This window comes from Corvus moneduloides, chromosome 5 (assembly GCF_009650955.1).
Source record: "Corvus moneduloides isolate bCorMon1 chromosome 5, bCorMon1.pri, whole genome shotgun sequence".
NCBI lineage: Eukaryota > Metazoa > Chordata > Aves > Passeriformes > Corvidae > Corvus > Corvus moneduloides.
The window spans coordinates 3,466,648-4,620,080 of record NC_045480.1 but is presented as its reverse complement, the minus strand read 5'-3'; the positions used below and the strand labels follow the sequence as shown (position 1 = coordinate 4,620,080).

The following is a 1,153,433-nucleotide window of genomic DNA, read 5'->3' as shown; positions in this document are numbered from 1 at the left end:
CATACCTCTGCTCAGTAGGGCAGGAGTTCCTGAAGTAAAGGATCCATTTCAGTGCAGTTTTGTAGAAAGGAATGAGTGAATCTTAAGCAATTTCCTTCTGCTGCCATAAGGTGAGAGGAAAATTGCCCCAACAGGAACCTCTTGCCAATGGTGTTTATAGTGATGCTTCTTCTTCTTCATGTTATAGCCTTATCTAAGGGCTTCACCTGAGATGGGAACCCCTGTGTAGAAACTGCACAAATAGAACAGATTAACAAAGCTCTCCTACTGATAGAGACAGCAGCACAGGAACACGATTTCTGCATGCAGTGAAGTACACATTGGCCTGGGGTCATGATAATATCAGGCTTAGCTGTCACCTTCGGCACACCCTGAAAATTCACTCTTGCAAAGGAAAAATCACTTCCCCAGCACCCTATAACTGAGATTTTATAAAAATAGCAGTACCAGAACATTAACTTTACAGAGAGGAAACTGGAACAGAGGAAGATATTTAATTTGCCTGCAGAATGAATGCATGGCACAGTAGCATAATTGTTGGAGTTACTTACAGCAGTAAATAAAAGAGTACTAAGTGCATTCTCTGTCCCCATGGTAGGAAGTACAGCAAAGTTTAATGGTAGCTGAACTTTCTTCTCCCAGAGAACAGGGCCCAAAACTGAACGCAGGATTCAAGGTGCAGCCTCACCAGTGCCCACACAGGGGGACAATCACTGCCCTGGTCCTGCTGGCCACACTACTGCTGATACAGGCCAGGTGCCATTGGCCTTCTTGGCCACCTGGGCACACACTGACTCATGTTCAGCCACTGTCACCAGCACCCCGATGTCCTTTTCTGTCATGTAGCTGCTCCAGCCACTCAGCCTGTGGCCTGGAATTCTACAGGGCATTGTTGTGGCCAAAGTGCAGGGGCCTGCATTTGGCCTTGTTGAACCTCAGACCACTTGCCTCAGCCCATGGATCCAGCCTGTCCAGATCCTTCTGCAGAGCTTTCCTGCCCTCCAGCAGATCGACACTCCCACCCAGCTTGGTGTCATCTCCAAACTGACTGAGGGAGCCCTTGATCACCTCATCCAGATCATTAATAAAGAGATTAAACAGAACTGGGCCCAGAACTGTTCCCCTGGAGAACACCAGTTGTGACACTCCACCAGCTGGATGTGGCTCCATTCCCCACTGCTCCCTGGGCCTGGCCATCCAGCCAGTTTTTTGCCCAGCAAACTGTGCATCCATCCAAGCCATGAGCAGCCAATTTCTTCAAGAGAACACTGTGAGAAACAGTATCAAAAGCTTTCCTAAAGTTCAGGTAGACAACATTCAGAGCCTTTCCCTCACTTCACCAGGTGAGGCACCCTGTCACAGAAGATCAGGGTGGCCAGCAGGACCTGCCTTTCCCAAGCCCACACTGGCTGGGCTTGTCCTGTACATGCTGTGTGATGGCACTCAAGGTGATCTGCTCCATGACCTTCCCTGGGAACAGCCTTTAAGATTTCCCTCTTGAAGAATGTCCAGCCTTCCTGGACTCCTTTGCTCTTCAGGACTGCCTCGCCAAAGACTCTTCCTCCCAAGGGATTCTCTCAACCAATCTTCTAAACAGGCCAAATGCTGCCCTCTGGAAGTCTGAGGCAGAAGTTCTGCTGGCAGCCCTCATTATTTCTCCAGAAATCCCAAACTCTTATGATTTTGTGATCGCTGTGCACCATGAGGGCCTCTGACCATCATATCACCCACAAGTCCTTATCTGGTTGAAAACAACATCTCCAGCAAGTTCCACACACTCCAGGAAACTACCAGACTGTTTCCTCTCTGCTGGATTGCATTTCTGACAGACGTCTGGGGTCGGAGTTCCCCATGGGAACAAGAAAATGTTTAGGAGACATCCTGAGTGTGCCCTCTCCATTTTTATGCAGTATCATGCTGTACTGCCAGACTAGGAAAATTTAATTTGAATCGTAACTCTCATTTAGTCAAATTTCTTGTCTGAGGAATGTAACAAATCTTGGAAGGGGTACTTGGACATTCAAACCCCACACTACTGCCATGAAGTCTTAGCTGACAAAACATGAAGTTAATGAATTGATTAATGCTGTTATCAGAGTGGGCTTACCCTTAGAAAATTCAACAGATCAGGGCACTAATTTTATGTCTTCTCTGCTAAATGAGGTCTGCAAGCTGTTAAAAATTCCCCCATCACACAGAGTTTCGTATCAGCCAGAAACAGATGGGCTTGTAGAATACTTTAATCAAACACTTAAGCAGATGCTAAGAAAATTCATCAGCAGTGAACCAAAACATTGGGATAAATTGTTACCTTTTGTTTAGTTTGTCTATTGGGAGGTCTCTTAATCATCAATTGGTTGCTCCCCATACCTTTCCTAAAATGCTCAAGAGGCAGACACTCTGAATTTGTGTTGTTTGCAAATTATCCGACATTAGGCAGCATCACATTTTCACCCAGATAACATCCTTCATAATTATATTTTTCAAATATGTAAATCAAGGCCCCAATACTGCAGATGGATCAACACAACTGGAAGGATACAACATGCACATGAATGACAGCAATAGTTCCAAACAGGCAATCTTTATGAAATATTGAGGCTGTAGATGGATGAAGCTGAACAATTCTCAAAACAAAAGCAATGACACTGAGACAAAGGTAATTATTAGTCTGGTTTATGCTCCTCACAATCAACAACAGATTCCCTGCAAAAATTTAGAGTAGTGCGAGGACAGGGAACACACAGATTTGCACTTATTATTGTATCATGTGTGCTCATTTCCCAGATCTGAAAATTTTTCAGCAGATCTGGGATAAGTCATTCACAGGTAACAGGCAAAACACTTTTATGTTCAAGGTTGCTGGTTTAGGGTTTGGCATATGGGCCTGAACAGATCTCACAGCGACACACTCAGCCTGCTTTTGGGCCTGGAAAAATAAATTTTCATTACAATATTTTTGGTGGCTCGGGTTCTTTCTCATGCTGCTGGGTAGTAGAATGTCATTCCATTGAGTTATAATATCAAGCAGAGAAATAGTGCCACTGTATTTTGGATGACTAACAAGACGTGAAATGTAGCTAAATCTTTCAATTCAGCTATTTAATTTTCAGTAATACACTATTTTACTACTCAGGAAGCTACCCAGCCACTGTGAGAAAGTTTAGCTGATGATTAAAATGTCTGCAGAAATACCAATGAAACAGTGTCAAGGAAAAACATATATATATACACACACACATATGGTCTTTAAGAGCCCCAGTTCTGTTGAAAATTATGGAAATGTAAAAAACTGTAAAATTTGGCTCTGTGGATTTTCCAAGAATATATCAAGTTTAATTAATGTGATCTACAGTTCAAATTATTCTTTGCCTACCAAAGGTTGTTGGCAAAGCTCATAAAAATGTTGGTCACCACCAAAATATCACAAGGATATTTTGTGACTGTAAGAAGAAAATTTGTTCTATATTGCTCTAGGACAAACTTTTCAATTTTCACTCTCTACCCAAAGAGAAACCCTGCCGAATTTTTCTTTTACAAACATCACATTTTTTTGTTAGAATTTACATCTAATTAAGTTTAGTTCCAAAATGTTGTAGAGAAATTAGAAGAAGCAAGAAGTTCCCCTCGGTTTTATTGTGGTAAAATGTTGCAAGAGACAGGGAAGCAAATGGAGGAGAAGAAGGAGGAATAACTGCTCATTCAGCAAATATTCATGAATGATTCACGGATGCTTTGGGTTGCCATGAAATTGTAGTTTTTGGCACACAGCTAAAAATAAATGGAAACTAAAAGCAAAGCACATGTCATAGAAGATCAGGTCATCAGGATAATAAATCTGAAGCCGAGTTTTGAAAGGAGATTTGGCACCTTTCAATGCACATTGGTAATGAAAGAGTGAAATAAAATTAAATTCTAAATACCTTTCAGAAAATGTAAAACCCAGCATTTTTCAGATTCAACTATTTTTTCCCCTCCTTTTTCTTAATTCTGTGAAAAAAGTATGCTGTATTGAGAATATCTATTTTCTCTCACTCTTTTTTCTGTATGTTTCCTTGCTTGAGACTTTCCTGTCCCCAATCTTTTCTGATGCTAAATATTTGAACTCACTTTAAAAGATCACAGAAGCTGTTTCCATTTTCATTTTATTCCTGCTTCATTCTATTATTTAGTCTTATCTGGTTAAATAGAATTTTTGGTGGTTGGGGGGTTTGATAGTCAAGAAGAAAAAGTGATAGGGAAAAAATAAAAAACTTGTATGTAACAGAATTGTGTCTACCTCAAAAAGATTGCATAAGAATGTGTGATAAATACTACCTTTGCCTCTTACTAAGGAGTGAAATTACTCTCAGAGGGCTTTTGAGCAGCTCTACATCCTGCTGTGAAGAGCTTAGTGCAGCTCTTGGTGGTGCCGCCCAGAGAGAAGCTCTTTGCAGCTCACTGCTGCTTTGAGCTGGGTAATTTTCTGTTTGAGCAGCAGCTCCACAGCCTGATTCAGTTCTCTCTAGGCTAGGAAAAACCAGCTGCACCTCTCCATTTCTCTGGAGACAACATGAAAATGGATCTTGGATCTCTAGTGCAACATCTTTTCTGCATTGTCCAGGGGAACTGGCTGTAAAAATGGCTGTGTTCAGTCTGTCCCTTCTCCTAACTGCATGATTTGGAAAATTTTAAAGAAATACAGTAAAAAATGATCTTTCACCAGGTAAATTTAATCCTTTCAATTATGTGCGAATCACTTGTCACAATATGTCAATTATTTGCAAATATTTGGCTGCAATGATTTAGCTGAACTAAATCTTGACCATGCAAAAGAACAATGACTTCACTGCCTTTCTGCCATTAGAATTGTTTTCTTAGTCCTGGGTGTTATCTTTTTCTTTTGTTCCTTTTATGCAAAACTATCCTTGCATGAAAGTTTCCAGTATGAGGAACCCTGTCCACCAATATTAAACTGGCAAAGAACTAAAAGCACAGGAGATATCCTTTTTCTAACAGTGTTCATTCCAACACAAGGAATGAGAAATGAGACCTAACTTGCACTTCCTGACAGCTTCCCAAACTCTCCATCACTCTCTCATCGTTAGCTAATCCAGCTCATTCCACACGGCATGAATTAGGGTGCAGGATAATAGGTAGTCATAGACTCATCCATCCATCCATCCCTGTCTCCCAGCATTCTTATGTCATGATTGACTCACAAGTGAGGCAGAGGAAGTTGTTCACATACCTTTTAAAATGGGATTATATTCTGTGTTAAATTACCAGGGAGAAATCAGAAGTGTTCCCTGACTGTGAGCTGGAGATGGAAACCAGATACATTCAGTCCAGAAGTTATTTGTACTCTTGAACAGTGAAGAAAAATAACCACAATGAGCACAACTTACCTCAGGGTCAGGACAGCTTCTCTATTGTCCATCATTGCCACACAAGTGATTTTCCAAATTAAATTCTAGAAACTGTTGTTAAAAGACAGTTTTTTAATTCTCTACAGGGAATTCTCTGGCCAATGGCATGCAGCAGCTGAGAGGATATTACAGGAGTCCTTTTCATGACCCTGTTCAGTCCATCCAGGAAAAAGTAATAATCAGATGTATGGAAAAGGTTGGATTTGTAGGTAAATCAAGCCACACATTTTTTCAACTTTTCACCCTGTTTACCTCTTTCCTCCTTGTATGTGTGAATGCTGTGTTCAGCAGAGCTGGGTTTATTACTCTTCTCCATGCCATATTCTTGTTTACCTAAGAGGCTCTTGGCTTCATGCTGGATAATCCAGTTGGACTTCTCAAGCATCCTGCTCTCACAATGGTTAACATTTAAAATACACAACTCAGCAAGCAAAGGAAAAAAAACCAGAAAAAACCCTGAAGTACTTGACTCCTTGCTTTAATTGCACATCAGAGGTTTTAATTTTAAATTCCCAGAAAAGTTATCTTTACTGTTTAGCTTACATGTTGCTTCCAGATTAAGATCTACTTTAAGAGCAGCTATCATTTTCCCTTTGTCGAATTTTTTTTTCATAATAGCAGCCTTCAAAGTAGCTAAAAATATCCTTGTGATACAGCACAATAAATGTTTGCAGATATGAATCCCGTTATAGTTTATGTTGATTAAAATATGAAATAGGAGTTGGTATTTGGTCTTTGAGAGTTTTGCTGTAATTTGAAGCAGACAGACATAACAGCAAATAATTATATTTATGTCCCTCTTACCTCAAGGCTTCAAAGTGTGATAGGGGTAACAATCATTTTTTTCAAAGGGATGCTTAGAAGATATCAGATACTAGGTTTTTCCTCTTCTTTACTATGTGTTTTATTAGCTATTCTGACCAACACACTAGCAAAGACGGGGCTGAGATAGACAGTGGATGCTGATGTGTTTCCAAGAGAAGAAAAAGCATGAGGACATCTTTCTTTCACAGGTTATCTATGTAACTTTTTTTCCCTTCAACAGCATAAACACAAAAACATTAAATGTATTGTTTAAACTATAAAGACTGCTACGTGCACTAGACTCTTATAAATCAGATTTCTTGGTTTATTTTTAGGTCTTGATTGTTTGATTTGTCATGGTTTTGGTTTGTTAGGATTTTGGTTTTTTAAATTTGGTTGTTGGTTGGGGTTTTTTTGGGTTTTTTTAAGGAAAAAACTCATACAAATACCTCAAAAAGAACCCAAAGGATCTGTGCCAGCTGTGATCTCAGGAGAGCCCTGAGCATGTCCATTGATCTCTATCTACTCCAGGCTGTAACCAGCTGTAAAATACACTACGCAGAAAAGATCTTTCTCTAACAAAGCCATTCTTAAACACTCCCACAGAAGACTAATCAAAAGCTAACACAGCTTTCCTCCATAAATGTTCTGAGATATAAAGTGATTTCATTATTCATTTATGCAACTTCTACTTAGCACTGAGATGCAGTAGAAAACCTTGCACAGACAGAAAATTAAATGTGATTATCCTAAAGTTTTTGATTAATGCCTTTCAGATTTGACATTTGGCTGTGACTGTGGAAATTTATAACTTGGTTGACAGGTCCAATTTGAACATATATTTGATATTCAATGAAACAAACCATAATTTCAGGCGTAAAGGTTCAGGTTTTTTTGCCAGGTAGATGTACCTGAACTTGTCTGTCCTTTTCCTCAGTGTAGTGATAAGTGGATATGGGCTTTAAGGGGAGGAATTAAAAAAAAACTGAACAAAAAGAAGCCCTTTCCTGGCTGCACAGTCACCACACGAAGCATCTACTTGTGCTGAGGGCTCCATGCCATGAATCCAACTCACTGGAAGGTGGTGGGAGTTTTTTAGGCACTGCCAGACAGCGTTGGCGTGGCCCCAAAACCCCACACTTGTGGTGCTTAAAAATACTTTGAACAAGGAGAGGATTATGGCAAGAGCTTTTTTAGACTCAGTCCAACCAACTCAAGCTGTGATAAGGGAAGCAGTTATTCCCCTCATCCAAATGCTCAGGATAAAGAGAGACACAACCCTGGAACGGCAAAGTGGGAAAGTTTTAATTCTCCATGAAACACTTCACAGTGTCTCAGTGTCCCACAGAAAGCTCCAGTCAACACTAGCACTTACCTGTGACATTCCACCTATTTTTATTGTTATATAAAACTGATACCAACATTTTAATACAAAGTTCAAACATAAAGTTACTCACCATTTAAATATAAACAGGTTAAACCAAAGAGAATGAGTTTAAATAGGTTGGTTTTGTTTTTGTTTTTTTTAATGAAGCCAAGATGAATTTGAAGCCATTTGCAATAATGCTGAATTTCTTTAATAAGCGTGTTATAATAAGAAATTTCAATTTCAATGAAATTTCTTTTTCCAAAAGACAACTGCACACCTAAAGGAAAGCAAACAAGAATTTACCATCTAAAAGATGAATATACGTGGAATTTAGGGACATGGTTTTGTAGTGAACATGGCAGTGATGGGTTAATGGTTGAACTCAATAATTTAAAAGATCCTTTCCAACCTAAAAGATTCTCTGGTTTCATATCTTTGACAAGTAAGATACTCCAATGAGAGTATGTAGAGTATTAGACTCTATTTCTTCCAATTTCTGTGCTCTTGGAAATTTGTTAATATATCCTTCAGCTTTCATTCTCTCACAGTTTTCTCAAAGGTTATAAAATCACATTGACAGTAGTGTTTATTTTAATGGACACCCACACAGAACAAAACTGGTCTAAGCTCTCTGGGTATGTCTTATCAGTACATTCAAAACCACTGAAAAAAATGGCCCCTCTAAGGAAAAGGAAAAATTCTCATTCATTTAAGAGCCTCTATTCATCATGACAGTGAGAAAAATAACTACAATATCAGCTTTCAAGACACACTCATTAAAAACAGGTAAACTGTATTTAGACAGATGGATTTATTTTAGGGTAACAGGCCAAGGATTCAAAATGCTACAAGATAAAGCTGATTTTTCATGTGGCAATTTTGGCTGCAGATCATCAGCACCTGGAAAGTTTTATATGGGGTTTGTTAGGTTTTTTCTCCTTGCAAGAGGTCCTCTTGCAACTAATCTGGAATCTGGTTTAGGACAGAGTCTCTCATTTTTAATATATAACTATTTCATAGTTGTTGTCTTTTTTGGGTTTCTTTGTGGGGGAGGGGTGTTTCTTACAACCTTTTACCCAGTCAATTGCAGCAAACAGTGATCAATAGGTATAATGATTATTAGAACTGAAGTTGCTGCTACCAGGTCATATCTACTCCTATACAAAAATCCCATGAAAGTTTAGCGTGGGAGTATGCCAGATTTTTTGGTAAGGTAGATTCACTCCATTCCCATAGAAACAATGATTTTTATTATAAATTAATTAGTTCAAGTCTGAGATGCACTGAGTGATTTTAGGACACATCACTGTGGTTCTCTGTGCTATCAGATCCATTGTGAAAAAGGCTGTGTGTAGGCAGATAAATCAAGGAAGAAGTAGAGCTTTTATTATAAATCTCATAAATGTCTACCATTTACCACTTCATTGACACATTGAAGGGAATATCTGCAAAAACTGAGTTTAATAATATTTCAGTATATGTTACTGGCTCATTTACACCCTGCCATGTTCAATACTGCAGTTTTAGAAGTTCAGGGTGTCAGAAACAGATAAACTCCACATTGAAGCTATATACCCTCGTTTATTGGCTTACAAACAAAAGCCTATTATTAAATCCAGAACTAGCATCATCGCCAAAAGTGAAAGTGAATAATCTGACACAAAGAAGAAAATTCTGAAAGTTAGAGTTCCTATGGCAACACTGACTTGGACAACCTGCCACAAAAATGAATATTTTCTCTATTCCTTTATGGTTGGAGGTGCAGGTAGAGAGAACACTGCTGGAATAAACATGGTCAAACACCCACAGCCTATGTGATTAAATATGCTTCGATATCACACACAAGCCTGTGAAGCCCAGGTTTTTAAACATGTTCAGAAAGCTGTGAGAAGCACACAGCTGAGAACTAATGCACAGATTCGGTGTCTTATCCTCTCATGGAGTATAAATCAGTTTATACTCACACACACACACCGTTCAGCTTAGTGCATGTACTTACCATCCAATTCCTACGCTGTTTTAATTTCAATTTAAGAGACGCTTTTGCAATCAGATATAGAGCTTGCTCTGTTCTTTTAATCTCATTTACTTCATTTCTCAGGAGGATTTTTTCTTGGAAATCAGCACTGAGAAAGTATTTGAGAGGGATTTACCTTCATGTAATTAATTACTTCCGGTATCTGAGGTGTGTTGCAGTGTAAACCAAGAATAAAGGCCTCTTTATCAGGTATTTTAATCAAAACCTTGCACCACTGATGTATCTCCAGCAAGAAAACTGTCTCCATGATCCCAAAGTTCTGCTAAGGTTCTTAGAGAGAATTCAGTATGCACAGTGTAAGACAGGCGTGGAAATATTTAACAAGTGTGATAAAAAGCATCTGAATGCCAAATATTTTACAACTGTAATTTTGAGGCACACAATGCAAGTCTTGTCAACTGTATACCTTTGCTTAAATCTTCCCTCAGGATTTTCTGTGTGCATGTCACCAAGACAGTTCCAGAATTATAATTTTAAAACATTTTACAGTCAAATAGTGTGGTCTTTGCCAAATATCTGAAAGCCTGTGGGATCTGAAAACCTGCTCATTTGCCAGCATGCTCTGTATCTCAAGATGGTCTAAATCTACAAAACTTGGGGAATACTTTGACCTTGAAATGTAAGATGGAACCTTACAGCCCATATTAGAAGATCTTGATATCAGGCCACAGATATGATACTAATTCACACAAGCTTTGCCCATTTTAACTGACCCATTATGATGTACATCCAAATCTTCATATTATAACATCCCTTTTCCAAAGGCACCTTTGCTCCTAGAGCCAATATTCTGTGCTTAAACTGTTCAAACAGCAGGACCTTGTCTCCCAGTAGGATCTCATCTCTGCAGTATTTTATCACAATTCTTTTAGACTAGTGAGAAACTGTGTAATCTGACAGGAAAATAAGTTGTGAAACACCATACCTGGGATTGTTATACCTTCTCCAAAGGATTATTTCTGCAGGATTAAACTAAGGCTACTGAATTCCATCAGTACTGAAACTTGACTTCTTCTATCAGTTGAAGCCCTGGCTCTTTTCCCTGAAGTTTTCCCTCTCCTTCCCAGAAGTATCAGCTGATATCAGATTATAGCTCCAAGAGCACCACTGACTTGTCAGCAAATGAGCAATAGCCCAGCACTGTAGCTCCTGCCAGTGACTGCCAAGAAGAGGAACTTGGGTTTTCTTGTATATTGGTAAATCCTGAGACCTATGAGCAGCTGACCTTCAGTGTCTATGAAAATTGTCCATGCATGAGTGGAAGATCTACATTTACCTCCATGGCATTTCTGGGTGTGAGAGTCAGTTTAAGAACAAACTAATATTCCTCCACTGCTTGCCTGCAATGCCCCTTGTGGTCTCTTCTAGAGCAGATCTCATGGCATTTGCCAGGAGGTGGGAAAATATTGAAATTTTACAAATGGAATGCATTTGAGAATGTCCTCAGAACATATTATACCAACCTATTTTTTGCAGACAGGCAGAGATTCCTTTCCTGATAGGCCACAAACATCATCCTGACACAAGCAGACAGGATTTGTGGACAGTTGGAACTCAAGCAGTTTGAACTGCATCTAGAGACAGGTTTGGATGGAAAGGGCTTTAAAGTTGTTCTCAGAACCAACCTACACCAAAAGCACTGCTTCCAAAACATCACTTCAGGCAAGAAAAGTTAGTGATATACCTGTTTTAAATGCCTTTCTGTCCAGAAGAGCCTATTTTCCTTTCTCTAAAGGATTGCAATCTGCAAAGCAAAGTTTGTAGAGACAATTCTTAAAAACACCACGTGGTTTATGATTTAGCTTGAGAGAATCAACAGATGAAATACAAAACAAGGAGGCAAAAAGCATGGCCTTCTTGGTGAGACAAGTGGTTTTAAGAAATGCAAAAAAATATTTTCAAAGCTTTTCATTGTCTGAAGTGTCTTTTAGACTGTTCAAAGGGTAAAATCTCCTACCACTCCTTAAAGTGTTAGAGGTACTAAGCATTAGATATACAGATCACATAATATATACACATCTAGCTACCTTACTCTTCTAACAGTGTCAGATCTTGAAACAACTTTTGCCTTTAATATGTTAATATTCTTCAGCAACACCAGCATGTATCTAAATCCTAGTTTCCTTCATATCTCTCCTCTCTTCCTGTGCTTTACTGGCTTCATGCGTTTTGGGAGGAGAAAGTAATACTAATAATCATCTCAAAGAAAATCTGCTATGGCCACTTCCAGCTCATGCAGAGGTGGTTTGAGGTACAATGTATGGCTTCAAAAGAAATCCTGTATTGTAGGACAAGACCTTTTAGAGAGACCTGTAAACCCAGCTTTGGAATTGCCCTGCAATGTCATTTAGCTTCTCAGTACCTCTCCAAGTCCTCGTGGAAATACAAGGATGATCAAAGGTACAGGATGCTATCAGCATGATGAGTGTATAATAGACCAGCTCTTTTCAGCCCGGAAAAAAAGATGAGCAAAGAAGTACATGACAGATGCCATCAGTGGCACATAAAAGATAAAAAGATAACAAGTCATTCATTGTCTCTTTCAATGGAATGAAATATAAAGAAGGCAGATCCAAAATAAGCCTGCATTTTCAAAGCAGAGAGTTAAAGGAGTACTCCTTGCCACAGGCAGTTGTGCATCAAACTTTTAGAAGTATTGGAAAGGCAATTGATAAAGTTGAAGATAATAATAAAATAAATAATTCACTGTGGGCTATTAAGTAAAGGCACTTCTGCTGGTTAGAGGGACTCTGAACAGAAATTTCGTCAAGCTGGGAGAAAACATTCAGAAAAGAATCATAGCTGAGTTCTCCCACTCCTATACTTTATTCCACTTACCAAATATGGTCATGTTGTGTGACAGAATACAAGGTTAGATGCACATTTCCTCTGATGCTGTATAGCTATTGCCTTAGTGCCACTGTGTGGAAAAGTACCCCACCCTGCCTGGAAAATATAACTATATGTTCATGTCAGGAATAAATTTTCCTGAATGCTCTCTAAACTCATTTGAAGTATGAAATATTACTAAAGCATGCTCATTGACAAAGAAGTACACACTTCTTTTCCCATTTTATCCTTGTATAGATTCTGTATGAAACAACCTGACCAGAAACTTTTTACAGTTAAAAGAAGACTGTCCAGGACCTGGAAATATAGTCTCTTAATCCAATGAAGAGATTATTTCAAAATCTTGTTGATAAACTTATCTTTTCTATTGTAATGATGTACAACTCCTAATCCCAGGGGTTGGCAGAACCAACATTAACCTAATTCCGCCTTTAAACCAGACAGGTGTTTGTAATGTACCAGAGACCCCCAACAAAAGGATCCATCAGATATTATCATAACATTTAACAGGTTTGTTGTCACACACTACTGGTACCACTTCAGCAACTAAAAGAGCAGACTGAGGGAATACACTTGATCCTGTCACCGAGTCTTGCTTAAAGAAAGTTGCAAAGGAACTCCCAAAACAAGATTGAAGAAACTGAAAACTGAAAGCACAGAATGAAACGCTATCCCTACTTATCCCACCCAGTGTGTCACTATTTTCAAAAGAGATAGAATATGCTTGGAAATTCAATTAGAATTTGCTGACATAAACCAAGTTACAGTTAACTGAGATCAAGTAAATCTTATTTTAGTGAAAAGAACCCATGATCTTGTATTTCTCCTCTACTGAAATCTAGAACTTTTTAGATCTACCTCAGGACTGTCAAAATTATGTGAGGCGAAAAGTGCAGGACTTTACCAGTACCGATTGCTCCTTTTTGCGTGTTTTTTTTCCCCAGTTCTCTAAGAGGTTTTATCTAGAGTAAGTCAATATTGGGTTAGAGTACACATAAGTAATATTTTTTAAAAATTATTATTAAATAATTTTTTTCTTCATATTTCTTGGCCCAGCAACTGTTTATGTTATTTGGTTTCCTTCAGGGCAGGTGGAATTCAAATAATGGAGAAGTTGCAGGCACAGTCACTGCATAGCAATATGGTTTTGCTTGTGAATGTAAGTTAAATGACTATCACCTCTGTAATACATAAACTCTGCTGGTAGAGCCATTTCTCAGTGATGGAAGTGAATGTCTTTTAAGTGGTTAATCTTTAAAATAAGTTCTTCAGCATTCAAAATACATAACTGGTAAAATTGTACTCATCTTGTAAATAAAATTGGGTCACAAGTCATAATATCCCTTATGTCTTAAAAAGTCCTCTACTTATATGGTAGCTGTGCACAGAGTAGATTAATCCTGCTTTAAAAAAGGTACCAGGACCCTGGAAACTTTAGCTCAAGGATTCTGTCATTACAGAATTCAGCAGTGCTCATGCCAACCTTAATATGTCTTACTGTTATGTGACAGTGTCAGAGAAAAATTTCCCCAAATGGCAAAAAAAACCCATTCATGTATCTCCATTTTTCAGTGGAGGACTTTGTTCAAGTACGTGTCCAGCTACAGAAAGTGCCAACAAATTATTTAACAAATTGCTGTGAATGTGCATCTGAGGAGTTCTCAATGTCACATACTCAGAATGTGAACCAGTAAGTGATAAGATTATTGGACCTAATAAAGAAACATTAGTTGAATTTTCATGAGCCAAACTGCACAGGAGGATAAATCATCATGAGGTACCCTTTGGCTCAAAGAACATCGTTAATTTATGAACTGTCCAGCTGTCAACTCAAAGCTAGCTCTTCAAGCTCCCACAAGTTGGATATTGGAAATGATAGACCTGCACTTTAAAAATTACTGTGTTAGCATGTGCGTGACTTACAGCACCTCATAGAATTCAGGTGAGAAGGAGGGAGTTTATTCTTCTCAATACCTTGTATTGTAAGAATAGAATTTAGGCCCAAATGGCTGCCTACAACTTTTCTCAGCATTACAGTAATGACAGAAACTACCAGAATCGAACTATCTCTGTTGTTATCATGAAGGCCAAAAGCTTCAGAATCCTTGGAATAATTTCTCATATCTCTACTCCCTCCTCTCTCAAGTTTCCTACCATTTCTCCTCTTGCTCTTTTAATGAATCTTTATTTAATAGTTGAGGAGTGAGCAGACCCCCATTCAAAGTTTAAGTTTCTGCATAAAAATACAGAAAAAAGTCATATGACCAGTTCTGTGCTCCCTGACAAAACCCCAAAATAACAAATTTCAACCTAGTGTGTTGGACACAAACTCGAGGACAAAAACTCAATCTTTTCATGTTCATGCATTGTGCATGGATCAGTCTTATTTATTAGCAGACAGGTAGATTCTTGCATTACAGTTGAAATGACAATTCCCTTGGCATTCAAAGCAGATACTTATGGAATTAGCTGACAATAGAGCTCGTGTTTATATGCATGGGATGCATTTACACTTATAACTATGTCATGATCTACAACATCAGTTAATGTGAAAATTATGCATTTAGGTTTAACACTGTATAAATGCCAGACAGGCAGAATGGAAAAGTCCATTTAGCTTCTTAAGTACAGCCCCCAAAGGCAGTTTAGCATTTTTAGTTAACAACTACATTATTAATAACTTTTTGTGCTTTTATTATAGAAATGTTTAGAAAAAGCCATTTGACACTTTGAATATGATGAACAATTCCACCTGCTCTCCACTGTTTCTATTGCAAAAGGCTGTGCTTTTATTGCAAAGCTATTAACAATCAAGATAACATCCTGTGTTATTATCTTTGCTACAAATAACCAAGGATGTTCATATCACTACATTAAGCACCATTCTCTGACCCTGGAGAGTTGAAAGTCTTTCCAAGACAATGTGCTTTTCTTTGTACAGAAATTATAAGTATAGTACCACTTTGAAAGAAAGAAAAACATATTCCTCTGGAATAACTTGCCTCATCATAGCATCCTAAAAACCACACCAGTCAAGCAGTCATACTATTTCTATCCTGATCTTAAACCACAACTGGTTATAGGAGTTTATCTATAGGAGAATTTTCAGAGCACAGGGTTTAAATAATTCTTGTAACCAATTCTGTCAGCTTCAGAAGAACAAATGAATGAGCCAAGATGGCACATTCCCACGTTTGGCAGCTGCTAATAAACCTGTGGGATTTCCATTATTCAGGTGAGTATCTGCACAGATGACCATGATTGCGAATGCAGTTCCTCTCACTCATTAAAATCTGTGAGCAAAGGAAATAAAATATCGATGTCTAAACCAGTCTGTAAGCCAAAGTTTAAAATGGACATTGTGAGAATATTTCTGAAATAAAAATAAGCTACAGTAGAAGAGTCTGTTGCAGAATTAATAGTAAAGAGGAGTCTATTGGACATGAGTGAAGCTGCAACATGAGTGAAAAGGGTTCTAGGAAGGAAAATAACCACGTAAGGAGCATTCTGGTTGATGCACCACAGACAAAAAGGAAGGACCAGCAGAAGCTAATCTGCCATCTGTGCCAGTCTCAGCCATTATGCCAACTGGTCACCAGCAGAGTAAGACTGGTTTACATTAGTCTTAGCTTGGTTATGCTGAATGATTTTTCTATCAATGTGTCAAAATAATTTCATGTAGAAAGTCTTGGTATTTCACCACTATTCCCTCTGATGAGCACATCCTTTTAGGCTATGACAATAATCTATTGCTGCTATCACCACTAGTTTTTCTTCTACCATTTACAGAAGTAAAAGTGAGTTTGGGTTATTTAGGCAGAAATAGTGATTGTATAATCTATGTATTACATTTCTCAACTGGAGGGAAAAGTCCTGGGAACCCAGTCCTCTGCCAGTGTGATTTACCTAATGATCACTTCATGGAACATGGATGTTTATGAAAAAAACCTTTCTAGTAAAAAATGAAAAAAAAAAATCTGAGCTTGTATCTTAACTTCTAAGTCACATGAATTTTAGCTCCAATACATGCAAATGAATATTTTTTTGCAATATTTCTTAAAAAAACTCTGCAATTCCCCGTTTGCATGCACACATGCATGGGCATCCTCAAAACAAATAAAACATATTCAGTTTCATTCATTTATGTATTTCATATAATCCCACAACTTTTATTTTCAGTTAATGGATAGCAAATCCACATCTTTTTGTCCTTATGCTAGAGCATAAATAAAGTTGTTCCTACTTAGAATTCCAATTCCTAAATAATTCCCTTCACAAATAACCTTGATTTCAAAGCAGTTAAATTCAACCTAGGGTTATAAAACATGCATTATTTACTTTACCTATGACTGCTAAATGTGATTTAATCTGGTTATAAAGGGGGAATTCAATTTTATTTAACTTTTCTTAACAAAGATCCCTGTGCTACAGAATGTTTTATCTTGAAATTGTCACCCTTGCCTCTTAAAAAGAGCCCGGAGAGAGAAAAACTCTCCTTAGACATAGCAGCAGTCATATATCATTTATTGTTGGGCTCTATAATCATATTTTCTAACCATTATTAATTTGTAATTAAGAAGCAACGAGCAAAAACTATTGCAAGGTTTCATTTCTGCCCCAATTAACATTTTGGATTTTGCTTTGGGGTCTTCATTACAAGCAAGTTGTCAAACTAAATGATGTGGCAAGTTATCTATATTTAGCAACCTATAATTTTAGCTTGTGTTTTACTAGTTGAAAACATGAGCAACTGACATCACTGCAGACAACAGGAAAGAAGAATGAACTAATATAAAAATCCCCAACAGCATGCATTAATCTTCTGTGACTAAAACCCTCTGCCTGACCTTTCTTTGAAAAGAGAAAGATTTCCAAACTGATTAAACCTAGAGGCAAGGCTGTTTTGCATATATCTTGTAAAAAGCCCCAAGCTGCCCGAAACTTTAGTCTAAAATTTAGCTGTGATCGAATTCTTCCTAGATAGTCATGTACCAGCCTGGAATTCTTCCAATTTTATTCCTCAGAATCTGATAAACTTGGAGTCCAGTTTTCATAAATCAGAAGTGAGCTTGCATTTACCTGGTTTCATCAGATGTTCTTAAATCGTTCTAGAAAACGGGGTTTTGTTTATACTACTGAGTTCAGTGGAGCTTTGCTGTTAGAAACAAGCCATGGTACTCATCTGCTCTGAGTGGACAGTCACACCAGGAGTACATTCTAGCATTAATTCTAACATTAATTGGCAATTCATTAAGCTTAGCTTCACCATCAATTAAGTTTAATTTTACCCAGGTATCCTCCAATGTGTTCAGAGGCCCAACCACATATCTCATTGCTTTAGGCCTTATTCCTACAACTTCTGAAGTACAAAAGAGCTCACAAATATATGGTGGGTAAAATAGGTAGAAACAATCACAGCAACTTTGATGCCCAAGAAGCTCAAAAATCTGTGCAGAGGTTAAAAGCAACTGTTTAGATCTGGAGAAGTCAATTTTAGTCTGATTCATCTGAAGTCACTGCAAGCTCCACTCCTGCCTTCAACATAACAAGTACTGAATAAAGAGTACCTCTGTACTCAACATTTTTCCAAGCTGCTGAATGGCTTTACATGGTCAATACAATTCCCATCATAATTTTCCCTCAGAACTAACTCAATCTGGAAGTTAGTTTGAAGCCTCATTTCTGAGAGCAGGGGCCATAATTTAGCCCAAGTATTACACTATAGTTATTTCAAACAAGAAGAAATCGTTCCATTTAAGATACTAACAAGAGTCAGAAATCTTCATTGGGTCAATAGCAGGACATAGCACTACTCAGTGGGACTCTGAAAAGGAAAGTGTCTTCTTACTCTGAAATGATTGATTAACATAAAAAAGGAATTAAAATTCATACAGGTTGGGATATTTTTGAGGTGTAATCTGGCTTCTTTGTCCAGCTGGAGACAGAATATATCCACCCTTGATAACAAAGAATATTACAAAAAGCGCTGCTAAACATAGGATTAACATTGAAACTGTTTTTTCCATTGTTATTTGCAACTAGCGTAAGTTGACAGACACATGGGAGATATCCAGTGTTTTTCCAAATACTAGTTTTAATACTTTGTAATAAAATTGTTTATGTGAGATGTTGGCATAATTGCTTACAGATACAAATTAAGACATTATTTCCTAAGCTGTGCAGAGCTGAAATCCTATGGCATAAAAGTAGGAGTAAATAAATGCTGCAATATATTTTGTAGAACATTTTAACGCACCATGTATCCCATAAATCAGAACAAATGCACTACTTCCCTTGCTTCCTGGATTTACTCCTACAGAAGATAGGGTTACCTAAACTGCAATCCTGTCCTGAACTTAATCCTTTGTATTTTATCTCCATGGGTCTCACCAAGTGTATGAAATAAGGCATTGAGTCTTATTGAAGTTGATAGGGGGGAAAAAGCTTAAAAGCTAGAACTGGATAAAGCTAAATCAAGCCAATGAGCACCAGAAAATCTGCTTGAAGTCAAAGTGCCTTTGCCAGCCTTTTTGACAACTTAATATTCCAAATATTCAAAGTTGGATCCTTAGAAATATGTAGAAAACGTCTCCTGTCCATAGTCAGACTTCTCAGAGGAAAGTTGTTTGTTTTTTATACAGGTAATGTTTAACTCTCTTGATCTACCTAGCTGCAAGGATCTGAACATCTCTTCATAGCAGTTTTGTGAGACTTCCACGAGTATAATGCTGTATTATCACCAGGTGGCAGTTCCCACAATGTTCCCATTGCCCCTGAAGAGCCCTTTTCAAAAAACAAGTCTGGCTTCTGAGTGGTTGTGAATTTCTACTTAACTGACATTTTGCAAAGCAACATACAATTCTGAATAAATCAAACCAGAATTATTGTTTGACCTTGAATCAAAGTGCCCTAACAGAGCTTCTGTCCACATGCTGAAACTCTTTTTTTCCTCAGACTGTCAGAATAGAGTTTCCTTCTCTTTTGAGCCAGTAATGGTGCTGGGCAGTAACTCTAAGTGGCAATTCTATGCACTCAGTACTCAGTCTCTCTAGGAAGCCTCTTTTAAGCTCGAGAATGAGCTGATCATTCAATATTTCTGCCATAAAGATACTTCCAGACTCTTTCTGTGTAGATACAGTGAGCAAAAGAACAGTGCTGAAGGTCTCATCACAGGTAAAAAACTACTAACAATGGAGCAATATCCCATATCAACCACCATAGCTAAGCTCTACATACCTTATGTTTCCAGCTTTTGGATCATCAACTTGGCTGCTCACATACCTCAAGATAATGAGAAATAAATTGTATCCTGATTATCCAAGTGCTGTTACTCAGGAGCAGCATATTTATATGAACTTCTCATAAAACATGAAGTAAGGAAGCTGCTTCAAAAGACCTAATGCCAATTTAAAAGAACAAAAATATTGAAATATCTATTTTCTGCTACTTAACAAAGCAAAAAGGAACTAAAGCAGCTATAGTTTGCCTACCCCTTGTTGTAGCCATGTACTAGAACAGCAAGGAGATGCAGAGCTTGAGTTCCAACTTCCACTCAAAGAATTGGCAACCAAGCTGGCTGGAAAATAGGGCTTTTTCATTTATGTGGTTATGATTATGCCCAAATCAGGCTAAGCAAATAAAATAATTACTCTGAACAAAAAAAAAAATCCTTTTTTTCTGGAAATATTAATATCACATTTCAGCATATTTGTGCTCCAGTTTAGTACCCCAGACCAGGTCTCGGAAGTGATCTGGATATCCTAACCACACAGCCCATCAGCTGGTGATTCACAATTGGCAAATGTTACTAAGAGTGATGAAAGCTTTATTTAAAATTTTAGAGGGGGTATTGACATTGATCTTAGAGTTAGGCTAGGAAAAAAAACAGTCAAATAAGATTAATCACTATATCTTAACTAACTTACTGATGTTGGCAAATATGTTTCTGTAGCATAACATGATGATGAACTTCCTTTACTGTGATACCTCTCCTGGTTGTATCTCCAAATATCATTTTACAGAGAAAATCATGACATACCACACATTCAACAATGTCCCATGCAATTTTATATTTCTTATTTTGGTTGCCCAAACTAACAATTCAAATAAGTTATTTATGATAATAAGCTTCATCTAAATTAGGTTTTTGTAGTTATTTGATGTTTCCTAATAAATGCAGTAAGCCAGGACAAAAAAAGATTAATCAAATATATTATCTTATACAGGTTATTTTACTCATATAATAAAAAAAAAATTAACAAATGACCATGAATTAATCATTAGATGCACTTTTCCTTTTGATTACGCATCTGCTATCCAGCTTGATAAGACAAGAATCATCAGATACAAAGGCGTTAGGACAAAAATAATTATAATTAATTTTAACATAGCCAGAAGCCAACCCTTCATTACAGTACTGAAGAAATTTCATGTTAATGAGAAGGCACATCTTCTAAACAGACAGTTTCATAGCTTTAGAAAATAAGAATTGCTTTTCCTTCTAGGCAAACAAACAACAATGACAAAGTAATTTTCCAAGTTCTGAGGTCCTGCCAGGACATGCCTACAGCTGCTATATCTGAATTACCAGATCACTTTTCTTGCTTTAGATTTGGATTTCAGATTTATTTCACTTGTAGGCACCACATTAAGAATCTTGTTATTCCAAATGGTAGTTGCCACTTCGGTTTGCAGTTTTGGTCTTATTTGGATATTACTTAGAAGACATCTGCAAACTAGGAGTAAACATACTGTGCTGTGGATTATTACTATATGCCTCTGCTTGGTTTTTTGACAGTATAATTTATGAAACCATAGTGTTTAATATGAATTCTTGTTCTCATTTCCACTATTCCCACATCCAGCTCCAATGCATTTTTACCCTAACTGCATATGAAATTATCTGCACAACTTGGTTGGGATTTTTCTTTTTGGTGCGTTTTTCTTTTGTTGTTGTTCCTGCTCTGTTGGTTTTGGGGGGCTGTTTTTTCCTTAGCTTATAGACACAAAGGATGCTAAGGAAAAACATACCAAAAAATTGATCAAGTCAAGGTAAATGACATCCAAAAAACAACCCCAAAAAGCTTACCCACAGTTTATCCTTAAATCCACATTTCCCATTGGCAGTCACCTTCCTTTTGCTCATGTACCTGATTTTGACTTTCAAGAACGCTTTTCCAAGGAATTGAATTTTAAGAGATTTATATCCTTTTGTGTTCTTTTCTGACACTTCAGCCTTTAACAAGGTGAGCACAACAACTGCCATTTTCAGCCATTAAAACCTTCCTTATCTCCATCTGCTGGTTCCAAACCTTATTAAATACTGGGAAACATTCACAGCCCTGAGAGATTTAAGTTTTATACAGGAGTATCTTTCCCATTAAAAGAAATCCCTCAGAGTTGCTGTCCCTCCACCCAGCTGGTCTGCAGATAGACTGGATAACACTAAGCTTAAAATTTCTTATTTGTACAATCACAGAATGGTTTGGGTTGGAAAGGACCTTAAAGGTAATTTCCTTCCAACCCCCTCCCATGGGTAGGGACACTTTCCACTAGACCAGAGTGCTCAGAGCACCATCCAACCTTGTGAAGGCCATTGGCCTTGCAGAATCATCCTCTGACCACAAACTGATCATCATATACCCTGAGATGTGAGGAGGAACTAGAAAGCAGAAGCAAGCCAAGAGAAGCAGGGAGGTCAACTGTTGGATAACTGCTGTGGACAGGATGTGAACGTTAAGATGGGATGTTAGAACTGTCAACTGTGCAAGATGCTGAAACTAATAGATGAGTTATTGCTGTGCCATTTTTGGAAATAACACTATGATATTTTTAGAACAGTATTTATATCAAAACAGTATAATTGTAGTTGATGTTACAATAAAGCCATACAAAGACAATGACTTCCTTGCATGAAAACTTGTTGTGGCATTCTTTGTCTGCCTCGATAGTAGCTAGCATGCCACAAGTGGTGACCCTGACAGCTGACGGCCTTCACACAACCTGGCCTTGGACACTTCCAGGGATTCACTGCTGGTCAATAACGGAGCCTTTTCTGGCCTACACCATCCTCATAAAAAAATTGTGGAATGATAAAGAGCAGCTGGACCTCAGTAAGTTGCTCTTTCTAAAGACACACAGAACTCAAGATATGAGACCACACTGCCATTTCTAGACAGGGAATACCTCTGCTGTTACTACTCACAAAAATAGCTAATTATTCTCTGGCAAAATTCAAAGGACTAAATAAGCAGGTGAGACTGTCCTAGTTAATTTTTCTTATCTTTTTTCATAGCCCCGATAAACAGAATTCAGTGCAGCAGGAAATATCACATAGGTATCTATTAAGGTTGCACATGTGAAAGAGATTAGATTTAGATAAATGAAGATTAGAGCAGATTTTACAAACATAGATCTACTTTATAATTTGTAAAAAGGTGCAGATTATACATATCCAGACAACACAGAAATATCTCAGTATTAGGAATAATAAATTCAATAATTAAAAAAGAAATTCCATACCATAACAAATTACAGCTTCCTGAATAACTACTATTGGAACTAAGGAAAAAGAGGGGAAAAAGTAAATCTCATAAACTTCAAGAAGTAAGAGATTTAGGCAGTTAGATTTTGGTACCCGGCTTCTTTAACCTTTTTCTACTAATAGAACAAGAACTTCTAATGAAATACAGACTTTAGGAAAAAAAAAAATACCTACAGAAATACTCAAGCACTTCTACATTTTACCTCTTTTCTTCTCCCCTCTGCTAGTATCCCACAGTGCTCAAAAATGCTTTACTGAGCTGCTCTGGATTATATAGGGACATCGACTTCTGCCACTTCCAGCAGGCTCTACTTGCTAATTAGCCCTTAATTAAAATGAGTTGCAGCTGGTTTGAGACACTCCCCTCTCCCCAACCTCAGTGCCCGGTTTCTAATTTCAGAACTAATAAAAATTCCCACAAGCCAGTCTAGTCTGGGTGCTTTTCTTGAAAGAGTATATTCAGCATTTCTTTAGCGCTCTTTCCTCTTCCTCTCCTCTGTTTGTCTTGTAAGTACATAATTTTAAGAATAGATTTTGCTTCTTGTTTTGTTTTCTTTTCCTTTTTTTTCCCCCTAGTGTTACTCTGCTGTTTAGGAAGTTTTGTTGAAGAGAATTATATATTTTTTTCTTTTTCCTAGATTTGAAACTTCTTTCAGTTATTGATTCGATGAGGCTTTAGGTTTGAATAGACTGAAAGCCTGACAATAAAAGCTTGCTGAGGGCCAGTGCAGATGTCTTACAAGCTTCCCAGATACTGCTACCAACACATTTTAACTCAGGCTTTATGATGTCTGTTATTCCTGCCTTTCCACTCAATTGAATTAAATTCCACTTGGATTTTGTGATGAGGACTGACATCCACAAAGGATGAAACCAAAGCTCGCAAACTCAATTTGACCTTCCCTGGATTTGCATATGTCTGCAAGGATGATAAGGCTGGGCAGCCTCTTCTCTGTATGATTTTGTGTCACTGTATTCCTGACTAAATATCACTGAACAAACCTCATTTCAGCTTCCTTCTTATGTTCCTGATTCACCCTTCTGAAAGTTAATCTGATATAAACCAAGAGACAGATTAGGCTCTCCAGGCAATTCTCTGAAATGGTTACTGTACCAGACAAACAGAGCTGTGAGCAGAGTCTTAAAGAAAAAAAAAAAAAATCTGGAAGGAAAAGTGGGGGGAAAAAGTAGTATATGGTTACATTTGCTGAGTTCTGAGGCAGCAACTTGAAGTCATGGCTTGTTTATCCTCTTAAAAAAATATATATATTTTCCACTTAAATGTAACCAATAACAGCATTCAGTCCACTGAGCATGAGAGGCAAAAGAGGAAGAGGAAAATAATGGCTCCATTTTCTTATTCTCCCTGGAGGAGTAGATCTTAAGTGGCAAATAATATTTAAAGATCTATTGGCAACAGGACTGTAACCACTCCACCTTTGGCCATCTCTCTATATAGAGTATGAAAACTGCAGTTCACCTTTCCGCTATGTCAGAAGCAGAATTTCAGTTCTTGGAGCATGTGGATCCAGATTATAGTTTTATTCATTTATTATATTTATTTTCTGTCTTGCAACCATGCGCATGTTTCTCTCCCCATCAAAAGTCAGAGGTTTGGGATTGGTTTCCTCCCTGCCCTTCACATGTGAACTGAAACTCAAAATAAATTATTAAATAAACTATTTTTGAAAAAAAAAAAAGAAAAAAAAAAGAAATATTTGGTGTCAAATTCATTTGTTCAAATTAATTTTTAGGATAAAAATGTCATTGTATCATTTCTGGCATTAAAAAAAGAAGAAAACTTCCTTCTGAAAATATAAAACTGCAACAAAAAAAAATCTATCTTTATTAAGCCCTGATAAACACTTGCTTCCCTCTGTGTTTCCATCTATGAATCTCCTATGAGTTCAAAAATTCAGAATAAAAATCCTAAATAATAAAGCTTATTTTAAAATATGTTTGTAAAAAGAACATAACTTTGAAAAACTGCAGCTTGACGCATGCCTTCAGATCAGGTTTCATTTATAGGGAATGTTTCATGAGGCAGCACTGAATGTTTCTTTATTTCCAATTAGCTTTCTAAGTAAATGCAATGCATTTTAGCATTTTTTTGTGCAGTAAACATTTTTTCTCTGCTTTTAATGTTCAAAATGCCAGGTTTTACCCCTACTGATGATCATCAGCTGTGGTGACTTACTGCTGTAATCTCCATACCTCATGAGATTTTACTTTGAGTCTAAAGCAAAGTTACTTAAAGTTGCATCTAGAGCCAGTTTGGTGTTTCCAGGGGTAGTTCTAATGCAATTTCCCCCATCAGAATATCTTCAAAGATTGTTTCCATTTAAAGTATCCTCACAAATGGAAATCCCAGATCTTCCTGTGATGGGGCATGCTCCAGATGTGTCCAGCCCTATGAAGTTGTGTGCTGACTTTTCTCTATAATACCTTTATCTTCTTTTACACAAGTGATACTTGTGGTAAATTAACTGAGATATTTTAATGATATCCTCTACAGATACTCATGTGAGATGCTATTGAACCCTGGTGTGCAGTTGGCAATGCACAATCAAAGGCTGGCTGCACTCCCTGCTTCACGTCCAAATATCCATCGGTCTGAGGAGTGTGGTCTGCTGCTTTTCCTTCCCAGAGGCTTCTTTACAAACGCATTCCACTGAATGACAGATCCTGCCTGGCTGCAGGGAAAAGTCTTACTGAAAATTCAGCAGCCCTCATCAAGCAAAGACAGTGCTTTTTCCTTCCAGAAGACTTTTTCCAGAAGTTAACTCTAAACTTTACGATGTTAAGGATAAATCTTCCACAGAAAGTTGACAGGTTTTTGACATGTTCTGTCCGTCTGAAGGAAATGATAGAAGTAAAAAGACACATGAATTGAGCTTTTTATTGGAAACATAGAAGAATAACTTTGAATAGAAGAACTTTGTGTTTTTGAGAAAAAGCAGAATGTGTAAGAAATGTCTCATTCAGTAGGTGATTAAAATTCCCATTGTAAGGGAATGAAGAAAGATGTTACAATCAATGTTAGGACTTGCAGTGAATATACAGCTGAGATAAAAATGCATAGTGGGAAATAATATTTTTCCTTTTTTTTTCCCCCAGCACTCTGCTTTTCAGGCAGCGATCTAGAGAACACAAGAAGATGGAAGACTGCCCTGAAGCTCCAGTAAGTTTAGTCTCAGGTTACTTTCCTGTACGTCCTTGAAGGTAAAAGGCAGTGAGCAATCAGTTCAGAAAATTACTAGATTCACTTCGTGTGGCCAGAGGGGGATACTCCTTTAAAAGACAGTGAGAAATAGAAAGTGTAATGAGATCCTATGCTCCTATTTTAGCCATACATGTGATGATAAAATATTAGTATAGTGTGAAGGAAATACAGAAAAAAAATCACTGTAAATATCAATGCAAAAAGTAGCTTGGGTGAGCTGATTTATGTCCAAGGGCAGTCATCATAAAATCCATGAAAGGAGTCATTCTAAAATCCATGGAAAATAAGTCAGAGGAAAACACTAATTTCTTTATGTCCAGGCAGCACAGTTATTAATTTTTGTCTTACTTGCACTTTGCATACCTTCTGAAAAATTTTCATGCATTTTAAAAAAAAATGGGATTTAGAAGTGAGTTAAAAGAATAATATTCTGTCTACAGGAAGGTGGCATATTTCAATATATTAAAAAGTTCTGAATAGCTTTTCGATGAAAAACAGGATGTGTTTTGGCCTTGTTTATATTATAAAGTTACTTATTAAGCAGTAAAAAAAAAAAAAAATCGGAGAGAAACTTCTTGACATGTTGGACTGAAGTACCAATTCATTTCTGAAGAGTGTTGACATCATGCAGTAATGTGGTATCACAGGAAAGGCAACATGAGGTTTGAGGTTCAAATGCTTACAGGTTTGTTCTCACCTCAGATTTGAGGATCAAAATGCATTTTACACATTAGATCTGAAGATGTGATTCATCACATTTTCCTTAGAGGACAGGTGCAGCACATTATGGAAAATACAGTTTGTTTTTCCAGTCATGTGAAAATGTGTCACTCTTTAATTGACTCAGAATTAAGTTTAATTGGCTCGGGGTAAAGTTTCAAGTGAGTTAAAAATGCTACTGTTTTAATATGGTTTCAAAACAATATAAAATAAAGGTATAATATTCCATTTTCCAAAGACAATATGGTGTAATCCTAAGGAAAGAGAATGGGCATGGCTGAACAATCTTTCCTACAGTTATGGGTGGGCTTATCTGGGGGGGTTTCTTTGCTTTTTCTTTATCCAAGCTTTTCTTTTTTACCTACTTTCAATCCAAAATTATTCTGCCAGAAACATCTTTCTAAAATGTCTATTTCTCTGTTCAAACCAAGGTTGATATGCAATACAGCATTTGAATAAATCTTAGAAAAATTGTTCATTCTCCTGGACTCTGATAACTGTGTTCACTCCTTGTGTGTTCCTCAATGGTTGGTCAGTCTGCAACAAATTCCCAGTTTAAAAACTGAAAAATTGGAAGGTTTCTTTTTCTTAAAGATTATATCAGGCAAGCCTCTTCAGTAATTTTTAGGCACTCAGATGCACTCAACTACTCATTTGGAGCCTGCTGTATTTCCAGGTAAAGCACTTGTGCACTTAACTACAGAGTTTAGATGGAAATCACCTGCCATTTGATATAGAAAAGATACTAAATGAGAAAATAATCTCTGATGATTGCTGAGTCGGGTCACTAGGGAAAAATGTTGATTTCCCACTTAAAAAGATCAGAGGCAATATGATCAAGGTCAGGGTGATAACACTTAAAACTGTTTTTTCCTGTAATGGATGTAAAGAACACAGGGAAAGATGGGAGGCACAGGTGAAGATGGTTGAAGTGCTGGCATTTAACAAATGGATGTCAGGCAGAAAACTGGCATCTGTTTTCAAGCCCATCGTTATAACAAAAATGTTTAGATGCACCTAGAAAAAAAAGAATTTCAAGAAGATTTGGATTGATGAATCCCCTTTCATACCTCTTAACAGGATAATCAGACTAAGAAAACAGTTAATCCCTAGGCATACAGCACATCTGGAATGATCACAGCTATACCAGAAGCCAGATGTTGAAATAATCCTATTTAGATTGAGAAAACAAGAAAAACAAAAGTGGAAGAAAAGCACACACAGTCATAATGGATGGAACAGTCAACTTGAAATACCACAAGCCTTTTTACTTTCTGTTTTTATGAAGGCTAAAGCATTGGTTATTCTGGAAATGTTTTAATTGCTGAAGCATTATGGAGGGGAAAAAAAAGAAAAAGAAAGGTTGTTTGAACAGCTGGCTGCCAAAGCCATGGCTTGGAAAGCAGGTGCAGACTTGGCTTCACAAACAACCAGAAGTTCTCCCTGTGATTAACCCAGATCCATTGCAATTTTATTGTGGTAAGAAGGAAAAAAAAATGTAATATGAGGGATTCCATAACGAAGGGAACAGGTTCTAGTGAAACCATCAGGTATTGGAGGAGGGAAGATTCCTTCTTCTTTTAGGAACTCTGCAAGTGTGACTCCAGCAAGTAATCTCATCTCTCAAATTCACTTCTTTATCTCTTGTGATGTTTTGTTTCCCTTCTAATAAATATTTCAAAGCTCAGATTTGCGAAAGATTTTTTCCATCAGCTTTAATTCTTAAATCAAGTCAGGTAAATGAGTAAAGGAGAAAAGATGAACTTCATAGAGAATAATCTTCACAGAAATTGTACACGGACTTTTTCTGTGTGGTTTTAATAAATACCTGAGTATTTACACTTTTTTCTCCTTGAATTACGTATGCATCAGCTGCATAGTCTATAAGCATAAAGAAAACTTACTTCCTGGAATATTTATGATACATCTGAAATATTAATAGTGACAGTAACTTAATTCAAATGAAAAATAAACATACCTACAGTATGCTCTTTTTTTTTTTGTGATTCTGAACTGATTCAATTGCGATGTTGCAGTTATTGAGAAAAACATGACCCTTACAGTGTATTTGCTATACAGGATTTCTACATACTTACTTTAAACTATATTTAAAATAATGACAATATTTTCATGTGCCACAGAAAGAATGAGTCGTTGCAAAGCTCAACTGTACTTGAACGAAATTATGTCCTTATGTTTGGTGTTACTTCATAACCTTGTTGGAATTACCAGATAAAGAAGTAATAAATCTATTGAGTTTGGTAAGCATCACTGGCACAAAAAAAAAAAAAAAAAAAAAAAAAAAAAAAAAAAAAAAAAAAAATTAGAAAGAAAAAATATATGTGTATGTGTGTGGAAGTAAAAATTATATGTCTATTCCAGGGATGTCCTATCCCTGGAAGTGTTCAGGTGTTCAAAGCCAGGCTGGAAGGGGCTTTGAGCTATCTGCTCTAATGAAAAGTGTCCCTGCCTGTGGCAGGGAGTAGGAATTCGATGGTCTTTAAGGTCCCTTCCAAAACGTTCTTTGATTCTGTTAGATAATTTTGAAGTGGATGTTGCAAATATTCAGTGCTCTTTCTAATATAGTATAAATGTGTTAAAAATTATATAGAATATCCTATACATTATTAAAAATGTATTATACATTTTCAACATAACTTGAAATTGAAGTAGTAAAAATGCTTCAGGTTTGCAGCAGGGAGTAAAAATCACTCTTGGTCTTTAGACATCTTTAGTCATTACACAGGAAAGCAAAGTATATCCCCATCTTTTTATGGAGGATGTATGTATTGTGTAACAAATAGGAGATATTTAGTTCAAATTGTAGGAAAAATTACATAGAAACAAGTAGGAAATGACCAGGAAGTTCCCATAAAAGTTTAAATGGATTAGAAAAAGATTTTGCAAATTCATGTAAAAGTGGTCCATCCTTTTGAGTGTTAAACACAATCAGATGCATAAACTGGCATTCAGAGAGTCCATAAACTGCTGATTGCAAAGAGAATATCCCCAGAGAAGAATGTGCCTGCATAATGACTATTTCTTTCTTAATGCAGCTATCCTGTTGTCAGGCAGGATGCTGGAATAGGAGAAAGCTGTAGCCTGTCTCAGTATGGCAATTCTTTGCTTGTTCTTGGGAAAGAAGAAGATTTAAGTACCTCAGCACTTAATTATGTTTGTAAATGTGTCCCAGAGTTAAAGTTGAGCATACAATTAATTTATTTGCTGATTTGGTGGGTTTGGATTTCATTCTGTAAATTATTTATTGCAGAACTCTAAGAGGTTCCAGTGATCCCAGTACAGACAGTTCACAGGAGCGTACCCTTATTTTGCCCTGTTCCACCACTTCTGGCAGGTGAACTTTCAGATCTTTGAATTAAGAAATGGCTGCTTAAAGCTTTGAGGTTAAGCGTGAAGAGCAGTAAGATCACATCCAATTAAAAAATAATTCCCCAACAATGTTAACTTATAGGTCACTCATCTTTTTAAGAAGCCATAAATAATTTATTCATTACTAATTAGCTGCATCTACTTTACCATCATATCTCCTATTTAATGGGCAACATGAGAGCAGTATGCTAATTTAAAACTATATAACTTGTAAAAAAGAAGTCGACTAAAGGGATTCTCTTCAGGAGGGTCTAATAGAATTCGGGACAGGATTACCTCAGAAACAAATTGAACTTTCTGTTCTGTGGGTATTTTTGAGAGTTCAAACTTCTTCTGTCCGAAACTGAAACAAATAGAATGAATCTGTTTATTTGTAAGGAAGGCAGAGGCACATCAGTTTGAATCAGTCAGTCTGTATATCCTGATTGCTTATATTTCATGCTTATATTTCAACTCTACTCTGCAATGTGCTGTCAGGAGATTGGATTAGGAAGAACCATTATTGTAGCAATTCTCAGGATGCTGGAAGTGAAAATTAGATTTATTTTCTTTTCTGAAAATTTCGACGGGTGAAAGAGACTCCCTGTGGTCCCATGATGTGACTCCTGTTGGCCCAGGGACATGAACAGTGGAGAAGGACTTTTAGCTCCTCTCCTAAGCACCTATGCAAAGCAGAAGCTCCCTTATTTTCCATATGAAAAGACAGCTCCAGGGGTGTATAAAAAACTTAAACCTAGCTAAGTTAAGGAAAGGATTCATCTCACACAGTCTTAGCAATTGGATTTGGTCAGATGCATTGATATAGCAGGGATGTGGGCAGAGAGCTCATAGAGGGACCTCTGCAACGCAGGTTCTAAAACCAGTCAGGATGATTCCTGCCACAAAATTTTGAGCTATTAGCCAAAAATAAGTTTTCTGTACCTCTCACTCCTTCAGAACAGCAGATATGACTGGAACCTTTTATCTAATTTCTCAAGACTTCTTACAAACTTTGTACTTATTTACAAAATTAGGACCACAATTTCTAGACACTGGGAACGTAGGGATTTTTTAATCTATATATATAGATATGCTCTTAAAAACAAAAAAATTACACACCTTATCAGTTAAAACAGTTGACCATCTCACCCAGCCTTACATTTCTAAAAGAAAGCTCTTAATTTAAGGTGAACTATTTTCTACAGTCAGCAGTAAAAGAGGGACAACTCCAGAACCCAAACCAGTTTGTTTGGAAATCTAATTTAGTATTCCCACTGGAGAAAATCACCTTTCTGAAGACATCAAGCTTTGTACAAAACACCTGTGTTATGGACCAGGAGAGTGAGCTGTTAATGTGAGAGTCATTCTGCCCCGTAAGTCAGAATGCAGGAGTGGGAAATGAGGGAGAGCGCAAAGGTATTAAAAGATCATGGAGCACCACCTTGGCTTGTTTAATGGTTACTTTAAATGTTCACGGCTATTTAAATTGGATTAGCTTCAATTCTCAAGTGGTCTGCCTGAATAAACAATCCTCTCATCTCTAATGAAAGGATAAGTCTAGAGAATTTAGAGTGCCAGGGGTAAGCCTAGAAGAGGGGAAGAATAGTCTAGCAGTCTTTAGGAGGTCTTTATTTTTATTATTTTACATTGACTGTCTTTCTCTTGCTCAAACAAAACATTTCACACCCAAAGCATATGAACACGATGTGTATCTTTGCAGCACGGGCACTCAGGGTTGGACTTGCCAGAGATTAGATGGAAATCTCCTGAGTTTGAGATCCCATTTATCTTCCAGTCTCCAGATACTGGACTCCTTTTCAGTTCATGATTAATTAATTGACTGTGAAGCTCTTAGCACAGCTTTCCTTTAAACATATCTTGGTTCTAGCACACCTCCAGAGGTTTTGGCTGCACAGCCCCTCTGCAGCATTCACTGATGTCAAAGGGAGCTGCAAGTCTGCAACCAGGAAAGAAAACACCATGATGTGGCATTTTTAAAGGTTTGTCTTTGAGTAGGTTTTAAAAGTTGCTTTTAAAATATTTTTTCTCTAGCCTTTCTCTGCAATCTAGAAATTGCAGTATTATCAGGACCAATAAAACAGTATATAATTCTGAATGTTCTGAATGAATTTTCATTACAATCAGATCTATTTCCAGCAGTGCTCAGTTTGTGTATTTCTGGCTTGAAATACTAAATATCAGTATTAAAAAAATAAAAGCAGGACCCTGATGATTTTAAAATAACTTTGATACCACACAACTCTTCCAGGCTATTAACTCTCTGGGAATGCAGCTTTTCAGATAAATCTGTTCTGATCTGTGGCCCATGTTGTATTTATCCCAGTTCCTTAGAGACAGTTCTACAGTTTTATCATTAGGTACTGCCTGCTTAATAATTTCATATAAATTTAAAAAAAAATTAAAAAGGAAAGCACACCTTTTTATTTATTTTTTTAATACAAAAAGGCTCATTAAATTATGAAACCATTTTAGAGTCCCACTGTTGCTGGAAGAAAATAGAAGTACAAAGTCACCATGCAGTGGCACAAATGCCAATTCTGAAAAGAAATATTCATTTTTTTGTGTTGTCAAGATAAGAGGCATTTTCTACAAATTCACAATAATACATGCACGTCTGGGTTCTACCACTATGGGACAGAGCTAAGATTGCTTTAAAGCTTTAACACTAATTTATTTATTTGAAATCATAGATGTTCAACCTTTTCAAATTTGAACTTCCCTAATTTATTTTTTTTAAGTTGTGACTCATCATGTAATGGAATTTAGGTGTTACACAGCAGACTTCTTTTTGTTTCCTGCTTCTTGCAGGGTCATTCAGAGCAATCCACTAATTTTTAAAGTTGATAAGGAGTTAGGCTAATAAATAACTGGATTTCATTGTCTTTAACCTTAACTCTGAGTTTCTTTTTATCTCTTTCCTGGTTCACCTTATCTGTAAAGAAAATCTTGGGTGAAATTATCTTTAGAAGAACAATTTTGTTCAATGTCTCCTGAAGATATTTTCATTTATGAAAAATAATGTGGGTAGAAATGCCTATCAATCCTAAAAGGACATTTCCCAGTCATAGCTTATGCTCCAGATGTCAGCAAGTTGAAGGCTTCCATTTACAGCACAGGCAATAAAAATGCCATTAGAAGTATAGAATTAACTTCATAATTTGAATGGAGAATTAATTACTTGAAAAGTTAGAAAAAGGAATAAGTTTTTTAAAAGATGCCTGAAAAAAATACCTGGAAACTTATAAAATACTATAATTCTACAAAATTTGTCATTTTATTCCATTATTGTAAAATACTAAAAATAAAGAAATTATGTCTACTTTCATCTCGTGGTGGTGGTGGATAAAGGTTCCAAGTAAATAAATCCTTAACAATAATAATGTGAGAGTAGCAATGAAAACACAAAGGCCTTGTCCTGATTTTAAAGAAAAGCAAAAGCACAGAGCTAACATATTGACACCACTTAAAAATTTAATAATTGTTTCACACGCTTAAAAAAAACCCCACATCCAAATGTTTCATCAAAATATAAAAGCAGTGCATGTATAGGTATGGTTGGGTTTTTAAACTTTCTTGGAGTGCTCTTCCTTTCTTTTCCTCAAATAAATATATTTTCAGAGAATTCAACAATATCTCATGTGTTTTGATTTCACTGGAACTGGGTAATACTGACCTTTTTGTGGGCAGTTTCGAAGAAAAGCCATCCATACCTCAATGATATTGATAAGGACATGACACTGGAGAAGTGACTTGTCCCCCAGTCCCACCCCAAGGCAGTGTCTGGGACAGAGCAGGGAATCTTTGAAATCTCATCTGGTGCCAGTGACTTGGATTTCTTCAGCACAAACTTTCTCACTTCTATGAACTCTTCACGGCTGCTCTAGTTGTTCGTTTGTGTGCATTAGCCAACATTCAGTTCTTCCACCAGTCATTTTTTCATGTTCTGAGCAGTGCTGAAATAGCTGAATCTACTCAGCTGATAGCTGATCCATCACTCATGGCATTTTGTTACCTCTCAGATCCAGATTTATGATGCTCTTTATCTACATGACGCAGGTAACTCACATTTGATGTACTGTGCTGGTTTTATGGCTCTATGCACGACTGGGTGTGCATCTCCACAACATGAAAGTAATAGTGAACAATTGATCTATATTTTCACTAGTTCACTGAAAAATTCCTCAGGGGTTAGAGCTCAGCCTTACCACTGTGTGAACCTTGTGCCCTTCTTAAAAAATCTGATTTGTAACATAATGTCACTGTGTGAGTTGTGTTCTCCTCTAGCCCTTCTATGTTAAAGGTTACTCTGCTTCTCCAAAGACTTCTTAAATTTTGAAGTAAATTGCTGAATTATGATAAATCTTCAGAATCACACAAAATAAAAAAAGAAAAAATACCAGCCATAACCATCCTTGTCATCTTTCTTGTAACCAAACCCGTATTTGTCATGACTACATGTAATACCTTGTAAGCTATTGACCTTTCACAAGCAAACGCAGAGAGTTGGAAATGGGGCTGACACCAAAAAAAAAAGAGGGGTTTTTTGAGCATAGAATTATTGTGTCCATCTATTTTCATGCCAGCAATTGCATACAGCATTGAATTTGTCCTCAACAATGATCCCAACCACTGTCAAAGCTTGATTATCTCATAGACTATGGGGTTTATGATGCCTTTTGATTTTTCCACAGGGAATTTTCAGAAAAGAAAAATCTGAGTCCATAACTGGAATATCTCAAATGGGAAAAATTAAACATCTGAAAAGAAAGACAATTATAAAGAAGGGAGTTGAACACACAATATGCATGTGTAAGTGTGTAAATGTATATAAATGTGAATAACTATTTATTTATATTCTCAATTGTAAAAGTTTGCAGCTCTACACAGATACACACACAAAAGTTTGCAACAAAGTTGGGAGAATAAAACCAGTGACACTGAATTCTTTATTTTCTTTTAAGGATGAAGTGTTTTTCTTCACAGCACCATTTTTGTGTCTTTATCTGGGTTGCAATAATTTCTGTTTCTGGCTTCTTAAAATAACAATTTTGATACTAACACATCCACCTATAATTTATATCGATAGCAGACATCTTCAATAGCTCTCAAACCGCAAATTATTTTGAAAGGGAAATGTCTATACATATTGTTATTCTGGTTGTAAAGTCTGTGAAAACATTCTTCTCCCTGAGCTCTTTGCTTGTTTTTAATATTGGCATAAAGGCAGCTAAGCTATGTTGAAAAAACACTTGATCAAAATGTTAACACCGGAGATGGCTGGTGCAACATTGTCTGCACAACCAGAAGTGAAGCTGCTCAGATGGTTATCAAAATCCCATTAACATGCTTAAAATAGTCTTTACTCTCCTTTTGATGGTAACTTCCTGCACTGATGAAATATTATTCTGAACTGTCACCACATTTCTCAACAGAAGAGGCTGGAATTAGTTTGTGGAAGAAGGGTGTGATGAGAGCAGTTGTTTCCTCTGCATTTGTAGTGTCTGTTAAAATGTGGAGCTGATACAAAAGACCTCAGTCACTCAAACATCAGAAAGAACAAATCCAAAATATCCACACTTTGAGCTTCCAGTAGAACTAAATGAAGAACCAGCAAATCATTATTCATTGCATTGCACCATTTCCCCACATATGTAAACCCCTTGAGCACTTTTTGAGAATTAAGTATTCTCAAGGGCCTTTCTTTCTGCTTGGAAAACTTCTTTATTCCTGCGCCAATCTTCACAGTCCCAGTTTTCATGTTTTAGTAAATATTTTTGAGATCTGTACAGAAAGATGGTCGTGATACTAAAACACAATGAAGTTTGTAATGAAATGCAAACCCAAAACAGGCTCGGAAAGACTCCTTTTGCACATGTCCAGTAGTTCATACATCTCACTGAAGGGAATATGAACTATTTGATTGCAATATCTGTGTTGTTATATCATTACCCCTTTTGATTAAAAAAAAAACAAACATGGAAATACTCCCCAGATTTATAAGATAATTTTTACCACTATGCTGCTAAGGTCAAGAGTAATTTCTCCATAAATAAGCATGTAATTTCATCCACAGAGAGCAGTCGGTTTAAATTACAGCTGGAGAAAAAGATTATGAATATTGTCTCTGTGAAAATTGGTGCCTTTTTTGCTATTGATTGACCAGCATTCCTGTCAGTTATTACTATTTGACTAATAAGCATTAAAAGGAGATCCGCTTTGGAGAATTCTTTCAAAGTAAATGATAACCAGCAGCACTGGATGCAGAGGGTAATTCTGGGCTTAATTAAAAATTACTGTTGAAAATTTTTGTTCTGAACCATACTGCCAACCTCATAGAGATAATTATATACAAAAATGCCTACATCATTCCATATTTAATGTAATTTTTTATATATGTCATAGTGCACTTTATGGGGGCCATTTTACTGTTAATTCCAAAGTAACTCATCTGCATCGCTTTTTGTAAACATACATTTTTCAGGTCTGATCCTATCTTTTAGTTTTTCATGTCTGTACAATAACTAGAACTTAATTTGCATCATCTTTCCTAAGAATTCAATTTTCCTGAGTTAGAGACTGCTGCCATAGCCTTTTCATTGCAATTTATCACATTTGATTTCATATATTGGTTTGGTTTTCTGGGTTCCTGATATTGCTTTCGCCTTAAATAAAACTCATGTTCTTAAGGTCCTGATATTAGGAATGAGAGAGAGGAAAAAAAATAATCACCTCAAGGTAGTAGAAAGTTGGCTAAAGGAGGCAATAATAACTTCTGTCTCTCAGCTGTACTCTACTGAATGAAATGCAGTAGAACATGATGTTATTGTGACTTTCATTTGTGTTTTGGGGAATAATAGTGTGTGCAAGAAATCTCTATGTTTAAAAATTTTATAAAACCAGAAGAAGGACTATTTGTGATCTCAGGATTATCTTCACCTTACTGGAATTGGCTTTCCTTTTGCCAATTTTCTGGTTAAAAACATCCGCAGGAAACAAATCTTTGGACAAATCTCAGCTGCTGTTCAACTACTACTGTTCAAAAGCCACCAAGATAAGCTGAAGGAGCTGCAATGTAAGTACTTCACAAAATCCCTGTTCTAGATATGGCTCTAACTGAATTATCTAGCCCAAAATTCACCACAGTCTCACCTCTAAGTCCATGGAAATGATTTCTCATGGCAGCCAGATGTCTATAATGCATGACAACAGAAGTCAGCCTGAGGGCCTTTGGCTAGAGAAGCAAAAGGTCACATCTCAGGCTCAGTACAAGTCTTGTGGGACACCAGACAGAAATCTGAGGACCAGAGAATTCTAGTTTTTACTGTGATTAAGACAATGAATTTCCAGTCTCGAGGAAAAAATGTATTTTCCATGAGTAATGGAAAATTGTCATGGAAAAATGAGAAAAAAAAAGAGAAAAAAAAATTCAGAATACTAGATGTAAAAATACTAGATGTAAAAATACCAGATGTAAAAATACCACTAAAAGTAATTTTTTCACCCAGTGTGAAGAAAATGTTTTTGACTAGAAATTCTTAGCTAACCTGTCTAGCATCAAGGAAAAAAAAATACAATATAACCCACAAACAAAAATTCAACCTCAATATATCATTATGCAGTGTGAGACATCATTTTTATTCAAGAAGAATATATGTAAGACTCCTCAAAGCCAGCAGGATCTTCATTCATCTCTTACATCTGAAAATCACAGCCTAGAAATATGTCAGAAAAAAGTAACAAGCTGAAACAATAACTTATGTCCTCACTCATGTTTCTCAGCATGTTTGTAGGTTTTACAAGCCTCTGAAAACATGAGAATAGAAGACCATCCATAATCCCATCCATGTATGCAGTTGCTGAAGTGAAATGTAATTTCTTTTAAAAAATTTTGAAAGGGCTGAATTTCTAAAAGAAAATTCCAGTGCATTTTTTGAGTGCCTGTAAACATTCAAAAGGCAAAGCAGAAAGTTCCATAGTTTTAGATACAAGTAGAATGAAGACAGTGACTTCTCACATCTGCACTTCCCAACTCCCAAGTTTTGTTTGATGCCTTTGTTGTTGTTTCAGAAAAAAACAATGCTCAATTGTTATTTATTCCTTTTCTCCAAGCCTCTCGTGGAACCTCTATCATATTTCACATCGTTCTTTTTGCCACCATCATCCATATTTCATATCTTTGCCATATTTCATGTCCTTTCCTCAGCTGAAAAGTTCCAATGTGTGTCGATGAACTTCAAGTCAGACAAGAAGTATTGAAGAAGTACCACAGAACTTCGTTTTTCACGTAATAGAAGCCTTTATTTCTAGAAAATATATTCCAGAATAGCATTTTGTTAATGTCAATAGATATATATTTACAGAAGCTAAATGTTTACACACTCTCATGTTTACAACCTCAAGTTAATCTTTGATGACCATAGTCTGTTGTGCTTACAAATTTCTTCTCAGAGATGTTTTATGAGGACTGTGAGGTTTCTCACACGAAGTTTCAAGAAAGCAGCAATTCAGACCAAGGTGTGGAAAACGTTGATCTATCTCTGCTTGTGCTGGTTGAGAATATTTTCCTTTATGGGAGTCAAGTTGGAATAAGTAACAAGGATTGTGCCCATGGAGACCAGTGCTGTAGTTTCACAGTCATGTTAAGGCAGTATGAGCCAACAATATCCATGAAAAATGAATGTACTAGGAAAAAATCTCTAAAAACAAGTATTGTGAAATAGTAATTTCAAAGTAAAAACCATCATCATCATAATAATTAAAAAGCCCACCACAAGCCAAAGAATAAAATAAATTAGTTACTCAGTTTGTTAGTTTGTCCTGCTAATGCTGAAGATCTGTAATTATGATATGAAAATAAATTTGAAATTCGAGGTTTCATCTACAAATTCAGGTACAGTGTTTGAAATGAGAGAGGATTAAATGGTGGCACCACAGAAATCAATGGGTGTTCCGAAGTCAATGACAAAATTCTCCTGAATTTAATGAATTTAAATTCAGAAAACCCAAGAGACCATTAAGGGCCAATCCAGGAGGCTCCATCTGGAGCTCATGCCTCTGCACAGAGCACTGGGAAGGAGCAGAAACACAAAATATCCTATTTTCTAGTGATCTGGACGTTTCAAGAGCTGGTAGAGCACAAAATACTATCATGAGAGGAGGGTGCAAAATTTGAGTGGATACAATCTTAAATTCAGTGTGCTGGAAAAGATACTGAAGAAGCTAATTTTGCACCACAGGCTCAGTAAATGAAGCACCAAACAAATCTCCTTGAGTTTTTCCACTGTGTATATATGGACTAGACAATAATGTGCCCCCTTATGTGTAGTAAGAGCATCAAAAATGCAAAAGTCAAAACCCTAGGAATTGCTGTAGCCAGAGTTAATACAAACTGCTGAAAACAAACCTTTAGCTGCAAAAACCTCATGTGGATTTAAAAGTTCATATTCTATATTGCTTGTCAATATTATTATCTGCAGGAAAAAAATAAGGTCTATGAAAAATAAAAATTGGTGCATAAACAAAAATGTATTTTGGGGGGGGTCATAGTTAATTATAGGGGTTTCTGTTCTAACTACTTCTCCATGAATATACATAAGCCTAAATATCCCATTATCATTTAATTATACAGCCATTAGAGGAAGAAAATTGCCAGTGAAAGCAGCTATGAAAAATGTATATCATTTACAAAACTATACATAATATACCACAGATATTTTCAATATCATAGGAAAAAGATGACTCTGAGGATTTCAGCATTGCATTTAATCACTTTTATACATTATCAAACCTTTCATTATGTAGAATTATGAGTGAGCTGGAAATGAAAACTCATCTGGGTGCCATTTTAAATCATACACTGGCTTATTATAAGATATGAGGTGGGTTCATTCCTTCACCTGAGCTGTTCGTTTACCATCTGGACTTTTTGGTCATAAACTTCAGAAAAATTTCATTAAGGTGTGACATTAACCTTCAGCACAAGGTTTTCACATTCTAGTCTTCTAACTTTGCAATACTGGCAAGCTGCCTTATTGTCTTCAGCTTTTTGCTGTCATTTCTTGTAACGACTGTTTGCATGTTGAAACCGCAACAATTCACGGGTATGTGAATTAATAATTCAGGAAAACACATTTTATATCTGTGCACAAACTGGCTGTTCTTCTGGCATGTGCATGTCTGACTTTGAACAGCAGACCCTAGAAAGTACATAAATCACTGTAATTTTTTTCTTCCCCACAAATGAGAAAATTCTGTTTCTCTCCAGGCTGTAAGTGAACTGAAAATCACTTCTGTTTTCCTTCGGGATTTTATGGGCTACTGTATTTCCCAGATATCCATTATTAGCAAATGGAAATGTAGTTTTCTCTTCATAGAAAGTGGATACAGAACAGTCTATATATTTAAAAGAAATAAATAAATTAAAAGAGTTTAAAATTTTTGGGCATCTCATCACGTGGAAGCCCGCAGCATGCCCAAACTGACTCTCTTGTCTGATGATGTCTGTTGGTAAGAAAAGAAATTCCATGTTTAAATTCTGTATTATTTCAGAAACAACAAAAGAGGAAGGTAAGAAATTTTCACACTCTTATAAGAAACTTTGAGGTGAAAGGGTAGGAAAAGACAGTGGGGGAAGTATTACATATAGTTCTGCTATGTTCTTTCATAAGTCTGAGGGAAAAAAAAAGATATTTAAGGACCAGAAAATTGCAGTTGAATAGATGTAAAGGAAAATATTATACTGATTTTAATTATGCTATATCTTAAAAAAAAAAAAACAACCAGAAATAGTTCACAATAAGTTGGGGAGCAGAGATGACACAATATTATGTCTGATTCTCTATTTTGCATATGCATACATATAAAATAAGCAATCAGACAAGACAAAAATAATTATTTTTCATTTTGTAATGAAGCATAGGCAGTGTATGAATTTCCTTTCTTCCTGGATATTTTTGCTGATTAGCTGACTGAAAATTTACAGCAATACTAATTTCCACCGGTCAGCTACTGTGAACAATAATCAATCCCGTGACAGGGAGCTGTAAAATGGGAACCAAAAACTAAGCTGACTATAAATACTGAATTACCCATCAGCCTTTAAATTATTCTGGTTAATCATTACTCTAAAACACAGGTGACTGCTTTAAAGAGCCCTGAGCAACTGATTCCAGACATCAAAAAGGACATGATGATGTTTGAAATCAGTCTTTTCTTCTTGTTTGGTCTTATTGGTGACTAAGGGATACCTTGTGAATATCAAACCAACTGCATTTGTTGTACAAAGTATTTATTTGATCTATTCTCCACTCTTTTACATAAAGTGAGTTATCTGCCTAAGACAGGATAAAACATCACATGATTTAAAGCATATGAAGATCACAAACAACATTTCCAGACTTAGTGCACACTGCAGGGGAAATTCATGCTCAGGCTTGTGACATCTTACACTACAGCTGGATTTGATTTCCCACCCATATAGAAGTCCCGCTTTGACAAATGAGTTTTCTAAGCAGGCCAAACAACAGCTTTCACCTGTTTCTGCTGGACTGTCAGGTGTATTGGTACTGGCCTTCCCCAGTCTCCCATTTGGTCTCAAATGCCTTCTTAAATTTTTGAATGTTTCTTGAAGTCCTAATTTTCTTTCGTGTTTTCTGTACATGCTTCATCAGCTTTAATTAAAATCTTAATAGGTACATTTAGCTGTAAAGTGGTACAAGAGTTTTATTTACAAGCACAGTATTCAAACTCTTCAGAAAGGTTATATAAGTCTTTCCTCCCTCCTACACTTTTTTTAGCATACTCAACAAGTTTGTCCCTGGTTTGTCTGAGCTCAGCTGATGAAGTGCGTGGCAATTCCACTACAAGTGATCATGATTTTTTTGCTGTATGGATACAACCATGGTAACAGGTAGAGACACTGAGGATGAGCTGTGCACTCATTTGTTTTGTCTACTTTTAGTAAAATGAGGCTTTTAACTGAAACTTCTTTTACAGGAATGAAGGTTGTACTATTCCTGCAGCATATCCAGACTATCATCAGACGTCTGCTGCTGGCTCTGAGGGCAGCATCTTCTTTGCACCAGCCAGGACCTTAATCTCTTAGGTTGCAAAATCAGTTTTAAAACATAACTCTCACCTTTTTGGCCAAAGGAACTTTTCTGAACTATAGACAAGCGTAAATCTCATCAAGAGCTCTTTAATCAATGTACTGCATCATCAATGTCCTAATCAAAGACCAGTGGACTTTGTACACTCTAATCAATTTTCTGATGAAGATGTTAGTCTCATTATTATTTACAAAGCTAAAACAAAACATAGAACAAGCTAAGCTGAGACTGCTCTGACTTTAAACCTGCTGTTGATACCTAATTACCCAATATCATTAGCAGCCTGTTATACTAAAAGTTTTGTTATGGCCAAAATGGAACATACCATATATATGGAGCTATGAATTTATTGTTAGTACAATTAAAGTTTTAACAATCTAGTTAATTCAGATTGTGTAATCACATATATAATTACAGGAAACCTTAATTAATAATACAATAAAATTGTTGTATAAATTCCTTCTTTGTCTGGACAACCCTTCACTCTGGTGTTGTCCTCAGTTTCCTAATTTTACTTGTTATCATTGCAAACTAAAGCTAAACTAGAACACAATTCCTCATTCAAGGAATGCCTTAGTATTTCTTACTACAGAGAAATAACCACAAATCAGATCAAGGTGAGCTCAGACAAGTTCTGAGACCCTGCACAGTCAGCTTAAAGACTTCAGAGCTTGAGATCTTCTACCACCAACAGTAAAAGATGTGCCTGTGTTTACTGGTCTATGATCCTCATCAAATTTATATTTTTATTCATGTCAGGCTTATATAACAAGTCATCACTTACTTGCCTCCAGCATTTTGGGTATGCCCACCAGTTGAAATCTGCATTAATTTACACTGCCTGAGTTCAGACATGCTCCTGCTACCACTAGAAGGTGAGGACAGTTAACCAGACATTTCTAAGCTCCTTGTACAGCCAACAAGATAAATATGCTGCCATGTTCCATTGGCTTCTTGCAACCAACCAGAGACAACAGAACAACACACAATGGTCCAGGCCTCGAACGGAGATAATGTGACACCACTGCAAACATTGCTCACAGGCACTCAGAAGCACTCAGTCTGTGTCACAGTGACATTGGCTAAATATAAACATCTCAAACAGGTCAGATGATTTCTCTAAAAATGCCTGTGTCTCTCACATGACAATATACAGAATTGAATGGCTCAGCTGTAGACATCCACATTGTAGAGATGGGGCCTAGAATGTGATCAGTCCCTCCTTAAACCTCTAATTCCAGTCTTCTTTTTGCTGGAGCTTAAATTCTACTTTTGATTACAATTTAATATCTCACAACAACATGGTGCTGCAAAAAGAAACAGACAGCTGGCTATAGTAGCTCCTTGTATTTCTCTGATTACTGCCAAAAATCTTTCTGTCTGTCTGTTAGGAAAAAATAATAATAAGAAAAAAACCCCAAACCCTAAGCTTACCCAAAAGCAGCCAAGATTTAGTGAAATATCAAAGCAGAAGTCTATTTTATCCCATGCACAACAAGTGAATATGCTGTCATTGCTGGTTGTTTGCAGAGCTGCTTGTTTGCAATATTCATCCCTGGATGCAGTTTTAATTTTCCTGGGAGACAACTGATTGTGCATGCCTGCACACCCATACACAGAGATAGAGCACCCATAAAATATTTTCCACGCATGGCATCATTTATCTTAATAGTTGTTAGTGCTGCTGTTTCCACTTTAACAGTAATCATGACACATTTGTTACTTGATTTATTTGAATAGCACTGTCAAACACTGCATAAACAATACTGTTCTGGGACCTGGCCAGAAATTTCAAATTGCATTTTAATATTTATGTGCCTTCAGACTCCACGAGGAAAAATACTGATGCTGGCTTGCGATTTGAACTGCTGTAACAGCAAAGCCAGAATAAGTCTGCTTTTTTTTGTAACTCGTGTAATCTATCATGATATTTCTTTAGCTGATACAAGTAAAAAGAACATTAGTTTATATTTGCAACAACTGGCAGTAACTAAAATAATATTTAGGTGGAATTAAAGGATGCTTGCAGCTTCCTGGATTGGCTTTCTAAATAGCTGCCAATCATCTCTATGAGTTCACAGCAATGAATATCTCTGCTATCACTTTAGAGCAGCAGGAGCAGAGCTTGCTTTCTGAAATGTAAAACCTCCCTTTGAGTCCTTACTTTCTGTTTTCCATTTAGCACCATCCATTAACAGCAAAATATTCGTTGTAGCTGTGAGCTGATCATAAATTATCATTAGGACCACTATGTTTATTAGTGGTATATTTTTGATTAGCTGTCTCTAAGGGCAGCATTTTTTTCTGCAGTTAAAATGTCCCACCATCAGAATTGCAATCACTGCGGGATAAATGCTGTGGCAGGGTTCTGACTGTTGCTTTCCTGCTGCTAATGGTAGATGATAAGAATATTGACAGTGTTTTGTTCCTCTTTCCATTGCTCCATGAGCATTCAGAAATCAGGGGCTTAAATCACATCTTCATGTAAGTGAGCTTGGGCTTTTCCTGGCTGTATTTAAAACCTCTTTATCAGTGGCCATCTGGAAGTGAATGTGCTATGTTCTATTGTATGTCAAATTATATCGCTGTGTCTATAGCATCACTTAGCGTGGGTTGCTTTATGTGACAAACCAGCAATAATAATTACTCCTTATCCTTTGGATTAATGATGATACTTGTGTGGAAAGAGTGTAGGGCTTGGTCCCATTGTCTCTTAGGCAAAAATTGCCAGCTGTGAGATAGCAGAGTTCATAGAGAAATGAGTTCTCTGAATCATGTCCTGCTCTCTCATTGAGGGCAATGGGATGGACCCCGATGGACCAAAGAGCCCTCAAATTCCCCAGTACCTTTCCCCCAGCTCTCCAGACAATTATTTGCTTTCCTTTTTCCAAAATCTGTATTTTCCATAATATTTCACAAAATAGGAAACAGAGAACACATTTAGAAGCTTCCCTCTCTTTTTGAAGTAGCTTTCATGAAAACCTCTAGTGCCAAGGAGTCCAAGGAAAATCTAAGCAAAACACAATCAGAAGAACACCATTAAGCTTGAGGAATAGACAGACAGCAACATCATGAGATTAATTTTAAAAAGAGAAAATCCTGGGATGGACATTATCCAGTGCAGACTCACAGGCTGGGAGCTGACTGTGTATTAGCCCTTCCTGAGCATCAGGTTGGATTAATGACCTCCTGAGGGCCTCACAATAATTCAGATTTTACAATTGCAGGTATCATCAAGAGCAAATGTACTTAATAGCAGAGGAAGTTAGCTGATCTGCTCAAAAACAGATGAGGCAACAAACAGGGAATGAAAGGCCAAGCAATTAGGATCTGGGAGAAAAACAGAAAGCAAAATTATTGTTCAACGTATTGACACATTTGGATAAACATGGTCTATACCCCAAAGTGGAGCCATGTGTCTTACCATTAGTCAGAAAAGGAAGACAAAAGGAGTTATACCCCCACCTTCCAATAAATAAGCACCACCACGTTCACCACCAAACCATATTCCCAAATGCCACATGCATGTGCTTTTTGAACATTTCCAGATGTGGTGATTCCACTGTTCCTCTGGGCATCCTGTCCCACTGACTGACCATACATCACAACCATTCTTAAAAAGGGTAAAAAGAAGGACCCTGGGAATTATTGACCAGTCATCCTCACCTCTGTGCCTGGTAAGATAATTGAATGGATGCACCTGGATGACATGTCAAGGTATGTGGAGGACAGGGAGGTGATTAGAGACAACCAAGGAGGTTTCACAAAGGGCAAATCATGTCTGAATAATGTGGTGGCCTTCTTTTCCCACCTCAGTTTCCTCTCATTGAATTTGTGTGATTAAGGAGTTAAATGGGATTTCAGGAGTGTATTCTGCTGACTATTTTTCTATTTCTGTATTCAACAGAATATGTTGAATACAGAGGTGTCAGAGGGACTCCTGTGATCCAGAAAGGGAGGTCAGTGAAAGCAATGCTAACGGTACATCTAATGTACACATGTGAATTTGTACTTTAACTTCTGCAGCCTTGGTGATGCAGATGAGCTGATGTATTGTTGCAGTTGCTAATTTTTCATGAGAGGTTTTATTGCCACTCTTGTCACCTTGAGTGCCTTACACAATCGGATTGCTCTCTGCTGGGACAAAATATCTCACTTCCTGTGATGTACAGCAATTGTTATAATACAAAAATTCTCTCTGTCTTTGTATTCTAGAAATGTTCATTTCATGCATTCTCCAACAGCTTCAGCTTATTTTCACAAGTTGTTAAACTGTTACTTAAGTGGCATGAAAACTCATTTTTTCCCTTCCTACCTCCACCAAATCATATGAATTTGTAGAGGGAAATTGAATCTATTATTTAGGGTTGCTGTGTTTTGTGATTTTTATTATGAATCTGGAAATTAACAGCCATAACTTCTGGAATCATGTCATTAAGCAGTTCAAAGAAAACCTTGAAATTTTTATGCTTCAGAGATCAAGAAAACAGAAGGAAAAAAACCAAAAAAAAAAGAAAAAGAAAGACCTCAGTTTCCTTTTTCAGCTTCATGCATTTTTTTTTTTTTTAGGATCTGCTTCCTGACTGAAATAGCAATATTTCAGTTCTATATCTCCTTCCTTCAAAAGCTCCAATGACGTTGACAAAACAAGACAGCCCATAAATCAGAGAAGAAATGACACAGATGACGGGGAAACCAGATTCAAGAATTAGTTATCAGGAGAAGGAGCAGAGCACACACGTGGTTTATCAAAGAGTATGCTTGATAGAGTTAAAGGTCAAAGTCTAAATAGGATATTCCATGGCTGCTACTTTTGGTCTAAACCTTTTTTTGGAGAATAGGATACTTGAGTCTAAATTACCTCTTAATTAATTACAAAGGGAAAAACAGATTCTTGATGATAGTCTCTTAATAAAATTGTAATGAGTGGATCAGATGATTCCTTCTCAGAATTTTTGGATTTGCAGAAAATTCTCTGGAAAGTCACCCTTTTTGCAGAGCCCTTGGCATCTTACCTTGCAGTTGTGCTTAGCAGGGGATGCAGCAAAGACTTTGATGCAATAATCTCCACATTAACTCCAAATGGGAGCAATGGTAGGATGTGGTAGGGTCTGTATCTTGCTTCCTTCAGCTGTGAATTCTGATTTTCCTCACTGCTTTACCCCTCTCTGTCCCTGATGTCCCTTTGTGCATCCTTCTTCAGATGAGCTCATACACTGAAGAACTTCACCAGTGAAGCCTGGGAGAAATTGATCAGTGTTTTTCTCCAAAATTTCCTTCTCTAGGAACTTTCTGGTATATTATCTCCACTTACTTTTGCCTTAAAATGTAACAGACTGCTTCCCAGAGAGGTCAGTTTCTGAACTGGATATAGTCTATGGAGACTCTTCTCTCATCTTTCCCTGCAAGATGTGTGGAGACAGTGCTTGGATGATCCCCTTTCTATAAGTAATTACTCTCTGAGCTGTGTTTGTTCTTTAGGTTCTTGCTAAAATTGATGCATTCATACTTTTCTGTGTTAAGGGACAACAGTTTTTGTTCAATATTCTCAGTATCACAGTCTTGGAACAGAGTTGACATTTCATATTCACAGCAGTTAATCCACCTGTGAGCATGCACATCTAATCCTTTTAAAGATTTTCTCTTTGGAAATGTTAATCTGTGCATGTTCTTATGAAAATCCACTAATTTTTCTTTCCACTGTAATTTTAAAAAATGGAATATATTTTGTAGTTGACTTGTTATACTTTTTTAAACTTATCATTTACTTTATTATGTCATTTATCATTATCTTTTATCATTCTTTTACCTTTTCATCCTCCTGTGTTTGCTGGCATATTTCAGGCAGCTGTAGTTAAAAGAAAAAAAAATAAAACAAAAGACTTTCCCACAATAAAAAGATTTGTACCAATCTGGCTCTTTTAAAGGTTTGTGGTAGCATTTTATTTGTTTGTGTTGTGGATTCTGAACACTAAACTCAAATAATGCTTTTACATTTGAGGATAAGTCCAGAGTTTAAAAAAAATTTTGATCTTTATATCAGCAGAAAGTTCTTGGCAACACAAGGCAGCAGAAGCCAATTAAAATTTATGTGTTGAAGACCTGGAGCCTTAGGAGTCATGGCTCATACACAGAACTCCCCTAGTGCCATTTGATTTCTTTCATAAATAGTGTTTCATCTAAGACTGCCTTTTGAGTAGGAAAACAGCACATCTGGAGACAAATCTAAAATATCATTGATGACACAAGAGGTTCATAAATATTGTGCAGTGGCTGGTGGGGAATATTGCACATGTACTACCCAGAAAAAGTGAAAGTCTGCCTGAGAAAATTCTCAGGACCTTATTAAACCCTGTTATTGTTGACTGTTGCATGGTTTAGAATCTAAACGATTCAGGGATGTAACAGGGTTTTGCTTCATAACCCAGTCTGCTGCTTCTTGGAAACAAAATCTTTGGGAATCTCATGAGGTTCAACACGGCCAGGGCAAGGTGCTGCACCTGGATCGGGGCAAGGCCCGATGTCAACAGGGGCTGGGGATGAACAGATGGAGCAGCCCTGTTGGGAATGACTTGGGGGTGCTGGTGGGGGAGAGGCTGGACATGCCTGGCCATGTGACATCACAGCCCAGAAAGCCCCAGCTGTGTCCTGGGCTGCATCCAAGGCAGTGTGGGCAGGGCGAGGGAGGGGATTCTGCCCTCAGACCCCATCTGCAGAGCTGCCTCCAGCCCTGGGGTCCCAGCACAGAAAGGACGTGGAGCTGCTGGAGCAAGTCCAGAGGAGGCACTAAGGTGGTCAAAGGGATGGAGCAGCTCTGCTATGAGGAAAGGGTGAGAGAGTTGGGATTATTCAGCCTGGAGAACAGAAGCTCCAAGGTGACCTGTTTGTGGCCTCCCAGTACTTGAAGGGAACCTGCAAGAAAGTTGGAGAGGGACTTTTTGCAAGAGCATGGAATGACAGAAGAAGGGGTAATGGATTTAAAATGAAAGAGAGTAGGCTTAGAATACATATTAGGAAAAAAATTTTCTACTGTGAGGGTGGTGAGGCCCTGGCATAGGCTGCCCAGAGAAGCTGTGGCTGCCCCTGATGTCTCTGGAAGTGTCCAAGGGCAGGCTGGATGGGTCTTGGAGCATCCTGGGACAGTGGAAGGCATCCCTGTCCTGTCAGCAGGGTTGGAACTGGATGATCCTTAAGATCCCTTCCACCCAAGCAATTCTATGATTTTATGATTCTCTGATTCTATAGAGAAAGGATGCATTACTGTTAACTAGTTCTTCTGAAATATTTTTACTGATAATTACCACTTTCTTCCTACTTTCTCCTCAGTCCGAGGGTCTCAGTCAACCTCTGTTACTGACCAAGTATCCCCAACCTGATTCTCATTTTGACCTCACACCAACACACCAGCTCTATGACTTCCACTCCCCCACACGTTAACCAGGAACCTTCCTTCAGTCAAAGCACAAGGATCCAAAAGCTTACACCTGAGGCAACTCCTGTGTTTATACACCTGAAATATTCTCTTCTGATTTGTTACAAAAATAATCATCTAAGCTGGACACCTTACACAATGCACTGGTCTCTAACCTTTGCTAGCACAGTTTTCTGTAAATAGAAGAAATATGTAAACAACAAAAAATGGAATAATTTCTACTTCATTAGTGGCAAATCAGGTCATAGAGATAGGAGAATGTGAGAAAAAAATCAGAGTGAGCTGTTTTACAAAAACCTATTATAACAAATGACAAATTTACTCTGTTTTGGGATTCTTTTTTTAATCAACCATTCATTGCTCAGAGCTAATTACATTTTAGTTTTCATGAGGATTAAGGTCACCATGTAAGTGACTGTTTCCACTCAAAATGGTCAAGAATTGTTTGATCTGTTATGGAAAAGCATGTTTACCCACCTGGCAGATATGAAATGTTCTGGTCTTCAGCTCTGCTGAAAATGTCATTATAAGAAAGACAATTTGTCACCTGTTTGTACCTCTCCTTGCAATCCACAAAAAGACAGCATTTTGTATTCCACCTGTATTTTATTTCCTAAAGTAATTCCATCAGAATATTTTCTCCCAGAAAACAAGGGAGTAAAAAGATAAAGAATAAAATATACTGCAAGAAGTAAAGTCTGTGAAAAAGTTAATTAAATAGATCACAAAATAAAGAAAGACATATCCTTAGGTGTTATTGAGAGATCTGAGGAATTAATCATTGCAAAACAGCCACAAGAGAGAAATACAGTGGGAATAAATATTACAGGGAGAGCAGAACCAGGATAAACAAACAAAAAGTCATTTTCTGGAAACTTATTTGTACATAATCATTATTTTAATAGCTACCACCTAGTGCAAATTACAAATCTGGTCTTGTAAACTGCGTGCTAACTAATAAATTGCATTCAGCAGATTTTCCAAGAGACACAGCTAGGAAGAAGCTGCAGCTATTGGAGAAATTACAATCTAAGTTGAAAATATTAAGAAAAATAATTTATTTCTTGAATATTAAAATTATTTTGGAGGGTCACAATTTGATGGCCTGGTGAAGCCCATTATGACTAAAGCTGATTGGAAAATCGCATGGTTTGCATACATGCATATATTGTGCATTTTCATACACATGAGGTAGTGACAATTACAATATTTTAGCAGACCATGGAAAAGCAGTCAGGATTCTTTAGAGATTAAGAATAGAAATAAATGAATTATTCATCCCAGAAACTTCACTGTCCCAGCCACTCTGTAGTGGTGATTAATTTCCCAATTCAGGGTCACACAGTGATATCAAGAGAGAGAGGAAAAGACCCACGACAGTTAACACAGGAATGTTTGTTTTTCTGTGGAGTTTTCAGCTCCTTTCATTGCCTACCAAGAAAGCCACGAACAATGAGATGATCAGGTCATGAGCCTGAAGTTAAGCAGGATTAATTCAGAGCAGAGCCCTGAAAACTTTTGCTATTTTCTCCTAAATGGGCAAACAGATGTATGAGGATATTTGAAGAGACTCTTGAATTTTACAGTAGCAATGGACTGTGAGGGAACTCTCTGACCTGACACCCTGCAGAGCCTCAGCCAGGTTAATGGGATAAACTGGCAGCAGCCAGCAAAATACATGTAAGAGCAGAAAGGCCTCATGGCAGCTGTGTTACAGACATAAGTACTCAAGGCTCAACAAGCATTTTTGAAACACACACCTGCAATCTAGTCAGCAGAGAAAATGAGGTTAACAAAACAGCCTCTTCCCCATCTCTCTGTCCCCAGCAGACACCAGGTGAAATGCCTATGAACATTCGACAAATACGAATTTCTGTAAACTCTGGTCCCTGTTTGTTTCCATTATCTCAGTCACGAGTTAAGGGCTGACAGTTACCCTGGAGAAAGAATAACAATTAACTCTGCTTCCAGCCAATGCCAGAGAGGAAGAAAATAATTGTGAAGCTTCTGTTATTTTTCTCATTAGCCTGTGCAGCATGCCAGGAGCTGGACTGTGCAAAGGAGGGTTTGCATCCCCACTTTGCTGCTACACTTAATCAGGATAACTGCACGGCTTGGACTTTGCTTAAAGGTTTAAAATAAAAATAATCCGAATTTCAGTGCATCTTCAACTGGGTATGAAAGAAGAACTAATCTCTCTCCTTGTAGCACATGCCATCACATGTACTGATCCCTTCCAAGCTATATTAGTGATAAATATTCCCAGAAAGAATTTAAGATTTCCCTTTGCTCCTACTCTGTAACTACTCCCTGTGACTGACTTGGGCAGTGAGGACAGAGCTATGACACCCTGAAAAAAGACTGAGGGTCTGAGGTTTGAGCAACCTGGACCACACATCCTTCTCTTCTTTATATCACACACCTAATTCTGGATACATCACGTAAGTATTTTAAGTTAATGTGCACTTAAAGAAGGGGAATCAGTTTGACCCACAAAATTGACCCACTACATGAAAAACTTTTCATGGAGACAACTGCTCTGAGTGGGTGAGTGAGGAGATTAAGAAAAATTGCTTATCAGGGGTTATAACCCAAAGCCTGTTTCCCATCTCTTACTCCGTGGCAATTCAGAAAATATCATTGCTTCATGAAGTTCATGAAGTTAATGACCTGACATCCAAGACCTTGATCAAAGAGAACAAAAAGCAAAGATCTGTGCTAATCTGGTATTTTAATTTAGTTTGATAGTGAAAACTAAAAAGATATTTCAGTTTAAACCAAAATAGGATTAGAGAAAGTGATTTTTAATGTTTTGTAATTGACAAAAGAACACTGAAAAAGTCTAAAAATTTGCATTTCAAAGGGGGTGTTTTTCTCTTTTTTCATTTTTGGGTCCTTTAACATTTCTCAAGATATAAATGTAGGCTGCAAAACAGCCTCATGGAAAAAAGGCAAATCCTTTAATTTCAAAATTTGGGATAAAATATTCTCCCTTTACTTTTCCTCTCCCCATTGCTTAAAATGTTCAAAATAATTAATTACTCAGATATTGACTTACAGATTCTTTTGGATTTACCTTTCCCTCAAATGCAAATTTACAGAATAAAGTGTACAAAAGGCTTTGCTAGGCTCGAGGTTATCACCATCATGTGCAAATTAAAAACTGTAAGACTACTCCTTTAATATCTGACCTTAAATAAAAGTCCTGCCTTTCTCCTCATTTGGCTCTCTAAGTCTTCCTATTTTGTTTTGATTGAATCTGTCCAGTTCAATATTCTTATTATAGAATATACAACACCCATACAGATATATATAAATGTATATAAAGAGCACCCATGATTCAGCCTTTCCAAATATACACCTCCTACTATCACTGAATGGTTTAAAATGCCATTTTAAACTTTAATTTCTGTTCCAGGTTCTTTCAGATTTCAAAAACCTTTTCAAAGGCTTTTGATATTTTGACACATTTCCCTGTAAAGATTTTTAAAAGATTTAGGTTTGGGGTTTTAGCTTTCAGTGGAAACAGAAAAAGGGAAACAAAAGAGACATTAGCATAAAAATACACAAGAGAATGTAAATGGCCTTTGAAGAGTAACTTTAATGATTCTTTATTTTTCTTAGTCTTAGATCTGTTCATTTACAATCATATCCCCTGAAGAAAGATGGTCTGAAATGAATTTAGAAGTTGCTTCAATTAGTTTATTCATTCATTAGGAATAGACTTCTGGGCCAGCTGGACTATGAAAAGAGGGGTTTCAAAGAGGAAGGATGCTTTTGTAACATAACCCATATGTTAAAATAATTTTACTCATTATATGATGCTTTATGACAAATTATGAAAGGACAATATTAAAATAGTGCAGAAAAATATAATAATATTTATAAATTAATCAAAGTTATATACATACATTTTAAATTACCTTCTTAGCTTACTGAAAATAATCTTTATGAGTTTTAGCCTTTAAATGTGACTAGTTTCAAAATATCAGCCAAAACCATACTGATAAATTTTCCTGGCTGGGTCAGATGGAGTTTCAGTTAAAAGAGTGAAAAAAAAGGTGTGACTTTTTTCACAGGATTCCACAAACTCTGAAGAGCTACAGCTAACAGTGATAATACAATAGTACAGAAAATATTTTTGTTTCCTTACCCCTCTGTAACTTCATAAGTGATATATAAAACACAGATCAAAGCTAAAAGCCCAATTTAATTCCTGACCCAATGAAATACTGGAAATTTAAATTATAAGAATAAGCAACCCAGAAAAAAAACCCCAAAGAAAATATAAACAAAAAGCCAAGCATCAAACCTTTCCAGTATCCTATCAGAGAAAAAAAAGGATATTCCTTATCTATTTAAATCAAAGCTTACTGAACTGCGTCTTTTAAAAATGTTTATTAGTTATTAATCAACATATTTTATGTCTAGTCAAAGGTGCTTAATTCTTGTTACAATGAAGAAGTTAGAAAACTACAGATTATTCTGTGGGATCAATTTTAGAGAAGTTCATAGCAAATAACAGTAGGATAGTTAGAGGGTTTTGACCACTATGCAAAAGAAAATGTAATGTCAATGTGGAGCAACTATGCAGGGAGAAAAAAAACCCTTCCCTTTATTTGTCACGATGGTGAGATATTGTTCACTGGGAAAAAAAGAAAAGAAAGCAAAACAACGAAAAAATCCTGCAAGTCCAACAAAAAAATTTTCAACTGTTGCCTAAATATGAAGATCCTTTGTAAAACAAGGAAAATTATACCTAGATTCGACTGAGGTATTTTTCCACAAACATTTTTCCTAACAGGTCACAGTCCCAGTCCTGGTGCCTTTTTACCATAAGAAGTTAAGTACTGTAAGAGTCTCAGATGTATTTCGTCTTCTTTTCTGGTCTGTGCAGCTTTTTTTATTAAAGTTGAACTGAATATTTTACGAGAAATCTTGCAAACTTATAAACCTAAGAGCACGTGAAGTGGATCTTTGGAATTTGGAAGCACAGCTGTCATACAGAATCAGAGTGATGAACAAACATAATTACACTGCCATAATTCTATAGGAGAAGTGGAGAGGAGGCTGTTGTAGGTGAGTCCAGGAGGGACCAGCACAAAATTCACTTCTACCTGTACAACAAAGAAGCTTCTTCCTCCCCTGGTGTGGCCTCCCAAACACTTTGGAAGCCAAGCAACTGGCAAGGAGCATTCACTACAGATGGATCAGCAGTGGCTCACATAACACCGTGCAGATGAATCCATCTGGCACCTGAGTGTTGGATATGGTGTTTGTTAGCTGTTTACCACGGTTTTTTGCCATGCTACATAAAATCAGGGAAAGGGTTTTTCATGCCCACCAGCCATATTCTGTAAACTTCCTTCGTAGCCAGGAGGGTGTTTGAGCAAACTGCTCCCACTCTGCTTCCTCACCCTCCTGCTCTGAGTCACTTTGAGATGCTCTTGAACATTATCCCCGCTGTAAGTGGATGGCAGATTGTTTGTGCTGTGATTAAATTAAGCAGGCACAGGTGGCATCACCTATTGTAAATTTGTCAACTTTTATGTCTACAGCAGCAGCTGCTCTTCTTTATCTTTTGATAACTCAGCAAAGAGGAGAGGGAAAGAATGCTGAGTCCACGAGGTGGATCACATGGAAGAGAGTCCCATAGGTTTCAGAGAGTCAGGGTGTTCCCCATGCCATTGTTCAGTAACAGATATCTCTCTGCCCTGGTCCCCACAAGGAAATTTTGGGGTGAAAGAGCATTAAATCAGCAGCAGGGAAGAAATGTTGTACAGTCTTCACTTTGGCTTTAATTTAGATTTGATTAATGACCTAGGAATATTTACAAATCTCTATAACACAGTGTGCTGGTTTTTAGGGAAGAGACAGTCCCTTAGACACAGTATTACCCAGTGTTTTGAAAGCAATAATCCTTAGATTTCATCACTATTTTAGTTAACACAGAAATGAACCAGCTCTAGTTCTTACTCTAGCCTTTTCACAGCATCATATCAATATAATCCATATTATATTTCTGGAATTTTTGTCATATTAGCTATTTTTAAGTGGTCAGCATTTTAGCTTCATTTATTTTTCAAAAGTTACCACTGTTAATATTTAATAAATAGTAGTAAATAATACCAGGTACTAAAAAAATTTTTAGAAGTGTATAATATGTGTATTTTTTAAAAATTGTCTTAACGATGTAGCATAGGTAAATCTGTCTCCTTAACAGGACTGTCACTACTCAGTAAAGTTCTCATTCTTTACAGTTATTTGCCATTGAGTTGTTTTCTGATCCTGCTGAAATCATGTTATTTTCATTTTAGGTTACATTACCAAATTATAGTTTTCAGTTACATTTCCACTTCTTATTAACAATAACACAGTTGCCCCCCTTTTCACCCTCAAACACATTCATTGTATAAAAGATGCTTTTTAAAATTCAGACCAAAGTTTGATATAATAATATGAGCCTACAATACTGCCCAGCAATATGATTTCTAGACTAACTCATTACTTATTCATTATTATACCATGCTTTAAAACTTTCTGAGAATTTTTCAGCAGTGCAAAGAAGAGGTACAACAAACTAGAGGACAGTGCAGAGACACATTGATACTGACAGAAGCTCAGGCTCATTAAAATATCACAAATGGTCTTCTGAGTAGCTCTGGGAGTTTGTGTTCCTGTTGAATCCCTGCTTTGTGTCACAGGACATGGCATTTTTGATCCAGCCACAGGCATTCAAGATGTGGATTTTCTCTGCTCTGCCTTTGCACAGCCAAGTGTCCAAGGAAATGCATGAATGCCTGTTTATTACATTTTATTAAGGGCATGTGTTAGAGGCCAAACTCAAAACTTGTGCAGACCGAGGGGGCTTTCATCGACTGCAGCTTTCTTTAGGTCTGTCAGTGTGCTATCTGAAATTTCTGGTATTTGTCCTTTTTAGGAGTGGCATCAGTCTTACAGTCCTACATTAATAGCTCTGATTTCCTTGGGCAGGGGGGAAAAAGTTTCTTGGTTATGGACAAACAAAAGCTAAACCTTCAATACCATGAGCTCTGGGAGCTCCAAATTCACTCACTGAATCCAAATATACCATTTGTAACTAATTTTTGTGAAGTCATATAAATTCAGATAGCCTGTTTTACAAGATTTTAATAGTTCCTGGCTTGTGCAGGTTGACAGAGCAAAGAGGTGCTACCCTTGATGAGAAAACATGGAGGAAGGAAATCTAAAGGTGAGTAGAGCTAAAAGAATAAATAGGATGAATTGGCTGGTAAATGAGGCAGGTTGGAGATCAGAAGACTCTTTCAAAACATTAGAATAATGATTATAAAATCCTCAGTCTGGAATAGCTTGCCTTGAAAACAGAGCACTTTTTTTGGTTTTGAATAATGTTATACAACACATTGACTGTGATAGCACGGAAGTTGGATTACCCAAAAAGTCTCTTTTAAGACTGCTGTTTTAACATTGTCCCACAATAAAATTTCTGATATGACATATACTTTTCACTTTACCCAGAGATTTTAACTGAACCGTTCTGATTTAAAAATGCAATGTTCCAGACCAAATTCATTTTGCAATAATGTACCAGGGCATTAGGTTTTATTCCAGTGCAGATTGAATATAAACATTTATGCCTGGAAAGCTGTTGCAAAATCAACTTATCCTCTGGCCAGCTTTAGCTGAATATAATGCACACAGGTGGTTCTTACCTGGTTCTTTGAAAGCAGGAACAAATGACAGAAGAATGACCAACACTAACACTGACTGCAATTACAGGCACAACTTGGAACCATGTGCACTGAGAATTTCCATGCCAGTTGGTGGTCTCAGATTGATTTTGTGTTTCTTTCATTTAATTTTATATTACTCAGACATTTTTAATTTCTACCTGTTACCAGCTCTACTGAGAGATTTGTTTGTTGGGGGTTCCTCCTACCTACAAATCTACCAGGGAATCAACACCAAAGCTCATGGATTCTGTGTTCCCACTCAACATTTCTCTCACTGACATCCTCAATTTGTGCTGTTTATCTATATATTTCATTCTCTCACTTGTTCCCCTCTTGTTTCCCTCTTTGCTGTCATCCATCCAGCACGATGCTTTCTAAGCTGTGATGGATCATCACACAGATCACTGTTTCATTTACCTCTATGGCTGGTATTTGGAAGCTTTCAGTCTGCACTTTTAAAGTCCCAGTGTTAATTAGGCTCCCTGCCTCTCCAGGGTTTACATGTCCTTTCCCATTCCCACAAAAGACTTCAGAAGTCATTTGGAAAAAAGACTGGTGCAATTTTTCAAGGTCGACTTTGATACAGTTTCTTGCCTTGTTAGTATCGATCAGTGCTCCCAGTCTAGTGTCACTTTATATTTGTGCACGTTTTTTAGTGTTCCCTCTTCTTGCCCATCATGTCAATACAAAATGTGGACAAGATTAGGCTTGGCACTGCAGTGGCACCCCATTTGTTGTCCTGTTTTTGCACTGCCTCAATCTATCCAACACACTTTTTGTCCCCTTAACTATGCCAATGTTTAATCCAGCTGAGAATTCACCATTATATTCATGCTTATTAGTTCTGTATATTCACCATTTGTCTTTTTCTATGCAGTGAATCCTTTGGAAAAGCCACAACATTTTTAATATCTAAGTTTCCCTGCATTGAGACCTGCATTAGCACACTTCTAAGGATGGTGACTGGGACCTTAAAGGAAGGAATTGTCCCCAAAAAGACAGTAAGAGGTGATCATCAATATTTCTAGTGAAACACTCAACTGAGTAAGTTCTTATCCTCTAAGGATGTGAGTAGACAGGACCACGACAGGAATATCTCTGCTACAAACCAATTCCAGAACACAAACCTAAAAGCAGCAAAAATCTGCAGCTCACATTGGTCCAGACAGGGGTACTCATGGTGGCCCTCTCTGTGCTTATCAATAAAGAGGAGCCAGTACAAAAAATACAGATGCTGACCACACGGTTTATTTCATCATGTGAAGTGACCTTGTTCAGTCATACAGCTTCTGTTCTCTACCTGACTATTTTGATCCTCTGGCAATCACAACAGCCCTGTAACACAGCTTTGCCATCCTTGTTGAGAGCTGCAGCTTAGCAACCTGCTCACATGTTTGTTTGGACACTGTTGATGGGAAAATTTCTGTTTTATATCCCTGAGATAAAATGACAAATGTAAATTTTGGAAAGATGAGAAAGACCTCTTGAACTAAAGATTTCTGAAAGCACCAAATAAGTCAAAGGTGTACACACTAATTTTAACTGCAAAATAAAATTTGTTGAAAGGACAATTTAAAGAGGCACAGCATTTGCACCCATATTCCCCAGATTCAAGAACATTTTGCAATGTTACTGCCATTATTCCAAGAAATGTGTATTATTAGATATGCATTATCATACACAGATAGGGTGAGGAGAGTTGAAGTCAGGAGAACCTTTAAGTAGAAGAGGTCCATCCATATATTTCACAGACCCTGAAATATTGATCTTTTTAAAAACCCATAGGATTGGATATTAAATGCTTAACAATGATCTTTATTAAATAAATCTGCAAGTGATGACAGGCAATGTGGAGTATATATGTGTATGCAGGGCTACAAATAGCAACAAAGATGAAACTCTTAATCCAAAATCTGAATCAGAAAAAAAAAGTGAGATGGAAGCCAATCATCATCTTTATAATTCCCATTTTACACCTTGTAGTTTGAAGGCCAGAAGCAGTTACATGGTGTCTGAAGCTGTGTAGTCAGTCTGAGGTGGTGCTGAAAATTAAGCCACATATTGAGGATGTAAACCTTGTGCTTTGTCCATCAAATCTGCCTTTTTCTGACTGAAGCAGGAGAAGCCACAGCCTTCTCAGCACTTTCAGGCTCCGACTTCCTTGAGTTTTTCACAGACTGCATAGAACTCTTCCTTACTGTCCAGTGGCACTAGTTCAATAAATGCACGGAAACTGAGAATCCCATGAGCTCAGCTTAAGGTAACTCATTCAAGTAATGAAGCAATTATTTCTAGGAATACAGATTCATCTAAGACCTCTCAGTCATCTCCCATCCGCAGAGACACCACCAGCAGATGCACTTATAATATCCTTGTCTCCATTTTAAAAGCAGCCAAAAATTGAGCAAACACATGATATAGTTGCTGCAAAATTGCATTATGAATAATTAAAGTGAAGCCTCTTTTTCCCCACTGCAGTCCATTACAGGGTTTTTCCTTTTCTTTGATATAGATAAAATCAGAAAAGAAAAAAGAATCAGGGGGATACTTCTGATGTGGGATCATATTGCTAGAGCAGATCAGTGGCAAATCTCCAGCAGAGTGCTATAGAAGTCTTATGCAGGGGGTTCTTCTTGATAAGTTGTCTGGAATATGAGGTTTTTTGCAGCAGAACATTGAGCAGTAGCATAAATTCCCTTGCAGTGCTCTCAGGCAAAAAGCACAGGATGTTAATTTCCACATATGCTCCGTGTGATACTATATTATGTAAGAAGGCACTTTGTGGAAAATAGAAATAATCTGGTAGGATCTAAGCTGACCTGTCCATACATTAGCATTCCCAGGGAAACAGAGAGCTGGTAACATTAATTTAAACCATTTGAGATCCAAAAATTGACAGCTGGGAAGGCTGGTATAGGCAAATATCAACTCTTTCTGTTGAACTTTGCTGCACTTTCAGCTTTCCAGATCTTGAGTGTCTAGTCAAAAGTAGACATAGGCTCCCTGCTTTTCATTTGAGACAGAAAATCACCTCCAGAGAGTGATATATCCACTGCAGAGACAGATGTCTAAGACAACTGTGACCTCTTTTGGAGATGCCTTTCTCTACTGTTCCGAGGAGGAATGGATAGTCTGATAACTTTGTGCAAAAGTGTTCCTACCCCATAAATCAGAATGAATTCATACTCCATAGTTTTACTATATCAGCTAGCAGTGTTTCAAAATAGTGATTTGTTTTTATTTTTCTCATTTTTCCTTCATTACTGTAGTAGCAACCTGTGTGCCTCTTCCCCTTCGATGCTCCTCACCCTCTTTTCATGACTGCATTACTGGTAGAATAAAATTCAGTCTGTAGATGTAAAGAGATTACTGGCCATAACAAGAAAAACAAGATGATAGAAAATACTTTTGTACATGGTGCTTAAATTTTGTACTGTCTCCTCACTAGTAAAGCAAACCCTCCAGGCTTCTTGCCCCATAATTAGTTAAATACCCAGTTAAGCAGGATGTTTAAAAGCACACACTTGTTCAGGTGCACCCTACAAAGTTATCTTTTGGAATACAAAATAACAGTACCAGAAAAGGAAGAAGAGTTATTCAGGGATATGTGGAAGATGAAACCAAAATGATGGCATCCAACCTTTGGAAGGAAGACTTTCTAGACACATTGAGTCAGAATAAGAAGAGTGAGAAGAATCCAGACTGGTTTTAGCTGATATTTGGAAAAGCTGCGGCTGGACAGCAGGATTTCCTGCAATAACAGGTGGTTTTTACCTTTGGAGATAGTTTTCTGCTCTGGCATTCCAGCAGGTGACAGTAACACTTGGATGCCCTCTGACAGCCTCTGAGAAACAATTTGGAAAACTTCCTATCAAAAGATTTCCAGTGTGCTGCTCACTGCACAGAAACAAATCCAAGAGCCGTAGGATTGCTGGCAGATATCTGAGGTTGGGGGTTCTTCCCACAAATAAGCATTTTATTTTCTTTAAAAGGGATACTTGTCCTAAAAAGTATGAATTTCAGCACTTCTGCTCACAGTAAGTTGTTAACCCAGGCCCATCACAGATGTAAGTTGTTTTGCTCAGTAACACACAAAAGCCTCTGGCTTCCAATCTGTTCCTTTTCTTTTGAGTATCCTCTCCCTGTTTATCAGATCTGCCAGGCATAAAAAAGTTTCTGGATGCCAGAATATTGACTACTTTGACAAAAGACACAAGTCAAGTGCAAGCTGTAAAACCCTTCTGAGATACTGTCTTGGGCTGGAGTCTCACACTGACTTAGGGAGGTGGCCAGAGGGGAGCCGTTCTCAGAAAGTCATAAGAGTCAAGGAATGAAAAAGCCAAATTGAATCATCCAGCCCATTACTCTGAAAGCACAGGATTGGTCATAGAATACATTTAAGCCCTGTTTAGTCTGAAGGGTCACCAAGGCTGACACTTTCTTCCCAGGGCTCACAAAGATGAGCAGATTCTCTCAGTTTAACCATTCCTGGGCTGGGTGAGCCATGGTGGCTGCCCATGTGTGTCCTATTAGGCTAATTCAATTTAGCTTTAGTCCAATTATCTCAGATTAGCTGTGACCTAAAAACATGCACAGACAGTTAAGGCGCCTCTAGTGATGTGCAATACTCTGACAGAGAATTCAAGCACTCACAAGACTATTATAAACTGGATTTTCTAATGATCTCTCATTTTTTTACCTTTCTTTGTTTTACAAAGTAGGCTTAGGTAGCTGGTTTTGAAGGTTTACAATTCCCCTCTCTCAAACAGGTACAAATCAGCTCTTGTCAAAGTGGTATTAACTTGCTCTTGCAGTGCCATGTGTCAGCCTGGGATCACATTGTTTCCTGCAAGGTATTTTTGTCAGTGGGGAGTCATAATAAAAGTGGAGAACTTCCACACAGGCTTAACTTCTCTTTGAACAGTAAAGAGAAGGAGCACAGCAAACCAAAAACTTAAGCACCTCTAAATGTAGGCATATTTATTGACTGTATTAAGCACATTAATTCCTTCTCCAATATAAACAGGTAGATATCCCCATTTGATAGTGTTTCCATGGGTTAAATCTCTATTCTCTGTGTAGATATGTATTGCAAAATACCATAACAGAAAAAAGCTCTTATCTGATGAATTTAAAATGCTGACCCAATGCTTTCTGGGAAAAAACTATTTCCATTTAAAACAATATTTTTCTAGAGGATGTAAAGTTTCTGCTGAGATATTCAATGTCACAGGTATTTCGTATATTTATCTGGAAAATATTGACAATTTTTAAAGATTATGGTATTATTTTTATTGAATGTTTGTTATTATGGTTAAGACTTTTCCATTTTTATCAAAAAGACATTATTTTCCCCACCTGAAAGTTCAATAAATAATACTATTTAAATAACGATTTAATAAAAAATATTGACTAACTGCAAAGAACAAAAGTAAGTTTTGAAAAACAGAACACTTTGTTCCTAGTTTTTTCTCTGTTCTCTCAGAAGGCAGTAGTTCATCACAACAAGAAAAAAAGTGTCACTAGGAAATAATATAGTGTTGGTAGATTCCTCCTGAGAGGAAATCTTCACAGTATACAGTCCATAGTCATATAAATCTGGCAAAATATGAATAAATGGATGGTAAAGTGAGTAGAAATACAATATTAAAAAAAAAAAAAAAAAAGATCCAAAAGATTCTACAAGTATTGAACAACTAGGAGTCTATATGATGACCCAGTTTAATAATTTTGGGGGTAAGACAAGGGTTCACCATGTCATTTATTTTGCTGCTTGTTTTTCTCTTTTTTATATATAATACCTCTGCTATTCCCAGGAGCTCATTAAAATACCATAGCAGCAAGTAGCAGAAGATCAAGCTTGCCAGAAAAAGTGTATAAAACAGGATCTGGGACCTGTGTGCAAATTTTGGAGGATGGAAGTGTATAACACAGCATCCTGGGGCACATACATTTTATTCTTCAGGTTTTTAAACAGCAAAATTCATCAGGTGCACAAATATCCCTTCAACAGTGCTGCTAACAGGAAGAGAAAAAGCAACAGGGAGTTGTTTACCCTGGAGAAAAGGAGGCTTGGGGGGAAACTTACTGCTCTCTACAACCACCTGAAAAGGGGTTGTAGCCAGGTGGGGGTCAGGCTCTTCTCCCAGGTAACAAGTGACAGGACAAGAGGAATAAGTCTCAAGTTGTGCCAGGGGAGGTTTGGATTTGATACTAGGGAAAATTTCTTCCCTGAAAGCGTGGTCAAGCATTGGAACAGACTGCCCAGGGCAGTGCTGGAGTTGTTGTCCCTGGAATCGTTCAAAAAATGTGTAGATGTGGCACTTGGGGACGTGGTTTATTGGTGGACCTGACAATGTTATGTTAATGAATGGACCTGACACTCTGAGAGGTCTTTTCCAGCCTTAATGATTCTATTAATACAATGAATTCCTGTTCTATGTATTATTTTGAAATACTCTCCAAAAATGCTTATTTTACTTACCTTCCACTTTGTTTATTTGAAATATTTGTGGTAAGACTTTCTCAAAATGAAAACATTCTCCAGCAGTGCTTCATTTACAGGTAATTGTGACAATGAAACCATTGTGTGCTTCAAAAGGAGAGTGCAGATGGAATGGATCCAGAAGAAGGAATTTTCTGGCACCTGGACAGCAAAGGGTCAGATCAAGTGACAAGCTACTGTCATTGGCATAATTCAATTCCTTACCACTGGGCTGATGAGGTAATTAATAAAAAGGCCCCATGGTATTAAATCAGCTTTTACTAGAGCACTCTGAAGCATTTGGCTTCACAGCCTCATTTTTATTTCATCTGTTTTGGAGCCTCAGCACCTTCTAACGGGATCTGAACCTATTAGCACATAGCCCATGAACCACAACACTTATGCAGTGGCAGATGTTCCCTGAAGTTCTTAGAGAAGGCAGGTATGGAGTAATCTTTCTCTGCCTCTGCTGGTCTCAGCCTGCTCTGTAACATCAGTAAAAAACTGACTTATGGCAGCAAACAAAAATTAATTGTTTTCCTCCAGCGTTTTCTGTTGTTTTGTTGCTTTTTTTTTTCCTGGAATGAGATGCTTGATGCTAAATATCTTTGCTAACAATACAGAAATGCAACCCTCTCCTGAATTGTGGAAGTATTTTCTTTTACTGCAGGGTAGGGCAATTAGTTTTACCATTTATTAGTGCCCTGTGTCAAATGTTCCTTCTTTTCATCAACCCCAAACCTGTCACCTTTAAAATTCACTGCTTGCCTCTTCGTGATTATATTATGGAACCATTCAATCACCATTTCCCAATCACAAACATTTTGATTAAATTCCCAGTTGCTAAACTGCTTGCAAAGGTAACCAATGACAATGTTACATTTCTTTTTCTAAAGGAGAAGATTTCTATAAATATTTTCATTGCTCTGTGATAGGTGCCCTGTCTGGGGCTCCATTACCCTCTCTGGGGTTTTTTTGGAAGTGGAACCAGCAGATCAGAGGAGGCTGGGTCTCTTGATCTCTATAATGAATTACAATTATGTCATATTATTTTCTGGCTGGCTGGTCATGCATTTAACATCTCTGTATCCTCTTAGGACCAATCCAAGGGCCATTGAACAGTGAACTGCCTCCAGTGGTGCCCAGGGATCTTGCCTGAATGAAGCTGTCACTACCACTCCCTTTTCAACCTATATAACTTATGCTTGTTACCATCAAACTTCATTTAATATTGAGAAATTGAGTTTGGAGAAGATACCTCCAGATTTTTTTTTTATCTTCTTTGGATTTGATTGCCATGAGTAGTTTCCTTTCTCATCTGTAAGTCTTAGTGTCCTGCTGTTCACCCTAATTTTCATGTCCTCTGTACAGAAACTATTCATTTTGGGGGTATGTGACACTATGAGATATATTTCAACAAATATGTGAATTTCACAAGGGAATTTGCATACATTCTCTCTTGTTCCATCTGGGGTTTTTTTGATATGGTAAATACACATCTCTCTTCTGAGATTTTATTCTTAGCCCACAGTGTTGTCTAAACATCTGAAGCATCTCTTGTGTGAGGAGCTTGTTTTATTCTCATTTCTCTAGCTTTTGTAGTTATTTTATCAACAGTTGATTTGCTACACAGACACAAATTAACACACATGGTGGAACTGCAAATTCCATAACAAGGGAGAGCAGAGGGGTTTTCTGTGATCCAGGTTCCATACGAAGCTGGGTCATTTGCCCACAGTGCTGCCTTCCCTGGAGATCTGTCAAACCAATAATAGGTCCACGTGATGACAAGTAAATTTTGTTCCAAACTCATCAGTCCAAACTCAAAGCACCTGATCCAATGCAAGCAGTGCTAACTCTCATTAATTTCAGTGCGCATTGAATTTGTATCTCCAATTAAACTGCATCACACTTTAAGCTCTTTTAGAGTGTGAGTATATTGTAACAGCAAAACTGGATCAGCAATCAGAGGTTCCAAGCACAGAAAAGGTTCATCTGAGTATCCAGTGCTATAGTTTGCCACTGAGAAAATAACAATTGCCAATAAGAGCAGGATGGACTGAGTTCTTGATTCTGTAAACAGATTTCTCTGTAAAACAGAGGTACAGAAAGTATGACGAATGTTCTAGATTAGTGAGAATAATCACTTGGAAAAAGAAACTTTCAGTGTTCGTGCACAAACAGAGAAGGAATCCCTGTCTTACCCTATCCAAAATATTCAATATCCCCTGCTGCTGTATTAAACAAAACCAATTATGCATGTTTTCTGAGGTCTTATCTGATTGGTCTTCCCTAAAACCTGTATAATCCATCTGTTTAACAAAAGAAATCATTAGATCCATAGGCATTCATTAATAACCTGAAGCTGATTTAACTGTTACAGCATTTTTGGGATTAAGGTTCTGAATTGCCAGAATTTCAAGACATCAAAGCCTTTCTGAAAAAGATGTAGACCCTTCTAATATATCTTTTGAGTTCCCTACAACCAGAAACTTTTACTCAACAGATGTCTTCCAGAGACCATATTTCACCATGGCCTCGCTGCACTGTTTGAGAAATCAGCACCATAATTATGGGGAACTGCTGAATATTTTGTAGGAGTGCCTCCCTAGTCTATCCTTTCTCTTCAAAATTATGATTATTACATAAAACATGATAAAAATTACTTGTCTTGTTAGAGAAAAAACAATGTGAGAGTTCTTTGGTTTTGCAGACCTCTGTAAGTTACATTAAAATGAAATATTATTTAAAGTTTGTGATTTAAAGCTCTGCAAGTTTAAAACAAAGGAAACAAAGAAACAGAAATAACATTGTGCCTCATGTAGCAAACAGCAGAAACAAACAACATGCAGCACCAGTTTTGCCATCCCTCCAAGAAACAGATCAATAATGAAAATGTGCTTCATTTTTTATGAATTGCTATTGCTGTAATTTATTTGGATATAAAATCCATATTTCAGCCAGGCAATGAGGCAAAGGTACTTCTTATGGGAAGCACACAACTGGGTGAGGTGCTGTGGGTCTGATAATAGAAATGTAGTTTCATGTTCTTAGACTCTAATATGAGCCATACCTCTCTTTCCTCCAGTGTTTCTTAAGGGAGATCTCAGCACTAACAGTAAAAGAAGGCAGATTAGCAACAAATCACACCAGTATTTCTCCAAGGTACTTGGTGAACAGTGGAGGCCTCCAGGAAACAGAAATTCAGGGATTTATTGCATAATTCTGTCCTGAGATGCTTTTCCAATCCTTTACTCCTCTTCCTCTGCCACTTTTTTCTTCTGGTGATTTTTTTACAATCTCCCTTATTCTCAAAAGTTGTAGCAGCCTTCTCAATATCAACCTGTTACATAGATTTTCAGAAGTTAAAAGCTTCACAATTTATAACCCTTGAAATACTGCATAATATTACTAAGACAAAAACACAGATAAGATCTTTAATTTCTAATTGATATAAAAAATTTTAACATAATCCTTGTCATAATCTTTCCCTGGGCTTCTTTCTTGAGATTTAAAAAAAAGGCTAACACCACTAATGCTACTTTTATATTATAGTTATTTTTATTTTATATTTTTATTTGATATATTTATTTTATATTTTATATTTATATTTTATATTATATAGTTATTATATAGTTATATTTATTTTATATTATAGTTAAAGAGCTGCAGAGAGATTATTAAAATAGTTATTCAAGCTGACCAGGAGAGACACAAAGCTGACAGTTCTGCAGTTATTTTATTATTTATGCCAGAACTTCATTATGTTTCTCTGGAAATGATCACATTTTCAGCAACCAAATTCCACCTTGGGAGACCTGAGAACTTCTGAAATTCTATGAGATTCAGCAAAGTCACAGCAGATGTTGCTACACTAAGTTTAAAACAAACAAACTCTCTGAATGCAATTACACATTTGGTTTCAGAACAAGAGGCAACTACTGAGAGTACTTAAGATTAAATTTTCCCAGTGAGTTTGTTATTCCATCTTCTTTACACATCTTTCAGAAGAGTACAGGGTTCACCACCGATGGAAACCAATGGATTAGAGGGACACCAGTCTCAGTAGTTACCTGCTTCAGCTGATCTGTTGGTTTTGTTTCTTCTGTTCCAAAGCTCAGTACGTTTGAAATTAGGGTTTAATATTTCTCCTGTCTCAGTATTTTCCTGAGCAAGGCTGCTCAACATGAACTGCTGTTTTGGCAACCCAAAATACAATAACATTTTAGTCAGAAGTTCAGCTGCAGGAGTTCTGAAAACATAACCTGTAAGGGGTCATCAAGGGAAAGGTTGGCAGACAGAATTCAATACCACCTCTACTTCTCAGTTCTTCAGAAATACAACTGAAGAGTTTTCTTCTAATTTCTTGATAAAATATTTTTTATTAATGGTCACTAACTCCAGCTAAATTTGTTATCACATGGTATTTTACTGTTTACATTTATTGATTGGTTGGTTAGATTCTATAAGCAATAATTTACCTTTTTTTACAACAAAATCTTTCACACAAACTCTTCGCTTTCCACAGATATTTAGTTTTACTTCTGCTTTTAAAGGTAACTTTATTAAACCTGTTATCAAAATGCAGTCCAACTCAGCACATAAAATCATTAGGCAGTTTTCATCTGCTGAAAGTTTGCTGTTTGGTAAAAGGATAACCCAAACCTACAACTTAGTGAAAGAACTTTTTTAGTTGTTTTCCTTGCTGAAGTAATTTTCCCTTTTAAATGTAATGAAAAAAACCCCCAAAAAAACCCAACACAGTTTACTTAATAAAATTTACATTCCTCTGCTCCTTACTGAAGGTGTTCCCCAAACTTGCCAGCACTGCAATCTTTTGGAGGTAGAAGTCGTGCCTACCTTCTGTGGTGCTGAACAGACACCAATAAATATGATAATCCTGCTTGACATTGCTCCCAGAAACACAAAGAAATGTTTAAATGGTATGTGGGGATGCTAAAGCTGTGATTCCACAGTGACTTTCCTAAGTACCAGGAGGTGTTGACGAGATACTGTCCTTCCTGTATTTCTTTCTATATTCCTGCTTTCACACCACTCCACCTTATTTTTGTGCCATTAGGAAAACCTGTACAGCTTGAGGAAAAGCTGGAGGTCCTGAAAACTGGGATGTCAGGCATGGGGTTAGTTTTAAACAGATCAGTTTTTTATTTGACCATAAATTAATTTGTCTGGTCAAGGATGTTTTACAGATTTAATAAAAACCATACCTTGCCTAAGTCTAGATGGTTTTCTAGTTCTTTCTGTGGAACAGCATTGACTATATCCAAGTCAAATGCTGGGACTCCATAAATAGATGGTCCTATATACACATTAATATTTATGTTTCCAAGTCCAGGCCCACAGCTGAGATTCTTTGACAATGTCCCATTTCCTTGTATTGACACTCTTTTCAGTCTGCTGCCTGACTCTACTGTCATAAGTTTATTGCAGTGTCAGAGAGTCAAAGAACAGAAATGCAGGAAACAGGGTTTGAACGGCCTTCATGTACTCAGATCTGCAAACTTGGTTTTGAAACCCATCCCAGAGTGCAATTTTGTCCTTCTTTCAAGAGCTCCCAAAGATATCAAAAGACTGAAAGAACTTTACATCTTTTGCCACATGGTTTTAATTTTTGGCAGATCTAATAAGAGCAGTTTCCCCTACACTTTTGAGTAATTCTTCCACTTGGTGCTTGACAGGTTTTTTTCTCCTTGATTAGCAAGTATTTGTCTTTCTAAAGCAACCTAGAAAGCAATGTGTCACATATAAATGAGCAGTTATAAATCTGATCAGAAAAGCAAGGGACTCAAATTAATAGTGGGGTTTTGTTGATAACACCACCTAATTGCAGACAGTATTTTTGAAAGGTTTGTACAGGCAGTGGGCATATTCAGGCCTTGAAAGACAGCAAGGCTTCACAGAGGATCAGGTTATAAATTGCACTATGGAATTGATGGATAAAGCTAAGTAAGCTTCTTCACAAACGTCTCTTCACACTAATTTATTGAGTTTTTTTCTCCCATTAGGTCTTGGTATTTCTCTTTTACAAAGAGTGAAATCATTAGCATTAATTGGTAAATTAACATGACTTCCTCATTGTCTGTTTTGTGTTGTGTGCAGTCTCTCTTGAATGCAGCAAACACTTTACCCTGTTAAATTATTGATTTGTGCCTAAAGTGCTTCCTTTGTAATTCGAATTGAATGCTAAAAATACCTTGCTGAAGCACTAGGGTTGAAAGTAACCAGGAAGATCAGGATTAGGGATTTCACACTCTTTATCTTTGCTCTGACACTGACTCACCGCAAGCCATTTCCCCTCTCAGCCACTCACACCTCTAAAGAGCATGAGCACAATTTTGCTATTTCATGTGGGCATTTTTAAGAGGGTAAGCCAATATGCACACAGCATTTTGATGACCAAAAGAACGGAATGCTTTTACTATTACATAGCAGGGTTTGGTTTGGTCTTAATTTGTTCCCTACTTTTATTCTGCATATGTGAAATGACGTGTTAAACTGTCATAAATAGATTAGATCTATTTATCCTCGTGATTTTGGAAATCATTGCATGGATGTGGGCTGTAATCTAAAGCTGATTGAGACCTGTAGAGAAATTCTTACCAAAAGCAGTGGGATGGATCAGGCTCTCAGAGAGTCAACATAACTCTCTTTTGAAATATTTCTGGTACAATAATGTTATCCACCCATCCTTTCACACCTTCCTGGCCACAGCATGGGGAATCTGCACACTACTGAGATAAGAGCAGACACCAACCAGTGAGAAATTTTAATCCTGAAAAGCAAAAAATAAAACCAGAGCTAGCAAAGAAACCAAACCCAGTGGCAAGGGAAATGACAGAAAGAAGTTCACCAGCCAGAATTATAAAAAATTCAAGAACAATTAGTTGTAAAGTACAAAATTTTAGTCTATAGTAATCTGACCTTTAAAAATTCAGTTTCTGGGAAGGCAAGATAGAAAATATAAGTTAACACTGGACAGAGGAGACTTATATTCACTTGTATAAGTCCCCTCACTGCTCTTCTATATTCTATCATCTTCTATCTATTTCTATATATTAGCAGTTAAGGCACACTATTTGGCAAGAAGATGATGATTAATATGAATTCCTATTTACTTGTTTCTTCTTTTAATAAAAAAAAAAAAGGCACAAAGAAACTCCTTCCTTTGAATATTCCAGTTACTTAAGTGAGTGTTTGTGTATTGACAAAGACTGATTGCTTTCCACTGCGTTATAGAGTGCTAAGAGCTTTCATATTCCCCAGCTTCACTACGTTTTGGACCTTTTGACTGTGTTTTGCCAGGGCAATTTCTAGGCAGTGGCTCTGTTTTAATCAGACCAGGCATTTTGCCATTCACCATTCACACACATTTTTCTATTATTTTGTGCTTCTCCAAAGACAAAAATAAGCTATTCAAAAATGCAGTAAACCAGTTCTCCAGATGTGACAGATCCAATTCAGATGAGGCAAAACCACAAAGTTTATTTATTGTTACACATTCTACAGAAGGAGAGATTTAGACAATGGAATAGATTACATCTGTAGATATGGAAAGGAAATGCTATATTAAGAGGTACAGGAAGCACAAATATGCAACAGGCAGATGAAAACCAGCCTTTTTCTGACATCACTGTTCTGTGGGGGTGGTGGTGGGGAGAGGAGGAAAGCAAATCTATCCCTGATATAACCTTTTATCCTCAGCGGTGTTCCCTAGGGCTCAGGTAGTAATTTTCAAAAGCTTTGTGGATGCAGGAGCCCTGGTACAGCCCTACTGATGCTAAAAGTTGTCCATGCAGATGGAGATGGTACAAAACTCACTGCAAGGCCAAAGCCAGGTTGAAATCTGGACAAGGCAGGTGCATCTCCCATGGAAGGTATTAAGCCAAATGCAGTGGCCGTGTGGGCAGGGAGGAAATCACTCCTGCAGTTATTTTGCTGTGGAATTCAGCCCAGAAGTTAATGGGGAACAACACCTGCTCAAATCTGCTCTGAAAACTCCACAAGATGCACACAGAAAAACAACTTTACTTGATACAGGAATTTGTTTCTACTGCTGCTGTTTCACTGGCCACCTTCCAGAACAGGGCTTTAGGAGCTTTAGGGCAAGAGGAGTTAGGACAGTCAGAACAGATTTGGGTCCTACTTAATTCTATTTCATGCTAGTATTTTCATATAAGCATGTGAAACCCTTAGGGTTTTGGCCTTGAAATGTCTGTCACGCTCAAAACAGAGCCTGAAAGGAGGGGAGAAAGCAACAAAAGCCATCCCACCATCTGTTAGTACAAATCATTTTCCCAGCAAAGTGTCAGTTTGGTACATTCTCCAAACAAAATCTACTTCTAAGCAATCTAAAACTCTGCGAACAGACAAGCTTATTAGCACTTGTCGTATTTGATTTAGGAAATACTGGAATTAATTTCCTCCTCTACACTGATAAAGTACTTGCAAAGAAGTCTGGAAATACAGCAGAAATTTGTGTCTTACAAAGGGAAGTTGTACTTCAGTTGTGTAATTTCTTTGGAAATCTCCATGCAGAAAGAACCTGTAGTGGGTATGGGTATGGAAAACATAAATCAGTTCCTCTCACTTGTAGACCTCTTGGAGCAAAGTGCAGGTCTCTCTTCTGTACTTAGTGTATTAGAAAGTCAGAAATTAGGACTATGACTTTAATATTTTATAAAACATTATATAACATAAAATAGTTCAAATAGCTTGATCTGGTATAGGGCATTGTATAAATGGGATAACTATATTATTAGATAAATGGCCGTGACCAGGAATAAGAGTACAAGATTAATTCTCTGTCTGAAAGTTCAGAAGTCATGTTAGACCAGGTCTATCCTAACTGAATTTAGCTTCAATTCCCTTCTTTGATTGAAGTCACATCCAGTAGTTTTCATGCTACCTTTGCTGAATTTCACCAACACTAAAATTCTTCACAGAGGTGATTATTCCAACACTTATATATTTAATATGTTCAGCTATGGAATTGTGGAGTTTTAATTTTTTTTTTTTTTTTTTTTTTTTTAAGGTGTTTGCCTCTGACAGAGACACCATTGCCTCTGAAATTCTCACATTTTGTTCTGGATATTTCCTGTACTGGTAAAAAGCAGAGAACAGCTACACAATAATGATATTCATATTATAAAGCACAAGAGATTGTCCTGCAATAAAATTCTATGGAGTATAAGCCATCCTCCTTTTCCCAGACATCTTTGATCTTCCAGAATTTCCAGGTCGCCAAATTTAATTATGGCCCTGCAGTTGTTCACTTTGAATGAGCACAAAATAAACCACGACAATTTACCCTTGTCTGTCTAGAGAAGAACTGTGTCAGTATTTTGCAGCGTAATTGCTTTATGGAACAACAGCATAATCACCCTTTATCTACTCAACAAACTCTTTAGAAGTGCTCACTGTACTCTGTTTTTCAATAACTGCCAGAACCTAATCAGAACTCCAATTGCCACATCTATATTCGAAAAGTCCTGCTAGCAAAGCTTTGCCATCTCATAGCATGACAAAGTCACACCACCAGCTGACTATCGGGCCAGGAAAATGTCTTTTAGGCACAGTTGTGCTTTCAGAAAAGTTCTATAAAATTACCTTGGGCTATTGAAGCAGGAAGTGCAAAAATTTGGCAGAAAACACACACACACACACACACACAAGAAAAAAAAAAAAAAAAGCAAGAAAATAAACGAAAATTCCAGAACTGTCTGCAGCTGTGGTGCAAGTAAAACCAATCAGGACTTCGTTTTTAACCCATGAACCAAAAAGCATGAAACAATTCACATCTACATGCTTCAGTCTGCCCTCCCCCCTCCCAAAACTAGATGACCATATCCAAATTGCCTGTTATGACAAGTTTTTAGTATTTGCTGCCACTCACACCCTTCACAAATGTTGTCTGCTAGTTTCTACTGGCCATAAATCAGATGTAAACTGAGAACTGAACAGTCTGGACAATCATCTGTCGTTCCCTGAGCTACGCTTTATTTACCAGTATAGGTATATTTAGTGACTATATTTGTAATACATGTATTTTGAAAATAGCCTGACCAAATTATCTGTGGGGATTAGGAATCTGTTCTGGAGATAATACTTGCAGGTAGCTATCTTATCGTCCTTAAATAGTCTCAGTAAATGTTTATTTAGGATTAAACTGTACCTATTTTTTTTTTAATGGTCAATACAATTTATAGCCAGTTTGCTTTGTCATTCTCTACTGTTATTATTTCTGTTTGTTACTCAGAGTATCACAGAGGTCGAAGACACCCAGATTCCTACTCTCATTTTTGTATCAGAGAATTTGTGGTAGCACCACTGACGCATTTTGACCCCAAGCAAGGAGGTTTATGTCTAACTTTGACTCGGAAAAAAAAAAAGGGGGGGAAACAAAAGAAAAAAAAAAGGAACAACTAGCTGACTAATTAATTTTTAATTGAACTAATTTGCATGGAGTTGTGCTTGTGGTAGTTCAGAAAACAGTCACCTCTGATTAATATTTATCACAAAATTAGAAACACTAACAAGCTTTTTTGGTATAGCCCATTAATCTAAATAGTTTCTTCTAAGTCAAGCCTGTTTTACACAGACATTTTAATTTACGGGTCCTACTTGGACCACTGTTCACATTTAGCAAAATTTAGCTACAAAATTTAGCTAACTGATATTCCCAGAAGAATGTAACAGCTTTTCATCCTCTGCCTAGATGATTAGCTTTGGTCAGCTGCCATACACCCACCCAGCCTCACCCCCCTTCTTCAGACATTGTTAATTAGGAAAACAGTTTCTCATTTCTTGACCTTTGTGTCATAATTTGTGTTATTTGTCTGTGCCACAGATATCTAAGAGATTTTAAAACTTTTTCCTGGGAGAAAACTCCCCCATATTCTAACATGAACTACTATCTATTTTGTATAAATAAATCATCTAGCATTAGTTTTTCATCATGTGTTCTTTTGGGGAGGAAAAGTTCCTGCTGTTCCTTTCCAAGGGCTCAGGAGAGGAAAATGTGGAACCAACATGAGAACAATTGAAGCAGAAAGAAAGGAATAGCTAACAGGCATATGAAGAATACATGAAATACGTGAAAACCTGTTTCTTAGGTTTAAAGTTAATCTGCAGGTATATAGAGGGGTTTTTTGCCTCATATTTTATGCTGATTGCTAAAGATATGTGTGTCTTAGGGCTTTGAGGAGTTCATACTTCTCTCTTGCACTTTGAAAGCAAATGATGAGAAATAAGTGAGCAGTGAGTGGAAGATGTGCAAGACAAAGATGACAGAAAGCCTTAGATGTGCATTGTCAAGACAAATGTCATTATATTGCCAAGAATATGCAAAACATTGGCTAAGAAGAGCTAATTTGAGTGACATAATCACTGTGTTCTATTTTTCCCACCTGGACAAGAAACTTTCTTGACTGCTCTGCTACTGCTTGCTCTGTTATTATTGATACGTGATTTTAATAAGTATTAAAATTCATGCCAACACCTTTAAATAATGACAAATGTTACAAAAATATCTTCAGGCTGTGCATAAGACAAGTTAACATAAATATTAGTGGATAGGTCTTGAGCCAGTGTGGATCAATGTACCTTACTTGGAGTCAAAGCAATTATGTGTAATTACACAACCTGAGCTCATAATTCTTTCTTTTCCCCTTGAGGGATGGATTTTTTTCAAATATCTAAAAATGGATGGGAACATCTTGTCTCACTATAAATATTCAAGGAAAGCCAGGTACCTGATACACACAGATATCTTTGCTAGGAGGTTCTTTGATGGTACAAGCTAGAGAGATCTGTTTGAATATCTGTATTTTCTGGGAAGTAATAGGATTCTCTCACTTCTTGTCTTACTCATACAAACCAGACCTTATTGCAAATAACTTTTGGGGGCTAAGATGCACATATATGCAGAAACAATCTCTGAAACCTTGAAATTTCTTCAGCTACAAGTAAAACACACGGCTTTTGTCTTGTCTCCAAATACAAATATAGAGTTCCCATTGATATTCTTGGCAGTGGCTACATATATCTTGATGTAAGAAATCGGTGGATTTCAGTCAAACTAATTACAAAGAGTGCTGTTTACATAGCAATGTATTTCCCCAGTAACATGGTATTAAGAGTGGAAACCAAAATGCTGCACACTTATGGGCCAGCTATGCTGACTCCATAAATAAATAATTGTGCAGCCAAATTTCTTGGCCACTCTGTATATATTATACTGAACATCTTTCCAAGTATAATTAATAAATGAGATTTTTAACTGTGGATTATCTTTCCTGTATTTGCTGTGTCTCATTCTAAAAAGCAAATAAAGCAAATAAAAAGCAACCACAACAGCAACAAATGGTAACTATTTTTAAATTTAAACTGCTGTCTTTTCTTTAGAAATAAGAATCTGAGTAACACTGTGGTTTCAGATGGCAGTAAAATTGTTTGTTTTGTAAGTTTTGTTTATTTTTATCATAGCATATTAGATCTCTTGCTCTAATACTGTGGACACAGAATGCTAAATAGATGTGTTGATGATTAAATGACATCTGGAATATTTCCAGGACATCTGTTACATGATTTAGGTATGCTAATTCCTGGGAGTTATGGTGTAAAGTTTTTAATCACATTGAAAATGGGATTGTCCTTGACTACTAATACATAAAGAAATAAAAGTAAGTTATATGGCACTGAAAGTAATTTTCTCTCTACAGCATATCAGGTTAAACTGTTAATACCATCATCAGCCTGTGGTACTTCATGTATTTCAGAGACTTAGGTCATACCAATAGTTCCTCATTTCCCATCCTAAATTGTGACAAAGCTTGTCCTGGAGACTGGTACCTCCAAGAATCTCAAGACAGATGGCACCAGCTATTATATCACCCCATGCAAACAGGATTGTGCTGCAAAATGATGATTAATTAGATTAGGAAAAATCAATGAGGCGTATTTTTATCATCTTCCCCAGCTCAGAGTTCTTACTGACTAACATGAGTGAGTTTACTCCTGGTGAGTTTGATTTGTGTTGGGCTTATTATAATTTTCTTTGAAAAGCTTTGTTTTTCAGGGGTTTGGGGTTTTTTTTTTCATCTGAATAGGGCGCATAAATGTTATTTGTCTCTTTTAAAATGCATTTACAATTTGTAAGAACTCAAAACTTTAATTGGACAACAATCCAGTCTATATTGGCTGGTTGTTAGGCCTTTTCAACACCTGAATCTTCACTTGCTCATTGTTTGTCTAGTACAATGATTCACTGGACATCTTAGCATGACAGAAATCTTGAAATTTTTTGAGTGTTTATAAAAAAAATTGCTGTTTTTTTAATGGTTGTACTTGATGTAACAGAAACTGGTAGTGTGGAATATACACAGTTTGCTTGGTTTCACTTTTGTAAAAGGTACAGGGTTTGTTCTAATTAAAAATAATCTGTCTTTTCAATGTAATTTTGTCTACCTCTTAAAGTAGCTACATGATCTTCACTGTGTTTCTGTCATTATATATCAAATAATTAAAAAAACATAATATTACTAGAAGGTAAATCTTTTTCTTAAAGTGGAGATAGAGATGTAGACAAGAAATAATTGAAGTTACCAACATTTTTAAAAAGGATAAATGACACAGGTAATCATTTTCTTGGTACTCTGATACTGATCTTGGACAAAATAATGGAGCAGAAGACAAGGGGTTCAATTAATACGAAAAGTAAAGAAAGGTCAAATAATTAACATTAATCAACATTGAAGAAAAGGCCACCAAGCTGACTTAATATCTTGGCTAACAAGACAAAAAAATCTGGCTTATGAAGAAAATGGCACTGGTGCAATAGACTGCAATTGAACATTTGACTTTGTAATATATATATGTATATATATATATATATATATATAAATACAAATTTTAAAAAAATCTAGAAAATTGATTACCCCTCACATTTCATAAGGCAAGTGTGAAAGGGGGTTGATATTTGTCCACAGGGAGTTGATATTTGTTTCCAAATATACCAGTTCTTGCCCGTGTGTTGTGTCAACCTCTTACGGGGTTGTTAGCTATTGTTACAGGGTAAATATCTTAATAAAATTAATTCTAAAATAATTAAGGATCATTTCAAACCCCCAGATAAAAATGAACTCCCAGTAATCAAATGGGTTTGGTTTTACAAAAAATGGCCAATTGAGAAGAGAGACATGAACTCTGCTTCTACTGACAAGAAATTTTCTAGAATGCTGGTTTCCTATCGTCATTCAACAGCTGAAAAAAATACTGAAAAACTGAGATAACACAGAGAAGAGCCTTGAGAATAAATGGAAGTGTTGGAGAACACAGCAAAAAACCACAGGTAGTTCCATACATTTAAATTATGAAAAGAAAGAATGAAGAGTTGCAGAAACACAGTCTCAAAGAACTGAAGTGGAAATGTGGAACAGGATAATAAAAGACTTTAAGACTCTGTGTCTATTTGGTAACTGGAAACCCAAATCTGATTCATGGATCACTTCCACCTTTTCTCTGGAGGAGGAGAAAATAGCAATGCCAGCAGTAAATTTAATCCATTCAACTAAATAAGTTTTCCTGAATCTGCACAAATCTTGGTTGGGATCTGCTGTTATACCTGTGTCCCAGAGAAGAGGAAAAAGATGACAATGTGGGAGGACAGGACATCTGGGAGTTGTGCACACATCACTTTATGGGGACGTATTAGGTCTTTCCAGCCACAGCAAGGTGAGAACCTGCACTCAATAACTGCCAGATACTCAAGCAAAAACCAGTGTAATTTTCAAGCCAACAGAAGTTTTAACCAAATAAGCCTCACCTGTGAAGATCACATCGGCAAATGTTTCCCGGCAAATGTTTCCCAGGATACCCCATCCAGGGTGATCACAGAGATTTTTTTGAAATTAAACCTCCAGAGTGATTCCTTTAAAGGATTGACACTGATTATCTGTGGCAGGGATTACATTCCCAGCCAGGGTAATCAACTGCTCACTGCACTGTGGTTGCAAATCGTTAGTTAACGATACCCACCATTGCCTTCATCTGTCTTGCTCAAACACTGGAGACAAGAGGCATTTCTCTTGCTGGATCCCGTTGTATTTCTTTCATTGCTAAGCTTGTAAGTGACTCTCATGTGTTCAATTAAGTTCTCATTTACTTCTCTTTAGCTCCTCTGACACCTTTTGCCAAAAGAGTGAGGTGTTTCCTGCTGAGATTATTAATATAACAAATGGACACCTAATAAGACAGGCTGCCTTTAAACCCACAACGCCACTGCCTTGAGGTAGTTCAAGAAGCCGTGCTTTTATCAGAAACCCAGGCTTAAGGCTCCAGGGCCATCATTATCTTTTCAGGCCTGAGCAGTAGCGTCTGCCTTTATTTCCTTTTCTGGGTGACAGTTCTGAAGGGCTGACATTAATCGCCAGCAATCTCATGATGGCATGTAATTGCATTTATAAAAAAAATATTCATCCTGGGGGCAGCTGCCAGTGCTGGAACACTGGATATCAATCCAATTAAATCCTAGCATGGAGATAATTGTTTGTCACTCACTCCAAGGAAGAGAGTGACATTAATGCTATGTCCCACAAGTGACCTTTACATCATTTGGCCTTCATCAACTAATTAAAAGGGTTATGAGCATATCCCACATCAATCACGTTGATTCCATAGACTGAGCTAAATACAGAGACTCTAGTGGAAGTAAGAATGAAAACTTTTTTCCCAAACTTCGCTTTTCTGGATGATACTGCTGATATTATTAACAAAAGTACCTTATGCTGATTTAATTGTTGCAACATAGAAGGAAGCAGTTGAAAATCAAAATAGAGACATGGATTCCTCTCTGAAGAAAAGCGGCTTCAGGAAGAAACATTAAGAAAATATATGAAAACTTTCAAGGTCTGTTATAAGTTCCTAACCCTTTCTCTACTTCAATTCAGATACAAATGGGAGTCATACATAGAAGGGGGAAAAAACTACAGGCCTGTATCTGTGAATTGGGGCCAGTTGAGTTGTTCTTTCAGCTCAAGTGATGTACTGATCACAAAGCAATGGACAAGTGACAAACTCACTCTCTCTATAAAGGCATTTGATCACCAGCTCATATTCTGTTTCTTTAATTAGTAAAGGGCATCCATGACTGGTGCATGCAGAACTGGAATCCCACCTTTGTGTACATGGGTGAAGTCATTTACATGACATTGTCTTAGTGCTGTAACAAGATAGTTTTCGAAATCCTTTTGCTATAATTATAGGTTCTTTAATTAGCAAAGAATACTGCAATTAGTGCCTTTGCACATTCCAGACATCATTACTGCTACATTACCCGTGCACTTCACTTGCTTCAATGGTTTTGAATTAAGTACAGTTCACATTCAAGGTTCCTCTTTTAACTTTTAAAATTCTCCATTATCTAGATTAATATTATGACCTAGATTGTATCCTTCTCATTATTCCCTCCAGATCACGTTCCCTAGACTGCTACTGTAGGTCTTTTTACTTCTTGTTGTGATTAATATATTGTCTTTTTTTAGCAGCAAATTATCAATCTTTTTTTTTATCCAAACATATTTATGCCTTGTCCCAACTTAATTTGAATTTACTATTAAATTGCAGTCATTTATGACTGTTTCTAACTTTGCAATTTAATTTAAACTTTCAATTATTTCTGCTGAACTTCAGGGATGTTTTTAATTTTTACAAAGGAGTGAAAAATCTCTTTTCAGTACACATGGTAAAGTCTCCAGAAGATATATTTTTTTTAATTATTATTGCAAAAATCTATTTCTGCCTAAATTTATCCCACATATTTTTTGTGAATAATTTGAAGTATGAGGTTTATTTTTGGTGTTCTTCTAGCAAAGATTGTGTCTTTGTCTTTCAGCAGGTGGCTTGTCTGTCCAACCCTTATCTGCCATTTTTCACAGGCTTTTTATTTAAAAGCTCTATCATCATGTTTTCATAATGTAAGGATCAAAGCTGCCTTGAGACAAGCTGAGTCCAAGGAAGGCCTGATCCAAAGCCATGCGAATGAAAGGATCCTTGCATTTTGTTCTGTTATTCCAGTGACTTGGAAGGATGAGAATGACCCCAGAATTCAAAACAATCTGTCTTTGTTGACACCAGGCCTGCAGTTGCCATTTGGAATGGCACTCACCTGACCAAAAGGCATAAAACACACACATTTACATTTGAACTTGCCCCTCAAGAGTGTCCCCTTTGAAAAGAGGGATATAGGAATTTCTGGAGTGCTCTTATCAACCTCTGGTTTGGGGAAGGAGGATTTGCACCCTCTTTCCCTTCATTCACTTTAAGCAGAGCATAAGCTGTACTCATTTAGATCCATGCCTAATTTAGGTCTTATTTGGTCTAATTTGCATTCTTATTTCAAGATCTCATAGTTCTGGCCCAAGAAGCCACCACTGCTGTTAATTTTTTTTCAGGAATTTTTCCCATGAATAATTTGAATATTCAGATAATTTAAAGGTGATTCTCCCCATTCAGGGAAGATCATATTTGAAAAATATTCCTGTTACAAAGTTGAGTGTGTGCACTTATTAATCCTGTTATCTTAAATATTGAACTTACATGGTGAGAGAAGGTCCTGCTTCAATAAATTTGTAGACCATATGGAGAAGCAATACAGAAAAAAAATATTCTTTTAATATAATAGATCAATACAGAAAGGGAAGAAATTCCAGTACCAGCATTACATAGAAAGATTCTGCAAGAGGCACATTTTGAAACAGACCTCTAGGAGCTTTTTCCTGGGGTTTAAGGATACCAGTCACCCCTTTTTCATCCTGCTTCAAAAATTTGGACCAAAATTAGATTTATTCTTTTTATCTTCATCCTGTCTTATATGAAAAAGCATCTATTGGAGAGCATTTGTCATTTTAAACCACTATTTTATGCTAATGAAAGAAGAGACACAGATCACCATTAAAAAACAAAGCCTTGACAACATCAGCAATATCCATCTTGTTGCAGCAGCGTTTTGGAGCACAGCTATTCATTTCTTTCCCCTTCATTAAAATATTTTATCATGTTAATTATCATTATGACAATTTTAATATTAGAACTAATTTTACTACCTGCAAAATGAAGTCCTTTAAGGATTGTCTTCCTCAGCCGTTAGTCCTTCTGAAGTTGCTCAAATAAAACTACGTTCAGAATAAAATAAAAAAAAATTCTGTTCACTGATACCTAAAATTTAAATTAGTAAATAAATCATAATCTTTCAGTAACTCTGCTGCAATGAACTAATCAGTAGATGCTTTCTCAAGCCCTATATACATACCCTAAAGTCAGAGAGACTCTGTGCTTTGCATTCAGTGAAATTCACTGCAATAAACCAACATTTTTCTGATAAGAATCACATCATTGTTGCACTGCATGGTGTAAGTCTCTCTGGGTGCACATGAAGGGCCAGATAGAAGAAATTCAAATGGAAGACATGTACCTATGGCCTTTAAAAACATCTTATGCCTATTAATATGTAGTGATGTCATTGTTTGGGGGTTTTCCCTATGGTGAAAAATGCCAAATTTCACAACATAACTTTTGACTCCCAGTCATGTTCCATGTTTCCATGTTTTGAAATTATCCAGGAGAGGCCAGGAGAAATGAGGGAACATTTTTCTTCTGATTGTCTGAGCAAAAATAATCTCCCTAAATAGGCGCTTGTAGCATGCTCAGCATTTCTTTGGGGAAGAAAACAAAGATCTTTAATAAACAGTAGGAACCACTTTCAGGGAATTAAATCCATCTCACAATAATGGTTTTAAGATCAACGTATTTAATGTCCAAGTGAAATAGGAAAAAGAAAAGAAACAAAGTGGGAAGCATGTGGGGAGGGAGATAAAGGAAATTTGAGAGTGGGTGAGGAGGGGAAGCTGAAGTGTACAATTCAGCTGTTGGTTTTGATAACTGCCTTTAATTGGGGACAGAGGTAAATGGTTCTCTTCCTCTACTGTGGATAAAAAAAAAAAATATTTGCAAAATGTAAGATTCCAGTTTAGAGATTTTTTCCCACAGCAGAACCCTGCGATGAAGTTAGCACAGCTCTCACAGGCAGCATTTCCCAAAAATTGGCAATAAAACTTGTCTGCCCCACCCTAACCCAAGAATATGTGCTACAGTCATTCAAAAAAAATGAATTGTTGATGGTTGATATGTAATGGCTGAAATCACATTTAAGCTGCATATCCCAGGGATTTAGCAAAATTCAGGGTGCGGGAGTTTTGGAGACATCTTCTTTAGAACAAAGATTTAAATGCAAAAAAATACTGTATATGAGCAGAGACAGTCCAGTCCCACCTCAGGTCACACAATCTAACTTTCAATATTTTTCTGTAAAGTCCTTAAGGTGAGTTACTGAATTGCAGTCTACAAGAACTATTTGTTCCTGCTGAACAAATAACCTGTAATGCTACTGAAGCATGAGACAACAGAAGTCTTTTCTGGATGAATTTATGAATCCAATATATCTACTTGGAAGCTTTAAGATAAAAGAAACTTGAAACAGAAATATGAATCCTAGGCCTTGGTAATAGAGAAAAAAAAATTACAGTCCTCTGTGACAGCGGCTGATAACAAAAGACAGATCCATACTCTGCAGTTATTCATTAGAGCTCTTTGGTGCAGTGCGTTCTTTTGCTTTTAGACAGAGAAAGGTTTGCTAGTATAAGATGAAAGAGACTTGTAACTCTTCTGCACAGTGTGCATATTGATTTTGTGTGCTTTGGGTGCAGGACTGGCTTTTGTACTCTGCTTCAGGCCACGATACTTTTCTGCACCCCACCACCTTCCTGGAGGACACAGGCTGGTTCAGATGGTCCCCCAAGAAGACCCATCATGTTAACAGGCATGAAAGATCCTGGTGAGACACACAGGCTCTTTATTCTTCAGATTTTGTTTCATATGTGTCTGACCTGTGGATAGCTTTACACTCATAAAGCTTGCTGCAACACATTTTGTGTGTTTGTACATTACTGTTACATAGGTCTCCTCACAGAGAATATAAGCATTCCTTCTCATCCCTTTCATGTGTGCTTGTAAGGACAAGAAATTACGCTGACTGAGTTTCCAGAAGGGTAAATGTGTACATGATGGATGCAGTTCCACTTCCAGATTAAGACGTTCAAAAGTAGGTGTTGAAATGTTTATGATTTCAGTGTCTAAACTCTCATTCCAGCCCATTTCCATTTCTCAGTACAGACAGTTATGTCTGTGAAGGGCTCAGATGGTCAGATGGAATCATCCACATGGTCTAAAATGCTTCCCTAAATTCCCCAGCACTGACTGGATGGCCTCTCCTGTGCTTGGATACACAGTTCACAACCAGGCACCTACAAGGAGGCATCAACATTCAGAAGCTTTCATCTATAGTTGAATCCCACTAAATTAGTAGCAAAGGACATGGATACATCACATGGGGCAGAGCTTTGAAGAAATACCAACATTAATTACTTAACTATCTCATAGTAATTCCACTATTCAGCCCAGATAATTCATCATTCTAGGTAGACATCTTCAATGCTATGTTGCGGTGAGCCATGACCAGCCAAATCAAGTGGACCAAAAGGTCCATTGGTTTGATGCTTCCACAGCCCAAAATCCTTCAGCATTCAAAAAGCTGTGAAAAATATATAAATCCGTACCTTGCCATTGGCCACAGCCCTCCCCTCCCCTTATTTCTCATATTTGCTTGCCTTTCCAGAGAGTTCTATGTTCTTCGGTTGTTAATTGGTCCTTGTTACTCCTCCCTGCCTACTCCTTCCCCCATTTGCTGTAATTCCTTCTCCCTGCCTCGGTAACACTCCCTGGCTGATGTTCCATTGGTTGCTGCGTGTTTTCCACACCCATATTGTAGAGGTACAAGACCCCCTGCAAGCCACGCTTCTTCGGCTTTCTCTGTGGATTTTTCCTCTGCAATAAACCCTCTCCCCCCATGAAGGAGTCCCTCCTTTTTTTTTCCTACATCCTTCTCTCACCTTTTCCACCGGTGGGCAAGGTGAACCCAACCCGAAGCTTCGCCTGTCCTCCCACGCCGCAATCGGTTTCGGTCCCTCCCCACTCGGAACAGGCAGAAGATTGCCCGGTGCCTGGGACAGCGTGCCAGCCAGAGGGCACCGCAGCAATGCCAGAGCTGAAAAATCTCCTTTTTTTCAAGGGGCATCCCAATAGAAGAATGATCTCCTAGCTTTTAATACATGTAAAGTATCATTGGCATAAAAAGTTGTGAAGTCATGGCTATTGTTAGGCATGTGCCTCATCTTGGCTGACTTTTCCCAAGGATATCTAGATCATGAAGAAGACTGAAAGAGAAGCGAGCATTATACATTATTCAAGGTTAGTTAAAGTACAGACTTGATTGCTTTGACATTCCAAAAACATTTTATTCCAACCCCCTACTAACACATAAAAGACAAGCAAAATCCTCTGTTTGAAATGAAAAGGTCAAGGAAGAGTTAATTTTTTCTGTACTCTGCAGAGTTTTTCGTGCATGTCCCAGACAGATACCTGTTCATGTTATCAAGGTCTTTATATTATATCTGTGATTTCTGCAAAACTAATCTCATCCACAGTTCCATATCTTCAAAACGCTGCTCAAATCAAGGAGGTGTTTTTGCACCTATAGAGATAAATTAGCACTCCTTTTGATTAATTAATCTGAACTATTTCCACATCTACCTCAAGACTGTGTTAATTGTGCACAGAATGCCTCCTCAACAGTATTGCTTGTAAAAGGAGCCTTGGATATCAAACTCAGATGTAGGTATTTATATAATCAAGATAAATATCTGCTCAGATGAATCTCTGTCCATCAACAGAACCCTAACTCCTCCTCATATTTTGCACCTACCTGTAGGGAGAAATCTGGATCAGTGTTAACAAGCAAATGATGGGCACTCCTAGGACGCATCCCAGAGATTTCCATCTGTCCCAGAGTTTTGTGATCAGGGTACCTCCAGTCCACACCTGAAGCAGTATCTTCCCTATCCCCAATTACTTGATATCTGCTGCTTCAGGGGCAGCTCTGAGCTCTCTGGCTTATAGGAACAACAATTGCAAGTTGACCTCTTCCATAATTTCCAGTATTCTAATTTATCCCATATATCTTAGACTGAATTTAGAATACCTCAAGGAGAGGTCACAAGGCAGGTGACGGATCCTCAGAATCGTATATGTGCCCTTCCAGTTGTAGGCCAGGTCAGAGCGAGTTCTCTCTTTCTGAATTATTAATTCCTTTAAATAATTAGCAGACATGCCACTCAATTATCCTTGATTTCCACATCCTATTTAAAGGTCACAAGGTTTTAGAGTCATCCTTAATTTGGCATAAAAATTATCTGTCCTTCTCAGCTCTGGCTTTACATCCCTGCAATCTGAAAAGCACAAAATTAACTTTGACAGCATTAACTCTTTAGTACAGTGGAGTGTGCATCCTTTCTCTGCTTTCACTCTTGGCCAAAGACATTGTTCAATTATTTAAATTTAAAGAAAATTAGATTTCTGCAGCTGTTTTAAATAAACTATGCCTCTTCTCATAGATCATATTTCAATATTTATACTTATTGAATGTATTAGGACAAAAATGATGTCAGAAATTGTAATACAGCAAAAAATCCTGCTATACTGAATTCTTTCCTCCTTTATCCTTGTGAGAGTTATTCAACAATAGAAGATAACCTGATTTTATTTTATTTATTATGTCCTTTGGGTCACAGAGAAATGTGATTTCTCACAGACCAACTGAGCTTTCAATATGCAGAATAAAAAGCTGAATATTCTTAGCTATGAGTTTTGATTGTTGTCTGATTGTTGTCCTTTCTTCTTTTCTCTAGGTGATGCCAAATTAAATTGCCTTCAGTAAAAACATATAAAATATAATTAACCTTAGCAACCCAGTTATCCTCAGAGTCCTTTATTTCACCGAGTACAAAGTGGAGAGAAACATTTCTTCTGTACACTTACTAAAAATTCAGTGACAAAACACAGAGTTATCCAAATTTTGCTGTACCATAGGTAACAATACTGAGCTATTTTCAAACGTGTAGCAGTGGTGTGAAATGAGAAGCTTTTGTGAGTTTGGGTTGTTAGTTCAGTCAGTATTTTCAGTCAGTATTTCCTTATGAATTGATTTTGTGGCTTGAAAAAACCTCAACAATTAGATTGAGTTGTAGCTCTGTCACTGATTGTGTTGGAGATCCTGTGCACATCCCTTTTCCTGTGTGTTTGTCACTCCACCACTCTCCTGTTTTACTGGAGTGCAGGGAAGATTAGGCAGCAATTTGATATATAAATTATTGCATGATTTTCTGACATACACAACATACCAACAGTCTGGCATCTCTAGAAATGGATCCTACCAGTCCCCAACACTGCTGGTCACGAGGAGAGAGTGGCTGATTGTCAGAGTAATCAATAGCTGGCTGCAAGGAGCTGTGTGGTTGCCTGCTCTCTGTTATAAGGAAAGATGAAGAAACTGATTTGGAAATCCTTGGACTGTGTTTTAAAGCTGAGTGCCAGTTATTACCAGATATCCTTCTTCCATTTGGCAGTTTCAGTAAAACCTCGGGAAGCAAATCCTCTACCCTCAGTCTTAGAAACCCATAAGCTTAACACTGAGATGTGCCTTAGGACTAGGCAAAAAACCTAAAGATCCTTATTTTGGGTTGTTGTTGCTGTCATGTTTTCAACTATCACTACAGCAAACTATTGATTAAAATTCTGAATTTATTTACAGGATCTGCAAATAGCAGTTGTGAGAATGCACCATTTATTTACACCAAATTAACTGAGTGAATTTCCATTGGACTGAAGTTCCATCAAATACCTGAATAACACTAAATGTAGATGGTTGCAGAGAGCCACAGGTGAGTCTAAACATCTCAGGAGATCATAATGTCACCACTGGATACCACAGAACTCACTTACTGCAGCTGAAGCTTAATTGTTATTATGGTTGAGTTTCATGTATTAAGGCAAAGACCAGCTTTCCCAAACTCTTTTGATCACCACATTGTCATGAGCTCATCTGAGTTATCTTTGTCATTCACTTTGAATCTGGAATAAGTAAAATTCATTTATTTTCATAACATTTCTTTCATACCTGATTGTTCTTCATTTGTCTTTTCTATTGCCATTGAAGAGACAAAAAAAAAAAATCACATGTGATGGACAGTTCATCACTCAACTGGGCGGGCTGTGGACACCTTCTTTAATGATACCAGGGGTACTCCAAAATAATTCTAAAGTTCCTGGAGAGGGTGAAGGACAGAGAATAAGTCCTATGTTTCCTGCAGAAACTCCATTCCTCTGTAAATAATAAATAATTTCCAACTGGGTGTTTCCAAAATTATCTCTTACTCTCTACCTAAAATGATATACAAGGGATTCAATCAACTGCTGCATCCATAAAACTTAGATAGTTATCACTCAGAAACACAAAGCCCAGAGCTGCAATCAAATCTTCCCTCTGCCAGGCTCTGTGTAAATAAGCAGATGTGGAAGGCACATCACAGAAAGCACAGATGAAAAACCAGACACAATCTCTGTGCCTCCTTTATGGGGATAATCCAGAAAGATCAGCACACTCCCGAAAGCAGCTGCATGTGATCATGTTTATTCTCCACAGCACACAGAGGGGTCCACACTGTCCTATCACAAGCCCAAGATGAGCATCTTTCAGGTCATATCCAGCCTTTCAACAGGCAGCATGACAGCCTTTCTGGGGAGGCTATGGAGATCCACAGGCAAAGAACAAAATACAACAAAATAAACCCCAAATCACGCAGCACTTTGCTCCTTGGCTGTAAGACTTGAGTCCTCTGAGTTTCACAACTTCACGTGTTTGGGAAGTTTGAACTCTTGCCTGAGCTGGTGGCCTTGCTCTGATCATGGTGCAGATGCAGAAGTAAAGAAATTCATTTGCTGTCTCCTGGACACCAAAGGCAGCAACAACACACGGGCCATGCTTGCAAATTCCCTTTCCTTGTTTCATCTGTTGGCAAATGCCCCTGATCTAATACCCCTATCAGCAAATTTTATATTTCATTACCCAAAGTGAATTCACAACTGTGACTCAAGGAGCAAAAAATTCAGAACAAGCCTGTCAATCGTGTGTTTTCAATCCAGGTTAGAAGGAAGGAATCACTGTGATAACTAAAGGCAGGAAATATCTGTGCACAGCACTGCTCTCATCATCCTCTGTCAGAACTTGCTTTGATTTGTTTTCATATTCTGTTATGAATAAGTGCTATACATTGACTATTATATGTGTCTGGTTTGATTTTGAGACTCTTTCCTTCTGTTAGATGAGAAGGGGCTTGACTGGAGTGTGTGGACATGGTTTAGTAATTTAATAAAAATATTTTCTATGCATGTATTAATGAGCACTTCTAAATACCAGTACTACTTTATGTATTAATCAACAATTTTGAAGATCAATAAGGGGGTTTTTATTTGGTTTGCCTTTTTTAAGAGAAACCTGTGTAATAAATGCTGAGCCACTGCAAAACTTTGAAACGCAAATGTAAATCCAACAAAATACACACTGGTAAACTCAAAAGGAAAAAAATCAAACTGAGGAAGGGGTGAGCAAGCTAGAACTGCTATTTCAAAGAAATGGATACTGTAGTACTATATATTAACTCTATTTTGGAGTGTATTGCGGTATCGTAACACCCCAATTATCTGGAAGAAGGGATGCACTGATACACATCTTTTTATAGCAGCAAGTCCTAGAACACTATGAACTCATATTGCAGGATGTTTTCTCAGCTGTCTGATTATTCTGTTTTATGAACCAGCTTTATTTGAAGGATGCTTTCTGCACTCAGTTTCACTGTGGCTTAGGCTCTGAGAAATTTCCATTACATTGGGCATCCTGGGATTTATTGAATAGAAATTGCTGCAGAGAGAAGGACTTTGGCTTCTCTCTAAAACTGGGACTAGTAAGGTGAACCCCTCACTTCCATAAAGCCTGAGGCTGTATCCACTGCTGATTGCTCTTTTTATTTCTGAGTTATAAATGCTACATAGCAGCTTGAGCATCATTGTGGTTACCACAGCACACACACAGAGAACGAAGTGACATTCTGCTCTTTGAGTCACAGTTCTTGCAAGTACATGTCAGATCCAAAGACAGCTTTATTGAGACACAGCCACTCTCAGGAGTGCAGCAGTGATGGTAATTTCTATAAACTGATGGGGGATTAGTTTAGTAAGCATTTATTTTGTCCATCCCTCAAATATTACAACTTTTCCTCTTGGCTTACCTTAAGTAAAACATGATATATGCATCAATAAATTGGATGCCACAGTCTTCTGAAAATGAGCTCGATAACACATGCATCACATGCTCTTCTAATTACTTCTGCCTTTGCAGTAAAATCTGCAGGACAAGTTCAGTCTTTAGATTCCAGTTAAAACTGGAACTACTCATCAGCACTGGTAATATTATTATTAATACTAGTACTATTTATTAAGTTTGCAACAAAGCAAAAAGTGACAGAAATTGAGGATCTGAGAATCCACTAAACCACATTATCAAAATCAGTAGCATTTCCAGTGGACTTCTCTGCTTTTCAGATCAGGGTGTATGTCCAGGCCCTATACTTAGTTTTCAATGACATCTGACACAGAAGAAGTAAAAATTGAGGGATTTGATCTTCTAGTGCTGGATATGTAGATTCAGTTTTACCCATATTAAAGAAGCCTGCCAATAAATAAATAGTTTTAAAAATGTTCTGAAATTACAGTGTCATAGAATCAATTAGGTTGGAAAAGACCTCTGAGACCACTGAGTCCAAATTATAACCAAACACCTCCATTTCAACTACTGATATGTCCAATCTTTTCTTAAACACCTTCGGGGTCAGTCACTCCACAATCTCCAGATAATTACTTCAGATTAGCTTCAACTGAGTCCCATTTCAAAATATTTTTTTTTCTTGAAAAATGGCTTCATTTCAAATTATGAGAAACAGTTAATTTAAAGCTTCCTAATGCACCAGTTTTATTTTGTTTGTTTCAGTTCTATTTTCTAACTACCAGCAATGTATGATCAGTGGAAATTAGAAGACTCCAGTAACATCAGTAAAAATGCTGGTAAGTAAAAGAAGTCAGCCTGATAGTTGCACATGATAGCAAGCCCTTCAACTTTTCTATTTAGGCTTGAAAAATTGCAGTTTGATGTTCTGAAAATTTTTTCCTCCTGATTTTCCTCCTTCCACCTGCTGTAAAATGTAAACAAACCAAAACACGGGTGCTCTTTTGAGATGAGTATTTACAACCATGTGAACACCAAGCTTCAGTGTATCACAAGTGTGGCATCATTTATTCAGAAATGCTTTGAAAAATTGTATTCTCCAGATTTTCTGCGTAAACAAGAAGGATCTGCTCATTTTAAAAGTGAGCTGATTCCTATGAAGCACAAGCCATGCTCCTGAACTGTCAATTCAAGGGATTCATTTAGAGCCAAGAAACTTTAAGGCTGTCTACTTGACAGGAAGCATATTTTATAATCTTTCACTTCTCCCATTGTGTAGGAAGCAATTCTACACTGGTAGTTTAACTTCCATCTACAAAGAACAATTGTTCTCTTCATGAAGTCTGTACTGTTTTCACTTCAGTAATACACTGCAGAAATTATTAATGGCAGAAGTTACAGGAAGAATGGTATTCTTATAGCAAACACTGCCAGTTAAATGCAGACAAATATTGGTTTAAAGGTATATAATTCCTAACATCTGGGAGGGGGCTTTTTTTGGTTGGTTGGTTTGGTTTTGTTGCTTCCTTGTTCCATTTCCCGCTTCTCTTTTCTGACATGCAAATATCTTAGAAATCTCTTCCATGTAGCTGGCCAGATCTACATAACAACATTCAACCAAAAAATATAGATCAAATCTGTATTTGTTGCAGTATTTCTGAAAGAAAATTACTAAAACCGTATTTCAGGACTTGCCATTAGTGGTAGGAGGTGGTAGTAGAAGAAGGATTAAATATAAATTCTACATGATTCATAGGGTTACATGCTAAGAAATTCCAAGACCAATGTAGAAACAGTGCTGGGAAATCCCAGGCTTCCTTATTCCAGAAAAATATACTTCTGAAGGAGATTTTAAGTGAAATCATATTTTCTCAGCCTCTGCTGTTCTGAACCAGGGTGTCTTTCCAGGGCTCAGCTACTTTCTAGGAATTAGGCACTATTTTGGCAACTCCAGTTGCTTTGAATCCTTTTGTAATTCACAGTCTTGTTCTACATGTTCCTAGGCAGGCTCCCCCATGACTGAGTTGCTTCTCAAAGAGTGGACAATATTTTTATCACATCCTCCTTCAGCCACTTATAGGCAGATTCAGTGTCTTGCTCCAAAAAATAGGATGAGTTATGTATTTAATAGATGAGAGTTTAAACCTGTGATTCCTATTTTCACACAAATATTTTACCCCTGCGTTCAAGTTAACAAAAACAGCAGTGAATTGAAGATGCTCTGAGGGCTGGAGCATCTCTGCTATGAAGAAAGGCTGAGACAGTTGGAGTTCAGCCTGGATAAGAGAAGGCTCCAGAGAGACCTTCCAGCTCCTTCCAGTGCCTAAAGGGACTCCAAGAGAGCTGGAGAGGGACTTTGACAAGGGCCTGGAGTGACAGGACAAGGGGGAATGGCTTCACACTTAACATCTAGATGTTAGTAGAAATCTTTAAGGCAAGATGAATTTCATTGGAATTAAAAGCAGTTTAAAATATGGTAACACATTTCAGTAAAAAATAAATAAATTAAAAAATAAATAAATTTGTCTTCTTTCTGTTACTTTGAGGGCTCTGTGAAAACTAAGAACTGAGAATATAAGAAATGCAAGTACAGGTACTAGTAATTTACAAAAATAACAATAATTTTTTAAAAAGCTGATTTAAAATGTTTGAAAGTAAGAAATTTGAAATTATGTACATGAAAGTAAGGCAATGCTAAAAAGAATCAGTGCAAACTTAAGAGGACCGCATCATACAAATAAAAGGTAAATGAACACAGCCAAAAGAAAATCAGTCTATGTATCTATCAAAACAAATAAAGGACAGCAAGAATAGATAAGAGATTCCTTTTAGCAGAGGATTTTGTCAATTACAGAACTAACCAGCCACGGCTGAATAACATCCATGCTTGGATGAAAGATCACTATCCCAAATCAAGCTCTATAGAGCAGCCACAAATAACTGTGTGCTCAGTTCAGCAGTTATTTTACATGAGCTGAGCTCATCCCTCCGTTCTCCTTGTAGCCCCCAGGCAAACTCACTGTTTATGAGGCACAGAGGTGGCACTGCACTTTTCCCATTGGGTCCCACCCCACTTTTTTTAACTTACACTCCTTTTTCTGAAAGAATTAGTTGATGAAATGATTACATTAGAGTCCTGTTTCTGTGTTTATTTCCTACTTGCTCTGTTTATGTGTTTCCAAATTAGATTATAAATTACAGGTTAGGACTTCCCACCACATATGTGGGAGTACTTTCTGCTAAACTACTTTACTGCAAAGAAAAGGCCCTGGAGGCATTGTCTTCATAGGTGTTGAGTTTTGAGGTACTTAAAAGTCCTGGAGTACTTAAAAGTTATGGAGACCCTCTGAGGCAAAAGGAGGTTCCCTGCAAACTCACTGTTGGGTTGTGAAGCTCTGGAATTAGTACAGAGTTCTCCTGAGAGCTGTGGTGCTTTTTATTCAACACCTCCCTCTCTGAACCTGATGAAAACATGTGAAATGCATTAACCCATTTTTAACTAAAATACTTGACCATGAATGTATTTTACATCTAATGAAACTGCAGAGATACAGTTCTTCAGGACACCGATTGATACCTGTGTGAAAACCTTGCCTTAATTTTCAGTTTTCAAAAGAGCAGTTTTGGTCCTGTCAATATGAGGCGAAGATGCCACCAGTGTCCATTCTCCTCCTGCAGTTTTTTCTACTGGTTTCTCTGCATTCAGACACTGAATCATCCACCTTCCTGCAAGATCACATGCTCTATTCCTGCCACAATCAATATCCATGTTTAGGATAACACTATGCTAAGAAATATTAGATTTTGGAAAGACCTGCCTGGAAGTTGAGGAATGCCAACACGAAAGCATCAGAGGAATTTCCACAGAGTACTAAACTGAAATGTATGGGCAAGAGTAGGCAGGTATTTAATCTAGGCTGCAAAGCATTTATAATTAATTGCTAAGTAAGCCCATTGAGGGCATGAGTCAACTTCATTTTGATCCAATTGTAATCTCCTGAGAATATGACTGACACTAAAAAAGTCTGCTTTTGTGAGTCCAGGCACAATCATAAGATAGGGGCTAATGTTGATGATACAGTTAGTCTGACAGGTTGAAAAAACTTTAGTTGATTATGATCTTAAAATCCCCAGACAAAACTTCTAAATGTCTTACTCTATGTTTTCCCAGGGAATACTGGGATATATTCCTTCGTTAATTTTTTCTTACTTGTGCAAGGATTTTTTCCCCACTAGTTCTATTAAATGACCTGTCAGAGGGAGTAATGAGATGAGTATTTAGTGATTAGCTTGCTCACTTTGCAGTGTGACCTAAACTGTGGTTTGAGTTTTAATTGCATCACCACACAAAGACTTAAATTATTGGTCACTTAAAAAAAAAAAAGAGAGAGAGGATAAAAACACACATATGAAATTAAAGTAATCAAAAAACATCAGTAATCAAAGACATAGCCTTTGAAGGATTTGGGTGAGAGATGTTGCCACACAAACAATAGTTCCAGAAATGTCTCAGCTATGAAGAAAATAAACTCTACCCCAGACAAAAACAACACAAGAGATAATAAAACCTACAAATCTGAGTAGTATCCACTGCATTTAATTTTGGGCATCTGGCATGTGGACCTTTATCTCTGAAATAGTGGTTTAGGTTGCATTTCTAAACAATGGAATAAAGAATGGCTTTTAATACTTTCTAACATGAACAAATAAAACTTGTTATAAAACTCCCACTGTCTTTTCTTCACTGGCTGCAAACAACAACTTGAGAAGCAGCTGAGATGTCGTTCTGAGTATCTGAAACAGAAAGAAAGATATCCAGTGAGGAATTTTTAAATAAGGTTAAGGTCCACCAGAGGATATATTACCTACTGCCATCCCCTACTTTTGCTTTCTTTGAGGACTTTTAGAATATGACCAATAGTCTTGACGTGTCAGAAAGAGTGAATATCCCCTGGAAAAAGAAACAACCTCTCCCAATCTGACACCGCTGAACACATGGTAAAAGTCTGCACCACTTATCTCAGCTCTACTGCTGGCAGCAAAAGCTTTGGTTCTGTGTCTTGCTCTCACCTTGCAGCTGTGCAGCCAGGAAAGCCACGAAGATAAAAAATTGAGTCAGTCAAGGACTGTGTTATCAATTTGCTGTTTAACTGACTTGATCCCATTCTCAGCACTGTTAAAATTCAGATGTGTACACTTTATCTATTAAATAGATAGGTGCCAGGTATCGCATTTTTCTCACCTCGTAGAAAACATAGGGTTTGTTCAATATCTGACCAGTTTCCTCTATTTACCATGGATCACCCTACCTTTTCTTATTATGCTGAGAACCCGGTGCAGAACAGGCAATGTGTTTATATGTTGGTGTATATACATGAATTTTTGTATTTACAATGTCAATAATGATTCATTCTCCTGAAATCACAAGTGCTCTTAGCAGTGGTCTACTGAGATTCATCACAATATGTCACACAGCAAGAAAATGCTCATTAAAACAGCAAGAGAAAATACTAATCTTGACTCCTAGTGGCAAGTATTTTGGAGAGAGTATCATTGTTTTGGCCAAAAACAAATCAGTAGTAAAGACACAATCTGTTCTCATCCTGCAATCCAGGCAAAATGAAACTGCTGAAGATCTTTATTCTTCAGTTATCAATGACATTTGGGAAGATTTGGGCTATACTAATGTTTTCTTTATGTTCTCTTTCTATCACCTAAATCCTTAAACTTGCAAATTACTTTATATGTAGCAAACACATAATCTAAGAAATTAATCAACTTTTGATTTTCCAAACACATGAACCAAGACATTCAAATTTAGCTTGCATTGTAGCAAAAGATTCATTGCAGAGCTGAAGAAAAGGAAAAATAATCCCTTCTGGTCTTACTGCTTTACATCATGCCACTGCATTTCTTTTAGTGCTGTTCACCTTCCACCTGCCAGTGTGCCAGAGTCTTCCACATGAGGAGTTTTTTATGTGGTGTAACTTAACAATTGGAGTTTTTCCTGAAAAATCTAGGAAACACAGAGATTTGATGATTATCATAGCGTGGTTTGTGTGCATTACATTGATGTCAGCTATCACTAGAACACATGGAGCAGCTTTCACTGGAATTTGTCTTCCTTCAAGGCACAAGCAGAGGATCACCACAGTATGGCATTTCCTTGTTCCATATTCCACTGCAAAGAAAATCCTGGCTTTATTTAGGTGCTGTGGGCAAAAGAGATATAAAATAGATGCAATTAAGTAAATAATTACAACAGCTTGTATGAAAATTTGTAGAACGTGTACTCCTAGTTGGCTGGCAGAACTGTATGGGAAACTGGGGAAAGAAATTTGCCAAAGCCTGAGGTGCCTCTAGAAGAACAAGTTGCTCTCAAAAAGCAAGGTTTGAAGATTCTCAGAGGAATAAATCAGCCTATATTTTATTTTTGCTTTTTGTCTCATGGAAAAAAGAGCAACTCCATTTTAGTAAGATAAGAATCATTAACCCTTTTTAGCAATGAAGACAAAATGGATGTAAGGAATCATCAATTTGAATTTGGCTTCCTTAATCTGTGTCAAACACTGCCTTCAAAACTGGCTGTCTTGACTTATTTGGTTTTCCTGGAGACTCTGGAAATAGATGTCCGTAAGAAAAGATGCTCAAAACTCTCGAAATGAAGTCAAACTGACCTAGAAAAAAACTTCTGGGGAAAAAAAAGAGGTCAGTGTTGACTATTGATGGATCTCCCTCTTTGTAATTGTTTCTGAGAATCTTATTCATCAGTCTTCTTTGAGAACATTATGGGGGAAAATGGAAGGCACTTCATCACCACAGCCTCCATTCTGGTGCAGATGATCCATTTCATGTGCCATAACAGAATCCTAAAATGGATTGCAGCCTAGGAAAATACAGAGGGAAAGAAGGCTAGCCTTCAATTACCATGATTAGACTACAAATGAAAAATAGATCTAATTTTTTTAAAAGTGCTTGCATTTCATTTTGTGAATATTTACAAAAACAAAGTGAAACAAACAAGCACAAAATCTCCTAACCCTAAGTACTTGCGATATTTCACATTGCTGTCTCTCCAGTATCTTGTCCTAAAATCCTATTTAGGTCAGAATCACCTGCTCATTGAAACCACTCTCTTGCAAGGAGCTAAACACTCTGGAAATGCCAATGCTACATATTTAGGATAAGAATAACCTGGAAGAAGAATATGTTCAAAGATTTCCATAACTTAAAAACCCACTGAATTAGGAGCAGTTGCCTGCGTGTTGGAAGATCAGACTTCAGAGCAGGGGAAAGGAGTCTTTTTTTCTCGAAACTCGACTGTTTCTGATCACTAACCTGTTGTTAAATGGCTGAGAGCTCCCTGTTCATGTAAACAGTGCTGTGGTCTCATGGTCTGTGTCACAGGAGTAGCACATAAGGGACATTTGTCTTACACCAAATCTCTCATTCTAAGCAGGTCCAATGTTACCAATATAAGAACTTTTGTTATGACCTAAGCCCAATATCATTAAATTTTTCATGTTTTCCATAGTATCCTTCCTTCACAATTTACCAAGATATCTCTTTGCTGTGAAATTTTATCACTTACTAATGTGCTGAAAGCATTTCTGAAGCTGAAAAAAAAAAAAAATTGATCCCAAATTTAGTCCAGTTTTGCTTTTGCAGGTAAAATATCTAGATTAATAACAATCACTAACTCTGTCTTTCATGCCAACCTTGTCTTGTAATTTGTTTAGCAGATGCTCTCTCTTTTTGACTGTGAACAATAACATTTCCCATATCTTTTTGCAGTCATATAAAGCAAAAATAACTCCACTGAAGTCAATGCCTGTAAAATGGCAGATGGTAACAATCAAATGGGGAAAACATCTTCTGCTCTTTGCAGGAACGTTCAGTACATGGCAGGTACTTCCCAAATATCCAAAAAGAAGAATCTTATTTCCTCATTTCCTGTCCTGCATGTACAAATAGGATATGGGTGAGTCCTTACACCTTTCACAAGCAGAGGTTTTCAAAAGTATGTCAGCAATTCAGTTTATCAGAGTTTGTTCTTCTATTATGCCATCCATGCATTATAATTAAAACAGGGATTTTTCCCAATGGCAGGGGATTTGAAATAAGGTGATCTTTAAGGTCTCTTCCAACCCAAACTATTCTATGATTCCATGACTCTGTGTTTAGAATAACACTAAAATAGGCAAAAGATGAAAAAGGTGATCAAACAGGTAATGCTTGAATTCATTTTGGGTGAGGCTCTTGTAACCAGTGAGAGGAAATGAATCCTTCTGAGAATTTTAGTATAGATAAAAGGGACAATCAAGTCATAGAGAAAGTGTTTGGCAGGGGGTGAACAGGTTAGAAAGAGCAGTGAAACTATTGAAAGGCAAAGAGGGAGGCAACTCTGTGTGAAACCCCAGTTATGGCTTGTGGAATATAAAATTTCCTCCAGACTTAGCAGATGTATACTCAATTCCAAGATCTCAGAATTTCCTATGTGAAATGGGGTGACTCACATAATCTATCTGTATCTAGGTTTTCCATCTGTAAAATGAAAAAAGAAGGGATGAGAGCCAAAACAATTTGGGTCATATGAAAGCAAAAATTGTATCTTGCAAGACATATGTAGCAATCTTAGTAATCCTTCTAATCTACTCAGTGGCTTTGGCTGAAATGCTCTCTTCAGTGTTACACAACATACTTTAAAATAGTTGTGAACAGCTGGGAGGAGACCAGAGAAGAGAAGCAAAAGTGATCCTAGAAATCTAGAAAATAGCACTCACTGGATGCTGAAGAAAATGTAATTTCTGAATCTTGGGAAAAGAGGGAATACGAAACCCAAGAGCAACAAGCTAACTGTAAAAATTTAAAAAGGCAACTGCAGGGGAAAAAAAAAATTAAGAAGAAGAAATAAAGTGTTCTCCATACTGTAGTGGATAGGGCAAGCAATAATGGTCAAATATCAAAAGGAGATCTGGAAATTTAGATAAAATTTCTGTTGATTCAGTTACTGAAGAACAAGCAAATGTTGTGTGAGTAAACTGCAAAATCTGCATTAAAGGAGACTGTTACAGCTACTGGCCAGGAATGGCATGTTTGGGAGCTGCCACTGACATTAGTATGACCAAAGTTAAATATTTATATATTAAAAAATAAAGTTGCAGATCATCATCAAGCATTCATGGTCCCAGTGTTGCATGCCAACAGGATGTCTGCAGTTGTGTCAGGAAATGTCAGTCTACTAAAGTTTCATAGACTAAAAGACAAAGGTATCCTTCACTTCATTTCATTTCCGTTTGCTTTTTAAATGGAAATTAATTTAATTTTGCTACAGAACTGCTTCCTTCTTTAATATGTTTTGAATGCATAGCTATTACCAAAGGAGATGCTTCATTAAAATCTGCCTGTTTTGTTTTAGAGTAAAACTCATAAAATTTTCAAGATTTCATTTAATCAGTTAAGTTGGAAATTAACGTCAGCACTACTTTCTTCCTCTTGTTATTAAGCGAATTGGACTGTTAGCAATTTCTTTACTATTTAAATTTAATTTGGCGATATCTTCAAATAAACCATCAGTATTTTCAATAAAGGAAAGAGCTTTGAATTTCAGAGGTGAATCTTGCAAATAGTAGGCCATTATGGTCAAAACACTTTTTATTTCCTTTGAGACATGAGTCTACTTGGCACAGGGATTTAAATTATAAATCATGGATTGCACAGTAAAAAAACAAAATTCTCATAAATTGGATTTCTAACATACTTTTGAACCCCTGTTTGTGAAAGGTGTAAGTACTCAATTATATATCCTATTTGTACATATAGGAATCAGAATATCTATGAAAAGAAACACAAAGTCAACAGGACCACGAGAAAGTCCTGGCAGAATAATCTTTCAGAAATAGCTCCTCTTCACTGCAAGGCAACTCTGTGCTCAGTCTACCTCTGACTGTTTTTCTTTATTTCAATGCTGAGAAGTGTTTCTTTTTGTGCAGTCAGCCACTGTCAGTGGAGGCAGTGAGTGCTCCCTGGGCTGAGGATGATGTGCCAGGTGCATTCAAGGAGGTACTCTCTTCCTGAGGGATCCATCATTCGCCATTTGCCATAGGTATGACTGATATTAACAGTCTCCCCTCCGGGTCACTACTCTTTATTTCTAAAATTGTATTGCCAATAATTGTATTACCAGAATTTTTCAGTTTCTCTATTTCTTTAATTCCATTTAATCTGATTTCAGACTGCATATTAGTTGCAATATTCAGGGTATTCAGGACCTTGGCAAAGACCTAGAACAGTTCTTGTTTCCCTGTCTTCCTTTCCATCATGGGAACAGAGAGGGTCTCTTGGGGCCTCTTCTTCCAGATCACACAGTGTTAAGGTAAAACAGAATCATAGTCACAGAATATCCTGAGCTGGAAGGGACTCACAAGGACCATCCAGTCCAACTCCTGGCCCTGCACAGCACCATCCCCCAGAGTCACACCCTGTGCATGACAGCACTGTCCAAACACTCCTTGAGCTCTGTCAGGCTGGTGCTGTGACCACTGCCCTGGGGAGCCTTTTCAGTGCCCAACCACCCTCTGGGGAAGAACCTTTTCCTAATACCCAACCATGGACACTAGCAAAGAAAAATCATCTCAAAGACTCCAGAACAGTGATAAAAGCTGAACAACAGTTAAAGCTAAAACCTTTCAGCAGTCTCAGAATTTTGTGCAGTTTTTCCTAGAGTCTGTAGACAGACGTTTCTTCGCTGTTTGGCAAGGAGCTGGCTGTGTTGCCTGGTTCTGGTGCCAGGAGGCATTGCTGAGGTGATGTCCATTTGGTTAAAACCTCTTTCCCTCTCTGAAAACAAGAAAACCAAATCCCTTCAGGGCGGTGTGCTCATATTGCATGCAGGAACTGTGTTCTATCCCAAGCATTTCCAAAAATATGTTTGTTGTCATGGGCCAAAATCTTGCCTCTGGGTGTAGACAAACCCATATCCAGGCTCCATTTATCTTACTGGTATAACCTAGATTTCCTGTCCTGAGCTTGTTTGAGTTATTCCTTTCTTGAAACCTGCATTGATTATTTAGATGATGAGCACTTGTGACAGCAGTTTTTACACACTGGCACAGTAAATAATAATTTGGAATATAACAGTGAGTTATATTGCCCATAACCAGCAAATTACATTAATTCAGATATCTCCATAATGTCCAGCTTTGTCAGTGCTGATAAAATGGCCTGACATCTGTTAGAAGCCAGGATTTACATACAGAATAACTGCTTGGGACACTTAGGGAAAGGCTTTGCTCATATGGAAGGTTTCAGTGAAACACAGTGAAAGGAACTGAAGATGTGAATAGTCATAGGGGTGCCTGCACTGGTTATCGATAAAACATCTTAGGATTCTTCTAAAAGACTGGTTACTCATTTAGTATCCCCAAATATCCATGTTGAAACACATACTTTGTCCTCTGGGCTAGAAGGACAAAGATAATATTTCTTTAGTGTTCCTGCTTGTACTTCCTAAGTACTTTGAATATAAGATTTCCACAAAGTGTCTGGCTGTCCAAGACCCAGATAAAATGCATAAACTACTACACACTTCAAAAGCAACTTGTCTGACCTAGAACCTCAGCTATGTCTCCCACCACTGGCCTTATTGATGGGATTCATCTATATTCTACAGTGCTTTTAATTTTTAACAGACTTTGGACAGAAATAGATCACTCTATTTCTGGCCTGTTTACACTTAGATTAAGTATTTGAATTGAGGTACCTTTGAAAGACAAAATGCTGTTGTCTGAAATAGCCCTTGGGCTTTTTGAGTAAAATACTGCAATAGACAAATCACAGCCAGGATTACTTCATCAGCCAGAAATTTTCCCTCATGCATGTGAAGAGTGACCAACAGGTTATCTGGGCACTGAGACTTTAATGTACCTAGTCCTGGACAAACAAAAACCCCCAGTTATTTAGCCTCTATATAGAAATGGCTGCTATTGCAAAACAGAGATTTAAAATGTAAATTTTACTCGACTTCTCACCAATGCATCATCTGACCTGAGAAAAATGAAGTCCCATACATTAACTTATCTGGAATTGCACAGAAAAGTATGGAATGATTTATTATTTTTCTACCTGCACTTTTTTTCAACAGTATTTGTTATTCATAGCAATAGAAAATCATGTTATTAATATACAGATAGACTTTAACTAATATAGCAATTATATTGACTCAATATGTTAACATAGTGTTCTTCTCGCTGCCTAACAGAATTTCTTCTGCAAATCCCGTGTGTGGCTGCCCACTATTCCTTCCAAATTCCACGTTCTTCACAGCGTGTCTTGGCAGTACCTCAGCTGTCTAGACCAGACTAATAGTAACCATTAATTACTGCTATTCAATAAGTTATCATGTCTCAGCTGAGCTATGGCAACCTGCAGTGACGGTGCTCTGGTGTCCTGAAACAAGAAATAATGTATATTATCTCACGTATGTCATGGCTTAAGAATATATGTACACACAATCACTTACCACAGCTCTGCTGATGAATGGTGATTCATTAAATAGCTGTAATTTGAGTGGTACCTCATTAAGTAGCTGTAACTCTACTTTCTCATTTTTATGTTTGTGAAAAAGAAGCATTTGGTGTCTTGTGATTAATGGGATGGTAGTTCACCAACACGGGACCTCTCAGGTACACAATATGATCTGTGTTACAGGTTCTGTGTTACAAGAATTAACCTTCCAAAAAACTTCAATGGGATTTTTGCTTCATAAAGCTAAAATAAATTGAACTAAATTTTGCCATAAATTATTAAGTTTTGACCTAAGATGAGGGGATTGTGAGAAGGAACTTGGAGAGAAGAGGGAGAGATGAAAACATGACACTTCCAAAAAGGTTCCAAATCAATTGGTGACCTTATTATATGGTATTCAAAGATAAGAGAATTTGCTGACCTGAAAATGGATGCAAAACTGAAGATTAATAATCCAGAATTGCACAAACCAGAAAGAAATTCCTGTAAAGTCTTAATTTGTAACTGTGAATGGTACCCAATAAGACTCATTTTTCTTGACAAAGGCACTGTTATCACTTATTGTTAGCCTCTTTATTTGCTTAGTACAAGGCAATTTGCATTAAGAGCCTATCTTCCCCTCTTCTATGTTGTTTGTTTTTCAAATGAATTTATGTTCAAGGTGGGAGGCATGAGAAGCCGTGGATTTCACCACAGAGAATAGCAAGTGAATGGCAAATTCCCTTTTTGGTTCCCTACTGAGTTGCCAGAAGTAAACAGATCATTTCGCCACCGTGCACATTCAGTTCCCATCATCTGTGGCCCCAACGGGGCAGGTCAGTAAAATGTCAGCAGTGCTGCCAGTTAGTGCTAAACATGCTGCTGAATTTTTGGGATCTTCAAGTTGTGGATCTTCAGCTTTAATTCTCAAGTAAAAGCTCCCACTGCTGCCATGCTCTTTGCAGGCTGTCTCACTGATTTGCCTCTGCTTGACCTGATCTCTTCTCCTGGTCCCTGGCTGTTTCTGCCTCTTGTGAAACCACCAAGACAGTGATGACTCTAACTATAGTGTGCAAAGTGCTAAACTTATTGTAGGATTTCTTTTAAGCAAAAAAACCCAACCCAAATCTTCATCAATCATTGCTACAAATTGGTTTCACCTGAGTAGAATTAACTATAAGAATGAGGCTTTGCTTAACCCCTCTGTGCTGTCACAATTTGTGTTGTTCTCAGTGTGCAGGAGCTAAGGTTTGTTCACAGTCTCAACAGAAGTCTTGTCTGTCAGGTGGCTTTGGCACCAATGAACATACCTGATTCCCTTCCTTGCCTCTGTGCACATGTGATTTTCTAATCTCGATATTTTTTAGCAAGCTTTAGCCTACAAAGGTCACTTGGTATAATGGAATATGCACCTGCAGAGACTGGGACACTCAGTACTTGTTTTTTAACACTGGTCTATCCACAGCTTTTTTAGCTTGCTAGCATTCCATAGTGCAGATCAACATCCAGCTTTCCCTCAGCACCCTCCAACAACAATTATCATTCCTTGCAAATAAGATGCCAGCTCAGGTTGAGCAGACAGGCTATGGGCATGCTGGCATGTTAAATGCACCTGGGATTGTTTTCTCACAATAAGGCATGTAAATAAACCCTCTTCCTCCTCCCAAACTGCAAATTTCCACACAAACTATGGACCAAAACAGCGGTTTTGCCAGAGATGAGCAATTAAAGCATATCTACAGTCAGGTTCCAGTGTCAGGAATATTCCCAAGCATTGTTTAATTCAATTGTATAAGTGTTAATAAAGTGTCTACCAGCCATATGGGATTCCAGAGTTTTGATAATTAAGTTATTTGCATAGAATATTATGTCCAAATGCTCATAAGTAGATTTGGGATCCAAGCTTTTTCAGCTTCTGATCAACGCCTCTGACTACTGAGCTATTCAGCAAACGAAGGCTGCCTGTAGTTGACTTCAAATAGTTGTTTTTTCTAAATTAAAGACTGTGGATCCCAATCAGAGGGTGACAGCTACTTCCAGCCCTGAAAAAGGCCAGCCTAAGACATAAACTCCAGCACTGATACAGACACTTGATTTTAGGCATTTTCCTAAAGGCTTGGTGCCTGCAGACTTTTTCCATAGCCATGGGGGTCATGCAGCCGGTGTGGGACATGAATCTCCACCCAGAACGAGGATGTCCCATTGACTACTGGAAGAGAGCCCAAGGTGACCAATTTCCTCAGCTGACATCTCAGTTAAATATTAAAACCTAGGGGCAATGATTCTTTCATCTGTGGATCAGGGTCACAGGAAAAAAGCAACACTTCCATGTACAAATTCAAACAAATCAGGATCAAAGTTGTTTATTGATTGCTTAACAGCACATAATTAACAGGCAACAAGTAAATTCTGCATCTCGCATAAATATCAGCAATACAGCAGATAAAACCCAAACCTAGTCACTTACAGAATATTGCTGGATCTCTATAAATCTCTAAACAGCAAGAAAAATCCCCTGGGATCACATCTGTACCTTAAAGTTGGGTGCCTACATGTTGCATCATCCCATCAAGCCAGGTCAGGCTGCTCCACCTTTAATTTTTCTATTCAAACTGACTCTTCCTTTCTTCTTTTTTTTTTTTTTTTTGTTTTTTTTTTTCAGAAATGTGTTCATACTTCCCTGGTTTAATTTCTGTTTGAGATGGCTGATAGTTTTCTTGCCTTTTAGGGCTAGCTGATTGGGGAAAAAAACTTGGACAATTATGTGTGCTCTGTTCTTACTCATCCCTGCCTCATCAGCTTTTTTTCTAGGCTACATCACCAGGTAGTGGAGCAGGTGAATTCCCCCACCTGACGTGGTTTATTTGGTTTGTGCTTCACAAAAACATATCCCACCCAGGCAGCAGTGGTTGCAAATAGTGTTGTTCACATTGCCAGCAGAAATCCAACAGAAAAATAGATGCTGTATATACAAGATTCTCATTTGGGATCTTGGTCATATATTGTTTACACACCCAGACCATGACACAATGAGAAGAAATTAGTCCTGGCTACTTTCAGTGAAAAAACTGAATGAGCAAAATCAAGGTCTTTGACAATTTTATTGATATTTTTCCCTGTATCATAAAGGATTATTTCTTTAGGTTCTTCTGAGTAAAATGAAAAAAATTGCTATATAAAGAGATTTCACTTTAGATCCATGCTTTCTTATTTGTACAATTTCCAGACAAGGCTTGCCATGGGTAATTAGGTGGTCTTCTTATTTTAAGACAAGCAGTTAGTACTTCCAGTTCTTATTTTAAATTAAATATGGATATGCATACATGTGGTTGTACGTGAATGTGTGTGTATATACATACACAGGAGAATCCCTTTCAGAAGATGTGATACACATCCCCCCAGAAACCCCCACAAACAAACAAAAAAACAAAAAAAAAAACCAAAACCACAAACCAACAAGAAACCCACAAAATAAAAATGAAAGGATGAGAAAAGAAAGGAAAAAGGAAAGGAAAGGAAAAAGGAGAGGAAAGGAAAAAGGAAAGGAAAGGAAAAAGGAGAGGAAAGGAAAAAGGAAAGGGAAAAGGAAAGGAAAGGGAAAAGGAAAGGAAAGGGAAAAGGAAAGGAAAGGGAAAAGGAAAGGAAAGGGAAAAGGAAAGGAAAGGGAAGAGGAAAGGAAAGGGAAGAGGAAAGGAAAGGGAAAAGGAAAGGAAAGGGAAAAGGAAAGGAAAGGGAAAAGGAAAGGAAAGGGAAAAGGAAAGGAAAGGGAAAAGGAAAGGAAAGGGAAAAGGAAAGGAAAGGGAAAAGGAAAGGAAAGGGAAAAGGAAAGGAAAGGGAAAAGGAAAGGAAAGGAAAGGAAAGGAAAGGAAAGGAAAGGAAAGGAAAGGAAAGGAAAGGAAAGGAAAGGAAAGGAAAGGAAAGGAAAGGAAAGGAAAGGAAAGGAAAGGAAAGGAAAGGAAAGGAAAGGAAAGGAAAGGAAAGGAAAGGAAAGGAAAGGAAAGGAAAGGAAAGGAAAGGAAAGGAAAGGAAAGGAAAGGAAAGGAAAGGAAAGGGAGAAAAAAAGAAAAGAAAAAACCAACGAACTTTCAAGTCATTCTTCAAATATGTGAACAAGTGTGAATTTGAGGTACAACATAAAGTAGATGGCATTGCTGGAGGAAAAAAAAAAAGTAATAAACAGGCAGGACCAGAATATCAGAAGTGACTACTAGGCAAGAGTGCTGTCTTTTTTCAAGTGCCTGAAGTCGCTGTCAGTTTAAAAGAGAACAAATGAAACAAGTACAAGCCCTAAACTACTTCACCCTGCTCTAGTTCCTCAGGCAAAACCAGAAAAACGTCAGGACCAAAGAAGGAGATGAGCCCATACTCATGACGAGGAGGTTTTCAAGCCAGAAAGCAGAAAAGGATTCCTTTGTGTCTGAAGAAGCAGAAAAAATCTCACATGCTTCAGCCTTGAGAGCTTTGAGTTTACTGTTTCTGTATTCAAGAGGCTTTAAACTCACAAAAAACCCCAAGTTTGTTTGTCCTGATTTTATTTGTTTCTGTTTGAAACTAAAGATGAAACCAGTTTCATTAATCTAAATGGTCAGGTTTTGCTGGCTTTGTGATTTGTTCAGCAGAACCACGAGTAGTGATACACAGTTTGGGACTAAGATTTATCTCCAAATCTCTAATAAATAAGGTTTTTCTACCTCTTACACCCAAAGCCCTAAAGGGAGGAGGTTTTTTATTACAATTCTTATTATGCATGCCTCAGATGAGAAACCAGCTAAGTGGGTAGTCTCCAGAGGCCAAAGCCTGCTGAAATTGAGAGCAGTGAAATCTCGGTGATGCTCTGGGCTACAAACTCAGTCCCTTTGCCCTGCTGAGGGCACAGATGCATTTTTATCTTGCAGCACAGAGTAGTCCTGACCACTGTGCTCCCCTTTCACCCGTGGATATGACTTTCAACAAGTCATCATAAAGTAGGTAAAATGTTGAATTTAAAACTAGGATTAAAATTTACTGTATTAATTGGGGCATATTCAAGTAGCCACTCATTCCTCCTAAAATCACTCCCCAGTTAAAAACATCCATTAAGTAAGGCAGCCTGGAGATTCTCAGTTTCAGGCAGATTTTTCCTGTGAGATTTAAGCAGAAAGGATAAGACACCTCCCATGCCCCCTGCTTTTCTTGTTCATACAAGATACATTTGAGAGGCAATGGAAAATTTTGTGTCCACCACAAATACTTGAGCATTAGAGCTTAACTATAAGTTTTAGATATTGTTATTCACTTATTCCTCATTAATTGTATCCCAAGATACCAAGCGAGGTCATGATTTAAGTGAAGATATGAGGGCAGTGTAGGCCAATGAATAATCACTGGAGAGGCCAGACAATTACTGTACTTTTTGTTTCTCCAAAATGTACTGGTATAGACAGATTATTTTCCATTTTCAGAAATAGCAACCATTCCCAAAACCAACACAGGCTGTTCACCAGTGGACCCAGGGATACCCTGCACTTCTGCCTGTAGGCAGGGAAGGTTGGCAAACGCTGGGCATGCACAGGGATCCTGTGAGAAGGAATTTGCCAGTCCTTCAGTCTTGCCAAACGGAAACCCAACTGGAACAGCAAATTCCTTAGAGCAAAAGGAATCATAGCCAACATCTCCCTACAGAACTGCTGAGTCTCCTCTTCTCTGAGTCACAACAAAACTGAATTTTCATGTGGCTAAAAGCCATTTATTTGCTGGGGTTTAAATGGCCTGTCATGGGATGGGGAGAAGTCACGTGTCAAACTACAGAGCCAGCTTAGATGGGAGCTGGAGGCTGGTGACACAGGTCTCAAAATCTGCTGCTGGAGGGTGGCTGGAGGATTATTGTTTTAGGCAAGAGATCAGTCAAAGTTTTGAGATGGTTTGCTGGTGGTAACAGTAATTATACCAGTGAGACTGGAGTGACTCATTCCCATGGCAGCAAGCCAGACCCTATCAAGTCTGCAGGGAATCTAAAGGTCACCCAATTTTCAATTAATTAGTTTATGGGGGCTGACACTATTTGGTTGCTTCCCTGAACTGTTAGGAGGGTTTACTTTCCTAATTTTGCTACTTTCTTTTTATTTTGGGTTTTTGGTTTATTTTGATTTGGCAGTTTGTTGGGTGTTTTTTGGTTTTAGTTTGTTGTTGGTTTTTTTATTTTTTTTATCAGGGTTAACCCTTCCTCTGTATCGTACCTGGTTTTTACCTTTCAATAGGAACAAAAAGGCTACATTTGAATGCCCTTATCTATATGCAGATGCACTTTATCTTCCATTCCCAGAAATCCTAAATAGCAGTATAGATTTAAACATTTCTGATACCTCTTGGTAAGTTGACATACTTGCATATTCCTTGACAAGATGATTCCAAATGTCCCATACATGTGGGGGACATAATTCTGCTCATTTTCATGGACTTCATATTATTCAGAAGAGAGTATTAATCAGTGTTTTGCATTTCTTCCAGATAGGAATCTGAAGAAACAAGATGACTTTACTGAAGGGTGAGGAAGGGGGGCAATTCCCATTTGAAAATCACGATTTCTGTCTGAATGACACTACATTGTATGATACCTCTCTCTGTCCCCAGTGTAGAAAATAAGTTGTGATAAATTGTTTTTAAGCACTTAACTTCTGCATTACTGAAGGTGGATGTGAAAGCCATGTACAATAGCCAAGTAAGCAAACAGATTTGAATCCTGGCTCCATAGAACCCCAGAGCTATATAAAAGCAGTGTGGAGTGGCACTTGGGGACATGGTTTAGTGGTGACCTTTGCAGTGTTGGGAGAATGGTCTGACTTGGTCATCTTAGAGGGCTTTTCCAACCTAAAAGTTTATATAATTTTATAAGAGAACAATAGAAAACATGGTTGAGAAATTATAATCAGGCAATAAGAAACACGAAACACTGCTGGGCAGCTGTAACTAAAGGCCACTGGTTACTGGACCTGAAACTGGGAATGAAATTCATTTCTGCAGAAAGAAACTTTCTAAATATTGGTCATTTTTATTTTGTTTAGTTTGACATGAGTCAGTTCTTAGTTTTCTAAAAAGAGAAAAGGCTACTACTTTAATTCTGTTGAATCCAAAGTCTTTGACATATGTACTTATACTTTAATGAGGCAAATATTCTCCCCACAAAAATCACTATGACAAAGCCAATATTAATGCAGTTCCCTTCATTCAAAGGCAATGTTAATGCAGTTCCCTTCATTTCAGAGAGTCAAAAAATGCAACATTCATAAAATTAAAATGCCCTTCCCTGCACTTGTCAAACCGTTAAGAGTAGGGCTGCAATTCAAAGAAGCCTCCACCAGAAGGTTTCTCCCTGAGGACCCTCCCTCCTGAGAACTCACCTCTTCATCAAACCTCCCTGAGAAAGCCAACATCCAGTTCAATTAAAATAAAAACTCTTGCTTCCCCTTACACACTAATCTGTTATGGCACTAAGAGGATTTAGGAAGGTGTGAAGTAAATGGATTTTTATACTCTCACAGGAGCAGCTCTAGCTGATTTTCAAATGTAATGTGATCATTGTTTTTAGTACTTCAGGGAAACGTTGAGACAGGAGTTCTTCACTAATTTTAATCTAATAATAATAGAAATAATATCCAAGAACCAATATTGTTCTTATTAGATTAACCTTCATTGGCTACTGTTGTACTTCCCTGGTATTCGAATGTGCAGATGGTTTCAAATCCTTCTGTTTATTTAGGGAGAAGCCTTTGTTTCTCTTCTTTGTACTCATGGCTATTGACCTAGCCCCTGAATAAAACCATTCCACTTCCAATGTTATAACACATCAATTAAGAAATGGAAAAAAAGGTGAAAAAATAAATTACAGGTTTTTTGGTTCTAAAGCAAAATAATCCATTAATGCTTCCCCCTCTCTGTAGAGGATGTTTAGGTCAATCAAGGGGAGGTTTTGAAGGATATTACAGCTGCAGTTGCCCTATCAAAATCAAGGCTGATGCCACTGATGTTGTGAGTGTACATTTGTCACTGTGCAGCCTGTTAAAATAGATTTTAAAGCCTTTTAGATTCTAGAAGTGTCTCTAACTACTCTGATAAGGAATTCTGCCTTATCCAGGTTAGCTCCAAATAAAAATAATTTAATTTTTCTGCACATCTCTGAGGGCAAAGTTAATCTGTTAACCTCCAAATGGCTTGTTTTGCATTTAAGTCCATTTTCTGTTTGCTCTGTGACAAGCACAGCCTGTTTCAGGTATTTTTGGTCTTTACCTCTGCATTGACAGGAGGAAGTCAAATGCAAGTACCAATACAGAGTGAGAAAGGCCATATTGCAGGGGTCACAGTGATAAGGTTTTCCTATGGAGAAAGCAAGGTAGATAATTACCTGAATATTCTCAAGTAGCTCAAATGTATTCTGAATGGGGAAGTATTTCCACAGGAACCAATCTCAGCATGGCTTTAATGTTATAATAAGCAAACCATACAATACACACAGCCCAATGAGACACAAAACCAAAGTGATTGAATACAATATTTTAAATTCAAGAGAATAGAATTTGTTTCTGCATGCGGTCCACTTGTAATATCAGCAATTCTGTTTGCCTCTTACAGGGCTTTTTCATCAAAATGTCTCAAAAAACATTATAAAAAGGTGTGATATCCCTATCTGCAAAAATAAAATAAGACTTGTACGAGGGTACTCATCCGTCACTTTGATCAGGCAATAATAAAAACCACTTCTTGAAAATTTTCAGTGTTCTTGTCATTTGGCAAAGCTGCTTCTCTCTATTACCTCCTCAGAAACCAGCCAGGAGCTACTTCATTGAAATAACTGTAATTACACCTCTGAAAAACAGTTTGTGTAGAACTCATGGCCTTCTATCCTTAAAAGCAGAAGGCTTGTGCTATGCACACCCACATGGATCAAAGAATAAAGGGCCTGAGGACATCCCAACAAGGCTTCCTAGAGTTTCCCTCAAGTAATGACTAGTAAGTATAGATTAGGGTCCATACTTGAAAAGGAGAAATTAACTCTACCCTATGAACCAAATATCTCCATAATTTATGTCCTATGTTATTTAGTTAACTCCACTTGAGCAAACTACTTACTTCACTGTAAGAGAATTTGATTGCTGAAAGATCAAAAAAAGCACACTGCATTTTTCTGTGAAGTTAAATATCCAGAGTTGTATTACTTAGCTGGATCACTCAATTCTTCTTAAAACTAAAACACACTTTGAGACCAGAGCCAATCAATTACAGATACCAACCAGCAAACCTTTCTAATCAGAAGTGAAGCCTTGCATTTCTCTCTCAGCATTTAGGAGATTGCTCTGCAATCCTCTCACTTAAATTGTATTCATCTCCTCTCATATCTGATGAGTTTATGTATGCAAAAAGAAGGGAACAGATGATGTGGGATGTGCAGGGCTTTCAGAATGAAAGGTTTGGAAATTCTGCTGCATGGAAATCAGGTAAAAAGAATTTCTCCAGAGAGGTCAGGAAATCTGCAATATGGGATGAAAGGGGAGGTGGATTTTATTTCATGATGCGAATTCATGGCTCTCTTCCTCATCAGATTTCATCATCTTCTTAAAGGGGGAAAAAAATGTAGTAGGCAAAAAAAAAAGATGGGCAAAACTGTAATGTGACATTTAAAAAAAAAAGGATAAAAAATGTGTTGAGTTTGCTGCCTGGTGTATAGAATGTGAGTTCTCATACCTGACTTCTTATCACTTGGCTGAACTACACTATCAATTTCTCTCAGCAGGCACTAGGTCTGTGTGTGCGTTTGCAAGGTTTTTTATTCACATATGGTGCTCTGGCAATAATAAGCCTTCATGGAAGTACTTCATAGAACAGCAGGATACTCCTCAATACATCTTACAGAAATTCATGCTGGTTTCTGTCTTGTTTCTAGGAAAAGAAACACAGATGATTATGTAGATTGCTTCAACAGGTGCATTCCAGGGGAATGACCACTACCTGCAGTGCAAAAATTGTGTTACTTTGGTGGCACTACAGAAAATTGCATTCAGTGTTTTTGGGTGAACCCAGATGAAAGAGTTGAACTTTTTGTTTATTCAAAGCTGCACTGCAGAGAGTGGTTAGGTTCAGAAAAGGCACAACTGTCATTTGCCATGTAAATAGGAGTTTCTGGAGCGTCATGATTGCAGTAAAAACTAGAGAGGTGCAATCCATGGGCAGCAGGGTGGGTTCCTTGCTCTCGGTAGGAAACCAAATAGCACCTGCTGGAAAATGCCTTCAGTGTCAGTGGGAAGGGAGAACTGTGACAGCTCCTAAATTTCATTGAAATGCTGAAGTTTAGAAATACTGTTCTGGTCACAGCTCCTCCCTTGCCTGCCATGGGGTAATTAATAATGTCCATGCTGTTCACAGAACAGTGTTTTTATATGCAAGCAATAAGGACATTCTGCTTGGATGAGGGAGTCTTCAGTTTAAATTTCAGATCTAATGACCAGCTGTGGGCTCTGCAAAAGACATGCCCCTAACAACCTCCAAAAATTACTGTGGTCACAGTTCTTGATGAAGAATTCATTGATTTTATGTGTTTTAAATGACTTAAGAGATTGGTTCCTTTAGTGACATTTTCTACATTGCACTCCAGATAGTAAACTTCAAATGTACCTTTGTACAACTAAATAATTTAACCCCTGAAATTTTTGATGTCTACATATTGTAACACTTGGTCAGAGGTTTTCCCTTGGACTGTAGCCTGGAAAAAGGTTCCTAAGCTATATTGGTAGAGTGTAAAATGATTTTGGCAACTCCCTGTAGTGTTGCTCATTACTTCTTCCACTTCTAAACCTGTCAGCAAGGGAGAGACACGTGCATTGTTCCTTATTCTCAATCATCTTCTCTAGAGGCTGGTGACTGGGCCACAATCTTGTTTTCTCCTAATATCCAGGTCTACAGCCTATTTACTGACTTGTGGAGATAAAGATAAGCAAAACTTCATTTCTTTGGGGAAAACAATTATAATTTGATTTAATATTACAAGCTTTATTATCTGATACAAGTCTTAGGATTTCCTTCCTGTAAATTCAGCAAAAAACCACAAACTTGCAGATTAATTGCCAAATGCAAAGCATATAGTCCAAGTCAGCATGTAACCTACAGCTTATATAAAGATCAACAATAAGCCAATTGTATCATCCTATGGAACAGCTCTCATGTTTTCCCCAGACACTTAAAAAAAAAAAAAGCAGAGAAAGACAGGAATATTTCAGTCTGTTCCCTGTGACTCTCAATAATTCAAATCTAATTATCAGTCTATTTTACTAAAATTACTTATGGCTGACCAGAGCTGTAGTGAGCCATTCATCTCCAAGGAGATGCAGTTCAGTTTCTGCACGTCTCAGTTTCTATCTGGCACTATTGATTATCCCTCAGGAAACACAGGCACAACAGCTTTCCTGCCCTGCATCAGTGCATTGATCCCTCTTGGCTGGGCTGCAGCCACAACCTCAGAGTACACTTGTGAGCAACAAGCAAAGAGTGAAATTCTTCCTCTCTGACAGAGAACCTGTGTTTCTGTTGAGTGGCTTGTGAGGGTTTTTTTGTCAGGAAATAAACCGTGCCCAGGTAACAACATAGCCCTGGTTTAACTGTGTGGCTCCAGCTACAACACATGGTGCAGGCAGATGAAGATGGGAGAGCAGGGTATGAGCCCTCTATGCTTCTCTGCCTCTCCTGACTAAATCCAGGTATTTTTAGACCAGTGCCAGGATATTCGCATAAATCTGATAGTGAACAGGAAGGCAGCTCTGGCTCCAGAGAGTTGGCAGGCTGCTCTGCCTTTGGCTCAGGCCATTTAGGAATCAGGCAGCTGAGATACCAGCTGCGTCTTCTCTGTGAACCTTCTGTAGATTCTGCTAGAGTGACTTGGAAAAAGAAAGTCTGAAGATGATAAATAGAGACGATATTGTTGCCAAGAGTTGGTTAAAGGGAGCATCTGTTGTGAGGGACAAAAGCTGCAGAGGAGGTAACTGGTGCTGACAGTCTTTAGTTCAACACCTGGCGCTATTAGCGGACCTAATACAACTTTTAAGAGGGAGGATTGACCCAGAGTGCCTGGGATCGTTTTCATTCCCATTTCACAGAGCAGTCTAATGCTTACAGCACTTAGTGGTGACTGTGGGCAGAAACAGACTGAGGTCCCGATCCCTGCTGATAGGAGATTGCGCATTTTACATGAAAAAACTACTGGGAACAATCACATAAAGAGCCTTTGGAAGTGGAGCTGAAGCCTCCCTGTCCTTCCAGAGGATATCCCCAGCCTTTCTATTGGAGCTACCCTTGTTTTCATGTTTTCTTTCCAGTCCAGTGAATTCTGAATTCTTTCTCTGCACACTGCAAGGTTTTTCATCTGGCACTGCCCTCCCTCCAAGCAGCCTTGAATCTGTTGGCTGACCTACTTGCCAAAACCACAAGGAGTGGAGAGTTAAGTTCTGTTAAGCAGGGAGAACTGAGCTCAGATCTTCCAAACTTCTACTGGCTGCTAATCTGCTGCCACATCCCCGTTGTGCCAGTGAGTTTTCCCTGGAAAAGCAGCCACTACTACATTTTCTGGGACACACAGGAACCAATAAACACATTTTTTCCATGCACTTACAATGGTTGTGACATGGGGTTCCTTGGGCTACTCAGGAAGTAGAAATCCTCCTTGGGAAACTCTGCACAGGCTTGGGCAATTCAAAATGTGCTGGAATACAGACTGAGATAGAGCAGTAAAGTTCAAGACTGAAATCTGAAATTATGGTTCAAGGACCAGTCCAAATCTCATTTATTGGGTTGAGGTCCTTTGAGTCTTGTGTCAGACGTCATGCTCAGTGTGTCACAGGGAAAAAGTAATCACACAGCTAAGTGAACCAATCTCAGATGCCATCTCTTGTGCTTTGTTGTAATTTTCTCTGCTTCTCTCTTGTCTTGGGCTTAACATTATTGAAGATAATTAACAATTTATTGAAGGCAATAGAGTAGAAGGTGGACCACGTTTCTCTCTTTTGTTACAGTAAAAGAGTAAAGACCCTCCAAATCTTTTCTACAATAAATCTGCTCTTCTCACTACTCCTCTCCTCTTCAAAAATAACCACTTGTACTGATAGTTTTTACCCTAAGAGGTAAAAAAACTATACACGCTGTCTGAAGTGGTAAACAGATTTTCTGTTTCCCTTTTCTCTCTGTGTTGTTGGATTTGTGCCACTGCTCTCTTTTTTTGCCAGATGACACCTGACTTTGACAGTGAGAGGGTGCAGTTGGAAACAAGCACCAGTCATATTAGGGTGTACTACATTAATTTACCTGTGATTAAACATAAGGCTGAATGGAAAATCATGAAGAAGCACAGATTCATAATTTTGACACCTATGAGGAGGGCACTGCCTAGACATCACTGCAAGAAGTGGGTACAGGTGTCTGGATAACAGCTCATCCAGGTGAGCAGCTCATCTGAGGCAATTAATACATGAGCATAAATATTTGACAGTCACACAAACATGCTCTCTCTGTAGTCAGCCAGTTTCTGAATTCCCTCTGCTTCATTAACTCAGTTTATTCCAGTATCTCAAGTCACAGCAAAATCTCTAGTTTATGTTTACAGCACAGCAGGACTCTGGACTTGGTATCATTGATGAACCACCACTAAGGAAAGCCCCATGAAAGGGAGTTACTCCATCTCTTGTTAAAAGAAAGCAACAGCAAAAACAACAAAACAAAAAAAACCACCCCAAACTAACAAACAACAACAACAAACAAAAAAAACCCAAAAAACCCCAAAAACTAAAAAACAACAACAAAAAAACCAAACCAAAAAAGAAACAACAAAAAAAAACGAACCCCCCCCCCCCCCCAAGAAAAAACAACCAGATAAGGAATGGGCATAGGCCTAAGTCAAATATTTGATTCAAATTTGGCAGTGTAGGTAACACAGTAAGGCTAACTACAGAATTTCAGACCTCAAACCACACACAGTAGCTACCGTTTGTCATTCCTTTGTCATGAGTACATCGGACATGTAATCTTGAGGAAATCCAGGAACTCGCACCTTCCCTGCCCCATGAATACCTGTGGTGCAAATTCTCTGGGTTTCTGCAAACCTTTACTGAATTTATCCACAGGGTATGTTTTTAGTAATCTAGGGAAAGGGGAGCTTCTCAAGATTTTTAAATGGCAGCACTGGTGCACATAGAACATGGTAAATAGAATACTTGTAGTCGGGAGCACAGGTGAGCCCTGATGGTGACAGTAGTTCTTCTAAATTTTGTCTTGGCTTACATGAGGCTGAGAAGTTGAAGTCTTGACATTTCAACTGCTCTGGGAATTTGGTTGAGAAGCTTAATTTTGAAGGGTAACAAAACCATGCTGAAGTACTCTGAGGGAAACAAATTTGATAATATCCCTACTCCAAGGCCATTTTTGTTTGTTTATAATTTTCTTTCTTTTCTGCAAGTCTTTCCATTGTATTTGCAGCCAGTTCTTAGAAGCAGCCTCATAATAGCAAGTAAACAAAATGGAACACCACAAAGCACAGAGAGACATTTACTTACCAAGTTCTATGTAGACCAGTGCTGTCATTTAAAAATCTTGGGGTGTTCCCATTTCCCTAGATTCCTAAAAATATACCTTCTAGATAAACTGAGCAGCAGTTTGCAGAAACATTGAAAATTTGTACCAGAAATGCTGGAAACCACCAAGATGGGAAACCACCACATCCAGCCAGGGACCAAGGTATAAAAAAGATAAGGAATAACCTGTAGTCTTCTCAGGGGCTGTAATAGCATTTCCCATTTTTTATTGCAAATGCTGAACCTCCTCCAAGAAACTGTTAACAAAGTACATATTTTTTGAAAAATTATGACCAGATGAAAGAAGAAGTGATGACATCTCGATGCCCAGCACCCTGAGAAAGTCTAAGCAACAGGTTTAAATCTCTTCAGTTTTTGAGGGAGTTTGAAAGCTAACATTAGGTGAATTTTCAGAGTGCTGGGACGTTCTGTGAAAGTTCCTTCTCCTGAGGCTGTCCCTCTTTGTGAGGCACAATTAAAAATTAATTGAGCTGAAAGGCAAGAAAATTATGATTCTATAGGTAAGTGATCAGGCAACTTGCTGTTTCTGCTCCAGTGAATACTTCACACAAGATTATGTAAATATTCATTAGAATGTCAGGAACTCACGTCTCCCCTGCCACATGAATACCCTAATCACCAGGATCACAGAGTCTTTTGCCCAATGAATATTTAGTTGTTCTCTAACAGTCTAGCAGTTTCAGCAGGAGGCTTGAAAGATTCTCTTCTCGAATACCTAAAGCAGAGGGGTTGAAATATTGGAAGTTTGAAGTTTAACCCTGACCAGCAAAGGATGGAATGAAATTCAGATACCCCACAACCATTAATATATTGTATTAAAGAAAGAACACAATGCTATTTGTGCCAATCCATTTTGGTGTTTTGAGAATCATCTCCTATAGTGTGCAGACAGCCAGTGAAAATGTTTCTGGACCAGAACATAGCATGGGATTCCCCGGCTACATAGAAGTGCTCTGATCACTGTAGCATTAGCTATCTGGGAAAGCAACAGTGCAAGAGATTATAATAGAAATATACATAGTGGACAAATTACCAGGATCAGATGATAATGCCTCTAGAGTTCACCAGGAACACACAGATTAAATAAATATACTATGTATATAACCTCTCACTTAAAAACTCATGTTATCTGAAGACAAAAAGACAGGGGATGAGATAGCAGTTCTTAGAAAATTTACAGATGTGCTCAGGGACTAACACTCCTTTAAAACTAAGATCTCCACTGGGAAAATTAATAACAGCACTAAAAAATTATAGAATAGACCCTTGGATATTTTTATTATTTTTAATTTGAGAAGACTAATCATGGCTTCAGTAGAAGGCATTGTTTAAAGAGGTCAAGAAACATATGGGATAAAATGGCAGGAGCTATACAGTCTGTTTTAATTTCCTACAAAATTTTAAAAAAGGCTGCCAGAACACTGAGTATCATGGGATAAGAGGGAAGACCCTCACATGCATTAATCTTTGGTTAAAAGCAGGAATTCAAGGATAACTGCAAAAGGTCATTTCTTGCAACGCAGGATGGTTATCAGAGCAGTTGTGCAGGAGCCTGTCCTGGAACTCATTCTGTTTAGTGTGTCAAGAAATGACCTACAGAAGAGGGATGATCTGTATGGTGATAATATGATAAGAATTATGATGGTCTAACATTATATGAGGCACTTAGGAACAGGACAGGCTGTGAAGAATTTGAGGAGGACCTCAGACGCCAGAGTATCTCAGCAATAAAATGTCAAATGAAATTCAACACAGATAAATATAAAGTGATATAATAAGGAAAACCAATTTTACCTAACACACACACTGAGCTAGCCTTGGCTTCCGGCCATACTCCTCTACCCTTTACTCGGCTCTCTCCCCCTCCTCAGTGGGGCAGCGGGGCAAAATAGGATGAGAAACCTTGTGGGCTGAGCTAAATTTGGGAGATTGTTTTCTAATTACCATTGTGGGAAAAACAGCCTGGAATGAGGGGAAATTAATTTAATTTATTGCCAATAAAAATAATTATTTAATTATGGTGTTTTTAATTATTAAGAGAAAGAAACAAAAATACAAACATTAACACTTTTCCTTCCTTCTTTCCCAAGCTCATCTTCCCTTGCTCACTTGACTCTTCTCTGGCACTGGACAGCCTGGGAGGTGAGGAGAGGAGGTTACAGCTGGTGATGATGCATCTTAACTCCCAGAGTTTTCCTGGGACTCTCCAAGGGCTGCAGTCCTTCACAAAAATCTGTTCCAGCACGAGCTCTTCACAGGCCAATTTCCTTCAGGAATACCCATCTGCTCCATTCAGGGGTTCTCCACAATCTGCTGTGGTATCTGCTCCACCGTGGTCTCTTCCATGGGCAGATTAGACAAAACTTGGAAGAAAAATCTGTTAAGAGATCTGAATTTTGGACTAAGGCAGTTTTAGGGATATTTAAGTGCAGAATGGTGGACACACTTATTTGCATCTAGACACAGCACAGAAAACATATTTGTGAGTTCTTGCCCATTGTTTTCCTGTGGCAAAGAAACAGCATTTTGGGAATGAGGTACCTACACATCTCTGTTGATCTGAGTATTCCTCTACTGAAAAAGAGGGAAAAAAAGCTGAGCAACTACAAATCTATTTTAACACTGAACTTTAAGAGGACGCCTGAATGATTTGCATATGCTGTAAATCAAGTTTTAGGCACCGGGGTTTTGATAGAAGAGCAAATTAGGTTGTCAGGTTTCTTTGCACTAGTTACCATCTTGTCTTATTCTATTAAATGTTTGGATGACATTTCAGCTTACTTCTTTGCATAAGTTTTGTGGTTTCTCTTGAAATTTGGCTTTCTTTCCTTTGTTTTATAATTGTTTTATTTGGAATGGTAGTAAATGAAGTTAGAAGATAAATGAGTATCATATCGTGAAAGAAATTTCATCACCGGAATGGATTTCTAGTGTGTCTTTAAATCACATGATTTTTAAGACTGTATAACAGACGCAGATACCAGGAGACGATGCAGCTGGAGAAATCCCAATGTTGGTTCCGCCCAATCTGGCAAGCATTGTAGAATTTATTTCGGTTTGGGTCTTTCAGATATATCCCAGCTCACAGAGATTAAATCATAATGTAAAAATGGTGCATAAGTCTCTTCTAACATATGTGTTTTAGAGTTTGTAAAAAGAGATAATGAATTCTGAAAAAAAAACCCCAACACCTAAACTCTGAACCAAATCTGATTAGGTAGACTAATAATGACACTTATAGCATGATGAAGACAATGAATACCTGCAATATAAGGGATGGTTTATACCCAAACATTTTACGTATATTAATAATGAAACATATGAGAGTTAAGTACATCCATCAATATTACATTTTCATGATAGAGTGCTATACTTTCTGTCAGAAGGACTTCTAATGAAAAGAAAATAACAGGAAAGGAAAAACGGAGAACATTCTCAGGGCAAGGTTCTGTCATACAGGTCACCAGATGCCTTTGCAAACCAAAATATTTTAGGATGTTCTCTCTTTTCAGTGGCTTAGAAAATGTTGATGAATTAATTTACGGAAAAGAATTAGAAGTTTATGATATTACCTTTGAGACACTGATAATGCTGCTGTTATTTACATAGACAGATTTATTTCAGAGCATCCAGTACTCTGATATAACCTGTAGACTGAGAGGAACAATGCTACTCACGTTCAAGAGCAAATATATCAAATAAAGATGCCATGCTGATGCATTTTTAAAGGAAGAAAAATATTGAATCCTCAAATCAGCAGTGGACAAAGGACAACACATGACTTGACTCCCTACTGGCTAAATAGGTCTTTGTCTGAAGAGTGCTCATTTAGATATCTAAATTCAAGTTTAGAGTGCAAAGATGAAAGACTTTAGATTTACTCCGGTTGGTTGCCAAGGCACAAAGCTACCAAAAAGCAAAATCACCAGAGATCACTGGGACACTAAAAGGTTTGGAGGAGCAATAATGATCAGCAGGAGGCATATGCAGGGCATGAAGCCAGAGTGTTAAACCTCACTGGTTATCACATGGTTGCATAAAAGGAGGCAATATATTCTGTAGAGTTTTGTTCTGCTGTCGAGGAGGCACAGGTTGTCAGAGATTATTACCAACTGCATTTTTTAACAAGATCTTGACCTATTAAGCTATATTCTTTATATAGGAATTTTATACATGAATTATACATACATTTTAATGCAGTTCTCAGAACTCCTGTTTCGAGTCTTTTTTTTTCCTGAGATGGCAGAACACAATGCATAATGGTTACAGCATTTTAAAATGCTGCAGCTTTGACATTTAACTGAAACTTTGACTTGTGCCAATGAATATACATAAATCATATTGTTGAAGAGAAAAATATAGCAACTGGGATTGGAAAGTGTGAAAGATGAGATCAATTTGTTTTGAATCTTTCATGAAAGAGGCTTATATTTAAGGACTGAGTATCAATTCAACTCAAGGAAAAGGTATATGTTATAATGGATGAAAACACTGAGAAAATATTGGGATTTTAAGGAACTAGATGGAGGTGTGTCTTTCTTAGAGTGGATTACGGGCCAGCATGTGGACTTTCCTCTAATAAATTCTTTATGCTTCTGTGCTTTCAGGGATTACAGCTCCCAAAGGCTTCAAGACCCAGGGAATTTTTCTTTCCCAGTTCACCAGAGACAAAAAGAAGCAGATTTTCTGCACCAGGAGCACCCTCACCTCCCTGCCCAAAACAGCCAGGCTGCAATTCCCTGCCCTTTGTCCAGCCAGAAGGGAGACTGAGCATGAATTCCTAACAAACACACACCCAGAACTCTCCAGGAGCTGGTGAACCGCTGCTCCCAGCAGTCTTGTCCTTTCCTCACCTTGACCTTTGATTTTCTCTGTCTTGGCCATCTCCAAAATAATAATAAAAAAACCAAAACCTTTATGATAATGTGAAAATAACCAAAAATAGGTACGTGACAGTCCTCTTTTATATAAAAATTTAGGATGAAAAAGCTGACTTTCACTCCTGTATTAGATAGTTATTTCATTTTATCTAAGCTTTTCCAATACCTGCTGGAAATGCAATCTGGGCAGGACCTGCATCAGTGCCTTCCATACAAACCACCCCAGTGCTTCATGAATGTGAGGTTGAGTCATTCATTTGGATGCATTGTTTTGGAAGCTGGAAGAGGAACAATAGCCCTTTGATGAAAAGTTCTAGAATTTTGGGGGCCGACCCACTCAGCTGTGATCGTATTTTCACTGGCTTGGAGAATACAGCTTGCCCTTCCAAAAGCAATTTTGTATATTGATGATATACTAAGAAGTATACAGATTTCCAGACATGAGTGATTTCTTTGTCTCTTTGTGTAACATACCCAGTTGTCAAGGATATTGTGGTATTTTTAATGCACCCTACTGCTTTGAAAAGATAAAGTAAAATAAATAAATAAAATATTATGCTTTAAATTTGCTTTTCAAAAGAAAAAGAAGCAGAACACAGTGTCTCAAAGGACTAATCCCAACTGAAAGCTCTTCATGAGAAAAACATAAAAGCCTTTAGGTTGTTTGCATTCCCTTTGTATTTTTTTTTAAAATTGTACTCTTTTGTAAATAATTTATAAATAATAATTGAGAGAATTTTGTTGTCTTTAACCACGTTATCCCAAGAGTAATGTTGAGAGCTCTATTGATCAAAATGTGATTAAGAACATAAAATAATAACAGGATTTGTTCTACTTTTTCTTCATCCGGGCTCAGAATAGTGGTAATTTATGCTATATTGTTACTAAAACACTCATTTTCCCCTTACATTAGTTATGAGGCAACATGGAGAGTTCACAAGACATAAATGACAGCCAAGCAATAATTCTGAATACACTTTTGGCATTGCCAGCTGTACAGGTAGGTCTGGCACAGCTGTTGCTCTGCTTCAGCTTTTTGTTTGTTTTCTCGTTTCCTAAAGAAACTCTTTTCAAAGGTCACCCCGCCAACAATAATCTCATTGGGAATTCACATGGGCAGTGGACAACAGCCAGTCCATCTAATCCTCATTTTTTTCAGGTGTTTACTGAGACCAAAAGCACCTGTAGCTTCACTCATGACTTCTCATGAGTCTTAGAAACATCTATAAACTTAGTGTGGACTAACTAAAGTTGCTGCATTGAATTAATCTTTACCTAACACTTAGGCCTCTCACGAGCTCTGGTTCAAACTCTTGTGAGTGTCTACAGAATGTACATTGCAAAACATGTTCTGGCATTTCCTGGTCTTCACCCAAAAGTAATTAATAAATTATAAGAAAAGAATATTCTAGAAAATGAGGTGTTTCCTTGAGTGTTTTCTTGGGGATATTTATTAAAAAGGTTAATACAAATTACAAATACATACATTGATATGGTCAAAATACAAACTAATATGCATAATTGGTTTTGTGTCTTGGTCCACTGATTTCCATTGACGTTCCATTCCGTGTCCCTTTCTCCATGTCTAATGGTACCTGGATGGTTCTTTGGCATGATGACTGCTACCTATTTCATGGCAGGCGTGTGCTCCAGAAAGCAATTGATTCTTATATTTAACTCCTTTTTCTCTTTAATTCCTCTTAAATGAGTCCAATGGAAATAAATGTAATAAAGTCCTTACAGCAAATTAGTTTTGTTGCTTTCACCACACATTTGTAAGTGATATAATATCTTTTTAATATCATGGTGACCAGGAATACAATACTTCATGCCTATTTCCTTCAGAAAATCATTATCCTCTAATAAACACCTCAGAATACTTCCAAACATTAAACAATGTTGTCTTATCTCAGTGGTGCAGACATTTTTAAAGATGTCTATCGACAGTTTTGTTTCCCTTGAGATATACTCCTCAGTAATCTATATTTTCCCATCATTTTAATTCGCTTCGTGAAAACAACCCTGTGGTCAATATTGAAGGATAGCAGGGGGTAAAGTCAACTTTATATGATATAAACAGAAACTTTCAAATTGAAGTGACTGTTGGAGCTCCTTTCTTTGTTCCTTGATAAATGAGTCTTGGAAAAGCCCCCTGCTATTCATGTGTTAATGGCACGGTCTCTGTTCCAAGCTCATCCGCATCAATGCTCACTGGATCCCTCCACTCCTCTGTGGGTTTTCAGAGAACAGACTGGGAGTAGAGAAGTTCCTGACCTCACCACAGCTCAGGTGTTTGCCTCCTTTGGAACCTCTAGCTAACTACCCAGAGTTTGTTCCAGGGAGGGAATGTGTCCTTCATGTGCCTGGTGCGATCTCCAAAGTGACAGATATGATTTTGATGCAAAAGTTTTTAATAGAAAACAAGTCAGCTGCAGTAATTACTCCCATGAGATCATGATATACAGCACTGGCTATTTATTCTGGGAAAGCTGTTTGTCTGTTTTCTCAGGACTGCTGGATACAGTCTGTTCTTTTTGTCTGCTTTGTCTATCTGCTTTTCCAGGCTGTTATATCCACCCTACTCTCCCCAGTGAACCCCATTAAATTCTCTACATCAAATGCAAGTATATTTATATTTCAATCCCTTTCAGTAAGCATGTATGATTTTTATTTCACTTCTGTTTTATTGGTGTAATAAGCTGTGCAGAAGAATATCTTCAACTCTGAGGAAGTAAAATCAGTGTGCACTGCAATACCTTCCAAATAATGCCATCCTCCAAAAATCAGTTTCCATTTTAGAGAAAACCTGAGTGCACTGTGCTTTTTTTTTTGTGTAATGCTTGATCAGACTTTGATATTTTAAAATAAACAGTGTAATAAAGTCATCTCAAATGGAACATTATCTTGAGCATTTCTTCATCCAAGGAAATCTTTTTAAGACAAGATTTTTACCCTGTTTCTCACTGTTTACTCTGTTTTCCACAGGTGGGAACATCTTTCCCTAGGGCTACATCTACAGCAGCAAATTAAATGTATCCAGACATATCTTCAAGCAAGGAGGATAACTGTTACAGGACATCTCTTATCTTTCCTAACAAACTGTTTCAGACTCTAGAACAGGGTGTCTGTGTGCAAACTGCCTGCTGGAGTGGCTCCTGGGCTCCAGCTGCCAAACCATGTCCAGGAATTGTTCAGGGAAAGAGCTTGTTGGAGTGGGTCAAAATCATGCCAGAAAACATTACTGGAGTAAATGATGATGCTCCGGTGCCAGGAAATCTTCCCAAGCACGCTACACTTCACTGCGATAGGTGCAGACCATGCCATTTTTCCCCGAGAGGGACACTTCTGCTAACCAGCTGTGCCAAAACACCTCTCATTTGATTTTCATTCTGTAAGTTCTTTTCCTTCAGTGGCCAAGATCATGACTAAAAGGATATGAGAGTCACTCATCCCAAAGTGAGTGTCAGGCTATGTGAGAAGTGGTATTTCTGGTGCCATCTGGTACTGTTGAAGAGGTAAGAGAGGGAGAACAGCCACCATGCAGACATCTTTGCATAGAAACTTCTCTGGGAGACCTCAAAAATTCCTGAATTCCCAAAAGCTTTCTGAAAGAATCAGTCTCTTCTGACAATTTTTAGCCCTTGACCATCATGGGTACAAAAACCCGTATTCTTCTAACTAAATTCACCCCCTCAAAAAATGCTGCACAGCAAATATGAAGGTAATAGCAGAGATGTCTGAGTTTTTCTTAGCACTGAAGTTTCTCCTTGTTGATTTAAGCAGACAGCATTTACCTCAGTTGTTCTTCACCAACAATCAAAGAAAAAAATCTGGTAGATGTCCCCTATGCTGTGTAAGGGACAGCTACACTTGCATCTCTGTCCAATAAGTCCATTTTTCGAGAGTTAAAATATTTTTATTTCCTGCTGCCAAACTAATTTGCCTTAAGTCTTGCCAGACTGGCTTACTGCCTTCACTAGCATTGTCTTCTGCCTTTTCCTTATTATTTCCAGTTATGTAAAGGCTCTTCTTCTTTCTGCATGGTTTTCTAAGGGTTTATCAGTCTGGTATTTAGAATATTCCCGTTATGCAAGGAGGAAAAAATTATTTTTGCATTTGATCCAGACAGTGATGAAGCTTGTGTTCATTTTCAGTTCCAGTGGGAAATAATATTTTTCTTCTTCAAACCACGACATTGGCCCACTGGGACATGTCTGTACTCTGAATATGTTCATTTTCCTCTCTGTGAGCCAGCAAGTACCCACAGCAAAAGTATGCTCAGAGGAACTTTTCTGCTGTGTTGACTTGGGAGTCTCTGAGGTGACAAAGGACACAAATTTCTTCTGGTCCTGTAGCAGAGGCTGCATTTTATTGATGGGGAAACTTTGCACTCTTGCACCTGAGACAGCAGCAGGTTGCCTGCTCTTGCTGACATATTCATATTATTCACATTAATCGTAATTGTTCTTCCTGCTTTTGCCAGGCCCAAGGGACACACTCTATCATGAATTCATCTTCAGAGCTTCTGTTTAATGAAGACAAGTTCCTGCTCTGTAGGCAAAAGGTGCTTTAGTTTTGTTCTCTCAACCTTCAAGTTCTTGTGATTTCACAATTATTTTTAACCTCCTGGATTCCTGAAGGCAACTTCCATCTACTGAAGAATGAGTAAATAATAACTAAAGCCATAATAGCTCAAATGAGCTGTAGCAGTGGAAATAATGATGTGTTAGAAACAGAAATCACGCAATTTGATAGATTTTTATTTTTTAAGGTTGGATAAAATTCATGTAGCTTTAAATGCATGTACTATAGATGACATGCATTGCTTTCACAAACTTCCGTGTCTCTCTCTCCATGGATAATAGAAGGGTCATGGGTGATTACCATAACTGGCTGCTACACTTTTAAATTAACAAAATTATATAAATCCCAGTTAACCTGTTGGTCCTTTCCACTTTAAAATATGTGGCTGTAAAGATCAAGTCCTGACTATATTTATTAAGAATTTTTTTTTTTCTTTTTCCCCAGACCATTTGTTGACAAAGTAAGCAAATAAGAAAGTGAGGAATGAAATAGTGGAACATACATTGGCATGAGTTTACCCAAGACTGTGAGGCAGATCAGGAAAACATAAAACCTGAGTCACCTGTTTGCTTATTCAGACCCTTCTCTGCAAAAACACAAAGCAATTCTAATGGTTAAGGATATGATCCTAGTATCATAGCCCACCTAACTTCAGATATTACAGCTAATTGTCTGGATGCCATTTTCAGTCAAAGAAAAGGGATCCAGAGACCAGTTTATTCCATCCATTTCAGACAACTCTCTCAGGATAGGGTAAATCCCTGTATAGAGTTACCTATTCTCATTATTGATGGTGGAAGAAGCTTGGATAACTGATATAAGCTGACAGCTCCCTTTTAGATGCCTACAAGTTATGGTGGCAAAACGTGCCCCAAAAGACCACATTACAAACACCATCCCAAGTGACACTAGCCAACAAGAAGTGTTCATTTAGCAAGGAATTCTTTTTCACAAAAGCTTTCAAATTTCTGTTTGCTCTTGAGACAACCTCAAGCAAAACACCAAGCATTCCTAATATTTTCACACATAGGGGACTGTTATCTTCTGGTGGAAAATGTGAGCATTTTTAATCAGGAGGGAATAGGCATGCGTCAGGTGGGGAATAAGTGGATGAGCATGCCATGTAGGAAATTCAGTTTGATGTCTCTGCTCAGCCTGGGTCAGAGTGACATGTTCCACCCCTGATTGCTCTGTATCACAGGAGGAACAGTTCATCTTTATGGAAATTTCTTGGCTTAGCTGAAAACTAGTTCTAGGAAGTTGCCTTTGCAGAAGAGAGGTCAAAGACAGGCACTAAAAAAGGGAGGACCTTTTTCACATTTGCAAGTAGGATTTAGGAAGCATAACTGTGGCAATGTACTGATTGCAGTGTTGCTGCTGCGAGACACATTCTGTGAAGCAAAACACGCCACAAATTGGAGAGTTTTTCTGCCAGCCACAAAACTCCTGATAGCACTAGTTTTCCATTTCAAAAGAAACTCTGAAAAGCCAACATTTGGAAGAATATCTAACCAATCACTCTCCTCCACATATGCACTCACTTTTTAAAGATGTTTTCTGTATAATTTTAAATAATATACATTTCTTTTAACAATACAAATCCAGCAGATTTTACTACAGTGCTGGGGTTTTTTAGGGGATGGAGGTGTCCAGCATTGCACATTATGATTGCATAAGCACCAATAGATTTCCTCTGTTAAGTGAAATGCTATGAAATTATTCCATCTAATCAAGTTAATCATGGAAGTGGCAAGGGATGAGCCCAAATGCATCTTTCTAGTTTTAGGAAGAGTACAAGACTAGAATAGCAAGCTGTCCCTGCCTTAAATCACAACTGGCCCTTCAACTGCATCATGATTGCACAGAAGGGAAAAAATAAATTGTTCTGTCAGAACTGGCATATGCAATTACTTTATTTGCCCAAGCTAATTGTTGGTAGAAATCAGGCATGCGGCTTATCATCTGTCACTCAAACGTGAAATATATTAAAGTTGCTACAAAGATGCATTTCTAACAATTTTACTTATTTTCAATAAACTGTTAGAGAAAGTGATTTTCATACATATATTAAAAAGAGAAGCTGGCAGGGGAGACAAGACAACTACTGAGTCCTGGACTAGATATATGGCGGAATATCTTTGTTGCTGCCTGCTCCAAGCTTCCATTCCCCCTCCCCAAGACAAGCCAGGACTTGCTTCTGCCATGTGCTCTGAACTCTTTTGTTCCAAGCGCGGGCAAAACCAAATGTAACTCAGACTCTTCAGCAGTGTCTGATTGGCCGGTCACCCCGGGTCCGCCCCCAGCCCTCCCCTTTCCCCTTCTCCAAATAAAAGAAGGGCCCGAGAGGGGGCCCACCCTCTTTGGCTTTGCACTCCTTCTGTGAACATCTGTGTGTCTGTCTCTGTTTGAAAGCTTCTAATTGCAGGAATTAGGCAAACCAAAGGCTATATTTCTCCCTCTTTGCTTCTACTGGTGGTATTAGCTTTGCAGCTACTATTGCCACTTTCAGAGCTACTGAAATGCTGGATTGCCCGTGCTACCTCTCTAGGCTGCCCGAGGCTTTCTAAGGCATTGAACTACGCGTGCTAGCCGGTAAAAAGCTGTGAGTATTCCACATATCTTTGAAATTAAATTTACAGCATTGCTTTTTTATCGGTTTATCATATTTCTCCCAGTTTTCCTCAAATTATTGATTTAATCCCTGTATTAAGTGACTCTGTTCTTCAACCAAGCCTTCAGCTGCTCTGTCTGTTTGGAGTGGACATAGTAAACCACATTTATCAGCTGCATTTCCACAGACTGGGTTTTGTTCTAGAAAGTCAAGGCATTCCCCTTATTTCATATTAGGCATTTGGGAGATAGGTTTGTGATGTCATTTTTGAGTACACCCTCTGACAACAAACTAGAAATCCTTTAAATTAGTAGCACCTGTGGAGGCACTGAACTGGTTTTCCACACCATACCGCTCTGTGCAGCCCCTGGATTTTGACATAAAAGAAAAAAATAACACAACTCCCATACATGATTTACATCCTTGGAGCTGCTTAGTTAGAAATATGGCATTGCCAACTCTGCAATCTTGATCCTTGTATACTCATCTTATGTATGTAGGTGTTTATATCTACACATATGTACACACATACGTATATATACATAAAGATACAATGCTACAGGACAAGGTTATCTTTGCATATACCTGCAGTAAAACTCTGTTTAGTGCACTGACACTTAGCTGAAATGATAGACATGAAACATTTCTCAGTCCTCCCAAGCCATCTCACTCAGAGATGTCATCATTTTGTACCTCTGAGATTTGTCTCAGAATCCAAGTCTTTCTGAATGAAATACAAATACATAAATAAAACTGTTGTCTCCAAGGAGACTGTGATTGGAAATTGGGAATCCATACAAGCAATCTCCAGACGCTGACATTGTGGAATTAATACAGTAGATGCTTTATGAGGGGAAAAAAAGGAAAATAAATAAACCATTTTAGGAACAATGCACTTGTTTCAAAGAACTCTTTAAATATTTTAAACCCTATTTAGTCTTCTAGCAAAATAGCTCCCATGTTGCACCCTTTTTATCAAATGGATGTTTATTGATTGACTAAACTCACATCATTGCCAGTGATATGGTGTCTGCACCAAGCCACTTTGTTGAGAATTTTGGAAACAATTTCATTCACTGTTCTTTATTTTGTCCCAGTGATTTCAGAAGGATTCTGCAGTTTATTAGGGATTACTAATAAAAATGCTTAACACATTCCAGTTTGCATGTGCGGATAATCATGGCCTGATTTATGCAAAAAAACATAAGATGATGAACCACAGATAACCACTGTATTTGCAGGAGATCTGCACTCCTCATCAGAGCAGGATGCCAAGAAACAAACAGGAATTCTGGACTTTATCAGGAAATCTGTCCCATGCAAACAGCAAACATTTCTGTCTGCTTTGTTTTCCTTGTACTCAATATTAGGCATTAACTGAAGGTTGTGTTTTTGCTGGGGTTTCTTTGAACAGAAAAATGTGATCAAACTTCTTGGTATCCTGTGTTTTAAATCCTATTCTGAAAATCCTTATCTGGCTCAAATGGTGATCTTAAATATAAAATCTGAATGTTCAAAGCCTGTGATAAAGCACATAGCCATTATAGTCTTTCACCTGTGTAGGATACTTCTGGCTGGACTAAACACATAGTTGAAATTATTTTTCCTTTCCCTTGTGTTTTGTGCAAAGCCAAAATAAACAATGTTTACTCAGGGGAAATAACTTCCAGAAGAAACACATAAAATGTTGAAAATCAAAACAGTAAAAACAGTAGCATAAGTATCACAGAATCACAAAATGGTTGGGATTGAAAGGGACCTCTGCAAACCATCTAAACCAAATTCTCTGCTGAAGCAGGTTCATCTAGTTCAGCTTGCAACGGATCATGTCCAGGCAGATTTTGAATATCTCCAGAGAAGGAGACTCCGTATATTTCAGCCAGACCATATTTTCCTTACGTTTCAATAACATCTGTGAAATTAAAAGAATGTATGAGTGCACAGACGCATTTCTTAGCCACTTGTATAGAAGTACCTTGCTTTTTAATCCTGTAAGATTGTGATCATGTGGTTAGAGAGGATCCAGAGAACTTTTGGATGCCCCATCCCTGGAAGTGTTCAAGGGCAGGTTGGACAGGACCCCGAGCAACCTGGTCTAGTGGGTGGCAACCCCGGCCATGGCAGAAGGTTGGAATTAGGTGATCTTTAAGATCCCTTCCAATCCAAACCTTTCCCTGATTCTTTGACCCATGTAAGGAATATACTGTCCTTAGCAACCAACCAGTTACTCAGCATAAGGTATCTCACCACTACACATCCCTCAGATCTGCTAGTAGCACAACTTTCTGTGTCCACAATTTAGTCCAAACCATTTTTACAGCAGTTTTTTTCTCTGGGATGAGGTCTTGCATCAACCCAGAGGAACCCGAGTTTGGAAGGATGGCTCCAGTGCTGTCTGTGGCCCAGAGATGTGAAATGTCTCATTTGGAGATGGTTGCAACCAACATCACACACTGATAGAGGCTCTGAGTTTGCAGAATCAAAGCAGCCAATTCTATCCACTCATCTTGGACAAAAATCTGTTCTCAAGCAGTGCCTTTCATATGCAACTGTCCATCATACACAGACTTCAACTTTTTTTTGCTCTTTTTCTGGGATTTTGGGTCTTTCCCAAGTTTTATTCATCCTTTTGAAGACATGCCTGGTGCAATCCAGATTTTGACTTCCTTAAGCACAAAGTCATCACTCTAAAAGAAATAGGACATTTTCTCTTTCAAGATTGGAGTTAAAAATATTAATAAACTGTGAGTCAGTGTGAGCATTTATGGATAACTTCTGAATACTTAAAAATTAATCTAATTTCTAAAAAAAAAGAAAAGAAAAACCAACATTTTGAGGAATCAGCTGTCCCCAATCACTGCAATTTACATTATACTATAGAATATTTCATTAGTTGGCCTTATTCACTACTTGATGCATTTTTCACTCTCATTCCTACCATAATCAGAAATCTTTCTGTCCCTCTCTACCCTTCTCCTCATCCATCTAAGTACATAGGCAGCTTAACACTGATTTTTTATTATTCCCCAGAGCTTTAAAATGATTCTATATATTCCTCAGCAGCCATCTCCACAGAGGAACATGGCAGCTGTTCACAGCTCAGAGTAACTCGCTGCACGACATTTGAAGGGAGAAGGAGCTATACTTGAAATTACCCAGTAGATTTGTATTCAGTGGATGAAGCTTTTCCAACTGGAAGCCAGCCAGGACAACGGAGCTAATCATCTCCCTTCTGCAGAACATGCCATGTGTCCTTTGGTAACCATAAGTGATTAGAAATACAATTTTGCCTGTCACACAAGAGGCATTGCTCGGTGCCACCAGGGTCAGCAGTCCTGCACAGGGCACTCTGCTGAATAATTAACTGAGAACAGAGTTTGCTCACAAGTTTCCTTCTTCCGTGAAACTGCAAAGCTACACCAGCCAGGGTTTTGCTTGAGATCTGATGAACTTGTAGCCCCCAAGAAGTATGGCTTTGAGGTGTAAAGATGCTGTGAGATGAGAAAAAGAGAAAGAATACCTGTTAACATCCTTTTTTCATGCCAGTGTTATGACTGAGACCAAGTAGAAGCTGACAGAGGAATTAGACACTTACAAGCAAGCTAATCCTAAACCTTAAAGTTCAGAGGAATTCCTGCATAAACAGTAGGTTCATTTTGATCATGTCTGATGCTTTACAGAAAGGCTTTGATTTTCCTCTACCACAAATAAATTAGCAAATAAAAAAAATTTGAACACAATTTGTTTTTCTTTGTCACTTCACTGTGTTAACTAACAATTTTATCACAGACCTTAAGACATCTGACCTGTGTCCTAAAGCCTCAGCTCCTGAGCCTGAGATGGGAATCTCAGTCTTAAGAAGAGGTTTCTTCCCTCCTTGCCCACCTCATTCTTTTACATCTAATGTTTGTAATCTTTTTATAGTGTATTTTTTGAGACTATAAGCAGAACTTGAATCTTTTCCCTGCCCCTACACTGCTCTTGTGAGACCCTACCTGGAGTGCTGGATAAGAGTGGGAAGCAAAAAGCAGGGCTAGTTTCGACCACAAAAGGTAACAGATGAGTAGGTGTCAGAATCATCTCATGCATATCATGCCCAATGATAACAAATATTGACAAAAAATTTTACTTAATTGTAGTTTTGTGCTTTTTGAATCATGATACTAACATATTATCTTTATGTTATTCAGCAGACACAGCACAGGATTGCAGACTGGGTGCTCCTCAGTTGCTGCATATGCACATGCAGTGCTTCTGGTAGATTCAACTCCTGTGGTAAACCTGGAAGAAATCTTAGTTAATGACTATTTTTAGAATTTTTTTTTTCCATTTTCCTGGTATAAGAGAAAGAATACCAACCACAGGTGTGATCATTTTCTGACTCACAGATCTGGTATCTAGATCAGAGATGATTTACCAAAAAATAGTTGATAGAGGGACATCGCACTGAACCAGGACTCCTAAAAACTGTTCTGTAACGTAAAAAATATTTAGAATATGCCCCAAATTTGCATCCTGTCCCCTGAAACTGAACTCAATTGCCCACATGTTTCCTAGCACCTTAAAATCACACTGCACTAGAGATGGGTTCCATGCTTTTGCTACACATTTCACTGCAAAATTCTCTATTCACGTTAGGAAGAAGCTCTAAGGGTAGCCAGGTGAGACTATTTGGCTCTTTGAAATTAATGATATAAAGCCAATTAAGTGGGTTATGTTTATGTTCAGTGTTTATAAAGCAGCTAATTTAACAGTGCTTCATTCTTCTCTGGGTAAGCTTCTGCAAGTTCTCACCACAGCAACAGAATTTTTTATTTCAGTTGTCTGGGATGGCTGGGATTTGCCTTCATTGCTTCACTTTAGAAACAGCAGCTTAAGCAGGATTCCTGTATTGCTTTATACTGCAGGAAACAGGCTTAGAAACATCAAAAGGGTTTCAACTATTTATTATTCCTTATTTTAGCAACTGTGTAAAGATCTCCTGAGTAGAGATAAACACAAGATTCAGATTCTCTCTTCAGGTCTAAACATTCAATTAACTGATTAGTTACTAATCAGTCTATCAGAAACATGGCTTTCACCAGCTGAGCAGTGAGTCTAAACACTGACAGGATCTTATAGGTATTTATCATTTGTGTGGAGTGAAGCAAGAGAAAGAAAAATATAATCTTACTGTACGGAATAATAGGTTTTTTATGGTCCAGTTGAAAATTGCACTGTGTGACACAAACACACACACACACACAGAGTTACAGAACCATGGCCTTGGGCATATTCTCATTGACATCTCTTCTTTTACACCATGTTTGAAATTCCTGTTCATTTTAGTAAAACCAAGTACTTAAACTGATCATATTTTTCTCCCAGCCACAGAGTCATAGAACCAGAATTATCTGGGTTAGAAAGGGACTTTAAAAATCTTCCCATTCCAACTCCTGCTATGGGGAGGGACAACTTCCACTAGAACAGGTTTTTCAGAACCCTGTCCAGACTGGCCTTGAACACTTTCAGGGATTTCCACTTCTTCTGATCATTGTTAAATCAGTTCTGTTTCTCAAACTGGTAACCAAAAATCTTCTCTCACCCAGCTCCCACACTGAGTTACTCTCCAATGTTCGTTCCCTCCCAGCAGCATGTAGATCTAAGGCATGTTCCTGACTTTGATTGCTAAAAGTGGTCTCCTCCTCCAATCGATTTCTAAGGGGTTTTTACACTCACATTTCATTTTCACTGACTTACAGGCCACCCTTTCTCTTTTGATCCAAAACTCAACCACTGAAATTCACATTATTGATCGTGTCTATTTTCCATTCCTTACAGTTTTATTTTGATATGACTTTGTAGGGTTTTTTTCATTCAACCTTTTCCCCCTGCTTTTAATAAATACATTTGAAGAAGTGAAGGTGGATTTTTTAAAATATTTTTTTCTTTCCAATGAATTTTTGGTATGCAGTCTTCACAGATAGCTTTTGCTGTATGTAATGTCTCAGCTATCACTAAACAACTTCAAAATAAAACTCAGTGCCTTGAAGCTTATCAATCATTTTAAGAGAAGACAAAAAGTGGAAAGGAGTACATGGAAATTTTTCTGCCTTGTATTTCCATTTCAACTTTTCTGTTGTAGTCTCACTAAAGCTCTGAATTCACTTATGTTTCAAAGAACTCACTATTTACTTCCCACTAAATGACTCCACTGAAAGAATAAATATTTCTCAGATTTTAACGAAATTAATGTGATTGAAGTGAATTTGAATTATCAAAATCAATTCTTAAATGTATGAAGTCAAGGAAAGTTTGTTTGCAAGAAAGAGGTGCTGAAAATTTTGGAATCATCATTTTCTTAAGAGTATCTTCATTTTTACTAATATTTCTGGATTTATTTTGGGAAGGAGACAGCTAGTTATTTTTAGGAGGTCAGAAATCTACTTATAATTATTACCAGTAATGCAATGCTTTTAAGCATATAAATAAAGCAAATCATGCCTTACCAGACAGATGTACTTAAAATATATTAGACCAAATGTTGTCTTTTTAATTAGGAGAAAGGGAAAACGTGGCAACAGAAAGCTGCATTTTAGTCACTAAATCTGAAGCTTACATGTTTAAAAGCTATCATTTTTTTCTGATGCTAAAGAACCATAGAATCATTAATGCTGGAAAAGACCTCCAAGATCGTTGGATCCAACCATGAGCCAGCACTGCCAAGCCCAACACTAAACCACATCCCCAAGTGCCACATCTACACATTTTAACGCAGTGTCTAAGGAATGTCTAAGTTCATCCATCCAGCTTTGCAATGCACACCTCTGTTTAATGAGCGTTTCCAAAGAGGTCTCTGCTAAAGGTTTTCCGCTAAATTCCATGGGATTGGCAACCTCTTGGACTGTGACCTTGCAGTTTAAGTTTGACTGACTTCCTGAAGACATTGACTTTCCATCAAGACATTGATGCAGGTGCAAAGTCATCATCAGTGACACACACGCAACCTTTAATTGAATCAAAGAGAAGTTGTGTCTTAGGCCCCTAAGTGCCTCACTTGGAGTCTCATAAGCTTTGGGGTAGAACAAAACTGCAGAATAAAAAGGTGGCCTAAGTTAGAACAGGGAATGTGGGTTTCTTCAGGGATCTTGGCATGGAGCAGGGAGTGGAGAGACCTGGGTATTTCCAAGCCCTCTTTAAGAAATTACCTCTATTTTAATTTTGTTTAGTATTGGTTCTTTTTTAATTTGATGGAAACATTTTGTAAATTCTCATCCATCCTCACAGATGAAACAAAAACAGGAGAAAGAGAAGTATGAAAACCTTTTTTTCAACATCTTCAAAATAAAACACATTTTGCTAACTGAAAATAATATTTTAGCAATTGCTTTAAATATTTATAAGAAATAATGGCAAAATATATAAGTAGGAGATTAACATTTCACTTTGGAAAAATGAACTTTCTTTCTTCATGATAAAAGGAAATAATTTATTTAACAAATATTTAAAGATGTTAATATCTGACATATTCAAGAATTACATGGTTCTGCTTGTAATAAAAGGAATACATTGTGGTTTTCTTAATTTATTGTTATTATTTTCCTGGAAAATTATTAATTCAGAAAAATACTGTACATACTGGCCCCACAATTAGAAGGGAAGATTTAATTTGTGACACATGGCAGACAGATGAGTCATGGGTCAAGCATAGATATTTTCAAGAATTTTGAGTGCTGACATTTACGTCACAGACATATCCTGCTGAGCCATCCATCCTAGGCCAACTAGTTAATTAACAGAAATAGGTAATTTAGGACATTATGTTGTTTCACTAAGAATTGACTACTCCATCTTTCAGATAAAATTAGTGGCACTGTAATCGTATTTGCCAGGGACATTTCACAAAATGAAACCTGCCTTCTTCTGTTGAAACTCTTCAGTATTCCACAGGCCAAAGTGCTTTGGGTGGAATAGTTCAGTAAGTTCTATGAAGGGAGAAAACTGTAGCAAAACAGTGGCCCACAAAAATTTGTTCATGGGGAAAAGGCTGATAAGAAAGCCACCAGATTCTTGGGCTCCACATGGATGTGTATTTCCAGTTAGAAACAAAGGAAAATCATATGTTGATAGATAGCAGTCCTTTAATTTTCTTTATATTTTTCTGTCTTGTTGTCTTTTCTGGCTCCCTGTTGCAGCAGGACCAATTCTTTGCTCTGTAGCCAGTAACAAAATTCTGTCAAGTCCCTCCCCTTCACTGGCTGCTGCTCCTTTGGTGGGTTATGAACAACACACAGAGTCAATTTTGCACAGGACTGTGCTGAGCTCTGCTCCATTTTTCTAACCAGAAAAATTGGCACACATTCTGTTAGATGTAAAATGTAAAAAGAACACCTGATTCTTAAGGATATGAAATAACTTTTCTTCAGCCTTCAGGATCCCGATTAATTCTTTGTGATACATATAAAGTTCACACATGTCCTTGAGGTGATATAAAAGTAGCCTAACTCTGATATTATATTCTATATAATTTGAGAAACAGAAGGTGACAATATAAAGAATAAAAAGGCTCCTAAAACCATGTAAGAGACCTGAAAATAGGGATGTACAAGAAACCAGCATTGCAATTTTCAAACTACTAAAAGCTTCACTTTATGACATCCATTATTATTTTTTATATCATTTTCTTGTGGAAATAAAAAATACTCCGCAAAACCAGGCAGAACACTGAAAAATAACTTTGCAGAATGCTGTGATCCAGACTGTGTTGCTCCTTGGAGGATAAAGTCTCTTTTCTTCTCCTCAAACCTGCTCTACGCTGACAGTGTTTTCTTTCTGTCACCTCCACAAAAAGGAGGAGACACAGTGTACATCCTGTGTTAAAAAGCAGGAGAACCTTACAGGTTTGTGGTGTGGCTCACAGAAGAAGAAAAGGTGTTTTACTTTATCCAGCATCTCTAAATCTGGCTAATGCTTTTTAAGGAGTAGGACCATCCATTGGTGTGGTCATGGATACACTGCAGGTGAGATTCCTCAGTGCCACACCTGTATGCCCCAAACACCACAGATTGCATTTCCCCCATGTACTTGGAACAGAATTATGTGTTAGCATCAGAAAGTAAACTGTGCTGAAGGTAACCATGGTGACACTAACACAGATGCACTGTGGATAGTGCATGCTACAACATGGAAATCTAAAAGGAAAGAGGTAAATGCTCTGAATTTCCTCTTGGCCTGAGCAGCTTCAAGCAAGGAGACCCAGACCCAGGGAACCAAATTTGGACAGATGTTGCCTTATCCTTCTGAAGACCACTAGAGCAACAACTCTCCTTCCCCCTTTCAATTTTCCCTGATGACTTATGATACAAGCAGCTGGAATTTGACAGTCATGAGTTTTAATTATCATACACAGGCATCTACACAGTCTTTGCTTTAAGTATAGCTCTGTAGTTAAGTTTCCCGGTTCACTGAGCCATGTTGTTTGATTCAGAATAGGGTATGGGCAAAATAAAGGCCATATGAATAATCAGGGACTTTGTTGTTGAGAAGTCCAGTGCCAAAACACAATATGGCTCAGTAGAAGGAAAAGATCATATGTATAAAGGTTGCAGTGTGGAAGATATAAGAAATACATGATATTCCTGCAACAAATACATAACCTCTTAAAAGAACAGAGAGTGAATTCAGGAACTGGTTCTGGCTGAGTGTATTTTGGTTGACCAACACCTACTGTAGATAATGCCTTGCTAATAGCAAACCTGTCTATCCAACCTCACGTGAGGCTGCCATATGTCCAGCAAAATCTGTACATGCCATGTTTTTCTCTCTAGATCTGTAAGTGTTTTGGCTAGTTTTCTGGGATTTCCAGGCATCTGGCAGCTCATATGGGCAAGCAGGCCCAGCTGAGCTGCTGATCTCGAGGCTCCGGACGTGTATACATCAATCCCAAAGCACATGTCTAGTAAAACCCTGATGGAAATATGACAGGTCTAGACTATGTGGGCGTCTTATTCTGTGAGCTGTCTCAGCTAAGAAAGCAGGTGGTAGCTGAAGTAAAAGCAAAACATGACCTTCATGAAAGACAATTCAGGAATATGCCACTGGTGGGGTTTGCCAATGTAAGCACTGTGGAGAACAAGGATAGGTGGAAAGAGTTAATGCACCTGAGCTGTGCAGGTCCCAGGCAGCCCAGGGAGCTGCCACAAGAAGAAGAATCAAAGACACAGAGTGCATTCAGCCAGAGAAATCAGAGTCTACTGCTGAGAAGATAACTGCTGTTACACAGCCCTGTGTTCTCAGGGGTGGGATAACATGTGAGAGGGAGGATGGGCAAATTCTGCCTGTGGACCACATGCAGCTTGAGGGAAGTTCAAGTACGTCTTCCATGTTCCAGCTATGAATTGATCTCTGCAGGATGCAACTGGCACAAGGGGAGACACTACCAAATAATGCAGATACCTAGATGAAGCAAAACCACAGGAACTATTGAGGCTCACAGAGCTGAATTACATTTCGATTTCACAGCATATTCAGGTCATCCTGGTGGGAATTCTGAAAAGGTTTTCTTGCCTCCCACCTCTTAACTGGTTTGTGTGATGCCCTTCCCTTTACCTCTCCAAGAGGAGTTTTGTACCTTGTGGCAGAGATTTTGGGTTGCAGCTGATGCAGCCGGGAATGTTGGACACTGCAATGGCAGAAGACACTCTCTTGCTGAACTCAAAAGCAAATCAAATGCAAAACAAGCAGCATAGAAGCCCTGTGAGTTGCTCTTAAATTACTTCAAGGCTTAAGGAGTTTAGCATGAGTAACAGAACCTCCTTTTAAGGCAGTAATGTGGAATAATAAAAACAGTAGTGCTTAAGGCTATGTAACAGTCTGTACACAAGAGAATTATCCAGATAATTCAAAATTGACACTGAGGCGTAAGCAGGCTGCAGACCAAAGGCAGAAGATGGGGAGATATTTGCTTACAGCACAATGCCATCAGTGACAGCATCAGTAAAGTGAAAGTGAGTTATGTGGTTACTGCTTTAGAAAAAAAGGCATTAAGCTGCACTCTATAAAGGGAAAACAGTAAAGCTGTTAAAAGCACTGGTCTTCCAAGAAAATAAGCAGTTGACAAAAAGGAAGGCAAAGAATTTATTATAATAAGAATTCCAAAATAATGAAACTTTTCACACAGCACTCCATTATAAAAGTGTTTGTCACACAGTCCATGGCATCCTGAAATCATAAGTAAAAAGGAGGAATAACACAGGTTTGAGGCAATAAAGGGAGAGAAGAGACAGTGATTTAAGTGAATTGCAGGCAATTGAGGACTGACCCAATAAATTATATCAAATCTGATTATGAAAACACACATGCTAAAGCCAGAGATGAGGAATATTGTAGCTGGGATCCCAGAGGCTTTTCATAGCCTCCACTGAGGAAAGAGACAAAGGACAGCTGAATTTGAAAAGGCAGCTGCAATCTCTAGCACAGCATCACCTCACCTGCACCACAGATGCTTTAAGATGGAAACTCCTGGTGGGACAGCTCTGATGTTTCCTAATGCTGCTACTAAGTGGAGAAGCAATGACATTATGAGATGGTGTGAGGAAATGAAAACAAGCACAAGCAAAGATGAAAAACCATTTCAGCCCTGCTTCTGAGCCTTTCCCCAGAGGTTTGCTGTGTTAGCTACTCTGAAAAGAGCACGCTGGTTTAGGAAGCCACTAAAGCAGTAATAGAAATAATAATAACAGCAGTAACAGCCTGCTTTATGTACTCTCTGTGCAGACCTTCACTCCTGACAAACCAAGGCAACACTGGAATGAGATTTTGAAATATGCTGCCAAGGCTACAAAGGAAAAACAAGCTGAAGATACCAGCACAGTGAATGTGGAAGGAGTTTTGGGACCTTAGGGGAATCAAAGTAATAGAAAAAAAATAATATTAAAGGAATTGCACATTGTTTATGGGGGGGCAAAAGGAAACCAATCACACAAGGATTTGGAAATACTATTACAGTGGAGACTGCAAGGCAACTAAGTCTGATAGAGCATTTCATTATGAAACATGATTTTAGTATTAAATATCCCATCTAGCTGTGAGATAGTTGTCAACCAAGAGCAGTTTATTGGTAAAAATGAATCAACTCAGCCACTCTCATTTGTGAGGAATATGCCCATTTGAGTTCCAGGAGGTCACCCAGCTGGGCTGTGCATTGCAGCACTGAGGGACGGGATGGGCTCGGCTGGATGCAGGCTGAGCTTAAGGATGCTGTGGGTCAGAAGTACCCACTTAATCACTGTGTTTTAGTATAACTCACCCTGCATTGCAATTTCCCAGCCTGTGGGCAAAGCAGGGAGCAGACCTCTTTGTGGACTCATTTCACCCCTCCCCTTTCACAGAACCTAAGGACAAGCCTCTTTCTCTCTCCCCTTTTTTTCCTTTCTCTACCCCGCTTCACTTTTTTGAAGTACCATTTTTAATAATGTTATTTGGTTAGGAATTTTCTTTTCCACAAAATGCTTCAATATTTTAGAGGGGGTTAAATAGCTACACATCACTGCAGATCTGGACTTGCATTTTCATGATGCTCCATATTTTGAATTTCAGTTACAGATGTCATAGCTTTACTTTATTGCAAGCTTTATTATTTATTCCACTGGCTATTTTTCAGAGAAGGGCAGTGAATATCCCTCTAGCTTTTTGGTCACTCAAAAGCAACTTAAGGGTCTTCCAAGATCTGAGATTAGAGATACAACTATCAGTACTGAAAGTACTGACTCCTCACTTGAACCAATGAACTTTTAGCCATAATATTCTTTGAGTGACCAGGCCATGAGGTAATTGAATTTGCATACCCTTCATGTAAAAAGTCTTATTTACTTAAAAATCAGTCCTTATCTTCATTGCTGCCAGGAGTCTCCATAGACCCATTTTCTAAGAGCTGCAACAAAGTCATTAAAATTGCTGAAATTTATTTAGAAAATTAAGAACTTTGAACACATTGGTGTGTATTTACACATGTAGGTCCTTGCTGTTGTAGAAGTAGACAGATACTGATACAGATAGAAGTTTTTCCATGTACTTAAGAGCCAAGTTCCCAGTCCAACCAAACATCCCTGTGGTTGCAAGCACACAGGACTGACCTATTTTGTTGTAGTTGAGCAGGTAGCACATCCCACTAATGAACAAACTGCTGGGATTCTGTCTCCTTGTGGTTTGTAAAAAGACTTTCAAACACTATTTTCTTCTTTGATCTCTTGTTCCTTTCCAACACCACCTCTGCCATATGTTTTTATTTTCATTTTTTCATTATTTTCTCCTTTTTCATTGTCTTACTTCCGTGTTTTCCCCTGTATGTTCTCCAGGTCCTTGTTATCTTTTTTTCTTTCTTTTTTACCTTTTTTTTTTTTTTTTTTTAATACACCATGGGCAGTCATTTTGCATGCAGACTTCCCAGTGAAAATGCACTAATTAGGAGTGAAAATATAGCAAGAACAGTTTGACAAAAATGGTGATGGATAAATACCTTTCTTGACATACATTCTCAGCTTACTTTCACTGAATCAAAGGTTGGATTCAGACTGTTTCCAAGAAAAGCTTTCCATATCTCTGGGTTTCCTCACTTGGCCTCATCAGGTCACTTTAACAGCACTCTAAAAAGTAGAAATAAAGGGAAACTCTTTCAGAATATTTTAACAGATGTACCTTGGCTTCCTTTCAGGAACACAAATATGACTGCAGTAAATCCTTATCAAATTCACATCCATTTACATCTTTCTGAACAGGATAGGGTTTTCTAGAGTTGTTTTTTCTAATGAGGCACATAATTATGATCTGTACCATCTTCCTGGAATCTGAGGCACTGAGAGGGCAGCAGGACTGAAATGGCAAAACAGCTGTGTTGATTAGGGAAGCCTACCTGCAGAGCTTGCCTGTCCCAAACCCTCCATGGGGCTCATCTCTCTGTGAGCAGGTACCCAGTTTTATTTAATTATTTCATTGTTTGTTATTTATTTAATTTTTTGATGCTCTTTATTTAAGTGAAAGAACATAAAGACCAGTGCACAGCACTCAGATCTTTAGTATCTGATTCAACTTCAGCAGTGTCACTTGTCTCTTCCCTGATGAGAGAAGGATAAAGGAAAAATACTCTTGGATGAGTACCTTAGTTTAGGTGCAATGAGTCTGGATCTTGCTGTTCCCATCGTTTGATTTCCCCACAGAGTTTCCTTATATTCTCTTCAACCTCAATGTTCAGCTTTTCATGCCTTTCTAGCATTTAGGAAGAAACTCAGAAAACTTTAAGTTGCATTATGAGCAATCTGATTAATAATGGAAACAGAAGATGTTCAGAACAGAAATTTCATTTAAAATAGCTCCATTTTTCCATGGCATTTTCCAAGAGATACTTTAAATTTAATAAAATCTGGACTAGAATGGAATAAACAGTAATATAAAGCTGTTTGAAAGCACAGCAAATCCTTTTGAATTTTTAGATAAAGGCAGGAGTTTTATGAGTGATTTGCAGCAAATAATTTTATTTGATGAATTTTGCTGTCTTTCCTGTTGGTGTTCTGTGAACATTTATTCATTATGTGAAATTCTTCACAAATTACTTTAGTGAATAATTCTTGGTTTGCAGATGCCTTCCAAGTAGTTCATAGCAGATATTTGTCATTTTTTCTCTTTTTTTGATGAGGTTTTTAAGCATGGAGCATTGTTTCTATTACTTAGCAGTTCAATTTGTATAGCAAAGAAACCCAGCAGGAATTGCAGATTTTCCATTGTGCTATCTGAAATCCGTTTTAGTGAATTCAGTGAATATTGAAGCTTGACTGTTTTGATGGGTGGAATTCTCATCAGTAATAACTGAGCTCATACATCTCTGCAGGAGAAGAAAATATGGGACAATAACATGCTCTGATAGACTCTGAGTCTGGGGCAGGTGGGTGACTCTTGAGTTCCCTCCTAAACTAAATTATTTTACGATTCTTGCAATGAATGCTTTCAAACCCAAATGAGCCCATTCATATTCCCTATTATTCTTTACTGAAATGAGAGGTGGCTTCATCTCTGCACCTCCAGACATCAAAGAAATAGGGATTGTGTCTAAATTTATCATCTATTTTCTGTCTAGAATAGAGATTTATTTCCTTCACCTGTCTCAGACCTGTTGTAAAAGTGTGTAGAATTTACACTTTTGGGGTACCTGCAATATTCTACTGACTGACAAGGAAACATACCTATTTTCTGCCTTTCAGCTACTGGACAGCCACAGCTTCTCTGGACAACCTTTTCCAGGGTCTTGCCACCCTCATAGGAAAGAATTTCTTCCTAATAATCAATCTAAACTTACCCTATTTCAGTTTAAAGCCATTCCTGTTATGGCTGCACTTATCCAAGAAAGATCAAACTGGAACAAGAGGAGAGATCAGGATAAGGAGGGAGATGTAGAATTAGCTTCCAAAAGTTATTACAAATCTGGCTGGCTTGACAGAAAAGAAATTAAGAAATGAGAGATACATGCATGGAAGAGGGAGATAAAATCTGCTGAGAGTGTGAAAACTGCGTAAATGCAAGGACAATGTTAGAAGATGGACTAGTGGGGGTTAAATGAATGTATAATCCACATACAAATATGAAAGGATGGAAACTAGAAACATTTTGTAGTAAGTGGAGAAAGGAGTTTGAATTTGGACCTGGAGTTGTAAAAAGCCTGACTAGTTTCATGAAAGGGATCGTATCATTTGATGGTATAACTATTACCTTTCAGTCCTGTATTTGCCTCAGCCCTGGGGGGCTTTTTTGTTGGTTTTGTAGGGTTTTTTGTTTCGTGGGTTTCTTTATTTGTTTTATTTTAAAGGACAGACTGAGAGTCAAAAAAGTGAGGTCATACTTCTCTCTGGAAGTCATGTGTGGAATTGAGGACTGCAAACTGAGCAGTAATTATTCACTCATGAAAGTGTGCTCTACTCCAGATTTCTCCTGTTCCTCACTAAATTTCATACTCACAAGCTTTCACCAGAACATTTCACCCACGGAACAGCTGCTCAATTGTTAGAGGAAAAATGCAGTCGAGGAACTCTGAAAGACCAGTTTCATTCTCATGAATACTGTGTATGTTCAGGAATCACCAGCACTCAGGGGAATACCAACTTTCTATAGCAGGGAAAGGGACATCTTCCTGTTTTAATACCTCCAAGGGTTATTTAAAGTATTCCACACATCTGAGGCCATATGTCTTGAATTCCTTTTCCAACACTACTTTTCAGGGAAAGGTACCTCATGCAGGCAAAAAAATTTCCTTGCTTATCCTTTCATAATTCGTCTTCAACTATTAACAGTTGCTGATGATAGCTTAATTTAATCTTCTCCAATCAACAAGTATTCCATCTGTTTTGCTGTTCCTTACTTTTTCACTGTAAAAGAGAACAACTCAAGCATAGCATGGACCTGAAGTTCCCTCAGCTGTGTCTCAGAGTGCAGGTTTTGCTCAACTTTCACTTTGTGTGGATGGAGGAAGGAGATTTTCTCCTCCCATCACAGTTTTCACTGAGGGAAGCAGGACTTCATTTCCTGGGGATGTAAACCCATCAGGTAACCCAGGTTATCATTCTGTTTTTATTTCAGCCACATTTCCTGTTCCCAGATTTCTATTCCAGCATCCTGCTAACATGAGGACAGAGATTTCGATCAGATTTCAGTGTTCATTTCTTGGTTTCCTGCCATTCCTGTCTGTTCAGGGTGGCCATGCAGGCTAATTTATTCCAACAGCTGATTTTCCAGCAGTATGTGTCCCCCCATAATTCCCCAGGGAAGACAACTTACTGATTACTCATTCTTCAGACCATTGCCTGGGAAAGAAAGTCATGGCAGTGTGGTTTAGCAGTCAGGGGACAAGACTCCACACACTGGATTAAGTTTCATCAGGGTATTATTGATACAGAATAATGGTTCAGTGTAGAGAGAATGAAAGAGTGTGAATTGTGTGTCAGAGCCACAGCAGCTTCACAGGTTACTCCTAAGGATATTCCTGAGCCATTTTTCCCTCCTCTGCTTAAACCCCGATCTGGTTGTAAAAGGAAGTCCTTTGGGGCATAACAAAAATAAACTGGTAAACGTGGTGATGAAGAACTGAGTGACAAGCACGCAGTCACTGCTCCCAACTTTGCTCTGCTGTCAGAGCAATTTCTTATGATCTTTCTGTCCATGAGCTTCATTCCAGCCTTCCCAGCAGCCATCCAGGCACTTAATGCAGGTCTTCAAGCTGCACTGCACTTGGACACAATGCGTGTTTCTAATAATCTAAAGTGACAAGACAGCTTAAGAGCTTTTGTTTAAAAAACTTATTAGCTGAATTTAATAAATTGAAAAGGAGCCTTTTTAATGGCCCAAGGAATGTCCAAACCTCATTTACTTTCTGTGGACTCTAAGTGGAAATTTTAATTAGATATCAGATATGTCATATGCTGTTTAGGTGATGTGAGGTTTTTTATATTTTATTTATTTATTTAAAAAATTCAGCCCCTGGGCAGCTATCAGATATTAGGTATTTCAGTTCAGTGATTGTTTTTTTTTTTTTTTTCTTTTTTACTCTCCTGTGATATGCAGTGGAGACAAATTTTGACTGTATATTCAAAATAACTTAGAAACATTCTTTTTGTGTAAATGATGTCACAGCATGTACAATGAGGCTGTACTTCTGCAGATCAGATTTCTGCTGTGTGGAACCATCACCAAAAAAGAAATTATCCTTCATTTATTTCACCACAGAACAAAAGCTCAGCCATTTCCCCAAAATGCAAGATTTCTTTTCGCTTTTTCCATAGTTACTTTATGCTCTTCACACGGGGTGCAGCTCTAATTCTATGTAAAGCTGTGCTAAGGCAGAAATGCAGGGCTGAAAAAAGTTGAAGATATTGTGTAAAATTTTCATTGACAACTTTGCCTTATCAAACTTGGGACCTTGTGGGCAGGAGAGGAGTCAGGCAACCTCAGCACTACCAGAAGCAGGGCTATGAGAGGGCAAGGAGAGGGTTGCATGGCAAGACTTCTCCAGCTGGAAACATCTGATTTGATATAATAACAAGGACAAATGATAAGAGCCCTCACTTAGTGTTGGCTGAGACATAACAGAAATATCTATGGAGCTACATGCAGCTCAAGATGCAGAATGTCTGTGTACCTGATTATTTCCTGATTGCTTTTCTAGCACAAATGGAGGCTCATTTCCCACAGAAGTTCTTCCTTAAAACTCCATCCTTCAATGATAAATATTTGAAGACATCAACAAAAACTTTTTTGGTGACCCTTTTCACCTGATCTTAGTTTCCTGTCTCCATTTTTTGCTTTGACATTGCTATCTCCCTTTCTCTCTATCAGGAATTTTCACTTTCTTTTTCACCAGCAGTCACCTAAAGACCACCAAATTTTTTTATTCAGTTGGGCAAGATTCTTAATGTACCCAAGCAGGGTCACACCAGTATAACTTCAGTACTGATTGGGCAGAATATGCAAAGCAAGTAAACCTTCATTATCAACTCTTTCACAAACTTGTTCTCTGAAAGCTGTGACATTTTAATTGGTTCATGTTTAAGTTAAGAAATGAAAATATATTTTCATCTCTGTGTGTCAAAGAAGGAGCTGCTGTCCTCATCTCTGAATACACAGGGAATGATGTGAAGAACCCAGTAATTTCATAATCCAATTGTTCCTGCCAATTTAGAATCATTCCCTGGGTTTCTGTTCTGCTGTGTCGACTTCTTTACTTTACAAAAATATCACAGATAAGGTTTGCAGGCAGTGTGAGGGTTTAAAAGGGAAAGCTAAAATGAGATTTGTAGAGAGTCTCCTCAACTGAGCTGCTAGAATACAAATAAATACTCACTGACTGTTACTGAGGTTTCTTGAAACAAGAACATTTTTTTATCTGTTTCCATCTTTTCTGCAAAATTATTAAAATATATAGCTACATTTTGCTGCCAGTCAGACCCTGATGCTCTTAGCAAGAAAATCCTTTGCTTGACATACCTAGTACTATACAGACTGTTTAATATGTATATAACTGGTGTGTTGCTTGTTTAACAGGTTTCAATTTACATGTTGATATCAAGAACCAATTTTTTGCCACCATCCTGGACAAGAGCTGGAAAACTCTGTACTGAGATTTCTCCTACTGAGGTAGGAGTCTGGCTCCTGCTGCCCTTGCATATAAAGGCTCCTAAAAGAGGTCAGTGCAGACTCGCATCCAAACATCTCCAGAAGCCTGTTTTTTGAACCAGGCTCACTTGCTTTTTTCAGGATGGAAGTGTGAAATAGGAGGGGAAATCCCAGGTATAAAACACCTGCCAAGTTTGGCTATGGGTGGGACTGTGACAGATTCAACCTCTTGCAAGTTTTATACATATCCCTTTGAAATCTCCGTGATCATAGCTGTAAAGTCCACTAAAATGCCAAAAAACAGGTAGAAATGGTCAAGTAATCAGTAATACATATTTAATTCATAAAGGAATTTGTTGAATAAAAGCTAGTATCTGACTAGAACACTGAATCTGTACCTGTCTCTAACAAACTGCATTTTCCCCTTAGAAATTCTAAAGAGTTTTGGATACATGGTCTCATACTTACCTTGTGTGCCATTTAATATCATTAAGGAACTTTTTTTGTTTATGTGAGCTCTTTAGCTAATGTAAGAATCCTGGAAAATAAAAGTAACTGAGCTTTTCTTCTCAAGGCCCAATAATAATGACGAGAGATGCCCATGACTATTTAGGAGTATCCTGCCAGGACAGCACTTATTAAAATAGCATTTTAATGTGCTGTTTCTCTCCATTAGACTTCTAGAATGAAAATAAAACTCCTTCTTTCTTTCCTTTTTTCTTTTTTAAAAAAGGCACTTTTCTTCCAAGGCAGAGCTATTTATCTCCAAGTAGACAAAAAAACCTGAAACCAGGTGAAAAATAGAAACTTTTTCACCAATTTCCTCTCTGGCTGTTCTTTCAGTATTACTTCCTAAGTCTCAGAGGTTACAGGCTCATAATGAAAATGCACAGTGAGTTTAACGCTGTATCTGTCTTGCATTGATTTTCTGCCCTCTCCTCCTCAAAATGGGAAAAAAAAGCACCAAAAATGAGACCTTCACAGCACTGCTGCCTCCACACAATTGACCATCATCATGGTTACAGTGACCATTTAAAGAATAAACAGTATTTCAAACAGGCAAGGTATAAAGGGAGATGCAGTTTTAAAATAAATACCACTATAAGGAGACTAAAAGAAGGGTTTAGGTCCGTGTTTGGTTCATATCTGCAGATCATAAATAAGAAATATTTGTACTTTTGGTAGGCTGTAGAAAGTGCTGAGTGCTCTAGCAACATGTAGCAAATTGCACAGGACTGCAAAGCCCTCAGCAGATGTTTTAGGTTTACCAATATTTGCAGGATTCAGGGTGCAGAATTAATAAGAAAAAAAAAAATCTTTTCCCACTGTGCTAAAAGGCATATGAATAAACCATAGAGACCATAACAGTAAAAGGCACCTTTTTGTATTTCTATTTTACAAAAAACCATACATATGTAAATAAATATACACACATATACACAAACTAACTTTCAAAATTAAAATAAATGTATTTACAGGGAAGAGGGATAGCTAAGACAGAAAAAAAACCCTGCAGCAGTATAATTTTCAATTATAATTTCAATTAATATCTTTCGATTCAGCATCACTATGATGCTTTTGTCCTCTTCATTTCAATGAAAGGACAAGGTAATTGAAAGATTCCAACCAATGGTTTCAGCCTTTGAGGGAAAAAGTATTCAAAGCCTTTGTAAAGTAAAACTGAGGTAAATAGAAATTAGGCTGAAATTAACAGTGACAGTTATTCTACTGAAGAGAGTACCATGAGTGCCACAAGAAATTGTATATTAGGAGTCTGATTGCAATGTGAGATGGTCAGAGACAGTCAATGTGCCATAAAAGTGCAGGTATATCCTTTACTAAGACTTTACTCATTGAGACAACACAGGTCTGATCATGGTTGATAAAAATTCGTAGGTATTTAAAGGGAAGTGACCATGAACACATAAAAATACATTTATAAATTGAAATAATTGTCTGAGCTCTATAAAAGAAAGCAAATGACTTGATTTTATATTGAAATTGTGAAAAGAAAATTTCTTGGACTCAGATGTGATGTGGTTTAAGCCCAGTAAGCAAACAAGCACCACACCTAGGTTCAAATAAGCATTCAAACAAGCACCTAGGTAGGTAGGAAGGAAGGTAGGGACCTAGGTAGATAGATGGATAGATAAATAGATAGATAGAGAGATAGATTGATGATTGATAGATAGACAGATAGATAGATAAACTTCAGCTGGGAATCCACACTGGATAACTCACATCTAAGTTTAAGCATCACTGTTTTCTCTCTGTGTACTCAGAGGTTACATCATAATCTCCAAAAGGCTCCAGACAAAGATGTGCCAATATCTTCTCAGTGGCCATGGCTTGAAACTACAGCAAATACATTTGTAAATGTTAGTGATTATATTTTAATGTAGACATTGCATTTAGGTAATGTCTTGGGATGACTTTGTGATGTGTAGCCCCTATCGCTGTCCCATGTCCAGAAAATAATTTTGTGCCTTTCTGTGCCTTTAAACTGAGCCTGAGAGAGGGGAGAGACAAAACCGAGGGAACTTTCTAGGTAGTTTGTTTTCCTGTTTTCAAGGACACAGAGATAGTGACTGCTCTGTGCTCAGCTGCGGCAGCAGAGCGAGAGTGGGGAAGGCACCCTGCTCGCTTTCGGCCAGTTTTTCAGCTCCTTCTTCTTTCTCCAGAGAGAGACAGAGAGTTGAACTTTTGTTTTCCTGGGACTTTGTTTTTTCTCTTTTTTTTTTCTCTGCTGGGCAGTTTCAACATCAGAACACATTGGGAGGAATTTCCACCGAGGCCTTGGCCCTGGAGGTGGGCCCAGCACCCCCATCCCAGCTCCAAGGAGAGGGAGAGAGAGATCTACAGAAGGACTCTGAAATTTTCCCAGGTTTCTCTCAGCAGAGCAAGAGGTTTTATTACTTAGCATCATTATCCTTTCCCTGTGTGTTTGTTAAATAAATAGTTTTTACCTCCTTCACTTTCCTTCGAGGAAAATTCATTTTTCCTGAACCTGGTGGGGGGAGGATGGTTGTATCCTGCCTTCCCTCAGAGGATATATTTCTAAATTTGGCCAAACTGGAACATGTGCCTAAGCCTGAAAAGTAGCCCTAAAGTTCCTTTAGTCAAGCAATTAAGTAACATCTTACCTCCTCTTCTCCAACTCTCTGGCACTGCTCACCCATTCTGACTGCAGTGGTTAGTTGTAATGTGGTTTTGGGTTGGGGTTTTTTTCTGTCAGAGAGAAAAATCAGCAGTAGTTTCATACCTTTCATGATTTTTTCATTATTATTTGGAATAAATAATGTAAGAAAAGGTTGATACGATTTGACATGGTCATGTCACCAGTATTTCTTACACTTTCAGCAACATCTAAGACAGTGTTTCAGTGTTGGATTTTTGATATTTGTGCTTCCATAAAAGCACATCCCTTCTCTTCTGTGAACAGAATATATTAAATGCTGTGCAGAAGTGTGAGATGAGCTATCCCACCGCTGAAGAGGTCACAATTCAGGTTTGTGTTCATATGTCACATTCACTGCAGGACTCCAAACCTTCCCAAACCTGGCTGACCTTCGTGAGACACGTTTGGGAATGCACCATGTAACATTAACGTGGTTTAAGGTAGGACGTAACACATGAGTGCAGCAAGTAAGAGGTGGAAACAAGATTAGCCTGGCAATTCATTGCTGTCTAGATTTGCATTTCTTATGTGTATTTTCACATCTCCTTCTTAAAGTCACAGCTCTACTTAAACCCTTCTGTTCTACTGTCTCAACCTCATTCAATAATTTCAATGATTCCACACTCCATTTGCACTTATTTGCCCATCTTTTTGCCTTTGTCCCTATGTGTAGCTCCTTGTTCAGCTTGATTCTTGTCATATATGAAATGGAGTGTTGGCCTTTGCTTATTAAGTGTTTCAACTTTTAATTGTTATTTGTTTAAGTATTGTTTATTCAAATTACCCATAAACCCAGTTGAGAGTTATTAAGTTCCAAAGTTATTCCCCTGATTAGTTGATTAAAGAGTGTTTTACATAATTCCTCCTTAAAAATCCCTTGTTAATAAAGTTCCACAAGTTTGTTCCCCTCTTTAGTCCCTAAAAAGTGTAAAAACCCACAATGTCTTAATTCCTGTATGTGTCCAAGTTAATTACCCTGTTTTTAAGAGTTCTCTGAAATACTTATATCCCAGTTTTAGACCTTTTACCAAGTGTTCTTAACCTTTGTAAGTTTTAAGTGAGTTTGAGCTTTGCCAAAAAGCGGACCTTCTAACGGACAGAGCTATTTTTAGAACCTGGCCATTGGCCTGCAACTCAGCACCGTGGCAACCTGGAATTTTAATGAGAACTTTTCCTGCCTTTGGAGCTGATGAAATCTTTCCCCTAGACACCAGTGAGCCATTGGCAGACTGAGATTACCTCACCTCAAGACACCACCAATCATCCAGGACCATGGGGGCTGGACAGTGGGCGGTCATGGGCGGGACCCAGACTCTATAAAACTGCTGGACACCCACTCAGGGGGCCTTTTTCACCTCAGATGAGCTGCTGGTGACGCCAGATGCTGGGAGCACAGGCTTCTATCTCTTTCAAAAGGTAATTTAACCATTCTGATTTTGGGCTAGCTGAAGTCACCCCAGCGTTGTAAGGTCTCTGCTTTGGGACTTTTGAGCCAGTTCAGCCAACAAGGTCTCTAATCACTGCAGACCCAGGGGTTTTTTTGGCTTTATAATTCCTTGGTACTTGCAATTTTTTTGCTGATTGTTCTTTTAATAAATTGTTCTTAACTATTTTAATTAAGAACCAAGAGTTGTCTCATTCCTCACAATTCTGCTCTTGAAGCACAATGTACATGTGAGTAGGTGCCTATTTTAAGACCACACAGCATGAACGGCATTAATATGCATTACTTTATAGTAAAAAGAAGGAACTGATTCCTGAAATGCCTGTAAGGAGCCTAAAACACCTGGAATGAGCCTAAAATACATGAGCATAGCCACACTGACTTCAGTGGTGCTCTGAGTTGCAGGAGGTCTTCAAGATATATGAACTTTGTTGCAGAAATGCTGTCTGCAGATAAATCTGGTTCACCCATAGGCTTTATACAAAAATGAAGCTGTGAAATCACTTGCTGCGTTCTCCAGCTGGGTGTCCCAACCTGCTGTTGAACCACTCATGAGCTGAAGGCCAACAGAAGTCAGTGTGCAGAAGGACAACCACAATACCACCCAGAAGAAAATCAATAAAAATGTGCTGCCACTCTGCAGGGCTAGAAATACATTCTCTAATTTAATCGGATGTGTTTTGCTACAGTTTATACCCGTGAAGAATTCATTAAACAGCAGCCCTTTCTGTAATTAACAATTGTTTTCTCCATCATCTCTTCACACTAAAAAAACATGTCCTTTTGTGTCAGCTTTTTCCCCAGCTCAGATTTTTCCACTGATGTCCTACAGACTCTAATTGCTCCTCCTTTCTCCAGGAGTGTCCTGAACAAAGATGAGCTCAGTGAAAACCTTCTGAATGCTGCTGAGTAAAAGGGGAAGGTATCTTCAACAGCACATCATCACTGACTTGTTTTCCAGTTGTGATCAGCCATAATCCTAACACTGACTTTAGAATTGCTGATTGCTCCCTGATTTCTGTCTTTGGAGCTAATTACTCCTACCTACATGCAAAATCCTACATTTGTCCCCATGAAATTAATTTAATTTCATTTTTATCTGTTTGCACCTCTAAGAATTTGAATTCTAAGCCTGTCTTCCAAAATATATTTCCTGTGTCTGGCTCATTAGATTTAACAAAAACCCTGACAGAGACTGACCTAGAAGAGACCATTGCTGAACCTCCTTCAGTGTCTGTTCCCATCAGTATCTGTACCTTGGCTGCAGTTACTCATTTTTTTTGTACCTGTTAGTTTTATCTAGACTTTGGTTGTGACAGTTCCACCCGAGACCACACCAAAAGCCTTCCTAAAGCCAAGATTCACGATATCCACTGCTCCTCTTCATCCACCATCATAGAGGGAGTTTAGATTGGTTTGACATGATTTGTTCATGACAAATCTATTCTGGCTGCTACTCATCTTCAACTCATCACTCAGGTAATAATCTGTGTTGCTTCAGTACTGATTTTGTCTGTGTCAAAAATAGTCTCACTTTCAATGCAAAATTTCTCCATTAACACAGTTTCCTTCATAACAGGTGAATTAAGGTAAAATATATGAAAATAGAAATACTTATATAATGCTACTTTGTGGGGTGTTTTAGGAGTTGGGGGTTCTGTTTTTTTTCTCTATGTCAGTACAATGAGAAGGATATGCTGGGGACTTTTTTTAAATATACAAAGTAGAATTGAGAATTAATTGTAAAATTCAAGCAGTTGTAACTCTGGATCTCTCAGAACTGCTTCTTTAGTAAATATACATATACACATTGCTTAAAAGTTTGTGAAGCTTTTGCAAAAATATAAAATTCATAATATTTTCTGAAGGGTCTATTACCCAGGGAAGATATTGGAAACACAAAGTACAAAATTCTTATTTAGGTAGCATAAGGGAAGATTTTCTTGCCAATATATTTCAGCCTTCTTGCAGCAGGGTGATAGGACAGCTCAGTCTCTGTAGGTCGCTCGGACCTCGGTTCCTCTGTCCAGACTGTCCAAAGATGCCAGTCAGCACCAGCTGTATGCAGATACCTGTCCATGAAGCTGGATGGAGACCAACACCATTTGGGATGGGTCACTGGGACCCATCTGTCCTCAGTGATCTGCAGTCAAGGCGAGTGCTGGACCTCACCCAGCCCCAGTGAGACAAACACTCCTTCTAACCAAGCCACTACTTTTTTCCACCCATTGAAAGATTTTAAACCAGGTTTTACATCCCTTTTCACATTGCTGTCCTTAGCCTGCTGTCAGTAGCTAAAATGCATGGTGACATTCAGCATCTCTGGCATCCAAATCTGGCAGGGAGCAGGACAGGGAGAAAAATACGTCTGGAGTGTGCAGGGTGCAATCAAAGCCCACTGCTGCTGTGGCAAGTGAGGTCAGGCTGTGACAGCTCCACATATGGGTCCTACATCAACCATACACACTCTCCATTAAGGCTTGGAGAGCCCTGCTCTGATAAGTTTAAATCATGGCAATTTATTACCAGAGTGGTGACAGCATTTCTCTACAGCACCGTGAGGAATCTGTCCTTTGTCACACTGATGAACACCAACATATTCATTTTCCCTCTTGAGTCTGTGAGCCATCAGGGAAGTCCAAAAGACATTTGTGCCTTAGAAACCATAAGATGCCCATGATATTTCCTCCTCTTCTCACAAATAACATAAAAATTGCTACATGTAGGCCTTTATGGCTGTAATTTGATAAAGTACAATGTACTGCCTTAACAAATAGTGATAATAGCAGATCAGGATGGGCATGAGAAAATACTTCAATGAAAAAAGTAACAATAGTGTTTTTTTCTACATCTCTTAAAGGCTCTCTCTTTTTCTGTTTAAATGTATTTTTCTATAGATACAAAATAGTTTATATTCCCTACTGTTAGTACAAAGAATAAGGTAATGCAAATACTAATGAATACTAATGAAAGGTGTATGGAAAGTTCTGAATAGAAATTAACTTGCTTCTTATGAGGGAATAGAAAAATGTAGATGCACTATCTCATTTTAAGGTGTTAAAATCTTATCTTTTTATGGAATTTCTGGGACTGGATGCCTGTGATAAATGGGATGACTCACTCAGGAGGTCCTTTTCCAACCTGAATGATTCTGTAAAAAAAAAATCAGGATGTTTACTTGAAAATAAATAACTAAACATGCAATTGTTTTACAGCTCTCAGTGTTGTGTGTGCTGCTGCTTGGTGTCACATCAACGTGAAGGAACTCATTTAGTGGCACTGGTTATACAGTTCCTTGGGATGTCCTACCTCTATCACAATAAAATTTAGGAAAATCAAATCTGAAAGCATTTAATTTTGTATAATAAAGTTAAACTAACTTTGTTACACGAGGTGTAATTCTTTCTGGTTCCATGCAGGAAGATTTTTATCCTGCTGTTTCTTTGTTGTGTTCCATGGCTGTATATGTGCCCAATAAGGCAGATTTCAAACAAAAACCCAGATTTCAAACAAAAAACCCAATTTCAAACAAAACCCCCCAAGTTAGCAAACACAGGGTTGACTTTCAGAGAAAGTAAAGATACTGGAATTACAAGACAGAGACAGACTGTTTCTAAGTGCCTTTATGAACCACTTTCAGTAAATACCTGATCTCGCTTATGGCTGCAACTGCCCTGAAAACTGCAAAAGAGGAGGCACAGCTGGGGAGGCAACCTCTCCCTCAGAGTTTTTTGGGTTTCCCAATTCCAACCAAGTTCCACCGCACATCCTCCTCTCACAGCATCCACCTCCTTGTCTTCTTCCATTTAATTGACTCTGTCTATTTTCAGACCTCATCTGAAAAACACTCTCACGCACAAACACACACAAACAGCCCCTCACAGCTGTTTTAATTTGAAATACAAGCTTTCTATCTTTTAATAGGGGAAAGTGTTTATGTAAGATACTCATTCTTGCAAACAATAAATATTGTGCTGACACTTCCCCGAGGCCAGGAACTTGTAGATGTACTTATTTATCAAAATTCATTGTTTTGTTTAATTAGCATTTTGAAGAGAGAAGATTCCTGCTCAAGATCATGTCTTAGAGAAAACAATTTTTGTTCTGACTACTCAATGTCAGTACTTAAGTGCTAAACAGCTCTCCAAACTCAAATTATTTGTAAGAAAAACAACCAACAAAACACATTTGATTTTATTTTAAGAAAAGCATTTACACTGTAGACATTAAAATTATTTACAAAACTATATTCTCTGGTTTGCTGAGAGCTGAATGCCACTGCAGCAGCAGTTGTGGCAGATTCAGTGGTAGCAGCCACCTCTAAGGAGGAGTTTGAAGGGGAGGGAGGGTTTCTCTCTTCAGAATAAGGGCTTTATGCCCTCTTAATCTTGGTGAAAAAGACTGGCAGGTAGCAAGGATATAATCTCAACCTTCTTTTGATATTTTCTGAAAGACAAAGACACTCTCCATGTCCTGCTGGGATCATGTTTCTGCATACAATGGCAACACGGGAAATACTGAAGGGTCCCTGCCCATGTGACATGATCTTCAGCTTGCTCCCTGGAAAACTCTATATAAAAGACAGGGCTGTTTTTACTTCTACCTGGATTTAGCCTTTCCATTCTTTCAACTACAACATTATCAAAGAAAGGAAATCATATCATTGCCTCCTCTGTTTTAATTGAGGTGCACCACCTAAACTCTCAACCTTTTTTGATTGTTTGTGCAGCAAAGATGATAATATTCAATCAATTCACAAAAAATGTAATGAACAGTAGTTAGATTATGTCATTTTTTTGAGTTTTATCTAGGGCATGTGCTTTTCTTACAAATTAAATCTGCAGGTTGGGTCAGTGGCAGATTTTGATATCACGTCACGTAACACTGTATGCAATACTGCTTCCTACATTACCAGTCACACTTCAGAACTCACATGAGACTCTTAGAAACTGTTAGAATTATGAAAAATTTTTCTCCAAACCTATGGACTAGCCAAACAATATAATTTGAAATATTTTCTCCACTGGACAAAGAAGGTCTTACTGAAATGTTTGGAAATGTAAACCCAAGAATTTATTTCAAGTCAATATTTAATCTTTTCATCTACCTGAGCTGCTCCATACTTTGTGAAAATTAGAACTGGAGTTTTCACGCTGCACACTTTGACTTCTGTTCCCCTACTTCACAAGGGGATAAACTTCTGTTTCTCCCTCTTGGTTGTTGTTAGACCCTGGGGTACAGCAAAACAATTTTGAACTTATTCTCTAAAAAGAAAAATGTTTAAGATTAAAAAAGCTGCTAGAGTTACAGAATTTCCTACAGAAGAAACTCCCTGTGTCCTTTGGCTTTACTGCCCACATTAAATTCTGCAGAATTCTTCCACCCCTATGTCCTGCTCTAGGCCACCTGATGTTACACCAGTCAGTTCTGCACTTTGATTTTTGTTCCACCAGTAAAGATAAATTTGTAATGTTTTGATGTTCTGAAAATTTCAAAAACATCTTTAATGTTTTCAAGTAAACTCATGCTCCAGAACTGAGTTCATTGCTAACTTTGATTTTATTGTTTATTGTTAGTTTTGATTCAGTTGGAAGCTGGTCTTGCTGTGTTAAACTTTTCAAGAGCCAAGACACAAAAGCTGTGCTGTGTTACATGAATATGACATGGCTTCTAGAGAAGAGAAAGAAATCTATGAATGGTGGCAAGAGACCTCTACAAGAAGAAATTATGATCTTTGGGAAATAATTGATGTTGTAACATGGTAGGATAACATCCTACAATGACTAGAAACTGGAAAACAAAATTGACTTACAGTTAAGGACACTGCATGTAGATATTTACAGAACTTTATTTGGACCCCAGGATTGTTCCTGAAGAAGACGATGGAGAGTGCTCAGTTAGAAACCTCAACTCCACGTGCATTATGAATGGAAAATTATGAATTGGAAAACACCAGCACCAGGGTTAATTTGACCCAATACTTTTGTGTAAACTGTAGGTTTATAATCTGTATCTGAGGTAGTCACTGTTTACCATTATGACAAACCCTTGAGAGAAATAGGTCCTTCCTCTCACACTAAAATAATCAGCTGGGACAGATCAGGTAAATCACATTAAATCATTGACTTTTTTCTCTATGAAGGCAATAATCAGCTGCAGGTTTCTCCACAGGACCTGATCAATCCTCTCCCTTTTCCCCACGACATATTTTTCCATAAAAGAAGGCACTGCTTGCTATCTTAAACCCCTGTTTGGTGCCAAACTCTTTCGTTGCAAACTGAGCCTGTCAAGGTCATTTTCTTTATGTCACTCCCAGCTGTGAATCAACAAGTGTCATCCAAAGAGGATGTCTTTGATTCCACTTGAAAATGTCCTTGGAATTAAGGCTGGGGTGGCAGCACTACTGGATGTGGTGGGGCTGCAGCACTGCAAGGGAATCTGCTGGAAGAAACAAATCCCTGCCTGTGGTAGGAACAGAAGCTGCTTTATGGAAGCAGTTAAGGTCAAGGCTATATAAATGAAATAAGCAATGCAATTTGTTAAACACCCAGTCTTCCTTGCTTCATCTGTATCTGGCTGCAGTCAGCAGACTGATGGATAGGGGCAGTTATCCTGTGTCTGCAGCCTGGCAAGGAGCTTTAAGTCACCTTAATTCATGTAGTTGCAGACCTTTGGCAACAAAGGTGAAACTGCAAAAAACTTGCCACAAATGCCCTTTTCAAATGGTATTTTTTCTCTTTTAATACCAGTGGCATACTTTACCTAGATGGACATTAACTTATGTCTTCTACAGTTACAGGTTCAGAACTATACAAACGACACTAGTTTGTAGTTCCAAATAAGTGCAAATAGGTTTCTGAGTCAGTGCTTCTGAATGAAAGGAAGTTTTTCCTTGGAATTAATAGATGCCGGACTATATCCTAAATCTACAGTGACTGTGGTCATAAAAACGCTGAAGATCTTTGGGGAAAATTTCAAAGTCTGAAGTAGGAAATTAATCTATAACATTGCCTGCATTTTAAAGTCTGCTGGAGAGGTGGCCAAGATTATTTAAACAATCTTCTTCCTAAAATTGCAGTTCTGACTGATTCAAAGTTATCTTCAATTTTTAAACTGAATTTGCTAAATGGTTTAAGCAAAAAAGTTTTAATTAAGTTCACCAAATTGGGAAGGCAGATGTTTCCTACACAGTCAGAGGACAGCTAAACCAGAATGGCGGAAAACTGTGTTTAAATCCTTTTTCGTTTTTTTATGCACATCTTCCAAAAGGAGATCACAGTTTATTCTAGCTCATCTTAGTGAGCTCCCATAATATCCATCCTGTATAAATGTATATACACTAACTGGGACCAGCCTCTGAAGCTTGCTCATAATCAGCCCTTTCTTGGTGACCAAGAGAGAAAACAGAAAATGAGAGATGTTTTGGTTTTCTTTGTTTTTCAGAGTATTTTCTGCTGCCCCAAAGTCTGGTAGTATGGAGAATTTCCAGATGGTTGCAGGATTGCTGCTTGGTTTAGTCAGAAGCCAAATATACAGTATATAAAACCATAAAAGATAATTTCTGATTCTAGACTTTTCTAACCAGGAAAGAAGTACCGCTTTAAGCCTTTCTGACTTTGCTGTTTCTATCCCTTGTTGACAGAGGATACAAGGACACTTGGAGCTTTAACCTGATCAGAAATTCTTGTTTTCAGCCATCTTCAGATGTTGACCCACAAATTGTCTCAAAGTCTCAGATTTACTAAATACACAGGAGTGCATGTGTGTATGTGTGTGTGCGTGTGCAGAAATTCACACAGATCGACCTGGCAGCATAAAACTTTATTATTTTGTACTTACTGAATCTTAGACTTCTCACCCTGAAGCCTAGAGCTGAAGATTCCTATGGCTGTACAAGAGAGTTTAGCTTTTTACCATTTTTTGAAAGCTGGCGTGTCCATTAGTATTCTTTATTAATTCTCTGTGGACTCAGGGATCTAAAAATTATTCTAAATTCAAGTATAAAAATATCCTAGCACTTTTGTTCCTGTCCTAATTTTTGTGTGGCTCTGACAAAGCCTTGAAAGAACCTTCCAAAAATGCACAAAGTTTTTTCAGACTTTGGTGATTACAGCTATTCCTAGCTAAGGGATTTCCATTTCACCTTAAAAGTCATGGAACAGCTCTGGCTGAAATACAGACATAATTTACTGTCTCCCAGACAAAGGGACTTTGACCACTGTGTCTGAAACCATCAGTCTTCATTCTTTTGCTTTAAAAGCCTCAAGCCTGTTACCCAATTCGTCCTCATCCTCTCTGTGAGCAAGGAACCACGAGAGGGAGATGGTGCCTCAGCCAGGGTAGGGGTGGTGGTGCAATCAGTAGGACTGATTAAAACTGGGGGCTTGGGAGGGGAGGAAAGTAGCAGCTTCAGAACAGGAATTCATCTGCAACCTTCAATACTCCATGAAAATGGCAGTGTCTTCCACAAGGGAACTGCTTTGCAAACATCAGCTCATCTAATTCTTAAAACAGTCGAGACAAGGCCATAGGGAAGTAATGCTGGTAATTTAAATATACACTGAATAAAGTCAGCAACAAGGCCTGCAAGCAGAAACTCTGTGTCTAACTCCTCTCTCCTTATTTCCTCTTTGCCCCTTTTCTAGTTTTGCTTTCTTGCCACATAATATTCATTTGATGGTAGAGAAAGAAGACATTACAGAGTTGCCCATGGTTTTGAATAAAGTAATTCAGAAAGAAAAATGACTGATTACAACCACACAGTGCTCTGAACCTTTACAGGGATTAAGACCTGAGGGAAATTCTGCCCCTCTCCACTTTGCACTGAACTCGTTGGCTGTGTTAAAAATCTCTCATTTCCTTCTGACACAAGTGTGAGAAGCCAAGGGCAATGCAGAATAGCTGATGGCACTTTTTGAAAAACTTGTAAGGAGTATGCAAAGTGCTTGCTGGTGTTCAAATCACCAAGCAATTTAACACATCTTTCTAGCAAATCATCCAAAAGTCTGAAGTAATTCACTCGCAGCCTTGTGGAAAGGACCCATTACCAAATTTACTTCTCAGCTAATAGCTGTGGTTAAAGTTTGTTTAAAATGTAGAAGAAAATATTTGCTTTTTTTTTTTTTTTCTTTTTTTTGTGATTTTGTTGCTGCAGTGAATATAAGTACTCACGTACTGAAGTATTGTTTTTGAGGGTGTTTTCTTTCCAGGGATTCATTAAAACTCCTTGTTAAAATGTTCCACATGCTTGGTGTGCTGCAGCAGCTGGGCACGGGACACAGTCATGTTAAAAGCTACACACCCTGGGAAACAACTTCAGCTTCACAAAAGCCAGGGCTAAGGAACAAAAGAGTTTCAGTGAAGGGTGAAAGTGAAAAGTTAACTCACATAATTAATTAATTCTGCAATCTGCTTATTATATCTACTCACACACACTGAGGCAACTGCAAGAGAAGATTTTAATGGGAAAAGGAGAGACATTTGCCGCCTCCTTTGTTAGCAAAGCTGAACGTCCTCAGCTGATATCATCTGAATAATGGAGGAGCTGTGTTGTAGCACACACTCCTGGGCTGGGCTGGGAGAGTGGACAAACACAAAAGAGGCTTCTAGCACTTGGCTGGGGCCTTGTTTTAATTATGGTTTTCAGAAAAGTCCTCAGCAATACTGTAGGAAGCCACATTTAATGAATTCCTCTTATTAAGTTGTTTCTTCCTAATTTTAAGATTCTCTGGAACAGATTTGCATCATATTTTTTCTAGCAGAGACCTGAAGTCAATCTCCAGCAGAAGAAAATGGTATAAAATCAAAACTAAGGTAGAGATAAATTACTTCTCTGATTTCACATATCCAGCACCAGAGATGGTAACAAACCTGACATGTTTATCTATTCAGACAGTGTCTCATTTCCATGAACTATGTTAAATTATTTTTTTATAGGGAGAGACACATTCTGACTATACATTGTTACTATAATACTACCTGAAATCCAATTAAATTAAGAATCCAATGTTTCACACAGAGCACAAATGCAAAACAAGAAGTTGATCCCTGCATCTATGAGTTCACTGCCCCATTAAATACTCCTCTGAGCCAGATGAATTTTACTTCCGTTATGTTACAGGAGAGGTCAACTGCCTCTTCTTTTTTTCCTGTCCTGAAGGAAAATATCATATATTAAAGAGCAATATAGACACCAATATAAAGCATTCATGAACTTTATCTTTCATGAAAAAGTCAAAATCTTTTACTTTTTTTCTTTTTAGGAGGTGCAATTAGTTAAAATGATACTGACAAAACCCATTTGTTTGAAGGTAGCTTATTATTTCTATGTCACTCTACAGTGTAGCCATAGTCTGTGGATGGAAGTAATTTATCCACACAAATGAGAGTGCATTTAACTCTCATGCATTTAACTGCATGAGCAGCTTGTTTAAACACTGGCTGTAGTCAAAGGACAGCAGCACACACTTGCAGAAGGCAGTTCAACCTAACAGAGATGAAAGTCTAAAATAGTTGGGATGAGGATTTAAATTACTGTCTTTGAGCAGACATCTTACTTTTATATATATCACAGAATCACAGTCACAGAATGGTTTGGTTTGGAAGGCACCTTAAAGATCATCTAATTCCAAACCCCCTGCCATGGACAGGGACACTTTCCAAAGATAAATTTTATTAAATGTGATTAATTCTACCCTAAATGCCAGCTTTGAGAGATTGGTGCACTCTCCCATCAGGCAAGGCCAGTTCTCTTCCTGCTGACCTGCGCTGTTCCCAGGTTATCAGCTTAGTTTAAATATCACAATAATAAAAAGAGGCAACAAAAACTTGGAAGAACAACATTTATTGATGTCGGTTTTAGAAAGTAGGAAGCTCCTTATATTTTCTGTCTTTTTCAAGATTTAGTGTTCATGGGTTTCATTTCTCCTAGAAGCTTTGAAATCTATCTATTTACGGAAGTAGTTGTAGAAGGAAGGCAGAAAAGCTTGTGTGTTACCATGACTCTAGATTCCGAGGTTATAAGGTAAAAATACTAGGATATCGACTGGTTTTGAGCAAGGATAGCATAGCATTATGTGGTGAGAGGGATGTGGAGAATGACCTCAGGTGTTTTTGTTTTCTGTGTAAACCCAAAAGCAATCAATGACGCCTCCGTAGACACAGAGCACGTGTCAAGCTCTTCATTCCAGCTGTGTGGTCATTTCAGAATTATTCAAAAGGTCCTGATCCTGTCAACAAACTCCCTCTTTGTAGATATTTGCATTCATGCAAAATTTCTGCCAAACTCAGAGGCTCTCGCAGGCACAAAGGGAGCTGACCTTGCACACTGAACAGAACTAAAGGTCAGGTGGGTGAGGAACACTGCCAGCCTGTGCTAACAGTGACTTGTAAAAGACAGTTTTTACTTGTTCTAATGTGAAATACTTTTTTTTTTTTCCCTTTTTTTTTTTTTTTTCAAATGGCTTTTGCACTGAGAACATCCTGCAGCAAGCACTGCTGTGAAGCCATCTGCAGTATAAGCTGCAGATTTTGTGTAGGCCATGGGCATGATGAGAGTGCTACCTGAAACAGGTAGCCTAAAAAGCCATTCTACAGGACCATAAGAAGAGGCCTTTACTCACTGCAACAACAACAAAAAAATTACAGATATTACGACCACGTCAGGAGAAGGGGTACTACTAAGTCACCCCTCTGCCTTTGCTATATTTGCTCTGAAACTTGAACTATATTTCTCCCTTTTGTTCAGCCTCAGGTTTAACTTTCCAAAAGGATGGAGTCATCCTACTTTCCTTCTATCCACTGTCACAGTTTTCTTTGGAAAGCCACTGCATAGCTCAAGCAGAGCTTTTGCTTTCAGGTTGATGTGTCCTTCAAATCCAAAAATGTCAGAGTTTTATTGTATTTGACTCACTCCCTTTCTTTTTTTTCCTCCAAGGATTAAGTGTCAAAGCTGCTTTTAGGAATAAGTATTTAGGTCTTGTTCTAAAGAGAGGTGACCATAGACTTCAACAGATGCTGGATTAAGTCATCATCTTGTACCCATTCCTTTCTGTTCCCTGACAGTTAAAGTTGATGTGAAATATTCTGGTGAGGCAAAGTTTGTAGGAAAGAGCAAATCAGTCTCTCTTTAGGTCTGAAATGTGAATATGTGCTCTAATAGAACAGGGGAAAGACAAGGTGGCAGAATTGAGATTTTCTTTGCTACCAAGATTGATGCTACAGATATTCACCTAAAGGTAAGTAAGACCTTGTGTGTATGCCTATTCTCACTTTTCCACTGAACCATGAGAAACAAATCAGGAGAAAGTGACAGAAAAAGCCTAAGGACTAGCAGGGAAGGGAATGTATCTGTCATGGGGAGAGCTGAGGCTAGGCTCTGCTCTGGTTTTGCAGTTACTGAGGCAGGTAGGTGAGGTGACAGTCCCCAGTGCTCTCCTCGCAGGTAGCTCAGCTCTGACATGATGGATGGCCAGGCCACTCAGCAAGGTCAATAGAGATTTCCATAGCACAGATGGGAAAAGTGCTGTGAGACTGTTTCATTGCAAAAAATGTCACACAGGGAGAAAAGAATGATTTATCCAGGTGAGAAATAATTCTGCAGCGTGATTTCTTCTACCTGACCTGAGCTTTGCTGCCAGCCTTTCAAAGCACTAGAAAAGGGAGGGCTGTGCCCAAAGCATTCAGTCTCTGAGGGCTGGGTCCTAAGGCACCTTTGTGCTTGGCAATATATTACAATTGCCTGGGAGCTCACTAAAGCCAAAGGGACATCAGGACCAAGACATCACTCGTGTGTCTGACCTTTTCTGCTCATTCTCTCTTCCTCAGGCAAATTGCAGGCTTTAAGGTTTGAAGGCTTTTGTCCTCATGGCACTTGGCTTGTTACACTGCCTGAAGAGACAGATAATGGTCTGTCTGTGTGGCAGGGGAGGGAAAGATGGAGAAGAAAGAGAAATGTCATGTGGAATATTCCTGCTGAACACCTGGATTTTAAGAAACATTCTCTGGGCCTCAAGCTGAGCTCTTCACTTTCAGGTGGTTCACATACCACTATTAAACAGGATGGTAGGAAGCTAGACCTGGCTGCATATCCCTTCCTACCTTCTGTCCTATATCCTATATTTATCCTATTTATCCTATATTTATTGTATTTCTACATTCTTTTTATCCTATTTTTCTGTGTCTAAGAAAGCTTTCTCTTCAGTCATCAAGTCCATCTAAATCAGTGCATGTGCAAGAAGAGAGAATAAAGGGCTGGTTTGGACTAACAACCAAAAAGCTCTCCTCACCCTTTAGAAGGAAGGCATAGAGAAGATCCCACACATCACTTTAAAAATGGTTAAGGAAAATCAGGAATATCACAGTCATGTAGACAACCATTCCAAGAGACAGGAAATGCAGAATAATTTGGGGTTTAATTTCTTCCATAGTTTCAAACAAAAGAATACATGTGGTTAATTATATACACAATTTCAATCATTCCTAGCCTCCTTTTCTGCCTTTCCATAAAGTGTTAAACTGCATTTTTGGCTCTCTAGTACTCTATGACAGGAACACACGGGTGACAGTGAGGTGATGTTCTAGGTTAGTCATCTCCATGACTGAAAGGAGGCTGAAAGGGCAGAAAGGACAAATCCAGAGTATAAATAATTCATGTATATGGATAAATATGAATACCACATGATAATTTTAAGTAGGGAGCTATCTTACAAGAGTCACAAAGCATAAGATCCTGCAGTGTGTTTTTATCATGCTAAGCTGTATCTCTAAGCTTATATCTAAATAACTAAATGACCACCTGACCTTCAAAAATACTCAGGACTCAGCAGCTGTTAATAGCATTCACCTCTTTCGGTTTCCTGTGGAGTCCCTCAGCGTTAAAAAAATACATAAAATTAAAAATCACATACAAATGAGTAAATGAAAAATGAAGTGTGTTACTACAGTACTACTACAGTCTGCTTCTATTTTCTGAACTCTTTTTCTCTCGCTTCCTTCAGAGTATGTCTCAATTTCCAACATATGTTCCTGAAAGTTATTCTTGAAAAATGCTTTCAGGGTTAGGGACTGGGGTCATTCTGTGTCTGTGGGAGATAGCAAGTCAATTAAAAACAATATACTCTGTCCCACTTAAAAAAAAGGAAGATCATAAAAAAGAGCCCCACATTCCCACATGATAAAAAACCTGAAAGAGATTAAATAGAAGTTTGTAGGTTATGATTCCAGCTGGTCTCTGCAGACTGTTTTTTAGATTCAGACGTTTGCCTCAGGCCTGTGACAGTCACATCTCATTATGTACTCACACTAGTGACCATCAGGGGCAGAAGCCACCCAAGAAATTCTGCCTGTTGGTTAATTATTGCCACAAGGAACCCCCAGTTCACATACCCTCTCCCACTGGTGCATTGGTTTAGCTTTCTGTAACTGCACAAAAAAAGACCTTGAGAATGATGAGAAAAGGCTTGTTTATATTTCTCACAAAGAAAATGTTTTCAAAGTGTGGGGCCAGACCCAAGGAGATGAGTATGGCCCTCTGTGGGTGGGTATGGTTTTCAGAAGTATTGAAATATCCTGCAGTTCTGTTATTGCTGTCTAAGGAGACAAAGATGGTGTTTACACCTCCACTTCCAACTTGCCTTGTGCTGTGTCTTTGTTTTGGAGACAAAATTTCAGGAGGAGACACTCCAGAATGAGTGTCTCCTCCGAAGGGAAAAGGGCCTCCCCTTTTTCCTCCACCAATAAGACAAGTGGGTCACAGCAAGTGAAAGTGGAAAAAAACAAACTTTATTAACACCAAACAAAGCAGGGTAGAACAGGATAAAAAAACCCCTCAAAATACAACAAATTCCCAGAGAGGGAATACACTCACGGGCTCAGACCAGCCAGGGCCACCCCACAGGCCCCCCGGACCGGAGAGGAAGGAAGGGAAGCAGTGAGGCAAGGGAAGGGAAAAATAACAAGAACAAGCCGCTAGCCGGCACACAACAGAAACCCCAAGAGCAGCACAGCGCTCCTGGTGCACTCCCTCCCGAGCCCCGCCGAGCCCCGGAGCCCCCCGAGCCGTTGGGCTCAGCCGTTAAACCGACCCGCAGCCGGTCCCATAGCCCGCCCCTGGGTCCATCCTAAAAGCACAGTGTCCTTGGGCATTTAGCGGAGAGTTAAGGAATAAAGCGGCTTCAGACATCACCCCAGGACATGCTGTTGCTTCTGCCCTGCAGCAGCCGTGAGAAGCCAAATGTTCAGACAGGGAACAAGGTTTACAGGAGCTGTTCTGGGCTCCCATGTTGTCCTGCTGAGCGAAGTCAAGCAAGTCACAATTAACTGCCTGATTACAAATTAAGTACTGTCACAGCTGCCCTGCAGGGGCAACGTCCAGAACAATTGCCATCAGAAAATTCCACCAGGATCCTTGAAGATGGCGGTAATTTTTGTGCCAAATGTTGGTAGGAGTAGTAACAGACAGGAGCCTAAACCACCACGTGTGAAGCCCACATGTGCTTGACAATATACAAAGTTCAGCGAGTTCAGGGCTGGAGTTTTGGGCCAGCTCTCCTCTGTGCTGAACAGCACAATTGCAAACTGTGTTTTCTAGGTTTCATGGTTTTTTCTTCTCCCTCTGTGCTGGTTTTGGCTGGGTAGAGTTAATTCCCTTCCCAGTGGTTGGTTTGGGGCTGTGTTTTGGGTTTGTGCTGAACATAGGGTTAGTGATACAGAGATGTTTTTGTTGTTGCTGAGCAGGGCTCACACAGAGCCAAGGCCAGGCTGGGGAGGGGCTGGGGGTGCCTGGGAGGGTAGGAGGAGACACAGCCAAGACAGGAGATCCCAACTGACCAAAGAGATATTCCAGACCATGTGACCTCATGGTCAATGTGTAAAGTGGGGGAAGAAGGAGGAAAGGGGATACATTTGGAGACATGGCGTTCATTTCCCAAGTCACCCTTACATGGGATCGGGCCCTGCTCTCCTGGAGATAAATAAACACCTGCCTGTACATAGGAAGCAGTGAACTAATTTCTTGTTTTTCTCTGTATGTGTGCATGGCTTTTGCTTTCCCTATTAAACTCTCTTTATCTCAACTCAAAAGTTTTCTACTTTTTACCCTTCTGGTTGTCTCCCCAATCCTGCTGGTGGAGTAGCAAGTGAGGGACTCTGAGGGGCTTGGCTCCTGGCTGGAGTGAAACCACAACGCCCTCTCACTCTCCTCTTTCTTCCCTTCTATATCACCAATTCTCCTTCTCTTCTCCTACTTAAGTTCTACAAACATCCTCATGTTCAGACTCATCTAATTCTATTTAATCCATGGCTCATAAGACTCAAAAATTATACATTTATCAAATGGGGCGTAAGCAATGATGAGGAAAGTGCTGCTGTTCCACATGGCTGATTTTGTACATTGTTTCTGAGGCTCAGTCTGTTGTGTCAATGGAAGAACGAAAAAAAATTCTCAGTAGGAAAAAATGTCCTTTTTTTTCCCCTATAAACTAAGGTAGGTTTGTGTAGAGAGATGAGAAACTGACTGGCTGAAAATGAAAAAAGGTAACATGTCATTTTTGTCATCCTGCGGAATTTCTTGTCACAGAATTTTGGTGATACAAAAGTCACAGACACTTAAGAAGTCAATGGAATCATCAATGCAAGAAAAATCTGTCTCTGGTTGAGACAGCTCTTCTGGGTCACAAAATCCCTGAGATGCAGACATCTAAATCTTGGGAACATCTTCCAGAAAAGTAGTACTACATTTGTTCTGGTTTCTTAGTCTTTTTTAAGCATCCACTATGGGCCATGGTCAAAGACAAGGTCCTGAGCTATTGGAGAGGCAATCTGATCCCATATGGTTATTTTTAGGGGAAAATCCCACTGTTTTGAACAGGGCAGATGCTTTCCAGGGAAGAAAGAAGGCATGCTATCTTTCTAGTTGTGATCTCTCTTGCACAGCTCTCCACTGGCATTTTCCAGGCCCAGAGTGAAACTTTTACATATCTGTGCAAATCTCTGGTTTGTTCTTTGCTTGCAAACACAGTAAAGATTTATTTAAGAAAAAAGTTAATTTTTCATCTATTCTTCAAATAGCTCGAGTTGTTCCGCAGAATAAATTCAGAAATAAAATGTCATATCAAATTAGAAAAAAGTGGAACTTACTTTTTTATATTCTGCCCAAAAAAAATATTACCATATATAGATTTGAACTACTGGCTTGATTGTATTTATATTTTATTCTTTTAGGTTGATTTGCCTCCCAGGTGGTGTTAGTCAACACCAATTTGCATTTTGCATTGTGACACAGGCTAGAGCAAAATAATAATTAAAAACAAATACATCCCCAGCTGTAGTGCATAGGAAAGACAACTCTCCACAGACTCTGCCTGCACTGCCAATAGCAGTGTCTGTGTTCTGCAAGGAAAAACCTCACTCCTTCAAGTGGTATTCCTACTCCACCATGTGATGTCATAACTGCTCTGGCCTCTGTGCTTGGTTTAAAATAATGATGCTCCCAAAAACTATGGAAGCAACTATCCCTGAAGGGTGTGAATCTCTCTAGACTTACTTCAGTGAGACACAGCAGCTTTTCTATTCCTGAATAAAATGGGGAGAGGATCAAATTTAGCAGTGAGGCATCCAGAGCTCAGTAGGTAGCCTGTAGCTTTTACCTGCAGGTATAAAATAGGACCTGATTTTGTAGTGAATAAAAACCATAAATCAATAAATCATTATCCACTTGGAACAGAGAAATGGCATATATCAAAACACACTTTAATCCTGAGCTTAAATTCTGTCTATTCAACAGCCTCTAATATAGCCTGGTCTGCTGACACAGGACAATATGCCAAAGGCATCAGTGGATTGTAATCACACAAGGAAAGTGATGAAAGGAAAGAACATCCAGCTGGGGAGAGAGATGTCCCTTAGCAAGTGAAAAGGTAGTGACAGCCATGAAAAGTAAGAACAAGAAAAAGAGAAACACATAACTAGTCTGAGTACAAAGGACATGCAAGGAAAAAAGCTAAGACAAAAATCCAAGTTATTGTGGTATCCTTCCAGCTCTCAACAGGGGAATGATTCAAAAATCATCATAGTCAAGAAAAACACATGTAACAGAGCAATTTTTTTAGTGTGTATGGGCACAGCTCTCAATACAGGAATAACAGCATGCTGCTACTCACGGAAAAAGCACACTTGACTCACATTTGCTTCCTACATTTTTGTTACAGGAGGAGTTTGAAAAAGTAAGAAGTGGATTTTAAAACACATTACAATTGAGGAAGAAGCGCAGGCAATGAAAGCTCACATCTGTGCACTCCAAGGGCTGCCACAAGCTGTGGTACTTCAAACAGAGGGATGGAGAGGTCAAAATTTGCCAAAGGCCAGAAGCTGTGATACCTGATGGAAAGCCAAACAGACTCCATCTATGGGACTGGGATAAAAATCTGTTACATTTCTGTTTCTTTAGTTACTGGAATGTCTCTTTTCTGTTTCTTTTTTAGACACAATATAGCACATAATATCTCCATGATTCTACGTTCTGTTCGCCATAAATTGAAATCGGTTTTCATCTTCTACTGCTCTGGTGGGACTACTACAGTCACTAAGGAAGACATTAGTCAAAATGGTCCTTTTGTAAAATAACACTCTACAATTACTCAGCTATTTGTTTTTTTCTTTTGCCTTATGCAAGCAAAGGCAGGCAAGCCAAGAAATAGAGAAAAATTGCTTTTTTAGGGCTTGGTTATTGAAGTGGTAAATAAAGTGTGGATGTTGGATTGGAGGTGCTTGCCATCAAGCTGGCATCTTCTTATATCTGAAAACAATTTCCATTGAGAAATAACGCAATTTTTAGCATGCTAAAGTCGGAATTATTCTGGTTTAGCAATCACATATTCCTGATGATGTCTCATTCTTACTTCTTTAAATTTATATTCAAAAAGGTTTTATTGAATTATCTTTCAAAAGAGAGGCATTAAATTTAGTAAACAAGAAACTGGAAATGTTTCCAAGACTAGGACAGAGAGACCATTAGGAATGCTCACAGTGGCTTCCTGCGCAGTCTGGAGAATTTTAATCCTTATCTGAACTGTTTGCAAATTGACAAGGGTATCTTGACATTTGGTTTAAGGACCTGGCCACAGCTTAGATAATGACTGCTGCATTATTTTCCTTCTTAATTGAAATTTAATTGAATACCATGCTGATAAAGCATCCAATTGATTATTTGCTTCTTACTTTTGTGCCATGGGTACATGTACTCTGAGATTCTCTGGCTCACTAAGCACTTCTCCTGGCCAACAGAGCCAGTGGGACATTTTCCTTAACCCTTTTTTAATCTATATGAAAAGCCTCTCCAGGAGCCCTGTGCACCTTTTATACACTTCTTTTTTGTTTTGTATGGTTTGGTTGGGGTTTTGTTTCTTCTTGCTTTCAAATATTACACGTAAGAAAAGAATGTAGCTCTGGCCAGATTATCAGGGAAGCAGTGAGAACTTACGGATGTCTGCTCCATCTTCTCCATGGTCTAAATCAGATGTTTGGGGCCAGGAATAAAAGGGATTCATCTACAATGATGGAATTGGAGGCATCTCTTCCCTAAACTCTTTACTGAGCCGGCAGAGATTCCCCACATGAAAAACACAGACCTCTCAGAAGTGATTTTTAGGAGTTTGGGCAATGACTTACACGTTTTACATGTCATACATATTCACCATGGCCAAATAATTTGTTTACCAGGGTCTAAACAAGATACAGAAAAAGTAATAAAATGGCTGGAGGTATATGGTGTTTTTCAGGATAAGAAATTAAATAAATTAGGATGCCTCAGTCTAAAAAAAAAAAAAAAAAGAGACTTAAACAGAAGTTTATAAAACTGTGAAAAACATGAAAGAAAATGAATAGGGAAATACTAATTCATTTATACAGATGAGTGCCCAAAGGCATTAACAAACAGCAGGTTTTAAATAAATTAACACTAAAAATGTAGAAATAATTGCCACAGAATGGTACAGAGGCCAAAAATACAGATTAATGTTTGAAAAAGAATAGCAAAATATCAGGAAAGAAGGTCCTCCAGGACCTATTAGGCATGAATATTTGGATTCAACATCTGTTTCAGAAAACCCAAGCCTCTAGATTGCCAAAATCTGAGAGTCCTCACTGAGGAGGTATTTTGTTAAGAATATCCCTGGATATAATCTTGCTTGCTTTTAAAATATTCTCTAGAATGGGACCAAACTTGCAAAGGAAGACACTGAGATGCAAATGCAGCCATTTGTGTGTGCACTTCCACGACGTGCAGCACCAGTGCAGTCATCACTGAAATGTGGAGGGAGATTCAGCTGCCACATTGTAGGCACTTCACTGGATGAGATAAACAACTAACTCCCCAAGCTCTGGAGAGTGTAGTTCAAACACAGGTTAGTGCTGTCTCAGATGTCCTGTGAGTACTGGCTGCCTCCCCTTGATCCTCCAGGAGGGCGCAGAGGCTCAGTAGATCCTGTGACATGTCCATGCATATCATTTAGTTCCTATGAATTGAATCTCCTTGGGTTTAGATATTTAATTCTAGGTGTCTCAGCCTTGAATTAATCTTATTGGCCATTGTGAGAAACAAAGCAGTGGAATGAATGATCCTTTGGTTTTATTCACTATGACCATACCTATAGGTCCCTCTGTCTCCATTTTATAACTATAAAGTGGACAAAAAAGTGATTTTCCTAGGTTTTGCGTATTATGCTATTTGGGATTAAATCTGCAGTATAAGCAATAAAGTTTTGATCCATACAAGTGTTCAAATCTTCTCAGTATCTAAATGGCCTAGTAGATGACATCCCACATTTCCTGGCTCACTACCTAAGTGGCTGGGAAAATAGTGCACACCAGCTGCAGCATAAATCCTCTGGGGGCATTGGCATTCATCAAAATCAGAGGGAGTCTGTAATTTATCTCTAAATCAAGCTCTAACTTATTATCTGATGAATAAAAAGAAAAGGAAGATGGTTCTGAGTCACACAGTGGAATCAAGGCAGGGTCCTGCCTCTTGAGTAGCATAAAGTAGAGGTAGAAATCAAAGCCTTTGAATTAGATTAGATCTTAGTAAGAAATTCTTTTCTGTGAGGGTTGCCCAGGGAAGCTGTAGATGCTTCCTCTATGCTGGAAGTGTCCAAGCCCAGGTTGGATGGGGCTTGGAGCAACCTGGCCTAGTAGAAGATGTCCCTGTCCATTCCAGGGGGTTGGAATGAGATGGGCTTTAAGGTTCCTTCCAACCCAAACCATTCTGTAATTCTATGATTCTGTGATATCAGCACATAACACAAACCATCATATAAATGCAGTTCTTCGGTTCTTGCTGTCCTCTTATTGTCTAATTATGTTTCTCTCCTATGATAGTATAGTGTGCTTTACTTAACCACAGCATGAATATATCTCCCTTCAAGGCTTTTTCTGCATGACAGACTGAATCTTAAAAATTTCCAATAAAGTAAACACACAAGGAGGGCAACAATGTAAGAAGAGAATGCTGCTAGGAGACCAGACCCTAATTTATTTGTAACTCTTTATACTTTTGTTGACTGTAGGCAGCACTTCCCGGATTGATACCAGCTGATAATTTTATCCTTTCCATTTAGATATTAAGAGCTAACGGAAATACTGAACTAAAAGCCTGATCAGATAGTGGAACAATTTGCTTAATGAGTTAATTATGGCCTTACTATGACCTTGGAAAAGCTGATCTGTGTTTATAATTAAAAGAATGCACAGATGTGTCCTGATCTGGACAGCAAGCTGAACTAAATAGCTCAGGAGTTCCAGCTTTGCAGTGCCCAAATCCAGGTTCCTGTTGCATTTGCAGCTTCCTGCTTCATTTGGATGCTGTGGCTCATTCAGGAGAGGTCCAGTATTCCCTGTGGAAGTACTGCTACTTGCAGTATATATTTGAGGCACTCCAAAGCACACCTCAGGAGTTTCCAGATTTGTGCCAGCCCCTGTTTAGTATTTGTGATACATGTTGGATGTGTTAACTTCTGTACCTTCATACTTCTTATTTCAGTCAGTGCATATATGAGGAATGATTTCATCTCTGTTGCCTTGCACAGTGAATACAAGCCAGGCTGCAAAGAGAAGAGGGAAAAGATACTAAAAAATGAAAAAGGCATCTGGGTATATGCACCGTGGACAAACAATTTTTAAAAAGGAGTGTATCATTTTATTGGTTGCCCTCCCCAGTGACTAGCATTCACTCCTTATCTAAGTTCTTTAGAACTGCATTCTTCAAAAGTCTCTGAGAAGTTGAATCCACAGGGATTCTGTTAATGCTGAGCAGTTTTACTTTAATATCGAGAACAACAATAAAACTTAGAGACAGGCTATAGTTATATTTGTGATACAGTAGTTTTCTATCATCTCATTAGTCCAGAATGACTGGGGTTTATTTCCTTTTATTTAACAGTTTTATATAGACTTCTTGTTTAAGAGTTCATCTTCAGTCCTGTGAGGTGACTGTGTGTCACAGATGCGGTATGGAGTTCGGGAACTCATCACTTAGAGAGGCCTAGAAGAATACAAGAATATTGGGATAACAGGATTCAATTCATGGACAGGCTGAGAATACCAGAAACAAGGAGAGAATCACTAAGTGATTTCAGCTTCCCTCTCTCCCTCTTTCCAGCTCACAGACCCTCAAATACTGGGTTCAAGGTCTACCCAGTTCTGAGCTCTGACTCTCAGCATTTTACTCATTTAGGTGGACAAATAGGAAATGTTGTTGGGACAAAACTCTCTGCTCCTTTTTCCATGCTAGGAAGGATGTTGGACTTGAGCAAAATGTTCAGGATAGCAGGTGACAACTGGGTGACACTGCAGACAAAGCTGCAAGAGCAGCAGCCAAATGCAGACCTGGTGTCAGCAGCAGCTTGGGCACAGCTAAGAGGGAGCAGAACTGCAACTGGGACTGTGGTTTTGTTTCACACCCAAGAGCCAGAGATATTGCAAGCAGAGAGGAGTTATTTCTGCTCCTAGCTGAATTCCCAAAACAGTCATCTGTGCAGCCTGACTTCTTCCCCTATTTCTGTTGCTATTTTTATATAATCAGAAGACTATAGATATAGATAAAGATTATATTTATATATAATCAGAAGACTGCCCAACAGTCTTCTGATTAAGCAAACAAATAAAAAAAAAATTAGTGGAAAACTTTGCTTTCCTGATTTAGGCAGCTGCTCTCAGGGGAAGACGATGCACTCTGAAGTTCTTCCCCCTAACTCAGGAGCTTCCTGAGATGTCCCAGTCAGGTTGCCCCCCAGAGCTCTGCTTCCCAGCAGTATTAGCACTAATGAGAAACAGCAGATCTGCAGGTGACTCAGCACAGACACAGCCTGAGTTTATTCTCTGTGAGTACTCTCTTGACTCTCCAAGGAGCCTAGACTGGCTTAGCTTTTAACTTTGCTTCTTCTAAATACCTGCTGTTCTCAGGGATGAATCCAGCTTTGCATGCATGGATTTATGGCCTCAGGAGTGGTGGGAGGTCAAACACATCCTTTTCCTTGGCATTTCCCACTGTGTAAGTGGTTTCCTACTCAGGAACACAGGTGCTGAGCATGGAATGGGGAGGGAGCCTTGGTACCTTGGTGACATACGCACTACTCAAGGTAGGAGTTGTTTGTGGAGCAGTAATGCCTGTTTCAGGGATCTGATTTAAATGTTCTCATTCTGTCTGTGAACCTCTTAAAAACCTCGGGGAAGAAAACCCCAACCAACCAAAACAAACCAACAAACCCACAGTGCACCTTACATCTTGCCAGCATGAGATTTAGTTCAAGCAAAACTTGGAAAAGAAAAATCCAAGGCTGTGAAAATTACTCCATTATTATAATGTAGTAGTTGCAGTTTCTAAAAGTTATTTTGCCCTGTTACTATGACAACTACTTCTAAACCTCCCCATCACCAGATGGATAACGGGCCAAAAAAAAAAAATATAGAAAAGAGTTTACCATTAATTTTCTCCTTTTTTATCTCTGGATAGTATGCAAAGTGTTATAAATATTTATAAGTATTTAACTTAATCAACAATGTCTATGAAACTGATTATTCTATTAGCAGAAGCATTCAGGTACAGAGCCTGAATGGGAGGAATCATTCTCCAAATGAGTGTGGGACAAGAAAAGTATAGAAGAGGGAGAAATTCTTCTTTCACTGTTTCCACAGCAATAAGTGATGTTGGGTTAATAACTTGGAATCCAGAAGCCTTTCCTTCTGCAAGTAAAGCAATTTCCCTACTGTCATTTTCCTTTAATTGTACTGTGCAGGCGTCCTGTCTAGATTGCCTTGAAATGTTGGTGGGTTTGCAGTTGGAATGAATAAATATAATTGAGAAAGGAAAGTATTTTCAAACAATATGAACAGGAAATAATAGCATGAATCTGTTATATTTTAGCAAATTTGAAAACTAAAAATAGGGCATCCAAAATTCAGCATGGACTAAGTAAATGGTATTTTATATCTTTGCAGAGGACCAAATCATAGATAGGTGTTAAGTGATGTCATGATTGTGTGCCATCCATGTGCACAGATATGTATTTTGGACAAATGTGCAGTCCTGTACCTGAAGTTCAGTAGTTTTGGGAAGGTTCCTGGACTCTCTGCATCTCTGTGCTACACTAAGCCTCCTATTTCAATAAAATATAATGCTGTTCAGTAGAGGTTAAGAGGATGAATTTCAAATGAAAAATAATTTCCACATCAAAGAATTCTCTTAATGCAAAACCCTATTCAAAATGCATCTAAGTGTAGCTGGTGTTTAGTTCATTGTACTGCACAGACTTTATATGCAGCCTATCAATTAGAATCTCTGGCTGCAAATATCAATATGTGATGGATACTGTTTGAAGAGGTAGAAAAATTATAATAGAGTTTATTACATGCCAGCTGCACTCGCGAGTGTATTGTCCATGTTCAGTAGATTAAATACATTTTTCAGCTGACTTCCAGAATAAAATGCAGTTGTTGGTTTGTGTCGAATCAGTAAAGACTTAATTACAGTAAATGCAAAACTATTGTGAAAATACGTAGTATGAAATAAGCATTTGGGAAAAAAGTGCCTAAGCTCTAGAAATGAACAGGGGAAACTCCAGGGTGATCGGGGGCAAATAAAATATAGAAATTCACAAAATCATAGAATGCTTTGGGTTGAAAGGGAGCTTAAAGATCATCTTGTTTTAACCCCCCTGCCATGGGGCAGGGACACCTTCCACTAGACCAGGTTGCTCAGGGATGGGCATCCCCATCTCTGGGCAAACTATGCTGGTGTCTCCGCACCCTCTGAATAAAGAATTTCTTCTTAACATCTAATTTAAATCTCTCCTCTTTTAGTTTAAAATTATTACCCCTTGTCCTATCAACACCTGTCAATGTAAAAATTCCTTCCAAAACACCCCAAGAAACCTTCTTTTCAATTTTTCTTATGGTGAAAGCCCTTTGATTGTTCACTGTTTCTCTGTGACAATCATTTCCTCTTGTTGTTTCCTTTGATATGGAAGATGTTTCTCCTCACTGAAGTTTAGGTAGATCACCATAACAAAATAACACACATGGAAGGCATGGATTTCAGTGGGAATATGCATATGTTTAAGAGCACAAGTCATCTGTTACTTGACCAAAGGTCTACAAGCTATGAGAGGAAAGCAAGAGGAGCTATTTTGTACTCTAAGGTCTAGTACGTTCTTACCATTCATTTTTGCTAACTATTTTTCCTTTAAATATGTACATCCAAATTCTCACCTATGAACCTTCCACACAAGCACTTCAACCTTTCCTGCCCTCCCTGAAAAACAGACCGTCTTCCCTCTCCTGTTACTTGGCACATGAGGAAGCAGCTCTTAGGACCAGATCCTGAGCTTATTCTCCCCCACATAGCCACATGGATTTCAAACAAAAGGCAACACGCATGCAAAAAAAGAAAAAAAAAGTTTCTGGAAACAAAGACACATTATAAGGTTTAAAGCTGACAGAGAAACAACAGGAAGAATTGTAGAGCCACATATTCAAAAGCTTCAGGAACTCACAGGTTTGAGGAGGTGGCACCACCCCTATTATTCTCTTATCTGCCCTCCTTTTAAGTGATAGCTGCAAATCTCCAGAGTACATTGTTTTCTTTTGATTGTGTTGGATTTCTTTCTGCATGTTTACCTTATCAGCTGGCCTTGTCATGGCAAGCAGTCAACAAATAAATGTGTGATCAATACACAGGCAGGAGAAACAATAAGTTGTAGATGGTAGCTGGAATAAAGGACAAGGGGGTCGTCTCCCTGGCTCTGTCAGACATTTGTTGTACATCTTTGAACAAGAATCTTAATTTCTCATCAGCAAATACTGCTTTACAAAGGTTACATAGTTTACCAAACCAACTGCTCTTCTAACTGGACAAAATTTGTTAAATATGCGAATTTGTAAAACTTATAAAATTGTAGAACTGTGTGCCCATGACCACTGGAAAAACTGGAAGCTTCCAAAAAAAGGTCTGCTTTTTATTTTACTATTTTAACAATGTTGCAAGGGTTTTTTGCTTTTGATATCAGGCACCACCCTACCCATTTCCATGTCAGGTATGTAATTTATTAAAAAAACTTGGTGAGTTTTGCAGACTAATATGAAAGAAATTCAACCTGTAGACTGTCAGTGTTGTTAGGTGGCCCCTTTTACTGCATTTGGGATTTTGTCAGGTGTGTTTAGTGTAAGGGGATTCCTAACAGAAGCCTACTTCCACTGGCAAACCATTCTGTCTCTAGAAGTGTTCAAGAGGACTCTGGATGTGGCACTTGGGGCTGTGCTTGAGGGGAGATTGTGATGGTGCTGGCTGGACAGTTGGACTAGAAGATCTAGAAGGTCTCTTCCAACCTCCATGATCCTTGAATTGCCCTGTCACCAGTACAGGACCTTGAACTTGCTGAACCACACTGGGTTCTTGCAGTCCCACTGCTCAAGCTTAGCCAGGTCCCTCTGGATGGTCCCTTCCTTTGCTTGTGCCACCTGTCCAGCTCAGCTTCCTGTCAGCTGTAAAGGTGCTGGGGGTGAGCTCAATCCCACTCTCCGTGACACTGATAATGACATTACACAGCCCATATCACATGGCAGAGTCCTGAGGGGTCATCCCTCATCCCTCACCTCCACCTGCACATGGAGCACTGACCACAGCCCCCGGCTGTGTCCATCCAGACAACTGCTCCTGCACCAAATCGCCCGGCCTTCACAGCCAGGGCTGTCCAGTCTGGAGATCAGGATGTCGTGTGGGGCTGTGCTGAGAGCCTTACGAGAACCTGGGCACAGCAGGGCCTACAAGTCTGGAAGTCCAGGGGCTGAGCCCTGCAGGTGCAGCCATTTCCAGCCAAATCTGAGTGGTTCCGCTGTTCCAGGTGTGCCGGGTGTGGCCCTTTGTGACAGAGGCGCCTTCCAAGAGCCCTTGGTGATTCGGGGCCCCATCAGCACTGAGGGGCTGATGTGACACTGCAGGGTGTCACTGCCCTGACCCACAGGGATCTCCTCCCAGCAGAGCCACTCTGCTCCCTCATGAGGAAGCAGCTTCCTGGAGAGCTCTGCTGCAGAGGAGGACAGAGATGGCAATGGAGGAGAAGACGAACACCAACTCTTGGGGCAACTGCCTTGAGCAGGGCACAGCCACAAGCTCTTGGAGCCTGAGGGCTGCCCTGCACTGCAGCACATCCAACAAGACATACACCGTATACAGGAGCCACATTCCTGTGCGAGTGTCCTGCATGGCCTCCACTGGGATGCAGAGGCCCAGCCAGCGGCCGACAGCCCAGCAGGACCGGGAACACAGCACGGCTGTGCCAGCTGCCCTGGGAGAGCAGGGCCCAGCACTGCCATTGCTCTGTGAGACAGAGCCTTCTCAGGAGCTGGAGACAAGGAGCTCGGTAGGCAGCCGCACATCGCGGGAGACCCACGTGCCGTACAGGAGCTGTCTCGCGAGTGTCCCACATGGTCTCTGCTGGGATGCAGAGGCCCAGCCAGCGACCGACAGAAGAGCAGGAGCAGGCACACGGCAGGCCTGTGTCAGCTCCCCCGGGCAGGCTTCCAGGGACATGGTGCTGCAGGCAAGAGACAGAGCAGGACCCAGCAGTGTCCTGTGGGCAAATGGGGAGGCAAAACCTCCCCGGCACATCTCTGCCACTGCCTGAAAAGCCTGCTGAGAATCTGAGCACCCTGTCCCAGAGGAAGCCCCCACAGGATCTGAACATGAGGTGCCTGGCCCGTGCAGAGCACACACTGACCCTGCTCAGGGAAACCAGCCCAGTTCTCCAGAAATTGGAGGAAATGCCCAGTGATGAGAGGGTGCTGGACCGGCTGGAAGCAAACTTTCCAAATGAAGAGGAAGACCAGAGACACCAAGAGCTGTCCCAAAGGGAATGGGACACTGATGAAGAGCTGTCCCAAGAAGAAGAAGACAGTAAAAAAGAGCTTTCCCACTGGGAAGACAGCAATGACGAAGAGCTGTCCCAGGGGGAAAATTATATCAGCTACCACTTCTGGGACATCCCCTTGGGCCCAGTGAAGGAGCAGCACTCTGACACTGCTGCCCAGGAGGTGCCCGGCTGTCTCAGCTCTTTGGGCCCAGGAGGTGCCCGGCTGTCTCAGCCCTTTGGGCCCTGAGGCAGCAGCAGAGGCAGTGGCTGACGTGCCCAGCACAGCTCCTGCCACAGCCGGTGCCAGGGCTCAGAGCCAGCAGGTGCTGCCCCAGCCAGAGCTGCCAAGGCACAAGAGGAGGCCATGGCAGCTTCTCCTGCCTTTGGCAAACAGGTGAGAGCTGCAGGGGCAGAGAGCCAGCAGCTGCCCCACACAGCCCCCGCAGCCAGGCCAGCCCTTCGCCCAGCTGGCCAGAAGCCCATGGCCTCAGCGGGCAGCAGGTGGGGGCAGTGGCAGGGTCAGTCCTGCCAGTGCCAGAGACCGAGGAGGCGGCCTTGGCTAAAGAAGAGTGGAAAGACTCTCTTGACCAAGAGCTGGCCCAAGTTGACAAAGCCCAAGTCCTGTCGCAAGAACAAGGTCACAGTGACGAAGAACTGTCCCAAAGGGAAGCCAAGAGAGACCAAGACCAGTCCCAGGTGAAAGGGGACAGAGACCAAGGCCCGAGCAGTCCTGCAGAAGAGCAGGCACAGGCCTCGCTCAGGCACACGCAGGCCCATGGCCTCCACGGGCCGCAGGCTGGGCACCGGCAACGTCCCTCCCGCTTCAGGCGGGCACTCCGGGCTCTGAGCAGGCTGTGCCGGTGTCCCTGCATGGGGGACAGCCTGAGGATTTGTGCCCCGCTGCCAGCACCAGGCCGGGCCCCACACAGGCTGGCTGGCCCTCAGCCTGCTCAGCATCCCACGGCAGCAACAGAGGTGGAGAGTCCCAGAGCACGGGAGGCCGGTGTGTGTGTCTCAAACAGCCACAGCTGGATGGAGTCAGCCAAGCACTCTTGGTAATAACAGACAAGAGCTGCTGGGAGTAACCCAGCACTGCTGGGAACAACTGGACATGACAAAGAAGAAATTGTGACTGGAAAAGGGGTCCATGTGGAGGGAGCACAGCACTTTTCAGGGACAAACACCCTGCTACTAGTCCCTGGAAAGAAGCACAACACAGGAACGCAAAAGGGCAGCAATAAAGCCAAGAAGTGAGCATGAAGCGTAGGGCAGAATCAAGACCACCCAAGAGCCCTGACACCTCCATTTCCAGAAAACAGACCGTGCATGACAACAAATTTGCATAGAAAGCTAGAGACCTGTCTTCAGGGCAGGGAAACCCCTCCATGCATAGGACCCCCCTCAAGCCTGGGCAGTGCTCCCAGGACCCTGGACATCCCATCATCTGGATCAAGGCTTGAACCGGGGATGACATCCCATCAGTCGGATCGATGCTGGAACTAGGAATGACATCCCCATCAGCTGGAACAATGATCGAACCAGGACTGCTGATCTCGTTTGCTTTTCTTTCTTTTCTTTTCTTTCTTTCTTTTCTTTCTTTTCTTTCTTTCCTCCTTTCTTTCTTTCTTTCTTTTTCTTTCTCTTTCTTTCTTTCTTTCTTTCTTTCTTTCTTTCTTTCTTTCTTTCTTTCTTTCTTTCTTTCTTTCTTTCTTTCTTTCTTTCTTTCTTTCTTTCTTTCTTTCTTTCTTTCTTTCTTTTTTCTTTCTTTCTTTCTTTCCTTCCTTCCTTCTTTCCTTCTTTCCTTCTTTCCTTCTTTCCTTCCTTCTTTCCTTCTTTCCTTCTTTCCTTCCTTCTTTCCTTCTTTCCTTCTTTCCTTTCTTCCTTTTCCTTTTCCTTTTCCTTTCCTTTCTTTCCTTTCTTTCCTTTCTCTCTCTCCCTCTCTTTAACTCATCTCTTCTTCTTTCCCTTCCTTTTTCCCCCTACCCCTTTCTCCCAAACCCCCTGTCAGGCGTAGATAGGGTATCTTAGGGACTACCATAGATTCCTATATATGATTGCTTTTAATGTATTTTTCAAATATTCGTAGCTCTGTAGGATACTATTACATAGTTATGTAGCTCCCAGTCTTTTTTCTACTCTTTCTCTTAGATTTTAGAGCAATAAGTTAACCTTCTAACACATTCCTTAAATACTGTTTAGTCTTTTTTTCAAGAAGTAGTACGTTTTGTTTTCCAATCAGAGTCTCAGAAGACATAACAAGAGAATGGGGCAAAGAAGCCCTAGACCAAGTGCAATGGGACAATTAGGAGCGACCCAAGGGCCACAAACACAAAAAGATTTGGATGCCTGAAGTATGAAATTGCACCTTTTAGGTATCTGGCATGGACTCCAGATCCCTGAGGAATTGTCTTAAGTATGAAGCCCCTGAACTGGAAGACATATAAAACCTGTCAATACAAGAGTTAAACACAGATCTCTTTGTGAAAGCATGCTTTCCTCCACCTCTTGGGCACCAGTCAGGATTTAAGGGAGATACTTTGCTCATGCAAAGCCTGGAATCCTCTCTGAGGACCGGAAAACACAACCTGTTGTGTTCTGACAGTCTCCAGCAGAGCTCTGGCTTTGGGGGTGGTGCCACTGGCCGCCTGTGAGGGAACACAGAGTTCACCCATAGTCCTGAAGACACGCTCCTTACCTTAGCCTCAGGGAATTGTCAGGAAAGGACCATAAATATCAGGCTGGAAGCTCTGATAAGAGTGACAAAATCTTATGGTTTTTTTTGCTTTTAGATCCAACAGACCAATGTTTATATTATGTATTAAAGAAGAACCCTGGAAAGGAGTCATCCAAAGCCTTCCTATCCAAACAGGCAAAGACTCTGTATATGAGGCTACAAAAACATTTTCTTTTTTTACTGTATCTCTCCCTTTCCTGAAAACTGTGTTGTATAGAACAGTGCAGCTTCACTGGAAAACATGGATCATGTCTCCAGCCCAACCCCTCAACCTTAAGATCACAGACCGAAATAGTCTTTTTTCAGGATGTAGTGGTTTGGTCCAAGATACTCATTACTGTTTATCTTCTGTGAGATAAGAATTAGGAGAAATGCAAAGCAGGCACCAAACTTGAAAGAATATAAAGAAGTTTATTAACAGACCAAAAAGAAGAAAAAAAAAAACCAAAAAAAAAAAACAACCCACACCTTCAGAACTCTCCTCCTCCCCCCACCTTCCTCCCTTCTCCCACTGACAATGGAAAAAGACAACCCTTGAGATGTTCAGTCTGTTTACCACTGCCAAAATAACCTTGTTCAGTCCATTTAGGAAGAGGAGTCTCTCTTGCTCATACTATGAAAACAGTATCACAACGAGCCAGCCGCCCACTTCCAAATATTGTTCAGTCCATTTAGGAAGAGGAGTCTCTCTGCTCGCATGTGAGTCCCTTCCCCCAACTTGCAGCTTTTCCCACAACTGCTTTCAAGGGTCCACTCTTGAGGGTTTTTGGGGTACAATTTTAAGGTTGAGCCATTCAGAAACAAAAGTTCTCTTCACCCATCTCTGGGAGCATTTCATCTCTAAGAACATTTCATCTCTCCTTCTCCTTCCCTGGGAGCAAAGGGTCTTCCTCATCTTCATCTTTAGGACGGACTATCTCTGGGAGCATCTCTAGGAACTGAGGTTTTCTCCTTTCCCATTTGGAGCAAAAGTCTTCATCTGGTCCATCTCTCCCTGTCCAGACTTCTCATGAAATTACAGCTGCGTCAGCATCTGCCTATCTCAGCACAGGTGCTTTTGCTCACGAGTTGAACACTCCACCCCCCATATCTTCATGAAATTACAACGGGATACTCTGATATATCATAGCTTTACAACAGAATTTCAGCTTTAAGCATCTCCTCGTTGTCTTCCTTCAGGTTTTCAGCTCTTCACAGCACTAAAAGGGTTAATCTCACCTCGGCCTTGCAGCTGGAATGTGGCTTATCGCAGTGGGGGGGGGGGGGGGACCGAGCCGCTCCGGCTGCCCACAGCCCTGCCATGGGGGGGTTCCATGGGTGGAACAGGGCCCATCGGCTCCAGGATGGCCGTGGCCCAGCCCGGCCTGGCCCAAGCAGGGCCTCGGCTCAGCTCACTGGCCCCCGCACGGGGCCTGCAGCCACCTGTCCCAGCACTGGAAACGAGAGAGACCCTCTGCCTCAGGGTTTCTATTCTTAAGTGTGCATCACAGAGGCGGTCACAACTTTAAGTGGCTTAAAGAATTGTCCATATTCAAACTGGCCAGCTGATAGGTTCTGTCAGGTCATAGAGGAGCTGTAGGCACCCCTTTGCAAGCCGGGACTATGCTTGCTAACCTATGACACAGGAGTAGTTATTGTACCTCAGGACAGCAAAAAAAAGGCAATTTGAATTGAGTAGTTTTAAATACTTTGTATAACCACACCTTTTAATTAGGCTGCTTTTGTGGAAGAACTTACAAAAGTATCTCTTCATTCTTTTTAATAAAAGCAGAGCAGATGAGAGACACATCTGCTTTCCTTAAATCTTTGAAGGATGGATGTTGAGTAAAGGTCTCATCTAGGAGAACAAACTTCCAACTGAACATTGCACTCTCTAAAAGCATTACTTCAGAGCATTGCTTTTTTAACTAATGGCATCACTTCAGAAATATAATTATAACGACATATTTAAACATATTCCGCACTGGAACACGCTGTTTGACATTTTTATACATCTGGGTATACATGTAGCTCTTTTTAAAGAGAGAAATGGTTCGCTCATCTGGTTTTTCCTTTAACATCTTTCAGTTTGAGATCATATTGTGAGATATCCCCATCATATCAGAAAGATATCTGAAAAACCCAGACATGAAAAGACACTGTAATTCTGCTGCACAGCCAACAGCAGAAATTTATGAAGTTCAGAAGTATTTTAACCTTGTAACAGAAAGGAAGGTTCTTCCTTTGCTTACATTACAGAGAAACTTTGGTTTATATACAGGCAAAATACATTGAAAAGCAGCCCCTACAGCAGAAAATAGTAGAGTCTACTTATGCAAAAGAAGAAAACAAGGGGCAACAAAGATAATATGTCCATATTAAGCTGAGACATGGAAAAAATGAAAGGATATACTGAGGCCTCAGAGGAAAACCATCAGTGTCTATGGAGAGAAACCACATATTTTGTATCATGGCACCCTAACACAGCAATTTCTCCTAAATATCTATAAAGAGTCAAGGTGACTCATCTGTTGACATGCACATTAAAGCAAGAAAAAACAGGTTAAATGATCCTTAAACCTGAAGACAACTTGATGGCCTGTATCTCGAGATGCCCTTGTCTCAAAGGCTTCTCCTGCTGCCTTCCAGCAGAGTCTGAGCCAGGAAAGAGTGCACCACTGTGTCAAAAGACAAGAATACCAAATCTGCATTTTATCTGAGAAAGCAGGAAAGAAATCTCAAGTTACATCATTCTAGTCTCTTTTTTTTTTTCCCCGTAACAATTTAAGTACTGCTAAGACAAAAACATCAGTATGGACTGTCAAGCCACAGCAGCAGAAGCTCATGTAATTTAACTTACCTAGGACATCTTAAGTGAAAACCTAGAATTTCTACATCATCACTGGGGCATGTAGAGAAGAACCAGGCACACCTAAATTAAGTAATAATTCTTTTCTGACCGCATTCCTAATTTCTAATTTAGGTTTAGCTGTTAGATGACTGAAAATACACTGGATCAATATCCCATCTCATTTTTACTGGGAGAAAAGAAGCAGAAAAGGCAACTCTGTCCCCTCTCCTCTTCCTACATCTTTGGTGTTGCTGAAATAAGAACAAAGTTCAATTCCAAAATGTCATGGCAGAATTGGAAGGAAGGGAAAAATGTTTGGTTAGAAACAGCAAACATACCAAAAAACTACTGAGTAAGTATATAATCCATTTTACTTCCTCTATAGAAACTAAATATTTCCAAGGGGAAAATGTTGTTTCTGCTCTTTCTGATGCTATTCCTTTTCTTTTGCCAGGTGAAAGGGTATAATGGCAGTCAAAGGTGTCACCTCTATTCAAAACTCCCCTTACTTAGTGTCCCAGTCTTCATGTGAATGTGTAGCATTATTGCCATACCAAAACAGATGAAAAATGAACACATAACATAAAGAGGCAACTCCAAAATCAGAAGGAAAGTGGAGATATGAGACAGCATTCAATAAAATAAAGCAAGTAAGCACACAAATTAAATAAAAGCAGAAATTTTAAAAACCCACACAATATATGACTGCTCAATTAATGATTAGAGAGCAAGTCCTATTAAAATTATTTATTTTGCTAACTTTTTTATTGTTTTGCATAACATTTGTTATGTTGTCCTGTAGATATCCAATAGCTCTCTAAGTTTACAAAGACGTGAGATACATGAACAAGTTCACAGCAGATAGTAAAATACCAGGTCTAGTTGCTTTACGTGGCTATAGTTTCTAAAACTTCAGAGTAAGAATTCAGCCATGCATAATCCAAAAATAAAGTAGTCAAATGAAGATTTTTCTTTTTATCATATTGCTTCTCTTGCAGATATCCATCTCCCTGGTCATGAATACCATGATATAGTTTAAGACACAAAATGCAGCATGCATTTAAACACCTGTTTCTTACACCCAACAGTGACTCACTATTAATTTCCATGGTTAAAAAACATGCCTGGAGGCTACAGGGATTTTCTCTATTTTAAGCCACCCTGAAAGTCTCTCACCATTTTTTTGCATGTTACAAGAGCACAGAGATGTCTGGGTTTTGACCTTTAAACTCAACATTACTTTCAGCTGGGGCATATATTGGAGTTGATGTCAGTATAGAAAGAATGGATTTTAAATGCTGTTTTGGAAGCAGCACAGGAATTCCTGTAGCTTAGGTGCAAGATTGTATTGACACAGAAAAGAGCTGTATTAATTCTGCAAGACTGATACATACATGCCTCATCCTGACTGATACACACATGCCTCAAAATTAAAAGGAAAAAGAAATCTCTAGCACTTTCCCATATTTGGTTTTGAAGCAAAATTCATAAGTGTTTTTTAATTGCTTGATTTAGAAAGTAAAGTGTTCAGTTTAATAAGAGTTGCCCCCAGGAGGTCTCTGTTTTCCTTTAATAAAGGATGGGCACAAGTTTACAAAATGAAAACTCTTGATTGCACAAAGACCTATGTTTACCATGCAGGTGTAAGATAAGATGTAGATCTTCCAAGCAAAGAGAAAAAGGATGCAAAAGAGCATCAGCCCTCGGTTGTGTGCTCCTGAATCTGCAGTCCCAGCCTCCACATCCATCTCTTCATTTAGATCAAGGCTATGATAATCTTGGTGTTGTATGGAGAGCTCAGAAGAATTGATTTCATGTAACCTGTTGTGTTTTAACCCAGTAGGCAGATAAGGCCCTCACAGCCCTGGTTTGCTGCCTCCAGTAGAAAGGAAGAGGGAATTAGAAGGGTAAAAGTGAGAAAACACAGAGGCTGAGAGAAACACAGTTAAAGAAGTAAAAAAATCCAAATACACAAGTAAAGAAAACATCCTGAGCACCAGGCGATATGATCTGGGATATCCCTTGGGTCAGTTGGGGTTAGTTTTCCTGGCTGTGTCCCCTCTCCGTGTCTTGTGCAATCCCAACTCCTTGCTGGTGGGGTGGGATGAGGAGCAGAAAAGGCCTTGGCCCTGTGTAAGCTCTGCCCAGCAATAGGGAAAATGTCCCTGAATTATCCACATTGTTTTGGTCACAAATCCAAACCATAGCACCATATAGGCTGCTGTGAAGAAAATTAACTTTATCCCAACCAAAAGCAGTATCCCTGTGGACTTCACATTTGTGGGCTTCAGAGATGAGGGGCTTTGGCTTTAGGGCCAGCTAAAGACTGAGCCAGCTGGTTCTGTCTTCTTCCCAAACAGCATGGCATTCCCCCTGATATGGAGTATGGAGATAATACTTTCCATTATCTCTATGAAAAACAAGATATGTAAACGGCACACAGCCTATCCAAACCAGCCACCCTCTCCTGAAACAGGAGTTTCTTCTCTATCTTCTTTTCCAAGTAAGGGGGAAATCTCCTTCAGTTTGGAGCTAATGATAAGGCATTTGGAACATTTTTAGCAGCACATCCTTCTCATACAGAGCTTGAAGTTTAAGTGTGACTTTGGAGAAAATGTCTTAGATGAAAAAAGATTGTTTCGAGCACAGCTATTTAAATGGCAGTTTGTTTAGGCACAGTACAGTAAGGTTGTAATCATAGTTAAAATACTCATCCATTTCAATATATTTACCAAAGGATTGACTTTTAGGGATTTGATTACAAAACTTAATTAGGAACCTCAAAGAAACAAATGATGTCTCCAGAACTGGGAAGGAAAACGGTCAATGCTTAAAAAAAACAATATCTAAGCTACTTAGAATTAAGCTTAAAAGTATTACAGAATCACAGAATGAGTTGGGTTAAAGGGGACCTTAAAGGTCATTTCTTTCCACCCCCTTGCCATGGGCAGGGACATCTTCCCCTGTCCCAGGTTGCTCCAAGCCCTGTTCAACCTGGCCTTGAACGCTTTCAGGAGTGAGGCATCCACAACTTCTCTGGGCAACCTGTTCCAGGGCCTCACCAACCTCAGAAGGAAGGATTTCTTCCTAAATATGATCTAAATCTACCCTTGTTCAGCTTAAAGCCATTCCCCTAGAAAAAATAAATATGTATTTTTATATATGTATAAAGAAACAGCTTTAACTCCTGACAGTTTTTTAGTCCTTTAAGAAATCTCAGAACATGCTCATAGCACAAGAAAGATGTATTTTAAAGATGCTCCAGGGATTCCTGGAATAAAGACTGGCACCTCTATTAACAAATTTCTTAAACTAATGAGGCCACCAACATCATCTGTAAAGCACTTATGCCAGTAAAAGATGAAAGCAGGGAATATTTTTTTCTTCTCCTCAGCCTCTAAAGAAAAGTTCCATCTCCAAAGTTCAGTATTATTCTCCTAATTTCTTAGTCTGTTCATCCTCTCAGCTCTTTTAAGGAGAGAAGCAGTGACCAGGATACAAAGAACGAAGGTTCCTCTAAGTGGCACCAAAAACAAACAGCCAAGGAGCAGACTGCCAGTTTCCCAATTTTGGCCATTACTAAAACTTCAGTATCAAAGACAAGACAGGCAAAGCTATGAGGATTACTCCCTTAAAAAAGCTTCCCAAATTAGTTCAGTTTTGTATGATTTTAATGGGAACCTGAAAAAAAATTATAAACAGGAACAATTACTCTCATTAAATATCAAAGTGATTTTGTATAAATATTTCCACAGAAAAAATAGATTAGACTTGGTTAAATGAGAAGTATTTACATTCTTGCTATTCAATATATTGTGTATCTCAAGAGACTTTTTTGCAAGATGTCTGTGTAGCAAATGAATTCATATGCTTTGATTTCATATTTACTTTAATGTATACCTTTTACCATGTGCATACTTTTTAAAAATTATTTTTAACAGTTTATGTTATTTCTGATCAAAACAAACGAAAACCAAACAAAACCAAACCAGGACATATCTAGCCATGACCCATCTGGCAATTTCCAAAAAATATATGGAATATGAATTATTTGTGATGGTCCAAAACTGATTTTTTTTCACTTTGAATATGACTCCTTTAGCTTTAAGTAGAAATCAGTATTAATTCCAATAGGGAATTAAATATGAAAAATGTGTGTGTTGAGAGAAGGACATAATTATATGGCAACTTATGAAAACCATTTTCATATTTAGTTTAATTTTTCCTTTCTCATTTTCTCTTCTTTAATAACACAAGGATTTAGTAGTATTGTGATTGTCCTGCTTCCCCTTCATTATCCTGCTGTTTAACATGGGGTGGAAAACTCATATTGAAAGGACAGACTCTGAGGCAATTTCAAACTGATTCTTGCATGTTTTCCAGTCCCATTGTTGCCTCATGAACAGGCCATGCTTTATCAAATTTTCAAGGTAACATCCATGGTTTCTTTGATTTGACCTTTAAAGTGTCATTGTGTCCCTTGGTTCCATTATTTATTACACCAAGACTGATTCAGTCAACCAAGGCACCACAAAGGGACCTTGTTTTCACAGCTCAAAGCACCCAGCAATGGAAATTAATCACAAAAGTTAAAAAAAAAAAAGTTATATTCTCTTAAAACCACATTGAACTGCATACCAGGGGTAAAGCTCTTAACCTGGGATTTTGCCTCTAAAAAATGTTTTTATTCAAAAGCTCCTGCTTCTGTCTTTTAAGAAAATGGAATATAAAATTTAAAACAATTCTGTCAAGGTTTGTTACTGATTATCTGAATGGTCCTGGCCCTGGATGGGTATCGTGCCAAGCCGACATGGATGTGGGGATCAAGCCATTTGTTCTGAAAGGGTCTGACAGTTACCACACATTGGCCTTACCAATTACTAATGGAAATTTTCTTCCAGGCTTGGTGCTTCCTTAAAGGAAAGGAGCTCACGCAGGACATCATTATTATATATATGGTGACTCCACCACTTGTCAGTCACTCAGTTGCATTATTATACAAGTATCAAGCCACACAACTTTAAATTACAGCTGGCTGCAGTTCTTCAGTATCTTTGATTGTGAAAGATCCTGACTGATGAAGCTTTCTTGCAAAGTTTGTATAAAATAAACAATATCCATCTCCCTGCTGTGAAAACAACAAGCAAAACCTGTGATCCATTTAAAAAAAAAAAATCCTACCAAAGATTATATTCTCCTAATTACGCATTCTTTTGGTATGAAACGATAATTTTTAATCTATAAAATAATTTTTATTTCATGCACTCACATATAGCTGAAGATTGTGTAGAATAAAATGCCTGGGATCTAGTCTACCATCAGAAGGAAAATGGAGAGAAGAAAGAAAGTTTGTAGTCTAGGACTAAATCTAGTATCTCCTGTTCTTTTAAATGACTGACACCTTTTCATGCATTAATAGTGTTGCAGTGGATAGAGTTCTCTAGCAGTTCAAACTGTTCTCTTCAAAAAGACTAACTGTTGCTTTTTTCAGAATGAGACAGGTTTTATTTTTGAAGTGGCCAAGATAGCAATTATTTCTCTAAAACCTCCTGTATTTTATGCATACACGCTTTTCCAGTTGCTTGAGATGGACTGTCAGATAGTCTGAAAACATAATGGCTCATTAAATGATTCTGCGATTTCTAAGAACAAAGATCTTGATTCCTGTTGCTAAGCAAATCAGAGAGAAGACCCTGGTGGCTTCTGCTGGAGCAATAAGAACATACAAGGCCAGGTTGGACAGGGCTTGGACCAGCCTGGTTTAGTGGAATGTGATGCTCTTTATGGTCACTTTCAACCCAAAAACATTCTGTGATTCAGGGATACCACTGTACTGTTCATAGTCATGTTTGTACATCACTTGCTCATTGCAAAAAACACATTTTTTTTTCCAAGATTGACCCTCTGTTAAAATGCTTGCATTTTGCAAGCAGAAAAAAAAACTTTGTATAATTTTTGCACATTAATTTCTCTTGCAACTGTGAAAACACAAAAATTCTTTCTTGAAAGATACATTTCAATATCTCAATTACAGAAATAACAAAATATTTCCAGTAATTTTTCACTTCTACACACTTAAAATGGGAATAATCCATCTGCTGCTTAATTACTGTTAACAAAGCAATGAATCATACAGTTTTGGAAAATAGGAAAACAAATTTGTTGAAAATATAGGAACATCCATAGCTAATAAAAATATTTTTTTTAAAATTATAGCTAATAACAAAAAAACCCTAATAAATCCCAAACTTTTCGGAAGAATTCTGTCTACAAATTTTTTATAAGTAGAAAAAACTAAAGGTGCAAAAGCAACATAAATAATTATTATTTGTTCTTGAAGGATATATAAAAAAATGTGTCATTCCTTTTATTTGCTAAAATAGATTTTATGAAGCTTGTATAATGTAGACAGTGGGGAGTAAAAAGAGATCATCTCACATCAGGAAAGTGGATGAGACTGGGAAGGGACTTAAGTACACTAGCTCCCTAGTAGGTGACTTCACAGATTTTGTAAAGTATGTGACTATTTATAAATTAGATTATAAAAATCTGAGTCACCACTTTCATGACAATTATAGTGTCTTTCCAGGAAACTAATAATTTATTCAGCAGTCTGACTTAGAATCACAGAATGACAGAGTAGTTTGGGTTGGAAGGACATTAAACATTATCCAGTTCCACCTGCCATGGGCAGGGACACCTCCCACTATCCCAGGTTGCTCCAAGCCCCAACGTCCAACCTAGTCTTGGACACTTCCAGGGATCCAGGGGCAGCCACAGCTTCTCTGGGCGCCCTCTGCCAGGGCCTCCCCACCCTCACAGGGAAGAATTCCTTCCCAATATCCCATCTAACCCCGCCCCCTGTCAGTTTGAAGCCATTCCCACTTTTCCTGTCACTCCAAGCCCTCGTCCAAGTCACTCTTCAACTTTCTTGTCACCACTTTAGGTACTGAAAGGTGCTCAAAAGTCTCCCTGAAGCCTTCTCTTCTCTAGGCTGAACAATGCCAACTCTCTCAGCCTGACCAAACCCTTTCATCCTGACCAAACCCTTGAATACAACCTGGTAGTATGAGAGACTGAGATTTAATACTTGTAGAATTTACTGTACCATTGCATTTTCAAATGCAAAAGTAGAAAAAATACATGTATGCTATAAAAAACCCCCATCCAGATTGTAGAATGGAGCTACATATTGATAGTCCTTAAGCTGAAACCTAAAATAAACTTAACTCTTGCTGTGCCTTTGAAAAGTTTTATGAAATTCCTAGGAAGAAGTGTAATGAAACATATTACAATGGATAACCTTAAACAATGCCTTAAAGGTTGTAATAATGCTCATACAGTAAGAAAAAAGATACATCTCTGGAATGATGCTCAAAATGAGATATTATTCCTTTTTTTCCCTATGGCTGCCTTATTATGCAGCCAAAAGACACGGAGAACTGCCAGTGATGTCGGGATGTTCATCCTTAAAAGGCTTATTCCAAAGGACATGCCCTGTCTTCATCTCAGACATCTCTGTGCTCCTGCAACGTGGGAAAAATAGTGAGAGACCTTTCAGGTGGCTTAAAATAGAGAAAATTTTGTCCATGAAATTGCATTACATTAAATAAAATCCAATTACTCTCTGTTCATTTAAAGTAACCTTTCTTTTACCTTTGTGCAAAGCTACCTGCAAGTCACTATGTGACAGCTGTTAGGAGGCACTGTTTCTGTGGTGATAACCAAAAACATGGTTAGGAGGGGCTTGCAGACACTAAGAATATCTAAAAAGGCCTAGTCTGCACTATTAATATGCTGAGGAATGAGATGCCCATCAGTGGTGATTTCTATGAACTTCTGCATTCTGCCTCAAAAATCCCTGAAACTTCAGTCTAGCCTTGCTTCCTTTTGAATTTGCTGTGCATCTTAAAAATTTACCTCATCTTTCCTCTGAAATAAATCATATTGAAACATTTCAGAAAACTACAGTGTATTCTTGCATGAAAATCATAGAATATCCTGAGCTGGAAAAGGCCGACAAGGATCATCCAAGTCCAACTCCTGGCCCTGCACAGGATCCCCCCAAGAATCCCTGAGAGCAGGCACATGGCCGTGACAACTCCCACTTCCATCCCTGGATCAGTTTATTTCAACAGAAAATGGTTTTGCGAAAATCACTGTCTTCATGTGAAACCTGTAATTCCAGCCTTGCATTGCTCTGTAATGGCTAGAAAATATTAGAATAAAAACTGCATGCCTGGAGTTTTGGGCAAAATAGGCATCTTTCTCTCAGATTTGTTGCTTCCATGAGTTTGTGATGGGATTTATGCACACACTGAAATGCAGAAGGATGTCACAGTCCCCTGTACACAGGCAGATGATTTCATCCATCAGGCTTCAGCCTTTGATTAAAAGCTTTGGGAATTTGCAGGTGTTCAATTAGTCACCAGAGGGAGCCCATATTATGTCATAAACACAATAACAAGAGTGAAAAGACAATGAGGGGAGAAAACCTTTAGGATGACAGAGTGGGAGAATTGCCCTTGTTCCCCTCTGCTCCCTGACAATCAGGCTCCAGGAGTTTGCTGCACAGCACAGGGTGGGTTTTTTCAGAAACTTTACATTTTATAAAGTAAATTTTGAGGAGGGTGACCACAATCTCTTTTTCTTAAGCTGTTGATGATTTTTTATTTAATTTGCTGATGTACTAAAGGATGCTGGCAAGGAATCCACTTTAGTAATATATGTTAATAAAGGTCATATGTCAGTACAGCAAAATCCCAATTATCACAGAGCCACTTTCATGATATCAAATATGACTGGATAATCACACACAATCAAAAGGAACACAAGATTAGACATTTTATCTATTATTCCGTTATAAGAGGATGTTGGGATAATGGATGTCGGGATTTTATAAATGATGTTTTCACTGGGATTTCTGCTTGCAGCAATACCCACCATGACCTGGGAAACTGCTTTCTGTGAATTGCAAAAAGGGTTTTTTTCTTCCTATACTAGCAAGTAACTCCCTCATCCCCCCAGCTTCTGTTTTCCTCCCTCATCTTATCAACAACAAAAAATATTTTACTAGAAGTGGTAGTTTTTGTGAGTGTGCTATATCTCTACCAAATCACCGATTCTATTTGGATATCTTCCTGAGTTATTTACCAGGGAAATGGCCTCGAATGTATCACATTTCACTCAGCAGTATTTTCTGTTACTATTCTCTGTAGAGAATTCTCTGTTTTGCTAAAAAAGTGAAGGGGGAAAAAAAGAAAGGGGATTTAATACATTTCTAAGTCTTATTTATAGGACTACAATGGTAAAATAACTCTGCTTTGGAATCAACTGGAAGTTTTTATATTAATGTGTGTCTCTTATGGTATGGTAGACACTCCAGTCTTTAGGGGAACTCTGGCATTGTTATAGCCGATGTGAATTTTCCCACATTCACACATTAATTCTCCAGCAGACATCTACAAATGATCAGAGTATTTCAAAAGTCTTTGTTTTTTAGGAGTGATTCATTGCTAGCCGAGCTGTCTTCCTGCCTAATAGAAGCTATTGCCCTCTCTGTGCCTTCACCCTTTAATTGCAAGGCAATTAAATTCCCCACTGTTTGCAGTATCTGTGTCCAGAATGAGTCATCTTATCACATCGCCTTTTTCTTTTTTTTTGCTTTTACTACGTGCTTAGCAAAATGTAGTTTAATATTTCTCTGTCCTCATAGAGCTGGAGGTTTCTGCATTAATTGCTCTTTTTCTAACCTTTATCCCTTAGTTGATCAGGGCTTTCTTGCATCATTGCATGGAAAATAAAATAAAATGAAATGAAATGAAATGAAATGAAATAAAATAAAATAAAATAAAATAAAATAAAATTTCTGTTTCTCACCACAATGCCTTAATTTTTGGGATGTATCCAATGGCACTACATGAAAAGGATAAAGTACGTCTGTGACCGATAAGCACTGATATTAAGAAAAACTATTCCATCTCCCACAAGGCTGGTACAGAATACCCAGCATTTAATTTTAGATAGGATCTGAAGCATTTGAAGGAACATCATTGCATGCTAGGAAGAAAATGATGTGAAATGGTTTGGGTGTGATGCGTAACCCCAGCTATGGGTGCCGTCACAGCAACTGCAAACTGCCTTTGTCCAAGGGCGCTTCAGAGCACAGCTTTGGAACCTGGAGTGAAACCATGTGGCTCATTTGCTAGCATGAACAGGCAGTGACTTTATGGCTCTGATGGAGTGTTTGCAACTTGTTCGGGTTTTACTGACAGTCCTGTTGCCAGAGGTATCAGAAAGATGACCAGGGAGCAACAATTACATTTCCTCCTGAGTTCTGCACTCTGTGTCTTTACATTAGAGGTGGGACACAAGAGCGTTAACTGGGACTTGCACTGCCCTTACCCAAGTCAGGGACTTTCTGCAGAGTTCGGTGAAAAGAAAATCCCCCTTTCTCAGACTCAAGTGTCTGGATTCAAATATAAAAGTGCCAAAGAAGGGTCATGTGTAGAAAAGAGCTTCTCCTGTTCAGACCAGTCATTCATCAGGAAAACTCTACACAGTCTGCTGTGTCAGGATGCAGAGTTTTCCTGGGCAGTCTCCTGCCCTGTTTCCTCTGCAATGAGATCCTCAGGGCAGCTTTCTTAAAATCTTCTGGCTTACTGGAATTCATGACCTATCTGTGTTTTCTGTAACTGTACTGCACAAGCTCATTATTTCTGTTACAGGAGCCTCCACTTTTGCCTCAGGTTTATATAATCTTTGTGTTAATGTATTTATTTGAAAGCTAAACATTCTTGGCCACCATAGTGAATGTGATTTTTTTTTATTATTTATTTAAATGCAAATACATCATAAGAACCAGCCCATCCCTGCAGTACTCTCAGCCCGTTTTGAGAAGTTTGGGAGAGCAGTCAGATGAAGTGACATGCCAAAAGTGACATGGAAGTGTAGTGGCAGAGGCAGAAATAAAAGCTAGATTTTCTTTTCTTGTTTCTGCATTGGACCATATCACCTTTCCCAAGTGATGCCTGACTTCTGAAATATTTTCTTTTCTTAAGTTTTTCTTATGTTACTCTAAATTTTGCAAAATATAAAGACATTGATTTATCTGAAAACAGTTGGAAACCGTGTTCAAGCCTCTTTTTGATTCCTGTCCTATCATACCACTGGATCCTAAGCTGTCCTCTCCTCCCACCAAAGCTGTGGGGGGCAGCAAGTGAGAGAAAATTGTTGAATATATTCTTTCTTCTTAAGTACTGTAATTAATAGAGTTTGTATATTAAAAACTCAGTCAGACTTCCACTCCCCAGTCCCATGGGTTAATGCAGTTTATGTATCTCCATTAGCATGCTTGCTCACCCAGCAGCCTTCCACCATACTTCCCTCAGTATCAAGTGTATTGCCAACCTTTGCCAGGATACTACTGAATTAAGGTTATTAGCTGCCCTTGCTGTTTCTTCTAAACTTCTTTGGCTTTGGAGGCTCCTAATCAAATGCTTAAAAGTTATTTCATTGCAGCCTTCTGTGATGGTGTTTGCTTCTTTTAAATGCACTTTTCCTTTCCTGAGCAGTCAGCACATCTCCCTCTCATGGCAATATATACTCCTAAGAGTGCCAGTGGCCAAACTTTGCAGCACTTCTGTGGGTTCCACAAGGCAATAAATTGAATATAGCAGAGCATGTGAACTCCTGCAACTCCTGGCTATATATATTATAATGAACTGGGAGATGTGCTGATTATCACATAATACAGATGCATTATGTACAGAATAGGCACCAAGAGGAAAGAACGTGCTTTGGTTTTATCACTCATTATTATGAGAAGGAAAAGACCCAAGTATGTACAATTATAAACTGCAAATGTCATGCCTCCTCCCCCTTCTTCTATCATACAGAAAAATCAGCACATTAAGAAGGAAGCAATGCCCTGGGTCTTGCCTGTAAGCCTCACAAAATCAGGGAACAAAAAGTTCACAACTACTGTCTGCAGTAAAAGAACTTCAATATCTCAGGAGTGAAGTTCTGATTTTAGTTCTCATGGCACTTAAGAAAAGAGGAAATATGATTAATCTAGTAAAGGATGAATACCCACTAGTGTTCAGCAGCAGCTGCTTCAAAAGGAAATACAGAAAATGCAAAACAAAGTTTAAGGGACTGAATCAAGCAAAGCATCTTTCTTGACATTGACAAGAAATCCTCAGATTTCAATTAACCATATCTAACTAGCCCCCAAAGCTATAAACTTTATGGCTTAGCCATTGCATTTCTGTTTCCTGCCTTTAGCATCACTTTCTACATGTGTAAAGTCATGAAGTGGTGACTTCCAGAGGGAATGACCTTTTAGAGCTATCACTGACTTAATCTGAAAAAAATGCCCCAAACAGTGTACCATGAACTCACTCTCCACCTCTGAATGAAATCTTTTACAGACAGGATGCTTATAAGGTGTGTCCTTTTCTTATTCTACTGCTCAAATTATTTCATTTTGTTCCTGAAAGAAGGTGGAAATCCATGTCTGCACAACTGTGTGAGAGGATACTCTCCTAGTAAAGATATGGTTCACTTGCCTACTCATTTTTAGCTGTTCACACTACTATGCTTTGTTTTCTCCTTCAATTTCTTAATATTTTGTTTCCTATCTTTGTCTTCTATTGTATTTAAAGAACATTTTATGTTTATCTTAATATTCTTCCTCAGTACTGCTTCATTATTCCCATTTGTACTGTCAATGCCCTCTTTATAATCCCTCTGTTTCCTCACATGAAATTCTAGCAATACAGCAGATCTTTTCTTTCCTATAATTTTTTAAAGCTCTGTTTTGCTTTCATTTAACTTAAAAGACACATCAGTCATCCCCACTGAAATTTAATACCTGGTTTTACATAACAGCATATTCTCCTTTTATGCTCACTCTGTCACCACTAACATTTAGATAATTTTGTCAACGTTATCTCTAATAAAAACGGTCTGTTTATATTTTTTATTAGGAATTCTTCCCTGTGAGGGTGGGAAGGCCCTGGCACAGCGTGCCCAGAGAAGCTGTGGCTTCCCCTGGATCCCTGGAAGTGCCCAAGGCCAGGCTGGACAGGGCTTGAAGGAACCGGAGATAGTGGGAGGTGTCCCTGCCCATCCCAGGGGGTGGAATGAGATGGTCTTGAAAGTCCATTACAGCCCAAACCATTCTGTGGTTCTATGGTTCTGTGATTCCATGGTAAATGGTATTAAATGTGACCTTTTATAAGTTAATTAACCGGTGTTTCTATTCAAAATGCGATCCAGCAAGTGAAAACTATAATCAATCAATGAGCATCATCGTCATCACAACAACAATTTCTGAAATAGTCTCTAGGAGTCAAATCCTCTGTCACAGCCTGTTCATATGACATTATAAATGTTATCCACTTTCTGGCATCTCTTAAGCATAGTGGTTTTTTTCCCTTTTATCTCTTGATCCTTAGATGTTACAGTTCATTTGCAGTAAATTTAAGTCCTCAGTTGTTACTGTGATTTTAGATCTTCGACAACATCTTGGGACCTTAGATTGAAGGATTATGAATATTTTCTGTTGTGTTACTCAATAGCCAATAAATCAGCCCAAACCCTTTCTTAAAATTCTCTAACAGTACTGCAGAAACTACAATTAATATATCTCTTGCTTTTCCTTTTCATTACTGCCCTAGAGAATTTAAGGAAAGCTGAATGTTGATTAAGGTACAATAAAACCAACAAAACAGGATTTCTAACAGAAATTATCAAAGATCTCAGATCTCAAAGGACAAAAATCAGCATAATTTCTCAGAAGCTGTATTGATAAATAGATTTACACTGGCTGAAGGTGCAGTTCCGGATCTGTAGTGTGGTTTGTAAGCCATGAAACACATTGCACATATGCCTTTCTACTTGTTTGCCTTATTTGCTCACTACTTTTTGAGGCTGTTGACCAATTCCATCCAAATCTAATGGACAGTGTAGAGCCTGCAAATAAATTGACATACTATACATCCTTCCTTTGTTTTCCTCGCTTTCAAATTAAGAAGCTGGATAGAGTAGAACCACCCTATTGATTCCTCTGGTAAGGATGAAGCTCAGCTCAATCCTTATTAGACAACGAAGTATGTATGTTCACATGGGATACTATGACCAGAAAAAGGGAGATTTAGCTGAAATTTGAAGCTTGCTGGGCAGTTCAGACACAAAGCAATGCAAAACCAGTCTTTATTAGTCCCATACTTTGGATAAAATTTGCAGAATTTAATGGTCATATGATAGTAGTATCCCTTGTCCTCGGGCATGCAATAGTTACAATTTTTAGACTTATATTTCAAAAAGCTACAGCTGCCAATGAATTTGTGAGTGCTCAGATTCCTTGAATTCCAGCCTCAAGGAACCTGAATTGGGTGCTCAAAAAATGAACAGAAATAAATTCTTAAGGAAACCAGTGACAGGACAGAATGAAATGGTCTCAGGCTGTGCCAGAGGAGGTTCAGGTTGGACATCAGAAGGAATTTCTTCACTGAAAGGGTGGTCAGGCATTGGAAGGGGCTGCCCAGAGAGGTGGTGGAGCTCCCATCCCTGGGATTGTTCAAGGAATCACTGCACATGGCACTCAGTGCTCTGGTCTGCTTGACAAAGTGGGGACGGGTCAAAGGTTGGGCTTGATGATGTTGAAGATGTTTTCCAACCTAAATTACTCTGTGATTCTGTAATTATAAGGTGTAATTATAATTTTTCTCCTCTTTTAACTGAAAAATTACAGGCATATTTCATAGTCCATTTTCAACTAAGCTTTTCTGTAGCAATGTACAAAATGAGTTTTCTGCACTTAAAGCATTTACAGTACTAATAAAGAGGAAAGAACATTTGATGAGAGAGCTTTGCAAAGAGTCATTGAGCACTCATCTCCAATTTGTGTTTTTGATGCTTTCCCACAGTGTTAGCAGAGGCCCTCGACAAAACTCTCAGAAGCAACACATTATTACAGCTTCATTCAACTGAAACTATGACAATTCACAGGAGCCCCATTCTGCACACAATACATGCCAGGGAAAGAAGAACAGGAACAGAATCAGGGCTCTAAGAACACCAGCAGAGGGGAAATAATACATTGCAAATGTGGTGGGGTTTTTCAAGAGAAATTAATTAAAACCTGTAAAACTTACACTTTGATGTCAGGAACAAAGCAGTAGTGTGGAAAATCTCTGTTTTAAGATAGGATGAGAAGGAATGTTGTAGGACTTCTGTTTATTTTACAGTATTTCTTGGGATACAGTTTTACTGAGGAGCCTTTGCTATGATGTATCGTGTCAAGGTATTTCACAGCAGTGTGACATCACTCTAGGGTATGTTAGTTATGTAACATTGGCAAAGACAAGACAAAATTATGATGGCTTTCCTCTTAACAGTACACTGTTAATTAGAACTCTCAAGTGAGGAGGGGTTGTTGTTCATAAAGCTTTGTTAGAGAGAGAAAATGAGTATTTGTCCTGACTGCAGGGTGCCCAATGTCTTTGTGAATAACTAATCTGGGATAATAAACACAACACCAAAGGCAAGAGAAAGCAGAGGGATGCAGATGGTAGCGTCTGACAGTGCCTTGGGTCCAGGTTCTTTACAATACTGTGCAGAAGTCCTCTTTAATCACTTTAAAGATCAAAGAATCATTTAGGTTGGGAAAGGCCTCTGAGATCTTTGAGTCCAACCATTAACACAGCATTAACATTAACATAGCATTAACACAGCACTGCCAAGCCACCACTAAGCCAGGTCTCTAAGTTCAGCATCTCTGTGAAAACCTGTGAAATAAAACAAAATCTCACAAACCTCTTCTCAATAGCTACAATTAAGATTAGCAAATGGGATAAGTATATAAATATCCTCCCAGAGATATTAAGTTCAGCTTAGCACACACATTCATTGTCTTGCCAATACTTCCACCTTCAATGGTAAATTACTGTTTTCAGCAGTGAGATGCTTCCTTAGCATCTTCTTCATCTTCTCCAGTCATCCAACAATTTGTGCTGTTAAAATTTTTGGAGAATGCTTCCAGCAAGGGGTGAAATTTAGCACCTGAAGGATCTGAATGAGACACTGTTGTACTGGAATTACCTCTTCTGTATCACTACAAGTGGTAGGACAAGGCCCCAGACTTTGCTGTTTCATTGCTAGCTGGCTGATAATTCCAGATTTACTTTCTCCCGCATGCTATGTAGTACAGAAGATGGTACAGAGCGTGTCTAGGGACTGTCTTGGTTACACACCATCACGTATTCAGTGCAGCAACTCACATCAATACCAAGTAGCTAAATTTATTGTAGCTCCTGGCCTAAGGAGGCAGGACCTCTGCCTGGGAAGAGAGAAAAGTAAAACAAAGCATTGCAGTTCACTTAATTTTCAGGTGTAATGGTGCTTGAAAAAAGTATCTTGACTTCTAATTTTCTTGTTGTTGTTGTTGTTATTACATTCTGGGTGTTTCATTTGTATCTTGCCTAGTAAATAGAATTATTATTATATAAGTGCAACATAATACTACTACTCATGCAGCAGCCAATACACAGTGTGTTAGTTTTGTTAAAATTCAAACCTAGATGGCTGCTGAGTGTTGGAAAGTACATTACTAATATAACTGAATTGATTTTGTTGAACCCATTGAAGGTGAAAGCATTGGGCATAATTTGTCTACATTTCTGAAAAAAGCCACCCACATTTGAGACTTTACCACACAAAAGATCTATTTATAAAGTCAGACAGCATATAACAGAGTAAACAATGTCCTGGAAAGTAGACATAAAGGTCAGTCAAAGGAAAACACGCAGAACAAAATCTGATTGTGTTCAGGCTGGTACAAAATGCAGTATTAAAATAATTCTTAGTGTTGTCTTTATAAGGACAGTTCCAAAGCTTATTAATCTCAGTATTTCATGCTTTGTTCTTCCCACTTTAGTGAAGATCAGATGCTGGATGTGTGCATTAACCTTTCAAGGTTGGTCCTGGGAATGCACTTCCTATAAAATACGAAAAATACATTATTTTGACCCCCTATATACATCCATCAGGACTAACAGAATACAGTTTATTCCACCTTGTCATTATTCAGCACACAGAAAAGGGACTGGATGAAATAAAATCTTTGCCAAAAATTTTTCAGGATCACATAGCAAACTAGTCTGTGTTGGTGAGGTGCAAACCCAATGGAGTGATTATCCAGCAGGTATCCATGAAATATGTCTGCACTTCTGGATCAGCTGGAAGCAGAACTGCCAAAGAACACTTGACTGGTAAGAATATTTCCTGCCTAGTTCATGACTATCCAGAGAAATTTGTGAATACGTGATGATAGTGTCTTTTTAAGAAAGATTGTTGGAGACAAGATGTGTGTTAATTATTTAAAAAAAAAAAATTGTAAATTGGTAAAAAAGTATCATTTCACATTTTTAAGTTGCATGCTGGGAATAAAAATCAGCCATCCTTAACCTATGTGGCTGATTAAAAACTAAGTGGGAGGATGAATTCTGATAGAGAGATAAGATGCTGAGAAAAGAAAGGAGTAGATTGAATAATGTGTCTGGGATTGTAACTAATTCAGAAATAAGTCATGGACTGAAGTGTAACCAAGGACTGGAATATAAATATTTTGAGCAGAACAATGGGAGTCTGGAGTGGAAGCAAAGTGACAGGGTCAGTAATGGAGGGAAATACAAATTAACTCCAAAGCAGGAAAGATGAATGGAGAAAAGGTAATTTCAGGGGTATTGCAGATCTGTGGAAATATAATAATGAGAAATGCAGCATCAGCACTAGGAAAATGCAATGGTTTTGGCCAAGACTTCATTGGGAACAGAAATTTATTTTAAGTCAGATCTTTATCCATCCATACAGGATCTAATGGACCTCTTAAATGCCTTAGGATAAGAGACTATATTTGTTATTTGATTAATCTCTGTATTTCATCTGTGTTTCACCTCCTTGTGGCTTTGTTATTTTCCATTTTTTTTAAATGCTGGACTGATGTGACATTCCATAAAGTGGTTGTTGGTCCTGTTATTCCCTTAGAACAACTTGGCCTTGAGGTGATTCAGCAGAAAGTTCTGGAGACACAAACTAGAAGTCTTCATAATGATGAGAGATAAGAATACCTCTAGTCAGTCCATTTATTTCTTTTCAATGTGTTTTTAAAAGCTTCTAAAACAGCTGTGATGACACTATAAAGCACATGACTGGGTACAGAATTGTGTCAGATAATGCTCTGACACATCCTAATGGTGTCAGGACTGAGCTCGGTGTTTCAGGTCTCCATTAAAAACCCAGATTATCATGTTATTCTGTCAGAAGAGTTTCCTGGCAAATGTAGGAAACTGAGGCAAAAAAGGGCAAAAACAGTTACTCTGTCTTATTCAAGGACTCTGTATTAGGAGCTGGATCCAGAAAGCACAGCCTTTGGATCTCAAACAAATGTACAATTCTTTCAGGGAAAAAGCACCATGAAATCTTGCATATACCCTGCCATTAACATCAACAATCTCCCTTCATTATGCAGAAAGACTCGATGAACTTTGTTCTCAAATCTCTTCACTTTCGGAAATGAAATAATGTTCAGAATGAAATTATAAATGGCAAAAGCATTTTGTCTGCTTAGGATATTCTCTTCTCAGCAAATTTTGGCTACCTTCCTATTCCCTAAAACCAGACATGTTGGAGGTCCTCAAAAAGAAATAACAAGCTGCTGTATTTTCATATGCCTTGCTTAGAAAATCACATTCTTGTACAAAGAATAAAGCCAGGAGGATAATATCTTAAATCTTTCCCCTGAGTGCCAGCAGTCCTCCAGTTTTGTAACATTTATGAAGTGTTTTGTAAATTCACTCCACATTATAAACAGTATGTCCATATCACCACACACGGATACATTCATGCCACGATAAGGCACCTCCCATGGGTCACAGGATAGAAAGTCAGGTACACCTCCACTTTTGGAATATTTTGAAAGCAGATCAAGCATAAGAGTGGAGAGAAACCATAGAACCAAAAGTATGTTGAGTTGGAAGGGACCCACAAGTATCATCAAATTCAACTCCTGGCCCTGCACAGGAGAATCCCAAAAATCACGCCATCTGCATCTGAGAGCGTTTTCCAAAATGCTGTGGTCCATGGTGTGGTTCAGGGTATGATGGTTTTTATTAGTCAAGCTCCACAACACTTTGTAAGGTTTTTAAACAAAACCTTCAGGTTCAAACTGGGTGGCTCAGGAGCAATGGGGAGTAGAAAGACCCCAATTATTGGAATGCTTGTGTCATGAAAAACTAGGAAAAGATGGGGGATATAAAACATCTTTCTTCTCCACTGACAGGTAGGAGGCTGGACATGCTATGAAATTTAATAATGAAATGAAATCCCATAGGATGGGCAAAGAAGAGCCTTGAAGGAGGTTGAAGGAATGCATCCAAAGCAGGAACAGCTGTCAGACCTTTGAACAGGACCACGTTCCCCTTTACCCCTCCAGGGTTTTGTTACTCTGCCTGATGTTCCAGCCTTCACAGAAAAGGTGTTTTAGCAGCTCCTCAGTGCTTCCCTGACCATTCTCCTACCCATGCCAGGGAACACAACTGAAATAAGGATCAAGGGAAAAACAAGAGAAAAACAATCACAGTTTGATAACATTTGTTGTCGTTCTGTGGATCACACATAACCCATAGATCCAGCACATCAAATCTGAAGTGGATTTCTGTTTGTAAATCTGTTAGGTAAAAAGAAATAATTTAAAGTACCTATATATCCTTTTGAAAGTTTCCTCTTAATATGGGATAGATTTTTAAGCCCTGAAGTAGTAAACACATCCCCTTTATAAAAATAGGCAAGAGGCTTCACACAGTTGATTTGAATGGATTTACATTTTTGTAGAGCTATCTTCTATGGACCCCACTGAAAATACTGCCCACCAGGTATTATTGTCTTTCTCAGAATTTTCAGGAAATGAATCAAGTGCAGAAAATTGTGGCTTTTCAAAAGAATAATCCCTGCATGATTTACCATGGTGGTTTTTCACTGTATGCAAGTTTGTCCCAAGACTTTTTGAGTGTTTATTTGAACAAACACACAAACGGAGTGGATATTACTGGAAGAGTTTATTAATTTGTGTTCCTTACCTACCTCATTTTCAGCCCCATCTACTTTCCATGAACATCAAAATGAAAGATTCTGTTTGCAGTCGAGGCATGTGAATAAATAAAAATATTTATTAATGAGATCAAACAGGTGTTCAAGAGATTTCTCAAGAGGTAATCAGGAGACTGAAGCCCAGTTTCCAGAGTGAAGAATCACAGAAGCATTTCTCTAACCATCCTACCTTAACCTTCCCATGTGTTTATCTCAGTCTTTTGCCTTGTAGCAGGATTTTTATTGCAGAATTCTCTTGATTTTAACTGATTTTTGCAGCCACATGCAACCTCCCAATTAAAGACATTACCTCCTATCCACATGTGCTTAGTGTACTAGTTTGAAAGCAAACCAGTGAGAGAATCCAAGTCAGAACTACAATTTAATAGGAAAATAAAATAAAATAAATGCAATAGTGCAGAAACACTGACAGAGTCAGAGTACAACCTGACACCCTGTCGGTCAGGATGGTGGTAGCAGTCCAATTAAATGGTGGCTAAAGTCCTTGCTGGAGTGATGCTGTTGGATGTGGTGCTGTCAAAGCAGCGATCCTGTAGAAAGATCTGGTCCTTCTCAAGTGGTGGTTGTCAAGTTCTTATCCTCTGGGAATCCAGTGGTAGATGCTGCTCGAGGTATTCCAAACCTCAGATTATATCCAGGTAGGGACGCTTGGTTCCTCCCCCTGGACAGAGCATTTCACAATGGGATGATGTAATTTTATGAGTCATGTGGTGAGACTTAATGGCCCATTGGCCGAAGATATTCCCTCGAGGGAGTTATCAGGGATGTGTCATGGAAGAGACAAAGAACACTGCCCCACCTGTTTTTAACAGCTTATGAAGATGGTGATAGAATACATACTTCTGGTTATACCTTACATTGTAACCTAAGAGACTTCGTTTCTGTGATTGTTTTGCACATTGCTGAGAGAGAGGAGGGTTAAAGTATGTTCTGAGCAGAACCAATTGCAATTAACTCCGGTAGTTTATCCCACTGGCACTGGCCAAACACTGCAAACACATGGAATTGGCTGGAGCATGGCAAAGCTTATTAGCACAGATGTAGACATGGCCTTACTGGTTCCAGACCTGACTTGAATGTCTCTATGCCGTGCTCTCAGGAATGAAAGGGGTTTGCTAACCCCACCTGGTGCCGACTGTGACAGACCTGAGCTGGCTTTGCACAGCTCCGTGTGTTTTGTATTCATCCTGAGCACCTCAGCTCTCGGTACTCCTGAAGATTTATCACTGTTGCATTCATGCAACTGAGCTATTCCTTCACCCGAGTCGTCACTGTGAGTTATGGGACCAAAGCAGCAGGAGATTTATCCCTTCTGTTTTATTGGTTGGTTGATGTTTTGAAAAGGGAGGACTCCCATTGCCCCACTCTGAAAGGGCTTTATACTCACTTACCTGGAGCCAGATGTTGTGTTTTGATGTAGTTTCATTGAAGTCACTGGAGTTATGTCAGGAAACCAGGTTACAAGGGAAAAGATTAAATGCCCTGTAGTTATTTCATATTGCTCTTGATCTTTTGTTACCATCTTATATACTATTTCCACATTTGTTTTCCTAAGGAGATGTATTCCAAGCATTTTCTTGGAACAAAAAGTTAGAGGAATTACTACAAATGTATATGAAATCAATGATTTTATACAATTTCAGTTTGAATAAACATTAACAAAGGAACAAACAAATGGCACTAAATTAATGTCACATGGGTTTTCTCCCTTATTTATTTTAAAACCCAGATGTCCTTTTAAATAAATTGTTCCTGCTCAATAAAATACTAACTACAATATTTTTAATTTGGTATGGTACTGACTTGAATAGACAGTTAGTTTTCAAGGAAATAATCTGTAATTTTGGAATAATATGTCAGTTCTAGACTGATTTTTTTAAGCTGCAATACTGAATTAGTACTTTTTACTAGAAGGTTTTTGATCCACCATACACTTCACCTAAGGGAAAAATTAGCAAACATTGAACCAATAAACTACAATAAATTTTTTAATTCCTCTTGTAATTACCAGTGTTAGCCACAGAAAAGAAATATACTGAAGCATGAAATTTGGCAGTTCTCCTTCAATATGAGCAGTAAAGAAAAAACCTGTTTTTAAAAGTCAATGTAAATATTAAATTAAAATGTCAATGTAAATATAAAATGTAAATGTAAACATAAAAGGAAAGAAAGGCTTTTCTGTTGGAAACATTGGATTTCTCCGTGGTCTACAAAAGTCTAACCCATCAGTAGTGTAGAAGACCAATCTGGCCTTCCATCACTGCTCAAAAATAGAAAAAAATGAAACTTTCAAAAGTTGCTTTTATATCATGTAGACAGTATGACTACAACGAGGACTTCAGCACAGAAATACCTAAAAAATGGATAAAAATTGAGTGCTGTTATCCACACACAGCAGAAGGTTAACTTTACAATGCTTAATAGCATCCCCAATTGGAATTGTGTCAGAGAGAAGGGAGAGCAAGAAGAACCGAACCTCTGGGAATTCATTAACTGATTGCCCCTTGTAGTCGAGGGAAATCTATTTGCAGAAACAAATTGACCTTGCCAGCGAGATAGAGACACAGATGTTAAATGATGTAACCAGGCTCCAAATCTGCTGAATCACATGTAGCCTTTGCAGCAGTGAAGAAAGTGGTAGAGGCTATTTTTACTAGCAGAGGACAATTTTGTTGGAATAGAAGTGTCTCTATTGAATCCTCAACAGATGTCTAATGTGAAAAATGGGTTTATTAAAAGTCTATTGTCCCACCTGTAGAAGACATGTGAGAGACTGAAATCGTTAATGGCTTCAACATTGCTAAAATCATCAGAGGATTTTTGCCCACTGTAGCAAACTGCAAAGAAACAGCTGCTCATATGTGACCACTGAAGCCACCCCTCCCCAAATGTGCCTTCTTACTGGAATTTGGACTGTGGTGGGCACTTGGGATAAGATAAACGAGATATTATTGTCCATTCCCACGTCTAGGGAGAAGAATGTATCAGGCAGTGATACTGGAAGAGACTGGGATGCTGATGGCTCAATCAATCAGGGGAAGCTGCCGATGGGCAAAGTACCCGAGGGTGAGCACCCCCTACTTCAGGCTACAGCTGGTGATGGATGAGATAAGGAAAGAGGTGAGCCCTCCTTGTCCTTATCAGTGAACTCAGCTGTGATAACTCCCCTGCCTGGGAGGTACTGGGACATTCACATGTGGCCTGAAGATGTTCACCCGGCTGATGGGCTACAATGGGTCACAATGGGCCATAATGGGCCCAGCTGCACTGATGTGATGAGCAGCTGTATTGAATTAGAAGGTGTCAAAGACTCCAAAAGTGTCCCTGATCCACAACATCACACCATCAGCTGAAATGCCCCGCCCCAGGGTGGGTACCTGGGTGTTCCCACCAGAACTCGAGTGAATATATACCCAATAGATGGTACATTTCAGGGAATTCACTGGGAGCTTTTGCTTGTCACCTGAAGGATCCAGTCTGTGACCAGCATTTTGACCAAGACTGTTCAGAGACCAAGTCTTGTTGCAAGGTGTGTGAGTGGTGAGATCCTTTTCCCTTTCTCCTCTTTCTTATGCATTTTCTTAAGTGATATATTTATGCTTTTATATTGCTATATTACTAGAGATAATAGCAACTAAATTGGCTACTATACCTGTTTTCCTGTGCAACTAAGTTATTCTGCAATAAACCCCACATGTGTGTATTTACAAACACCCTTCATTTAGTGTTGTTTGATTTGCCCCAAGGGATTTATTAAAGAAAACTTGGGTTATCATTGCCTTCTGTAGACGTTTGTAGTAACATGAAGCATGCAAAACACAGATCCAGTCTATTTTTTCAGGTTTTTATGATTTTAGAGGACTTTTTCCCAAAACTGTAGTTCTATGTGAAACCTCACATTTCCCTGCGCTTTACAACAAACCTCATTTTGCAGGAGAAATTAGTTCACAGTACCCAAAGGATGTCTTAAGAATTTTTAGTGAACGAAGAATGTGTTGGATTGCAATGGTTTAGATGAACTGAAGGGGTGTCTAAACCAGTGTGTGGAAGAGACAATTGCTAAATGCGAAGCCACTGGTGGAACCTATGCAAACACCTGGATCTGGAAGGAAATTCATAGAAATCTTGCTATAAACTGGTCCTGTCCTATCACTCTTTCTGAGGCAGCTGGTTTAGCCACTATTGCTGTGGGTAGTGGGGTTTTTGTCTGGAGTGAGAGCAATTCTGATGTTCTAGTGACATCCAGAGTCGGGTAACATCAGTTTTCACACAGTGGTTTATGCTGGCCCAGAAAAAAAGGTAATTCCATTAGTGTGAGGCATATTAAAGGTCAGACCTAGAGTTTGACTCTAATATTATGTACCCAGTCTTTAATATGGATGTCTTGTTCACTCCTGCATCCTGTCCTAGAACCTTGCAAGTAAGGACATTCCTTGTTTGAAGGTACCTTATTCAACATTTCTTTTTGTTTCAAACCCAAAAACCAGCTTTGACTAAAAGTAGAATGCAAAGCAAAACTCAGCTGAGTCACAAATCTGGCCATTGGCTGCAACATTCCAATTTCTCACTATGGTTTTTTTGAAGGTCCACGATTAGGTCAGAAAAATAGCTTGGAGTAGGTAGAGTCCAGAGATGAAAGTGAAAACTATGGTCACTTAGATCAGCTCCCACTGGTTAAACCTTAAGGTTCACAAACTGCATTGTTGTTTGCTTTTTTGATATAAGTTGAAGGAATTTAATTACAAATTATTGATACTGTCAAGAAACATGATAATTCCTTATAGCTGCAGACAAAAGCTGAATGTCATTGCCTGGAGTAGGGTTACAGTGATGACTTCAACTCAAGGTTGCCCTCAAATTAATTAGCTTGGGCACAAATATCAGCCTAGCTTGAGCTATGTGTAAATGTAATGTCAAAATCACCCCCCAAAAAATTCATGAACATACAGGAGGTTGGTTTATCTTGTTGCACTCTCACATTCAAATAATCCTTGTTAGTGATAATGAAAGCTGGACAGACACTATTTAACTATTGCTGCCTTTCTTTGAGGACTTAAAGAGAAGTGTTCATGTGGATTTAAAGAACAGTATGTATGTAAATATGGCTACAAATGCCAATAGACTTCTACTGAATTTTTTTGATACAATAAAAATCAAAAATGACCAAATCTCAGGAAGACTTCTCTCTTTCTGGGAAGCTAATTAAATAGATGCACCTCCCATTCTCTTTAGAACTCACTGCTTGCCATATTTTAATATTTCATTTCTAAAAGGAAAATAGAAAATTAAAAAAGCATGTCAATGTAATGAGCTATATTTATAAGCCTCCTTTTTGCCAAGTGACTCAGGGCACTATAAAGACAATTAAAGTCAAATTACAATCGCACAAATTGTTATGAATGCACATTATTAACTAATTAGAGAAAATCTAACCCCCAAAGTTAGACTAAAAGTAAACAAATGTGGCACCATTAAAAGTAAACAGTAGAGCAAGACAACAGGTTGTTTGTCATAGTGTTGTTTCAGGAAGTTTAAAGATACTTTGTTTCTGTGATCTGTTTAACTTGCATTTTTTTGGCTTTTCTGCCTTAAAAGACATAAGGCAGGTTTTTCAGACATCTCAAAATCTCATGAAATATTTGTGGCTGAAACTTATCCATGGATGGACTAGAGAATGGTGACCCTAGGCAGCTGGGCTCTCTGCAACATGTGCCAAAGAATAGCTTGAAAAATCCCTCCTCTTAACTGGGGAACAACTTAAAGTTGTCAGCAAGAAGGATACATTCCCTTCCAGAATTTGTGTGTAAAAACCAGGGCTGCCAGCAAATACCTCTGTCCTTTCAAGACTGACATCCTGAAATTTTCTATTCCACCTATTTTTCAAAGAAAAAAAAAATGGATTCAGCTTCATTGCTGCAATGTACAGACTTCATAAATATTGATTTTCTTTTTTTTCTATGGAGGTAATTTACTTTGCTTTCTGGTGAGTTCTCTTCTGAGAGAAGATTGATCTGTGCTTGGACCTTTTCCAGGAAAAGGTGAGAATACAACCAAGCCTTCTATTCATTTTTACAGATGGCCACACTAATCAAGTTATGTTATTTGAAAAGAAAATGTCTGGCATTTCATATTGGGAAGAGCTTTGCATTTCTGATTTGTATTAGATAGACTGAGCATGTTTATTGAAGTCAGGCCTTGGGGATTTAGGCAGGGGAGGAGATGCATTTCAGCTGAGTTTAGACTTTGACAGCATCAATGTCTAACTCTAAGCTGGTCGTCTGGGATCTTTACAGTGTCAGGGGAAGAAGTGAGGACTTTGATTGTTTTATCTCATCTACTTAAGTTTCAGCTTCATTTTTTTATTTAAAATTTTTTCATTGCTTAATTTTTTTCTCAAAGGGTGTGCCTGTTTATAAGGAGGTTTACAGGCCCAAGAAAAATTAACTAGCTGATTTAATCCATGATAATTTATAGATTATTAAACAATAAGTGTAAAAAAAAAAAAAAGGCTGAAAGCAGCATCAAGTCATTATGCTTTCGACTCAACCCCCAGTCAATTAAAGAGTTACCATTTCTGATCAACATTTATCTTCCCTGGCCTTCAGTGTTTACAGTGATGGAAATTATGTAGTTCTTTCAGGTAATCTATTAACCATTTCATGAATCCTCACCATGAGCCACTATGAAAGTTTTCCTCTGGTTCAAAATGAATCTCCCCAGATAGAATTTTAAGCCTCTTGGTTTTTAGCTGGTCTAAGGTCATGGAGAAGAGGCAATTTCCTGGTCTGGAGCAACCCTTCTGTGCATTTCAGTACTATTAACATGTCCTTTGATCTAGTTTCTCACTTGATAACTGGAGGCTTTCTTGTTAACCACAAGTCAAAATATTTTGACTGTTAAGACGATGAAAAAAGAAGAGAAATATACTTAAAATGCTATCACTGCTTTTAAAGACTGAAGCTTTCAAAAAATTTTTTTTCTCTTCAACTAAACTGATTAAGTTAAACTAAACTGATTTAGTTAACTGCCAGTTTGACAGTCTGATGTGGTTTTACCCCAGTTGGAAACTAAGTACCATGCAACCCCTTGCTCATTACCTCAATCCCCATGCCTAGTGAGATGGGGAAGAAGATCAAAGATGGGTAAAACTTGTGGATTAAAATACGAATTAATTTAATAATTGATAATGTGAATAATTAATTACTAATAATTTAAATACAGTAAAATATATTAACAGAATGATAGAATATTTTGGGTTGGGAGGGACCTTCTAAAGACTATCAACCCTCTTGCAATGAGCAGGGACATGGAAACACAGAATCACAGAAGGGTTTGGGTTGGAAGGGACCTTAAAGGTCATCTCATTCCACTCCCTCTGCCATGGGCAGGGACACCTTCCACTATCCCAGGTTGCTCCAAGCCCCATCCTACCTGGGATGGGGCAGCCACAGCTTCTCTGGGCACCCTGTGCCAGGGCCTCCCCACCCTCACAGGGAAAAATTTCTAAATCTAACCCCACCTTCTCTTGACACTGATTGTGCCATAATTATGCCTCTCCTGATGGGAGAGATCTTGGAAAGTCCTTGCCAGGAATTTGAGAGACAAATGGGACTCTCAGCCTTCGCTGCTTCTAGATAGTTGTTTATTAAGCCTTATCAGAGAAACAGAGTCACTACTGTGATCCAGACATAGCACAAAGCAGGGAATGCAGGAGAAAGCCAAATTATCAAGATTACATGGCCTCTTTAAAGGTAAATTAACCAATGGTTACTAAAAATGTACATTATTTTTACTTTTCTGCCAATTATTTAGTAACACAGCCAGGAACTGTGGAATTCCTTGTCCAATCATTCCAAACTACTTTTACTGCAGAGTATGGAGTAGTAGAAGAAGAGGAAGAAGATTTGGAGAACAACAACAATCCTCCATTTTGATGTTTTTTGCTTTTATCTATTTACTACATTAACAAACCCCAAACCTCTAAATTTTTCACCCAGTGACAATCTTACATAGTAGTCTATCACCTAATTTACACTAGTGTAGTTTCTAGTTTTTCTCTAAGAGTAGGCAGTTTTTTCCAAGGACGGAGGTCAAAAACAGTGTTGTTCAGGGGGGTAAAATTCTTCAAAACAGGCAGAGAAATATTCTCAGCACTCTGGGTTCCCACACTCTCTGAGTTTGAAGCCATTCACCTTTGTCCTATCTATACATGCTCTTATAAAAAAATCTCTCCTTCATCTATATGTCTTCTTTAAGTACTGAAAGGATGCAATAAATTCCACCTGGAGTGCTCTCTTCTTCAGGCTGAACAATCCCAATTCTCCCAGCCTTTCCTCATAGGAGAGGTTCTCCATCCCTCTGATCATCAGCAGGATGATCACACCTCTGATTTAGAGCAAACACTCCCCAGCAACAACTGAAACATCACTGTGTTATCAATAAGCTCATCCTAAATCCAAAATGCAGTACTGTACCAGCTACTGAGAAGTAAATGAACTGCATCCCAGCTGTAACCAGGACAGAGTCTTCAAATATTTTACCTTTTATTTGGAAGAATAAAAAGTCAGTTTAGATGGGCTATAGGACAGTTGTTCACAGCACAATTTAATTTGGTCCAAAATAGAAACATACCAGCAATAAGAAAAAAATTGTCTCAAATCTTTCTATGTGGTTGTCTTTCATGTGAATGGGACAGTGAAAGTTTAGGCTTTTTAAATACCAGATCCCAAATATCCCCATGAGGTAGGAAAAGAATCAGCAATTTATTGTCTGAGGACTCGAATTCTACTGATTTAGGGTGGGACAGAGTTAATTTTCTTCACAGTAGCAGTGCTGCATGTTTGATCCCATGGCCAGGCACAATGCCATATCAATTGACCTTTCCTAGGAATTGTGAAATTCCTCCATCACTTTATATATCCCTTGATAATCAACACAACCCTAAAGGAAAAACAAATAAATAAAAAACTGGGTTCTGTTGGCCGAAGTGTGTTAAGTTAAAGTTGTCCTTCACAATTGGGGCAGCCTAAAAGCATGCAGAGGATCAATAATGGTGGTTGGAATAACAACTTAATTGCTTTTCAAAGTGTGCCCATTCTTTGGTAACTTTTCAAAATACTTTTGTTTGACACCTATTCCTACCATTAGAATCACCATTAAGGTAAATCTCTCTCTAATGTCAAATTTCTTCCCTCTGATTTATCTTGGGGATCAAAAACATATTTGGAGACATGGAGATAAGGAGGAGGAAAGATGACATCTCCCTTTAAAATGCAACTGCTTTCAGGCAAACAACTTACGTTTTCACTATTTCAGTGTTAAACGTATACTTCACATTAAAAGCAATCAGGCCAGAACACGGAGAAGTAATTAAAGCTGAAAGAGACAGAGAGAAAATATTTCAGTAGCAGTTCTTTTTCTTTTCCATTTTTTCCCTCCCCTTCTTCCTCCATGGAGCCAATTTCATTTTCACAGCCTGAAATTACACTGCAATCTCAAAGCCATTTCTCTTCTTTTTGCTAGAATACAGAGATTGCTGGTTACTGCTGTTCTAGGGGGTTTTTTCACCCTCCATAAAACAGAAGGCTTGCAGGAGTACTATTTTGACAGGCACTAAAAAGAAAGCAGAGACAGGCTTGGTATAGAAGTGCTTTAAAATCTCCTGTGCAGTGTATTGTATTACAGCACAGTCATCTGACTGGAAGGAAAACACAAGTCCTGTCTCTGTGATAAGCTTCTCTCCGAAAGAAGTGAGACTAACTGCAACACAGTCCTGAAGCATAAAAGGCTTAGGTCTGAGTTTGAGAGGGAATAAAAAGCATCTTCCTGAACAACATATGAACAAGAAGACCTTGGTCTCAGGAAATGCAGCTGAGGTGCTTGTCACAAGTTGAGCAAATGGGATCACCACTGCATATCACTCAGATTCAAAATCAAGCACAGGTCAAAATGAAAATCATATCAAAGGTCTTAATTTAATTGTTCATTAGGAGCCTTAAAGTAAAATGCCAGTGGTGAGCTTCACTGTACAGTCAGTAGTAGGGAGGTCATAAGTTGGGACTTGGTACTGAAAAAAAGCACAGTCTCTCTGCTTTTCTTTTTGTGCGGTTTATACTTTTATTGTAGATCCTGGATAGCCAGGACCATCCAGTCTTTTTATCCCATCTGGATGAACAGGCATAATTAAGGCTGTGCCTGCCCTCACCTCTCAGTGTGAGAGAGAGCCCTGGTCCAACAATTATCCACACCTGCACAAGGGACCTACAACTATGAATACAACCAGCAATTTAGAGCACAAAGGGATGTATGGAGGTGTTCCCAGGGTGGCATAATTCTTCCCGTGACTTTTCTTTGTTCCACTGGTGAAGTAATTTGGTCAGCTCTAAACCTGTTCCTGTAATTCTGGACATGAACTCAGATGGACAAGCTACCGTGGCAGCCATCCACCAAACCCATCTGTAGATTCTGCCCTAGGAATATAAGAATCTGCACTAGAAATGATTTGCACTATAAAGTAAGATGATAATTTATATTAGATAACTTTCCTGTAATGTCTCATGATGTATGGCATAGGTTTTGCATTTTTGGAACCAATCCACTGCTGTCAATGAATCCAATCATGTGAGGAAGACTGCAGAACTGGGATCACCTCTTGGAATCTGATTAGAATATTAGAGACTCAGAGCCTCTCTAAAGAGCTTAACAGAGAACAATATTCTCTTTTTAACAATTTATAGGATGGTTTAAAAAACAATTTTAAAAAGACTCTCATTTTCATTTAAGTTCTATAGGGTTTTTACAATTATATCTATGGAACTTGGTATTTCCATTTCTATAATTTATGTACAGATCTGTAAAAGTTTATTGTAATATTCTTAATCCACCAGGTTTTTCCAGAAGGATCTGTAGCTTCCTATTTTCAGTGCATTTAATTTTGGAAGAGCTGGGGGTTTTGTTTCCTTGCTTTAAAAACACACGCAAAAAACCTGCTGTCGTAAAATTCAAAGTGATCAATAAGGAGTTAAAATAATTCACAGGCTTCCTCACTCCCACATGGCTGGCAAGCAGCTTATGCTTCAGCTGTTGGTAGACTTGCAGCAGGAATGTATACACAGAAATTAATGGTACTATTTGTGAAATAAGGAGGAAAAAAGAAAATGTCTCCATTACACTTGATCCACCTGGGACAGCACGAGGTAAGCCGTGCACAGCACACTGTGCATCACAACTCTCATCATAGATGAATGGCCAAAGCCTCTGGAAAGCATATGGCTTAAGCAAATTAAGAGTGTCTGGAGCTGTTTACTAATGAGGAGAAAGCAAGCAAACAAAACCGAATGTATTAGTCCATCACTAACTAAAGGGCACTGTATGACAGCAACAAAATAAACAGATAAATCAGTAAAATCCAGTAATCCTGCCAAATAAATCACAGGCTCAGTGACAATTGAACGTAGCCTACTTTGACTCATAAGTAGAATCATGTCCTAGGCTAAAAAAAGACTTTGCAAAGCTTTCCATGCAATCACGTTATTTTAAACCACCTTTTTATTGTTTGAAATAGCAAACAATAGATGGCATTTAGTATGAGAGGGAAAATAATTTGGCAGAAAGATCCAGGTTTGTCAAGGCTTGTTACTTTCTCAAAATACCAAGGCCAGGAAAGGCCTTTGTAACTGGACCATCAAGGGTCCCCACAGACTGTTCCACTCTGGTGTGAAGGAAGTTCCTGTACAAGGAGCAGACTAATCCTTGTTTGACAACTCAAAAGTACTTGTTCATGCTTTTCAGTGGATTCCTATCAACATTTCCACAATAAATCACCCCCTGTTTAGACCATCCACCAAGTCCTAACGTGAGGACTCATGGCAAAGAACGAGAAAGTGCTATGCTTTAGGGATATGTAGTGGTTTGGTCCAAAATACTCATTACTGTTTACCTTCTGTGAGATAAGAATTAGGAGAAACACAAAGCAGGCACCAAACTTGAAAGAATATAAAGAAATTTATTAACAGACCTAAAAGAGGGAAAAAGAAAAAAAAAAATAATACCACACCTTCAGAACTCTTCTCCTCCCCCCACCTTCCTCCCATCTCCCACTGACAATGTAAAAAGACAACCCATGAGATGTTCAGTCTGTTTACCCCTTCTGTAATAGCCTTGTTCAGTTCATTTAGGAAGAGGAGTCTCTCTTGCTCATACTATGGAGGAACTATCACAGCGAGACAGCCGCCCGGGTTGGTTCTCTGCTTGCATCATGTGAGAGTCCCTTCCCACAGCTTGCAGCTTTTCCCACAACTGCTTTCGAGGGTCCAATCTTGAAGTTTTTTGGGGTAAAATTTTAAGGTTGAGCCATTCAGAAACAAAAGGTCTCTTCACCCATCTCTGGGAGCATTTCATCTCTAAGAATAGAGGCCCTCCTCCTTCCCTGGGAGCAAAGGGTCTTCCTCATCTTCATCTTTAGGACTATCTCTGGGAGCATCTCTAGGAACTGAGGTTTTCTCCTTTCCCGTTTGGAGCAAAAGTCCTCATCGCTTCCATCTCTCCCTATTCAAACTTCTCATTAAATTACCGCTGCTTCAACATCTGCTTATCTCAATGCAGGTGCTTTTGCTCACAAGTACAAGTTGAACGCTCCACCCCCCCTGCCTTCATGAAATTACAACGTGTACTCTGATATATCATAGCTTCACAACAGAATTTCAGCTTTAAGCATCTCCTCTTTCTTCTCCCTCAGGTTTTCAGCTCTTCACAGCACTAAAAGGGTTAATCTCACCCGGGCCTTGCAGCTGGAATGTCTCTTATCGCTGTTGGTCATGTGAGCCTTTGCTGGACAGCAGTGCAGCTTCAGCTGAATCTTGGCTGCAGTGGAGAGGGGGAGCTGGGCCAGTCCATCTGCCCACAGCAGGGCTGGGGGGGGGGGGTTCCGCGGGTGGAACAGGGCCCATTGGCTCCAGGATGGCCATGGCCCGGCCCAGCCTGGCCCGAGCAGGGCCTGGGCCGGGCCCGCTGGCCCCCACATGGGGCCTGGAGCCACCTGTCCCAGCACTGGAAACGAGAGAGAGCTCTGCCCGGGGTTTGTCTATTCTTAAGTGTGGATCACAGAGGCGGTCAGAATTTAAGTGGCTTAGAGAATTGTCCATATTCAAACTGGCCAGCTGATAGGTTCTGTCAGGTCACAGAGGAAGCTGTAAGCACTCCTTTGCAAGAACATCACTTTCGAGACTATGCTTTGCTAACCCATGACATAGTTTCATACTAGTACCATGAGTCAATTGAGAGTTAGGGCAAGCTCTGCTGCCCCAAGTTAGTCAAACAGGTATGGCTGGTCTCATGTTAACTCATTTTCTTTCAGTGGGGCAGCATTGGGGTTTATGTAAGCTAAGTCTAAATTATAACACTCTTGATTAACTTGGACCAAATTTAAATCTTCATAATACATCTTATGTTCAAAGCAGAGCGATCTAATCCAGTCAGAGTTCAGAAAAACAGCAAAAATATAACACCTCCGTGTTGTGCCTAAGACAGCTTTTTGCTACAGATGTGACTGAAAGTATCTTGTGAATGTGGTGTTTATGCATTATTGTGGTATATTCTCTTTAATGTTTGCAGAAAAATAAGGTTAATATTACTATGCATAAATGTGTCCGTATCATCATGCTTCCCTTCAGCTACCAGCTCTGAGAACTATGTAATAGCAAGGCAAGAAAAGAGTTGAGTTTTGTTTTCTTTCAAGTACAGACATCTCTGTTGGTTTGGAACACAGCAGCCTTACTGGCTTAGCCCCTCTACCACAATATTTTCTCACAGATTCTTTCAGAAATGTAAGTTTGCCAGATTATACCCATCCTTCTACAGCACTGAAGTTGTTTCCTGAGATATGAAGTGGCAGAGTCAGAAAGTTGTATTGCTTTGATTTTTCAAAAACTTGAAAACAATGGTCAATCAGAAATTTTAGCATTAATTTCTGAACCATTCTCTTGTTGAACATATCTCTAAAGAACAATGATAAGGTCAGATTTCTTGCCAAAACATCATTTCCCAATTGAGACAAGCATGGTAAAGACATCCTGGGAGGAAAGGAAGAGTGCTTAAGAAAAATTAATGGATACTTCCAGAATGCAGTTCTATTTCTACATAACCATGTCTGTGTCATAGCAGACTCTGATATTTTTAATTCAGCAAGATGTTACAAAGGCATGGAATTCTTTGCTGTGGTGAACCTTTTGTAACCACAAGCAGTGGAAATGAAATCTGAAGTCAGGATTAAACTGAGAGCCACAGAGTCCCCACCCTACCCTGAAATTACTGTAATGGTAATACTGCCCATTAGAAAGAGAAAAAAATAAAAATTGAACAAACAAATGAAAAGCACACAGGAAAATCTTTCCTGACAGAAAAAAAAAAAAAAAAGGAATTTCATGGGTGAATTTTTATGAGGGATTCAGTTAAAAAGACAATTAGGTAGAATTATGCATGGAGATGCTGATAGAGAAACACAAAATAGGAAACAGATGATTGACCCTGAACTAAAGTTTAACACCAAATTTAGAAATAATTGCTGATTCTGAATGATGTCTGCTTATTTAGAGTGTGGGATTTCCAGCTACAACCCAGTTCAAAAAGCAGAAATTATTGTTCTGATTACCAAGAGCATAGGAGTTCCAGGTCTCAATACATTGCTCCAAAATTTTTCAAGGAGTTGGGAGCCTGGATTACCAATCTCCTTCTTCAGGACTGAGAGCCTACTTAGACTGTGAGACCCAGCTGGAAAACCACGTAAGATTTTAGACTTCATCTTTAGGAATTGCTTTTCTGGGAAAAGAAGTTCACTGTTTGTTAGCTGTTGTTCTACCGCCTCAGAACTCTAAAGAAAGAGAATTATTTGGACAATGTTGAATTACTCAGAATGCATACACTGCTGAGCAGAAGCTGACCTGACTCCTTTTGGAAAGCTTGGTGAGAATAATTATCTAATTTACAGACACTGCAGAAAATATCTATAATAAATGATGGTCCCTGTTCGGAACAGAATGCATCACACAGCCAGATTAAAATACAGTAAATTGTACAGAATGAGGGGGGTGTAGGGTGACAGAAATAGGATGCAATTTACAAAAGAGAAAACGTGCTTTAGAGAGGCATCTCTAAAATACATCTCTAAATATAGAGTGATGATAGACAAGAAAACTAAACCCACAGATTTGAACATCTTTGTGGCTTGAAATCCATGTCCAAGCTATACAGCTGGTGCTCATCTCGAACAGGAAATGTCACTTGTAAACTTTTAGTAGCATCTGATTTTAATGGCCAAATCACCACAACTGAATTATAATCAAGTGTGTAACTGTTATTTCACTTTCTTTTGTAAAGATCACTAGTTCAGAATAACAAAGGTTAGGAAAAAATAGGGGGAAATACAGAAGGAGTCAGACAGCAACCATGTACTTTGAGAAAATGGAGTGTAAATAATAGAGACATTTGATCTTCACAGGTCTTCCATACCTTAGGACAAATATCTCTCTGTTTGAATATTCTTCAGTCTTACTGTCAATTAATATTTACCCAGGTTCTGTAAAACTCTAAGATGTGATAAAACTTCCACAGCTGTGAACTGCTTCAATGCCAATGTCAGGCTTCCTAAATGATTTTTTTTTTCTGTTCTTCTGGCCATGGGGATAATAACATAATTTCACAAGGCAGAAAGTTTCAATCTACTATCAGCAGAAAATTAAGATTCCTAGACTAACTATACAAGGCTTTTAAATACAAAAGTAAACAGCTGCTTCAGCCACTCTAGGCAATACAAGCACATTTTCGTTAAGGCTGTCAGAGAAACACCATTGTCCTGGATAATGAGGTGAAAATTTATCTGGAGTGATCAAAGGTAAAGGTCAGCTAATGCAACAAGAAATCAAGGATTTAGCCACAGATCTGAAGACAACTCTCAGTGAATTTGAGGGCTGTCCATAAGATCAACAATCTTTTAATAATAAACCAAGAGTACCAGATTACCAGTTCTATGGAGTAACAACTTTGGAAAAGGATTCTATACACAGAAGGAAAATTCACATCCCAGGTGTGTGAATGCACACCTTTTTTTGTAATCTGCATCTGCTCATCAACTGATACAGGTTTGAACATCTCCAACACAAATGTCTGGAACATAAAAGTGGATTAATGCTACTGCTGGAATGGGCTGTACTGTGTTGGAACGTAGAACAACCAGACGCACTGACATATTTGGCACATGAAAGCCAGGCCTCATATAGCTGCATATCCACTTGGAAAAACATACACAAAGAGGGATGAACTTCACAGTTCCCAGTGGTGGAAACAAGAAAGCTACTGTTCTGGTTTGGCCAAATTTAGAAATATATCCTCTGAGGGAAGGCACAACCACCCCTCCCCCACCAGGTTCGGGAAAAATAAATTTTCCTCGAAGGAAAGTGAAGGAGATAAAACTATTTATTTACCAAACACATGGGAAAAGGAAAATAATGCTAAATAATAAAATCTCTCGCTGTGGAGAAAAAACCTGGGAAAAAGTGTTCGAGTCCTCCCTTTGGTCTCCTTGGAGCTGGGGCTTGGCCCAGGGCCAGGCCCTCTGTGCCCAGTGGAAAGTCCTCCTGATGTGCTCTGATATTGAAGCAGTCCAGTGGAAAAGGGAGAAAATCTGAAATTCCAGGGAAGGGGAAAAAAATTCAACTCTCAGTCTCTCTCCAGAGAAAAAGAAAGCTGAACCACTAGCCAAAAGCTGACTGGAAAGAAGCAAGCCGGGTGCCTCCTCTCTCCCCTGCCGCAGCTGGAAAAAAAAATGCTATCTCTGTGTGACCTTGAACAAGCTGCAAATTGCTTTGAAAATTTTTGCTCAGTTTTTTCCTTCCCCCTCTCAGGCTCAGTTTAGAGGCATAGAAAGGCACAAAGTTAATTCCTGGGCATAGGCCAGCAACATGGGATACACATCATAAAGTCACCCCAAGACAGCTACCAAGCTCCCAAAGGACCAGTGGGAAACAGATCCAGAAAATGCATCCTGATGGATGGCCCCAAACAAGGAGCCTGCGTTAACAGTGCAGATACTGCAACATGCATCATTCTCCACCATTTGTTACAGTGGGGAAACTGCAACACGTGAATCAATCAACAAGGCCCGTGGAAAAGAAATATATATGGACTGATTCTTGATAGATGTTTCAGAGATGTTTATTTCCCCAGCCACATGGCTGGACGTTCACCTAGGAACTGCTCAATCACGGGACCCGAGGGTCCTTGCCCACGGAGGGGAACACAAAACAACCAGTGGGGAACGAGGCTGACCAGGGGCAGGGAAACCCCGTGTCTCCCCCCCAGGGCCCCTCTCCCAGGACCGCATGGCAGGGGGGAAGGGACCCCAACATGCCTGGACACCTCTTTAAATGAGGTGTATGTTGATGACAAACATTTTTGCTGGAAGCAGCACAGGACAAATATGATGAAGACTGTGCTGAGGAGAGACCAAAATCTGAAGAGTGAGGCATGAGAAGAGTTACAAAAAGGGAAATTCTGATTGGACATGGAGGAAAAAAGTCTTTGGTGTGATGATGGTTAAAGATTAAATAATCACAAGTGGTTGTGGAATTTCTGTCCTTGAAGATTTTCAGAATTTGACTGGGCAAGACCCTGAGCAAATTGATTTAACTTTGTCAGTCCTTCACTGAAAAGTCCCTTTTACTTAAATCTTTCTATGATTGTGTTCTATCAGCCTGCCAGATCAGAATAGGCTCCACATCACAGGCTGCCTTTGAGTGCCTGTCTGCACAGCAGGCACATTCCCTGAAAATACACTCATTTCCTAACATAGGGAATATTTTCCTGAAGAGAATAACACACTGAAACTCTTTCCATGAAGTGTCTATTTCTCTCCATTGGCTACAGAAGTTACTAGCTTACTCATATATATCTCATTCTGGATGTCTAAAATCAGATTAAATAAATCCCACTTCCTGTACATCCATGAACTCAGCACTTCTGCAAATTGCCACTTGAAAAGGATCATACTATACTCTTTCATCCTGTAAGATCAGTATTTTTCAAGTGCTTTTCTCTTCAATTCTGTCATAAAAATGAAAGGAAAACAGCAGTTCACTTTAATGACCAGCATAACATTACACTGTTTTGAATCCAAAAGCACATCTTTCACTTAATCATCATCCATAAAGATTTCTTTTTTTTTTTTACTTCATCTAGAAGAGTGGGGAATTGTTAGGTTTTACTGTAAGTCTCCTGGCACCACATTTCATAATAATAATGTTAATTCTGGCACTTTTATTTGGATGAAATAATGACATTCTGCTGAAACCTTTAAGGATGTGGCATAGCTATCCTAATTTGGGCAGTATTTAAGCTTTGGCATGTTCAAATACCACTTTGTGAAAGTGAAACACATCACAAACTAATGCACATCAATGGATCTTACTTTACCACATATCTTATGGTGTGATTACAGTTGATTTCCATCCCCTCTAATTTTGAAACAAATGAAAATGCAGGATAAATGTAACTATTTTTGTAGTCAGGAAGACAAACTACATAGTGGATGAATAATATTGCTGGTTCTGCAAGCACAACAGCTGCAATACAAAATATCTCAAACAGAAGAAGTGGATGTGAACTTTGTGCCACTCTCAGAATATTGTAGAATATTAGTGCTTGGGATGCTGATGGAGAGAATTAACAGACATGTTAAATTCTAATCCACTCACTTCCCAAAAAAAGTAATGGAGAAGACTGTAAACTCTGCAGTATCCTTAGACTTGAATCTGCATCACCAGTGATACTCACTATATGTTTGCAAAAGTGAAAATTCTCTTAAATATGTGCATATAAAGATTGCAAGTCACTGCATCACTTTTCATTTGTGCTCTGATCTCTCACAGATTCAGGTGGGGTGTTTCACCCTCCTCAGGGATCTTGTGTCTTTGCTCAAAGTTGTTCAGATATCCTGATTCCCAGTTTTGTACCTAAAGCTAAATGCTTATCCAGCTTTTTTTTTCTTTTTTTTTTTTTGATATTAGGGTGACTATGGAAACCTACTTACAGGCAGATTACTGCATCTCCAGCCTTCTCAAAGATGTTCAAGCATAAATGGTGAGATCTTGCTTTTGTAGAAGAAGGAGCTGTCATCTTCTCTCATATTTTTAGACTACAATATTTAGGAAAGGTGATTTGGGTACTCTGTACAATAACAACTGTGACTATCTTGTTCCTTCCTTTTCACAGTTTTAGTAAAGAACAGTAAAGATACATTTTGTTTCCAACACTAACCATTAGATATGTTCAAACACTACAGAGATGAACATTAAAACAATGAACATTCAAAAGAATTATCAAAGATTTTGCTGATTTTTGGAAAGGAGTGCTGTGGTGATGGTAATGTGAGGTTTCACAGTCAAACACCAAGGGCAGAGGTTGAAATGGGCATGATTTTTATTCCTTTCAGGAAAATATACCAAAAATGACCCATAGTCTTCTGCAAATGTTAAATACCATTAGTAAAATATCTGAATTATGCTTTTAGTTGCTAAACACTGGGATAGAGAACATGCATGTTATCTTAGGTTTTCCAAGACTAACGAAAAGCGTGTGATCAGAGCACAAAAGTAAACTACAACTGCTAACACTCCTTCTGGCTAAGAATTCTGCTGCAGTCTACAATCAACATATTTTGGATAAAACAATAATCTGTATTCTGCTTCTTTGGCTGATAATCATCAGAAACATGAATTTAGTACAGCACATGTAGATGTAAGATTCCCTGGGAGAGCTATTCCGTTCAGCCCAAGGATATTTTCCTAAAGGTATTTCAGGCTAATAACTTAAGTATCAGTATTTGAATGAATGCAGTATGAGAAAAAGGTCACATATGAGTATTTCCTGAGAGCATTATTTCTGACTAACACTAAAGATTAGTAGCATATAAAAGTTGATATTTTATCCCTGGTCAGTACAAAGCTGAGCTCTTAAAAGCCTTTCAGTGTCCTTGTTTGCACCACTAATCAGCTGGACTACATTGTCATGTCAAGAACATCTGCCTAACTTTTTTACTAGTCTGGATATAATTTTGATTTTTAAAGATTAATAAAGTGAGCTACTGCCTTTTGAACTGTCTCAAGTGGCCTTCTGTGTGGTCCATATGGTTATACTGAGTTATTTTTTAAAGGTTCAGAAAGACACCATGAATTGGATAACCACACAAAGGTGCGGTGAATGTTGGTGGTTCCATTTTCTTTCTTAGTTTATGTATATTTGACAAAAGAATCAGGAAAGTAGGCAAGATATATTAGTTCTTCATCTTCATCCACTGACATTACTTCAAAAGACAGATTAAAAGTCCTTAACACAGTTTACAAACCCTTATGATATTATTTACTTCAATTTAAATAAATATAAGCAACAGCAAATGAGTATCTACAAAATATAGCAGAAGTAATAGATATATATATCTAATGCAAAGGTTCAGGGAAGGAAACTTTCTGAAGAACAGTGCATCCTTTATGACCAGATGGAGATATCCTAATGCTCATACTGCCTCCTAGTCTATGAATTCACAGACACCAGGGATCACCTGTCTTTACCACATACACACGTACACCTGAGTACTGAAGGTTGGACTTGGAGGTCTTTTCCAGCCTTAATGGTTCTGTGATTCCAGTCCATGTTAAAAAGCTAATTCTACTCCCTTCAGGAGCCTCCTGAACTGTTTTTATCCCTCCACTCTCCCCTTTCAGTAAGTGGCAGGACAGAAGCTCCAGTTCCATAGATTTCATACAGTACTTCACCCCGACCATGTCTGTAACGTGCCCTGCACAAAGCTGCCCTGCCTGGCCTCTCCTCTAATCCTGACCCAGAGCTCTCCATCAGGCTGTTGCCCAGTCTGTGGAGAAGCTTCACACACCTGAGCAGCTCTTTCTCATGAAGAAAGAGCTTGCCAGCCTTTCCTGCAGAGCCTTTATCTGTCCATCAGCACAGATCTCCAGGCAAACCATCCTGAATCCAGGCCATCTGCTCCATCCTGAATAATCCAGTTCTGCAGTCACAACAGGAGACTTAGTTCCTTATTTCCCAGGCTGTATGAATCTCTGAACAGACACTCCTATGCCCATTTTTGACCAGGTTCACGCCTCACAGGACTTTCATTACTCTGTCTCATGCACTTACTACCTTATTCTATTCTATTGGATCCTACGAAGCCAGGACTTTGATGCAAGACTGACTAGAACATTTCATCTTAAGAAGTATGTAAAAAGCATCAGGAGCAGACTTGAAAAAAGTAGTTTGAGAGCGAAAACAAATATAAGGCTTTCTGAAGTGGAAGAAATGAAAGAAACAGTAGAATAGAAATAAAAATGATTAATTCCACCTGTGCACTTTGTCTTTGCAGGTGCAAATTTCTTTCATTTGAGCTTGGTCTCAGGCCAATCTCTTTTCAATGGAATCCAGAACTGCAATAAAAGTCATCTCTGGTCACTCAGAATAAAATATTTTCTGCTACACAAGGTCTGGTTTTGTGTCAGTTCCACCCTTCTCAGCATTTTCTGATCTCTGCTGTGCTATAGGTTATGTATCTCCTGCTGCTCTCTGCCCGCCTCTGCACTGCACAAACTTCCTCCTCCGCCAACCTGGTTGCTGTCTGGGAAAAGCCAGTCCCAGCCTTCCTCCAGAGAGTTTCCCCAATGGGAAGCACTCTGAGCAGAAACTGTCACTCTGGCACTGAGCCATAATCACTTAAATTGGCACAAAGTGCGTCCAGTAACCATGGACAAGTCAAACAGCTGTAAAACCTCTCATGGATACTCTAGAAAGAATCAGGTTTATTGTGTTATACCTCTCCCTGACACACTCTGTGAGCATATATACCTGTGTGGAGGACTTCTGAAAATCCCTTATCCCTCACAGCACCACTGCAAAGCTCCTTTTTTTTAATGGGATTCCAGTTGTGTAGGACTGAAGCTTCCCTTGCCACTAACACGGATTTACACTATCACGGTGGATCAGAATTTGCCGAGAACCTATTTAAAAGAATAAATGTATTTAATTTTAAATTTAATAAAAATAATAGGTTGATTTGACACAGAGAGAGAGTGACAGAAGGCAAAAGAAGGAACAGCAAGGTCCACCCAGATCAATTTTTTTACAAATAATAAAATTACACAGTTAAGTTCATAGCTGAATTCCTAGCTAAGCAATACATCATCCTATTTCTCTTCAAACCCCTAGGGTCCTGGCCTGGGAAGCTTTAAGGATTGTACCCCAAACAGTACAGATGAGCTCTTATCAGATAAGCACATACCAGCAAAAATCATCAGAACATATGGATACTCTATTTTTAGAGGAGAAATACACAACTTCACATGGAAATTGTATGCAACTAAATCAGATTGAAATATGCATCCCAAAAAAATATTGCTGATGGAGACACCTGTGTACACTCAGCATAGTCATATCCACATGGAGCTAGAGTCATCTTTCAGGGGGATTATCCTCCAATTCCACCTGGTGTTTTCAGATCTGGCACATAAAATGCTCATCCTGTCTCTTAGATGAGTATCTTGAGATAAGAATCTTCACTGAGCTGTTTCTAACGCAAGTAAAAGGTTATAAAAGCAGTATGTACCACCTCAGGGATGAAAACAAGACAGGTGTCACCCACCTTTCCACCTGTCTGCAACTATCTTTTCCCACATCTTTTCTGTTTCTCACCATTTTCCTCGATGATGTCCAGAAACAGAAACACTTATTCAGGACAGATGAGGCATTTGAATGAGGTTCCGGAGCATTTCCTCCATGAATCCGAATCAGAAATAAGAGCAGCTGATGGCAATCCCAGCTAAATCAATACAACACATTTTCCCACAGCACTTCTAAATGGTGTTTGTATTTTAGTCACAACTGTCCCAGGAAGTCCTGAGGCATTTAAAGCAGGTCCGTTCTAGCACCTCATCCTATCTGTCAGTCATAAATACACTCAGTTTTAGGACAAACTCCATTCTGATAAAATTTCTTGCCATTGTTCATGTAAGATTGAGTAATTTCGGAGATGTTACACCAGTATATACAGACCACAGATTCACTGAAGCAATGTGTTAAGTAATTACCAAAGCAATATAACCAATTTCAAGGCAATAAAATCCTATAATTTAGGAATATTCACCAAGCTCTCTTGAGGAAAGGAACACCATTTTAGGCAAAGAGAGGCAATCAAAGAAGCAAGAGCTACACACACTGATGCATAATTTGAAATCTTTTAGAAAGAGCAACACCTAGAATTCAACTGTTGCACCCAGCCAGGAATGTTTCTACACATTTCTTGCCATAGTCATTCACAGAGCAGCTGTTACAAAACTTTACTAATAAACCTCATTGCTTCACACAAAACTATTCACAGTTTAGAACCATCTTTTCGTAATTAGGATCCTGCTTCAGTTTTTCCCCAGTTAACTGGGCTATCATTTCAGAATCCAGACATACTGAAGGGTAGAGCCTCTTAAAAAAACAGTGGCTATTAGAAGAGCTAGAGGAAAGGTGAGGCACGAAAGTGCTACCTGAATAACACTCTATAACACAACCTGAGAAGTCTATTTTGTTTCACTAGTCCTGCCTCAAGGCTGAAATCTGTCACAGATGTCTTTAGGCAGTGCTGCCAGAGCTCTGAGTGCCCTGTGCAGCCTTGGCTGGGACCTCCATACATCCACAAGCTCCCTTTGTCCAGGCACTGAATTTAAGCTCAGCACTTGGTTGCAGCATTTTTTTTGAGCTCTCCTGTGTGTGTATTATGCTTGATTCTGTGCTGATCTGACCCAGCTTGCCTGCTTTTCTGGTGTGATCTCAGAACCTGCCTTATGGCTGTGGGCTTACTTCTGAATCACTAGCTTGTTGGCAAGCCCTGATTGTGCAGAGGATCTGTTTCTCTTGTTCAGGTACTCAAATGATATTTAATTCAGTTTCTATAGGATAGAAGTGCACAGTAAATAGAACGAACATTATAGGTATCTCTTACCTGGTGGTGGTTTAGATGTCCCAGATTCTCTGTGCCATGATCTCTTCCCCAGGGCTGGTGCAGAACTGTGATCACTGTCAGGTTGTTTGATGTTGCCAAATTCCTGCAAGAGGTGCTGGTAGGAAAAAAAAAAAAAAAAAAGGGGTGGGGGAGGCCTTGAACAACCAGGTCTAGTGGAAGGTTCCCTGCCCATGGAGGGGGTTGGAATGGTTGGAATCTTTGAGGTCCCTTCAAACCCAAACCATTCTGTGATTCTATGAAATGACCCTCTACTTCTGCCCCTATTTGGCTCAGTTTTTACAGCTGGTATGAGGAATCTGGGAGAGGCAAACACAGGCTCTCCCACTGTAACTTTCAGTGTTATAATTGTTTTTTTCTATACTTATTTCTAAAGAAAGCACATGTTCAAGATCCTCGACCTTACTTCCATAGATCCGTAAGTGCCATTAAGTCTACAAGTTCCAAGCTGGTTTCTTGCAGTAAAATACAGATTCTTAAATAAAAGTTAAAATGCATCTGCTTAAATACATATTTGAAGAGTGAAGATTGTGCATGAAGAGGGAAGCAGTGCAGTGCAGAAACCATTTAGAGTGCTGTAATCTGTAGTGACATTAATCTGCCCGAATTTAAAGGTAAATGTACTTGAACCTGTCTGTAATTCTAACAAAAGAGGACTAATCATTGGCACTATAGTTCTTTAAAATCAGACAGAAGTAAAGCGTATTATTAAGTACAGAAGCATCTATTGGATAAAAGCAACTAATAAAAGGCTCAATAAAGAAAAGTCTGTGTTGTATTTCTCCTTCCAGGTTTACTCTGTTCAGTTGCTTGCTTTGGATGGGGGCCAACACACTTTTCACAGCTCTTTCTGGGACCTAGAAAAGCTTTACTTTTCATTCATTTACTTACTAGACTTTAAGGTGAATACAATGAATTTTGTACTGATATAGATTTGAGACACTGGAAATCAGGGCAGGAATATAAACTTATGTCAAGTTACGTGCTTGTGTTCCCAGAGAAATGAGCAATGTCCATCATCAGAGTAATAAAATCTCAAAAACAGTTTGGCTACAGATGCTTTTTCCTCGGAATAGAGCGGGGCAAACTTAGATGAGCAAGAGTGTAAAACAAGAAAATGAGTATTTGTTAGATGAAGACACTGAATCCCCAAAACTCAAGTAAAGAAATTCACAAATCCCTGCTTTGAGTGAGTATCACACTGAGCATCTTTTGTGGTTGTTTCTGTGATTCAATTAATTGTTAGCTGTTGTCAGCAGCCTGTTATGGAGGTGCTTATAAAACGCCTACTAAATTGGGGGAGGTGGAATCCCCATATGGGTCAGAATATTCAAATCTATCTATTTACTTATCTTGTGAATTCCTCACATTTGAATACTATGCTCACTGAGGAGTGGAAAATAAATATTTATGAAAACACAGGGCTTTCAACAAAGCTATTTTCTTGAGAAATTAGTTTTGTTTCTTGTGCAAGAGTTCTGATCCTTTTAATGATTTATTCAGCAAGAACTCAGAGCAGACTTTTGCACCCAAGTTTGCACAGTAATATTTGATACAAAAAAGTAATTGGCTATGAGAGTTATTTGAGGACCCATGACTTAATTATTGGTGCTTCTGCAACTTCCTTTCTCTCTAAGTGTTTTTGTACTCACCACGTTTTACTTTCATCCTGCATTTCCTTGAATCTTCTGATGTCATGGCAGTGATTGTGTTAATGCTGTTTCACATAACTGAGCTAAGGATGATATCTGAGTGTTCATATGTGATTGATGCCTTTTCCTGGTCTTAAAATCAAGAGGCAAACACAGTTAGAAGGGAAAAAGGGATTTTACCTCGGTTTTTATTTTAAGTATCCTTAGGTGCACAACGTCCAGGTCGAATGCACCTCCATGCACACTACAATGCACACCCCCAAAAGATCTGGTCTAACATTATTACTCTTACTACTTAGCATATCTATCAAAAATTCCCCAATGAGAGGCTCGAGTGAGCCCCCCTCCCCAAGGAACCTTCCCCTGGATGGTTCTTAGTTTACAGAATGTGCTCTGGAGAGGACCTTGGGGTCTGGGGCACACTGATCCCTACCTACGAACCTTCTAAAATGTTTTGTCTCCTAGCTGAACAAACAAGCCCACGAATGTAGGCAAAAAAGCACTAAGAATACAGAAGTTGTAAAAAGATATAAAAAGGGTATAAAAGAAAAGGCAAAAAATCATCATGGTGTCATGATCACCTGAAATACCTCCAGCAGCTGCTGAGGGAACAGGAAAATAACTTTTCCATTTCTGCAATACAAGTGAAATGATTTCCAAGAAGTAGATGAAAAGTTCTTAAAGTGGTATTGGGGTTTGAGTTTACTACTGATTAAAGGAGTAAGTAAGGGCTTTTTGCCAGGCCTCTGTATATTTTCAAACATTTAATATGAGATTATGACTATTCCCTCCCAGATGCCCATTTCCACAAGGGTTCTCTACTCCCTTAACACAGAAGAGAAAATGTTTCGAGTAAGAAGTTTTGTTCTGAGACAGGCAAGAAAACATGTAAGAGACCTGGAACTTTGGATAGGTTTTCAAATGCCAACCAATTACTTTGGGGGTGATAGAACTTGTGGTATTATTTTACTTTGTTCAGCACTGGGATGGATTTATAATCCCACCAGATTCTGTGGAGATCTTTTAACATCAAATGTGAGAAAGTTTAAGAAATTTGACTGGGTGCTTACTGAGATTTGTAAGTTCCAAAACTTCTAGTGTCCTTGGTTAGCTGATGGAAACATATGTGAATAATACATGCAGAGAGTAAGAATTAGATGTTCGACTTTACTAACAATAAAAGAAAATATCTATTATATTTCTAACACCACCTCACTCAACATGTTAATGAAGAACAGAAACCAGTTATGGACGGAAAATAACTATTTCGTTTCAGTGATAAGGAAATGATGGCCTATGTTATTATAACCATCAGCTAAAATTCCCAGTTTCTAGGCACAGGGTACAGGACCATGTGATTGGTAGAGTTTATTTTATGTTTGAAATGAACTCAGAAAATCTGATACAAAGCAGTGCAGAAGTGACTTTAACAGCTTTGCCTGCTCATGTAGGCAGAAAGCTCAAGCTGCTGGCAGAGCTTCCATGAAACTCAGGACAAGCAGAACAAAGGGACCTACTTGTCTGCAATGCCAGGGGAAGACTCAGAAGTCGTGTCAGGAATATAAATTTTATGTGAGGAAATGGTAAGATGCACATAAGTGATGCAGGTTGCAGAATAACTCGAGAGTGACTCTGGGTGTAATAATGGGTGTTAAGGAAAAGCTGTAAGGATCCAAGGCTGCTGTAGGGAGATCCTTGAGCAGCAGCTATGACAACCGGAGATGAGTTTAAATAAGATGCTCTCACCTGCCAGTGAAAACCTTTCTCTTGGACTCGGGAAGAAGTGATGACAGGACAGGCAGAGATAACCGAGGAAATGAATGAATTTGTCTTGGAGTTGTGAGACTCATTCTATCAAAGAAGGGGTAGAGTTGTCAGTGGTGTCAATGCATTCAGGCTTAGATGAGCTTGGAGGTGCAATTCATAACATCTATACCAATCTTCTCACCGGTTTCTTGAGGAAATCTATTGCTCCTTACAATGGCACACAAAGCAATTATTTCTTTATGAATAAAGTTTCTCTTTAAAGCATTGAAAAAATATAGTGTAGCCAACACTAGACCAATCCACCTCTGTCACTGTCAATGAGAAATTACCAGTAGCACAGCTCTTCTGTGGAAAATTAATTCATTCTATTTTTAGCTATTATGAATATTTTTCACCTATTGATCCCTGTTCAGATTTGTCATCACCTTTTGTCATCAGGTTATTCTCTATAACCACATTATACTCTTCCAGGAAAGGATCAAAACTAAATATTATTTGCTAATTACAGTTCCAAGAATTGTTATCATAGAGTGATTACTTGTCTTTAGGTAAACTCTTCAGATTCTTTCTGATTTACTGGGTATAAATTCACTTTCTTCACAAACTGGCCTCAATGTTCTGTACCCCAAGCCTTGGGCAGTGCCCTCTGAGAAAGCATTTGGATGTGAAATTTTTGTTTTAGTCCTCTCTTTCAGCTGAGCTTGTTGGGCAGCAGGGCACAGCATTCATGATATAGGAAGTGTTTAAAGAAAACAGGAAGAGATGGATGGATGAATAACATTGGCTTTTATTATAAGACATTGGAGGTAATTTAAATAGTAGTTGACTTCCAGAATATAATCTGTATATATTGGGCAGCTTTTATTCAAAGTACATTCATTCAAAGTTAATACTAATGTGTAAATTACACCTTAGCAAATGAAAAACCTCCACATCTTCTTTCACTGATATGAGTGTGGGTTTATACACTCACCAATAAATGATTTTTGAGTATCTCTCAGCTGCCTGTCCTTCAATTCTCAAGAATCCTCTTGAATCCTCAAGTCTAAAAAAAGAGAAAAGCAGTTCTGCCTCAGTTGGTGTGGCTGTCAGGATAGTTCAGAACAGGAATATTTCACTCTAAAATTAGAATTATTCAATGCTATTTGCTCCTACTTCAAAATGGAAGTAGAATACACTTTGCAAGTGATTACCTGCAGTAAAAAGTATTAATCCCAATTCAACTGAAGAGGGGGACAGAGTTCCATTAGCCAAGCTCACAGAAAGGCATTTCACAGCCTCTGAGATGGTTCTAAGTATTTGTGAAAATCAAAGTCAGTCAAGCCCTAAGACGAACAGCTTGGTCTCATCCTGCCAAGAACACATACGTGGAGGGTTTATGCAGATTAATGTGTCATTTCTGGAATCCGTGTTCCATGGGTGCTATAATGCTTCTCTACTCAGCAGGCACTGTGCAGCTTTTAATCAAGTTTCTAATCAATTCAGCATCAAAAAATTATTGGTTAACATCTGTGATTTTAAACTCCTTCCCCATAAAATAAGCAGTGCTGTATAACGTGGGTTCTAATCTGCTTCATCTTTATTGAAGATGTTTGTTCAAGGCAGGAAGAGCCGTGACTAAACTTCAGGAGTCTCTGTTGTCTAATGAGTGGCTGGAACCAACCTCAGAGCAGGTTTAGTCTCTGCAGAGGCAGCACTGGCCCTACACAAAGACGCTGCAGGCAGCTGTGTCCAATATTACTACAGGACATAAAATTAAAAGCAAAGTTTTTCTCTTCCCAAATTGTCTTGTCTGCCACTGCGCCAGGGGTATTGAGAAAGATACATTCCATTTCCCATCTGGATTACTCTCATGCATCTGATTTATGGTTATTCATAATCCAAGATATAATTTAATGTGTTGAACAAACATCCAGTAATATTAATACATTGGAGAGGACCATCATGAGCTACAGTTCACTATCTAGTGCTGAACAACTGAAGCAGTGAAAGAAAGATATGTGTTTCACAATTTAGGTTCTGGTTTTTGTTCTTTATTGCATTTTTCTTCTCTGGCTTTTTGAGAAATAGAATTTATTACCAAAGAAGAATGGGATTCCTGCACGGTCAGCATCTTGTGTACTTTAGGAGAAGATCAGCTAACTCAAAATGACTTATGTTTTCCTCCTGCACTTCAGAGAATTTCAACTTTTTGTATGTATCAGCTGGAAGTGAAAATGCTGAAAAACTCAAAGGAGGCAATAATTCTTGATTTTACCTTTAGCCAAGTCAATTACAGTGTGGAGGACAACCAACAACTTGATAAGTGTAAGATTTTAGAGGAGCTGGGCATCTGGAAGGTTTTTGTAACCTATCTGTGGATATGTCTGACATTCACAGGCTTGATGAGGAAGCATGTTTGCTTGAAATGTGCATTGGAAGATTTTTACTCAGGAAACTAATTAAAGCTCACTGAACTTCTGTGGGAAACCTTTCCCCAAGATATCCTTTTTACCCCTTTGTTGCCAGAGGGAGAGCCTGAGCATACTGAAGTTAGTGAGGCTTCCACCATGCCTTAATATAAAATTACTACTGAGTTATTCAGAGCAGAATTGACAATATGTGATTAACAACAACTGTGATCACCCTGGTCTCCCCCTAAAACTCTTTTGAAGCCAGTCTGGCATCTCCAGCAAAGTTTTTCTTTAACAGACAAACACCATTTCTGCCAATTCAGAAACATGACAGATATTTCCTTTCTTACATGTAGTCTTCCCAAAGTTTAGAGTACAGTCAGGAAAAGTATTTCTCATTGGAAACCTTGACTAGTAGAGGTCTTTGAATTAGTTCTCACATCAAGGAGATGATAAGGATGAGAGCATCATTTGTAAGAAACTTTTAAAGAAAGTTTGTGAGAATATTAGTCTTTACCAGAAAATAAATAGATTACAGCATGAAAAATTCTCATTTATTATGTCAGGTTCCATCTTGAAAAAAAGCACTTTGTGAGCATATTCTGACTTTTCAGAGGTGAAAAATATCAGATTTTGATTACTTCTTACCAATTTGTTACACTGTCTGCTATAAAAAAGTGCATGGATATAAAATATAAAAGCATTGAGAGATTAAAACAGGTATTCTCACAGATTACATTTGATTTAGAAATAAAAAATTATTTTTTTAAAATTCAAACAATGTTATTAAGAATAAAAAAAGTCTGGAGAAGTGTACACCTCCTCTGTGGTGTAATCTCAAAGATACCTCTAGTCCATTTAAAAATACAGCACTACTGTGTGAAATCTGAGCATATGTTTATATAACTAAGTCATTACTTGACTTAAAAGGCTTAAGGACCATGGAAAATGACAGAATGACAGTCACATTTCACAGACCCATTCTTTCAGATTATCTGTAGGCAGCAGCACACATCTTGCATGGCTCTTTTTGCTTGTTTTCTTTTCCCGTCAACTTACATGGGCTGGTAAAAATAAATGGGTTTTCCTTAAAAAAAACAGACTATGAGTGGATCCTTTTTTTCAGAATCTTTTCCTTTCTCTGAAAGTATTCTTATAACCTCTCATAGTGGAGAAACACAATTTAAAGACAAAATTAAATTTATTAGCATCTCATGCTTATCTAAGAAATATGGAGCAGACAGGTTGAGATTTTCCACCACTGAAAATTCAAATTGTGAAATGAGCTTTCCAGATGGCCACAACACATTTATTTTGGTCATTTGTATGTAATGACAATACCCATTTAATTGTGATGGTTCTGGAGCTAAAAAAAGAACATACTCATTTGCTGTATATAATCTAATCACCAAGACTGACATGTTTTCAGAAAAGCTGTTAACAGTATAAGAAATTTATCCCATACAGTCAAAATTAATGGTATTTCTGTATGAATAAGAAAATATTGAAACTAAAGCACAGAACAGTCTCGGGATATGGAAGACTGGAGCAGTGCAACAGACTTATGCAAGATCACCTGTCAGGCCAGCGTAGAAGCTCAAAATTTTGTGGCTGCTCTTCACATACTGCCAAGACCTTGTATTTGCCATATCTACCCGAGAGATCTGCTTTCACTGACAACCTAATCTACTCAGCTGAATTCAGTGAATCCTGATTAATGATATCCTGGGACCTAAATATAGCAAACTACTCTACAGCCAGTCAATTTAGATGGTACACAATGTTTATCATGTTCAAAGCATGGTGCAGACAGTAAAGGCTACACGGGGCACTTCTCCCAAGCCAGTGCTGATGTGGAGTCACAACAAAGTTTGTGCCTCAAGCAGTCAAAACCCCTTTCCATGGACATCTCAAGAGAGGAATAGAGCACGAAGGCTCCATTCTTTGGTGCATTTTTTAAAATATCACTGGTTCATGTGACTTTAATATGATTCATGCTATATTTGTACAAGCAACTCAGCCATGCCATTCAATACATCTTTTTCAACTCCTTAAGGTGTGGTCCTGCTTCTATAAATCTTAATTTGCTTTTCTTCTTCTCTTACTTCCATTTTGTGACTTCTTCAAATGTTTGCTATCTGTAACAAAGAATCATAGAATGGATTGGGTTGGAAGGTTCCTTAAGGCCGCTTCATTCCAATCCCCCTACCCTGAGCAGAGACACCTCCCACTAGGCCAGGCTGATGTGAATTGCCTCCACTCTGCTAAGAGATGCCATAAAAAATGATTTATCTATGGAAACACCCCTATTTTCCTCGAAGATCTCTTCAGTACATGGACATTCATCAGAGCCACGCTTTTAATTCTGATTTATTGTGAGTCTTTTGCATTATGTCAGCCAGAAAATTTTATTTATGGATTCCTGAATCTACATAAGCACAAGCATTGAAATTTGAAATATAGGGCATCATTTAGAAGCTAGTGAAAGATAAACATAATTAGGTAAAATTATAACATAGCCCTTGGTTTTCTTAAGCTCCTTATTTTAATAAATAAACAACCAACAAACCAAATAAATAAATATATTTTTATTTCAAGTATATTTTTCTACCAAATATATATTGTTTGGGTTTTTTTAATCTCCTGCTAAAATGACAATTAAAGGATATTTTTAGTCCAAAATTTTAAGACAATATGGAATAATTTAGCAATTAGGTTTAAATGAAAAATTACAGGACACAAAAGGAGCTTATTTTCCTCTCTTCCAAATGATAAGAAAACAGGAAAGTCAACAGTGGCAATAAAACTGTTCTACAATACTGAATCTTAATCCTTTTTCTGTTTCATTCTGCAGATCTCTTTTCACACTGGACTATGAAGGAAAGACAATAAATTCAAATAAACCTCAGAATGGATGGTTGGCCATATTTAGTTTTCTCACATTATTTTCAGTGCATTAATTTCATGGACATTACAAAAAAAAATGCTTCCTTTAACCTGTTGGGGGTTGTTTTGTAGATAAGAAAACTGAAAGGGCAGAAAACAGAATGATTTGCTCAAAGTCATACAAACTGATAGTGGTAGAGTCAGGAATAAAATCCATGTCTCATGGTTGTTATTCTGATGCAGCAGTGATTGGATTATGTTATTTCAGCTCTCCTTAGTGGAGATGGCTGTTCTGCAGTCTGACCTCTGGAGCTGATATAGACAGAAGTGTGGCATTTGTAAATCTAAAGATTCTCAAGAGGGGAAGAAAATGTGACAGCAGGTATTAGACAGAGGGCAGGCAAACACACCACAAATAGAGACACAGGTTTTATGTGGAGTTATAGGAGCTATTTTAAGTAAATCTGGCTGAGTCATTAACTTCATTAGTCACACAAAGAAGAGGACGTCCAAACTGAAATAATTTGGATAATGTACCTCCATGGAGGAGGTTTGCCTTCCGATTTCCTAAGTTATCTAATATACATATTATTTGCTGTAAACAGAGAAGACTGGTGCAGCCAAAGCAGAGGACTGTGACAATTTCAAGCTAAAAAACCATTAATCAGGTAAAAAAAATGTTGGCTGGCCTTGAACCCAAATACAAGTGCACTAAAATAGTCTAACCAGCAGCACACCAACAACACGTGACTTTTTGTAACGCTGTCACAGCATCTGAGCAATGTGATGACTGAAGGTGTAAAACTTGAAGACACCCACATGATAAAAAAGGTACCAAATAAAGAATAAGATAAGTACAAGGTACTGCAAGTAGCCAAGCCATCCTGCCTAATACACATGAAGGAGAACTGGCAAAATTGAGAACAAGGTTAACACTGACGGGAGCAGATGAGGTTCCCCTTCTCTGGGCAGACTGGAATAGGCGAGTAGTATAAAACAACAGGTATGGAAAGGAAAGACAAAATACCTACCACGGAAAAAAACAAAAAAAACCCTATAAAAATAAACCAAGAGCAAATTTGATTATGATCCAAATTTTTTCAGGCAACATAAAATGTGAACACAGACTTCTTGACCACATGAGCTTTTAAAAAATCTGTCGAAGCTATGGTTTAGTTGGAGCTCCAATGATGAAATACAGTGTCCTTCATAAAGACAGGTTATGTTTTAAGACGTGTCTTGCTGAGCTTTGGTGTTATAAATCCTTCTGATCATTATTGCAAATGTTCCCAGGCAGTCACTCCATGAGTATGACTCAGCATCATATTTCCTGCTGAGTCAACCTAAACTGCTTAACTGTCCCTATAGCTGGATCTCATAAATAATGTATTTCTTTTTTCTTTAAAATAACTAAAAAAGTTGTGGCAAGTGACTTTGTATATGTGTAGTTTATAATAAAAAACTTCTAGAAGACTTTAAGAGATGGATAAGAGAGAGATTCATAACAGATTTATTAGTTGGGAACATCAGTCTTGGTGGCAGAACAATTACTTATTTCACTAAACTGTTCCTTTTTGTACAGGGACTCTCTGCAAACCCTTGAATTATCATTAGCTCATTCTGGTTATTACATGCTCCTGTGGTCTGAGTTAGTGGTGTTTGAAGATGCATTCCTGCTCAAAGAGAGGAAGGAGTTCTGTTACAAAATCAGTAGTGACTAGTAAAGTACCAGACCAAGCTTAAGGTACATTTTTTTTCTATGCATTTAGGTTTCTTTCACCTCTGTATATTGCAAACCATTTAAAATAATTTTATCTGTGGAGCTGTTTCAAAGTTACCTGTAGTCAATTAAAACCTTCTTTTTTGACTTCTACAGGCTTAGGTTCAACCTTTATACAGGAATGAACCCCTGCCATCTTACAAGAGAGGGGAAAAATTACTTGGACCATAAAAATGGATGAGCCTTTTCACTTTTTTCCTGGTGGAAAAGTGTTGAGCTTTTGATGGGGTACCCTTCCTTCTCAGACCAGGGTAAGAGAGCAGAGGAGGCTGCTGCTCTGCTGAGTTCTTTATTTCATAGTCTCATAGCTTTCTTGAAGGCAGAGTTCGAAGGGGGTTACATGATAAAGCCAAGCAGCAGCAGCAACAGCAGACAAAACCAGCTTCTTCTATATGTTCTACATGCTCCATATATATTTTCTTACAGAAGTGTGGATTATATTTGTTAACTGACCAATAAGATTAACACACAATTCTAGTTTTTCTTTTCTTAACCTATCCTGGTCTAACAATTATAAGCCTTACACAAGTGTTACACAGGTATTACACAGATTTGTGTATACAGTTTCTATCAGTTCTTATTGTTTATGTGAACACTCTATCTAAAAAATGTAAACAGTATAATTCTATCTATGTTTTGTCTAAAGAATTCTGTGAAAAGGTAACACTGCTGCAGCAAGAGCTGTGTTTAAGGTCTCTGCTACAGCTTTTTAATGTTTAAGGCACTTAGCATATATTTCTACTAAAAGTTAAAAATCTGTATTTCTATTTCACTTTGGTGTGGCTTCATGTATCTCAGTTTGTCAAAGGTTTTAGTTCAATCCCTGTGCTTTGGCTTCCCTCTGGGCCTAAGTCCAGAGGAGCTTTCACTCCAACAGAAAAGTATATTTTCTTTATTTAAAAATTCCTGTTTAATTGTTTCTTGTTTCCTTTGTTCATTCTCCAGGCAGACAAAACACACACACATCACCTGTGCTTATCAGGTGGCAAAACTGTGTTTTCTTTTAGCACCTTGATTATGGCCATAAAGTACCTTTATGAATATACATCCATGTGAGTGTTTACCATCTGGTTTATGCACTGTTTTATCACTGTCAAGATACTGTTACATTAACAATATCTGTAATCTATGTTTTACTTTAAAATGTCTAACAAAAGTCTGACAGCGACATCACTGCAATGGAAAGGCATCCATTTGTCTTTGGTTCATTGACCATCTATAATTTGACCAGGTAATTCAATCAGTGATACATCTTTTTCTTATTTGAATCTTTGACTCACTGTGCAATTTCTCTTTCTGTAGGTGTCTCATTCGCATATTAGATGAGTCTCAGTGATTTAGAAGCTCAGTGACTTGATATACAAAGAAGATTAAAGGTTTCCATTGAGTAGCCAGCAGAATTTACAGAAGTAGCTTAATAAATTGTTGTTAAACTCCTGCTAAGAATCAGCAAACTTCTTGGAGAGACAATGCTGATCACATGAAATCTGGAGGGGGGAAAAAAGAAATCCATCCATCCATCCAGTCAGGAAAGGGACAAGTCACTGCAATTTTTACTGTTACTACCATTCCGACAATATCTCCAGTGATGTGCAAGTGTGATGCATTTGCACACCTTGATGGAAGCAGGTTATGGCTATGTGTTCTTTTTTATTAAATTTCTTTATGAGGGAATGATATTATGTACTGTATGCAGTGTTTCTAAGTATATAAAAGGAGAAAACATAATGTATTTTCCTTGGAGAATAGGATTTATGTGCTGCAAATGCCTGATATGAAGGAATGGCTTTATGAGGGATTACTGTCAATACTGCCTGTTTATGAATCAAAACCTATTCAGCAATCGTAAGCAGCTGGAAGCTGAACATCTGGGCCAAGAGTCAGCAGAAAATTTTGCTACCTCTAGATATTGTCTTTGTAGGGGATCAGTTTATCTAGGTTGAAATACAGGCCAGCTGTGAAAAGCCAAATGGAGAAATAAACTTCCCTCAATGGAGCAAGGACAGCAAAGCCGGCACAAATGGAAGTATAGAATCTGCTCCTCAAGAACTATTCCCTTCAATGTGCATAGGTAGACAGAGGGAGAAGAATTTTGCATGTCTTCTCTGTGGGATACACCAGTGTCCTATGGGCATGAAGAAATGGAAACAACCTCCTTAGGAAATAGTCTATAGCTGTGGGTTTTATCCTTCACCAGTGCAGACTCAAACTGGGATTTTAGGAAATTGCAGAGGGGACATCCAGCTTTGCTTGCAAATGGAGTATGTGACTGAGTGGGTTTGGTCAGAAGATATTTCACCAGAAATACAAAGTAATTTCTCCCCTAATTTCTAATATGTATGCTAAGGAGTTCAGGGTTCTCTCCAGGCTGTACAGGGACGTGCCTCTTTTCTCTCTGTAAAAATGTGCAACAAAGTAATTTCAAGCTTTTCTGTTGAATTTTATGGGCTTTCAATTAGACCTTTTAAAAAGGGTGTAACAGAGCTCTTAGGCAATAATTAATCCTTCCTTTTACTTTTAAAAAATGAATGTGACAAAAGGCTGCAATTTTAATGCCTGCTGGACACTGGGTAGGGAAGTGGGATGTCTCCAGGACCACGACTAACTTCTGCAATCTGACCTGTTCTCCACTACCATAACCATGGTATAATCAAGGTTGTCTACTCAAACCAAGGTCTTGATTTTGGCCACATGGAACTTTGTTTAACAAGCCTAGAACACTAAAACTGACATTTTTGTGTGCTAAATTTCCATGCTAGGCTAAAAATATTTTGGAAGATTTCAGCCAAAACAGCCCATCTTACCACTAATCATTTGAAAGCTACACTACCAAAGCATATTTCATCCTCAGGATATGAGGTAGGGTATAAAAAAGCACATGGATCTATGCAGTGAAGGCAAATCTCCCTACTGACCCCTCCTGAGGGCATTACTGTTTCTCCACATAATGCCATTTTTATTTCCAGTTTACTTAGTGGAAAATAGCTCTAGAAAAATATAGGAACAAAAGACTACGTTAATTTTAATGTTCCTTAGCTTTTGTGCACTCAGCTTTGCAACCTTATTTCAGGAAATTAATGGAATTGTTCTTCGGTGTGATTATTTATTTGTAATAAGGTTGTGCAAGAGTTTATAAATTGTAATGTTAGTAAACAAGACTTACATTCCCTGGCCTGGGAAAAACAGGCTTTTATATTAACAGCTAGTGTTGCAACATTTTGTTGTGTCTTCATGAAGTCATTTTTCTTTACAGCCACTGCAACAGCAAATGGTTCTGTCATTAAGCTCTTCATAGAAATTTACTATGATTTTATTGAAATGGAAAAGAGGCAATGCTTTGAGACTTTAAAGGATTTCTTAATGCACTTCACTAATTTCTGCTTTATTTGAAAACTGCTCTTCAATGTTAACGCAGCTTCCCCTGCCTAAAATAAATCCCCAGCCATAGAACGGGTCTGCTGGCTTGTCAGATTTAATCTCTAAAAAGCAGCAAAGTTATAAAAATCTGTCAAAAATATATGTGCATTAACATCTGATTTAGCCCAAGAAGATATGGAATGGAGTGTGAAGAGTACGGCTGAATAGTCTAATGAAATTTTAATGGAACTTCAGTTCTATTTATTGGATCTGTATTTGTCACAAAGTTTACTTCTTTTGTTATTTCAAAAATTGTCAGTGTTTAACAGAATTCTGACTCTCTGCCATACCACCCAGAGGAATCCAACTGCATAGGCCACAGCCTCTCCAATTTTGCTTCTCTCCAAAGGAAAAAAAATGAACAAAACTGCCACGTAATATGTGATGAGAAGAAAAACACAAACCCAGAATTTTGCAGACTACTAATACGGGAATTTCATGTTCTGGGAAGACACTGGGGTGACCACAGTGAAAGAAAAAATGAGGTTAGCATGGTGTCCTGGGGTGACTGTATGATGTTGTATTCCCTATCGTCTGCCCTAGGCCAGACATGAGTTCTATGCCTTTAAAACCAGGTCTGGGAGAGGGAGGGAAACAGGTGGAATTCCTTTGGCAGCTGTGTTCAAAGCACAGGTAACTCACTCGCTCCTCTCCCCAGCTCTCGCCTCAGCAGCAGGGCAGAGAGGTGCGTTCTTTTGCTTTTTGCTAGCTTCTTGTTTGTTAGCTGAAGCATGGAGTTTTCCTGGGACTTTGGTTTTTTTCCTCTTCTCCTGGAACTGTTCAGCAACACCAGAACATCCCTGGGAGGTCCTACACCACGGCCTGGAGGGGCCTACGCTGCACCCCAGCTCTGGAGAGAGAGACAGACACACACACACACAGAAAGGACTCTGAATCTTCCCAGGTCTTCTCCACAGCAAGAGGTTTTATTATTTAACATTACTCATTCTTTTTGGTGCCAGCATGCACCCTGCTTCTTAAATAAAGTTTTTTTCCCTTTCCTCCGAGAAAAATTCTTTTCCGAACCTGGTAGGGGAAGTGCTGCTGAAATCTGCCTTCTATTAGAGGATACATTCAGACATTTTCCCCCAAATTTGTCTCAAACTGGGACACAGCTCACCTCGGGGGTCAATCTATTTTTGTTAGCATGGCTTATTTCCAGTTGTATTTCTATTACATAGAAGGTTTCCAGCAATTACATATTATTTTATCCCAGACCTGGATGTTTCTGCCTCAAGTAACTTCTTGTCTAAATCCATGATGGGCTCATCAGAAAAGTAATAAAAATTGGAAACAGAAGGCACAGAATGTCAAGAGCTAATGATCAAAAGAGTCTAGATTAGGTTCTGCACCAGACCACACGAGGAAAACATTCCTCTACCAAAAATCCAACATGGTTTGGTGCCTTGAATAAGATAGGTAAGATCAACATCAATGCCCACACTGAATCACTAAAACTTGTTCTAGGGATATGTTCTTTAAAACCTAAATAGTCACCTTTGTTTCATGTTTTACAGCATCTTTACAATAAAACAGCATCTCTGTGCTACAATCTCACAGATAAAGGGCAGAAAGACTGAGATTTTGCATTATTTCCTGTAAGTAGAGAATTGAATATTTTTTGTACCGACACAGATTCTTGAAATTGAAAATTTGGCCGTCCTATTTTTCTGAAAGCAGGCAGAAGAACAAAATCTGCTGATTTCTTAACATCTTGCCACCTATATCTACCTAGAAATATTAATATTGAAATATTATAATACTTCTGGATCTAATCCTCATTTGGAGAACTTTTACAAATGTTTTCTAAATGTCTCTCCAAATTCTGTGCTAGAAATTTGCACACGGAGTCACATTCTTTGTATTTCAGGGCCTTCTGCCATCCTCTGATCTCAGTTTAGTGTAAAAGAAAAGTATGAGAATAAAAGATTATCTGGATGCTTTGTTCTTACAGTTTCTATCCTGTACTCCACTTTGCTTTAATTTGATTTATTCTATCCTATTAAAGGAAACAATTTCAAAGAAGAAAAAAAAAATGACCAACCAACTAACCAACCAAAAAAGGGTTGAAAGAACAGAGATTCTAAAGAATCTATTCCAAGTGAGCAGAAGTTCAAAGAAGAAATGTTGTGTTGTCAGATGGGGAGGAGAGGAGAGGAGAGATTCAGGTGTCTCTTCACACAAAGGGGTTTTGGATCAGAACACTGTAATTAGTAAACTCACTGTAGTTCAATAATCAATGCCAAAAATAGCAATTAAATAAACAGAGAATAATGACAATGTTTACAGAAAGTTTTTGTTACAAAAATTGTATTGGGCTTGCCTTGCTGGACTTGGAGAGTTGCACCAGATGTTTCCCAGAAGCTTCTTCTGCTGACAGTCACTGAAATATGGATCAGCTTCTTCCATGCCCATGGAGTGATTGACTGACTGGAGAAGGAGGAAAAGTTGTTGCTGCCCCTGCCACAGGTACGTGTGATTTTCATCTGTGACTGGAGGAATCTGGGGTGCTTTTTCTCATGACAAGGGCACATCCAGGTGGGAAAGACCAGACTTCCTAACAGAATTTATTTTGTGAGAATAGGAATTTAGATCCAACAAGTAGCTGAGCCATAGGGCCACTAAAATGGTTTGACTTTCAGTGAGAGTGCTTCCCTCACCTTTGTGGCCCTGGCCTCAGCTTGGTACCCCACTTCTGACACTGCTAAGTGCAAGGAACAAAGCGCAGATTGGTGTGCTTGAAGTTTCATTTCCTCTTAGGCAGTCTCAGAAATAACACATGAAAACGTGTGTAGAGCTTTCAGGAAATCCTAATATATAAAACTGTTACATGAAAGACAAATAGGTTTGAGGGAAGCTGAGCTTTGCTCTGCTCTTTCTTTGCCTTCCTCACACAACTGGGTTGGGAAGCAAATAACCCAAGATTGGTCAGCTCTAAACTACCCTCTCACAAATCACCCTATTGTAGATTCATTAGAGCAGATATAAGAGAGAGGGACTGAGTGAATTCTCTTAAACTTCAAGATACTCCAAGCTTTTATAAAATGGGAACTGTCTTTCAGTGTCAGAACAATCAGGTTCCATCACTCCTGCCTGAAAGCAGAGGAGTTCAAGGAGATGCAGTATTTCGGCAGGATTTATATATTCAGCACAGACATACGTCTGAAAAAGACTTTTCCAAACTGGCTTTGGACATTCTCCAAAGTTAGCTCCAGCAGAGATCAAGGTCTGACAGAGCCCAGAGCTTGTGTCTCAGAGACAATTGTTAGAAAAGCATGGGGTCCAGGGACAAATAGCTAAGGAGTGTGCTCATGATCAGTGTCCTTTATTACTTCCACCAGGCCATCTGTCTCAGTCCTTGGGCAGACAGCCCTCATTCCTAGGCAACACCAAAACTGGACAAAAAATTGATTGGGATTCTTTCTTGGCTAAGGACAAGTGCTGACAGGGTGTCAGTAATTTGAAAGACAAGAAAAATATTTCTTCAGCACTACCTGTTTTTCAGGCAGTATTTTGTCTCAGCAGCCTACTTGTGGCTACTTGCTAAGGATTCTGCAAAGCAGAAGCGGACAAGAGTCCTCTCAGTAAAGGCCACAGACTACTAAACATGGCATGTTCAGCTTTATGAGTGGATAGAGACGGGTTTTTCTTTTGTCTATAAGGTTTATGGGAAACGCCAGTAAACCAGTATCTCTCTTTTTATCAATAAATAATCAAGAATCCTCCCAGCAGGTGAGATTTGACTCTTGTTTCCAAGTCATTGCTCACTGGCGTGGATTCCAAACTCTTTTCTTCCTGCAACCTAAATAACATATTGAGACAACTTGCAGTTTTGGGTCTTGGGGGGAAAAATCCAGAAACAAAAACATAATTTTGGGCACACTTACCTGCTCATTACAGGACAAAACCACCTAGATCCAGTAATTTTTAGGGACCTGAAGAAAAGCATTAAATTACTCTGTTCTGCTCTGGGGAGGACAGGCTGAGCCAGTGGAAGCACATTCTCACTTCCCATAAGCAGGCTATGAGGTTTGGACACTGGTGATTTGATGTGTCTGATCCTGGAGGACTTCAAGTCTGCCTCAGTTTTCCCCGTTTCTTTTACTGAGTAGCACTGTCAGATAATGGTCTAATCCAAGATTCCTTGAGGGCTCACTGCTGCAGGCAGAATGGTCTCAAGTCATGGAATTTTACTTAATTTATTGTGAGTCAAGACATACACCTGAAGAAGAAGGACCCACACTAAAGCTAAGATAGACACCTATCCTCGCAGCTCCTGAATTTCAGATTTCCTTAGTTTTGCCGTAAGCTACATTCAATCCACCCAAATTCCTCTAGTGAGACGAGGGACATGAGGCTGAGGATGTGTGTGACCCTCTCTCTGAGCCGCTCTTTGCCAGTTCCTGGTGTTCTGCCATGGTTTTCCATGGTTTTCTGTTTATTGGTTTTCATATCACCCTGTCCTGACCAGCACAAGGCAGTTCATGCCTTCCTCACCCACAGAGCACCACGGCAGCCCCATGACATCAGCCTTGTCCCTTGTGCCCACAGCAGTGACATGTCACCTGGGGAAAGCTGAGGTGCTCATCCACATTGGCTGGAAGCAGAAGTGCCCTGACTGAATAGGTCCCCCTATCTTACAAATCTCAATACGGGAATTAATCAGGCCTACAGGACTTCAAAAAATTACAAATGGGCTCCCAACAGACTTAAACTCACATTTTCCAAGTCCATCATTAGTCCCATATTTTCTCAGACATTATACATCTGTTCTCTGAAGAGAAGTATAAGTAAACATTTTTTGCTCTGTTTGATTTTGCCCCTCTTATTTATTAATAAGATCAGATTTAATTCCTGAGAAGGGGCCACCTAAATATCACGTAATTTCACTATGTCTTCTGCTCTCAAGTTGTGATGCAATGGTTACACTGTTAGGAATATTAACCCCCTGTGCTGGTTTTGGCTCAGTTAATTCTTTTCATAGTAGCTGGTATGGGGCTGTGGTTTGGACTTGAACTGAAAACAGTGTTAATAATATGGAATGCTTTCCCTGTTGCTGGGCAGTGCTCACACAGAGCCGAGGCATTTACTGCTCCTCACCCCACCCCACCAGCGAGGGGGCTGGGGGTGCTCAAGATATTGGGAGGAGACACAGCCAGGACAGATGACCCCAACTGACCCAAGGAATATCCCAGATCATGTGGCTTTGTGCTCAGCATATAGAGCCAGGGGAGTAAGAAGGAAAGGGGGACATTAAAAGTGACCTGCCTGCCCATGGGAATTAGGAAATGAATTCCTTGCTTTGCTTTGCTTGTGTGCAGGACTTTCACTTTATCTATTAAACTTTCTTCATCTCAACCCTTGAGTTTTCTCACTTTTCTGATTCTCTCGCCCATCCCACCATGGGAGAGTGATTGAGTGGCTGTGTGGGGTTTACTTGCCAGCTAAGGCTAGACCACAACACGCCTATAGATATTATTTTATTATGGTGATATGTTTTAATAGTCCAGACAACAGAAGCAAGAAAAGCTATCTTGGTGCTATAAATTGAACAGATTAGCTGTAATGTTATATTTAGTATTGCATAAAATAGATGTGCTGGCTGCTTCACTCAGACAAGGAACATTTTCTCTTTCTGTTTAGTGGGCAACAAATCATCAGTCTAGAACTTTGCTTTGTGTTCTTAAAATCCTCATTTAATTTTTTTTTTTTTTTAACTTGCTCTCTTGTTGTGGACTCCTTGTTGCAGATACCACACATACTCTTGTGATGAGTTAACCATGATTAAGGACCAAATTCCCACCCAGCTTCTCACTTAGAAGCTAATCATCAGGACAGGGGAGAAAATAGGATGAGAAAGCTCCTGAGTTGAGATAAACAGAGGTACATCACTTTACTTATAGTCATTGCCAAAACAGGCTCAACTTGGAGAAAGTTATCAGCATTCGAATGCTCTGCCCAGGGAAGTGGCTGAGTCATTGTCCCTGGAGGCATTTAAAAGCTGTGTAAATGTGGCACTTGTGAACATGGTTTAGTGATGGGCTGGGCCCTGTTAGGTAAACCTTGTATATAAGGATCTAAAAGGTCTTGTCCGATGTTGGGGTCCCTCCCCCGCCGTGTAGCCCTGGGAGAGGGGCCCTGAGGGCACAGACACGGGGCTTCCCTGCCCCTGCTCAGCCTCGTTCCCATTGGTTGGTTTGTGTTCCCTGCGCGGGCAGAAGGACCCTTGGTCCCGTGACTGGGACAGTTCCTGGGCAGAGCTCCGGCCATGCGGCTGGAGAAATAAACATCTCTGAAACATCTAGCAAGAATCTGTCTGTCCATATATATTTCCTTTCCACGGGACTCCTGGTTTGATATATGCGTGTTGCAGGATCCCCACTGCAACAAATGGTGGAGAATTGAGAGCAGAACGATCCCCGATCCCTAAGCGACTGATTTGTGTGAGTAAACCCTGGAAACTTTGGATTCCTCTTCTTGGTTTTGCTTTGCTATTCCGTATCTAAACTATGGAGGAACAGTGGGAAGACTCTCGGCTCTCCGAGCCGCATATGGACATTTATCTTAAACTTAAAATGATTCTTGAACAACGATTTGTAAATTTTAGCTTGATTCAAGCTCAAAAAGAACTGAAACACTTCCTGGCATGGTTGTTTAAGAACTTTTTCTATGTTTCTTGGGATTTAATTCTTACCAAGGGCTTTTGGAAAACCGTTTGGACACAGTTAATACTGGAGTCAAAATATATGCCGATGGAAGAATATTTTCGTGAATATTATTTAGTTACCGAGACTGCTGAGCGATGTCAGCTGTGTCCTGGCGCAGGGACCGTGCGGCCCAGGCCACGTGCACCAAGTGCTCTGCGAGCAGCAGCGAGGCAGTTCCCGCGCGCGGGCGGAGCCACGCGAGCCGCAGTGTCGGTGGTGGAGCGAGGAGCGGCGGGAGCGGCGGGACCCGGCGGTGCCCGCCCGGTCCTGTGCAGCGTGTGGTGGAGCGAGCCCCGTGAACGCCCGACCGAGAGGGGCGGCGCGCGGGCGGCGGCTGGCGGCGGTGGCGGTGGAACGGAGCCGCGCCCAGCCGAGACGCGCGCTGGAGCAGGGCGCGGGGGGGTCATCGCTCGGGGGCCCGGCCGAGACGTGGGTACAGCGCCCAGCATCGGCAGCGAAGCTGCGACCAGAGGAGGTGACGCACGGAGAACTGAGCGGCGCAGCCCGGCCCGGCCCGCGCAGCCCCGAACGCGACCCCGGGAAGAGCGCGCAGGCACGAGCAGCCCCGACAATTCCAACACGGGAGCGACCGAAGGAGAGAGCAAAGACGCAGCGAGACAAAAAACAGCAGCCACTCGGAAAAAGATCATAGTAACTAAGACCTTAGGGATAGTAAAATGGTATAATGTTAAGCAAAATTATGGTTTTATAACAAGGTGTGACAACCAGCAAGACATATTCGTGCATAGAACTGCTATTAAAAAGAATAACCCTGAAAAATGCATCCCAAGCTTGGGAGATGGAGAGGTGGTGGAATTTAATATTGTACTAGGGAGAAAAGGGTTACAAGCATCGCAGGTCACTGGGCCTGATGGTGTTCCTGTAAAAGGCAGTATATATGCAAAAAATCGTAGTCATGTTAGACAGTATCTCTATTGTAAGTCCCCCCTACAGTCTCCCTCTCCTAATCCCACCTTTCCCTTTTACCCTATGTCCTATTACCCCCAGTGTATTCCCAATCCGTTTTTTCATCCATGGTTTCCCTCACAAAACCATGCTTTTGCCAATTGTTTCCCCAAAAATCCCTTTCCAATGCCGAGTGGGGGATGAAAAGGGGGAGGAAAGAAGTTAAACCCTCTCCTGCCTCAGTTTCCCCACAAAGCATGCTCAGAGAGTCCTGTCTCCCTTCTGTCAGCCCTAAGATGTTCCAGAGAATCTGTTTGGACATTTAAAGACTCAGGAGGGTGGCTTGTTTTGTTTTGAAACTGTTCTTGTTATGTTTATCCAGTTGTTTTCATTCTCCTTTTATTAAAATAAAACGGGTGAGGTGTTGGGGTCCCTCCCCCGCCGTGGAGCCCTGGGAGAGGGGCCCTGAGGGCACAGACACGGGGCTTCCCTGCCCCTGCTCAGCCTCGTTCCCATTGGTTGGTTTGTGTTCCCTGCGTGGGCAGAAGGACCCTTGGGCCCGTGACTGGAGCAGTTCCTCAGCAGAGCTCCGGCCATGCGGCTGGAGAAATAAACATCTCTGAAACATCTAGCAAGAATCTGTCTGTCCATATATATTTCCTTTCCACGGGACTCCTGGTTTGATATATGCGTGTTGCAGGATCCCCACTGCAACAGTCCGACCCAAATGATTCTGTGATTCTAATTTGTTGCAAATTAAACTAGATTTGGGTAGTGAGAGCAGAAAAAAACTACTACCTTTCCTCTCTCTCCTCTTGTTCCCTGCCTGATAGGAAATGATACATATTAAATAACTTTATTGAGTGTTTCAAATCACAGAATCATAGGATGGTTTGGTTTGGAAGGGACCTTAAAGAGCACCTAGTTCCAAACCCCTGCCATGGGCAGGGACATTTTCTGCTAGGGCAGGCCACTCAGAGCCCCATCCAGCCTGGTCTTGAACACTTGCAGTGATGTTACATGTGACAATATCTCCCTGGATCACATGGAAGTACTTGTCTGAGGCATGAACGGCCGTGTTTGAGCAGGATGAAGCTGCAATGGTGTCTTAGATTATAATCTAAAGTGGGGGAGGCCATGTGCTGCCCCATGATTTTACACCCATTTCCAGTCCTTCTGGAAAAGAAGGGAACCCCTCTCCCTTCAAGCCTTTCCAGGAGTGCATGATGCATCTGCCCAGGGATATGCAAGGAAGAGCTGGAGCTGCCACAGGCAGGAGATGTGGGAGAAGTCCTGATTTTGGGTGGTTGTTGTGGGGAGGCTGCTCCGTGTCAGAGGATGTTGTAACCACTAGATTTAGCTTAGCAGGCTGTAGCTTCCTGAGAGCTCAGCAGGGCTGCCCAGGGCAATGCCACCTGTTGCATCCCATAGTCCATCTCGGATGGCCCCGCGATCTTGCTCTGGTCAGCTCTCAGTGCTACAACCAGTGATGACAGAGGAGGTGAGAAGGGTCTCTCATGAGGGTTGAGATGGCTTTAATCATATCTTGTCCTGCGATCCCCAGAGGCAGAAACACCTCGTGGTCCGGGCGCAGGGGGGTTTTGCCAGGGGCCCAGGGGCGGTCCCTGGGTGGGGTTGGGGTACAGGAACCAATGGGGAGAACCTGAGGGAGGGGCCAGAGTTAGGGCAGGGGACAGGGGGAGAACAATGTGAAATAGGAAAGCAATGGGTTAACAGCTCGCCACAAGAGGAGGGACCATCCTCCCTCAGGGGATCTGTGACCTTCAGGTGCCACCTCTGGGCAGGGTCATCTGCGGGATCCTGGCACTGGAGACCTTCCCCCAGGGGCAGAGGTGTCCCGCAGAGGTGACCCTGAAGGGCTGCAGCCCGCAGGGGACTGACCCAGGCTGGGTGAGGGACACTGAGGTGCTGAGCTGGGGCATGGTGGAAAGGGTAAGAGCATGGGGAAAGGTGTTTGGAGGTCTTTGGGGTTTGTTTGAGGGGTTTTTGGGTTTGTTTTGTTGTTGTTTGGTTTGGTTGGGTTTTTTGTTTTAGTGTTTTGGTTTTGGTGTTTTGGTGGGGGTTTTTTGTTTGTTTGTTTTGATCTTGTTTTGGTTTTTTTTGTTTTTTTTTTTTAATTAGTTGGCACAATTGCTCCCACTGACCATTTCAGAAGCAGCCTGTGTTGTAAAAGTGGAGAGCTGCTGTCCCTGTGCTTCTTCAACAGTGCCTTAGATGATAATTTCGGATTTATTAGTGGAACCCTGTGAATTGTTGGACGTCACAAGGGCTAACCTGTGTGTTCCTGTCTGATTTAGGGTCTTTGCTATTATAAAAAATGGGGGGGAAAAGTGCTGTAATTTAGGTTATGAGGTCTGACTTGGGCATTTGTGATGTGTTGGGGGTTTAGTGTGATTTGATTTTCCAGTCTGACGTGGTAATTTGAGATTAAAACTGAATTAGTGCCAGGTTTTTAAAACTGGGAAAAATCATTGCTAGACTGTTAAATTTAACATCCTGAACCCTTATGCTTCAAACTTTCTTATTGATTAGCCTGCATTACTTTATTATTTTTTCCTACAAGTCCTTTTATACCTTGTTGAGTGAATTATCTTCCAGGTGGGAAACTAAACTGTGTGGGATATAATAAAGCTCCAGATTGTCATTCTGATCAGTGCAAAAGTAATTTATAATTTACACTGGATAGAAAAGGCTCAAAGAGGTTTGCAGCAATGTCTCTTTATGTCATGCTAAATCCTTTTCCAGTCACGTGTAGTACCTGAAAGAATTTAGCCCCTGTATTTAGGGGCTGTATCTGGGCTGGGTCATGTAGCAGTGTGTGGATTTGCAAATTTTTGTGCAATATTATATTTTATCTTCTTTAAAATGCCATTTTCTTCCAAAAAGATAATGATATCTGTTTCTTGGTGTACAAGAAACAACAAGTCAAAGGGTAGCAAGGGAAAAGTTTGGTTCTGTTTCTTTTTTGCCTAATAATTATGAATGTAAAAAATAGAAGTTAAACTTTGTGTGGTATTTCGTGAAGTCTGCATTTCCTGAAATGGGTTAGAAGAATTTTTTTTTTTCTTTTTTGCTTTTACTTTTTCCATTATATATACATATGACAGTAGTGTTTGGCCTCAAAACTCCACGGATTTGGTAGAAAATTCATTATTTTCTGTTCTGAATTCCAGAATGGATCCAGATTGCAAGTAGTTGTCTACCAATATAAAACAAGTTCTTGTTTTATATTTTTTCATTTTTCATCCTTGGCTTGGGAGAGGGAGATGATACATGGAAATAATTTTTCTTCTGAAATGCAGAATTATTTACAAATTTAGCACCTTCATGTCCTGGCAAGACACTCAGCCAGTAGGAGAAAACTAAACCAAACCTGTTGAATATCTTGTTTAAGTTTCATAATTACCTCATATTTAGCTTTATGCTTTCAAAAGGGTTTGTTTGCTGAGTTATCAGTAATCTGAATTTTGCTACATAATGCAGGAAAAGGGCAGATTTCTTGAATTGACTTCCAAAGCCTCAGGAAGATAATTCACATTTGTCAAATCTTCTGCTATGGTGGTTAAAATTAAGGATGGATCAAGGGCATTGACTTTGTTGGGACAAATGTTTATTACAATGCCAGTTTGGATAAAAAGCCTTTTACTTGTGGAAACCTATTAAAAAAAAAAGGTTACATACCATTTTCTTTGAAATGAGACATTTTACCCATTGGAACTTAAGTATTTTTAATTTAAGCAGATGTATGAAGTATGTACTATGATTATAAATCTTGTTCATTAATAAACTTAACACAGAAATTCCACTACTTATTATCCATATGAGACCACATTTGTAAATCGATCTAGGATTCCTCCAACCACTGCTTCAATTTTCTTTTATTTTCTTTTTTTTTTCTTTTTTTTTTGATACATGGAAAGTGGTGTTTTAAAATAGCCTGGAATCTTTACATACGCTCTGTAGGAATGTCTTCCTCATCACCCAAAGTGATGTGTAGCAGGCATATTTATTCAACAAATATTCTTATTGCAGAAGGTTAAATCCTGCTATAAATCTCTCCTCTGGAATCTCTTATGAGCTATTTTCCATCTCCTTCCCCTTTGTTCTGTGTCCATACAAAACTAACGTGGATTTACACGAGAAGTATTGTTTTTCTAAATCCTGAATATGATCAGGACATTGTGCAGGCTATTTTTGGAAATTTAAGCTAACGTTCTGCCTAAATGGTGTAGGAGATGCTGCCTTTCTGCTCATTCTGCAGAATTAATAGGGATTTTCTGTGTGGGTGTGTGCGTGCCTACAGAGATGCAGGGTGGGTATTGCTGAGGGAAAGGGAAGCAGATTTTTTGCTCTGAGCTGCCTTGCTGTAGTGCTGTCACCTGCAGAGTCTCAAACTCAGCCGCAACCTCATTTCTTCAAAACTACTGCATTTCGTAAGCTGTCAAAACCTGCCATATATTTGGATATTCAAATCCCATTTCCAAAGCTGGTGTGATGTGGACTGAGGCGATCTTAGCTCTCAGACACGCTATGTGGTCAGCACAGTTACTGGAGTGACTGAAAGCCACGGCATTGATATAAATGCAGTGTTTGATCAGGCATGGAGCCTAATGGAGTGCTAGCTGGGAAAAGCATTGGCATCAAGTGGAAGAACAGAAGTTATGAGTTGGATGTTTGAGGTCCAGATTCAACTACATGCTCCATGAGCTAAAGTTTCTCCTTTAGGCTTTTATACAAGGTAATGCAGATGTTGTTGAATTGCCTGTGTTCAAGCTGTGTCTGTGGAGGGGCACATAACTTGTCCTCTAAGCTTTTGACTGATAAAAATCTCTCAAGGGGAAAAAACTACAGCTGAAGATTTCTGTGAGGAAACCTAGATGCAATAGGACTTGGGGCTTTAATCTGATATCTGTCGAAGTTAATGGAGAATTATTGTGTTACTGAGTGGGTATGGAATTACTGAGTCTTCAACTCTGAAAGTTCAGCTGATTTCCTGTTGATGTTGCACATCAGTGTGTGCTGGGCCAGGTTTAGCAGAGTTAAGTTGCAGTTCTGTCTGGTGGAAAAGAGTGGCTCGTGTACCGCAGCTGGTTTCTTAAACAAACACTGGTCATTGCATTTCATCTACTTGTTGATTCCCTTTCCCTTTCCCTTTCCCCTCCCCTCTCCAGCAGAAGACCACATTTCTGTACAGATTTCTGACGTTTCTTTCAAACTAATATTGTTATGATGCTAAGGACATGAAGTCTAGAAATGTTTTTGCCTTTCTAGTAAGAAGCAGCTCAACAATACTTTTGTTTTTTTCTGAATGTTATAGCTTTTCCTTTCATTCTGATAATTTTTAAATTTATTTATTTCTGTATTTTCCCATGAGCGACTCCATCCTGTTTGTAGAGGGCAGATTGGGGGCAGGAAATGGGGAAGCAACTTGAGCCAAGCAGTTACTAGAGCTGATCATCAAGACAAAATGTACTTTTTTGTGACAATATTTTGTTCTTCTTTCTTGAAGTGACAAAGCAAAGAATGCTTATGCACATTCTACCTATTGAAACACAAGTATAAGGAGGGAATCTTCTTAACTTGTGTTATTGTTAATTAATGCTAAATTGTGGCACTCATAATCCTCAGACCCTGTACCTGTTCCTGGCTGTGGCAGGGGGCTGTCTTGTTGTCTAACTTCATTAGACCATTGCACTGCTGCTGCCTGCTTTTTTTGCCTTGGGGAAAAACTCTATCTTCCACCTTTTAGATAGGTTATCAGAGCAGAAAATGCCTTTTTACCATTGTATTTGTGCAATTGATATTTCTAGCAGAACTGGGCTAAAATTTCAGATGAAATCTTGTATCCCAGCTAGTCCTCTTGTTTTTTTGAGATGGAATGTTCTTTTCATAAAAGTTTGTTAACATGTGCTTTACATCTTGGTTGTTTGTTTTTAGAAAGCATTAATGTATCATGCAACTTCTAATAAAACTTTAACACTATTATTGCTGTGTTTTTCTAAGATATTATTTCTACTAAAATATATATGTTTGTCTCAGTAATAATTTTCATTTTTCGCAAGGAAATATGGCACAGCCATCACCAAAATGTCTGCTGGTAGGCAGGTTTCAGTGAAAAATAGTTCAAAACTTGGCAACAATGGCAGTTTTAGAGTTATTTTGCTGTTCCAAAAGATGCATGGACACTCTTGGAAGACTTCAAATATGTTGAGCTCTTTTAAATGTTTGATGACGTTACCTTAATTACTAGCTTGCTATTTCTTATTTTCTCATGTAATTTTTGGTGCATAGTAATTTCATTAAATCTACCAGTTTACTTTGCACAGAGTCCTAAACTGCAGATTCCTGTGTGGCCTTGGCAGTGGTGGGAGAATGGATGGACTTGATCGTAAAGGTCTTTCCAAACCTAAACAGTTCAGTGCTTGTGAGACCAGTGCTGAGCTGGGAATGAGGGATGGAAAAGTCATGGCTTCACTTTACCAATCTGTGCTGAAATTGTTTAGTTTCTTAACAATGGCTCTGCTGTGGCTGATGGATCAGGACTGACAGGTTCCCAAACAATCTATCCACCTTCATGCCCTTGTCCCTCGAGTGTCTGAGCCTACTCCACAAAGTCAACAATGCCTCTCTCCCTCACTTCCTGCTGTATCCAATCTCCCAGGCTGGGGGGATTGCTCTGCCCTTTCTGAATGAAAGGATTTGAGGCAACTGCTGAACTTGCAGGAAATCACGGTCAGGCTTTTCATTTGGCTCTTAAGGGTGTGAGCTCAGAGGTTGCTTTTATTCCTTTTGGCTTAGAAATTATTTGATCTACTTACAACAGAAGTTCCCACTCCCACCAGCATGACCTGCCCTACACCAGGCAACAATGCCATAATTTCAGAAAAGCCCAGCTTCCAAATAGTCAGAATTGTTCCTTTTAAAAGTTCTGAAAATCAGATCAGGATTCTGGCCAAGGTTGAGTAGGGAAGTAGCCGCACAGAGCAGCATCACATACACGTTGTCATCTGCGTTCCTCCGCTGAAAAGATACAGTCTGCTGAAAAAAATCCCGGTACCTCCAGGACATGAAATTTTTTTCTAGATAGATAAAGTAAAACTGCCAAAAGGATTTGAAAGTGGCTACATTGGTGTTTGCTCTACCTGGAGGGAAATGACATCTAGATCCAGGAACTGGCTGGTAATGACATGGAATAGCACTGAGCTCAGTGTTACAAATAAGGCATTTATAAACAAATTAGACAAAGATGAACTAAAGGACAGGTGAAGGTGACAAATGTCAGCAGAACTGTGCAATGGGAAAGGGGATATTTTGACCTGACATAATAGCTCATGGAGGATTCAGAGCACGTATGTCACTGCAGTCCGTGAGATGTTACGAGTTCAGATTTCTTTAAGATCTTTCGGACAGAATGTGAATAACAGAGGTCTAAAAGGGCTTGTGCTAACCTGGTTTACTTCCACATACTGAAATTATGAGAATAGGAAGGAAAGCATGAATTGCCTAGAATGAACTGAAGTTATTTGATGTATTAGAGTTTGAATGTACATTTTCATTTTGAAAGTGAACTTTGTTGTTAAATAGTTCTTAATAATCCTTCTTCTTGTAAAATGCTTTATATCTCCAGTGATTGACAGTTAAACTAAAAATGGATGGTGCAAAGACAAACCACAGTAGTGTAGCAGTGTTTGTCCAGCCTATCTGGAACTTGAGTGCTCAGCCACAGCTCTTAAACAAGTAAAAGAAGAGCAAAGATGAAACCAATGTAGCAGCAAAATGTCCAAAGAATTTATCTGATGCACTGCACAGTGAGCAGAAAAGCTTAATATTGCATTCAGGTCTATGTCTGAAGTGTCACTTTAAAAACCATAAATATAAAATAAAAACCTAAGAATGTCGAGCTGCCAGGGTTTACTCTTCCTGGTATTCAGTGTAAGCAGTTGGCATTACTTCTTGTCATCAATCATCCTTTTGGTGGGCTAAGCATGCCTAACAAATTAGTTACTCGTTGCTTATTTGGCTGATATTTTGCTGCTGTGTCAGACTCTATTTGGATATTTAAACTGCAGTCTTTTTCCAGGTGCTGTGTCTTTCTCTCTGAATGGTGCTATTAATAAAATGTTCCTTTTGGTCTTTGCAGTTTTCATAACTGCCTTAAGCTCATAGTCTGAGTTAATTCAACTTGTTTGAGTTTTATGTTCTCTGGCTGAAACATCTTGCATATGGAATTTGTGTTTCAGAAAAGCACAGACCAAGTTATTGCTACCTAGAGAAGACCAGCATCTTTATTTCTTAAAATTTGATAAAAGTGAGGTATAGACCATGCGCTCAAAAGTGTTAAATCTAAAGAGACGAGATGAGACATGAAAACTCAGAGCAGTAGTGACTGGAGTGAGAGTAGAGCAGAAATAGTGCAATTACTGACCTTTGTGTGAGAGGAGAAAGTGAATGAAAGCTGTCTCTGAGAACTGTTTAAAAAATTTTAAAAATAGGGGCTATGTATGAGGGATACTTGAATGTATATGCATGCACATGGTGTTAGTGAGAGGTTCTAAAGAATATCGTTTTCTTAGTGGATATCTAGCACCAGCAATTCCTAAATCATGTTTTAGTCATGAAATGACAAAGACACTCAAGGAACAGGCTTTTGCTGATGTAGGTATCAGCAAAGGGTTTAGTTTTCTCACATTCTGTGAGTGCAGACAGTTTTACAGATAGACTTCGGTGTTTGAAAGTTTCTCTGCCTTCCCGTTAGAATTAATCTGCCACTAGGAAGTCACTATGAGAGTGTTTTTATTCAGAGGGGAAAATGAAAATTATTTGGGATTGATTAAAACATTGCGGTAGTGGTAGGTAGAAGTGACTCTTAAGTATCCCTGTTTATACTATAATCCTAACACTCAAAAAGAAATTCAAAACAAAAATTGAAACGTTTCGCTTCTGGGAGTTTGAAATGGTTCACTCTAAAGTGTTTAGGTATCACCTGTTTGTATTTTAAAACAAACTTTTGCTGAAATTAACACTGATTTGGAAAGTCCGTGTTTATTAGCAGAGCTTTCTCTGTGACAAAAAGCGATTCACTCATGTCTTTTTTTTTTTTCCCCTCAGCCAGCTTTGCATGAAAATTTCTTGATGTTGGATCAGGTGCAAGGATCCTTTTTAGAGAGCTGACAGAATATATGTAAACTGTGAGAACACCTGATGGCTGCATTTCAGCTGCAATGTGATAGAAGAAGTGTAAGTGAAACAGAACAAGACAGGAATACCCCAAGAGCCTGAGTTCAAGACAATGTAAAAGACATGAGCAAAGTGAAATGATAAATCTGTTGCCAGAATCTGTTACCAGAATATTTACAGCTGCTGATGTGTGACCCTTGCTCATAGATACTGTCTGCAGAAGTAAGTTGGGTTTTGTGGGGTGTTTTTGTTGTTGTTTGTTTCTTTGTTCATTTTGTTGTGGGGGTTTTTTTGGGGTGCAGGGAGATCAGAATAGAAGGAAAATCCATCCAGCCTGCATGACTCTATAGCCTTGAATTCCCCCTTAAAAACAAACCAAAACAACTCTCTAAACCAGCTTGAAGTGACTTTGGACTTTTCTTTTATTAAAGAAAAGAAGCCCCAGCTATGACCATGTACAATTTGCAGACTTTTAAAAATTGCAGCTCAAGCTTTGTAAAATGGATTTGCATTTTTAAATATTAAATATTATTAAGATATAAATATTATTAAGAATTTAAGCAGCTCAGACAATAATTATTTTAAGTATTAAAGATGCCCTCGTGTTAAAATATGGCTATACCTGTCTTCTATTTACTTGTTCTTAAAGTGAGATTTACAATGTGTATAAATCCTTATTGAGTGGGAAATTCCTGTGTGTCTAAAATGAACTTCATAAGAACACAAATGAGCAAATGAGTGGAAGTGGAGATAGAGCAATATACTTTCTTCAGTGAGAGACAGAAGGCAGTGTGTTAATTACTAAAAACACAAACATGCATCAAATTGTACAACATAATTATGCCTTTAAAAAAACCCAAAGAAACAAACCAAAAAAACCCTAAAGAGACTCAGGTGCTTCCCAGAGCTAGAAATTTAAGCACTCTAGTTGTTGTAGCTGACTGATACTCCACTTTCAGAGTAGAAAATCTTAATTGTCTTGCTCATCTCTTGAATACTTGTTAAACAGGTGCAGGGAGGGGGCATAGTAACTGTTCAAGAACACATTGGTTGGGAATAGCTTCCACAGTTTTTATTAACACTGGATCACAGTGCAGCCAAGAATGCGAGGATCATGGTGTCACAGAAGTACCAGAAAGCAGTAAAATTATTCTGTGGTATAGGAGTTAAAGTCTTCATTTGTGAGGGTGACAATCTCTGGCATCTGTTCAGTGTTATCTCAAGGCTGTCTAAGAACTGTTAAATGCTCTGGGGGAGGAACAGGAGAGATTTGAAACCTGTAACATTTTCTTCTGGAGGAAATGTACGCATCAAGGGGAAGTGCAGAACTCCTGAGGTTGGTAAAAGCCTCTTGCGGCTGTGTAGTTCCACCCTCCTGCTCAACACAAGCTCTTGCTCAGGGCCACGAGAAGCTGAGCTGTGAGTATCTCGAAGGATAAAGACTTCACCAAGTGTCTGGGCAAACATGTTCCAGCCCCTCAGTAGAAAGTGTGTGTGGCATTTTTCTCATGTTTGGACTTTCAACCAAGTCTTCCAGTGACACATGGGGAAGCTGTATTCTGCATTGACATTGACAGCCAGAATTTTTCCTTGTGGCAATACTCAGAAATGTCTCTTCTTTCCTCTTGTACACCATGGTATATTCAGAGAGGAACCAACTGTACTGTGGATGTATCAGAGGGATTGTCTATTTGTCACAGCGCACAAGGCAACTGAGCAATTAGTCAAGATATGAGTCAGGCATTTCTCATTGCTAAATTAACCAGTTGTTACAGCTGGGCTGAACTTTTCAGCCAAAAAATGCTAAGCAGAAAGCTGCAAATTCAAATTGATGAAGAAATAACACAACTTCTATGTCAGCGCTGACAAATACTTTCCATTAGAAAATGTGACCTTAAGAAAATCTGAGATAAATTGAAGTACTTAATTTAATCTCATCTTGACTGCAAGGTTTTAATCTTTATTAATCTTTTTAATGATATAAAATCTCTCTTGGTTGTCAAAATTCCAGTAAATGTTAGTACAACAGAAGAATCATTTTTGCAGCTACTTGAACTTTTCTTTGCTTCCTTTATAAAATATGTATCTCATTTGCCTTAGTATCCTGTTATAATACTGATCATTTTGATGAATCACTTGATATTTTGGACAAATTGGTCACTATTATTGACAAATACTGTGGCAATGTCTGTTGATCTCCAGTCAACAAGGGATGGAGAGGTTTGTAGTGACTTCTCGTGAGGGAAAAAAAGGAGCATTGTCAATATGTTGCCAACTAATTAGTAATAATTTAGATAGTAGAGATATTAAAATTTCTGTGCAAAAATGATTTTTTTAGATACTTGCTGAGATAACAGCCAGAGCTAAAGATCAGGAAGTTGAGGCACTCAGCAGTGACTACAGAGTAAACCAAGCTGTCAAAAACAGTGGTTGTTTGATTGTGAGTAAAACAAAAATCTAGAAGGAGTTAAGCTGGGGTTTGGAAGGTAAGTTGCTAAACGCTGCTAAAGGGAGAGTAAAAGCTCTTCTGTTTCTAGATTTATGTTATTGCTTCCCCAAATGAGTGTGGTCATTAGGAATAAATACCTCGTGTTTACGCTTGGCACCAAGGTTATGTAAGGGTTGAAGTGCCTTATAATAAACCATGTTTTTGTGCACAGAAAACAGAAATAGTCTGATTCTCAACTTAGGTTATGCAGAGGCACTGTATTTCACAGGAGAATCCCAGAAACATAAATGTGATGTGAATTTTGTGCCTGACTAGTTGATTAAAAGGATGCTTTAGTGGCTGCTGCACATTTTATGTATTCTTATTATCCTGCAATTGCACAATGAGATCTGTATCTAAATCCAATCTCTTTCCAACATCAGTAGCAAGTTTAGTATCATGGGAAAATTATTAGAGACAGTTTAGCTACCGGGGATAAACTACGTGATGCTGGTGCTGGCACTGCTGTGTTGTTCACTGTGGTCTGACACACTGTCCCACAGCTTTTCTTCATCAAAAAGAGGAAGCCCTATGGCTATATCAGATGTCAGGGGTCATGTAACAGCAGACCATAAGCAGGGGATGCTTTTGTGGCCTGTGCTGAGTTGTCTGGTTTTGCATCTAGACTATTACCACCTCCTGAAGTAGCTTTTAAAAGCCATTTCTTGGTTGTGACTGAAGCACAACATCAAATGTGCCTTCACTGTATTGGGAGTTTTTATACATGGAGGGTGCAGCTGGTGAATTTCTGTTTAATGACCACAGCCTTTATCCTTCATATTTAAATGGAATGCCCCCCACTATGCACTGAAACAAGAACCTTTAAATGACCAGGAAATTTCCCTAGAAAGGTGTCTATCTGATAATGTAGCTGGAATACAAGGACCCCATTGTGGTTTAACCCAGCAGGCAGCTAAACACAGCACGGCTGCTCACTCACTCCCCCACAGAGGGATGAGAATGAGAAAAAGGTAAAACTTGCATGTTGTGATAGAGACAATTTAATAGGACAGAAAGGAAAGGGAAAATAATGATAAAAGAACATAGAAAACAAGTGATAGGATCACAAAACTAGTGATAGGACAAGGGGTAATGGCTTTAAATGGAAGTAGGTTTAGGCTAGATCTTAGGAAGAAATTATTTCCTGCCCCATCCCTGGAAGTATTCAAGTGTTCAAGGCCAGGCTGGATGAGGCTCTGAGCAACCTGGTGTAATGGAAGGTGTCCCTGCCCATGGCAGAGGGTTGGAACTCGATGGTCTTTAGGGTCCCTTCCAGCCCAAACCATTCTGTGATGCACAAGGCGCTGGCTTAACACCCACTGACCGATGCCTGGCCAGACCCTGGGAGGTGACTGCCATACCCAGCCAGCTTTATGCATCTCCTCTACAACCTTTCCATGTATTTCAATCCTGTTTTGGCTATTTGTGAATTAGCCAGAAGCTGCAATTACCAGAATTCCTGAACAAATGGAATCAGCTTGTTTACCCTGTCTAGGCTACCTTAGTTTCCTGATAAATTTTTGTGATCCAGGCCTCATCCGTTCCTTGGCTCTAGGCTCACTGACAAAATACAGCACCTCACTGTCGGCTTAAAATAAATATTACAATCCCTATTACTAAGTGCAGCTTTTACCACACAAGGTATTTCTCCCACATTTGTTGCTGCAGGTATTTTTTAGCAGCCTGAACATTACCCCCGATCTTCAGTTTCTGTCTGTAGAGGCATCTCCTGCTTAGGGTCTGCTGTTCAGCAACCCTTGATATCTGATAGAGCCATAGCCAATACACGTTTTGATACCCAAAACTTGCCATTGGATAATAAAATCAGCAAGTCTCCTATGAAATGCCCGTCCCTGAGATACAGTCCCTGAGACAGCTGAGTATAAGCTGCTCTCACAAGGAGGCACAAGAATACCTGTGGAAAAATGCTCTAAATGACCTGTTCACAGAGGGAGCTTTTGCTAAATCCCCATTAAAATTAGCTTAAGCCTGAAAGCATGTAATTTTAATCTTCTCAAAGTCCTGCCATCTCCTTTTAATATTTATAAATGGGTAACAGGAATACTCAATCATTTTTTAATCCAGTTAAACCTAACAATATCTTGTGGTAAAGAGTTCCACAACAGGAGATTCTACTGCAAACTATTTGCTTTTAATCAATTCCAAAATTGCCCATATGAGACCTTTTTTGTTTGCAAAGGTTTTGGCTTAAAGATGAACTTGGAGCAAAGTCTGACGTGTGAAAAAAAATGAGCAAGTTGAGTTCTGGATCAAGATCTGGAACACTGCGGCTACTCTTTTTTGCATCAACATTTGGTCTTTTTGAATGCTTATTTCAGCTCATGTTTTCACTCTCTCTTAGCTCATTCATCACCAAGAAAAATCTTTCAAGGTTAAAAAAAAAGAAAAAGGCATGGGGGAAATGATAGAAGGGAACTTGCATCTGGGCAAGAGAGGAGAGGGGTTAAAAGGCATCTACAACATCTCTCTGTGAAAAGGAAAAGTCAAACAGAAGAATATATCTTATTTTGTCTGTTTATACCTGTCTTGTTCCTCAGGGTGTTGTTACCTTGCAGTGCTGTCACCTCTGTGCTACAGAAGGAATAGCTAACTACAGTTAATGTGCTAAATCCAGCCAAAGTGGGTGAAAGAAGCTGCATTTTCAATAGTGTCAAGAGGCTTTGGGAAAAACTACTTTATTTCAGTAAGTCTCGTATCAGGCTGCAGAAGGGAGGCAGAGCAGTAGAGGCAGTGCATCCTTTTATTGTGGCAGTGCTGAACATAATCCTGCAGAGGAAGAACAGTGTGAACAAAGACCACTAAGGCAGAGACAGCAATGGGTGCCCTTTTCCTTAGGCCATGGTTATGCCTAATTCAAGGTTAGACTTACATTAATGCCAAATATGCTTTTAAGATTTATAGAATACAAAGAACTCAATTTGAAGCTGAAGTGCTTGCACTGCTGTGGAAATTAGTTCTGTGTTCAGACAGTATTTCAGTGGGGACATACTTGAGTGTATACATGGGTGTGATACCTTTCTTGATGGTACTGCATTGTGGCATGCTTGTATTTGAATGCATATATTTAATTTTCAAATGTACATCTAAGTCTCTGCTTGTGGTTCTGTGTATCCATGTTTCTCAGAGTCCACATTTTGATTGACCCTTCAGGTAACTTTTCAAGTCCATAGAATATGTTCCCTAAATAGGGAGTTAATTGAGCTTGCTTGCTTGAGTTCCTGACCAAAACATTCCAATGTGTAGAGGTCTGGAGGAAAGGTGGGTGTGTATAGGTAGATGTACAAAATATGCATGTGTGTGTATGAGTAGTGTAAATTCCTTAGGTATCCTATAATGCCATCCCTATTGAAAATGAAGTCATGACATAGTTACTGGATGGTTGTACGAAGTCTAGTTCTTCATATATGAGAGGATGATAGAAACTTTCTGCCGCATAAGTGACAGTTGTGGGTGTAAATCCTGACTTTTAAGCTTAGGTTTTGTTTTGCCTAAGTTTGCGTATTATGCTGATACCTCTTGTATAAGTGTCTTATAGTTCAAGCACCGTAACTGCCTTTGTGTGCACGTTGTCTTCTCTTTTCTTATGGAGCAACATGCTGGACATGGAGTATCATGATATAGGTTTAAATAAGCAGGTTTAATGGTAGGCACTTGTACCTGGAACACAGGGTGGTGAGAACTCAGTAATTATTGGATGTCTGCAGGCTGTTTTGGGATAACATGGGATGTTTTGGTTGATTTAAGTCAACCTGGGAGCAGTAGCTAAAAATTGTAAGGTGCTTTAGCCTTGCAGAATAGGTGGAACAGCGACTGCAGCTGACAGTAAAAAAATCTGTCAATCAAAATGATTGGAACACTGTGAGTGATTCCCCTCAAATTATGCAAAATAGAAAAAGAGAGTTAAAGCTACATAAACTACCACCACTTAAAGAGAAATTGCCAGTTATCAGAGGATGTCCCTGTGTGTGTTTTGAACAAGTGTCATCAACAACCAAGCACAAAGACTTCCAGTCCTTCACACCTGGTGCACTTTGTACAAACACACAGCCATTTCCCAAGAAAGAGTCCTGTGTCTAATTCCCTGCAACCTCACATTGGTTCAGTGTTCGAGTGTTTTTGCAAATCTCTCCTTGCTCCCTCCGTACTGATTTCATTCATTTTATGATTCCAAGGGCTACCCTTCTGTTTTGCTTTTGTCTTTCTTTATCAAACCATATTAATTTTTACCATTTTAATCCTATCACTGATTAACTCTTTTTCTCAAAAAGCATTCAGGCATAATGTAGTATGGTATAGTGGTGTCACATCTGCATTTTCCTGGAGCATATATCCTATTTTATTTTATTTTATTTTAAATAGCCAGACTACTCCATTATATGATGAGAGAGTTTTGCATTTTTCTGTATTTTACATAGTCAAGGAATATAAAACCAAAAGAAAAATAATGTGTTTTGCTTTAGTCCTGTGTTTTCCCCACTTTACAGTTATTTCTGTAAATAAACAGTGAAATAATAGTAGTCCTGTACCCTTGAAAGAATCCAGATTAGGAAAGAGCAAAGCACCAAAACAGTTGTTCAGACCTTTCAAGACAAGTTTACTTAACTCTAACGTAAGCAGAATAAGTGACTGTGATGGGTAAATTGAGAAGTTGGTAGATAGATTGCACTATGAGAGGAAGAGGTGGAAGCAATTTTAAATTGGTACCCCTGAGTTCTGGAAATTACTTACTCGATTATGTTCTATTGCTGGTTTTGGCACAAACGGTTTATTAAACACTATAAAGTGCAAAGGCTTCTGCCATTTCCCAGGTGCTTTCCAACTCAGGGTTTGTATTGAAATTTGCTCATTGATTTCCAGGGTCAAATATAAATACCCTCTGGGCTATCTGCAATGTATCTTTGAATTTTAATGTTGAGTTAATAGAACCTATTTTAAGGTTTACAGCAGATTTCATATTTGGCTTGTTCCCAGTTCCAGGTTTTTAAAGGACTAGCATAAGCAACAGCCATCGTATCTGTCAAGAGCTGAATGAAGAGAACCTGTATATATATGTATATATCTATGTATTTTGTATTTTCTATTTCTTCTTGTGTCACAAGAAAATTTGCAACGGATCCAGTTTTTGAATCCTGTTTCCAAAAAGTTATACTTAGGATTAGATGGATTGGTCCCTGTTCACCACCTCTCCACCCCTCCCTTCACAGTTTGCAGACCCAGAAAATCGCATTTGAAGTTAACTTCATCTTGCTGTCAGCCAGATAACAACAACCCTTCTGACAGAGAATACAAGAAGCTCTTCTCCCTTCAGTATAGGAGGGGGGATGTATGGACTTCTAAAGGGGGACAGCTGTTGCTCAGGAGTGTGGAAGAATTTCCCTGTGATACAGGATGGGTCTCTTCCCCTTAAACTATTGATTGCTTTGTTTGCTTGCTTTGAATGCCAAAAGGGAGAACACAGAACTGATGCAGAATTGCAGAGGTTTTAGCACAAGACACTGCAAATGTAATAAGTCACAATCTTGAGCATTTTCTTGCTGTTTCTCCAGGAAAACCCATAAGCTACATCTAATTAGCGACATTGACCGTGGTTCTGCAGCACCACCTAAAAGCTTTCAGGTGACTACTGAAAAATAGAAGACTGGAATGTTTGGGCTTTCACTTTGAGAAGTAGTTTTTCTTGAAACAAATAACATTCCTAAGTATTTGAATCTTCAATTTCCATTTTACTTTCTTCTGTGTAGCCCTGACTCTGTGTGACTTCAAATATCTGCTCTGCAGCCTTTTGTTGCATATGCCTCCAACATAGTTGGCATGAAGAGAGTTTTTAAAAGCTGACTTTAATTTACTGGTGCTGCATTGCCCGGATCAATATTATTGCATTTGGAAAGTCTGTCCTGCCATTAGATTTACCAACCAGAAAATGGAGACCACTAAAAGGCTTGACTTCAATTCACATTTCTAATAAATTTTCTACAAATGTGGATTATGATGCAGCATTTTTTTGTTCCTTTGAAATACTAAGGAGATTCTCCAGTATTTCACAAGGACTGCTTTATCACTGTCACATATGATCCTTCAGGGTGGGATTAAGTAATTATGTGTATCTTGCAGTGATTTAAAGCTAATGCTTTCCACTTTACTCAGGAAAAGAGATGTAAGAGGTGTCATGGGACTGCCCAGGACTGAAGCAATCAGAACCTGGCCTATAACATCTGTTTCTAAAGTTTGTTTTCTTCTCTTTGTATACTTAATTTTCTGAATACCATTAGCCAGTAAACGTGTTAAGAAAATGGCCATCCCCTATTTATATGTTTAAATTTGTCACTTCGGTCACAGGGAGTACATTCCCTGGCTGGTACTCAATATTAATGGTTGAATTAAAACAAGCAGTTGCCAAAAAACACATCTGAGAACTGCCTCTAATTTTCCTTTCCATTAATCCAGGATAACTACTTCTACTTTCCTTCTTTACCTGCATTCTCAGGTCATGCTCCCCTTTGGCATGTCCTCTTTTTGTTGATTTCCTTCAGCTGTAAAATCACTCAGCTTCATTCACAAAGAGGAGGACTGAGAGGAGAAAGTTATGGAAGTTTGATACTTGTGTTACCATACTGGTAACTCTGATCACTCTTCACTCTGATGAACAAGCAGATTGTGCTGCCAATCTGCTTTGTGTAACAAAGTGATGGAGTCATATTTCTCCCCCTAAAAATACATTTTTGTTTTGATGCTACCCTATTGAACAAATATTTTAGAGTTACATGAAACCTTTTCATTATAATTTTATATATTCATCTCGAAATAAGGAGAAATTGTTTTTTGTGCTGGTAGCTAACAATTTGCTGTGCTTAATGTTCTTGTATTTGCAGTGAGTACCTGGAGTCCTCTTCTTTCCTTTTATTGGCTTCTAAGTATGTTGGGGTGGGTTTTTTGGGGGAGAAGGGAGATAATACTTAATGATCAATTTCTAAGCACCAAAGCATGACTGTGAAATGCTAACTTCTATTGCATATTCCCCATTTGCAGAACTGAAAGGAATCAGCAAGATGTAAAAAGCAAATCTTGGTTGCGTTCAAATCCAGTGGCCATCTATCTGATACTGCCTTTAAATTTATATCCTGGATTTTCCCAATAGATCTGTAAATGTCTATATACATTCTGCAAACAGAAATACATAGCTCTAAGGTTAAAGGAATATCATTTTTAATTATGCCCTTTAGAGCATTTATCATTTCTTTCCAAGAGTTACTGGACTCCAGGCATTCATATGCCATATGGATATATATTCCCTTCATTATGAAAATTCCAATATAAATTCCACCATCTTCTTTTCTTTGGATCATTTGGCCTGAAAGTTTTAGATACCCTGTCCAATACTAAGTTGCATATCAGTAAAATGGCTTGCAAATTCTCTCAATGCTTGAATGGGGTAATTCTCTGCTTTCCACTTAAATTGGTATGTCCTTTAATTTTTATTAAGTTTATTAATTATTCCAGTGAAATAAAAATGGGATGTTAATCTCATCAAAATGATTAATCATTAATTTTTGGTTGGTTTGGGGTGGGGTTTTTTGCTTCTTTGCTTGTTTATGTTTTGTTGTTTTTTGTTTACCTGGAATTCCAAGTTACAAAAGTTCAACAAAAACAAACTTCATCTGGCTCAGAAAAAAATGGTGCTGGGGCCTTGAGAGGTTCCTTTCTTTGCACTCAGTGTTTTGCTACCTGTCCCAGTGATTCATCTGTTGCAGTGACTGATAGAAGGGATAAATTACAGGTTCTTTAGCTCTGTCTTTGGCAGACACAAATATAGAACTTTTATTTCTGTCTAGAAGAGGTGCTGGGAAAAACTGTGTCATTCATGTTAAATACTTCGTTTTGATTAGGAAGGTGCTCAGTGTAGTAGCAAAAAGACTGACTTTGGCTTCTTAGCCTCTGGTTCTTAGGATGGTTATGCAAAATACAAGCTCTGCTACAGACTCCTCTTGGTTCACGCCCCAGTTCTGCATCTAAATGGCTTTATAGAATGTGATCAGAACTTGAGTGATGGAACACATCTCCTAGAGGGATAATTGAGAAGATAATTTATCAGTTTCCCTGTTCGTTATTTAGCCTCCCTGTGTAATCAGCATCTCTTTCTGAGATGTGTGTGAACAGTGAGTGCTTAGCTCATTTCAAAATTATGTTAGTTATGCAGCCAGGTCCTGGGAGGCCTGGGGCCACCCAGACTTAAATGTAGCCATGTGAGCGAAATGAGTGCTCAGGTCCTCTTGCTCCTGGGGTTCCTCTGGAGAACAACTGTCTTCCCCAACAAATCACCTCATATCAGCTGATTTGCGACACCTGATGTTTGCATATTCTTACCTGCTGTTTATAATTCAGGACTTTCCACTCAATGTTCTTCCTTGGAGTGCTGTAACACAGAGTACTGACCTTGGTGTACATTTGATTGGTACAAGAAGCTCAGGGAGCTCCTCTGTCAGATATAAATTCTACCTGAACACTAGAAAAAGTGATTAAACACTGAACTCTTCTTTGCCTGTAGATGTCTATGTGTTTCATGCTTGATACTCCTTTCGTTTGGTCCTGATGAATTGGGTTTTGTCTTTTTTTTTATTGTCCTTTTTGTTCATTTGTTCGTCAGGATGGTCAGGGGTTTTTATGTCTGGTGGATAATTTTGTGTCTGGAGGACATAACATTCATTTAACTTCACTGTAAATTTCAATTATAGGAACATCTTGATCTTTTTTAACACAAACCACTTCTCCCCTTCGAATGGTGTTGTGAGTTGTTTAAATGTGCATGTTATTGATCCACCAATAAAGGGTTGTGGTTTTGTCCAGTAAAGAGAATCTCTGTCAGCAGAAGTTGTAGAGGTTTAGAGTAAGTAATGGCTTCTGACTTTTGCCTTTTAAGACCTAAAACTCACTGACGGTCAGGATGACAACCACTCACTCCTAGGCTGGACAGCAAGTACTAGTTTTATTTTCTTTTACTTCTCAGTCTCTAGTAGCTTCTACCTATTCTTTTTCTTCAACTTTTACAACAAGTTATCAAGATCCCCATTCTAAGTCATTGCAGGAAGGGCACGCTGATTGAGAATTTGATAAATTACTTCTTGTAATATGATTTAACTTTCCAAGTATTCTTCGTTCCTGCAGTGTTTTTCTCCTCACTTGCTCCATATGTTCACTTTCTGTCATCACCATCTGTAAGAAATATTTTTGGATCTTGACTCCAAGGTATGTCCAGTTACAACCAGTGTCTTCTAGGCGGCGAACTTTAAAAAGTACAGCCTTGATTTTTACTTTTCCTTTGCCAGTCGTGCTGTTCACTTACCTGTGTGACTCAGTAGTTGAATATTACACTGTTTACTGTTTCTGGAATAAATTTTGCATATAGAGGAGTATTTTTCTGTGGGAAAATTATAAGGAAAGGGAATAATGGCACACAATAGAAAGAGGCTGCCTGTGAGAATGATAAAAAAGGGACTGAAAAATATAAGGATGAAATAAAACAAAGCTATTTGAAAAGTGTTGGACTAAAAAGAGGTGGTTGTAAGGAAAAGAAAAATTGGTTTTAATTTTTAGATGCTCATGGAATAAAAGTCATCTCTCCAGTGGAATTTTCTGATTTCTGAAGACTTACAGCAGTTACTTGGTGTTCCACTGTGGTTTTGTCATTATTGGGTTCTTAGTTAATCTTAAAACCAAAAGTCTCTATGTTTATTTCTTTTTTTCTCACAATATTCTGTAAATCCTTCCCCTGAAGTGATTATAGGAAAAAGTTATTACTTTTTTTTTTTTTTTTGGCAAATTAAAAAAAGTTAAATCTTTGTTTTGTCGTAGCACTGCCATGGGTGAGTGGTTAACCACTGACTCTGCAGTATCTCTTGCCTAAGGTAAACTTAGGGGTATTTTCTAAATCCCAGCCTAAAGATTCTTGTCTCTCTTACTTTTATATAGTTCCCATCAGTTCAAATGCTATTAGCCTGTGTATGTTCTGGTTGTGAGCACAATTCTGAGCAAGAAAACATGAAGTAGTTGTAAAATTCAAGTATGATACCTGTTGAGTTTTATTATACAAGCTGTCCAGCTGATTTGGATCACAACAAGACATGAAAAAACATGTTAGATCTTTGGAAATCAAAGAAATGCACCAGTACTGTCTCTTCAGTGGAGAGAAGGTGTTCTCTACTCATCATCTATCCTCTAGTGGCTGCCACACACATGGCTAGGGACACTGATCTGCAGGCATTTATGTATCTACATAAAAAAGTTGAAAATCTTCCAGTGAATTGCACTTTTTTTTTTTCTCCAAAAAACTGGGAAGCTGGAGTAAATGGCAAGATTATTCAGATGAAGGAAAAAAGAGATATTAAATATTGGAATAAAAAGCTGGTTTGAAATGCAGATATTTGCTCAGACTGAAGAGTCTTCTGTAGCTGATTTGGACCAGAGACTATATATTCAATTTTGAAAATTCAATGAGCATCCTTATCACTAAGCTGTTGAGTGCTCTGAAATATAGGCCATAAATGGAACAAGTGTAAATGCTCCTTCAGACAGCTTCAGACAAATAGCTGAATTAGATGCCTTTCTTCTTGTTTTGACAAGAAATCTCACTCTCAGATACTCCCCATCTCTGCTGTTAAGGATATTCTGTGCATGCCATAAAGGATTTGCTGGTGTTCCAGTGGTTACAGCACTCACCTGGGGCAGGGCTGCCTGGTTCAGTCCTCTGCACTGCATGAGGCTGAGATCGGGTATTAATGTGTCCCCCACTTTGTGGTGAATGCTTTAAGTGCCTCCTCTAAAACAGGCATTTATTTCAACCTTAGAAGACCTTAAATGTCTCTCTCTGCAGACTATGAAAATGTTCACAGTCTAGGAAAATCATTTATCACCCTTCTAGGCAGCTGAACAATCTGCCTCTGCATTCTGACCTGAAAAATATGATCTGAAGAGTTGCTGTGGGTTGGAGTTTCCAAGCACAGTCAGCATGGCTAATCCAAATTCCTTAACCTTTCAGTTTCAGAATTTACTGGTCTTCCTCTGGCAGGAGTCCAGTTAACCCTGCCCCTTTGGGATTTACACCGTTAATAGAATTAATTCAGCTGTGCACAGTCAGTGCCACAGGTGCTGTCTTGTTTACCCTAACTGAACCTAGAACACAAAGATTCAAAGGAGTGAGCTCTTGTGCCAGAAAGGGCAAATATTTACTGTTGAATTCATATCCTTTTATAAGAGAAGTTTTCCTGAAGTAGGATTGAAACAGGAAAGGATTGTCAGGTTGGCAAGAAGCAGACAACCAAATAGCAAGTCCATTCTTTGAGTTGCTAGTGCAGAGTTTGATTTTGTTCTGCAGTACTGAATATGTCAAGTGGCAGGCTTTCTGCAGCTTCCATTAGCTGGTTTTAAATGGTGTCATTAGCAGAAGAGGAGGTCAGGGGAAAAAACACAAGTGAAAGCTATCTTAGCTCAAAGCTCCAGATAAAAGCATGTTACAGATGAGAAACTATATATAGTGTCCCCAGATAACTGAGCAGAGAAGTGAGCCAGAACGGAGGGAAGCATCCTCGTTGTTAAGTCAATTTCTGTTTCAGTAACCAAATCTTTCTCCATCTCTTTGTATAATGGCTAAGTTTACTCCCACTGTAAAATTTCAGAAGGTTGATAACCCAGATTTTTCTGAGCGTAATCGAGTCTCTTAATTCTGTAAAGAATTACAACATTGTTTTAATTAAAGCAAAGAAGCAAAGACTAGAGGAAGAAAAAATTGTTGGTTTTTAAGGAACTTCCAAAGCTGTGTGGCGTTTTCTGCCAATGCTCATGTTGTTAAACAGCCTGTGGTACTGGATGGTTGGAACTCTCCATAGAGGTGTGATGGTTCTGATGGAAGCCTGCCTAGATGACCTCATCATACTGGAACAACCCATTTTGCAGTTGTGGTGGCACTCACCAGCGATTCAGCTGCAAATCTGTCAAGAGTTAAGTGCAAAGACAGATAAATTCCACACTGAATGAATCAGAAGGATTTGGAGCCCACAACATTTGTGTAAATACAGTCCTATATGAAAATATTTTAAGGTAAAGGAATATTTTAAGATCCTGATTAAATCTTCAGACTATTAAGATGATGTATGTTGAAATAAATACTTAAAGAAATTTATTTCTTCAGACATGTACTCAAGTATTGTGTAATAGCCAAAGTCGGATTGTTCAAGACATAATGAAACTTTCTTGTGCCAAAATTAATAGTAACTAAGTTGAAAAAGTAAGTTATGCTAACAAATTTCTTTTCATTTTATACATGGGAAATGAGTCAGAGATTAAATCCCCAGAATTATGCAGGAATAGCATTGGTGTTTGTTGAACTGAAATGTGAAAGCACCAACTCTGAAGGAGGATCATCCTTGGCTCAATATCTTTCTAAATTAGAAGGTGGTAAGAGACAGTGCTCCCATTCCATGCTTCTGTGTTCAGTGTATTTCTCAGAGAGGAAAAATCCATGTTTCACACATTTGCAAGGCAGCAGATTGAAAAAAATTATTTCACATTAGTCTTTCCTGTAGAGTTTCGAAAAGCATTCAGTGTTGATCTCAATTTACTATATTTATTTCAAAACAAAAACTTAGTACAAACTGACATACTTTCTTTGCATCCCTCTTTGAAAATAACTGATAATATTCAGAATGCTTGAGGCTTCTGTTAAATGAACTCTTCAACACTGATACCCAATATTTTCAGTTCTGCTGAGAATTTTTTGGAGAATGGCCAGGGAAAGAAGTGTAATTTATAAGGTTGCTGGCATGCATGTCCTAGTCAAACAATTTGTAACAAAAACGCGCAGTCTGAGAGAACCTCAAGTTTTGCCCATCATGTATAGTCAGATGACATGCTTTAGCCTTCTCAGTTTTAGATACAATGAGGAAAATCAAATATCCTCTATTTCAGGAGTAAGGGTGAAAGATTTTCAGCATGATCCTTTTAATCTGTTGATAGGTGTTGAGATATGAAATTTAAGAATGAAAGTTTCATGAACTAAAAATCAGAAACAATTGTGTAGTAAATATATATTTGAGAAGATCTGAAATACCTATTTCTTCTCTAGGGCCACTGGAATTCTTTCCAGTGAGAGACGGTAACCTAAAGAAAAACTGATTTTGATTACAGAACTTTACTTGAAGATACCAGAATTTAATACATGAAATGTAGAATAGGAGCTGAAAGGGTTCATTTATGAATGCACTTTGGAAATAGCTCCATCAAAATGCTTTTCAGGAATTTTGGGAGGGAAGTAAGAGTTAGCCATATTCCAGTTGAAGTAATTCAGTGAGTGAGTTATTTACTGACAAAAGAGGAAAGAATGAAATAAAAAAAGGATGGAAACTACCTTGTTAATGGGATGGATTGGAATCTGAAAGTACCAGTCTTCATAGGATAGAACAAATATAACCTAAAGCCAACAGGGACCTAAAATAAAAGTGCTTTCAAACTTGTCATGTTACTCAGTTGAAATCCAGCAAAATCAGGCTTTTAATGATAGGATAAGAAGTAAATATTAATACATGTTTTCCAGATCAAAACATTTTAAACCAGAAGATCAGTAGACAACTAAGTCACAGCTGCTTTTTAAATCAATCTAAGTCCAATTAAGTTTGCCTGGATTAGTTCGGGAAAAGGGAGGGAAAAAGAAATCCCTACTGATGTACTTCTAAGCAAATGCAAATACGGTGCTTTCTTGTTTAGTGTTTTTAAATCCAAAAAGGTTTTTTCAGATAATCGCTTAATTTCTGGTGTGTCTCAGAGTTGTTGGTTTGCATTCTATATTAGATTTTTAGTACTGGTTTTGTCAGTTGTGTGTGTGGATGCGCTGTCTGCTTGTGTGCCCAGGTTCCTTCTCCTTGTCCATCATTCCTAAGCTGATTGGCTTATTTCTGCCAGTGGTGGGAGAGTGGGAATTTAAAAAAAAAAAAAAAAGGTAAGGAAAATAATTTATATTTGGCATTTTAAATTTTTTTCTTAAGAGAGTAAATAGTAGGAATCACTCAAGATCTCTATTACAGTACTTGAGCCTTTTCCCTGTGTATTACTACAGAACCTGCACTGGGGAGGGAAGGGGAGTGAGGAAGATTTGGGTAGAGATATGGTGATTATCAATGGCAAACAGAATTTCTCTCTGGTCTTGCACAAGGATAATTCACTAGGGACTCATTCACAGACAAAGGAGGAAAAGCTCAGTCATGGTCACAGTTTGTGAAACTTTCTTCTGTGGTGACATGAAGTGGAAGTGCTGTGTCCTCAGCACGTGGGGTTCAGTTCAAGGGGTGCTACAATACATGACTTAAAATATTTTCCTGTTGTTCATTTGAGACTCACCTTCCGCCTGAATCATGCTGGGCAGTGATTAATCACGTATTTTCCCAGTGATTTTCATGTGTATCACTGCAACGTAGCTGTGCATGGGGCAAGAATCCTAATTCTTAACAAGCAATATATGGGGAGGTGACCTAGAAAGAGAGATAGGAGGAAGAGAAGGATTTTCTCATTTTAGAGAAAATGTTCAGTTTATCCTTACTATTTTTATACCTGCTTATGTAAATAGGAAATGTCTATTAAGATAGCAGAGACAAGAATTTAAAGCTGTGATAAATAATACGGGTGAAAGAAAGCCCTGCTGTTTAAGGTTGGCATGTGGCTTTCTTGCTGTGCATGCAAAGCTCTGCCATCTGATGTATCTTTTGAAGTCCTATCTGTAATAATCTGTTCCACTAGAGTTATCACAAAAAAAAGGCCAAAAAAAAAAAAAAAAGCCCCAAACCCACAGAAAATCAAGTCAACACCTCTTTCTCTATTTCTTTGCACTGGAGCAAATTAGTAGAAGAATTTGCCATGTAGATTTTGGTGGTGGAGTGATTAAAAGAGCAAGGATTCTCTTTTTTTGGATATGAGGAGACACAAAAAGTGAATGGGATGTTTTAATTATTCTCATCATAAACATCTTCCTGTAAAAGTTAGAGGGCTGTTGGATAGAAAATTTGTATTTGCTGAGGATTTTAGCAGTGCAGGGAATTTTCTCGTTGCGTTGGTCCAACTTGAGATGTAAAGCTTCTGAAAATGCTGGAAGCATGAAAATGAACCCATATTTATTAGTTTTGGTGTTCCAGTTTTATTGGGACAAGAACAGGGAATTTGTAGAAAAATGAAATTATGCAGAAACTGCTTGCTTATTGACACAAAAGTCTATATATTTCAATAATGAAAAAAATATTAAATAATAAATAAAAAACCAATTCTGTAGCAAAATTTTCACACTAGCATGTTGAACGTAGTGCTGGGTATTTTTATGAAATAAGCATAAATTCTTTCCATTTTACTTTTGGCCAATTGCCCAGCATTGAAGATAAAACTTTCTTTGTACTGCAGCTAAATAATGTGGAATTTGGGGTTGCCTTCCTGAAGGAACAGGACATGCCTATTTCCTTCCTTTGCAATAGTCACTTCTGGATTCTACCTATTTTAACCAAATTTAGTAGAGGTGTTCAAGACAAGATGTTCCTAATGGACTCTATGTAACTGGGCAACCATGTGGCAGAGAGAGACCATATTCATGGCCTTCACTTCACTGCAAGAACTGTCTAAAATTATCAAAAAACTTTATTAGAAATCAGGAAATATGGTAGTGGAAAAGAAATGACTGTCCTAATAATGAGAAAATACTAAATTAGAGTTTACAGTCTATTAATCATATGAAAATCCATTGCTGGAATACAAAGTCAGGAAAACAAGTTTCACAAATACACCTTGATATTAATATCTTTGAAAGAATGGAAAAGATAATGAAAATAGCACCAACTTTGATGGTTTAAAAAGGAGGTTGTTACATGGAGCCAAGAAGTGATATGCAGGAGATTAAATGTTATAAAGTAGGTGCTGAAGAAAGATGTATGTTTAGCAGAAAAGAGAACGTTGAAATTTGTGTGATATTTGGATACCTACCTCAGCATCATGTTTCAGCCAAAAATTGCTGCTTCACATGAAGCAGAGGAATCAAGCTCTCATATTTAGTGCTCCCTGCTTGCAGCTGTATTTTAAATCAAATTCTTCCAGAGAACAGAGTGGTTTCTGCGTTTGCAGCAATCCTCACCAAACCTTTTGTTCAAAACCTTGCACAATCCCTGCTGGAGTCTTTGTAAGCTTCCAGCATCTACAGCCTTCTTTGGAAAGGATTCCCCAGCTCAGGTGAATGCACAAAAGGCAGCCTTCTGTCTTGTTTTTCCTCCTTTCCCATTAACCTGGATCAGTCTATCTCTGGTCATTAGCTCTTCTGTGGAAGGAGGCAACATCAGTCTTTTCCCTACTCATCTTCTCCTTGACACTCACGATTTTATACCTTTTTATCATTTCATGGCTCAGCTATCTTTTTGCAATATGACACAGTGTAATAATGACACCACACCTCTGACACATCTTCACTAAGATTCTTTGTCCTTACTTGAAACTGTGTGGGGCAGGAAGGGACAGGAGATATTTTTGTCCTCCAAAGGTACATTTACTACCAATGTAGTAATTCTGGCTTTAAAAAAGACCCCCCCAAAAAAACCCAGTTGGTTGGATGCTGTCAAAATATTTTGCTTAATCTTCTAATATTGCATTAAATGGCTAAGTTGTATCTCATTCTGTAGCAGAAAGCTGGGAATAGAATCCAAATGGATTTAAACAGTAAGATCTGAAAATTACTTCTTCTAGCCTGAGGTATCAGAGGAAAAATAAAATGAACTTCTATTTTGAAACTGAAAGAGCCAAAACTTGGGTTTATTATGTTGTTTAGGGGATCTTGTTTTTAAATTTGCAAGGCAACTTCTGTCCAGCTAAACAATCTTACTTTGTGGAAGTGGGCATGAAGAAGTCTGACAAATACACCGGTGTATTGCATGTGTACATGCACAGTCACTTTGAGAAGTGACAGGAGAAAGCATAAAAATAACCAGTGAGAAAAGCCAAAGCACAAAAGGAGACACAGTCACCAAGGGACATTGAGGATTACAAGTAGGTTAGTGCTAATAAAGAGGTTAGTAAAGTATCCAGCTAATATGCAGAAGAGGGGCAAAAATAGCACATTGATATGCTGGTGTGGCTAAAGCATTTTCACCTTTTTTTCCTAAGTTTAGGGGCAAAATACCCCAAGCCACAATTGGGCTGTTATATAGAGCTAGCCACTGAGAAACACACAAGCTCTCAGCACAGAATACATTAACAGTTTCTAATTATAATTTAGAGGCTTTTAAACATCTACACCCAATAAACTTCATTCTGAGTACTTAAGAGGTGCCAATGATCTCTAAAAGTAGTTTGGGGAATAAATGAGGTACCAGAGGATTGGCAAAGAGAATTTGCTTTTGATCTTTAAAAATAGTTGGGGAGGGAATCTTGGGAGTTGTGGGTTGATTAGCTTCAGGTTACTTCTAAAAAAAAAAAAAAAGAAAGGTAGAAAAATAAGTTACCATTACGATGAAAACAAGGAGGTGAATAATTGTTATGGATTTGGGTCAATTGATCCAGTTTCCCTCTACAATGCATTAATAAGTGCTGTAGGCAAAGGAGAGTGTCAAAACTGCAGTTCTCTTTGCAGGAGTTTTCACCTTTTAGTAAGTAACGATAACAATTTTAGTAAATCTTTTCACCTGACATTCTCATAAGCAGCCCAGGGATCCACAGTCTAAATGTAATTTGAAATATACCAAGATGGATACAAAACTGTCTTGAAAAACATATGGAGAGTAGTTCCCAGAGATTTATTACCAAAACAGAAGAATGTATTAAGAGAAGTTTCTTGGCGTTCTTGGATTTGAGAGCAGTCAATACTGCAGTCAGTTTTTAGATGACAGATCATAGCCTGTGGTCATTAGATTTTCAGGGCTGCAGGTACACTGAAAGAGAGAGCAAAAGTTCAAATGAATTTTGCCAATTTTAAAATACAGTCTGAAAATGTTTTAAGTATGTTACTAACTACAGAAAAATGCAATGTTTTACTCTGACACACAAATAATGTGTCAAAAACGGGCCAGCAACCCTGCACCACTTAATCTTGTGTGCCAACATTATGGTTTGGCATGTAGCATTTCAAGAAGGACAGAGAACACTTGAGTCTGGGGAAGAATAAGGGTCTGGAAACTACTAATTATGAGGAGTGACAGAATGACCTGAGCATGTTGTAACTAAAATGTGATAGAGAATATGAAATCTTCAGTAGTACAGAAAAGGTGATTATGAGATGATTACTCAACTTTTCTTTTTTGTGCAATGAATAACTAAGCTGCAGACCTTTCAAAGGATGTTTTGCAAACCAAAAACACTATCAGGTTGGAAAAATGTAAAAATCTTGAAATTAATGTCATGTATCTCTGGACTGCAGTTGCTGAAATTTTGGAGATTTTACAAGGGAGGTCTCTCTTTCCATACCAGATTTTACAGGATTTTTCTAACCCGTGTGTTGCTGACTGCTATTGGAAGGAAAAATATTATGGTACTTGGCTGTTTAGTCTGACACACTCTGGTATTCTGGGTGTTTCTCTGCTCTAAAAACACAGTTAGTGGGGTGGGGTGGGGTGCAGTAAGTGCAGTACCTTCTGTATGTGGACATCTAGAAGAAGAATGTTTTCCCTACTCATCAGGTTTTGCTTGCAAAGCAGTGACTTCAGTTGGTGGTTAGGAAAACTCCTATTAGGCAATTGCAGGGAGAAGAAGCACTAAAATGAAAGGCTTTTATAATGACCTGCTAGAAAATATGCAGCTTTGCTGCCAACTTTGAAGACTCTTGAGTTAGAAACTAACTGTCATGGAGAATTGCAAGTATAGCTGATGCTGCTCTGGAGGAGGATAAACAGCAAGATTTCTTGGGTGCCTTCAATCCTCTCAGTCTGTGATGAATTTCTCCCTCAGTCTCAGAGAGAGTAGCTCACAGATAGTGTAATCAAAACCTCAAAATTTAAGAGATTTTCATTGAGCTGACAATTGAATGACGACTTGTCAAACCTGTCTCTGACCAGTCTCAGTTGGCAGCAGTACTGGCAAAGAGCTAAGGGCTCAGTTGCCCTTTTGGTACCAAAATGGATATCTGCATTATTCCAAAGTGTGGAGATGTTTGATACGAAGCTGTGTTCAATAATCTTCACCTGAGGATGAGAAATGTTTGGGGCTGAGCTGTTCTATGGTCAGATACTAAGCTGATGTACATCTTTCTGTTTTCCTTGAACTGCAAAAAGAATTAGGAGTTCCGCATTATCTGTATAATGGAGTGATAAAGGTAGTAAGACTCTGCTCATAAACTTGTATTTTCTCCCAAAATGTGCATCACACATGGATGAAATATTTAAAAATTACTCCAATTAAATTTCCTTCCCTTTTTCTGAGGATTCCTTTTCTGCCTATACTTATGTTTCAAGCAAGTCAAAGGCAGACAATAACTAAGGTTGAAGATGGATGTCAATGGTTCACACCTGTGTTAACAATTAGAGTATAAAAATATACACTTTAGTTCATTATGGAATCTCACGGCACAGGAGTGTCAGCAGGAGAATACTTCAGATTAGTTCTGTAGATTCTTAACTGTGCAAATGTGAATTTGCTGTTTGCTTTGAATTTTAATACCCTCGAAAGATTAAATAATATTTCTTCCTTCTGGAAGGCAGAGATTTTATTATATAACCTGCAGAGGAAATAAACATAGAAATACTCACCTAGGGCCTGCTTTAATTCACATGAAAGCTGAGACAAAAGCTTTTGTTGTCTCTGCTAAAAGTTGGCTTATTGCATACACTTTAATAATTTTCTGAGTCAATTAAAGTGGGACTACTGTGATCCCTTGGGGAGCTTGGCATAAAGATGCAGTTCAGGAGAATGCCTTGCTGTTGGATTTCCACTTGTTCTGGTGAGTTTGGCTGTGTGGAACAGCTACTGATGTAGCTTCATGTCAGGTTTTACATCTCTCCTAAATCATGCTTTATCATTTGTTTGGGTTTATTTCAATTTTTGTGGATGTGAATCTTGCCTGCTGCTGGTAATACCAGCATAGACTGGAAGGGTGTAAGGTTTTGTTGCAAGACATCTACAGCTGGATCTGTGATCTTAAAAAAAAAAAAAAAAAAAACAACAAAACAACTTACAACCAACAAAAAAAAAACAAAACAAAACAAGCAAACCCCAAAATTCCACAAAGCCAAACACCCCTACACACACACAAAACAATAAAACCTCACTGTTGTGTGCCTCTTTCTGTAGTGTTTGCAAATATGTAGATTTCTCATGCTTGATTCATCTATATTCATAAAGTTCTGTAATAAACATGTTCACACAACAAATCCAGCACATCCTTCTCTTTCTACCACTACATGTCAGGGGATTCTTAATTAAAAAATGAAAATTACTGAGGAAAACTTTGCAGTGAGACCAATTCTATATGTATCTATATGTTCTCTAGTATCAAACTAGATAATTAGTTTGATATTTGAAGGCTATGGTCAATTCATTACTATAATGTATTAACCAAAGCAGTATATTTCTCACACAGGTTACTCGACAGCAGCTCATAGTCACAGCTCGGGCAATAGTTGCACACATGGTCACTGTGTGATCAGCTTTATGTTCCATCAGACTGCACTGTGCTTCATAGCCTGCTTCATTTAGGATTCAAGTTGTCAATCACATCTCTGCAGCACAGGAATGATCACCAGATACAGTTCCTATTGATGGCCAGAATAATTAGGAGTGACCACTTTACTGTGAACACTGCAAAAAAGTAATGTCTCAAAGAAGTACATCAGTGCACAGCAAACTCAGCAGAAGGTACCGTGATGCTGAATTTAAAATACAGATGTAATCTGTAAAATTATATGACAAGAAAAATACTGGACTACAAAATGTGTAACACTTGAGAGAGCAAATGGCTGGCCTATCTCTGGGTAGAATATTTCATAAATTCCTGAATTTCTCATGCCTTCAAAGAGCTAGACTAAAATATTCCTCTGCTAAAATGAGCTGTCTGTACAATATTGAAAATACTTGGAAAAAGTTTTGCAAAAGCAGAGACTGGCTTTAAAAAAATACCTGCAGTTCTTACCTTTCCTCAAAGATTTGAATTCTTCAGGACACCAAATTTTCATAAGCCTGTGTCTGGTCTGAGAGGGACAAACATGTTTAGGTCACTCATGTGAGCCACTGTGCATTTGAAGGTGCAGGTGGTTTTCTTTTACCAAATTGACCTGGTGCAATACAATGGTGGATTGCACACAGGTGCTCTGCTCCTTTACCTGATCCTGGAAAAAGTCAGTTCTTCATCAGCTGAGGAGAGAGGCCAGGTAGCTTTACATTTAAAGAAAACTAAAGACAAATTAGCAGGATTTTACTTAATGTTCATCTAGCTCACTGCTTCTGACCATGCATTTGTATTGTGGAGTTCCAGTGGCTTGTGTTGGAGCTCTATAAACTAAATAAGAAGGGATAATCTGTTAAAGATCAGTCACCAATGGTCTTTATAAATAGGTTCTCTTAAGAGTAAAGGTTATATAGTCCATGTTTGCTTATGTTCCCACTACTGCTTGCTGAACCATGGAGTTACCATGGAGTTCTTTTTTCATTTGTCCCTGCAATACCCTTCTTCTAAAGGGGAAAAAAAAGTTATCTTTTTACAAACTAGAATGTCAGGCAGAGAGTATTGTCCACATGAGTGGGATATATCTGAGCCTCTTCAGGTGTTACAAGCAGAACAATTCTTCAACAAGGAGCTCCAATCTGTCACTGCTCAGCTGTAGTACAGGATTTGAACCATCCATGTAGAGCAATATGCTCATAGCTGAGCCAGTTCATAGTTTTGCACACTGCTGCAGAGGGTCATGTTGGCATTCACCATGTGACTTGCCAGAAACCTTTAGTACAGGAGAAATTCAAACACAGGTACCTCCAGCTCATCTTTTTTCACCAGACATTAATAAGCAGTAATTTGAGGTGCAAACACCTTATTTTTCTTTTCCGAGGGTTTTGATGAAAGAATGAGCTTTCTGATGGGAATGACTAATGATGGCAGTTTGGAGACAGTTATGTAATTGCTTTTTTTGAAATGCTTTTCACATTGAGTTTTGTGAGCATGGAATTACTATTGATATATTTTTTGCTTAATAAGTAATTTTTCAAGACATTGCCTAAGCAATTAGACAATCAGTTATGCATCTCTTGAGAGCAATAGTAGTATAACTTAATGGAAACCTCCAGGTATGATGCTGAAAATGGACTGCCAACTATTCCTTATTGCTCCTTCAAAATTGCTCAGGGTGGTGGATGCCTTTTTGCTTGCTAACAGAAGGACAAAATTATTTGATCTGGTTTGTTTTTTTTTTTCCTAAGCACAGCTAGTGAACATTCTTATGTAGGAACTTAATGGTTTAGAGACATTATTGTGGCATGTAACCGTGTGCCTGTCTACCTGTTTGATACAGCTCTAACAAATTCTTCCTTGTTTGTATTAAAAATTTTCGTATTTGTAAGTTTCCATCTAAAGCAAAAAGGAAATCGGATATAGCATTTCCTCCCACAATATAAGTTAAGGACAGAAAGTTTGCCTGGTGATGTCCAGTTGGCATTTTGACCTTAAATATTCATGAAAATGGGTACCTGCTTGCCTAGTTCCTGGTCGTGCTCCCATATGTGGGGATGATAAAGTCAGAGAATTGATCATTGTCCAGGGCAGTTAAAAGGAACATTTCCTACAATACCATAGAATCTGGAAAAGATTCATGTGTGCAACTGCTGAATCAGTGGTTTACACCCACTAGCAGTAATTACTATAGATGCTAAAACAGCACTTTGCCAGAATTACTGCTGGCTGGAGAGACAGAACCCTAAATTCATGGTGTTACAAAGGGGTTCTGTTAATCTGTGGGAGTTGTTTCTTGTGAATGATCACCTCCTAAACCCTCTCTAACTCCTCATTGCCTCATTTGAATGAGGAGTTGGACCAGATGCCCTCCAGAGATTCCTTTCAGCCCACACTTGTTCATGCTTTTATGATTTCTAAGTGCATGTGTATGCATAAAGTACTTGGAGACTTTACAAATGTAGATGGATTTCTGGGCTGAAGGAGTTTACAGAAGGAAATGACACCTACAGTATCTTATGTGAGACGATGTGGAGGGGGTTTACTGGTGATGAACAAGTTCAGTAGTGCTTTCTGTCAGAAAGGCACTTGAGAAAATAATTATGGGTGAGGAGCAGGAAAATGCTTGAAGGAGAGGAGGATATGACTTGACAATGCACAAGGCAACTTTCTATTCTAAGGACAGAAGGAATCTCATCACAATTAGAGTAGCTATCTAAAGGTGAAAAGACCTAAGGGAGTTTTCTAGACTCCCTCTTTAATCAATAGATAGACAATATTTTAGAGGACAACTTGTGTGTTAGAACAGGGGTAAGTAGGGATAGTCACTGATAATAAGATTTGTTAGCATCACAGTAATATTTTCAATTACAAACCTTCTTTTTTTGTCCTTAATGGTGGTATCCATGCCAAGTGTTACATTTAATTTAAAATATTTTTTAATAATAACCTGATTTCAGTTTAATTGAATTTAAGAATCCCACTAATTTAAGTTGTAGAAACAAATTATTCAATGACAGATTTGAAGCTGGAAATCGTTGGAAGAATTCTACTCAATAAGCAAGTCTCACATTTATTTTTCTGTTGCTCAGGTAATATTGGGAAGAGATGATAAATTCGTGTCTAGTAGTATATTATGTAAAATAAATGGGAGAATCACAGAGCAGTTGAATTTGAAAGGGACCTTTGGAGGTCATTTGTTGCAAGCCTCCTGCTCAAACAGGGCCACCTGGAACCAGTTGCCCAGGACTGTGCCCAGATGCTTTTTCAACATCCCCAAGGATGGAGACTCCACAGCCTAAGGCGATGAGCCTGGCCCTGCCCCCTTTTCACCCTCCCCTCAGCTATTTAGAGACAGGGATAAGATGGCCCCTGAGCCTTCTGACTTGAGTGCACAGATGCTTCAGTCCCTTCATCCTCTTTGTTGCTCTCCACTGGACTCTCTCCAGTGTGTCCATGTCTCTCTTCTACTGGAGAGCCCAGAACTGGACACAGTACTGTGGTCATGGCCTCATCAGTGTTGAGGGGGAGGGATGATCTCCCTCTGCCTGCTGACAAATGTGTTAAAGAAAATGATACTTGAAGGAAATGGTACTACTGTAATATTTTAGATAATATTTTCAGATTTTATTTATTTGTTAATTAAAAAGTGCAATTTGTTTTTATTCCAGGTTGAATCATTTTGACTTGCACAGCTTTCACTGAAACACATCTGATGATTATCTTGCAACTAAAAAGACTAATAATGGACAAATGATTAAAGCCACAAAGTAATGAATGCTGAGCATTAAAACGTGTATTATGGATACTACCATATGTTTGGAACAGAACTTCCCTCAGAATTCCTATAAATTTCTTCTGGTATTAAAAAGTAAACTGTCTCTCATCTGTAACAATCTGACATGCTCAGATAACAGATGGCTTGGAAGCCCTTACAGGTTCTTCTCCCTCTATAAAGATGTGCTAAAAATGAAGTGTATCATCTATTATTTTTCTGCGCCCTTTTTTATCACTTTCTGACTAAACAGAAAAGTGATGTATTACAGGGCAGTTGCCCACACTGTGACATTTCAGATGTGATTATCAAAATGCAGCACACTGGGGGTTGAGGTTTCTCAAATGAATGTGACAGGAGTCAGCATTTCACAAGTGCAAGCTCTGTAATCTCAGCACTCAGTAACTCCCTGGGTTGTCTGTGTGCCACAGTGGAGTTCCTGTAACTCCATGGCACAAGTTTTAAATTTCTTAATCTATACAAACCTACAGGCTGCTCCTGGGGACTTTCTCAAATTATTCTTAGAAAGTGTGTTTTGAAGGTAGCAAAGTTGGCAGACTGAAGCTTTTGTCTAAGCTGAAGTTCAGTCAGCTCCTTGTACAGAGTGCCCCTCAGCAGCTGCTCCCTTCCTTAAGTACAGCATCTTTAAACTGTGCAAATTTTTATCAAAATCTGGATGACTTTTATAAATCTCTATTTGCATATTGGTCAGGCAACAAGGCAAAAGAAATTGTGTTGACTGTCAAAAGAAGAGCCTGGAGAGGCCAGAAAGCAGTAGGATGGCTGAAAATCACTGAGGCTGGTATGCCGGAAAGTAGAAAAAGTCACTCACTTTGAGTATTGTTCAGAAGAAACTTTTATTACTGTCACCTCCCTTCACTTCTTGAGGGATGTTAAGACCACAAACTACAGGGGGAGAAAATTCCTTGCTTCTTGGATTATTCCCCTGCCTGAGGAGTACCTGACCTCCAGGTTAAACAGACACTCCTAGCACAGATCTGATGCACCAGCAGTGGAAAATAAAAGGAGTATCTTGTGTGCTTATTCAAGTGAGCTGCTTACAAGGCAAACCATGGGCTGTCTGTGTACATTCCTGCACAGCATCGATGTGAATCATGTATTGGCCTCCTTGCAGAGACCTGGGTCTCTCTGTGATTCTGCCACTGACATGAGCATCACATCTGTTATTCTCTTGGAGCCACTACTGATGTATCTTTCCCTATCGAGTTTTTCTAGCCTTTTTTGTTTCTCAGACTCTGTCTGTTGTTTGGCATTCCCAAATAACTGTTTTCCAGCTGTTTTCTGTCAAAGGTGTGAGGAGGTCTGAGGGAGATGACCAGGGACCACTGGTTTAGTTGATGCCTCTTTATAAACATTTTGTACTCAGTTCTTTGCGTTCACTGGGGAGTAGTGTTTAAACACAAATCTTCTTGCATAACCCTATTCAGCTGGAGGTTTTGTGGCATCTTCCAAGGGAAATGGACTTCCTTCTATTTCAGTTTATTCAAAGGAGGTTTTGGAGGCGTTTTATGGGACAGAGTATTTAATACTGTTTAGTATTACTTTTTCTTCTACCCAGGGTTCCAACAGTTTAGTGGAGTGGAGGAGTTGGAGCACACAGGGGATGAAAGTACCGAAAACTCACCAAGATCAACTGTGACTGTAAGTTAAAGTCACCTGTGGGCTACTTTAATCTTTCATTTGTCTCCTTTTGCTTCTTACAGGATGAAGGCTTTTGCACTGAATTAACAGTGATATTATTTTATTGTTTTTGTCAGAAGGGTAGGTCATTCTAAGAAGAGTCAGACACGAGTTGGTGCCAATTTCTTATGTCAAACTGAGTAGCTTTTATCTTTTAAGCTTTGATTAAAATATAAAAGCACATGAGTAATTCCCCCATTTTAAGCTAGAAATGAGTCAAGACATATAAAGGTTGTGTATTGCTTCCACGTGTCCAGTATTATTCCATGGTAAAAAATGATTTCAGGTGTCTTCTGCTGTCTGGGCTTTTTGCTTCTAGGAATAAAACAAACTCTGGTAGCCAAAGAAGTCAGGAAAACACATTTGGTTATTATTAAATGAACTGTAGCAAAGTCATGCTATAGATGTATACTTAAATGGCAATATCTTCTTTAATGTGTTAAAAGACCACAATAGAACTGTTCAAAGTCACATGAAAATGTGTTGTAAAACACAGAGGAGGAGAAAGGAGTGAGGGGAGCTCTCTGTGAATATTCAGCTGTATCATAAGTAACAGGTTTCTATTAATGCTGCAACCCAACACCAGTTTTATGGGGACACTAAGCTTTCTGATAATGATTTGGATAAACTGATCTGTGACATTGAGGAAATCCTGACTACAACCAAAAAAAATATTTGAGGAAGATGTTGATCTGCTAAAAGTGTAAAATAAGGGTAAGATAAGACAAATCGTTCGTGTGTCCTCCCTTACCTCCGGAAAAACTGGGCACCTAATTCATTTTCTGTATTTTAACAGCCTGAGGAAATAGAGTCTTTAACCTTATGTTTTATTCCTGATGCACCGTGTACTCTACAGCTACTTTGACAATAAAATTATAGTTCTGCTTAGATGATGAAGTCTTACAGAAATAGCAATTTTTTCAACTCTTAAACATAAAGGTTACCTCTGGAAGTAGAATTATGGAGGGTGTATATGCTGTTGAAAGATTTTAAAGGAATTGAGATTTTCATTGTGAGAGAGAGAAAGAGAAAGGCATTAAGGGATCTTTCCTGCCCCTTTTCTCCTATCATAATTCTTTCAATTAAGTATATCCCCAACTGCTACAAACTGTCTTTTCCAAAACCAGTCCTTTAAAATGAATGTGTGTGAGGTTGGGTTTTTCCTGACTTTTTTGTTTGTTTTAGGGGTTTTTTGTGGTGGTTTTTTTTTATGGTGGTTTTTTTTTTTTCAGTGGGGCGTTGAAGAAAAGTGTTATGTTAAAGAATTCAAAATCTTGCATCAGCAGAATTCTTCAACAACCTTAGTTTTTAGATATAATGGCATAATATATTGTCTACTAAAACCTCTTAAGATGCTGCAGTGTGTACATAAAAATCCAAATTTTGATATCTTTAATTTTTCACATGCACACATCATAATCTGTTTGATTTTACAGTTCAGCAAACTGAGAGCATCCATTCTACCCTACTGCGAGAAACGCATTAGCAGCTGGGGAACCCAGATTCTAAACATCAGTGTTGTAAATTATTAAAGGAGGGTTGTGTGTGCATTGTGATGGGCTGGCACAGTGTGCTTGAACCCATACATCAACAGGTTCTGTCAAAATGAGTTATTCATGAACACTAGGCCAACTTCTGCCTGGAATCCTAATTTCATCTGGAATCCTATGGCAAGCAAAATGATTTCCACTATTAGGATATCATTAAACTGGGGATTTTAGGCTGCATCGTGTTTTTTCTCTGTGTGTGACTAAAAAAAAAACCTTAGAAGAAAATCTTCACATGTTGTAACAGTTTTGCTCCAACGAGGATAACGGATAATCACGAGTTTCATGTTGGCTCATGAGGATTTTTGTACCTCCTGTGTTGATTCCCATTTTGGTTTGGATGCTGGCAGTGTGCACGCCAGCTGAGAACTGAGCTCCTGTTCTTAATGTTATTATTCAGACGGGTGTTTTGCCATTTCCAGCATCAGGCTCTGCATTTGTAGTGTCCCCTTCTAGGCACCAGTAGCATCCCAGTAACTGAGCACACTGATACATGTTTTGGCTATTTTCTTTTTTTAATTTATTACCTTTTAGCAGTGAAAGAGGCATGAGATGTATTTATTGCAGTTTTAATTTTTTTTTTTTTGTCCTTTTATTAACCTTCTATTTCACAAGCATCTTTTTGCAAAATCTTTACTGTTACATAAAGGGAAGAAAAAACCCTGAAAGTGCACAGATTTCTGACATCCAGTACCCTTTCAGAAGCAAATGCAATGACCATAATCACAGCTAGTGTTGGTGCTGTTCACTGTGTTGCCACAAGGTAAAGGCACTAAGTGATGCTGATACATGTGCAGCGCATGAATCAGAACTGAGGCAGGGATCAGAATTCCCTTTGCATTATAGCCACCAGAATTCCAGTCGATGATGTCAATAAATACAGTTCTGAGACGAAAAAGCCTGGTGATAAATCGACTCCCAGCTGATTGAGTAGCTCACTTGGATAGTCCTGCTGCTCACAAGGTCTGATGATAAGCAGCTTTGGCACTTCAGGGTAGATTACTGAATTTCAGGGAGTATTTTCCATGGTCTGTAACAAGGGGAATAAGGCCTTACTCTTCATCCACCCGAGAGCTGCTGCCTCCAGTCATGCCACCTTTTCTTCTTGGGTTTTGGCAGAGGGAGAAAGGGAGGGGACTTAAGGGGAAAACACATGCCTAAAAGGGGAGCCAGACTTAAGTACCATGTGGCAAAGTAAGTAAACAAAACCCTTTAAAAGGGTAAAATTATCCAGTCCCCTCATGGCATTTTCCTTCATTTTGTCCAAAATTTAAGTCCTAGGGGACAAGCGCCAGTGCAGAATTCAGAGGAAGTATGCTAAAGGCTTGGGAGGTGAGGCAGAATTTGCACTAATAGAAATGACAGTGTTCTTTATAAAAAGTTTTGCTTCTTTTATCTGTCCTTATTCTCTTGTGATGTGGCATTCCCTCCCTACAATTCTTAGCCATCATTCACTGAAATGATCCTTTACAGTGGGAACTGAAAAATGCACATTAGTGAAGTGAACATCCAGCAGGTTACTTTATGAAATTAATTATTAAAGGAAATGTGAGGCACAAAGCCAACCTAGTAAAACAGTCAGGTAGATGAGCCATTTATTTCCTGGGAGAAGAAGGTTTAAAGTTTGGTTCAAAGAAAGTAAGCTCTTCTCACAGCAGCAAAAAGGAAGAAATGTTACACCTTCTGCTAATAACTCTCTGAATATAAAAGCAGAAGTTAATGCATGGGAGCTAGTGTACATCACAGAGTGGTTTATTATATGCTTCTTTATTGCTGTAAATTAAAATATAAATGGAGTAGGAACTGAAGTGTAGATGTGGCCTGTCATTTTCATCTCTGCAAGAAGGGGAATTTCTTCTGTAATGCTTTCACCCTCATTAGAAAACATAGTGTTAAGTGCATATGTTCATGTATATGTGTATGATTTTCTGTTGTGGAAGTGTTTGTAAATGACTGAGTCCTTGCACTGTGGGAGGAGAGCCACAAACACTGGTAACAGAGAATTCTTTAACAAATTCCTTCTGATGGAATTGCTCCTTCCCACGCCGAGAGCCTGCTCCCTGCAGAGGAGCTGTCAGGGCCTTGCTGGCAATGCTCTTGTTTCCTCTCAACATGCAGACACTCAGGCCCATTGTCAGCACAGCTTCTGCAGAGGATCAGTAGCCAAAATTACCCCCTTCCTTTGTTTCTGATAGACAGCCGAACATAGGTTGAGCTTCCTCTGTACTTGTGGAGTTCAGCATTTTCCTATGAATGTTATCCTTCCCTGGCAAAGGCTATAAAAATCCTTTAAACGGGGGATTAACAGGTTTTCCTGCCTTTGCTGTAGAAAGAGCTGGCAGGATTCAGGCCCCAAGGACAGGCAATGTGTAAATGTCATGTATTAAGAGGAATGAAGGAAAAAAGCTCTGGATGACATTGACAGGGAAACTGGTCTGCACACTAATGCTGGCCTGGATGAGATGAGGTTTGATGTTAAGAAGCACTAGTCTGAGGTTAACAAGCGCCCTCTTTGGAAGGACTGACTCTTAGTCCTGCTGCTCACAAACCAGAGTTGTGCTACTGCTGAGACTCTTCTTTCAGAGTTATCATTGTACAGGCAACAAGTGGCACAAAAGTCCCACTAATCCAAACCCTAAGGCAGATAAAATGTTTTTCTTTTACTTTTCCAGTTGTGTGAGTGTTTGGGATCGCTAAACTGGCCCTGATGACCAGTGTGAAGTCCAGCTTCATATATAAAGTTATCTTTTGTGTTCAGTATCTGTGTGGTAGCAGGGAATCAGCCTTGTGATCACAACCACCCAACCCAGATCTCTACACAGGGCAGTGACAGTCCCTTGTGAGGTGTGACACCAGATTGAAAAGAGCTGGAGCAAATGTGAAATCGTGTTAGGTCAAACTGTGGTGAAGGTTTTGCAGGGCAGTGTCATCTTCTGTTTGATAGAATGACATCTAGCAGAACTGGTACCTCAATTACTTTGTGAGTTGTCCAGTTTTGCCCACCTGCTGAGCAGTACAAACAGAAATGGCAGATATTGTAACTCCCAGTAAAGTTGTTGGTGAGCTGGATGAACTCAGAAAAAAGTTCCATGTTTAATTTTGTTCTGAAGGAACTTGGATTCTTTTTATATGGTTATATCTTGTGTGATGTTTAGCAATCTTTTTCTGACTGGAAGGCTGCATTTGCTGAGATTCCAGTATCATATCCTCTTCTTAGAAGAGTGCCAAATGTGTGAATACATAGGCTCTCTTATTCCTTGCTATTTTTTGGCAAAATAAATTTTAAAGAACAAAATTCAATTAAATTCCTAAACTTCTCTTCAATTATATTTATTAGCACCACCTTCTGTCTTCCAAACTTAAAATAATACTTTCAAACTGATATCTTGTTGTCCAGACCCATCCAAGACACGACATTGGGAACAAGAAAAACTGAAGAGCTTTGGTAAACAAACATTGCTTTTTGTCTCTGAGAAGTGCTCTCTTGCACTTGGGATGATTTAAAATAAAATGTGTATTCTGGGGCAGCGTTTCCTGGGAGGTTTGCGCTGTGTTGCAACCAGCACTAGGATGGTTCAGCTGCAGAAGGGATTCTTCTCAAAGGGGGAACCTTTAGACTTTAATCATTAGATAATCACATTATATACAAATGTCTTTCAACCGTGCTGTAATAGAATATGAAGTTCATGTGGAAAAGGAAGTAGAAAAGTGATGACATAATGGTTGGAGTGTTCCAAAGTTGTATGAAAGGACAGACAAATAGAGGTCAACTCCTGGGAGCAGTGTCTGCTTGAAAAATACTTACAGTTTCATATTTCAAAGGAATTGAAAAAACAGGGAGGGAGATGAAAGGGTTGAGATGAAGCCTTAGTTAAATTCGTTCCTTCTCACTAGGATCACATAAGTGAAAATTCGTAGCAATAGTGCCTTTTCCACCTTTTTAATTGTAATGCTGGAGCAGCATCGCTTAGCTCCTCACAGTTTCAGAGCTGGCCTGACACCGAGCCAGCAGCTGCCACTGAATATTTTGTCACTTCACCTGTTGAGAACATTTTAATAAATGTCAATTGAGTTCCCCATAAAAAGCCACAATTTAAAGAGGAAAATGAGAAAACAGTGTTTGAAGACTTGTCCTCCTGCATTAGATCAGAGTTTCCATCAGCCTTAGTGGTGCAATCTCATGTCTCTCCCCTGACACAACTTCAGGCCATTCCCTCCGGTCCTGTCACTGTCACCACAGAGAAGAGATCAGTCAGTGTATGCCCCTCACGAGGAAGTTGTAAATGCAGTGAGATCTGCTCAGTCTCCTCCAGGCTGAACAGACCAAGTGACCTCAGCTGCTCCTCATGTGGCTTCCCCTCAAGGCTTTATAGATATGTAGATATATGTCCTTATAGAAATACACCCTTAGATGTAGACTCAGTGCATTTATTTTCCATCTACAGGAATTCCTCCTTTAACTTGACAGGTGGGCATCTGCCAGAGAATTTGGATTTGGTGTTCATTGACACTGCCTGAAGTGCTTGGAAATCTAATAATCATACTTTGTCTAAGATTTTGTTTGGAAGGTGATTGTTCTTTCTTTCTGTTCCCATCAGTAAGAAATCTCAGTAACAATCTTCCATGCAAAACCTCTTTTTTTGCCTTCTCCCTCTGCCCACCACCCACAATTAAAACATAAGGCTTGACTATCCATGGCTAGCATACAAAATTAGGAGACTGACTGCTGTTTAATGATTTTATGAATAATCACTTTTGTCTTTTAGTGCAAGTAATTATATATGTCAGCTTTAACCAGTGCACTTCCATAGCTACAGGTTGAGAAGCAGTGATGGTTAAAAGGGCAGGGATACCACATCCTTTTCCTTTGACTTATAGATGGAATGTACAGATTTGAATTGCAGTCACCTCTCCTTTTCTGGAACAGTTGTCCACTTAAAAGCATCCCCATACAATATCTAGAGGCACTGAATATGAAGAACTCAATGCTGAAAACGTTGGCACCTTACTCCCTCATGGGGAAAACCTATAAAATATGACCAAATGCTCTGGGAATAGTGAGTGATTTAGATTCCATCAAGCTTGTGACATAATCACACAGAAAGACATGGCACTGCCAATGTTTCAGGCATTTAATATCAAATTCTCACGAACCTGTTAAAACTGAAATTGCATCCCTAATTACCAAATACATCTCATCAGTTTCTATCGCTCCCAACACAAATGTGAAAAGTTGGCAGAGTTGGACCACTTTACTGTCCTGTTTACTGACAGGCAGTCTTTATGAATTTACCTCTGGAGAGTAAGACTTCTGACTTTTCCAGTGCTACATCAGCTTCTACCTTATACTGCGTACTAATACTATTCCTGATGCTTTATTATGAGGTGAACTGTCGTAGAAGTCACCATCACTTTCATATGGGTAACAGTGCTGAATGATTAAATCCTACTGTCTGCACTTTCTATAAAAATCATTAAAGTGGAAAAGAGCTACCTCTAAATTGAAATTCTGTCTTCAAGGTCATTACCATTTTACCTCTTCTGCATTGTCGGACACATACTGTTGTATACTCTAATGGTACAAAAATATATCCAATTTTCAATTAAAAAAACAAAACCATACAATCTCTGTCAAGTCAGAAAATGGGAAAATATCCGTCAGCACATTGCTTTCACAGCCTTTAGCTTTCGTGTCAATGACCCATAAAGCTATTCTCAAAGATCAGTATGATTCTTTATCCTTCAGCAGAATAATCCCCAAACCAGAATGTGAAAAGCAGGGAGGCATATGTTACTTTAAGCTCTAATTGTTCACCTGTTCCTTATTCTCATTACTGATCCTGAGTGCTGATTACAGTGATATCAACCAGATTTTAATAGTTTTGGTGGCTAATATCTGATTCAGCACTTAAATGGAAATTATCCCATGTATTAGCTGGCATGCACCAGCAGCTGATTTTTTCTAGTATTAAATACGGATTTAATAACTTAAAGAAAAATAAAACAACCCAATGCCATCACTCACCAACTCTGTTTCTGCAGAAAATTGCTGGAGCATGTTCAGTGGAATTGGTCTATCTGAGGGTGAGAAACACCCTTTGTCAGTCTGGCAGAGTAATCAATCAAGACCTGAAGTGTCCTGTGCAGATGCTCCATACTACCCTACTGGCTGAATATAATTAGATAAACCATATACCCACTTTGCTTGTACCTAAAGGAAAAGCACTCTCACAAGGCCCTTATCATCTCATTCTGTCTCTTAAAATCAGAGTATCAAGGAGAAGCTGAACTATACAGCTGGTAATGCAAAATAAAAAAAAAAAAAAGGAAAAGGCCATCTTTAAATTCATCTCAAGACTTAACTTGTATATATGCACACATTCAAATGAAATAAAATTCTATCTATATGCTTGCTAAGGTCAATGTTTTCTGCAAAGGAAAATTCTGACCTCTAGTATCTCAACAGGCATAAAAGAAAGCATAACCCTTGGAGTGAATTACAGCTGTTGTAAAAGCTAAGTAACTGATGAATAGCAAGTGGTGACAGTGCATTGAAGATGTACTTAAGATCTCTGAAAATCTGAGAAAACCCTGAATTATTGCTGACTCTCCTGCCTTAGCATGACTCTTTATTTTTCAAATAACTGTCTCCAGGTGTTCAAACTCTTCCTGTAAATGACAAAATTTCCTTACCTGCATGGTTATATGCTTGAAAAATCATCCACAGAACAATGCAAAGCTTCTTGAAGCATTTGTAGTAAGGGTCCTTTTGAACATGCACAGTTTGACCCACCTTTCGTCCATCAAAGTTCTTGGGAATTTTACCATGATTTCAACAGCAAAGGTCTTGTACTTCCTGTCAAAAGGAAGGAGAATCACACTGGTGCTGATAACTCAGAAATACTCCAGTTGTGAATTCCTATGCATTTCTTCACAACTGAGTTTCTAATCATTAAATGGAATTCATGGCCCATATTGGCCAGTGTATGGAGCTCATGCTCCAGAGTGATTGTTCCATCCTGTGCCCAATTCCACTTTACCTTTCTGAGCACCCTTGGGCATGATCAGGTCATGAACTCCAGAGCAGGTGAATTTTTCCTTTAATCCAGTCCTTTTTGCCGCGCATATCATGGTTACAGTAAAGAAATATATGTTTTCTCATACTCAAAAAGTCTCTAGTATCTTCTCCAATCAGCATAGTTTGTCTCTCACTATAAGTTGTTTTGAGTTTAATCATCTGGAATGGACTTAGTGTTGTGAGGAGTGTTTGAATTTAAGTCACTCCACAGACATCTCTACAAGTAGTATGACAGCGGAAAAGATAATTACACCTCCGGCTCTGTTGGTTCCCCTAATCTGCCCAAAAGCCCAATAATGCTGATGTGCCCTACAGAGATACTCTCTGGCTTGCAAGAAGAAGTTTTTAGAAGATTTATTGTGTACAGATTTCATGAGACAGTAACTAGACTGGTAGTTGAGAGGTTTAATATTTATTCTTATTGAATTTCAATCTCAAGTAGCACAAGCATGTGAGAAAATGGAACCTGACTCTATAATACAGCTTCTTAAATTTCAGCACTGGATCCCCACTAAAGTGATTATTTCCAATGGGCTACATTTTCGTGTGGGTTTGTCTGGGCTTTTTGTTTGTTTGTTTGTTTGTTTGTTTGTTTTGTTGGTTTTTTGTTTGTTAGTTTTTTGGCGAGTGATTTATTAATTTCTCTTGTGAGTGGGACTCAACATTTGTTTGTTGGAATGTGGAGATGGTTGGGTTCGGGTGATTTTCATATTTGGATTGGTTCTGTAAGGCATGTTACTTTTGATATTCTATGGAAAAAATGGTACACAGCAAATTTGCTGCAATGACTTTCAAACATTCAAAATGAAGCAAGGCCTTATAACAGTTTTAACCAGCTGGTTATTTAAAATGCCATTTCACATTCAGCTACTACAGCTAAAAGAGAGATGAACAGGGTTATTTCTGGAGTGGTTGCAGAGCAGCTGAGATCACACCTGGCCCAGTGTGGAGTCTAAATATTCCCAGACATCAACCAGCTGTGGCTTCTTACTGGCATTATGGCTTTTTACAGGTCTGCTGCTCATGGCAGGACCTGCTTCTGCTTAAATCAAGGTCTGACTTACCTGTTGACAATATTGAATTGGAACCATTGTGATCTTCACAAAATGCTTGAGTTCTTTGAAGTCTGTGCACATAAAGGATTTCTTCCTTCCCTTTTTTATTTTTTTTTCCCAGACAAGTATATTGGTACTTGTTTATTGTCAGATTTATCTTTTGATTTTTATGGTCTCCCTTCCCAACTGCATACTATTATCACCTCTTTATGCTAATGTTCTCCCTAGCTGCCTGTATTATTACCCCTCCATTTATCTTCTCACCGTGTGTGATCTACGGTGCTCATTAGCTTCCTATTCTCAGATCACTTTTTGCCTCCTCAGCATGCCAGATGACCCTTTTATCACCAAGCTATGTTTCACAATCATAGATAATGCTTCATGCTTCCTCACTATTCCTTAGCTTTTATTTTTGTGCTGCCTATTACTTCTTGCCATTCATTTCTCCCCAACAAGGCTTGTTTTAATGCTCACCCAGTTACACCAGGTTTTTTGCTTAGTACTGTATCAGTTGTCTTCATTGCCTCGGTAGTACTTTATTGATTTCTATGGTTCAATATATCAGAGTATATAATTCCTAGCAAATTTCTTTCTCCATCAAGTTTATTTTCTCCACCCTCTTCCCAGTCTCCTCTTCAGACCAGACTTCATATTCGTGAGGCCAACAGTACATTAACTGCTTAACTCGTTGATTCTTGCACCTTACAAAGTGCTTCATCCATAACCTTACACATTCTTCCTGAATTCAGCCAACTTGTAATTCCTGCTCTGGATATGGCTACTTAGAGCACTTCTTTAATGTGTATTTTAGACAATTTATATGCCTCACTTGATACTTCTGCAGCCACCACATAAAATGTTTTCAGCTCATTGGCTCCAAGGTACTTAAAATTGTATTTCCCAAAGCTCCTTTCAGGTTTTATGATTGATCATGTTAAATAATAAATTCAAAAAAAAAGAGGAGAGTTGTTGCTGTTTTATCCTAAAGATCTTTTCATTAACAACATGTCTTTGAGGAGCTGGGAGACTTGTAGACTGTTCTACGTGAATCCTTTTCAAAAAGAAGCCTTCCTTGGTTCTGTGTAAACCCCTTTCAGTCTCATGGGGGTTTTGATAAGGTAGCTGCTCAGATATCTGTAAATTCAATCTTCCATGTAAAGTTCCAACTGTCATGTGCAAAAAAAGTCTGGATATTGCACAAAAAATCATAACTTACACGATAGAATGACAGAATAAATGGAAAAGAAGGTAAATTAAAGACATTTTTGGATAAGCAGATCGGTTATTGAGCCATGAAGTATGGGGTATAGAACTACAAAGAACAATCCCAGGAGTGGATAGTGTGGATTTAGTTTTCCTGTTATTTTAAAATATTCCCTAGGTAGTTGAAGTTCTCCCAGGTCTGGATTATTCAGGAATGTACTAATTGCCATTTCTTGGGAGTTTATTTTTGTATAGCTACCCTTAAATATCTTTTGACTCTCCTTGTTTTAAGAGTTCTTCTATGTTTAATCAATCTCCTGGGTTTGGCAAACTACCATGATTATAGAAAGGACATGGTTGAGCCAATTCATAATTTTACTGAAGAAATGAATAAGTTCTGCAGCAAAAGAGGGTCCAGCAGTGGAAAAAAGTATTGACTGAATGGCTCCAAATTGAAGATAATTCCTTTCAATTTCAAACTTTTGACTCTGTGCACGCACTAACAGTCTGGTCACAAATTGATTTCGATACGGCTCATTCCTCTCACAAAATATGGTGGGAGTGGATGTAAAATGTTTTCTACAAAGCATATATGATGCTAAATCCTGCATAGTCGGGGCTGGACTATATGGTTGTAGATATTTTTATAGTGTACTATATTCTGTAGTGTGCTTTATCCAGAGGCAGACTGAGAGGGGTCGAGAGAGTGACACAGAAGTTTAGTAGTCATTTGTTCATCTTCCTTTCCTGTCAGACAGGTGACATGTGGGGTTATCTGGTCTCCTTCATCATTAGTCACCTGGAATATGTTGCAGTTTTCTAAGAGAGAAGCATTTGATTCTGTGACTGGGATGATTAGGAGGAGAGGTTTTAAAAATCTTAGTTCATCAAAGGGGATAAACAGTTAGAGGCCCTTGTTTTGATGTCAACAATGAAGCATAGCCAAGACGACTGTAGAGAGCAGTTGTAATCCAGAGGTCTATTACCACTGGGGAAGCAAGAATCAGAATCTTTCAAAATTTTATAAATATTGCGCTTTGTGCTTAGAAGCAGTGTTGGCACTTTTACAGGCTGCCCTCAGTGGTAGAAACCAGCCTAACCTTGAGGCTATTTTAGTTCCGAGTTAGAGTGTTGTCCTAGAGACTCCTGCTTCAGGGTAACAAGGCGGTAAATTAAACCTGGTTTTGAAATTGGCAGTATTTTTATCATCCAAGGAGGCAGCCCCCTACATCTGAATGAAACAGTTATATTATCTTTAGTCATTACTCTTATTACTGCCATGAGATGATCTCCCAGCCATTGAGGATGACCTCATGAGTATTGCTGTCCAAAGGAAGGATAAAAGCAAACCTCGTGTTTTTCAGGTACTGGCTGCTGTCCCCATCAGACATGCCATGAAAAGGCTTTGGTGCTACACCAGATCTTACTAATTTCTTCCTGGAAGGACAAACATATGCAGAGAAGATGCACTCACATGTGCATGGCTCTCTGTTGCAGAGGAAGCTTAAGGTATTTCCTTCCCTTACCCATCTGGTGATGAGTAGCAGCAGTGCAGTCTGTTTGGTCAGGAAGCTGACTGCAAAACTTAAAATCTCCCATAGATGTGATATCAACTTCTTATGCATTTCCCTATGCAGAGAAAATAGAAAAGAGGATGTCTGGTGTTGTAAATCTGTGATTTTCCCATCAGCCACTGTCTTTCTGAAATTAAAGGGGAAAGTTGCAGAAGGGAGGTGCTTTGCATAAATTGGGTTTTCTTTTCCCCCTTGAAATAAATCCAGATCATGGTTGATGAAGTGCATATTTGTCTATGGCTGAAAATCCCTGCAAATTCCCATTTCACTCATACATATAATTTGATTTCTCACATTAGCCATGGATTAGTAACTACCTGTGGGACTGCTCTAATAGACAAAGGTTCATAAATCAAAACAGAAATTCAAATGTGTTTTGATCCCTGTTGTTTCTCCCAGTACATACATATATTTCCTTCAGAAGTCTCACATGTACAACAGCGTTAAAGAATTTCAGTTAATGTTACATATTTGACCATTAGATATGTAAATAACAGGTCTAGTTCTTATCACCATGTAAAGTATATAAAGGATCAGATGGAAACAAATGAAAATTGATCTTGACAGAAACTTTTATTTTTCATACAGCTGGTTATAATAAAGACAACTTTTTACTGGAAGGGATCTGTGAGATAATTCAGAGGCTAATGTACAGGTCATGCAGTATTAGAGCCTGCTCCAGCTTTGCTCTCATACTCTTATTGAATATTCAATATTGTTGAATATAGTTATTCATAGATGCTGAGATTCACAGCTCAGTTAGAGGACATGTAGCTGTATTACAGACCTGTAGAGCTCTGACGACATAGGTCAAGGGAGTGGGGAAAAAAACAGCTTATTCATGTGCCATCCAGCCTTTAACCTCCTTTGGACTTCCTAACTTAGAGATCAGCATTTTTTACCTGTTGTAGTGCTGGTCTTATTGATAGGAATCAATCCTCTGGGCGTGTAGAGGTGCTGGAGCTCATTGTCTCACCTGTGGGCAATGTTCTCAGACTTGGGGGCAAATGAACAGCTACATGCTGCATCAACACCACTATCAAAAGCAGAGAATATAAAGTTACTTGCTTCCAAGCACTGGTGTGAAGATGAATTGCCACTCTGCCAAGGCTTCTCAAAATTATATTGTGACTCCAGCCAACCTGTGTCATTTGAATCTTCTCCGTCTTTTTGTTCTGCTGACTTTCCTAAACCTTTTCTTTCCCCCAGGTTATATCACTGGTGACCTGTTGTACATGGAGGTTGTATAATGCATGTTGTACACAAGATAAATCCATTTGGTATGTGACAAAGATAGTGTAGAACAACACCCAAATGGAGTGGAATTTTTCCAGTGTGCTCTTCTGAATTTTAACTCTGCTCCCATGGAAGCACAGGGAACATTTGCCTTTAGCATTAGAGAGGTAAGAACAGATAAAAACAAGTGAGTTGTTTTAATAATTAGGCAGCTGATTTTTCCTAGTTCTAAATTCAGTTTAGACTGCTGTGTGGAAGAAAAGAAAATATATGAATAACCATAAAGCTTAAGGAAAGGTACCCATTAAAAAGATCAAAAGCTAAGCATGCATGAATACATCCTACAAGCCAAGTTTTGAAAGTATAACACTGTGTAATGGTGCAACACATGTGCATAAAATTATACCACTTCATCATGCCCATGTTTTTTTAATTAAAGAAATCAGTGCTGTATTTGAAAAGTCAATAGCACAACTAAACACATGCAAATTAGGTTCCTGTATGCCATATAGTGCCTCTTACTTGGACCTTTGCACAAGAGGTGGTACATGCAACATCCCAGGGGTGTAGAGAAATTTTTTTATCCCTTTTCTACAGAAAACTGCCTGAGGTGTGGAACAACCAGGGGCCAACTCTGGAGCGCTCTCACAGAAAGTTCAAACCTGCAGACTGGATATGTTTAGCTTCAAACAGGTTTTCTATTTCCTAGACCTGAGAATTCAACTGATAAAGGTTTTCTGTTTGTTTCCAAAACTGCCTGTCCTGAGAAGTGAGTTGACAAGTCTCACTAGATTTCTAGGTGAGATGGCAACAGTTCTGAGAGGTATTGGCAGAACACAGCATTACAGCAAACTTTTCATAAAAAGGAAACCTGTCCTGACAGCCATCTCTGAGACAGAAAAACAAAAAAAGGCTCCCTGTGTGCTTAGTATTTCCTGTTGGTTATTTCTAGCTGACTTTTCTAGTAACTGCTAGGATATTTTTTTCTTATTATTTCTGAGGGGGCTGATTTTCCTCATGCAGTTTTTAGAGTCGTGGCCCTGCAGCCTCCTTTCTTAGTTACCTCTTTCACCTGGAACCAAACTATTGAAATGTAGATATTAATACACGTGGAAAATCAATCTAACCCCATGAGGCACAAGCAATCTGTGGCAAAGGAGGAAGGTAAGCTTTAGTCATTTCTCCTTGCCTGTCGTCTTTCTTCTTCATGCTAGGGAGGCCTCTGAATGCATTTAGTCCAGTTAAGCAGGAGCTGTCTTCAATGCCTGACATCAAATTGGCATTTTTCAGCTTACAGGCAGATCAGTGCAGCGGAGCCCTGCAATATGCAGATGGATTTAGAAATAGAAACATGGCCGTGTTTCACAAAAGTGCAGCAGATGCAAGTATATGTTGTTTCCTTGAAATTTCCCAAGTACTGTTGTGCTCTGGGAAGTTGATCACGTATAACTCTTTAAAATAAACCTCCTCACCCTTCCTCTGACAACGTTTTTTTGTGTTTCAGAAAGAGGATTTACCCATTTTTATTCATTCACATCATCTCGCAGCCATCAGGTGATAAAGGGCTTCTGAAAATGATTGACCCAGATGTGTTTGAACGGACAACTGGAGGTTAAAGTCTTCCTATCCTACTCACAATCCCCCTCCATCCCTGGGATTGTTTGCAATACAATCAGCAGGAATGAACTAATACCTGTTCAGGCCCGGGCACACACACAGAACAAAAGGAATTCAGGAGTGAGTTCATGCATGGATGAAAATAACTGGGATCTTGTTGGCACTGCTCACTTGTTTGACCCTTTAAGCTAACAGGCATTTAGTTTCACTGGGACCTGAAAATCGACATTGAATGGGATTCCCCGTGAACTTTACGTTCCTTGGCAGGTGACCAGATGATATGCTCACTCTGTGTCTGGTAAACCCATTTCCACACTGCATGAGGAATTTATCAAAGCAAGTCAAATCACTTCTCTACAAAAATGAAGGAATCTTGAGAGAATTTTGTGTCTGGTCCTTTAGTTCTTCTTCTGTCTCTCGTTAGGATTTATAATTTGGCAGAGTATTTCCTTGAACTGATATTAAATTCACAACGTGACTTCATCCATCATAAAAAAAATACATATATTTCCTTTTTTTTCCTTTGAAACAATGACTATGGGATCACTGTACTATAGAGCTCAAGTAAATTGAAGCACTAAATTGCCATATATGTAATTCACAGCTATATGTCACATCTCTGCAAACTAATCTCAAACTACCTTCAGATCATTGTCGGCAACAGAACTTTATGACTTTACATTTTCTTCTGAAAGCAGCTCTATTCTGTATTACAGGAAGTGGTGACAAAGTAAGATTTATTATTCATATCTTAATAGATTTTCGGCTTTTTCAAAGTCTTGTAAATGACATTACTTTAATATAGTAATTTCAGAAAGAAAAGAAAAGAAAGGTAGCCTACACATGGGTTAGTGAATGTGCTTCTTTAAAGCAGGGTTTCCCAGTATTCACTGCAATTTCAAATAGTTGGCTGTTTCCATAGTATTTTTCTGACTAGAAAATTCTCATGTTCATTTTAAGTATATGTCCTGGGTTGCAGTGTATTCTATTACCATCCTCATGAGCTGTTGAAACCAGGTGGGGCAGTGTTTCCTTGCCTCCTCCCCCCAGACTATCTTTCTGTTAATGGCCCATCATTGTCCTGCCACATGACTCATAGATAACTCCCTCCGGACTATCTTCTGTTAATGAGCCTAATCAACACCTGGCCTCATGACTCATCATCCCATTGTGAGATGCTCCACCCAGAGGGAGGAACCAAGCATCCCATCGTGGATATAATCTGAGATGCTGAACACCAGAGCCAACCCTTCCCACTGGATTTCCAGAGGACAGGAGCTACACAGCCACCACTGGACCTTCTGAGGAGGAGCAGACCCTTTCTACAGGATCGCCACCTCGGGAGGACTGCAGCCACCATTCTACCAGACTGCCACCACCACCCTGACTAACAGGATGCCAGGTTGTATCCTAACTCTGTCAGTTTAACCCAGTATCATCCGCTTTTATTTTTTTTTTCTTCCCCCCTCCTTTTATTTCCCTATTAAATTGTTGTTCTGACTTGGCGTCTCCCGCTAGTTTGTTTTCAAACTAGTACAGTATATCTGTAAATCTTGCTTGGAAAAGGTGTTTCACCGATTTCCCAGAGAATGAGCAAATACTTCAAAGCAATGTTTGGTTGTTTTGTTTTTATCTGTGTGTGAGAGAGCATGTTTGTGTGTGAAGCTGTATGTTTCGTTTTGTTTTATTTTTGTTTTGTGGCAAACAGTCTTGTCAGACTAGACAAGAAGGAATTCGATCATTGAGTCACTCGTAGTGACTGACAGGGGCAAGTATAGGTTAGAAATTGTTCCCTGTGAGGATGGTGAGGCCCTGGTACAGAGAAGCTGTGGCTGCCCCATCCCAGGAAGTGTCCAAGGCCAGGCTGGATGGAGCTTGGAGAAACCTGGGATAGTGGAAGGTGTCCCTGCCCATGGCAGGGGGTTGGAACAAGATGGACTTCAAGGTCCCTTCCAACCCAAACCATTCTGTGATTCTATGAACAGTAAAATTATCAAAACCAATGCAAGTATCCTCCAAATCTCCAGCAGAGTAGTCACATTTTCTCATTTCACTGTAGAAGGAAAAAGGGGTTTGAAAGGACAGATGGAAGATTGAGAAGGAAATTGGGAAGCAAAGAGCCTTACAAGATAAGGCTTGTAGATCCTAGTGATGCCTTTTCCTGGTCTTAAAATCAAGAGTCAAACATGGTTAGTAGGGAAAAAGGGATTTTACCTTGGTATTTATTTTAAGGATCCTTAGGTGCACAACATCCAGGTCGAATGCACCTCCATCCACACGACAATGCATACCCCCAAAAGATCTGGTCTAGCATTATAACTCTTACTAATTATCATGTCTATCAAAAATTCCCCAATGAGAGGCTCGAGTGAGCCCTCCTCCCCAAGGAGCCTTCCCCTGGATGGTTCTATCTCAGTTTATAAAATGTGTTCTGGAGAGGATCTTGGTGTCTGGGGCATTCTGATCCCTAACTATGAAGCTTCTAAAATGTTTTGTCTCCTAGCTGAACAAACAAGCCCATGAATGTAGGCAAAAAGCACTAAGAATACAGAAGTTGTAAAAAGGTATAAAAGGGGTATAAAAGAAAAGGCAAAAAATTGTCATGGCATCACCAGCACCGCAATGAATACTTCAGATTTTGCATTGCTTCACCTTATCCTGCCCTGCCTCAGTAGTGGCTTCCATTCTACACATTCAATTTGTCTTGGTGTCCTCAGCAATTCTGAAATTGCTGCACAAGAAGTGCTGTGTTAGCACTGCTGTCCTAAGGAAGTTCTTATTTCACCTGACGCTTGATAATATTTTATAAGGAGTTTCTAAACAGTTAATACATAATGAATAGGTTAGAGAAGCTTGCTGAATGAATTACTGCAATCTCAGCAGGAGATGCATGCACTCTGGATTGTGCTCCGTGGCAATTAAGGGTTCTTATATATTAGAGAAGGCTATTCTCTAATTAAACCTATATCTATTATATGAAATTATAAAATATGTATGAATACATTACAATGTGTGTATTACGTGGTTGGTTGGGCTATGGTGGGGTTTCTGTGACAGAAGTAGAGGGTGCTGATAGAAGCACTTTGTGGCAAGGAGATGATCAGCACTGCTTTGAAATTCTCTGAAACTAAGAGAATTAATTCCTCCATCTTTTTATTCCTTTTTTTCCCCCTGGCTTTGACAATCTGGCCCCTGCTTCAGGCAAAAATCAGGTTTATGGCAGAAGCAAATGCTGTATTACGAACTGCTGGAAGGTTTGCCTTTTCTTTCTTAAAGCATCAAATCAGGCTCTTTGGTTATTTTAAATCCTTGCAGTTACAAAATCTGTTCACACTTACTACTTTACTTCAGATTTAAGCCATGTTTTACCCATTTTCTTCTTTCAAGCTATATATATATATATGGGGTTTTTAGGCCTTTAAAATTATTTTTTATTCTGTACCTTGTCTTCTCACCTTGGTGGCTTTGTTTTGTGGCTTAAACCTTCTCGGTGACTTTCCTTCATAACTCAGATTTTTCTGAAATGACTGATTTTTCATTGGTAGAAAGAAAACGTGCTCATTCCTCAGTGTTTAAAACAGCAAATCTAGAAGATGACCATGATTTTGAGTTGGCAATGCTGCCAAGTACATCCTCTATGCACTATGACTCAATCAGCAAACATTACACAGCTGGAAGTGATGGAGAAGTAAAAATTACATTGTACAGCACAATTGTTCATTGCTTCTTTCAATGTTACTTGTACAGATACAAGATCTTGAGAACTGTGGAAGCTGCAAAGTCTGTTGCAGGGGAATCTGCCTGCCCTTAATGATCATCTTGAAGGAGGGAGACTCCACAGCCTCCATCATATAGTTGGATATCTCACATAATATTTATCCTTACCTAGTGACTACTATATGTGAGGTCTTTAAATATGTCTACACATCAGAAAATAAACAATAAATCTTTTTATTAAATGTTACTGATTTCCTATAGTTCTCCAATATTTTCTTTCTAGTACCCTGTAAAGAAGTCCTTCAAATTAATGTATTTCAAGCATTCAAAGCACATTTTTCAGATCTGAACTTAGTTCTGATTTATCCTGTCTCCTGTTTGTTTTCTTTGTTGCCCAGGATATTGCCTGTACAAGTAAATGTGTCAATGTACTTCCTTGCAGAAAAGCTGTGATGAGATGCTAAAAATGTCCTTTCCAGACTGTTAGACACACTAGTATTGCATGTATTGTGATTTTTATTCTTTCACAATTAATGAGCAAGCTATTCTTCCTTTTGTATGTAATGTAGATAACAGGGTACTTCTTATTAAACTTTCCTTTTCCTGTGGAGAAGCCTCTTTGTGTGCTTTGAATTTGGAAAAGATCCTGCCTTTCAAAAGCTGCTGCACTTTTTTAGTTGGCAGCAAAATTGGCCTCAATTTTAAGCCTCTTCTCTGCAAAATAGGTTAAGATTTTCCTTACATCCAAATGCTCTGTTCCTGGAGGAGACCAGTCATTGTTGTGTATTACCTTGGCTAGTTAGCTGACATCGACTCTGTCACCTTTCCTGATCTCCTGGCTTTAAATTCAGCAGGGTTAAGAAATGTCTTCCCTCCTTTAAGGATTTACCTCTGAGAAGATATCTCAATGTAGGCACACATTTTTTTAGAAATGAGTTCTATTGTCAAGCACAGGGTGAGTTTCTTAAGTTTTCTTATTTATTATCTTTTTCAGTTTCTTACACACTCCTTCAACCTGAAGTTTTTAGACTCTTCCAGTAAACATTTAGTTATCTCTCTCTGTCTTTACGTAACTTTCTTCCATCTCATAATTCTTACTTACTACATGCAAAAACTGCATCCTGGATTGGAGACTCAGTATTTGAGATGGGGAAAATGTTTCATAGAAAATAAGTTGGGGGTTTTTTTGGTTGGTTGTTTTGGTTTTTTTTCCTAATTTAAATCCATCTGGTCAGTACAGACTGAAGATTAAACTCAGGCTTTAATGCTGGGTTTCTGCTCTGTACAGCAGAGCTATAAATAATGGAACAAACAAGACAGAAGGAGAGAAAAAATCTTTCTAGCATTTTTGTAGATATATCATTGTTAATTTTTTTCTAAATGAAGAAGTATAATTAATACAATTTTAGCAAAGAGAAATCTGAGAGAAATCAAGAACTCATTGAGTTCTGTGCTAAGGAGAGAAGGGAAGGCAAGGAAGAAGAGGGAAAAGAAAAAGAACATACCCTTATGTCACTCAGTCCATCTAACCTGTACATCCTTCTGTAAAACCTCCAGATTTGGGGGCTTGAATTCTGCAGGTTTGGCTTCAGTCACTGTGTCCTGAAGCAGAGACCAGTCCATGCTGCTCATCTTCCAGCCTGCAGCTCCTTCTCTAGGCTGATACAGCAACAGAGAGGCCCAGAAAGAAATAAGTTACAGAGTATTTCCTTCAAGGACTCTCCTTCACAAAGAGGCAGTTTTTGTAGTGTTATCAAGTGTTTGAAAGCCAAATACAAAATTCCGACAGCCTTACAAATTCCAGCTTACTCCAAGTGACCTTAAAGTCACTCCTAAACCACTTCATGCACATGTGGGAACTCGAATCCCTCTTAACAGACTGTTAATGCTGTTAACAGTTTCAACTAATTACAGGAAAACATTGCCTTTCAGCACCATCATCTTAAAAGATCATTTCACTGTAGATTAAAAAAAAATCCAATATTAAAAAAAAAAAAATCTAAGAGGATTGCAACTAAGAATTGAGCCCACAAGAGCAACTTTCCTCTTTTTACTGCTCTGCTTAAGCATTTGGGATTCCAAGCAAAACAGATGCAGGCAAATATGTAGCTTCTTAACTTAGAATTATCTTTTTACATGCCAACAGTGTTGTCTCTATACTCTGTGCTAGTAAAATGTGAGTACATATAAGACAGAGAATAATCTCACATTACAAAATTTCCTTTTTTTAAAAAAATAAGTTTGGTCATGATCTATTTCTAGAAAAAGTGGTGTCTTCATACAGTATTTTTTCTAATTTACCAGCTAGGGTAAGCTCCAATCAGAGTGTTTGGTGGAATTTTGTTGGCTATTAGCTCACTTGCTACCTCTGCTATAGTGAGGAGAAGGTGTGTGAACAATTTGTCAGGTGGAATTAACCACCAGTCGGAAAGTTTTGTCTGTAGAGGCACTCAAATGAAAGGTGAACAGCTGTCATTTAATTTTGTATTTTGTAGTCCATTTCACTTGGATTAGCGTCCACCTCTTCTGGACTGCTGCCGTCAGGGTCTCGGAAGGCATCGTAGTGATTCTCCACTCAGTCCAGAACCCAAAACTATCAGTCAGCTTAGCAAAACAGTAATGACATAAGTGCTCTAACTGAAAACAGCATGGTGGTTTGCACAATCTCATCCTAAAGCATTTTTGTTTCTGCCCACTGAAGCATGTGAAGTTCAGATGGAGCTGGATTGAACTGTAACATCTGTTCTGAAACCACCTATTCTTGCTGCTACCCTCACGCTGTCCTCTCTGAGACCATAAAAACATATCTCACCATCCAGACTATTCTGCATTACTTACAGTTTTCCAGAATGTGGGTTTTTTGTGTTTGTTTGGGGTTTTTTCCACATTGTTCCTCTGCATACAAATTCTTAATGTCCAATTGTGTATTATGACACTTTGCTTAAGGGCTTTATTTTGTAATCCCAAAAAAACCTTAAATTTATCATCTGTTTAAGAGGACTGATAAAGAGACAGTAGAGAGGAACATTTTATTCTCTCTTTTTCTGCAGAGTTGCTCCCTGGTCATGGCCCTCTCATTTGCGTTGCTCATAACTATCTGAAACTGGTCATCCGAATATGAGTCAGTTTTTAATGCTTTTTGTCTCTCCTACTAGAAAGGCAATAAAGAGATATGGAGCAGGCTAAAAAGTACTGGGTATTGACTGTTTTAAATATGAATATCCACAGAAGACTGTATTCATTTAATAGCACTATTGCTGCTGTGGCAGTAATAAAGGCTATTTAAGACTTTTCTAGGTGGTGATTTTGTTTGTTCATCCCTTCACTTTGCTTCGGAATGAGAGTGTTTGTTCTCCTCAACCCATTTTGCAAGAGCTATTAAATAGCTGCAAGCGTATTCCAGCAAAATCACTGATGCTTTGATTTTTATGTCCTTGATTTATCCTTTAGAATTCCCTGAGACCATTAGAATGTGACAAAAAAAATTGTAATTTTTTTTTTTTTTAGCCCTGTTAATGAGTTTGTTTTATTCAGTTAAACTAATGGTAAATTTTTACCTTTTGTCATTCCCTCTGTAAAGATGTAGAATCACCTTCAGAGCAGAAGTCATCTGGCAACTCAGACCCATACTGAGTTAACCATAATATGGATATGAATCCTTACAAAAGTTCAGAGGTTTGTGTTTGGCTCCTCAAGGACAACTTTTATCAAAACAAAAGCCATGTTGGTATAGCTTGAGGTGAATATTCTATTAACAATAAATGTATTCTGCCTTCCTAAACTCCCTGCATAATAAATGGAGATTCTCTTCAACATCGTGTTTGCAAGCAGTTCAAATATTCCTCTTGCTTTGGTTTGCTAGAACTGGTGATATGAATAGTCAGTATCCAAATTGACAGTGAGATCTTTTACCCCTTTTTCCCATTGCCTGTGAGAGACCCCTTTAACTGCTGCTGCAGAGGGGACTGAAATGTCTGATACTTGATAATAAAGCCTTTGCTCTCGTTTGCATCTTGGGTTAAATCAATCCCGACAAGTAACGCTGGGATCTGACTAAAAGTGTTGCTCAAGTGCAGAGGAAATAGCTTTCTGCTGGCATTATTTACCTCACTTAGGGTGAAAATAAAGCAGCAGAGCAGATCTGGACTGACTGAAACCCCTGGAAGAAGACAAGAGATGGGCTTAAATACCTTCTTACTCTTCTTTTGGCCCCCAGTGCACAGATGGATGCCATTGGTGTGTGACACCTGCATGAACAGGTACATAGACATTCTTTGACAAGTCCTTCTCAAGTTGTTTTTTTCCTTTTTAATTTTCACCATTACTGTCTTACTGTCCTTTACAGATTGCAGACAGGAGGCAGAAGGAAAACGTGGGATGTTTTTCTCCAAGAGAAATGAGACAGTCACGAAATAATTTTTAGAGGACTTAAATGAAACTTTGAGATAAAGAAGTCCATCAAACAGATCTCAGGAACCCAAATGTTTAGTCTCATTTCTATAACCCATGCAATGATTTTAAATTAAAATATCAATTCACTTAATCTCATTTTTTTCTTGGAAGGCACCATGTCCATGTAAAATTAGGGGGAATTCACTTTTTAGTTCAGTGAATGCTGGAGTAGTTTCATAAGTCCAAGTAGTTTTGACATTTGACTTACGCAGAGACTCAAATTCCTTTGGTACTGGACTTTCTCTTTCATCCCTTCTCCTACTTTCGTGTGGACCAACTGCCCTTAAACTGCACTTGAACTACCAAGGCAGATTGGCCCCTGGTCTGTGCCATAGGGAAGGAAGTGGCAGATGGGGATGAATACAGCTCTTTGTCTAATTTACAGCTTTTTGTTTACCTCGGGCATGTAGACCCAAAACTGCAAACCAGAGAGTAAATCAGGGAATTCTTTAAATAGGTTAAAAAACTGCATGAAAGGAGGGAAACTGCTCTGAGTACTTTCATTGTTCCTGCCTCTATTTGCAATCTGATGCCTAGTACTTAAATCTGTTTTAATTAAGGATGCTTCCATTGAGGTGGAGAAAGCTTTTCATCTCCATTTGGTTAATCACACCATCATTAACTATTATAAAAATGTTTACCTCAAACATATTAGTGGGGTTTTTGTCCTAAAGGTGTTTGTTTTCCCTACCCATAGTAAGCAAACCACTAAGTGTGGAAGAATTAACTAGAAAATTTATTTGGGCAAAACTGTTATCTCTTTAAAATGTTATCACTATATGCTGTCAAGAGACCCAAGAATTAGGAAGCAGTTTGATAAACAAATACGGCCAATGGAAAAAGCAAACAAACTAAAATTAATAAACAAAGTTAATATATTATTAAGACAGTTAGAGGCATTGTGACATCCTGCATAAAATAGGCCGTAGGACTTCTCCTGGAATAACTCCTTCATCTTTGCAATTACCTAAGACTGTATTTGGCAATTATTTTATATTTCTGTATTCAGTCTTTTTTTAAAAATTGTTTGAATGAATGGAGAATACCCCATAGCACTTACCAAGTTTTTCAGTTTTTCACTATTAAATTATCTTCCCTATTAAAAATACAGATTTTATCTATCACCTACGTGAAATTAGCTACAACTTTCATTCATTAAACTCTGTCATTAAGGAAATGCCTTAAAAAGGATTTCAAGAGGCTTTCTGATCCATCCTTCAGCTTCTTGGCAGAAGCAAACCCCAGAAGTTTTCCTTGCCTCGGGGCAGGATCGACTCTACCTAAAGCATTCTTAACTAGAGTTTGTCTAAACTGTTCTTGAAAGACACAAATGATTCTGTGATGCATAATCTCTCCAGTAAATCTATGCCAGTACTTTACTTAACTTCAGAAAGCTGTTCCCTGAGGCCTAACTGAAGTCTCTATTTCAGAAATGTAAGCCTCTTGTTGCTTGTTCTATCCATTGTGAAGAAGGAAAAGAGATTTGTTCTTTTTTTCTTCCAGGTGTCTCATACAGTTGAAGACCATGTGCCTGCTCTTCCCCCCACAATGATCAGCTCTCATGTGCTAGAGTCAAATTTCCTGTACTACAAGTATTCACCAAGTCCTTAATTCTGTAATCATGATTCTGGTCTTCTTGGGAATCTCTCCATATTTCCAATGTACGTGGCAAGCCAGCAGACTTGATTTTATTACCCATAAAAGAATATGGCCCTAATTTTTACTGATTTATTTATTTTTATATATATGTACACCTAATATATATACACACACCTATATCTATTGCTAATGTTGGCCATCTGAATTATAATAAGATGATTAAATTGACTACATTAGCCAAAGAGACAAAGTCCCATTTTCTATAAATATGGTTTGTCTTCATTGGGTGTAGGTAAATTCTAGTATTCAACGAACTGAATCCAGTTTTACTTCCTTCAAAAGAGGCATGTACACTGTTTTGTCTCAGGACAATTCTGCAAAGAAACAAGATCCAGGTTCTTAAGGAATTATTTCTTTGATGGTGTTGCAGGTCTGAAATTTGTTTCTTCCCCCACAGTGTAAGAAAAGCTTACACCAAGTTGCCATCAAGTTTAGAGAAGTGAGGGCTATATTCATCATTAAAAGCACCATGCAGGTGGGCTTACAGTGGCTGAGAAATGCCAGAAATATCTGCCAAGTTCATGAAACTGGCCCACCCTCCAGCCCTTACTGTTTTTGTCGTTCAACTTTAGTCATTCCCAAGATGTGCTACATTTTTGTGGTCCTACATGAGCTGGCAGAGGACTGTCACATCTTTGGAAAGAGCTATTTCTAAGGTGAGATAAACCTTATCTGATACTTTAAATAGTACTGTAAGAGGTGAAGAAGGGGGAGAGAAAGCTTTGGAAGTTCCTTCTTTAGAATGCTCTCAATTTGTGAAGGTAACTTCAGATGTTCTTGCAAGATTGTGGTCATGATCAAGGATTAGATGGAAGGCAGGGTCATAGCAGGAGCAGGAATAGCAGTAAAAGAGGGTGTCTGAAGCTATTTGAATAGAGTAGGAGTATTTTTAAGGAAGTATTCAAGTAAGGAAAGATGAGAAGCATAGGAAGGAAGATGAAGTGTCTGTTCTATGAAGCATCTGAATCAAGAACAAGGATAGATGTGATAATTGGAAGTTGCTATGGAAAAGAGAACTTGTATCATCCACAAAAGTTGGTATCTCTGTAACACCTCCGGAAAGAGCTATAAACATATTTCTTCTACCTTCCCCGTGCTACCTCAAAGAGATAAGCTTATCTCAGGCCATCAAATATCTTTCCCTCCCTGTATAACCTATGACCAATTTCAAACCAGCAGCGCAGTGTACTGAAGTGTCAGAAACTTAAAAGCTGCCTGTGAGGAGATCAGTAGAAATCAATGGCAGCTCAAGCTCCTGAAGTAGCAGGAGATTTTTTAGATGAAAATGCACAAGTGAAACATATCTGTCGGTGTGAACATCCCATTTCAGGGTCAGATCCTGGACTGTCACATTTTCTGCTCTCTGTTTCATCTCCTCCTGCATTTAAAAACTTCCATCTAAACTTCCCTCTTAGGGACAGGCCTTATCTACCAGTCTGCATAGTTTGAAACTGAATATTTCCCTCCTTTTATTTCTATCCTTACCTTGATTATATTTATAGACTAAGACCGTGTTGCCCCCCAGTTTTTACTCTTCCAGACTCCATAAATTTAACTTCCTTACTCTCTCTTCTTTATGTCTTATGATCTTCTAGTTCTTATATTGGTTTTGTTTCCTGATTTTGTATTTCCCTATATTCTGTTCATTCAGAATACCTGTTTTTTCATTCTTTAACCCAATTTGTTATAAGTAATTATTATTACACTCTTCCTTTTTAAAAATAAGGAAATAGCTGATGCCAGACTTTTCAAAGATGTCTGTAATGATACAAGAGGACAACGTAATTTACTGTTTATGAAGCAGAACTCTTCAGAGCTCCAATTTTTGATTTGGTCATCTCTAATGAGGTTCTCAGTTATGAAGTCTCCTGAAATCTCTGTGCTGCGAGCTGCTTTCACAGCTCCTTTACAGTTCATGTGTCTGTATCCGTGTCATGAAGTTTTATAAAAAGGTAGATAAATAAAAGTTATTAGGATCTTTGCAAAGGTTGTCAGATACAAATATTTCACCTATATTACACACAAAACTGCGGCCATTATCTAATAGTCTCTTCCAGGTTTAAATTCAGTGAAAGGTATCAAATCCCTTGTATGAAAACTCCCATAGTGAATTTAGCAGTTCAGATATAACTTTTAAGTTTCTAAAGTTGTGATAGAAAATATTGCTCTTCCTCTTGTTTGTTTAATGGTTAGTGAGAAGCTGATGAATTCTGGTAGTGAACCAGTTGGTGATGCCACTTTGAGGTCTTAAACATAATACTCTATTTTTATAATGTTGTTTACCCCTGACCGAAATCTTACTGTTAGACCAAGAAAAATTGACTTGATAAAAGAATTGTGGGGTTATCAAACAAATAAATAAAGAAAACCTTAATTAAAATAAGTTTAATATTGAGAAAGTCTGTGATTAGCATTACTTCTAAAAGCATTAATTTAAAAAATATTCTTCAGAAACCTAATAAATTAGAAACAGAAAGTCTCTAAATTCTTATTTATGAGATACATTTGGATCACAACCTGAGATTAAAACTGTGTGAATTAGACTACAATTTCATATTTCTTTTGTTTTCTGTGACATCCAACTGGCTGTGAACAACCTGAGTGTTTACATTAAAAGATTGTCTCCCTGCTGATAAAGATGATTGCTTAATGATAAATACTGAGATCTGAAATACATGAAGCACCACTTCACAAGGGTAATGTAAAAATACCATCAGAAATGTCCTGCCCTATGTGAGGAACAGTCCAGCAGATCCCACGCATAAAATCAATTCTAATACCCATAAAATCAATTTCCAGACTTTCCCTGTACATCAGCAGATTCAAATGAAGTGGATTTTAAAGAATAATGCAGAGACTACAGTGGGTAGGTGAAAAAGCAGTGTGGCAGATTTGGGTTCTCCTGTCACCACTTCATGTCAGGAGTCCTTGAGAGATGTCTCTATCCTTTTACCTGTGACCTTTACAAAACTGGGAGTTAATTTATTAGAGCCAAGAAGCACTATTATCACTATTTGTTCATGTAGATCTGAGACTATTTAACTAGAACAAATAATAGTCAAGAAATTGAAATCATAGAGTAGTAGAGTCTTGCAGTGGTTTGGGCTGGAAGAGACCTTAAAGACCTTCTCGTCCCAATCCTCTGCCATGGGCAGGGACACCTTCCACTATCCCAGGTTGCCCCAAGCCCCCTCCAGCCTGGTTTGGAACCCTTCCAGGGATGGGGCAGCCACAGCTTCTCTGGGCAATTTCTGCCAGGGCCTCACCACCCTCACAGGGAAGAATTTCTTTTAAGTAAATTAATATTGATGAGAGCAGCACAGCTCCGTGGAACAAAGACTATAAGGCAAACACTGAGTGTCTGGTTGAATACAGAACACTGATGATTTGATTAAAGCAGTCATTTGTTTATGGGATTTAGTTTTATTTGTATGGTAAATTCTGATAGATGGGCTGTCACATTGGTACGGTTACTTTTCTAACTTTATGTTAGCCATAATGTATTCTATTCTAGGAGTTTAGAATATGATTGAGAACTTCAAAGTGTAAACCCCTTGGAAGACAGTGAAGGGTGAAAGACATGGAAAGGTGCAAATTGGTTCATGGGCGAAGCCCAGGGTGGGGACTCAGGAGACCTGGTGCATTTCTAGTTCTGTCATGCTTCTCTGTGACTCTCAGGATGACACTTACTTGTCTGTGCATCAGTGTCCATTCAGAAATGGAAATAATCATCCTCACATCAGTCAAATCCTTCTTCCTTTCCCTTCCGTATAACAAAACCATTAGAGCAGGACGATATTTCAAGATCTGTTTGTGCCTTACCCATCACAGAGAGTCCTTGAAATGCTTCTGTAATGCAGGTGCAAATTAAGAAATACATCCCCCTCACTCTTTCTGGAAAGGATCTTAATTAACAACATTTTTCAGAAACCTCAGTATTTTTCATTGGTGTAAGTACAATCAGGCTTTAAGGACAGGAAAAGAGAAAGAAAATAAGGACACTTTAGAAATAGGTGTTGAAAACCATAAGTGGTGTTAGAGAAAGGCAGCTTTACTTAGGAAGCTCGAGTGAAAAGATACTTTGGTTTCTTCTGCTGTTTTTGGTAGCACTTTTTCTTAATAGTTTAATTACCAGGTTGATTAGAAGGAAGGAATTTGTGTTCATAAATGGTACTTATAAAAATCATCTTTTCCTTCGTGGTCTCTGAATGAAAGACGGTCTTCGATGCCAGCTCAACTATGAGTAATTGAATAAAAGAGCAAAATATACTACCTGGTAATGGAATCATTATGGTCTACAGAATACACATATAAAAGCAGCTGAAATGTATTTCTTCTGCTCGACAAAACCAAAGTTTTATAGATTATAACTTCGCATCTACAGAGGAATATTTTTATTAATTATGAAAATGGCACATTAATACTCTGTAGAGCAGTGTTATAATCAATGTTCAGGAGTCAGCAATTATGTGCAGTTGCTCTTTAGCAGTGTACATTCTTCTGTAAGGGACTCACCACGAGAGTTTCAGTCTCAAAAGCAACTTTCAGTATTCAAATAGAGAAAGTCCCCTCTACATCAGATGGGATTTGCTTATGGCTGAGAGTAACACACCGTTTTTTTGCATTAAATAAAGGCAGCAGGTTAGGAAACAGCAGAGCTGCTGATGTGAGGAGCACAGGTGCCTCCTTACTCTGAACATGTACGGTATGTCCAGTAGTCTTGGAAGTAACTCTGAGGTTGTGAGGTAACAGTGACTTAGCCAGAGCAACCCAGATCATTGCAAATTCTTGAGAGTTGCAGAAAGCAGAATCTTACAGCTTTTTATGTATCCTTACATTGTTATCTTTATACTCAGCTTAAGGCAGCAAGAGGAGAACGCATTCCTTTTTCTCTGTGCTTTGCAACTCACAGTTACTGTTTCTTTAAATGACTCTGTGCTCATTGACCAGAGGAGACAGTCATGATTATTTCAGTGACATCTATGAAAATCACCAAATCAGAGTCCAAAACCTAGTTTGGATTGATAAACTGACTTATATTTTGCCTTATGGCTGATGCTTTCTCATTACCTTGCTGTTTTCTTTCAGTAAATGAATTTGGTGAGTCAGTGTTTTCCCTTGTTTGGGACAATGTGATATTGTAAGAGCCCTTGATCTCCTTTGTCTTCAGCCTCGTTTTTCTCTGCTTTCTGATTGCCTGTTTTTGTTGCACTGCCGGGTCTTCTCTCATCATTGTCTGTCTTGGACATTGTCTTATTTTCTAGATTTCTTCATCTTCCTCTTTCCCCCTCTCATCTTCAAACAGTGTATCTATGATGTTATTCAGTTAATATCCTGTTCTCCACTGTGCCAGAATTTCCACTTCTTAGGAAAACAATGGCTCCCTTCTGCAGGCAGCCACTGGTTTAATGTACACAAAAGACAAATTCTGCTTTCATCACAGGACAGACACTTTCTTCTGCTGCTGTGGGGCAGCTGCTGTAATATCACATTACATATCGTGATCTGCCTGAGTCTGTCCAGTGGTGGGCATGCAACAAAAATTTTTATTTCGTTCTTCAGAGGCGTCCCCAGGCAGCTCTACCAGCTGAAGCAGGACAAGAATAAGAATATGGACTGTCCAGGGAGTGTCCCTCTTCTGCTTTCACATCTGAGCACGTGCTGTCTCTCTTGCACAGCTGTGTTTCTCAGTCAGCAGGTTGGTGACATGAACAAGCACAGTGGTGGCTCATGGGGAGTAGCAGTTTAGGGAAAATATGGGTGGGGGACACAATACTGTGATTCACAATGTGAAAAAAACACAGAAATTAAGTGCCTTTTTCCTGGCTTAGTTCTTCTTGGAAATACCTGCTCCGAGATATCTCAGCATACTAACAGGATTTAGAAAAGATGCAGCCAGCTGTGAGGAGAGATTAAGGGCTAACAAGGGCAGCTGAACACACACAAGTCTATGGGATGCTGAAAGAGTTGGCCAGTGTGATTGGGAGAAAGCTCTCCCTCCTTTATGAAGAAAACAGCAGTCAGAGAAGGAGAAAATAATCAATGTTGCACTAATTTTACTTAAATAGTCAAGAAAGAAACGTGAAAGAGAAGGTGACTGAAAACACACAGTTTCCAAGGACAGCTAAGGCTTGGCTATCCTGATCTCCTTGTGTGACTGTAAATATGGACAAGGATCTTCATGTCATGTTTATTATGCATGTGTTTCATTCCTATATTTGTAGTCCTGTACATGTCAGATGACTATGAAGTCACATGCTGGAAAATGACTTGCATGAAGGTCTTATTCAGGTTAACTTTGAAGGCTTGTTTGCTTTGGTGAATTTATTTTGATTGTAGTTGCTTTAGGCCTGGCTGGAGTTCTGACTTGTATGTTTAGCCTTAGCTAAAATGTTAGTCAAAGTGTACCTGATGGGAACAGTGGCCAATAGCTGAATGAGCTCAGGTAAGAATATTAATGAAGCAGGAAGAACAGGAGAGGGAGAGAAAAAAGTAAATGTATATATGGGATATCAGGTATTTCTGTGACCATGAGATACATCTTTGTGAACATCCCAGAAAAATTGCAGATGTAACACTACTACAGAATTGTACAGATCAATGAATGTAAGAGAAGTCAGAAATGATACTCAGTTTTGTGCTGAGGAGTGTCAGCCTCTGTAGAGACAAGTGACTGACTCTTTCCATCTGTCCAAGCACTTCATTGGCTCACTTTCCTGTGGGCTCCCCTGTGGTGCCCCATGGACCCACAGGTACCATAAGAAAATTTAATTCAAAGTGCTGAAGGTAATACAGAGTGCATGTTGTGGTTGAGCAGCAAAGTTCCTTTCTGTGTAACACCACAGCTGCCATGGAGCTTGAGGGCATAGGGTCGTTTTAGGCGTAAGGGTGGCTGAGTAGATTTTGGAGACAACCTGACCTGTTACAGTCTATATCTGTACTCTTCTTGGGACAGAATGTGTAGAGAACCATTGTGTCTGCTGTGTCTAGGTTTCCTCTTAGAGGAAACTAGCTGGTTTCCCAAGGAAATTAGCATGTACCCAGCCAGGTACATCAGGATCAGGAAACCAGAATGCAAGAATGAAATGCAAAATTCCCCAGTCACAGTGTACACACAGCTCTGAGCATATCTTTTAGAGGAAAACAGATTTGAGCCTTGCCTCACTTTTCTATTACAGCTGGAAAACGTTGCTAATAAAAAACATTTGGCTCAAGATTATTTCCTGAGATCAGCAAATCACCGGAACACCTCAGTTAATACAGAATGAGTTCAGAATTCTTTTTCATTGGTCAAAAAGCATAATGAAATTCTCTTTATCAAAAAAGTATTCATACAATCCCAGAATGGTTTGTGTTGGAAGGGGATAGAAGATAATTTACCTGCAGGACCCCTTATTACAGCACAGCCAGGTATTCTCAGTTGTGCCACCAAAGTCATGCCCTTGTCAAATCCTCTAAAGGCAGAATGCCACATTGTTGTCATGGCAATATCTAGAAGCATGGCTGAATGAAGGAATGCATATCTGGATGTTCATGCAAGACTGAGTTAGACATTGCTGCAGTTTGTTGCCGAGTTAAATCAGTTGCTAATTTAGCAAGGGAAGTGCAATAGGTGGGGATTCTGCTCTGTGTGTTGGGAATTATAGATTGACATTTCTTAGAGTTTCACCCCTAACCATGTTTGTATTTAATTGGAATTCCCCACAGGTGTGACTGCAGTCAGTGTAGCCTGTGGGACCATGCTGAAGTGCAAAATTTAATTATGGCTTAATGTGACCGTGTTATAAGTTTCTACATCTGTCAGACAACTTGCTTCTTTCCTAACTGCTTCTGCTGTTTTTAAAGATTTCTAGATTGACTTTGCTTTGCTGCAGAATATATTCAGAATTTTTATATCCCTAGCAAAGAAAAGAGGCAGCATTTCATTGACATCAGCAGTGCAACTGGCCTATATTGATTCAGTGGCATTTACTATTTAGATAATAATTTAAGAGACCTTGCTGTAGCTTATGAAGGAAATATTTATCAGGATCCTTAATTAATGGCTGATGAAAATGAGGTGCCCAAGGCTCATAACACTTGTTCATAATATAAAAAACAAAGGCCTCATTTAATTTCTCTTGAACCAGAGTCCCTGCTCCCTGGGATGTACTCCATGTAATCTAATTATTTTAAATCTTGCTGTATAGTGCAAAGTACTGTGCTTAAAACTAGAGCCATATGCACTGATAAACATGGGGGTTTTTATTCTCTGTTTATCTGAATATCATCCCCCACTCATTGCAAATGTACTCATGGGAGTTTTCCTTGTACACACAGTGTGTTGCTGGTGGTGTTGTTGTATTGACACACCATAATAACAGCCCATTACAGTAAGACAGTACAAAGTATCACCTGGTGATAAGGATTCTGCTATTTCCTTTTTCATCACAATCCTGTCCAACAGTTGTCATATAATCATTCATTTTGCACAAGTTTTCCGTGTAAAAGTCAGGTACCAAACTCATAAAAAAGCAGTCTGGGCTCTTTATTTCATTTTCCAGAGATGGGATTATTTGGATTGATAGGGTGGATTAATTCATTCTAAATAAATATATGAAGTAGGTACCTATATAATTTCATGCCTGAAACTTGATCCAAGTAATTCTATTGTTGACTTTGATATTGTAATCCTGTATATATGGACCTGATCAATAGCATTAGCAACATGCCAAACTCAGAGAGGGTGGCAGGCCATTGAGAGGAATGTCATGCTGGTAGTAAACTGGGTGAGTTTCTCTCAGGAAGAGCATATATTTTTCCCTGAATTGTAGAAAGAGACTGAGAATAGAGCTAAAAGAAAATATTTCAAGTGGTCAGAGGGGAACACTACTGTGCGTGTCTAGAAAGAAAAGGGAGACTCTGGAGTAAGGAAATAATATGAAATATTTTCTCACTGTCCTTACATGATTTATTGCATCCTAAGGGCCCTATTAAAACTTTATACACAGATCTCATCTCACTTTCACTCTTATTTAGAATTTCCACAGATATATTTTCTTTTCCCCCCACAATTTTGTCCAAGGTAGAATTTATGGAGTTTGTACATTTTCTGGGATTTCTGGATGTCATCCCCATCAGACACCATGATCAGAGTGCGGGGACTCTGGAAAATGTTGGTTTAGCTGCTACAAATGCAGCCCAAAAGAAAGAGAGAATCTCCAAACCTTCCTTGTTAAAGGTTAGCTAAAGTGGAAGTGCTGTAGGATTTTGAACTGACCTTGGTCCTTCTCAGGTGGGAGCTGGAAAAAACAGATCTGTTGTAGGTCCAGGCTAACACACCCTCACTTTTTGATGCTTCTGCAGAAGGAAAGTTGAGTTTGTGTCAGAGTAAACCTGTCCCTCTTTTCCTTTCAGCTGTGCATCAGAAATCACCTCGCCAGTCACCTCCTCCAGCATAAAAAATAATTTCTTCATACAACCATATTAATGGAGAGATTAATAACACTCTGGGAACTCCTGGAAACTGCCTACCCCAATCCTCCCACCATGGGTCTTCCAGAATCCTCCGCCATGAGAAAGTCCTTGGATATCTGATGAGATGTTTAATATCTTCACCCAACTTACAACTTCACAAATACTTCATTTTTTTTGTTTTGTTTTGTTTTTGAGTTTGGTTTTTGGTTGGTTGGTTGGCTTTTTGGTTGTTTTTTGTTTGTTCATTTGTTTGGGAGTTTTTTTGTTGTTTTGTTTTTTTGGTTTGATTTGGTTTTGGTGGGGTTTTTGTTTGGTTTGGGGCTTGGGGTTTTGTTTCTTTGTGTTTTCTTTGGTTTCTTCCCCTTTGTTCCTTCTTAGAATTACTGGGTTTGATTCTACCTCCTATGTTCAGCTGAACAGAAGCAGTTTGAATAATAAACATAAACATAAAAATAAACATAATAGTAATACCCCTGGTATCCCTTAGGGGTTAATCTGCATATTGTTCCATTAAGTTTGCATTCTCAGAGCCCTTTTCACCTTCAGTTTCTGTGTCATCAGTGTTTCTGCTGGGAGTTTTGGGTCACAGTGACAACATAGCAGCTGCCTTCCCAGTGAGTGAAAACATTCCTGGCCAAAATGTTCGAGGCAATCACTTTGCAGATGATGCATCAACTGTTCCCATTTTTGCTAGCTTTACCTTCAGTGGGGTGTTCACAGAGATGAAATAACGAGCAGTATATAGATGGAAAGACAAAATTAAGTATCTTCCTCTGTCTCCTCTTGGGTTTTTTCTATGAGTAGTTACAGTAGGTGTAGATTAACTGAGGCTGGCCCGAGGCTGTGTAAGGTCTGTCTGGTTAAGCCTGCATGTTTGCCTTTATTGTAGAAGAAGCCTTAACTGAATTGTGGAATATCTTCTCTTTCTACTCCCAGGCTGTGGAATTTAGCCAAGAATGGGCTTTTTTTGTGAGCTGGAGCCAATTTCCCAAGTTCCTAAAACTAGCTGCTTCCTGAAAAATTGTCACAGCTACACTGAGGAAGCTTACTCTCTACAAAGGGAGGAGAGACTTTCAAATCCCTAATCCTATGCTAACCCAAGACAGGTGGCAGGGACAACATGGATGTGCTAAACTGCTCTGAAATCTCTGTATTTGCAACTTTCACCAGATTAAGCAAAGGGACTAAATGCCAGGTACAGTGTCATGTTAATGTGGCTCACAGATGTCACACCTAACTTGCCTCTTGCAGCCATGCACTTGGTGAAATTGTCTGTTTGAGCATTGGGAAGCTTGGGTATTTCTCTGTCAAAACTGTATCTTTTGATACTTTGCATTTCACTTGACAATAGTGTGTGTTCTGAGTGCACAAGTGTTCCTTTGGAAACTTCCCTCTTGCATGATATGTGACATTCTGCTGGGAGTGTAAGGCAGGCTTTTTGTCAGAAAAATGTTCTGGTTCAAGTGGTATTTTAAACTTATAACACAGGTCCAAATCTGTCCTGCTTGGAGAGTCTGTTGGATGGAGGAATTAATGTGCTTTTTCACTTCCCTGCCCAAAACTTCTTGGCTGGTATTTAGAAGGCACTTCTACCCCATTCCAATTCCTTTCCCTTTTTATATGCAACAGCAGTGCACTCAGCACCAGTGTAGTTACTTTTTCAGAAATCTTTGTGGTTCTGCAGATCCACTGGAGCCCTCAAGTAACAAGTGAACAGCAACAGAGCAGAAGTAGGTGGGAGTACCTTGGACTACATTTGAAATTAGGATTAATTTTTCAAGAGAAAGCCTGTTGATGATAGTTCCTACTGTGAAAAATGTTCTATTGGTAAATTGGCTTTGCTTGTTAATAGTTTTGGTGCATTAAGCACCTTTCTTATTAAAAACATTGCTTTCTCTCATTGTATCTTTTAGTAAAATGAGAATTTAACTGGGAACTATATATAAATTAAAAGTGAAAATGTTTAATCCTTGAACAAGCTACCAAGCTGAACAGCAGATTCTCTGTGTCCTGATAGTACTTATATCCAGGTTTCATTGTCTTCAGGAGTACATTTTAGACACACCCAGTGTTTCCTCATTGAGTTCAAAAGTGGCACAAGGGTGAAGCACAAGTGTTGGTAATATATAAGTAATCAAAGTAAATTTTAAAATTATTTCCTATGGCCTGTATATCCCTGCAGGCGCAAGAACTACTGAAAGTATTTGTATACCCATTCCAAAAACATTTATACAGAATTATGTGGTTTTAAACTGGTAAATAAAACACTCTGGTCTCCTATTGGTTTCTTTTGCATAACTCAACTTCAAGTTCTGATTCTTTGTCATTCTCCAAAGAACTTCCTTTTGTAACAGAGTGTTAAAAACTTACTTCTGATATATATTTTAAGTGTATTTTAATATTTATCTCATCACATATCTGTGTTAGTATTAATCACACATAATGACACATTTCCACAGTTCAGCATCATACTTTAAGAATGTGTTGAATTTGAAACACTTCAAGTGTCCCAAAACAGATGAGAATGAACTTGAATTTCATGCAGAATCAGGATCATAATCATGTTTGCATTAAATGAAGTTATGCTTTCCCCTCTTCTGCTGCATAGGCATTAATCGTCCATGAAATCTTCCTGTTTCCCTCAGAATACAATTTTGCATAAGTGTCTCGCATCAATTCATGCTCTTGCTGCTTCCTCATAAATTCAGGGTAATTTCTTTGATCAGTAATATCTTCTTCACACAGCTCCTGCCTTCTGTTTAACCAAACTCCATTACATTTGCAAAGGGGCTGCTTGGCTGACCAATTTCTTTTCATACCGTTCACAATCTTTTCATGTTTTTAAACTTGAGTCCATCCTTATCACTCATCTGCATTTAAAAAGTTTCACCCGATGTGTACTTTATTGTTTCTGGCTGGAAAACATTGCAGCACATGCAGCTTGTATGCATAAATAATAGACATTTGTGAATATTTTAAATTTTGCCACATATTTGATAACTGAAGGATTATAACTTGTTTTGTAAAAACTTCTCTAGTCTAAAATGTCATTTTTTTGGTGGTTCCCATCAGTAGCAGTTTGTTTTGATTGCCTTACTTTACATTTACATAGTATTTGAGAAATCAAAATTAAAATTGAGAATGACTAGCTGATGTCACCAGATTAACCAGCTGCAAATTGGAAATGCTCTTGATGGCAGTGCATATGTGAACATGACCTTTGATGTTTGCTGTAATATATAGATACATATTTGAAAGCAGCAAGAATTAGAACTATGGTCCTCATTTGGGGAAGCAGTTGAACAGTCTTTCTCTGGACATCTGTCTCTCAAGTATTAATTCCTACATGTCATCAAGAGAAGTCATTTAGACAAATGCGTAAATTGGATGCAATATTCCTTTTCCAGAAGTGCCATAACTCCAAGTGCCTCCTTGATAGTGTTATTTATAGAGAGCTCCCCTCCACTTCTACTTCTGCGTGAACAGAAGAAAAAATAGAAATTAGTAATCACCCTCTTCATGATGGGGTAAGAGTTTGCCCAGAGAACATGATTTCTAACAAAATCTATTTGACTGTAAGTCAGAAGGAATAGAATTTGATGTTACTGTGAAAAAATTACTACAAGCCTTGCTGCTTTCTTTTCTCTTAAAAAGATGTCCTCATTAATGCCACTGTCACAAAGACACATGGCATACAAATCATACCTTTATATCTAGATGAAATATTTATATGCAGAATGTTTTCCTCCCATTTTAATTTGAGGTACTTAGCTAATCATCAATATATCTGTGCCTATGTGTAGCACAGTGCCCTTCCCAGCCCAGGTTTGTGAGGTTCGATATTGAAAACTTGGCTCCAGTGATGTTCCAGTAGTTGTGATCAGCAAAAGCAGCAGTGTGATTGTGAAGCCCTCAGAACATCTTTCCTACTGCCTGAGAATTCCCATCTTTGTCTCCCATTTCCCTCCTGAGGCAGCTCTCAGGATGGTCATTGTAATTATTCAGTCTGAGCAACACAGGATTTATTCTGACCACGATGCAAAGACACAGAAATCACTCAAACCACTTCATTCAACCTGTTTTCATCTCAGTTCATCTTTCTGCATAACTAAGATAGCAAAATTTAACTAATACATAGGAATTTTTAAGTTAGTTATTCATTATGTGGTAAGTGAAAATACACAGAACTATGAAAATGAAAACTAGCCATCTTCATAATAAATTAAAACAGCAAAAATTATCATGTAAGGTTTCACCCAAGAAAGAGGAAAAGGTGAGAACAGTGATGAGGAACCAACCAACCAGCCAAAAAAGAGTGGCCAAAAAATGGCAATCACATCCATAATGAGAAAACTTCACCAGCTAAAAACCAATAAGGACTACAGAGCATTCTGAGGAAGAAAAGCCTGTATCTGGAGGGACACCATATACACATCTGCCATATGAAGTTACAGGGTTTTAAAGTCAAGTTTATTTTGACTATTAATATCTTGCTGTCTGGTGTCTATTTTAGAAATAGTTAACTATATGTGCATTTTTGATGGTCTAACCACACTTTCTCCTGTAATTGTAATTAGTGTGTTGGATCCACTCCACACACTGGGTATAATTTTTATCTGCATTTCATCTTTCAGTTGGAAAGAGAATTTGGGTGACATTAATTGGTGTTTTCAGAGACTCATATATTCATGTTTCTTTTGAAAAACTTAGGCTCTAGAGAGACACTTTTACAGAGATATTTTTGAGTTGAAACAATGACAAGCACAGAAAAAGAGTGGAAGGTGGGATTTAACTTGTTAAGCTGAGTGCTAGAAATCAAGTTCTTTATTTGGCAGAAGGCAGCACTGGTTCAAGTAAAGGTGCAGGAGTTCTTAATTCAGCTCACGCTTTTCATACAGATGCCTGCAGTCTCGTTAGCAAATTTAACTACTCTGTGCCTCAATTTTCCTGTATAAAATGTTTGTTAGTTACACTCTGCATGCATGCAGGTAATATTTACAAATGTAAACAGAGTAGATGTGGCATTTAAGTAAAACCTTATAAAGTGAAGGCCTTGTTGCCTTTCTAAAATTATGGCTCAAGCCTGTTACTTTGGCTAGAGAAGGACTGTGAGAAAAGACCGTGAGAAGAAAAACAATTAGTTTTTACCCATGAGAATGTAGTATCAACAGAGGCATGAAATTTAAACAGTAGAAGGAGAAAACAGCAACATATCTGCACTTGTTATTTTTGTGAATGCTTGAATGCTCATGCTATAGGTAGCCAATGACTATATGCTTTAGTGAGTAGTAGCCAGTAAGTCTATTGTAGTAGTTTAGCAGCCAATGAATCTGTAACACGAATGATAACATACAAAAAGTGTATAAAAGAGGCTGCTTTGTTTAATAAACAGCTTTTTGGCCCTTGAAAGAGGCACTGTCCGTGTGTGTCGTGACCGCACCAACAGCAACAAGTAGATGCAAATAAATGCAAATACATACATGCAAATCATAGATTTCAGCACAATGGATGGAATTCAGTGACTGGGCAAATGTTGCTTTGCATTTTTACAACATATTTCATGTTACTGTGTGTTCCAAAACATTGGAACAAGGGAAGTTCCTGTTTGACAGAGAGGCAAACAGTCTTCACCTTGAAAGATTTAACACTGGAAAAGGACTCCAAAAATTCACAGCTTCTAGGTTTTGGATTTGAACTCAGACATCTCTTTTCCATCTTTGGATAACTGGTTCCACTTTGGTGTAGAAGTAGTGTTGTACCTACATTTAAAATATTCTCATTCTAATTCATGAAAATCCTCTGCTTCACAATCTTTAAAGTTGAGCCAGTTCTCTTCCCTGGACACAGCACTGCATAGAGGATAGAGGGAATCAAAATCAGGTTTACAGCCTGCTGCACCAAAATGTCCATGTAGCAAAGACTAAACAGGGATGCTCAAGCTAAAGCAAACAAGCTCTGTGGGCAGTGCATGTGTGACATTTTTTGCAATTCCAGTTTGAAAAGATGGATTACATTTTGGCATGTACTTGTATCTTAAAAGGTGGAGGAAAACAAACTTTGTTTAAGAGTGTGCATGTGATGGAAGAAGCTAAAAAAATCCCATTAGTTCAATACCACGTAAGAATTTTGGTTAGCCTCAGTACCTAAATGATGTTTCAGTTCAACAACTTTTAATTTAGCTAAATTTGATCAGCAGACTGAAAAATTATTCCCCATCCACACTCTCTAATCTGATGTCTTCACGATCCAAGGACTGTTTGTAGAGTTCATCACTAAAACGTCTTATCTTTCTGCTGGATCATCACCTGGCAGTGGCTGTTGCAGGTTTGCATGTCACAGGCATTTAAAATCTTGGCTAACATTCAAGAACCTGAACAAGCAGCTCATGCTAATCAATAGTGAAATATTTCAAATACTTGTTTCTGCTCACTGTAATAGCCATGGTAGTTGTATGAAGAAAGTCAGTCCTGACCTTTTTAATGGATTATTCACAGTAGCAGAAGGAACAGGACAGCCTCTAAATGGGTGACTATAGATTTCACGTTTGCACAATTTCACTAAAATGTATGTATTCATTAACTGAAGGGGAAAATGTGGGGATTTAATGGCAATAACATATATTTAAAGAACTTTTCAATGTCATCTAAATCCTGGCCAAATTACTTTGAAAGTCTGGGGTTTAATAGTAAAAATTTCATATGCTGCTATACAAATTCAAAGAACAACAGTAAGATAAAAATTAGGTGAACTCACACAAGATTGTAATACTAATTAATGTGCACTCCAGTATTTAAATCTGTAAGTCTCCATGACTTCATAGTATTTGTGCTGGAGATGGTTTGATACTCTCATAGTAGGAATAAAGTAGTATAAAATATAAGCATTTTGAATATGATTACTAATAAGGCAACAGCAAAACTTCAGGTGAAGTATAACATCTGGGAAAATACATAGAAAGATGTAGATATAAATGAAAATTTCAATACAATATTCTTCTGTATCTTGGAGAAAATCCTACTGATAAAACTGGAGGTAGTGGATGATGTGGGAGAATTACTCCGTGATGAGACACGAAACAAATTGGAACAACATATTTAAGCAGAAATATTCTAATTGCTTACTGCAGTTTTATGTTTTTGGAAAGCGTCTGGTCATTCCAGCACCAGATTTAGCACATAAAATTTTATTGGAGGTTTTTATGCAGCTGGTGTTAAAAAGGAAGTGAATTTATTGAAACCAATGAAGAATACTCCTCTGGATGGCTTTTCCCCCCCTCATATACACCAGTTTTACATCATTGTAATTCCCTCAGGTGTCAGTGGGGTTACTCTTGATTTCCACTGGCATAAAAGAACATGGACTTGTGACCCTTCCCTTCCTGTGTTTTTATAGCTGCAAAATTCTTGCTATTTAAAAGCCGTGATGGAAAAGAACGGTGAAAGGCTTTTGGTTTATTACTTTATTCTCACATTAAAACATTTTCACATTTCACTTTGCTGGGTTTTTTGTTAAGAGGTTTGAGTATCTAAACCAGCTGATCTCATTCTTTGACTTTGAACGGAGTCCCTCCTAGAGTAAGAAAATATTTTAATGTGCCTGTCTTAGCACCATGCTGAAAATGCAGAATAGGCCTTTCAAGCTGTGGATGGTTTAGTTGCTTGGAAAAAAATGTTATATATTTAATTGAATTAATTTGTTTGTGCCTTAGTATCAAGCTGTGATATGCATGTAATATTTAACAACAAGCATTCAGAAACCTTGTTGGATGCTGTCATGGATGGAGTGACGCACTTCACTCCCAAGAGAGAAGTAGCAACATGTTTATTGGTATAAAACAGTGATTTAACAAAGTTTAATAATAAATGTGACAGTGTTTTAACAAGGTGTAATGGCAAGGTACACTGGATTATTTACTGCAGAGAGCACAGGGTGAGGCAAAGCAGTCAGGGAGACCCTGCCATTGAGTCATGAGGTTCAGAAAGGAGGTTGTTGCTTTCTGAACACCTTCTCAGTGAGGAGTTTAGGTTTAGCTGGATCCAGACTTAGACCCAGACTTGTCCAGCTCTTTATGTATAAAGAATTATATGTCCACAATCCATCCTGTATATTACTTAGCTAAGATTTTGAAGTTACCATGAACAAGAATCTGTTACAGCAAGGAATCTCTCAGCCTCAAGGAGACATCTTAAGAGGTGTCTCTACTCAAGGGCTGATCCTGGCGTGGATCCCACTGCTGTGCAGGAGACATCCATAAGCCTGGGCTGTCCACTGTTTATGGAGTGAGATGATTCCCTTACAGTCATGTTTGCATACCAGCCGCGTTTCAGTCGCTGCATGCTCAACCAGCCCTCAGGCGTTCTGCAACATTTATGGCCCTTAGCTGTTACAGCGGGGGATTAGTCCCAACACTTAGCTACAGACTCTTCCCAGAGTCCAGCTTAAGCCAGATGCTAGCCACCACCACCACCACCACTGGTGGCTGGTTGCTTAGGCAGAAAAGGACAGGAGGAAAGCATCTCAAAATCTTCAAAGGAGAGGTGTTCCACACCCTTTAATTCTGTCAGACCAGTGCTTCACTCTAGTGACCAGTGGATGTAAGTAAACAAGTATGACATCGTGCTTTATTTATTACAAGAGTAAATTTTGTTCCTTTTATCTTTTCAGTTCTCTGCATGCTTTTATCTTTGAAAATCAGTACTATGTGTCCTGAAAGTCTTTTCTCAGTGGCTCAATAAAAACTTTCCTAAGTCATGTTTTCCTAGTTCTTCATTGCTCTTGTTTGCGGCCCTCTGAATTCCCCATCACTCTGGAAGTACAGTCATGTCTTAGTCTAAATGAGAGTTTAGCAGTTCTTGAAAGCCAGAAGGGATATTCACTTTTCCTGCAAATACTCATGATCATAAAACATAAGACCATCCCCAAGAGTCACAAGAGGCACTTTCTCTTGTTGAAGTTCACGTGGTTGGTGGTTGCCTAGCCCTCTCATTTGTCAAGGTCTTTCTTCAGGGCCTCTCTGCATTTGAGGGAGTCAGCAGCTCCTCCCAGTTCTGCATCATCTGTGAACTTGCTCAGTGTCCCTTCCAGTTCTCATCCAGGTCATTCATGAAGATGTGGAAGAGCACAGGGGCAAGGATGGAGCCCTGCAGAACCCCACTAGTGACAGGCGGCAAATCTGATGTCACCCCACTCACTATAATCATCCCTTTGTGCCCAATCCTCGAGGCAGTTTTGCACCCATCCCATGATGTGTTTATCCAGCAGAATTTTGGACATTCTGTCCAGAATAATTCTGTGAGAGGCAGTATTCAAATGCTGGATTCTCAGTACCCAGGAAAAGACAAGACTTAATTCTTCCCCCCTCTGCTCACACAATGTCATGCAAAAGAGTAGTGGTATCAGTTTGCATTTATACACACTTCTGCAATTCCAGATTATCAAATTCATCAGATTAATGTTCTATATTTATAGCTCTATCAAGGAAACAACAATGGGGAAGCCCAAACCTCACCATACTGAGGGATGCATTAGCAATTTGCCAAGACTCTAAAGCCTGCACAGGATTTGTATATTATATATACACTATATGTTTAATCAAACAAACATGCATAACTATATTTTCTTCTACTGCTGCTTTCCTGACAGCTGAATGGTAATTATGAGGGTTTCCAAGGTTTTTCCCCCTTTCCTTGCTTTGCATGTACAAGCTCTCAAAACTAAAGGTAAGTTTGGAGGATGGGAGGAGGCAAATGCTGCTGTTCTGAGCCACTGAGACAGAAAACTCAGATCCTATTGCTCAGTGTAAACTTCACTTTGGTGACTTTGACAGTTCAGCTCCATCTGCCTGTAAGAATGTGAAAGGTATTTGTTTTATGTGGCTATCTTGAGCCAAATTAACCCAACAATGTGTGTAGTTTTAAAATTTTATGTATTGATTAAAATGGCAAATTGTGGTGGGCTTGTTAATCGTGGATTTTGTGTCTCCTCATGTTGTCAATTAATTTCTGCCTTGATACTCCTGCTATCCTCAACGAATTTGCTGCTCTTAAGATGCAATGTGACACCAAAATGCAGCCTTAAGTTACAGAATATTTTAAAAGGAGGAAGAGTGGAATCCAAGAGCAGTTCATCTAATCTGCCCTGGACACACACACTCAGAGTGGATAAATCATTCTGTGGAGATGTCTGGCTTTCTCTACCATAGTTATAAAAGCTGGGTTACAACACTTAGATTAGACAGGTGGCTTAGATGTGTAGAAAACCACTTTGACTAGGGGAAGCCTCTGGGCTAGAAGCAGCTGCACCTGACAGCACACTGGTGGTATTTCCTTGCTGTGATTCCCTATTAGGAATCCACTTTTGGCCATTGAGAAGAGATAAGTTGCTGCTCTAGGCAGAAAATCTTTAGTCCTTACTAACTTTTAGGTAGCAGAAATTTGCAGATACAATCTGGACATTTAGCAAAGAAGTGAACTGAAGTTTCAGGCCGAACTAGTTCTACCAGTAACCGATCCTTTTCTTGACTGATGTGAGTTTCACTGGAATGCCTTGGAGTGAGAAGAGAGAAATATTTAAGACTTGTGTGCCAAAAAGCTGCACTTGCTAAGTTCAAGTCTAATTGGAAGTGATTTGCATCTCATCAAATTCTTCTTCTGCACTGTGTGAAGGAGATGTACTAAGTGTGCTATGTATAACAGCTCTCATGTGACTTTGTATGTACTGCACATTGAAACAGCAATCCTGACTACTATTATACAAACTTTCCAATTTCCAGGGAAAATTCTATCTTTAACCTGTCTATTTACTAAGTGACACTCCTTATTCTCACATTTAAATACCAGAAACTATCTTCCTAATCATGTCAGCCATCTACAATGACACAATTCACAAATTAAACATCACTGCACAGCATTGTGGTGCCTGCTCATTTTGATGTTTGCGCTGCACTCTGAAAAACCTACCCACACATCTGACTGTCCTCTGTGAAGCGAAAAATATTTCATGAGCTGTGCTCCTGAGCATGTTACCTGATCAAATTTAATCACAACCATGACCCCATGTTCCTGCTCCTGTGTCCCATTAGCACTCCCTCATTTCAGTCCACCAGGACATATTCTTAGTAATGATCTTCCTTGAAAGGTGTATGGTATGCAGCATCATTACTTCCCTAATAATATCATGTTTTTCTGTAACGTGTCTGTCTGCATGCAAGTCTGTGCCCATTTATTTCTCTTCATCACTGTATTTGCTGTTATCAACAACCTTCCCTCTTCCATGTAGCCAGTACTTCCCTCTGCCCTCCATTACATGGTATTAATCCCTAATGGTCTGGCAATGAATGCTTAAAATTTAACTTATGAATTCTGTGTGTGTAAATGTATTCATACCCCCTATTGCTCTGCCTACAAGACATCAGCTTCCCCTCCTTCCTCCCAGTGTCCTGCAGTCAAGAGCATCAAACAGAACAAAAATGCAAACGTGGCATCTGCAGTGCATTTGCATTTGCACTCTGCTCTGGTCAGCAGAGCTGGGGGCTGGCAGAGAAATCTGGCCTGGGTCTGAACAAAACTCAGCTGTCATCAATACCTGTGGAAACTGATGAACAAGTTACTTGTGCTAGTCAAGGGCATTTTTAGAGGAGTTTGTGTGGAAAAAGAGTTTAGCACAATGGGTAGGATCAGAAGTGCAATACTTAGTCACCATTAAATGTACTGAGGCCTGAGGAGCTCAGCAATTATAGCAGGAAGGAGGCTATTGAACAATCCTTTTTTTCACCCCTCACATGCAAATAGGCTTAAATGAGATGATCTGGGGCAATCCATCTACTCAAATTGCATCATCTGTGTCAGGCACAGCATGAGCAAGGGTGTGAGAGAGGGCAAGTGAAGAGTGACCACAGCCCAGGCAGTGCCTTCCCCAGCCCAGGTGCATCTGAGCAGCAGGGCAGGGTTCTGATAAGGTCTCCTGGCAGTCTCAGAAAGGCAGGTTGAGGATTCCAGTTACAGGTCCATTTGGGAACTCTGCCACTCAGGAGCAGCAAGAGATGGGCCAAAGGCAGAACTGGAGAAAGGGCTGCAGCACTGGTCTGACTGCTCCTCATCCAGGAGGCAGTGCCAGAGACATGACTGGAGGTGGGTGCACTTCAGATACAGCCAGGGTCTCTCCAGGAGACAGAAACAGGAGTGTTTAAATTTACAGTGCAGATCAGACAAGGGCTGGGATGGAGGTTAAACAGATCTCCTGAGCCCCTGAGCAAAGGGTGGGGTAGGGTTCCCAGGTCAGGCTGGTCAGGAAAATAAAGATCTGTGGCCACATGTACGGTGCTGATACTGTTACTCCAAGCTCCCTGGAATATGGAACTGCAATGAACAGACCTCAATCAATTTGCTTCTTATAATTTTTGCTCTTTTCTGGCCTTAGGATATCTCAATCAACTCTTTAGTTTTTGTACTCAGCATGATGTAGCTAATCTGGACTTTTAGATTGCTCCTACCACAGTAACACTCCGTTGCCAGAATCCTGTTGTCTTCAGGTTTATGATTCTTCAGAAGACCGTCATAAAGATCCCAGTACATGTGACACTGTTCCCTTTTCCATGTCAAAGTGTGTTATATAAGCAGATTGCTTTTGGCGACAGGTTATCCTGCATTCTAGTGCAAAACGACAAACAGCTTTTCACATAAATCAGGGGAAACCTTTCCTTTCACTGAGCCATATTTAGGATTTTGTGTCAGAGTCATTCTCTATTGTAAAAATTGGTGATGCATGTGGTTATTAAATGGTTCTCCCACTTTTTTTTTGCCTCTTGCCTTCAACTGTCAACATGCAGGAGACAAGAATAAACCCTTGACTTCAACCATTGATATATTTGTTTTAGAGCAAAGCATTTGTGTAGACAAGTAAAACCACATTCTGTCTCAATGGAACTTGTTCTTGCTTAGAAATAAGGTTAGTTCTATGAGCCTGAATCATCTGAAAGGCTTACTGAGCTGCAAACACACTGGTAGCTGAAGTGCAGATGAGCTTAAAGCACGCACTGGCCTAAGAACCATGTCCATTATCAATTGCCATTTTGTCATCTTAATTTCAGCGAGGTGTATTGAATAATTTATCTTGCCACTTTCTTTGTTTACAGGTAGAGACCAGTGCATTGCATCCTTCCCTTGTGGCCCCTGAGGACATGCTCTGTCTGTTCCGACACTGTGCTAAGACCATGTTATGCACCACTTTACCAGGCAGCTTCATTTATTGTGGAAGGAATTCAGTTATACAGTCAAGAAGTGAATTTCTGTGTTGTCCCTCTGTGAGCTCTGTGTGGACTGTCACGGCACTAGAACATGTAATTCCCCCCAAAAACTCAGCACCAAAATACAGACTTCATCTATCCCCTCTCAAAGTGAGGGGAAGAATTTTATTGCAGTTGCTTGGTGTATTTTTTTCTAATTTTACATCTATGATGCTTTATTTGCTCAAAGTTATGTTCTGAATAAGATTTGTGGAAAAAGTAAAATTCCATGCAAAGTGTAGAAGCTGTAGCTATTTATTTAAAAAGCCAAATACATGCTTGCAAAAACTGCTTTTTCAGAAAACAATCATCATTTCCATGAAGAATGGCTCCGTTGTGGCTGAGGTCAGGAAGTCCTGACCATTGTCTTTTGGCACCAGATAAATTTTAATTTTCTTCTAAGTGTTTCCAAAGTTCTCACCAATTAACGTCTCCTGCAAAGTTTGTTGCAACACGCAGCATAATTACTTACCTTTTATTTCCTTACTTCTAAAGGAAACCTAGCTGTTAATAGGACCATAAACCAATTACCAATGCATTTTCTTCATTGTTGAATCGTTATTCATAGCTCATTTTACAGTAACTGAGGATCAAGTTCTAGTGGATTCACATTCTGTCTGTCAACATTAAACAATTCACAAACCAAGTAAATTTTTATCCTGAGGGAGAAATATTCCAAGACAAATACTCATATTTTCCTCACCCTTTAGAATAATATGTTACAGTGAAGTTGCAATGCCAGTGACTTGTTTGTGGACAAAAATAAAATATACTGTGTAACGTGTCAAGGGGGATAAACTTGCTATTCCACAGGCAGTTGCGATCAGTATATCTCCCTGAATATCAAGCCTGGCACATCAGCCTAATCTGAATTTTATGTCTAACTCAGTATTAGAAACAGAGCAACTTAGTTTGTAAAAAATTGAAAAGTTGGAAAGACAAAAGATATTCGTCTGTGTTGTTTATAGAAAGTCAGATTTGTCATTGCTTCATGTCTTAGTGTTTTTCACATATGAAAACAAATTAAGCAGCAGTAGTTTGTAATACTTGTAAGAGTGACAAAAAGGTGCAGTACAATAGACAGTCAAATTCCAAATGCATATTGAAGAAACCTGGTGATATATCTCTGTCATCCTTCAGGAATATTAGATGTTAGGAGGTTTATTGCTTGAAATAGTCATCAGTTTCTGTCATTAGGCCCCCTGGATCTTTCTTTTTCTCACTTTTCTAAGCTGTCTCCCTATCTCTCTCACCTCTCTCTCCCTACCACACACAGAACTCCTGTAAGGCCTTTTAGCCTTGCCCATGGCCGGCCCTGGAGCTCTGTTGGAGCCAAGCCAGGTTTATACCAGTTGGGAATTTGTCCTAATGGCCCTTTTGATCACTTTTGGGACCATTCAGTTTCAGCCAATTTGACTGTGAGACAACTGCTTAACACTGAGTGTTGGGTATTTTCTCCTCTTCAAATGCCCAGATCCTCCAGCATTCCCTGATGGTGCCAGGGAACAATCCATTGTATCCAGAGAGGAGGTCAAGCCAACTAAAATGCCATAACCAGATGAAGAGCCACAATTCCAATGGATCAAATGAAAAATGGGCGATGGTCTGTTTTCCTTAGAGGCAAATATTAAGGGATATCAAGAACCTGTGTTGCTAGGAGATGGAGTCTCAGTAAATATCAAACACATTGTTCGGCTCCTGCTCCTAGCAGAGCACAGTAAATTCACTTACCCAGTACTAGGCAGGAGGAGTCAGTGGAAACCCAAGGAATCCACATGATACTATCTCAGGGGGCAGGAATTTTAAAGGAATCCAAAACAACAACAACAAAAGCTTTTGCAAAGTTCTAAATATCAATGGTTCTTAGGGTAGATACTTGAAGTGCACTCAATTATAACACATCCGTGAATTGGCAGTGGAAAAATCCGACTCCAGCAGCAGAGATGAGTTGCAGCTGCAGCTGATAGTGAGGGATGCAAACAGAGAGAGCACTTACGTGATGAAGGCAAGACCGGCAATCAGTTGTGTGCTTCAAAGCAAAAAAGCACAGTCGTGATGAAGGCAAGACTGGCAATCAATTGTGTGCTTCAAAGCAAAAAAGCACAATCAGTGTGACAACAGGTCCCCATTGTTGGCTCTGGCTTTCTGTTGAAATGACTTGCACAGGGGAAGGGCCCTGGAGCAGAGCAGCCTTGCCCCCAAGCCCTTAATTTCTTCTGTGTTCTTCTCTGTGTTCCTTTCTTTCTTTCTTCTGCCTTTTTTCCCCTTTCACTTTATAGCCGAGATTTCCTCATTATGGGGCAGTTCTTCAGCGTGGTTAAAATGCTTGGAGTTGCCTTACCTTGCTTATATTTAGTTTTGCCCTCACACCAGTAGTTCAGCTCACAGCAGTGTCTCACTGCAGGGGTGGCTGGCAAGCCAGTAAAGCAGGTGCAGCTCTCCAACCTGCAATGGCATCGTGCTCCTTGGGTGCACTATACAGTGGCCACATGAGCAGGCAGTGAAGCAGAAGACAGGAGTGCACTTTTCCTAGGTTTTGGTATGCATGGGTTGAACAGTGCAAAGATCACTGCTCAGTTCTATTAAGAAGGAGCTGTTCTTCTTTTTTCTTCCCCAGTCAGCAGTTTTTCTACCAAAACTCTCTCTTCACCGGCCCTCACTTTCTTCCGCTGTGGACAACTTGATATTCTTGGGGAGCCCTAGCTCTTTCAGCTCATCTAGCTTTTCAGAGTAGTACAATTCTGTCCCTAATAAAATTGCATAATTTTAATTTCTAAAGCCTTTGAAATGTGTCTTTTCTTTTTCTGAAAGACCCATCATTTAGAAGTTCTTAGAACCACACTTTTTAATAAGTCTCCTGTCCCAAGCAACCGTGACTACCTGACTGGTACCAGCCTTAAAATTTTGACAGGTTTACATTATTCCTGATTTCCTTTCTGCAGCACATAGAGGCATCCCAAACATTTACAGAAAAATAATTCTTTGCTAGCTCCTAAATTGAGCATCTCACTGAACAATTTAAACATGGGTAGCAATACAAAGAAAGACTTGACAGGAAAAGGAAGAGCATGTAACAACCAGGCGAAGGGTTGCAAGAATTTGAAATCATGAAGATGAAAGCATGGTCCTTAATATATGGTCTGTGCAGTAACTTATCTTGTGGTTCTGCTCTCAGTGAAATCAATGGCAAAACTTCACAGTCTCTATTTACATCAGGGTGCAATGTTGGGAAAAAAAAGGCAGGCATTAACCCATAGAATTGTAGAATATCCTGAGTTGGAAGGCACCCACAAGCATCTTTGAGTCCAACTCCTGCCCTGCATAGCAGCATCCTCAAGAGTCACACCCTGTGCCTGAGAGCATTGTCCAAATGCTCCTTGAGCTCTGCCAGACTTGGTGCTGTGACCACTGCCCTGGGGAGCCTGTTCCAGTGCCCAGCCACTCTCTGGTGGTTAGATGTATATCCGACTACCTGATATTTTCCTATGTGTTTATTGTCCTAAGTGGATATTGCCCTAATATCCAACCTAACCCTGCCTGACAGCTCCAGCCATTTCCTCGAGTCCTGCCACTGTCACAGAGAGCAGAGATTGGAGCTGCCCCTGTGCTGCCCCTTGGGAAGATGTTGAAGACCACGATGAGGTCTGACCTCAGTCTCCTCCAGGCTTGGTCACTCTTCATACAGCTTCCCCTGTGGACCCTTCACCATCTGCTATTCCGATCTGATAAACTTTTTCACCTGGTTTAAATTCAGTGCTCTTGCAGTGGGACTGGCAGCTACCCTGAATGCAAAGTAAGTGAAAATTAGCTATTACTCACTGTTACAGCAAGAACCTGACAATGTTTGCTTGCACTGTCTGGAGATGAGAAAGAGGGATTCAGTTCCTCTTTGCATTTCAGAGAGCCCAAAGGATTCTAAAAGCCTTCAAGCATTTGCCATGAAAAAACATCCTTTAATAAGCAAGTAAAGAAAAGTTAGGTACAGCCAGCTGCAGAGGTACCCTCTGTTGTCAAGTGCCCCACAAGCTCTGAAGGAGGAAGCTGAGGCAGTTTGCTCTGTTTGATGCGTTGTGGTAATCAGGCAGCTTATTTTCTGACCTTCAGGGATCTGGCTCCATATGAAAAGGAACGTAAAAGTGATACATAAATCTATGTGAGGAATGGTTTCATTGAAACCTGTATGTCATGGTTCAGAAGTACTGGAAGCCAGGCAGGCCCAGAGGGAAGGATGGATCAGAAATGGCAATGTTCATACTCATATATATAGATATATCTTTGTGTGTCTCAAAACTCATCCAAATGCCCACAAAGATCTGTCCCACATAAAAGCAACTGATGAATGACAGTCGCTCCTTAAAATGGTAATCAAATTGTACAGAATGCAAAGCAAAATTAAATCTCATCAAATCCTTAGATTAAAAGCAGCCTCTGGGAGGGCACTCAAGATCTCTGTGTGTGTCCTGTGGTATACCCTGGTCTCTGGACATCTGCTGTTTGTCACTGTATATGTAGGCTTTTGTTTAGATCTGATACACCCATCCTCAGTTTCTCCTTTGGATTTATATAATATCTGTTTAATCATGACTGGAAATTAGTAATTTCAGTACAATGATTTCAATCATCTTGCTCTGTGTGCCATTATGAGGACCAGACTTCAGAAATTCTTATTTATTGGCTGAAAATACAAGGACTTTGTTGCATTCATATTGAACAAAAGCATTGCTTCGAGCATAAAAAAAATGGGGAGGTAGTATTTTCACATAGAAAATTGTTTTAACTTTAATCTATATATTAATATTTCCTCCTTTTTTGTCCTGCAAACTGTATCTAATTAATTTTTTCCCTTGTAATTATTTTTTTAGACTGTCAGGGAACACTGGAATTTCTTTTGTTCAGGTATGTGGGATTATGCTAAGAAAATCATGAAATCCTCAAAGTGAATATCATGTGCCACTGGCAACTTGCATACATTATTTGCACAACTGGGCAGCTTGCATCAGTCTTCTTGCAATGTGCACCTGAGCCTGCTTTGTAGGGATTGAAGAAAAATTGAAATTCCTCAGGAATGTTTGGTGCACCATAGATCAGTTAGAGGTCATCATGTTATTTAGTGTTTTATGGTGAATAAATCAGATGCTTACTTCCAAATCCCCCTTTATATGAGCTATAATACATCGAGTTCTTTATGGAAAAGGAATTTTTATGAACTGAAACTGAACCACATTATCCTGTAAAGTAATGGGGCAGTGACACATATAATGAATAGGACATCACTCGCTTTTTTGTATTCTCTGCATCACAGTGAGAGCACAAAAAAGCTGAATCAAGTAGATGCTTCTCCCTGTGTACAAACACAAGACTTGAGGCAGTGAGGTGGGAGTTTCATATCTAATTTAAACATCTATGTTGCAGTGGGGATACTGCAACGCGCATATATCAAACCAGGAGTCCCGTGGAAAAAGAAATATATAATGACGGATTCTTGCTAGATGTTTCAGAGAGATGTTTATTTCTCCAGCCGCATGGCCGGAGCTCTGCCGAGGAACTGTTCAATCACGGGACCAAGGGTCCTTCTGCCCGCGCAGGGAACACAAACCAACCAGTGGGAACGAGGCTGAGCAGGGGCAGGGAAACCCCGTGTCTGTGCCCTCAGGGCCCCTCTCCCAGGGCTACCATGGCAGGGGGAGGGACCCCAACACCTCACCCGTTTTATTTTAATAAAAGGAGAATGAAAACAACTGGATAAACATAACAAGAACAGTTTCAAACAAAACAAGCCACCCTCCTGAGTCTTTAAATGTCCAAACAGATTCTGTGGAACATCTTAGGGCTGACAGAAGGGAGACAGAACTCTCTGAGCATGCTTTGTGGGGAAACTGAGGCAGGAGAGGTTTAACTTTCTTCCCTCCCCCTTTTTCATCCCCCACTCGCATTGGAAAGGGATTTTTGGGGAAACAATTGGCAAAGCATGGTTTTGTGAGGGAAACCATGGATGAAAAAACGGATTGGGAATACACTGGGGGTAATAGGACATAGGGTAAAAGGGAAAGGTGGGATTAGGAAAGGGGAGACTGTAGGGGGGACTTACAATAGGAGATATGTCTAACATGACTACGATTTTTGCATATATACTGCCTTTTACAGGAACACCATCAGGCCCAGTGACCTGCGATGCTTGTAACCCTTTTCTACCTTCGTATAATTTTGAATTGCACCACCTCTCCATCTCCCAAGCTTGGGATGCATTTTTCAGGGTTATTCTTTTAATAGCAGTTTCTATGCACGAATATGTCTTTGCTGGTTGTCACACCTTGTTATAAACCATAATTTTTGCTTAACATTATACCATTTTACTATCCCTAAGATCTTAGTTACTATGATCTTTTCCTTTTTCCGAGTGGCTGCTGTTTTCTGTCTCGCTGCGTCTTTGCTCCTCTCCTTCGGTCGCTCCCGTGTTGGAATTGTCGGGGCTGCTGGTGCCTGCGCGCTCTTCCCGGGGTCGCGTTTCGGGCTGCGCGGGCCGGGCCGGGCCCGCGCCGCTCAGTTCTCCGTGCGTCGCCTCCTCTGGTCGCAGCTTCGCTGCCGCTGCCGGCTGCTGTACCCCCACGTCTCGGCCGGGCCCCCGAGCGATGACCCCCCCGCGCCCTGCTCCAGCGCGCGTCTCGGCTGGGCGCGGCTCCGCTCCACCGCCACCGCCGCCAGCCGCCGCCCGCGGCGCCCCTCTCGGCCGGGCGTTCACGGGGCTCGCTCCACCACGCGCTGCGCGGGCCGTGCGGGCACCGCCGGGTCCCGCCGCGCCTCGCTCTCCGCCACCGACACTGCGGCTCGCGTGGCTCCCGCCCGCACGGGGAACTGCCTCGCTGCTGCTCGCAGAGCGCTCGGTGCACGTGGCCTAGGCCGCACGGTCCCTGCGCCAGGCTTCCCTTCGCCAGGACAGCAGCTGACATTGCTTCAACAGTCTCGGGTAACTAAATAATATTCACGAAAATATTCTTCCATCGCATATATTTTGACTCCAATATTAACTGTGTCCAAAACGGTTTTCCAAAAGCCCTTGGTAAGAATTAAATCCCAAGAAACATAGAAAAAGTTCTTAAACAACCATTCCAGGAAGTGTTATCAGTTCTTTCTGAGCTTGAATCAAGCTAAAATTTACAAATCGTTGTTCAAGAATCATTTTAAGTTTAAGATAAATGTCCATATGCGGCTCTGAGAGCCAAGAGTCTTCCCACGGTTCCTCCATAGTTTAGATATGGAATAGCAAGCAAACCAAGAAGAGGAATCCAAAGTTTCCAGGGTTTACTCACACAAATCAGTCGCTTAGGGATCGGGGATCGTTCTCGCCACGGCATCTCCACCATTATGTTGCAGTGGGGATCCTGCAACACGCATATATCAAACCAGGAAGTCCGTGGAAAGGAAATATATATGGACAGACAGATCTTGCTAGATGTTTCATGAGATGTTTATTTCTCCAGCCGCATGGCCGGAGCTCTGCCCAGGAACTGTCCCAGTCACGGACCAAGGGTCCTTCTGCCCGCACAGGGAACAAAAACCAACCAATGGGAACGAGGCTGAGCAGGGGACAGGGCAAACCCCGTGTCTGTGCCCTCAGGGCCCCTCTCCCAGGGCTACACGGCGGGGGAGGGACCCCAACACATCTACACTAAGAGGATTGTTTAGATTCTCCATAAAAGGGGAGTCTCCACAACCTTATAAATAAAACCCAGTCTAGCAATAAAGAAAAATACTATCAAAAATGTACACTGGAACAAGAGAGGCAGGTAAAATAGCTATTTATTGGCCCTCAGAGGAGTTTCCTGTGGATGAGTATTGAGATGGTGAGGTCTTAGTCTTCAGAACACATGGACAAGATCCTTTGAATCTGCCCCTAGATTTACAACTCAGGCTTTGCTGTTACATCGTGTACTTAATAGTGCTTTTGATTGGTACAGCTGTAAAATTCTTCCATGAATGTAATATATTCCAAACCAGTCACAAGTGTGTCACGAAAGTAGAAGAGTCACGTTGTACAGCTTGATTCATCACAGACTTCAGCTACTACAGGCATTCATCCACAACCCTTAGCTAAATGCAGAGCAGCATGTGGATTATGAAAAGTTTCTGTAAAATTACTTACTTGTTTCTTAGAACTTGTCTCATTATTTTCCCTATAAAATAGGTAAGACAGGTGAGAAGAAGTCTCTTAATTTTCATAATAACTGATTATAACTTTCAAGTGTCTATTTTTCTTTTCCTTTTTGGTAAAACAAAAAATTATAAATGGAGAGATTTAATCTTAGGAGAAACATCATATTCTGGAGGCCAGGGATTCTCTGCTGACTGAGACTTAAAATACTTTTTGACTGATTCTTAAACAAATTTTGGTATGTGTTGTAAGAAGGCTATAAATGACTTAATTGATTTTCATATGCCTGTTCCAGCTTCTTATCCTTGAAAAGAATGAACATACAATTACCTTAATTAGCAATATAACAGCTGATTGTTGCTTCAAATATGCATTTTGCCATTTCTTTTCCCTCAGTGTGTAGCTCTGAAGTGGTAAGAAGTTCACTTCTTATGGGTCTGAGGAAAAACTTCAAGTTTCCAGCTTGGTCAGAAAAAATTCCAACCGTGCTCCCTCCATATTCAAAGAATTAAGAACTAGGAGATGATCTTTTTCATAGTTTAGTGTAAAAGCAGCTCAGGCTCCAGACTAAGGGGATGATTCACTTATCGTAAAATTCAGGTGTCTGAAATTTAGGTGTCTCATCTAAAGTAACTGTCTGGGTATCCTGTCAAGGGACCAGAAACAGATAAACAGCTGCAGGAGGCAATACATCTTATCAGAAAACAACCCAGACTGGGCCTATTTCTCACTCCACTCACTCAAGGTGCCAAGGCACCCAGTTAGACTTCATATTAATTGGGCTTCAGAGAAAGTTATATGGTATTAGAAAACTGTAAATCTTTTGCTTTCAAGCATTTAGCAGGTTGTACCTTAGGGAGCACATTTGGGAAAAAAAAAAAAGTGGCTGCTGTAAGATTTATAACTTGGTTTTTTGACTTTACTACTATGTCAGTGCTGGGGTTTAGAGCAAACAAGAAAAAGATACTTTACAGATCAAATATTACCTTCACTATAGGCCCTAACTAGAGGCACTGTGAAAAACAGATTAGAAGTAAATGTTTTGGTCTTCTTTTATTGCTCAAATTTAAAATAAAATATTAATGTAATTCAGCTTCAAACAGGTTTAAATATCATTGGTGAAAAGAAAGCCTTGCTCTGAACTTTTAAGTAGAAGTTTTTAGATTTGAAGAATCTTATTTTTTCCATTGTTTTGTTTTCCTGCTTTTAAGAATCCATCTATTGATAATATCTGTTCTTCCTTTCTGTCCTACGGGAGATAGCAGAAAATAATCACATTTTTTCAGACTCTTAGAGAAAACAGAAGCATGAAAGGGTTAAAAATTTATTTCAGAGAAACTGAATACAATAGAAATTCATTGCTATGTTTTGTTTAAAAATATTTTAGTGATCTGTTATTATTAGTGCTGCACCTGTTTTGCATGTAACTGTTTATGAGCTGATATTTTTGAAGTAATTTCTGCTTGTTCCCAAATCAGTCCAAAACCTGAGCATAAAGAACTTCAATCAATGAATATAAATATTATAAAATCAAATTAATCAAAAAAGAAATATGTAATAAATACAAATTCATAGCAAATATATTTTTCTGAATTGATTACTAATATTTTTCATTAGTGGATATTCCTTGGGTTTTTATTTGATGTCATTGGTGATGTGGCTCAGCAACACATTCTTGATTTACAGGTCTCAGTGTCTTTTAATCTCTTCCCTCCAGTTACAGTTAAAGAATCCAGGATATAAGTATAGATGGAGCTTCCTGCATAGGAGACACCTGTACAAAACTGGTGGGAAGCATTGCTATGCAGACAGTATTCATGGCTTTCCTGAGAAATGTGGTGAGATAAATTACAAGAAAGAAACTAAAGAGCAGCTGGCCTTGCAACAGAGAACGTGTTTGAACATGATTTGCCAATAGCATAAAAGACTTCTAAAAAATACGACGATTACTGCAGATAGAGGACATCAGCTGTCTCTGGCAGATATGTGAAAGTCCTTGAAGAAGCTAAAAAAAATCAGTTTTTTGCCTAAACAGAGGCTTATAAACTCATGGGCTGAAGAGTGTGGGAAGAAAGGACTGAAAAATAATGTAACTTAGCTCACCTGTGGAAGGTGTAGAGCTAATTTTACATGACCTGTAGGCTTTGATAATGAAGTCACACCTCAGATGACACAGTCTGTCACCATATTTGTACTTTGGATCACTGTGGGAATCTCTAATAGTTGCTGTTCCTGAGATTCCCCTACCCTCCTCCTTTGAGGGCCAGGAGTTAAATGGACAAAATGGTTTCCTTCCTCTAATTGAGCCCACCTCAATGAATGTCACTGGCCCTTAGCTGGCTGCAAAGTACACACCAATCCCTTCTGACAGTGATTTTTGGTGTATTTCCTTGGCCACCTCTGTCTGTGACATGAGAATTCACCTTTCAACAAGGTCGCCTCTCCAGCAGCTTCCAGTGCTTAACCCCCAAACTCCAGCGGCTTGAACAGCCTGATTTTGCTGTAGTTTAGCTCTCCTGGAGTAGATTTTCTAGAGGATTACATAGAGTTGACAGAAAGTATGGTAAACAAGAAAAGAGTGTGGTAATTTTCCCATCAGACAAGAAAGAGAGCATTTTTAGTATATGATTGTAATGGGGTTTGCATTGTTGTGGGAGTCCATGCCAAAGTCTGTTAGAGGAAAATCAGGTCTCCATCAAATTCCTTGATTTGAGCTGCTTGATCATTGCTGATGAAAAACAGGAATCCGTTTTCAGGGAGGTCAGTAAAAGTATAGAAGGTATTTAGTAAATTATTTTATAGTCAGAATATGAGCTACTGTGAAGAAAATGAACTTTATCCCAGCCAAAATCAGTGCACCCCATTTGACAAACTGTTCTTCCTAACCATGTATTAATATACTAACCATGTAACCATAATCCAGGCCCTTGGATTAATATTCTGTGTTTGGTTTAAGATTTTGGTTGTGGTTTAGAGGCTTGTCCTGATTTAACAAACCTCATCTGTCTTTATGCAACCTCAAAAATTTCAGTCTTCCAGCCCATCTGAGAGGAAACTGAGCTATACATTGAAAATAGCATTGGCAGATTGATGGAGGCACATGCAGGGAGTATTTAATGAGTAGCCTCAGGGAGCACAACTTGGTGTAACTTCTGTTTTATTGGGGCCTGGAGGAAGTGCAGATTGCAGCAACTTAGATTCCTCTGATGTTACCCAGTGTGTCTAGATATAGTTCCAGCCCTCTAATATAGAAATGCCTGTTTCGTGCAGAGTTGTGAGTGCTAATTGTGTGACACGACATCCAAAGGCAACGCTGAGCAAACATCTGTGCTGCTCTGATGTGCTCTGCCAGGCTGCTTTCCTGCATTCCCAGGTAGGCAGCTCCCAACCTCAGCAGCTGGAATGTGGGAACATATCTGACTCATCAGTGTCTGAAATGGAGCTGCAGCAAATCTTAGGTCACTGTGGTTTATATAAATTAGTCTTGAAATAAGATTTCATAGGAAGTTTTGTCTTTCTGACACTTCTTCCAGCAGGAGAAGAGAATGTCTCCCATTCCCTTGATCTTCCTTAGTTCTGCTTTTTAGATCTATGACTTGCTGCTGACCTCTCAGCCCTATCTCCTGCCTTGCTCCCTCTTCAGTGATTGCTGGATCATTCCATGAAGTCACTAGCATGAGAGAAAACAATCTGCTTTTTTTTTTTTTTCCCAGGAATTAGTTTCTGCTAAATTAGTGACATAAAACAGCTTATAAAGTGTTCAGTGTGTACCAATACCTGCTGGGACCATGAGTGGGGAGAGAGATGGGTGAGAAGGAAATTGCAGTTGTAATTGGAGTAGTGGATGGAGTTACTACAATAGCTCACCATGTTTTATTGAATAACATTCCTAATTCCATCCACTTCTTGCAGTAGATGTTACTCAAATTATAAGTTGTAGTGTATTGCTCACTTTTTTGGGGGAAGAACAGACACTCTTCAGCTTCTGGCTGGGTAGGGCAGCAAATGCTGATAACTGCAGGCAACAAAATGTAAGCAGGAGGCAGAACCCACAGAACTGATGGCCACAGAGGACTGAAATAACTCAATGCTGACTGGTTAAATTTATCAATTTAGTTACAACAGCACATGTTTTAGTTCAGTTTACAAGACATTTCTGAAGTCCAGGATGGTTTAGTAGAGGCTGATCACCAAATAACGCCCACATTGTTGCTTGGGACTGAGGTACTCGTCAGAACTTGGTTAATCATCTCTGCTTTTCACTGCAGGGCTTTCTCTGAACATAGTAAAGACATTTCCTTTGGAATAATTAGGGCCCAAATGCCAGACTATGAGTTTAACTGCATTTCATATTAGGTACCTTGCTCAAGGTTCCCAATTCTGCTTTTAAACCATTACTTAACTTTCCAAATTAACAACTTCATAACCCAGCCAGGAGCCTCAAGCTCAGCTTTTGGGATAGGTGTTTTGCTCTGCTGCTCTTAAAGTACTGTTGTATTTTTAAAGGGGTTTTTTAAGGGTAAGATAAGCTGCAGAAACAATGCTTAAATTCAATAACTCAAGCTGGAAATAATCTCCTATTTTGGCTTTCAAACATCTACCAGCAGAGAATTTCTCTCTGTTGTGTACTATATTTTTAGCTGTCAACATCAGACTTGGTGTCAGTGCCAGGCAAACTGTGACACTAACTAGACTTTTAAGTGTGATCTGTAATCCAGCCTAAGAAATTCTAAGCTGAGACTTCACACTGCATTATAGCTGTATCCATACATTTATCATTTAGTAAAAAAAAACAGCCTGTAATGTTTTATTTCAGTAGACTGATGTGTGATAGCTTTCAACAATTCTGGAACAAATCCATTCAGTGCTTAATTCCCAGTGAGGCACGAAAAGTTTGCTTGAATATTTCCAAAGTTCTTGGTCCATCTCTTGTGTTATTTAAGAAACATTCTTAAGCTAATGATGCTTGGAGAATCTTTTAAGCAGGCTGCTCCTGCAGGTTGATGGACACAGGCACTTTCTCCCTATATTGTCAGGCCTTGAGGGATCTGTCAGCAGAGCAATAGCAAGAAAAAAACAAAGAACAGTTTATAAACAAGGGGTGAATGCTTTCCTTAGGGAAATTAGGATGTGTCTTTTACTCTTCTCTACACATTTGGGCCTGCTTTTATCCCCATCTTATCTATTCACAACAGGCAAAATCAAGCCAGATGAAGCATATGGGAGAATCTTGGTTTCTTTACTTTCCAAAGTTCTAGATAACTACTTCAAAACAAGAAGATGAAATAAAATTCTGCTTTTTTTGAGCACTGAAAAAAATGACACCTCTTCCTAATTCTTAATGCTGTTCTTGATGAGGCACCACATTTCATTGACTTCTTTGACTGCCTGGTTTAGAAAACTTCAGTTCAAAGTTTGGCATCATGGATTATGTTGTTTTTCTATAGATGCATTATTCATAACTACATAAGCACTTGGGCCACTTTTTTTCATTATTCACTCAGTTTTTATGAGGTCTTTTCATTGCTCCTAACCTTCATTCTGACTTTTGGTTACCAGAACAAGATTATTAGCATCTGGATGTAAATATTTATTTTTCTGTTCATTGTGTTTACGTAGAGTTTGTATGGCTGAACAAAATCACCTTCAGTACTCTTTCCCTGGAGGACACCTTGTGTGCCTTTTGGCTTTTCCCTGTTACTAGTTTAAATATTTTTCTATGACTTTGAGTGGGTACATTTGGATTGAACATAACCCTTCTTCTCAGTACAAGTTCTTCAAATCCCAGAAGTTTCTCAAATTCATAGTAAATTTAAGTCTCTCTTCACCACCATCTCATCACTGCTTTGAGACTCTGGATCTCTGTCTGCCTTTGAGGCTTCATGTTTGACAGCATTCTTATTCTGGAGAATAAGAGTGTGGAGGTTGTACCTTATCCTGAGGTCTGATTCCACCTTTTCCATCCAACAGCAGGTAGTTCACTCTGCAGCCTCTCACATGCCACAAATAGAGGTGTCTTTGCATCTAAGAATTGAATCTCCCATTCCTACTGCCTGCTGCTTCCTATCCATGAAAGTCCAGAGAGTACTCTGACTTCAGCCTGTCTCTTCTCAGGTATTGCACCCTCACTTTCAGCTGAGTGCCCTCATTCCCTGAGCCTTAATGGGCTGAATGTTTTCAGGTTTCACCAGGTAATAACTGTGGGACAAATTTTACAACAGAGCACCTCTTCCTTCAGCTTTGCATATAAAGTTTCAGTTATTTGTTGGCTGTGATGTGCTGCTAATATTTTATAAGTGATATCTTAGGAGATCATCTCATCTTTCTCTGGCAGATTGCATAGATTTCAGAGTTTTGTCTGTCTCTATTTTAGGAAGTCTACAGCTTGTTTTTGGAGCTCCCCCAAAATAGGATTTGCTCATATGCATATGTTTACCTGTCTGCCTAGTGTTTTCCATCTCCATGTAGAGTGTGTTGTTCAGTAGCTTTGGTGCTTAAAATATTGCAGGTAAAGCTGATGTCTGGGGGATTAACTAGTTCTTCACATAATTGCATTCATAGATATAAGGATAAAAAATTTCAGTGCTAAGCAACAAGAATTACAATTAGCTCTGTCAGTTGAGGGGTTGTTGCATGAACTTCTCTAACATCCAGTGTATTAGTAGTTTTTGTGTTATTTCCCTAACTAGTTCTAATGAATGCTAATATGGCCTTGCAGATTTAAGAACTGAGAAAATCAAACCTACATGAAGAAACAGGCTTTCTTTTCAGTGTTTCAATTTAAACTGTGTTGCTTATGCAGAGATTCAGTATTACCTGTGAGTTTGGTGTGTGAGGCATGGGGTACACAGAAGGTAAAGAGATGATCACTTAGTGTGCAATTTGAATATGAAGTAGAGATTCTGATAGTCTGACCTGATGACTTATTTGCATGATGTGCTCTTAACGCCTTTTAGTGAGAAATAGGCATGTGCAGGATGTAATTAACCCTCCTGTTCTCATCCAGGCTGGGTTTGCATTACATAAATAAAGCACAGATGGGAAGAATATCCTAAAATACCATCAGGATCAGCTCTTTCTTTGATTATGCTGATTATATGTGGCATGTAGTTGATTCATGTACATTAATGTACATTCATGTGCATTTTTGTACATAATTTTCTTTTGGATTCTTGGATAATTTTTAGTAAGTTAAATTCCACTGGTTATAATTCGTTTTTTATTGCAAATGGTACAGTGGAATCAAATACACCACAGAATATTGTCCTACAGTTAAAAATTTAAACTTCTGGTCAGTGCTGTAACACACTATTTGGATGTGTTGTAATGTAAAAGAAAAGTAGTTCCCATAGTCAGCAGCTGGGATGTAAAAGAATTTGAGTTCCACATCCAAAAATAGGTAGAGGAAGAGTAAATAACTTTGCTGTTCTATCTCACATTTCAGCGAAACAGATTTCAGTCACTAGATCCTTAGAATCTCTTGATTCCATCTCCTTTAACACCAGTGGGAGCACAGACAAGTAATTGACGTGTAGATATTTACATGAAAATCTTATTTGAGATAGTTTAATCTTTAAAGGATATCACACACCATACTGAGATTTAAATTCCTCATTCCAAACTCAGAGGAAACATGCACCCCTGTTAACTGGCTAATCAACACTTCTAAATATCAGGGTATTTTGCTAATGTTCTGGAACACAGTTTTTAATGAATTAATTGAATTCCACATCCATCCTTTTGTAAAGGGCTCCTGTGTATATGCAAATGAATATCTATAGGCAAATAGATGAAAGTGAAATCACTTGAATATTTAATGGCTGTGCCCGAATGTTCAGTCCATGTTGTTGATACACAGTGCTGCTGATTCACCCAGTGACCATTCACTGTTAAGGGCAGCTATACTGATAGAGCTTTCTAGAGATGTTTACCAGAAAGATTTTAGAATAATTTCTAAGTAAATTTCCACCTCTTGGAAGTCCGAGAGTTTTTTGTTTTGTTGGGTTTTTGGTTTTGGTTTGGTTTTTTTGCAGCAACAGCAGCAGGATGAAATAACCTTCACATCATTAATGGCAATTAATGGCAATTAATGGCAAAATCTCTCAATGCAAAACTACCTTCCTGTTGTGGTGGATGGGTTTTCTATAGATGCACAATATGCCTTCATATGGAACAGCTTCAATTATAGATTAGAGAAACTAAATGCTGAAAAGGAGCAAAAGGTAAATGCTCAGACAGAATACACCTGAAATTCAAACAAACAGCAATGGCAATGGTCCTTGGGAAAAAAAAGTAAATCAAACAATACTTAGTGGAAATGTTAGTTGACTCTGTGCATCTTCTAAAAAGTGTAAACCTTATCTCTTACATTGTATTCCTTTTAGGTAAGTAGGTTAGCAATTAAAACACATGTATGTAAATGTTTGTAGTGGATGGCTGAGGAACAATATTTGCATGGCATTTACTCTGTATTAAGTTTCTTAAAGTTGTGTTTTTATTGATTACTTTCATTTCTCTTTGAAAAAAATAAAAAAGAAAAAAGCAACAAAATTACCATCCTGAGTTGGAAGAAATCACAGTTAATACTGTGTGGATGAATTCAGATTTTGCTAATCCAATGGAGCCATCTTTAATGGAGATTCAAAACAAAATAAAGAAAATTCACTTTCCTTCTTAATAAGTCTCCTCCTGCCCCAAATATTTAAGCCCTTTATACAAGGTTAAATTTTTAAGAATATGGAATCTTTCAGACTTATAAATACCTTTTTATGAAAATACATTCTAGTAGAAAATGTGTGGAATCTAGCAGAAGTGTCAAAATAAAAATCTAGTAGTTCCCATTCTGTCACTACCAGTTGTCAGTCCAAGACAGTTCAACATTTGAGATATGGATAGTATCAAATCCTGTTCTCTGAGTTGCTTTTTTTTTTTCCTCAGTAAAAGCCTTAAAATATAAATAAACACAAACGATTTCAACCTTGACATTGACTTTTGCTGTGATCACAGCACATCCACCTTCCTACCTCAGCCTGTGGGAACGAAAGAGAGTACATCAAAGAACTTTTCTTCTCTGAGGGAAGAAAATGTGAAAAATTCCTATGTTTTGTGAATGTTCATTGTCATCAGAAATACCTTTAACATGAATGGGAACACACTGTCAGACTGTGGCTATGGCATAGCCTCTGCTAAGCAGCCAGAATGGTTTTATGTTGGAAAAGGACTTTTCAATACCTATTTCAGAAAAGCCTGTTCCTCTTACAAGAAGCAAATTGGATTTTGAGGACCAGTAGACCAATAGGATGGCACAGACAGGAGCATGTAAAGATGGGTACATGTACAAAAAGTCCTACACTTTCTACGGAGCTGTGATTAGAAATGATGAATGCTGGTCTAGAGACTACAGATCTCGTTGGAAAAATATTCCAATTCTACAAATATTTGTGGAAGTGAAAGGAAACGTGTTAGAAAATCCTGAGCTCAAACTGGCCTTACTGATGGCTTTCTCTCTAGTGTTAGTCAGGAAGCTCATCGTGGTTAGGGTTCAGTCTGTGGATCAGGACACATTCAGAGTCACAGAATCATTTCGATCTGAAACGCCCTCTGAGGTCACTCAGTCCAAACATTCCCCCAGCACTGCCAAGGCCACCACTAAACCATGTCCCCAAGCACCACATCTACACATTTTTTTTAACTCTTCCAGGGATGGTGATTCCACCACTGCCCTGGGCAGCCTGTTCCAGTGCCTGATCACCCTTTCTGTGCAGAAATTTTCCCTGTTACCCAATCCAAGCCTCTCCTGGCACAACTTTAGGCCATTTTCTCTTGTTTTATCACTTCTTAGCTGGGAGAAGAGACCAACCTCCACCTGGCTACAACCTCTTTTCAGGTGTCTCTACGTAGATGTCCACATATGAGTTGGACATGTAAGCTGCCATCACAGTCAAACAGAGTTAAGTCACCAGATCCTTGTAATCCCTTGACTCCATCTCCTTTGGCTCCAGTGGGAGCATAGGCAAGTATTTCATAAGTAGATATTTACATGAAAATACTCATGAGATTTTCATTTTACATGAAAATCGCATTTGGGATAGTTTAAAGGATATCACACACCATGCTGAGATTTAAATTCCAAATTCACAGAAAAACATGCATCCCTGTTAACTGGCTAATCAACACTTCTAAACACCAGGGTATTTTGCTATTGTTCTGGAACAGAGTTTTTAGTGAATGAATTAAATTCCACATGTATAATTTTGTAAAGGGTTGCTCTCTGTCATTTTGAAGCCATTCCTCCTTGCCCTGTTACTACACGTGCTTCAAAAATCCTCTATCCATCTTCCCTGTAGGCTCCCTTCAGGCACTGGAAGGCCACAGTTATGTCTCCCCAAAGCCTTCTCTTCTCCAGGCTGAAAAATCCCAATTCCCTGTGTCTTTCTGAGGGGAAAAGTACGTGACAACACATTCAGGTTACTCTTCATTCCACACAAATCTGAGCAGATACAGAAGGCACATGGAAATTTTTATATGGAGGCTAAACAGCCTCTATATCAAAAACTTACTAAATATAGACATATTGGAGTTGTTCTCAGCCCAAGCTAATGGATCAAAATGTATTTTAAAAGATTTCTCTTTAATGTAAGTTAAATACTTAACCTTAAGTGTGCTTGATATTGCATTAATGTTTAAAAGATTGGCATTTTCAGACTGTCAGTGAAAAAGCAGAGGAGAAGGTGGATAATCTGCTGCAGGCCCCTGCAGAGCTCCAGGCCATGGGCTGAGGGACTGGAAAGCCTGGCAGAAAAGGACCTGGGGGTGCTGGTGACAGTGGCTGAACATGGCCCAGGTGGGCAAGAAGACCAATGGCACTTGGCCTGTGTCAGCAATAGTGTAGCCCCAGGACCAGGGCAGTGATTGTCCCCCTGTGCTGGGGACTGGTGAGGTCACACCTTGAGGGCTGTGTCCAGTTCTGGGCCCCTCAGGACAAGAAAGACATTGAGGGGCTGGAGTGTGTCCAGAGAAGGGAGCAGAGCTGGGGAAGGGTCTGGAGCACAAGTCCTGTGAGGAGCAGCTGAGGGGGCTCAGCAGCTGAGCCTGGAGAAAAGGAATCTTGGAGGACCTTCTGGCTCTCTACAACCCCATGACAGGAACATCCAGGAAAGAGGACAGCTGAGGGTGGGTTGAGTGTCCAGCTCAGTTCCCTTCTCTGGACATCCTCCAGCACTTCAGTGTCTCTCATGAACTTCAGACTGTAAGATCAGGAAGGTCCTTGCACTCCTGGTGTCTCTGGGGCTTGCTGTCATTTTAGAGTCTAGTAATTCTCCAGGTATCCCAGCTGTTTACTAGCACTGCAGTATTTATTTTCTAACCTTCTCATCTACTCACAAAAACTGAGTTCTTACTGTTAAACTGTCAAAAATATTATTGACTTTGGCCACTGAATAGTCATCCAGATGATTTTTAGAAGAGTATGGCTGTTAGAAAGGGACAGAGATGACTTTGAACAGACAGCTAACTTGAATTTGGAGTCAGGAGAGTTCACTAGGACAGACATGAATCCTGGGTAACCATGACTGTTGAATAACTCTGAATAACCAAAGAGTAGTCCCCAGGATGGTTAATTTCCTATTACAGATGTAGTCATTATGCATCACTGATCAAACAGAGCAGAATAGGAAAAGTTGTTTACCACCTTCAAGCTAAATAATCCAAGCCATGGTTCTTGCTTTAATATGTATTTATCCCTCTGTTGCACAATGTATCATTGCATCTTCTAATGGCTTTCATCTTCTCTCACACCATTTTAAAGCTTTTTAATCTACCTATATAATCAGCATGCACACAAATTCCAGGCTTTAGTATCCACACCCATACAGTTCATGGGGTTTTATATTTCAGAGACATATTTGGATGTTTTCCAGTTTGTGTGTCCTTTTCTACTGAATGCCACACGTATCTTTTCTTCCAGCACCCTGTAAATATTACAAAGACCTTCACAAGTTCCTTTATGCATTACAGACACCCACCTTGTTAGTCTAAAGTACAGATTCTTCTCAGTTACCGTGTTAAGCTCATTATTTCAGGCACACAGCTATGACAATTAAACTTGTCATCTGTTAAGCCTCCATGGTATTCATTTCTCCTGTGTGCCTTTCCTTTCCTCTGTGTCCACCACCAACTTAAAGAAATCAGAGTAATTATTTTTGTTTGGCTTTTGAGCCATGCTTCACTGACCAGAGCTCTCTTTCTCTTTGAATTCTGTAACATTTTGTCAAAAAAAACCTACAAAATAACCAAGAATGATGGTTTATAATTATAAAATCTCAAAGTAAACAGAATAAGTCAGTATTCAGCTCTTAATTGTTCTCTCTGCATTAAAACTGCCCACTGTCATTTATACTTCCCTAAAGATTTCAGTGCTACTGCTGTTCTACATTTCATCTGGATCATGGACCAGGGAAGTGCACATCCCAATTATGCAAAGAGTTATATGTTCAAATTTTCTTGTATCAGCAGCTCTGCAGTTGACTTATTTTACAGCACTGAGTTGTAGGACAGACAAGCAAATGACCAGGGAACAATGTACGAGAGACTCATATTCAGTTTAGTCCTCAAGCATGAGGTTATCCTACAGACATTAGTGAAGAGAAATCGCTGTGTAACAAATGTCTCTGGATCCACTCACATATAATGTTATACATAATCTTGCTAATAAGTACATGAGGCTCCCTTTTAAAATATTTACATTTTTTAAATCAAATATGTCTGCTGTGGGACTTGTTTGAAAACTCATGGCTGCAGTGACTGGAGAGATTTTTTTCAAAGTGAATGCAGTCATGGTCAGTTTATTAAGTTCAGTGCCAACATTGTTGTTTAACTTTCCATTTTTTTTAACCATTTCTGGTCTTGTAAACTAGGTTTTACAGAAAGACTGTGTTTTACTAAAGTAAAGAAAGCACATTCTGGTTATATATCAGACTCTTATTTCATGATTACTTAGCACCCCCTGTATACCCTTGTCTCAGTGCAGTAATCAAGATAGGAACTGCTAAATACCTGGGTGAGAACCACAGAAAATTACATGTGGGGATGATAGGGGGATAATCACACACTGAGTACAGGCCCAGTGATCAAGGTTGTTGTGATGATATAGGTGGAAAACACAAAAGCAGGAGAGGAAGGGTGATACTTCAGTTGTTTTAGCAAATACAGAAAGTCAGTGTCAAGGAAGAAAAAGATGGAAGTTGGGGCCAAAATCCTTCCAACACTAAAAATAGGAGAAAGAAGTAGAGGATCTCATGACAGAAGAGGGAACTGGAGGAAATATCATAGTGCATGCAGTGGTATCAAAAGGAGCAGAAAGAAGACTAGGTATTACCAAAATAAGAAAAAATTTATACTATTATTCACATTAAAATTTTCATATCTGTACATAAGGGATTAAGAAATGGCTTTTCTGAACCTTTACAAGGAGAAGAGTATGAAAGCCTGTGCAAGGGAGTGCAGAATCAAAACAACCCCCTCCAAAGGCTCTGAAATAAAACACTGGCAAAGTAAATATATTCAATAGCAAATCCAGGTGTGTGGCTCTCTGCAAACTGCACTTTGCACAACACGGTACGTTCCCAACCAGCACAAGGCCAGAACTAATATGAAATAAATGCAGCAGCATCCCCTTTTTTTTCCTACCACTGAGCCAAGCACTAAAAATTCAGAGCAGCCCTGAGTGATAAACATCTCTCCCTCTATAAATGACTGGCCCGTTGCTAATGGCAACAACTCTGTTCCTAAAGTTAGCTGAGCTCTTGCAGTGGCAAATTCGGTGTCCTCACGTAACTTACAGGATTCAGCTCATCAGTTTTGCCAACTCCTGCAGCCATACAACTGCATTTAAGCATGAACTTTCCTTTCTCTTTGCATGATATTTATCAAAGAAAAATGCAGTTAGAGCCTGAGTTATAGAATCCTGAATATGGAAGTGGAATCAGTATTTAGTCTTGACATTGTGTGATGCCATTTTATCCCATTTTATGCCATTTTTTGGGTTTTGTTTTATTGTATTAAATAATTCCCTACAATACTGTGGGACAGATCCTTTAATTCCAGATACAGATGGATGCAAGTAATTCATCCAAATTATGGGACACAGCTAAAAGAGGACTTAGGACTAAACCATGTGTTACTTAGGGTTTCAAACTGTGGTTAGCAGATGTTTGCTGAGATGATGTGATGTGAGAGGCAAACATTGCATTAATTTATGATTGTATTTTGCAAAAAGATACACACCATATCAAATCTCTGGGGTAAATGAGATGTTAAAAACAATCCCTTGTCCTGATTTGTGAGCCTTACTTTTGGTTTCAGAGACCCTTTCATCAAAGTCATGAGGAGAACAGAAGTTTTTTACACAAGAATTATTTATGACCAATTCGGAATGAGTTTTGTGAATGTCTTATGGTATTTGGATTTAAGTTTTGAATTCCAACAGCTTACAAAATTGGGAGTCATAAACGGGATATCTGAATTGTTGTATTAAACAGTGCTTAAAATTTCCTTTTAAAAAACTAATTTCAAATTTCATGCCTTTTTTTTTTTTAAATTTTTTCTGCATTACAGAAAAGAACTTTTTCCTCATAATTACAAAACTATGGAAACAATTAATTCCAGACATGCAGAATCTTATAATCATAGAATCATTTAATTTGGGGAAGATAGAATAATTTAAGTTGGGGAAGACCTTTAAGACCATCAAGTACAACCCTTAACCCAGCACTGCCAAGGCCACCACTAAACCATGTCCCCAGGTGTCACATTTAAGTTTTTTGAACACTTACAAGGATGGTAATTCCACCATCATATGATAGTGACAAAAAAGATAAATGGGGAAAACGTCAAAGTATCAGTTCATAACTTTTACAATATTGCACTTGGAGCTTCATAAACTGTAGAGGTAAAATACAAATTATTACTTTTCCTCCTTCATGGCTTTTCGAAGGAAGGCTTAATTATCTAAAGTCAACACTGATTGTCCCACTATAAAAATTATTACAGTCACAACCTGGAGCCTTAAAGAGAATCAGGAGTTGGGACAATAAAAAGCACAGTGCACAGGGGTATCTGCTCAGAGCTGTGTATCAACCTTAGCAGATTTCAGGGAAAAAAATAAATCAATGTGCTTAATAACTCTAGGTTGGACACGTCTGTTCCATTCTGTGCAGTTTTATGCCATAGAAATTGCAAGAGTGTCTGGGACTGTTTTGTAAGGATAGTTTTATGCACACACTTCCAGCTGCTGTTTCTGAGTGTGAGACACAGAGATGAGGGCTGGGGGAAGGTAAAACAAATCAGAAGATCACAGAGTGATTTGGGTTGGAAAGGATGGTAAAGCCCATCCCATTTCCACCCTGTGCCATGGGCAGGGACAACTTCCACTATTCCAGGTTGCTCCAAACCCCATCCAACCTGGCCTTGGGCACTTCCAGGGATCCAGGGGCAGCCACAGCTTCTCTGGGCAACCTGTGCCAGGGCCTCCCCACCCTCACAGGGAAGAGCCTCTTCTGCAAATCTAACCTAAATTCCCTAAATAAAGAAGGACATACTCTTTTTAGTGATTCGCTGTTAACAAGGCATGGCGAGTTCTTATGCAGGTTTTACATAGGCTGAGATGTCTGCATCTAAAGCAAAAGGAACTGATAAATAAGGTCATGGATGCTACCAAAAAAACTCTGTGAGCTTTACAAGCCTTTACCTCTTGTCTCTGAAACACTTTGCAGGTGTTACTGCTTGTGCAGCACACTTCCTGCTAGGTAAATAGAAATCTGCTGCCTATAATGCTTTGCAAGCATTATTTGCTGCCATAAAACATGAATAAAAGCATAAAATATTGAGGAAGATATAATTTTATTGCGCGTTAAAAATAAAAAAAAAAATTAACAAGCATGACAGGTTAACATTTTACAAGCTTCAAAGGAGCAGGTGAATTATGGCATTATGGGCAGCAGAACAAGCTATCTTGTGTTTAGCCTTGAAGATCTTTATTTTTCGAGACCATTTCTAATTAGAGTCTTGAAATTAGATCCTGCTAGCAAACCCCTAAATTACAGGGAGTAAAGAGGGGATTCAATCAAGATATTTTTCCAGTACAGGACTTTTGAGCCCAACACACTCTGTTCTGCATACAAAGCATTGGTGTTGTACAGGTATGGAATGATCATAAAGAGTAGAAAAAGGTGTAGGTGTTAAGAGAGAAAATAACAATTCCCTGTGCAGATAACCTTTGTGAGTTAATTTGCCAAAGGAGGAATTGCCATGTTGTGCATAGAACCAAGAAAACAAGGGGTTTTTTTCAGAATAAAGATGAAATTCCACATCCGTGTACAGAAGAAGTGAGGTGCTCAAGATCAAGAACTAGAAAAATCATATCCTAAGGCAGAAAAGGGAAGAGGAAAGGAAAAGGGCAAATGAGACAGGGAAAGGGAAAAGACTGACTTACAGGAGAAAAAAAGCCAAAGACTTCCTTGTGTCTAGAATGAAAACCATGAAACCTTACGTTCATAGTATATAATTTGGGCCAATATACTGTTGCAAGAAAAAGCTAGGGTATCATGGGCAAATCTTTCTTTTTACTGACATCTCACATAAGGTGTAACGATTTATAGGCACTCATATGAGGAAACAAGGAAAAAATCTCTCTTTAGATTATGCTAAACTGATCCAGGGTGATTACTTTGGGAACTGAGGTAGATTATGCACGTGATTAAATATCAGTTTGTTAGCAGAGGGCACAGGAAGGAAATCAGTCATCTGAAATCAGTGGCACAGGTTGTCAGTGTGTTTAGTTAAGTGAGGTCAGTGCTTCTCCAGGATTCCAGGGGGTTCTTTGCTTTACTCAGTGACCTGATATTTTACAATCAATCAATTTACTGGTGTCTGTAAGAATATATAGTCTGTGTAGAAATGGGGACTTCCCCTCTTAATTTTTTTGAGAGTTAGTGATATTTTCTACTATGTGAAAAAAAAAAAAAAGGAGGACAGGAAATATTGGAATAATAAAATATTAAAAGGAAAATACATTACTGAAATGCTGGAAGATCTCACGTGGGGAAGATATAATAGGTAGGGAGCTCATAAAGGGCAAGTCAATGACTGTCTTTTGTGTTATTCCATCTGAGAAGCAAAATAAATAACAGACTCTCAGAACAACAAGAAACATGAGAATATAAAGGCAGGGAAAAATTGAGGGGAAAGATCCACAGAATTATTTTTAAAGTGGTCGTTTCAGTACTGTAGCAGACATGGGAGATGGCTCTTGGATCAATTCAATCTTGAGAGTTTGGACATCTGGCCTTAGTGGATTCAGAAAAGATAAGGGAAGGTTTCTACTTCAAGAGAGGACAGTCCAATAATAACAGAGCCTGATTTTTGTCAGAATTGTTCCAATAGTACCAAGCTTTATGCTCTGAAACTGTCAGTCAGAAACAAATTGCAGCCAAGACAAGTTTTGATGCCCATTTGATGGGCAGAAGTGATAAAATGTATGAAAGGTTCAAATGCAAGGTGTCATTATTCTGGTGCATTGAACCAAACATTGCAAAAATGAAATGGTAAAAGGAGACATAGTCAGGAGGAGGATAATTGCTGGTACCAGAGACATTGGCCTATTAGCACAATTTCAGTTACGTTTAGATCTCACTCTGGTAGAAGATCCAAAACAGAAAAAAATGAAAAAATAATGATATGACTCCTTTTTTTAAATTTTTTTTTTAGTAGCAGGAAGGGTTGATAATCTCAGACAATATTGATTGAATAAAGAAGAAAAACAGAAATAAGGAAAGAGTTCCATTGAGTTTACTACACTAAGAATTGAAAGACCAGAAAATTTCAGTAGGGCAGGGAGATACAAAATCTATGAAAGTTATAGAAAAGCAAAAAGTGCAGCTGACACCTGTGTTTAGCAGAAGAAAGAGCATATAGTTCACACCAAAGGCAGAGCATTGTGCAGGACCATGGCATTTTCCCAGAATAATAAAAATTATTTGAGGAATTTTAGCCTTAGGTAGAATAGCAAGTCGTTATTTCTGTTACAATAGAAAAAAATCAGCACGAACGGAATGGCAAAAATCTTAACCAAAAATGGTCCTTACAATTTCAATCATAATTTTTTAACCAATCTAATAATGGATATTTGTAAAGGCAAATGAAAATATATAAGGAAGGCATCATAGGATGTTTGTGGTCAGTATCCAGATGAGCTGGAGATAAATAAAGTCCTTGGAACAATATAATGCAAAGACTGATGTTTTTGCACTGTGCAGACAGCAAAACAAGGTCAAGGATGTATCAGTAGCAAAAAGACAAATTACTGAAGAGATGTAGCCACATGTCTTTACGAGAATAGAAGAGCTGCCAAGAGAATATAAAATCAAACTTGTGACATCAGCAATTCCAGCAGCAGTCTCTGACCTCTGTATTTTCCTACTAGAGAAGGTAAAAAAAGAGCAAAAGAGAATGGAAGATATGAGAGGTATTTGACAGATAAAAGTGCTTAAGGACTCATATGCAATGAAAGCCCCGAAGCTCAGCAGAAAATTAGCATATGTATGTGGAGAAATAAAACAAGCTTCTTATATTAGCTTGTTTATCAGAAACCAAATAGTCCCAAAGTTATATACTTTGAAAGTGCTCTTGGCCTTTCTCCTCCCCAGCTTTTTCATGGAAGAATCTAAGCATTAACTGTATTCATCATTATATTTGGAAGGTACTGGTGTCAGCTGGCTCCCAGTCAGCATCACTCTAGCAACAGAAAATTTCTGAAAAAGAAATCTAGGATGCTGCCAGGGTTGCTTGGCATCCTCTGCCAGGCAGAAGATGTGTTGGTTTATGACAGAAATAAAACTGAGGATGATGAATTTTGAGATAGTTTCAGCAAGCTGGCCTTGCTCTGAATGAGGCTGCTGCCTGTGAAACGGAGCAGATAAATGTGTGTTGTTTATTAGTAAGAAATGGGAAGTTCTGGTGAACCACTGTGTTTCTGCAGCTCCAGAAACAGCTCAGCAGAGTTCATGAGTGCAGCAACGTTTCAATCACCAGAAAGAGCAGATTTTGGAAAGGAAGTAACAAGGTCATTTAACACAGTTGAAGAAGTATTGATACATCTACCTCTTTGGTGAAATATTCTGTATTCTGCCTGTGATGCAGAGGTAAAGGCAAGGGATGCAGAGTTCTTTGGTATATCTATACCTAAATCTGTCTCCATCAAAGAAAACCTGTCTGGAGACATCTGTAGTATCCATACAAAAAAAAAAAAAATCAGAGAAATCAAAAAATGGTATGTTCCAGCATGTGTAGGCTGCTCAGAAACTCACAGAGACCTGCAAAAAGCCCAGTCTTTACATACTTGGCAGTTTGATAACACCCAAACAGATTGAAGCATCTTTGCCCTTAGAGAATTCATATTCAACAAATAACCTTCTCTTTTAGATTCAGAGACTCTGATCAGAGAGGGTGCTTTCTTTTAATCTTTGTTAGCACCAAATAGTCTTGGGGGAAGTCTTTGCTAAGCAAAAATTCATTTGAAAGAACAGACTTCTGAGGAAGGTGTCCAAGTACATATATGCTAATATTGATCTGACCATACTCTTTCAGTCAATATCAATCACATTTAGTAATTTTTTTATTAATGAATTACTTATTCAATATGAATCAAATGTATTCAGTGCTGCCCAAGAAGAGAGAACCAAGGGGATGAAATGCAAAACAGACAAATTGTGACAGTATTAACCCCAGGTTGGCACTGGGATTATGGAATGAAAGAATTGTTCATGCTCTGAGGCTTTGGAAGAGCTGCTCTCCAAAATCCTGCAAGAGCACAAACAAGGGCATGCTATGAGTGCAGCAGTTTGTAGGGTTTTACTAGGCTGGTTCAAACCTAAGTAACAGCTGGGAGGAATATAGTGTGGGAGGGAAAATAAGCAAACAAGAATGTCCAAACACACCCCCGCCCCCAGGAAACAGTTGCTAATATCATTAATCTCTACAAAACTACCTGACAGACCTTGGAAACAGGCAGGAACAGCTTTTTTTGTGTATGTTCGGCTGATTTTTTCGAGGACACGCACATACATTACTGTAGATGATTGTTTCTCTGTACGTACAGACCTGGCTGTACTTTCACGGTTGTCACCTGCACAGGTGATGCAAAAAACTAAAGCTAATTCTTGTCAGGTATGAAATTCCTAAGGTCTTCATGAAAGCTGTGAGCTTTTATTAGCACCTCTGAACTCCTCAGCAAAGAGAAGGCAGAATTGCACATACTTAAGGGAACAAAAAAAGTAAAAATCAGAAGCTGTGTGTGCAACATTTATGATGTATTGATCACCTGCACCTGGATTCTCTCCAGCAGAACTGATGATAAGTATATTAGGAATGGCCCTACTTGATGCACTCATTAATCTTAAACCTCTAAAGTCCAACCAGAAGGAACTGTTGGAGCAAAATCCCAAGATACAAACTTGGCCACTGTAATGGTCGGGGGTAAAAAAAAAAAAGAGAACCACTCCTAGAGCAAAAGGATTGGTTTTTTCCTTAAAAATCTAAGAAATCTTCTGGTGCACTTTATCAGAGATCTTACTTGTGATGGCTGCAAAAGTATTTCTTCAAAGGAATGAAGTGATGCCTTCTTATTTCCTAGTGCAGGTAAGAGAAAACAGGTGACTTGTAGCGGTGACAGGAGGCAAAACCAAAGAGGGGTGTCCTGCCCCCAGTCCCTCTCCCAGTCTCAAGGAGCTGCACATAAAACTGATCCCAACCTAGTCTAAGTCAGAATTCAATTCAGATTTATTTCTGTGGCTGGATGAGAAGATACACCAGTGGAGATAGCTTTGAGTCATTTGAAATTGTTTCAAAGCTCTTGATTTAAGGAGGCAGAACACATTTTAACATGGCGGGAAAAAATAATCTCTCCATTTACTTCATGGGTGTGTCAGTTAATATTATCAGTTAGTTGTACAGCCATTAATTCCTTTATAAATTAAATTCCTTGGGCTTTTTCTTTGAATGATGAGATGTAAAAAACCTGTTCAAAACCTCTGTCATCTTCTAAAGTAAACAGAACAGTATGCACTTGAATTTAGAACAGCACACAAAATGTCAATCATTGAAATTAGAGATCTGTTGCGTGCAAAAATTTATGCAGGAAAAGAAACAGTTCTGAAGCTCTGGATGATATAAAATATTCCCCTGCATAGTCACATAGTAAAAAATTTGTGATTTAAATGTAGGGTTTCTTCTTTGTCTTTCTATTTTGTTTAAATATTATATTCAGACTCGTTCTTATGTATTTAGATGTTTGGTTCTGCACTGGTTTATGAATATTTCTTCTCTGCATCGTGGGAATTTCCTCACAAAGACCAATACAAAATATACCTGCTGTCTGAATATACACATTTCTATTCTTTTTTAATATATATTTTATATTATATCTTTTCCCTTAGCTTTTAGACTGTGTAGGCGTAGCTTTGCACTGCTCTAGGAAATTGAAGTGTGTTTTCTTTGTAAATTTTGTAACTATTGGTTTTGTCTCTTTGGGAACAAGAAAAGGCTAGAGAGTTCCTCCAGAGAAAAGGAAGTTCTGTTATAAGTGACATACAGAGAGATTGGTTTACTGAACTATTTTCTTGTTTGTTAAAAGGATATATAACTCCTCATTTTTCACTTGCATTCCAGCAGCATCTGCAAATCCCAGTCCTGAAACAAGCCCCAGCTCTGCCTGGCAGTGGGAAAGATCCTTTTTGTTCTGTTTTGGGGAGCTGATGTGGACCATATTTGGTTATCATGCTCCATAACAATTTTGACATTGGTCAACTGATGCCGTCCATGGCTTCTCTAATAGCCTGGCCCCAGCAGCTGCTGTGCATGAAGCCAGTGTATGTAAGCAGATGTAGCTATATCCATCCATCCATGCATCCATCCATCCATGCATCCATCCATCCATCCACCCTCTGTTACTTTCCCCAAAGGCCAAAGAATAAAGCTTGGCCCCTGCTATTCACTGTATGGATGGAACCCATGAGCCCACAGTTCTTGGACAGCCACGGGTTTTAGCTGAGTGTGGAGCCAGCTTTACCCTCGACAGGGCTCTAATTGCAGATCCCTAACTCAAATACACAAAGTCTGGCTGGGACTGGTACTTCAGGCTGCAAGGAGGGGTGAGCTGGGCTAACATGGCACAGAGAAAGGGGAGTGGCTCGCACTCCAACATGGATTATAGCTGACGTATTTCCGAGGAAAGCTGAGCTGGGGCAGTGTGACTGTCCCCTGCAGTCAGAGTCCTGAGCACAGCTTGATGCTTTTCCTGGCCTTGGGTCAAATATTTACTTTGTGCAAAGTCACTGTATCATATTTACTTTTCATAATCTTCTGCTTTTATGCATTTCAAAGTGCTCAGCCCAGGGTACTCTTTGTTTACCTTCATTTTTTCGCACCTTGTGAACACTTTTGCTATTTCTGTCTCCCTTTCTAAGGCTGGGGGTGAAAATGCTACAGCCCTGAATTTTCAGCAAGCTGATCATTCTCCTGGTCTCAGTGCTTTATATTCCTGCTGGGATATTCTGGGTACTCACAGCATCAGGTCTTCAGGTTTTCTTTGCAGGCAGACTAAATGAAACTGGATAGGTACTGATAAAAAACTACAAATGGCAGCACTGCTGAAAAAAAAATTCTCTAGTTTCCTAAAACTCCTCTATTTTTCTTTAATTCAGTTTCTTTATTTATGTAAATATGTCCTTTATGCTTTTGACATTGGGTGTCTCATAGGTGGTGTTAGGGAGGAAGGAGTGTGAGTTATTTCCCCAATATGGAAAGACAAAGAGGTTTTTTTCTGTACCTTGTTAGTTTAAAATATTTATAAATAGATTAATAATTCCTCCGAACAATATCCCATAACTTTGGGAAAAGATAAAAAATTCTTACTTAAATGAATTACATTTTGGAGCTCAGCATTTTTAATATTATTTTACCTCAAGTAATCCAACTGAAATTTAATTGAAGGATTGGTTTATTAAAAGTGGAGAAATGAAACAACTGCAAAATTTGTTCCTGCCTCAAAAAATCTATAAATATATTTATTTTGTCTCAAGAAAACCAGTGAGAGGGAGTTTCAAAAAACATCCTCCCCATATGGCTATTTCGGCTGTGCAACTAAATGGAATAATTCACAATCAAAATTTACTCGTGTCTTGGAAAATGCATCTCGTTTTTCTCCTCAGGGGTCTGTATCAGAACTCAGTGCCAGCAGTAAGACATTCACAGCTGCACAGTGGTATCACACGTGAACCCTGATTCCCACATGCCTGTCCATTAAACACCGGCTGTCACCTGTAATGGCTGGCAGATATAAATGAGGACACTAATGGCTAAATTTTGGGTACTCACAATTCCTTTTATAAATAAATACACATTTCCTATGTCTTTGGGAAGCAGTTTATTTACAGTTCTTGCATTTTCAAAGTGCAGCTAAATATTATCCTCATAAATTTGGTTTCTCCTGATGGGATCCACAGCTTCGAAACTCTGTTTTGTTTAGAACTTACTAGGCTTCAGCTGTTGGAGCCTTGGAGCATGTAATGATGTTTAATTCAGTTATCCTCAGCATACTCCAAAAAGCAGTATAATACCAATAGCCCCAGTTTATGGTTGTAATCTATGCTATGAGAGTATTTTTGTGGTCATCTTCTGGTGGAATACACCTAAACACCACAGTTTAAACCTCCTGGAAGATTTAGACATGTCCTGTGGCAGCTGTGCAAGTGTGGGTCACTCCTAAAAAAGACAACTACAGAAGGAGGAAGCAGCATCAGATAAGAATCCCTTTCTTTTAGGAAGACACACACCAAAACCAGAGGTGTTCAGGGTTTGTGGTCCCCATTGGAGCTAATTTGGATCCTTCCATCTTTCAGGTGTGTTCACTCACAGAAGTAGAAGGAATAACCTTTCTGCTGACTTTGTCTCATTTCTAGGAAACAATTTTAAATTATTGTTAAAGAAAAACCCAACAGCTTCATATAAAACTAGTATTTTATGTTGAAGGTGTTACATGGATTAGATGGGACATAGAATCAGAGAATCATAGAATGGTTTGGGTTAGAAGGAACCTCAAAGGTCGTCTTGTTCTACCCTTCTGCCATGGCCAGGGACACCCTCCACTATCCCAGGTTGCTCCAAGCCCTGTCCAGCCTGGCCTTGAACATTCCAGGTATGGGGCATCCATCCGAGTCCAAGTCTCTGTGACACGTAGTTCTTAAGAACAAATGTAGTCATTGTATATTTTAATGTATGCAGTAAATATCATTTTACACACACAGCCTTTACAGCTTCAGTGATTTGTCAAAAAGGTTTCTCATCCACTAGTCCACACAGGACAGTGAGTCCATGTTTAACTTGCTGGGGAAGTCACACTGGGCAAAAGTTTTTGCGCCTTTTGCATGAAAACTGACTTTATGTTGAGCTTACAATTCCTGCTGAACAGCCCTGTGGGGACAGATCTCTGAGGGACATCAAATCCTGGAAAGGAAAAAAAGAGTGGCGGTGCTGTATTGTAGAGAAAAGAAACTAATTAGAAAACAAAAGGTTATTAAGAGATACTGAGAGGGGAGAAGAGCACAGAAGTGTGGAGGAAGAACTTTGCTTGGAAAAATGTAATTGGGGAATAGTCTGAATCCTACATACGAAACATTGAGGAAGCTTATCCTTCTGGTGAGGAGAGGATCCAAAGGTTATCTGGTGAAAGAGGTCAGCTCCACTTTCTTTTTCCAAGAGAAAATTAAACTTTAAAAAAAAAGGTCTTACTGGCATATGCTACAGAGACTTGTTGCCTCTTTTAGGTTTGTGATAGATCGATGCTTTCGATGTTTTTGGAAGGCAGAGAATGTCTCATCGTCAGATGCTGAGATTATTTTGTACCTAAAATAGTAGGTATAAAAATAGCACCTGATAGAGCACAGACATCTCCTTCACTCCCACGCCCCAGAAGGGCAGGGAAGAGGCACTGTGATGGCTCCAGCAATGGTGTGACTGCTCCTGAAACCCAGACACCTCCAGCCTGCACAGCTACTCGGCTCTGTCAGTGTGACTCAGACTTTAAATTACGAGGGATGCATTTGCAATGTTCAAGGGTGCATTTTAAAGTCAAAGCAAGCTTGTAAAATGTCCAAATTTGTATATGCAGAGCTGTCTTGTGTCATGTACTCCCTGCTATCTTCAATTACACTAATAAAATTTTCATTTAGGAAAAGAGGCTGGATATAAAACTGGATAAATTCTTTGAGTTCTTTTTTCTTTTTAGATTATTTATTAGTGATAACAACTAATGTACTGCTTAAGGGTAATGAATCTTATTAAACGCGCTTTAAATTATCTCCTAAATTAATACAAGAGTGCAGTTCCACTGCTAAAGACCCACATAGGACTGGCAGAGGAACTAATATTTGCTTCTTATGAAAGACTCTGCTTTGCCTCCAGCTAAATTATGTATATCCAATCAAATTCTTGTCCCTAATAGAGATGTAACATATGTAAGCAGATTAAAATGTTGTGTACTACTTACAGGAGATGTCTATAGATTTCATTCAGAGAGTCTGCCCACTTCTTGCAGCCTCTATGTGATAACTCATTCAATGTTTTTTTACCTATTTCTCAACATATTTATCAGACATTACTTGGTCCATGACACAGGTCAGTGTCATAATCATGCTACATCAGTATGAGTGAAGGGATTTTGTCTTCAGGGATAAGAATTACCACCTTAAGATGCAAATTTATTTTTGAGGTGAAAGTCAGATTTCTAAAATTTAAGCAGTGTGTGCATGTAGCTGCCTTAAGAACACACAACTTCATATATTCCCCAGCTTCTGCAGCCTGCAGTACCTGCATAATTCTCAGCTGCTCTTCTCTTCTCTTACCCCTGCTCTCATGAGCTTGGCTGTGGCTCTAGGGAAGTATTAGATGTGACTATAAGAAAATACTCTATGGGAACAGTTATTTGCATTCCCTTTAGCCTAGGTATCCCATTAATATTCTGTCCTTCAAACACACTGCCAAGTTTGAATTCAAATGCATCTCTGTGTCTTCTGTGCACTACCAGAGGTGAGCTACCACAAAAAGTCGGTCTCATTCCAGCTCCTGAACATGAGAGAGAGAGAGGTTTAAGGGAGGATTATTAGCAAAGAAGACTGAGGGAAAAGTCTGGAAAAGAATCAGAAGATTAGTGGTCAGCTTTTATATTCAGGAAGGTTTCCTTTCCATATGGTCCTGTCACATGTAGCGACACTTTTGGACACAATGAACTTTTTTAGCTGACCTCTCAGCAGTGTGGAGATTTACTAAAACTCCTGTGACCAGAGTCAGGCTGTGCCTGTTGCCCAGGGTGCTGCTGAGTCTCCTGTGACATTGAAAAAATTGCAGGTACTGCAAAGGAAAGGCCAATAAATTTGTTGAACACAAACAAAATCAGTAAAAAATACATCAGGTGCAAAAAGATCCGAGAATTTTCATTTCTTCAGAGGCCACAATGGTCTAAAACTTTGGTATGAGATGTGATTTCTATATAAATATAAAATTTTAAATATAAAGTAATAGTTAGCCATAAAATGCCCGTTCAAAATTCACTGAACCCAGTTCAGTATTAGAATAATTTGTATAATTTCTATTCTTTCTTGATGCTTAAAATTAACTTTTCCCTTGAATATTTCAGAAGTAGGTTATTACCAATATTCTTTGGAAATAGATTTAGTTCTTGGAACAGTAATAACATTTTCTTCCTTTTTGTTAAAGTTCTCTTTAAACATTCTTTCATGTTTTCACCTTTTTCCTGTCAGTTGATATATCCCATTCAAACTTGTTTGTCTTATGACCATCTTACCAACAGTTGATCTGCTGTTCTTTCTCTTCATAGTTAGTGCACAGAGAAATTTATTTCTATCTTGAGCTATTATAGCAGCACACATTTAGAACACACTAATTAGAAATATATGGGCAAAGCAACTGATAACCAGATCTGTCCTGTATCACCTCTTTAAAAATTCTCCATTTCATTTTCCATTATATATTTTGCACCAAATTAACAAGCCTGTGAGCACTTGCTCCTAGTACTGTGGTGATCTGCTTTCTGAGCTGTCACATCTGATCACACACAACCAGGCCCCTCAATTTTCATGGATTCTTGGTTTTTTTGACTGCCTGACATACAAAAATTTGTCACACAGCGAACTCCTATTAAAGGCTGGTGCAGAAGCTCAGTGACCAAGGCATGGGAAGATCATTAGATCATAGAATGGCCTTTCTGTAACAGAGAGCAGAGTATTCTGCCCAGGGATTCTACTGCAGGGCTCAGCGCTTGAGAGCTTGCCTCAGGTGAAGACTTCTGCAGAACCTGAACTGATAAACAAGAAAACAAGCAAACTCAGTGATGTATTATTTTTTTTATTTTATTTTTTATTAAGACAGGCTTAGAATTTGTTGAGCCTGGAGAAGAAAAGACTTCAGGGAGATCTTTTAGCACCTTCCAATGCCTAAAGGGGCTCCAAGAGAGCTGGAGAGAGACATTGGACAAGGACGTGGAGTGACAGGACAAGGGGGAATGGGTTCCCAGTGCCAGAGGACAGGGAGAGATGGGACATTAGAGTCAAATACTTGACTGTGAGGGTGGTGAGGCCCTGGCACAGGTTGCCCAGAGAAGCTGTGACTGCCCCTGGATCCCTGGAGGTGTCCAAGGCCAGGTTGGAGGGGGCTTGGAGCAACCTGGGATAGTGGAAGGTGTCCCTGCCCATGGCAGGGAGTGGAACTGGATGGCCCTTTAGGTCCCTTCCAACCCAAACTGTTCGGTAATTCTGTGGTTTGTGGAGCTGAGGAGGTCAGTAGTTCCACCTTATCTCCAGCAGGAGTTGTCCATGTTCTGCAGTTCTGAAAATCAGGTTTTATTTAATAGCATTACTTCCATGCAGAAGTAGGTTTCCATGCATAAAGAAATCACCAAATTTCTGTGAAAAATGATAGCTGGATTTCATAAAACCTTTTTTCTTTTTCTCTAAAGCAAGGTAACATCTATCCATACAAGACATGCCAAAAGAATTTGATGTCAACATCATTAGGATATAAGTTATTTGTTGACTACATAATCTTTTATTTATGGGTACATCAAAAATTTTGATTTATAGTAGTGTTATCAGGCGATTGGAATAATACTAATTTATTAAACATATCCCGTAACTAATAAAATAAATATTAGGAGAAGAAGGATCTCACATTTAAAAAAAAGTACCATAGGACAGGCTCTCCCCTTTAATGGTACAAAGACTGTGACCTCTCATAATGATTTTATCAATAAAATATCAAGTAATAATTAAATCTCCATCATTTATAAACTGGAAACTCAGTTAGGTCTTTCTTTAGAGTATAATGACACCTTGGCAATGAAAGGAATGCTAGGTGGAGAATAATGATTGATCAAATTGTTAAAAATGTGAAAGTGGATTAGAACAAGAAAACAAGATGCAATATGCTTGCAAGGGACTCATCCTACAAGCTGTCACCCAGCTTTTGTACCTAGAGAGGAATAACAATAATAAATATGGGTTTATTTGCTCCTCAGTGAGGAGGTTTCTGATTAAAAAATGCTCTACTTTTTTTTTTTTTATATGCCATACTTTTTAACTCCCTTGCTACTGTGTACCAAATATTTACAATATGCTGTTATTGCAGATTTGCATATGAAAAGACAAGTGATGACTGGGAGATTTTTAGTGTGGACAATCAAAAGAATTTGTTTTGATTAAGGAGTAAAAGGGTTGACTTTAAATATCGAGTTCAGGAATAGAAGATGATTACAACAGATAGGAGTAAAAAGTTGGGGGGAAAGAAGAAGAGAGGGAGAGAATGGGGTGGGGGAAGGGAGACAGATATTTCTTAGCAGGGACAGCATCCCACACACCACAGTGTCAAGTCACTTACCTTTGTCTAATTCATCAGAGGTAATGTTGCATTTCATGAACCCTGTTAAATTTCACTTTGGCAATTCACAGATTCCTCGAGCAGACATGACTAATTTTATGGATTTTTATTAACCAGAGTTTGGAGATTGGATAAGATGATGCAGAAGAAAAAACAGTTGTTATATCTGTCTGTGTAGGTTTTACAGAGCAGTTATTAACATGAGGGGATCTCAAGCAGGGTGGCAATGAGACACAAAGACACATCTGAGTAGAGATTTCTCTTCTGACTGGAGCAGGGGATTCCGTGAAGGCTCTTGTACTTGAGGAACAAGATCTCTGTAGGATCAGGTGCTCTTTCACAGCTTGCTCAAGTGGAGTGTGCTCAGTGGTCAGCAAGGAGGGCTGGACTTCTGGTCAGACACATGCCTTGGCTGAACATAATTTTCTCCTGGCAGATCAGCTGGTCACTTGTGCTAATATTTATGATGAATTTATTCTATACTGGCCCTGCATCCAGCATATTTTTCACTCTTCATGGGCTGTGGAGGGAGCCTCAAGCATTACGTGAAACTGAATCCTTAATGATGATGGATAAAGGGATGAAACTGTTGCAGAGCACCACTGGTTGAGGAGGTTTTCACTTTTTCTTTGCTATGGCTCACACTGGACTGAGGCAAAAGAAGTCTTTTGTTCAGGGGATTGCTTTCAAAATTCTGTCCTTTCCTAGAAGTGGGTAGATAACAGTGTTTGCCAAACTTACAGCAATGCTTTGACCATTTCACAGAAGACCTTAAACATGAATATAAACCATGTTATATGCTAGGGCTCCACTATGTCTGCATTTATGAGAGATAACAGCACTGTGCACATCCAGCGCCCTACAGGTTTTTCTCCCTTTATGAATTTAGGCAGTTTTTCAAACAAAGCATGTATTATGTATGCAGCAAGGGAAATGTCTGCTTCAGAAAAGCTGATGTCTCGAAGGTAAACATGTATAAATGTTTATACATTTTTTAACACATATTATTTACCCAGAAGAGCACAACAGCTGCTTCAGAGTTGTTCTGGTCTCAGTGGTAAATAGGTATTTTGGCAGTTGATCGAAACAGAAATGATTCTTTGGTTCCATTCCATTCTAGCCTCTCCACTTGTTAGTCTAATGATTGTTCCAAAGGAATCAGGTGTCAGAGGAGATTGATTTCACTTCACATGAAGCTTTGCATAGATTAGACTGGTACCTCCATGAAAAGCCCTCAGTAGAAGGCACCTTTTGTTTTTCAGTCTGAGTCATAATTTAGTCTCTGCTCCACCTCGACCTTGTGATTTGCATGGCCTTCAAATAGAGATGAATTCTTTCCTACTCAACCCCACCCAGGAGTATTTGTGTAGGTGTTCACCAACTACCCTAGTCCCAGCTAGCAGCAGCAATCCAATTGGAATGGCAGAGCACTGTTTAAATCTGATTACTTACCCTAGTCCCAGAACACCAGATGAGCTTGAAAGAAATCTCATTGCTTCTGTAAATGCTGAAAGAGAGACCAAATGCTCTCACACATGCTGCAGTGAGTGCACTGCTGGCTGGGTCGACAAGAATTGGCCAGATGCTTGAAGACATAACTAGATACTTCTTCATCCTGCAGGAAAGCAGGAACCTGCCCCCTCCAGCCTGCCTCTCACAGCACTGGGACACAGGGCTCCACTGCCTCCCCAGTGGGTAGTTCACAGGTTATTTTTACACTCAGGCCTACAGCCAATCACTAATTAAGCCCCAAGTGCACACCATGTGCATCACTAATGCATCTGTGTGTTATATTTTGTGATCCTCCTGGCTATGCTCATTTGTTATAACATCACCTCACTTTGCTATCTAAAATGCTCTGCAGCACTAGAGATGGTTGTTAGCTGGGATTAGTCTTGATGTGTTTTATGCCCTGAAGTTTATCACAGAGATCTCATTTCTCTGGTCTGTGGTAGCTGTTCCAGTTTTTTCCCCCCAGCCTTCCATCCTGGCAGTACTAACTGGGACTTACAAGAAAACTGAAGAGGAATTTTTCTCAAGGGCATGTACAGATAGGACAAGGGAGAATGGCCTTAAACTAAAGGAGGGAAGGTTTAGGTTAGATATTAGGAAAAGGTCCCTTCCAACCCAAGCCATTCTGTGATTCCATGACTCCATGGCCCTCATGGCTCTAAATGAACCACAGGAACAAATGGGAAGGAGTAGATTATACCACCTCTTTTGCCATTTGTGTTTATCTATGCCAACTACAATTTTATTTTGTGTAGAAAAGCAGTTATCTGTCATTTTGTCCCACTTCACAGACCACCACATCAGTGCAAGCTGATTTTCGCTGTGATTATAAATTCAGCTACAGAACAATTAAATGCAGCAGAATATGCATTGGGATGTTTTCTCTTAGCCTGTGTTAAGAGTGTGATAAACTCCCATAGATGGATATAGAGAGAGCTGAGGGCTCTTATGTGTTAAGCTGCCACAGAAGATTCTCCAGAGCTCATCTGGAGAGCTCATCTTTGGAAATAAACATGATTCATTAAATCAACCACCAGAGTAAATGTCATGAGATGATCTATTAAAGCAAAGTTGCTTTCTTACATATCAGGACACAGAGAAAACAGAAATGTCACTGAATTTATAAAGCATGCACTTATATTGCTATTTATTCATGAGCTATCTTAACATTCAGTGGTTTACTTACAGATTTGAATTATGTTAGATTTTTTTTTTTGAGTATCATACTGAGTATGGCAAATAATTAAAACAAAAACAATCATAATGTTAAAAGGTCAGATGGCTCAGAGAGCTGGTGATGGGATGAAGAAGTGATCATTGTGAAGTCACAGGCTGAACAGAAAGTCGTTAAGGATGTTCTTACACCAACTACAGTCTCAGGATGTATTTTAAGTTAGTTCTGTCACCTTTCTTAGCAGTCAGTGAAGCGCAGTAGTCACCTCCAGAAAGCAATTCATCTCACCCTTCGTAGATATTGAGAATGGATGGATATTGTCCCAGGAGGTGAATGCCACCCTGAAATTAGTTTTCCAGTCTTAGAGTTCTTCAGTAGCCAACTGATATGAATGTAGAGTCTTCAATGTAAATTCATGCAGCATTCTGTATTCACAAACCAACATTATGTTTGCTGACAGCCTTAGATTAGATGAAAAGACAAGGCAAAGTGAACAAATGAAATATTTCACTACTGCTAGAAGATAGAGATTAGGAGAGATTAGTTCCTCTTGCTTTTAAAAGAGAGCTGTAGTCCTGTGTGCAGTTCTTGACAGGTAGCATAGATAGCTTAATCAGTTTATGTTAGTTAGAGAGATTAATTTATTAGTGTTTTAATTTTCCCTGCACCAGCAGCACATTTACTCACAAAACAGTATTTGAAGGACTTTATTTAACGGAGTAGTTACTGCAAGTTGGCAAACAAGGGCAGTGCTCATCAAATGTGAAAGCGCCTGGGAGTATCTAATGACTGATCTGCATTTCAGGGAAGAATGTGCACTGTATAAATATTGTTTGTATCTGGATTCAAGTGACAAAAATCCATCTAGAAGGTGTTTATTAGACAAGAACTGAAGGAGGTGAAGATGTTCAGGTGGGAGATGCAGTAAAATATCTGCCTTTTCTGTACCATACCATCAGCATCAATAAAGAGGTGCAGTCTAGCCTGCTTACAAGCATCTGTAATGGAGGTTTTATTGCCTTTGCTGACTTACCCTAGTTACAAATGTCTTCAAACACTTTCTGATATGTTTTAAATTGAAGATGTCTAGATGTTGTGTCTTAGTTTCTTATGAAATCCTAAAACCAATTTCCATCCACATCCAAAAAGGAAACTCCAGATCTTGCAATCTCAGTCTCCTGCAACTTGCCACGCCTGACTCCTGCAAATCTTCTATTTCAAAACATTTCTATTCTTGTCTCCATTAAATATCTAAGTTTCCTATGGCTTTCAGGGAATCACAACTTCCTTAGCAAACCCCAATCTTTTTCACAATTTTATTTTTGTCTGTTGGATCGATAAAATGGCTGGACCTCACACAGCATTAGGTCCAGTTTATGTCTTCAGTGGTTAATTCTGTGTTACAGATAAATGATCTTTTTTCCTGGCAACTTTTGATCAGCCACCTTGTACCAGTCTTAATTAACCTTTCCATTAATTCATCAATCTTAAAACTGCCTCAAAATATCTAGTGTTCTCTTCTGAATTCCTTCCTAATGATCTGGGATCACAGTTACTGAAAGGTTCACTACAGCCTGCTGAATTTTGAGTTCTTCATCCCATCTGACAGATCTTTTTCTCGTGTGTCACCTCTTTCAGCCCATTCTGACTCCAAGTCCCATCTTCTTTGGGCCTTCTGGCATGGAATGAAAAAGTGCTCTAATTCTCTAAATACTCTGTTACTGCTTTTATCCATAAAATATAGGAAGGAATCAAAACTCTCCTCCTTTAGAAAATTTCAAAGGAAAATATTGCTAGTCTGCAGCTCAAGTTTAATAGCCTGGTCATCGCAAATTAAAGTGATGACGTGGGCAAATTTCCCAATAGTCAAAGAGAAGGATGGGGTAAGGCTCTCTCTCAACTTAATCTTAAGTCATCCCATTCATTTAATACTTAGTACTTGAATACTTGAATCTGGCTTTTATCCTCATAGGCTTTTAGAAACGTTCATCACACAACTTCCCTGAAATAGAACCAGACTATTTCTGCTTTACAGGAAAGGATTCATCAGAGAAGCTAAATGAATAGAATAACATAAGAGATGGAGATGAAAAAAGGAGGTTGACCGAGATATCTAACCTCTTTCAGTATTCCTATTTCTATTTATTACTATTTCTGCTCAAGCTTTGTACTTTCTGTATAATGGCCTTTGTTGGAGTATCTTTCTTGATTCTGTTGTCTATGATAAATGCAGCTAAACTGCAGTAATAAATAAGATACCACAGTGGGATCTCCAGTGACGGTTTTATATGTTGAGAAGAATCAATAACTTTGGAGTTTAGGACTTGGTTTTGTTCACGTGTCCTTGAATAAATCAGTTTGCCTTCAGGGAAGAATCCTTCAAAGCTGCAGTGCTGGAAGTACAGTTGGGGCTTTTGCAGGAGCTAAGCAGGGCTGTGAGGAAAAATGCCAGGTTTATTTCCTTTCCTTTGTCTCCTTGGTGTGGGTTTCTCATTGTCTACTTGGTCCTTGAACTCTCATTCCTTGTTTATCTCCTTTGGTCTTTCCAAACACAGGAAGCTACAGAGAACCCTGGCCAGCGGCCTAGAAACGGGCAGCTGAAAATGAGTGGAAAAATGCTGATTGCTCTTGACTCCTACCTCCCCTCAGCCCACACACCTCCTTAGTTATTACTTTGAAAAGAGACAGCCAGAAAATATGGTTAGTTTATGGTCTTGTTAAGACCTTGCACAACTCACTTTTTTCATTCAGTCATTTATATCCAGCAAGGCCCTTTTTTAAGGAACGTGCTGTTGCTACGCAACCAAAGGAACCATATAGAGAAAGGAAGCAGGAAGGATGAAGGCGAGAGGGAGGTAAAAAAAGAAAGATGTGCTTGGGAAAAAAAGAGGGAAGTCACAGACTATGGTTTGAAAATCAAAGATAGGAAAAGCTTTTCCTTTAGCTGGGTGAAGGCAAGACACAGGAAATGAAGGAAATCTCCCTTGTCCTCCACTCCTTTTCTTGACCTTGTCCAAACCCATCTAGGTTGTAGAGCATGGCCAGATGACTGAACAGTTTAAGAAATAATAATTTAAGTGGTTGGAGTGTCTGACTAGGGTTCAGGAAGTCTGTCAGATAGTCGCTGCTTACTGAGTGTTTTAATGGGTCACCTAAAGCAAACTGTTTAATCTCCTGTCCTAATTTCCTTCCTCTAATAAGAAGATAACGCCTTTGATTTCTGCCTTGTCATTTTAGACTTCAAAACTTTCTTAATAAGCAATGAATAAACACCGCAGTGAGGTCTCAGGGTCTCTGCTTTAAAGGATAGATATTAGTATTAAAATAAGTATCATCACACCTTGTTACGATCCGGTTTAAACCCAGAAAAGCAAAGCAAGCTAAGTCCCTGTGCATAAACCAGAAAGAACTTAGAAGGTTCAAAATATCCCCAGAAACGAGATTAAAACCAAACGAGGTTAGATGTTGCCAAAAAATTGATGTATTTTATTTAACAGTAGAGAGGCAAAGAGAAGGGAAGAGAAAAGAGAGAAAGAAATCGAAAAAAGAAGTGTGCATGGGGGGTGGGGGAACAGGGAGAGGTGACAGGGGTTGGATGGAAGCACATCACCCATCCCAGGGTCCCAACAACGTCTCGTTGCTCCCCTCCATCTGGTCTGCTGGTGGTGAGAGTCCCCCATCAGTGCCGTGGCCACGCCGCTCCATGCTGCCACACGCCCCACGCCACCACACGCCAGAGTGTAGAATTCCATGGATTAATAGACACTTTGGGCCAGGTGGGAGTGCCCACGTGTCTCCCTTGCAGGGGCTGGCTTGACACTGTCCCTTGCAACACTGAGGGTCTGTTGCATCATCTCTGGTGCTCTGGTGCAGGGTCTGGGGACCCCTTTGAGGGGGCCCTGTGATGGGCCATGTCACCCCTTCTGCTGTGGATAAGCTTCCCCCTCCCAGTGAGCACCCCGCAGCTGGGCTCTGCACAGTTGGAGGATGGGCAGTCACTGCGCCTCTGACCAGAGGCTTTTCCAAGATACCGAAAGCCTCTCCTCCCTCCATCCCTTGGTGCTAGGGTCTGTTGGAGCCTGGCAGCTGATAGCCCTGGGGCTGTGGTCCTCATCTCGGAGGTGTTAAGCCTGTGCTTTGTGAATGTCCCCAGCCCTGAGTTATTACTTTATCTTATCTTCATCAGCAAGCAGTGTCAGGCCTCAGGGCCCCATTCAGGGTGTGGGAGTCTTCTCTGCAGCTTTTGTAATGCAGTTTTAAAAGTCTTTTAAGAAAATGTTTAAGTCATAAAATGTAATATTTCAGTCTCTGACACACCTCACTCATCTTCCCACTCTGATGGTGCAAAACATCTTATAGCCCTTAATGTTGACACCTTCCCATTCTGTCTCATCCTCCACATTTCAAGGCTGTGCTTCAAATGCAGGAGGACTTAAATCCACCCCATCTTACTAAAGGCCTATGCAAGGAGGTATTTTGTTCCTTGGGAACCCAGGCCACTTCTGTACTCTGTGGGTATACCTCTGGATCTAATTCACACTTCAGAAATGCCCATTTTGCTTTCTTTCGAACATCTTCTAGCAGAAGTCTAGGGTGAATAAGTGCCTGAGTTAGTTCTCTAAAGTTAAATAAGATGCGTTCAGGCCAACGTGGTTTCATCCCCTTTATGTATGTCTTTTACTGTGTGGTGTTTCCACACAGTAAAAATCTTTCCTTCCCCCATGAAAGAAAATTTCCAAACAGAGTAAGAGAAGCAACAGAAGGTAGAACTGAGCCCTGCAAGAGAACTGTCAGGACGATGCTGCCTCATTTAGAATTAATTTGTTTGTGCAGGCTTGTTAAAGTGAAAGTGGCATTTTTTGCTCTGATGAAGACAGAATTAATTTAACTACGATTAACACTTCTGCTTTGTATAGATATTCATTGGTGCTCAGCTTTTTTGCCTGTGATAGAAGATCATTTACAAACACAATTAAGAGTAAAAGCCCCCGCGTCTGTACTGACATGACAGTGTTTCCAAATACTGAGTTTTTATGTAGTGCTTGGAAGTTTTTGTGGGGAAACACAAAAGGTGGAAAGCTCTTAGGTGTGAGAAATAAAAGCAGGAATATACTTAGCCAGATAAGTTTAAGCCTTATATTGGAATATTGTGTATTGTTATGTCAAGGCATAACAAGCCAGCATTGAGCATAGCAGAGGTACGTGCGCTGATTGGGGATTGTTTAAGACAGTTGTCTGTAACTTTTAGAAGCATGCTGATCGGCTAAAAAGCTTTTAAGAGTGCTCTGTAACCAGGAAATTTTTGGATGTCCTTGGCGGCGTGAGCTCTGTACCAACTCTGTCCCAACTCGGTATGTGAGACTGATAACGGAATAAAATAATAAAAGGCTCCTGGAGCGCCTGTCCAGGCTCCCCGTCCCGTTTGTCGCCAAAAACGCTGACAGTTTTCTGCAGGATTTTTTTAATAATTGGTGTCGTTGATGTGCTGGTCACTCCCCTTGCAAAACAAGGAGCAGTTGTCATTGGCCATTAAATAGGCAATGGAGATTATTGGTGCAGTTTCCTCCTTGCTTTACCTTGCAGTGTATCTTCATGGAGCACATCAGCTCACTCCTGAGTACCTGGAATATCCTTTGTCTGTCTAATCTAGTCAGAAAACAAAATCTTTGGTGGAGCCTAAAAGATCATCCCTTAGGCAAAGGATTGAATAGTCGAGCATCTGAGGAGTCTTGAACCAGGAGTCAAAGTTTCATATTTATCCATCTCTAAGTAGGCCCTGGTTAGGATGCTAGTTAACCTCAATCTGACTAGCCCAGGGAAAAGCTTGGTTCTGGATTAAATTGATCTTCGCTCTGTGTTCTCACAGCCTCTATGATAATGGAGAAATTTCACTTCCAGAGACAGAATTGGAAATGTCATATTTGCATACATATACTGATGGCTTTCTACAACTGTTGGCACCTCCCTTCCCTTCCCTTTCCCTTTCTCTTTCCCTTTCCCTTTCCCTTTCCCTTTCCCTTTCCCCTTTCCCTTCTCTTTCTCCTTCTCCTTCCCTTTCCCCAGCAATTTCCTTAATCATAGCTGTTCCTACATGTTTCTGATCCCGATTCCAAATCTGCTCCCACATAGTTCTGATTCTGATCCCAGAGCACTCACGTTTCCTGAATCCTGTACAAACCACAGAGGGAGATTCCTCAGTTTAACTTGTAAGGAGATCTAATTAATTTTGAAGTCCTAAGTAATTTTGAGTATAAAAAGCCTGATTGTTTTAGGTCATTAGCAGGGGTGGAACAGCAGCAATAAACAGGTGATTTTAATTCAAGCTTCAGGTAGTTGACATTAAATTTTGTATTATCTTCCAGCGATAATTAAGAGGGGTCAACAGCCTTTGACTAAACACTGCAAGTTTCTGAAGACTGTTGAACTGTGGTCCTCAGTTTTCATAATGTATTTTCTGTATCATGATGAGATTTTAACAAAAAAATCAAAAGTATCTGTCAAATGTACCTTGTGCCTTGAAAGTATGTGATACCTCATGGGAAAATGAAAAAACAAAAGGAAAATAGAAACCCAAACATTTTGTTCTCAATTTGAATTGCCAGTTGTTTATGGTGGGCAGTGGCATGACCATAAAATGCATTTTTTAAGATATACATTTCGAGTTTTATAAAGATATCCATGTTTTTTTTTAAGACAGCGAAACTCTTGCCATAAACACAATGAACTGTATCATGTATCTGCTGTGATGGAAGGAAGATTGACTTGCTGCCACACTGTTGTTTAAATAGCTGCCAAAACCCATGTCTGATGAATGCATTGCTATAAATGATCTCCACTTTTCACATCCTTCTACAAAGACCTTGTTAGACAAAGAGTTTATCTCCAATACTGCAAAGGTTTAGCAATATCTTAGTCATGTATTGTACTGAATCATAGAAAACACTTCAATTCACTATATATTTAGCTTTTACAAAATAAAAGACTAAGAAAATTCCACAGTAGGTAAAATAATGTGCAGTTTTGATATGAAAAGGTAACTTTGATTTGAAAAAAAAAAGGTAAAACTTGGCATAAATTCCAACTATCTATTTATACTGTTAGGTGCAGAAGGAAAGATCACAAGCAGAACAATCACTGCTGTTTTCAAATCTGGGCTGATAACAATTAAAAAGCTTTTTGTTAATAACTGGATATTCTGAGAACAATTTTAACAAGATCACCTGAAGTCCTTTCCTTCCATTACCTAAAGGGATTTACAAGAAAGCTGAAGAGGGACTTTCCACAAGGGCATGTAGTGACAGGACAACCTGAAGGAGGTTTAATTAGATATTGGGAAGAAATTCTTCCCTGTGAGGGTGGCGAGGCCCTGGCACAGGTTGCCCAGAGAAGGAAGCTGTGACTGCCCCTGGATCCCTGGAAGTGTCCAAGGCCAGGTTGGACGAGACTTGGAGCAATCTGGGATAGTGGAAGCTGTCCCTGCCCATGGCAGGGGGTTGGAATGAGATGATCTTTAAAGTCCCTTCAAACCCAAACCATTCTGTGATTCTCTGATTATTTGCAAGCAGCCATTCAGGTTGTAGAGGAGAATTTACTGTAGAGAGTTGCAATAGTCCTGGCACAAGCAGGTACTTAACAGTGCAACATTGTATGAGGCAAGAGAAAATGGCCTCAGGTTACACCAGGGGACGTTTAGATTGGATATTACAAAAAAATTTTCATTCCTGAAAGAGATGTCAAACCCTGGAATGGACTGACCAGGACAGTGGTGGAATCACCATCCATGAAGGGATTTAAGCCATGTAGGTGTGGTGCTTAGGGACATGGTTTAGTGGTGGCCTTGGAAGGGTTAGGTTAAAGGTTGGACTACACAATCTTAGAGGTTTTTTCTAGCCTAAATCATTTATGATTCTAATAAGTTGACAACCGAAGAGATTTCATCTATTCATAGCTTCACTCAAAATTCCCTGTCCTGGAACAAGGGAAAGTTGCACATACATTAAACAAGCTATGGATTCCTGAGCAGAAGGTGTTGCAAACGCTGAGCAGGTACAGAGCCAGTAAAGCAGTTATTAAGATACCATTTCAAAAGCAGTCTGGAGTGAGTCAGGCAGCCTTGTCTATTTCTATGATGTTTTAGAGGTAAAGGGGGAGAATTAAACAAAGGACATTTTTGCTTAACAGCTTTGTGTCCTTGGTCTGCTTTACTGCCATTATCTTGGCTGCATCTGCCACGTCTGTCAAGTGTGGAAGAGAACATTTGCCTCCCACCTCTTCTTCTTTGATCCGTGCCTTCAAGTTGTAGCCTTTCATCCTGATTTTCTTATGAAAGAGAGCTATTTCTCTTAATGAAATGTTCTCCTCCTTTATGACTGGCATGGATTATCCTATCCTTTCTGCATCTGGTGTTCAGGAGTGACCTTTCATGGCACTGAGGTGCATTCTGATGCTGATCCCTTTGGAATGCCTTGACATGCTGTCTGTCTGCCAGGTGCAGCATATGCAGCACTGCTCCAGGGGGATGTAGGCAAATGGGAATTACACAGGCCTCAGCTCACACATCTTCCTGACATCTTAGACTCCTAAAATCTTGTCGTGCATGAGCCAATGTGAGGGAAAGTGAGTATTGTGGGATTCAGATGTAGATTACTGAGAAAAGAGATGTGCCTTTTTCAATGCAGTGACCCTTTGGGATTGATTCCTTCCCTTAATATTATCCAGGACTGATAATTTAGAATCGTAGAAAGGCTTGAGTTGGAAGGGACCTTAAAGACTACCCAGTTCCACCCCCTGCCATGGGCAGGGACACCTTCCACTATCCCAGGCTGCTCCAAACCCCATCCAACCTGGCCTTGGACACTTCCAAGGATGGGGCAGTCACAGCTTCCCTGGGCAATCTGTTCCTAAAGGTACATATAATAATATATAAAATAACATAATATATGTTTTAACTGATTTATATCTGCTGTGGAATTTATATCATATATCCTTTCCTGCAGTGATCTAAAATGTAAATTTGAATGAAAATCTGGGCCCTAGTTCCATGATTTTTAACTAAATAATTAAGAAAGTTGCTTTAGTTAATGCTTAATCACCTAATGACTGTTAAAACTTTTAGAGACTGTGAACACTTACCTCTTCCACTAATTAAACAGAACATATTCTTGAACAGGCCTTCAGAAAACAGAACATTCAAGTGCCTAAATTTGGAAACCAAATCGGACTGATATGTTCTCAGTTATGTGTCAACTCACCTCCTAATTGATAACGAATGAGTACAAATAAATGTATTCACTAATCTATTAAGATGCTTTCCTGACAGATATGACTAACAACATGATCTTGTTCCTGTCCTTCTTTAGCAAAACTTGCCACTGTCCTGATTACTTGCTTAGTTCATTATATTATGGCTAAATTAACCCGAAAATTATCTAGTACGAGCAAGTCCAAGCACAGATTTGAATCCTGTGAAATACTTAAAAATGCTAGTGCAGTGCTAATATTAAAAGTGGGGTGCTGTGAAACTTAGTGAATTACTTAATGTTTATAAATTATTTTGAAATAGTCAAATGGGGATTGCATCGCTGAAATGGTAATAATGACGTTTTGTGCAGTTGTGCTGTTTGTACATATCAGTGCTCTCAAAACAATGTGATAAACCTAAGAGAGGAAATTCTGGTTTTTAAAGGACACTGAGTGAGATTACTGTTGTCAACTGTGTAGCATTAAGAGTAATAAATGTCCACAGAATCTGGTATTCAAGGAGAAGGAACCTTGTTGCAGAGACCACTGTTGTGCTCAAACACAGATCCCACTTCCAGAGGATGGTTCACCTGTGTAACACCAGTGAACCCCACCATGGTGCACACACTGAGACAGCCCCCACTCATGCTCCCATTTCAGCCTTGTGGGGCTCTTCCCTCTGCTCTGCCCTCATGCCAGACACAGCTGTGTGCCCATGCTCAGCACACAGGTCATACCCTGTGCTTTGGACAGAAGTGCAGTCAAGTGGATCATCAGCTCAGCTCAGGTCTGTGCTGTGGATGATCCAGTGTAGCACTACAGCTTTAGTAAGACATCATTATGGGTATAAAACGTACATTTTTAAAACTGTGAGTGATTTAGCTCAATGCAGTGGGCCACAAATTATAAGCTGGCTGGCTTTATGAGCTAATCAGGATTAATATAATATCATCTATGAGCTTTGTGAGATTCCTCACATTTTTGATAAGTATAAAACTGTGTCCATCTTTTCAAACTACCAATTTGAGCATGGCCTGATTTCTTTTACAGCACTTATTATGTGGGAAGAAAGACTCCATTCCATATATTGTAGCACAATATACATGTCGTTGTTCACATTACTCTGAAACAGTGGCTGGGAGCACTGAGCTGCAAAATGTGTATTGTTAATCATTGGGTCATTAACCTTAACAATGTCAATGCATTCCCCTATCAGATCCAACTAAATGACTGCCCAAGGTAATAGTTAAGAGAACATTTCACACAGATGAACATATTAATGCTTTATTTGGTTCTAAATGCAGTGTGAAGGATTTAGGTAGGAGCTAATGTATGTCAGGAGGAATAAGAAGGATGAAATACAATTGAAAAAAAAAAAAAATTTTTAGCTTCCCAAAAGTAGGAGAGTAGTCCTCAGTTCTATGTAGCTGAGAAGTGCATTTCTCTTTAGTTGCAGTCGTTCAGGTAAAAAATTGTGCTGTTTTGGAAAGGACTTAAAGTTCTGAGGTTTCATGAGAATCCAGAGACTTTCCTAAAGTCTAATACCCAATTTCTGTATCCAGTGTGAGTTCTGTGATCTGGTGTTTTCACAGCAAAAGGCAGATGATAAGACTTGCTTTATTTGGTTACAGGTGTTGGGCTTCTGCCTGAGCTGTGCTCTCCCTACATTGGGCAGAGCAGGTCTTAAACATCCCTCTGAAGTGAGAAGATGCCATTACTATCCACCAAAATCTATTGCACATATCCAGTACAGCTGATCACAAGGCATAAAACCTGTGTTCACTGGTCTCTTTGGATCAGAGGAGAGCCTGGGAAGATGTCACCCAGCAGCAGACTTCTGCCAGTGACTTATTTTCCAAGCTGCTCTTTGTACACCTCTGTCCAAGGTACATCCCTCAACCCCAGGCTCAAACTACGTGGCAGCCTAGAGTAAACCTGGTGCCGCTCCTGGATACCATCATTTCCAGGGACCTGAAGGAAGTCTGTAGTAGCTTCCTCTGGGTCATTTCCACAGGATCGTCTGCCACCTTGTGCGGTGGCTCAGAAAGCCAGTGGCACAAAATAGCCTCTTGCCACTGCTGGAGAAATCCATGTAATCAGCAGCCATTTCTCAGGCTGCACCCAGGAAAAAGACTAATAATGCACTGGAAATTGGATGATTGGTCCTGGTGGTCTGCAAATGGCCTGGAGGATGTATAGAAAAATATGCAGATTGAAGGACTTTTAAAACAGCCGCACCAGGCTTTTTCACTGCAGGTTCTTTCCAAAAGCCTCAGTTCTGGGGTTTTCACACTTCCCTTGTAGGATTAAATACACAAAATTACACATTTCAAAGTTGGTTCCTGTTAAGCTGTTAGACAGCCTAATGACTTACTCCTGTAAACAGTATGGACTCACATTTCCTACAGAAACCAGTCCATTAATGCTGCCTCACTTGGCAATGAGCAAGAACATGGTACTCTATAAATATCTGACAAGTGTTATCAAAAAACAGATATAGCAATTAATTAGGGACTCAGAATAGGAAGTGTGGTATTGCTTTGTGAGCGTTAAGAGGATGGGGCCACTGATTTTTCTAGGTTTGATTTCATTCCCTTACTTTTAGTTATGCTCCCCTGAAGGACCTAAAATTTTACTCTCCTAATATCCTTTGCAGACTGTTATCATGTTCTCTTAGTCAGCAGTTAGCAAAATTACACTGTTGGAAATGGCTGCTGAAGTTGAAAAGTGGAAAATATTACACAAAGGAGTTTTTGTTGTTAATATTATGGAAAAATTCACCTGCTTGTTTTGTTGCTTGTCTCATGCACATGGATATAAATCAGTTGTAATTCCTAGTGAATAAATGCTGCTAATTCTGCAGTAGTTGGGCCTTTTATGGTTACATGGGCTTGGAAGGAAAAATTTGGTAGCACGTTAATTCTAAGGAAGCTTTTTAATGTCCTATTCCTTTTTGGGATTAAGGATTTGGATGCTGATGAGTGAGTTTTTGGATGCTGAGGAGTGAGCTTTTGTCATCATTTTTAATGAGACATTTATAATCTCTCTTGATTGTATTTAGGGTTTTTTATTGTTGCTATTTTTTTTTTTTATTTCACTCATTCAAGCAGTCACTCTGTGAAAGCTTTTTTTAAGTACTCCAAATCTATTCTGGTAATGAAGAAATGAATGTCAAGCAAAGCAATTTTTTCTAAATTTACAACTCATTCCCTTAGACAAGATCAAAACTGACATAAAGAAAACATCCTTTATGTGTAAAAAAAAAAAAAGACCAAACTGCAACTCCCCAGCTACATCCACTGGGATACAGTAAGGTGGCATTCTTATCCATTACATTTGTCTCACCTAATCCCAGTCATTGCATGTCACATTTGTTTATCTGAAGATGCAAAAGTAATAATATTTTATAGGAATGAAGCTTCTGCAGCTGTTGCTAGGTCCATCAAGATTCAACTACTATTTCTGTACATGTTCTTAGCCTCCATCCCCCTCTCTCGCTCTCTCTCTCTCTGTCTCCAGGTAATTGGAATTTGGCCCGGTAAAGCTTAAAAAAAAGAAGAGTCACTAAGAGAGTAAGATGCAAGCCAGGAGTCTGAGAGAGCTACTGCAGCACAGCCAGCTGGGTATGGAACTGGCATCATAGTCTTAATATTTATGTGTACCACCAACATAAATGTGTGTGGGACAAATTCTGCCTTCTCTTCTTTTTCAGCATAGTTTTGATATTTCACTTTCATTCCCCTTTCCAGAAGAATTCTAACTCTTATCAAGCTTTTGGCATCGTGCAGCTCATGTAACCTGGCTTTTAGAGGAGACTTGAAAAACCGTGAGGTTATGTAAGGCGAATCTTTGCCCCACTAGACCCATTTTCCTCTCTTTTTGCAAGGAGGTACTCAAAGTGCCTATAAATTCCATTCTGGAATATATAATGCTCTAGAAGTGCTGTAATAACCAGGACTGACTGTTCTGAGATGAGAGTAGCTTGGTCTGGGAGTACTTTGTTTTCCTTCCATGCTGCTGTTTATCTATCCCACAGTGGAAAGAAAGAAGCTGTTGCAGTAGATTTAAACTTGCAGTCCTACCTAGCCTTATGGTTAAATCGTTAGGGCCTTATTCCAAATCCAGCTTTGCTGCTGAAATCATCTGTCTGCATGCATGGCAAGCCTGGCTCCTAAAGATGATCTCAGATGCAAGTTAGGCAACCTAACCTAGTGCTCCTTGTGGAGTAGAGCTGTGCTTGAGAAGCATAATACATTGGGTTGTGACTGGCAAACAAATACATGATAGTGAGTAGACTAAGCAGCTGTAGCCATGCCTGCACCCTGATAAGGAAAAGGATCAGAGATAGCAAAGATAATGATTATGGGTTGATGCTCAGATAGAGTCGAATCTGAGTCCTCTTGGCTTTATTTTAAGGGATGCTGAGATGAACTGTTCCAGTTACTGTCATTGTTGAAATATGTGCTTTTGCTTGAGTTTGTCAAGCTTCAGGTTTAGATTGGATATTAGGAAGAAATTCTTCCCTCTGAGGGTGGGGAGGCTGGCCCTGGCACAGGTTGCCCAGAGCAGCTGTGGCTGCCCCTGGATCCCTGGAAGTGTCCAAGGTCAGGTTGGATGGGGCTTGGAGCAACCTGAGATAGTGGAAGGTGTCCCATGGACAGGGGGACTGGAATGGATGTTCTTTAAGGTCTCTTCCAGCCCAAACCATTCTATGATTCTGATGGAAGTATAAAATACATTTCAGTCATGTGCTGGTTAAGCCATTAAAATATCTGTGTCTTAATTGCGAAGTTTTTCCTGAGCATTTACATAACCTCCACACAATTAGAACTCTCCCTCACTGATGATACTTTGTCCCTATTATTCTTGTAAACAAACAATTGTGACTAAACTGTATTTATTTCTCTTTATGAATATTTATATAATGATCTACGAATGACACTGCAATACTTAGCTGATAATCTGGTGTGCTTTTGATTGGTTCCAACTGCTTGAGAATATCTGGGCTGACAAATTTGTGCTCCAGATAGTTTTTTATTCCGTTCCTTAACCTTTTATGTATATGGTTCAGTCTTCTTTCTAAGGCAGTACAGAAAGCAGGATAATAATCTGGTAAATCAATAAATACTATTGCAATGTTTCTATACCTTTCACACAACTTGGGTGAAAGTATCATGCCAGAGTTTTTCCCAAATATTCCTTCATCCTATAGTTACTTTACTCTTTCAACAATGCTCCAAAAATACAGGCATTTCATTTTCTTTTGCTTAAGTTAGCACATTTCTCATTGAAAGCCCTCAAGGGAAGTGGAAACTCTGAAATTCGAAATGCGATTTATGCTCGCCTTGTAAAATGCCAAGGAAACTGCTTTAAGACTGTAATAACCCTTGCTGCTCATTCCATGAACATGCCTGTAGAAAATGTTAATTTAATCAACAAATTATAGCTTCACACAAAGCAAGAAGTGTGGAAATACTGGCAGAGGAGGAGGAAAGGTCTCTCATAATTTTAATGTTTAATCATGAATTTGAGTCTTTATTATTCCTGCATAAATGAAGAACTTCTCCTAAATGGGTTATGTTGCACTTCCCATTCATTTTCTCTCCTGATTTACATCTACATACATGTCCATTCAAAATCTGTGAGAACTCAGTCATGCTGACATGAATGCATCTTAACAAAACTGTTGATAATTTATTTAATTTTTTGCTTGTCAAATACGCTGTTTGAGAGGGAGCTCAAACAGAGCTAGTACTTTTAGAGGAAACCCTGCAGCTTTCACACTGGTTTCTTCCAACATTTTTAGCCCATGGATACTGATCACAGAATGCCTGACACAGTCTAAGTGTTCCCTGCCAAATGTTGAAGCAATGAAGTTAGAAATAGGAATATTGGAATGAAAAGGACCAGAAATAGATCTCTACAAGTCAGCTTAAACATCCATTTGCAGTAGGGCAATATTACATTTTTCAAAGGCGTATATTAACTGATTAGATCACCTGCAAATGGAGTGTTAATTAATAATATCCATAAAAAAGTGCAGTACAATTACATTTGCAGGAAAAGCTGACAGATCTATGTCATTCAGGCATTAATCCTAAAGATAATGGACCAAATTCTGCTCTGTGTGGGTTTTTTCCCAGCTTATATATGGAGTAATTCCAGGGGCACAGGCTGGCTGTACCTTCCTGTGGCTGAATATTGAATTTGTCCCATTATCCTTTAATGAAAAGCTTTCTGAAAATACCTTTCAGTGAGGCACACTTGGGCTCTTGCCATCTGTTTGGTTGATAATAATTCAAAAGGCAAAATACTTGATCTCATGGAATGAGAGGAATGCCATGGAGGGGAAGACAGCAGCTCACAATCAGTTTTATATTCCTCTAATCCTAAACTCAAGTAACACTTATTTCACAACATTACTATTATTATGTAATTCATGTCACCTACAGGAAATCTGCAGGTAAAAATTTTGCACCAAGAGTAGATGTAATTTCAAGGACAAAAAGCAAAAAAAAAAAAAAATTCTGTGGATTACACTGAGATTCTGATTGCAAACAATCCCACTTCCCTACTCAGGGATATACTCTACAGTTGGCAGGGAATGATCTGTGGAAAAGGAATTTCAATGTGTACACCATAGCTGTAGTGAGATCAGAGTCCATCTGACTCCTGTGGCACGCAGGGTGTTGCCTTGATTGACAAAATGGGAACAAAACAAGACAAATTTTGGATGGAAAATATTATTTACTGCAGCAGGAGATTTTTATTAGGGTTGTAAAGGACTTGTGCACTCCATAACTGGTATAGCAATAGATCCAGTGTAAGAAGAGGATCAAGGATCCTGTTTTAAAGCCCATGTCTGCTTTCCAGAAGAACACAGAACCAGATGTTCTAACTTTCAGTGTGTTTGGCACTTAGGCTAAAGGGCTGTGAGGAAAGGGGAGGTGGAATAAATAAATAAGTGCAGTTATTTTCCCCAGAGAAATGTTTTTAGACACAGAGTAAATATATACTCTGCCTCAGCCTGGGAAAGGAACCTGCAGCAGTGTTGTGAGAGTGCTAAAGGGCAGAGGAAAAATGGGGCCAAGCGTGAGGAGGTAAGTGATAAAGTGATCGAGAGAGCAATGTCTGGTGGTCATAACTGTACAGCTTCCCACAGTCAATAGAAAATATTGATTTAGTGTACTCTGGGGGCTGCTGATGGCAGAAACACTCCAGCACAAGTCAGCTCTGCACAGTGGAATTTCTTGGTCATCAAACATTTATTCCAATACTGTTCCAGGTGAACTGCCAACAGCACTAATAATTAGTAGTTTCCTGCATTTTGTATTTTTGTTGCAACCAAAGTTAGGTGATTCTAAGACTCAAAGGTCCCAACTTTGTCTCTTACCCTCCTGCTCTCTGCTGAGCTATGGTCACAGTAAATTTTCTATGTATTTCTTCTCCAGCAAAAGAAGGCATGAAATATCTCACATGATATGTGGAACTATTCAATGGGTAAAAAATTATGGGCCTGTATCCTAAAAAAAGCCACCAAAAGAATGTACTCGTCACTCTACCTAATTAATATTTGTTCTAATCTATTCTTCTTATAGAATCACAGAACCATTTAGGTTGGAAAAGCCCTCTGAGATCATCAAGCCCAAGGACTCACCCAGCACTGCCACCCATCACTCAGCCATGTCCCTAAGCACCACATCAACGTGGTTTTGAAATCTTCCAGGGATGCTGACTCGACCACTCCCTGGAGCAGTCCATGCCAATGTTTGACCAGCCTTTTCATGAAGAATTTTTTCCTAATGTCCAATCTTATGACAAAGCAGTTTCACTACTTGCAGTGTGTGCCTTGAGCAGACAAAGTATTTCTCTGCAGGACAATAATTTATGGGATGTGTATTCCAGATGTTCCTGCCCATAAAGGTGTGAGAGTACAGAATGGGATAGTTTGCTTTGTTCTGCAGGGGGCTTTGTAGCTCCAAGTTCTCCTTGGTGAACTACTGGAATTATTCTTGTAATTTCCATATCAATACCATTTGTTTGGGAATTCTCTTTCTTCAGTGTATGTTACCCCTGCTTCTTGTCCCATCTGAGCTCCATGGAGGACCTGGGCAATGTGAGGTATAGGAGAAATGTGATATTGTCTATTTTATGATGAGTTTTTTAATTGAAGCAGGTAAACTAAAAGTGCCCTGAAGCAGCTCTAGATAAACTTAACAAAGTGAGTACATTGTGTTCATGTCTGTATTGGACTGGCACTTTTAATCCTTTTTGGTGTTTTAAGAGCTTTATATGTTCCTCCCTCATTTTTCATCTAAAAGGAAGGAATATTTTCGACCTCAAAAAGAAAAACAAAATATAAAAATAAAAATTCCTATTTCCTATGGAACAGTTAAGCAAACTGAATAACTACATAATAACTGGCAGGTAAAAAGGTGATTGGCCAAGGTATTTGAAGGAATCTTGAGTGACCAGACAGCAGTTGTGTCTGGTCTGGCTTCAGCTTCCTGGAATCTGCAACTGCTTTGGGTTTGTTTAACTTGCAGAAAGAAACACATATTTTCCCTCACATGAAAGGAACTGCAATCTTTTGTTACTTGGCAAACACATCCCACAGATCTGAATGTGAGTCTGGTTTTGAAGTGTTTTTTGATCCACACATCTTTAGAAAGCTTCCCCAGTGCTTTTGCTAGAGTACTTATCTATTTATTTATTGTCTCAAGCAAACAACCCAGACCTTTTTGATATATGTCCTGCAGCATCACTAAGGAATTCCGTGACAGTTCCCACCACTGCCTGGGTGATTTTTGACGACAGTTCTCAGCTTGCTTTAGTCCATTTCTGTTTTTCTTCTTCCAGTTGCTTTTTGTCATACCCTGCTGACCACATCACAGGTTCCCATGATGATTCTGAGCAGTGCAGCTTTCCGAGTAGAGATTGCTGGACTGAAACTCAAGAGCACAGTGTGCTTTGCAGCGAGGCTTTCTCCTTGCCAGCCCCTCCAGAGGATAGATGCCAGGATTTGTGCTGAAACTCAGGCTTTATATTCAAACAGCTGTGGAGCTGTAAGGACTGATGCTGTGGTTTCATAAATCATAGAAAGGAATAAAAGAATATCCAGCAAGTGGCTTGGTCTACTCATCATCAACTGCATTCATTATTCCTTGCAGTAGTCATTTCATTCCTTGAGGAAGCGGAGATCTTAATATTTGAAGTCACAGGTCTGAGGCAGCTGGGATTTAAATATCTAAGGTCACAAGTCTTCCACCAAAAAACCTGGTAATTTTTGTTACAGTCTCACAATACCAATGTTGTTATAAATATTTATCTTAATTGCATCACACAAGCTTTGACTGTAGCCTTAAGAGCTCTGATGAAAGGTCAGTGGATAGGAAGGAGGGGTGCAAGGGAGAAAAAGGATGGTGTTTGTAGCCTTTAGGTCAACAAGGAGTAGCTGGTGAGTTATCCCAGCAGAAAGACACAAATTCAAACAGACATTGAGAAAGCTGTGTTCAAAAAAAAATGCTTTCCCTGGAGCCAGTAAAAAACTGGAGCAATAGGTAATCTGAGACAGGGAAGGTTTGAAAAAAATGTTTTGAAGCTGATAATAGAAGTTCTTCATAAATGTTTAGAGTGACTTTTTCAGCAGTGGGTGTGAAGAGTAGAAGTGTTGATAGGAAAAGCAGGTGATCAATAATAGTGCAAAGTCGAAGGCTGATATGTTGAAGAACTCACAAGTCTAACAGGAACAGGGTAAATGATTTTTTAAAGCCTGGCACTTTCAAAAAGAGCCTGAAAGCTTGCAAAGGATACTTGAAAATATGCAAAGGATCAAGCCACATATCCTGGAGGGAAGGATTGCAATCAAAGCAAGGTGCCAAAACTTGAACAGTGATGCCTGCATGGATTGAGATCCCAGGCAGGTGGGGTGGTTGATTAGTATCAAGGTGAAGATGAGCCACACTTCGTGTGTATTTATTTTTATATCTCACTGATGATATAGTAGTCAGATACAAGCAAAATTTGCCAAAGTCTGACACAGGAATGACAACCTGATGAATAGAAAATGTGTGAATTTTTAAAATCCTATGTTTTTCCCTTATTTAAAAATGTGTGCTTCTTCACAAGGCACTGTCATGTTTCCGAGTCTAGCTAGTTTTGAAGGATTTAAAATTCAAAGCTTCAAATTTTTTACAGATTCTGTGTATGACAAGAGATTGTGTAATGGATAGGTGGTGTGGGGTCAAAAAGAAGACCATCTAAGCCACAAAACACTGCATGAACCAGGATAACTAATTTATAAAGAAACTATTATGTTTTATTACATTTAACAGGGGTAAAAATGGGCTCAATCCACTGTGCCATAAAAATATGGATTTTCCTGAAGCAGCACAGACTGTGATACACTGGGAAGAAATGGAATGTTGAGGAAACACTAAAGCAACTGCTTGGTAATCTTTAGGGTTTGTTAACTGGTAAAGCAACTCCCATAAATCTGCTAATTGAATAGGTAAACTACAGTGATTAATGAAACTGCTGGATTATAAAATAATATAACGAATGTAGAGAACTTTGAGGTCTCCTTCTGGATTTCATCTAGAAAACCTTGAATTCAAAAATATTTACAGAACCCAGGCTTCTGAGTGAGAGCTTCAGGCCTCTTGCTCACCTTTCCTCAATAAGCATCCAAAATGCTGATTGCAGGTTGAATTCCTATGGTGAGGAAAAAAAAAAATACATACAGTTGGAGACTGTATGGAAGCACAGAGGAGAAAAAGAGCAGTTAGGAACAAAAAGATTGATTAGATCACCTTCATTTTGGCACAAGAAATATCTGCATATGTAACTTCAGAAGAGTTAGGTACTGCATGTTACTGATACGCTTTTTCCACATGGGCATTTTTAAAATTAAAAACAAGCTAAAAAACTCCCAACACTTGATAAGCAGACTTATGGGGAGCATGTGATTGCTATCTTTTATTTATGTGTGCATGATAGGATGATTTGAAAGAAATAATATTCTATTACTCAGAGAGATGTTGATAAACAAGTGACTTAAAGGAGAGCAGAACTAAGTAATATGTGAAAGGAGTTGCTTTTCCATAGGCACAACAAGAAATAATTTCAGATTTAGAAATTATGTATAGGTTTTCTCTCCTGTTTAACTTTCTTACCTGATTAAAAACCGTAAACTTCTTGGCTGTGATAAATGGTCTCCTACATCCACCACAACTGTTTGGGGAAAAATTGCTCTTCAGTATTTTAAGGATTTTTTAGCAGCTTTCAGGGTTTTATTTATAAATTTTATTTCCCCTCATAGACACACCCCATTAATCAACTACACATTGCAACTTTGGGTCAAAAGTGGTCCCAATAATTTTTTCTTTAATAAAAGGTAATTCTTTCAATGTTGTTTCCATACTAGATGTGAACAATGTGCTGTGCACATGAAAGAAACTTTAGTTTCTTGTACTGAAAGAATTCTTCAGGACTGTAGGCTTTGAAAGTGCTTTGGGAACTGCAATTTGGGTTTTTGTTTCTTTGTTTTTGGGGGTTTTTTTAGAATTGTTTTCACAAGGAATTACTGGTTATATAATTTTACCACCACTGACACCTACTATGGTATGTATACTAATAAATTGGTTCACTCCCTGTTTACCTGCAGAGTTCTAGATTCTACATTACTGGACTATAAATACATCATTTAATTCCCAGGGTCTAGCATGTAGGAAGCCAGTTAGTTTCCATGCTAGAAAACTCAGTAACAGGACAAATGAGAGGTGCATTCAAAAAAAAAACAAATAGGAATAAAGGAAAATTATTTAAAAGTCAATAGGTTACAAAGAAAACAGACCCATCAATGTAACTAGTCTGGCTTTCTATTAGCCAGGTTTTAGCTTGGTGTCACCATTTGGGGCAAGGAAAAAAAGAATGATTTGATTTAAGAGATCCTCACATCCACCTGAATCCTGCCACTGGCACTGTTTGGTCAGTGGGATTCTGTGTGGGCTCAGGGTGGTTGGGTTGTGGTGAACATGAAAACTCACCAGAAAAGAACACATGGGGTTAAGCAGCCTCAGTCCCCAAAGCCTCAGCAGGGACTGCTGACCAGGCAAACAGCATCCCCTCTACTGGAGTTAATGTTTTATGTGAGAAATGTGGCCCTACTGTGCTCTTTGAAGGACTCTCATAGGACTGATTTCAAGAGGGCCAAGATTTCAGTCCTGTTTGAGGTGGAGGTGACAACCGGTGAGTGCCTCTCACTGTGACAGCAGCACTGTGTTCTCTGCTGCGGCTGTGTGGTGACAGAGGATGGGGCTGTCACCTCTGTGCTCTGCTGCTCAGAATAACAAGGCTCACCCTGATCACTCCCTGCTCCAGCTGTGGTTGTACTTATAAGAAAGGAAGCCTCAACTCTTAATATTCTGTGTTGTAGAAAGGGGAGGTTTTATGAGAGGTGGGAATAGGACACAGGCCTCATGATTTACCAGCCAGACTAGCTGCAGTAAGATATTTTATTTAAAAGGCCAAGTCATTTACTCCTCACTCTGAGAAAGGGAAGCTGTGCACAGGCAGCATTCTTGGTGAGCAATAACTAAATCCTTTTCTTCCTGGGATGGTTGCTTCTTGGGGAACAGCTCCTGTGAAGGCGATACCTCCTGGTGGCTCCTGGGCCACTCCTGCTGCCCATCCCACTCTCATCTTGCCCAGTGCCAGACTGCTTTGGCAAGAAACAGGGACAGATCTTGACTTGCCCCAACTTCTGTGGGAGCCAAGGGTTGGTTTGGGATGCTTCCAGCACCTCACTTTTAGATCTTATTGCATTTTTACTGCTATCCTTCAGTCTCCATGGCAACCCTCCCTGCAGCACACCCTCCTATGCATTGCCTGTGTGCAACATCCAGTTTTTACACACCTTATTTCATTTTTGGGGTTTTCTCTTCTGTTTATATTTTATTGTGTTTTCCTATGCAAATAGTTCCTTTATTATAGACAATGAGCCCACTGTGCTACCAAATGAACACTTGGGTGGCCCTTTCTAGGTCAAAATCACGCACTAATAATCAATCAAACATTGTTTTCCTGCACTGTTTCCTGAGGTTAGTTTATAAATTCATGTTGGTAGTGCTAATGGCAAAACACTGGTGTTTTCACTGCTGAATCTACATACAAACCAAGGACAATTAGGATGTATGCAGTCATGCATGATCCTTTTGGAGCCATTGTACAATATTTATGGGTTTTTATACTTCATCTGTTCTGAATTACACATCTCGTTTGATGCCTTGAAGTGGCTACCAGAAAACAGAGGCTACACAAGATTAAGAGAATAAAGAGGGTATGTATTTGAAGAGCCTCCAAAGGTACACTTTGGGAGTCAAAAACCTCTGAGGGGCTCCACCCAAGATGGACACCTGGTCACGGGTGTTTCACACTTTTGTAAGTTTGGTCCATTTGCATATCAGGGTTAATTCTCCAGTTACCATCTCAGGCAATGAAGTAATTACCCCAAGCTTCCCCCCCCCCCCCCCCCCCCCCCCCCCCCCATTCAGAGGCTTTAGTTTACGTATTTTGGGGCCTGGGACAACAAGGTGTCCTTGAAACACAAACCTAGTGAGGGTTTGTTACATCTAACCAGCATGAGAGAACAGTGGCTAACAGGCTGTATGAAGTTTCAGAGTTACATATTAAGCAGTATAGGATCTGAAAAATATAAAAGTAAAAAACCTAAGGCATCGCATTCAGATGGAGCCCCATTGAAAGCCTTGTGCAGAGGGTAAGGCTATTACTGAGCAGTTTATTCAGGACAGCATGAATTTTGCAATATTGTTTCCAGCTTCAGATCCTTATGAACGATATCTGCATGAATACAGTTCTCCCAGTCCCCATGATGCACTGTCAAAGATTTAAAAAATATCATAGGGCAGCCTGAAGCAACCAACATCTGCTTTTGGACATGTCATATTAGCAGTGACATTGCCCACAGGAAATCGCTTCTTTTCTTCTGGTGGGATTTTCTCTCTCTGTTTCTGAAAAAGTGTTTTTGCAAAGCAGAAAAGGGAAAGAAGAGTGAAGAGAAAAAAAAAAAAAAAGAGAAGTAGAAGGAAAAGAAGAGAAAAACCCCCCAACAACAATAACAAAGAAGAAATTAGAAACGAAATACAAATAAATAATATCAAAAATAAAGTGGAAGGGAAGGGAAGGGAAGGGAAGGGAAGGGAAGGGAAGGGAAGGGAAGGGAAGGGAAGGGAAGGGAAGGGAAGGGAAGGGAAGGGAAGGGAAGGGAAGGGAAGGGAAGGGAAGGGAAGGCAAGGCAAGGCAAGGCAAAGCAAGGGAAGGGAAGGGAAGGGAAGGGAAGGGAAGGGAAGGGAAGGGAAGGGAAGGGAAGGGAAGGGAAGGGAAGGGAAGGGAAGGGAAGGGAAGGGAAGGGAAGGGAAGGGAAGGGAAGGGAAGGGAAGGGAAGGGAAGGGAAGGGAAGGGAAGGGAAGGGAAGGGAAGGGAAGGGAAGGGAAGGGAAGGGAAGGGAAGGGAAGGGAAGGGAAGGGAAGGGAAGGGAAGGGAAGGGAAGGGAAGGGAAGGGAAGGGAAGGGAAGGGAAAAAGACCAATTGGCAAATAGCTCATGAAGAGTCCTTGGAAAACAAATAAAAACTTACTTTGCAGTTACCACACTACTTCCAATAGCACTTTTAAAAGAACTCAATCAAAGCATGCAGACCAGGCATCTAACCCAGCCTGACCTTCCTGAAATCAGTCCATGTTTTGCCTCCTCTGGTCTCTTGGTCCTGTCTGAGTGTTGCGAATATTGTTTCCAGGAACATTTAAAGGGCCTGGCTCCAAAAGTGGACAGTGGCATCCAACAGCTTAAAAGAACTGGAAGAACTGGACATTTCCAAGCTCACTTTGTTCATGATCTCCAATAGAGTACTTGGTCTGTCCCATGTGGGGCTGGCTGCGCCACTTAGTGCCGTGGTTTACTTGACATGATGGTGTTCACTCAGAAGATGAACTTGATGATCTCGTAGGTCCTGATGATCTTGTAGGTCCTGATGATCTTGTAGGTCTTTTCCAACCTTAAGGGTTCCATAATTTTATTATTCTATGTAGCATTCCAGTGGAAAAATTAGTGTTGATTGTTTTACATCACAAAGATCATGTGAGGATAAAACTCACAGAAACTCATTAAGCATTCAGCTCATTGAGTCATCAGTAGAACAGCCTGGAAATAATGTTTTACATTACAAAATGGCGTTATAATTTATTAAAATTTTAAAATCTTATAGGGGTTTTTTTGGTGAAATTTCCCAAGAGAGGAAAGTTCCTTCCAGATAATTCAAAGTGAATGGTGAAAGTAGCACAAGTCTTCTCACAAGAGTGCTTCTGTGGAGAGAGGAAGCTGGAAATCTGAGATCTCTGCAGCTGAAGACAGGCTGGAACAAATGTCTTCTCTTCTAGAACTAATAATCCAGTCTCTAAATGATAAGTGACGTGTGCTTATGTTAAAAAACCCAAAAACCTAAATGAATTAGTTTTGCCTAAAAGAGTGTCTTAGAGCGTGGATATGACAGGAGATTTTACAGACATGGGTTCCCACCTGATCCTGTAACTCAGGGTTATAGATAAAATCCATTCTTACACAAAGGAACTTAATTGTCCCAAGGTGCAGGATAAGAAACACAAATAATTAGGCATTTGCCAAATAAGTAATAAAACAATGGTGTAGGAAAATGCTTTTGCTTTAATGGAGAACATGAAATGAACCTCGGAAAGAAAAGGAATAGAATGTTCCTTCATTGATCAGGAAGACATGATATTCTGCAGTAAGGCCTTTCTCAGGAATTCAGGGTACTTTTTCTGAGAAATGAAGCAACTTTTCCTCTTAAAAAAGAAAATTCACTTCTACTTTTTTGATTCTGTCCTTAAACATAAAAGATCCTTGTACAAATTAACTATTAGTGAAAATGGTATAGGAAAAAGAAAGTTGTACATACAGAAGGATAAAGCCAGAAGACAGATAAAGTAGAATAATTAATAGAAATATGCCTAACAATTCTTCCTCTTGCTTGTTTTCCTGAAAAGCATTGCCTGCTTTATCACGGTCAGGTAGCATAAATGTCCACTGACTGAGCTAAGTCCCCTGACACAAAATATATTTTATTTTGTGATTGGAATTACTTTTGCACTTGAGCCAACCAGCTTTTTATGAAATGAAAGCTGAGTGCAGCTCTCAGGAAGAGCACTCGGGAGCTCTGCTGTACTGACAAAAAAATTACATTACTGTCCTAAAAGGTCTTGAATCCTCAATTTGGCAGACTGGGGCACAGATCTCACATTATTCCTTGTATTTGACTGGAAAAAGAACTAAAACTCTGCTTCAGCAAAAAACAGTTGAGGGCAAAAGTCAAATGTGATATGGGCAATGTAGTGAATGGACTACACTGCCATAAACACTTCGAACAGCTACAAGCTGTAGCTGTTCTTCCCCCATATGTAAATTCTCATAATGAGAAAATGCTCTTCTTTTCCACTCCTTCAGGAGTTTCCAGTGAGGAATCAAGGAGTATTATTTTGGCATGAGTGGGTGTCTTGGGGTGACCTTATGATGTGTATCCCATATCGCTGCCTATGCCCAGAAATTAATTATTGGCCTTTCTATGCCTCTGAACTGAGCCTGAGAGGGGGAAGAAAAAACTGAGCAAAACTTTCTCAAAGCAGTTTGAAACTTGTTCAAGGTCACATAAAGATAGCAGGTTTTTTTTTCCAGCTGGGGCAGGGGGGAGCGAGGAAGCACCCGGCTGGCAGTTTTTTTTCCAGTCAGCTTTTGGCCAGTTTTGTTCCAGTTCCTTGTTCTCTGGAGAGAGGCTGAGAGCTGAACTTTTCCTTCTCTGGAATTTCGGATTTTCTCCCTTTTCTACTGGACTGCCTGATTGCTGTAACATCAGAGCACATCGGGAGGACTTTCCACCGGGCACAGAGGGCCTGGCCCCGGCCCAAGCCCCAGCTCCGAGGAGACCAAAGGGAGGACTGGAACACTTTCCCAGGTTTTTCCTCTACAGCGAAAGATTTTACCATTTAACATTATTTTCCTTTCCCGTGTGCTTGTTAAATAAATAGTTTTATCTTCTTCACTTTCCTTCGAGGAAAATTTATTTTTTTTCCCGAACCTGGTGGGGGGAGGGGTGGTTGTGCCTTCTCTCAGAGTATATATACATTTCTAAATTTGGCCAAACCGGAACAAATTTAGTGGCGCCCAATGTGAGGCTCGAAGGAAAGTGAAAAACTTGTGCTAATTACATTTTGGGTTGAATTTACTTATTCTGTGTTGGAGTAAAGTAGTCACCATGCTGGTTGAGTTCATAATGTCTCTCTGGCTCGATGTACTCATGTCTTTCTGGTCCTTAGGCTTCATTGAGGTACTGGTGCTTTTTTGGTCCCTAGGGTTGTTTGCCTATCCACAACTTGCTCCAATCTTGTCCTTGATATGTAAATTTTACAGAGAAGGGAGACGAATCAGGATTTCTATTTTGCTGTGCTCAGTGATAATGATTTATAAGAAGTTGATAGAGGTACAGGCAGCTGTTCGACGTGTGTATGATAAGTGGTTTCTCCGTCCTAACCCCAGTCCTAGCTTCAGTAGCCTGTTTTGGGAATTTATTAGTAATTGCACCCAGATTGTTAGAGGAGGAGGAGATGGGGTTTCCCTTCCCTTTAAATTTGATAGGTTATCTTTTGAGAATGTTCAGTATCCCCTTGATGTTAAAGAGACCACCCTCCTGGTATTTAATCTGGTAATCTTCCTCTATATGATTCACAGCTTCTCTAGAATAAGAGCTCAGATTTCCAGGGTGACTGCTGAGACACCTGTCCCAGAGGTGGAAAATCCTGAGTGGTGTGGGGAATGGGAGGACATCGGCCAAACCCTAAAGAAATTCTCTGACCCGATAGTTTGGGATTTCCCATCTGAACAAATTCAGAAACCAGCTGAGGTGGGAAAATATCTGAAAGAGAGATACAATGACAATTCTAATGAGAACAAGCTCCTTGCAATATGTTGGGCTTTGGCATATGCCTATCGCACACTGCAGCAGCAAGTAAAGGTAGAGAGGCAGGAAGATCAATCAGCAAAGCCTGCAGACACCCCAGTCACTCAGGCTGCAGATAAACCAGAGAGCCAGCCCAAAACAGATGGAGAGTCTAAGCCACTGACAGTGGCTCCTGTCACGAGGAAAAAGCACACAACCAAAACTGATCGCCCAGTGAAAGATGATGATGATGCAGGGGAAGGAACCTCAAAAGATGCAGGGGAAGGAACCTCAAAACCACCAGCGGACTCAGGCACAGAAACCATTACTGAGTCCATGTCCATAAAGGACCTTCACAGCCTAAGAAAGGATTACACCCGACGGTCCGATGAATCCATAATAAGTTGGATGGTCCGTATTTGGGATGCGGCAGGTGATGATGTGATGCTGGACGGTGCTGAAGCGAGGCATTTGGGATCCCTGTCACAAGATCCAGTGATCGACCAAGAGATGAAAAGGGAGGCTAACTCTACCAGTCTCTGGAGACGAGTTTTGACAGGCGTGATGGAAAGATATATGTGTGGAGATGATCTCTACATGCAGCAAACCCCGTGGAAGACCATAGAACAAGGGATCCAACGCCTGAGAGAACTAGGGGTGGTAGAGGTTGTCTTCACACATGACCCAGGATTGAGGAGTCCAGACCGGGCCAGAGTTATTCCATACATGTGGCGAAAACTCATACAGCTTGGGCCACCAGAATACGCTTCTGCTTTAGCAATAATGAAACCAGACTACGGTGCAAATGAGACTGTGAAAGATATGGCAGTGAAGCTCCGAGCATATGCAGACTCTGTGCATGGCCCAACACATGCAAGAATTGCAGCTGTGGAAACACGTATGCAGAAAATGGAAGATAAGATAGAAAAGAATCTCCAGGAGATTAAAGAGTGCCTTCTCCGCGGACGTTCCCCAGAGAGAAGGTACATCCCACGAAGTGAGCTGTGGAATTTCCTGTGTGACAGTGGGGAAAACATGAGGAAGTGGGGTGGACAACCCACTTCTGCTCTGGCAGCACGAGTGAGTGAATTGAAGGAGCGCAAGTCTCAGAAAGGAGGATCTACCAAAAAGGAAGTAGCTCCAGTTGCCTGTAGCCAAATTGCCGGAAATGATGGAAAAGACGACGGCATGTCCAATTCCCATGAAGGAACCTCTAAGATACAGGCCCAGGGAAAGAAGGATAACCAGGCATAGAGGGGCCCTGCCTCTAGCCAGGTAGAGGTCAGGGAAAACCGTGTTTTTTGGACTGTGTGGATTCGTTGGCCTGGTACATCAGAACCACAAAAATATGATGCCTTGGTCGACACTGGTGCGCAGTGTACAATAATTCCATCGCAGCATGTGGGGGTAGAATCTGTTTCTATTTCTGGTGTAACAGGTGGATCACAAAATTTGACCTTGGTGGAAGCTGAGGTGAGCCTGACCGGAAATGAGTGGAAGAGACATCTCATTGTGACTGGCCCAGAGGCCCCGTGCATTTTGGGCATAGACTTCCTCCGGAACGGGTATTTTAGAGACCCAAAGGGACTCAGGTGGGCTTTTGGAATAGCTGCTGTGGAGACAGAGGGCATTAAGCAATTGAACGCTTTGCCTGGGCTATCAGAGAACCCGTCTGCAGTCGGCCTTCTGAAGGTGGAAGAACAAAGAGTACCAATTGCTACCTCGACAGTGCATCGCCGACAGTACCGGACAACTCGAGATGCTGTGATTCCCATCCACAAGATGATCCGTGAGCTGGAGACCCAAGGGGTGGTCAGCAAGACCCACTCACCCTTCAACAGCCCCATCTGGCCTGTGCGCAAGTCTGACGGGGAATGGAGATTGACTGTGGACTATCGTGCCCTGAATGAAGTGACTCCACCGCTGAGCGCTGCTGTGCCGGACATGTTGGAGCTCCAGTACGAGCTGGAGTCCAAAGCAGCGAAGTGGTACGCCACTATTGACATTGCCAATGCATTCTTCTCCATTCCTCTGGCAGCAGAGTGCAGGCCTCAGTTTGCCTTCACCTGGAGGGGCGTGCAGTACACCTGGAACCGACTGCCCCAGGGGTGGAAGCACAGCCCTACCATCTGCCATGGACTGATCCAGACTGCACTAGAAAAGGGTGAGGCTCCAGAACATTTGCAGTACATTGATGACATCATTGTGTGGGGGAACACCGCAACCGAAGTGTTTGAGAAAGGAGAGAAAGTTATCCGGATTCTCCTGGAAGCTGGTTTCGCCATTAAGAAGAGCAAAGTCAAGGGACCTGCCCGAGAGATCCAGTTCCTGGGAGTGAAATGGCAAGATGGACGGCGTCAGATTCCCACTGAGGTCATCAATAAGATCACAGTAATGTCTCCACCAACCAACAAGAAGGAAACACAAGCTTTCCTAGGCGCTATAGGTTTCTGGAGGATGCACATTCCCGAGTACAGCCAGATTGTGAGTCCTCTTTACCTGGTTACCCGCAAGAAGAACGATTTCCATTGGGGCCCTGAACAGCAACAAGCTTTTGCCCAAATCAAGCAGGAAATCGCTCATGCGGTAGCCCTTGGCCCAGTTAGGACAGGACCCGAAGTGAAGAACGTGCTCTATTCTGCAGCCGGAAGCCATGGCCTGTCCTGGAGCCTCTGGCAGAAGGTGCCTGGTGAGACTCGAGGTCGACCACTGGGATTCTGGAGCCGAAGCTACAGAGGATCTGAAGCCAACTACACTCCCACAGAGAAGGAAATCCTGGCAGCTTATGAAGGAGTCCAGGCTGCCTCAGAAGTAATCGGCACAGAGGCACAACTCCTCCTGGCACCACGACTACCGGTGCTGGGGTGGATGTTCAAAGCAGAGGTTCCCTCTACCCACCATGCCACCAATGCCACATGGAGCAAATGGATTGCTCTCATCACACAGCGCGCCCAAATCGGAAAACTGAATCGCCCTGGGATTTTGGAAATAATTACCAACTGGCCTGAAGGTGAAAACTTTGGTCTTGCTGATGAAGAACAAGTGACACGCGCTGAAGAAGCTCCACCGTACAACCAACTGCCATCAGAAGACACACGCTACGCTCTTTTCACCGATGGTTCTTGTCGCATCGTAGGGATGAAACGAAAGTGGAAAGCAGCCGTATGGAGCCCCACACGACGGGTTGCAGAAGCTACTGAAGGAGAAGGTGGATCAAGCCAACTCGCTGAACTCAAAGCTGTTCAACTAGCCCTGGACATTGCTGAAAGGGAGAAGTGGCCAAAGCTCTACCTCTACACTGATTCATGGATGGTAGCCAATGCTCTGTGGGGATGGTTAGAAAAGTGGGAAAAAGCTAATTGGCAGCGTAGGGGAAAACCAATCTGGGCTGCTGCAGAGTGGAAAAACATCGCTGCCCGAGTAAGAAAGCTGGTTGTGAGAGTCCGCCATGTAGATGCTCACGTCCCCAAGAGTAGGGCTAATGAGGAGCACCAAAACAACAAGCAGGTAGATCAGGCTGCAAAGATAGAAGTGTCACAGGTAGACTTGGACTGGAAACACAAGGGAGAGTTGTTCCTAGCTCGATGGGCCCATGATGCCTCAGGCCATCAGGGCAGAGATGCCACCTATAAGTGGGCACGAGACCGAGGGGTGGATCTAACCATGGACAGTATCTCCCAGGTTATCCATGACTGTGAGACATGCGCTGCGATCAAGCAGGCCAAGCGGGTGAAGCCCCTGTGGTATGGCGGGCGATGGTCCAAATACAAGTATGGAGAGGCCTGGCAGATTGATTACATCACACTGCCTCAAACCCGCCAAGGCAAGCGCTATGTGCTCACAATGGTAGAAGCCACCACTGGATGGCTGGAGACCTACCCTGTGCCTCACGCTACTGCCCGGAACACCATCCTGGGCCTGGAAAAGCAAGTCCTTTGGAGGCATGGCACCCCTGAGAGAATCGAGTCTGACAATGGGACTCATTTTAAGAATAGCCTTATTAATACCTGGGCTAGAGAACATGGCATAGAGTGGGTGTACCACATCCCTTACCATGCACCAGCTGCAGGCAAAGTGGAACGGTGCAATGGATTGTTGAAAACCACTTTGAAGGCACTGGGTGGGGGAACTTTCAAAAATTGGGAACAGAATCTAGCAAAGGCCACCTGGTTAGTTAACACCCGAGGTTCCACCAATAGAGCTGGTCCAGCCCAATCTGAATCCCTGCATACAGCAGATGGAGATAAGGTCCCAGTAGTGCATGTCAGAGGTCTGTTAGGAAAGACTGTGTGGATAAATTCTGCCCCGAGTACAGACAAACCCATCCGTGGGGTTGTCTTTGCTCAGGGACCTGGTTGCACATGGTGGGTAATGCAGAAAGATGGAACAACACGTTGTGTACCACAGGGAGATCTGATTGTTATGTGAAAACCACCTGTAGTGTGAAATGCCAGTATACCCCTGCTTGCTGATTGTCACTGTCACTGTTTGTACATAGCTATATATATATATTTACATATGTATTAATGTGTGTGGAGAATTAGAATATCTTAGTTTGGGCATTGAGCCAACAATATGGGATAAGGGGTAGAATGTCTTGGAGTGACCTTATGATGTGTATCCCATATCGCTGCCTATGCCCAGAAATTAATTATTGGCCTTTCTATGCCTCTGAACTGAGCCTGAGAGGGGGAAGAAAAAACTGAGCAAAACTTTCTCAAAGCAGTTTGAAACTTGTTCAAGGTCACATAAAGATAGCAGGTTTTTTTTTCCAGCTGGGGCAGGGGGGAGTGAGGAAGCACCCGGCTGGCAGTTTTTTTTCCAGTCAGCTTTTGGCCAGTTTTGTTCCAGTTCCTTGTTCTCTGGAGAGAGGCTGAGAGCTGAACTTTTCCTTCTCTGGAATTTCGGATTTTCTCCCTTTTCTACTGGACTGCCTGATTGCTGTAACATCAGAGCACATCGGGAGGACTTTCCACCGGGCACAGAGGGCCTGGCCCTGGGCCAAGCCCCAGCTCCGAGGAGACCAAAGGGAGGACTCGAACACTTTCCCAGGTTTTTCCTCTACAGCGAAAGATTTTACCATTTAACATTATTTTCCTTTCCCGTGTGCTTGTTAAATAAATAGTTTTATCTTCTTCACTTTCCTTCGAGGAAAATTTATTTTTTTTCCCGAACCTGGTGGGGGGAGGGGTGGTTGTGCCTTCTCTCAGAGTATATATACATTTCTAAATTTGGCCAAACCGGAACAGTGGGTTACATCTGCAAAAGCAAAGTGAACACCTAAAGCTCTAGGAGGAGATTTGTGATTTTTAACTTTCTTCTTACAATGAGAACAACTTTCCTCTTGCATGAATAACCTTTGTATAAGAAGGAGACAGAGATTTGTCTACAATCTAAGGGTCATCAAATTCATTGTCACCTCGTGCTTCATATCAAGTTAATCCCTTGCACTGCTTTCACCAACATGGCAGACTAAATATTTTCTAAGAAAAAAAGAAAAGAAAGAAAAGAAATGGAAAGAAATGCCTTCAAATGGAACCTTAGAAATCAAAGCACTCATCAATCCACACACAATTTTTCCTGAGGAGAAATAATAGAAATGAGCTGCAAATGATGTGTTTGATTCATGTTGCTAATTCTTGAGTCTTAATCCATGGATTTATCTGGACTAACACTACTGTAGAAAGCAAAAAAAAAAAAAAAAAAAAAAAAGGAAAGGAGTGGTGAAAAATGTTAGTCACCCTTTATAATGCTCTCTCCTACTGAATGACTTGCTACAACCTTTAAGGCTTCTGCTCTGATCACAGAACAAAGAGAGCCTTTCTAGGTGCATGGTTCAAAGCACAGGCAGCAGATTTTTGCTTTGAACTGCCCTGTAAAAGAGCCTGTATCAATGGGCAGGAGCAAAAGGAACTGGTCCCTGAACATGACTGAGTTGGATATCATTGGATAACAGAGATGCCCCAGTGACAGCATGAAGTAAAGCTTCCACACTGATGAATGGCACAAACTATTCCCAAGATGAGTGGCTGAAGTATTAAACTATAACACTTCTGGATATCTGCCCTGTGTGGCACCATATATTTATTTTTTTGTTTCAAGTCAGATAGTGCAGTTATTGCAGATGAGTGAGAAGGCTTTGAGTTTAAGTGCCAGAGGCTAAAGAGATTTTGCCTCAGGATAAAATACAGGAATTATTTAAGAACTGAAAAGTATTGTAAATTTAATAACAATCATGAATAAATTAAACCAGCCTAATTAAAAAATGATAAAATGATAGGTTCTGTAAGAAAAGCCTGACTGTGGAAAGTGTTCTGCATTTAACTTTTCCCATCCCAGTGCCTGCTTCAGAGATGATATCTATATCATTTTTTTTAACTGTGCTAATATGGTGTCTTTATTCTGCATCTTCTTCTCCCATTAAATGTCACAGTTACCCAGTTTAGTTGGAATTATGTACATGTTATACCCCATTGCTTCACCTTTCTCCTCATGGCAGTCAGCTGGGAGGAGCACAGAGACATTGTCTGAGCAGCCAGGGACTGGGGTGGGAAAGATAAAGCCCTGATGGAGTTAAATGTGGCCAGGGACATCAAGAGCAGCATGAAAAGCTTTAAGGTCTCATCCAACCCAAACCACTCTGTGATTCTATGAACTACAATCACAAGCAAGGAGTAACAAACCTCCCAGGATTTTCTTCTGTTTCCCAGGATATTTCTCCCTGAATGGCCACAGATGCCATTCCAAGAGTTCACTCCTGTTGTTTCATGTAACTATTTCTCTGTTAACTATAATTATCCACTCCAAATTCTGTTTCTGACTTCATCTCTTCTGGATGCTCTTTTCCTGTGTCTTGCTGAGACACAGAACTTCACTCTGTGTTTGGTTCATTACCCAGAACCCATTACTACATGGGCAATAAGTGTGGAATGATGTATTGTTGATCACACAGCCTAAGAAAATCCAGCTGTTTGGTAGCTGAAATCCAGAGTTGAATTGTGGTTCTTTCTATACCAATGGATTTGACTTCTAGAATTGCATCTTGCATTATCTTAAAATTGATTTGCCTTCTATCATGTATTTCTCATGTATCTGCCATTTACTTATATTCTACCATCACACTTACTACATATTTTTTATTAAATTAGAGTTATTAAGTTAATAAAGCTGTCATCCTTGAAAGTGCCCACAGGACATCTGAGAATCAGCTGGGTTTGGTGCTCCCTTGATATCATAGTGCACACCCAGCAGTGGCTAGGCCAGACCCTTCCTGCTTTCCTGTACATGTCCCAATGTTAGAAGCAGAATCCTCTTGTATTTACATGCAAACAGATTTTACTTATCCATAATTGCAACTTAAGTGGCTCATTTCAGACTCAACCACAAAACTATTCAAAAAGGCAGAGCAGAAATGTGGTATTTTAACATGTTAAGTGAACTAATAGGATCACAGAATCATAGAATGGCCTAGGTTGGAGGGAACCTCAAAGATCATCCAGTTCCACCCCCTGCCATGGGCAGGGGTACCTTAAACCAGACTAGGTTGCTTCAAGCCCCATCCTACCCCTGAACACTTCCAGGAATGGAGCAACCACAGCTTCTCTGGGCAACCTGTTCTGTCTTACTACAGTCAAGGTTTTAAAACTCCAGCATTCAAGTGGCTGAACAAGTTTAAAACTTATGGGCTTTTTCTTTGTTCATTTATTTTTTGTGTACTGACATGTTAAATGTGTTTTAATCTCATTCTAGAATTTCCAGCCGCTGGAAAAAAATCCATATTCACATAGATTTATATATGTATGTATTTAACATTCTTCTGCAAATCCACAGTAAGAAAGAAGATGCTGAATTGAGGAAATGATCTTTCAGTTGTTTCAAGGACAAGAGATCCCCTTCAACACAAGTCTGTGCTCCTCATGCAGATGAGCCTGTGCCCTCTCCAGCACAGTCCTGCTTTCTACCAGGGCTCTCATCTGTACCAGCTCTTCATGAGATGAATACACACAAATGGACAAGACCCTTCCAGGGACTGGTATGAATTACTTTTACCATAAGATAATGTCCCCCATGGTGATTACAGCTCTGTCTTTTAGGAACAACCTGGATGCCCCTGCTGGCAAAAGTGTGCATAGACTCATAAAGATTTATCTCACTAGTGGTTAATTCACTGGTGCAATACCTCCTGTGTGGTGGCCGGTGAACATACATTACAAGGGACAGAGAGCTCTCAGTAAGACAAGTCCCCAGTACCACAAGAACCACTTCATGTTAGGGTGACCAAAAACGCTTCTCCCAGGATGCAGTGTTCTGTTATGTTAATCTATCCCAGTTTGGATTCCCAGTTTGGATTCCCTGGTTGGCTGTCAGCCTCTACCCGTTGTCACTCCCCCAGAGCTTCCCCATTGGTCCCCGTTCCCTGGTCCCAACTTTTCCCCGCCCCCAGATAAAATTGTGGGTTTCGGGATCGTGTTCTTATTTGCCTCTGCACGTTTGGACAGTGTAGCAGCAATAAATGCTCCTGCTGGATCACGCACAAATGCCCTTCTTGACTCTTTGCTACTGACTATAACACTGAACCCACCCGTGCGTCTGTGGGGGCATGCGGGACCCCACGGAGACGGGCAGGGACAGTATTGCTCCTGCTTCAAATTAAAAGTAAACATTTAATGCTAAGGAGCAGCATATTCTTAATCTGGTTGTTTTGCTTATGTACCAAGTATATTCTGCTCCTTGGGGCTGTTTTTTTAATGTTATTATTTGTTATTAGCTTCATAGGTGGCGTTTTTAAAAGTCATATGTTAACATATGTGCTGCTAAATAATTCCTTCTATGCACAGAATATATAATTATATAAGTAATGTGATGTACAGTACTTAGTGCAAGCACTTCTCCATCTGCAGTTCTTTCTACCTTTAACGGAAAAAATCCTACAAAAAGTATAATGTTTTAATTCTTTTAACCCCTTTTTGATATGTATTTAATCCCATTAAAATGCATTTTTGCTGGAAAAAGTAAGGAGATTAATATTTTGCTACAATAACTCCCTAATGTCATATTCCCTAATAAAATTCTTAGTCCATTATTTCTCTGAAAAAATCACAGTCTTCCAGTCTATAAGTGTACTACCCAACTGGGACATTTTTTTTTGGCTGGATTTCTTTTCTTCCTTTCACTTCTTACAGGCAGAGAGGTGGAAGGCTGACAAGGAGCCAACTATAAATCATTCATTTTCAAAATGATGTTTTGACCAGCCTCTGGAACTGAGGAAATGATCATTGCAGCCTTTGGATGTGGTCTAAATTATGCCACAGGCTGTGGTTCCCTTAGTGACCATACAACACCTGCAAACTGCACATTCCTGCCATTATTTTCTTATTACTCTGATAATCCAATCTTTTCCAGTATTCTCATCTGGAAGGTGGTAGTCTGAAAGGCAGAAAGGGCAGAAGATAAGATCACAATTTTACACTTTGATTTTACTGGAACGAAGTTCTGTGTTTTCCCCAGTCCTGTTAATAAAGCCACAGAAATTCTGAGTAATTTCTACTATATCCGCAACAGTGTTTCACTGGGGTTTTCTCCAAGTCTGTTCCGTAGATATTATTCTAGCACAACTGGAGTAACATGTCATGGGAGGTTCCTTCTTCTCCTTCCCTTGCCATAAGTTCCTCTGGGATAGGATTGCCTTAAGCACCAGCAGCCAGCCAGGGATGCCGTAAGGAAAGCAGTGACTTGTGTGGTTACTGACCTTTGGAAAACTTTGCCACTGGAAAAGCAATACCAAAGCCTGTAGCAGCAAAGATGAAACTACACAAGGAACTATAAAAACTTAGTCAGCTGGATCTTATCACATCCATGTGGAAGTGATAAGCACAGTCTGAGGCACTGAGGTACTTCTGACAGCAAGGTACAGGACAAGGGACACTGATTCCCACTGATGACTTAGGGTAGTCCCCACAAACCCTCTGTTGGTTTGGTTTTTGTTTTTTTCATTAGATATTAACCCCCATTTTTCGAGGCAGCGACACTGGCTGTGCAGGAATGCCCGCATGAGCCTGTTAAAGATATGTGAACCAGCTTTATTTAAAAAGCAGAAGCCTGGTTTTGCGTGGTGTGGAGGCACCAGCTGCCACCAGTTCTGGACATTGGGGAATATTTCTTCACCAAAAGGGTAGTCAAGCATTGGAACAGGCTGCCCTGGGCAGTGGTGGAGTTGCCATCCCTGCAGGGATTCAAAGGACATGCAGGTGTGCCACGTAGGGACATGGTTTAGCGGTGGCCTTGGCAGTGCTCAGTTAATGGCTGGACTTGATCTCAAGGGTCTTTTCTAACGTAAATGATTGTAGGATTCTGTGTTTCCTCCACTTTGGATCTCAGGTCCCCACCACCTCAACAAGAGAGACTTAACACATGACATGCATCCATACACCTGCTGACATCCCCCTCTCTCTTGGTGCCTGGAGAAGGCTTAGGACAGGAGGTCCGTGAGGTGTACAACTCTGCACATGGAGAATGACAGAAACTGCAGCCCTGCCAGTCCTGGCACAAGTGCAGCAAGGCTAAGGAAAGCTGCTGAGGTGTCTAGAAACTTGCATTGGGAACTGAAGTTCTTTGGGGGTATGATACTGTCCCCAAAAATCCTCCCTAGAATTGCCTGCAGTGTTTTCAGAGTTGAGTAAATCCAAATCAGACTTTTGTATGCGCCCAACTGGATTTATAGAATCCATTGAAATAACTGACCCAACCAGTGCAAAGGTCAAAATTTTAGAGATGTGGTCAAAGAGAGATTACATTTGATGTTTCTTTAGGTAGGGCAACCATCAATTCAAAGCCCATGGCTCTGTCCATTGGGTTGGGATCATGGACCATGTGTGTCCCTGGTGCCCAGGGTCAGTCAGTGCATCCCAGAGTCTGTCTGTCAGTCAGTGCCAGGGTCAGCCAGTGCATCCCAGAGTCTGTCAGTCAGTGCCAGGACCACCCTTGGTGCTGAGGACAGAGGGTTTTAGGGCTCCCAGGGGTGTCAGGTGCCCAGAGAGGCTTTGGGGGTGTGCCAGGTGCCCAGGGTTTTATGGGACATTGTTGCGTGGCAGGGATGGGGCCTCAGGAGACTCTGCTCAGGTGTCTCTTGTCCTTCCATGGGGCACAGCCCAGCCAGGGGATGGCCATCAAGGTGGCTTGGGCTGCCCACTTTGTCAGGAGAGTCCTTGGGAGCTCCCTCCTGCTGGGTGGCTTTGTACTTGAATGGTGATGCCCTGATCCCACTGAGAGGGGGTGGGGATGGGGTCTGGGGTTTGTCAGCTGGGTGATGCAATTCTGGTGTCTGTGACATCACAGAGGACAGGTCACAGTGGGAGCCATCCCTAAGGACAGCACCAGGCAGCCCCACGGCAGCTGGACTTGGGTGATCCATGTGTGCACATGCACGGGGCAGGCTGGGGTGGAGGGGGGACTGGACAGAGGCCCGGGGGGGTTTCTAACCCTGAGTGAGTGCTGAGCCCTTCAGAGCAGGGCAAGGTTCTGCCCTTGGGGCTGGGGACAGTGAGACTTGGGGCTCTCTGTGGTGGCTTTTGGACCCATCCCTGTTTTGTCAAGAGACCCCCTGGGACCTCCTGCAGTGGCTTTGGACTTGGTGTGGTGATGCCCAGAACCCACTGAGCAGGGGGTAGGGTTGAAGTCTGGGGCTTGTCAGCCGGGTGATGCAGCTCTGGTGGCTGTGACATTCCAGAGAGCCATCCCCAGGGACAGTGGGAGCCATCCCTAGGGACAGAACCAGCCAAGACCCCTGCAGCTGGACTTGGACAATTGGTGAGCGCACACGCACAGAGAAGGTTGGGATGGAACGGAACAGATGTGCAGGAGGGTTTCTGACTCTGAGTGAGGGCTGAGCCCCTCAGGGCAGGGCATGGTGCCACTCTCTGGGCTTGGGGCAGAAGGGCTCAGGGCTCCCACTGGTGCCAGAGAGGCTTTGGGCACGTGCCCGGTGCCCCTGGCTCCATGGAATGCTCCAGCATGGCAGGGATGGGGCCTCAGGAGGCTCTGCTCAGGTGTCTTTGCCCTTTCATGGGGCACAGCCCAGCCAGGGGATGGCCATCAGGGTGGCTTGGGCAGGATGGGCCCTGTGCTGTCTCCAGCCAGGGACTGAAGTCCCTTCAAGCCTGTTCACCCAGACCTGCTGGATAAACCTTTCTCCCATCTCCTCCAGGCCATGGCTGTGGCAATCACACTCCTCGTGGCTGTGCTGGCCATCCTGTTCAAGAAGACACAAGATCCACAGGCTGATATGGCCAGGGTCCAGCAGATGCAGCAGCACGAGGAGTTTCTGAGCCAGCAGATGATGCAGATGCTGCAGGAGATTGAGTGGATCATGTTCCTGCAAGAAGCCCCGGTCCTCTCCAGGTGGCAGCTCTGTCTCTTTTGGGCTGCTGCAGCAGTCATGCTCATTGAGGTCTGCTGGCTGGCCTGGCAAATGAGGTTTGCCCCTTGCAGCTGCCGTGTGCAGGACGGCTCTGGCAGCGAGGAAGAAAATGACTGTGAGGACAAAGAGTTCAATAGACCATGCCAGAGTGTCAGGTTGTTTTCTGCACCCAACCTATTGCCCACGCAGAGACTGTCTGACATGTGCAGGGATGTGAAGAAGATGATGCACGATGTCCTCCATGTTTGCCAAGTGCTCACCAAGGACACTTTCATGCCAGAGATGCACCCAGCGACTGGGAAGAACAGTATCCATGAATCCTGGAGTATCTTTGAGGACCGAATCTTGTACCAGCTGCTTGTGTTCCTGCAGCCACCCTCCAGGCACTCTTTCAGGCTGGAGCTGTACAGTGGGACACGTCTGCCAGAGAGGTGCTCCAACATCCGTGTGGTGCTGGAGTGCACGTGCTTGAGGAAAATGGAGGATATTCCGTGTTTTGTCCACTCCTCCAAGAACAATGAGACGGCCCAGTCCTCACCCCTGCTAAAGACCCTCTGCACAGGCTCCTACCTAGACGTGGAGGAAATTGCCTGCTGGGTGCAGAACCTGGTGCAGACAGCCTGGGAGCATTTGCCTCAGTGGCAGCACTGGCAGCTCACGGTGCTGCCCAGCTCCCACTCCTGCCGGGTGCTGCTGACCGGCCCCTCCGACATGCAGCTCTGTGCTGTGCTGGTGTTTGCCGTGGAGCAGGGCAGCCCAGGCACCTTCCTGATCCTTCAGTAGAGAGTGGCCAGCGTTCCCAGGTGCTGCTTTGGGCTGGGGCTGCATGGGGAGTTGGGAGTAGACACAGACAGACAGCTGACCTCAACTGCCCAAAGGGATCTGCCAGACAATAGAACATTGAGCTCAGAATATGAAAAAGGGCGGGAGAAGGAAGAGGAGTGGGACACGTTTGGAGTTAAGGCATTTATCTTTCCAAGTCACCATTACAAGTGATGGAGCCCATCTTCCCTGGAGGTGGGTGAACACCTGCCAGCCCAGGAGGAGACAAATGCCGTAACTCTGAATGTCCTCCCAGAGTCACAGAGTCAGTCAGGTTGGAAAAGACCTCTGACGTCATCGAGTCCATCCTATGACCCAACACCACCATGGCACTGAGTGCCATGTCCAGTCTTTCCTTAACCCTTCCAGGGAGAGTGTTAAGTACCTCAGCCTTTTGCTCACCTTTGATGGCTGTGTCTTCCCCGGGTCCAGTAAAGAATGGAGGTTTCCCTTTTTCCAGAGGTGCTTCCCCTGGTGGGCTCACCAGCTGTGCCAGGAAGTGAAGTTCTCATCCACACACTCCAGGACCCTCCCAGACTGCCCCTGCTGTGTTGAGTTTCCAGCACATATCCAGCAGATCCCTTCTCCTTCCTTCTTTCCCTCCTCTTTATGTACTGATCCTGATGGAATATGGTATGGAATATCCCTTTGGGGGTACCTTTGGGGTACTCTAACCCTAACCTTGGGGTCAGCTCTCCTGTCTGTGTCTACTCCCCACTACCCAAGTATCCTGTTGTGGTTCCAGCCCCAGCCAGAAATTAAGCACCATGCAGCCACTCACTCAACCTCCTTCTCTTCCCTCCACCCTGGTGGAAAGGGGAGGAGAATTAAAAGTAAAACTTGTAGGTTTAGAGAAGTTTAAAAATTAATCATTTAGTGAAGCTTAACAACTGAAAACAAAGTAAAATACTCCAATAGTGGTAAATAATAATACTAATTATAATACAACTGAGAAGAAAAAAACCCCAAACAAACGTGATGCACAATACAAGTGCTCACTACCTACTGAGCAACAATGCCAGAGCTGCCTTTCTGAACGCACATCAGGCCCTGTTCCAGATAACTCCCCCAGTTTACATACTGGGCATGCCATTCTCTGGTGTGGAATATCCCTTTGGCCAGTTCACCTGTCCTGGCTATGCTCCCTCACCATTTCTTTTCTGTACCTTCTCACTGACAGAGCATGAGACCCAAAAGAAAAAATAGTCCTTAGGTTAAATAGGACTTTAAAAAAACAAAACCATCAGTATTTTGTCAACATTATTCTCCTCCTAAATCAAAAACACAGCACTGTACCAGCTACTGAGAAGCTAAGTCTATCCCAGCCCAAAACAGGACATGTCCCAGCCTCCTCACCAGCATGACAGTGCGAGAAGCAGAAAAGGCCTTGATGCTGTGCAAACACTGCTGAGCAATAAGAAAAACATCCCTGTTTTATCAACACCTTTTTCAGCACAAATCCCAAACACAGCCCCACACTAGTTACTAAAGAAAATTAACTCAACCCCAGCCAAAACCAGTGCACTGAGCAACAGGTTTTGAATTATTTTCTGTGGTACAGAGGGAACAAAATTCAGGCACCAAAGCCTGCTAGCTAGTTCTCATAATAGTACAAAAGGTCATTTTTCCAAATGGCTAAACTGTACCCCCAGGCTTTCAGGATTATGTGCTGTGTCATTATTAAGAAAAATCTCATTGCCTTAAGAAGCAGCCATTGCTTTCAAAGAGACAGAGGCAGTGAGGTTTTTTTTAAAAAACAAACCCAAGAAAGCCTTATCACAAAAACAGCGTGAGCTGCATTTGAAAATAAAGTTTGTAGTTAAAATTGACATTTCCCTAGTTCCTGTTTCTACCAGCAGCCATCTCACTAAGGTCTGACAGGTGTTTGCAGGCTTGCCAAGCCCCTGGGTTAGTTCAGTGCATGAGGAACAGTGAGATGAAATTATTTCTGTAAGTGGAGTTCTGAAAAATTAATGGAAAAGGTGAACTACTCTCCCTAAGTAAAAATATATGAAAGCAGACCTCAGACATCCTTCAGTATGGGGAAGTGGACAGAGAATGCCCGAAGTCTCAGCTTAATATTAGCCGGAATATCAGAGACTTCAAACTTCACTCAAGGCAAAGTCAAAAGGGAGGACCTATGCCAGCAGCCATGCACTAATTCAGCACTGAGAGTTGTGAATAAACAGTACATTTCAGGGCACAGAAGCAACTTAGCTCAGTAGAACTACATCTAGACAGTCATAAATAAACAAGCTGTCATGGTTTGACATCATAATTCACCAGATTTGTTCAAGCACAGCAGCTGTGGGTTCTAGATGCTGAGATTTCCTGGTTGGCCACTTGAATTCTCTTTCCAAAACTGTTTTTCCAAGTCCACAGACAAGAGACTGGCAGATTTTACTCAACGTTTGCAATGGGATGGCATGCCCAGAATATTAGTGCTGTTCATCTGAGAAAAATCAACTTGATCACTTGTGATGATCTGTTTATAACCCCATTGGAGCAAAGCAATACCAGAGCAGACCCCTCAAAACATGCGTAGTGCAGACGCTCTCTCTGTAGATTGTTCCCACTGAGCTGCAGAACTGAATTTACAGTCTCAGAGTTGGGCAGAGGGAGTTTCATCTCCTGTGCATTCCTGGCTTCACAGCACTGAAGGCAAAGCAGAGTCATCCACAGAAGAGGCCTCCAGTCCCCCTGGCCAGGGGCAGCAGCACTCCCAGAGCTGCTTTATGTGCTGTGTCCTGGGTGCCAACATGAAACATCCCAGCTCTGTACTGCTGATTTTTATTCTATTAGAAAAGATTTTGTATCTGCAGAGGACCTTTCAGCTGTAAATCACAGGATATACTCAGGTCACATCCTCTGTCCCTGAGCTGTGATGTCTCCACACACTGTGAATGTTTTTATCTCCAGGCTGTTACATTCGCAGTCACCTGCACGTGCCTCTCTGTGTGAGCTACTTCCTTATGACTAAAAACAATCAGCAAAAATAGAAACTTCTACTAATCCCATCTCTGTGGGACCACAGAAGACCCCTGACCTTTGTCTGGAATCTCTATTGTACACTTGGCCAGAACAATTCAGAGCAATTCAGATTCACCAAAGTAAGATCTTATGTGGGCTTGCTCTGTCCCCTCAGGACAGTCAAGGTCTGCCACTGACCTCTTCAGGTGTCAGCTGAACTTCAGTCTTTGAGCTCAAGGCAGAGCTGGACATCTCATCCCCACATCCCACAGCATCACTAATACATTGTCTTATCTCTTGCACAAAGTCTTTCCTTGTTCTAGGAAACCTGGCCTCAGTAATAAAGATAACAGGCAAGTCAGTGTCTCTGCTGATTGTCGATATTTATTAGATATTACAGAATCCACAAGAATTGAATCTTCTACCAGCTGCTCGTGTTCCTGCAGCCACCCCCTGGTCATTCTTCCATCCTGGAGCAGGACACTGTGGGGCAGGAGTCAGAGAGGTGCTCTGACATCCGTGTGGTGCTGGAGTGCTCTATGGAGCGTCTGATGAGATGAGTTTTTCCTTGTGTTTTGTCCGCTACTGGGGCAATGATCTGGCTCAGGATCAGAGCCCACTGCTCCTAGAAACCTAGAAACAGGCTCCTACTTATACCTGGAGCAAATCTCCACCTGGGTGCAAAACTTGCTGTTTTCAGCCTGGCTGCGTTTGCCTCAGTGGCTGCACCAGCATCTGATGCTGCTGCCCTGCTCCTGCAAGTTCCTGGTGAGCAGCCCCTCCAAGGAGCAGAGCTGCACTGAGATGGTTTTGGCAGTGCAGGAAGGCAGCACAGGCAGCTGTCTGATCCTACAGTAGGCAGCAGCCAGCTTTCCCAGTGTGCTGGCTTAACTGGACTGGTATGGGCTTAGGCTCATGTGGGGTTATATTTTCACTTTGTGCTTCTCCAGGGGCTGGTTTACTCTGGGGTAGGGTTAGACTACTACATGTACTCAATATGGGGCTACATATACTACGTGTACCCAATGTACACATTTTTATGGTTTGGGTGAATTTTTTTACATGCTCATGAAAATGATGCAAGAGCTTAGGAATGCCTCGTTCTGCATATTCTGGCTGCTCAAAACCCCCACAATTAATATGAAGGAGTTAATAACCTGGGTAAATATTTAATTCACTTTTCATAACTGAAAGAGTGCAAAACAGCCAGTGCCTTTTGAAACCCTCAGCATGGGGACAGGAAATAGGACAGGTGCAGTTGCTATGAATCAAAAACATCCCCCCAGAAGGCAGGCAGCAGCATTGCCTCGAGGCAGGACACTTCTGCTCTGTTCCAGCCTTTTTACTTAGCCTGAGGCAAGGCACTTCATTTCCCTTGCTCCATTTCGCATATGCAAAACGCTGTAAACATGGGCTGGCTTGTGAGGACATAAGTCCTAAGCAAGCACCACAGGTGTATAAGTTAGGAGAGGACTTGGTGTACTGTTCTGAGCCCTTTGTCCTGGACTAAAGTGGCATGACCGTGCAGATCTTCCCTTGGGAGTGTTTCAAGGTCAATAGATGGAGTGCACTATATGACAGCTCCATACTTTAACTTATAACTGCTGCAAAAAGTGGATTAAGCCTTTTATTTCCAATGTGACGGTCATTTATTTTACTGGCAAAATATCTGACACCTTTTAAGCAATCTTTAACACTCAGGTAAAATACTGCCTTCTCACCTGACTACTAAATAACTGACCTGGTTAATGTTTTATTTGGTCCTTTTCAGCACAAAAGAAAATGCAATTATTTAAAATGTGGTTGACTGTACTCTAAGAGCAAGAGAATATAGGGTATTGCCAGATAACTGAGTTGGAATGGCTTCTTAAAACAGTTAATGTTTCTTACGTGCTTCACACTCATTTATGGTCTCATTCCCACTTTTTATATTACTTTTTTTTAAAAAATAAAAAGGGAAAGCAAGTAATTTTTATCTATTTTAAGTGCACTGGTGATGTGAAGTAATCAGCAGTCACCAAAGTCATATTTATAAAAGTAGCTATTTAATAATCATTGTTTGCCAGTGTATTTACTGTAAAGAAATATATTTCATCTATAAAGAGCAATTAACTTGTGCAATCACTCTGTACTGTAAGACATTGATTCTCCTCAGTACTACATTGCTGTTAGTCTCCAGCTGAATGTGATAACTAACCCAGGACTGACACATAACAGAGGAACAAAATGTGTTTATTTCAGAGGAATCTGAACCACTTTCAATTTCCAAACAATGAGAGAAAGGATGACCACTTTGAAGTATTGACACCCTTACCTGTACATTTGATTTGATTGCTTTTCATAATAATTCTCTTTGTAGTGTTTGGATTTCCCTTTTCCAGTGAAAGCTGAGATAATTTAAACTCAGATATGGCTTGACGTGATTTCTGTTCACAAACATATCAATCCACAAAATCTTACTTATTGTTGCTAAAAAAATCTGGCAAAAGAGATCTGTAATGGAAAACAGTGTTAAATTTTATGACTGTGAAATCATCTCATAAAAAGTTAAAGGCCAAAAAGTATAAGGGTCAATGGATGCCATTAATTTTATGTTCATCTGCTGCCTTGTATTGGTTAATTTTAGTAGGCAGGTCTAGCAGCAACTGACCAGAAACTAATAGAATGAGTAGGAAATATAAATCTTATTTACTATATAATCTTATTAAATATGTATATGTATGAACTATAAACTCTCCCTCCTTTTATATAGATATACACATATACCTTTTATATAGATACATGCACGTATGTGCACATATAGAAGTGCCACAGCTTTTCACTTGGAAATCTCCAAATCTGTCCCTTCAGCAAGGTCAATGCCAAAAAATCATGTTCACTATTGCCTGGAAACTTTCACTCCTTCACCCAAAACCTGGCTTCTGCATGTGTGGCAAAAACGTCTTGTGCAGCATGTGCAATTCAGTCATCAGACCAGATCCTAATGGTGAGAGAAGGAAGGCTGCTCCTAATTATTCAAAACATTTCACATCAACCAAAACATTCTAAGAATGGAAATATTTCTGTATTTCTCTATTTCTGGGACAGGTTCAGGCACATCTTTTGAAAAGAAGTAGGAGGCATAGAGTGGATAAGAGAAAACTCACCAGGCTTTATGGGGTATTATGCTGTAACAAGGCATGTAGGCTTCTGAATCCTACACATTTCTTAGGGCAATAAGCATACAAGAGAGGTTTGCTGAAATCTGAAATAACAAGAGTTAGGTCAATTATGAGTTCAAGCTGCAGCAAATTACACAAACAATTTCATCATTTCTTGGTGGTCTAGCAAAGACCAATGCATCGTGCCACTACTACCTTCCTGATTGCCAGGCTACCACATCCCACTCAGATCACAGCTTGCACTCCTTATGATTAAATTGCCTGGCACATGTGAGTTAAGAGTCTTTAAAAGTCATTAGTTTCTAAGCATATGCATTTTCTTGGTTCCTCCTCATTTGCTGCCCGTCATTATGCAATTGATTGTCTAAAAGCCTAATCAGTTGGTTTTCAACAATTTGCAATGGCCAATCAATCATGTCTGTGAAAAGTTAGCAGTTCTGTCTGAATCTTTGTAGGGTTTGGATTTTAATAGCTTTCGCACAGCAGAAGAGATGCCATTTTGGGCTGAAAAAGATACAGCACAGCCAGTGCTCCTCACTTGTTAGTCTTTAATTATGCCATGGACTCTTATACTAAACAATGAAAAGTGTGGGTCAGCTTCCTGCTGCTCTATGAGATGTCACACTTTTGACTCACAATAAGATTAGATAAGAGCTTCTGTGATACTGCAGTTATCTGATGTATAAATGAATATATATATTCCTATGTATATTACATATATATGCATATACCCATCTGGAGCTGGATGGGGCAGCCCCTGAGCTCTCCTGACAGAGGCTTCCCTGCAGGCCCTGCTGCCAACACCTTGCCACAGACACCAAATCAAAAAGATAACTAAGTTCTACTAATTATTGCTAACTGCCAGTGGGTGGGCTGTTCATGGGAATGGCAGACTCAGTCTTTAAAGATTTCACTCTTATCCATGCCTACATACCTGATACAAATAGTCTTTGCAGTGCCAAAAAAGAAGTCCTACTGCTCTTATACAGAAATCAGACATAAACAGCCATTATTACAGATCAAAAAATACATATGGTTCTCCTAAGTTGAGTTTGTGGTGAAACATAGACTTTTCTTCTGAGGCCTGAGGGATAAGGGCTGTTGTTTCTAGTGTTGTAGGTTTGTACATTCTTGTTAACACAGCCATGGCTGCAAATATTTTTCTCCCATCTCCTGGAGAAAAGATGAAGGAAAACATGGCTCTGTTTTCTAAAAGATAAATCTGTAGCCTGTGCGCTCTGGAGGGGAAATCTTGCTCTGCTTGTGCATTAATGTACCAGGCATCATCACAACTGTGTGGAGGCCCAGATAGAGTTTATTGGCTCTGCTCTGTTCATCAGAGTCGTCACAAGCAGAGCAAGAGAACTGTACATGGAAAGTGGTGAGAACTGTACATGGAAATTTCCAGATGCTGTATTCAGGAAGGACAAGCCCTCCTAAAAACTGTTTGTCTGTACAGTGAGAAAAACCTAAATTATATTTTCCTTTAAAAAGCATGACTGGTCTCATTGCAGCCTTCAAGTAGGATTTTTGGAGGCTCCATTCATGGTTGTGTGGAAGATAAATGGTTTCTTTGGTGCATAAGAGATGACTGGTTTCACGAGGTTTATTAAAGGATGGGACATAAAAATTTGACTAAGAACAATTAACCTAAGTTTTTAGTGTGGAACAAAACAAGTGTCATTTTGTCTGCCTTAGATATTGAAGCATTTGAATGGTTTATCAACACAGAAACAAACAGGAGTATGTTCTGTTGAGATTGCTTGAACTTCTTGAACACAGGATATTGCTTGTAAGGTATTGTCTGTGTTCCTTAGGGATGGATGTTGCAGGAAAAAAAAACCAAACACACAACTGGTTGTTATGGGGTTCCTTGGTGATAACAACTACACAATGGAGTTTAATACTTTGACTTGTAGGACTCTAAAGCAGGCTTATCATTTTCTAGAGCTTAAACTGTTCAGGATAAAGTATCCTCCTTCAGACATCTGCTTCACAGTACATGTGATTTTTAAACTTCCAATTAATAATGTTGAATCTTCTCCAATAACAGGATTGAGAGGAGTGAAAGATTTTTTTTAAGGTGTTTACAGCCCAATGATATAGAAATACCCAAAAAAGTAAAGCTAAGACAGAAAACAGTGAGAAAGGTAACTAAGTGTTACAATGGCATGCAGAGTGATTTTAAAAAAGTATAATTAGAATAAGAATAGACATACGCTGAAAAAGGTATTTGGAGGGGAGGAAAAGGAAGGAGAGAAATATATTATCATGACGAGGGACAAGTATAAACACAGAGACTGTTAGGAAATTATACGCTGGGAGAAACTCCAGTGTTCTTTTTCTTGGCCTTTCTTTCTTTGTCACTCAGTGTCAGTAAATCCCACCATCAAGTTATATTATTCTTCTTTTTCTAGTCATTGGCCATGTGACGGAAAACCACCTCCTACAGCTGTCTCTCACTGAAGCAGTTGAAGTGGCAGATGTTTGCTTCTATAGATCTGAGGTCTCCAGTCTGCCCAATGACCCAGATTGGAACCATTATTCTGATGCCACGTGATGCAGTAACACACACCAAAAACCCTTCAGATGTTTAATTATGAAAAACTCTTCCACAAGATATTCCCTAAAGCCCTAAATCCAGGTACCTGAAGTTCACTGAATGTCAACTGACAGCTGCCTTTGTAACCTGCTGGAGTGCTCACATTATGGGAGTCCACCAACAAAAATTCCATGGCATTTTTCTCACAAGACACTTGCCTCTGTTAGCTCAAAAGCTGTAAGGAAATCATTGTATGGATCGCTCACAGAGAGTGAGGTTAAATGTTAAAAGACATTGAGGGGCTGGAGTGTGTCCAGGGAAGGGAATGGAGGTGGGGAAGTGTCTGGAGCACCAGGAGAACCTGAGGGAGCTGGAGAGGCTCAGCCTGGAGAAAAGGAGGCTCAGAGGGAAACTTACCATCTTCTACACCTCCCTGAAGGGAGGGTGGATCCAGGTGGGGAGCAGTGCCTTCTCCCAAGGAACAAGCAATAGGACAAGTGGAAATGGCCTCAGGTTGTACCAAGGGAGGTTTAGTTTGGGTTTTAGGAAATGTTTGTTCTCAAAAAGGGTTGTCAGGTTCTGGAAGGGCAGTGGTGGAGTTACCATCCCTGGAGGTACTTACAAGACATGTGGATGTGTCCCTTGGGAACATGGTTTAGTGGTGGCCTAGATTTTGTGCTGGGTTAAGGGTTGGACTCAGTGATCATAAAGGTCTGATCCAACTTAACCATTCTCTGGTTTCTATGCTTTTTTTAAACTCATCATTGACTGTGTGGGCTTACTGCCTGAACAACAATAGAAACACTATACATTTCCCAACAGTCTTACTTGCCTTTAAAACCTTCATTCTTATTAAGATCCTTTCACATCATTTGTACTCTACGTTTTTTTTCTTTTGTTTCTGTGCTGTCTCTTAAGCCTCTCACAGAACATTCAGTGTAGATAAAGAGAAATAACTGCAAGTGATTGAGTTACTGTGGCCTAACGAGTAACTCTAAGACACCTGAGTGAGTTATTTTCTAGTTTACTGAATACATTAAAAAGAAAAACTGCCCCCAAAAAATGTGTTATTACAGTGGCTTGTAAAGACAGTGTAAGCAAATATACAAAAAGGCTTGTGGTTGAGATGAACTTGGTTTATGCAGTTGTTGCTCAGTTGGTGGTAAATCTTTACCCCTCATTCCTCACATTTAAATCAATTGACAAACAGGTTCAGGAACGCAAGTTGTTCTCCTCTTTCCTAAAGTCTTCAAAATTTCATAGCTGGTGATCAAACAAATAAGCTATTAAATTGTATGTTCTGAGAAGCATTTTTTTAAAAAATCCAATAATTACTTGACACAGTTATATTTTTAAAAAAATTAAAACAAGAAAAACTTTCTGCAAAGGGCATTTTTTTAAACAGATTTATGCATTTCCTTTCTCTCCTGGACTTTCTATGCCTTGTGTTGTTGCCACCTGTGATCTCTCCATCTCCTCTGCTGCTCCTCCTGTAACTGCCCTGGTTCTCTGTGCTGCTGAAAAAGGAAACCAAAGCAAATGCAGAGCCCCAGTGCCTATTCAGGGAGGTCAAACTGCAGACCCCACATGAGTCTGACCCTCTCTGCCTCCAAGTCATCTTTCCTCCCTTTGGACAGTGCAGCTCAGCTTGACTTCCACATCTGGCCTCTCTCTGGGTGACAAGCTCATATTTATTACCTTGTTAAAGGTTAGACACAAGGGAAACAAGGGGGAGTTACACTCTGTGCAGAAAAATAGATTTTTATATCCTATCAACTGAAAGTGCTTAATGTGGTCGGTAGGGCAGATGTGATAACCTGCCTCTTGCAGTAAAAAAAAAGCAAAATGAAAGTGCAAGTCTTGCTGGCAGGGATTGTTCTGACTAACAAGAGATCATTCCCTACAAATAAAGACTGGCATATGTAGTGTCTATAAAAACACACAAAAAAATTACTGAGATCCTCATTACCCTCTTAATGTGATCTCAGTAGTGTGGGTGCTTTTCTCTCTCTTTTTCTCTCTTTCTCTCCTTTCCTACTCCTAATTTCTTCTTCTTGACATCTGGGTTGGATGGTTTAGAGTTTGCTAAGCCAATGTTTTGTGAAATGCTTTATTTTGATTGAATGCTTGCTTTAAATTTTGCCAAATTCTTGATCTTCAAAAGTTTGCCAGTAAAGTTTGGTTTTTAACCTCCTGGGGACTTCTGTTGAGCTCTCCTTTCTGCCACCTCATGGCAAAGTGGTACCTTAAGCCTCTTTTAAATTAACTTTTAAATAAGCTGGGACCAGAGCTGTGCACCTCTATTCCAGGCAAGGTTATGGAAGAGATCATCCTGAGTGCCATTACATGGCATGCAGGATAACCAGAGGATCAAATCCAGCCAACAGGGATTTATGAAAGGCAGAAGGGTCCTGTTTGACCAACCTAATCTCCTTTTATGAAAGAGTGGCCCACAGAGTAGATGAGGGAAATGCTGTTGATGTTGTCTATGTAGGCTTCATTAAAGCATTTGACACCTTCTCTCACAGCATCCTCCTAGAAAAATTGGCTGCCCAATTGCGGCTTGCATGGGTGCACTCTTTGATGGGTAAAAACTGGCTGGATGTGGTCAATGGAGCTAAATCCAGTTGGTGGCTGGCATTTGTGGTGCTCCTCAGGACTCAGTTTTGGGGCAGGTGGTGTTTAACGTCTTTACTGATGATCAGACATGGGGAATGAGTGTACCCTCAGTAAAGTATGTGGGAGCATTGAGCTGCTCAAGGGTGGAGTCACCATCCCTGAAGGTGTTTAAAAGATGCATCTGGATCTGGCACTGGGTGATGTGGTTTAGTGGATTAGGGGTGACAGTGTCAGTAGCTTGGTTGATGGTTGGACTGGGAGGTCTTCAACATCTTTTCCAACCTTCTAATTTCTGTGATTCTTTGTGCACCTATCAAAAACTTGCTTTTTTCAGCTCTCAGACACGGTGCACTGTGAGAGGTTTCTTTAAAGCAAAGAATTCCGAACAGGAAAACAGCTGAAGCAGGACCCAGGCAATTTCTGTTTTTCTTTGTGGTAACATTGAATTCAGAGCAGTTCAAGGCTTTTATACCTTGAGATATCGAATATCTTGAGATGTCTCTTTCTTGGCACTAGAAGAAACCTATACAACTAAATTATAGCAGACTGTAAAGTTTATCCACCTAAAGTCAGAGGAATTCTAGAGGTCACCCAAGGCAAACTGGTTATTTCAATTCATGTATTTTTTAGAGCAAATCAGTCACTTTTACTTTGCCACCCATGAAACACTGAAGCTTTTTCAGGGTCTGTGACAGGTTAAGAATAAAATCAAGCCTCACGTCTGTAAAATCATACAAGGCACTACAGCTTCCTTGGGAAATGTTTACGAGGTCAGCATCTGAAAAAGTGTCATACTGTCTATATTACCAGGACACCGAGTCCTAGTGTCATTAATCTGACAAATGAGCCAGCCTTCCACTACTAGTTGTTTTTCAATTTTTGTGTTTATAAAATATCACGGAAAGACTTGACAAGAATCCGAAATGTTTAACAGCAGGAAACATAAATACATGTTCTCATTGGTTTTCTTTAAATTTTTTTTCACATTTTATGATTGGAAACTCCCTAGTATTATACCCCATCTAAAATAGCCATTGGTCTTAAAGAGGTCTTTGCACTTAATTAATTTTCTAAAAGATGCCATTGTTGATTTGCTCTTTGTGTCACAGGTATAAAATTATTTGGCTGGTGGCTGATAAGAGACCGTGAAGGTGTTTCACAAAGCTCTTCTATCTGATTCAGAAAATTCTGTTTGTAGGGCTTGCCTTGAAACAAGAAAATACTTAAAATTCAAAACTCATATGCTTCTGAATGGGTTTGGGAATTCATTTTGTTATCGTCTTCGATTCTTGTTGTTAAAGCAGTCCAGGAATTGAGAAACACATTAGCCAAACCCTCGGGAAATGCATGGATATGCTAAAGGCTGGAGGAAAGCTGAAGGCTGGAGAGATAATGAATTCACGAAAGAGTTTGTTTTCTTTAGCTCTATCTCAAAAGTTATTTGGAACCATAAGGAAGTAACCCTTCCCATTGGTCCAGCTCACAGATTACACTGGCCAACAGACCAGTTTATTTTATGTGCAAACCTGTCATCAACTTTCTGGTACATGCTTTGAAAGAGAGCAAAAGGGCGCTCAAAACAATGGTTTAATAGTATTTTATCTGTACTGGCTGTCACACAACTGAGAAAAAAGAAAAAGTGAGGCACTGACAGTCTACATCATTTTTTCAAGGCTGTTGTGCTTGTGACACCAAGAACTCAGTCATTAATTTTTAACACTGTAGAGAAGTGGGAATCGTAATAGTCGTTCAAAGGGCCTGATAATACATGTTAGACTCAGTGCTGAAAATTGGTCATGGTCCTTCTTTTCATGTGTTGGCTATCACTGAAGACAGAACTAAATTAGGGGAAAAAAAACATCAAAAAAACCATCAAGAAACTTTAAAACCTGCTTTCTGCCTGATTATGTAAGGTACCAAACTTAAATTTCTTTGGCATTTAATGCAGTTTCCTCTTTTTAGTATATGACTTGGTTATTTGTTTCTAATGGCGCTCTCCAGTTGTATTTTTCTCTGTAATCATCATTTTTTACTTTAGAAGATATACCAGGAGTTTAGATTATACTGGCATGAATCTTTTATACATTTTTCATCTGGAAGCACAGCAGCACCGTAGAAAACAATTAAAGCCCTGTCATGGCCTGTTATGAAATGACCCATATTTAGGGATCAGTTATTCTGAACCAGAAGATAAATCTTTGATTTCAGGTCAGCTTGAGGCTTCCCAAAAATGTGGTGAAACAGCACCCACAGTGAAGTTTTAAAGCATTCTTTCTAACTTCCTACTTGCATGTTTAGTCTAAATATCCACACACACTGGAAAAAAGAAAAAAAAGGGGTTATATCCTAAAAAGGTGTTTCCTCCATATGATTAAAAAGTGTTGGGTTCTGAAATCAGGTTTACATAATTTGATGGAGTAATATTTGAGGTAAATTAACTGATTAAGCTTTATAATATGTGATCTACCCAGCTAGACATATGGGGTTTTTTTACTGCCTTTAATTTAATAAACCATCACCTCAAATCAATAAATATTTATAAAGATGATATTCAGGAAACATGAAATAGGGTTGGCTTGACATGAATGGAAATAGCCTTTTTTCTTAATAAAACCACAGGATTTTATTTAACACCTATGTAAAATCTGTTAGTGGAATAAATACCTTTCTGTTTTGCAGTTCATTCAGATTTATGTGGCTCTTTTCTGGCTTGTTTCATAAAATAATCTTTTTTGTTTTGTGACTTTCCTTCCAATCCCTGTGTTAGCAAGCACTATTTATTTTAAAGCTCTAAGCATTCAACAGCAAAGTAATTTGATTTGGTGAGGATATTTTTTCCTTTAATTTCATCATCGGTTTCTGCTCGTGATAAAAATCAGCCCAGCATTTCCAGGAATAAAGTTTTGCAGATACATGGTAAAATCATGTCTCAAAGAAATCAAGGGAGAAATAATTTTAATTTAAAACAGAAGAGAATTTAATGTATTCTTTCCTGTGAGGGTGGGGAGGCCCTGGCACAGGGTGCCCAGAGAAGCTGTGGCTGCCCCTGGATCCCTGGAAGTGTCCAAGGCCAGGTTGGACGGGGCTTGGAGCAACCTGGGCTAGTGGAAGGTGTCCCTGCCCATGGCAGGGGGGTGGAATGAGATAAGGTTTAAGATCCCTTCCTACCCAAACCAGTCTGTGATTCAGTTTTCACCCACTGAATCCTGATTTCCCTTTTCCTGGTGGATTAAAGAGCAGTGGAGGAGCAGGCATGATTCAGTTCCCTTTCCCTCACTTCACAGGCACTGATTATTGGGCAATAATGGGATGGCGGGGTATGTTGGAACAGATCTAGTTATGTTTCTTCTGTCAGATATTTCCCATAAGGATGTGTGAGGTCCTGCTCTACAGGAGGTTTGTGCTGTAGGCTTCTTTTGGCCTGTATGACACAGTCAAAGGGAGCAATGCTCCAAGGTTGCAGTTTCTTTTCTCACCAAGGAATTTTTCTTGTTCCCCTAACCTCAGATGGCCCTGCCACCACAGCAGTCTTTCCCAATACAAAAGATTGTGCTGCTCTACCTCCATTCCAGAGACCCCTGTGGTGTCTTTGAATTTTTTTTTTCCTTTTTATAACCATTCTTTGAACCCTTAAACTCTTCTCATATCACCTCAGTCCCTCTGTCCTACTTGAAGTATTTCCGGACCTTCAGACCCCTTTTTTCAGTCAGGAAGGAAAAATTCAGTATTCCTGGCTTGTTTCAGCTGCAGTAAATGGCCAGTTAAGATTTAGTGACCAGCTATTGCCACTAGTTTGACAATAACTTAGCACAACCATTATCTGCAGGATTTGGCACGTACTCTCAGAGATGTATCCAAGACTGCAATAGGCCCTTATTAACAGCCTCAGAAGACTGACCAGAATTCATTAATGTGCATTCAGAACACTCAGTTCATCATGGTAGGGCATCAGTGTAAATTTTCTCCCCATTCTATGACACTTGCTTGGGTGAATATATCTAAGATCCTTCCAGAACTACAGATATTCTAATTCTCTTGTAAAACTTGCCCCAGGTTTACATCTGACGTGACTTGGAGATGTAAGTCCTGTGGTCCTGTAAAAAAATATACTCTGCACCTTTCTGAGGAGGACAGAGTACAAGAGATTGAGAGAATTGGGTTTATTTTGCCTTAGGAATTGAAGACTAACAGGAGATCATGTTGCTGTCCTCAACTGCCTGATGGGAAAATATGAAGGTGTCAGAGCCAGACTTCTTGGATGAGCACAGGGAAAATACAAGGGACAGCAGATATCAACTGAAATGTATGAAATTTCAGTTAAATATGAAGAAAAGCTCTTTCTCCATGAAAGGCTGTAAAAATATTTATCCTTTGAGATACTTCAAAGCTTGATTGGACAAGTGCATGTGCAGCATTTGGACTTGATTTCAAGGGAGTTGGAGCAGGCCATTTCACAAGTCCTTTAAAAACTAAATTATTCTATGATTCCATGATAAACTTTATGTGGATCCTGTGTCATTGCTTTCTTTGCATGGCCTTTGTTGGAACGTAATTATATCATTTTGAAAAAGGAAATACCTCTGTGGCTGCTATTGTGGAGAGTGCTGAGTCTACCTCAACTTTTGTGGCCCAGCACACAATGGGGTATATTTTCTTCATGCTGAATCTTACTTACAAATCTAAATGTAAAAGATAATCTGTTTGTATTTCCCATTAATGTGTGATTTAGTGAAAATGTATTAATCTATTAATGGCAAAGTAGCTCTATAGGATTTTGATTTCCCTCCAAGTCTGTTAAAAGACTCCTAATTTTAACTTGCTGCTCCAGCCTTCTTAAGAACCAGCCAGTAAAATAATTTTTTGACCTTTTCATTCTCCTGGTTAGTGGTGTGTCAAAATGCTTTGCAGAATATTTTAATCAAATACAGAAACTTGTGTTATGCTTAAGATTAATAGTTACAGTTTCCAATGCTCTAAGTACCATTATGTTAACAAACATTGAAATGTTAATTACAAGAATACATTAGGTGACCTTAAATATGTATTTCACTGAATTAAAATATAGGGGTTTTTTTCAGAATTATGAAGCGAGGGACAAAAAGAGTGGACAATAAATAAAAAACCAAAAAAATTACAAGGCAACATTTAAAAAATATTAATATGTTTTAGGCACAGAGGAGAGAATATCATCTGTTGCCTTGCACCTTAGGAGACTTCAAATTTCACCTGCTGACTCTTGAATAAAACCTAGAACTAGTTGTACAATTAAGACATAAATATGTTAAAATAAGACAATATTCTCTTTTCAAAGTCTATTGAAGCATTATTTCAAAACCTCACATGACAGAAAATAAACCATATCCCCAGGCAGATTTGTTCAGTGGTTAATTATTTTCACATAAAATTGTAGAGGGGTGTTTTATGCATGGATGTTTGTAGCTCTCCAGCAAAAGTGAAGGGCTTGTAGGCACTTGCCCCACCATGGAAAATGAAGTAATGTTGTCTCACTACCGTGTGCTGCAGAGCCCCATCATTCAGGCTCCCACCTGGGAAGGGGGATCAAAGTTTAATATTCTCATCATGATGAGAGTGCTTTGTTCATATACTGAAGCATATTTTACTTTAGGGCACTCACAGTCTTCCCAGTCAATGCCATTTATTAAGCCAGTGTGAGAGAACAAGGGAAAATAAACTCCATAAATTAGGGATTAGGAACTAATCTATAGTGCCAGGATTTGAGACCTAATTCCACTGAATATGTAACCACCATGAAGGAAAGTGGAACACTGTTGGTGGGATAATTTCAGAGAAAGGCATAATCACATATTGCAAGTTAACTGGGATACACTTGTGAGTAATGAGAGATCTGTGATTGAATCTCCACAGGTAGAGAAGAAAATTGAATTTCCTTGCTCTGTCTCTTGTTTGAGTGCCTAAACCAGTGGATTATTGACTAAAAATGGGTGATGTTCCTTCCTTACATGTGTCCAGTTGGTGACCCCAGAATTTAAACGAAGTCTTGATTGCAAATTTCACTCAGCACTCATTGTTTTCTTTTTGCAGGTTGTGAAAGAATGTAAGAGCGGTTTTTCATCTTTCTCTGTTGAAATGTGGAAACTCTCAACACACTGAAATTGCAGTAAATGCAACTCTTCAGCTGAAATTTAGACCAGGTTTGATAAAGTGTATTAAAAAGTCATGTAAGGTAGATAAAACTTTGATGATAACACGGCCTGGGAATGACTCTTTGATATATTATTAGTCAAGTGAGACATAGCAGATTTCAGTGTGACTCCAGGCTTTTTTTTTCTCTCCCTGATTTAATTTTAGCTTTTGCCTCACACTTGTATGAAATTGAAATTGAATGGACTGTGCTTTCTTTGCCTACAGACTTGAAAGTGCAGATGTATTAACTGTTGCTGAATTGATAGAGATCTCAAAGCCCACATAAAAATTGGGCTAATAATTTAAGAGAAACCCTGTATAAATTGAGTATATTGTTCTTATTTATGACAAAAAGAGAAAAACGCCTCTGTTTTTCATATATTTGTCTATTTTCAACATGTATCTGTAAAACAGAGACATCAGCTGCACAATTTCTATTTAACAATCTCTCTTTTCTCATTAGCATGAATCTACATTAGAAGTTCAATATATATTCTTGTCTTTTAAAATATGTTTCTAACAGAATTCATATGTCCTATGGGACTAGGGGAATATTTCTTTAATGGGCTGAAACAACAATAAGTAGTGAGAATAAATAACACAATCTGCTTTGCCTTACCCTTGTATAAGCTATTCCAAACTTAACAGAAATATTATGGACTAAGTTTCCAGCAGGGCACTGCACACAGAATCCATCAACAAGAAGGATTACAAAGCTATAGAGAATCAAAGTAGAATATCTGTGATCTATCAAGATATGTCAGAGACTGAAGTAACCCAAATTTTGACTTAAAATATGTTGATGCACACACAAACACAGTCGTGTCTCTCAGCATAGATTCACATACATATATATAAGTCCAACTGGATGGAATAAGACTGATTCTCTCTCTAACCAGTCTGTAGAATGTGCTAATTGAAATTGTTGCTCTGCTCTAGAATTCTGAAAGGTTTTTTTTATAAGAGGACATTACACTTGAGGGTTTTAGAGTACATTTTCAAGAGCCTTACTACACTTTGAAAGAGGCCAGTTTTTTTTTTCTCAGTAAGGTCCTGCTGTCAACAGAAAAAGGAAAAGACAACAGGACACAGATTATTGTACAATGAAAAAGCTAAAGTGTGGACTTCTCCTCATTAAAAAAAAAAAAAAAAAAAAAAAATATATATATATATATATATATATACCTTGGTTTCCATGTAATTTAAACCTCTTACAGTCTTCTCCCAGTACCAAATATAATACCAGCTGCAATTATTTTTTTCCTCTGACCTTTTCACTGATATGTAGTGACATTATCATTTTGACACATCGGGGTAGGATAATTAGAAAATTAAGTGGGTTTTTTTACTAATGGAAACAATCTTTAATTAATTTAGCCAGTGCAAGAGAGCTTTTTTCAGAACTGCAGTGACAGAGACTGACAGGGAAGTATCCTGCTGTGAGTGAAGACCAAAACATAACATGTTTTCACATGAAAGAAGATAGGCAATTCGTTTCAGTGCTTCTAAATTATTATACAGCCATGAGAGAAATGGGAAAAAATACACAGAGACTTGTTCTGTTGCATCGTTAGGGCATTAGGTCTATCATATTCTCTTCATGTTTGCAAGCCAGTGACCACATTCCTCTACACAGATGGAAGGGTAAATGTGATACATTAAAAAAAACCAAATCACAGCATAATCAGAACTTTCCCCAGAGAGTTTGGGCAAAAGCTTCAGTGAACTAGGACCAGCATATCCACTTTGGTTAAACTTCCAAAGTGAAGGATTTCATATGATGAAGGACTGAGAGGTTCTGTCACTTCCACAAGAAGGTTTTATCTACTGAAAAATCATTCAGAGGTTGACTGAAATAGACCCTCTACTTCCTACTGTGTCCTTGGCTTTGCTTGAGAGAGGCTTACAGCAAACAAGTACAGTAAGATAAAAGAACTTTACAATGGTTAAACCCATCTAAAGCAAGCTGATGTCAAAGCAGTGTTGACTCTCATTCCTGTGTAGCTGGGAGATCATGAAACAGTTTGGGCTGGGAGGGACCTTAAAGCTCATCTCATCCCACCCTTCTGCCATGGGCAGGGACACCTTCCACTCTCCCAGGTTGCTCCAAGCCCTGTCCAACCTGGCCTTGGACACTTCCAGGGATCCAGGGGCAGCCACAGCTTCTCTGGGCAACCTCTGCCAGGGCCTCACCACCCTCGCAGGGAACAATTTCCCCCTAATGTCCCATCTATCCCTGCCCTCTTTCAGTTTGAAGCCATTTTCCCTTGTCTTATCACTAGAGTGAACAGGTATTTGCAGAGACAAAAATGAGAACCACAAGTGGATTAATTTCCTACCTTTTCCCTTCATAATTCTTAGTTCCTGGTACAGTATGCAGTGATCCAGGTTGTTTAGTCCAGTCAATTGACATCTGATTTACATATAGTTAAGTTTATTATAAGTAATTACTTCAAACATATTTTATTTCAGTATCAATATACTCCCAATTTTTTCACAACATACCCACCTTATGCAATTTATGTAAAAATGATGAAATTAATATAATTCAAAATACTTTATCTGATCAATAAATTATTTAACTGCAACTCAAAATACTCCTGTCTGTTCTATCGAGATTAGTACTGTAGTAATGCCCCAATTAATTTCTCTACAGAGTCTCTCTCTATAGATTCCTGCATGGAAAATAACTTCTTTGGAAAGTTAAACAGCACAAAACAACACTAGACTGTCATAATGAAGAAAGCTGTGATGGTCATTTGCTGTTACACCATTTAAGATTTTAAAAATAGTGGTTTTATCTTTTTTTGCTTAGTTCAAGACTTGTTTCTTGTTTCTTTTTTTTTTAATTTTGAGATATGTGTTTAAATATTACTGAAATTGAGTTTCTTACTACATTAAATACCTAACAATTGTTTTACAATTTAAAATCTGTGATTTTAGTGAAAAAAATCATGTCCAAATAAAGGTTATTTTTCATTCCCACATTTCATTCCCTGGTGTTATTAGCTGTCACCTGTGGGTCAGACACACCTAAGTAATGCAAACCCTCAGGTCTTTAAATGTGTTTCCTATTCACGTGCATTCCACTTTTATATGTGGGTTCTTTATGAGAAGATGAGTTTATTTACTCAGGCAGTTACCTTCAGCGTTGCACAGTTTTCAGCAAATTCTACTGCCTTTTATATTCTCTATTGAATTTCTCCTTATCATGCTTTTTAGTGTTATGTAAAATACAAAAGGCAAACATTATATTGTCTCCCTTACAATGGCTAAGCATATAGATCAATGCCACTGCATAACTCCATCCTATAAAGTACTTAATGATTTCCAAGTATGTTAGTTGAGACAGAGTTTACCATTTTTTGGGTTGTGTCTAGTAATTTAAAGGCTCTACCACTATGAAAATAAATATCACCCCACTGATAGATATACTATATTTAGTTCAGAGACCCAAGGAAAGAAAAATAAAGTTTTTAAAACTGTGGGGGAATAATTTATCCTGTTGGTCCATCATCCTGAAATGTTGAAGAGCTGAATTATTTGATCCAGTATCCCTTGCATCAATGTTGAATGGAAACCTCTTTTGTTCATCTTCTCCTGGGCTTCAGAATGGGCACATGGCTTTCAACACAAGCTGCCTCATAAATAAGGGATCTCAGTTATCACTATCCCCCAGGCATGTCACACCATCTGCCTCATCTTGTTGAAACATCCCAAACCAAACATGGTATGTTCAAAGAACATCCACAGACAGTCAAAACTTCAAATGTAAAAGTAGCCAGATTTTACTGTCCTATCGCTGCTTCATTTTTCTGAGGGGCAGCTTCATCATTCTTATGATTTGGCACAACCCTTGAAGAAGAAAACCCCTGAAGAGGTTCATAACATACACTGCACCATGATCATACCACAAACTCCTCCACCTGCCTTTCTTACCCAGCTGAAATGCTTGGCAGCTTTAGGCAATATTGACTAATGCCTTAAAAATTAGCAATTTGATTCCCTTGTTTCATAGACTCTTCTGTATTATCGGGCTATTAAAAATTTCACAGGTCTCTTTTACTTTCTGCTGAGGGAGTTGGGATTGTTTATCCTGGATAAAAGGAGGCTCAGAGGAGACCTTATTGCTCTTTACAACTCCCTGAAAGGAGGTTGCAGCCAGGTGGGGGGCAGTCTCTTCTCCCACGTAACAATAGGACAAGAGGAAATGGCTTCAAATTGCTCCAAGAGAGTTTGAGGTGGGATATTAGGGAAAAATTCTTCCCAGGAAGGCTTGCCAAGCACTGGCACAGGCTGCCCAGGGAAGCATTGGAGTCAGTACCCCTGGAGGACTTTGAAAGATGTGTGGATGTGGCACCTGGGGATATGGTTTAGTGGTAGCCTTGGCGGTGCTGTGGGAATGGCTGAACCTGATGGTTTAAGAGGTCTTTTCCAAGCTCAGTGATTCTGTGATTCTCTGATTTCTAAGGCATCATTCAAATGTGAATCCCAAATGCAGGGATAAATCAGTGGTCGAGCAGGGCACCAGTGTGTGTGCATTGTATGAATATGAAGATTTTGGTTAAAATTTGGTGTATTTTGTGTTTGTACCTACCTTGTTTGCAAATGCCTTTCCACAGCTGGATGCTGAAGCCCAGGAACAATTTTCCAGTTAAGATCTTACTCAACACATCACCTGGCAGGAGGGAGAAGAAGGCAGGGCTCCTCATTCTGTGTGAACATCTCTTAAGAAAGCCCCTCTCTTCACCAGTAGTGTTCAGCAGAGTCCAAACTGGGCAGGACAGAGTTAAGGTGGGAAAGTTGCACAGAACCTAAAGGCGACATAAAGCTGCAGAAAATGGCTTGACCGAAATGCCTGAGAGATGAGGAGGAAACCGTTCAGCAAATTGGAAATTGTGAGTCATTAATGATGCATATTGTTCAATTTACAAATTAAATTAATTGTGTTAAAAGTTCATGGTTGTGAGTCAAGTAATTTTTCAGAGTATGCACATGTTTCGAACCATTAAGGAATTTCTGTGGATGGAAAGTGAGCTGCTTTTGATGATTATGTCTCTTTCTTAAGAACCCTAAATTAAATTTTTAAAATGTCAGGCAAATTACCCATGTGAGCATTTCTGAAGCACAAAACCCTTTTAAGGATGTTATTTCTTTGTCTGGTAAGACCTTCTATGCCTGAACATACACCACACTCTGCAGCATCTGGCCTTTTAAGCATTAAAAGCTTCTGAAACTTCTCAGAGGATAAAGTTATTATGAGGTGTATTTTAAAATTAATCCAATAAATTAAGCAAGACCTTATTAAATTCAAGTTACATTTATGGTTTTTTCTGTTCCATTGCTATGAAAGAAAAAACTACTACTTTTCTTCCCTGTTCATTAACTGCTGCACTGCAATTGTTTAGATGGCAAGTACATAACTTACTCTTTTATCAGATTTATTTTTCCAGACATTAATTTGTTGGAGAGTCTATTATTACTATTTTTTTTAATAGCTTTTGTTTTGGTTTTTGATGCAGGCCAGTACAAAAGGAATATATTCTTTGAATATTTTATTATTTTACTTATGCATTTATATTTTCTGCATGCAGAAAATAAAATACACAATAAGAGGTCTTACCTTCTTCTTCTCTCTTTTCTTAAGAGAAATGTATATTGATTGGTGATCTTGTTTTGTATTATATGTCACTCTGTTGTCCTGCCTCCATTTAGGTGATGTGATGATTTCACTTTAGAAGACAGATTTTCATCTGGAAGCTGAAGAAAGGTTTTTCTCCAAGTTCATCATCTTATTTCTGCTTCTGCCAGAGGAAATTGTGAAATTTATTTCACTGGAAGTACTCAGAACAAAATTCAACTTGGAGCTGGGGAATTTTGCAGTTACATGATTGAATGGCAGACACTGGGGAGATGCAGGAAAATTTCTTTACCAAGGTGCAGCACATAGTTCACCTCAGCTGGTGTTTCTTTGTAATCTCCAAGCCACAGTCTCTGTGGAAATACTCTGGTAGAGAATTTGAAATCTGATTCTCTTCCAATTTAATGACCAGCATGGTTTCTGCTCTTCCCTGGCCCTATAAGCAGGAGACAAAGAGAAAGTTTTTATAAGTAACAAGAGTAACATCAGGTTTCCATTATAAAAAATAAGAAATACTACAAACATCCCAGTGTGAAGAGTCCTAATTCAGAGGACAGTCCTGGCCACAGGTGTAAGGTGGAACAAAAAGGACACATTTATGATGAATTTTAAACACAGACAGGATGAATTGCCTTTGAAACCCATTGAAACCTTTACAAATGTGGACACTTCCATGGAGTTGGTCAAGTTTCCTGAACCTCCAGGAAACTCTCTGGAAATGATACCCAACTTCCATGGGCTTATGGGCACTGATGGTAAGAAAAACTGTCCTGAAAGAAGTGCTTTAATGCCTCTCAGCGGCTTTTCTTTTCTTTTCTTTAAATAAAGAATCTCTGAGGGCCCTGTGACTGTGAGTAGCACTGGCCCACGAGCCATGAGATGACAACATCCCATCCCTCACTCCAAAACTGGCACTTTTGTCCATGTGCTGAGGGACTGTTATTCCAAACCAGAGATTTCTGTTTCGCAGGGGTGACTCACAGCCTAGTGGAAGGCTATAAATATTCATTCCAAAAATGCCAGAATCCGTCTGTCTCACCAGCCTGTTTCAAATTAAAGCCTACTGCTTGTGTTGAAGGAGGGAGTCTGGGTTGCTGGATAATGAAAGCTAAACAGGAACAGATCTGAGCAGTCACTGCTGCTGTGACATTCTGACATGGAAACATGAAACTAAGATGCTTCACCTTAAACACATCTTAGGAGTCTTTCATGTAAAAAAATCACAGTAGCATGTGCTAAAATACAGTGGTATGAGCTGTCAGTACATGAATTGAGGGCTAGGGAGCTATTTTTGATTAAGTATGACAAGCAAAAAGGACAGATACTGAGTTAATAATCGGTTCCAAGATTAAACGCACCTCTTTTTCTTAGCTTCACAGTGGATGGCACATTCATGTTTTATAAATTCCTACTGTCTAGATCTCAGAAGGTATGGATTTTTTTTTAATTTTCACCCATGTCTGTTTTGAATAACTTAAAGGGAAGAGAAAACATATTCTACTTCAAAAAATGATTGATGCATTCAAAAACAACAACTACAGGTAGATTTTAAATGTAACTACTTCAAAAATGGAAATAATAACTACATTGTTTAGCTAGCTGTATGTATTCTGTGAATACTATGAAAGAGTGTGACTGTTTTTCTTGTTGCTCTGGACGTGCTCTCAATACCTTGTTTTCCCTGGATCAGCGTGAAATTTTCAGAACTCAGGATTTGGGAGCCTACATGATTATTAAAAATTGAACATACCTAGGCAAAGAAAAGTGTCACACTGGTTCAGTGAGCAGTAATTTAAATTAAAGTGCTTAGTGGCATCAGGTGCCACTCCAGAAAGAGAGGAATCCTGTCAGCTCCACTTGGAAACCTCAGATTCCCTACAAAGTCTTCAGTGGCCCAGCCATTAAGTGGGCAACGGAATTTGGCACTAGGATTTCTCTTTTATCTTTAGGAACTTCAACCAATTGCTGAGAAAAGTCCTGTAAAATGTCAGTGTCATATTTGTCAACTCCACTTAGATGGGCACAGTGTAACTTAATTGGAATTAAACTTCCGTTGGGGAAGCATAGTTACGTGACAGCTTCATGAAATTTAGTAGCAGGATTCAGCTTGCTGTTTAAAATGCCTGAATCCAGGAATCTCTGTGTGGGAGCAGTGTGTAGGCTGGGTGATTACTACATGCAGTGTATCCTGGTAGTACTCTCAGAGGGGGTTAGAAAGCTGTTCAGATCACCCTGAAGTAGATTCTGACGTTCATTTAGTCAGAATTTCTCTTGTCAGTGGCTAAATCAAGCAGGGGTTTGATAACATTGTAGAAAATCAGCTTCAACCATCATGTGATATTTCCTAGAGTTCCTGAGGTGTTTTCTCCCGCTGCTGGATGGGATATGAGAAGTTGTTGATGAACACAACTTCATTGCCTTCTGGAATAAGGCTCTATAAAAGTCCTGGAGAAGAAGAAAAATGGAATTTTTATTCTTCACTGTACTTCCATCCATATGTGTGGATGTATGGAAACAATGGTTCTCAAAGCTGATAGGATCAGAACTTAGCTCCAATGACTCCAGCTAAAAATCTACTTTATACCAGGTAAACCTTGGTATGATAAAATGTGAAAAAAAAGCTCCCTTCCAATCCAAACCATTCCATGATTCTACTGCCCAGTTCCCCGCTGTCCCTGCAAATTCCAGTGATAAAAACTTAACCAGAAACACTCCTACTGCAATACTGCAAAAACCAGACTGTTACAGCGGGGATTCTGTAACACAATGCACCAAACCAGGAGTCCCGTGGAAAAGAAATCTATATGGACAGATTCTTGGTAGTTGTTTCAGAGATGTTTATTTCTCCAGCCACATGGCTGGAGCTCTGCCCAGGAACTGTTCCAGTCACGGGACCCCAAGGTCCTTGACCGTGCAGGGGAACACAAAACAACCAATGGGGAACGAGGCTGGCCACGGACTAGGGAAACACCGTGTCTCCCTCAGGGCCCCTCTCTCAGGGCTCCATGGAAGGGGGAGGAGACCCCAACACCAGACACCACCCAAATTAATGTCCCTTGTCGTTTGATCCGTGCTTTTCTTGAGGTAACAGATTTTGTAGAATTTCTCTTTGAAATGCTGTTCAAAGCATCCTATCACAGAACAGCGTGAGATGTCATCCATGGTATTTTATCTTTGCATGTGATAAGGTACATTTCAGGTTGCTGCATCATATCCCCATGTGGGGTGTATTCTACAGCATTTTATTACACCATTCAATGTGTGTGTTTTGAGGTAATTTCCGTAGACATTTCATCCAACACAAAGTTTGGCCTTTTAGCAGCAGGTAAGCTCTTCAGGGGAAATATTTCAGAGGGGAAGCTTGAACACATGAGAAAGTACAGGAATACAACAGAGCACAAATGAGGGAGGAACCTGAGAACACCACTAACCCCTCTGCTGCTGGCAGCATTTGTTTCACACATTTGCCTATGGGAAAGATGAAGGAAAAAAATATTCCTTGGTTGTTTTTCCAGCATAGAATCATAGAATCATTAAGGATGGAAAACAACTCCAGGGTCATCAAATAGATGAGCTATATCCTGATAGGATCTCTTTAGGGACCATTTTGGTAACTGACAGCCAAAGTAACTTTTAGCCATCTCTCGAGATTCCTAAAAAAAAAAAAAGTCTTTTTCTTTGTTCCCACTGATCAGGGATTTGCTCTGCCACCATAAGAAAAGTCTAGACAGCTTTACTTTTCCTCTGCAAGTCCCAGCTGCCGTCGCCCCAGAAGGCCAATTTAACACTCAGGATGCAAACATCTTCTCAGCCCCATTCTGCCCAGTTCCCAGCGGGAAAAAAAGCTATAAAACTGGCATTTCAGAATCGATGGAGAAAAATGTTCACATTTTTATTCTTTGATTTTCTTGATAATCTTTTACCTCCGAAGCACAATATCTCCAGGCAGCATCTGGAAACAGAGCTGCTGAGAACTCAGCTGAGGGAAGAACACAGTCTGACTTTTGGAAATCAATCCATAGCTCTTCATCCTTGGATACTCCTCAGGCCAGCAACATAGGCAGGTAAGCAAGCTTGGAAACCATATTCAGATCCCTTCAAACCCAAACTATTCCATGAATCTGTGATAAAGATTGAGGGAGAGAGAGTAATTTACATTAAATATTAGTACTTTTACTGAAATGTGGTCAGTTCTCTTTTTATGAATGCTTCAAATAAGGCATGTTTCACAGGTATATTTCCAAACATAGGAGTGAACTTGTACAGAATTAAAAAAAAAAAAAAAAAAAAAAAAAAAAAAAAATAAAAATAATTATGAAATAGTACATGAAACACTCAGAAAATGTCTTTTTAAATTTTGATGGAATGTTACATAAATATTAAAGAAAGTATTCTAACCTTAAGTTTAATAAAATATATTATTAAGATCACAAAAATGGTCCCCATGAAATTATCTTGAAAGATATAATGAATTACTATTATATTGCATAAATATTAATGAAATTTTATTCCTCAGACATTAAAATTTTCATGATGTTTCATAGAAATATTATCAAAATGTCAAACAAAGCATAGAGCAGTAATCACAGCCACAAAGAAAAAGATATGAAAGTCACTTTTTTGTATGTAAAACATGTCCATCGAGAGTACACTTCCTAAACTCATGTATAAATACTAAACCTGGATTTTCAAAAGAGCTTTTGAAAACACTTCTCTTCAAAAGAAACTTCATTATCATGGAATAGAAAGAAAAGTTGTCCCATGGATTAACTACTGATTAATGAATGGGGGAAAAGGTAGGAAATAATTAAAACTTTTACAATGAAGGGAAGTTGCCAGCATAGGTAATATAGAAAAGATACAGAGAGTGAGCTGAGAAATGTTACTGATTATTCAAATTTAGCCAAAGGAATAAAGAGAGACTTGGCTGTAACAGCAGCTGAAGGAGGTCATGGGTCTGAGTGACAGGAAAATAAAAAATGACATTAGATGTTGATAAATGAAGAACATTGTAGAAACATCTCAGAATCACTTGAGATAACTCTGAGAAAATATTAATAAGCAGAGGCAAGCCAAAAAGCAAAATGATGCTGGGTTATTGGGAATGAAAGAGAAAATCAAGAGGAAATACCTTAAAGCCACTGTGTAGCTTCTGAGAGTGGTCACATCTTGAGTACTACCCTCGCTTACATCCAAAACTGTGAAGTAAAACTGAAAAAGGTGTAAAAAGGAAAGAAGCAAATGGCCAAATGCAGGCAGGCACTCAGCAGTGTCTGTGTGAGAGATCAGAATGAGTTACAGAATTCAAAAGGGAGCAATTGAAATTCTACAGGGAGAGATCTTACAAATACAGCATTTCCACCTTGGTCCATTAACTGACTTACATCCATCAAGTAGGGGTTAAATTCAGCTGAAAATAAGGACACACTCCTTTGCAAATAGATACTTAAGAATTTCCCTGCTCCTCTGCATCAGTGACCCTCATCACTGAATCTCTTGATTATGCTCATTTTTGCAGTTGTAAAACTCCTATCATCAATGGAAATTTCTGCATCAATTCCATGGTCAAATTTGTTACTGTTTTATCTTTTCCTGGAGAACAAAAGCCAAACAGATTTTAAGTATGCAACACAAGTTATAGATCCAATATCTGGTCTTTATGCAACGAGTTTGCAGAGCTGTAACTTCTGCCCTCCACAGCATTCACACAACAGTATAAAAAAAGAAAAAAAAAGGACCACCTTGTAAAAAATCTCTGTACACCACTGTTTGGGCTTCTCTGAACCTGGGGAAGGCAGAAGGAAGGGTAATTGCAGCTGATGCAAAACGAGGCTCAAGGCTACAATTATTTAAACAGCGATGCCTGTTGGCCATGCCTTCAGTTACCGAGCAGAGCTGCTTCCCTCCCCTACAGCAAGTAAACTTGAAAAGGACTGATACATTGTGTACCAAAATGTGTCTTTTCATTCCAAATCCAGTAGCAGGTACGTATCTGATGAAAGAATGTGTTTGTTTGGAAATACTGCAAAGGCAGTAGAACATCTACTCATTGTGAGAAACAAATCTGGAAATTATGTTTCAGCCTTTCAGATTATTCTCGGATCAACTGGCTCAGTTTTGGTAGATTTTTTCTGTGTGGTGAGTTTAACCATCCTTTAATCATCTTTGAGGAGCTTCCATGGACTCACTCCAGTATGTCCACGTCTCTCATGTACTGGGAAGCCCAGCATGGACACAGAAATCCAGGTGCACCTCACCAGTGCTGAGTAGAGGGGAAGAACCCCCTCCCATCACCTGCTGGGAAAGCTCTGTCTAAAGTGAATGTATCAATTTTTAAAAGGGTTTTGTGTTATTTATCAGGATTCTTTTGAATATAGAATTTATAAATGGTTCTGGTTTGTTATCTAAATGCACATCAACAGCAAAAACCACTGTTTTCTTCAAAAGAAATCTTTTTGTCAAATGTCTGTGCTGCCAAGAAACAGCACCTAGGTCTGAAAATTTATTCTAAAGTGCTTTCTTAATTTGTTACTTCTCCTTCCTCTATTCTCTTCCCAGTGAGTCTAACATATTTTTGAAAAGTGTATCTTTTCAGAAATCAAAAGCACAATTTTCCTTCTTTGGAAGGAAAGGAAGGAAGATAAATAGCACAGCAGTATATGTGACAATGGGAACAGTATGAAATGAAACAATAGAGTAAGAGTCAACATGGTAACATTTGATTTACAAACCTGAATCAAAATGATATACAAAAACAAAAGGCTGGAAGTTTCATACTCTTCATATGCTGTCATCTGTGCTTATTTTTTGTTCTGGTATCACCTCGGGGTTCTCATTATAAAATATGTAAATTCTTAATGTACGCAAAATAACTTGGATGAATAAATCCATAAATTCTCTTTGCTTTTATAATTACAATCAGTGATTCAATGGCTATTGAGAGACAAAGCTCAGGTACTTCTATATCTTTATAAAATTTAAAGATAAAGGAGGTAAATGTGCCATCATGATCATCTAGACTGACCTGCATTGACTGAATCATTTCTCCCAGTGAGAGAATCCTGTAATGATTCCAAAGACTCAAGATCAAGTGAGACAAGATTATATCAAAGTCCTGGATTCTATCTGAATCTGTCAAAAAGTCATCTAGTACAAACCACACAATTATGGGCTCCTTCTTACAGTCAGGGAAATTCATTCATTTGGAAACAACTGTCTAGGCTACATGGGAAAAAATCATCCCAGAAGTATACATTTTTCTAGATAAGTAAATTTCTGAAGTCTAAAATTAGGTGAAGTGCATCCCTGAAAAATGGATTTTTAAAAACAGATTTTTAAAATTAATTTTAGGTCTTGCCCTCTGCACACATGGCAAGGTAATTGATTATCCTCCTCCACTGACTGAAACAGGATAATGAATTCCCAAGTGTATTGGCTCCTAAGATAAGCTGGATAGAAAGATTCTCCAGGATAATATGCTGTTTAAAGCCATCCCGTGATCATTTGCTGACTGCACACTGGTGCACCCCAAAACTCATCACATCATCAGCCAGCAGACAATACCATGTCCATGTGAGGAGAAATGTTCAATGTATGAGGTTAAAAATTCAGGGAGCAGTCAGCTCTTTAACAAATGCATGCAGCCAGCTGAGCAATAAAAGCTGCAAGTAAAGAAGAATCCACAGAACAGTTTAGGTTTCCTACAATAAGTAGGAGAATGGAAGAGTGGAATGACAGGAAAGGGACTCCAGCACCTGCCATCACTCTGGCACAGCCTGATCAGGAGAAAGCTACCATATGACAAAGAAATATTTTGAATTACTGTAAAATATATATATTTGTATATAATTTGACCAAATTCCATGGCTCTTTTACTAAATACGTGTTCTACTTAAGTGAGTCTTCAAGCTGAATAAATAATACGAGATTTCTTAAATTTTAAGAGTTGTAGGGTAGTGCAGAAAGACTTACAGGGTAATGTGGAGAGATGCCTTAAAATTAACCCTAGGTTCTATCTGGAGGCATTTCTTACATTTCTACTTCAGCCTGTAGTCCATGGGATTTTTTCTATTATTTTCTTTTCTTAATGCATGAAACTTAGAGATGAAAATATTAAGGAAGCCTGAAATGAAAAGTGGGTCTGTGTATAATCAGTTCCACTGAACACCTGTGAACTGTTGAGTTTAACTGGGTTACAACTGGTGCTGTGCTTGAAGAGAGGGAGAAATGTGTGTGAGGATTGTTAATTGATTTATTTGCCATGTATTTACAGTGAAGTGAGACTGTTTTTAGCCATGCCCTCTGTTCCCATCTCCCACTTGCAGAGCAGCAGATTAAACCAACCTGGGCAACAGAATAAAGCATTTGGAGCAGCCTGGGATAGTGGAAGGTGTCCCTGCCCAGGACAGGGGCTTGGAACAAGATGGTCTTTGAGGTCCCTTCCAACCCAAACCATTCTGTGATTCTGCTCCTTCCTAGGGCTGGACAAAATTTGTGTGGTTCAGGTCATAAAATTCCTAGGCTTCTCCGTACAAGAAAGAATTTACTCAATTTTCCAATCATTTTTATATATAATCTTAGCACTAGAAGAACTGTGTGCAAACATCAGTGCTAGGCAAAACGTGAGCTTTAATAATCATCACAAGCCTTGCTGATCTGAATGGAACACTAAGAAAATGCCTGCCAGAAGCTTTTACTTCATGATCTATATCCAAACCTCCAGGCAATCGACAAAGTCGGTAAGAAAGGACCATCCTGAGAGAATGCTGAGAGGATACACCTTTTGTGACCACACATCACAGCTTTCAAAAGCCAAACCTACCCTGTTCCTCAGACAAAAATCTGAGTAGCGATATGATGAAATAAGAGCTATTGGATTGCAGCAGAAATGTGCAATTTGTCTCATCATTTAACTCCTTGTGTTCATAACCACGAGAGGTTCCATAATGAGCTGATTGCCAATTATCCCGTGACACAGAGAGAAGGATTTTCTGAAACAGGCAGACCCTGTGAGACGTTTAGGGAGCAAACTGACATGCAGTTTGCTGTAGCTTGAGTTTCTGAAATCATCTGAGGTCTGAGCCCTTGTATGCAGAACATGCTACAGCACAGTGTCTTTCAAGTACAGGAACATTGTCAAAATCTGTGAGTTTTAAAGTGAAAAATAAAACGATCCTCTGGAAACTAGATGAAGAACTAACATAGATGGAATTTCAATACATGTGGAAGATAATACTTATTCCTACTTTTGTTCAGAAATAAATTAAATCCTCACTTTGTCTTTGATTGTTCCTTCTGATTTGCTGCACTCTTTCCACTTTCTCTAAAATTTTAACTGCCATTCAATTCAGATTCCACCATGTACTGAGATGAAATAGACACAGAACATGTTCTGATTATATTCTTAAGCTCAATCATCATGAGTTAAAATTATCCATTTGCAGACTTACATACCATCTTAATCAGGAACTTGATCTTGACAGATCTTGAACAAGCCAGTCTAGAGGCAATTGGCTGTGTCTTAAACCATGTATGTTCCTGAAAAGTCACTTATCCAAATGGAAATCTGGCACCTCAGGGTCATTAGAACACATCCTTTTTAAGAGATGAAGGAAAAGCAAGGAGAGAAAAAATAGTAAGGAGGTATTTTTAAATCTTAAAATTGCACATATCGAGTTTGAAACATTTTCATTGAGTGCAGTGCACTCTGTGCCTTTGTACATGATGACTTCTTAGCTGAGCTCTGTCCTTTCTCCACATGGCAAGGCATTCCATAGACAAATAAAAATCGTGTGTATACTATTGAATAGAATGGTAAAATTTCCATTTATTTTGTCAGGAAGAGGAAAAAAGGTAGCTTTGCATTTGGAGATGCATATTGATAGTAGAGAAAGCTTAAAGAAATTAAACTACACTTCAGTGAACTAATTTAATCAGGTGAACATGATCCTTGTCAGAGCATCTCATGTCTTTTTCATAAAGGGCACCAATTTCATTTACATGCCCAGCTCTGACTTTAAGTGAACTCGTGATGGAAGCATCTTGGCGTGCTCTTCTCTTCTCCCAAGATGCAGGACATTCATGACATTTCTTCACACTCAAAGGAATTGTATTGAACTTTATCCCAATGGGAAGGGATTTAGGTATTACTGAAGTAATTAGTGCATAGGAGGGACTATTTGAAGAAAAAAAACACATCATTTACAAAGAAAATAACAGATAGTGACTAATTTCTAAGCTCTGTTCTGCCTATTAAAAGTTGGATTGGACAGCCTGACAGATGATTTTATAATGATACACATGGGATGTTTTTGATGATGGTTTTGTTTCTGACATACTCAGGATCTGGTCGGTCTCATTTGGTTTGAACCTTTGTACTGGGCAATCCCCAAGTCAGATAACCAGACCCATCATAACAACATTTTATCAGCTGCAGATGACTAATAGTTAAAAAAATATAAAAATTACTCTTAACAGCTGTGCTGTCTCTCTCTGATCTCCCAATTCTATCCTCTCATCCTGTATTTCGAATAAAAGGTCTTTAGAGACACAGTTAATTGAGTATGAAAGGAAAGGATTGTATTTAATAACCCAGGGAATCTTTCTCAATCCCACATTTCTTCTTTGGTGGTGCACAGGGCAGTGTTCAGTTTTATTTTATGGACCTTCTGAGAAATAGCAAATTTCAGTATTAACATGGCCATAAGGAAATTTTCCCTCTGCCCAGTCATCTACAGCATGAAAAAGCCAGATGCCAGGGAGTGGGGGAATATGCAGGGTAACTAATGTAAAAATTCTAGTTTTAGTGGGATTATAATGATCTCCTTAATTATCTGTGCCAATGGTTTCTTTCAGGCCTTGACCAAAATCCCATTGTGGTCAATTTTAGTGGCCTTGACTTTAAATATATAAGCCCTTGACTTTAAAATAATAAGAGCTTCCACTGAAAGGAATGGAGCTCCCGTCAGTCTAACGCAGAGTTTGCCTCACTCTTCAGCAGAAGCCATTAGAAAGATTTCAGAGAAAGTCTTACATTGAAAATACCATGAAACCCTTAAAGGGAACAAAAAACCCATCAAAAACAAACATACAACTGAAAATCCACAGAGGACAAACACACGGGAAGAGCGTATTTAAAACCACAGACCTAAAGGATTTTCTGTATGGGATGCAACTAAGTTATTTAGATGATACAAGACACTGATAATATTCCTATAAAGCTATTTTGATATTAAAATATGGCACCACAAATGTTGCTTATCAGGAAGGATTTATAAGTAATGATATGAGGAGGTGTCTGCTGCACATTTTATTTCCTGTCTAAAATGCTTTTAAAGATATGTTTTTTAAATATAATTGGTTGTGGGGGAGTGAAGAAAAACAATTACTGTGGATGTAAAACATTTATATTTGTTCACTTTTTCCCCCTAATTTTAAGTTACAGAATCACATAGGATCACAGAATGGGTCAGGATGGAAGGGACCACAGAGGGTCATCTGGTCCAACCTCCTTGTCCAGGTAGGGTCATCCTAAATCAGAATGTTATCCTTGTATAAGTCAGTCTTTCACAGCTGGAGATCTCACACTGCAGAAACATGGAGCTTAAAATGATCCCATGGCCAAATTAACAATTTTGAGCCTTACCCATTTTTTTGTGCTCTTGTTTCACCAAAATAAGAGATGACCTCCACGCAGGAATGATTACACATCCAGAATTTCTTCAGGGCATGGTTCATTTAACTAGGAAACAAATGTACAAACAAAAACAACCCACACAAGAAAACTTAATTTTGGACTAGGACAGGGACCTAAAAGTTTTCCAACAAGTGCCCAACTTCTTGCCTGCACAACCTCAGCAGTCCCAGACAGAGAGGCCTCTCTTTCTGTGTCTCTTACAACTATGTTCTCTTAAATATGCAGATCTAAATAACAAATATTAAAGAAATTTATCTAAAAGTTGTGGAGGGATGGCCCATTGTCATGGTTTAACACAGGTAAAGAGGGCTCCATCAGCCATGGAAGTGATTCTCTTGCAAAGAGGTGCTTACATCTTCCTCTACGACCTGACAGAACCTATCAACTGGCTAGTTTGACTACTGGCAACTTTTTAAGCCACTTAAGAAGCTTGACACACCTCTGTGATCCACATTTAAGAATGGACAAACCCCGGGAAAGCTCTCTTGCTTCCGGCCTTTGGACAGGTAACTGGGGGGCCTGCACAGCCCAGCGGGGCTGGACCGGGCCCTGCTTGGCCTGGGCTGGCCGGGAGACAGCCATCCTGGAGCTGGGCAGCCCTGTTCCACCCACAGCCCCTCAGTGCAGGCCAGCCCCCGCTGCCCTGCTCCATGCAGGCGGCGCGGCCCCGCTCCTCCCTCGCCTCCAGTGCGGCTGAAGATTCATCTGAGGCTGTCTCGATGCCCGGCAAAGATCGTGTGGCCAACAGCGAAAAGCGAATTCCAGATGCAGGGCTGGGTGAGAGGAACCCTTTTAGTGCTGTAAGTTTCCTCTAGCAGACATTAATCCTCTCCTGAGTCAGAGGAAGAGGGAAGGTGGAGGCAAGTGAAGAAAACACCATAGAGACACCAAAGTCAGTAAAGAAGGAAGAGTTGAAACCCTGAGGGAGGAGAAAGAGGAGATGCTTCAAGCCTAGAGGCTGAAATTCTGTTGTAAAGCTATGGTGGTGATGGACTATGATAGATCAGAGTACCCGTTGTAATTTCATGAAAGCATGGGAGGGTGGAGCATTCAAATTACAATTGTGAGCAGAAGTATCTGTGCTGAAACAAGCAAATGACTGTAACTATGAGCAAAAGTACTTGTGCTAAGCAAATGTTGAAGTAGCTGTAATTTGATGAGAAGCTTGAACAGAGAGAGATGAAAACTATGAGGACCCTTGCTCCCAAGGAAGGAGAAGACCTCTATACAGTAGATGAAGATGCTCCCAGAGATGGGTGAAGAGAACCTTTGCTTCTGAACAGCTCATCCTTAAAATGGTACCCCAGTAGCTCAAGATTGGACACTCGAAAACAATTGTGGGGAAAGCTGTAAGACGAGGGAAGGGACTTTCACATGAGAGCGGAGAACCAACCCAGGCAGCTGTCTCATGACATAGAAGCCATGAGAGAACTGTTTCTTGTGGAGATGTCTCCATAGCATGAGCAAGAGAGACTCATCTCCCTAAGTGAACTGAAAAAGATTATTATAGAGGTGGTAAACTGACTGAAAATCTCAAGGATTGTCTTTTTACGTTGTCAGTGGAAGAAGGGAGAAAGGTGGAGGAGGAGAAGTGTTCTGAAGGCTTAGTCTGACTTTTTTTTCCCTTTCTTTTAGGTCTGTTAATAAACTTCTTTATATTCTTTTAAGTTTTGTGCCTGCTTTGCTCTTCTCCTAATTCTTATGTCACAGAAGGAAAATAAGTAAGTAATGGATATTTTGAACCAAACCACTACACTTAACTGGTGTTTCTGCCTGGCTTATGGACTAAACCCGCTACACCTGTATAGAGGAAAATAACTTTATCAGAGTTCCTAACATGATAAGGGCTCTCCTGCATATGCCCTCAGTGCAGAAGCTTCAACATCAGGCACAATGTTCTTGGATAAAAAGACACAGCAGTCAAAATTTATACTGTCCAGGTTTTCTTCCTGCAGTGTTTTTGATCTTAGCGGATCGTGTTCTCTCATGACTGGAAAGAGAATATTTTACCTGAAGGTCATTCCTATGTACATGATCCTACATGACACTGAACTAAAGAAAAACAAAAACTTGCCTCAGCTCTACCACCTAGAAAGGATTCACTGAGAGAAAAATCATGTGAATTCAGTTTTGATGTCTTATCCCCAGCAAGTTCACAAATGTCATCCCTCAGACAAATTGTGCCCTGCTTCCCTCAGAGAAATATATCCCAGCAGAAAGTCCCAGCGTGTTTCTGTCCATTTGTCCCTCAGTTTCACCTTCCTGGTGCCAGTTCCCCACATTCCATGTCTGAGCCATTCCCCACTAAAACCTCCACGTGAACACTACTGCGCAACAGTGTGGAGGGAGAAATGCAGGTATCTCAGATTCTCTTACAGCTCTTCTGGCATCTCACCAGCCAGCCCCATGCAGATTTCTTGTCTACAGAGACATTTAAATTCAGATTTAGGTACCCGTGCCCCTCTCTGAACCTTCTCCTTCAACAGTTGCTCATGGCCAGTGTGTCCTGATCATGAAAGGCAAACCACTGGCAAAGGACAGCTCAGGACAGCCTTGACTGAGATTTACAAGGTTCTCTAAAAAGCGACTGAGATTTACAAGGTTCTCTAAAAAGCAACTGAGGAGTTATCTACTGTGCAAGCACTGAAATATGTGTCCAAGAAAAATCTGATGACAAAAATGCTAAGTTCAACCTTTAATCACTGCATTCAGCAATTTGTGAGTCATGTACACATAACATTGCTGGAAACATGGATTCCATTTGAATTGCCTTCGGTGTTAGCTGGATTTCTGCACTAATAACACTCGGTATAATTTGTTCTGTCACCATCTCTAGTGTACTAATTTAATTTTGGTCCCATCCAAGCATCCATCTGCTCACAAACATCAGCTACAACAGCCTGAAGGCTCTTCTGTAATGTGCCAAGCTCAGGTGTGTACATGAGTGTCTTACGGCAGATGCAAAATAACTGATGGAGAACATTTTTCTGTGCTGGGTGAGAAGGTCCCCATTCCACTCTCTGAATGAATAAAACCTTGCACATGGAAATCAGTGTGATTCAGTGACATATAAAATCACATATAAGGTTCTGTTGCTCCAAAGGACAAACTGTTGCATGATACCAACAAATCTTAGCAAGAACAGTGTGCAAAACCAGCTGATTTGCATAGAAAAGCTTATGCTGAACTACAGTGTAAAAATACAAATCAGCTTCTTGTTTTGAAAGTAAAATTAAAGTGTACAAGAAGAAGTGCTCTAAGGTCTCTCTACTTCTACAAGAGAGTCTCCCATGGATAAATTCTAGAGTTTGCACTGATTATTCTGTTAGACACTGCACAACAAAAACAGAAAAGGAGAACACAGCAAGAAAGGTCCCTGATATTAATAGAAAAAGTGAGGGACATGCTCTGAAATTTAATTTACATTCTGCAGCAGACAAGATAAAAGTAAAGCTATGAAACAAAACTGAGGGATGGAAATTCAGAGATTGAAAATTACCCTGAAAAAACCTGCTCTTTTCATTTGGTAGTAAATCCCTACCAAGCAGGAGCTTTAACTTTCTGCTAGACACATCAGAAAATATCTAAATTCACAGCTATAAGCAGACTACCATATCAGTATGCACACAATATTTGGTTTTATGTGTTTCTTATGTAAATGTGTTTCCGACTTTATAAACAAAACTGTAATCTTTCCCGTTTTTTCAATAAAACCCTTTTACTTTGTGCTTTAAGTTTACACAATGTTTAAAGTGGAGTCAAGTGCATTTCACAGCACAGCACAGCACTTCTGCAAAAACAAAGGTTTCAAACAAGTCAGCATAGAAACTATCACTCCCCATCTTGCCTCCATGTCTTAAGAACAGAGGTATTTTCTCATTAAAGTGAAAGAATCAGTTTGCTCATGGCTGTTACCAAGCAGGAAAAGGAAGCCAGAGGTACTGCCAGGTGTGTTCTATGTCTTTATGGCCAGGGGCAAACCCATAATGTCTCAGTGAAGATACTCAGTGGAAAATGTAACAGGAATGCAAAGGACTCATCCTGAGCACAAAAAGTGCCACCAATTTTTGATTATTAAGTGAATTGTCACTTTTTGATACATGCAGACAGTTTTCACACACATTTAGGGAGCTTAGACTTCTGAATTTTGAGTTCCAAGTGTCCTTAAACTGCTGCAGAGCTGTGCACATTTCACAATCAACTTCCGAAATGATAACCCAGGTTTATGACTCTGTTTGATGGGTTTAAATTAGTGTTACCCAGATTTTATCTGTCAGCTTCCACTGGTGTGAATTCAGTGCTGTGAATTCCAGCATTAGCATTCTCTATCCAAATCCTCCTGCAAGAAGCACTGACTGTTTAACATGTATCATTTCTCCCTCTTAGCAAAGCTGAACACACACACTCTTCCCTTGACACCACTAAAATATCTAAATGCAGGACAGATTAGGCTCTGTTAGTTTTGTATTTTCTGAATAGAAGGTGAGTTCTTTTTCTGGGTTTGTTTGTTTATATAAAGGAGCACTCTGTGCTCAAAGGAACGGACTGTGAAATCCCAGGAAGATATAAGAGGATTTGTGTCTCAGCTTTAAAAGTTGACCCCATCGTCTCCATTGAATTACAGAAAGTTTCCAGACTTAGCATGTGGAAACAAGTGAAATTGCAAACAAAAAAACCCAAAAGTGTGTAATAAGCTATTCAGCTTCAAGGTTGTCTTCATGACCAACAGCACTCTTGAATTGTTCAGGTCTTTTGATAGATGACATCATATGATAGATGACTTGATCTCACCCATATGCCAAAATGCGATAATGTGATTAATATTTCTGTTCTATCAAAGGGGTGGTGAGCCATTGAGGAGATGACATTCAATAGGAATCACCAGGAATTCTCAGCCTTACACAGTATTTTGTGTAGGGACACAGTCTTGTTAGGAGAAACATGTTCATCACTGATTTCAGCAGTGATCTCTCTTCTCAAATCTCTCAAACCCTGAAGCTCAGGGCAGGGACTAGGGGGATGAAGTTACAGAGCAGAATATTCCAGTTGGAAGGGACCTGTCCTGATCATCTGGTCCAATGGCCTGACCAGCTCAGGGCTGACCAAAAGTTAATGTTGTGAAGGGCATTGTCCAAATGCTTCTTAAACACTGATGGGCTTGGGAGCACTGATCCCAAAGTTGGTGGAGGGATCAAACTTGGTGCCTGTTGGACCAGGGTCACAGCCTGGCCTCTTGACTAATGAGGATTTCAATAATTTCCTCCTAATTTACACCAGAGCAAATGATATATGAATCTGCATTTCCAAAAGGTTATTGAATATTAGAGACCTTTCAAGGCTAACATAAATCTGCATTTTCAACTCCTGAAACTTTCAATTTTTGGCATTGCTATTAAATTAGCATTTGATTCCTGAATTCAGTCAGAGAAGATATAATTTTGGTCAATCTCAGAATGCAAGGCTTTGCTAGGAAACACAACTATGCTTCCTACTGATGACTTAAATAATGGGCAGTATATCTTTCCACAGTTATACTTTTCCTCACATCAAATTGCTGAGTGCATCTGAAATGAGTATTACACATTACCCCTTGGCTGAAGGTGAGGACACACAGATGTCAGTGTCTGAACAATGCTTGTAGTCATACAAATGACCAATGGTCTTGGGAGCAAAAATTAAAAAGCCTGTAAATGTCTAATTCAAAAAATACCAAACCTTCTGAAAACTTAAATTTCTTGATTAATTTTTCATCATATTATTCATTAAAAAATGTCAGTGTCCAGCAAACACTGGTTCCTTTTGAGAACAGTATTCTTTTCTCATTACCTGGTGCTCACTGCTGCCATATTTTCAGACTCCTGCTGGAATGTTTTTGAGAGCAGAATTAAAGCATTTGCATGCCACAGATTCAGAACAAGCTGAATTATTTGAGGCAAACAGAACTGCTAAGAGCCAGGTGCCATTCCATGCCATTCAGACCTGAATGCTGCATTAACTGTGGGAAGTACAGTGACAGAATACTGCAGGCTGCAAGAAGAAATCATGGCAGAAAATAGTACATGGGACTTAAAAAATTTACTTCTGAAAGTTGTCAGGAATGCACTTAAGGAAGCAATTTTTCTGAGGATTTAAGAAAAAATAGGATTTCTGGGGGTCCAGAGGAAAGAATAAGTAATTTTTCCCCTTCTCATATCATTGATTGTCTGATGTTCTGCCACTCAGAAAAACATGTATGATTTTTTTCTTCCTGTATTTAAGTTATTAATGTTGTAAAAAAATCCTTGTTAAGATTTCCTTTTGTTTCCTTCATTGTTTTCATCCACAACAGGGAAACTCAGAGTAATCACATATACAAAGACACGAAACATCTGGGCAAACAACACATATCCCCTTTCTTTGCAGCTGGCCTCTTACATATTCTATTCCTTATTATATATGACCTTGTTTTTTTCAATCTACTCCTCACAAATAGAGTTTGTTTCACTTTAAATATGGTAATTGACCCTAGGAGCAGGAAATTAAAATATTAATTTTTTCTGTAGGGCTCGACAATTATTGTTATTATTATACTAATTCTCAGCAGTCCAGTGATAAGTCTGAGAAACGGCATCTGGTATGAGAAGAATTCTGTTTTAATACATTTTAATACATTATTCATGTGTGTCCCCCTTTAAAATTACCTGGCACAGAGCCAGGAAGACAAGGGTGACTAAAGAGTCATGCTTTAAGATGACATGTCATTGTAGCCCTTTGCTAGCTTTGTAACGAATGTTTTAATTAAAGAGCAGCACCAGGCAGGCTTAAAGCTGGATCAGATTGAGCTGCAATTCCTAATTTTCACAATTCAGGATCTTTGGTTCTGAGAGAATTGGAACATCCTCAGCCAGTACTCTCTTGCTATTCAGTATTCTGCAAATACTTTATAAATAGAACTTGAATTTTTAAGGTACCGTGTTATATAAAAGGCAAGAGGACTGTTCAGTTCAGATTAGACAGCTAACAGTGTCCTTTATGCCAGGTTTGTTAAAATAAACTATGAAAGAGCAAAGTAGAACATGACCTCAAAAAGACCTGTCTTCAGTGACATCTTGTAGTCATTTGTCTGCTAAAATGCAGGCAGATATTTGTTGTAGAAAGGACAGTGCTGGCTCCAGAAGGCAAATTTGTTCTGAGGCTTTACCTGTAAGAGTTTCAGATCCATGTCTGTCTCCTTTTATGTGCTTCAAAATTGTGTGGAAAAATAGGACAGCTGAAACACCCTTGATTTATCTCAAGAAATTAACCATAATAATAATTGAGGTAAGGATGTTTTCAGATACTTGCGCGTAATTTGATAAAACTTTATTCTTTTCCACCAACATTTCATAATGTCAAGAATTTTGGGGAGAAACCTGGAGCAGAAACCCAATATTCAAGTCAAAACTTAGCTGATTATCTGATCCAGACCAACATAACATAAAAGCGTTTTTACTGAAAGTTATGAGAAGAGGATTGGATCCTTAGAAGACACATTTTTTTACCAACTAAATGCAGGGATGTAATACAATGTACTACATCCAGCCAGCTCAAATCTGCATGCTTTAAAGAAGCAAAAACAAGTTTGAATTTATGTCCTACATTCAGTAGACCACCTTGAAGTCCCTGGAGCCTGTCAGTTTAACCCTTCAGAAATTTTATCTTTCTCTGGCATTTCTAAATAAGATGCAACAAGGCTTGTTAGTAATGTAGGTTAAAGGGATGTTCAAAGGGATGCAAGAGGTAAAGAGATGCTTTATCTCTTTTAATGTGTCAAAAAAATCTGAGAAATCCTCTTCCCTGTCCTGTCACTTTATGTTTTTCTACCATGTTACCTCAGAGAGCTCAGGGAAAGTGGTCAATTAGTGAAAAAAATCACTCCAGAAAGGTAAAGTGTGAGCAGAAGGGAAGGGAAGACTCCTAATTTACTATACAGCTATAGGGTGTGGGAGTTTCTAGCCTGTGGCTAAGTTAGAACGAGAAAAATAAAAACATTGAGAAGACAAGATGAAATTGAACACAGGGTGGGTAAAAGGAGGCTCAGGGGGGACCTTGTGGCTCTGCACAACTTCCTGACAGGAGGGGGCAGCCAGGGGGGGTCGGGCTCTGCTCCCAGGGAACAGGGACAGGAGGAGAGGGAATGGCCTCAAGCTATGCCAGGGGAAGTTTAGTTTGGATATGAGGGAAAAATTCTTCACTGAAATGGTCATCAAGCTCTGGGACAGGCTGCCTGTGGAAGTTGTGGAATTGCCATCCCTGGGGGGATGTAAAAGCCATGCGGATGTGGCACTTGGGGACATGGTTTAATGATGACCCTGGCAGTGCTGGGGGAACAGTTGGACTTGATGATCTTGGAGGGCTTTTCCAACCTAAATGATTCTGTTATTCTATAATATAACCTTAGATTTTTTTCTCCTACCATATTGTGTGAATTCTGAATTACTATGTGAGCAAGGTTTAGAGACATGACCTGTGTTCTTCCTACATTGTAATTTATGGAATTAGTAGGCAAATACTTCTTACCCAGCTCTTAAATTATGCATTTGTTACTAATTTCTAATAGATGTTTATCTCAGGAGTAGCTGTATTTTATATTATCATTAAAATCTCATTGAAAAATATCTCCGGAGACTTTGGGACAGAACAGGAGATATAAATGGAATATCTTATTAATATTCCATTAAGTTAATAATATCTGTCTAAGTGAATCACAGTTGTATTTGCTGCCAGCTTTTAAATACAGATTATTTTATTTTGGTGTTTAAATTCCCATTGTGTACAGCTGTGCTAGTTTCTATAAGGTATTTTTTTTACTGTTTATCTTGTGTTCTTTTAAATGTGTTATAGATACATTATTGAGCTGGAGGCAGAAGTATAATAAACAGAAGAGTCTAAGGCAAATAATGAATTTGACATTGTGTCCAAAGCATAAGCACACGTCTCAGTGAACACCAGACTCTATCTGATTACACATTCACGCACTGCTGGGTGGTAGTTTATTTGCTTTGACAGAGGGTCCAGAGGAGTGTTCAGTGAGCCTTAATTGCCTTAATTTATACAGAACAGAAGGTTTTTCTGGGATTACATTTCTCATCAGGTTCCAGCCAGATCTCTCCACACTGGTCACTTCACATTTGTACAGAATATGTGCTGCTTCATCGGACACTCCACCACGTTTGAAGAGGCAAATAATTTTAAAGGCTAATAAGAGGGGATCAAATTGTTTCCTCCTGTAAACAGGATAGAAATAAACAGAGCTGTGGTGGAAACTTGGAGAAGGTTGAGCTATTAATGCTACCTGGTTTTCTTGTGATTTTTAAATTATTGTAAGTATTGTTGTTAATATTAAATACAGACACTTTCACTCTTGGTTTCAGTGGGAACTATTCCTGTTTTTACAAGAAAAAAATAAAATCAGCCAGGGATTTCTTGTGGACCTATGGGCTACATGGATACCCATGGAGGTCTGTAGGTACTTTTTAATGTTAAAATTGGAAGAACAGTAGCCCTGGTACATTCATTTTGGGTCAACTGTACCAGTCCTCTTGCTATGATCTCATTGTTCCCCAGAAATTTTCCTGATACCAATCTGATTGTACAATAGTAATATCAAAATTAAAGCTGGATAGATTAACAAATCAAAATCTAGAAAAAGAACAGAAATTATGACAGAAGTTCTTTGCGTGAGGGGACACTGAAAGTAGTGCTGTATCTATTGCATAAAGCAACACAGTAAAAGAAATGTAAAGTGAAAAGCCAGAAGTCCTGCTGGAAGGGGAAAAGTAGGTACCAATCGCTTCAGAAAGAAAGAGAAAATGGTAATCAGACAAACTGGAAGTGATGGCAGACAGAAGTGTTTAAGGAAAGAGTGGTTGCTCTTCTTCCTCAAGCAGCTCATCAGTTCTGTGCCAGGGGTGGTTTTATAGACCAGCAATGTCTGTATCATCCACGGATGCCACCAGGTTTTTTCTTTTTACTTCAGTCAGTGATCTCCAGCTGGAAACCTTGATGTTAAAAATGCAGAGTATTGTGTAGTTATGAGTCACTGAAGGCAGTAAAAGCAGACTGAGCTTCCAAAGGAAACCCAGCACCAACCTGCAGATGGTGAGAGCTGTGCAAGGCAGCAGGATCTCAGCTCCCGAGCAGCACTTCCCAGAGAGAGCACTTTGCTCTGGTGTCTCTGCTAAGTTTCCTTGGAAACTAATGGCTAAACTAAGTATGTACAGGCTGTTCTCTGAGGTGGAGACATTATTTTCATGGGTTCACAGCTCCAGCTAAAATTTCCCAGAGGAGAAGCGAGCCAGAACAGAAGATCTTAGATGCTTACACTAGGATTTCAGTGGCTCATGTTGGTGCAATTACCAGCTTTGCCAGCTCACCTGTCTCACAGGAGAATAATCTAAAGAATTTGATGTTACCCTCTATTATCTGGGATCTTTAAGAGATCTTTACATATATATTTATTTTTATAAAAAGAGATAAAAAGTTATGCCTGAGTTTAAAAGGCACTTTAGCATTGTAGAGGACAGAGGAAGTGTTTATGGAGATCATTACTGCTACCTATTCTTCAATTTTTTGACAAGTACCATAAGCTCCAAAAGCCAATGTCTCTGCAGAAAATGAACAGACATCACTCTGTTCTTCTTGAAATTTTAAGTTTTATTTGCATAACCAATATTTAAAAGAGATCATGAAGATCTCGTGCAGAATAATGTGTTGGTGTTGAAGAATACATAGGTAATTTCCCAGTCAATAGGTGCTTCCCAGTCAGAATATTTGTCCTAAAGTCTCATCTTTATCACACCAACAGAATTGAAAATTTTCTTTTATAGCAATTCTGCCACTGTACAGTAGATAAAATAATTTAGAGTACACTGCAGCAAGGTTCATCCTTTAATCATCCTTTCCAAGGGAGATACAACAACCATTAGTCTACACTGGCATAATAAAACTGTTTGCTTGTTAACTTCAAGAAATTTCAGTTATTCTGCACAAAATTAAAGTTGTTCATTAAGGGAAATCCAAAGATATTTACCTCCTGACACACACAAATAGCTCATTTGCTGTGATTAGAAGAAACCTGAAGGTAGTAGTAGTTATGGTGTTTCAGTCCCTGGGCAGTCAAAAATCATTAAATCCACATCCCACATTTTGTTCCCATCACTCCTGGCACTAGTGACAGGCATAAAAAACCCCAGTTTGTGACTGGGAGGGGATTAGGCATCCGGAAGATACAAAAATCAGTTTTATCAAGAACAAGATGGGTTCGGAAATACTCCTAAGGAAATCTGAGACTCCTGGGGAACCTCTGCATCTCGAGACATGTTGCCTGCAGATCTTCAGTTTGGGAGACAGAGGGGAGAAATGTCCTAGGGAGATGTGGAAATCTCTATTTGGAGTTTATGACTGGAATGCAGGAGTCAGACATGACACTTTAATTTCCTTTATGGATTCAACCCTAAGTAACTTCCTTTTATGATTAAGCTGTGCTCCTCACAGGAATCTTGTTGCAAAGGAGCAAATTTGACATCCCATGCAGGTAGTAATCTACAGATGGGAATGTGTCTCCTTGTCGAAGATGCTGAACACATTAATAAAAAAAAAAAGAGACAGAGAGAGAGAAAGAGAAAATGTTCACTTACAATGAAAAAGCTAATTTAGCTTCCTGCCAGAAATGCTATAACATATGACACGAAATTAATGCCAGCAAAGGAGTAACTTACAGTTGGTTTATGAGTGATTTAGAATTAATACTGTCCTTCAGATTTAAAAAAAAAAAAGTAAAACCAAACCAATGAAAACTCACTACACAGATAACTGTGTGAACCAAAATTTTCACCTGTCTGTAGTTCTCCCACCCTCCAGTCCTGCATTCATGAGTTTTGAATATTTTGGAGAAATCTGAATGTTTTTGAGACCTGTGGGTTTTTTTACATTGTTTGTTTGTTTGTTTGCTTGTTTGTTTTTTGGGGTGTTTTGTGACTACAGTTTACTTTAATGATATTATAGTATCACTGACCTTGAATCTGCAGGCCAAAATGTAGATCAGATCAGCAACTCTGTGTTCAGAATATCAATATGATTAAGGTTAAAACAGATTCACAAAAGCCAAGCTAGAATGGGAACTTAACTTGCCAAGGGATGCACCATACTTGGCAAGATGCTTAATAAAAAAATACTACACTAATCTGCTCAGAATATAAAATTATCATCAACAGCAATAGTCACTGCTGAAAAGAATTGCTCTGGAACTGTAAATTTTAACCAAAGTGACTGAAGTCTTGTTCAAAAGCATGACAGAAAGAGAGAGAAGAGAGGGATATAATTCAATCTCACTGTAGAGTCGATATCTGTCTGCAGGAACATTTGCTGTTTACTGCAATTTCCACAGGCCTCTTACAGACTTTTCATTTTTAAATGGAGGCTGCATGAAGATTGTGAAGTAAATGCTGCAAAGGGTTTGCTAAATATAAGGATATACATATGCAGAACAAGTATGAGAATTTATGTTGCCATTCTAAAAATTATGCAGGGCTAAGATTGGTGAATAGACACAGGAAAACTTTAGCACAAGAGAAAGCAATAAAATAGAAAAATAAGGTTTTGGACTTATTACTTTTTAAATTTATGGTCCATGAAATGTATTCAAGAGTTCAAGCCTTATCTTCAGGTGTTTTAAACTGGTAAAGTTGTAGGGAAAGGAAGAAATCTGTGCTGAATTCCAGTGTCTCAGGATCCTCCTCACACAGAGATGCCAATTTTCCATCTCCACGTTCCTGCCATAGGTCACACACAGCAGGAGGAGCTGACTTTCCTGAAAAAATCAGATTATACAAGGAAGCTGATCTGAGCTGACATGATTTGATTTGGGTTGGAAGATTAATCCAGACTTCAGCTGCCAGGGGCTTTCAGATAAATAGCACTTAGCCCACTTACACTGAATGGATTTTCTTTTCAAAGGAAGGAGTATTAATTAGAAAAGCATGGAAGTGTAAGAAATCTGCAAAGATTTAGGATTCCTGTGACAAGGGCTATGAAATACTGCTGCCTTCAGAGATTACAGTGTCCATGTTCAGAATGGGATGTGTGTTCCTGTGATCTGCTTAGCTGCTGTACTCTTGGCTCATCTATGAGGAAAAAATGTCTAAAAGCACTGAGGAGAAAACAAAATAGCCTGGCCTGCTTCAAAAGGACTGCGAGGACAAAAGGTTTGAAATTATTTCAAATACCATTCCTGGCCTGAGGCTGAGGAAAACCTTAATCCAAGACAGGACAAGCATTGTGACAACTTCACATTCCAGTGCACTGCATGGGTGACATCAGTTCCATGTTGTCAGCAGTCAGATGTGCTCCTTCCATGCGTGTTTCCTTCTGGTGTGCCCTCTCGGAAGTATTTTTTGGTTTGGACATGTCATTACTCAGGTTTCTTGTTAGAGCTGGTTGTTCCACAAGTAGCAGATTGTTTGGGTAGGTTGGCTCTGACTTAAAGCTGTGGCATGACCAGAATTCTGATTTGCTAAAGCTCAGTAAGCAGCCTATTCATAAAAAAGCTGGATGACTAATTAATGTTCTCTGGGATTTCCAAACGAGGTTTTATGAAAGCACTGTTCCAATGGCTGGCAATTCCTGCAAAAACTGAGAGCACTGACACTCAACTTCATGTTTCCCAGATGTCAAAGAATTTAGTCTAAGGAACAAGAGCTCCCTGTGGGAAATCACTGGGGACAGGTGACTCAAGGACAGGCACCCATCCTAAGTGTGTGTGATAGGTTAGCAGATGTGGGGGATGAAAAATGTCCAAAAGAACTGTCAAACTTCTTTATAGATATTTTTAAATCCTACCAAATAGCTGGACTAAATCCTACCTAATGACTGGACTTGGACACAGAAACTGAATCACCCACACTAAAATGATGCCATTTAGCCAAGATGAGGTAATGCTATATATGTGGAAGCTTGACATGTATAAAAAAGAAAAATATTTCTTTTGGAGTAGGAAATCCTAGAATCCATATTTAGACAGGCAGATGAAGAATCCTTTCCACCACAAATTCTTCTGTGAGCTGAAGAGTTAAGTCTCACTCTTTACTGTCCAAGCCTTATGGATTTACACAAACAAGTGTGGTCCAGCTTTTAGGACATCTGGTTCATTTTGGGAATTTGAATAAGTCCCGTCCCACTTGTTTGTGTTGTCTCCTTTTATTCCTATAATCATCACAAACAAAAAATTTACTTTGTAAATTCAAGTTTTGTAGCTGCACATGCTCCTTTCCCTCTTATACTTGCTTGATATTTAATTACTCCTACCACATCCTGTAGGAAAGAAGGGAACACTTCAATCCCATTTGAACTATTAAATGGCATAATTCTAGCAACCAGTTCCTAAAATACTGGCTTATTTGGTCTCAGTTTTTATTGGTACCATTAAAGTAGTGATCATTCCATCAATTTCTTGTTCTAACAACTCACTAACTACTGAAAAGGCAGAAATATATATATTGCACACTGGTTTTTATTAATATCAAAGAAACGAATATCAGTAGAACTTTCATTTTGTACAAGCACAAAAATTCCCACTTTGTAAGAAATAACTCTGATGACTTAAAGGCAATGCTAAAAATACAGGGGAAGTTTCTTCATTGAATCACAGAAACATTTAGGTGGGAAAAGACCTTTAAGGTCATCAATCCTTAACCCATCACTGCCAAGGCCACAACTAAACCATGTCCCCAAGTACCACTTTTATGTGTCTTTTAAATCCCTCCAGGGGTGGTGACTCCCTGGGCAGCCTGTTCCAATGCTTGACCACCCTTTCAGTGCAGAAATATTTCCTAATATCCAGTCTAAACCTCCTTCACTGATGTGTGATACCTCTTGAACACATTTCAGAGATGGCTCAGGTAAGTCCTGGGTATGTCTGCAGCTATTTGGGGCCAAAAGTAGGGTGTGGAAAGTATAGGAAATAGTGCAAGTAATAAGAGATAAGATACTTGTGAATAAAATTTGGAACATTGAGGAGATAGGAGTTTTCAAATAAAAGTTTTCTGAACACTCAACTGCTCGTCCAATGAGTGAATCCCTTCCCAGAGAGAACAAATTACCGTGTAATAAACTAGCAAAGCTGAAATGTACTTTGCCTGTATTATGATGGCATATTGAGGATTCTTCAAAGCTGCTGTGGAAGAATTAATCTTTTTCATACCTTTCAAGTTAGATATTAATTTTACAGATACATCTCTATCTATCTGAATACCCCCACAGAATTTTGAGAGAGATATATATCCATATATACATATATACATGTGCAATTTTGTGCATATAAAAATATTTAAGAATATAGACAATATATATAGATAAAAAAATCTTGGGTAAGAAATATATAATAGCATTTCTCGTTCATAATCTTATTTTCAGTAGGTAATCCCATTCACACTCATTCTCCTCACAGAATAAAATTTCAGCGGTGACATCCAATGGTTTCCTGCTCAACTAAGTTGGAGTTAGGTAATTTTTAATTGGAATTTCCATGTGAAAGAAATATTAAAAAAATCTTTTTCCCTTTTTTTTTTCTGGAGAAGAGTAAGTTTATTACAGAAAGCATATACTCTGCATTTCTCCCCCTCAAGAACACAGATTTGGAACTAATAGTTAGGTTTTAAAGCACAAAGATCTTTAAGGCCAACAAAATTAAGTTTTTAGAAATTGCTTTTGTAATGGATGCTGAGTTATGACAAGCTCTTTCTGAAAGCTCTGGCAGACAGCCTCACACATCTTCTTGTTAAGACGGTCTATGATTAGAGCTCTGTGTGTAAATCAAGGAAAAAAGGTGACAATTTTGATTGGCTAGAGACAGTGAAAATAATCAAGGTTCTCCATGGTCTGCCAAGATGAATACATAGGTAAGAAAAGGATTTAACTGCATACTTTCACTATTAAGGGTGATTTGATGTTTTCAAGCAATAGAAGATAAATAAAAACAGAAATATGTGGTGTTCTTCACCATAAGAATAAGGCAGGAAATAATAAAAGTTTTACAGATCGCCTGTCTGATGTGTTTATAACAGTATTCAGCTACTACCTGGCGTGCTTTTCATCAGTAAACTTCAAAGTGCTTTTCAACGCAGGTAATCTTAGGGAGATTTGGGAAAATTACAGCTAAAACACGTTTTGCATAAGAAGAAAAAGTATAACAATTTGATTTCCGCCATCTTTCCCAGATATCAGGTAAGTTTTTCACAGAAAGTACAAACTACACCTCAGTTTTTCATGGTGCAACACTTTGTGTTGGCACAGGCACCACAACTGCCTGAAACAGTGCCTGTGAAGGAATTTGCAATTTGTTTACTCCTTTTTTAAAACTGCTGTTGTGCCAAAAGACTGTATGGAAATAACTTGGTTTTTAAGCAACCAAGACATGGTTGTAGTTAGGGGCTTTACAGGTGTAAGAGGTCTCTGACTGCACATCTCAGTCATGAATGTAGGGAAAGGTAAGAGGAGCTGTCACAAAACTGCTTAGAAGGGATAAAGAATGGCCACTATCAGGTCTCATGGGTAAGACTGGGATAAAACTCCTTCTTGAAGAGGCAAAATCATCTCAGTACTTATTTGCACAGAGAAGCTATGGCTGCTGCATTCTCGGAAGTGTCCAAGGCCAGGCTGGACAAGGCTTGGAGCAACCTGGAATAGTGCAGGGTGTCCCTGCCCATGACAGGAGTTGGAATGGGGTGATCTTTAAGGTCCCTTCCAAGCCAAACCATTCCATGATTCTGTGATGCTCATGTAGCTCCCAATGCATGGACAGTTCTTGTGGCAGGTTTATCCTGCAAGCTGTGAATTATTATTTCTTTGTCCAAAGTCTGAATATTTTATTGTTCCTGTCAGAGAACTGAAAGGTGGAAAAAACCAAACTAAAGCTGTTCCCTAAGGTCCTTCCTGAAGCTTTTTCAGTGACCCATCTGATAGCCAGAGAGGATTCTTGCCAAACAAAAAAGAAAAAAAAACCCACCTGTTTAAGGGAAAGGTTTTCAATGCATAAAAGAGATTTTTGTGTGTGTGTGATACACAGGTGCAGAATGTAGTGTTTGATGACCCCAGAGATGCCCTCTTCTCCTAAGATATATGACAGTGTCTCTTAAACTTGTCCTAATGGAGTAAAGGACTATATTTCTGCAGAGCTCTTGCACTGCAGAGAGGAGATGCATTAGTGATGGTGGTTTCAGTGCTGACTCTGTGCTGCAAGTAGGACCTGAACCGAAATCTCCATATTCATTTCACAAAGGTCAGCGAACAGACATCATGGCAGTATATCTTTTAAGCCTGAGGGATCTGATTTTATGCTGTATCATTTTAAGTTTATGTCAAATTACTTCTCTGAAATCAAGTCGACACTGAAATCAGTGGAGTTAGGAATGGCATAAAGCTGGAAGAAAATAGTGGTGAGTCATGCCTTTTTATTTTCAAACAGAGGAGGCAAGTGTTTGTGATGGTTTCATTGTGAAGTCAGAATAAAAGGGGAGATTTGGAGTGGGTTTTGATGTCTTGTATGAACCTGTAGCTCAGCTGGCATGAATCCGTACAAACCAAACCCAAAAGGCAGCACATGCATACATCCCAGTGACCAAACCTGCTGACTTTTACATGGCTTTAGCTACAAAGTCGTTTTCATTTGACATATTTTCCCTTGTAAAGTGTTCACAAAAATCTGCAAGTTGTCAGGGAGTGTTTGCAGGGAGGAATGGCTGAACAGAAAGAATGCAGAACAGATCTGCTGGTCTATACAGCAGGTAAAAACAAAACAAATCAAAAAAGAAAATCTTCCCTGAGAACAAAAGCATTCTCTTCACATATTTGTGATTCCACAAATTGATCAGGCAACTGCCCAACTTCAAGCCTGAACTCCTTCTGTGGACTGTTGTCTTTCTGAATTAGTGGTAAAATCTCCAGCCTGTATGCACTGAATCCATACATTTAATGATGTGCAGCCAAGCACGGCAGCTCTCTGCAGAGCAGCCCACAGGTATTGTTCCCTTCTCAGTCACACAGGCAGCGATTTAGGGATGAACCCAGGGAGTGCTGAGTCAATATCCCCCCAGTGAGTATTGCAGTACCACCACATCACCCGGAGAGTGATGGAATTACCAGCCCTTTTTCCTCCTCTGAAATACAGTTGGGTCCTGGCCTCGGAGCGCTGCAGTAAAGGAGTGTAAGTGTTGGCAGGGTATACCACACACTCGGCCAATTTGTGAACACTCAGTGTGTTCTAAAGATTGTGCCCTGCTTCACACCATAGCAGTAAATCTGGATCAATAAAGGCAGAAGCCCTCAATGTTTTGGAGAAAAAAAAGCCCACTTTTTTTTTTTTTTTTTTTTTTTTTTTTTTCACATTTCTGGATGGAAGCTCTCTTGCATTCCTTCTCCTCTCATACACCCAACGCACATTGTGAATTTTAATGAAAAACAACTTACATGAATTAATCTTTCCCTTCTAGCTTATCCATAATTAGTGACTTAGACTTGACCTAGTCTTTGCCATCCTAAGATTGAGAAATATTTTATAGGTGTATTTTTACCCTAGAACTCTTCTACATCAATTCTACTGTCACTGCTGTACAAAGGCAGAAACCCAGGAGCAAATATTTTGTGAAACCAGAGAAGACTGGGGCAGAGATGTTTAAACCAAATTACAGCCCCACTCTTTTTCCCTTGGAAAATACTCAATGTAAATTGTGGAGTCCAGCAGTACTGACAAGGGAACAATTTGAAAAGTGCAGGTATGGCTGGACACCATCTGGAACAAAGAACTTGCTCATGAGAGCAAGAATTGGGGAAGTATTGGAACAGGCTGGCCCTGGAATGTTCAAGAGAGGAGCAAATGTGGTGCTTGGGGACAGGATTTAGGAGTGGACCTGGCAGTGTTTGGTTGATGGTCAGACTCAAAGATCTTAGAGATCTTTTCCTTAAAGGATCTATGACTTTATGAGAAATTTTTACTCATTCAGGTAGTCTCATGTGAGGAAATAACATTAAAGCAGGACTGTTTGGGGGAGCATAAATATATTGAACTGGAAAATGTAGAAGTGTGTGTCCAATACCTATTTTTTAAAGTACTTTCTTTCATAGTGGCACCTTAAATTAACAACTAAAACCCTTAAAAACCCCCACCAAAACTATGCCAGGTACTAATTCTCTAATACGAACATACCCAGACTGCTGATCCCATCATATACCATAGATAATTAATTCAAATATATTGCAAAGTAAAAGTTTAGATCCACATTCCCTATGCAGCTAATCAAGAGAGAGAGGTTAAAAAGGGAATGCTGCAATGCAGAGCACCTAATATTTATTAATGTGGATTAGTAGAGTGCCCAAGATTCAAAAAATTCCTTGGAAAGAGGAATCTGCTGTCACACAGGCAAAAAATGAAGGCACAGCACTAAAGGGAAATGGTTGGTAAATGAACACCTGATCCAGGGGCTGTATCTTTCAAATGTTGAACAGGAAAAAACAAAAATTGCAGCATACATCTAAACTGAGAAAAAGAGAAATGGCAAAAAAACCAAGACAATAAGAAGATGCCAGAAGCCTCATAGTTGTATGGATTGTGTGGTGTTCTTTTTGTTGGAACACCCAGAACCTCTCTCTTTTAATGTTCTCCTTCTCAGGAGGAAGTGAGGCAGAGAGAGACTTTTCATGGAGATGGACTGCTAAAGAAGATGCTGTGAAGGAAAGCAAAGTACTTGAGAATAAATTACATTGCTCTTGCTGGCCTTTGTTTGTTTTTTTGTTTAAATTCTCAGATGGTTTCCTATTTTATTCCAGACCACCCAGCACTATGGAACTATACAGCTGGAAGGGCCAAAAAAGAAACAGGATTTTTAAAGTATTCTTTAAAGTAGTTTCAGTTATTCTCATCACCTATAAGGAGAGTTTATATAACCTGTTCATGATGGTGTCCCATGTTGGAACTCCACAACTTGCCTGGTCGATATATCCCAGTGTATCTCAACCCTGGCAGTGTTTTTGCTCCTAATATTTAACTCAAATTTTCCTTGATATAAATTAAACAGACTGCTCTTGTCCTACCCTTCAAGGAGATGGAAAAGCGATAATTTCTTGTCTCTTTACTGAATTATCCTCAGGATGGGTTCTGTAAAGCTGTGGTCTGTAAGCAACTTTGGGTTATGAACAAGTCCTGTAAATACCTAAAAGGTAGTATCAGACAGACCAGAGACCAGGGCAATTCTCTTTTTTTCTTTTTTTTCCCCTGCATATTTGAGGAATATTTCTATTTGCATCTTTGGCCTGCAGATGTTAAAACTGACATCATAAGATGTGCCTCAGTCAACATAAAAAACCACTGTATGTGATTCTCACCCATCTTCTCGGTTTTTATGATGTTACAACATCTTTCAATTTATTTATCCCTCTGAGTTTAGTATTTTCCATCTTATCTTATTCCAAATCTCTCCTGCCCTGTTGCTGCTGTTTCCCACAGGGCTGTGAGATCTCAGGGAATCCACAACAGTTTCTATGTGAATACAGATTAAAATGCCAATTTTTGCATTCATTCCTAGTGCTTGGATTTCCCCCCTTTTCTTTTTCAAATTAAAATTTTGTTTGATCACAGTTCCTGTAAAAATGAGTAGAGTTGCAAATGTTGACAGAATTATGCTTTCAGTTTTGTTCCAATTCTTTTCTTCAGTTTGTTTTTGTTTTGTCTTGGTTTGGTTTTATTTTGCTTTATTTACCTAACTCCTCATCTACAGCACTGCACAGAATTTGATATGGCACAATAAACTCCTCCATGTAACTCAAATCGCATGAGCTCTGTAATGAAAGATGTTGCTTGCAGGGCTGAGTTAGAATTGTCAGCATTACTCTGAAACTTGCTGGTGTACACTAACACCTGTCCTACCTCTTCCCTCCATTACCAGGTAAATGAAATTGAATAGGAAAACTACAGAAATAGGCCAGAGAGAAAAAACAATTATTGAGGCTGGTGGTCACAACCTCACAAAAACACAGTGTGACTCATCCCTACCAAAAATGAAAGTTCAGCAAGAGGAAGTTGTCACAAACACAGGGTCATGCTGGAGAAGCCAGCTTTATCACTTGATTTGCAGGGTTGGGGTGACATCTCACGCTGGTCCATGGATCAATCATTCCTCCACTGTACAGGAGCAGCTGCAGATTCCCTGGAGCCAGAGTTGGGTGTCACGGGAAATAAAGGACATTTTACTCCATCTTCAGGAATGATTTCATCAAGAAGTTTCTTTAAACAACACAACACCAATTTAGTGACAAACCACAAAATTCCCTTTCAAGATTTTGTGAGACTCTTGGATTTTCCTTTCTTTTCCAACAGGAAAAACCTATACCAGCTTCTATGCAAGACTGTGCAAGTGGTTCCAATGCAGCTGCACCAACTTTCCAGTCCCAAAGCACCTGATACACTGCCAGAAAATCCTTATTACTCTGTTGTAAACTAATTGTTCTCCGTGGCTGTGAGCAGGATGAGAAGAACAGACTTTAGATGCAAATACTTTTAATGTAACATTGAAAGTTCTCTCTCCTTTACCTGCAGTCACAGTAAATCTTTTTAAACTACATCCCAACAGCAGGACTATGTTTACTACATTCCTGCTTAGCCAAGCACTCCTTTTTCAAGGGAGGTGTTAGAATAGGAGACAAAATATTTGTCAGCAAAGATTGCATAACTGAATCAGAAATACTAATTTATACATCCTTAGTTAAAATGGGTGGCACTGCAGTAAAGCATCTGTGCTGACAGATATCTCCTGCTCTCTGTAGCAACTGAATTAACAGATCCATTCACAGTGTAACAGGAAGATCTACCTAAAGGCAGAGCTGGGATGAGGGTTAGAAGAGAGTACAATCTTCTGGTTTCAGTCCCAGTCATATTATTAACTGCAAAATCAAGCTGTGTTTTCATCTTGTTATTGGTCTGAGCTCCTCTCTGTTTACATCACTGGGAACATATGAAACACAGCAGTTTCATGATGAGAAGATCACAGAGAAGAGTAATGACAATTCCAGGAAAGCAATGCCCCTCCTGTGCTGAAAGCTGCACCAGGCAGGGACCACAGCCCTGACCCCTGACTCCAGCAGTACCAGGAATATTGGCTGTGCAAATGAATATTGATCACACAAACAGCAACCAGGATGTTTAGATTCTGTCACAATTTAGCCATCACGCAGTGAGGAGATGTAAGCACCAGAGAAGACAAAGACCTTTACTAAGCAGGTGATGTTCCTGTCTGGTAAAACACTTGGGATGATGTGAAGACCTACACATGACACTCGAAGGGCTTAATACACAGCTGGGTATTTATGTGAACACTAAAGGTCAGCATTGTTCAGTCCAGTGTCAGGCACAGGTTGTGCAAACACCACCCAGGAAAAATCCAGGAGCAGGAGAACAGAGCAACTGTGGGTCAGTCCTGCCCAGTGCTCCCCACGCTCCCGTTGGCCTCCTCCTGGGACAGAGGGATGGTTGGGAGCAAAGGCAGCAGCAGTTCAGAGCAGCCCAACTGCACTTAGTTCCTCTTCCTCTGTTTCCCTGGCATCCAGAGATGGAGCAAAGGAGTGAAAGACAAGACTTTAGAAGTTCAGAGCTCTGCCAACCACCATAATTAGTAAGATCCTTGTGAGCCTGCCAGCTGCAGACACAAGATATCTTATGCACTTAGAAGGAAGGTGAGTTTTGCTTTGTTCCAGAGGGGGAACATGGACAGCCTTTCCCAGAAGTTGTTTTTCTTCCTTCAACCAAGAGCAGCATCTGTTTGGGTTTTTTTCTGCTCCTGCATTTCTGTGAAAAGCTGAACACATTCCAGTTAATTTGGTTCATTGGTTAATCATAAGGCTTCCATCAAGTGAGGAGACATTTCCTTGAAAATTACACACCAGGGGAGTGGAGTGAGAATTTTGCTGCGGGATAAATAGCACATTGCATGGGCTGTGTAAAAAAAAGGTAAACTATAAAGGAGAATATGAAGGCCTGAATAGGTTGGAATAGCTTAAATTGAAGACCAGTGTTTCTTCACATACAATCTAACCATTGTGAAGTAAGCAAAAATACAAAATGTTCCACTCTTGCTTTAATGTAAGGGCTAATGCACAAAAAATTAAGCAAAATATGAAAATATGTAAAATAATGCATCATATGTGACTGCATAATGCAGTCTACTTGTTCTTGCAGCTCTTTTAAGAGATGAGAATCCAAAGAGCCTCCCTAAATGCCTTGGACTGTATAGGTAAGCCACCTGATTTTAAAATTAATTTTATAATTACACTGGACAAGGTTTACAATTTATAATGGACATGAACAGGTATTCCTGACAGTTTTCTAAGCTCTTTCTCTCTCTAGCTGGAACTGGAACTTAAGAACAGATTTTGCTGTTTTGTTCAGCAATGTCCTCTTTTGACTTTGAATGGTGCCAAGAAACCATAAGAAAGACAAAAGTAAAAGAATTAGCCAGGCTTTCCAAAATCTAGGTCTAAAGAAAAGGACAGAAATAAAGACTGCAAAGTGAATAAAGAATCTTATCTACCTCATTAATGCTGTATTTTTTTCAGTAGACAAAATCAGAAATTATTTGAATAGGTTTGTTCTAAATTGAAACAGAGACTCAAAATTTCTAAAAATCAAAACCAAACCAAACAAAAACAAACCCAAGGCAAAGCAAACCTAAAAGTTTCCTTAGAAGATTAAAATAAACTCAGTCGTGTGTTATTTTCAGGAAAAGAAATAGGCACAGGCTGCCTGGTGCATGGTGGCTCTATAACTGGCTTAGGTAGAGTCCTCTGGACAGAAAGACTTCCCTGTATAGTGGAATAATTCAGAAATCAGACAGCCTTGCCTTTGAATCATTTTCCTGCCTTATAATTCAGAAACTGATGACAACTTGAAATTCTGGCATACCTGGAATGACCTTTGAAAATTCATTCCTTACAAGTTAAACAGATGGGCACAGAACACTTTGCTATTTTGGAAAACATTAGTTTAAATCATTGCTTCAATAAAACATTGCCTTTACTGCAAATCCTTGTTTGCCTGTGAATGCACACAGCACAACGTTCCAGATCAGCTCTGGCTGTAACAGAAACTGCTCTGTTTTCTCCCATGTTTTCAAATTCCAAAATAAGAGGAAGAAAAGAGAAAAATTACCTAAGCACAATGACAGCTACTTAATGGTTTGTTAGGAGAGCAGATATCTGTAGTCAAAAGAGCAAATACCAGCTGAGTTTGTTTAAAAATTAGGTTGCTGTGCTCCTTGGCACAAGTCTCAAACTATCACATGCAAAAAGTCTGCCATTAATTTGGCATTTCTGGCATATTTCAACAGTACCTTCAGGCATATTCATGCACAACACATTCTTAAGGTGAAGCCTTAGCAAGTATGTCCTTTGCCCAATTTAGAACATAAGATCTGCAGAAAAGCTCTGCACAGATTTGAAATTTCCAGTATGTTGCTTCACCCCCAGGACCGTGCCTTGCTCCTCTCCCTTCTCAAGCACTCTCTAGCATCTGAAGTGCAGAAGGTGAAGGGAAGCCCTATTAATCAACCACAAAGTACATTAAAGCACCTAAATAACTTGTTTATACAAATGATCTGCTCCACTGTAAGTGATGAGGTCAAGAGTCCCATTTGTTGTGCAGTGCCATTTTATTGATGTGGCAGGAGGCATCAGCAACTGCAATTTTGTCACGGTTTGCTTTCCATCCCTCCCAAGGATCATCACTCTTGGGCTGTCAGAGGCATCGAATATCCCAGTGCGTGCTGCGTGTTTGATAGAGCACTACCTCAGCCATTAATCATGCAGGGAGTTAAATTTCCTCTGTCAATATGGAAATTCTGCAAGGGCGAGAATGTGTTATCAATTTTTATTGAGGAAATGACAGCAAGAAAGTGGGTCAGTGTGAGGTTGCCTTAAAGCAGTTTCTTCAAAATTAAAATTATACTGACCAGCTACATTTCATAATGTGATTTAACTTTAAACTATTTTCCATGTCCTGTTGCATACCAAGTCTCAAGGACTGATCTTTTTTTTTTTCTGAAGTGCATCCCTTTCTAAAAATATAATATCACTTCAGGCAGGAAAAGGAGGATTTTAAACATTATCCTATGACAAGGTCATTGGCTATGGCAAGAAAGAGATCTTCCAGGGTCTTTCAGGTTTTGGAAAACATTTTAGAAAAACAAATATACTGACTGGGACACTTAGAAATCCCCCTAATTATCAATAGTCATTCAGGTTGTTGAACAGATGCAGAGACTAAAATAAAGCAATGTTAAATATGTCAGGCATTGGAACTTAACATTCCTGTATTCATTAAGTGCAAGAATAATAAAAAAAAAGTTATAAAAAGTCAAATCAGCTTCAATAACATCAAAATTCAACTTATAGAATTATGATCAGTATTAACATAAAAATATTTCTGAGACCCCTTTAATTTATCAGACAAAAGTATAATGAGACACTATGGGTGGAAGCTGGAGGGAGATAAATTCAGAACAGAAATAAGGGAAACATTTTGAGGATGAATGAAATCAACCTTTGGAACATTATACTTGGGTGGACAGTGAATATTTCATCCCCTGACATTCTAGAATCAGTAATTTTCTAAAAGAAATGCATTCACACATTTACAAACTGTTATGAGCTTGATACAGGAATCGCTTATTCTGGGGAGGATTTTTTAGTTCACTTTTTTTCTTCCTTGCCCCTGTAAACTGTTCTTGAGCCAGAAGCAGCATTTGAGCTGCTTGAACTGCTCTCTCATTGCATATTTCAGTTAATGTTTCTTTGAGTGGGAAAAAACTGAATCTGCTGATCCCAGGGTTGAGCAGGCTTAGGTTGATGCCTCTCTTCTTTGTGCCAGTAAGTGACCTTAATTCACGTATTCTATTTTAATAAATGGTATTATTTACTGCACTGACTCAGTGTAGTACTTTTTAAATATTTATGAAAGCAGCCTTTACATACATAGCACTAATGTTTATCCTTTGGCTGGTGCCAGGGAATGAGCAGTGCATGGCTTGAACAATGAGTTTGGATTATGCAGAATTTATTGCTTTTCTTTTTTATCTTTTTCATGCCGTAGAGAGAAGCTTTCATCTGTTTTAAGGTACAATACTGTTTCCTCCACATGATAGTATTACTGCCTTAATAGATCTCTTTTTTTCCTAACTCACCCTGTCATACCTGGCTTTGAATCTCCCTTTATGCATCTACACATCTCTTTTTTTTGTTAACAGAACACAAATATTTTACTATTTTCTTGACGTCCAATGTTCTACTAATATTTTAAGAATGTCACACTCTATTTAAGTGTCAGGATGAAGACATCTAGTGTAATCTCTTTTTCCTGTAAGTGCTTCTGACTTCTTTTTGTCTGTATAATTCTGTCTTGCAAGGAGCATTTTGCAAACTAATGTTCTTAGGAACACTGGAGATGAAAACAGCTCACCTATGGCATTACAGAGAAATGAAACTGGCAGTGGGTGAATGGCTGGGGAAGTGAGATATTAGAAAGAAAAAAGAAGTAACCACACTGAAGCAGTCAAAAGCTTATAGCTGAAATGAGGGATAATGAATTAAAAATGAGTAATATGAATTTCTTCTGAATGAGGTAAATTCTGGTTGGAGCTTCCAGGCTGACAGTTCTGAAGGAGTTGTCTGCAAAAAGGATGGTGAGACTGGAAAAGTGCAAGTTTTTCCTCATCACTGGGCATTCGACCTCAAGGGAGGTTTTCTGCCTGCATTCATTCTGTCTCTTGGGGATTTGGATCTATCAGACATTGATGAGAAATGATCAATTAATTTAGTATAAAATCACCTTCAAGTTGTAACTGGTGATGGTTATTTACATCCTACTTCACAGGCTGGTGCCTCCAAGGTGATGCTAAATCTTTGCTGAGCTGCAAAGAAATAGAAACAAAGTGAATAGCAACAACAACAACAATAATAATAATGACAATAATATATTACTTTATTTAAGAGGAACTTTGGGAAAGAGCTTCTCAGTGTGATAAAAATAAATGTGGATTATGTTAGAAAACCACAATTTTAACTTTACCTTTTTTTTTTTTTTTTTGCCAGACTGGTGTTAGACCTTTCAACAGAATCTCTTGACGATGGCACTTCAAGTTTTAACACTTCAACATAAAAATGTAGAAATTACCAATATACTAAAATAACTGTCTATGTATGGGAACAAGGAGCATGGTGAAGCAGTGGTAATAGTTGCACGAGGGTACCTACATTCTTACAGTCTGAAACTGTGGATAATTATTTCAGTAAATTTGCAGAACTGTGGGTGTTGCTATTGCTCACCAGTCCTGTGACCATTTTCCAGATTCAACTGGCTCTTTCAAGCCCCTTCCCATAGGGAAGGCAAATAATTTTTTGCATGAGACCTAGAAAACCTCACATATATTTCCTTGACCTGCTGGATCACAGCTCTGCACAGCTGATTATTCTATTGGCAAAAGCATGAAAGAGACAAGCTGGAGAAACATATAAAAAACCTAAAATCTTGAATTAGAAAAAGAATAATAATCTTTCCATGAGAAATGGCATAACCCTGCAATCTGTAAATAGCCATTAATGAAAGTATAAGCTATTGTTCATTTTTACTTGTTCTATTTGTTCCTTCCTTCTCTTTTGGTAGGAAAGGAACCAATTTCACAACAGAAATTCATTCTACATTTACTTAAAATCATTCACAAACTTGATTTTTAATCCTAGAATTAAATATATCTTGAAGTTAGGAATTACAGGAATAGTATTTCTGTGTGTAAATAGATACTGGATAAATTATTAACTAGTTTAGCAGTAAAAAAAGCAATAAATTGATACTAAAAGGCCTATACAGCAGAAATGTGTAATACCTCCTATTTTTTAAAAAATTCCATTACCGTGCAGATAATTTTTGATAATTTGAGGTAATAGCTATTCATTCTGCAAGTGGAATTGTTTCAGCTACAAGGACCTCTAGAAAAAATATGATTTCCAGGATCACAAATAAAAAAAACTCAAAGTTCCTGCTTTCGACTTAGTCACCTTTTGGTTTCTTTTAACTTGGGAAACCCACAAACCTAATCATAAAGCTTTCTTCTGGTCTGAAATCCTCACTTCTTTGATTATTTTGTTGTTGTTGTTGTTTGTCTTGTTTGTTTTGTCTGTTTGTTGACTTCCAATAATTAAAGCAAGGCAGTGAAATCATAAACAAAATTCCTCACAATTTCACACTGTGTACTCCAGCTGTACTTGTCTACACAAACACAAGTTCAAAACTATATTTATCCATAATGCTGTGAATGTGTAAAGCACATAAATGATAGAGTGCCACTGACTTTGAAGAGTTTGCCTAAAAATTAAGAATGTGTTTGGCAAAAAAGTATTGAGAATATTAAGAAAGTAAAACCTCCGTTTCTTGTATTGAAAACCTACTCCATACATAACTAAGGTTTATTGACTAGAGGCACAACATTAATAGGTTTTGATCTCTCTGGTGGTAGTTTGGGGTGAATCTGCAGAAAAAAAAATATGTATATAACCAGGGTTAATTAAAAATTTAGGCAGCATCAGAATATGATACCTTATTTAAAGCAATATCTGCTTCAGGCAACTTTACTCTCAAATGTTTTGGCAAGAGAAAAGAATGGCTAAAGCCTGAAAATTGAGCTCTTTTCTCTTGTTTCACTTTATGATTGATAAGAAGTGCCATCAACTGTACAGGAAAGCTTAGGAAGTAAGGACTTTTTTACACAAAATTTAAGCATCGTCAGAAATCCTCATTACCTTGGCTACCATAGTGAACAGTATTAACTGCAGAAGCAACTACATAAAAAACCAAATGAGTTTCCCTGAAGACAGGACCCAAGCCTTGCAATTTCCCTGTCATTTGCAAGATTATCATCTACTCAGAAATATCCTACAGGGAGGCCAAGGGATCTCAGTCTGGTCACGTTTTATGGATATGCACCATACAGATGAAGGGGAAATGTCTATATTGACAAAAGGAATCACTGAACAAACAAAGTGTTATCTCTGGGGTCCAAAGACAGACAAATTTACATAAGAAATGAGTCACACAGTTTAAGAAGAAGGTTAATTTAGCATTTCTAAAGTTTATCCAAGAACATGATCAGTTCCATGATCTAAAGTCTCCAAGATTAGAAGGCTTTTTAAGTGATTTTAGCAGGTTTAACCAGAAGATTTTAGGGAATTAATATAGGCATCGCTGAATAAATTCTATGAGCAGAGCATTGTCGCTTTAGATTCTGTAATTGGAACAAAAAAGGCTTAATAATCGTGGATGCTTTTACAAACCAGAGCCCTTCTCTTATGGAAAATGACCCCAAAGTTAATACCAAGTGTAAAATATTTTGTTGCTCTTGCCAAATATTTACCTAAAAGGTGTCTTTGCTTTGGACAGACTGCATTAACATCTCCTCACTGTGCTGTCTTTTACAATTCATAAATAAGTACTCATAACCTAGAGAAATATGGATAAATTAACCAAAAATTAATCTGAATCCATATCTGAATACACTCAGACAGAATGAGAGGGCTTAGCTTTTTATGTTTGCTTATCACTAACTGTGATTAATGATATCACTGAATCTGAGAAGGTTTGAAGGTCTAGTGATGCAAACAATGCAAAAACATTTGAGCCTTGTTGAACCTGCCCATAATTATCTGATCCATAAAGTGGGTTGGAAATATAACCAAGTTCTCCCAGGAGAGCTTCAGATTTCAGTTTCCTAATATTCCCTATTTAAGATAATTTTCATGCTCAATATCTTTAATTCATTTTCTTTTTGAACTTAGTCCTTTGGGAGAGTAATTTTTTCTGACATACACTAACATCAGTATGTTTGGACGTGGAAGTTTTATCCTTCCCACTGGTGTTGTTACAGATGCATCACATAAGGATAAATAAATGTCAGCTAAGTTCCAAAGGACCATCTACTCTGGATTCTCGAGCCTATCTCTGCTCCTGAAAGAAAGACAAATAAAGATTGCTAGAAGTGATATGAACAAAGAAAGCAAAGAAAGAGTCAATAGGCTTGGCCAGAGAATGTGTGTGAGCCTTCAGCAACACTTTCTAGCGCACACAAAGCAGCACTTTGGCTTTGGGATCGAGCTGCTTTTGTATTCTCAGGGATCCACATGCTTGTTTCAGCCTGCCTCAAACTTTGGTTGTGCTACCAATCTTCTCTGCGGTTCATCCTGACATCAACCATCTTCCTCAGCAAAAGAGAAATTCCTTGTTCAAACTTCCTGATTCCTCTGCTTCTTGGAATTCTTGGAGAGCCGACACAAGCTCTTTCCATAGTTTAAAAAGTTTCAAGTTATTAGATGGCTCAGTCAGATTCTGATATATCACAGACCACCTAATGTCATCAAATAGTCTTCTGACAGACTTCTGAGAGTCACTTTTTATTCTACACTCTTGAACAACTCTGAGGATTTCAGGAGATTGAGAAGGTGCCACAATTTTTGCAGTTTGCTGTAATTATTTTCCGTGTTAAGGATTTGTGCTTTGTTTTGAATTTGTATTAATCCATTTCTAAATTTCAACAATTATGCATGATTAAAGGTCCTTTAGCACTTGGCATTTTCTTCAGAGAGAGTATTTATGTGCTCTAATGAAGTCCGTTCTCAATCTCCTTGTGAAAATCCAAATATTTATCACTCTGTGGCATTTCTTATGTCTTCAAAAGCCTTTATTTGTGCCTCTTGTCTGCTTGATTTTCATCTTTTTAATACCCTACTAAAATCACTGAGCATTCTCACTGAGTACACAGATTTCCAATACTGGGCTCACAGATGTCACAGGAAAGCTACTGTTAACTTTCATTTTTAATGAATTAATCCCTGCTTTGTACATCAGGAATCACAATCATACTTTTTCACTAAAGGCTTGGTTTTCTTAACTGTAGAACTCTTAGATCCTTGTACTTCCTTAAATTTCCAGCACACCTTCTGCATGACTGACATTCATTGCTCCATGGTCTCTAGTATTTTATTCAGCTGTGCTGACACATGATTTGTTTGAGACATCCAAAATTATCAAGTAAAACCAAGTTCTTCATGTCATTGGTGTACTCTTTTTTATCTAATAGAACACGAATCTTTGGGTCATCTCCAGATGCCACCAGGAGTAAATTCAGATCTGTCTCTGGGTGATTGATCAGCATATTCCCTATCTCATAGGAATATTTGCTGTGAACATCTCCATCTCAATGTTTTCTTTCACCTCTTTTTTACTGCGAATTTAACCTAGAAGACCTCCAGGAGCTCCTTGGTCTGACAGGAGAACAGCACGAGGGATGAAGCATTTGTTGAGGTCTCTACATAACACCACAGTGATGGATAACTTCACATTTGCATTTTTATAAAGACTAAGAAGAATTTTGTCCTTTCCTCATGGCACTGTTCTGACAAACTGAACCCATCAAGAACTCTCCTGGATGAAGTTATGTGTGACATCAATAAATACACAGAAGCACATTTGCTTCACCATTGCAACCCTTAAAAGCTTGGGAGAGAAAACTGTACCAGCTGAAAACAGGTGGAATGATGACACAGTTATGTTTCTTCTGAATTAAATTTAGTTGCATTGAAAGTCCATCAAACGCTCTGTCATTGCAGTCACGAGGTGAAATGCAGGCCTGTTAAAGACTTATTTCTTTGTTCCATAATTTTATCATTTACACCAAAGTCATCAGAACGCACAAATGTGACTTACAAATATGCAAGTCACAGGGAGCATCTGGCAGCTTTGTGCTCAACCACCCTTCACAGCAGGTATCATTCACAAAATAATATAAGCACACCTTGGGGCACTGCTGTTTGCACCAGCAGCTGCATTAATCTCTATAAGGAATACAGATTTTCATGGATTTTAGTTGGCTATAAAACTTACATTCATACTGGTGCTGCCTGACTGTCACGAAGTTTTTAAAACATATTTAAAATAGAAAATAAAATTGACAGATTTCAAAGAACAAGAGCACCAGCTGTATGCAAGTATTGAAATCAGACAAGTTCTTGAATTCAGTTTGGAGCCTGAGTTACAGAATATTTTATTATTTATTTTCTAGGCAAAGTGAAAAATCATAGAACAACAGAATGGTTTGGGTTGTAAGGAACCTTAAAGATCATCCAATTCTAACCCCCTGCCATGGGCAGGGATACCTCCCACTGTCCCAGGTGGCTCCAAGCCCCATCCAGCCTGGCCTTGGACACTTGGAGGGATCCAGGGGCAGCCACAGCTTCTCTGGGACATTTATTCATCTTTTGTTATCAGCTGTTCTACAGTCACAGAGTAATTTACATTTGCTACAGCGAAGTAGCTCTCCTGACTGCCATGACACTGATTTGTCCAGCAAAAGTGGGGTCCATCAGATTGAACCTGAATTTGCTTCTGTAATTATGACACTGATAAGGTCTGCCCTGGCTGTGAACTTAACAGAACCATAAAAGCTATTTGGTGGAGGTGTCTGCTTAACAGTTTTTATCATGTTATTTTTTTCAGTTCTTCATGGCTGCCATGGAGTCTATGAATTCAGTTCATTTGCCAAATCCACCTGTGTCATTTGGGACACTCTAGGACACCCAACATGGCTTGCAGCCACAAAGCCAGAAGATGTGTGTTTTTCTCCACACCATCCAAACTTGAGGAGGTGCCACAGCTCTGCTGATGTGTTTGGAGTGGCTCCAGATCCCTGGTTTGCAGCAACTGCCTCCAGACTCTCACAGACATCTACTTTTAGATGTAGCAGAATCTGCAAGCTGAGGCCCATCCTAAAATTTGAATGTTTCGCCTAAAACAGGAGAAGTACTAAACTGTACAATGATAAAAATAGCAGGAACTTTTGGCCTATTTCTGGTTACAGCCTGATTTTTGACTCAGGAAGTGTTTTAGTGTTCATTTTTCCCCACTGAATATGTGGAACAGGGGATATTCCAAATACAGACTACTGTTCATTGCTTAATCTTAATTAAAAAGCTCCACTTCCCAGTGGCTCTGTGTTTGCACATTTTATTCTGGTAGTAGTAACTGAAAAATAGTCACCAGCAGAGAGAAAACACAATATATTTGGTTTCCTTAGATGACCCATCTTCCTGGAACATTTCTGGATAATCACATAGTCACAGCCTCTTATTGTGACTAGTAAAAATGTTTAGAGAACTTTCAATTAAAAATACCAGAATAGTGATTGGGATTTTTAGCATGAGCCTTTTTTCCAGGCTGCTGCATGGCTGGGATTTTCCCCAAAAAATCTTGATATAAATGAGATGCAAAGTCACATGTGAATAAAGAGACAAGTTTATTTTGGAGAGTTGAAAGTAGTGTATTGCTCTTCCCGATATAAAATCACAGCTCAGCAAATCAAGCTGTTGGGATCTGGAAGAAAACTCTTTCTTTCCTTTTTCCCTATTGTCTTCTCACTTGCCTCTCTATAAAAATCCTCCAAAAGTTCCCTGAAGTTAATGAAATGTCACCAGAGTAAAAGGAATCAATTTCAGGCCATTTGTGTTGTCTCACACTTGATCTTCTTGGTGTTTTACTTGTCTTTGTCTTCCTTTCTTATTTCCCAGGAAAACAAAATAAGCAGGATCAGAGCCCAGTTCATCACTGATTTTCTACACCAGCATGAAGCCATTTATTTCAGTGCTTTATGCAGGTATGAAATTTGATTTATAATGTTTGGATGTGCACATGCACAAAGTGATAAGTTACAAAGGAAGCACGTCAGAGAAAAGATAATGAGACGAGATGCATGATGTTATTTTTCAACTTAAAATTTGTTAAGGATTTGTTTCTTATTAAATGCCTGAGAGGCAGTGTATCAAATTTAAGATTTCAAAATTGAAATACAGAAAGATCTTTAACTGTCATAACACCAGCAGATAAAGTATCAATAATTTCTGGTTTGAATGCAATCTGAAATTGAATTTCTTTCATTCTATGACAAAGTTGATAACAAAGCAAAACAAAACATTCCAATAATGTACATTCCATATTTCTGAGAATAAATATGATTTCTTTGTTGAACAGCCTGGAAATTGGCACATTTCATGTACAGAGACATTAAAGTATTAAAGTAAGCAGTGATTTGCAATCAGAGTAGACTAGAACTTCAAATTAAAATTGCAATGTTAATACGGTCCATTGCCCCTGCCCATTCCTTACATTATTACCTACAAAGTTCCATTTTCTTCAGGTTTTGTTTATGTTCAAATAATTTAAAATGTAAGTTCAGCAATGTATTCCAGACACAACCTAGCTTTGGTATTCCTCAGATGCAAAACTGCTCTGAAATGTTTTTGAATAATCTTTCTTTCTAAAGTAGGTACAGATGACATCCCTTCTCCTGATGCTGGCACTCAGCAGTACCGGGATTATATGCAGAGGAAAACTCTATTTGACTTAAAAAAGACAGAAAAACTCAACTACAGCTATAAGACGTAGCTTTTATAAACTTCTGGAGACCAGAACTGGTTAATATTTTAATAAAAATGTTCCAAAATAAAACACAAGTCTAGGGAAAAAAATTGGAGGACATTTTCTGAATAGGTTTTACCTCTAGAATCCAGTGTGGAGCATGGAGTCATGAAATATTAGGATTTAAGTATACTTGGTTTGAGTAGACTTTTGCTTAAGTGCTTTACTCTGTATTTCTAAGCGAAAAGACAAAACACAAGGTTTATAATTCTCATCACCAAAGCACACTTGAATAATACAGAACAATGATCTGCAAAAAAAAAAAAAACAAGAACCCAGCCTCAAAGGATTTGGAGAAATTATCTGATGGCATCTGTGATACTGCCACTTCCAAAAGGTGAATCATTTAGCATTCTGCCAATGCAAACTCTGTAGAAAACTTTCTTTGAATATCTCCATTGAGCTGCTGGATATTTTTGTTAAACATTTAAAATGTATCAAGCAAATTTAGCCTTTTTTTTTTTGTTTCCCCTGCAGGGCAAGTTACTCTGTCTTGTTTAATGTATTCTGGCCCCAAAGGAACTCGGCATTTAAACATGTGCATAACTTTAAATACAAGCTTAAAGACAATGCCTTCTCACATGCTTGAGTACCTTACTAGGCTGGGACCTATAGGCCTAGTCCAATTTCAAACTGTCTTTTCATTCATTTTAATGAGTATTAGATTGGATGCTGTATGAATTTATTTCACTATTGCCATCTCCCAGTATTTCTCCCTAGGGACTGAGTGCAAGTACTTGAGATACAACAGGTGTTGCTTATCACTTTCAATTATAAAATATGCCATGTTTCCTATCTTCCTGCTCCTTGAATGGGTGAACACAGAAGGACTTCCCATAGGATGCCTTTCAGATTTAAATCTCACCATCTAGAGATGCTCATATGAGGATTTGATTTTCATTTGCTGTGAACATTTGTGCCAGTAAAACTTTATTGTCTGGATGTGTGCAGAAAGTGAGCAGAAAAGATGTGAGAATTTGAAATCCTTTGCTGCTAAATCTCTTTTACATCTTTTACTATGCTTGATGAACAGATGAGGGTTGGCTGCAAGAACCAGGAAGAGAATTTAATTTTGCCGGTCACATTTTTCAATGGATTAGTTGAAATTTCTCTAAATACTGGACTGCTGAGAGTTGTACAAAGGCCAATATAGAAGAAAATCTTTCAAGGAGATCCTAGGATTCAGTTCAGAGTGACAACAGAAATGGCAGCCAGTGCCACACACAAAGGAATTGAGGGAAGTAAATGACAGCTGACAGAAAATGCTTGAATATGCATTAAAGCTGGGAAAGTAGTAAGGCCATTTTCTGTTTAAACTCTCACATTGCACAGATGAGAATTGTTAAAGAGCTGCCACATTCAACATCGGTGGTTCAATTTCAGTGGTGAGAAAAGTGCCTGTGAAGTGTTATAAGCATACATGAGTTGTATGCTAAATGGTTACATTTGATGATAAAACTTGTGAGTAAATACATAAAAATGTTTTGAGAAGAAAAATCTCTCTCCAAGACAGGATTAAATGAGATAGAGTTTATATCTATCCCTATGCACAAACTTAACATACCACAAAATTCTATAGAAATAGTTACAAGCCTAAATAACCAGTTCACTTTACAGACAACATAATAAATCATGTGGTGAGGATGTTTGTGTCTAAAAATGAAGGAAATTCCCTTCACACTTGAATAATTAGAAGATGGAGCACAAGGGCATAGATGGGGAGAAAAGATGAAGATCTGCTTCCATGGAAATAATATCCTAAAAGCTGGGTTATCAATCCAACAGGACAGATTCCCTAACACAAGAGCTGCCTTTTAAATTAGCTCCTGTAAATTAACCAGCTCAACTAAACATTGGCAGGATCTTATCACTATAATGCACAATAAAGTCTACACTATTAAAATTCTACTGAAGAAAACTTAGCGTGAGATAAGGCAGACATGAATGATCATTTACCATTAATCCTGATGACAACCATTTCCACTTTGCTATTGAAATTCCCTCCTTCCTACATTTTCATTTCCGAATACAATGCAAACAACACGCTCCAATCAATCACTTATACATCCACCATAATTTTTATTTAAGGCCCTGTATCTTAGATATATAAGCCAATGAAGATAATTTATCTTCCCTCTTGCTTTCCAGTCTCACTAAAGGAAAGGAAAGGTAGAGATAGGTAAGGTGGTACAGAGAGGTAATAGGTAAGATACAGAGTTTTAGGGTTAGTTGGTAGTTTCAACACTGACTTTCGCATTCAGAATTCATTCAGTGATGAATCCCAGATGTTGACAACAATCAAAGTTTGTCCCAAAACAGAGATAAGTTTGTCTGGCACAGCATCACCTGAATGTGATTATACTGTTAGCGACTAAGTCAAGATGAGCCACCTTGGCCGTCTCTGCAAAGTGATTCCGAGTTCAGGTTTGTCTCACATGGTGTCAGGTTGTCACTGAAATACAAAACCACAGAATGGTTTGTGTTGGAAGGGACCTTCAAGACCATCCAGTTCCAACTCCCCTGCCATGGGCAGGGACACCTTCCACCCATGATCCTGCTGCTCATGGTCCTGAGTTCCCTTCACCCCTAAGGTAGGGAATCCCAAGTGTAAGGAATTAGGATTTTAGTCATCACAGGTTTTGGATCTTTTACTGAAAATGAAGACCCTCTATTCTGAAATCTCCCTCACAGATCACTGTGGTGGAACCATTGAAACTTTTGCTTAGAACATGATTTGGTAAAAAATGAGAATTTCTTTACTTTTTTCTTTCTTTCTTTTTCCTGGAAAAAAACACTCTTACACAGTTACTGCATAGAATAATTTTCTAAATGAAGACAGCATTTCATTCAGTCTCCATCAGAAGATGCAACTGGGGATTTCAGAAGGTTAGCAGAGTAATAAATGAGAAGAAAAGAAAATAAAGCCAACATTTTTATCACAATTCATAGTGACAATAGAAAAAGATATATATGTAAAATGATTTGAAAATTAAGCCCATATAACAATGGCTCTGAAAGAAACATGAACTAAAAATTACAATGAGAAAAAGGATAAAATGCAATGGAAACAAGAACAAGGGTTCAATCAACTCCTGCAAATGCAAATCAAGACATTTAACATTTTGAAGAAGAGCAATATAATGCAGCAGGAAGAATTTGTAGACAGGAACACATTCTGGGGACCTGATGGATTCCACCTGAAAAGCAATTCACTTATGCTAACCTCAAAAGAAATATTTAGAATGAGTCATGGCTCCATCTGGCTTCTCTGCATACAGAACAGGTACGGGTAGCCAGGAACTTTTAATCTTAAAATATCAAGAGAACAAATCCCTGTCAGAGGCATTCTGAATGTACCTATGAGAGGAAAACTGTGTTGCTAACAGAGTACTTTTGCTGGTTGCCATCATGCCCCAGGAATTTAGATGCCAGGAATTTAGGTCTTACATTCTTAGGGGGTGTCAGAATAAAACCAGAACCAAAAATTTCCTATAGCTAAGAAGAAGAATTTGGATAAGGATTGTCATACGTATTGTAGCCAAACATAAGAATAAGACTAGGGAGCAAAGAAATTGATAACAACAAATCCCCAGGACCTTTCAAATATTTACCTTTTTAGTTATTGATAAACCAACACTCAGAGATCACACTGAGCTGCTTTGTAACAAAAGATGATATAATTGTTTTATTAGACAAAATTCCATTAATATCTAGCCAGGATGAGATGCATTGGATATGTTTGAATAAACAACTGTTATCATCTCCCTAAGCCCTCCAAAATGAACAGTGCTGTGAATCTCTTGTCTGCTTCTGGGCTGACCCATGCACAAGGCAGACTTGTGGGCAAGAAAATGGGAGAAAGAAAGGGTAAATTAAGAAAGACACTTCTCAACAGCACACAGGATGGCCAAAAAACCCACCTGCCTAGAAGAGAAGTGTTCAAATCTTCAGTGAACAGTTAAGATCTATGTTCCCATCGACTGTCTTTACTGAATATATGCCTTAAGTGACAAAACTATGAGAGCCTTGAATATTTCCCTGTCTGCCAGGTGTCTCTGTGGTATTTCCTTCCAGTGGCAGCTCTGTCAGACCTCTGGCATTTGGGTCCTCATTAGCCTCACACCAAGCTGCCACCTTGTATAACACCATAAGGCACCCCATCAGTCCACCATAAATATTGCAAGGCTTCTAATATAGATATTATAATGCTTTTCCTCCAGGAAAGGGCTTTACTATTCCGTGTAATCAGACATCGTGAATGCAAGATACCTGGTTTCCAACCAGATATTTTTAATTCCTTACTGCTCATTAATAGATCTGTGTAGACAGAGTAAATTTCTGCCTTATTTCTCATGTACATATTCCTCCTGCCTGTGTATTCTTCTCATTTTTATGAAGTTTGGCCATGTCTTTCAGATACATTTGGTGAAAAAGCTCATACTACAAGTCTTTGCAAATCTTTTAAGAAGTGAATGTTATGCAAGAAAATGGCAGTTTCCGTGGCACTTCATTTAAGAAAAGTGTTTCAGACTGACATATATACTTCTTTTGTCAAAATTCCAGTTGCTTACATAAAAATATTCATGTATAGAAATGTATATTGTATACAGGTAAGTGTATTTATTTCTTATCTATATGCATAGATATATAACACATATATTCACACAAATGGAAAGCAAAAGAAGAAAAGAAACCAAACTATTTTGCATACTATATCATGGGCTATGAAAACTGCATTTATAAACTTGTTCTACATCAGACCTATTTATTCCAGGACAAATATCCATGATAGAGATAAGTTCATCTTGACTGGTGCATTTTTTTTTTTATTTATTTATATGTGTGAAACTGCTAAAGTCCTTATTTTCATCTCAGTGCAGAAAGGATTTTTTTTTACCACTAAATTTCATGAAAAAGTAAAATTTTTTTCTTTCTCTACTGTTGAATATCATTAATGGCCAGCATGGCAAACTTTGACCCCTTCGAATTCCACTCATACCTTTTATTCTCTCCTTGCTACTTTTCATTATTAATTTCCATTTTCAATCAACAGTGAGGAGTGTTACTTAAGGTACATATTATTTTATTAAATACTTTTTTTTTACAGTAATTTACTTCAGCGAGTGGCTCTATAAAATAAAAGTGAAACAGGTCATGAAAAACAAACCAAGAAAAAGGAGAATTATTTAAATAGAAATAAACCAAATAACTTTCTAAATGAAAAAAATAATAGAATAATGAAACCAAACAAAAAACCCCAGCAAATTTGGAGGTAAGCTAAAATTTGGTAAGAGAGTTGCAGAAACTATTCAAAAACATCACAGGTTTTTTTCTGTGTGGGATATTCCTTCATTGTCAAGGAATGAACCTGTCTTGATGCTACCAGCGCTCAGTCTCACAGGATGCACTGCAGCATGCAAAAATGTTAAAGTGTTTGATGCCCGTGGGAGAAAACCAAACTAATTACTGCAAGATACATGTTCCCCTTCTTGATTTTTTGTTAGGATCCATTATACATCAGTTAAGCCACGCACTCAGAAATGTGTCTAAGAGTGAACCCAAGACCTCAGAAACACATGGAAAACACCCAGCTCACGGACACCTCACCCCAGCCACTTCTCATAAGCATCATAATACATAGTGATAATACATTTGATATTTAAAACTAATCCATCATCTTGGGCAATGCAAACTGAACATGGAGAAGACATGAAGAAGGTAAAAACTGCATACAGACTACAGAATTATTCTGCCAGTTCACAAATTAATGCACAACTTTCGAGGTAGAGTTAGAGGTCCAAAGATATTTGATTTAGTGGCCCCATAATGCTGGAGAACAGTGAGGCTTAAAGTACAGACAGTCTGAAATCTTCATCTAGACAGCATTAAATACATGCAGCCAAGTACTATATTAAAGTATTTGAGAAGTATTTTAGTTTCCAGAGTCTCTTAGGGCTAGTAAAAATCGTATCTACAAAATCACTGAGAACATTCAATCAATTAAAGACAAATTTGCAATCTCCATCAATAGCATCTCCCTCTCTTTTATTTTCAATTTTAGAGATTAAAGTTTCCCCTATGGTAAAAAAATTCTCCTCATCAGCTGCTTGATAAATAGGTCTATTCTCCATCCACTGTAGGCTGCTCAGTTCTGCCATCAAACAGATTCTGTTGAAGCATGTTTTCATGTTGTTTTGAAATCAGCATGCAGACGTGGAATTAAAAAACCCCACCTGCTGTTTTTCTCACTGTTCTTTGATCACGTCTGCTTGGCTATTTTTCTAGGGTCACACAAAAGGTCTGACTTGGTGAGGGGAAAAAAAAAAAAAGAAACCATTAAAAGGTTGCTATTCTGGCTGAGAGCACAGGAAGCTGCTGAGAGAACTAGCTTCAGTTCCCTCTTTATTACAAGCTGGCCTTGTCCTGTAGGCAAATCCTTTAAATGAGACATTCTAAAAGTGTTTTATTACCAACAACTGGGGACAAGTACTCAAAAGTGCTTCAAAAATTGTAGGCTATAAGCACACAAAAATCCCCCAGCCTGGAGATCTTTTGTAACTTTGATTTTTCAAGCTCAGTTTTGCAGTCTTCTCTTTTGAAATCAGTTGAGGATAACTGGGTTTATTGCAAAATCACAGGCTGTCCCTTTGTTTACCCTATTTGTAAAATAAAAACAAGAAAAAATACTCTAGCTCTGGGGGAGGATGGTGTCATTAATGCTGGGAAAGCTGTTCAAGATCTATGGACTGAAAGCACCTACAGGTAGTCTTAATTCAGGTACATATCCAAACCCAGTGGGTTTCCCAATCCCTATTTAATCTCTAATTCCAGATGTCTCAGGGTGCTTATTTGAAACCTCACTGAGGGTGTTTCAAGACCTTTGACATGGCCCCACACAACATCCTTGCTGCCAAATTGGAAAGATATAGGTGTGATGGATGGACTATTCGATGGATAAGGAATTGGCTGGATGGTGACATCCAAAGAGTTGCAGTTGAAGGCTGCCACAGATGAGTGGCAAGTGGTGTCTCTCAGGGTCAGTACTGAGACCAGATCTGTGCAATATCTTCATTAATGCCAGGGGCAGTGGGAGTGGATGACACCAAGCTGAGCAGTGCCATTGGTTCTTTAGAGGGAATTGTTGCCATCCAGAGGGACCTGGACAGGCTGGAGAGGTGGAGAGGTGTGAACAGTGAGAAATTCAGCCAGGCCAAGTGCAAGGTCCTGCACCTGCACCAAGGCAGCTACAGGTGTCAGAAATCTATTTGTACCATGGGCTGTGTGGAAAGAAGTCTGGCCAGCAAGCTGAGGGAGGGGTTTCCTTGAAGAAGGCCTTGCCTCTTCTTCCAGAGAATTAGTTCCAGATGTTTTGGTTCATTTGAAGGTTCATTTTTATTAAATTCTTAGAGGAAGGAAGGCTTTTCTAGATGGAAAAGATTCTGCTTGTTTCAAACGTCAGCTACCTTATATGCATGGAATTTGAACAGTGCTTGAAAAAATACTACTAGGGCTCTGTTCTGTAGTCATATAATTTTCATGATTTTTACATAATATAATTGTAAATAAAAGAAAAATCTATCCTATTAAAAATGGATCCCTATATTTCTGTGTTTATTCCTACTGAATGTCATGGTGAATTGCTCTAAAACAAGGAGTTCCATAACTTATTTGTTACCCTTCTCTCTGCTTTTATGCCCTCATTTCTTGTGCACTTAATTTACCTATAATAATTTAATGATAACCTGATAAACAAAAATAGCAAAAAAACCCACCCCAGTTTTAGTAACCTCAATAGGTTTATATCATGAAAGATCAAAATCACTAGGCAATATAAGATTGCACTATATATTATTAATGTATCTATAATTAATCCACCCATGAAGTGCTAACCAATAATAAAAGTTGTTTCACTACCACCCTTGCAAACAACAAAGGTTGGTTTGTTAATTAAAAGCAGCAAAGGGGTTTTTTTAACTTTTTTTTTTTTTCTAATTCTTTAATTGAGACAGTGCAGCTCTGCCCTGCTCACAAAGCAGGGTGTGTAGCAGGAGGTCTCAGTGTGCTCCTTCCTCAGAGAGAATTTATTAAGATGAGGTGTATTTTTTATTTCTGAACCTTGCTTCACAGAAACACAGAAAGCAGCAATAAACTCTAAACCCATGAGCAGATTGCAATGCACCCGACCCTGGCCATTCAGTCAAATCATAACAAGATTTGTATGGTCCTTCAGAGAGTTTTACGAAGAGCAATTCCAATATGAAAATACTTTAGCTTGTTTGTTTCTCTGATTCAAAAGAAAAAAAAAAACAACCAAAACTGAAAGGTTTAGATGTGTTGCAGTGATAAAACAAAAATATCAGAATTTTTTTGGATGCTTTCTAATATTCCCTCTCCATTTTCCTATTTTGCACCAATTTTTTGGATAAAAACTGATGGTATTGTTTTTCAGCAAGTGTATATAGTTGAACATATTTTCCTCTGCTCTGGGGAAGACACAGCTTGATACACCACTCATCTAGAAACAACACTGGTTGGCCTTATCCAGCTTTGTACATGAAATTTTCAGTCCCTTTCATCCAGCTCTAAGAATTGTCCAATAAGACCCATAAAATTAGAGGGAAATGCACATGGGGGAAAAAAAAAAAGGGATGAGCAGGGCCCCAAAAACAGAGACTTGGGAAATGGTTTCTAGAGCTAACTTTAAATTAAGTGTCCCCTATTTAGAAATAGATAGTAATCTGACTGCCAAGGTGGGATGCAGCCTTTTCTGTGCTACCACACTTTAGTAACACTATGATGATAATTAAAACAGAGTGAAACAGTAAGCTTTATAAATAAAAAGAAAACAACATCTAAATTGATTATATTTCCTCCTTTTATTGTGATTTTGACACAAATGAAGACAAGATATATTTTATTCATTTTCTATTTTCTCCTCAGGTTTTGTTTTATGGTCCTCAGGGATACAGGAGTGTGCATGTAAAGAAGTCTATAAATTAAAACAAACTGTGTTTATGGTAATACTACTACATCTTTACAATATGTTCACTTAATGTGAGCAAACTACAGTTTTCATGGTAGTTCATTTGCATTTCCAGCCCTGCAGCTTCACAGGTATTTTGAGATACCAGTACTTTGCTTCTGGAAACCACTATAGTGAAGGGAAAATTAAAAAAAGAAAAGGCACAACAACATGCTCTAAATTTTCTCATCTTAAACATTTCCCTTCAAGTAAGTAACTGTCATAGACTCATAAAACTTTGGGTTAAAAATTACCTTAAAGATAATCTTGTTCCAACCCCCTGCCATGGGCAAGGACACCTATTTTGTATCATTCAGATACAGTTCTGCCAATAGGTGGAGATGGAGAATCTGAATCTGTCTGCAACCTACTGCTCATTGATTATCAGCACAGTTGGATTATGAAGAAAAGCCCTGGGTTTGGTTGCTCATTCATAAAGTTAAAATATTTTGAATTTCATTTGTTAAAAGTTATAATTTTACATCCACAACAACCACGTACTGCTCTCAGTGGGTTATTATAGACAATCTTCAAAGAGAAAAATCATCCGCTAAGAAAAAATAGAAAAAAATAGTATTTTCCCCCTTCTCTAGGGTTGTTCTTGGACTCTGGATCAAGGATGAGGACAGAAAAATTTTCTTTTGAGTCTTTGGTTTGTTTGTTTTAGTGAGTGACCAGAACGAGCATTTTACACCAAAAGGTATCAACATATGGATCTAAGTTTTCATTCTGCACCTGTCTTTGCTTTCCTTAGAACCTCAGCAACTTTTTTCCAAAAGAGATAACTGCAGGCGGCAAAAGTCTCACCAGAAGTTGTTCAGTGAAAGATGCCAGATATAGTCCTTCACCCCCAAAATATATGATGTCATCCAAAAGTCTGAATGAAAACATAATTAAATTAGTGCTTAAGCTATCAATGATGGCAAAGGGAAAAGGGATCATCCTGTACCTTCTGCTGCTAGAAGTCATGCTCACCTATCCAGTGGAGCATCTAAAAATGTAATACATAGGACCATAGAATACCCTGAGCTGGAAGGGACCCACAAGGATCACCCAGTCCAGCTCCTGGCCCTGCACCCCCCAACAATGCCACCCTGTGCATCCCTGAGAGCATTGTCCAAACACTCCTTGAGCTCTGTCAGGCTTGATGCTGTGACCACTGCCCTGGGGAGCCTGTTCAGTGCCCAACCACCCTCTGGGTGAAGAGCTTTTTTCCTAGTGTCCAACCAAACCTTCCCTGACACAGCTCCAGCCATTTCCTCGGGTCCTGTCACTGGAAAGAAAATGAAAAAAGTTACTAACACTCCACTGCTTCTTTCATAGGTGCATTTCTCTTTCCTGAAATAACTCTCAAATTTTCATGCATATATTTTCATGCCAGAAATATTGCTATTATGCCTCACGCCTCCTATAGACGTGATGGGAAGAAAAGCAAATGTTTCATCTCTATAATATGCAGAAATTAATTGAGTGTAAGAAAGTTCTATTGAATTCAGCTAAAAATACCCTGCTTTCAGTTGGCATCCCCAAGTCATATGCTTTTTAGGTTCTCGTGCAAGTGCAGGAGATTAGTACACACCCCATTTAATCTGATCATGATTGCCAGCCATTTTAATTAACCTTTATTGGCATACCTATATTGCCAAGAAAATATACTTTGAGAAGCCCCATTAATAACTCTATTATTTGTTAGGTTGGGGTTTTTTTCAGTTTCACCCATCAAACTCTTTAGACAGATAATAAATCTGTGCAGCTTAGGTTTACTGGTAGGCTGTTTGTTTTGCTCTGTTTTTCTAACAACACATTTAAAAGTTAATTTTTTGAGAAAAGGATACTTAAGAAAATAATTTCATCCCTACCATACAGGGAGGAAAACTGAGGCAGAGGTTATGTGGTTTACCCCTCACTGTTCAGCAGGTCTAAATGCTGGGTTCAGTCTGGGTGATGAAACAGATAACCCAGATAAATCAAATGTTTATTTAAATTTAAATATGTAGGAATATTTAAAATTTATTTTATTTTCAAAATTTCAATTTCAATGTTAATACCCTCCCACTTTCCATCCTTCCTTGTCTGCCACTGATCTATCCCCACCTGATTGTGGGTCATGCAAGCTAGGGGCAAGGAGATGGTCCAGATCCCTTTTATGCTCACTCAGGAGCATGACAGTGAAGCCATTGAAGCACCCTGTGGCAATGGAGCTTTTATGTCCTTGAGTGACACCTCTGCACCTGATCACCACTGGCCTAAGGACTTGAGACCAGGGAAAAAGTCAAGGTTGAACTGACCCTTGGGTGATCAGTTAATCCTCTTCTCTGTCCTAAGGTAGCCTTCTGTCCTGAGCCTGCCCACATTTCCTAACCCACAAAATGAGTTCCTAAAGGTGGTGTTTTGATGTATTTTCCCAAATCTTCCAGAAATCAGATGTTTCCTTCGTTTTCTGCTATTTTCTTCTTTGGTATTAGACTCTGACTCCATATGTTGCTTCCTTCTACTACAAAGTTATTAAAGAAATCTCAGCGGAACATCCCCCACTCTTAATTGGATCCTTTCCACTTTCCTTGGGAAGACAGAGCACTAAAGATGATATGTGGCTGATTAGTTGTTCTCAAAGGAGTTTGAACGAACCATCTTTACTATAACCTTGCTCTGCAAAAGCACAGACATCCCAGCAAGAGCAACCTTTGCTGCTCTGCATCCACCATGGATTGCACACTTTAGAGGATTATCCTGGTTTCACTCCTTTTTTTTTATTATTTTAATTTTTTACAGACCTAGTAGAACTCATGTGTTGAATTGAGATTTTCCATTTGCTGCCATTTGAATAATAAACACTGCTCTCCACGCAAGTGAAAATCACAGCTCTGGCCTTATGGGCTACTCCTGAAACAGCCTTGTGAGTGAGAAATCACAGCACATCATAAATCCTATCCAATATTAAAACTCATGCAGAGATAACAAGGTGAGAATGAGTCCTGTTTGTTCTCAGTTATGCTATCACATTTACGGCTGCTTAGCCCTTGAAAAACAAGTAAAACATTTTGTATTTCAACTGTGATCTGCAAGCAGGAAAAGAAGGCATGATTTCAGAGAGAAATACCACAGTTACCTCTTTAGATTTTCAGGCATTTTAAGTAATGTTACTTATGAGCTGCTGTATTTTTATTTAGCATGAAACAAGACACAAGGCAAAGTAGTAAAATTTCAAATGGCAGTGAGAGCGAAGTTTTCCCTGACTGCAAATGTAGGGAAAATTGGAGATGACGTGGTGGAACTGAAGAGAAGAAGGAAGCAGTGAGAGTTAACTTTGAACATTTAGTGTTCTAAATTTGGAAATTTAGAGTCTCCTTTGGACATTTATTGTTCTAAGTTATTTTGTCAAAATTATTCCTATTTCATTGTTGGTGCTATGAGATAAATCCAATAAATACTAATGGAAAAGTATCTTTAGTTTCAAAAGAAATTTGAATACCAAATCAGCAGAAGTCCACTGACAAAGTGCTGAATAACCCTAAACTTTTCTCCCATACAAATTGGGAGTTGTGTGCCATACGATAAAAGGAAAAACAATGTTATCCTACTGATAAACAATAGGTTTCTTAGAATAAACTAAGCAATACTCCTCCCTAAAGTGGCTTTTTTTCCCCTCTGCTCATTGTCAAACTTTTGGCTCAAATCATCCTCAGTTATCCTCTGCCTGGACACCACCTAAAGAAGCTGTATGTGTTTTGTTTCACGTGCATATATTTGCTTCAATTAAATGTACAGAAAAAGAAACCACCTGTGTTAAATCATTATCCTTCATGGGGAATTATTTCACAGGAGTATCATCATGCGTCTTCTGTCCCATAATTCTGAGGTTTTCCAAGTCCACCTTGCCCGTATCAAAGAGGGATTTCAGGAAAATGCAATGTGGTTCACTCAATATGCTACAGCTCTGGTGATAAGGAAGATGCTATCTGATAGTAAAGACTCCTTCTGTCTTCTCCCCCAGAAACTGTTACCATATGATCATAAATTACCACTGGACAAGGTGCTGTGAGATGTCTCGTATATGTGGGTATTTCATGAATTCTGCAGCACCAAAATAAAAGTGATTGTGCTCTTTCAGAGCAGCTTTTGTGGAGTTTGTAGCATCACATTTCTCATTTTACAGATAGAGAAAATGGCTTACAGGCACTAAATGATTTATGCAAGGTCAAATAATGTATAAAAAGTTAAAGCAGGAACAGAATCTAGAATGTCTCATTGCCATATGTGGGTTTTGACAACCAGAAGGTGTATTTCATATTTGTATATTTAAGTGGGAAGATTATCAAGGCCACAGAAGAAGCCAAAAGCTCAAAAATTGGTTGACATACCCAATTGTCTTGTTTGAAAACATAATTCTGTAGCCTTGCAGTGGTTAAAGACTCCTAGATCCACTGGATCTGAAGCTCTTTAGCAGGGCGCTGCATGAAACCGAGATAATTAACCATATGCAGTGCTGAGTAAACACCTTGTTGTTGAACTCCTTTTTATATTCTTAATTCCAGCAGACAAAACATTTTCCATTGGGCAAGGCCAGAAGGACCATTTTGGAATAGCAGGGACTGTTGAAGGGTTTCCTGGATGGACCATCATTCAATTATAGGATAGATGTTCACTTGCTCGATTCCCTCTCCTTTCTCCTGCCAATAATGTTTCATTTTTTGCCAAATATAGATTAAATTTTATGTGTCTGAGGAGTGATAGATGGTGACTTCAAGACAAAAACAGATTCAGAAAAGCTTGCTTACAATGCACAGTGTCCCACCCCATGGATAATTATTGTCCCCACGCACAGCAGCCTGAAGAATTTCTCTTCATTTATTCTAGCGATGACTTTAACAAAGATTTACTGAAGGGTTGTTTTACTTCCGGGCATGCATATCTCTAATTCATTGTTTAAGTAGATAAATAGAGAATAGGTCCGAACAACATTTTTTTAGTGGAAGAAAAGGGTAACTGAGTCTACAGGGAATCATTTCCCTTGCATTAAACAAGCACACAAAATACCCTTGTTTAATCAACCTTCAGTAATATTATACAAACTGGAAATCAGAATAATCAGAAATTCAGGTCAATTCCTTCCTTGTTCCTCCTGACACCTCACATTTTTTACCTGCTATAGTAGGTCTCCATAAAAGTAAGGAAAGAAACTTCCTTAGGAGACAGTTTTTCACAGCAGTCAGGCTCAGAAATGTCATACACAATGGGATAACTGGTATAAAGGAAAATCCTACTAAAGGTCTTTTCTCAGAGAAAAAAAGATGTTTATATACACACACACAAATACATATATATATATATATATATATGCGCACACACACATTTTTTGTGTATACGACACCAAACAGCCAGGAGAAATTCAAGCAGAGATTAGATGAGATCTCGGCAGCTAAGCAAGACCATCTCCCACAGGTAGTTTGACTTGGCTCCAAATTAAAGTTGTGTAGCCTTGGGCAAGGCATGATCATAGTTTTCATGGAACTGACCACTGGAAACATGTTGTTATGTTGATTTTCACAGCAGATGCCTGGCAGAAGAATTAAGATGGAACAAAAATATTCTGTAGTTCTACTTTGTGTGTTAGCTGAAAGAAGATAGCAGCACTTTGATCCTGAGGTTTCATTCCCATCAGTGCTTCTCTGCGGCTGATGGATGGTGCTTTCACCTGGCAGCAGGAGCCCAGCAGGACATCCCTCCCTCCTGGGAGCCCCCATAGGTGTGTGTTGACAAGAACCTTGGCCGCTGCCACGTTCTGAGTCCCAGCCCAGCCTGGGGCTGGTTCCACTCTAAAAGTCTGCATGAGGCCTTGTGATAATTCCACAGTGCAGCATTCAATTCGGTTTAGGATTATTCAAAGAGCTGATTTTAGTTCAAATACCAACAGAGAAGGGCAGGAGTGGCACAGAAAGAAATTACTATTTTTCATATTTTCCATGCATACTAATGAATTATTTTAATTAAATCCAGATAAACTTCCAAACACAAATGTTGTGCTTCAAAACCTTTTATTTCAGAAGTGGTGACATGAATCCCTTTGATTTTCTCATCTCCTCCCCTTCCCCTGCTACCAAGCTGAAACCATTAGATTAATTCACTGTGAATTTATGATTAGTTTGGCTAATTCTGAAACCCCATTACTTTCTTGACAAAAAAAAAGCTTTTCAGCTATTCATCACATTCTAGGGCAGAGCTGTGGGGTGGCAAACCACACCACAAAGGTTCACAGTTTATTAGAAATGCTGGATCAGCAAGACAACAACCAACATAATAGACCAGCATATAGGCCTGGGTATGTCTGAATTGTCAAAGCAGCTCCTGCTCATTGAAACACTGAAAATATTTAAATATACTTCTGCAGCCACCACTTGGCCACACCTGATCTGGAAGACTTTGGGCATCAAATTAAACTTATCACAGGTGGGTTCAGGGTAACAAGTTCCCATAGGTGTCATATTGTCTACGTGTCATAACAACCTCAAATGTTTCTTTATGAGGAATTTATTGGTATTCTTGACATAACATAGAAGTCTGTAACTTTTTATTTAGTCTCTATTGATGCCCACTGATTACCATACCAAAACACACAAAGTCTGCAACAAAATCATCCCCCCTGCCACATCCAGGGGCTGATCAAATGTTTTCTGTGATCTCCACTCTTCCAGCTTCAAAAAATGGGTGATTAAAAGACAAAGACCTCCAGAATACAAAGGAGGGAGGCAAATGATGGTATCATTCATAATTTCATAAGTTCTACTCTCTCACCAAAAGAAATGACACCCCCCGCCATATCATCAATTAAAACAGTACAAATACAAATTCTTCTCCACAAACATTAAGACCTTTATTAGATGTCAGAGACTTCTACGATACCCAAAACTCTTTCAGATCATGGCAAGCAGGACAAGTCATTCAGTTTGGCTAAGAGTATGGAATTCTGGACTACTTACAAAGACTGCTGTTACTGGAAAGCAGATGCCAAAAACATGGATACTTTTATGATAAACTCTTTCACAGCAGGAAATTATTTCCCACCCAGCCCTAAGAAGATTTTGAGATTTCTTTCCCATATATAAAACTGACCCTAAGACAGCAAGGGTACCTTGCCTTCTGCCTGCAGAAGAACGTAAAACAATAAAAACAACAGTTTCATATGGAATCAGGTTTTTCTCAAGAGCCAGGCACTCCTCTCAATCCCCAAAAGGGAATTCCAGTTCAGAGGAGAGTATAGGAATGCAAAAATTTTCAATTTTCTTTCCCCCCAAAGATCCTAGAGAGTTTACATAGGACCAGAAAGAATTGCACATGTGAAGTCCTTCAGCCCCTCTAACGCTGACCCTTTGTTGCATTTGGAGGTTTACTCCATTTCACCTGGCTGTGAAATAATTTAGCTCTAAATCCTAGTTGCTTTCTAGTAGTGCTGATTCTGAATCTGGCAGAGCACCAGGGTCTAAGGAAAGAATAAGGGAACAAATGATAACCTGGAGGGACTCTGGACATAAAATGCCACACAGTATGTTATTGTTATTGCTGTTAATATTTGTGGTTATCACAGTGCCCTGAAATCCTAGGGCTGGACCATGATCCCAGCACACTAAATACTAGTTTCTACAATAAAAAAGTTAAAATATTACTAACGTCTCTTTAGAGAGACTAGATGCTGGTTTATTCCTTAGGGGTCATTTTCTTTCTGTTAGTATAAAAGTCGACTGACAAAGATAAACCACCAGCATCTTAATTTGGGATGGATGGACTGCTGAACCTTTTTTCCATTGTCAGAAGCTCCAGGGAATCCATTTTCATGTCAATGCAATGAGACCCCAAGTCCCAGCTGGCTTTTCTATGTTCCTGCTCTCTGAGAGATTTCAGCTTTCCAGCCCAGGAAACTGAAATACAGAAAGGAATTACTTGTCCAAGGTTACAGGGCGGGTTGTGGCAGAAACAGGAATAGAAACTGTAGGTGGCAAGGCACATCACCTTTTCTAAGGAACAGAGCAAAGTATATTTCATTCTCCAGCTTTCCCTAACGTATCTATTACAGAGCAAATTCAAGGTGAAATATCCTTTTTATTCAAATTCTTTGTTTTCTTTTTCAGAATTTAGAAGAAAAGACAACTTTGTTAGATGTCATTGTTAGTTATAGAAAATACTTTGGATTTCTTTTATTCAAAAGGTAAAGAGGAATCAAAACAGTTCTATCTAATTACTGCTGTAATTTTGCTTCCTTAGTGCAGAAAAGCAGTTTATCATGTTGACGGGGAAGGAATTTATGAACCTATTTGTTGTACTTGGAATAAAAAAATATATCACTTAGAAATTAAACTGAAAGGAAAGTTCTGAATTTTTAAAATTGTGCAAAAGCCTGGTATATAATGGGAAATAATTAATTGTTTCTAGATTTCAATAATGGCATTCCCGCTTTTCCATGCAAGTGAATACTGAAGGAAGAGTATGTCATCAAAGTGTAATCAAAGCTGGCTTGTTTTGTGAGTGATTGACAGGGACAGAAGCAGAACTTGGGTTTTTTCAATCATCTCACACTAATACTTCAGTGAGACACCGAAGTGCACTGCATTAACAAAGCTAATACTCCCCCAGAAATTATATAAATGCAAATATACAACACATCTCTCATTTAATTACATTAATATCAGCTCAATACACCAGCACAAAAGTAAAAATGGGCGTAATCTGAAGTGGACTGACACAAATTAATGCAGTGGGACAGGAAACACAAATTACATAATGTATTTGTGCCACCTGAGTAGTGTTTAACACTCCATTGGTAGGGGACAATCGACTGAGCAGGGATGTAGGAAGCACACAGGCTAATCAGAGCCCTCATTAGTTGCACACAGAAGTAACTGGAGAAGGAAATCGATACCACCTCAGCAGCAGGATGAGGGCAGTGAACCTTCATCTGCAAATCCTCAGTCGTGGCAATTGAGGTTTCTCGTGCAGTTGGTGCCTATTGAAGCAGAAGGGACTAAAATCACAACAAAGATTTATATGGCGAGATCCACAACGAGGTTTTCGTTCTGGTTTTGCCCAGAATGAAGATTATTGACCCTCGAGTAATGATTAAAGCAAACAGAACAGGTTATATCACGAGGACAGTTCATTTTCCCTTATTAAATGGAAAGAATGAGATGTGAAAAGGACCAGAAGATTCAAGGAACAAAGCTGGTCAATCAGTTGATAGTCTTGCCTGGGCTGGTCTAAATGAAAGGCATTAACAGGTAAAGATGAAGACAACTTCAAGAATCTACTATAGACTGGAAAAGGAGACACATGATAGAAATTATTACCATCCCCAATACCCTGATTGTGCTGCTCTGAAGCATAGAGAGTTTGCCACTGGAATTTGTATTAAATTCTGAGCCTCTCTATGGAGAGCTACAGGAGCAGTCAAAATTTACTTTGACCTATCACTGACCCGCAGTGAGTAAGAATTAGAATTACAGAATTAGAGGTAAAATGGCTTAACATCTGTTTGAAAGGCCTTGTACTTCAGAGACCAGTGCTTTCCCTGTATCATATTTTTTCTCTGTATTAGAAGATTTGCTGTTTGTATTATTCACTCTTTTTTCTTGGTCCCACTGTGATTTTTAAATAGTAGACAATGGAGCAGCTTGTCCTCATTGGAAAATCAGACCATGGTATTACAAAGCTTAATTCTTCCCTCATGATGCATAATTGAAATACTCCAATACTAACCTCCATTTTATTTTAAATAACTTTTTTATTAACTACCTTTGATTTTGAAGCTGGGTTGATTTTAATCATTATGTTGTCTTAATATTAATGAAGTGATTACTCCTAGTTTATTTTATTTGTCATAGACCATTTCTGAAGGGAAAGGCAGATATGTCATTAGAAGTTCTAATATATCTGACTCCTCAATTCAAAGTCAATCAGATTTTAGTTCCATATTTTTTATTTCACTTAGAATATTCACAAGGTCACATCTCCTATATTTAGGGTAGATGCTATCTTTGTCCTACATTGCATTACGAAGTGAAATATTGGAGGTGGAATAATATATTTTTAATAGGATAGGCACAACCCCTAGGCCAAAAAGAAGAAAAGAAAGGAAGAAAAAGAAAATCTAACCGTATGCAAATGTGATCCAGATTCTTAAACTCCGCAGTCGTAGAACTGCCTGTGGACAGGGGATTTTCATGTTGCAGTTCACAGTCCATAAGTCCATAAGCTGTCACTTCATTTTATACATCAATTACCCATTCTAACTATGTACAAAATGTTGTGAACTCCTGTGTATTCATCCTACATTAACCACTGAGCTGTGCAGACACATTACAGTGAGCTCTTTTCTGTCCTTTACTTGACAAGTGTAGACAAATCCTATAGAAAACAGGAAATTCTCAACAAAGTACAAAATTTTCAGCTATTCTCCCATTTACTTTCAGTGGGAATAAAGCACCTAACTTGTCATAGCTGAAGACACAGAAATTCACATTTATATAATGCTTAAATATATATAAATTTATCCTCTAAACACCTGATCTTCTTTGAGGGTATACCCTTCCTGCTTTTTGCAAGATCGAGGTCTGTAAAAATGCCAAAAGATCAGGTGAAAAATCACATGCCTTGCTAAAAATAAATATTTTACTGCATTATATTATACTATACTAATTCATCATAAACTGCCAAAACTGACAGTTTCAGACTGCAGAAACAATATCTTTGTTCTCTAATTTTTAAAACTGAAGAACAGCTCGATGTATAACTGGAAGCAGGAAGAAAAAGATTGAAGGCAAATTTCCTATTAGTTTTGTGTGAGATGGGAATGTTCTGGCAAAAAATAAAAAAGGAGTCTGATATTGTAACAGAGTAAGAAATTTCTCATTTTGAATACTTTTGGCAACACTTCTAACCTCTGGTAAGAAAATATTTGTCAGAAATGTTAGCATCCAATCAGAATATTTGTCATTGTGAAGTTAAGGGTGTGACTATTTTTGACTGAATGGTTTTTGTGCTACAGAGAACTGTGAAAAAGGAGATACACTCCTGTTACTCAGACACAGATGATCTGAGGGCTCCTCTTTTCCTAGAGGCTTTGCAAGAGGGGCAGTAGAATTTTTACTTGCATGTTGAGGGGAATCAATCAAGAAAATTTACTTAATAGCCTCATGAAATTCACAATTTAGCATTCATTTTCTTGATGGGAGAGGATGGATGGGTGTTCAAAAAACACTGCTACATTTGCAACTAGTGATTTGTCTTTCTGCAACTGCAAAGATGATTTTGTTGTAACACATTTTTGTGTTTTGCTTTGGACACACATATCCTCTCAAGACCAATAAACGCATGAAGTGAAAAAGAAAATTGACAGAAAAGTCTGATAAAGTTGGGTATAAATTCCTGGTCAAGGGTCTAATAAGCATTTTGAAAGTTCGATTAATTTAAATCTTATTAATTCCTGATTAACTGCTTAATTAAAATCAACTTTTCATTTTCTTTGAGAAGTTGAATTCTGAGTTCTTAACTCAATAGAGCCATTTTTCTACCTTCACATATTTTTGCCTGTTTTTATCTGAAAAAAAAGTATTACACTTTCACTATATATTTTTTTCAAATTATCTAAGAAAATGTTTATTTAAAGTTTAATATTCTACTTAAATAGGTTAATCTAATTTTATTTTTAAAGGTAAAGCTAAAGGAAACCACATAATATTAACCACAATGTGTCACTTAAATTATCATTATAGAAATCTGTTACCAACACAGTTCCAGCTGCAATTCAGTAAAAAGTGACTTTTTAACGCTCAGGTATGAGGAAAAAGTTTCAAGTTAAACTTTTTTGTTCTTTAGAAAAGAAGAAAAAGCTGAAAGATCAAGGTTCTATTTTCTCAATTTAGACACATCGAAATGTGTAAAGATTAAATGATGTGACAGAAACTTGCAAGGAAATTGATTGGGAATTTAAGTAAAAAAAAAATTCTTGAATTTTCTCTTTAATAGATATAATTTAACATGTCAAATTCAAGAAAGTAGGTATGCATAATGTAAGTTCATTAAAGCATGTACATGCTCATGTTTGGTCTATATATTGATGAAATTTAGTCTCAAATTTAAAATTAGATTATATTTAGTCAAGGATTTCTGTAAATCCCTTTAATAATCTCACAGCTTCCTGGGATAGGCATATTTCACAATTCAGAGTATAGGCACAAAACATAAGAAGGTCAGTTTTTCTCTAGTGACTTGTTTGTATCTGTTGTGTTTTCATCCATTTCAGGAGAATTCCTACTGATTTTGGTTGCTTTATCCATTAGGAAGATCAACACAAAGGTCTGTAACTTTGAAACCCTTCACTGTGAAGAGATTTCCCATGAGATATTACAGGCTCAGCTGAGATCTGTGGGTCACAACTCCATTCTCTGATGTGCTCTCAGACCCATGAAGCTTTTTTTGGGTGCCATGCTGACTATAGGAAACCTTATCCACCTCCAGCTCCTGCTCTAGGCCTCCTTCTGTCCAGCATGGGTTAGATGGGTGCACACTGAGCAGACTCAAGAAGGAGGTCAGGGAGCTGGGCTTTGTATGAGACAGGAGATCCATCCCTTCCCTGACCATAAAAATCTCCACTTATGACCCATCTGGAGCCATTTTCGGTGAAAACAATTAAAATTTACATCCAGAATCAAACCAGTGACACAGCAACAAAGATTTATGAAGGCAAAGGTAAGAGGTAGGTAGGGAGGGGGCAGAAGAAAAATAAAACAATTAGGAATTAATAATCTAATTATCCTCAGATCAAATCCCAAACCTGTCTCTTTCCCTCTTTGTGTCTACATATTCTTTATTCCTGTGGCCAGTGACATGTTCCCCTGCCCACCTCATGTGCTCAAGTTGCTGTATCCAGAAACAGCCTTTCCTTGGCAGAGTGTTCTGATTTTTATGTCCAATCCTTTTCTTAAATCTCCCTAGGGCTCCATTTAGATTAAAATCCTCCTTTCTCCCACCAAACATTATTGATCCTTAATTTATTTAGGAGGCAGTTTCAGCACTCCTTCTTCCGGATATTGACTGCCCTTAGTGCCTTGGAAATGATAATGGCCCCTCAGAAAAATAGGTGCTATCTCTTGCACTTGAGTAGGCATTAGAAAAATATTAACAGCTCTCCTCCACTTGGGCAGACAAGGAGTAAATCTCCTTGGGGAATTTTTTTCTGTACACTGAACCTTGTATCTCATATTTATGTGCAAAGTCCTAATGATACATCAACGGAATTGATGCTTGTAGCTCATTAGTGGGTGTTGGTTGAGACAGAAGTGAAAGCAAAAAGATAAAATAGGTCTTAGTAAAGTTGACTAAACAGTCTTCTGAAGGAAAATGAAAGAAGCCAAGTCTCTCAGTTCTTTACACTGGGACCTGTGCAAAAGCTGTAACAATTGCCATGTTAGCGTTTATCTGTCTGAGGTACCTGCCCAGACTCTGCCTCACAAGGCATAAGTCCATTATCCTAAAAAAGAGCTCAGGAGAGAGCAGTAACACCTTCAGGTTTACATGTTCTCTCAGAGATCTTAATAACATCCTACCATGTTATGAAAGACTCTCTCTCATGCATCATCTGGTAGAATGCCAGTCACCCATTTAATAGCACTCCTAAACCCAGAAATACTCCCTAAAACAACCTCAAAGAATGATCAGAAAACTTAAGTTTCATCACAGCTGACAGCAAGTGACTGTGTATTACCCTGGAAACATTTAAAGGAGAGGAAATGTGTGGTCTTCAACTGCTGGATAGAGGAAAAATTGCATTTGAAAAAAATAACAGCTCTGCAGAATTGTCTGTCTATATTTTATATGCCCCTTTTTCCAAATCAGTGACTGTGATCTCATTAATAAGTGTTAATGAACTACACCTCACACAATCTCCGTGTTCCCTGGATTTATGGATGAAGAAGCGATTGAGGCAAAGAAAAGGCAGAAGTGTCCCCACCCCATGGCACAGAGAAGGACTTCAGTGTCTGAACACAATGTATTGCCCATCTATTCCGGATTCTCTGTATTTACACACACAGCTGGAAAACAGACACCCTGACCTTTAAAAAAATACAGCATGAAAATTTCCTTGGTGTTTTCACCTTGCCTTAAACAAAAGGCAACTTTTCTCTGTGACAAACTCTGCTGGGTAATTACATTTTCTACAAAAAATGTTTGTTCTCACCTATTGTTCCATGCGTTTATTTAAATAAATCAGGCCTAATGCATCCACCTCACAGAGTGAATTCATCTCCTGGCAAAATATTTCATTTCCACTTTAGGCTATCACTAAACAAGGGTGTGGACTTCAATGCATAAAAGCAACATAGATGGAGTCTGACACCAAAAATGATTATTAAGTTAATAGACATCATGCCCCATTAATTTTAATACATTTATTAGTAGAAACTATTGCAGCCTTTGCATAATAATTTTGGAAAGTAATAAATGTGCTAATATTTGGCTTGCAAAAGTAAAGCATTTATTTCTAATTGTTACTTTTTCCTAAACAAGTACTTGGCAGAAACTGTCTTCCTTTAACCCACACGTCCTCTGACTGCCCCACACTGCTCTCTAGAAGGAAGAAAATTAATTATTTCTTATGTGTATGGTGCCTCCTTCTTCTCTACATACATCTGAAGGAATTTCTTATCCTCCATCAGAAAAAAAATGTGGTCCTTTTTAAACTCCATGTCTTTGTGAATATTCATTACAGATACAGGCCAATACCTAGAATATCTCTTGCTACTCATTTTAGATCACCCATGTTTGATTCAGTTGCACAATTAAAACACTTATGGTTGCTGACTCACCCATCTCAATGATGGAGAAAGTGAGGGCTTATATGTATATTCTGAATTTTTTAGGGCAAATATGAAATCAGGAGGCAGAAATTCCATTCATCTGTGCAAGAAAGGTACAAGAAGAAAAAACCTACCTGTCCTGCAGCTTCTGGTCCATCTAGCCCATCTTGGACTTGATCTTAAAGATCTTTTCCAGCATTAGTGATTCTGTCTTCCCAAACAATAACCAACATTACATGAAAAGAAAAACAACAACAAAGAAAGCAAACCCAAATAATCTGATATTTTTGCTAGAATGCAAAAAAAAGGTACGTGATCCAAGGATCTTTTGGTCATGTTCAGGGCCACGCTGAGGTAGAGCAGAAACAGGATTCAAACCTGCGCAAACTAGGTGAGAAAGGGTTTTTCAGCCCTGGCAGTAGAACATTTCAAGTAATACTGAGTCTTTCACCACTGGGATTTAACTGCTGTGGCATGTTCCTTATTCAAGAGAATAAAGGTGCTGAGCTCATGCTGAGGCTGGGGAAGTGGCACAAACCTCAGCACCTAAACTGTCTGAACTGGGGGATGTGCTGCCAGCAATGCTGTGACCTGTCTGTCTCCTGGGATCATAAAATATCTTGGGCTTCGAGTAAATCAAAGGTGCTATGGGAGCCAGGAGGAGGGAGGAAGAGGACTGAGCAAAAACCAGATGCTCCAGACGTGCTTTATTGGTTTAGAAAGGAAAAAGTCATCACCTTGAAAGAAAGACATGCAAATATCAGGAATAACCTACACGTTTCTATCGTGCTCAGACCCAGCCAGGTTCAGTCACTGTGAATATCCAACCTATTCCATCAGGATTATGACAGAGCTGCACCCAGGGCCTGCAGAATAATGCAGATATCCCACTATGGAGTGATGAGCCACAGGACACCTAAGTGTTAAATAAGATGAGAAACAAGAGAGGGAAGCACCGAGCTGTTCAAACTCCACGAGGGATTACACATGGGAGGATAAGGAGAAGGGCAGATGTTGAAGGGGCTTGGGCAAAAGGATAGTACTGCAAAGGGACAAAACAGCCTTCCCAAAGTCTCTGATCCAGATTCCTCACTTCTAATATCTAAAAACATTTCAACAAGAACAAGGTGAGGATCCAGCATATGTGGGAAAATGTAGGAGTTTAATGACAGAAATGATTTTAAGGTAATTTTTTTAGAAATTATCTGTCCTGTAGAAATGCAGCTTTAGGACACTGACCAGGGAGAAAACTCAAAATAGGACTTGTCAGCTGTAGCTTTGAGCTTATAGCTACAGGCTGCTATTTTCCCCCTGAACATCTAATTTAATCCCAAATTTTAAAGCTTAAACCTAAGTGGGGTTTCCCACTAGAATTAGATGCTTGTGTAACTTTGAAGGTATTTTTGTTTTAACTGGAAATTGGAGGATAAAGATGATGTCCCATGAATTCTGAGGATAACTACACTAAAGATTACAAATAAAATCATGTAGTACAACAGTACAAGTAAGACCTGTGACAAAATGCATTTTTCAAACTCTCTGTTGTGTTTCCAGCAGAAAGCAGACGTTATTCTTCACACTCCAGGTAAGAGATTGAATTCCAAAAATGAAGAGGCAGTCTGCAGCCTCAGGCTGAGCAGAGAGCCCTATCTGAACTGCAGCATGCAGTGGGGACTTAGGAAGAACATACAGTCCAGTCGATGATAAAATGTTTGTTGCTACCTCCCTGGAAGTTGTAGAAAATCAATATCCCCATCAGTACCAGGTCCACTGGCTCTAACAGGCTCAGCTTTGCAGCAGGCTTGGATTTCTTACATTCAGTCTGAAGCCTGAGCAGGGAGGGAAATGTGTGCATGTGTGTCAGTGCCTTGTGTGTGTGCTTGTGAGAGAGAGGGATGTGCAGTGAGCTGGAAACCAATTAAATTGTAGTGTTAGATAGGTGATGAAAAGGGCTCTGTAAAAGCAGGATAGTGCCAGAAGCTGGAGTTTATGAAGCACCTGGTATCCAGTGAATAATAATATTAAACATGTTCCAAACTAATTTATTTGTAGGGAGAATTGGAGTATGAAAAGCAAAGCTTAAACAAAATGTCAAGTTCAGGCCACAAACCTGGAGGAAAAAATGAAAGATTGTCAGAACTGGTGCTTAAAAATATGCCCAATACTAAAAAAGAGCAGTTACTAATGAAAGGCTTGAGGACTACCCATACTGGCTGCCAAACCTCACGGAAAATAATCCTAAAATGTTAAGTGGTTGGGATAAGGACTCTCATTGAGGGGAAGAGAAGGAGGTGGGGGGAAAGCATGAGTCATACAGCCAATTTGCCAAACCTCTTGCATTTATCGCCAGTATCCTCAAAGGATACTCTGAGCCTCAAAATCCAGTGTGGCCTTTGGGCAGCTGCTGGTGGAAATGCGGCGCGGTTGGCCTGGAATCCCAACTGACCCCACTGTGCCCTTTGTGCTGCTGCACCTTCACCTCACCCTTGTTCAGGGAGGGAACTGCTGCTCCTGCTGCCTCCCAGATGGTGATGTGGGAGGAAATAGAGGCATTAGGAGAGAGTTCAGATGGAGTTCATCTGCCTGAGGTGACAACTTGAACAGTCCAACCTGGGGGCCGCCAATGGAAATGTCAACAGAGACATCAGTGCAGAGTCCCCCCAGAGGCTGAACGAGGTTACAGAAAAACCAAATCCTCTTGCTTTTCATGTTTTCTCTGTCTCCTGTGTGCATCTTCTGCACTCTTAACTTGCTCTAATCTCCACCTCTCCTTCCCCAGTGGTAGCCCAGTGTAACTCTGACACCAGGAGAGCTGCAGCACCAGTCTCAGAGAGCAGCTTTGCCTCTCAGGCTTCTAAACCCATCAGCTGGGTCAGGCATGTCCACCACTTAATTTTCTAAAGAATAAATAAAATAAGACTCTTGATATTGCCCCAGCCTTACAGGATGAGGAGAAGGGAAGAACAAAGTTTTCCTCAGCATGCTCAATCTTCACCCTGTTGAAAACAGGATGGTCAGGAGAAATATTTAAAAACAGCTTCCAGCCCTGATCTGCCTCTGGCAAGAAGCTGAATAAAAAACTGAACCCGCAAAGTCTCCCTAAGCAAGGTTTGAGTATTTTAAAAAAAGGCAGAAAGCTAAACATCCACTTAAATGTAGGCACAGCCACATTTCCATGTTTGCGCTGTACATACAGAGCTCCGCACACAAGGGAATCTCTGGGAATTAATGAAGATTTTTGCCATTAGAACAATTATTTGGAAGCGAAGCCACATTTATGCACATGCTAAAATCAAGGCAAGAAAGAATTCTCTGCACAGGGAGTAAATGGAGCTGTAAGCAAACCAGTTGGAAACTTGTTTTTATACAGCCAGACTAATTAGCACTGGTTTCAATTTTTGAGTAAAGAAATAGTTAGGAAAAGATAAGTCAGCATCCATAATTAGCATTCTGCATTGAGTAGCAAAGACAAGTGCAGTACGTTGACACTGGTCGTTTTGAAATACAGGAACAAGATAAAAACTGCTTGCTACAAACATCCAATTTCACCTGTCACAATCTCATTATTTCCTACAGGATTGTACTGTCAAAGAAATAGAGTTAAGCACTGAATTAAACTCAAAATATTGGCAAAATCGGGTGAAACTGTACACAATATTGAAGTGTTACCCTCTCCAGTTTTTTTGTAAATATCAACAAATGTTTAAGCTTTTTAGCAGCTTTCTTTCTTTCTTTCTTTCTTTCTTTCTTTTCTTTCTTTCTTTCTCTTTCTCTCTTTTTCTCTTTCTCTCTTTCTCTTCTTTCTTTCTCTCTTTCTTTCCCTCTTTCTTTCTTCTCTTTCTCTCTTTCTCTCCTTTCTTTCTTTCTCTCTTTCTCTCCTTCTCTCTCTTTCTTTCCCTGTTTCTATTGTGTTATGTTTTCTGTGTTGACAGACCTGGTTTGAAATCAAAGCTCCACTGATTTTTAGTGGTTCTGTTCTAGTATTGATACCTGTTACCTGCTGCGTGAGGTAAATCCCTGCCACTGAAATCAGTCAGATAAAAACCAAAATCCATCAAACAGAAAGAAATTTAAAAAGAGAAATGGCCTTTAGTGTTCCAGCATTAGTGAAATGAGGACCAGGTGTCCAAGTTTAAATTTGGAGCACTTGCAATCAATAAAGGTGCTTCAGATCTGTGCCCGCATGAGAGCAGCATTGCTTTATTAGATGAGCACAGGCTTAAGTAATTGCCATTTTCATAGGTCTTGATGTGGTTTCACTGGAGAAGCTTCCACATAATGCTGAACAGAAGCAATTAAAAGTGGCAATGGCAGGTTATAACTGCAAAACACCTTTGGAAGTTCTTGTCTTTTCAGGGTATCTTAGTAGTAGTGTTCCCATTGGGATATCTTTTTAGATATCCTTTATGGATTAAAGGCATAAACAAAACCATTTCTCTCCCACAGGTCTGCAAGCTGAATACCTGTCAGCCTTAATGTGAAAATACAGGAACAGTGAAAAAAAACTCCTTCTAAAGTATAACAGAAATCCAGTTGGTAGTTCACCATTCAGCAATAACTACCCCATTCTGCATCTCTCAGCAAGAAAGATGGGACTCAATAGGATTTCACCAAATTTATTATAATGGTAGAATTATTGAAATAAGCCTACCAGAACACCTGAAGGGACTGATGGAGTATAAATACCATTTCCATTAGGAAGTAGGTATGAGTGAAGCTCACCTGCCAGCCAAAAAGCTCTCACATCTGCCTGGGATTTAGCTATGCTTGGTGCCTCCTGTTTGATTTTTCTGACAGTCAGGATCATTTCTCTTTGCACAACATACAGGCTTTTTCTTTTCTTTTCTTCTCTTTTCTTCTCTTTTCTCTTTTCTCTTTTTTCTCTTTTCTTTTTCTCTTCTTTTTTCATGAGTTTGTAGGTTATTTTTTATTCATGGTAAGGAATAATGCAGTCATCTGTCTGTGGAAAGAAAAGCATAATTTATGCAATTTGACTGATCATTACTTCAATATGGTTGGTGTAGACTGCTGTAAGATGCTACCAAATTGTTTCTTCATCGGCCCCATTTTGCATAAAGAGTAACACAGGAAAATAGTTCAGTGAGGCTTCTCTCTAGCTGTAAAATCTTCTCAAGCCAGTCTTCCCTTCCTCTCTCTTACACACAGATAACTAATTGAATAAAACACCACAAAGCACAACAGAATGGAATGGGGGAGAACTAATTTTGAAAAGAAGTTCCTTTTGAGAATTTTTCAATGCTGAGATAATCTAAAGATCCAATGAACAAAAGCTGTTTGAAATGTTATCTGGTTAGTTAACCCCAAGTTCTCAAGAACTCATTGATAACTGAAAATTTCTCCTGAGTACAAAACAAAACAAAGTCAAAACAGAACACAGAAGGAGAGCTGTTGCAGTTTGTTGTTGAAAATCAATTTTTGCAGTCTGTTGTTGAAATGAGAAATGAGAAGACTGTTTGGGGCAACTCTTAAATCTTCTCTACATCCCTGCACCCCAGGAGACTTCCCTATCCTGCAGGAAAAACTGAGTTCTGTATTCCCAAGTATATCACTACATCCAAAATATATCAGAACATATTCTGGTGAACTGTGACCATTTTTCCAGGCATCTCAAATCATGCCAACATTGTTTATACCCCAGCAGTCTGTCTGTTGTACTCATGGTCTTACAAGATCTAAGTTATTGGATATAAGACCGGAACCCATGAAGAATAATTTTTTTAATGACATCTCCTGATTAAGAACAGAATTTGAGATCTGTCTGTTGCAAAGAAATTAATCCACCTAATGTTCTTTGTTCATTCCATGTATGGAAATTTCTTTTATTCAAATGACAGCCATTCATATATCAAATGCTCTGAGAAAGCCAAAGTTTCTCTTTCACAAACAGACCTTTTTGGCTAGACCTGAAATTCCGTCAAATAAAGCATGCTCCTGTTTTACAAAAACTTCTTTGAAGCTATGCTGACATTAATCTTATGGGGTTTTTTTCTTCTAGTCCTTTGCTGCTGGTGTCTGCCTCCATATTTTACTAGTTGTGCTACTTTATCTAGAATAAATCAACTGATTGATGCAGTATATTTCCCCATAGAATTCATTTTAGCCCTTTTCAATCCTGAAATTAGTAATCTTCCAAGCTCTGGAACGGAGACTTTGTTACCGACAAACATCCATGGTTCAGAGGGCCCTTTGGCTAACTCCCTTAATGCTTATGATACATTACTTTGGTTTGCTAATTTATTGCCATTTGCCTTTTTTTTTTCCATTCTGAAGTGCAGGAAAGCTCGACCATGTTTTACAGCAGAGATAGGCAGCCTGTAGATGGCACAGGATGAGGGATGTGCAGTCTATTTTTCATTTTCACACTGTTAGGGTGGTTTCAGTAGATGCCTGTCATTAGTGACCAGCTCTCCACTCTCCCTACATGAGCAGTGCCAGCTGTTTTCTCACTTCCACTTCTCAAGCTTTGCCTGGACAGGTTCTCCCCCTTCCAAACTGAGCAATAACCTGCCCTTGCCATCACCATTTGCAGTTCATTTGCATCTGACAGAAGCTGCTGCCCCATTGGTTGTCTTCATTTTCTTCACAAACACAAGCAGTGCTCCCCTTCCTATGAACTCCAGATTTGGGGAAAGGCAAATCTGGTCTTAAAATGTCCTGTATCATAGTTTTTAATGATAATGCCTGTTGTAGTTCCCCACTTCCTTTGGTTTCATTTGTAGCATTCCCACAATTTCTTGTTGGCCACAAATTCTTTGCATAGAACAAACCTGACCAGGCAGTATTTGTGGGTTAGTTGCAGAGTTGCTGTATTTTAAATTAGTGATTAATTTTTTACAGAGAATATAAGATGTTCCCTTGCTACAGATTTTGCTGTATTTCTGATGTTTTGAAATCTAAGTGGGATTTGTCACTATGTCAAATTAAAACTCCTTAGCTAAAATTGCTCAGTGTTACACAGTTTTTGATGTAGTTGAGGTCATTCCTTATTGAGAATAGGGAGTCTTCAATAAATTCCTGCCCAGCAATTTCATTACATACAACTGTAATGAATTAGTATTTAGAGTCCTGTAACTCTCAGTGCTCTGTGATTTATGAGCATCTAATACTGACCGCAGCAATTTTCCTTGCATTCTGATTTTTAACAATCACCAGCTCCATCAGATTTCCTTTCTGAGTATGGTGTTGGCAACAATGCACACAGGCTTGCTCTTGACAGGCAATTTGGGGTTCTTTTTCACACATAAAGGATTTCCAGTTTAGATTTCCTGCCTGAGAATTCATACAGGCCTGACCTGTTCTAGCCTTCTCTGTCTCATTTGTTTACATGTCTCTTGACCAGCGAGAGATTTAAATGACCACATTTATACAATCTACTCTCTATACTTCACCTAATATGTCTTGATCCAAACTATTCGTCTGGTGCCATTTAAACACTCCTTTTTTTGGTATCTCCTGACTCCTTTCCTCTCTATGCTGCAGGATAAGAGATTTTCTGGGAAATTCATGGATAGCCTGGATATTTTTAACTTTAGTCTTTCTACCCATAATAGTCAAGCTTTCCAGACTGTGAGGAGCAGTGCCAGATGCTGTGTCAGAGTCCAACACAGATGGAGCCAAAGGTAGCCTGTTTTCAGTCCCACAATCCTGCCAATTCCCGAGTCATGGTGTTTGCTGTCACTCCCAAAAGGGAACAAATCGACTTGATATCCTCCCAGCTTTACACCAAATTCCATCCTCTTCCCCCAGCATCCTCTCCTCTGTGGCAAGTGCCACTTGTGGATGCTCTTAGTGATAGCTGCACTCCATTCTGCTTTGAGATGGGTTTTGCCTACATCAGCCATTAAAGACCTCTGTGCCAAGAGCACTCCCTGCATCCCTTCATTAACAGAACTGTGCCTTCAAGGGGGAAACAGGCTGTGACTCACTCCAGCATCTGCTGGCACCATAAGGAGATGGGAATGGGTGGCTGGGAGGGTGGGTGGGTGGATGGATGGAGCCAAACAGACAGAGGAGTCTCTCAGTCCCAGTGACAACTTCTGAACATGCCACCTCCCAGCTTTCGTACCCTCTGCTGGCAGCTGAGCTGAGGACCTGACCCATCAATATGCTGCACTCACACTGAAGTTTCAGGACAGAAGAAGATTGTGGGGCTTCTGGCAGTCGAGATTCTTTCACTTCCAATCTCACCCTGGCACTGCTCAATGGGAAGTGAAATGAAATTACATTCCTTGTCCTCACACTTTCCGTTCTCTACCCTGTCAGCAATGTGAACAAGCACACAAGACACAAGGATAATAAAAGCTGGTGAAAAAAAATTCGTCTTATTAAAAGGGACTCTAACTGTTGAAAGGATTTATGAAGGGGTTGATGGATAACAGTCACTTGAAAGATAAAGTACGGGACTTTCTACAATCATGAGAGGAGCCCACCTCAGCTCTAACCCATACAGAGACAGCCTAATAAAATCGCTTCCAGTTTTACAGTCTGATATAAAGACTAGACATTGGTAAGACTGGACACCAGCAAGACTAGAAAAATTGTGTAGAGTTATAGCAGTTAATGTTGCTAAGTTCTGATAGGTTTAGTTATAATACAGCCGAATATTAGAGATTAACAGAAGACACAATGTAAAGAACAGATCATTACACTTCTGCCCAGTGTGAAATTCTGGTATCTTTTTATGGAGCCTCTAGTACTGTGTTCTGCAGGACACTGGTTCTATGCTGGACAGCTTAGGTTTGAGCATATATTTCTTTGGTAACTTAATAGCAAATCTTCCCAGCTGTATAAGAAACAGCACTGAGGCTATTTCACTATATCAGAAAAGGGAATTCCTTTGAAAAGGAACTTTTCTTCCTAGAAGATGCTACCTTTGGGGGGACCAGGGCTCAAATCAAGAAGGGTAGGTGTCAAATCACTGTGTTTATTTGCATTTTGGGGGTTTTTTGGGGGTGGTTGGTTTTTTCGGATGTGTTTTGGTTTTTTCAGGAAACCACACCTTATACATTTCTGGTTCCATCTCTGCTTCAAACCAGAACAATCTCTTAAGAAACTCTCTATCAGAACACAGCAAAGTGACAAGCAACGATCACATTTTCCATACCCTAATTCATGATGCTGTCTTGAAGTTTTTTCCTTCCTCCCAAAATTTGGAGGTCACTGGATGACTCACATGACCAGTGGTAGGAAAAAAGCCTTTTATCCATGTTCAAACATCCAGTGTTTCTAATTGGGCTACACTGTACAGATAAAATGGTGAAACCATGGATAAACTGGATCCATATCTTCTGATTAGAAAGTCAGAAATTTCCATCTTTTCTTAGTGAATTTGGACAAGCTTGTTAAAATGAACAAAACTGAATATTAACTTTAACCCAAACAAGAGAAATTGTTTTCAATTATGTGAACAGATTTATCTTGTACATTCCTTGCATCTGCTGAAGTGTTATATTTTTAATATAAAATAACTGCTTGGTCAGAGCTGGGCTTCATTTCCCTTGAATATAGGCTGTAGGAAACCAGTCATGTGCTGTTTAAAGCTTTTTACATTACTTGCAGAATTTTTCCTTTTAAGAAACTCATAATATCCACAGAAAGTGAAAGAAATACTGTGGGGTAAAAATTTTGAAACTTCTGCATTTTGAGCAGCAAAGAAAAATGTCTTTAACAGCTGATACATTGGGCTCAGAATTCAAACTGTCCCTCATTACAGACCTAAATTTATCTTCCATCCCACACAGATTTCTACTCTATCCCAATTTTTCTACTCAAAATTATTCACATCAGAAATGTAGGCTCATGAAATGCAGTGGAGCAAAAGTGTTATTTATGATAAAGGAACCAATCCCACTTCTTATTTCAGCCTTTTGACTGTGGGTTTATTGTGTCCTCCCTCTGGGAGCTAAGTCCCATATGGTATCTCACATTTGCACCCAAGCACGTTGAGAATATGGTGTCTTTGCATCTGAGAGCTTGAATTAATCTACTAGGACTCAGTCATAAAGTACTATAAAGAGCTAGAGGCTTTATTGACTTCAAGCTCTCTGGATGCATTTTTGCCACGTGAATTATTTAAAGTCCTCTGCAAGCTTCCCTGGGGCCTTTTCAAAAGGAACTCAAAATCACCTTCAAATATGCTCTGGCCAACCCTCTCTTCTAAACCTGCTTTCTCTAAACAGCCTGAATTCTGGCAGCATCTTCCCACCTCCGGGAGGGGAGTGGAACCCAACAGTCAAAATTTTCAGACCATTGTGCAGTTAGAAGTAATTATTATATTCTAAACGACTGGCATTTTTTTTTTCCAGGACAATAGATAAGATATTCTAATAATTATAATTGTTCTGATGCCCTGTCATACTTCTATACACAAGATTTATCTTCTTAAGGAATATGACAAGTAATGCTTTTTCAGAATTGCACATACATGGCTTTATACAGTCACGCAGGTTCAAGAATACTTGCTTTTAGTTAATTTGCATTAAACCTATTTAATAAAGCTATTATCATTCAGAAATTGTTTCAGAATAACAATAAGTTTTTCATTTCATGATCTTTTTCAAGAACAATTTCTCCATGAAAATCAACTCAAAATTATATGGGGTGCAGGAATTCATTATGAAAGAGTTCTGTTAATACAGTTGAAGATTACTCCAAACAGTGCTTCCAGGAAACTTGGTTCCCAAAAGTTTTCAGCTGATGAATCCAAGGTTCAGTCAGAATATTATCTGTAGGAAATACAGCAATAAAAAAAAAGCTAGAACATCACCAATAGGCAGGTGAATTATGGCTCTAATTCTTTTTTCCATCAGACACCAGTGGAAGTATTTTTATTTTTTCTCTGATCCTGTTAACTTAAGCAATGATTTTTTGTTGTTGTTTGTAACTAGTAAGGAAATCATGTAGTAACACCTCAGCCAATTCAGGACATAGTGAAGAAGCATCTCTACCCTGGTTTAGCATCTCTGTTTCTTCCTTTCTCCTCTTCATCACCCGGGATTTTATCAGCTCCCATTCAGGCCCAGGTAAAGCTTCTTCACCTGTCCATATATACTACTTAGACTCTGAATAAACCATTTTATTGACTATTCCTGACCTCTCTTTTTCCATTTCCCTTTCTTATTTTCAATTTCTGGCTCCGCCAGGATTTATTTAATGCATTCTTCCAAGTCTTATCAGGAAAAACCTGCCCTGCCTTGTATTTTTTATGCACCACTTGCAGTGACAGTCTTAATAAATAATAAGTATTGATAATAAGAACACCATCATTACCCCAGCTCTTTTCTTGAGCTGACAACTGTGACACAAGCCACTAACAACATAAGAAAACACTTTATTCACCAAACAATCCTGACATTAACTTCCCCAGCAACAAATAATCATCTAAATAATTTGTAAAATTGTCAAGTAGCAACCTGGCTTTTCTTTTTCAGCTCCCACTTACATGATGGAATTTCCATTTGCAGCACAATGCAATATTTAAATCGAAGTGTCCTGGATGCTTGTAAGGTACTACTCTTATCCTGAAGGGAGATCCTTACCTGATGCAATTTAAGATTTCTTTCTCTTTGAAGTTAATTTTAGATAACACCAGATGAGGATCTAGCCTACAGTTTTAGTAGGGCTCAAACCCAACACAAGGAGAAACCTCCCTCTTGTGTCACAATCAATAGATTTCCTTCTCCCCTTCCAAGAATCCATGGTACACAAAAGTGCACTACCTCAAGTAACTGTAGGATAATGGCAGTTCAAGCTGATAAAGAAGGAGGATTTTTGAAATTCTGATATTTCATGCAATTCTATACTAGGGCCAAAGGTAAATTGCAAAGGCAGGATCTGAAATTCCAAAGGAAGATCTCATTCCTTCCTAAACTGAGACAATATGATACTGGTGTCCCCAGAGACCAAATTCAATTAATTCTATCATGAGGAAGTTGTTTTCTGCTATATATTTGCAGTAATTTACTTACTCTTCTTTTTAATTCAGGAAAATAGATAAACCTGATTCTTAATTCAATTGGAACTTTTATCATAATTGAAGACAAAGAACCCCCGTTATTTGGCAGGTCTGTATTTCCTTATTAAAAAAACCCAACTTATAGATTGTCAGACTATTTCATACAGATTCTCAAAATAGCCTTTTCAGTTTTCTGAAAAGCATTTATAACTGTGAAAAAATCAATTTCTCCTTTATACATTAAAATCAATCAACAGGTAGAAGATTTTTAAGTCTTCCTACACTGTAGTTTCTTGGATCATGAAGATTGTCAGACACTGACCAAACAGGTATTAGGACAAAACAAACCAGTGGGAAGATATTTCCAGTTCTAACATTTTTCTGGCTGTTGAAATCTGAATGCTTCTGCAAGAATATCTGGGTTATTTTTTTAATAACACATCTGTATCTGGGAAAACTGTCAGGGAAAGTCTCTGCTTGAAAGTATAAACATTTTTAAAGAAATAGTGCATTGTGGGGAGCGGTTCAAAGGTCATAAATGTTACAATACCAAAGCCTTCATGAGGAATCATCAGTCAAAGGGAAAAAAAATTAAAATCAAACTATTTCTACCCATGTCTTCAATATCTGCCTCTTTCCCCCAAAAAAACCATCCTCGCACAAACACAAAACAACTCATCAGTATTTCCAGCTGAGGTCTCTTGAAGAACTGGCATTATTATCAGACATTTTCCACTTCTCTCTGTACCCACTACTCCACGGGAGGAGCAGTTCCTACTACTGCCACAGTAGGAACCCAGAAATCTTTTACAAACCTTTTGTTTCTAAAAATAACCAGAATGAGGTTTACCACTCACACAGAGAGGGGCATTATCTATCAAAAAATTATTTGCACCTAAGTTAGAAAGCAGCTTTCTTTGGTCCTCAGTGGCAGTAAGGAAAATAATTTCACATGTAAGGCAAAGGCAAAGCAAGACTGGTTCATAACTTAGAGATTAAAAAACTCTAAATGTAATTTTTCTTCACTGCTGCGTTCTCCCCACTTCATGCCTAAACGTGACACAGGAACAATCTGATCCCTTCTTCTGCCTGAATATCATGTTCTGACAGTGAATGCAGCAAATTCTGTAACTGCTTTGGTTTGCGTTTGCTTGAATTCAGAAAAAAAACCCCAACAGATAGTTCAACAAATAAGCATATTAGTTCAGTTTCTGAGTAAATAGTAAAACAGTTAATAAATTGAATTAATTCAATCTTCTTTCATCATTACATCTTAATGAAATCAGGAGAATAAAAGTCCTATAAGGTTCTAGATACTCTGAAGATCGTTTATACATTGAGTTTTGCCCCAGCGGTGTAAGTGGTGCTGTCTCATTCCACTCCCTTTTATGACATATAGAATCATAGTGTCACAGAATCATGGAATTGTTTAGATTGGAAAAGATCATCAAATCCAACCATCAACCCAACACTGTCAAATCCACCACTAATTCATGTCTCTCATCACCACATCTGAATGTTTTTTGAACATTTCCAGGGGTAATATACAACTCATCTCTTTAACTCTTAAATAAAACTTACACTTTGCAAACTCCCTGCCTTTATTCAGCTGTTCAGTGAGCTTTCACTGAGCCTACACAGCTTAATATTCTTATAAGTGAGGCACTAAGACTGTATCTGATGATAAATTTGCATATCAAAATGGGAATGTGAGCTCAAATTGGAAAAGCATAAAAAAAGAAGTGATCAGAAATTAAGAAACCATTCTGATAAAGCCAAAGCCTGAATCTCTCACTAAGAATACACTATCAAATCACACTGAAAATACCTATTGAACAGCACATAATCTCATTAACTAAAAGTGAAAATTACACTTAATTCTTATTCTCTGAAGGTATGACTTACAATAAATCCTACTGACACAGCAGTGCATGGGCCCAGGAACTGGGATCTGTTATAATCTACTTACCCTCCGAGAACCTAATTTCCACTTGAAATAATAATTTTAAAAAAAACCCTTAAATACATTGACCTCTAATACATTCAAAATGTTGGAATAAATCAAGTAGCAGAGTTAATAATTGACTCTTTACTAATGTGCTGCTATGAAAGAAAAGAATTCAATATGCTTAATGCTATCCCTAATTCGAAGCTCTAATAGTCCATTCTTCATATTACTCTTCCTGCCAGCTTCCAAGGTAAACCTTTTTAAGGTTTTGGGAGAGGGACCAAAGGTGGAGGAAGAGTAGAGTTGTAGTTCCAGTGTGGGGGGCTGAAGGGGAACATAATTCACCACTTTATGCCACATTTCCCACATCAGATAAATGATATTTGGAATTTACCTAGTGATAGAAACTAACACTGGAGCTTCATTGCAGCAAATACTATAACAAGGCACCACATTTTAAATAACTAAAGAGTGAAAGAAATCAAGCCATACTCTGCCCATTTTTGACAATGAAGTATGGCATGCACAGGGAGAAAAAACTGTACAAAAGTCACACTGAAAACTTGAGACAAAGCAGAAAGTGGAGAAAATATGTTCTGGTTCTTAATCAAGCTAAATAAACATCTTCCCTCCCTCATCAGTTCAGTGCCTGATTTTCTACACACCAAATGTAAAATGTGCATACTCACAGCTATTCCATTCCAAAGTTCCAAGGGCCACTGATGAAAGATAACCAGGCTTATCTGTGGAGGGAACTTTCAGCATAAATAATAAACAGTCAGAAATGCAATATTATGCCATATTTATTTTATTATTTATATCATAGGGAATGGGAGAGAACATTTTTTGGAGAAACCTCCCTTTTATTAGACACACTATCAGGATTATTCTCATATTTAAGAAGGGAAGGGTTCATTTACACTGGCTCTGCTACTGAGTTAAATGTCAAAGGGTGTTGGGATGCAGTCTCTGTGATATCCTCGTGAATGTAGCTCTGCACAAGCTATTTGGGCTGCTAACTTTGACAGGAAAAACATTTTTAACAGGTAAATGTCAACAGAGGTTCCAATTACTATATTTCTTGGCTGAATAGGAACACGACAAATGTAAAAATCAATATAGATGTATTCCAACGTATCTATTTTTATATTCCAAGAAAAGCAAAGCGAGGCATTAATTCACTGCTCCCTGTGGACAGATTGGTGTTCAGCCATCTCCAGGAACACTGAGCTCCATCCCACGTAGTGGTGATGGCAGAGCTGGATTTCTCAGCTCCTGGCAAAAGGTTATTTTATGGAGACCAGTGCCCTATTGCTACAATAATCACCTTATGCTATTGGTATTTAAGTAACTGAAGCATTTTACCTTCTAGGTAGATTTCAATCTCTTTAAAAGTGGATGTTTTCAGCGAATCATCAAATTGTATCATGAACTAAAGTATATTTCTCACATAATCTAAATATTATTTCCTGCAAAAACAGACTGAGGTGTGTACTGTCATTCTGCCCACAATAGCCACTTGTCACTCTTAATAAACATACCCGAAGACTTATCAATTGTTGATAGATTGATTATCTTTGACAAAGGATCACAACATATTTTGTATCAGCTGGGTAAACCTGCAACTCTGTTTCACTTGTAGCTGATGTAGTCATGGGCTAACTCTCAGTTACTCATCCTCATAAAATTCGGTTCCCCAACCTGATTCTTTGCACTCAGACATTAATTGCCACTGTCTCACTGAGAATGTCTGTTCCTAATTAAATTAAATCTACCGTTATATCTAAGAGATAGAGTCTTTATTTTTTTGCCTCCCCTGCTGTCTTTGAGGACCGACAGATAAACAATTTTGATTTGATACTTATAACTACTTCCTTATAGTTCCATTAAAATTCTTTTCTTTGTCTTCTTGTTTTAATGCTTTATAGGATTCAATTTCCTTGCTAAAGCCCGTGACCTGCAAAATTACAGTGGTGAAAAAGGGATATTTAAAACCTGATTTCGGGTAATTTCACACTCATTTGCCTATTTGAACTTAAAAGCTAGTGAGGATTAATGTAGATTCAAGTTCATTAGAACACTTAACACATTGCACAGAGAGCTTTGCTTTGCACCTGCCTCCTGAGACATTTGACTTCTTCCTGCTACAGTCCTAAATCTGTGTTGTGATGAAACCCCAGCCAGCACCAGCATCACACACCACTCATTCCTCATCAGTGAGAGAGAGACTTGGAAGGGTGGAAGGTCAGACACCACAGTTACAGTCAGCTAAAAGAGTTTCAATAGATTGGCATCTTTCCAAAGTGATTTGGAAATATAAACTCTGTGAAGTATAAATCCAGTAATCTAGGAACAGATTGCTAATTACTTATACAAAGGAAATCAAGTTGGTCTTCATAAATCAGCAGCAACTGTGGCTGTTTAGGGAATTGAAATAACAGTTAAATGCTCTATCTAGAAGGACAACACAACACTCTTTTAATGAAATGCTACCACAGACTTCCGGGTAAATATTTGGTAGTTATGTCAGCTTGTACTTAAGAGCCACAGCCTCACTTTTCTCCTATGAGTGTGTGCATAAGAGGCTACAGCTGCTGCTTCACAGTTATCCTTGCAGGACTGCAGTCAACTTTTATTATTACATATGTCATTATTCTGTAATTCATAGGCAGACTTGTATCCTGTTACTTTCTAGGAGTTTATGCAATGAAACCCATTTGCTCTGCCTTGGCTGATAGATATTTCAGGACAGTCATACAAGTCATTGAATTTTCTCCCAGAATCACACAGAACAGAGGGACAAAAGCCCAACCACACTGAGCAAATGGAGAAGATTGGCACCAATCTTTTTTCACCTGTTTGAACAATCTATGCCTCTGATGACTATTCCAAACCAACAGGACTGGTCATGAAATTAGCAGCTGGACTGGTCAAGGTTTAGAGGACTGTGCTCCTTCCTTCCATCTTGAAAAGGCCTCCACAGTATTCTCATTGTAACTCTGGATGTCAGAATCACTGCCATGAGCAGGAAATGCTAAGAGGACACAGTTCTGATGCAAGGTACAGTCAGGGCCTTACAGAAAACAGAGTAGAATTGCTGCCCTGAGATTGCAGTAGATTTTCAAGATTTGGAAGCTGAAGTTGGAAGTTTGTAGAAAACAGGCAGCAATGGAAGACAGAAAGTGAAAATGTGTGCCTTCTCCACCAACTCTTTGTGAAAATTATCTTTGAGGAGATTCCTCAAAAGCATTGCAGGCACTCTTTGTATAATCAGAGGGAGGAGTCTTTGCCATGCCCACCCCAAAGGAGCTGCCAAGCAAGGACATAAGGAGAAGATGACTTTATAATGGAGAATGTTTTTATCTGCATTTAAGTGACTCAGGGATAACATAAATTATATTAAAGTCTGCAGCAAGTGGATGAAATATAAAATGAGCTAATATTCCACAGAGGATGTGATAAAATGATGTGATGAAATTATCTCTGCTTGTTATTGATATAACCATTTAAAATGGCTGATAAAGCATAGGAGAGGTGAAGAAAACAGACAGTTCTAAAAAACGCGAGAAACAACACAACAAGGGGCAGGAATAGGATGCAAGAACATGAGAACCAAGACTACCTTAAAACAAAACAGGTTTAAGGCTTGTCTAAACGTGGCACTAGGGCACCATTGAGGAGCATCTAAGTCCAAAATCCCAGAAAGTCTTTCTTAGAGAAGAACTACTAATGATCAGGTTAAGAATCAAGTGGATTCTGCTTGCCTTTGTTCATTGGTATTGAGAATAATTTATGAAAGAGCAAAACTGGGACTTCTGTGATGGACAATAAAAAACAAGGAGAAAGGCACTGCAGAGATATGAACTTTTAAGGAGTACTCTGCTGCTTGAGATGCTTTGTCTCAGTCAAACAATGCAAATCAGCCATGAGACTGATTTAACTGTGATTGCTGCTTCTTCCCCTCACAGTGAAACAGTTCTAGTATATTGATGAACCCAGCCCATTCCAGCACATATTTTATAACCATCATTTACTTCATCTGCTTCCACAGACAGTGATTTTGGTGGGGTTTTCTACAGGATACATTCTCGGTATTTATTTGATTTTAGACTGTTTCCACAGTCCAAAGAGTATCCAGCCCAGGAAATGCATTTTTTCCTTCTCTGCAGATGCATTTCAACATGTTTGCATTTGTCATTTGCTAAATACATTATGACACACCATGGCTGCAATTCCCTAAACAATTGCTCCTATGATAAAGAGATTTGGAAAGAGCTGATCAAGGCACTGGGCTTATTAAGTTCCTAGTAATAGATAAATCCATACGCTTCAGGAAGGTAACAGCAGATGTTAAAATGTGTTATTGCTGCTGGATAAGTACAGTTTGCAAAAATAATTTCTAGTAACAAGCTTCCAGTTTTCAGTTGCCAGCACATTTATTCTGGTTGTAAAATACATACATAATGCTTTGTAGAAATACATTTGGTAAGCATGCAGTCATTCCAGAGTGCTTTGATCACTGTGTTACTATCAGGAAGAATTTCTGCTTAATCCAGCTGCCAGAGCCTCTTGAGACTATCTAAAGAACAATGAGGCATAGCTTCATTTTAAATGAATCTGGTGTAAAATGAGGAGATACCAGGGGGCACAATTCTTCTCCATGACCTAATTGTACTTCCCCATTCATAACTCCTACAGTTAAGTCTATGCTATTGGCAATCAAATCTTGCTATCAGTTGTGACTCCAGGGTGTATCCAAAGTGACTCCAAAATTAGTACAACTACTGCAAAGCAGTTCTTGTTTTGGAGAATGAAATCTCAGATGCAGAGGAGGGTTTATGTACCATCATGCTCAATATTAGAAGCCTTAATTTTAGGGGACTTCACCTTCATTACCCACATGAGGAATCTGCTTGGGCTGCCAATTGAGGGAAGCATTTTGATGTGTTCACCAAGCAGAGCTTAAACAAAAGCAAGCAGGGCATCCTCAGCCACGTGGCCAAATGCCTGCTCTGGCTTACTGTGAGACTCTGAAGCAAAAATAAAGCCTCACGCCATTTCACCAGTATTTCATTATCAAAAACTACAGGATACAGTAAATTTATTTAACAACTATCACAAATTAGTAGAGCTATAATTAAGCGAGATACTTCAAACATTATGCCTCACCACAGGGGACTGTAGGTCCTGGTGCTGCTTCTTGATGTTATTAGGCCAGAACCTGCTTCCTTCAGTTTCCTTCTTCACTTTCTTTTCTAGTTACTAATTTGTTATAGACTCCTAGTTCTAACTGTCGAAAGAATTTCTCTGTTGAAATAGAGGCACTTTCTAATTCACCTTTGTCAACCTTATTTTCTCACTTCTTGTGGTTTGGACTGTCATATCCCTGCTCTTTTTTCTTTGATTGTCTTTAGTTCTGTTGCCTTTTTTTCCCCTCAGTTTCCAGAAAACCATTCTCTGGCTACATAAAAACAGTCAGACAATTCAAGTTACACTTTATTAGACTGTAAGTGAAAACTTAATTTTTTTTACGTTTTTCTGCCTAATTCTTTGCCTATCAGATCTACAACTGGGTTACTTTAGGTCCTGCACTGGAAATAGGTTACCTTTTAAATCTAATCACTCTCCAGGACTTTGGTATTCAAATAGAATAATTTTTTTTTGTCACTAGGCACCAATAGCACAAACCATTTACTGGAGGAAGGTCTTTGTGATCTACCTTTCAATATCACAGCAGCAGATGTGCCTTTCTTTTAAAGAAAAGAAAAAGAAGGAAGTGGTGAGAAAAATCTCATTGTAAAGAAAAGCTTAGTGAGTGGCTTGCAACTATTGTACAGGGAAATAGGAGACTTCCCACCCCTCTCATTGAACCTTCTCTGCCTCTCATGGAATAAGTGAAGATTGTGTGAACAGCAGCTTTCCTCTTCAATCTGCTAAGATATTCACCTGAGGGGTTAAGATATCCACCCACTCTGCTCCAGGGGAACCAGAGCTCTCACCCTTGGGGGATGAACCTGTTCTTTCTCTGTGGTCACTTACCCAGCCAGCTAAGGTCTATGGGGGCATGAATGAACATATAATTGTGGTTCCTTGTTGCAGTGCAGTTCCTGAAAAGGTTTAATTACTTCCTACAGAGTGAGATGCTCACCAGAAACAAAGAGTGAAAAGGAAGATAATTTCAAGTATAGGTGTAGCAAAGGGAGTCCATATCCTCTCCAGGTGGTATTGAAATTGATCCATGACTATTAATCCAGTGTTTCTCTTTTAATCCACACTCAAACACAAAAGGGAAAATAATGTCAGAAGTTGTATTTCCTACGGCAGGACAGTATCCCAGAGGTGGGATGTTCACATCTACATTTTTGATGACCCAAGAGCTTTGAGGGTCTGGTCATGCCAAGAAGCAGAACTTCAGAGGCTTGGGAAAATACCATTGAAAAAAAGAGTTTTAAGAGCATCTGGGGTAAAGCGGCAGCTGAACTTCAGGATTACAGTTTTGGTTTCAGATAGTCAAAACTGGAGGTGGGCTGGAGCTTATGAATGAGGGAAAGAGAGCAGGAGGGAAAATAAATACATACTATTTATATATGCCTGTGACATTTAATAATTGCAAGAAATATAGTAAGTGAATTTCATCCATCTGTCCCACAAACCACCATTAGTCAGTAGATTTTTTATAATTCTCATATCAGAAGAGGATGTTGAGACTTTTTTTCCCCCCTCTTGTTCCACTTTCCCTTATGGATTACACTAATGAATCACTATTTTTCCAGCTATTCTCATTTCATCTCCAAAGACGCACTTCATACTTCTTAATTCCAATTTTCATTATCTCTTTAGGAAGATGCTTCACTATGTGTGATTTATTGTACACAGGAATTAAAAAAATAGATAAAGTGCATTACCTAATTCTTTCCTTCTTGCATTTACCTACACCGAATTGTAAAGCAGAAGGTGAAAATTGATAAGAATAGTCTTGCAGTACATAAAAAATTGGTGCCATTCACCCAATTTTTTAATGTACAAATTGACTGCGGTTTTATGAAATAATATATTAAAACAGTAAATTGGCTGCTGCAAATGTTAATAACCAAAGTAATACCTTGGTAGTCAATGTGCATATGCAAATAGCCAAAATACTATGTCGTGGTAATATACACCATCTATTACTATATTCTCACCTACTTTTGGCCCAAAATTATTTCAAAGCCAGAAATATATATAATTGACATGCAATTTCAAGTCTGATAAGTGGGTAAGTCACTGGTTATCTTTTGTTTTCTCAATTGGCTTTAAATTGTAATACTAAGGGGCTACTCTACCATTTAGATTATTTCAAGCAAATACAGATTCTACATAGAAAATGGACATTTCGATTAAAAAATAGTTTTAAAAAATGAACTCAGGAAAGCAAGGAAAGAATAGCTCTTGGCAATAAGTAAAATCTTATCTAGTTCTTAAAAATCCCACTAATGCATACTTCTGTCATGTGTTGATGCAGGCAGAGGAAATCATCTGATTATTTGACAATAAAAGTATCTTTTCTCCCCCTTTTATCTGTAAACCATCACAGTTTAGCCACTTCATTAACTCCATATTTTGAATATTTTACTAGAAAATTTCTCCGAGCTATTGCTACATCAAAATTAAAAACTTGTACTTGACCTAGAATGTCTTTTAAGAAGTCATTAATTTTCAATCCAAAGATAAATGATAGAGTTGTTGTTCTAATGACTAATGATACTAATTGTTAAACTTGCGCATTTTACAGTTTCTTATACTTCTTTTTTTCCTGATGGACTAAAGTGCCCTTTACTTTCAGAAGTCTCAGAGGATGAATTTACATAGAACATCTGCAAGTCCTCTCTTAACCTTCATTTGCTGAGTTAAATGCTTGGATGTTTTATGTATTTATTCATTTATTACTGATAGGCTGCCTTCCCAGAGCAACTATAGCTTCTTCTCTTTCTGAACCTTTTTCATTCAGCAATGCTCATTCTTTACTACTTTATCTATAAGCAATACTAGTTTTATAATTTTTGCCCGTATTGACTTGGTTTTGCACACAGGGCTGTATTTGCCATTTTAATGAGGACCTTGTCCTCTAAACATTATTTCTTATCTCATACAAAGACAAAGAGTATTTTGAAAGAATATACATCTTTCCTTTATCCCACTTTTTCCCATGTTACATCACAATTTGAAATACGTTTTCTGAAGTTTCAAAGTTCCCTAATTTAGAGCAACAAAAAGATTAACACAAACACTGAGTTAAGGAAACAAAGGGTGAGGTTCAGCTCACAGACAAACATGCTCAAAACTTAGCTTAGTGGTGGGGTTGGCAGACAAGATGCAGCATCTGGAAAAGACTCATGTCCCTCGTGACCAGAAATTGGATATTGGCCTGGACATCTCAGGGTTTTTCCTAGGGAATGTGTGGTTGGGCAACTGAATTAAAGTCACAAATTCATGGAATTTTCTGAGATAGAAGGGACCAATCAAGATCATCTAGTCCAACATCTGGCCCTGCACAGACACCCCAACAATCCCACCTGTGCCTGAGAGCATTTTCCAAGCACTCCTGGAGCTCTGGCAGCCTCAGGGCTGTGCTCATTCCCTGGGGAGCCTGGGCAGTGCCCCAGAACTCTCTGGGGAAAGACGATTTTCCTGACATCCCACATCGACCTCTGCTGACGCAGTTCCAGCTGTTCCCTCAGATCCTGTCACAGGTCACCAGAGGTCAGTCAGTGGAATCTAAAAAGCTCCAGAGTTCACAATAGATTCTGCTGTGAGAGTCCTGAATACCTGCACTGACTGTGTTGATTTTATCTCCTGCTACTACAGTACAAGCTTAGCCTAAACTGGTAGACATGCCCTCACTGGCAACTGGTTTATGTGCCTAATCTTGAAGCTGAACCCTTTTTAAACCAGCTAAATTACAGGGTAGAAGAAAGAGACATTTCCCTCCTGCTTTGCAATGGAAAATGACCAAGGAAAAGGGTATTTGACAAACTAGACATTAATGCAGCCTTTTCTCCTGCTTTGTAGAGTATTCACTACTGTAATTTAAGGACCTGCTGTCCTCATTTTTCCTTGGAAGCTACACAAAGCTTCTTAGGTAGCATTGCCTTATGCCTGTTACAAAAAACAGCTGTTTCAGATTCGGGTATAATCTACCAAGTATTTATGGTCCAACCTAAAACTTGCAGGTGAACTTTCCTTTTTAACTTTACCTTTTACATTTTGTGCAGAAAATGTAGAAAGAGTTCCATGGGAAGTAACACTGTTCTCCTTTAAATACTAGACCTGTTCTTATCAGAGTGAATTGAGAGAACAAACTATTTGGTATTTTTAAACTGTTCTTTAATGAAAAAAATGTTAAAATTACGAAAACCTGCAGGGGAACAGAAAAAGATTGGATTTTACCATAATTAACCAACTAAGCTCAGCTTGAAAATTTTACTCTGTGGAGTTTTTGTACCTGCTTGCCTGTCTAGCAATAGAAAAATTACCTTCAAGTACTTTTCTTACTTTACACTGAAATCCATGAGTCCAAGACCTGATAGACATTTTTTTCATTCAAACACTGGGCTTTAAGTGACCAGAAAAGTGGAACCTGACCTTAGCAGCTCATAGCAGGGTTGCACCTGATAGTAGCTTATCAGGCTCAAAGTTTCATCAAATAGCATAAGCCTCAGTGAGCAAAACATTGATTTGGTGATAATCAGAAGGTTGGAATGGTAAAATGTGCCAGGGCACAGAGCTTCTGACAGTTTATTTTCAAGCCTATTGGTTTCAACAAGGTATGTAATTACTCATAGACCATAAAACCACTTTAAGACATCAGAATTAGTCCCCCAGTACAGCTCCATTTACCATTCCCATGGTTTAAAATTCTGGAATCCTGGATGACATTTAGCACCAGGATAAAAGGAAAGTAGAGTTTTAACAAAATTGTAGATCATGGGTGAAGAAGTAAAATCGTATCGGAAACATATGCAAGAGGCTTGTTCTGCAGAAACAGGAGAGTGTGATTCTGTGTGAAGGAGGGATAGTTTCAACATTTTTCTCAGTCCTCCCACAAATCCAGAGGGAAAGCAGGATTGTAAAATGTGCCTGAGGTTCTGCAAATCTGTGAGTTTCTTTGAAAACAATACAGGCATCCAAGTACTGCTGTGCTCCAGACACTTGGTAGAGTTCCATAAAAGAATGAAATGTCGTGCAGATGAAAGATGACAAGAATCCCAGTGCTTACAGACTTCATCCACCCAGAATGAGTCACCGTCACGATGGCCACACCATAACAGATGGCTACTCTGAAGCAAAAGTGCTGCACTTCATACCTGGAGCTGCTTCATTAATGGAATATGCAAAAACTAAGATCTACAACGTTAGGAAATCTTTCATGAAGAATAAAAAACACTCTGTGTGTGCTATGTTTCATTGCATTGATGGTATAACTGTGATTTTAAAGTTTGGTGCTGGCTTTAATAAAAACCTTAAAGAATCACTGGTACGTGCTTTGAAATTGCTCAATATAGAACTTTCTGTCATGAATTCTAGAACTTTCCAATAGGCAAGGTTTCTTACTGAAATTGGTTAAAATGAAAAAAGTAGTAATTTAAGTCTTGAAGTGGTTCAAATCTGAGTGTAATCCTTGAAACAGATACGTTGATATGAACCCATTAAAAATGATTCAGTTTAGGAACATACTACATAATCTTTTTGGTCCTCTTTTTATGCAGGAGTTCCAAGCAGACACTGAATTATTAATAGCTGATTAATATAGGTGTTGGAGTCAGTCCAAATTCAGCACCAACCTCAACACGTTATAGTAGGATGGTGGAATCTCTTAAGAAAATCTCTTGCTCTTGATTCACAATGATCCTAAACTGAGAGCATTCAATTTTTCTTGGGCTAATCAAAAGCTCTGTTGTATCCTTCCCATGACTTGTCCAGCTGTTGAGTTTCTGGATATTAAGATGCTTCTGTTGGTTCAATGACCTTTCCAGTATCAGATACTTTCCCACTCGATCTATGTCTTATACAGCTAACTGCACCAATATTATAAAACTCTCCAAGCTTTTGAGCAATTTTTGGTACTCCATGAAAGTGGAGTTATGTTTGAATACTACAAAATTTACAATTTCAGGTTACATTATTGCAGTGGTTTAACCCAACCAGCAGCCAAGCCCCTCGCAGTCCCTTGCTCGCTCCCCCACCAGAGGGATCAGAGAGAGAATCGGGAGTGTAAAAGCTACAAAACTCGTGGGTTGAGACAAAGATAGTTTAAAAAAGCAAAGCCCACCCCAGCCACTGGGAAGAAAATTAACCACCCCAGACAAAACAAGCAAAATTTTCATAAAATATATGGGTAGAATTGAATTTATTACTAGTCCTTGGAGGACTGTAAAGAACAGGCCACCACTAATATGTGGCAGTACGGCAATTTCTTTAAAATTACCTTTGAGGTCCAATGTCAAGCCAAATTTTAACATGTTTTATGCCATGCTAAACTTAATTGTTCTAAGTATGCCATCAACTTAAAAAAAAATCAGTGTGCTGTTGTCTGAAAAATGACTAAACGGTGGCATAAAATGAGAAAGAAATTTCAGAGTACTTTATAGGGATGGAATCACAATAAGATTTGCAGCCTCCAAAAAATATTTAATCTAATACAGCTCAAAACTCTTAAAATATTAAGCCCTTAGAATGAGAATATTGGGTTAAAAATGTGAAGCATCTCCTTCTAGAGGAGACCAGCATTCCAATTATCAGCTCACAGTAATACTTCAAACACAAATATCACTGGACATGGGTATTTTATGTGCCAAGAGCAACATATTATTCACAATTTCACTTTTAGTGACAGAACCACTCTAACTGCATTTCCCAGGTCTGTTATTCAGACTGCTTAAAGATCACACTCTAAGCACTCAAGAATAAATCTATCTGGAGCTAAAAGATGAATTGTATTACGAAGTTGGCATCAAGTTAAATTGTTCAAGCAGGGAAAAGAGGTTAAAAAAAAATTCAAAGCAGAATACCCACAAATCTTCAGGTACAACATACAAATATTGGCACTGCCTTCTCAGGTAGGTCTCTTATGTTCTGTTGTTATGAAAGAACCTGGAAAAAGAAGAATTTTTCCATCTTGAGGCAGCATCCTGAAGTACACAAGAGGACCATTGCTTCAATCATGGAAAACATCATTTGAGAAGAATACAAAGCTGGGACATCTAAATATAAAAACACACAAACCAACCCAAACAAACCAAACAAAAGCACTCAAAAAAGCTGATCTCCATTTAATGTAAGAGGAATTGAAAGTTAAAACCATGAAGAATATTCCCAAGGCTACACAGGCAGTAGTAGATGTAGTAGAGCTTCTGTAGGGGGTCAGAGATTTTGCACTTTTACTCATTACCAGCGTTCAGTTCGCAAATGTTCCCATCACTCCCTGTTTTCCTCAGTCATACAAGGATTCTGCTCAGAAGCAAGAAAATGTTATTTCTATACACAGTCTGCATTATCTTGGGAAGGGAAGCATGCAGACACTGGACACTAAACTGAAGAGGGTATTTTAGTTGCTGTGGGTTCCAGCACATAAGCCAGGAAGAATATTGGGCAACCTAAGCCAAACACAGCAGTCACAACACGAAACGTCACCAAAGAAGCACACTTGAACTCTGCACATCTTTTCAATTTCACTTTATCATACACTTCATCCAAGCATCTCAAAACTCTTAAAAATATTTATAAAATCTTACAGAATTCCTGAGAAGTAAATTATCATGAGTTGCCACTTTACAGACTGATGCACTGAAATTAAAAGACAACTCAGCATTAGAGCTAGGGAAAGAATTTCACACATCTAACACCTTCCCTTCAGTCCTGAATAAAAATGTCGTAAGCTGCCTATAACAACAAGAACTTAGAGACACCCTGGCAGCTCTGAAAGACGTATTTATATTAAACTCTATTAAATTGCAAAAAATTGTTGTTTTACATTAATTGATTTTATTTCTTGCCATGCCTTCTAAACAGTTAGTGAAGTGTTGCAGTTCTCAGAACTGAGCAGACACTCATCTCATCAAATGTCTTGTCTTAAACAGGACTTTTCAATACATATTCACAGAGACATTCAGAGAGTTTGTTGTGAAGTTAAATTCAGATAATCCTGAGAATCTTCCTGAAAAGCAAGTAACCATAATTATTTATGTCGCAATATATACTAATCTGAACTTGCATATCCAATTGATTTCCACTCTTTTTTCAGTGCAGAGGCTACAATCATTCTGTCATATAATTGTTAAATTTGGAAAAGACCCGTAATATCATCAAATCCAGCCTTCAACCCAGCACCACCACCATGTTCCCCACTAAACCACATCCTCAAGTGCCATATGCATGTTTTTTTGAACACTTCCAGGAACTGTGACTCCACCCCTGCTCTTGGCAGTCTGTACCAAAGCTTTACAACCCTTTCTGCAAAAAGTTTTTTTCTAATTTCTAATCTAAACCTTGCCTGGGGCAAGGTGAGGCCATTTCCTCAGGTTTACTGAATGTTCAGTGTCACACAATGATATTTTATCAAAGATGTTCACAAATAAAATGTTTAAAATATATTAAATTAATAAGTTCGCTGACACGGAATGAAACCAGGATAACTTTACAAGATTTCCTTTGATTTAGTTGAAGTTCCTTTCTATTGTCTCAGTGCAGTGGCAGAGTATTTGGTCAACAACCTTGCATTAACTTTGAGGTACTGAGAAGTGGAAGCCAAGAAGGAAGAATTCCACAGAGAAAGATGGAATATGCTACACTGTAGGCAACAGTAAGTTAAACGTGTCTTTGTGGATGCTGACTGCAAATATGATGAAAACATAAAGAAATATTAGACATAGTTTGTCCATTATTATCACCCTGTTTTATTTAATGGACAGTAGCTCTTTAGAAAAGGGACAACCTCTTCATGCATTTTGAAGTTATACAACCGTTATGCCCATGTCCCTAACTGAAACTGCAACATTAAAAGGACAGACCCTCCATCACGGTTAAAATGCTAAAAACACTTTAAAGCATGCACTGTACATAGCCCCCAAAGATAATTTTTCACTGATTGGCAATGGTGGTTTTTTGGTTTTGTAGGGTTTTTTGGTGGTTTGGTGGCTTTCTTTTCCTTAAGCTGTTATTTGGACAGATGTATTAATTCAAGAAAGAGTAGATATTCACTAAGGATAGTGAAGAAAAATGGGGGGTTTTGATCTAGATCTTGGTTTCTTGTGTTATTTTAGGTGTGAACAGTGCAGAACTCAACACCCCCTCAGGCTCACTGTAAATTACGCAGCTGTGCTTTAATCCATTCCTCAGTTCCAAAATGAAGAGGAAGAAAATGAGGGATGGGTTTCTTGAGAAAGAAATACTTTGGGGAGGTTATTTGTTTTTTTCCTTTCCTAGATGTGATTCTTGTGTTTTTATGGAACATCAGAAATGCAGAGTTTGTCATGGTTTAGCATGGAGTGGGAATCAGTGAGATGTGCAAAATGGCTGGATACAGATTACCCACTATGCAGCGTTCTGATTTAAGTTATAGTGAAAGCTGAGATCTAAACCCTGAGATGGGGAGGTAGAATGTGCTTTAATCTTTCCTTTTTAAAAAGATTTCTTTCCCTATATCTCACATTTAATACTTACAAGGGAAATCTTTCCCTATTGTGATAGATTTATCTCATGAACACAATTATGTATTCTGTCCTTGAGGCTGAAAGTGTTCTCAAAGAGTTCTTCCTGTTACTCAAAGGAAAAAAAGTCTGTAGAAAGTGCAAAACATTTTACAGTTTATCAATCTGAATCAGCAGGTGTAAATGTCCATTGATCTACCGACAAGCCCTAATAAATTTTTAAAAAATGACTGCATGTCCTGAAAAAAAATACTGTCCAGATCTTTGAAGGGCATAATTTTTCATATTTTAAACTCTGGAGTAGTTCTTACTGTCAGAAGTAAGGCTCAGTATTAAATTAGAACTGCAAACCTACAGACGTTTTTGCTCTTGTATCAGCGAATGTGACTGAGAGGTAGCCAATAAGTTTGCAGCTGTGCCACTGCACTGATTTCGTTGGATTCACAAGCTAAACAAAGTCAGTACCTCTTAATATTCAGACAGAAATTTCCAGTTTATTAGCATACACACAGCTACATGAGTTGCATACAACGTCAATGTTTCAAAAATCATGTTCATTCTGAGGTAAGGGATTCCTGTCTCAAGAGCTGTACTAGAGTACATCCTCTTCTTAATTGCTGCTTATCATCCATTCTCCTGCTCTTTCTCAGTCTGTGATAACAAGATCTGCACGTCACATCCTCACTGACAGTGGAACTTTACCCTCTTTGAGAAAGAAGGTCTTCTCTTTTTGCAAAGAGATGAGGTGACCTGTTCTCCATTTCTTAGACAAATTGTAGACTGTACAAGTGACTCTAGAGGTCCTCAATCTGTCACAAAGCCAAAATAATCTATGGCTAAACCTCCTTTCACATGCCTGCCAAATGTTTCTTCTCACATTTTGACCCACACTCTATGGATTTTTCATTTCCCATCTTTCAATCTTTTATTTTCATTTCCTGTTCTGTCTCTAAATTTCTCTTCCCCTGTGCCCACTTACCATATGTTTTATTCTTCCTGATCCTACCATCAAACAGAAATCCAGACTTCCATGATCAGAATATACTCTTTGCTGTGTCAGCACAGATCACAGAACCACAGGATAGTTTGGGTTGGAAGGGACCTGTCATCTACTCCAACACCCTGCAAGGACACCCCCAAGGGACCTTGGGAATGGCTTCAAACTGAAGGAGAGTAGGTTTAGATTGGATATTAGGAAAAAATTCTTCCCTGAGGGGGTGGTGAGGCCACGCAAAGGTTGCCCAGAGAAGCTGTGGCTGCCCCTGGATCCCTGGAAGTGTCCAAGGCCAGGTTGGACGGGGCTTGGAGCAACCTGGGCTAGTGGAAGGTGTCCCTGCACATGGCAGGGGCTGGAACAGGATGTTCTTTAAGGTCTCTTACAACACAAACCATTCTGTGATTCCATGATCCTGAACTAGACCAGGTTGCTCACAGCCCCATCCAACCTGACCTTGCATGTTTCCAGGGATGGGGCATCTACCACCTCTCTGGACAACCTGTGACAGTGTTTTAATACCCTTGTTGTACAAAACTTCCTTCTTATATCTAACCACTGACGGCCTACAAGATCTCAAAGAACATCAAGACCATCAGCACACAGCCCAAATAAGTATCCATCCAGTAAACCTGCCCAACAAAAGTGGAGAATCTTTCTCAGTTGTGGACCCCACCCGCTGAAATGGAAGAATCTGACACCATGACCAGACCTTCATTAGCTTTCTCTGTTATGCAGGACTATTTCCATTTATATTATGGAGCACTGCTACTTCATACAGCATGGTTTCTGTCAAGAAGTGGTCCAGAGACTTCTTCAGCCTTCTGAAATATCTTCCAGACCATCCACAGTGGCCCATGGCTCATGACCCTCTGTTGCAGAGATCCAGATCCTCATCATTTAAATTACAGATACATTTGTCAGTTATAACAATAACTGAGCTACACTCACTTGAGGGTGACTTGACTAATAAACTCTTTAGAGAGGTGCAGCCATACACAAGCCAGGCATAACTGGCAATCATGAAACGTTCTGGTAAGCCCCCAAAAGTGGTGGAGGAATCCAGCTTCCCATGTCATCACCAACTGGGAGGCAATAAGAACAAACTACCATCTGGCACACTATGCCTTTGCCCCTGTGAACTTTTAAAAAGATTATGTTGTCATATCAATGAGGAGAAAGTGTTTAATTCATTAATTCATCTTTAAAAATTATGGGTAAAGTTGTGTACCTAGTCATGACATCTTTCCTTAATTTGATGCATTAAGGAATGTTATATTTGGTGTCATCAAATGATCTCCCTTAATTATGACAATGGGTAACGATGGTCATTAAAGTAATGACATTTGTCACCATCAGTAGTGGCAAGGGTAATGAATAATGAGCAAGGCAAAATTTCCAGAGTCTTTATAGTCTTACATTCCACTCAGCAGCAGGCTAGAAAAAACACAGAAACAAAATAGTTCCCTGAGGACAAAAAAAGTTTGAGTTTGAGGAAGACAAGAGAGAAGATTTAAAATGCTAAAACACACTAGCCAAGAAAGATATGGATTAATTATGTGGGACAAAAAAACCCCCACCAAAACTTAAAAGCCTTGTGAGCAAATCCACCTTATTAGATCTGCAATAAGATCATCCTATATATTCTTTTCATAAAGAAACACAAACAAGTTTTTATTGCGACTGCCCACACCTGGAGTATGGTATCCAGTTCTGGTCCCCACAATTCAAGAAAGTTGTGGATGGATTGGAAATGGTCTGAAAGAGGCCACAAAAATGTTTAAAGGGCTGGAAAGACAGAATAATTTGGGTCTTTTTTCCCTGGAGAGAAGGTGACTCTGGGGGACCCTCATCACAGAATTCTAATACCTATAGGGTGGCTACAAAGAGGGTGGAGGCTCTCAAGCAGCCCATGGAGAAGGCAAGGGACAACAGGCATGAGTTGTACCAGAAGAGGATTCATCCAGATATACAAAAGAAATTTTTTACACTGAGAACAATCAACCACTGGAACAACCTCCCCAGGAATGTTGTAGAGTCCCCATCCCTGGCACTTCTCAGAGGTGACTGGGCAGGGTACTCAATAATCCCATGTAAATCCCATGTAAAAGCTGGACCAGGTGATCTTTCAAGCTCCCTTCCAATCTGTCTTATGGATTGTTCTGTGATTCCATGATTTTACACTGAATCCCAGAGGCCGTTTTTATCCTGATCTCGAACAGAAAAACCCCCTGAATTAAGAATGGTGGCACGTATTTTGAGATGAAGAATTATCTTTTTTCCCACCTACAAAAGTAACAACCTATATTTGTAATGCTTCCTAGTTTTGCTCCGGCATATAAGCACAATAGATTCTAAATATAATAATATTTTACTTTCTTTCTGACATGAACATCCTGTGCACATGCAGAAAGGTACAGCATATGTCTTGCATTTTCACATTAAACTTCCATGAAAAGTGATGCAATGTGGCATGGGGAGTGTTTCTGCCAAGCGGCATGAAGAAACAACTAGGGCAAAGAACAGCTCAGGTAGGCCTACAGTTCATACCATAAATGCCACCAAACCTGGTGTTACATCTTTTTTTTTCTCCAAAGAAAAAGGAGAAAAAGCACTTTATTAGTGCTACTTCTCTCTGCCCAGATTTTCTGTCCAGCTGCAGACCAAGCAGGGAGGAAATCTAAACTGGACTAACCAGTGATTCCAGCTAAACTGTCATTATGAAAAACCTCTTCTACTACCTGCAGGACCTACTGCTCACTTTAAAATTGGCAAGGAGGACACTTAAGGCTGCTCTGACATGGGCTTTTCTAGGACATGACATAGCTCTGCTGAAATGAATGAAAGTACATTTTATAATAAGTGTCTTGCTGGCTTTTAATGAAATGATGCATTATTAGCAAAGATTAAAAGAACTAATTATGTACAACATGGTTGAATGATGGCTGGGGGGAGAGAGATGATAACTATCTCTGTGCATTTAAAAACTGAGCATTAAGAAAAGAAAGGATTTTTAATTTTTAAAGTAGTAGAGATGGGACAGACTTCATTAATAAACCAAAAAAGCAAAGCAAAAATAAAAAGAAAACCACAGCTGGAAATTCAGTAAAGCTAATTTTGAGCTCAATATCAAATGGTTATTTGTCTGCAAACTGAACTCCTCAAAGTGATTGTGAAATCTCTGTGAGTTTGGCTACTAAAAGCACAATGAGAAAAAGTATATGAAAAGAACCCAAAAAATTATTTATTGAATATGGAAACCAGATTGCCTGAATACATCTTAGACATAATGGACAGCTGTTCCAGGAGAAAGGTCAGACTCTGGGCAGTGAGTACGATAATTCCTCCTGGTACTCTCACATGGATGTGATTTAGCTCTTACCATGTGGGGATGCACAGCCTCTGAGATGAAAAACATCACAGTCAAAGACCATAACACCATTTTCCTGACATTTCCCGTGAAACTCAGGCTTCTTCAAGCACCGTTTTGATACGATTTTAAGAAAGTGGTTTAAATATTTAAAGCAGAGTTTAAATAGCAATTGTGACCACCAGGTTATATAACCTATCAACTGCACTAGCAGGCTCTATAACTGTATTGGAATGCAATAAAAATGCCTTCAAGAAAAATAAATGGCATGAAAACTATGTTGAAGTGGAATCTTAAAGGTAATAGATTTGAGTATGGAGAGAAAGATTTGAATAATTTGACAAGGTATGGATAAAGAGTTTCATTAATTTCAAAATGGAGTTTGCTAATTTTATGTTTGCCTGTTGAAGAAGAGGGCTTGGTGCAACATCCCAGGAAATATCTACCTACCCTACATCCCATGGGCACATCAAATGGAAAAAAATGCTCACAACTGGAGCCTCAAAAGCAATGGAAGTTCAAAACAACCAACTAACTTTCTCCTTGGATGGAGCACATTTTTCCCCATGTGCAGCTGGGCAGCAGGAGAAGAGCTGGAATAGCATTTCAGCAAATGCCCTGGTCTCTTTATCAAGGGCAGTAAAGCAGTTTCCATTACTGTTTTCTTCCCCATACTCAGACTTGTTAGAGACAGTCATGACTTAATGCTGGTATTTCTCCCTCCTTCCCTATCTCCTCCCTCCAAAAAGCAGAAGTCAGGGGGAAATAGCTGATGCTACTACTCCCAAGGCAGTCTCAGACCATCAGGAAATCAAAACTGAGTCTATGATTAATGTGAGCAATCAAAAGGAAAAAAAAAGCTCCTTCAGCTCCAAGAAAATCTTTTTTTTCCCCATGATGAATGGGGGAAAATGTCTTATTCAGCTGAAGACAGTAAACAGTCTTATGTCCAGTGACAGATGTTACATTCAAATGGACTGGAAATGTGATGAACTATCCAGTTTTGTCCCACAAAGTCTGCAGCTTCACTGGAGTGAAACACTGAGAAAATGGCAACCAACCAGCCCAGATTTATGAGCAATCCAGAGGACACAGGATATGGAACGTGATCAAGAACATAAAATACCTGAACTCCTTTAAAATATTGAACCTTTAGAACATTATGTTCACAAAATAAGACTTAGTTCACAAAAAAATGAACAGGTACGAATACTATGTGGATTAGTTTGGAAATGAATTACAGTTCAGTGCACAGTCCAGAGTACATATTCTCTGCTCATTTGGCTTCTGTGTGCAAACTGTCTGTGCATGAGAACTAAAAAAGAAGAAATAGGAAAATTAATTGGACTAGAATTACTACTTCACACCATATTAAAAGAAATTATGAAGCTCAGTAGAAGCCAGATCGGAAAGGACCTTAAAACAAATAAACGGATTAGGTTTGATGTGGAAAAGGAGAGCTCATGGATGTGTGGTTAAAATGGGTAATAGGATCAGAGGAATGAGGGGGAAGCACTCCTACTGGGAGCCTCTAATGTAAATTGTAGAGTAAGACAAATTTTGACCAGGGCATGAGAAGAGGAGAATATGGTAGTGAAGATTCCTGACACTGAATATTCCAGAAAATGAAGCTTGTGAATATTACTTACAATTTTTAATCAGCTCTAGCACAAATGTCATAAGGTGCTTTTTCCTCTCCTAAGGTATGGTAATGATTTACTTTTCACAGTCCAAATTCTTCCTAAAGTTGAAGAGGTTGTCAGTAAATCTAGATCTTTGGTCTTCTGTTCAAAAATATTATTCTTTCTAAAAGAACAAAGACAGATTTTTGGCCTCCTGGGTTTGGAAAAGAAACACCATGAAGTTTGACTGAGTTGTGGCTGTCCCATCCCTGGAAATGTCCAAGGCCAGGTTGGATAGGGCTTGGAGCAACCTGGTCTACTGAAAAGTGCAGGAGATGATTTTTAAATTCCCTTCAACCCTAACCTCTCTGTGACTCCATGACTGTATTTTTTTTCTTTAGTATATACTGTAATACTGTTAGCAGGTAGGAGATAAGAGGTCACGTGCTTGTTTTCCTTTCTGTGAAGTCCACTTCCCCAACCAGAAAACTACAAACAAACTCAAACCTAACTATTTTATGTCTGAACTCTCAAGTTGAGAAATTACCAAATTTGAAATCAGAGCAGAAGCACCCACTGTTTGCTTTCTTACCAGGGTGTTTCCATAGTGAGGGAGAGCGAGAATCTCAGTTTAATCTGAGTTAGTCTCATTCCAAATCCCCATATCAGATACTCTCACATCACAATTTTTTGTTATACATAACAAGAGTTCAATAATCTTTAAGACTTTTGACTTAAAAACTATATGTTTTATAAAAATGTTTAAGAACAAAGGTTGGTTCTTAATACGACAGGAATATTTCATCACATGCTACTTTGATTTTGCTACACAGCCTTACTAAAAACTGACTGTTACAAGACAGAGTTTATGCTGAAAGCACAAAAATATGAAAAACAAAACAAAAACCAATGCCCCCCAAAAATCCAGTAAACAAAATTAATTAAGTTGTAAATGAAGAAATATGACCTAAATTGGCAAAGGGAAATATTCATGATTGATGCAATTCCACAAAAGACAGGAGTATTAATTATGAGCAAGACACCATATGTAGAAATCTTTTGTGTATTATATTCTGTGATGTGGTAGAGTTCAGATAATTTGTTTTTTAATGATTAATGAAGTCAGAATCATTAGCATGTGTTTTTTCCTACAAAGAATGAAGCAGATGGATCTGTCAGGGCTTTATAAAGTTCAAATTAAAGATGAGGATTTTCCTCTCCACTGTTTGCCTGCATTTTACGGGGGAGGAGGGCAGTGAGAAGGAGAGTAACTGCAATTTCTTTGATCAAATGAATTCAGGATTCTGCATGAATTCTGAATAAACCCGTAGGTGTTTGGGGGTTTTTCTTCTTGTTTTTTAAGCAGTTGGGTTTTCAAGTGGGTAAATTGTATTTTATTCCTTCTCAAGAAATTTATATTCTTATTTCTTAATAAGCCATTCCCAAAAGGCTTTCAAAAGGGTTGCATTGCAATGGGGGCTTATTGCTCTGCAGTTGTATTGTAACTAGAATTCAGTCTCTGACTTCAAGAAAAGGCCTATAGGCAAAGCTAAATCAATTTAGTCCGACTTAGCATCCTTCAGGGTCTTTCAGCAAAGGTATCACAGCACAGACTTTTGGGATCTTTTCAGCTTATGCAACTGTTAAATCAGAGCAAAGAACCCAGACTGCTCCTGGGATTTCTAGAACTGAAGTACTTTTCCAAGAACATCATACAGATTATGTGTTTAATGTCCAACCTTCTTCACAGCTGCACAGTGGCTTTTCTCCTCCTTATCAGGTTTAGTAATCATGACAATTGATGTTCTGAGTTTACTTGATACACAGTTGTCCCACAGTTGTGCTCCAGCCCTTGCTCCATTACGACTCTCAGACTTCCCGTATTTCAGTCCAAGAAAGGAGATCCTCACATCTGCTGTAATTTTTTTTTTTCTAAATGTAGATAAGAGCAGTGTAAAGGCTATGTGCACATCCAGACATGAAAACTGCTTCCTCAGACTAATACTGTTGAAGAGGCTTTATCACACTCTCACCGTGTCCTAATTATAAAGTGATTTTTATGAGCTTCCAAGTTTAGCAGAGAGACAGATATGACAATTGATAGGTATCAATTTGTCTGTCTCTGGGACTCAGGTGTCCATATAGCAAACTGGAGACCTCCAGCCTGGGTGATGCTCTCTGGAATGCTGCCCCACAATGACACTGAAATTTACCCCAGGGCTGCTGCTTCCTGGAATTTTGAGAGTTCAACATTGGAAAGATCAAACCCCATGGACCCAAACCTTCCTGTTAGTACAGGTAAGCTGCAGAATTGCCCAAACTGTCTGGGAGCCAGAGAGAAACATCATTGCACTAAATCACCTTACAGGAAGTCCAGTGATGACTTTTTCTCTTACCCAGAGAAAATATTCCCAGAAGAGCTTGAACTCATGTTTCCCCCACTGTCGCAAGCTCATGGTTTGATTCCTCTTTTGCACAGTAGCACTGCTCAGCTTTGCTTGGTTTTCATGAAATTTTTAATCTTTTCAGTCTTTTTAAGCCAAAGTGGCTAAAGTTGGAATAGGGCCAGGTGTGCAGTGCCACTCCAGCTGTGTATTAGGCAGGCTTGGAGGGACAAGATCTCACAGCTGACCTGAGCAGAAGGGAAATCACATATGAACCACATAGACAAACCTTTTAAGTTGGTTGTAAGTGTTGAGGATCACAACTGGTTAACAAAATGCACACCAAGCACCTTGGTGCTTCCATGACTTTTGTCCCTCACCCCTAATCCAAATAGTTCTCTCTGGTCATTTGATTTGGAGATTGAGTCCCTTTCTGTCACTGTGTGGGACTGATCATCAAACAGTCACTTTAATACAAACCTGAAATTAATTAAATTTACCTGGGATTAAGGAAATACTATGCTGTAATTAGAATGCTTTCCTGGACACTATCTGTTTAATCACACATCAGTCAGCCTGACTATAATTGTATCCTCATAATTAATTTTCCACTGTCCACCACTCCACATTATTCTGAAGAAAAGAAAACCTTTCTCAGCAGACTGCAAGCAAGCATTGCACATTTTTTTTCCAAAACTGTTCTGATAGAAATCATCTTAATGAAAACTTGATACAAAATTCAAAGCAAAATATGAGCATGGAGATAATATCTGCATTTCCTATTGAAATACTGTGCAGATTTCAGTGTCATTGCAAGAAGTTACCTAAAGAGTTAAGAGAGACTTTACAAATACATCTGTCTGCACCACCAGCCTGTGTGGTACAAGAGACAGGGAGCCTGCTGTAAGAATATAAACCTCTAATAAGATCAGAGACTTTTACTAAGCCACTCATGCTTGAAGTCTATTGAAAGACAATCTTTGGTACAGTACTTCCAGAAAAGATGTGAACTGAAATCAATATCCAGTAAAAAACAGATTAAGAGACTGAACTAAAGAAATCAGAAGTTACTCAGCAGAACAGACATATATCTTAAGGATTATCATTGATCATGAAACCATGGGGTCTTTTTAGATCCTGGGAGAGAGCAATTTCTAAGGACGAGACCCTGTCTCTTCTTTCATTTTAGGTATAAATCCCTGTAGTACAATAAATTTTAAATCTCCATATTTGAATTTTAAAATAGTGGGGGAAAAAAAAAGAAGGTTCAGATATCATCTGATCCTGGGGAGAAAAATCTAGTTTTGTACAAAAAGGAGCTTCTTTTTACTCACACATTTGAATATGTCTTTGTTTTTCTATGAAATAAGGCAATTCATTTCTGAGATGAAAGATGATCTTGCAGATGGGAAATAAACATTCAGCAAAGGTGAGGTTATTGCCAACATCTTCAGAGACCTTTGGCCAATTTAATTACTCCATAATGCCATTCCTGACTCCAAAATGTCAATAGTAATAGTGTTCATCCTTCCTACTCAGGTGGCCAATGCTTTGGACATGCCATAAACTCTTTCCATGAAAATAAGCCCATAATTTCCAACTACAAAATGACCTGTATCACAACAGCCATTTTTTCCTCTCCTTTGCTATATGTTAACAGAATGAGTTTGTATTTTGGTTTTCAAAACCAAGCAATTCACTTCTTAACCTTTTAATTACTACTACTAAGAAGATGAAGGACCCAAAAGTTTAATAGCAGAAAAAGGCCAAATATCGTAACAGGAATTGCAGGTGGAATGTTTGATGTCACATCTGAATGATTAATTTCGCCAAATTAAACAAACCTATTTTACTGAACAGCATAGTAACTTATTTCCACTGTGACACAATTCAAATCCTGGTCTACCCAGCACTGAAAAAAATTACAAAGGGAAAAGAATACCAGAAGGAATTAACAAGATATTCTGTTTTGTTCTTCATTAAAGTGTATTTAGCATTGAACATTGTTTAATATTTCCAACATGCATCCATACTTTCTGAGTCCTTATTCAGCAGGGAGTATCTTGCAACCTCAAAATACCAAACTTCATAATAAATTCAAATAGTCCAATTCTATTTCCTCACTGCTGTAAAAAGGAAAGAATCTTTTTAAAACCAAATATGCCACCAAATTTGCTTGGTTTTCTTGTCCTCTGGGTTACTTCTTTTCTGATTTAAAGTTTTATTCTGGTGCTTTCTATAAAAAGTTTCACATTCTTAGGTGGGTTTTTTGTTCTGCTTTACTATTCTTTTATCATTAGAAGAAATAACAGTTTAAATATGTAAATACATAAGAGCTCCCCACAAGTTGACAACTTTGAAACTCTCCTTCTGATACTGAAATGGACTCTTTTTCTTTCCAGGACTTTCCAGGATTTAAGTTTGCTGTCCTAAGGTGAAGCTTCTCTGCTCACCACACCATTCCTTCCATGGCCATTTATGCACAGACAGGTTTTTTTCTCTATGCTTTCAATATCAAAACGCAAAAGAAAGGAAAGAGAAATTGTCTTCCCCAAAATGCAAAAAGCCTGAAAACACAGCAATGAGGAGGCATTTGATCCTTTCCTTCTACTCAGCACCAGGAAGACTCATGGACGTTTTGGAGTGGGGAAGGGTCGCAACATTGATTCAAGAATTGGAGCATCTGTCACATGAGAAAAAGCTGAGATCACTTGTGCAGCTCAGCCTGGAGAAGAGAAGGCCCAGGGGGATCTTCTCAATATGCATAAACACCTGAGATAATGCAGAGGAGAGTGCCCAGCTCTTTGTGGTGGTCACTGAATGGACAAGAGGCAATGGGTACTAATGGAAATACAGGAAATTCCATTTAAACATCAGAAAAAACTAGTTTATTGTGAAAGGGATTGAATGCTGAAATAGGTTCCCCGAAGAGGTTTTGGGTCTCCATTCCAGGCCACTTCCACTCTCTATGATTCTGGGATTCTACTGTTTACACTATGTGGAACCTTCCAAAAAATAGTGATATAAATACCCTAATTGTTTATTTGGTCATACTTTATTAAGACCTCATAAGCATACTGCAACCTGAGCTTGCTTCTAATATCCCTCATAAGAAATCCCAGTTGTGCCATCCCAGTTGACAAAACCTCCAAATTTTAAACAGTTTTCCTGTGAAACCTTTATTCTCCATCTGAAAAAAAAATCCCACAGAAAAAAAATCCCACAGAAAAAAAAATATTATCTACCAAGACAGACTTATTTTAGTGCCCCCCATCTGGAGAGCTGTTTATCTTTCTTATTCTCGCTCCTCTATCCAAGTGAAGTGACTGGGATTTGGGGTTTTCTTCCCTTTGTAAATCTGTTATCCCAGAGGAACCATCATCACCATCACTGATGGGCTTGGCCTTGGCCAGCAGTGGGCCTGGCTTGGAGCTGTCTGGAATTCATTCCTTGGACATGGGGGAATTTCCAGGAGCCTCTCATTAAAGCCACCACCCCTGTATCCCCCCTGCTCCCAAAAGCTGGCCACACAAGCCCAATACAACCTACTTCTCACAGCTTCTGCAGCCTGTAACAAAGGAGGGCTGATCCTATGATCTTCTGCCTGTCGGCTTTTCTTTTCTTCTTTCCCCCACCCTCTGTTCCTGTGATGTGAAAGTAAAGCTGTATTTTCACTGCAGAGCTTCATTGCTTGTGTGTACCTTGTTTCTCACTCTCAGTTGCTCTTGGTCTCTCCCTTGATCAAGCACAGCCTTCAGCCTGCACTTGTGCTTTCACGGTTACGCCAGCTAGAGGCTTGAATTTGGGAGAGCTTGTTGGATTTCAAAGCAATAGAATTGCCCACTCTGAAAGGAAGGAAAATGATCCCCTTGCACTGACAGCTCTCCAGTTGTTTACTTCCATTTTTTCCTTGTGCTCTCATGACCAGGCACGTAGTCTCCTGATCCATGACTTTTCAAGCTGGCACATCCCTAAGAGTCACAGAAAAAGTTGTGCTGTCTTCAGTTAAACTTGGATAGCAGCTCTTCCCTCCCTTTTCGACCCAGCAGACTGCAGAGGGAGGCTGAAACCCCCACTGTGGCAGGTTTCTTGTGTGTCATCTTCAGGGTGTAGGCACTGAGGGACAGGCCAGCTTAACCTGCTGCTCAAATCTGGGTGGTGATCACTGAAAGGGACTTTGCAAGGCAAACATTAACGTTAATTCAAAGTTCCCAGACAATACACGCTAAGGAAATTGCACCCCATCCTCATGTTTGTGTGTGTCCAAGTTCCTTGGTTTTTTGCTAACTAGCTCTCAATTAAAATAGTGCACATATTTTTACTGATGCCAGAAGGCAAAACATTTTGGAGCTTGTCAGCAGGGGAGGAGTCCTGAATGGTATCTGAGAAGGAGAGTGGAAAGCAGAGGTGTATACGACAATTGCATCCAGGAAGAGCTCTGTGTAATCAGATTTTAAGTGTTTCTGCTTCAGTACATAGTCATAAATGTCAGCTGAAAGTTAACTTTGTTGTTTATCACATGCATGTTAATAACTTAATTGAAAACCAAAGTGCTCTATTGATTGCAAATGTAAATTGGCAATGCTGTGGTCTCTGCCTGCCAGTCAATGACAGCAGCACGAGCCAGGGAGGCAAAAACAGAATAAGGGAGCTGATTACAGAAGGCATTGAAGGAAGAGATAAATGTTAGGGAATATTTTTGTATTTCAGTATCAGCAGACTCCCTACAATACAACTCTTCATGCAGCAGCTGATAAAGATTCAATCCCTATAGCCTGTTTCTTTCAATTTAAATCTCAAATGAGACACACACACATACACACACATCCCCACTGCCCCACCACAACCTCCTTCAGGGAAGAGCAAGAAGCAATGCTGGTTTCAGGAGACAGCCCCTCAGGGAGCACTATCTGGACTGACAGCTGCTGGATGGGATCAAGGACTCCAGGAACACTCATTCTTCTCCCCAGCTGTACTTTTACTGACAAGAATGGCATAAAACTTTCAAAAGAGTGACTGTATCCAGAGCAAATAGATGCAAGCAACTGGCAACATTTCAAGAGGGTGATCAAAAATCTTCCTTTGGGAAGAGAGAGGACAGCTTTCTTGTAAAGATGGGCTTTTCTGTACAGGATCTACAAAGGTTTTGTCAAAATCCTTTTTTGTAAATGTGAACACCTTAATATTGCTTGAGTTTTGATACTGATAAAAATCGATTTAGTGGCAACAAAGACTTAGTGCTAGAGTCAACAAGCACTTAAAATCTTGGGTTTATAATTCACCCCTCACTGCCCTTAAATTGCCAGCCATCAAACAGCACAACATTATTTTGCAATTCTTCTATGAATGTCTTTCCATACTGTTTACAATAATAAGACTCAAATTCACTTGAACTCCTAATTATCAGTGTAGTCTGGGTAGCTCTGAATCCGACCCCTGTTATCGTATTATTATGCAGAAAGGGTCATAAGTGTGATTTGATTGATGCTCTTTGTTTCCTGTACACAAATGAGAGTTTCCCTCTGAGCACAGCAGATACTGTCTAGAACAATATTGTTATGGAGATAAAGCACTGTGGAGACATCTTTTAAAGCAGAATTAAAGTAATTCACAAGCAGCTGAACTCGGGAATCCTGTGTTCCTGTGCGTTGGAGTCCCATCTCCTACTGCTTTCCGTCATCATCTGTTCCCAAAATCTTCTCCCTGTTACAATATTCAGTACAGGGAAAGCCACTGTGATGCTCCAGCTGCCTTGTCACAGATCTGGTCTGTTCCCTGGGGAGCTGTATCTGGATTTAAGCTGCCCATACATCAATCACGATGTGCAGCTGGAAACACTGGCTGGCCAACCAAAAGAGGCCGAGCTTATATGGTTTTCTTTGCTTGGAAGCACTAGTTTAGGTTATTTGCCTATTCAGACAGAATTGTCACAAAACATTTGACCCTTATCTGTCTCCATTTGCCACTTCTGACAAATGGAGCAACAACAGCCAGCAGATTCAAAAAGCAGAAAGAGGAAATGAAGCATCAGGTACACAAAGAACTTGATCTGATCAGCCTCACTTACACACAAAATTGTTCTGGCCCCCCTTTTTCAGATCTGTTTAAAAGTTTAGTTCCAACTCCACCAAAACTGCTAGGAGTCAGTAAACATATACTAATCTGACAATAAATAATTTATGTGAACATGTAATCTGCTCTTTTCAGACAGATGGGTAAGGTGAAGCCACATCAAATTTCTAATACTAGGGGGAAAAAAGCAGACAAAGAAAAAACGGTTTTGTTAGATATACAATAAGAATACTGTAAAAATCCCTAAAGTGTTAAAAGGCCAAGTGACAAATTATATTAAAAATTACTATTTAAGTCAAGTAGTAGTTGACTTGATTTTTTGAAGAAACTATAATTGAAGTACTTTAATTTTTTTTTTCTGTCTACATAAAATAAAAGAATTGCATAATTAGCACATAATTACATTCAGGAATGACTAATTTTGGATTCTACTAAGTATGTATTAATTGTTATGCTGGCAACTACAAAACAAAAAGTCAAAAAGTGAAAACCTTCCCCTATCAAGGTCAGCATTTGCATTATAAGACAATCAAAATAGTGTTAAATCAATGGATAGCCCAACATGCAGTGGCTGCAGGGCACAGGGCAGAGAAGTGGAAGAACAGCCAGGGACTCACAAGGCATTTCTGGCAGGATTCAAACTGACCTTGCTCTGGAAGGTCTGGTGTTGCAGCCAGTGAAGACAAATATTTCCAATGGCTTCGCTGATGCAGGATTAGGTCCATTGATGAGTTATGTACTGGCTGGTGTTCATTGGCTCTGCAGAGTCCATTTTGAAACCTCTTCTCTGTCCTCTGTCATACTTAATTACTCCTATTGTTCAGTTTGAGGAGTTATAGACTCATGACAAACAAGTGAGAATAAAACTGTTATTTTATGTTATAAGCCAGTGCTCCATTCACTGAGTTACACTTTGTGAATTTTTGTGGTTTTAAAATGGTTTTGATCAATTTTTTTTTTTAAGAAAAAATACCAAACAACCCACACATGAAACAACTTCATTTACATACCATTTTTGTCTCCTAGGACATCAGGAAACATTAACATATTCCTACAGCCAACTAAATGTGTTAACACTGCATACATTGCTGACGAGGCTTTCTTTAACAGGAGGTCAAACCCCATTTGATCTTTGAAACCTGCTCATCCTTTTTTTTGTTCCAGCTTTGATATCAAGATTTCTCATGATCTTGAAATCACCCGAGATAGTTGAGGCATTGATAATATCAAATATCCCAGTTCTGTCACCTCTTGTTTCTATCTCATAAAAAACCCCTACCAAATTGCTACCTTTTTTTTTTTTTAATGTTGGCATACAGTGATTGTCCTTTTGCATTTAAACACATTTAAAATAAACCAATTAGCATTTATCTGAAATATTAGGAGGTCTGGTTGTAGATTTTAAACTTGGTCCTGCTCACATTAACACCAATCTTGCAGAACCTCCAGGCAGTTGTTTTCACTTCCGTTATTCCTACATTTTCTGCTCTGCATCCCATCAGTATTTCAGGGATCTCAAAGGGATAATTAGCTGTAGTGGTCAGTCTTACATACAGGTGGACCACAAGTCATATAAATGGTTGTGGAATAATCTAAGCATCTCAAAAATCCTAAAAAACAGGAAAATTTGTCTGTCTTTGGACAGGAACAATAGAAGGAAATAATGAGTGAAAGGCCTTTTTGCAAGTCTTTCATGGAATGTGACCTTCAATGTACCCAGACTGTGTGAGGGAAGGCAACTCCTGCCAGCCAGATTAAATTGTCAAAGTGAATGAATTTAAAGCCGAGGTTTTAACTTTCTACTTATTTACATATCACATGGAGTTTAACGATTAGCAAATTAGACACAAATCATGTGCAAATCAATGCAAATTACTGGTTCACACACACAATGTAAACTTCATTTTTCATGTTGGGATGTAGCCAGTGCCTGGTTAACAAGCATATGGATTTCTGATCTGGGGTAAATGAGCTACTCCCCCCTCTTCCCCTCTCATTCCTCCACTTGGCACAAACCCACCACATTTCTCATTCAATCCACATAATTCACTCAATACTCTCCTCATGTCAGGCTTCATGTAGGCAGGTAATAACTTCTAGAGTCGTTAAATTAGGCTGTGTGCTTTCTCTAATTTGTGCTCCTTGGTTAGAGTTTTGTGGTCACTTCCACTAATTAGAAATGCTCGGTTTATTAACAGAAGATATATGCTCTGGAAAGCTCCTGAAGATTTCCAAGGTGTTTATAGATCCCTGCAACTTTTGTTTTCTTAACTTTTGAACTGCGTCATATATAACTATTCTGAACTGAGCTGACGAAAGCCCTTTGATCTCATCCTCATAATTAAAACCCATTGCATTCACTGCTTCTTCAATGTCATTTTTTTGTTTCAGAGAGGATCTCCCTTTCCCCAGGAGAGACTACACACAACTAGAATCACAGAATCAGACAAGAGTCGTGCCCAGAAGCAACCTCTGGAGGTCTGTTCTGCAAACTCCTGCTCAAAGCAGGAGCAACCTCAGAGATAAATCAGATTTCACAGTCACAGAATCACAGAATGTTTGGGGATGGAAGATACCTTAAAAATCATCCAGTTCCAATGCCCTGCCATGGACAGGGACACCTTCCACTAGCCCAGGTTGTTCCAATCCCCATCCAACCTGGCCTTGGACATTTCCAGGGATGGGACATCCACAGCTTCTCTGAGCAACCTATGCCACTGCCTCACCACCTTCATTGGGAAGATTTTTCCTAGTATCTCATTTAAACCTATCCTCCTCCAGTCTGAAGCCATTCCCCTTTGTCCTGTATCTATTTCTTGGGCACTTCTGGAGTCTGGAAAATCTGCAGGCTCTGTGATTCTGCTCCCTTCCTGCTGAGCCTCTGCTCCTGTGCTGAAGGGAAAATGAATTTCCTAAAATCCAGTGTGAGTTTCAGCTGCTGGAACTTGTGGCCTTTGCCTCTTGACCTTTCATTGTGCAACCCCAAGACTCTACTCTGCCTTCTCTCCTTGTCACCGTAGGCAGTGGAAGGAAGGTTGCTCTAATTCCCCTTGTAACTTCTCTCATTCCTGTGCTCCAGCCTCCAGCCCTCTGCTATACTCACACCACTTTCTCAATTTTGGAGGACTCCTCAGTTGCAATTAAAATAGCCAACTGTCCCTCGGTGTGCTGCTGCCAATTAGCTGTGAATTCTGAATAATAAACTTCTTACACAATTAGCAGCCACAATTTTTCCCTCCTCTCAGAAATTCTGTGCAGCAGAGACCTTCCTTTAAGTCTTGGTAAAGAAAAAAACGCCTGGAAAACTCTGTTTATCACCCTAAAACTGATTTTGGATTGTTGCAGACAAGGAAGATCAAAACACACAAATCAAGGGAATGTGCCCACTGGCTACATACAATCCTTAAAACTCCAGTGTTTCTCACAGAAAATCCCACACAATGTGTATGTACAGCAAAAGTTGAACTGAAAACATTGCTGAAGTCACAGCACCCATTTAAACTGCCTCAGGCTGGAACATCTAACTGGGCATGAGTGATTTTAATCTCTATCAGATGTGAATAACATAAACAATCAAAGGAATATGTCTTCTTTGACATGACCCTTAATCACTGCAAAAAAAAGAGACAGTGACCTTGATTAACATTGTGCTGCTGAATATGCTATGAGAGATCCCATTGATCATGGATTCCAGCAACTGGGGACGTAGAGAGCCTTTGTTTTCATCCCTTCACTTAGTGCCTACAGAATTTAAGGTATGATCAAAATAGAGGAGAATGTTTTACAGGCTGCATCTGTAATCTTCTGCTCCCTGAGGAATACAAAGTTCTTACATCTTTTGTATGAAATAAGAAAGAAATACTCGTATAACCTGGGCTCAATTGCCAGTTCAGTTTCTATTTGAATGTGTGTGCAGGAGGACAGAGTAAAATCTGTGCAGGCATCTGCAGGCAATATTTTGTTGACCATTAGCTACATAACTTCTACAGCATAAATAAGTTAAATTTGCTATTTTTATTATTGTTGTTGTTTATTTTGGAGGATTTAGGCTTTGAGAGTCATCCTTTAATCAGAAAGGTGTTTTGTTCTGTAGCAGTACAGTCATCCCGACAACATATTAAAATATACAAAATTTCTGGTTTTTTTAAATGTTAAAAGTAACATCTTTCCGTTGAATATTTATTTTTTTAAGCTTGCTTATTTCACAGTTCATCCTTCTCCCATCTAAGCTGCTCTTCCCTTTGCTCCTTGCTTTGCTGCCCAAAGAAATTAATTCTGCTTATGCCCATGGTTTTGCATGTATAAAACATCAGATACCAGCATTTTCTGACCTTCTGCTTCTTTCAGAATTCTGTTCATTATTCTGTGGCTTCAAACAACCAGGTATTACTAATATTTTTTAGACTTCACAATCATCCATCTGATGTGTCGAATGTTTTAAGAGGCTTAATCAACAAACATCCAGCAAGATGAAATGTGCAGAAAGCAGCTGTAGTCTGAATCCTGGACAAAAAATGCCTACAAATAATTACAGACCTCTCTCATGAGCCCCAGACACAGTCAAACAGACTAAGGTTACAGTTCTATGCTAAATCCAGTATTATTGCTGGCATTTCCAGCCCCAAAAGTTAAGAGCTCTGGAAAGGATGTGTGGCTGTAGCTGATTGCAAACTGTTGGGAATTATCTCAGCAATGTCATGACTCCCAAATTTTGATCAGAATTTGCTTCACAGGAAGTTATTTACCAAGTTAGGGCCCAGGTTCAGGTCACCATGTGGATGTACCCTGTATTCCAGGTCCTGAGGACAGCAAAGAGGGAGCACATAATGTTTCATTGTTTAACAGTAGTTAGGAAATCTTTTATAGTGCATTGGGAAGTGAACAGGGAGTTCCTCACAGCTTTGGGTACATAAGTTGTTTTTGAAAGCCTGCCCTCCTACAGACATCCACTTCTGAAAACACCTCAGTGCTTTGGGTTTAGGAATTAACCTACATGGGCACCGCAGTGACAGAATTACTTCCTCAGCCAGGAGACTTCATTTACAGCCCTGCACTTGAGATTTTTGCCCCTGTTGCAGTATATCACAGAAACTCATTAAACGAGATGTCTGTGAACCACTTGCTTTGTATCTAAAAATAAGTTCAGTGCCTTATTTCCACCACGGGATCAGTCCAAGAGGGAGATGCTTTTCTTAAGGAATACAAATGTACCATCATGAACACTGCATCTCTTTGCCTCAGAAACCACATGGATTCACAGAGCAAGTGAAAAGGCTGTGGTTTTTTTCCCCCCCTCATGTTTCCCTTCACTTTAGCTCTTAAATCTGGGCATTGTAAAAGAGGGTTGAGCACTAAACTGTACCCACAAAGAGTTTAGGGCAGTACCAGGTCTGTCTCCAATGCTTCTATTGAATCAAAACAAGCTGACATATGCTGGACGATAGGATGGCTGGTTTTGTGCTCTCAGAGCTTTAAACTGCTGTGGAGCTCGAGCTGTGATCAAACTGAAGTTCAACAAAACAAAGCAGAGAAACCCACCTGAAGCAGCTCTCTCTAGCTTTGGGTGAATGCTATTTATCACTTGCAAACTTAAGCCTTTCTTCTAGGTGTTCACTCTGTGCACTTTATCTGCTCCCAGGATTGCTCCATTGTGAAGATGAACACAAGTGTGATACTGCTCTGAGCCACAGTTCCCTTGGCAGGATCTATCAGGCAAAGCTGTTGGTTTCTCAGCTTCTGCAAAAAATTCATTCCAAATATATATCTCATATAAAACACATTTGATTTTTTTTTTTTAAATACACCTCCCTCTCTCCAAGTAAGTGCAGGTTCTGTTGTAGCTCAGATGTAGAGCCTGGGATCTGAAGAAGAGATAATCATGATCAGACTTACCAGGACATGATGACTCTGAGTGGGGTTCCTATTCCAAATTTGTTGCTTTTCCTTCGTAGGTGTTACTTAAATCTTTGCCACAGGCATCAACTCCAGACAGCTTTTGAGCCATGTATTTGTCTGTGCAGGACATTTGAATTCTATCTCTCCCTTGATATAGATGGTCTTCATTAACAATCTGGCATCAATAGGATGTTTGAGCACAAAAATTTTTTCTCTTGGACCCCAAGACTCCAACATGGGCCTTTCATTGCCATTGCAGGTATAGAAATTTATTCTAGTTTCCTACCTTTCCTCAGAAAGGAGCAGGAGGGGAGTGACTGTCTCTCAGCAAGCATTGAGACAAAATAAGACTGAGGAAGAAGTATTGGAATCAGATAATTATTTAGGTTGGAAAAGGCATTTAAGACCATTGAATTAAACTGTTAACACTGCCAAGGCCACCATTAACTGGTTAAGTGCCAGATCAGAGGTCCAAATGAGTGATTTAAATCTTCATCCTTGGAAATTTTCAGCACTCAACTGGACAAAGTCCTGAGTAACATGCTCTGACGTTGAGGTTAGCCCTTTTTTTGCACAGGAGGTTGCACTACAGACCTTATACATTCCCTCACAACCTAAGTTTTGTATGATCACAGTACACAGACTATACAAAATTGAGAACCAAAGGTGGGACTAAATATGTGCAAATCAAATCCACAAACATACACAACAGCTTCTTTAGACTTGTAGTCAACTCTCTAGACCATTCTTGCTCACTGGCCTCAGCAGAGGTGGGTTGAGATACAGGACAGTGTCTGCAGGTGGTAGTGTTTGATTGTGCTGATATTGAGCAGAAAGAAGGAGCTGATGGCTTTGATTTAGGGTTTGTGATTTTGCATAACTGGCAAGCCAGGCAGAGTCTGTGGATGGGTGTTTTCTATTGCAGTCAAATCAAAACAAATAATATAGTTAAGGCACCATGCAAACTGTTTGGGATATTGTCATATCATTACATGGCTTCTATATCTGCAAACGTTACTTACATTTCAAAGCACGTTTTTCCCCCCAGCTTTCCATATGTCAGCTGCTATCAAAATACACTATTTAGAATTAAGTGGAACAAAAATTAAAATTATTACTTTTTCTACTCTCTGGTCTTCAAGTGCTCGAAGAAAATCCCAGACACTGCAGCATGTGTTAAATGTCCAGCTTTATCCATAACTCCAGAACCACTCTACTGCCTCCAAAGATTGTCCAAGCACTAGAGGATCCCAGCCTCAGCCTTGCAGCAAATAACAAACCTGTACTTTTCCCAGGCATTGCTTCAGTCATTCAAAACTCATCTAAAATAGAGAGCTCAAGAACTGGGATAAAGATTCTCCCATTTCATGTAAATGTTAAATATGACTGTCTCTTTGGAGGGATAAAAAGCTGTTTGTTCTATAGTGTCAACATGTGGTGTTAAAAAGCTAAAAATAAGAAATCAGAAAGAACAATACAGACTCTTACACGAAGTGACACTGTGGGAAAATTTGTCAGAGAAGTAATCTTCTGTGTGACTATTCAGGCCCTATATCTGAAATACCAAATTAAATTGAGAAGATACAATCATAGAATGGTCTGGGTGGAGGGGCCCTTAAAGCCCATCCAGTTCCAATCCCTTGCCATGGGCAGGGGCACCTCCCACTATCCCAGGCTGCTTCAAGCCCCATCCAACCTGGCCTTGGGCACTTCCAGGGATCCAGGGGCAGCCACAGCTTCTCTGGGCAACCTGTGCCAGGGCCTCCCCACCCTCACCGTTTTCCTAATATCCAATCTAAACCTCCTCTCAGTTTGAATCCATTCCCCCTTATCCAATCACTACATGCCTTGTAAATAGTCTCTCTCCATTTTTATTGAACTCTCCAGACATTGGAAGGCTGCAGTGAGATCACCCCAAAGCCTTTTCTTCTCCATGCTGAACAATCGCAACTCTCCCCACCATCCTGGTGCCTCCTCTGGACTCTCTCCAGCAGCTCCACCTCCTTCCTGTCCCAGAGCTGGAGGCAGCTCTGCAGGTGGGGTCTCACCTGAGCAGGGCAGAGGCGCAGAATCCTCCCTTTCCTGCTGACCACACTGTGGGATCAGCCCAGGACATGGGGGATTTTAGAGATGGGTCATGTCCAGCTCTCACCCACCAGCACCTCCAAGTCCTTCTCCCAGGTCTGCTCCATCTGCTCATCCCGCAGTCTGGATGGTACAAATGACCAGTCCGAGAAGTTACATGAGCACATAATCACATACAGTCTTTAAAGTTTCATCAGAATTGCTCCTAAATGGCTGCTTAAAGCCAATTTCAGGTCATAAGGAAAAAGGCATCCATCCAGTGTGCTTCCATTTCACCTAAAACCAAGTTCCAGGGAACATGAGCAAATACAATAAAGAGAAAGTTCTGAAAGCATTGCAGTATTAAAGAAAAGAAATCCCTTTATGTATTAGCAGAAAGGATATTATCCTGCAGTTTTCTTGACCTATTATGGAAAATGGTTTCTGACATTTCAGGTGAGGGTAGTACAGTAGTGGGCATGGTGCTAGGGAAGAGAAATCGGTCAGAGTAATTAGCAAGATAAATGCAGATTTCAACAGGCGAGTGACGAGCAATTGCTGAAGCTGGATGTACTTTCAGTCTTAAATTCAGATAGTAATGTGAGACTACGAGACAGCTATAGCATGTTAATGTAAAAAGCTACTCAAAAAGTTAAGATGAAGGTTAAAGCCTAGGCTTTAACACTTGAGTTCCAAATTTATTGATGGATATGAATAGAACAGTTTACTCATACAATAGTTTTACAGTCCCTGATCTCACGTGTAGGAAAAAGCCGTAGTGCCAACCTCATGCTTATAGATTGCTGGGAAACATGAACAAAGCAAAAGATGATCTACGTTACGGAGAGACTTAGAGTTTAATACCAGTGGGAAATTTATTTCAGACAGGTTTACACCATGCAGTCAATAAAGCACTGACTTTGCAAGATTGTGTGTATGTGAGCTCACTAGGACAGTCTGGCCAACAAATCAGGTGTAACCTTGAGTTTGTCACCAGCCTCCATCCATTATCTTTTTCTTCCCCCTCCGAAGTAGCACTTACATTGCATATTATGTCTCCTCTTTTCTACAAGAGATAACCCAGATCTCTCCAGTTTTCTTCAGAGGCAACATTGCTTGATTTCTTATCACACTTACTACTTTCTTCTTCAGTTGATCCATATTAGAGTTGATTATTTATACCTAAATGTAGAATTTTGAACCTAGGTATGTCTTTTTTCCCCTTTACTCCTTTTTTCTTAAGACTTTGGAACATTTAAATCCAGGTTTAAATGAATTGCTTCAATCAGTCTTTGTTCTGAATGAATTATCATGGTGCCAGTATTAATGGTGCATATTTATTTACGTGGGTAATTACTTAAGCCTCAACACAAAGTGCTTTCTGACCTTGTACTTTCTGTGGTCTAAAATATCTGATTTTTTTTCAAAAATTACTTCTCTCCTCAAAAAATATGACTTTATCCATATAGGTTTTATACTTACCCTTATCCTACTGCCCTGATCCAGCCAAACAAAGGCATCTAAGGGGCCTCATATCAGAAACAAAATCCAGGCAGAAAAAGGTTGTTAATTCACTGGGCTTTTCTTAGATCTCAAGATTTTCAATACAGTTACAGCTGACCTTGAAACTTTGGATTTGTGGCCGAGGAGATAATGGCAGAAGTGCTGATAGACTAACTAGTGTTTTGGGATATGAATATGGAGTTTACTCCCACTAGCAGTATATCATTCTGCAGCTGAGGTATTACTTATCCTGGTCCTCTTACCTCTGTCAGCACTATGAGTAGTTATCTCCCTCCATATCATTAAGGGAGAAAAGTCCTGTAGAGTGGCAGGAAACAATTTACACTTTGGAACAAGAAACACAAAGTAAAAGGGAAGAGAAGATAACACAATTTGAGTGCAAGCCATAAACTGTGTGGCAGTGAGAAAGGACTGGATCTCAAAGACTGAGTGAAAACCAGAATGTTGTTACTTTACTCCTACAAGAGATTAAAACAATCCTAAAATCCTCCAAGGGGTTGTATGTGTGTGTGTGAAATCCCATACAAACACACCCAAGTCCTTAGGGTACTTTCTTAAAATTTCAAAATAATTCAAGAATACTTATTACTCTACACATTTTCTCAAATAAAGGGTAAAAATAGTACTTTAAGGTTTAAATGTATGAAATCAGGTTATTTTAGTGGCAGCTGGTGTGTTCAAGATCTTTACAAAATACACCACTTACCCTTTCCAAAATCTAAATAACTGCCTGCATTGAATCCCAGTGATCTGTGTTTCCTGAAGGTAAAGGGAAGATTTAGTCAAATGATGTGAAACAATTGAAAGGATCCTGGAAGTAAAGGAAAATTTTATTCAAATGATGCTAAATAATCCAAAGGATCCTCTAAGAAAAAGGAATGGTGATGTTAAGAGATCTAAACAGAGGCACAAAGCTTCAAAATTCAGCCTGGAGTGAATTTCAGTGGCTCTGGTAACATTCCAGGTTACTGCAGTTGTTCAATATTAATCTTTTCTGTTGTGTTAGTCCCAATGCTTGTTTGAAGAAACAATATTGGAAAATGAATTTGAAAAAAATGGACCAAGAAACGGGAAATAAATTGCACGTTGGACATCAAGATTACCAGACAGGGCAATTCTAAAGCAGGCCGTTTTCACACAGACCTTGGTGATTCAAGAGAACATAGTTTTAATCAATAAGCCTGTCTGACATGCAGCCAAAGATATGTTTTGGACTTACAGAAGTTCTAAGAATGATTCGTAAATATTTTGCTACCAAGGTTTATTTTAAAACCTGTAATATAATCTAAATATAGGGGAGGAAAGAATTGGGAGCTTTCAAAATACTTCTTAAAATGAGGTATGGGAAAAGAGTTGGTCTCAAATTCAGGGAACTAAATTCTCCAAGTATATCTTAATGCTCCCCTGCTGCTGAGAGCCTGCCCTGGGCACTCATGAGTGAGGACCAAGTCACCCACCCCAAACACACACACAGACAGAGTCAGGGGGAATGGAGGAGAACACAAAGTCTCACAGTCCCTGCAAGTGACTTGGCTTGTGGAAGAATCCTGAAAGTAGCTGCAGCTGGACAAGTGGCATTAATATAAATTTGAGTTTCCTGCTGCAGCCTGGGGAGAGGGAAGACACTCAGAAGCGCTGCAGGGACTGGATGACGCTGAGTAGATGCTCAGCCAGTGTAGCTACCAAAGGAACATGCAACTTTGCCCACTTTCATTTACAAAGTGCCTTTTCCAGCTCGTCCCTTGGCATCATTAACATAATTAATACTTGCTAGAAGTTGCCTGCTCTGCCCATGCTGGGAGCAGCAACTTCCTAGGTAGCTGCAGATTCCTTGTATCAAAGTTATGTGTAATGCTGGGATGAGGATGGAGGGCATGAGGACAGAAAGTGAGGAATGTGCAGCCTTCTTTCACACATGTGAGGTTATTGTAGTCATGATGCAGTACCATCTCCAGTCCTTTTCCTGGCTAAATCTGGGAAAACTGAATTCTACCCCATCCCTGCACATTCATTCTGTTCCAGTGGTCAAATAAGGTTTCAAAATACCGAAGCACCAATATTAAGTATATTGCACCAAAGCCAATTGCATAAGATCACTGGAGGTAGAATATTCTGAGTTGGAAGGGACCAACAAGGATCATCAAAGTCCAGCTCCTGGCCTTGCACAGGATCACCCCAGTAATTCCACTATGTGCAGATAATACTCTGCCATCACAAAATAGCTGCTTTGCCAATGAACAGGCTGGTTAGTCAGGACCCAAATGCCTCAGGTTTTACTTCTTTGCTTTGCAGGGTGGCCTTGGGCAATTACTTTCCTCTTGCCCCAACATCCCTTTCCTCCTGTACAAAGGATGTGCAAATGATCTGCTTCTACCAAGTATTGCAAGAGTTTAAGATATTCTTTAACTTTAGAAGACATATACTCACTCAACTGACTCTTATCTCCCCAAGCAAATATTCTTTTTCCATTAAGAAAAACAATAACCTGGAAAGGCACCAACAAAAGCTTGCATTAATATGGAATAAAGATTGCCCTTATGTTCTTCCAAGACTGTTGGAAGTACTAGTCTGCCAGCTAGGGAACACAAATTATATGGCAATAATATCTTGCCTGTACTTTCTGAGAAGATCACTTTGTGCTTGCAGATTATGCACTTTTTATGAAGAATTTTAGAATCATAGAATAGTTTGGGTTGGAAGAGGCCTTAAAAATCATCTAGTCCAACCCACCTGGAAAAAGCAGGGAAAGAGGTGGGGTCTCCTAGAGAAGAGCAGCCACAATAATTATTGCTTACTATTTAAGTCCCATTTTCCTTGGAAAGGGGACAGCTGTCCAGCTGAACCCTGCTGGAGAAGGCACCTGCCACAGTCTGAGTCCCTGGCTTTCTCCTGGGATCACCTCCACACCTCCTGTGACACCCACTGCCTATTATTCCATGCTGTGCTCTCCTGCCCAACCCTGCAGCTCTGGACTGTAAAAGTGCCACGTTTTACAGCTGACAGTGAAGATGGCAACGCCCAGGAAATACATTCTGAGCCACCTGATATCGACAGGCACCTTCAATCACGTGGAGACAGCAGAGCATCCCCAGCAGCTGCTGGCACAGCTCTCCTGACCTCACGCTCCCCCAGCTTCCAGTGGCCTCAGACAAGTCAGGAGCAGTTTGGTGACTGCAGGAGGCATCAGGAATAATTACTAGTTTGGGTGGAGAAAGTCTGCATTGCATTATTATTTATCGCTGGGGTATTTTCTCTTCTTCAAACCCCTGAGTGTCGCTGCTGATGTCCCAGGAAGGCAGAGAGAGCAATCTAATGAACTTGTGCTAATGAATAAAAGAAGTGGTCTGTGCTGCAGTTTTTTTTAATTTAACTATTTAATTTTTTTTTCTGATAACAGCAATGGTATTAAAAAAGTTTCTTTGTACTAAGAAAATGGAATTTATAGCTATAATCAGAATGCTATTCTTATTAGTGAGATAGAAAGAACACAGTCTATAATTTAATATTGTTGTTCTGCTTCTACATTCACTGCTTATTTATTTCCCAAGAGCCTAAACCATTTTTTCTTTCATCAGTAAAAAAGCAGCAACTTCCCATAATATCTTTCAGGTCATACAATGTCTATATTGAGGCTATCACGTGTTGTTTTTTCATCTGTGTTCATCTGTGGTGGTTTTGTGTCTTTTGGAGGGGTGGAGGGTGTGAAGAGAGAGAGGGAAGAGCATTTGAGAAAGAATTGTATAACTGAGACCACATCCTCAAGCTCTCAGTCAGAAACTCCCAGGCAAAAAATTCTGCATCCAAGACACTCAATTTTAAATGAAGAGTTAATCACTGGGTTTATTTTAAAAGGAGGGGGGAAAAAAAAAAGGGGGGGGGGGGGACAGGACAGGGGAAACAGGGATTAAAAAAAGAAAAAAATACAGTTATTTCAACTTTGGTAATTAAATATTGAACCATACTATGATTTAATGTATCCTACTCTTGCTTCATCCTGGTCAGGTGCTCCTGAAGGGATTTCTGTGAAATCTGGTACATAATCATCAGCAATTTATCTTCATCTGTCAAAAAACCTACAAGTCTCATCCACACCATGAGTGATCTTCCTGTGGCTCTGTGTTGCAGCTGACAATTGTCACGTTCTGGAGCTTTAAGCAGCATAAAGGCTTCACTGATGCTGTGGCTAACGGATTCACACACCTCTGCATTCACATTAATATTTACTGCTAATTCTTGTTGCCAATACAGAGCAAATAAACAAAGTGTGGGAATTCGTTTGGGTTTCTGAGTGAGGCTAACATTTCACAGCAACATCTTAAAGGTGCAATACATCCCATGAAGTTTTATCAGACTTGTGCCACCAGCATAAAGGAAATAAATGCCGATGGCATTAAAAATATAAGCCTGTACTGTTCTTTGAAAAACTGGCTCTGTGATCACATTATAGCATAGAATGTAACTTTGTATTTCAAATATTTTTAGTTCCTGTCTGTGTACGAGTGCATTGATAAGATAACAAAACATAGAAATAAGATATTACTGAACAGCTTTCCTGTGTGTGCAGCTATGCCAGTTGGAAAAAAACCAGTATCAGCAGCAGGAGTAAAGCAGCCACAAATCAAAGTTTAGGAAGCCTTAGGAAGATTATTGCATTACCTCCAGTGCAGAGGAGATACAGATCTTAAACATATTCCAAATCTATTCAAGCTTCAGAATAGTTTAGATAGATTTGTTTTCCTCCATTTTACTCTGAGAGCTCATATTTAAACACATATCCTAAATAATAGGGGTTCTGAGAAGCATAAAACTCCAAACAGTCCACTGTCATTTCCCTGAGATTAATCAGCCCTACCTAACCCGGGTTTGGTGAGAGCCACCTGTCAGAGAGAACAAGGAAAACAGGGAAAACAGGGGATGTAAGTCGTGCAGCATCCTCCAGCAGGCTCCTGTCATGCCTGGCTGTCAGGGACCACAAGCCTGCACCACAGCCCATCCTGATGGACAGCCCTGGATCACGGCCATTCTATCAGACACAAAGTGTGTTGTCTGTCACGAGATGCTGGGCTGGGGTAGAGTAGGATGTGGATATTTCCTGGAGGTGATAGGGATCAAAGATAGAGCCAATCGCTTAAAGCAAGCTCGAGGGTAGTTCATATAGTCAAACCAATTTTAAAAAACAAACAAAACTCACAATGTAGGACTAGGGGGAATGGCTTTAAACTGAAAGAGGGGAGATTTAGATGGGATATTTGAAATAAATTATTTATTTTGAAGGTAGTGAGGGCCTGGCACAGGTTTCTCAGAGAAACTGTGGCTGCCCCATTTCTGGAAGTGTCCAAGGCCAGGTTGGACGGGGCTTGGAGCAACCTGGGATAGTGGAAGGTGTCCCTGCCCATGGGGAAAATGGTCTCTAAGGTCCCTTCCAACCTCAGCCATTGTACGACTCTAGGATGTTATCACCTTAAAGCATCTTGAATCATTCATATTATCCAATATTTTGTGCCAAATTCAATGAAGTTTCATTATTAGCTTTCATTCAATTAGCTTTTCCCTTCATATCTCATTTTGCCCCACTTCAGTCCCCAAATCCTGCAGAAATCATCTTGTGGTTAATGGCTGACATGCCTCCAGCTGGAGGACATGATGTCAAATATGTGTTATGGATCCTCATACAGATTCACCTACCAGCTCACCATGGAATCACTTCAAAAGGAAATTTCACTTGCATTAATTTTATGGATGTAAGATTGGCTGTTGAATGCATTACTCCAGTGGAGAAACAAATGATCACAAGAGAACAATGATTTTTTCCTCTCTCCATAAGGAACACTGCAGAAATCCATTCCTGCTGAAGTACATCTTATCCTGAGAGGTTCACAAATAGCAGGCTTTATTCTCGACACTCACCAGTGGCAGGGTGGTTAGATTTTAGATTTCATCTTCCCAGCAAGGTCATTTCCCCTAGTGAATCAGCATTTTGGCATCTCATTTTCTCTCTAAAAAGGGAGAAACAATGTCTAGCATAGCAGGAGCACACGGACACACAAATTTTTGGAGACAAGAGAGACAAGTAAAGGGTCAGATGACCTCCTTTGTGCCAAATAAATGACTACACTGACTGGTTGTTTTATTTAGATGTAGTGCAGACAGCTTGCAGTGGGTGCATTAGAACTGCCTTGCTCTTAATTACATTGACTTTTAAAAGCTTTGATTAATTATGATAGAAGCAAAGGTTTCCAGCAGAGAGGTGGCTGTATCAAAAACAGCTCCTGATGCTGACCAGATCAGGTCAGTGTTTGAAGCATTTTATGTCCCACAATAAACTGGACACAAAGTTGTCACTAGCAGGATTATAGATGTTAAGAAATATTTATATTGTTCAAAGAGATCTATGATTGTAGGAGACTAGCAATTTCTTTATTTATTTAAATTGGTGGAACCAAATTAAAGAAAAAAATAATAGTTTGGAGTTGTTTTGGTTTAGTCACTGGAATGAAAACAAATCAGAACATGTATTTATTGTAGAGATGGATTTTTTTTTTTTTTGCCCTCACTGAACTAAGAAAATGCTTAATTTTTTTTTTTTTTTTTAATTTTGTAAAATTTATTCACCATGTGAACTACAAGCTATTGAGAGCTTGTGTGAACAGAGTCAGATGCTTTGCATCTCTCCACCTCATTTCCATCCAAACCCTCAGTGGTTTTCTCAGGTCGGTGCAGGAATTTCCTGATACCTATGGCACTATTATGAAAAATGATGTGCTTGCCTGAGTTGCATAAGGAACAAATTTGCATTCAATTCCCCAAAGAGCCATCAAAGGTTTACATGTCCTTGAAAGCATCACTTAAAGTGGGGTTCACTGAAAACTAACTGGTAGCTGAGCTTTTCAATGGTTCTGGGAAGTCAGCACAGGAAAATTGAATTGCCCTGTGCCAGCGCTGCTGTCTCACCAGGAGCTCCGGATGGAAGCTGGATGACAAGGTTAGAGTAGATGCATAAAGTTACAGGACACAAGTCTCTCTGCCTCATTTTCTACACCTTTAATTCAGTAATGGTAGCAATTCCCAGGGCTACTGTATCAGGGCATATTCATTAACATTTCAAGTCCTGCTACTAATGGCAAGTATAGGTGGAAGATTTAAGAGAGTGAGATTCTGGCTTCTGGACTGATTTTGCAGTGCTGATATTTGTGGCTTCTTAAATCTAACTGTTGCAGACATTCCCACCTTCCCTGCATTTACGGGTTTTTTAAAACCCCTGACAATTTCTGGCATTCTTTTCCTCCTTTATGTTTATATCCTTCTTTTTTGTAATCTCACTACAGCAATTATTTTCCTTTTAAAAGCCTCCTGGAAATATACATCCTCATTTTTTCCTGACAATCAAATATTGGGTATTTTTTATTGTATTTAGTTTTTAGCATTACTATTTGAGTTAGAACCTACTGTAACATGCAGATTTAGTTTCAAGACTGAAATTTAAGTCTATTTGAATGAGCTTTATATGACATTTTTCTTTGTCACCTATGCTGTTTCCCCATCAACCTTCAGACAAACACTTAGAGGAACAGACTGTACTACAGTTAATACACTCTTCTAGATCTCTCTGCTCAAATTTCAAGATCTGATTAAACCTGAACAGCTCCCCAGCTTCTAAAATGCTCATGGGAAGCATGTAACAAACACTGTGGAAAGGAGATATGATCAAATGAAGTGCAATTGAAAATAAAAAAAAGAAAATTTGCAAATGGAGTGACTAAAACGAAATGGACTGAGATGAAATGAGGTGCAGTAAAAAGGACCGAAACTTGCCAAAATTATTCACATTGAAATCCTGAAATCAGGAGAGGAAGGTAAACAAAGAGACAGGAGAAGAAAGTGAAGAAATGAAATGCTAAAAAATAGAGAGAAAATTCTGAAACCAAGTGAAATCGATAAAAGAGAATGGGATGACATGAAATGCACAGAAATGGACCAAACCTTCCCCAGCTGATCCTCATTGAAATCACAAGATTTCATTTCCTTTCCTGAAAGGAAGAATTTGAAATCAGAGAACAAAGTAGAACAAACACTCTGGAAAGGAGACATGATAAAATAAAACACAATTGAAAGAAAAAAAATTTTGCAATGGAGTGACTACAATGAAATGTACTGAGATGAAATGAGGTACAGTGAAAAAAGATCAGCTGGGGAGGAAAGGAGCATCTTAGGAGAGCATACATCAGCAGTCTTGGGGGTCAGGCAATATAATACAGGAGACACAGAGAAAATTCAAGAGTCAACTCATGATGTATTGCTTTCCTTACTGCCTTCAGAATGGGGCTATGTCACAAGAAGTGCAGTGATACATCGATGCTACAGCTTCCTAATCCACCCCACCAACTCCCCTTTTCAGATCTGGCATGACCCTTGGTACAAAATACACTTTTGCTAAACTAATCCTTGTCACACAAGGGGATGTCCCTTCTGACTTTACTGTATGGTGAGCTTACCACTAAGAGTTCAAGCTCAGAAATTCAGGTAATTGCTCTCACTGGATTTTAGGGCCAAGCAGGCATTAGAAAAATGAAACATAAATGGTTCCTTGGTGGGAACCATACCTTCAAGACCTTATAAGCTGTTGCCTTCAGAGGAGGCATCCAAACAGCAATTTTTCACATGTACTGGGGCTACAAAACTTAGGGGAGCACCATGAACACAAATGTGCACATCCCGTATGTTTTCCAAAGGCTGATTACAGGGAGTTAAGGATCCCTGCCAGCAACAGCATGGGCAATCAAAGTGGGAAGCACCAATAAAAATACCCACTCTAAAAATCATCACCTGGAATGATGCCTTAGGTTTTAACTTTCATGTTTTTCAATCCTGCACTGCCTAGTGTGTAACTCTGAAGTTTCTTGTAGCCTGGTAATTTCTGCTCTCATGCTAGGTAGACATAACAAAGCCTCTCCAGGGCCTGCTCTCCAAGGACACCCAGACTGTCCTAGGCCCAAAAAGTGTAAACCAAAAGCCTCTAAAGGGGGGGCAAGCTTAAGAAAATTACATCATTGACTGAAGCATTAATTTGAGAATTAACCCTGATATGCAAATGAACCAAACTTATAAAAGTGTGAAGAACTCGTGACCTGTTGTCCATCTTGGGGTCCATCTTGGCAGTAGCCTCTGGCCCCCAGGGGCTACCTCTGAAGGCATTCAAATAAATACCTACCTTTATTCCCTTACTCCTGTCTAGTCTCTGTTTCTAGGTGGCCACTTCAGGCATCAGAAAGACCATATTCCCTACTTCAAGTCATGGGCCCACGCAAAGCATTAAACAGAAACCTGATGTTATATTTACTGTCTGCACAGAAACACTTGTACATAGAGGGAACCTCAGGGAAGCACAGACAGCAAATTAGAAGAAGTAACTTGAGCATGTACAAGGACATCTGAGTGAAAGAACTCAAACTTCTCTGCAATTAGACCTTCCCCTCACCGCACACATTTTTATCGCTGACAATAAAGCATTTTCTGAAAATTAAGAAGTCCAACCTCTCATCTACAGTCTAAATTATAGGGAAAAAGAAACAAAACAGCATAACTGCAAACAACAAAATTCATTTCAACAACAAGTTCAATTTAAAAAAATTAAATTTTAATTACACATATTTGATTTAATAGAATAACAAAACTTTCCTCCTTTCCTCTCTCCTGTTTTTTCTTTTATAGACCTTCCCAGCATAATACCCACCATCTCTCTGTCTCTTCCCCTTCTTTTACCAGGGGAAAGAATGGGCAATTTTTAATTTTTTTTTTTTTTTTTTTTTTTTTTGGCCTGTCCATGCTTACTGCCCCAGTATTTACTTTCTCCTGGCTATAACGTGCTTGTTACGTACTGCAGTTACGTGCAATAGACTACACCTTTTTAATAAACAAACCAGCTTTCCATCCTTTGGGCAAGTTTGTACAATCTCTCCTGCCTTCTCCCCACAGGGTGACAGGTTCATATCAGAGAATAAATACCAAAGCACTGAAGGATGTCAGGTCCTCAGGAGCAACCGAGTCAGAAATTCTCCAGTGACTGTGGAAAGGGCAGACAGTTAGCTTTTCCTGATGTCAATGATCCTTAAATTACTGCCTTAAGTAAACATTCAGAGTTCTTACTCAGAGATGTGAGTATGTATTTCACAAAGAGCTGTGCTGCAGTTGTAGCAGAGGAGTATCCTCCTGGTTTCCTCTGTTGTGGGCAACTTCATTCCCTGTCTCCTCCTCATAGTTAGGGTTTGATTTGTTTGTCTCCATCCTCAAAAACTCTCCCCCCTCATTGGAGCAAGTCCAGAGGAGCCCACCAAGGGGATCAGAGGGATGGAGCAGCTCTGCTGTGAGGAAAGGCTGAGAGAATTGGGATTGCTCAGCCTGGAGAAGAGAAGGCTTTGGGGCAACCTAATTGTGGTCTTCCAGTACCTGAAGGGAGGCCACAGGAAAGATGGGGAGAGACTTTACAAGAGCCTGGAGTGACAGGACAAGACAGAGTGGATTCAAACTTACAGTAGAGTTAGGTTGGATATTAGGAAAAAATTCTTCCCTCTGAGGGTGGGGAGGCCCTGGCACAGGGTGCCCAGAGAAGCTGTGACTGCCCCTGGATCCCTGGAAGTGTCCAAGGCCAGGTTGGACGGGGCTTGGAGCACCCTGGGATAGTGGGAGGTGTCCCTGCCCACAGCAGAGGATTGGAACTGGTTCATCCTTAAGATCCCTTCCAACCCAGGCCATTCTATGATTCTATGAACCTTAACCCACTTTTCTCCATGTCTAGAGCAAATCAAACCTTAATACTTTGGAATTCTTTTTCCTTTTCTATGAAGTTTCTTTGGTGACTTTTTGTCGTCATCTCATCTGTCTTGAGCCTCTCTCTTGCTAACATCTATGACAGTTCTTTAAAAACTTATTATGCCCCCATCAATACCTCCCTTCACTATGACACTTTGTAGCCACTGTAATAAAGACTGCAAAAATGACCAGGGTCCAGAGGACAAATTCACACCATTACTTGTGGTTTATTGGAAGGACATAAATAAATCAAAAATAACACAGAGTCTTCTAGGCTGAGATAGTGAAAAGTTACCTTGTCCTCTGAGATTCAAACATTTGGTAACCTATGTTTCATTTTATTTTATATATTCCTATAATTAATAATAAAATTAAGCAAAAGGAACTCCTTTTTGCTTTGGAGGTGCACAGGAATTAGCCCAGTGAAATCTGGAATTGATATCCCTCTGTAGAACAAATGCTGATTATGGTCTCTCCTCTCTTAAAGTAATTTGTTAATATTTTTCTAAATGATCATTAGTGAAACATTATTGAAGTCATTAAAAAAAAAAAAAAAAAAAAGATAGACAAATTATGTTCTGCTAGTGAAGACACAGAGAGAGAGAGATTCAGATCTTTCTATTTTGTATCTCACAGCCCCACTGGAATTCGCTAGAAGTTTGATGTAATACCTCAGGAAGATTTATTTGCATACCAGCATGTATATCCACGCCGTGTAATCTAAGAAAAGAGGGAAAATAAGTAGAATTTATTAAACAGGAGTGCAGCAGGAGGAGTGAGGCCTCTAAGAGCTCTAAGAACCTGGGTTACGCTGGATCTTAGAGCTACTCAAGGTTTTCAAGTGCTAATGAAATTTCCCTGCTAGAATTCATTCTTTTCAACTAGCAGAGACCAGGGAAATTTTCATAAAAGTTTCCTCCTTGTGTTGTTTACAGCTACTTTTAGATCTTTCACATGGTTTTCAAATTTAAGAAAGAAGGTGGAGGGTAAACAAATATTTTTAAACTAGGTGTGATTTTTTTTTTTTCTTTTTTCTTTAGTCAGCTTTGTTAAATATATTCACTACACAATCTTGAAAGAAAAAAGGAAAAAAAAAAAGGAAAAAAATCTCTCTTGTAAATTCTGCTGAAATAGATCAAACTTAGAGGGGTCTGAAAACACCCAGCAGAGCAACAACATAAAAAAGAATTTTATAGCATTTGTGAAATGATAAAATCTAAATTCGCAAATTTGGTTTTCAGTTTGTATCGCAGTGGAAGAGGATTTTTTTTCCCCAAGTTCTTTTAAAGGAATTCACGTCACGATCAGTGTCTTGACTTGTGCCATCTTTGAACTCATGCAACGTAAGGAATGTCAGCTTAAGAGCTCAGCTCCCATTTTACCAGTCATACTGCACACATTGTTTTGATCTCAACCAAATTTAGCTGACCTTTCCAACAAAACCAGGACAGAACCCATCCAATTGCATGAAAATTTTAGTCTTCTCAACCTAATTAAGGAAGAGGTAGAGAAAAGCAACCTCTTGAAGGAATATTTGTGTAAATAATGACACCAAAGACACAGTAGAAATTATTGGGCTGTAACCAGTCCTTTTCTTAGCAACACCCTGTCTACAGCTAAATCAATTAAATATTTTATTATTTTTTTTATACAGAGGGAAGTGTATTGCCACTAGTGAATTTCTTTTATGGCATCATGTTCTTATCTACAGGGTACCATACCCACCTATCTTTGTTTCTGTAATTGAACTTTCCTCCAAAGTTTGTTACCTTCCAATTTTTTCCCTCCTATCAGTGTAAATTTGTTTCAGAGATGCTCCTTAGCTCTTCCAGCTCTCCTTTCTACATATAAAAGAGACTTATTCTCCTGTTATATGGTTACTTTCTTGATTCCTGGGACTCCTTTCAAAACCTTGTCTGCAAAGATGCAGGGTGAAGAGAGCTAAGCTTTAGCTGCTTTCCATCAAAAAAAATAACCAAACAAACAAACAAACAAACAAAAAAAAAAAAACCCAAAACAAAACAAATCAAAAACCAAACAACCAAAACTCCCTGCATTTACTCCTTATCACAAGTCATTTTGAAAACACAACTGGAAAATCACACAGCCTGACTCCATCTTTCTCAGGACAGCCCACTGCAGACTGGGGTTAGCCCAAACAATGCAAGTCTGCTCGTGAAAAAGTTTTGTCACCATCACCAGGTTTAATTTCATAAGCCCTAGATATTGCTCACCCAAGGGAACTCCCATTTCACTTTCAGACCATGATCTCACAAGAATTTGACGATATTGGGAGAGTTGTTGTCAGTATTCACATTCCCCTGTAAATTACCAACTTTGGAGAGCAATGCGGGACCTTGACACTGATCCTTCTCTCCCTTCAATTGTCAGAAATGAGTTTAACTGGGTGGAATTACATTAGTGGGAAACCAGATAATGGCCCTAACTCAGTAAGGCACACTAGTTTTTTTGCTTTTAATCTGGTGGCAGTCCCATTGAAGTTAGCCAGCCTTGAGTATATTCCAGAATAGCAATGCTTTTTGAGTGAGGATTGGAATGTAAAGGTGTTCAGCCTGAATACTTCCCCTCTAATTTAATATAGAAGCATATATTTAGGAACATAATTTAGGAACCTGTGATTTAGGACAGAGAGAAAAATACTTGGCATGAATAACTTCACTGATATTCCTGTTATAGATGCCTTTCTGAAGAATGGAGAATCATATAAAATGGCCAAATTCTCAGGCACTGCCGGTGAGGGAGCGATGAGAAAGTAGATTCCAAGTTAAGAATGTAATGTAAAATTTGTAGATAATCAAACAGGATTTGGACTGTTCATTACACACACATATAGATCTCTCCTGTAGCAGGGCTTAAATGGTTTATTCAGTAACTGTCCCTTGATCCTCCCTCTCCCCTGGTCTCATGTTCAAATGAGTCTCTCATTTGACTCCCAGACCCCACAGCAACTCCTGCATTTGGCTTTGAGCTTTCTGACCAGTTGTCCACCTACAGACACCCCTGGTCTCTCTAGAATCTGAGCAAAAATAATAGTCTGAAGACAATCTCAGTCTTCATTAGTTATTCCTGATTAGTTTTAAATTCCTCTAACTTTATGCCTAAATTAAGGGACAATTATTATCAAACTAAGACCCCCATGGACAGGAGCTTCCATCCCGAGGCTGGCTGGTCTGTCTTGTAAAACAAGACTCATGGTAACTCCATACAATCTTCAACTCACATGAAGAACTTAATTTTAAATCTTCTCAGCTAAACACAGCTGACAGGCTTATCTCTATAACTACTAAGACTATAATAAATTGATAGTAATTTACGTGGGTGTCCAAATAATGAGGTGTAATGAAGAGGAGATTAGAATGATGTAAAAACTGTTACATGCTATTTTGACTGAATACAGTCTCAAGACAGATTACCAAATTAAAAGAAAAATATTTTGATTGCATGCTATGTGATCAAGATTTTGTCTGCTTTGGAAATGGCAAGCAGTTAAACTATATCAGTGAAAGACAATTTGTGAAGGAGCTCTGAAATAATATATACACAAGAAACCTAAAAGCCTTCAAAGAAGATGAAAGATTTTTCAGGTCTGTTTTTGAAGCAGAGAAAACAAGAATATATATTTATACAGCTGCTAGAAAAAGAAAAAGGTGTGGTGATTTAGAAGTTAAAATCACTTTTTTTTTTAATAGCAAGTGTTTAAAATCACAACTGAGTCATTACCATAGTAGAGGCTTTAAGTTCCTTTAGGATAAGTGGAGGATGGGTTGGGCTTGATTTTACAGCTTTAAAAACAGATTAAGTTCTCTGCACCTCAACAAACTTTCTCTATGAATTTCAGGCCTTATGTCTGTGTCTTAATTCCCTATTTCTAAAATAGGGGAAATGGCTTTTTTCTGCCTCTGAGGATTTCTGGAAGGATCAATACATTAAGGATGCGAGACATTCAGATATGGAGGTGATTTGAACTGTTCATCTCCGAGATGGATGGTTGCTGAATGGAAGCCAAAACCACAGTTTTCAGAATCACAGAAAGATTTATTATTCTGGTCCGTACACAGTGGAGAGCTGCATAAAGAAAATGTGGCCTTGAGATTCCTGTTTTGATTGCCTCGGTGCCCAGCAAAAAACCCTGTACTTTGACCCAAACCTGCACAATTTTCTGCTTCCTTTTGGGGTCCTGTTAAGCGACCATGCCCCTGCGCTGCCTCTTACACTGTTGGTTAAAAGGAAAAGTATCATCCTCTTAACAGAGTCTTGTACCTGATGTGATGGCTGAGGCTGGAACCTCAAGTGCAATCTGGTGATACTCTGGGTCTATAAAAAACTGTCAGTCACAGCCAGGACAGAACTGTGTCACTTAGATGTTAAAGGGTCACTCCTCATATGCCAGCACTGCCTTATGCCTTTGCCTCTTGGCTCCTTAAGAGACACAAAAACCCCCATATTTCAAGAGAAATTCCTTCTTTTCTTCCATCCCATCCACCTGATCCATCAAGATATTCCAGCAAAGACCACTGCAAGTGCAGACAAATGGAACAAACCTGTGGCAAAATGGAGATGGATACGGTCCTACTTGGCTTAACTTTTTCATTGCATTTCAAAATGTTAAAGCAAGTCTAGCAAAACAACATACCAAACTCAAAACATGTCTGATGCAAGATAAAATCAACAAAAAAATCTCTTTAGAGTTAGAGAACTATTGTAGCTGAGTAAGGATTCAGAAAGCAGAATTCAGATCAGTGTTTCCTAAACAGATAAAGTGGAGGTGGGGGATGCAAAAATCTGTACTTGGAAATCGAGAAATATGGCAAGAAGCAGCAAGCAAGAACAAAATCAGAGAGGGCAAGGTGCTAGAAGTCCAGGTTTTATACTCCTCATTTTAACATGAAGAGGGATTAGGAAGTGCTATTACTTCCCTTCTGTTCATTCACAGAACACTGCTAAAATAGGAGAGAGGATTATTTTTTTTGCACTGAATGAACTGAAGCTATGGAAACTGAGGAGAAGTAGGGTACAGCACTCGTTTTGGTCCTAATCAAATGCTTTCCAATCTCATACTGAGGGCAAAGTTCATCTGCTTTGACAGAAATACTGCCAGCCAAAAGAGAAAGGGAATAAGTCTAATTGGCTGAAATCTCAGCTAATACAGCAGGAGTGGTTATGAAATTCATGTTCTTCATGCAACAGCAAAGGTATTCAGTGTTTATTGATTCACTTGACAAACAATTTTGTTGCACACATAACAAATAAGACATCAGGGAAAGCAGCACATTATTTCCTGCTATTCATGCATAAGCACTCCAAGAGTTCTCGCAAAGCCTTAATATAAAACAACTTAAGCACTAAAATAATAAAGAAAATATTTTATAGTCAGGACTAGCCAGTTTGACCACTAGAGCATTTATAAAACAAAAACATATAAATTGCACCAAAGAATTACCAAGGTTACAGAATCAAGCCCACAAAAATCAGACAATGGACTCCAGTGTGCATTATATTTTCTAATTATATAAGTTCATGTTAATTCTCTTCTGTTTCTTTTCCACAGTGTGCTCACTCTCCTCCTGAATTCTTCAGTGCTTATTACTATAGTAACCAAATGCTTCAAAAACATTAATTAATTTTCAAAATATCTCTGTGGAAAATTAAATCCATCTGGACATGGTCCTGGACATATGTTTTAGGGTGGCCCTTCTTGAGCAGGTGGTTGGACCACACGATCTCCAGAGATCCCTTCCAAACTCACTCATTCTGAGATTTTGTAAAAATCAACATTGTCCTTATTTTGTTGAAGAGGAACAGAGGTAGAGGGTGATTGCTGGTTTTGGATCTCCCTTTCAAAACACATTTGTATAATACTTTAGGCATATTTGCACTTGTCTCTTCAAAGAAAAGCTCTTTCCATCTTTAGTTTGGTATTTTTGCAGATAAGATACCGAGTTTTTCCTTGAGTATCACAGAACTAACAGTCTTGGGACTGAACCAGCACTTTAGGATCAATCAGTCACAGATCTTTTCTTTTTCTCTCCTGCTTTTTTGTTATCAGGATGCTCATCCTAATTCATTGATCTCCAAACCTCAAGCTATAATCCTATCAAGGTGCTTTCACGAGATAGTTTTCCCTAAATTAGCATGTGTACATTTGTATTTAATATGGGGGGAAAGCCAGACACTTCTGTGGCTGCCCTTCGTTCTCCAAAACCTATCACAAAAAAAAATCAGGTCAGAGAAGTCAGTGAGACTATAAAGCTTCAGCTCAAAACCAGACTGAATCTTGTAAAGTTATAAACAACTGAACAGACAGATTTACAACAAGGAGAGTCAGGAAACAATATTATGGAGTCTGATGCAGAGAGAAGAAGTTTAATTCACCAGGCATTTAACTACAGCAGCTTCATAGTAGTCTGTTCCCCAGTTAGGCTTAGATGACCCTAAATTAGGATGGGATTTTGTGCCAGCTGAGCTTCCAAGGTAAAAAGAGGCTTCAGGGTATGAGTTTTTGCCTAAGGCTTGCATTCTCTAGGTGGACTTTTAGGGGCTTTAGGAACTTTCTCTTGCCTGACATCACAGCTGAAATAAACCCAGCTGGTATTACACCAAGTAATTCAGGGACTTTAACAGACTGTGTCTGGGAAAGGCCTCCAGCCAAGGGTTGGAGTCACACACCCAGCAGCCCCTGTGCAAAGCAAGCTCCAGTGCTGTGCCGACTTTTTTCAGCTAGGAAAAACTTTGCAGGCAGCTGGGTCTCAGTGCCATGCAACTGCAGTCATTTGGCAGGCAGCAAACCACATCAAATTAGCCCCACTGAGTCCAAGTCATAAAAGAAACCCTCAGAAACAGCAAGAGATTAGCTATCACCAACTTCTGATTTTGTTATTTATAGCAACAACAATAGCCAAATAATCATGTGCTTGGGCACCTCTATCCTACCAGGCACACTAGTGTGTTTTTTAAAAAAATTATGATGGTGCCAGACTGAAAATACAGTAATATCAGGGAGGAAAACTTGACTTTTTCCTACTTAAATTCTTATTTTTCTTTCTAGAACTTTCTAGTAGCTTCCTGGGGATTATTCAACACTATTCCTCGGCTACCACCATGTCAGCTTCCAGCAGATCTGCCAACTCCACTGGGATATAAAGGGCAATTCCACCTACTTTAACACTTCTCTTCACGTGCTGCACTTAGCTAAGGCAGGCAGGCAGTGTCTGTGCAAACAGCCTGGTGGAATTCAGCAACTGAAGCAGAAACAGCTGATGAGATCCTCAACATTGTCTCAAAGTGCTTGCCATTTTTAGTAATAATGCCAGCAGATTAATTAAATCTGAGGGGAGTCAGAGAAGCAGGACCAAGTGAAATAGATATGGTTGCAGTAGGAGGAGAGAAATACAGAGTAAAATCTGGTCTTTGGGTCCTTTTACCCCAAACTATATGGAACATGTGCCTTTCTCCGGCAGTAGAGCCTCTATGGCACCTTTTCTCTGTGTATGGTCACAGCTGAACAAAAACAGCAAGAGGAAGAGGAAAAAGAGCTTGCACCTGGTAGGAAAATTAGCACAAAAGAGGTAAATATTTGATTCCTTTACAGAGTGGTAAAGGAATGTTAATGTAATGTAAATGCAGTGTTGGCTGACTTTTCTTTCTCCCATGTTCTCAGTTGTTTTTCATTGAGGCCACATCATCTCTGTCTTAGAGTCCCTGGGGGAATCCTGCTCAGTTCATGTTTTTCCTTTTTCTTGAAGTTATTCCTCTGCCAGAAATTCCATTTTTGCACCTTCAGCCTTTGGTCTTTACCATGACCAGCCCTTTTCTATTCACAGTCTGCCCATCTTGCTTCCTCGGTGCAAGTTTTGTGGGTATCTCTGGGTCTGCACAAAATTCAGCACCAGTTGCCACGTTTTTAGTGGCAATTATAACACAACAGAACAAAATACACAAGCCATAAAAGGGGTACCTCAGGTTTGAAAGTAAGAACAGCCCTAGAAGAAAAGTCTTCTGGCTTGTTCAATCTTGGAAAGAAATTCAGCATGGAATTTTATACATTAATTAGGACAGAAATAAATGTTTGAAGTAGGATTCTCTCTCTTTTTTTTTTCTGTTTTCTTTTTTTTCCGGACTGACCATGATCCTATAAAAATAATATTTTATCTTTTACTTTGCTCAGTTAGAGTGAAATCCAGGCTAAGCCTATTTATTTTCTTAAAATCCTATAGAAATATGTGGTGATACTGCAAAGGCTTGGGGCTCAAAACTTCTCTAAAATTTCAAAAATTACACGGAAACTGAGTGCAGTTTCCACTGATTAAAAATTGTAATGAAGCAGGTGAATCAAGAGAATGTGTTTGTACCATCTTGATGTCGTGTATGTATTCTATGACTGCATTTTAGAAGACCCTTTGGAGACAGACTAACTTTATTATTCTCATTTTTGTAGGGAGGATTGAGATACAGAAAGAGGAATCTGTCACCATACTCTAAATTTGCAGTAAGGTCAACAATTGACACAGTCCTACTCTTCCAAACACAAGACTGTGCTTCCAGTACCAATTGCTAGGCAAGAACATTTTTCAGAAAGTATTAATTGATTATGCACTACTGTGGGTGTTGCTTTTAATGAGCTGCAGATGTTTGGATACTGTACACACTAGATTTCATGTCTTTCATAAAACAGATGACCAGGTGTACAGAACTTCATATGAATATTTAATATCTCAGCTATTACGAGTTGGTTTTTTTATGCAGTTTTTCATATAGTGAAGCTAAGAATAACAAGATATTTCATTTTCTTTCTGCTTTAAGTTATTTAATTGTGCAAACATATATGCAGAAATATAACATATATGAATGCGAAAAAGAATTCTGTGGCATCATAGAATATTAATGTACCCTGCAGCTTTTTTACTACATAGCCCTGAATCATACCTAGAGAGGCACTGAGATTACTGATGCAGAAAGAAGCATTTTCTCAAGGTAGGTCTATTCTTTTATAGTCCAGCAGTATGCCTACTCTCTTCACCAGGTGCTGGGCATTCCTGCCATCTGCAATGGTATTTTGTCCTTCTATAAAATCTGTCCACAGCTCTGTTACAAATAACAAAATACTACTCCCATTTAGGGTTTGGTGTGGGGGCCACAGCTATGTCCAAAGCACAGAATAGGGGGTTATTCAGGTTACTTGCTCTGCTGAGACCTTCTAGGTGCCCTTTTAGCTATTTCATTTACTTAAAATTCCCAAATAAGTCTCTGTATAATATCAGTTTAACCACCACAGTATTTTAGAGCAGGCTTATAGTTGTGTGAGCTGAAACTGGGGAGGTTGAGACAATCATCTCCTCCTGTTGCTGTTGTGAGAAGTGAGAGTAGGAGACATCAGAAGATTCATCAACCCATATGTGTCAGATCTGCTGAAGTTTTATAATGGATTGGGCTTGGCAGAGATCCTCTTCTTGGTTTGCACTTGGAGAGGTGAAGTATCAGTTCTGCTGTTTGGCAGAGAACAAGAGCACTCATGGGTAGGGAAAAAAGGAAGGAAATTTCCCGAAGTGGAGGAGACAAGACATATGTGTGTCACTTCAGTATTTTGGCCTGCTTAGATGCTGCACAGAAACATGGATGAAGCAAAAGGATTACCAAGAAAACCCTTCTCTTTCAGGCTGGGTACAGAGGGGAGTGTCTCTCTTGAAGTCTGCAGCTGAGCAGATATTCCACAGACACCACTTGCTGCTGGAATATCGGATGTAGGACCAGCACAGCAATTAGGTATCGAAAATCATAAGCAGGTCAAAGTGCATTTAGGAAGATAGAGCAAATATTTAAGTCTTTAGACTTAAGAGCTTTAAATAGTGAAGAGATAAGTATTAGGGAATATATTTATAAATCCTGCACATTTCCTAAGGAGCTTTCCTTGATGCCATGCATAAAATAACTGCCTACTGTACAATATTCTGCGTTATCTGCCAGCCAGCAACAAGCACAAGATGCTGAAGGAAATGAAACTTCAGTTGCAGACTGATGAAAATTCCTGCTTTCCAATGAAGAGTTTAATGGAAAGGTGTCTTTCATAAAGAGCAATTTAAATAATACAGTCCTTGAATTTTAGTCATGTGTATTCAAGTACCCATATTTTAGCATTGTGGGCTAAACCAGGTGAAGACTGAACAGAAGTATAGAACCCACATATGATTATAAATTAATCTTATTTTCTGAAGGTTGTGATTAAAAAAGAAAGATCTACTTATATCTTGGTCTGAAAAATTATTATTCCATTCAAGTAATCTAAATAGAAGGGTGCAATTTTAATTATTATAACAGTATGTAAATGCAGCTAAATTGAAGAGTTGATTATTCACATTCTTCTACAAATAAAATGAGGGCAAAATGCATTTTGTGGTTTGAAAGTTTAGGCAATACTAATGCAGTCATTATATTTACTGATGTGGATCTCATTCAATAGTCAAGCGAGTTCCAATCAATTTTCTCACAGAACCTGCATGTACAAATTTTAACTGGCAAATTAGATAGATGTCATCTGTTGGCTCTTTTGGGAAATAAGAAATCCCTCTACAAGATCATCAAATTAGTTTTCACCAATTGTATGAAGTGATATTAAGTAATACGAGGTTATGTTTTATTTATTTGAAAGTCTGCATCAGGAACTGATGAGTCAAATCCAACAAATCAATCCCAAGGGTAATTTTTATGAAAATGTCTGTTTCAAACCACAGAGTGAATGTGACACTTTTGAATGACTAGGGCACAGGCACCACTCGCACACAACTTCTGTCACTGATCAGGAGGCTGAGCTGGGTTCGAATTGCAGCTGAACCACAGGAAACAGAGAGATCTGTATGTACAACCAGGAGTAACCTCCAGCTTCTCGACGGGAAGCACCAGACTGTGTGGCCCTTTGAAAGCACCTGATGAGGGAGATCTCCACCGCCCAGTAGGAAATAATGAGGGGCTATTTCAGCAGGTTCAGCAGGGGAAAGAAATTAAAATGGAGAAAGAAATAATGACTTTCTCATCATGGTCCTTCCAGACCATTCCTGAAGTACACTGAAGATTTTACTGCCATTGTCTACACAGTCTTCCAGACCTTGCCAGTGAGTTTTGCGCTGTAGAGAACCACTTGGAAAACTCCTGAATACTTCACTACAAATAGGTCAAAACCTGGCCTTTTTGCCACCTCAGCCAGCATCCTTGACTGTCTGAACAGAACAAGAGTTCCCAAGTCTCACATGCAAACCTAATACATCTTAACAAATTACATGACTGTGACACACAAACACATTTGCTAAGTCTTAGTATGTCTGTTCCAGAAATGGCTCTATGACATTAGAAGTTATTTCTATGTAGAGATGGAGTGAAATTAGAGTTCTGAGAACTGCAGTAATCTGTTGTAAATGAGAAGGAAACTCCACAAATAAAGACACTGAATCTGGACTAGGTAAACAAACTGTTTTCTTGTGGTGTGACTAAAGCACTTGGGGACTGAATAGGATTAATTTGTTTTGTGGCCATGTAACTAAAATTCCTTTTGTTTTCCCACTTTCCATACATTAAACTTCCTTTTAAAATTAAGTGTTAATTATTAATATTAATTTGTTTTAATTTTTACCCCAATTGGTGATTTTTACAGTGGTTTATAAACTTATTTAAAATTACTCAATTTCAGTCTGGACACAAAATTACTTTAGTTTTAGCCCATCTGTAATACTCATTAACCCAAACCAAATGAAATTAACTTACCAACAAAAAAACTCACCGAATCATATTCCTAATAAATTCTTGTGGATTTGCCAAAACAAATATAATAGAATCATAAAATGGTTTGGGTTGGAAGGGACCTTAAAGATCATCTGGTTCCATCCCCCTGCCATGGACAGTGATGCCACCCACTAGACCAAGCTACTCACGCCTTCATCCCATCTGGCCTTGAGCACTGGCAGGGATGAGGCAAACACAGTTTGTTATCTCCCCACGTTATCTCCCCATGCCAGCAGTGGGAAAGGCAGGTACCTCCAGAGGACAAGTCACAGCAAAAATTGCAGCTTACACAGATAGTCCAGACCCTCTAGGTGGATCAGACAGCGTGAGGGGATGCTGTTACAGCCTAACTTCCATGGAAAATGGACAGCAGAAGGGGGAATCTGTCTCTCTCACATGCTGTGTTTCAAAATTCGCTCTGCACTGATCTAAGAACACACATTCAGGTGATTGTTTTTAAGGGTTTAAATAACATCTCTCTGTTCCCTCAGCAGCAGTGCTGGTCCATCATTTCAGCATCTGACACCACTCACAACCCTCTGAGCCTCGTGCAGTGCTGAAGAACAGCCATGCCTTTTGCACCACCCATAAAAACCACGATTCCCTAAGGGTTTGCAGATGAGGAATGTACATCTCCAATCACACTTCCAAGGGACCCTGAGTGCTGGGAACTGTCCACAGGACTGGGCTCAAAGGGACAGAGAGGAGGGGAAGGTGAGAGGAAGGGGAAAGGGAACCAACCGGTGTCACAAGAGAAACACCCAGTGGACTGTGTTCATCTTCCAAAACTTCACTTCACTTGTTCTACTTCTACTTTATGCCATTCCCACACAGAAAAATTATATTCACTGTGAACATAAAGCATGCATGTAGAGAGCTAAGTATAAGTAAACATATAAGGGTTTTTTTCCTAAAGATACAGCAAAAAATCACACAAACAGTGCAATTCCTGGGAAAACGAGAGCTATAAGAGGAAATTATGGAATAGAGTTAATCCAAATATTGCTATTTTTTGCAAAAATATTGGGCTTACAGCACATAAAGAGAGTTCCTCAAGTAACTTCAATGCTTTTCTGCCAGAATATTCTAAAGGGGAATGACAAATAAACCACCTTTAAAGTAGTATTTATCTGGAACAACAGATAATAAGCAGCAGCAAATACAATCTTCCTGTTACCAAATTATATTACTGTAGCCTAAATTCTTCCAGGAGATGTGACTGCTGAAGCTACAATAGTTTGTTTTAAAATATCTAATCTGTGTGCATAGTTAGTAATTCTTATGCAGGAAATTAAATATGTATGCTGAGTTTTTTGTTCAATAGCCTGTGATATAGAATCTATACGTGGTTAAATAATTCACAAAATTCCAACTTTAATGAAAATATACAGATATAAATATGTGTATAAAATACTTTGTATAGATAGACAGAATATTGGTTGCTAAATAGAGACTTAGTTCAGAGACAGATTTTATATTTTAGTCTTCTCCTGCATAAGACCTAGGAAGATAAATTTGATGCCATCTTCAGCTGGATTTAGAAAGACTCAAAGAATTGTTCTGGCATAACCCTTAAAGCTTAACTGTGTGTAACAACTTCATATTCTTCACTTTGGCAAAAGTTACTTCTGCTTGCATGGATTTAGTGACACAGCAAAATGTCACTGATTCTTCTGCTTGTATAAAGATCCAACATTTCCGAGAGAAAATGTGGCTGTGCTGGAGTCAGAACAAATTTTTCAATATCTGAGCTTTATTCCTTGCATTTGAAAGTTGGGGCTGAAGACAAATGGCTGAGGCTTCTGACTAAGCCCTGGCTCAAGGGAAAAAAAAAAAGAGAGGCCCTGATAGAATTTGCAAATACCTCAGAACATTATACCTTAGGCAGAGAAAGGAGCAGGTCCATTGGTAACAAGATTTATCTTAGGAAACAGGTTTAAGCTCATTTAAGCTCATTGAAATTTTTCTAATGATTTTAAATGGTTTATCTTAAATAAGTTTTCTGTTCTATGGCATGATGTTAAAAAATTTCTGACTATGTTAGACCCCAGAGGTGTGAAAAGATACATCACATTTCTCAAACAATTTATGTAAGAAAAAAACTGTACACATCAGAAAGGCCAAAACATTTTGGTTTGTTGTACACAGAGCACAGTTCTTCAATTTTGCATGGTGCAATGATATTCCTTTCCACTACACCCACAATCAACATGAATCAGTCTAAAAGAAGCTACACACATGCAGATTTTTGGAGGGGGTCAACTGAAACCAAACTGAAACAGTTTGGGTTTTTTGCACATCTCCACATAGGAGCTGCATAATCAGCTGACACTGAGCAGCAGGTTCAGCAGGAGAAAGAAATAATGACTTTCTCACCATGGTCCTTCCAGATCATTCCTGAAGTACACTGAAGCTTTTACTGCCATTGTCTACACAGTACTTGCCTGCTTTGTCATTAAATGGGTGAATCAATCATCACAGATCCTGAATTCACTGAAAAAATATCGGTTAGTGGAGCTGTGCCAACTCAGGAAAAAATGGCCCATTGACTTCTCCCTCTCAGTGACAAAGGGGAATGTTCTTTCAGTAAAAGGCAGAATTGATGGCCTTTTCTTGTTGATTAGAAAGGTCAAAAATCTGAAGAAAAATTCAGCAAATGGACAGAGAAGAACTATCTTTGCTAAAGGGCCCGTGAACTGACAGTGGCACCAAAACTTTTGCTTTAATTTGCATCAACACCCTCAGTGAGGTTCACTGACCACCCCTCTGGCCTTATTCACCCCATAACCATAACAGTATATTAGTGGTGCTGACTCACCTCTTGCTACAAATACAATTCTAAGTTTGAGAGTCTCATTCTGATCCCTCAGATCAATAAAACATCCACAGCTCTTTTCCATACACCAGGACAGAGGTGCAGAAGCAGCAAGCACATTTCCCAGTCTGACAAGCTGGGATTTGCTGCTGTGGTGGATATAAAGTGTCACAGAATGGTCTGGGTTGCCAGGTACCACAAAGCTCATCTCATTCCAACCTTTGCCATGGGCAGGGACACCTTCCACTAGCCCAGGTTGCTTCAAGCCCCGTCCAGCCTGGCCTTGGACACTTCCAGCAATGGGGCAGCCACAGCTTCTCTGGGCACCCTGTGCCAGCACCTCACCACCCTCACAGGGAACAATTTCTTCCTAATATCCCATCTAAATCTACCCTCCTTCAGCTTAAAGCCCTTGCCCTTTGTCCTCTCAAAGAGACCTATGAACTGTACATTGTCCTCCTATTACTTTGAGGCGATTTAATTGGGCCTCCTTTTTCCACAGGAGAAGGCAGTACCTCCCCACAGAGCAGCAGCACACACATATTGGTAGACCATCTAAGACTGTACATTTTTTAAATGTGTTGTGGAGCTTTTATCATTTGTTTGCCTTCCCATCCAGCTGCTTGATCTCTCCCCAGGGCTAGCCCTGTGCAGAAAGCACAGTTGCAACCTGCACCATCCCAGCCAGGCTTCCTGGGAGCACAGAAACCAATCTTCTTAGGCAAATCCATTTATGTGCAACTCCAAGCACGTGCTAATTCGAGCTGATTTATTGATGCCAGCATCCCACCCAGCGTGTGGCAGCAGCTGCCCTGCTTTAAAGGATTCACAATTTGCCAGTGGGGGTAAACGACTCTGCATCCTGACGTCCCTTCCCTGCTCCAGGAGTTATGTTCTGTGCCAATACTTGGGCTCCCTGATCTCAAGGACCACAACTGTGCCTAGCCTGGAGTAGGCTCTCCTGGGGGAGCTTGGAAAGCCTGTTTGCACTCATCTCCCACTCTCCCAGCACCCACACCGGGTCAGGCACAACCGAGCCTGTTGTGTTTGAACAACTCTTCTATTCATTTTTCTCCCCTTGAGAGTTCACAGCTTGAGGAAGAGCTTATCTTTCATCTGAATGAAAAGAATTCCATCTGAATTTAGCAGCTTTTCTTACATCCAGCTTGTACTAGAGGGTTTGATCCAAAAACCTATGGCAGCTTTTCCAGTTTTTGCAAAGTGGTTTGGATTGGGCTTTTAGCAACAGGATTCTCTTCTGATGAACATAATTGTCCCACAAAGACTGATAAGGTGCACACAGGCAAATTGTCCCAGGCTGTCTCTGCCACTCACAAGTTAAGCTAGGTGGCCCTGTGAGTACATCTAAGAGAATGATAAGTGTAATGCATCATTTTTTCCCAGTGCTGTGATATTGCAACCTACAGAAGGGTTATTTGATTCACTCTGGGTAAAAAAAACAGTCACTGATTCAGTGTGTTCTGATTCAGTGTGTTCTGATCCAGTAATTTCATTCAGTAACATCTTGGTTCCACTAGACTGCAGGAACCACTAAGCAGAAACCAAGGATTCATTCAGCATGTGCAATTCAGCCTTATTCTAAAATCCACCAGTATTTATGAGTATTATCCTGGAGATGAAGTGTCCCTGAAAGTTACACACTGAACAGGTGAGTCTTGATTCAAAGGCAATTTTTGAAGAGAGACTTACACATTCAAATACTCCTTGCTTTACACCAAAATACTTCAGGAAGAACAGTTGGCTGCTGGTTCTCTTGGCACATGTAGTAAAAAAGAGAAAAGCACATTAAACTTCCTGTACATGCACAGGATGGCTTCCAGTCTTAACATTTGGATGCTTCAGCCCACAGCTCTACATCATGGAATAATCATGGAATCACAGAATGGTTTGAGTTGGAAGGGACCTAAAAGCTCATCTCGTTCCAACCTCTGCCATGGGCAGCGACACCTTCTACTAGCCCAGGTTGCTCCAAGCCCTGTCCAACCTGGCCTTGAAAATTTCCAGGGATGGAGCTGACACAGCTTTTCTGGGCAATCTGTGCCAGGGTCTCATCACTGCCACAGTAAAGATTTTTTCCCCATCTACCCTCTTTCAGCTTAAACTGAAACCTTGTATCAGTGACTTCTGTACATAGTCAATTTATTAAACATTATGGCACCCATTAGAATAAAAGAAATCATATAAACAGAACTAATTTTTAAAGAAGAAATTTTTTTTATTTAAAATTAATTCTACCTATCTCTAAAGAAAAAAAAAATTAAAAACCAATGAGAACTATAATTAGGTTATTGAGCCACAGGACATAGAGGATCTAGATTATAAATGTTCAATCTTTTCAAGTGATATGTGTTCCCTTTGGTTTATGCTCTACTGGATTTCTTTCATATGTGAAATCTACTTTGAAGAGACCCTGGCACCAGAGAAAACTAGGAACTGTGCATGGTGGGAAAGCATTATATATCCCCCAGACATTACTGGGGGTAAGTATTAGTGAGTAATGGCATTAATTCCTTCAATAACAAGTTGATAAGGGGAATATAAATCAAAGAGCAACCATGGCTTCTTCCAAGACGAGGAAGGCTGAATGTGCTGAGGACATCTGAAAATCAATGCTGTCATATCCTACTTCACAGAGCTCTCCATCAATTCATACTTCCCACTGTACAGTACCATAAGATTCCTGTGATTCTTTATTGAATCAAAGGTATTTTGACCGGATTTTTTCAGGTGTCTGTCTAACGGGGCACAGCTGAAGAGATTTTTCGGAAGTATCTGCATCTTGCTGATAGACAGAGCAATATTAAAGTACCCAACAAACAGGGACATCTGCCTGCTTTTGGTCATCTTTCTAGATCCCTATTTCCATCCTCAGGCACCCAAACCTGTTGACAATTCAGATCCTTTGCTATTGCAAATAGAAAACCACATAATAGGCAATATCACTGTGTGCTGTAACTACAAAGATACAGGCACAGACCTAAATTCCATTCACCCTGAAGTTTAAGTTGCCCAGACCAACCACAGCATAAACTGCATGGCACAAACTCTGCTGTCCTGCTTATCTGGGATGTAGAACTTACAATTTGTATTTCTTTCTGGCCCAAAGAAGATAAAAAAACACAGCAGGGGAAAAAAACAAAATCCAAAGCAAACCAAAAAAAACCAAACTTCAAATTGTCTTTAAAGTAGAATAAAACATCATCAATCTATAAATATATAATACGTCGTGCAAAATGGAAGCAATGCTGAAGACAAACTGCTTTAGCATGTGTCATTCAAGAGCCACAACCTTATGAATCAGAACCAGGGATCTTCTTGCAAGCAAGAACACTTTCAGATATTCCTGGCCATCCATTTTCCATAAAAAACAGCTGGGAATTTCCTACTTTCATGAATTCAGATACTGCTGGTACCTATGTCAGCAGTAGAAGGTGGTTTTTATTTTTCTTTTACAGAGGCTGGACCATATAAAAATAATTAAAAAAAAAAAAAACCAAACCTACCACATGAAGTGTTGATTCCATCTTGCTAATATATTAGCTGGTGGAGCTCATCCAACCTGAGTGAGCATGTGAGAACTAAGCCAGGCCAAGTAGTAGCTGGCACAGTTTCCTACCCTCCAGAGCAAGGATTAAGCAAGACCAAGTTTTTGAACTCCTCAAGTTTCCAATTTGGCTGCAGCTCTGCTTGCTGGGCAGAAAAACTGTGCCTGGCCCCTCAGAAGTGTTAAAAAGCACTTCCATTAAATGTCCCCATGTTTTGATTAGTGGTATTTAAAGGTCTTTTGTACTTTTACAAACCAGTAGGCAGCACTACCTCAAAAAATATGTATCCTATTGTCAAATTGTGATGAAAACGATACAAAGCCACCAGATTTATTGCACATTCCTAATACTCTGTGACCTTACACTGTAAAGACTAGAGACAGCTCAGTGTGCTAGGCTGGTAAATAATACCTCTAGAAACTGAAAAACTTCAGTCTTAGGAAAGCTCAAGTCTGATCTTGAAAAAGAAAAGCCTCACACATACTTGAATCTACATTCAGAGGGTGAGACATTTCCCTATGCACCAAGTTTTGCACTAAAACATCAAGAACCCCAGTGAAAAGTCATGAAGAGAGGGAAGAGCCAAGTGCAGCTCAATAAATGTTGTTATCCCCAGCAGGAGGAAAGCAGGACCATACGTCACCTTGCCCAACACCAGCTCCTGATCCCAGAATGGCTCAATGTCAGTCAGAGCTGCCGGTGACGCAAATTAATAAGGAGAAGAATGAGTTGGCTGATGTAAACGGGTTGGCTTGTTTGTCAGCATGAATGCCTCGTAAGATTAAAAGATCTCATCCCCACTAAAGGCAGGAACTTTCTTATTATAACTTACAGAAAGTGCATGAGATCCCTTTCATTTTAATATAATACTCAGTTAATTCAAAATGAAGGATTCAGTTGAGACGCACATCGTTCAGCTTTTGATGTGCTGTTTAACATTATCTTCTGCTGTTGTTCATTTCTTCTTTTGTTGTGCAAAGAATAAATCCTGTATATCTGCCCAACCCTGCTCATCTTTCTTCTTCTTTTTATTTTTTCTTTTAATTCTATCACATGTATTTATAGGGATTATTAAAAAAAAAAAAAAATCTTACTCCCTCCCCCCAAAGCTTTCATTTGCTCTCATATCACTCTGTTTCCTTTCTTGCATTAACATAAAACAGTTCGTCTGTGAAGACAGTGGCTCATCAAAATCACTTGGAGTAATTTCAATTTCACACTGATCACGCGGATCTGAAACCTCTCCAAGCAGAGATTTTCATCATAAGAGAAAATTTGGTCTCCTGTTGGGGTTGTTGATATTTCAGCTCTATCTCTTGTTAGTTCTTGGAAGAGATGTGTCATGGGAGCTTACCTACAAAATTGAATTGATTGCAACAATGATTCAGGATTAAACAAGATTATTGTATTTCTTCCCAAGGAGCATTTGTGCTGCATTTTTTATCTTTTTTTACTTTTTCCCCTCTCTTCACTTGTACTTTGAAACCTGGCCATTTTGAACAGTATTAAATCAGCTTCTGGTTTCATCCCACATTCCCACTGCTTCTTTTGCCCCTTTTCTTCTGTTGTTTTTCTGTTATTAATTCTCTTGCACTTGCATCTGGAGTCTTCAATCAAGACCAGAGGAGCAGTGATGACAGGCAGTGAACAGCTCTCCAATACAAAAACAAAGGCACAGAAAACAGAGCAGAAAGACAAAAGTCATTTCTTATGATCTATGAATGTCTCTCAGCTCTTCTGAATTTTCTGGTCATGCTCTGTTTGTGTTTTTTGACAGTATTATTGGCCACATACAGATTTGGAAATGTCTTCTGTAGACTGTGAGATCACTGAGAGAGATGAAACCCTTTTTATTGCACATTTTGAGCCATTCTAGGAATAAAAATCATTAGTTATACATAGACCACGATAACTAAGGTGGCTAAATTTTCTCATAAGAAAATATTTACTCCTTTCAACTAACTATAAAATTACCCCAAACCAGTTCAACACATTGATTGTGAAGTCATTCTTCAGAGATGTTCTTCATCATGAAAGAATATTAAATGCTTTAGGTGTTATGTACATAAATTCAATGTTTCTTCAGATTTTTCAGAAGTACTTTTGGTTAACCTAAAACACTTTGGACAGGTGTTCAAAAAGGCAAATGCTAGATACTATGGTAATGGATAATCTGAAAAAGACAGTGATGTTTAAGTCACCAGAAAGATGGATTTTTTTGAGTAATTTAAGGTGTTATTAAAAAAAAAAGAAAGAAGAGGATCCTGGATACCATACATGAGTATTAATCTCTCTTCTGAATTAAGGGTCTAGCCTATAAATTAGGTGTAAATTCCATGGCCTGTCCTAAGCAGAAGGCAAATCCTGATGACTTCCAGTGGTCCCTCCCAGGCTGCATGATTCGGAGTTTTGGATGCTGAGTTTATTCTTCAGCTCCTGCTCTTACTCAGAAAAGAAAATTATCTCCATTTTCTTCAGCTCAGAACTTAATGCACTCAGCCAGGATGCAGAATAAACATCTGATTTTCCCTGAGAGGATTCAAAACCTGATCTTTCTCTAGGAGAATGCACTGCACCGGATTATAACTATTCCTGGGCGAAAAGTGGAAAGGATATCCCTGACCTTTTCCTTTTGGGTTTGTTTCATTTCATATAATACAATTAGAGATTAGACTGGAGGGAGGGAGAGAGAGAGTTTAAATCTCCAGCCTAGTTGGCTCATGACTTCATCTGGGAAAATTCTGATTTGTGTTTTCTGCTCCAGGGAATTTTACTGTATTTTATACACTCTGGAGGTAAGAATAAAGAGAACCAGGAAAAATGTATATATTGAATTTAAATCTTCAGACATTTCCTCACATCTCTTTTTTTTGTGTGTGTGAAATATGGCTAAATTGAGACCCAAACATACTATAAAGCAGAACCTTATTGTTCCTGATATCCCTAATTTAGACTATCTATCTACTAATATTCTGTTACAGCATAATTTTTTAATATGTGCTCTTCTCCTCCTTCATATGACCAGAATAATTTTCCAATTATCAATATCCTTAACAAACAACAAATTTTTGAAAGGCATCTCAGCATTACCTGATTTCCCATTGAGGAATGTTATAGTACTTAAAAATGAGGTGAACAAGAATATGTTTTTATATGGATTTGTTACACTTAACATGAAATATTGACATTCCTAATCTTTAAAGATTAAAGAAAAATAGATACAACCAGGAAGAGAAAAGTTATATCAACTTAGGCTGCAGACTGAGAGATATTTGTCCTATAAAAAACAGCAGAAAACACACAGGGAACTGTACGTTGTTTCCAAGGAGTAAAGTAAGCAGCTCTTTAAATGCTGGCATAAAGCTCTCTTCTTTTTAATTTTCACACTCCTCTCATCTTTTAGAAAATATTGCACTAGGAAATGCTGGACTTACTTAAAAAAAACATTTCAGTAGTGCTAATCCTGGCCTCCTTAGCTGCGGAAAGGCTTCAAAAAGCAAAACTCTTCTCACAAGATGGAACATGCTTTACTCATCTATTTGCTCATCAAGCTTAATTTATCCTTCAGTGGAAGAGTTGATACGAAGTTCATTTTCATCTCAAAACAACCTTGACAGGCAAGAAAAATCACAATAAGTATATATATTTTTTTTAAAGAACCTCCTGATTCTTATTTAAGATAAAATATTTTGATGTTTTTGTCATCATATTTTAACTCCTCATTTTCATTAAATGTTAGTCCCTCACCTGCCTTTGCATTCCCTAATAGTCTCTCTCCTAATGCATGTAGATTAGGATTCACATCTCCTAACTTTATATACCTTCACACCTGAGCAAGACACCACAGGGTCCTTTTTCTTTTCTGTCAAAGGCAAAAATAACTCTTTTAGAGTGTGATTTTCTTGCCCAAAGGTCGTTGTCTGCTTTAGGATGCAACTAGCAGCACACTACAGTCACTTGCTTCTTTTCTTTTACTAAAAGAGGAGCCTTCAGTGACTCACTGTAATAATTTAAATATCTGCACTGAAGAGTCTGACTGTTTGGTCAGGCAAACCTCATCCCTGACATCAGACTCAGGCAATGCCCAGGTAATTCAACAAAAGTTTGGAGAGTATCTGAATCTATCAATAGCTTCCTTTTCCCAAAATACCACAGGGTTTGTTTTTGAGGAGGACAAAATCTCTGCAGAACCAATCCCAGTGATGCCAACAATTGTTCACCTCCCCCAGGAACATGAGACAACAGCAGCCACTGCCTTCCCACAGTGCACAGGAATAGCCAAAACTTTCCACAAGAGGACAAATCAGCCCCCAAGCACAGCACAGAGAGAGTATTCTCTTAGAGCCTCTCATTTTTCCCAGTGTTATTTATTACTCCTCATTTTACACCAGCTCAGTTGGAGGATGTAGTTCCCTCAAATTGCTTTACATAGATATATTTCCACTTCTTTCCACAAAAACAAACCCTCAGATGGCACTTGCGGACATAGTTTAGTGGCAGACCTGGCAGTGCCAGGTAAATGGTTGGACTTAATTACCTTAGAGGGATTTTCCAGCCTAAATGAGTCTACGGTTCAATGTGGCTCATGTCTAAAGGCCTGGCTGTAAGAATATGGAGGTTTATTTTGATTTTTTATTCCCTGTGTACTCCTTGTATCCAATAAAAAGCTGAGCAGAACAGTTTGTTGTCCTCAAGGCTTAGTCCTGTTCCATTGCTCCTGACAAGTGTAAGGTTTTCATTATTATGTAGAACACAAACCAACCAGAAGAGTCTTTTCTGTGGTCAAAAGCATGAGCTACAAATTGCAGGGGAATGCAAAGAGTGACTGTTTAATGGAAACTTAAAGCAGTAATAGCAGGTCATAAAACTTCTTCCAGCATAACTAGAATTTTGTTGTCACACAAAATTGCCCAAACAATTATGACACCATCAAAACAAGTGGTGTTGTCAGAGCAGGACTGAAAATCTAGTGGTTTTTACTTTTCCACTCATGTCAGTCATTGATTTTTTTTCCCCTCTTATCAGCTTCTCTCTAGTGAACTATTTATTAGATAAAAAAGATTCCTCTCCTTTAACTTTTTTTTTCTTTTAATTGCCTGAGATTATTAGAGAAGTGCTTGTTTTCAGTCACTGTGTGAGCAGTCTCTCAGCTAAACACTGTGGTTAACCCTCTTTATATTACAGCAATTTTACACACAGCAGAAATGTCAATAAAACAAAACCAGGTAGCTATAAAGCTTCTTTCTGTTTTATCACATGCTGTATCCATGCACTGTAAAAGGTGCTTTTCCCTGTAAGGGCTGGAAACTGATAAGTTGCTGACATTTAAAGAGGAGGTTGTGTGGTCTAGGAGGGATGTGCTTTCAAATTGGAAATGTTGGTAACTGAGACCTCCGAAAATATGCAAGGAGTTTATGTGCTTGCAGATTGTCAGTTGCTATTAGAAAAAGATTTTAGTACATCTAGAAGTATCTAAATTCACCAGACAATTACATCAGGATCTCATCTACAAAAGATACAGTCTGTCTTTGAGCCAGCAAAGGTATTATTAAATTTTTCAACCCAAACTAAAGTCCTATCTTAGGTGATTTAAACTTCTTTATAGGCACAATTCCTAGAAATTTAATATCACATAGTTTGCATGGCCAAATGATTTGCAAAAGTCTGAGGCAGCAGTTGTGAGATGTAGAAGATCTTTTGGAAGAGCATGAAATGCTAAGGGGCATCAAGAGGCTTTGGGGGGCTTGAAGGGGCACATTGCTGGGAGGGAGAGATTTGATCACTACATCCTGCTTTTCACACCACCTGCCCACACATGTCACTGCAGCAGTGCTGGATCAGGGGTTTTACACTGTTCATCCTCACAAAAACTCCACCTGCATGAACTGCACCTCAGAGAGGTCCTTCAGGCCCTCTGCAGACCACAGCACCAGTGGGGAGTTGTGACCCAAAGTGTGGAAGCCTTGGGAAGTCTTCATCCTCAAGATCCTGGTCAGAAACACCCCCAATTTAAACTGTCCCAGCCAAAGAAATATAACAATAATAATAAAAACAACAACAACAGCTACAACTATAATAATATACACGGGATGGATTTCACCTGAGGGCACACTGATGTCTCCCACTCACCCTCCTTCAGTGTCTCTGGACAGTGCCATTTTACTCCCATGATCACAGAAAAATTAAGAATCAGCACTGCACACAGGATATTAAAAGCAGCTCTGCTGAGAGGGGATTCCTCTGTGAAATTTCCCTGCCAACACACAATTGCAACCCGAACACTGACACCACTGGTAGACAGCAATACCATGGTCTGGCTAGATAAATTTAGATTAAATGGAAACCAGTGACTTGAAGCTAATGGGACTTGAAATCGCTATTTAACTGGCAGAGGCCTTCAGCAGTCTGAAGACTCAACTGCAGGACTGATATTGATTCCTTAAAATGAATACCAGTAATAAAAAATAAAATATAAAAAAAAAGTGTACAAGCAACGAGACAGGATAGGAAGCGGGGGTGGAGCAGATGGGGGATATGGTGGAGAGAGACCATCTTGAGCAAGAACAGGCAGTTCTGAGGAAGGGGAATGCTAAATTATACATCTTCAGCTAGTCTGTGATGTCTGATAGATGTTTCCTGGGAGTTATGCAACTCAGTAATTGCTGTTATTTCTTTCGTACCACGCTGATTTTTATTAAACCATTCAGCAAATGCTAATTTCAGAGTCGCTTGTCCAATTAGTCACAACACTTCACGGGTATCTCTGCTCATCCTGAGCAATGCTTTTACCCCCTAAAATAAGGCCTTGGGCTTCCCAGGGCAGAGCTGGTAGGATCTGCCTTCGACATTTCACCATATTCAAGTAATTTGCTTAGTCTTGGGGTCAAAGTCAAAAAAGATGGCTCTTGTATGTGATATACTTCATAAAAAATAGGCAAATTATCTTCAAATCTAAATTTTGATAGATGAAACAAACATCTTTGTTTATAACACTTAAAAATTTATTATGTTTTCAGGGAAAGGGAGATGAGAAGTTAGTATTTTTCTACTTTGACTAATTTAGATGTGGCGCTTACCAATATGTAGATTTCCTTCTGAAAGCTGAAAAATGCCCTTGCTAATTCTAACTGCCAAAAAACACAATCCCAAACCCTCTTTTTGTCAGATTGCTGAAAGTAAGACCTTTTTTCAGAAAAGGAACTGTTCAATAGAACATTTTCAAATGGCACTATTAAGTCTGATAGAAGCATACAATTCAATCTTTTTTTACAGGCAGGTATTGCACACAAGAATGATGACTTAATTGGCACCAAGAATGTCTAAGCTATTGTATGTTTTAATAATTCCTAGTTTATTTAATTGAGAGATGAACATTAATTTCTTTATTCTACCTTTATGATGCATGACACTGTAGAAATGGCATTTCAGTTTCTGTTGTCTGTAATGTTTGTAATGTGTCTGACCTCAATTTCCATATCTATAAAACAAAGGGAATGGTTATGCTTATTTTCTCCTTTTTAAAAAAATAATATTCCACTGATGAGAAGTGTTATACAGGAATCACTGTTCTTACCCCTAGAGAATTTTCTGTACATTTGCATTTTAATTACAAAAGTATCATCATGATTATTTGCAATTATTCCAGGACAGGATTATTTTCACAAGCACATTGAATACAAAAATGTCAGGGATTTGAAGTGCACCTTCCTTCACAAAAGTCCCTCAACATAAGATCCTGTAGTTTATCATAGGATAAATTGTATACCTCCACTGCTACCTGACTCAGCCCTGTCCCTGTTCACATCACAAGAACGTGGAAGCTGTCTCTGCCCATGGCAGGTGGTGGGAACTGGATGATCTTTAAGGCCCCTTCCAACCCAAACCATTCCATCCTCGTGCCTCGCCACGAGGATGTGCCCCTTTCCTGCAGTCCCTGGGCTTGCTCAGCCCAGCTGCTGACAGAGAGGATGAAGTCTGACAGAATATTCCCAGAATTCTATCAAGTGGATTAAGATACTCGTGGATTAAGACAGAATATTGATGAAAGGAATTTGTCTGTGCTTAATTAATTAAAGATTGTCCCATAGTTTAGACCAACCAGGGAACAGAAATTTGTCTGTGCAGGTAGCAGAGAGTCAGATATCTTAGTTATGAGTTTTGCCTAATTTTGCCACGTTAAAGATGTGCTGTAATGTTCTGTCTGCTTGCAGCCCTGTGATTTCCTCCTCAGCAGTCACTCATCATACCCCATTTCCCTCAGAAATACTGCTCAGCTGACAGGTTCTGGTATTCTTCCATTGTCCTATTTACTTTCTCTGAACAATATTTAATTTGAGGAGTTGACAGAGTGTGGACACCTATGAGCAAATCATCCTAAACTGCCTTCATGACCAACAGTGAGAAAGAGGCATTTCCCAGGGCTCAGTTAATCTCACATATTTCATGATTATGTGTGAGGACATAACGGACTGGAGCTCAGCTGCACCCACCAGTGTCATCTTTGACTGCAGGATTTACGTGTCCCCATCAGCCCAGATGAATGTGGGTGATTTCCAATCCTGGGAAAAATAAACCTGAAAACACAGCAATCCTGTGTGTCCTGCATCCACATCCTTCAAATGGAGAGAGTGCTGGTATTTAGATAAACCAATATTTAGACAAACCAAGTAACGACAAGCACATCAGCCTGACGCTGGTTCTGTGGAAAATAACGGTTGTCACAAGATACAGCAGATAAAGACCTAAAACAAGATGCTATAAATCACATTTTCTCTTGAAAGTGATCCTATAAAGCTAATTTAATACCTCCTTTCACAAAATTGCACATTATTAAGTGTATGGTGTCAGTTTTGCATACCGAGATTGCTACAAGGCATTTTTTATGCCATCACACACTATTTGGGCTAAAAAAAAAAAAAAAAAATCAGGATAATCTCTAACTCATAGCAAGAATATATAACAAGCAATAGAGCAAGAGGAAACAGCATCAGGTTCTGCCAGAGGAGTTTTAGGTTGGATATTTGGGAAAAGTTCTTCACAAAAAGGGTTGACATTGGAACAGGCTGCCCAGGGCAGTGTTGGAGTTCCCATCCCAGGAGGGATTTAAAAGCCCTTTGGATGTGGCACTTTGGGACATGGGTCAGTGGTGGCCTGGGCAGTGCTGGGGAATGGTTTGACTTGATCTCAGAGGGCTTTTCCAACCTCGATAATTCTATGATTCTGTGATTCAAGTGGGACAGAATCAGTCCCGGCTATATTTTTTTTTTTTCAGCTGGTTCATAAACACATAGCATAGAAAATGTAACTCTTAAAATTGTATACTTTGGCAAAACGTCCAGCATCCATAAAGTAGCTCTTTTAAACATGTATATTGGTTAAGTGTTCCAGGATGCAGAGCCTGGTGAGTCCTAAAATACTGCAAGTGAAGAATGCAGAAACCATCCCAGTTTTAAAATACTACCAGGTAATAACTCAAAAGACCCTAAAAAGATTAACTTCTGATGACAGTGTGGCTATTCTGGCTTAAATTAGATGATGGTGTTCTTTGTGAAGAAGTCTCTGATTCTCTTCAAAACATACCTAGTTGGAACTATATTTTGTTAATTTTTTTTCCTCAAAGGAAAAAGTTCTTTCCTTTTCAAAGAAAGCTTTGTTTGATTTAAAGTTTGACAACAGTAACATCAGTTGCTCACTGTAATTCTTCAAAGCCTCAGCACAGATTTTTCTTACTGTGAGTGGAAATAATTTTGGCATTTTAGGAAACTATAGTTATTGGACTTTTCCCCTAAATTAAATGCTAAAAACATATTTATGAAATAATGTAATAAATATTTTTCCTCTTGAAGTAAATACTAACAATTTCCTAGCCAAGTCTGCTTGAAAACGTTGCAATTCAAAGCAGGTAATATTTTTAAAACATTTGTCTTATATTTATTTTAAGGTAGAACTGACAGGAGAGAGGGAGGATTTTGCTTAAGGACACAGCATCAAAATAAAGTTTTGCTCTCAGTTACAGAAAGATATACTAGGAAGATATGGAGCACAGAAACCTTTCCAGCCTTGGATATATTCTATAAACTAAAGCCTTCACCTCTAGATCTTAAAATATTATGGCAAATTCATTCCTCGTATCTATGACAGAGGTGCTCACATGGTGCATCATTTGAATAATATCTTGTCCTTCTTCAGAAAAATTATTATCCAGGCTCTGTCCAACAGGGGCCAGAGGTTGGGCAGAACTGACAGCAGCTGTTTTGAGCATGGAGCATCACAAATCATCTCTAACTGTGCTGGGAACACAGTGAGTGGCAAGAGCCTCCTCAATTTGCTCTGAAATGTTTTAAAACACAGAAACCTGATGGTTCCCAGACTTCATTCTCTCTACCTATCTGCATTTCCCCCCTGCTTGACATTAAATGGTGTTGATGTCAAAGTGCTCTGTGTTTCAGGAGTTATTCTTAAGTATTCCAACTTCAACACAGACAGGAGCTCACTGGTAACACAGATCTCTGATTTCCTTCTTATTTTTATGCTCAGAGCCATTAGCTCTGTGCCTTGTACTTGTGGCATGCTTGTGAGAGTAAGCTTAAATGCCTGCAGCAAGGCCTCAGAGTAGAATCAGAGGTCTTGGTGAAGTCACAGTGCAATAATAAAAAGCTACAGGCATGAAAACAGCTGTAGCCAATATTAAAAACTCAGCCATCAATTATTGATGAAATATGCTCCTTGTGCTTGCAGAAGAATCCTTTTTAGGATCTTATTATTTAGATTTCTTAGTAAGGTGTTGTCAAATAAATACAGCTTCCTGCAGTTTGAATACCTTAGAAGCTTACCAGAAACCTTAGGTTGTTTAATGTTTGGGTATTCTTTCAGCTTATCTGAACTCGCTGACTCAAATAATCTGCTGCTAAAACCAAAGCTGGGAATACAGGACCATATTCACAGAATCAACAAATCTGAGAATGGCATGGCAGGGACACCTTCCTCTATCCCAGGTTGCTCCAAGGCCCATCCAACCTGACCTTGGACACTGCCAGAGATGGGGCAGCCACAGCTTCTCTGGGCAATCTCTGTCTAACCACTCTCACAGTCAAGAGTTTCTTCATAATATCCAATCTAAGTATACCCTGCCTCAGCTTAAAGCCATTCCCTCTTGTCCTGTCACTCCAGACCCTTACCCAAAGTGCCTCTCCAGCTCTCCCAGTGCCCCTTTAGGCACTGGAAGGTCCTGGAAGCTCTTCCAGAGCCTTCTCTTCCCCACACTTGCTTAAAAAGATAGTCTCACAAACTGGTATAGATGTCCAAGCCTACAAGTTGTAAAAAAAAGAAAAAAAAAAAATACAAAACTGTGGATTAATCTGGGCCAGATGCTGCATTAGTCCAGTTAAATATCAGTGATTTCCCCTTTTCTCTGCACAGCAGCACAACAACAGGCCTAAGCCGCTCCTCAAGCGGTTTCACACTTGGGCACTCCGAAAGGCACAAGGCTCAGGGAGCTGGTGATCCTTTAAAGATGCTCACTGAATGTGTTGCCAGTGAAAAAGGCAGAGCAAGCGCTTGGAACATGCTCTGCATGCCAGGGATCTCTGCCATGATGCAAAACAGTCCTTCAGCTACTCCCACCCAACAGCTTCCCACCCCCTTATTCCAGTGCTTCCTTGGCTTCTGGCATAATCTGTGTTAGTCACCAGGGTGCTACAGCTTGTACCACAGCCAGGCATTCCAGTGGCCAAGCGTTCCCAGAGTTGCCTGTGAAGGATGCTAAAGGAAGATCTGGCCTAGCATTTTAAATTTTACACCAAAAAATCCATTAAAACTGCAACAGGATTCTAAAAAGGAAATGAACTGCCATTGATTAAGTTGGTTGAAGCAAAGAAAGAATTAGTCCTTTCTTTTAAACAAAGCAAAGCAAAAAGACACTGTAGAAAACATGTCCATACTAGTACAAATTTCAGCTGAGGTCAAATCACTACTGTTGGAGAAAACAGACATGTACCAAAAAAATCTTTATTCAATATCAGTGCATTATAAACTAAGCTGATGTACGACAGAGGGGTCATTTTGGCAAAATAATTATAATAAATTTATGCTAAAGAGAGGGTATTTTGAATTTTCTCCTGTTTAATTTGTGTGCATAAGGGATATAAAGTCACTTTAATGTTACTGCACAGGACAAGGAACCACAGTAAGGAAGCATTTGTATTACAACATGATACACGGTTTCTTAAGAGAACCTCAGGCAAAGATAATTAGAATAAAGGATGTTTGTGACAATTTCTAATAAGATTAATATAATCTCCTGATAAAATTCTTCACAAGGGGCCTCAGCCTTGGTGGTATGACTCATTGCTTCAGTATTATCTACATTTTAGAGGTGTCTTATCTGCCAATATATGGATTTTAATATAGAATTAATTGTGGCTAGAAGATTTTACATAGCATATTTATGAAGCTCCTACTCCTGGATATACATTTATGACTTCAGGGGTGAGGCTCCTGCAATTCCTCCACCACTTATTGTCAAGTTTAAATTGGCTCCTGAAGCTTCCACGGGGAGAGAGCTTCTGTGCTCAAGTGGTGTCCTACAGACACGGTGTCAGATCACACAGGTTAATGAGACAGGCAGACAGAACTGAGAATAAAGGCAGAGCAAACAGGTTCACAAACCCTCACTGAGCTTTGTGCCGTCACACACAGGCTGCTCCTGGGCCCCTCCCTGCTCCCCAGCTCCAACACGCCGGGCACTGCAGTCAGAGATTTCATCTGAACACACACACCAGGCAGCAGGAAAAACTTCCACATTTGATCACAGAAATCAACCCCAAAACACTCCCATTCAGTGCAGAAGTTCTGAGTATTCTGAAGAGATCAGATGAACTCAGCTCCCACACCTCCTTTCCATCCGTGGTCTGGTTCCCTTTGCCACCTCCACCACCCTTTCCCACGTCTGCCAGACTTCTGTTTGTTTTTTAAGCAATGTGAGATTTTGGGGAAAGATTAGTTGTACCTCCAAACAAAACCTAACCCAAATAATTATGCTAAATGCTCAAATACTGCCTTTCATGCCCTAATTGCAGTAATCAACCCAACAGTCTAATGTTACCCAGCACACATTTCTGCACCATGGTCCGCAAGCAAGTTTTGTGAGTCTTACAAAGGCACTAACCTAAAAATGGAGAAATTCAAGTGTCTGTAACAAACACACCAGCACTTCAGGGTCTATCTATGAGAGATTGAAAGCCTAGGAAAAAAGGGATTTCCAGGCAAAGGAAGCTCTTGCTAAGAGGGTCAATGCTGAGTGGTTGGTTCCCACAGTATCACTTGTGCCATGCAAGGCACAATTTCAGTTCAGACAACACACAAATCCCCATAAAATAAAACATGGAAATTAATCTCTCTCATCAAAGCCTGATCTGAGAAATCACACTTTGACAGGAAGTAAATAAAAATCTAACCCCTCCCCCCAAAAACCCTACAGAGCCAAAGTGAAGGAGGGAAACAGTCCAGTTTCAGTTTTGAAGTAGCTGGGAAAAGAAAGGTGTCCCAAAAAGTGAATGAAATTGCTGCAGAGAAACAGTAGACTCCTCTCCTCCTACTTTACATTGCTGGCCCACAGTGTGGAGCCCCTGAGGTGTTTTCCTGGGGTATCCCAACCAAGTTACTCTCTCTAGCCAGGCAGCAAACTGAGCACAGTGGTTTAGCAAAGAGGGTCTCAGGTCACCACTGAGTGCATCCTGAGGGGAAAATGCAGAGCCAGCTATCAGCCCTTCTCTGAGGGTAATCACCACAGAGTTCTGACAAATAACGCTTTGGAGATGGTGTGGGATGGCCCTGCTTTGGACAATCCTAATCCACACACCTGAGACACAGAGCTGTACATCCTCACCCTACAACATGTGGGGCAGAGGCTCCCCAGGCAGCTTTGAATAGACAGAGACTGCCTGGAAAAAGTGGTGGGAAGAAGGAGATTCTCCCTGGAGAAAGGGAAATTGGGTTCAAGAATAGAGCCAGAAGAAAAGGGAAAGACAAGGGAGGGAGCATACAGTGCAGAGAAAGGCATGTGAGAGGTGCAGGCATTGAAGCAAATGGGAAGGGAGATTCTTTGAGGACAGTTTCCAGCCAGAAAGTCAGTGATTGATGGAAAACAAGTCTGAATTCAAGGAACCAGATGCAATAGTGCAGTGGACAAAGGTAGTTGCTCATACTGGGGGGTTTTTATGACTATCCTATTTCCTCAAGACATTTTTGCATTTTAGTTCAGAAATATTATGGCACACGTCCTAATGAATCTTGACTTTTACAGTTATTTTGATCTCCTTATAAAAGATTACTGTAGAGAAAAGTCATGTCTTGTCTGTATTGAAACCCTGGATAACTTTTTCAGCCATGGTAAAATGCTGCTTATCAGGGCTTTACTTGCTCAGAAAAAAGCTGTGGTGCCGTTTTACTGCTTCTGGTTTCAGATGCAGCTCAGGCACAGCCACTTCGGTTATCTCTGGGCCACGTTCTGTGGCACGAGATGGATACTATCTCAAAAAACAACACAAGCAATACAGAGGCCTGGACCCATCTGAATAGTCTGAGATGAAGATCCATGAGAATTTTGAAACCATTGACTCTTGTGCCATGGATGCCCTCAGCCAGCTCCAGCTTTCTCTTGCAGAAATGTGTGATAAAGGCTAAAGCTGTTTGACAACATTTCCTCCATCCCAGGCTACTGGAAAAGCTTCTTGATGGCATCACAGTGGGGAATTATAAGATGCCTACCCAATGAGGTTAATGTAAATAACACCGCTTCCTCCTGAACACAAAATGCTGAGCAGGGAGGAATAAAAACCTGACTCATAAAATAATCAGTCCTCAAGTATTTCTTTAAGCAAGAACACAGTTTTCAAAAACTTTACTGCAAGCCTAAAATCCCACAGCTTTGGAAGGAGTGAGAAGAATGTGAAAGCAGAAAATAAAAGAACAAGGTGCTCTGCATGATTGAATTAATAATGTAGAAAAGACCTCCTGAGTAAGAAACACCAATCCTGAAAGGAAAAATAAAATATCACTGCAATCTAAAACACTTCATCAATAATAAATGCAATTCACTCTGAATGAGCTCTGTTAGCTCATTTTTTTCCTGTAGAACTGCTGTAAGTGCAGCTTACCTCCTACAAGCAGCTTTTGCCACACACAAGAGAGAGATTCTGCTGCTCAGATCCAACAATCTGAGGAGGAGCCTCTGCAGCTTCTGCCGCCACCTCTAAGCCCCCAAACCAAACAGATGAACGTGAATCCTCCCTTGGCAAGAGCCTTCCCCTACCCACATCCTCGCAGCAAGGAATCACATTCCATCCAGCTGGGGAAGCTCCAGAGACGCAATTAAACTTAATGGGAGGTGTGGCTCCCAAATAAATGCATCTCTTAACCAGCGCACGGGGAGGCAAAGGTTGGTGTGCCCTCTGCAGAACGCAGGACACTCCGACATTCCCACATCGGCTGCAGCCTTTCCATTTCTCTCTTCAAGTTTAATTTATGCCCTTGTTTCCTAATGAGCTGCACTAAAACAATAAGCCTTGATGGGGAGGGCATTGGCAGGGGACAGCTTGGTATGCCTATTCTCAGTCAGACTTTTTTGGGAGTAAAACCAGTGTAAATTAACAGGCTTTGGAGCTGCCCTAGCAATTTTCTCTCTCTCTTGTCTTTTTTTTTTTTTTTTTTTAAAATTTTCCCCCAAGTTTGAAAGGCATTTGAGAAGGAGATTAAGGAAAAAAAAAAAGTCTTTTAAGGAGTGATTTCTTCACATTTTCATTAAATCAAGGCAATAGTTTCTGAAATGGAGACAAATGCCAGTGTTTTACAGTTGTACTTGAGTCTGAAAGCAGCTTTCTGCTCTACCTTTCTGTAGTGAGGGAAAGAACTGAAAGATCGTCGTTCCTGGCTGTGCACAATTCGATGATCTGGGGACATGAGTGAAGCTAATTTATAAGTACTCCTAGATTCAGCCTGGCCAATAAAACTTCCAGTGTGAAAACCTTTATCCAGGGAATCAGTTTGTATGTACCATCTTTCTTTCAGACTGAGACTTGAAAATTTCCCATAATCCGCAAAATTTGAATCTGAAAGATGCAACAGTTTCACTGTGAAGGATGGTGACCATGGAGTGCAGCCCTTTCAGGAGGGGAGTTGCAGGTGTTGTGTGTTGGGTTTGTGGTATAATATTGGTAGATTTGACACCTGGAAGAATCAAGAGACAACTAAATATGTATCAGGGTGCTCTTTTTTGCTTTTCCTTTTTAAATCTTTTTTGAGTGGTTTTTATTGACTTGTGCTTTACAGGGAAAAAACCCACCTCAGATAATTTATTTTTTCACAAGATTCTTAGAGCATCCACACAATATAAATTAGCTGAGGAAATTGATGGTGATAAAGCAGGATGCAGTAACAATATATGTCTCAAAATGCAACCCACCACAGTTCAAAAACTATTTTTACTGATGAAATATCTTTAAAAAATTAACAGAGATTACTGGTTTACATGTGAGTATTTATGTGAGTGTAGACTTAGACTAATTCAGTTTTATTTTTCTTACCATCAGCCTGGTGACGGGGGTGCAGTGAGAGTCTCCAGTACCTGTGTCTTATTCAGGGGACACAGTGGCCAGTGGTTTAGGTCTCTTCTAGTCTGAAAATTTCTATAAAACATTTACAGACATCTTTTTTCTTTCATTTTCTTCTTAAATATGCAGAATATATTTACACAAAGTGGGATGGGAAACGCTGCATCTGCCTGGATAAGCACAATATGCTCCTCTGACTGCAGTTTCACCAAGCAAAGTCCTTAGGATGATGGAAAGGGGTGGGGAGAGACATTGAAGATTGATCAAACCCCCATTTTTCCTACATTCTTCCTTAAGTTCTACTAAAATTTAAGTGATAAAGCCTCCATATACCATTACGTCTCTCTTAAATTTAGTATCAAATAAGCTGCAATCAAATAAATCAATAAATAAAGACATTTTAACCTATTTCTTCACTTATTTCCAAGGAATCAGGCATAGAACTTCAAGATGACTATACCTGACCATGTCCTAATTTATTTCAGGACTTGTTTTTGAGGCTTCCTTCCAGAGAGTCTTTTCAGAGATGCCAGTGCAAAATGCTTTTTCTCCTTCTCCTCCCAAAGATCCTAATTTGAAAATTTTCAAGGTACAAAGTGTAATGGCTTTCAAACAAATGCTGACGCAGGGATATGGACTGTAACTCCCTTTTCATGATTCTTCTAACAGTAAAGAAATTTTTAAAGGATTGATTTGTGCAAGAAATCAAATCCCAGCCCTAGAATTTTAGTGGGTGAAACAGTGATCCAGATCCCCTTCCATTATGAGATGCTTCCAGCTTCTTCATGCTGAAGTGATGAAAGTTTACTAATAAAAGAGAAAGAATAGGTAGAAATGGATCAATCAAAGCAGGAAAGAAATTACAAAAAAATAGAGAAAAGGCAACCTGCAAGATCTTATCCAATACAGTTTTTGTGACTCCAGAAAATAACTATGATTTATGAACTTATATCACTCCTTCACACAGATACTTCTGTGTTGCTGTTGTAGGTGAAAGAAAAATAAAGATTATTTCTATGAGCAGTAGAAGCACTTGAAGATGCACACACTGAGAAAAGCTAAAATCTCTTCCTATGGACTGGTGACTCTTGTTCAGTGTACAATAAATGTGGAAGATACCTGCAGCACACCCTGTGCCCTCAGGCAGGGAACGTTTCCACAAATCCACACACACCAATCTGTGGTTTAAACTGCTCCCAGAGACAGGGATCTCCCACAGGGTGTGTGGGATTTCTGAGCCATCACTGCCAGTGAATGGAGATCACAAATTTGCTCCCCAAATATAGACAATTGTGTGACCACCCAAATCAGTTTAGATCAGGGCATTAGGGGAAGCTGGAGGAGCTTTTCTTCCCAGGACAAAGAAATGACTCACTGAAACACCCCAGAGCTGTCTGAGCCCTCAGCTGTGCACTCTGCAGATTTACAGCCCTGTCTGAAGGAACAAATGAACCTCAGATGCACGTGGGCTTCACACACCTCTATGACAAAGTCCGGTGATCTTAATTTATTCCACAATTATGGACCAAATAATGGATCTTCCTTACGGCCTCAGGCGTAGACCAGGGCCTAATTAATAATGAAAATTGTGTATGACAACGAGCAGAGGGTGTCTGGGAGCTCCTGCAGGTTCCAGGCACGGGGCTGTGTAACACTGAGTGATGCTGGGCAGTGACGCTGCTGGCCTGTGGTTTCACTGAGCCAGGCTGGGCTTCCACTCAGCCAAAAAAACAACCAAAACCAAACATAAAACCACTAAAACCATACATCTGGCTTCATATATATATGTATATATATTTAAATCATAGATTCATTTAGGCTGGAAGAGCCCTCTAAGATCATCAGGTCCAACTGTTCCCCCAGCACAGCCAAGGCCACCACTAAACCATGTTCCCAAGGGCCACATCCACGCATTTTTTGAACACTTCCAGGGATGGTGAGCACACCACTTCCCTGGGCAGCCTGTTCCAATATCTGAAACCCCTTTCTGTGACGATTTTTTCCCTAAAATCCAACCTGGCGCTCCTCTGGCACAACTTGAGGCCGTTCCCTCTCCTCCTGTCCCTGTTCCCTGGGAGCAGAGCCCGACCCCCCCCGCTGCCCCCTCCTGTCAGGGACTTGTGCAGAGCCACAAGGTCCCCCCTGAGCCTCCTTTGCTCCAGACTGAGGCCCCACAACTCCCTCAGCCTCTCCCGGTGCTCCAGAGCCTTCCCCAGATCTGTTTCCTTCCCTGGACACGCTCCAGCCCACCAATGTCTGTCTTGGAGTGAGGGGCCCAATATATATCTATATATACATAAATATATATACACATATATATATATTAAAATTCATGCATTGGGATCTTCAGAGATCTTAAAATCTCAGTACATCCCGCCCAGAAGGTGACATTTGTGCAATATTCCAGCTTAATAAAGACAACACCTTCTTCCTGGGGAGTAGATTGCCGTTTGTCACATTTTTGGTCATCTCTGTGTATCCTGGAAATTTTTGTGCAGGCACACTCAGAGTACACATAATTAAAATTTGTCACACTTATAGAAAAATATTCAAATAGATTATGAGAAATTAAGACTTAAAAATGGATTTTTGTTTTCATTTATCCTCTTGCTTCCTGCTAGCATCCAAATCTTTAGTTCAGTGAGGAGACTGAGCCATAAAGATAATTTAATATGACCTCCTCTAAATGCAGGCCAAAGAACCTTTTTTTAAAAATAATTTCTGCATGAAATACTTCAGGAAAAGAAAATAATAGATCAAAACACATCCTTCTAGCAGAGTCATTACCTCTGAATATTCTAGGAGGCTTTAGAAACATTACTTTATCTCTCTTTCTTTGTTGTGTTTAATTTTTAGTGAGCTGGGATAAAGCAGGTAAGTACAAACACTTCACATTCTGCAGCGATTCCACTCTTTTCAAGCCCATTATTATGCAGGAGTTACCAAACAACACCGGAACTTTGAAATTTTGCCCAAAGGGAGAGGATAAGATTGGTAACAGCTACTCACCTATCACACCTCACCTAACATTATCAAAAGAAGGAAACAGTCCTCAAGTAATTAAATATTTATTCCCTTAAAGGTATAACTAGAGCACGAAAATACATTTCTACCTCCCACAGCTTTTATCAAGCTGTCAAGTTCTCCATAACTTGGTGTTAACTGAGTCATAAAGGGAAAAATATCTAAAGCAGGAGAAATGTGTGAACCCTTGCTTGAGGATGCACTTGGTCATTCAGTGAGAAATGGGAAAAACTCCTGGTTATTCCTGATCTCTGCAGGTGCAGCTCAGCAGCAAGATCAGGCTGTGCTCAGCTTCCAAAGAGGTGCCTGAATTCCCTGCTGAGATGACATGGGACAACGTGTCTGCCCTTGGACAGAGCTTCAGCCCTGACCTTTCACTTCTGGGCAAACTCCTGATGAAGTTTCAACCAAGAAAATTTATCCTTTTTGTCTCTTCCAGCTTCCTTCCTTCTCCACACACATATTCATCATCTTACAAATTAACTGAACAGCCCAGTCTGGTCTGAGGGGTTGTTTGACAGTGTATTTATAAAAAGAGTGAAAGGAAATTGCCTTATTTCCATTACAAGCCTGTAAGTCAGATTCATACCAGGGGGTTCATTTAAAAAACCCAAACATACTAAACTTTTGCTTGAAAATTCGACTGAAATCGGCATTTTTATATGAAGAAATGTCATTTTAAGCCCATAAATAATCCATCTTCTGTCTTAAATTCGAGTTTCAGAGAGACACAGGAACCTTGCTTTGGCCAGCTTTCACGTGGAGATACAGCACAAAGCACCAGATATAAAAATATCCACACAGTATTTCTGTGTTTGTGGGACTGTTTCCCTCTGCATTTCCACACCTTGGTGCACCTCTTTTTAAGGTGTAAAAGAACTGATCAGCATTTCACACTCTGAAGGCACTGTAGCAGGAGAATACTGGATCAAAATGAATCTTGGCAGATGCTTTATCCCCTGCTCCCTTATTGTCAAAGCATTTGTTCAACTTTAAACATATGAAAACAATCATTCCTATGGAGCCAAGCACCTAAACTCATCTGTGAGTTTAATAATAAGATTGAGATCACTGGGGACTAAGGATCAAAAAGTGCTACTATGTCTGAGTAATGTACTGTTATTTTTCTACACTCCAAACCTCTATTCCTTTGTAGTAATGTCCTGCTCAGTAGCTCCTTGACTACTGGCTCTTTGACCTAAAATACATATTTAGCTATTTTCACTTTCAGATTCTTAATAAATAAACAAGTAAGGGGAAAAAAAAATAATCTCAGGAAAATTATTTTGAAAGTTATCTACAGGCTTTCTGTTTTCTCTGACTTCTTAATTCAGGAACTGTCTCCTTGCTGAAGATGTGTATTATAAATTGAAATACTTTCACGGCCATTTTCCCATAGTTCATTAAAATGGGAAAGCCAAACTGGGAAGTTTATTAAATGGGAAGTTTATTAAAATGGAAAGCCAAACTCTTCTCTCTAGCCTTGTTCTCATGGCCACAGGAGAAAAGCTACAGGCATTTCTGACTGATTCGGTAACTTGGGTGTCTAATTCTCACAGAGAAAATACAATGCCTGACATATGAATAACAAGAAGAGTGACCAAAAAATTTAAAACCACACTGGAAACTGTCCCCAGCTCAGTGAGGCCTCTCTGACCCTCACGTTGGTCTTCAAAAAAGTCATTTACTGTATATTTACCTGCTGGAAGCAAAATATTTAAAAATAACTAAATTCTGTCATTAAGAAATATATAGATGTATTCACTTCTCTTGCATCATAGGTACAACTTGAACATTTCCCAGGTTGTAGGTACACAGGAAGATGTGTGATACCCACACATTTTGGTTGAGAACCAAGGTGATAGTCATGAGAAAGAGGTGCAGATTTCTGAGCAAAGGTGTGGAGTTCCCTTTTTTCAGTGGAGGACTGGCTCTAGAGAACATTTACGAAATCCACATTCTTTTTTTATGCCTACACTTGACTATTACACTCAAAATTCTTCTAGATCTGTGAGATTTGCAAGATTTCAAGATGGAAAGTCTGTGGGATGAATTCTTAAATGAGGCAGTTAATGGAATTATCACTGTGGCAATTGTGACATTGTGAATATGGATTCCACAATTTACTTAAGAAAAATTTTTACTCTGTTACCCCACATTTTTGAGTTCTAAGGGCCAGTGATTACTTTTTGCTTCTTTAGTAATTTCATAGAATCACAGAATGGTTTGGGTTGAAAGGGACCTTAAAAACCATCTGGTTCAAAACTGTCAGTGCCTTACCTGATTTAGTCTCTCCTTACATGACAGGAATTCCAGACTTTGTAACACTACTCACGTTTCCACGAACTTTTCCATCCCTTGTTTCAGATGAGTTGATAAAAACTGCACGAGCAATTCAAACACATGCACCCAGTATTTTCCTCTATCAAACCTGTCCTCATCCTGTTGGCTTTGCTGCACGACCTGGGCACTGAACTGGCACATCCTGGTAGGTTCTTGGTTCGTTTTTTCGTGTGCATCACTTTATCATTTATCAATACTGAGTTTTATTGCGTGACCATAAAGATATTCAGAGCACAGATGGACAAAAGGCAAATAATCCATCCAAAAGTAGGACTCTAATGGCCATGTACTAAGTCGCCCAAAATCACTCTGGGTTTTTCCCTCACTGCCTGATTTTCCTGGAGCACTTCAAAGACACAGTCACTATTCTGAGTGAGTGACTGACACCAGACTCCTTTCACTGTGATCTTTATCCATGGAGACTCCAGCACTGGAGACTCTACACGTTCACAGATGACATTTGTCTACGTGCTTTCCTCTAAACTCTTCCATGTCTGAGATGCTTTTTAGAGCAACAACATAATTTTAAAGCAACCGCTGAGTTAATCCATCAGAGTTTTAGAGGAAAACACTTCTGAAGAAGAGCTATTACTTTTATTCATGGCAAAAGGCCTATTTTCCTTTTTCATGCAACACGGTGGGACATTTTTACTTGTCTGTTATTTGCTATTTTTATCTTTAGACTCTGTACCTTTCTTTTGTCTCTGTAATCTCGTTTGTAAAGATCCCAATTACTTTTAGGGGGTTAGTTGTTACCACAAGCAATGTCAGTCTATGTCAGACTCCAAGGCTTTATAGGGAAAGCTCTGCAAGGACCTCCCCACATCTCATGTATTTTGGTCATGTCTACACTCTGCAGTTCTGATTGGGGAACTGCTTTTATTACACAGTACAACTAAACAAAGCAAAAATAGTAATTTCCTAAAAGGCCTCTGAGAGTACATTTCTTTACATAGACTGTGTAGGAGGGTAATAGAACAAAATTTGGTACTTTGCTATTCTGAGGAATAATCAGCGTATCTGAGACAACATCCAAACATCTCTCAAAAACTCTGCATGGGCTACACTTGTCACTATTGGTGTTGAGACTCAGTGTTTATAAGTGTTTCAAGTCCCCTGTGAGGCCATAAGAGTTCCCTTAACTTGACAGTATTTAATTATAAGGACAAGGAATAAATGCTCATTGTTTTGCTTTTATATACACCAAGACTTTTTGATAATGATAACACGGGCTCCGTAGTTGAGCCATCTGTTGGGGTTTAAAAGGAATAAAAGGAGATATTTGTGCAGTAGACCTTATACAGGTCTGTAAAGGGTGGCACAATAGATAATTTCCAAGGTTCCGAAGTGCCAACCTTGCAAGTTTACAAATTGAATTATCTTTATGATTGTTCTGAGGTGTTGTATTTAAACAAATAATTTCATCCCACATGACACATATGTCTCATAGGTATTGAGAGTTAAATCTGTCTCAGATTTAAGCTCTGGTTTTGACTAACTGACCATGTTTGTTTGGCTTATTCTGGTTATTAAAAAAAAAGAGAAAATTCACCAAAAAAATCAAAATAAGAAGACAAAAAAAGTAAGCACGAGGCAGAATTACTAACTCTATACACCAACTATGACAAGGGAGATATCTGCATTAAAGGAGATGAGCCAGACTGAGGATTCCAAGGTTAAATGAGTTTATTGAGTTAGTGGTTACAATGGTATGTCAGATACCTGTAATCCAAGCTACACCTACATATTTGCCTCTAAATTCTCACACTGTCAGTTTCCGTGTCTCTAAACATTCCACCACCAGGTCTTCTATTACTAATATTATAATAATAATCAGAATAATAATCATAATATAAAAGGCAATGTCAATCACCATATTGTGCTTCATACTCCACCATAAGGAATTCAATTGGCAAAAGTAAACCTCTGGTCATTTTAATGGGATTAATTGAAATGTGAGCAATCATAACATACTACTAGAATATAAAGAACAAAATCTGGTTTAAAAGAAGCATTTTTAAGATGAATTAGTTTGAATCTGTTTTAAAAATTCACATACTATAATGAAGATGACTTAAAAGTTATATCATTTAATTATTGGGCCACACATTGAAGCATATTGGCTAGTACATTTTTGCACTGCAACAGAAGCAATACAAGCTTTATGGTCTACCATTACAATTCCATTTTTTTTTTTTTTCACTTAATATACCTGCCAACCTAATGTTTCTTGCATGCATAAAAATTTTGGGGTTTAGACTTGAATTTATCATTTATTCCACACGTATACCCCCATGATGCAAATTCTTTGGCCAATTTAATGCTATAGTTTAGTTTAAAAAGGAAGCTTGGAGTTAAGTCCACTTAACATCAGAAGGCAATGTCCCAAATTTTGGGCACTGCAGAGAGTTACTTACTGGACTAGAGTCTCAGGTCGCATGCAAATTGTCACTTTGTCCCCCCACCCCATGCCAGACGCACACAAGTCGGCAGGTACGCATACAAAAAAGAATATAAAACCCTCCTGGTAAAGCTCAGTGGTTTAGAATGAATCCATAGCTTTAAATTCACTTAAGGCCTGTACAGGGGAAATATGTTTCTTCTGGGACCCTCTCCTCACTCTTGTCTGATATTCTTCTGGTTTTTCTCTCTTTACTAGAGGTTTCTTCTCGGGGGCCTTCATCTTCCAAGATACAACTGGAGAGTTCACTGCAGCAGTGCCATAGACCTTCTGATATTTAGTAGAAGCCACATATGATGCTTTCACTGTAAGGACCACAGCGTTCATCAGGTTTTTAGCTGCCTGGATGAGAGAAGTGGCACTGTCCAGCTACAAACAGAAAACAAAATGAAATATAGCAAGGTTACTCCAAAACAAAATACAGCAAGGGCATTCCACGGCTGGCCATTTCCTGACTGAAGCCTGGATCCTCCCAGATCTCATTAAAGGTGGAACAAATCCTCCTCCTCGGGGTACCTTGGAGTATCCAGCACTGGCAACATCATGCACTGATCAGTACCTCACATTACTTTATTTAATAAGTTAAAGGAAAAACTTGTGTTGTCTGTGGGTTGTTTTTTTGCTTGTTTGTGGGCTTTTTTTGGTTGTTGATTCCTTTTTTACAGTTTAGGAAGTTGTCTGTTTTCTCACAAAAAACCCTTTACTTCTCACTTAAACCTTTAAAAATTTACTGTTACATGTCAGAAACTGCAAAACAGGTCAACAGGGATTTTTCCCAAGTGTTCCAGTTTGCTCTAATTATTCCTGTTAAGCCCAGGATAACACCCCCAATGATGTCTACGGGAACAGTGTGAGGCCAGCGCTGAGCTTGTTAGAGAATCCCATCTGAAAAGATGAAAGGAGGTTCTGAAACCCCTACAGAAATGAAAAGATGAGACAGTTAACTGCAGGTTTTGGCAGCTCCTGTAATGTGTGAGTTACTTATGGTCTCAAGGAACGTTACTTTGTGGTTACCAGGCTTTTTGTACCTTTGTGCTTCTCCCATGCACGAGTCTGCCTGAGGATCCTGGGTCCTTGGGATGTAAGAGCCCTTAAGGACGCGCTGAACTTCAAAACATTGGGACTTCCACTCATCAAGCTTCCATCGTACACTGAAGTGAAGTCATACCACTACCCAAAACTTTCAAAAGGATTTCAAGCATATAATGGGGACTTCCAAGGCAATGTCTCAATGTTCCACGATGTGAATCAGGCACTTGCCAGATCCAAGTGGATATTCTCAAAGTAGCAGGTCCTAAAAATATGCTCCTAAGGACTGTAACAAGCCAGGTTACTACTTATGATGTTCAATTATCCCTTTCCTAAAATACTGAAAGAGTATTATCACTTTTTTTTTGTGATAAAGGCTTTCAGTTATACCATGGAAGCTGCTTCAATTATTTCTGTCTTTCCCAGACAGTAGGAACGATTTGGGATGTCGTATTACTTTAACTCTTTGATTCCACTCCACATGTTCACTAAGTTTTTAGCTATTTTTAATTAGTATAAATGTCCTGTGTCATTCCAAACCTTTCCTGCTCCCTATTTTTGGAGCATATGGCTCTGTAATATAAATGCTAAGCAAGGTAAGCAGGACAATCAGTCATAAGGCAATTACAAAAGCCACACCACACCTCACAACAAGCATTTCAAATCATTAACAGAAGAGTCCAGGCGAAATCTCCTTCAGAAATGTCAGTGACCGATGTGAACAAAACCAGACATTACAAAAAGCCTGTATCTGAAACCACATTATACTTACCTGGAGTTTATTTCCTCTGCTCTGGCCTTAAACTCATTAGAGTTCATTAAATACATAAACAGCTACATAGAGTAAGGTGAAAACCAAAAAAAAGCATTCTCATGATATTCACGTACGTGGTGCCATTCCCTGAAATACACAGTTAATTGCCTGCCCCCAGTAAATATTTTTCCTCGGGAGTAATTTGTATTTCTGTTAGTAAAGAAACGAAGTTAAAAGATGGAAAATTACATTACATGGCAGAAACATGACTGTTCAATAGGGAGTAATGAAATATAATCCAGTCTAGTGTTACTCTATAACCACACTACTGCATGATTTATAAGGCAATCTGTATGTTTGTTGGCAAATAACAGATCACACTCTATTAAATTAGGATATTCTAATTTACTACAGAGATCTACAATCAAGCATTATTCATTGTTAAATGATTCTTTCTGAAACACTGGTGGATTGATATTGAATATAAAGTGATACCGTCAAATAGTGTTTACTTCATAATCAGTGTGGATAAACTGACTGGATTAAACCTCTATTGCACATTCCTGAATAAATTCTGGTTGCTGAAGGTTTCCAACAGCTTCACATTTTCCATCATGAAAAGCCTTCTGGTAGCTGTTTTACACATATTAAGGAACAGAATGATTAAAGGAAGCATTTTAACATGAGGGGGCACCTAAATTAGATGCTTAAACCCATACACAGAGTTCAACCTGCACCTCTGAACACAGTAATTAGTAATTTTATGGACTGTATTGATAAGGGCATGCAGAATCTTGCACTTACTCAAGATCAGATGCAGGCTGCAATGACACCTTTTAGAAAACCACGTTACCTATTTTGATGCCATTTCAACTCGCTTCAGTTTCAATATGCTGTTAGAGTAGTTAAGAGCTCCCTGTTCTCACCATTATTAATCACATTTTAAGATGCAGATACTCAGTCTTTGACCCTAATATCCATTTATCTTGTATAACACTTCCAAGTCTTGAAATCAGAAAAGAGACATAAAACCCCATTACAGGCTGTGTGTTCTCCAAAATCTGCTGGTGGCCATTCCATGCATCCAGTTTGGCTACCTAAGCACTTCCAGTGACTTTCTTATGGTCTCCAGCTCCTTGCTTGTATTATGGCTCAGCAAAGAAGAATTAAACTGAATGAACATCATTCCAATTAACATTTAGATCTTCCTACACCGCCGTGTTGCTCCAGTTTTAAGCTGTTCTTTGTCACACTGGCACAAAGCTGGAATGAGGCAGCAGCAAATCAAGCCCTGAGTGTGTTAATTCCTTACAAAATCTGGGCACAGAAACATATGCACTTTTCCAAAAAAAAAAAAAAAAAAAAAATCATAAGAAGGAAAATTAACATTCCAAATAAAAGCACCACTAGGAAAATTACTGCAGAGTACAGAAGGCAACCTTTACTCCCTGCAACGCCCACAGAATTACAGATACAACAATGGATTTTGGTCCTAACACTCAACAGAGCCTTTGACTTGCTGCACAAAGTAATAGTGTTCTGCTGCTTAGACCTCTTTAAAAATATGTTTGCTTGCTTTTAGGAAAAAAAAGCCCTCTCAACCATAAAAGATAAACTTAGGTTACTGTCCCACAAAACTCTAAGAACAGTGAAAGCTGAGGAAAATTCGAAATTCATAAAGAACCTAAGAATAAATGCACTGGAGCTGGTCACCTAGAATAATTAAGGTTGGAAAAGATCTGCCAAGAACATAGTTCCAGGGTTTTCTTCCCCCTAGAGAAAATCCTTCAGGTTTTGAGGAGATTTGAGCTGCTTATCAGCTGTGCCGCAATTTTCCCGCACTATTTGCATAATTTTCCAGAATCTTGAGATAATCAAGGTTTCTTGCTTCTTTTACATGTACACATAATCTAAGTGAAATAACCAGCAATTGCAATAGCAAAATAGCTGAAGAAATGGGAGAGAATAAAGCTGGAAATTTTTCTCCTTACCAATAAAGCAATGAAAGGAGAAGTTCTCCCTGCATTGCCACACTGCTGTAACGGGGAAGAATTATGCTTCGTATTTTAGAAAGGAGAAAATCTAACTTCCAGAGATGTCTTCATATTTATAATAATAAATATCCATAAAATGTAAGGGAAATTGAGGAAAAAAAAAAAATCTGTATTTCCAGTCAGTAAGGATATAGAATGGGTAGTTTTAGAAGAGCTGGTTGCTTAAGAAAGTTCTATATCATTACTGCTGATTTTAATAAACCCTGAAAAGTGGGTGAAAACATCAAAAGAATTGTAGATAGTTTCTAGTCTTGAAGTACTTGAGCAATGCAAATAAAATGACCTGTGAAATTATAGGCCAGCTCAGCTGACAGCACTCCCAAATTAAATGATGCAATGTCTGTGACAGACTCCATAAATAGAGGAAAGAAATGCAGTTAATGGAAACCAAAGGGCTGTGTGGGTTAAAATATTTTCAAAGTAACCTACATCATATTTTGGTATGATTTAACTTTGAATTGCTTAAAATAATGCTGTGGGTATAATTGGATCTTTGAAAGGTCTTTTGCTTAGTAATACATGACAGTTTGATTAAAAACTCAGTTGACACAAAACTAAGAAGGCACATACACAGAAGGATTCCACATTCTCCAGCAGCTGCTTCCAGAAGTACATACACATACACACAAAATAATCAGTGCTCAACAGTGAATTTCGCAGTGGGGTCTTGGAGAAACCATTTGGAGGCTTCACAATATTAATATTTCTACTAAAAGCTTGGGAAAAAAGTCACTCATTTGATGAAATTTGCAGATAACAAGGGAAAGTGGAAAGTCATGAAGAGGGCAAGTAACTGATATCTAATTAGCTGCCAGAAGTCACAAATGCAGATTTTATTTTGGGCAGACCTACAGCAGATGATGCCTAATTATCCAATAAGGAACTTTATTCTCTGCAGGATCCCAGGCAATCACTCCTTGAGTTCACAAAAAGGAGGAGACTGATGAAATAGGTTTAATTATCATATTCAGTTTATCATCCATCGAGAGTTATGGGATACTGAGTCCTCTTCTCAATGCAAGAACAACACCGAGGAACTGGGAAAGAATTTAAAGAAACTCAGTAACAAAAACCATCTTTTATGGGAAAGATTCAGCCAGCTCTCTTTTTCCCATTTCCAAGTGAATGACTAAAAATGAGTTGACTGAAATCAGCAAGTACATGGTAATAAAGCTGATTATATTTCAGGTTCAACAGGTTAGACAAAGATAAAACAAAACTTAAAGGCTGAGAGGTGAAGCTGGTAATTTTAGTTATTAATTACCTGAAATTATTTATTTAGCTGTTATATTAAATAATCAAAAGAATTCATGAAAGATTGATTCTATTTCTTGAAATTGTGAAATCAATATTGGATGGTTTTGCTTAATATGTATTAACTATTGGACATTTTTAGTGCACATCAATTCAGGGAGTCTGTGCATCAGTTATGCAGGAAGGCAGCTGAGATCATATCAACAGCCCCTACTGACCTTGAAAAGTATGAATACAAAAAATTAGTATTAGGAGCTATTGATAAATAGAGTTTGGTCTGGTTCATTTTGTACAGATTGGGAAGAGAAAATACTATTTATTTTACACGTTGAAAAGAATCTGTAGGCCCTCAAATACTCTTGGCTAAGACTTGATTTGTACATCTTTAGCAGGTGACTTAGGCACTGCCAAGCCCTTAAGGCTTTCTGTGAATTCTGGGTGCATTCCTTGCTTTTCCTCCTTTCCAAACAAAGTCCACACTTTCCTGGACAGGCACAGTTGCTCTTATCACAACCCAAAAGTCAATCAAGAGTCTCCAGAGAAAATACGGCTACAATTATGCAGTTGTGAACCTGGATGGTAAATCAGGAGTATACATTTCTCAGCTTATATTCTTATGCAACAGAACATTCTCCTCTCAGCTGTGCTTAACAGTAAATCCATTCCTACGTACACAAGATGTATGCAAGAAAAAGATCTTATTCATAAAATTAAGTCTTACATTTCTGTCGCACATTTCATGCATAAAACATGACCCTGTTAGAGAGAGCCAATGCAAGAATGGCCTGTTTGCCATTCAGATGCTCTCATCCCTATGGAAGGAGACATCTGCTGCTTATCAGCACTACTGTGCAATGGGTGAGGGTCTGTTTTAGTCAGTCACTTCAAAATGTTCATAGGGTTCTTGCTAGCTACAGTCCATTGTGAGAAAACTATCCTATATACGTGAAAATCTCTCTCCCTCAAAAAAAAGTCTTTATCTGGAATGTAATGTGGTCACAATGATGTTCAAAATGGATCTGTAGCCACATAGAGAAAATTGAATTGTACTTGTCCTTTCCTTGCCATTTGTTTTCACATTTGGCTGCAATTAACTTACTCCTTTATACATGATGAATATTTAATTCATTCTGGGGGTAGTTGTGTTTTATAGGTGCCCAATCCATTGAATAACCACCCTCATCTGCATTGTTTCAATTACAGGTAAGAAACCCAAGGGATTCCCAAGCCCATTTGGTTTTATTTAACAAAGGCTGCCACATCCAAGGACAAGAGAAAGCACAGGAATACAGCAAGAACTATGGGTGTCTTCTGTCTTCCATGGACTATTGTCATTTTAAAACACATTACCACCTGCTTTATGCTAATTTGCAAAAGCAGAATCAAATAAAAATACTCCCAGAACTGACATTCCCAATAAAATATAAACAGGCATAATAGAGATGCATTTCTACATTTGCCTTGCTTATTCCAGGTAAATATTCTAGCATTTTAGAAGCAAAAGGATATAAGACAAAATGATATCCTAATTAACCGGCTTTGAGAAGAACACTTAATGTGAAAGCTCATATTTTAACAACTGAAATGGTGAAATGACAAAAAGACAATTGGAAACACCTGGAAGTTAACTAATTAGCTAATTATTTTTCTGGAAAATAATTATTACTGGTGTCTCTCCAGCCTGCAGGTCCCAAAGGTGGAAAAATACATTTTTGAATTTTTGATATATATTAGGTTTTTTTCTATTCAACAAATGCATTTACAATCAATAAATTATTTCTCCAATACTATTGCTATGAAACAAAAATTACAAATTTTCTTCTAGCTACCAAATATAACATAGGTTATTTCCTCAGTATTTAACACTTAATTAATATCTTGTTGAATTCCTTTCACAAGCCAATGGGGGAAATTATTTTGATCCATAACAAAAAGATCTCTCAGAAACATTTAATTTTCTTTTTGTGCTCATTATCTGCCATTTCACAGGAGGAAAAAGATGCCAAACCAGTATCACTCACCAGAAACACTGTAAGGACAAGAAATCCTATACAGCATTGAATTTTTAAAATTCAATTTCTTTAGCAGTCTTTTTCATGCTACAGCACTGTGTCAGAACTTTCAGAGTCTGTTGTTGAATTAAGGTATTTGACAACAATATGAATGCCAAAATATCTGGAAAAATTCTACAGGACAAGGAAAAAATCCTCAGTGAATAAAGCTAAAGGTGTTTTGTAGATGGGGACAGGATTTCACTCCATGAATTTGGTTGTTTATACCACACGGTTTCTTTGCTAAGCTTCAAACACTTTCTACACCAACATGCAACCAAGAAACACGGGAATGAATCTTCTGCCACGGTGGCTCGAGGGTTTTTCCTTCCAAATCTTCCTCATTCTGCACAGAACTAATGCCTGGAGGATGATGCCAATGGTGGAATGTTCTGGACAAAGAGCAAGATTGTCTAATGGCCATCCAAATTCCAACACTACCTGAAGCAAACTCAGCACAACCACATTTATAACTTCAAAACCATTCTGCCCCATGGAATTTGCTCTGAGTTCTTGGATGATTAACAGGAAACAGAATTTTGTATCACTGATTTAAACCTAATATTCAACAAGATAAAATGTCTGCAACAAGATGAAGTCCAAACTCTATCTGAGAGGAGAGTCAAGCTCCAACTATAACTAAAACTTTTCTATATTGCCAGGAGGCTTACTGAAAATGAGAGTAGGAAGTCTGTCAGAACTCAGTATCAAACCCAATAAAAAAGCAATTTACACTAATTGACACAGGGATTCACATGCCAGAAGTCTACCCAAGACACAGCATTGTCTGAACCTGAGGTCACAGAAAAGCACGGACAGGTCTCTGTCAAAAGCATCAGTACAAAGCTCCATTATCATATCCAATTTCAGCTAAATCTGTAAAAAAAAAAGGAAATCCAGGATATCTAACTAGTCTGTGCTACTGATCTCCCTGCTCCCAACCTGAGTTGTGACTTGTTTGTAATTTGAAGATTAGAAACATTTCAAAAGCCCAAAATAATCTAGTGCTCTTTCAAGCTGAGTTTTAGAAGCAAATCTTTTGTTCTCTATCTAGAGAACAGGTACAATAACAAGAAAAAACATGTCTTTCTAACACTCTTACCTGAAAGAAGTCCAGGTCATGTCTGGTTGGCTGGAAATTGTACTCAGTGATAAAATGCAGGAGACTTTGGATATGAAAAAAATCAACATAGCACAGTAACACTTTATGCTTTACATGAGGCTGTGTTATCTCCTCCTACTCCTCCTGATTTTGTCACAAAGAAAACAAAATGAAAAGCAGGATAAAGCAGGATTTAAGATGCAATTCTGAGGAATGTGCTATTTCCCCAAATTCTTTTTTAATTTGTACAAGTGTCAAAGAGGTATCTGTATGTGATTTATCTCCACATCTTCAATTGTGAGATCTGCCACTTTTTGAGGCAAATCTACTCCTTCAGCTACTTTCCTATCTCTAAAGTCATGCTTGCTAGGTCAGCACAGGGACACTTTGAAGATAAGTGCTCCACGGGCACAGCTGGCTTTTCTCAGGAAAGGGCTCGGAAACGATGTATCAAACACATCAGAAAATATAAAATAAAAAAAATAAAATAAAATAAAATAAAATAAAATAAAATAAAATAAAATAAAATCGTGTTGTAGACTGGAAGATTCTATTCCTTGCAACTATTCCTTGCCTCCTAACGTTTGCCTGCTGTTGTTCATGTACATTTTATGTCTTGTAGAAGCAGATAAAGGGTTTGATCATTCAAGATATTGATCATTTCTGAGGTGCTAAAAGGCCTTTTCTTCCTTGGAGCTGAGGGTCTTTCCAGTGTTGCTCAACTCAATCAGTGAAAACACTCCCTTCTCTGTTTGATTCCCTGAGCACTTTCCAAGACTTTACAACACCGTGAATGAAATTTAAAAAAAGGAAAAAAAAAAATCAAAACTCCACAATAGTCTTCAAGGGAAAGCTGCATTTCAGGCAGGCAGAGCTGGCTCTATCAAATACAAAAAATAATTTCTAATGGAAATTCTATCATTTTATACCAAATAAATTATTCATTATTAATGGTTCTATTTATTTGATCAACTCAGTCAATGGTTAAACAACATCAGTAAGTAACAGGAGCTCCAGAAGGAATTTTTTCCCATGTCAATTACTGAACAAACAATTGTAATGCATCTGTTCATTACATTTTTAACTTTAGCTAACACTAAATGCCATTAAAAAACATCAAAACAGGTAAAAATTACCTGTTCTTACTCACTGCAAGCAAACGAAACCAGAACAAAACCAGAACAAAACATTTGTAAAGGCTGCTGCAATTCACAGGGAAAGAACAAGCAAAGATGACAGCAAATTGAGAATAAATTGGAATGAATAAAATCTTGCTCTGAATTCTAAGGGCTCATTTTTATTACTCATGTCTTATTATGCAAATATTCTTTTAGGATGCAAAGAACCTTTTGAGGTCATCTAGTTCAATGCCGTGTTGAAAATTTGAATGACATGAGGCTGTTCTGGATTTTGCTCAAATTCAGAGTATGTCCAAGGATGGATAATCTCCCACATCTCTGGGCTACAGAACTGCACCCTACACCTGAATTTCACTACCCTCCAGTTAAAACTTTTTAACCTTATATTTAATTGGTATTTCCCCATGTGAAAACCCATTTTTACCCCTTTTCCTGTCCCAATGACCATACACCTCTGACAGGTCTGGATCTGGTTCTTCTAAATCCTCCTCATAGGTGGTTGTAGACAACAATATCTCCTCTGAGCCTTCTCTGTATACATGCAAATGTATCTATGACTTCTGTAGATTATGTTGGCAATCTCATTTTCACTGCTACAAGAGCACGTGTCCTACCCAAACAGGAAAAAATATGAGTAATTGTAGAAAAGGAGGAAAAAAATATCAATTTTTGACAATTTCTTAATAGCTTATTGAAATTGTTTAAGTCCAGTACTATTCCCTTCAGAAAATACTTGTGGTTAGGGATTCCCAATTTACATGGAGTCTCTTTTCTTTTGCAGTTCAGTACTTTAGGCAGCATTTTCCCTGAGCAACAAATGCAGAAGTATTGGTGTCCTCAATGATTCAAATAATCCAAATGGTTTCTGTGCTTTCAACCTCATGACAACCATCCCTGCACAAAACAAATTAATTCAACCACATCTCCAGATCTTCCCTCTAATCCAGAACTTATGTAAAGGAGATGAAGGTATAGACTTTAGAAGAATGGTGAAATGAAAAAGCATTTGCAGTGGCTCTTTTCTTATAAAGTTCTTATTTAAATAGTGTACATTAGTCATGATTACCTACAGACTTGACTGCACTTAGCTGGCATCAGAAAAATTCCAATTGTGTGTCTTTAACTATCAGTCATGATCCACCATGGATGGTGTCACTTGCACCCCCAGAATTTCTTCGGATGTCTCTGACTGAACAATTTCTCTAGGAATGAAAGCAGGAAAAATAGGGCTGTTCATAAAACCCACTGATTCAGTGTGTTTGGTGACCTCATCAAAGCATTCAGAGCTTCCATTTCTACAAAATAAATCTCATCCTGCACTCAGCCTCCCTAATTCCAGGTTCTGGACCAAAAGATTCCAGACTCTCTTTGTGCTTGGTGAAGAAGACCAGGAACCATGGAGCACTCAAGATCTCTCATGGGTTCATTCTCTATGGAGATCGGCCAAAGCACCCCACCTTTTAAACTCTATTTAGAGATCCTGAATTGCATTAGAATCTTAAAGATAGTACTGACACTCTGGGAGAAGCTCAACATCTGTGAAAAAATTGTCCTTAGATTTGACCTAGTGGTCCAAGAATTCAAACAACCTAATGACTGTTTCTGAGACTGTTTTCCTTAATTCTTCTATTTTGGTCCCCAAACATGTCAAATGGGAAAAACCCACAACTACAAACTTATACATTTCTCCAATCTCCAGAAACTAGGAAGATTAGAGCATAGAAACAGCGACTTTATATAGATAAATGCTCCTTAATAAGCAATTTAAATATTTCTGTTCAGAAAAAATTAGGCAGCAGCTCAGTTCACAGAAAGTTGAATTTACTTACATATGAATACAAACCCTTGAAAGAAGCCCAAGGCTAAACTCTGACTCTGTACATGTCTGAACACATGGTTTAATTCACCTGCTTATGCCTCTGTAAATTTTTAAGGTATTACCAACCTAACCAGTTGTCAGTGTCTACCTGAAACAAGAATATCTGCCCTGTGGAAATGGCTCTTGAGTTCCACATAAAGGAAGCCTGGAGTGAACATCTCAGATGCAGATGTTTACACTTGGCTGGATGAATCACTTTTCATACAGCAATAGAGATGACAGCAAAAACCTCTTCATGATTCAATTAAAATCTTTCTGAATAATAAAATAACCAGTTTCCATTATGCCAGAGACCTACTCTCATCTTCTTGCACAGCTTGAGCGGGGTAGCCTCCCACTGTTACTGCAGGATTTCTTTTTCAAACCATACTTCACCCTGGTGAAGTCTTTCTCCTGTTGTTTATTTGGGGGGGCAGTGTTTGTGGTTCCTTTGGTTTTTGGGGGTTGTTCTGTTGTTTTTGGTTGATTGGTTGGTTTCAGTTTTGTTTTTTTATTTGGTTTTTTTTTTTAATTTGGCCATCCAGACTGGAAACTGAAATATCAAATGGAAGACAGAGAAACTCTGGTCTTGAACATTAGCTGAGTCTTGAAGGAGTATGTAGTTTTTGAAACCCATCGTGATTCTATAGATCTCTTCTGCCGTGAGCATGGCTCAGCATTATTTGTAGAAAGGAAATAATGACAATATTTACCTCTGTTTTCAGTTTTACCAGGGTACACCATGTGTCTGCTTTGAGACACTCAGATGGGACTGATAAACATCCAAAGGATTACGATTTAAGAGAATCATGTTTAATGTCTTTGAGTGCAACTGTCCCAGGATCAGAAAGTCCAGGGTGTTAAGGCAGTCCTGGCTTCCTCCATCCACTACACTCAGTTCAAGGGCTATGGAGCATTTTTGTTGTAAATTCAAACAAGCTGAGGTCGAGGTTTAAAAGGACTGCAATTTAAATCAACATGAAGAGTCCTCTAGAATGCTGTGAACTGTCATTGTGACTTCTGCTTAAAGAAGATTAAATCCACAGCGATTCATATTGAGGCAATGGTGTTAAACCAGCCCAAAACTGCAGTAAGAGAGGGCAGGGGGAGAAGCATCTCTTTGCCAGCTGACACGGTTTGGGAACAGATGGTGCATTTCACAGCTCTCCCTCACTTCTCACATAGAAAAAGAAGGTAAGAACCAACCCACAAAGTTTTAATTCAACTTGTAAGAGAAATAAGCCTGGCAAATAGAGAAAAATTGGGAATTTCACATAGCTGCTTTAATCATACTGCAAAAATGCTTGATCCCTGTAGATGATCTCACATCATTAAACTATTGCTCACCCTTTGCCATTATGACTGAGGAACAAATCTGTCATTTAAATGCTGATCTCCTTAAATATATAGGTGTAAATATACTAGTTAATATATTGGGTTTGTTTCGAGACAGTTATACATAACATGCTTGCAAATACAAAGCAATAAATTTTTTAAGAATACCATATCAAAAATTAACTTTCAGTTTGCTAATAATTTATGAAGATTTAACTCATTTGAATTAGCATGTATTGGAAGAAATTTCTCAGATATTTGCTTTCAAAGTTTTCATATTAAACACTAAATAAAATCAGCTGAAATCTAGGCCTTAGAATATTTTAATGTAATGTACATGTAAATCTTATTAAACAAACTCCATAACTGACTGAATACACATTTAAGCCTAAGCTGTAAAACGCAGGAATCTGTGCACTTCAGACATTTTAATTTTTTTTTAGCATCATAGCTGCTAGTAAAATAATTTAACAGGGGAATTAGCTCAGTAAATGTAACATTAGTTTATTTATTCTCCCAATGTTAAGTCATTCAGCCAAACTCACAGCCTGGGGTTACCTGGGCAAAAATTCGTTATTAGCATTGGCACAGACAGATTTCAGGTTAATTATTGCAACAATTCATGTAAGTTGGAATATCATTCGCTCTACAAACTCCCCACTATAAAGAAGTCAGCCAACTGCTAATTTGCTCATCTTACAAGATAAATTTAGAATGCAAATTTCTCTGGATTCAAAGTAATCCACTGACATCTCTGTTCCATGATATCCTCTTAGTGCTGATCACTGTCTCTAATTCACCATCATTACTGAATGACATCAGTTCTGATTCCCTTTTCCCAATCCTTATAACCACTCTTAAAAAGAGTTTCTATGCCACCAAAATGCTTTTGTATCATTGAAGTGAGGTTAGGGCACTGTAGAGTTGCTCCTTGTGTTTTATCAATTCTGTGCAAAAACTAAAGTCTCCTGCATTATGCGAGAATAATTATGTGCTAAGACAATTTGATAAACTCATCAGCATAGGATGTGCTTAGGATCTAAATTAAATTTTACCTCCAAGCATTTGCCTCTGAAAAGAACAAACTTCAAATCATCTTTAAGAGCAGCAATTCCCATAAAGTTTTCCCAGTGAAACATTAGAGATTGACTAACCTGTTTTTCCTTTCCTACTGAAAAGATTAAAGTTTGCTGGGGAAGCTAAATTTCCTAGGCAAGTTCGTGGCTTTGCAAAGGAAGATTTGGAGATTTCAGTGTTTGGTTTACTTAAGGAATAAACAGTAATAATAAAACTCCTTGTGCACATTATTCAAAGCCAAAAAAGCTACTACCCGTCAGGGAGACATTTTAATATTCTTTGTCGCTATTTTTCTCTTTGACAGGGAGGGGAACAACCATTTGTGAAAGTTTTGGTAGGTAGCTTTGTAAACAAGACTCTCACCCTCCCCGAATTTAATTTAGATTGCCTGTGCATTGATACAAAGAGCATTCCTGAGGAATATCTATCCATCGCTATGGACCAAATCCCAACACATGCCACTGACCAGAAGATGGAATGGTTTGAATCCTTACCCAATTGCTCAAAGCCACCTAGTCACCTGGAAATAGAAGTACTTCATCAATCAGACTATGGACCATCTCTGCTGAAAAGGCTGTGATTGCACTCTCTTTCTTTGATTTATTGAGGACATGTTGCTGCCTTTTAGTGCCTCTCACTGGGATATGACAAGACCCCACACGAAGCTGGTAAAGAGCTTTAAATGAACAAGAATAGCAAGATTTGCAGTATCCCTAGGGCCCAAAATCTTTGTATGATCCTTCTTCTGCCCTTTAGTATGAGAGATCTGACATCTTGACAGCTTTAACAGATACCCAGGAGGCAGAACAAAAAAGGAAGATCTTCATAGTCCATCTTGTCTTTTTTAATATGCTGGGGGATATTAAAACAGTGAAGCAGTAATACCTGGGCCGAGGAAAATAGGTAACAAAACAATGCTTTAAAGTAAAACCATAACATTTAGGTAGTGAGACAAAAAACACACCAAGAAATTCAGTCAGCAGTATCCCTGCCCATCTCAAGTTTTTATCAAAGAAAAAAAAGAGTCAAATGCTTTGATTTATAATTTCAAAGGTTAAATCTGAGTTACGTCTCCCCAGGGTTTCCTGCTTAATTTTATGTCTTCTACAATTTACCTTTGAATTTTATTTCATCTATAAAAGAGGTCTTATAATTGGCATATTGTCAATACACAGATTCATAAATATACTGGAAAAAGTGAATAAAAACAGTAATAGAGAATATAAAATAAAAAGAAATCCTATCCCATATAAACAGCCATTATCCACAGTTAGTAATGATAAATATATAAATAACACCATCTATCTTTAATCATAAAGAACTTCAGGAAAATTATGGCCCAGCACTGTAACTAAATACTGTAATTAAATTAATGGAAGTTTAGCAGCTGAGTTCAAGGGGATCAGAGCCTGCCTTTCACAGGACAATATAAACATTGAAGGATCAGTTTAACCATCAGCCAATGGACCACCTCTGCAGAGAAACGTGGCCATTGCTTTGCAGGTGAAGTTAACTCTGGGGCTTCAGGCCAGGGAGGAAACGCTTCTTCGCAGGTGACTAAGACAACACGTGCAATTAACTCTGTGAGTCCTATGGTTAATTAAAAAAAAAGAGAAGCTATCAAGAAAATCCCCCATTCTCATGTCTCTTCCCTCCACCCCCAGACCTATAAAGACATAGATGAGACAGGAGGTTACTCACCGTTGAGGAGTCACCGCTTCCAGTCTCAAGCGTAGCTCCCTCAGCACAGGTGGGTGGGTGGGTGGAAAGTTGACTAGCCCTGCCCCCATCTATGACATCACACTCTACCTCATAAAAGGTAGTGAAAGTGCTCTGAACTCCAGTCTGATTTCCGAGAGATACAGAAAAGAGATAGTGAGAGAGAGAGCAAGAGAAATATTGTGCCGTAGCGTAGAGGTGAGGAGAGAGGGAAACGTGTGCTGAAGGAGCTATGCTTGGCCAAGGAACACAGGGCCTCCTCCACGATGAGTAACCCCACTGGCTGGGGGTTCCTCTCACTCCTTCCCACAGCACAGGGTCAGCCTGCCAGCCCTACAGGGCTTGCTGATTCAAAAGGGGAAAATTTTTGGCACCTTCTGATGACAACCAGAGAGGACAGAAAGCTCCATCCCAATTAAACGCTGACTGACATCAATCTATCAACCAGATGAATTTGGTCAATAGATTCCCAAGTGACTCTATTTTATGTATGGTTTTGTACAGCCAAACTGCACAAAAACATCCACACCAGTGCAAGCAGCTAAAATTCCAGTGACTACAACAGGAATTACATTTGTGTCCCCCCATGTGGGAAAAACATCCAATTCACACCTGTGGATTGACCCTTGAGTAGAGTAATCCAGAGGGTTGGGCCTCCTGCACTACTGCATGAAGGAGGTCAGGAAAAGAATTATGTTTTTCTTGCATCGAAAATGAGAACTGACAAACTGTGCTGAAAGAAAAAGTGAGGGAAGTATAAAAATTCTGGGCATACATTTATTTACAGAGCACACTTTTGAGTTCCAGAAAATATCAATAAAATTGCAAAGAGGTGATGTTTTTAAAGATGTACATTTTTAGACAATGACAGCTATACAGGCTGAGGCACACTTTTTTTTTCAAACGACATCCCAAGGACTGAAACTGGATGACTTAAAATGGGATATTCAGTCTAATTTATTGTAAATGGTATTTTTATCATCCAAATTCTGGAAAAGCAGGTTTTGGAGTAAACATAATTGCTTATATTATCCACTGGGATTTTCTTAATAACCTAGCTGCAGACTAAAATTGAAAAAATAGTATCTTTTTTTCTGCTGCTAAACCTAACTCCATTAAATAAAACTGCTTAGAGAATGGGGGACTATTCAGTGCCAGTAAAGACTGCTAGCATAAGATCCTGCCTTTTGGAAGAGGAGAAATAAATACTCCTTAAATCTCTTTTAAGGATATGTATTAAAAGCACACAGAGTTAATATTGATGCTTTCCCTCAGGCTTTTTGGTGCTACAAAGATCATGTGAACTGTAATCTAATCATGATTAGTTTCTCTGTCTTAATAATGATTAATGTGCATTCCCTGCTCGGTCAGTGTGTTGTTTTTCTCTCCTTTCCTCCTATTGAAAAAAGAGAGTATGTGACTCATGTCTAGTACCAGTCACTCCACCTAACAACAGAAGTCAAGCATTTTCCTTCTTAACCTTCAAAACATTTATCATCATGGTTATCCTGCAGTATCTGCAGATGCTGCTTTAAACCAGTGCATGTGTGGATTTAAAAACTCAACAAATGGGTGCCCAGTGGGCAAAATGAAGAGTTACTGTGGCTGTTAGAGATGAAATGTAACTGCAGGAACACAATGCAAAACTAGGCTGCAGCTGAGGAATGCTAAGTGATGATAGTGCTGTTCATAATTTAACTGTTTTCACATCATCTCTTGATTACAAACTATTTGCACTTTTGAAGACAGAGGGGAGGAAAACCTCCTCTGGTCCCCTGTATTGCATCGACTCCTTATTAATATTTATGTCTAATGGCCTGCTAAAGAGAAAAGAAAAATCCAATTTTTAAAGGCTTTTATGGTAAAAAGTACCAAGTAGTGTTCAGTGAATTCATAACTTAGGTAACCTATGGCTTGACTACTGCACCACAGTTGTTTTTGCCAAATAAAGTAGGAATATATTTCGAACTCCTGTGACCACCAGACCTCATGAAGCCTAAGTCAGGTTGCTCCTTCTGATAAAGAGAAGGATGTTCAGAGGATATAATCTTAAATATGAGAAAAATTACACATGTAACAGCAGCTCTCCTAAAGAGAGAGTTTAGAGGGATAAAGAGTTAAACTGTCTCTTATTGGGATGAAACATATGAAAGTAGCACAACTAAATCCTGTAAGACTGAGTATGGCCAAGGATATTTTTCAGTAACAAGATAAGAAATATGGAGAAATACGGAAAATTCCACCCTGATAATGTGATATAAACAGTTCAATAGATTGGGTAGCAGATTATACCCCAGATGGTGTTTTGGGGCTAGTACTGCTTAAATTTGAAATCTTGTTTTGACCTGCTTAGTATGATTTCTGTAGTCGATAAAGAGAATATTAAGTGAAGAGCAAGGTTAAGACTGAATTGTGAACATACACTAGAACACATTACTGAATAAAAGCAGAGAAAGAATACACCTCATGAAAACATTTTTAAAATGTATATACATTCAAGAAAGTGCAGAAATCTTCCAAATGCTCCAAGGAACACGACTAAGATTAATTAAATGAATGCATGGAAATGCAAAGAGATAGTAAATGAAGACTTTAATATCAAATATTTTCTTAAGGGATGTAAGCTAAGCCTAACAGCATAAGAAAACTATGTGAATGCAGGTCAAGTAATTGATTTAATCACTTGCACCCAGGCACTAGAAGTCATCTTAAAGTAAGGGTCCATGTTCAGTCTGACCTCAAAGACCTGCTGGAAAAAAAATCCCAGTGTGCTTTCTTTCTTGCTTAAAAGGATGAACAGTGGTGGGAAAGGCAGGCACCACACAGGCACCCCTGGGTGCTGTCTGTAAAGTTTGAGCACAGAGAGCAGCTGGGGAGTACCAACCCTGCAGAAGCATTACCCAGACTAGTACAGACAGGAGGTAAGAATGGATGGATTGTAAGGAATTGAAAGAAGAGCTTGAAAAGGCCATGTAAAAATGCCAAAGGGACACATTTCATGAAAGTCTGAGAGCTTAGCACAGACACACCTCTGACCCAAAGAGGGCCAGCTGCTGTAGGGCAGCGGCATGATGGATAAGTGGGAAAATCCTTTTTGTACATTATCTGTCATAGTTAAGGAATGATGAAATATGGAACATCCTACCTGACACTGAATAAAGCTGTAACTTCTCTAACTTTTTGACAATGGAAATGTTGAATCCAGTTGCAGATACAAAAAGGGGATTAAAATGTTTCTGCAGTCTTTTGGCCCAGATCTTGATGCTCTAATCCAGTTTTACAGAGTTCTAATTTGGTCTTTGATGAGATTTAGGACACGTTACTTGTTTACTTCATCTCAGTTTCTAGACATACTATTACCTACCTGGTAACCCAGTTCACAAGGTTTTGATGATGCATTAGTCAGAATCAGAAAGAACTGATGCTAAAAGAAAACATTTGAGAATATCTAACAGTAAGAGGTTAGGATTGATTTTTCTGGTATTGGATAGTTTTTACTTTGACTTCATATCAATGTCTTAAATACGTTGCACAAAACAAATCCTTTTTGTTGATGCAGCTGCTTATCAGCCATGTAAGATAAGATGTGGTAACAGGACTATTCTTCCTTTGCTTCTTATGAGGTACATAAATAATTTCAATAATATTATGTCCCAAGTATGGAAGAAAATATTTCAGAAGTTAAAGACAGAAGGCAACTTTTAACCTGCCTCACTCAGTTCGCTCTCTTTCTAAAGGCCATTATGACCTACCACCTTTAACAGAAATACATCTCATTTGTGAGTTTTATTAAACACTTTATTGTAAGCTGTTCTGTTCAGTATTTGCAGTTGATTTTGCTCAGGCTGGTAGCACCTGTTGATGTTTTCCCTTGAGGGCAAATCTTGTCTGGGAGTAGTTCTATATGTGTTACTCATCTACAACTCCAGTTGTCAAGAAGTGTAATTAAAGTCAAAGGAACTGGTAAGTCTGAACTTTAGTTGTTACTCTTTTACTATCTGCAAAAGCACCATCTGATAGTACTTTTAGAAGTGGGATTTAGTGTCACTATGTTCAAACTCAAGGAGTTAAATAATTGAAGGAGCAACAAGATGTATTTCTGTAAGAAATATTATCCAAAATTTCCTATTGTGGGTTAAAGCTGTCATTATTCAGATGGGAAATTCATTCCCCATAATTTCATGTGCAAGAAACAAAACTCAGTTTCATTTAAGGCCTTGGGATGAACCTATTAGCAAATCTATGCTGTGCATTAGGGAGACCAACTGAGAATGCCCCAGGGTAAAGGAATTCTTATTTAATACCAAATGGTGACACTTGGCCCCAAACCATCTCTGCTAACGGCAGTAAGACAGGAAAAGAAGTAAACATCAGATAGCACCAAAGTCCTCTCTCTCTTTATAGTAATTCTTACAGGAATAATCCTTTAGGACCATATCTTAGGTTGTGTTAGAATGGTCTCTGAGCCTTGCTAATTACTGCAGGGCTGGTGTAATTTGTGTATCACAAAAACATTATATTCCCATTTTCTTCCCAACTCATTCAGCATGGCCTGGAATAGGAAAACAGCCTGAAGTGAAGCTGTAACTACCACAGCAGGTGAGCTTTGAATTGTTGAGTGGCTACTATTTTTAAAGCAAATGCAGTATGTAATGAAGCAAATACAACAGTATTTCCTTCAATTCTCTAACCTTTTTCTGTGGTCGTATTTGTTTCAAGCCTCAGTCTTGAATCTGTAACATTTTGTGTTGTTCTCAAGGAATTAGATGGCTTAATATTGTTTGGTATCAGAAATGCTTCTCTTTGCAGAAAATTCTTCTAATGAGAAATTTCAATAAATGTAATCTCCACAAATGCTTGAATACTGGTCACCTGATAAAGCACAAGAGCATCTTCTGTGGAGCCAAAATGCTTCTTAATAAGGATAAAAGTCTGACCCGTCTAAACTTAAACCTACTGAATGCAGACATATAGATGGTGTGCATTCTTCTTGTCTCCATGAATATATTCTAATGAAGACAAGTGCAGTGTAATTTTGCTTTGAAAATTAAATTCTAGATAACATCTTTCCATTTATGCAGGATAAATGGAAAGATTACGATGTATTTTATGACGTATAAATATTTCATATTTATGTGTGTTTACATATGCATTTATATAAAATGAGGTATTTTCTTAGTCCTAAAAATAGCCTTATATCAAAAAAATTGGAGCTTCAAAAGAACTGAGATGATTGCATGAAAAATATTTTCTTGTTGGATTTTTCACTTGTGTCTTGAGCTTTGTTCATCCGCTTTTCCTTATATAAATTCTGCCTGCCACCATCCACCTTCTTTGAAGGAACGGCCATACACTAATAAAAATAAATTAACCTTTCCAGAGGCTTCTACACAGTTTTTTCTGTGGATCACAGTTATGATCCCCCTGAAGCCCAAAGCTCAGCGTATGTGCTATCATCCAATCCAGCACCTTTTGTAAAGGCAAAACCCTGTGAACTCCCTGACACAGGAACAAGATCCTGTGGGATCTTTCACTTGCCTGAATCAAAACGCTGAACAAACATTTAAAGAGACCTCTGGAGGACTCCTGTACAACTTTTGACTTGAAATGGGTTGATTACTGACGTTAGATCTTCTCAGCTGCTACACTGTCTACTCCAGGCTTGAATTCCTCCAAGGAAGCCAACTGCATAAACTCTCTGGGCTCCTGGTCCATGCTACCTTTACTGGGGTGCAAAAGGTAGGCTACATATAACAAACTAAATTCTTATTACTGTCAAATATTTGGGAGAGGTATTGCAAATGGCTTTAGAGCCACTACAGATACATCTATTTATGCCTTTTTTTTTTTTAATTTAAGATGTTTTCATAGGATAATTAGAAATTCTTCACTGTTTTAACTTTGAGAAAGCCCTAAGACAGTGCTTCCATAAAATCCATCATATATAATGAATATATGACCATGAGGGATTTTATCAGCACTCATTTTGATTAACCTGCATAACTCACTGGTGCCTTTGTCCTTTAGGAGTAGTAAATTGACTCAGTGTCAGGATGATAAATTTTTTATGTCACTACATCGTCAGGTAGTCCCTTCTTGGACAGTGTACTGAGGAACATTCTGTGCCAGCAGGAGCTGGAGACTTCTATATTAGTCAGTTCAAACAGATTTGTTCCAGATAAAGGTTTATCCAAACCTATGAAGTAAATATGCTTCACATAGCCATATATTTTGGAACAGAGTACACTTACTATGGCTTTATTTCACCCTCACATTTATCAGTATATCTGCATAAATTCAAACACTTATGCAGAGGTTATTTAAATATATCTTCAACCTAAACTGTCCAGCTGAAACATCTCTCTGTATTTTTCATGTCTTTAAAGTCTCCCAAAGCAGATGACATGAGCTAGCTGAATACACAGTGCAGATCAAGCTCTCTCACTTTCCCCCCCAGCCCCAGACTTCCTGTCCTGGAAGCTGTTTTGCGCAACTGCCAAAATAAAGACCCTGAGTTTTTATTTTCTCTCCCTGCTTGTTATGTTTGGAAAGTAGAGATTATTGTGGAGCTCAATCAGCTTTACGGTCCTGACTTCATCTCAGTCCTTCCCCAACATTGCAATTCTTTGATTTCATACTCCTATCCTGCTTTTGGTTTGGCTTTATTCCCCTGACCATTTCATATCCCCTATTTCTTTGGCTTACTTCCTTATTATTTCCAAAGTGCTGTCCTTTATCCACTTCTTCCACAGAATCACAGGATCAACTAGGTTGGAAAACACCTCTGAGCTCATGGAGTCCATCCTATGACCCAGCACCACTGTGGCACTGAGTGCCATGTCCAGTCTTTCCTTAAACACCTCCAGGGATGGTGACTCCACCACCACCCTGGGCAGCCCATTCCAATGTCTAATCACCCATTCTGTGAAGAAATCCCTCCTAATGTCCAACTTAAACCTCCTCTGGCACAGCTTAAGACTGTGTCCTCTTATACTGTGGCTGGGTTCCTGGGAGATGGGGAGAATCCCCTCCCTCCCCTGCTGCCCACCCGGCTTTGGATGCAGCCCAGCACCCCTGTGGTTTCTGGGCTGCCAGTGCACATTACTGGGTCATGTGGGGCTTTTCATCAACCAACACCCCCAAGCTCTTCTTCTCAGGGCTGCTCTCAGTCTATTCTCCTCCCAGCCTGTGTTTGTGCATGGGATTGCCCTGACCCAGGCACAGGACCCTGCATTTAGCCTTGTTGAACTTCATGAGGTTCTTACAGACCCACCTCTCTAGTCCCTTTGGATGACATCCCTCCCCTACAGCATGTCAGTGGCACCACACAGCTTGGTGTTGTCACAAAACTTGCTGAGGGTGCACTTGATCCCACAGTCCATGTCACTGACCAAGATGTTAAACAGTGCCAGTCCCACCACCGACCCCTGAGGAACACACTCATCCCTGGTGTCCACTTGGACAGTGAGCCCTTCACTTCAACTCTTTGAGTGTGACCATGCAGCCAACTCCTTATCCACTTCTCTACAGTTTAGAGACAAGGATATATGGGCCAGTTGTTCCATTTCTATTATAAATTTATAGTAAAACTCATTTTGTCGTTAGCTGAGTAACCTTTTTGCACTCCTGAGAATCTTCAAGAAAAGGAACCCAACAGTTTTGTCAATTTACCAACTCTCCCTTCATGAAACTTTCTTTCACATAATGCTCAATTCTTGCCTGGTTCAGGAGAATTAAATCACTCTGTTTACCAAACTCCAAATCATACTTTGTCCATTCTGTCAAATATTTTAAATGTATTTTAAGCATTTTAAATGCAAAGGTTCTCTCCAATTGCCAAACTTGTTTTAAAGGAAAACACCCCAGAAAGGCGGGGTTTTTTTACTCTTAATCAACTATTTGGGTACATCCTCTTAATCCAAATTCAGTGAAAGATGGCCTTGCTCACTTTTATTAACAGGTGAACTTCAAATTACCTGATTTTTCCTTGAGTCTACAGAATTAATAAGTAGGAATGTGATACTTTACTGCCCACATGATACCAACTTTTTTTTTCAGTACAAGGTAGTTTAGAGTGATTCAGCCTTAATTGAAAGAAAAGTAGGACATTTAAGCCATTTTTATTAGATGAATGATCTGTAGGTAGAATTGATAAGGAAACTGCTGCTGAGCTCACCTGAAATAACTGCTGGATGCTCACTGTTATTCTGTGATAAATAATGAGCCTCATGCATGTGTGATGAGGACTGGCTCTTTCTGGTTACCTTACTCTGATCTCTGATCACAAATAAACATACAATTATTTTGCAGTATATCCTGTATCTGTTCATACTTTTATGTATCCACCCTCCCAGTCCAGGTGTTATGCCAATTTTCATCATGTCCTACCCAAAATTAATGGAGTGGCTCCAGCCCTTTTACCTTCCTGTTCCTGCCAAACTCCTCACTTAAATTCACCAAGCAAGAACTCCTTGATAAACTCACAATCTTAACTAAACTGTCTTGTACCTTCAACAGAATATAGGAATCATGCTCTGGGTATCACAGTTGAGCCTATTATGTTAAGATAAATAGGACTTGGAAAATAACTGGGAACTGGATCCAGCTAAAGTGTATGTTTGGAGTGTGCTTTAGCTATTGATTCCGTATTTTTGGACAGTGTTCAAAGGCACGTGGCTGCTTTTCTGTACAACCCTGCATATCCGTCTGGTTCTGAAGTTTAAGACTCTGGCAAATTTTCTGATAATACAGCTGATTTTATCTTTAGAGCTCTAAATCAAACTGAACATGATAAGGAGCTGCCTTGGATAAGGGATTTTCTTAAATTCTGCTCAATCTAATCCTGCAGGGAAAAACTGTGGCAAATCTACTAATATAAACAAGAACTTTAAAAAATGCAAGCTTATAGCCTAAATGGGTAGTAGCTAAATGAGCTGATCAGCTTCTGAGCAGCAGTAAACAGAACAAGTGGATATTTATTCTAGAATAGGAAATGAATATATAGATCTGTTTTATTGTAATTCTCTTGCTAACAAGAGGCAGACGTGAATGCTAGAAAAATAAAGCAGCCCTAGAGTTAGAAGTCTGATCTTTTTATCCAAATAAGAAACATCATCATTAAAGGCAACTCTATTGAACAAAAGTAGCTCCCACAAAAAGGCAAGGCCATCAGCAAGAGCTAAGTATATGTAAATGGGATTTACTTCACTTAGAGTAGTGTGCTCTCAGCACCTCAGAGGATTCATTCCAATATAATACTGCAAGTGATTATGAAGCAAACAGGCATTACCTTAAATAAACCAAAGCAAGAGACAAAGCAAATTATTTTGAAGTGCTTTTGCTCTGTAATTTCATTAAAGGAGGTTGTTTATTCTCAGAGGGGAACTAGAAATTGAATATTGAAATCTAAAATTACAGAAACATATATCTGTTTACGGACCAAGGTCAAAGAGAGTTTTATTAGGAACAAGGATATCATCTGCACAGTTAGAAATACTTTTTAAATCTTCTGCAATTTTCGCTATTAATTTCTTTTTGCTTTTATCTAACATCCTCCTCACCATTTTTTGTTACTTTCTTCCCTGCAATCTTTTTTGAGTTTTCAGGGCTCCTCACAGAAGAACTGGTATCAGGTTTTTTCCTCATTTTACTTTTCAAAACTCCATTGGAATCAGGAATTAAGTCTCACCTTGGAACATAAAGGGCCAAGTCAACCGACAGTCTAAATTGCCCTTGCTCTGTTAATATTAATGAGGAATTAGTTGATGTGTGCTAACTCCCAACTGCCACGTCTTACCCAACTGGTAAAAATAGTTTTGCTATCTGCATGGAAGGAGTCTGATGGGAAAGATCAAAGGAGAAAAAAGAGCAGAGAGGAGAAGGAATGGGAGAAAGAAAAGGGAAAACAAATAATGGATCCTTTACTGAAATAATTTACAATTCAGGACTGTGACATTTTCTTACTTTTTGATCTGTTTTCCTATTTGCAGCAAAGTCACTGATGTCAAAAAAGACCTTTCATATGTTATGCTAGAATCATATCAATCTATAGAGGAAAAAGCAAACACGATCAGCTTTATGCTTATTTTCAGAGATAAACCATACTGAACTACTGAATCTTGGGGGGAAAAAAAGAAATAGAAGTTTCATCAAAAGATATAGGGCACATTAAATGTTATGTACACAGTATTTTTGAAGTTGTTGCAACATTTTTCTCTAACAAAACTGTAAGAACTGTGGGGTGGCTTTCATCTGTCTTTTAGCTTTTAATTGGTTTTATGTCTCTTTCCTTTATATATAAATATGCATACACCCACACATAGATCCAAACAAACATATGCATACATTCATTTCATTTATAAATATTGATTAATATTCTTAATAATGAAAAAATTCAAGCAGAGATTCTACTCCCCATAACAATTCTGAATTGTAAGTCATCTTTTGGATCGATCTGAATTGTATTGTGGTTCTTTTTAAACACAGTAGTAAATTACAATATTGTAATAATTGTCATGGTGCTTGATATTTACATCTAAACACTTAAATATAGCACAATCACAGAAATTTACTTCTGTAGGCACAGGTTGGGAAGCTTGAGTTCTGGATTTCTATAGCACTTCTAACACGTACTGTATGCAAGTTGCCAAATAATGGTATTTCATTTTGGTATAAATAAAATACTGTTTATTTGTAATTGGCTATCCAAGAGAGAATGAAGAAGAAGATGGAAGCAGAAGCAGCAAGTAGACAAGCAGATGTGGATGTGCACTTGGATACCAGACCTCTGGATAGCAAAGGAGCATACAGTACCCAGCACCTTGAAGACCAACAGCTCAGAAAACACTGTCAGGAAAGCTCTGCACTGACTGTGTCATGTCAGATCACAAGATAATGCTCTCACAAAGGGATGCACAGGAGTTCAACTCACTATACCTCCTCCTGTTCAGAGCACCAGCAGAAGAAGCAAGCTGGGCAATCTTCAAATTTTCTGTAGGTTAGTTTTACTGAGTCTTTGGAACAGACACAAATAATTTCCATGGTTGAAGCTCGTTTTGCCTTTGAGACTGACTGTGAAAACCCCACCAAACAGAGACACAATGGTGATGGAGCCTGGGAAGCAGTGGGTGCCAACAATGCCAGACTGGAATGATGAACTCAAGCAGTTTGGCCACTTATAATTCCACAACGCATGGGGATGGTTCCAGGAACGAGGAGATGCTCGAGGTTCACAATGGCTTATTCAGCATCCACAAACACTGAATAAAGAGACTCGAAAAAAGAAACACACACAACCACAAAAGCCAAGCCAGGAGAAGCACTGATTCGGGAATTGTTTTAGAGAGATGAACATGACAACTCAATGGGTATGAAAGGCTGGACCCAGATGGCAGGAGGTAAGAAAAGATCATAGCAATTATGATGCAGCATAGCTGTCAGTGATACAAGGACAGATCACGTCGTTGCTGTCAGGAAAATGGAAGAGGATCTTTTCATTGCTGTGGGAAGATCAAGGTATTAAAATTACATACGTACATACGTCAAGAAATGAAGACCAATTGCAGGACAGATACAGGAACCTTTAAGCAGCTCCTTTTAGGACTGTGATATGACTTCAGAATGTCTGATCCAAGAAAGCCTGGCAAATGTTTAAGACCTTCTATAGTGCTTTGCAAAAAAAAAATAAAAATGTTATGTGACTGAGAACACTTTCTGTGACTTCTGGTATGTCTGAGGAAGGCCAGTGACACCACTGGGGAATCTCATGGATGGAATGAAGGGCACAAGCTTGTTGTCCTAATAATCTTCGTACTTGATTGGGCTTAAACAATGAAAGGGTGCTTTTTCAAAACCACATTTAGAAACACATTATTTCGAGCATCCTGGGTCTCACAAATCACCATCGTTTTGAAAACACACTCAGGAGAGTGGAATATGTCATAAATTTACATACATATGGTCTGTACTTGAGTTAGAGGATAACAAAGGTGTCATGGGGCTAAACTAGTGTGAAAGAAAAAATCATGAAGAACAGTCATTGTTACTGCTTGGTTCTAGTATTCTCCCAGAGGCTCAAAGGCCAGCATAGGAGAAGAAAAGAAAAAATATTTTAAAAATGTAAAAAAACTCATTGCTTATAATATTACTGCTGCCTGTCTATTTCTACAAAAGGTTGTGTGTAAGAGGTTTGTAGTGTTGAAAATAACTGAAATAACTGGGTGGTATTAGAGTATATAATCATTGTGTTTGCAATAGTGTTCGAAAACAGCACATGCATCAAAATTTAAAATATTTTGCTGGCCTTCCAGAGTCTTTTGCTAAACCTAGTGTGCATTGGAACCTGAGTGAATGAATCCCATTAGTCATCACCATCTTAACAATATGCACTTCATATAGAGCTGGCTTCTGCACAGAGGAAGGAAATTACCAGTACTAACAGAGGAAAGAAGATTTATAATGAGCAAATATACAAAAGCTCCAAATAATTATAATATTCACAGCTTGGCAATGACTTTCTAGGCTATGAAATTACTTTTCTTTTGGAAGAATGGAGATTCTACAAGGTTAGTATAAACAAAGGGTAAGTGGAAAATCAAATTGCTCTACACAAGTTATTATAAGGCCTGGAATATTGGTGACAGAATTTAAAAAAAAAAATGCTTATGAATCAGTGGATTTTTGTTTTGTACATTATTGCAATCAAAAACACTCCCTTTCAAGTCCTACATGGGAAACAAATGGTTATATTCAAATCCCAGCTTACCCCTGATACAATGAGTTCTCCACCCAGGTTCTGAACTTCTGCCTTCACTTTGCTGCAGATATTGAGCTGGTGGCAGTACAGGGCAATGCGCTGCAGGTAGGCCAGCAGATCCTGCTTGCAGGCGGAGTCTGGGCACTGCACAAAACAGAAATATTGATTAGATGTAGCTGAGTTCATGAGATTAGAGACAGCTAATCAGATAGTGGCAATATGTGTGTGTTAGGTGGATCTATTCCACTTTGTCTTTACATGAGGTACTTGATAAAGTGTGAAAACTCAAATTCTACCTTTCATTTAACTCAAGATTTATGAATTGAAACCTAAAGATGCACTCTACCTTTCTGTAAAATGAGAAACCTCTTTATCAGCATTATGAAAATAATAGTTTTAAATTACGCTCTGCATTAATTTATGGTATTGTATTGAGCAGCCAAAAGACCAGGTTTAATTTGAAACTCCAGGCTGCCTGCTGGGTGTCCAAGTTAACATCCGATATGGACCAGTTAAAGTCCAAGAAAACCCAGTTCTGAGTGGTTATCCCCACTCTAATGCCAACTCTTGTCTGCCTGGCAGCTTCCCTGGCATTTGTGCAGACATTCAGAGGATGAGATTAGGTCAAATGTGCTGGATGCTGTGTGGGTTTCATAATCAATAGAACTAAAAAAGGCTCCAGTACAACTTATTCATAGTCTCTGGGACTCTTAACAGAATCATCCCCCACAATATCAACAGCATAACAAACAACAGCCTCGTAGTTAATATTCAAAGTCTTGCCTCAGGAGAACAGACCTCGGTAATTCACTCTGATGAAACAGAGCTACAAGGGTCCATTGCTAACAGCATGTTTCCAGTAAATACTCTTTGGGGCTACCCAGCAAAGTCTGACTGACAATGTTCCTGCATAGCTTGGGGAACAAAGATTCCAAATATGCCTTTTTATCACCTTTCAGAGTTTATGCTTAATTAAAAAAAAATATTATCAAAGCATTTCAAGAAAAACTGATGGAATTAAATGCACGTGAGTCAACAACATCACAGCTCCTGCCTTGAGATCACTGCTCTGGCCCAGCAGCTAATGCTGGCAAGGAATGTGTTCATGGTGAAGTAGTTGGATATATTGTTGTCTATAACCCCAAAAGGATCACTTGGCTTTTTTCTCTTCCTTTAAAACTAATAATAAACAAAGCTGGAGCTTCACTGTGGCTGCTATAGAGTCTCTCTTCCTCAGACAGCTGCCACACCATTCAGGCATTAATCCCTAAAAGACCTCTTCTCCCTACTGGTGCCAATGTAATATAAAAATATTTACTCAATTCTTGAAGCCTATGAACTGAAAGGAATGAACTTTAAAGCAGTACTTCTAGAGAGCTGTCAAGGCTTTAAATATAAGCACCCTGGAGTAAAAAAAATGTAAGGCTCTCTCATTGGAACAATAATTAAAAATGCAACTGTCCACAAAAACTTTATATTGCATCAGGGTCTCCAAATTTTCGTGAAATATCATTAAAGTGCAAGCACTAAAACAAATACTTCGTTCTCAAAATGATTTCACTCTTTATTATTAGGGTTACAGTCCTCTGAAATTTAAAATGTGACTCAAGTCAAGGCACTCTAAGCATAACAAGTCTCCTTGTGTTTCTTTCTTTAAAATATTCCACCTCTGCAAATACTGCAGACTAGGAATTTCATCAGCTGACAGATGGATTTCTTCTTTCTTGTGTTAAAATGAACAAATGCTACATTTGAAGGATTGGAATGGGTTAACTACAGGAAAAATGCTTGCTGCTGCTGAAGAAAACCTAAACCCAACATTTTGGAGGTTACAGGAGAATGGGCAGCTTTGGGGTTTTTGTCACTCTGGCCCATTTTCCATGGCAGGGTGTGTTACACACTATCACACTCGAAGAAGAAAAAGACACACTTATTTTGAAGAGGAAGACTAAAGGCAAGGAAGTTACCAGTTCCCACTTCCAGCAAATTTTCTCTCGATGACAATGAAATGAAAGAAACAATAGGAAATTTACAAGGGAAAAAATAGTGACATTTCATTTGCCTGAATCTAAAACCTGCTATGTAGGACCTAGATTTGAAATTTGGCTCTTGACTTTTAATATGATGCTTCCTCGTGCTTTCCAGATGAATAGATAATCCAATCTGAAAATATACATACAGCAAGTTCATCTGTCCAGCTGTGACACGAATTTGGTAATGGGAGTGAGGACACAGACCCCACAACATGCACAATATGCTGAGGTAAACCAGAAAATAGGTAGTCAGAGAACCTTGAAGGAGTAAAGTTCCATATCAAGGGAAATTGCTAGAAGAATGAGCTGAAAAGAATCTAAGGATTCCTAGGCACTTGGCAAGGGGAACGGAGCATCCAAGTCCCCACTCCTTTTTTAACAGCAAATACATTTTGGATGTGGTGACCTCACAGGTCTTTTCCAACCTGAAAGAGTCTCTGTCTAATTCTAACAGGCCCAGAAGTGAGGCTGCCACACTCAGGCATTTCTGAGCTTTGGAGAGACTCAACAGAGCCTTTCCTGTTCTTCAAAATGCTGATGGGTGTAGAAGAACCAATTTCTATGGGAAGATCAGGATCCAGACTCCCAACAGGTAATTTTCTGCCAAGACAGACTTTTCCTGCAAAAGGCAACTTATCCATAGTGGTTACATTGTATTTCTGCTCATTTTGGGGCTACCTGATCAGCTACTGCCCGTGCCAATTTGTCCATCCTGGATCCTGCCTCTGCAATCTTCTTGGCCGCATTAATGACATCGGATGTGTTCTTCAGGGGGCCTTTCCCTCTGTGAAACACAAGATGATTACCCACAGTCTCAATAAATCATGAAAGGCAACAGTTTCAGTGACCCTGTTTAGTGCTTGATTTTAAAATAGTAACACGAATGTCCTCTTAATTTATTACAATTTCGCCTTTTAAGTACTTTATAGTACAGCTTGATTAAGAAATCTGTCTGCTGTATTTCCTCTCCCTTACAAAATGCCTCACTGGCAATTTAGTCCGATGGTGCCTTCAAGCACATGAGCTGTACTTAATAGGATATGCATTTTTAAGTGCTCATTAAGCCAGTGTTCTTCCTGGAATACACAACTATTTCAAAATTATGTGACTCCCAAGCCAGTGCTAAATGTTCAGCCCATCATGTCTAGGGCAAAAATGTCACATTTTAGAAAACCTTTTTTAAGCAGACTTCTTGTTGGAAAATAAAGATAGGTGAAGCATAATCCTTATGTTACACACTGAAAAGTTACACTTAAAACGTTTAACTAGCTTTAAGACTGATCTTTCACTATATTTTAAGCTGATGCACAAAATTCTGATTTTAGTCATTAAAGCTACCAAAATGTATTAAGACAAAAAGTTTCACCACAGACCTTCCTGAGTTTGCTTCAGACTCGAACCTTTAATCCTGATTGTACCAATAAAATTGCTGCTGTTTCTGAGAAAGGCTCAGCTGGAAGTGAGTTCATTTTCCATTTTTTTTTTTTTTTTAATGTGGAAAATCATAATATGATCAAACATACTCATTTTTTTTAATGAAACAGAAGGCATTTTTTCTAAGCACAACATTGCATTATTTTTGGATTTTTTTATCTATAATGGAAAGAATAACATGCTGAAACATATTTCTATTTTAGTCTTCTTTCCAGACTTTCATTACCACCTTAAACAGGCAATGAAATAGAAGTATCCCACTTCTGGTGAACTTAAACTGCAGCAACAATACTTCTTGGTGACCCCGTGTGCTTCTACATTAATTACATGAGCAGATCTGACTGTCACAGACTCCATGCATTTGAAAAATTATTCTAGTTTAACACTGCTGAGGCTACAGCCAACCAAAAAGGTGTGAAAGGCTTGTTTCTGTTTTAATGGAATATATTAAACAACTTTTTATTGAATCTGATGCAGACAGAGGTGCACTTTGATTTTTTTTTTAATTTACTTCAAATGTGACAGTAGCTTTCTCTCATTCTCAGATTAGTTCTGTTCTTTTGAAGCTAGAAAATATAATTATGAAATTTTCAGTGTCATGTTCAATGTGTCAAAGGTGGTCCAGGAGGTTGCAGAAAATGTGCATATTCTGGGCTGTTGCTTTAGGCTATCATTTTTACCTTCCATGATACAGTGACACTGTTTGGGCAGCTATCACTCTGGTTTTTTGCTGGCAGAACGATCAGAGACACAAAGACAATACAAATACAAAAGTAATACAGAATTCTGTAAAATATCCTATCCATCTGGTTCTACCTCCTACCATTAGATCACGTTGCTCCAAGCCCCAACCAACTGGCCTTGAACACTTCCAGGGATGGAACAACACAAAGAGATGAATAAATGGATATCTGATTTTAATCCTGAAGAAAACCAGGAAGATTTTCATCCTGTTTTGTGTAAATCACATTTTGATAAATACCATTTAAACTTTTGAACTCACTTTAAAAATAAACACTGAATGAAATTTAATTTATTATGGTGATCTGGAATGCAAAGGATCTTGTAAACTGTTCTCCCCGGTGTGATTAACAATATGACCATTGTTAATGATAATAATTCTGTTTACACTGTATCATCAATGAATGGTCTTTTGATGCTATGCAATTAGAGAAGAATGAGACATCAATAGACAAAAAAAAATGAAAGCAAAATAAAAGAAATCAATACTGACAGACTCCCACAAAGCATTAGATCAAACCAGTTTCATTTCCTTTGGGATTTTTTTTGGAAGGAAGTTCAGTGTTCAAATGATATAAATAGTTTTGCCATTATTTTTGATTGACACAAATTGTGCTGAAATGTTCAAAGTTCAGAGAGGTGCATGCATTTAGATGGGTACTAAACGAAATGTCACTAGAGTGTCTGTAAGGTCACAGACTAACTTTGCTGCTGAAATTCAGAATGATCTGCAAATAAAAGAGGCTTGAAAATAGCACAAAAACTTCACGTGATTAATCCCATTTGGAGAAATACACAAGACCAGTGTATGTGATGAGTGTTCCTTGCTTTGCATCCCCGAAACCACAGCGAATCATCTCGAAAGGGTACAAATTGAGCAGAAAGGGGAAGGTGTGGCACATCTGAGCTCCTCAGCTGGGGTTATTTTGTCCTTACCTGGTGAAGTCTGTCATTTCCATCATAATCATGCACATCTGCTTGGCCAGGACAATGATGTCATTGCCACTGTCATCCCACTTGGCCACCTCCGCATCCAGCTTGCTCTTTTCTTGATGGAATATCTCCACCTGCTCGGCAATCTTTGCCTTCTCCTCCTGGGGAAGCTGAGCCATGATAGCCTGGAGAAAAAACAGGAGTTGTGTGTGAAAAAAAGGAAGCTACAAATTGATGTTTCCAGTGGTCTCAACAGCTTGAGTTTCTTTTTATGGGAGTTGAAGATGCCAAGCAAAATCCAGTAGGTATTTGATTTCTGTCAGGACAGGCAAAACCACATTCACAGCATGTCTATGCCTCTTCTTGCACTTTCAAGATAATAAAATTTATATTTATGATGTCGTGATTATTCACCAGTTGACACGGGAGGATTAAGTTCCTATTGAATCTCAATTAGGATGAAGAATAAAACAAGTTACATTTATGGGAAAAGGCAGACTGAATTGCTGTGTCTCCCCTTCTCTCATTCTCTGTCAGAAATAGAGGATTTCAGATTAACACAACACTAAAATAAACTATGACACACAAGACAATACATTTGAAGTGAATTGTAATAAACATATCTTTTAATGATATTTAGTGTTCTAATTGCCTCTTGGAAGAGATGCAAAAAGGCACTGAACAGGTTGATACTGATCTGCCTCAGCATCAACAAAGCACGAAGTTCCCTCAAAAAAACCCCTAAAAAATTATAATAATTACTTTTGAAGATCAAATGGACAATTTGAATAATGATTTCCAAGTTGAGCTACTATTTGGCTCTAGGGGTTCTGAAGACCGCATTATGCATTTAATGGGGTGTGACACATATTTAAGTGTCATTACATTTTTTTCTTGTTTATGTCACTTTCAATCAGCTGAAGTCTTTTTCTACACATCCTTAAAATGCTCTTGGCTTTTAAAAATTCGTAATTGACCTTTTCCAAAACTGAAATTAAAAAGGGTTATAAACAGTAGATCAGAAAATGAGAAATTTGCAAGTTAATCAAATTAAAATTCAACACAAGTTTTAATTAGGCCTTATCAATGTAACTCAGCAGTTTCAAATGTTAGCATAATAGTCTCTGCAGACAAAAATGCAGCGTAAGTCAAGCTAATAAATAAATATATAAAACACTAGAACTGAGGAATTAACTGAAGTTAAGAGAATGTGATAGGAGTAGTGGAATTTGGGAAGTTTATCTGTATGACTTGTCTGTGGTTTCTTCGAGTGGCAGCTTCACCTGAACACTCTTTAAACTGGTAAACAGTGCTTTAATATTTCTGTTCCAGCTGCTGATGTGCTTTCAAAGCAGCCATATCCTATAGCAAACGCAGCCCATAAATTCCAGTTTTATGCCTACTGAAGACCAACACAAGTCTTTCTACTGAAACACTAACAGCTTTATGGAGTAAGCATATTAAACAAATCCATCACATTCCACAAATGAAAATATTTTGCACCTGTTCCACAGAAAAGGTTTGGATAAGATATTATTCTGCTTAGCACTCCAGACTGGGGACTGGGCAGCTTCTGCTTAGCAAGTTTCCCTTTTAGTTTTTTATCATTTGTTGCTTGCTGTGCCACATTGCAATCTATGTTATTCAGGAACTCTCTTTATGATGTCTTATGTTTATACAGTGTGTAGCTGAGCAAAGCAGAAGGTTTTAAGTGCAGCAGTAATAATAACCACAATAAATGTAATAGAACTTCAGACTCTAATTAAATCCCCAGGTGAACTCAATTCTCAGTAAAATAAATTACTGCAGTCTTTACTTGGGTTTCAGATCAAGAAAGGATGACATGCTACCCAATCCTAAACATAACCAAAAAATAAGAAAGGCTGTGAAATTTGACAAAATAATCTGTACTGTATCTCATTTCTGTTCTACCTGAGACTTACTTTAGTAGTCAATACCTTGAATATCTCAAACAGGACTTTATACCCTTTAAAATATAAAAATCACAAAAGATAATTAACTACATCCAGAACAGCTCTGTCATTATTCTCAGAGTAAGGTATCCAGGTACCATTCTGCAGTTCTTGGGACTGTACGTTTTTCCATGTCAGTTCCTGGTCACCCAGCTCTCTCTGGGATCCATCTCTCTTCATGTAGATGATAATGAATTTATAAGTTATGTCCTCAATATGCAAAGACAACAGTTTTTGCCTTAGAGTTGTCATGATAAAATTCCAGTTTTTCTGATACATGGTATGCTCTATTTACCATCTATATTCAATATTCAGGGAAATTAATTCAAGACAAAAAGAAATCTCTGCCCATTCCACTGGATCCATGTCTTACATTTCTCCCATACCTCTGAGTAAGCTTCTTTTAAATTTTTGTTATTCTACTGTTTCTTTTCAGGATGTAAAACCTTTGTGTCAAGCCCCAACCTACAGCAGCTGAGAATTCCTCTGTCCTGGTCCTCTGAGCTTTCACAGCAGCTTTGCTTGTTGGTCCTTACGTTGTCAGCCCTACAAATCCTCTTCCAGATGCCAAGGTAAGAAATCCTCACTCCAGTTACCAGCTTTGCTGGTATTTGAGTGTGTGGGGAGGATGCTTCTCCTTTAGTCCATAACTTCACTTCCAGCACATCATAACAAACCAGACTTGTGTGAAACAGCCATGAAAATCATTCAGATAATTCCCAGTTTCCTGCTGGTTCTCTGCTGGAAAAAGTTAAAAGGCTTTTCTTTAAAAAAACCTTTCTTTCCAGTCAAATATATTTTCATGGTGTATTTTCCCGAAAATTATATTCTGATTTTTTTTTTTTAATAATCTGAGCTGAGAAGGCTATTCAGTAAAAGGTAAACATTCATCAGAGGGGGGCATAATCCTGAGTGTTAACAGGAATATTCCTGAGTGTTAACAGACTTCACTTCCCCAGCACCTGTGACCCCTGAAGCACTCATCAGCTTAATTTGCAATCCCCATGCACAAGCTGAGGTCGCAAATCACAATGACTGGAGTTTATCATGATGTAATTACCCTGGTAAAATTACATTGACTCAGTAGCAAATGTCTTCAATTACAATTAAATTACAGGGACTACTCAGTAGCTTAAACAGATCTTCTTGACAGGTTTGCACACTGGGAAACATGACTAATGTAAGATTTCTCTGGATACAGCACGTGGTGCCCTGATGGGATTTTTTCTTCTTTTTTTTTTTTTTTTTTTAATTTGCTGACTACTCGCATGGTTTCAGCAAATTCCAAACCTGCAAAGCCTTCTCTTACAGCATTAGCTGGAGCAAACAGCTGATACTAGGTACCACAAAAGCCCCAAGGTCACTCAATAAATGCTACTTAAGTAGGTCTGACATGAAAAAACCTTCAACACGTCGGTCGGCCTGGTCCCATCCTTTCTTAAACAACCCTGAGGACTGGAAATCACTGCCTTTGCTTTCCGAGGCAGAGCTTTTATTGGTCACTATCCAGACACTCACTGGATGCATGTGGGGTTTATACTCACCCTTGCACTCTGGCCAGCAATGAGCTGGTCATCCTCAGTCTGGACGCTCGTTCGGCTGCGCACGTCATAATCCTCCTGCTCGAAGTCTGAGTCATCCTCGAGCTCCTCAGGGGTCTGGAGAGAGAGACACAGGAGTGAAAGCCACAGAGAGGAGATGACAAGCTTAAAAAGGACACAGACAAAGTCCTGTGCACAGTGAGCTCTTATTTCATTGACTACCTGCCCAGGAAATGCTGTTCTGTTCTCCTTTGAAATGAACTTGTCTGCCCCAGCAGTCAGGAACTGAAATTGAATTGTCTTAAAAATTAAATTGTTTCAACCCTAGTTTTCTTTACAAATGGCATTTTTCATTACCTTGCCACAACTTTTCTTGCTGCAATTTTTCTTAACTCTGTTAACATGATGAATGCAGTTCCAGGAACAAATATCCTTTGGAAACACTAACAATGGGAAAGCAGTATTTCAAAATAATGTTATTTCATATATAAACGGACACTAACACTATTATGTTACTGAAAGCTACATGTAATCTTCAAAAGAGAAAGTAAATACCTGGGGAAAAGCAACTAACATCCTGGAAGAAAAATTTATCAAAGCAAGTGAGAGATTTCCCATTTAAAGAAATTGCAAATGACGTTGATTGGTTTTGAAACAAACGTGAAATTTATAATCTGTGTAACTAGTTAGTTTACATGGTTCCTTTCATATACAGAGCTTTGGAATTTCACTCATCCTCCAAATGACACCATGTTGTCTTCACTGCTGGTGCTATGAATGACATGAGGGTTTCTTGGAAGATTGATGAAATCAAGTTACATATTTTCGGGCCTCGGATTATTTAAAATGTTGGAGGGAGGGAGAAAAAAAAAACAACTGATGGATCTGTTCATTTGGGCATTTTCACCTTCTAGCAAAAAATTTGGACAAAAAATGTCCATATGTATATACAGAGAGAAAGTCTAAAATCACTATTTAAGACCATATTTAATATAAATGGTGCAAAAAAATGGAATCTTTAGAAAGAATATTATATTGCATTTTATGATTGAATAGCATGTGGTACAACAGCCTGGCCATGAGTAAGTTCTGTAGGTACCATTCATGACAATGGTAATAGGAAAAGAAAACCACAGTAACTGTGCCGAGAAATCCTCACCTTACTGGACACCCATCACCCCCAGTGGCAGCCTAGAAGGCCAAAGCACTACAGAAGAAATCATCCAGGCTAGCATTTCGTGCTTGGAGGCACCATCAAGTTTTCGAGCAGAGGCGCTAATCACTGCCAGTTGTCATTACAGCTCTGTCTGGAGGATGCTCAGTCACTAGGAACGGGTCCAAACCCTCGAACGTAACGCAGAGGAGTCTTCTGGCGGTATTTCTGCTCCAGCCTGGCTTCCAACACGAAGTGCACATCACTGTTTGTAGCTGCACGGTGAAGTGCACAGGATGGGGAGAGTAAAACACAGCCATCTTCATCTGACTTGAAGAGTATGAATTAAATATGTGTTTTAATGCTGAGCACTGGAGGAAGAAATAACGAAGTGTGACAGCGTGGTAATGAAACTCGGTCTGCACCTCTGAAGAGAGGCATGTACAAAGAGTGTGTCTAACAGGATAGGCAGAAGAAGAAGTTTAGATGAAAAATGAATTTACCTTCTCTCTACTGTCACAGGCAAAATAGAAGGATTGGTACCCATCATTATAATGACCAATGGTCCTGTTTTCCAATCACCTTTAATCCCTTTATTCTCTCTGCTCAGCTGCCTGAGAGCAGGATGTGACCTTAAAATCTGTCATAAACAAGCAAGCTACAAAGAGAATCCTACAAGTCCCTGAGCAAAGAGTATTTTCTATCACAGGGCTCAGCTTTTCATCTGCCTAAGCTTTGCTGTTTAGAACAAGAACAGGGTGGAGAGCTTCAGTAAACCCGCTGGCTCTTCCCCATCCTCCAAGTCCACTCAACGAGCCCGTTTCACTGGTCATTGTAAAGCCAGTACCCTTTCACACCCCAAATACACTCCTCTTAGTTTCTTCTGTCTCCACATTTAGAAATAAGATTATAAAAGATAATGTGCAGTTCTTTCCAAGGCTTTCATAGTCAGACTGACAGTAAAGATGTAATATTCAAAATATTACATCTCAACACTGTAACCAATAAGGACATGAGGCTGCCTCTTAAAAAGAAAAAATATTCTGTAAATTCTATGCAAGGACTTATTCTTGAAGAAATATCCAGAAAAAAAAATGTATTGCTGTTACTGTCTGACATTCATAATCTTAAAATCTGTGGTCTTCAAAGCACTGAAATTCAATGTGTATAAACGTTGAACTTGAAGAAAATGTAGCGCAAACCAAAAGGGCAAGTAATGCAACTGTTGGCAATATACTACAAGCACAAGACATCTTCCTGTTTCCCTTCTGTACAAGTGAGATCTAATTCAAAGTGATCTTTCAGATTCACTCTTTTTATGTTTTAAAGAGTGGTGAATTTAACGCCCTCACTCCTTCCCCAAACAGCTGCATTTTTCATTAGGGTGAAGAACTTTATGAAGGGTTAACTTTTATCTGTATCCTGCCATTTCAAACATGCTCACGTTTTTCACCCTTGCACCATAGCGTTGTTTTAGCTGATCCCCTGGAGATGCAGCCCATAGAGAATAGGGTCTCCCTTTTGTTCAGACACAAAGGTATAAAAACAAATATTATATTGAATTTCCTTGACTTAAAGACTTCTACTCTTAGCAGGGCCTTCTAAACATACCAGAACAACTCTAATTTTTGTGCACAACTAATAGGACCTTGATATTTAAAACCTTGTTTCCAAGACAACAGAGTCTGAGACTTCATTTATCTGAGCTGGAAGACAGTAAGACTGATTTGATCTTGCAGATACCTGGACTTATGGTCACACAAATGCAGCAAACACAGATCTGAGACTGGAGACAGCTTCCAAACAAAGCCGACAACCACCAGTGGCAGAAGAAGCTAAAGCAATATTCAAAACTAATGGATTTAATGAACTGATTAATTTCAGCAGAAAAATGAACTAGTTTAATAATTTTTAATCTGTTTTGTAGCACAAGCCATAAGACTTCCCAAGACTACTTTTTTTTTTCCAAATACAGTATCTCTACTACACACAAAATTCATCTAACTCAAAGGAAGTCTTCCAGTGACGAAGAATCTTTCACAATCCCAGATAAATCACACAAGAAATATATACTTTCTCTTTTAAGATGCATGTTGTATTTCCAATATGAATGTGGTGACTTTCAACTTCCAGGCATTGGAATATTTTTTTTTTTAATATCTCTCTGGCTGTTAGACTGAAGAGCTTGCTGTGAACAAAATATCTTCCATCTATGTCATTTTTTTTATCTTTTGTGACTGCAGTATGAAAATGTGAATTATGCAAGTATAAGTAATAAAATGGCATCTATACACAGATTTATAAATGCAATTTGTTTCATATTTCAGCAACTCAAATGTACTTGATGAAGACAGAAACCACACTTTGCTATGCACTTAAAAATTGTAAGATGCAATTACACGAATTTCAGCACTGTGAACAACAAGTGAAGATGACCTTGTAATGAGAGCAAAGACTGAAGAGTTGGAAAGATAATCTCCCATTTTTTACAATGAGGTTCCCTCTTATTCTAAAAGACAAGGAGAAAAGGAAATAGACTTTACAATATGCATTTATATCCAACTCCACCCTATTCTGTACATTCATTTTGGTACAACTGCAGCCTGAGCGACTCAGGTGTAAGCAGCACCTGAGTGCCTCAGTCAGAGAACTTCTCTCACTGCAGGTCTTCAGTTGTTTGGTGATTTACAGTAAAATCTAACACTTCAAATTCAATCTGAGAAGCAGCAGGCACTCAATGGAAACACTGGAGCCCATAACACCCTTTGGAGATAGGATGTTTGAAAAGATGATGGGATTCTGCACCAAATCTGGTTTTACAGAAGACCTGAATTGTTCCAGCACTTTGGACTTCACCACGGTGGCTACCCCAGAGGTGATGGTGGCTAAACCTGACAAGTCAAAAAGGAGAAGAGCTTTAATACACCCAAACAGTTGGGGCTAAGGACCCCACAGTCATTTCATTTTTATTCAGACTCGCTGAGGTCTTCTCCCAAGGACTGAAAACCCCTCAATGACAGAACAGAGTAGAAATGGAGTTAATAATAGAATAAAATATCCCAAGTCGGAAGGAGCTCACAAGGACCATCAAAGTCCAGCTCCTGGCCCTGCACAGGACATCCCCAAGAGTCACAACTTGTACCTGAGAGCATTATCCAAATGCTTCCTGAACTCTGTCAGGCTTGGTGTGAGTGACTGAAATGGTTAATGGCTTAAACATTGTTAAAAATTGGATTTATTTAAATTTTGCCGTTACAGCAAAATTGTATAAAGAAGCTGTGACCATGGAAGCCCTGTCCAAATGTGCCTCCTGAGGGGAACTGGTCTGTGAGTTAAGGCACCTGATGGGAACTTGAGTGAAGGCAAAGGTGGTGCTATTGTCCAGGTCTAAAGAGAGCTAAACATGGCTGGAGGAGAAGAATCAGCTCTGGCTCGGTTGATGGGGAGGAGGAGAGATTTTGGGTGTGTGACAGAGGGAGTGAACACTCACCCTGCCTTACACAAACTGGCTCAGTTATAAAACCTACCCAGCCTGGGAAAGCCACATCCATGGGGCATTCACGTGAGGGGCAGCTGAGGAGGGGTCATAAACCATCATAAAACCATCAAAGACCCCCAAAACACCCCCAGACTCATTCCTGATGCCTTGCAGCAGAGCACTGCATGTGATGCAAAGTGATGCCACAGATCCAGAGTCTGCTGCAAGAGACAGTTTCAAACTTGTTCCCCCTAGGGGAGGTACCAGGCATTCCCACCTGGGCCAAACATACATTAACCCATTGAACTCTCTGTTTTGTGGGACCCTCACCACTGCAAAGACCAGAAGAAGAGGATCAGTGAGAAGCTGTCGGGATCCATGGAGTGGTGATATTTTCTGCTTTGTCTGTCTGTCACTCTCTTTCTCTCCCACCCTGCCCCTCTTTTTGTTTCTCTCTCTCTCTCTCTCTCTACGTCACACTACTGTTAAATAAAATCCATACTATCAACTTCAGCATATGGTCTCGTTTGCCCCTTAATTCAGGCAGAGGCATCTCTCTAACAATTTTAATAACCGGATCTTAACACTTAGTGCTGTGACCATTTCCCTGGGGATCCTGTTCCAGTGCCCAACCTTCACCCTCTGGGTGAAGAATCTTTACCCAATATCCAGCCTAAACCTCCCCTGACACAGCTCCAGTCATTCCCTCGGGTCCTAAGATGCTCCCAGAGAGCATCTCCCAGCATCACCCCAATGAATCAAGTTTATAGATGTTTAAAGTCTGAAGTTGGCCTTGGAGACACATAAGAATGAGAAAAAATGTCACTGTGAGTCCTCCTGACTGTAAAGAGGGTTTCTGGCCAATAACTGAGGGAATTTCACAAGCAGCTATGAAAACACGAAGTGTAATTTCATCCCTACAGAGTAATAGGAAAGATGGTGAACTGAAGTTATTATTTTCTATTTTATTTCTAGGTTCTATAATTACACTCTTAAATTCATTTATACTACTTCTTAACTTGTGGAAGAGATCTTTTTCTTCTGCATAGATAATAATAATAGTCCTCAATGAAAACAGGAGTTTCCTTTCTCCTCCAGAGGGACAATAAATTCTCCCTTTTTGAAGGAAAAAGAGAAGAACAGAGACTATCTACCCTTTCCTTCAGCTTACCAGAAGCAATAATACCAGCCAAAATTAATTTTTAAAGTGGCTTTATTTACTTTCTGGAATGAGGGAAACATCTCAGATAAATCCAATCTTTCACGGCTTTCACACGAACAATCACTGCCTGAAAATAATTGTGTCAGATGCTCTAAAAAGTTTCCAAGATTGGGTTTTTCTAATGTTTTGTAATTCTGAAAAATCTTTACCACCTGAATTAAAGGGTGCATAATATTTGATAGAATATTAGATGAAAATGTTCTAAGGGCTGTCTTTTATAGCCTCATGCTTTAATTATACATCTCATTTCAGTGTGAGATGTTCAGATGGGAATGTTAAAGAGTATCTCAAAGTGAAACTAATTTTGTTTTCTACAGCAAATAAGGTTCTGATTCAGCAAACTCTGGTCTGTGTAAGCTTATATATGTGGATTTTTCCAGTTAACTCATATGGATAATGGGTCCATTTATGTGCTTTAGTTCTCTGCCTGGGTAAGGAGTATCACACTGAGCTCCATAAATAAACTGTCTGAAGGCAAAAATAAATCTTCCTAATCTGGGCAAGCAGAATTCATTAGCTCGTATCATACAAGGGGTGAAAAGTAGTAGTGATACAATGGCTAGAATAACTTGGGATTTTCCTAAGGAGACTGAGAAGCTCTCAAGGTACACAGAACAGTCAGGCAGCAACAAAGTAAGTGATCAGGCCTCCAAAATTCAAAATTCAAAATTAGAAACATCTCACCAGGATGGACATGTCATGGCAAACTCTTGGGGATAACTCTGATGTACAGGGGGGTGATGGAAGCTGGAACTCTATGTAGCGGATGGGGAAACCTGGGTTTGTAGGAGAACCCACCTGATGCTTGTGTCTCATGACACAATCACCATTTAAAATGGCTAGAAAAGATTGATATCTCTTAAGAAGTGGTTCTTGTCCTAAGAAAAGTCTGGAAACTGCTGCACAGATGAAGAAACTGGAAAATCAAAGGGAAAACTGAGATTCTTTACTATGCAGATCTTTCATTTCATAGAATCATTGAATGGTTTGGCTTGGAAAGGACCTCAAAGATCATCCAGTTCCATCCCCTACCACGGGCAGGGACACCTTCTGCTATCCCAGGTTGGAAGCCCTGTCCAGCCTGGCCTTGGACACTTCCAGGGATCCAGAGGCAGCCACAGCTTCTCTGGGCACCCTGTGCCAGGGCCTCCCCACCCTCACAGGGAAGTAATTCAAGTAAAGATTTCCCTCCCCTTCCAGAAGAGCTGCCAATCCTCTAATGCTGCACACCCAGAGAACAGGATGGGTTTGCCCCCAGCACAAGCCATGACTGTAATTCAGGCCACCTGGGATGAGCACTGGGTATGAGAATGGAATTTGTGTTTGGCAGTTATAAAATTAAGCCTGTCAAAAGCTTCTTCTGTAAATGTTAATACATAGTGACAGATGACTAAATTTGAGCTATTTTGGAGTGTTCCAACTGCCTGAAGTCTTACATCAGTGCCATAATACACTCACAACCACAAGTGCATGTTACCTGTTTGCTCAAAGGGATGAATTCATGTTTTAGCCCTGTTACTTGTCTCAAAAGTTTCCTCTGGGATCTTCTCCATAGCTTTACTTGTACATGGTTTTCATTAGGGCTAATTCAAGGTAATTTCGGTTTCAAAAAAGTGTTTCAGTTGCTGAAGAGGTGTCCAAATCAGGCTTGTTTTGCTGTTTTTCTTTTCTGAGTCTTTGTCTGCTGACTAAAGTGAAAAGCAACACCCACCTACTCTCACAATAATTACATTGTTCTGTCATGTCTTTTATTTGTTTGTTTATTTTATTAAAAGATGTCTAAGCAAATTGAATCAACTGGTTAGTCAACACTGAAATGACACATTTTTTACCTCAGTAAACATTTGAAACCATCCCTGCAGAAGCTCACTGGAGCAGCAAGATAATTTATTTATTCATTTAGATTTTAACCAGACTTACCTCACATCCCAGGCAGCACACACACATTAGGCAAAAAACCACCAAATAAACAAAACAACAAAAAATCTACACAAACCTTGAAGACCTTGGCAAATTAATGCTGTTACTGTGGAAACAGTAATGAAGTTTGCATCTATTGGCAGTTGTGATCAAATCTTCTAGCTGATTAACATATTAATTGTGGTTCATCTACTAAATAACCTCATCTCTTTATTTACTAATTCTTTTGTTGCTGCACATACTTTAGTTTCATGCTTGTTTCAATGTCAAGCTTTTCTGGCTTATTACAACACAAGGCTGATTCCGAGGAGCTTTTATATTCTTCTTATCCATGAAACCTCCCAGTAAATCCCAGCTTTCACTCCCAGGTGCTTTACATACCCTGATCATCAGGACAGCTTTCCTGATGTCCCGAACTCCATCGTAGACCAGGCGGGAGGCGTCGATGAACTCGTTCTCCTCAAAGGGCTGGGGCACGTTGGCACTTAGGGCTTCAATGGCCACCTCCACTTGCTCAGCAAAACGTGGCATCACTGGGTTAACACAAGGAAAGGCAGCAGCATTAGACACCTTCTCTCCTGAGCATTTTTCCACTGCTCTCGGGTATGGATAGTTTCCAGGAGACACGGCACATGCTGTCCTGGCAATTCCCAGGCACAGGGAGGCTCCTGGATGGGTTTGTGCCCACCCTCCACATGGAGAGCTCTGGCACGTTACCTGACAGCACAGAAACAACCACCTCTATATTCTCTCCTCCAATTGTACAAAGAATAGAAAACATGCTTTAAAAACTGTGATTTACTAACTTTTAAAAGGCTGCAAGATACCTGAGCAGTCAGTAAAGTTCATTTAAAAGCTTTACAACCTGTAATGAGCACAGTACATATTTATATCAAGTGAGCAAAGCAAACTGTAACCATTATACCCGCTAATTTACATAATTTACAGTCTAGCTCATAGTAAATAATAATAATAAGGGACAAAATGCAAAATCAAGGATATTATTTTTGTGAAGACACCAAAATGAGTCTTCTGTTTCTTCACTATCACCATGTATGTAACACAAAAAATAGCCATAGGTATTGGCTAACAATATTATAAACTGTGGCATGAACTTATTTAATATACAATTTAAAGCAATTATCTACTTTTGTAAATGGTTTCAGGGCATTGCTTAAAGTAGCAAGAAGCTTTTCTTTACATTTTGCAGAGGATTCCTTTGAAGGTATAATCACTTTCTGCACACTGTGTCTGCAGGAAAATACATCTTTCCCAAATCAGTCCTCTAACAACTTAAACCCAAATCCTACAACCATGAACATCAGTGGTTATAATGCACCTACATTCCTGTACTTGTTTACTCCTCTTCAAAATTTTAACATTAATATTGGCAGATTGTGCTCATGGAGGACAAATATAATCAATGTTTCATTAGAAACCTGGATGAAAAATCCAGTTGGATTAATTCTTAAGAATTTAAGGAACTTGGATCAAATTTAAGATTTATAGATAGCCATTTTTTCATCATATTCACATCACTTTTATTCTAGCATTTCGGTATCCAGATCATGTATCACTGACTTTACTATTCTGGCAATATAATTGAAAGAACAGGAAAAGATGATTCCTAAGTCAGTTGGTTGTGGTTTTTTTTGTTGTTAAAATATTACCTTTCTTGCCCATCTTTTCCCTAAACCCTGTTTTTAATACACTTATTGGTAACCCGAACTCAACTAATTGAAAACAAAGGGGAATTTCCAGTGTTATTTTCACCAAGAGCAGTGACAGTCTCTCCTAGGAACTTCTACTGTAGTAGGAAATCACATTTTCTTCTTGACTAAAAGTTCTTAAATTTATTTTAATCATAATGAAAACTACATTTTATGCATCTTACTGTCTGATTTAAAGTAAAACCACAAAAACATATGATTCAAGAATAGTTTACATTTCGAAGAACAAGTGGCAGCAACCACGAGCTCAAACTTTCTGGCATTTAAATATTACTGATTGGATGAAAATGAGGAAATCTTAAAAGGGATATAGTAATTCAAATCTTGTTTACACATCCCTATAGATATATATATATATGTTCATATAGACAGATGAAAGAACAGAACTGTATTTTCCATGCAGATAATATTCAGTAAGTTCCTGGGATACACTGGAGAAACAGGAAAAAGTGACAGCAACAATAGACCTTAAAAAAGTAAACATTAACAAAACATTGCCAGGCAGAGGGGAAACATTTTAATTAGATAAAGAGTTTGAGAGAGCTGGAAGTTTTGGAAGGAGTATTTAATAAATGCATATATCAAATTACCTTAATTAACAGTACACTCGAAAGTGTAGTAGGAGGCTAATATGATTGCATAAGGAAGTCTCTAGCCTGAATATCAAAAAGCAGTCATTAAAAATAAAATGAAAACAAGAAAACCTAAAGAATAAAAGAGAAATTATTTTGGGTTATTGGCATAAAATAAGTAAAACTAGAGATGCAAAAATGACAACAAAAAAAGAAAAGGAGGTAAAGAACATTAATATTTAGGGTTAAATTAAATTTAAACTTAAAATTTCTGTCTAAAATTTCCTAACTAGCAGAGGTGGTCAGGTATTGGATATAATTAATAGTAGGTGCAACAGGCCTGAATTAGGAATGGGCAGTTTGAAGAACACCTACATAAGCATAAAGAAATTTAAGTTCTAAATTTGTATTTAAGTTAACAGAGCATAGTAAAATTTACCCTGTAGTTCTTAAGAAAAAAAAGCAATTTCTGAACCATCTTCAAGAACTCAAGAAAAACAGGGTGAAAATTACACAGATTTAGAAAAAGAAAAAAAAAACCCAAAACCCACTTGTCTATTTTAGATAAAGGCATATAATCATTAAATAAAGGTTCCTGTAAAGGTAGAGAAGAAAGGAAGGAAGATTTATAACATATTCAGCATAATTTCACCAACCAAAAATAAAATGAAACATTACTTAGAGCAATTAATGTTTAATTATCTGTAAATAATCAGCAGATGCTGGACAGGCAACAGATTTGTGGAAATAAGTTGCACCAAGCTTGTACAATTTTTCCCTTGACAGGGCAGTGACAGTAGGGAAGGCAGATATGACACAGCTGGACTTTGGGGGGATCTCTGTCATGGCCACACGTGACATTCTTAGACCAAAACAAGGGAAATTTAAATTACATGATTGTAAGGTGGAAAGCTGCATTTTATTAATATTCCTGAACATGAGGTATTCATTCCTGACCACACTTATTACCTCCACTGGGTGTGGAAGCTTCTCCCATCGGCTCTGATTTTGCAGACCTGGCTATAATTTAGTCCCTAATTTACATTACTACACATGAACATCATCAGCTGTTTCGAAATGGAAATAGGTATTAAACTGCTTTATGAATTGCTTGCTTGCCAATCGTATTTTTAGATCAGTGCTCACTTTTGATTAGACAAGCAAGAAAAAAACACCTTTAATAGGGGGCTATTACTCAATGCTTCTCTAAGCATATGTTGTCATTTAATGCAGTGAAGTTTTTGAAAATTGAAAATTGGGTTGAGATCTGTATTATTCTCCAGTTATGAGCTCCATGACAAAAAACCTCCAGTCTTTCTTTTCTATTATTTACCACGCAAAGAAGGATATTCTTATGCCAAAGGTGAAAGAACCACAGGTAAAATTCAGGCAAAGGTGTGAGCTTGTATCTGGAGTTAAAACTTGTAAATGCTTTAGACAGAGAATGATTCATTTATTATGCACTGAGAAATTGGCTATAAATTTTAGATTCAGAAGCAAATCAATACTTCTGGGGAAAAATTAAACATTGGTTTCTTAGCTTGAGCTGTGGCCTTGAAAGCACTCACACATATGCTTAGACTGAAAAATGCAGTCCATTAACATCTCTCAGCCTAACTACATGAATTAATTAGGCACCTGCATAAATGTTGACAGAATCAGGTCCCAAGTTAATAGCAACACTTCTAATTCACTGACTATGTCATTCCAACAAAATAAAGAAAGCCTTAAATGGCACTGAAAGCAAGACCACTGCCAACAAAATCTAGGTTGAATGGCTGCTGGAGAAATACTGGGAATCAGAAAAGTTGAAATTACTTCCATTTTATCAATTGATTAATTCTTTTAAATTATACTTTTATTTTTTGCTATCAGCACAGTAGGAAACCAGCACATCACCATGTGTGAATTCACACCTTGATCGAACTTGTAATTTTTTGTGAACCACCCTGCTCCACAAAGAAAATATTTTCTCTAAAGGTCTTCTTGTTTTTCTCCATATCGCCTACATACTAAAATTATCAAATAATTATCTGTTTTCTAAAAATATATTTCCTATTGACTTTCTCTCCTATGGCAATCAGTTTGTATTGCAATTTTTGTACTTAGAAGCATCACTGCAAATTTTGTTTAGTGATATGGGAACAATAAGATCCCTGACAGAGAGGGAAATGTTAGGTTACCTAATAAAATTGAGATAAAAAAATTTAAAATGTTTGGGCGTTCTTGTTCGTAGCATCAGAACAAAAAGTTTCATTAATATGCAAGATTAAATGAATGCCTTGCTGATTTATTGCACTTTTATGGCCTTATTATTTAGGAACTTGAATTCCTCAGAATCTTAAGTAGATGTGAATGTTCAGAAATGTAGAAAGGGATAATTAAGACACAAAAAAAAGCAATAAAGGTCAAGGACCCTCCAGGTGCATGGGTTTCTAATTCTTAGCAGCATTAATGGGAGTCAGGAAATTTGGTTTGGTTTTGTCCCACTTCATACAACTGAAAGCTTTAAACCTCTTTCCTTATACCAGACAGAGAACAGTAGATGCTTCCATAGACAATTAATCACACCTAGCCTACTTTAAAGACTCAAGTTCAACTGGATAAAATTCTGATTTTCCTCTGCCCACTGAACAGAGAGGGAGGTGTTTGGCTTAGACCAGATGTCTGCTTTAGACAACCAAGCTTAGGCATAAATCAACCCCATTTGTGCACCCAGTCCTGGAACACTTTTGACTCTGAATCAGGCAGAGCACCACAAGACTCCTTTCCATCCCAATCTCACTGGCATGGAAGGGTTCCCAGAGGTCTCATCTTTGGGGCATTTGTCTGGCTATTTTTGAATGGCACCAGCAGAGCTATTTCTCAGAGCTTCACTTTCAGAAGATGAGCACCTACTCGACTCTTTCTAGTATCCAGGGATTTGGATCCAAGGGAAGCACCCTTCTCAAAGACCAGGGGTTGTTTCCTGGAGCCAGACTGTCCTCAGACAAACCAGACACTTGAGCTGCAGAGAAGTGACTGCTCTCCTGTACCCCACTGCACCCAGATGTGCCCTCTGGCTGGCCCTGATAGCTCTGGATCCATTTAAGCATTTGTACCTGTCCTTGAGAAAACTGATTTTCCCCATGCCATGTTCAGAGATCAGACCCATCATTTAAAGTGCCAATCACCTTATCTAAGTAGCCCTTAAATGGTTATAAAAATCTGGTCTGATGTGGGTAAGATTATCCAAGAATGACATGGCAGTCTAAAGGTTTGGACCAGTACACTGCTAAAAGTTTCAGGATCCCTGAGAATGTCTGTACTTCTCCTGAACATCAGAGTCATTTGTGTCACATAAGAAAATTATCTAGAGTGACTGGCAGGATTGTGAACTTAAGGTTACCAGGAGAGAGTAAAACGAAAAAAATCCATGAATGATCCATTACATTGCAAAAATAAAAAAGATGCTCTGTTAGAAAAAAAGCTCAGCCATTATCCAGATTTAAGAGGTTTTAGTATAAAAAATTCACAAAGTTAACAGCTTAAAAATTTCAGGGCTCTGGATGAAATTTCTTCAGTTGATTTTTCGGGGTTTTGAATTTATTTTTTTATTTAAATAATTCATAAATTTACTTAACTGAAGAAAGAATGCAGTCTACTGGGAAGTTCAAGTATTTAAAACAGGTGTTTAAAAGATAATTCCTAAGGTTTATCTGACATCCTCTGTCAAAGACAGCACAGTTGCTCGGTTTCATCTGAAGGATGAATAAGGATACCTTATTTAGCTCAAAGTGTTTGTCAAAGTCTGTTTCTAGAAGAACTGCACATTCCTTATCAGAAGGTTCTATATATTTCACGAAATGTTTTTAAGTCCTGGTCTCATATCATATAATTTACATTTCAGTCATGACTACTATATTGCTAATTGAAAAGAAAAAGGTTTATAAAAGTCTACTGAAATATTACATAATGTATCATAGAATCACAGAATTGTTTGGCTTGGAAAAGATCCCCCAGATCATGGAGTCCAACCCTTAACTCAGCACTGCCAAGGCCACCGTTAACCCATGTCCCCAAGTGCCACATCTACATGGCTTTAAATCCCTCCAGGGATGGGGACTTCACCCCTGTCCAGGGCTGGACAAGCCCTTGGGCGAAGAAAACTTTCCCCAGTATCCCATTCTAAACCTTCCCCTGGCCCAGCCTGAGGCAGTTCCATCTCCTCCTGTCCCTGTTCCCTGGGAGCAGAGCCCGACCCCCCCAGCTGCCCCCTCCTGTCAGGGAGTTGTGCAGAGCCACAAGGTCCCCCCTGAGCCTCCTTTGCTCCAGCCTGAGCCCCTTTCCCAGCTCCCTCAGCTGCTCCTGGTGCTCCAGCCCCTTCCCCAGCTCGGTTTTGGGTATCAAACCCCATGTGTCTCACACTGGTGACTCAGGAAATAGGAAAAGCAAAATTAGGGCAGAGTGCTATGGCACAGAGAAGGAAGGAACATCACCATCCAATGCACAGGATCATCTTCTCCCTTCCTGCTATTTACTGATTCACTTTTCTCCTGATGAAATGGTTAAAAGTCAGATATAAAATAATGAATATCCACACCCTATAGCAGTTTGCAGCGAACACAAGACTTTCAGGAAGAATCAGCCTTCACTGCCAAACACTGATTGGGCCACAGCCTGTAAAAACAATGTTCCCAGGTTTCCTTGAATTTATGACCAAGTCCTGGCCCTTTGGCCCATTTGTGTTAAGTCTTCTGGCACTTCCCAGAAGGCTCCAACATTATCTGTGGGTTTATGCAACCAAGCAGATTGGCATGGGAATGGGAGAAATGTATTTGCTCATGTGCAGTCCAGGTGGACAATGAGATGGACATTACAGAAATTAATGAGATGTCTGGAGCACCAAGTGTTGGGAGACAGGGACACACACACACACAAGAGAGAAAAACACACCTTCAAACTTTGTCCTGACTGAATTGCCATGCACAGAAAGATAAATGTCAGGGGAGAAGCCAGGTAAGTGCTGTTTGCCTCCTGGCCAGCATGGCATTAAGGACAGGTACATCCCAAAGCGGACAGAGGAGGGTAACAGATGTCGGCTGCAGGGACATTTCTGACTCACCAGTTTCAGCTGTCTCACTCTCCTGTCTACCTGTGCAAGACTACACACAGTGAGCACCCCCAAAATATTATTCCTGCCAAAAAGAACTCCCTTCACATTAATATTTCAAATAAAAGCAAACTCTTCAGAAAATTCCCTCAAGAAAGCAGTCTCATGCTGTTGGACACAAAGTGGGTTATGTAACAAGCAAACCACCCTCCCTGGCTTCGTTGTAAGTTTGTGTATATCAATATGTAGGTGTGTGTAGGCAAGGGGATGCAAGGAAGACCAGTGCTTTTATTTTAAAACATTATTGTACAATTCACACTTGTATTCACAAAACATTCTGTTGGAGTTGGTGGATGGATATTCATTCCATTTCTCTGCCTTATTTTCCAGACCCATTAAATTTCTTTCTACTTCTACCACCACCACCCTCCTTATTTTAAAAAGTGGCTTTTAAGAGCATGAAATGTTTTTGAGAACAGATTTGAACAGCAACTAAATAATAATGGTTTATGAAAATGGGAATGTCTATTATATTAACCAACTATTCATTATATAAGGTGTCTGGCACACCCAAAATAGATAATCCTCGTATTTTTCAAACTCTCACTGAGTTAATGCGCATCTAAGTCTTGAATTTTCTTTGATTAAGGAGTAATCCTTATCTTGACCTTCTTCCATTTCTGGAAGATCTTTAGGTTGTGGAGAACAAAGTGGAAATACATACTTGGGATATTCAGTGAATATCTTGCTCTGAGCACAGCCTAACATACTCAGCCCTGATGTGAGGGCTGTTGTGCATGGAAAAAGTATCTTTTCTCAGCTGCCCATTTCAATGCCACAATTTTTTCTGAGAGGATGAATTAACTCAGAACCTTCCTGTCAATGTGGATAATATAGATTTAATTACTCCATTTACCTAGAGAAATTAAATAAAAATATCTTTTAGTCTCATTTCTCTCTCCCAACCAGCCCACACAGCATTTTCCTTTTGGCAAATCTTGCTGCTGCCTATTCACCTGTTAATTAATGCATCGAACACCAACCACGGTGCTGACCCTGAAGTGTCACAGGATTTCCCTTTCTGCCTGCTGAGAAATGACCACTTGTGCTTTGCTTGTGCTTTGTCACCAGCTCTTAATCCATCAAAGGCCTTAACACTCACCCCATGGTTACCCATTTGCCAAACAGCTGCATGTGCAGGACATTAGGAAAAGCTTTAAAAATCTAAATCAATTACATTATATTCTCCTTTAGTACTGTGTTCCATTTTTAAACTCTAAAACTGGAGAGAAAAAGAACTAGCATTTCAGCTTTGAGCCGCAGTGGTGATCTATTCTTCTCTTAGGTCTCCTTTAATTGCTTTATAATGCATTTTGTATGATTTCTTAGTGTATTCTTCTGTATATTGATCAGAATTTCTCTGGTTAAAAATTCTTTGGATCAAACCAAGCAATAGTGGAACAGAATCTTGGGTGTTCTCTGGTCCTTTTGTAAAATACCTTTTCTTTAATAATGCATTAATTTTTCTGTTGTTGTTGGTGGTGACACCTTGACCTTTGGATTTCAGTTTAGCAAAACTTTAAAGAAAATGCTACAGTACTTTGCAGAATAAAAGTCATCATTTGATCAAAACTCCGGGATAAATGATCTCATCTTCTCAGGATGATGGTACCCATAAGTTTTACTGTAACTACCTGAACTCCCATAAAACATGAATTTAACATCATTTATTTTTTAAATAGGCTCCATTTTGCATCTTTTAGCTCTCCCTCAGATTCAATATGGGGTTTTTTTGATTACAGCTATGCTTAAATTTATCTTCTTGCTGCTACATTTTGTTTCCCTTCATATCACTGCTGAAAAAATCCATCTTTCCCACATTTAGTATTAGCTTTGATAACATCACTGAGCTGCCTTTTCCTAGTGATAAATATCTTTAAAGTTTGCCCTACTCACACTGATAAAACTCTCACAGGCTTATTGCTGAATTGCCAGTAATGCTGATTTTCAGCTTTAGTCCATTCTGATAAAGACACAATAAAAAATTTGTGTCAAAACAGAAGTCGGAGTGACCTACTTAAAACCAGCGAGTTACAAAGTTACTGGGATATTTTTAAAACATGCTAAAAAGCTGAAACTCAAATTTCTGGTGTGAATCAGACAATTTCAAATTTCCAGTGTCCTTCACAGGAGTAACCCAAGCAGTATGGTACTTGCTGTTCCAGGATGGTTTCCAGGCAGCCCAGTGCAAACTGAAGCAAAAAAAAAAAAAAAAAAAAAGTTGGGAAGTTTTCACAGCCTTTCCCAGGCAGTTCTGGTCTGACTTGTTCTGCTCTTTTCACTTTCATTTCCCACTCACTTCCTTTTACCACAGCCCTGCAAAGTCTACTCCATTTTTCCCAGCTTAAATCCAATCCTCTTGACCTTTAAAGAATGTCACAGCTTTTTTTTTTTTCTTTTTCCCTCCTTCTGGAACCTCAAAAATCTTGAAAAACAGCATCTGGACTCATTGCCTGTTCCTTGATTTCTTTCTAGGGACAATTCTTTTTACTTGTTCAGAAACATGGTTTCTTGCCTTCAGCTTTTAGAGCTTCTGAGATAATTGCTGAGCACACTTCAGTGTCCTCCTCGGTGAAGGCAACGGGAGAGTCCTCAGCTGGCCTTGGTCACTCTGGGTACTGAGCAGGATGAGAGATCTCAATATTCAAACAGAAATTCTACTCTGTTTCCTCTTACTCCTTCCCTTTCTTTTTGCCTTTATCCTTGTTTTTAACTTTTTCTTTCTTCTCTTTTCCTTTCCACCCTTCTCTCCTTTTATTTTTTTCGTCATGGACAACTTGCAACAGGATAATTTCACAGCTTTCCACAAATCTGAATACCAATGCAGCATTTAAGAGAGAGCCCTGAAAAAAACTGTCAACCAACCAACCAAAACAAAACAAAAAAAACACAAGGAAACAAATAAAAAACACCTCAAAAACAATCAATCAACCAAAAAAATTGAACCTTGAAGCTCTAGTTTACTCCTGCACAAGTAACATCCACTAAAATCTATGAGTTTAGTGTTTGTTCCCAGTGAGCCCTATGGACTCTGGTTTTATAGGTTTCATCTTGGATTTATAAGAAAATCAGCAAGTGAGAGCTGAGTTTTTGTTATGGTTTTTAAAGGAAAATGGAAGTACTCAATTTTAAAAGGACATCAACCAGTCTGTCACTCTTAATACTGCTGCCAGAGATAAGAACCCAGCCTCTACCAAGTACTTGGCTTTAAAGGCAGTTTGTGAGACAAGCACAGGCAACAAAGCACTGAAACACTAAAAAAACCACCCCATATATTCCAAAGGCTGCAAATTAAAATGACAAACAAATAAAACTTGGAGGTGAGACTGGTTATTAAAGCAGTGTTTGTAGTTTCCATTCCTCAGAAACTATCAACGTCATTTTCATGAGAGATTAATTTTTTCTCCCTAAAAAACCATTAGCAAGGTGTTTGTCTTTCCAAAACACTGTATCCATATTTCTCCACTGTGGATCCAACCTAATACTGATAGAACACAGTGAAATCTCTGGAAGAAGAGGCTTAACAGAGGCTTTCCTTTTCTGAGCTGACAGTTAAAAGTAAATAATAATTACAAGAGGAAGGTAACGTGCTTATTTCCCTTCCATTATCATTTAGCTACATTTTTTCCAGCTTCCAAAAGCACTTCATCTAAAATTAAATTAAGGTCAATTAAAAAAACAACAAAAAAGAAGGAATAAATATGAAAACAGTGAGATGTTCATGACTGTGCTTCTCACAGAGATTTGATGTGCACATCTGTGGGCGGAACCTGAATCCAAATAAATCACTGGCATCATTCCTGAGTGTTTGGTAAAATCTGGGCAGGAACTCATAGTGATTGAGGAGTGGTGATGAATTGAAAAAATATAAAAATAAATGTATGCATTCATACATTCCAGATCATGGAACCACTGAGGTTGGAAAACACCTCTCAGACCATCGAACCCAACCATTTCCCCAGCACCACCGTGTTCACCACTAAACCCTGTCCCCAAGTGCCACATCCACAGCGTTTTTGAACACTTCCAAGGATGGTGATTCCAGAACGGCACAGGGGGGGTCTAAATTCCATTTTAACCACTTTATTCTAAGGCGATGAAATGAGTCAGTAAATTCTACTTTTTTTATTCCTAGAGAAATAATAATCAATGCCTTTGTAAATGGCCTGAAAAGCTGCAGATAGAGATTGTGCTCTAATATTAATTATCCACATTCACAACTGGCAGAAATTGTTTAAGCTTCATCAGCTTCATTGAATTTGGGCCCATTCTGTCTCCTGAACTACTGCTACACAATTTGTACATGATACAAAGTTCTTAATATTGTAAACATAATATTTTATTTTTTTTTTAATACTCACAAGTTTATTTACACTTTATAAAAGAAAAAAATAAGTAATAATTTTGACTTGGAGGAACAGGGACTTGTTCTTACCTATTGAATCCCAGCATTAACACGTTGATGTTGTCAAGATGCACTCAGTCCAGAGTTTATAGCACTTAGTTATAATTCGAATTGTATCAAAAAGTGAATTAAATATGGAATATAAGTATTTTCTGTGTGTATTACTGATCTATAGAACAGCACTTTATAGTTGCCTGTTGAAAAATTTTTAATAAAAAAAGTTATAGAATGTTGGGTCACAAATTTTAGCTCAATAAAAAGCCTGAGCATACATTTTGTTTTGTTTAATAAAGAAATCTTAATGGTAGAAAGAATTCTTCATAGTCCCTTCTTGACCAAAAGATGACTTTAACACAAGAGTGCAGCAAAATATGTTTATCATGTAAACGGAAGAGATTATTTTCCTTCTGTGGATTCATAAAACCAGCTCATAAACTTTTAAAAAGAAGCTAAATTTACAGTACTTATTCCACTGATCTCGTGTTGGGTAGGAAAAAATAGACTGACATTAAGCTGGGGGCTACAATACCACAAGTAATATTTAATCATCCCAAAATCAGGCTTTTTTAGCTGATTTTGTTGATTCCTGTTCTCTAAGCAAATACAGAGACTGCAGATCTACAATAGTTTTTGCTTTTCCATCTCACGGGGCAATTCCTGGGCTGTCTGAAAGTCAAATTGGATGTGTCCTGAACTGGTGCAATTTTCCTTTGTTCCTTCTAAAATAATCCTCATGGTTTTAAACCCCAGATGAACAAGTGCAATCAGGCAGGGGAGGATCAGCTCAGACACTTCCAGACACCCACAATTCGTGCATCTTTATCCTACCAGGGGCACCTGATCAGTGCGTGGAGACCCAGTCTGTGAAGTCAACGAAATTCAGAGCATGATTCACCCAAACCCACCCAAACCCACTGCTTTTAGATGAGAGCACTTGGTAGCACTGCCTGCACTGAATTATTGAGAGCACTGATATAAAGGGCTTTAAAATGACCAGCACAGACCTAATCACCTACACTGAGATGAATCCAATCCCAGCTCTGTCAAGGCAAAAACAGATTGAAAAAAAAAAAGAATATTTCTTCCCAGTCTACCAATCTAGAAGACTTTTCTACTTTTATATACTCTACATATTTCATACAATCTAGCAGACTTTTTTATTTTTTTCAGTCAGGTGGTACATTTTCAGTTGCTTATATGTATTTTTCAATGAAAAGTTGAGTTGTTTTGTTTAGCAACACTTCAGTCATCAACGAGTACATTCACCTGCACAGACTAAAGAGTAATGTTTGCAATGATTTTCTGGAGACACATAATACACAATCAATCGACTCAGAAGAAAAGGCTGTGTATTATTTATTCAAATCATAGAAGCTTTGATGTAGTGGCCTAGTCTGGATGTGTTACTGAATCTCTTCTCTTATATGGCTCCTGTCAGTATGACTTCTGCAACAGCATTGAGTAGAGAATAAAAATCACACTCATGGCCATGAATTTATTTGTTTATATCTTATTTTCAAGTACAGATTTCCCTCTGAGTCACGGATCTCAGAGAATTAACTGAAAGTTTTGAATGACTAAATAAGAGTATTTCAAAAATTCTTTCAGCATTTCAACAAACTTACCAGTTTCAGAGAGCAGTTTGGTAGCTTCCAGCACCTTCTCAGTGTAAACCCCAGTCTCATAGTTTTCCATCTCTGCATTGATGATGTGAATGACTCTGGCAGCACGGCCCCGGATGGCACCTGCGGTTCTGTCCAGCGTATCCACATCCCCCTCTTGCAGAGCAATCACACACTTATTCACATCTTCCAGGATGTGGTTTTCTGGGATGGAGGGGAAAATACAGCTCATTTAATTTGTTCTTCCTCATAGCAAAGCTTACTGATTTGGGCAAATGTCAGTATGTTAAAAAATTGATATATATATATATCTTTATCCAGGCTGCAAAACAGATGCCCTTCTGTGATACTGTCACATAATAGTAAAAATCAGTGTGATATTTATCTTTACTAGGGACTGGGTTACATCATCCTTCCTCTGCTGTGAGACCCAACCTGAATTTCCTTGAAAACCAGTCACATTAATATCTCAAACATCACACTGAATTTTATCATAATGAAATTGTAATTAAAATTAATGCAAAGGGGAAAGCAGTCAAATATTTTGTAGATTCTCTAATAAACAGTTGGGCAATTTTCTGAAGGTGAATTTACACTCTCCCATAAATGTTTATTATGTTTGGCTCATTTTTTGCCTCAGTAAGTCAGAAAAGAACATAAATCATATTGAAAAGACAACAGCAGTGGCCTTTGTAGATAGCACAGAACCTGGGCATGAGCAGTTCATCTCCCTCACTCCATCTATGCCAGAGATAAGCTGGGAATTTCTAATAACACACACTAAAATTATATGTGACTGTGCATATTCTGAAGCCAGAGTTGACAACAGTGACTCTGCTCAGAGGAGGTGATATAAAGCACTTTTATCGGATTCTTGGGAGCTGCATTGTTATTTTTGTGCCTCTGAATCAGGCCGTCTGCTCTCATGTGCTGCAGTATCATAATTTATGTAGTATTCTCACATACAAATTATGTGAAAGCATGAAGAAGATTTTGACTAGGTCAGGTATTATTTCCCATCAGCCAGTAGAGTCAAAAATAACTTTAGTAAAACCACAACTGAACTTCATATCTGACTAAACTCAATCTGAGAAACTCAGTAACTCTAAACAGCAACTTGATTTTCTGCTAGAGACGTATCTAAACTGAAATTGAAATGTTATTTGTAGTAGTAGTAAAAGAGAATTAATCAGTTCACCAACTGTTTTTTGTTAATTATCCTTTGCCACTAAAAAGAATGACTCACTAATCTTCACCATTACAAATTCCAAGGTTGGATCATTTGAGGGTTTCAGAAATGTTTTACATGATGCGAATTTTACTCTGCAACAACTTTGGATGGAAACTGAGAGTCCCCTGAGCTGTGAATCTGAGTAACTTGCAGAGCAAAATTCTTTGTTTAAAACGCTCCCTACTCAGAATGAAAAAGCAGTGCTTTGTTAAAATTTTTCTTCACTGTTTCCACTTCACCAATTGCTTTTACCATGGCACAAACAAATTTTGCCCAACAAGAAGTGATGTATGGATTTGGACAGCGCATTTGGAATATAACTTATTATAAAATAACTTATTAAAATTATGGTCAGCTTTCTTTTGGTAGCCACCATGTTACTAAAACATAACATCAAATGTGAGAGTCAATATGAAGAGGAGGAGGTGTCATTTCAGGAGGTACGTTTAACCAGATAGTGGCATTTTGAATGCTTCACTGCTTTAACATCCAAAAATAAAAACACCCTGTGTAAGCTGAGGCTTCCAAGCTTTATAGCAAGAGCAACAGGCTTTCTGTTTCCTCATGTTTAACAGAGATGTCTATGCAAAGAATTAGGAAAAAAACACACTCTAAACTTAACAGAAATAATACTTCTCAGCCACCTTGGAAAGTTTGGATCTAAGTCAAAACCCTGTTAGAAAGAATTAAGATTTGAGAAAAAGAAATGAAAAACCCCATCATCCATTCAAATTACTTCTTGTTTATGGATACAAGCACTTGGAGTAAGCAGAGTCCTCAAAAAACCAAGAAAATGGACATTTGAGCCAGATTTCCAATGCCGGATCGTGGACTGGGTCTGAAGTTTACAGCCTCATCACCCCTTTCACTTAGAACTAGTTCTGCCAGAAAGTGTTTGTCAGCTTCAAATCTCAAATAAAAATCTATGTTCTCCCATATTCTGAAGTACCCTTTTATTCACAGAGCTCATTTTCATTTCCTTGCCATGGCTTGCAGGGAACACTCGCTGGGTTGTTGAACAGAGGAGTGTAAGTAACTAAACCAAACCATTTCCCTGTTAATAAGAGTAGCAGGATACAACCAAACAAGATAAAAAGGGCAAAAAAAAGAAAATTAAGGAGTATTTTTAAAGGATAAATATACTTTTCTTCCAATATTTTTTCTCACAAACTTCTATTAGAAAATTTAGGAAACATCAAGGAAAATAATGTAGAATGAAACATAGTATTTCAGCCAGACTACCTCATGAAGTCTGGCCCTTCTGAGCAATTCGAGTGAGCAAAGCCCTCTTGGCACTCTCTATGTCCTTACCCACAAAGTGAAATTCACCCTTCTAAGTGAAGTAGGAATGTGAGTTTTCTGCAGCAGAAATTAACCCAAGCCATGCACTACCTTGCAATTACAGCATTCACTGGGTATGACCATATTATAACAATACACTCTGCCACAAGCTGAAGCACTTTACCAGGAGGATGGAGAAAAGACTGCGGCCCAGGGTCAGTGTCCTTCTCTTCTCCATCCCTTCTTTACCCTCCCAACCCAAACCACCCCACGATTCTGTAAAGTTAATTTTCCTCATCTTGCCCACAACTGCACAAGGATTCTAACAATTTCTACAAATACTCTCAGCCTGTCACAGGTCTTGAACACATTTTTAAAAAGTGACCAAAATCCTACTTTGTGCCTGAGTTGAAACAAAGAGTCTCTAGGAATAGAAGCAAAAACAGGATACTATTTTCTGGGAGGTGAAAAGCCAACTGTTGCTACCAGGGATTAATTGACATGGCATGGTTGCTCCTACTGAGTACAGACGATCAGCATTCCGATAGAAATGGACTAACAGGTTGATAATGCTTTAGTAATTACAGCTTTTGTCCACCCTGACCCAATACTTTAATTTAGGTGGGTATTTTTAGAAAAGTCCCTTGATCCCAGTACCTGAAACAGAGAGGAAATCATCCACTGAAGTGATGTCATCGACAGCCTCAGTGAGAACTCGCACCTGTTTCTCCCACTGGTCCTTAAACACGTCCATGTTGTCCTGGGCTACTTTGCTCTGGGGTCTGGCAGCCAACGTGAGTGCAGCATTAATTACCTGTTAGTCAAACCCATTTGTTAGAAGAAGAGTGGCAATTTTTTTTTTGCAAGGGAAAGAGCAAATAGGTTTTATGGACTGCGTTGAAAATACAGCATTACAACGCATTTGATATGAAGGGTCTTAAGACATGGGTGCATTTTTCACAGTTTGTGGAAATCAGGCAACAATCTCATGACACAGACAAGGCTGTGCTCCTCTTCTGATGCTTTTAAGTGCTAAAAAAGTTCTCAAGTACTTTTTAGCAGGAATCTTAACTCACCTGTGGGCACAGACTATCAATCTGTGTGGCTGCCATACGGACCAACTTCACACCTTCTTCATTATTGGAGATAGAGCAGGCCAGATTTGCAACCTGCAATGAAATCATGAAATCATCAGGATGAGAATCAAGTTCTAGGCAAGTGAGCCATTTGATACCTTTCTCTGCTCTCACTGAGCTTTGCCTGGAATAAAAGAATTTTATACCAGAGGAATAATACATCTTCTGCACTGGTGAACAGAAACCCACGTAGATGACCTCCTTACTAGCAAACGGAACTACCCATCTTCTTTACATTTCTCTCAGAATCTTCGTTCACTGTCAAGTGTTTCACGGTCTCCTCTATAGCTTGGAAATTATCTGCTGAGCGGGAATGCAGAACAGCCACACATTTATCTGTACATTTCCTTTTCTCAGTTTCTTTTTCCTCTTATGAACCATGTTCATTATTAACACAAGTGATCAGGCCCATCCACACACTCTGAGCTTTGCAAAATGAAGGATTTTTGATGTTCTTAGATGTGGAATCATACTTTTCAACCCATAAGAAAAACCGATACCTTCACTGATACAAGGAAGTTACATATCCCTCAAATATCTTCATTGTTTCTGATGGTTTTATGTTAAAATCTTGTTAAAATAATTTTAATTTTATTTGGACTTTTTTCTTTTTATGCGTTTGTCTGCCCCACAGTAAAATATCCATTAGCAACACTAAAGTAACCTAGTGATGTGAAATATCCCTGTTGAAAGCCTTGTTCTGTAATACAGGACTGAAGATCTTGTTCAAAGCTCTTTAAATCTACATTTACTTGCCCTGGCACAGCTTTGGGAACCTCATAAGACTGACGGCTATTTGGATAAGATAAAGACTTGGAGAGACATCTGAATGAGATCTAGAAATCAGACTGTGTCTCCAGACACAGCAGAGCTGCATCTCTGTGGCTTGGATTCAAGTGGAGGAGCACAAAGATCACAGAGCTCTTCCAAAAAAAAATCCATTCCCAAAAGCTTTGTGCCAACTCCATGAGTCTGCCATGGGTTTTTCAAACAGCAATTCATGTCCCAGTGCACACTGTGATATTTAAATCACAAAGGTACATTTTGGGATGGGGAAATACAGGATGGTTTTTTAATCATCCAAAATTATGGCTCTTTATTCTAATCTTTATTAAAATAAACTTATAAAATTTTAAATATGCTTCCTTCATATTATTCACTGTGCCTGAAGGCATAGCTATCAGTTGGAAATGATTCATGAATTAGTTCAAATGCCCCCACCTTTCCAGTTTTCCTCCAGTCTCCCCTTGTGGTATTTGTTCTCATCTGCAGTGCACATCCCTGCCTTAGCCCTGATCCATCTGTTCTGCATAGAGCCTATTTCACTTCCAGTTCTGTGCAGCGTGGCTTGCATTTATCATAGTGCCAAAGCCCAGGCAAGAAAAGAACCCAAGGCTTCAAAGAGTCTTGCAGGTATTTCCTAGTCAAGATTTTATCATAATGTTGTGATTTTTATTTTCATTTCATGATGAGACAAATGAGTTGGTCTGTTTGTTAACAGCTTCAGAGCCCTCATGTCAAAAACATTCTCCTGAGCTGACATCTTCCAATTAATTTACCATTTTCTCTAGTCAATTCTTTGCACACATCAAACAAACCACTTTCATCTTCACCAGAAAAAACAGCTAAGCAGGATAATATTTAGAATGCATTAACATGAGTGTAAATTACAGACTTAAAAACTAGTAAATGATATTAAGTTTAGCAAGTGCCACCTTCCTGTATTAGAACTAAGTGGCTTTTCAGACTGCCCTTACATTTTGTGATGAACATGATAAGAATTTGTCCTAAGACTTCAGATGTAACATTTACTTTTTTTGCAGATAGAAATATGTGACTGAAGGGGGCGGGGTGTCATGAAATGACCATCAAACTATAAAGCAGGTCTTTGAGTTCCTCTGGAAGGGAACTTTGCAGATATAATCAGCAAAAGTAAAACTTATTTCTTCTTTGTGTCTGTTAATTACTCTTTAAATAGAATCTGATGAGACAATATTTGGATGTTGCAAAGTTCCCTGTTTTTCCAAGAAGGATACAGGCACAACCAGAGAAATCTTTTTTTCCCCTTTTTTTTTGTAAAATAGAGTTCAGTACATCATTTTGGGAGTTAGCATTAACACAGGAGTACAAATATAACGTACTGCTACATTACATATATAGCAAAGAGCATTGCAGTTATCTGTTTTAAAGAAATAATGATACACATCATCTATAATCCAAAGTTTAATAGTTTCTGTGGTATATTTTAAGCCTTGCATAAATCATCAGCAGTCAGGCAGCAATACCATTCCACAATCCAGCAGGGAGTGTGCCAGCCTGCACCACAGCAAGATCTGATTAAATCAAATAAACATAGAGATAAGCAAATTCCACAACGGCAGATGCAATCTGGATAAAATTGAATTTTGCACTACAAATCTATGACTTTACCCAAAAGTTAATTTTTAAAACATGGCAAGAAATAGTCTTTACTTGCTTAAGACTGCTTTTCAGTGCATAATCATGGATCTGTGAAACAAAGAAGTTTAGGTGCACTCAATCACCAGATACCACACGATTTAATTACTTTGATTGACTTTGTTATCAAATGCACAGTCAAGTCACTACCAATTTATTCTTGACACAGCAAGGTCCACATGCATGCTCTTACTTGATAGAAACCACAAGGTAATTCCCCCTGCTTTAGCTTATTATAAATTCAGCAACTTCAGATATTTTTCCTACCTAAAACTATGAACAAAAAAACTTAAGACACAATTGCACCCCACTTAGCTGAGACATTTGGAGTAGATGCCAAACTGATCCCTTTGGACAATGTATAAAAAAGGGAGTCCCTTCCAGGGGCTATTTCAGGTGCCTGGTTGACTCATCCTCCGGATGTGTTTGGTTTATTATTTAAACTTAGACTACAGCTGGCCCTGGTGATTGTTGAAAAATGTATTACTGAAATAAAAGATGTTTTACTGGTGCATTATAACTTGTTTTGCATGGGCATATTTAATACAACATGTTTTGTGAAGAACACAGCCACTTTTGAGGTTGGGAATTACTTAAACGTGCCACTCCTGGGTTGGATGGAGCAGAGAGCTTGGAAAGGAAAATAAAAAGGCTGTGTATTAGTGTATTAGCTGCCAATTTATCAGAACTTTGATTTGAAGCCTTTACCTTTGCACTTCAAATGCTCTGTCTCCACCAAAGCATTGAAGGGGAGGTTTCATGAGAGGCTGTGGAAGCAACCAGGTAATTCATTAATTTTTCTTTTTTTTTTTCTGTTTACTAAGTTCCTTGAGCACACTGAACTCACTGAGTGCCTAAGGAGAACTTAAGATTTTATTGAGATCAATGTGAACTGTCTGAAGAGTATTTATATCAATGAACACATTTTAAATACCAAAATCAATGAACTGCGAATCATTCTCAAAAATGCGTGGAGAACTTAATACCAGTGAAACTGCTGTGTAGATGAACATTATTGTCCAGAATTTCAGGCCCTCTAACCTACTCTTATACCATCAAAACAATTGCTGAACACCTTAAACCTGTCCTGGTAGAGCATGGAGAGGTAATGAGCAAGAAAATAAACATCCAGCTCTAGCGATGCAGTATTTTTCTGTAATCACCAAATCCACTGAGCCAATCCTTGAACTGGAGATGTGAAAAAGCAGGAACCAACTCCTCCATATTAATTTCTACCAGTGGCACTGATAGCCCAAGATGCAGTTCTGCACCTTGCCAGGTATCTGTCCTTAACCATGCAAGGAGTTCCATTAGTTTCAATTTTTTAAAATACATACAGGACCAGTTCCTATAAAATTTATCTGCATGTGTTTCATTGTATTTCAACCTCAGTTTCCTGCTGGATAGCAGATTGGGGTGGGGAATGACTTTGTTTCTAATGCAAAATTTTATTACTCTTCGTGGTAACTGTTCCCTTAGGAGAGAAAAACTTTATTTCTGCCACAAAATTGCACTCCAAACTACAGAAGTAATCAAGGATCTTACATATCAACTTACTTCATTTTTACAATGATTAAAATCAGGTGTAGTTACCTGTCATTGTGGTTTTAAATGAGACTATTTCCATTTTTGACTTGAGCCCTTTGTACTATTAAAGGTAACTACGACTATCAAGATGTATTGTGCTCTTTCGACTACCAGAATCCATTGTCTTCTGGTTCAAAATTAAATTCAAAGATTTAACATGGCCATTTGGAATTCAACGGAAGTGAAAAGGCCCAAAAGAAAAATCTATTGCTTAGAGCAAAAATGTAAATAAAGGGAGCAGTATAAGCTACAGCAAAAGAGCAATAGCAACACAAAAGCTGCAGAATATCCTGTTTTTTAACATTTTCCTTTTATTCCTTTTTCCCACCATAAATTGCTTAGAAGAAATGATACCGAAAAAGCTCTGTTCAGCTTCCCCAACCATTTAACCATGCCAAGGCAGAGAATGCAATCTATTTCTATCTTAGTTTCTTAGTTTTCCATAGCTTTTGTAAATGTGTGATTTCTTTTTAAATTGTTTTTATTCATATTTTTCTATTTCTCTATTTTTTTTTCACTGTAATTAATTGCTTAATTAAGTATGAGGAGGAAAAAAATTGCAACAAGTTGTTCTTTATTTAGGAAATTGCAGAGTAACTTACACAAACCCAAGACACTGGTAAAATTATGTGTCTACACCACACCTTTGAGAAGCTGAAATTTTCTGAGTGATTCAGCTTGAGTTGAAGGTGGTTTAAGTCAGAGACTTCTGTAGCACTCACAGGGGACTAAAGCCAAGCAAATAATCATCATGCTCAGCTGATGAGACCTAACTTGCTGAACTGTGGTACCTTAACTATTTGTAATTATTTATCCATTCACTTAGTAATTTATCCAGATATTGTTTCAATCTCTGAATCCTTCAAAATTGTGACATATATTAATGTTGGTACTGCTGTAGGCAGCCCAGTGACATTCATGGAGCCACAAATAAGAGAATTTTTTCTAAGGGAGAGCAGAGTTGAAGCCAAGTTACCCAAGATCTTCAACTTATTTATCCTCGCTGTACTCACTCAAGCATTCCATTAGGAGCAAAACTCTATTTATCACTAGACAGGATGTTTTTGCACATACACAAACAAGTGCCAAAAATCAAAATGTCACTGAGAGCACACATTGCAGCAGATTCTTGTTCCTCATCATGCACTGAAGTGCCAGCTTGTACTGCCATGAAAATATTAGACTGTGGCCTCTCCCTCAGAGTCTACTCCATATGGCCTGGGGGAACCTCATAATGGATAATATGGCCAATTTTCTCTCATTTATATCAATCATTTATATCTCTAAATAAGAGATGAATTTTTAAGTTGTTCACCTGTACATACATTTCACATCATTAAAAAATCTAACTGCATGAAAAGCGGTAAAAAAAGGCATTTCTTTTATAAATTAATAATGAGCTGATTTACCGAGTTTGATGTTTGCTTTGAAAATTTCTAGCACCAACCCTGAACATATTTAAGATGAGCTGCTCAGACATTTCCAATATGTATCTAAGGAGATTGGTACCAGCAGGGTGTTAGAAAGCTACAGAGCATTTTAAGCACAACAGTTGAATGTTTTATTTCATGTCTTATATGCTGCCCACTGAACCCATGAAAAATTCTTTTCAGTCTCAAAAGGTCAACAGCATTTTCTCTCATACTTACTACAAGAATGAGGCTTTTCCACTCGCTCCAACTCCCTTCAGACTTCCTCTGTATCAGATTTACTCAGAAGAGCTTTAAAAGATTTCTGCTTTTGGTAATGTTCCAAGTACCTCGACTTCAATAAATTCAGCGGGTCTTCGTCTGAGATTTTTGAAGGAAACCTAAGAGTGTTGGAAGCCTCATGTGTACAGAAAGCTCAACTCTAAATGAAAAGAACCTAATTTTAGACAATTTCAATGAAGTGTTAAGTCAATCTGAACCTCCTCCATTTTCCAAGATCATTCTGATGCATGCCATAATTATGGCCTATAGGATGGAATAAAAGGGAGATTAAAAATGAAGCACCTTGAAAAATTCCTCTACTTAACTATTTTCATAACTGAAAAGAAGCCAACATTGGCTCATGTTCAATTATAGAGCTGCCAGTAAAGAACAGAAGAAAAAGGTATCGTAATATGTTTGATCCTTTGCTTTTAGTACCAGAAAATAATAATGATTTCATATATAAATAAAAAAAAAAATAGTAGAAGTAAATACCATCTCTTCTTTTCTTTCCTTTCCTTTTATATATGGAACATGATCAAAAAACTCTGTCTTCCTGAAACAGGTCAAAGTTTTATGCTACACTGATGAGCCTCAATTGTGATAAATGTGCCTGATTGCAAGCACAAGAAACCCCCTACTGTGCCTAAAGACCTTTTAGAAGAAGAGCAGGACAATCTCTGAATTTAGACCAACTTTCCAGGTTATTGTGATTTCTCAGCAGGATCATCCCAAGAATTCTCTATGGAAAACAGAAGAAAGCAAATTGATTAAAGAAAGAGCAGGTTATTGTCTCGGAGCAATTTCTCCAATTTACACCTCAGAAAAATAATTCTGGAAATTACTTCAGTTTCAGTTTTACTTTTTTTCTTTTTCAGTTTTTTTCAGGGGTTTCAGATTTACTTTACTTTCATTTGTAAAATTATTCAAGAAATGCTGTTGGACACTTGGAGTGGAGCACTGCCCAGAACTATCAACTGCATTCTCAGCTGGAACTAATGGGCCTGACAGCAACTGCCCCAGCTCTGACCTGAAGATCCAATCTCACAATTAAAAATCCAGGCCCACATCTGTCAGGGGTTCTCTGTTCCACTGGATCTCTAAATAGCTTGAAATTCAAGGACTTTAAAAAAGTGGGTGTGGATGTTAATCCTCAGAGCTGAAACCAGTGGAAAGGCTTTGTGCTGTGACAGAAAACTCCCTTAGGAATTATGGATGATACTCCCTTGTTTTCTTGAGAGTGTGTTTGTGAGCCATTCAGCTGGAATAGAACTAAACAGTAGAACTAGTGGGGAATCTATCTGCCTCCCAGCTGGCCAGCTGGGAGATGAGGACAGCAGGAAAGGGCTTCCCTCCTGGGCTTCACTCCCCCAGGAGCTGGGAAGCAGACTGTGGCACTCAGCTTCCTCCCTTCAATGATTTGCTCACTACCTTGATGTAATTTCTGAATTTTCTCTCTATAAATGTGCACATACTGCTGAAGAAATAAACAGACAACAGCTGGAGTAAGCCAAGAAGAAGAGCAGGACTTAACTAAGACCAGATTTGTACTTCAAATTTAACCGGCCTTGAGCAATATAGCATTGCACTGATAGAACGCAGTGAGTCTTTCTCCTGCAAGAAAGCAGCTTGTAAAGATGAAGGGGATCTGTTCCCTGTTGTCCATCTATTCAGGTGGACCGTGGAGTAGATATCCTATTCTAAACCACATCACTCACATGACTGCTGAGACTAGACAGTCTAGCTAAAAGTGATTAATTTACTGACTTTCTGAGTTACAGGTAAAACTGTGTTTTACATCACATTGGTACATACTTTTTTCTTCCTTTCACAGAAAGCAAAGGTAAAATGTCCAACGACAAGAATTCCCTCTGTAGAGGTCAGAGACCAGAGACCCATCTCAGTGCTTTTTCAGCTCTGTTAGCAGGATTGGGTTACTTTTCTGTTTAATTTGATAATAGGTAAAGAATTTCAGACACCATTCTTCCATAACTGGTCTATTCATAGTGAAACACCAGTGAATAAAGAATGCAGACGAACGCAACAAAAACTACAGCACTATCTCTGAAATGTCAGACACATTGTCACAGACAACAGAACCTTTAAAAACAGTAACTGTTATGCTCCAAAGTGTTCAAAATAGCCAAAAGAATTTATTAGTCTGGTACATCGACAAAACTCTGAAGTTTGTGTATTAATCCTTTCTGGTCAATTTGCAGCCAAGGCCACTGCTACTAAAACTTACCATGAATTATGAGCAATGCATCCTGAAATATCCAAGGAGCAAGAGGGCAGTTGGTACCCTATGGAAACAAGATTTACAACACTGCAATGTGTGTGAGTCGATCCCATAAAGCAATTTTGACAACACACCCCTGGCAGTGCTGTAATTAATAGATATTAATAGCAAGTAGTTACCAAAGCAATCCATCTATCTAATAACAGTCCACTATTTTGGCAAACTGCTCAGTGACCCTGGAACATGGATGCATGCCTGACTAGGCTGTGATAATTAAACGTTAGTTATATTATCAGGGAGCTGTATTTTGACAGCTGTTGAAGAAAAAGAGGGGACTGTGTTGGAACTCAGAAAAGTTCAAGACATTAACAGAAGCTCTGAAGGCATTAACAGTGTGATATCAGACACCCCAGGGTATAAACAAAGCACAAATTATAATCACTGATCCCTAAAGAAACATAACTTGCAAGTTGGATAGAACCAACTTTATTTAGCTGACCAATGTGGATAGAGCTGAACTTGTCAGGGGATGTGAAGAATAATAAGAAGGGCTTGTGCAGGTATGTCAGCCAGAAAAGGAAGGTCACAGGAAGTGCATCCCTGTGATAAGCAAGACTGGCAAACTGGCAACAGCAGATGAGAAGAAATTAAGGCACTCAACAACTTTTTTGCCTCAGTGTTCAATGACAACCTCTCTTCCCAGAGGAGGGACTGCAAGGCAGGGACTGGGGGAGCAAAATCCCTGCTGCTGACAGAGAAGATGAGGTTTGAGACCACCTGAGGAATCCAAACATGAACAAGTCTATGGGGATCCAATGAGATGCATCCCAGAGTCCTGAGGGAATTAGCTGATGCAGTTGCCAAGCCACTCTCCAAGACACTCACAAAGTCACGGCAGTCAGGGGAAGTCCCAGGTGACTGGAAAAAGGGAAACATTGCTCCCATCTTTAAAAAGGGTTGAAAGGAGAACCCTGTGAGCTACCACCCTGTCAGCCTCACCTCTGTGCCTGGAAAATCCTGGCACAGATCCTCCTAGAAGCTCTGCTAAGGCACATGGAGAACAGGGAGGTTACTCAGGACAGCCAGCACGGCTTCACCAGTGGCCAGCAGGCTGAGGGAGATGTTTTTGCCCCTCTGCCCTGCTCAGGTGAAACCACATCTGCAGAGCTCAGCACCGAGGAGACATGGACCTGTTGGAGGAGAGCCACAGAAACAATCAGACGGCCGATTTCCTTCCTAGGGGTGAGTGAAGAAATTTAATTTGGAGTGATACTTTAAAGGCTTACAAAATCCCACTCAGAGAAAGACTGATTTTACATGAATCCAATTTTTGTGCGAGAATAGTCTATGAAATGTTTTTACAATAATTTAGTAATGGCTCAACAGGAATGCAAAACTAAGTCATCTGCCCAGAACCAGAATGTGTAGACAAGGCGACAGAACTGGATGTTCCCTTTTTCCATTCCTCCTGCCAGCTTTAACCCTGACATGGAGAGAGCTCAGATTGGCTTGAAACATCATTTAGTTTACTTGTCTGCTTAGCAGCCCTTTTTCCTGCTAATAAATCCCCCTTTCTCTTGGAAAAGTCATATTTACGCTAATTATTCTTACAATAGGAGTATCTGACACCAAAAAAACAAATATACAGAATATTTAGCAGAAAAACTGTATGCTGATATGAGGTATTTTCTGAGTTTTGTGTTATAAAATCTAGTCAGTCAATGATTCCTGACTTTTTGTCCTGTCACTGTCCATCCTTTTTGTATGACCAGAAAAAGAGATTTCCTACATACAGTTGTTCACCAGCAGCTGCATTAATTACCAGTAAGGTAACCACAGCCAGAAAACAAAGCTGAGCACTTGCACACACTCATCCCCCTTTTTCAACTACAAACATGATCCCAAGCAGAGTTTTAGCCTAAATCACCTCTTCTATATTACACATGGTCTCTCATATCTATTAAAAAGATGTTGGCCAAAAAGGTGGCACTGAGAAACCTCAACCTGTTGTTAGAGTTTAGGATATGACAGTGGGGTGAGAAAAACTGCTTTTACATTTAGGTCTCTCTCCTCCTCTGAAATGGGGAATACATTAAAAAATCCCCACAGTATTAATTATTCAATGTGCTGGAACGCATATCCTCAAATTGTAATTTCTTTTAATTTAAGACTGCACTCTTAGGGGGTTTAGCATAGAATTTTGGTTTTGTTATAGTAAATGTGGAAAATTTCACCTTAGTTGTGAACTCAATCATGTGGTTTATTTGATTAAAAACTACTACACTCCGAGCCAGTCTCACATTTTTGTCCCAGTTGTCACATGTTTGTAGTTCTGTGTATGAAAGCTGATTACCTTTGCAAAGGATCATCATTAGCTGATAAATATCCAAAACCATTTCAACAAAACCCAGATTATTTATTGTGTATTAAAGTCATGCTTTTGACTTTTTCTTTGACTCCTCAAAAAAAAAAAACCAAACATTTGAATGCAGCTCACACACAACTGGTTTTCAATAATGAGTTTTCATATCAAGAGCTCTTCATGTGACTTTCAGCATTAAACAAAAAATGGAAACAAACATATATTTAAGAAATCAAAGCTGACATCAAAATTCTAAACAGAACTGCAGATACCTTTCATTCACTGTGCTTTGATTTATACTCCTCTTGGCATGCAGAGATGAGAATAATAAGTCAATTGTCTCTGTTGTTAGTTTTAATGGCAATATCAGTATGAGTTTAGGCTTCTTTGCAAATTGCCATTTGAAAGTCAAAGGCCAGTAGGTCCACGACGAAGCTGCAGAGGGTGTCTCCACCAGTCCACCTTACTAATTTTTTAAGCCTTTGATTAATTTAATTCAAAAGAACAGAGACGCCTCAGTGTTGGAACCCTGAGTTCACAGAATTTAGGTCTTTCAGTGCTGACAGGCAATGATCCTCAGAAGCACACTGCATTTGACCTGAGGCCTTGGGAAAGGCTTCCCAGATTATGTGACAGCACTGAGATTGTTGCTGTGCAATTAAAGTTGTATCACTGGGGGGAACACGTAGAGATGTAGAAAATTTCGGTTTATGGGATATAGTAATATATATATGTAACAAGATGGAGGATTTTGGGTGTAGGTTAGTTGTTCTTTCCTCTTTCTTCTTCACAAATCTGGGTGGTCTGGTATTGGTTCAAAAAACCGGCAGTGCGGAACATGAATGGTTAGTTACTGGATTATAAGCAAAAATAAATTAGTTGGCATTCCTTAATTGGATAGATTGGGCTTTAAAAGACCTTGGAAGGGAGCACTTGGGGGCCATTTTCACCTTGTTAACTTAGAGGCACATTCTGTGCAGTTGTACTATAGATAAGGAATAATAAACATCTGAGTCTGAAGATAAACTCTGTGTCTCCTGCCTTTCAATCCGAACTCTGAGTAAAAGAACCAAGAGACTCAGGCAAAGAAAATACAAATCAGAGAAAATTAATACCTCAGTGAAAATTAAATTCAATGAAAAATCAAAATTTTATGAAAATTAAATTTCAGTGAAAACAGGCAACTGTTTTGAGGACACAAACCTTATTACCCTCCTAATGCCTCACTGAGGAAAGAGTTTACCTCATGGGCCACACTGGGGAATCTCAGTAGCTGGGAAATTTCTTAAAATCTGTGGGAAAAGCTTCACTTGAATATGGCACTTGACCACGAACTACAAATCTCTAAGAAACCACGATTCATACTTTCTGGTATTTACAGAACTGCTTGTCTCTGAGAAGAAAATCCTTCTCCCTAAAAAACCACAGCAAGAACTGCCCATCTGAAGAACCTCTGGCTGGGAAGCAGGAGAGTTGCCCCATGTGTTGGGTACATGAGGACAGGCTTGGAGCTGGAAGATGTTTCAGTTTCCTTCCACAGGGCCTCCTGACCATTGAGATATGCTGAAATTAATACTTTTAACATTCCCCTGGATGTCTGAAACCCTGCACTGGGCCAAGGAGCAGCTCCAGCACTTTGGTTTCTGTAAGAATTTTTCCGTAAATCACCTTTAAAATTAGCCACAGGTGAATGAATGATGAGAGTAGGTTTTCCCCGTGTTATTAGGAAGTTATCCTTCATCACACTACAGGTCATCATTCAGTTTTCCAAGATCTGTCTTTAGATTAAATGATTTCTGAGATGTCAGTGTGGAATAGGAAAAAAAAATGAAGAAAAAAAAAAAAAGAAAATGCAAGGACATATACAATAAAATGGATCATTATTAAGGTTTCTCTCATGCTGCTTTGAGAATTGATAATTTCACTCAATAGTATGTCAAGGTAAGGGGATGGATGCTACATGTATTTATTTTTTTTTAACCCACAGATCACCTATCTGTGAAGCAACTGGAGAATAACCCTCTGTCTTTCTTTCGGAGTAGGCAAATCAGGTTTATTTCAATGTTGGGAACACTGTGGCTAAGTTTGATCAGTTTTGACAGGAGAGCAGATACCACAGGAACATCCATGCCTCTACACTGATATTAATATAATGCTACCACAAGTTGTGGAAATTGGAGCCTAAGGGAAGGCTGACAGATGATGGTCCTGTCTGAAGGCAGGATGAACTATGCCTAAACCACTCCTGGCAGGTGTTTGTTTCACTTAGAGCCTGCTTTGATAGCAGTTGTATGGATTTCTGTTCCTGCACATGGAACATTTAATTAGGGAAAACAAACAGCAGCAGTGTGTGACGAGGTCAGATTTACTGCACTGACTGTAAGGAATGTGCAACCAGCCTGTGCTCAGGGGCCATTCAAATGTATATTAAGAGACTGAGTAACGACAGCAACAGGAAAATAAAAAAATCCCAACCCCATAAACCCCCCCTGCACATTTCTCCTTTGCAGACTCATTGTGAGCTAAACTAGGTCTGGTCTGTTCAAATTTGTGAGTGAACAGAACAAGGAAAAATCACATTTACCTACTGCACAGAAAGAAGACTGTTTGCATCCATTAGGACTATTTTTCCTTATACAAATTCACAGAAATCTAGGACCTGAAAAAAAAGAACCAAACAAACCAAAAAACCTTAAAATGGGATCTACCAAGATGATACCATCAGTGGAGGTGACCTTTTAAGCTAAAAGAAGTTTTGAAATCCCTTCATACTGTCATTTTTGCATGTGCATTTCTGTGCTTGAAACCCAACCACAAAGGATTATTGGTTGAGTCTAAAAAATTAATCTTTTAAATTAAATTGCCACATGTTACCCAGGCTCTTACAATATCTTTATGCACTTGGGAGAGCAAAGAAAAAACAAAACTTAAACATATCTTTGAAGGATTTTTCTTTCTCTCAAAGTGCTTCTTTGTATCAGCACAACAGTTGATATGCTGGTGCCTCTGATGTGTTTAATGTGTTGTTATTGCTGTCTCTACTCAGATGTCTGTAGTAGCTGACTCCCCAAACAATGCAAAAATAATGCTGAAAGTTCTGATCACTATTCATGTTATTTAAAGTGGATTGCAGTCAACTCCATTCTATTTATCTGAAAGTCAATCCCTCTTCTCACAGCGAGAAACAGCAACAGAAACCCTGAACACATTAGAAAAGTTAGCAAATTTTAAATATTAATTCTTTAACTTATGTGTGTGAGAGCAAGACATAAAGGGGGTTCAAGTACAGCTATAAACACAAACAATCCAGCACTTGCTCCTTGAAGATTCTGTTCATTGTCTCACTCAATAATTCTGAAGTACAGAGACAAACCCCACCAAGCCTCACACAAAATGATGAAGCCTCTTCATCCCTGAGACAAAGCTGAAAATCCCCAGCTCATGTAGAGCAGCAAAGCTGCAGTGATTTACTCCAGCCCTGGCTCATAGAACACATTCTGGTCAATAGATTGTAGCTTTTAAAAACTGAGGTAGAAATGAATTCCACAATCAATCCACAAATGTAACAAATGTTTCTGTTTTCACTTCTCCATCTGCACAATGGCATTCCAGAAATGTTCAACACACTATGTAGAACTGACTCTATAGAGCCACTCCATGTATTGAAATAAAAAAGTAGAATTTTCTAAATGTGACAATTGATCACTAAAGCTTTTCTTTCACTGGCATTAAAAAGGCCTGATTTGCTGACCAAAGAGCATGTCATTGTCTATATTAAAAAATGTATATATCCTTGCTACCAGAAATAATGAGTAATGTATTACAGAAATACACCAATCTTATGTCCTTTTACTCTTCTGAGACAAAACTCTTAAATGGTTAATGTGTTTTGTATTCAGTGAACAGCCATCAGCATACATTTGCACTACCACAAACTGGAATTTATTCATCTAGCTGCACAGAGGGATTTGTTAGTTATTGGGGGTCAGTGAACACAGTTTTATAAACTGATATTGAACAGGAAGGAACTGCATTAGAATGAAGCCAGAATAACAATAAGCCAAAGAGTCAGGTGAGTATTTTTTGTTTCAGCTCTTAAATACACTTTTTTTTTTTTTCCCACTGTCAGGAAGCTAATGCTTTCTTTTATATATATATATGTATATATATATATATATATATATGTATATGTATCTTTAAAATCTTTATTTTCTTTCCATTACTATTTTGTTTAGCTCTTTAAAGCCCTTGACAGCTGCCCTGCTGACAGCCTCCTGCCAGCTGAAAGGGCAGGGGAAGGAGCAGAACCAGTGCTCTGACAGTGGGGCTGAGCCAAGCGTGTGACAGGGGTTCATCCCAGAGACAACAGGTCCCAAGTGGCAGCACGTGTTCCAACTTCCCAGTGCTAAAAGCTTTAATCCTACTTTTTCCTCTGCCTTTCTCCAAAAATTTATTTCTGCTATATCAAATCATTGATTCTTTCTGTGTATTTAGCATTACAGGGTCACCTGGCACAGGAGAATTAATCCTGATTTACAGCAGTGTGAGTGACAGGAGAAATGAGCTCAGTGGTTTTGGGGTAACAGCTGTTGAAAATGTTTATTTGTGTAAGCACAAGGAAATCAATTCAATTTCTGAGGCAATGGAAATATAACTTACCCTGGGCAGCTCCCATCTGAGGAAGCACCTTTTCTGAGGGAATGACAGACAAATTGTCTGCAGGATATTAACTGCTACTCACATGAACATTACACTGCAGTCTTAAGAAACACATCAAGAAAAGAGGTAAAATCACACAGAACTGCATGATAACACAAGAGTGCCATTTGAATTAGGCTGGGAGTATCTTGGTGCGATGCATGGTCACCTGTTTGATTAGAATTTAAAAAAATATATAACATCACACACAGATATTCATGCAGCTGTTCAGGATTACTTAAATATTAAAATTTCAAACAAAAAAAAATATTTTTCAATTTATCAGTTGAGGTCAAATTCCTAAATTTTCTTTTCCTAGGTGTCAAAGCCCAAAATAAATAAAGGCAAACGGACTTGTGCTGAGGATATTTGAACAGGAGAGATGCTGAGAAAACACTGGTGTACTTAAGATCAGCATTACTCATTCCAGAAGTTCACAGAGGAATAGCTGATTTTCACATTCTGTTATTCCCAGTTTAGGCAAGCATTCAATTTGAGAAGGGAGCACAGAGGTGATTTAAATTTAATATCTCGATCTCATTTCAAGAGAAAGGCTTAAACGCAAACACAGTCAAGTTGAAAGTCTTAATGTTCTACTTGAATTCACATGATTTATGGCGGGGGAAAAAAAAAACCTGCAGTGTTTCAACAGCCTGAGAAATGCTGGTTTCATCTACATGGGCTAGAGGAACCCAAATTCAAACTACAACCACTCAAACTAACATTTGACACTCAAAGTAACACTGAACACTCCAGCTGACATTCGACACTGGCATTCAAATGAACATTCCAGCCAGGAATAAATCTTCCTTTGAAAAATCCCAAATATGAAATAGGGCAGAGACTGCATTCATCTACAGTGGTATAATTAGGCATACTGGACTGAACTCATGTTCTTCCCCTGGATTTATGCAGTGCAATTGAAGCCCATCTTCAGTCCTGACAAATGCCAAATATGCTGCTGAGAGGGCTCAAGTGGCAGTTCTTTCTCTTAAGAAATGCAGTTCAAATTGGAATTTGGATGCCCAAATATGCTAGTGAAAGATTCTCAAGTACTTTGAAGCATTTTTATCCATTTCCAGAATCACTCATTGGCTTTAGCGAGCTGTTCTTCACATTAGAAGTGCACTCTTGTATTAACCAAAATTCCGTTTTGCTTTAATAAATGGCTCTTTTCCTCAAGGTATTGAAGTCTCTGTTGCCCAGCTCTCTACATATACACATCAGTATGTGCAAGGTGAGTGTACAATGGCAAAATGTGACCATCTTGTGCTCCTTCCACCGTGAGACCCACACCCAGACTGACAATACTGCTTTCCAGACCAAAGTCAGTGTATCAGACCACAGGCTTCCATAAAGCTCCCTAAATATGGGTGAAAACAGAACAAATGCCAACACCATGAGCTTCAAGCAGCTCTCTGAGAGTTTTTTATAAGCTGTCTAATGTTTACTTGCAGAATAGAAGCAACAGTAAATAACTAAACAAACTCTCTTATTTTGTCCACTCTGAGGGAAAAACTTGCTTTTATATAGTGGATAAGCAAGCCAATTTGAAAAGAATTCCCACCCAACCCCAGTAATAAGTATTCTATCCAACTTGAGAACAATTCATGAGGATTTTGGAGTAGAAGTTTCTTTTCTGGACCGCAGGCTGTTTTCAAATTAACTAAGAGAATCATCCTCCTTAATATTTTCTGATGGCTCAGCTGCTGCTATCAAGCAGTTTTCTGCTTTTAACGAGTTAAAACATCGTGGTCACTGTAAAAGGTAGGTAATAATGTGCCTGATCTAAATTTGGAGAGCATTTTAACTTAGCAGTGATGTCTCAACTGCATTACAGGCAATTTTTCTTCTGTCTGTTACCAAAAGAAACAAACAAAAAAAAATCTCATGAAGATGAACCAGAGACAGTAAGAATCATAACTTTTTTGCTGCTGCTGCATTATTTTTTCCAAGCTAATTCCACATGTCGGGAGGTAATGAAGGGTAATGTTATTCCGGAAGAGAGGCTCAGCTTCTGCCTTTAATATTACAAATTTGAAACTCAGTTTCTGTAAGTGATTAAAAACTTGTGTGCCCAAAATGTATTCATTTTTCTGCAACTTCATCCATTTAACAAAATATGGAAAATTATTCTTACTCAGGCTCTCAGGTTACCAGTGCTTTCTGCAGCCCAAGGAACACTCCAGCTTTTCATTCTGCCCTAGCAGTAAAAACTGGCTTCAGCAGCTCAGAGCAATTTGTAAGAAACCAACTTTACAGAGTCTCAAGCTGGTTCTGCTGTCACAGCACAAATGAGAGAACCAAGGGAAAAACCTCTGTACCAAAGGGTCAGAGCTGACAACATTTTCCAGCAGGTGAGAATCTTTCTCCTCTCCCACTCCACCTTCCCAACAGCAGTGGTGTTTCCTTGATTTTGAAATTTGGTGGGAAGAAGGGTTAGTGTTTATCCATCCCTGTACAACAACTTAATTTTTAGACATCTTGGACCATTTCCATGCTTTGCCTGCAGGTGCACAAACAGCTTTAACCTCTGCAGACCAGGCTACAGAGCACTTTTCACTTCTCCTCAACTGCCTTTGTAGCAAAGTTTAAACACTGAGCAGAAAACCCTTTGGGATTCAGTGAAAATCAGCAGATGTTCTGTTCCAAACGCAATCACAATCAATTGCACATAATTCTGAACCTCCTTCAAATGGTGTTTGGAATAAAACAGGCATTCCTTGGCAAAACTCAGGCTAAAGCAGATAAAAGTGCTAAAGCAAGAGAATTCTAGTTCTTGAAAATCAAAGCAATCCCATCTAATCGTGTATGTCTTAAAAAGGAAAAAGTGTCAGCATTTCCTAAATGGTGTATTTCTCCAACAGTGAGCAAAACTTAATTAAAGAGAGTAATTATGCATAATCCTTTTTGATAGCATATGATCCTGCCTTAAACTGCTACAGGGTTTAGAAATTCTAACATATCTACTTTTTCTAATAATATTAGCTTATTTTTGTAAAAATAATCTATATTCCTCTACCTAAGCAAAATTCAAGATTTCCTTTCTATCTAAAATCACAGATCACATATCTGAGCCCACTGATTTCCAAGTGCGAAGAATGATAGAATGGTTTGGGTTGGAAAGGACCTTAAAGATCATCCAGTCCCACCCCCTGCCATGGGCAGGGACACCTTCCACTAGCCCAGGTTGCTCCAGGTTGCTCTGTCCAGCCTGGCCTTGGACACTTCCAGGGATCCAGGGGCAGCCACAGCTTCTCTGGACAACCTGTGCCAGGGCCTCCCCACCTTCACAGGGAAGGCAAGCACAGAAAATTGAACATGAACATTTATTTCCTTCACTCCTGGAAAACCATGGCACTCTGAGCACATTAAAAAAAAAAAGTTTACATTAAGAAATAACCAAGATCACATCATCCTGTTATTGCATTTTTCCCCCTAATGTATGCATTAAATACAGTCTCAGGATCAACTTTATTTTCTCTATTATCCATATGCTGTTTTTTATCAAACTCACAATTAATTTATTTCTTTTTTCCCCAGAAAAGTCTGGTGGCTTTTATAACAGAGTTTATCAGCTGTTTACAAAAGAACCCTGGCATTTCCACATTTCAACTTAAGGAAGGAAATGAAGAATATATCAGCTAAACAAAACTGAGGGGGATGAGTAAAAAAGTTCCAACAGCAATTAGTCAGGGCATTATGTTTGATATTACACACTACTGCAGGACCAAGTTTCTAAAATATGCATGAATTCCCACACAATTTCAAAATATATTACTAATACAGTAATTTATCCTGTGTCTTTCCTCCAGATCATTATTGTTATTTGAGTAGAAAATATATATGGGTGAGGGTTGAGATTCATTATAAACATATATGACAGATTCAGGGAAAATTTTTATTAACCAGAGAATAAAAATAAAGAAATTGTGCCAGACATACGATCTGTATGTGAAATATGTGCCAAAAAATAGAGCTGTTTAAATAATATTTTTTTTTTTTAATGTTTGGTGGCTGCAAAGAAAAATAATCACAAAAAAATGGTGTCAGGATGCCACCAAGTATATTCCTATTGGACAAATCCAGCAAACTTTCACAAATATTTTATGTTGACCTAAAAGTTTATTTCTTACCAGGAAAACATTCATAAGAGATATTTCACACAGCTTCTCTCAAGTTCCAGGTTTTCCCAGAATAATTCAAACCTATATTTACACAATATGCATTTCTGTATTTAACATCCCCAGTGTTTGTTCAGAGGGGTCAGGAGGTTTTGTGTTCAGCTTTATGGATTCATTCAGCTTCCGAGTGGCTCCCCCTGTTCTTTTTAAATAAACCCACTACTTTTACCTGCCAGCTTTACCCTTTATTATCAAGGCTACTTTCTTAGCGTTCAGATTAGCAGCTGACATCACCCAAAAAGTTTAATGAGCTGTCTTATTTTTAAGTGGTCTTTTCATTGAAAATTTCTGCCTATTTTTCATGGAACTGACATTTTGCTGCACCATCCTGCCATTTTTCAGCCCCACATAGTCACATGCTGTAAATGCAGGTATATTTTTCAAACCATTATCATCAATTACCTGAGAGTTTCAGCTTCAGAGATATTTTATGAAATCCTGAGATTTTTAGGGTACTGACATGGCAAAATACATGTCAGTATGTTGTAAAATAGTTGAAACATCATAACCAAAAAGGAGGTGGGAAAAAAATACTCAGATTAAATACCACTTGCTCCTACCCTTATCATGATCATCCTGCCTGTGCACATTTGAACAGTTTCCTGAGAAGGAGCCTTTCTTTTCAAGGACAGTAACACAAGAGTCTCCAGGCACAAAGTGATTTCCACAAATGATTAAACACTGTCTCTCTAACCCTTCAGATTATCAACATATTCCCAGTAGATCATCCCTTAAAATGCAACTCATTCATATAACAAGGGATGTAAAGGGTTGCTTTAGAAAGAGATGTTATTCTATGCCTACACTGTTAAATAAGAGAATTCCACTGAATTATCTCAGCTCTTGCATGAGCCCTCTGATCCTCTTTTATTTAGAATTATAGATATATCTACAAGGCCAAAAGGCTTGGACTTAACTCACTGAGGAACTGCCAAAGAAACCTGGATTTCCTCGATGCCCATCAGAGCAAGTAACTGCAGAGCAGGGAAAAGATTAAGCAGAAATAGAAATTTTATTGCCTGATCAGTCATAGGGAATTACAACAATCCCGACAGGTTACAAGCACAGGTGATAATCTATTGTAAGACTCATATTTGTGGGAGCAGTTTTAAAGCCTAAACAAACCAGATCAGAGCTAAAGCATCCAAGACAGAAGCAGATAAAGATGTTGAAGAAATAGTGGTAATTTAAGAAAATACAATGAATCGTTAACAGAAACCATTGCAAAACTTCACTTAGAACACTCACATGTGTCTAAAGAGCAGCAGAAACTGCAAGGCACCAAGAGTTCTCAGGAAGTTTGGGGAAACAGGACATTAGAGGGAGCTGCAGAAGTGTTCTACAAATACATTCAAGGTAAGTCCTTGGGATGAAGAAATAATGTCGCATTCTGGTAGGATTTTCAAAATGAAATTTAGAAGATTTGTGATCATTGTAGGAATAAAGTTCTGGAATCCCTTTCCAAATAGCTCTTTGACATAGAGGTTGAAATTTTCTGGATTTTACAGATTAGAAATTGTGCAGGAATTAGAAATTTGATTCTTGAATAGTTAGAGAATTTGAATGATGATTTACTATCTTTCTCACAGTTCATTTGTCTGACATTCAGCCTATGAGCAGGGTTTTAAATGCCACCTGTTTAGGCTTTTGATTTGTTTGTTTGCTGTTTTAGTCTTGTCTGTCTTTACAGGTTGCCTCCTCCACCTTCATAGCGAGTATTCTGCTCTGCTGCTAAATGCAGGATCTCATATATCCTATGAAAATAATTTAATTAATTTAAAATTTTAATTCTGCCCTAAAGGCCTTCTAGCACAAGGAAAGGCTCTCTTAGACATCAAAATGAAAAAATAATAATGATAATTATCATAAGTATGAGAGAGTTGCAGAATGAGGCATAAACATGAAATTTAATTTAATCCAAACAACTTCTTGAAGATGTTATTTATATAACAAAGATGTATTCTCAACTTTGTAATAAAGTTGTTTATGAAATGAGAGTAGAGTTTCAAGCCACAATACCCTTCTTTTATTGCTCTCTCCTCCAAGCCTTCTATGAATCATCTCAATAAAAACTAAGTAAGTCCCTCTTGTAAGATTCAGATTTCCATTTCTTTAGCACAGAAATATCGCTGGGCTTTTTTAATTTTCAAATCTGCATTACAACAAAAATGCCACGATTAGAGTACAAGACATGAAGCAGAACACACAAGAGCTTGTTTTTATTTATTATATTACTGAAGAAAAAGTCACACAGGAAGAATGAAAACAAGTACAAAAACCTGTGCAGAAAAAGCTGTAGGGAACAGAATCAGTGAGTAAAAGAAATAGATTTCTGCCTCCCTACTGTAATAACTTCTATTCAAAGCATCTGTATTACTTAGTTGCATAAAGTTGTTTTGTCCTTTTTTTGAAAATACTGAAAAAAAATAAATTAGGCCATCTAGAACGAGACTTAATAGTGTGCTCACATCTGGTAAAGGAAAATCAGTTTTCCAATGTCTGTGTAGTCAGATCATGGTATCTGGTTGTGTCTGTAACTGTGTGTATAACATTTGTAGTTGGTATAATTGAAAACATCAGAATAAAAGGCCCTTCTACAAAGCACATGATATTTTCACAGCAGCCCAAAGGAAGCAAGCATTCAAATATGTTCCTGTGCTATCTCAGTCAGAATGTTTTTTAAAATATTATTCTATGATTAATTATATATATATATATTTAATATTCAAACCCCCAACCAGTTTTAGCCAAGTGACAGCTCATCCAAAGGCATTCACACTCCAGCCCAACAAATGGGACAGGAGCTGAAAGGAGGGAGCCTAAATTCATGTATGAAAAATGAATCTAGGACATGAAAAGGTGTAATAATAATCATCTCTAAAAACAAAAAAAGTGTTGAAAAAGGGTAAGAAAATGATAATGAGACCTTTATTCCTCTCTCAGAAGCCAAAGTGTACAGGGCAAGTGTCCTTTTCAACTGCTTTTTAGTAAGTCCTGTCTTTTACATTTTAATAGATACATAAACTTACAGTGTCTATTTTTCTTGAGGGGATTGCATCCCTGAGTTTTGCAGTGGAATACCTGAGTTCCTCTGGAAGTCTCTGGTAGAAAATAAAACCAGGCCTCCTAAAGATTTAGAGCGGGTAGCTAATGGTGTCCCAATCAGCCTAAAAGGAGGGTAAATCCCAGAGAAATGGGGGCATCAGGAGCTGAAAACAACAGAACAGTGAGACCAAAGAGAAAACCTTCTTAAAATGGCAGACTTGAGATGAAGTGTGCTGACCATTTCTTTAGCACCATTTTTCATGTCCCAATGTCCCAAGCCCTGCTTGTCCTCAGTCTTTTACCAATGACAGTGAAGAACATGAGTATGACTTTGGAACCTGTTACTAATAAAATCCATGTGCACTCCTAACAACGTTGGTTTTGCTTCCTTGTCTTAGTTGGAAGAAAACTTATGACTTATAGGCATTTCATCCCTCTGGTTCTCATTAAAATCAGTGGGAAATGTCTTCCAATCCCATGAAATCACTATGAAAACTGTCCTCTTCAGCTATTCCAATTGCAAGGTTGCAGCTGGCACTTGTTAGCTTGGTCTAGAGTGTAAGAAGTTCTTGGAAGTTTATTTTATGGTAATAAAATCAGTTTAGCTATTTAAATGCTGAAAGTAGAGGTCAGCCAAGATGCACTGTGTGCCATCTGTTGTGTTACAGTTAGTGCCAACATAGCTTTCCATGCACACGAGATGGAAACAGGAGCATCTCTGACAGACACTGCACACTAAAATAAGCCTGGGGAGCGCAAGCAGGTTAAGATCCAACCGACCACAGGCAGTGGCTGCAGGATGTTATTCTTTTGTTGCAGCTTAAAAGAAAATATCAGGGAAACATATCTTCAGGCTGCATGAGGTGGGCAGTGTCAATGCTCCTCTAAGACACCCGTGCCACTGGTTGTCTCACTTTCAAAGAGACTTGATATTATGGTGTTATTACAAGGGAAGCATTTGATGTAAATGAAGCATTTCAAGCTCTCACCAGAAGGTAAGTGCAAGCACGCAACATCCCCTCTGCAAGAAACTGAGGGCAGATTTAGAAGTACACCATAGGGAACAGCAGTGTCTTCTGTGGAGAAAACCTTACGCCACAGACATGACTTTTCTCATTACAGAGGTTCACCATCTGCAACTCATCATGACCTGCCTAAAAAGAAATTTTTTGCCCCTAATGGTCTAGGATCCACAGAATCACATCCAGAGTTGGAAAGGACCCACAACAATCATCAAATCCAACTCCTGGCCCTGAACAGACACCCCAACAATCCCACCCTGTGCCTGAGAGCGGTGTCCAAACGCTCCTGGAGCTCTGGCAGCCTCGGGGCTGTGCCCATTCCCTGGGGAGCCTGGGCAGCGTTTCCCTGATATCCAACCTAATCCTCCCCTGACCCAGCTCCAGCCATTCCCTCGGGTTCTGTCACTGTCACAGGGAGCAGAGGTCAGAGCTGCCCCTTGGGAGGAAGCTGCAGACCCTGATGAGGTCTGACCTCAGTCTCCTCTGTTCCAGACAGAACAGACCAAGTGATCTCAGCTGCTCCTCATATGGCTTCTCTTCCAGATCCTTTTCCATCTTCATCTCCATCCATCCTCTAGATGCTTTCCAACAAATTTCTACCTTAAGCTATCAGAAAGCATCCAAAGGAGAGATGCAAACATGGCAGATCCCTACGAAGATGCACAAGAGAGAAAGGGATTTTCATAGTCAATGCATCCCATGTATTTTGCCTGATTCCTCTACTTTGGGATGGCAATAAATACCTTCTAAAAGTCCATCTCCCTACTGTGCTGTCCCAGAGGATGAAGACAATAGCCATCTAAAAGGTTAAAGGCAAAAAGCTGGGCAAAATTAATTTTGTCTTGTATGTTTGCACGGTTCTAGCTATTTAAAAATAATCCTGGAAGTCTACTATGTTTACTTTTCCTGGGTTATATATAGTAAAGAGTAGGCTGCATCTAATGGTTTCTAAATGCTCAAAGTTTTTTGTTCACTTGTATCTAGTATACTATTTTAAGTGATATGCAAATAACAAGTCAACCAAAAGTCAAAAGATATTACGGTTAAAATCCAGAAATTGGAACAATAAGTGTGGAAGTCTCACTGATGAACCACTGATGGAAATTACAATGATCAGATCCTTTTTCTCCAAAGGTTCACTAATACGATATTGCCCAGAAAGTGAAGATCATATTAATGATTAAATTAAAAAAGCATTTTGAGTTAAAAAAAAACCCCAAAACAAAAAACCACCCCAAAACTGATGCAAGACAGACTTTTGGTGCTCTTGAGCACTAAAAAGTGTTTGAAGCAAGAAGCATCCCCCAAATCCTAAGAGCACCTGAGCTGTTGTAATTATAAGTTCAGTCAAGGTCTGGATTTACACCTGGTTGATGGACACTGACATTGTGCCTGTGAAGATGGAGGAAGATTTATCATTTTACCCAACCAAGCATCTTGTCTTATGTGTTCACATACAGCGTGCAAAATGCCAAACTCTTTTGTGTCAAACATTACAAAAAGGGAAGGAATAAAAATTGTTACTCTCCTGCTTTGAAGAGGTTGGAAATAACTCTTCTCTACATGAGAAAAGACTTTATGAAGGCAGGTAACAACAAGGAATGGGATTGGACTCAGCAAAAAAAAAAAACGGGGAAGATTTTTTTTGTATTTGTAACTGTGATGCATAAAAGAGATGAATCATTCCAATGATTGCTACCAATTTGGGGTATGTTTGGGTAACACCTCATTCATTTGCAAATCAGCAGATTTCAAAAATGGGGACAGAAATTCAAGTTTCTCAGCAGAATTCTGAGTTTTATTAGAAATAAAACTAAAGCAAAAGATGATTTATGGCCATGCTATGGATGAGAAAGAAGGTAACTTCTGCAGCAAAAGGCAAAGACAGAAAGCTGTAAGGTAAGGCTTAAGGTAAAACTGTACTTGCACATTTGCTCTCCAGAGCTCCTACTGCTGCCTGGCTTTGTGCCATCTCATTCTCTGTACATCATTTCAGATGGGAAAACTGCTATCAGCGACTTTCAGAAATGAAAATACATGGTGTGACTCAGAAGTGCCTCTCTAATGCAAAAAGGGATGGAGAGGAGAGAAAAAAAAGATAGACTTTTACCTGGGGTGGAAGGGGGAAATAATGAATACTACAAAATTATAGTACATTTGAAAGATTCATTAACCTCAATTTTTAATTGAGTGGATGGCAAATAAAGGACTGACTGGAAATAATCAGATTAAATTAATGATTTATGGTCTTAATGCTTTTATCTGTTAGGCTTTTGAAAATCATGTGTCACAAATTAGTGTAATTAATACTTACACTGATGTAGAACCTTTTGTATAAGGCTGCCAGTGATCTGTTCATCCTATTTATTTATTTACCAGTATCCAATGAAATGGGCAAAGACTGTAGGAATACTGGGATATTTGTGTGCAAGCCAAGGTACAAAATTTCATCTGCTCTTGCTTTCTCTTACACAGACTGGGAATGTGAAGTGTTACAGCTTCCTATTTGTGTTACTTTAGTGTTTTACTGTCTTTGTTCCAGTGAGTGCTAAGGTTAACTCAGTGATTAGTTGCAATACTTTGCATGATTAGAGGTTTGATATTGCACAATACTGTAAGAACAGTGGTCAGTAGCAGCTATTCCTACCTACACTTTAATTTTTTGTAATGCAAATCAACAAAATCACCAAACCTTTTTGTTCAAAGGGATGTCCTTTGCCATTGGTGTCTCCTGAGAGGGGCACCACAAGAGCCTCAGTGATTTTCCTCTCCTGCACAAATTCTACATCAATATTGGCATCCCAGCAAGAATAATTATCCCAGTGAGGACTGAGTCAAAGAAGGTATCATTATTGCTTCTTTCCTCATTTCCCCCCTCTCTTATCTAAAAATGTCCTTGTTTAATTGTTAATATGCACCACTGAGCGCCTTCATGTTCCTTCTGACATTGCAGCAAGAACAATTCCTGTAACAAAAACGTATCCATGGCACTTTCAGTCATGCCACAAACAGTGGTTTCGGACCTTATGGCTGCTCTTACCTGTTTCCTTGGGCATGGTGACATTTCCAAATCCCTTTAAGCTTTAGAACAGTACAAATTGTGTCTTGGAAAGGTAACAGCTGATGTGCTGCATGCTCTGCATAGCTACGGTCAAAAATTGTCCTTATTTCATTACAACTGAAAGAAAAACTTGAATCCTTTGATTGGTGCCCCAAAGGGTATGAGTATGAAATTACAAACTACAAGGAGACAGCAACACCACCATTTCCGGCTCTGTGATAAAAGATTCTCATTACAAAGCAGTGACTTGACTCTGCCACCCAGATATAATGACCCCATCATTAGGGTGATGGCAGCAGCCTCTCTGTTACTCATCTTTCAGAAGCAGGACCTGAATCCTACAAACCTTTTGACTGCAGGAAGTGCAGGCATTGATAAAATCTTGACTTTTCCTCCCTTCTCTATCTTGTGCTTAACATTGTAAAGAGATTAAGGCTTAAAGAACCACTTTTCCTCAACTTTTGAAGTCTTGGAAGCACTTCAGGATAATCACAACAGGAGTTTTATAACCTGGGTACTGTGAAACTAAACTTACTGTTGAGATTACACTTTCATGCTAAAATCGTTTTCTTGGCTACTTAAAAGTTTCTTAAGAAGCTGTCCCCAGGCTGAAGTTCCTCCTGCCTGCTCTGAGGCCATAGAAAAACTTTCTGGAACTTTGAAGAAAATCCACTTAATTGTTTTATTTGATTTTCAGAAAGCCTAGCTTGGAAATAAAGCAGTGAAACCAATGCTTTTTCATGCTAAGCCATGGAGTCAGTCCTTCTTTATTATCATCAATATTTCATAAAGGATTTTCTAGTGAAGCGTGATCCACACATTTGTTATAATGTTATTCTAACAGAATAGTGAGGTGGCTGGTTTTATCTTTGGAAATTTAATTAAGGTAAAAAATAATTTTTAAACACTAGAAAAAGTTGTTATTAGGCTTATGGTAGTTTACTCCGTAAAATCTAGATTTTTTTTGAATGAGATTGCTGCTTTTTTATCTCATTAGACTTTCCAACACATCTTCTCCTTCATAACTGAGCTCAGCTTTTTACCCAGGATAATTCTGACTGAGAATATCTTTTTTCTGGATCCATATCTACATGAAATGATGAATTTTCTTGTTAAATCCATGGGCTGTCAATAAGTAAAAAAAAAAACAAAAAAATTAAAAAAAAAAATTCTATCCCCATATGTGCTTGGCATTCAGCAGCAGCATTACAAAACAGATATGAATAAATTCACTGGAAATTCACCTAAAACCTTCTCTTACCCCAGCAGCTCTCCCAGATTCCTATTTCTCACAGCCTGCTCTCTGTCCATTTGTATCATCATCCTGATTTCGCCTAAAATTTCCCTCATGCAATTCTGCAGCAAAAGCTTCCAGCAAGAGATGCATATTTTGTCCAAGTAACAACTATTTTGGGAGAAACAAAGATGTGGTTTGTCTGACTCTACTGGTTGTCTTGAGCATCTGCTTTGACAGAAAAATATTTTAAAGCTGCACAGGCCTTTCAAGGCTGAGACTATTGGTGTCAGAACACAACAGCAACAGTTACAGAACCAATCCAAAATGGCAAAAGGTGCATTTTATTCCTGAAAACACCTGGAATTTGAGGAAAACACACAAAAGAAGTAATGTGGGATATACCTATGACAGATTTACCATAACCACTATCCTTCTTAGAATCCAGCTAAAGGGATAGAGGGAAAAAACGGGGGTAAAATCCACTGACCCACACATTGCATGAGCTGAAGCAACAGAGACACTCCAGTGCAACTCCAGTGTACCTGTGATACTGGGATTTAGATGCATATTTCGTTCTGGATTAATAAATTAATAAACCATTTTTATTACTCAGTTGTCTGTATTCGAATATTTGCCACATGTATTTTGCTTGCAATATTTTTTAAAATCAAAGCTGCTATAATTTTGTTCAAGATCATGAGATTTCTAGACAAAAGATTACAATTTCTTCTTTTGCATCAGTTCGAAACTCCATCATTGAACATGCCATTCTGTGCTCAAATCTTTGACATGTATTTTTTCTGGGTATCTACTGATTTTTTGAGCATGTCTGAATGCTCTCCAATATTTCTGACTCACTATTTTCTTGTAAATGCTTTTTTTTTTTTTTTCAGTTTCCTCACAAGTACTTACAGCTTTTACTGAACTTTATGGCTACTTAAATAGTTCTACCCCTCTATTTCTACCCTGAAATAGCTCAGTTGTGAATTACAAATTCCCTTTCTCTATAGTAATTAGAGCTGTTTGTATAATTTCTTACTTTGTTGTGAATTTGGAATACCAGCATAGATTCCTGTAGTTCCTCCTTTCATTCCCCACCATTCCCGTTACTTCTCTTACATTTTGTGCTCTAGGACAGGCTATTTAATTAAGCTCTTACAGTGTAAGATGCTCATGTAAAAGCACAGTTCTTAATATTTACTGATTGAAATATAACCCTGCTAATACATCACAGAGCAAAGACCAAGCCACTAAACTTTATACAGAGTAATAAAATGTTAACCTATCTTGAGTAGCAAAAATTAATCCAACACACAGAATTTAGAAGACAGATTGAGGTACCCATTTCAAAGAAGCACAAGGGAAAAAACATCATGTCTGGGTAGGGAACAGATGGAACACTGGATCAAATAGGATATGAGAGTTAAAAACAAAGAATGAGGGTAATTAGGTGGGGCTGTCTAGAAAATATCCCCTTTGAACATCCAACATGCCACATGTTGTATTGCACCTTGGTATACTAATGTTACAAATTCAAACAACCAGTTTGGAGGAGCTAAATCATTAATTTATGCAATCAATTAATTAACAAAAGTACCAAGAGCTCTTGATTGTATTATTAACAAGCTACAAATCACACAGACTGGGGTGTGATTGTATGGGATAGTAGATATAAATGGATACTAGAGTTTGTAGGAGTCCTTTTATTTTGGGAAAATATGAATCACACAGCACAGAGCATGATCAGACTGAAGTGAGTCCCCTGCTCTGAGGGTGTTATTCACTAGAAAAATATTTTAGAAGTATTACTTAGTGATTAAAATGGGAGTAAATTCATTTGATCTCTTTTACAGAGGTCTTAAATAAGCATGATTAAAAGTTAATTATCCAAAATAAAAAAAAAATCAGGTAACTGGAAAATACTGGGAAATTATTACAAATAAATTTTGCTGCAAGGAGATAACCAGGTATTTCTCATGAAAATAAGTAATAGAATACACATAAAAATGCAAAAGAATTACAGAAAAAAATGTGAAGAAGTGGCCAAATTACACTCTAGTTGGTAGGAAATCCTCCAGCATTTTTTTCCAAGGTGTAAAACCACATGACAGTCATTTGCTAACGAATGATGACCTCCACGAAATTAGATAACAGAACCAGCCCAGCACTGGCTTTATGTTTACAGTCCCAAAGTTAGAAATGCTTTCAAGTTGACATGGGGGATTCTGCAGCAATTTACCAGATAGTATTTTTACAAATTTAATTTTTAATCTTTTACTGGACTGGGAAGGAAGAAAAACATCATCATTGCCCACAGGTTCCTAACTTTATGTAGCATTTGCTTCTCATTCACATTGCAGAAATAAGTGTGAACAAATAAAATTATCCTTCAACCCTTCTGGAGTTGCAATGAAATGTCGAAGTGCAGCAGTCTAAGAAAAAAGGGACAAATGAACAGAAAATGATTACTCAAGATAATGGTAATAGTCTCATGGTGCAGAAGGAAGAAATTTTGGGGACAGAGCCAAATTGCCAAAGTAGCCACGAGATAAGGAAGCTCCTCCCTTTCCAGCCATTCTGGATTCCTTGGTTTCATTACAAACCTGTCAAGGGCAGATGTTGAGGTATCAGTATCTGCTGTAGCCAAGTTCTCCATGACACATTATTTAACTTCCCCCCTGTTTCTGTGTTAACAATGCAGTTTACAGATCACAGACAGGTTCTGCAACTGCTCCCTCTCACAGCAGACTCCAAGCCTCAGAGAAGGACCCTTTCTTCCTGAAAGCAGCATTGGCTTTTGGACAAAAACAGTCTTGACAATGCAGACAACGAGTATTTACCTCCTTTAATAACCTGCTTTCTTCAGGGACAGGTGCACAAGAGGCTCTAAAAGTCACAAGCAGCAGATGTTTCTGTGTCCCTCCTTTTCTGTAAGGTACTTTGATTCCATTTCAGCGTTAATCGAGACAGCAGAAGATGAAACTGGCACGGATCCCTGTGGACTCCCACTATCCAGTGGCTGAAGTCAGTAAAAAAGGCAGGATAAAGAGCTCACCCATGACACTGCATTACCAGGAAGTTCTGTCCTGAAAGAATTGGAGTTCATTTTGCCTCAAAGGCATTTAGCTCTCCAAGGAGGAGAAACAGTCACTAAATCTGGCTGTGGGAGGGACTCAAGAATTTCTCTCGAAGAGTTCAGTCAGACTTTTCATTGTCTTATTGCAAATAATTGGACTAGTGGCTTTAGCTATGTCAATGCACTCCTGATGTTTACTAGGAATTAAGAACATCTGTTGCCCACACAGGGAAGAAAGGCCTAGGATGGAAATTAAAACTGAGCAGATGAAACACTAGGACACAAAGGTAGCTCACAGCTTTAATTTGAAATAAAATCTTTCAACTTGAAGAGCTTGAATTAAAATAATCCATTACCTTCTTAACACTTCTTGATTAGAAGCAAGGATTACCACCTCCTAAACAGTATTTCTTATCTAGCTTAATGTCAGCTAAAAGAAAAATATGAGAGTAAAAGCTGGTAAGTCTGTAAGAGGAAACCCAGGGATGTACACATTTTGAGGATGCAAGTTGGATGCAGAAGCTATGACAGAATATTGACACTTTTTCTCATTATCAGAAGCAAAACAGCTAGGTGTGTACTCTGATGTAGCAGCAGTGTACACTTAAAACAAAAAGAACAGAACATTTCAAGTATGTGTGAAAATATCGGCAGGAACATTCTTTGCTCCTTGAGCTAAAGTTGCAGATATAAATGAGCCAAATTTTTTTCTTAGGCTTGTTCATCTGGGTTTGTCTGTCGTAAATTAGAATCTGTCAGTGCATTAATTATACAGTATTTACATCTATTCCTTCTGAAGGCCACCAGCACCTCGTGGAAGTGAGCTGAAGTGCCACACTGGGAAGGTCTCAGCACTCCATTGGCCCCACGTGCATCGCAGAGTTACACAGATGATCTTCACTCCTGAAGTGTGGTTTTCCATTTCTTATGAACCAAGTGCTCTGTGTGCTTTTTTTAAAAGGTATTTATGGAAAGAAAAAATACCTGGGTTGGATTTAGTTCTGTTACTGCTGATGTAAACTGAGATTAAATTCATTGTCGACCACCAGAGTAAAACCTTCTTTCCCAATTTTCCCCCTTTCCTCTCATTACCAAATCAAATAAGAAGGGGTCACTGAGCAGGTCCAGTTTCTTGTTTTATGTGCTGTGCATACTGACAGTGATTTTTTTCTTCCCTCCTGTCTTCAGCATGCAAGCCTGTTTCCACATTTATGATGGGAAAGATTGCAGTTAGTCTGAATTAGGGAGCTTCAAATAATACAATTCTTAGAAAATGAAGGAGTAGCCTGCTTTGTGTCTCATAAAGAAGTTCAAACTCTTTTCCTCCTTTTCTTTTTTGTAAAATTACAAAACCCAAACGCATAACGTCCCAAAAGTAACCCCGTTATCCTCTTCAAAGTGGCAATTACATGGAGAAGAGTTAATAAAGGCTCCTGCAAACTTAATGCACAAAGAGACTATAAACACAAAAACCAGAATGGTGCTGTTAGATTTCATCTGCTACAAACTACCATCCAACCTTATGATACTATTGATTTGCATGCACCATATCAACTTTAAATCACCATAAACCATTGCCTAACACAGTTCTTGCACTGGCCAAGTGTTCTTGCAAGGCAACTTTGATTATTTGTCATGTCCCCAGAAATCTTTTAAGTTTGTATGAGGTGAAACTGATAGATCCAGGCGGGCTCCACAAAATTCTTCATAAAAATCAATTCATGCAAAACTGGTATCATGAAAAACTGGTAAAGGACTTTTCAAAAGTTCATTTTTTAGGTGCTTTAAATCTGGTACTTCATCAGTTCATACTGAACAAGAAAAAACCCTTCATTCAAATTTTGTTGGAATAAGAATAATGCAGCTGAATTTAAACCCTTGTAAATGCTTAATGACCACAAAAATGGTGAAGTATTTCCATAAAAGCATTGAAACTCCCCAAACTGAAACAACTAGTAGAAATATCTTGGACTTATGTCCATCCTTTTGAGAATAGAAAGTCTGATCCAATCCACTGTAATTTGAATTCCAACTGAACAGCCTGCTACCATGGCTCTTAAGTGTTTACCGGATGTTGAATTTCACCTACCAGGAAAACCTGTTGGATTTTATAATTTAATTTTTCAAGAAGCAGTCCAGAGGACCAACAGTTAAACCGAGGAAGCTCTACCAAACGGAATAATGAAAATTAATTAATTAGCTTCCTTACAGTGCTTTGATAGATGCATTGAATAAATCTGAGCTGATTTATCAGTCAAGTGCCTTTGTGTGGTAGGTATTAGAATTATCTGTCATTAACCTTATGCCACTAATGAAGGTGCTTGGGCAGAGAAGTTAAATGACTTCCCAAGGTCACATCTGGAGTTGGCGTTACAACTCAGGCATTTACTTTCAGTCATTAGAAGTTATTTTTTAAAAACCATAAAGGGATTCATGAGGTAAAGATCATTACCTGGAAAGGCACCATCACTTCTCTAACCTCAGTTTCAGAAGGCAGAAAAAAACCTAAGAGATGACTGCTAAAAGATGATTCCAAGGAAAAGAGTCACCTCTCCAAGCCTGGAGCGGTAACACATCTAAAATTCTGTTTTATTATATTGTTTTACCCCCAGAATCTGTATGACAATTTGTTTTATTTTGTATGATTTACATTATAGTTAAGTGACACCTCACTCTGTGTTTCCAACAAAAACCCATAGACAAATCTAGTTGTCAGTGAATGTCTAGAAAAAACGACAATCCATCCTTGCTGTTATTAATGTTATGGTAAGAGGTGGGGAAGGGAAAATATTATATAATGAAAAGAGCTTTTGAGAGATTTAAATATTCTGCAATACAGACTGTACAAGAAAGTTAACTCTATAAGCCTCATACTTACAAAATATATTTTAAAATTGTATTGGCTATGCAGAGAAAATTCTGCTATTTTTGTTGAAAAAATATCAAGAAGAGCATGTTTTTCAGTCAGGATAGAAAAATGTAGGTTCTGTGTAAAGAAATATTAAAACATGTATTATTTTTCCCTGACCTCTTGACAGGCTGTCTATTGAGCTTGGTAGGACATCCAAGGAATTCAGATTCGGATTTGAAAATTAATGATTAATTCTACAGACTTTTCACAGTATTGAACTGGCAGTGCCAAATTCCTCTAACGTGAGCAAGTGCAACTCCACGCACTTCAGTGGAGCTGTGTTTGCATATCTTAGCAAGCAATTCTGGCCCCGCGCCTGGGAAAGCATATTTCATAGTCACTTGATTATGTCTCATCTTTAAACCACACTTCACTATTTGCAAGATACTTGACCCACAAAACCATAGAAGTCCATCTGCTAAGGTTCCATTGTGCATCAGTAAGTAAAAAATGATGAAACTATTTGAAGTGCAAAAATCTAGCGTAGAAGGGACATAAATATATTCCAAATACGTATTTGCTTCTTCAGTCTGATGAACTTGAAATCTGGGGTTAAAAATTTCACTTGCACTAGAAATTCATTTCTTCAAGATGCTTTTTACCTGAACCAGAAATAGTTCTTACAACTAAAAGGGCAAGATCCACCTAAAAGAATCCATCCTTGGAAAAGAGTAAGAATGCACTCGCAAGCCAGTACCAGCTGTCACAGATATACAAGATTCAATTAAGAATCTGCTTCTAACAGTCTGGAACAACCTAAATGGAATAAAAATCTTAGGTATTAGGCCCGAGACATCAATTGGTACCATCACTGTTGCTTTTTGGTGGGGTACCTAAAGACAACCACATCTCAAAAATCATTAACCAACCTCCAGTTCGGTCTAAAATACAAACCTAATGTAATCTTAGGCTTGTAAACCCAAAGTTAAATAACTAAAACTCCTCTTTGTTTGGTTTCATAGAACCACAGAATCATGGAACTGCCTGGACCTTCAAGACCATCCAGTCTCACCCCCTGCCACAGGCAGGGACACCTTCCACTATCCCAAATTGCTCCAACCTGGCCTTGGGCACTTCCAGGGATGAAGCAGCTTCCCTGGGGGCATCAGGATCTCACCACACTCACAGTAAAGAATTTCCTCCTAAGATCTAACCTAAAGCTTCCCTCTGAAAGTTTAACAGCATTACAGTTCTTTCTTTTTCCCGTTAAAGTTGTGGGTTTTTCTGGCAGAGAATTTTTGGCTTTTTTTTTATTTTAACTACACCCCTAAAAGGTATTTTTCCTCCTTTTATGCTATTACCTCTTGTGGTATTTTTTAAAATATCTTCTTAGCTATTTTTAACTTTTTAATAATGCTATTAGACCTGTCATTGCAGCATTTTGTTGCAAATCTGTGGAGGATGTGACTGCTATAACAGTAACCCCACATATGTTCATTGCATATAAGCCTACACTCCACTGCCACTATAATATAACTATGAACAAACATTGTGGAGGGGTTTTCCATTTGTTTGGTTTCTTTTTTCCTCTCTTTATATACCTACCAGCTATTTCCTTTCTCATTGCCACAGCTCCAGTCATGAGGAGGCAGCAACAAATCTTTGCATAATACACAGGGGCTGGCACTGAAGGTTGCTGACAGCCCTGTGCTCCTCTTGCAGGAAACAGCAATAAACCCAATTGTATTCAGCATTGCACAGAATCCATCCAGAGCTTTTAGACCCTTTTAGACCTAGTGCTTTTAGAAGGCAAGACCCCAGGACCTGCCTTCAGGCACCTGCAAGTTAAGTACTACAGCAAACACCTGATTCCCAGAGGCAGAATGAGGTACCTTGACTCCCTGTTTAGTACATAGCAAGAATGAGATGCTCCAGAACACCTGAAAACACACACCCACTGCAAAAACACATCCAGACACTTATTTTTGTCAGGGAACTATCACGATCTAGTCAATAATAACCAAGAAACCCTTACTCTTTGTCTCAGCTCAGGCACTACAGAATTAGGATGAGTCCTGTTTTAACAGAAGATATTCAAAGGTATAGTTCAGTACTTGTCAGATCAGTAGTTCCCTAACAGCATTTCCCTTTGCTAACTAGCACATGGTGTAAGTAGAAAGTAGGTTGCAAAGGGGCTACAAAGTCTTCAAAATACTGCTAGTACAGAAAAATACCACACAATGTTATCAAGCAAATCACTGAGTTCTATTTGTTTTTTAAAACACAAGCATTTTTCATAGCTCTTGGTCTACTAGAGGGCAAACTGAGACAAACATTATCATCATTTTATTAAAACTCCATTCAATGAGCATCCAAGGTTTCAATCATTATATTTTATACTCCACATGCTAGAATAAAGCCGTTTCAATATCATCCCTGAAGATTTGTAATTATCATTGGTAGACTTTACACAGTGTGTCTCTTCAGAAAGAGAAGATACTATAAATATATATATTCATCTATAAAATACAAACCTTTCAAGATCATATATGTTCTTAAGGCTGTGCCTTCTCTATATGTCCTTTTCTCTGTTTTAGTTCAGACTGACAAGTAATTAAGTCTAGAGCAGTCCTTGGCCAGGACCAGATTGTGAAGCACCTATTTGCCTTTTACTTAATAGACTTTCAGCTCAATTGTACTGTTAGTGAAGCTGAACTGAAATTTACTTCTTGTTGCTCATATCTTTTGACAAACTGCTGGAAACACCATTTCTAACAAGCTCAATTTCTTTAATGAACTACAAAAACACAGCACTTTCCTCTGCCCGTCATCCGAACATTTCCTGGGCAATCACCAGGATAAAGTTGACCAAAACTCCTGAAACAACACCTCTAACATTTCACCCAGTTTATCCCTTTTCTTGTCTCTCCTCGAGGTGCCAGATGGAAATCTGGTCGTATCAATAAGGTCACTTACCTCCACTAACTTGTTGGCGTGTTCACGGAAGACCTGAGCGTATTCCTTCACTTCTTTCTCATTCCCGCTTTTCGCGGCCTCGATGAGAACCAGCAATGGGACGTTGGTCTCCAGGAATGAATCCGATATGTGATCCATCACTGCCTTCCGTAGCTGAGACAGAAGAGAGCACACCAGTAAATAAAGGGCCTTTATCAGCACACATTCCCACTGTTCATATTTAAGCCCTGATGTGTTGCATCTCACAGCACTATGTGGGAATTTGGACTTTTTGCTTTCTTTTCTCCAATATTTCCAGCAAGCAAAATTAAAAACTTGAGGGTCTAGGCTCTGCAAACCCCTCCTGGGATTTGTGCTGACGTACACCTAATCCTACTGGCCTGAATGGTCTGTACAGAATGATGGTGATAACTCACATAAGACATTGCAAATTGATGAGAATTGAAAGCTCCACACTACTTGAAAAAACAGTTCAGCTCACTAAAAAGCCAAATATGGATTAAGGAGCTTAACTTCAAGCAACCATTAAAAATATTAGCCTGAATATCTCTAAGCCTTCTCTAATTCCTCCAGTGAAAAGTATTCCATGCAATAATTAATATTTTGTGTAGCAGATGCCTTGTTCTTTGTATTCCCATTCAAATAGCTCCAAGAGGTATAAACAGAAAATCTTTCTAAGCATTTTCCAGGCAGATTAGAAAACATACTACAATTTATTCTAAAGGAAGAAAAATCCACCTTGCAAGTTACTGAAGATTTAACACCTGCTAGTCCATAAAAACATCTGTTTGAAACAATATTACTGTAAGAATGATGTCACAAACTTCTTCTCCACCTTGCTAATGTCCACTAATTAATGTCAAAATTCACTAAAATTTGAAAGACAGCCAGAAGGATGACTGAAATCTTAAATAATTCTTCCTGGAAGCTTAATTGCTCTGCAGGATTGTGGATCAGAAACATCTCGATTATGTTTTCTCTAGCTTTTGGGTTGTTAAGAATGAAAAACTGTGGACTCACACAGAAGCTGGGAGTTACTCAGCCTGGAGGCCGGGGTAGCTATTAGTCTCCTTAAATCATGCGTTTTTAGTTAGATGAAGCACCCAGAAAGGTAATTTTCTCTATTCTGCAGTCCAAGCAAGAAAGCTTTAGCTAGATAAGGTGCCATAAAAACACCCAATCACACTGAAAACTAGCCTATTGTTAGACATTGCAAACACACAATCCAAGACACATTTGCTGTTTGATGACAGCAATTCTCAGCTCTATTTGAATAAGGGGAAAGCTAACTTTGAATATTTTCATTCATTCCCTGAGTGGTGCAGTAAAAACAAGCAAAGCAAAATAGCATCTATGTGCTCGCAGGAGGTATTCCTTTTATTTCCATCACAACTGAAGCAGTCAATGTACCAAGCAGTTCTCAATTCTCCTTAAAAATTAATTCTACTCAGATTCTACCTGGAAGCATTTTTTATCCACTTTCAAAATGAATAAAGGCACTCAGAATAGCTAACTCAGTAACACCTACAAACAGGGGGAGGAAACAAGACAAAAAGAAGAAAAGAATCATCTATGAGAGACCTGTCAACAGTTTGGAAGCTGGTGTGTGTTTGCTACCACCTATTACATTTTCATCTTGTACTCCTTATTTTTTCTTTCATCAATCTGCTGATACCCACTTGCTGACTCTGATTTTATTCTTACATTAAAAGCTCTTTCAGACCATGCTTTGGGTCTGCTTGCACAGCATCTCCTACAATGAGACCCCGATCCATGAATAGTTTTCATAGGTACCATCTCAATATAAATACTAATATTGCTCCAAGTACACCAAAACACTGCAAGAAAAACAAGAAAAAATATTCTAAGATGGTGTCAGAGAATAGCGCACCAGCACAGCTCCCTGCATTCTATGGCCGACAGATTTCCAGTCAGTATTTATATAAATTTATATTAATTTTTTAACTTAAAAATTCAGACACATGGTGAGATCCTTGGGGTTGTTCTGTGCAGGACAACCAGGAGCTGGACTCAATGATCTCTGTGGGTCCCTTCCAACTCAGGATATTCTGTGATTCCTTATTAAATGAAGGGTTTCACCTATAGCAAGCATTAAGGGAGAAATACTGCCAGAGAAGGTGCATCATAAATTTGCATAATTCCCCTCTGCAGATGTCCATTTCCCAGTGCTTGCTCACAAACTCCAGGTCAGATGCCTCATTTTTGTACCCATAGCTAGACTCTGATGCCCACTGTGTACCAAAAAAGGCCAAATGGTAGCACTTCCAAAGGAACGCACAAAGCTTTTAAAAATCCCATGTCGCTTCATCCCATTCTCAGGGAAAAATCCTTAAAAAAATCCACTTGCTCAAGTTCTGTATGTGCCAGTAAAAACTTACTGTCCACTGCACTGAAAAAACTTACTTTAAATGCTAAATGAGTACTGACATTTTTCTGTTTGTATCCTTCCATAAGGAGGGATCTGTTCCAAAGGCTTGCATTTATTCAATGAACAAGCAATTCGATTTTTAATATAAGCTAATGTGGTGTTATACATCGGGTTATAACAATATGCCCCATGGAATTGTAAGAGTAGTCTCAGGATGTTCAAGTGAGCAGCTTATTTTCATCAGTATTAAATATCTTTTTTTTTTGTTTGTTTACAACCACATACCAGAAATCAATAAAAAGGACAGCAAGAGCATCAGCTAACCAGCAATTTGGGGTTTACCATGGTAAATATACAGTAGAGTTCTCTCTGAATCAAAATGAATGCATAAAATGGGTATCTTGTTTCTAATGGTAACTCTGTGTTGTCCTCTGAGGTTGGTAATTCCAGCAGCTGAAAAAAAAATCTGAATTCTGACTGTCACAGGTTTAATAAATACAAAATTAATACATTCAATTTTTCTTCTGCTGTGTTAATCATAGATGACAGTAGAATATTTCTGGCCTCTCTTGTAAACAGGCATGATAATTTCTTTAGGAATTTGCTATCTGTGTTTTAGGACGCCCTTGCATTGAAGTTGAAAGGTAGAGTTAACGGGTTTTATGTATGCAGGAGACCACAAATTTTGCCATCCTTCACCACAAGCTATAAAGAGCAACTTGACAAAATCATTTGTTAATGTGACAGGAGTATGAAGGCAAGACATTCATCCAAGAGCTCAAATGGATATATGACAAGGTAATACTAATGGCACAAGACAAGACATTTAAAAGTACTGGCTCACCATTACCAGTCTATTTGATCCAATTAGGGCTATTCATCAAGGTAAATAACTACTGGAAAACGAATCTTGTGTGCTCCTGTGCACACTGCAACAAAGTCCAGCCTAAGAGATGGCTTGTGCACCCAGAGATTTGAGTTTCATCCAGGTAACGTCAGATCAAAAGGGAATGTGACTTGAATTTGAATGGTCATAAAGCAAGCTGCAAAAGCACGTCGTGTTTTATTCCAAAAGCAGCACGAGAGCTTTGCTCGTGCACCTGCATTAAAGAATGTCTTTGCGATGCCTTAATTTATGCTGCATTCTGATACAAATATTATGACACACACTATTACTCATAAGACAATGCTTTAGGTTTTTTTCCCCCCCACTGGATTTTTAATTTAGAGGTGAATTCAAAGCATGAATTCCACTATATGAAACTTCATTTATAAGAGGAGGAAGCACGTTAAATGAAGATCTTGCTTAATTCATTTTGTCAGAGAAAAAATTTTATTAATGAATATAAAGCTAACAGATTAATAAATTTGCCAGACCACCAAAAAATATAGAAGGAAAACATCAAGACCTGCAAATATTTCTGAAAGTATCAGTGGTGTACCACAGGCAGATTTTATGTCTTTCCAGTTCAGTCAGTTTAGTCAGTTTATGGTGCACAGTCAAGTTGCTGGTTTTGATAGCATCATGTTCTACTGTTCTAAGCACTATTTAGGGCTGTTTTATCATTGTCGGTTCACAGCCGTAATTGAGCTCAAAGAGGTTAAATGCCCACCAAAATGATGTTTTCCATGGCTATATAACAATTTTAGAACCAAAATGTCTCAGTGCTACTTCCAGTCTAGTAGAGAATTAAATGTCTAATCCTGACACTGGAAGGTAAAGCCACAGCAGGAGATTAATGACTCCAACAGATTGTTGAACTTTATAAAGCCTGGCAGTACAGAGCTGCCTGTAACAAAAGTTTACCAAGGAGCACCTTATTCACCCATTTTCCATTTAACGTGCGTTGAAACCCAGCTCCAGTTTGCACCTGCAGAGCGCTCCCAAACAGGCATTAATTTAATTGAAAGGGATGAAAATAAAGCCTTCTCCAGTGCAGTTAAGCTGTGTCACCCCACTATGCTGTGAAATTGAATTCTGGAGAATACGGCAGTGACCATTAGAAGCTGCTGCAGAACAGTGCTAAAGAGAAAGTCTCGGCCAATTCTGCAGACTGTGTCACACGAGGATGTGACCAAAGAATGGTAACTTGGGGGATGGGGACAGTAACACCACCAATTATGTCTTGGCAGACGAAACAGCAAAAAAATTAACATTTAAAACATGTATCACACTTGGACACTCAAACTACAGATTTATGGAATACATTAAATACATATATGTAAGATTTGAGCCTAAGATAAAACAATCAGGAAGAAATGCTGTTACAAAGGTAATACTTATTAGAATCATGAAATACCCTGGACCACAAAGTCCATCCAGTTCCAACCCCCTCCCACGGGCAGGGACACCTTCCACTAGCCCAGGTTGCTCTGAGCCCCGTCCAACCTGGCCTTGGGCACTTCCAGGAATCCAGGGGCAGCCACAGCTTCTCTGGGCACCCTGTGCCAGGGTGTCCCCCCCTCACAGGGAAGAATTTCTACCTAAAATCTAATCTAAACCTGCTCTCTTTCAGTTTGAAATTCTTAATATATTTTTCCATGTGTGAGCTTTCCTCTCTCTAAGGAAAAACTGCCATAATTAGGAAACGATTTGGGGTGAATTTACTAATAGAAAGCAAGTTAAAGCGACAATTTTTTCACCAGAAATTTGAAAGAGTATAAGAAACACACACAAAAATATTCCTCCTAGTCATAGGCCACTACAAAGGATTCCTCAAAATGGTACATGGCCCGAAGCATGGAAGAACCCCGTTACCAAGTGCTTAGGTACTTAATCTCCATTGATTTAAATTTTTTTGTTTGTTTGTTGGGGTTTGTTGAGGGGCTAAGGTGGGTGGTTTGTCAATTTTCATGGCAGAAAAATTTTATACTGCCTTTCCAAAAAAACATTTTTCAGTGAGAGGAAGCCTCAGGCTTGCTAACAATATTAGTGCAGTTACATAAAAGCAGAGAAAAAAAATGTATGTTTGGGGGAATGATAAACACACAGCCCTCAAACATGTGAAGATTATCAGGGTATGAAGTCTGTCTTTCATGTCTAGATAGAACAATAAAGACCCAACTCTGATTGCAGTGCTGGGATTCTACTAAATATTTATTATTTCTAAAAATAAAGAATTATACAGGGCATTAACAGGTAGAGGACAGTACAGAGATTAAAATCAAAAATGTGGGAAAAACAGAAATACAGGTAGGAACTGAACTAAAAGTGAAAAGCATTAGTGAAGTCAAAAGTCAAAAAAACCCAGAAGTGAAAAGACAGTGATTAACTTTTGCATTCTGTATGACCTGAGAAGGTAGAATTGTGATGAAGTGAATGTGGAAGGATGAAATTGCAGAACAGGAAATTACGTGTAGGAACAAAGAAGGGAAAGACCACAGGAGGTGACCCCAGCAGAGAAAAAAAAGGGATAAGACTTTGAAAAATAACCTTGTGAAAACTGAAGAGAATTGTAAAGAGTCAAAAATGTCACCAAAACTGCAAACCTAAAAGGTCTGATGTAAAAGAGGTGTGACAAAGAAGAGGACAATGACGAAGAATAGAGACAATGGATTAAAAATCCAAAGATTAAATTAAGAATCACAACATACGGTACAGCTTCATATATTGTCTCAGGTCCTGTCTAAATGATATTTAAATTAAGTAAAGTGGCTTTGGAACTTTATGGGGTTTTTAAAACAAATACAGTAAATAAAGAAAACTAATTAGGGAAAAAGCTGGTTTGGGGAGACAAAATAGCTATTTGGTCAAGATGGGAAGGAAATTTTCTATGAAAATACTTGATGAAGTTATCCTCACTATGAATAGTCAGTTCCAATAAGCATTACAGGTTTAATACAATAAATGCCACATGTGTCACACTTGCAGTCCCACGTAACCCAGCTGCATGAACAGCCTGGCCCAGTAAATATTGGCATCAGCTTCTCCAAGACCTAGAGACTGAGCCCAGTGGAAGCTGATGACAGCTCTTGGGTAGAGCTGTCTGTTGGAGTGCCAGACAATAGCTGAAACAAGATTAAAAATTGACTGCGTGCTGCAAAAATGGATTTCTCATCATCCTGTCCAAGAGTCACTCAGAGTCATGAGCGGATCCTGCCCCATGGACAGAGATGACTGATATCTGATACTATCAATTATCACCCACACCTTTCAAAAGGCCCTTACAGCAGCGAGATCACAGCCTGGGTTTTGTTCTTGGGTTTGTTTTGTTGGGGGTTTTGTTGTCTTTTTCCTCGTTTTGTTTATACGTTGTTTTCTTCTCCTTTGCAGTAATTTTTACACAGTACGGACTGGAAACAAAATCTTTTATATCTGGTTGCTTAATATCAAGTAGAACATAACAGTAAAGATATTTCATAACACTTGGAAATAGTTAGTGAACAAAATTAATGTCAATTAAGAAACAAATGCAATGTTGAAATCCCATTTGGAAATTAAACTGTATGTACTTTGCCACTGCTCATAAAGCCATTAGGAAAATGGAATTAGAGAAGTCTTTGGAAAAGGATTATGTTTTCTTCCATGTTTATAGTACACCCTACCTCATGCTACTGCATTATTGATAATGAACACTTGAAGCTGTTGTTATGAATCCAAGCTTCTCTAAGTTCCTTTAGCTGATGTGACTATAGGTCATTCTTGAGCTGACACTACAGAACAGTGAAAGCTTCTTTATATAAAACTATTATCAACAGAAATCTCTTGAAATACATTTCTGATGGGTTTTTTTGTCTTTTTTTTTTCCTCTGGTTTGTGGGGGTTTTTATTTATAATGTAGCAACATTATACACTTCTATTGAGCTTCTCCCACATTTACAATGTCTTTTATCAAGAAGGGTTTAAAAACTCCAGACTTGTTCCACTGCAGTGATTGCAGAGGTAGGCATCTTCTAAACACAAAGATTTGTTGAAATATCTGAGGTTTTATGAAGGCTCATTATTTGAGGAATAATACACAAACTATGTGCAGTAATCTCTTCCAATGCAATAGAGCTGTCACTGAGTTTTGCCTCCTAATTCTTCACAAGGCACTTTGAAAGGCCAACCTCTGCTCACAACTTCAGTTTAAAAAAAAAAAAAAAAAGATAAAATCAAGTCCTGTTTCAAAAAGCAGAAGCAACCGTAGTTACTACACCGTGGGTTTTGCCAGAAAAAATAAAAAGTCCATCATGAGTATTATGTTGCAGATCAAAGTTTCCTTTGTTTAATGAAAATGTTACACACTGCAGGCTTACCCAAAACTACCTGATATGGGCATATTTTCCTGAAATATAGAACCATATGTGCATCAGTAAACATTATGTGTAGAGTAAATTAAACCAAGCCTTATAATTAGGCAGTAAGGAAATTACTGCAGACCTGAAAGAGTAAATCAGCAGTATTAAAGCACTCTCCATTTCCTCTGGAGCACTTCAGAGCACTATAAAAACCTCAATGTCACAGTGATAAACACCCAGAAGTGCATTTTGAGGGAGACAAAGGCATGTGCATTCAAAGAAGTTCAAATCAAAATCCTTGATTGTAATTCAAACAGTGCATTTTCCCTAATTTTTCAGTTCAGATTTTTGAAAATGTTTCTAGAAGTCCTTTCCTGAAGTAAATAACACCAGTTTTCTACTGAATGGGAGCAGACAAAAAATTGAAGTATTGAACAGCATGCTAGGGGCTCACAGCTCTTTCAGACCACGTTGGTGACATTCAGAGTGTCCCTACTCCTGTGGCCATAAATTCAGCAGAAACTGGAAGAGTAGAGGACTTTATCAAGTGGAGCATTGCTATCTCTGCCTTCTAAGCCAGTATTACACCAAACTCCTGACTAACACCTTTGTACAAGCTGTAAAACCTAGAAAAGAACTACAAACCTAGAAAAGAGCTACGCACAATGCAGTGCACATATATTAAATGAATACAAGGCATAAACATTTGCACATGACAGAAATAAATCTGTATTAGCATCTGATAGACTGCTTTTGGGAAGCAGCTTCCAGATTTCCATATTCAAGAGCACTTGGAGTGACTGCAGGAGAAAATAAAACCTATTAAGCAACAAGGTAAAGGGGCTGAGTTTCTCACAAGCAAAAGCTGATGCCACAGGTGGCCTTAAGTTCAAAGAGGTTTAGATTAATTTGTGGCTGGCTCCCTTTAAAAAATGTGTCAAGATACATTTTCATGCAACAGAATGGGGCAATCTCAGCAATAACACGGCACTTTCCCTTTTTTCCCAAAAACTCCTCCTTGGTAATACAGCACAGACTCTTGTGGATCATCTATTTAACCGTGACCTCACTTCAACTCTGCCTTTGCAAAATAAATCTTAATAAACACTCCTGCAAGACTAAATTTTGAAGTTATAACCTGCTTGGAAGTTCTGCTACTACTTCACACTTGCACGAAGCTTTGCATCTTCAGAACACTGCATCAACTCTCTCACAAACTCTCACAGTGTTATGTGAGCTCGGGAAGGTCTGTGACCCTTTTGTTCTCTCTGTTTTCTTTCCCTATTTAAATTATACAGATCTTGAATTTAAAAAGGTGCCCTTCAGGATCTATAATGCTACCCAATGTCCTCTTGTTTGCAACAAAGGGCACATCAGAGAAGAACACACTTCCCCAGCGCCCCCAGAAATGCACCAATTGCTGCACTATCGACTGGCTCTACCGCTGAAAAGTCAAAGGACTCCTCACACAAACCTACCTTTAGGGTGCCTAAAGTAGGAAGCAGATTTTTCATGACTCCCTATATACAAAGAGCTTATACAAAATACATTCTTGAAACCCCAAGTCAACCTTCAGAGATGAACTCCAGTGACTGTAAGAGTGACTGAAGGAAAACCACTTCTTTATATCACCACCCAATTTCCATAACTGACTTCCCTCTGCCGCCTCTGTGTGAGTTTTTTATTTCTTTGGGTGTGCTCTTCATTTGCTTTGGGTAGGTGAAAGGAGTTTGTTATTTAATGTATATTGTTATTAGAATTGGGTTCACTGTTTTCCACTGAAGATTTTGTTTTGCTTTTTGAGACTTTATGCTTCCCCTGGGCTTATATCTTACTATTCCGATGCTGTGTACCTCCTAATGCTGGTACAACACAGAATACCTCAAGTGAGGCAGCTTCACCTTCAAAAGCAATTTTGTTTTCTGTGCTTCAGATTATCCTTCTAAAACTGGACAAAAAGTCTTGCTTGTCCTCACAGAACATAGTAAAGAGAGGATAAACAAAAAATAAGTCGGTTAATCATGATTCAGAGCACCAAGATTTAATTTCTAGGTGCTGCTGGTCCTCTCTACAGCATTTGCAAGTCATCTGGTCTGTGTGTGAGACAGTAGCTTTGCTGCAAAAAGATGATGGTAAGATTTCCTCTTTTGGAGGAAGTCCTGTGTTTTCCTCAAAGCATTTACATTCTGTAAAGAAGCAACCTATGCCTATATTCGAGTAGAGAGTTTAAGCCCACAGACTGAGCACATTATATAAGTCTCTATCCACAATACAATTGACATTGTATGGGTTAGCTGCGATAAAATCTGTTCCAACAGAACACATTCTTTCAGTTTTAGGTGTCCCGTCACTCTAATTCTATGAGTTAATATTCATGGTTTTTATTCTGAGAGTCCTTCTAGAGTCTACACCAATTTTTGGCAGGCTTCAAAGTGCTAAACATTTTTTTTTCCCCTAAATAGCATTCATAAACAGCAATACAACTTAATCTACGTGGAAGTGAGTGACATAAGGAGCAAATGGAGACACGCTGCTGCTCAAGGGCTGGAACAGAGAGATGACAAATAAGCCTAAGCACATGCTGAAGCCTGGGATCTAGCTCAAACTGGTGTAACCCATATTAAACAAAGGACAACGATTTGCAAGTACTTTCAGGGACCTATCGAGTTGATAAAAACTGAGTATGATTAAAACATTGTCACCAAGGTCTTTGTTTTACCAAATTTGAATGAATTAATTACAGGAGGTACTTGTCTCATCAACATTTAACCTTTTGAAAGTTTGACTTGCAGCCTGATACAGCTACTGAAACAGTACTACCAAGGATTTAATGATCATTGTGGGTGCCTTCCAACTCAGGATATTCTGTGACTAAAAGATAATATAATAATTGTAGATTGAAGGGAGGGATGTTAGAGAACGTGGCTGATAACAGACTGATGAAAATCATGCCCACAGGTGTAAGACACCAAGTGTCTTACAAAGGTATTTGCAAGAGCACATCTTGGCACAGGGGAATGTAAATGACTGATCAAATATACATAAGGGTCATGTGAAAGGATGTACTTACTGCATAATACATAAAGAATTGATTAGAGGTATAAAAAGGGCAAATATGACCTGGATATGTAATTTTTTTTTTTTTTTTAATTTGGCTTCTGCAGAGTGTGTGCCTGGTAGAAAGACACCACAGCACAGTCATTATTAATACTAGTTCATGCCTAAATGGCCAAACCTGATCCTGAGTACCCCAAAGTGTGTCCCCATTCCTGATACTGATATTGGCTACTGGGAAAAGCAGACACTGAAAAGAAGCAATCAATATCCTAACCCATCAGAAAGAGGGAGAACTCACCCAACCAATTCAGAAATCTTGGAAGTGACTATCTTACAGCTTTTAGCCTACAAATGAGCTCAGATGAAATCAGCAGTATCAAGGACAAACCCCAGAGACACCTGAAAGCCATTTGTGGGAGATCATGTAATAAAACAAGAGAAGCGAAGGCTTCCAGATCTTCCAGCACCTTCCAGTGCCTAAAGGGGCTGCAAGAGATCTGGAGAGGGACTTTTGGAAAGGGTATGGAGGGACAGGACGGGGGAAATGGCTTCACACTGGCAGAGGACAGGGTTACAGAATCACTGAATTTCTAGGGCTGGAAGGGACCTCTGGAGATCATCCAGTCCAACCCCCTTGCCAAGGCAGGGGCACCTGGAGAGGTGACACAGGAATGTGTCCAGGTGAGTTTGGAATATCTCCAGAGAGAGAGAGACTCCACCACCTCCCTGGGCAGCCATTCCAGTGCTCTGCCACCCTCAACACAAAGAAGTTCTTCCTCAGGGAACTTTTAGTTAATGGCCATTAGTCCTTGTCCTGTTGCTGGGCGTCACTGGAAAGAGTCTGGTACCATTCTGTGACCTCTGCCTTGGAAATATTTGTACGTATTGATGAAATCCCTCTTATTCTTCTCTTTTCCAGATTAAACTGGCCCAGCTCCTGCAGTCTCTCCTCATACAAGAGATGCTTCAGACCCCTCACTATCTTTGTGGCCTTTGCTGGACTTTCTCCAGTAGCTCCTTGTTTTAAATGTACTGAGGAACCTGAGTTATATTTTGGGCAAAAATTCTTCCCTGTGAGGGTGGTGAGGCCCTGGCACAGGTTGCCCAGAGAAGCTGTGGCTGCCCCTGGATCCCTGGAAGTGCCCAAGGCCAGGCTGGATGGGGCTTGGAGCAACCTGGGCTAGTGGAAGGTGTCCCATGGCAGGGGGTTGGATAGAGGTGGATATTAAGGTCCCTTCCAACCCAAAGCATCCTGTGATTCTATGAAAATCCGGTGAGGAATGGCAGCATTAAGCTATGAGCTGGTGAGATGTGTCTGCTTCCAAGAACTTTTTTAGTCTGACTTAGGTTTATGTTTTTACTGGCAGTTTATAGTAAGACATATAATTAGATCTCCATAATAGTTTCCCAATTCCCAGGAGAGTTTAAATGATGACTTTAAAAGATGTAATTCCACCAGAAAAAGAAATATTAAAGCGACTGTGAATTGTGAGGCGGAATTTTAGCACCATGTGTTCCATCCACAATCATTTCCCATGTCTGCATGTTCTGCAGATAATGAAATCAAATCTCAGAAATAAAGAGCTAAGTGACCTGGGGAGAAAAGGAAAAATCAGTCTTAGATGGGTGATTTCTGAAGACTTGCAAGGCAGCCTAACTACCAACTGGGGAAAAAAAAAAAAGTATTCTTCATCACCAAACATCTGTTGCAGGTTATCTAGTTTTATGGGGTTAACATTAAACTTCCAAAGTCTGAAAAACAAGATTTAAGAAGGATTCATTAAAAACAAAAGGCATGATGATATTGAAAGTTGGTTGCCTCAGCAATGATTTAGCCCAAAATTGAAAGACTGAAATAGTGGAACTCTGTAATCTCCACTGCAGTTCATTTCCTCAGAATCTTCAGGCCTCTCTCCTCAAACATTACAGCCAGCTCTCAGTGACACCCTCACACTCTGGAATTGAGCAGGGAGTGCACAGGCAGGTCTGGGCAGATGCACACAGGTACACTGCTGATTATTCATGTGATGAAGCAGAACACTGATTAAGATTCTGAAGGATCATGATTTACAGTGAGAACGCACATTGTTGAAAGCAGACTCCATCTTCCTCTACATTTGTGCAAAACCCAGCACAATTATGATTTAATCTTGATTAGTTTACTAGCAACTGCCACAATTTAATAAACATTATACATGATTAACTTTCATAAATATCAGAAACTGTATTAAAAGCTTCATCTCCAAGCAGGAAAACACAGTATCTGTGCTTCACTTTACCCACATCCAGAGTTCCAACCTCTCTGAGACTGAACATTCCATGGGGGTAAATACACATGAGAAGCACACAGCTTATTAAGAAAGGTGCCATTTTTATATCACGTTTCAGAGTAAATTTGGCTTTAGGGATGAGTAATTCAGGCAACTGCTGAGAGCCTCACAGAGAACTAACTCATGTGTTAGTCTGCTACTTCCTTGAAGCAGTAAGAACAGAGGTGGGAGGCAACACATGGTCCCAGCTCCACTGCAGAGCTGAGGATCCCACAAATTTGGAGGTCAGAACAGCAGAGATCTTTCTTCTGTCATTAGCTGAGCAGCAGATGTGACGCTAGGCTTTATACAGGAGACTCAGTGATTCATATTGTCTGTAAGTCCACTGCAATAGGTCTGTTATTTGGCAAAATAAGCTCTGAGAATATGATCTTCAAACACGTCTGCTGACGGCTGAGAAGGAAGAGCTGAAATGAGCTGAGTTGTAGCAGGGCAGAGCACGAATTTCAAAATGCCTACAGGGGCCACTCTTTCCGAAACTATCATGCTGCAAAGAGGTGTCTGGACATACATTTAAATCTTTACTTGGTTTGGCAGTTTTCTGGATTTGGGATCATTTTCACAGAGGCCAGGTCGAATTTTCATTAGTATTATTATTATTACTATTATTGTTATTATTATTATTTAATTTTACAGAAAATGCAGAACTGGGATCATCTCAAATGGAGAAAAAAGAAGTCAAAAGAGGCAATCTGTTCTGCCTTAACTTGCAGGTGCAAAGAGAAACCTACAGATTTCTCCCTTTTCGTTGCCAATATTCTTTCACTTCTTTTCCATCTCAAGCTTTTCAAATTAAACTTTCTTTCTTATCACAAAACACAAAGATAAATGTAATATAAGAAAGCCAAACGTCATGTCTTGAACTAGGTTTTGCAATTATTCATAAAATCATAGGATAGTTTGAGTTAGAAGGGGCCTTTAAAGGTCATCTGGTTCACTTCCCTGTGCCATGGGCAGGGCCATCCTCAACGAGACCAGGTTGCTCAGACTCACCCAATCTGGCCTTGAGTGTTTACAGGGATGGGGCATCCACCTCTCTGGAAAAATTGTTACTTATTATGACTTTCTGTATCTTCATAGGATCTTTCTTTAATACAGTACCTTAGAAGTTCTCTTTGAAAATATTCTGCTCTTATAATTTTTCATATTCTGCTCATCTTTCCAGTTACTCCAGTGAGAGGATTCCAATAAAACTCAAATAAGCACATATGCCAGTGTTTTTATGACTGGGGTTTTTGGGCTGCCACGTCAGGGAAGGTCTGGACAATCTGCCTCCCCTCTCACATGGAAAGACCACTGGGGGTTACACTTGGAATGCATTTCTTTCTCCCTTTCTCTTGTCTCAGGAAATGCTGCTACTTTGCTTAATGTCATGTGCAATGTAGGGCAGATTTAAATGAGGACGCCAATTCTTTATACCCCCACATGTGGCAGAACCAGTCTGAAGCTGGAAAACAATGATTTCCTTGGAAAATCAAGAAGCATTATAAAAAGCATGGCTCACCTGTCTTCGAAGGTCTCGTGTTTTCTTGGTCATCTTGTCAATGGCAATGTTGAGTGGGTCCCCCTTCTCCTTCCTTCCAGTCTGTTGAAAAAACCGAAACTTTAGAGTTAGAGAAAAATGCTCCAGGTAGTATAAACTTTAAAAAAAAATAGTAAGGATTCATCAAAGACAATTTTTGCTGCTTTTTTTGTTTGCTTCCATTGACTTGTTATTTCCAAAGTAATGTTTTTAATGTGTTTATGTACAGGAGGCACAGAAGATTCTTTTAAAACAATCCTAAAGTGATAAGAACAAAGATTAAGGTGACTCACTGGAGAGTTCAGAACTTTTCCACCAATAAATTATGTGCATATATTATAGCTAATACTCCAAAAAATCTGGCAAGACCTTTCACTATAAAATGAATATTAAGAGTTTCTAATCTCCATCCTGCCAGGCACTGGGAATGTTAAACATGATAATAAGCAGCAACACAGCTTGAGGACAGAAGGAAAATGGTCCCTACGCCTGTAACAGGAATCATATTGGCAGACATTAGGTTCAGTATAAAGAAGAATTCCACTTAAAACATTTTCCTGCAGGAAGTCTCAAAGCAAAACTCCTCACGAAGATTAAAAAGGGGGAAAAAAGCCTTTTGTGGCTCATAACCAATGGGGGAAAAATACGGTTTTCAGGTTCAATGGCACAAAAAAGCATTAAGTGACTTTGTTAGCTGTATTACCTTTCTCTTAAGAGAAAACTACTTCTCTAAAGTTTTGTCACATCTCTTGCACACTGAACTCTGTTTGAAAGCTTTTCATCAAGAAACAAAATGATCTTCCATTCTTTCTGGCAGTACTCTTTCCTTCCCAAGGCTGTTTTCAAATGCTCCTATTTAGAATTGTTCCTTGCATATGATTAAGAGCGATTTTCTCTCTCCAGCTGAGCCTAATAGCACACGTTTCTGGGAGCTATTGAGAAGTCACTTTTGGGGTGGGATGGGGATTAAAGATACCCTTTCAATGATATCCTCTCACATGTACAGCACAGTTATCAACCCTACATTGGCAAGAGGCCTCTGTTCCAGTCATTGCTTTAGGCATTCACTCCAGAGAATGCCTGCTTTCTGTTATTGCCTGTAATTCTAATTACGACATGAGGCCAAAGCTTTTATGATTATTTAGAAATCTGTATAACCCATCCCCTTTTTTTATTTAGAAATTCAAACATAACAGTATCAAGTGCCACCAGAATTTAATACAAAACATAAATCTACCTCTTAGCTTTCTAAAAAGAATCCATTACCAATTCTGGAGTTAATCATACAAATTGACACCAGAAAACAGAGAGAAAGCATTTTCTACCACACAGGAGGAGGCATCTGTGTCACCCGCTGATATTTTTATCTCACTTTTCTTGCGTTCATCCTTTGACTGAGTTCTTCTGGTCCCCAGCTGAAGGACCACGTCTCTTCAGCCTGAGCAATGTCAGCACAGGCTTTTAGTTTTAGATGTCCTGAATTCAGTCCCTGGTATTTTGCTCAAGACAGCAGCTGCCATATGTGCACACAATCGAGCCTGTTTTTCAAGATGAAATTTCACAATAATGCTGAGGCAGATAAGTGTGGTTCAGGAAGCCTCTCCTGACTGTTGGAATGGTCCAACAGGGACTGACAGATGAGCCAGTCTCAGCCAGGTGCTAGCTTGTCAGACTACAGAGTTGTATCCTAAGAAAACTTAGGAAAAAGGAAAATTATTCCAGCTGTGTGCTGTGCATTTGCTGCACCAAGTTTCCTTGGTGACATTTGTGTTCTGGGATGCTTTATTTTTCCAGTCAAATAATTCAATTTATTTAATATTCTTTAAATTCTTCTCTTCCTTCTCATTGTTTAAGCCTTAATGGACTGGATCAGAAAGATCCATAATCACAAAAATATGTTAAAACTTTTTTTTTTTTTTTTTTAGGACAAAGATAACCTTTGTTTGGAACTTTTTTTTCCTTATTTTTAATAAAATCAGGGCATAATTTGCTAAACAGACCAAAATTCCTGTAAGTATTAACGCACTGTGAATAATCAAAGAGCAAACACCATGGCACTTAAGGCTACACAGGGACAGTATTTTACTGCTCTCAAACAAAACAATTCCTCTTCACTGATCTCATGCAGGGCACATGTATTTTGAATTCACCACCAACATGGTGAGGTCAAGCAATTAATGCTTGGCACCCACTTAGGGGGTCAGAAAGTTGTCCTTGAACAGGAACTTGGGAATCCTTCCAGGGCAGTCAGCTACGGGATACAGTAACACTAAACAAATTAAGCATTTGATAAACTGTACCATTTAGAGGAAAAGCCTCCTGGTTATTGGAAATAGAAGTAGAAATTTTGAGACTGACCTCAAAGTTTGTAATTCAGGTTCCTAATCTGGGTATTTTGTATGTCTCGTAGGAGGAAACGCTCACTGAGAGTAGGCCCATGGTAGCCTAAATCCAGCATCTCTCCTAAGCCTCTCTTCAGATCTGTCCGGTAACTTTTTGACTCCAGTTTTAAATAAACAGTGTTTACATAAACGGTGGCCCTTAAGGTACATCCTATTGTGAAACACAAAACAACTGGGAACCCTTCTGTGACCCTTAGGCCACACAACACAAACTGTCAATATCCATCTGGCCGGTCCCTTCTCCCTCCAAAACACATTGCTGTGCGCAACTGCCCAAATTGTGCCTCCATGCTGCCTGAGATGCTAAACAGGATGAACCAGTGTAGATACTAAAATGCTGCTAGCAAGGATTTTCTTGCTATTTTCTAAGTCCATGAGAGACTTTTCTCTCTCACAGAAGAGGCAGCAGAGTAAGTAAACAACCAAACACCTCCAGCCTTGAGAAGTCTTGTTTATAGTATAGTAGAAAAATATTTTGACAATGGATGTTTTAGGATTTTAGCCAATCACCCCAAGGGGTGGCTGGTCCTTTGTCCAATTAGACTATGAAGAAAAAAGTCTATAAAAGAGTTTGTAAAATAATTAAAGAAATCAATCTTGCTGCACAATTCCTGCCTGCTGGATCTTCTCTCCTCCTCCTCCCTATGGCTGCAGGACACGGTGATACACCCTAGGGCCTAGGGCTACAGTAATAAACCAGTCTGTGCTGGAAAACGAAACCAAACCAAGAGATCCAGCTGAGCTCTCTCAAAGGCAGTATTTTATTAACTTACACAAATATGGCTGAAGTGTCACATTCTGCACCATTTTTACTTATCCAGGAATTTTAAGTGTCCTTCAGCTGTTACTTATAAAATGGCTACTCCCTTTTAATCTGTATACAAACCCCCTTCCTCATTGTATGATTTCAAAGAAATTTGTTTAGTAAATCACATTATTGGAAAATAACTAGCATGGCATGTGATGCTACATAGCTTCAGGCAGGTCTGTCAAACACCATCTGCTCTGTGCTGAAAATATAAGTTTATTAAAGTTTATTTATTTAAATCCTTAAATACTCTTATTTTATTGTTGCTCTGTGATAAATTTTTGGCCTTCATTCCTAGAAGGGACAGAAAGGAATTTATTTATTTCCTGAAAAAATGAAAAAGCTTGGTATTGAGCCTTTTGCCATTTCTCTGTTAATCTTTTTCAGCAAAGGGAAGAAAGATACTTTGGGATGAAAAGGAAGTAAAAATTGCTGCTGGCATTGAGTTAAAAGGAGAAGGAGGAGAAATGCACAGAATTCCTTGAATGCCAAAATATCCGTATTCAAGTTCCTATGGACAGAATTACATCTATTCATGGTGTAATGAGGAGAACTTTGCTACAGGAGAATATATTAATCAAGTCCCTGATTTCTAGTGACCCTTAACAGCATTTGCATACTGCTTGTACTCAAGATATTTTCAAACAATTTTCTCAGTCTGAGCTGCTTCCATTCTAACTTTCTTAGAGCTTTTCCCTGCCCATTTGATTTATTCTCAGTTCAGGACGAGCCAATTCCCATAGTCTCCTGACCAGGGGCTGCAGAGCCCCCCAGCTCAGGAGAGGGTCTTCCACTGCATTTCTACCCCAAGGCTGCAGTTCCCTCCCAGGTCACTCAACGCCAGATCCAGCTCCCTGAATATAATACTCAAGTGTTTTTAAGCCTGATTTGCCACCTGACGTGAGAAGCTGTGTCATTTCTCAACACATCCAAGTCTGGTAAGTGAAGAAATCAAGCTACTGACTGTTTTGATACTACAGAAAATGCCCACAGTCCAACCAGTGTCAACAATATTACCTGAACAATAAAGACAGAATACAGACATTTATATTAAGCAAAGTCTGAAAAGCTTCACAGGTAAAACTGCATGATATTAAGGCTAGAACTTATTTATACAGGGAACTCCAAATTCATTTGGATCTCTGCTAAGGTATGGCACTGGTTTTCCTTTTTACAAAGATCTTTTCCTCTCCTTCCTTTTTTTTTTTTTACAGTTTAAACTGTTAGAGTAAAATATTAAATCCCCAAAATATGTATCACACCTATTAAGGACATTTACATCCCACGATTTGCTCATTACCAAACTCTTTTGATCAGCACGAGGTACTTAACAGGACACTTTTCTAACCCTAGAGAATATCACAGAACGAAGAAAAGGACAGTCAGACCAATCAGCCCAGAGACTCAGTGCATTTTAGATGAAATATGGTCAACCTTGGAAGAAGATGCTCCAGACTGGAACTGTGTTGCTGGTTTTTAACAATTCCAGATACCACTACTAAGGAAATCACAGAGCTCCACTTTCAGCATATGAAACAGATGAAATTGCTACTACCAGAATTATTATTAGAAAGACAGATGTTACTGTAATGAATATCCTTGCATTGAAAAGTTAGGATCAATTAGAGATGTGAGAGAGGCAAAGCCACTACTTGGAGCACATTATTTTAGAAAAATGCCAGATGATCAAGGCTGACAATGGTAACCTATAAAAGGAGGGCATGGTGTGCCAAGAAATACACAAGAAGTGGGGCAACTGCAGGCCTACAACATAATATCACAGACAAACCCCCAATGTGCATCCCAACCAAAGGAGTGATCTCAGAGAGCACTGTTTTCCTTTCAAGTTTGTAATTTACAAGCTCAGGGTTTCAATTTAACGATAACAATATTAACAACAATAATCTGTGTAAGATGTTTTGGAACCACTATTTTCAGACATTCCCCTGTTTGCTGCTTTAGATGTCAGCCAAAATATCTGGGAGAGCTCAAGCTCCTTAAACATCATGTGTTCCACATCCAAGACACCCTCACTACTGTTTCAAGTAATTTAGCCTCCAGGAGACAGCTGGAAAGATTATCTATTGATCCAAAAGCTCCCAAACACTGATATACTTCCATATTTTCATCATCTCCTAGGTGGAGGGCCCCATTATTTACAGTTTATTGAGAACTTCAATATCACAATGTTTTATTAAGGCGTAAAATGCTTCTCAAAAATATATCTGTCCTAATATTTTATTTTAAATGTTGGACAACATCACTCCTTTAAAACTATGCCAATGTTCAATAGCCCTTTTAAAAGTGATGAAGAGAAGCTTAGTACTAAAAGGAAAAACATTTTAAACAACAGGCATAGGCTGCATCAGTGCTTTTAAGCAGACATCTAGGTTTAAACACACCAATACATAGTCCCCTTCTGACAGAAGACGATTCCTTTTGGGTCAAAAAAAAGCAAAACAATATATTCTAGGAGAAGTGGAGACTAAATTTCACTGGAAGTTGAAAATTCTAGCGATTTTATAGGGAGATGGGTCAGGAAAACCAGTTTTACAAAATCTGTGTGATTCCTCTACAGATGAACTGAAAAAGACATCTTAAAATAATAAATTTAAGGAAAAATTGAACAGTAAGAAGTCTCTTGGGAGTGTGGTATGAACAGGAATTACTGCTGTACTCAGCCCAGTGATTTTATCATATTTTTATTCCTATAAATTATTTTGGTTTTAGAATTTATTCTAAGTAACTACATTGGTGGTTCTGTAATCACCCATTTTCCAGCTTCAGTTTTGCTATAGAAACCCCTCCTGTGGAATGAAAAACTTGTATGCTCCCATTTCCTCTTAATAATTCATTTATTTCTTCAGGAGAAAAAAAAAAAAAAGAATTTTGCACATAAAGGGGGTAAAAAAGGTTGTGTAGTAAGGCCTGTATATTAAGGCTAGAACATAGAATATATAGAATATATATATCCCTCTATAGCTTTGTTTAGGTGGTTGCACAGAAGAAAGGCTGAGTCACCACTGAGAAAGGACAAGACAGAAATCATGGAATCACAGAATGGTTTCGGTGGGAAGGGACCTTAAAGCCCATCCCATTCCACCATGGGCAGGGACACCCTCCACTATTCCAGGTTGCTCCAAGCCCCATCCAACCTGGCCTTGGGCACTTCCAGGGATCCAGGGGCAGCCACAGCTTCTCTGGGCACCCTGTGCCAGAGTCTCATCACCCTCACAGGGAACAATTTCATCCTAATATCTGATCTAAACCTGCTCTTTCAGTGTGAGGCCATTCCCTCTCATCCTGTCAATCCATCCCTCGTAAAGCCTCTCTCCATATTTCCTGGAAGTTCCCTTCAGGCACTGGAAGGCCCCACTGCAGTCACCCCAAAGCCTTCTCTTCTCCAGGCTGAGCAATCCCAATTCTCCCAGCCCTTCCTCCCAGCAGAGCTGCTGCATCCCTCTGATCCTCCTGGTGCCTCCTGTGGATTGGCTCCAGGTGCTCTGCAGGTGGAGCCTCACCTGGGAGGGGCAGAATTCCCCCTCCCCTGCTGCCCAGGCTGCTGTGGATGCAGAGATCTCAGCTTGTTCATGACGAGGCTGCTTTGCAGTAGAACTCTGAGTTACAGCCCCTTCCCTTCCACACAACTGCACAGTTCTAGAACGCCACTCACTAAATAATCTGCTCATAAATGTATGATACAGACAATAAGTTGTCCTTAAATAAAACAATTGCTCTCAGCAGTGTTTAATTACCTTGTGACCAGTGAGTCTATTTGGTTCCAGGGTAGCATGAATAATTACAGCTACAGAGAAAGCTGGGGAAGCCACATCCTTGCAACCTCAGATAGTAAATAAAGTCAATAAAAATTAAAATGAATCATGAGCTGGACACAGTATCAGTACCTGAGGTGTGCAAATCTTATCCTTGGCCTGCATCCAAGCAAGTTTTATCTACGTCTGTACATAATTAAAATTAAGTATGTAATAAAATGAAGAAATAATGAAAACTGTACCCATTAATGGCTGAAGATTCTCTTGTTATAGTTTATGTATGTTTTTTTATGCAGGCCACATCACCACAATATCTGAATGCCTTCAAGTGTGAATTGGTGAATTAATTGGTTTGTTTAATATCAGCCATGTGCAATTTCTTCTTTTATCCTCTCCAAAGTAGGAAAACTTGTGTGTAGGGGAGTATTTTACTTTGGTTTGTGGCCATTATTTTTCTTGTTTTGCAAAATTCACTTTTGTAACTACTTCTTGTCTTTTGGCAATAACCAAAGATTTTCAGAAACATTATCAGTGACAGCAGTTGGATTTGAAACACCAGTTAGGATTAAGGTTTGATCATACTGGTTCCCAAGTGGCAGCTGCTATTATTGATTGATATTTACCCATAACCATGTACTGGCATCTAAGCTTCCAAAAAAAAAGAAAAAAAAAAAAAAGAACTGGCTGAAGAATTTATACTTATAATGATATCAGAGGCTGCATAAAATGGAGAACTTTTTCACTCTTGAGAATGAAGGCAGCAATGTTTTGGGTTTGGTGTTTTTTTTTTTTTTTCCCCCATTTGTAGAGGATACACTGAATATTTCTGTATTCTGTGTATTTTTGAACAAGGGTTTCCAACATCACTGTGGTGAGGACATATTCCTGCTTTTCTAGCTGCTAGCCAAGACTAGGTTTTACAGCATACTGGGGCACTGAAAATTCAGGAAAGGCATCTGGTGGGATTTTCCTAAGTGAAAAGGCACGTGTAACTTCCAAATCTCATTGATTTTTATTGCATAAAATACATGCATTGTTTGGGGAGTCTTTTTGGAAGGAGGAGAAAGCAATGCAGCTATGAGAAATTCTTCCCCCGGCAAGAATATCCTGACATCATTTAAGAGTTGTGTCATTTAATTAAAGTCAGATTATAAAGTAGCACACTCTGCCATTCCAGAAAGCAGCGATAGCACTCAGGGTAGGACCATCCCATTTAATTTTACCATCTTGAAATACTGAATCAAATTTAGTTATTTTAGCTCCTTCTATGTGCAATATATAGTGACAGGCGTTTTTAGAGCACCCATCTGTCTTGCGTATTTATTTTAATACAGAATACTTATCATCACAGGGGATTGCTTCTCTCCACTGACAGTGGAGGGGAGCTTGAAGTACTTGATGATTAATTCTTAAAAGAATACTAAGCTATATGAGATAAACTGCCTATGTAATAACTGCAATGGCTGCCCAGCCCTCCTAAGGATCAGGATGAAGACTGTATCTTGGACAAATGTGTGAATTGCATAATTTTCTTCCAGAGAATTAAAAAATACAGCATTATAAGGGTGTGCTTTTTACAAGCTTCTGCACAAGACATTCCTGTCCTCCCAGGATGGGATATTTTGAGGTCCTGAAAATAATTCACGTTTTTCCCTCTCTCTGAAAGAAACACACTCCATAATTCAGATTCAATATTGAAGCTTAACAGTCTCAGGTCCTTTTCAAGCTGGAAGCCTGTCACAAGTAGGGTCCCTCAGGGGTCAATATTGAGCTCAACATTGTTTAATATTTTCAAATAGGCAAAAGAGATGTGGGCAGGCTATAGAGGTCCAGAGAGGGGCCAGGAGGATGATCCAAGCACTGGGAAGCTGCCATGTGAGGAAAGGCTGAGGGAACTGGGTCACAGAAACATTACAACTTAATGAAGAAAACCAAAAATCCCTCCAGTTATATCTGGATTTCTCTAATCAGATAAAGACACATGGCAACATCACCCTAATTTGGAACTGAAGTTTGCTGATAATGGGGGGAAACAAGGGAATGCAGCTGGAAGAGCCAAGACTAATAACCTGAGAGAGGTTTTCTGCTATGTCCTCGAGAAATCTCTGGCAGTGTGTGTGTAATGTGATCTCTGTCGCTGGGAATGCAGGGGAAAGGAGTGTTAGCATGCAAGTCTACTTCTCATCCTGGTGTCTGTCCTACTGTCCTTGGGAGCTGTGATGGGATGTCTGTGAAGCTTCTCCTCATTCCTTCCTGTTTGAGGGGTGATTTTATAACAATATGTATTAGAATTTTAATCCGGCGGAGTATTTGTTGTAGTTAAAGAACATCTTTTCCTTTGCAATGCTTACTCAGAGGACTCAAAGAGGAAAACATCAGGGTTTTCATAGAAGAAACTGCACATTTCTATTCAGAAAATGTTGGTACAGAAAATTGATGCTGTTACACTTAAATGCTTACAAAAAATAGAATTTTTGAGGAAAGAAATGTGAATGATGTAAACTGATATAAAAACATCAGCCTTACTGAAGCCAAACTAATTTACACCAGCTGAGAATCTCCCCACTCATCATTTAAGCAAAATCTTGCAGATGTTTCCATTTAGAAGGTCAGAAATGTTTACTCCAGAATTCAAACTTATTCTAATTTCCTCACAGACTTCTACTTGCAAAGGGTCCACTACAAACTCCTCATTTAACCACCAAGTGCTGTGCAGCTGTAAATTGCAATCTGCTTTTAAATTGCTCCTGGATGCCTTCTCCTAACCTAAAATAATGAGAAAAAGGAGGTAGTACACAATTTTTTCTTTCCATTCAGCTATCAAAGCCCTTAGCAAAGGGCTATGTAAATAAAACATGTCAAAATTTATCTACTTTAATACAAGCTCTGCAGAAAAGTCTATTCTATTATTTTAAGCATGATAATGTTCCTGAGTCATATATAGCTATTAACAAAGTCTTATATCATGCATTCTGTTAAAATTCTGTCAGTGAAAAAGTTGATGCAATACAGGCAACTATAAAAAGAAGAGGGGTAGAGAAGTACAGAATGTCTTACAACATGTAATGAACAGTAATTCGTGCATCTAAACTCTGAAATATATTGACTAAATCTTTGCTATGTCCCTGCCACAAATTAGTGGAAATTCTTTTCAGAGCTCTTAGTGGAGGTGATATTGATGTCTGGTATTTCTGTGAGTTTTATGTCTTATTCACTACAAAGCACCTGTAGCCCTTCTCTTCCTAGCTGGTTTTAGATTAAAGGGTGCATTAGGAGCCACAGGAGTTAAATGCAGGGCTTCCTGAGATACCTCAGCATTCCTTGAAAACATCCTTTTAGTATTTTCCAGCTTTCTCTTTCGAAGGAATAGGAGAACTACATAATGTTGTTTGGTTACAAGCAAAGAAGTTTTTGTTTGTTTATATATTTAAGAAAAAGACTCCATCTGATGACAACACTTGACTGCAATGTTGGCTTCCACAGTGTGGACCTTTATGCATTGTTTTTACAGCTTTTTAACCAAATAAGCACCTCTGACAAATGAAGTGACCACTGGAGGTTCATCAAAGCATTCACAACATTTACAGGTATAAAATGAGCGTTTCTCATGAACATACTGAAGCTCTAACTCTGCCATTCTATTTAAGTACAGAATTACTGTTGATGGCACAAAGACAGGTATTACTCAGAATTCAACCCCCCCAGTTGTTGCCTGTCTGTGCCCTGGAAGCACAGAACTGTGTTGGCTGCACTTCCAGTGCTTTGATTAACAAGTATCACTGAAAAACAGGACTTCAGCTGCTTGGCTGCATCTGCCACTAACAAATAGATCTCTGGATGAGATGTGTATTGACATTTACATCTGCATTTCTTTCTTTTTAATTGGATCATACTTATATTCCTTGGGTGATCCATGAGGAAATGAGTCTTGTTTACGTCCAATCAAAAACGTGTTCATCAAGGCAGGCAGCTGAAAGTCAATGTCAACTCAATATTTCTACTTATAACAGAGAATTAAATACTTTTTCCAATTAATTGTTAGTTTCTTTCTCCTTATCTTTCCAGTTTCCTCCAGACCACCCAGGGAGGGGTTTTTCTCTGTGTGTTCTCTTTAATAATCCAACTTGCTCTGAACAATTTTAATTACAGTACACAGTGAAAAAATATTTGACGTTATTTTGGGTGATGTTTCTTGCATCCAGTGAAACCTCTGCTGCTTTCCAGTGCTGAACCCCACCTGGCACCTACTGTGCAGCCTTCACAACACCTGTGGGTGTGTCAGACTTTCTGAGGGCAGTGACATGTGCCTGGCAAGAAGGGTTTTCACTCTGACACTCTCCTGTGAAAACCCCACCTGCACGCAAACAATGAGTGTGAGCTTTAACTGCACACACACCATAACTGCAGCTCCTGTTTGAAATGAATGGAGACAGAGCAAAGAAAAGAACTCAAACCTCATTATGGTAATTAACCTTTCACTTTGAGTACAGGCTTTTTTGTGTCCTCATGTTTCTTTGTAGGACATCACAACCATGAGGCAACAGGGATGAAATAAAAGAAAATAAAATTAAAAAAAAAAAAAAAAAAAGTAAAAGAAGTTTTTAAACTCCAACCAGACTCCCAAAAGGATTCAAGAGCAAAGGACCAGCTCTATTTTCACAGAGCAAAGCTGTGGTCTATTCCTGCTACTGCCTCAGATCAATGTGTTAAGTGATACCATTCAAATTACTTGTCAGTTTAACCAGAGGAAGTGAAACACAATTACAGGGCATTAGTGTAAAAGCCAGCTCAAAATAACAGAATGTCCATGTGGGATATCTGAAGCAAAAGCTTGTTGAAAATAACTCTGTGACATTTTCATCAACAGTCTTTTTTACAGAAAAAGAAACCCTTTGGAAATTCTATTACAAACTAATTAGGCATAAAATAATGCTTTAATTCTACAGACTGATTAGAGGCCTTATTTTTTCTTGGAGATACCAGAAATATTTGTGGCTTTTGTTCTGTTATTAGAATAAAATTAAATACATAAAGACCTTCACTGAAATGATAACTGGTGCATTTACAAAGCCTCTCTGTGCTCCCTCTCAAGTCAGCAGGAGTTTTACCATTATTTCCATTGAATGATTGGAGCATTCATTTTTCATGGACACTCCAAATTTCCATTGAATAAAAGATTTATTTTTGGAATCCTCAAGCAGATGACTTAGATTAAGTAGGTGAAATGGGAGCAGGGAAGGGGAGGGACGACTCCTTCTCCTGCTGAAGGCAGCGCTGCAAGTTTGGTGGATTCCAAAGGACAAACAAATGCAAACCTGCCCTGAAAGCCCTGCCTGGAGTCCCCAGGGGGGATATGCTGGGGTGGGCACTGGTGCCTGCAGCTCCTCTGACTCTTTCACTCCAATCTGCACCACAGCTCAGTTTCAGTCGAACAGGTAAAAAATGTGCCCAGTCCAGAGCTGTAAAGGAAATAAGGATTTGTGAATCCCCATAACAGGAAATCAGACTGAAGCCCTACATGATCCTCAGCTATTAAAATAAAAATATAGGACATAGAGTAACCTCTATGTGTGTTAGAATCTCACTTTTTTATTATTTTATTTTAGTTTGGTTTTGTTTGTTTGTTTGTTTTTAATCTTAAAACCCCTATCGAAGCATGACTTCAGGACAGGACTGAAAAAAGCTGGAAAAAGCCTTCTCCTTCCAGACCTAATTGGATTTTTAAGATCCAGAAGAGATGGGGGCCTGGACTTGACTCAGCACAGTGAATCTCCTGGAATGAGGTGACTTTACTTTTTTCAAGAGCCACAATGCATAGCCCAGGTCTAGGTACCCCTGTGGTAAAATCACTTAAAATGATCATCTTATAATTCTGAGCTCAGAGACTCTGAGGTCTTTAATTGGATTTGGCCCTTTATCTTCTATATTCATGAGATAGTAATTAATTTGACCATCCCTGCCTGGTCCACAGGGTAATTGAATGAATAGCTCTGCACAGGCACATAAATGCCTCCAAGAAGAGTTATTACTATGACTGTGCAGTATGACGAGTTAACTCTGCCCCGTTGATAATGACGGCATTGAAATTCCTAAGGAAAGTGCCACTGGAGCCCATCTCAGAGCTAATGGGAAAGGAAGAAAGTATGTGAATATGCAACATGCAAAACCACTGCACAGTTGATACTCTGCCCTTTAAAATAGTGACAATTTAAATTTAATCCTGTTTTCCAAATTTCCTTGCTACACCTTCATCTTCTGGCACTACTAAAACCCTGAAAATACCTCAGAAGGGGTTAAAAGCAACTTAGTTCTTTTGGTAGATTGCCACAAAGACTTCTTGTAGGACATGAAGTAGAAAAAATGTTAAAGAATGTTAAATAAAATCACAGCAGACTGAAACCTGTGGTTCCAGTGCAAGACCTGAAATAAATTTGAAACAGATGCTAACTGGCACCACCTTCACTCTGATATTCATAAATGAAACTGAACGAGACTTCAGAGGTGCCAGAGGAAGACCAGCCATGCAAAGAACATTAAAATGGGCTTGGATTTGGTTTGTCAGCTCCAAAGTTATTTATATCCTTCTAAGTTATCTAGATCCTTCTGAAAATTCATCCAATGAGACACGCGTGTACATTTTTAAAAGGACTGAAAGTCTGTGGAATTGAAATTCTTAAATTACCCTGGATACACCTTCCATTATCAATTAGCATTGGCTTTGGAGGCGAACCACGGATATGGAGTTGCACTGAGTTGTTCACTGCAGGAGATTTTTCCCTGAGGAATGGGTAGTGGTTTGTATCAAGACAAACAGGGTTGTTTGCAAATCTCAGTACCAATCATGCACTGCCACAGACACCTGCAGCTGTTTGGAACCCCTATTAATGACAAATGCTTACAGAAACTAACTGCACATGGTAAAAGTGCTGACTGACCCCTACATCTCGTTTGATCCTTTCCCTCCTGAAAAACTTGATGTTACAAATCAAATTTATTTTTAATATACAAGGATATCAACTATTTTAAATAGTGTTATTCCAATAATTCAGTAATTTGGCCCTTCTATGACTTCAATATCAATTTCTGTAGCAATATAATGCAGCATTCCATGCTTCCTATTTATTGCTCTATTCTAATGTGCCACAACCTGTAATTCCACTAGCATGATCTTCAATATTATAATTGAATTTAATAAATTTCTACTATAAAAATGAATGATTTCACTAAAACAACAACAACTATGGAGCTTCTGCGTGTTCCCCTTGGTCGTGATGTGCACCAAGAGGAGAACAACTGAATCCACAGTCTATGGGAACTTGACTCCTAATTTCCAGTACTGGTTTCTAATAGACTACATTTTAGTGAAGTTTTCTTCAGTATGGCAATTAGTGTTAAGAGTGAGTCAAATCCATGATGATCAAATGCCTAAAGAAATTAAAAAAAAAAAAAACACAAAAAAACTAAAGCTCAGCAGGAGAAGCTCTGCAGCTTTCCACACCGCATGATGCTTTTCACTTCAAAACTACCAAGTAAATTACTGAGAAAAAGTTACTGTGAATAAAATGGGCTGCACTGTGTTAAGTAATTATTTCTAAAGTGTGAAATGGGTAGGAAGTATCTCATCTTAAAGTAGTGCCATGATGCATATTACCTCTCTGGTATAAAGTGAACAGTCTTTTCTTTTTTTTTTTTTTCTTCTCCTTTTTTCTTCTTTATCTTGCAGGATCAATCACAGGAATGAAAACTTTATTTTTCTAATGATTTTGTATGTGGGAGAGAAGTGTAAAGGCTCAACCTGTGAAACTCTGCTGTGCTCCACTATTTGTACTGTGCTACTGTTTCGAGGAGAATTTCTAGAGTTTCATGAGCTCTCAGGAAATCACAGAACGGTTAAGGTTGGAAAAGACCTCTAAAATCGTGTCCAACAGTTAACCTAGCACTGCCATTTTCACCACTACAAGCTCAGTAAATTATGAATATATTTGGGTGATGCTCCCCATTTAAGGGGAACATAGAACATTTAAGAACTGCAGGATGGAGTTGTGATCTCCTGCGTCAAAGAGCAGCATTTCCGTGAGTTGAGTGTTGAGGGATGCAGCTCAGGGAAGGTTTGATTTGTGGAACAATGCAAAACACAGCCTGCTTTAAGTTTGTCCTTGAAGCATGTTGTGCCACAAACCCATTCTGTCCCTCAGTCTTGGAACCAGTGGTAAAAGAAGGTCATTTTAATAGAAAGTTACCTCACAGCATGGGGGAGGAAAATACCCTTCTTGCTTGTGAGAGAACAGAGGGGATTCTTGCAGTTAATTAATACCTAGATGCATAACAACAGGCTGCAAGAAGAAAAGGTTGTTTTTTCTTTTTGTTTTTTTTCTTTAAATAGCTATTATTAAAAGTTGCAGGGATTGAGGAGAAGAAAGAGGAAAACCACGTAAGAATCAAAGAGGAGCTTTCTCCCAGACAAAAGGCGACACAAATTGGTCGTAATGACCTGGCTGAATACTGCTGTCTATTTAAAGCATAATTACACAGACATTAAAATATTTATGCAGCATTCATGTGAAATTCAGTCCCAGATCAAAACCAAGAGATAGCAGAGCTTTAATAAGAGAATCCTAGTTCAGGTTTAACGGCTGACAAGCATGACTGTTTTTCCTTAGTATTTTTCCTTAATAATCTGTTTCAACAACATGCAATACAGGCTTTTGTTTATTTTGTTCATACACATAAAAGATTCATTCCAAAAAGATCAGAAAGGGTTATTTCCTGAGATTAAATATCAAATGGATATCCAAATTATGCTTTGCAGGGATGTGACTTCTGAACACTCAGAGCCATTCAGTGACCGCCTAAGATAAAGAGCAAAAGTGCATCTACAGAGTGTAAACTCATTTTGGCATCTGTCCTGAAACTATCTTTGAGGTTTGACCTTCAGAAGAACTTCACAGAACACAGATGGGTTGACTAGGGCTGGCCACAGGAAAGTGTTTAACAAGTCAGCATTGCAAAGCAGTTGGAAATGATGCAGAACAGGACTGTAAATAGATCAAGTGAGCTCTGCTGTGATATCTGTGTGTTCATAGCTTGTGCTCTGGGATCAGGAAACGTTACCTCCAGCAGGGGAATGGGTAGAATACTTTAGTTTCATTAGAGCTTGGAAATTATATCTTATTATTTCCAAATTTTAATACTCTATTATTTAATTAATTCAATAATTAAAATTTTATATGTCAATAAATGTTTGAAATAATTTTATAAATGTGTGTACTTCCAAATACAGCAATTGTTAGGCGGGGTAAGCCTGGATTCAGAGGTAAAATGTCAACTGATTTTGGAAGCTTCCCTGTGATGCAGGAGAATGACACAAAGTCACCAACGTTACAGCAGGACTGGTCACTTTGTCATATTCCTTGATGGCTGCATTCCTGCTGGGCATGGACAGGGAGTGGACAACCTCAAATCCACGATGACATCAGACAAGGTACCGATAAATGTCTCTGGTGAGCCTGTTTAATCTCACATGCTCATGCAAAACAAAAGGAATGTGTCTACAAAATTAATATTTCATTGGCTTCTCTTTAGAGAGAGATCTATTTCTTTAAAAAAATAATAGCCTTAAGTGCACAACTGTGTGCACACATTTACAGATATTTTTATACTCAAAGATGAAATTTCTTTTCTGAGATGACTTCCTAAATCAAGACAAGAGTGCCCATCAATCATTTAGTATAGCTAAAGAGTAGAAATTTTGGTAAAGAGTGTTTTTTTAAAAAACAAAATGAGGCTGGTTGCATGACTGCCTTTGCCAGCATTCACATTGACTGATGAACTCCTGAGCAGTTTATTACAACAAATAGCATCTCCTACTGAAATTCTCTCCTTCTAATAGCATTCTGCTCTACAAAAATGTATTTTTGATATCAGAAACAAATTGCAACAATGTGCAGAAGAATGAGTTGTTGCCTCTGAAAGCTATTTCCAAAATACCACACAACTTCAAATTTTATCAAGACAAAAGGAAAGCTGGGTGCCACATATTTATGCATTTGTGTGTGTGTGTGTAATGCTTTTGTAATTCAAATACACTATGTTTGACCATCAAACAATCCAAATAAATAAAAAAAGCCGTGTTTTCTTGACTGGTATAATAAATATTTTCAAGAAGGATAGTGCCCAATATTATGCATTGTGTTAAATATCTTATTTCAACTGCCACTTTTTTTTTTATATCACTCTCCTCCTTAACTGGGAAGGATAAGGTCAAGATAAGGGCAGGGAGAGATCCCTCTGCAGTTACTGTCACGGGTAAAACAGACTCAACTGGGAGAAACTAGTTTAATTTATTACCAACCAAATCAGAGTAGGACAATCAGAAATAAAATCAAATCCCAAAACACCTTCCTTCCATCCAGAGAAATGCGATGGACCAGCAAAAACTGATGTGGAAAATTATTTTCTTCTGAGTACAGAACATCACAAAAAGTTTTGGCTTGGAATCCTCATGACTTGTGGCTTAAATTGACTTTTGAATTATATTGACTTAAATACTTTTGTTATCACTGCTGATATTTTTTCTTATAAGAAAAGACAACCATTATAAGAATTGGTTATTTCTGTAAACCTTGAATCTAGTGAGTTAAACGTGACCATGATTCTTCCCTTCTGTAATAAATCCTAATAATCCAACTGGATTTATAACAGCCTATAACACAGCACATTCATGAATACAGACCAATTTTCAGTTTCCTGGACTAGAAATCATGATCACATCTAATCTTCTGTGCCTGACAATAAGTTTATGATGTTTAGTGGAAAAGCTCACTGACTTTGGACATCACTGAATGAGATCACAAACTATTTTACACAGCACAGTTTTAGTAAAAAACAAAACAAAACAAAAAACCCAGTAGAAGTAATGTAAGACAAATGCTCCTACTGCTTTTTGTGTTGCTCGATACCACATGGATTTTATAGGCCTTTTTATTCCCCAAATGACATGCTGAAATAAATACATAAACTCAGATATTTTTTTTTTCTTTTTTTTTTTTTTTTTTTCTTTTCTCGAGTATTTTGGGAATTTCAAAGGTCACATTTTGAGGCTGGATGCCTCATCTCTGGGAAGGCCCCATTCAAGGTCAGGCTGGACAGAGCTCTGATCTAGTGAAAGATTTCCTGACTCACAGCAGAAGGTTTGGACCAAATGATCTTTAAAGGTCCATTCTATGATTCACTGGGATTCTGAAGTGTATTTTTGATTCAGTATGATTTTTTTCCTAAACAGAGTAATTGAAACTACTCAAAATCTGCCCTCGGTATTACCGGAATGAGAATTAATTCACTAGTCTAAAAACTAAATTTATATTTCTGAAAGTGTTCTCTCTGCATTCTCCCATTCTCCCACCCCATGGAGTAGCTTTGAGATCCTCATTGTGCTCTGCTGGAAGTGATGCAAAACAGTGGTTGGATCAGCTGGGGAGTTCAGTGAATTGCAATCAGAATTTGGGCTCAGATTTGATCTCTCACCACAAAACAAAAGGCAAGACTCCACCTAAACTGTAAATACTAAAAACTGCAACTTTGTGATTTCCTGCACAGATACACACTGTAAAAATTATTAATTTTTAAAGTAATGCATTGTTTTTAATTGAGCACTATAAAATCAGCATTTAAATACAGAATGCACAGAAAATGAACAGACCTGTTTACTGCTTCAGAAACAGAGGGTGAAATACTCTGTTTTGTAAATATGATCTGCAAATATTTATTTTTAAAAGCCAATAACCTAAACATTCTTCTACCCAAGTCTTTATTTAAATGTCAATTACTATAGCATCAGCGAGCATTCGTATAGCTAAATGATGCTTCAACCAGCTTGCACTGATAAATGTTCTATGGCCACTACAGACTATCTATAAAGTATTTTCCATTTGATCCATTTGCAGGACTTGCACTGAACTAGCAAACCAGTGGAAGGGGAATAAACCCCTCTAGTGATTCCCAGAGTGCACGTTATAAATATAACAGGGCAATTTTAACAGATTTTGATATTTACTGTCTTTCCAAAATTATTCTCTGATTGCCCTTGTGGGATAATTCCCCTCTTTACATCCCTTTCAGATGGCATTAGCCCACTGTACTGAACTTAATAAAGATAAAATCCATAGATACAGTAATGGCACTCTGAAGAGTTTGAAATAGACACATGAAAACAAACGAATGCTGCTTAAAATCCTTTTTTGTTTTTTTAAAGAAAAGGTATTTTTGTTACATTTTTTGTCTTCTGGTTTTATGTCTTAAGATACTGTGCTTCAAATATCCCCATGCATGCCCATCAGTTAGAAGCTTCCTTTATTAAAACAAAATCAGGAACATTTTGCGTGCAACGAAGATATGGGAACTTAGAACTGAAATATTTGGAGATATGGAAACAGAAGAGCTAGCTACAGCAAGCACAAAACATAAATAATATTTGCCATCCTCCTACTTCATCATCAAAGCCCTTCTACGTTCTGGGGCAGTAGCCACCTACTCCCTCTATATCACTTCAGCAAAGGCTGCAAACGCTATCTAACATTTATTTTATGTTGCACAAACACATGCAAATCCTTATGCATATGTATAAGCACAGAGACACGCCTCCAGAATGAAACTCAACTCCCTCCATCAAGGTCAGTGTCCTCAAACTCACAGCTCCCAAGCCAAGGAGCCTGATTGGAATGGGCATTGTGGTGAGTCGGAAAGGGCAGATTAGGAATAATACTGCCACAGAGGCTCATTTCAGGCTGTAGGGTTCAGTCCTTTGTACCTCCAGTTTGTAGATTCTTAGGTCTTTTCTCCTTGTTCTTGCTCACCTCAAAAGTATGGTTCAAGGTTTGCTCCTCTAAATGGCAGTTCTAATGTTTATTGTTGAATTTCTGTCTGTTTAAACAGTCTCAAATTGACTGCCTGGCTCATGCTTTGTCTTACAACAGAGTCACAATTCTTTTCATGTTCCTTTCGTTCCCCTCTTTCCATACACCCACTAAATAATCTCGGTTTCCCCTGACAGACTGTCAATACTCTGCAGAACACCTGTGTCTGCCCAGGAATTGCTCTGGTTCCAGAACAGTGTTTTTGTTCCCCGGGCTGAGATGCACCCATGGCTCAATATGTTTTCTTTGCCTCCTCATTCATCCAAGTCATCCTTGTTCACCCATGAAATAACTTCTGGACTTGTGACACCTGAAAAGCCCATGAGGCTCCTGTGGAGACACCTCCTGGTTTGTTAAGCTGTAAATGCAGTAAATCAAAATATCACACTTAAATCCTCTCCTCTGACTCACTGCTTCCACTTTTTTTCTTCAATGCTGCCCCAAATTTTTGGACCAATTGACTTTTCAGCCTTCAGAATCTCCTGCCATACAGCATCAACACAAAGGCTTATTTTGGACAGAGGGATTCAATGTTGTGCCCTCACAGAAACACATGAATATCAATTAATTCTAGAAAAGATTAAAAAATAACAAAACAACCCAAAAGGGAACATTTCACAAGCCTAGGAAAATATTAAAAAATTGAAATTCTATATATTCTCTTTTTTAATCAGTGATTTAGCACAGTGATAAGTACAACAGCTAATTGTATTTGTGCAAACTCAATAAAAGGAATTGAAACACAAAATGTTGCAAATTAAAAGAAATAATAGCATCAGTCATCTCTGAAATTATTATCACACTTGAGAAACATAATAATATTCAAGTGCATGAGACTTTCCTGGAAATTTCCCACACACTTTTTGAAGACATCTGTTCAAAACAGAAATGTAGGGTAAACTTCTGGAGAGGGAAGAAAAAAACAACAACAAAAAAGTTCTATCTTCCTGATTTCCCCTATAGATTACACAATGCAGAGCAATTTCTTTGGGGCATTATGTGACCTTTTCCGCTTGTGTGAACCTCCTCTGTGCTCTGGAGGGTTCCAAGAGAAGCCCCAAATCAGCTCTGTGAAGCTTCTCATGAGGAACAGAAAAGGACTTCTAGCCTGGCTTTCTGTGTCTCCAGACACATCTTTAACTCCTTCATCCCACTTAAATCGAATGCTGGTGACAAAGGGACACCCCCACCACTCACAAGAGCCTCTTGCTTAACGTACTGTGAACAAATTTCCTGCCTGTGCTGACATCAGGATACCATACTGCACTGACCAAAACCCCATTAACCACTGCCACATTTACAGAGGCAAGAATTTAATTTAAATGTCATTTTAAATTTCCACTATTAGACTTTGTCACTGTTCCTACCCTCATTTTTTTTTTCCTTATTCCAAGGCTACTGAGCATCTTTATGTTCACGGATTTTAATTTTAATTGCACACTCAACTATTCTAAATTATTAGGCAATGTACAAAGGTAGCAGCAAATTCGCATTATACTGTTTTCTCCATATGCTAAGCAGGTTAAACTGTATCTCCATATGTTAAATTCCTCTCTGCTGTGAGTAAAACCAATGAATATGGTCTTTGTATGTCTGTAACAGACTTCAGAACTGTTCAGATCTGCTGACAGCTTCATCAGACCTTGATGAACCAGCACCACTTGTACTGGGCACATTTTTCTCCCAAGATTTTAAATAATAGATCACTAGGCATATATATTTGCACAACTTTTGTCTCAAAACTAACATTTCTACCAGTCCCATCACATACTTTACACTTTGTCACAATATCAGTACCTGTAAATTTATGGGGTTTTTCCCCTGCTTTTTTTCCAATATTGTGTTTTTCCATATCTGCTTGAAATCCTTCCGAGTCAGTTCTGCCTCTCTTTTCTCTCCTCTCTCAGTACTCACCATTTCGACCTCACAAATTCACAGCCACTACCTTCCTGCCTTTCAAATCCAGCTGTAATTCCTGGCTCTCCATTTACAAGCCATCCTTTAACCCAGGCCCTCACAAAGAGCCAAAGTGCCTTGACCAGCTCAGCTTTTCTGGCTACACAAATGCCTGAGATTCACAGAAGAGAAGAAAGGATTGCAAATATTGTCAGTGGTTCCTGCCTTAAAATGGCAAGTCCTGTGAAGTTTTGTCCAGTGCCAGCTCTGAGATTCCATTCTGGCCAGATGATCTGAACTGGTTCAGGAACCAAAATATGGGACACAGAACAGGAAGCTTAGGGAGAAAGTACGGAGGGGGGAACTTGTAACCCACAAGCAAGGAAGCTCATGGCCCAATAACACATTAATCTGCAGGGTAAAACGCCTCTTTGGGAGGCAGTGGTGTCAAAACCTCCTCCCAGCCAAGTTTTCCCCGTGTCTGTGACAGAGGTGGATCCAGGTAAACAAAATATTTCGAAAGATTATATTACAAAGATTCACTCCTTTATCTGTAATTCATGAGACAGTGCAAAATGAGACACACTCTGCATTAAGTGTTTCAAGAGATACACAGATCCCAAAGGCCTTAGGATTCAGATCTGCCTTTGAGATTTCTTCTGCAAATGCTTCTGCACAGCTGATGCTCAGGTGCAGAAAATATACCACCACCAGCTTGTGTAGCCACTGGCATGTGGCCATGTCCTGCTGCAACCACCTGAACCAAGGCAGGACTCATGTCCTGCAGGAAGGAGTAGCAGCAAGATGAAATGAGAAGATCATAATTAGCAATAGAGATAACAGATTTTACCACCCTGGGAAAAAAATCCCCACAGCATTTAATAAGGGACATGGGATTTGAAGCTGCACTGAGGGAAATTTTGTATTATACAGAGCATTTAAAAACTGTAACATGATTCAGTGGAATACTTCCACAGAGATTTTAAGCCTGTGGTGTCAAAAGGATAGAGCAGAATAGCTCTGAACCTGCTGCCAGCCTTTTCCAGACCCCACGGCAGGAGCGTCTGGAAAACAGCACAACTTATCTGGTTCAGCAAGGGCTGGGAGAGGGGCCATGTGAGAGCCTGGGTGTCATCAGCCCATGTGTGACAGTGAACCCCTTCAGAGAGGCAGGTTACATGAAACAAAACTTGAGATACAAATAAAGGAAGGAGAAATACAAAAGAAAAAGCCAGCTCTGGACAAGCTGTTCTTTTTTCTTTCCATGCCTCACTAAGGTATTATGACCTCGTGGGCATGAAAACCAAATCTCTGTGTGGGGGTGAGCTGAGCAGGATGTGTTTTGTGCAACAAGCTACAGAAGAAAAGGGCTGGATGCCCACAGTGTCAGTTAATGATTTCTGAAGCACAAAATCTCTGCTTCAGCATAGGAATCCTGTGTGGTGTTTGTTCTGTTCAGTCTCTGTTTACCTTCTCTACCTACTTATAAGCAGGAATATTTCATGCAGGTGTTTCAAAGATAAATGATGCAAAGAAAAATATTGGAAGTGCAAAAATACCATTGCACTGGACACTGCAGATGTACTTTAGATAGTTGGAAGTGCCTAGAGTATTGGACAGGTGTCAAATAAATTGTAAGAAATAATATAATAGATTATTCCACACAAGCCAAAGTTTCATGGCAATGCAGTTTAGATAACAAAAAAAAATCCTATCAGCCTGTCATTTACTGCATGTGTGTGGGCTTGTAAATAACCATCCCAGCAAACCAAACCAAACCAAACCTCTTTGGGTATATGCCCAGGAGAATAACACTATGGGAAAAAATAACAAGAGTTTTATTTCAGCTCAGCAAACCAAAGGGGCTCCTAGTTGAATATACACTGCATATGAGATGGTCACTAACAGGGAAGACAAACTGAGGTTTAAGGCAGGCAAATATACCTGCAACTTAATGCACACAATATATTCCAGGCCTTCACTGCAGTAGTTAATGCCTTTGAGAGTCCTCAGGAGCACAGCTGTCCAACTCCATCAATTTTTACACATAATGCAGGTAATCAGTAATTCAAATGTTATACTGAGCTCATAGAGACAATATATTAATGTAGCTAGTCTTCTCACAGAAGCTCTACAGCTAGAAATGAGAAGATGTATTTATTTAAAATAGTAGAATCTTATTTCATATTAAAATAAAATTTAAGGAAATACATAATTCAGCACAAAGTGATTTGTGCATTTAAGTGAATGCTTACAATTCTCGAGCTCTGTGGGAAAGGCTGTTACACAATGAAATGGTGGAGATGGGAGCTGCAGTTGTGTGGGCACCTGTGGGATCAGAGCAAAGATGAAGAAAATCCCTTTTATTGTGAGTTCTTGCAAATTTCCTTATTTAAATTACAGTTTATTTGTACTCTACAGACTTTCTGGGCAGGCAGAGGAATGAAATATGCAGTGCACTGCTTGTGCGTGTTATCTAAACACTCTTTCCTTCTCCTTACAGCACTCAGCTCTAGAAGAGGAGAAAATCTGTTTTGTTCTTCCTGTGTCCTGCTCATGAGCCTCAGATGGTACCGAGGCACAGTCAGGTAACTTCAACTCAGGCAAAAATTGAGAGAAAAGGAAATATTGGTGTAGGTGAGTTCTTCCACCACCAGTGTTTGACGCAGGTACTTCCTTCTTTACACGGTTTCATTAACATAATATAATTATGCATGCTATATAATGAGCTTGGTATCTACAGCAATTCACTTAGAAATGACAAAGAGAAGTTTTTTTCTGGGTCCATCAATGTTTCATATCATCATTAATGACCTGGCTGATAGCACATGGAATATGGTTATTAAATTTGGACGTGACACCAAGCTGAGAAGCACTGGAAGTGCTCAGGAGAGTAGAACAAAAATCCAAAATGATTCTGACAAATCACACTTATATCCTCAAAAAGGGGAAAAAAAAAAAAAGGAACAGATGCTATTCCAACAGGGTCATGTGCAAGATGTTCACTCAGTTAGGAATAACAGCGATAAAACCCAGAACAAGTAGCAGCTCTATAGAAAATCTGCAGGAAAGGCTCCACGGGCTCTTGCACATCACAGGAGGAACACGAGCCATCAGTGTCACCCAGCTGCCGCAAAGGCAGGTGCCTTCTCTGGCAGGAAAACCCAGCAGCAGCCAGGAGGGCCTGTCCTCCCACATAGCAAGGTCTCAGCTTCAGTACCGTGGGGTTTGTTTTGGCACTGTGTATATAGAAATGGGGACACTTTAGGAGGGATCCAAAACAGATCAGAAGCAGTTACCAAAGATCAGCATGAGACTCCCCCAGCAGGAGAAGCCTGGGTACACTGGGCTTGTTAAACTCTCGGAATTTGAGAAGGGAATCACAGAATTACAGATCTCAGAGTATCCTGAGCTGGAAGGGACCCACAAGGATGACTGAATCCAACTCCTGGCCCTGCACACACACCCCAGCAATCCCACCCTGTGCATCCCTGGAAGCGTTGTTCAAACGCTCCTGGAGCTCTGGCAGCTTTGGGGCCGTGCCCATTCCCTGGGGAGCCTGGGCAGTGCCCAGCACCCTCTGGGGAAAGAACCTTTTCCTTGAGAAATCTTCAGAGCCCTCAGGAGGAGCTGATGTGTCAGGAATGACCACACAAATATTGCCTTCGAGCACAGACATGGACCAGGTGATTTCTTAAATCCATTGCACTTCCATGGATTAAGAAGGTTTATAAAGCAATGCCTTGCCTAGCTATAACAGATAGAAAGAATCGTGTTAAACAGAGCTGAGCAACTTTTAAACTCTTATTCAGAGGGCTTTAAATTTCTTTAAGAAGACTGGGCTAGATGGGAACCTCCCAGTAAAGCATTATTTATAAGGAGGCTCCAAAATACTGTCAGGGCTGAGACTTAAAGTTTTAAAGGTATTTCAGAAATCCCCGTCCCAAGATTTTGGTGAGAATCCACTTCAGCTCCAGAGGACCTACAGATCTGAACACGTGCTCTTAAACTCTGTCTATTCTCCATATTCTAAAAAAGCTCAGCCCTGAAACTTTATTTTAGACTTCAAGTAAAAATATTTTTTAAAATTAAAATAAAGAAGCCCCTAAAATAGCTCCACTGTTGTATCTTTACTGCTTAAGTGGAAACTAAATGGTGTAAGTTTCTGCAAAAGATGATGTCCTACATATTGACTAAAACTCTGTATTTTTTTTGTCCTTAGGGATTAAGTGCACATTGGAGAAATGAATCTCGTGGACTTGGTTTAGCAGTGGCCTTGGTGCATGATCTTAAAGGGCTTTTCCAACCTAAATGATTCTATGATTCTACACTTACTGCACCTATAAATATTTTTCTGTTTCTTGATATTTTGATTAAACTGACTGGATTACACATTTCATATGAGGGTGTTTTTTTTTAATTCCCACTATGTGAAATGTTATTTCAGCTTTATAAACTGTCAAGCAAAACTTAACTATACACAGAATTTACTCCTTTAGCCTTGACATGATGTTATCTAAAATGGTACTTTCTAAAATTCCACAGAAAATAAACACATTGAAGGAAAGTAAATATATTTTTACAGTCTCCTGTAGTTGCTAAACTACTCTATTCTGTTTTGTAGAGAAACATCTGGAAAATCTACTTCAGAATGAAGAGTAAGGAGTGTGATGTATGGCACATAGCAAAAGTGGGGGTTTTTTTTTTCAATTCCTGAAGTTGTGTAGGCTAGAAATAAACCATGGAAAGTGGTTATAGGGGGAAGTTTCACTGTACATATAAAGGCAATTATTTATATTTAATATTGTGCTACAGACACAGCAGTTAGAGTGCAATATCCATCGTAACATCCACCATTGCTCCAGATTTTGATGGGGCCTCTTAGGTAATGTCTCATTTGCAATCTCTGAACACAGCACTCAGGGAAAATCCAGTCAGCAGGAAAAAATGAGGATGTGAATGTGCTTGTGAGCTATCCAAGGAACTGTCCTTGACAAGCACAAAGGAAAGCCAAACACCTGTCTGCCTATTATCCACTACCAATCTCTTTTAGTATCAACCACCTTTGCATTTCAATGGATACCTCAGTCTGTAAAGCACTGAAAGAGAACACTCACTCTCAAACTACTACATTTTGTAAATGTCACATGATGATGTTTTAAAAATAGACCAGCAAAGGGAAAACCAGCAATTTGGCTTTGGACTCACAAATTAAAGATCTTATTCTAAGTCAATATTTTATTTTATCTGATCATCAACATGAGAAGATTTTACAAACTAGAAAAGAATCCCCCCCCCCATTTTTTTATTTATTGAGTTACTGCATGTTTCAGAAATACTTGTGCATATGACTGAGACACAAATTTTAAGGAAGAAATTTTTATGAGCATGTGTCTTGGTTTTGGCTGGGATAGAGTTATTTTCTAGAGTTTTGGATTTAGGATGACCATGGTGTTGGTAACACACTGATGTTTTAGTTATTGCTCAGCAGTGCTTACTCTAAATCAAGGGCTTTCCAGTGTCCTCATGCTCTGCAGAGAGCAACCATAAAAAACTGGGAGTGAGCATGGCCAGGACAGCTGACCAAGAGATGGCTGAAGGGATATTCCATACCATGGGACATGATCCCAGTGAATGAACTGGGCAGAGTTGGCTGGAGGGGCCAAACTCTGCTTGGGGATGGGCTGGGCATTGGTCAGTGAGTGGCAAGCAATTGCACCGTGCATCACTTGTTTTGACTACTACTACTACTATTATTATTATTATTATTATTATTATTGTTACTATTATCTCTTCCTTTGCTGTCCTAATAAACTGTCTTTACCTCAACTTTACAAAGTTTATTTTTTTTCCCCAATTCTCTTTCCCACCCCAGCCAGCAGGAGTGGGGAAGGTGACAGCGAGTGGCTGTGTGGTGCTCAGTTTCTGGCTGGGGTTAAACCCCAACAGCCCTTTGGTGACTGCTCTTCCTTGCAGGTCGAGCTAGATTTTCCATCCCACTTCCTCATGTCATCTCCTTGGTTATATAGGGCAGCCTGTGAGTACTGGGAACATTTATACTCCCTCCTGAGCATAAGGAATTTTTACTCCCAATAGCTGAGATACAGGCAGGGAGTAAGTTGAAACCAGGACAGGGTGGTGAGGCCCTGGCACAGGTTGCCCAGAGAAGCTGTGGCTGATGCCTTAGGAGGCCTCCTAGAAACAGAGACTAGACAGGAGTAAGGGAATAAAAGTAGGTATTTATTTGAAGGCCTTCAAAGGTAGCCCCTGGGGGCCAGAGGCTACTGCCAAGATGGACCCCAAGGTGGACAACAGGTCATGAGTTCTTCACACTTTTATAGGTTTGGTTCATTTGCATAGCAGGGTTAATTCTCCAATTAAAGCTTCAGTTTAATGATGTAATTTCCCCTCCGCTTGCCCCCCTTAGAGGCTTTTGGTTTATACTTTTGGGCCTAGGACAGTCTGGGTGTCCTTGGAGAGCAGGCCTGGAGAGGCTTTGTTATGTCTACCTAGCATGAGAGAGCAGAAATTACCAGGCTACAAGAAACTTCAGAGTCACACACTAGGCAGTACAGAATTTGAAAAATATAAAAGTTAAAAACCTAAGGCATCATGGCTAGCCCATCCATGAAAGTGCCCGAAGGCCAGGTTGGACAGGGCTTGGAGCAATGGAGGATAGTGGAAGGTGTCCCTGCCCACGGCAGTGGGTGGACTGAGAGAGATTTTAAGGTCCCTTTCAACTCAAACCATTCTGTGATTCCATGACGTGCAGTGATAAGCAATATCTGGATTATTCATGAGCAAGGACTTGCAAGAAGCAGTGATATTTAATATCCCTCTCACAACTACTCTGCTCGCACCAGGAGGTCTAGGATTTGAATGGCTTTTACCAGCAGTCAACTCAATGCTCTGTTGTGCTCCGTATTTTAGTTGGAAATAACAGGCAATGACCTTCCCCAATGCACAAGATCTTTAGGATACATTCCTAAACCACATCTTCACTGATGCAGGTGGCAATTCAGTGGGGTTTCAGCAGAGAAAAAGATAGAGCCATATAGTTTTGGCGCAGGGAAAGATCCACAAATATATGCTCTGCACTCCCTAATAGGAGCACAAGGTCTTTCCAATGCTGGAACAGAATTTTTGATGAAAGTGCCCGGTGGCGAATTTGAAAATACTAGCCTGGGGGCCCCAATGAGACATAATTCATTCCAGAACAGATCCAGCTTCTACATCCATTCCTCTAAAGTCATTATTGACCCAAGGGAAAATGCTGGCCTTAAGCAAGTTTTAATAAAGACCCTGGTGGAGTCATTTCTGCAGCACTAAATGCGATAATGAGAAACAAGCCACTTAGCTGCAATAGACCCAGGACCTGTATATAACCCGAAGTCAGTTTTTCTGAGGTTCTTGGGATTCCTTCCAGAGATGAAACAGGCATCCATAAGAGATTTAATTACCTTGCTCACTAATTTGTTACATAAAAACCAGTCAGGCTTAAATGGACCAATATTCTGCTTGTCCTATATGAGTGTAATTTATTTTAATACTGTTTCTGTGAAGTAAAAATATCCATAGACTAATCAAGTCTGGGTTGAAAATCAAGGTTTTTACTAAACCAATAAAAGTGTGAACATATAAATCTGGCCTTAAACATTGCTCTACTTTAGAACTTTTCTTCAGTTTATTTTAAACAGGAAATGTTTGCTTCTGTGGCTGTAAGACCTAGTATGAAATAGAAAAATTTTACAGACTCTAGCAGATTGAAAGTTTCTTAAGAGATTATTGAAAATTCTCTATGGATGAAGTAGGTAAAAAAACCCTGGTAAGTAGCATGTATTCTTTTTAAGTTAGATTTGTGGTTATGAAAAAAAACAAAAAACCTCTCCTTCACTCTGTCCCTTTCTAACCATCAACCTAAAAATAAAACCTTGCTAGACACAGTGGAAGTGATTTGAAAATTAAACTACAGTCTTGATAAAGAGAGATAGAGAAAGGACCCTTTGTGTGACTGTTATGACCCTTAGTCTCCATCCCAGGCAGAGTGAGCACAATCTTTTGTGCCTGTGGTTGATGTCTGGCATTCACTCATAGAGAGATGCTTTCTTTTATGGCTTCAAATTCTACAGGCAAGTGTTGAAGTTGTGAAAGTCAGCAGAGGAAAAACCAGATATAGGCTCCTCTGCACTGGTGCTTTGGTAATAACAATTATGGGAGGGAATAAGAGCACAACGAAGAAAGGCTGAGTGTGGCAGTGCTTTGGGCAGGAGGGAAATTGGAGAATATTCCCATGGCTAAACCACGCAGTGAACCCCTGGGCCTACTCCTGCCCTCACCCAAAACAAACTGTATCCAGGTGTATCATTATGAGGTTCACAAACGTACAGATTTTTACAGGTCTAATCAAGTGTTTACCATGCACAGCAAAAATAAATACTTCAGCATTAATCAAGGCAGATACACTTCACAGCCAGACCACAAAACTTAAAGCCAGTGTGCTGTATGTGCAGCCAACCCCTTCCTTTATTTCACATAAAAAGAAGTTTGGGGTACTAATCCTTTTTATGAAAACTCCTAAAATATTTTCTGAAGTTACGGGGGAATCAGTGTGTGCTTTATGATCCAGGAGGATTGGAGCTTACAGGCCTTTTTTTATCATCTCTCTTTCGGTACTGTTTGAGTTGAAATCAGATACTATGTGGTAATTTCAATAAAAGTAATATTGACTCACGTTTCTGTGAAACTCATAGCTATTTATATGGACAAGATGCAGGGGCGGGGGAGCGGGGGCACAGAAAATATTACTGGTTTGAATGGAGATGAAATGTCAGGAAGACTGGAGTTGCCATCTACTGGAATGTGCAACGAATGACAACTGCCATGCAAAAATCCTGAATTTCAAGCATTAGTCACAGCAAGAGTCCAGGTGCGTCGCAATGGCTCCAGAAAAAAAACCATACACACAAAACCCAATTAAATATTATAAAGTGAAATCTCCAAAGACAAAGAATTATTCTCCACTCAGCTCTTGAAAAGTCGGAAGATGCACAAGGAGGTTCTGTCAAACCAATCTTATTTCCCTGCGTCTTTTATCTACATTCAGCAATAGATTATATTTATCACTCCTCATCAGAACACTGATAATTGCACTTGCCAGCTTCAAAAGTACAAAACAATGTCAGAATCTGAAAAGGAGAGAATTGTAAATTCTTCAAATGTGGGCATCTAATCACCACTGCGTTTTTAAACCACCACTTCTTAACACATGATAATATTTAGGGATACCTTCAGTTGATGAAACACAGAAAAACATAACACAAATCTTCTTAGAGCTGCTTATCATCAAAGACAGTTACTCTATATTAATTCTGCTGTTCCAATAATGTGTAGTAAGTTCATACCAGAAAAAAAGTATTAAAGTATTCACTCTTGTGTTTGTAGATGATCTAAAGCAGAATTTTTGTTTCCTACATCCATGTCTTGCAAAAGACCAATTACTTAGATAAGAAAGTTCATACATCAAGTGTTTACAGCTGGACAAACAGACAAACCAAACCTCTCCAGGGCAATTTAGAGGAGAAAAGAAAGCAAAAGTGTCCTGACAGTGCTGTGACTGAAATGACACAAATGAGGAGGAGACTGGATGCTAATAGCAGCTGCAGCCCATAAATTCAAGGTATTTGCAGACATAACAGATCACATCTCACCTCACAAGACCAAAACTATAGACCAGAATTTTCTTCAAGTAGTTTAGTATTCTCTCATATTTAGTGAAGATGTTTATTAGTCTCTTACTAAATGAAGAGCATTAAGTGACTGGAGAGAAGTATCTGACATGTGAACTGTGTTATTATGATTAATGGAGTTCATACATAAAGGGTTATTTCTCTGGAAAACGTCAGATTGAATAATTACTGGAATTACTCCCAAAGGGCTTTAGAAAATGTTCTGCCCAGTTTCAGTCACGTTCTTATCACAGTTTTCTTTTGACTAGAGGGTGATCTTTAATTGCAGTTTTAAGTAAAACAAGTACTGTAAGCAATTCATTAAACATTATGAAAAATTATGTATTTCTCTAACAGTCCTTGAAAGTAGCTTTTACTTTTTACCCTCATCTCTAGGCAATACAGCAAAGCCAAATCAATAAATAAAATGGTTTTCTTCTGCCTTTGAAACAAAAAAAACACACTGTCCCTGTTTCCCTGCACCAGATTAAGTATAGAATATCCTAGAATTGATATATTGTAATATTACTGGCAATATTATTAAGATAAGTAGGGACCAGATGATAGCATTATTTAGTCTCTTGGATTTCTTAAATCTAATCAGTATTTAATGGATACAACGGTGCCAGCAAATCCAGACAGAACACAGCTCAGAAGCCTCTGAATGTGTTTCAGGGAAGTATCCCAAGGTCAGCACTACTTTGCAGTGCTGCAGATGCTTCCAACAGGCTCCACGGTCCTGCAGAGTGAGGGCCAAGGAAAAGCAGCACAGATCAAAGGATAAATGCTTTCAGAACTGATTATCCTTGGGCTGAAGGCAAAGAAGCCAATACCACCCAACTTCAGCCTGCTGGCACTAGGGAAGCTCTTCCCACTACGTTTTCCATGTCTTCTGCCACTCATTGCATTCATGACCCTCGTGGGAACAGCTACAAGTGAGTTCTGCTGATGTCAGTGCATGGTTCAAGCTCAGCAGCAAAATAGGCTGCAGAAACTTCATTATACAGATACCATACCTGGAAGCACTGCAATACACTGAATTCTTGTGCAACACTTGTTGCCTTGAACCTCAGAACTGTGCTGATTATTGTAATACTCGTTATGGTTAGAGCATCTCTTGTATGGAGCCAGGATGGGAGAGCTGGGGGTGTTCACCTGGAGAAGAGAAGGCTCCAGGGAGACCTCAGAGCCCCTTTACCTAAAGGGGCTCCAAGAGAGCTGGAGAGGGACTTGGGACAAGGACCTGGAGTGTCAGGACAAGGGGAAATGGCTTCCCACTGCCAGAGGGCAGGGATACATGGGATATTGGGAAGAATAAATCCTTGACTATGAGTCACAGTCCGTCCAGGGAAGCTGTGGCTGCCCCTGGATCACTGGAAGTCCAAGACCAGGTTGGATGGGGCTTGGAGCAACCTGGGACAGTGGAAGGTGTCCCTACCCATGGCAGGAGGTCAGAACAAGATGATCTTTAAGGTCCTTTTCAACCCAAACTATGCTGTGATTCTCTGATCAGGACACAGCAAAAGATCGTCCATGCTGGGCATTATGCAGGGACATAGGAAGAGACAACCCCTGAAATTAAGAACTGGAAACAATAAAACCCAACAAAAATCAGAAACAACTCTAGATGTAGGAAGAAATAGGGCACAAAACAAGCAAAAAAATGAGATACAATTAAAAGAAGCCAAGTGAGGGTCTGGACCTGCTTCCAGGATTGATTTTTGGCATGTCTGGCACTCACTGTTGTGGGTTGCTTAATCACCTTTTGTCCCCTACCTGTGTCCCCTGGGTACACAACAACCCTAGCCAGCATTCACAAACCACACCAAGCATGAAGAGATCATTCAGGAGTTTCACATCAATGGTTTCCCAAATTTTTAGGATTGCTGCCACAACATTACTGATGCAATCATGAAAAGTGTTATTTGTCCACAGCCATGCGTGCATCACTCAACATACATTTAAACACATAAAACCTTTTCATAGGAAAAAAACCCCGAATAATGGGGGAAAAACTACAATATATCTTGAGCCACAGGCATTTCACAGATACTGACCTTTGATTTCGATTTAGAAGCTCTAACTAATAAAGCTTGGCTTTGCACCAAATCTGAAGAAGAAAATCAAGCACACTCTTGTCAAATCATAATTAATTTGCACTACAAAAAAAGAGTAGAACTAAGCCGAGCGTTCTTTAAAAATGGTCTCTAGAATTCAAAACACTCAGTAAAATGTCCTCTATCTTGAAAAACAGGATGATATTTTCCTGCCTTTTCAAGTTGATTATGCATCTTTCCACTCATTTAAAATATAAATTGAGTCTTAGGAAACAATAAGCTCTTCATTTTACAGGAATATTAAAGATTCACAATTACAGCAGTTGGAGAGGGAATGTGATTATGAAACACAGTTGAAGTGAAACCTAAAGCTTTGTTACTGTTTGCCCCCCAAATGTGCTGTTTCACCTTTAAAAACATATACAATGGCAGGGTAATTTAGATTCATACTACTGTACAGATTTTGAGAATGTATTTGGCATATTCTTTCTAAAATCTTGGTAAATTCAGGATCTGTGGGTACATTATTAGAATTTGCTGTGCATTTATCTATTTATTAAAAGTAACAGAGTAACACAAACTTGTGACTACTTTGATATTTCTTCCTTATATGACATGAAAAATCTTCAAAATACATTGAAACAAAACCAAAGAAGAGTCAGGAACGCATATCTCAAAGACTGCCATTGGAGCTCACAAAATTAAATTAGCTGTTGAGCAAAGCTGAGTTTCTAAGATTACACATACACCACACACAAACCTCCTCCACCATATGAAACTTTTCAGTAATGCCTTGAGTATTTTTAAGTTGGTTTAAAAAAAGAAGGTCAGGTTATTCTCTTTTTTTTTTTTTTAGAAGGCATGACTATCTTTTGTTATGCCTTTAAAGATGTCCTTCTGAGACTCCTGACCCATGATTATTTCTCTTAGACATTACATCAGTTGCAAATAAGACGTAATGAAACCATAAATATTGCAGGTAGTCAACAAACCCTCATCTTGTTGCAAAAATCACAATGACTTCTATCTGAAATATGAGTCTTCAACCTGGTTTCTGCACTATTAATTCTGTCTATGAGCTAATGATCCAGAGGCCCTCTCATCTCCCTGTAAGATGCAATACACACACAACCAGGATTTCAACACATTTTATCCTGAGTTTTCCCTTCAGAATACAGATATCATCGGAGCAGGAGGATGAAAACATAAAAATCCTGCCTTCCATGCTTACCACAATTCACCAAGAAGCACATGCAACTGAGAACACCACAGCCTGCCAAAGGTGCCATTGCCTGTTCCCATGGGTGCCCTGCTCAATCTGACATCTACTTCCACAATTACGTGACCCAGTCTCTGTTGTTCAGGTCCTCAGTAAATCCAGGAGTCAGATCTAAGAACATTCCAAAATATATTATTTACAAGTAATGTTTTCCTAAAAGCAGTTTCTCTGCAGAACAACCCCTTTGTAGTGATAGGACAAAGGGGAAGGGGTTCAAACTGAAGAAGAGCAGGTTAATCTTAAAGAAGAAATTGCTCCCTGTGAGGGTGGGGAGGCCCTGGCACAGGGTGCCCAGAGAAGCTGTGGCTGCCCCTGGATCCCTGGAAGTGTCCAGTGCCAGGTTGGACAGGGCTTGAAGCAACCTGGGATAGTGGAAGCTGTCCCTGCCCATGGCAGGGGGTGGAATGAGATATCTTAAAGGTCCCTTCCAACTCAAATCATCCCCAAATTTTATGATTCTGTTTTTCTTTGGAGTCGATTCAAATGGTGTCCTGTGTGATAGGACTCAATAAGAGTCTTTATTCAATTTCAAAATACCAGCACCAACTTCATAACTAACCTGTACTTCTAGAAATAATGTATCCACAAAGGCCAGCATGAAGTTTTTTTGTCTTTTCTTGTTGTGCTTTAAAACACATTTGGAAACGAGCACAAGAAATGGATTAAGAACAACTTGTTGTCTAATGCTGAGAACAGATTTTCTGCTCTGGGAAAATTTTCCAAGAGCAGTTCATCCACTTGTAAAAAGACTTCTCAGAAGACTGCCAGGAACAACTTTTAACTTGTTCATCCTTGCTTTTAATAATTGATTACATAAATTCCTCCCAATTCTCCCTTATGTCCCACACCGTGGCAATCTAAGAAGTGTTCACTGCCCCTCAAGTTTTGCCATTGGTAAAAAGAATGAAGTGTTTTTCTTCACAGTCCTAAACAATCCTGCTATTCTGTCACTTCATTCAACCTCTTGGTAAGTCTAAGTAAATACACCACCAACCAACCAACCAGCCAACAGACCAGCCCCAGGTACAATGTTGTCAACATCTGGGAGTAGCTACATCCATAGAAGAACAGAACCTTTCAGTTGAAACAAGCCCCAAAGCACAAATAAAAGACTGTTTAGCACCAGTTTATAAAAAAAAATAATCCTCACAGATGAACTATCAACAGTAGCAGAGGGCACAGCAGATATATCCAAGTGTGTGGATAAGCTGTGGCCCTCTTTGCTCTTAAGCAAATGGAAATTAATTGCAGTTCATTTGCTGGCACCTCCAGAAATGCTTGGGAAGGTCTTGAGATAAACCTTTGTGGAGTGTCTCACTTAGCACTTCTGAAGGTGGAACTAACCGATTTCCAGTCAAACAGGACCAACTAAAACCTTCGCACTTTCTAATAATTGCACTCCACACGTGCTTCCTCCACAACTTCCTAAGACACCTTTAGAGACATAAATTAGCAAGGGTTAATCAAAACCCAAGGTTTAAATTTCACTTTTCCTGTAAAACCAGTTCCACCAACCTGGTAACTTGACAGTAACACTCCAGTCTTTGCCTAGCCAGGATGTTCCATGATCTTCATGTGTTGATTAATCACAAAAGGATAATTTTACTTGTCTTTTTCCCATTACCCCTGGACATTCAGAACCAGTAACAGTGAAGAGTTTTGGTATCATGTCCAGAAATCCATAGGTATTTTCACAGTTACTTAAGAGAGTCAGTCATGTTTTAGCTTATTCAAGTAGTCTACCAGTAATGAATGGAGGAGAGAGTTACTTCATCTTAATAACATCGTTTTTAGGACGACATATCCTGATATGTCGTCCTAAAAATTGACATTTCTTCACTGCACTGTCAATTCTGCACATGGGTCTCTTCTGTGAGCAACCTTCTAGAGCTCTGCATGACCACCCACGAGTGAATGTGGACAATGAGGATGGAATGACTGCAATGAGACAGAAAAATGTTTATCACCTTGTCAAAAACAATAAGGTCATTTACATAAGAATTTCTATGACTTAAAGGTAGCGAAAAATCCAATGCGTCTGTCAGGTACTGTGAAAATTTAATGACATCTGGAGCCACCAGGAATATTCTGGTCAAAATCTTGTATAATGATACTAATTTTTATATCTACTGAAACAGACATTATAGAACTGGACTTCTTATCAGCTGAAATCCTAAATTCTATATAGAAGGGGCAGCCAATAAATATTCAGAATGACCAAGACAGAAATACAAGAGAAATAACAGATTTAGTTTGCTTTAAAAGTCACATCTTTTCCCCCTCTTTTCTGTTTTTAAATGTTTCTTTTATACAAAATGCCATGGTTCAGCACACTTGAAAATTAAAGACTACCAAAGATCAAGGTTTGAGTCCTTCCATTCATGAAAGGAAATTAAAATCATCACTAAGAGCACCAAGTTTTATTATTCTGATAAAAACCACTCAGAAAATGCCAAAAGGAAGAACTATACTCAGCATTTAATACATTGTTTTGCCTTTTCGTATTTTGTTGGTGGATTTATTAAAAGATGTGCACATGAAGAGTTAGACATCAGTGGCCACATTCTGATCTCATGCACTCTGTCCCAACCCCATCTGTCCTGGACTGCAAATTAAGGTAAGGGAATTATCCAGGCACAAACAGTAAAGGAATATCCAAGGGATTAGCAAGAAGGAAATTATTCTGAGGCCAGTTAATATATAGGACATTTAATGGTTGGACTGGATGATCTTAGAGGTCTTTTCCAATCTTGATGATTCTATGATTAATATGAACACAATATTAAAAATGTGTAGACCAAATACACTGAAAGGTGCTTTTCTTTTTCAGCCTGAACGATTCTGACCATAACTGCCACTGAATTACGCTTGTCATGACTACAAGCAGCAGCTTCCCAGCTAAACTTTCTAAAACTTTATCCATGTTGTTCTTCTGTAACCTACTTTACATTGATTTAATCAAGCTCCTTTAAACACATACAAACTTAGTTTGCCATTCTTAAAATGTTTTATAATAGCACATTTAATAAAGCTAATTTAAATCTGCTAATTTATAGAGACTTGCCAGAGGCTTTGAAACTTCAGAAATGTGTAAACTTAACAGTTTGGCTGTGATAACAGCTCAGACAGTGGAAATTAAGCCCTTTGCATTACAATCATCTTCAAAGTGGATTCCTGGTTTTATTGCAAAAAGGGTACATTGCAAAAATACAGTAGGACACCAATTCACAAAAGATGTTCCAGATGCCCCAGTTCTTGAATATGGTCACTACTGTGTCTCAACATCACAGCCTCAAACATGCACTGAGGTCTCTCATCTTAAGAACTACCTGGATTCTTTTCTACAACCAGGTTTTGGACAAGAGCAGAGTTTCTCATTCAATAGCCCTCCATCAGAGCTTTGAGAGAGTGCACTTAGGGCCATTAATTCTGGATCCCTAACTCTGGTTGTCAGTCTTCCAGCTGCTGCTATACAGGTTTGCTACTGTCTGCTCTAATTCCTGCCTTTGAAAACTAAATGATAATGGATTATATGCCAGTGTGGGAATAGGCACATTGGTTGGGATCCAAGCTGTATCCCAGGTGATAACAAGGAGAAGCAGTGAAAAAAAATATTCAGGTCTTCAGTGATGTATCAGGGAGCTTCATCTAGAGGAATTCTTTATACATAGCATTTAAATGGTAACTAAGTGATCATTATCATCATCTGATTTGCAGAAAATGGCAGCTTTCCTTGAAGATGTAATTGAAATTTTCAGGGCTACTGTTGCAGACCTCTCCTGAAATTTTCACATGGGAGAAAGCATTAAGACTTCCCCCATGAAGACTTGTAGGGTTGCAGATTTTTAAGGGACACAACCTCAGTACTTTGAAGCTTTTTTCAGTATCTGTTAAACTCAAGTCATCCTTTAGGCTTTTTTTCCCTGCTAATTGCACCAAAATATTCATTGAGGCAATCTCGAATATATTCTTGGATGGGGTTTTTTAGTCTCTCCTGCTTCAATGCTCATTCGTCGCTTCTGTCACTGCTTTCCTTCCTGCTTTTGTGTACGGAGAAATAGAATTAAGGTGTACTGCAACCAGTGGACACTTGCATAAACAGCCTGCTTTGAATAAAACAGCATGATCTGGGGAAAGGAAAACTACCTTCAGCTCTCGTGCCCAAATGCTAAAACATAGATGAGGTTCGTATACTATTAAAGCATCACATTTTTGCTTTGAGACCACTGAAATGCTGTGAAGAGCAGAAAAATATAAATAAACTGAACAAGGAGCATAAAAGCACATTGATCCCAAGGTTCTGAAACTGCAATTTAAGTGGTTTATATTTGTAATTTATTTAAGACTGTTCCTGGCAAATACATTAGTAATGAATCTCCTTCACACGTTTTTATTTTTATGCACGAGAGCTTTAAGTTTGCCAGGACTTCTGCAAAGCAACTTTTACTGCATCAAATTACTGCATTCCTTGATCTCTCCCAGCACACAGTCACAGCAGCCACACTCAAACACAATGATCAGCTCTGCAACAGACACCTCCAAAACAAGATATTTCTTTTAAATTAACACAGCTGTGAAAAAGAAAGCAAACACAGTAGTTTTTCCCTGTCCCTCCAGCATTTTGCATCCGATGTCCACTTTAATTCAGTACAATCTTCTGTAATCCTTGTAATTCCGTGTGGAACTTCTTCGTTGGGAATTGATGCAGAATTGGGAGCTGTCAGCTCCGATCCCTTTCACCAGCACACGGGCTTGAGACTCTATTTCATAATAGGAAAAGATGGCCAGCGTTTTCCTGACAGAAGTACCATACATTTTTCAGTCAGTAAAAATTACAGAGCTCATTGACGATGCGCTTCCCATAGAGAACGAGGACTGCAAATTACCCAGCAAAGATTTTTTTTTTTTTTTTGGGTACACGGAACAAAAACCAGCACAATCTGCAAAACTTATTAACTAATGGGGTTTGAAACCCTCTCTTTGCATGCTGCCAACATGGTAACAGCAACCTATGCATTGATCTTATTCAAAAAGCACAGTAATCTTTATGCTGCTAGAATAGGAGTTTTGTGTGCTGTAGCATACACTGCAAAGAAAAAGGAGAAAAAAAAAAAAAAAAAGAAATCCTTTAGGAAAGGCATGTGCTGAACACACAAAATATGCAGGATGGAAAAAGACCAAATGTAATTAAAGCTTATATGAAACGAGACATTCCTATTTGCAGAGCTTTGGCTGCATTTCTGTCAAAAGAAAGCACAGAATCTCAAATCATGCTCTATTTAGACAATGTCAGAAGAAAAAAAAAAAACACATTTACCCCCTCACACCCCTCAATCCCCCACCCCAAGACTCCAAAAGGCAAATCTCATCATCGGAATTAGAGAGAAAAAGCAATCCAAAGAGATTGGTTTACATATTCCTTCCCAAACCAAGTAATCGAGTCTCTCCCTCTCCCGGCTAATAGCTTATAAATTCAGACTTTAAACAAAAGCATCCGAAAAAAAAAAGAGAAAGAATCCTAATTCTCAAGCTTCCTACTTAGCACTGCCTCGCTTTTGATGATTTGTGCGGCTGTGTGTGCGTGCCTGTTTGAGAAATGGCGAGATAGGCTTAAAGTATTTTCCATTTCATCAAAGAGCATATATTACTTTCCTGGTTCGCTCCGATGTTGGTTTTATGCCCACCCCTTTTCAATCTGCCCATGTCTGAGATGCACAGTGCAGGCGTACAATCATGAGCAGCTTACGACACTCAGTGAACACTGGGTGCCTCTGCATGCTCTAGCAACATACTGCTCAGCTGAAGGGAAGGGATTCTTGCTGTCTCTCTCTGCTCTAAGCATCACCTAACAAGCAAAGCGAACAAAGAATGGGAAATAAAGCGACCCTTAGCCGGTCAGTGAATGAATGGTAACCTCTCTCTGGAGTAAAGGTTGTGCCGGTCAATGGTCGTTGCAAATGATGGACATTAAACAGATTGACAAATCCTGTGGAGTCGTTAGTAAAGAGTCTGGAGTTTTTTTCACGCCACAGTGTTAACTGCAGAGGAAAGGACAGAGGGAGAAGGAGAAGATCAAGCTCATGTACATAGTTCTGAAACTTGCAGGTCCTAGGAGGCAGCTCAAAAGCTAGCTGGACAAGCCTTTCGCTCGTTGAGCAGAAGCGAAGTGAGACATTGTGAGCTTGCCAGCCTTGCACAACATTGAAAGGGACTGAATTTGTAGCACAGAGGGGTCTTTTTTAGCTCTGCATATAATTAGTCCAAACACAAAGGAAGCAACTGAATGGAGGTTGTCACTCTCTGGAAAAGGGTGGGTAAGACACTTTTTAATTAAATTCTTTCATGAAGAAAGATTTTTTTTTTCCTTTGCTGCAGCATTTAACATGAACAAAATCACTATCATTTTACCTTTGAATGTCTGTGAACTTTAATGCTGCACAGCTCCTGCATGCTGTAAAGTGAAATATTTGCCTCTGTGTTTGTTCTGTTTGCTGTTTTGCTTTGGTTTTCGGGCTTTGTTTCGTTGGTTTGCCTTTTTTTTTTTCCCTCCCTTAAATAAAATATGATGTAGAATTTGAAAAGATTCAATGGACATTCTCAAGCATATTTGGAAATATTCTTGCTAATGGATTTCCTTCTTATTGGTCTCTGTTTAAACTGGCTGCTGAGGAAGCCCCCAGGGTTGATATTGTGTACGCTGGGTATCTTTTCTAAAATGCTTCCAGCTGTGAATAGTGGGTGTCCACAGCTCTGTCGGTGTGAGGGCAGGCTTTTGTACTGTGAATCACTGAATCTCACAGAGATGCCTCGCAACCTGTCGGGCATGATGGGCTTGTCTCTGCGGTACAACAGCCTTTCAGAGCTGCATGATGGACAGTTCACAGGGTTAATGCAGCTCACGTGGCTCTATCTGGATCACAATCACATTTGCTCAGTGGAGGGGAATGCCTTTCAAAAATTGCGGCGAGTTAAAGAGCTCACCCTGAGTTCCAACAAAATAACTCAACTGCCCAACACCACTTTCCGCCCCATGCCAAACTTGCGCAGTGTGGATTTATCGTACAACAACCTACAGTCTTTGGAGCCTGACCTGTTCCACGGGCTGAGAAAACTGACAACTTTGCACATGCGGTCGAACGCCATCAAGTTCGTGCCAGTGAGAATTTTTCAGGACTGTCGCAGCCTGAAGTTTCTAGACATAGGATACAATCAGTTAAAGAGCCTGGCTCGAAACTCTTTTGCAGGCTTGTTCAAACTCACTGAGCTGCACCTCGAGCACAATGACTTGGTGAAAGTGAATTTAGCCCATTTTCCCAGGCTCATCTCCCTGCACTCCCTCTGCTTGCGAAGGAATAAAGTTACCATCGTAGTAAACACTTTGGACTGGATATGGCAACTCGAAAAGATGGATCTCTCCGGCAACGAAATCGAATACATCGAACCTCACGTTTTTGAAAGTGTACCTCATCTCAAATCCCTGCAGCTGGACTCCAACCGGCTGACCTACATCGACTCCCGAGTCCTCGACTCCTGGAAGTCCCTCACGAGCATCAGCCTTTCCGCCAACGCCTGGGATTGCAGCCGGAACGTCTGCGCCCTGGCCTCCTGGCTGAGCAACTTCCAGGGTCGCTACGACAGCAACCTGCTCTGTGCCACCCCCGAGTACGCCCAGGGCGAGGATGTTTTGGACGCCGTGTACGCCTTTCACTTGTGCGAGGACAACGCCGACCCCACGAGCGTCAACACCTTCTCCCCGGTGACCAATAACAGCGAGCAGACGCTCGGCTATGGCTCGGCCACCGCCACCTACGACGTGCCCGACGGTGACGAGGATCGGACCACGTACGCCGTCACCATCACCATACCCGGCGAGAACTCCGAGAACGCCGTGCAGATTCACAAGGTGGTGACGGGCACCATGGCACTGATTTTTTCCTTCCTCATCGTGGTTTTGGTGTTGTACGTCTCCTGGAAGTGCTTCCCAGCCGGCTTAAGGCAACTAAGACAGTGCTTTGTCACACAGCGCAGGAAGCAGAAGCAAAAACAGACCATGCACCAAATGGCTGCCATGTCAGCCCAGGAGTATTACGTTGATTACAAACCCAACCACATTGAGGGAGCCCTGGTGATCATTAATGAGTACGGATCTTGTTCCTGTCACCAGCAGCCAGCGAGGGAATGCGAGGTGTGATTTTCCTTTGGGATTTAAACAGTGTGCAACCAAATAACAGCGTGCAGGCAGACAGTGGCACGGGGTGGGGGGGGTTGCTGGGCTTTGCTGGTGATTTCTGACATGCACCTCTGCCCAAATTGTTTAAGAGAGGCTGTCCGAGAGACTTGATATTTTAGCTTTATCGTGTCTTAAAATCCTTCAGGACAGCCAATCTTAAGGTTTCATATGCTAATACTCCCTTTGAAGATCTGTCAATATTCAGGAATCTGAGAGTGTAAAAAAGGTACCAATTATTGATCTTTTGTAAACTAAGAAAACTGTTTAAAATAAAAAAAAAATAGCATTTACAGTTTTTACAGACTGGTGTATATTACATGAATGGTTCCCTGTATACAAAATGCAACAGTTTAACCTCTCTCTTCATGCTGAGTGTTGAAATGAAAAGTCGAGGAGCAAAGAAGCCACGTAAAATAGAAAGCTTAAAATTACCCAGGTGGCTTCCCATTGTAATTAGCACACGTTCACGTACATCATGTTGCTGAAGATGTGAAGCATGACACTGGAATTCTATTTTTGTTAATGTGCTACCTGTAACTGGACATCAGTACAACAAGGACCCAGTGCACCTCAGAAAGGCTGAAGTTTTGACCGTGCCCCTAGGACAGGATTTCTGAGGATTTTTAAGTACAGCTCACTTGTTAGTTGCTGTAAGATCCATAAAATCTGCGCTACAACCCCTAAAAGTATTTTGTATCAAAACTGATCCTAGTGCAAAGACTCACTAAAAAAGCAACCAACAAAACCCAAACAAGTGAAACACTGCCAAAATGTGCTCATCAGAATTTTCTTTAATATAAAAAAGACCAAAAAAAGTGCTAAATTTAAGGGCTTTTACTTGCATTTCCCACTTTTATGCTTGTTTTGAGCTATGCCAAGAGCAAAGATCCCTTTGTTTTGTGCCCTGTGGTGCCACGCTGAACGGAGAAGAGCAAAAGCAATTATTTGGGTCTCAGTGGTGAAGCTCGAGCAAAACCACTGTCAGGGTAAGACAGAGAGTTTTCAGAGCACCCTTCTGGGTCCTGTAGCAAAGTGCTGGCAAAGCCCAGCTCCTGTCCCTCCCTTTCACCACCAGCCTTCACTAACAAAACAACCCCAAAACCTCTGCAGAGGCTGGAGGCAGATGAAGCCTCCTTAGTAAGGACTGAAAAATGGCATTGATGGATATAAGCAGTGATTTCATGATGTAGAATCACACAGCTGTTTAATCTGACTGCCCTTAAATAAAGGCTTCCTTTCCTTGTATTTTGGATTTTTCATTCCAGAATGTGAACAAGCAACCGATTGATCTTTTCACCAGCTCCTCTCACACTAATTGACGATGAGGGAGTTTTATAATATCAGGCAGAGCATCTTGAAATTTTCTTCCTACAGCATTACATGCGAATAAAATGTTATGGATAATGAAGCGGGTGACATTTCTATGTTTTGTACATGTTTCTCTATCCTCAGGTTACCACCAAGAGATGAGCAATTCCAAAATTTTACATGTATTTTAATGTAACATAGGTTTTTTTTTTCCTTTTTCATAGCATTGAAGTGCTACCTACTCTTACAAGGGTACAGCAGGCTTATAAAGCAGAAAACAGGCACAGAAGAAATCATTTGTTTTCTTGCTTAGCAGGTTTTAGCCATTAATTTTAAATGTAAAGAGTGACTTTTATATTTTTTTTCCTGACTCACTATTTTTAAGGAGTCAGAACTTATTTTCCTGTATTCCTCTATTTCTCTCATTCTGTGTATTATTAAACATGGAAATAGCCTCTTCATCAAAATTTTTATGCAGTGAGACTATAATGTCATGTGTGAAAGCAATGAGATTATATACTGGAAGACAACAGTTTCACAAAAAATTTACTGAAAATCAACTGCTTTTTTTCCTGAAGCCACTGCAAATTCATCCACAGCTTTCAAACAAGCAAGCACTGTTAAACCCAGGCTTTTCTTTCTTTAAAGAAATGCACATATTTCTCTCTCTGTGCCTCAAGCCCACAAGGGCCTGATCCCTCCTGAAACTCCCAAGTGACCTGAGGGGTTGAGTGTCCATGTACAAACCTAGCAGAAGGGCAGAGGGAAGGTACAGAGCCCCTCATCTCTTTGGGTTCCTGATCATGTTCGAAGCAAAAGTACTTTATGCCATGCTAACTGAGGGCCCAGCTATATTTATTTTCCCCATCAAACCCTTCTCTGAAATCAATGGGGAATTTAACTGTGAAAAATTGGCTCTCTAACTTTGGACTGGGCTATGAGTTTCCCAAACCCCCAGGCAGCACTGCAGCCAGCAGGACTGGTTACAGCCACTTGTCAGGAAGCTTCCAAAATCAACCAAGGCTGTTAAAATACTGTCTGCATATGGTAAAATGAAATATGAACTGGCTTTATTTCTATAATGACCCCCTGCTGCTATCAGGAAACGTGTTGGTGCAGTTGTGGTTTTGCCCCTGTGAACCTGAGACAAGCCTGATTCCAACAATCAATCATCCCGCGGTTGTATTTCCATGTATTTTTAGCATATTTGTGGGTTGTATTTGAAACACACGAGTATTTCAAAAATTTCCTCTGGAGTTATCCCTGCTGTTTATTGGTGTTAGCAACCTCCAGCTACGTTTGCAAAGATGTGAGCAATTCTGCCTCTGGAATTTATTCACTTCTGTGCTCCATGCATCTCGCACTGGCAGCCCAAGTAAACTGAACTGTGCATTTTTCTTTTAAGATGCAGTGATTTCTTGAGTGAGAGCTGATTTGGGGTTTGCCTGTTGCCACTTCTCCTGCAGAGAGGTGATGGCCACCAATGACTTGCCACCCTGAGCAGGATGATGGATGTGTCCTCCATGGAGAGCACAACATTTATTAAAGGATATATTTCAAAATTCTCATGCAGAAATCTTTCCTAAGGGTAATAATCCCTTCTAGAGACAACCTCCCGGTAATCCCCAGAGGATTTCTGGAGATCTTGACACCCTCTGAATATTTATTGGAGAAAAGAGGGTATCACTGCTGTTCCATGGCATGAAAGTACTCCACAGGGTGCCCAGATCCAGTCTGAAAGTTTACATGAAATATATGTGGCTAATAAAGAAATAAAAGAGACTGTATTTCATTTCAATCCAGCTATTGCAAATCCAGTTATTCATCCTGCTCCAGGCTATTTGATTGGTGTATATGAGAGTTATTATATTTGTACTGCATTTAGAGCAACTGCAGGGACAAATTTTCCCTAATTCTTTCTTCCAAATTTCATGTTCAACAACTGCCCAGAGATAAGTTAGTCCCTCTCTTTTGATGCCCTTATTCTGGCTTATTAAATGGCTCCAAAATCAAAAGGAACAAAGAAAGAAAAAAAGATGCTTTTGGGGTTAGCTGTGAACAGTGTTTTCTCCATGAAATGCTTGGGGATTATCAAAGGAAGAAAAATATTTTAAATATTCCCTTTTTGATGTTTCACTTAATAGGACTAACTTCCCTTTTATAATTAGGTAATTAACATTATTTTCTTTCTACTTAACTGTCTTTTTGCACACAAGGCAGGGTGAAAGGCAAGCAAAAGCACTACCTTTCCTGAAGCTGGTTAACAGTACCAGTGTTACAGATCTCTAATACGCATTCTCTTGCTGCTAACATCAATACCCACTCACAGCACACCCAGTGCTGAAGGAACTGTTGCTGTGTATGCTTTGAATGTATATAAGGGATGATTTATTTTCCTTTCTGCCTTTTTTTTTCCTTCTTTCTGTACTAGTTAAAAAAAAAAAATTATATGAAACCACAGAATCAATGCAAATGTACCATGTTCTGTTTCTGGCCTGAAAATATAAAATACAAAGAAATTCTGTGTTAAAGCTGCCAATTCCCTCCTTTGCCATGTCTGGGTGCTGTAGGGGGTGAGGCCAAGGGATGACCTGTTCCTTGTGGTCACAGCAAGGCTGCTCTGTACCAGGCTGATCCAGCCCCCTGCATACCTGTACCACAGAAAGCCCATGAACCTAAGGATATTTTTGTATGCTTTAATAGATTCTGTATGTTTTTATGGATAAGGCGTTGAGGGGTAGTTGAAACGAGTATATTTGACCATTTTCTTCAGTTCTGATAAAAAAAACCAAACAACCCTCATTTGCTTCTGCAATGGACTACATTTGTTCCTTGTGTGTGTCTCATTCTGCATTAACAGCAAAAGGATTCTCTGAGGCTCCCTCCCCTTCCTCCCCCCTCCAGCTTCTACAGTGGTATTCAGAATGGCAAAAAGGGAGTGTTTAATGAGGAAGCTTATTTCTAGTGCTATAATAATAATAGCAGTGATAATAATGAAATTAAGAGGAGACAAAAGATAAGAGGAAAGACTGGAGTAACAGCAACCAAATCAGGGTGTTACCAGATTCCTTTGCCTTTTCCTTTTGCAAAGATGGTTAACCTAAAGAAGTAGCACAGATGAAAAACCAAGACTGAGGGTGGGTGGAGAAAGCAGTCTTAAAAACTGTGCAAGCAGGGATGAAACAGCTTCTGCAAAGGAGGGTACAACACTAAATAGCTCCATTCAGCAGGAGAGAGAAAAGGCAGGGGTGAAGGGATGGGATGAAAAGGAAGATGAGAAGGCAAGGGGGCCACTGTGCACCCATGGGAAATGAGATTTTTCCGTGCCTTCCCCTCCCACATTCAGGCTGTGGCAAGGACAACAGCAGAGATTTAAGAAAGATGCCCAGCATCTCTCTCTCCCCCCCTGCCTTTTCCAACACTGCCACGGAGGGAGGCGCAGTCGGACACGCTTCCCCAAACACACGTGCCCGCTGCCCCGTCATTTCCTCTGCCACCTCCCTGCTCCCTGCGAGTACAATGTCCCCCTCATCCATCACTCTGCCTGCTCAACTCCAGCACTCTGCCTCTGCCACCAATCTTTTTGGCTGGATTTTTTAGCTATCCTAGTCACAGTTCACCACAGACTTGCTAGAAAATCGGACTTTTCCACCCAAATTATCTTAAGAAACCCTCATCTAGAAGGATGGGTGATCTTGAGCTACTGCGGATTCTCCTGCTAATTATATCTACACTCAGTCAGCTTTCCCATTCACAGCTATAATCACAAACAGATCTGAGATATTTTTGCTGTGTTCAATTTACCATTATGCACCAAGGTTATACTTTTCCTTGACCTGCTCAACCCAGTCTAATATTAACAAATTGAGCATTTATGCAGGTTCCTTTCCAAGCATGAAGTTGATTAGGAATTTAGGAAATGCTGGTGATTTAAAGATTAACCTTTCATATAATTACTGACATAAACCAGAGCTATTAAGGTCTTAGAAACAACTATTCAGAGCTTATTCTACATTAAAAAAAAATCACATTTAGAGCCATGCGAAAGACTTTCCATACCAGCCAATTTTTTTTTTTTTATTTTTTTTTTTTTTAACAGCAGAAGAACAACCTGGTGAAAGGAAAGGAGTAAGCACAGCCTACCTCTAAAGTTATGTGGAGGAAAGCAAAGCTATAAAAATAATACAGAAACCAAGCAACAGTGTTCTACTGGCAAGACACAGCTTGTAATTGGGTGGGTGGCTGTGAAGAGCCGAGATGAATGCTGCAGAGCACTGTAATTTTATTGCACTGTGTCTGCTCTAAAGTGAACATATTTGCAATGAATCTGGATTTCCGTGAGAACAGGGCAATTGTTTGTTTTGGTGGTTTGTTTGTTTTTTTTTTTTTTTTTTTGTTATAAAGATCACGTCACTTGTTGGCATTCAGGCACAATTCCTGAGGCTTTAAAGCAATTACTGTTCTTACTCGCCTTTGCTGGGGTGATAGCTGGGGGAGACAGTCAAAGGGAAGAGGCTGTGCTGAAAGGAGTTTGAGCTGCAAGTCCCAGATTTGCATCACAAGAGAAGAAAGTCAGTTGAAAATAAGCTTTTCACCTTTTCCTCCATCTCTCCTCTTCCTAAAAATCCAAATATGCACATCACTTATAAAAATCAGAGATAGGTGGCAGTGGCTACAGGATTAGTATTATGTGCATCTGTGCTTGGCAAACAGCACCTACTATTCTGCTAAGACACTTTTATTTTAAATCATTTCCCTGCTCTCATGTTCTTCACATCCTCACCAGACACAGTAACTACTGCCAGAAAGATGTCTTTCAACACGGGTGCTATGGGAACATGACCAAGTACCTTCAATTTCTGAGCTAACAAAGACTAAATCCAAGATATGAATGGCAATAGGTAAGTAGAAAAATCTACTTCATCAGTGAATTATCACTTTCAGCACAGCAGATTCCTCTGACTGGCATGATTAGACACTAAGCCCATTTGTTCATTTATTACCAACTTCAATCTGGCCCTTTTTGCTGATGTGCCTTTCTCCTAAGAGTGAAACAAAGCACCACACTGGAGAGAGGGTTGAAAATTGTATGTTGGGTAAAATCTGAGATTTAAAACTATGCATGGACACATCAAATTGATTTAGGGGCTGATCCTATGAAAAAGTGCAGCTTATGTATAGCAGATCTCCCTGCAGTAGCACACCTCTGTACCCTAGTGGTTACAGTCAGGTATGAGCAAACATGCTCCTCCTGAGAGCTGGGGGCCTCAAACTGAAAACATTTCTGAATACCTTTCAAAATATATGCTTCCCCTCTAATTTTTATCCCTTCTTACCCATTCTCACATTTTTCATTCCCAGAGCCTCACAGGCAGGGTGAATCAAAAACAAGAGGGGGAGGAGGAAGAGGAGAACCCTGAAAATCCCAAACTAAGCTGCAAGAACAGTCCACAGCTATTGAATTCCTGAGGTTTTGAGTCTTTTTACAACTGTCAGCCCTTTGAAACACGTCTGCTATCAACCCTCTTTACAGGATGAGAGGTAAAGTGAGCTCCCAGGAGTAAACCTGGATCTCTCTCTGTGGTCCAGTGCCTCTCTGACAGCCTGGCTTGCTTAGAGAGCCTGGTAAATACTAAAGAATGTTAATAATAATGAGATAAACCATCTAGGGATTTTTTTTTCCCACCTTTTTTCTTTTTTTAAACTTGGCTCTGTAATAAAGCTTATCTTGACAGAAAATTTACTTCTCTGATCCACATTATTTCCCAATGCAATTTTTTTCCACAGCAAGCAGAAGTTTGTGGCTGCTGCTCAGAGGTTTGCAATCCTCATGCTAAAGAGGCCACTGCATGCCAATTTTTTTCCTTAATTCCATGTAAATGTCACTCCATATTGGACTTTTTGTGTTTCTTTACCAGCGAATTCAGCTGCCTCCACTTTCACAAACCTTCCCCTTGCACTGTAACTCCCTTTCCAAACAGCCCAGAACCCGCTGCTCCTGTCAGATCAAATGCCCAAACAACAACTGGATGCCATGAATTTATTATGTAACTGCTGTAGTCTAATAAATTGGATGTGCATCCTATGGCCTGAAAGATGACGAACTCATGGAGAGAGTGAACATGCAGGAGGAATGCAGCTGGCATTCTCTGGGGAAAACCCACAAAACAAAAACCACTGTGTGGGACAGTGCTTGAGGAAGGTGGAGGGCACAGAGAACCAGCTGAAGAAAAGGTGAATTACATGGGATAGAGGAAATCACTGCTAAAAAATAGAGGGGAACATTGTAAAGGGGACAGTGCCCATAACAAATTAATCAGAAAGAGATTTAGTGATAACCAACACCTCACACAACAAAGCTCTGTGGTGATATTTGATGACAAAATGAGCCTATGCAAGCCTACATCTGCAGTGGGAAAACAGCAATCCACGAAGTCCCACGGAGCTGAACCCTGGTCCTCTGTCCATCTTGGCTTTGTCATGATTGGCTTTTCAGTATATTTTTTTAATTTTTTGCTTTTTTATTGCTGTTTTGCACAGAACTGAACCCATGGTGACTATGCTGTTGCTTCAGGGGGAATATGCTAAGCCAAAGGTTGTTTTTTCATTGGGTGGCACTTCTAGACTGAAGCAAACCTTATTATACTGGTTTCTGTGTCTATTTCCCTGATTCTAGCAACCATTGGGAATTCCATTAGGTTATTCCAGCTGGTGGAATGAAGAACTTCCCTAAAAGTTGTCTGAGTAGTTTTATGAAATTACCCTGAGTATCTTTCCTAATAAAAAGAGTTGAAAACTTTTTTTCCCCCGCCCCGGTTCTCTTTTCCCACCATGTAGGATACTCCAGCCCCAATCTGTCATTTTTCATTAGCACAGCAGCCAAGCTATGACTGTTAATGAAAACTCTTAATGAGGATTTGGTGAATAAGGCCTGGAAAATCAAACTCAAAGCAAACACTAAAATCTATGTCAGGTCTATTGTTTGTAGGCAATAGAAATTGGGATATGAAGGAGTGTATAAAGCACCAAGGAATTCAAAACAACAAATCATATTGGGACTTCTGAAGAGCTTTTGACAAGATATTCAGTTTCCCATAAATAAGACAAGCTCCATTGTCACAGAAAACTAAGTAGGAACCCAAAAATACAGTGGCCTTTTATTGAATACAGGGAAAAAATGGAGCACAGTGTAGTCCCAGGGCTGGGACTGCTGAATCATCTCAGCCATGATCAGGAAATAGATGGCATTTTTCAAATGAAAGATTATTTATATTGTGAAAAATAATGAAAATCGTGAGGATGTGCAAAGGGACTTCCAAAGGCTGAAGCTGATATAAGCTTTGATGGATGAAATTCTGAATTGTCAAATACAAAGCAGAAGATATAAGGGAAACTGTTTATCTGTGCCTTAGTGATGTAAGTTATAGGCAACAATTGGACAACTGTCTTCCAGGGTATTGCATTAAAATCTCTGCCCAGTGTGCAGAGAGGGGGAAAAAAGAGGAAAAAAGAAAAGTAGAATAACATTTGAAATGGAACAGCTCTCAAGAAATTAAATAGTGTGATATAAATCACTCCTATGGCTTCAGCTAGAAAATTCTGTTAAGGCTAAGTTAGAAAAGGATCTAAGTGCTAGATAGGATAAACTTCTGACAGGTAAAAGGATGAATGATTTGGGAAAGTCAGCGAGGAGAGAGGCAAAGAAACCGGACCTACAACAGCAGCACGAGAGCAAAACGTGGATCCACCCCCCCTCTAGTGGCCAGTCCCCGCCGGCTGCTGCAGAAACCACCCAAACCACTGGATAGCGACTTTAAAACAAGCACACACACCCCTCATTTTTTATTCCCCTTTCAATTTTATGTTGCTTCACCGTTTATTATTATTTGCTATTCCTCATTAAACTGCCTGCTGCACTCCTGTGCTCTTTCTTGTCATTACTCAGGGCACAAGCTGTTGTACAGGTGGATTTTTTTTTCTACCTGCCTGCAAGAAGAGGATGCTGAGTGTGACAAGGGCCATGCACACCCTGGCATCAGGAACAACCATAAAATTAAAACAATAACCTTTGGAACTCACTGTACAAGACATCACTGATGCAAAAAAAAGGAATTTAAAAAAAGGAACAGTTGTACAGAAATGAGAACATGGAACTAATTTGGTACATACATCCCTAAAACTTTTTAGATTAAAAAAGATGCATTTTAGGAGCAGCATCTGGGACAGGGCATACCATGCAGTGTAAATGTGGGGTTTTTTTCTTACTCACAGACCAGTCATTGAATTTCCATGTTTCCAACCAACCTGGGGAAACTGAGGCTGGGTGAACCCTTCACATCCCCACATTCTGAATACACACAGGTTCTTCTTGGTCACCTACTCCTGCTGTCTTCTATAGGACACACCCTAAAACTGGAAGAATCCCCATTTTTACCAATTTCTCTGAATAATTAATTATAACAGACCATTTTCTGCTGCTCTTCTTTAACAATCTAGCCTAGAACACTTTGTGGACTGAAGAGAGGAGATGCTGACCCAGCTCACCATCTTCTGAGAGATGCTCAGGGGCTGTGAGGGGCTGTGAGGACTGAGCAGGACATGAGTTCTATTTCTGGTTAACACCAAATGCTTTGTTAGGACTGTGTGTTTTGTTAAACTTGTTAAACTACCCCAAAAAAAGAAGAAGTAAACAGAAGAAACCTGGAGCAGAAGTGAACATCCTTCAGCTGCATCTATTACATCCTCAAGCTAATAAATTCCTGTGTGCCCAGCTGTGCTTGTAGGGCAGATGAGGAGTCACAAGGGATTAATTTTACCTCTTGTAAAAATCTTTCCATCACTTCAACTTTCTCAACCCCTTCTTCAAATGCCACCCTTACCAGCGATTTTTAAGATGCAGGTAAATTTATGTATTTGATAGGGAGACAAATGAACCCTTTCTACAGGTGATCTGCTAAGAAATTGCCCAAGAATGTATTTTTAATTAAGGCTTGTAACATACTATGCACTCTTGTATGCACTTTAGTAATTAAAGCAGGGCTGCTGCCCTTCCATAAATTATTCTGAAATTACCTGTTGATTATCTAAGATGGTGCCTTGTTGTATCCTATGGTGGGTCAGATAGAGTTCAGAGCTAGCGCTCTTATTTTAATTTGAATAATTCGTTAACTGAAACTGAAGAATAAAATCACAAACAAGGCACATTTTGACTTAAAGAACAAGACACATATTCAATGTGTCTTCATAATGTGAGCTTGTTAAAAATAGTTAGACAACAGATGATTCAAGAGATTTGTATATAATGATGTAGGCAATTTGCTCTTCCACTACCAAATTAATTCATTACTGGCTGCAATCAGGGCAAGTTTGACAGTCCATTTCTTACTGATGCCATTCCACACAACTCTTTTATTCCTATTATGCCCTCTGTCAAGAGAGATTCAAAAATGAGAACACATAAGGAACTGCACAGACAACTTAAAAAAATAACAAAAGGCACTTGAGCACTGTGGGGATGGGCACAAGTAACAGGAAAAGCTTCCAGAGCATCCTAAAGAAAGCTGAATCTCTGCTTGATATGGAAAGAAATCCAGGTGATCCATCCATGACATCAGTTTTTCCATCAATACTTACAGAGAATCCTATACATATTTCTGATACTTACAGGAAGGACTACGAGTGAGAGATTTGGAGTATTTGGCTGAGCACCTCACACTGGGTGGGGATTTTTTACCCATTGGCTTATGCAATAATACAATAATAAACTTAGTTTTATATAAGAAATTCATATTTTCATCCATGCAACTTCTCTATTTTACTCTGTCAAATATATATATATATATATTTTTTTTTTTTATATTTCCTATATTCCTCCTTACAGCTGACAAAAGGAAAACCCTAATTTTTTATAGGGCCATGAGTTTCTAGACATTGGAAAAGAGGGGCTTCTTCAGAATGACAGCCAAGTGTAACCTGTGATTTTCCCTGTATGTCATTGCTGGGTAAATCCAGTGACAGGTTCCAGACTAATTTCTCACTTTTTAATTAACAATATCATTTTTTCATTCTAGATAATACATTTTATGGACTACCAGAAGGAGTTTTTGTTATTAAAGTTCTCTCAAAGGCTTTTCCCAGTATCTGCCATGATTAAAAAAAAAAAAAAAAAAAAAAAAAACAAACCAGAAAACATTCCATCATAATTTCAATGATAGATCATTTTTCCTTTCTAGAAAATGAAATCTTAAAAGCCAATTAATTAAACTGAATGATAACTGAATTACTTTAACCACTCTAAGAATTAAAGCTACGGATGCTCTCTCCCCAGACACTGAAAGCTGGCATGCCAATGATTTACCACAAGGAAGAAAAACCTTAAGAAAGCAAACTATTCAGAGCAGGCTTTTCATATTCACAAATAAGACCTCTCTTCAATAACTTCAACTATTTGCATTTTCAACTGCAATTTTTTACCTTTCTGTAGCCTTCAGAGTGACAAGAAGGTGTCAGAAGTGCTCTGAACATCAGCAAAGAGTAAAACCTCAAAGCAAGGTCTGGGTTCTGTTTAAAATTCTCACTGCTTTTAGTGAAAAAAAAAAAACCCAAAACCAAAAACCAAACCCTAAATGTTTGCTAACCACCTGCTTCAGCCCCCTGTGGTGTGCCTGACAAACCACTCAGGGCACTAAACCAGCCTTGCCCCAGCTGCAGCTTTACAATACAGACGACGTTCACCTGGACACATCAAGATTGTTTGCAACCAACAAATAGTTGGAGCAATTTATTTTTCTTTTTAAATAATGTTTCTATTTGCCCCTACTTCAGGAGTTTTATCTAACCTGTAGCTAACCTTGGGTGAGTTTGTTTTCCCCTTCCAGGAGTTAAAAAGAGAAAGTTTCTTTACATTGCAAATATTATTTGCTAAGTCTCTTTTGTGTATATTCCGTGCTTCCAGAGGATTAAGGAAGGAATTCTGTCACTGGAAGAACAGGAAAACAGATTTGCAGGTGTAGCAATATTGTAAAACCCTGAACTCAGAAAAAGTATTTGCAATGCCACCAAGAAGGAAAAATCATTTCCCAAATTGTCCCAAGTCTCTTCCTACAGAGATTAAAAGGACAATGATGCACCTCCTACGTGACTCTTTTCAACTGCTTGCAGGAACAGGCCAGCTCCCATTCCCTTCCCATGATTAGGCTCAGGATTATTTCACGCCTGTCTCTTGGTTCCTATATTTGTCATGTTAGGCATTTTTTGCAAGGTGAACACAAGTTATTTTATTCAGAGGTGTGAAAAGACAAAAAAAAAGAAGGACTGGTCTTTGCTGCATTAGTCAGGTTTCCATCACTACAAAGTAAAGCATCAATTGGGATGAAAACTCTAGAAACCACTTTTTTTTTTTTAAATTCTTGCCAACTACATAATTACGCCCCAAATGATTCTGTGCCAGGTGGTTTGGCTAACAGATGGAATGGTATATTTGTTCACTCTTCGTAAACCAAGCTCCTTCCAAAAGCTGTGAGCCAGAAGTATCTACATTATTGATTGACGTCTATATGCCTAATAATTAATTAAACTCTGGCTACAAATTGCAGTGACTCCTGTGAGCACATTTAAAAAAAAAAAATCATACAGAAAACATGTGATTGTGATTCCAGTAACATTTTTAAATCACGGCAGATAAAAATATTGGTGTGAAATGATGCACTACAGACAAAAGAGCTTTGGTATGAAACATCTTAGCAATGTCTAAAGCAGGACACTTTACATAAAAGGGATTAAGGGGCTGAGAGATGGACCTGTGAGACCCTCAGGAAGTTCAGCAAGGCAAATTGCAGGGTCCTGCCCCAAAATGAGACAATCCCATGCACGAACACAAGGTTGAGAGGAGAATGGATGGAGAGCAGCCCTTGGGAGAAGGATTCCAGGGTGCTGGGGGACAAGAGCTGCACATGCCCTGACCCAGAAACCCCCATGGGCTGATCCCCCAGCGTGGGCAGCAGGGGAGGGGAGATTCTGCCCCTCTGCCCCACTCAGGTGAGACCCCACCTGCAGAGCTGCCCCAGCCCTGGGATCCCCAACAGGAGGAGGATGTGAAGCTGCTGGAGTGAGTCCAGAGGAGGCCATGGAGATGCTCCAAGGGCTGGAGCCCTTCTGCTCTGGAGCCAGCTTGGGAGAGCTGGGGGTGCTCAGCCTGGAGAGGAGAAGGCTCCAGGGAGACCTCAGAGCCCCTCCCAGTGCCTAAAGGGGCTCCAGGAGAGCTGGAGAGGGACTGGGGACAAGGGATGGAGGGACAGGACACAGGGAATGGCTTCCCACTGCCAGAAGGCAGGGATGGATGGGATATTGGGAAGGAATTCCTGGCTGTGAGGGTGGTAAGGCCCTGGCACAGGTTGCCCAGAGAAGCTGTGGCTGCCCCTGGATCCCTGGAAGTGTCCAAAGCCAGGCTGGACAGGGCTTGGAGCAACCTGGGCTAGTGGAAGATGTCTCTGCCCATGGATAGGGTTGGAATGAGATAGGCTTTAAGGTCTCTTCCAGCCCAAACCATTCCGTGTTTCTTTGATAAGATTAAAAATTGTTCCTGTAAGATTATTTTTCACAATCCCAAACACTACCAAAGGCTTACTAAACCAGCTAGGGGTTCTGACCAGATCTGACAAATACAGTCAGGTTCACAAGACCCTTCCCAGACAACATATACTCAATATAACGTCCACTCTGGAGGGAGAAATTAAACTGAGATCAAACCACAAGATAACCACTGCTTCATCCATCCTGCATTAGGAGTTATCTGGGGCTCATTTATTTCTTGCCTGCACATCCCAGAAGGAGATACAGAAACCTTTATTAACCAGAGAATGTCCAGGAGTCCCTTTCATCAGGATGTGTCACAATGATTGTGAATGTGCTCAACACACAGTGAAGGCACAGAGCAAATCCAGCTGGGCTGGAAGGTGCTGGACCTGGAGCACATGTGCAGATCAACTGTGCTGAAGAGGCACAGCAGGCATTTGATGCACAGCACATGTCATCAGGCATTTTCAAGCTGGAAACAGCCTGGATTTTCTGCTCCTGTGCCCATCAGCTGAGCTATAAAGGTACAAGAACGCTGTGGCAGAGCTGACCCTGTCCCATTAAACATTTCCCTGAACATCTGCAAACATCACCAATTTCCCAGCCTGTGTAATGACCCTCATCATAATCCCACCGAGCTGAGGGTAACAACAGATCCATTTTCCACCCAACCCTCCCATGGGAAAATAGTAATTAATTTAAAAAACAAAAAATGAGAAAAGCTTTTTGTCATCATATATTAATATCCGTACTTCTGCTATCACAGAGCTGTGCCAGAAACACTGATTTAATAGGCACTGCGAAGCAATTACCATGCAAATAATATTAGCCAGCAATTTATTACTTTTTTAGTGAAGTCCTTGTTTTGGCTAGCAGACCACAGTAACACATTCCAATAAGACTGGGTAATTGAAAGAAATTGCAAGTGTCTAAATAGCTGTGACACCTAACATATGAAGCAGCAGTTCTCAGCGTGGCCTATTGGTCTGCTTGTGATTTCAAATATGGACAACCTGGGGAACCAACAAAGGAACAGCCTACACAGCAAAAAGAGAGCACTGAAGCAACCACAAGGAAAGATACTGAGGAAAACTCTCTTTTAGTAGTGACATTGGCAAGGAGGACAAAGGAGAATGATGTAGAGGGTTTAAGCCACTTAAAAAACAGTGTTCTTGCCTCAAATCCTTCCTTTTCCCCTACTTTTCTTCATAAGAAACATATTTTTTTGGAGTAAGTCTATCCTTTTTTGTGCAATATATACTCATCTATTTATAGCACAGGATTGGAAACTTGCTTAGATTAACTGAAATGTTAAGCTCCATGTTCAGCTTCAGAAGTTGCCCATTGATCCTCTTGCCTTGGATTGATCAGAGCAATAGGATTTTACCTAAATCACTTTTGTGTTCTTCCTGTCACTACCAGAAAATGAACTAAGTTGCTTAGCTCACGCCAGAGTGCTGTGACATTCACAAAATTAAGGAAACTGAGCACTGCAAGACCTAAAATATTTAATTCCCATACAAAAGAGCTGCTGACAGCTGTGTACTTCAGGACATAATAACGTGGCTAACAATTAAATGATGCCTCCTAGGAAATCTGGAAAACACGTCATAGTCAAGCCTGTCATCCCTGGAAAGACCTTTGAAGATCATCATGTATGCACACACTTTCTGAGCAGGGCCAGCAGAAGCCAGCAAAGTCACTGGAAAGCTGGTAAAAAATGCCAATAGCAAAGGAGATGAACAATTTTTATACAAAACTTTCAGACTATTTGAGACAGTGAAAACCTCATCATATTTCCAGCACTCAGTTCACTACAGGACTGAATCAAGAAGCAAGAGAAGGGTAATGGGAAGATCCTGTGCCATGCAAGGCAGATTTGTGCACAAGCTCAGAGCCTGTTACTGAATCCATCTTAATGTAAGTGAACAAACATAAATGCATCATAAAGCATATGCCTCCTTAGAAATAAGTACCACTCTCTTCATGTCCTTATATTTCTAATAATCTTAATGATCTTAATTAGTATTAATCTCTTAATTATGTTAATCTTATTTTACACGGATACCTATACTGGCATGATAAGTGAATTAATACTTCAGCATTTTGCAGTCGAAATCTGCCTCATTTCCTCAACAGTTCTTCAGGCAGAATGGCAGCTGACATGACAAAATCAGGCAGGAACACATTTGGCATTTGCCACAAACCTATATCAAGATACATAGTCTTGACTCTGTAGCTTTGCCAAGGAGTAGGAGTATTCCCAGGCAAGGATCCCAGTTTTAGACACCAGAGTTTTAAATACAGTACAGGTGGTTAATAAAGCACCAACTCTCTACACCTGAATTCAGTGCTCAGTGTCAAAGCCCACATGTATTTTCACAAACTGGTGGCTCATAGTGCAGGGCTGATTCTGTCAGTGCTGTCTCACATGTGACACTTTTTGGCAGAGCACAAACCCAGGGTCACTGAGGAGAAGGTGCCATTGGCATTGCTGTTCCCATCTAATGCGAACAGTAGGACATCTCCCTGTCCAAACATGGATCATATGCTGTTTTTTCCCAGGAATGGAGGTTGGCCTAGAACTGCTGTGGCAATGCAGTCTGAAATCACAAAATCTGTAGGTGAGCCGATTTCACCCCTCACCACAGGAGCCTTGGAAGAAGCCAAGATAACTGAGCATAAATTGCAATCTTCCCATTCTGTGTAAGCTTTCACAGCCAAAAGGTTATTTCTAGACCTGTCCTAGGTCTAGAAATTGGTAGCTCAGCTCAGGTAATTTCCAAGTCTGAGTTTATCAGAGGAATCCATAAGACTAACAATGACACCAGGATCACAGAGGAACCAGAACCTCTTTGGTTACAGAGCTTTTCCCTTTGCCTCATTCCACAGATGGGAGCTCAGCGTGGCTGATGCTGATTAAACTGGAGCACGTCTGGAGAGATCTGGAGACAGATTTTTTTTTTTTTTTTTCAGACACATCACTCCATCAAGGGCTTGGCTAAATCTCACACCAATCTCGAATTCTCACCTATCAGTGCAGTGCTCCCAAATAACCTTGATGTCTTGTTTCACTGCCAGTGGCTACCTTTGTTAAACAAAGTGTTTGACAGTAAATAAAGCATGAACACCGGTGATTAGACCATTCGCTTAGAGCTCTGTGAAAGAGGCTAGAGATTTGAAACATATCAATGCCATCAGAGAAGAAAATAAAAAATTATTTCTGCCATGGTAACTAAAAGACTTGATTCTCAGATCACAGTCTGGTTAATCCAGAAGGTTTCTACTCCTCAGTGATGTTACAGCCTTCATTTTTCTGGAATTTTCTGCTAAATCTGTGTATTCAGCTGGCTGACTTCAGATTTTTCAAAGATAAGTGAAGATTCTCCAGAATTATGCTGCCAAGGGAGTATCAGGAGGCATCTGGAGGGCTCTTGTGAGTGTGACGCCAGGGCTCTGGACACAGCATTTCCTTGCATGGATAGAAAATGAGTGGTCTCACATTTCAGAGCCAAGAAGGAATGGTCTCGAGCCACACAAGGACACCCCACGAGAGACAACAGCAGCCTGCTGAATGTGACTTTGAGCAACTACTTCCAGAAGCAGCCATAATTTTGGCAGTTAATTCCACTAAAATAACTGAAATCACCTCCAGCAAGGTCCTTTATCTCAGACTGATTGTGCAATACAAGCTTCCCCAGCAGGGCTCAGCAACTGTTGCATTCTAAATTCACACCCCACTTCAGAGAAATTTCCTCACGTAGTTAAGCAACGTCTTTTGAAAATACAGATTTGCCTAATGTCAGAAAAGAAAAAGAACTCCTTGTAATAAGGTATTGCCACCAGCATATCAAATGGCTGAATTAAAGCTAATTGAATACCTTCAATCTAGGCTGGTCTCACCAGCCTGTAGAATTGCATCAGATGACATTCACGGGATAAGAAACTCTATTCCAGACAAAAGTGGCTCTGAAAAATGACACAAGATTTTCCAGTCTTTTGTAAGGGAAACTGTTCAATCGTCCTCTCAGTCTATGCAGAGTAAGATAAGAAGCAATCAGCTCAATTTGCAACAAAAGAGATTTGAATTCCATATTAAAAAGCATTTGCTAACAGTAAATACAGTTCAGCACAGAAGATGAAGAAAGTTCTATTTGTGCCCAGAATTTTGGCATTTTAATCCTTTATTGCTACTGAACTGAATTAAGACTCTTCCAAATAACTGTCGATATTTTATTGCTTTTTAGGAACTGGAACATTTTGCATTCTACTTTGAAAAATTAAGACCTTCTTCACTTATGTCATCTCATAGTATTTTCTTAATTTAAAGAAACCTCCACACACAAATATTTAAGTGAAAAATGTATGTGCATACATGTGTATTCACAAGTTTCTGACAGCATGCAAACTAACATGTATGTTGTAAAGTATTTGAACCTTGACAGTGTGCCCCAGCCAAACCATCTATAGTTACTTTTACCAGAGCCATCAGAGTGGGACCAGGCTGGAATTACCCTCACCAGCTTCACCTGGCCTTTCCACCTTCAGCTGCAGCACATCAGCCCCAAGAGGGTTTTTAAGCTCCAGTCTGAAGGTTTGAGGAGGGAGGTGGGTCGGGTTTATATCTGTTTCTTGTTGTCTTGATCTCCTGGGCTAACTTGGCTGCTGATCACTGGATGGGTTTTGTTGCTGTCATCATCTCAATGCTGCTTGCCTGGATCAGAAGCCCCACCTGTTAGAGCCCTCAGGAATTCATCAAGGACTGAAAGGTAAACTGTGCTGAATTAGGAAAGAAGAAGCTGAAAAACTAAATACCAAGACAGCAAGGAATAGATAAAAAGGACTGTGCTGCACTAGATTAAAACCAATCATATTATCAGAAAGGTGTGTGTGGAGCTCATGCACAAAATAGAGAAACCAATCGAGCAATGTGAGTCTCATGCACAGCAGTTGCAAAATGGATGTATACTGTATTATGTATAAGTAGAGTATCATGTAAAGGCTGTAAGATGTATAAGTAGAGTAACATGTATAAGGATGTATAAACAAGTGAAATGTATAAGTAGGTAAAATGCGTAAGTACTGTGTTATGTAGAAGTTGTAAAATGTAAGTTATAAAATGTATTAGTAGAGTGATATGTATATGTATAAGTAGTATAAGGTAAGTAGATAGAATGTATAAGTAAGCAAAGTGTTTAAGTAAGGTATGATGTCAAAGTTGTGAGGTGTGTGAACACAGGGGTATTTTAAACAATAAGAAGCTTCTGTCCAATCATACTGATTTGTTGATCAGAAGGTGCGAGTTCCTGCACATGTAATTAAATAATTAAATTGGATTAAGGGAATTGTCAGGGGACATCCAACCCTTTACATTAAAGCTGGTGTGCAGAAACCCCCGTGCTGGGATTCTGAGGTGTGAAATTACTGAGTGGCCACCAGCCCCAAGCAGGTCCGTGGGCAGCTGTGGTGAGAATCTCACAGCAAGGTTTGATATAAAAGGTGGTGGCACTCAGAGCAGCACAAACTCACGCTTTTCCTTGGAAGTGCATCCACATATTGTCACTGATTCACTCTGGATGGACTCAACACTACTGGTCTTCAAGGTAATGGAAATTCCTGTTGATCAACAGCACAGGCAGACCACTGCTGAGTGATTTTGAAAATAAACTGTAACTGGAGACTGAAACAAGGACATGCTGTCAGCTTTATTCTATTTCTTTGTTTTATATATAACATAAAGGTAGACCAGGACAGAGCTATAAATCCCCAGGTTTATTTTATTAAGCTTGTAGCTTATAAATTGGGACTATTTTTGATCCCTGCTTTTTTCAGTTGCGTTAATTCCAAGAATTTTTGTTCTTCCAGTTTAAAGAAGGAATACTTCCAGAAGAAAGAATGGGCATCACTAACTCAAATTGTTCATATTCAGAGCAGGACTAAAATTTTAACAATTCTGGAGGCTTTGACAACAGAGATATGAAACAGCTTAATTCAGCAATGTCGTTATAGTTTCATTTTGTAAAATATTGTATACAAGTGTATTAAACATTGGTATTTAGAAGCTAAAATGACAGGGAAAAAAAATGGAAAACATTTTAAGAATCTATTTAGCTCACTTGCCTGCAAAAAGTCAAAATCAATTGTATCATTCCTGACAAATGTGGCTATTATCAAAACCCGCCACTGATAAGGATTTTGCAGCATCCTCAGGCAAAATCCTTCTGTGCTGTATTCTCATTACTCCTTTTACACTGTCCTTAATTCTAATCTTCCCTGCTGCAATGTTATTCTAGAACTATTTCTCCCGTCCAGTAGGAAAATGAAACCTGTTTATTCTATTCCACTTTGCAGCAGCATTTTTTTTGTCTTTCAGGACCTGGAGGAAAAATGGGTACAATTTTCACTTTTCCAGACAAAACACCAGTTCACTCAATCTCCTCTCATAGGTCATATTATTTCTAGGTCTTTGATCATTATTTTTACGCTCCTTTTCAATCAGTTTATTTTTCTTGAAGTCTGTACCCCAAACTGACACAGGGGTGCTCCTACCAGGGCTGGGGTGATACATCCTGCTTAGACCTGGCTGGCCCAGGAACAGATTATGGTGCACTGTAAATCACTTACATCCCTTTTAAAGAATGACTGCACCCTAGATTTGTTGTCCCTTTTTATAAAATGCGTATTTTGTTAAGTAAAGATATGAAGGAAGAAGATCAAAGAAACATTTAAGATGACAAGAGGGCTGGATCACCTCTGCTGTGAGGACAGGGGATGTTCACCTGCAGAAAAGAAGGCTCCAGGGAGACCTCAGAGCCCCTTCCAGGGCCTAAAGGGGCTCCAGGAGAGCTGGACTGGGGACAAGGGATGGAGGGACAGGACATGGGGGAATGGCTTCCCACTGCCAGAGGGTTGGTTTATTTAATATATTTGGAAGGAATTGTTCCCTGTGAGGATGGGGAGGCCCTGGCACAGGGTGCCCAGAGAAGCTGTGGCTGCCCTGGATCCCTGGAAGTGTCCAAGGCCAGGCTGGATGGGGCTTGGAGCAGCCTGGGGTAGTAGAAGGTGTCCCTGCCCATGGCAGGGGGTTGAGATGAGATGAGCTTTGTGGTCTCTTCCAACTCAAACCATTCTGTGTTTCTGTGATTTTAGTTTCTTACGAATAAATATCGAAGCTCTGCATACCCAAACTTAGAAGTAACTGGAAAAAAAAAAAAAATTCCCCACTGTGTTTTGTTTAAAAACTCAGTTGCACTCATAAAGTCAATTCTGGCAATACTGTGTATACATGAAACCACATTCTTTTAAGGAACTACTTTTCTTTGAGCAAAGCAGCTCATTCATCTAAATTGATCACACATAAGTGCATTTGCACAAGCAGAGCTGGTAATTTATATGCCTATTTCAGCCAGGCACTTAACCATATCCTTAACCAGAAATATACTTTACAGTGACCTAAAACTGGGAATGAGCCATTCAATCTAAAATAATAAATTCTCTCCCAACCCACAGTCTGGAAATGCACCATATTGGAAAACACTTCTAGAAATTATTTGAAGACTATTCTGTTTCAGAAAATAATTTACTCATCAGAACCATTATATACTGGACAGGACACTACTAAACAATACTATTTTATAAGTACATTGAGGAGTTTTTGTGTCAGAGGAAGTGGTTTCATTTTCTTCTCCCTCCCAGGGGATGGCAGCTCCCCTGACAGCGCTGCAGTGCTTCCTCTGGATGTGGCCCAAGTAAGCTGACATTTGAGAGACATCACAGAGCTGAGAGGAACTATATTAATTATTAGGAAAAGTCAAAGCTGACTTCAGAATAGCCCAGAAAAAAAATCAGATAATTCAGTATCATGTACAACATGTTAGAGTTAAATTATACCCCAAATATAATTTAAGCTCTGATCTTTATTGTAGGTTTTAATTAAACCTTCCTAATTAAAAACAAACCAAAAAACCAAACAAAAAACACAACAAAGCACATCTCAGGAATAATGCTTTAATGACAATATAAATATTCAGATGGGAGATGTGAAACCTAAAGCTCTGTCATGACCTGATTCAAAGGTCACTGAAGCAAACAGAGACTTCACATATCGTAAAATCGCAGAACGGTTTGGGTTGGAAGGGACCACAAAGTCCAGCCAGTTCCACCCCCCTGCCATGGGCAGGGACACCTTCCACTACTCCGGGTTGCTCCAAGCCCTGTCCAGCCTGGCCTTGGACGCTTCCAGGGATCCAGGGGCAGCCACAGCTTCTCTGGGCACCCTGTGCCAGGGCCTCCCCACCCTCACAGGGAAGGATTTCTCCTTAATATCCCATCTGTCCCTGCCCTCTGGCAGTGGGAAGCCATTCCCCTGTGTCCTGTCACTCCATCCCTTGTCCCCAGTCCCTCTCCAGCTCTCCTGGAGCCCCTTTATGCCATGGAAGGAGCTCTAAGGTTCCCCCAGAGCCTTCTTCCCTCCAGGCTGAACACCCCCAGCTCTCCCAGCCTGACTCCATAGGAAATTTACTGCAGACCTGATATTAATCAGCCAAGGATCAGCCCTTAACTTCAATACGCATAAAGGTATCTCACACTTCTGATTTTTAACACAAATTCCCTGTGTTTCTCTTTCCCCTCTGCCTTGAAACAGCTGTGTGCACACTCATCTCCCTTTCCTTGTCTCCAAGGCTCACGACTTTGGGCTGTTTTCTTATGCACCTTCTCATGCAAACAACTTTACTCCACATCTTCCTTGCCTGAATTTTTTTGTCCCATCCTATCTTGTCTGTTTGCAGACCTGGCACCAGCATCTCTTCCTTGTGTCTCTCTCGTCTCCAGCTTTATCCCCTTCCACATTATCACAAGGAAAACATGTGACCTGTCCAGAAAAGGTCTCTCAAAATCTATTTCCCTTGGCTACAGACCTGAATTTAAGACTAATTTTCCCTTATCTAGCCACATCCTCATATTTTTTATCTGTTAAAAGTCTTTTTCTTCTCTTTTTTGCTAATCTGATGCACACATTTCTGCAAATGCATTGCATCCTCAAGGCTTTCTTACTCAAACCATGTATTAAGCTAGAATGACTTCCAAATGTAGTGAATTTCTAAGTATGTCTGCAGTATCAGGTTTTCAGACATTTGATCCAGTTTCTGTTTTGATTGTAATCTCTCTGGGACATGCTTTGTGTCTTCATTTGCATTCTGTATGTAACGTTTCATAAAATACTTTTTAAAAATGTGAATTTTGCTGTTGTTTTTACTTGTGACTTTAGCATTAAAGCTATATCACAGTTAGTATTTGGAAAAGTTCAGTCTTTAGGAAGTTTCTAGTCAGTCCTAATTCAGGTAAAATTTGACTGGATTTCATGAAATCTCTGACTAAATCCAGGCTGACGTAATACTTCGATCTGTGAACACTGGAAGTTTTCCATGACGTAAATGAATCCAGAGAAATAATCTAGAGAAATATTATTAACAAGAACATTTATATATGTGTATATATATATATATGATTTAATGCTAAGGACTATCTGATCAGAGATACTTTTTTTTGTACGTGTGTGTGAGTAACCACAGCCTGGTACACCCTGAGCTTTACTGCTTTTCCATTACAGCTAGTCCCAAAAATTACTCCCATGTGGAAGCAGACAGAAGTGCTGATTAGAACACATTAGAAACTTTATTTGACATATTCAGGATTAAATATATATTTTTATGAACATTCTTTTTTAACCGTCTCATTTTCAGACTTCAGAGCAAGCACTGCCAAGAGTTTGAATCCAATCAATTTCTTTGTGAGGTCACACGAATAATTTAGATAAACCATCCTTGTACTTCACATGGACACTCCAGGACTGTTAAAAGCAGCAGTTCATCTCTTCATCCCAATGCAATCCCCAGCTGAATTAATGAATTCACTGCCTGGCCTTGAATCTTTAGTGTTTGATTTAGCACAGGCAGGGTAAGTCCCAAATATAATCTCACCCTGGCACCTCTCTCTCTCCCTCCCCATATATAAGTGGGCATATAAAATAATATCTACTATGTAAATATCTATAGATGGATATGTATATTCATGCTGACTGATACTTCTGTTCCAGCCATGCTATTCGTTATCAGTCATGATAGTCCTAAGAATTTCTTGAATTTCTTGCATTGCATTTACAATGATTTAATATTATCAAGTAGTTAATATTTATCAGCTTTCTCTGGAGCCCTTAGAACGAATTTTACTAGCAGAGAGTGTGCCCACCCTGCTAAAAATACAGATGCAGAGAAGAGAGAGAGCCTTTAGGAGAAAACAAGTTTCTATTATAAGGACAGAGACAAAATACTTCCTTTAGTCCCTCATTAGTTATCTATTTTAATTTAACTGATGCTGTTCTTTTGCCTTTAGCAAACACAGAGCCTTGGTGAAGGCCCAGCAGTGATCCCTAGTCAGGAGTGGCAAAGATCCCAAAGAGGTTTCAGCCTTATCAGATAATAATGCTGCTGCTGAAAGCTCCTTTGCCGGGGTCTTTATACGGCTCTGCTAAAACATTTTTCTTTTGGACTTGCCAGCAGCCAAACTAACAAGACTTCAGTGACAAATGATCTATTTAACCTTCCAGAAAGGAATCCCGACTTGTTTTTTAGGACTGTTTCCATTTTTATGTCTGAACAACCAGACAAAGACACATCACCTTTCAAAGAAAGTGATGATGCAATCTCAACATTTGGAGAAGCATCTCAAAAATATCATTTCACCACAGTGCTTTTGTCTTTTTGTTTGATGGCTTTTGGGCAAAGAAGAAGGTATATGCAGAATACAACATAAATCTGATCTGCAATGGCGAGATTGCTGTAAATTTCATAGAGACTATTTCCCTAAGTCAGTAGGACAAACTAATTATCTACGGTTTTAACTTTCAGAGGTGGAGTCTGGAAAAACCACACACCTCCTCAGATTTTAAGAGTCATTAAGAAGTTGATGCAATGACAGTCTGAAAGAACAGATGTAGATGAGACCTTTGGAGGCTATTTAATATTTCCCTTTCTCCTCATCATTGTTTCAGGGCCCTGTGCCAGCTGGAGGATTTTTGGTTTTGATTCTCAGACTTTTAAACAAAGCAAGTTTCGATCTATTGCTAAGTTTATCCTAAAAAATGGTGAAATCTACCTGGTAAGAGATGTCCTTCTGTAAGGAACTCTTGACTAAAGCAGATAATTTTCACAGATGCATAAAAAACCAAACCAGGAGATATCTGCAAAGTCACCTTGTACTGATACAGCTCTCAGAGAAGGCAACAATATCTTACTGACTTTAGCATCAGATCTCTTTCTTCCAGTACAAGGAAATTATTTTTATCTAAAAGCAAACTGGTCAAGGGGCTTTTACTCATTATGTTTCCTGAGCTGGAGTAAATCCATGTTTGTCTTGACCCTCTTAGTCAAGACATTGTTGATTTTCAGCTTTAATCCTCCTTGTATTCATTTCATTCTTCTCACAAACCACTGGAACTAGGAGTTACATAATCAGCTTCAACAATTTCTCTTTTCTTTTTTCTTTTTTTCCATATCCATGCTTTTCAAACACCTACATACATATCACATCCTCCTGAGTTGCTCCAGATCCAATGTTTGAACTAATTCTTCATGACAGGATGTCAATGTCAAGCATTATTGAGACTTAAACAGAGGCAGTGATTGCCAAATGTAATATTCCATCATCTTCCCAAGCAAACTGTTGAGAGCTGATAGAAGGGAGGGTCTGATTCAGCTGCACTTACCCACTTTTCCAAAAATAGCTTTTTAGCCTCTTTTTCCTGTAGCACTGGTTTCTGTTTCTTTGCTCTGAAGGGTGAAACAGTTCATTGCTCTGAGGGCTTATATGAGAATTATGTTCAATTTTCATCACTTTAGCAGAAAAAGCTGTGAAGCCAAGGTACAGCAAAGACACTCTTGACAAATAATGTGAGGTCTGCTTTCCCTTCACAAATGGAATGGGAATGAGACGACAGTGCAGTTCAAAGGAAATTTTCATGGGCTCTTGAAAAACAAATATGGAGCTCAAAATTGTCTTTAAATTTTGAATCAAATGTGCTTTAACAACCACTGTTAAGGTGGATGACTCATAAAGAGATGGTATTATACAGGCAGGAAAACAAAATTGTGAAAATAAAGTGGATTTATTTTTTAAATTACCGTTATATATCCCTAAACCATCTTCATACACATATATCTTAAGAAAACAATGACAAAAATTCAAGCCAGGCCACACAAATGGAAATCTGGCGTAATTAATACTCTTTTTGACAACTGTGAAACTCCTGTTTTCAATTTGTAATTCAGCTGAGCCGATGACAGATTTCACTTCATCATCACTGATTTATGAGCTCATCTTGTCAACTTTTTCCCCCCCTTCCCACACTATTTGCACAAGCTGAGGCAGTTTTTTTATCCTCAGAACAAAGGGCAGCATTTCAAGAAACACTATCAAATTGTGTCAATCCATAGCTGCCTTTTGAAATTAAGCAGATTTTGTCTGAATGCCACAGCTCAAGTACTATAAGGAAAGGACATAAAGCAAAGCTAAAAGAGCTCCATATGATCAGAGCCTGAATGTCTCCAACATCTTCCTCTTTTTTTCCAGGGTTTTGGATTTTAGTTTGGTTTTTAGATTTTTTATTTATTTAATTTATTGGTTGTTGGTTTTTTTATTAGATGGAACCTGATAATTTGCTCATATCCTATTTTAATAGAAGGACTTTTATGAGAAGCAAATGAGTTGTTGGATCATTAATTAGTACACTGCTACTAAGAATATGATTATTAAGATGAGTAGTAATTCATCTAACATTGATATCATCCAAAGAAGAGAAATGCTCAGTAAGTGTCTATTTAGGTATTTATACAATATTAGCTGATAATGGTATATTTCACATTCCGGAGTTAAGAAGGAAGATATGAAAGAGTAACTCTAATAGAAGCTGGAGATTTGAATCAGAACGTTTAACTGGTTTGTGTTAGACAGTATTAACAGATCTAGTTGGTCAGTGCTCTAGGATGGAAGGGGAATAAGTAAACTAAGAAAAATGGCTTTAAAAACGCATTTCAGAATTCAAACCAAACTGAAGAAGAAAAGGGGATTCTCTAATATAGTTATTTTAGAGCTGGAATTTTTACAACCTCTCTTTCTAGGCAGAGAAACCTCACTGAATATACAAACATTTCAAAAAGTCTAGCATTTAATTTCTCAAAATAAAACTTATCACCCAGTTCTTCTTGTCTTTCCTCCTTCTTTTACAACTGCTATCATCTTTTTGACCTCACACCTCCAATCCCAAGGATAAGGCTTGGAAGACAAGAGTGTAGCCATGCAATTATGATCCTTTTATTAGCAGGTAGTCTGTGTCCTTGTATGGAGCTGCTCAACAGAGGCAGGTAAGAAAGCCTGGCTGATTCTTCTGATTAGCTGAATAATCAGGCAGTTGTTTCTTTAAATGACCTTGCCTGTTATGATACAGTTTATTATCAGCTTCCTTACACTGCTTGCTCTCTAAATACTCCCCTCTCTATTGTAATCTCTTCCTTGACTCAGGAGAATATATTTTCTCCCTTACTTTTCTTCCACTGAAATTGTCAGCATCTTCTCCCAGTGCTTCCTCTTGGATCAAGGTAATTGAACGCTTATCTCTTGTTTAAATGATACCATTAGAAGTTTCATTTCAGTATCAGTCTTATTTCATACCACGTATGATACACACAAGTTTCTATAACGCTGCAAGGAAAGGAAATTTCTACAGAAACACCAGGGTCAGTTAATGTTTTCAGTTCACTTGTCAAACATCCCATTAATTCATTTAGCCTGAAATTCATACAGGACTTTCTTAATTGTATTCAAAGGTCAAGTTCTACAAAACCTTGTAATAAGGATATTGTGTAAGAGTTTCTTGAGAAAATGCTCCAGAAACAGTGGTGTGGAAAATCCACTGTCTTTAAACAACCATATTTGTAAGAACAAGGATACTTAGTTTGAGTAACTACCATGCCCATCACTTGTACGTTCTTCTTTTTGCTCCTGGTCCTACAGAGACAATTCAGTTTACCTGTCTCAAATGCTAGAAGAAAATACAAGAGTGCAAGCAGTTTTGTTGATGTAATTTATGGAGCTAGTTTAGAAAAAACATAGAATGTCAGCAAAGGGAACTATTTTTATCACAGTCTATTGTTTAACAACCCTTCACGGTCATCAAATTTAGTGCACCTATAAAATGCAAGGCAGCTGCAGGGGATGAACCAGCAGTTTAAAAATACTAAAGAGCCAAAAATTATCCAATCCCCCATCTCCCTGATCCACTGATATTGCATGGTAGTGAAAAGAAGTGTATATACAGTTTTCACAAAAAGTTGTCAGAGTTTTAAAATTACACAATTTGGGGATGCAATTTAAGCAGTTATTAAAATTAGGAGAGTTAGTGACTGTCCAGAGCTGCAAGTTGAATTACTGTGCTCAGAAACAAGCAGGGAAGTCCTCACAGGACTGAGGTGAAGTCCACACAAGAATGTTGTGACATGTATCAGACATAGAGGACCAAATTCACACCTAATGGGAGCTCCTGAATTTCCTTAATGTCTGAGGAGTTGGGCTAATTTCCATCACAGTAATACAGAAACCTGATGGATAACTGAAAATTGTGAATGGCCCAAGCCCCCATAAGCTAAAATTTCATAAAAAATAATATTGTAAGGGGATTAATTTGTTTTTGTTTGATTTGCATCCTTATGGCACGGGAAACAATCACTGGGCTCACTCTCCAGTTTACTGGGGAAAAAAGGAATTACTTGAAAAAACCCTTGCATTCTCGCCCTGTTTCATTAGGTTCCATCTCACCACCAAGTATTTGGCTCTGTATTGACTATTTTTGTCTTTCTGCTTCCATTCCTGCTGCTGTCAAAGCCCACATCCCTTCTCTCCCCCACTGAAATCTCCATCATCAGCTCTGCCCTTCAACCTCCCTACCTGCTCCTCTTCCAGCACTCTTGCAGGATTTCATCTCCTCCTCTGGAGTCGAAGTTACAGCTCAAAGATTTGGGCATCAAAAAATACTTCTGTGGAAAGCCTGCTAAAAATCTTAAGGAAAAGAAAAATCACAACAAGGAGCTGGAAGACTGTTCCAAGGAGCAATGAAGGAGAACCTTTGCACACCTGGCTGAAAACCTCCAAGGCAGCACAGGGTATGGCACCAGGGCAGACTCTATTAATGCTTGGCCGAGTAGCATTTAGCTGAGAAATCTGCTGTGTGTAGCAGCCAGTAAATATTTGATTTGTGCTCTTGTATTGTGTGTACAGGACTTGCAGAGCCTCCCTGTACTCAGCAAAAGGTGCCCAAAAAAAGGGATACACAGGGCTCAGTTTTCCTGATGATTTTCCCAGGGATAGAGCTGGTGGCCCGTGATCTTACATCGCTGCAAGAATAACCCAATCCCAGCAAAAACCTCACCACTCCCAAGAAAAATCACAGCCATTGTCAACATTTTCCAGCAGCTTCCTAAGTACTGTGTTTATGCAGACTAACAGTTCAATTTTATTTTATGAATGCTGTTTTACTTCCATTTTGTGCTGCAACCTTCAAGAGAGAAGCAAACATTCCTGCTTCAGCCACAGCACTGAATGTGGAGAACAATCAGAGCCTGTGAGGCAGCTGATTTTTCATTCAAATGCAAACTGCACGGCACAAATAGTTGGCCACTACCCCAAAGAATCCATCCTGCCAGGTTGCTTTATAATGCTTCACTTAAGGATGGATCACCTGGTTCCTTTCCCTGCTTTTTCTGGAGATGTTTTCAGCTAACACTCCATTACTGCCAGGATTCAGGACCAATTTTTAATAGTCTGGTTTTCACTTGTAGCATTTGGTATTTTCATAAGGAACTGGAATTTCTTAGAAGGTGCTCAAAAACACATCTTTGAGTAGGTGGCCTATGAATTCTCCTCCTGTGGATAGTTTTGAAGTCAGCCAAGAGAAAGTGGTTTTGGTTGTGGGTTGCTTTTCCTTTGAGAATAGATTTAAATCAGGACAAAATATGATCAGCAGGAGAAGTAAAAAAGGAGTATCTCGGTTGCTAAATGACCTGCCATAGCCTGATAGCCACAATCTAATGTTATTTATTCATAGACTCTGCTTTTTTTTCCTTTCTTTTTATTCTTGGAAAAGCTTATCAAAGTGACAAAACCCATTTAAACCTGACAGAAAACACAGCAGACATGAAGCATTTTTGTACAATCACATCCAGTTAACTCTTCTCCTCACATCTTCCCTTTGTCTGTATGTGGGATTTCTACATACTGGACCTTATTCTCCCTGCATTTCAGAGACCTTTGATGTCTCTGTTCACATTTTGCAAAGAGACTTTTGTTTTCAGTTCTGAGGGTCACTCTAAGACCAAAAAGCCCTTGTTGATAATCAAAAGCCTAAAGTTTTCTGTGTCTCTGGGTCTTTGGCTTCAAAATACCTACAAAAAAATCAGTGCAAAAGGAACAGCAGGAAATTTCATAGAATCACAGAATTTCTGAGGTAATTTACCCAGATAACCTTGGCCACTAACAACGTTGAGACAGTGTTAATCAGAAATATTACCTATTAACAAGTGCCAGATTTACACATGCACCAGCTTTGGTCTTATCCTCCCTGAGTTATGAAGTCATCCAGATCTTTCAAAAACATTTCTCCTTGTCTTTCATGCCACAAGAAAAGGAAGTGCTTTCTCTTGAAGAAAGATTTTCCATATATATCAAAGTATTTCAGTTCCTTGTATGCATCAACAAGTGGACATAACAAAGGAAAAAAATATATCCTTGGTGAGGGATTGGAATATATGATGTTCAGGATGAAAACTGGTCTATTCAGGAAAGGGTCTGTGTAAGCTGGTAGCTCATGTTAGACTGGGATGGGTTTCTCTAAATCAGGGAGCCCTTTCCAGCTCCCTACTTTCTAATCCTGGGGTTTGATGGTGAGTTAAAGGATAATGCTTTATACAAGCTAATAATAATATCCTTACCAGTACTGGACCGTGGATGCTTGACAGCAAATGTTTTATGTGAGACTGCAGAGCAGTCTACATTTGTGCTTCCCTGTGCTCATAACTCCTGCAAACCTTCACACTCCTCAGGTTTGCTTTTGTCAAAAAAGATATTTCCACTCCTTTGTATGGAATAAAGAGCTCCAATGAGAGCATGGAAAATAATTAAAAAAAAAAAAAATGAGAACAAAGCTGGAAAATTAGTGTAATGTCGATCTGCATTTATGGCTGAAATCAGCCTGGCGTGAGCACAGCAGGGACACAACGTGAAAGTCCTCAGAATGCAAGGACCACAGCTTTGGAAATAAACTGAAATCGTAACTGGGAGGGAAAAGAGGTGGTTCCTTCACATTTTTTGCAGCGCTGTGGAATATTCTGTAGTTCCAAATCATTCCTGAGCTAATTTCAGAGTTAGTGCTACAAAGGCACGTGCAGGGAACACCCATCAGAAACTGGAATAAATAAGTTACTTGAATTCATTCATTAGAAAAGGAGACATAGCTCTGGCCTAAACCCATTACTCTCAGCTTACTCACTAGCCTGGTTACATAATTTTTCTAGACCTGTTCATGATACTCTGTGTCTCAAGTTTACAGGTGACAACAGAGCTTGTCTAGGAAGACGAACTGATCCGCAGACACACATCTTTTCCATGCTCATCTTCTCCTTCAGAGAACACATAAACAACAGCTCTGAGAACTCCTACATAAATCACACAACTCCATAACTTTCCACCTGCATATTTTTCTAATCATATCTTAAAAGATGCTGTGATTCTCCATAACAGAAAAAGAAAGCTCTTTGTCTCTGCAGATGAATAGCAAACAGAAAATAAAACACCCCATAGAAAGTCAATGTTTTGGACTTTTTTTTTTTTTAATTAGAAAATCCTGATTCATCACTATTGGACAATTTTGTGAAGATTTTATTTCCCTTTCCTGAACTCACTCTCTGAAATGAGGAAGACAGACAAAAAAGAATTCCCACAGACAAAGGGCAGAATAAATAGTTCCCCTTGTTGCAAACAAATGTTTAACTGTGTATGCAAACTGAAAGTTGCAATGGGAGACACTAATTCCACACTTTCATTGTTTCGACTGCCAGGTTCAAATTCCTGTATCAATTCAGGTGCAGCATTTCCTGTACCTCAGTTATTCTGTGGTAAAAAGCTGGTGTGGGTCTGTGTTTCAAAATACCTTTTGCATTCCACAAAAACCCTTCATGGCATAAGAAATGGCTTTTTTAACCTTCATTTTCAGTAATCTGTTCTGGTATATAAACACACAAACACACACATATGTGCAAATAAACACAAATAAACCAACAGGGGCAACAGGCAAATGAAAGGGATAACTGAAAAGCCACAGAGCAACATGTCAAATTCTGATTTGATTGAAACAGATTATTTCCATTATTAGAGATAGCACTCTATAAATATTAAAGCTAAATAACTTCAATGCTTAATTACTTGATTAATCAGTCAGCAAGCTCTTCTTGGATCCTCTCAGTAAACTATTACAGACCATCAAGGCTGAGATCTCCCATGGCTGAGACGCTGGGACAACAAATCATGCAGAGAGGTGGGTTTTTCTCCTATATTCTTTCCTCAAGGCTGACAATACACATTTTGGGAAGATGGGAAGAAGAAATTCTGAGCAAATCAGGCCATAAAATTGTACAAGTACAATAGTATAGAGTTATAAACAAAACTTCCTTTTTTTTCCTTCTTTTTTTTTTAGCAAGGTATGTATGTTTTGAAGTCTAGACATTCTACCTGAGCTGAGATTATGTGTAACCCAACCAGAATCTGAACCAATCGATTTTTTAAGACCCTTAACAGTCTTTCAAATTACACACCTGATCCATTTAATTCTGCCTGCTGCCAGGTACCAAAGGGATTATGGCTTTGCACCTGCTAGAAGTAATTGATTTAGGCTGAGAGATGTCTAATTCTAAGCATAGAAGTGATAACCAGATGGGGATGCATTCCTCAAAGAAATCCATGTCCTTTGTATGAATAAACAATAATTTAGGGAAAATTAAACCTAGGTGCTGACTCTGAAGGCTGTTGAGAAGGATGCTCAGCCATGGCAGTGAAACATCAGTGATATCAAGGCCATTCTCAGAAAGAATTGTGAAAATCTGAGGATTGCACTGAAGGTTGTAGGGGGAAGTCCTCTCTCCATATTCAGGCTTCCCTAATTGTTATACTAAGCCTTGATGAAGCAGAGATACCAGCAGCTCTTTTTAGGAGAAGCACCACAATAAGCAATTAGAATAGAAAATTCAGTATTAAGTGCATGGTCTGACAGCCCCACTCCCAGGAGCTTCCTGGTGCCCACCACGGAGCCCAACACTGGAGGGGCTGCTGAAGATCACCAGATGCACATGCTTTGTTTTACTGCTGAACAAGTAACAATAACAGCTGAAAACAAATGAACCTATTAGCATTGATTGAATGGGGAAGGAATTAAAAAATAAATTAATCCCTCCTGGTCAGAAGAATCAGAAAGAAAATTCATTAGCAAAATTTCTGCAAAGACTCAGGGTTTGTAAAAGAAGCTTGAGACCCTTTTCACTTCAGAAGCCTCTTAACAAAATGATATTCTACAGCATATTTTTACTAATTTCTGGATATCCAAAGTGAATGTGATTATGTCTTAGAGGAAATTATTTATATAATAAATCATCAGATATCACCAATCTAAGGAACTGTTTTGACCACCTATTTCAAATGAACTGAGTTTTAAAGGTTAAATTGAGCTCTCTACTGTACAGCTACAGACTGTTACAAACTCCATGGAAAAAAAAAAAATTGAAGCCTATATAATTTCTATCATCATTAAAATGTCATGACATTCAGTCCATAAGCTACAAAGACCATTCTGAAAATTGAAAGGAAAAGAGATTTTGAAATAAATGACATGACCTTCAGTTCTTTACCAATGAAGAGAAATTAAGGTGAAATTACATGCTCCTAATACCCAGATTGCATTCACATTTCACACAAAAAACCCCCCCGACTACTGAAAGCACTTATAAGAACTCCAGAAGAATTTGATCCCCTAAATTCTTGGAAATCTAGAAGTTTGGATGATATGTATCACACTTGTTAGAATCATATATGTAATACCAACATTCTTTTAAGAAGCTCTTTAAAATCTGTAACATCACCCCATCTTTTTTTTAGTATCTGTGACCTTCAGTAACTCAACCACTAAAATATCATAAATACACACTTCCCACCTATTATCAGTAAGAAACAAAGGTGAGCACCAGGTGTGGGAATTTACAGCCTTCACGGTGTCTGAGGACAGATTGCAAACCCCCATCCTATTGAGACCATTTCCCACTGAGGTACTGGTGCATCAAGGCTTGAAATCAAACACCGGTCCCATGGTCAACACACCATTTTTCTTTCCAGCATATCATTTGGTCAGACTGCAGGAATGTGATCTGGAAAACTGGGAAACCCTGAGTCATAAATTATCCACACCTTTGCCAAGGGAATGGGTACTGGAGCAGCTGGGAAGTTTCACTTTTAATCCAGTTTAAGGCATGTTGACACCCCTGAGCCTCGTGGTGGTGCTCAGCCTGAGCTGGGTGACTTCACAACTGTGTTTCCTCAATATGCAACAGTAACAAAATGTAATAAAAATGTTAATGAGGCAAATTAAGTGCAAGAAGTTAAATGATGCTGATAATATCATAACTCTGTGTCAGCTATCTCGTGCACAACATCCACACTGAGTTCAAGGAAGGAGGAGGCGTAAACTGTTCTTTGTATCGAGCGTGACAGTTTTTGAAACCTCAACAATCCCTCAGATAATGAATTCACAACACAAAGTCAAAAAGAAAATATTTTTCAGAGGTGTGGAACATCTTTTGTTCAGATGTCAATTTTCCCTTCGGTTTAGCCCTGTTGGAAGGAAGGAAGGAATTCGGAAGGAAGGAATTCGGAAGGAATTCGGAAGGAATTCGGAAGGAAGGAATTCGGAAGGAAGGAATTCGGAAGGAAGGAAGGAATTCGGAAGGAATTCGGAAGGAATTCGGAAGGAAGGAAGGAAGGAATTCGGAAGGAAGGAATTCGGAAGGAAGGAAGGAAGGAAGGAAGGAAGGACAACTTACAATATACCCATTTATATATATAAGAAGGAAAGAAGGAAAGAAGGAGGAAAGAAGGAAGAAAGAACAACTTGCAATATACCCAAATATATATATGCCAAAAAGAAAATAGACTGGATATGTACTGGGCATAGTAACCTGGTTTCTTTCTTGCTCTGTGCCTCTCATGTAGTTTTCTAGGAACTGGAGTGTGCTTGAACTTCCAGGTATCTGAATTGTAGGAAACAGCCAGACTCCCCTCACTAACATAATTCTCCTTTTGGTAAAATCACAGAGGAGCAACATGAGAGACAGAAACTCCACATCCTGCTGCTGACTCCCCTGTGCCGTTGCCCAAGCTCACACCAGCCAAAGGAATACATGAATACCAAAAAGCTTCAAATCCTCACTGCAAAGTTTAAGGTAAGCTCCCTTGGATTTCTAAAAATGCAGAGCACCTCAGTGGTCCCAAAGGACAAGTTGTCTCAAACTGGAAAGTCAAGAAGGAGAAGGAGAACAAACAAAAGGAAAAATAAAGAAAAATCATTTACCCCCACTAAAAATGCTGGCCATGAACTCTGGATTGCTTCAATACACTGTACAACAAATTTTTATCATTTCACAGCAAGCCACTATCAGCTTCACTGGACAGACACAAAATGTACATTTTATAGCAATAAACTGCAAATTCCTGCTTTCCAACTTTATTCTAAAATATGCATTATTGATAATTTAATCACTATACACCTTGCACGGGTATTTTCTTGATTGTACAACTAGACTGGTTCATTACTGACATAAATACTGGCATACAGAGTGCTGGGATACAATGCAATGTATTCTGAGATGCTGTATCCACCTCTAAATTTCAATTATATGCATCCCAGTAAGTATGTGTGTATATATATATGTATATATATAAACTTTCTCTTGTCTCTTTCTCATTGACTCTTTTTCATATTCTAGTCGCTTGCAACCCATGTTCCTTCCCCTTAGCTCTGTGCATCTCACTGCACCCTATTTTATCCACTTGCACTGTTAATATTCCTCCCACACCCACATTTCCTGCCCTGTGGGGGCAGAAGTATCAGTATAGAGTTCAGCACAAAGACCTGGTATTGAGTGCCACCACATCTTAATTTATTTGCTTCCAAGAGCAGTTGAGTGGTTCTCAAATAGAGTTAATTCTGGTTTATTTTTTCGTGGTTGGATGAGACTTGACTTCACATTGATGACTTTTCTCCACCAGAAGCAGCCTAGATCATCTTGAAATTGCCTATGCCTTGTTTTCTTTGACTTTGTTGCACCAAGTTTTATTACACATGCCTTGCACTAATATTTACTGCCACCTTGCTATACTTTTTTGGTTCTCTACTGCACTTTCACCTGCCCTGCTGCTGGAGGTCTGGAGTTGCTGTGTTTGGTATCCGACCCATCACAGCCTCAGCCTCCCTCTTTCCCAATGCCCAGGACTTTCTGAGAGCTGAACCATCAACTCACTGTCCATCTCTTGCCCACTTTGTCATACTGAGCTGCCAAAACCACCTCACAGTCTCTTAGCAGGTTCTGTCTCCTTTTTATCACTTCTATTTTCTGTATTTCTGTTATTCTGGTATTGGTCTGTCTTTGTAGTTCTGGAATATCCATCCTTGAAGATATTCAAATTTGCCTGGATAAGACCTTGGAGCAATCTGATCTAAGATGACCACAGAGACTTTCACAGGTCCTTTCCAACCTAACTTTTCTGTGATTGCCTCACAACTAAATGGGAAGCAGGATCTGAGTTGTCCATTCTGTCTTGATGCTGGGTCTTATTCATGAAATCTTTACAGCACCATCAAATCTACCAAAACTTTGCTTTGTATTTTCTTTACTTCCTTTCTTTCCTTTGGAACTCTTACTTTTTTTCCTTTGCCACCAATGCCCTTTGTTACTTCATGGGTACTGAGATGAAGTAATCCTGTACCCAAATTCCATGTATAGCGCTCTGTCATCGCTATTTGGAGCCATTTCATTTGCTCAGATCTGCTTTTCTCAGCAAATGATTCACAATTCCCATGAACACTCCTGCTTCTAATTACAGATTCGTTAACATTTTCAAAGCTACTCCCAAATACCACAGTTCTAACACTGCAGTGTCTACTCTTTCAGTTTTTTATTGCATGCAAGAGAAAATGTAGAGAGCTTGTGAACAATGACCACAACCCAATGAGGGAATGAATTATCAAAACACACGTAATTCCTTACCTTAGTGCCAATGTAACTCCTTGAGCTATTTCCTCCCCAAAATAGGGTTAGAAATTCTTAATTCTGAACTTGTCATTCTATTGCCACTACAAACCCAGTGCTTTTATGCTGGTGGGACGCCCAGTGACCCTGACTGCAGCACCTATGGAAATTTATTGCACATTTTGGACTCACCAGACAGTGATCACTCAGAATAGCTGGTTTTAGATAACAGCATTTAAGAGACTCTGTACCAATACAGAGAAACTCTTGCTTTGTGCTGGGGCACTGGCAGAGATTCTGCAATTGCAGGTTGTCTTCAAGACTGACGTTCTGTTATCTCCTCAAAACATTTATTTCCTATACCTGACCGTGTCTCCAGCTTTAACACAGACCATCATAAATGCAGAATTTTAAAGATGTAAAAGGTTTGCACAGGGAATGTTGGAGAGCCAAGATTCCCAAATATATTTGGCTTTAGAATATTTGGATTAAGGAAAAATCTGGTCTTTGGGGAAGATCAGAGATGTTTTGTCCAGGGAGGCTGTGGCTGCCCCATCCCTGAAGGTGTTCAAGGTCAGGTTTCACAGGGTTTGGAGCAACCTGGTCTAGTGGAAGATGTCTCTGCCCATGGCAGGAGGTTGGAACTGGATGGTCTTAAAGGTCCATTTCAACCCAAACTATTCTGCGATTCTCTGATAAGACCCCTCTTGTTTATTGCTTGGTTGGTTGTTTTTTTTTAGTTTGTTGGTCTTCATTAATAGAGTTTTTAATGAAGTCCCATAAGTAACTCCACTGAGAAGCACAGCTGGAACGCAGCTTTCCCACAGCACCATAGAGAAAATGAGCAACAGAGGATAACCGAAAGTCTTGAATCACTTTACCATAGAGAGAGAAATGTGGAGCTCTCCCCTAAAGGAAAATTTTATGTAAACCAGAGTGGATTACCAGCATGGCCCCAGCTGCTCTTGGATTAAAATATGGGTCTGCAGTTGCAGAAATTAGAATCACCCTGAACTCTGCTGAAATTGATGTCACGATGCTGTAAGGGATGTATGGAGGATATATGATGCTATAAAGGATGCAACCTCAGAACCAGATGGTCTGATCAAAACCCTCCCTACGTCTGAGAAGAGTCTTACTGGCTTTTATAGGATTTGAACGATTTCTTATAGTAATAGAAGTTCCTTTGTTGCTGGAGGAAGATATGCTACATTATTCTGCATTTATAAGTTAAAATCGTATCTTGGGAACTTCCATTAAAAAACCCAAACTTTCAGTTACAACTTTCTGCTGATTTATTCCGCTTTAATTTCATACAGATCATTCAGAAATAAATCTGATTTACTGCATCAGATCTTTTTTCCCCTAACATCTTCCTAATATCCCAAAATGATCAAGAAGGCAAACTCTGTAACAGAGTTGGCTACTTTCAGTATCTGGCTATCAAGACATAGCTTAACAGGCAGGGTTCATATTGCAAGTAGCAAGTAAAATAATATTTCTTTTCAATAATATTTAACAGCAGTAGTGGAAAAATCACCACTGAACACCTGAGTTTTCCTTGCATCAGCAAGAAAATACGGCACAGAATCAGAGTAATAAAAGCAGAGCTCAGCCACATGGTTTAAGAATATTTCTGGAATAGTCAAGTGAAATCAAATCTTCTCTGCTGAAATTAAACAATGAAAGTGATGATTGTAAATTATCCCTGAACTGAGTGCATTCCTAAGATACATCATCTTTAAGTAATACTTTCAACATTAAAATACAATTTTACTTATTAAAAGAAATCTAAATTTTATTTCCAGTTATGCTGAAAAATGGAGAAAACAGAAATGCAGGAAAATCTGGATTAAAGAAAAGAGTAAATACACTTAGTGTTTAAGACTCAATAGCTGTTTTCACATTGCTGTTCTGCATGGGTATTACTACAAAATGTAGTTTTCCTCTGCTTTGCTTTTTTAGAACTGTCCTGAAGTGTGTTCCTTGCCTCCTCACATATTCTGTTTTTCACTCTTCAGCCTCTCACTCCATTCTCTCCCCACTCTTTTCCTTTTCCTGACAGACAATTACGTGGTTTTGCCCTTGAGTCCAAACCTCTCCAGCAGCGCTGGTCCCCTGCTCCATCTAGTGGGATCACTGCTGCTCCAACAGCCTGCATTGCCCAGGGAAAGGGATGGAGAGCACAGGGTCCAGCCTGGCCTCGGATACAGCTCCAGACTGTGGCTCATTACCCAGCTACATTTAACTCTGACATCCAGTTTATTTTACAAAATGTGGAGCACTATGCAAAATTTCTGCTGGTATTACCTGAGCACCATAACAAGAGTTACAGTTCTCAACACCTATGGATTTACTGAATGTCACAATGGGGTTTTTATCTTCCCTGTATCAAACAAAAGTAAATGCACACCAGCATCTTGATATTAACACCCAAAGAGCCAGCCCTGTCTAAAGATGTACGACTGAAAGCAAAAACAAACTGATGTGAGTCCTTCCAAGCTTTTGCAAGAGGCTCTGAACACCCATTTGGTAAATAAAGTATTTAAGCCCCATTTAAGTGCCATGTGAGCTGCTGTAAGATTAATATTTGAAAGTCTTTGGCAGAGCAAAAAAGGTCTTTAATTTATTTTCACTCTAGGAATCATGGTCAGCACCAGCACAGGAAACTGGCTCCCTGGTTATTCTTTTAATATCAATGTTTTTGTGATATAAGGCAGAATTTCCATCTTTTGCTTTTATGTTCATTCATTGTGCACTGGGCCCTGAAGCGCTGACTCGAGGAAGGTCTGTCCTTAGCACACACTAAATAAACTCACATCTCACCACTGGGCTCAGATTTATTTGCAGTGGTGACAGCTGAGTCAGCGTGTCCTGGGAATTTGAAATTTAACTTGGTTGGGATTCAGGGCCAGCAAAGTGAGCTCACCTGAGCCCAGCCAGAAGAGGGTCTGCAAATGTGTCTCCCACCAGGCAATGGGACATCCAAACTGCAGAAACCCCTCAAGAATATGATCCTAATGTCAGTGAAGTTGGGAGGACTTGTGAGGACTGAATGTAAACCCCTAATTTTAGATTTTGCCAGCTTGTGGGAGGCTGCTCTCTCTGTCGGATGTCAAACACCAAACTCACTCCTGCTTCAATTGGTGCATGGCACACTCACATACACCCACTCAAATGACACAGAAATCCAGACATTTCTATGCCAGTCCATAGAACTCTGTGTATCACAACTGCTTTAAGTATATGGCAACTTCAAGATCAGACACGTTGTAATGATGAAAACATTCATGGCTGCCTCTTCTGCAGGGGAGATGGGGTAAGTGCACAGTTCCAGAAATTATTCCTGGAGCCCCAGGAGGACTTCAAAAGTGCTATCATCTTTTATCAGTGTTAATTACATCAGGTTGGAACCACCAAATCCTTACCTGGAACATATAAAGACATATTTCCAAACTGATGTAGTAGAGTCCATAATGTAGTCTGGGCTCCTCATGCAGTTAATGGACACGGCCATCCAGAGCAGAGATGGAATTATGGCTGCCACAGGTGCTCTAAGTCTTCCCAAGTTAGGAACTGAACTTTCTATTACTGTCCCTTGGTAGTGTCCATGAAGGGTTTTGTGTAACGCAGCTTCTCTGACTCTGAATGCAGGACAGCAGAATCACAGAATGGTTTGGGTTGGAAAGGACATTACAGCTCATCCAGTTCCACCCCCTGCCATGGGCAGGGACACCTTCCACTAGCCCAGGTTGCTCCAAGCCCTGTCCAACCTGGCCTGGAACACTTCCAGGGATGGAGAGCATGGCAACTCAGACGGCTCTCTTGCATTGCCTGCTGGTCTAAATGGTTTCAAGCAGCTTTGGAAGCTCGTGTCTGTACTGAACCCAGTATTTAGGAGGTGAGACCCCCCCCCCAAAAGCAGAGGCTGCTGCAGCCATCATTTTGCACTGGTGCATGTGTATGTGTTTATCCAATAATTCCAAGTTATTGTGACTCCAGCACCCTGAATCCCTGACCATAAATGCCACTCCACTGGAGAGAAAAGCCTCACACTCGGGCACAATCACTGTTAGCAGTGAGCAGAACTCCTCTGCAAGCCCCATCTGCTGGAGGTCAAGGCTTCATTATCAGAACGAGTAAACAAGAGATTAAAATGGATTCCAGCCAATTCAGCACATCTGCCGTGGAGCAACATCAACCACTGGAGCTTTCAGGGGAGATGAGTTATTAAATGGAGTTTCTCCAGAGATAGAAAAGGTGTGAAAGGCACAGCTGCAGCTGCCTCTTGCTGGGACAAATCCACCTGACCCCACCCTCAGGAACATCCTTGGATGTGTCACAGCGCCGTGTGATCTCTGAGGTGACGGTGCTCCTGTGGCTGTCATGTCCACAAGTGGAGATATCACTAAATCAACAGAGAACTTCCTGGCACATCCCTGCTCACCTGGCATTAACACCTAAATGATAAGTTTCTGACAAATTCCTCAGCATGGCTCATGAACAAGTGAGTGCCAGAGAGGTTAGACCTGTACTAAAATAAAAAAGTAAATTAAAAAAAAATGGAATAACACCGCTAAAGAGTCAATTTTCCAATATGAACTCAAATCACCGTGTAAACACAAACCACTATTGTCCACAAAGCTGAGTACCTGGGTGCTGGTGAGAATGTGATGCTGAAAATGGTGGTTTAGTGATTTATTATGTTAATTTTACTCAGTAAGATTAAGTACTGAACTGTATTTTTACCAGGGAATCAAGTTTGTTTGTAAGACACCTATATCCTTAACCCTTGGCTATCTACAGAAAGGAGGAAAAAAATTTTCATATTTTACCTTCCAGGTGTTTTGATGCACCGATAAATCAATGCTTCAGGTTCTCATTAAATGCATTACTCAAAAGAAACCCTAAAAAAGTTTGGTTTTTTGTTTTTAATACAACAAAATAAAAAAAAATTACAACAGATACTCTGATTTTTGTCAGGAAAAAATGTTTTTCTTTCTTCCATAGTGTAGTTTGGTTCAATAATTCTCATGTAGAACCACAGAATATGCTGAGTTGGAAGGGAGCCATCAGGATCACTGAGTCCAACTCCTGGTCCTACCCAGGACACCTCAAGAATCCCCACCATGTGCCAAGTAAAGACAAACCTACATTTTCAGTAACCAAAAATAATGCATTCATAATTCTAAATCCTAAAACCTCAGAAAGTATAAAATAAATATTTATAAATTAATTAATTAATAAAAGGCCAAAAAAGGCTTTTGCTCCCTCATCTTACTGTCCCATTGTGACATTCTTTTTTAATGGGATGAATAATTCAGCAATGATACAAAATTCTCCTATCTGTAAATAGAACAAGAGGAACAGTGAGACTCAACAGCTCCAGGAATTTTTTTTTTTTTTTTTTTTTTTTTTTAATTTAATTCCAAGGACGACCAGACTTTTAGGCTCTGGTCCATTCCTGCAGCAGTTGATGCCAAACTCCACTAGGTGTCATCTACCACTGTATTTCTACTGGGAATATGAAAACGCTGGCACTGAAGACATCTCACATTAATATTTCTGTATATTAGTCCTTCCTTCTGTTAAGTTCTCGGGATGTATCTATAAACTCCCATTCTATATCTTACTCACGCACGTATCTTATTATTACAGCCACTGTCACTACTCTTAATTAAGCTTCTTTTCTAAGAAAATACACTTTCTTGCAGGCATGGAAAGCTGCCACGTTCTCAGGAAAAAAGAATATAAATCATCAAACTAATTCCAAAGGAAAACAAAACCTGTTCCATGCCTTTTTTATGCGCCATTCCTTATGCCTGAATGCTGCTATTTTTGGATGAACACAGCGTTTCTGAGATACAGCTAGAAACAGTCACTCACAGGAACCAAGAGAACAGCGTGAAGTTGTGTCAGGGAGGTTTAGGTTGGGTATCAGGGAAAGGTTCTTCCCCCAGAGGGTGCTGGGCACTGCCCAGGCTCCCCAGGGAATGGGCACAGCCCTGAGGCTCCCAGAGCTCCAGGAGCGTTGGGACAGCGCTGCCAGGGATGCCCAGGCTGGGGTTGTTGGGGTGTCTGTGCAGGGCCAGGAGCTGGACTCAATCCTTGGGGGCCCCTTCTAGCTCAGGATATTCTGTGATTCTGTGATTATTTCAGTCTTGTAATAAAACCACCTTCAGTGGTTCTGAGAGCTCAGTGAATATTCTGGACATACCAACAGCACCATCAAACCTGCATTGCTGAGAGGCTGATATTCCTGGGATAAGAGCTGGAGGAGCTGGGTAGTACCAAACCCACAATAGTCCTAAACTACTTTAGAGATCTGACTTTCTGCATCTTGAGAAAATCTTTGCAACCCACCTTGTACAACTCAAATCTACCTCTGGTCATTATAAATGCAAATCAAACGTTCAGCTGAGATTTGAAACCAGAAGATTACAAAATAAATGCTGTTTTCAAATGTGCAATGGAGTTCATGTAGCATCAGTACAGAAAGGTATCGTTGCTGTCTGAGACACTGATACTGAAATGTGATAAAAAATCCTATCACTCCTGTTCAAGACTGATAAACCCCAAATATAAGGACTGAGAGAAAATTGCTGCCAGTGCATTCAGCAGTATAGGGCTGTCTGTGCAAGGAATGGGACCCAGAGAAACTTGCTGTGTTTACGAGAGTAGATAAAACCAGAAGGATGTAGTATTTTGGACAGCCAATACCTCTAGAAGAAAGGAGCAGCAAAGACTGATTCAAGTTAGAGGACAATTCTGCACAAGAACGATTAGATATGACAATCAATTTCAGTTAATGCAGAAAAGATAAATAACCATTTAAAAGGTTAAGGTTTCTGAAATGACTTCTCAGTTGGGAGTATGAACAACTCTTTTTAAGGTGGACATTTCTCTGCTTATCAAAGTTACATCATACAATTCCTGTTGGAAGAGGTTATAAAAAATATCAATGCCTTTCTGAAGCAACTGAGATAATATAATTTTTTTATTAACTTTGTTAATATAACCCTGAAAATGAACATGTATCACAAATTAAATTTGATTTTACTTTTTAGTTTATTATGCTTAAACATTTTACTCTCTCAAGATATGGCATCTATTTTCTACCTCAATGAAACAACACACTATAATGTAGTAAACGTTTATCTCTCTTAAGGATAGCACTGGTCAAATGCTAATAATTTTCATTCCTTCTTGTTGCATTATTTACAATATGTTTCCAAGCCCAAGCCCATAGCTACAGTTTTAAAATGTTGATTTAAAATACTGCAGAATTAAAAATTACTTTATTTTGGGCAGAGTTCATGCTACACATTGGACATGAGTGGCAGGGGCTGGAGTGAGATGGGCTTTAAGGTCCTTCCAGCCCAAGCCATTCTATGATTCTATGGTTCCATATTTTTCTGGGGTGGTGGTTCATAAAAGAGCTAGACTGTAAAATTTCCCAGGATTTTCAACTTCAAGGTGACTTTTGGGAATCATATTTAGCAAACTAACTTAAGGTAACTGGTAAAAAAAAAAAAAAAAAAGAAAGAAAAAGAAAGAAAGATCAGAAAAAAGCAATCCCTGTAGAGATTCCCCTTCATTTTTTCTTGTAACTTCATCCATGTAATCAGTGTTTAACTGCATGGAAAATACTTCCTTCATTATTAACAAAGATGGTGCATCCTGGGTCGCTTCCCATGTGAGTCTCTATCTCTATTCCTACAGTTTCTCTTTACCTTCACCTTTACCTCTTCAATAACTTCCTTCATTCCAGTCTTTATATCAATCCCCATAAAACGTTGCTGTGTTGGACAAATAGTGCAATGTCACACCATCTATTTATACTTCAAATTTCACATGCTGCATCTGCAAATGAGTTTTCAAATGGCTTCTCTCAATAGTCAGAGTGAAAAGCTTTGCACAGCCCACAGATACCTGAGCACCTGAATCAGGGAATCAGCTTAAATTCCCACTATTATGGGAAGCTTCCCCCCCCCACACTTCCCATGTACATTTATTTGCAATATTTCCTTATAAGCAGTGGTTTATAAAAGACGCAGTAGTTGGGCTCTGAACAATAACACTGTCACCTGTGATTTCAGTGGAGCAGCCAAGTCAGTCCTAAAAACCATATTTTTGTCCCACAATATCCCTGCACAAACCCCTCAGGGTGGGGAACTCCCCTGTAATTAAGAGCTGGTCTTTTCCCATCCTCCCTTTTCCCACTCAATCAATTCACTATTGGCATTAACCAGAAATTTCCCAACTTACTAAATATCTTGTCATTTCCCAGTCAAACCCCCCAAAACACAAATTATTCCCTCTTCAAGAGACATTTGGAAATTAGAGAAGAGCACAGTCTCCAGAGACACTGCAGGAGCACACAGGGATCTGTAACCAACTCAAGGAAACTGCTGAAAATTCAAAATATGAGATAAGTCTCCGGCTCCCAGACGAAAACAAAGATTTACTCTGCAGGCAGCTAGGTTTTCCATGCCCTGCCCTTTAAGTATGGAAGGATTCACATCATATCCAATACTGAGACTGTGTATTTTTGAAACATCCAGAAAAGCATGTCTAGCACTAAATATTATATATTGGTTGTAAAATGGAAGAGAAAATGTGACTTGAGAGCTGGTTTTAATGAAGAAGTGTTTTCACAAACCCTCACATCAGGATGATCCTTTTGGGTCCCTTCCATCTCAGGATATTCTGATTCCATGTCAGCCAGATCTTAATGGTATTTTAACAGGCATCACCAAGGCCACAACCTGTGTGATGTGTTTTTCCAATGTGGAGCAGAAAGGATGGAGCTTTACCAGAAGAGAGAATTTTAGATCAATGTGAGACACCAATCTTGCATGGCCAAGACCTGCTCGTGGTTGATTTTTCAGACACTTTGTACACTGTCTACCAATGTAATGATCAAGGTGCAAGAATTATTTACACTCCCTTCCTTTCTGAACCCAAATCCTTCATGGATAAGGCTGAGACTGGAGCAGACTTGGGGGAACAGACTAAAAAAATGAGAAAAAAACAACACAAACCATTCCGTGGTCTACAGTTTTATGATTTCTCACAAACACTTTCCATATCCAACGCCAGGGTCGTAATTGGAGAATTTCTGCCTTGCCCGGAAGAGACCACTCTGTCAGCATTGTAACTATTGGCCTCAAAGACCTGCCAGCTTCAGTTGTACAAATAGTTCAAAGGGTCATTACTTCAGGGTTTTTGTCTGTGTAATGTTAAGTAGATAAAGGAAAGGTTACGAGTTGCACAAAGGGATCGCAGCGTGCCGTGCCGCATGCCTGCTCTCATGAAAATACCCCTTTTATCTTTGTACATAAATACACAGCAACGTTTGCAAAGTCTCCAAATTATTTCATTTTCTTGGGAGAAAAAAACTGTAATTGGGTGGGCTGTACGAGCTCATTCTTCCTCCTGCTAGTTAAGCCACGGACATTCATCTTTCCACAAAGAGCCCAAATTGTTCCCGGCTGCACTTGTAGGTTTTGTTGTCTCATTTTAACTGACCCATCAGACCATAAAGAGCAGCACAAGCCCCTCAGATCTATTAACTGGTGTCATTAGGAGTCCTTTCTCATTTATTGTTAAAGGGACTAACACCTCCTAGAGAAGAACTGAAAGTCTCATGCACAGCCACTCCAAGGCAACACTGATTAAATGTAATTCCTCATTAAAAGATACCAAGCAGCTGGGCCTGGCCTTTAGAGTATACAGACCTTTCTTATTAAGGTTCAAATGAATAAACTAAGTTTCCTTTGTGGTTTTCTTTATCCTGCATTATTCCCCTCTCGGAGCAGGCTTCTGGCTCACTGTGAAGAACAGCAGAATTATATTCATGTGACTCTTAAGTTTCACATACATCTACCAAACAAAAACTGTTATTTCCAATGTAACTGCTGCCAGAAGACATTCATCAGCTGAAGGCTTTGAAACTTCAATTAACAGGTGACCCGTGGGCAGTATTGCCTGGCTGTGGGCCGTGAACACACATAAAGCAGCACACTAAAAACCACTGCTACAGTGAACAGCTTCACAGGGCACCGAGCACCTGAAGACACCCTGTTCTCTTTCTACCTTCACAAAGAGATTGTCCCTTCACCAATCCTGCAGGACACAAACGGTTCTAAGGGAAATGCTCTGACTGCAAACACTGATGTGAAGTGATGGACAACACAGAAGGACACTAATAATGGGATCCGGTCCCTTTAGAGATCCATCGCTGTCTATTTAACAAGGACATTATACAGCGTGGCTACCCATAATAAGGTCATCCTACTTGCCTGGCTGTTATTAATAAAATAATCTCATGCTGGCTGAATGCTGTTCAAAGGATGCAGCAGGAATGTGCAGGAGGGCTGGGAGGTGATGGAGCCCAATGGCTGCACCCAGAGCCCGACAGCTGCAAAGCCATGCCCGAGCTGTGCTGCCAAAGGGGACACAGGAGCGAAGAACAGGCTCTGAGGTATCTGTGGTAGCCCAAAAAGCCCCATGTAAGATAAAGTGCCTACTGCCAGGCATGCTTTTAAACGGTCTGGCTTAGACTTGCCTTACACGTACGCAGGGGAACCACAGCAACTGGAAAATCCTGAAATGTATTCAAGTACCTGATTAAATTATACTGCGTAACAATTTTGTTGGACCCAGCAGGGCTGGTATCTGTTAATCAGGCAGTTTATGGAGCTCTTTCACAGAAACAAATCGTACCTCAACAACTATTCAGTAATTCTCATTCCACAGGTATTGGGATCTGTCTCTAAAGCCTTTCAGAAGCATATCAAGAACCTGCTTTCTGACTATTTCACTAATTTTTCTAATTTAAAACAAAGCAACAAGATCATTTTTGGAGACATTCAGAAAGGGAAAGTTCTCTCTTGACTGCTAATGATGCAAATAATAAACCAGTATCGGATTTAATTTACCCTCCGCACAGAACTCTTGCACAGAAATTGCATTCACTCAGCTGATAACAGAATTTACTCCCAGTTAATAAATAAAAGCCTTTGTGTGATACAATCAATGAAACAAACAAGTTGAAGCACTTCTGTATCTCTCTTCATCCACGGCTCTGTTTGAACAGTTCTCCAAGTAAGCCTGCCAGACTCTTCTGTACTAAGGATCTTTTTGTTTCAAAAAGCATCTGATGGATTATGGACTCAGTGCAATCCTATATATCAAAGAGATTTCTGTTTTGCCTGGTCTTCTCAACCTTCTTACCCCTTCACTGCCTGCAAACTTCCCAGGTATTGATGGGTAGCTGGGTCAGCAGGTCACCTGCCTCCCTTCAACATCCACAAACTACACCCTGAAATATCAGAGAAAAAAGGAACATGAGGGGTCAGCTTTTCCCAGGGCTTGTTTCTGCAGAAAGAGTAGAAGTAGGGGAGATCTCAAAAATACCAGCTTTTACGTGGTTCACACCTTGTTTTTCTCATAGGCACCTTCAGTGGATTCATCATCCCTTAGCAGAGCTATTGAAGGTAATAACTAAAAAGAGCCATCCCAAATGCCAATGTCCCTTCCCATGACCAGGCTGGGAATTATCAAAGGAGGATGTCTAAATTTATCTGGCTGAGGCCAGTAGGTGTAGAATCATAAATCACTAAGGTCAGAAAATACCTCTAAGATCACTTAGTCCAAGCATTAACCCAACACCACCGTGTTCACCACTAAACCAACTTCCCAAGTGCCACATCCACCTTTTGAACACTTCCAGGGATGGTGATTCCACCACTGTCCTGGGCAGCCTGTTCCAATGCCTGACTACCCTTTCCATGAAGAAATTTTCCCTGATATCCAATCTAAACCTTCCCTGGTGCAACTTGAGGCCATTCCTTTTGGTCCTGTCACTGCATGCCACACACTGCAGAAAATTTCACATCAGTATACACTGGAAGAAAAAAAAACCACCACAACCTGAGTATATTAATTTTAAAATACTTTTTCAAATTAATTGGCTTTAAACGCTGTGATATAGAAGAATCCATTGTTATACCAGCAGAAATCAGTAACTAGGAACAATTTACTGGTCTTATCCACAGTCATAACAGCTGCTCTCAACATGTTTTCATATGTTCTTTCTTTCTCTTATGTAGCACAACTGCACCTATGGACTCCTCGATGCCCAAAGTTTCATCCTGTTCCTATTAACATCAACACGATTTGGAAAATCCCCCATAATTTGACACCAAAAAGGTAATACCCAAGGATATTAAAAACAGTAACTCTGCAACAAATTCCTTGGTTTTATTTTAATGACTCCTGGCAAATGAGCTCTGGGGAAGGCAGGTTAACATTAACATACACACATTAGCATACATCCACATACAAAAAAAAAAACAAGGGCTCTACTGAATAGCTCTAAGTAGATTTGAGGCACTGATAACCCAAGTGCTTTCCCTGAGTAATTTTATAATATTCACTTGGAACATTCTGGATGCTTATTTTGATGAATTGACTCAAAAGCAAAAGCCTGCATGTGGATAGACTCATCCCAGATGTCTTGCAGACTTCAGGTGAACTGCAAATAGTGTGTCCTTCTGACCCGGTTTCTTCTGAAGTTTCACCCTTCTCTACAGGAGGAAAAGACTCTCTGACTCTACCTGTGATGGCTGATAGAGATTTATTTACATTATTCAATACTTGGGCATTGAAGCTGAAAAAATTCAGAACACCAATAAACTCCTAAGTGAGAATAATAAACTCAGAGGAAAACTGATCAAGGCTGAGTGAAATCTTCGGATCAGAGCTGCAGGGGAAAGTTACAGATGTGCTGGCAGCCCCAAAATCCAGCCTCATCCTTGGCTGCATCCAAAGCACTGTGGGCAGCAGGGGAGGGGGGATTCTTCCCCTCTGCCCTGCTCAGGTGAGACCCCACCTGCAGAGCTGCCCCAGCCCTGGGGTCCAACATCAGAGGATGTGGAGCTGCTGGAGCCAGTCCCGGGGAGGCCAAGGAGCTGCTCCAAAGGCTGGAGCCCCTCTGCTCTGGAGCCAGGCTGGGAGAGCTGGGGGTGCTCACCTGGAGAAGAGAAGGCTCCAGGGAGAGCTCAGAGCCCCTTCCAGGGCCTAAAGGGGCCCTGTAGAGAGAGCTGGAGAGGGACTGGGGACAAGGGATGGAGTGAAGGGACAAAGGGAATGGCTTTCCACTGCCAGAGGGCAGGGACAGATGGGATATTGGGAAGAAATCCTTCCCTGTGAGGGTGGGGAGGCCCTGGCACAGGGTGCCCAGAGAAGCTGTGGCTGCCCCTGGATCCCTGGAAGTGTCCAAGGCCAGGATGGACAGGGCTTGGAGCAACCTGGGATAGTGGAAGCTGTCCCTGCCCATGGCAAGAGGTTGGAACAAAATGAGCTTGAAGGTCCCTTCTAACCCAAACCATTCCATGATCCTGTAATTCTACATCAACTAGTCTGAGCTGGTTAACACACAAGGTCAGTCTAAACCAGAGCACAGGCAGTGGGGACAGACAGGACCCTCAGCAGGCAGCTCAATCTGTCACACTTTAAGTATCTGAACACATGGGATTTCTTGAAAGGTGCTTGTCTCTTTTCCACTCGCTTTAGAGAGCTGAGCTGTATGACGGGGGTTTTTTTTGAGAGATGAAGTTAGGTGAGATCCATTATTCGTCACCTTTCAAAGCAGCATGGACTTAATCACCAGACATAATGCAGGTGGAAATTTATGTCTTATGTTATGCCAAAGGTCAGATTACACATAATCAGAATGGCCCTTTCGACTTTAAAATCTGTAATGGTTACAGATTAGGAGCAGGTCCCTTGAAGGCAGCACAGTTACATGGATGGGGAAACTGATGTGAAATGGAAGTCATTCATGACAACTCGGTTATATTTCTTTTTAATAATGGATGCCAATAAAGAAAGCTCAGTTCATTTTTAAATGACTGAACTTTTGAAGCGATCTGTTAATGGCTCCTGTGACATTGACAAAACCTGAACAACATTTATCAGGTACATAAAGCTGAGAACAAGGTCTGTACCTTGCACCAGAGGAATTTTCCCTAAGCTATCCCATGCTTGCTGGCATCTTTAAGAAAAAATGGCTTTTTTACATAATAAATATTACAAGTCTCAAGAGACAGATTATATGAAATTGTTCGACTTCCCAACAAACCATTATTTTTTATCTGCATAGAAGATTGTGTTTGGACTTCTGTCTGGAAAAAATGCACTTTAATAAAAATAGTAACTCAGAGGAGTGTGTTGGGCAAAAGCTGAATAATATCAGATTTACATATTTTTAAATAGGGATTGTCTGAAAGGGTTTTAATTTTTACCCCATTCAGATTCAATGCTTTCACTGTGACTTGTCAGGTGTATGCACCTAAGAAAGCAGAAATGGGATATAACTGTGAACTGGATTAGAATGTACTGGAAAAGGAGATACACTGCAATAGAATCAAAAAACATATATTTTTTTAAAATGTATACTATAAACCCTTCATATTTTGGCATCTCAGTGATTCTCACTTCAATATGACCAGGGGTCAAGCTGTGGCTGCCCCTGGATCCCGGGAATTGTCCAAGGCCGGGTTGGATGGGACTTGGAGCAACCTGGGATAGTGGAAGGCGTCCTGCCCATCCAGACTGGATGGTCTCTAAGGCCCCTTCTAGCCCAAACCATTCTATGATTCTGTCATTCTTTTCTCCAGTCATAACAATAAAACAGAGTCTCTCTGTCCCTATTATTTATTTTAATGGCAGTTTTCCACTGACAGAATAGAATGATGTACTTAAGTCATATACTGACATTTTTATTAATATACTGACACAACAGAAACAAAATAATAAAGCACCAGAGAAATGATTATTTAGCACAGCTGGGAAGGGTAGTAATACACAGTGGGTAACAGAAGCCAGATCTTGCAACTAAAATTTTATCTGAAGTATCATTAATATAATTTCATTTCTCTGTAATTTACTTACCTGAGGACTGTTAAGAATTTATTTCAAAAACCATCTGGACTCTCAAAAGAACTTCTAAACTTAAAATTGAACTGGACCAGACATCAGCCTGCAATAGTTGCCCCAGGGATTATAAAACACTTTAAAGAAACCAACCCTGTAATTAAGTTATTGCCTCAATTCTTAGTGCAAAAGTTACAAATAAACCCCACAGCAGGAAGAGAACACGACACCTTACAACCATCCCAATTGTCCTGGCTCCTTCTAGCCAAATGGATTACAGGGAACAAGGCAGTTCCATAATGTTTAACAGACAAGTCAGTCCCAAAAATCCTTGTTAATCTTTCTAACAAGGAAAAAATTCTTACTGCCCCCCAAATCTGCTGACTTGAATATCCTTAAGCAGATGAACTTAATCTCAGTAGGAGCATCCTGTCTATAATACATCTCTAGGTGAGATTCTTCAATAATTCATAGCAAGCCAAAAAGAGTCAGAGAAATGATGAAACCAAAGTAGGAAGAGGAATAAAGTCTTAATGATCACAAAAAGCCCTGGATTATGAGATAAATATTGTATAAACACACTCCAAATCTTAGTTGTATCTAAAAGTTGCAGTTTCAAGATAAATGTGCTCTGGAAACAAAAAGAACTTACTTTTTCATCATAATCAGTGCTAGGAAAATGATTAAGTAAAGTACTTTATAGTTTTTTTCAAATTTTGATTAAATTTATTCAGATTTAGGTTCTGTTTCTCTTCCATTTACTATTAATTTTTTTTAAATCAATTGTACAAGATCTGTTGTCTGTTTCTCTCTCCACAATTAGCAGGTTGGAGATTTTAAGATTCATTTACTGCACACAGATACATCACCAGGCAAGGGTAGATGAGCCAGGTACAATTAAGCTTTTCAAGGCACTTGAACAGTACCACCACATCAGTAGAATTTTGTGACTGAGTCATTAACAGAAGCTCTTCAAGAAACTACCTGGTACAAGGAAAAATTCCTTCATAGATCTGTATCCTGTTAAGAGATCAAAGGCAGTCAATTTTCCCAATGAGGAGAAGTTATGAGCAGAATCCCACATGAATCTGCTTTGGTTCTTTGCTCATCTTTATTCTCTAATTGATCTAGAGCTGGTGAAGGAGTGAAATCTGCTTATACACCAAAATACTCAGCACAGTTAAAACTAGATCAGTATTAAAGTGTTGCATCACTCCAACAGTAGACTTACAACAATATTCCCTATTTCAGTAGTTCGCTCAGGAAGGAAATCTTGTGTTAGCTTGAGTTGTTCTATAAAAGCACATTTATAAATGAACAGAAGGAACTATTTTGAAAGGCTTTGAGAACAAAACAGAGACCATCACCCATAGAGGTGTGGGGGGCACCTCTGTCTGCAATGCCACAGCTGAACCAAAAATCAGAAAACACAGACAAGAGTAATAAAGATATGAAAATTCTACCATCAAAATGAGCTTTGTGGAGAAAGGAGGGGGGAAAAAAAAGGCAGACCTATGCATTTATAAACTTAATGGAAAAGGTGAATAGAAGGTAATTCGTCATTGCTCTCATTATACAAGACCTTGGGGAGAACTGCACTGAGTGATTAGACAGAGGAAAAGAAATACTTTCTCACACACAAACATTTGTCATAGATATCTTGGAGCCATATATTAAAGAACTCCAAAAGCAGTTAAACAAATTCAAGAATTATTACACAAGAATGTCACAAACGCAACTTTTATCTCAGAAATTCCTTGAATCTAAAAGAGAAGGGTAACTCAGCACTGATTGATGACTTCAGGAGCTGTTCTCAGAAACAGGTAAAGCTTAGAGATCTTTGGTCTCTCCACCTCTGCAGCTGCAGCTACATCCTTAATTTGTGGCAAACGTCCTCCCTTCTCTGCCCTCCCACATTTCCCAACATCCTCAACTGCTCTCCACAATGCACCCATCACTCCATGCTCAGAATCATGGACTCACAGAATGGTTTTGGTTGGATGGGACCTTAAAGACCTTCTAATTTCAACCCCCTGCCCTGGGCAGGGACACTTTCCACTGAGCCATGTTGCTCTGCGTCATCCATAAGATCTCTTCCCACCCAGCTCTCCCAATCTGCGAGGGGAGCCCATCCATACCTAACCTTTCCACACAACCCTGAGCTCTTCCCACACTCCTGCCTCACATCCCTTAACCCAGAGAGACCTTTCTGGCTGTCACAGCTCCTTCTGCTCTTGTTTGATGAGGCTCCAAATTGTGCAGTGACAGCTACCAAGTGTTGGCTCCTCTCTGATGCTGACTTCTCCTACAAGTTTCACTATCCCTGGAAAAGCAAAGCCCTCGCAGTTGCTTTCACAAAGATCAAACCAGCAAAACCCCTTAGACAGAAAGCCGCTATCACAAAATGGCACGATTCTGGAGGCCATAAAGGAGGACATGAAGGAGAAAACCTAAAGTATAGCTTGTTTCCAGGCAGAACAGGTCACAGTGACTGATTTTCACATCATTTGCTTCTCTTCTCAGTTCTCTGTTTGGAGTGGGGGGGAAACATCCTGCGTCATTTACTAACACGAAGTGCTCTTGTGAAGTGTGAATGCTTAGTATCTTTAACAATCAGGCAATTTATTCAAATGTCTAAAAATGGATATAATAGAAAATTATTTCCTTTCTGTCAGCTTTAAAAAGAGAAAATACACTGAGATTCAAACTGGGACTCAGTGGTTTCTGTATGCTTGTATCTTATCTTAGAGAGGCTTAAAAAAAAACCCTTGAGAACTCCACCATGAGCCTGTCAATGGGTTAGACTTTTGTGTTCAAAATGCTTCTTTTCCAGAAGGCATAAATAATTGCTGGGAGAACGACCATAAGTCTCATCCAAAGGCAGTAGGAAGACTCCTACTGACTTCATCATACCTGGATCAAGCCCAAGGTTTGTATTATAGCTTACTGTATTTTTATACTGGCACTGCAATGAATTCCAACAAAAATAAAGCTTTAAAATGTTAAAGGGGGAAGAACAGGTTACACTGCTAAATCTAAGGAAATTCTGAAATGAATGTGCTTCCTACACTTGGAGCATCAATCCTGCTCTTCTATTCCTGTCTACAACAACATAAAAGTCCCACTAGGTGTAAAAATCTCCTCCTAATGCTGTCTCCTTTTCAATACATACAAGACAAAATGCACTCCCTAAACATATTTCCCTTCACAAACTGGTAGTTAAGTAACAATTTCATCTCCTCTCCTGCTCCTTATTCAACTCCTGCATCCCCTTTCTCCAGCTCTGAACATTTAAAGAGCTTTGTACCCGTTTGATTAAATTTGTGAGGCTGTTTATTTCTTACAGTGATTTGAGAAATAATCTATCAGTGGAGCTCTCAGCTCCTCAGGACAATATACTTGGGAACACACACTCTTCTCTTTCAGGCATAAATCAGTTTTTTAACTCCCATTGCCAAAGTCAGGATCAGAGGCATCCGAATCACCAGGACTGAAATTCCTTCAGGAATTTTCTTAGGGCAGCTAAGAAAAATGTTTTGTTTTTTAAGGTGGAAACCTTTACCTATAAACACAAACCATCACCAGATTAAAAAAACTAATCCAAAATTATATTCCTCAAGTAATTATTGGTGACTACATTTTGCACTTTCAAAACATGCCAGGGAAGAACTGGTGAGCACATTTCATGAAAATTATCAAGATCTTACGATAGAAAACATGGAATTCTTTTTAATCAGAGAAGAAACAGCAGTAAAATCACAAACATTGGGTCAGCCAGGATCATGAATCTTGAACGTGAGCATTGGGGTTTTTTCTCACAACTCTTGGAATTGGGGTGCTGCTGTTGGTTTACAATCCAGTGCTGGACATCATGAATTTTAGAGTGGAATGCTGTCAGAGAGATGAAAGACTGCAAGAATAAAAGATTAAGGGCAAGAGGGGGTGAACTCATCAATATTTGTACTTCTAGAGGACCTGAGCATCAGCCACATTGTCCTGCAGCATCAGTGGATGGTCCTTAATGTAAGCAGCATTGTTTGTTTTTTCCCCTTGCTCAGTGAAAAATGGTGGCAATTATATAAAACTGCAGAGCCACCAAGAATTTAATTTTGTGCTTTAACAATACAGAAATTAGGCACCGGCACAGCTTCTCTAAATGAGATTTGCTTCATTTCCCTGTCTCCTAGACAGAATGCTCCCTCCTTCCAGCATAAAATACACCCAAAATTGTAATAGCCCAAGGGAATCCCCTGGACCATGGATCCCCTCCAGAATATGGCTCATGGAAAGAGAAATGTCAGGAGGCTTCAGATAGCAGCCTGAAGGAAACTCAAGGCCCATGCCTGTCCTCAAAGATTTATACTTTCCCTTTCCCCAAATTTAAACAGAATCATTTTTTTCACCTTACCCTAGGTCTGATAATTCCTCCTAGGCTTAATTTTAAGTTTGTTCAGGTTAAACATTTTTCAGCTGCTGAGATAACGCATGAGTGCAGATCACAGCAGGATCTGTGTCCTGGCTGGTAAATGCAGCCAACTGAGCGCCGTGTAAAGACTCAGTGGGTAACAGCAACCTAAGAGCAACTCATGACTTGATCAGTAATGTCAGCATGCCAAATTATGCTCTGCTTAATTGCTAGACACAGAAGGAGAAATATTTCAGTGGAATAGGATTTGTAAATAAGGATTTAAGCATTATAATTGGGCTGGGTTTGGAGGAGAACTATTATTTTGGTTTCTTACTTGGCCAAAGCTATTACATGCTAAATATGATAAATGCACTGAAGAGTTACTGATTGTATTACTGAGCAAATCAAATAAAGAGAAGCATACTTTAATGCCAATATTGCACTGTATTTTAATTTCTGGTGTCACAATAAAATCAGCTGAAATGCCTATCCTTCCTCCAATAATTTATCTTCCAGGGTTTTTTTGCAACGAGTATTAATGCCCCTTGCTGATCTAATGTCAGTGATATCAGTATTTATTGCAGTTTTTGATTAGCTCTGCTATTATAATTCACGGAAAACAAGGCACAGCACAAATAAGGGATGCTGTAAATCTTCAGAGAAAGCAGCAGCAATCAGGTTCCTATCAAGGCTTGCAGTTTAGGCCCAGTTCTAATAATACACTTTATTGGGAACTTGGACTGTGCCCATCTACACATTTCAGGAGGTGCAGAACATTGTGTTTCATCACATTAAAGCCAATCTTCCAGGGGTGTGAATGGAAAAAAGGGTGGTCACTATTTGTGATGATGTGGATAGTTTGGATGCCCTGTCCCTGGAAATGTCCAAAGCCAGGCTGGATGGAGCTCTGAGCAACCTGGTCTAGTGGAAGGTGTCCCTGCCCTTGGCAGAGCACTGGACTACAACATAAGCTTTAAAGGTCCCTTCCAACCCAAACCATTCTGTGATTATGTGATTCTACATGGAAGTATCTCCCTTTAAGTTATTTGGAGAAGTCTGGGACTGTGATATCTCTTGGAGACTGTTCACATTGTTCCAGTGGCCAAAGGACACCCACTCCCTCAAGAGAAGTCTAAATAAGAGCTATCTGAGAGTGCAGTAGCAATGTAAACTGATAAATCTCCTGTCAAATCTATCCCAGAAAGAAACCCAAACCTTACGGGTTTTGGCAGAGCACCCAGTTCTATAACACAAAAATAAAACAAAGCAAAACACAACAACATAAAAATGAAAGAACACATTCTGCAGCTTCACGCTTTTAGACAGACTGAGTTTTTGGTGTGTTTAAAACTTTTTTGAAGATGGGCATTTGTCCCAAACTGTGTCAATGTGAGCACTGGAAACAATCTTAAAAGCAGCACCACTGCTTCTCCACCCTCATGGAGGCTTACAAGGTTTTTCAGACACTTGTGCCTGCATCAGATGCCAAACCCATTTGATATTTCCATCAGTGAGTCTGGCATGATGCTTTAATTATTCCTTAGGATGCAGGCATAGAAATATAGGGGTGCTAACGTAGTGACAGAATTATAATGTGAGTTATGCAAAATTTATTCCCCTTTTAAAATACATGGTTGCAAATTATCAAGGAATCTTGTGGCTGATTTAATCTCATGTAATTATTTATTTATTCATTTATGGGCAGGAAAGAGGGGTGACTGCTAGATTTATAAATATATAAACCCTAAAATTATTCTGGCATTTTTGCCGTGTACATATTGGACATAATGTTCCACAGAAGTTTGAAGGAAGATAACTTGGAACACAGGGCTCTTCCCACTCTTAACACTGGCACTATTTGGCACACTGATTTCTGGAAAATGTGACTTAGAGTAAGAATTCACGGAAACCAAACTCTATTATAAAGAACTTGGTTTATGAGGAAGCTGACATAAATTGTAGGGAAGAAAAGATCAGAAGCCAATATGTGAGGCTGATTAAATATTCTACAGAAGTCAGTTTATATCATAATGTAGAATCTGCAAGCAAATTTCCATTGCAAATGTCATTTATCTATAAATATTAATGCATAAATATTAACTAAAGCTATTTCATACAGCTACATTAATAGAACTTGCATATTCACGATGTAAATAAAACAGTTTACTATTTTTAATTTTATTACTTGTAAAACAAGATTTCTGGGCACATTTTATGTAACTAAATTACATAATTAACAAAATAAAATTATGGCACTGTGTGCACAGCATGGAAGATGAGAGTCATCATCCCAGGTGTACTTACGCTTCGCAGGAAGAATTGTGACCATATTAAAGATAACAGCAAAATGTAAATTTCAATGAGCAATATTATATTGCTTTCCAGATATACAATTAAGAATGCTCTGGAGATAACTATAATACTCTAACACAAGTTATTACTGTAATCATAATGCTGGTTGAAACCCATTCAAAAAGAACCCTAAAACCTTCCAAGCTCTGCCAAGTGATGCCTGTTTGAAGGTGGAATATGCTCCCAGGATAAAAAGCAGATGATCTTTAGTTGGCAGATTGTAAAACATCACAGTAGGAGAAAAATCCTGATTTTCTAGGAAAATTGAATGAATGACCTAAAATGGTTCTTCATTCATCTTGCAAAATATTGTCAAGAGATGAAGAGGGCTGGGACTGGATGGTCCTTAAGGTCCTTTCCACCCCAAACCAGTCTGTGACTCTATTGCCCAAATTGGCAATGCTCCCCCCATAAGCAAGTAAGAGTGAATAAAAATGAAGAGTTGTAATATAAATTTGGGGTGGACATTCCCAAAAAAGAGAGAATCAAAATCAGGACCTGAAGGCTTCAGAGAATGTGAAGGAGCACAACATTTATTTTACCTGATCCCAGCCACCCTAAAGTTATGCCTATAAACCACATTAGACAGGAGAGAAATATTCAGAGCCTGATTCCTCCCACTCTAACACAGCACCTAAGGCAGGGTATAAAATTGTCCTCTTGCCTCCTTTTGCTGACAATATGGGAAAAATAGAAATGCTTAATTTTAATTGTCTAAAGAGTAGGTGAAGTGCAGGAGGGGCAGAGCCTTGACTTTGTACCTGCAAGAGCCCAGCATGGCTGAATCAGCACTGAGGGGAAATGAAGAAAAATGGGTTCCGAGAGAGATTTTCATTACTTTTCTTCATGCATATGAAGAGTAACTACAGATAAATTTCATCCCTGAAGTAGCACAATTACAGGCCGCTCTTTTTTGGGGGGTGAAACTCCTGAGTTTGCCCCAAAACACACATGGCTGGCATTCTTTTGGTGCAAGACACAAACACAGGGAAGAACTGTGGCGTGTTTTCCTGTTGGAATATGGCATGAACTGAACTGCACTGTCATGCTCTGAAAGATGGTCTAAGCATTGTGGTAACTGAATTAGGAAAAATATGTGAGGTGATCACTTGGAATTGATTTTCTGCCCAGAGAAGATGTGGATGTCCCCATTCCTGGAAGTTTTAAAGGCCAGGCTGGATGGAGCTCTGAGGAACCTGGGCTGGTGGAAGGTGTCCCTGCCCATGGCAGAGGTGGAACCAGAAGGTCTTTCTGGTCCCTTCCAACCCCAAACCATTCTGGGATTCTCTGATACTTTTAAACTGTACCTGGAGACCAAAGCCTGGGTAAAACTCACCCTGAAAGTCAATGTATAAATGTATTAATGTATAAAGTTGTATTAATTTTCATAGTCTAAGAATACACAGAGAATTTTTCCAGATGATTGTGGGGCGCTGGTATCAAATATAATCTAATATTTTCCTGTCATTTATTAGCTTTTACTTTCTTAACTGTAAGAGGAAAAAGATTATTGTATTACATATGCAAACTTATGCATAATGAACTATCTGCAAACCAGCATAGCGTGGCTCTCCCTAAATACAGAGTATATTGCTCCTAAAAAACTAATAAAATATCAAAGAGTGAATTCTGTACTGGTGGCAACAGCATTAATACCACCTAACATCTCTGTTCCCAAACCTTGGAGAGATACAGGCAGTTGAACCATTTTCCCCTGCAAATCCTCTATAAATATATAAAATAGAAAATGTAAAATATAAAATAAAATATATGAACTGCTTTTTCAGTTGTATTTATTCACCTTTTTCCTGAAATATCTGCCAGTTTCATGAACCAGAGCATGTTCTGGGAAGAGCTGAGACTCCCTGGATCTGAGATTCAGGTGAGTATTTCCATATGCTCTGTGCTTGTCAGTTTTGCAAGGGGGGTTCTAATAAAGAATTCCGCAGTGCCTACAAAGGCAACCCTTTCCAAGATGCAAAAAGCTTGAAGTCACAGTCTTGGCCATTTTATAATTCAAATAATCTCACTGCAGAAATGCCTGTGAAATAAATAACACCATTTGATTAAGAAGTCAGAAAAATGCAGCGGCGGCAAATTGCATCCAATATTCTGTTTAGGAAAGTACATAAATGAAGCTCTTGCCTTAGGGCAGGAAATGTAATTTTCTTTCAGTATAGAGCATTTAGTATCACAGGATCCAAATCTGATAAACATGTCTAGCCAAATAAAAGTATTTTCCAACAAATAAGAGCACTTTTAATCAACTTGCTTATCACAACCAAATGTTTATTTTCTGATTAAAATCTTAAACACAGGGCTATTAAGATTAAGGGAATAAAGCCAGTAGGTCTCTATTTGTTGAATATGAGTCCTGTGCTGTTTCCAGCCTGAGGTTTGTGTGCTCAGGCACGTGGCTGTGAACCCTTCTCCAGACTTTTCCATACCTGTTTGAGCTTGAACATGATCCTATTCAAAAAAAAACACACAAAGCCCTCTCAGCTTCATTATAACTTCACAGAAGGGTAACAGCAGCTCTGAAAATACCTAATTCTGAAAATTCACATTCAGGAAAGTGCAGGGGACACATCCTAACTGTTTGTGACAAAAGGCTGTAAAGTCAACCCAACCTCCACCATTCCCTAGGGAACCCAACCACAAGTCCCTCACCCCTAAGGGACAATGCCAGTAGTTCTGCTGTCCACAGAAGGGCTTCAGCTTCCTTCAGTCTAGACCAGGCTTAAGAGCAGATAAACCCATGAACAACTGGAGTTCACATAAGCTGAGGTGGCAAAAATCTTTTAAATTCAATTTAGTGAACAACTGCTCCATTTGGGGATGGAATCTCGTCTGCCCAAGGATGCCAATATCAACTGAAATGTTGCAATTTAGGTTTCCTTATGAGAATCAAATCTCACCTCACTGGCTCTACAGCAATCACCTTCTTTTTCAGCAATTTTATTTTCCTCTTGCATTTTGTCACTGGAGACATTAAATAAAACAGTTTGATATTAAAATAATACTGAAAGCATTTAAAAAATTATACTACTAAGGTATCTTCAGTGTTTTTCCCCCTCCTTCCTTCCAGTTTTGCAGCACAGTCAGAACATGGCCCTGCTCATAACTCTGAATGGCTCTGGCAAGTGCCACTTTTACCTGATGATTTTACTTTTAGAGTAAAAGAAGGTTCTTAAATTAGTTCACCTTTTTTTTTTTTTCCTTGCATAACTTCACCTGGTCCTAAGTTTGTTGAGCACATCTTAAATCAGTCTTAACTGACCTTAAGTTCTGGTGGTGTTTTTCCCTTTTGAAGGGTTGTTGTTCAAGCCATTCAGTTATACAAAGAAAAAGCCAAAATTCAGTGGACAGTCTGACATACAGCCAGGTTAACAAGCATTAAGCCAACAAATTATATTACAATAGAAACAACTGATAGGTGAACCTCGATCAAAATTTTTGCTGGAATCTCCCTAGCTAAGCAATTAGAAACTGCTTTATCTTTGATTTTCTGCTCAATCTACTAAATCCTGACACTTTCCAATGTTTTACCTGCTACTACAGAACTGGATTATCAGGTGTGAGATAACAAATCTTATGGATGATGCAAAACACACTCAGACAACACATACAGAAAAGAGGCCTGAGCGACTCTGCTGTAGTGGAATTCTCCAGGCTCCACACAATTTTCTCTTCAGCACTCCCTTCTTTTACCCAGATACCCTCTATTAAACCCAATACAGCATATTCCAAGAAGAATAAATTGCAAATAAGAACAGGATTGTCTTTTGAGAAGCAGATTTATTAGCCAGGGTAAAAGTCATCTTATGCAGGGTTCATTCACAAATACACACAGAGGAGAATCTATAGAAGAGCAGCACAGACTTTCTAAAATATTTCCTTACTTATGAAAACACATAGACATATATAGACAGAGAGAAGTGTGAGTGTATCACACACAACCACTTCAAGGTCTTGATAGCACCAGCTGCTTTGCCTGCTGAAGCATTAAGGTAGTTGGTAGATATGAACAGTCCTCTCAAATAAATCCCATTATTTAGTTTAAAAGTTTAAAACCAGGTACACATTATACACTTTCATGGAAACCAGAAATGCTTCTGGCACAACACATTTTTGCACAGTTTACACTGCCCACCAAACAACGATACACAGCCATGCCCCTCCAGCTCTATACATATTTATTTTTAAACAGTTCTAAGTTTGACACTAAACTATTCATTAACCATGCAATTCAAAAGTAACCTAAACTCTCCTGCTTTGTTTCAAGGGTCCTCCCTCTGCTTTTGATTCATCCTTTCACACCTTTTCCTTGTAAAAAAATCCCCCATGCCTGCACTCTTTCTGACTCAATAGATTGTACAGTGGGGAGATCTCCTCTTTACTTCCATGGAATTATTGAATTTAGCAGCAGCATATTCAGGGAAGAAATCCCATTCAGGGAAGAAACACCAGGAAAAACCTTTACTCTTCCTGGAACAGGCTACTCACAGTCCTCTGCAAAGTGAACGTAACTACAGGAGCTCAGGGAGTGCACTGACACTGAAAAGAAGTGGGAGCACTGTATCTTCACAGCCCTCATACAGAATCACACAAATAACATTTCCATTACCAAAAATAAAAAAAGAAAAAAAAAAGATAAAGATAAAATTAGACTGCTACAATTCCAAATTAAAATTTTAATACCTATAATATAAATATTCAAAGCAGCTATAATCTCAAGCCACCAATTAAAAGAAGAAGGGGGAAAAAAAACCACAAACACTTTCCAGAATGTCATTTGAAATAAATTAATCTCCGTGTTGAAATGGAAATGTATTTAGTTTGTCAAGTGTTTTAATGAGACCTTCTTGTTAGAGCTCACACAGAATCGATGTCCGAAGGGAAGTCCAGCTCATCAGGATGCACCAGCAAAACTTACTGACATATTCTCCCTCTAATAATGTATTATCTTGACTTACTCTTGATATGAGCTGTCTGGTCTTAACAGTAAATACAACCATAAAGCAATGAGAAATACCAGCAGGATGATGACACTAATTGCACTGTCTTGACTGGAATTCAAATTGCTGAGCAGTAAATGAGATTACTAGCCTAAAGATAATCTTAATTTAAATGTGCAGCTGCATTTATCTCATCTCAGATGCAATTTTCCAAAGTGCTTATAAAAAATAATACCAGGCAGGCATCGAAGAGAAACCTTTATTTCTGAAGGTTTTCAAGATAATTAAGTGTCCTCATGTGTTTTGTTCTTTGGCCATATTTTATAACAAGGAGTATTCTGCAGGTGAGAAGAGAAAAATGAGGGAATTTCTTCAATTGTTTCAACTTTTTCTGCCTGTGATACTGTCTTCTAATTTTTGCATTCCAAATGGAATGTCTTTGATGAACAGAGACTCAAAGAGTTAGAATAGATGAAGTTTCAGACCCATGACTTATGGGTAGCCTATCCTGGATCATGTAATTTTCCTGTAAGTATTGTAAAGCAATAGAAAACCTTTAGAAAATTATTTTAAAATATTAATTAGCCTACCAATTCTAAAAAGAAATTAATGTGCCAGATTTTTTCAATTAAAGGATTACGCTGACAAGCTTAATTAGAAGAATCACAAACAGAAATTGTTTTCATGGTATTTGCATATATGTCTGTCCCCAGAATAAATGAGATTTCTCTGAAAACATTTTTCTTTCTCTTAAATTCAGACAATATATTGAATATATGCAATTAGTAAGGGCTCCTACACCCTGCCTGAGATTTGCAATCCAAGACTGATGGCAGATTCTTGGGCAAGAGAGAGGATCCTGACTGGCATAAAGCGAAGTCTCAAATGGAAAAAAAAAACAAAATTCAAACCAACCTCAAAGCTATCTGAGAGAAATACTTCGGAATGGATTAAAATCTTGTTGTAACATTTTAAAATGAAGATTTTTACCAGATATGAGATCAGCATCTTGGTGAAAACATCATGTGCCTTCTTCATGCTCTCTTCCAGATTTCCTAAGTCGTTATCACCTTTAAGTAATATTTATTACTCATTACATTAATTCAGAATGTTTAGGGAGTATTTTCTATGCCCCAGAATTCTTCAAGCAGCTTTCCAGAGCAAATTGGATCAGGATTTAGTGTATTTCCATTTGGAGCAGAAAATACAATTTCCAACGGCAAAGCCTCTGTACATAACAGGATCTGGAGCACAGGCAGTGTTTTTGAAATTTTAAGGAGTGTTAAGGCTACCATCACTTGAGTTCTCTTCTTCCCCCAGTAAATTTACACCTGAATTTTATGCCTGTTAATGCAATAGTTGTTTTGCTCACAGTAAACATTAGTTTGAAGAGCAATAAATCAGGAGCAAGAAAATAAATCAGAGAGAAAATAAAGGAGTGAGGGAATGCAGCAATTATTAACAAAACCCCCCAACATTTTGATCTGAGCACAGCAATACATTTGCAATATAGATCTCTACTTTGATAGATATGTAAAGTGCCTATAGTGATATATAATAACAGGCCTCAGAATACAAATCTGTCCCCCTGTTCCCACATTTGAATGCTGCTGCATGTGGCTCTGCTTGCCTCAATAGGAGGATTTGTATTGATCTTCATTTGAAAGGCAATTCTTTTTATAATTGATAATTTTTCATCCCTTCGTAACTCCAGGCTGGCATTTAACAACAAAACCCAGCAGCCTATGCAAGTGCTGAAATGTAAAGGTCAAGGACAAGAAGAAGCTTCCGTGAATTGCAGCTCTCACCCCACATTCCTTCCCAAGGTGCTTTCTGAATTCACAAGTTCCGTTGATGCTGAGCATACGCCAAAAAGAAATAAAAGGGACCTGGTTTGTTTCGAAGTTACATAAAATAAAACATCCTGTTCCACCTGGCTCCTGTGCCTGACTCTTCTGGCCATCCCCTGTGCTGGCCTTGGCTTTGCCATCTCTCAGCAGCTCTGAAAAGCTGAGTTCTGTCAAGCTGCAAGAAGCAAATGCCAACTTGTATTGTGATAAATGTCCCAAGATGGATGAATCAAGGTCCACAGCAAAAAAAAATTCTGTTCCATTCTCTGCCTTTGATGGTGAAAGTGGTTGGAGGATTAATCACTGAAAACCCCTTCTCTTTTCCAAAGGTACACAAGCACCGAGGCAGACTGAGCCCTACCTCAATCAGAGTCCACCCCGACTTTAAAAGTAATAATAAATCCATTTCTGTCACTCCTTCTAGAAGGACCCAGCTTCTATCCACAAGAATCAATCAAATTACAGTCTAGACTTACTATTTTAAAATTACCTCTTTGCTCTGGGAAGATGCATATTGGTAAAAGCAAAAGGAACTCATATTTTTCCAGTATAATATTCAGCTAGTAGCACTCTTTGCTTCTTTTTTCCCCACCAAAAAATACATTTGTTAAACATAATCATTATTCTTTAACTCTGGATATATGATATCCAATGATATTTTCTAAGTAAATGTGAACAGTCTCTTAATTCAGCATAACTGCACAATATCATAGGATTTATTAATGCTGGTGACTTTATAGTCCTCCAATTTTTACAATGATCCTATGAAAGCTGTTATATTAATTTAAAAAATGTAATTGTTTGAAAGCAAATCTTAGAGATATTATGAATTATGTGTAATGCTGACATAGGACTGATGTTATCTGTTTACACTTATAATGCAATTGATGATTATCTCAGCATCTATGGAATTCTATATAGGAAAGCTTTCATGCTTTTATTTTCCTTATAATGCAATTGATGATTATCTCAGCATCTATGGAATTCTATATAGGAAAGCTTTCATGCTTTTATTTTCCTTATAATGCAATTGATGATTATCTCAGCATCTATGGAATTCTATATAGGAAAGCTTTCATGCTTTTATTTTCCTTATATTTCCGTTGTCATTATACATTTCTAAGGTATGTTCTTTCTTGCTTATAATTATGGTGGGGTTTCTTCATGGTTTATTCATGTGGGGTGTTTTTTTGGTGGTGGTTTTGTTGTCGCTGTTGTTGTTTTTCATCATTTCTTCTCAAAAATTCCTGGAATTTTAGCATTATGTGCTTAGAAGACAACTCCCATTTAGACATTTAGCTCATGGTCTTTGAGTAATTCTTTCATGACTATTTGTAAATATAAACTCTATGGTGAATCAAGTCTATGACTCATCTAATTAATAAGCAGAAAGTGTCTTATAGAAAAGAACTTAATTCAAAACACAGAGTCTTTCACACTGACCTCCTATACCAGCAATGTCTGCAGGAATGTTGACAAGAGGCAGCTGGGAGTTGCTAGAAAGAAGACTGACAAAGGGGAGGGGTGGAGGAGGAGTTGGAAACCACGAACACAAATCTGGAAATCTTCCCTTTAAAAAAAAGAAATTACACTACTGGATAGTCTGGTATTATTTTCTTTTAGGAAATGATGGATGCTCTGCTGAGTACTTTTGGCATTACAATTTTGAAGGAATGTGGTTACACATATCCAGTTTTGCCTTCTGTGCTACTGATATCTGTTCTGTTTCTCCTCTTTACGATTCCTGAAGCACCATGTGCTTGTATGGCGCAGTACAATCAGCTCTGGGTCATACCTAATTATTGCTTCTGTGGGAGAAAGGTGAAACTGAACCATTAACACATTCATTTGCATATGAGAAATCTGCAGACAGATGAAGTGCTGGTTTAATTTCATTTAAACATAACCATGTAGAAGTGAGGCATCCAGCCTAAGCAGTTACCCAGGCTGTCCTTACATGGAGAGAAGGCAGCTTCCTCAGAAGATACAGTCCAGTCATCCCAGGCAATTATTCTGGATTAGGACATAATTCTGCTGAATACAATATCAGATTTGACCCTTGCATTTGAAACCCTTGGAGTTTGCAGCCAGCTTCTACTCTCCATGATTTCCCTAAGCCTGTATAACGTTGAAGGCAGAATCATCAGAGAATTGGTCTCATGAGTCCCTTCACCACAAGAACATTCCCTGGACATCCATATGACTCAAATGTTTTCATTTTCAGATGATGCATCCATCACACAGGAGAAACTCAGCTCAGTTACCAAAAATGCTATTTTAGTGGACACTACAGTTGATCCCCATGGATATTTCACAGAACATCACTGATCTGCCCAGAGAAATGAAATTCCCAGTCATCTACTCACAGGCCATGGGGTATTGAGTACATAGATGGTATGTAGCTAGTAGCATCCCACATTCCATGATTTTTTAGACTGGATAGAAATGTGAATGAAAAGTTCCAGCTCCCTATATACTGTAGCCAAATATTTAGAAAGATTGGAAAAGTTTGAAAAAAATGTGGAACTTGAACAGAAAAATGTATGACTTTCTTTTTTTTTTTTCAATGTTAAGACTATGCCTACATATCCCTCATCAAGTACTGCAGAAAAATGGAATGTCATTTTTTATTCTTTCCTTTTTCACAGAATCCCCTCCACACATGTTCTTTCTTCACTGACCCTATCTATGCCTGCAATAAAATTCTGGTTTCAAGAACTTCTTCCTGTCTTTACCCCAAATCTTTTTAAAGATGGTAGAAGTCGCCCCTATTCACTGACTAACATACTGCAAAATTGCTTTTTACAACACTACTTTTTATATATAAAAAAGTACTTTATGGTACTTTTTAAAATAAGTTTTATTTAAAAAAAAAAAAAAAAAGGTGCTACTTGTTTAAGAAAGTCCATTATTCCATTTGAGGAGCAAAATAGCATTCTTATAGTAAGCAATAAAAAAGCACCATGACTTAGTAGATGCATAGTAGGAATTACAGCTGAGTTTTTCAAGTTGCAGAAGAAAATGTTCAAAAACTGTTATTTTGATTATAATAACTCATAGAAATCCATCCCCTTAGATGCAACCACAAAATAGGATGTGTTATTAAAAAAACAAAGAAGAACAATGTTCAAGTGGGTGATTTGCTGAAGTGAAGCAGAGGTAGGCTTGGCTCAAGAGAAAAAAGGATTCCATCTGTTCTTGCACTTCTGCAATATCCTCTTGGATACTTAAAATTATATGTTACATATATTCTGATCCTGAAAAGTTAAGAGATCCTTTCTGGAGAGTAAAGGCAGGCCTGAAGAAAGAACATCAAAAATAATGTTACATGACTTTTGTTTTCTGCCTTGCTGGAAGGAAAAAGCCCCCATCAAACAGAGCCCTCACAGCATCTGTCCAAAAACTCTCTGCCCTGGGGCTACAGAAGCAAGATCTACTTTACCTCTCTTTTACTTCAACTTTCTAGCTTTATTCTGCCTTTTTTTCCCTTTCTTCTTTTCTACAAGCTCAGCCTCCTGCTGACTGATGTAACAGCCTTTCCCTTATATTTTATTTCATCATCTCCTTCTGTGACTTCGCAAGCCCAGCTACTACTGGTGTTTTCCTGAGTCAGCCAGTCCTGCTGAACGACATGAGATGGAGCAAGTGTTCCTCTACTACATCTCCCTCTCATTTTTACACCATTTCATCCACTACCTCACTTCCACATGAGTGAAACGGTCCATCAGTACTTGCTGAATACAGCAATCATCTCAGGAATGGCTGAAGTCTCTTTCTAAAGAGAATATACATGCTACAATTTATTTTAGTAAAGTGTACTTAGGGAGAAAGTGGAAGTGCCCCAGCTTCCTTGGCAACGAGTAAACAGCAATAATGATAAATAAAAAAGAGCAAAATTGAAAATGCAGGACTTAAAATGGCCCAACACATAAAGTCTGAGCAGCTTGAGGTCAATGAAGTTGGCAATTTATGCACTGCAAGAAAAAAAAAAAAAGAAAAAGACAAAATTGTGGTGTTGTAATTAAGATACTCCACTGATGAACAGACATCTTGCTTGACTTGGAATATGGCACCAGACTTCTGGAACAAAGATAGTGCTGCTCAATTAAACTGCTTTTCTATCTGATGGGAATACTTGAGGAGTAAAAAGTTATTAAATGGGACCATCAGCAAAAAGTCTTCTTTACTGTAGCCCAGCTCTTCATAATTATACTGATAAAAACCCCTTTACTCATGGCTTGCTTAGAGCATGGGTTCTTTAGAGCAGAATTCATTCCTTAGGATCTTGTGGCATCTACTGCAACGAGCCTTCAAAGCATTTCTGAGAATTCCAACTAACATCCCTATTTTCACCACGTTCTAATTTGCTGAATTATTTTTTAATCCACACTCTTGCCCTAATATAATTCATATTCTTCAATTCTTGCGTATTTTCCAAGTGCTGTTGTATCTTTCGGAAATTGCTACAGCCTTTTAAAGGATGGTTGCACCGTGGCAACAACCAAAGAACAATGCAAGTGCAATATTTTGTTTGCTTTGAAGAGAAAAGGGATGGATAAACTCATCATTATTTAAAAAGAAAGTACATCTTAGGAGGCACATGTAGATATTCTTCTGCTGCTGTTTTATACCTAAGAAGAAGAAAAGAGAGAGGGAAAGGCACAAAAACGGGGGGAAGGAGAAAAAGACAATAACAAAGAGAAAGTTAAATGGAATAAATACCAAGAAGGTGACTGAAAGTGGAAGGAAAACATGTGAATCTCCAAACATCACTTGGAAAAGAAATACAATCCTCACTCACTTTTTGCTAGACTGCCCTCACTCAGTTTCTTTTTACCTCTTCTGTGGAAAAAATCTCAAACTTTTCTTGTTTTGGAAAACATGTGCTCACAACTTAATATTCCCAGCTCAGTTTTGCATGATGTTGACCTTAATTTTTCCCCCAGGTCCTCTTGAGACTCGTCAGAAGATATGAGGAAACAGTATCAATCCCTTTATTAAGGTCATATAGCAACCCTCCTGATACTCATTTCCCCAGTTGTTTTCTTAATAACCCTAATACTTTTATAATTTGCACTGGTACTTTGAAATTTATCCAAGAGTTAGCAGCCATCAAGATGTCCTCAAGATAACCTGTTTGTACTTGGCCAAATTATAAGTTTCAGAAAATCATTATTTGTGTCTTTTGCAAGAGCTTGCCAGAAGCATGCTGCTTAAAGCTTTCAGATTTATCACAAGGATCGTAATTTTCTACTGACTTGATTTGATTAGACTTTGCTTGTCAAAATACTTACTGGTGGCCCAAGACTAAACAAACTAGAAACAGAAACATATTTTTAATGCAAAAGCAGTGTCTCATGCAAGGCAGGGATGCTCTAAGAGTTGTATGGAACTGGAATTTCCACTTCAGAAAAAAAAAAACAAAAACCAAAAACCAAACCTGAAGATGAAGAGAATATTTTTGAACAAATATCACATTTGTCATCATGCAGAAATGACAGAGTTTTTTATGAAAATCAAGCTACAATTCAATTATCAAATATTTTCAGTCTCCGTGAGGTGTCTGGAGCACTCTCATGATGAGCAAACCCTGGAAAAGCGATCAAGGATCTTTGACAGCTGATATTTAAATTTAGCCAAAACTGAGATTTTTATATCAATACTGCCCATGGAAAAAGACCATCCTGGAAAATTCCAATCAACTTGGGTTATCCTCTTTTCAGAGAGCTTGGCCACACTTGCAGAGCAAAGGGGAGACAGATCCTGAAGTCATGTTTACTTCAGATCCTCCAATACCAGAGGTAACTCACAGTCACACACATGAAAATTCTCAGAGCAGCTGTCAGGAGTGAAGGAGCTCAGCCTGAGCACCAAGAAAAGGCTGCACACCTTGACAAGTACCAAATTTAAAAAAATGAGGCAAATTATTTAGCCTCAGAACTGAAAACAGGACCCTGAAACTCACCCACAAGGGTTCTGGTATTTTTCCTTTCGTGCTGACTATTCCTGTTTCCAACTATAGCCTTTCAACTCTTGTAATTAATGAAATAAGAAGCCTAAAGAAGGAGCATCATTCATTATATAACATGGATTTATCTCGGAACATAAGTCACTGATCAGTAGTTATAATCAAAGGCTGAAATAATTTTAATTAAAAGACAAGTTATGCTGAGGCCATCCCCTGCCATTTAACCTGGGAGCTGAAACTCACCCTTTATCTTCAGCCATTCACTTCAGAGTGTTCTAGGTTTGATTTTGGGGGTCCCCCCTGCTCCCCCCCCACTCAATTTTTCATCATATATATTTTTCACAACCAAATCTTTATGTCTAAACTTTGGTAGTATAGAGGAGTGAACTAAATAACCCCTGAGATCTTTCTAGTTTATATTTTATAATGACTGAATTAATTAATGTTATTTGTTTAACATGATTATGCTAAAAATGACACTGGTTTAAATTCATAAAAGCAGAACCACTGATTATTGAAAATTTAAGATTTTTGGTTTATTTTTTAGTATATATTCTTTCAGCATAACTAGGCAGCTTGCAAGACAAAAAAAAATTAAATGAAATAGTAGACACTGTAGAGAACTGAGAAAACTGCTATTAAACTACTAAACTCACCTAAAATATAAAACAGACAGACAAAATTATTATTTTAGGTCAAATGCAAAGACCTGATGTGTAAAATACAGCATTAAAAGTGAAAATAGCACATTATAGATTTGCGTTAATTTTTCTAAGGAGGAAGCTACACCAGCTTACAGTTGAATCCTTTTTGTTAGGAAAAGAATTCAAAATACAACAAAACCTCCCCAAAAAAAGCCAGCAGCCAATTTCTGCTCAGCACGTACATGGAGAAGAGATGGATGATTATACACCAGAAACCCAAACTAGTGGAAGGAGTTTTCACAGAGCAAGTTAAGCTTTACAGATTACTGTTTAGTCAGTTCTTTCTCCTGCAATGTACAATTTTTCAGCATCACATCTTGGTTCACGTTCTTCCTTCCACATAATACATCAGGAATATTTTCTGGTATTTTCCAAGGACAACAGATGCAATATTTATGCTGCTTTTTAATAATGCTGAAAGGTGCCTTAAGCAGCAAACATTCAGCTTTGCTGCCAAACATTTAATTTTCCTATTTTTATATACATTTTTGTACCTTATTTTATATATATCTTTAAAGAAGCTATCAATTTTCTCTCACACACACCAATATTTAGATTCATCTATGTTTAAATATCTCTTGAAAGAAAACAACCCAACTTTGAAATGTTTCTCTTATTATAAAATGCAGACCCTTAAGAAAACACTATTTTATTAATAGATATTAAAGGATCTTAAATTTTGGCACAATATCATCACCTATGTAAATCCTATGGATGGGAAAACTTTTTCATACAGTCCCTCAACCAGTTTGATCTTGGCTGCAAATTTTCATGGACTGTCACTCCTCATTGCAGTTGATTATGCAAAATGAAACAAAATTACACGTTTCAAATGATGCTTTTCAGATGCAGCTCCAAGTCAGTTCTCACCATAACAAGACAGGTCAGTTGTGAAATCTGTGAGCCCCATTAGCCTGTAAAAACTGTTATTTTTTTCCTAGCAACTGGAGAACTTTTCACCCCCCTCCCTAAACTGAAGCTACTGATCTTTTAAAACTCAGGAATGTTTGAAGAGTTTGAATTCCACAGGTGTATTATGCTTCCCAACAATTCACAAAGTGCTGGACAACTGCTATGATTCAGAAACATGGAAGAATCTTATGGAAAACGATTTTTCCTTAAGATAAAGGATAGTATAACTTCATGACAAAGCTGGGCTAGGTGAAACATGAATACACAGGGTTGGTGTGAGAATATTTAGCACTAATTTTTTCAAGAATGGTCAAGAGTTTTTAGTGATTACAGTAAAAAGGGTTATGCGGTAAAACCTGGAAGACTCTTGGAGGTAAAAAGGCAAAAAATGGGGGAAAAGCATGGCAAATTCTATGATATTTGTGTGTCCAGGGAAGGGAATGGAGCTGGGGAAGGGTCTGGAGCAGTTGAGGGAGCTGGGAAAGGGGCTCAGGCTGGAGCAAAGGAGGCTCAGGGGGGACCTTGTGGCTCTGCACAAGTCCCTGACAGGAGGGGGCAGCCGGGGGGGGTCGGGCTCTGCTCCCAGGGAACAGGGACAGGAGGAGAGGGAACGGCCTCAAGTTGTGCCAGGGGAGGTTTAGAGTGGGATATTTGGAAAAATTTCTTCACCCAAAGGGTTGTCCAGCCCTGGCACAGCTGCCCAGGGCAGTGGAGGAGTCCCCATCCCAGGGGGGATGTGGCACTTGGGGACAGGGGTCAGTGGTGGGAACAATTGGGCTCAATGATGTCAAAGATCCTTTCCAACCTTACTGATCCTGTGGTTCTAAGACAAGTATCAAACAATTAACAAATGCTGTGATGCCCACAATAAATGGCAGCCATTGTGACGACTACAAATTTATCTTTTGTTTTCTTTCTGTTTTAAAAGCACCTCCTCATCTTTAATACCAAAGTGCCTTTTAAAGTATTTCCCAGGAAGTTCTGCTCATTGCAGTAGTTGCCCTTCAGCTGTAGAGTTCAGAAGAAAGGAAAAGTTAAGTGCAGGAATTAAGCACAAGAGGTAGTTGCTCAAAGGAAAATAAAGCATTCTTGGCAAGAAGAGGGGGTGCTAAAAGCTGATTCTTTCTTGCTTTCCCTAAAGGAAAAGCACAAATGGTGATTCTGCAAAGCATCAGTTGGAATGTGACCCTGTAAATGAAAAAGTTGTTCAGAGTTTGATTTTTTCCTTAAACAGTGCTACAGATTTTATATCTGCTTCAACCTCAAGCTGTGAGTGCAACTGAAAGCCCATATGGGTTGAAAAGTTATTGGAAGCAGCACTTTTTAATGGACAAGGCATTAGACATGGTAAAACAACTTGGGATATATTACTGTAGACTTCTGTGACTTTGACGAAAACAACAGACAGTACTTATTTTCCCTACCTGCAAAATTCAAAAGTGATACTCTTTTGACATGTATTTTGACATCTCTAGATAAAAGGCATAAAGACAGATAAGTAATATTAAATTCTTTATTTGTGATGAATGCAATTATCTTCATCCATATACTTTTTATGGCCTTTTTTTTTTAAATTGAATAGTTACAGGGAATTTCAAAATCCAACTTTATGTTATGCCAGGTGATATTATTTTAGAAAAGCATAAAAGATCATTACACTTGACAGATCCAAAGGATAATTCAACCCATCACAAATAGGTGTCTTAAATCATTTATGACTTTTCTTCCTCTGTGTATCTCTCCATTGACTGACTACAGAAGGATGATTATCTTACATTATGTGCAAAACTTTTCCACAGCTGCAAGAACCCTATAAACACAGAAAACCAGGATTTGGGATGTAATCTCTCAGCTTTGGGGCTGTGAACTATGGAATTGCAGTGTTTGTATGTAGTCTGGAAACTAAATACATTAAAAACCAGACATGTGAATCTTATCACATGTCCGCAATCATTAATGTGATGATAGGGACAGGCAAATTTTGGTGCTACAAAATCGTATCTTTAATTGGAGGAGTATAAAAGCACACTGGAGATTACAAGGTAGAGTCTTGACCTGTGTATTTTAAAAGTTTATTGCCACAACTTTGTTTTGGCTACAGGTTATTCCTCTTAGCTGTCTGGTGGATCTAGTGATCACTGAGCCACTGCTCAAGGGATTTCAGTGGAATCAGTGTGACAGTCATTTTATTATCAGGGAAGAGAAGTCAGCTTGATGTAATTATTTGAGAGTCCAGTTACACTGTCTTAAACATTCCCATTGCTTTATGGTTTTAATTAAGTTTAAAAAAACTTCAACAGAAACAGATTTTTCTCTTTTTATACATAGCATTAGGACTTCCATCCAGCACCTTCCAGTGCCTAAAGGGGCTCCAGGAGAGCTGAAGACGAACTTGGGACAAGGGCTGGAGGGACAGGACACAGGGGGAATGGCTTCCCACTGCCAGAGGGCAGGGAGAGATGGGATATTGGGAAGGAATTCCTCCTTGTGAGGGTGGTGAGACTCTGGCACAGGGTGCCCAGAGAAGCTGTGGCTGCCCCATCCCTGGAAGTATCCAAGGCCAGGCTGGATAAAGTTCTGAGCAACCTGGTCTAGTGGAAGGTGTCCCTGCCCACGGCAGGAGTTGGAACTGAATGGTCTTCAAGGTCTCTTCCAACCCAAACCATTCTGTGATTCTGTGACTTCTCTTTAAGACTTTCCAATCTGAAAGAACCCAGCTGCACACAGGTTGGTACTCACAGGAAGTTCCTCACTATTTAGCCTCAACTAACTTCAGAAAAACAAAGTAACAAAGAGTGTTCAAGTGAACTATCTGGATGTAAAACCTACACACTGATATATGCATATAGGCTCCTTTATAAATAAACCATACTTTTCTACTCATTTACAAATATACATAATTGCCCAAGCTTAGAGTTATCTCCCCTTCCGAGCTGAAAAGCTGATATAAATAGTTTTCTCCATACAGTTCAGCTACTCAAAATAAGAAAGACATTTTAATATTGCAAAAGTAGCTAAAGCCAATATTTGTTCTGCAGCAAGAGCGTGTGTTGTTTTCTTCTCTACAATATTTTGAGCTGTTATAAAGACATTGCTATATTAAACCTGATGGATTTCAAATTAATTCAGCATTTATATTCTGATCATATTTTCTATCCTATATCTGAAAGGATGCATTCAGCTGATAATAACAGGCTACAGGAAACAATACTGATTATTTGGAATTAAAATGGCCAAGTTGAAGCTATTTTATGCTGGAAGGACCCTATTGATGCCTTAATTTGCCAGGTGCAGCCAAGTCACTGACACAAGGACCAAGGAGGTGACAAGTCAAGGTTAAGTGCAGCAGGACTGGGTGTTTGGTGACAGTTTTGACTTCCTCATCCTTTCCCTTGCCTAGCAGAGCATCCAGAAGAGCTCTGGAAACTTCTTTCTCCTATTTTTAATTACACCAGTCCCAAGAGAGTACCAGGAAATACCCCATCTCAGAGCTGTGGGGTAACTCCAGTCATATGCAGAGAATCAATAAATTGTAAGGGGACACAACCAGACACATCAGGGCTAAATCACAGAGTAAATGTAATAAATGCCATATACCAGGACTGCAGAAATCTCTTTATGTGCATGTAATGCAATGATGTGCAGCATAAGTTAATTGGCAATTTCTATAGCTCAGAAACCCCCACATCCTGGGCTGATCCCCCAGTGTGGGCAGCAGGGATGGGGGGATTCTGCCCCACTCAGGTGAGACCCCACCTGCAGAGCTGCCTCAGCCCCAGGTCCAACAGCAGAAGGACGTGGAGCTGCTGGAGAAAATCCAGAGGAGGCCATGGAGGTGCTCCAACGGCTGGAGCCCCTCTGCTCTGGAGCCAGGCTGGGAGAGTTGGGGGTGTTCCCCTCGAGAAAGGAAGGCTCCAGGGAGAGCTCAGAGCCCCTCTCAGTGCCTAAAGGGGCTCCAGGAGAGCTGCAGAGGGACTGGGGACAAGGGCTGAAGGGACAGGACAGGGGGAATGGCTTCAAATTGCCAGAGGGCAGGGACAGATGGGATATTGGGAAGGAATTCTTGCCTGTGAGGGTGTTGAGGCCCTGGCACAGGGTGCCCAGAGAAGCTGTGGCTGCCCCTGGATCCTTGGAAGTGTCCAAGGCCAGGCTGGACGGGGCTTGGAGCAACCTGGGATAGTGGAAGGTGTCCCTGCCCTTGGCAGGGGATTGGAACAAAATGAGCTTTAAGGTCCCTTTCAACCCAAACCATTCTGATTCTCTGTATAAGCAGGAATGTTTCCCTGCTATTTCAGGTGTGGTCCAACAAGGCTGAGCTCACTGTAATACCCACCCCTCAGCCTCCTGGCTGCTCCCCTGTGGAGCAGGGGACACAGATGTAGATTTTTGGTTGCAAGAGCAGCACCAATGATGCATCTTTCCTTGGGCCTGGCAGCATTTAATGCAGAGGCAAACATTGCTGCTGCTGCCAGCAATACCCTAACAAAGGAAATTTATGACCCTTTGTTCTTCATCTCCATCACCAACATCATCAGAAAGGTGATGTGTAGAGATACACACTTGTTAGAGACTGGAAGGAGGTTTTTTGTTTTACATAAGGAAAGGCAGATGTAGCTGCACTACTCCTTGTGCTTAGCAATTTTACCCCAAACACGTAACAGGAACAGTTGGTCCCTATATTGGAGTCCTTCTGCAGACTCACACAGCAGTCAGTAATTGGCACAATCTCAATTTCAAATCAGAAAGAGATTTTGACATCACTTGCCCTGGCAACCATTATCTGTCCATTAGATGGGAACAACAGAAAGCTGAACCACAGACCTATCAATCCCAGGCAGTGCTATCAAAAAGTCACAGCTTTGCACTTTTATAGCTTTTTCATGTATTTTAATTCCTTGGCAGTCCACATTATCTGCCTTTGACCAATTATCTCTATTTGGTTGCAATACTGCCTATTTCCTTATTTGTAATATACTGCTGGATATTTTTCAACAGGTAAAAAACCTATTTATCTGCATAAATCAAAATACTAATAACTAAAATGTTAAATTTGTTATGATAAAACAATTTAAAACTATGCTTTATACATCAACCTGCCTTGGAAAATTCCATGTTTTTTGCTTTCCCTACAGAATACATTTTCACAATTCTGTCCCGTAAATATAAAAGAAGATTTGAAAGTTTCCACTTCAGAAATTGTAATGTTCTCCTGTTGTTTCTGGGTTTTTCCTCTACCACAAAAGATTTGTAGTCTTCTCCAGTGATGAAGGTCGTAGATAGTTTTATCATGCAGCCAAGCAAGTAACCAGAATTTGGCCAAGCAGCCAAAAGTAATTTTTCAAGTTCTGCAGCTGCCTGCCACAGAGAAGTGATAGAGCCTGGAGACTTCATTTTAATTAGTCTCTCTTTTCCCTCATCTCCCCTTGATTCACAGTGGGTAAAAAACTGACCTCATCCATAACTGCAGAGATTGTTTTGAAATTTTAGTAATAATTCACTAATAATTAACTGTCTCAAATCTGCCTAAATGTGAACCAGATACTTTGTACTCAGCTAAGAAAAACAGAAAAACAAGACCAAAAAACCCCAAAACAAAACAACCAAAAAACCACACAAAAGAACAACCCCCCTCCAAAAAAAAAAAAATCCCACCGAAATGTAAATCACATTAACTTTACTTTTTAAGGTGTTCTTGCTCCATGAGAGAAATCTCCTCTTATCCAGTAACAGATCATACACACACACCTGTAAATGAATACCTGTGTGACAGTGAGAGTCAGGAATAATACAGTATTTTGTACTGAGACCTACATCTGGTCTAGAGAATCACCTCCCTTGGCTCATTTCAATCACCTGATTATGATCCTTAACACACCTGCTTTACCTTAGGATTAACAATGTTTACAACCTCCCTCTGAGACTCATCTAAGAATGGCAAATAGTCCACAGTGCCCACGGACTGGCCTTTCTCCAGGTGCAAGCAATGATCCTTTACCACAATGACACTTTTCTAGGTCAAAATAAAACAAAGTAGTATGTAATTCAGCCCCGTGCTAACCAAGTGAAACACCTCAAACTGTTCCCAGCTCCTCCCCACCAGCCACCAAGGGCTGACTTTCAATTATTCCCTACAACTGTAACTGAATCAAGATGAGCATCTTAAAGCAACAACAAAAAAGTCTGTCTAGTTAGACTTAAACAGAATTAACTTTCCAATGCGTTATACAGCCTAAAACTCATGGACAGATTTTAGCTCAGGAACTCAGAAGTGATTTTTTCTTTCTAAACCTTTGACTTTGTCCCATCCTGCTGGGCAAGAAGCCATCACTCACCTTCCAGCTCGGGAAAGCAGGGTAGGGAACAGCACTGATTTCCCAGCCCTGGATCTGCAGGGAGGGCAGCACCCCTGTCCCTCACTCCTGGGACAGAGGTAAAGCTCCTTACTGCAGGAGATGGGCTTTTATTGCTGAGCTTCAAACTACAGGGGAAAGAAACAACCACAGAAAATAACACAAATGCCTATGTTCAATAAAAACACAGAGATGACTAAAGAATGTATAAAGATACAGATAAACACAGACAGAAATAAAGCTATAGATAGAGGAAGATGAGGAAGCAGACCCAGAGAAGAGTGTCAAGGAAATTAAACATTAATAATGCAATGCCTGTCTTACAGACAAAAGTATTTTTACTCCGAAAAAGATTAGAGGAAGGATAAATAGTTCATAGCAGCTGTTTGACACATCACTAAATATGCATTACTGCAAGATACTTCACTACAGTGGCAGTGAAATGGAAGAAGAAGCTGATAATCATGAGAGCAAGAAAATGTAGGGATTTCAACAGCTGGACCTTTTAAAAATAATTGATATTTGAAATTTCATTTTATGAGTATAATTGACACTAAAAATAAGCATTCATGAGGACATTGGTAGCAAAATTCTCAAATATAACAGATCTGTAAAGAATTACCATTTGGAAAAAAAAAAAGCAAAGCCAACAAGCCCACCTGATTTTCAACAAGGAGCTACAATTGCCAAAAGTAGAAGAAACTGGTTGGAAAAAAAATATGCTTATGCCATACAGTAGACAGTAAAGAAAATACAGTTTACAAATTTGAGGAAAAAAGAATCAGAATCTGGATGAAGCAAATCACAGCCATTGGAATGAGGCCCTGACATCTCCCAGCAGCTCCTTCACCTTCCCTACCATCACTGTGGTTTTTTCTTTTTCTTTTTTTTTTTAAAATCATTATACTGGGGGGAAAAAAAAAATCAGGAGATGATTCCAGCTGACTTTAGGAGTGAGCCAGGCTGTGAATCTGCTGGAGCTGCACCTCTCACTGTCCTCTGGGCTGTTTTTCTGTACTGACCCTTCTCCCTGCATCCAGGATTTCAATGGCATACCTGTGCATCAGACAAAACTGCTGCTCTTCCACTTCCCTTTGGCACACAAACCCTTCATGCCAACCCCAAACCCACAATCCAGGCTGACTTCACTGAAATAAATACCTTATTCTACCTGGGCATCAAACACTTACATTATGTTAACAGTTTAGACACTGGTGAGTGGGATAAAGGACTAAACTCCTGTCTCAGTTTTCCCTTGAAATTGTTTAAATTATGATGAAGCTGTTTTTCAAGCCAGACACTTTCCTGTGTGTCTTACACAGCATAATACAATCTCTTTCAAAAAGAGATTATTCTTGTTGTTTTTCTTAATCTGGATTCCTAAATGAAGTCCTCCTGCAGTTAACTCTGCTTTAAATTCTTTTTCTAATGCACCATAGGATTCATCTGTGTGCAAACATTGTTTCAATTTAACCACTCACAATTTGATTTAGTTGAATGCAACCTTGCTTTATTTCAATTTATCTTGTTACATTTCCAGCTAATGGGGAATTGACTGAAGTTCTGGCTCAGCTGCACAGAAGCAAACAGCTGTAGAGATTTAAGATGCTCCTGCTCTCCAGCTGCTCATTCTGTCCCTCTGCCAGATATGACTGTCCCTGGAAATTTGGCAGAAGTGGGTCTGTCCTACAGCCCTGAGCACTGTAGCTGACATTTGTCCTGATGCAAAGACATCCTCACACATTTTCTCTTGAATCTACTAAATATACAACAACCTTCAGAGAAGGGGCACAACAGAGCATGGACATTGCCACATTCGAAGGTGATTTTCCCGTGCTCACCTCCTGCTGAACACACTGGGTCACGTGGAAGGGACCATACCGAAACTGCCCTTTCACTGACAAGAGAAAAATATTCTGCACTGCCATGTCCCAAAGGTTTTCAAGTATTTTGCATAATTAGTAGATTTATCTGCATGCACTGGTCTGCTTGAATTCTTTTATGTCATGGAAATTTCATGGATTTTGAAGAACCTTGTAGGTCTCTTCCAGCTCAGGATATTCTGTGATTCTATGACCTGCCAGGTTTGTTTCACAGAACCATACATTCAAGTAGAGCACAGTTGGGTTGGAAGGGATCTAAAAACTCATCCTGCCATGGGCAGGGACAGCTTCCACTTTCTCAGATTGTTCCAAGCCCCATCCAGCCTGGCCTTGAACACTTCCAGAGATCCAGGGGCAGCCGCAGCTTCTCTGGGCACCCTGTGCCAGGGCCCCACCTCCCTCACAGGCAAGAATTCTTTCCCAATATCCCATCTATCCCTGCCCTCTGGCAGTGGGAAGCCATTCCCTGTGTCCTGTCCCTCCAGCCCTCGTCCCAAGTTCGTCTTCAGCTCTCCTGGAGCCCCTTTAGGCACTGGAAGGGGCTCTGAGGTCTCCCTGGAGCCTTCTCTTCTCCAGGTGAGCACCCCCAGCTCTCCCAGCCTGGCTCCAGAGCAGAGGGGCTCCAGCCCTTGGAGCATCTCTGTGGTCCCCTGTGGACTCACTCCAGCAGCTCCACATCCTTCTGCTGTTGGCCCCAGGGCTGGAGGCAGCTCTGCAGGTGGGGTCTTACCTGAGCAGGGCAGACGGGATCTTTTCAAAGTGACAGTAGTTAAACATTCAATAAGGCATCATTAAACGATTTCCTTTTCAAGTTTCCAAACAGGATTTGTCTGTGAGCTCTCCTGGGAAGGGAGGGCAGGGCAGTGGAGCTCCTCCATCCCTAGGCAGCTGCTTTTCAGAACTGACCTTTAAAACAGAGCAAAGCAAGAGGGTTTCTACCTCCATCACAGGTCAAGTCCAGGACTGGCTTGCATTTCTGTGTGCTTCCTTGTTTCCTTGCTCAAGATAGAAACCCAGAACATGCTGGCAGGGGGAGAAGTTTTAGAATAGTCTGCCTGCCCTTCACAAATTTTCACGTTTGGTGGAGTATTTTTATAAAATGAATGTGTGTCTTTCCCAAGTTGCCACTTTGCTGTCAGATCTCCCAAAAGACTATTCACGGCATAGTACAGGTGATAGCTCATGCATGCCAAGTGTATTCTCCAAAATCATCCTCCCACCAACATTTCAGGGCTCATGATGTCATAGCAACTACCTAAACTTCCACCCAGCCAGATCCGCCTGGGAGCCCATCTGTCACAACTCCATCTAAAATGATATGAGTGGCTCTTTAGAGAAAACAGCACTGAATGTGAGAGGTATTATTTAACAATCTCATTTTTTAATAGATGCATCAACAGTTTGGGCAAAGTCATGGGGAAAGTGGAACAGAAGTTCTGAAATGCCTAAATATTTTCATATTGATTCTCACAATAGGTAACTCCTGTGCAATGCACCCATCATTGTGGTTAAACATGCTGTTAACCACACCCTACCAAAACCTCCTGATACTACTGGAGAATTCAGGTTTTATGTGATTCTATTTCTGTGTATTTATCTTTTTCCCTTAGAACTCAAAGGTTATTTCATAAACTACAAAACACCTTCAAGTAATTACAGGCATCTGACTGCACTGGAGCCCCAGCATCCCTTCACACTGGAGTCTTGAAAACACTTGTTCTCTGAGGGTTATTATTCTTTAGGTTTTGCAAAATTATTTATTGCCTGGAGTTTTTCTTAACTGATTAGGTGACAAAACTATATTGTGCAGAAAAAAAAAAATCCTATTTCTGTTTTCACTTATTTGCTTTTAAAATAAAATACATTAAACTTTAATAGAGGTGTTTATCACTTCAATTCTACTCTTAAAAGTCCAAAAAAGCTAAACGAGAAACCCTTTAGAAGAATCTCAAAACCTCTAACGTTTTATATTCTGACCCTGCAGGTTTGCTTATGTTAATTGTAGAAGGTTTTGGGATTTTGGGTGAATAAATGTTTAATTTTTTTTTTTAAAGAAAGGTTTTTAAGACAGCAGCATTTTGTGACGATAAGAGGAAGAAATGTTGATCTTATATATCCCCACCTCAGGAATAAATAGTGCTATTGCAAGGACATTTTCCAGCCTTTCTCTCATTGCATGGTTTATTAACTGACATAAAATTAAGCTCTCCAGTACTTTCCTTTTGATATTAGACTAAGAGTCATAGGAGACTTTCTTTTCTCACTTTTATCCACCTTCTAGACAAGAAAGACTTCTGGTAGTAGCCAAAATACCTAACGGAAAACTCTCTGCTTGGTTAGTTGTGGCACCTCAGCATAAGGCAAATATCACATTCTGTGTTTCTGAATTGAATAAAAGCCCAGCACAGCATCTGAGCTGGGGTGGAACAAAGCTGGAACATCCAGACAGTGAAACACACTGGGATACAAAGGTGAGATCTTTTGCTTGGGTGCATAAATCCTGCTTCTTAAACTGCCTGACTCACACCCAACAAAGAACCCTTTAGTAAGGTCCATCTGCGTAAGCCCAAGTTATACAGACAGGAGCTTGGAGGAGAAAAAGCCAAATAAACTTTTTACAATGTAAGAGAAACCAGTGTTATTCTTGCATTAAATCACAATGGCACTCTTATTATGATGGGTGAATTATTTAAAAACCCAGGTAAAAATGGTAAAATGTTGAGGATATTATGTAGTGCAGGTGTCTGAATATATCTGTATCTATATATATATGTACATATCTATATATATGTCTGTATGTATCTATATATATGTGTGTAGATCTATACATATATATCTGTGTCTGTATATATCTATATATATGCATATATATATATAGATATATATATATATATAGACAGAGATATATATAGATATGTAAAAAAGTGTGAAATCATGCTGAAAAGTCAGGTTTCCAAACAATGTTTCACCATACATTCCTCCTGTAATGTCTAAAAAAATATAAACCGAAGCCCTAGAGGTATGTTAGGAATAATTTGAGTTTAGTATCACCAAAAGGTGAAGAAATTATCTGATTTCTTCACACCTCCATGTCTAAAGATTCACCCTGCAAGAACACCATTCCACCCCTCCTTTGCCCATGTACCCCTTTTCCTGGTGCTTTTCCCTACTTGCAGGAATCAGAGCTGTGGATGGATTGCCAGCAATCCCAGGGAGCGAGGGAGGCTGCCCACACCTTTCTACCACGACAGGCTAAATGGGCTCTCAGGTAAAATGAAAATGGAAAGTGTTTATGAACACCACCACAGCACACCACAGAGAAAAGCAAGTTCTGTTAAGCTTTATATAAACCAGAGGAGTGAATTGAAAATTTAACATGAAAGGCAATTTCCCAAGAAAACTGAAACAATTCTGTGAGTGGCTGGAGGGAGGAAATAGTCTGCTTAGTGGATTAAAAGACTGACAAGTATTTCTTAGGAGTCTGAAGATGGACAGCAGTAGATAAATGCTCGGTGATGTTCAAAGGAGTCAGTTCTTTCCAAACCAGTAAATATGACAATCAGGTATTAGGTTAGAGACTTTATTTGCCTTGTAACTACTTTGAGTGGTTTCATAACTTTTCCTACAGCACAAAAGTATTCAGACGTTGAAGCCCAAACCTCATCCCAGCTCCCTTTCTGTCCTGATCTGCCATCACCGAGTTTCTTCCCACTTCAACTGTATGTAGAGGACAAGGGGAAAGAAACCACAAGGAAGGAGGATGGTCTCTTTCGCATCTCTCCACAACTCATCTTCCCACCTGCACTCCTGAACTTTTCCCTGTAACAGTGAAAACTTCCACAGATTTAAGGAATCTTTTCTTCCTTTTGTCAAAGGAGGCAGAATCTGATTTGCAAAGTATTTAATACTCTGGTTTTCCTGAATGCAGAGAGAAAACAGATTAGACACCAATGTTTTTAAACTTGATTATGAAGAGAAAAATATAAATGCACTCAAAATGATAAATTATGATTGAGGGAGAAATAAACATTACAGATCAGGTCTTCCAATGTTTCGGTGCAGCATTTCAGCCATCTGCAAACCACCTCATAGCCCCACACTAATCTGACTTTCTAACTCGCTGCAGGTTGACATCTATTGACGTCAGACTTTAAAAATGCTTCAATCAAGATCTCTATAATCCTCATAACTAAAATGTCTTTGTTCTGTTTTATGATCAAACATTTTTGAAAACAGAGCCACCAGTCCTAGCAAGCACTCAGGATGCTCAGAGGTGAGTTAAGGCACAATAAAAAGCTCAGTAATCTCCCAAATCTCCTCAGAGAACACGTTTGTTTATCACTGTGCCTGCAGACTCTTACACTGCAAATATAACTGGCAACCATTTCTAGCAGACATGAATATCATTTGAAAAGTTTAAAGATGCACAGAAAAAGCAATCAACAGCCTCAATAAGAAATCTCAGGAAAAAAGGAAAATGATTTGGTAAACATGAATGATTGATAAATCCTTCAGTGGAAAAAAAAAGGTGGAAATCAAGAAGCAATGACCTTTTGTACCCATCCTTCAAGTAGCAGGTTTTAGAAACTTTTGTATTGCCCATAAAATTAGCTAGAAGATAAATCTCACTATGGTGATTTGCTCTTTATAAGTCCAAAGCCACTGTTCTGAATACTCATTGTATAATTACTTCAATATAGATAAAGCATGAGTCATCTGTTCTACTCTAACCTTTGCATTTAAATTTGAATTTTATTCCTGCTTATCTTTTTTTCTAAATTGATATTACTGTCTACTATGTTTATTAAAAACAACTTAAAGCCACAGTGCATGTCAAACTCTGCACTGAGGCACCATTTGTTGTGTTATTTTAATTAACATGTCTCAGGGAGATTACAATTCTAATCATTTCTATTAAAGTATGTCAAAGTTTTCTTACTCTTATGTGTTGGATTTTGTTTCCTGTTTCAAATTATGCCTTAATACCCAGGAGGCTTCTAGTAAATGCTCTGCACACCCAGGTATGAAACTCAGAGGCACTGAGTCGTGTTTCTCTGGTAACAGCAGAACCATGGCTGATTAGGCAATGTCCTCAGCAGGTTCCTAAATTTGCCCCCCTCTGGATCTCTTCTTCCTTTCCCACATTCTCAGTGAGACAAAATTTCTAAAACCTAGCAAACACATTCCTAGAATGAGATCAGTCAGAATCCCCTTCTGTCATTAATAAGCAGGTCCTGGGGCAGGACTGTAACTGAAGGGAAATGAAAAAGCAAGCCAGCCACATCGAGACTGCACTGAGAAAAGTGTAAGGTTAAATACTTGGTTGTCTCCACACATTTGCCCATGACTGACCACAATCCTTCTAAGGCACACTGGGGTAGCCAGGTGGATCTCATGTATTTGCATGGCTGCAGGGTGAGCTTCTATGCACAAAGAAAAGGTTTAGTTCATACCTTGTTTGGGGGAATTTCTTACAAGGTTTGGCCCCAGGTATCCAACGGTGCCTCTACGCCACTGAAGCAGGAAGAAAAGACTCCCCTCTTTAGACTCAAAGGGGTTGTAGTTACTTTTAAAGATTCCCTTTTTAACCCTCTTCCTCCCTTTTCAGTGACCCAGCCATGGCATCTATTTTTCCCTCAGCCATTATGGAATTGCAGAGTGACACCTTCTGCTAATCTGAATAAACAACAGGACATTGCTTACGCACTATTTTGAACGGGATTCCCTTCCTTTTTAAGGACTCTTTTCCATGACTGATGGACAGGAGCTGACTGGAAGGCTCAGTGCCCATCAGAGCTGTAGGGTGCCCTGCAGGGAGCTGACTCTGCAGAAGGTTTTGCAGATCTCTTGCAGAGACAGCAAAGACATGTCAGTCTCAAAGACTCCCACACACCACACTGAGACACTGCAAGAATACCCGTTTTTTTAATGGCCCTTTTCTTAATTAAAGGATGAGTGGTCCATTTACTACCATTAGGATACTTTCAGTCTGAAAGACTAGAAGAGTCTGTCAGCTCTTAGTTTTTGGACAGCAGGATGTACTGACAGGTACAACTTCACTACTGCCAATTAAATCCATCACTGCTGTCTACCTGTTCCTTTGGAAATCCAAACAAAATTAATTGACTCTGGATTGCCTTCTCTCTCTACCTTATATAAAAAAATATATATTTAAGATAAAGGTTTGGTACTACAGCCAGTCTTAAGACATATCATGTAACTAATCTGCCACTATGGAAAAGCAGACCTTTCTCTGCAGATTTTAATTTGGGTCTTGATTATAAGTAAATATCAGGATCTTTGAATGGAAGAGATGAAAAAAAACCATCAAGTCTTTCCACAAAGTGTTTTACCTCTGCTTTTGTTCCACAATGCAAGACTACAAGAAAAAAGCAATTATTGTGTCTCTATCTGTAGCCTTCAAACATGTTTAACAAACTCCATTAATTCTACTCATCTCATCTTTTCATTCTTACTTAAAAGCATGGTGTATTTCTATCATCTTAATCACGTCTCACAATTCTTTGCTCAAAGTCCAAAACCCTTTTTCAATTGTTAGTTGAATTTTCTTATATCTTTTAATCCAAATTACCGGAGTCTCACCATAATTTTCAGGGCATTAGATAAGATTTCATAATTATCTGGCAATGCTGTAACTTTTTGCACGGCTCTCTATACCACAGTGGGTCTAACCTGCAGAAATCAGCAGCAGGGAACTCCCTGAGGTTCACCTGAAGGAAAGTGCCACTTTATTTTTTTTATAACACACCCACAGATTTTTTTCCACTCATTTTCTCTAAACTCTTTTTTGTTTTTCTTGAGATTTGAATGAGGTTTGTCCCTTTCTCCCTTCTGGTGGGAAAAAAAAAAAAGTGGTTTGGATTTTAGAGACCCTCAGTGCATGTTCAGAATGCCTATTTTGAATATAAAGCCCACCCAGGAAGGTGGAGTTGCAGGAGCTCTTTAGCCTAAAAACTTACAAGTAAACACAAAAAATCAGCTCAAACCCACCAGCTTTTCTTCAGCTGATGCTCCCTTAACATTCACATTTTTTCATACACCGCTCCAGTCCCGGAGCAAGGTATTTTCAAGCACCACTCAAGCTTGGGAAGCTTTCCCAAGTGCAAGGCTCTATTTCACCCCCTCTACTTAAACCCCTCAACACCAATGGGAGAAAAAGAGAAAAAGGAGGTTCCTGTGTGGTTACACATCCCATAGATCCATGCTTGTCCTGTTAGAAATTGCAGTCTCTCTGGCTCAGTGTGCACAGAGTGAGAGCGATTGCTGAGCCCAAGTATTTCCCATCCCCAGCTGCTGAGGTTTCCTATAAACTCACTGAACCAGTGTGTTCTCAAACCCACTGAACCAGCCTGTTCTCAATCTGTGTTAAAGAGCTGAAGTGACACCAAACTGGGGTGGAGGAAGGGTTTCTCCTCCCCTCAGACCCTTCCATAGCCCTAAAGAGACCATGACCCAAAGTCTTGGACATCCTGAAGCCAGTTGATGCTGGGAAGACTGGAGAGAGTGTTTGGAATGATGCCACAGAAGGAAGATTTCGGGTCAGCTGAGAGGCATATCTTTGCCATCCCTGCTTGCCTCAAGCCCCACCGCAGGAAAGCAGCCAAGCAGAAAGGACAACAAGCACAAAATCAGACAAAATGGTTTTATTGTCTGAAACTCACCACACAACTTGGCCTCACTTTTGTCTACCTGGCACAGGAGGGCACTCAAGCAAAAGGAAGCAGATAAACGTGCCCTGAGATCTGTCCTGGGAACTGGGTTGTACAAATAACATTTAAGAGTTCCTAACATCCCTTTCAGACCCTTGTTGGGGAGTATTTCTCAGGTGAAGAGCTCTCCTCTCCCTAAATTAGACTCTAGATTTAGAAACACACCCTATCTCCTACCTCACCACTGGAGCACAACTTGGCCAAAAGCCTACAGAGCGAAGGAGTATGTAACACACTTCATGGAATTGTGACAGCTTTCCCAGAATAACCTCTTCACTAATTGGGAGAGACAGAATTAGTTTTTCTAAGAACTGAACTGTCCCAATTTTAGCCCAGATTTTGCTAAAATACAGTGTAAAGAAAGAGCTCACCTTTGACCACCTACTAAATCTTGCATTTCAGGAGAGGTTAAATTAGAAAAAAGTAGAGGGGAAAAAAAAGAAAAACCAAAATCCCCGAACCAACCAACAAACAAAAAGCAGCTTTCGATTCCAAGCATTCAAGACAAAACCCAAAGGAGACCTAAAGCAAACACTACAAAGGCTTCTGTTCAAAATCCATTTCCAGGAGAGCTGAATGAAGACAGATGAGGGAAAAGCTAAGGAAGAATTCACCCAGAAAAGGCAAATTCTTTTCTGTCCTTATGCCTCAGTTTGGCCTTCAGTGAATTTTCCCACATAGTCTTTACCAAATCTTGGAAAGTGGTGGGACTGTAACCCAGTGGGACTCATAAATAAGAAAAATATTTTGATTTTTTTTTGTGTGTCACTACTGATCCCAAAGCAGTTTCCAGACTGATGGCTCTGACCTGCACCCAAAAGGTACATATAGATTTTGGCACCATTTCAGTACCAAATTCTTGCAAAGGAGAGTTAGAACACTCTGCTAACAGTGGCAGACTTTGGCAGAGCCCTGTAATTAATGTCTTGTTGCTTTTCCTTTTTGTCAAAGTAGTCAAAATAATGACATATGAAATGATTTATTTTTGTTTGTTTGGCAGCTCTCCAGCATTTCAATAGCAGGGAGGCTGCTGTGCTCAGTGTTGATTTGTCCCAGCATATTATATTTGTACAATTTCAACCCTGTAGTACAGAGCCAAGCAAGGGAATAACACAAAGTTTTTTAATATTCTGCCTTTGCAACAAGCAAACAACCCAGAAGACTGTATTTCAATTTCTGCCTGGGGATTAACATACAAATGTTCTGAAAATTAGGGATATAATTATGTGAAGTCAATTACAATTTTCAATTACTTATTTCCTAAGGCTTTATGCTCAGCAATGTTGGACATTCTGGGCTTGTAGCTCCTCTCAGTCCTGCATATCATCTACCAACAAAGAAACACCGCAGCCAAACGACTCAAAAGGATTTTAAGTATCTTGCAGGTAAGCAAAAGTGAACAGAGTTGTGTCTCAGCTTCACGAAGTATCTGGGGTGGTCACAGGGCTCCTGACTACTCAAAGCTTTTGTTATGCTGGTGACAGTAACAGAGAGCTGAGGACACAGATACATTTTTTTAGGGCTTAATTACAATAGAAAATAAAGTTACTGATTAATAAAATTAATATGTGCGAACACGCATGAGCCTTTTTCAAATCTTATTCACAGTTTATAAGTAATAAAGAAGTGAGAGTCAATTAACTGCACTGAATGATGCCACAGAAGCCCGTAAGTTCTTTTTTACTGTATTGAGCTACAGCTTTGCATACTAATGGATCATATTAATCTCACTTTTTTCCCTAAAAGTTTCCTCTGCAATGTGGTAATTACATAAATCGCAGCTTTTGTTTTTTGATTTTTTTTTTTTTCTGGTGGCTATTGGAAGAAAGTAGTTACGAATTTAAAAGAATCATTGTCTCCTTGCTTTTAGGAGAATCTCACATCTGTACACCCCTGCATCACATGTTCAGAGGCAGAACTTTTGGGAATTATCTGCCATTTCCAAGACTGGAAGAGACAATTCCAATATTTTGCAGAATTAGGAGAGTCACAAATAGAAACTATGCCATGGGAAAGGTGACAGTGGATGGGGAAGGGATCCTCAGATAAAGCATGAAGTCTGCTCAGGGCATTTTAAGATAACTGAAAACTTCTTGGAGAATGGACAAAGGGGAACTGCAAGCACCTTGAAGAGATATGGGGAACATCCTGTGAGAGAAGATTCTTTGTTTATTCTTCAAAATAATTTAGAAAAAAGATGGATAGTTACACATTAAGTACTGCATGAGTAATGCCAGTCTCAGGAGGACCTCAGCAGGCTGGAAGAACAACTTTTGGGGAGGAATTCTACTGTATTCTGCAATTCAATGAGTAGAAGGGACAGGCCATTTTTTATTACAAGACGTAGGTAATTCTACGGCTCTTTAAAATGATGATTAAAAGGTAAATCTGAACTGAAGGAAACCTTAAACTATTTCATCTGGATTTTTAAGTTCCGTGACAGCAAATCAGCTTTCATTTCTAGGTTACACAACACAGAGTTTCCTATCTATTTGTTACATGCCTATAAACAGCAAAGAAGTATTTAAATTGTGCATGGCTACAAGAATTGTCATGTTTCTCATGCAAATTACTGAATACCCTTAGAAAATCTTTTGAATATCTCTATGTACTAATGACCAAACTCATTGCTAGTGTTCTTCGTGCTATTCACCCATTACAGGCCAGTTTTGAAATCTAAAGTATATTTGATAAAATGAGATTTTCATCAGTTACCTACTGCCAGCTAGCAAAGCAGAAAATAGAGAAAATGGCCATTTCTATTTCATAATGCTTAATATCCATCACTTTAATGGAAATGAGAAAGTAGATAATGGTGGTAAGAATTGTATTAGCAGCACAGACACATATTACATATTTCTCAGAGGTACCATTGTTGTAGCATTTACATTGTTAATATTAAAATGTCTCGAGCAGCACAATCCAATGTAACCAATATTATAAATATTACCTTTAATATAAAAGAGTTGAATGAGCTTTTAACCTTGAATTTGATACAGTGTTGAAAATAACTTTTATACTTATATGACCTAGCTCCTTGTGAATACCTAAGTACTTTCCCCCTCAAATAAATCTTTCTCCAAAGCAAAACTTTCTTGCACTATTCTTTGCTGTAATTTCCACTGCACATTAAGTGATCACAGACCTTTTCTGTACTTCTTTTAAGTGTAACTCAGAGGAAGAAATGTTAATTTAGATGAGACTTTTGAAGCTAATGTTAAATACAGATAAAGACTGTAAGTAATGTTCCATTTTGCAGATATTTCATTAAAGGAGAGCGTACAGGAAGGTAATCCCCATGTTCATATATCCTGAGTCCAAGTAGAATTGTGATTTAAAATGGTTTTTGAAACAGAATATTAAGAAAAACTCCAAGAACAAACAAGCAACAGGGTCAGGAATGAGGCAAAAATGGGAAGTTTGAGCACAAGATAGTTATGTCAGGGTTAGGACACAGGCAATTGTTGGCTCCTGTCTGCAGGATGCTGCAGCATGTCCAAGGAAAAAATGGCACGGCAGAGCCTGGGCACGGGAGAAACTGAAAAATCAGATGAGACTAAGAAGATAGTGCAATCACACATCCATGCTGGCAGTCAGGAAATTTGATTACACAGAGAAAAACTGGACAGAATCTAAAATACAAATCTGAACACTCTCACTGTGAAGAGCTGGATAACCACAAGGTTTAAATATGTGACATAGGTTAGAACCAAAGAGTGTGAAGCTCAGCTGCTTAATCTAGGGACCACTGGCAAGAATTTGTTATAAGTTAGGCAATCATCAGGTGCAAATGGTACTGGAGGGAAGACCTATTACTCTAAATAAGTATAATCTACCTGTGAATAAGGCAAGTGCAATACCAGGAGTGTCGGGCAAGCACAGAGAGGAAATATTGACGGGATTGAATAAGGCGGTGAGTTTTCGTCTGGAACGCTTCTTGTCATTTATGTTCAAAAAGAAGGAATCTAAATGAGCAAAGCAGAAGAAAAGGAGTTAGGAGGGCTGCAAAAAGAAGCTAAAAAAGCTGGATTGTGCAGTTGTAGCAAAAGGAAGGCTTGGACATTGGTCATTGGAAGACTGCTCTGCTGAAAGATACCATGAAATGGAATGGTACAGACTAAGATTTAAGATGAATGACATGGCTGGCTGAAAATTAATCAAGTGTGAATTGACTAGGAATAAATACAATCCCAAAAATACAAAATTTCTGACAGTAACAAGACCAGGGTTCTGAAACAGCCCATTATGAAGCGCTGGGACAAAAATAACCCTTAATTTTAGTGACAATCTTCATGGATTTGGAAGCAGGATTAAAAGACATGTCTGCAATACTGGGGGTCTGGTGGTAAGAAATACAAGAGGCATCTTTTGGGCTTTGTTTCTTCTCTCATGAATAGATGTTTAAGGACACATCGATTGATTCCCAGTGTGCGGCTTTCACTCCCTAAGTTGAGGCATAAACTCCCATCTCCACCCTGCACAAGGAACAAAAGGAAGTCCACTATTAGAAACACAAGTGCTGTTTTATTTTTCATAAAATGATGGAGTGATACAGCAACCAGGAAAAGAAAAATACTTAACATCAGACCTCCCAAGAATTACACTAAAAAGTTAAGCAGCATTTAGTTTTCTTTAAGGTGTCATTTCTGCTCAGCGTAACTCTTAAGACGCTTAATGCAGATGGATGGGCTGAGCAGACTCTGCAAAGACAAGGTTTCCTTCTTTACATCCAATCTAAAAGCTTTTAAAATCTCTCTGTCAGGAACAATTTGACTGCATATCAATTGCATCCCCCTACTCCTGCAAAACTTATAATGAGAGAGGATCGCAGGGAAGAAAAACCACATTTTGATAAGTGAGAGTGAAATGAAACACTGTCAATCTGATGGGCTGCAAAGCTGCGACTGCACATTAACCTCACTTGCTCATTAAAGCTCTCATCCAATTAAAACAGCAGCTGGGCTGTGTCTGAGTGCTGCCACACTTCGGTGCTGCCAGCAAGTTCAGTTGTGGTGCTCCTCTGTTGGCCTCAAGAAGAACAGGCTCTGGGACAGCCAAGGTTTCCACGGCTTGCAATACAGATCAACTCATAAAGTAAAAATTGCCTCTCTTCACCTTCCATACAGAGGATGTGCAGTGCCTGTATGTATGAAACAAGTCAAACATTTTCCTGGTATTTTCCTGATTTATACACAGTCTGAAGTCTCATACAATTCCTAAAGCACAGGATTTCTATGGATAAAACCACACTGCTCTAAAAAGGAAAGATCTGGAATAGGACTTACTTCTTTCTTGTATTAAAGAAGAAGACATACAAAGTTCATAATTTATCCTGGCATTCTTGAAAGAAGAGAAAAAAAATCAGTTCTATCCACAAAAACATCTATTTATCAACATACTAAAAGGAAAATAATTGAATCATCTTCCATATATATCTATAGGAACAATCAAACCGATCCCCAGGGTGAGAGCCACCATTTCCCAAATGCCTCTATTCTGTGTGTCAGTAAAATTAAAATTCTCCTCACATCATCTCCATTTAGCTCATAGTTTTCATAATGGCTCTAATAAATTGCAATAATACTGGATATTCTCAAAGAACAAACTGGTGGCTTTATTCTCATTTCACAATACAGCCTAAGCAAAAGCAAAAATAAAATAAAATAAATGCCAGACATGCAGGGAAGACTGGGAGCAGCTCCATTAAAGTCAATAGTTATACATAAAAATACATAGAACGGGGAAAGAAGAAGAACAAATGTCTTTAGATAATGTATGAGAATCACAGTATGAACCCTCAGCAGAGATTCATCTACAAAGAGAAGTTAGTCAGGAGAACTGATTTTTAACTTGCCATTTCAAGCTGAAGGGGGAAAGAATAAAAATTTCAGAGCAGCAGCATTGTCTGAAGAACTCTTTTGTGCTTAAACAGTAAGTCTTGAACGATTTTAAAGCTCAAAGTATGAAAATTAGCATCACAATCCATTACTTTTACTGCTTTCCTTTGTGGTTGGAGCTTGTTATTTAGCAGGACCATAAATCTGGCATCCTCAGTGACCAAAGCATTGCTTTAAAAAAATAAGTCTTATTAGCTAAAGTATATGCCTTATTTTCAAAAGCTTTAAAATGTGATATTTTTTCATGATTTAACAAATTGTAAACATCTCTGATTTTCACCCCTGAATCAACTCAATTTAGTTGGAAGGAGGGGAAAAAAAGGAAAAAGGTTTCTTTTGTCAAGACTTTATAACAAGTTTTATTTTGAAGAGAGGCTTTATGGAAATTTTGTGGTTTAACCCCAGCCTGTAACAAAGTACCATGGGGCTGCTCACTCACTGCCCTGCCCCACAGGGATGGGGAGGAGGATCCCAAGAATGGAAAGCCCAAGGGTTGGGATGAGAACAGATGAAGAATTGAAATAAAATATTATTATTATTATTATTATTGTTACTGTTATTGATACTACTACTAATAACTGATGGTGATGGTGATGGTGATGGTGATGATGATGATGATAATGATGATGATGATGAGGATGACGAAGAAGAGAGGCACAAACCCCAAGAAACACAAGTGATGCACAATGCAATTGCTCAGCACCCACTGACCAGTGCCCAGCCCATCCCAGAGCAGAGACCAGCCCCTCCCAGCACACTCCCCCAGTTTATAAACTCGGATGATGTTCTATGATATGGAACATCCATCTGGCCAGCTCAGGTCAGCTGTCCTGGCCATGCTCCCCCCGGTTTGTTTTTCTTTTCCAAAGTCTTGGAGCAATGCAATTTTTTTTTTTTTTAAATTTATTTTTCTGAAGAAAAGTCAGTTTAGCAAAGGAACTGTTTGCTGCATTGTCTCTCCTCAGCTCCCAAGTAACTCCCCCGCACGGAAGTCCTGGATTCTTCTCTCTCCTCAATGCCCCTCTCCAGCCTCTCCCAGTTCTTACTGAGCTGACCAGTAACAGGGACATCTTCCACTGGTAAACCCCTGCTGCAGTGGATCAGTTACACCAGATTACCCCCCGCAATGTTCAAAGTGAAACTCAAGGCCCAGGCACCCAATTCCCAGTTCTGCCATTTGCCTTTGAGTGGTGCTGTGCAGGTCACACCACCTCTCTGCCCTCCTGAGATACAAATACTCAATCTTTTATAAAGCAATTTGAAGTCTACAGCTGAAATCAGATTTTTTTTTTTTTTTTTTTTTTTTTTTTTTTTTTTTATTACTGACCCCTCAGGTTTTCTAATTTAGTTTGGGTCCATTCTTCATTCCCAGTTTGTTGGTAGAGGAGGAGGAAGTGAAACAGGTTTGGCAGCATGCTGAGTTCCAGTACCTCGCCTTGAAGGAGTATATTCAATTCCAAGGTCCAGAAAACTCAAGGAGTGGTTACATGGTGAACCCAATCAGTTTAATAAATATATTCCAGCTTTACAGTGCCACAGATGCTCATCAGAGAGTTGTTTGCTTTTAAGTAAGATTTATTTAAATAATACATCCACTGAATCAATAAAATGCCACCTCTTGCTGCAGCTCTCACCTAGCAGTTCAAAATATTCAATAGATTTATAATGAACTTCATTGTCCCCAGCTGCTGTTGGGTTTTACATCCTTTCACACCTAATCCTCACCATCTGCACATTCAAGATTAGACATGATCCCTCGTGGACCTTGCTGCGTGCGAGCATCCAGCTCAGTGGCTCAGACAAATTTCTCTCATCACTCAAACCACATCCCGTGCACCCACAATTACTTCACAGCATTACAGAGAGGCTCACTGAAGTCACAGAAATACATTCCTATTACTTGGCAATTATTCAGCACCTGGGATTATTCTTTTAAATTGCTAGTAGATTGTTGGCACATAGATGCTACAGGTTTTCAGGTATTTTAAAAATAAAACTAAGGTTAGTGTCTGTTTATCACATATTAACACAGGGCCTGCCTTATTACACTGGCTTGAGAATTTAAAATAGGAGCCTGTTCAAAACACTCTGCGTACAACGTGTATAAAGTACCTCCTAAAGGTCAGTCCTAAAATGCTCATTATGGTTTTGGCATTTCAGATTTTTTTTGCAATCATTCAAAATTTTATTCTTGGAGCTATTTGAGCAGAAAAACACACAATGCAGCTGCACAATTCGAAATACTTCAGCCAGTATGTGCTGTATAATTCACCTTTCACATCATTTAAAGATACTTCCACAGCTTTCATTAACACTGCAAAGTTAGCAGCTACATTCTTAGCTACAAGGCCTTTGAAGTCACCGTTATCTCTGGCTGCAAAATCAAACATTAAGCTGACATATCAGCTGTTAAATGCATTAAATGTTGCGGCATTCGTTGTTGTTTTGGAGGAGTTTAAGTTATATTTCTAAGGAAGAGATCCTAACATCCTTTTTCACGTGAGAATTAAAGCCTGAAGGATGCAAGCCAGCATCACCACCCACGTGATCTACATGACAGCCCAGTTATGGAGCTACTTTGGTACGTGGCAATTTAAGAAAGAGAAACCTGGGGTTACCAAATCAGTGTGTTTGCGTTTTATTGGACATGTGTAATTCAACTGAAGAGAACAGGAAATGATGGTGACACTGCTCCAAACCAAGGGAGCGACATAAATTTAGATGACCAGCACAGAGCCACTGTAACTGAGTGTGACAGCATCCTTTTAACTTACAGCATCTGTACATCCTGTAAGTTCATGGCATGCTCCACATCCCAGATGCTTTGGACCAGGAAAAGGGTTTTACAAGGGACCAAATTCATGCCACGCATGTGGATCTGAGGAATGAAAAAAATCCTGATTCCTCTGTTTAGATATTCCTTTAGTTCTTCTGTCTTTCTGTCATTTACTTCTGCTTCACCAGAGTCCAAGGTGTGCCTTGGATGGGGACTTAGAATGCAGCCTGTGTCTTAAGAACTACTTAAATTAGAAATTAAAAAAATGCTAAAAAAAAAGCCTATGGGAGTTGTCCCAATCACAATGTAAAATGAGCAAGATTTTAATTTAATATAAAAACTCTCTTCCTCTCTAAAAATTCTGGCTCTTGAAGAAGTTTCAATCTACGGAACAGAAATATCAATTTTGTCCTAATGTATTTTCCTTGCTACTTTCATAACAATGAATAGTTTTAAACAAGAGAGGAAAAAAAATTTGTAATTTGTGTCCTGGAAAAACACCTCTATTTTTGGAAAAGCAATGAGCATGATTATCTTCCATTGAAGCACAAGAATAATAGGTATTAATGATGGCACTTCTGCTAATTTCATAACCCATTCTCCCAGCTGAATGAAGCAGGCTTTATTCAGTGAGCCTCAATGAATTCAAACATTTAAACACCATAAGGTGTTCAGCACCATACAGCACATCCTAACAGTGCAAATACTGTATTTTAGCTCAGTGCTAGATAATGGATTAGCTGTACTGGCAGTCCTCAGCAGCAAATACTCTTTAAAACAAAATTAGCCTTTAGAAAGAGTATTTCAAAACAATCAGTGAACCCCAACAGCTTGGGGAAATACAATGCAAAGTCTGCAATAATATATCCTGCAACTGCATTTTATTGCCTTCAGCGATTTTTCCATGGATCTCTTATCCCCTAATTTTAGAAAACAATTGTCTCACTCATCAGTATCTTGAATATAGAAGAGTCATTTCTAGGAACATGAAATATGGATGTCACCCCCTCATGTACCAGACAGAGTTACTCTGTCTTAGGAGTAACCATAAGAGCGTTGGCACAAAATTCCTGGTTCACAGACCTGAAATTTAACAGGAATTGTTTTAGCAGATGGGACTCTTACTATTCTTTGACCTGCACAAAATGGGTCAGTTTGTGATCTTTTCCAAAGCCAAGGTGCATCTGTTCAGTAGCTAGTACTGCAACACTCAACGTGCAGGCACCTGGAGCTGCAGTGCCCCACTCTCATCCCAGCTGGGCAAAACTTTCTGCCAACCCCAGTCCTGGATTCCTGCCAGCCATGTCGGAAACTGGTTTTTGACATGGATCTGCAATTGGGAAGACAGGGCCACTGTTTTTACACACACATGGATCTGCTGAATGCCAAGGAACTGTTCTTGAAATGACGAGAAAAAATACCTCGGCATATCTACTCCTTCAGGAGCTTCCCAAAGACATTTGGAGATAGGGAAGGGGAATCGACCTGGCTAAAGGAGGTGAAAATCTGCAGCTGATGAAGTGAATGAGACAGGCTTTCTGCTGGGATGACAGCAGATGATGGTGTAATTAAACATTTACCATAATGAGAGGTCACAAGGGAGTGTCTATAAGCGAAACTCCTATTTCCTCCTGCATGCTTGGCCTTGCAGCCCTTACAGAGCTCTGTTAAGAATGTGTGTGTGTGAGTTAAATGTAATTATACACACACACACACTTCACCCACACGCCAGTTTTCGTACGGTGACATTAACATCCCTTACGAATTAATTAAACCTAATGAGACACCCATAATTAAGACTTCTGAGGTTTATTATTTCTCTTTTACTATTGCGAAACAGACCCAAGGAGATTAAGTGCCTTATCTAAGTAAATGAATCTCTAAATTAGTGGGAAAAAGTGGGAAACACAGTCCACGGGCCCTGATTCCCAACAAATTGACTACTTAAACATTGAAGACTTTGTGCACAGGCATTAAACAAGTTGTCTGAGTTCACTTGTCAATACATCCTCTTCTGGATGAAAAACTATTTCTGGAATTAGATATTAGCCATGTTGTGTATCTTTCCCTAAAAATATTAAATCAGTCCAACACCTCTCTGAACTTTTAATTGTGAGTGTTTGCTTTCAGATGACTTAGCAACACATTGTCCATTTACATTCACTTCTGTGAGATGCAGGAACAGAGCCTTTACTAAGACTGAAACATTACTGAAATGCTTTTGCAGATTGAGAAATACATTAGATAAATTATATTTTCTATCATCAGGTTGTCTGATCAATTAAGACACATACAAGTTTCAAGGCATCATCTGGTTATTTTTTAACCTTCAGTTGTACAGGACTTGGTAAAAAGCAATGAGATTTTAGGGAATGCTTCCTCTTCTGGATCACAAACAAACACTAAAACAAGTTCTGAAACACGACCTTGAGGTGGCCTTCATTTTCAAAGGCCATTTCTAACAACCAGAGAATAAAGTATGGGAAAAAATGCTTTAAAATAAATGTTTTAAGTAATGCAAGTTGCAGGAGCACCTGAAAGACCATTAGTCTAATGCAAAGTGGCAGTTCCTAATGTAAAGAAGCCGTATAACAACCGACAGCCAAATCCATTAGGAAAACTAATGACCTACTGACCTCAAATCACATTTTTTACTCTCTATTTAATTACAAAATCACTGAATAACTGCAGTTTAAGATCATCTGCATCCAGCTCCTTATAAAACTTCTGTACGGGTGAGCTCTGAGGAGTCCTTGTGACGCAGATTGTCACAGGAAATGTCACCTCACCTTTGCAAGCCATTGGAACTTGGAAGAGAAGCAGACAGTTGTCTTTTTAGGCTTGAAATCCCTCATTATTGATCCATGGAACATCAACATGTTTCATGGCTTATTTGTTCCCTAAAAACAGTAACTAGATTGTGTTCAAGTGCCACTTTTTAAGGGAAAAACAAAACACAGCGAAGTGAGACAAGCCTCAGAGCAGAGGTAGGTCACAACTGCCCAACTTCCAATTTGGGAAAGCCAAAATAAGAGATTCCCCAAAAGCTCCACACACCATCTGCCTCAGCTCTCGGCCAGTCCTGGGGGCCTGGGAATCCTAAAACTGCAATTTGACTGAGCTCTTGTCCTTCTCTCTTCCCCACTGCACAAACCTGTCCTGCCTTTCATGTTGCTCTTCCCAATCCCCCACCTTCTGCCAGGCAGGTCATGGCTCAGGGTCTCTTTGGTCCCTATCAGTATTTCTTGCAGAGAAACCCAACATGATAAAACATACAGTCAATGCTTGTGCTCATCATTCCAGAAAGAAAAATTTGAATTTATGTACTAAGCAATAATATCACCAAATTTATGTTTTGTATGATTTTTCTTTTGGTGTAACTGGCCTGGTTTTTCCCTGCTGCCAAAGGAGAAACAGGAGGCACTCCACAACCACTCTGCTGCTTTCTTCTTCCCCTTTTACCTTTGGTTGTGACTTCCTGCTCTGCTGGAGTTTCTCTCAAACCAGCCTGGTTGGAGATGCAAACACAGGGCAACTCCAGAACAACCTCCACCAGCAGTACCAGGAAACAGAATCATTTAGACATGTTCCAAGTACAGCAACACCTTGTCAAACACAGCAGAAAATGAGCTGGGAATCAGCCTCCAAGATACCTGAACCAAAAAAAGACAAAAGCTGGTCAAACACTGGTTAGTTATTACAAAGAATTGAAAATGTCAGTCACACAGGAACCCATGGACAGGCGATGCCTTTTCCCACTCCTAAAAATGATAGATAAAAAGGAAACATCCACAGAAAAGGGTTGTATTTACTCATCTCTTCAACCTTGCATTGAAAAGGAATGCCTGGAAGTGCTCCTGTCTCTCTCCTGATCTATACAGCCCCTTGGAAAGGCTCCACAACCATCTGCAACATCAAAAGTTATCAACCACTCCAGCTACCCACTCCCCTCCTGCTCTACTTCAGAGCCAAAAAGGAGACAAATGGGTTAAATGGCAAACAAAAAAATGACAACTAACAAACCATAAATCCTTAACTGTTGAAATACTGAAGGGCAAAGTGAACTTTAACTTAGTGTGATAGTACATTAAGAAACACTGTTACATGACGTACAGAATACAAAAAATTGGTCCCTGAGGTACTACTGGTTTCAAGGCTGTTTCCATCTGTGCAGTTCTCAGTGCTGCTTTCTGGTTCACAGGGAAATTATTTTGCACTTAGCCCTCAAAATATTTTTCATGGATTTAGACAGTCTTATTGTGAAATAGCAGGACCAAACAGCACCTTTCTTCTCTGCCTGATAATAAGCCGAGTTCTCATCAATATTCTGTGTTTAATTTTTCCCCCACACTTGAAACAAAAAGCTGCCAGAGCTGAAGATTTACAAACAATGTGTGTGACATTCTTCTCACCTATATCTCACCTCCTCCTTTTATTCTCCTGCCTCATTTCTCTTTTTCTATCTTACTTTAATTGAACCATCTACATTTCTTTTATATATCTATCCTCCTTGACTTCTCCCTTTTACTTTCTCTAGCAAACTACTCTCACTCTCTCACTTTCTCCATCAACTTTCTCTTCCCACCCAGCAGGCAGGTGCTTGGATTCTGCAGATGGAGGGGCCAAACCTCTTGGTCAATTTTATCCAGAACATCGAGAGAATGAGAAAAAAAACAAACAAACAAATGAAAACATTAAGTGAGAGAAAAAATAACCACACTTTACCAAAAAGTAGAATAAATGTTTTTAAGGTAAATAATGATGCTGACACCAAGATCAAAAGTACAGTGAGTCACAGAATTGCAGATCCTCCTGTGCAAGAATTCATGTTGGAAACTAAACCCTTGAACTTCCCAAACAAATAAACAAACAAAAGACACTACAAGACACATTTTTGGTTGTGGACCAAAAGAGTGTAGGAAAATGTAATGGGGAAGAGGATTTAACTGCTGTCAGCTTTTCAAAACAACCCTTCACTCCGTGATCTAGAGCTTTGACACTCCCTGTCTGAAAATTCAACTTATATTGACATTTTCTTCTTTCTCTCTGGTTTAGTTTAGCCATGAATCACCTGTTCTGCTGCTCCTGGGTGCAAGATGCTGTTAACAATTTGACATCCCTGCCACTGTGCACTAAGCCCATTCCAGTGCTTGCTCCTGCTGATTGCAAATGGGACACAGGGATCTCTCAGAAAAAACTATTTATTATGGGATCACAATGCATGGCTACACTTATGCCTTGGTGGCCAGCAGTGCCTGTCTAGCAATAAACATCTTAGGAATAAGCAACTTTGATACAGAGCACAAAAATCTGGGATGGAGAATTCCTATCTCCTAAAAAATACAGAATTGTCTCCCAGTGGATTCATAAATCTGCCAAAAAAGCTGAGCAGATCTACTAGGTGATTTCAGTGTATCTAATTCTCATTTACTTATCTACTTCTGTCTGCTTGAGTTTTTAAACAATTTTGTGGATATATGTCCCAATTCCTGTATTTTGTGTTACTTAATTCATAAGAAATCTTTGCCTCAGTTTCCCAGCTCCACCCGACTGCAGCAACAAACACCAGCTCATTGCTCATCACTGCAGAGCTGTTTTCATCACCCAGGTATCACTAACAACCACCTCGCTTTGTAAGAGATCAAGGGTGGGGAAGGTACATGAAATAAATATAGCAGGAGATTTTAAAATGCTGGCTGAGAGATATTAAAAACAGATAATAAAAAAACCCTAAACAAACCAAAAACTTGACAGTTGGGGTTTTTTCTGTCTTGTGGGTGGGGGAAAAATTGGAGACAACCAAGAGAATACTAATATTATCTTGCTTATGAAGAGGAAATATACGTGTGAAACACAGAGTTAACAGTGGCTGATTTTGCCTCTTTTTATTTCCAAATAATTCCACACTTGGAAAATTTAGGTGTGATTTTTTTTTTTCCCAATTTCCCCCCAACCTCTAATTAAAAGTCATACCAAAAAAAAACCCCTCATTCACTGATAAATATATGGAAACTTTTAATAGTTACCAGAATAAGTGTGCTAAATATGGATACAAAATTAAATGCTAAAAGTAGAGGTATTTATCATCCTGCTTTTACTTTCCCGTTCACATATCCTATATACATATATACTTTTTTTTGGAGGGGGAGCTACATTTCAGAACTCTAACTCCCATCCTAACAAACATGGATTTTTTTTCTGAGTACAGCTCTGTGCTAAAGAGCAGGAATGTTACACTCTGTCATTCCACAATTCAGGAAGCATCACAACATTTGGGACAATGAAATCGTGACCTACACATCTGTCTAAAATAACAATATCACAGTTTCGAGGGCTGAGGGAATGCAGTTCACCACCCACATCCTTTTATACTATGATTGTTCCTAAGGAACATTGTTTCCCTCTCCCAGAGGCAGCTTCCCAAGTGCTGATGGCAGAACCCTCACACCGCAGACACCACACGAATACCACAGCTTCACTTTTTGACATTAATAGGTTTTCTCTAACATATGATGGAGCAAATGCCTCATTTCTCCCCATCATCTCCCAAAGAGATGCTAAGTGTCTTTAGTCAGCTGCGACGACGCCACCATGTGTGACAACATTCTCACAGCTTTGAAGGGAACAGGAAAAATTTCCATAGTCTGGAGAAATCAACAGCTTCTTGTATGCAAGGAAACAACCTGCCAGCTAATAAGAAAAATACTTTTATTTGTTTTCACATGTAGGAAACTGAGGATCAGACATGACTTCAGCAAAGTCATGAGGGATCAAATCACAGGGCAAGCAGTGAAGTTCGACCACGGCTGCTTTGAGTCCTGTTCAACAGTCACAACCATCATCAGCTGTCGATGCTGCTTATTCCATAGGGAACAAACCACCTGTAAGAAGACATTAGGACACACTGGATGTGTTAACACCTCCCATTTCTGACATTCCAGGAGATTCCATGCCTGGTGGGCCAGGCACAGTCTCAGCTGCCAGGAGGCACACGGTGAGAGCAGATTAGAAGCTGATACCAACATGAAATCACAATTACTGATTCCATGATCAGTCATTAACAATTACTGATTACAGGACATGACCCTGCCTTGGCACACACACTCCAACTCCCTCCACGATGCTCCCTCTCCCCTTCACATGCCACACTCTTAAAACTCAGCAGAAACACCTTCAAATTTCAGATTTTGGAATAAGAGATTTACCTGTCACATAAGGACATGGTGGCTTCCCCAGTTCATTTAAACCCACTAAAATGCAGGTATTATTGAGCAACCTGCTCTAGTGCAAGGTGTCCCTGCCCATGGTAGTGGGACTGGAACGAGATGATCTTTGAAGTCACTTCCAACCCAAACCATTCAGTGTTTCCATGATAATTATTTACCTATTTTCTGTTATCTCACAGCTAGAAAGAAGTGCACTCCAGTGTTTAAGTGCTATAGCTACAGCTCATTCTCACATTGCTTGTTGTGGTTTTATTTAGTTAAGAAATTTGCATGAAGCTTTCAGATGACACACGATACATATGTGCAGACACTTCAATGTATTTTTTTTACCCCATTCCCGCTGTTGTTTAGGGAAATGATGGCATCTATCATGAAAGCAGCAGCAGAGTAGACTGTTACAACTCTACTACTAAGAGGCAAAATGTGAATAAATGATCCTGAATGCAGAGATTTTTTTAACTGCTGTTTGTCTTGTGACATGGGCTTCAGGCTGCACCAGAAACCCAGGGCATATCCCTACCAGTTTTTGATTAAGCCAATTTTCTCACGAACAATAACCTATTAAAGGTCATAATGAATATCCTATGAAAGTAATTGAAGAAAATAGAAGAGATACATACCACAGTCAAGCCCTTTACTGTAGTACATCAAACTTGTTTTCTACTCCATAGGGTATCCACAATTTTATGTCTCTCTTCCACAATGAACTTTACAAGCAAGCTAGAGGATTTATCCTGATTTCACTCTCTATCCACACTAAGAGGACAGAAAAACCAGAGCACATGCTGCAGCACATTATCTTCTTACAAACAAATCTCTGGCAACTTCAGGAAGAATACAGATTCTCACAGAATTCAGTTAACCTCTTGGTTAAAACTGTATTTCTAAGTATAACTCCATGAATTTGTAGACAACAAATAGGCAGTATAATTTAGTGTCGGCTTTGAAATACACAGAAATATTTTACTGGGCCAACATAGCACTCGGCACTAACTCTCTGAAGTACTCAGCAATTCAGAAAGGAAAAACTGAGAGAATGCTGGAATTAATTTACTCTACCACCAGAGATGGGCTCCAGCTCTATATATGGCCTATGAAGTTCATTTTCTTTCAATTCACACATATAATTATGTTCCATTTTTGTTAAACAGACACTGCAGAAAGGGTTTTGTTGGTGGGTGCTTCTGTCCTTTTCTCATTTGTCTTGGCTCACAGGAAAACAGAGGTATTACGGGAGACATTTACAAGCTGGTTTTTTTCCCCCAAACAAACCTTTATTGCATAAAAATATAATGCAGCTTTTGTTTATAAGCCTTAACAATTTGGTGGCATGAGATACATTGAGTGGAGAGAAGAACATGAAGAAGCCAAGCTAAAATCTGCAGGTTTCAGGTACTATTTTAGAAACACAGATTTTTGTCTCAGACAGCTTTACTTCCTCTGGCATTCAGAGAATCACAGAATCAACTCCTAAATCACCTTAGGAGTGAAGACCTAACATTTGTTTGACATTGCCTGGATGAATTCTCATCTCTTCAGAGGCTTCTCCTGTGCTACATTTCCTGATGGCAATAATATTTTAATCTGTGCTAACAGGTGACTGTCAAGTGATGTTACAGCATCCAGGTAGGAACAAAGTGATGGCTGCTCTAAGTCTGTTCCTCAAAGGCAGAATCCTAAATCCAACTATAGCAATTCAGTATCCTCCTGCATGGGATCTACCCTACTTTTAAGACAGGTAATTTCAAAATACCCCCTCCCTTTCTCTATTGTTTAATTCAAGTGGTTCTTGTTTTTTAATTAATTTTTAAAACTTAGCTAGGAGAATCAGGGAGGGATTAACCCGTAAGTGTTAAACACAACTGAAGAGAGGCTTTTGGTGTAATTTTCACTGACTCCATCAAATCATGAATTTTTATCATTTATTTAGTTCAAACTCAACATCTGATGCATGGCTGCCTTTGATTCAGTGACAAGAAAAAAGTTTACTGTTAAAGATTAATCATGTTCTTCTGTTCCCACTCTCCTTCTGCTCTTAGATTTAGGAGGATGTACTCAACTGTAGTTTTATTTTCACATTATGAAAAAATCTGGTTTAGATTCCATTTATTTGTAATTTATTCTTCCACATTTCTTACTCAACAGTAATGTAAGTAATGCATGTAATAGACATACATTTCATTCATTACTTGTGTACTTGACTAATAAATGGTGACTACTCTCAGAAAGTCCTTCGGTTTATTCACGACTCTAAAATGTGTGGTTTGTCTTTTTCTTCTTTGTTTTTCTCACCTTTGAAATATCCTTATGGTCACTATCTCTCAATTTAGTATCACTTGGAAAAACTCCACCTCCTGGTTTTGGTACAGGGAGCACTGCTACTTCCCCTTTCCCAACTGTTTCAAGGCACAGCTCCCACCATCACCACACTGTAAGAAAATGCACGTGCTGCACACCCCACCCATCACCCAAGGGTCCTGACAGCAAGAAATGGTATTTTCCTCTTTTTCCCTGGAAATGTTCAAGGCAACGCTGGACAGGGCTTGGAGTAACCTGGTTTAGTGGAAGGTGCTCAGGGAGTTAGAACTGGGTGACCTTTAAAAGTCCTTTCCAGCCTGAACCATTCCATGATTCTATGATTTTCTCTTTTACTTTTGATGTTAATCTTCATTTTGTATAAAGCCTGCTGTGTCAGGAGAAGATCTGTCATTCCAAAACTTACCATGTATTTATCAAATCACACTCATTAATAACAAAAAAGGAATAAACCCAGTTTTTGGTCTTTAATAATCTCATTCATTTCTTATCTGAAGCTTAACAAAGCCGTATTTTCACAGTAAGTAGCAATCCTTCCTACATGATTGCCATCAATGTCTACAGAATTCTAGCTTTTATTTTAAATGGTATTTAAAAGAGGTTCTGTCATTTATAGTTGCAAAGATAACTGTTGAAACATGAAAGCAAGAATATCAATGCTGTAGCTGCCTCCTAAGCCTGACAGATGCATTGCCTCTGCTGCTGCTCAGAACAAGATGCTGAGCAGCCATGGTGAAATTAAAAAAAACCCTAAAAATGATTAAAAAGAAAACACATAAGCAGCTTTTCTCACTTTCTGAGACTGACTCCTCCCCACTTCATGTTGCTCCTAAGAAACTTGCAAGAAGTTTTTCTTTCTCTCCTGCTTGTCAAATATAGCAGGATTTCATGATAAAAAGAGACAATTAGGAAGAACTGGAATTGAAAAACATTCCTCTTTCAAAAGGCAAACACAGGGTCCTGCACAAAGGAGAGGAGAGAGAAAGATGGGATTAGAGGGGAGGAAGGTGAAGGAGAACAGATCACCCAGCTTCACTTCTATGTTCACTCTGCTCTTGCAAAGTTTTTTACCCTTTCTGGACTCCCACCAAGAGAAGCCCATTGGCCCACACGTGGTTTTTCAGCTGCAGGGACCTGGCAGGGCCCCTGACCCAAAGGACAGGACCACATTTGTGCCAACTCTACACACAGCACTGCAATCCCTCTGCCTGTGAGCGATGCAATGGCTGGGACACCAAATGGTGAATTGCTTTGTGATCTTTGTGATAACACAATCTGCCCCATGCCAAGAGCTGTAACTCATCTGAATCTGAGACTTAAATCCAATTCCAAAACCATCTATTTCAACCAAAAAAAAAAAAAAAAACAAAACCACGTTATCTTTCAACATAGAGGTAATCAAATATCTGGGCTGTATTGCTGCTGATGGGTTTTACCTGATTAAATTACTACTGGGAGGATAAAAGTATTGGTAAGCTCAGAGTGTTGAAGCAGTGCAACACATAAAAATAATGTGCATCAGCACAATCCTGACAATCAAGGGGTTAATTGCAATGCTAGAATGAAATATATAAAACTAATCCCTATCTACTGTAAATTATTTGCAAATGAGTAGATAAACAAAGTAAATGGTTGTGGCATTTCCCTTTCAATAAACTAAATACTGAAAACCACGTCACCAGCAATTATACAAATTAGCTGCATATTAAGTGAATGGAGTAAACAGAAAAGTGCAATATACAATGCATCTTTTTAAAGAGTGAAGAAACTTTGTTTCTGACTAGAGGATTGGGCAAGAGTGGAATTTGAACGGAGAAAGCCTCAGTTCTACAATTACATCAACCTTTACTGCAGCTCCACAGAGTTAAGTTATTGCCTTGGGATTGACTAAACCTTTCCCTGGAAATGGCCAGAGCATTCCGAGCTGAAGGATGATACTTTTACGGACTGCTGGTCGCTTTTAATTTCTTTATAGCACATTAAAATATAGTCACTCTTTTAGCCATTTTAACCTTGTTTGGCACAAATGGCTGCACTTGAAATTCATCGACTTAAATGGTCCATGCAAGGTATCATTAAGAATTGCTGTAGTGGACTTTTTTTTTAACTTGCAGTGCATTTAATTATTAATGTCCCTCTATCATTTATGGCCCATTGTTTTTCAGATCTTCCTCATCTTTCACCTTACCTGTTCAAAGAGTTACAGAAGCCAGAGCAAAGAATTCCAGATACAAAGACACTCACAGTTATCACAGACCTTGCAACAGTCCAGAGTGTCTGCACTTTTGAGTTTTGGTGATTACACAAATATCCAAGGTGAGGCTCAATAACAACCTCAGGGCAACACTGTCATTTACACAAGACAATATGGAGCTACTATAGGCTCATACACCATTAAGTATATTTTTCATGCATATATATAGGCATTATTTTTTTATTTGTTCTTACTTTAGGATGACCTCTGAAAATAACTGTATTTATGTTTCTTTGATCTACAGTACAACTTGAGGAACATAGGTTAGCTCACTGGTTTTCAGTAAGAAGAGGGCCTGTAACCTTCATAGATTATTAATTTTCTTAAGTTTTCCTCCAACAACTCCAGTGTTGTTAAGATTTAAATCTGTAATCTGCCAACACAGATCCCCTTTCTATAAAACCCAACAGCAGAGTGACAAGCAGGACTTGCCTTTGAAATAAAAAAGGAAAAAAAAAATCCCATAAACATACCCTCATTCATCTAGCCAGTAATTGTCTTTACTATTATATTTGTCTTTATATCTGTTAAAACAATGACTTCCTTTGTAACACTGCTGAAGTAGTCAAGGACAATGTGGTTTCTTTTTCTGTACAAAAAGAGAATTTTAAGAAAAAAAACACTAAACAAAGAGTTATCTATTTATCTTTCTTGGAATCATTACCTATTAGCTATTCCTTTCAATCATTACCTATGATTTTACTGTTCTGTAAATAAAACTGGACCAGGTCTTCCAACAAACCTCTTCCCTCTGGTTGTTATTTCCCAGCTGTACATCAAAAAGTAAATTCTTTTTTCTTGTCTTGGAGTAATTTATCCCAATCCCATAAGAGCAGCCCCAACACAACATTGCTGAGCCTCACCACCATCACCTCCACCATCCAAAGGGAATAGGTGGAGCCTGGAAGTGAACCTGGAGAGAGCGGAACAGCCGTAAGCAACCGAGCTGAAGGAACAACCAAACTGAAAACGTGTTGGAGCTCTCAAGGTGACTGAGAGCCAGGGAAGTTTAGATTACAGGGCTATTGTAGAGGTGCCCGTAATTTTCTCAAGCTTAAGTCAGTGCTACATAAATCAATATAGAACAAAGTACTACACTTTTGGAAAAAATAAAACCCAGCAAACCAAACTCCAAAAGTTTATTCTGGAGGAAGAGCAGGGAAGAGTAGAGCTACGAGCCCAAAATTCTGCATTCTTATTAAATTAAAGCATTTATCTGAAAATATGTATTATGCATGTCCTGTCAGAAAAAAAAAAAAATGTTTATTACATGCATGAATACTAACAAAAAACTAATGTAATTTTTCTAAGACTTGAGTTTTCTGCGAGAGTGCTGATTTATACGGATTTACACACCCCGAGAGTTTGTGTTAAGATCACAGATACATTGACTGAGTCCCATCTCACCGATTTTCTTTCCTGATCTTTGAGGAAAATTATCTGACAGGGTATCATGAAGCCCAGAGCTCCTGGTACCTAGGAATATGTTCTTCCCTTTCCCGGCCATGCTCTAAACCAATCCTAATTACCACAACATATCAATTTAGCACATTCCAGGAGAGCATTAAATGGCACAACTCAGCTTTAATACCAAAAAGCAGAAGTACAATATAAAACCAGAGGGTTCAGTGTTGTAAACTCCTTAAAGCCTTGGACACCATCTCTGGGCATAAATGGGGATCAGACACACTGAAAACTCTCCTTTGAACTTTCTAAGTTCTTTAGAACTTGTTCGTGATGCTGCTTAACAACCCAAAGAAACAACAGAATCCATTGACTCACTAAAGAAAAAAATCATGTGAATATGTTAAAAAGCAACAAAGGAGTAAAGACATTTGCAAACACTTTTTGTTGCACATCTCTGTACTTTTATGTCTTCCAATAAAGGTGTATTTTCTAGGGAAAAAAAAGATGATATAACAGTAAACTTTAAACTTCAGGAAAAACAAACTAAATCAGCTTCAACTTTCCAAATATGACATTTGGTCAGCATGAATGTGTGTCTCCATTTGAAAGAACACATGTACGGAACCACCTTAGAAATGAAGTAATGAAAGCATTTCTTTTATGTATCCTGAGATAAATTTGGATTTAGTTACCAAAAAATTAACAGAGAGTAGCAGTACCCAGTTATCCACAACAGTTCAGAACCGTGCCCATTATGTACATTTTTTATACCTGCACAAGGGAGTATGGAAATAAAACTTGTCCACTGACTTTTTAACAAATGCATTTTCATTTTCAGTCTCCTCTTCCTTTACAAGCCATGATTTAGCTCAGGCTGGGGAAGCATTCTAGGGAAACATCACTTCACACTTGTTCCATGGATAAATTTTCCTCCTAGACACCTCCTGTTGCCTCTACTGTTCTATGTTTTCAGAAAGTTGTGGGAATCTTATTAGAAATGGTTTTCCAAGGCATTTGTGCAATTCATTGGGCGTATTGAATTGCAGAAAAAAAGAAAGTCTAATTCACCAGGTTTTTTCCAGAGCCAGGAATACAGAAGCAGCAGCTTCCATGGATGTACATATATATATGTGTGTGTGTGTGTGTGTGTGTGTGTGTGTATATTTAGGTCTGATAATTCAGTACAAGCAGAACAGAATGTATTTTCTATATAGGAAGCAAAAAAATCAAAACAAAAGTATGGAATAGCCAAGAATAGTATTAAAATTTCTGCACAGTAACAGAGAAACCAAATTTTTCAAAGTCAAATAAGAACAACTTTTACAGGATACTTTTCTTCTTATGCATTCAATGCCTTGTCCATACAGAGGTACAGTAACAATACCACAACAATAACTAGGTTTGCTAAGACCATTCATTACAGTTTTGTAAGAAAATAAAGCTCTAATCCTTCATGTCCTCAGTGAAGAGCAGATAAACTATACATTCATTGCTGGGGTTTCTTCTCTAAATAACTAATCCACACTGAATAATCAACACAGGATGGCAGTCAGCAATCCAGACCACCATCCTTCCATTTTTAATTTACAAAATTTCATTCATTTGGGCCATTATTGCTCTGTTACCTCCATTTATCTTTTCTGCCTACATCTGGTAATAAAATGTAATCACTACAATATGTTTATTTTGATTATTATATATAAAACACACATACACACATAGACATATAGGTATATACACATATTTATACACTACATATTCATTACTTTACCTAACTGAAATCTTATGTCACAGACTAATCTATGACAAAATATTCCCAGGGCGTTTAAAATGCCCCTGCAAAATACTCATTACAAATGGAAAATTAACGAGGAAAGTTGCTTAAATATTGACTCCAGTTTCCCAGAGACTTGAGAGTAACATTTTTTAAGTGGATGCAAACTCATTTTGATATGTTATGGTCTTTAGCAATAAAAAAGTTACATTGTCTCTCAAAATTGCAATTAAATTAATATGCTGGTGTATTCTGAATTTTGCTACAGCACCTGACTAATACAGCAAACACTTACTCCAACTATATAACTCATAAGATTCTGTTATTCAAGTTAATAGGCCCAGGAATGGTTACAGATATTGCTCAAGAGTGTGTGCACAGAGAGCATGAAAACTCCAAATTTAGACAGGCCCTGTAGGAAGCGTAACCCAGATATACCTATACAAATGATAATATGAATAAATATGAAATAAATAAATAAATAAATAAATAAATGGAAGAGTAAATGCTGGGTCAAATCCTCCAAGAAAGAAAAAATGTCGGATAGGAGAAGGAAGAAAGTGGGGATTTTCTGGTTTTGATCCTAGGTCTTCAAGCTGTACACATCATCAAGAAATGCTGCAAACTGCAGTAGAATAAACTTAATAACTTATTTTGATTTTAAAACAGGAACTCTAATGGCACAATGGTTTCTTGTTAAATTACTGGGCAATTAGTAAGTCTAATTGTACTATATTCCAACTTAGGGAAAAACAATACAGCGTAATCTCAAAAGATAGTAAAGTAAACTTAGACCCCAATGAAGGACATTATTAACTCCACACTCACTGGGAACAACCAAATATCTTTCCCTTTGTTTTTTCTTCTGTTTTTGAGGTGCCAGTGGCATCAGGGATTTCCTATGTGCTGAATTCTCCCAGTTCTACAGAAAGTCCAATTCCCGCTCACTCTTTCGTATTTCCAAAAGGACAAGAGGCAGAAGAGCTGCTGCATCACTTGTACTAAAATCATTTCTGGTCCACAAGACATTTCAATCAAATTAACTTTCTCATTATACTTGAAATATATAAAAAACAAGCAAGCCAGGCAATGAGATCATCAACCCTTTTCCTGTTCCACAAACTCACATGAAAACTTCTCAATTTTCCTCAGTTCTCATCTAAATTTTTTTGTTGCTGCTGAAATGCGTTTCTGGGGCAGGGGGAACACATGATAGTTCATGTCCTTTGGTCAAAATGTGAGATTATTTTCACTGCCAGGGAGATTACTTACGGATATATAAATACTGTATTTTTTGCTTCAGTCATCCAAAACACTGACGATTGATCTGGTATGAATCAACGATGACAAATACCAAACTTCATGTTTCCTTCTCAAAAAATTATGGTTCGGATTATGTAGCACACAGAACATCTCAATTTAGCATTACTTGAGAATATCAGAAAACAGAATTTGGGAAACGTGATTTGTCTTCTTCCACTGACACTAACAGGAGTTCTTTAAACAAAGCACTACAGAACATTTCCTTTCTCTTGATTCAACTCTCAATCCAAAGTTAACTATTGGGTTTCGTACATTATAATCCAACAAGGGTGTTACAATCAAGCCCATTTTTTGTGTGTGTGTGGGAGGGGGTACAAGGAGTGAGCTTGGGGCTGAGTTTATATAAAGGAGAGCTGAGAAGTTTTCTGGTGAAAGACTCTGTTGATAAATGGTGGTTAGGAGAAGAAAATTGGTTATTCAATGAACAAAGTGGTGTGTAATTTATTTTACTTCATTAGATGCTGAATTCTTCAAACACTGCTAGGAATTAGAATGCTTTGAAACTAATTATTGTAAGTACATTTAATCATAGCTTTGAAGTTACTTTCAACATAGCATGTTCTTTTTGATTAAATTATATCTTTCTGCCACCCCACTACAAGTACCCAGTTCAAGGGCGGAAGAGGAGAAAAAAAAAAAAAAACCTTTCAAAAATCATAAATAAAAACAACAATAATTTTGCTCTGGTTTTTTCTGAAATATTTCCCCAACCTCCTATTGCTATGAGTGTGCCAGTTCCTGCAGAAACTTGAGTACAATCTTGAATACATTAAAATTATCATAAAATTAAACAATTATGTTATTATATATGGTACAAATAATTTCAAGCAGAGAAGCAGAATAGCAGGGAGCACAATGATGAACTAAAATGCACTTGCAAGGTGCATGGATTTTTTTGAGCAAAGATTAAAGGAGTTCAATACACTCTCTCTCACCCTCACATCTTTGTACATATAGTACTGGTAATTCAAGCTCTCAGATATGCGATATTTCTCTTTATCATGATAAATGATGGCTGAAAGGAGCAATTTTGGTTCAAGCCTGCCTCCTGCTTGAAAGAAAATTTTGGTTCAGTGATTTAAGCAAGGCAAGCACCATGAATCTCCTCCCTATTCCCAAGCTTGACTTGGGCACGAGCAACTGGAAATTGGATCAGTCCGAGGAAAGAACATAAATGTGTCTTCAAGGAGCTTTGCTGATCTCAGTGATTCCCAGTCACCTTCCTTATTTTCAAATGTGCATCTTGTACCTCAGTGATTTCACTGAATTTCAATTGGTTCTGTACAGCTCTAAGTGAAGACAAAGAATGTTTTTATACTCTTCTGAGTATTTTTTCTCTTTTCTTTTGCAACGTAAAGCACCAATACAATAATGCAGGAATAAGCATTACTTTAAGTAAGTCCCACACCTGGAAGTGCTCAAGGCCAGGTTGGATGGGGCTTAGAGCAACCTGGGATAGTGGAAGGTGTCCCTGCCATGGGGTGGCACTGGATGACATTTAAGGTCCTTTCAACCCAAACCACTCTATATTCCATATTCCATGTTCTCTCACAGACAACTAACCCACTAAAGGAGATAAAAGCATTTTTTCTTCTATCCTTTCTTAGGATTATTAACTGTCTTCCCAGCTTGTAACAATAAATGGTAAATTACCTTATGGCAGAAATTAATGTATTTGATAGCCTAATGTTATACAGTTTTTGGTATTTCCATCGCTACAACATGGACTCTTTATTGCATTTGGCTAAAGGGTTGGGAAGGTTAACTTTTTTATTTTAATTTATTTTGTAACTCTGCAGAGAGTTACAAAATTAAAATACAACCTTTAATAGTCAAAAAAAGTCCCACAGAAACAGAGAAATGAGAGTAGAAATCCATGGGCTAATTTGTCTTACTTTTGTAATAGGAAATAGTAACAAAGCTGTTTCGGTAGATCACCAGAACTGAAAACAATAGGAAGGAAGTGGGAAAAGGCAAACCGTAGCCTGGAGTCAGGAGCTTGTGAGGGCAATTAGAAATTTCTAGAGAAAAAGTAGGTTAAGGAGGTAAAATAAGCAGCAATACTTCAGCTGATCAAATAGAGATGTAGCAATATACAAATAACGAGATATCAAAGGGAAATAAAAGAACATGTACTGAGTATTATCATCAACACTGGAGAACAAAAGAATGAGAGAATATCTCTTTCTTCTTCAACTCCAAAGCACAGTTTCCAACAAATAATTGCAGCCTATTCCCAAAATGTCACCCAAGTAAAAGAAAACCAAAACAACACCTTAATGGCACAAAGCAGTGGTTCTGCTTGTTCTTTTTTACTTTCTTTCTTAATGACATATTCCATCAGTTCTGAATTTGTCAGAAACAGTGATTAGAGGAAGAAAAAAAACCTCTTTTGTTATCATCTACCTTAAACTTCAAAGCAGCAGGGACACTGAGTGAAACACAACTCTATCAAAGTGAGCACTTACAATTCTTAAGTTTGAAATTTATAAATTTACAAGGCTTTCCTAGTTATGCTGCTCAGAACTATCACAGAAAAGCACATCACAGAAACTGTAAATATTTGGAGGCATGTCATTCTATTTTGCCTCAATCTGAGGGCTTCAGTGAACGCAGCGTATCAGGAGTTGGGGTAAAAGAGAAAACCCCAAACATTTCCCCTGCCTGCCTCAACAGAGAAAGACTCATTAAATGTTATTAGGTATCACTCACTTACTTGGTGGCATTCATTAACTTCAAGCATTGGCCAAGCAGTTCATATCTACTTTTTATGCAGGGAATTTTCTTTAGAAATATCCCACATCCCTACCCATCCTGGCTTTTCCCTCTTAACATCATGTTCAGCCTATCTTTGAACATCCAGATCACCAGCATCTGAAATCATGGCTTAATCTGTATTGCACAGGATGTTGATAAGCCATTCTGAGCTTCCCAATCAATAAATTTCTGTTGTGTAACTAAACTGCTGGATAATTTCTAAGTAAAATGAAAGACTCCCTAATATTTGAGCGCCCTGAAACTGCAGAAGATTCTGTGCTGAGTTTGTGTGGAAAACAGGAAATATCTCTGCCACAAATACCAAAACCTAATTGCTAAGTAAAAAGTAATTTGAACTCTGTTTGTTGTGGGCCATAGCATTAGCAATATTATCTTAATAAAATTTGAATTCTTAAGACTTTGATACTTGTAAGTTCTAAAACAGCAATACATGGCTTTTATTGTGGCCATGCTCGGCTTTTACAGCAGCAATATTGAGGTAAAATATGGCACACTACACAAATCTGCATTATATGGGTTTCTGACTTCTTTTTTAGTTAACTGAAGGTTCTTTACATTTACAATGTCAACTCCTCAAATGTACCAGCTTTACATCGCTAAATGAACCGATTGTGAATTTGTAAATCACAGTCAGGTTCAACACAAAACAGAATTTAGGAAATTTATGGTTATACCTGGACATTTTTCTTAAAGCCTCTATAAATACATTCTCTTCAATTAGCTTTGTTTTCCTTGGATTATTGTGCAGGAAAACAGGATGAGCTTTCTGGACTGACTTACTGGAGTCTTGCTCTCTTAAAGCTTGTGATGCTGTCATTTAAACATTTCCACACAAGATAACAAAAAAAGCAGACAGAGCTGTAATTATGCAAATGTGTAAACTCAGTGACAATGAACTACCAGGGTCCAAAACAATTCCAGAAACAAAGAGGAAGGGAACAGTAGGAAGCTGGACTCCTTTTGAGTTCTAATCTACAGCCAAATAAATGACAATTTATAAACAACACAATAAGGGGTTTAATAGTTGGGGTCATTTTCAATGCATATATACCAATGCATGTAAAAAATACAAGAAGAACCCCAAAACCCGTGAATCTTGTAAAGGCATATATATAATGTTTCCTACAATTATTACCTAATAATAATAATAGAATGATAAATTTATATTATTATGATATTATTATTATTATTACTACTACTATTTCTACTACCATTGCTCTCAGATTCAAAATTCTCTAAATTTCTGATCTGAACTTTCTTCTTCATTCCTTATTAACTGTAAGGCTTCCTTCAATATTTTGCAAATTCTAAGTCATCACATTTCATATATCAGTCAGCACTGTTATAGTCAGAGGTTTCATTTCCCACCATAATTATAATTTGACTGCAAATCTGCATAACTAATCTTGCAGAGACTTGTCAATACATAAATAAAAGTAACAGAAGAGACCTCTAGTGAAAAGAAAAAAGATAAAAAAGAAGAGTATGCAAAATATTTAAATTCTTATTCTAGGAGGAATTAATTTTTAATTTAAAAATATTTTTTGTTAATCTATCACATACTTTAATATTCAATTTGCTCTACCAAATGGCATCATGTAGAGCAAAAGTCACCATGCTAGGAAGCTTGTCAGTTCAGTCTTTTACTGACACTGGAAAGAAAATCATCTTTAAAATATTAAATACAGCTGTGGGTTTTAGTCCCACAGTAACTTCATGACTGTGACCTTCATAAAAGACTTGGCAATCTCACAGTCATAGAACTCATCCAGGATATTATGGAGAGCCATTGAAGGTCAGCACTGAATTGCTCCAATTAAATTCAAAATACAAAATCAGATTTTCACTGTGCATTTTCTTGTCCTTTCATAATTTAAATTCTCTTTGGTAATTAAAGAATACAAAAAATGCCTTAAGAGAGAGATTATCCTGCGGTGACCACTGCAGGTAGTTTACAATGCAGCTTATTTTACAACAGTGATGTTCTGAATAGGAATGCAATGACAAGAGAAAGGATAAAAAGAACAACCAGCAAAACATGATAAAACTGTTCATCCTGCTCCTAATTTGTCATCTGGGAGATGTCAAACTGACCATGACCAGGCACCTACAGAAAACTGAGGGATAATTTGGTATGTGATGGAAAAATAAAGAGATTTAGAGGAATCAGAAGAACCACAGTTATTTAGAATTCCTAGATCCTTTTAGGGCTTTACCACATCTTACCTCACTCCGGAAATATCAGAGAAGGGATTGTGGGTATGAAGTGGTTTCAAACCTACAAATGTGTCCCACTTCCATCCTTAGTGCCTTCATGGAGCTGTTTTCACAGCAATCTCAGGAACCAAGATCCTTAGGGGGACCAACCAGCATGGGATGACACCAATGCAAAGAGTCATGGAATGGTTTGGGTTGGAACGGACCATAAGGACCATCCCATGCCACCCCTGCCCTGTACAGGGACACCTCCCACTATCCCAGGTTGCTCCAAGCCCCATCCAACCTGGCCTTGGACACTTCTAGGGATCCAGGGGCAGCCACAGCTTCTCTGGACACCCTGTGCCAGGGCCTCCCCACCCTCACAGGGAAGGATTTCTTCCCAATATCTAATCTAAATCTATCCTCTTTCAGTTTAGTGAACCAGCAGCCCAGTGGTTAAGCAAAAAAAATCTAAACCTTGCAAAACATAAATAATATTCACTTGTGTTCCTAACATTTTATATCATGGTCAAATTTGAAAGTAAAATTGAGCAACAAGTACCATCATTTATGAAAAGTAATGTTTTCTTTCTAATACATAATTGTCACTCACCAGTCTACCACACCCAGCAAAAAAAAAAAAATCTAAGTGAAAGAGATCGAGATCAGCTGGCAAGAGCTGATGGTTTACCATAGTACCTATCATGGTTTTGCAGGATTTTTCAAAAAAAGGGAAAATCAGAAATAAGCCAATTGCTACTGTTCATTCTCCTCATCATTATTTCTACTGACTGATTCTTTTTCAACTCTCACATGCAGGGAAAAAAACACACCCTTCACTGCAAAGAAGCAGCACTTTGCAGACTTACAAGAGCCTCCTATTTCTACAGAAAACACCAAAATACTTCCCACAGCAAATGTTCGAACACTGTCTACAATGCCCTCACTTTACCAGATGGGCTGTTTGTAATAGAGCAGAGGGGAAGGAAGGAAAGGAATTCCACCAAAGAACAAACCACGGTGTTTGTGGGACCGGCTGCTCAGCCATGCCCCAGGTAACACACACAACCCTCCTGTTCTAGAACATTCAGTATTTTTCAGAACAGATTTTGCCATTATTTCTGGGACATGTTTCTGTGGGAGTAAGAATCACAGGGAATCTCTGGTCTATTGCTGTCAACAGTTTTCATGCACAAAGAACATACTGATCTGCACTTTCAGTCTGGCCTGGTAGCTAATATCTAATACCTAGCTGTGACTATTCAGGTACATTATCTAATAATGACCAGGATTTAAGGTAACACTCCTCATTTTTAAGACTAATGTAAAAAAAAAAAAGTCAATATGTCATTTTTTAGACTCTGAAGTTTAGACCCAAAATACTGCTCACCTGGGGATGGTTCTTCTGCTTCCAAGTGCTCCCCACACAGCAGCATCCAAGCTGCCAACACACTAATAGCCATTTGTGCCTCCTAAAAATGACTCACATGATCCCAACACACTCTGTCACACGCAGACAACTTAAAGAATGCTTCTCCATAAGCTTTTGGTGCATCCCCTGCAAAGTGTAATCACTCAAAACACACCCAACTTTGACGTTATTCAGAGTCCGTATATTTGGCTGAGTCTGTGAGTCTGTCCCAGAGCCCTCCTCACCTCCACTGCCTCAGCCTCCTTACACACCTCATGGGCTACACACAGAGAATTCCCAGTCTTCCCAAGGTGGAATAGGCCAAGGGACCTGCAGAAGAGACTCCAAACTGCCTAAGTGGACTGCAGATCAAATGTCTCCCAAAAAGGGACATTCAGTGGTGCCCTTTGTGAACAAGCCCTCAGTGAACAAGCGTCATTTGTGGAAGAAAAACAAAGTCCTGTGATGTTGTAAGTGGGGATAGAGACTGCAGCTATCTAGGGCACAACAACTTCAATTCTTGGCAAATGCAAACCACCTTGGGAATGCTCCATGAGCTCAAGCAAGAGACAAGCCAGCAAAGTAGTACTAAAAATAATATTTTCAGAGCCCTGACATCCTTTGACAACTTAGGAACTATCCGATTTCATTTCTGAGGCTGCCTAAAGTACTCTAAAACTTACTTTTTAAAGGAAACACAGCAAGAGAACTTCAGGATTATTGTGATATGTCTTGAGCTGCTTCACATCTCACCACTGAAGCTGATCAACCATTTAAAGACACAAGTAACTACGATTTAAAAATCAAATGTTCAATTATGTTGTCTCTTATCTACTATAATAAGAAAATTTGATTTGTTTGTCCAAAGATGTTTTTCAAAGCACAGCCTGAAAGTACAAAATAACATCAGGTCACTCTTCAGGCTTTCACCCCACGCTGTGTGCTGCTGTCAGAAGAAAATTATAATGCTTTAAAAAGGAGTTTAAGGAAAAGCCTAGAATCGTGTCTGATACAAACTCGACTCCAGAACAAGCAGTCTATGACAGGGTTTTTTTCAGGTTTTAGCTCTACCTCATTAATAGGAAAAGTTCAACTAATTGGAAAGTCAAACTTCCCACTTTCCTTGCTTTACCTATTCCCTTTCTAATTAATTTCTACACTTTCTCTACATTTCTCTTTGCATTACTTAAGATGGCAAAATGATGTCTGTGACTGGACAAGTGTCTTTCCTAATATACCATATGGTGAGATACCTCATCATTTGACAATATTTAACAAGAAAATATCTGCTCATTTCTGCAAATCCCCTGTTGCCCAAGCCCTTGATTAGACAGCATTTCTGTAAAATTCAGCTATCTAATTAGCTTTTTTGATTATTTGAAATAAAATTAAGTCTCCGAAATTGTTAAATCACCATGTACTTCTCCATCACATTGACTTGCTGCAAGTGGAGAAAACCTCAGTACTTCTCACCTGAACACTTCTCATCACACAGAAAGAATGACAAATCCATGGCTCTGCACCAGTTTGCCCAAGTCAAAACACCAGTGACAACTCGTGATGAGTAGTCCAGACCCTATTTGAGGAAAGAGGTGAAAGGAGATTCCTGTCCCATTTGGATTAGGGACAGATTGGAGCCAGGGTCACCTGTACCCTCAGATCTTTACTCTTCCCCCTCACAGAGGTGCACACTTTGGGGACAGTGATTCCACCTCTTCCCTGGGGAGCCTGTTCCAGTGCTCAACCACTCTTCCAGCAAAGAAATTTTTTCCTAATATCCAACCTTCTGAATCACCTGGAGGCGATTTCCCCTCGTCCTCTCAATTTCTTATCTTCATGTATGCCTGAAACTCAAGGCACTACATCATGTAATCACTGGCAGAGCTTTCATCCCTTCATGTCATCATCTTAGCAGCCACAGAACACCCCAGGGAATTCCATTCACATGATGAAATATTTCCTTTTTTAGCAAAAGGGGGATAAAAGATGGTCTGTTCCACATAATCCCATTTTGCTCTTCCATATTAAAATTCTGTTGGACTCACTCCTACTCGTGATTAATCTCATTATTTTTCAATTAATTTGGGAAGACCAGCAACTCATTTTACACTACCATAATTATTTCTTTAATGCCAGCCAAAGCAAATTACCTTAATACATAACAAATTAACATACGATGGCTCATATTAAAGGTTTTTCCCCTTAAAAAAGGACACATGGATTAAGGAAATGTCAGCAACGTACCTAATGCTGCAAATGAGCGCAGGAGAAATGGAAGGAATACATGTCAAATCCACAAACTTATTTTCCCCATCATCACATCCCATTAAACTTCTGGCTGTAACTTTATTACTCTTCCTCATTTTTTTCTCAGGCATCCACTTCTTATTTTGATCCCCTGTTTCTTGTTAAAATGGCAGTAATGTTTTACAGAAATAGCCTAAAATTAAGGCATTGTGCTTATTGCTGCTAGTTTTCAATTCCTTCCTCAACACCCTTTCCCAACATTATAATTGGAAAATCTAATTTCAAGAGTAATTAGCAAGTTGTATTAAAAACAAATTAAACCAACCCACCCTGATATGTCAATATTATTCAGCTGTAGCTAACTGATCCAAAGGTCACTCAAAAATAACAAACTGCGTGACACCAGCATAAACTTTGCAAGTTGCATTTCAGTGCTGCTGTTGGGGGCTGTGAATAACAAAAAACAGTAACAAAGTAGATCCCCTCAGTGGATACCCACCACTCCAGTCTAGAACCATTTTCTCTAATTTTAAACCAATTCTAGGAAAATAAATTAGCAAAATGCTTGGCTGAAACAAGCTCTTGAACAGGCCGCCCTCAGAAGGGGTGGAGTCACCATCCCTGGAAGTGTTCAAAGAAATAAAGCAGAATTGGAGCTTCACAACATGATTTAGTGGCCATGGTGGTACTTGGTCAAGGTTGGACTTGATCATGGAGATCTTTTCCAACCTTAATGATTCTGTAAAGATTTGAATCTGATCTCATTCTTTTCAGCTTTGAGAAGATGCAAAGCAGTTCCCAAACTGTCCACCTAAATTTAACACACTGCACTGCATGACTTATCACAACATCTGCCTTCAAATATATTATTCAGCTGAATATGAGCATTGCCTCCACGTTTTTTAATCAACTGATTAAATTGCACCAAGTTTCTAAACATTATATGTAAAATGACAGGTTAAAAAGAAAACCATATACACAATGTAGGAACAGAGTATTCCCTCTTTAAGAACAAAGTGGTGAAGCTAAATATACACTTGAGGGTTTAGCATCTCTTGAGAGATGAGTAGATGCAGCAGCTCAGGTTCTAAACAAAGAAAATGGTCAGTAAGAGATGGTTATTTTGAAGCTTGGCCAGTAATCAATAAATTAGGAGATCTAAAATAGGACAATCAGGTTGGACATTTAAAATGAACAACAATAATTACTACTTCATACAGTATCTAATTAAATTCAGAACCTCATTGTTGCAGGGAAGCTCAAACATATGAGTGGGTTCAATAAGTCTTTAGCAAAAATAGTGGATTATGGGTCCACAGATGGCTATTAAAGCAGCGATTCAGATGCTAATTTCAACTCTAGAAGTTTCTAAATCACAGCCTGTGGAAGCCTGGAAGATACAGCAGGGAAAAGCTCAGGCCACACTTTTCATGCTCCTTGTACTCTTTGTTAAACAACTCTTACTAGACAGGGAGCTGAAGGTCTCATCTGACCCACTCTAGCTGTGTCCTGGTCTTATTTATTCCTTGCATGAGTTTCTCTCTTAAAAATAAACCTGCTTCAAAAGAATTTGGCTTTTGTTTTCATCTTTGAGTTAGCAGATGAGCAAACATTTGCTGCTTTATTTGACAGGTGGATACAAACTTCAGTATTTCCCCAAAATTTTCAAGGGCAGACTTGTTTATCCCTGTGGGACACTCCTGGGTCATGTGCTGCTGTATTCTAAGAGACCTAAAGATCATTTGAGATGGAAATGTCTTTCTAAATGTTGGAACTGCCACAGAAAATATCTGCAGGTGGTGCTGGTAAAAGTTCTAACAAAATCACATTTGTTTAAGGAATTAAACCATTATATGAACAAAATACTTTTTTTCAAGAGAAGATAACAATCAAAACACAATTTTCTATGAGTAAATTTTTTAATATCGTAAAATTTCAGTACTTTATCTGTGTGATTAAATTCCCTGGTTAAGATGGCAAAATAATTACTAATCAAGCCCGGGAAAGTGCTTTTTTCTGCATGCATACTCCTGTGACAAAGTACAATATTTCATTGAATTTTGGAGAAGATTACCACCTACCAGAAAAGGGATATAAAATGCAGTAAATCAAATTACAAGCAATAACACTGACTTTGGAGGTTTTTATTTCATATTTTCATATTTTATTTTAGTTTTGTAGTGACAGCTTTTTTAAATGCAATTGTGTTCTTTGAACATAATAACAACAACACCTGGCACTTAGAAATTAAATTATGTGTGAATTCTTTTGAAAATAACAATGATTTGATTCACAGGCATCAAGTGGAAACTACCAGTCACAACATGACAGTGAAGAGAAAAATGTTTAACCAGAGAAACAGAGTTATGGTATTTGACTCCAAAACTGGGATGGGGTAGATTCATCTACCCAGGTGTTTCCTTACAGATAAAACTCCATAGAAAAATGATTCAGGAACTCCTTTTTCGTTCCTTTTTCTCAAGGTCCTCTCCTCTCACACAGCTTTCCACCGATTTTTTTCTCAGCTCTAACACAAGAGTCTTGCTTTACACCCAAGAATAACATGCATTTTATCTTGTGGTCGGTTTGGCAAAGTAACACTGAGCCTGTTCTATCACTTCTTTGGTGCTGGGACTTTGTCACTTCAAGGGCACAAGGAAATTCTTTGGGTTTGATAAGATTTTTCTAATTAATCTTGAGACTGGCGAATTGGAGACCTCACATTTTCAATAAGTTTGAAGTTGATGTATACTAGTAAAACTACAGAGGGAAGTTAGCTCTTATTCCATATATAAGAATTTAGCTGACAAAAATTCAGTAATATGAGCAAGAGATTTCCCAATTATCAGCCCAACTCAACAAATAATTGCATGACGATTAGTACCAATAAATCATGCAGGCTGCTTCAAAAATTTTACAGTATTAAAAAATGATGACGAACATAAAAAGTAGAGACAAAAATTGCTACGAAGTTCTGCTCCATTGTATGGTTTGCTTCCTGACAGCTCTGTCTCCATGCTCTCACTCCCTTTTCCTGTCTTCATTTTTGAATATCTTTAAGGTTCAATTCAAAGTCCATTACTTTTCCATTCTTTCTCTAACTTTTTGGGAATTTAGATATAATAAAGACAGTGAAGCAGAAGGATGTATAGGAATCCTTCTGACTAAAGAGAGGAAAGCTTCTCTTAGGCCTCTAACTTAGAAGAAAGTCCATTTCAAAGAATGTATCTTAAGTATTATCAGTATGGATGCTTTCTATGCTGGGGAGACGTAAACTGTGGGAAACCAAAGAATGAGAGAGATGAAGAACAGGTATTTTAGAAGACAAAAGGGTACAAAAATAGTCAAAGCACAAAACAAGTAATAAACATCAGGTTCCGAAAGCAACAGAGGAAAGAAAAGAATGAGGACTCAAGCAAGATGTTTCAGTGAAGAAAAGACCACAGCTAACCTTTTCATTTAAAATGCGAAGTACATACAGACAACAGAATGTGCATCCTGGTCTTTCAACACTTTCAAAAATACCTAATAAAAGAACCTTGAACAAGTTACAAGCTGCACTTGTGAAATCTGAAGCTTCATTTTGAAGACTAAGCAAAGACATAGGCAAAATTTGTTGAAATGCATTACTTGTCTGCTCCTTCTGAACACTGTAATTGTGCTTGCTCTGTATTCCTGCATGCAACATTGAATCCCTCAGTCTGCTGCCAGGTTTTCATCCCATATTGTGTATTATTGAAATGTAAATCTGCTGAATGCGCCCCAGCGTGATTTTAATCATATTATAGACAATGTTCCAAGCTGATGTAATCAAATGCCTTTAATTATGGCAATCAAATATATTACCAGTTTACTATTGCTAACCCATATTGGGTACACGGAACAGCCTGGAATAGCAGGGTCTGCTATTTATACATGACTTGGTTCAACCTTATGGCAAAACATCTCGTTCAGTTTAGGTGCAAATATTTTCACAGAATCATGGAATGCCAGGCTGGAAGGGGCCTCAAGGATCATCTGGTCCAGCCTTTCTTGGCCAAAGCACAGTCTAGACAAGATGGCCTGGAACCCAGTCCAGCTGTATCTTAAATGTGTCCAGCCCTGGGGAATCTACCACTTTCCTGGGAAGATTATTCCAATGGCTGTTCCCATTGGGAAAAATTTCCCTCTTGTGTCTAATTAGAATCTCCCCATCAGTGACATGTAACCACTACCCCTCATATTTTTCACCAGCACTTTGGACCCTGTTCCCCCAGTGTGAAGCCCACTTCACTGATCCAGTCAGCCTGGTGCCAAAAACTCCCCTTGTCTCTTCCACTGCAGGTGGATTCCACCCCTACAGTCTCTCTTTACTGATTACCTTAGAATAAAAACTACTTTAATGGAAATGTAAGCTTTATATAAATTTCATCCAAAAAAAAAAAAAAAAAAAAAGAGATGGGTTGTTTTACAAAAAATGCACAAAACAAAGTTACTTATTTATCACAGATTCCCATTACGGACAGAGGGAAAGGACCCCTGGAAAGGACTAAGGTTGCCCAAAGAGACCATGGAGTTCACCCTTGGAGATAGTGTGAAAGGACAAGGCCCTGAGCAACCTCATCATACACTGAAGGCAGTTTTGCTTTGAGCAGACTTGATCAGATACCATCCACTGGTTCCTTCCATCAAAAGGTATTCTCTGATTGCGTATTAGCACAGTAATGGCAGTTCATAAACTCCAGTTCTATGTTCTAATGTTGGGAAAAAATCTCTAATTCTGCTATTGAGAATAAAATTCACAGTAAGAACTACTAGGAGATCATTAAGTTTCCTTGTTACGTACATTAAGTTTGATTATCCAAATAAATTTCAATTTCTTACTAATCAGACAATCTTTGCAGCACAATACAACAAGAAGATGCCATAGTTACACAAGTGAATCAGTTTGAGGGGGCTGTGAGAGCTGTCATGATATTAGGAATTCTATTTGGGGAAGTAATTATCCACACACGATGCAAATGATCAATCACTGTGAAGTTAGTAACAAATGTGGGGTTTACATGCCTCATTAGTATCCATGATACAGAGACACACACACTACAGAAAGTTTCTTTGTCACTGACAGTCACAAGTACTGCAATATGTTTTTCCTTGACTTAAACAGATAGGAGTTCTGTGGAAGAAGACAACATCCTCTTCTTTTATCCCGAAATAGCGCCAGGAGTCAGGATTCTTTTGTTGGTGCAAGGCTATAAAATGAGAGGGCTCATCACCTGTGCTGCTCTCAGAAAAACTGAAGTATTAGGAAGGTAACTACTCCTTCAGCCAGCATGGAATAACAGCCAGATCTGGCAGGAAAACTCCAAACGCAGGGTGATATAAGCACTGGAATATTCACAGGGTAAGATCAGCACCCAGTGCTGGGTATTTTTTGCATTTCAAAGCCAGGAAGGGGATTCATTGACAATACTGACATCAAAGGCTCAGTCACTGAGAGGACTCACTCACTGACAAGGAGCTTTAAATACTTTTCCCTGCTGCATTAAACTCTGAGGCTGCACAGTCTGAGAGATCACAGGTCATGAAAAGGCTGAAATTTAAAGAGATTGGGACAAATCTTGGGATACCAGCACCTGAATCTAGAAATAGCAAGGTTACTGCAGGAGCAGGTCTCTTCTTAGCACAACCAAACTCCAGTCTTTAGAGATTATCTTGTTTGTTATTAAAGTACCTATCTAATTACAAAGGCAGCTGTATTTCCCTGTAATGACCCTGATTAATGATGTGAATTGACCTCAACTGACTACTTATTTTTGCAATTACCTTTTAAGTGTGATAATGGGTATGTAAATGTTGCATCTGAACACAAAGTACCTCTTCCAGATCCAGAACAAGTTTCTCCATCAGACATTAGATTCATGTTTTTCTTGAGATGGTCTTCTGGTGGTTTTTTGCCAACTGCTGGCTATATCAACATGAGTAAGTAGCAAAGTGTCACAGCACCAGGAGAAACTGAGACAAAGCCAAGATTTTACAGGGCTCATGAAATCCTGAATTAACTAAACAAGAACTGTCAAGACCAGAGTCAGAATTTTAAAATGGGGGATTTGAAATCCTAACTTCTTATTTTTGAGCAGTTAAAATTTGTCCAAATAAAAGTAAATATAACAGCAAGCTTATAATTAATAATATCAGAAAAAATATCACCACCTTGTTACTTATGAGTTGGACACCCATAAACTTTATTAAAAATTGATCAGAGGTTAGAACTGTCCTTAAAAAGGCATATTAGCCCTTCAAAGCCCTGAAAAAACAAAATCCCAGTTTAGATCCATGTTCCAAAGCTCGATTTGGAGTTGTACGCCGGGAAAAATTAGATATTGATTCTGGACTTCTATTCTCACATCCAAGAAGGAACATTGCTACCAGTGCTGAAGATGCTACGTGATGTGTATATGTTAAAAAATTACAAAAGCAATGATGAAAGACAGTAGCCAAAAATACAATCTTAGGAGTTCAACAGCTTATGAAAGAATGTGCACTACCTCAAGGCAGGATTTTTGTGCTAAAAGGCAAAGTCTATCAACACAAAATTTTGGTATTTCCAAGCTATCATTTGGCATTTCTTAATTCCCAGGTGACACTGGCTCCCAGAATGTTGTCTGCTGAAATATGTGTAACAAAAAACCTAGGACCGGGTTAGCTAAACATGTACTTGGAAAAGTAAGAAAAAGAAGTGTCACAATTTTTTTATAAATACCACAAGACAAATGAAAGACGAAATTAAGTTAAATAAAAGGTCACAAATTAAAGCCTCTGCAACCACAAGACTATCACCAACCAAGTAGGTGCAGTATAAGCTTCCAACTTAGGAAAAAATCACCCTGAGAAGGGAGAGTGGACCAAAGATCAGCAGTGGAGAGAAATTCCTTCCAGATTTCTCAGGTGGAGCTGCTTTGGTTATAAAGCATCTTTGACTTCAAAACACAGAACAAGTCAGATAATATCAGAGAATTAATGAAGAACACAATCACTGATCACTCAACGTATTACAGAATCACAGAATGGTTTGGATTGGAAGGGACATCAAAGATCATCCAGTTCCATCCTTCTGCCCTGAGGAGTGTCCTGGGTTGCAGTGTATTCTATTACCATCCTCAGGAGCTGTTGAAATCAGGTGGGGCAGTGTTTCCTTGCCTCCTCCCCCCAGACTATCTTGCTGTTAATGGCCCATCATTGTCCTGCCTCATGACTCAGAGATAACTCCCTCCGGACTATCTTCTGTTAATGAGCCTAATCAACACCTGGCCTCATGACTCATCATCCCATTGTGAGATGCTCCACCCAGAGGGAGGAACCAAGCATTCCATCCCGGATATAATCTGAGATTCTGAACACCAGAGCCAACCTTTTCCCTGGATTTCCAGAGGACAGGAGCTACATAGACACTACTGGACCTTCTGAGGAAGAGCAGACCCTTTCCACAGGATCACTGCTTTGACAGAACCACATCCATCACTTCAGGAGGACTGCAGCCACCGTTTTATTGGACTGCTACCACCACCCTGACTAACAGGGTGTCAGGTTGTATCCTGACTCTGTTAGTTTAACCCAGTGTTTTCTGCCTTTATTTTGTTTTTCCCTTTATTTCCCTATTAAATTGTCATTTTTACTTGGTGCCTTCCACTAGTTTGTTTTCAAACTAGTACAGGCAGGAACACCTTCCACTATCCCAGGTTGCTTCAAGCCCTGTCCAGCCTGTCCTTGGACACTTCAGGGATGGGGCAGTGACAGCTTCTATGGGCAGCCTGTGCTAGAGCCTATTTCTCTTTGGTAGAAGAAAGCAGGAGACAAATTGCATTGAAATGCACCAAGGAACAATATAAATGTTGAGGAGACGTATATTTAATACATATTTTAGGCTTTCAAATATTTTCTTCGCTAGCTGTTTCCTCTAATGTTTAACTTGCTATTTGCTAAAGCACTCCAATATTTGCAGTGTGTCTCAGAAACCTCATTAATCAGCTCCTAAAAGCATTAAGCCAATTAGTATGTGTGGCACCCACCAGAGGAGAGCTCTGAACTGTGATGTTGTTACCTACTTCTGTAGTAAACTGCTGTCATCATCATTACTCCTGACAGTGACCCAGTGCAGATGTTTTACAACACACTGGTAAAACACCAGGTTTCAAAACTGCCATCTTTTTATGAAATTATTTCTTCAAGATCCAATTAAAATTAAAAAAAAAAATATTGAAGTTCAGTAAGTTGATAAATGAGTTTCTCAAATTTAAAACTCTGTGTTGTTTTCCTCTCCTCACTAGAACCAGCTAATATAAAGAGAAACCTCGTATTTTCCCAGTAAGGTATCTCTTTAAATCTTGTTTTAACAAGCTGCATTGACACACAGGAGATTCATATGCAGCATATCAAAAGAAGAATTCCTCTGTTTTGCTCTTTGTGTGTGTGTGTGTTTGATATAAAAATTAAGGGAAAAAAACCTCCTAAAGCTTTAAAGAGGATGATTCACCACCAAGATTTAATTCATTGAAAGGAAAAGACTACAATGCCTTTTGAAATAAAAGCAAGAATACTAACACCAAATCTTAGTTCTACAGAGAAATAGAATTTATGCAACACACGGCTCAATATCCACAGGTTACTTACATCATTCACAACTAGTAGCAGCCTACACTCCCATCATAAATTGCAATAAAGCTTTTCTTTATGAGAACATCTCCTTTCATCTCCAACTAAGAATGTAAAAATATACTACCCTACCTAAAATATGAATTGCATCACTTCTAAAAATATACTGGTATCTATATGTGTCCCTTCACTGGAGGAATTTTTAGCGCTATAACCAGGCAGTATCCCAACAGCTCTTTCAAGAATTAGCAGGAAGAAGAAAGGGCCTAAATTTTCTGTTTCACTTGGGTCAGGCAGCCTCACTTAGCATCGTATGGTTTCTACAGGCTGCCAGGCAATACCACTGTCTGGCAATTCTTATCTCCACTTTCTAAATTTCTGAAATTCAAGGAGCAGAACAGCAGAAAACATGCATTAATGAGCCCAGCATTTCCCTTTGGGTACCTTCCTCCCATATTCTCCCCACTGGTTCCCTGCTCTAACTCGCTCCGTTCAATTTTTGCAGCTGTGCATTTAAAGGTTAAACTCTTGGAGTAAAAACAGAACAACAAAGAAAAGGAAAACAAGGGAAAATGTATGAACTTGGTACAGTACTCATGATTTGCTAGTAGTAAATCAGCGAGTATAGCCCAAAGGAATGTTAACAGGTATTCACTGCTTTCAGAAGGACTTCACATGATTTGAATATTGCTTAGCAACACCAACTCTATTTAAAGGGCTGTGACAATAACATATGTATGAGTAGGTCCAGAAAATAGCAGCTTCATGACATCCATACTTTATCCAGAAAGCTGGATTCCTCTGCTTTATGCCCTTGCTCTCTCCAGGAGCAGGTTCTCATTCCAGAACCCAAGTAAGACTTAAAGGATCGATGCATGTAGAAGACTTACAGAATGTCACACAGACCACACACTTTTGGCTTTTAAATGCTTGAAAACACAGTTCTAATGAATGCAGTATCATTAAACTTACTGTTTGTCCTTTGGCAGAAGAAATTCCTACATTACCAGGTTCTGCCCTGTACTTACCAAATGCCAGAACATCTTTTAAAATGGATAGCTTGAAGGTTTGCTTAACAGACAAAATAAACAGGGAAAAACAGATGCAGTGGGAGTTGTGTTACTGTATCAGATAATGAAGAGGGGACTGGACAGGTGACACAGAGATGCTCACCCCAGCCTAATCCTCTCAGCATCCTACTTCACTCCCACACAGCACTGGGCTATGCAAACACAGCACCAGTTTCCCAAAATAAAATAGTGGCAGCAAGTCATGTAACATCCATTTATTAAAAACACAACAGAGAACACGGTTTTGTACAAAGTATTGCCTTTATCAGCTTAATGCAGTGGAATTGCTGCCTGTGTTTTAGAGTTAAACCACAACATGGGATTGAAGAGTCCAGCAACAACAACAGAAGTGACACACTTATATTACTGTGGAATATGACAGCAGACATCATGATAGGATAAAACAGATGTAGAATGGAGATTTGGGGACATTATTCTCTCCAAGTGGTAAATCACAGGCATGATAGGGATGAGAACTTCGGAATTGCTGCAAAGAGTTTTGCAAAAGAAGCCATTTGCGGCGCCGTGCTTTATCCACCCTCCAAACCCCGAAATAACGCGGCAGGGCTGCCACCTGCTGGAACTCTGTAACATACAGCCAGAAACAGGGCCGAGAAATTAGGGACTGCTGGGTGGAGAAAAACAACAGGGAGTGGCTGGTTACAAGGGAAATTGCGGTATTTATAGTAAGAGCATGCAGATAAAATTGGATTAGATTCGCACATCCGAGAAAAGAGCATCAATACACTCTCAAAGTCCTTCAGACCAAATCACATTTAAGGATCCCGACTGCAGCAACTTCTCCACACTTACCAGGGAGGACTTTTTTTTTTTCCAAAGGGTTTGGGCAGTGGTCCAAGACACATAAAAAGGATAGAAGAGCAAACAGAACACATGCTTAGCCCAGAAATATTCAACCTACTGTAATGAAACTCAACTGCAAATATCCACCATTACCAGAGTTATAATACCATGAAAACATCAGAAAAGACATTATCTGAAGTGAGTTTTTCAGTATTTCTACTGAATGGAAAGAATACTCTTATTTTTACACAAATTGATCAAACTAACCTGCATTTCAGGTCTAAAAAGTAGAGCTTTTCCAAGTAAGACACAATTTCTGAACAAATTGATACATAAATATTGTCTCACAACTAAATCACTGCCACTTTCCTTCCTTTTTTCTTTACTGCTCTGTATCTCCTTCCTTGTCTCTACCTTTTTATCTTCTTCCTACAATTCCTCTTACTTTTAATGTTTCCATGGCAATGACAGCAAAAGAAAAGATTAAATATGCTTTGTGTATTTCTTTCTTTTTTTATATAAAATTTTGGAAGATGGCAAAGAGAAAGAAATAGTATCACATATCCCTCAGAGAGCGATGCCAGAGCTAGGCCAATAACTCATTATGCAATTGCAAGGATTTACCAATTAACTGCTATTTGGAAGCTCATCTTCATAAACATTTAAACTGGGAACAGCAACTCTAAAGACAATCTGTTAAAAAAACAGAGCAAGAGAAAGTAAGAAAGTATAAGCCAATAGAGAGTGAAGGAACTGTTAAGGGTTATTTGGTATCTTCTGGATAACATCCTTAGTGTATTCTGCATTTTTATATTGAAGTCTTTATATTAAGGCAAAAAGTTGCAGATCTACAGTTAAGAATAAATGGATCTTTGCACCTGAAATTAAAATTAAGTAGGGGAGCCTATCCAACAGTTGCATTTTTTCAACCCTTCTCAAAGCAGAGGGTTCTTCTTCAATAGTTCACCACTTGGAGGAGGAATTCTGCAACTCAGCTGTAATCCCCATTTCTCAATAACCTGCCAGATGCACTAAAAACGTAACTGAGACCATTTATTGTAGAAATACTTTAGAATGTAACAAGGAAGAATTCATTCTATTTCTAAAAGCCTTCTCCTGAAGCACCCATGGAACAACAGCAGACATTCCCATCTCTTTTGTGGTAACAAAGACACCCTGTAGATGTTCAGTCCTGAAAAATACATAGAGGTGTGTGTGCCAATGTCATTTAAAGAGAGAACGCACCACTTGGGGAACTCAGAATACAATGCTTTGGTATTTGCATCTGTGGGACTTGAGGAAATCTGAGCTTTTCTCTCCTCCTGCCCCACAGCCCCTCCGTTTTGGTGAATGGAGGGGCTTCCATTTCCTCTGACAATGGAAGCTGGGAGGTAAAAGTGAATAAATTGTTCTGGTGCTCTTTCTGGCTTTTTTTTTTTTTTGTGAGAAAACAATTTCCCAAATTTAGACACTGATGCTAAATGGTTGTGTCAGGGTTATATTTCACTGGGAAAGTTAGCTGGATTATCCAAAAATTTTTAGGAACTTATATGACATTACTTAACTTCTAAACACAATCCAGCTTTTACTCTTACAAGGAACACAAACATCCAAATCACCACAGTGGTCCCTTTTTAATTTTATTTTAAAGTGGTTTAGACCAAAGCTGATTCAACTCTTCCTCAAGCTTTTCTTCTAGATATCCCTTTTAAAATCCTTTGGTCTCTTTCATAGATTGCTGAGGTTGCTGCAGGACTTTCCATTTCTTGCTTCAGTATTCAATGTCTGGTAGATGCTGGTTCACTGATATTTAGAGATCTGGTCTATTTTCAGAGGAAAGAGATATTTATATTTCTCAGGGAGTTCAAGTACCGAATATATGGTAAGGCTGTGCAGTGTGTGAACCCCAGAAATTTCAGTTCCATGAGTCAGATGAAATACTTCCCTTAAGCACTGCTAACTTAGTCATGTAGATACTGTATGTAAAGAGAACCTAAACCATCTTCCAAAAATTCAGATGAGTTGGAAATTAGATGTAAAATTGCCTGTTTCTTTCTTATGCAGAATATGCATCCTAACTTGAAAGGTTCAAGTATCTTCGGGGATATTTCTTCCTCTCCGTAAAAGATCCATCACCACCTTGAACAATGTGAAATGCTCCAAAGCTTTACTCTTGCCAGTCATATTGACCAATAGGTTTGGGGGTGAGTGTTTTGAGATTTCAAGATTCCCACAAAATAAACGTCATTCTTTCAGATATTTGGGTCTCCACATACAATGGAGAGCACTGATTAACCCTTAAATTATACTTTGAACCACAGGGAGTTTATACAAATGACCACAGAAATTCAAGTTTCCCAGTACTACAGTTCTGATGAGAAGTTTAGAACAGCTCTTTATAAGAAAGCAATAAATGTTGGAAAAGTGGACATTACTTGTGACTGATTTCCATTCCGTGTTTACAAGTGCCTACACAATTAACCTACTGACATGAAGATTTCCTATTAATAAGAAATCTGGAATGCGTGTGCCAAGGAGTTTATAAGTTAATGTATTACTTGATTTGCCTCCAGAAAAATAAGCATACTGGCCTGTTATTGCATATCTAACCACCTATTTCATTTTCATAACAGAGTTCTTACAATGAGTAACCCATCTTTATAGAATTTTTTGTGATTAATTCATGTTTTCCCCCATTAAATCCTCAGCCAAGTGACAATACATACTTTATGTGGAAAAAATACGATCTAAGGATATACTGACTTCTGTTTCAGAACGTAATATATGATTTAATGTATTGTTCTTCATTGCTGAAGTACATCATCCTTTCTTCTCACATTTGGTGGGGTATTTCTTCACTTTAACTGTCTGGGAAGGTTATTGCAATTTACAGAGCCAGCTTAATTTTGAAACCTTTCAGGCCTCCTTGCTCTCCAATGTGAGTTCTCTACAGAAGGAACCACACCCTTCTCTCACAATTCGGAGTCTTCACAGTTACAAGGCACATTAAGGAGTCTGGATTGAAGCCTGTAAACTCTTTTCCTCTAGAAACATGTGCCAGAACAAATTTCCACTAAACAAAACTTTTCTTCCAGAAGCTGTTCATTCCCAAAATAAAGCACACCCCTTCAGACGTATTTCTTCAGAAGAAATTTCCTTTCCTTTCCTTTCCTTTCCTTTCCTTTCCTTTCCTTTCCTTTCCTTTCCTTTCCTTTCCTTTCCTTTCCTTTCCTTTCCTTTCCTTTCCTTTCCTTTCCTTTCCTTTCCTTTCCTTTCCTTTCCTTTTCCTTTTCTTTTCCTTTCCTTTTCCTTTCCTTTTCCTTTCCTTTTCCTTTCCCTTCCTTTCCTTTCTTTTCCCTTGCCTTTTTTCCTCCTTTCCTTTCTCTTTTCTTTCTTTCTTTCCAGTGTGCACACATATTATCTCCACTGTTTAACTTAACTTCTCTAAGCGTAAGTCTGCTTAGTCCCAAAAACCTCCTTTTCTCACCCAAGAGCCTGTTACACAGATGCCCTCACCCCTCTCGTTACTCAACAGTTTTTGATATTCATTTCTCTCCATTCCCTTGCCACTCAGTCTTTCCTTTACACAAGTCCATCCCTTATCTGCTCATTTACCTAAAGATTAATTTTAAAACCTATTTTCCACCACAACGTGACATTTCCTCACCTGCCAACGTATCACTGCACTGAATTCCAAAGAGACAAAGAGCACAGAGATCTTTTAGGGCTGGGAACAGACTCCAGCAGCATGATGCAGCTGCTGGGACCATTCCTCAAAGAAGCTGCAGGACAAAGAAATCCATTTTCCTGAGAAAAGGAGTAACCAGCTGGGAGTGAGAGAAAGGAGAATACCCATGAACAGCCAGAGCAGCAGAGCTCAGCCCAGGCCACCCAGCAGTTTTAAGGGCTGTAAGTCCCTCCTGACACCTCGTAATGCCATCATGGTGGGAGCAGCGATGAGGTCAGCTGGGTCCACCAGGGAAGATAAAAATGATGGATCATCTTAACCCAGAAAAGCCAACAAACTGCAAAGAGGAAACTCTCTGAGAGTAAGAAGTATCAGTTTGGTCCTTCTTAGGGTATTGTAAGGGTCTGAAAGAAGGTTGGACTTGATGGTATTGGAGGTCTTTTTCAACCTCAATGATTCTGATTTCCCACAGGATTTTTCAAACGGGGAAGAAACCTCTTGCAATAAAAATGTGATTAATGTCAAGACACTTGCAAATACTTTCTCATACTCTCACATTTAACCAAGATTTAAAAGTAAAAAAAAAAAACCCAAACCAAACCAAAAGCAACCAAAAAAACCCACGCTAAAGATCAGGTGGGAATATATATCAATAAACTAAATACAAGAAAACATTTAGAGAAGCCCATCAAATTCAGAAGAAAATTGATAATGCAAAACTACACATAGGCTTAAACTGCTATTTTTGAAAACCATGTAAAGGTTGTCTATTAGAAATTATTCTTAACAGTATTTGTGACAGTTTAATTTGCCTATTTAAAATAAATATACTCCAATTGCTTTCTCAAATGTTCTTCTCCCACTCTTAGATGATACAAGCTCATTTAACAACTGGTAGTCAAACATGCTCCAAACTGCAGAGGATTATTGTGAAGCAAAAATAATTCTGCCATTCTAAAAAAAGTGGCTGGCAATTAGTGATTTCAGTTGGCCTTTTCTCCACAGTGTTTAGCAGAATGTTATATTTAAGCCTTATTAAAATGTACAGAGATTCTAAAATTTTAAATATAGATTTCCTTGCTAATTCTCTGTCAAAGTCAAATAGATAAAACATAAATGTGGGAACAATCTTAGACAATAGAAATGGAATGGCCATACTGGGTTAAAAAATAAATCATTCTATTAATATTCCTATATGGTCTGTATCACCATTTGATTTTCCAGAGGAGTACCCTCTTGGACACTTAGCTCAAACCGTGGTTTTACCTAAGCATAGCTTGAAACCTAACAGGATCAAGAGAAAATTAAAAGAAACACTTTCAGAGTATATTTATATCTATTAAAGTTAAGCTGTTGGTTTTTTCCTCACCTGAATTTGATCAGCTCCTCATGCATCTTTTTCACGCACTAGGAAATTCCCTGCTTTCTTTGTCAGAAATATTTTACCCATAACTGATAGCTTGGAGAACCCATGCATGATCTAAGACTTGAGATTCCTTAAATTATATTCTCAACTCATTTCTCCATCAGTCTCATCATTTATATGTATAAAACCAGAGCAATAAAGTTCAGTTGTTTTGCTTTTTCATCAAACTGAAATGATCATCTGATTCTGATTTTGTTATTCAAGATTAACAAGATACCAGTGTATTACACAATGCCATATTTTTTTATTAGCTTTTATCAAAAAAATAAAGTTAGTGAGCTGGGCTATAGCCTTAAACACGACCAGCACAAATTGTCTTCAAAGGTTTTCCCTTTGGCAAGAGGAATCAGTGAGGACACAAAACCTCAAAGAAACTTCATAATCGCCTTTCTGAGTGTTTCCAGGGGAAGAAAGTTTATATGAGAGAAAAAAAAAGAAAGAAAATCTAACTCCAAGCAAGTTTATATGAGAGTTTATATGAGAGAAAAAAAAGAAAGAAAATCTAACTCCAAGCAATGACCCACAACCAGATTTCCTGGGGGTGTGAGATACACATTCTGGTCTGCCTCTTGCTTGCCCTTGCTACACACAACAAGGGGATTTAAACATAATCACAAAATCATTTAGGTTGTAAAAGACCTTCAGGATCATTGAGTCAACCCAGAACAGCCAAGGCCACCCCTAAGCCATGTCCCCAAGTGCCACATCTACACATAAAAGCTCTTTTCATGGTGAAGTTCCTTTAGATTCCACAAACTCTACAGCCCATGTGGAAAAAGGAAACAAAGACTGGATCCAGTTAAAGACTTGCACTGTATTTTAATTTCTAGACAAGCTGTAAAGGAGGGGAGATGTACGTATCTTGGCCTCTTAGTGCAGTATTCTATTTTATTATATTCCTTTTCAGCTCTAAGTCTCTGCAGGCCACTGAGGCCAGTGCTCTTCCTTACCCCTCCTGCATCTCCTGCACCAATGCTTGGGTCTCCCATTCCCTCCGCCAGCACTAAGTCAAACTGCAACATAAATATTAAAGTAGAGAAAAATACAGAGCAGAGAAAGAGTCTGTGCCACTCAACAGTGAAGCAGAGATCACCTTGTGAAATGGATCATTTCTGTGGCACACTGAAACAACGATGCAATGCAATCTCTGGCAAACAGTTCGATGAAGTTGCCATTTCCTCCCTTGACTTTTCCAAAACTGAAGAACTGCAATAGCTGTAAGGTCTCTCACTGACTATAGGGCAAACACAAATACTCAGAAACACTCCAATCATAAAGAGTGGAACAATAATATTAAAAATTAATGCAATTAACTAGGTACTCCTGACTATCCAGCACAGGCATCATCATTTGCCTTCTGTATGTGCTGAACTTAAAAGTTGGAATAATGCTCGTTTTGGTGAAAATTTTGCCAAGCAAAGACAATCTTTGTCCCTTAAATAAGAAGGCAGGCTACATACACTAAGAAATTAAGGCAGGAGGCAAGCCTACAAGTCAGTGTGGTGAAAGCATTTACAGAATAAGGATAATATTTACTGCCTTTCCAAATCTTTATGCTATGCATAAAACTTTCCAACTGTTACAAAGAATAACTCAGAGACAGGCGACAGAACAAAGTTACTGGTATGTCTGTGTTTCCTTTTGAGAATGTGTTCCTGCTGTACATATTAATAAATATCAGTGAGATTAAGTCAAAATAACATATATGAGCAATTGAGCATGAATTTTCTCAATCACCGGAGATTGCTACCATAGTTATTTACAGGAGCACTAAACAAATCTGTGATTATATTAAAATACAGGTGAAGCCTACGTTAAGGCAGAGGAGGTATAATGAAGATTAAAGAGAAAATATACCTATAATGTTCTTAAAATGAGCAGATAAAGAAAAAAATTACCATTTCCCCCTGAACAGCGAAGAAAGCTTTTCAGTTCATTAAGAAGAATGAAGTGAAAAACAGGGTTTGCACATATTAGAAATTCTTCACAGCTTTAAAGATGTTAACAGCAGAAGGTGCATTTCAGATCACATTTTGTGGCATTCAAGCCTAACAAAAATAGGTATGAAATTCCACTCAGTGTTTAGAAACAAGATTATAATCTCTGTTATAGGAAATGAGGAGAAATAAATATATGTGTACGTTTGTTTCTACTTATTGACACATTATTTCAGAAAAATGTAGTTCAGAAAGAAACAGCAAATATATCTAAAGAAATTAATATTATTTTTGTCCCATCCTGCCCTGCAGAAGATGGGAAAACATCTTATTTTCAGTTTCCTTGGCACTCTGCTTGCAATCCACACACCTGTCCCTGGAAGAGCTCTGGCTGACACTTCCCAAAGCAGGTAAGACCCCACATTTATCCCCATCCTCAAGTTCTCAGTGGAAGATTTGGGATCTAACAGATGCAGTTTGCTCTGATTCGAGAACTGACCCTTCTCTAATACGAGAACCACAGTTGGTGTTTTAAAAGAAAGTTCTCCAGGTGAAGGAAACTTCAGGGAGACATTACCTGCAACAAGGACCTAATTAAACAGAACTGATTTCCTCCCAAATATTTCCCGCTACTTATGGTTTAGGAACCTCGCTGCACAGGAGACTAGAAAAGAAAGAAGGAAAACCCAAAAGACAGTATATTTGAATGGCAATTATTTTCTATTCCCCAGCTGGTTTTGGCAGTTATTTTAAAATGCCAGAGAATTCACTGCACTTCAATGAAGGCACTTGTTATTTTTTAGTTGTGAACGAGACAATTCCAGGGCACAAAGTTCAAAAGACAGCACTCACAGAAGGCAATAATTAGACTCAACTACACTGAGATGCTGTTGCAACTGAACAGCCCTGTCTGGTAGTAGTAGGGTCAGAAATTTAATGTTGCACCATTTGGTGTAATGGCTGTGATAACTGCTTGCTTATTTTCACACCTACAGTGGAAAGTAATTAAAGTAAAATCCTTTTAGGTGTAATTAGACAGCAGGACTCATTTAAACTAAATGTAAGGAAAAGAAGAAAAGTAAGGGATCAGAAAAATTAAGGAAGTATCAGATTTTATAATTAGCAGGTCACTACCTTCTCTAGTCTTAATTTATTCAGAAAAGAAAATTATTTAGCAAAGGCCTGAGAATTACATACCTTTAGATTTTTTTTTCCTTTAAAATATCAAAAATACTAAAGAAGGAAACTAATGTGATTTACATATTTTAAATAGAGTTTTATATTCTACTCTTAGGAAGCAACTGTATTAAAATAAAGGTAAAATAAAATACATCTTCTTACTTGGTGCCACTTAACATTTGGTTCAGTCTGGAGAAGAGAAGGCTTTGGGGTGACCGAATTGGTGCCTTCCAGTGCCTGAAGGAGCTGACAGGAAAGATGGAGAGAGACAATTTACAAGGGATGGAGTGACAGGACAAGGGGGAATGGCTTCCCACTGCCAGAGGACAGGGTTAGATGGGATACTGGGAAGGAATTGTTCCCTGGGAGGGTGGTGATGCTCTGGTTGCCCAGAGAAGCTGTGTCTGCCCCATCCTGGGAAGTGTCCAAGACCAGATTGGACAGGGCTTGGAGCAACCTGGATAGTGGAAGGTGTCCCTGCCCATGGCAGGGGGTGGAATGAGATGTTCTTGAATTTCCCTTCCAACCTAAACCATTCCATGATTCTGTGATTCCATTGCCTCCCCTTGGGACACTGGTAAATCCTGCAGCACACACAGAGTGCAAACAGGCTGTGAACCCAGAGTCTTTTCTGCATCTGCAGGAATTTTCCTTTAACTGTTGAATTTAATTTCATAACCTTCCTGGACCTCTGAAGAGGTGAAAGCTTGCTCTGAGATTAGAAAGGGAATCAGCATGATTTGACAAGCCATTTGATGTATTTGCCTGTAATAACTCTGGCATTGCAACCTTCAGGGGGACAGAAAGCTGACAGCCAGAGAGAGGACACAAAGAATGGAGTTCTGTGACTACAATCCAGTCTTTAATAAAAGGCACTGGGGATTTTTATGAGGGGAAAAAAATAGACACATTTCTAAGCATGTTTTAAACTTTTCTCATCTGAAAAACAAAAAAACTTTTGATTGTGAGATATAGCTAGTGGTCAATATTAAAACCTGTAATAGTTTGAGCATAAAGTAGTTAAAAAGCCCTGCACATGAAGATAATTGGAGTATCTTATACACAGATCAATAATTTTTAGCTGTTGGAGGCATTTTGACCTCAAAATCATATAAAATTTGAGAAGAGTCTTAAGAGTTGTTTTATCCTGGCAATGCCACGTCACCACAAAAACCTCAAAGACTGTTTCTCATTTTTCCTTTTTACCCCTAATTTACATCTCAAGTAATTTCTTTTTTTTGCCCTCAGAAATCTTCTCAGAAAGGCCTCAGCCTGGCTCATTGTGCAAATATGAAGATGCCAGTGCAGAAATGTGGAAATCCCTCTAAAACTCCACATATCCCACTGTCCAACACAGTATTTTATCCTGCATGTAATCCTGGAACAATTGGAAAAGCTAATTAAGCAGTGAAGCGCATAAAGAAAAGTGAGCAACACAGCCCAAGGTAGTCATTATAAAAATCAGAATATTTTTGGACATAATTTATTTACACATTTTCAACTCCATTAATTTAAAATGAAAATGTATTTATTAAGTCACTGAAAATCTTTCTCCTTAAATATGCAAATATATCTTCCAGAATTTCCCAGCCTGGAGTCCCACAAGCTGTACATAAACATTAAAACTCCAAAATACCATAAACTTGTTAAAGGGCAAGTTTTGCCTCGATGCACTGTAGAAATGAAAATGTATCAATTACACCTTATCAATTATTTTCCATCTATTGAGACTTAAAATTCTTTATATCAGCTTGGCTAAAGACAAGTGTTACTGCTGGGGAGAAATTCCTGAGTAGAGTTACCAGAGGAAACATTAGGTATTCTTAGGAATATAAACTTTGATCAGTGTGGCAGTTCCTTAACTAGAAAATTTTATAGCTGCATTTTTAATGAAGAGTAATTTATTTCATATAAATGGGTTTTCACAATGCTAAAATTTAAGTAGCATCTTCATATACCTGGGCTAAAAAGGATAATAATCTGGAAAAAAAAATAAAGAATGACAATGCTGCTGGTTTTCAACTATAAGTAGCATCGATTTAATCTTTGACAGTACCCAAGATGCACAAGGCAAACTGGCAAATTTTTTGTACAAAAAGCCCAAGTCCTGTCTTGAAAAGTTTCCCAAACAAAGCCACTTTCTTCCTTAAACCTGCTCATAGAAGTCTGTCACTTCTGGTGCTATTCATCAGGATTAGTATTGGAAAACCAGACTATTTTTCTTAGGAATCTCACATAGGTAAAATTCTGGCTGGAGACAGCAGTCAAAACATTAAGTAAGGCAAAAGAAACAGTTTCAAGAACTATTAATCACTATTAAATATTTAATAATTAATAAATAGTGAATCATATGCTTTTAAAAACACAGTCCCTTCCCTCAGATATAGGCACAGCTGTGTTACTGAGAAACGAAGAAATTACTTCATGAAGTATTATTTCAACAAAAATGACAACAGACAACTCTATAAAAGACTGAGTCAAGCAGAATGGCAGTAAAAGACCGCATACAACATACCAGTGTTAACCCAGCCTCACAAGGAAATAACAATTTGGACCTAGCTTGCAGTAGAAAGTACACAGAGAAATGTATTTAGAAGGAAACATTTGGGGAGATACTGGACAAATTCAAAACTTTATCAGACATGGACCAGGAAAACCTGGACTAGATGGTCCTGGTCTGAGCAGAGGGCTTGAACTACAGGACATCCAAAGGCCCTCCCAATCTCAGCTATTCCGTGATAGCAGTGAAGAGTGAAGAATTAATCAAACTCATGCTATTAAGCCAAGTTTGATGATTTGGGGATTTTTTTTTTGGAGTTGATGTGACAAACACTGAAGTCCAAAACAAGCTCTTTGGAAATGAGAACACTGATAATCACATACAGAACCCAAAACTGCTGAAAACTGGGTTTCAGGAGATATTGCCCCACCTTTACGCTGTTGAGAGGACACTGTTGAGATCTACTTGGGCATTCATGGTACATTTCTTTCTTATACATGAAAAGAAGCCACTAGCACTGAATTTTCTGGAGTCCTTGGTTTCCAAAGCCACGGTCTGACCTGGTTTCACAGCCCTGTGTTCTCCCTCTGCTCTTAGGCTTGCCTAGAGACACTTGACTCAGAGCAGACTGCTATATTTAGAAGCAATCTTTTGTTCTCTCATGACATGACTGTCATAGAAGTGCTCACATCAGTGTTTATCCTTACATTGACAAAATCCTGAAGGAAATTAAAATAGAATATTAGATGAGGTTGAGCTCTGGTTATCTTGTTTTTGCTAAGGCATTTAGTTAATCAATACAAAAACACCAAAACAAAGCACCAGGAATGTATATATTTTAGTAGACCACAGAGGAAGAGCAACATTATTTGTAACTATTATTTCTCCTTACTCAGTGAATGGTTTCAGTAAAATTCATCATTCATTAAAAATGATTCATCTCCCTTGGCCTTTATTCGCTGCTTCATGTTTCTAATGAACTTAATGTAGCAAGTGATGTAATCAGACAAAAGCATGGTAAGAACTCTTTCTGCCACTATAGCACAATCGTATTTAATTAAGAATGTATCATTAGCTGAAGGTATTAGTTAACTATTACAGCCCCACTATACTGTCTAGCTCAGAGAAGCAGCTTCCTCATTAACAAACAAGTGCTTGGATCTAATTGCTGCCCCTCTAATCAGCTTGGTGCATTAGTATCTCATTAAATGGGCCTCACAGAACGAAATTATTGCTTTGGTACCACTGGAAAGGATTAACAAAACCATAATAAATTCTTGGAGGCTTTATCCAGCCTCCATTCACACAGGACTAGGTATAAATACCCTTTAATTACTACCTGGAAACGGTAAGTGGAATTACACTCCAACGAGTGAAGTCTGGATAAAAGTTTCAATCTGGAACCAGTATTCCTCAGTGAACTGCACACTTCCCTCTGCAGACAGCTGTTAAAACAGCTCAGACACTGAAGGATAACATCCAGCACCCACTAATTGTGTTTTCTATTTCTACAGACATTTCACATTCATATTTCACTTTGATTCCATATACCTAGGCCGACAGCACTCCCTTCTTTTCTAGGCATTACACTGTGGGCTAAAATAAATGTAATAATCACTAATTTTGTGTTTGCTTGGGTTTTTTTTCCTGGGTAGGTTTTCTTTTCCTTTTTCTTTAATTTTGCAAGAAATCAATGAACATCCTGGATCCTCTTGCGTTGTTGCCCTCATTTCACGAATATTCCTTCCATAATTTCAAAGATCAGCACGGGATTATCATGGTTACAGGAGGTCTGTTGGAAATCACACCTGTCTGTCTGTTTTTAAGTGGGGACTACTACCTTGTAAGGAGAGGGTCCCTAAAATGTTTCTTTTTCCATACCTAGAAAAAAAAAATGTTGCCTAATATTTAACAAGCAATGTGAAGCATTCAGGAGGTGTTTACTTTGTTTTTCTCATCATATTCATCTGAGTATCAGCAGGAAAAAAATTCCAACTCTACCTGCACTCAACCCTTCAAGCAATTTTGACTTAGGGATTCAGTGGGACAGAGTTGGCATCTTTATGAACAGAAAATTATTAGGTCCTACAGTTTGGCAGGACAGAACAAGAGATGTAAAATAATCTCAAACTGCTTTCAGGACAATTTTCAATAAATAAATTGTGTGAGATAATGCTTTGGGAACAAAAAAATCAAGCTGGAGGAATGTCTGCTCTAAAAGTGATTTTGTCTGAATAACAATACTTAAAAACTAAGTCTCTTTTTCAGAGATGAACTGATTTTTCACTGGAGAATAGGTCAGGAATACAAATGCAAAAAAATAATATTTCAGTTTTTTCTAACACTCTGTAATGAGTAATTTGATCCATTATTGCCATCTTGAAAAAGGGAATCTGAGTAGTTCATATTTAAAAGAAAGGCTTATAAGTAGTTTCTTTTTAAACAGTAAGGTAGAGACAGGCTTGTTTTCCTTTCACCTCCAAGAAACTATCACTCCAACGTGAAGGAAAATTACTTTGTATTCTTAAGAAAACCTGCTAAAAATGTGGAAATTTTAGATTTCCTTGCAAAAACAATCTTTTGTCTCCAGTTTATGCTCATATAATCACTGTCAAAAAGATGGAGTTCAAGTTATTTGTAAGACAAAAGAAACAAGACAGCCCTCAGCAAGATGTGAAATTTAAGAAAATACCCAATACAGGATGTCAAAGGTGTGTCAGTGGAGATCACAGCAGCATTTACTGTGATTACCTGTAATAAATGCACACTATCAGTGCAGTGTGAGCCCTGCTGCTCTGGAGGGGGCAATGGGCTGCAGATTCACCCGGGCAGCAGGGTGGTGTGTACTGGGAATCAGGGAATCACGGAATGCTTTGGGTTGGAAGGGACCTTAAAGCTCATCCAGTGCCACCCTCTGCCATGGGCAGGGACACCTCCCACTAGCCCAGGTTGCTCCAAGCCCTGTCCAACCTGGCTTGGGCACTTCCAGGGATCCAGGGGCAGCCACAGCTTCTCTGGATGAATTGCTCAGGAGAAACATCCTTTAGAGTCTGCAGCAGCTGCCTGTTACCTGTAAACCAGCCAGAGCAGGTAAAAGCTTCACCTCGCTGAGCATAACCACAATTTGGTACTGAGTTAAGGAGCACTGTTCTCTCTCCCCACATCGAATCCTGCAAGATCCTGAAGAGTGTTTTGTCTTAAGGCAATCACCTTAATTATCCATAATTAATACCTGTAGATGGCTCAAGTGATGGCAAATTCCTTTCTTTTTGCCCCCTCTTCTTTTTTGAGAGGTGTGTTCTCTGCCAGGGTAGTATCTTTTTTTTGTCTGCTTGCTTCTTTTTACAAATAGCAGAAAGTTTTCCACTTTTTAATACATAATTCATATTATAATAAAGACATTTATTGTTTACATTTTTTTTAATATATTCACAAAGTGATGCATTTTTTCAGAATTCAGCAGGAATTAAACCACAAGAAAATAGCAAATTTTTTGGGATAGTTGAGCTGAATTGAAAAATCTCTCTGAATTTAAAAAAACCCCAAATTCTTATGGTAAAAGAAAGCAAATTTTCTTAAATATAAAACCCCAAGCATTCGAAAATTTGATGGAATTTTCCTTGTTACCAATTTTGGAGATCTAGAAGCTTAGTGTCCAGGTCAGTTTTTCTGCTAAACTTGATAAAAACAACTTTTCCTTGATCTTGAATTTAACAATTTAAGATTGAAAAGGAAGCTATTTTTTACAACATTTCATACATTTGAAAGATAAAGAATACAACTGGCATTTTTAATTAAAGCTTTACAATTAAACCACAGGTGTTCTTCATTAAAAATATGGCAGTTTGTGGCTCCTACTACAACAAAAAAAAGAATAAAAATAAGACTTTGAAGTGCTGAATTATTGTTCTGATGTGTAGCAACAGTTTTATGCCTTCACCAGTGCTGCATAAAGCTTTGAATTTGCATTTTCACCTGTCACACTCTCTTCTTTTTTTCCAAATACTCTCTAATCTCCACTCCTTTGCTGTTTAAGCAGTGCTTTCCCAGACATGGATTTTTATTTTGTTGTTTAATAACTATGGAAGCATTAACTTGTGTGTATCTTAATAACATTGATCTCTGCCTGGCTGAATATTGGCATTTAAAGCCATGACGCCGCTGTTTATTGATTTTCAGCATTCAGTGGATACTGTCACCAAGTACAAACAATTTACATGGCCCGTCACACTTTTAAAAATAAATACAGTGAAACCAGCATTTTATATCTTGTTCTCTAAAATGTGCTATGACTACATGTTTACTTGGGTTTATGGTATTTTTTGTAAAGTGTTCCCCCTGAAAAATATGTGCAAACCAGTATAAAATAAAATAAAATACATCACTTTTGACACTAGTAAATGACAAAAAAAAACCCTTCAGAATCTTTCTGTTGTTGTCTCCTAAACAAGACATCAGCTGCAGTATCTACTGACAAGTTACACTTAAGACATCTAAAAAGTTAAAAAAATAGCCTAAAAATGCCTGTACAATGTTTTGAAGACAGAAAAAGATTAAGGCAGTGACGAATTGGGAAAAACAAGGAAAACAGGCACTGAATTCCCTGCCCACTTTATGCTTGGAGTTGCTCTTTCAATCCATAATATCAGCCTAATTTTTCAGTAAGCGCTGCTGGTTACACTGACACAAAAAAGAAATGTGAAGAAACAGGACTTCTATTTAATTTGTTTTTCACACAAACATGCAAATGTTTGATTATTCATTTCTTTTATCTTTGCCTGGCAGTGGGAAATCGTTATCAGTAGAGAACAGCACCCAAATTACAGGGTGTGTTTGCCTCTTCCACAGTTGCATTCTATGGCAGTGAACTCCAAATCTTCCTGTTAATGACTGCAGAAGGCAAAGATTTCATCTACAAGCTCAATTGTAAAAAAGAATTGCAGGCTGAGATGGTCAGCAACACACAAGTAATTTTTTGTAGATATAAATTCAACATAAATATATCCACCCTCCTCTCAGGGAGCTGTAGAGAGCAACAAGGTCCCTCCTGAGCCTCTTTTTCTCCAGGCTGAGCCCCTTAGCTGCTCCTTATCAGACTTGTGCTCCAGACAGCTTAAAATCATAATTAAATTTATAGAAGAAGGGGGGGAAAACACACAAATGGAACAAAAAAGGCTTTAAATTGAAGAGACTTTAGGCCATTGCTGCCTGACTGGTCAGGGAAAGTGAACATTGGGATGAGAATGATGTTGATAACAAACTGATGTTTTAGTTCTTACTGAGCAGTGCTTGCACTGAGTCAAGGATGTTCCAGCTCCTCACACTGCCCTGCCAGAGCTGGCTGGGGGCACAAGAAGCTGGGAGGGGACCCAGCCAGGACTGGCAGACCCCAACTGTCCAAAGGGATATTCCAGACCCCATGGCATCATGCTGAGCAGTAAAACTGGGGGCAATTGCTGCTCAGGGACTGGCTGGGCATCGGTCAGCAGTGGTGAAATATCCCATTGTGCATCACTGCTTTTGTATATTCTTTATCATCATCATTATTACTATTATTATTATTATTATTATTATTATTTTCCCTTCCATTTCTGTCCTGTTAAACTGACTTTATCTTAACCCATGATTTTTAATTTTTTTCCGATTCTGTCCCACATCCCACTGGGGAGGAGTGAGCGAGCAGCTTTGGGGTGTTACAAACCATGACATCAGATCCCTCTTGGCATTCTCTAATTCCCTTTGGGGCAGGAGCCTCCTTCAGCCTCTGGTTCAAGCACCTCACCATCACCTTGTACAGCAGAAGAGCACCAGACAGACAGGAAATGGCTCAGAGGTCCCTTTTATCCTTCCTTGCTCTGCCAAATCACTGATTAGCTACTTGCAGACAATAACAGAAGATTTTGTTGCCAAGGTGACCTCATTTCTGAGAACCCAGATCTCTTCCCGGGTGATTACATTTCCATGCTAGAGCCCTGAAGGAAAAAAAATCCTCAGTGCTTGTATTTATTTTAATCTCTGCATTTATCTCTAATTTTTAAAGGAGAAATTAGTTACACATTAAAAAAATTGAGTTAGTGGCTCATTAAAGACAAGCAGAATCCAGAAGTCCCACCAAATTTCTAAAGGGCAGGCAGATATTCCCAAACTTGTGTGGTATAAAGACAAGACAGTGAGCAACAGATCAGTCACGTCCTGCTGAATGTCACTTACCCTCACCTTGGTGAAGGCACAGAACAAAGGAACAATTCCTCTGACTTCGCCACTTTCCAATTTATCTATTAAATAACATCATCATTATGCCTTCAACACTCACCTGAAGTGCTCAGCAGACTGGATAAAAATTAGTGTCTTAACACAGAGTGAAAAGTATTGCAAACACATTGCAACTTGATTTTCCACAAAGCCCAAGGAGAAAAGAAGCAAACAGAGAAGTTGAGATTTCTCTTACCACACTGATATGGATTTAAAAGGTTCTCCCAGAATCTAAAGCAAAATATTCATTTTATAAGTATTTACAACTCTGTGAAACACTTGTTTCTTTAAATAACAACTAAGCATTCAACACATAGAGAAGAAGAAAATAGAAGACTAAAATATGTTAACAAACAAGCAGATCGTGCTAGAAACTACTCCCAAACACACACAAATTTTGCTGAATTAAATTAGTCTCAATACACCAGTGAAAGGAACTTTCAAACCCCCCAAAATTATCAGGTTCCTGGATGGCACATGAACTGCATGCAGGGAGGCTGGGATTAAGATCCTCTCTAACTTTTCCCCCTCCTGGCCACATTTCAGTGGTGAGAGGGAGAGGGGAGCAACTAAATTCCAATTCTAACCATCAGCCACACCCTCACCCTTCCAAAAAAGGTAAGTGAGTGGAATAATGAAGCATAGGAGCTTCTGCTTAGGCCTGGACTGGCAAAAAATGCCTTTTGGAATGAAAACAGAATTTATGAACACAGAAAGTTCTTATTCCTATTCATTATTTGAAAATCAATGTTCTATTTAAAAACATGGCTCCAGTTAAATCTTATCAGTGGGGCTTGTCACACAGGACAAAAGCAGCACAACTGGATTGTTTCTATCATACATCTCTGCATGTGTTTCAAAATGTTTAAAATTCTCATCCTTGCATGGAACATGAGACCTCTCAGAATCTTCAATACAGGATCAAGATTTCAGGATTTTTCTCTTCCTAAATGAACCTTTACAATACTAATATTTAAATTATTAACTACTAAGAGTGTCTCCTTTATTAATTAAACACCCATTGGTAAAGAAGTCCATAAATACTAATACCACAATATAAAGTTACATACTGTGGTTTTCTCTATGAAACTAAAAATGGTGACAGTCTAATGACATGCATGATTCCACAGTAAAATATCAATAAATAAGCTTCAGCAAAATATTTAAAATATTCAAATCTGAATTGTTTTCTTCACCAAAATTACATCCTTGCCAATGCCACCTAAGTACCACAGCCAGATATCCAGACTAGATGGGGCTCTTTAAAAGCCCACTAATTTTAAACTAGAATTCTGTTGAAAAAAATTTTAGATTTTTTTAAAGGCTTATATCACAAAATTTGACAGGTAAAGAAAACCCTATATCCTCATAAATCACATTTTCATCATCTGAACCCAGTTTATGTGACACAAAATGTGTTTTAATTTGATTAACTGAAAACATAGCTCACAAATGCTGTCCCAGAATTCCAAGAACATTCATGAGAAACAAGCAATAGAAATTTAAAGCTGAGTCCTTGACTCATAAATTAGCACAACCACAAATGCAGATCACTGTTTTACATATTTGCTAAACAAATACAGACACTGAGGAATCTGCAGCATTCACAGGGACTCTCCATTTATTCTCTGAACCGCAGAGGTCCCTCATTAGTCTTTTACCTCATGAAAGATTTGTAGCACATCATTTCAGCCAGAATATGCAAAAATCAACCTTGCTATTGGAAATGAGAACTGGCAAAGAATTTATCTGCAAGTGTCCTGAAGTTATAGTGACACAGGTAACAGAAGTTAATAACATTACTTTCTTGGCTTGTGGCCTTCAAGCTTCCAATTTAGCCAATTTATTTGCAAACTGCAATCCTGTATTTAGGCAAGAACACAAATCTATTGATAACTTAGAAGTAATTACAAACTGACAGGGAAAGTTTGCAAGTGTGCTTGGCCCTCATTTACACATATTATTTCGTCTCCTAACATGTAAAAGCGAAATTATTCTGAAATGAAGTGACAGAAGAAATGTAACTCAGGTTAAAAAAGTAAAGCCAAAAATCGAAAAAATCTAATCTAAAAAAAACCCAAAGAAGGTCTAATAAGTACTTTAAAAATGATTTTTTTTATTGCATATTTCCATCATCTTGTTCTTTTCCTCTGTAAATGATTTAAAATAGAAAAATAAATTCCCAGGTAGGTGATGAATTCAAGTGGGGGCAAATGTAAGACCACTAAGCTCCAATGTAAATTCTACTCATGTTAACTTTGAGTTAACATATCATAAATATTAATTCCCAATTTCTCAACAGTACATTCTAATTATTGGTATCCTACAAAAAGATTCAAATAAATTTTTGAGGAGCAGAGAATAGAATGATGAGCTACCACATCTAGTTCTGCCTGGAAATTCCTGATTGGCTTCAGCAATTTAAGCCTCTGATAAAATACATACAGTCACCATATAGAAAAAAAGAGATTAATCTAATTTGGTCAAGTAAATAATGATTTTCAAGAAAAAAACACAAAAAGAGGATATTTTATTGATTTTTTCTTAATCAGAGGTATATTATCCTGAAATACAATTTGCTTGTAGAATTCAGGACTCTCACAAAGAACCAATGCACATTTCTTCGTTATTGAATTTACTTCAAGAAGTTCTAAAACACAGCTTACAGCCAGTGTATTAAAGATCATTTTTAATTTGCCTAATTTCAGAAAAAAGGCAAGATATGGACACTGTGGCCCTTCTCCATTCTATTAAGCAGCAAAAATTACCCAACTTTTAGCATAAAAATTTGCACGGGCATACAGGGATTGATTGGGACTTATGCATCCCTTCACCCCATCCTTCTACAAGAAATCATTGTCCATTTTTAACTAATATTCTATTTTTCTGTTTCTTCACTGCCTGACAGGAGTATCAGTTCCATCCCCCTCTGTGAAATGCCAGGAATACAAACTTCTGTCAGCTGGAAATGTACAAGAGCTCGGGATGTCAAACGGGCTGTCACTGTGCCCAAACTCTCTTAAATATCATAGAATCATAAAATAACTCAGTCTGGAAAGGACTTCAGAGGTCACTAAGTCCAATCACCTGCTTCAAGCAGGGTCAGCTGGGAGGTCAAAACAGAGCTCAGAGCTTTATCCAGGCAGCTCCACAGATGGAGACTGAACCTGTTCCAATGCCTGACTCTGCTCTTGAAGGAAAACTGATAATCTTTTTAAATGCTCAATCCCTTCACTACAGGGGAGTTTCCCATATTTCCTTAGCTTCCCTGCTAAGAGTTCCCTGGCAGATAGGAACTGTGCTAGTTAGGAACTCAGGAAGGAAACCACCAACTGGAAGATGAACCCTTCTCACAGATGTAGAGACTTCCTTGGGGGCTGTCCTGCATCCTCTTCCTCCATTTCACGAGTGAAGTCCAAGGCACTTCTGGCTACAAAAGTTCCTTTTATCAGGACAACAAGGAACGTAATGTTTATGTCAAGAAAACTCACACATGTCCTTTAGCCAACCCAGTACAACAACAATGATGATGATGAAAACCAGATACTGATTTCCATGCCCTCTCCACCCCACAATGCTCTGCATCCACAGAAAAGCATTTTAAAAGAACTCACTGAAAATCACAGAATGCCAGAATTTGGGTTGGAAGGGACCTTAAGGATGATGTAGTCCCACCCCCTGCCATGGGCAGGGACACCTTCCACTACCCCAGGTTGCTCCAAACCCCATCCAACCTGGCCTTGGACACTTCCAGGGATCCAGGGGTAGCCACAGCTTCTCCAGGCAATCGGTGCCAGAGCCTCCCCACTGTCACAGAAAAGAATTTCTTCCCTCTCCAACCTTCCTGTAGGCCCCTGAGGTACTGGAATTTTTTTTAAGTTTTAAAAAGGACAGGAAAAACCATGTTTTCCCAGTAGACATGACCCACTTCTGCACCTTTATTTATTTAAGAAAATAAATATACCAAGATAGGAAGAAATACTATTTCTAGAAGCTAAAGAAAAACTGAAAATATTTAGAAGTCCCCCAAAACCAAAAAAATTAGGATACAAGGAAAATAACAAAAATTGAGACCATCATAAAGCAAAACCAGATCAGTTTATAACTTGTTTCTACTATGTTTTTTACCATCCCTCTCAGAGAAATGGGATCACAGGTGCCAGACACATTTTAATATCATAAAGTGACAGGTGAAGGTTGCATTTCATATCCCAGTGTCAGGCTCCTTCTGCTCTCTTTCAGCTGAGGTCTTCACGCATTATGTTCCAGGTAAATCTTGTCAGTTACGTGTCAGGAAATTTGGAAAGGAGACAGGAAAATGAAAATTACTCCAGTAAGAGTAACAGACATCAAGATCAAAATGAAAATGCTAAGAATTGTTCTGAATTCTTAATAACTCCTTTAAAAAGGTCATTTAGCAGCTCTGACTTTAGGTCCTTCTTCCATAAAGGAGAAATGAACAAAGTAGAACAGGTAAATTTTAGTACTGTATTTCCCCAAAACTTAATCAATTAGCTAAAATACCATGAAAAATATCCTGTCTTGCCTCTCTTTTAATCAAGGTTTGCAGCTCACAGAAAGCTGAGAAAAAATGCTGAGAAACTGAAGCAAACAATTGGGCACTGTAACCATCCATATATTTCGTGTGAAGTCCAATCCTTTAGAAACCCAGGAATAAGTATTCCTTCTGCAGTGGGCTATGAGAACCCCACAAAGGATGGAAGTTTCTCCCTTTGGATTTGAAAATCCAGCTATAGCAATCCTTAGCAAAATGCCATTAATCCAGTGAGCCATAATTAATACCTTTGCAAAAGCCTTTGGTATCAGCAAAACAATGAAAGCAAAATTTGCGACTCAAGTGATGATTTGGATGTCCAGATTTAAATAATGAGCTACTTCCACCTGGTATTCAGACAAAAGGTCAATAAAAAAATCCACAGATCTCTCCTCCCCCTGTTGTTGACCTGGAAGATCAGGCTGTTGGTCATGGGGAAACAATGTGTTTAAAGAAGAGCAATGAGGAACCCGAGAAAAGACAGCAATTTTTATTTTCTTTGAAAAAAGCCATTAAACAAAACAAGAAACATCTCTAGTTCTCAGGTTGGTGATGTTTCAGTCAGTGATTGAAATTAACAGGATGAATTTCCTATCCAAAGTAATTCTTAATGTTTCTTAAATGTGTAGCACTTCAGAAAATCCAGATAAACTGTGTCTGTGTCCAGATTTATATTTTCCCAACAAACGGTTGCATTATGCTATGGGGATTTTTTTTTTTTTAATGTCTTTCACCACAAATGTGAAGATGCATAAGAAACTTTGTTAAATATTTTGCAGAATACAAATTTCACAATGGCATGGCTGGAGATGTACTTATTTTAGGAACATCTTGTAGCGAATCCAAGAGAAGTCAGGTTATCTGCTTGTTAGCTGATATACAGGTATTGCTACAACAAATACCTGCTTTTTATTTATAGCTCGTTGTAATAGAACATTATAAAACTAGAAAACAGGTTTGTATTCTAATCTTGATGGACATCACTGCTTTATTACTGAAGATAGGTTTAATTTCATTTCCATCAGCTGGTGTTGCACTTCAGTTATTATGGTTCCAATGGGTGAAATGAAATGTCACTGCTCTGCAAAGTGAGAGTCAGGAACAATATTATAAAATCAATACCGTGGTCAGGCTATTTTGGTATTCCTAAGACTTACGGGTTTACTTTATAAAACTCGTGTTTGACTGTGTTAAGGTCACTTTTCTTACATCCTCTAGTTTTCAATTTTTCTATGATATTGAAAAACTTCAACTGCTCAACACAAATTCTCCACATTTGGCTCTATCCGGTGCTAGTTCCACACAGAAAATCTGATAGCTATTGCCTTTTATAATAAGCAAGACAAAAGGTGCAGAAAACAGCAAGTTTTACTCAATTTAAGCCCTCTACTATGTATTGCTGAAAGCTCCCTCCTTTCCTTTCATCAGATTCTTCGAGTTCAATACTGCTAGTCAACCAGGGACTCAAGCAATGCTTGAATAGTTGTGAAAATGATCCAGCCTACGCAAGGCTCCATCTGAAATCAAGCCATAATGTCTCCTTCAGCAAGCTACCCATGCTGAAAGCTGGAAATTTGGAATAGCTCAGCTCTGATGATGATCAGGCAGCACAGTCAGGGACACAGTCGTGGCTTGGAAGAGAGGATGCATGGCTCAAGCATTGCAGCTGGGCAACGAAAAGGTTCCCATTTACGCACAGTGGAAAAGTTTTGCTCCTTAAGCTCCAAAATATGCAAACTGGCAGGTTCTTCCCTGCCAAGGCAAAAATTACTCAGGATATGCCTGAACAAATATCAGCCTTAAAGTGAATAAATATGATGTACATAATTCAAGTCACATACTCATTATCCAATGACCTCATGAATGTTCCTTGAAGTGTATGTATTTGCTACCTTTATTAATACAGATTTCAGAGCAAAGTATTTCACTGAAGAGTTGGGCAGAAGTGGTTACTCTCTTCCAGACCTATCAGTTAACAAAGAAAACAGCAATAGCAAACTGACCTCAGGCTGAAAGAAAACAAACTAACATGGTTGTACAGCCTGGAGAAGAGAAGGCTCCAGGGAGGACCATTAAGCACCTTCCAGCGCCTAAAGGGGCTCCAAGAGAGCTGGAGGGGGACTTTGGACAAGGGCCTGGAGTGACAGGACAAGGGGGAATGGCTTTAAAATGAAAGAGTGCAGGTTTAGATTACATATTAGGGAGAAATTCTTCCCTGTGAGGGTGGTGAGGCCCTGGCACAGGTTGCCCAGAGAAGCTGTGGCTGCCCCTGGATCCCTGGAAGTGTCCAAGGCCAGGAAGGATGGAGCTTGGGGCAACCTGGGGTAGTGGAAGGTGTCCCTGTCCATGGCAGAAGGTGGAATGAGATGGTCTTTAAGGTCCTTCCAACCGAAACCATTTGGATTCGATGGTCTGTGACTCTGTGTGTGCTCTGTGCTGGTGTCAGGGAGAGGGAACTGCAGGGACATGGCACCACTCATTACTGGAATGCACATACAGGCAGACAAATCCAACCCAAAGAGCTCCTGCCAGCAGAGCTCAGCCAGTCCCAGGTTATTGCTCTGACTGTTTCTCTCTAAGGCACAACTACCAATATTAAAATCATGTCTACTACATTTTAATGATGTTGTCATGGAGAAAAAGTTTGGTGTGTCCCATTGTCAATTTGGCGGAAAAGGCAGAAGCCACGTTTTGACATAATAGACATGAACAGCAGAGAAATCTCTTAATTGCTGTGCTTTCTTGCTCCTTGTTTTCTTAGATCCACCCTGTAATGAACATACAATTCTAATCAAAGCTCATTAAAGAAATATTGCTACTTTTCTCTCATCAACAAATAAAAAATTACACCAGACAGTGAGAAGTTATTGCAATGACTGCAATGCTGAGAGTCTTCTAAATCTATTTTAGTATGTTTTGAAAAGATACTTCTTCTTTAAGCACGGTCAGTGAGGCTGTAAAGCTGCACCTCACACCATCACTCCACCGCGCCTCAGATCTGAGCACGCAGACCAGTACCCAGACACCTGTACTATCAGCTAAATGTTAATGTATTCTGTCAAAACCAGATTACCTTCCCCACTAAATTATTCAATGTCATTATCCGACTCGGCCATCTGCAATCCTAATGCCTTGTGTTTGAAAACTCGGAGCGCCTGCTGTATTATTTTTGTTTTACATTCCTACATAAATCCGTTAAACTCAATATGTTACAGCAAATCCACAAAATCAAATGCAATCTGCTGGGCTATAAAACACCAGTTACTGAAAATCGAAGGGTTTATTATAGTAACAATTCAAGGAGTCACTGAGCAGTCTGGGTGGGCTGAAGGTCGAATCACATGCTAAGGAATGAGTTAGATAACCCATGCTGCACAACAAGGTGTGTGTTTGCTATACATAGCATGGCCTTGAACCCATTCGTGTATTTCATATCTAATAAAAATCTGAACAGTTGGTCTGATTGGATTTTAAGTGATGCAAATTTGGAAATCAAATAGGCAGACTCCCTTTAGTCTTGGTCTATTTAAACCATAATTGTAAAGAACTGCAAATTACATTTACGACGCTGTGGAATTCTCAAGGGATTCCGTAAGAATTTTACCGAAGGAAAAGTATTCATCATTTTAAATTTGTTATTAACAAATAAAAACGTACACAGCGTGTGACGCTCTCTTATTTTGGCACTGCCATTTTGCTTACATGGCAGTACAAGTGTAACCACTCTTCAGTGAATGGAATGCTCTTTAGTTTTCATAGCCATTTAATTATATGCTTTGACAAAACCCAGCTATATTATTGTCATTCTGTTAGTCTGGCAACACTAAGTAAAGAGATAAAATACCACTTACGTTTCCCAGACTACAGATTAAGGTGTGATTTGGAGACCAGATTCCCATTCTCAATTACAAAGCAGAAATTTCACCATCACAAATAAGTCTTAAAAGCAATGATGGACTTGAATAACTTTCTCCCTGATACTTAATACTCAGGAAGAGACTTAATTTGCCTTTGGTTAAGAGAGACAAGCTAAAAATGTGACATACACACCCTCTCCCCAATACATTGCTAAATGGGAATGCATAGAAATCAGGATAAAAGAGAAAAACACTTCTTCTTCCCTGTTATTAGTGTCCCCACCAGAAAATGCCCCCTGTCCTAATTCTCGAGGCAGATTTATGAGCACTGGCAAATCACAACAGTGTTAACATTTCAGTGCACTTTCACATCCAAAATTCATTTACTCTGCTCGTGATTTGACACTGATTTTATTCCTCCTCTCTGGACGGAGTGTATTATGGCACTGATTCTGACCTGTCTTAGAGGTAAACTCTTTCACTGAAGTAAAGCTTTACTGGACATTTTATAATAACTTGTGACAAAGGAAAGTGCATTGGCAGTGTCTTCATTTCCACCACACAGTGCAGCCACCGTGAAGGTGCGGCACCCGGTAGGGATTTTTTTGTTATCAGGTTTGTTCAAAAAGCACACAGTAAGAGTAAAGGATTCCAAATCATCCCCTCTCCCGATCTTCACAGCTAATTTTCAGCAAACTTTCCCCAGTAGGAGTTCCCACCGCTTTGGAAGTTCCTGGTGCTAGTGAGAGGCAGGTACAGCTGGAAAACTGTAGGAGGTGGAAATAAAGTGATCAAAGCTCACTGTATTCGGCTTGATACATTTCAAATGATGCAGCACATTCAGTTTTGTTTCAGTATTTGAAAAGTAAAATGACTGCAGGTCAAAAGTGTATCACGTCTACAAAATGTGGTTCAAAAAGGTTTTACCAAAGTCTAAAAGTTTTCACAATTCTCCTTTACTTACTGACTCCATTTCTCCCCTTCCTAATTCAACCTGGACTGAGCATCTTGCAAAACTCAAGAGAGGAAAAAAAGAGTTAAAAATAAAAGGACGACTGGGTCAAAATGATGCAAAAATAGCTATTCCAGAGGCCTGTGTAGATCTCTTAAAATCTTAATGCTCTACAGCCTGTTTAAGTAAGGATCTGGATTATTCACTTTTAAACAGTAAATATCACCTTCGGTTCAGGAACTCCCTGAACTATAAGTTGCTGGAGGCTAAGATAATAAATTTTGCAAAGAGGAATCACAATCACAGCATGTTTGCCAGGTTCTTACACTCTTCTTGAGTCATCCCCTGTGACTATTATCAGAGATAAGATACTAGGCCAGATAAAGCTTTATTCTGAGCCTTTTATGTTCTTATTCCCCCAAATATAACCACGTTCTTTGAAGATAAGACCAATTCTCACTACTAAGAATCTATACACTATTATCTAACATCACTGAGACAAACTCGAAGAAGATATAAGCAAATCATCATATGAAGTTAGTCACAGAAACAGACAATTTGTTACATCCAAATCTCACTGAAATGTGGGACTGCTGAAAGGACAATGGCTATTTATCGGCACAATGTGCTTGAAACACACTTGCAAAACCATTTTGCTGATGTTGCCATTAACAAACTGCCCTCTAAAAACCCTTCTCTTTTCGGTTGTTGTCTGTATAGATTTTTATGTCATTTCCAAGCTTCCCTTGTGTATGATTTAGTCATGGTAAGAGAAAAGCATTCCAAGAAAATAATCCGGGGCATTTAGAATTCAATATATTTTGAAGGTAGCAATCTTGGGGGTATCCATGAGGAGCTGGTTCCTCACTTACATGCCTGAGTGATATGAATCCAGGATCAAATGAGCAACCATTCCTCATCCTATGCACCTGAAACATCCTAAATTCATAAAGACAAGCAAAAATTCTATAGAAAAATTATATTAGAAAGCAATAGAGTCACTGAGTGGTTTGGGTTGGAAAGGGCCATCTAGTCCAACTCTTGCCATGGGTAGGGACACCTTTCACTAGCCCAGGTTGCTCCAAGCCCTGTCCAACCTGGCATTGGACACGTCCAGAAATGGGGCATACCATTCTTGCCCTATCACCTGCGCAAAATCATTGTAGTTTTGCATTTCTTGTGTACTTTTATACAAGCTCAGAGGCAATGAGTTTCAGTATCTGCTGAACCAAAATCCAATAATAGGCAAAGACTGTCACAATAACTTCCTACCCACAAGACTTTCCAGGGAGGACAGTATTTACCAGATATACTGCAAATCAGAAAAAAATATTAGAAATGGATATAAAACCCTAAGAAGTTTATTTAGCAGCCATTTATCTTCTAAGGCAAAACAGTGTGTACAGAGTTCTAGAAGAAGCTGTCCTTCTCTCTCCTGTCTGTAAGAAAAAAAGAGAAAGACCAGAAAAGCAAAGCTATTTACCTAAAAATCTAAATCACCCTAACGCAGTTAGACTACTGTGGGCTTGGCCATCTGGCTTAGAGGCTCATTAGTAAAGAAATGACCCCGTCACATAAAACACAGTGGGGTCATTCCAAGCTAATGAGCCTTCAAGTTTTATTGTTTTGTACACACAAATGCTTGGATGTAAATCTACTTGGGAAGTCTGGCCTTACACACTCCAAATCAGGTACAACTGTAATTGATTCGCTCACTTCTTTATTTAGTTACAGTGAAAGGACAGAAAATAAAATTGGAAGGAAATGAAAAGTTTCTGTATTTCTGCTTCAAAATGTATTTCAGAATTTAAACCATTATATGAATTTATTTTTTTAAAAAATCTGATTTCATAATTTAAATTAAAATTCACCTTGACAAAAGGTTAATGGTTGAGCATTTGGAAGAATCATGTGACAGCTCTCCCGGCAGAACACACCAGGATGAACCAGACCCCATAATATACAGTGGAGTTTTAAATCCTGCGAGTTAACCTTACTGCCTTTCCTGGGGACACTGAGATACTGAAATCAGGCATTTATATTCCCAACTGAATCCCTTACAAATACGTGCAAGGATGAACAACCTTCCCTGATATCCATGGGATTTGCCTCCACATCCTCATCCTATAAGCAGAAATCAAAAGTACTGCATGAGGCACAAGGATTTGTGCTCACCTACCCAGACAGAAGAGAAAGATGTAATTTTCTGTCAAACTAATGGATTTACAACAGACATCAACAACAAAAAATTCCTCCTCCCACTTCCTTTCTCTTTTTTTTTCTCTTTTCCATTTTTTTTTAAATTTATTTAGGAAATTAAAAATATATATATATGTTTACTCTTATGTACTATTATGGCATGTTAGCCATTACCCTGACCCCTGTTCTAACATATGCAATAAATTATTTAAGTTTGCCTTGCAACGCCTTTAGTCATTAGACCTATTGTTCAGCTTCAAATGATAAAAAATGTGTTTAAAAATAAAATAATGGAATAACAAATGAGTTCAAGTGCTTGAAGTTTGTAACTTTCTAAAAATTCTAATAATCTGATTGCATCCATGTGGACAACAAAAAGAAGTTACAGGAAAAAAGGTCACTCATCCAACAATCCTAAAAATTCCACTGAGCAAAATAATCATAAGCTACTTCATGGAGAAAAGAAATACACAAGCAAATGGTTTGGCCATTTGACATCACAGCAGCTTCTGTTCTGCTCTATCAGAAACAAAACCCCCACCATTCAATAATGTCAGGAAATTCCCTGGGTAAATGGTCCCACAGCTTGGGAAAACTCAGCTTTGGGCTTTTTGTCTCCTTTGCCTCCAAAATGCTATAATAAAATCCAACTAATGTGTTTTTCTCCAGTTTCCTGGGTCTAAGGGGCTCCAGGTAAGGGGTTGATGTCATTCTGTGATTACATCTCTTCCCAGCAAGAGCTCTCACTGGGTTTAGTGCAACAGCTTAAGAGCACCAAAGGTTTCATGACATTAATAGTCTCCGGTTAATTCTACCTTATCTACTTGCTCAGCTTACCCTTAAAACCCAATTAAAATGTAATTCATCTGATCCCAGGATTCAAGGGCATCCCTGGCAATGCATTTGACAGCCTCATAGTAACTCCATTATTACACATCCTATCCCAAGGTACTTTAGAGTATTTCACAAAGAGCTCAGCCACTGAGCTACCGAATTGTATTTTAGGAGTCTCAGTAAACTGAAATGTATAAATTTCATTGCATCTTTAATGCATAATTCCAGTTATGATGCATCTGTCTATGCTGCCACTCTCTTTGTGTTGTTCTTTCTTTTTAAATAAATGCAAGAATTGGACAAGGCAACAGTCAATCTGTCAAAGATATAAAAATCCTATATAATATAGGTATTGTGAAAATGTGAGGTCATTATGTTACCCTAAACTTAAATACAATTTAACTTAACACAATTAAATTTAATTTAATTTAACTTAATTTAACAATTAAACACATCAGGAGGGTGGTTGTAAACTGCCTTCTCTTAGAGGATATATTTCCAAATTTGTCCAAATCGGCACAAATATATAAAGCAGATAAGCTTAAAGCTTCAGTACAGAATCACAGAATAGCTTGGGCTGGGCAGGATATTAATGATCATCAAGTTCTGACCCCTTCATATGGGTAGGGAGACAAATTAATTGACAAATTATAGACAAATTAATTTCACAAAATGCTTCATTTCATTCTGTTGTACTCAAATGCAAGCTAAAATATTGTACCCAGTCACAATATCTGTTAAAGGGAAAGGTTTTGAAAAGGTTTCCCAATACTATGAAAATTGAATCAATACTTCAAATTCAAAAAATAACCCAATTTAAAAGGAAAATTGCTTATTCCTGCAGCTCAACCATCTTAAAAAAAATAAAAAAAAAAATCCTCCTCCTCTTACTAAGCAAGTTTTCAGGGAACTGATTACCACAGAGACCTCTTCTGTCTTCCATTCCTCAAGTGAAAATATAAAAACAAACTCCCTGTGCTCCCAACATCTGGCTAATACATAACTCTGGAAAAAGCAACAAGTTACTGTGTCACAAGACGTGATGCCCTTGCATTTCTGTTGAATTCTCAAGTCATAAGATAATTTCCCAGGTCAAACATCAGGCCCCACCAAACACTGATATATCTGATTTCACATTGTCATACAGTTCACTGCTGTAGCAAGTTGGAAATGATTCTGTATTAGAATGCACACGTTCCCGAGCTCTGCATCATGTACCTACAGCTGAAAAAATTTACAAAAATATGCAAGTAGAATTTATCACCTCATTTCTGACAGTTCAGCCACTCAATATTAATTTGATTAAAATACATCCTTTTTTTCCCAAACAACCTTTGAATCTATTTGTTTCTAAGAACCCATAGTTACTAACAAGGTAACATCTTCTCTTTGTGTACTACTGCATTTTCTTGGATTCCAGCTGCACCATATCAGCATGCAGATCTTTATGGATGCACAAAACATTTCTGATGTGCAAGCATGCCCTCTTCTGGATATCCAGCACAATCATTTCAGCTGAAAATTCCCTACATTACAGTGAATTCCTCTAACACCGACTTGCAGAGCCTTGCTCTCATTTGTAAAAATATTTCTGGTGTAAACAAACAAAAATAATCCAAACCAATGCAGGATTCATAAACTGCAGCTTTACACACAACTGTCATATTTTCTGTAGTTTAGATTGCTAATGGCACTGTAAATACTGCAGTGACATTATTAAAAGGAAAAGAATTTTGACCTTCCCTGAAGTGCATCCTTCACTATCCAAATGCTGATCTAATGATGTGTCACCTTTGCCTCAATTTTCAGTGCAACAGGCAAACCAAAGCCATTCAGTATTTGCCCAGTTATAGTAAAAATTCAGTCCAACTGCTGAGGGATTCAGGTCGTCTTTAAAGAAAATGAATCAAAAAGAGAGAAATGCCATGTCTTTGAAAATACAGACATTTGCACCGCCTTCAACAGTCAAACACCACGATTATACAATTACTGAAGGATTTTTAATGTGCAACAGAAGATGTTCAATAGCCTCCAAGAAGACACAGATTTTTGATGTGGTTTTCCAAAACGTCACTAATTGCAGTAGGCCCATTCTACTTTTATTTTGGTTCATTCCAATAGTTCTATAAATTCATTGGGAATATCTTCCTTGGCATCCAAAAGAATACAACACCCAACAATGTTAATGTGGATTGTGTAAATACTGAAAGATTTGGACACCAAAAGCAGATACACACAGAACTAATAATCATATTGTTATTGGTATAGGATAAAACGCATTATAAACTTCTCTCATATTGATATTGACTTGTAGACATGGAAAAACAACAAATTAATGGCCCATAAATGCGAACTTCAGTAGAAAGAAAAATTAGAGAGGTTGTGAATCACACTGATAGACAGGATTGATAGAGGACTTTCTTTCAGGTGGACAAACAGCTTTAACATCATTTTCAGACAGCGTATGTCTGAAATTGAGAAAATGCTTTCCAGCATATCAAAAGCACCAGTGCAGAAGTCATTACTTCTGTAAGACACTTTAGAGAAAAAAAAAAAGCAACTAAATAATTAATGCAAAATAAAATTAGTTAGATGTAAAAACCGTTGCAAGAAAATGCAATTTTGGGGGGGTGGTATGATTTGAGTTTGTTTGGGGGTTTTTTTGAAAAAACATCACATTTTTATTTTCTCTGAATACACTAAGTTTAAAATGATCAAGTACTCTGACAAAGTACCAACAAGTACAGTCAGACCTTTTGTAGGCATACATACATATTTAACACAATGAGGAATAACAAATACACTTGTCGAGAAAAGCAGGTTTCCTGAGTATTGATGAACTTGGAGTCCACTTAGTAAATCCTTTATTCCCATCTATGTCACGTAAGAAATTAATATAGTATTTTATAGGAAGGCAGTTTGGGTTATTTGTCAAAAACAATATAAAAGTCAGCCAAATTAAATCCCACACCATCTTGTGTCACCAAGTTGCGCCACTTCATTCTGTCATGTATTGGTTTTGTCCCAGTTTTCAGTTTAATGGGCAAACCAAACCCAAACACTGCAATTATATAATTAATGCAGAATTTTTTAATGTGGAAATGGCAAGGCATTCGAACTTTAATGAATTACGACTGATATGACCTCAATTTTAATGTTGGAGTAAGAGAGGCCCAAGCAGACTAAGCCCTACAGGAACGGAGAAAATCAGGTTTGGATTTACTGTCAGTCTAGAAAATTTCCATGCTAATTTGGAGGCAAGTATCTTATTAGAAACATCACTCAACCTAATATGCCAATTCAGCCTTAGACTCCATAAACCTTTGATTTATTTACACTTTAACATGATATACAACACTTTTATAATGACATAGCACGGTCTGCCCTTAAAGACAAAGAGCAAAAAATGTTCTCTGGTTGATACCACCAAGGAAAGTCCAGCACTGTGGTTCAGAAACAGCATTTCCTCCCAGAAATACCGGAATCACAGTCATAGAATCAGTAAGACACTCAGTGATGAACGAGATAAGGAAAGAGACAAACCTTAGGAGGCAGGAACTGTCTCCTTGTCCTTATCAGTGACCTCAGCTGCGGTAACTCCCCTGCCTGGGAGGTACCGGGACATTCACACGTGGCCTGCAGGTGGTCACTCTGCTGATGGGCCATGATGGGCCGTAATGGGCCCAGCTGCACTGATGTGATGGGCAGCTGTATCGACTTAGAAGGTGTCAAATTCTCCCCAATTGTCTCCTGATCCACAACATTACATCATCCATCTGAAATTCCCCACCCCAGGGGAGGTATCGGGGTGTTCCTACCTGAACCTGAGTGAATATAAACCAAACAGAGGGGCTGTTTTGGGGCTTTCCTTCACCATCTGATGCAGCTGGTTTGTGTCTATCATTTTGACCAACAGACATTGAAATTGCAATGACCAAGTCTCATTGTGAAGCCCTTGGGTGGTGAGATATTTTTACTCTTATCCTTTCCTTCTCTTTCTTATGCATTTTGTTAAGTGATTTTTATGCTTTTATATTGTTATATTACTAAAGATAGCAACCAAAATGCCCTCATATCTGTTTTCCTCTGCAACCAAATTATTCTGCAATAAACCCTACATGTATATATTTACAAAAAACACTCATTCAGGGTTGTTTTACTCTAATCCACCCCAACGGATTTATTAACAAGAACCTGGGTTACCCTCACCTTTCAGAGTAGATTGTAACAGGTAGTTGTAAAGAGCAAATTACTTCAGTAAGTTTAAAAATCTACTCATCCCAACAGGAGTGTGTAAACCTGCAATCACCAGAACCTGAAATGAGGACAATTTTTTAGGATAATTGTCATTTCCAAGTCATGAAATCTCATCTTCTCTGGGCTTTTTTGTTTCTGATTGCAAACACTAGTGTGGTTCTCTGGATCTGATAAGAAAAACACAGCAAACTGAATATGGAATTACAAAACCAGGAAATTCAGGAATGAACAAATACATCAAAAATAACCTGTGCAATTGTAAGTGATGCAGCATTTCTGTAAATCTACTGAAAAATAGTGGATGTGTCTTAGGAGGAGGGCCTAACATCATCAAAATAGAAGAGACAGAAGGTTCCTGAAAAGTCTTAAGTCAGACAGTGGGTTGCACGCTTGGACAGTGATTTTATGTACAGTTATGAACAGTCAGGGCACTCAGGAGGGATGCACAAATGCCAAAAACCCTGAACTGGCCAAGAAACAATGCATAAACCATTTGGGAGCATATCCTATTCCTCCAATAGTAACTACTGTGCTTCTACTTGTTTCTTTCAAGTATACAAAGACAAATAGCTCTAAAAGAGCCAGGTAAATAGCAAAATAGCTCATCTCCAGCTTGAAATACAGTGGAAAGCTTTTAAACAAGCTGCTGTCCTCTAAAAATTATTCGGGCAGCCAGGAATTTGACAATGGTACTGATGGAAAAACTGCCCTGCTGAGCCAGTCACGCCTGCATCAGTCGATGCTGCTGCTTCAGCAGTCAATCTCTTGTCACTCACCCCTGATTCCTCATCTTAGGACAGCTCTGGACATTTCTGTCTCATAACTGTAATTTACTGTTCACTGTCACCCAGATTAACCTTACACAAGTCAGCATCAGAGCTGAAATGTACACACCAATTATTGCTTATTTTAAATATGAGTTCAGATGAAGTTGTTAAATGTGACAGCTGGCAGTATCTTGGGAGTTTATAGATTTTTTTTCAGTTGCTGTTGCATTTTTCGTTCTCCAATCAAGCACAATAACCAGCTGTCTGCTAAGGACATTTCATCTTCATGTACTGCAGCACTCTGTTTTTCCTTTGAGCAATTCCAATTTTTTACTGATATATTTGTGAAGAGAAGCTGCCAGCAGGCTTGTGCTTTCTCATTTGTTCTTCTGGTATTTTGTCATTTCAAGAAATTCTTACAGAGAATTTATCTTATGAATATCTTATAGAGAATTCTTCTCTATAAGAAACAGGAATTAGAGCCTATAGCAGCTCAAGAGTGAGCAGGTATCAGGGGTGGGTAGTAACTTTAGAGAATAAGATTTCAAAGAGCAAACATTAAGTAACATTACCCCCATGGTAAAGTAGGGTCTTCCTAGAGCACATTGCACAGGATTGCATCCAGATTGTTCTGGAATATTTCTGGCAAGGGAGACTCCATAACCTCTCTGGGAAATCTATTCCAGTGCTCAGATGTGATCCTCAAATCTAAACATTAAATCATCAGTAGTAATACAAGGACTCCATAAAGGACTGATCATTCCACTCAGACACACAAATATTAGCTGTCCCAAAAAACAATTATAATTAAAAAAAAAAGCTCCTCTGGAGTGCTGGCAGGGACTGGGAGCAGGAACACTGGATGAGAGGGAAAGGAAGGCAGGAGAATGCAAGTTGGCTTAATAATGAGCCCAAAGACTTTAGAACAGAAAATCATATTTGAACCAGCTGAGAAATGCCTTTTCAAATGCAGATTTGAATTAATGCCAAGCCAGTACTGGAGTGATTACAGAGGTCTTTAACACTCATGGCTTACTCACTTGTCAACTGCTTTCCAAATTTATCATTGATACACCCCAGCAACACAACGTAAAGTCTCTGGCACTGAATCTGATGATGTCAGAGGGAATTCAAAGCATTCTTTTTTTAAGCATATTTTTTCTGAAGACATAATTTCCTCCCTTTCTTATGTTAATCAGACATCAACACAGCAGCACCCGAGTCTTGCTAGAAAGGGTGCCCAGCACTGGGTTGAGTTTGGCAGCACGCTTCTGATCCAGGAGTTAAGAGCTGGAACTCCCAGGTTCCTGGTATTTTTGCTCCCTGACAGCCTGCAACACAAATCATGAAGGATCCAGGAGAGAAAACCAGCAGGAAACTAGACCCCAATCAGAGCTAACCATCCATTAAATCAGGTTTTCATTTAGATGAACAGAAAACAATTGCATTAAGAGCTTCTGTGGAGCTGTATTTAGGTCTTCTCTGTAGGACAGAGGTCTAGGAATATAATTTTATTTTGAAATAGATGATGGGATTTATCACATATACATAAGAAGCTGAGAAATACCCTATCAATTTTCTATGAGAAACAGAGAAACTGGGGGAAAAAAAGTCATATGACACAGCAGACTGAGAACTTTCTTGCCTTTGCTTCCCAAAAGTAACAGATTTTAAAGTTCACATGAGTTCACGAGAGAAATAATAGATACCATGCTGGGAAAAGATTTTGTCAAAGTTATGATAAGACAAATGAAGCAAATATATATTTCTGGATATACAAAGAATAATGAAACAGTTTACATCTCATCTCCATAGAAGTTCTTGCAGAGAATGCCCAGGGATCTCTCTTGCAGAGGGCCTATGTACTGTGAGACTCCAGTCAATGCAATAACTACGCAAATATGTATTTATTCATAGAACTAGTAAAGAGCCTAGGGACTAATTAAAAATGTTATTTGACAGGTAGGAAATGGAGCAAATCAACATTTATCTGAGAAGAAGAAAGGAGAAATGAAAACACATCTCTTCTTTTTGTTATCTGTAATAGCAAATAATACAACTGCAGAAGCAGCAACATTTTTACTAACCTAAGTTGAAATCTGCCCTATCCTTCTTTCTACCTTTTTTTTTTTCAGATTTTTCTTTGGATGCCAACATTTTGAAAGTATCTGCTTTTTCTTAAACTCATAGCCTTTTGCTTCAGCTCTTGAAGTTTTGTAAGAAACACCCTTCTGAACCCAAATAATAGAAGTAGATGAATGAAAAGGAACTATTTTACGTTGGAGAAGGACTGAACTATTACTGACTGAACAGCACATTGCCAACACCCTGCCCTTCATTGTCTCTATCCTTTAAGCATAACCACTAAATATTTACTTTGCTGTATGCTCATTTGATCAACACTCATCATCCAAAAATTCATAATTTTTCAGGTACCATCAAACAGAATAAACCCCAAGACATGAATGTCTGATTAATTTCACAATCTCTAAAGCAAGAGCAGGACTGCAGTGGTTTAAAGCCACACAGACAGATGTTAAAGGTGTCTATCTTTGCAAATCAGCTTTGATCAGACTTAGAACTGTGTCATATTTGGTGTGTGCCATTTCAGTGTTACTCTTTTGAAACTCATGAAAGCTTTAAAAAACTTTCCAAGTGAGATCTTTTGTTATACTGAACATGCTCAGAATTATTGAGAACCCAAGAAAATCAATCCCCAGGTTTCAAGGAAGTAGGTTTAGTAGCAAAGCCAATTGTACGAGGGCAGACCAGTGGATGAAACTCAATCCTTAGATAACAGGAGCTGCCTACAAACTCGAGATCTGATCTTCTGTCCTGGCTGTGGAGATTTAGTTAATATATCAGAGCAGACTAGAGGTATTTATCTTACCCCTGCCCATATTAGATTATAACAGTTGTCATCTCAATGGCTCTTCAGCTTTCCTTGGCCATATTGATCTGATCTCCAGTATTGATCTGGTCTCTGACAATTATAACTGGAGCTAAAGCAACTGAGGCTCAAATGATTCAATGAAGGAAGGAGTCTGGCAATTTGTCCTTTCCTAGAGCTTACATGACATGGAAGTGGGGCTGGCAGCTACAAGATGACCCATGGAGGATTCAAATGCCTCAGAGGGGCAGACTGAGGAGTCTCTGCTCAAACAAGCCCTGGAATTTTTTAACCTGGTAGTTTAAAATGGCATCTACCCTTAAAGAACTGAATTGAGAGAGTCCCTAGTTTACCTGTCCCTATGTACAAAAACCTAAATTTAGGCATATTAATATGTCATCTTAATCCCATCCCTTGTAACTGCTAACATCAGTTTGGAAATCATTGTTCTCAAATTCTACCACACCAGATGTGGTAAAATCAGAAGTACAGCATTTCATGTAATTAAGTATATATTCAGGTTTTATAATGTTTACTCAGTAGGTGTAAAAATATCTTACTTAAATTGGCTTCATTTCAATATAAAGCAGAAAAATAAAAAAATTACAGGGGTTGTGCAGCTCAGACTAAGAAGAGAAGAAAAAGAGACTATTTCAAAAATCATACTGTGGAAACCATAAAAGCAGCTGCTCACACCATTATGTGTTTAAGTAAAAATGATGACACGACATTAGCAACCTTCAGTGTGGTCATAAATGCCTGCAGGAATTTAAAACTCTCCTCCTTCTGTAAATGCAGCCAGAAATAAAATAAGAATGTTCCTGGTCCAAGGGCAAATTGCATCATTACCAGAACTCGATGTACTGAAAAAGAGGCACCACAATAAAATAAGAAGCCACCATTCATCAGTTCTCAAAGTTTCTTTGAAAGACCTTTAAGAACTGCACCAGTAATGCTTCTACAAAGCAAAATCTTGTAGGAAGAAACCCAGCAAGTTCTTTTCCACCACAGCCTCATTATCTGGTATTTAATGTTCTCTTTATAATTTCTAACCCATAACACAGCAGCACAAACTTCACCTTCATTCAAGCTTTCACAAGCACTTGTCAACCATCACTTCAGGAAAAACTTAGAAGCAAACAATGCTTTTCAATTCTGCACCATCAAACAGCTATTCCTTGAGGTAACTCTTATTATATGAAACAGTATCTTTGAAAAGCAACATTTAGGTCGGAAGTGTAAAATGCAATGACTAAAGGACTGAAGTTTGCACTACTGATACTGAATTGCACCACTCTAACAAATGTAACATTACCAATGAAAATAACAATGGTAAAGGTCTATCCTCGAACAGTCTCCTCAGTGCTATTTTGATGATTCCAGCAAAATGAGATCAAAATGTGTCATCTGATACTCTAGGAGCAACCAAAGACAAGAAACAGCAAAGTACAGGATGCTCAGTTTGATACCTCTTGGCAAACATTTTCATTTTAAAACAGGTTGTTGATGTCGCTTTGGACTTTTTCCCACATCCCCCAAAAGACACAGCAATAGAATATCTGAGTTTTAATACACACTGTTGGGTGGAGAGAATTTTCTGGGACAAGCTGTGCAGAACAAGGTTATGCACTGCCAGTTCACACCACATTGAACAATTCACCACCTTTGGAAACCCTACCCAGAGAGCTGTTGTTGTAATTGTGTGAACAGCACTAGTATTGACCGCAATACTTTCATGGCAGCTGAGTGTTTCATAGCTCCACCAGCAAGCGAAACCTTCAGTGGTTTAACATACACACCAAAGAGTCAATCTCTTATGAATATCTATAGCTAACATCCTAAAAATCAAACACGATTACCATCCCACAGGGACAAGCATGTTGAAAATTAACCGTATTCACCTTCAGTAATTCTTGGGCCATTTCACATTTACATTACTCACCATTGTTTTCATGAAAAAAAAAAATTCTACCTCCAAAGGAATACTTGCTGCTATTTACTACACGAGAAGAAACGTTTCTGCAAAATTCACGGGGAGCACGGAGTTCCTTGGCTGGTACACCACCAGCCCTGTGAGCTTCTGATTGTACCAAACTCCTGTCAAACATTTGCAACGCATTAAAAAGTTCAACAACTCAAACAGCACCACCTCTACACTCGGTACAAAGCCGCGTTACCACTTTTGCGAGATACAAAAGCGGGAGGCCGAGGCGCCCCGCGAGCGAGCAGTGGGTGTGACTTACGTTGTTCATGTACTCGGAGAGCAGGTCCTGCAGGGCCTGGCGCACGGCGTTGCACTCGGCCACGATGCGCTCGCGCCGGTCGTCGCGCGTGCACGAGGAGTCGGCCATGAGCGCCGCCCCGCTGATGATGCTCTCCAGCCGCTCCTCCAGGGACGGCCGGAACCGCGCCTCGCTGAACGTCATCGGGTCTAGGATGATCTTGTTCTGGAAGGAAAAGGAAAACGGGAACGCGATGAGTGTTTGTGGGTCTTTGGCATTTTCAGTGCCTTTGGAGAGGTTTTTTTTTAGTTTTTCCTAGAAATAATTTATCGTAGAATTCCAGGTTGGAAGGGACCTCAAGGATTATCTAAACTTTCTTGGAACAATTATCTACCAAATTCCGGAAAATGTAAGTATTAGAGAAATATCTGGTAACTCTAAAATCACAGTAGATAAATGATATGAAAAACAATTACACATATATATAAAAAGTTCACAGCCTTGTTACCCAGAGAAGCTGTGGCTGCCTCATCCCTGGAAGTGTCCAAGGCCAGCTTGGACGGGGCTTGGAGCAACCTGGTCCAGTGCAAGGTATCCCTGCCCACGCCAGGGGCTTGGAACAAGATGATCTTTAAGGTCCCTTCCAACCCAAACCAATCCATGATGCTAAACCAGTATTATTCTTCCACAAATATTCTGGAAATTTCTTGGTTCTTCAGGACATTCATATGCAAGGTGTAAGTTTTTTATTCCTGAAGATAGAGTGGGATATTCTCTGTTAATAATTTCATTTTGATTATTTTTATAAGCAGCCTACCCTGCTGAAATGTAACTATATTACCCCAATATTTCATGAATTTAAAAAATTGAGGAAGTTAAGACTGCAAGAAAATCATTACTAGATAATGACACTTGCACAAAAATATGAAATCTCTCATTTCCATTCTGTAGAGCATCTTTTAACAGCTTTTTTTGGTTTTTGGTCAGGAAAAAAGTGCTGGATTAGTTAACTAAAAAGGGAGCACTACATGAAGACAGTCTGAAAACATCTTTAATTTGTCAAATAGTCCACTGGTTAGCAAAATATCTTTATTTCACTAGAAAAAGAATTGATTTTCAAAGACTCTTTTATAATAAAGAAAGACTAATTCCTAAATTATGATCACTGCTAAAGACTTGTGTACTCTATGTATCAAACTTATTACCAAATATCAAATTGGTCTAAACCACACTGATTCTACTCTTCTCACCATAAAACCTTACGTAAAGTTATGAGTTTTGAGTCACTGCTGGATTATATTTTGATCTGCTTTTCTCCTTTTGCAATTCAAGGTAAGAAATACAAAGGCAATAGTTACCTGCTCCCACTCTCGGGCACATTTACAACACCGTGTAATTCAGGAACCTTTTGTTCAAATCTTACAAAGAAGTTCCCTAATTTCCTATGGACTAAAAATGCTCTGGAAGCTGTGCACTTGTTATTCAAGCTTTAAAAGAAAATAAATCATGAAATAGGAATGAAAAACATAAAAGCATTCTGATTTCTAATAATCACACCTATTTTAAAGCACATAAGATTTGTCAATGAACCCTTTTAATTTTCACAATGTTCTGATAATTTTATGATTAGTCTATTTCTTTTAATATCCAAGAGTAATCAGCAAGGGCAAGCCAAATGATACCAGTAATTTGAAAAAAAACCCAACAAAACCAACACAGTGTATTAAAATGTACATTAGAATTTAGGAACAGGACACACAACGAACATGTGCCTTTAGCATTGAAAACTGTACCTGTTTATTATTAATCAGAAAATGTTCAAATGGATTTATTCGAGGCTAAAAACTGATTCCATGTATTTTCTTTATTTCAGTAGGGCAAGGCTCTTAGAAAAGATCTTATTTCTCATTAAAACTTCTAGTTCACAACCAGACCCCGTAAGTCTCATCACTAATGGAGAAAGGATCAAACCCTGAGAAATCTGTAACTCCACTGAATCCTCAGCAGTTAAATAGCAATAAATACAAGGAATTTATGAAAATCCCTTATTTAATAAAAGGACAAATAAAAGAACTTTAACCAGATAATGTATTGTTCCAGGTCCAGGAACTGCTGACTTGGCAGAAAAAACTGCTGCATTAGCCAGAATGTGAAATAATGTCTCACATGTATCTTCTGGGGTCTGTGTTTCATAGCAGTAAGCAGAGCAGTTTAACAAGCACCTAAATTAGAAATGACTTCTCTAAGAGTTAGGCATGTGCGTATTTATGTAATGGGGGTTTTGAGCCAAAGGGTAATGCTTGGGATTTTCAGAAATCAACTGTATAAACTCTTTTTCACAACCTCGTATTTCACTTGACAGTAGTAAGACTGCAATTGCACCAAATGAATTATACAGGAAACTTATGGAATTAGCAAGAAGAAAAAAAATTGAAAAAAATAGCTGCCATGTTTCAGATTCCTAACCAATCCTTCCAGAAATGCCTCCCTCTTCCTCCTCTTCCTCGCAGCCATAGCTGTAAGGTTCTTTACCCACACAGCAAATTTCAAACAGATCTTACACCTCTCAGCAAGTCATGAATCACATTTTTCTTCCTGGATGGTCTGGAAGACCCTGCACAAAAGTCTTCTGTGAGACCCAAGGACCTACCTGGAATATGGAAATATGCATGTGCATTTACTTATGTATTTGCACACGTAAATACAGGGTCCTGCACCCAGGGAGGAATATCCCCAGACACCTACTCAGGCTGGGGGTGACCTGCTGGAGAGCAGCTCTGGGGAGAAGGACCTGGATGTGCTGGTGGACAACTGTCCATGTCCAGCAGTGTGTCCTTGTGCCAAGAAGGCCAGTGGATTACTAGAGCATTGCCAGCAGGTCAGGGAGGTGATCCTACCCTTCTACTTAGCCCTAGTGAGGCACATCTGGGGTCCTGTGTCCAGCTCTGAGTTCCTCAGGACAGGAGAGAGACAGCTCCTGGAGCAGGGCCAGCGGAGGCTGCAGAGATGAGGAAGGGCCTGGAGCATCTCCGTGCCCAGGAAAAGCTGAGGGAGCCGGGGCTGCTCAGCCTGGAGAGGAGCCCCAGCTGAGAGGGGCCCTCAGCCCTGGGTGTCCCTGGCTGCAGGGAGGGCTCAGGGCAGGGCCCAGGCTCTGCTCCGGGGCCCAGCAGTGGCACCAGAGCCACGGGCAGGGACTGATCCCAGGAAGTTCCACCTGGACATGAGGAAGAACTGTGAACAGTGGAACAGATCACTCAGAGGTGTGGAGTGACCCTCACTGGGGATATTCCAGAGCCATCTGGACACAATCCTATGCCCTGTGCTCTGGGATGGCCCGGCTGGAGCAGGGAGGTTGGACCAGATGATCCCCTATGGTCCCTTCCAGCCTGACCCATCCTGGGATTCTGTGCATACTGCCATCCTTTTCAAGTCCTGAAGGTGAGCAATCTACAGATCAAGTATCTCTGGTATTTCTGGTCACTGAAACCCAACTGATTGTCTTCATAGGCAGATGTGTCATATTCCATTAATAAATTCAGGAATTTCTTTACAGACTACATACAAATACCAGTTAGATTTTCAATACTAAATTGTGTAGCACAGAGGGTGTATAATCAACCCAAGCCAGCCTTCCTCACTTTAAACTATAAAAATGGAATATACTTCTGGGTTATTTCTAAATAGGAGAAATTCTTATGATGATCAAAACTTAGCTCATGAAAAATAGAAGTCACTCAGTTGCACTCAATATTTTTTCACCCACATCCCATAAAACTTTTTACTTATAATTAATTTCTAGGGCTAAATATTACTAAATATTTGTTTGGGACATCTGTTAATTATAATTCAGGATCCCAGAATAAGTTAGGGTGGAACAAACTCCTGAAGGTTATATTTTAAACCGCTCCTTAAAACACAATCAACTTTAACATCAAGCCAGATTGCTCAAGGCTTCATCCAGTCAAGATGAAGATGAGAATGAGAATTCCGTCCTTGGAGATTTTCCAAACCTCTCTGCCTACTGTTTGAGCGCCTGACCACCTTCATGGGTGATCATGGGTGACTTTTTCCTTCCCACCATCCAGTCAGAATTTTCTCAGAATCACCTTGTGTCAGTTCAGTTGCCTCTCCTCCCAATACCATGAACCTCAGTTTTGCTAAAAATATAATAATAATGATGTAGTTACTTTCTGATGGGTGGTTATAAATAAATGATAGTCTAGATGTTTATTTTAAACTCTTTCTCAAATATCTCACAAGGAAAACAGATTTTGGAGTTTTGGGAATGAGAACCAGCTCCATGACAGCTCCCAATGTTGAGTTACCAAAGAGACACAATTATTGCTTACAAAAGGTGTTACTCCTCTTCAAAGAAAACTTGGTACCAAAATTCAACTTCAGACTATGTTATTGACACCTATAAAACTCTTGCACTTATATTAACAAGGAAATAATGTCTTCTTGGAAAGAAGAAAGAAATAGCTGGCAGAAAATCTGGCTAAATAAATTTCTTTAGAAGTTGCAATTTACCATCACTTCTTAAAAGCCAGTTAATGAACGATGCATGTAAATGAACTGGAATACTTTACATTTCTAATTAGTTAACTAACGTTAGAGCCATAAATCAAGGACTGATACTATAATTCAGTCTTTATAATTAAGTGTTTCAAACCTCTTTATGAATGTAGATGGATTGCTGTAAGCATACAGCATTTTTGGCTGCAGTTGCTGAAACAAAATCCAAGAAAATTAATTTTAATATAATTGAAGATTTTTTTGAAAACTGTTAAAACTTGTGATAAAATCTTCTCCAAATAAAGCCGGACTTCAGCAAGGCCTTTGAGTGGACTTTAGCAAGGCCTTTGACACTGTCTCCCACAGCATACTCCTGGAAAAGCTGGCAGCACATGGCTTAGACAGGAGCATTCTTTGCTGGGTTAGGAACGGGCTGGATGGCCGGGCCCAGAGAGTGGTGGTGAACGGAGCTGCATCCAGCTGGGGACCAGTCACCAGTGGTGTCCCTCAGGGGTCCGTCCTGGGGCCCGTTCTGTTCAATATTTTTATTGATGACATGGATGAGGGAATAGAGTCCTTCATTAGTAAATTTGCAGATAACACTAAGCTGGGAGCATGTGTCGATCTGATGGAAGGTAGGAGAGCTCTGCAGAGAGACTTGGATCAGTTGGATAGATGGGCAGAGTCCAACAAGATGAAGTTAAGTAAGTCCAAGTGCCGGGTACTGCATTTTGGCCACAATAATCCCCTGCAATGTTATAGGCTGGGGACAGTGTGGCTGGACAGTGTCCAGGCAGAAAGGGACCTGGGGGTACTGGTCGATAGCCAGCTGAACATGAGCCAGCAGTGTGCCCTGGTGGCCAAGAAGGCCAATGGCATCCTGGCCTGTATCAGGAATAGTGTGGCCAGCAGGACCAGGGAGGTCATTCTTCCCCTGTACTCGGCACTGGTGAGGCCGCACGTCGAGTGCTGTGTCCAGTCCTGGGCCCCTCAGTTTAGGAAGGACGTTGAGGTGCTTGAGCACGTAAGAGAAGGGCAACGAGGCTGGTGAAGGGCTTGGAACACAAGCCCTATGAGGAATGATTGAGGGAGCTGGGGTTGTTTAGCCTGGAGAAAAGGAGACTCAGAGGTGACCTTATCGCTCTCCACAACTCCCTGAAGGGTAGTTGTACTCAGGTGGGGGTTGACCTCTGTCACCCAGCAGCAACTGACAGAACGAGAGGGCACAGTCTCAAGAGAAATATAGGTTGGATATTAGGAAAAGGTTTTTTACAGAAAGGGTGATAAAGTGCTGGAATGGATTGCCTGGGGAGGTGGTGGAATCACCATCCCTGGATGTATTTAAAAAAAGACTGGATATGGCACCCGATGCCATGATCTAGCTGAGGTGCTAGGGCATGGGTTGGACTCAATGATCTTGAAGGTCTCTTCCAATCCAGACATTCTGTGAATTCTGTGAACTCTGTAAAGTTAACTATTTTCTTTTCAACTCTTCTTTTTCCCTTAAATTATATCAAGGTGTGTTTACAGAGAATTTGTCATGTTTTAATAAATATTAAAGACTTCTGAAAATAAACCTCTTCATACTAATTACTGCTAAAAAACACCTTTCTCTTGTTCAGAAGGCAATAAACTATCCCAAACGCTAATAAACGAGAGGACACAACTTCGGAAATTTAAAATATTGCAAAAATTATTCATACTTCAACTAAAAATACTAGAATAGCCATATACCCTACGTAAATGTATTGTACAACCAGAGAGCACATAATCATTTGAATTTAGTGACATTTATCTGGATTAGAATCTCATTTTCAACTATACCAAAAAAACCCTCACAGTCTTTATTAGAAATATAATGCAAAGCAAAAGCAAAACATTAAATAAATAATTTTAAACTGTTTTACAACTCCAAAAGAACTAGAATTACTGTATCATTGCCTTCATTTTCCAATTAAATTACTTCATTGTTATGTGCAATTGCCTTATTGCTCATGAAAAATCTGCTCATCACCTGGTTTGTCTACATAGAAAGTCTTAAGGAAATTTCAGCAGCTTCTTCAGAACCTCTGGCTTGTTTATTTCTTGAACACATTTTAATTCTGTTTAACATGTAAAACCTTCAAGCCAGAGACCATTTCCTAACGTGGTTCTTAATGATTTAGAATCACAGAATCACAGAATGGTTAAGGTTGGAAAAAAACTCTAAGATATCAAGTCCAACCATAAACCTACCACCACCACCATGTTCACCAAGCGCTACATCCACAGGGCTTTTAACACTTCCTCAGCCAGTGAATACACAACTGCCCTTAGGACAAGGAAAATCCAATTTTCAAGGTAAATGCCACTGCAAAGTGTGATAGGTATTTTAGATAAACAATGTCACAACCACAAGGCAGCAGGAAAAACTGCCTTTGTGTAGAAGGCAGCACATGATATACTGAGGAACCCAGTTTTTCCGAGACGAGACTGTATAAAAAAGAGTGTTTGATGTATTTCTTTGTCAGAAGTGCCGGCACTACTGCGAAAACAAATGCTGTGTGCTCGCAGGTTTGGCTTCTGTACCTTTGTCCGTGTCTCCTGCAGTGCTAACAAGGCTGCTGAGCTCCTGTTTAGCAATAAATCAAATGTTTCTACCTGCCACAATGCTGTGTTACACAGACACACCATACAGCTGGGATTCAAAGGAATAAGAGTGTGGCAGTGCAATGCTACACTGCAGCTTTTGCTGAGCTGCTCTAGAGTGATGAAACAACAGAGAAATAATTCAGAGGGGGCTCCAGGAGAGCTGGAGAGAGACTTGGGACAAGGGCATGGAGTGACAGCACAGATGGAATGGTTTCCCACTGCCAGAGCCAGGGTTAAATGGGATCTTGGGAAGAAATTCTTGACTTTGAGGGTGTCAGTGGCTGCCCCATCCCTGGAAGTGCCCAAGGCCAGGCTGAACAGGGCTTGTAGCAGCCTGGGCTAATGGAAGGTGTCCCTGCCCATTCATCAAGAATGAGATGGTCTTTAAGGTCCCTTCCAACCCGAACCATGCTGTGATTCTCTGATCTTTTTCCCTCTGGCACACCAGACTGGACCCACCCACAGCAGCTTCATGAGCATCCCACTCAGGCAGAAGTGCACAATCACGAGCAGAAGCAACAGCCCCCACCTTCCCAGCCCCCTCTCCTGACTGCTCTCCAAATGTAAATGGAGATGCTGCTTCCCTGAAATAGTGCTGGTGTTCACTTCTCACATACCTAAGCTACAGACGCATCTCAGAGGTGCTAAATAAACACAGGCAAAATAGTAGCAAGTGTAGTCTAATTAGAACATTTCACTTAGTGCTCTTTCCGAGCTATTATATGTAACCTGAAAAAAATTTAATATGTTTTTGATTTAGCCTTAAGATATTCATACTTACTTTAACAAGAAAATAAGAAACCTGTAATAATTTGAATAATAATGCAGTAACTGTACTGCTACAGAAACGCATTTACTTACAGAAATGATAATTCGTTTTTTTAAGTGTGTTTCTTTTCTGTGTTTTCACTATCTCTAACAAATTTGTGTGGATGAGGGTTCACTACAAAAATCCCTTTGCAAATAAACTGGCCTACTGCAAACAGGTTAAATGTATTTGACAGGGAAGCACAGGCAGCAGTTGGTGCGTTGGCAAAAGGCTTCTGCTACCACCAAAAGAAGTAGCAAACTGCTGTGTTTAAACTACAAAGAGTATTTTTAATTGGTAATCTTTCCACAATACTAATTTACTATACAAGAGCATTTCGGGGGGAAAAATACATAGATATTAAAAAAATATATAGATATTAAAGAAATATATAGATATAAAAAAAATAAATCTAGAAGCCCACTAGATGGTGCTCCTGTACAGCAAATACAGCTCAGAAGCACCATTCCCACTGCTAAAGGGTAATGAAGGCAGTGAGATCCTAATCCACAGCTACCCAGGGTGCTTCTCTTTACAGAGGTCACATTTTTGCTATGCACTTGCTACCAAAATCCTGACATTTCCAGTGCTGTCCCTTGTACTCTGGAGCTGACCCTTTCCACAGTAATATATAAACAAGCCCATACATACACAGAAGGGGTTGCAATGAGCAGGGAAATGCAGCAACAACTGAAAAGAAAAGCTTGTTTGGCCCCTCAGCATCATCAGGACCTCAAAAATTTACTCTGATTCTTACTCATTTGAAAGATCAGTTCAGCATCCTCAAACACATCTCTTCAAACAGGTGAAGCTTTGGGATTTAGTGTAAAATGCAACATTTTGCTGTTGGTCATTATTTTCTTAATATGCAAAGCACGACCAGTCTGGTATTTCCCTACTCAGGGGAGATCTGAGGAGTGCAGACAGTGACAAAGCACCTCACTACTGCATTGAAGTGTTGGAAACATTGGGGTGCAGCCTGGCTGCCTTCACATAGGAAATGTTTGGCTTGACATCATTGCAGGGTAAAAGCCACTTCAGCTGCACCAGGGACAAAAAATCCAACCTGTATTTTGGGGCTCTCAACGTAAGAAATTTGTGGACATGGGGAAATGAGTCCAGATGAGACCCACAAAGTTGATCAGAGGGCTGGAGCACCTCTGCCCTGGAGCCAGGCTGGGAGAGCTGGAGGCGTTCACCTGGAGAAGAGAAGACTCCAGGGAGACCTCAGAGCCCCTTCCAGTGCCTTATGGGGCTCCAGGAGAGCTGGAGAAGGACTTTGGACAAGGGATGGACTAACAGGACAAGGGGGAACGACAGGCTGGACAGGGCTTGGAGCAACCTGGTGTAGTGGAACGTGTCCCTGCTCATGGTAAGGGGTGGAATGAGATGAGCTTTAATGTCCCTGCCTACCCAAACCATTCTGAGATTCTACAGTATTTCATCCAAATCCATACATGAGGTGATCTGAATTTGCAGCACACTTTTCCCCAGTGCATTCCTAGTTAAATTCAATATAGAACTGCTATTATACAGAAATTGCCATTTGCCTGGGCTAGAGCTACTCGAGCTCAACAAGTCTGGTTCCAAATTGCTGTGGGATGTGCAGTAATATTTTTGCAATTGTTTCTTATGAATTTCAGTAGCGAAACAAGCACATTTCAATTCTTATTTCGAAGCCCACATTTTGTCCTTTTCTCTGCAGCATCACAAATCACTTCATCGAAGAACACATTTACAAGCAAATTGCAATTCCATAAATGTTCTGCAGAAATCAGATTATCTAGCAGTTATTTGTCCAAAAAGGAACATTTTAAAGGTAGTCATTTAATGATAGAGCATTTCTTCTGTCCACTACGTTTCTGCCACATTTTGACAGCTCTTAATTTTATTATCCAAAAAAAGCAGTCTTTGCTATTGCTATACCCCGATACTTTGTCTTTTCAGTTTCTCTGTAATGTTTTCCCCTCATTACACACTTATTAGATTTTTCACTCCATTTAAGGTGCACTGCATTCTCTAGCCATGCAAAATATTCCTAAAGGAGCATTAATGTTTTCACAAAATATGTTATGATAGACCATTTATTAATGATGAGCTGCATTTAACAACCTGGAGGACAGTGACCAGTGTCATCAGACACTTTCTTTCTCATCAAATGTAGTCATCTCCCAAATGGTTGACTTGTTCTGTTCCAAAATTCATTAAAGATTGAGTTACTCTGCCTGTAATTTCTCAGTTCAAATGCTGCTCATGACAAAAAATAGTACCATTTCATTACCCTGGGACCTATCCCAAATACATAAATACCTCAAGTACCAAAATCCATTTTAACCACCTCTTTCAAATCTCAACCATATCAAATCATAGAGTGTTGCCTGAGTTGGAAGGGACCCACAAGGATCAACCAGTCCAAACCCAGGCCCGTCCCAGGACAACACCAAGAATCCTACCCTCTGTCTGAGAGCATTGTCCAAATGGTACTTGAACTCTGGCAGGTTTGGTGCTGTGACCACTTCCCTTCATATTCCTTTAAATTCCTTTATAAACCAGATTATTTTCACACTCAGAAATCAGAGAGTAAAGGGGTGATTCACAGGCCCGGCAGTTCAAGATGTAACAAGGACCAACATTGCTGGACTGCAACTTTAAAGACAAAACACAGAGAAACAATAAATGCAATATTAAAAAGACAAAAAATGATAGAACATCAGATGAAACAACATCAGCTATAGGGCTTGCCTGTTTGGACTAACATATATTAAAAAGCAAGCACTATATATCCCTTTTAACAAATAAAATATCGTTTTATTCCATTGCTAGAGGCAGAATTTGCACACACGAACACAAAAGTCAGGGAGAAAGTCAGCTAAGCCAGCTCATCAGTGCTTTCTGGAGCAATACAGAAAACAACAGATATTTGCTTTTGGCATCAATGGAGAAAAAGGGTTTTGGTCCTTTTTTCCTTTAGATGTCTTTTCGTCCCCTCTCTAAGTCAGAGGATTTATAAATTTTATTTCATTTTACTGCAGATAATTCAAGTCTTGCTTCAACACAGGAATAATCCTTTTTATGGAGTTATGGTGCATGCATAGTAAACAGCTTTATATTTACAACGCCATTACACCCACCCTCACAGCACTGTACAAGAATGATTACCCTCATTTTTCATATCCAAATCTAAAAGAAATTACTTAGAATTGCATAAAATGTAAAGCATTGTAGGTTACCCAGTCTGAAACCCCTAGAATCTGAATTTCCACTGTGATTAGCACTTCTGAGGTGTTGTCAGCACATCCCACTGACACAGCCGCACTCCTGGGGACTAAGGAATTGTAATCCCAGTCCATATTCTGAGAGGAGGCACCCTCCTACTCACCAGAAATCCCAAGTGCCCAATAAATGCTATTTTTGCCTGTCACTGCCCCCTCCCTATTCCATCATGGAGAACACATTCCCCAGCTATCTGTGTGCAGCTCTTGCTGTGGTAGAGACAACCATGGAATAACAAAATGGCTTGGATTGGAAAAGCCTTCTAGGATTGAGTCCAACTCCAGCACTGCCAAGGCCACAACTGACCCATGTCCCCAAGTGCCACACCCACATGGCTTTTGAAGTCCTCCACAGGTGGGGACTCCACCATGGCTGTGGGCGGCTGTGCCATGGCTGGGCACCCTTTGGGTAAAGGAGCTTTCCTTGATATCCACTCTAAACTCCCCCTGGCCCAGCCTGAGGCCGTTCCCTCTCCTCCTGTCCCTGTTCCCTGGGAGCAGAGCCCGACCCCCCCAGCTGCCCCCTCCTGTCAGGGACTTGTACAGAGCCACCAGGTCCCCTCTGAGCCTCCTTTGCTCCAGGCTGAGCCCTCCCAGCTCCTTCAACCACGCCTGGTGCTCCAGACCCTTCCCCAGCTCCATTCCCCTTCTTTGGACACAATTATTCCTTTACTTTATATCCAGATACAAATATATATTTTTATATCCACATGTATTTTTACCCCCTTTGCAGTTGCCAAACCCACACCAGTGTTGATGCCATCTATCTTCATTCCAGTTTTCACCCAGCACAGGTTTCCTGGTCCTTCTCATTGCATTTCTTCTCACTCAGTAATTTCACTCTCTTTTTATCTACCTCCCCACCACACTCCAGTTTGACATGCAGGTCCTGTCTCTGCTGTACACCATGAGGGCCGTGGGGAGGACACCAGATAAATCCATCCCACAATTTAACATGTGCCAACACAGCAGTCCCTCAATAACCAGAACAGATGAAACCTTACCAGATCAAAATTACCATTTCCTCAGTGAAAACGGAGTCTTTTCAGAGTTCACAGTAAGTTCTTCAAAAATTTATCTACACAGCTTCCATAAATTTGGCCAAGTATCATCAGAGGAAGTAAACTGTGCACCCCCATTCGCATTAAGAACTCAGAAATATTTCATGAGCATAAAATATATGCCAAATTTTAATAAGAAATTACTAATAAAACTAGGAATACCTGGTTTTAAATCATACCAGATTAAAGCAGGAACACAGAAGTTAAAGGACAAAGCAACAAGGCACTAAACACGTATCTTTTTCATCAATCATCTTCAAATAGGACTTTAAAGGAAAAAATCTAATAAGGAACAGATTGTGAACCCTCCTGATTTCTACATAAATTATCTCTGAGAAGCAATAAATGACAACTGTCTCCAAAACTTTGCTGCTAATAACTCACAGGTGACTTTATACAACACACCAATGCATAGAGTGTGACAATTATCTTAAGACCTAGTTAAACACAAAGCCTGAAGTGCTTCAGATGGGTAGAATAATTGTTTGTGTGCCACGTGATGATATTTTGATTGAGAAAATATTCAGATTATTTACACTGCAGTTATCTGAAGCACTAAGCCACAGAACACTGATTCCAAAATTTGAAATAATGAAGGCTGAGAAGTGCTAAAAATTATGAAAAACACCTGTGAATTTATTTTTAGTACAGAAGAATTATCTTGGCATATATAATGCAGGGTTTAATAATCACTTCATACCAAATACAAACCGATCTCAATCAATATGACTGAGACTGTAAAATAAATATTCTGTAAAATTATTTTCATTAGAAAATACAGACTTCCTTTCCCTTGATGAACTAATACACTGCCACCATAAAAAGCAATTTTTTTTTCTCCACGACCTTTTTACTCGTATCATGGTTTTACTAGTCTAGTAGTATTTCTTGTTTTCTTGCTTGTAAAACATAAAGGTAAATTCACAATCATCCCACCATCAACAGCTATAAATTTTGACTTTCCCTGGAGTTTAGGGAATGTCATCTCTGTTGTAAAATCAGTTGTGAATAAATCTCATTCAACAGCTAAGCAGTGAGTTAGAAAACGGGTAATTGTTTCAATCTCTGTATCATTGTAAGAGGAGAAAGTTTTCATTTCGTTTCCTAAAATAAGAAAGAGAAAATTCCCCCAAAAGGGTGTTTTTCCACATGTAATTATGAACAGAACACGCTACTATGGCTGTACATCTCCCACACACATGCATGACTTCTGCAACATCACGGAAAGTGGAAAAGACTTTACCTGAGGAGAAAAAGGATGAATATTCTCATAGAGGCAGGGGACAATATCAGATGTCTCGCACAGTCTTCACTACATTTATTTTCAGTAAGCACAGCGACTCTCTTTGCATTGAACAACAGCCTTTTTTCCAGAAGGCAGCAGCAGCATCATCAGTTTGGGACTGAGAAGTCACATGTTTTCTGTCCCTGTTTGTCAAACTTTTGCTGTCCATAACGTGCTAAGTCCCACACAAAAGCTGGAGCACAGTCAGACCACACAGGGATATTATTCCCAGGTCTTACCAACCAGGGACCTGTGAGCTGAAAAGGCCCTGAAAACCGTGAGGAATTCCCTAAATCTTAACCCACAGTAACTGTACAGGAACAACCACAGATGTAAGAACAGATGCAGGAGACAAGCCCAGTCCAACATGCCATGAGATGAGCCACCTGCACTACACCTCCACTTGCAGCCCTACATGCAGCAGGACCGAGCAGCTCCTGACTGCAAGTGACAGATGCTTGGATTGCAACCTTGTGCCTTAATCAAAGTGAAAAGGACACCATTCCCTAATAATAACTTCAACAAATCTTTGCCTTAAGTCAGAACAAAAGACGAAAATATTTTCAGAGATGTCAGCCATAACCTTTTTTTTCACTGCCTGAAGAACAATCCTCACATATGAGGTAGGGAAAAATCATCAGATAGGACTGCTAATGAAATTAACAGCTAAACAATCAGCTGTCAAGGAAGCTGCTTAAGTGAAACTGTATCTGTTGCTGGAATAGAGGCTGCAGCACTTTGCCCACAGCTGAACTGACTGCTATTAACTCTGTTTGAAAGATGCTTTTTCCATACCTTTGATTAACCTAATTCATGATTCAAGTTGAATGCTAATGTTTCCAGGATGCTGAGCTCCATCACCATCCTCATTTTTTTGTCTTGTCTTCCTGACTTGCCGGACAAACAAGATTTTACCATTCAAGCAACCCCAGATCTTGGTCACAAAATTAAACTGCCAGATTAATCAGACTCCGCATTTTCTAGACCTATGTACCTAGATTTGTCAAAGATCCTATGGATAACAAGAACTTATTTTTCTCACTAGCCCAGCCACTGCATATGAGCACAAACAACTCCTTGTAATTCCAGCCCATTAGCAGCAAACAACTATTCCTCCCTAAAACCAACACAAATCAGTTATCTACCCTTTGCCTCTGCAGTCTGAGGACGTGGATGTCAATGAAAAGGGGAATTTGAGTCCTGTACAAGAACAATTTAGTTAAAAGCTCTGTAGACTGTGTGGAGAAACACCTCATTTTCCACACCCTGCTGATACTCACATCAAACTCATTCAAAGCAGCAGCAAGCTCTCCTATGCCAGTGTGGCCCTTGCTCTCATCGGTGGGCGAGGTGGCCTGGGCAGCATTGGAGATCCCAGCAATTGCTTCCTGCACTTGCTTGAAGACGTAGTCCCTGTTGGCCCTCGTGGCTGCAACATCGGGGTGGCGGAGGAAGGCCTGGGAGGCCGTGTACAACATGGTGGCATTCTTCTTCAGAGCCCCTCGGGCCGCGGCCATCTCGTCCCTGCAGTGAGGATCCTTCAGTTCCTAAACGAAAATACAGTTTTTAGAGCTGGAAATGAAAGGTTTCATGTTAGAATGCATTGCCTTGAGCATCCAGGCATAAACGCCGTGCAGTGACTCGGCAGAGATGGAATCTATGGCAGAATCCACCATAAATCACTGAAAGAATTCCCCTCCTGCCCAAGGAAGTCTGGTCCTTCTGTGTCACTACAGCTGTTACATTCTGCTCACAGTATCTTACCAAAGAGTCACTTCTCTTTTGCAAAAACCCACAAAAAATGTATATAAAACATCCGAAATTCCTCTTCCTGATCAGCTGGATTCCTTGTGCTGATTCCATAAAGGCAATGCAAGTGCAATGCTCCTGTTGCAGCAAGTGCCTTATTTTTCTAATTACTATTCCCATGTCCTTTATAAAATTATCATAAGGGAGACCTTTAAAAAAAAATCAAAATAAAAGCATTACATAGATGAATATTATAGAATCACAGAATCAAAGAATTAACTAGGTTGGAAAAGACCTTTGAAATCATGAAGTCCAACCTATGACCTAACACCATATGGTTTTAGTTCTTAAAGACCTACTAAATATGCCTCTCAACATTTCTATTTTGCTTCCCTTCATATTTTTTCATATTCCTCATATGATTTCAGAGTCTGTATATTTAGTATATCATGACAGATACTTTCTTTTGTTTCCCCTGGAAACAACAATCAGATACTGCACAATATGTTATCAGAATTATGTATTATTGTTATTTAACCCAGGATTTTTTTTTAAATTATAGTGCGTATCACACTGTCCTTGAAAGCCTTACAAACATTAAGGCAGCCCTAGCAATATTCATAAGGAATAACAAAACATTATTAATTCTATTTTAAAACTATGAACAAACCAGTCTGGAGAGCTGAATAGTTAATGTTTATGTTCACACATGGAGTCTATCACCAACATTGGAAAAGGACCCAGGTATTCCAGATTTAAAGGTTCTACCCTTGATTAATTTCAGCCACACATAACTGACAGGTAACATTCTTCAGAGAGAATTTTTTGCCATATTCTTGTATCTTCAACAAGAACTTAACAGATATAAACATTAACTTCCACATTTTTCTCTTTTTCCCATATTTACAGCTCTATTTCCACAGGAGAAGTGTCTGAATGCACAGAAGAGCTCTTTTCACACAGTGACTAGATTCTACATTTTTAATTTATTTGTCTTAGTCATATGGTTTGCTTTTACATAGTCCTGCAAGGAGCAGGGAGATGGGCTTGATGATCCTTACAGGTCTCTTCCAACTTGAAACATTCAATGATTCGATTTCAGTGAAATTTTATGAATGCTATTATGAAAATGCTATTTTTCATGAAAATGCCCCACAATCATTATTCAGAAGTACATTGCCATGATTGCAATTAAGAAAATAAGGTAAATAGGTGGATGAATACGGAAAGCCAGCTTTCCAAATCCAGTGTGCTATGCAGGACAAAGATGACACATCCTTGAATTACTGGTGGTATTCAAATATAATTGAAGATGGAGAGACCTTATACAACTCCACGGTGTCTTAAAAGGAACAGTGTGCAGGGGAAGGTTATCTTTATTGCAAAGTTGTAAAATGACCGGCCTTGAATAAATGTTATCGTGACTTTCTGGTCTTTTTTTCAGCTGCCTTAGCAATGAATAAATTGATAAATGAATAATTTTTTTAAAAAAAAATCTGAAAAGTATTAATAATGATTTTAAGCACAAAGGAGATTTCTGTTCCTGCTGAACTTGAATTATACTCAACTAGCAAAGAGCTTGTGCTTTACCAGCTGTCAGAGTGACCTGAAATCTGCATAGGTTAGAATTAAATGGGAATAATCATTGAATTAAAACTATCCTTAACCTCCTGAGTCACTTCCTTTCTCACCCTTCAATCTGTTATTAATTGAAGCTTCTTGGAACATAGTCTTAAAGAAACTGCACTTCCATAAAACTTCACTGCATTCAAAAATAATCAGTGTGATTAAGTTATAGGCCATGACACAGCAATTAGTAGCTCATTGTACATTTTAAACCAGACTTGGACATAAAACACAAGAACTTCAGAAAGCAGATGGACTTTTCCAGCCACTCCTGTACTCACCTGTTGTCGTCTCGCAGCAACATAGTTCAGTTTTACCATTTCCTTCCCAAATTCCTTAAAGCGATTGGCTAAATCTTGTTCATTTGTTGCATTTTTCACAGCTTCTAGTGCCTCCTCTACCTACAACGCAAGAAATCAGCTCTGTCAGCATTTTAATCCACTCTTTGAAAAGTCTGTGACTATTCCACCCAATACTCTCTTACATGGACCCAATTTCGGTTTCACATCCATCACTGTACAGAGGCTTTATGAGAGTCCCATGAACTTTAATTAGGTTTTTAATAGAGCAGCTGTCACTCTGCATTACTGCCCATTTACTGTGCTTTAGGATCATGTAAAACTAATGTCAAAGATGTAACTGTATCATTTCCCCACTCATCAGATGAAATATTTAATGTCTGAGGGGTTTAAAACAAAATACGCGAGTATGTTCTTAATGTGTGGTACAGGCTTTATGGGAAAACAAAGAAAGTTATTCATTCTGGACAAGAAATATTTAAAAAGGAAATTCAAACTTACCATTAAGACTTAAATTTACCCTGATAAATCCAAAACACTGGATCTTTGTGAAACAAATGATAGCTTCAACCCAAAATATTTGTATTATTTCTTTTTTTCTCAGCTCTTGAGCTTTCCTTCTTTAGTTATTTAACACTGAGGAAAGAATCTACCCAAGAAACCACACCTGCACTTACTCAGTCATGCTGCAGCTAACAGGCAAAGATATAAAACCCCAGTTATACCAACAAGTTGATCCAACAAATGTATTGTGAAACTTTATGCAAAGCAAGAAAAAATATCTGAAGGGATAAAATGCTCTTTTCATGCAATAAGTAAAGGAAACATTACTGTGACTAGATGGGAATTCAAAGTTGTACTTCTCTTCCTCACAAGATAAAAACGCAATTCCAAGCAAAAACATTGAGAACTGAAAAGATTCTACTGCTCCCTCTTGGTAAAAGCTGTTGCTGCAGTTCATAAGAACATGCATAACAGATTTTCCCCCAAAAGGAAGGGGCTTACTGGGATGGGGACAAGCTCCTGTGCATAAGCAGAGGTTTGCAGCTCTCCAGATACTGCTGGGAATCAATAAATTCAGCAGTAGCTGGTGTTTAATAGTTTAGAAAGGCACAATTATGTGCAGAACCTGTCTTTTATTGCTTGAGTTGCTCTGTGTTTTCTTACCACTGAGACTATATTTTTATTTTGGGCTTTTACCTACTTACTGCAGATTTACAAATTACAGGGCAATAGAGTAGCAAACTCATACATGTCTATTGGAAAATGCATAATTCAGGAACATAAATTCATAGCTGTTACATTGGAAATTATCAACCAAGTTACTGCAGATTTACAAGCTTCAAACTTATTCAGAATCCAAATTACCTCTTCTTTTGCTCTTAAGGAGAACAATGTTTTCTAAAAATGAACTGACTGCCTTACCAATGACACAAATTGCAAAAGCATCATTGTATTAAATAATTTGCTCCTTCAGAACTTCTTGCAAAATACATTTTCCTTTCTTATCAAGAAACATTTACACTAGAAGTTTCATCTTCAATATGTTTGTAATGCTACGCACAGACATGATGAACTGACATACGTTTTTCTAAGTCCTGCTCCATATTAAATAGAATTCCTGAAAAATTTGTCACAGATTCCACTCTGATAATCAGATTTCCAAAGATGCTGATCATACTCTATCGTGTCAGTCAGGGCTCAAGACCACAGATTCCAAAATGAAGAAATCAGTTATGAGAAATACTAGAAAGGACAGGAGCACAAGCCCCTTTTTAATGATATTTTAGTTTTTATTATTGTAATTTCTTTTTAACAAATTCATATTGGAGCAAGTTCTCTATCCTTGGGAAAACACGACTCAGCTGAATAGATCTGTTCCTCTGATTAACCAGCCTGGAGTTAATTACAAGAGATTCATAATTCTCTATGTGCATGACCACATACTAATAGTGGTACATGGTTTTTAAATGTGTTACAAAAGCTTCTGCAATAACCACTATTTCTAATTTTAGTAGTGCAAAAAGATAACCTGAATGCAATGACCAAGAGCCCTTCCAGAAAGCACCTGCATATATTCCCTCTAAAACACTAATTAAAATGCACCATTTCCTGGGAAGCCTCTGACATGCTTTCAGAGGAAACTGATTACAGCACAATTCAGCATAAATCAGGCTTCATTACTCTGACATGCAGAATTATTTTAGTTCATTAATTTTATGGGTAACTTACACACGTCTTTGAAGGTTACCTTTGAGTCAATAGACGAGCTGTTCCTTCATCAATTTTGTATAGTATAACCATATTTTCCCCTAGTAATTTATTTGTCTAAAAGTAGTTAGCATTGTAAAGTGGTAAGATAAGGATATTTACATGTTGAATTCTCAGAAATAAATTACCCTTTTTAACATGAAAATGAAATTCAGAGTTAAGGTCCTTATGCTGAATTTTGCTCAAAACAGAGATTGCTGACTTCTTGGAAACAGAACTTTTAATAACATCAGATAAATGCAGAGATTACAAACCACACTGCCAGACACTGCCCTTGCAAATCCAGGGTGTAAACTGTGCAAGTAAATACACCCACTTACAAACCAGCATTGGACATTTGTATTTTACAGAACATTTCTCTTCGCCTATGAAAGAGCTTGAACACAAATTTTCATCATAATGTTCAGAAAAAAACTGTTGTTTATGATATTCAAGTGTTGGCCTTGCTAGGAATGGACAATTTGAATTACAGTTCCATGGAGCACTATAGAGAGGAAAAATTAAACGCATATTTGAGAGAGACACTGCTTACACTGCACGTAACCAGAGCCACGTGCTGACAATTCTGAGAGCAGCATTTTACTCATTAAAGCAGAGCTCACTAGAACCTGTGCTGAAAAATCGGCCTCTTTCCTTATGGAAATTGTTTTCCAGCTATTCAGGTTATCTGCACAGTTTGCAAGTTGAAGGGTTCTCACTGTTTTTCCAGAACATGAGATTGCTGTACAGTTACACTGTTAAAATGACAAATTTAAAAAAAAAAAAAAGAAAGTATTTTTTGAACAGTTGCTAAAAAGAACCAACTCTCCATCTCCTCTGTTAAACTCACACATGCACTCGGCAGGCTTTAAATACTCTGTATATTATTTTCTGCACAATTTTGTTCTGTTTCAAAGGTTTTTGTTGATTTGTTTATGCAATAAAAATACAACAGTGCAACAGCTAGGCAGGGTGGAAAAATGTATTTCCCAGTTTCAACCGAAAATCTTTTTAATACTCCTGTATAAAAATGGGAATGGTGACAATCAAAAGTGAATATAAATCTGTCCAAACTATCTGACAATCTTTAGTTCCTCTTTATTCTTTGATAAGACAGTTGTACTGTTGTCTCACTCCAAATTAAACATTCAATCTTTAGATATATCCAGAAGTCATGAAGAGAAAAAAAGAAGAGTAGACAACTATAGTACCTAAACAGAAGACAGCAGTACTGGGAACATAACCACTGGGACAAGATGTGAGGGGAGTAAATGCTTCAGGTCAGGTCAGAGAGCTGTTTAACAGCAGCATGAGTCCAGTCACTGAAGATATCTCACAGATTTTGCTTCAAGTGCCCAAATATTAATTTCTGCAGAACTAGAAAATGAATCAGACTAATGCAGAAATGTGTTAACTCCTACCTCTTACCAGCACTTTATGAAAACACAGTGGAGACTAAGGAATGTGGGCGGTTACATCCCTAATTGATTTATCCCGTTTTACCACACGCAAAGCACACAAATCCAACAGAGAAGGTGAAAAATGCCTACAATTTTGAGGTGTGAGAGGAGCCTCATGACATCAGCCATGTCAGCCAGGATGAGCAGGCGAGTGACGGCCGAGAGCAGGGCCCGGGCAGCGCGCACCATGGTGCCCCTCTTCACCGAGGAGCAGGGGTCGTCCGCGAACTCCGACGAGGCAATCCGCATTGTTTCTCCTGGGATTGGGAACACAAATGGTCACTCAGGTTAGCTTTGAGCCTTGCATTTGTTATTTTCCGGAAGTATAAATAACTCACTAGAAGCTAAGCTAAGTGCTGTTGGGAAAAAATCGTAGAACAACAAAACCCTTGGGTTGGAAGGGGCCTTAAAGACCATCCAGTTCCACCCCAGGGACACCTCCCACTATCCCAGGTTGCTCCAAGCCCTGTCCAACCTGGCCTTGGACACTTCCAGGGATCCAGGGGCAGCCACAGCTTCTCTGGACACCCTGTGCCAGGGCCTCACCACCCTCACAGGGAAGAACTTCTTCCCAATATCCCATCCATCCCTGCTCTCTGGCAGTGGGAAGCCATTCCCCCTGTCCTGTCACTCCAAACCCTCGTCCCAAGTTCATCTTCAGCTCTCCTGGAGTCCCTTTAGGCACTGGAGGGCGCTGGAAGGTCTCCCTGGAGCCTTTTCTTCTCCAGGCTGAACAACTCCACCTCTCCTAGCCTGGCTACGATTCAAAGATTCAAAAAAAAACAACCTTTGCTGTTGTTAAAAAGAATCCTTTTTGTCTCCACTGCAGAAACTCAGAAAGAAAGTACTTCTAATGTGGAATCAAAGCATATTTACATTGGGTTTAAGACCATTAGAACAACCTTAAAAAAAAATTCCAGATGGCAAAACTTCCCATAAGACAGTGCAAATAGTGGGGGAGAGATTTAAGATGGCCACAGTGATTAATTCCCATCAGAACTCTTTTCCTTATTGTATTTATCATTAGGACTGCATGTTCATATTATAATTTGCAAGCAGTGCATCTTGGATAATGTGGAAGGTATCTCCCACAGGATGATAAGCTGATAATATACAATTTCAAAATAAAATTCAAACGGCTCATTTTTAAGACTACATATTCCTCTTAGCTTTCCATAAGGCTGGCAAAACTCTCTATGAATTTCTTGGGAAGCAATTAACAAACAATTATTGCCAGATAAAAAGAGAACAAACCAAATTTCTAAACATACTTAAATGTTATATTGCTCAGCATCACAGAGCTGAAATTCAAGGTAAAACAGAAAATAAGGGTTCTGTGGAGGAGGACCACAGTTTACTGTCCCTGTCTTCCCGTGCATTTTACCTGTGTGCCAAGAATCACTGAAACTAGGAGCAAGGAATTCAAAGACATTTTTCTAACACATACTTTAATTCAAACAGTTATTTGAAAAATTTATCCACAACTCTTGGCTGAAAGTGAGCTAAAAATTGGGAATGAAACTTCTATAGTAGTAGTAGTAGTAGTAGTAGTAGTAGTAGTAGTATGAGTCAATGACTCAAATATTTCATGTATAAGGGAAGGTTGAGAGCAACCACAGAACAGCTGAGAGCCCAGCATGCAAGCAAGGGCTAGATGTGAGTTTCCTAACTTGGGAATTTAACACTGGTCATCTAACCAGTGTAACATGGTAAGGCATCATCTTCCCTTCAATTATTTGTTGAGGGAAACCAAATATCCCAGTTTTGCGTAGAGAGTTTGCTCCAAAATGCACTCTTGGAGCGTATTGAGCTGATTGAACCCAAGGGGGCACACATAACCATGTGAAATCCCAGCAAGGCTTTCCCTTATTTAAGCTCTAAACTGGATTCAGATGAGATGGAAGTGATTCCAAGCATCCAGCAACAAAACTCTCGTAAGTGAAAGTACTGAATTTCAGAGAAATCCAAGCTGAAATGGCAGCCAAAGCAAGGTTGGATTTTGGAATTAGATGCTTGCAAATTGCTTAACTTTCTTTTTGATGCTGAGGAGATTTTACCATTTTCTTCCAAATTAGCAGCGTGTAGCTTCAGATAAATACTTATATTGGACTATGGAAGAAACAATATTTGATAATCAGCCAGTGGCACCTGGAAAGCAAGAAGGAAAACTATCTTCTTAGACTTGAATATCCAAGGAGATACCCCTAGCAAAAAGATTTGAAAATCAACGCTCATGGGCAGAGGGAAAATGCACAGAGGGTCAAAAGGAAAAAAACAAACAAACAGTTAAAAGAGTTTGGATTAGATATTTAGCCTTAGAAACCTCACATTAGGTGAAATAAATTCCAAAATAATTAAGCAAAAAGTATTAAATAGACATCATCAAATAAGCAAACCAAGAAAGTATGAGTATAAAAGTTCACAGCAGGTTGTTTAAAACTTAAAAAGATCTAGTCGCTCATAATTTAGAATCTAATAACCACTAGCAGTTACAGGGATGAAGACTCGTCTGTTTCAGTGCCAATTAACACATTTTAATCCTCCTACAGCAGTGGTATCAAACCACTCTTAGGCTAAAGGTAACACTGGAGCTTCAGCTAGCCCAATTATTTTTTAGAGAAACCTTTTTATCTGGGAAAAGTCAACCCTACATTCAGTTATCCATTTCTTTCCAAATTCATTTCAAGTTGTTCTGTAATCTATATTAAATTCCTTTCAGTGAAAATTGGCTCAACACAAGAAACACAGACATCTAAAGTCATCAGGTCTGCTTCCTTGCCACTGCAGTCAGTCGTGTGATAATATAATTAATAACAATCTTAATATGGTAATAGCTACACTCTTAAACTTATCAAGCTGCCATCTTAGAAACAGCTCAGACATTTAACCCCAATTAATCCTATGTGAAGTAGGAATCTCATTCCAAAATGAACTCCAGAATGTGACTCTTTTCATTAGAAGCACTTTAATGCCATACTGACTGTATTTGTAGATAATTTAAATCAATTTCTTCTCATGCCCCCTTTGTCCTTCAGTTTCACTGTGTTCTTCTTCCACTCTTGTTCCTATTGTCCCTTTTTAGCTTTGTGCATTTTTGTGTGGAATCCTGACAGATTAAAGGCAGTACATCAGTCCCCTCTAATTGCACACAATATCCACTTCTATAATCATTACAGCAGCCCCATGAAACAATTCTGCTTCTGGAGTACAAATGATAAGAACTGCAGGTTTCTAGGACCATTTGCAGCTATGAGAAATACTCATGGAATCACAAAATATCCTGCGTAGGAACTGTAAGGATCACTGAGTCCAGCACCTGGCCCTACAAAGGACACCCCAACAATCCCACCATGTTCCCAAGAGCTCAACAACTGCAAAAATCTATCAACAGACGATTGCAAAGGTCACCCAAAAAAGCTACTGGAATTTCATGAGCAGACTTAAGGTAAAACGTCTACCTATGAGGAAAGGAATGAACCAAGGCTTTCAATGGTTAATAGACAGAGGAAATGCCATTTTTTACAAAGCCTTGAAGTGTTTATTAAGAGATAGAAGAGCACAGAGCAGCAGTCTAGAGAACAGCTATGATCAGTAAGGGATGCTGACAATAAAAACACCAAACACCTGGAAATAATTAACAGAACAATGACAAATTGATTGGATGCACCACTCCTGAGCAGTTCTCAAATGGAACTAATTAATAAAGCTACAGTCTCATTAATCCATTTCATTTAGATTTTTCCTTTTGTTCTACGTGTTCAAGATTAAAAAGACAGAACAACTGATCCATGACATAATGGAAGTATTTTAGAGTGTTCTCCTTGTAATTAGAGCAAAAGCACTGTTATGAAGCTATCCTAAATTATAATAATATATTGACCCAAACTGAGTTGCAGATTCCATATAAAACAGTGAGGATTACACTAATTGATGATATGACAGATTTGAACAACACATAATTGTTAATAAGGCATATTTAAATTATATAAGCAGATTTTTAATCTTTTCATCATGGATGTTGTCTTGTTAAGAAACAAAAGCAAACCCTTCAGGATGCAAAGCTCTGCAATTTTATCCCCTTTGGATTCATCTAGAAATTCACCAAATAGAATAGTACCATGCACTGTCCATGCCAGTACACATCTCAACAGTCACACTTAAGGAATAATGAACTTAATCTGGTCTTGGGTGGTTGGTTTCTCACTGTCTATATTTCTCCTACCTTATTAATCACATTGATTATTTACCACATCTCTTAAAACATCGTATTTTGTTCACAGTACTTGAAAATCCAGTCTCCATAACTGAACATGTTCATTTCAGTATTAACCTCTGTTTGACGTTATCAGAATGTGGGAAGTAATTTGCAGAGGATTTGTATTTTCATGCTGTATATTACTACATATAACTATGCCTTTTATTCAGAATTCCAGAAGCTTCATACAAACGGCAGCTTAGTCTTCCCTTTCCTTAATACCTTTTTTCTACATCTTTACTATGTTCCCTGAACTCACTTCATCTCCCACTTGCAGCTGGGATTTTGCTCTCCATCTGTGGGAGAATGACCACTGTTCTCATCGTTTTAACGGATTTCAAGGCCAGAAAAGGCCATCTCTGATCAAGCCCCATCTTTTCCCATCACATTTCTGTTTCTAGAGCTGTGTCTCTCTGGAATTGATCGTACAGACAATCCAGTTCGCTTAAATTTGACTCACTTTACATTTGACATTTAGGCAGAGCAATGGAAGATGATTCACTCTGCATTTTAAAGTACAACAGATATCCTTAAATCTAGTAGGTATTTTGGATTCAATGTTCTCTCTTAGATCCAAGAACACACCACATCATTCACTTCATGGATCATTAAAATATGTAATTTTAGTTAACCCAACTACTCCTTTCCTGAGGGACAGAAAATAGCAAGAATACAGAACTTCTAAGATATTTAGCCACATATCTATGGCAATGTAAGACAATTTATCCATGAATGTTATGTTTTAGAAAGAACTTTTCTAATTAATAGTCAGATTAATAGTGCATTTGGAACATCACTGCTACACTTAAGTACAATAAAACACCAATTAAATTTCAATTCAAAATTAAACTGTTTGGGATGTGAGGATACATTAGCATTTCTAATCCCTCTTTGTCTGCAGCTCAGTTACTCAATGGATTAACACCCTTCAAGAACACACTAAACTGATCTGCCTTCACTGAACTGGAGAGTTCAGTGAACACCAACATGAGCATTTTAGATGTTCAACACTGTGGTTAGGAACATGTAAACACACTGGACCTCTTAAGATTTCCATAAACACAGAGGCAGATCTGAAAACTCAAGCTCAACTGAATTATAACGTGGCTTCATTTGTATCCTGACAAAAGTCACGATGCTGAACTATGATGTTCTACTAAAACACGGAATCACGGAATGGTTTGGGTTGGAAGAAACCTTAAAAGACCATCTTGTTCCACCCCCTGCCATGTGCAGGGACACCTTCCACTAGCCCAGGTTTCACCAAGCCCTGTCCAACCTGGCCCTGGACACTTCCAGGGATCCAGGGGCAACCACAGCTTCTCTGGGCAACCTGTGCCAGGGCCTCACCACCCTCATAGGGAACAATTTCTTCCCAATATCCCATCTAAATCTACTCACAGTTGAAAGCTCTTCTCCCTTGTCCTATCAGTTAGAAGTTCAGCTAGCGATTTTTCCACAATTTCTATGTTTATACTAAAAATTTGAGATCCCTAATTAAAATAAGTATTTTCTTCTTTACCCAAATGCTGCAGAGTTGCATCAAGAAGCATACTCTCAATTATTACAATAGTTCATCACCTAAACAAGAAACTACAGTGGAAAATGTTAGGAAAAGTTGTCGTCTTTCTGGTGAAGTGTGCATGGTATACTTATTAAAATCATTATTGTAAAAAAGGACTAAAATGAAGACAAACAAAGAAAGAAAAATCTCTAAGTCCTAGTGATTAACATTTTGAATTTAATCATTTACTGGGTTTCTGTATAACAATTTATTAATTTAAATAGAACTGTCATTAATAAATTTAACATATCAGGTATAGAAGTGAACAGCATTTGAAAAACACCCAAGATTTCCTAGCAGGAATGGAAAAGGAGGCACTCCAAGAAAATGACTACAGCATTCAGCACTAGGCACAGAGATTCCATCATTCTGGATATTATTTTCATTCTGGGGCTTGAAGAGGCTCACAAATACAGGAAAGCAAGTTCGAGGGTAGATTCTATCTGTGCCCAAGGCACTGTGAACTAAGTTCAAAATCATAATTAGAATCAGTTCCATCACTCTCTATTATCATATGAAAATAAAAAATACCCAATGAAGAGTTTATTTGAAACTGATATTTTTTGAGATAAGCTTCAGTTCAAAGGGTTGATATTTTCCAGCAAGATGCATTTTCATAACAGAATTTATCAAAAAATCCCAGTGATCTGTGAAAAAGAAGGAGCAGCAAGTTGCTAATGTCAGCTCATGGGAAGCACTGTGAGGAGGGGAAAGGATTGATGATGAGATTGATCAGTTCAGTGGATTATCAGCTCCCTAGTTGTTTTAAGGGTCACTTTTGTTTTACTGCTAATTTATGCCTTTCCTTACACTTAGATCCTACCTGAATGTCTTGAGAGAAGCAGTGAGAGAAGCAGGAAGCGCCTGCTGAATCTGGGGAACAAACAGAGCTAAAAGTAAAAAAAAACCCCTTCCCACAACCTCAACTGGGATTAAGAGAACAGGCAGGTTAATGTTGGACAATTGAGGGGTTTGCAGCTAAGCCAGAAAACAACAGGAAAAATTTAAGTAGAGAAATTCAGAAAGATACTCCAGTATGAGAGAGCATAAGAAAGGAGAAAAGCAGACCAGGGAGAGTCATCAGCACAGGGCAAATCTATGGTATAGGCTTACAGTAAGAAAAATATGAAATAGACAACAAACAATATAAAGAAAGCATTTACAGGTTTACACACAGAAACAGATAGCAGGTACAAGAGCACTACTAAAAATCTAAGTTATTTAATTTCTATTTGTTCATATAATCTGCACACATTGCTTATGATAGCCTATATTTGAAATCCAATCCAGTTATTTTTTCACCATAAACAACTTATCAAGGATTTTAAAATCATGCTCAAAGCATCAGCCTACATGAAAATTAAGTTTATCTTTCCAAAATTGGGAATTACGTTTAAAAATTAATTTTCAAAGACTACAGCAGCTTTTCACTGAATTCTGACTTGGCAACATTTTAGTATCCTAACACTTAATTGCCAGTTTTAATGGGAATTCACATACATGCAGTGACACCTATGTGTGAATACAAGAGCTCCTTTTTATAACTATACTCATTGCTTGAATGTTTAAAAACTGCAAGAGCTTCTGTGCAGAGAGATAATGAGATAACTGAGCTTCATGGTGGGAATTTACATTCCAGTGCAGAGATCAGAACACAAAACTAATCCATAGCCCTCCATCAACACACAGAAAGGCAGACTGCTGTTGTCCACAGTAGAAGGCTACTAAACAAGACATGATTATCATTAGATTTGTAATGAGAACAGAAAGAAATGATCATTAGTCTAAGTCTGTATAGCTAAGAGAAAAAACTATGGTTGAGTGTTAGATACCTGGGCATGGCAGAAGCGAGGCTGAGGGCAATCAAGGCTGGAGCTGGCACTGAGCAACCTGATCTAGTGGAAGGTGTCCCTGCTCATGGCAGTGTTGGAACTAGACGAGCTCTAAGGTCCCTTTCATCCCAAGCCATTCCATGATTCCACAATCTCCATCCTTTACTGGATGCAGAGCGAAACTCACTCAACAAAGGATGAGGAAAAGGCTGACGTACTAAATTCCTTCTTTGCCTCAGTCTCCCAACAGTAAGAGCAGTTGTTCTCCAGGTACCCAGAGCTCTGAGCTGAAGGGCAGGGAAGGGAGCAGAATGAAGCCCCCAAAATTGGTTCTACTCCTGTCACTAATGCATTTATAGAATACTTTTTTATTGTATTTTTTACAGCAGTAGCCAGGTTTCAGTTCTAGCTGGGCTTTGGCCCTTGCCATTTTCTCCCTGCATGACCTCCAAACATCCTTGTAGCTCTCCTGAGCTGCCTGTTCCTTTTCACAAAAGTCACAGACTCTCCTTTTTTACCCACATTCCAGCCAAATAAATAAAATAAGGAGCGATTTAAAACCATGAAGTCAACCACAAACAGGTGAAAGGAAGTAGAGGTGATATATTTTTTAAAGAAAAAACACATATATGTCATCACATACTGCAGAAATCACATAATATGAACACAGGTTAAAAACTGACTTATCTGCAACTAAAATACCAAAAAGAAAAAAAGGCAACACATCTCTGAAAGTCAATTGGAACGATTACGGACGAATGAGATTTGCAAACATCCCAAATCAAAATCAGTGGAGAGCCTACAATTTTATTTTTAGTAGACATAAAAATAATTCTAAATTCCATCAGCTTTATAGAACAGGATCCTTTTCCAATGTTCATTATAAACAGCAGTTGGAATATCTCTCAGATCTGAAGTCTAAAAAGGATCTGTCGCTGATAAAGGGATTAAAACAGAGAGAACAAGATAGCTGGAGATCAGAATGCTATAATTTGACACTTCTCTGAGGAAAGCAGCGCCTGTTATTTAATAACATTTTATATTCCCTCACTCTGTAAAGTATTACTGGCCTTTATAGTATGTGAATAATGTACTTCAGATGAAGACATGTTCAAAATGGTAAATGGAAAGGCAATAAATTAAAGCCTTTTATAAACTGACTAAGCATCTTTTAGGACTCAGATATTAGGAAGTATATTTCAAATTTTCATGCTGTCACTTTTAATACTCCTCTCATCAAATAGCACTTTCTGAAACCATATTCAAAATTAAAGCCTAATCTGTATGGGAGAAAGAAGCTTTTATACAACTTTAGAAGTTGGATGACTGCCATGGAAAATGCAGTCAAAAATAAAGAAGACAGAACAAAACGTACTGTACTGTAGGCAAATAGGAGGACTGAGCAGGGGGCAAGGAAGGCACTCAGATAAAATTTAGTGCTCCGAGGACTGATTGTATCTTTCTCATTAAATGCCATTGGGTAACCACAGAATCATGGAATGGTTTGAGTTGGAAGGAACCCTAAAGCTCATCTCGTTCTACCCCCTGCCATGGATGGGGCACCCTCCATCAGACCAGGTTGCTCCAAACCCTATCCAACCTGGCCTTGAACACTTCCAGGGATAGGGCAGTGTCTTGGTTTAAGACCATTTTAAAAGGTGGGCACTCAAAAATGAGTCACCTCCCCTTATTTCCAACCAATTCCTTTCCACTGATAAGGAATGAACATGAGTAGATATAAGTGAAAAAAACAACAGTTTACTAACAAAGGGAACAGCATCAGGCAAAAAATAACAGTACATAACTGCTAGATGCAAAATTGCCCAATTTTAAGAACTCCATGGGAACAAGGAGAGACTCGAAACGCCGGAATTACCCTTCCCAAGATGGCACCTGTCTGAGGCGGCCGCGTGGCTGAGGGACAAAGGGAAGATGGCGTCACACCCTTCCCCTCCAAAATGGCGACTGCAGGCTCCAGGAACAAAGAGAGAAGATGGCGGCAACCCGTACCAGAAAGGCAGGATCCCACAGAGCAGTTCTAGAGGCAGACAAAACCTTGCTCGGTCATGTGGGGTCCGTGCAGCTGCCACCACTTGCTCCTGCCATTTGCAGGCTCTGCCACGGCCGCTATGGTGTGTGGCGGTAAAAGCATCGGGCTGTCCCCACAGGCGCATGGTGGCCTGACCCCAGGAACTTGCTCGCTTTTCTCGCTGCTGCCAGAGTTTGCAAAATTCACCTTGAAACAGTTTCTAACTGTAAAATGCATCTTTACCAGCGGCTACAGTTGCAAACCCAAAACAACCACCTCCGAAGCGGAGCTTCCGCCTTCTGCAGAAGTCGCCATGAACGGAAGAGCCTCTGCTGTCCTGGAGCAGGGCCGCCTGTGGCAACCACAGCTTCTCTGGGCAACTTGTGCCAGGGCCTCACCACCCGCACATGGATGATTTTCCCCTAACATCTAATCTAAACCTGCCCTCCTTCAATTTAAGGCCATTCCCCCTTTTAATGAAGCAGAAATAATCCTGGTAACATGGATCCAAACCCAAGATTCCCATATGTTAGATGAATCACAGCAGTATTTACAATTACATTCTGAGCACGGAAAACCTTGTTTTTTAAAATTCCTTTGCAAAACTTACTCAACAGAACAAAATCTTATTGTCAAAGTTTGTTAGTGATTTATTTTTTTTCTGCATGTGTTAAACATGACAAAGTCACTCTTGAAATTTTCCAGTTAGTTTTTGAAAGACTGAAAATTCACTGTTCAGTGACAGAAGCATAAAGCAATGACCAAATCTCAAGCTCATCCCCTTGACTCTTTCTCCCTTCAATAAGCTACTTCCCAATTTAAATATCCCAGACAAAGTCTCTGCACCATTCCAGATCTCCCACCAGTTTCCCTATCCACCATTAGACAGCTGGTGAAACTCTCAGTTCCTTTGCTCTGCTAAAAACTTCACTGACCTACACAGTCATCTGAGGTCACTCCTGTGCCAAGCTAAAAGGAATTTCCTTCCAAATACTTTTGATCCAACAGACTAAAACAACTGATTTTCCAGTTCGAAGGGTGACTCAAACTTTTCCTTTTTTATTTCCTTCTTCCTTTTTTTTTTTTTTAATGTTAAAGAAAAAGAATTTCAGTTCAGAATTTCTGCCTAATGAATCAACAGCGGTTTCATTTCCAGCACTCGGCTGTGACTCAGAGGATGTTTCAGTAACACATAAATCAGAACAGCTTCAAAAGGGGAGGTCGAGATGCTCACCCCATGGTGCTCTGCAGCTTCACAGAACTGTTCTGAAGGGTCAGAGACTTCAGCTCCAATCTGCACATTGAATTACGCACAGAGGGGACACAAATATAGATTTCACGCATGGGGGGAAATCTCCTTGCAGAACATTGCTCATGGTTAGCTCAAAACTTAAATGAAAAGGCTGTACATTAAATGCTGCTGAGGATTTACTCACTGTGGATTAAGCCTACCCAGTTTGGGAATTACTGCTAGAAGACAGAACAGGGCAAGATAACTGCCTGTGGTAGCTATTCCAATTTGTAAGATTTTATTTTTTTCTTTTACTAATTTTCTTAATTTAAATCCTAGTGAAACTATTCTCCAAATTTGACCTGAATTCAGAAATTTCATGCATACTAATGGGTGGCAGAGTTAAATATTTACTGCAAAACATGGCCTAGTTACAATCCCTTGAGAGGGATTTTTTTTTTCTTTTAACTGTGCTGCATTTCTGCAATAATTCTCAAATAAAACCCCTACTAACAGTAATATTTCTTCTAAAAGAACAAGCAGTAATTTTAGGATTTGATTTTAATATTCAAGTCAAATATTTATGGAAGAAACACTATTTCTAGAACTTTCAGTTTGTGAGTATAATTTTATTTTTGACAACTGTCAGAAGTTGACATTTTAAAGAAATCTTATTCTTCCCTGATATAAAGCCACAATAGCAATAAAATCTTCAAGAAAGACAATGTAAATAAATATAGTATTAAAAAATCACCTAATATATTAATTTATATTACTTTTCAAACCTATATCACTGTTTTTGCAAAATCTGTCTCAAACTGTCACGTTCAGGCAATATATCAAACACCAACTACCCTTTATAACAAACATATCCGGGAGGTTAAGTTACTTACATAAATTTAAACTAACATGAGCTTAAACAAAACCCTGAAAAGGGAAATGAGTATCAGAAAAGCTCCAGCCAAGGCTGGAACAAAAATAAATCTTTTTGAAATGGTGCAGAGAATAGAGAAGAAGCAAAGATCCTCGGACAGCCAGCTGGCTTTACCAAGAACCAGGATCATCAGCAGTTCTCCCAAGCAGCCTAAACCATGTGTACAGAAAATCATAAAGCCATGGAACAGTTTGGGTTGGAATGAACCTTAAAAGACCATGTAGTTCCAACCCCCCTGCCATGGGCAGTGACACCTGCATGCATTTCCTTTTTTCTCTACTTTTAGTTTTTTCCTTAAGGATCAATCCTCATCAGCCACAAAGGGGAATAGGATAAGACATCGGATCTGCTTCACAGAAAGATAAAATGGTTTGGGTTAGAAGGGATTTTGAAGGTCATCTAGTCCATCCCTTGAAATGAGCAGGGACATCTTCAACTCAACCAGGTTGCTCAGAGCACCATCCAACCTGACCTTAAATATTTGCAGTGATGGGGCATCCACCACTTCTTTGGGCAGACAGTTCCAGTGTCTCACATAACCACAGAATAGTGAGTGTTTGTTGCAGTGGGGATCCTGCAACACGCATATATCAAACCAGGAGTCCCGTGGAAAGGAAATATATATGGACAGACAGATTCTTGCTAGATGTTTCAGAGATGTTTATTTCTCCAGCCGCATGGCCGGAGCTCTGCTGAGGAACTGCTCCAGTCACGGGACCAAGGGTCCTTCTGCCCGCACAGGGAACACAAACCAACCAATGGGAACGAGGCTGAGCAGGGGCAGGGAAGCCCCGTGTCTGTGCCCTCAGGGCCCCTCTCCCAGGGCTCCATGGCAGGGGAGGGACCCCAACACCTCACCCGTTTTATTTTAATAAAAGGAGAATGAAAACAACTGGATAAACATAACAAGAACAGTTTCAAAACAAAACAAGCCACCCTCCTGAGTCTTTAAATGTCCAAACAGATTCTGTGGAACATCTTAGGGCTGACAGAAGTGAGACAGAACTCTCTGAGCATGCTTTGTGGGGAAACCGAGGCAGGAGAGGGTTTAACTTCTTCCCTCCCCCTTTTCATCCCCCACTCAGCATTGGAAAGGGATTTTTGGGGAAACAATTGGCAAAAGCATGGTTTTGTGAGGGAAACCATGGATGAAAAAAACGGATTGGGAATACACTGGGGGTAATAGGACATAGGATAAAAGGGAAAGGTGGGATTAGGAAAGGGAGACTGTAGGGGGGACTTACAATGGAGATATTGTCTAACATGACTACGATTTTTTGCATATATACTGCCTTTTACAGGAACACCATCAGGCCCAGTGACCTGCGATGCTTGTAACCCTTTTCTACCTCGTATAATTTTGAATTCCACGACTTCTCCATCTCCCAAGCTTGGGATGCATTTTTCAGGGTTATTCTTTTTAATAGCAGTTCTATGCACGAATATGTCTTGCTGGTTGTCACACCTTGTTATAAAACCATAATTTTGCTTAACATTATACCATTTTACTATCCCTAAGATCTTAGTTACTATGATCTTTTCGTTTTTCCGAGTGGCTGCTGTTTTCTGTCTCGCTGCGTCTTTGCTCTCTCCTTCGGTCGCTCCCGTGTTGGAATTGTCGGGGCTGCTGGTGCCTGCGCGCTCTTCCCGGGGTCGCGTTCGGGGCTGCGTGGGCCGGGCCGGGCCGCGCCGCTCAGTTCTCCGTGCGTCGCCTCCTCTGGTCGCAGCTTCGCTGCCAATGCCGGGCGCTGCACCCACATCTCGGCCGGGCCCCCGGGCGACGACTCCCCCGCGCCCTGCTCCAGCGCGCGTCTCGGCTGGGCGCGGCTCCGCTCCACCGCCACCGCCGCCAGCCACCGCCCGCGCGCCGCCCCTCTCGGCCGGGCGTTCACGGGGCTCGCTCCACCACGTGCTGCGCAGGGCCGTGCGGGCACCGCCGGGTCCCGCCGCGCCTCGCTCCGCCACCGACACTGCGGCTCGCGTGGCTCCGCCCGCGCGCGGGAACTGCCTCGCTGCTGCTCGCAGAGCGCTCGGTGCACGTGGCCTGGGCCGCACAGTCCCTGCGCCAGGCTTCCCTTCGCCAAGACACAGCTGACATTGCTCAACAGTCTCGGTAACTAAATAATATTCACGAAAATATTCTTCCATCGGCATATATTTTGACTCAAATATTAACTGTGTCCAAACGGTTTTCCAAAAGCCCTTGGTAAGAATTAAATCCCAAGAAACATAGAAAAAGTTCTTAAACAACCATGCCAGGAAGTGTTTCAGTTCTTTCTGAGCTTGAATCAAGCTAAAATTTACAAATCGTTGTTCAAGAATCGTTTTAAGTTTAAGATAAATGTCCATATGCGGCTCGGAGAGCCAAGAGTCTTCCCACTGTTCCTCCATAGTTTAGATATGGAATAGCAAAGCAAAACCAAGAAGAGGAATCCAAAGTTTCCAGGGTTTACTCACACAAATCAGTCGCTTAGGGATCGGGGATCGTTCTGCCCGCAATTACCACCATTTGTTGCAGTGGGGATCCTGCAACACGCATATATCAAACCAGGAGTCCCGTGGAAAGGAAATATATATGGACAGACAGATTCTTGCTAGATGTTTCAGAGATGTTTATTTCTCCAGCCGCATGGCCGGGGCTCTGCTGAGGAACTGTTCCAGTCACAGGACCAAGGGTCCTTCTGCCCGCGCAGGGAACACAAACCAACCAATGGGAAGGAGGCTGAGCAGGGGCAGGGAAGCCCCGTGTCTGTGCCCTCAGGGCCCCTCTCCCAGGGCTCCATGGCAGGGGAGGGACCCCAACAAGTGCTGAGTGCCTGATGTGTGTGGTCAGCCATAAATATAAAATCTATTTTTGCATATAAATATATATATATACACACACACACACACACACACACGAGCTGTATATGCGTGTTTGTGCGCATGTGCCTACTGGAAACACAGGATTCTTCTTGTTCCCGCTTGTAACTGGGGCCATGGAGCTGCAGCAGCCTCACTCCAGGTTTTGGGAACCCCTGACCCTACCTTTATGTATACCAACTCTTGGAGATGCTCTACAACATCTGCTTTTTCATCGGAAAAGGAATTTTAATGTCTTTCTGCAGAGAAATTGTCAGAGAGCTGAAAGATAATTAATGAATGGAAAAGAGTCTGAAAGAGCCAGCAATAGAGTATTTGCATGGAATGGCATTTAGAGGGCCAGATTTCTGAGGAGGAGCATTGCAAACATGAATAACAAGTGAAGTTGCTTCCACATGTAACAAGTAATTGAAAATAGATAAGGAATTTTTTTTATTAACAAGATAAGAGTTTTCAGGCCACAGCTCCAGTGACCTGCTGAACAGAAGGCTTCAAATCTTTGTCCTCAAAGCTTTCAGACCAGGCATGAGCCACCAGCCAGACAAAAGTGAGTTGCAGAGCACCTCATCACAGATATTATTGGGAAAAAAAGAGGGTATGTTTATTGTACACACAAGTTCTTTCAAAAGTGCAGAGCAAGATTCATTTTCCCATTAAGCATGACTGCCCACAGGCCCCACTTCACCTTTCAGAATGAACAGAAATTCTAGTTTGTCTAAAAAACCTGTTTTCCAGTAATTTCTCTCCACAGACACACTTTTTCCTCTATCAAGAACTAGCAGTAACATCTGTAAGCAAAAAAAAAGAAAAGCTTTCGTATACTTCAGTGAAAAGGTTTATAAATAAACATAGGGAGAACGTAAGTTTAACTGAAAAGATGGGGGGGGGGTTTGTCTAAAAAAAGATTCACACAGTTCTAGAAAAAAAATATTCTAGATTTTCTAGATTTTTCTAGAAACTATCTTTCATGGGATTTCATTTAAGTTTTAAAACATTTTTCAAAAAGCTTTCAAAACTAGATAGTGAAAAGCATTAAAGCACTCAAAATTTTATTTTTTAGTGTATTCTGTCAGTGAGAAAAAAACTGCCAAGAAAGTTAAAGTCACTTTCGTGTCTCAGACATTCATCCACAATTTCAAGATAGTCACAGAGCACATAGATTGTTGGGGCCCTCCCCCTGCCGTGGGGTTCTGGGAGAGGGGCCCTGGGGGGGAGGCATGGGTTTCTTTAGCCCCTGCTCAGCCTCGCTCCCCATTGGTTGTTTTGTGTTCCCCTGCATGGGGAAGGACCCTCGGGTCCCGTGATTGAGCAGTTCCTCGGCAGAGCCCTGGCCATGTGGCTGGAGAAATAAACATCTCTGAAACATCTATCAAGAATCTGTCCATATATATTTCTTTTCCACGGGCCTCGTTGATTGATTCACGTGTTGCAGTACCCGCACCGTAACAAATGGTGGTAATTGCGGGCAGAACGATCCCCAATCCCTAAGGACAGCGACTGATTTGTGAGTAAACTCTGGATTCCTCTTCTTGTTTTGTTTTGCTGTTCCATATCTAAACTATGGAGGAACAGTGGGAAGACTCTCGGCTCTCCGAGCTGCATATGGACATTAATCTTAAACTTGAAAAGATTCTTGAACAACGATTTGTAAATTTTAGCTTAATTCAAGCTGAAAAGGAACTGAAACACTTCTTGGCATGGTTGTTTAAGAACGTTTTCTATGTTTCTTACCAAAGACTTTTGGAAGACCAGGCTTCCTTTTGCCAAGACACAGCTGATCTTGCTCAACAGTCTCGGTAATTAAATAATATTCACGAAAATATTCTTCCATCGCCATATATTTTGACTCGTTCCCCATTGGTTGTTTTGTGTTCCCCTGCGTGGGGAAGGACCCTCGGGTCCCGTGATTGAGCAGTTCCTCGGCAGAGCTCTGGCCATGTGGCTGGGGAAATAAACATCTCTGAAACATCAAGAATCTGTCCATATATATTTCTTTTCCACGGGCCTCGTTATCTGATACACGCGTTGCAGTATCTGCACTGTAACAAGAGATCACATTCCTTTTTTACAATGTCCCTAAATCTGCATGAACAAAAAATTAACCCTACCTCAACTTTACCCTGTCTTCAAGTACAAAAAAGATCAACAGCTATTTTCTGTCCCATGACTGCAGTATCTATTCCAGATTATGGTGTGAAATTTTATCTACCATGCTTGAAAAGCAAAAATTTAAAACACAACAACCAGCTGCTGGACTAAATCATATTTTTAATGGAAATTTCAGCTACATGCCAGAAAACTTCCAGGAAAATTACATTGAAATCAGGCACATACCTACAGACAGATATTGCCAAAGCCATCTACCAGATAGAATAAATTTACATGACTATAACCTACTTCCTTGTGTTGCCTTCTGCAGCATCCCAGACTGTCTCTTAATAAATTTAATCAAACCTGAGCCCAATGGTCCTGCAGTTCTTGACAGATTTTTGTGTCAATCACGGCCTGAATTTCTCCTCCACAGGGAATTTCCTTTTTCTCTACTGATCAATAAAAGACCAGTTGCATTTAGACACCTGTGTTGTCAATGTAGCATATACTGTGCTTTTTATTCCTGTGAGCTCTTCTTCACTTCCCTGCACTTCTCAGGCTTTGTAGCTTCATGCTTTACGGTCACAGAATCACGGAATGGTTTGGGTTGGAAGGGACCTTAAAGATCATCCAGTTCCAAATCCTGCCATGGGCAAAGGAGTCTCTGCCTTCCCTCCTCTCTAATATAAAAAGACATGAATGATAAATATCCACATTTCCCAGGTCTCCTTTGTCCCCCATCTGGGAGATCTTTTACACAACTCCAACAGTACCAGAATAAACACCCATACAGCAAAGCATTTAAAGGCTCAGCAACTGGATAATTTCATTTAGATGGTTTTGAGCTGTAAGTGTTCCTATTATGGAATCATTATGGGATATACAGGGATAAGCTTTAGGCATCAAATCTTCTCTTTTTGCTCTTTGTGTTTTTAGAACCCAACTTCATAAATCAAGCCCATTGATCACCAGAGTTTTCTACAGCCAACAGAATTTACCCTTCCACACTACAGCAGTAACAAGAATCTTAACACCACGGGCACTCTCAGTTATTCCAAAGCGTTTTGCAAATGATATAGAACATTTGTTCCACACCTATCAATGAAAAGCAAGAGTCCCTGGAGTGAATTGCTGCCTTTAGTAGTACATAACAGTACCCAGCAAGGCAGGGCAGGAAATGAGGAGCACACCAAGAGCCAGCTGTAACTGCTGCAGACATTTTTAGGTTGACGATGTAATTATCCCAGCTGGAACCCTGCCAGGAAATCAGCCAGGAAAACACAGCCTCAGTTCATTAATCCAGCTCTTTATGCCACTGAGCTAAACATATCATTTCACATCACACCAGGGCTGGTCTCGTTTACACGGCTCGTGGGTGCTAATAATGGTGTGTGGTGTCTCCTGCTCTCCTCATTATGGGATCGTGTTGAACAGGCCCCAAAAAAAGCTGCTCCACTTTTCTGACAGGCTTTTTTCCCAGCCTGGAGTGTTGACAAGAGATGAATGTCTGTGTCATTCTGTGTAATACGGTTTAAGATCTTTTTTCCCCTCTCTGCTTCTTCATTGCTGTTTGGGTTGAATTTTTTTAAAATATAAGTTAAAAAAAGAAGAGTAAAGGTCTTTTTGTCATTTAAAAAGTCAAAAATTCAGCCTAGATAAGGCAAGTTTAGGTTGATGCCTCTAACTCAGTAGAAGACTGCCGAGGAGAAGCTGAGTCAGCATCACAAACCCAAAAAGGAGAGCGTTTTAAATTCAGAGAGAACATGGGCACTCGTGTCACGACTGAAGATGCTGAGCTACAACTTGACACAACACAAAATAAGGAATGTAAGCAACAGGAAACTGAAGTAGTGAAGTAGCTGACAAATGAAAATTAATGCCAGAAGAGCCAGGCATCAGCATTAAAAAGCTAAAAAAAAAAAAACAAACCCAACCAAAACTCCACCATCACAACAACACCCAGAAGAAAAAATAATCAACAAAACCTAAAACCCCACTAGAGTATTGGAATATCATTGTACATAGAGCATACAGCAAATACTTAACTTATTCTGATGTACTGGCAATTGAATACTTAAGAAAACCCAAGCCACACAGAACAGGAAAACAGTGAAACCAAATATACATAGAGTGGAGAGGAGGAAAAAATACCCTCAGGATGGAACAGATTGCAATATTCACTAATCAGTGCTTATATATACAAAATTTAACCATGCCTTCTCATATGATCACTTCAGTCCAATTTGCACAAGATGAAAAATTCAAAGTATGAGTTCTGTGGGAGTAACTCACTGAACATCAGTATTTTACACCCCAATCCTTTAGACTCCTTTTGAAATCTCAGTTGGAGATCTCTCAGTCTTCTTCTAAAACCCAGGGCTGATGATACTGGCAGACGGTATCTTTAGATTATAGGACTTACAATGGAATAAACCTGAAAGGTACTTAATTCTGCTGCAATAAAGATAATTACAATCAAAGTCAATAAAACTGAAACATTTTGTTATAGGCATATATTGAAAACATATTTTTCCCCTACCAAACAGGTAAATTTGAAAGCATCTCACACCCATTTTATCTTCTGAAAGAAAATGGTCAGATTTTATGAGTATCCATTTATCATCAATACTCAGAAAATAATTGCTTTAATATTGCTATTATCTCTGTATTTTCAGGCTTGGGTAATTTTTTTATTATATATTTCAATATCTACTTGAAACCACAAGTACTTCTATATTGCTGTTTTATCTGGTTGATAATTGTTAAATTGTTCAGAAACATATGTGCCATAATCCTAAATCTACATTTGCACCCACAGGCTTCAAACCAGTGCTCAGATTTAGCCAAGTGAAAGAAACCACATCATTTTGTCACACAGCAGAATAAAAACAGGCCGAAGATGAAACAATAAGCTTTGGCACCAGGTGAAGCTTTACTTCAGTCAAGCATTTTGTCCCACATACCTTGTTTTCGAACATCTTCTACAGCAGCAACCAATTCCTCCTTGAGATCCTGGCTCTCTTTAGCAATTTGGTCTCCTTTTTCCAAGAAATTTTGAGTGGCCTGCTCCACTGAGGCAGCCAAAACATGAGCCTTCTTCGAGCGGCCTTTCTTCTTGCCAGAGGGTCCTTTATTGCTCGTGTTCACCAGCGTCGTCACCTTTGGGCAGGAAAAACAAGTTTTTGTCAGTTTGAACAATTCCCCAACTATTAATAGGAACACCTAACTCAATCCTCACACTATTTTCTGTGCCCTGGAAGGGATGAAGTGGTCACATGTTTTGAACAGATAAAATGGAAGTATAAAATCCAACAGCATGTCTTTCAACAGAGGGTTTTCCTTTTAAACTCTCCTCAGTCTGGGCTAAGCAAATCACAGCCAAGCAGCAAAAAGAAAAAGATAAGAACCAGGCATGGCAGGGCAGTGCTGCCAAAGCATCGTTTTTGTCACTGGTTTTCATTTTTAAAAAACGAAGAAGCTGATAAAATGGAACCTGAACACACAAGGGTCAGAAACCATTCAAAAAGCAATTGTCCCTTGAGGTAATGTACTGTCAGTGACAACACACGTGGTGACAAAAACATTGCGGCTGTTTTCCAGACGTGAAAGGTATGAAGAGCTCCCCCTGCAAAGATTATACAGGTTAAAACCCTTTGCCTTAGTGTTGCTTCACTATATTCCTAATATTTTGTCATAAACCCATAGCAGACAGTGAAATGATCAGTGAGTAGTTAAACAGAAGGAAACTCTGCTTCCATGTTTGCAGAATCTCCTGAAGGAATTCTTTATTGAGCTGCCAATAAACTGATTAGAAAGCTTAAAAACACAGCACAGCGTGTAGATCCCACAGCTGAGTGCTGGGCAAAGAGGGAATCCTGCTTTACTCCAGCAGTACCAGGCTGCTGCTCAGTAGAACAGCAATTTTGAACTGGGTATTATCAGGTGTTAAATGCCCAAAAAAACAGCAGTGGATCCATAATGCTCAGGGATGCAATTCTCCCTAACTGGGACACAAACCAGGGCACTTGAAGTGTTGTATCAGTGTTCTAAGCCACAAATTTGCTGCAAGAAAATAAATGCCTTCGCAATAAAGACATTTCACTAAAAACCAAAGGATTTTAAAACAAGGATGAAAATTCACTGTCATCTCATCCCTGTTACCAGAAGAGTGACAAGGTCTTTGGCAGAGTTTTGACCAAAAAGCCTTTTACCATGCTCTTTGTGCTACATTTCTTTTCTCTTTCAGATAGTTTTTATTCCAAATCACATCTAAAAACTACAGACTGTAGTACCTATGTCTATATCTATATCTATTTTTATATATAATCAGGGCTTGGAAACACCATAGGCATGGATATATTGGGAGGAAAAAAAATGTATTCCAGAGCCTTCTTTCAGGAAGGAGTCTGCCAGGCTACTGGAATGTAATATTCATCCACCACATGGAGACGTATTTTCCACTATTTGTATCTAGAAATAGTATTTTCTTTATTAGCTTTCCCTTGTAAATATTCCTCATGAAATTTCCTGAAGATCCTTTCATAGTTGATCATTGTCATTGGCATCTAGTCATGGACACCTATGGAAATGCAAATAATTCTAAATCACCACCAAACAATAAAAGTTTATCAGAACTTCCCAATGTGACAGTTACAAATTAAAATAAAATAATTAGTAATATTTTCTTTAAGGCTTTTTTGAAATAAAATAACTGCTTTGCCCTATGCTGCCTGATGTGCCCAAATAGAGAAAAATCATTTCAACTGTCCCCAAGTGCTCAAAATCTTCTCAGTTCTCTGTGTCAGTCTGAGTAGAGCAGATGAACATGTGAAGGTCCTAGAGAAGAAGAGGATCCAGCACTGGCAGAAAACCTTTGCTAATGCTCTGAGCTGCTGAGTTCAGAACTAACACAGTCGATAGGAAAATCCGAACTGCCACAGAGGACGGAGACTTTTTCTACCAGTTCTTGTAACACACAGGTAGGAAACAGCACACCCAAAGCCAACCCCCTTTTTCTAAAGGAAAAGCTGGTGTATTCTGCTTGAGCCCAATTCCTTCATAGAAGTTTTGCTGCTCTTTTTTCTTATTTATTTTGTTTCTAGCATTAAAAAAAGAAGCTTCCATCATGTCAAAAGCTGGGACTCAAATATAATCATGGAAGAGTCTAAGGTGAGCCAGCAAGAGAGCACAAGATGACAAGTGGTGCTGGAGGCGTTGTTTGCCAATGAACCTCAATGATTTGTAAATTTGAAGCAAAGGCTTTAAAATTTTAAACCAGATCTGCTGGCATGAAATCCAAAAAAAGCAACATCTCACTACCCTCTAATCAACAGCATTCAGATGAAGCAAGAAGAGAAACCATTCTTCATGTGGGGCTAGGACATTCCCTTGGAAAAGGGCAATTCTGGATTCCAGTCTGCGCCAACAGGTTGGGTTCTGGATAGTACAGAGCTCTTACAGGAAGCAAACCACTCATAAAAACTGGAATCCTGCCATTTTGCACACCTTGTGTCAGGTTCTTTTAAATCACATTAAATTACCAGTTAAAAGGCTAAAAATGCAGTCTCTTCCAAAATTAGAATTCCTGTTCAGGAAAGTCAGCTGCACTGGGACAGAGCAATGGGGGACGAAGGCTTCTGACACCAGTGACAGAAAAACCCATGGCATATTAGCTTCTTTCACATTTTTTAAAAGCCTATAACCTGTGAATTTATATAAACTGCATGAAAAAAAAAATGAAGAAAAAATAATAATAACCTTTTATCTTATTGACATAACTCACTTTTCCAGCAGGGCTTTAAAGCTAACTGGTTTATTTTCAGTATCTTACCCCACCTATACTGATACAAAGGAAAGAATGTCTCTATCTGCTTCTGTTACTAATTAATGCAGAACTCGCCCAAAATGCTGTACAATCATCAAATATATCACTTGATAATTACCATAAGCTCATTTGGCAGCCCTGTAATGATCCTGGCTTTGTGATCCCACTAGGGAACCTTGCTCTCTTATTTTATTAAAGAAGCTTCACACAGTCCTAGCACAGATCTCTGCCGGAAAAACAGAACTTCACTAATTAATAGTTCAGCCCCATCCTGAATGAAGGCCTCCTTCCACAGCTCCAGCAGCACAAAAGAAAGGTGAGGATGTCTTTGCAGAAAGCAGAACATTCTGTTAGCATGAATTTCCCTATGGCAGAGGTCACGTGCGGGCAGGGAATGCCAGAAGTGAAAGGGGATAGAGCTGGATCACACACTCATCAAATTAATCCCCTGTCAGCAGCTCCAGCTCACAGAAGAACATTCCTGCCTCTCTGAATTAAACTGTCTTCCCTACAGATTTCTGAAAAGCGTGGGCCACAAGTTTAAGGGCTGTAATTCTGCCCCTTTGCTTTCTCTTTGCTCAGTATCTGCTTGAATTGCATTAGTTACCCAAGACTTTCCATAACCACGTTAAAAACAAGCATATATTGACAATTTTTGTGGCAAATATTGATAGTTTCTTTTTGGGTTTTTTTTTAAATTATCCTGCTAATCCTTGTGGTTTCTCACTGGTCCCTCACACAGGACAGATGCCTTAGTATTGTGTTTTCAGCACAGACTGGGTGATGAAAGGATTGAGAGCAGCCCTTTGGAGAAAGGCTTGGGGACACTGGTGGCACATGGCAGGGGGACTGGACCAGGGGATCTTTAAAGGTCTCTTCCAGCACAAATCATTCTATGATTGTGATTCTACAAATTTAAATATCAACGACTGAGGCTGTTGGGCTTTTCTGAGGGTGGACAGCATTTATATGTTTCCTTGTTTTTAATAAACCAAAGCAGGAAAATCAAATACAGCTCTGCAAACATGTCCATTATGAAAAACATTCACACAAATACTTGGCTCTGGTTGTGACAGGTGAAATCAACGTAAAAGGATTTCTCTGAAGGATCACTAATTGCTTGCAAAAAAAAATTCACTATTCTCCCCTGTGCCCCTTGTATTTTCAAGTAAATATTATTTGTTCTTCCCAGCAGCATTTCCTGAATGTGAACAGCTACGAGTTGTTCCTCTCTTCTCATGCACTCACGGATCATCAAGGTGTTGGAAACTCTCAGTGACCTGAGCAAAGACAGCCCTGACATTTCAGTGGAAGGGCCCTTTCATTTCTAGATATCAGCTGCCCTTCCACTCCACTGCACCATCTCATTGCCTCACTGGTTGTATAATGGTAACCCCTTGAGCACTCAAAATCCTGCTGTTTCCAACAGAAGTTTGTTTCATCAAAGGAAAAAAAAAAAAAAGCATTAGAACTGCCTGGAAAACACAAAATCTCTTTTTCAAAACTGTCTCATGGCTGGGTTTGCTTTTTTTTTGTTTGTTTCCTTTGGCAGAAGAGGCCTTTCAAAATACCTGGTGAGAAAAGCCGATTGTGCTGTGGGTTAAAGCACCAGCATGGCCGTAGGAAGATCTGATTTGATTCCCTGCTCAAAATGAGGTGAACAGACCTGAGCACTGTTTTTGTGACCTTCCCTTGGACCATCCACCAGCAGAGCAAACAGAGGTGGAATTTTGCCACATAAATTCCTGGCTCTGCACACCAAAGCCTTAAGTTACGATGTGGCTCTCAGCAGTAGCTCATTAGCTGATCCCACTCCAACTGCAAGGTATTACTGAGCAAAATACAGGAGAAAATGCTCTCAACAACTACATTTCATTCACATACAAAAGAGAAAAGCAGCTAAATTGGATTTTTTCCATATTTGTGCAGAGGAGCAGATAACTTGTTGGGTTTTTTCCCGTATTTGTGCTTATTCTCTAGTGCCACACATGAAAAAGGGTTTTTTCCCTATTACAGCAATATGGGTGAACACAGATGTTGTGCTGAGCATGATTCAGTCTGTAACATAACTCCATTTTTTGATAATAACTGTTCTTCAATTTTCCCTATCAACTTGAGTAATTTGCCACTGTCCTTACCCCATAAATCATAACAGCTTACATAATTAACTCTTGTAATTATCTCCGCACGATTAGCACCAGCTGTCTACGTAATTCATAAAGCTGAAATTCTCTTCCTATCCTATGTGGATATTTGGACTCTCGTTGATAAATAGAACTTTGCCTATCCACGCTGAATTCCAGTGGTTTAACCCAGCTTTTTGTACTCCTTCCAGCTCCCCTCAGTGTTTGCAAACACCTGTGGGTTAGAGGAATTCATAAATAAGCAGAGTACTCTCTCTAATGCATAAATTATTAGCTGGGGTGCTACAAAATGCCAGTGCCACACCTACCTTTTGGCTGGGAAGCACTCAGATAACTGAGGCAACACTGATTAGAGCCAGGATATTTTAATCCAGTGTAGCTTGAGGACAGCAAGCGGCTCCGATTCACATTTCTGCTGCCAAACGCTAATTCCTGAACAAATTTGCATATTTCCATTCTGCCCACATGAGGTACCTTTAGGATGTAATTTGGAGATAGCAGCACCGTTGCTGTTAATTTGTATTTTTCTTATCAGTGCTCCCACCACGGGAAGAGGTTTACATCCCAGCCAATGTGAATGAATATTATATAAGGCACTTTGAAAGTTCTTCAGCAAGTATTCATTCTCAGTGGAACTTCTGACTACTTGTTATGCTATCAAAAAGGATAAAAAATAAATAAACCACCCCACACTTAACTTTCCTCCTACAAATCTTCCCAAAAAAAACTATCAAAAATTTCTACAACAGACATACAAAACATGAAATATATTTTCACAAATCATATTGCTAAGAAAAAGAAGACTAGAAAAACACAATTAAATGAAGAATCATGGTTATGTTCCTCCTAAAAATCTTCATGAAAAATGTATAAAACAACGATGAAAACCTGCAGTGTGTTTTCACCAACTCTCCCACAACTGAAACAAGAATCAATATAAATTAAGCTAATAAAATGTCTCCCATAATACAATTTGCCTCTAATTTGTAATAAATTAGGAGCAAAGATTATTAAATTTTTTTTTTGTGACAAGTTTCTCCTGTCAATTGGCACTAAAGGACTGTGATGCTATTTAGAAGCCAAATATGAATTCCAGGAGTTACCTGGTAGACAGGAAAAACAGATTATGTTAATATTCCACTCATGAAAGACAGAAGATTTACATTCCTCAAGTTTCCCAAGAATTCACTTGCTCCTGTACATTACTTGAGGTTCCTCACACCATCCAATTGTCAACTGGCAACTCTAAGGGTCGACCGTCTCTTGAACTGGCAGCACAAGCAGCAACATCCATTACAAGACTCCCTCTCCGTCTCTGTGCTGGCAGGATTTCAAAACCTCACTTTTAAGAACTAAATAATCCCATTCCTGAACACAGGTTTCCAGTATCTTGTTAGGATTTTGACAATTCCAGCTTTTGCCGAGAGAGAAAAGCTGAAGCAGGTGTTTAAATGGAGCAATTACATATTCTTCAGCAAAACCATTGGCTTAATCTGACTCCTAAAAAATCTGTTCAATGCCTTTAAATGCAAGAAGAAGATAAAAGTCAAATTCTAGATCTTCCTCTCAATGTGTAATTCACTGAGGGTTTTCTAATTGTACAAAAGGGCTTGATCCCAGTCAAGTCCAACAGCTAAAGACAGCACAGAATCCACAAATTCCTATTATTTCACTTTTTTAGCTTTCACCAAGCAAGTTAAGCTGTACCATTTCAAAAATTCATATCTATGGCTTGTGTTAAACATGAATTTTCTGTCATCTCTTTCTTCATTATGCATAAGAGTAGTTCATGATCATACTAAGCTGAAAAGAGGAAGAAGAATTCTTCCCCCCACAATGGCATAATTCTGGCAGGATGACCACCTTAGGGGCCAGGCCATGAATTGTGGGGCACAGCACTGTCTTGGGAGTAAGAAATGTAGGTTGGAAGTTCCTCAGGCTCAGCAGAGAAGTGAACCAAGTCTTCTTCCTTCAGAGGTGACCACCTTAACACCTGGGATATTTTATAAGAAGGTGGACTGCAGCACCAGCATGCTTGGGCTTGAAGTGAGAAGAATGAGCCATTTTTTAACCCTGAGGGAAGATTTAAGACTAACTCCAAGCAAACTTGTGCTCTATTAATCACCATGTGACATTAGCTCCCCTCTGCAGGCTCAGAGTTCAGCATATAAATTCTGGAAAGGGATGGGATTTCAAAAAGCTCCCTTTCCCATCTCTTCCACAACATCTTCTAAATCTCACTCCTAAGCATCTCTCTTCTCTCCTCCATGTGTTGAAAAGGAGAATTAATCACGTAACTTCTGTTTATGGACTACACTCCTAGAGCTGGATGCCTAAACGGACTTGGCATCTCGAAACCTTTGAGTCTTCCAAAGCTCTAAATCAAGGATCTGAATTTTAATTGGAGCAACATGTGGAGACACAAATACTTCCTGCTTGTGATCCTGCCACTATCTTCCTTCTGTTTCTCATTGTCCAAGTGAGACAACATCACGTATCCATGTAGGAACTTAAAATGTTGAAACCACTCAAGGCAACTTATTTGGCTCCAAATGATCATCTCTGTGCAACTCAGCAGTGGTTTAACAGATCACAGCTCAAAAAACGTTCCTTTAAAGAGTAAAACATGAAGTTTATCTTACCCCGGCTAAAAATAATCAGAAAGCTGGAGTCTACCTGATAATCAGTAAATATACATTAAATGCAGTGACCTCAAAACAGCCAGAAATGTCAACTTTCAGTGCTGTGGTAAATGATCTTGGCAACCACTGAGCAGTAACTGAGGATGAAGTAATTTTTTGCATTCAATAACTTTATTTAATTTCTCACAGTTAATAAGTTATTACTACTGCAACCCTCCTGCTGACATCTGTTATTTTCCTTGTTAATTAAAACAGTAAATGTCACTGATGCCATAAGTGTGTGTTTTTCTCCAATTTTACCAACTTTTCATTCTGGGCAAAACTTTGTTGCACTACTTTTGGACACAGAAGAAAAGTCATCATCATCTGCAGTTTGCTGTAAGGATATGAAGCCCCCAAAAAAAGCTGCCTGCAATCTACGTGAATGATACAATAAAAAGTACAAAATAAGAAGTATAAAGGAACATCTCATTAACTCTTACGCCTCCTCTTATTCCAAAACTGAATACAGAGCTAATAGTCAAGCTTACAAACACATCACATGCAAAATGTGAGATATGTACAGTCAATAGCTATCTATTATTATCAAAAAATTAAGTCTTGTGGTACTCAAAGGGTATAAAAAATAAAAGATTACTGGTATTATGTATTATGTGGGAGAAAATCAACAAGTGTTCACTTCCAGACTCAGAGTTATCCACATTAATCGATCAGAAACGAAGCCACCTTGGCCTAAATATTACCAAGGGGATCCCCAAAATCTCAAAAAAGAAACAAGATAAGGAAAACACACACATCTGTAGTTGAATTAGAACCAAATGCAAGTGTACTTATCTCAAAAGTACCAAATCACTTGAGAACTGCAAAGACAAAAAAATACCAAGAACCTACTTGGTGTCAAACTGTCTCCCACCAAGAGCCTTTATTTCTCCCAGTTCTTTAGCAGAACAGAATAAATCCAAAGGATGTCGGACTGATTCAAGGAAGATACTGCATTTAACCACATGAGGGCACACCACACTAGAGTAATAGAAAAACTCCTGTGAAATCCCTGGATTCATTGCACTTCGTGCTGTTTTACTGGATCTGTAGGAGAGCATGAGCCTTGGCACTGTAAACAGCACATGCTTGACAAAAGGAAATTCTTAGCTGATATTTAATGCACTATTTTCTTGACAGTTGTTGTTGGTTTAAAAATCTGCTAGCAATCTCAAAAGCAGCAGTATTTAAGATGTAGTTATCAAAGGAACTCAACCACAGAGCAGGCAGCAAGTTGTACTGGCTAGAGGGGGGGGAGGAAAGAAAGAGGAGAAGTGAGATAGCAGCTGCTCTAGTGAGGCTCCACAGCTTTTTGTAACCAGTTCTGGGGTTGTGAACTCTCCATCCCAGGAAGTGTCCAAGGTCAGGTTGGAGCAACCTGGGATAGTGGGAGGTGTCCCTGCCCATGGCAGGAGCTGGAACTGGATGGTCTTTAATGTCCCTTCCAACCCACACCATTCTATGATTACACTGAGGGAATAAAACACCTGAAAGTTTTATTTCTTACCTTACTAGATAGCACATCCCGAATAGAAACTTCAATATTATCTTTCTTTAGGTTTTTTCTCCAATGACTAAGACATTGTTCAAGGAGAAATAACACAAAAGGATTTAAATAATCCTTAACTGGATACCAAAATAAGATAGCAGGCAACTACAAAGGCGGGTAGCACAATGTTTAAGCTTCTCCCAGGCAGCTGATCTCCCCAGGCTTCCAGCAGCCAAAGGACAGACGCTGGTGCTCCGACTGATGGAGCCATCAAGAGCTGTTTCCTCAGGGTAATGTTATTGTTTGTGAACTGCCATAAACAGCACTGAAAACAATCTCATACATCACTAAATACCAAAGCAAAACGATTCCCAGGAGTTTCTGCTTCAGTTAATGTAAAGTACTGTAAGTGAAGGAAGTAAAATATTTCAGACACATGTGGTGAGTTAGTGCTCTGGTTTCTCTGTAACAACTATTGTATCTTTTTTTAATGAAAACCTTGCCCATAAAGAACAGCTGAAAACTGAAGCAAGCAATCTTCCACTCTACATATACAAAGATTAAATCAAAATTCCCCCAGAATGGATACTACTTAATTTTCTGGGGGATCTATTTTGAATAGTAAGAATAGTAATGAAATTAACTTCTTCATGCCATTCCGTTGCACTCAGGCTTATGTTATGAACAGCAAAGAATATCCTGGTGAGATTGCAAATCCAGAGCACCTATGAATTCTCACTCAAAAAGACAGAAGAGAGTATTCCCTGAAGGCTGCTTTATTTAGGTTGTTTATTTTGCACATTTCACACACTGTATAAAATCTCCATCGCCAACTTAAAATTCTAAAATTAGCACAGAATTATAGAATATCCTGAGCTGGAAAGGACCCACAAGGATCATCCAGTCCAACTCCTGGCCCTGCACAGACACTCCAACAATCCCACCCTGGGCATCCCTGGCAGCGCTGTCCAAACGCTCCTGGAGCTCTGGCAGCCTCGGGGCCGGGACCATTCCCTGGGGAGCCTGGGAAGTGCCCCAGCACGCTGTGGGGGAAGAACCTTTCCCTGATATCCGACCTAAACCTCCCCTGACACAGTTCCAGCCATTCCCTTGGGTTTTGCTCCTGGTCAGAGAGAGCAGAGACTGGTGCTGCCCACCTGCTTCTCCTGCAGACCACAGTGAGGTGTCCCCTCAGTTTCCCCCAGGATAAACAAGCCCAGTGACCTCAATCACTCCTCGTATGGCCCCTATAGCATCTTCGTAGTTGTCACACACATCATCGTAACTTAATTTAGGCTGGAAGGGACCTCAGGAGATCTCTAGCCCAGCTCCTCACCAAAGCAAGGCCACCTTCAAAGTAGGATAAGGATTTGTTCCAGTCCTGCAATGTCTGGTGTACTCAAGAACCCCAAAAAAGACTCAGTACTGAAGATGTGGTCTTAGAATGACTGCTTAGAAAAGAACTCTCACTTCCCTTCACTCTCTCTTCACTCTTACGCTAAACCCCGCAGAACAGCTCAGTATGACTTCAGCCTTCTCTCCTATGATGTGGCTCTCCAGTCTCATGCTCTGAATTTTCCAGCAGGACTCTCACATTCTTCCCGCAGAGCAGTGCTCAGTCAGCCTCCACCCAGCCCATATCACACCACCAGGTGACTCCATCCTACTGCATGACTCTGCACTGGCTTTTGCTGATCTTTACTTGGTTATGCCAGCCCATTTCCCCACCTTCTGAGATGCTCCTCGTGCCAGCCCTACTTCTTGAGCGTATTGACCTTCCTCCCAAATTGGTGCTGTCTGGAAATTTATTGAGGGTGCATCTCACCCCCCTGCCCAGACCAATGACAAGACATTAAACAAGGTCAGCTTGACCCCAAGTCCTGCAGAATTCCCTTGCAATTGGTGGCCATCAATCTTCCACCCCTACCACTGAAGTCCAGAAGTCCAGCCAATTTTTAACCTCCTTTGTAGTTCCCATATCCCCTGAACATTGTAGAGAGACTGAGAAGGCAAAGCCTGTATTTCATCTACAGTTAGAAGGTAAAGCCTTTATTTCGTCTAGGTTTAACTCTATTGTGTGCCTTGTGCACAGCAATACAGAAAAAAAACCCGAAACTATCCTAAACAAAAACCACACAAGAAAAAGAACAGAATTGTGTTACTACAAACAACTTGTGTGAGAGATCTGAGTCTGTGGAAAGGCTGCTTTCTATCTTTTTGGTGTTTTTTTTTAATAGCAACTGACTGAGCTTTCAAGTCATTACTATACAGCTAAAATGAGATACAAAGCTATCTTCTGATGGTCATAGACAGGGTGTATCTGCCACTGGAGAACAACCACCTCATCCACTTAGGGGTCACACATCACGCTTCAGCAGAGCATATTCTATGCATTACAAGGTTACTGTGCTATGCTGGAACACAGAATAAACACAGAATCATGGAATGGTGTGGGTTGGAAGGGACCTTAAAGACCATCCAGTTCCACCCCCTGCCATGGGCAGGAACACCTTCCACTATCCCAGGTTGCTCCAAGCCCCATCCCACTTCGCCTGGGACACTACCAGGGATAGGGCAGCCACAGCTTCTCTGGGAAACCTGTGCCAGGATTTCTCAAGGAAGAATTTCTTCCCAGTATCTAACCTAAATTTCACCTGTTTCAGTCTAATCCGTTACTTCTTGTCCTACCACTACAGTTCCTGATGAAGAATCCCACTCTGGCTTCCACGTATCCCTTGGATACTGGAAGGTGCTGTGAAGTCTCCGCAAAATCTTCCCCTCTCCAGCCCCAACTCTCTCAACCTGTCTTCATAGGGGAGGTTCTCTGGTCTCCTTCTCAACTTTGTGGCCTCCTCTGGACTTGTTCCAGCAGTTCCACGTCCTTCTTACGTTGAGGGCACCTGAAATGTACCCAGCACTCCAGGTGGGGTCTCATGAGAGCAAAGGGGGAGAATCTCCTTCCTTGGCCTGCTGGCCACACTCCTTTGGATGCATATTTATTTTGGAATTTCATCACCGGGGACCTGCCAAGGCAGTACAGATGCTAATACAAACAGCCTGCTGTTCAGAGACAGAACTCCAGACATGGCAAAAGAGAACATTTCCAGAAACCTCCTTTGGTCAAACTAGAAGTAAGCACTGGCTTTCTCCCAGACTTCGCCAGGAACTGATCCATCTCTGTCCTCCTCCTGCTGTTCCAGATTTTTTTGTCAGAACAACAGAGAGCAGCAACATCATCCCACACAGCACTAACAGCTACTTCTGTCCCACACACTCCACAGACAGATCTAGTTGAGGAGACATCAACATTTTTTTTTTCCTTTGTTTGTTTCAACAGAACCATGAATAATACACCTAATTATGCCACTGCATATGGCACCTAAACCTTCCTGATCACCCCAGCACTAGGCATTTGTCTGCCTACCTGATTCCTGATTTTGGGGTTGTGTTTTTCTCCCCCATGGCAAAGTTCAGGCTATTTTCCTCTCCTGCTGCAAATTAAATACTCCTTCCTCACCCACTGTCTCTTGCCATTGCCACCATCAGCACTGATTTTCTGAATAGCAACACAGTAACAGTAACTCTGGATTAAACTTAACCCTGCGGTGAGGGAAACAACAAAATCACAAAATTTGAAGGGAAATAACCTCAACTGGCAGTGACAGCCAAGAAAAGCCTTAGAAATGGAAAAGAAAAGAATCTGATATATATTCCCAGCATTAAGTGGCAATTGGCAGAACAGAACAGCAGGTGCCAAAGAGAAGTTGGTGTGTCTGAAACACAAACTGACATTAAATTGGTTTTCAGCTCATTCTGACTAGAGCAAAGAGACACAAAATAAGCTTTTTAGTAAAACATAAATGCATTAATTAACACTAAATATATGGACTTCAGGCTGTATTTGTAAGAATAAGCTATTTAATAGAGATGTCATCCTTAACAGCATATAATTCCATACTCCATTTTAACAACAATTATCTCAGTAGGCTATTACTGCTAAAAATTAAAAAAGAAAAACAGCAGATCTTTTCAGCCAGCTTCTTAACAAGCACATCTAAACTGTTTTCTTTAATTATTAAAAGGAAAGCCTTTAAAAAATGCCAAAATTCTCCAGCATAACTGTTAGAGAACACAAAGCCCTGTAACACAAATTTCCTTTCCCACTAAATACTGCTCAAGCAAAGAACGGTTGCTCTTCCCAAATGCTACTTAGAAATGTTGAAAACCACCCAACATTAAGTCTTTGGGGATGCAGTTTAATTTCTTTGCCTTCAGAGCAATGCATAAAGTCAGTCAAAATCTGTACATCTCTAAGTAGCAAAAAAACCCCGCAAGGACTGACTCACAAAAAGTCCAAAAATTTGCAAATAAATACAGCTGAATGTACAATATGAGAAGTTTTAGGTAGCTACCACAGGGAATGTGTAACAGCTGGTAGAAATACCATCCACAGTACAACCTAGGAGACTCCAGAGACTGGGAATAGTAATATTAAGATTAGTATCTGTGAGTGGAAATGTTTGTTAAGTACCCCAGTCAAAGCAGAAAAAAAGGATTAAAAGAACAAGCATTTAGTCAAACTAAATATAAAAATTCCTCCGCTCTGCCACTTGAAAGCTTGCACATTAGGCTAAGTACTGCTCCTACTGCTGCTTCAAGGAGAGTGTTTATACTTGGGCTGGGTATTGTTTGTGTTCTTTTATCTTAGATGTAATGAACCTCTTTTTATTAACCGTGTTAATTGATTAAAGTTTAATTTAAATATGAATGCACCTCCTGCACTGTTTCTAGATAAATTCTCATTTTTGCTATTTGCTGTAAACTATATGAATGTCATTATCAAGGAAGGAAGAAAATACCTGATTTTCCCTCTTCTTTTTTTCTTTTCTTTTCTTTTCTTTTTTTTTTTTTGTTATGAAGAACACAGTTCTGAGTCATTAGAGAAAATATTCCTGTATAATTTTAAAGGGAATTACATTTCTATAGTGTAAAAGATTAAGCTAGGTACATTCTGGAGTGAGTTAACAGAAGGCAGTTTGCTGTTAAATCACTTTAGAAGATAATTCTGCATCACTGAGCAAAACCTTCACTAAGATTTATCTATCAAGGCAAATTCTGTGATTTGTTATTTATGGGGATTACCCACCAGGATGACACAATGATGAGTAATTGAAACCAATACCTTCTTTAATGCAAATGTGTGAAGTTTTGAAGGTGCCACCAGGATAAGAGAGATATAAAAGGCTATTTATGTGATTGTTACAAAACCGTACTGGAAAGATTCCCTGCCAGAGCTGCCACTGCATCTCCTCTTCCACAAGAACAGGGTTTTTTTGCTCTGCAGCCCCAACAAGGATCTTTTTTAGGCAACAGCACTTGCCCATCAGGAACAGCAGTCGACGACTTGCAGCTGCTGGTCCTGCTCCACCAGCAGCCACAACCACACCAGATTTCCACTTGGCTCAAATAAATTGTCTTATTCACCAACTGATCGAGTTAAACTCGTGCAAAGCCCACTATGGCCAATTATTTATTGAAATTAAAATCAAGACCAGGCTGCTCAAATGATTTAATACACATGATAACATAGTGTTAGTCAGCAGAAGTAAGAGCCCTCATGCAAAGACTGGTTTTATCACTTCAGTGTTTAGATGCTGTTTAGGATTTAGCCATCCAAAATCATGATCTTGCACTTTTTCCACTCAATATGTAAATATTGGACCTTTTCAAGGCAATTCTCCTTGGGACTCTTGACATTTAGAATAAAACAATGGCAGAAGGAGCAAATGAAATTTCTTACATTTAGTGCAGGACAACACATTCTGACTCTATTTCTACCTATTGAAACATTACATTTAAAAATTCAGTCAGGATTGTACTGCAAGCTGGTTTTGCTGTTTTGCTCTGGTTATTTACTTTCTCCTACTACTTTTTGCCTCAAGTTTTCTCATTAAAAAATAAACAGCCAAACCTTTCCTGTACACACAAGTTTTGATGACAGAGTGCTAACTAAAAGGAGTTTCCTACAAACCACCATTAAGGGCTGAAAAATAAAAGTCAGTCTTACAAATTACACTTAATTATTACTATTTATTACGTAAACCATTCAGTATTTCAAATGCCTATTTTTAAGTTTGAAGGTCTTTCTTAAGAGAACTGGTTTTCCAATAAATTTCAGGCCAAATTAATGTGATTTGGTGTGTTGACACACTGTTGGAGAGGTGGGAAAAGGTTTTAGAGGTAGGTGTGGAAGTGGGATATAGAAAAGCACATGCCTAACAAAGGTTGTTGGGGTGTTCGAGGTTTTGTTCAATTGTTTTTAATACTGAACTGGAAGAAAAAAGTAAGAAACACATCCTGTGGAAAACCCTTTTGAAAGGTTTGATCAGTTCTACATTATACAAGGAAGAGGAGAGACTGCTCGGGGCGTGTATTTCAGCTAAATAAAACTATCAGCACTCTGAAATTTAAGAAATTATGAGATTCCTCAAATCTCTGCACTTTACTGTGCAAACCAAGAACCTGCATTTTGATACAAACTACTAAGTAAAATTTTTTTAACTGGTTGGTCAGATTGTTTCTAGAACAGGAAAACACCATCTCCAGGAAACAAAAATATATTGATTTGTGGTGAATTGTTGAAAGTTAATCCATAACTTCAAGAGAAACTTGGAAGAAGAATTTCACTGCACTCATCCCAGCAGAGTCACACAGGTCCACAACAGAGGGGCAGTGCTCAAAAACACATCCACAGAATTATTAAAATTAGTAATTTGTGAAGGAATTGCTTTTAGCTGACAAGAAACTCTCTAAAGCTTGATAAACATCTTTGCCAACATCTTGAAAACATCAGCAACTAAGAAGGATGAGTCTAAATAGAACAAGTATCTTTTCTGGAAGTATTTATATGAAATTAAGGATGGGATTACATACACTGAATAGCAGGAAATATTTGTTTCCAGGAAGACAAACAGATCGCTGTGCCACACAAGAATAATTAGAAAGACTTACATTTCCTGGGTGTCATCCTCTCTTTTCTAACATTCCTCTGTGTATTCAAGATTTGTTGTTATCGCTGATTTTAATAATTTGAAAAATTTTCGCCCATGACTGTGAATACAAATTACTTAAAATAAAATCAAGAGGAAAGGTTCCATTCTTAAGCAACTTAATTAACCCAGGTCAGCACCAAAGATTTCATGCAGTTTTAGACAAGCAGAAACTGGTTTTTATTAATATATTCAGATTTACAAAAGAATTAGAAGCTGCTCAGTACTGGAATAACCATAGATATGTTTATTCTACCCCAAAGGCTTGCTTGGGAATTCAGATGTCATAGAAAATGTTGTGGGTATTTTTTTTTTAAATAATACTGACTACATAGTGGCTAAGAAAAAATTAAAATACATGTTAAAGAAAAATCATAACATGAAAACAAGGGGCAAACAACAAAGCTTGCCTCTAAATGAGGTAGGATTTGCCTTTAAGTGACAGATGCTGTTTTACAAACACAATTCACACACAGAACACCTTCAATATTCCCCATATGTGTCACCACCAAGCAAACTTGCAATCCAAATAACCTGATGTTTTCCCACACAGGCAAATGCAGGTGGAAGTAATATGTTCATGAGGCTTAAGTATTCACTTTTATTCACAAATTAAGCAGGAGTCACAGAAAGGACATTAAGTTAGACAACCTCAGACAATTACCATGGAAACCCACTTACATCTGTTGAATATTTTTGGCCAGAAAATGAATTCAAGTCGTTAAGTATTTATGATCTCTTAAATACAGTCTGTTATAAACAGAAAAATGATTAACTTTAATATTTGATTGCACAAGCAAAGGTTTTCACACCTGCTAACTTTTGAAAACCCCAAATATTTCCTGTTTAGCCACACAGGCTCTGAAGGCTGTTGTCCCCCAGCTATTTCAACATCTCTGATAAACTTTGCAGCTCCAGCAGAGGCTGGGAAGGGACTGAAGTCCAAACAGGTGCCATTATTCATTAGGCACATGATGCTTCTGCTTGAGTAATGAATCCCAGCTTTGCTCTGCTCTGACTCAGGGGCACAGCTTGCACTCACAGATAAAGTCCCCGTGTAAAATCCTGTGGCCGCGAGAAGAAGAGCTGCTGATTTATCTCCAGGCAATAAACTCCCTGATTTTTAAGAAGGCATTAGGTTGCTTATTAGTCTCAAAACTTGAGCACCAGCTCAGGGGGAAGCCAGAACTTCCTCACCAAGAATATTTAGGCTCTTTCAGACTAAGTGGAAGGGAATGATTTGTTAGGAGAATAAGAAGGTTCAGTGCTGACCTGAAACTATGCAGTCTCTAAAAACAATAAAAATGAAAACCTACACACACACACCCCCCAGGAGCACATTCCTTCCTTCTGTTTTAACACAGAGGAAAGAATCGCCCTCTTAGAGACAGCAGAGAAATTTCCCAGAAATAGGAATAACACCATGAAGACTCCCACACTATTTAGTTAAAATTGCATTTCTCATTATTTCTGATTATCGGTCTCTGCATGAAGAGAGTGTGGTTGTTTATTCTCAACACAGTCCTTGATCTCAATCCCACCACTTAATAAAAATCTTACAGCCTTCTTAGACTAGCAGAATATGACAATCTTTTTCTTCTTAAAGAAAAATGTCTTGAGAACTGAAATGGGAGAAAGGTCAAAAAAAGCATCATAACCTTTCCCGCTGCTCTATGACAAAAATCTTAATATTATGCCTTGTGTTTGTTCACATCTTTTTTTTTTTTTCAGGAAATTGCTCAGACTGTAGTCATAACCTTTCCCAAACCCCCGAATAATATAACTCAATAATAAGTGTAATTAAAATGTAACAGCTAAGATCCCTGGACTCAAGATGTTACAGAGTATCTCTGCTCATCAAAGGTCTCCATCAGTTTTCCTACTTCCTCTCAGGCCTGTGATAGAGATCTTGGAAGAGAAATACTTCAGCCTTCAAATTTAGCTGAAGGGTAATAAATAAAGGGACATAATAAATAAAAGGACACAGGAATGAAAGGACATAGGAAAGATACCCGAGAACTCAAGAACAATTCTGGCATTTGATATATGAATAAAGTGGAAAGGAAACAGATGGTGCAGTATGCATAAAATCCACTATTATGCTAATGAAATTAATCAAACTGAAGCTGACCACAAAGTAGCACAGAGGACACCTGCTGCATATAGGGATAAAATGGGAGACAAACTTCAATGCTAAAATAAAAAGGTGTGCACAGAGAGGAAAAAACAAGGATATACATAAAGCTATTGCTGTTTCAAAGAGATGCTGTGAATGCCACTACTCACTGATGGTCAGAAAGGCAAAGGAATGAAATTCAGCAGAACAAAAAGACAAAAAAATCATTCTGGCACCATATGCATGGAAAGGGTTTAAAAATATTTGGGCTGTCTCACTCCAAAACAGAACCAGCTCCACCTCTCTGCCCTTCCCGGCAGCGGCACAGCAGAACTGGTATCTACTCTGGTTTTAAAGACCTTGAAATGGCCCCAGGCTGCACCAGGGGAGGTTTAGATCAGGTACCTGGAAAAGGTTTTTCACAGAAAGGGTTGTCCAGCATCAGAACAGACTGTGCAGGGAAGTGGTGGAGTCACCATACCTGAAGTGCTCAAAAAATGTGTGGGTGAGGCACCTGGGGAAATGGTGAACGTGGTGGTGAACGTGGTGGTGCTGTGCTGATGGTCAGACTGGATGGTCTTAGAGGTCTTTTCCAACTTAAATGATTCTGTGATTTTATGAATACCATCCACTGCATGACTTCCTTGGGAAATCTATTTCAATGCTTCCCTAGTCTTACTACAAGAGAGCTTTTTCCAATATCAATTTGCAATCTTCTCCTTTGGAAATTAAATCCATTATTTCTCTTCCTACCCACTCCTGCCACAGAGGACAAATTGTCCCATTGCCTCCTCATGTATTCCAGAACTGCTACATTCCACTTCACTCACCCTTCCTTAGAATAACCGCTGCGGTTTGTCCCGTCTTTCCCAGAAAGTCGTATTTTCAAGGTTTATCATCTTTGTTATCCCTCTTATCTAGACCCCTTTTAACTGTTCAAATCTTTCCTCAATGCAGGGCTTAAATTGGGCAGCATTCCAAATCTTGGAGGGACAAACACTGATTTCTGCTCCCTGTGACAGTGCAAGGACCCAAGGCAAGGGCTGGAGCTGTGGGGGAATGGTCACCTGAGGGGAGGGGTAGTTGGGTATCAGGGAAAGGTTCTTCCCCCAGAGGGTTCTGGGGCACTGCCCAGGCTCCCCAGGGAATGGGCACAGCCCTGAGGCTGCCAGAGCTCCAGGAGCGTTTGGACAACGCTCTCAGGGACAGAGTGGGGTTGTTGGGGTGTCTGTGCAGGGCCAGGAGTTGGACTCAATCCTTGTGGGTCCCTTCTAGCTCAGGATATTCTGTGATTCTATGACCTTACTTGACCAGTACAGCTCCCCCAGGGCTGAAAAGCAGAGAAGGAGTATTTTTTCAGGAAGGTTCATTTCTGACCTACAGCTGAATTTAGCGCAGGCCTGCTTAGTAAATCACGACACTCTTGCCCTGCTCATCTATGAGGCATGGCCATTCCTTGTCTCCTCTGCGATGGCAGGTCACTGATGTGTATTTATGCAGTTAATTATACTTGGCCAAAGGCAGAGCTTTCTAATTGTCTGGACTGAATTAGATTCTGTATTTTCAGATTATCATTTGCACTTTGCCAAGGTTATCTTGACTCCTCATTCTGTCTCCCTGCAGGCCTCCAGCCCCAGCTCAGGCTTGGTGTTGAAGGCATTTCTCCCTTCCATCGTCTGGACCTTTAGTTAAAACACTGAAAAAATCAGAATAGCATTTGGTTGACACAGCTTTATTGACAATGAAACCAGGGAGTAAATCCCATTCCATAGCAGCTGCACCTAAACCATGGCTTCCTCCTCACAATGTCACTTCAGGCAGAATTAAAAGTTTTAAACAAGCCAAGATACACGGCACCAAGTTCTCCTTGCTTGATCAAGTTTCGTCCCTGTTACAGGAGGTAATTGCAAAAATCCACTCTTCTTATACCCTGTACAAACACCACAGAAAGTGCTGACATGAACTACCTGAGAATCAAATCACTGCCTCAAAAAAACAGGCAGTGGAACTGGAACAAAAAACTGAGGTAGGAGAGTGACTGGAAAGAGCAAATCTTCCTCTCTGCACACAGCCCTTTGTGAAACCTTCATGAATTCCATGTTTTACCTCCTTTTTGCCCAAGTCTGAGGCTTGGGAAGTCTTGGCTCCTGACAATCAGTGGCTCAAGGACAGTGATTCCTGAAAATTTACCAAGTCTAGCAATGTCCCATCTGCCACCTGCTCCTGGACACCACTGAAGACAGGAGACACGGCAACAGCCAGCTCCTCCCAGCATCAGATCTCATCAAAGCATCCATCCTTGAGGGAGTTTTGCTGGTTTTCAGCAGAACTTTGCCTCTGAAAGGGGCTGCCTGGATGCAGCAGCTGATAATTCCTGTGTCAGTGTGTTATCCTCTTAGAAGGTTGGAAGAAAATTTCAACAGAACCCATTTTTGCCACTGAAAAATTATTTCTTGGCTACTAGAGTACTGAAAAAACATATTCAGTCCCATCTGAAAAATCTGTGTAAGAACTGCGTAGAAACTGGGTTGTTCAACTCCACGGATATGTTCAGAAATGGCCATAAACCTGCCCAGATCTCCCAGTGCTGACTGCAGGGATGTGTTAGAGCAGCTGAATGAGTGATGGAAAACATTGCTCATGTGCCATGCCAGGGTATGGCACAAACACCTCTGCTGCAGCATCATTTTAATTACCTTTCTGCAGTCTCTGCATAGTTAAGGCCATGATGTGTAATTTTTATTCTAACATCTAAAAAAACCCCAGAATTTTAAAGCTTGAGTATCTCCTTTAGCAAAATAGAGAATTTTTAATTTTTTTTAAAAATTAAAAAATTTAAAAAATTTTTAAAAATTTTTGTCTAGAATGCTCCCTCACAAGGAAAAGCACTTCTGTTTATTCCATCTTTGAATAAACTGATTTTACATTTACATGTACAAATCTGTATCTAAAAGCCTATGTGATTTAAAATAAATCTAGGGATACCTGTGGAATCTACAAGCTAAAACTTTTATCGGTCCTAATGCTTTTTAAAACGTATTTTACAGGCAATTTCCTGTCGCACATTAACAGCAAAGTTAACATAAATGTTTAAAATGTTTTTACGCAACTATGAAAAGAATTAAGATTTTATCACTTAAGAAAAATGTCTCTTTAGTAGAGCTACAAAAATCAATCCAGGACAGCTCTATTGATTTCCACTATCACAGGCTAAAAGGAATAAGATCCTATTTTTTTCCTTTTTTTTTTTGTTTTTTTTTTTGTTTGTTTGTTTGTTTGTTTTTTTTCTTTTAACTGTCACTTTTTCATAACAAGCAACAGCAAAAAAGAAACAGAGGACTTGAAGTTCCAGTTCTTATCAGGGAGGAATTCGGGGGAAAACCTCTACCCAGCACGGCATTTAAGTATGTCCTCAGCACTAAACAAGTGCTTGCAGTAAAATTAGGAGGAGTTTCAATTGCTTTCATAAATCAAGAGAATAAAAATGAACCAGTAAATCCCAGAGTCATGCAACAGAATTATAAGATACCATGTTATAAATGCCACAATATTTCTCACAGCACAAACATGTAAAGACTGGAAAGCAGAAAATTTAAGTCCTCTCAGCTCATAAACAAGTAAGTAGAGAATATTAGACTTGAGACAATCTGCTACTAATACTCTGCTTTCAAGTATTTATGAATCTGCACGAAATTTTATCTTCCCTCCTGCTCCAGTTTCACACTCTGGATGTTGATGTCACAGTACATTTTTGTGAAGAGGATCATCAAGAGTGGTTTTACCATTTCCAGACCAGTTATTACTTGAAAGTGTTATTTTGCCAGTATTCTAAAGGCTGTTTGCTGAGCAGACCCAGTGTCCCCATCTCTTGCATCGCAGAGGTGAAGTTCAGGAAAGCACCAGGGGGAGAAAAGGCTGCCCAACGTGGACTTGGCTGCTTTGGCTTTTAATTCCACCTTGAACCTTTTCCAAAATGTGGCCAAGTGATTTCCACACCTCTCTACTGCAGAAAACTCAAAATGAACAATAAGCAGGAACGATTCAAAAGCTCACAGGTCGTTTTCCCAACATCTCAGCTCTTCACCCATATTTTTAACAAAATCATAATTTCACTCTCCTATGTGAGGTTATAAAAAAAATCATTGCTTTCAGTAATGAAGATCTTAAATCAGCAGTGTTTGTCTAACTTGATAATCAGAGAATCACAGAATCACAGAATCTTTTGGGTGGGAAGGAACCTTAGAGATCATCCAGTTCCAATCCCTGCCATGCACAGGGACACCTTCCACTATCCCAGGTTGCTCCAAGCCTCATCCAGCCTGGCCTTGGACACTTCCAAGGATGGGGCAGCCACAGCTTCTCTGGGCAACCTGTGCAATGGTCTCACCAAAAGGATCAACATAATGCTTGCAGATCTTCCAATTTTAGTAACGCTTACAAATACTCCAATTTTGGATGAGCTGATAAAGTTTGGATAAAGCATGTATTCTCATTGTATCCTACTGCTGGGCAACCATGCCAGGAAAAAAACAAATACTAACAAAAACCTATGGAGCAAACATTAATGTTTCACAGACGTTTTCTTTCAAAGCATACTGGTGTATCATCCCTGCAGCACCACAGCACCTCAAACATGTGTCACAAAACAGCAATCTCTCTTCTGAGCTCCAAAAATTTCAAACTGCCCACGGCATTCTCCAAATACTTGAGTTTTTTGTTATTTTTCTTCTTTCATGAAGTAAAACCACTGCTCAGCTGTCTCATCCAGCAATGTTTTATTCCAATCAGCCACTTTGGAAGCAAGGCAAAGGCAGGTCAGATTTTCATTATGACTAGATTTTGCTGATCTTTTATACGCATCTGGTAAGAGACTCAGGGACAACATTGTTGTCATAAAAATTTACCTTGGGAGGATAAGTCTGCAAGCAGTTTCTTTGTTTTGGATGAAGTGCTCAGAGTAAGTCAGACAAGGCTGCTCTGTGAGCACTCATTCTACGAGCATTTTAGCCCCTGAAGGGTTGTGATCTCGCAGATCCCGATCATTTGCTCCCCAGTACACCCAGTTCCCATCCCTCCAGCTGCAGAAGGGCTGACTGGCTCACTGGTGCTCCCATGGGAATGGATCAGCTGCCTTGTGCTTGCCTGTGTGGAATGACTTACAAAAATAAAGTCTGTGCTAAATGAATAAATAGGATACAGCAAACAGAAATGCCTGATAAACAGTGAACCACCATTTGCATCTCATCTCCAAGCAGAAGCAATTTTAGAACATTAACTGTGCTGGGAGTTACAATATAATCTAAAGCCTTACATGGGGGGGAAAACTTTTCAAAACATATTTTCCAAATTCATTTAGAACCAGCATCAAACAATCTGATTCAGTAAAACTTTTTTTTTCCTTCTTCCTTCCCCACCCTCTGTTGTGGATGGATGACCCTCCTCTAAAACACCTCTTAGAAAAGGAAAAATATTTGAGTAATGTGTGAATCTTGCCATAAAATAATTGAGCATTCAAGGCTAAGGTGGTTAATCAGACTTGATCAATACAGTCCACAGAACATGTTGACTTGATCAATATGGAAAATGTAATGCAAAATGCTATTATTTTTTTCAAATATGCACCTTGTATCAAGACTCAACTAAACTCGTATCGAGAATCTTAACTAAATCCAAAATCTATTAAACCTAAATCTCTACTAAGTCTCAGAAACATCCAAAATACAGATATTTAGTTACTTCAAAAGAAAATGTGTCAAACCAGAATAAAACACAATAGAAAAAGCCTCAGATCATGTTGTTTGTGTAAAGTTCTTCAGTAACCTGTATGAGATTTGCTAAAGTAAGGCCACAATAAATAAATTTACAAGGACAAGCAACATCATACAAATCTCATGAAAAGTAACAATGAGTTGTGCAGGAGTATAAAATGAAATTACAAATGTTAATAAAGGCTTTATGAATATCAAGTTTCCCACATATTCTCAGTGGACAAAAGTGGGACTTAATGACTCCAGCAACAGGCGCATTTTGATGCCACAATTACGTTTTTGATAGTTCCACCCTACGGAAATGGAAATGCTGGAACCCAGCACAGGCTTCCCTGCTGGACTTTTGCGAAATTAGATGCTGATTACACATATTCATTTTCTGGCTCAATAAGCTTCTTGCAGAGTGTTCAGGAACTGTGGTGACAAATCCATCACCTCATGGAGCACACAGTGACAGCCCCACATCCCCACCTTGACACAATCTCATACACATTTAGGGCAACCACTGACGAGGAAATCAATGAGATAATGTTCTGTGCAGTACTGGGTAGTGAGATGGAGAAAAGGGATACAAAAAATGATTTATTACATTCAATTTTATATCTTCCCTTGAAGCCTCAGCTTCCTGATGGCCACATCAGTGAAAGACATGTTAGAAGAGCTACTGAGTCACTGCAGAGTGTGCATTACCTTTGTATTTGCCAGCAATTCCATGTGAAATTTGCAACTAAACTTCCAGCTTACAGACCAATTGTAATATGGCTGACTTTCCAATGAAGACTTCTTTAAATAAGCCTCATGAAACTCAATATGCAACCAGCCAATGAATCCAGACCCAACAGGCTGTTAACCTGAAACAATTTTCTCTAAAACAGGTAATTCTACACTAATAAATGCAACCCTGCTGATTTCTGCCCTTTCCTGTAATAAAAACACACAAACTCAAAAGACGAATCAGAGTCAAGGGTAAAGAAGAACCTGGAACCAGATGTTACCATGGGAGCCTTAAGGAACAGTGACACAATGACTGTAAAGGCAAGGACCTACTTAAGGAGTTTGGCAGAGAAAATGAAGGACCACCACAGAGCATGGCCTGAAGAAAGGCACAACCACCTCTGGGTTAAAACTGCAGTGATTTGTAACTGTTTTTTTTAAAGCAATGATTCTAAAAAGAATTTAGAGTACCCAGGTCTTATATCCAGGAAGAACAGGGAGGAAGAAAAAAAAAGAAAAGAAATTATCACAGGACCTAGACTGACAAACTTATAACTAGACTATTTTTGGCCAAGGGAAGTATTTGAAAGAATAGACAAAAATGGTCAAATAGGAGCAGTAAGACAGTCCTTCATAAAGTCACTACAGGAAGCTACAATCTCAAATTGAACGTCTCACACCCTCGCCTCCAATGTTCTAAAACTGCTTTCCTTCACAAAATTCCATTCCATAAAGAATGAGACCTTTAATATTTTCAGTAGTTTTCCTTCCAGTTCAAAAATATTTAATCGCACTTTCCTGACGTGCAATTCCTAAGTTTCATAGGTCTTTTGGAACAGGATGGTGCCTGGGGACAAAACCAAGTGATTGGTGAGAGCAAAGGACTAGAGGGGAGCCCAGGAGGACAAGGATGTTACAGGAACTTAAAGACCCTTTGGCTTCCCTGTCCCAGCAGTCTTGTAGGAAAGGCTGCAGAGACTTTTGAAGGATCTATCCCACTTCAAGGCAAATCAGCTTTAGCAGCACCACGTTAATGAAAAGGAAAGCTCATACAAGCATCCTGATTTATTCTGAGTTTCTGACATAATTGGTTTCTAATTTCTCTGCTGACAAAAGTATGTATAAACCCACTATTTGATTATACACAAAACTCACACAGCTCAGTACAGACTGGTACTCCAGGCTTCCCATCTCCTTTCCTTGAGAGATGTAAAATCAAAGATCTATGGATGTTTAACATCTTGGCTGGCTCATCCAGCCTAAAGGGCTGGTTCTGGGTTGTAAAAACGAAACAGTCACAAAACAAAGACAAGAAATAAAAAGTACTGAAATCAGCCAACCAAAAAAACCCAAAACCCAAAAACCCACCAAAAACCCCACTAAAAAAACCAAAGCACAAACCCCACAGCCAGCATCCCTCACAGTCTCTAGTAAGTCTAATGAGAAAACTGCAGGGCCAATTGCTTGAAAAAAGAACACAATTGTGTAACTTGATCGTATCAATTTTACTCTTGGGCTTTAAGTTCAGTGAAAAAGGCTGAGAGGTGTGCAGAGCAAATGCATTACTAATCTCTCATTAAAGATGTATAAAATATTATGCAGTGATCTGCTACTCTGAGCTCAAAATTTCAGGCTTCAGTTTCGAAGTGCTTAGTAACTTTTGTTCAGTAAAATTTAAACACCTGAAAAAGCTCTAGGATGATGGTTACAATAATCATTTCCACTTCTGCAGCTTGTCTAGTGCTAGAAGAAAGTTAATTTTTAAAAGAGACCAAATCCCCTAAAGACCAGTACAGCTGCTGCAATTTTTATTTGTGTCAAAAACTGTCCTCCCCACCTTTTCTTTAACAAAAACCTAATGCTCCTTTCTACACAATATTCAAAACAAACTAAAATGTAAGTTTGTTTGAGAGATGGACTCACGAGATGCCCTTTGGGAGGGTAAAACAAAACCTGACAGACAACCAAGGTGGTAACACTGGAAAACCCCCAACAAAGAGACTGAAATCTCTAGCAACAAGGTACCAACCAAAATATGGAAACAGAAGGTAAGGTTTCTAATTTCTTCTTATTGGCCAAGCAAAACAGCAGTGAAATAGAAACTTGTCTCCAGAGCTGTCTGCCACATGGGGAAGGGGACAGATGCAGCTCACAGCCCAGACTTTCTTCTTCTGTGTCCAAACACAAGCACAATTAAATTATCTTTCACAAATTCTTGAGAGCTGCAATAAATGCCATTAAAAATATGTTGAGGATGAGAAGGGTTGTGTGTAAAGTGGCAGTGATTTCTGGCTGGAACTAAATGATGTGACCCTGATACATCCTGAACATATGAGCTAGAACGCTGCTGAATTCAGAACTCCAAAATGAAGATATTTATTTGACAGTGAATTTATTCCTTATGTAAGTGGCTCATAAAGAAATGCTTCTTTTACAGGGCATGGACCATTATAAAATTAACTCACTGATCACAGTCAGCACTAAACCAAGGATACACATGCATGTTTCCAGCTACTCCAACAAGAACTTCAATTGTGTCAGACAGGAACTGCTCAAATAAAAACCATTTACTTTTCCATATTGGGTAAAAACACTACCACAAACTTTGCTAATCCACCATATTCAAACAGTCAACAATATCACACTGCACATACATGAAAGCACTGAGTCCCGCAGCTTAAAGAGAACTAAAAACCATAAATGTTACAGGCTATGGAAGCATTCAGAGAAATCTTATGTGGTGGAACATAGGAATGAAGCAGACTTAAAGAATATGGACTGAGAAGACAGAGAAGAAAGAGGAAGAAGAAGATAGATATATAGATACAGATATTAAAATAGATATAGATGTTATGCCTCATGCATGCATTTCCCTCAAATTTCTGAGTCAACTTCCTTGTCAGAAAACGATGAAACTACCTGGCAATTAAAGCATTTCAAACAGAGTGTAAAAGCTTCATCACTCCGTAAGAATGTAGATATGTGTAATTCTCTGGGAAAAAACTGAATACATTAATACACATCCCCTGGAAACAACTCCATATTCAGTAGCCATTCAGCACACTGGATTCATTAAGCTTCTACATGAACACCTTCCAATGGAAGCACTTATTATTAGCATAAGCAGCTACAATACATTTTCTTTACTAGGGAGCAAAATGAAGTGAATGAGAAAAGTTCATTCCTGTTGCAAATCTCGTGTCTCCAAAACCCTTCTCTGAAAACTTAGAGATCAACTGTTTGTACAAGGAGATGAGGATTTAGAGCAAGAAAGTGCACAGGTCTCAGCCGTGTCCAGTGGTGAGTCCATCCTGGAGCTGGCTGGAATTGGCTCCATGGACATGGGGAAGCTTCCAGCAGCTTCTCACTGAACCCTGTAGTCCCCTCGCTACCAAAACCTGGCCATGCAAACCCAACACTTTCAGTTTATCCTTTTCCACACTACCAGTTTATTAAGTGAAAATTAGGCTGTATTTCTTAGTTTAAAATGCTATCTGTAATCAATTTCATCTATTTTCATCTTTAAAACAAATTTATAAAGAAAAATACTCACATAAAGTAAGTGTCAAGGCTACTTTGTTATGACTATGCTTTTTTTTTTTTTGCTAAACACCCTTTTATTCATGAAGGAAGAGAGAAAATTTGTGCAGATAGTCTCTTGTTCCAGACTGACCCAAGAAACTGAATGAGAATGAAAATTCTAGTGCTGACTTCATTTAGGATATTAAAAAGACTTATTTTAAAGAATAGATATCTACAAAAGGGAAAAATTCTACTCAGTAGAGAAATACTCCTTGTGTATTCGTCAAAGGTCATCTGCAGAATATTGAATTAATCTGTGCTGAATATGCTAAGCATGAGTTACACAGCCTTAATACCCTCATCATAAATTAGTAAAAGGTTTGAAGTCTCATCAATGACTTCTAAAGTACTACAGGAGTACAGAGAAGCAGACTAAATAAGAGGGAAACTCCAGTATATTAAGGGGAAAATATTAGTCATCCCATTGAAAGAGACAAGTAGAAGAGGGTATTTCTTCCCAATCTGAGCATTTGCTGCACCTAATATTCAAGAACATCAACTACTGATGAGTTTGTGAGAGGAGATACTGAAACTTAATTTACCAAACAGGAAACTAAATATGATCATTTAAACCATGTGCTTAAGGCAAAACTGCACCATTTTCTTAAGGCAAAACTGCATCTAAATTTCTCTGGCTGAAAATCAAGGTCTTCTTTAAAATAAATCAAAATCTCAGATCTCTCTAGTTACAAACTATTGCATTTTATAAAATAGTCGAAGATCACTAAAAAGTCTACTTGGATCCATTGTAAGGTACACAACCAAGGGAATCGATATTCCAAAGAAATTAACATAGGAAACAAACAAGAAACCAATCAAAAATATCCATGTACCCATGCCCTGAATCCTTTGAACTGCAAATAAATCCGTCAGTTTTCAGTAATACATATTGAAGGACAATGGAACAGAAACTGCCACTGTTTCTCAAAACATGGACCATTAGAATTAGGTTAATTAACACCTCAAAGCAAAATCTTGTAATTAGGGTATTATTTTTGTAATTAGGATTATTTTCTATCCTTTCTAACTTTTGCAGACTGATGACACAGACAGCTAATGAAGTTAATGAAAAATAAGAAAGTGAGTAAGGTTTTCAGATCACTCTGAGGAATGAAACTAAGATGGATTGCAAACTTCCATATCCAAATTGCTCCCTAAGTCATTAGAAACATACATATTTAATCACAGAGGTTGTGTATCTATTTTCTCTTTCCCCTGGCAAATCTGATGGATGAAAGAAAATAAGCAACCGTGCTCCCTCCTTCCTCCCTGATTCAGAAAGAGAGACCCATTACTGCAGGGTTTTGTTCTTCCAGTAACTATTTTCCCAGTTTTATAACTCCTGGTGGACCTAAAGCATCTCACAGAGTTATTAAAGTTAGAGAAGACCTTTAAGATCACCAAGTCCAACCATTAACCAAGGACAACCCCCACATTCACCACTAAACCACACCTCCAAGTGCCACATTCACACTTGTTTTGAACACTTCCAGGGATTGTGACCCCACTACCTCAACAACTCTTTCCATGAAGAAATTTTCCCTGATATCCACTCTAAGCCTCCCTGGCCCAGCCTGAGGCAGTTCCATCTCCTCCTGTCCCTGTTCCCTGCGAGCAGAGCCCGACCCCCCCCGGCTGCCCCCTCCTGTCAGGGACTTGTGCAGAGCCACAAGGTCCCCCCTGAGCCTCCTTTGCTCCAGGCTGAGCCCCTTTCCCAGCTCCCTCAGCCACTCCTGGTGCTCCAGACCCTTCCCCAGCTCCGTTCACTTCCCTGGCCATGCTCCAGCCCCTCAATGTCTGTCTTGCCATGAGGGGCCCAAACTGACCCCAGGATTTAAGATGCCTCAGCAGCGCCACACTTCAAAAACGCATCCAATTCTTCATCAAAGATTCTGGTAGCATTGAGTTGCCCATCACTCTAGGAGAACTATTCCAGCTTGTATTTATTTTACTGTTTATTTTTAGTTTCTATTCACTTATTATTTCATTTTTAAGCCAGATTAAAAAAACCTTCGCTACAAGACAACCTCTTGCTGATCTACAAGCATACACTGGTTAAGACCATAATACCTCTTAACTTACTACAGTTACTACTACTCCTGAAAATACCTACTCCAAAATCCCTGCTGAGGGTGTTTAGTGTTTGGATGTTTTACTTTCAGGGTGTGAATCCCATATTCGAGTTTAGTTTAGATTAGAATCGTGAAATATTATTTACACTGTAAGTGCTACCAGAAATAGTCTCAAAATCTACACTGGCAGCAAATTTAAGGCAATTTCTTTTTAATGGATAAGCCTTTTTACAGATGAAATGCACCCAAAGTCTTTAGGCTTCCACTACAAGACAAAACCGCAGTAATTCACATAATTCTTCTCTGATCTCATTCCAATTTGTCAACACCTTTTTTGAGAAGGGGGAATCCTTCCAATAATAATCTCATTAACAAACACTATGTTACAACAATAATAATGCCTAAATAAAATTTACTTTACACTCAGCAGCTGATGCATTTAAGGATCATTTTATCACGTTGTAATGAGCTCACATTCAGTTGGATATTTGAGCAGCTATTTTGAAGTTGCTGCTTAACAAACCATACCAAGACCCTGCTCATACAGTATGTGACTAAAATTCTTTATTTTAGTACATTTGATTCACATTTAGTGATATGAAAAAAAATTTTTCCAGTTTCCTCCCTGTTAAAGCACTGCATTTGTATGACAAAAATATCCTAGACTTAGAACCATTCCAGTTATATAAATTATTATATTAGCACTTGTATCTGCTGCAGTACTTCTGAAGTCTTTAATTTAACCACTGAAAAAATGTGTCAAACACTTTCAGTAAATGAAAGTTTATGATACCAACAAGAATTTCTTTATCAGCTAAAATGAAAATCCATTTCTTGTTTTGTATCAATGCCACTGCCTTTTAACTGTGCAATCATCTTTTAAAATATGACGTGATATACTTACCCTGCTTTAATAGGCATTTTTAACATAAAAGAAGACAAATGCAACTTGATAATATATTTGTTGACCCCGAGAAATTTTGGAACTGACAAGTTCACAAGATATTCTGAGAAAAAACCCAAAACACAGAACTGCTTTTCAAGCAAACTGGGGAAAAATCACCTAAAAATGCAACCAAAGCAAATTTTCCCTCAAAACCTTTATATGTTCCCCTTCTACAGGGATGACCCAAATTAAATCAACAGGACTGTTAGGAACCTGCTGAGCTGTGGATTTGAGGACATGAAAAAGGCTCATCTCAGTTTCACCAGGCCTCTCTATACATCATCAAGGACACAAGCAGAAGAAAAACACTTCAATAATTAGTTTGATCTTCTTGATTAGAGTTTGGAAATCCCAGGCAAGAACATTTTCTGAAAAGTCTTCCATGAAAGCTGCCAGAAAACCATCTGCAAGAATAGAACTGGGTTGGAAAGCTGTCTAGACAAGTTCCAAACATACTATTTCAGGATACAGGATGGAGACAGGATCAGGACATTCCTGGGCTCCAGCAATGAAACTGCTTGCACTAATTCTTCCCTACACTTACAGGAAAGAGTCAGCCAGGCTGGACAGGGCTTGGAGCAACCTGGGATAGTGGAAGGCATTCCTGCCCATGGCAGGGGGTTGAACAAAGTGATTTTTCAGGTCCCTTCCAACCAAACCACTCTGTGAAGAAAATGATTTTGTCCTTATCACAGAAAGACAAAAACACTTCCTGGTAACCTTGAGCCACTAAAAATTGCCTAATGATGAAGAAAATTGAAGAGTTATCCAATGCGTGGAAAATCTAGCATTTAATACAAAGAATTACAAATTAGAGAAGGTTCATTTTAGCCATGAGCTTTTTCAGTCACAGCTTACTGCACACCTAAGATATTCCCAGCACAATCTGCATTTCCAGCTACAATACACCAGTGACAAATTATCTCACCATCTTTCCACATTGGCTTGTGCAGCAGGAGAGGAAAAAAAGCAGCCATCATACTGCATTGCTCTGAGTTAAGAATCATTATTCCATAAATGCAGAAGATGGGAGTAATGGAGGAGACCTAAACCCCTCTGAGTCCTGTTCTCCCCCCTGCAAACGCCAACCTGCACATGGACGAACTCCAAAGTACAAACACATCCATAAACACCTCTAACAGTGAAGAAAACGGGAGGCACAGACTGACAAGGTCCAGACCTTACAGGACACCGTGTACTATAAATACCCTGCAGCTTTCAAGCACAGGAGAGTAAAAACAGAAAAGCCAAAATGTAGCAAAAGGTTCTCCTAGACAGCACGAAGTCTCCATGCTGACAAGATCCCAACTAGAGCAGGCAGAGAGGCACGGATGCTACTGAATCCAATGGCAAAGGAGAAACAGGGATGGCCAGAGGACAGCAGATGCTTCTGGAAGAATCCAATGGCTGAAAAAACAGGCTGAAGTAAAAAGGCAGCTGGCAGTTTTCAGTTCAGAAATTATTTTAAGCAATATATTGCACAAACCTAGGACAAGAGGAAACGGCCTCAGGTTGTGCCAAGGGAGGTTTTGATTGGATATCAAGGAAAATTTCTTCACTGAAAGGGTGGTCAAGCACCAGAACAGGCTGCCCAGGGCAGTGGTGGAGTGCCCATGCCTCCTGTGGATGTGGCACTTGGGGACATGGGTCAGTGGTGGCCCTGGCAGTGCTGGGAGAACAGCTGCACTCAGTGATCCTAGAGGGTTTCTCCAACTTGACTATATGATTCTATAATGCTGGAGAAAGCAAGGAGGATTCTCTTCCTATTCAATATAATAACTGCATAAAAATGTTTAAAGTTCAGTTTCAGATAAAATAGTTCCATGTTCCTTTCCTGATATGATTTTACTTTGTCTCCCCAACATGAACAGCCATCACCTAATCCATGCTAGGGACGGCTGGGGCACAGTCCAACCTCCCATGCTCCCAGAAACACTACAGACTTGGGACTATTCTGACAGAAAGAGCTTGAACTAAAATTAGTTTCACTATTGGGAGAATGGTCCTGTCCAGGTTAAAAAAAAAAAATTAAATAATATTGACCTAATATTGACCTTATTATACAACTGAATTGAGCTTGAATCATCAAAAAATAAACCCTTATCATTCATTTCCCCTTAGGTCTGTCTTGAAGCGACTTCAGCTGAATCCAGGTATCAAATAAAGAAATTGCTGGAGAATTCAGTGCAAATACTAAAAGAAGTTCAACAGGTATCAGGCATAAAGTGCTCCACCACCCACTTTTTCACAAACTTGTTTGAAACATGCAAAGACATTCACCAACCCTCCAAAAGTAAAGCTGGGCTTCAAATGCAGCTGACAAAACTAATAAATAATATATTTCCCATGGAAAACAGCACACCAGATTTAGGGTTCAAATACAAGAAAACCAGCATTCACCAAATGTAAATAATATCCAGTGAACTGGAATGGTTGGAAATATGGTATGGAAATATTTTTTTAGGGTAATATAGAAATTAGTCCATTTTCCAAGCACGCTGCACAAGGGATTGGATTAGTCCCAAGTTCATGAATAATAACATCAACCAAGATTATTATGACTTTCTAAATAAACTGCACGAAATAAAAGTATCTGGAATTTTATCTAATGACTTATTTCATAGGTATAGGCTCTTAATTTTACTGAGTGATGCTATTATTTAAAAAAATGCAAAATCATTAATCAATAATTTTTGTCTGCCTTATGAAAGACTGTTGCTTCCTTTATGATGCTATAACTGGCATCTTAAATTTATTGGGAAAAAACCCACCACACATGCACTGCAATTCAGAACTGTCTCTTCCTAGCAAATCTAGAAGGACAAAAATGTGTCATACTGAAGGAAAACAGAATCAGTCATGAACAATCTGCAACAGGAACGCTCACCATTATTTGCGCTGTTGTTAAAACTCTGCAATAATAAATAACAGCCCTAAATAAAGATCCTAAAAGGCACAACTGCTGCATGGCTCTGGGAATAAAGGCACAGTTAAAATAAAATGGCCACACTGCTATTTAAAATTCCCAGGCCAAACTAATGAAAAGAACCACAGATTGACATTAGAAAATTGAAGCTTTAGCACAAGAGCAAATCTCATCTTCAAAAACTCGACACAGCTGCTTCATCTTTTCATCTATGTGTACATATATGATTATTTTTTGGTGTTTTTCCAAAAACAATTGCATGGATGGTGCTGGTTTATAGTTGGCATTTATTTGTTTTTTTCTTTTCCTTTCATATATAGCTTGTGTTCATAACCTATTTAACTAGCACTCAAAACCACCAGAAACAAAAAATATCCCCTGACTCCTTATGGACAACTTCCAAAAGTCTTATTTTTGAGCTGTACATAAAATATCGTGTAATTGCAGTTAAAACCGTCCTAAAAATGTAATTCTTTTTTCTTAGGAAAACCACCCACAGTGTAACAAATAAAATTGCAATCCACTTGGTTACTATGCAGGAAGGTTGAGAGTAATAAGCAGCAACACTTGAGAATATGTTTTAGTTATTTATTTCCTTATAAAAATGCCACAGAATCAAAAATTGTAACATTTATAGTTCAAAAAAAAAGGTCAGAAAACAGAAGTAGCAATAAATACAATTATCTTATGCTTTTAACTAATTGTGACACTAAAGCCAGAGAAAAGAAACACATTTCAATTAGTAATTTCAACACTGCGGAGAAAAGAAATTCTAATAATTTTTTCCAGCATGTATTTCTTAGAAAATCTCAGTAAAGGCAAGTTAATAAAAGATGTGACAGGTCCTACCTGCTACTCTTCCAACATGGCAACAAGCACTGGGAACAGGGTACCCCAGCAAGCACCAATCCTCTCCCATCTCTGACATCCACACTAAGTTTTAATTAGTTTGCTTGTTCAGGGCTTCCGAGAATAAATGCAGGTCTGCCATTTCTAATGCTTTCTCATGATCAGCTAATGGATTTTCAGAGGGGTTTTTTTTGCCTCCAGCTCAGACAATCCCTCTTGTCTTATAATTTCTTCTAAATCAGTTCCTAGGTTATCCATATTTTCTCACCTGGAACACTAACGAGCTTGTCTAAAATTCACTTTGAATGCACTGTTCTCTTCCCCTGACTCGCTGAGGTGTTCTTTTTCAAACCCACATCACATTTCTGCATTACTCTCCAAAGTATCAGTACAAACCAGTGGATGTGCCATCATCTGGAAATCTGTCAGTCATGTGCTTATACATACACTGAGTTCAGAATCTAAGTTCACAGATACAAAGGACTAAATTTGCATTTCTGCAGCCCTAAAACTTGTCTACAACAATTTCCAGTTTTTCTAGCCTTGTCCAAAATCATACACAGCTTGGAGAACAAGAGGGTGCTCTGAAATATTCAAATGTGAATGCCAAAATAAAGCACGAATTTGTCCTGGTGGTGCTGGAAATCACACTATCAGGCAAATTTTGGCTGTAAGGGACTCAGGATTTCATCTGCTCCAAACTGCTGGTCAAAACTCCTCTACAACTCTCTGACAGGAGGTTGTGGCAAGGTGGGGACTGGCCTCTTCCCCCAGACAACCAGCAAGAGAATGAGAGGACATGGCCTTGAGCTGTGCCAGGGGAGATTCAGGGTGGAGATCAGGAGGAATTTACTCATGGAAAGGGTGGTCAGGCATTGGATCTGCCATGGGAGGTTTGGAGTCCCCATCCCTGGAGGTGTCTAAGGAAGGACTGGACGTGGCACTCAGTGCTCTGGGCTGGCATCAAGGTGGGGATCAGTCACAGGTTGGACTCGATGATCTTGGAGGGCTTTTCCAACCTGAATTATTCTGTGGAAGTAGGACTGCCTTCAAAGGTTGCCCAGGAACTTTAGCAGCAAAGTTCTGCTGCCTTTTGGGGCCATTAAATCTCTCTCTTCTATTCAGTGACCTATTTCAATGACTCACAGAAGAACTTCCCATCTCTATGATCTCCCTGTTAAGCAGCTCATTTGAATCCACAAGTGGACTTCAGAGCTCAAACTGAATGGGATTAAACACCTATCTATTTATTTATTTATTTGCCAAGATAAAGTTTCAAATTAGATATTCTCTCTCTCTCTCAGGAAGGAAATTGCTTTGAAACTTTTTAAGGAGATCCCAATCTTTGCCCACGGAACGTGCGTTTGGCATCTTCTGGAGGCTGCTGCTGCACAGGCAGATTGCAATCGAAGCCCCAGCAGAGGTAAACAAGAGACTATTCCCGACTTGACCAGACTGCAAATGCAATTTCAGGCAGAAAAAAATAAAAAGTCTTTAAAACTGGGATGATCGTTAACTTATCTGAGAAAAACAGAAAGAGCAGCTGAATAACTTCAGCTAAAAATGCAACAGATAAACACACTCTGAAGGTAACACATTTTTCATCGTGGAGCTTTCGTGATTATGCTTGTGTGGCTCATATAAAACACGTTTTAGTCAAACATACTCCACTGGAATCAAAGCAGAGGGAAATAAGTAAAACTACTTATTTCCCTAATATAAGAAATAAAATTACATGTTCAAAAGGGGGGTTTTATTTATTCCTATTATCTAGAAACCTATGAGAAGAATAAATCAGAATGGAAATATTCATAGAAGTTGAAGAAAAGAATAGCCTAACATTTCTCTACCCTCTCCAGACAGCACTTTATTTCCTCTACTCTCCTTGACACGCTGCTAAAATAGAAATACATTGTTTCTCATCAAAATACAATCTTGGGAACATGAATTTTTATCATTAAAGAAATCCACGTCCTGTAGCTCAGCTTGTGATTTCTTGATTTACATTTGCTCAAGCATGCTATCAAACAAAGGTGTAGCTGAGCCCAAAGTTAATCCAGCACCTGGTGAAACCATGAAGCTACAATGGTACTTTCCCTTCTGGACTGATGTTTCCTCTTCTCTGGGCAAAGCAGTCAAAAGTAAAGCTAAAGGAAAACGGAAATTCCCTCACAGAGGACCCAGTAACTTGGGTTTCACATCAGAGTTTGGTGCACAGAAGTTTCACTTGCTGTGCCAACACCAGTACCAGAATAATGGAGAGCTGGTAACCTCATTTTCAGCTGGTTTTACAGTGAATTCGGGATTTTAGTCTGTCTTTCATATCAAGAGCAAAATTATCAAGGTTTATAATGAAAGTTAATTACTATGTTATTGCCAGCTATGTGGAATGAAAGAACTCTCTGCCTCGAGTCTGTGAAGTTGTGTACATGGTTAGAGACTTTCATGTGCAGAATAATTTGTAGAGAAATAACATAATTTTTTTTCAAAAACAAAGAAAGACATCCAGATGTCATTTCTTTGGGAAGTGACTCACTCAAAGAGCAGAGGAACCATACAGAGACATCATTTTGGGGGAATTAAAGAAGTAGCTTTCCATTATTAAGAGCAACTCAGAAACAGAATGGCACCGGGTCTCTACCTATACTCTTAATGATGGCAGGACAAAATGAAACAGGTTTTAACAGTTTCTGTAATTTGGATGGTTGGTTTTGGTTTGTTTCTATTTTGAACCTGTCTTTCAGGGTGAATTAACAAACCAGGAGCACGTGCTCAGTCAGATACCTATCTTAGATCGGCTGTTGCATAACTTTCTAAATTGCTTTATATGACAGACATAAGTAAATAGTTGTTGCTACTGTACTCCTGCTCGTATTTTGAGACTATAAATTATTTAGAACAAGAGCCTCTAAACATGTTTGAACAGAGCTTTCCAACAGAGATCACGAACAAAAACTGCTCATGTTTTTATTATCCAACACTATTAAGATAATTATGTAAAAAGAGTAAATACAGCATCAGGCTGAAGGAAGAAACAAAACAAACCAAAGATACTTGCCTGGGTAACAAGTGGCTCCAATAGTCTCTCTACTGTGAGAGTCCTGATTTCCAAACTTTTGGGGTCCCATTTCAAAATGATAGGTGACGTTGCAGAAGTCATACTCCCTGGAACAGATAAAATTACGTAACACGAAAATTATTAGTGCAAGATCCACATACTGAATATCATTTATTTAAAGAATAAATACATATATCCACATATAAAATACTTCTCCATAATCTCACTAAGGGTTCCTCTACTCCCAAGAACTCCGAGTGCACCACTGCCACATCCAAAGAGTGCTTAGACATTTATATTCAGGATTTTTTTACTCCTGTACCTCCAACATCACAGCAGACAGATGTGTCCTGAAGGAACCACATCCCATGGAGGGAACAGGCAGGACCAGGTGTATCCTGAAGGACTCCATCCCACAGAGAGAACCCAAACTGGAGCAGGGGAAAAGTGTGAGGAAGGAGCAGGAGTGTTATGAACTTACTACAACCCCCATATCCCCCTGCATTGCTCAGAGTGGGAGAGGCAAGGAAGCAGAATACTCAGAAATGGAATAAAACAAATTCAACAACTCTGTTGAGATTTTTGAATCAAACTTCTCCACAGTATTCAGCATTTCTTAATTTTCCATCAAAAAGAGAAGTGCTCATTTAAAGCCAAAACAGATTCTGCAGACCACCTTAGGCTTAAAAGCTTAAACAAAGCCCAAAATGAAGACGACAGCAAATTGCTGTCACTGTATTTCCCATTTCAGGTTTTCATGCCATTTTCTAGATAGTTGACTTCATTTTTGAAATTCCACATACAGAGAAGTCCAGCTGTCAGGTTGTAAGAGCCATCCAATGCACCTCATTGCGCTGGACAGTGATTTAAGTATTTGGTGACAAGAAAAGCCACACATAAATTAACTTGTCCACCAAACACAAGAAGACAGAAAAATCTAATGAGAAAAATGTTCATTTTAAATAATTATAATTTAAATATTTCCCTTCATTTTAAAATTAAAATGAAAGATTAGAAGTCCCATATACCATGAGAACACTTAACAGGTAAAGACAAACCAGTAATATCATATTGGACATTGTGTGAGATTTAAGTCAAGCCCCTCTGTATAAAATATCCCAAAAGTTTTAAATTGTTTTCTCCAGAAAACAATTTTAGTATTTTTAAGTTAGTAACTTTAGTATTTTAATTTAGTATTTTTAACCAATAAGCTAATTTCAGTTATGAAATTAACAAATAAATAAATGAATGAATTACCACCATAATTATGGGAACAAAATGGAAAGAAATTCAGCTATTGCCTCTTGAATCACAATCCACTTCATGAAGCACAATTCAGTAAGGTAGTTACTCAGGATTTAGCAGCATTATCCAGTATATACAAAATAAATTCTACTGCTCTGCTCAGGAGAATGTCTTGAGTAATCACTATCAATCAATATAAACAGGCTGGTGAGTCTCTGCAAAATTCATTCATAGGCTGTAAAAGATTCTCACTGGGTTAAAACTCTTGCTCAAAAACAGAGGCATATCAGAACTCCCTAATCAATGTATTTATAAATCACATATAAAACCACCATTAGCCTCCCCTCTCTTGCAAACATTTGGTAACAGAATTATCAGACAATATCTAGCGAGTGCTAAAATCACTATTATTCAGTTTCCACTCTTCCACAAAAACCCATTAGGTTTCATGTTTTACAGTGCTGAAAACACCCAGACGTGATTAAAGAAAACTGAGGCAGTTTCTAGTTGCTGTAAACATGGTTGATGTGGGAGCCATCATTTTTCCAACAGACAATATTTAATTATCTTTCCGAGCCTGTTTCTCTTTTATATAAAGTTGGTTGCCACTCCAGTTGGCTTCTGGAATTCAAAAAATAAGTCTGAAGCAGACAATTATTCTAATTGGTTAATTGTGACTTATGATACTTTCAAATATGTCCCATAGTCTTTCTCTTTACTAAGCACACTTTTCCTCACCAACTATTAACATGAGTATTCAAACATACACTTGTCATATTTCAAAAATAATTTCAAAGCTGTACCACAGTCCAGAGCCTACAAAAGCAAGTTAATTTCAGTGGATGGCAGTCATGCAGGTGATACTAAAAATAACCTGGATGATCAGATATTACATCCCAGAATACGGCCTCAGGTTCAACCTTTACTAAAAAATGAAACAAATATCCTTCAGAACTCAATATGAAAGGGTGAGCAGGGCTTTCAAATAGAAAACAGCACATGCAAGAAAAAACCTTATTAAAAACTTATGATTGTTTTTCATTCGGAGTCAAATCTACACCGCAACAGCAAATAAGGAAAAAAAAAAAGTCAAATTAATGTATTTTTCTCAACATTCCTTCAGCTGCTGTCACAACAGCAATTTTAAATGACAAGACTAAAACGAAGTTACCTGACCAAGTGTTTATGTAAGAATAGATGGAATATTTCTTCCTTGCAATTTCTACATTGAACTTCCCACACCAAACAGGCTAACAGGGACGGCTCAGTTGGACAAAGCACAGGATACTAAGAGTATTTTATGACTATTGGACCAAATATTCCCCAAAAGTAGCTTTAAGTACTCCACTGATAGGAAATATAAGTTAACAGTGCTGTAATAATACTGCTATAGAAGTATACAGATACTTCAGTCCTAAACCTGAAACTAGCTCCAGACTTTTTTCAAGAATATATTTTAGGAATTCTATTGCCTGTGTTTCTTCTTCCTTGAGCAAGTGCCAAAATGTCTCTTATTCTAAGCTTTTAGCTTTTCCTAAATACAGCAATACAGAAATGTCTCTATCCAGCTCAGTAATGTTCAGTGTGAGCATTTGTTTAGCCAGTCTGTCTTCAAAGCCTATCTGTAAAGAAAACAAGTATTTACTTTAGCAAATACTAACAAATATTTACTTGAACAAGTGGAATCAAAATCCACATCAGTAGAATTCTCCCTTACATAACAGTCCCTAAAAGTCTAAACCCCATACCACCCTTACCACCAGCCTTTTCACACAGCATAATTTTACTTTTTGGAACATCCTACGAACCCAAAATGTTCTGCACGTGGAATTGTTTGTCTATCACACTACAACTCCCTGTTTTCCTCCACAACAGATCCACTCCGTGTGACTTACACAGCAGTGCTTTTTCTGAGGGTCAAAGCCGCTCACAAGTGACAGCTCATTTCTGCGCTGCAACTTCAGTGTAAGAGTAAAAATATTTAAAATCTACAAGCAAATACAACGTTTGCTGAAGCAAAGTGATAAGTTTTTAGAAATATAAACATTGCCAGTCTTGAACAGGCCTCCAGCTGTTAGTCCAGCTCACATCTGCAATGCAGACATGAAAGACAGATGGTAAACATTTCATCCTGAATAAATTAAAAACCCTTTCTACCTGACTCATAGCAAAGCTGTAGGATTAATCAGTTGGCAAGAGTAGACTGGCAATGCTGGCAGCACAAGTCTGTACTTCCAACACTCTATTTGCTACTGGAAGGCAAAAAATGATATTCATTGGTGAAAGAAAGATGTCTAGCAAGGTAGACAGTAAGGTGAGAGGAGCCAAAAGGCAAAATAGTAATAAGCCAGCCTATGTTTCCAAATAGTAGATTTAAAATACTAACTTTCTAATACTAGATTTTTAATATCTAATGCTTCAAGGCATTTATATGGACTACTAGAGAAAATATGCTTTACAACTGATTCTCCCACACCGGTCACCACCCCGGACTGCAGCCCCCATGTCCAGATCAAAAGGGCACTTCCACACGTGCCTTAAACACACCTGATCTCCCAGCTCAGCTCTTCCTGCATGTTTCTACCCTTCTCCTTTAGTAACAGGGCAGTGAATTCCACCAGGAACAGAACCTGGCTGAACGCTAACCAACCCTACAGAAGGAAAACAAGTGCTCAGCTCTGTGCCTGGTTTTGAAGCCACATTCATGGCAGCACAGGTCACAACCAAAGCTCTGAGAAGAGCAGCAGAGGTGGAGGACAGGGCAGCTCCTCCAGACGCAAACTGGTTTAAGATGAGCTAAAAACTGAACAACACAGTCTGCACTTCCTCGGTTCACATCTGAAGATTGAGAACCACGTCAAAACAAACACCTCTCTGCACAGAGACAGACTTCTGGGAGGAATAAGGAATTCCTTCCAGCAGGATCCACAATCTCCTGAGACAGACAAAAAAAAAAAAAAAATCTGACTGATTTCACAGACATTTATGTGCTTCACTGGGAGATGGAAATCTAAACACATGAATGGTTATACCCCTGAGTCTGCCTACGGAGCGTAACAGCGTTTAGGGATGGATGCACGAGCTGGCTCCGGAATAGCTTGCACAGGTACAGGGGAGGCTGAAGCACAGGAAAAACCAGCTCAGACATCAGAAATCCTACCAACACACACAGCCATAGAGAGCCCACCCCCTGCCTGACCTGGGTGGCAGAGGGCTGCAGAGAGATATATAAATATATATATATATATATATATAAATCTGGTGGTATATATAGCCAAGATTCTATTCCCTTACATTTATCTGCAGTATTGAGCAATGCAGTTGCACCTCTGCTCTGACCTGAGCAGCAGAAAGTGTAGCTGCAAGAGCTCTGATACTCAAGGGAGCCTGGTTTCCAGCACAATTCCCAACCCCTTTGTCCATTCTCTGTCTCTACTCACACAAGAATACAAACAGAGACAGAACGACAAAAAGCAGGAGGGCGTAACAATTGCCAGGAAAGGAAATAAAGCGGAAGTGCTAAGAGGACAGAGACTTAGAACAAGGAGTAGAAATGCAACGAGAAAGGGAACACAGAACATGCCTTTCTGCAGATAAAAAGCTCTCAACATTAGTCAATGACAGACCAGCACAGCCTCCAGCGGATCTGGCCGAAACAATCAGAGCTCAAACGGGCAGTTCCTATCACCCAGCTTAAAAAAATGAAGAAAGTAAAAAAATAATAAATAGAGCAGGATGGTTTGGAGGAGTATAAGGAATATCCATCTTCACACTTAAACAACTTCTTGACATACTTGTTTATTTTGTTTCATGAATGTGACTCTTCTCTCTTCTTTCCTAAAACTTCGGCAGGGAAGAAACAAGCCAGACTAAACCTTTAGGCCCCACTCTCAAGCTTAACCATGCAGAGAATTTTTAATTTGATCTTTTCTAAGCTCTCAACTTCCTTTTGGATTCACAGCCCTCTCCCCTTATGCTAACCCTCCCCCTCCACAGTGGGGCAAGATTCTGCTTTGGCCTCAACAAAACAAAGTTCTTAAATGGAAGCAGCCCATGATGAAAACTCAGATTTCTAACCAATAAACCACCAAGGAAGAAAGGAAAAGGGCTTTGCAAGGAAAAGACTACCTTGGCAACAGAGCCAGGGGGACAGAGACCATGGAGAGCCCCAACACAGGAACCGGCAAGCTAAAAAAAGACAATGCTGGAGTGATTCACATTTTTCAGTCATATTAACCAGCTCAATTGGAGACAACAGCCTACACCAAGACCTGCCTCAGACGTGAGGGCAAACTGCCTCCAGAAATCGAAGAGGACCTGAAAAACTCCCAGGGAAGGCGCAAACACCAGCGTAAGGAGCAGAGTAAGAGAGATTCCACCCACACCCAGCCCGCTGCTGCCTCTGCTTCAACGGGAGAGAGAGAATGTACCTCAAAATTCTGTGCAAACCTTAACTGCATGCAGTGTCCAAATCGTTTTTATCTACTATATAGCTCAGAAAAATAACTCTACTTTAAGGGCTCACACACCTACAGCTGCAGTTTGAGTGCCTGTTTGGGCTCTCTCATCATTCAGCACTCAGGTGAAGTTTATTATTTAGAAGATCTGCACTCCAGGGGGATGTTATATCCAATATTCAATTCTTAAAATACCTAAATTCCCAATGGTTGGTTCTCCATGAGGAGCCTGGTGATTTAGGGAGTGCTATCCCTAGGAAGGATGAAAAATATGGTTGTTTGCATTTGTTTGCTTTAATAAATATTAGGGGTAGAATCACGTGAAAAGTAATTTACTCCAATACAAGTAAGCAGTCAAAGTGCTTGAAAGCTGCTTTAAACAGCCATACACAAAATTCCTATATTCAAATCATTTATCTTGCATTTCTTACACAAGCATGCTTTTTTTCCTCTGAGCAACTTTAACAGTCAAGGCAGGGGAGTTTCCCAAAAAGCTCAGTGAAACAGAAGATTTTAAGGAATCTGTACCACAGGGCAGCCCAGGCCTCAGAAGAAGCTGTCCTATCTCTTCTGTACAACCACGGATTTTCCCACAAATCACTTTGTACTCACACAGCTCCTCAACACCTCCTAATAGAAGTCCTCTCACAGCTCTGGACGTGATCAAAGCCTCTGAGCTCAGTGCTGCTGGGAGGCTGGTTCATGTAGGGTCATGCTGCAAGCCCAGGGAAACCAAATCATTTTAAATCAGGTCCTCGGCGCAGATCCGACGCTCTGCCTTCTCCCTCCATCACATTTTCCCCCAAATGATGCAAATTTCTACATGTAGCAAAGTAATATCTGAGTAAGACAGTTAAATTGCTGTAGATATGCTGAATTTACAGAAATGACCTTCCTTTTTTAGCAGTAAACCCGTAACTTTTGAAACTTTTTTTTCTGCTTCTACTTAAGGCAACATTAATCACACACCTTGCAGGCAAAAAAAAATCCTAACATTCATTAATTTCTTCTGTTTGACTCTTTCCACAGTATGAACTTGGCATTAGCAATACCAGCTCACATTTCACAAAGGCAGAGAAGTATTAAGAATCTTTGGCTTAAATTAACACATTTGCTCCCCTTATAACACAGAATTAGTGTCTCAGGTTCCAACAATTCTTCAAAAAGTGTTCTTGAACTTAGATCCTAACCATGACTTTTCAAGCTTCTGCTTCTGCATGTAGGGGTCATCCTTTCACTGAAAGAATCCTATTTACAATTCCTCATCCTTGGAAACTCCAATTAACCTTACCTCTGTATTACCCTGCAGCTGCTCTTCATTTCTCTGAGAGAGAACTCTTTATCCCAGGCAGATCAACCACTACTGCCTCTAAATGAAACAACTGACAGTTTTTCCTATGGAGAGTCAAAGCTTTAGGGGGTTTTAAGCTTTTTTTAGTTTGTTGGCTTTTTCAGGAGACTGTTTCCCTGCTGGTTTCACTAGAATGGCAATGCTGTATTAGCATCTCTACACACATTTCTCTTTCACTAAGCTTTAAATTATCTAATTACTCATCACTTTAATTAAGAGTTTTTTGCTGTTATTCCTACAGGTGCAACACTGTTTTCCTGCACTGAGCTACAGACACAACCAGCCCAAAGCTTGTACAATTCCACTGGATGAGAAGAGTCTCCCCTTGCCCTTGGAAAGTCCACAAGCCTCCACACCACGGAGAAGGAGCTCTGCCATTTTCCAACTCCATAATTAACACATTAAATAGGATTGGTTTCAAACAACACCCAGTGGAAGCACAGCTGATATTTTCCTCAGCAATTAATATCTGGGGTCATTATCCACCTCTCTGAACATTCCCACCAACCTCCAGATGTTCAATTGTCCTGTATCTGCATTTGTCCAGCTTCTCATCAATTGCCTCTGAGAAATTCCTAAAAATCTCAGAGGAATTCATCATCTAACCTTGTGTTCATTAAATCTGCTCTTCCTTTAAACATTTTACAGAAAGTTGTTCTATCCCTAGAAAAACCTGTTCAGAATAGGCCTCATTCTGAGAGGAGCCAGGGGTACCACTCCATAATCATTTGCCACTAATCCAAACAAAGGACAAAGTAAAAATCTGCAATGATAGAACTAAATGCTAAGAATAAGAACTGAACTCCTTAATTCTGCTTGGTCACTTGTTACTGAAAACTTTCCTGATGCTGTTCTTATGCTGATGGATGTTTTAAATAAAGCACAGTGCATAGATTGCCATCCATGATGATATCCAAGAAGTTTTTTCTTCCCCAGATGTGTGTTCAGAGGATTTGCTGCTGTTCTGTTAAGTCAGAAAAAACTGAAATACAATGTGGCATAAGAACTGCATCACCATCTCAACTGAATTAAGTGAATTAAAGATAATAAAGCTCTGTGTTTCCTATTCAGAAAAGTCTTTTATTCAAAAGGATGTGATGCAATCAGGGAACATGTACAATTTTCAATGTAAAAGATGCCATCTCAAAGCTTTTAAAGAAGGCAACTTAAAAAACAAAAAAAAAATAGCAGTTTCTCCCAAAACTGACACATGACTTTGGAAAAATGTCGAGAGAGAGATAAGGCTTCTAACACCTGACCGCTCTCTTTAATCCATTATACATTTGGACTAATCTTGATTTTTTTCTTATTTTTTTTGAGTATGCACAGTACTGAAGACAATCCAGAAAAGAAGCAGAATTATCTCAGAGCAATGCTGACAATTCAACATAAACCTCTTACAAAACAATGGGAGAAGTAGACACTTGAATATGTAACAAAGTACTACATGCGGGTAACAAAATTAAAGTTGGTATCATAGATTTACAGATTTTTATTTAAGAGAACTTTAGAAATCCTAAAACCAAAAAATAACCAGTTATTGTAACAGACTCCCTAGTCCAGGCCAAGTGAGTGAAAGCTGAAATTAAACAGCTTCACAGAAATTTCTATTTCTTCATAGAAATAAACAACTTTTAAAAGATTTTTAAATATGGAAAAAATATGTATGAGGAACAGGGACCTGAGATGGATTTTTCATCCCTGCTTATTTTAAATTCAGAACTTGACTGTCTCTCAGGTAAGGATAACTTTAAACAGAACTGACTTCATTAGAAGATACAGTGCATGACATGGAGGTGATTACAGTAATCACATCTCTTCCTTCCTGCAGGACACTGTCAACAAAAAATTTTAAAAAAGGCAAAGGATGGGATCTGGCTGCATTTCAAAAAGTTCTGTACAGCCATGCAAACACACTGAAGGTCATTTTGCAGTCCCCAACAAACAACCAGGTTTCCAGAAAAGTCAATTCACACGCTCCAGCAGGAACTAAACTGCTTTTATCCAACTGAATTCCAGACCCCTTGAACTCCAGCACTGAACACCACACAATCTACAGCACTACCTTCCATTAAGATAAGAAGCATACAGATTTAAGAGTCCCCACTAATTATAAATGTACTGGAGTGGGTCAGACAGGCCAGTGACATCGGGAGATTTATGCGCCATGGCAACACAATTCATGGAGCTGAAAAAGGCACTGGCACTGCCTGGTGCAATCCACTACCCATAAAATACAGAGAAGTGTTTGATCATAGATTGGACATGTTGGAGGTGATTTGTTTTAAGAAATATTTCTCCAAGTAATGGGATTATTTACAGAGCTAGAGATGATATAATCACAGAATCACAGAATGGTTTGGGTTGGAAGGGACCTTAAAGCTCATTTTGTCCCACCCCCGGCCATGGGCAGGGACACTTCCACTAGACCAGCTTGCCCCAAGCCCAGTCCAACCTGGCCTTGAACACCTTTCCAGACAGAAAAATCACAATCTAGTGGCAGCTGATACTTACATTCCACATACACAGCAGTAGCATAAAAACCCACCATCACAGTAGTACATTTCCTCACCATACCAAATTTTTAAAGTTTTCTCCATAACGTCTTATTATGAATAAACCCAGTTTTCAAGACAGTAAATCTATTTGATTTGGCTCACATCCCTGTCTTTAATAACTCCAGTGTATGCTGCCAGCCATCACAACGATGCATGAATGTTCCTGGGCTTTAGTGGGGTATTTGCAGCAGAATTAAAGAAAAAGAGGCAGATAATTCAATAGTGACAAGTGTCATTGCAGTTTCTCTCCATTGCACAGGCATGGAAAGTATCCAGAATCACCATTTGTCCCATCAAAGGATGTTCAGCCTTTAAGCCTGAGTTCTTTTTTGTTTTGTTCCCTGTATCCCAATACCCAGTCAATAGGTGATTCTGCTGCCCTCACTAATCCATGGCATCCTATCACTTGTTCTGCTGCCATGTACAAAGCACTCTAAGCTTATCCCTTGTGGCTTTTTTGTTGTTGTTCACTTGGTTTTAACTACATGTTTACATCCCACTCCTTAAATTCCCTATTTGTCCTCACTAATTCCACTGTGCCATACTATTTCTTCAAAAATAATTCTTATCACTGCGGCTCCAGCTTTCTGCTGCCGGAGAACAGACTGATGGGGCTGTTTCTCATCTACTCTATTCTATTAATGCTCCAGTTTGCAACAGGAAATCTAATTTGTTATCATCAGCCCATATTTTTTGATTTCTGTGTAGGACTTGCAACTAAACATGTTTTTTGCCCACCTATTCCATGAAGGAATCAATCATCCTAAGGACAAGAGAGAGGTTTTTTTATCTGAGATGTAATTGTGTTGTCCTCTTAGCTTTAATTTGCAGTCCAAGACAACATAACCTGCAACACCTTTAGAACATAAATACCCTTTCAATAATCTTGTGCTTTACAAAGGCCCAGCATCATATTTTATGAAACCATTCTTGCCTCAGATTTGTGTTAATCAACATTTGAAATAGGGAGGGGAAAAAAAACAACAAACAAACAAACAAAAAAAAAAAACAACAAAGCCAAAACCAAACCAAATCAAACAAAAAAATCAACGAGAAAAACAACAACAACAACAACAACAACCCACACAAAAACAAACAAACAAAAAATCCCCCCAAAACCCAAAAAACAAAACCCAAGAAAAAAAAACTTACTGGCAAACCAAATCTGGAGTTTTTTAGTTTTCCTCAGTCAACTGTGATACCCAAAGATGTGTTAACTCTACCAGCTAGAACTTCTACAGTCACCGTTCTAGAAATTTTCACAATCTTTTTTTTTTTAGCTGCTGATATTTATGGTATGACCACAAGTGAAGACAAGACAGTTCATTAAATTAATGCCACTACAGACTACATCTGCAACTGGTAACAGAATGAGAGAATTTCTCAGATTCATCACTGTGACTTTAATTGGGCCCTGTGTCAACCCCTACTTTGAGCCACATCTACTCATAGCCTTTCTCTCAATTAAGTGAACCAAAAACACTACAAGGGCTTTGAATTAGTAAAACCAGATTTTATTAGAACATAGCTTGACAATTACAATCAAGAAAATTCAGGAATATGGAATCAAAATGAAAGGGGGATTTATGAACAAATGTATCTCCTTTCAACTGTGGCCTTCCAGGGTTGAGCTCTTCCTTTGGCTTTGCTCTCAACTCTAGCACTTTGAGGAGGTTTGTTGGGTACCAACATATTTTGCCATGTCTTTGACAGCCTGAAAAAGCCCACTTCCACCCCTGTTATAATACACGGGCAGGATACCTGTTTGGGTGTCTGTTCATTACTCTTCAGAAGGCATCAGGTTTCTGGGAATGCTACAGGTTCCATTCTCCCTTCTGTATCTCTAGCTGCCTCCCTGATCCACCATACACAAAGAATTCAAACTATAGATAGTCCAACATTTATTATTTTCCTTTACTTTCATGTCCTTTCCTCTCCTCTTATGTTTCCAGGAAATCTAGTTACTGACAATAAATTAACTGATCTCAGGACTGAATATTACTGAAATGCAAAATGCCAGCCCACAGGATTTGACCATTTACCTGTTCCTCCCTTCTTTCCTTCCAAACAAACAAGAGCCATAGAGCAGGATTGCTCTGAAGTTTTTACAATGGCAGTGGAAAAGATTAAATTTAATACTAATAGATGCAAAGTGATAAAAACCAGGAAGGACCAGGATCCTGCCTGCATACATAACGATGGACTCTGAATTGGTTATTAAAAACAGGAATGCAATCTGTGAATTATAATAGCTTTCTGTAAATGCCAGCTTAACACAGAGCAGCAATAAAAATAAAGTGAGGAATTATTCTAAAAGGGAACAAGAACAAACCAGAAAAGACCATTATGCCATTATAAATCCATATCATTAATATAATTTAGGCATCACTTTCCTACAAAGAATATTGCAGAACAGAGGAATACACGGGCAACAAGGGCAGTCAAGGACTTCCACAAAAAACTACAGAGATTAAAAAGTCTTCATAGTGCAGAACAAAAGAAGACCTAAAATCATAGAAACATAGAATGTCCTGAGTTGGAAAGCACCCACAAGGATCATCAAACCCAACTCCTGACCCTGCACAGGTGAATCCCAACAATCCCACCTGTGCCTGAGAGTGTTGTCCAAACATTCCTGGAGCCCTGGCAGCCTTGGGGCCATGCCCATTCCCTGGGGAGCCTGTTCAGTGCCCCAGAACCCTCTGGGGACAGAACCTTTCCCTAATAAAAACCTCTCCTAATAATAATAACCTGTAGTGTCATGGATAAAATTAAACAACCTCTTGCTTTTGTCTTTCCCAATGGAAAAAAAAAAAAAAAAACAAAGTGTCAAAAAACCCCCAAAAACCTTTTTAAGTCATCCAGAAAGGTTTGGGAACTCCCTGTCATAGTGTACTTCAGATGTGAGAAGCTTCCATCAGCTCATAAAATACCTCAATTCGTTCATGACAGGGAACAGAAAGGGAAAAACCCATAAAACAAAAAAATCCCTAACAGACTGTCCCAAAGCTGCTGAGTTCAAGGCTGCCTGAGCCTCATAGAGAAGTCCAGGAAACCTATCAGGGAGTGCTTTCCTGCACTTTTTACTCAGAGGCATCAACCACTTCATCCCCTCATTAAATGGAGTGTAAAACTGTTGACACCCCAGCCTACTGCCTACTCTGGTATAGAGAGCACAAGGACAAATCACTTGGAGACAACCTCCAGCAGATAAGGAAACCTCCAGGGTATGAGAGATTGGGCCAGCTCTTAGGAGGGAGATAAATCTACTTCTTTTCCTCTTCCTGTGTGATAAAGCAAGCAGGGCAGGGGGTGCCAGGCTGTTAGAGCAGGAATAGCTTTGCCCTGACAGGGAGGATCAGGAACCAAGTAAGCCAGCGGATCTGAGGGGAAACACGGAGATGACAGCTCCAATTTGCCTTTCAAGCATCAGCAGCTTCATTTACTAAAAGAGACACACAGAGAAACCATTCAGCTTAGCACAGAGGCACTCATGAAAATGACTTCATATCACAGACCCACGATGTTCCTGGAAGTGAGGAATCACTACTGAGAAGGGCAGGCACAGGCAGCAACGCAGGGGTTGAACTGGTGGTGACATTTTCTTCTCCAGTATCTACAAGGCAGAGACACAGTTGTTCTGTTGTCAATGTTCTCACACTCTGACAAGAGGGAGGTTCAGACAACTCTCCATGGGCTATTGGTGCCAAAAGGGATAGAAAACACATCACAGAAAAGAGATTATACACATTATATATGACCTATTTATCAGGTAAAAAGAGGAGCCATTTTTTGTCTTCTAACACAGAATCGGTAAGGCTGGAAGTGACCTCCAAGATCATTAAATCCAACCCCTGAGTATCACCATTCCCACTAAACCATATTAAGTTCCACATATACCCATTTTTTGAACACCCCCAGAGATGGTGACCCCGCCACTGCCCTGGGCAGCCCCTTCCAATGCTTGACCACTCTTTCAGTGAAGAATTTTTTCCTAATATCCAACCTGAACCTCGCCGGGTGTAACTTGAGACCATTTCCCATTGTCCCCTTCTCTTCCCTTGTGCCTCCTGACAGTAAGGAAATATAAAAACCACCTGTCAGTCCCTTTCAGGATGATCAGCTCCTTACTATCATTTTAGTTTCGTAGGAAAAAAAGTCACATTAAATCGAATACTCACAATTTTTCCTGCATCTCTTCCCTTCCCCTGCCCCTCAACAGTTCACACATTCCCAAAAGCAGCAATACACATTTAAATCCCCTATACTACTTTTAATCCATGATGATCTTGCACAATTACTTAATTGTAAGATGGCAGCTAATGAGGAAATTCAAAAGAAAGGGAACTCACTTCAAGAAATAGGATTCTATTTAACAGCACTTAATTACTTCCTCAGATCACAGAAAAGAAATCAAACATTCCTACCAGCAATTAATTTTTTTAATATAATCAGAGCAAACTCAACTGAAACCAGATATTAATAAGAAAATACTTGCTTTTTGAAGCTTTAATTCCAAACATATTAAGTACACTATAATCAAAAATACATCAATAAACTACTACTGTTCTATTTCTACCATCACAAAAAACCATTCCTAAACTCTCACAGTGGGCAAAAAATTAATTATGTATGAGGTCATAGTATGAAACCCCAGGTACTGAACCTCCATTACTTTGAAATTCCTGGTTAGATAGAAATTTGAGAACATCATCACAGGGCTGGCCTCCTAAGGAAACTTTTGAGCAAGGATTGGTAATAACTAATAAAACTTTGGAAGAAAAAAATACTTCTATGTAATTCCACTAGTTTATTGTAAGTAAGCAAAGTAAATTAAAATAATAACTTAAGATAAATCTTAGCTATGCAGGTCTTGCAACAGAATGTTTCCCAACAATGAGCACATTTAATCAAATCCATAAATGAATCTAACCCATTAACATATGCCAAATCCAAGCCCTGTTACACAGGTTATTACTGAATCAGACAAAATGCTAATCCCAGAAATCCACCATTATCTTGCCTACATCTATGTGGCAAAATTTGTATACACAAACACAGGTGTGAAATCTACAGCTACATGGGGTAATTTAAGGTAGTATTTGCTAAAGATTACAATATGGGAAATTAGATTTATGGGTCAGAGGCTTTTGCCAGGAATATCACAGCAACACCTATGTCTGCATTATCTTAAACTAAGACAATGCAGCTTATTGTTTTTCCTACAAAAATAATTTTAAAAAGTACAATCTATAAAGGGCTTAACATTTTATTTCTATTGCCCCTGAAATCTCACGCTCAAAGCCTGTGTTCAAGCAGACCAAATAATGCCATTATTGTAAATATTTCATGCTATCAGACATGTTGATAGCACTGATTTGGCATCATTTATGCCATATCCTAGGCTTTCCTCTCATTTTTACTCATCTCAGGACAAAGGCAGCACTGCCTCTGAGAATGAGATGACCTAAAGGGAGCAGACCTTCAGCATTCATCTTCACTTATGTCACCTTTTGCATTTCCTAAACAAATCTCTTCAGATTGGGAGCCACAAACTTATCTCTTCCCATTAATATTTTTGATGCTCTGTATTTCGTTTCAAAACACGGTATTCATGCCTGAGAAGAAAACATAGAATCAGAAGAGATTATTTGTGGAATTAATTTTGATCCTGTCATCAGTGAGACAAGTGCACAAAAGGAGGGGAAAAATGATAATTTCTTAAATGTTCTTGATACAATCAGTGTTCTAATCACCACTGCTGTTTCTTACTCTCAGAGTTATCTATCCATCATCCACTGTTCCACTCTCTCAGAATGCCTTAAGATAACGTTTCATTTTACCAGCCAGAGACAGAGGAATGAAAAGTAGCTCAGTTATCCTGGGCAGATAAAAGCCATACCCTGTGTGGACCCAGTCACTTCGAGTTCCATTAAAATAAACTTAATTAATTTAAATGTAGCATTTTCAGGAGAAGCTTTGTACACAGTTGACCTTGCTCCCTGAAACAATCTCCTGCACCGTCCTGTCTGAACCACATAAATTGTCTCCTTTGTCACTTCACTGCACTGTGGCTGTGATTTTTCCCTTTCATATCCTGTCCTTATCAGCTGCACAACTACAAACACATCTCATAAATTATACTGTCTCAACAGTATAATTTTGTACTGTTGTTGTAAACTGCAGCTTAAAATTACAGCTGAAAATGTATGGAAATCCACAGTTATATACTAAATCTTTAATTTGCTTTCTTGGGAGATAATTTAAATATATTTATATGGCTGAAAAATTGCTGTTGATTTAGGAATTATTCAATTTTTTGCCTTATACTTACTCTGCCCAAATACAAAACAAACAAATAAAAAGTACATATACTTTTAAGTGAAGTAGGAAATTCAAGTTATTCCTTCTAGGTAAAAGGAATAGAAAAGCATTTGTAGTTCCTCCTGATATTAAAAAGCTCTGTTTGACAAGTTACTCTAGATTTCCACATTCATGACAGAAGAACTTCATATATGGATAAATTTCATTAGGAACACAAAAGTGCACAAGCCAACTTTCTAACATAGGAGACACTTCAACATTTGTATGCTTTTCATTGTTCTACAAGAAGGAGCCCTAATTTATTGGCAGCTATACACCCTCTAACTCCTTCTCAAAAGTGACAATTACTGAAGTGTTTAAATAAAAAATTCCACATAACTGATTTGAAATCATATATAGATATATCAATAGACATTTTCATGCACAATTCTGCATTTTGCATTCAAAATCAGAAATTCCCTATAACTGCTGGATGAGGAAATTTCAAAGTCATTTCAATTCTATTTCAAAGTCTATGTCAATCAAAGTTTTGGGACATTCCAGGCATTACCTGCCTTTCTCACTGCCCACTCCCAGCTTTCCAGTGCCTACAGGATTTCCGGCCAGGACTGAGAGTGCCACAGCCCATTTCCAATCTCACCTCACAGAGTCCCTCAGAGCTTTCAACCCACACAGTGCAGGCTGGAATGGGATTTGTCCCAGGGTTTTTTCATGTAGCTCACAGAGAACCCAACACTGCACACTGCTGATCCCACAGAACGCTGCAGCACCCAGCCTGAATCCCAAAAATCTAAACCATGGCTCCTGCTTACAAGAACCTGATAAGTTTTCCATGCATTTGTCTGCAAGTTACCATTTCCTATTATGCAACATTAGGCATGAGTGGTTAATTAGTTTTTCCCATATGCCAGCACAAATGCAAATTCCAATTATTAGCAGTGTTAGCTTACACAAATTACCTTTAAATACAATATTTGCATATCTTCTGGTCTGCACAGCCTCCTCCAGAAAACAGCATTTATGTTTTGGAAGATTTTATTAGTTCTATGAAGAGATCTGTGTTTCCTGATATTTAACCAAGTATTTAAATTGTCATTTGCGTCACCAAGGTCTCCTTTGCTCCAGCTGAAACGCCACACAGTTTGAACCAGGCTCACTTATAGTAACTCAAGGGCACAATAATTCTGTTTCAAATGTAACATTATTCCTGCTCAGTGCACCACTAAAACTCATGAACCTGAGAGTGCTGGATAGAACTTCCAGATAAGGCTGAATGGCACTTCCAATTTCACTAAAACAAAAAAAAAGGCAGAGCATTCTCCCTCTCCAATCACTGACATCTCCATTTATTGAACTCCTATTCTTCCCTCCTTTATCAGGAAAATAAGGAACTACATTTGATTAATGACTCCACCACCAGACACAGTGAAATCCTATGGGCACAGAACACACATTTGCCTTCATACCAGTGCCACACTTTGATTTTTTAAGCAGTTACTTTTCTTACAACCTGTGTAGAAACTCCACAGGTAATTAAAGTAGTTTGTACATGATAAAATGCTCAAAACTAGATTATAAGCACAATACAGAGCCAGGTTCTCAAATGAATATTTACTTTGGAAGGTACAATGGGAAGGGAAAAGTAGTTAAAATACGCCAGCAACTCTCAAAAAGCTAAACAAAAAGCAAAGCTCCCATTGACAGCCACATCATGATCTTCGAGATTGTTCATGAAAGGTGTTGGGGGAGAAAAAAAAAGGCTAAGTTTCATAAAATAATAAGCATAAAAAATCAAGGTAAAATATACATATTTCACTTAGGACCCTGGTTTTATAAAGCACTTCAGCTTTGCTTCATGCTGTGTAGCTCCCACAGAAACTTCCAAGTCATTTTCTTGTACTGCAGAAAAATGCATTAATTTTTCCAATTAACATTTTTGCTGGGTTTGGTGGGTTTTGGGTTTCCTTTTTTTTTTTTTTTGAGGGGGGGGATGTTGGTTTTGTTGTTGGTTTGGGGTTTTTTGGGGGATTAGTTTTGGTTTGGGTTTTTTAAGGTTTCTTAAGTTTGTTGGGGTTTTTTGTTTGGTTTGGTTTGGTTTTTGGTTTTGTTCTTGTTGTTTTCCTTTGCCATCTATGGAAACCTAAGACTTGGGCATCAAGGAGACATCTGAGCAAGGTTGTGGACAGAAAGAGTTTCAGTATCTGCCATGGATACACAGATGTTTACTCATGCCAGAATGTGAGAATGGCATTCTCTCTGTAACACAAAGGAAGCAATCAGCTGAGAAAAAGACCACACAGAAGACAACCTTGTACCCAAGGAAACAGAACAGCAAAGCATCTCATTTTCCACACCAGATTACACAAGCAGTTACAAATTCTAAAGGAAGTATGCTAAAAGGGCTACTTTCCACTAAAAGAGAAAGGATATGATTTTACGAGCCCAATATTATGTTTTCATTCATAAAATCTGGGAACAGGGCCAGACCTGACTGCATACATTCCATTTGACCTTTCAGGAACATTTAGTTCAGTGCAGAATCTCCACACTAATACATAACTTTGAATTACACCACTAATGCCAGTCACAGATCCCACCTCCCAGTGAAGCTGGAGTTATTTATAAAATCCTTCTGGGATCATAACGCGTAAAGCATCCATCCCACAGATCACACCAGTGAGCCTGGCTGTCTACAGAAAGTGACAGTTCTGGATGCCAGCGTTGCAATTCACTAAATCGTGTTGGTTAACTGGGAATCTTGCAACAATGGTAATGACTGCTCCAAGAAAACAGCTCCACTTTTCTATGACTCTTCAGCTCAACGGTGCCCAGATTTTTCAGCCAAGAAGAACATTAGCTTACCCTGTTAGTATGAGGTGGCTGCAAGTACAGCAAGATGAAGGCACCCTACACGTGGATGGAAGTCACTGTAGCCAGAAATAAATAGATGGTGGTGATTGCAGAGCTCACAACTCTACAGTGACCACACGGAAAGATGAGTCCAGGATCCCTCATCCTAACCAAAGCCAGAAGCTTGAAGGGAGCTGTTACTATCAGAACAACACCTACACCTCACACTCACCTTCTCTTCTCCTCAGGAACCTTTTCAGAGCCAGCCCAGCCACAGGTAATTTTCCTCCTGGGTGTGTGTTACACTGGAGTAGAAGTCACAAAATTTTGTTTCAAATCCTTCCTCAGCTTTAGCTTTTTTTAGTAACTTCAAGATGCCACCTTATCTATGACTCTGACTCTTATCCATGACTATGACACTGTGATTCTTTGCAATAGACAAATAGTGTTTCCAGTTCGCCAAAGGACAGAATAAATGAATTGGTTTAGTGAGATATTCAATGCTATGGTTTCAGCTATACAGGTATTGTGTTATGCAAGAAAGGAGAATATATATTACATTTAGAATGAAACTTTGGTGTACTCAGAGTAAGAGGACTTGGTGGTTGAAGGGACTGGCAGCTCATAAATTAAAAAAATAAAGGAGGACTCTTATTATCATCACTTTTCATTATATATCAGACTTCTTAAATACCTAAAAATTTTTAAACTCGACTCACAGAATCACAGAATAGGTCAGGCTGGAAGGGACCACAGTGGGTCACCTGGTCCAACCTCCCTGCTCCAGAGGGGCCATCCCAGAGCACAGGGCACAGGGTTGTGTCCAGAAGGCTCTGGAATACCTCCAGTGAGAGAGACACCACATCCTCTCTGGACAATCTGTTCAGTGCTCGGTCACTGCACAGGAAAGTTCTTCCTCATGTCCAGGTGGAACTTCCTGGGCTCAGTCCCTGCCCGGTGCTCTGGTGCCGCTGCTGGGCCCCGGAGCAGAGCCTGGGCCCTGCCCTGAGCCCTCCCTGCAGCCAGGGACACCCAGGGCTGAGGGTCCCTCTCAGCTGGGGCTCCTCTCCAGGCTGAGCAGCCCCGGCTCCCTCAGCTTTTCCTGGGCACGGAGATGCTCCAGGCCCCTCCTCATCTCTGCAGCCTCCACTGCAGCTTCTCCAGGAGCTGTGTGTCCCTCCTGTCCTGAGGAGCCCAGAGCTGGACACAGCACCCCAGATGTGCCTCACAGGGCTGAGCAGAGGGGCAGGATCCCCTGACCTGTGGGCAATGCTCTTTCAGGTCCTTTTCCACAGAGCTGCTCCAGCAGGGTCACCCCCAGCCTGTGTTTGTGCCTGAGATTGCTCTGATCCAAGTGCAGCACCCTGCACTTGATGGTGTTGAACCTCATGAGTTTCTCAATGCCGAAGTTATTTGCAATAACTGAAACAATTCACACAATTTATTATTCTTTTGAGTCATGCTATCTTGGTAGATTCATTAAAAACCTTGGTAAAATAAAATTTAAAAACTACTTACATATTACCTGAATTTCAAAGACAAACCAGACTTTAACTGGATTTTTTTCAGACTTTTTATCATTAACCTAATGACAAACCTGATAATCGAGTCTCATTGATATATTCTCATTCTTCAGATTATTTGAAATAACTTTAGTTTTCTTTTTAGGCTATGCTGGCTGGTACTGTAGTCAATCCACCACATTTAAGTTACAATAATGACCCTGAGTGCTGCAGATTGAGATAGGATTCATCAAGAGCCTGGCAGTTCAGGAGTGTGTCAGACTCAAGAGGATCTCACAAGAGCAGAAATTTCTGTCTCCCCTTACAGACCATGATATGGGCTCTAAACCTGCTTTATTGAAACCATCAGTAATTTTCTCTATTGCCTTCAATGGGTAAAAGATTTGAGTTCCTATTATATAAGATTGATGATGACTTCATGGTGCTTAAAAGCACCAAAAATTCTCAAGTGTGATTTAACCCTCAGTTTTTTTGAAAGCCAGCTTTTTTCCAGTTTTCCATTTCCTTTTTATTCCACACACACGTTATTGCTTTACTAATAACCTTTGGAGAATACTTCTAAATTTGGTGTAGCAGATGTCTCGTCCCAATTCTTTCTTCTCTTAGTAGTTTTCAAAAACTTTTCTACAACTACCTTTTCCCATCAACACAGCATTTCAAAGATATTTTTCTTTCTGTTGACAGTTTCTGATGATCATAATTGCATTTTTGCTTGTTTGTTTTACAGTCAAACATACACTGAGCCCGGTGCATGTAAATGTTTGGAAATAAAATCAATTCTGTACATATCAGAAAGACAAATGAATGGGAGGGCGAATGTGGATTCGTTTTGGTTCCCTTTGTAACATCAAACTGATGAAGTGTGATGGACTTAGCAGAACTGAACTTTATTCTTCCCAGCTCTGGAGAGACAGAAATGAAACCACTGACTATAAAGCCAGCATCCAATGTGGCCTGTTTATTCTCTTCAGCCAAATTTTCCTATTTCCTATTATACCACTAACTCTGAAGTGCAGAGGCAACTTGTGAGCAGAATCCCTAAAGCCAAACGGGATGGGACAGTGCTAAGTGACCCAGAATGGGATGATTATTCTGAGTACTTCCACTAAAAGGTTGACTCCTATTTTTCAAACTTTCTCTGTAATCTCTTGTGTTATTTAAATGCCTCACTGCATACACAACAAAAACCCAGAGGAAAAAAAAATGCAATTTCCATAGCAACTATTCCACGGAACACAGTTCAGTCATTTGTACCATAAAATTTTATGGACTTTGACCAAAAAGCTTTTCTTTATCTTTCTTTTTCTTTATCTGGCTTTATCTATGTTCAAGTGGAAATATTAATATTGGGCATGAAGAATTTCATAGGAACTTATTATTAAAAACTAAACTTTACCAGATGAATGATCCCTAGAGGAACTGTGATTCTAAAGACATTACAAGCAAGAATTTGCTTTAATATTTGAAAGGTCTACGGTGACATCACATAAAAATAGAATTTATACAGACTTTTACATTGCAAAATAATTTTCCACAGCAAGAAGATACAGAAGTAAAGAATAATTGCGTGCAGTGGGGTTTTTTAACTTCTTTTTCAATTTATAATTTTTTTTAAGGTTTGGAGTAGATTAATTTTGTAAAACCTTTGGGGATTTGCACATTTTGCTCTCTCATGACAAGATGTTACTATCAGTGTACCGTGTAGAATATAATCATTCTTTTGGATGAACAAGTACAAACTATCAGCTCCAAACATCTCAGAAGAGATTTTGATTCTACTGTGAAAATCTTTAGTACAATCTTAGTCTCAAAATACGGGATATTTAGTCTTATAATATCAGAGCTGACAATATGCATGATATTCCAGAATAAACTCATTCCAGAATAAAACTCATTTAAGTGAGATTATTTATTTAAATGGCTTTATTCTTGCCTATTACAAAATATATTGATACTGGTTTTCTTGACAGGAAAAAGGGGGATAGCTCTTATCAGGAGAAAATTCCTATCCAACAGTGCAAAATCTCATAGCCTCTTCCTACTAGGGAACTCCCCTGATTTAGGAATGAAAGCACATTCCAAGAATAATTTTACTTACACAAGAAAATTCAAGCTAAATTGGTAAACCAGACCGGAGATCAGAACCAGAAGAATGCAGACACTTCACAAGCAATTTTTTGTTTGCTTGTTTTTACATGACCTACTTCTCCTTCTGTTGAAGCCACCAAACTCAGGTCAAAAACTTAATTATTCCTGGGTAAAGTCATTCTTTGTTGCAATACTGAACTTTGCTGGAGGTACTCACAGTAGAGTATTTATCAGTATTTATCCAATATTTATCAGTATTTTTATCTGTTATCAACAGAGCTTCAAATTAGCCCCAGTCAGAGCAGAATGCCACATGAAACAGTGGCTGGAAACAGAAGAGACACTATCTTAAGCCCACTTTCTCATCATTCTGTAGGACTTCAGATGACAGATTGTCATAGGTTAGCAAGCATAGTCCCAGAAGGGATGTCCTTGCTAAGGGGTGCTTACAGCTTCCTCTGGGAACTGATAGAACCTATCAGCTGGCCAGTTTGAATATGGACAATTCTCTAAGCCACTTAAAATTGTGATCACCTCTGTGATCCACATTTAAGAATAGGCAAACTCCCCCTCCAAACTCTCTCTCGTTTCCGGTGCTGGGACAGGTGGCTGCGGGCCCCGTGTGGGGGCCAGCGGGCCCGGCCAGGCCCTGCTTGGGCCAGGCCGGGCCGGGCCACGGCCATCCTGGAGCCATGGACCTGTTCCAGCCATGGAACCCCCCCCACTGCCTTGCCGTGGGCAGCCGGAGCGGCTCGGCTCTCCCCCCTCTCCACTGCGATAAGAAAAATTCAACATTCCAGCTGCAAAGCTGCAAGGCCGAGGTGAGATTAACCCTTTTTACTGCTGTGAAGAGCTGAAAACCTGAGGGAAGAGAGAGAGGAGATGCTTAAAGCTGAAATTCTGTTGTAAAGCTATGATATATCAGAGTATCCCGTTGTAATTTCATGAAGATCTGGGGGGTGGAGTGTTCAACTCGTAAGCAAAAGCACCTGCGCTGAGATAGGCAGATGCTGACGCAGCTGTAATTTCATGAGAAGTTTGGACAGGGAGAGATGAACCAGATGAGGACTTTTGCTCCAAACGGGAAAGGAGAAAACCTCAGTCCGTAGAGATGAATCAGATGAGGACTTTTGCTCCAAATGGGAAAGGAGAAAACCTCAGTTCCTAGAGATGCTCCCAGAGATAGTCCTAAAGATGAAGCTGAAGAAGACCCTTTGCTCCCAGGGAAGGAGAAGGGCCTCTGTTTTTGTTTCTGAACGGCTCAACCTTAAAATTGTACCCCAAAAAACTTCAAGAGTGGACCCTCGAAAGCAGTTGCGGGAAAAGCTGCAAGTCGGGGGAAGGGACTCACACGCAGGCAGAGAGACTCCTCTTCCTAAATGGACTGAACAATATTTGGAAGTGGGCGGCTGTCTCGTTGTGATAATGGTTTCATAGCATGAGCAAGAAGAGACTTCTCTTTCTAAATGGACTGAACAAGGTTATTATGGAAGTGGTAAACAGACTGAACATCTTAAGGGTTGTCTTTTCACATTGTCAGTGGGAGAAGGGAGGAAGGTGGGGGGAGGAGGAGAGTTCTGAAGGTGGTATAATTTTTTTTCTTCTTTTAGGTCTGTTAATAAACTTCTTTATATTCTTTCAAGTTTGGTGCCTGTTTTGCATTTCTCCTAATTCTTATCTCACAGCAGATAAACAGTAATGAGTATTTTGGACCAAACCACTACACAGATCTGAAAAAATAGTAATTAAGGATATGTAAACAATGTGACTGAAAAAAGGTTCTTAACAGCCAGCCTGAGCAATTTCTGGGTTTAATGCATTAAAGATTATTGATGGATGGGGTTTTTTATTAAATTCATTAATAGATAATGGCACTCAAATGCAGTGACATCAAAGCATCCAATGTTCCAGCACCATCTGAGAAACCGTTCATGGTAAAAGGAAAGTCTTCAATCAAAACCAAGAGAAAGAGTGTTTCTATAACTGAATAGCCACAGAAACTGTTAACTGATTAAAAGCACGCAGACAAGTGTGTTTACAGCCTCAGAAATAATCCTCACACGTAATTAACTGAAGTACTGGTAGGGACAGACAGAGATCTACAAGATCTCTGACTACAGAGATCACAACCTTTGATTTAGGCTGGCTCATCCTTACGAAAGTTTTACCACATTTAAAGGAGTTGTGGTAAACACGACAGAAAATTCATGGAAGCTTCAAGAGAAAAGGTACAGTGAAAACGGGGAAAAGGAGAGTGCAATATGTTTACCAAAGAAGGATCACAAAGTCATAGAAAAAGCCACATTACTGATTGAAGGGAGTACAGACGCTTTACAAGAAGCAGGGAGAAAATCAGGGCATTGAGAAGAGGATTCTCCAAGGTGTCCCTCTGCTCCTTTAACCACTGACTTAAAAAATAAAATAAAATATTGCAGAACCAGGAAAATCAAATATATCCCAATGCATTAAAGTCTGAAGGCCTTCACCTGTAAATTATTCACACTAAAAGGTCTATAAATAATGGTGACGCAAAGAAAAAAAAAAAGAAAATTAGAATACAAAAAGCCTAAGTATAGAAAGCACAACTTAGGTTCTCTTTAATCACATCAACCTCTCAAAAAGTATCAGTTACAGGAAGGTATTAATGCCCATCAAAACTGAACAAAATCCTACACACTAGAACTCCCAAATCCTCCAAATATCTGGACCAGCAGCAGCACCACTGAGGTCTCCACTAAAATCAAAAATCAAGAAAGGCCAAAAAGCTCATCTGATTACACAAAACGTCTCATTTTAATCAAGCACTCAGTTGATTACTCTATAGAGAGAGGTCACTTAAAAATAACACAAAACAGAAATAAACATTGACTCCCATAAAGAGTGGGGAGGAAAGGCAGCATCAAAGAAAACCTTTTCCAGCTCTGCCCAAAAAACGATTTAAAAATGTGCTGTTCTCCAGCTTTCTGGCAAGTTTCCAAAACTTCTCCAGGGGCAACTGAAATATGGCTGGTTCTGTCATTTATACTCAGACATCTACACACATAAAAACCAAAAATCTGCCCACAGGCGAGTGGCAGCTGCAACAGCATTTGCTCCACCTTCCTCATTTCTGCACAACACAGCTCTGGAGTGAAACCTGGCTTCATGTTCCTGAGAGATGATTTCAAAATAATATAAAAGCGAGTATCTGTTAGCAAGTTATCAATATTCTATTAAATTGAGCCTCAAAAATTAGAAGCAGTAAGATAGGATGTGTCACTCAGTGTCCTTCATACCTGTTCTATAAGATGAATTATTAAAGCTGCCCGGATCTCTTCCATCAGAGCAAATTAACAAGATCCTGTTGATTTGAAGCAGAAATCACATCCGAGATCAACAGCAGTGTTTGTTCTCTTACAGCACTTATGGGTTTTAATCACATCAGGTTTAGAACTTCTGATCAATACAATGAACTTCAGCTCACTAGCATGAAAATTAATGAGCAAAACTGATTTAAATTGCAAGTTCATAAATTTATAATGAAGCTGAGGATAAAACCTCTTTATATTTTCCTTTTTGCATGCTTTTAGACATTTTACCCAGGAATACTTTTCAAAAATCATATTTTATTGTTTGGTTGGTTTTTTAATAAGTAATAGATTAAATGTTAAGCCAATCCCCAGCATATTTATTACCCCATGCAAAACAAAGAGAGAGGCAGAGTGTAAAAATGCCCTTTATTCTCTGCAGGAGCTATCGAGGTCAGAACTCCATCTGCATTTTTCAGTGCTATGCATATACTCTAAATCACAGTTGGATTTATGTTCCAGCTTCGGAATTTGTATCATATCTATGCCCTAATTCCACACCTTCATTCAAGGTTCAGGCTCTACATGATATTTGAAAATGCTGGGAAGTTTTGTTTCTTCTATTCATCTCAGCATTTACACAAAAAAAAAAGTATCAGTATAGTAACCAGAAATCTACCACTTCTAAAATTGAAAGGATATGATAGTATGCACACATACCAAAAAAATAAATAAAATAATTTATAGCTACAGATAACATTTGTTACAGATTTAAACAGTAAGAAAAATAACGCATTCATCCTGCATATATATTGTGCTAAAATAAGAACTATTTAAATGCGAATTTTATGTATTTAAATTAAAATTTCCATCCAGAAGTTAAACAAAAAAAAAAAAAATCAGCTCTAGGAAATAATATTATCCAGCACTCTTTAAATGCAAATTATTCTAAAAATTTAAAAATTAGGCAAAGGCATTAAACAGCTCATAAGCAGGCAGACGAAGTGAAAGACCACAAAGGAAATGTAGAATATAACTACACTGTGTCAGTTTGTCAAGTTTTGACTTCTAATTTCAATTTTAATGTTAGTATTTTCCATAGATATGATGCTTAGAATAAATTGTTTTTACAGCGATAGACAAAAACTAATGTTTCAATGTGAATATTGTGGCCCTTTTATTAGGAATGTAAATGACAGATTGTATTTAAATGTAAATCAACTAGTTTTAGAGGTCACTGATCAAGAAGAATGATCTGCCTTTAGAAAAGTAACTGATGAGAAGAATGAAACAAACTTCAATTTATTTTTTTTCTAATCACAATTCTTTAGTATGAATGAGAAGTACAACAAGAAAACCACAACGGAGATACAGGATGCCTTTCCTATGGTGATCTGCATTTAGAAACTGTGGAAAAGACTTTTGGAAAGATCATTAGCGATTAGAAGAGGACCACATTTGAAAACACTGTTTAAGGGGTAAAAATCCTGCATTGTCAAAAAAATAAGCCATAAAGCCTGATAGGTCTTTTCCCACTCTTATTGCTTCCATTTTGGACTTGTGGATCACACGTTACCCCACAGCAAAACAGAGCAGGAAGTGTTTAAGACACAGCTCCACTGCCTAAAACATAATCAAAAAAAATACCAGAGAAGTGCTGATGGCCTCTCAAATTTAATTGTGGCTGCCAGCAGCATGTGCTTGTGTTACACAGATTTGCATGTGGCATTCCTGTACTCTTTTACCCTATCTAATAATTCAAAATAAAAGCACAGAGATATCTGTTACACACTTCCTTTTCCATACAAATGGGCTATCATGTTCCATATCAGATATAGAACAAGTAGTCCGTGTTTTTAAGAATATTACTAACCTAAACAAAGTGAAATTAAAAAGCTTTATCCACTGTGTGTTATCTGGAAATATATGGAGAGAAAGGAAAAGATGCAGTGAAATAATAATGATGCTATAACCATTTTCTGATAGGGCAAGACTTTTTAATTATTCTTTAACTACCTAAGAGTATCTCTATTAAATGAAGCTTTGAGATTTTCAAAGAAAAGAATTATGTTTACAATTTATTTCTCTTCTGTCCAAACATTATTCAACAGTCTAGGCTAGTGTCTATAGTTATTTTCAACCTTTATTTTTCTTCCAAAAAACTGAAAAAAATACTTTACAACACTAAAATGTAGCTCTAGAGCAGTCACTTGACGTCATTTTGGATTCTAACAAGTTTAAATGTAACAGAACTTCTTGGAAGACGGAGCTGAGACAAAGATGAGGAACCAGGCAGTTCAGCATCTTTCTCACGTATAACACCTCCAGAGGAAAGGTGGAATAAAGTATCTCACTGCTGGCCTTTACTTTCAGGTCTTTGTATTGAGTTTGGCCCCTTGGAGTGACATTAGTGCTTTGCCTCCTCTGGATTGTGGTTGATTTGCATGGGAATCACAAAAATCACAGAATTACTTAGGTTGGAAAAGCCCTCCAAGGTCATCGAGTCCAACCTGTGACCCTTCCCCACCTTGTCACCCAGCCCAGAGCACTGAGTGCCATGTCCACGCCTTCCCTGGACACCTCCAGGGATGGGGACACCTCCAGGGATGGGGACACCACCAGGGATGGGGACACCACCACTGCCCTAGTGCCTTGGTTTGACCCTGGCTCAATGCCAGGCACCCACAAAAGCCACTTGCTCACCCTCCCCTGCCACAGCTGGGCAGAGGAAAGAAAAATTAATGAAGGGTTCATGATAAGGACCAGGAGAAAACACTCCAAGGGCAAAACAGGCTCAGCTTAGAGGTACAAAGTGAGTTTATTACTAACAGAGTCAGAGGAGGATAATGAGAAGCAAAATAAGCCCTTAAAAACACCTTTTCTTCCCCCAACCCTCTCTCTCTCTCTCTTTCCCACTGACACTGCAGGCAGACAGGGCATGGGGGTTCAGTCAGTTCATCACCCAAGATCTTCTTCCACTGCTCAGGGAAAGGAGTCCTTCCCCTGCTGCACTGTGGGTTCCCTCCCACGGGAGACAGTTCACTGTGAACCTCTCCAGCGTGGCTCCAAATCCCACCAGCAGCAGTCCTCCCAAAACTGCTGTGGCGTGGGTCACTCTTCCACGGGGTGCAGCGCTCCAAGGACAGGCTGCTCCAGCCTGGAAGCAGGGCACCTTCTCTTCATCGGGTCTTCCACTGGATCACAGCCTCCTCCAGGCATCCACCTGCTCCCCCACGGGCTGTGGGTGGATCTCTGCATCCCCTGTGGACCTAAGGGCTGCAGGGGCACAGCTGCTTCACTGTGGTCATCACCATGGCCTGCAGAGGAACCTCAGCTCTGGAGCACCTCCTCCCCCTCCTTCTCCACTGACCTTGGCGTCCCCATGTTGCTTCCCTCACATGTTCTCACCTCCTGCTCTTCTCTGGCTAGGAAAAACTGCACGTGCCCTACTTTGTTTTGATTTTTCTTCTTAAATATGTCATCCCAACCTCTCTAATTGGCCCGGCCTTGACCAGTGGCATGTCCATCTTAAGAGCTACCAGGGATTGGCTCTGCCAGACACGGTGGAAGCTTCCAGCAGCTTCTCACAGAAGCCACCTCTGTGGCCCCCCTCCTAAAACCAACACACCTGTGCAGCCCTTTCCAATGCTTAACAACCCTTTCAGTGACAAATTCTTCCTGATGTCCAACCTGAACCTCCCCTGGCACAGCTTGATGCCATTTCCTCTCCTCCTGTCCCTGTTCCCTGGGAGCAGAGCCCGACCCCCCCAGCTGCCCCCTCCTGTCAGGGAGTTGTGCAGAGCCACAAGGTGCCCCCTGAGCCTCCTTTGCTCCAGGCTGAGCCCCTTTCCCAGCTCCCTCAGCCACTCCTGGTGCTCCAGCCCCTTCCCCAGCTCCGTTCCCTTGTCTGGACAGGCTCCAGCCCCTCAGTGTCTGTCTTGTCATGAGGGCAAGAACTGGACACAGCATTTGAGGTGTGGCCTCACCATTGCCCAGCACAGAGGGACAATCACTGCCCTGGTCATTGCTGTTTCAGAGAGCAAGGAGGGGACAGATTTTAACAGGAGTAATTCAGTGAATTTCTAAAGCAGAATACCTGGGGGGATGAGAAAGGGATCGATCAATCTAACTTCCAATAGTGAGAGACTGAACAACTCCGAAGGCCAAAGCAGAAAACTCAGTATGACCAAAAATGTTAGGGGTGGGGACGATGTCCTTCAGGCAGATTTGGCAGTAGATTCAGTTAGGGGGGAAGTCATTTTTTGGGATCTGAAAACAGGGTTGGAGTTGAGGGACAAATGTGGTTGGAAATGTAACCTCTAACTTTGCCTCAAAGAAAGATTCTCCAACCAACTCTCAGCCTAAGCACCTTCACTTACTGGAACAGGGACTGTCAGCTCAGCACCTCTTACTAAACAGAGGTGCACATGATTTCTCCAAACCCCCGTTTTCCTTATCTCCTACTTTAATAAAACATCTCATAATAAAACATCCACATTTCTACCCAGCAGAAATGACAAATCCCTGTTAGTTGGAAAAGAGCATGGATTTCTGGAGCAGGTTGCACTCCAGAATATCTAAACGCATCACCCATCAACCATGTGCCACAGTAACATAAACCATGTGCCCGATATCCCATTTCTGAAACTCTGGAATGATACAGGAATAATCAGAATTAAAAGAGTGGTAATTATTTTTTCCTTAATATATGAAAATCACTGTGCATCTGTAAACTCCATATTCTACAGAACTGCCAATCTTTTCAATAAACAGACCAAAGGAGGAAAGAAATCTGTCAGAGGAGAAATCGGTTAAAATGCCTGACAAAAAACCAAGGCTTTTCATTTTAATACTGATAATTACAGAAATTAAATAATGCTGGCAATGGTATGATGATAATTATACACACAGAAAAAAAAGGAGCAGATTAAGCAAATTACTCAGAAAAGCTGTCTCATGAAAATACATACTTTTAGTTTTTATTTTAGAGAGGAAAGAGTGATATCACTTAAAAGAATATGTGATTATTGTCAATTTCTCTTAGGAAACAAAATTTGTGACATCACTCACAGATTTCTGATCTGCACTCTCCAAGAGCATCACCGTCCTATACATAGTCAAATAACAGAATTTAACACAACTAGGTTTGGCTATAGCCCAAAACTTAATCCAAATAAATAAAAACCAAAAAACACATTGCAAGCCATTTCTTTTTCTTAAAGCAGAACCAGCTGGATGTGCTGCTCAGAAATCTCATTAGAGCTCTAACTGAAATTAGGTTTTTTTTATTCCAGTTGATAGGCCAAGTTTACTACACACTGGCATCTCAGCAAGAACCTGTCCAGCACAGCCTGTCTGCACATGGCAGCGCTGCCACAGCAACATCATGGTGCAAAAGCTTGTCTTGTCATCTCTCCCCACTTTTCATCCCATCCCAGGAGTTTTGCCGTATGAGAAGATGCCCTGAGGGTTGGAGCCTCTCTGTTACAAGGACAGGCTGGGAAAGTTGGGATGTTCAGCCTGGAGAAGGCACTGGGGAGACATTCCAGCACCTTCCAGTGCCTAAACGGGCTCCAGAGAGCTGGAGAGGGACTGCACACAGAGAGGGCCTGGAGGGACAGCACACAGAGAATGGCTTCAAACTGGAAGAGGGAAGGTTTAGATTGTATTTTAGGAACAAATTCCTAAATGGGTGGTGAGGCATTGGACCAGACACCCCAGAGAAGCTGTGGCTGCCCCATCCTTGGCAGTGTCCAAGGCCAGGCTGGATGGGCCTTGGAGCAACCTGGGATAGTGGAAGGAGTCCCTGCCCATGGCACAGGAATTTGAACCTTCTGTAAGGTCCCTTCCAACACAAATCAATCTTTGATTCCATGACCCACCAACATTTCTTTATGCACTGCAGTGCTGGGCTACTTGAACATCTCAATTTCCTGCATTTAAGAGATGCTTCAAAAAAGTGCTTTGCTGTTTTGTAGATATGGGAGTGCTTCTGCTCCTGCCCCACCTCCCAGGTGCAGCCTGAACACCCCTTTCATCCTCGAGGTACCACAAGAGCTGCATCTCCCGAGCTGCTCCCATCGCACGCGTCAAGAATAACAGCACATGAACCACAAATGGTGCCTGAATTGTGGCAGCAAAATACAGGGACCAAGCAGGGGAACTCCAAACTGCAGCCTCTAATTTCTTATTTTGTTCTGGTGTGCACAAATTAACAATCTGTTATTAGCCTCAGTCAAAACTGAACTGGTGGAGGAAGAGATGGGAGGAAATTTCAGATGCCACTGAACAGGAACTTATCTAATGAACTTGCTGGTTTGAATTCCTGGCTACATTAAGTGCTATTACTCTAAAGGCTTAGAGGGATCTCTTATAACAAGAAAGAGGAAAAAAAAAACAAAAACAAACCCTTTTTTTAAAATTCCAAATTAAAAAGTTTAATACATCTGATGCAATTATTTCTTGTATGGAATAACAGGCCCAGGCATTTCCTTTGCCAATCCCACACTCCAAATTCTCCATAAATTTGCCATCAAATCCATGGTTGGGTTCAATGATCTTAGAGGTCTTTACCAACCTTAATTGTTCTATAAATCTACGAAGGAAATCAAGAAATCACTGTCTCTAGAACTGTCTTTTTATTCCAGCTTTGCATTTGCAGGTCCCAGATGACATTTCTTAACCATTTCAGATTTCATGTCACATAAAGTTTGCTGTGCAAATGGGAAATTCAGCATTTAGGCAAATCAGCAGTTCTTTTCAACGGAATAATTATTTCTTTTATAGATAGAGAAGTTTACAATAATGTTATGCAAATTGTCTCTATAGTTTTTTGGTCATTTGCTTATTTTTGTAAATCATGAGCACACTGTTGACTTTAAAAGTGTTTGAGAAAAGTTTTTAATAGCACAATTTCACTATTTTGCCCTATATTGCCCTATAAATGGAAAATTAACTCTTAAAAATTTGCTAATTCATATAATCATTCTAAAATACAATAATTTTTTAAAAAGCAAATTTTGACTACAGAGGCATTTTCAGTCCTGTTCAACATCTGAATTCTTCTACCTTTGTTAAATTTCTGCAGTGAGTCTAAGTTCCCATCACACAAGCATGTTCTGCATGAAATCTTTCCTGAAATTGTATCTACGGCATCCCAGATTTAGGGAGGGGGAGTGTTTAATATCAAATATTAATGTAATATGTTCCACCTGATGATTTTCTGTGCCAACTTCCACGTATAATTTAGAGTTTCTTCAAAAGCATGCATGAGGGCAGAAATTAATAGATATAACAATGACTGATATTTTTGTCCAGCTTTTGACTAACACTGCGAACACAGCAATAAACAACTGAAGTGAAACACTGAAATTATCAATTACTGTTTACATACATCTCCATTCACAGTGTGATTTTATTATGACTTCAGCCTTAATCCTGCAGAAAGAATGTTTAGCTTTGCAGGCAACTTCTAGGAAACTCTTCAGTAAATTTTCACTTGTTCCAAAGTATCAATACAGAGTATATTCATCCAATATTTTACCCCCCCAATCAATAAAAGTGTGTTCACTGCTACAAAAACCAGAAGTGAGATGTAAGAATATCTGCATCAAGTTACACATGGAACAACTGGCAAAGACTTAGATCAACATTCAGGTGACCAAAATAACCACTCCAAATAATATTTTACTGCTTTACCCTTATTTCACCAGGACTAACAAGCATTGATCAAATCAAATACTTTAACAACCTGCTAGGAGTCTTTCCCAGCACAAACATCTTCCTGACACAATCCATTATCCACCTGCCTCCAGAAAATCAGTTTAGATGTTTCTAAGATTTCGCAGAAGAAAGATTTTCAGCCTGTTCAGGCTGGCTGTCCATTACTTGAAATAAAATATTTTCCCAAGCATCCTCTATTTTCTAGAGAAGAAAGAATTAAAAAAGCAAGAAGAAAAAAGGAAAAACAGGTAGAGTGGTGGAAATTGCAATCACCCCAAGGACAAAGAGAATGCTAAAAATAGTTCTGCCACAAAATCTGAATTATTTGGTAAATTGGGACCATTCACGAAAACCGATGCAATATAAAAAAAATCAAAAGTAAAAAAAAAAAAATAAAGAAAGAACAAAACTAATAGAGTTGAAAGGAATGACCAAAAGGTTTTAAAGGTCATATGGAAAGCAACGGAACTGCCATGGTGCATTCAGGCTGGATACTCAGCTTTTAGAGCACTTACCAAGAAACAAGAGGTACAGAAGGAAGTCATGTGGCTTCTATCCCTTGTATCTGGAGAATCACACTCCCAGTCAAAAATGAAATTATTATCTCTCTGTCCTGTTATGCAGGTATTATTTTTGGATTTCTTCTTATGTTGTCCAATCCAACCTACACCTAAATCTTCCAAGATATAACTGCTGTGACATTCTGACTCATCCATATACCTGGAGCTATGCTTCCCCCTCCTCTCCTCGATGCTATCATCCTGCACCTCACTGCCTGCACTCTCTGTTAACAGCAATCTTATTCCATCACATGCACTCAGAAAATGACTACAAAGGCACTTCAGTTTTTTGTAAAGTCAGTGCTTTCTCAAACTTCTTCCACTAACTAAATCACCTCTCTGCATCACTCTGCTCACCTTCACTTTTAAAGCTTTTCAAAACTTCACTCAGACACCCACTGGGCTGCAGTTTAATGAGCCTTCCCTCCTGCAGCACTGATGGTTTCAGCAGCATCCACCTGTTCCTCACCACTTCTTCCTATCCACATGCTCTGCTCCCAGTTCTGCTCATACAAGGACTTGTTCAGGTGCAGAACGAACCCGGTGAAAGCAAGAAGAAAAAAAATCCAGGTTTGGAATAAGTATTTCTAAAATGAAAGTTAATTTAGCACAGATCAGCTGTGCACAAGTGACAGCGCACAGCTCAGGAGCTGGCACAGAATGAGAATCGTCAACAGCACCTGCTTGACTTAGCCCTGGAGCTAAGGAATTACTGAAAATAAGCTTTCTGCAACAGGACATTGAGTTCAGCTCCAAACATCCCATAAAGCAGCTGACTAAACTGTTAAACAGGTAATGCTGCACCCTCTCAAACGCTGGGCTTTACACCTGCAAGGAAACTCTTCCAAAGATCTGTTCCCCCACTGGTTTCTCTCAGCCTCCCCCCAGGCCTTGACTTGGCTGCACCATGGAAGGAAAATCAGCAGTGGCTGAGATTGGGATGGGTTGTTATCACTAAGCCTAACCTTGATGATTGATTCTGTGTTTGCACTCCATCTGAAAAAATCCAGCTTTCACTTGGAACAGAGGAGCTGAGTCTAGTTTTGCCAGGTATTTACACAGCACTTGGCACAAACAGAAGGGGAATGCTGCCCAAGATTCATAATCAAAGGTACTATAATTTGTGACACTCCAGCCTCCCCTTCACTCTCAAAGAGTCATAAAAACCATTACAGAACCCATCACTACCCACGTGATAACAGCAAGGTGAAGTTCTCTTGTTTCCCACCTCCCAACTTTTTTTTGAAACAGAAACTGAATCTGGAAGTGCTGACATGATGTTCATCGAATCCCAGGCTGGTTTGGGTCGGAAAGGACCTTAAAGATCATCCAGTTCCACACCCCTGCCATGGGCAGGGACACCTTCCACTAGCCCAGGTTGCTCCAAGCCCCGTCCAGCCTGGCCTTGGACACTTCCAGGGATCCAGGGGCAGCCACAGCTTCTCTGGGCACCCTGTGCCAGCCCCTCCCCACCCTCACAGGGAAGAATTTCTTCCCAATATCCCATCTAACCCTGCCCTCTGGCAATTTGAAGCCATTCCCCCTTGTCCTGTCCCTCCTCATCCAAAGTCCCTCTGCAGCTCTCCTGGAGCCCCTTTAGGCACTGGAAGGGGCTCTGAGGCCTCCCTGGAGTCTTCTCTTCTCCAGGTGAACACCCCAAGCTCTCCCAGCCTGACTCCAGAGCAGAGGGGCTCCAGCCCTCGCAGCATCTTCTCATACGGCAAAAGTCCTGGGATGAGAGGAGACATGGGAATGGAGACAAGGGAGCTCCTGCACCACAGTACAGAGAACCCTGCTCTGACATTCTCTTCTCTCTGAACCACAGTGTCTGGAAGCTTCAGCACAATTTTTGCAAACCACCTGTCTTCTGGAGCAGGTGGAAAGGCTGTTTGGAGAGCATTTTTCTGCAAATGGAATTTGATTAGTATATGAACCTTCCATGTAATGTTCTTATAATGATTAAATTAGTAGGTGATATAAACCTCTGGAAAAGGAAAGACTGTAATGAAAACCTTATTATCCTTTTTACAGTAAGGCTGAACAGAAACTGATGCTATGTTTAAATTGATCATGGTTTTATTCCCACCCCCAGGCAAACCTGCAAAAACTCAATGAGCAGTGTGATTTCATTAAATATATGTATAATGAACAATTTTCTTGTCCTTTGAAAACAACTGATTTGAAGGAAGACTGCAGCATAATGACTGACATCTGAGTTCTACAGCCTTTACAATCTGCACAGGATTTCCTATTACTGACTGAAGGTGAAAGAATCATAACACAGAGAAAGGAGAGGAAAAACAGTCTTAATAAGCCAGGAGCACATTAATTTTAAAGAGCTGAGAGAAGTGCAGCAACTCTGTGGAGTTGGTGGGAAGTCTGCTGCGCTGAGAAAGCTGTTCAAACGTCCCCTCTGCTGAGCCTGGAAGAGGATGCTCAGGACACCCGTGGACTTCAAAGAAATCTGGAATTGTGGATCAGAAACTGCCCTGACTGGATCCATTTGTACCAGAAGCAGGGCAGCACTTGTCTTGGGAAAACACTCTAGGAAATGGTAGAGAGAAAATATTTGGCTTTCCAGATATAAATCTCTGCTCTTGGGAAGGAGAGAGCAGTGGGGTATGAGACAAATACACAGAAGTTACTCAACTTGGTTTTGTCCTAACTCTACAGAGGAAAGAAACCTGGCTGATGTCGAAAATTCAGAAAAATCCCTATGCCTGGGCATTTAAATGTGGGATTTTTCCATACCTCTTACATAAAGAGGTCTGAAAAACAGTGCTTGATCTCTAAAATATCCATCACTCTACAACTGTACTTTTTGAACCAAGAGACATCTATAAACACACATGAATACAGGCTGTACAGATCCAGTGAGAGAGAGAGAGAGACTGTGTCGGGTATTTCACTGAGAATCCTCAAAATCCATTCATCTGGAAAAGTAACAGCCAGATCCATATGGTCAGATGACATAAATCTGAGATGCCTGTGGTTCTGCACTGCCACGTTCTCTAAGTGGCCGTTTCAAAATTATTATGAAAATTTTAAAAATTACCTCTTCTCAAAATAACTGAAATTTTAAACACGCACACAAAAAAAATCCAACTTAATTACAGGAGGTTCAGTGCAAGGGCATTTTAAAGAGTTTAAAGCATTTTTTCAATGAGGCTATGGTGTTATTTTCAGAAGGAAACTGATTTCACCACTAATGGATCTCAGAAGAATCTGGAGAAGCAATACAGAAGTGAATAATACCAACTCAGATAAAAAAATATAGACATAGAGAGATTTAACAGAAAATCCGGACGAAATGGTACAGTAACAGCAGAGTTGTATTTTGAATTGTTTGCAACCTGTCCAAGCAATTACCATCTCTGTATGCTCTGATCACAGAAGAAACCAACACATCTAATCTGCTTTTCAGTCTTCGAAACACCTCTCCAGTCTGACTCTTACTGGAACTGAAAATCCCCCAAGTCGAGGATAAAGACAGAAAATGCATTTTCTTCTTTACCAACATTAAAACATGCAGTACCTTCTTGCATAAACACATAAAAACCTGCAAACTCTGATGGATTAATTAACAAGTGATTAGTATTTGCAGGGTGAAGGAAATGCAAGAAGTAAACAGGTGACAATGGAATGCCAATCCCTCAAAAAAGCAATTTTCCAAACATCAGATTAGTTTTTCCATAGAGGAACTTTTCATATACAGTTTCCATCTTGATAGTAAATCTTTGATCAGTGTCTCTGAAAAAATAATCTCTGTGAAGATTAAGAAAACAAAGGAACCCAAATAAACTCAAAAATGGCAATGAAACTTTCAGGCTATCAAGTAAATAAATTATTACAGGCACCTGGGTGAAATACAAGGAGTTTTCATATAGGATTATGATGGAAAATGAAAGAGTGTAAGAACAAAAAAAAAAAAACAAACAAACAAACAAAAAAAACCACAAAAAAACAAGAAAAAACAAGGTGACAAGGGCACCTTTTCAAACAAAGTAAATATATTAAGTAGTCATAAAAATTGGCATGTCAATCCAGGATCTAATCAATGCTCTCAGTGCTATGAAACCTGACCCCTGAGGCAGTTGTTGTATCTGAGACAGGGGAAAAAAGGTGAGACCAAACACGAATAACAAGAATACATGGTGAGCTAGGAAGTAATTCAATTCTAGTGACAAGATATTACTCATTGTATCCATTGCCTCTAAAACACCTTTAATCAACACTTCAGTCTCAGCCATCTTTTCTGGAAGCTTCCCTGTGAACATCCTTCAGGGGCTGCTTCACAGGCAACAAGGATGCACAGACTCTCCCTGGCTTTTCTTTTGGGCCTCATCCTCTTTGCCTCCACCTTTCCTACCTCCCTTTTCTACTGGCTGCCAACTCTCTGCAACACTTCTTGCTTCCAAAGCATTTGAAAAAGATTCATAATTGGTTTTCACATCTTTAACATTTTTGCAGAATTATTTTTGGCCTCCCAGATAATATTTTGGGCATTGAATACTTGCACATTATGATACCTTTTTTAAAAAAATTCTCTTATCTAAAAGTAGCTTTCACTGCTGTCCTGAATCCTCACTGCCTTTCCCTCATTTTCTGTTTTAATGAATATTATTTATTTTCCTTACTGCCTTGAAATGGTTGGACTCTATGATTTCCCAGGTCTTTTCCAATCTAAACGATTCTGTAATTCTGTGAAGTTTCTCAAGAACAAAATCCCAAAGTGTTCTTTTTAATTGCCTTTTAATCATGTCCCCCTGTATCCGTAGTTCTTTTCGGAGATTAAACACTACCATAGTGAATTTGCCTTTTTCCCCCACCTCCTACAAGGCTTTGAACCAGAAGTTCTGTGATCACTGTTTCAGATGTTTTCAACAGTAGCAGTTTTAGTCCCAAGCTCCTTCAAAACCAAGTTTTCCTCTCCTGTGATCCCTGACTACACTTCAGTAAAGTTGTCTTCAGACAAATTCTGCCTCATCCTCACTGAGCTTTTCCTACTTCACTGCAAAACTTCAGTCCATGAAATACAATTATACTGCCTGTTAATTAATTCCTTTATCTAAATGCATTCTGAGCTTTCTGGAAGGTAAAAGCACAACCTCACATATTCCTTATTTAACTTGTACGGTACCACCAGTCCCCAGAGGGAATTCCTGCCACCACTTGGAAAAAAAGGAGGGGAAGAGTAAAGTGACTGTTTCTAATGATTAATATATAAATAAATAAATAAAGCAGAACACTCCATCATAAATCTCCCTGCTCAGATTGCAGATCTTATCAAGCTCAGTGACATGGGGAAAAAATGGCTGATAACAATGCATTTCTCACCACTGCACAAAATGGAGAACATGGGAAAAACATGGGGAAAAGTAACTCTGCATGTAAAATGGTTGGCTTGAAGTGAGCAACTGATCCCAGAGCCCTCTGAAAACCTGAAGTTCTGCACAGCTTTTTTCAGGAAAAGAGGGAAGAGGGAAATACTTGTATGTCACTATATAAATCTGTTACACACCTACATCCTTAATGCCTTGTGTCCTTCCACCTCGAGTCTCCATTGAATGCTTCTCTATGAAGAGAGCCTAAGCACACCTCATTATTCAATTCTTAAATAAATCACAGAGAAGAAATATGATTAAACCATACCCCATCCCTGGAAGTGTTCAAGGCCAGGTTGGACAGTATTGGAGCAACCTGCGGTAGTGGAAGGTGTCCCTGCCCATGGCAGGCGGTTGGAACTGGATGATCTTTAAGGTCCCTTCCAACCCAGACCATTCCATGATTCTATGAGAGGACAGATAGCATGGAGGTGAACAGAACTCACCATAGCTCCTATGACACAAGAACTTAAATGCATCTCAAATTCTTCACTCATCAGATTTCAAAGCATCAAACAAGCAACATTTCTCCCCTCAGATTCTTGGAACCAATTGCAGCAGGGTATTTGAGAGGTGAAGGGAACATTAATGAGGGAAGCTGTGAAACAATAACTTATCTGTCCTCAATTAAAAACTCTGGTCCAGTTGCTGCCCTGAGACTCAGGGAGTCCATAACAGCTGGTTCTTAGAGGCTGGATGGAACATCCAGGGATCAATCAAACCATACATGTCCTCTTTGTTTCCAACCACCATTAGAGAAAGAAGGACAGATTCTATTATTAACTTTCCCTGCGATCAGCATGTTTAGTACTTTCTGAGTTGCAGACATCTTTGTACAACGCTTGCACTTGGGCAGACTTTGGCATTCCAGAGATGTCATCAGACCAGCTCACAATTCTGCTAAAATCCTACACTTGTTCTAATACACAACAGTCAAGGAACTTCAAGCTTTCAGTGTTCAGTTCACTTCCAAACTTTTTAGGCATCCACATGTTCATGTTTAGATTTAGGAATCAAAGCTCCTGAAACAGAGTCAAGGGAGGCACCTCCAAAAATTATTCAAAACATCTCAGGCAGATATTCCCAGTCATATTAAAGTTCTACTAAATTCAATTCATCCCAATATTTGCAAATCCACAAAGTGTGTGTATGACAGCACTTCCAGAGTCTAATTAAAGCTTTCCTCACACATCTGTTAAAAGCAAAAATTTTCTAAAAATACCAAACCCAAACAAACCCAAAAAGCAGCAATAATAAACTACACGCTCCACTTCACAAAGCTGGATTTCATTCACAAATATATCAGGTTTTATTCTCCACACAAGATGACTCACTGCATGTTCACTCCCTTCAATCTTCAAGCATTTTGTTAATATATGCAGGAAACAAAGCTACAATAGTTTGCTTGTGAAAAGGGAGGTTTTCCTGTAAACCCAGAGCTTGCAAAGGTAGAAGAATTTGCCTTGTACAGAAAAGAATATTTAGTATACAGTGGAATATTTAAGTAATAGAGACATTCTTTCAGTGGGACTTATCTATGTCTCACAGAATAACAGAGAAATAATGATAATAATAAGGAATTATTCTATATGAAAGACAAATAATCAGGTAAATTTCGCCCAAAGCTAGAGGGAAATATCAGCCAAATATTGGTAGGGATTGCCTGAGATTACCATTTTCTTTACCTAAGAAATGAACAGAAAGGCATAAAGCCCCAAAAGCTCACTTTTAGTCTGAATTTTATGATGATACACTACTCTTGGTCAAAATGTAATGGAGAAGGTGAGAATGCTGAAAACAGTAAAAACCAGAATTTACTCTCGGTCTTTCATCAGCCTGTTTTTATGGTATTTGACAGGACGCCACCCTAGCAGCCCCTAAAGAGTAAGACCATCACAAATCTCAGTTTTATTGCCCTTTTCATAAAAATTTCTTCAAAAGCTCAAGTTTCATCTGTCTTCTAACTCCAGATTTTTTAACTTTGATGTTAAGTTTTAAACAGACAGGTATTCTAAACTACTGTTCTTGTTGTGCTTCCCACTTGCACATCATAATATCTAACCTCTCTTTCAGAATTCCTTCTACTCAGTTTTATTTCTTAATGCAAGCCAGAAAAGTGCCTCCGTTACTTTTTCACTCCCCATTCTGTATGTGGCAGAAATCTCTATTTCCTTTGTTTGATTTGTAATCAAAGACAGTTTTAAGAAACTAGACAGCTCCTCACAACAGCAGAGGAAACATATAGAGAGCTCTGTTTTTCTCAAAAGCACACCAAGACCTATCATTTTACCTCATCTAGAGAAGAAATAAATTCTACAATTCCCTTAAATCAGGCCACAGGCTACAGCCTGTATTATCAATCATAACCATTGCTCAAATGCACACAGTTCCAACATCCACAGGCCTTCTCTGTTAATAAAAGCAGCAAGACCATTTTTCAAACTGAAATACTGCGTAACAGTAGGAGAAAACAGAGAGCAAATTAAAATAACCAAGTAAAATGAACAAAACATTTCTGCAGGTGCTACCATCCTCTGCTGAGGTTACTCTTCTTCCTCCCAAATCTTCAACAAACTAGAAGTTTACTTCTGCTGCCTCACAGAGTTGGCAAACATATCTCATAAATGGGACCATGGAATTAGTATGATATAATTCAAGCTTCTTCTGTAAGCAGCCTCCACTGTGTTTTCATGAAGGCTGCTTTTCTTGAAATATGGGAGACAGATTCCAGCTGACTCTTCCCCACCTCGTAGTAAATGAGTTTATGATCATCTTCCACTACAATGTACTCTGGTGCAAAACCTGCTTCCCACAAGATCTGTGCTCTTCCACCTCAAAAGCAGTCTCAGCTAAGGCAGGATGTGGTAGATCAGATACAGAACTTGACATCTATGACTCTCCAAGTTCCAACAGCCTGAACCAATTTCTTCATCTCCACAGGCCACAGGTTAACATTTTTTTAAAAGATTCTGGTGGTATCAGAGAACCACAGAATGGTTTGGGTTGGAAGGGACCTTAAAGACCATCTCCTTCCAACACCCTGCCATGGGCAGGGACACCTTCCCCTAGACCAAGCTGCTCCAAGCCCTGTCCAACCTGGCCTTGGATACTTTCAGGGACAGGCTTAGTAAAAATCTGATAGCAAAGGGCTCTCATTTTCTTTACCTCTGAATTTCCCCAGTCTGAGACAGATGCCACACAAGTCTTGGTGTAAACAGAGACCTCTTGTGCTGTGGGGAAAACTTACTTTTTCCCTTAAAACCAGTTCAAACCATGTAATCATTAAAACAAAAAAAAAAAATTACTTAGGTGTTTCTGGTTTGTCACCTCCTGGATTTAAATGGAAGTAGAAATATGGGCTCTTTGATCACTACAGATTGTTTATGAAGCTGCACAGAAATAATTCACAGTGCTGGCCTGTGACAGCAAAGCTGTTGGGAAAGCAGCACTAAAGGAGACAGTGATTTTTTAATTTCCAACACCTCATCGAGCTGTAGGTGGGTGTTGGTACTACAAAAGAGGAGAGCTGTCCTTGCTGAAGAGACTCCAACCTCCCCCTAACCAGGGCAGATTTGGGCAGAAGGGCTCGAAAACCCAGGAGCCACGAATAAAATGTGACATTCTTTCTAGAGGACAGGGAGCTGTTGCTTAGAAACTGTTTACAGATAGATCCTGCTGGTGTACCTAAAAAAAAATAAATAAATTAGGTCATTCTTGGCCGTAGGTAGGAGATATCTTTATTGATATAAACCCCTCCACATCTCTCTCTACTGTCAATAATTAAAAATGCTTTAGGAAGGCTGCTTGGATGCTCTTTTGGCCAAAAACTGCACATTCCCAATGGTAGAATTACCCATTTTGAAACATTCTGGTGAGTAAGTTGACCTCGGCAGGCTGAGCCCAGGCTCCAGGCATAGACTGGACCATCTGAGAAAGGGACTGGCATCAAAAGTGAAATCAAAAGGGGGTGGGGGCAAAGTGCAATTAATCTTCTTAGTTGTTGTAGAGAAAAAAAAAAAGAAAAAAGAAAAAATTAAGGAAAAAACATGACAATGCCACTAGACTAAAGGAAAAAAAACCCCATTCAATTCTACTTTTTAAATGCCTTATGAAACCAGGTCTGCTAAAACTGAAAGGGGAAAGGCCACAACACTTCTTTGAAGACATGAGAGAACAAAGTTTGCCTTGAAGAACAAAAGGTGAGGTTGGAATTGGATCACTTTACCAAGGGGAGTAGTACAAGGAGCTCCTAAGTATCTAAAACAAAGTTGCAAGAGAGCACTCATTGCTCACAGAGAAAACAAATTCGTTCAGAGCAGATGGGAAAGAAAAATTCTATCAATCCAGAGCCAGTTTTCTCCTCCACATAAATAATCCACGCTTGAACAATTTTTCCTCATATAAATAACCACATTTATAAGAAGCCTCAAGTAAGAAGGCTCTTATATCATTATTCACTTAAAAACCACTCCAAAAATTCAGACAAATCACTGCTTTCTAAGTAAAAGAAAATAAAACGCACAGCTTGTGGTAATAAACAGCTCATTGTCATCATTCCAGAGAAAGTAATTTTTTTCTCTTCACTTAAAAATGAATGTAGCACGGGCTTGCTTTCTTACATTAAGCAAATCACATCAAATGAATACAAGTATTAGCACATGGGACCTAATGGAGAGAAGGGACCAAAGTCACAGTGATAACCCCAAAAAACAAAGCTGGTGTTGTAGAACAAGTGCCTCTGGTTGAAACTTCAGGGGCAGATCTCAAATTCATCAACAAAGCCCACATTCCCTGTAGTGTCAGCAGAAGGTCGCCACACCACTCTTTAAGGCCAGAAAAACAAGGATCAGGAGAGCATGTGTAATTTAATCAAAGTTGCTTAATTCCAAGGACAAACACGAGCCTGTGTTGTGACAGCCTGAGTGACAAAGACACTCTCTTAGGATGACTTGTGGAAGCTCTAGGTGAGGTTAACATGTAGGACACGAGTTTGGGGTTTCAAGGGTTATCACAACAGGCTCAAAGTCTGGGAAAATTGTTTCACTCCTTCACTCAGTGCATGGCTTCCCACCCAGGGAAGGTGGCTAATAGGCTAAGATCCCACTCCCCCATGCCAGGAACACAGACAAAAACAGCCAGAAAAAGAGGAGTCTTAACAACCACAACTATTATTATTCTTAAATTGATCTAGAAATACACTTTGGATTAAAGTAATGCTAATTATTTTAAAAATTAAAGATAACATGGCCCATTTCCCAAAGGCTGCCAAAGCCACACAGGAGACTTGTGAAGCGTGGAGGAGAGGCCAACCTGATTTTTATTCATGTGTTGCTGTGCTTATCTACATGGGAAACAGAATTATGCTCTATTTAGCCCTCTGTCAGGTTGCTCAGGTTTTAAAATAACTGTTAATGAAATCACAAGTCTTCAACACAAACAGCAGCAACAAAAATAGCACCAGGACAGCAAACATTGGACTGCAGCAACTCTGAGCAAGTGTGGAGCAAAAAAGCATCTCCCTACATTCAGCTGTCTTGAAATAAAACACAAGGAATAACAGATTGCTTTTTATTGAGGCCTCACTACAACGATTCGCATTTTGTAACAATCTTCACAGAAATGCAGCTCTTAAAAATTAATTTTTCCTTTGGCTTAAGAACCTAACTTAGCAAAAAACAGTTTGGCATGGGAAGTGCTCATTACTTTAACACGTAAGACATCTGGAAATCACCTGAAGCATAATAATTTATCAGAATAAAAACCAAGGTTTGCTATTTTTCAGCTTTTTCACAATATTGTGCAGAACTCAATTTTAACACATTCAAATGGTTTTAGTTTTAAAAATACTACTGACACGTAATTTTCGCTCCGTTATTTAGGAATGTATAGACATATACTTCTTTGGTGTGAAGTTTGGATTGAATTTTAGGAATGACTCTCAATAAAATTCTTTCTTTAAAAGAACAAAATCACAGGATCATAGAATCACACAGTGGTTTGGGTTGGAAGGAACCTTTAAAGATCATTTAGTTCCAAACCTCCTGCCATGGGCAGGGACAACTTCCAGTAGAAGGCGGTGGTGAGTATTTGCTTCGCATTTTCACGATAGAGGACCTTGATAAATATGGCTAAAAACCTAACAGCTTCTTTAATGGTGATTAAACAGATGCAAGGACTGCACATGGTGGTATGGTATCACTGCTGTGACAGAAGAAATCCAAGTGATTACACACCATCACCAAATCCATTTGATTTAGTGGGATCCAAAAATGAAAACACAACAGTTGCTCTTCAGACAGCAAAATTGCCTTGGAGAAACAAATAACGAAACCCTTCTAACATATTGACTGTGATCACTGCCCTTGACAGATCTTGCATCTCTCCTTGTGATGTTTTCCACAGTATTCTGTGTTCAGAAACACAGGCCCAGAGTTAATTCAGATTCATCACACAGAGTGTAAGATACACGTACCTGTCAGACCCATAATTTAAGACAACATTTGAAATTCTATTTCCACTTTGAAAATTTTCTCTGAGATGCCAGTTCTCTCACCAAATTTCACCAACATTTCATGTACCTTGCCACACTAAAGACTGACCCTGAGTTGTGGTTCCTGGACCCAGGGCATCTTTCCACCCACATCAGCACCTTTTGGGGGAAATACAGTGACACTCAAGTAACTCAGTGCTTTGGTAGGGCTGGGGTTTTTTTTGGCACTGAGTTATGACCCAGAATATTGTACAGAATCAAACCTGTGTGAGACCCACAACCTAAGTGAAGAGCAAAGCTGAACACTGCAAGGTGTCTCCATCATATTCAGGGAACTGAGTCCACCTATAATGTTTTCTTCAAATGTCCCAACATGACAAAAGAAGCTTCTCACTTCAGAGGAAAAGCAGTCTTCAGATTAAATCAACACCACAAAAAATAGCTCATTAAAATGAAAGACTGAGCAGTAAATATTGTATATTTGCAGCCGCTCAGAAATCAGATGCAAAGAAGAGCTGATGTACCAGACACTTATTGCTAATTTTTTTTTAATGTTAAAATGGCAAAAAAAAATCCTGCTCACACAAATCATCTGCTTTCTAAACAGACACAATCAGTGCTCACAACAGCTCTATAAGGTAACACAGAGAAACAATTTGAATTTTCCAGAGATAGAAGTAATCTATGTATCACTGTAATAGCATACAGGACTGGCTCCAGCTACACTTAAAAGACACGCAGTCCACAGCCAAAGGCAGAACCAGCTCCAGAAATGTTGGGTAAGAGCTTTGCAACATTGATGAAAATTCTGTAATTAATTTCAAAAGATCAAGGGTTTAATCTTGCATAATCTGAATACCCAAACTAGTGCCTTAGACAAGACAGCCAGAAACCATCTGCAACGCTGGAAGAGGCTCCCGGTAAAATAAATCTTTCTACTCAATCCTTGTTAAGTGTTCCTCATGTTTTGCACATTTCTTGAAATTGGAGAAACGGATTTCAGATTCAAGGCAAAAGGAGGATTACGTGAAGACCAGAGCTCAGATTCAATATGGGTGCTTTAGTTTTATTTTAATGCTTGAAGGAGATTTATCTGCTCAGACACAGTACTTCTTCTTTTTTTGTATTTACAAACTTTCCTCCTAATAAAGGGACCTCTAAGTACTTGAAGCTGTTAAAAGTCTTGCTGTGATGTACCTGTCCCACAGCAGCTGTGCTTTCCCTCTATTTCCCATACCCGAACTATAATGCCCCAGAGGTGACTTCCATTCCAATTTCTAATTAAAGCTAGGTGGAAATTACTGAAAACACATTTTTTTAAAGAGTGATTTCAAAATTTTTTCCTCATTTACATGACCTTGCTTTCACCCCAAGGAAAAGCTTATGATGAAAAACAATGATGAAAGAGAAACATCCAAACCACCCCAGCCAAGGGGTGACTGTAGAAGGTCACTCAAAAATTTTGGAGATCCAATCAAACTGTCCAATTCACACCAGTAATTACAAACACACCTGGAGTGTTTAAACTGTAATATCTTATTTTCTAAAAATCACAGAATATCCTGAGCTGGATATCATTCCCCAGTCTGTCCATACATCCAGGGCTGTCCATCCCAGGTGTAGAATCCAGCACTATCCCTTGATAAACTTCCTATGGTATTTCTCTGGGGAATGTGGTTTCCAGTCCTTCCTTAGAGGTTCCTTTTGTGTAATCAAACACTGATTGCTCTGATCCACCCCTGTCCTAATCATTGCACAGCCCATCTCACTCTCACTCTTGTTTCATGAAATATTTAATTACTGTGGATTATCTGGCACAAACCTTTCTTCTGGATATCGTGGCACCAGAACAGACCTCACACCACCTCTAATGTGTTTATGGTGCACAGAGAGCAAAACTATCAGACCTCTATTTTCACACCATTATGGAAAACTGATTTAAAAAAAAAAGAAATATTCAAAATATCCATCTCTAGTGTTTTCCCTTCCTCCTGACTGATCTTTTTATGAAAAACCAGCCAAGAAGCTGTTCTTGGGCTATGTAATTTTCTTTGGTTTCTTTTGGCTGTCAACCAGCCAACAAAAATAAACTCATTAAGCTGACAAGAGACCTGAGCACACTCATGTTGTCAATGCATCTCAGCATCATTCTCGTGAACCCAAAAGCCATAAAACAATTAAAGTTAAGCTGACTCCACCCTTAGGATGCAATCAAGTTTGCAAGGATCTGTCAGTCCAAAGTCAGTGTCTGGCAGCATCTGAGCTAAAGGGGACGTGCAACTTCAGCACATGTCAAGCCAAAACAGTTCTAAAAGTAGTAGCAAAATATCAGAATATGGAGTGTGGAGCCTCCAAAAAAGCAACTCTGTCACAATTACAGCTCTCAACCTAATTGAGTTTGCACGCCTACTGTTTTTGCATCCAATCCACACTGCTCTCCCTGTGTTGAATCTGTCCAGTTATCTGTGATTTTTCCTTTGCTGCCACCACATTTGTAGTTTGCTAAGCCCCAGCTTAAGTCTCACACGGAGCCTTGTAATCAGCGAGGTTTCTACTTAAAAGCAAAAGGGAAAAAAGTTACCATGGCTACTACAGTCACTCAGCTTTCTCAACTACCTCAAGACATTAATTCTGAAGGCTTTTTGGCTATGTTTGCACAAAATGTATGCTTCCATACTACTCTGTCATGTAAATTAGGTTGTGCTGCAGTGTTTGAGATCACCTGGGACCATTCAATCCCTTTGGCTGGCGTTCCAAGAAGACTTCACAAGAAGCAAGGTGATGGTTTCCCTGATCACGTTAAGGAAATTATAATTAAATATATTAAATATAATTAAAAACAATAATAAAATGTTGTTTCTTACCCAGCCAAATGAAGGTAAATACCTGAACACAGATACCCCAGACATTTTCTAGTTCTTAGGCTGAATTTGTAAACAAAAACACAGCTGGTAGTAAGTACAGAATTAGAACACGGCAAGCCATAAAATATTTGTAAAAAACGCTCTGGAAATGCACTTAAGCTATTTAGAAGATGAGAAAAGCACACAGAGAATGTGAAAATGTGTATAAGACTTGATGCTGGTTTTCATCCAAACACAGCATGGGTAGAAGACAATCCTGCCCAGGACCTGTGTCCCCACTGCTCTTTAGCACCTAGAAAGCACCTGAGCACTTCCCTTACACTCACCTGCATTCCCTGGGCTCAGGCCTGAGCGAGAGGGTTGGAATTTGAGTATAAAAGAAAAAAAAAGAAAAAAAAAAGTAAAACTTTGTTCAAGGATGCAATTAGTGTGCGAGAGCAAATTAACACATCAAGGGATTCAGTTTGCTCCCTTAGCCACGTACGGAATTCTCCCTAAGCCATGCAAGGAAAATGAAATCATAAGATGGAAATAGTTCTTCTCTTTCCTTTTCTTCACATTCCTGTTCTTTCTAGATATCAGCTGTGACCCAGAAACAATATTCAGCAAGGCCAAGAGTCCAAAAGACGCTGAATGAAATTCAGCTTGAATTTTAGGGGGAGCATGGGGCCACCCATGTGAGCCAAGTAACAGCTCTGCAAACTCTGCAGCCTCTGAGCAGCGCTCCCAGCCAAGCAGGACATTTGTCAGAGTGTTTTTATTCTGATTCTCTCCCTACACCACCTCATCCTCCTTCATTCATGGGCTTCCTGATGATTTCTTGTTCTTAGAAGTATTTCTGCGGAGCATCCAAGCACTGGGAATGGAGATGACGGAGATAATAGAGACGTTTAAAATTAGACTAAGCAGCTGTAATCCTGAATTTGCAGGAAAAATCCAATTTCTGACTTGATTATAGTAAGCACTGAAGACTATCTGCACAAGAACTAGAAACGAGTTCCTATGCTGCAATAAAAATATATGAATCTCTCTCACTTTGACCCCATTAAGGGGAAAAAAAAAGTGGTAGCAAATGGCACTTTTATGGAAGTTTTTTCTTTGCTATTCTATAACTTCATTTTAAGGTTAAAATTTTAAATTTTAAAATCTTTAGATTTTAAAATTCAACCTGTGGATTTTAATTGCAAGAACTAAAGTAACCAGCTTTTCCATATTTTACACATGGAAGAACTACTTTCCTACTTACCCTGGATTTTTCTCACTTCATATTTTAGTTGTTATCTCTTTTATACCTTTTCTTATAAGTCTGTACAGTCTCTTATCTGAACAGGCAACATTTGTAACCATGGGATAACAAGTTACAAAGCACTTCGATAAATTCTCTATCAAGCACGGATGACAAAATTTTACTTAAATATTCTGTCACAATAAAAAAAAGTTAGAAACAATCCTGTTCTATTTTGGTAAAAAATGAAATAACCATTTTCATCATATGATTTTTTTACAGAGATGCAGAAGAAAAAAGAGTATTTGGGTTCTATATTCAAAGTTTCTCCATAAATATAATGAAGAATTCACCCATGAGTAACTTACCACAGCTGATCATTTTATATCAGGAAGAGAGATCTGATAGTAACATTCAAGAAAGTTAATATTTAATGACAGAGGACATCACACCTTTTCTCTGTTGATTTTTATTCACTCGTTTACTTAAAAATGTTTATTTACAGAAATCTCCAAATTAACTCAAAAGTCACAGAACAGCTTTGAAGAAGACATTTCACTATCCCAATACGTTTTTTCTAGAAGTAGCAAAGAGAAAAAAAATACCTAATCAGATAAAAACATCTGCCTCAGATTATCTGTTCGCAAAAAATTCTCTTCTTGAAAGATTTTATTCATTTTTCTTAGTGTGGATCACCTGGAAAGGACACAACTATTGCCAGTGACATGATGGCACTAAAACAGAACTGAAACCAGTGCTTACTGAAATTTTACTCTGTTTTTAAGTGCTTTACTCCACTGTCTAACTTGAAAGTTAAATCTCTAGGAAGAAGTCATTGGGAGTTTCTTTTGATGTCTGAAAAGATATAGAGAACTGATAAAAGTGGTTTTGCCAGCTCTGCACAGGATGGACACAGCTTCTGTATTTAAAACATAAGGAATATTTGCCATTGATCCTTTCTTTACAAGCACAACTTAGAGAACGGAGAGATTCAGCTGCCCCTGCTGTGCTGAATGAGTTGTAATGGAGAATTGCCATAAAAAGAGATTCAATGGAATACAGCAGAGTGGGTTTTGTTAGTAAATAACAGCGTATTAAAAATTAAGGTTGATTAGTTGTAGGAAAGGGCAAAGTGAATAATCCATTTAGAAGCTTTAAGTAACTTAAAAGCTTAAGCCCCATTTGCAGAAGTCACCTGGGCAACTGGGAGCCTCCCCTGACAAAACCACTTACACTTTTTGCATTCAGAATTTAAGTTCCACTTACATTCAAACTGCCTTCCATTTTAATATTCTCGTCTGCATTAAGCATATTGTAACATATGCTTGGTTTTTTTTAAAATACAGAGTTGCAAAGAAAAGGACAAGTCCACAGGAGAAAGAAATGTCACATCATAATTACTGTAACACCAGTAATAACAGCAGATTGGAGTGTCTGCAAAAATATCTTTGAAATACTCTGAACACAGAAATTCTTTTGTATAACTGCAGCATCTACTGTTTTTCTTACCTCTCCAATGCAACCCCTGTGAGACGTCCTTAATGTTACAGGATTCAGCTTCACTTAACTGAGAAATTCGCATTACTTACAAAGCCTGAAAACTTGGGCAGTCTCTGCTGCAATGTTGAAAATGTCTCTCCACTGTTCTCTGTACCAGAATACTAATGCAGGGGGTGATGTGGCTGAAAAGCACAGCTAGACAAAAAATACTCCAAAGGAGGAAAAAAAAAAAAAAAAAAAGCCTTGCTATCAGAAAATGCTGATTCAGCAGAGTTAAAGTACTCCGAGGAAAGGTGTGCTTTCTCCACACAACCAGTGAAAAAATACAGAAAAGCTTTCCTCCTGCCCCTTTAAAACTCAAAATGCTTTGTCTGATGACAGCACAAGACATCTAAGACAATAAAATGTGTATGGGGGAGTGGGGAGAAGGATAGTCCTGCTAGAGGAAAGAGTTTTAATTTTGCTGGCCTTTTTAAAATCCACCTGCTCATTCCATGCCAAAACAAAAAATGATTCAAAACACAAGGAACACGAAAATCTTGCCTTCCAAACAAGTGTACTGTTAAGTGATGGTCACGACAGTTTATTTTCCCAGAGCAGCTCATCTTTTGTTGTATAAATATGACTTCAACCTATCCTACTGTTTGGAAACATTCACGAATGCCTTTCTGTGTCCAACCCCTGCCTGGAACCAGATATCACTGCTCGCTCAGTGGCTCGTGTGTGATGCTGAGGAGACCATGAGAAAACTGAGACGCAGAGCTTTTATCCAGAAACCTGATACAAAATTCGTTTACAGCCGTAGAGTGCTGAGCCTGCCCAACCAAAGACTTGATACAACAGTGTTATCACTCTGGGGTATATTTAGGTGTACGATGCATCCCTCTAAATAAGAAGCAATAATACAATAACTTAGAATAACTTAAAATAACTTGGAATGGTTTAGTTTAGAAGGGACCTTAAAGATCATTTTGTTCCACCGCCTGCCATGAGCAGGGACACCTTCCACTAGCCCAGGTTGCTCCAAGCCTGTCCAACCTGGCCTTCCAGGGATCCAGGGGCAGCCACAGCTTCTCTGGGCAACCTGTGCCAGGGCCTCACCACCCTCACAGCCAAGAATTTTTTCTGTATTTCTAACCTAAAGTTCCCCTCTTTCAGTTTGAACCAAACACTCCTTGTCCTGTCACTACAGTTCCTGATGAACAATCCCACTCTGGATTTCCTGCAGCCCCTTCTGATACTGGAATGGGCTCTGAGGTCTCCTCACAATTTTCTCCTCTCCAGGCTGAACAGCCCCAACTTTCTCAACTTGTCTCCATGGGAATGATGCTCTGGTCCCCTTCTCAACTTCTTGGCCTTCCCTCGACTTGCTCCAACAGTTCCATGTCCTTCTTATGTTGGGGACACCAGAACTTAGGACGTTGTTAACCTAATTATCAACCACTTCTTTTATACAGGACAAAACCTGGTTTCTGTTCTTTGTTGTCACCTCTTCAACTTTTCTGTTACAGTAGTCTTAAAAAAATCCTGGTTTTTTACTTTCCAACACTGCTCAAGGCACGCTGGACTCAGCAGCAATTTGCTCCTAGTCAGGTTCAGGTGTTGTTGACCCAGCTGGAGGATCTCACCCATCAGTACTGGACCTCCAGAGAGGAATGAGAGCCTCAGCTGCTCCTGCTCCCTGCACCAGCCTGCTGGTTTGGAAAGCTGTGCCTCAGGAAAGTTTTCTGAGCCCTTTATCCTAACAAATGTAACAAATGTGGTGTTTATATGAAATCAACAAGTTTATCTCAGTCAGGAGTAGCTCTCACCCTCCTGTGAAATACAACTTTCTTTTTGTAACTTTCACCTTCCCTTCCCATTCTGGTCTTTTTTATATCTCCTTCTTGCATCTTAACTAAACCAGCTCCAAGGGACCAATTCCTGAGCCACAAAACCTCCCATCAAGTTACATCCTAAGCCTGTCACTGTGATTTCTAACAGGTTGGTGCCGCTACTCTTTATTTCTGTACATTGCCTTTCTTATCTCCGACTGCATATTTGATTATTTATTTACTTATTCTTCCCCTTGAGGGTGGTGAGGCACAGGATGCCCAGAGAAGCTGTGACTGTCCCATCCCTGGAAGTGTCCAAGGCCAGGCTGGACGGGGCTTGGAGCAGCGTGGGATAGTGGAAGGTGTCCCTGCCCCTGGCAGGGGGTGGGACTGGATGATTTTAGAAGTCTCTTTCAACCCAAACCATTCTGTGGTTTTATGATCCTTTCAGTATAGTTGTCCCTTCTCTTTCCACAACCCTTTGATATTGTATCTAAATTCAGAGTATTCCTATACTGTGTCCACTTTTGAACAAACTATGGAGCAAGTGAATAAAGAGCTGAGCTTTCTTTAGCCAAGCCTTGGAATATGCTGTATTAAAAGCAAAGCCTACTCACCTAAAATGTAATAAAATGTGTTTCTGTCATTGCAAACAGAAAAAAAAAAGAAAAAAACCTCATGCTGGTGTGTTCAGACAGCATGTAATACCTGCAAGGCATTGTCATAACTACTACAATTTGGCCACAAAACAGATTTCAATAAATACTGTGGTTATAATTCATATGTAACAAGAAGAAAAGTGTTAAGCGATAAAAAATTCATACTTTTTGAAACAGTGGGTGTAAAAAACTAATAGGTGAGGATGAAGACATTTCTTGGCAGCAGAAAAAAAGTGGGGGGAAACCGTAGGAACAAAAGATATCTCAGCTGTCACACAGGTGTGGTGCTAAACAGGGACTCTGAGTTCCACCAATAGTGCAAAAGGGCAGATACATTCATAAAGCAATTCTGCATATGCAAAGTACTTGATAATTTGCTGGTACCTCATGAGAACATTAATTACTTTTCCATCCCATTGCAAATACAATGTTAAAACAGTATTACTTTGCAGTAAACATTTTCGGTCAGCAGGACCAAAGATCACCATGAAGAGCACTCTCAGAAGTGTCCAAGGAGTTATCTGCCCTACCAACATGGATTTTTAGGAATTCTGAAAATCCTGGGAAAATTCCAAAAGTCTGAATGAACATTTATGTTACAACCATGCTCTAAAAGACCCAGTGAGACAGTGGTTGTAAACACAGGAAGGTTAGAACAATGGCAGTCCTGAACAAAACCATAAGTTAAGAAAAATTATATGGGACTCAACTGATACCTCAGAGCTCTGTAACAAAAAATAGGAAGTAAAATAATGAAAGCTGACTTTCTAAAATGATTGTGGTCTAATTCCTTGATATGACTGATACTTCCAACTGGCAGAAATATCTGTCTGCATGTATAAACTTCTCTGGCACTTGGTGCAGTGTTCTGTGCGAGCCTGACAACAAAACAGAACCAATTAAACTGGCGAAGAACTGGTTAAGTGACATCTCAAAAAGAAAAAAGAACAGCTTTTGAGCAGATCTCATCACAACATAACTCAGATTAACATGGAGTTCCCCGAAGGCGGAGCCACTACCACAAAACACCTTTTCAATTATTTGTAAGTCTACACCATAAATCACGACATAATTTGCACAAGTATAAATTGATAGAGTGCTACAGAACTGAGATAAATCAGTTCCAAAAAGCCATCAGGAGTGTTGGGTATAATCAATCAATGCTAGAAATAAAACGTTATTTTAAAAAGCCACATACAAAGTTATAAAGCTGCAATCAGGAAAATACATGCCAGTCTATGGAAAGATGAACTCTTGTGGAAAGAAACAGTCCTGCAAAGGGTTTGCTACAGTGAGAGTACCCAGAGAGAAGGAGATCAAGATGCAGGGCTGCAAATGAAGGTTTAATATGTAAATGTGATGCAGAAGCAGGACAGTAACACCAGAGAGGTAATATTTAAATGCACAAAACACTCCTGAGACAAGGCTCTGGCGTGCTGTATCCAGCTCACAGTTTCATAAAAATGCTGAAAAAGTGGATTTGGAAAAAAACAATCCCCAGAAACTGAGTTGTGAGGAAAATGCACGCAGTGACAAATTTCAAGAATTTTAGTTCATTTGTCTTTTCAAGTAGAGGAGAAGGTGAATACTGGGTTACAGGAGATAAATACTTTCACGGTAAGAAAATACTCTGAGTTCTTTAGCATAGTGGAGAAAGGCACATCACTAACCAGTGACTGGAAGCTGAAGCCAAATAACTTAATAAACAGCAGATTCTCTACCTCTTACTGCCTTCCGATCAAAATACCAATTTTTCTGGAAGACATGTTTCAGCCGAATGCAAGTTACTGCACTTAAGAAAAACTGGATGAAATCCAACTGACTACAACAGTCAAGGGGTCAGAGCAGAAGATCTAATTGCTTCCTTTGGCTTTAAAGCCTCAGTGTACAAATACTCTTGGTTTTCAGGACTTCAAAGGCATTTCAGTAGTACCATGCATGCTCAACATTAATATTAAAAGAGCTCTCAGAAAATCTGCATGAATTACAGTTGTATTTCCATGTAAGGGCTCAAGTGACACTGGAGCTTTCCTGTTGAGGCGTCTGTCATCAGCAGAGCCCATTAATGGAATTACAGCTACCTTGTACCCAGCTGAGGTGGTATTTCTGTAAACAAGCATTTACACAATTGAGTGCAGAACTTCACCCTTCACATCAGTACTTTCACTCCTCTAGAAATAATCCTGTTCGACCTGCAGCACAAAAAGCCTGATACAATGCATTATATCAATCACTGGCACTACAGGTAAAAAGGAAAACCAGCAGCGTTGTAATAGCCACAAAGGCAGGAAAATCTGGTGTTCACATCAGCAGCATTGTTTGAGCCTGCCCCTGTTTATGCTCCTCATCTACCTGGCACTCCAAAACACACACACGACTCACTGCAATCTTGACAAGTCCAACATTTTTCAGGAATACATGCCAAGGTAATGTGTAACATACGCATTAAATATCCAGGCTGATAGAGCTGTGCTGTAGCATCGGCTGCTGCGGTATCTGGATTTCTACAGTAACAGGGGGGTTGAAACGTATCTATCCTGGTGAAGTATGAACTAACTTCGAATTCAGCAAACAGAAGCTTCAAAAGGATGGAATTGTCCGAAGCACACTCGCAATCAAATAAATGCTCCACAGGAGAGAAACACAACCACCAGCTGACAGAGCATCACCTTAGAAAGAACCCAGGCATCACACGCAGCCAGAGAGATGCGAGGGAGGGCATTCACCCCTCCAACCTCCAGAGAAGGAAGCGCCTGCCACCTCACGCTACACCCCACTGTAAAGAGGTATAGAAGTTTCTTTCCCAAAGCCCTGGCGTATGGATGTTCCCCTGAGCATCCCCAACGCCACCTCCCAGATGGGCACGGCAGCCAGGCAAGTCTGGCAGCTCCCCACCACCACCATGGCCGAGCGAAACTTCCTCCACTCCAAGAAGCCCCACAACGAGACACTTTGGCTGCCGTCGCCTTCCAGTCAACATCCCCACGGCTCCTCGCCATCCCCGGCGCTCCACGCAAAGACAAAGCCACGCTTTAAACTTTCGCTCCTCGCCACCGGAGCAGATCCTCTGCTGGGAGCTGGCACCTCTCGGGCTGGGTGCTGGCTGGGATGTGCAGCGGGTGCTTGGGAAGGTCTCAGACCCTGGCAGAGGCCTAGAGGGAAGGGATGGAGGAGGTGCCCGCAGCCCCCTCCCCACCGCCCAGCCCCGCTCCCCGCGACCCTTCCCCGCCGGCTCCCGGCTCACACAATCGGAGCAGCAGCTACTGCAAAGCACAGGGACGCACAGGGGGATGGATAAAAGGGAGGAAGGAGCCTCTGACGCCTGAAGAAAGGAGAATAACTTAAAACAATACCCCCCCCCCAAAAAAAAAAATACTTAAGATAATACGGAGCCAGGTTTCACCTGAAAGTGATGGTGGGTAAATAGATGAATAAGTGAAACAACACACCTTTGACCCTCTCTTTTCTTCCCTAAATCTAATCCCCCTCTTCCCATAATACACGCACTACAAAATGACCATTAATTCAAACCCATTCTTTACAGGAGGGGGGATTATCTCTGTGACCGACTCTGTCTCTTTCCCTCTCCCGGTCTTTCACTGCGCGAGAATTGAAATTGCATTAAAAAAAAAAAAAAAAAAAAAAGGAAAAGCGGGGGGGAAAAAAAAAGGCAAGATTATTATATCTGTAGGGTGTGAAATGTGGGCACGGGGAGAGGGAGCCTGGGGGATGGGGAGGAGTGGAGAAAGGTGGCTAAGGAGAGAAGAAAGGAAAGGAGGACCAGGAAGCGCAGGGAAGGATGAGGGGAAGGCGAGATAAGGGGGAAGGAGGATAAGGAAAGAAGGTTGAAAGGAAGGAGGTCGGGAGGAAGGATGAAAGGGAGGAAGGGATGAGGGGAAGAAAGGAAGATGCTTTGCCCTGGCCTCACCTCAGCTCGGTGGGTGGGGGTGGGAGAATCTCTCGTCGTCGTCGCCGCCGCCGCCGCCGCCGCCTCCTCCGCCGCCGCCTCCTCCTCCCCAGCAGCGCCGGTCACTGACGGGCCGGGTGTGCGGCGCGGCTCCGTCGCCCGGTCCCCGCCTCCCGCTCACCTCGCTCCCTCCTCCCGCCGCCGGCCCGAGCCGCGCTCGCTCGGCTCTGAGCGGAGCCGGGCGCTGCCGCCGCGGCCGCCCCGCCACAGCCACGGGGGGAGGAGGCGGCAGCGCGCCTGCGCCGCCGGGCGCTGCCGACGAGGGAGGGAGGGATGGACCCGCTGCCGCTCCCGGCTCCGGGGCCGGCTGTGAGTATGGAGCGGGCACGGCTGCGGCAGGTGGGGAGCTGAGAGCGGGGCGCGGGCGCTGCGGGACCGGGGGACGCGGTCCCGGCACGGGCGGTGCGCAGGGCGCGTCCTGTGCGGGCGGTGCGGAGCGGGAGGCGGAGGGGCGGCACGGGAGCGATGGAGAGAGGCTGTTTACGAGAGCGTGTTGTGACAGCACAAGGGGAATGGGCTCAGGTTGAAAGAGAGTGGGTTTGGATTAGACAATAGGAAGAAATTCCTCCCTGTGAGGATGGTGAGGCCCTGGCACAGGGTGCCCAGAGAAGCTGTGGCTGCCCCATCCCTGGAATTGTCCAAGGCCAGGTTGGATGGGGCTTGGAGCAGCCTGATCTAGTGGAAGGTGCCCCTGCCTATGGCAAGGGGTGGAACGAGATGGGCTTCGGGGTCCCCTTCCAGCCCAAACCATTCCGTGATTCTGTGAAGGCAGTGCCAGCAGCGGGATCTCCCCAGGCACAGCCGGGTGGCCCAGAGACAGCGCTGGGAGCTGTGGCAGCAGGGCTGGAACAAGGAGCTGGACGCATTCTCTAGGTGCGTTCCTGTGATGGTCCCATGCGCTGCCTCAGGTGCCTCGCAGGGGGAGATCGCTGTGTTCTGGATGTACCGTCAGGACTGATTGCAAGAGCTTCGGTTTTTCTGTTCCCTTAAACAACGAAAACTTTGTGTATGTCTTTCTAACTTGAGTGTTCGGCAGCCCTGCCTGACAGGAGGGTGCAGCCCGGTGAGGGTCGGGCTCTGCTCCCACGCAGTCAGCGACAGGATGACAGGCCACAGCCTTAAGATGCACCAGGGGACGTTCAGGTTGGACATTAGGAGGGATTTCTTCACAGAAGGGGTGACTAGACATTGGGATGGACTGTCCTGGGAGATGGTGGAGTCACTGTCCCTGGAGGTGTTTAAGGAAAGACTGAACGTGGCACTCAGTGCCACGGTGGTGCTGGGTTGGACTCGGTAATTTCTGAGGTCTTTTCCAACCGAACTGATTCTGTGATTTGCTGATGCTGTGCACCAAATGCCAGGGTTTGGTCCTCCCTGCAAAGCCTTGCACTTTCATTTTCCCCCTATTTCAACTGTGTTGCTCATCTTACCAACCTTTTTATTTTTCGCTTTGCTGGCAGCACCTTCTGCTGTCTCTTTTGGACAGAACGTGCTGCCACCATCCCGCTCCAAAACCACTGAGCCCGAAGTCCCATAAACCCCAGTGGCAAAGGATCCCTGTGGAGTGTGGGTGTCGCGAAGGGACTTTGGCGTTCCGAGGCAGTGCAAATCCCACTGACGTGCTGTTGTTCCAGGCATCCTTTGCACCTCTTGTGGCATCCATCTGCTTCCCTGGCTTCTACGTAAACTCACAGGCAACAAGGAGGGGAGAGGGAGGAGTCCTCCCACGCTTTTACCTTTGCTTGACAGTTTTAGGCTTGCAGGGATCTTGCCAAAGCAATTGCCCTGCCTCAGCCTGTATGGGAATGATGTTAGTGGTACAGGTGTCTATTAGGCCTCAAGTAGAGGCAGCAGTTTCCAGTCTTTTTCTTCTCTCTTCCTATATAAAAATATAGTCAGTATCTATATTCATGCTTACAGTGAGTAAGTGAGGAGCGGAGCTGCATAGGAACCTTCTCTCAGGGATTGAAGCACGGAAAAAAAAATTCTTAGGCAAGAACTCATTTAAATATGAATTTAAATGTGACCAGGTGCTTCATGGCACATAGTTGGTGCAGCTATGTAGCTGGAAGTTGTCGCAGTCAGTAGTGTATAGAATACTTTGAATTATTTTAACCTCCCAGTGCCAAGTGTAAACAGAGACCATGCTAGGCTGACCTCCCCTTTATGATGAGATGTAGATTTTTGGTGCAAGGCAAACTGGACATTTAGTTTGTGTCTTTAATAGGCTCCCAGGTGGCACCAAATTCCTTTTCTAGGTACTCTTCTTGTCTTTCCCACCGGAAACTGTTACTTACAGACCTTTTGTTTCTTGCCTACATTTTTGTAATCCAAATGTTTTGGGTTGCTGGTTCTTCTAGGTAGGGGCAGTGCCTTCCTTTGGAACTGGCTAGTGTGTTGTGAATATTAATAGCAACAAGGAATGTTCCCAAATAGAACATGGTGAATTACCTACTGCTTTATCACCGTGCATTACTGTGCTAATTGAATGTCAGCTAAATGTCTGAGGCAGGCATCTGACTGAAATGAGCATGAGCTATAGTGTACGTGTAAGACCACAAATAATAAATAAGCATGATTATGAAAAATAGTATTTCTCCCCTTTGCCAGTAGCAAGGCTTCAAATACATCTCTTGTAAATTTGAACCTAAGGACTCATTCAGCTGGTTTTGTATGTTTTTGTTTAAAGTGTGTCAATTTAAGAAATAAATGAGATTACTTACCTAGTCCAGATTACTTTTGTCTGAGACAGAAGACATGGATTGCTGGACTGATGCTAAGAGATTTCCCAGAATGCCATAAAGAAATCTGAACATCTGGAAGAGCTGTAGGAACTTATTTTTTTCATGGTCCTGAAAGAGGCTCTGTCATTTCTTTCTTTCCTTTAGGTTATTAACTGATTTTTGAAATCACCTTTATTTTTTTATCACTGTCTCAATAAAAAGGAAGAAAACGGAATTTGTTGCCACTGTTTACTAAAATCTGAGATAAGATGCTAAGTTGCTCAGTGAGTGAATGTGGCTCATACCAGCCAAGGGAGGCCAACTGACAGCTCCAAACAAATGCTTTTGACTCCATGAGATCTCCCACTGCCAACATGCAGCTACAAAGAGAGAAGAAACATCATCAAACCATCAGAAATATTGGGCACCTGGATTAGCAAGACAGACAAAAGGAGTATTGCTTAAGGGAAATATGCATGGATGCTTTTTATTGGTTTTTTTAGTTCTGTGTCAACTGTGGAACTGTCTGTCACGATACAGAACCCAGTTATTAAGTGGATTTTGTGCAAGGTGAACCCTCTGACTGTGCCCATTCACCTCATTTAGGTGGAGTAGTCCTTACCTATGGAAAAGCCATCAGGGAAGGAGTGGGATCATTGTTGAAACACACTAATGCAGGACCTGGATCTGTAAGGCCAGAGTGACCAACCAGAAAGTGGATGCACAGGAGAATCCAGGGTGTCTCGTGAGCTTTGCAGGATTTACATGGCAAGGATGAGCATTTAGTGTATTCCTCTCGGAAGAACTCAGAGTGTGTGGTCCCTGGGATAACAAGGGAAGGAAATCAAGGGGGGGGTTAAGCTTCTCTGCTCAAGGAACTCTACATTGGGAGTTGTGGTTTTACAGGTAGATTGATTGTTGCTTCTGAGGGTATCACTCAGCAAACTTCAGCACACAGCAGTCCTGGTTCTCAAATACTAATTTATAGTTTGTTGATGCACAGACAGATCTGAACTTGACTTTCTGAATCATCCTTTGAATTTATTTTTTCTTTAATAACAACATTAGATAGGAGGTACATTGACATGATGTAGTGTAGTGTAAATAATTTTCTTCTGCGTATTACTAAAATCCAGCAAGTACAGGTTTTCTCCATAAAATGATATGTTACATGTGTTGGCTGACAAAGTTACTTTGATAACGGGGATAACAATCCAAAACTTTTATCTTTTCCAGCATACCAGAGGAATTTATGTTGAGGATAGATCTAAAATAAAACTGAGCATATTTATAAATACAACCACAATAATATTTCTTAATGCTAATTCTAGCTTTTTGTCTTTTTTATTTTTTTTCTTTTTAATGTAGCAATCAATTTTTTCTCCTTTTTTTCCTCACATTTGGCTTAACTGGAAATTTATCTTTTTCTATATCTGTCACATCATTTATCTCTTTTTTTCCCGTTTTCTTGTATTTTCCTTGCATCCAAGTACTGTACAATACCAGCTTCTTCAGTTAGACTTAATATTTGACATGTTTTCAGTCCTACAATAGCTTAGTCTGCTTCTTGAAGTATTGCAGACTGTGTTTTTATCTCTACATCTAGCTCATGTGAGAATACCACAGCAGGAATTACCCCCCTTTCCCCAGCATAAAGTCTTAGCGTTGTGTCTGTGTACACAGAAAAAACCCCTCCACACCATTTACTCATATCTAGATTGTAGTTCTAGTTGTAGAACTTTCTTCTACACCAAGAGAGATTATTGCTGAAAATAATTTTGACTGTTTGCTTCAGGAACATGAACTTTTTTGAGTTCTTACGCCTTCTGTTATTATCTCAATACCTCTGTGTCTAATGGACTTTCTTCACCACCTAATCCTGAATGCCTGTTCCTATTTAGTGAAAAAGAGAATTTTGGGGAACAGGGAAACTAAGATGTAGTGAGGGTTTTTAATGAAAAGAATCAGTTAACTAATATCTAAGAGGGAGAAATTGAGGAGGAGCTATCTCATAGGCAATTCAAACAGACTTTGAAAGCTGCAGGTAGAACTTGGAATACTTAAAGCTTCTTTTAGGCTCAGTGGTCTTTAAAGACAAACCAGCTTGTTGCTTTAATGTAGATAGTTGCCTACGTGTGCTGAAGGGATATTGTCAGCAGCTCTCAAAAGATCTTTCAGTGCCTTGTATAAGACGTTGTCTTTTGGACTTGACTGAGTGCACATAAATACCCAGGGATTGACTAAAATCTCTCCCCATCCCTGAGTACATTTGGGTATCTGTATTTCAGCTTGGGTGTGTCATTTTTGACACATTTACTTGAACACTGGGTTGCAAATATTTCCTGCTTCTCCTGTGCAGTGAGACACTTTGGTGCTGGGTATCAGCACGAGAGCACAGTGGAGCCTTCACAGCCTGCAGGTCATTTAAACTGGATGTTGTATGGAGAGTCACTTGCAAGGTGGGTTGTGACACAGAGGCCCCTGCCTGCTGTGCCCTCTGCCTCCCCTTTATCTGGCTCACAAGAACCTGCCAGGCAGAGCATCCAGGAACTTACCCTGCCTCAGACCCCTGCAGCGACTTGCAGGCAAGCAGCAGATGCAGTTTGTTTGGAAAAAAACACAGAGGGTCTGTCTGTCCACCTTTTTATGCCAGAGAGGATGGGGCAGATACCTTCACTGCTTTCAGAAAGCTGACTTTCAAAATTCAGAAAAAATTCACCTGCTCTTTGCTGGTGTTGGACTTACATCAATGCCCACCATAGCAGGCTGTTAAAAGGCCTTTTCTTTAAGTGGTTCTTTCTCAAAACCATAGGATCAGGTTTCAAATTTTGTTAAAATTTTCTTTTGAACTTCAGTTGATGCCACCAGTTATCAGAGCAGGGGGTTGTGTGTTTATGGAGATCATCTCTCACCCTTTTATTGCAAGAAGGGCACTTTGCAGTAGGTTCATTGGGTCTCTGTGTTTTGAAGGGGGGTAGAGAAGAGTTAAAGAGTTTGAAGGGGGATAAAGAAAGGTTTAGAAGTTTTGCATGTATTCAGAGAATGTGACATAAATTTTGGAATATGCCATAACTTCTCTTTCTCACATTTATAAAATGAGTGTGTTCAAGATTGAGACTCAGGAAAATGTATCTTCTCCGCTCTCCTTGAATAACTGACTTGACTTCTTTAAAGCTGCCTCAGTTTCTCTACCTCAGGGCTTTCTTAGTTGTACATACATCAGAAAAAATAATTCTGTATCTCTCCTTAAAGCTCTTCTTTCCTACAAACCCCTTGCTCAGACAAGCAGCTCTTAGACAGAGTGCTGCTTTCCATGTTGACCGCCACCTTCGAGCTGTGTGTCTCCCATCTGTTGTTTGTAAACACTTCATGCCTTGTGCTGCTGATGTTGTTAGCTCCTTGGAAAACAAGTTCTATTTTCTTATGTTTGCACACTGCATCGAAACAACAGGAAATCTGTCCATGACTGGGAAGCCCACGCAATGCCAGAATAGGTTTTTCTTGCTGGGGATCTCAATTAAGGAAACTTGTCAGAGGTAAACAATGATGATGCAAGCTGTAAATCAGTGTAGTTCATCTGTGCACAGAATTTGTGTTCAGGGAGTCTTGTCCAGGGGGGAGAGCAAGGCGAGGGAGACACCAGAGGAGGAGGGAGCTGGGCTCAGTGTGTGAGAAGGGACAGGAGGTGGCAGAGGAACGAGGCAGAAGGTGCACAGATTAAGAACTGTGGGGTGTATTTTTGGCTCATGCCTTTGCAGAAGTAGTTAAAAGTTGTCTTCTGGAACTTCTCTGTCCCTAGAATCCCGTTCTTTTCCCAGCCAAAGAAAAGTGTAGGGAGAAGGATTAATATCCAGGTCTTAGTACCTGTCACAAAATAAGATTGACTTCAGAATCGTCAGTCTGAGGAGCAGAAGGGTTTCTGTGCTGCCATGGCTGCACATCCAGTTCATGAAGTATTCTGTTCTTGAAGGAAACAACCAGTGGATTTGCTTCACTTCAGGGAAATCACTGCCCTCAAACCTTCTGCTTTTTCATTATTACATCCTGTTGTGCTTTCTGCACATAGGAGATGGGATGGAAAGCTGCTCATCCACTGCCTGCTCATCCAAGTGAAAATTGCTGGATTCCTCAGAATCCCAGTACTGTTCTTCAGTATCATAGAAATTTGATCTAAATTTTGATCCTTTCTTAGGCCTTATTGTACAAACTCCTGTTGCCTTTATGAGACCTGTAGTGGACAGAACATGACAGGGATTATTTATATCTGACATATGTATATATTTATATATACATTGCATCTTGGTAGTCTAGAGGTAACAAGGTGTAGAACAAGAAACTTGGTTTAGAAGCTTTTCTTCTTGTTTTTAATTTCTGGTTTGCACCACATTAATGATTCTCTGTGCTTAATTAAGGGTTAAAGCAGATGGCTGTGATATATTGTTTGCTAAACAGTTTTTGATGAGAAGAAATGCAATCAAATGTATTTTCTATCTTGTGGGCACAAAGCAGTGATCAAGATTTGGTTTGGTTACAATGATGTTTACAGGAATTATTTCCCATGTCTTGAAGAATGTAAACTTCCTAATTCCCTTTTTTTTCTCTTGACAGAAACCCAAGATGATGCATCTTTCCAGTAACTCCTGTAAAAATGCACAAGAGACTTTGAACTAAAATATGGCCTGAAGAAAATTAATGAAGTTGTTAATAGTCTGCATCACAAATGAAAAGACTGTGGATGATTCTGGTCTTTTCCTTCAGGCCTTGATGAGTCATGAAAATGAAAGAAAGCTAATTTTTCTAATGGAGCAGGTTCTGTAAGTAAAAAAAAAAAAAAGAGGAAAAATCAAGAAAAAAACTAAAATACAGACATCTGATGATAAGAGCTGCTGCTGGTGGTGACCAGTGTTTTGTAAGCTGGAATTTTCTTGAATCTTAATGGACCTTTTGACCTAATTTACAGAGTCTTTCTTGTTAATTAACTTTTTTGGAAAGGTCAAACCTTTTTTTTCTGCTAAAGGTCATGTGCTTCAACTGAGAAATAGTTTCTTATCTACAGAACAATACAGCAACATAAAATTCAGGTGTTTTTTTATTCTGAACATATTAATGAATCACGAGCAATAAGCCTGGAGTATTTCACACCCTTTTGCCCTTTCCACGTTAAATAATCCCTTTTTGTGTTTGTCTGTGTCAATGATCACAGGGTCATGCAGTTATACAGCAGCAGGCTCATCCACTGGAGCCTGGAGATGGATGTCATTTCACACAGAAGGGAAATGACATTCCAAAAACCCACGTGGACCTGGTAATTGTGAGAGAAGTGTGAGAAGAATGCCCTGTGTAAAGCAAGGGTGCCACGTTTAGATAAAAACTTTGATTTCAGTATCAGAAATGCTGTGAATGTTTCAGTTGAATTTTGCAGGTTTTTTACTTCTGAAAATGGTTGCTCCTCTTGGTCATTCAGGTCATGTGTTACCTGAGGGCTTACAGGCCTGACATAAAGCACACCTCAAATGGGAATGGCTCTGCAGGAATATTGGCATTTTCAAATCATTCTTCCTATTTGAATGAAAGCTGAATGAACTGTCCCTTACAAAAAACTAAAGCAAGAAAACAGAAAATGCTTTTTTGTTAGACTGGTGAACCTGCTCAGAACTATCGGAGGGAAACATTGCAAACTAGAGTGGTCATAGGATTTGTAATAATGTGTTAGGGGGAGAAAACTACCACTATCCTAACTTGGGAATTTCTCTGAGAGGAATCTAGGATCCATTCCACTTCACAATTTCTTCATGCAAACTACGTAAAATATTTTTTAAAACCTGAGTGATTTCCATAACAGAATTTTGGCAGTTTAAATCAAAACATGTTGCTATGACAGTTCCTACAAATCTTTTAGCTTTGTTTTGTATTATAATTATGTCAAAATGGAGCCATTTCTGTCCAAACAAAAATTTTCCAGGCTTTTTAAAAATATTTTTTATTTGCCAAAGTCAAGGTGAAAGCTAATTTCAAATGCTCTAAGTTACATCTGCATAACCATAAACCACAAGGACATAGCTTTAGTCTTATAAATAAGTAATGTCATTAGATACAATATTCTTAGTTTAATTGACTTTGTTGGCTGCTCTGTATAACAGTGATTGAAAAATAAAAGACATTTAACGTCGGTGAAACCTTTTCTAGTGGTTTCTGAAGTCAATAAGCACAAGCCATTGCCAGAAAATGTTACCAGTTCTGGGGTTTGTTTCAGTAGTAGAATGCTAAGTGAAGTCTAAGTGGGTACAAGGAACTGCATCTAGTCCTTTGTAAATAAAAATCAGGTGAACTCTGAAAAGCAAAGACATAAAAATAGCACAGATTTGTCATGCAGACATCATTGATGAAACCCCACATAAGGAACTCATTTCATTTTCTGCAGGTGAACCACTGTAAGTAAAAAAAGTGTCTTTTTATACGGGATATTTACCAAATTCGCAGTTGAGTCTTTTCCTTCAGAGGTATTGAAAGGACTGGGTATTTTCAGATTTTGGATTGTTTTACATCAGAAGACCAGAAGTGTAAGTTGGAGAAGGAGTTGCCAAAGGTAGACTTCACTTGTGCAGGGCAATAAAATTTAACTGAATTACAGTTAAAGCAATTTCTTGAATTAAAATTCATATATATTCCTACCTTAAATTAACCCAGATGTGTCCTATACATGAGTAAGCATGGATTTAATCACAGATTATCAACTGATGGTATCTCCTCAGAGGGGCTGACATCTGTGTTGCTTTGTGCTGTGGTCTCTCAAAATGTGGTTCAAGAACTACACCATGGCAGAAATAAACACTTGAATTTTGTCAGGAAATTAGAAATCATTTGATTAGTGGCAGTTTGTTTTCTGGTGATGTGAAGTTGCTGAGAAAGAAGGAAAAGGGAATATCCCAAAGCAAAGAGCAACATGTGCAGAGACCACACTGAAATAAAAGCGACAGAGGGTGGAATATTCTGAAAAAGCATCTGGAAAAGAACTGATTTAAGATCAAGAAGATGAGGAACTGCAGGAGCCAGTGGTACCTATATTTTTTCAGCACATGGTGAAAGGCTTTATCCTCAAAGAAATAGAACACTGACTTTTCTCTTGGTCTTTTCTACCCCAAGCCATGGAGCTGTCTCAGAGACATAAAAAGCAGTTGAGAATGGAAGAGAAAGGTGCTCAATAGAACTGTGATGAGATGTTAGACAGTCCTATGAAAAGTGATTCTAATCATGAAATTTGAGAAAAACTCCTGGTTTGGGGTTTTTTTCTCTATTCAAGCTCTAGCTAACTTCACTCTTTCCTCCCCTGTGCACACTGACATTAATACAACTTCTGCAGTTGACTTGGAGGACCAAGATACACTTATTTTATACTTTTATTTTAATGCTCCAGTGTTTTTTTTCCTGTTAGCAGGTTATAAATGCATTTGGGTTTGGGAGAGTTTGGAGTAATAGGGAGTAAAATGGAGAGTGCTCCTGGGAAATTGCTTATTTATATAAAGCTGATGAGAAAACAAGTGTTTTATGGGAGGGCCCTGACTCTCTTAAAGGAGATTTGGCTCGAGGACAGGGTACTTGCTGGAGCTCACATTTAGGTGTGTCTATTACTGCTTTGTGTTGTGAGTTGAAAAACAAAAGTGTGCCAGGTGCTTTTTATTATGTAATTTTTTCTCTTAATTGTCAGCATGTGTTGGGAGCATACAGGCTCATTCTGTGAGCTTGTATGTCCAGAGAGTTCTGCTGTCACTGAGCCATCAGACAATCAGCTGGGTTCTAGATGTGGAAAATACATGTAAAAACTGGGACTCAGCACATGTAACACACCTTGTTTCAAGGCTCAACAGGTGTAAATGCACCAATAAAAAAGACATGAGTATTATGAATATCTGTAGTTGCTACACTAGGTATGATCACATTTGAGGGAGCAGAGTCATAGAAATCATAAGAGAAAAAGAAAAAAAAAAGATGTTCCAGAAGATATGGAAAGAAAAAAAATTTGCACTTCAGTGTCTGATTTTCTGAAGGTGAGTGGCCAATACAGGCCATCCCACAAGGTGCTCAACTGTGTGTTGCTGATAATTTCTCAACTTACCTGACAGTAAAACACTGTCAGAGTAGTTCAAATCTGTGATTTATTTGACATTGTAAATGGTTTAAAAATCTTACTAATGATTTAAGAAAAAGATGTGCAAACAAGCAGAAAAAAATGAGCATTATCTAAAAGTAAATGTGGGTGTGGTGCCTTGACCCATTTAGAATATTAAGAAGTATGCTGCATTACAGTACTGAATATATATTTTCATTATGTATTGAGTGGCCAAAAATATCTTAAGAGCCTTTTAAGGTAATGTATAATAACATCTCTTCCCCAAAAGTGGGTCAAGGCTTACGTAGTCTGCATTTACAACGTGGGTCCCTCTTAAAAGGAAAATCCCAGTGGTACAGAAGGAGCTAACACAGCAAAAGGGCCCAAATCCCGTATTTTGTGATATCCTTTGACCTTGGTCTGCCTAAACCCAGAGCAACAGCCACAGGATGTGGTCTGGTGTATATTAATGACAAATTATCTTGAGCTCTTTGTCTTCAGGGCTGCAGAAGTGCAATGATGATGATGATGATGATGCTGTGTACTGGCTCCTTGGTTTGCCTCCTGATAAAAACTCCCTGTTTCCCATTACAACAGCAACAGGAGCCTCTGGTGATGGGATGGAGGCTCCAGGTTACTGCCCACAGCACAGGGTTGTGTAAGAATAAAGGAATAATGTGCTCTGAATGTGACATAACAAAGCACCTAACGGGATTAGCAGTGGTGAAAAGGGAAGGAGTGAGCAAGAGTTTTGCCACAAGATCCTCCATTTGTTAAGACCTTAATTGTTGTGCCTGTTATGAGTTGCACTGAATCATAAAGTTGTAAATTACAAGGTAATTGGATGAGTTACAGCTGCATGGACATCAGATACGGGTTGAAACTGTAAAAGTAAGATACTGAGCAAATGAGCTTAAATAATACCCTGTTAAACATCTCAGCTCTCCCTTTCAGGTTTTTTCCAAACAGGAAAAGTTTCAGGAGTGTTTTCTTAGTAGGCAAACATTCAGGTATTCCAAGACATTCTATTACACTGAGGACATTTACTTTAAATCTTTTTTCGCTGTAAGGTGACAGTGGTTATCTCTTGAAAAATTGCCTAATCTCTTCTGTGTTTTATCTCCAGATTCCCTCTGAAAACTCTATCATTATAAATTGTAATGAAACTCAAAAAAGTGACCAGAATAGTAATTGGCAGAAGACTTGGCATCTTCAAAATGGGACTTGGATGCTTAGATAGATGTGGTGGAACAGAGCTGAACTGCCCTTCATGTAAGTTCAGAGCAGTCCTGGTAGGTGTTGGGTTACATAATACACCCATTAAACGTGGCTCATCTGGGAAGACAAGGGGGAAGCATTTTAATGAGTCAATCTAAATTGCTGAAGTAAATGACCATAATGATAGAGACTTGGAAAATTATGTGTGCTTAGATGTGGGACTGCAGCACAGCAGAGGAGGTGCTGGCTCTGGCTGTCACACAGGCCTCCTGCATGCTGGCTCAGATGTGCCTTCCAAGCCTTCTGTGCCTTTACATTTCATCCTAGAACCACTTCAGTGTCAGTGAAATGGAAATTGGAGATGCCATCTTCCAGTGCTGAAGGGAACAGTGGACTGCAGACCAGCAGACTACAGTTTCAGGCAATAAATGGTTTCCAAGCTCTTCACTTCTCATGCCAAACAGGAGGTCTGGGCACTGCTTACCCTCCACTCCTGCTCAGTGAACAAGAAGGTTCCAGCAAATGCAATAAAATTAGGTTCCTAATTCCCTCTCCTTTAAGTTAGTCTGCAACAATATCCCTCTGTTAGGAGCTCTGTCTGACAATCAGGTGTCAACTTAAGGCACCCAAATTCTTTATCACCTCTTGTCTTGCCAAATTCATCATTGTCCTGTACCATCAAATAGAAAAACCCAATGCTGGTGAGGATTAGAGACATAATTTTTTGCACCACAAATTTAAAGAGAGGGAAGAAAAACCTTTCAGCCATAGATTTTCCTGTACTTACAAGAATTGACTCAAAATTATTTAAGTATGAGAGACTGAAATAGGTATTGCAGCTTTTCTGGGAAAGCTCATTTTAATGGACCTCCATATTCAGCTATGCACAGAATAAGCTCCTCTATGAATAGCATTACAAGATGTACCTTTCTGTGGATTTCTGTCCTCTATTTTCTATACATTCTCCTCAAAATCTTTACCTCCAGCTTTTGTTGTGCCAGGTTTTTGACCCCCTCACTGCAAGAAATGAGCACATGCTACACAAAGCTTGGCTTTGCCAGTTGCCCTGCTAATACACATATGCTGCCAGACCAGCTGGCTCTTGGCAAACAGCAGAGGAAAATGTCAGGTTCTTTCCTGTCCCTTGCTATGAGGAGAGCACAAAACTATCCCCAAACAGCACAGTGCAACCAGACTCCTGTGACTCAGTTTAGCTTCAATAATCTCCAGTATAGTAAAAAATTAACAAGAGGGTCAGATGTATATAGTAAAAGAAACAAGCCCGTTGCTCTTAATTCCTAATGCAAAATTTGAATTTTGTGGTTTTAAGTTTTCCCCATCCTAATCCAAGTGGTGTTACACAATTGATGAACTGTCTTCAGAGCATTTTTTTTTCTTCTGTCAATAAAAGTGTATTTATTTCTTACCAATGAGAAATGAAGGGCCAAACCATCAGATGGGAGGAAGCTGTGTTACTCAATTCAAATGAGATTTATATCTGGCACTGGCTGGTTCTGGTCTGCTTACCTGCTTGTGTGAAAGGAAAGAAATCCTCCTACCTGATTTTGTCAGGACTATCTCATTAGGGATCAAATTAATCTCCTCCTCCACCATTCACATTTGGGAGTTCTTAGCCAAATCAGGCCCATCAGCAAAGTGAGAGGGTTGTGGAATAGAGGGAGAATTGTGCTCTGACATTTTTGGGGGGTCATGCACAGTTGTGGGATGAGCAAGGATGGATGTTACTCCTGGATTGATTGCGGTTTGTAAACCTGGGAGAGAAAATGTGTTGAAAATGTTTGCTGGGGGAAAAAAAGAAAGAGGAATGTTCTTGCTCCTGTGGACTGGCTGGGCTGCACAAAACACCCAGGATAAATGTGGCTGTTGAGCAGGCAGTGACACCACATGAAAAGAGCTTTAGCAAGGGAACAAAAGCGATACTGTTTTATCTTTACTGCTGATTAAAGTCTGTAAGTACTGTAGCTACAAAATTATGCACATTTTAAACAAAAGCGTGCACCATGTCACAAGCAAGAAAAACAAGTCACAGGGTGCAAGGCAAAGCTTTCTTCTGAGGCACTGCTGGTTAATCAGTCCCTCTCCCACAGTGGCTGCAGTGTCATCTGAGCTGGGGACTGGATGCTCTGTGCCAAGCAGTTGCTATAATACAGCTGTTTAACACTTCCCCATAATACAGCTGTTTAACACTTCCCTGTGCTCAGCTGAACCACCATAAATACTGAGCCTGGGGCAGACAGAAGGGTTTTTAACTGGTAATACCTTCAGTGAAAGATAGGTTCATCCCAAAATACCTCACCAGACCCTACACCCCCTCCAGAGAGTAAAAACACCCCCAAACCCAGAAGGCCAGACATTAAAAGAAAAAAATTAAACCAATCAAAATAATCAATGGCATCCTGTTAAAGAAAGTCACTCTGGAGAAAGGATTTAATATAGCAAAAAAAATCAGTCATAGTTTTAAACAGGTACTACATAACAGATAAGGAGGTCTGTAGAAACTCTGGAGAGGTTTGCTCAGTGTTAAATGATGATGGGACATCTGTACATTCCATCCCTCACTGATTATGTGAAAGAATACTTGATTCGGCAAATTATAGAGAGGCTTAACTCTTGAGCTTTTACAGAGGGGGGAAAAAAAAGAACAGGTTATACAGCCTTGAAAATAAGCAATTTTTCTTTTGTGTACACAAATTTATGTACAGCTTTTTTTGTGTGTGTACAAGGCTGTTTCATTAAAAATATCAGTTGTTCTCCTACAATGAAGAGCTTTCAAATATGCCAAGGAAATGTGTTTTATTTTTAAAAAATCATTTAATTGAAGATGCAAAGGCAGATTCAGATCCTACATATAAAAGGCTTGAGATTTTACACTGCCAAACTCAAACCTGTTCTTATAGCTGTAGTCCCAAGTTCAGTTCCAAACCATTTTTCCTTCCTCAGGTTCATGCAGAACAATCTGTAACACTGACCCTCAGTGAATCTTTTCCATCCTGATCCATTTCATATTGCTCTGTTCATGTTTATTAACCCTTCAAAAAGCACCTTTCTTCACTCTGTTTCTACCAAAGCAATTAGAGGATGACATCTGGCCACAGAAACCCTGCTAGGACAGGCAACCACAGAGTGCCACCTAATTTTGTGAGTTTTCAGTCTCATCCACAAAATAACAATGATTCTGAATTTTAAGCTGTTATAGAATCATGGAATGGTTTGGGTTGGAAAGGATCATAAAGACCAGCTAAATCCAACCCTCTGCCATGGGCAGGGACACCTTCCACTATCCCAGATTGCTCCAAGCCCCGTCCAACCTGGCCTTGGACACTGCCGGGGGGGCAGCCACAGCTTCTCTGAGCAACCTGTGCCAGGGCCACCCTCACAGGGAAGAACTTATTCCCAATATCCCATCTAACCCTCCTCTTCGTCAGTTTAAGTTATCCCACAGCCAAATCTTTAAACATGAGCCAAAAGTCAGTTCTAGCCCAAGAATCACTGATTGTGTCTCTAGAAGCTGCTTCCTTAAATCTCTTCAAGATCCAAAGTCTGATTGGTCTTTGCTCAAGCTGACATTAAATTGTGTTGCTTGAAATTCCCTTTCAATCTGAATAAAGGGGCAAGGGGCAAGGTTGTAGCAAAGGCATTTTGGGGAGCCTCAAAAGAGCATCACCTCAAAGCAATTGCCAGCTGTTTTTTCCACTCTACCATGTTCAAAGTTCAAGACAAAAGTTCCTTTGAGAGCTTTCCAAAATGCACAGCTAAGCAAGAAATGTCATTCACTCAAGCCATCACCAAAATGTTTCTAATTACATCCCTGACTAATTACATTACTGTATCCCTCTTAAATAGTGGTTTTAAAAGTACAACACTTGGCTCAAAATTGATTCATTATTTTTAGGCAATTCTTCCTATCAGTTTGAACCAACAGTGTTTCTTCGAGTGATAAGTTTTCACACAGAAGTGCTGATTATAGTCCCAAACCTGCAAAGTGCTGCAGGATCAGAGGGGGAAGGGATAATAAAAATATTAAAAAAAAGTGGACTGGATCATTTCATAATTCAGCTAGGAATAATTAGTGCAGTTATTTTATATGATATCCTAAGGATATACTGAAACTCTCTGTCCTTTGTGTGATACCAGAAAAGGACACTGCAGATCCCAATTGAAAATAGGCCAGAAATTTGAGATCATTCCTCCCCACCAGCATTTCTGCCACTGTATGGGACATTTCCGTAGAGCTGGAAGTCCCAAGTCTCCAGAAGTTGTCGTACACTTCACTTGAGGAGCATCAGAGACACAGCTAATGTTGTGCCATTATCTTTTGTTTCTTAAATAATTTGGCTCTGATGGTATGAAGAAGCCAACCATCCCTGGAAGGGTTCAAGGCCAGGCTGGATGGGGCTTGGAGCAACCTGGGGTAGTGGAAGGAGTCCCTGCCCATGGCAGAGGTTGGAACGAGATGATTTTTAAGGGCCATTCTAACCCAAACCATTTTTGATTGCACCACAGCTTAAAATTCAGGATCATTGTTATTTTGTGGATAAGACTGCAAACTCACAAAATTAGGTGGCCGTTTGTAGTTGCCTGTTCTGGTGGCACAACTACAACTTGTTCTGTTTGGTTTTCTCTCCCACACTCATCTCCCAACAGCAACCACATGCAGTCAACTCAATATTCCCCAAGTAATTGCACACTGGTGGCCCAGAGGGTTTGGGAGCTGTTTAAAACACACTAAACATACCAAAAAGGTGAATTTTCCTGGCCATACCTTCTCCAACATTTTTCAGACACTTAAACTGACACCTTAACTAAATTTTCTGATGTTTAGTGTCTTGCTAAAGGCCTAAACTAATGGGTGTAGATAAATCCTTGAAGGAATACCTCATCTCTTGCCAACATTCTTGGCAAAATTTATGTTCTTGCTAATAGTTTTGTACTTAGACATTAAACAACCCTTAAGTGCTCCCACTTGGCTGAAAAAATAAGGTTTTTATTCATGTGAATATTTCTGTTAAGCATATTTGTTGAGAGATACCTGACCCAAACTGAAATCTGGAAAGGACAGGACAAATAGACAAATTCCATCCTTTCCTGGCATTTGGTTTGCACCATGAATAAAAAATCCACACCAAAAGGCCCAAACATTTATGTGGCAGGTGTTGCACAAGCGCTAAATGGAGGCATCATTGCCCAGCAGACTTTACAGATTAAGACAAAAGCACATGAAACTGGACATGAAATCTGAATTTGCACATAAATGAGCATAGCAAAGTATTAAAAGATTTTGTGGTCCATTTATGTCTCTGAGCATGCAAAATCTTTCCTATCAAATCTTTTTGATGAAAACGAAAAGAAGCTGAATCATATCAAGCAAGATATGTGCATAATATTCAAAAAAAAAAATGACAAAGCTGAAAAGGATCATTTCAAACTAAAAGGAGTGTTTAAAAAGTCAAATTTCTTTATAATAAAAATAGAGTTTAAGAAACAATTTGAATTACTTTGTTTAAGGTCAAACAAATACCCTTTCAAGTCAAAATAATTTAATCTTTCTTTTCATTTTTTGCCAGGCTGACTAGAAATTAAAGTAAAATGAATTATCAAAAGAAAATATTCCAGTCCACAGACAATAACAAAAATGAAGTGAGGTAATTAGGCATTTCTAGTATTTTTGTTACTGTTAATGCAGGGTAGCAGTTGGAAGTAAGCAAGTAGCAAATGGAAAATGTGAGTAGATTACATGAGAGATATGAGCTGTAAACCAGGATTTAAAGAAAGATAAGGTAACAGCTCTTTGGATTTTAATATGGAACTTCTGTGTTTGAAGAGCAGTCCAAGGCACAGTATGGAGATCCAGGATAAACCGACAGCTGGACAGAAAAGTTTGAGATATTGGGAAAGGTCAGAGTCCCAAGGGGTTAATGGATCAAAAATCTGGAGCTGGGAACTGCTGGGGTCTAGGCACAAGGCTGAGAAGCCACTCTTTGCTGGAGAGGTGCAGTGGAGGCTGCAGCTGAGCCATCCTGATTTGGGAAACTGCCCCAGATTTGTGGGTTGGGCTCTTCTCAAAACCAGTGAGCAACGGGACAAGAGGAAACCGCCTCAGGTTGTACCAGGGTGGTTTTAGATTGGATACTGAAGAAAATTTCTTCATGGAAAGGGCTGTCCAGCCCTGGCACAGCTGCCCAGGGCAGTGGTGGAGTCCCCATCCCTGGAGGGATTTAAAAGCTGTGTGGATGTGGCACTTGGGGATGTGGGTCAGTGGTGGCCTGGGCAGTGCTGGGTTAAGGGTTGAACTCAGTGATCTTAGAGGGCTTTTCCTACCTAAATGATTCTATATAAGAAGTACAAATACAAAATGTCATGGATATAAACATGCTTCATTTGTTTCCTCATTTTCTCATCCAGTTTTCCTGTCAAAAGCCCCAGTGGCATCAGGCCCCCCCTGGGTGGTACATAAGGCACAAGGTCTCAGCACACTTTTCAAAGTAGTTCTTATTTGCTAGAGGGGAGAAAATTTTTAAAAACCTTATTTCCAGGACTTATTTCTGTGCTACCTGAAATCTACAGTGTAATCTGTTTTTTCCCATTGCCACCAAGGTCACACCTATGTGGAAAAAAGCCTCGATTAAGAGGCTCTTTTACTTCCCATATTTCAGATGTTCAGAGTTAAGCATTGTTTTGCTTTGTGTGGACAAAGATTATAGTGTTCAAAAGCCACGTTCACCCCTAGATAATTTATTTGTCTTTATTGCAGTAAATTTGTATATTGATCTTTATTACAGTATCATCTAACAGGTTGTTTAGCATCCACACTGTCATGCAGGGCTCTGCACAGCTATGAGAGAAGAATGCAGAGTAGGTATTATAGCATTCAGGAAACAATATATTTATATTTTTACACATAGAATTTAGGTTTATATATAATAGAGAATTATATATGTCTGAAAAAGGAATTTTCCTGGTATCCCAGTGACTGTAAGAGTTAGAAAATATATTCCTTGGTTGGTGGGGTGTTTTTTCCTTATTCCCCTTCACTAAATTTATTTTTTTCTCTCTTACAATAACTTTTTTGTCAAATTTCTCAGAATTTTTCTGCCTATTTAACACCTCTAATTTTTTTTTTTTTTTAATAATCTCACATTTCTTAGGATTTGGAAGGATGTCATAATAGCCAAGCAGTCATGCTGTTTTCTTTGGCCATTTCAATGAAGAAAAATACACTGTGACATAATAAATAGACATAGCAGAAAAATTAAGTCCTATTTCTCAGAAGAACATATAAAAGTGAGCCTATACATATAGGCTTAAGTCATATAAATGACTTGATGCATATTTTTATTTTAGTATCTGCAGGAAGATGGATCCCAGCCCATTAAAACTAAAATTTCCAGAAAGACAGGCACTCTGATGTATCATCTGTCAAGGTAAAGGGACTAAGAACCTCTAGCTGACTGATATGATGGATTTTCACTTTCCTACTTGCTTTAAGAAGGAAGAAAGTGTGGAGCTGAACAGCTGGTAACATTTGCTAAAAGATTATGGTGCTGAGATTCTGATTTAAATTTGACTTTTTGGTCGTAAACACATGAACAACACATGAAATGTTCTTATTTCTTAACATATTTTCACTTGAAAAGAGGGATTCAACTGCTTCCTATATAAAACCTATATAGGATTAAAGAGCAAAGAGGTCTCCAACTGAAAGAAAGACATGCGTTTCCTGTAAAAGGAAGTCATGCAAGAGGCTCCAAGCTTTCTTTAGGGTAGCTGCTACCACCTTCTGTAAGACTGTTGAAACACATGTAAATGAGAAGAAGGTTTAAAAGTATATATATAGAAATATTTGGCAATATAATGAGATTCTTCCCTACATTGTCCCCTTTAGGCTTAGAGCTACAAGAGCCTTTCCTGGTGTACATGGCAGAAAAACCATGTGAAAATATCTCTGGCTACTCCACCATATGATGTAAATTTGGAAATATTTTAGAAATTATGTGAAACGAGCCCACACACTGTCACAACTACTGTTAGCACCTCTTGTACGTGCAAATAAAGAGAGTAGCCTGAGGTATTTGCAGCCTTTGACCAAGCAGGATGTAAACTCTGCGAGCTATTTTGGCAAATTTTAGACTAAAATATTGGCTCACTAAAGCCAGAGCAAGACCAGCAAACTGGTTCAGTTAAAAGCAAACCAATCAATCAATCAAGCCATAGTGTTTCCCAAACTTTGTCATCAGATGTTGTCTATCAAAAAGCCACCCAGAACTGAAAAGCTGAAGCAGCATGTGAAACTCTGATAAAAATAAATTATAGAATCATTTAAGTGGAAAAGACATCTAAGATCATAGGGGAAGATTGTTTTTGTGGTTTTATGAGAAGAGACTGTAAACAAAATGTGAACATGATCCATCAGAACTCTGTAAAACTCAAATAAAATCTGGATTATAACTGGGGTAAGTGATCAGACAGGACCCCTACACCATTTATCAACAAGAGCTTTCAGTGATAAAAAATAATAGCAACAGAAGACTGATTTCACAGAGTATTCTGAACCACTTGGTGAGGTGGCCTGATTTAAGCTACAGAAACTTGAATAAAACCAGGGAAAATCACACAAATGGGAACAGAAAATATGTCAGATATTTCAGATATGAAACCACGCCTTGAACAGTAGAGAGCCTGAAAGAGTGTTTGGATTTATAGAGGTCTGGAAAGGCTTCTTTACAGCCAAAGACTAAACAATACTGATTTGTTTAGTTTATCTGAGAAAAGATTATGATTAAGTCACCTTCTAATCTATAAGTAGGAACATGGAGAGCAGACTTCTGGTAATGGAAAGCTCTTTAATCTGGCTGATGGAAGGATGGCAAAAGCCAATGGACAAAATCACCTGAATCGTTTTGGAAATGAAACACACCTTGTGAAACCATGGGGGTTCTGTACGACAAATTACTAAAGCAGCTTATTGATTCCCCATCATTTCAAGTCTTCAGGGATGTTTTTCTAAAAGAGTCCTAATGCTGTTAAAAGTTACAGCCTCCATGCAAGAAGTGCTCTGTGAAAGTGCATGAACTGCACCAAGTTCAAATTAAGTGAACATTTTGGTGTCTTCTGAGCTTATAAATCTTCAATATTAGGCCATGATCATGCACGTCTGTAGCTTCTGAGATGAGTTGTGTTGTCCTTTGGGGAAAATGAAAGTTGATAATTCTATTATTTTCTTTTCCCTTTCATTTCATGGCATCTCCCAGTCTGGCTGGTTGGTTTGTGCCTGCAGGAAGGGAGAGATGGTGTTAATTAATGCTTCCCAAACATATGTTTCTGGGCTTCGTTTTGTGTACTCTCAGGCTCAGTTTAAAGGCATAGAAAGGCACAAAATTAATTCCTGGGCATGGGACAGCGATAGGGGATACACATCACAAAGTCACTCCAAGACAACACTACAGCTCACAGATTCTAAGAATTCATATCTTGTGTCCATCATTCTCCCACACACGTCACTTGTTCTTTTTTTTTTTTTTTTTTGGGTTGTGCCTGATATTTTTAGGAAATCCAGAAAACTTCCTACAGAGTAGCAGCACCTAAATACTCCTATAATCTTAATTTCTGTGATATGTTGGGTTTTCTCTGCTTCTATTGCTGCAGCTGAAGATTTGGATGTGGTTTTAAAAGTTTCAGGTGGGACAAATCTCTGTGGGAATATTACAGGATATTGCTAGGAATATATACTGACAGTCAGATCAGTTTATTGAGCAAGAGGGAAGAATTTAACAGCATTTTCTAATACCTGTAAATTATAGTTGGTTTGTTTAGTAAAAAGAAAAAGAAGATAGGCTGATTTCGCACAGCAAAGCAAATGCAGAGATCAAGCTATGAAGTGGGTGTGTGGAGGGTGTCTTAAGTTGTGCTCATCAAACACTGGAAGACTTGAGCAGAGGTTTTGTAGCAGAAATGTTCAGTCCTAGTAAATAGAATTGGTGAGAAGTGATTTTTGACAAATAATGCAGGAACTGGCAGTAATTTTAACGAACAGTTCTGCTGGCAAGGAGTGACTCACTCCAGCACAGTAAAGGCTTTGTTGTTAAAAGTACTTACATTAGGAGCCTGAAATCATCCCAGACATAATGGCCCACTTTGAAAGAGCAGGAAACATTAAACAGATTGGCCAATCCAGGGAAAATAATCATAGGAAAATTTATTGAAAGGCAGTTCACCAAATAGCATATCCTGCAGTTAAATCCAGTGGGTTTTGCTCTCCTCATACCAAGACTCCAGCCTGTGATTCCAACTCAACAGCATGACTCTATAAAATAGGTCTTTCCAAGACCGTAAAACTAGGAGAGATTTTGGAGCAAGGACTGCATAAAGATAGAATCAACAATTAAATCCTTGTTCTGCAAAGAGGAGGGAAACCAGTACAGCACCAGCATGATTCATCCTCCTTAACTTCAGCCATCCAAAAGGTAGGTGTTGGATCAAAGTTAGTCATTCCTTTTTTGTCAGTTGTGGAGGAAGATGTACCCTGCCTGCTTCAGATAACTACTTTGGGAACTGCTATTTAGAAAGACTTCCCTCTCTCCATTGCCATGGAGGATAGCCAGGAGAACAGCCAGCAGAAAGCAACATCTTCCAACCTAAATCTAGACAGGACTGCTCTAAGTTGCTCAGAGAAGCTGTGGCTGCCCTGGATTCCTGGAAGTGTCCAAGGCCAGGTTGGACAGTGTTTGGCGCAACTTGGGACAGTGGAAGGTGTCCCTGCCCATGGCAGGGGGGGTGGCATGGGATGGTCTTTAGGGTCCCTTCCAACTCAAACCATTCTGTGATTCTAAGAAGTCCCTTTGTAAGGCCCACCCTGTGCTGAAACCAAGGCTCTGTAATTCACTCTCTTCAAGGTATAAGCACAAAGGTGTGTTGGTTTCAGTGCATACACAAGGTTCAATACAATAAATAGAAGAGGAATCAAGGGATAGCCAGAGGCAAAGCAAAATTAACCCCAAGACCTCAGAAATCACACTTGGCATGTTCAGGCTATAGAAAAAATAAAACCCTCAAACCCCCCACCTTCATAATCACAGTGAATCGAGACAAGGTGAAAAACTGTGTTCAAACGAGGTGATTTAACCAATACACTGTCCCAGTTGCTGAGGGTTCAGGGGAAAAAAAAAAAAAAAGTAAAAATCAGCAAAGAAAGTATAAAAAAGGAATGAAAGAGAAATCCAGATTGGCATCAGATTAGACTGTCATGGGAAAGAAACGGGAAAAATATGGCATCACTGAGATATCCCTGGAAGTCTTTAAAAGCCACATACATGGGACTTGGGGATGTGGTTTAGAGGTGGCCTGGGCAGTGCTGGGGAAATTGTTGGACTTGATGATCTTAGAAGGTTTTTCCAACCTAAATGATTCTGGGATTTCCCTTTTTAACATCTCTCTGCTTTAGAATGATTTACTGCAGGGTTTGTATTGATTTACAATTATTAGACAGTTATTGTAATTTATGTTGATAAAGCAATAAGGGAATACTGAAAATATTTATTAAATATGAGAAACTTTGTAGCACTTGAACATTAATCAAAGTTGATCATCTACAATATATGTGCTAATAATCCATTAGTGAATATTTAACCTGCAAACACGATGAAAAAACTGACAGATTACCTCTTTCAGGAACAGAGAGACTTTGTGGGAATTTTGAATTATTTAAATTGTGACACAGCAGAGGATTTAGGAGTGGGAAGCAATTTTACTGTGTGATTTTCTTTTTTAGTTGCTGAGTTCCTGATAAAAAGAGTGATGGAACTAATTTTGTTTCTTGTTGATTTAAACATTAGCAACCCCGGGGTTTGCAAAAACCTTGAAGATAGTTGTAAGGGTGAGTCAGATACTCTATTGTATAATGGAATCATTGGCCTTCTTTGACTTCAGTGCAGAAAGCATAATAAAAAAAGAAAAGCCCCAAGGAACTCAGGCTTCTCAGCACTTGGTTGCAGATGTCAGAGAAAGAAGTATTAGGGGTCAGTTTAGCATTTGCATAAGTGACCTGATTAATTGGAGATTAAATGATCGTTTGTTCAGCAAGTGGTGCAGAAGGCTGGGCACACTTCCCTGACCAGCTGAGCCAGGCTTTGCTAGGCACAGCTCCAGGCTAGGGGACACTTCTCATGCCCGCCCTGTCCTTGGAAAGGTGGAGAGGTGCTGGAAGGGACACTGCCTGCAAAAGAGTTAATCCATTAACGCCTCCTGGTTGATTAATTTTCTGCTTCAACTCATTTTAATTCTCATTCTGCTGATTGTTTCCTTTCAGGGAGGCCATTTATGGAAAGGTTATCAGCTTCTTGGAAGGGCATAGCAAAGCCTCCAAGCACAAACCTAGCCCACTTTTCCAAATAAACAGCTGCAGACAAGTCCTGGCTTCATTGATGGGAATGGAAAATTTCAGAGAAGCGCAGAATGGTTGGGCTTGGAAGGAACCTCTGAAGATCATTTAGTCCAACCACTCCACTCGAGCAGGTTTTGAATATCTCCAAAGAAAGAGCTTCCACAACCTCCCCAGGCAGTCTGTTCCAGTGCTGTCACTCTCACAGGAAAAATGTTTTCCTTCATATTTAGGTGGAACTTCCCATGTGTCGGTGTGTCCCCACTGCCCATTGTCCTGCGGCTGAGCACCACAGAAGAGACTCTGGCCCCTTCCTCTTGACACCTGCCATTGAGATATTTGTGTGCATTGATAAATCCCCTCTCAGTTGTCTCTTCTTGGGGCCCCAGCTCCCTCAGCCTTCCACTGTAAGGGAGATGCTCCCATCCCCTCATCATCATTGCAGTCTCCACTGGACCCTCTCCAGAAGCTCCCTGTCCCTCTTGTCCTGAGGAGCCCAGAACTGCACACAGCCCTCCAGATGTGCCTAACCCGAGGGCTGAGCAGAGGGGCAGGATCACCTCCCTTAACCTGCTGGCAATTCTGTAATAAATCCCAGGATCCTGTTGGCCTTCTTGGCACAAAGACCCACTGCTTGTCATGGACACTTGTTGTCCACCACGACCGCCAGGTCCTTCTCCCCAGAGCTGCTCCATCAGGTCACCCCCAGCTGTGCTGGTGCCTGTGCTGGTTGTTCCCCCCTAGGTGCAGGACACTGCATTTGCCTTTTGAATTTCAGAGCTTTCCTAAAATTCAGGAGTTTTTTTTTTTTTTTTCCCTGAAAAAGGAATCAAGCGCCAATTACTTTTCTGATAACTTTCCACTGGTAAAATAAATAAAAAAGTACCCGATATTTGTAAGGCATTATTTTACTCCTTTAAATATCACAGAATTCTACAATGGTTGGGCTTGGAAGGGACCTTGAAGATCGCCCAGTTCCAACCCCCTTGCCATGGGTAGGGACACCTTCCACTATCCCAAGTTGCTCCAAGCCCTGTCCAACCCAGCTTGGACACTTGCAGGGATCCAGGGGCAGGCACAGCTTCTGTGGACAGCCTGTGCCAGGGCCTCCCTCCCCTCATAGGGAAGGATTTCTGGTGCCCAGGGTTATTCTTCCCCAGGTGCAGGACCCTGCATTTGCCTTTCTTGAGTTTCACTGGGTTTCTCTTCAGCCAACTCTCCAAACTGTTCAGGTCCCACAACCCTCAGGTGGATCAGCCACTCCTCCCAGTTCTGCATCATCAGCAAACGTGCTCAGGGGACACTCTGTCCCTTCATCCAGGTCACTGCTGAACAATATGAACAAGACTGGACCCAGCACTGACCCCTGGGGCACAACACTACCCACAGGCCTCCAGCTGGACTCAGTGGCACTGGTCACAACCCTCTGGGCTCAATGAAGATGGTCAGTGAAGACCAGAAGTTGGCCTCAAGCAAAATGTTTCAGCTCTGAGCAATGTGTGTATTACAAGCGGTAAAAAATGGTTGCTTTTCGGTTAGGACTGGGGAAAGGAGGAAATGGGCCATAACAGACCATATTCAGGGTGGGTGGGATATGTAATGAAAATCCAATGGCAGCAGAAAACTGCTTTTACCAGGAGAGTATAATATGAGGTGTGGAACATTAAGCTTTATAGATAGGGAGTCTCACTACACAGAAGTTAGTTCTAATTACCAGAGGAAATGGTAACATTATGGCAGATAGCAAGGACATGTATGATGCATTATGAGAAAGATTAGTCTGAACTGCAAAGGCTTCCCTTAAACTATCTTAACTGAAGGTCATTCAAAACTTCCCCTAGCACATCATTATTATTATTATTATTATTATTATTATTATTCCTTCTGCAAAGTTTTGATCTGTGAGCCATTAATATGTCCCTTAATTTAGCTTGTGTGCTATTTACAAATCAAAATTGCCTGCCTATGTGAAGGGAGTTGTTGGAGGTAGTTATTCCATCACATGGAATGATTATTTTGTTGTTCCCCACCACTCCACCAGTTAACACTGCCAGACTTTTCTGCTTACTCACAGGAATGATTCCTCACAAGGATTTTTATTTCCCAATCACAATATTGATACAAAATACATTCCATTCTTCCTAGGTATTCATGGCACACGCCGTACCAGTCCATCTGTTACCAACACCCTGCTCTGCAGAATGTTTAAACTGTGTGAATAAGGGGTAAGAATGGGTAGGATTTTTTCTTTAACTATACCTGTGATTTGCTTAGCACAGTGGGCATGGGAGGACAGAGAAACTAGCTTGGCTGATATGTAGGGTTTTAATTTTTAATATTTTTTAGTATTATTTTTAATATTATCAGCTGTGCTGCCCCAGCAGTATACGTAATAATAATATAGCCAAGCATAGCTGTTAGCAGATATCTGGTTTTAAAATACTTAAAATAGAGATGTTCTTCTATAGTTTCTCTGAGGATCCTCTCCTAGGCATAATTCAGGACAAAGGTATCACCTGTCAGCAGCACTGCTGTTTCCCAGGACTTTTCCCCCCCACCATATTTGTATCCATGGCTCATCTGACTGTGTCACTTGGACATTCACAGATTTACTTCTGTTGTTCAATGTAAAGATGATGTCAATACCCAATAAGCGATGAAATCATCTTTTACTTTATACTCTATAAGAAATCAATTTATACACCAGTGCAAAGCTGCAAAAGCTTAGTTTTTCCTATCCACAAGACCCACATATGCAGAGCTTCCATTTGTGTCCTAGATACACTGGAGGGTGGCAGTGAGAAAAAACCGTGTTGGTATATCCAGCAATTTTCTCCTTGGCAGCATTTAAAAAGGAAAAAAAAGAAGTTAATTCAGTACATGCTTCAATGTGGTAAATTTTAGACAGAAATGCTGCTTACCCCCAACATTTTTACGAGTTCCAGGTGGAAGTTCTATGGCCTCAGTGATTCAGCAGTATCTGGAGATAGCGCAACCCATCAAAAGTGCAGGAATTACCTCAATCCTTCCTGTCTGCTGCCAGTAGCATACACAGCTAGCAATTCCCAAAGTCTCCCTCCGGCATTTCTCTGTTGGATTCACGTAACATGTCAAAGAAATGATTTTTCTCTTTGATTACTGCAGTAAAATAAAAAGCACTGAAAAAGCAACATCTCAGAAACTTACCTTGCAGTTACATGAAAAATTCAGCTCCCTGTAAAGAAATGTAATGAGAAGGGAGTCACGGTCGTTACTCCTTGTTACAGTACTTTAGTGTAACAATGCCATTTGGAGACCCTTGCAGCAGGAAAGCCAGAAAAAGCAAGTCAGCAATCAACTCCACGGGCCAATAGACTAAGATATATCAACTACAACTTTAGTGCATTTGGACTCTGCGGAAGTTCCCTGTGTTGGCTGAAACGCAAAGGCTGGAGCACAGCAATATTTTCCTGTCCTGTTGGCTTTTTCTGCCTCTTTCCATCTGGCAGTGACACTTAGAACTTAAAGCAGGAAATGGAATTCTGGCTCTAAAGGTCTAAAATGTAGTTATTGTCTTAAGTAATCATAGAGAGAAATATATCTATCTGTCTATATACAGCTTTAAGGTACAGGTGCTTAAGTTTTGCCAAACCAATTTAGAATTAGGTAACTAAGCACCTTTCAAAAGCTTGCAGGTCCCTTTCAAGTTCTGATCCTGCCTTTTTTTCCCCCCTTCTTTTAGATTTCTAAGACAACAAGAAACATCTGTGGGTTTTTTTAGTGCTTTGCTTTCAGCACGGTCAATTACGTGCTATTCTAATTAGAGTCAATGAGAGGTGTGGGCTTTTGCTTCCCCTGTTAAAACATTATCAAATGAAAGAGAGCGTTTTATTCCAGCCTTCTTACTTGATTCAGCACATCACAGGTGAGGGGTAGTGAAGTTGTGAACATATTTTTTGAAGCCTTGAGAAGGAGAGAAAGATGGGGCAGTTGATTTTGTGCATTGAGAGCTACAGCTATTTGATTACTCTGGTTTTACAACAGGTCTAGGTGGAACAAGCACAAGCTGACCCAGAGAGCACAGTGACCACCCAAACAGTGCAGGCTTGGCTATGCAAGGCTGCAACCACAAAAAAAATTGTTTTTTGAGAACTCAAGATAACCTCAGCTCAAGAACTTTGTATTTAGCATATTTTCAATACAGCTGGAGGATATTTGAGGTCAAGATCTCAGGATCCCCTGTTCAACACTTACTATTTCCCTTTCCACCCCCTCTACTGTTCCTGCTACTAGACTTGGCTGGCTTCACACCACACTGAATTGGCAATTTTTTCTCTTTGCATTAGAGAACAAAAAACAGCCATGTGTATCATGGATAAAAAGGCAGGGAGGGGATTTAAATCAGCTGGGAAATTCTGAGGTTGGAAATGCTTGTTTGTAGCAAAGGGAAACTAATGGGTCTCACTGAGTAGCACAGTGTTCAGCTCTGATTTCTCACCACTATTCCCCATCAAACAGGGCTGCAGTTACATATTTGTCTGGGGAAGGATAATGAAGAAACTGTGAGTAGAAAACAAAGAGCTTGTTACCAGTCAAAGATTAGCCCATGTTGTAGCCCGGACATTTCCCTGCAAGCAGTATAGTCAGCAGAGCATAAAACTACGTTTTACTGTTCGAGGTGCATTCAAATACTGTGGGGATAGCAGAAAAATACACAACTTTTAACAAGACAGCAAAACAACTCGGATTTCTTATTTGGCTGGGAAATTAATTTACTCACAACTTTCCAGATGTTCAGGAGGAAAGGAGATTTCTGCATAGAGCTGCTTGTCCCATCAAAGCCCAATGGGTTGACTTGTGTCAAAAGATTGGGAAGGCAATCCTGAATTAGATACCAGGAGCCTGCTTTGGAGATCAATGATTAACTTGAGCAAATGCAGCATTCTGGTTTCAAAGAGTAGTGAAATTACATATGGAGGGAGATCAGACTGGTGTTTTACCTTGCAAAGGGCCGTAAGTGTCAGTCACCTGTCACACATGATGTTGGCATTTATCATAGTGTACCAGTGGAAAAGAGCAAGTGATAAAATGTCATTCAGCATACAAGAGAATTGATTCTCTATGGCTTTGGGATGGTTTTAATTAATTATTCAGAGGAAAAAACCCCAGAAAACAACTGCTGGTTCCCACTGGAAATAGAGAACAAAGTTATTTAATGAGCTGCCATAAAACACAAACAAGTTCAGTTGGCATTATGCAGATAAACTCAAAGAACTTTTTCAAGTTTATAGTTTAAAAAGGGGACATCAGAAGTTCTAATAACATTACCTCACCATCCAGCTGTTTACATTGTACTTGCAGCTTCTTTGAAAAGATGCCAAAATAAAGTAAATTTGAATATTATCTGCAGAGAACTTCTCTATGGAATAATCACCAGACTGCTTTTCATTATACCACAATTATATCATCAGCGTCTAATGATCAGAATGCAGAGCAACTGATTATTTTCATAATGCAATTACTTCATTACATCTTAGAAAACTCAGCTGCATGCAAACAGTGCTCTCTAAATAACTCATTTGTCTGATTAATCATCTGACGGGAACTCCTCTCTCTCTTGCCCCCTTTTAAACGTTCACCTGTTTTCCCTGTGCTTCCTGTCTAACTTGGTCATTACAGCATTAATCACTCAGGAGGAAAGAAGAAGATGGGCTCTTCCTCAAAATATACAGAGAGATCCAGATTTTCCAAGTGAGGCAAATGCAATTGTTCACAGGGATTTGCCCTTGCCACTTTTTATTGTGTCCAAACCTCAAGGTATGCATATAAATCAGGTATTTGTGCAGGGGTTTATTAGCTGACAAATGCAGATGGCTGACACGATGCTCCCTTGTACACACACCCAAGCACTTGATGTGTCTGGTGGGTGTTTCTCAGACAGACATTTCCAAATAGCTGACTTTAACCCTCTGCTCCTCATTGTCAAGAGGAATCTCTAAGGCTTTTCTAATAACTGCTGTCTTTCATGTGTGTTTGAAAATAAATGTAATCCTAGTGGAGCAAACCAGATAAAAAATATAAAAGGCTGCAGTGTTTGATTGTTCAGCAGGATCGTTTATACAGAGATGCTGGAATAGAAAATAATTAGCACTTCTAGGGACTTTCAGCTGAAGATCTGAAACTTTGTTTGTGAAAAAAAAAAAAGGCTTACATTTAGTCCATTAATTTTGCAAAACTCAGTGACTCAAAGACACGTGAGGGCCAATGTCCTGTTGCTTCTTCTTTTTTTTTTTTTATTTTTGGGGGGTGCTGTGCTCAAGTTCACAAATCTCAAACAAAAAGGCCAAGGAGAATCACACCTCCAGACTCCTAATCCCTCTCCCAGACAGATAACCAAGGTACCTTAAAGGATCAATCACATGCTCAGAAAGTGAGAACTTGTAAAAGAAAATATTTTAGGCAAATCTACTGAGGCCTAGACATAAGAAGAATGATATTTAATTGAAAGAGAATCTGAATTAAATGCCCATATGAGAAACACACTTATGAGATTGTAAAAGAAAAATTATTGTAACAATTATAATGGTAATAACAATGCTATTAGAGATAAGATTCTTATTGTAAAGGCTTGTGTCATTTTGGGCAAGTAATTTATCCATTTTCATTTCCTTAGACTAAAAGTATGCAGATGATCAGCTTTACTCAAAAGGGTTTTTCTACAATTTGGAAGGGGAAGAAATTTGTAAAATTGCAGCTCCTTATGCTTAAAATCTAATTACAGCTGTAGAATTCCCTCTGTCTAACATTTTACTTCATAGTGGTCCAAGTCACATATTTCACAGCTGGGTTTCTCTACAACTGTTACACCTCTGCAATTTAATTTTGTTAGGTAGTTGATGAACAGCAAGTTTAGGCTTGATTTTTAAACAGAACTTTCCACTGACTGCATTTTACAGCTCCTATTTAAGACAGTTAAAAAACCTTCCCAGTGAAAAATACAGAACCATAGAATTCCAGAATGGTTTGGGTGGAAAGAGACCTCAAAGCCCATCTCGTTCCACCACCTGCCATGGGCAGGGACACCTTCCACGGACCAGTCCACCTTCCAAGCCCTGTCCAACCTGGCCTTGGACTCTTCCAGGGATGGGGCAGCCACAGCTTCTGTGCCAGGGCCTCACCACCCTCACAGGGAAAAATTCCTTCCCAAGATCCTGTCTAACCCTGCCCTCTGGCAGTTTGAAGCCATTCCCTGTGTCCTGTCACTCCAGACCCTTGTCCCCAGTCCCTCTCCAGCTCTCCTGGAGCCCCTTTAGGCCCTGGAAGGAGCTCTGAGGTTCCCCCAGAGCCTTCTCCCCTCGAGGCTGAACACCCCCAGCTCTCCCAGCCTGGCTCCAGAGCAGAGGGGCTCCAGCCCTTGGAGCAGCTCCTCTGGACTCTCTCTAGCAGGTCCAGGACTTTCTTGTCCTGAAGAACCCAGAACTGGGATTGCCCTGACCAAGGTGCAGCCCCTTGCTCTTGGATATGAGGTTCTCCTGGGCCCACTTCTCAAGCTTGTCCAAGTCCCCCTGGATGTCCCTGTTCTTTTCTCGTGCCAACTGCACCCCTCAGCCGCGTGTCACCTGTGAACTCACCAAGGGTGCCCTCGATCCCACTCTGTGTCACTGATAAAGAGCCCTGGTGCCAAGGCAGGGTCCTGAGGGGCACCCCTCGTTGCCAGCCTCAACCTGGGCGCGGAACCACTGACCACAACTCTCTGGATGAGTCCATCCAGCCAATTCCTGATCCACTGAGTACTCCCTACATCAAGTTTAGGTTTTCTCCAATTGGACAGAAGGATGTCATGTGGGACCATCTCAAAGGCCTTACAGAAGTCTGGGTAGATGAGGCTCTTTCCGTCTTCCCTGGGTATATGCCTATGCTTTATTCTGAGACGCACCCCCCTTAAAAAAGATTAGTTTTAAACCAGTTTCCACCTCCTCCTTGAATACTTCTGAACAAAAGACTTGTCAATATCCAGTACAGATTTTCCCTGAAACCCCCCAAATCCCCTTCAAGATGTCAGATGTAGTTCTGCCTGTGGGGGGACATCACATCAGGAGCATAAAACCAAATAAACAGCACGTCTTATCTGCAGTGGGGATTCCAATCCAATGCATTAAACTGCTTGAACTGGCTCTTTATGCAGTGCACTTTTAGGTTGGAAGAACTTCTGTAAAAGGCTTTACCTAAAGCCAATATAATCGAGGAAAAGGGCAAAAGAGAAGAAAAAAGCTGAAAGTCAAATAGAATTCGGCTGGAGCTTCTACCTGTGCTGTAGGAGGGTCTGCACATCCTTGCTGGGTGGCTTTTACTGGGGTTTTAGGGTGCAGGAAAGTATTTGGAGGCACTTAAGCGAAAGCTGGGGATGCTCATGGCTTGAGCCGTGGAAGCTACGATCCTTCTGTCCTCAGGGCTGGGGTTCAGGGACATCTCAGGAGCCTCATGTGTGGAAAACACATCCTGCTGAATCAGTAGGACACGAGCAACTCCCTAAACTTGGAGCCAGGCTGCCGCTGAGAAAGCAGCAGGCAAGATTCTGGCTTCTCCCTCCATGTACCAGCAAGCAGATTTGGTAAATACAGAAATAAATTCTTCAGGATTCTCCTTCTTGGGATTCTCCCTCTCAACTGCTCTTATTCCTAGCAGCTCTGGGAGGCTGTTAGTTGAACGCCTTCCCAATTTCTTCAGCACTTTAAGCCAAGCCATTTTCAGTTAGTCATTTTTACACTCTTTTTTAAGCACATTGTCATCAAAAGATCGGCTGAATTTGTAATGAATCCCCTAAATTTGTGGCAAATAAAGCCTTTAGACAGCCACCTTGGAAACATGTAAGTAAAAAATACCTAGTTATGAACCTTTTGAAGGACACAAACCTTAAGGGAATGAAAAAGTCCTCTGGATCTTTCCAAAATAGCGTGGGAAACAATTTGCTGTAATTGCGCTTCACGTCCTGCATGGCATCAAAACAGAGTAATAAAAAACCCCATCTGTGCCCCTCGTTAGGTGCATGTTGTTTTTTGTGCATGTCCCACTGGTAGTGTACAAGGGAGATATTACCCTGTGCACATCTTTCTTTTCACTCAACTGGACTTTTGCCACTGGTTTCAAAGAGAACATGTTATCTCATAATTAGAGAAAGGCCAGGAAAAACAGGAAAATAGGTCATCATGTTCAAAACAACTGTGATTCAATGCTTCTGGCCAGTTATTTTCATACACTGTGATTAATTTAAGTTAATTTAATTTAGCTTGTTTTAATAATTGCATAACTTTTATCTGGATGCCCATGCCAGATGGCTCAACCAGTCTGAAAACAGGAAGATGCTGTAATTGTGGCAGCCTAATAACATTTATTTACTACAAGCCTGACTGTCTGTGACACTCATCAGAGCTCTGCAATATTGTGCTTTGCACTATATTGCTTCAGTGCACTTCACTTTTAGCCACACCATCTTTTTCCTCTTCAAAATTATCTGAGAAAATTTGGTTTTTTTAATGCACTTTTCCCCTTTGGTGCTTCTTGTGAGAACTCCAAGTGTCCCGGTTCTGGGTTCTACCTCTTTGCTTCTGCAAATCGTCAGGTTAAACTGTGTCAGGCTGATCATGGCCTGGATGACTTCTGTGCTTCAGTAATTACCTCATAACATTTGGACAATTAATACATCTTCAGGTTGTTAATTCCTTGATCCAAAATTGTGGAAATATGCTACCTCTGATTTGTAGATTCTCCACTCTCCATTGTGGAAATATTCTACTTCCAACAAAAACATCTTTCATTTTTAGAACGAGAAAATGAGTAACTTTCTGCTTTGAAACAAGCAGCATCTCCTTTGGTCTGTTCCTGCTTATTTAATTTCCATTTGCTCACAGCTGGGAAGTCAGACTAATTTTTAATCTCAGATTTAACATCAGCAATTTCCAATATTCCTCTTCTCAGACCTGTGTGTGTGAGTCTCATTTGCCCACGTGCACCCCAAAATTCCTGCCAAAACTCTTGTATGACTTTTTAAAAGACTGAGCAGTGAGGCAAATAAGGTGGAAAGACCACTGAATTACATAGTTTGAAGGGAAACATCTGAATTTTGGAGCAATTTTGGTACATTCAGGCTAGTTTCTTTTCTTTACTACTTCTTTACAATTGCCACACTTGAAGATCACCTGCCCTGGTAGTTTGCTGATCGACCTATCAAGCCATGTACAAAAAATATGGATTTTCTTGAAAAATCCACTTCTGCTGCTGGTTTGCTGCACTGATGGAGAAAGAGATTGTCATAAATACACACCTTTGAGTATGTTGATGCAAAACTTCTATTTAAATGAAATAAACCCATCAATGTGCATTTATTTGGGGCATTTGCTGCTGTCATGCCCATCTGTGTTGTGCTGCCAGAAATACAAATACTTTTGTCAAACAGCAACAAGTCCTGTAGAAGCATCTTTTTTTCTCACTTCTGTATGTGGCAAGTTTTACAGAAATAATGTGTCGTTTTCATGAAGCTTTTTAGGTAATAAGGACAGTTTTTATTGCTGAAGTGAACCAAATATTTTCCTTAGGGGAACTAAAAATCAATTGACTTGGGGAGAGATTTCATTAATATGGACCAGACCCTATTTTCAGTGAAATCAGATCAGTGGGAAATTTGCTATGCATGACCAGGGGCCCACATTCTAATTACAATTAATCAGTTATCCTGTGTATTTGGCTGCTCTTTTCCTGTTCTCAAATAATTTGCAAATCACACTGAATTTCTTGCATGCTTATTTCTTGTCTGGAATTGTTCAATACTAATTTAAGCGAACACTTGTCAGATCATGACGTTCATGCGCTATTTATTTAGATTTCAGGGGTTTTTTTTTCTTTTTCTGAATGAGACATGCTACTCTTCTTCCTTTGAATAGATGTCTGAAGTATCAAAGTGGGGATGACTCAAAAAGAAATCATAATTTAACTGGAACTCCTGTTTTGTTTGTTGACCAAATAAAATGTGTTCAGGTTTTCATTTTCCTTCCCCATTATCTATTAAAAGCCACAGGGAAAAGAAAGATGGGGAAAAATAAAGAAGACAGTAGCCAAAAATACTGGTGTGCTTTTTTTTTCTTCTTGAAAAACCAGTGACTGCAAAATGCTGGGCAAAGTGAAAAATAAGATTTCTTGAGAAGTGGTGGTTTTCTTAAAAAAAAGAAATTAAAAATCAGTGTCAAAGGGGGATGATGAATGAGAGATGAAAAGTAACAATAGTATAAAACTGTGCATGTAAGAATATAGGTGCAGAACAGGTGCTCATTGGGCATGTACCTGATTCTACAGAGTTTAGTAAAAAACAAGAACTGAACAACCATTCTGAGTCAAAATGAATGTTCCTGAATGCTGATTTTACAGCAGTTAGGTAGGTCTAGACTCACTTTCTTGGGAATGGACAAATCAGGACATAATCCAATGCCCTTTGATGGAAAAATTCTCTTTGATATGGATGGATTTTGGGTCAAGAAAGGAAATAATGAGTTGGAAAATGAAAGAAAGCAACAGAAGTGTGGAAAGGAACTGTCAGGGCAAATGTGATGGTAAGGGTTGGACTCCTCTCTCTTTAGGCATAAATCCCAAATTTCTCCCCCCAGCCAGAGCAGGCGCCAGTGCCAGGGACTGGCATCCTGTGGGCACTTCCCAGGGTATGAAGCACAGACCTTTGGGTTTTACATTTTAAAAGGGAAAAAATTCTCTCCCCACCTCCAGTTTCCTGTGTGCAGCATCTCATTTGATCCTCTGTTCTTGGCAGTTGGCAGTTTTTAAGTCATTCAGGAAAATTTACCAATGAACTTTCCCAACATGCTATATCAGATACTCCATTTAAGTTGTCTTTATGGTGTCCCAGGATGATTAATTATCTTCTGGAAGCACTCTGTGTATCTCAGACTTCTGTTTTACTGAATTTTTTAGTGTTACCTCTTTGTTGCCTGAGAGTGCACCTGCTTCTAATTATATGCAGATGATATGCAATTATATCTTTAGAGGGATTCAAATGACAATGTTTTCCTGACTTTTAGTGCTGCCTTTTTGATGTAAAGCTGTGGTTTAGTACAGGTTTTAACAAAGCTAAAATCAATTAATCTTATACCTTGAATTACATTGGCTTAGGCATTGTAAAAGAAAAAAAATTGAGAGCAGGGGCCTCTTCATTCTAAATTGGGCCAGTACCAGGCAATATTTTATGCATGAATATTTTAATTTTAAGCACTTTTAAATCACTATGGTATTTTCTTTTCAATAATTTCCATTCTCACCAACACCTGTAACAGCAGAATTTCGTAAATCAACTTAGAAATTGATAACAACCTCATTAGAAGCCTAATTTTACTGTTCAAAGCCATCTAAAAAGTGATTTTAGGCATATAACATGATGTCTTTGAGCACCACCGGCTCTCTGAATACAGAATCATTACAATCAAATGCTGGCTAATGAGCCATGGAAAATATTAATTTATGGATAAAAATAGTGTTTTCTGAAGAGGTCGTAACATGGATAATTCACGAAACAGGAACAGGTAGAATTCAGAAAATACAAATATTTTTATATTTTTAAAAACTTATTTATTTTTCATTATCATTTTAGCACATACCTAAGTATTTTCTGCATGTTGGTGGCACAGGACAATCCTTGTGAGGTATGTGTAGAACTACGTCCAAATGCCTGTGCATGGAGAAGAATTTACTCACTGAGTACAATATCACCTCTGCTTCTTCCAGAGCAGAAATGCACCAATCCTCAAAATACTCCCAAATTCTCCCCTCCTGCCAGGTGTGTCCATGCACACACTTCCAGATCCACAGTCAGGTTGCCAGAGCACTCTGCCACGGCAGGAAATGCTGCATTTCCACTGCCCATCACTGCCTTGGGAAGGAGAGATTAATGGATACTCCAAGCCAATCTTTGACTTACATAAATCATTTTGGAGAGACGTGATTAAGGATGGCAGTCCAGGCAAAACTGCAGCAAAGTTTTTGTTATTTAATATCTGAAGAGTCCTTAGTAATAATTAAAGAAGTTGTGTTGTTAAGAGCATGTGTAGGTTGGTAAAAGGCATCCATTCCTGGTACAGAACAGCCAATTTACTGACAAACCCACTGAACTGTTTTTTGCATCCTTTATTTATTCTTTTCCTATTAGATAACATAGAAAGATAATTGTCTTTCCTGGCTACCCTGGACATGAGACAGGGATTCCTCTACTATATTAAAATCAAAACCAAATATTCATAGAATATTCATAGAATATTTGGTTTAGGTTAGAAGTTCCACCCAGTTTCACCCTCTGCCATGTCCAGGGACACCTTCCACTAGCCCAGGTTGCTTCAAGCCCTGTCCAGCCTGGCCTTGGACACTTGCAGGGATCCAGGGGCAGCCACAGCTTCTCTGGGTACCCTGTGCCAGGGCCTCCCCACCCTCACAGGGAACAATTTCTTCCTCAACAAGGTCTCAGAGCTTACAAAGGCTCCACAGGATTGATCCAAGGGTTCCAGTTCAGGGTCTTGTCCTCAAGCAGAAGGTGGTTGATGAAATCAGGTACCAGTGGAGCACTGAACACTAATTCTGTACTGTGTGTTACATCAATACTTATGATTTATTCTAGTTAGCCAGGAAGGACAAGCACAGGCCCAGGCTTTAGGAATATCTGGCTGAGATGAAGAGAGAAATGGTTATTTCATTATCTGGTGGCCTCATCATTTCATGCCCGTTGGTAAAAATGCAGCAAACCTCTGGGCTGAGTGATTACTAAATGGTACTTTCCACTTCTGCCCTTCCATTACACCCTCTATCCATCTTGTCCACTTAGCACACAGTGTAATTGAGGCTTTGCAGCTATTTGTTATAATTTTCAGTGGAGCACAGTTGACCTTGTGTTTGTAGACAACTTCTTTTGACCCATCCACTTTAAAGCCAAAAACACCTCCAATCAGTTTGTAATGGTGGAACAGAGGGAGGAATATAATGATATTGATGAAATGGATATAAGACTACTGAGACTGCATTTTAATTCAGTCCTGGTGCTGTTTGCATCTAATAAAATTCCTCTCAGGGAGTTTTTTTAAGCTGACCTCTTCAAAGTAAATCACAGCACGATTCACTGTACAGCCAGTTTTCATAATCACGGTGTGTGAGATAAAGCAGAGCTGCAGTCAGGCATGCAGCTACAGGACAATTGCAGACCATCATTCCGCTAGGAACAAGCAGAGAAATTCAATTAATGCTCCACTTTTGATGAAGAATCAGTGAGGATGCATTGTATTTGCTCAGAATAGGAAATGGCGTTCAGGAGTTCAGCACTCAGGTCCTGGCACTGCCACCAGCCCTCTGAAGGTGGCCTTGCTGAAGGAAAGACCATTTTTCCATGCTTCCTCTCCAGCTGGGGCTTTCTGGGATGCTCTGTGGCCATTGCTTCTTTGCTAAGTAATGTAAGAGCAGATCTCTGGGGTGAAATATTTGGCCCACAGTGTTTTAAGTATTTTCATGGTGGAGTAACACCAGTCCTTCAAAAATACAGGGCAGCAGCTTCTCCAAAGCCAGTCCATGATGGGAACCAACATGTGCTAAGTGGACACAGCTCACTCCAAATTTAGTGATTTTCCAAACCATTCATGCAGCCTGACCTGAGAAGATAAGCTGATACCACCCATGGATTATGAGGCTTCCCATCACGTGGCAGTACTTCAGTGATGTACAAAGTCTGCTTTTTGATTCCATAGAGTGTGGGTGAATTCCACACTGGTGATCTGAGAAGAAGACATGAGTTTTAATGATGACTTTTACACTGAGATGATTTGCAATAAAACTACTTCAAAGAAGAAACAGCTTTAAAATCCTTCTTAACTTAAGCTCTTCTTCCTTCTCCACAGACTTAGGCAGTTTTATTTACCTTTTAGATAGGGATTCACTTATAGGACAGTACTGGATGGTTGTCTCAGCCAGGCTCTGTTAAAAATGTATCTGCTTGCTGCATATGGCCTGTTATGAGGCTTAAGACATCTTTTGAAGGGAGAAAAATCAACAGCAGTTGCTGATATTTTCAGCTGTATGGTCCTAATTTCCTCAGATTCAGGGATCAAAATGCAGAGGGAGAAAATGCTGAAATAGCAGAGTCACTTATAAATTTTATAACAGCAGATATGAGACAGAAAACAGACCCTTCCCCACATGTTCTTTGGGTGCAGGCAAGGCATATTGACAGCATTTGAATACAATTTCTTTCTAGTGAAAATAAATAGACAAAAAGAAAGAAGAAGACACAGATCCTCCTCTTCCTTATCCTATTCAGACCCCACTGAGATATCGCTGCTTTCCTGGATGGGAGGGCTGAATTCTGCTCCTTGCATCACTGTCTCCTCACTGAGTAGCTTGGATTGATTGCAGCTGGGGTTGTTGGCATGTACGAGTTCGTTCCCCATTAAAAGCAGATTTTTTTCCACTGAGACACTGTGGGAAATGCACATACAGGCTTGTGGAAGTGGAGTCAAACTCCGGCAAAACAAATGAAAACAACCTCGTAGTTATTTATGGGGAAGATCCCAGTGAGTCTGGAGATGCGAATTGGACTGAATCACTTTTTGTGTATTTTTAAAATTGTTTTTTCACATCTTCGCTTAAGTTCCTGCTGCCTCATGTCCAGTTATCTACATTTGTAACAGGTGGTAAAGATGTCTGATTTGTCGTTTTTGCTGTTCAATATGTGGAGAAAATGTTGGCAAACCAGGATGTCTCCCTGACACGCTCCTGCAGAGCCCAATTTAACCATCCTCACATTCTATCAATTTCCCTCTCATGCTGATCCCCTCTTACCATGGAAGGCACTCACAGCACTGTAAAATTATAACAGTGCCCAGACTGCCCCAGAACCAACGGGTGGAAAAAATAAGTTTATTCCTCTAAGGTGAGGTTTTATCTTAAAATAATTCATGTGGAAAAGAAAAATCACAAGGAATATCAGGAGTCAGTGTAACTTCCAAAACTCTGATACCACAATCTGTAGTACTACGTGCTCATGGGGATCTTTAAATACTTCAGGTTATCTGCCATATGCTGCTTCTTGTCCAAGTGGTTGTGCACCACTAAGCTTTCACTAGAAGCAGAATTTCTTCTGTGGTGAGTTTTTAACAGCTTCGCTTTGAATTTAGAAATCTTTAAATGCAATCAGCACAGAAGCCTTTTTTTTTTACCGGGGTTTTCTTATCACCAATCCTTCTTTGTATTCCTCTTTATTGCAGTGGTTATGTATCTCAAAAGAACAGCGTGGTTGGCTGCCACTGGCTGTGATTGTGTTCAGGGCAGGAATGGTTAGCAGGAAGAACTTCATTCAGGGTGGAAAATAAATAAATTCCCACATGCATTTCAGTGCCTGCCAGAAATCATCTTTCTATTTATGACTGAAAGACCTGAATTACCTCTTTACATACACAGATGAACCAGGACACTGCAGGTAACCAAAAGACCATTGCACCGTTTTAGATGCTGATCTCTGAAGCAGAATAACAAGAATTGTTATAAATCCAGAATTGTGTTTAGTGGAAAATTCAGGTTTCAAAATACATTTTCCAGGCCGATGTAGAACAGAACTGAACTTTTGTAAATGCATTTTTGGTGACAAATACAAAACAACCCCTTCCCTTCCTTAGAACACGCAGAGTCTGGTGTCTGGAGCTCTACTGTGAGTTGTGGGGAGGCTGGATTCAAATTCCTCCTCCTCATCTGTTGAAATGACACAGAAAGAAGTAATCCTGGGCACTCACCTTCTCAGAATCTCCTGGATTTTTCTGTCATTATTCTATATTGTGCATTTTCTTGGGGAAAACTAAGAAAAATTGCATTTGGTGGGAGTATTTTTTTCGCTAAATAAATGCACTCCTTGAGTAAAGTTTTAATTTAGACAAATGATTTCAGATCTTGTGCACATCTGTGAGTGAAGGTGCCCCTTCACCCAACCACACTGTGCCCACACTCTGCTCCCTGCTAACCCAGGGTGTCCCTTTGGGCTGGTGCTGGCACAGTGGCACCTTCCACTTCAGCCTGAGGCAGCAGCAGGGCAGACCCCTCTCACACTCCCCAGCCAGGCTCCCAAACACCCACCCTCCTGTGCTTCCAGGAGGTGCATCCCTGAACCTGAGAAAGCCTCATTAAAATTTCAGATACCCACCACATAACTGCTATCATCTGCAAATTCCCCAGCCAGCTCCATTCTGATGGAGGTCTGATATGGTATAATGCAAAATGCATATTTATCCTTGTTTTTATAGCATTTTGTTATGGCATTTTGCCTCCCATCATCAGGCCATACCCTGGAACTGATGAGATTGCAGCTGTTTGGGGCATGCATCACCTAAATTTTATAGAGTGCCTTCTACTCTTGATTTTCAATTGTCACAACCCACCAAAGATATGCTGTTTCACAGCTTGGGGCTCTAAGTCACAGGAGATAAAATGCATATTGGAAGAGTAAATTGAGTTTTTTACTTTAAATGGAAGGAAAGTCATAGTTGGGGTAGAGAAGAAATAATAAATCTACTTTCTGGAACAAATAGCAGCTCTCATGGTTTCCAGCAATAAAAGCAGGAAGAAAGGCCTAAAGACATGAACATTTAAACAAACAAGTTGAAGATCTTAAAGAAATGACAGTGGGAGCTCTGAGAGCTGCTGCCAACTTTCCAAAAAAAAAAATCCCTCTTTTGTTTGTTTGGGTTGTTTTTGTACAGGAAGGAGGTAGGGAAAGAGAAAGCATTTTAAATAAGGGCTTCCTAACCACATGGGTTGAGGTAGGAAACTATTTTTGTACTGGTTGCATGCAGAGAAATTGTTATTTTAAAAAAATTTTAAAGGGGAAGATGTTAAAGGGGTGAAGAGGAATAACAAAATAACAGCAGATCCTCTGAGGCTTTGGGGAAGAGTAAATGACCCAAACCCTGTCACTGGTAGATGTTTCCCTACTGGACTGGCTTTGCATGGCCAGGTTTTGGCACTGGGTGGGGTACAGGGGTGACTTCTGTGAGAATCTGCTGGAAGCTTCTCCCATTTCCATGGGGCCAATTCCAGGAGGAGCAGCCCTGCAGCCCCCAGGTCAGTGCAGGAGTTGAGTTTTCTTTCCCCATGATGGTATTTGGTGGGGGATCTCCCTCTGTCCCATATCTCAACCCATGAACCCTTTGTTAGATTTGCTCTCCCCTGTCCACTTTTGGAGGGCAGTGACAGAGTGGCTTCGGTGGGTGCCTGGTGTCCAGCCAGGATCAACCACTGCACCTGCCACGAGAAAAGTTCAGGCAGAGGATGTTGCCCAGATCTCCTGTTCATGCCTTCTGTACTCATTGGCGTCCAGGGACTCAGCTACAGCAACAGCAATGTTTTTATTTCCCTTCCAGGCTGCAGGAGCTTTGCTGCCTGAGTCTGTGCTTTATAACCCAGCTCATCTCCTTCCTCCCTGCTCCTGTGAGAGACAAAAACCCAACTGCAACTTCTGCTTGGCTGTATCATAGAATAATTTGGGCAGGAAGGGACCCTAAAGACCATCCAGTTCCAGCCCCTGCCATGGGCAGGGACACCTTCCACTCTCCCAGGTTGCTCCAAGCCCCGTCCAACCTGGCCTTGGATGCTTCCAGGGATGGGGCAGATCTGCCATCCTCACTTAAAAGCTTGAGGAAGGGAAGTCTAACCATATTGCAGCTTCTTATTTTCCTCTTTTTTCCTTTCTTTGTTTAATTTAGGACCCTTTGGCAAATTTATGACAAACCTTCATCCAGCAGAGGTTGAGCAGAGATCTCTGCAGAGACAGGGCCTGCAGCAAAGCTGAAAGCACGGCATAAATATGTTGCTTATTTTTCACATCTAATTTATTCCCTTAAAATCTCTGCACTTTATGTGGAGGCTGAGCAAAATGGACCAGATTCCGGTGTAATATTTCATTAACTCTGTTGGAGTGGCACCACTCTGTTGGTGTGCTGTGTATTTAATACTTAGCCACAGACTCCACTGAGATGTGGAATTAGATGCCAGCATTCTTGCTAGAAAAAACTCTGTTCACGTTAAGAATTCACATCACCATTTAATTATTAATTGTGCCTTAATTGGCTATCATAAATTCATTTGCCCTTTGATCTACAACAATGATTCTTTGGGGTTGTTATGACTGCCTGCCAGTAGATGCCTGCAAGTATGAGTAATGCCTTTGACTTCAATGCAAAGATGTCAGAATAGTGGTGCTGCTGCAGCTGAGGTGACTGAAAGAAATTCAGTTGTGGAGGTAGGGGGAAGGTGGAGAAGTCACAGATTTCCAGCATTTCAAAGCATGATTATTTCTCACCAGAGCAGAATTAGCCCAGCCTGCCAGAATAGTGACTACACAAACATCTATTCCTGTGAATGAAAATTAACAAAAATAATTAATTTGGCCTTCCAGTACCTAAACAGAGTACTAGAGAGTTGTAGAGGGACTTGGGATAAGGACATGGAGTGACAGGACAAGAGGGAATGGCTTCAAACTAACAGAGGGCAGGGTTAGATGGGATTTTGGGAAGGAATCCTTCCCTGTGAGGGTGGGGAGGCCCTGGCACAGGGTGCCCAGAGAAGCTGTGGCTGCCCCTGGATCCCTGGAAGTGTCCAAGGCCAGGTTGGACGGGGCTTGGAGCAACCTGAGATAGTGGAAGGTGTCCCTGCCCATGGCAGGGAGTTGGAATGAGATAGGCTTTGTGGCCCCTTCCAACTCAAGCCATTTTATCAGTCCGTAAAATGATATGATTCTATGATAAAGGAAGTAAAAAAAAAACCAAAACCAGAACTAAGGAGCTAAAAGGTGTTGCCTGTAAAACAGATGGGTCCCGTTGCCTGACAACTCAGATAAACTGGGAGGTTGCTCTCGGGCTGAGCCATAAATCTGAGCTGGCTTAGTGCGAAGTGATACCAACGCGCAACACAAATCTGTCAGGTAAAGCTTTATAAAAGCTGCCTGCTTTCTGTTTTCTGAGTGTATGGCCACAGCACCTTGGAGTTGGGGAAAGAACTCCTCAGAGGGGAGTCCTGGCAGAGGTGTCTGTGCTCAGAGCCCAGGCCCCCAGCGCGGGCGTCTGGCAACACATTCACCCGCCCAGCAAAGTCTCACATCCCTCCCTGTCACTCCTGCACGTCAGAAGACACAAACTCCTCCACAAAACACCCTGTAACAAGCACAGACACTTGCACAAAATGCCAAAAGTCATGAAACTACACGGAGGTGCATAAAAAGGAGTATTTTTAGCTCTAGTGTATAGCTCTGCATATATAATCTGTAAAGGGATGTTTTTCCTCTGAGTTCTCTGGTAAGTTTTCCACTGGAAAATGCATGTTATGAACAGAACGTGTCCCAGGCCAATACAGGAACCAGCTGCTGACTTCTGTTCGAGCAAGTTGGCGGCAGATTTGATCCAGGTCAGTAGTTAGAGCAAGAACATCCAACTGCATTACGTAACTTGGCAGACTCCTTCCTTTTCCAGGCTCCTGCATTTTCAATGTACCTTGCTCCCTGCAACTTGAAAGTACAGGCTTTGAGGGAAGATGTAGATTTAGCTTTGGATTTCCTACATCCTGCTCTGAAATAACCTCTCCCCCATCACCATGTCCTACACATTCACTTGAAAGAAGATCTTTTTGTGCTCCACAGGCTTTTTGCTCACATGGATCCAACCAGGCTGAGGGCAGGACGATACCTGGCTCCTTTTACAAGGAGGAAACTTCCCTCACGCTTGCTGCTGCAAACACTGCTCTGCATCTCCAAGGAAACAGGCAGGGAGAGTCACTTGCATTCCCCAGCTGCTTCCAGAGATTCCCAGGAAGGATGGGGGTCCCTCTCTCTAAGGCAACGAACTGGGATTTTTACATTCTTTCACCGCTGTTGCTCCCAAGCTGTTGTGTGACCTTGGGGTGAGTCATTTCCCCTCTCACTTTTGGGCATTTCAAATTTGTAACTCATCCAGGAGACCTGCTTTCTGCCTTTTTTTGTTGCTTTGTTGCAGGTTTTTTTGCTGTTGTAGTTTTTTGTTTGTTTGTTTGTTTCCTCAATTACTGTTTTTCTTATATTATTAAAAAAAAAAAATTCAAACCAATGAGGTTTTAGGGCATCCTGGAGGTCTTCTCTACTTCTCCTCACAATGTGAAGAAGAAGAGAATATAATAAACTCTCTAGTGTCTGTCATGGGCATCTTCAAAAAACATCCCTGGTGTCCTAAGGGAATGACTAAATCTATCAGAGGAATTAAAGGAAGAATGAAACTCCTCCGTGCTATGGGATTTCTTTTTGTTGCAACAAACAGTGGAGGAGAAGTTCTCAACTCTGTTCTGCATCTGTGTGTGTCGGGGGTGGGGAAGGATGGTTTAAAATTTCATCTTTAATCATAGAATCACAGAATGGCTTGGGTGGAATGGACCTTAAATATCACCTTCCACCCTTAACCAAGAGGGTCAGCCTGACACAGGAAGGATTCACAGTTTTTTTCCTCCCCAGACATCTCACCCTGTGTCTTTGGCAGCTTCTGGCTCCAGCCAAGCCACCCACCTGCCTGGCCCCCTGCCATGCACTCAAATAAACTGCACTCACCACTTTCACACCTCCAAGTGTCAAGAGGCTCCTCTCTTGGCAATGGCAGAGTGAGGAATTTATGCCTGAGCACTGCTGAATGACAGGAAGACAGAAAAAAACCCCAGCAGAAGCACAAATAAAGCAGCAGCGCGGAATCCCTCCCCAATGCTAATCCATTATTCCAGTCCCACGAGGAAGGCAGATGTCAGACAGCCCAAATCTATTTCTGGCTCATGGTCTCACCTTTTAAAACCTTGATTTGCCACGCAGAAGGTGGGGATGATCCTCAGATCCAGGGGATGCAAAGAGAATTAATCAGTGCTCGAAAGGCACTTGCCAGGGTGCCAAATATTTGCAGTAATGAAAAAATACTTACAATATTGATGACATCTTGCGTGGATACTGAATTAATCATCTGCTGGGACCACTCTTCTGATTCAGCCCTTTCCCCTTTGTAGAATCACAGAATTATTTAGGTTGGAAAAACCTTCTAAGATCATCCAGTCCAACCATTCCCCCAGCACTGCCCAGGCCACCACTGACCCAAGTCCCCAAGTGCCACAGCCACACGGCTTTTAAATCCCTCCAGGGATGGGGACTCCAACACTGCCCTGGGCAGCTCTGCCAGAGCTTGAAAACTCTTTCTGTGAAGAAATGTTTCCTAATATCCAATCTAAAACCTCTCCTGGTTCACTTCTACCCAAAGGTGCATTGCGTGTGTGGGAATCCATTTTCACATGTCCCCACTATCTCTGCCCCAGGTTTTGGGCACACATTGTCTTTACTGGGTTATGAACATCTTTAGGCTTTACTGATTTCAACCAATTTTTTGGCATTGAGCACCTTTGGAAACTGGCAGACTTGTCAGTGCTTCATGGCATCCGGAGCCAGGAGGCTTTTTTCTAGATTTTTACAGATTTAATGATACAGTCAAAGAAATATAGCAGTGTTTTTATTATAAGGCAGGAAAAAGAATCCAGAGTCCAAGTTCCCTGATTTAAACTCATAATCATAGAATCAGAGAATGGCCAGGCTTGACAGGGAAAAGTGGGGATTTGGTAAGTCTTTCCAGGGAAATGGCACCTTTTTTTATTTTATTTAATGGAGAGACAGCATATTTACATTACCAGTAGTAATACTTTTCACATGAAAATGAAGCCATGAATGCACATCCTTCTCTCCCCAAAATTCCCTTCATTCATTGCAAGCTTTACATAACCTAACAGTTCTATACCACTGATATCAGACTTTATTCTTTAGTAATTACTGGAAGTGCATGCAGCCACTCAGCATTAGTGCTTTTTCATCTCTCTGAAGGATTGAAATCTCCATGTCTGGGATAAGCTGTATTCTTTGCCTTTGATTCATTGAAACTCGGAGCGTTTTGCACTTAGAGCAAGTGCAATAATTTATACAAAGTGCTTTTTTCTCACCAAAGCCTCGGAGTCACTGGTAAGGACAGCCCCAGGAAGGGGCAGTCTGGAGCACTCATCATGGCAGCAGCTCACATTAGCACCCTGTGGTCAGTCCCTTTTGCTTATTATCCTCTCCTTAGTTTATCCTCACATCACCTCTTCATGGGAGGCTCTGGGCTGCAGCTCGCCCACCAGCAGCTGAAAGCTGTTCATCTCCACCAAACCCTCCACACTTTAACCTTGCAGTGTTTGGAGAGCTGGGGGATGGGAATTCATCATGAAAAATGGGGTTTTGTGTGGTTGTACAAACGAATTTGAGTCGACATTGATTTATTTGCTGTTTGTCTTTATGTTGTGTCAAGCTCCCTTCGGGTGCAATATGTGATTTTTGACACTTTTTTCAGGCCCTCATTCCCTTTCCTCCGTATGTGTTGTGGCTGATTTTAGGGGGTTGATTTCCAGGCTACAGCACAGTGAGGGAGAGGGAGAGGGGCTGAGTGACACCTGGACGTGCTCCCTTGGTCCCAACATCGCTCCATCGGCGGATGCTGAGCCTCAGGAGCAGCCCTGGGAGCCCCAGCGCTGCCTCTGCCAGCTGCAGATTTTCCAGCCTTACACAGATTTGTAGCAATCAGCAGTTCCCAGTTTCCAGAAGGACATAGCTACATGTTTCTGGATCGCTGCTGGTTTTTCTCATCTGAAAGCTCTTCCCCACAGAACAAAAAAGAAAAACAGAAAAAACCAGGGCAAAACCTCACACGCTTCAAATGCTTCCTTTTTTCTCAGTTTCCCCTGAGCCTGTCCAACGTCCATCAGCCTGTTATCACTTCTGGCCAGCACGATGAGCCCTCTCTGAAAAATAAGACCAGAATCAGCTGAAATAAAGCACAGGGAAAAAAAGACAAACAGCAAAAAACCCAGACTCACTCTCCTTCCCAAAAAAATCATGTTCCAAAATGTTAAGAGAAGCTTAGATATCCCAAAAGCTTTAAACTAGACTGGGTTGGTATCCTTTTATATTTCCTTGTGGATATAACATCTTTGTTGAAAACTGGTTGGTTTAAAACAAACCCACAAACTCTTCTGAGGGGAAGAATTAATAAACTTTGAAGTTATTGACTTTTGCAATGTGGCCTATATTTTTAATGCAAATATTTTTTAGTGCAAATACAAGGCTATTTTATTACAGCAAAATACATGGCACTGCAAACATGAGGAGGTGAGAAGTCAAAAAAAAAAAGATTGTATTTATTCCGCATAGCAAAATGGAAACCATTTCAATTTTCAGAAGAACAGTTTTCTGTGGGTTTACCTGTTACACTTATGTCAAATGATTGTAACATATATGTTCTGACACATTTTTGGAATTACAAAGCTTCATCAGAAGTCTGAGCTGCCAGGTTATGTAATGCAGGAAGGGGAGGAATTGAGGTCAGACAAAATCTGAAGCTTGTACGATATCAAGATTATCCAAATAAAAACACTTCTGATTTGCTAATTTTTAACAGTCCTGGGGTATACAAGGTAAAAGAACAAGTGTATTCAAGAAGAAATAATAAACCCTCTGTGGCAGCTGTCAGAATGCAAAAGGCAAAATAAAATGCTTTTTTACAGGTATTTAAAGCCAGAAGCATCAGTTGGAGCTTGATGTGACTTGTAGATAAAAAGAAAATCTGTGAGTCCTAAACATGTACAGGAGGAAAATCACAGACACACCTCAGGGATGGCATTGAAGCCCTCCTCACTCAGGGCATTCCAGCTAATTGCTCACTGCTGCCTTGTGGCAAACCCCACATCCAACATTCACTGACTGGCACAGGAGCTGTGAGATGCTGCTGCTGCTGCTTCCTGATGCAGATGATGGAGGGCAGGTCCTAAAAAAGGATAGATGCTCAGAATATGTGTAAAATTAAAGAACACAGCTCACAAATTATGCCCAAAAGCATCTCAAACACGCTTGTCCTGATAAGATCCACCTGTCTTGTAACAAGAATTTTAACATCTGGCTTTGATTTAAGCTGGAATAAAGTGAAGGCAGGTGGAGGACCCCCAAATAACAGACACCTTCACAGGACACCCAAGGATAGACATGATTGTGATCTCTGTCTTAAAATACAGTGACTTAGGGAATGGTACATTCATCCAAGAGGTGTGAGTGCTGAGCTGAAGTCCATCCTCAGCCTGAGACCCTTCATCTCTTCCAAGAGAACAAGACAGTATTCAACCCCTGACACACAGGGATCATTTATGGGGTTGTGAAGGAATAGTACAGGTGAGGTACTTGCCATTGGGCTGTTTTGAAGCTGCTACTCTTTCCAGCCAATGAACAAATTGGGGGAGCAAAGAACACCATCACATGAAAAACCAGGTTACTGCCAATTTTTGCTGGTACATAAGAGAAAAAGGTAATTTTGCCTTCTCTCCATCTTACCTGGACAGCTTAAGCACATTGTATGACTGTTAAATTACAGGAACTGTCCCAGGAAGCAATTGAAAACCAGACACCTCCCCATGCTGAAGCACCAGGCTGGAGAGAGACATATTGATGCCATTTTTCTCTCCTGTACACATGCATCAAATGGTAGCATTAAGAAGTGAAGTACAAAGTACCCAGAATAGCCCAAAGTTGAAAAAGATTAAATCTCTCTTCTGCAAGGTGAAATAAGTGGGCTGAAGCCATTTCAGAATGAAAGAGGCAGGGAGCTGAGCCTCCTGCTTTCATGCTGAGCCCTTCAGCCACCACCAAACGACACGAAAGGTGCTAAGTGTCACTTTGAAAAGACAGCACTGAACCCCAATCATAGTTTTCAAAGAGAAGTAAGCAATTTCAGAGACTCTTTTTATGCAAGGACAGGTTAAATATTTGTACACTCTCCATGCAAGGACTGGGTGTGCTGGATGGATGGTTCTGACTTTTTATGAACAGCCCTGAGGCCCTAAGGCTGAACTGGCCAGATGAGCCAGAACATGAAGAAGACAGTGAAATAACCAAAGGAATGGGGTTTGGAGAGAACCAAACTCCCATTTAAAATGGGTAAAACAGGGTCCAGAACCACCCCCACATTGGGGAATACCCCCCAAATGTTTTACAGAGGGCATGTTTATATTTTTATCCTGTATTATCCCTCCTCTTCTGTGCAGTGTGTGGAGCACAATCACTTTGGCCGTTTGCCATGCTCAAGTGGTTGGTAAATTTTGCTGTCCATTTGTTCAACATTTCTTCTGCTGAGGGAAACTCACACTGCATTAGACACTGTTCTGTGTCAGGTTCACCAGGGCAGTGGTGGCATATTATTGTATCAGATTGCAATGTAACACTAAACTGCTTTGGCTTAATCATGTTCTATCTTTCAAGGGGCAAAGGTTCCCATTTTCTCATTTTTTCCAACTGTAGGAGGCTCAAAAAATACCAATTTAACACTGCTCTGAAAATACAAGTGAACATAATGCCGTGTTTCAGAAATACAGGGTAAGAAATCAGATTTTTGCCTCAGAAAAATGGTTCCAAGAAGTCCACAGGATAAACAATGACCATATACACGTGTTCCCAAAGTGGTTCCATTGGAGCCCTTTGATATGAGCGTAATTAATTGCAGCATTGTGCAGCAGAGTTGGACAAATTGGGGAAAAATATTTTGGACATTCATGCAAATGGAAGGCTGAGCAGTTTGCTGCTGAAATCTCTGTGTTTTGTTCAAGAACGTTCAGGTGGATGCACTGATATTTATCTCAGTGTGGGCACAAAACAAAAGCTGCCCAGGGATGCTGTAAGCATGCCAGAATGGTCTCAATGAGACTGCTCTCACAAACATTTTGGAAAGCTCTCTTTTCAAAAAAATCACTTTGCTAGGGGATTGTGTCGTGTTGTGGCCGCGCCTCACCCTTGCATGTGATTTGATTTAGTGGGTCAGTGAAAATGATTTGGGGACACAAGGGAGTTGTGCCCTGTCTGCATCACAGGGTGGTCAGAGGGGGAGTAGAGGGAAATATCATGGTTCTTTGAGAATGATTACACAGGATTGCTCATTTGTGCTCCTCATGCTGGAGGCTGGGTACATTTAAAGCCAGGAGGGTGGCTCAGTTTCCAAATAATGGCTGAGTCATCGCTTACGTGGAAATAGAGGGGGGGAAAGGATTTTTTATTTTAGAAATACGTCCTACAAGGACGGTGACACATCCTACACAGATAGACCATGGATAGAATCACAGAATCATAGATTGGCTTGGGTTGGAAAGGACCTTAAAGATCATCTAGTTCCAACTCCCTGCTGTGGGCAGGGACAGCTAATAATAATCATCAACTCTGTTCTCCTCAAGAAAATAGGCCTAGAAGTAGAAAAATCTGCCAGCTAAAGATAGTTTGGTATCAGATCAGGGAAGAAGATGCCGCTTCATCACTATATACTCTAAGGACGAGGTTAAATCAGTCATTTTCAGAGACACTTAAAACACGCTCAATTTGTCCTCAAAACATTGGCTTTACCTCTGTGACTGGATCCTACAGAGAGACCCATATGGGATTTGCCAGAACAGATTTCAGTAGATGGGAGATGCAAGAGTATTCAGAGGGAGTGGGAGCACGGCTTTCAAGCTGAACCAAGACAGGCAGTGAAGGATAATTCCCTTTTGATTATGCAGCTCTGGTGCCAGCTCTGGATGCCTCATGGAGCAGGGAATGCTTCCCTAACCCCTTTAGGGCTGTGTGGCAGCTCAGTGGATGTCACATCTCAAGAGCAAGAACTGAGGCATTTACAAATAGATGACCAAATTTGTCATCTTGAAATTAAAGCCAAAGGTGTGAAGGTTGTTCTCAAAAGCAATGTAATTTATCTTGGTCACTTGATCAGGAAGGAAGATAAAAAAGGGTTATATTGGAGAGTTTAAGGAACATGCTTACTCTTATTATAACCACTTTTTTTGGCAACTCAACAAGATAACTGGACTAAGTCATAGTGATTAATGAATGAAGGTAAATCATTGTCTCCACCCACAAATATCACAGCTGGATAGGACAATACATAAGGCTGTCATCCAAACTTACTGTTTCCTTTATTTAACTACTTACAGTAGCAATCAGGATTTCCAACAGTTTAGAAAAAAAAAGTGATTACAACCAAGAAGGCTCCAGCCAAAAACTGATTTGCAACCTCCCTTATTTCCTTCCTTCTTTCTTCCCTCTCCGTTCGGTGGCAAAAGGCAAGGGGAAATGAATCCCACTAAGGCAGCATTAAGGGATGTTATGTGCATAATTAATGGCAGTTTTCTGGCTTGTCACAGAGGGCAGAGAAGCTTCTCCAGAATATGAGAGAACAGGAGGAGAAAGAGTGAAAAGGGTAAAATATAGTCCAGACGGGGTTTTTTTTGGCTCATATATTATCAAAACAGGAGGAGGAGAGCTGTTTTCCAGCCATGCAATTTTGAAACTGTCCTTACAGAGCAAACCCCTGACTTCCTGTATCCTGGTGCTTTTTAATTCATTATTTATATCCTCTTAAGGACTCATTGTGTGTAAGGATGAGGCAAGCCCTGCTTGGGGTGCGGGGTGTTGGTGGTCACATCTTCACTCATACTTGACCTCAAAGGTATCACACATGATAAATGGATGGAAGCTGGACAACAGAAATATGCAAAATTTCAGAGGAAAAAAATCAGAAAAATTATTTTCAAAATTATTTTTAGATACCACCAGCTGCCAAGTGTTGTTTTGTACAGCAGATACTGACAAGTGAGCACCAAACCCAGGCCCATAGGGAAAGCTGTTACTAAGCCTCTTGGAAAAGTAATGTTTGGCTGTCATGCAATTAAGTTTATTTGAATTAATCAGCTTCTTGAACTGTCTGAGAAAACATTCACTCTTGAGACAGTGAATTTGTAGCAGTTTTCAGTGATGCATAACAAAATGACCATAAAAAATCGAACTGGAGGTCTGGGTAAACAACCACCTGTAGCTGGTTTACCATGAGATACAGAAATTTCTCTCAACTACACTCACTGCCCATAAAATCACCCTGGTTGGAAGAGACCTCAGGAGATCCTCAGCCAACTGCTCTGAGCAAGGGCAGCTGAGAAGCACCCCCAGATTGCTCAGGGCTTTGCCCCTTCAGCTGCTTAAGGAGGATATTTATCCATACCCAGGCTCTGTATCCATTGCACGCACGAAATAAATTGTGTTCATATAAATTGTTTTCAGTTTACTTGCTTTACCTTGTGTTTGCAACGAGAGCAGGCAAAAGACCAGTGAGTGCAGTTTAGCTGATAAATGGCACTGCTTTAACCATAGCAGTGTCAGTGCTTGCAATATTTCCACAGGGACCTACCTGTACAAACAATATTTAAATGAAGAGGCTGCTGACCCAGATTACAGCCTCTAGATGCTACTAGAAAAATAGGAAATGAACACCACAATAACTGAAGTAAATAATCGAGCATCCTACGGGCTAGAATGAGGTTCTTACAGCGTTCTCACCCTTTGCAAATTAATTTTGTCCTACTTTAGGTACGCTTGCAGAGTAGCTTCAATTTTTGACAGTACATATTTAATTTAAAATAGGTTATCTGGGTGCCACAATCCCTTTTTGCAGGGAGGTGGCCTTAAACCATTGAATGCACCAAAAGATAACTCTACTGCTTAGCTACACGTCCAGGAGTGTCTTCCATGTGGACATGGAGGGATTATGTGTCTGAAAGCAGAGCTGCCAGCAGTGTATTTCTATAGTGTGCACATTTTCAAGGCAAGATAGGTCTCTCTGAAGAAAGAAAACAAAGTATTACCCAGGGGTGTTTGGGACATTTCTAAGAAACTGCCTTTTCTTTGATGAAATGCAGTTTCATCAAAACATTTTTTTTTTATTTTTCTTGAAGCAAACTAGATATCAATTTTCTCAGAAAAGGCATTTGGGTGCAGACAGAATTTCTTGTCGAATTGAAAAGAGATGGGGATAATGGACACAGAGCCACCATCCCTATTTCAAAAATCCATTAGGTCAGTGAAAAAGAGACTTGAGGCACTGAGTCTTGTATTCCTAACAGAAATAGCTCAATTTGAGTGGTCTAGGTGCCATACGGTAGCAACATGTGACATCACTTCTTTTCCTTGCTCTACATTTTTTGGTGGTACCAGTTTGTAAAGGGAGCTCAAGAGGCACCTGAGCTCCAACCATCTCCCCTTGAGAAAGTGTCTGAACCACTCAGGGGCTGAGATCATGAAATATTTTGGAAATTGTTTGGATTATCTTGTCAGAACATGTTAGAACTTAACCTTCCTTCCTTCCTTCCTTCCTTCCTTCCTTCCTTCCTTCCTTCCTTCCTTCCTTCCTTCCTTCCTTCCTTCTCTCACCCTCACTTTTTCCCACAATTAATGTTGTTTTGGAGTTTTTCTCCATACACAGACATACTAGTTTTCAAATCTCATGTATTTTTGCCAAGACAGAAGAGCTGCTTCCTGCCCTGCTGTGCTATTAGCTGCCTGGTTCCTCAGGTTTGATCCCATTGTTGCTTCACATAAATCTTGTTTAGTTCGATAGGATTTGCCTGCCTGAAGGAATGCATGATCAACTGCATAGAGAAGCATAAAATAGATTTTTGTGCTTCAGATCCTTAAAATGTTTTTTGTTGCGAAATAATTCCCAAAGCTGTTTTTGGCTAATATTTCTTTTCTTTCAGTGAGCTGTTTTCTTACACTTTTGCCTTGCTGAAGGATATGAACTGGAGTCTCATTTATCAAGTCTTTTGGTCTAAATTTTACTTTTCCTTCTATTTCCTGAGTTTGCTGTACTTTAACATTTATTTCAACATCTTTATTTCAACACTTTGGCTTGATGCTTCCTCTCTCAAGAAGTTTGAATCCTTGATTCAGAGAGGTTAAGCAGTCCAGCACACATTGAAGCAAGCTGGCAATATTCCAGAAATCCTTAGAGTAATGTAATGTCGGATGGAATATTGCAGGCAAACTGGAGAACCCACAGGGTAAAACCCTCAGAAGTCTTTAATGACTATGAAATATATTCAATAACCTGGCCAGAGGGGATGTTTCCTCCAAATGTCCTTTTCTGCCACTTGGTTGGTTATGTCACTTCTTAGGGTACCTATCTCTAAGTCTGAATGGTGTTGACAGTAACTTTGAAAGTGTTTAAACTCTTGAGCTGAGAGTTTGTAGGAATATGTTGCATATATTACTCATAAAAAAAGAAAAATCTCAGAATTTGACTTCTATCAGTTCATCTTTTGGACAGTGGCCAACCCCATAATTTATGCTGCAGGAGAGGGGAAAATGAGATTTTCTATTCATCTATGTTCTGTTGCTTATTTTAATGTTACCCTCACAGCTTTTTTTCCTGAATCCTTTCTCTTCACAATAAATTAATTCTGAATCACATTCAATCACAATGTTCAAGGTGTCTGCACACCTCTGACTTAGGCCATGGCTTTGTAATATTTCCAGCCTTAATCCTTTACCCTCTGAATACATATTGGCATTCTGTTTGCTTCTTGATCACTGCTGTGCACTGAGCAGATGTTTTCATGGAGTGGTCTTCAGTGACAGCAAGATCTTTTTCTTGAATAATTACAATTAATTTATAAATCAGCTATGCATATGAGCAGCTGAATTGTCCTTTCCAGCATGTGTCTCCTCAAATTTATCTGCAGTGAATTTCATCTGTCATGAATGTTGTGCAGAGAGTTTAGTCTGGCCATCTAAAATTCTCCAAAGTCTTATTTAGTCTTGGCCATTCTAAATTATGTCACATAAAACACATTTTTCCTGGAACAAAAAGAAAAAAAAATTGCTGCTAAAGGCCTCGTTCCAGATTATCTACAATATTTGTTGATATTTGTCTCATCTGCTGCCTGGACTATGCAAGGTATTTTTCATATCAAAAAGAAAGTAGAAGCCATTCTCTAAGAAGTTCAGTCTTGAGGCAAGGGATCCACAATATAACTGGAATATTCAGGGTGATCATTAGCTACACATTGTTAAAATAAAATAATTTTTCAAAGCATCAATACATAATTTTAAATGACTTTTGGTAAAAAAGCCCCAGCTGTTCACAGTTACACTTCAGGCTACTCAGTGTCCCTGTAGGAACGTTACAGGGTTTCATTCCTGTTGTGGATTCCTTTGACAATCGTCCATGAAATGTGACTACCAAGTCTGGCCCTTTTTTATCTTTTTACCAGTTTTTAACCCCAGGCAGAACCTTACCCCATGATAGATGAGTTTCTTAAGCAGCTTTTTGTAAGGAATGCTGTTAAAAGCTTTTTAATAAATAATGTTAACTGCTTCTCCTCTCACCACTATTTTAACAACCTCCTCAGGCTCAGACTCAGCAGTCAATCCGTATTTAGCAGAACACTTCGTCACAAGCTAAAAACTAAACACATGGCCCAGAGTTTTGTGGAGGAGAGCTGGATTTAACCATGGTTTCAGCTTTGCTGAACAGGTGACTTGCAGAGCAGATTAAGCTGAGCAGAGACCTGGACATTCGAAGTATTCTTTATAAGGTTATTTTAATCTCTCAGCCTTCTGCCTTCATCTTTTTTTTTCATCCCAGCCACCTGCTGTGTGTGTAATCCACAGATTGGAATTCTCCTGGGATGCTGACCACTCTGCTTTGCTACCTGCCTGCCTGGCCCCTTGTACAAAAAACCAGGCACCCCCACTTGTTTTCCTAACGAAGTGTTGTAGATGTGTATAGTACTCCCGGCAGTAAAGTAGTAGTAGCCTTTCCAGTAATTTGGAATGTCAGAGAATTTACCTGAGTGCTTGAGTGCTCTTTGTGAGTGTAATATTGGCAGGCTGAGAGAGATGGGATTGTTCAACATGGAGAAGACAATATTCCAGGGAGACCTTCCAGGACCTTGCAGTACCTAAAAAGGTTCCAAGAGAGCTGGAGAGGGACTTTGGACAAGGGATGGAGTGACAGGACAAGGGGGAATGATTTCCCACTGGCAGAGGGCAGGGATAGATGGGATATTGGGAAGGAATTCCTGGCTGTGAGGGTGGGGAGGCCCTGGCACAGGGTGCCCAGAGAAGCTGTGGCTGCCCCTGGATCCCTGGAAGTGCCCAAGGCCAGGTTGGATGGGGCTTGAAACAACCTGAGATAGTGGAAGGTGTCCCTGCACAGGGCAGGAGTTGTATGCAGATGATCCCTGATGTCTCTTCCAATCTGAACCATCCTGGGATTCTGTGAATATCCTCAGGGAAGTGGGATTACCACATTCCACTCTCGTATAGCCCTGCTGGAGAAGTGACCATCCATTTTGCCTGAAAGCAAGTTGGAAAATGTTCATTTTTCCGTAGCTAATTCCCAGCGAGAGAAGGTTTCAATGTGTCACTTGTGCCTGCAAGTCTAACATTCATGGCAGCCCACAGATCACCCAAACAGCTTTTAGCTGCAGTTCTGTTTTCTTCCTTCTTTGCTCAATTTACGCCAGACCAATATTCCGCAAAGTATTTCAGTATCTGGCAGCACAGAAGATTGATGTAGATCAGGCTTCTCAGTTTCCCCCATCACCAACTTGGCAATGACAGCCAAAGAGAAGAGCCTTTTACAGCACTGAACGAAGAATAAATCTATAGAAATTTAATTAACCTCTGCAGAGCTTATTGAATCCTCACCAAGTTTAGACACAGTTCTGTAAGTTTGGAAGTGCTTGGCATATTTTTGACTCTTGTACCATAGTTTGAACTGGCTGTATGTATACAAACCGAATTTGTAAATTGAAATTAATAGTTGCTCTTATTGGGGTTTAGTGGTGTAGGAATTGCCACCTACATATACAAGCAAAAAAACCACTTCTGCTCTAAATACAGTTATTTATTTTCCTCGAATGCAGATAACTAAAAAAGAAGAAAACCAAAATCGACGAAGGTGACATGAATCCGTGGATGGAAACAAAATAGGAACCTGCTTTATTTTCTTCTGACTGGGCTTAACAGGGCTGGTGCTCTTTGGGTGCCAAAGATGTCAATGTGAGTTATGTCAGCTCATGCTGAAAGTGTGGATTGAAAATGAGTTGTCTGGATTAATCCACCTCCCTCCTCTGTTTCAAGAGGATTGAATTAAAAATTTTATTCCAGCACTAAGAACCCCTCAGTGCTACCTTTGTTATTTGTGGTTGTTTAAAGCTGTCTCTCCTTCACCTCGGGGTCACTGAGCAAGACTCTGCTGCACAGAGCAGGGCAGGGAGGAGGTGTTTTGGCACTGAAAGATTGGCTCTGAGGATTGAAGGAGGGAATTGTGTCAGAGGGAAGTCTGAGGAGGGAATGAAATAGTGCTGGAATAGGCAGCATGACTTTACTGAGCTGCTGGAGAGATGTCAGGAGGCAGCTCCTTGCTGTAAGAACACACACATAGGCACAAACAGCCAAAACCTTCTTTTCTACACATATTCTGTCCCCCTTGCCCAAGCTCTAAGTGAAATACAACTACTTCTGCTGCATTGGTGATGCTTTTTAATGAAGTGGAAAGAAGTTCTTGGACCTGCTTTTCTTCCTTTGCTGTTAAATCCTTGTCCAGGTGGTTTTGTCCTTTCCTAGAAGCCCACAGGAAGACTCTCAGCCTGTCCTGCCATGGTGATGTAATTTCTTAGTCAGACAGCAAAATATAATGCTTTAAAGAAGTCTCATGAGGAAGCCAGGTCAGACAAAGAGCCAAAGCTTTAAGCAGGATCTCAGGTGAATGCTTAGTCTGCTGTCCTCCCTTGTACCAGCCCAAATTCTGGCTTTATATCAAAAAGAGGGATTTTGATGAAACACCAGTGAGGGAAACCTCACAGGGAACCCGTCAGTCATTGCCCACCCAGCGTTGTCATCCCAAGGGGAAAAACAAGTTACTTTTCCATTAAAAAACATTGGGCTACATAGTTGTCCCTTCCCTCTTCAGGAGTTTAAGGGAACAAAGTATTTATCCTTTTGGAGGTGGTCTGAGGGGACAAACCCTTGAAGGAACATCTGGCCCTGAGGGTCTCATAGCCAATTTCTGCATCTGATACCCTCCTTCCTCATCTGCCTCTGCTCTCTCATTGTTGATCTCTCTCTCTAAAACAATGTATTTCTCTCTTTATCATTTTGCTTTTCTGCAGACATTTTAGCTTCGCTTACTGATTTCTTTGAGAAAAATTTAAAGAGTAAAATAAGAATATATAAAAGCTGTAGGTTTTGGGTTTTTTCAATTTTCACCACTAAAAATTCTACGTGTTCTATCTTTTTAAATTTATTCTGCTTTTTTTACCTTCCAGTACCTGAAAGGAGCCTACAAGGAAGATGGAAGAAGACTTTCTATAAGGACATGGGGTGACAAGACAACAGGGAATGACTGCAAACTGAAAGAGAGTAGATTTAGATGGGCAGAAATTCTTCCCTGTGAGGGTGGGGAGGCCCTGGCACAGGGTGCCCAAAGAAGCTGTAGGTGCCCCTGGATCCCTGGAAGTGCCCAAGGCTAGGTTGGATGGCACTTGGAGCAACCCGGGCCAGTGGAAGGTGTCCCTGCCCGTGGCAGGGGGGTGGCACTGGATGATCTCTAAGGTTCTTTCACACTGAAACCATCCTATGGTTCTTTTTCTATGCTTTTGACAAATATTCCTCATAACTTTACTATTGTTTTAAATAAAAAAATAAACCATATTTTTTGCCATTCATGAACTCCCTTTTTTTCTCCAGGATGTGGGATGTAAGCTCAGAATATCTGAAAGTCCTTGTAAATCTCCAGAGTAAATATCATGGTCAAAAAGTTCATTTCTTTGCTGCACTGTGACTTTCTTCCATATAGTGAAAGGTCAAATGTGCAGCAGATCTACTGAGGTCAGGACAATATCCTTATAAATCTTACCTCCCTCCTGTAAAGGGCCAGATACTTGTCTTATTTTTCTATTTTTCACCCCCTCATAAAAATATATAAATTTACTAAAGGACAGCCAGACTTCATGTCCCCTAATTAATAATACTCTTAAAAATAGAAACAAAAGTGACCCCTACAACTCTTTGAAAGGGAAACACTTCACTGCACGTGTTTGTCTTGCTGCAGAGCCAGGAGAAGAAGAAACGTGATAAATAATAATGCTATGATGCTCTGTGTGGAAAGTGTTCAGATGTTGTGGAGATGATCTCCACATTGATATAAAAGACTCCAAAGCAGAAAAAAAGTCATCTTGGACTAGTCCCAAAATTTCAAGTCTACTTGTGAAACACAGATAACACTTTTCCCCCCTTCTAACGTTAAAATACTGGTTTCTGGAGCTGCTGCTCACATCACACAGAGTTCCTCTTCTCTGTCTAATCAGAAATTGAAGACTTTCAGTGCTGAAATATCTTCTTTCAGATCATCAGCTGGCAAAAGCCATCCATTGTCCATTACACACCTCTCTGCACCAGCTGAGCTTCTGACCACAGATGTTTTCCTGCCAGTGAGTAGGAAATGAGCATTCAAGTGAAGCAATAAGAGCCCTCTATTAACTATTCATGAGCAGAAAAAAACCCTACATATTCCTATTCACAGAATGTCTTAACTTTTGGATACAGGACACAGGGAGGCAGGACTGTCCACACTTGCAGTGCTGCATTACTCATGATTAGGGGAAACAGATTCAATATGGCTCAGAGCCTCTGGTGACTCATTTTGCATTCCATATGTGCAGTCATGTGCTTTGCTCACCCTTAGTCCAGCTGGAAAGGATGTGGAGAGAGGAGAAATCCAAGCTAATGTTTGACAACCCTTTAATGTAAAATAAGCTAAACCAGTGTTTTCTGTAATTGGAGGACAACACACATTGTATGTCATAGTTTGGGATCGAGAGGCAAATGCTGGACCTGTAATGGAGCTGGAGATCTTTGTTTTGCAATGACAAAACACCTGTACTTGCTTCTAAACCCTGTATGTTATTAGAAACTTGATTTTCAGCCTGCAGGGAAACACTACTGCTCACGTGGAATCCAAATTTCAGGCAAGAAAATTTCCTTGTTTAGGCCAAATGGAGAAAAAGCCTCAAAAACTTTACATGATTTTGTGTAAAATAATACAGTGGCTGCTTGAAGCCAGTCAGAGATTTTGAAAGTAAGAAGGAACTGGGAGGGAAAAACACTAAAGGCTAAAGTTCAGGTGAGGAGGGGATGAAAATGCAATTTATCACCTGCTTGTGAAGGTTGCTGCATGAATATCAACACCAGGTGGGCTTTTTGCATATATTCCTCAGCTTTTCCAGCAAAACATCATCAGCCTTCACAGTAGCTCAGTGCAGGATGCAAATGCATCAGGATACAGGATACTGGCACTTCCCAGTGTATCAAATATATACCCTCACATTTTGCAGTAATGATCATTACTCTGAGCTATTGTGCAAATTGGTCTGAATGGATCTTTTAAAATTCCACGTTAAACACTGCCAGGAAATGAGGAATGTGTGATCTAGTTGCAGGAAGAGCTGGGGAAAGGAGAATGTGTTATCCAAATGTGCATTTAGCTGAGAAGAGGCACTGAGTACTCCCAACACTTGTGAGCAATACCATGAGATTAACTCACTGCAGGCTGTCAAGGGCTTGTCAATGTATAATGTTTAATTATATATATCTTATGTTATAATTACCCCTCGTTAGTAGCTTGGCTTGTTCCATTGTCAAGGCATCCTTATAATTGCCATTTCTAGATAAACCATAGCCAAATACAAAATACCTATTAGGGTGATTATCTTTGTAAGTAGAAAAGAATTAAGCCCAAATTAGTTTTCTTTTTTTAAAGGCAGCTAATTATTTAATTTTTTTCTTCTTACTTTACCAGGGTTTTGCTGAGAAGAAACATATTTTCTATCTTGGCTCTTAGCCAATGAAAGGAAGAAGATGGAGGGTAAAGGGGGGGAGAACCTTGGTCATGGATTTGCAGCCTTCGTGTGCACAAAGGCATAATAATTATCTATCCCTTTGTTCTGCATTCCCCAAATAGGAAAAATGGCCATTCCTAAGAAAAAGGACTGCCATACCTGGTGACACAGATCCAGTACAACCACTGCTGTTAGCTGGCTCTCCTTGAAAACTACCAGATTCCTGTCCAATCCTAATTTAATTTAATTTTCCATAAGTTGGAATTTTTCCCAATTTCCTTTCATTACTCAAAGTGCCGTAACTTGGGATTCACAGGTTGATTTCTATTGCTTTGTAGTCACTTTTTTAATGAAGAAAGGCACTTTTACTGCTAGGTCCTTTATCTAGAAATGCAGTGTTTAGTCTCCATTCCACATATAAGTGATGGAGAGAGGCTGATCCTTATCTTGGGTGCTCTGCCCTCCTGCTCTGTGACCTCTGAAAACAGTCTTAGCAGAAAATGAAAATAAAATTTCCATGCAAAAAGTAGCAGATTATTATTCAGTATTATTTTTTTTTATATATAGTATGGGGGCCCTTCAGGTGTATTAGGTCCATAGTAAAGACCCAGAGGCTCATCAGTTCCTCAGTGGAAGTTATTAAAACATTCAATTTTTCTTGGGTTTTTGCTTCATAAGGAATTGCACTGTTTGGCACCAGACGTAGACCTGATCTTTTTTCTAGCTGGAATTCTCATCAGAAAGTCTCTCTTACCTGTTCAAATGCTACTGAGGGCCTAAAATAGAAGCACCGAGGTCACATCTGTTCTGCACATGGAGAGGGATAGGTGGGAACTTCAAGGGAATGGGAATGAAAAGGAATTTGTCACTATTGTGGTGACAGGCAGTGGGAACTCTGCCTGTCAGTAGGGCTTCACAATCAAAAAGAACCCTCAAAAACCCCCTCACCATATGAGGGTTTATCTAAGCCGTGTCCTTACAGAAGAGTCATGGATGAAGAGGTAGAAATGAGGAACGGTGGCATTTTGGCTTCATCATTGGAGTTTTTGGGAGGCTTTGCTGCATAACTTTTGAAATGTAGCAACATGCAGCTCCTCTACTTGTCTGGAGCTTTTCCACAGGTAAGATGCTGACTGGAAACCAGCAGTGCTGAGTGACTGGGAGCCAGCAGTTCCCAACTGTGATGGGGGTGAGGGAGAACTTGAAGTGAAGCCTCAGGCGGGGTCACTGCATGGCTCTTGTGTGGGGTTTAAATATATGGAATATAAATGGGAACTAGGCCACAGCAAGTGTAAGGTGGGACAGAAGAAGAAGGAGTAGTGCCTGGGGTTTATTTTAATTGGATCCTCCCTGTTTGCTTATTTAGCAGAATTTTGGACGTGAAGAAATAAGCTCAGTCTCTGTAGAAATGTTGGGAGACCCCAGTGAGTGGGGGTGGTAGAAGAGGGAGGGATCTCAGACTTGGTCAAACTGATCCCTACTGTATTTCTCCCCTCCTTTGCACACTGTAAAAGCACACTCAGATCTCCCTCAGGATAAATTCCTTAAATTTAGGCCCTAAATTCATAGAAATGAAGATATAACTGTGATTTGCAGAGTGTCTTGCCCTTTAACAATCAGATTTGATGATCTTAAAGGTCTTTTCCAACCTTAATGATCCTATGAATCCACAATGCTGCAGCCACATTACAACAGTGCAGCTCTTGCGTCTCTTGGGGTGCCTTTGCTGTCCTCCCCTGAGTTCCTGCAACATCAAAACCTTGTTTACCAGGAGGCAAAATATCAGGAAGTGATAGAGCAGGACAAACCCCCAGGAGGCTGGAGAGCAGCAGGATAAGTTTGGGGGCAGCATGGGCCTGCTTTCCCAACAAACAGCCACTTTTTATGAGACAGTCCTATTAAATAATGATGACTCATTCTCCAGACAGTAATTTATTTATATGCCTTCTTTAATGTTTTGCAAATCACTGCTTTAAAAAATGTCCAGCTGGAAGACAGGGAGGCTTGGGAGACAGGGAATCAGCTTGATAGAGAATCAGATTAAATAAAAATGACATGGAATTTGACAGTGAGGACACATGGCTGGAAATAAAAAAACACAACCATCCCCCAAGCAGAAACACAGCCTCATTGCTGGGACTGGTTGCTGAAGCTTGAGAGACCAAGTTTTTACTGGATCCAGTGAGACAAAAACACTGAAGTAGATAGGAAGAGGAAAGGAGGCATTGGCTGATATTTAGTGACAGCATTTCTTCCAGTCTGAAACATTGATGAGCTTACATTTTTTCAAGCCAGAAGGGACTACTTTGATATCATAGTCTGAATCTAAAAAAAAAAATAAATGCTATGCCTTGTAAGGACAGACCAGTAGAACCAGTAAGAGACAGAAGATCCTTTTAAATTATAATTAATGTTGGAGAAATGGGTATAGTTCACGCTCAGAAAATTAGCATATGGACCACAGGGGAGGCTTCAGTGAAGGTTGTAGCAGGTGTGACAGCCTGGGTCTGGTATGTAGACTGGCAGAAAGGTAAGGACAAGTGGAAGAGACAAGGCTAAAATTCCTGTTTGATTTCTAATTCTGCCACCAAGGATCTCCCATGCCTGTGTGCCTCGAATCCCCCAAGAGCATGTGGAGGGTAATGCCTTCCTTTGTAAAGTGCATTCAGCCTCATAGGTAGAAACTGCTTTAAAAAGGGTCAGAGCGTGGATTATCAAGGGTCTGACTCAGTTTTAAAGATGATGTGTTGCAGTGGTTGAGTCCACCACAGGAGTGACCAAGGAGCCACAGAGCCCCAAAACAGTGGAGGTCCGCTGGTGAGCAGGCTCAGAGGTCTAAGACCACCCCCTTTTACCCCTTTTCAATCCATGTTCTAGATAGTTCTCCTTTCCTTGATACCCCACTGGCTCCCGCTTCCCTTGTTCCACCCCTCGCCTTCCCCAGTGGTCACTGCTCTGTTACCCCATCTCCTCTTCACCCCTTGGCCCCAGAAGATTGCTCCCTGATGTTCTGCCCGCCCGCGGTGCTGCTCCGGATAAAACCCCGGACCCCTCAGTGTTCTGTGTTCTTTGTCCCTGGTTCCCTTTGAGAGGGGATCCCAATAAACCCCTCGGAACTCCATACGAAGGACCCCTCCTGCCTCTTTGTCCGCAGCGACGCTGCAGGTTCTGTCCAGCTCTGTGTGTGGGAGTGGCTGCGAGTACCCACCAGCTCTGGTGTGTCAGGGTGTGTCCCAGTACATTTGCACGGCACTCCCGAGCTGCTCCGACAAGGACGCGATCGGGACGGACGCGACGCTCTTTCCACCCCCGCCCCTCGCATCGTGTCAATGATGGCACTGAGTATCAAACATATTAATGATGCATTTAAAAATCCCCCCTAACTGCAGTTAATATCTGAGCATTTTAGGTGATGCTCTCTGCCACTGTCCCAGGCAGTTCCGCTGTTCCCCTCATCCCCATTCCTGGAAGTCACTGCAGTAGCTGTGCAGTCTGGAACAGCTCAGCACCACTTGGCATTTTGCTCTGAGATGATTATTAACTTTAATAGAATCTGGGGTTTTTGGCACTACTTCCACATCTGACCACCTGCCTTAATCTGTGCCCGGGTGCACAACCTTCATTCTGAGCTACTCTTACCGATGCTTGAAGTCCACATGAGAATTTTACTGTTTGCTGGACAGCAGGAACTTGGCCAACTCCCTTGAATCATAGAATCATTTAGACTGGAAAATACTTCTAAGATCATTGAGCCCAATTTTTCACCCAGTGCTGCCAAGGCCACCACTGATCCATCTCGCCACATGCCACATCCACACGGCTTTTAAATCCCTCCAGGGATGGGGATTCCACCACTGCCCTGGGCAGCTGTGCCAGGCTGGACAACCCTTTCTGTGAAGAAGTTTTCCCTGATATCCAATCTAAACCTTCCCTGGTGCAATTTGAGGCTGCTTCCTTTTGTCCTGTCCCTTGCCATTTGGAAGAAGAGACCAACCCCACCTTGTTACAATCTCCTGTCAGGGAATTTTACTCTACAATGAGGTGCTCCCTGAGCCTCCTTTTCTCCAGGCTGAGCCCCCCCAGCTCCCTCAGCTGCTCCTCACTCTCTTTAGAGGCTGAATTACAGGTGTTCTGACAACCTGGCCCAACAACAGGACTGGCTGTTGCCCCCTCTTTGGAGGGGGCAGATGCTTCACTGCAGATTTAAACAGAGCCAAGGCCCTGCCTGAGGGTGTGGTTCAGACAGCCCCAGCCTCCTCTGCCCAAGCTCTCAGCCAGCTGGACCTGAGCCAGCTCCTGTCAGGAAACCATGAAGCTCCCAGGCCGTGCATGGCTGCTCTCCTGCAGGAGCACTAATGCACTAATGTGGTTATGCAACTTCTGCTGGGGAGCAGTGAGAGGAACTTGGGTCCTGGTGCGTGTTGACACCATCACAGTTTCTCCTCCAATGTTCATATATTGATGTTTCCCTTAGTCTGGGCTTTCCAGAAAGCTCCTGAGAAGCTTCAGACTGAGAAAAGTCTTAACCCTTGTGTTTTATCCCCCTCTCAGCCACTGACATTGAAATGCCTCCTGCCTTGGTTCACATTCTCTGCATGTTCATTTTTTTAGGGGTATCCTGAACTCCTCTGCAGATCCAGAGGTCCTTTCATGGGAGACCAAAAGAAAGTGGAAAGAATGGCTCACTATCAACAGAATTCTCCTGATTCCAGGATAGTAAAAGAGCAGAGACTGCTCTAATTTCCACAAATTAATATTTTCTGTGTTCTTTCAGTTGTCAGGAGGACAGGGTAACACATCAGTTAAAAACCACTTTTTTTATATAAATCCACAGGCACTAAATCAATTGATGCTCTGGATCTGTGCCACAACCCTCTTCCAGGTGACCACCTTGTCCAGGGCTAAGTGGTTGTCCTCCATGGAAATCATTGCCTATCTTTGCCATTGCAAACCTTGCCACCTTATCTTAGGAAGCTGTGTGCTTTTAAGGGTAAAATGAATGCACCTCTGGAATTAGCAATGCTCTCCATTGGCTATAGAAGGGGCACAGGTGCTTGGCTTTCACTAAATATCTGCCCTAAATATCTCTGAAGTGACTTTGAGCTTTAGATTTTGGCAGACATTGGTAACTTTTGCTGCTGGACACAGATGTGACACAGGGCTCTGATGTGCCACTGAATTCAGGCTTTTTCTATTACCATTAACATTTAATTAAATACTGTTGCTTGCAAAAATAATTAACCTCAGAATTAGGAGGAAATTGGTGGCCAATAATCTTCTCATATCAGTTCTTTGCTCCTTTGACTCTAAACCTGTGGCTATTTGTGCTGAGTTTTTGCTGTGAATTTCAGTGACAGAGAAGCATCCACTGTGGAAAATGCTGTGTAAAACCTGTTTTACACGTTGGGCTAAGCCAGATCTCTGCCCAGTCTGTGTTCCTTTCATGCAGTGATCTATCCCAGACCTCAGCATAACTCGATTAATGCTGCATTTTTAATGTTTCCATCAGCAATTCACATCCAGTTGGCTGCAAAGTGTTCATCAATAAATCCTCACCCAGTGCCCACTATATTAAGCAGAAAAACATCCAGATTTGGGACTCAAACGGATGTTTAAGCCCCCACCTCTGGAAGGCAGGGCAGTATGTGGAGGCACAGCACCCTAAGGAAGGGCTGCCTGCCCTGCAGCTAGAGGTGGGATTCCCCCAGGAGGTCTGAGATAATGTTGGTGACAGCGCCCTTGGAAAGTGCCTGGATGGAGGTGGGGGTGTGTGGAGGGGCTGGCTCCTGCCCTCTGCCTTTTTGTGCAAATCCACATGCCCAGGACCACACAGGACCCGAAAAACTGTGACCTTTTAAGGTGCAACCCAATTGCTCTCATTATGATTATTGCGTTGGGTGCTGTTATCCTCAATTTGTCTGCTTTTCTGCCTGTTCCTATCTTTTTATTTTCTCCCTGCTGTCCTTCTCTGTGGATGGATGGCTGTGGAGACCATTCAGTTCCACTTAGCTGTAATTTCAGGGAAATTCTTCGTGACGGGCAGAAGCAGCAAGGTTGGGGATTTTGTTCCCTGTCCTTTTCCTGAAATGTGTGCATTTCCTTGTACGCTGCTGTGCTGACTGTACACAAGCTTGGCTCCTCAAGAGACAGGAAGGAATATTGGTTTTGTCTCCAGACACTTTGCAATGTCACCAGCTCTTTGTGCAACACATTTAAAATTTAACAGTAAGTAAAATGAGGATATGTGTAGGATGGACGACGCAACACAGCAACGAGTTCTGGTGATTTTCCATCTTAAATATGACCTTCAGTATGACTTTATTATTATTTTTCTATTCTCTTCCCTTTGTCCCAGGTTTCATATCCACATCACAGCACCCTTCAATTCCTGCTTGCTGAGACAGCTTTCATTTGGGCTCAGAATCAGGAATTAGGTGGATTTACTCCTCTGTAAGATTCCAGGGAAGAGGAAATTGCAGTTCTTCAGCCTTGGCTTTTTTTCCTAGGCTCCCTTCTAGATTTTTTCTCAAGAAATTTACACTTGAGGAGTCTGATGGATATCTGCTAATACGTTCATGGTATATGTCTTAAAATTTTACACAAAATATGATGTAGATTAAGAAAAATGGTTTATTGATAAATTAAATGGTCTCTTCCACTGGAATGAGTTGTTTTTAAAAATGAAAAAATTAGATGGTGGAATCTGTTGTGGTGGAAAATGGTCAAGAAAGGACCTGAGTTATAAAAATCACACTGTATCAGCACTGACTGCTCCTGTAGGGAAGGTATTCTTGACCTGATATTGATAATTGCTGCAATATTCAGTAGAAATTTACCTTCCCTTCTCTCAATCCAAGCAAATGATAAATATTATTTTCATCTACATACGTGGAGCTGGCTGGGGTTTTTTTTATTTTGATAGATATTTTTTCACTGCTCTTGGCCCTGTTTAAAAAAGATCTAATAAAACCCCAAATGGCTGTCACTCCTTTCATTTATCAGGTAACTTACTCACTTTCAGTCCCTGCCTTCATCTTCAGCTTCCTCTTTATCTACCTGGAGTCTTCTGTGTGCAAAACGTGATTTAAAAATATACAATTCCAGCCAGAAGGATTATGACACCTTTATCCCACATTCTACCAGTCCAACCATCATTTTGAGCTGCGTGACACCTCCAGCATTTAGAAAGGGTCTTCTGATTTTTTTTTCTTTTTTTTTTGTATTCTCAGTTATTTAACCAGAAAAGACACAAAAAGCTATAGAAAACCAGAAAAGATACTAATTTCCAAGATTTCACAGACCATCTCGTCTTGTTAGGAAAAAAATATAAATTGGTTTGACTGGGAAACAAGACACAAGTCTCAGCATGTTTATG

General features: G+C 39.3%; 2 protein-coding genes and 4 long non-coding RNA genes across 10 annotated transcripts; 5 read left to right on the top strand and 1 right to left on the bottom strand.

The window, feature by feature from the left end:
* Nucleotides 1-83,884: 83,884 nt before the first annotated feature.
* LOC116444866 lies at nt 83,885-123,955 on the top strand. Its single transcript, XR_004240558.1, has 5 exons — nt 83,885-84,007; nt 87,878-88,007; nt 91,169-91,242; nt 119,598-119,649; nt 122,115-123,955. It is a non-coding gene; the product is annotated as an uncharacterized LOC116444866 (long non-coding RNA).
* Nucleotides 123,956-311,131: 187,176 nt separating this feature from the next.
* On the top strand, nt 311,132-325,653 carry LOC116444757. Its single transcript, XR_004240474.1, has 3 exons — nt 311,132-314,144; nt 315,841-315,998; nt 325,393-325,653. It is a non-coding gene; the product is annotated as an uncharacterized LOC116444757 (long non-coding RNA).
* A 291,775-nt stretch (nt 325,654-617,428) lies between these two features.
* Nucleotides 617,429-1,083,919, bottom strand: CTNNA2 (catenin alpha 2). 5 transcript variants are annotated; one of them, XM_032107990.1, is made up of 19 exons: nt 1,083,754-1,083,919; nt 1,025,925-1,026,031; nt 987,670-987,865; nt 967,999-968,165; nt 964,181-964,300; nt 961,805-962,071; nt 946,974-947,177; nt 730,897-730,977; nt 716,397-716,549; nt 679,851-679,943; nt 679,432-679,588; nt 676,266-676,466; nt 663,163-663,314; nt 655,012-655,125; nt 651,498-651,679; nt 649,065-649,170; nt 646,363-646,497; nt 633,582-633,725; nt 617,429-618,596 (listed from the first exon to the last, which is right to left on the bottom strand). In XM_032107990.1, exons 2-19 carry the CDS (start codon nt 1,026,024-1,026,026, stop codon nt 618,309-618,311), a joined length of 2,862 nt encoding a protein of 953 aa, XP_031963881.1. In that variant the 5' UTR covers nt 1,026,027-1,026,031; nt 1,083,754-1,083,919; the 3' UTR covers nt 617,429-618,308. The 5 variants fall into 5 exon arrangements, with proteins under 5 accessions (XP_031963881.1, XP_031963880.1, XP_031963883.1 ...); XM_032107989.1 differs by lacking the exon at nt 1,083,754-1,083,919 and adding an exon at nt 1,077,362-1,077,456; XM_032107992.1 differs by lacking the exon at nt 633,582-633,725 and having other exon boundaries at nt 1,083,754-1,083,914.
* On the top strand, nt 771,478-780,414 carry LOC116443677. The gene is made up of 2 exons (XR_004240021.1): nt 771,478-772,075; nt 779,403-780,414. It is a non-coding gene; the product is annotated as an uncharacterized LOC116443677 (long non-coding RNA).
* Nucleotides 772,075-775,411, top strand: LRRTM1 (leucine rich repeat transmembrane neuronal 1). Its single transcript, XM_032107994.1, has one exon. The coding sequence runs from the start codon at nt 772,391-772,393 to the stop codon at nt 773,954-773,956; it is 1,566 nt and encodes a 521-aa protein (XP_031963885.1). The 5' UTR covers nt 772,075-772,390; the 3' UTR covers nt 773,957-775,411.
* Nucleotides 1,083,920-1,083,969: 50 nt separating the features above from the next.
* On the top strand, nt 1,083,970-1,109,175 carry LOC116443676. Its single transcript, XR_004240020.1, has 3 exons — nt 1,083,970-1,084,131; nt 1,091,124-1,095,894; nt 1,108,163-1,109,175. It is a non-coding gene; the product is annotated as an uncharacterized LOC116443676 (long non-coding RNA).
* The last annotated feature ends 44,258 nt before the right edge of the window (nt 1,109,176-1,153,433 follow it).

Coding starts and splice junctions, on each gene's coding strand:
- LRRTM1 (XM_032107994.1), top strand. CDS start 772,391: ATGGATTTCCTTCTTATTGGTCTCTGTTTAAACTGGCTGCTGAGGAAG.
- CTNNA2 (XM_032107989.1), bottom strand. CDS start 1,077,434: ATGCGAATTTCTCAGTTAAGTGAAGCTGAATCCTGTAACATTAAGGAC. Junction 676,467..679,431: donor TGATTTCCTCTCTGTTTCAG/GTACTGGGATCA, acceptor CCTCCATCCCAG/AAAACCACATCCTGGAAGAT. Junction 618,597..633,581: donor GAAGCGGTGACTCCTCAACG/GTGAGTAACCTC, acceptor TTCTGTTTGTAG/CTGGACAGTGCCACTTCTCT.